Raw genomic sequence first — 933,811 nt, forward strand, 5'->3', positions numbered from 1 at the left:
ATAATACTATTTATTTTGTTGTGCCACCCTTCAACAGCATTCGTCGTTCGGTGCCTTTTTCCGTAACAGTCCCACATTTCTATTGCGATATCCTCATTCTCTAGCCAGTTATCCACGAAGTAGTCAAAAAATTGAGAGAACCTTCCGTTATCAGGAGCTTCTGCATGAATCTCAATCCATCCATTGCTTACGTCCTCCGGTTTTACAACTGCCAGAGCTGCACACATGCTGACGTGAAGTCTTAAATCCTCGTTCTAGCGGTACTCCTCAGTAGACCGAGAACTCGAGTTCTTCTCCATAAACTCTTCTTCATATGGAAATAGAATCCATTTATTTCAGTTGTGGGAAAAACTTGACGAATGGCCGATATCGCAGCTGCCTCAAAGTCCACCTTTACTTGTTTAGGACACCACTCAGAGACTGCCTGTTTTATCAGATGAAACAGACGAACATATGTGTCTTTCTTCTTATTAGGGAGCAGTGCAAATACAGTAGGAAGAATGTTTGTTTCTTTAATCGGGCCTCCTAAGCCTACATGTATGGTGTAGATCTGTGCAAACTGCTTGCTGCATCTCTTAAATGTTCCATCCATAAAAAAATGGGAACATGTTTTTAAACTTTCTTTTCCTTTGCTTCCACTAAAAATCATTATTCTCACATCTAATCTATCGTCTTCCAGAAGAAAACTACTGACATCTCCCATTTTTAATAGATCTTCATGAAGATCAATTTCATAAGAGTTCTTAGGCTCTTGTTGGTTCCCCCACTCTTGACTCCATCGACGACGCATGGTTCTCTTCATAGATTTTGAATTAGGCATCACTGTAACAAAGTCATAAACTTTATTATGTAGATTTCCCATTTCATCCGCGTATATCTCCGATAACTGTGTGGTTTCTTCTCGAGATCTTCGCTCTTTCCACTTGCTTTCTCACTTTCAGAGCTGCATCGTCAGGTGGTCCACAGAGATGTTCTAAAACGCTCAACACTTCTCCGTTCCTCGAAAGCAGCTTTCCCTTGCAATGATCCGCTTTTCGGCGTAAGCACATCCACGTAACAACACCTTCTTTAGATTCCCTCTGTTTAAGATATGCATAACCTTTGTAATGAGCAGGTGGCCTGCCCTTGTTCGTTGTAATAACTTCCATACTGATGGTCACGTTAGGAACTTCGAAAGCAAACTGGGCGAGCAGGTGAGGGTGTGGAAGAGGAGGAGGAGGAGGAGGGGGAGGGGAGACAAGGGACCGAACCCTCCGGAGTAGGTAAAACCGTGGCAAATGTCCGGCGTGGCAAATGTCCGGACACCCAAGACTCTCACCCATTAACAAAACTGAACTTGACTTTCACAGTGGCAGCATCGTGTGCATGATATGTTGTGGATGAATGAACAAGATGGATAAAACTGATTTCGAAAATAGTGATACAAACTAAAGTTTGTACATATCAGAGACTGTGTATATGAAAACATCTAATCCTATTCTTAAGGTAAATCCTGTTCATAATGTAGCATCAGGTGAGAGTGTTTTTGTAATGTGAAACAATGTAAAACTTTAAAGTCTGAATCTTCCTTGTAAATGCGCACAGTGCGTATCCAACATTGTATTAAATGTAATAAATTTTATACCTGGAGTATTTATGTCTTCCAGGTTTTTTTCTTTCCCATTCCATTTGCAGTATATTACAAAGGAACAGGTAGACTTCACTTACGATTTTAGGCAGTGCAGTATTTGATACACTCATGATGAGGTACTGCAATATTTTAGCATAAACATTAGTGTAGAATGAAAACAGAGAGTGAGATGAAATTTACAGGCAAGATAGTACCGCATTTGACGAAAACATTATGTACAAAAACGAGTGAAGTATAAAAGCAACGGAATTTACTGGTGAGACTAAGGTACCCTAATTAAACATAATGCAAAAAAAAAAAAAAAATTGTACTGTCTAAACTTTTCTACGAACTTCCAGCATGGTGGAGTAGCTTGGGTCAGCAACTTTTTTGACATCTTCGGAAACACCACTTTCGACTACCTTACGATGATTTGAAAACGTGTTTCGGCCCGAAACTAGTCACTGGACGAAAAAAAGTAGAAATTTGCAACGTGGACTGGTTTTTCATTCTACTAAAACTTCTCTACCATCTTGCAATGTGATTGATTGAAAATTATGCAGAGTTTTAAATGTACTGTCCACCAAATCTTTAATGTTTTAAATTTCCTATCAGTGTTCAAATTTCCCACCATCTCTAAAATTTTAAAGTTAACCTCCATCTTGATGAAGTCGTGCATTCAAGGTCATTGAAGACGTCTTATGGACATGTGGTGAGGTCAAGGTCCAAGATCATTGACCCAGCCCATGCATGCAAGTAAGCCACATTAACACTAGCATTTTTCAAGGTCATTTAAGTGTGAAGTGATCCAGAATGCCCATACCTGCTGCAGTGCAAGGTCGACTAGTTTCCTTACCCTGCCTCAGTGTTTTGTGAGCGCCAATCGAAACAAGTCGGTTTTGTGCTTTCCAAAACTTTTAAAAGTTAATTAAATTGATGGAAATGGAAAATGTTACACCTTGAGGTACCAGTGCCATAATTATCAAACGCAACAGCTATTGAATGATTAAACTTACATTCCGTTTGGAACTGATATCCACCATCAACATCAGTTTGAGATATGACCCCCACAGTCAAGGAAGCAAACAGCCTGTAAATATCACGTTCTGGAATTTATTACAATGTCTGAAACATGCGATTTTCATGAAGGTTGGTGACTGGAAGCCGGTATAAATCTCAGACATGATCTCTGGCTGATAAATTTGAAGACTGGGAAGACCAGTCAACGTCTGAACATTCCTTAAAGTGTTCGTGGTGTGAACTGCAGTTTGAGGTCTTGCATTATCCAGCTGGAGTACGCCATTTCATACGCTGACCATGAAGGATATGTCAATACGGTTACCATTCTTACCACATACTGGTGAGCATTCAGCCTCCCTTAAGCGGTCACCCAATCAGTCCTATTATCATACGCAATTGCTCTTCAGCAGTGGTTCTAGGAGATGGAGAGTGTTGTGGACTGGCAAGAGCGCCAATCCACTATGAGAGGAAGCCGAAAGGCACGCGTTTCAGTTCACGCAGGCTGGCGTGAGGTCTGGAACAGGACACGGAAATGAACTAGCAAAAACAGGACGTATCTGTGGAATACTTAACTTTAATCCATAATTGGTGAACATCGGTCTGACGGTACATGCATCAAAAGATAAATAGCAAATGATAATGGCGCCTTGCTAGGTCGTAGCAAATGACGTAGCTGAAGGCTATGCTAACTATCGTCTCGGCAAATGAGAGCGTGATTTGTCAGTGAACCATCGCTAGCAAAGTCGGCTGTACAACTGGGGCGAGTGCTAGGAAGTCTCTCTAGACCTGTCGTGTGGCGGCGCTCGGTCTCCCATCACTGATAGTGGCGACACGCGGGTCCGACGTATACTAACGGACCGCGGCCGATTTAAAGGCTACCACCTAGCAAGTGTGGTGTCTGGCGGTGACACCACAGAGAGGGTAGATTTTAACAGTCGCTGCTTCTTGTAACCTTTCAACAGGTTATCTACGGACAACCTGGTATCGATCCGACTGCCACAATCAGAAGCAAGACTCAGCGCTGAAAACAACAGAATGCCACTCACAAGCGAACCTCCCCATTGCACCCCCCCCCCCCCCCCCCCAGATTTAGTTATAAGTTGGCACAGTGGATAGGCCTTGATAAACTGAACACAGATCAATCGAGAAAACAGGAAGAAGTTGTGTGGAACTGTGAAAAAAATAAGCAAAATATACAAACTGAGTAGTCCACGGGTCGTATAGGCAACATCATGGTCAAAGTGAGCCTAGGAGCGTCGTGGTCCCGTGGTAGCGTGAGCAGCTGCTCAATGAGAGGTCCTTGGTTCAAGTCTTCCCTCGACTGAAAATTTTATTTTCTTTATTTTTGCATAATTATTATCTGTCCGTTCGTTCATTGACGTCTTTGTTCACTGTAATAAGTTTAGTGTCTGTGTTTTGCGACCGCATCGCAAAACCGTGCGATTAGTAGACGAAAGGACGTGCCTCTCCAATGGGAACCGAAAACATTTGATCGCAAGGTCATAGGTCAACCGATTCCTCCACAGGAAAACACATCTGATATATTCTATACGACACTGGTGACGGCATGTGCGTCACATGACAGGAATATGTTGTCGACCCACCTAACTTGTACACTTGGCGAAGGGTTAAAACGATTCTTCTACCTTGCCCGACTTAGGTTTTCTTGTGGATGTGATAATCACTCCCAAAAAAGTGATGAAAACATAAGAGTTTTTCACATAAACTGAAAATAAAAAATTAAACTTTTCACTCGATGGAAGATTTGAACTAAGGACCACTCGTTCCGCAGTTGCTCACGTTACCATGAGACCACGGCGCACATGTGTTCCCAGTGTCTTTGACGTTGCTTATCTTGCCATGAACTACTCAGTTTGTATATTTTGCTTATTTTTTTCACAGTTCTACACAACTTCTTCCTGTTTTCTCAATTGATCTGTTTTCAGTTTTTCAAGGCCTATCCACTGTGCCAACTTACAACTAAATCTGAGGGGGGTGCGATGGGGAGGTTCCCTTGTCAGTACCCGAGTTGACTCTGGCGTTACACCATACGTGTCTCTGTCGTCTATGCTATGGCTTCAGTGATGAACGTCGCCTGACAATTCGTGACCACCGCCCTGCTTCCTGTAATTTTTCCCGATACTCAGCGTGCAACCTCTGCCCACGTTTCAGCTACTGTCAAACAATCGTACGATCTTCTCGTGTTGTGGGCCTGGAATGGTTCGTGCCTATTCTTCTGCAGTAATTGTGCCAACTGTCTATGTGATCTGTCAGTGTGATGCTATCGAGGTCCTCATGCCAATGATTCAGCCTTCTCAAAGTCCAATAAAAGGCGATTAACTGTGAATGTCTGCTCCATGGCGTGCAGTAGGCCTGTTGTGATTTTCATCTGCAAGTACCCACAACGATACACACCCAGTAGACATATTGTACTCGCACAAACTTCATATGTAGGACTGGCTTTTATCTGTATTACAAATAAGATCACATGAGGATAAAATTTTAATCAAAACTTTTCGCAGCCATTGGAATACTGGGATACCATTATCTTAGCGTTCAGTCTAGGCGCTCGTGGAGTAACACCTTCCGCTTCCGGCAGTGTATATGGTACAAAGCACAGTAGATTGTGCTCTCAGAAGTGTTATTCGATTTTTGAAAGCTCGAAAGTTGAAACCTGGAGAAATTCACCATCATCAAATGGAAGTATATCGTCATACAGTAACGAACGAAAGAAATGCGAGAAAGTAGTATGAAACGTTCGACAACGGATGAACAAAAGTGCATGAAAAAACTTGACCTGGAGGACTGTCATTCAGAATACACCAACTGAAGACTAAACGAAATTGTTTAATGTAGACACATAACTTCAGATGATTACGCGTCTTTCCCACATATTAGTCGGTCTTTGCTTGATAAAATTCTATCTGTACTTCTTGGCTACAGCAAAGTTTGAGCATGATGGGCTACCGAGCAGCTGAATGACAAAGCAACAAAAAGAGGATGACCGCAACGCGGACATTTTTGGCATTGGATCACTTTGATGAAAATGTCTTTCTTGATCAAATTATTACCGATGTTGAGATTCCGATGCCTCACTTCATCTCACAGGCGAAGTTCCGGTCTCTAGAAGGTCCATTCCTCATCACCCAAAAGACTACTGAAATTCAAATTACGCCGGCATCTAGGCAGTCTTCGGCGGCAACTTTTAGTAATCATGAGAGTGATCTCTTGATAGATTTCATGCTAACAGAGTACTAAGATCAATGAAAATCGATATTGAGAGGTTTTTTTCATCAGTCTTGTAATGTTGTTGCTTTAATTTTTTATGAAAGCGGTGCTGATAGACAATAAAGGCGGGTTAAAAGCTGTGAGCTATCTGAGGAAGTTAACCTTGCATTACTGCGCAACTGTTTCACCAGGTATCCAGTCTAGCTTACCAAATTCCCAACCAGACTAACATTAATTATAATCTGTTAGTACCCATCTTACGATAACCGGTGATATATATATATATTTAAAAGACAATTTAAATAAAAAGAAATAAATCAGTTTATATTTGGACATTTATTTTAACCTTGATCATTGTTCCCTTAAAATTTTAGCATATCAAACTTGATTCATAACTAAATTGGTGCCTCATTTAGGATTGTGTAAATGTTAGTTTGTAATCTTACAGAGCACATCAAATAGGGAGCCAAGATTGGGAGACTACTTACAACACTGCATTCATAAAATAACACACAAAGAACGTTGAAACATATCCAAGAGGAAATTAACCACAACCAATCAATTCAATTTTCACCCAAAGAAGTTACGTTCGTAGCGCAATCCTGTCCGTCATGTAATTACCACACACTGGTATACTAAATTCATACTAACTCTCTGTGAAATCTTCCCGAAAAGAATAGCTGAGGGCTACTTTGATGATTACACCACATGCTTCACGTGGTCAACTTGGTTTACACAAAGAGTGTAACTCCACAATAATTTTGATAATTAAAATAAATTACATCGAAACGCAATTTACAAAAGAAAAACCTCGAACTGGTTACTATCGTCTTACTATTAACCTGATGGGTCAAACAATTGTATAAGCACGTGGTACTGGTCTCACAAAGTACACCCCACGTGGGTTGAACATAAAGAGAAGTTGCTATATTGAAAAATATTGTCAAGACGAGACGTTATAATCTCACGCACATTCGCATTTAAGATTGATGATCTTAGTTAGAGTTACTGATCAACACGTGGTTACACTTTACTCACAAAGTAGTGACAAAGCAACTACTGGAAGATATTCTGAACTTCACACTCGAAATACACTGCGTTGCAATTTAAGATAACATTAGATATTTTAGAGCTAAACCTGAAATAAAGGTGATTAAATTTTCAGTTAGGCTGAACTTAAGAAATCCATTGTCCTATGGACTTAGCAGACACGCGCTTAGCCGGAGATCATAGCACTTCAGACGCTCGCCGCGGACAGACTGGTGTGGGCCCCTACCGAGGGTGCTTCACAGATACAAACGGAAGTGACCAGAGAGGCAGCTTCCTATACCAACATGACAAGGGATAGACAGGACCATAGTAAGAGTAGAAACCTCTTTGCTTCTAGAAAGCGTAGCTACCTGTTCCGACGTTGGTCCTACTATACTCTAGCAGACAGGCTTGTCTGCTACCATCAAACATGCAACTAGAAATACATTTGCTCATTCATCCTATCACACAAAATGGAAGGGGGATGACCGTATCTTATCATATACAGTATATAAAAGAAAGCGGATGTAGGTTCTGTATGAGACTGTGTGACATGAATTACATATAAACTGTGTTTTAAAGTGTAGCAGTGTGACAGATCGTTCTTGTTTATGTGTAAAAGTAACACGTTCCACTACTGAGTCTCCTCCCAGATAGTCAGAAACGCCACAGTAAATTTAGAAGTGGAATTTATGCCGTAAATGAGAACAGATTTAAGAAATTAACATGAAAGGAATCCAACAGAGACCTTTCAGTCTTCTGACTAGTATGATATGGCCCACCACTTTTTCCTCTACTGTGCCAACCTCTTCGTCTTCATAGTACTCGTAGCAGCTGCACCCTATATCGCAAATTATTTGTTGGCTCTATTTCAGTCTCGTCTTCCCTCAGGTTCTTTACCCTCAACAGCTCCCTCTAGTACTGTGGACATTATTCCTTGATTTCTTAACGCCTGTCCTAACCTCCTGTCCCTTCTTCTAATCAGTGTTATCCACATATTCCTACTCTCGCCAATTCTGCGAAGAACCTGCACATTTCTTACCTCGTCAGTCCACTTAACCATAAAACCGTTCTGTAGTACCAAGTCAAAAATTATTCGATTCTCTGTCAGCTCTGTCAGCTACGCAATTCCATGTATACTCTGTGTATTTTACTGCTATTTTGAAACGAAATCAGCATCTGGATTACCGTTATAATACTGGTGAGATGATACGGTTCTTCATCAAATATACGGAAGGATGATGTGGATGATTTCAATCTATTGTCAAAGGAGTTGGGTGAGTAGATGAGAGAGCACAGGAGAAAGAATTTGGCGACAGAGACGAACGCAGGTGTGGAGATCTTACGTGCTTGAGATTCGAGATCCGACTCCTAACGGAAATCATCGGGCTTCGCTGAAATATAAGCATGAAACGAGTATAAACAAGGGCCAAATCTATGCTCTAAACATGCTAAAATATAAACATACCAGAAGCGATCTTCTGACGAAGATGTGCAACACGCAAATGACTGTGTCTCCCACCATAGGGAACGTCGGAAGCCACAGTGGGCAGCTATCCCATTGCAGAAAACAGGAGTGAGAGTAGCGACAAAAGGTGAAAGTGCTGAAGTAAAGGAGATAGTTTGCTTCGAGTGTCAAGCGACAACGTTCGTGGCGAACGTAATCATAATATGCAGCTGATTACAGAAGTCAGTTTGTGGACAGTATGCCACAGTAAGATATGTAGGTGTGATTCTCTCGGTAAAGCAGAGAAAAAGTCACGCTTTTTTTCAACAGGACAGAGCCAAGCAGAGATGCTCTACCTCACTGCCTATCGATTTAGAACATGTCACAAAGATACACTACTGGCCATTAAAATTGTTACACCACGAATATGACGTGCTACAGACGCGCAATTTAACCGACGGGAAGGAGATACTGTGATATGCAAATGATTAGCTTTTCAGAGCATTCACAAAGGGTTGGCGCCGGTGGCGACACCTACAGCGTGCTGACACGAGGAAAGTTTCCAACCGATTTCTCATACACAAACAGTAGTTGACCGGCGTTGCCTGGTGAAACGTTGTTGTGATGCCTCGTGTAAGGAGGAGAAATGCGTACCATCACGTTTCCGACTTTGATAAAGTTCGGATTGTAGCCTATCGCTATTGCGGTTTATCGTATCGCGACATTGCTGCTCGCGTTGGTCGAGATCCAATGACTGTTTGCAGAATATGGAATCGGTGGGTTCAGGAGGGTAATACGGAACGCCGTGCTGGATCCCAACAGCCTCGTATCACCAGCAGTCGAGATGACAGGCATCTTATCCGTATGGCTGTAACGGGTCGTGGAGCTACGTCTCGAGCCCTAAGTCAACAGATGCGGACGTTTGCAAGACAATAACCATCTGCACGAACAGTTCGACGACGTTTGCAGCAGCATGGACGATCAGATCGGAGACCATGGCTGCGGTTACCGTTGACGCTGCATCACAGACAGGAGCGCCTGCGTTGGTGTACTCAGAGACCAACCTGGGTGCACAATGGCAAAACGTCATTTTTCGGATGAATCCGGGTTCTGTTTACAGCATCATGATGGTCGCATTCGTGTTGACGACATCGCGGTGAACGCACATTGGAAGCGTGTATTCGCCATACTGGCGTATCACTCGGCGTGATGGTATGGGGTTCCATTGGTTACACGTCTCGGTCACCTCTTGTTCGCAATGACGACACTTCGAACAGTGGACGTTACATTTCAGATGTGTTACGACCCGTGGCTCTACCCTTCATTCGATCCCTGCGAAACCCTACATTTCAGCAGGATAATGCACGATCGCATGTTGCAGGTCCTGTACGGGCCTTTCTGGATACAGAAAATGTTCGACTGCTGCCCTGGCCAGCACATTCTCCAGATCTCTCACCAATTGAAAACGTGTAGTCAATGGTGGCCGAGCAACTGGCTCGTCCCAATACGCCAGTCACTACTCTTGATGAACCGTGGTATCGTGTTGAAGCTGCATGGGCAGCTGTACCTGTACACGCCATCCAAGCTCTGTTTGACTGAATGCCCAAGCGTATCAAGGCCGTTATTACGGCCAGAGGTGGTTGTTCTGGGTACTGATTTCTCAGGATCTATGCACCCAAATTGCGAGAAAATGTACTCACATGTCAGTTCTAGTATAATATATTTGTCCATTGGATACCCGTTTATTATCTGCATTTCTTCTTAGTGTAGCAATTTTAATGGCCAGTAGTGTAATTCCCCACACTGCCTCTGCTCCCACCCATAAAAATATGGGAACTGCAAGCGAGATATTGCAGAGCATGGTCGAATTCTATGTATCATACAAGCGATTGTTTTAGAGATACAAGACATCGCAGAAGGGAGCCCATAGAGCTCAAGAACATTTTAATTGAGCACACATAAGTTTACTCAGTAAAATGGCTACTTTTAAGAATTTTACTCGCATGTTGTTAGCGTCCGCAGACGAAAACGTAAATGTACCGGAGGGCAATGAATTGAAGACGACTGTATAATGGTTCGAATCCATTCGGATTTTAATGAAACCCTAGAGTTGACATAATCACTTGTTATTCATAGGTAAGTTAGCAATCAAAATATATATCTTTGCTGTTTACATGGCGCGCGCTGCCGCGAGCTAAGGACTGCCGCCCGACCGAAAGCCCATTCACCACTGCCAAATCTCTCCCTCGCCGCGGCGAGTGTACCGTTAGGTGCCCTTGGAGGGGTGGCCCACTGACCACTGTCCCTCACGTACAAATACCTCCAGAGGCGGCAGCACTGTCCAGAGACTCAGTCAATAGTAACGAACGAACACATGTTTAAAATTAAGAAGCACACAAAGTTTTTCATGGATTGTTATAGTACTCCCCCGGTCTACAAAGAATGGGTGGAAAAGCTGTTAGGATGTTGTAACTGAATGTCACTATTAATTAATCTCAAACACCCACAGTAGGAGAAAGCGTATTTTCACTACAGTTGTAATAAAGGTGTCAGTAAGCACACTAGTTATTTCTACTGATATGCTTTCCTGACAGGGTAGCACAAGAACAGAAATGTGGCAACACAATAAGAAATAACCCTAACATTTACTAATACGAGGGTCACTCCAAAAGAAATGCACACTATTTTTGTAAAAATACAGTTTTCATTCTGCATGTGTGAAAGTTTTACAGCGTGTAGATACATCTTTCCCACTTGTTTTCAAACTCAGTTCAACCTGTTCACGTGAATGGCGCCGTCACAGCATGTCTTCAAGATGGCTGCTACACGTTCGCCAGAAGCAACGTGCTCTCTTAGAATTCCTGTGCTGTGAAAACGAGACCGTGGTAAACATCCACAAGAGGTTGAAAAAGGTGTACGGAGATGCTGCTGCCGATCGTAGTACAGTTGGTGGGCAAGGGTTACGTGATGAAAGCGGGCACGGCAATATTGGGGATTGTCCTCGCAGCGGCAGGCCTCGTACTGCAAAAAATGGCTCTGAGCACTATGGGACTCAACTTCTGAGGTCATCAGTCCCCCTAGAACCTAACTAACCTAAGGACATCACACACATCCATGCTCGACGCAAGATTCGAACCTGCGACCGTAGCGGTCTCGCGGTTCCAGACTGTAGTGCCTAGAACCGCAGGCCACTCCGGCCGGCTCGTACTGCACACACTCCAGACAATGTGCAGAGAGTTAACGAATTGGTGACTGCTGACTGACGCATTACAGTGAACGAATTGTCACGCTACGTTAGGATAGGGGAAGGAAGTGTTTGCAGGATACTGAAAGTGTTGGCGTTAAAAAAGGTTTGTGCCGGGTGGGTTCCCAGGAAGTTGACAGTGGTTCACAAAAAAAAAAACAAGAAAAACGGCGTGCAGCGAACTTTTGGAACAATACGAGAATGGTAGAGATGAATTTCTTGGAAGAATTGTGACATGTGATGAAACATGGCTCCATCATTTTTCACCAGAGACGAAGAGGCAATCAATGGAGTGGCATCATGCAAATTCACCCAAGAAAATAAAATTCAAAACCACACCTGCTGCTGGAAAAGTTATGGCGACAGTGTTTTTCGATTCCGAAGCACTTTTGCTTGTGGACATCATACCAAGTGGAACCACCATAAATTCTGATGCGTATGTGACGACACTGAAGAAACTTCAAGCTCGACTGAGTCGTGTTCGACAACATCGGCAAAGCAGAATGTTTTGCTGTTGCACGACAATACACTGCCACATGTCAGTCAAAAAACCATGGAACCGATTTCAAAACTCGGATGGACAACACTGAAACACTCGTCTTACAGTCCTGACCTGGATCCATGTGACTATCGTCTCTTTGAGAAACTGAAAGACTCTCTTCGTGGAACAAGGTTTGAAGATGATGACTCCCTTGTGCACGCTACCAAACAGGGGCTCCAACAGGTTGGTCCAGAATTTTACCGTGCGGGTATACAGGTGCTGGTTCCAAGACGGCGTAAGGCAGTTGAGAGGGATGGAAATTATGACAGCGCTCTCTCTGGCCGCCGGCAACAGGCTGATGGATGTGATGCGGGAGCATAGTGTAGTCCCAATTAGCGAGCTCCATCTGCGGCCAGCTGCTCAGAACTGAGGAGGCGCCGGGCGGATGGTGGTGTCTTTATGGTGTCGGCCGCTCATGGTATTTCTGTGTACCTCTTACCATATACAGAACATAAGCAAATACAGGAGATGCTGGAACAAGCCGTGATTGAGGGGGCTAGCAGCAGGTAAAACAGTCCTCTCTTGTAGTACCACAACTGACTCTATCAGACTGGTGCTTGATTCCCATAAAATAAACACAATAGTTTGCCTGAACAGATCGCCCTGTGTATCAGGGAGAATTGCTTCATAGATTCCATGGTGAAGGTACTTTTTCGGTGACGGAGTTACAAGAGAGCTTTTGGCAGATCGAACTAGACACAAGTATATATATGTGTGTGTGTGTGTGTGTGAGTGTGTGTGTGTGTGTGTGTGTGTGTGTGTGTGTGTGTGTGTGTGTGTGTGTGTGTGCGCGCGTGTGCTTGGAGCTTACGGGCGCTCAACGAACTAGCGAACTAGATGCCACTTGCTGACTGTAAATTGCTTTCTTACGCTACGGCCGGCCTACCAGTTCAAAAATCTATCATTCGTCATATCTACATCTTCCTGCGTCTTTGTACAGGCTCTCGACACGGCACTAGACGACGAAATCCCTTTTTGACCAGAAAGAAATTGCTTCTCCGGGGCACCGGATTTCTCGGGAACGGAATCTGTCCCAATGACGAGAAGTTAAATGTGATGCAGGAGTTCCTGCCACCGACTACCAATAAACAAATAATGAGTTTTCTTGGCTTATCTTCTGAAACTAGCAACCGACTGCTTCTATTAACTTAGCCCAGACATTCATATTAGCAGAAAATTGTTTTCCTGCTACGGCTCCTTAATTGTGGGTGATTTGTACACTGCTCTTGGAAAGAAAGAATTGTCTGGTAGGATTGCACTATAACAAAGATGCGGCAACATAACAAACAATATTTATTAAGAGTATGTTCCACAACCGTACTTCACTTTGGCACAGCTTGAAGCATTGTACTTGATATCCTAAACCTAATGAAATAATATCTAACCTGCTTCGCTCTCTTGGCTGCCGTATCGTCCAGTGATTGCAATGCCCCACCAAAGTCGGCAACACATGTCAATACTCTACATCTACATATATACTCCGTTAGCCGCCAAGCGGTGTGTGGCGGAGGGCACAATTCGCGCCAGTCATATTTCCCCCTCTCTGTTCCACTCGCGGATCGCGCGAGGGAAAAACGACTGTCTGAACGCCTCAGTTCGAGCTCTTATTTCCCTTAGCTTTGAATCGTGATCATTGCGTGATTTAAAAGTTGGTGGTAGTAATATATGCTCTACATCCTCGGTGAAGATCGGATTTCGGAATTTAATCAGCAGCCCCATCTGTTCAGCGCGCCGTCTATCTGCAAGTGTGGCCCACTTCAAACTATCTATGAGATTTGTAACGCTCTCGCGATGGCTAAATGTACCAGTCACGAATCTTCTTTGGACCTTCTCAATCTTTTGAATCAGACCCAACTGGTAAGGGTCCCATACAGACGAACAATATTCTAAGATTGGACGAACTAACGTATTGTAAGCTATTTCCTTTGTTGAAGGACTGCATCGCTTCAGGATTCAACCAATAAACCGCAATCTAGAGTTCGGATTACCCGTTACTTGTGTAATCTGATCATTCCATTTGAGATCATTTCGAATAGTCACACCCAAATACTTCACTCATGTTATCGTTTCCAAAGACTGATCATTTATTTTGTACTCGTACTTTAATGGGGATCTTCGCCTTGTTATACGCAGTAGGTTACACTTACTAATATTGAGAGATAACTGCCAGTCATTACACCACGCATTTATTTTCTGCAAATCCTCATTGATTTGTTCACAACTTTCGTGTGATACTACTTTCCTGTAGACTACAGCGTCATCGATAAACAGTCTAAGGCCGCTGTCAGTACCATCAACCAGATCGTTTATGTAAATCGTAAAAAGCAGCGGACCTATTAGCTGTCCTGTGGCACACCTGAAGTTACGCTTGTATCTGTTGAAGTCCCCCCCGTTCAGGACGACATATTGCTCCCTGTGTGTTAGAAAACTTTCTATAGAACCGCATATGTCATCAGATAGACAGTAAGCGCGCACTTTTTGTAGCAAGCGACAGTGCGGAACTAACACCTTTAGAAAGTCGAGAAATATGGCATCAACCTTGGAACCGGTATCTAGAGCCTGTTGTATATCATGTACAAAGAGGGCCCGCTGTGTCTCGCATGACCGCTGTTTCCTAAAACCGTGCTGGTTTCTTCAGATGAGCTTCTCAGAGTCTAGAAAGGTCATTATGTCTGAACACAAAATATGTTACATGATTCTACAACAAATCAATGTCAGTGAAATTGGTCGGTAATTATGTGCATCTGAATTTCTACCCTTTTTATAAATTGCTGTGACCTGGGCCACTGCAGACATTAGTGAGATTCTGCTGCAAAGCGCAACGCTGAATCCGAGATGCACTTGAAGGCCACACTTCCCCATTAAGTGGTGCAGCGCCCTCCCACTCAGGTCAATATAGTGTCGAGTATGCAAGAGTTCTGCCCAGTTTGCGACTTCTGCTTCAGCAGTCAACATCATGTAGTAGGACAGTTAGTCGAAGTCTCATTGCAACATGTAGTTGTGTTAATGTTGTACGTCCCACATTGATTTCTGCGGTTATTCAAGCAATGTTGCTTCTCTGTTAGCACTGACAAATCTACACTAACACTGCTGTTCTCGGTCTGCTTCCTGGACTCCGGTAGGCGCGCCAGCCCCAGATCGAATCCACCCGGCGTCTTAACGACGGAGGCCGGTGTGCCGGCCAGCCTGGATGTTGTTTTTAGGCTGTTTTCCACATCCCACTAGGTGAATACAGGGCTGGTCCCCACGTCCCGCCCCAGTTAGACAGCTCGCAGACTTCTGAACACATTCGCACTATTCTATGGATTACACTAGACACATACAGTTGGGGTGCACTAATTCTGTCTCGGGGGGTACGGAGTGGCGGCAGGAAGAGCATCCGGCCAGCCCTTCAATTAACCTTGCCAAATACGATTAACCATGCCGACCCTGCGTCATTACGGGACAAAGGCACAAGCAAAAGCAAAAGCAAAAGCTGCTGTTCTCGGTCATTAAGTGAAGGCTGTCAGCTACTGCATTGTCCTTGGTGAGAGGTAATGCCTGAAATGTGGTATTCCTGGTACACTCTTGACACTGTGGATCTCAGAATACTGAATTCCCTAACGATTTCCAAAATGGAATGTCCCAAGCGTCTAGCTGCAGCTACCATTCCGCGTCATTTCCGCCAGCGACATACACAGTGCGCTGGAACGAAGAGGTCCAGGTTTGTGGGCATCATCTGGAGGCTGCTGTGCACAGGGCTGAAAGATGCCAGGCGAGTGGCTGTGCTGGTGTGGTGACAGCCTCTCGCGGTATTTGTTGTGCACCTCTTGTTTGATACAGAACAGATCAGGCGATTTATAGGAAATAACATTTCGTCATCATCATCCAGGGGCACTTTCAAGGGAAACAACATACCTTGGAACAGGGTTCAAGATTCAAATGACTCTAAACACTATGGGACTTAACATCAGAGGTCATCAGTCCCCTTGACTTAGAACTACTTCAACCTAACTAACCTAAGGACATCACAGACATCCGTGCCCGAGACAGGATTCTAAGCTGCGACCGTAGCAGCAGCGCATTTCCGGACTGATACTCCTAGAACCGCTCGGCCACAGCGGACGACTTGGAAACGGGATGAGGCTGAAAATACTTACTTTACCATACTTTACGCGATCAGGCCCAATGGACCGCGCGCTGCTTTGGGAGATTGCCTCCACTTCAGTCTGTCTTCGGCTCCTTTCTGCCATCCTTCCAGCAGTGCCACAATCTGAAGGTCTTTGGATACTCAGCCACTCCATCGAGATCTGGGTCTTCCTACGGGCCTTCTGCCGGTTGGCTTGGTGTTGAGTACAGTTTTCGGCCATCTGTTGTCCTGCATTCGAGCAACATGCCCTGCCCACTGGAGTCGTCGTGTCCTCATTATAGCCACGATGCTCGGCTCTTTGCAATTATCATACAACTCAGTATTATGACGAATCCTCCATTTTTCACTCTCATTATCGTAAACTGGTCAAGAAATCTTCCGAAGGACTTTCCTTTCAAATACCATCAGATCTTGTTTGATTGTACTCCAGCTGGCACATCCGTATAGCATTACTGGCTGTAGGAGTGTTTTGTACATGTTTATTTTGAAATTTCGTGACAAACTTCTGGTTTTGAGGAGAGAATTAAGACCGTGGTAACAGCCATTACCTGCCTGTAGTCTTGCCTGTATTTCCATTTTACTGGATCGTTCATCTCTGAATACTGTATCCAGATAAGAACCTTCAGTAGTCTGTAAGGGTGGTAGTGGTTCTCGAGTTTCATTATGTCTATGATGTAGAACCATATATTCCGTCTTGTCACGATTGATTTGAAGTCCAATTTTCCTCGCTATTGTTTCCAGAATGTCAGCCATTTCCCCTAATTCTTCTTGCGACCCAGATAGTAGCACCGCATCATCGGCATATCCGAGGTACTTGATGTTCACACCCCCGTCTGGACTCCTGTGAGTTCATTAGATGACATCTCTCGCACTACCTTCTCTAGTGCGAGACTGAAAAGAACAAGTGACAGTCCATCGCCCTGCAGTAGCCCAGTTTTCATTTTGAATGTTTCAGTCACCATTTTACCGTTGCTGTAGTATCCATCAGGCAGGCCTTCGTGAGGGCTACTAGTTTCTTGCGAAAACCGAACTCTTATAGACCCCTCAGCATACTTTCCCGATGAATGCAGACATTTGCTTTTCTGAAGTCGACAAATAGCAAGTGTAGTTCTTGGCCTAACTCCCGCCCTTTTTCTACGATCTGGCGTAGGACAAAGATTTGCTCGATAGTAGATCTCCCGTGACGAAATCTTCCTTGACATTCTCCAATAATGGTGTCTGCCAGTGTGCAATTTGCAGGGGGCGATGGGGGGGGGGGGGATTTCCCCCTCTCTGCATCAGACCATCCCCTCCTCTGGTTTTAGTTTATGCATCCCACCTGGGATGTTTATTTCCCCCACGCACTGGAGTAAAACTTTACATATAATTTAAATTTGTGGAGCCAAACACTGAAAGTTTTTAATACAGTCTTACTATTAATACTATTAATATGTTTGCTTATTAATTTTGAAAAAGTGTTATCTAGTAGTTGTTATTGTTGTCTTCAGTCCAGAGACTGATTTGATGCAGCTCTCCATGCATGTAGTAGTTAAGCATTTCAGAACGTTTAAAACTAAATCATCATTATCATGTTGTCATTGTTGCTTTCGTCTAAGGTGCGTCATCCGTTTACTTGCGAGCTTGTATCATGATGGACGAAAGTACAACGGTTTCCAATGAAACTTGTTTAATAATATATATACGGTTGTCCTTTGAGTGAGTTGCTTGCGATTATTTTTTTGACATTGTTGAATTAGAAAGTGGGACAGGAGAATACATTTTCAGCATACAGTTAGCAGCTCTTGAAAAGTATGGCATTACAAATGATGAACTAAAGAATCACCTTGTACGTATCGCAACAGATGGTGGCTCAACAATGCTTGCACCTTACAAAGGCGTAGCCGCTCTACTGCGTAGACATTTACATAAGGATTTAACTGTCTTTCATTGTATGAACCACAAAATGAAATTAGCTGTCCACGATGTTATGAATGATGTAGCAGATGTATACCATATACAGGTTTTTTTTAGATTCCTTATATTCTGTGTTTTCTCGAAGTTCCAAAAATCAGAGACTACCACAAAGTGTTTAACAAGAATTATCCTCGCAGCTATTAAAACTAGGCCGTAAGTTTCGCGTACGTTGGGCTGCTTCCTCATTTAATGCTTTTCGAGCTTTTCTTGAAAGTCACAGTTCTCTAGTCCATCTTTTTGAAAAACTGAGACATGATGGTTCCTGATCAACTCAGGAGAGATCTAAATTTGAAGGTTTACTAAAACATCTCACAAAGTGGCTTTTCTGATAGTGCATACGCGTGAATAGCGAGTTTCGGCATTAACATCTATTTATAAATAACTTGAGAGGCACCCATATGCCTCGCTCATACTGTGGCATCAAGGAGTCAGGCCTGCAAGATGAGTGGTCTGCCATGCGAGTGGATTCATTCTTATTTATCGGGTAACATGAACTCTCGTACTCACAATTAAGTTACAAATTATCCTCCTGTATGAATAATACGCAACGGAAACGCACATCTGACTATCAGTAATTTACAGAGCTCTGACTGTTCACTACGCACTGGCAATACCACATTTTCTTTTTTCTTTCATTTAACGGCTTTTATCAACACATGGCCACCGCACTGAATATGAATGGCGCACACATTATAAATTCGGGACATCATGACAACATACAATTCGAAGGAAAAGTCCAGCAATCCTTTTCTTTTCACTATCTTATTTATTCCGATAAATTCTATAACCTAAACACACAAATTCTATAACCTACAACAATAACACATGAGAAATTCCGCCCAGTGGGCATGGCTTTACATTGGTGATTCTCTATATTATGGTCTCGTAATTATTTAACGCTACAGTGTACTTTCTGGATAGGATGGTGGATCTTTTATTATACCTCACACTTCGGGTCTCACAATAATTATCACGAAACTTTCCTCCAGACCGGGCGGTACCGAAGGAACAAGCATAACCCACTAATCTTTTGAAACTACCTTGCTACTCTCCCATGCAAACCACACATACCCAAATTACATGACGTACACCACACTACAACATGGAATACAATACAATAAATAGTCACAACACTATCACTTTCAGCTTTCCCACTTCAATTAGTATTTATCCCAGTTTCACACGACACTGCCCCACTTTGTAATTCTACTTTCCTACTATGAGCTCTGGAGATATATGCACGTCTTCCTGTGCAATGCAAGCCAAGTGGCGTTGCTGGATAGACGGCCGACTCACCTTGCTTCTCTCTCAGAGTTTGAATCTAGCGTCACACGGAATCATATCATGCAAAGTAATATTAAGAACATATTTATCACACACGCGAGTCCTCAACTGATACCATGGACGAGTACTTCTCTTTATCCTTTGTCTCATACACAGATTGAGACTCACACAGTACTCACCACGTGGAAGTACTCGTCTCTGATTTCAAGTCCTGCACACGCCATTTCTTAAATATTTCAACTTATGGTACACACGCTATTTCTTAAATATTTCAACTTATTGTGCACACGCTAGTAATTCAGCTTAACTTAAGCACACAGAAGTATTTCAACTTATTGCTACACGTGGTTTCATTGTGACCATTGGTCACTTCCGAAGATTACTACAATCCCATTAATATTACCTGCCTGACATTTAATTCTCCCCACAAAAGTTCCTGAAATAGAGAAATTATTATTTCAAACTACTCTTAAATATTCCACATGCATACCATGTCTCCACTCTTTTGTCTTTATGGAGCACACCCAAGACAGGTCTTAACAGCACAAGATCCAGCGGCAGAGTGCTGAAACATGGCCGTTCTTCAGGTTCTCTCGCACCTCTGTCGAAGTGGGGGAGCACCTTGCTACCGTATTGGTCAGCCACATTTCAGGTGCTCAAAGCTCAGGTAAATTTCATCTCTTTGGTCCCACCAAAGGTGGCCAAAGGATCGTCTCAAAGATTATCATATATTCACATTCACTATCTACGGTTAGCAGACGACCATACATTCATTCATTTCACAGATCTCACCAAACTGGATGTAGGGATTTATTTTGAGGGAGTGCACATGTGATCAATTAAATAAATAAATTGTCATTCTTTCCCACACTGGTATCTGGTTTCGCTGTATTAATTGAAATTGAGTTATTTTACAAAAAAATGTGTTGTTCTGACAAAAATAATGAAGTATGTTGTACCTATTTTCAATGTCGGGCGGTACTGTACCCTTTCAAACTGTTTAACCATGGGTAACGCCACGGTCCAAGCTAGTGACATATATAATTACACTAACCCCCTAAGACATTCCCCCCCCCCCACTGGTAAAAGCACAAATCGCACACTGGTGTCTGCCAACGGTTGGATTCCATCTAGATCTTATAACAAATATTGAGCAGAATAAGGCTGAAAATAAGAAATTAAATCAACTGAAAAGAGTTTTGTTGAAAGCGCCTGTCCTAGCCCAGACTAATCTGACGGTTCCAGTGCGTCGGATTAAACAAAACTGGTATCAGGATGGAGATGTTCCAAGAGCTGGGTGTAAATGGAGAAAAAACTACATAAAACGCTCGCATCTGCCAGCCGTGTGCTCAATAAGAGCAAACGTAATCAATCCGTTACAGAATTGGAGACGTTAACCATCGCCTACACTTTCTAAAAGTTTTAGTATTATCTCTGTTGCAGAATAACCGTGATATGCACCAACCACAAGACCCTGATGTTTCTAATGTCGATCAAATTAAGCCATGGTCTGGCGTCTCGATGGGCACTTTACTTACAGAAGTTAAATTTTCAAATTAAACACATTCTTGCGAAAGACAGTATACATTCCAAGGTAAAGAGAACGACCCACTGCGAAGAAATTATCAGAATTGAACGTAAATAAGTAGACGTCATGTATACAGGGGGGGGGGGGGGTTCCATTGATCGTGACCGGGCCAAATATCTCACGAAATAAGCATCAAACGAAAAAACTACAAAGAACGAAACTTGTCTAGCTTGAAGGGGGTAAACAGATGGCGCTATGGTTGGCCCGCTAGATGGCGCTGCCATAGGTCAAAAGGATATCAACTGCGTTTTTAAAAATAGGAACCCCATTTTTTATTACATATTCGCGTAGTACGTAAAGAAATATGAATGTTTTAGTTGGACCACTTTTTTCACTTTGTGATAGATGGCGCTGTAATAGTCACAAACGTATAAGTACGTGGTATCACGTAACATTCCGCCAGTATAGGGTGGGGGGGTGAGGGGGGGGGGTGTTGGCGGGCAAGAATAAGTTCCAATGAGCTAGTGAAAGGTGATCAAAAGTGACCACAGAGAGATCGTGATTTGATCGCGACAATGCAAACGGTGCTTATGTGTGTGAGGGATGTGCCATTCAATTTCAGAGTGAAGAGCGATACCAAAGAATAGAATGCTTGGAAGTTCACACACAAAAAACGCTATAGCCTGGACGTCGTGCGGAGTGTTATGCTTTGTCTTCTCCCTAGCTCGTAACTATGGTGGTTGTTCGTTAATAGAAAGAGACATGGGCCGAGATGAACTGCGGGTCAAAGAGCCAGTTGACCCGACCGCCTGAGCTGTTGCTCAGAGGACAAAGGGAAGGGGAGAGTGGTTCAACAACAAAGTTAGGAAACTACTGCGAAAGAAAAGAGAGCTTCACTGCAAATTTAAACGCAGCCAAAACCTCTCAGACAAACAGAAGCTAAACGATGTCAAAGTTAGCGTAAGGAGGGCTATGCATGAAGCGGTCAGTGAATTCGAAAGTAAAATTCTATGTACCGACTTGACAGAAAATCGTAGGAAGTTACGTTAAATCAGTAAGTGGATCGAAACAGCATATCCAGACACTCTGGGATGATAGTGGGATTGAAACAGAGGATGACACGCGTAAAGCTGAAATACTAAACACCTTTTTCCAAAGCTGTTTCACAGAGGAAGACTGCACTGCAATTCCTTCTCTAAATCCTCGCGCGAACGTAAAAAATTGCTGACATCGAAATCAGTGTCCAAGGAATAGAAAAGCAACTGAAATCACTCAACAGAGGAAAGTCCACTGGGCCTGACGGGATACCAATTCGATTATACACAGAGTACGCGAAATAACTTTCCCTCCTTCTAACAGCCGTGTACCGCAAGTCTCTAGAGCAGGGCCGGTCAAACGCTGCACAGTGTGCAGACGTGAGGAAGTGCTGCACATGTGCGCACGTGTGCGACAGCGAACGACAGCGACATCTGTTAGTAGACTTGTGTCCTAAATGAACGGCGGCGGCTCCACTTCCCTGTTTGTGTGGTACAAGCAAGAGCGCAACATACCCAGTCTCGTTTACCCCTGGTGACCGTAACATTAACAGAGAAGTACTGAGAAATGGCAGGTACTGTGAAAAGCAAAGGACGGGAGATCTATGTTCTCAGTCGTTTAAAAATGACTGGGAACTGCAATTCTTTTTTGTAGCCGTTGGTGAAAACTCACAATGTTTGCTGTGCCGCCGAATAATAGGCGGCCAGCGTAAGTTTTCAATTGAAAGACACTACAATACATATCACAAAGACGAGTGTAGTGTACTCAACACTGAAGAACGGCAAGCAAAATTAAATGTCCTTAAGAAAATGGATGAGACACATCAACTCGATTATCATTTCTCATGACCAGTGATAAACGTGTTTGGATTTATTCCTTTCATAATTAAAAATTATTGTTTACTAACTGTGCATTATTGCCTCATTCTGCTCCATGTTACATTATTATCAAGAAAGTTGGTCATTAAACCGATTGTTCCAATGTATACTTACATTTAGGTTTTATTTTAATGTGTGAAGGGCTACGCTCAGCTGAAGTTGATAAAACATAACACTCATCTAATTGTCGGTTATATGCAGATTTCAGACGTAACTGATGAAAGATATAGCAATAATGGTATTGAAATAACAGGTGATCATCGAGAGGTCTGCGGTTATCATTCTGTTCAGAGGTCAGTGAGACAGAAATTATGTGGGTGTAACTGAGGGCACCGAGAATTAGTTGTAGGAAACCTTCCATTAGTTTAATGTTATTTGAAATCATGAATAAGGTTCGTTGGAAGTCGTGCTCTCTATCTTAAATACTAGATCAAAAACATTACGCGTATTTACGTGCCGTCAGTCAAGCTGCCTTAATAATAACCCACGGTTGTTAACTGTATTACTTGTCTTACTGGGTTAAACTGTTAACATAAAAGTAGACGTCTCAATGAGTAGACTGTGACAGTACTTTAAATGTTTAATACGCGAAATACCTTCCCGTGGTTGGCTTGCAAGCTGTGGAAAGAGCACTAGAATGCGCCGGTACAGAGTATCCCAGCAAGTGGATAAAGCGACATCTGTGCGTAGAAACATGCACTACATGAACGCTGACGGCTGCGGCGTGCACGCTGTGACCCGGAAGTTGCACATGTGCAGGAGCACCGCACGCGTGCAGAATTTCTGGCCGGCCCTGCTCTAGAGGAACGGAAGGTTCCAAATGATTCGAAAAGAGCACAGGCAGTTCCAGTTTTCAAGAAGGGTCGTCGGGCAGATGCGCAAAACTATAGGCCTATATCTCTGACATGGGCCTGTTTTAGAACTTTAGAACATGTTTTTTGCTCGCGTATCATGTCGTTTCTGGAAACCCACAATATACTCTGTACGAATCCACGTGGATTCCGGAAACAGCGATCGTGTGAGACCCAACTCGCTTTATATGTTCATGAGACCCAGAAAATATTAGATACAGGTTCCCAGGTAGATGCCATTTTCCTTGACTTCTGGAAGGCGTTCGATACAGTTCCGCACTGTCGCCTGATAAAAAAAGTAAGAGCCTACGGAATATCAGACCAGCTGTGTGGCTGGATTGAAGAGTTTTTAGCAAACAGAACACAGCATGTTGTTCTCAATGGAGAGACGTCTACAGACGTTAAAGTAACCTCTGGCGTGCCACAGGGGAGTGTTATGGGAGCGTTACTTTTCACAATATATTTAAATGACCTAGTAGATAGTGTCGGAAGTTCCATGCGGATGCTGCTGTAGTATACAGAGAAGTTCTAGCATTAGAAAACTGCAGTGAAATGCAGGAAAATCTGCAGCGGATAGGCACTTGGTGCAGGGAGTGGCAACTGACCCTTAACATAGACAAATGTAATGTATTGCGAATACATAGAAAGAAGGATACTTTATTGCATGATCATATGATGGCGGAACAAACACTGGTAGCAGTTACTTCTGTAAAACATCTGGTAGTATGCGTACGGAACGATTTGAAGTGGAATGATCGTATAAAATTAATTGTTGGTAAGGCGAGTGCCAGGTTGAGATTCATTGGGAGAGTCCTTAGAAAATGTAGTCCATCAACAAAGGAGGTGGCTTACAAGACACTCGTTCGACCTATACTTGAGTATTGCTCATCAGTGTGGGATCCGTACCAGGTCGGGTTGACAGAGCAGATAGAGAAGATCCAAAGAAGAACGGCGCGTTGTTTAGCAAACTCAAGTGGCAGACTCTGCAAGAGAGGCACCCTGCATCACGGTGTAGCTTGCTATCCAGGTTTCGAGAGGGTGCGTTTCTGGATGAGGTATCGAATGTATTGCTTCCCCCTACTTATACCTCCCGAGGAGATCACGAATGTAAAATTAGAGAGATTCGAGCGCGCACGGAGGCTTTCCGGCAGTCGTTCTTCCCGTGAACCATACGCGACTGGAACAGGGAAGGGAGGTAATGACAGTGGCACGTAAAGTGCCCTCCGCCACACACCCTTGGGTGGCTTGTGGAGTATAAATATAGATAGATAGATAGAGTCGACAACACCTCGAGAACTCTTGTTTCTTTAGCCTTCCTTTCGGGAGATGTATGATAGCGGCGGTACAGATGCTTCACACATACACGTGGTAGTGCTTGTTTCTGCGTGTGTGAACGAGTAAATGGTGACTGGCAACTGCTGACATAAGCAGGAGAGTCCTCTCAGTCCTGCTGTGGCTAACTTATTTATGGGGACTTTTGAACAACGGGCGTTGCAGACTGCCAGTAAGAGACCAGCCAGGTGGTATCGCTATGTCGATGACACGTTGCTATTATGGATTCACGGAGCAGAGGAGTTGGATGCCTTCCTGACACATTTAAACAGCATTAATCCGAAAATCCAATTCACTACGGAGACGGAAAGGAATGGGCAATTGAACTTCCTGGATGTGTCTGTGATTGAACGACGGGACGGAACGTTGGGCCATAAGGTCCGTAGAAAGCCCACACATACTGATCGTTATTGTGGTGTCACCGCCAGACACCACACTTGCTAGGTGGTAGCCTTTAAAACGGCAGCGGTCCGTTAGTATACGTCGGACCCGCGTGTCGCCACTATCAGTGATTGCAGACCGAGCGCCGCCACACGGCAGGTCTAGAGAGACTTCCTAGCACTCGCCCCAGTTGTACAGCCGACTGTGCTAGCGATGGTTCACTGACAAATCACGCTCTCATTTGCCGAGACGATAGTTAGCATAGCCTTAAGCTACGTCATTTGCTACGACCTAGCAAGGCGCCATTATCATTTGCTATTTATCTTGTGATGCATGTACCGTCAGACCGATGTTCACCAATTATGGATTAAAGTTAAGTATTCCAGAAGCTACGTACCTTTTTTGCTAGTCTCTATTCCTTTAACTGTTCCAGACCTCATGCCAGCCGGCGTGAGCTTAAAAACGTGCCTTTCGGCTTCCTCTCCTAGTGGCTTGGCTGTCTTGCCAAGTCACAACAGTTATCTACACAAAGAATCAAACCACAACCCTAGACAAAAAAGAGGTGTAATGAAAACTTTGGTAGACAGGGCGTACAAACTTTGTGAACCTGTTTATTTAAAAGATGAGATGGAACATCTACGGTCAACTTTCGTGAAGAATGGCTATTCTAGCAAGGATATAGATCGAGCACTTCGCTCTAGGCAGAGAATCAGGAGTAATGACGAACAACAGTCGTCCAAGGGCAAAGTTTTTCCTCCGTTCATTACTAAGGTCACAGACAGCATTGGGAAAGTTTTAGGCAAGTATGGGGTGGAAACTATTTTCAGACCCACCAGGAAAATAAAAAAAATTTTAAGGTCGGCAAAAGATACACGACACCCTTTGGCTACACCGGGGGTATATAAAATTCCTTGTAGTTGTGGACAGGTTTACATCGGTACCACAAAGAGAAGTGTGAACACCCGTCTTGTCGAACATAAGAGGAATTGCCGCCTGGGTCACACGGATAAATCGGCCGTAGCGGAACATGTTTACCAGGAAGGTGATCGTCAAATAAAATTCAGCGAGACGAGCGTCATATCAAAAACCTCGAATTATTATGCACGCTTGTATAGAGAGGCCATCGAGATTGATAAACATCATTATAATTTTAACAGGAAAGACGAAGGTGTTAAACTGGGCAAAATTTGGAAGTCATCGTTGCACCGCAAGCGCGACGATCGATTACTTTCAATCGAGAATGTTGGCATTACCAGAGACAGTCTCATAGCCGACGCCACGTGATCGACAGTGGCGCCCTCTGTACTGCCTATATAGTCAGCGCTTCCTCGAGTTCTCTTCGCAGTTCGCTGCTTTACTTCTCGCAGTCGGAGACGAAATGTGAGGAGAGAGTTTTATACTTGGACCACGGCCTATCAGTCCGGAAGTTTTAAGTGAAGACAATACCGGCCGTGAAAGCTTACAGTGTATGATCAAAGCAGGTGAGAGTTGGATGGTATATGTTATTCTAGGCGACCATAGAACGCAAAGTGGGAATGGAATAAGTCCCGACGAGTGTGGGAGTGGGTGGTGGTGGGAGGGAGAGGGCGAGTAGGACGGAGTGAGCCAGCCAGGTAGGCCATTGTGGACAGCGTGGCGAGTGGGAGGGAAGGAGAGACTGCATGCGCTAAGCTTGGGGGGGGGGGGGGGGCGGCTCGTAGTAGCGGGCCTCGCCGGGCTGTAGTAGGATTCCACTTGCTGGCCGGCGGGCAGAATGCTGGGCTCGAAAATAGCCGGCCACTCTCCCGAGCGCAGTCGTCATGGCAACACGGTGTCCGGCCGGGCCAGGCGGCAGCGGCGGGGTGGGGGTAGAGCAGAGGCGGCGGCGGGGCCCCTGCGCGCGGCGCCGTGCGTAGCCTTCCCCCCACCACGGCGCCTCATTGACGTGGCTGGGCGGCCCTGGCGGCCTTGCGCGCTGCCAACACAGCCTCGCTTATTCCCCGTCCCCCTCTGCCCGTGGCGCGACCGCTGCCGCCGCCCCTACTCGCGCGGCCGGCGCGATTTAAATCTTCTCTCTACGTTACTATGCGGCTGCCCGCCTCGCCCCCGGGGCTACGTACGGCGCGTCCCGGTTGCCAGCCCGCCCCACCGGAGACCTTCGCTGCCCTCCACGCAGCTCCGCCAACGCACCCAGCCCGGCGTTCAATGGCCCGGCCGGCGCGCTGCTTTGCAGCTGCCAGCGAAGCAGCCTTGCCGTCGGGTATCTCGTCCACTTTAGTTCTAAATTGTTGATGCTGTACAGCAACCAGCCACAAATTGGATCTAGAGTACCGTCGCCGGTTTCGAATTTTTCACAATTCATCATCAGACAGTTTTTTCATGCTTTCATCAAAACAAATTGTTGTTGTTATTGTGGTCTTCAGTCCTGAGACTGGTTTGATGCAGCTCTCCATGCTACTCTTTACTGTGCAAGCTTCTTCATGTCCCAGTACTTACTGCAACCTACATCCTTCTGAATCTGCTTAATGTATTCATCTCTTGGTCTCCCTATTCGATTTTTAACCTCCATGCTGCCCTACCAACCGGTCCCTTCTTCTTGTTAAGTTGTGCCACAAACTCCTCTTCTCCCCTATTCTATTCAATACCTCCTCATTAGTTACCTGATCTACCCACCTAATCTTCAGCATTCTTCTGCAGCACCACATTTCGAAAGCTTCTATTCTCTTCCTGTCCAAACTATTTATCGTCCATGTCTCACTTCCATACATGGCTACACTCCATACAAATACTTTCAGAAACGACTTCCTGACACTTAAATCTATACTCGATGTTAACAAATTTCTCTTCTTCAGAAACGTTTTCCTTGCCATTGCCAGTCTACATTTTATATCCTCTCTACTTCGACCATCATCAGTTATTTTACTCCCTAAATAGCAAAACTCCTTTACTACTTTAAGTGTCTCATTTCCTAATCTAATCCCCTCAGCATCACCCGATTTAATTTGACTACATTCCATTATCCTCGTTTTGCTTTTGTTGATGTTCATCTTATATTCTCCTTTCAAGACACTGTCCATTCCGTTCAACTGCTCTTCCAAGTCCTTTGTTGTCTCTGACAGAATTACAATGTCTTCGACGAACCTCAAAGTTTTTATTTCTTCTCCATGGATTTTAATACCTACTCCGAATTTTACTTTTGTTTCCTTTACTGCTTGCTCAATATACAGATTGAATAACATCGGGGAGAGGCTACAACCCTGTCTCACTCCCTTCCCAACCACTGCTTACCTTTCATACCCCTCGACTCTTACAACTGCCATCTGGTTCCTGTACAAATTGTGAATAGCCTTTCGCTCCCTGTATTTTACCCCGCCAGTTTTAGAATTTGAAATAGAGTATTCCAGTCAAAATTACATTTTGTTTTTCTCCGAGTTGCCATGAAATTTCCATCTGGTGCATTTGTTGTTGCAGTTTTCTTGCACTGTAATACATTCTCAAGGACGTTTGCATTTTCACAGTCTCAAACGTTGCACTGCATTGTAAAACAGTTTCGTCCAGTCGCGAAACAAATTTTCATTGTGCATCACATGTTATGATTCACAACGAAGCAGAGCATGTTGTACATATTGAAAATTCGATTCATGAGTGAACGAAAGTGGTTTACAGTGCAGTGCAACGTTTGAGACTGTGAAAATGCAAACGTCCTTGAGAATGTATTTAGCCGGCCGTGGTGACCGAGCGGTTCTAGGCGCTTCAGTACGGGACCGCGCGACTGCTACGGTCGCAGGTTCGAGTCCTGCCTCGGGCACGGATGAGTGTGGTGTTCTTATGTTAATTATGTCTAAGTAGTTCTACGTTCTAGGTAACTGATGACCTCAGATGTTAGGTCCCATAATGCTCAGAGCCATTTGAACCATTTTTGAGAATGTATTTCATTGCAAGAAAACTGCATGAACAAATGCACCAGATAGACATTTCACGGCAACTCGTGGGAAACCAACGTATAATTTGTTTCGATGAAAGCACGAAAAAGCCGCCTGATAAAGAATTGTGAAAAATTCGAAAACGGTGACGTTTCCTTTTAAATAAAGTAATCTAAAAAAAAATTGTGGCTGGTTGCTGTTCACCATCAACAATTTATTTGACAACACTGCGCTTTAATTCTGCTTGATGCCTGAAACGTTGAGCAAAACGTAGAGAAATGGTAACGAATTATCAGAACTATCGACATTTCGTTGAAATTATAATCACATTAATTTATCCATTGTAATGGTTGTTGAGCTCTGTGGTTGTGGATTATATGAGTTTAATAAATACAGCAATTAGCCACCTTTTTATGTATTTCTATTTATACCAACGTGCGTTTAAGGCTTTCATCCATCTTCAAATACATACGTAAATCTACAGTACGTACATTCTAAAAACATTGACAGAAGTTTGGATGCTGCAGGTGGCCTGTGCAAAATTAACAATTCTATGTAAGTACTACAGTTCTCGAGCTATATGCTTAAAATGTATTGCTGGTTACGTGTACTTACCTTCTACTCTGTTACTATTCCGATTTTCGCGTTTATATAATACGTGGCACAAACGCTGAGTATCCGCCATGTTGCCGTCTGATATCTTTGTTGACATCGGAAAATTATATGTGTGGTAAAAGTCACATTTTACTTACAGATTCTGAAAGTATGGTTTCTAATTTAAACTTGTGTATGATTTCTTTCTTCACAACGGAAAAATATATCTATGGTCAAAGTTTATATTTTACGTTAAGCTTTTGGAAGTACAATTTTAGTTTAAGCTCCAGCATGAGTTCCTATTTACATCGGAAAATTATATCTGTGGTCAAAGTTATATTTTACTCACAGGTTCAGCAGGTACAATTTCTAGCAAATAGCGTATGAAGACAAAAGCGAAAACTCTGTCCGAAAGAGTGCGATAGCGATTGCAGCATAGATTACTAACATCCCCGCGTATGTAAACAGACGAGAGCATCGATGAATGATAGCTTCAGTTTGTTTATCAGCTGAAAATGACTGGAAGAGGCGTAATTTGTGCCATATATGAGTGCAATAATTACCGGCATCAAAGTTCCTTTCTATATCATCCCGAGGAATAAAGAAATGTAAGTAAGAATATAAATTGGAGGGTAGTGTCTCTCAGTGTGTTAGTTTTACTTCGTATACTTCAGAAAGTTATTATTTTATAGCTTATTTTATGTTATTTTTAGATGTAAACAGTAGGTTATACGTAATAGAAGAGCAGATCTTTAATGAAGTATTTAGAAAAAATGGACTAGAGCATTTAAATAGGAGTGAAATAGTGTGCTCCGATCATTTTGTAGAGAAGGACTTCAGAAATAAGAATTTACTAAGCCAGGGGTAAGTATTGTTTGCAAAGCAATAAAATAGCTATATTTTAACGCCTGTTCAGTATTTTGATACATTGTTGCCGTTACATAAAACTTTTTTCTGCTCATTTCAGTATCTGACCCGGCTTTGTTCCTTCCATTTTGCCCAATAGAAAGGAAAGTAGTTTTCAGACCAAACACAAAGAAGACAAAGTGAGGAGAAGAAGTGCAGCAACAAAAATCAGTTGCGACTTTCTGGCTGAAGTGAAAGGTAGTGTCAGCTCCAAAGTTGCAAAAAACTGTAAAAATGTTTACCATTAATGGCAATGTGTAGAGCATTACAGAAAACAATATCGAGACAGAAAGGAGTGATTCGCGGCATAAGGCGTAGGGGAGATGAGATGGGAGGCATGATACTACGAGAAGAATTTGATAGAGACCAGAATCGAAACAAGGCTCTGGGAATAGACAACATTCCGTCACAACTACAGACAACCTTGTGACAGGCAGCCATGACAAAACTCTTCTATCTGGTGTGCAGGATGTATGAGACAAGTAAAATAACCTCAAACTTCAAAAGGAATGTAATAATTCCAATTCCAAAGAAAGCAGGTGCTGACAGTGTGGATATATCTAACTATCAGTTTAATAAGTCACAGCTGCAAAATATTAATAGGAATTATTTACAGAAGAATGGAAAAAAGTAGAAGAAGCCGACCTCGAGGAATATCAGTTTGGATTCACGATAAATGTAGGAACAGGCAGGGCAATACAGACCCTACGACTTATCTTAGAAGATAGGTTAACGAAGGCCCAGTCTACGTTTATAGTATTTTTAAACTTACAGAAAGCTTCCAACAGTGTTGTCTGTAATACTCTTTTTCCAATTCTGAAGGTAGCAAGGGTAAATTAAAAACTTGTACAAAAACCAAAAGGCAGTTGTAAGAGACGGGGGGGGGGGGGGGGGGGTTATGAAAGGGAAGTCGTGGTTCTGAAGGGAGTGAGACATGGTTGTACCTATTTCCAACGGTATTCAGTTTGTACACTGAGCAATCAATAAACGGAACAAAGAGAAATTTGAAGCAGAAATAAAAACTTTAAGTTTGCCCCTGACACTGTAATGCTGTCAAAGATGGTAAAGTATTTGGAATGGCAGTTGAACTGGATGGACGGTATCTTGAAAGGAGGGTATAAGAAGCAAAACAAGGATAACAGAAACTTACGTCAAGTTACGCTGAGTTTCTTTAAGTAGTATATGAGTTTTGTTATTTGACCAGCAAAATAACTTATGTAGTAGAGAGAATATAAAATGTAGACTGGCAACGGTAAGAAAGGTGTTTCCGAAGAACAGAAATTCGTTAACATCGAATACAGATTTAAGTTTTAGGAAGTCTTTTGTAAAAATATTTGTATGGAGTGTAGCCATGCATGGGAGTGAAACATGGACGATAAATAGTTCAGACGAGAAGAAAACAGAAGCTTTTGAAATGTGGTGCTACAGAAGAATGCTGAAGATTAGGTGGGTAGATCACGTAACTAATGTGGAGGTACTGAACAGAACTGAGGAAAAAAATTTTTGGAGTAACCTGACTAGAAGAAGAGAGCAGTTGTTAGGACACATTCTGAGACATCAGGGTATCACCAATTTGGTATTGGAAGTGTGTTGTGTGTGTGTGTGTGTGTGTGTGTGTGTGTGTGTGTGTGTGTGTGTGTGTGTGTGTGTGTGTTTGTGTGTGTGTGTGTGTGTGTGTGTGTTTGTAGGGCACGAGGCGTGTAAAAAGACAAAGAAATGAATAAAATTAAGCAGATTCTGAAGGATGTAGGTTACTTTTGATATTCGGAGATGAAACTGGTCTTTGGACTCAAGACCACAGCAACAGTTACATGCTAGCAGACGATACAAATACTACTACTTCGACAGCTAGATGTCATAGCTGTGCGCTGTCTCGTACGGTACTAATTCAGTATTGTGAAAGTTTCTGCTATTATTTTTATACGCTATTTGTTTCTAGTTTAAGCTACTGTACTACTGAAAAGAAAAGAAAATGAAACTGCTTAGCAGGAATATGGTGAGCGCTTTGTGCGATTATTTAATAAGTGCAGTAGTGACTGTTTAATTAAACTATGCTGAATATTATAAAAATAATGTAGTACAAATTATATAAAAGTATTAATATTACATATTTTACTCACAGTTAGAGTGAGGTTTAGAAACAGTTAAGGGAGAACAAGAGACTTACATGATGTAGAACGACTATTTGCGTTGGATGTGCTCAGTTTGCATTATGGTTTTTCATGATTGCACACAGCATGTGGTTGTATGAACAAATTATGCAAATTTCTTAGAAAAATTTTGTTGGGTAACTCTGTTTGGCCGTTTGGGGATGAATATTTGTGAGGATAAATTTCGATTTCTTCAAGTAAGTTCATTCTTTTTTCTTTGATGGCCAGGTGGGGTATTTGTAAGTTGTGACCTATGTCTGTCACTGATGCTCACCTTCAGCTACATGTAGGACAAATACGGATGGGCTTAGTATTTTCAAAAGAAGAGAATCCATCTGTTCCCGGAAACATAGATTGAAATTTCTTCTCTTTGGTCAATGTAATTTTTCTTACATAAATTGCAGTCCAGTCTGTATATTCCCGTTCGATCGTGGCCATTGTAGTATTTTTGGTACTATGGATAGTTTCGTCCTTCATTTTATTGTTTGTGTAATAACTGATTCTGAGATTTGTTCTTCGGAAAAGGTCTGTTATTTTATACGACAGTTTTCGTAAAAATGGCATGGTCATATATTTTTCTGTTAGCAACGATACGGTGTTTTTCAGTATTGGACGGTTATGTGGGAATTTATTTTACTATTTAGACCATCTATTAATACTAGTCCTATCACATAGCTATTTCTGTTCTAATAACAAAACACTCCAGCTCAAAGATGGCCTAGCTATGGACAGTTGCCATATCAGTTTGCATGCTATTTTCATCAACTCAGAATGTAAACCCTTTAAAGTGAATTCCTAGATAGTTAACAAACTAATATATTATAAAAGGTATGTTAATAATATACTAACCTTACTTGACAATACAACTGAAGAAACTGAGAACCTTGCAAAAGAAATAAATAAAATGCATCAAAATATGATCTTCACTCTTGAACACCAGACAGCCAAAGGTTTAAATTTTCCAGAACTCTCCATAAGTAGCTCCAAAAGCAGACCTAAATATCAAACATACAGGTAACCAACATACGCAAATGCCACAATCAATAAAACTTCATGTCACGCAGATAAGCACAAAATTGCTTCATACAGGGAAATGCTCAATAGAATGCACAAGATTCCATAAGAAACAGCTGGCCAAACTGGTGAACTAAACACTATTAAAGCACCAGTTTTCAATAACAGTTACAGTCCAAAATTGATAGATGAGCTAAACTAAATTCTCACATAACCACACACAAACCAGCACTAAATAATTCTACATCACGCATAGAAAATATGTGAGCATGCCATTTTTATGAAAACTATCATATAAAGTAGCAAACATTCTCTTAAGAACAAATGTCAAATTAGTTTTTACAAAAATAATCAAATAAAGGGCAAAGCCATCCATAGCACCAAAAATACAACAATGGCTACAATCGAACAGCAATATACTTGACTGCAATTTATTTATGAAAATATACATTGGCCAAACAAGGAGAAATTTCAGTATACGTTTCCGGGAACACATGGATGTTCTTTGTTTAAATATACTAATCAAATCCGTATTAGTCCTATATGTAGCTGAAGGCGAGCATCAAGTAACAGACATATCCTCACAACTTACAAATACCCCACCTGGTCAATAAAGGAAAAAGAACGAGTTTCCTTGAAGAAATTGAAATTTATTCTCACAAATACACAATGACCAAACAGAGTTACCCAAACAATTCTAAGAAATTTGCATAGTCTGCTCACACAACCACATGCTCAGTATTGACAGGGGAAAAAAAATGAAAATTGACATCATCCAAAGCAAATAGTGTTCTACATCATGTAAGCCTCTTGTCGCCCCAACTGTGAGTGAAATGCGTACTATTAATTGTCTTACATAAATCGTACAATGTTATTTTTATAATATTCGGTATAGTATAATTAAACAGGCACTACAGCACTTATTTAGTAGCCACAACTCTCAGCACATTCATGGTAAAGAATTTCACTTCTTTTCTGTTTAGTTGTACTGTAATATTGCTACAAGAATTTGCTATGCTGAAATCGGGTGCTAATAGTAGAATAAAAGCGGGTTAAAAGCTGTGAGCTGTCTGGGGAGAAGTTAACCGTGCATTACTGCGCAACTGTTTCACCAGGTAACTAGTCTAGGTTTACCACATTACCAATCAGACTAACATTGATTATAATCTTTTACAGTCATACAATAACCGGTAATATAACTATATATAAAAAGGAGAATTTAAATAAAAAGAAAGAAATCAGTTTATATTTGGAAATTTATTTTAAGATTGTCCATTGAAATTTCAGCATATTATACGTGAGTTATAACTGAGCTGGTGCCTTGTTTAAGGATTGTAAAAATGTGAGATTTTAATCTTACAGAACACATCAAATATGGAGCCAAGATTGGGAGACTGCATACAACACTGCATTCACAAAAGAACACCCAAAGAACGTTGAAACATAAGCAAGAAGAAATTAACCACAACCAACAGATTCAGTTTTCACCAAAAGAAATTACGTTCGTAACACAATCCTGTCCGTCATGTAATTACCACACACTGGTATACTAAATTCATATTAACTCTTTGTGAAATCTTCCCAAAAAGAATAGCTGAAGGCTACTTTGATGATTACACCACATGCTCCACGTGGTCAACTTGGTTTACAGAAAGCGTATAACTCCACCGTAATTCTGATAATTAAAATAAATTCGATCGAAAAGCAATTGACAAAAGAAAAACCTTGAACTGGTTACTAACGTCTTACTATTAACCTGATGGGTCAAACAGTTATATAAGCACGTAGTACTGGTCTCGCAAAGTACACTCCACGTGGGTTGAACATAAAGAAAAGCATAAAGAAAAGTTGCTATATTGTAAAATATTGTCAAGACGAGACGTTATAATCACACAAGCATTCACATTTAAGATTGATGAGCTTAGTTACAGTTACTGATCAACACGTGGTTCCACTTTACTCACAAAGTAATGACAAAGCAACTACCGCAAAATAATCTGAACTTCACACGAGAATTACACTCCGCTGCAATTTAAGATAGCATTAGATATTTTAGAGCTAAATCTGAAATCAAGGTATTAAGTTTTCAGTTAGGCTGAACTTAAGAAATCCATTGTCCTACGGACTTAGCAGACACGCGCTTAGCCGGAGATCTTACCACTTCAGACGCTCGCCACGGTCCCACAGCAACTGCCTACTGCCGAGCGTGCTTCCTGAGGGTGGCTCACAAAGACAAACGGAAGTGGCCAGAGGGGCAGCTTCCTATACCAACATGACAACGGACGGACAGAACCATACTAAGGATAGAAACCTCTTTGCTTTTAGGAAGCGTAGCTACCTGTTCCGACGTTGGTCCTACTGTTCTCTAGCAGACAGGCTTGTCTGCTACCCTCAAGCATGCAACTACAAATACATTTGCTCATTCATACTCTCACACAGAAGGGAAGGGGGATGACAGTATCTTATCATATACAGTATATAAAAGAAAGCGGATGTAGGTTCCGTATGAGACTGTGTGACATGAATTACATATAAACTGTGTTTTAAAGTGTAGTAGTGTGACAGATCGTTCTTGTTTATGTGTAAAAGTAACACGTTCCACTACTCAGTCTCCTCCCAGATAGTCAGAAACGCCACAGTAAATTTAGGAGAGGAATTTACTCCATAAATGACAACAGATTTAAGAAATTAAACATGAAAGGAATCCAACAGAGACCTTTCAGTACAGAAGCTTAAAGTAAAAACAGTACATTCCGAACCTGCAAGTAAAATATAACTTTCATCATAGACACAATTTTCCAATCTAAACAAAGATGTCAGTCGACAAAATGGCGGATATTGCGTTGTTTTTGCGCAAGATACAAGTGAAAAACTTGTTTGTGCTACATCCATTTTTGCGAAAATCGGAATAACAACAAGTAGAGTAGAAAGTAATTATCGCTAACCAGTATTATACAAGATTTGTGAGAAAAGTAATGATAATGACAACACTGCGAGCGATTTGACAATGCTGTGTTGTTCCACTTGAGTAAACTCGAGTGTTCATCGCTTCCAGACGTTCAATCCGTGTTTCAGCTTGATATAGCCGTCACGTGATTTTTGAGAGCATCATTTGTGATGGTGTGTTTTTTGTTGTGTGGTACGAAAATCGATCAGCGGCATTTAGAGCAACGTTATGCAATCAAGTTTGTGTCAAACTTGGGAAATCCGCGAGTGTGACTTTTGAAAACTTGAGACAGGATTATGGGGAACATTCCTTATCAAGAGCACAAATTTTTCGCTGGCACAAATCATTTTTTGGAAGGCCAAGAACACGTTGCACTTGAACCTCGCTCAGAGAGACTTTCAACTTAAAAAACCGGCGAAAACGTCGAAACTGTGTGTGCTCTTGTGACATCAGACTGACGTTTAACAATAAGGAATTAAAGGTGACCTGTTAAACACTTTCATCGTTAAGTCAAATTTTTACCGAAGGTTTTTCACATTACAGGTAAGTTGACGCTGCATCATGACGACGCCCCATGTCCCATGGCCACTTCCGCCACGGAATTTTTGACCTCAAAAGGCATTCCTGTTGTTCCACGGTCCCATGTGAGGTGCGGGGCAAGCAGTGTATTTAACACTAAACTCTTCTAGAATCTACATATGTAAATGATGCTCTAAGCCCCCCCCCCCTATTCTAACTCCGACTTTTGCTGTTGCACATGGATTAAAAAATATACGCGAACTGACTGTAATCAACCCTGCAAGTGGAGTAGAAAAGAGTTTGGCACCTGCAATAATTTAATTTGATAAATAAGTTAAATAAAGGAAGGTTTCATTAACGTAGCGAGAAATGATGGGTTGCTCTACCGATTAACAGAATGAAAGTTCTGTCCAAAATAACAATATGATTTATTAAGACTAAACACAAAATAATAAACAAAAACACATGAAACATTTATAATACATCAAATTGGCTCAAATTGGATACTCAAACAAACGCTGTGAAGGTGAAGTTGTCCCTAAACTAGATTGTGAGGTTTATGACGAAGTGGTATGTGGAGCCAATTCCTTGCCACTCAAATCTTAAGAGAGACACACAGCTAACCCAACATTAATTGCTGCTACTCAAGACAGAACATAGTTAGAAAAAGACGAACAGGCGCGCTCTGGTGAGCTCTGATTATCACCTAGGAAAATCCCTATCTGCCGGTGCTGCGGACATACATTACCAAACTGTCTTCTTAACTGCAAGGACACGATCTGGCGTACCGGAGGCGATGGCTGGTTGCTTCGACGTCCTCGACCGAAAGGCGAGAGCCGACCACCTAGAGCACCTGTACAGGCCGAACACACAACATTCCCGCCCCCACGACAGTGGCCGTGGTTAAACGTTCCAATCAGCAACTCGAAAACCGGCGGAAAATTCCACTCCATTGCCGGAGCACTACCATTCCACCAATGGAGATTCTTGGCGCCAATTTCTGCGCTGATTTTGCTACGTCACGGAGCTATGCCCTGAGCAAGCCAATCACAGTTACAATTTTGCAGAAAGCGCGGGAATTTTCCCGCCACAACTGCCTGGGTACACTAGTCATTCCCACGCCTCGCTGGTAGCCCGCCAGAAAGTGTTTTCGCTAAGATTCTGCGAAGTAACGGAACCTCTAGCCCACCCGCTACTTCAGACCCCTCCGGGCGTGTCTTTTGACAATGTCGGCGTCTGCAAAGCATTCACTCGACTTCCTCACACCCGTCGGCTTAACCTGTTCCAGATGCAGCAGAGCCCACCTGTCATCGGACCACCCGGGTGACGAGAGACGCTGCGTGGGAAGTCCGCGTGTGGAGGAATAGCGTCTTTTCACTGCATGCAATTAGAGAGGAAAATCGTAAGATAGAAATATGAGAGGGGGCTCATGCCACCTCTCAAGTGTGTGCGCTCTTGTGACATCAGACCGACGTTTAACAATAAGGTATTACAGGTGACCTGTTAAACACTTTCATCGTTAAGTCAAATTTTTACCGAAGGTTTTTCACATTACAGGTAAGTGGACGCTGCCTCATGACGACGCCCCATGTCCCATGGCCACTTCCGCCACGGAATTTTTGACCTCAAAAGGCATTCCTGTTGTTCCACGGTCCCCATATTCATCTCATCTGAGTTCTTGTGACTTTTTTCTTTTCCCGAAACTGAAAAATGTTTTAAAAGGATGTCATTTTGGGACATTGGGGAACATTGAAAAGAATGTGGCCGAAATGTTAAAGGCTCCACCAGTTGAAGCCTCTCAGCACTGGGAATAACGCCGGTGTAGTTGCCTAAGGGAAGTACCTAGTCAGATTTTCTACGCCATAGATGTTCTTTAGTTCTTAAAAGTGCTTTTTCACAGCGTATTTGCTGTCTTTCTTTCGGGAAGATATCATTTCTGAAATGCCTGTGACACTTTCCCGTCACTAAAGCAAACCTGTAATGGTATAAAAAACAATAGCCGTGATCTGACTGAGCAATCAGCTAATGAAATATTTGTAAGTATCATTGAGTGGTTCACAGCAAATGGATTGTCACTGAATTTTGACAAGACCCAGTACATACAGTTTAGGACCTCCCAAAGGATACCTGATCCTATATGTATAATGTATTCAAACAATGAAATTAAAGTTGTAGACAGTGTCATATTTTTAGGGCTACAAAGTGACCAGAACCTAAATTGGAAAACTCACACTCTAGACTTAATGAAAAGCCTTAGTTCAGCTACATTTGCTGTACGCATGATAACAGCAATAGGTGATTTAAAAATGAAGAAGTTAGTTTATTCGCCCCGCTTCCATTCACTAATGACTTATGGAATCATCTTTTGTTGAAACTCCTCTCTCAAAGAAAACATTTTCAAAATTCAGAGACGAGTCATTAGAATTATATCTGGTGTCAGTCTTAGATAATCATGCAGAGACCTCTTTAAGAAACTTGGTATTCTAACTACTAGTTCTCAGTACATATATGTTCTTTGTCAACATGTCTCTTTTTACACAAAGTAGTGCAAAACATGATTATAATACCAGAACCAAAAACAATCTGTGTAAGGACTATAAAAGCTTAATATTAATACAAAGGAGTCAAATACATGGGTACTCATATAATCAATAACCTACCAGAGCATATCAAAGTGATAAAGATCGGTTTTAGAGTGAACTAAAGAACTTCCTGTTGGTCAACTCCTTCTACTCCGTCGATGAATATCTTCACAAGAATTATAGCTCATAACTCTGTCTGCATTAGAATTGTACAATATCCACGTATCTGAGTAAAAAGGAAAAAACCTTTGACTCTTTCCACATCCCAGAGACTCCTCTCCAAGGGATCCATGGAAAACGATAAATGTAATGTAATGTAAATAATGTCCATGCTAGTGTTCTTTCGAGAGCATTCATATCAAACGTTAGTACTTGATATCGATTGCATTATATACCACAAATAAAGTACAACTTCACAGTATATTACAAACGAACCATGGGCTCTGTTGTAGTTAAAATAAGTGGTGAGTTACGATTTGTTAGTGGGATACTCGAAAACTGCAGTCTGTCTATAAAATAGACTGCATAGAAAACACTTGTTCGGCTCATACCTGAAGAGTGCTAAAGTGTAGGCTGTAACGTTCCCTGGCAAAACACACACTATTAATAAACTAAAATTTAATTGTACTATATACGCCGCTAAGAAAGCAATTTGTATATACTGTAATTATTTAACAAAAAATATTATTTAATTTTGTGTAAAGGACATTTGTTATTATTGTAATATTTTCTGTAGTAATATTCTCGGTGTATTTATGATTGTAATATTTCTATACTCATAATGTAATTACGAAATGTGTCAATATCTGCGACAACAAAAATGTAAAATACAGCCGCAGATTGCAAAGAGACATTAACGGTTGATAGTGATATAAATAGGAATACATAGTGTGCATTCTTTGTCGTCTTCCTCGAGAGCTGAGAGAGGAACCTGTGACGTAGCATTTTATGAATGGGTAGACTTCATTTGTCTGTATCTAGATTTAGCCGCCATTAGAGGAGAAATTACAAACTAATGTAAGTTGAATTATTGTTGTGGTCTAAATACATTTTAATTTATCAAAAGTGTGTATTACTAATGTAAATTAGCTTGCCCATGTCATCTCTAATATTTCTTTGAAGAATTTTTAGCATTTTTAGCAATTATCGCTGGTGTTGCCGGGCTGTGCCGCGACCGAACGATTTGCAGCGGCGGCACATTTAAAAAATTGTTCCGCTAAGAAAAATTAACCAAACCCGTAAATCGGGAGCAGATAAAAATTAGCAGTGAATTAAGAAAATGTTTTTCTTTTACAGCGATCCTGAGACTGACGGAATTTATTACTAGTTTCACATTTGTGCATTCATAGGCGGATAGTTAACGTTGAAATTTAACAATTTGTTGGTTCTTTCAAATAACTTAAATGTATAGTGAAGTGTGTTTTATCAATGATAATTAAACGTTCAGGTCGGCTTGGCAATATTTAACCATTTTCTGCTAATAGGGACAGTCTTGTGTTCCATAGCTAACGCCGGGAAAGAATTCAGTAAATATTTTTAAAAAAACCACTGCATTTAGAAAATGTGTGCCAAGGCCGAATTATGTTCGGCTCATACCTGAAGAGTGCTAAAGTGTAGGCCACTACCACATAGGACTAACAGAAGGGTTGGGCGCAAGCGAAGAAGGGCGATGCGAAAGGCTACGGGCTTGTTCAGCTACTAAGAGACCATGACAAGAATGCTAGAAAATCTAGGCCGGCAGACATTGGAAGAGAGGCGACTTACACCTCACGAGAACCTGGATGGGAAACTTCAAACAGCCCGCTAACTAAGGGTATTATGGAGATAATTCTGACATTGCATTGACTGTGGGAGCAAGAGCTAAGAAAAAACACGGTACTTTCACAGGACTTGTCGAACTGTGAAAAGCGTTCGACAACGTAAAATGGCGCAGGATGTTCAAATTCTGAGAAAATAGGAGTTAGCTCTAGGGAAAAGCAAGTAGTAGGTCCATACACCGTCAGTTTTTCTGTTTTTCCGTCGTTCCTCAGTCGCTTCAAAATACGCGGAGGTGTGTTCCGTCTACGCAACTAACTGAAGGCAGTTTGTTTATTGCCATACCCGTTTTGCATCTTTTATTTGTGAAGCATCTTCAGTGGTCTGTAATAGATGTTTATTCTCATACATACAATAAACATATTTTATGGTAGTTACAATATGTTATTAAGTTACATTTTCTAGTGTTTTCCTCATTTTTTAGGTTGGAATCAACTTTTGTAGCACAAATGTCGTGATATGAAATTATCGTTCGGTGTTACTTACTATGAGTTCCGGCGCAGTTAGCCCATCTGTGTTGTCCTGCAGATGTGTTTATTAGTGTCCATGCTCCAGTTGGCCAATTTCCGGCGGTCTTTCACCCACATTTGATTCAACACGTCACATACAATCCTTTGCACTTTACATTTTGTGTTGCGTTATCGGTGTGTACTGTTGCCAACTGTCTGTGTGTGTTTATTATTCGTCTTTTGTTTGTGTTGTGTGTGTGTGTTTTGATGTTATCATTTCTTCTGTGTGTGTGTGTGTGTGCACGTGTGTGTGTGTGTGTGTGTGTGTGTGTGTGTGTGTGTTTCTTTTTCTGTATGTAAATATGTCGTTCTTTCTTGAGAGTGTGATTTTTTAATGATTGATGTTTGTGTGTGTGTGTGTGTGTGTGTGTGTGCGCGTGTGCGCCTGTGTGTGTGTGTGTGTGTGTGTGTGTGTGTGTGTGCGCGCGCGCGTGTGCGCCTGTGTGTGTGTGTGTGTGAGAGAGAGAGAGAGAGAGAGAGAGAGAGAGAGAGAAAGAGAGATACAAGGGGGAGAGGAAGATTCATTAACTATTTATTGAAGTTATTTTTCGGATCTCTGTTTGTTACTGTTTTAGTGGCTAACACTATCAGAGCGTTGTTGTTTATATGAATTTGGCCCCTGAGTACCTTATTCATCATTGCACTGGCTCTTTGTATGTCAAAGTTTTCTTGAAATGTCACGGGCGTCACTCTGATAACTGTCCTGTCATGTTCCATGCTGGATGGTTTGTGTCCATGTTTGCCGGCCTGTGTGGCCGAGCGGTTCTAGGCGCTTCAGTCTGGAACCGCGCGACCGCTACGGTCGCAGGTTCGAATCCTGGCTCAGGAATGGATGTGTGTGATGTCCTTAGGTTAGTTAGGTTTAAGTAGTTCTAAGTTCTAGGGGACTGATGACCACAGATGTTAAGTCCCATAGTGCTCAGAGCTATTTTTTGTGTCCATGTTTTATCAGGTGTTCAGCGCAGACAGAATGGCTATTTTCGTATTTCAAACTTCTTATATGTTCTTCATATCTAGTTTTGAAGTTCCTATCTGTCATCCCCAGATATAGATTTACATTCTTGGCACTCTATTTATACTGGTATGTATCTGTTACTTGGTACTTATCCGGTATGTCTGTTTGTGAATGTGACTGGACTGTGTTTCTTGTTCTGTAAGCAATGTGTAATCCCTGTTTCTTTAATATATTTGCTATCTTATGTGTTGCTTTGTATTTTTAGGTTAAAGTGTACTATTTTTTTCTGTTAGTCACGTCCTGAGTGTTACTGTTTTTTGTTTCCATGTGTGCTGTAGTGTCTGTGGGGTTCTTTGGTGTTTCTATTCTCTGATTGTTTTCAGTTTTCTTTAGCTTTGTTTTAATTTTTTGGTTGAGTTTTTGTACCATATGGGCGTTGTAACCATAGTTGATGGTATGAGTTATATTGTTTGTAATTGTTTTTCGTAGTTTTCTTTGCTGGGTGGTATGTTATTTAGTCCGTGTAAGATGTGTCGTAGAACCGCTAATTATTTATTTTGCGGGTGGCTGGATGAAGCATGTATAATTGTGTCCGTGGCTGTTGGCTTTCTGAAGATGTCACAAGTGAGTTTATTGTTATCTCTCTTTATTGTTGTATCCAAGAAATGTATTTGCTTTTATGTTTCTTTTTCCATGGTGAACCGAATATTTTTACGTACATTGTTTATGTCTGTATGAAGTTTATCAATTTTCTCTGTTGGTTCATCTACCATACAGATTATATCATCCACATATCTGTACTAGTAAACAGTTTTGTATCCTTTCTTTGTGATGACTGCATCAAAGATTGTGATTATGTTTGCCAATGTTCCTGATATTGCGGATCCTATTGGAAGCCCATCTTCTTGTAAGTAAAATTCCTATTCAAATTGGGAGTAATTTTGGGATGTGATTGCTTTGAGGGTTTAATTATTTCATTAATATTGTCTGCTAGTATTTTGTCGTATGTCAGTAAGTTTTGTTCAATTAGTTTTATTGTGTCTGCAATGAGTACTGAGGTGTAGATATACTCTATGTCAAAAGAGATGAGTGATGCTGTTTGTGGGATATGTAAGTCTTTTATTTGTGTTATGAGTTCATTTGCATTTTTCACTGCTGTTCTTCATTTCATAATGTTGCATTATGATTTTGTTCATGTGTTTTTCCACATGGTATGATGCTGCATTCATGAAATTAATAGCAGGCCTCAATGGAATAAGTGGTTTGTGGACCTGGGTTGGCTTCTCAGTGTTGTTGCTTTTAGGTTCTTCTGTGTGATGTGTTTGTTTCTGTTTAACTGTCCGTATGTGTCTGATGTCCTTGGTGTTTTTTATGTATGTCTGGAAATGTGTTGTTGGACCAGATTTCAGTTTTATGATATTGTTTGAGGAGATGAAATCTTTAGTTTTTTCTATATATTGTTCTTTATTGATCAGTACTGCGCTGTTCCCTTTATTAGCTCTTGTGACTATGATGTTGACAGCTTGTAGTTCTTCTTTTAACTACTTAGTGGTGTCGTTTTCTGTTTAAAGTTTCCTGTTTTGCTCTTTCTTTGACATGGTGATTATTAGGTTTATTTCTTTCTTCAATAGTTCTCGTGTTAGCCCAATATTTGTAGTGTTATTTTCTTATTTCTCTTCCTCTGTTAGGATGCTTTCAGTTTCTACAATCAGATTATCGGTAGTTATCTATTTTTGTACTGATTTTGTGCTGAGCCGTTTTCTAATAGCAGTGTTTCTTTCTCTGTTAATTCTCTGTCTGTGAGATTTATTAGTTTTGGGTGAAATTTGTGGCGATTGGTGTGTTGCACTTGGTTGCGCTTTTCTTTCTGTTTTTTTTCTGTTAGTGAGTTTCCGATTTTTCGTTTGTGTTTGTTCTGTGTATATCGCAGTGTTCTTGCAGTGATGTGTACGATTTTTTGTATTATGTTGATCAATTAGTTGTATAGACGGAACACAAGTCCACAAATAGTATACAGTATGAACAAGAACCAGAAGGGAACAATTGGAATGGAAGTGCAAGAATGAAGTGCTCACTTTAAAAAGAGTCTAAGACAGGCTTGTAGTCTTCAGATCAATCAATACATTGAAGTGGCCATAGAAAAGTTGAAGAGGGTGACTAAAATTCAGGATGAATGGATACGAGTGGTAACATTCGCTGATGACATTGTACCATCAATGAAAGTGAAGCAGAAAATGAGTGTTTAATGTAATGAACTGCCGAATGTGTGCACAATGTGGATTAACAGTATACCGAAAAGAGATGAAGTTAATGCGAAGTAGCAGAAATAAGAACTGCAAGAACCTTAACATCAGAACTGGAGACCACGAAGTAGACGAAATTAAGGAATTCTGCTACCTTCCAAGCAAAGTAGCACAAGACAGATGAAGTATGGAGGACATAAGAACAGAATAGTACAGGCGAAGAGGGCATTCCTGGGCAAGAGATATCTCTTAGTATCGAACATCGGCCTTAAGCCGAAGAAGAAATTTCTCAGACTGTACATTTGCATTGTATGGGAGTGAATGATGGTTTGCGAGAAAAAGAGAAAAGAGGAAAATCGAAGTCTTTGAGTTGCGGTGCTACAGAAGGATGTTGAAAATCAGGCAGACTGGTAAGACATGGAATGAAGAGGTTCTCTGCAGAATCGACAAAGAAAGGAGGAACATATGGAAAATACTGACAAGAAGAAGGGACCGGTTGATAGCACGCGTGTTAAGACATCAGGGAATAACTTCCGTGGTAGCAGAGGGAACTGTAGAGGAAGACGCAGATTGAAACGCACTCAACAAATAATTGAGTGGTACTCTGAAATGAAGAGCTTGACACAAGGGAGCTATTGGTGGCAGGCTGCATCGAATCAGTGACAAGGCTGGTGACAAATAAAATGTATCTGTCCAGAAGAGATCGAGCAAATAAAATCAGATAACAGAGGTACACAAGCAGCCATTCTTTCCACGCTCCAAGCGTGAATGAAACGGGAAAAACCTTGATACGCAAATGGTAAACAGGTACTGCAATACTCTCTCCCACTTAAAAAAACGGTTCAAATGGCTCTGAGCACTATGGGACTCAACTATTGAGGTCATGTCCCCTAGAACATAGAACTGCTTAAACTAACTAACCTAAGGACATCACACACATCCATGCCCGAGGCAGGATTCGAACCTGCGACCGTAGCGGTCGCGCGGTTCCAGACTGTAGCGCCTAGAACCGCTCGGCCACTCCGGCCGGCTCTCCCACGTACTTCACAGTGGTTTGCAGCCTATATTTGCAATGTGCAGACGCAGAGTCTTTTCAAAAAAATTCCGGAACTTTATCTACAAAATTTTTCTACGCTTACGTTTAACTTATTGTGTACCGCTCCGAACGCCTTTTCCACTCCCGGAAGTAGTCTTGGTAAATCTCTTGCTGGATCGAGCGAAGCGCCGTCTGCGAATTTTCTTTTATGTCGTCTCTCGTTGCAGTTCTCCGTGCTTTCGACGGGGTCTTCAACTTTGGAAATAAAGAAGAGTAGTCCGCAGGGGGAAATAGCGATTTCGTTTTTTTTTTTTTTTTTTTTTTTTGCAATACTCACACACCAACAGGAATGAATGTGCGGGTGTGTTATCGTGATGCAAGAGCCAAGAGTTTTCTCGCCATATTTCAGGCCGTTTCCTTCTCACATTTTCTCGTAGAGGTCGCGATAGTGCCCTAGATTAACAGTTTGTCCCTGTAGCACGAATTCATGGTAAACTAACCCTTCAAAGTCAAATAAAACTATCAGCATGGCTTTGACATTTGACCTGAGAGCTGACGAGCTTTTTCTGGTATTGGAGAACCTTCCTCGATCCACTGTGAACGTTGAACCTTGTTCTCAACATCATAACCGTAGACCCACGTCTCAGCACTAGTTATGATTCTCTTCAGGAACATCTCGTTCTCTTTTGTTCGATCCAAAAGCTCTTCACAGATAGCGAGGCGAAGTCTTTCTTTTTCATGAGCCGAGGGGCGAAATTGGCGGCAACACGATGCATCCCAAGATACGGTGTCAGGATTTCATGACGTGATCCAACTGAAATGTTACATTCGTCTGCAATCTCTCGGACAGTTTTCGATTGGAACGCACAATTTCGTTGACGTTCCTTACACGAGCGTCGTCGGTAGTCGCCGAAGGGCGACTTGAACGTGGGTCATATTTAACTTCCGTCGGCCATTTTTAAACCGTGTGAACCATTCGTAACACCGAGTACAGCTTAAGTACCCGGCACCGTAGGCTTCCTGCATCGTTTGGTGTGTCTCTGTAAAGCTTTTCTTGAGCTTCACGTATAATTTAATGTAGACGCGTTGCTCCTCTAACTCTGCCATCTCGAAACTATCAAACTGTGCGACACGACGTTCTACTCAATACACCACTGACCAATAACAGACATACAACAACAAAACTTCCGGCCGTTACGCATCAAACACAGGAGTGTGCAAGGATGTTTTTCGCTCCAACGCACCATTGGCGCAAAAGTACGAATATTAGGGACTTTTCTTTAATAGAGTCATATAAAACATTATCGAACTTTTTGCCACGTCAGTTGATAAAACCTCGAGCTTTCGACGACTACCTCCATCGACTTCATCGGGAGCAACTGCCTGTCTAAACTGCTGCTATGGTGGCCTTACACAGTCTATAGACGGCTCGTAATTGGTCGATAATTACGTAATACTGTCGCAGATAGTGTCAACGTTTGTCGTGATGGCGCCACAGCTATATCTTACCTCGTCATCGTCGCCTTGTGAGAAATGCCGCACCGCCTGTCCAGAACTGGAGAGATCTGCAGATGCTCAACATAGTCTTACAAACAAACACAAAATATTGTTTGGCAAAACAGAATTTTTGTCCTAGGCTCCTACATATTGGGATTATGTAATTAAAGAGGCTGTAGCAATAAGAATGTGCGGTGAGAACTTCAACGGTCAGCGCATATGATATTTGCGCTGCATGGAAGGACATGTCGATGCAGAGAAGGGCCAGAGATATTCGTCGCAACGTTTACACTACAATGGGAGAGGTGGCACCACCAGCGCAAACACTGACACCATTTACGACAGCATTACGTAATTAGCGACCAATTGCAAGTCGTCTATGGGTTATATAAGGCCACCACAGCTCCAGTTTAGACAGCCAGTTGCTCCTGATGAAGTCTATAGAGGTAATCGTCGAAAGCTCGAGGTTTTATCAACTGACGTGGCAAAAAGTCCGAGAATGTTTTATACAACGGCACTGTCGGGAAAGATTTCGAGTTCATATTTCGAATAAGCTAATGCATCTTGTCAGTCTTCAGAGTCTGTAAACGTACACTGCATCACAAGATGAATTTTCGGTTTTTCTATTTCCATAGATCTACAGTTGTCGACGAGGATTGTTTTTTACCCGGAAAAGCTCCTCTCCACTTCACAGGACGTCGTAGGACCATATTTGAAAGCGGAGAGGTCACTGCAGGCCAGCTTCGTTTCATTGTCTTCAAATGTTATAACATTCCCAGAAAGACTATCATAAATTTTGCACATCGCAGAATATCCCTGATTCGGCTGGAGAATATTTTGTAATTTTTTGTCAGCCGCATGACAACGAGCTCAACCGATCTCGCTCGCCACGTGTTGCACAATATCCAGGGCGTCACACAGGCGAATACCAGGACCCTCCAGTCGTGTGATGGCTCTCGATACCACCGAACACTTGGTGTTGATGTATGTTTCCGACAAGGTATCTCTAAAACCCGCTTTCATCGCTACCGGGCTCTATTTTGGTGTAGTTACACCCGAAAGCGTTAAGCAAGAACCCCATCGCATATGAACATACTGACGGGGGGGGGGGGGGGGGGAGTCGAGGGGAGTGAAGATACTTAGGATTCCTTGAGCGTCTGCACCCGTATTTCTTGTCGCAGGAAATTAATTGGTCCACATCAGAGTAATATGATCGCATCTCTTCAGCAACTCTGTGTAAATCATGTTCAAGGCAAGGGAGGTACATCGTACTGGGGTAGAGAATCACAAGTCCCTTGGCTGCTTTAGCGGTATGAAGCACCATACTTTACTATAGCAGCAAAACATTCTCTCTGTTCACACCATCTGTCCACAGTATCTCCACAGAGCTGTCAAAAAGACTGGCAGTTGTCGTGTTGTCCACTATCTGGAGAACTTCACACGTCTGGAGGAACATTTCTGCCCGCGTATCAGATTTTAGAATACCAATAACATCTGCAACATAACGCCCACCCACATCTGTGGTTTCATCTAGACCCACCCACACATTTTAGTCAGCAACATTAACACGTATTTTGTTGAGCACCACTTCAAACGGATAAAGTTTGTGAGGGGCCTACTTGTACGTGAAGCCCGATTTTGTAATATAATTCGTGAAAAATGATCTGAAACGGTTGTCATAAGTAGAAGAGATTGTATCTTTGACACCACTGAACCAAAGATGCTGCCTGAGTGGCAGAATCAGTGATCTCTGGCCAGAATCGATTGTAAGTAGGAGCGCGCAGAGCGCAGTTTGCTGTTGCACTCTGTTATAAGTAGGATGAAAGACTTACAGCTAGCGGCTAGCTGTAGAATTTAGTTGTTGAAGTGGCGAATGGTATTGTTTATGCTCACAGCGAGCCAGTAAATGTTACGTCGTAGTTATTTCTATAAAAATGTAAAGTGTGATTTATCAATTTGTGAAGCTATGTGATTATCAAGAATTGACGCAATACTAATCGTTAACAATATTGATCATTGTGCATGGCAATTATAGAGGAGTAATGAATTTATACTGTAATTCAAAGGGAAAGCAACTGGAACAAATCTGTAAGGTAATGAAATTTTGTGTATTTAGTTGTAAGTATGCAGCAACGCAATATGTGGAATGTCTGAATTTTAACATACTGACCCTTGAATATACGACCCAAGTATTTACCATCAGATTTGATGCATAGGTTGAATAGGTATATTAAATGTGTAATATTTTGTGTGATTTTTAATCCTGACAGAGAAATTAAATTTTGGAATCTATTTTGTCAAACGATGTCAGACTTTTTCTCATGTAACAATCCAAGTATTTTTAATTGCGGCAGTAAGTGAGAACTGATTTTGCAGTTAACTTAAAACGTTTAATATCAGATTTCGTGAAGATGAAACTTTATTTTGAATACAAACTGAAGCATTCGGTCTTAGCATATCCCCTTACCAGTACCCCATCCTCTTCCACGTCGTGTTTATTTAAAACTGCTGAATATTTTTCTAAAGGAAATCGTTTTTCAATCACAATCAGTAAAATATTAATGTACTTGAATCAAAAAGGTACGAGAGTAATCCCTAAAAGTAATGCCTCCAGCATTTTTATAAGCACATGGATATGCTTATTTCTACAACTTGCTGTTCAGAAAGTTATGAACCTCTTGTTTCACCTCGTCGTCGGAACTGAATCGCTTTCCGGCCAAATGTTCTTTCAACCTAGGGAACTGGGCGCCAAGTCAGAACTATAGGGTGGGTGGGTGATTATGTTCCACTGAAACTGTTGCAGGAGAGCAACGGTTTGCCGTGCGATGTGTGGGCGAGCGTTGTCATGGAGAATGTGTACGCCATTGCTCAACGTTCTTCTTCTCCGGTTCTGAATTGCCCGTTTGAGTTTTTTCAGAGTCTCACATTACCTGTCAGCGTTAATTGTGGTTCCAGAGATTCAGCTCCGACGACGAGGTGAAAGAAGATGTTCATAACTTTCTGAACAGCATGGCCGCGAGCTGGTATGACGTGGGCATACAAAAACTGCCACAGCGTCTACAATAATGCATCGACAGAAATGATAATTATGTCTAAAAATAGGTAAATGTTCAAGCTGTAAACTGATGTAAACCACTGTACAAATAAACAGGTCTATGTACTTATAAAAAAATAGGAGACCTTACCTTTGGAATTACCCTCGTATTAATGTAAGTCTCAATGCAGGCAGCATTGCACAGTGCTGAGCCAATATCCAGTGTTTTCACTGAACATTTGTAAGGTTATTCATTTATCGGCCTATCTACTGATATTATTTGGATGAAGGTGTTTTACGGCCGGCATTGAACTTTGCTGTGTCAAGAGTGAATATTTTCTATGCCAACTGTGGAAAGAACAGCATACCAAGTTTACATCCGTTGTGACTCTAGAGCTAAGGAAAATGTATTTCTTTGTATATCGGCACAGGGAACTTTGCCAGTTTATTGCATAGGGCCATACAACCTGGTGCTCACGAGACTGGGTAAATTTCAGAGAGATTTATTTCATTATGGGCAATGCGTATTGGTTTTCCAGATTAACTTGTTTAATTTTTTTGGATCACAGTAAAACCCATTGAGACAGGTGTTACGATTAATAAAGGAAAACCCCCAGTTGGGAAACGGGGCCAAAATTAGTTGGTTACTGTCGAGTTGCAATTTACAGTTTCCTTATTGATTACTTCAACCATTAAAAGTCATTTCTTTATCACTTGACCAGGAACAGATCCAAAAAAGCTAGTAGGCATGAGTGCCTTTTCAAAAAAATTTGCTTTACAGTTAACGGCCATGCCATTTTACTTAAAACCGACTTTGATAAAAATTTGATAACAAATCAAAATTTTCCAAGTAATGAAGTTAAAAACTTTACTTTACCGTTAATAGCCAAGCCATTTTACTTAAAACAGACTTTGATAAAGCATTTAATTACAAAATTAAAACTTTCCAAGTAATGAAACAAAAAAAAAACAATTTGCATACAGTTTCGCTACCGAACATGTAGGGAGCCAACTTATTTTAAACTTTGGCACAACAAGATATTAAATTACAAGGGCTCACTAACAGGAAGGCAGAACTAGGATTTTCAAAGGATGCCAAGTAGATTAAAACAATCAAAGTAAAGACACAGTCATTCACCTTTTACAATAACTAACAGTTTTAAAGCCACGTAATTTTAAAAACCCATCAATAAAAGGCAAACTTAACCTTTTTAAACAGTGGCCAAAAACAGTCAGAGTAAAATACAACCATTTAACATTTTACAATAACTATCAACTTTAATACCATGTCCCGCCACCAAAATGCCCTGGGATAGAAATAATTAACCGACCGGGTGTAAGGGCGGCCACAATTGTCTTCCGAAGGATGCTCAGGCTAGAAGCGGAGTAACAGACCCACAACGCCTCACATACAGCAATCACATCGACCTCACGCGAGGCCAGGGGAGGAGGAGGAATCAAATAATGAACCATAATTCCCGCCCAAAAATACACTTCCTCCGAGGCAGTACTAATAAGAAGCCAAAAGATCACGGTCTATAATTACACCAGCGACAGGGACAGGAAATCCGAACGCAGGAGGCCACAAGGCAGAAAAAAATGTAATCTAAAACAATAATCACTGCCCAAAAATACACTTTCTACCGAGCAGTGCTAATAAGAAGCGCAAAAGATCACTCGCTATCTATACACCGGCGACAGGGACGGGAAACCCGAACGAAGGAGGCCACAAGGCAGAAAAGACGCTGGTTGCAGAAACCAAAATTCTTCAAGTAACATCTAAACCTTTAACCAACTTAACTTGCAGTTTTTCAAAGAAGCAGCAGGTGAACTCCGATGCAAAGGCTCCTCACACCCGACCGTGTCCACGTCGCCAGCGTCCCCAACTGGGCACAGCCACGCAGCCACGCGCTCTGTCGCCGGGGCCCTCGTCTTCTGTGCAACCACGGCAGCGAAATACCACTCCTCAGGTTAGGCGAGTTACTACCCCATCATTCCCACCTCCAGACTGAAAATTTAAAAGACATCCGTTGCCGCTCCCACCAAGTAGTGACTCGGAACCACAGCCGTGGCTCCCTGGCGCTCACAGCAAGAGCTTACAGCCTTGTCCCGTCAACTCGGCCCACTCGTCTCGCACGGCCAAGATAGACCACGCGGCTTCTCGGAACAACAGCCAACTCTCCATCGCCACGCCACGCTGCAGTCTCCTCGTACGACATTCTCTAATTCCCGATTTCAAAAACCGACCGACCGACTCGTCACCGCTAGGCAACCAGCCGGTCATCCCCCCAGAGATCTTATTCCCTTACACAAGGCTAACAGGAAGCAGCGACTCGAAGATCGGTAAGACCAGACACGCCATGGAGGTAAGAATAGAGGGAGACGCCGTGACGTCACAGCTGTGAAGCTATGTGAAGCCGAGGGTAGCCATCTCAATCCGACCAAAACATTGCTGCTGTAAGCTTGTGTGCATAGGCTTGTCGCTCGCTTTTGGAAGGATTTTGCGCTATTATGGTGACTTGTGTGGTGTTCGGATGTACGAATCGTTCTGATTGTGATGCGAAATCAAAGGGAATAACATTTCGTGTGTAAGTTGTCTCGTTAAGTGTGATTTTACAACTTCATTGTGAATGAACGTGTGCTACATCGGTACTCGCACTATAGCGTGTTTTTCTCCTGTATGATTTTAGATTTCCTAAAAATGAAAGTCGGAAAGCTATGTGGGAGAATGCCGTGAGGAGGAAGAATTGGCGTGCGTCTAAATGGAGCACTATATGTTCTCAACATTTCCGAGAAGAGGACATAGACCGAACTTCCCTTTCAACAATAAGGCTCCGAGAAAATGCTGTACCATCAGTTTTCCCTACACATCCAAAACATTTGCAAAAGGTATGTTAATTCAAAGAATTAAATTCCTAGTTTTCAAGTTCACGTTTCAGTATGATACGTACGTATCGTCGATAGAAGTGTTGAGTAACTCACTTTGTCTTCATCATGTACCAAATTAAAAGGTAACACTACATTAACTGGCGTAGAGTATAGGCCTAAACAGGACACTGTGTAGATTTGCCATTCTATGTACCGTATTTCAGTAAATATTGGTGGTAATGAACAGTGTTTCCCAATAATGTAACGTAACTGAAATGTCCCAGTACGTATTACAAACAAGATGTATTTATGGGGCTTTGGAGGGAGAGTATAGCTAACTTAGTTTTCAGTTTCTATTATTTAGTTTGTGATACACGTTTATTACTGAATTAACAAAATTGTATCGTTTACACTGAAGGCTAGCTATTCGTAATATTACATTAAAAACTATTTTTAATCAGAAGAAACGCGGAATTTCGTCTTTACGAGATTTTATTTTAAACAAAAACTTTGAAACAACCAATCTGATGACGTTACATGCGTATATGGTGCAATTAGCGACTGCAATACACGCAGCGCTATAGCACACTGGCAATGTTTTGGTCAGAGTGTCATGGCAGCGAGCCACGCCCCCATGGCTTCAAAACGTAGTACGGCTGGGATACGTAGCGCCATCTCCCCTTATTCTTACCTCCATGAGACACGCCACCAGAGGGGAATCTCAGCAGAATCGTACGCAGCATAACGATAAATATGGAAGAATCGATTAACGATTGAATGGAAGGACTCAGAACAATCTTTACAGCGCGATGTATGTTGAGAGCCGACACACGGCTCACCCATTAAGCACACCATTTGCTCAGCAACACATCACACAGTATATTTGCATAACACAAACATTACGCTTTTCATATGCATTGGCAAACAAACACATAATTTTTTTAAGAACGTTACACATTTAGAAAGAACGTTACAAGTTCCTTCTCAGTGTAGATTCATCTGGAACTACGTCTTCGGCCTGGAATCTAATTGACTGGAGCGGAATTGTCTTCAGTGATGACTCCCGTTTCGAAATGGGCCCCGAAGACCAACGAAGAGGCGTCTTCGGACGCCCCGGACCGCGGTGGGATATCAACCTCACTGTCGCCGCCATACGGCCCAACAACCAGGACCCTGTGGTTGTCATCCGCGACATCGTTACAACACAGCAGTACGTCGACGATATTCTACCCCCACACCTTGTTGCCCTTCATGGCAAGCCACATTTCAGCAAGATAATGCCCGTCCGCCCACGGCGAGAGTTTCTACTGCTTGTCTTCGTCTTTGTTAAAGCCTACCATGGCCAAGAACGTCGCCGGATCTCTCCCAAGTTGAGAATGTTCGAAGCATTATGGGCAGGGCTTTCCAGCGCTCTCACGTTCTAAACGATCTAAAGCGCCAGTTCGGGCAGAATTTGGCACGATCTCCCTCAGGGGGACGTGCCCAACTCGGTCAGTCAGTGCCAAGACGAACAACTGCTTGCGTAGGGGCCACAGGTGGACGAACGCGTTACTGACTTGCTCAACTTGTGAAGCTATTTCTCTTAAAGCAATGGTCCGGTTTTTGTAAAAATTGTATTCATGTGTTTGAGAGCACATGTAGACCAAGTCTTCGATGATTTCCGTCCCATTCGGATAAATACTACGTGGTGAGACGTCTTTTTTTTCGAGAGTATTTTATTTCAAGGTGAGGTGGATGACGCATTTGCAAAATTTATGAATGTATTTACTATAGCAAAATTTTTTTCGTACTTCGGGCAGTACTTAAGGATTTTTGATTGGTTTTAAAAGATTGATAACTGGGGCTACATTATAAATTTCTTAAGTAAATAAACAATTACTTTTTTATTTTAACTTATTAGAGTTCATTTTATCCTTTCCCGCTGGTTTTCACCCATCACCGATAATTCTCTTGCGGCAAATTCTGAGGTGACGTGAACAGAAAGCATATGAGGTACATTGTCTAACTGTTTCGTGACATAATCACCTGGTTTTTTCCGGCCACGGTGGACGAGCGGTTCTAGGCGCTTCAATTCGGAACCGCGCGACCGCTACGTTCGCAGGTTCGAATCCTGTGCCTCGGCCATGGATGTGTGTGATGTCCTTAGGTTAGTTAGGTTTAAGTAGTTCTAAGTTCTAGGGGACTAATGACCTCAGATGTTAAGTCCCATAGTGTTAAGAGCCATTTTTGAACCTGGTTTTTGAGCATATAATGTCACCCGTCTTTTTTTTCCGCAAGAAACATTTATCGCCGTTCGTGAATTTTCTTTGAATTCCTTTACTTAATATATTTTTAGAATGTCACTCATCCTTGCAAATACTGTACGTGGCACTGAACTTGTACCACTTTTTAACCGGTTACGTGATTTCTTCCATTCCCACGCCAGTGAGAGTTTCGGTATTTCGATTCAGACACAATTCACTATTAAGGAAATGCTTATGCATAAACATGGACTGCAAACTGAACTAAAAGCCGCGTATTAGCCATCAGTTCAAAGCAAGTATTGGAACGACAATAACAGTGAAGTCAGGTGGTAACAGAGAACAGCCAATAATAATAATTTAACAACGCATAGCAGCCAATAATAATAATAATTGAACAATGCCCAAACGATCAAATGTTTGTGATTAGAAACGAATGCGTCTACGATCAGACGATTCCAACGACCTGTTGGCTCACCCAGCTGCCCACGGGAGGAGTGGACGGGGGGGGAGAGGTGGTATCAGATTGTTTACAGTGATGTTAAGAGAAAGGTTAGGCGTAACTGAGGAACTGAAGTACAAATGTGTGAATGTCATGCCTTGAACTAATATACCTCATATTTTTCAAAGTCTGTATAATGTAAGCAGGCCGGTGTGGCCGAGCGGTTCTAGGCGCTTCAGTCTGGAACCGCGTGACCGCTACGTTCGCAGGTTCGAATCCTGTCTCGGGCATGGATGTGTGTGATGCCCTTAGGTTAGTTAGGTTTAAGTACTTCTAAGTTCTAGGGGACTGATGACCTCAGATGTTAAGTCCCATAGTGCTCAGAGCCATTTGAACCATTTTTTGTATAACGTAAACACGTTTTAGTGCATGGGTATGTTTGTACATACGCTGCAGGAAGATAATTTTCTGCACAATACGTTACGTTTACCTTCCTCACAAATAAATGGCTGAATTAGGTGTTTAAGTCCTACATTCAGATCGTAATTGATTAAGAGGCAAGAGGCATAATCACAACTGCTAGTAAACCGGAAGGAAATTTATCGCAAAAATTTGGCAGTGTTCCTTCACTCTTCAAGAACACCTAAGTTAGGGGTTGTCCTCATTTTTCATCATAACATATGGTGTCCCGAAATTTAGTTTTTAAGTACATTTTACGAAATTCTTTAAGTTTTCCGAGATTTAAACTCAATTAAACGGAATACAACACAATAAAGTAACACGTTTTAGCATATTTCTCTAACCTCCATAGTCTCACAGTGCCAATTTATAAACAGGAACAGTAATTTATTTTGAGCAGCACTGTGGCTGGAGAGTAGTTATATTGTTGTAACAGTTCCAGGCGTTGCAACTTGAGAAGCGTTATTGTCGCGCCACTTAACCACTGTATTTGTCAAAATAGGGTAATTGTTGATGCTACGTCAGACAAGGGGACCAGTGGGTTCTCGTATTAGTCGTGTTGTTGCCATTGTACTGCAAAATACAATGCCGAAACGAGTCTGCAAAATTCAGTGGAATTTTATCATGAAAGGTCGATGTGATTACGAAGCAGTGTATGGAACTGTTTTTCAGTATCATTCATGGTGTGCGTTCTGACATGGTTGATCAGTTCATGTCAGAGGAACACATTAACGGATTTAGTGCACCGGGCTGTAGGAAAACTCTACAAAATAATTTTGTAAATCCTCAAACTAGTGAAGACATCAAAGGTCGAACAATCGGAAAGAAGAACCAGCCCCATTCACAAGCGCACAGTAATACTGAAAGTCTTTGTTAATTTTATTTCATTAAAAATTTCATGACTATAATATTCTGAAACACCATACTAAATTTGTTTCTTGTTGTGTATATTAAATGTCATTTATTAAAGAAAACTGCAGAAATAAATCAGAGTAAATTTGTTTTTACACTTTTTACTAATAGTTAATAGGCTATCACTTGGTTAACATTAGTATTACAAATTTAAAAAAAAACCTGTGTTCATTTTGAGGTTTCTCCTGTTTGCTCCAAAAATGATTTGGCCACCATACCCTATCGGAACTTTTATGCTTAACTTCGTGCAGCCAACGATACATAAGCTTAATTAATTTCGAGTTAATTGCATCTAAATGAACTTAATCCACAGCTATATATTAATAAGTTTAAAATTGTTAAAAAGACTGGTTTGACAAGGAATGAGTGGATTGCTCAGCAGACAGAAACACTAAAGTGTGGTATTTACTGAAAGAACGAATACATTGTTCAATAGACAGGAAAATTACGGACTGGTTTCATTTTAAAAAAGAAGAATGAGTAATTTAGTTAATATGCAAAGCTACAACGGACTGAATAAAATGTTTTCGTTCGGTTTCCCCATAGACTGGTTTCACTCCAAAGAAATGATTGAATAACAATCCGACCATTTCGTAAAAATACGAGTGATGTAATCTATTTTTTATTCTCTTGCATAAAAAGACTGTTTTCACAAAAAAGAACGAATTAATTGTTCAACCATTACGTAAAACAACAACCGAAGAAGTCGATTGTTTTCCAACAATCGACTGAATCGATTATTTATATTCCATTTTTCCCATCACTGGTAACTCACATACCACAGTCTAATATACTTTGCTTCTTTCTGCAGCTGCAATGAGAATCTGTGGTTGACAACTTCTTGTAAACACACAACTTTCTACATAAGCGAAACTGCTGAGCTGCAGAACCGGCAGCCCATCATCATCGAAATGGAGAAAAATTAAGCAAGACCATATTGTTGAGGAAACGGCAGTTGACTATTTTCATCTTCTCGCTCCGCCATAAACTCAGAAGCATTCACCCGTAGCGCCACTGTCGTTTTCAGTTTCTCCGTAGACGGGTGTTCACAGTAATTGCTTGTAGACATCGATGCATGGAGACATTAAAGCGGGAGGATAATGGTCTCCGGAACGAGTTTCCGTGCCGCGCGTTAGAATGCCAACCGGCGGAGCGCTTTACGGTGGTCGCTCGCCGCCGGTTGTTTGGGTACATTCCTGACTAAAAAAAGCAGCTGCGTCCAGTCAATAAAGCACTCCGTCTCTCTCTCCCTCCCCCCTGCCCCACCCCCCTTCCCCACCCGTTCCCCATATCTCTGTCCACATTTTTCAGTAGCAAAGCGAATCGGAAACAAAGAACAAAAAGGAGCTGGCTGGCGTGGCGCAGGCGGAGGAGAAAAAGTGAAAAAAAAAGGCAGCACGCCTGAAGTATCCGTCAACCGGCTCCGCCGTGTGGGAAAGAGTTGGAACGAGCTGCTTGGGAGAACAGAGTTGGAGGGGGTAAGAAAGAGAGAGAGAGAGAGAGACAGACAGAAAGTGAGAGGGGGGTGGGTGGTGTGAGAGGGAGAGGGCGGTGATTTTTTGTCGCAGTTGTTGGCAGCGCATCGCTGCTGCGGAATGCAAGGCAGGCTCTAGTCGCCGGGCAGCGAGCGTAGTTCTCCGGGAGGCCGCGCGAGGCGCCACCGCTGCCGCTCGACTGCCACACGGTGCAGGCCGAGGCGAGTCCACCAGTCAGCAGCGAACAGCTGACGAGAGAGAGTCTAGGAGTCGGTGGCAGGCGTTGCGAACGCGGCTGCAGTGGAGGAGGAGGAGGGTAGCGACACAGTGCGTTTCGCGAGTTGGTGCGGCCGTCTCGCGCGAAAGTCGAAGCAGGAAGGCATCTCGCCACGTCACCCTGCGGTCGCACAAGCCCCAGAGATCGAGGCTGCGCGCGGCGGCGGCGGAGGAGTGGAAAGTGCGTGAGTGACGTCACAGTGCGTGTTTGTGTGCGAGCCAAGAGTGGTGGGGGCGCGCGCAGCGGCGAGGCCGAGAAATACTATTACCTCTCCTCCTGCTACTACGCGTAGTACTACGGCCGACGGGTGGCCTGTGACAGCGCGGCGCAGTGCGGACAGAACCACTCGGCTCCTTTGTTCTGTGTCGCCGCCGACGACGGGGAGACAGTGAGGAGCGGGTGTCCGTGTGTGTCGTGTGCTCAGTGTGTAATATTTCTGAAGTAGAATAGAAGGCGTGAAGTGTGAACCGTCGTGAAAGTGAAAACACTGCCGCAGCAGCCGATCACAGGATTGGGCTGACGTCTCCGCTCCACGGCCCTACGAAACTGAAGGTCAGTGTCGTGTTTCTATTGTTTAATCGTAGAGAGCAGCAGCAATGATACGAGGAGACTACAGAATTCCAGGGCGAGAGATAAGATAAAGAGATAAAACAGCTGCGGGTTCTTGTCGAGTGCGAGCGCCGAGAAGTTCTTTCATTAAAAGTTGGGAGGCGAGGCGCGGTGCTTGACGGCAGAACGTTACGGTAATGAGAGACGCAGAGAGAGAGAAGCAAAGAGAGTGTGGCAGAGAGGAGAGGAACTTTTTTTTTTTTTCTCCCTCCGTCTCGGCTTTATCAAGCGCTGCGCCAGACTCCCTGTTACTACCCGGCAGATGCCGGCCTGCGATTGGCTGTAGCCACATCATCCTTGCTCTGTGTCAAACTGGTGGCAGAATGAAACGATGAGCTCAGAAACGAATGTGGGTCACCGCTTTCCGCGCTGGTACCAAGTGGATGTAAAGTTTCGTGGAAAGTGGCTTCCCTATACGTGCGCAGCTTGTGTGTGTGTGCTGTGAGAATTTTTAGAAAACTTCTAATTAAATAGCAGACAAGTTCCAAGTACAGCCGGAATTTAAAAGTTAAAAAATTTTTCTAAAGAATTTCTATGATTATATAAAAGCTTCCTGTTGCGGTGGTATGAAATGAAAATGCCGCTTTCAGATTTGACCTTCTACCATTTCGGGCAAAAGATTACTTCCTCAAAATTGTAAGAGCTGTCTTTTTGTTTCCTTTGTACCGCCTCGTTATTGATTACTATGTTACTTTTTGTCAGATACCATCTTTTTCTCTTGCAAATTCCGTGAAAAATGAAGGAAAGAGGTAGAACGTTCATTCTCAGTGGATAAACACTGGTATGTTGCAAAAGGCTCAACGAAGAAGTTGTCCCACTAGCAGTACATGTAGACACGGTATGTTTCAACGGAGGGGCGAATGCTTCAATTTTTAAACTTCGAATAAAAATAATTAATCTATCCGTATTGCTTTTCGGGCGTCAATTTATTAACTTTTTCACTTACTTACGTGACTGCATTTGCATACACTCGCCATTTCCTCATCATCCGTATCACTTCGAGGTTCTGGAATTTAATTTTAATTATACTCACTTACGCGATTTCGTTTCTGTACGTAAACACATGTGATTTCTTTCCGAAATAAACTCACGTATGCACAGTAATAATCCAGAAATCATTTTAACACCAAATGATGAACGTAGTGCGAAATTGTAACATTGCTAGACAAAGAGCTCACATCAAAATATGTTACAGCAGCTGTTTCATGAAATATATGTTGGTAAATACTATGACATATTGGCGAGATTTTTACAAACATTAATCATAAATAGAACTGCGCCTACTATGTGAAATATGTATTTATTTAATTGTAGATTATGCAGGAATTTCTTATGTTGCACATAAACAATGATACGGTGTCCTGTAGCATATTTTTTGTGTGCTACGTAAATATCGACAGCTTGTGTGCAATGTATAGAATATCTGTTTACTGCAAATTTCGAACGAAGGTCATGAAAAAACTTAAATTATCAGTATGTTGAAAGAAAACGGTTACTACCGATTTGCTCCAAAGTTAGATGGTTATGTAAAAAGAAAAAGCTTATGTCTCACCCCCAGCATTGTCTCAACGATTAAATTGAACACTGCATTTCATTTTGATTCTCTGATGAAACAGTCGTTTGTGTCTGCTATATCAACGGGGTGTGAGAAATTCCTCTTAATGCAGCGGTGAAACCATTGAAACCTCTGTTATTTACAACAAGCTGTTATGTCTTCCCATTTTATTTACAATTTGAACTAAAATATTACAATCTTACGACCTGGTAGAAACTCAAAATATTAACAAGGCTTAAACTTGTTTAAACCCTACCGAATAATCCATAATTTCTAGACGTAATATATTACTATTGCTTATTTCTAAAACAAATTCTTCCCAATGGAAATGGATTGAACATTATTCTAATAGGGTAAGTGTTACAAGCAAGTTGTTTCCTCGCAAAGTTATATGTCTTGCCAAAAAGACATTGGTACGTAAGGTACTAACTATTATGTAACCTTGTCAAACGAAGGTCTGTATTTTGAACCAACTCCATAATACGCCATGCCGTGCTAGTGTTTAATCGACAACATTTCTAAAAACACAGAGCCAGTATCTTCTCTAAAGACTTCTGTGTACCTTACACATGATCCACTAAGTAAGCTTAATGTTACAGTGTTTTTTATATAAAAATAAAGCCAGATACGAAAAAAACTACTTTCACAATTTGTAAAATACTCATTTTGAAAAATACTCATGTATTTACAAGGCAAGTGACGTTCAAGAATCAGAAACGAGATTTCTTTGATCGATAAAAGATGTATAGCACTTGAATCCGCCCCAGAAGTTAAATTTAAGACAACATGAGATACTAAAATGAAGAGATGAGAAGACTGAATTGTGATGTACTTTAATTTTGTAGCTTGGCGTAATTCACATCAGTCATCTTCATTCAGAATGTGGTCGGACTTTTTAAACTTAAATTAAATATAATTTTAATAATAGCTCTCGCAGCGGTATGTCACATGATATTCTTGTCGCCGCAATAGTTGTATATAAAATTGTTGATTATAAAATTTTTGGTGCCTAAGCTCGTAGAAAATGCAGTTATAAATTTATTTACTGCGTATGTCGTGTAGATAATCAAAAATTATAATATTGAAGAAAGACTGTACTATAGAGAAGTTAGAATGTAATGAAAAATTTGAGAATTGTGCGATATTTTCTTAAACGAACTGTAGTATCAAATACAATTGTAAAAAGTACCGTCAAAGTATACCAATCGCGAAGAAAACGTAGACCTCGACAAATCACAAAATTATATACTACTCATACCACCCATTATTCCAAGGCAAATTACAAATTTTTCTTTAAGACAGTAGCACTTAATCACACGACAAAAGCAGTCATTTTGAATACAAGGCAAGTCATGAGAAAAAAATCAGTACTCGAATAACACTTCCATTCTTGTTTAATATAACTCGTATTTATTGGCGAAATATCATGTGTTTTTATAGTCTGTACATGGTGTGTAATTTTCACTTCTGCAGTTGTGTTACGTGTATGTACAACATAAATACAGAGTAAATTTTAATTTTCATTAGTAATGAAAGGTTCTTATTTTCTACAGCACCATTCGACATTTGCGATATATACTTGGTATCGATACTGATTTTACAGTTATGGAAACCGAAATATATATACTTCTATCGGAAGACAACCTATATAATTATGTGCCAGAACTTAATCACCACAGTCCGTGAAACTAATGGAACAGTGACGTTATCAATGCCTGGAAACTGTGGCTGTAAGAGAGAACTTTTATTTATTCGTTTATTTTGTCTTTTGGAAAGAGAGAACTTAAGGTAAAACGAAGTAAATGAATAAAGTAAGATCTTCATTGACTGAAAGTGTCGGACCTAAAGCCGCTGAAACGAAGAACTAAACGGAACTTCTGCGCTTCATTGAGCACACTAATGGATGGGAGCACAGAAGTAAGAAAATGTTTGGAAGTCCAAGACTTGCAATTCTGAGGGTCGTGATGAAAACGCGGTTGAACTGTGTCTAGTCTCCGAAGGGAAATATCAGCAAAGCGTGCCCCGATCAATAGAAGTGACAACTGTTGCTGGCCATTGCCTGTTGTTTTGCGTGAAAACTGAAAGTAACTTGTGAAATAAAGTAACACGCGGTTTAGAACAGAAACGCACAGGCAGGTTCTTAAAGGAATGTTTGGATAGTACTCTAGCAAGTAGCAGGCAGGAAATGGCAACGCGCGATGGTTTAAGGGGCTCCGGAACGCCCTATACTTGCAATGTTAAAATAACGCTTATAAATTACATCTTTCCTCACAAAGTATTTGAGGTAGGAGGTTGAACTTTTTCCAGATTATTTATTGGAATATGGGCTACAACTTAACACAGGGATTTTACAAAATTTTAGTTGAGTTATTAAAGATGATTTTTTTTCAATTGTAATGAAAATTCACAACATTTTTTTGCAATTTTTTATTTATATATTCAAAAATATACAGTTTTGTGGAAAAAGGCTGTGTTAAATTATGCAGAAGGTACTGTGTAACATTTACTGAAAGTTTGAAACAAATATGTTTGGAAGATCCTTAGAAAACATGTAATTAGTATGAGAAAATAAAAGTTTTGGGAATCGAGCGACAAAGATTGGATTAACTTTTTAGTGCATTCCAGGTCCATAGGATGGATTATCTTCATCCTCTGCAAACTACTCCTCCAGCTTCCTCTTGTTCCTCCTCCTGTTTACTCTTGCTTGTATTTCTAGACTCTTTACAGCCCTGTCTGCAGCCCGAAGGCGTTCCTTGTCTAAAGCAAGCATCGCTCGTTGTTGTGTTCGTAGATTTTGCTACCATTTTCTTCAGTTGCAGTTACTGCAACACTGTACCAAAAGGTGGTCATGTATGAACACTTATCACTTTTCAGTTGTATTTCACTAGCAAGTCCTACGTGCTTTATTATGGAGATTTCCAGACCAACTTCACTACAATGAATACATCTTACACAGTTTGAAAAAATTCCTTTGAGAACCGACATATCAAATATTTCATTCACATCCGATTCGCCCATAAAACATTCATAGTTTTCACTCATTGAACCAAGCTTCTTCTGTGAAGTATTTTCTTTCCCACCTTGACTGCTATGGGCAGGTGTACTTGAGAGGTTAGGTTCACTCACTTGGTTATCGTCTTTATTGTTTACAGTAATAACACATACCTTTGGCTTTCCAACATTTCTCCTTTTCTTAAAAGCCTTCAGAGGATTTCTAATAACTTTACTTTTACTCATTATTATACTTCAACAAAACAGAGACTCAAGAAACAGAATTAATTACGAATATTTTCGAGATAACGCCAGAGTAAATAAGCATGAAACAATCGACAATCACACCAGCGATATATATTGAACCATCACAGGTTATCCACAACACATACTTTATCTCACATCACTAAAATGTACCTGATGAACACGGACGTTAATAATAACACCATTTGAGAGCAGTTTAACAGCGCCATAGTGGGTCACGCCCATGTAGAACACATTTCAAAAACAATTTAAAAATAGTTGTAGTCTTCGGAATTGAATAAATTATATATCTATTAAAAGGTAATAGTCTGCAGATTCAGAAAACGCTAAAAAGGAAAAATTGAACTTTTCATGATTTTGAGCCTTTCAGGAGCCCCTTAAACCAACTCGTGAGAGTTTTGTTTTGTATGGAGTACAAGAGGTGAGCCGAAAACTTCAAAATGTGATTAAAACAAAGCATTGGTTCCTGGACGAATACACATACTCCAGGTGAAGTCCTTAACGATTGTCTGAATGAATCCCAGAGGAATGTAAATTAGCTTTCTATGTAAGTTGGGTACCTCAAAAAGGAAATAAGACTTGCAAAAACTGTACGTGAATGTCATGTCCTCTCTAAGTAGGTTGTGTGGACGAATCTTAAAAGAATGAGTGTGTGTTAAACAGGTAGAATATTATTTGGGAAATGCTGTCACAAACAGCTAATAGAAAAATCAATAGCTTGTGGTAGAGGTTTCATGTCGGGTGATCTGGGTGGCCAAATCATTCGCTCGATTTGTACAGAACGTTCTTCAAACCAAGCGCGAACAATTGTGGCCCGGAGACGAGGCGCATTGTCATCCACAAAATTTCAATCGTTGTTTCGGAACATGGAGTGCATGAGTGGCCGAAAACGATCTTCAAGTAGCCGAACATAATCATTTCCAGCCAATGATCGATTCATTTGAACCAGAGGACGCAGTCCATTCCATGTAGCCGTCCATGGTGGCCGAGCGGTTCTAGGCGCTACAGCCTGGAACCGCGCGACCGCTACAGTCGTAGGTTCGAATCCTTCCTCGGGCATGGATGTGTGTGATGTCCTTAGGTTAGTTAGGTTTAAGTAGTTCAAAGTTCTAGGGGACTGATGACCACTGCAGTTGAGTCCCATAGTGCTCAGAGCCATTTGAACCATTTTTGAACCATTCCATTCCATGTAAACACAGCCCGCACCATTATGGAGCCACTACCACCTTCCACAGTGCCTTGTTAACATGTTAGGCCCTAGGTTTTGTGGGGTCTTCGCCTCACTCGAGCCCAACTGAAATCGGGATACGATCGCGTACGTTCCACATTGATTCCTGCGGTTAGGCACTGTTGCTCATCTGTTAACGCTAGCAAATCTATGCAGACGCTTTGCCTTGGTCGTTAAGTAAAGGCCGTCGCCCCTGCTGAGTGGAAATACCTGAAATTTGGAATTTCAGCCTACTCTTAACATTGTGGATCTCGGAACACTGAATTCCCTAACGACTTCCGAAATGCAATGTCCCGTGCGTCGAGATCCATTTACCATACAGCGTTCAGAGTTTCTTAATTACCGTCATGCGGTCAAAATCCTCATTCACATGCCTCACTTGAGTACAAATGATAGCTCCGCCAATGCACTACCCTTTTACAGGGTGTTTCAAAAATGACCGGTTTATTTGAAACGGCAATTAAAATGAAACGAGCAGCGATAGAAATACACCGTTTGTTGCAATATGCTTGGGACAACAGTACATTTTCAGGCGGGCAAACTTTCGAAATTACAGTAGTTACAATTTTCAACAACAGATGGCGCTGCGGTCGGGGAAACTCTATAGTACGATATTTTCCACATATCCACCATGCGTAGCAATAATATGGCGTAGTCTCTGAATGAAATTACCCGAAACCTTTGACAACGTGTCTGGCGGAATGGGTTCACATGCAGATGAGATGTACTGCTTCAGCTGTTCAGTTGTTTCTGGATTCTGGCGGTACACCTGGTCTTTCAAGTGTCCCCACAGAAAGAAGTCACAGGGGTTCATGTCTGGCGAATAGGGAGGCCAATCCACGCCGCCTCCTGTATGTTTCGGATAGCCCAAAGCAATCACACGATCATCGAAATATTCATTCAGGAAATTAAAGACGTCGGCCGTGCGATGTGGCCGGGCACCATCTTGCATAAACCACGAGGTGTTCGCAGTGTCGTCTAAGGCAGTTTGTACCGCCACAAATTCACGAAGAATGTCCAGATAGCGTGATGCAGTAATCGTTTCGGATCTGACAAATGGGCCAATGATTCCTTTGGAAGAAATGGCGGCCCAGACCAGTTCTTTTTGAGGATGCAGGGACGATGGGACTGCAACATGGGGCTTTTCGGTTCCCCATATGCGCCAGTTCTGTTTATTGACGAAGCCGTCCAGGTAAAAATAAGCTTCGTCAGTAAACCAAATGCTGCCCACATGCATATCGCCGTCATCAATCCTGTGCACCATATCGTTAGCGAATGTCTCTCGTGCAGCAATGGTAGCGGCGCTGAGGGGTTGCCGCGTTTGAATTTTGTATGGATAGAGGTGTAAACTCTGGCGCATGAGACGATACGTGGACGTTGGCGTCATTTGGACCGCAGCTGCAATACGGCGAACGGAAACCCGAGGCCGCTGTTCGATCACCTGCTGCACTAGCTGCGCGTTGCCCTCTGTGGTTGCCGTACGCGGTCGCCCTACCTTTCCAGCACGTTCATCCGTCACGTTCCCAGTCCGTTGAAATTTTTCAAACAGATCTTTTATCGTATCGCTTTTCGGTCCTTTGGTTACATTAAACCTCCGTTGAAAACTTCGTCTTGTAGCAACAACACTGTGTTCTAGGCGGTGGAATTCCAACACCAGAAAAATCCTCTGTTCTAAGGAATAAACCATGTTGTCTACAGCACACTTGCACGTTGTGAACAGCACACGCTTACAGCAGAAAGACGACGTACAGAATGGCGCACCCGCAGACTGCGTTGTCTTCTATATCTTTCACATCGCTTGCAGCGCCATCTGTTGTTGAAAATTGTAACTACTGTAATTTCGAAAGTTTGTCCGCCTGAAAATGTACTGTTGTCCCAAGCATATTGCAACAAACGGTGTATTTCTATCGCTGCTCGTTTAGTTTTTATTGCCGTTTCAAATATACCAGTCATTTTTGAAACACCGTGTATGTACTGTATGAGCGACACTACCGCCATCTGTATCTGTGCACATCGCCATTCCATGACTTTTTTCACCTCAGTGTGAGTGCGTATGTACGAATTTTTCTGAATCTTAAATAAATTTACAAAAGAAGATCCCCTTTAAATTTGATTCACGGACGTATAATAAACGAGAAGGGATTTACAAAGAGGATAACCTCGCATAAGGACTCGTGTGTCGAACTGACACCATCTACATCCAGTGTAATGGAATAATAAGACCCCGGAACTGCAAGCAAGCTACCATATAAGAGTTTTTTGCAAAAAAAAAAAAAAAAAAAAAAGCACAGTGGCATACGAAGGAAGTGGGTGGACGAGGATCTACATCTACATGGATACTCTGCAAAAGTGCCTGGCAGAGGGTTCATCGAACCACCTTCACAATTCTCTATTATTCCAAACTCTTATAGCGCGCGGAAAGAATGAACACCTACACTGCTGGCCACCGTAAATGCAACACCCTGAAGGAAGCATCCGAATCAAGTGAAATTTACACCATGGGTTTGCAGCGATGAGATATGCAACTGATTAGAATTTCAGCGCAGACGCACATCACGCGCGCCTGTGGCGCCACCTCATAGCGCCATTTAAGGCCTGGCGATTTCGACGAGTGTACGTTCGGCACGTGTGTTTACCTTGTGGTTGTTTCACAAGACGATCAGTTATGCCTCGTAGACAACAGCGAACATCTTTTGATCAAGTATCCGAGTTCGACAGAGGAAGGATAGTGGCTTACCGAGATTGTGGATTATCATACAGAGAAATCGCTAGTCGTGTTGGACGAAACCAAACAACTGTAATGCGGATATGTGACCGTTGGATGCAGGAGGGTACGACGGACCGACGTGGTCGATCGCATTCACCTCGGTGCACCACTGCACGTGCTGATAGGCAAACTGTGCACATGGCAGTGACGGATCGCTCAGTGACATCCCGAACCATAGCACAGCACATTGCGTCTGTAACCCATCATCCAGTGTCTGCGCGTACCATTCGACGCCGTTTACAGCAGAGTGGTCTGTTCGCAAGACGTCCATTGCTTCGTCTACCATTGACGCAGAACCACAGACGTCTCCGTCGCCAATGGTGTGATGACAGACGGATGTGGACGGCAGAATGGAATTACGTTGTCTTTACTGACGAGGCACGCTTCTGTCTGCAGCACCACGATGGTCGGATTCGAGTGTGGAGACACCGTGGAGAGAGGATGCTGGACAGCTGCATTATGCACCACCACACTGGTCTTGCACCGGGTATTATGGTATGGGGCGGTATTGGATATTACTCTCGCACGCCTCTAGTACGCATTGCCGGTACTTTAAATAGCCGGCGCTACATATCCGAGGTGCTGGAGCCAGTTGTCCTTCCTTGCCTTCAGGGCTCGGCCACAGCCATATTTCAACAGGATAATGCGCGACCACACGTGGCACGCATTGTCCAAAAGTTCTTCGTCAATAACCAGACTGAAGTGCTTCCCTGGCCGGCTCGCTCTCCGGATCTTTCGCCGATAGAAAACATGTGGTCCATGGTTGCTCAACGAGTGACCCAGATTACATCCCCAGCTGCCACACCAGATGATCTTTGGCAACGTGTGGAAGCTGCTTGGGCTGCTGTACCCCAGGAACACATCCAACGTCTCTTTGACTCAATGCCGAGACGTGTGGCAGCGGTGATCTCCAACAATGGCGGCTACTCTGGCTACTGATTCTGGCAGGAACCACATGTTATAGACGTCTGTAAACGTAATCATTTGATACTTGGTCAATATGTTATCTACAAAATAAATCTTGTTGTGCTACCTCTTGCCTTTCTTGGTGTTGCATTTACGGTGGCCAGCAGTGTATATCTTTGCGTACGAGCTCTGATTTCCCGTATTTTATCGTGATGATCGGTGTCAACAAAATATTTTCGCATTCGGAGGAGAAAGTTGGTGATTGGAATTTCGTGAGAAGATTTCGTCTCAACGAAAAACGCCTTTCTTTTAATGATGTACAGCCAAAAACCTGTATCATTTTTGTGACACTCTCTCCCATATTTCGCGATAGTACAAAACGTGCCGCCTCTCTTCGAACTTTTTCGATGTAGTCCGTCAGTCCTGTATGGTAAGGATCCCACACCGCGCAGCAGTATTGTAAAAGAGGACGGACAAACGTAGTGTACGCAGTCTTCTTAGTAGGTCTGTTACTTTCTTCTGATGACTTTATTAGTCGATAAACGACAGCGTCATCTGCAAACAACCGAAGACGGCTGCTCAGATTGTCTCCCAAATGTTTTCTATCGGTATAACACTACCTTGGGGAACGCCTGAAATCACTTCTGTTTTACTCGATGACTTTCAGTCAATTACTACGAAGATATTGGAAAAAGAAACGAAGACTATCCACAATGCAAATTATGTATAGGGAGATGTGTTTTAAAATCACAGAAGTGGACAGACTGAAGAATGAAGGCATCAAGCAAATGGTTGAAACAGATTCTAAATTGGTAATGTGGATACGAGAGAACAGCTGTTCATATGAATACAGCAGACTACGGACGTGGAGACTTCCAAAGAGGAGGAAAAGATGTAGGACTGCGCTGGAATTGTAGAAGAGACAGCTAATGGAAAATACCAGTGCAGATACATATGCATATGTCGGTAGCCGACCAAAGATGCTGTGAAGAAGGCTCAGCGATGTAACGGTTCTACGAGGAAAATTGTCCAGGAATTCACAAGTGAGAGACGAATTTACAAGTGCTTCAGGTTGACTGCGTAAGGTGTGAGATGAAGCAGCAAGTAAGCGTTAAGTCGTTGGAAATACAAGTAGATGACAACTTTAACGGGAAAACCCACAACGTACAGTTAATGAAAATCCTTAGTTCAGATATATTTTCACTCCACATAATTACTGCTTTAGGCAGTACAAAACTGAAGAAACTGGTTTTCGCTGCATATTCTCCATTCACTGATATGAGCTACAGAGTATGTTTTCATCCAAATTGAAGTTATAAGAATAATATTTTTAGAATACAGAAGCGTCTTATAAATAGTATATCTGGCGTTATTCTACAGGTACCTCATTAAAACACTCGGCAGATTCACAGTTAAAAGTTTCCAGTACTTCTGTATATTAATGCCGTTGTCATCAGTAATAGGCCTACTTGTATATCTCCTTTAAAAAAATTGAAAAGCGTGAATAACCTTCAGTAACGTCCACAAAAATACACTGAGGTACAATACGTATACAAATGTAATGTATTGCGAATACATAGAAAGAAGGATCCTTTATTGGATGATTATATGATAGCGGGACAAACACTGGTAGCAGTTACTTCTGTAAAATATCTGGGAGTATGCGTGCGGAACGATTTGAAGTGGAATGACCATACAAAATTAATTGTCGGTAAGGCGGGTACTAGGTTGAGATTCATTGGGAGAGTCCTTAGAAAATGTAGTCCATCAACAAAGGAGGTGGCTTACAAAACACTCGTTCGACCTATACTTGAGTATTGCTCATCAGTGTGGGATCCGTACCAGGTCGGGTTGACAGAGAAGATCCAAAGAAGAGCGGCGCGTTTCGTCACAGGGTTATTTGGTAAGCGTGATAGCGTTACAGTTTAGCAAACTCAAATGGCAGACTCTGCAAGAGAGGCACTCTGCATCGCGGTGTAGCTTCCAGGTTTCGAGAGGGTGCGTTTCTGGATAAGGCATCGAATATATTGCTTCCCCGTACTTATACCTCCCGAGGAGATCACGAATGTAAAATTAGAGAGATTGGAGCGCGCACGGAGGCTTTCCGGCAGTTGTTCTTCCCGCGAACCATACGCGATTGGAACAGGAAAGGGAGTTAATGACAGTGGCACGTAAAGTGCCCTCCGCCACACACCGTTGGGTGGCTTGCGGAGTGTAAATGCAGATGTAGATGTAGAATTTAGGAACTAAACTTTGGTACGGATAGGAGTCAGATACATGTGTACGTATGTTTTCAGCAACCTAGCACAACATACCAAGTGTCTTGATAGTGTGGTGAAGTTCAGGGCTGAAATAAAGACCTTTTTATCGGGCAACTTCTACTCCGTTGAAAGGTCTCCTCATGGAATCACTTCACAATGTTTTAGATTATTTTATGATTATCAGCCACATTGTAATACAATAATGTTAAGCCATTTCACTATTTTGCATTTAAATAAATTGTACGCATTTGTTTTCTTTTCACACAACTCATTGCTGGTTTCATGGACTACAGTAGTACTTATACAGCATCATGTAAAGCTAACCCGAGGAAGACGAAAAACGTACCTATAAGCAGCGGATGTGTCGTAAATCTTGCAAGCAGGTGCTGACTCGAAGACGATCCCAGTCAATTACAGAGTGGCTAGCGAGAAGCGAGCGACCGCCTTCGCTCCCCTTGCACGTGCAACAAGCCCGTGAACACGCGGGATGCAGCCTGCTATAAATTTTTAATGGCAAATCGAGCAAGAAAGACGGAGAAGCCACGAGAAAGCCGCAATCGACAGCTTAACGGGTCGAACTACTAAGTGCAGCAGTGCACTACTCAAGAATTATACGTTTTCTAAAATTGACGGAGGAAATTGCAGTGAATACCGACTAGTTGCTTCAGATTCTTCCATCCGTGAAAACAAATTACAGTCACGGTGTTTGAACAGGCCATCATGGCATAAATTACATAAATATATTCTGTCATGCATTTTCGTCGAGATTGGTGGCTCGGAATCTGTAATTCGAGGGCCAGTTACGTCACATAAATGACAAATTCTGTTGCTTGTCTTGATTATCACCTACTGTCGCTGTACGTTGGATCAGAAGCTTTATTTTCAGGGCTCCACCGTAGGCCTACTTGTGATCAAGGCACGTCTTTACGATGTCAAAGTAACGGGAAGAAATGTCTCTGCTCAGTTAATGAAAGATGAATTGTCCGCATTTCGTGGTCGTGCGGTAGCGTTCTCGCTTCCCGCGCCCAGGTTCCCGGGTTCGATTCCCGGCGGGGTCAGGGATTTTCTCTGCCTCGTGATGACTGGGTGTTGTGTGCTGTCCTTAGGTTAGTTAGGTTTAAGTTGTTCTAAGTTCTAGGGGACTAATGACCATAGATGTTAAGTCCCATAGTGCTCAGAGCTATTTGAACCAAAGATGAAACGCCGATATTTGTAAAACAGCACTGGACTATAACTGCAATATTTCGACTTTCGTTTGCATTTAAATGAAGTGATGCATCATTAAATACGTCGTCCCGGTATGTTGCCCTAATGTATTTGTCGTGTATATCCATTGCGGAGGGTTTATACAAGGGCGATGTACTTGAGGACAATATTATGGAAATGGAAGAGGATGTAGATGAAGACGAAATGGGAGATGAGATACTGCGTGAAGAGTCTGACAGAGCACTGAAAGACCTGAGTCGAAACAAGGCCCCGGGAGTAGACAACATTCCATTATAACTACTGATGGCCTCGGGAGAGCCAGTCATGACAAAACTCTACCATCTGGTGAGCACGATGTATGAGACAGCCGAAATACCCTCAGACTTCAAGAAGAATATAATAATTCCAATCCCAAAGAAAGCAGGTGTTGACAAATGTGAAAATTACCGAACTATCAGTTTAATAAGTCACAGCTGCAAAATACTAACGCGAATTCTTTACAGACGAATGGAAAAACTGGTAGAAGCCGACCTCGGAGAAGATCAGTTTGGATTCCGTAGAAATACTGGAACACGTGAGGCAATACTAACCTTACGACTTATCTTAGAAGAAAGATTAAGAAAAGGCAAACCTACGTTTCTAGCATTTGTAGACTTAGAGAAAGCTTTTGAAAACGTTAACTGGAATACTCTGTTTCAAATTCTGAAGGTGGCAGGGGTAAAATACAGGGAGCGAAAGGCTATTTACAATTTGTACAGAAACCAGATGGCAGTTATAAGAGTCGAGGGGCATGAAAGGGAAGCAGTGGTTGGGAAAGGAGTGAGACAGGGTTGTAGCCTCTCCCCGGTATTATTCAATCTGTGTATTGAGCAAGCAGTAAAGGAAACAAAAGAAAAATTCGGAGTAGGTATTAAAATTCATGGACAAGAAGTAAAAACTTTGAGGTTCGCCGATGACATTGTAATTCTGTCAGAGACAGCAAAGGACTTGGAAGAGCAGTTGAACGGAATGGACAGTGTCTTGAAAGGTGGATATAAGATGAACATCAACAAAAGCAAAACGAGGATAATGGAATGTAGTCAAATTAAGTCGGGTGATGCTGAGGGAATTAGATTAGGAAATGAGACACTTAAAGTAGTAAAGGAGTTTTGCTATTTGGGGAGCAAAATAACTGATGATGGTCGAAGTAGAGACGATATAAAATGTAGACTGGAAATGGCAAGGAAAGCGTTTCTGAAGAAGAGAAATTTATTAACATCGAGTATAGATTTAAGTGTCAGGAAGTCGTTTCTGAAAGTATTTGTATGGAGTGCAGCCACGTATGGAAGTGAAACATGGACGATAACTAGTTTGAACAAGAAGAGAATAGAAGCTTTCGAAATGTGGTGTTACAGAAGAATGCTGAAGATTAGGTGGGTAGATCACGTAAATAATGAGGAGGTATTGAATAGGATTGGGGAGAAGAGACGTTTGTGGCACAACTTGACTAGAAGAAGGGATCGGTTGGTAGGACATGTTTTGAGGCATCAAGGGATCACAAATTTAGCATTGGAGGGCACCGTGGAGGGTAAAAATCGTAGAGGGAGACCAAGAGATGAATACATTAAGCAGATTCAGAAGGATGTAGGTTGCAGTAGGTACTGGGAGATGAAGAAGCTCGCACAGGATAGAGTAGCATGGAGAGCTGTATCAAACCAGTCTCAGGACTGAAGACCACAACAACAACAACATCCATTGCGGATGTACATTCAAAAATGTTCAAATGTGTGTGAAATCTTATTGGACTTAACTGCTAAGGTCATCAGTCCCTAAGCTTACACACTACTTAACCTAAATTATTCTAAGGACAAACACACACACCCATGTCCGAGGGAGGACTAGAACCTCCGCCGGGACAAGCCGCACAGTCCGTGACTGCAGCGCCCAGACCGCGCGGCGAACGACGGGGAAGGAAGACGCCGTGTCCTTTCCAAGAAACCATCCCGGCATTTGCCTAGAGCGGTTTAGGGAAATCACGGAAAACCTAAATCAGGATGGCCGGACGCGGGATTGAACCGTCGTCTTCCCGAGCGGATGTACATTTAAGGGGCTCCTGAAAGGCTGAAAATCATGAAAAGTTCAATTTTTACTTTTTTGCGTTTTCTGAATCTGCAGACTATTACCTTTTAATAGATATATAATTTATTCAATTCCGGAGACTACAACTATTTTTAAATTTTTTTTGAAATGTGTTCTACATGGGCGTGACCCACTGTGGCGCTGTTAAACTGCTGTCAAATGGTGTTATTATTAACGTCAGTGTTCATCAGGTACATTTTAGTGATGTGAAATAAAGTATGTGTTGTGGCTAACCTGTGATGGTTCAATATATATCGCTGGTGTGATTGTCGATTGTTTCATGTTTATTTACTATGTCGTTATCTCGAAAATATTCGTAATTAATTCTGTTTCTTGAGTCTCTGTTTTGTTGAAGTATAATAATGAGTAAAAGTAAAGTTATTAGAAATCCTCTGAAGGCTTTTAAGAAAAGGAGAAATGTTGGAAAGCCAAAGGTATGTGTTATTACTGTAAACAATAAAGACGATAACCAATTGAGTGAACCTAACCTCTCAAGTACACCTGCCCATAGCAGTCAAAGTGGAAAAGAAAATACTTCACAGGAGAAGCTTGGTTCAGTGAGTGAAAACTATGAATGTTTTATGGGCGAATCGGATGTGAATGAAATATTTGATATGTCGGTTCTCAAAGGAATTTTTTCAAACTGTGTAGGATGTATTCATTGTAGTGAAGTTGGTCTGGAACTCTCCATAATAAAGCACGTAGGACTTGCTGGTGAAATACAACTGAAATGTGATAAGTGTTCATACATGATCATCTTTTGGAACAGTGTTGCAGTAACTGCAACTGAAGAAAACACGAACACAACAACGAGCGATGCTTACTTTAGACAAGGAACGCCTTCGGGCTGCAGACAGGGCTGTAAAGAGTCTAGAAATACAAGCAAGAGTAAACAGGAGGAGGAACAAGAGGAAGCTGGAGGAGGAGTTTGCAGAGGATGAAGATCCATCCTATGGACCCGGAATACACTAAAAAGTTAACCCAATCTTTGTCGCTCGATTCCCAAAACTTTTATTTTCTCATACTAATTACATGTTTTCTAAGGATTTTCCAAACATATTTGTTTCAAACTTTCAGTAAATGTTACACAGTACCTTCTGCATAATTTAACACAGCCTTTTTCCAAAAAACTGTATATTTTTGAATATATAAATAAAAAATTGCAAAAAAATGTGAATTTTCATTACAATTGAAAAAAAAATCATCTTTAATAACTGAACTAAAATTTTGTAAAATCCCTGTGTTAAGTTGTAGCCCATATTCCAATAAATAACCTCTAAAAAGTTCAACTTCCTACCTCAAATACTTTGTGAGGAAAGTTGTAATTTATAAGCGTTATTTTAACATTGCAAGTATAGGGCGTTCCGGAGCCCCTAAGTGGGGACTAAATACAAATGTGCCACAGTAATTTTGTGGAACATCTCGGTGTGCATTACCTTTTTGGTTGCGCAAGCAAACGTTGCTGTTGTTTACGTTTAACAGGTTTATGACTGGTCATTAATTTTGAAAGTAATTATAACTCTCATTTCGTTTTCTAACTTAAATAGACGAAATAAATGGGTAGTTTAAACTATCACACCTCATTGGCACTAAATTAAAATCGTACGTACACAACTTGTTTCGAGACATAAGCCTCATCATTGGTCGTTTGTGACAACTCAAAAAATCATGTACCGTAGTAAGCACTGAATTTTTCGCTGGTGTGGCGTGTGCTAAGAAACGCCTGGAACATATATGTAAGGAGAGAGAGAAGGCAAATATATTTGAGACAAAAGCTCTACTAAAGTCTTCTCCACATGCATACCAACACCAAAGATTAGTAGACCGGCTGTAGTGAAGGCAGTGACAGTTATCTCCAATATCGAAATATCGACAGAGGTCGAGCAAATTTTGTTTTGGTCTGCCTTCTTGTTGTTGCTGTTCAAGTAGTGTGTAAATATGGTGTAGTTGATAACAGTTAACGTAGTTACTAACACAAAATAGGCAAAATTTCAACAAACAGTTGCCGTCGGGAAATGAAGAAAAAAAATGCGGCAGCGGATATCAAATACGGAATATTGAATACTTGTTATCACTTATAACTATATGTCAAAAATGACGTCTTATATGGTTTGAAATTGATGTCATGCTAAGATCCCCGAAGTTGTTGATCGACAGAACAGCTTTATCTTTACGAAAAGTCTTATACCATGTGATTTATAAAATGTTTTTCAGTTACGGGAGCTTAGCTGCTTTTTGTTAAATTCATTAATGTAAGATGTGGTGCTCGTTACTGATCTGTAGTTAATTGTAATACATAATGCTTCAGTTATTACTATGGTTATAAATGATACCGTACCCAGATGACAAACGATGACTAACTGTATAGAAAGAAACTAGATTGGAGATGTTTTCATCTATGATCACAAACTTGTTCGGTTCTCAGACTACTGGTTTCGGACAGCTATAGCCATCTTCATATCTGCAGCAAAATATGGGAAAAATACAAATACAACTAGTGGATTGTCTACAGCTTAAAACAATAAAATAGGCCATAATGAAAAGTATTACTGGCATAGGGGTGAAAATTATGCGGTTCAAATATGACGAGGCATAACTGTTTCGGAAACATGTCCTAATATAAGGGAACCATAGTGGCATCGTCAAAAGATAGACACAAAATCATCTTCGCAGATATATAAAATTTGGTACGTACTAGAGTCACCTTGTTAAAAGCGCTACTGTTCATAACAAAACTGCCGTACAGTAGCCACAAAATGTTTGTGTCGTTAGGAGGTTAGATGTCCCTACGTAGGCACAACATATACTTCAATCATAAATTGTACGATATGAAATAAAAAGAAGAATACAATGAGTAAAATCTATAGTGGGCTTACCGTGTGTCTAAGTCATTACAGTAATAAAACGTCATAAATTAATAACATGACCAAAGTTAAAATATTAAAAAGAAAAAACTTAATTGATGGTAATTCTAATGCGCTCTTGTGGCGAATTTTAGATAAAAATATGACACAACATAAGAACAAGCTTTCGGAGTCACAAAATAATATAAAAATGATAAAATAAACAGGGAAATAAGCCAAAAGATTAAAAACAGACAGTGGTAAATAATCAGCGCCTTCTGTCGGCATGACTGCCAGAATGCCGCATAGGCGGTCACAGGAACTATATATATATATATATATATATATATATATATATATATATATATATATATATATATATATATATGAGCATTTGTCTTCACCTAGTATAGAGTGCTTTCCATATTTACTTTGTTTTCTTACGTTGAGCATTAATACTCTAGTGTTTCCTTTCCCCTTCTCTGATTAGATGTTTCATTAACTACATAATCTTGATAATTTACGGGTACGACGTTTTGTCATTCTTTTCTTGTAACGGCGTGTCGTAAGGTATTAAGGGCCCTCTGGCAATTAAGTTGCTGTGACCACTTCGCCTATGCAGCATCATTGTGGCATAGAGTGCTTTCCATATGTACTTTGTTTTCTTACGTTGAGCATAAATACTCTCGTGTGTGTATACAATAATTTTCGACATCTTCAGAGTCGTATTATGAAAATAACGTAGACCCAGTGCTACATGGAAAAAAAGTCATTGTTTTGGTGTAATGAAATAAAAAGCACTTATACGAGAGTGTAGGGTACATTAACATATTACACGATTTTGTACTCGTATTCTATTTTAAAATTACTAAAAACAAACCGATATTACAATTATTTATCAAATGCATGCTGACACGGCGACAAACAGCTTTCTTCAGGTACATGCTGGCAGCTATTGCAGACGTGCAGAAATAAAAACAAATGATTCACAGAAAGCGCATGGTATAAAGTAAATGCTGCATAAAGTCAGGCACAGAGCGTTTAGTTTATTCCCTAAGCTAGAAAGGAATAAAATTTAGATCTAGCATAACGACTGAGGAAGTTAAGTAGATGTGTGGTATGTACGAACGTATAATTTTGAAGGGAGGGGGGGGGGAGAATTGTAGGAATGCGTGAGGTGCCCTCACACGTTCAGTATCTATTGCGCAATAATATTGTGTCAACATATAGCGCGAAATTGCAAGGCCAAGAACGGCACAATATTATTGCGCAATATTTATGCTCGGGGTGCCTTCGTAGTGAAGAGTCGGCACTCGATGTTGTACATCTTGCATGTACTGCAACTGCATTCGATACGTGTTACGAAAAGAAAAGAAAGAGGACGCCCCGATGGGCGAAACGCGGCTTGGAAGACATTCTACACACGACCATACTAATATTCTACAAGAACTTGTAAGAGCCAGATGAATTTTTTAATGACGCACGAGGAATGTTTCACGAATTGATGAATTGTTCACAATACTCGTCAGATTTCGCTTTCCACAATGCTGGAAGAGATCTCCAAACCAGAAAAGACAGATTACTAGGGTCTCCAAATTACGGCCTACAGATCAACACCGGCCCCGCAGTAACGGCTCAGACATGCGTGGTATCCGCCCGCAGTATTTTTTTTCCTTTCCCTTTTTTCTTTCTTTTTTTTTTTTTAATTACAGTCGAATTTGCTCACCGATAACCTCCCGCAGAGTGCGATTCACACAACTGGTGGAAGGAAATGTATGATACCGGTGCGCTTAACGAACGATGTTTCAATTAGTGTGTCTGTTATCATTTTTTTCAGTCTTTAACAGTTAGTGTGTCTGTTATCATTTTTTTCAGTCTTTAATAACCATTTTAGTAACCACGTTCTGGCCTAGGCCGGTCTCGTTGGCCACTATAAACACAGTCACGCGTTCTCCTGTAAACTAACGCTCTGTGAAGGAGAATCTCCGACACTGCTATATTCAGTCAGCTGTACAGATCGCAGGGCATCTCGCGCCGCAAGTGCTGGCAACTGAAACCACTGCTTCGATGTTGCAAATTCTCTGCAACGATGTTGCAAAAACTTTCCTTCGTTAACGTATGGTAACGCCTTCCCTTGCAGTACCTGTTTATGAATCCAATTGTGGTTTGTCGTCGTTAAAGACGCCCATAATGCAGTTGCTAGGCACGCTACGAATTTAGTTAACGATAACGTTGTGTCTCTTTTCCGACAAATTTTGAGCACAGGCATAAACAAGCAACTTTAGACAACTTGCTTCTAACATAGGATGCACTGTCCTATATATAAAAAATTACAGCACTGTATTATAGATATGTTTCAGTACCCATTTTTTTCGGAATGGCATTGACCCACATAGTTTCCCACGGAAAAAAGCGTTTCATTCAACGAGTGTTAACTACGAGTAAGATTCAGGAACGAATCGTGGTCATTAAGCGAAGTAGCACTACACATTGAAAAATGTACAGTCCAAATGCATTATACAAAATACAAACAATAATCAGTTGTTTTTACTTTATGATCAGTTGAGACGCACATTAACTGACATGTATAATGTAATTGAACATTTACACAGTAATTAATTATATGAGATTTTCTGAAAATTTACGTAGCCAATTCATGCAATGAAACTAAGCCTTGTAATAATGATTAATGAGAATAGTATAGCTATAACTTCCTCTTTACAATTGTTTACAGTTGTTGATCTAGTTTATCGGCAGCTACTTCAAAGATCATCAGTTAGTTTAAATCTGTACGTACTTTTTGTGTATTTCATTTTGGAATTTTTTTTTTATTTTTTTACCGTGATAAGTAGTGCCGAAAGTGGAAAAAAGCCACGAGCAAACTTAGGCAACTGATCGAACTGTGTGAGTGGAATCGTTATAAAAATCGCTACCCTTCATCTCAACCGTTTCTATTTGAAGTTCTGGAACAGTAGTTTCTACCTCGGCGTTAAAATGATTTTGAAAAACCTTGATATCGTTTGCAGTTGCATCAAAATTTGAAAACCGAGACCAAACAGTTATTTTTAAACCACTCAATATATCAGTACCGAAATCAACCAGAAATGGAGTTGATGATAGCTGACAAAATGTTTGGCATTTAAACTACTGGCCATTAAAAGTGCTACACCAAGAAGAAATGCAGATGATAAACGGGTATTCATTGGACAAATATATTATACTAGAACTGACATGTGATTACATTTTCACGCAATTTGGGTGCATAGATCCTGAGAAATCAGTACCCAGAACAACCACCTCTGGCCGTAATAAAGCCTTGATACGCCTGGGCATTGAGTCAAACAGAGCTTGGATGGCGTGTACAGGTACTGCTGCCCATGCAGCTTTAACACTATGCCACAGTCCATCAAGAGCAGTGACTGGCGTATTGTGACGAGCCAGTTGCTCGGCCACCATTGACCAGACGTTTTCAGTTGGTGAGAGATCTGGAGAACGTGCTGGCCAGGGCAGCAGTCGAACATTTTCTCTATCCAGAAAGGCCCGTAGTGGACCTGCAACATGTGGTCGTGCATTATCCTGCTGAAGTGTAGGTTTTCGCAAGGATCGAATGAAGGGTAGAGCCACGGGTCGTAACACATCTGAAACGTAACGTCCACTATTCAAAGTGCCACCAATGCGAACAAGAGGTGACCGCGACGTGTAACCAATGGCACCCCATACAATCACGCCGGGTGATACGCCAGTATGGCGATGACGAATACACGCTTCCAATGTGCGTTCACCGCGATGTCGCCAAACACTGTCGGTTAAATTTCGCGTCTGTAGCACGTCATCTTCGTGATGTAGCAATTTTAATGGACAGTAGTGTATTAAAATGCGTAAAACATTTTTTTGTTCAATTGAGACTGAAACAAAAGAATTTTTTGTTGAAAGGGTTAATATGAGTGTACCAGTCAGGCTGTAACTGGTTTTCTCCTTGTAATTTTAAATTAAGGTCGTACGTATGTTTAGCTAAATCTGTAAAAATAAGATGATAACTCCATAACTGTTCATTGTTTTGTAACTCAGCCAGAGGACGATTCCTTTCATTCACGAAGATCACTGTTATTGTCCGGAGTTCAAAAAAATCGTGTCAGTAGTTTTTCCACATCCAAGCCAGCGTGCTGCTGTATAATATGATGAACCACTTTCTTCAATCTCTTCAGTAAACTCGCGAAACTGACAATGACTGAGAGCATCTGATCTTATATAATTAAAACTGACATGAGTGGCTGTAAACCTTATGGCATATTCGAGCATTTTCCGCAAAAAGACTATTGATGAATGATACAGTGTAGGATTAATGGTTTTGATCCACTGTCATTTTCCACCACTTTTGACACGAGGGCAACGACATCTTTATTTTTTCCACACATGTTTTTGCCTTCATCGGTTTTCCACTGAAGATTGTTTTTCTGAACACCATATTCTACTCCTCAACAAACTTCTCGTCCCGTGGATGTGCCGCGAATGTTATGAACGTCAAGAAGCGCTTCATTATTTTTTCTTTATCCTTCGAATGAAAATTAACACCTATGCAATATCTGAAACATCTGTTGACTCATCCAGAGCCAAAAGAGAACTAATCAAAGTGTAGAGTATTCTCAGACAATTGAGTTAAAATCTTTTCAGCAATATAATTTAGTCTTTGAGCCACAGTACTTGCTGAGAAACTGGTTTTTTACTTTTTCTGGAAACATTTCTTCAACTGCTGTAGTCATGTCATCCTTTATTAATTCGCCATCAGTGAATGTTTTTTACGTTTTTTGGTACGAGTAAGGCACGCGAAAACAAGCACGAGTTGCTGCTTGCTGTTTAGTATTTACTTTCTTAAACAACATTTGCTGAGATTTGAAACCGCCTTTCAAAGACGCATGTATTTATAGCCGTTGGCTTCCGGTAAATCTGGAATAACTGTGAGAATGTTTAGTCTCATACCGAGGTTTTACATTGTGTTCTTTTAGAACCATATCACGGGGTCCCGAGTCCGATTCCCGGCCGGGTTGGGGGATTTTCTCCCCCCGGGGATTGGGTGGTTGTGTTGTCCTCATCATTTCATCATCATTCATGAAAATGGCGAGATTGAACTGAGTTGTTGTTGTTGTGGTCTTCAGTCCTGAGACTGGTTTGATGCAGCTCTCCATGCTACTCTATCCTGTGCAAGCTTCTTCATCTCCCAGTACCTACTGCAACCTACATCCTTCTGAATCTGCTTAATGTATTCATCTCTTGGTCTCCCTCTACGATTTTTACCCTCCACGCTGCCCTCCAATGCTAAATTTGTGATCCCTTGATGCCTCAAAACATGTCCTACCAACCGATCACTTCTTCTAGTCAAGTTGTGCCACACACTTCTCTTCTCCTCAATCCTATTCAATACCTCCTCATTAGTTACGTGATCTACCCACCTAATTTTCAGCATTCTTCTGTAGCACCACATTTCGAAAGCTTCTATTCTCTTCTTGTCCAAACTGGTTATCGTCCATGTTGCACTTCCATACATGGCTACACTCCATACAAATACTTTCAGAAACGACTTCCTGACACTTAAATCTATACTCGCTGTTAACAAATTTCTCTTCTTCAGAAACGATTTCCTTGCCATTGCCAGTCTACATTTTATATCCTCTCTACTTCGACCATCATCAGTTATTTTACTCCCTAAATAGCAAAACTCCTTTACTACTTTAAGTGTCTCATTTCCTAATCTAATCCCCTCAGCATCACCCGATTTAATTTGACTACATTCCATTATACTCGTTTTGCTTTTGTTGATGTTCATCTTATATCCTCCTTTCAAGACACTGTCCATTCCGTTCAACTGCTCTTCCAAGTCCTTTGCTGTCTCTGACAGAATTACAATGTCATCGGCGAACCTCAAAGTTTTTATTTCTTCTCCATGAATTTTAATACCTACTCCGAATTTTTCTTTTGTTTCCTTTACTGCTTGCTCAATATACAGATTGAATAACATCGGGGAGAGGCTACAACCCTGTCTCACTCCTTTCCCAACCACTGCTTCCCTTTCATGCCCCTCGACTCTTATAACTGCCATCTGGTTTCTGTACAAATTGTAAATAGCCTTTCGCTCCCTGTATTTTACCCCTGCCACCTTCAGAATTTGAAAGAGAGTATTCCAGTTAACGTTGTCAAAAGCTTTCTCTAAGTCTACAAATGCTAGAAACGTAGGTTTGCCTTTTCGTAATCTTTCTTCTAAGATAAGTCGTAAGGTTAGTATTGCCTCACGTGTTCCAACATTTCTACGGAATCCAAACTGATCTTCCCCGAGGTCCGCTTCTACCAGTTTTTCCATTCGTCTGTAAAGAATTCGCGTTAGTATTTTGCAGCTGTGACTTATTAAACTTATAGTTCGGTAATTTTCACATCTGTCAACACCTGCTTTCTTTGGGATAGGAATTATTATATTCTTCTTGAAGTCTGTGGGTATTTCGCCTGTCTCATACATCTTGCTCACCAGATGGTAGAGTTTTGTCATGACTGGCTCTCCCAAGGCCATCAGTAGTTCTAATGGAATGTTGTCTACTCCCGGGGCCTTGTTTCAGCTCAGGTCTTTCAGTGCTCTGTCAAACTCTTCACGCAGTATCGTATCTCCCATTTCATCTTCATCTACATCCTCTTCCATTTCCATAATATTGTCCTCAAGTACATCGCCCTTGTATAAACCCTCTATATACTCCTTCCACCTTTCTGCTTTCCCTTCTTTGCTTAGAACTGGGTTTCCATCTGAGCTCTTGATATTCATATAAGTCGTTCTCTTCTCTCCAAAGGTCTCTTTCATTTTCCTGTAGGCAGTATCTATCTTACCCCTGGTGAGACAAGCCTCTACATCCTCACATTTGTCCTCTAGCCATCCCTGCTTAGCCATTTTGCACTTCCTGTCGATCTCATTTTTGAGACGTTTGTATTCCTTTTTGCCTGCTTCATTTACTGCATTTTTATATTTTCTCCTTTCATCAATTAAATTCAATATTTCTTCTGTTACTGAGTAAAGATTGGGAATTCGTACGGGCGCTGATAACCGCGCAATCGAGCGCCCCACAAACCAAACGTCATCATCATCATCATATTTGAGAACCGATATTGTTGCATTGAAAATTTTATTAAACATTGCATTATTACTTGAACCAATCACGAAATACTGCTGTCCCCATTGCTCTTTAAAATGTCTACTCTCACTATCCGTCTTCCGCTTCTTTTTCGTACACTAAAGAGATGTAACTCCAAATCAAAATGATGCCAATTAATATTATCAAGTGCAAGGATTCTGAGTAAAGAATTGCACTGTATTTACTTTTAAAGCAATTTTAGTTAAATTAAATACTCACTGTTAAACACACGGTCTCTTTACTAAGCTTTACTAAGAAATTGTAGTCGCAAAACACACCAGTCCCACTGTATTTTAAAAAATTTTCTTTCAAAAAATCAGTCTTGATTACACCACATATGCTTCAAGAACATAGGTGACCGGTTTCGATCATATCACATGACCATCATCAGACTTGTAATTTAATTTAGAAAGTAAATAGAAACCATACTACATTGACAATAAAATATGACAAAATCCTTATAAGGATAAAACAGAAAATGACCTGTTATACCCATGGCAACCTTCGAAGATGGTAGGTGGAGCACTCTTTTCAGCTGCTGTGATGTTAACTGGTGCCAGCAAGTTTTTTTTTTTTTTTTTTTTTTTTTTAAATGGACTTGTAGTCCGGGGTGATATGTTACAATACAGCATCACCGGTCTATTGCGGTCTTACTGTGTTGGTGAGGCAGTAAATTTCCACAGGGCAGTGACTGCGTCACTGCAATTCACTTTGGAGGTGTGGCGGTGAGACTTGTAGTCCCGTACCACCCTCTGACGGTGATAGTACTACATGAGTCAGGCAGAAAAATTTTGCCTAACATGGGCAGGTGAAGGTGTGGCGGTACCGGCCTTTTGTGAGGATTGGCTGCCAGCAAGTGATAGGCACACGCTTAAATACGAAGATGCTCCGCCTACCTCTTCTCCGTCTACCTCACGTCAACCAATCAGCGTTAAACGGGTTCACATAATCGTCAAAACGCAAAAAAAAGAAAGTACAATAATAACAAAAAAATAGTTATGTATAAAATATCTCTTTACAACCATGGAACTACTTAAATATTGTATAAAATATCAATTAAAAGCTTTAAAAATAACTGTATAGGCGATGTATACTCAGTGTGCCCTCTATGGTCTAAGGTGGTACTACCGCAATGGTTTCAAAGTCAACGATGTTGTGAATGTCTTTGGCATTGTGGCATCATATCGGTACGATATGTGAGTTGTGACTTGACTGCAAGTATACACCTATGCTAGATTCTGTCTTATATTAACATTATTTGGCACTGGAGATATATGTAATAATGGAATGATCAGCTGCAGAGTGATATGATATTACATAATTTTTTTAATGTCATAAAACTGATTTGTTAAAAATGGAGTTATATTTCGTTGTATTTCAAGTTGGAAGTTTTAAGATTGTGACATAAATATTTATGTACTGTTCTAAGGTACATTTCTGCCATGGATAGAACTGGGTCCTATGATTTTCTGAACAAAAGAGTACATACATGCTCATAGAATTTCGTCAGAGAGATCATAAAAATGTTTTTCACGAAAATCCAACAGTTCATTGAGAAGCACTGACGGTTCATCTCTATAATGGGCGTATATCTCCATCTCCTCCAAAATATTTAATAATAAGTCTTTATTAGCGTAATGAAGGACTTACAGATTCTGTTGTGCCGTCCCTTCTGCATGCCTATTAGAAGTTATGTCGCAGTCAAAACACGGACCAGTTCAGACGGCTGTCAACAATGAACTGTACTGTGTACATTATTGAAATTCTTTATACGATCCTTGGACTGTTCAAGCTTACCAACCATGAAGGCGCAACAAAAATGTTCCATTCTTTCATGGAAATTTACCAGACTTATCAAAATACTCTCATATGTTGAGCGAGCATCAATATTTTTAAAGCTTAGCAGTCTCTTTCGGTGTGTTGCGCAAATCATAAACGAACTCAGACGGACAATATTATTGCTCAAAACTCAAAGGGAAACTGCCCACAGCACACCCCTCAGAGTTAGTTGTAAGAGGGCTTGGTGGACAGCCCGTCAAAAATTCAACACGGAAGTCAAGCGGGGGAACCGTGTTCAAACCTCATATATATATATATATATATATATATCCAATTCGACACAGAAGTCAAGCGGGGGAACCGTGTTCAAACCTCATGCGTGCCATATATATACACTCCTGGAAATTGAAATAAGAACACCGTGAATTCATTGTCCCAGGGAGGGGAAACTTTATTGACACATTCCTGGGGTCAGATACATCACATGATCACACTGACAGAACCACAGGCACATAGACACAGGCAACAGAGCATGCACAATGTCGGCACTAGTACAGTGTATATCCACCTTTCGCAGCAATGCAGGCTGCTATTCTCCCATGGAGACGATCGTAGAGATGCTGGATGTAGTCCTGTGGAACGGCTTGCCATGCCATTTCCACCTGGCGCCTCAGTTGGACCAGCGTTCGTGCTGGACGTGCAGACCGCGTGAGACGACGCTTCATCCAGTCCCAAACATGCTCAATGGGGGACAGATCCGGAGATCTTGCTGGCCAGGGTAGTTGGCTTACACCTTCTAGAGCACGTTGGGTGGCACGGGATACATGCGGACGTGCATTGTCCTGTTGGAACAGCAAGTTCCCTTGCCGGTCTAGGAATGGTAGAACGATGGGTTCGATGACGGTTTGGATGTACCGTGCACTATTCAGTGTCCCCTCGACGATCACCAGTGGTGTACGGCCAGTGTAGGAGATCGCTCCCCACACCATGATGCCGGGTGTTGGCCCTGTGTGCCTCGGTCGTATGCAGTCCTGATTGTGGCGCTCACCTGCACGGCGCCAAACACGCATACGACCATCATTGGCACCAAGGCAGAAGGACTCTCATCGCTGAAGACGACACGTCTCCATTCGTCCCTCCATTCACGCCTGTCGCGACACCACTGGAGGCGGGCTGCACGATGTTGGGGCGTGAGCGGAAGACGGCCTAACGGTGTGCGGGACCGTAGCCCAGCTTCATGGAGACGGTTGCGAATGGTCCTCGCCGATACCCCAGGAGCAACAGTGTCCCTAATTTGCTGGGAAGTGGCGGTGCGGTCCCCTACGGCACTGCGTAGGATCCTACGGTCTTCGCGTGCATCCGTGCGTCGCTGCGGTCCGGTCCCAGGTCGACGGGCACGTGCACCTTCCGCCGACCACTGGCGACAACATCGATGTACTGTGGAGACCTCACGCCCCACGTGTTGAGCAATTCGGCGGTACGTCCACCCGGCCTCCCGCATGCCCACTATACGCCCTCGCTCAAAGTCCGTCAACTGCACATACGGTTCACGTCCACGCTGTCGCGGCATGCTACCAGTGTTAAAGACTGCGATGGAGCTCCGTATGCCACGGCAAACTGGCTGAAACTGACGGCGGCGGTGCACAAATGCTGCGCAGCTAGCGCCATTCGACGGCCAACACCGCGGTTCCCGGTGTGTCCGCTGTGCCGTGCGTGTGATCATTGCTTGTACAGCCCTCTCGCAGTGTCCGGAGCAAGTATGGTGGGTCTGACACACCGGTGTCAATGTGTTCTTTTTTCCATTTCCAGGAGTATATATATATATATATATATATATATATATATATATATATATATATAACCTACTGTTCGCTTTCTCATACACAGCATTAGTGACAGCATGTGTGTCATATGATAGGAATCTGATCGACGCACCTAATTTGTACGAGTAGTGAGTGACATATACCTTGCTGGCCGTTGTGGCCGAGAGGTTCTAGGCGCTTCAGTATGGAACCGTGCGACCGCTACGGTCGCAGTTTCGAATCCTGCCTCGGGCGTGGATGTGTATGATTTCTTTAGGTTAGGTTTAAGTAGTTCTGAGTTCTAGGGCACTGATGACCTCAGATGTTGAATCCCATAGTGCTCAGAGCCATTTGAACCATTTTTGAACATATGCCTCCTTGCTACAACAAATGAACGCAACAGTTTCACAATCACAGAGTTTCTCTGTGCTCTGTCAAAACATGTTTTTATCGATTCTGAAGTTGCGTCCCGATTCGGAAGTCTTACCTCTTGAATTCCTGTTTTGTAACATAGTTCACACCCGTTTATATGGTATCTCGCCTGCTCTTACTATTCATGCTATTTATTTGCGATGGTAATGTCTTCTTAGGACATGACTCATATACTGTAACCAGTGTATAGTACGACAAGTGCCAAGACTTTAATTGCGGCGGTAACAACATGTATGAAAACTACCAAGATTACAGAAAGAGAACAAACGCTTCAATGATCGGACGGACAGTTCATAATGTTGCGAAAAAAAAAAATGGTAGTAGGGAGGTTTGAAAACTGTTCGTCCTGAGCACTCACCCACAACCTCGTTGCTGTTGCAGACTGCACCACAGTTCAGTACACATTCTTCCTGTTTTCATGCTTGATCTGTGTTCAGTATTTGACAGGATGTCCACTGGGCCATGTTGCCACTAAATCTAATGGGTCTGCGACGTGGAAATCCCTTGTTAGTATGGCAATAAATATAGAGCATCTAAGGGCGCCTTTTACGTGGCATTCTGAGTATGCGCCTTGTTTTCTGGGTTTTCCCTTGTCGGTATTGTAAGCGCGGATCTCGCTGTGGAAGTGGAAGGGACGGTTCGTTAGGACTACATTTCGAAGAGGCGACCTGGCGAAGCTTTTGTTGTGCTGTCACTGTTGAATGGCGGCGGGGGGGGGGGGGGGGGGAGGTGTTCAGAGGGCGGAGGGGCGTCGTCGGTGAATACGCGGATGGGTGGCGGCGCGTAGCTAACAATACTGGCGTGCAACCTGTGGCCCCCTCTAATGGCGCCAGACCCCGCTACACTCCCACCGTGCCGCTACCTGCTCGCAGCACCTGCAATCCGCTGCCGCAAGGTGCGCGGGAAAACCAGTGCGGCAGGCACGCCGCACCACGCTGTACGTTTACAACGGGGCTCCCGAATCTGGTTTTCCGCTCTGCCGATATCGCTGGTCGTGTAAGCACTCCGGTATCATCAGCTTCACTGGCTGCGGCCATAGTGGCTTAGCGTAGATAACCGTGGCTTCTTTTTTTCCTTTTCCAGACCAGGCAGATTTTTAGGCAGTATCCTCAAGCATGGTATAAAACTATACAAAATTTGTACAGAGGAAGGCTACAAAAAAAAATGGTTCAAATGGCTCTGAGCACTATGGCACTCAACATCAAAGGTCATCAGTCCCCTAGCACTTAGAACTACTTAAACCTAACTAACCTAAGGGCATCACACACGCCCATGCCCGAGTCACGATTCGAACCTGCGACCGTAGCAGTCACGTGGTTCCAGACTGAAGCGCCTAGAATTTGTACCTCTCTATCTACAGTATTCCGTGATTTATTCAGTTTTCAAATTTGTACTGACTTTTTGATCACCCGGTATATGACATCCTTCACAAACAAATCACGGCATGCTTCCAGGCCAGAAGATATGCAACATCTTACCAATAAGAGGGCTTGTAGTGCCAAGTTCCCTGTCAATTTGATTCGATTTTGTATTCAGTGAAATAACATTACATACCCACTCAACCAGCGGAGTTCAATTTCGTTTCCTCCTGCCTTTCTCCGTGACTCATCTTTGTCGGGTAATTTAATATGAAAACTACCAGTCTCGAAAATGGCGAGGTATTTCAGACCTCGCAAGCTGTGCTTGACGCAAGACACCTTTCCAATGCTTGCGTGCGTGCCAGCCCACGTGGGTAGGCGTGTGGAGCCCGACCGGTTGCAGAGAAAATTCCAACCGGGAAAAGGTGCACACTCGCAGTTGATTTGCCAAAGGTACGGGGAAACGACTGAAGTAAGTGTGATTACAAACACGCTCTGCGGCAAGTGTTAATAGTCGTAGTGCCGCGTGGAATACTGGGAACGGTGCGCGCATAATACGATTTTAAAATGAGTAAATTACGACGTTCTCTAGTTTTTCGTATCTGTTACTACCATAATTATTATATAACTTGCCCGACACATATACATGACAAATTTTCGGACGAACACTTTTCAGATTCTGTTAGGTATTTACACTACTGGCCATTAAATTTGCCACACCAAGAAGAAATGCAGATGATAAACGGGTATTCATTGGGCAAATATATTATACGAGAACTGACAAGTGATTACATTTTCACGCAATGTCGGTGCAGAGATCCTGAGAAATCAGTACCCAGAACAACCACCTCGGCCCGTAATAACCGCCTTGATACGCCTGGGCATTGAGTCAAACAGAGCTTGGATTGCGTGTATAGGTACAGCTGCCCGTGCAGCTTCAACACGATACCACAGTATTGTGACGAGCCAGTTGCTCGGCCACCATTGACCAGACGTTTTTAATTGGTGAGAGATCTGGAGAATGTGCTCGCCAGGGCAGCAGTCGAATATTTTCTGTATCCAGAAAGGCCCGTACAGGACCTGCAACATGTGGTCGTGCAATATCCTGCTGAAATGTAGGGTTCCGCAGGGATCGAATGAAGGGTAGAGCCACGGGTCGTAACACATCTGAAATGTAACGTCCACAGTTCAAAGTGCCGTCAGTGCGAACAAGAGGTGACCGAGACGTGTAACCAATGGCACCCCATACCATCACGCCGGTTGATACGACAGTATGGCGATGACGAATACACACTTTCAATGTGCGTTCACCGCGATGTCGCCAAACAGGGATGCGACCATCATGATGCTGTAAACAGAACCCGGATTCATCCGAAAAAATGACGTTTGGCCATTCGTGGGCCCAGGTTCGTCGTTGAGTACACCATCGCAGGCGCTCCTGTCTGTGATGCAGCGTCGAGGGTAACCGCAGCCACGGTCTCTGAGCTGATAGTCCATGCTGTTGCAAACGTCGTCGAACTGTTCGTGCAGATTGTTGTCTTGCAGACGTCCCCATCTGTTGACTCAGGGATCGAGACGTGGCTGCACGATTCGTTACAGCCGTACGGAGAAGATGCCTCTCATCTCGACTGCTAGTGATACGAGGCCGTTGGGATCCAGCACGGCGTTCCGTATTACCCTCCTGAACTCACCGATTCCATATTCTGCTAACAGTCATTGGATCTCGACCAACGCGAGCAGCAATGGCGCGATACGATAAACCGCAATCGCGATAGGCTACAATCCGACCTTTATCAAAGTGGGAAACGTGATGGTACGCATTTCTCCACCTTACACGAGACATCACATAACGTTTCACCAGGCAACACCGGTCAACTGCTGTTTGTGTATGAGAAATCGTTTGGAAAGTTTCCTCATGTCAGCACGTTATAGGTGGTGCGACCGGCGCCAACCTTGTGAGAATGCTCTGAAAAGCTAATCATTTGCATATCACAGCATCTTCTTCCTGTCGGTTAAATTTCGCGTCTGTAGCACGTCGTTCGTAGTGTAGCAGATTTAATGGCCAGTAGTGTATTTCCATCATAATTTCTCGGAACTTATGCAAAAACTGTGTACTAAAGTGCTGATGTAGACAGATCATCCTATTAAAACATTTTATTTATTATTATTGTTCACGGTTGGGCCCTACTGTACAACACGGGACACTTTCAGAGTTTTGTTTCAGATTTCCTTTGTGCCTGTGTTACACTGGGGTGACAGATCATGGGATACCTCATAGCAGCGTGCCGGACCTCCATCTGCCAGATGTGGCATGAACTGCGGTAATGTTGATCTTTATTTACAAAATGAGGAACTTTACATGTGAAGTATTACGACAGAGGAAGGAGCCTGCGACCACTGGAGGCAGTCTCACAAGTTACACCAAGATTGAGGGTTGGCTAACACTTAGGCGATTTTTTGTTCTACTGATTTTTATTTGTATTAACTAGTTTTCGTATTATTAGGCCATCTTCAGGTGTTAAATAAAAATCAGTAGAACAAAAAACCGCCTGAGTGTTATTCAACCCTCAATATGGATTTGTTCTATCAAGAAGCGACGGAAGAATCCATAAATATATCAAAATTGTAACAACACACGCATTGTCATGCTAACACATGTAAATCCACCTGATGACGGACGTTCAAACCTTAGAACCGTGTTAGCGGTATATATAAGCAGTGACTGGCATCAGCAAAACATGTTGTTTTATTCGAAAAAAATGTTATTGTTATTTCAAAAAATTTTATATATTTTATTGTTGCAGTGGTCACTAGTCCGAAGACTGGTTTGATGCAGCTGTCCATGCTACCCTATCCTGTGCAAGCTTCTTCATCTCCGACGAACTACTGCAGTCTGAATCTGCTTACTGTTTTCATCTCTTGGTTTCCCTCTGCAATTTTTACCCACGACACTTTCCTCCAATAACGTCTCAGAATGTACCGTAATCCCTTCTTCTACTAGGGTTGTGCCTCGAATTTCTTTTCTCCTCAGTTCCATTTCGCAACTCCTCATTACTTATGTGATTTATCCACTTAATCTTCAGCATTCTTCTGTGTACAACATTTCAAAAGCTTCTATTCGCTTCTTGTCGAAACTATTCATCGGTCGTGTTTCACTTCCATACATGGCTACAATCCAGACAAATACTTTCAGAAAAGACTTCCTAAAACTTACTGTGTATTCGATGCTATCAAATTTCTCTTTTCCAGGAAGACTTCTCTTGCCCTTGCTAGTCTACATTTTATATCCTCTCTACTTCGACCATCATCAGTTATTTTGCTCCCCAAATAACAAAACTCGTCTATTACTTTAAGTGTCTCATTTCCTAATCTAATCCTTTCAACATCACCTGAATTAATCCGACTACTTTCCATTATCCCTGTTTCGTTTCGTGATGTTCATCTTATATCGTCCTTTCAAGGCAGTGCCCAATCCGTTCAACTGCTCTTCCAAGCCCTTCGCTGTCTCTGACAGAATTACAGTGTCATCAGCAAACGTAAAAGTTTTTATTTCTTCCCCCTGAACTTCGATCCCTACTTCAAATTTTTCTTTCGTTTCCTGTACTGTTTACTCATTGTACAGATTGAGTAACGCTGGCTATACCACTCGAATTTTATAACTACCGTCTCGTTTCTGTAGAAATTGTAAATAGTCTTTCGGTTGCTGCATTTTACCCCTGCTCCCTTCTGAATTCCAAAGAGTATTCCAGTCAACATTGTCAAAAACTTCGTCCAACTCTACAAATGCTATAAACGGAAATTTGCCTTTCCGTAACCTATTTGCTATGGTAAATTGTAGGGTCAATATTGCCTCGCGTGTTCCTACCTTTCTCTGGGGAATCGAAAATGATCTACCCCAAGGTTGGCTTCTACCAGTTTTCTATTCTTTTGTAAAGAATTAATTTTAGTTTTACGCAAACATGACTTATTAAATTGATAGTTCGGTGACATTCACTCTTGTAAGCAGCTGCATCCCTCTGAATTGGGATTATTACATTCTTTTGAAGTCTGAGGGTGTTTGGCCTGTCTCATAGATCTTGCACACTTGGTGCAGAGTTTTGTCTGATGTCGTATACTCACGGGGCCTTGTTTCGATTTAGGTTTCAGTCAAATCCTTCTCGCAATATCATATCTGTCCGTCCGCCCCCGGTAGCTGAATGGTCAACATGACGGATTGTCAATCATCTGGGGTTCGATTCCCGGCTGGTTCGGGAATTTTCTCCGCCCTGGGATGGGTGTTGTGCTGTCCTCATCATCATCCTCATCGACTGCAGGTCGCCGATTTGGCGTCAAGTTGAAAGACCGCCACCCGGCGAACGGTGTGCCCGACGAGGGGCCCTAGCCATACGATTAAATAAATAAATATCTCTCCTCCAGTTGAACGGAATGGACAGTGTCATGAAAGGAGGGTATAAGATGAACATCAACAAAAGCAAAACGAGGATAATGGAATGTAGTCGAATTAAGTCGGGTGATGCTGAGGGAATTAGATTAGGATATGAGACACTTAAAGTAGTAAAGGAGTTTTGCTATTTGGGGAGCAACGTAACTGATGATGGTCGAAGTAGAGAGGATACAAAATGTAGACTGGCAATGGCAAGGAAAGCGTTTCTGAAGAAGAGAAATTTCTTAACATCGAATATTGATTTAAGTGCCAGAAAGTCGTTTCTGAAAGTATTTGTATGGAGCGTAGCCATGTATGGAAGTGAAACATGGGCGATAACTAGTTTGGACAAGAAGAGAATAGAAGCTTTCGAAATGTGGTACTACAGAAGAATGCTGAAGATTAGATGGGTAGATCATATAACTAATGAGGAGGTATCGAATAGGATTGGGGAGGAGTTTGTAGCACAACTTAACTAGAAGAAGGGATCGGTTGGTAGGACATGTTCTGAGGCATAAAGGGATCACCAATATAGTATTGGAGGGCAGCGCGGAGGGTAAAAATCGTAGAGGCAGACCAAGAGATGAATACACTAAACGGATTCAGAAGGATGTAGGTTGCAGTAGGTACTGGGAGATGAAGAAGCCTGCACAGGATAGAGTAGCATGGAGAGCTGCATCAAACCAGTCTCAGGACTGAAGACCACAACAACAACAGTCTTTAAGTCGTCTTGACCGAAACCTGCGTTTTACTTAAATAAACAGTAAAACAGTCAGATTGCGGTGTGTTGCTTTTAAAGGAATACTGCATGATTGTTGCTCAGCAACATCAAAAACTATTTTCATTTTTCACGTTGTGTCCCGCGCATACTAAAGCGTTTCACGCAGAGTCCTGCGACCCGCATCGGAGAGCGAAAGCGTATTCTGCACCATGCTGCGATAAATTTTTACGCAGCTATGGAAACGTAGCTTAAGATATTGTGGCCCGCGCTCTCCGAACCCCCGACACACGCCAGCTCCCATACTCCGCTAACAACTGCATGGATACTCTGCAAATCACATTTAAGTGCCTCGCAGAGGATTCATCGAACCACCTCCACAATTCTCTATAATTCCAATCTCGTATAGTGCGTGGAAAGAACCAACACCATATCTTTCCGTACGAGACTAGTAATGTTGTGTACATAGTTCCGCGTAGTCAGCGCGTACACAACTTTCCCACTAGAGCGCGCCCCGCTAAGCACGACAGCGCAGGCGCAGCGCTCGTCCGTCTCCGCACTACGAGATGGCGCTGTCTTAGAGACGGACCAAATTCTGCTTCCGCCGAACCGCGTGTTAGTATGTAACGCAGCCAATGAGACTGCTCCTAACGCAGAACCTTTTCTCCTCGCGGATCACACTCGCGCAGTGATACCTGAACGCGTGAGGTGTTATAACGAGTGTACAGACCTGCAATTAGTCAGTCTGCATTAATCTGCATTTGTCTGTACTAGCCTGCATTAGTCTGCACCAGTCTATAGTCAAGTTTCAGTCTGCGCCTAATAAGATTACCATATTGCTGTACATAGCCATGAAGATAAATGAATAGACACTTTGTCAAGTGTCAGAGATATGTGAGAATAAGATTAACGTACCAAGACCAAAGGAACTTCAGATTGTCAATTGTAAACAGCATCCAGAACCAAGTTACATAAGGTTTATGCTTGTTACTATTTTAATAAATGTATGTGAAAATTAATCAAGTTCTGTTTAAAGTTGGTCACCGTCGATCTGCTACTCTAAGCGTGCAAGTGGCATTTCTATCGTCTGACCTAACGGCAGAAGATAAACACGCCACGATAAGACCACGAGACATATTGCTGACACTCGCCTACTTCGTTAGAGCGACAAGCCAAATAATCTGACGGTGTGTGTACCGAAGGTCTTACAGCACGCACACCACAAGTAACAATTCTAATAGGTGTACTGCTGCTGCGAACACTCTGCCGTTCAGGCTCTAAAAGCACATTGCGTTACAATTCCTCCGATTCGCGTTCTCGTGCGTTGTGCCACAGCGTCGCCGTGCCGCGCTGAGATGGTATCTGGATAGAGGCTTCTGTGGAGGCACACGTCTAGAGTACTTCCAAGCTGTGCGGTACGCCGTGGTGCCCGCTGCCGCGACTCCGACATGAGGCCACCGCACGCCGCCGCTGTTGCTTCCGCCCTCGCAGCTCCGCCCCCCTGCCAGGCCGTGTCGTTCACCCACGGCCGACGCGACAATTTGTTTTACTGCCGCGGAACTCTGACCGCTGCAAGTGTCGCCGATAAGATAGGCGCGTGTGGGCAGTCGGCACCCACCGCGCGCTGACTGCGCACACACACACACTGGCTGCGGTGGTGACCGCCCCTCTTTGCGGGAATTACGCCGGCCGCGGTCGGGGCATTAAGATGAAATCTGGCACGGGCAGCTAGCGGCGGGGGAGGGTGGGAGATACCATCTCAGTGCGGCACGGCGACATTGTGGCACAACGCACGAGAACGCGAATCGGAGGAATTGTAACGCAATGTGCTTTTAGAGCCCGAAGGGCAGAGTGTTCGCAGCAGCAGTAGACCTATTAGAATTGTTACTAGTCTCGTACGCAAACATATGGGTGTTGGTTCTTTCAGCGCGCTATACGAGATTGGAATAATAGAGAATTGTGAAGGTGGTTCGATGAATCCTCTGCCAGGCACTTAAAAATGTGATTTGCAGAGGATCCATGCACATGTAGATATAGAACTGTTCATTGGGACACGATTTTATACTACTGGCCATTAAAATTGCTACACCACGAAGATGACGTGCTAGAGACGCGAAATTTAATCGACAAGATGATGATGCTGTGATATGCAAATGATTAGCTTTTCAGAGCATTCACGCAAGGTTGGCGCCGGTGGGGACACCTACAACGTGCTGACACGAGGAAAGTTTCCAACCGATTTCCCATTCACAAACAGCAGTTGACCGGCGCTGCCTGGTGAAATGTTGTCGTGATGCCTCGTGCAAGAAGGAGAAATGCGTACCATCACGTTTCCGACTTTTATGAAGGTCGGATTGTAGCCTATCGCGATTACGGTTTATCGTATCGCGACATTGCTGCTCGCGTTGGTCGAGATCCAATGACTGTTAGCAGAATATGGAATCGGTGGGTTCAGGAGGGTAATACGGAACACCGTGCTGGATCCCAACGGCCTCGTATCACTAGCAGTCGAGATGACAGGCATCTTATCCGCATGGCTGTAACGGAACGTGCAGCCACGTCTCGATCCTTGAGTCAACAGATGGGGACGTTTGCAAGACAACAACCACCTGCACGAACAGTTCGACAACGTTTGCAGCAGCATGGACTACCAGCTAGGAAACCATGGCTGTGGTTACCTTTGATGTTGCATCACAGACAGGAGCGCCTGCGACGGTGTACTCAGCGACGAACCTGGGTGCATGAATGGCAAAACGTCATTTTTCGGATGAATCCAGGTTCTGTTTACAGCATCATGATGGTCGCATCCGTGTTTGACGACATCGCGGTGGACGCACAGTGGAAAAGTGTATTCGTCATCGCCATACTGGCGTATCACCCGGCGTGATGGTGTCGGGTGCCATTGGTTACATTTCTCGGTCACCTCTTGCTCGCACTGACGGCACTTTGAACAGTGGACGTTACATTTCAAATGTGTTACGACCCGTGGCCCTATCCTTCATTCGATCTCTGCGAAACCCTACATTTCAGCAGGATAATGCACGACCGCATGTTGCAAGTCCTGTACGGGCCTTTCTGGATACAGAAAATGTTCGACTGCTGCCCTGGCAAGCACATTCTCCAGATCTCTCACCAATTGAAAACGTCTGGTCAATGGTCCGAGCAACTGGCTCGTAACAATACGCCAGTCACTACTCTTGATGAACTCTGGTATCGTGTTGAAGCTGCATGGGCAGCTGTACCTGTACACGCCATCCAAGCTCTGTTTGACTCAATGCCCAGGCGTATCAAGGCCGTTATTGCGGCCAGAGGTGGTTGTTCTGGGTACTGATTTCTCAGGATCTATGCACCCAAATTGCGTGAAAATGTAATCACATGTCAGTTTTAGTATAATATATTTGTCCAATGAATACCCGTTTATCATCTGCATTTCTTCTTGGTGTAGGTATTTTAATGGCCAGTAGTGTAGTTGTCAGCGGAGTAGGAGCTCGTATTCATTGGAATTACCACTTCGAATAATGCTCAAGGAGCGAGATCCATACCAGAAGGACGAAAATGCCTTGTTTACCGTATCAGGCTGTTTCACATTTCATGTTACCCCTTGTAGAGGTTGTAGAAGGGACTTCGTAGAACATGTTTTACACAGGAATCCATATCCGGAAACGGTTCGTTTCTACGTTACTCGGAAAAGATGAGCTACTCTCTCGCGCGCTACATGCCTGTTGTGATGCTTCAGTTGACATTACGGTTACTACAGTCCGATCCACGAACGGTGGCGGTTCGCACATGTCGGAGCGTGGGACGGAGATTGCGTTGTTGATGGCTCCAAGAGACAGCTGCGGTATGCGCATGCGCGTGCTTTCCGCTCGAACAAAGCGTTTACTCTGCAAATTATATCTCTCGCTTGCGTATGCACAATTTACCACTTACCACCACGATCAGCGATGACAGCTCGCAACAAATGGAATCCAAATTCACTAAACAACTCGCTACGATCACGTTTAATGCTCGCATTGGCTGCGGCATTCACAGTAGAGCGCTCAGAACACTACTGAAAGCTCATTGGCTGTCGGAGAAAACCTGACGTAGGCGTGCAGAAAAAGCACCGCCATAGTTCGTGACTCTCAACTACAGTACTGCAGTAACGGGATGTCTGAGTACACATTCGCTGAGTACACTGAAATGTTGTTAATCTACAGTGAAAGTGGCTATAATGGAAGACAAGCTCACCGTCTGTACCACGAGTACTTTCCAAATGGTGTGACACCATCTTATCTCATGTCTGACAAAATACACTCCTGGAAATTGAAATAAGAACACCGTGAATTCATTGTCCCAGGAAGGGGAAACTTTATTGACACATTCCGGGGGTCAAATACATCACATGATCACACTGACAGAACCACAGGCACATAGACACAGGCAACAGAGAATGCACAATGTCGGCACTAGTACAGTGTATATCCACCTATCGCAGCAATGCAGGCTGCTATTCTCCCATGGAGACGATCGTAGAGATGCTGGATGTAGTCCTGTGGAACGGCTTGCCATGCCATTTCCACCTGGCGCCTCAGTTGGACCAGCGTTCGTGCTGGACGTGCAGACCGCGTGATACGACGCTTCATCCAGTCCCAAACATGCTCAATGGGGGACAGATCCGGAGATCTTGCTGGCCAGGGTAGTTGACTTACACCTTCTAGAGCACGTTGGGTGGCACGGGATACATGCGGACGTGCATTGTCCTGTTGGAACAGCAAGTTCCCTTGCCGGTCTAGGAATGGTAGAACGATGGGTTCGATGACGGTTTGGATGTACCGTGCACTATTCAGTGTCCCCTCGACGATCACCAGTGGTGTACGGCCAGTGTAGGAGATCGCTCCCCACACCATGATGCCGGGTGTTGGCCCTGTGTGCCTCGGTCGTATGCAGTCCTGATTGTGGCGCTCACCTGCACGGCGCCAAACACGCATACGACCATCATTGGCACCAAGGCAGAAGCGACTCTCATCGCTGAAGACGACATGTCTCCATTCGTCCCTCCATTCACGCCTGTCGCGACACCACTGGAGGCGGGCTGCACGAAGTTGCGGCGTGAGCGGAAGACGGCCTAACGGTGTGCGGGACCGTAGCCCAGCTTCATGGAGACGGTTGCGAATGGTCCTCGCCGATACCCCAGGAGCAACAGTGTCCCTAATTTGCTGGGAAGTGGCGGTGCGGTCCCCTACGGCACTGCGTAGGATCCTACGGTCTTGGCGTGCATCCGTGCGTCGCTGCGGTCCGGTCCCAGGTCGACGGGCACGTGCACCTTCCGCCGACCACTGGCGACAACATCGATGTACTGTGGAGACCTCATGCCCCACGTGTTGAGCAATTCGGTGGTACGTCCACCCGGCCTCCCGCATGCCCACTATACGCCCTCGCTCAAAGTCCGTCAACTGCACATACGGTTCACGTCCACGCTGTCGCGGCATGCTACCAGTGTTAAAGACTGCGATGGAGCTCCGTATGCCACGGCAAACTGGCTGACACTGACGGCGGCGGTGCACAAATGCTGCGCAGCTAGCGCCATTCGACGGCCAACACCGCGGTTCCTGGTGTGTCCGCTTTGCCGTGCGTGTGATCATTGCTTGTACAGCCCTCTCGCAGTGTCCGGGGCAAGTATGGTGGGTCTGACACACCGGTGTCAATGTGTTCTTTTTTCCATTTCCAGGAGTGTAGAAGAAAGCCGACCGGTTCTAGGCGCTTCAGTCTGGAACCGCGCGACCGCTACGGTCGCAGGTTCGAATCCTGCCCCGGGCATGGATGTGTGTGATATCCTTGGGTTAGTTAGGTTTAAGTAGTTCTAAGTTCTAGGGGACTCATGACCTCAGATGTTAAGTCCCATAGTGCTCAGAGCCTTTTGAACCAATTTGAACCAACAGAAGAAAGGCTGAGGAAAAGTGAAAAATACACAAGTGGCAGATCAAACTGAGGTACTCCAAGAAGGCAGCGCACTGTCTATTGGAAGATGAAGTGCACCATCATGTTGAAGAGAACCCATCGACGAATACTCCAGCCATTGCACGTTACTTGCATGAGTCTCGCTCGTCTGGTATGGTGTGTTCTGCATGAACAGCAACTCCACGCATACCGCCTTCACGAGATACACCCCATGCTTCCAGCAGATTTTGTACCGCGTGTCAATGTCTGTACTTGGTTTTTACACCGTTGGGTGGATTTTCCTCAGATTCCAAGGCGAAGTTTGCTCACGGACGCAGCGCATTTCTACAGGGAAAGTGTTTTGAACGCTCGAAATAGCCACATTTGGAATCGAGAGAACCCTAAACCAACTTGTAAACGAAGATATCAGCACACCTTCAGCATCAATGCATGGGCAGGAATCTCCGGTGGTTGTGTGACTGGGCCTTACATCCTTCCTTCCCACCACAGGTGCCAGGTACTTCATATTCCTGCAACAAGTGCTAGCGGTGTTTTTGGAAGATGTGCCATTGGACATTCGGCACGAATTGTGATTACACCATGATGGCACGCAGTACATTTTTCAGTTCGCTTCCAAACGCATCTAAACGTAGTCTGCCGGCCGGTGTGGCCGACAGGTTCGAATCCTGCCTCGGGCATGGATGTGTGTGATGTCCTTAGGTTAGTTAGGTTTAAGTAGTTCTAAGCTCTAGGGGACTGATGACCTCAGATATTGAGTCCCATAGTGCTCAGAGCCATTTTTAAACGTAGTCCAAGGTGGATCGGTTGAGGTGGACCACATGCTTGACCACCAAGATCCCCAGATTTAACGCCTTTGGACTTGTGCGGCCACATGAAGAGTCTTGTTTACGAGACCCCTGTCCAGTCGGAAAATCTGGTTGCACGGATCATGGCTGCGGCAGAAGTGGTTCACCATACACCACATACATTGCACAAAGTGAGCTTGCCATTGCACAAAGTGAGCTTGCTGCGCAGGTACACTGTATGCACCAAACTTCATGATCTTCATGTCGAACAGCTGCTGTAATTTCACAGCAAATAAGAGGGAAATATGTACATCTTGTTTTCTTGTAAAATGGAAACGGTTTCTGGGCACGGGTTCGGTGTGTAAAACGTCATGTACAACCCTTAGAAGTGTGTAACATAAATTGTGAAAGCGCTTGTAGTTGTAGAAAGAAACACGGCATGAACGGCGGTGTTGGAAAACTTTTGCGGGCTGACACTTCTGCGGAGCCTGAGGCTCTTGCTGGGATATGCTCCTTTTCGCAGGTAGCATTCAGGCACGCAAAGAATTTCTCTCTTTTCTTGAAACATAGCACAGAGTGACGTAGTGTGTGGCACGTGCTGTTAGAAATTAGGTTTAATGTATCTTGAAAGACTGAGAAAACTACGCAGTCACTTTCTCATATTTTATCTTGCTTTATCAGTTTCAGACTAGCTTGCCCATCTTCAGACGAGGTTGAGGTTACTTTGGAATGAGACAATTTGGTAGTGAGTTGGCGAAAACAGTGAATGTGAAACCAAAACGCCTGCTTGTGATGACAAACTGATCTGCAGCTTAGCGCGACGTCTAGGTTAGGTTGGAATCAGACAGTTTCTTTGTAAGTTGTCGAAGGCAACAAACGTGAAAACGAAAAACTACAAATATCTTGGGCTCCGCAGAAATGTCAACACGTTCCACCTGTGCACAAGTGCCACTCCGCAAAACTGTCAGAAGCTCATTAACGGTCGCATGTTTGTTTTAACTCTCGAGAGAAAGTCACGGAACCTCTGAGAAACCTCAATTGCCAGACGTTTTAAGAGACACTCTACTACCCTGTGAAGCCCACCTACAAGTTTCAGGAACCAGTACCAAGCTAAGTACGTATCTCCACCGTTGGAACCGCGGAGATAAGATTTAGTCTAGGCGATCAAGGAGTCATTATTGGCGCCCTCCATACGCAAATGGAACTGGAAGAAACCCTGACACGCAGTACAGTGCCACGTACTTCACAGCGCTTTGTCGAGTATGCAGACGTAGAGAGAAGTTTGCAGCCCCTGTGCGCTACTTGTCGCTTTCCCAAATACAGGGTGGCGCACGAAATGTGTTACCAATTGTTTCTTTCACAATTTACGACGCACATTAGATATCCTGCAGAGCTTGCAAAAACAAATTAGTTACGAAATGACGTGTAATTCACGATACTGCCGCTAGGAGACTAGTAAGCAGCAATGGCTGACAGTGGAAGACTGACGACACAGCAACGATCGGCTATTGTGTTACTTTTTCACGAAACGGAAAGCCTTGTTGTGACTCACGAGGCGTCTTCGACAACAGTTTAACACACGATGGGTCCCTTGCAAGAAGACCAACCACAGGTTGCACGATAAATTTGTACAGGAAGGAACAGTTTTGGAAGCGAAGCGACTTCGGCCTAAGCCTGTTTGTTCTCCGGAGAATATTGAAGCGGTACGAGTTGCTGTACAGAGAAGTCCCGGGAAATCGTGTAGAAAGGCAACTGGGAATATCCAGACGCTCCGTTCAACGCAGTCTTAAAAGTGACCTCCATATGTACCCATACAAGATGACCCGTGCACAGAAGCTCACTGAAGAACACAAGCAGCAGAGACTACTGTTTGCTAAGTGGGCGGAGGATAGGGAAGCAACTCTCAACAACGTTTGGTTTTCAGACGAGGCGCATTTTCATTTAGACGGTGTGGTTAACAAACAAAATGTACGCTTTTGGGCCACTGAAAACCCACAAGTGCTTCATGAACGACAACATTATGCTCCGAGGATTACAGCGTGGGCAGCAGTTTCCAGTCACGGACTTAGTGGACCTTTTTTCTTTGAAGAAACTGTGAACAGCGAGCGTTATTTGAGCATACTTCGGAATAGCTTCATTCCACAGCTTCTTGCTACTGCCTTGCACTTCAACACGCAGTGGTTCGTGCAAGGTGGAGCAAGGCCACATACTGCAAACACTGTGCTGGAGTATTTACACGAGCATTTCGACATGCGGATCATTTCACTCAGGTTTCCAGGTCGCTTCAATAACGGACAAAATTGCCCCCCCCCCCCCAATAGTCCACACCTCAATCCATGTGACTTTTTTCTTTGGGGGTACCTAAAGGAAAAAATTTTCCCGAAACGTCCACGTGATTTAATGGAGCTCAAAAGACTTATTCTTCAAGCTTGCAGTGAAATTACGGAAGACACGTGCCGTAGGGTAATCACTAACTTCAGTGTTCGTTTGAAGGAAGTTAGGAAATGAAATGGTGGACATATTGACCATGTGCTGAGTTAGAACAAATCTCCATGGACGGCTCTTCATTGTAGTATATGTTCCTTACAGATCGTATGGACAATGAAGTTTATATTCAAAAACAAAATGGTAAAATATTTCGTGCGCCACCCTGTAGGTGCCACGTACGCAGCAGATGCGTTTTAAATATAGTAGTCGGAGCTTAATTCGCTCATTTACAGATTATTGATTTGCAGTTCACTTCACGTATTTTCCCAGTACAATTAATTGGGGAAAAATATTGCGAGAGTGGACGAAACGCAGCCATTCTATTCTCAGACATGGTCAACACTATACGGTATTCATAATAAAGATTGTCACGTGACTGAAACAGGTACTTTAACTACCAGTTTTGACTTGAGGGCTGTCAGATATCGACTTTTATTGCGAAAACCAATCAGAAACTGAGAACTATTGAGTGAGAAATGTTCAGAATCACACTGAGATGAAGAAAAAAGTCTCCTGTTTCTGTGCAGTGTGAAGCATGAAATAGTAAAAGGAGAAGGAAAAGTATTGTAACAGTAATAAATTACAAAAAAATGGTTCAAAGGGCTCTAAGCACTATGGGACTTAACATGAAAGGTCATCAGTACCCTAGACTTAGAACTACTTCAACCTAAGGAGATCACACACATCCAAACCCGAGACAGGATTCGAACCTGCAACCGTAGCAAATAAATTACAAACTTCACAACAACTCATTCATAGTGTACAATGAAGTAGCAAGTAGCTGATATGCAGCCTGTGACTACATAATATGGCCTCATCTGCTTTTAGCGCTTGAAAACGAAAAAAAATTAATACGAAAAGGAGAGACCTTCAACCTCAGTTTTTACTTTTTAACACTGATCATTCGTAATGCCCGAATACCAATATTTGGGTCTCGATTACATGATTTTTTAATAAAGTTTCAAAAAAATTAGAATCAAAACATCTACATCCACATGGCTACTCTGGCTGGCAGAGGTTTCATTGAAGCACCTTCAGAAAAATTCTCTGCTTTTCTACTCTCGAACAGCAAGCGGAGAAAAACAAACACCTATATCTTTCCGTGATTTCCCTTTTTTTTATAGTGATTTTTTTTTCCAATAGGAGAATGCTGGTGATTGTAGTATTCAACGACTTAAAGATTTTCGAGAAAAGTTTAAGTTAATATTTTGATTCTACGTATCGTGAAACTGAGTGAGTCAAAATTTTTCAGTGTTTGTTCTATTTATACGTTGATTACAGGAAATAATAGGAATTAAAAAAAAATGAAAGATCAGTTATTTCAGAAACCGGTTATTTTGAGCGGTTTTAAGTCAGGTTAAATATGCGTGGAAAAACACCGATGTAACCAAAAACCCGGTGTTTCAGCGATCTGCCATGCCTGGTATGGAGTCTTTTACGAGAAGAGGAGCATGCTTTGTCTCGGTGCAGTCGTGGTGAGAGCGGTCGCTGACAGTCATTCCGGGAGGAGCGTAATGCCGTCGGCACACGGACCGTGCTGTCGAACGTTAAGGCTGAGCGTGCCAAGTTCAACGTGCTGCTGAACGCTCAGGAACGTTGCGACTCGTGCATACGGTACGTGGGCTCCAACGTGGTATACGCGATGGCAACGCACTCCAGCGGCAGTTGAGGGATGTTTCTAGTTCGTAAATCAACGAGCGGGCGTAAAAATTGCCACGTTAGCTCTACTAAAACGCACATTTCCTCCATCGCCCACGAAAAGGGAAGTACCATGTCCAATCAATAAGGACACAGGCTTATAAAAGTTTCATTACAAACAGTGCGGTACAAATTTGGAATACCTCTCCGCGTAAGATAAACATTATTTCATCATTCCCACATTTTAGTAAAACCTGAAGGTCAGTCTTACTTGATCACTGGTCCTATCTAGTAGCAGAATCTTTGCAACATGTGAATTGCGAAGCGTAAAAGAAAAAGGAGCAAAATATCTTTATACAAATAGCGCAAGCTGTCCTGTAATTAAGCCAATCGAACAAAGTCACCCCTCAAAAAGAGGTGAACTTACATTTACATGACATCAAATATTATAGTATATACTTATATTAAACTAATAATAAAGTATCAGAACCTAATAAAAACGCGAATGTTAGGAAAAAACATTTTAAAGTGTCAAGCCGCGAACCACCAACCCAACAGACATCTCAGTTCAGACCAGCAACGCAACGCATTACGCTTCTTTTTTTTATTTTATTTATTTATTTTTAATCTCAATTTGTTCGTTTTAGTTCGTTGCATCTGCTCGGGGCGGACGTCGCAAGATACCCGTTTCAGTTCGTTGTTGATCCATTAACCCAGTTTTTTTTATTACAGAGGGCAACCTACCGAACACGCTGAGTTACCGTGCCGGCATTGTTAAACGAGCGACACACCAGTAATAACTAATCATATTATTTTACGCCTTGCTGAATACCTTAATCGTAGATATGTTACTAATTGAAATTTAATAATAACAAATTGACCAAGAACAATGCGTTTTGGGTGGACCTTCAGTGTTTCGCCGCCTTCCAGTAGCCTACTCTCATAATACGCAAATTACAGTAATTCTTTTGCCACGAATATGATGTTTCTCATTATTTTGTTGGAACGAATCACACAGTTAACAACGGGTTTTCCAATGATTCTCGATTTGCTGGTGCTCAGAAACGGCATATATACATATAGGCTTGAAATGAATGCCAATATGGCATTCCACGCTATGGCGTCAGAAACTCGGCACGCTCAAGCTCAGCGTTCGGATGCACGGCCCGTGTGCCGACGGCTTAAGGCGATGCCGGAGTTTTTGAGCGCGGCGGCGCTCTTTGAGGAATGCCTGCACTCCGCATCGGCCGCCGCTACGTGCGCTGGTCCCTGCGAGAAATTCGGCAACGCCGCGGCTGTGCCATTCGTAAGATGCAGGTTGGAGGCGGGCAGCCTGTGCTGTGGCCGCGACGCGACAGCTGAACTGCCCCAACCTGTTCCCCGCGCTGCGCTGTTTTTGATGCCTGCCTGACTCACGGGCTGATGGAGGGCGCGCCTGTGGCATATGCGACGAGGGATGGATGAGTGAGTCACTTGTCCGAGGAACAGAGAGAGCCAGTGTCCACTTTCTTGGTCGCGCAGTACTATTTGAGACGGTAACAAATGTTTTTGAGTGGGGCTCGCCTGTTTTGTTTTTTGTCCCACACATGTTTCATTGCAGTTGCAGCATCATCAGTGTTTTTTTTTTCATTGTTATGGCTTCTTACCACCTGAACTTGCCACTATTTTGCAGGAAGAATGGTATAAGATTCTCTTGAAAACCATACAGGACCTGTATTTATCCAGACGACTGGAAGCTGTTTTGAATGTCAGCGGTTTTCCTACGCCGTAGTAGACATGTTACTGTGTTGTGTTGTTTTGGTGTTTGCACATTTTTGCCCACTCCCTCTACGTTTTGTGTACGATTTTCGGTCAGTGTGTCGCACTGTATGGTAGCAAGAGACAAAAACAAAACAATATTATAATACGAATCTGAAATGTGTAGTGCGAATGAAAATAAATTGTGAGTTGTAGTTTCTGTTTTTATTCAAAACTTGCAGACCCACCGCGCCCACAGTCGCTCGCACACGGAGCTCTGATTATTTAAAGAATCGAAATCCCATGTACGAAACAACGTCCGATTACTTAATTCATTATCACACGTAAATGGGTATATGCTGGATAGTTCGCTCCCCGTTTCAAGAAAAGCTAGTTTCTGACGCGTATCATTGTTTATGACGTCATGTCCTGAACTATATGTCGTACAATAATATAATTTTTCAGGTACATTCACTGGTATATGTGGATACTGTTTGGAAAATGTTTTGGGAGTAGAGTCTTTAGTATAAAAGTAACGAATTAAAGCTTATGTGTGATGCGTACGTTGTACTACATGAATTGCGAAAATGTAGTAAACGGTAAACTTTTTTCCCTTCACTCTTTTGTCTCGATTGTCAACCAAAAAAAGTTTCGAGAAGATTTGAAATTATGTTTTAAGTTTGTTGGAAGACGTTAAGTCCTCTCATTCTCGAATGAATCTAGTTGGTAATTTGCACGCCATGATTTCCGCCTGCCTGAAGACAGTTTCTAAATTTAGTGCTTCACGTGTTGTGTGAAACCTTTAACGTAAGCTAATCCATGTTAATGAGTAGATTATGGCAACATTTTAAATTTATGAAATAACGGAAAATCTAATTTTTGTTGCCGCTCGAAGCCGGTAGAAACGCAGTCTATAGCTGGAACTGGACAACTATTTTATCCGTTTAGTAATGCAGACGTGCAGCCTACGTCACAAACAAATAAGGCAATTTAAAAGCACTGTAACCCACGTGAAGATGGTAGCCTGACCATCGAATTTGGTAATGGTATTGAAAGTATAAATAAAAGTAAGTGAAGTAGTATATCAGTAGGTGATTTTACTCCTAGGGGTACTCCTGAAATTACCTTTTAGGTCGTTAATTAAAGCTAACGAAGTGAATGGATTGGAAGGCAGTCAGACTGACCGAAACTGAACTAACAATCGAATGTGACGGATGCAGTCAAGTGTCCAATGCAACACGCACCCTCCAACAACGTCCTCCGTGTTACCGCAGGTAACACCTACCTATTCCCATTCGTACTGGAACGTGCAGGGGACAATGTGTATTGTACAGCATCAAGGTAAACCAGTGAGATTATTTGCTGGTTCAGCCGCCTTGATATCTTGTAAAGACATCGTTCTCCCAGCGCAAATGTAGCATTCGGGTCGCGAATCCGGGCAAGTTCCAATTTTGGGATGCCAGATACCTTTTATTTAATTGCACGAATCACTTTGCAGACAAAGGATCCAATTGTAGACAATGTATTTTAAAACGTAGGCCTGCAAAGTCACACGTATCACACATCATTAAACACTAATAAGTCTTGAACATAACGTGCTGGGTGTTCCGAAATGAATATCGGGGTATAACCTTTATTACATTCATCTTACAATTATAAATAATAGACCAAAGCAAAGAGCAACTCAGTTTCGTTTCTGTATCTGTGCGTAAACACAGGCACTGTTTCCTTTGTCTTCCGGTAGAAAGCGCCAGTAGCAAACATGGCGACACGTGGACAGAAAGCTCTTTGTGTTTTACAGTTTGACAGGGCTGAATCTGTTCTTACAGTGCAAGGCGCGTTCAGTATTGAGTTCCATTGTAATCGTCCAATTGATAATAACATTCATAGATGGTATCACCAGTTTGAAGACACTGGCTGTCTTTGCAAACGGAAGAGTACAGGACGACCAAGAGCAAGAATGACTGTTGTAGGAGTTAGAAAGTCCTTCACGCGTAGGTGTATTAGCAATTCCAGTGACGTCTTTATGAAGAACTTAAGGAGACGCTTATAACCACGTCATCGTTTGGCAGTTATTACAAGCTCCAAACCATTCAAAGGTTTACGTGCCAACTTTGCAAGCGAAATGTTGTTGCATGACGATGAAGATTTTCTGAATCATGTCGTCTTCAGTGATGAATCGACGTATCTAAGATGAAATTTCAATACACAGTGTGCACGCTTAAGGGTAAGCAAAGCTTTACGACATGATACAATTGCAACAGAATTCCACTGAATCGAATATTTTTTGTGCCATATTCAGGCGGAAAGTTTATGGGCCTTTCTTTTTCGGTGAAGCAATTATAACTGATGTTTCTTACCTTGATGCGCTAGAAGTGTAGCTCTCTCCTCAACTGGAACAAACTGAACCACAGAACTTAATTGGCCAGCAAGACGGTGCACCGTCTCACAGGCATAACAGAGTACGCGATTGGCTGAATAACGTTTTACCGGGCCGCTGCACGAATCGCAAGGGGACAGCTGACAGTGGTTGTTTGCGTGGCCTCCACGTTCAACCGATCAGACACCATACGATTTCTACCTTTGGGGGCTTATAAAGGTTCAGCTACCAGTTGGTCTACCCGACTTAAGAAATAAGTTTGAAGTAGTTGTTGCAAGTATTCAAATGGCTCTGAGCACTATGGGACTTCTGAGGTCATCAGTCGCCTAGAACTTAGAACTACTTAAACCTAACTAACCTAAGGTCATCACACACATCCATGCCCGAGGCAGGATTCGAACCTGCGACCGTAGCGGTCTGCAAGTATTACGCCAAACACAGTGACGAAGGTTTGGAAAGAACTCGGTTATCGACACTATGTGGACGTGTGGCGAATGGTGCTCTCACTGAACAGTTTTATGAAGAACTGTTTTAGTTTCTCTTTCAATAAATATATTATTTATAGTTGTAAGTTGAATGCAGTAATCTCGCAGAAGAGCTTCTGTATAGTTTGGAAGGTAGGAGACGAGATACTGGCAGAAGTAAAGCTGCGAGTACCGGGCGTTGAGTCGTGCTTCGGTAGCTCAGATGGTAGAGCACTTGCCCGCGAAAGGCAAAGGTCCCGAGTTCGAGTCTCGGTCGGGCACACAGTTTTAATCTGCCAGGAAGTTTCAAATCCTACAAAGCTTTAAAAGCCCGATATTCATCATAAAACGCACGGTACATTGGGGAAATTACATTCACAAACTGAATTACACCTTTATTCTTATCTTCTCTGCTATGCACGCAATTTCCCAAGTGTTTAATATCATTTTCCACGGTGCACAACTCAGATTTTAATCGTGCGGGTTGTAAGGCGAATTGGTGCGCACGACAGACACCTCGTACGCGACTCGACTGCTTCTACAAGACTGAAGTGTCTGACCGCCTTGTTGCCCAATGTTGAACGTAGTGATATTTGGAATAAGTAATTCGAGCGGCTGGTCACATTTTCACAGCGCTCGCCACACTGAGATAGTGACACACTGCAGCGAGTGACAGGGACAGTCGAATGTTAATAACCAGTTCTGTTAACAATAAAAATATTCCTCTTTTTTGTTGCTCTTCTTTGCTGTCTGTCGTTGGCTCTTTCTCTTCCTGGTTCATCTTATTTGTATAGAGAATGATCGGGTTACTACTTGAATGACAATGTGACGTCTGGTGGACTTTCTGCAGAATTACACATATATTTTCAGTCGTTTCACTTCACAATACAAATCAGTAAAACACGCATAACTCGTTCTCCATCGTCGTACGTCTGATACGCACAACCACTTGCACAAAAGAACAAAGAATTTCCTCTAACAACATGTAGAAAAGAAGTTACTGTCATATATCGATCTATTTATGCAAATTAATCTTCGGGACATATATTTCATAAATGCAATACAATTAATTGTGTATCTTTCTTTGAGAGTCCATAATCATCATTGTAAGAACATTAAGTATTTATAGCTTTGTATTAGGGGATTTTCGGTTTTTACGTCTTCACCGCAGTATCGTTCACTTCATATGATCCAAATGGCTCTGAGCACTATGGGACTTAACTTCTGAGGTTATCAGTCCCCTAGAACTTAGAACCTAACTAACCTAAGGACGTCACACACATCCATGCCCGAGGCAGGATTCGAACCTGCGACCGTAGCGGTTGCGCGGTTCCAGACTGTAGCGCCTAGAACCGCACGGCCATTCCGGCCGGCTCATATGATCCAAGATCGGGTAGAACATTTATCTCACTATAACCAGTTTTATTACAATTTGTCACCCCAAATCACTTCGCTCGGAGGACATTTTTGGCGGGAACCGAATATGGACGAAGTGCGTCGTCTAAATATAGTTATTCTAATGTTAATGGAAACTGTTATGAAAATGAGATTAAGGATTAGCTGGTATGATTGAGAATAAAATCCGAATTGAACTTTATGATATGTTAATAAATGAAGTGTAGAAATTTGGGGCGCTGGTTCCTTTGGTGACAGTCAGTCGGACCATCCTCCAACTAAACTAGTGCAATTTCTCACGAGATTGGTACTCACTATACGATCTGTTGACTGCATCCCACTCCACTTCTAACGTCGGAACTTACCCAAATTATGAAGTGAGTCTTAGGGTGGGATAGCATGGCTTCTAAAGCCAGAAATGGCACACTTTACATCTGCGGATTTCGTCACGTTAAGCACGACGTGTGCAATGTTGTGTCTGCTACAGAGCTACTAAAATTAGTTGACAGTTGATACTTCACGCGTCGGACCTGGTGCCCCCCAATCAGAGCGTTCAACGTCGGCCTGAACCGTTCGCCGTTGCTAAACTGTCACAAAAGCTCGTTCACTTCCAATTCCTTCCGGATTTCTTTCTTGGTGTGTTTGGATCCCGAATCCTGGGTCTGGCCGTTATATTTCGTATTACATCACACATGATAACTACACCAAAAACAACACAAAAACAACACACACACATAACGATGCTATCGAAACACACGCGTTTCATGGGAAGCACTAACCAAACACTACTGGATCCTTCCGCGCAAGACGCGCTTTAGCTTCACCTATACAGTTATTATGATTATAGAAATCGGCTTACATTCGATAAGCTTCGCACGACATTGCGTGAAACCGAATTTTTGAAGGTTGAAATTAATCGCTGCGACCGGATCACCAGACGGATACAACTGTCTGAAGTGTAATGGCATAGTGGTGTAAACATGTCGTGTGGAAATTCGCAGGTTCGAATTTCGTCAAATGCAGCGAAATCTTATTTTTCTAAATCTAAAAAATGGTTCAAATGGCTCTGAACACTATGGGACTTAACATCTGTGGTCATCAGTCCCCTAGAACTTAGAACTACTTAAACCTAACTAACCTAAGGATATCACACACATCCATGCCCGAGGCAGGATTCGAACCTGCGACCGTAGCAGTAGCGCGGTTCCGGACTGAGCGCCTTAACCGCTAGACCACCGCGGCCGGCTTTCTAAATCTGATCGAAAGATGGAATTAAATTTTTCTGGGGACATATTGAGTCTCTACTTTATCTTCGATAATAGTAGAAGCTGAAGTGAAGAATTAAAATTTGTAGGAAGGTCGGGACCTGAACCCGGGTCTTCTGTTTACTAGGCAGATGTGTTACCTGCGACACCACCCTGGCATTCCGGCTAAAACAGTCGCACGGATTAACCTACAATCGCACCAAAAAGTATTGGCACACGTGCTTATTTATCAAATGTCTCTGAGCACCATGCGACTTAACTTCTGAGCTCATTAGTCGCCTAGAACTTAGAACTAATTAACCTAAGTAACCTAAGGACATCACACACATTCATGCCCGAGGCAGGATTCGAACCTGCGACCATAGCGGTCGCTCGGCTCCAGACTGTAGCGCCTAGAACCGCACGGCCACTCCTGCCGGCAGCGTATTTATCGTTGCTGGTTACAAACGCCGCACCTTCCGGTACACAGCACATGTACGTGCTACCTCACATACCAGACACTACAATTCTGCCCACAGTGCCTACCATCAACGCAATAGACACTGCGTGTTGTTGACGGCCCAGTCGCTAGTATGTTGCTGTATTGCGCGATAATGGTCAACATGGGGTCGAGGAAGAAGGAACATTCATTGGCGTTGCGTGAGAGAGTGGTATTGCTCCATTCATAAGGGAGAAGCATTAGACAAATCGGAGCAGAGGTGTCTGTTATCTACACCACGGTACGAGCCATCATTCATAAATATAAAGAGACTGTAACCACAGTGAATAAGTGTCGTCCTGGATGTCCAAAAGTGCTTACAACCCGAGAGCGTCGCCGTATCACCGCACTTGCTCGGAAGGAACCTGCTACAAGTGCAGCATCTATTGGTGACGTTGTTCAGACAACGTCCGACAAGACGGTTAGTGTTCAATCTATGCGAAATGTGTTGAATGAGGCTGACATACATGGACGTTCTCCGAGGAAAAAGCCATACATATCGGAAATTAACCGGTAGAAACGCCTGCGATTTGCCAAGGACTACATCAGCTAGCCGTTGGAGTTTTGGAATACTGTGATATTTAGCGACGAATCGAAGTTCAATGTGTTCGGATTTGATGCAAGAAAGAAAGTTTGGCGCAAGCCGAATACGTACCTCGACATCAAACACATGCATCCCACAGTCAAACACGGCGGGTGCGGTATCATGGTCTGGGGGTTGGAAGTCTAGCTGTAATCCACGGTACAATGGATCACATGAGATACATCGACGTATTGCGAGGTCATTTACACGCTGGTGCACAGATATTGGGCCTTACTGGGGTGTTTCATTTCCAGCAAGACAACCACCCAAAATGTACCGCCATGAAAACCCGGGAGTGGTTACTGTACAATGTCCCCAGAAGGATTCTTAACACCACCTCAGAGCCCTGATTTGAACCCCATTGAGAACCTGTGGGCTCATCTTGACACACAAGTCAGAAAAAGGCGTCCGTCCGGTAAAAACGACTTGGAGAAAGTGCTCCTGGAGGAATGGTCGAAAATTATCCCTGATATCAGCCGGAATCTAATACAAAGCATTCCTAGGCGTTTACGTGCTGTTATAGATGCTAAAGGGATGCAGACTAGCTATTAGAAGGTGAACATCAATGAAGAAAACGAACACATTGTCCGATTCACATGCCTGTGCTAATACTTTTTTGGGTGCAGCACAGCGACGTTTATTTTTATAACACTGTATGTTACTTTACGGACACGTGATTTGGACATATTTGTAACCTATGTAATGTAAGGTGGCGCGTGTCTGGGTTCTGTTCTGAAACATATGTTTCGTTTAACCTACAACCACTAAAATGTTGTTGTTGTGGTCTTCAGTCCTGAGACTGGTTTCACGCACCTCTCCATGCTACTCTACCCTGTGTAAGCTGCTTCATCTCCCAGTACCTACTGCAACCTACATCCTTCTGAATATGTTTAGTGTATTCATCTCTTGGTCTCCCTCTACGGTTTTTACCCTCCACTCTGCCCTCCAATACTAAACTGATGATCCCTTGATGCCTCACAATATGCCCTACCAACTGATCCCTTCTTCTGGTCAAGTTGTGCCACAAATTTCTCTTCTCTGCAATTTTATTCAATACCTCCTCATTAGTTGTGTGATCTACCCATCTAATCTTCAGCATTCTTCTGTAGCACCACATTTCGAAAGCTTCTATTCTATTCTTGTCTAAACCATTTATTGTCCATGTTTCACTTCCATACATGGCTACATTCCATACAAATACTTTCAGAAATGGCTTCCTAACACTAAAATCAAATTTCTCTTCTTCAAAAATGCTTTCCTTGCAATTGCCAGTCTAAATTTTATATCCTCTCTACTTCGACAATCATCAGTTATTTTGCTCCCCAAATAGCAAAACTCATTTACTACTTTAAGCGTCTCATTTCCTAATGTAATTCCCTCAGCAACACCCGATTTAATTCGACTACATTCCATTATCCTCGTTTTGCTTCTGTTCATGTTCATCTTATATCCTCCTTTCAAGACACTGTCCATTCCGTTCAGCTGCTCTTCCAGGTCCTTTGCTGTCTCTGACAGAATTACAATGTCATCGGCGAATCTCAAAGTTTTTATTTCTCCTCATGGATTTTAATTCCTACTCTGAATTTTTCTTTTGTTTCCTTTACTGCTTGCTCAATGTACAGATTGAACAGCATCGGGGATAGGCTACAACCCTGTCTCACTCCCTTCCCAACCACTGCTTCCCTTTCATGGCCCTCGACTCTTATAACTGCCATCTGGTTTCTGTACAAATTGTAAATAGCCCTTCGCTCCCTGTATTTTGTCCCTGCCACCTTCAGAGTATTCCAGTCAACATTGTCAAAAGCTTTCTCGAAGTCTACAAATGCTAGAAACGTAGGTTTGCCTTTCCTTTATTTTCTAACATAAGTCGTACGGTCAGTCACTAAAATTTAACTGCGCCAATACTTTCTGGTGCGATTGTAGGTCAATGCTGTCTCTAACACAAACTTCAGTTCACACCTCAGCGCATCATGATTTTCCCCTTCTCAGATCGAGAGCATTGGCGAGGCTCTCCGATATGCTGTCATATCTCGCTGCGGCCGCTTCCAGCGTTGCTCCGCGTTACACATTAACTGCATTTATGGCGTGACCTGTCGCGTTTGCTTTTCGCTATAACGGAACGGTAGACGGCAGCGAATGTGGCAACACTGTAGTGACAAGTGACAGATGCCAACTATGAATTTCACAGACATTGATTTGTTGTAGAATCATGGAACATATTTTGTGTTCAGACATAATGACCTTTCCAGACTCTTGAGAAGCTCATCTGCAGAAACCAGCACGGTTTTAGGAAACAGCGGTCATGCGAGACACAGCTGGCCCTCTTTGTGCATGATATACAACAGGCTACAGACACTGGCTCCCAGATTGATGCCATGTTTCTCGCACTGTCGCTTGCTACAAAAGGTGCGCGCTTACGGTCTATCCAATGAAAAAAAATGTTCCAATGCGTGTGAAATCTTATGGGACTTAACTGCTAAGGTCATCAGTCCCTAAGCTTATACACTACTTATAACCTAAATTATCCGAAGGACAAACACACACAGCCATGCCCGAGGGAGGACTCGAACCTCCGCAGGGACCAGCCGCACAGTCCATGACTGCAGCGCCTTAGACCGCTCGGCTAATCACGCACGGCGGTCTATCCAACGATATATGTGGTTGGATAGAAAGTTTTCTAACAGACAGGGAGTAGTATGTCTTTCTGAACGGGGTAACTTCAACAGAAACAAGAGCAATCTTAGGTGTGCCCAGGCTAGTGTAATATGTCCTCTGCTTTTTACGATTTACATAAACAGTCTGGTTGATGGTATTGTCAGCGGCATTAGACTGTTTGCCGATGATGCTGTCCTCTACAGGAAAGTAGTAGTACACGAAAGAGAATTAATGTGTGGTGTAATGACTGGCAGTTATCTATCAGTATTAGTAAGTGTAACCTATTGCGTATAAAAAGGCGAAAATCCCCATTAATGAATGAGTACAAAATAAATGATCAGTCTTTGGAAGCGGTAACATCAGTCAAGTATCTGGGTGTGACTATTCGAAATGATCTCAAATGGAATGATCAGATTACACAAGTAACGGGTAAGGCGAACTCTAGTTTGCGGTTTATTGGTAGAATCCTGGAGCGATACAGTCCTTCAACAAAGGAAATAGCTTATAATATGTTGGTTCGTCCAGTTTTAGAGTGTTCTACGTGTGTATGGGACCCTTACCAGTTGGATCTGATTCCAGAGATTGAGAAAGTCCAAAGAAGAGCAGCAAGACTCATGACTGGTTCATTTAGCCATTGCGAGAGCGTTACAAATCTCATAGAAAGTTTGAATTGGGACACACTTGCAGATAGACGGCGAACTAAACGGAAGGCGCTGCTCACTAAATTCCGAAATCCGATCTTCACCGAGGATGTAGAGCATATATTATTACCACCAACTTTCAAATCGCGCAATGATCTCCATTCAAAGATAAGGGAAATAAGAGCTCGTACCGAGGCGTTCTGACAGTCGTTTTTCCCTCGCGCGATCCGCGAGTGGAACAGAGGAGTGGAAATATGACTTTGGCACGAATTGTGCCCTCCGCCACACACCGGTTGGCTAGCGGAGTATATAGGGTGTTACAAAAAGATACGGCCAAACTTTCAGGAAACATTCCTTATACACAAATAAAGGAAAGATGTTATGTGGACATGTGTCCGGAAACGCTTAGCATCAACAGGTTAGTGTTCATCACGTACGTGGTTTTGCAGTCAGTGCAATGTTTACAAATGCAGAGTTGGCAGATGCTCATTTGATGTGTCGGATTAGCGCGGGGCAATAGCCGTGTATCGAGACAGATTTCCAGAACGATGGTGTCCCGACAGGAAGACGTTCGAAGCAATTGATCGGCGTCTTCGGGGAGCACGGAACATTCCAGCCTATGACTCGCGACTGGGGAAGACCTAGAACGACGAGGACACCTGCAATGGACGAGGCAGTTCTTCGTGCAGTTGACGATAACCCTAATGTCAGCGTCAGAGAAGTTGCTGCTGTACAAGGTAACGTTGACCACGTCACTGGATGGAGAGTGCTACGGGAGAACCAGTTGTTTCCGTACCATGTACAGCGTGTGCAGGCACTATCAGCAGCTGATTGGCCTCCACGGGTACACTTCTGCGAATGGTTCATCCAACAATGTGTCAATCTTCATTTCAGTGCAAATGTTCTCTTTACAGATGAGGCTTCATTCCAACGTGATCAAATTGTAAATCTTCACAATCAACATGTATGGGCTGACGAGAACCCGCACGCAATCGTGCAATCACGTCATCGACACAGATTTTCTGTGAACGTTTGGGCAGGCATTGTTGGTGATGTCTGGATTGGGCCCCATGTTCTTGCACCTACTCTCAATAGAGCACGTTATCATGATTTCATACGGGATACTCTACTTGTGCTGCTAGAACATGTGTCTTTACAAGTACGACACATGTGGTTCATGCACGATGGAGCTCCTGCACATTTCAGTCGAAGTGTTCGTACGCTTCTCAACAACAGATTCGGTGACCGATGGATTGGTAGAGGCGGACCAATTCCGTGGCCTCCACGCTCTCCTGACCTCAACCCTCTTGACTTTCATTTATGGGGGCATTTGAAAGCTCTTGTCTACGCAACCCCGGTACCAAATCTAGAGACTCTTCGTGCTCGTATTGTGGACGGCTGTGATACAATACGCCATTCTCCAGGGCTGCATCAGCGCATCAGGGATTCCATGCGAAGGAGGGTGGATGCATGTATCCTCGCTAACGGAGGACATTTTGAACATTTCCTGTAACAAAGTGTTTGAAGTCACGCTGGTACGTTCTGTTGCTGTGTGTTTCCATTCCATGATTAATGTGATTGGGAGAGAAGTAATAAAATGAGCTCTAACATGGAAATTAAGCGTTTCCGGACGCATGTACACATAACATCTTTTCTTTATTTGTGTGTGAGGAATGTTTCCTGAAAGTTTGGCCGTACCTTTTTGTAACATCCTGTATATGTAGAAGTAGAAGTAATTTTAATCGGACTGTTGGAAGTGCTCCTACCGTTGTGTACGGTTAGAATGTGCACGGCCGGCGCGCCTTGGCCGCGGGGTGGGGTGGCGTGGCGTGCAGGCAGCTGCGGGCCGCCCCAGTACCGGCGAGCGCCGACGTGGGTGGACCGGACCGGGCGAGTCGAGACCGGCGCGGCGCGGCGGTCAAAGGTCGCAGGCAGCGACCGCCCAGGCGGCGCGCCCGCGCCTCAGAAGGCGACAGCAGATGGCGGGAAACGTGGCAGGGCGAGAGAGAGAGAGACATAGAGAGCTATGCCGGTTTGCTGGGTTGGCGAGGGGGAAGCAGGGTGGGGCGTCAGAGCGCGCCGGGCTGAGAGCCGTGGCCGCGCGGGGAACCCCCTGGCAGCGCCGAGTGGTGCGACAGCCGCCCGACTCGTACAGCTGGCGCTACCTGTACTCTCTGTCACGCCGGCCAGTGGGCCATCGCGGTTCAAAAGCCCGACAGAATAGAAAAAGAAAGGTGCGCGTTCCGACCTTAGTCGAGCAAAATCTTGTGTAGCTTGCGCTGGTGTATACTAGGGCTGTCGATAAAATAAGGATTTATCGATATTTTTCCCAGTAAATCTGAGCATACGTCGGCGATATTGTTGCACCCATATGTCGATATCATAATAGCAGTACCGAGTGTCAATATTTTTACTTTATACACTACTGGCCATTAAAATTGCTACACCACGAAGATGACGTTCTACAGACGCGAAATTTAACCGACGGGAAAAATATGCTGTGACATGCAAATGATTAGCTTTTCAGAGCTTTCACACAAGGTTAGCGCCGGTGGCGACACCTACAACGTGCTGACTTCTCGTACACAAACAGCAGTTCACCGGCGCTGCCTGGTGAAACGTTGTTGTGATGCCTCGTCTAAGGAGGAGAAATACGTACCATCACGTTTCCGACTTTGATAAAGGTCGGATTGTAGCCTATCGCGATTGCGGTTTATTATCGTATCGCGACATTGCTGCTCGTGTAGGTCGAGATCCAATGACTGTTAGCAGAATATGTAATCGGTGGGTTCAGGAAGGTAATACGGAGCGCCGTGCTGGATCCCAACGGCCTCGTATCACTAGCAGTCGAGATGACAGGCATCTTATCCGCATGGCTGTAACGGATGGTGCAGCCACGTCTCGATCCCTGAGTCAACAGATGGGGACTTTTGCAAGACAACAACCATCTGCACGAACAATTCGACGACGTTTGCAGCAGCACGGACTATCAGCTCGGAGACCATGGCTGCTGTTAACCTTGACGCTGCATCACAGATAGGAGCGCTTGCGATGGTGTACTCAACGACGAACCTGGGTGCACCAATGGCAAAACGGCATTTCTTCGGATGAATACAGGTTATGTTTACAGCCTCATGATGGTCGCATCCGTGTTTGGCGACATGGCGGTTGAACGCACATTGGCAGCGTGTATTCGTTATCGCCATATTGGCGTGTCACCCAGTAAGGGATGCCATTGGTTACACGTCTCGGTCACCTCTTGTTCGCATCTACGGCCGTTTGAACAGTGGACGTTAGATTTCAGATGTATTACGACCCGTGGCTCTACCCTTCATTCGATCCCTGCGAAACCCTACATTTCAGCGGGGTAATGCACGACCGCATGTTGCAGGTCCTGTACGGGTCTTTCTGGATACAGAAAATGTTCGACTGCTGTCGTGGCCAGCTTGAACAGTCCGCTACCGATGTGCAGGGTCCATGGATACATGAGGTTGTCTCCATACCTTTGTACGTCCATCCTCTATATATAATTTTAAACGAGACTCGTCCGACCAGGCAAGCAACATGTTTCCAGTCATCAACAGTCGAATGTCGGTGTTCACGGGCCAGGCGAGGCGTAAAGCTTTGTGTCGTGCAGTCAGCAAGGGTACACGAGTTGTCCTTCGGCTCCGAAAAACCCATGTCGATGATGTTTTGTTGAATGGTTCGCACGCTGACACTTGTTGATGGCCCATCATTGAAATTTGCTGTATTTTCCGGAAGGGTTGCACTTGTGTAACGTTGAACGATTCTCTTCAGTCGTCGTTGGTCCCGTTCTTGCAGCGTCCTTTTCCGTCCGCAGCGATGTCGGAGATTTGATGTTCTACCGGATTGTTGATATTCACGATACACTCGTGAAATGGTCGTACGGGAAAATCCCCACTTCATCGCTACCTCGGCGATGCTGTATCCCATCGCTCGCACGCCATCACGTTCAAACTCACTTAAAACTTCCGGGCTGATAGGCCGTGGTCGAAGTATAAAACTCTCCCCTGACGTTTCGTCTGCGCTGCACCTCCGAGGATGTCTCCCGCAGTCGGGGGAGAGTTTTATACTTCGACCACGGCCTATCAACCCGGAAGTTTTAAGTGAAGACTATACCGGCCGTGAAAGCTTACATGGTACGATCACTGAAATCCTGATAACCTGCCATTGTAGCAGCAGTAACCGATCTAACAGCTGCGCCAGTCACTTGTTCTCTTATATAGGCGTTGACGACCGCAGCGCCGTATTCTGCCTGTTTACATATCTCTGTATTTGAATACGGATGCCTATACCAGTTTCTTTGGCGCTTCAGTGTATGTATTGTACCAAAACCGTAGTTCTGGTAGAGCGCAACTCTAGTGGACAGTGCCGAACCAATTCCGAGCGCCCTCGCGAGCGTGGAGGACGACGCGATCCGCACGAAAGACGACCCTCGGCGAGGCATCTACGGGTAGCCCCTTGCGTCTGCGTCAGACGGGATCGGTCGGCCAGTGATCCGCGCCAGCCACTGGCGCCAGTCCACGCGGCGGGCACAAAAAGAGGGACGAGAGCGCGCCACAAACGCGCATTAGCCTCGTTGTCATCAATTACTGGCGCTGCGTATTTATACTGGTGACAGCGCGCCGCGCCGCGGCTCTTCCCAGAAGCGTGAATCATGGCCGACGGCGGCCGCTCGCCGCTTGTTTGTCTTTGCCGTCGCGTCCCGCCGGCAAGAGTTTCGGCCGCGCCGCGTCGGCTGCGGTTAATTACTTTCCGTTTGGGGAGCTATCTCATTTGCTTAATTTCCTGCGCGCGCCGCCGAGGCGTCTGGGGCAGTCCCCGCACTCCGGAAAAGAGATGCTGCTGCCCCGCCTCTGAAAAATCCGTTTTGCTGCGGGCTCGCAATGCGCTTAGTCGGTTAGCTTCCGCCCGACAAGGGGCTCTGTCAGGAGTTTTGGACGCTTTTGTCCTCCGCGCGAGATACAACCCGACTGCTGGCGGGCTTTTAACTCACCGGCTAAACTGATTACCGGCCAGATGTATATTGCTTCCGCCAGCGCGCCAGCCAACTCGAAATCAACTTTCTTCCTCGGATTGGAATTTGTGCGTGCCCAAAACACGGGGAGCAAAGAAGACGATGGAATGAAGGATCGAAACTACAGTCCCTAACTACAGACAGACATTACAGGTAAATATCGGCTGTGTTTCCAAACACAAAAGTGTCTTATTATCAAAACACGACAAACATTACACAACGTATACAATGGTCACTCCAAAAGAAATGCACACTATTCTTTTTTTTTAAATCCATCTTTTATTCTACATGTTTGAAAGTTTTGCAGTGTCTAGATACATCCTTTAGGAACAATATTTTCATGTCTCCACATAATTTCCATCGCACTCAACTGCCTTACGCCATCTTGGAACCAGCGCCTGTATACCCGCACGGTAAAATTCTGGACCAAAATGTTGGAGCCACTGTTTGGCAGCGTGCACAAGGGAGTCATCATCTTCGAACCTTGTTCCATGAAGAGACTCTTTCAGTTTCCCAAAGAGATGATAGTCACATGGAGCCAGGTCAGGACTGTAAGGCGGGTGTTCCAGTGTTGTCCATCCGAGTTTTGTGATCGCCTCCATGGCCGTGCATTGTCGTGCAACAGCAAAACATCCTGCTTTTGCCGATGTGGTCGAACGCGACTCAGTCGAGCTTGAAGTTTCTTCAGTGTCGTCACATATGCACCAGAATGCGTCTGTCAGGAGTCACCAATTCGTTAACTCACTGTCTGGAGTGTGTGCAGTACGAGGCCTGCCGCTGCGAGGACAATCCTCAATATTGCCGTGCCCGCTTTCATCAAGTAACCTGCTTGCCCACCGACTAACTGTACTGCGATCGACAGCAGCATCTCCATACACCTTTTTCAACCTCTTGTGGATGTTTCCCACTGTCTCGTTTTCACAGAACAGGAATTCTATGACAGCACAATGCTCCTGACGAACGTGAAGTGTAGCAGCCATCTTGAAGACATGCTGTGACGGCGCCACTCACGGGAACAGGTTGAACTAAGTTTGAAAACGAGCGGGAAGGATGTATCTACACACTGTAAAACTTTCACACATACAGAATGAAAACTGTATTTTTACAAAAATAGTGTGCATTTCTTTTGGAGTGACCCTCTTACAATTATAACGTAAAAACAATATTTACCTAAATGAACTGTTATCACTTCCCAACATGGAAACTGATTTACAGTATGTAAACGAGCTTTGGTTAAGGGTACAGTTCTTGCAACACTAGATTCTGTGGCTGTTTATTCAATGTAAGATCGCAGTTTAGCAGAAGTTGTAATAGTTCGACTGCCAACCATTACGTAATGTGTTATGCAACGAGGACATCAAAAGCAAACTAGCACTGGAACAAAGGGCATTCTTGGCCAAGAGAAGTCCACTAGTAGCAAACAAAGGGCTTGAACGATTCTCTTCAGTCGTCGTTGGTCCTGTTCTCGCATTTGATTAAGAAATTTCTGAGAATGTGCGTTTGGAGCACTGCATTCTATGGTAATGAAACAAGGACTATGGGAAAACCGGAACAGAAGAGAATCGAAGCATTTGAGTTGTGGTGCTACAGGCGAATGTCGAAAATTGGGTGGACTGATAAGGAAAGGAATGAGTTGGCTGAACCACGATACTACTCATTTCTTTAGAAAATCAGAATTACAATCTCACCGCAGTTATTTAAGGAACATAGGAAGTCTGGGATCACTGGTGATGGATAAGCTTGTGATTGTTTTACAATTTTAATTTGACTCATACAGACTTTATTATTAACTTCAATTCGTAAATTTGCCCTCTTACTGATGGAAATATACAAATTTTCACTTTAATTGAATTATATAAACACGTGTATTCGTCATCGCCATACTGGCGTATCACCAGGCGTGACGGTATGGGGTGCCATTGGTTACACGTCACGGTCACTCCTTGTTCCCATTGACTCAACAGCGGACGCTACATTTCAGATGTGTTACGACCCGTGGCTCTACCCTTCATTCGATCCCCGCGGAACCCTACATTTCAGCAGGATATTGCACGACCACATGTTGCAGGTCCTGTACCAGCCTTTCTGGATACAGAAAATGTTCAACTGCTGACCTGTCCAGCACATTCTCCAGATCTCTCACCAATTGAAAACGTCTGGTCAATGGTGGCCGAGCAACTGGCTCGTCACAATACGCCAGTCACTACTGTTGATAAACTGTGGTATCGTGTTGAATCTGCATGGGCAGCTGTACCTGTGCTACAGGAATTGGGCACAGGAGTGGAATTCGGTGTTAGCCACACCGAACCAGTAAAAAGACAGATAGCTCGGAAGAGAGAGCAGACTGAGTTCATATAGATACTGCTCACTTTAGAGAAGCAGTATACTACTGTACACGCCATCCACGCTCTCAGTGCCCAGGCGTATCAAGGCCGTTATTACGGCCAGAGGTGGTTGTTCTGGGTACTGATTTCTCACGATCTATGCACCCAAATTGGGTGAAAATGTAATCACATGTCAGTTCTAGTATAATATATTAGTCCAATGAATACCCGTTTATCATCTGCATTTCTTCTTGGTGTAGCAATTTTAATGGCCAGTAGTGTAGAACACCCTAGCGCCAGCCGCCACGGCTCAGAGGTTCTGCACAGAGTCGGAGAGGAAAGGAATATGTTAAAAACAAGAGGAAACACAGATCATAGCATACTATCCCACGGAAGGTGCCTTAGAGCAAGAAAAAGGGGAAACGTGTCTGGGAGGTTTTATTTACAAAACAAGTGTGGTACGAATTGTCTCATTGACTCATTAGTTCGTGGTTTAGTTCAAATGTTTGTGAAGTCTTATGGGACTTAACTGCTAAGGTCATCAGTCCCTAAGCTTACACACTACTTCACCTAAATTATCCTAAGGACAAAGACACATACACCCATGCCCGAGGGAGGGCTCTAACGGCCGCCGGGGCCAGCCGCACAGTCCATGACTGCAGCGCCTAGGACCGCTCGGCTAATCCCGCGCGGCGTGGTTTAGTAAGACAGTTACAAAAACCAAATATAATTTATCTTTCGTCGCCTAAAAACGAAAGTGTTCGAAGAAAAGTGTTTTTCATTTTAAAGATTAAATGTGGTGCAGGTGTGGTACGTGTGGGACGGGGGCTGCTAACAAACACTGATAGGGGCTAATGGTCTCAGAAAGATTGGGAAACGCTGCTTTAGCGAAACCCCTGACCTGCGTTCCAGTAAAAGGGCCACCGCTATGTCTCTGGTGCGAGTTTTCTTACGGAGAGAGGAACGGCGGTGTCGGGACGTGTGCGTGCGTGCAGCGGCCTGTGAGGCAGACACATAGGTGGTCAGTGACGCTGCCGGAATATAAGGCGCTCGCTTCCCGAGTCACTGAACTCCGCTGTGCGGCCCGCAGCTGCCTATTGGCGGCGGCGGCAAGGCTGGTGCCTCGGCGACAAAGGCGTGTGTGTAGGGCGAGCGGCAGTGGAAGGGGGGCAGTAGTAACTCCCCTCCCTCGTGCCCCCCACCACACCCACTCGCCTCCCCCGCTGCGCTGGCGCGGCACCGGCGCGCACGTACACACACACACACACGTTCTCACTCACTCACGCACGGGCAGGCAGGCAGAGCCGCGACCCCGGGTCGGATAAACTCGCGCTGCGCTGAACTCCACTACGCCACGCTGCGCCGTGATCTCAGCAGGGATGTGCTATACTACACGGCTCCCACCAGGGCGGTTCAGCGCTGGCTGCCTTCGCACGTGCTCCAAGTCCCACGGCTCCGGCGAAACTCCCGCCGTGCTAACGTAACTACCTGCGCCAATTCCCAGTACGACGTCTTCTCTATTTCCTTGCGAGGGCCACGCTTTCGATTTGTGACCTCCCGTATAACTTGCCTGACATATCGTCTTGCTAGGGTCGGAGGCTCCTGATGACACTTTTTTCTGCGCGTTTGCTGTTTAAGATGGTTTTTAGAAATCTGGCTTATAACACATGAAAAGAAGACCCACTGAAGCGCCAAAGAAACTGGTACAGGCATGCATATTTAAATACGGAGGTACAGTATCTGATCAAAAGTATCAGGGCACCTGCCTGAAAATGACCTACAAGTTCGTGGCGCCATCCATCGGTAATGCTGGAATTCAATATTCTGTTGGCCCACCCTTACCCTTGACGACAGGTTCTACTCTCGCAGGCATACGTTCAATCATGTGCTGGAAGGTTTCTTGGAGAATCGCAGCCCATTTTTCACGGAGTGCTGCAGTGAGGAGAGGTATCGATGTAGGTCGGTCAGGCCTGGCACGAAGTCGGCGTTCGAAAACATTCCAAAGGTGTTCTGCAGTATGCAGGTGAGGACTCTATCCAGGCCTGGTCCATTACATGGATGTTATTGTCGTGTAACCACTCCGCCACAGACCGTGGATTTTGAACAGGTGCTCGTCGTGTTGAAAGATGCAGTCGCCATCCGCGAATTGCTCTTCGACAGTGGAAAGCAAGAAGGTGCTTTAAACATCAATGTAGGGCTGTGGTGTGATAGTGCCACAAAAAACAAGAACGGGTGCAAGCCCCCTCCAAGAAAAACACGACGACACCATAACTCCACCGCCTCCGAATTTTACTGTTGACACTACACACGCTGGCAGATGACGTTCACCGGGCATTCGCCATACCCACACCCTGCCATCGGATCGCCACACTGTGTACCGTGATTCGTCACACCACACAACTTATTTCCACTCTTCAATCGTCCATTGTTTACGTTTCGTAGATCGATCGAGGCGTCGTATGGCATTTACCGGCGTGATGGGTGGCCTATGAGCAGCCACTCGACCATGAAATTCAAGTTTTCTCACCTCCCGCCTAACTGTCATAGTACTTGGAGTGGAACCTGATGCAGTTTGGAATTACTGTGTGATGGTCTGGATAGATGTCTGCTTATTGTACATTACGACCCTCTTCAACTGTCGGCAGTCTTTGTCAGTCAACACAGGAGGTCGGCCTGTACGCTTTTGTGCTGTCCTTTCACGTTTCCACTTCACTCTCATATCGGTAACAGTGGACCTAGGGATGTTTAGGAGTGTGGAAATCTCCCGTACAGACGTATGACACAAGTGACACACAATCACCTAACCACGTTCGAAGTCCCTGAGTTCCGCGGAGCTTCCCTCTGTGCTTTGCTTTTCACAATGGTGATTGGAATACTCTTCCAAATTCTGAAGGTGGCAGGGATTACATACAGGGAGCGTAAGGCTATTTAGAATTTGTACAAAAACCAGATGGCAGTTATAAGAGTCGAGGGGCATGAATGGGAAGCAGTGGTTGGGAAGGGAGTGGGACAGGGTTGTAGCCTATCCCCGATGTTATTCAAACTGTATATTGAGCAAGTAGTAAAGGAAACAAAAGACGAATTTGGAGTAGGAATTAAAATCCATGGAGAAGAAATAAAAACTTTTAGGTTTGCTGATGACACTGTAATTCTGTTAGAGACAGCAAAGGACCTGGAAGCGAAGTTGAACAGAATAGACAGTGTCTTGAAAGGAGGATATAAGATAAGCATCAACAAAAGCAAAGCGAGGATAGTGGAATGTAGTCTAATTAAATTAAGTGGTGCTGAGGAAATTAGTTTAGGAAATGAGACACTTAAAGTAGTAGATGACTTTTGCTACTTGAGGAGCAAAATAACTGACGATGGTCGAAGTAGAGAGGATATAAAATGCAGACTGGCAATGGCAAGGAAAACGTTTTTGAAGAAGAGAAATTTGTTAACATCGAGTATAGATTTAAGTGTCAGGAATTCTTTCCTGAAAGTACAGGGTTATTACAAATGATTGAAGCGATTTCACAGCTCTACAATAACTTTATTATTTGAGATATTTTCACAATGCTTTGCACACACATACAAAAACTCAAAAAGTTTTTTTAGGCATTCACAAATGTTCGATATGTGCCCCTTTAGTTATTCGGCAGACATCAAGCCGATAATCAAGTTCCTCCCATACACGGTGCAGCATGTCCCCATCAATGAGTTCGAAAGCATCGTTCATGCGAGCTCGCAGTTCTGGCACGTTTCTTGGTAGAGGAGGTTTAAACACTGAATCTTTCACATAACCCCACAGAAAGAAATCGCATGGGGTTACGTCGGGAGAGCGTGGAGGCCATGACATGAATTGCTGATCATGAACTCCACCACGACCGATCCATCGATTTTCCAATCTCCTGTTTAAGAAATCATGATGGAAGTGCGGTGGAGCACCGTCCTGTTGAAAGATGAAGTCGGCGCTGTCGGTCTCCAGTTGTGGCATGGGCCAATTTTCCAGCATGTCCAGATACACGTGTCCTGTAACGTTTTTTTCGCAGAAGAAAAAGGGGCCGTAAACTTTAAACCGTGAGATTGCACAAAACACGTTAACTTTTGGTGAATTGCGAATTTGCTGCACGAATGCGTGAGGATTCTCTACCGCCCAGATTCGCACATTGTGTCTGTTCACTTCACCATTAAGAAAAAATGTTGCTTCATCACTGAAAACAAGTTTCGCACTGAACGCATCCTTTTCCATGAGCTGTTGCAACCGCGCCGAAAATTCAAAGCGTTTGACTTTGTCATCGGGTGTCAGGGCTTGTAGCAATTGTAAACGGTAAGGCTTCTGCTTTAGCCTTTTCCGTAAGATTTTCCAAACCGTCCGCTGTGGTACGTTTAGCTCCCTGCTTGCTTTATTCGTCGACTTCCGCGGGCTACGCGTGAAACTTGCCCGCACGCGTTCAACCGTTTATTCGCTCACTGCAGGCTGACCCGTTGATTTCCCCTTACAGAGGCATCCAGAAGCTTTAAACTGCGCATACCATCGCCGAATGGAGTTAGCAGTTGGTGGATCTTTGTTGAACTTCGTCCTGAAGTGTCGTTGCACTGTTATGACTGACTGATGTGAGTGCATTTCAAGCACGACATACGCTTTCTCGGCTCCTGTCGCCATTTTCTCTCACTGCGCTCTCGAGCGCTCTGGCGGCAGAAACCTGAAGTGCGGCTTCAGCCGAACAAAACTTTATGAGTTTTTCTACGTATCTGTAGTGTGTCGTGACCATATGTCAATGAATGGAGCTACAGTGAATTTATGAAATCGCTTCAATCATTTGTAATAGCCCTGTATTTGTATGGAGTGTAGGCATGTATGGAAATGAAACATGGACGATAACTAGTTTAGACGAGAAGAGAATAGAAGCTTTCGGCCGGCCGAAGTGGCCGTGCGGTTAAAGGCGCTGCAGTCTGGAACCGCAAGACCGCTACGGTCGCAGGTTCGAATCCTACCTCGAGCATGGATGTTTGTGATGTCCTTAGGTTAGGTAGGTTTAACTAGTTCGAAGTTCTAGGGGACTAATGACCTCAGCAGTTGAGTCCCATAGTGCTCAGAGCCATTTAGAAGCTTTCGAAATGTGGTGCTACAGAAAAATGGTGAAGATTGGATGGGTAGATGACGTAACTAATGAGAAGGTACTGAATAGAATTGGGGAGAAGAGGAATTTGTGGCACAACTTGACTAGAAGAAGGGATCGGTTCGTAGGACATATTCTGATGCATCAAGGGATCACCAATTTAGTATTGGAGGGCAGCGTGGAGGGTAAAACCTGCAGATGACGAAGAGATGAATACACTAAGCAGATTCAGAAGGATGTAGGTTGCACTGTTACTTGGAGATGAAGAAGCTTGAGCAGAATAGAGTAGCATGGAGGGCTGCATCAAACTAGTTTCTGGACTGAAGACCACAACACAACACAACATCCAATTATCCACGTTTTGCTTTTGTTGATATTCATCTTATACACTGAAGATGCAAAAAAACTGGTACACCTGCCAACTATGGTTTAGGGCCCTCGTGAGCACGGAGACGCAACCCGACGTGGCATGGACTCGACTAATGTCTGAAGTAGTGCTAGAGGGAACTGACACCAGGAATCCTGCAGGGCTGTCCATAAATCCGTAAGAGTGGAGATCTCTTCTGAACAGCACGTTGCAAAGCATCCCAGATATGCTCAATAATGTTCATGTCTCAGGAGTCTGGTGGCCAGCGGAAATGTTTAAACTCAGAAGAGCGTTCATGAGACCACTCTGTAGCAATTCTGGACGTGTGGGGCGCCGCATTGTCCTGCTGGAATTGCCCAAGTCCGCCAGAATGCACAATGGACAGGAATGGATGCAGGTGAACAGACAGGATGCTTACGTACGTCTATCTGGGTGTATCAGGGGTCCCATATCACTCCAACTGTAGACGCCCGACGCCGTTAGAGAACAGTCTCCTGCTAACATGCAGGGTCCATGGATTCATGAGGTTGTCTCCATACCCGTACACGTCCATTCGCTCGATACAGTTTCAAAGGAGACTCGTTCCACCAGACAACATGTCTCCAGTTATCAGCAGTCCAATGTCGGTGTTGACGGGCCCAGGCGAGCCGTAACGCTTTGTGTCGTGCAGTCATCAAGGGCACACGAGTGGCCCTCCGGCTCCGAAAGCCCATACCGATTATGTGTCGCTGAATGGTTCGCACGCTGGCGCTTGTTCATGGCCCAGCATTGAAGTCTACAACAATTTGCGGAAGGGTAGCACTTCTATCACGTTGAACGATTCTCTTCAGTCGTGTTTGGCCTCATTCTTGCAGGATCTTTTTCCGGCCGCAGCGATATCGGGGATTTGATGTTTTACCAGATTCCTGATATTCACGGTAAACTCGTGAAATGGTCGTACGGGGAAATCTCCACTTCATCGCTACCTCGGAGATGCTGTGTCCCATCGCTCGTGTGCTGACTATAGCACCAAACTCAGTGAAATATTGATAATCTGCTACTGAAGCAGCAGCAACCAATCTAACAACTGTGCCAGACACTCGTTGTCTTATATAGGCATTGCCGACCGCAGCCCCGTATTCTGCCTGTTTACATATCTCTGTATTTGAATACGGATGCCTATACCAGTTTCTTTGGCTCTTCAGCGTACATTTCTCATAGAGACCGGGAAAACAAGGTAAAAGAATTGGTGCTCGTACGGAGGCATAGAGACGGTAGCTTTTCCCTCGCTCCATTACCTGTGGAACAGGAGTGGGAAGAGCAAGTAGTACTACAATTAACCCTCCGCGACTTGTCTCGTGGTGTCTTGCAGAGTGTGTATGTAGATATGGATTCAGACCCAAAGGGATGCATGATCCTACTGACAAAGGGGCAGCAGTGTTCTCGCACTCCTCAACAGGCCGCGCCCGGAGAACCAGCCAGCCGCCACGATCTCGTAACGTGACGCCATTCGTATGCGCTGCACAAACATTTGAAATTTAATGCACGACTTAGGCATACGGCCGACTGCGAACCGAGCATCGTGACCTCTCGTGTCTACCTGGAGAGGCTGCCATTTGTCAAAAGGGTTGGGCAACAGAGAGGCGAATAGATCCCGCGTGGCCGAACAGGCACCTGTTACCGTTTCTTCAGCAGCCTCTATGGAGTACATTAGTCCGATTTCGTTTTTAGATCATCATTCTTCTGACTGTTTAGATGCGGCCCGCCACGAATTTCTCTCCTGTGCCAACCTCTTCATCTCATTGTAGCACTGACTCCCTAAGCCCTCAATTATTTGCGGGATGTACACTACTGGCCATTAAAGTTGCTACACGACGAAGATGACGTGCTACAGACACGAAATTTAACCGACAGGAAGAAGAGGCCTTGATATGCAAACGATAAGCTTTTCAGTTGGCGCGGGTGGCGACACCTACAACGTGCTAACGTGAGGAAAGTTTCCAACCGATTTCTCGTGTAAGGAGGAGAAATGCGCACCATCACGTTTCCGACTTTAAGAAAGGTCGGATTGTAGCCTATCGCGATTGCGGTTTGTCGTATCGTGACATTGCTGCTCGCGTTGGTCGAGATCCAATGACTGTTGGCAGAATATGGAATCGGTGGGTTCAGGAAGGTAATACGGAACGCCGTGCTGGATCCCAACGGCTTCGTATCACTAGCAGTCGAGATAACCGACATCTTATTCGAATGTCTGTAATGGATCGTGCAGCCACGTCGCGATCCCTGAGTCAACAGATGGGGACGTTTGCAAGACAACAACCATCTGCACGAACAATTCGACGACGTTTGCAGCAGCACGGACTATCAGCTCGGAGACCATGGCTGCTGTTAACCTTGACTCTGCATCACAGATAGGAGCGCTTGCGATGGTGTACTCAACGATGAAGCTTGGTGCACGAATGGCAAAACGTCATTTTTTCAGACGAATCCAGGTTCTGTTTACAGCATCATGATGGTCGCATCCGTGTTTGGCGACATCACGGTGAACGCACGTTGGAAGCGTGTATTCGTCATCGCCATACTGGCGTATCACCCGGCGTGATGGTATGGTGTGCCATTGGTTCGCATTGACGGTACCTTTAACAGTGGACGTTACATTTCAGATGTGTTCCGACCCGTGGCTCTACCTTTCATCCGATCCCTGCGAAACCCTACATTTCAGCAGGATAATGCTCGACCGCATGTTGCAGGTCCTGTACGGGCCTTTCTGGACACAGAAAATATTTGACGGCTGCCCTGGCCATCACATTCTCTAGATCCCTCACCAATTGAAAACGTCTGGTCAATGGTGGCCGAACAACTGGCTCGTCACAATAAGCCAGTCACTACTTTTGATGAACTGTGGTATCGTGTTGAAGCTACATGGGCAGCTGTACCTGTACACGCCATCCAAGCTCTGTTTGACTCAATGCACTCAATGCTCAGGCGTATGAAGGCCGTTATTATGGCCAGAGGTGATTGTTCTGGGTAATGATTTCTCAGGATCTATGCACCCAAATTGTGAGAAAATGTAATCACATGTCAGTTCCAGTATAATATATTTGTCCAATGAATACCGGTTTATCATCCTCATTTCTTCTTGGTGTAGCAATTTTAATGGCTAGTATTGTATTCAAATCTCTGTCTTCCTCAACAGCTTTTTTTACCCTCTACAACTCTCTCTAGCACCACGGACGTCATTCTCTGATCTCTTAACCCATTTCCTACCATCCTGCCTTTCTTATCGTCAGTGTTTTCCACGTGTTTCCCTCCTCGCCCATTCTGTGGAGGGTCTTCACATTTGTTTTCTTGCCAGTCCACCTAATTTTAAACACCCTTCTATAACACTTTAATTCTCGTGTGTTCCATCATTCACTTCCACAGAATGCTATTCTCAGAACATTCATCCTAGAAGTGTCTTCCCCAAATTAAAACCGATTTTTGACGCTAGTAGGCATCTTTTGGCCAGGAAACCTTGCTTCATCCGCCATACCGACGGAGGTGGCGTTGTGGTTAACACACTGGACCCGCATTCGGGAGGACGACGGTTCAAATCCCCGTCCGGCCATCCGGATGTAGGTTTTCCGTGATTTTCCCAAATCGCTTCAGGGAAATTCCGGAATGGTTCCTTTGCCATAAAGTCACGGCTGATTTCCTTCCCCATGGTTTCGTAAACTGAGCTTGTGCTCCGCCGCTAATGATCGTGCTGCCGACGGGACCTTAAATTCTAACCTTCCTTCCATCCTTCGTCAGTCCGCCCGTCATATGCTGCTTTGCTTCCAAGGTAGCAAAACCGCTTAGCTTCGTCTACCTAGTGGCCCCAGTTTTGATGGCAAGTGTATCACTTATTTCTTTTGCTCCTCATTTCTTTTGTCTTTCTTCGATTTACTGTCAATTAATTCAATTCTATAAGTCCTGTGAGTTTTCCTCGCTTTCACTGAGGATAGCAATGTCATCGGCTAATCTTATCGTCGCAGGTTCGAATCCTGTCTCGGGCATGGATGTGTGTGATGTCCTTAGGTTAGTTAGGTTTAAGTAGTTCTAAGTTCTAGGGGACTGATGACCTCCGCTGTTAAGTCCCATAGTGCTCAGAGCCATTTGAACCAAGCCAATCTTATCGTCGACGCGCTTTCATCCTCATTACGGTGATATATAGGCTTTATTTCAGATGTGTCTGTAGAAAATTTAGCACAGATGTACAGTCGAGAGTTTTATTTCCTCAGAAACAGTGGGAATAACGCGAATGATGAGTCGCTAGCTTGTCACCAGAGGGAAGGTAGGTGAGAGTCAGAAAATCTACATAATACACAGAAGCTACTGCAACATGAAAAAGAGCACAATAAAAATAAAGTACGGAAAGAAAGAAATAAACCCATACTGACAACTCGAAGATTTCTGCCAGGTTGAAACACGAAAGCGAACTTAAACGGCAGTTGCGTCAACCCGCTTTTTTTTAAGGGCCTCTTTCGACCCCTACAGCGCTTTTTTCCGCATACTAACATTTGTCTTTACCGGCGTACGTTTCAGCTGTCGCGTGAAGTACAAAAAGATTTCCCATAAATGCGATGACATATAGACAATAATACTCTTCTTCGTTTGAAACCGAACATAAATAAACTTTTTATCCGGTTCGGTTCTTTTTTTTGTGTTAACAGATGTCTCTTTTTTGCATGTTTGCATGACACGGTTAAAAATCTCCACTTGGCTGTAAAGCAAAAAAGTCCTAGTTTGTATATTTTAAAATGGATCAAGCAAAACAATCTTCAGCGTGGAACGTAACATTTCTTCTTCATATTTTTAAAGGAATTTAAAACTGTGGCATTGTACTTCCAGGCGTCATAAAGCAATTATCGTCTTAGTGAGCAGAGGTAAGGACGAAAAGGAAAAATAAAACTCCTGAGTTAACGTCGTGGGCGCTTTCTCCCTACGCCATAATAAAAACTTTTTTTTCTTTTTTAAGTAAAGTGGTCATCGTCTGTGCTCATTTTCCACTGATAGATGCGACAGTCTTGAGAGAAAATGTGTGGCTACTAATAGCTTTTCACTCAGTGGAATGGACATTCTGGATAATTGAAGTAAATTGAAATGTTTCATTTATTTACCTTAATTTCTTGATTAAAAAATTGGCGTAGTTTCGTTTGTAATTTCTGTTTCGCAACAACACACGGTGCTCATTTGTTAGATAGACCAAGAAGTCCGTCGTGCCGTTATCTTCTTTCGTTAATATGTAGTATGCAGTTAGCCACTTCAGGCAGTTGATTGCGTTTCTTGGCTGGATAAGGCGTCAGGAAGTCTGCACTTGTCGCTTTAGGCGATTCTAATGCTGATGTTTGCCAACTTTTGTCTGATATGTTTCACTAAGTTCCACAATCGTTTGAGGAAGTGATAGTTTGGAAACTATTAGAGGCGCGCATCTTGGTTTTGTTGTTACACGTATAGCAGCTCTCAAAGCTTTTTTTCTGCTACGCCAGAACTGCAGCGTGTGCGTCACTCTTCGCTCGGAGGACATCAAGGCGATGTTCGAGTTCTGCCCCGTACATCAACAGTTGTGATTCCTTCATTGATTTGTGCACGGAGGGTAGCGAGGTCTTTGAGTGGTGTCGCGCTCACGCGATCCTTGACGTGACCCCACAAAAAGAAGTCTATTGGCGTGACATCAGGAGAGCACGGAACCATGCGATGGGACCATCACTGCCCATCCAGCTCTGAGCAAATGTGTCATGCAGCATATGCCGCACGTTCAAACTGCAGTGTGGGAGTGCACCATCATGCCTGACGATGATGGATGGCTGTGGTAGCAAGAACTGTTCCAGTGTGTCCAGGTAAACGTTCCCGCCGTGGTTTTCTCTGCGAAGAAAAATAGGTCTATTGCCTTGTAGTTCAGCAGGCTGTACCAAACATTACCCTACTGGATATCACGGATGTATTCATGTGTGTTATGTGGGTTTTGGTAACCCGAAACCCTAGTGTGGAATTCATACATTACTGGCCATTAAAATTGCTACACCAAGAAGAAATGCAGATGATAAACGCGTATTTATTGGACAAATATATTATAATAGGACTGACATTTGATTACGTTTTCACGCAATTTGGGTGCATAGATCCTGAGAAATCAGTACCCAGAACAACCACCTCTGGCCGTAATAACGGAATTGATACGCCTGGGTATTGAGTCAAACAGAGCTTGGATGGCGTGTACAGGTACAGTTGCCCATGCAGCCTCAACACGATACCACAGTTCATCAAGAGTAGTGACTGGCGTATTGTAACGAGCCATTTGCTCGGCCACCATTGACCAGACGTTTTCAATTTCTGAATGTGCTAGCCAGGGCAGCAGTCAAATATTTTCTGTATCCAGAAAGGCCCATACAGCACCTGCAACATGCGGTCGTGCATTATCCTGCTGAAATGTACGGTTTCGCAGGGGTCGAATGAAGGGTAGAGCCACGGGTCGTAACACATCAGAAATGTAACGTCCACTGTTCAGAGTGCCTTCAATGCGAACAAGAGGTGACCGAGACGTGTAACCAATGGCACCCCATACCATCACGCCGGGTGATACGCCAGTTTGGCGATGACGAATACACGCTTCCACTGTGCGTTCACCGCGATGTCGCCAAACACGGATGCAACCATCATGATGCTGTAAACAGAACCTAGATTCATCCGTGCACCCAGGTTCGTCGTTGAGTGCACCATCGCAGGCGCTCCTGTCTGTGATGCAGCGTCAAGGGTAACCGCAGCCACGGTCTCCGAGCTGGTAGTCCATGCTGCTGCAAACGTCGTCGAACTGTTCGTGCAGATGGATGTTGTCTTGCAAACGTCCCCATCTGTTGATTCAGGGATCGAGACGTGGCTGCACGATCCGTTACAGCCATGCGGATAAGATTCCTGTCATGCCGACTGCTAGTGATACGAGGCCGTTGGGATCCGGCACAGCGTTCCCGTGTTACCCTCCTGAACCCACCGATTCCATATTCTGCTAACAGTCATTGGATCTCGACCAACGCGAGCAGCAATGTCGCGATACGATAAACCGCAATCGCTATACGCTACAATCCGACGTTTATCAAAGTATGAAACGTGATGGTACCTATTTCTCCTCCTTACAAGAGGCATCACAACAACGTTTCACCAGGCAACGCCGATCAACTGCTGTTTGTGTATGAGAAATCGGTTGGAAACTTTCCTCATGTCAGCACGGTGTAGATGTCGCCACCGGCGCCAACTTTGTGTGAATGCTCTGAAAAGCTAATCATTTGCATATCACAGCATCTTCTTCCTGTCGGTTAAATTTCGCGTCTGTAGCACGTCATCGTCGTGGTGTAGCAATTTTAATGGCCAGCAGTGTATGTTCAAAATGAGGAACGTTGCTTCTTCTTAAAACAGGCAGTTTTTCAGATGTGATTCTTGAGTTTCTCCCGGCGTATTTGATAATCAAAATATCCACGGGTATGCTGCCGGTCTATAGTGTCCAACGGGCACAATATTTCGGCGATCAAACATGTCGCCATCATCAGGTGAACTGACGGACTGAGCTCCTGTGAACGTGCCGGCACGGAGATCCGTACGCTATGGCTGCTCAGAGTTCCCTCTGAGCAGCCATAGCGTACGGATCTCCGTGCCGGCACGTTCACAGGAGCTCAGTCCGTCAGTTCACCTGATGATGGCGACATGTTTGATCGCCGAAATATTGTGCCCGTTGGACACTATAGACCGGCAGCATACCCGTGGATATTTTGATTAGTTTTTCAGATAGTCATTGTCAGCGTCTATGGAGGGCAGGATGGGACACGCGAACGCATACGGCAAAGGGCTATCGTTTGGCTGCAGTTCGTGGACCGTTTGCACTTGTACGTCATTTCAGTTCTACACTCATACACTTGCTGTTGCAGTGATAGACATGCATCACCACACTGGACCTCCATTCGCTGATGGACTGCAATAGGTTTCGTATCTTCAGTGCTCCGGAAACGCATGACAGAACGCTGTCTTCCGTGGCGTATCTCGCAAGTGGGCCATCCATTTTGAACCGGTCATGTGGCCGCGTTTCACTTGTCCGTAGTACGCTGCCGCGTACAGGGCATTTCTTACATCATCGGTAACATTACTGCCAAGTTACAGAACAATGGCGCGAAGTGTCCATTTTTAATTTCACGGTCCGCGCCGATAGCTGAGTGGCCAGTGCGACGAACTGTCATGCCAAGAGGCCTGGGTTCGATTTACGGCTGGGTCGGAGCTTTTCCTCGCTCAGGGACTGGGTGTTGCGTTGTTTTCATCATCATCATCTCATCCTCATCGACGCACAAATCGCCGAAGTGACGTCAACTCAAAAGACTTGCACCAGGCGACCCATCTATCCGACGGGAGGCCCTTGCACACGACATTTCATTTTAATTGCACGTTTAAGGTGTTCCTTTGCTTCCCCTCGTACGATCGCTGTGGAAGGGATTATTACTATGGAAAGTTTTCGAGATTCAGCTCATATGGTATTACAAAATTACGAATATTCTCCAGCACCTACTATCTTTCCTGTGCCGGCCGCGGTGGCCGAGCGGTTCTAGCCGCTTCAGTCCGCAACCGTGCGACTGCTACGGTCGCAGGTTCGAATCCTGCCTCGGGCATGGATGTGTGTGGTGTCCTTAGATTTAAGTAGTTCTAAGTTCTAGGGGACTGATGACCTCAGATGTTAAGTCCCATAGTGCTCAGAGCCATTTGAACCATTTTATCTTTCCTGTAGAGCGGTTTTTATTGGACGCTAGCGATGTCAGCTCTTGTCCGTCATGAAGGTAGGAAAGAAACGTTGAATTGTTGTAGACAAGATTAGATGAATTACAGGTGGCTTGTATGCCTACACAAGCAGTCAGTGTTCCCAAGCTCTCTGTTCGTGAATGGAGCGGGAATAAACCTCGATATATGATACAATAAAATGTACTCTCTGCCACGCACTTCGCCAGTGAACCGAAGAGTATTGATGTAGATATAGATAACACTAATATTGATGAAAAGGGGGCACGTCTTTGGTAGGACCATTCAGACCATTCAGACATTAATGCATTTTCGACTGGCGGTCGACTCAAAAGTGCTGTTTTTTGTCGGTCTGTACCACAACGGCTAGCGCCGCAGTTAGAAATCGGAAATTTTGAGTTCATCCTTTCTTTCATTCGCCATAATGAGGCGCGATTAAATTTTGTATTAACACGACAACTCGAAAAAGGCAAAGTAAAGTTCAAGGTAATTCATAGCTTGTCGAAGAAACTGTTGGAGGAGACGGCTGAAAAAATTCGCCCAGTCATTAGACACAGGATGCAAAATAGAGGAAATTATATCAAGAAAGACTGCTGCTTGCCTTGAGGTAATATATATTTTGTTAATCACTGCAATGTATAAAAATATTAGTGGTGAAAACATTAGACGTATGAAAGTAATCACTGTACGTATAAATATAAACCTATTACACACGATACGAATCTACTGGTTTCAACATATATATTTTTTAATAGAAAGAAAAGAAAAATAACGATGTGAGTTCTAAGAACTAAACATTTTGGGCTGCAAGCATCTTACTGCCACCAATTAACTAATGGGTGCTACTAATCCTGAGAGGTACATGGTTGGTAGACTCTTGTACAGACTCTTGTATCCGTAATTGAGTTTACACTTTCTTGCGTGAAGTGATGCACAGGAAGTCATCTGTGGGCACGATGATGATGATGATGATGATGATGATGGTGATGATGACTGTGATGAGATGGTGGAGTGCTGCGTTGTCAAGAAACGTGATCAGCCAGCCTTGGAGTGTTGAGAATGGCCGACCACTGTTCAATGAAATTATGTCTCGCAACCGCTTCCATGCTATTCTGGTGGTGGGCGTGGGGGTGTTCAGTTTGACAGTGCAGCAGGCCGACATGCACATAGATCGACTGACAAATTGGAATCAGTCAGAGAAGTTTTTGAGATATGGGAAGTTACTCTTAGGGATGCCTACATTCCAGGGTGGCACGTGACTGTGGATGAACAGCTGGTCACATGTCGAGGTCGCTGTCCATTTCGACAATATATAGTGGTAGATACGGTATAAAGTTCTGGGCAGTTTGTACTAGTACAACAAGCTGCCGCTGGAAGATGAAATTGTATTTGGAGAAGGAGGAAGAAACCAGAGCCATTCGATTTAGAGAAAATGTTGTGAAAGGGGCGTTCGTGCAAAAATAAATACTGCTTACGTGTTTGGGGTAAACCTTTTTTTATTTATCGACATAGTCTCCTTTTAGACCTATACACTTCGTCCAGCGCTGTTCTAATTTGTTGATCCCTTCCGAATAATAGGATTTGTCCAAGTCTGCAAAATAGCTATTCGTTGCTGCAATCACCTCCTCGTTTGAATAAAATCTTTGTCCCACCAGCCATTTCTTCAAATTGTGGAAAAAATAGTAGTCAGAGGGAACCAAGTCTGGAGAATAGGGGGGGGGGGGTTGTGAACCGAGCTGCAATCGTTTTTCCATTAATTTTGCGACCTCAACTGCTGAGGTATGTGCTGGTGCATTGTCATGATGGAAAAGAACTTTTTTGCTGTCCAATCGGTGGCGTTTTTCTTGTTGCAGCTCGGTTTTAAAACGGTCCAATAACGTTGAATAACATGCACCTGTAATAGTTTTACCCTTTTCCAGATAGTTGATTGTCCCTTGCGAATCCCAAAAGACAGTCGCCATAACGTTTCCGGCCGAAGGAATGGTCGCCACCTTCTTTGGTTCACATTCTCCCTTGGTAACACATTGTTTAGATTGTTGGGGAGTATAGTAATGTATCCATGTTTCATCCACAGTGACGAAACGGCGCTTAGAGTCCTGCGGATTCTTCCTGAACAACTGTAAACCATCCTTGCAACACTTCACACGACTCCGTTTTCGATCAAGCGTGAGCAATCGCGGAACCTATCTTGCAGAAAGCTTTCTCATGTCCAAATGTTTATGCAAAATATGATGTATCCATTCATTCGAGATGCCCACTGCACTAACAATCTCACACGCCTTAACCTTTCTGTCATCCATCACTATATCACGGATTTTACCAATGATTTCTGGAGCCGTAACCTCCACAGGGCATCCAGAACGTTCAGCGTCACTTGTGCCCATATAGCCACTCCGAAAATTTTGAAACCACTTATAAACTGTTCTAATCGAAGGTGCAGAGTCACCGTAATGGCCGGCCGGTGTGGCGGAGCGGTTCTAGGCGCTTCAGTCTGGAACCGCGCGACCGCTACGGTCGCAGGTTCGAATCCTGCCTCGGGCATGGATGTGTGTGATGTCCTTAGGTTAGTTAGATTTAAGTAGTTCTAAGTCTAGGGGACTGATGACCTCAGATGTTAAGTCTCATAGTGCTCAGAGCCTTCACCGTAATGTTTATCAAGCTTCTCTTTTGTCTCCTGAGGCGTTTTGCCTATCATGAAGTAATGTTTAATCACCAAACGAAATTCTTCGTCCATTTTTTGACAATCACTCGACTTCCTTGATTCACACGAGTGCCAAACACAAAGAAATAGACCAATATGGCTGAAACTTTGTGTGCGTTCTTTCCAAAGATGCTACTAATTAAACATGACCTGGATACGCGCCGGCGGTGCCATCTCTCGGACTTCGCACGGACTTTTCAAACGCCGCTCTTACGTCACGGCGCCCAGAATGGCGGCCTCGCCGCCCAGATGAGGTGTCGCACGTCACGTCACGTTCGTTTCTGGTTTGCCTCTAACGTCACACCGAGTGGTCGCGAGCGTCAGGGCATGGCTCTCTGCAGCCGCGGCCCTCAATGGGAGAAGACGAGGAGGAGGCATTAGTGAGCAGCACGGATAATTTCCCCGTCGCGGTATTTCCCCGTTACTCGTTACGTAACGAGCGTCCTCGGGCAGATGCGCTCAGTCGTTAAATTCAGCTTAGCTGCGACTTGCTGAGGAGAGTGTAGCTAGCAGGAAAGAACTCGCATGGGGGCGCCGTCTACTGAAGACGCGTATTCTTTTAATGTATAACTCTCTGAAAGGAAACGGTAACTTGTGACCGTCTGTTGTGACGGCGGTTAAACCGAAGTTTTGTTTACGTGCCACATCTTTGTGAAACACAGATTTAAACAAGGGACACCCCAGGAGGGGGCAATTGGCCTTCACCTCCTCCTCGCGCCACTAGAAAAAAAACCCTATTATAATCTTCGCAATCTTGTATTGTACCATCGCCGCTATTCTCCTTGAATGTTGAATTTGTTATTACAACGTCAACATCATAATCAGCGGCAGCAACACTTCAAGCATTTGGCATTTTTTTCCTGTGTCAATTGCTTTCTCGGTCCTCCTCCACTTCTTGTCCCAACTGGCTTAAATCTTCTTATCTGAGGGCGCGGTGGTGGGAGGTGGTCGTGGTGGGGATAGTTCCGATCCACACGAGACGCGATTTCATTTACTCAGTCACTATGGAGCAGTGGGACTTGCAACCTCGAGTGTTTGTCTATGACAGTTTCATGAAAATTGAAATTCCATCCCTACAAAATACTCATTGTCCAACAACTTAAGGAAACTGATTTTGCTGTACGAGAAGACTTCGCTTACAGAATGCAAGTGATTTTGGGATCGAATGAAAATGAAATTTTATTGATGAGCGATGAAGCTCATTTTCATTTAAACGGGACCGTGAATAAGCAGAACCTACGTTACTGGGCTCCAGAGCATCCACACCTTATCCACCAGCGTCCTCTACACGCAGAAAAAGTAAGTCTGGTGTGCTCTTGGCCCTGTGTGCATTATTTGACCCTTTTTTTTTTGAAGAGAACGGAGCCACATTTACTGTTAATTCGGTTCGCTACATTCGTATGCTTGAAACATTCTTGAAACCAGAACTAATAAGACGACGAATCCCTTTAAAACGCGTTTGGTTCCAGCATGATGGGGCAACATAACCACAAACCACGAAATTTGGACTAGCTGAAGAATGCAATCATTCAAGAAATTGCTGCCATCACTGCAGAGATTTTAGTCCGTGTGATGGGGGATTTTGAGAAGAGACTTGAGTCCTGCATTCGAAATGATGGACACCACCTTGACGACATTATTTTTCACAAATAATGAGCTTTGATTTTGTGTAAATGAACATTCATTAATTTTAAAGTTGGCTGAGTATTATTTCATTAAAAACAGTCCGTCTCCCGTGTGTCACCCTGTATATTCAGTTCTTTCCTAATCACCACCATCTTGACTTCAAGCATTTGGCCCTTTTTCCAGTATCTGTTGCTTCCTTGACTGCTTCTAAAAATGGTTCAAATGGCTCTGAGCACTATGGGACTTAACTTCTGAGGTCATCAGTCCCCTAGAACTTAGAACTACTTAAACCTAACTAACCTAAGGACATCACACACATCCATGACCGAGGCAAGATTCGAACCTTCGACCATAGCGGTCACGCGGTTCCAAACTGACGCGCTTAGAACCGCACGGCCACACCGGCCAGCCTTGACTGCTTCTCCCAACTGGCTTAGATCTTCTTATGTGGAGAGACGATCCCTCTTCACTCATTCCTTCGAAACGTTCATTCCAGTTTCTCCTGACCGAGCGAGGTGGCGCAGTGGTTAGACACTGGACTCGCATTCGGAAGGACGACGGTTCAATCCCGCGTCCGGCCATCCTGATTTAGGTTTTCCGTGATTTCCCTAAATCACTCCAGGCAAATGCCGGGATGGTTCCTCTGAAAGGGCACGGCCGACTTCCTTCCCCATCCTTCCCTATTCCGATGAGACCGATGACCGCGCTGTCTGGTCTCCTTCCCCAAACCAACCAACCAACCAGTTTCTCCTGTTTTCTTGTATGTTAACCTAATTTCAGAATTTCAAAATCTGTCGGCTCTTGTGCACCCCTTTACTGCTCTCACAAGGGAACCTCCCCATCGCACCCCCCTCAGATTTAGTTATAAGTTGGCACAGTGGATAGGCCTTGAAAAACTGAACACAGATCAATCGGGAAAACAGGAAGAAGTTGTGTGGAACTATGAAAAAAATAATCAAAATATACGAACTGAATAGTCCATGCGCAAAATAGGCAATATCAAGGATAGTGTAAGCTAAGGAGCGCCGTGGTCCCGTGGTTAGCGTGCGGAATGAGAGGTCCTTGGTTCAAGTCTTCCCTCGAGTGAAAAGTTTACTTTCCTTATTTTCGCAAAGTTATGATCTGTCCGTTCGTTCATTGACATCTCTGTTCACTGTAATAAGTTTAGTGTCTGTGTTTAGCGACCGCACCGCAAAACCGTGCGATTAGTAGACGAAAGGACGTTCCTCTCCAATGGGAACCGAAAATATTAGATCGCAATGTCATAGGTCAACCGATTCCTCCACAGGAAAACTCGTCAGATAATAATGGTCTGAAAATAAAAAATTAAACTTCCCACTCGAAGGCAGGCTTGAACTAAGGACCCTTCGTACCGCAGCACCGCACGCTAAACACGGGACCATGGCGCTCCTGGGCTTATACGTCCTTGTTTAGCATATCTTGCGCATGGACTACTCAGTTTGTATATTTTGCTTATTTTTTTCATAGTTCCATACAACTTCTTCCTGTCTTCTCGATTGATCTGTGCTCAGTTTTTCAAGGCCTATCCACTGTGCCAACTTATAACTAAATCTGAGGGGGGTGCGATGGGGAGGTTCCCTTGTCAGAAACCTCGTCACCGTTGCTTGGTTGCGAGTTTCTTGACGTTTACTCACAACCCACGATTCACTTCCGTAAACAAACACTGGAACTTCCATTGTCTTATTAAATTTCAATCTTGTTTCTTTCCTCGTTTTATTTTCCACACATCTGTTTATTGTTCTCACATATATTCCCACACTTTACTAATTCATTCTCTATGTCTTCGTTATACTCATATGGGACATGACAACCTAAATAGATAACATGTTTCACCTGTTCTGTTGTTGATCACAATTTGTTTCCGTGCAATATATGTACTTTAAAAAGCTCCTGACTTTGTCTTCTTTTATGAAATCGTCAAACGGCACTCTTCACAAACCTTACCTTAATAAATGTATTCCCCTTTGTAGGCCATCTTCATTCTTCGCCATCAGTGTGGCCTCGTCTGCATATAAAAGTAAATTCAATAGTGATAAAACAAAGCAGTAGGCTTTATCAGAAACGTCGACCCTTAGACAATGTGTCCAATAGTGTACAGTATTTTAAATACGACAGTATGCCATATTAGGCACCGTATAACACTTAAAACACTTGATAATGGCTCTTTGAAGCCGAAATCGTGATCGTGTAAATGTAACACTGCAAATAAAAAACAGTCTAATGGCGATACTGACTTTAAGGGAATTGAAACGGGAAATATTGTTCCTCCTTGACAATCTCCTTATATATCCGAACTGCGTCATATAAATAAATATTAAAAAGTGTGGCTGAAATGCTGCACCCTTGTCTTACTCCTTTATTTGTGGCTACATATAGTGTTAATGTGCCATTTATATCTAAAGTTGTAATCGTTTCTCTTTGTCAACATTATCCAATGCCTTAATAAAATCAATGAACGCTAAATGATTGGCCGACCTAAGTGGCCGAGCGGTTCTAGGCGCTACAGTCTGAAACCGCGCGACCGTTACGGTCGCAGGTTCGAATCATGCCGTGGGCATGGATGAGTGTGATGTCCTTAGGTTAGTTAGGTTTAAGTAGTTCTAAGTTCTAGGGGACTGATGACCTCAGAAGTTTAGTCCCATAGTGCTCAGAGCCATTTGAACCCTTTTTTTTTTTTTTTTTTTTTTTTTTTTTTTTTTTTTTTTTTTTTTTTTTTTTTTTGCTACTTGGGTTTCCGTATTGTGGTATACTCTCTCTGTTTTTCTATTATTTATTTAATAACCCATTTACTTCGCCGAATAAACGCTGAGATGTTAAATACAGCACTTTTCTATACTACGAATTCTTGTAATATTCTATCCGTTTTTCTTGCTGAGTGTTATTTATGCCTGTTTGATTCAGCATTTTCATTGTTTTACATGCTGTCGTTTGTTTTCTGTGACGTTGATAATCACAAGATTACTGAAGAGCTCGTTTGACTGCTCGGTTTTTAAAATGATATATTTTACAAAGGTTATTGTTGTCGTGTTATAGCTATAACCTATATTTTATTACGGAGCAAGTTTTCTTGTTACTTAATCATCATCTTCTTCTTCATTTTCTTGTTCTTGTTCTTCTTCTTCTTCTACACCTCATGGATTAGGCACTGACACTGTTCCGTCTTCAAAAATTATCTACCGATCTTTTCTTAGATGTTTCGACGTCTCTTCCTCCTGCCATCTTGTAATCTACGGCTAGTTCGGGAAGCGTCGCATCGAACCGCGCAAGTGGAGTAGCGAGCGTACTGTCCTGTCCGTTCCCTCGACTTAAAAGACGCCGAGCACGATACGCTGGGGAGAGGTGTCGAGGTGCTCCACCGGGCCTACCACCTGGCAGTTGTCAGCGGATAGGCGCACGCCAGCGATTAACTGGCTTTGAACGTAAATGGAGCTAGGCGCCTGGAACATATACCGGAAATCGTTGGGGATTTCAGTATTCCGAGATCCACAGTGTCAAGAGCGTGCCGAGAATACTAAATTTCCGATACTACCCCTCCCCTCGGACAACGCAGCGATCGACGGGCTGAGAACAGTGGTATTTACGTAGAGCTGTCAGTGCTGACAGACAAGCAAAACTGCATGACATTCCCACAGAAATCAACGTGGGAAAATATCCGTTAAGAGAGTGCGGCGAAATTGGGCGTTAATGGGCTACGGCAGGAGTTAAGGGACGCGAGTGCCTTTGGTAACAGCATGACATCGCCTGCAGCGCCTCTCTTGGGCTTCTCACCAGATCAGTTGGAACCTAGACGACTGGGAAACCGTTTCCTGTTCAGATGAGTCCCGATGAAGTTGGTAAGACCTGATAGGTAGAGTCTGTGGCGTAGACCCCACGACGCCCTGGAACCAAGTTATCAACAAGGTGCTGTGCAAGCTGATGGTGGGTCCTTAACAATACGGGCTCTGTTTACATGGAATGAACCGGACCCTCTGGTCCAGCTGAACGATCATTGACTGGAAATGGTTATGTTTGGCTACTTGGAGACCATTTGCAGCCATTCGTGCTCTTCATGTTCCCAAACAAGGATGGAATTTTTGTGGATGACAAAGTGCCGTGTCACCGCGCCACAGTCGTTTGCGATTGGCTTGAAGAACATTTAGGACAGATGGCCAACAGGCATCTCGTCGACGTTTATGGCTCGCAATCGAGATGTCAGTTCATGCACAACACTTTCGCAACTATGGACGGCTATAGAGGCAGCATGCCTCAGTACTTCTGCCGGCATATTTCCAACGAGTTGTTGAGTCCATGCCAGGTCGAGTAACTGCGCTACGCCGGTCAAAAGGAGATCCCACACGATGTTACGAGGTATCCACTGACTTTTGCCAGTGTACGTTGCCAAATAGCCACAACGCTGTATACCATATGTAAAAGTGTTTAGTGTCCTGTTCACATTGAGCACACATTGTGGAGAGTGGTGGAGAGATATGGTGTTCATTGACAGTAGAGTTACTAGACCCCAATTACGACCAGTCTTTATAAGAACTTTTTTCCTTGCTTTGTAGTATACTGCATCCTCCATAAATACTGGAAAGTTTTTCCGTACAGCGAGTGTATATAAGATGTGAAGGTAGGGAGGGTGGAGTGGGAGAGGTGTGGTTGCCTGATCAACTGTTGTGTCCTAGTAAGTCTTCAAAGTTCTGAAGGAATAATTTCAGTTTGGTCTTTGAGAAAGTGTTCCCGTGCTTTATGTGTGGTGATGAAGATTTCAATTTCCTCAGGAAGTGCCCTATGCAGGAATCGTTAGCGCTACGATTTCACCCGGAACAAGTCCCGCCCACTCACCCCCGGTTTTCCCGGTCTTCGTTCGGTGCCTGGGCATCGTTTCAGTTGACCGACTTGGTTTACCGCGTCCGGCTGCACTTGGAGTGAATGTTAAATTAATGTCTTGCTAGGTCTTAAATTTTGCCAGGTAGTTAAAAGACACGTTACAAAAAACGTGCACAATTGGCCTCAGCTGTGCCAGGTACTTCCACAGCGAACATAAGAGAAAACAATTTAGCACTGAATTGTTTAAGTACGAGAACTCAGTATTCAGATGAGTAGCCTATGAAGAAACATACTTCTATGTGAGAAAAAGCACCCAAAGCTACAACAGGAAAAACCTACCCTCAAAGAATAATTTGCTTACAGAAAGAGGAACCACAGTATACTTTCAGAACTCAGACAGTATATGTGAAACAAGCACCAATGTTCACTATACTTCCAGAGGGTATCAAAATTACTTTGCTCTTGCTAGATCGATCCAAGCTGTTTTTGCGTGCTATTCACTGAATAGTTTTGCTGAAAAGTTTTAGGGGTGGAAGAAGAACTAGCACAGCATGAAGGACGTTTTACAGCCGTGAAACAGTGCAGCATTTATTTCCTCCATAACTGCTCTGTGACAAACATACACATCATCGTTATTTTTTTTAAATGGTTTGAATGACATTTACGAAATTAATAAATCTTTTGATTAAAAACAGACAGGACAAAGAATAACGACAGATTATTTTCCTGAGACGTTTGCAATAGCATATAGGACACTAATCACACAGGAACAGCCACCATTCTTAATAACCTCGTTTATAATACGCAGGTATGGCATAGGAAGAATTTACAAGTTAAAATTCACCCATTACCCATGCAAATACTAACGAAATATGGCATATAAGCAAATATCTTACTACTTTCATTAGGCATTTCTACTTTATGGCATTCTTATATTCTTTAATTTTCGTGAGCTACTATGAGGGCCTACATAAAGAAAACGACTTTCACTTATTTCTATATAACGTTGATTTTAGACAACAGAGTTAGTGGACTGCATCCGTGGCTTTACTACCGACATGACAGATTGAAGACCACTGTTTTCGCACTGTATGTTTGCTCTGCTGTTTCCCTCAAATAAATGTATTATAATAAGTGAATTAGTTAATGAAAATGTGTCCTTATTGCCCTTAAATAACATCGCATTATTTTTTGTTTTCTATTGCTGGCGATGCTTTCAATTCTCCATAAATACTTTTATTTCTTTAATAGTGCACATTCATATTATATTACTATCCAGAAAAACTTAAATTTCTTATCATTACTGAATCTCTCATCACAGTCTAACATGTGTTGGACTGTGGCGATGATAACAACTCTGATGTAGCTTCCAGTTTGTGGAACTGGCGGCTGTTTAGGGGAGGGTCTTACCCTATGGATAGGCGTAGAGGGGGGTGAATGGGCGGGGAGACTTCTTCCGGGTGAAATCCTAGCGCTAAGGGCGAGACCCTGTGCCTTTGTTAGCAAGATTAACTCCGGCTCGTGTAAAGTCGCCTCTGCTCGTAGCGCGTTGAGTCAGGAAGTGGTAGTGGGGGTTGGGGAGACGTCAGAGCCAGAGGGCTGGGTGTGGCAGAGAGAAAGAGCGCGCGGCGGCCAGCGGTGCTGGTGAAAGGGCGGAAGCCGCGACCGGTGGCCAGTGGCAGGCAGGTCTGCAGGTCCGTGCGTTCCGCGCCCGTGCCTCCTGAACAGGCTGGCTGGAGCCGCGGCGGGCAGGGAGCGAGGAAAGCTGCCAGCGCCGTCCAGCCATCTGCCAGGCGAGTGCCAGAAGAGTGGACAGGTGCGCAGCCAGCGCTGCAGGTGGCCACACAGTCACGACACGTGCTAAGGCGAGGAGCATGCCACCCGCACACGTGCGGGCCGTGCCCCCCCCCCCCCCCCCCAACCCAACTGGATCTCCTAACTGCGGCGCCAAACTGTGGTGTCTGTGCCAGAACAGTGCCGAAACACGCAAAACTGTCAAACAAACTCTTACACTGAAACTTCCTGACAGATTAAAACTGTGTGCCGGACCGAGACTCGAACTCGGGACCTTGCCTTTCGCGGACAAGTGCTCTACCATCTGAGCTACCCGAGCACGACTCACGCCTCGTCCTCACAGCTTTACTTCTGCCAGTACCTCGTCTCCTACCTTCCTAACTTTACAGAAGCTCTCCTGCGAACCTTGCAGGACTAGCACTCCTGAAAGAAAGGATATTGCAGAGACATGGTTTAGCCACAGCCTGGGGGATGTTTCCAGAATGAGGTTTTCACTCATTCTGGAAATATCTCCCAGGCATTCCGGAAACATCCCCCAGGCTGTGGCTAAACCATGTCTCTGCAATATCCTTTCTTTCAGGAGTGCTAGTCCTGCAAGGTTCGTAGGAGAGCTTCTGTAAAGTTTGGAAGGTAGGAGACGAGGTACTGGCAGAAGTAAAGCTGTGAGGACGGGGCGTGAGTCGTGCTTGGGTAGCTCAGATGGAACTTGCCCGCGAAAGGCAAAGGTCCCGAGTTCGAGTCTCGGTCCGGCACACAGTTTTAATCTGCCAGGCAGTTTTACATCAACTCCGCTGCAGAGTGAAAATCTCATTCTCGAAACAAGTACACTGTTACCTATAATCCGTCTTGATTGCTATATGTTTATTCATATGACTGGTTTCGGTTCCTCTAGAACCATCTTCAGATCTGATATTTCCGTTACAGGAGTAACCCGTCCAAATACAGCAACTTGCACATGCTGCGTCACAGCTCTATTGGGACGAGTTACTCCAGTAACCGAAATATTAGATCTGAAGATGGTTCTAGAGGAACCGAAACCGGTCATATGAATAAACATTTTGCAATCAAGACGGATTGTAAGTAACATTGTAAAATCACTGATTGCGGCTACCCTATCAGACATTATGTATGTTTTTTGCAAAACAAGTACACATCGTAAGAAAAAAGCTGTGAGGGTCCTGTATGCCCTCTCGCCGGCCTCGGTGGCCGAGCGGTTCTAGGCACTTCAATCCGGAACCGCGGACTGGTACGGTCGCAGGTGCGAATCCTGCCTCGGGCTTGGATGTGTGTGTTGTCCTTAGGTTAGTTAGGTTTAAATAGTTCTAAGTTCTAGGGGACTGATGACCTCAGATGCCCATGATGCTCAGACCCACTTGAACGATCTGAATTAAACATTGACGATTTCAACTTTGCTATGAACACTGTTTATTTTTAAGCGACAGAGAGGAGGGTAACTGTGTAGAACAAAAATGTTCCGTCGGTTTCGCATACTTTATACATCCTTGCTTAGTTTCTAGACGGTTCATCGCTTCGATTACTAGGAGAATCTACCGTGATCTCTTACCCAAACAAAGCAAAGTAGGGAACGCCCGATCGCTATGCAACACACCTAACATTCAAGTAACGTGGCTACGTTCTTAACTGACCAAGGCTACTAGTAAAACTGCAGTAGCCTATTCTTAGTTGTGTTAATCTACGGTTATATCCGGTAGTTTTACAACTCTATTCTTAAATCAAGAAAATTCACTGAAATTCCAGCATGTCAGATTTTAGTATCAAAGTTTTCATATACATCTCATAAATACTCAGTATGTCCTCTACTGGACGCACGACAAACATCCTATCGATACCAAACTCGACCCACACTCCTGCGAACGTATCTGGAGGGACTGCATTTACTGCTGTTTCCACGTCATTCTAAGCTGTTGGTGGGGAAGAAATATAGACAGTCTTAAACATAGTCTTTTACAAGCCCCTTACAAAACAGTATCACATACGGTGAGAGCGGGTTACTTTGGACGCCAGTGATCCGATGCGAGATCCGTGCAGCCTGTATGGCCGAACCGCCGTTGAGGCAGCTCACTGTCAAGAATGCTTCTACATGTATATGCTAGTGAGGTATGCTCCGTTTTATTCAAAAATGAAATTTATGGCGTATTCTCACAATAGAGCTAACGTATTCTCACAATAGAGCTAAAAGGTAGATGGACTAGCGAGGGAGCGAAACACCTGAACCAGGAGGTCCCGACCGGCTAGTACTCGAATCTTCTAGCGCCAAGGTAAATTTGTTGTTGCGATGGGTAAGTAAAAATCTACCAAAAATTTCTACTATCTTCACTCTTGTTGAAGGTCTAGTCTTCTGAATTTTGAGAAATTTGTTTGAAGCATCTGTGCAACTGACGTAGAAAAGTTTTGCTTTTATAAGAAAAACAGTGTCTGCGGATTTTTTCCGCACAGAACAGTATCCGCTGTGTCATGTCGTCATCATCATCATCATCGCAGTCTAGGCCATCTGGACTGTTCGTTTATAAAAACGCTCTCTCTGGACTATCGTGCATTCTCTGTTCAAGACTGAACTACTTAATTGTATCGTCACATAATATAAAATTCTCTCGCCGCTTTTCTCTGTCGGTGTGTGGAGGCTAGTATCAAGAACTACTGTAGGGATTTTGAAACAGCCATTGACTTCATCTGAGAATCTCATTTCTGCTGCTTGAATCTGAGATTCTTCTCTGCTCTCATACAACAGTGCTGAAACGAACAGCAAAAAATAGGAAATTTGTGGTAAGGTCTTATGGGACCAAACTGCTGAGGTCATCGGTCCCTAAGCTTACGCACTACTTAATCTAACTTAAACAAACTGACGCTATGGACAACACTCACACCCATGCCCGAGGGAGGACTCGAACCTCCGACGGGGGGAGCCGCGCGGACCGTGAATAGGCGTTCTAGAGCACGCGACTACCGCGCGCGGCAAACGGAACAGTTAGGTGGAATTTTATTAGTATTTCTGCTGTGCCTTGCATACATATTGTTGGACTTGTTTAAGAAAAAACCTCCAAATTTTAACTGAAGTGTCGGACTTGTTCTAAAGTTATATTTTTATCGAACTTAGTCTTTCCCTCGAAATACCATTACCTTAGTTTTTGCCAAATTATGCGATAAACTGCCGAGAACCGCCGGAACTCTGTACACCATAATTACTCTACCAAGCAGACATTGGGGTTACACTCGTTTGATACGCGACGTTCTCATGGCGGGGGTCCACTGGGGGCCGAACCGCACAGTAACACTGGGTTCGGTGTGGGGCGGCGGTGGGGTGAGTGGACTGCTGTAGCCTGCTGTGGAGTTGTGAACCACTGAGGGCTACGATGGGGACGAAGCCTCTCCGTCGTTTCTAGGTCCCCAGTTCAATACACAATATTCGAGATCCGTATGTACAAATCGTTCTTCTTAAGAACACAGGCTCTGCAATATCGTATTTATCCTCATACCAGACAGCGACTCTCAATTAAAATGTCCTCCCCTGTACGAGAATTACCGGGTGATCAAAAAGTCAGTATAAATTTGAAAACTGAATAAATCACGGAATAATGTAGATACAGCGGTACAAATTGACGCTCATGCTTAGAATGACATGGGGTTTTATTAGAACAAAAAAAATACAAAACTTTTAAAAATGTCCGACAGATGGCGCATCATCTAATCAGAATAGCAATAATTAGCTTAACAAAGTAAAACAAAGCAAAGATGATGTTCTTTACAGGAAATGCTCAATATGTCCACCATCATTCCTCCACAATAGCTATAGCCGAGGAATAATGTTGTGAACAGCACTGTAAAGCATGTCCGGAGTTACGGTGAGGCATTGGCGTCGGATGTTGTCTTTCAGCATCCCTAGAGATGTCGGTCGATCACGATACACTTGCGACTTCCGGTAACCCCAAAGCCAGTAATCGCACGGACTGAGGTCTGGGGACCTGGGAGGCCAAGCACGCGATCATCACCAAACGACGCGCGCAAGAGATCTTTCACGTGTCTAGCAATATGGGGCGGAGCGCCATCCTGCATAAACATCGTACGTTCCAGCAGGTGTTTATCAGCCAGGCTGGGGATGATGCGATTCTGTAACATATCGGCGTACCTCTCATCCGTCACGGTAGCAGTTACAAAACCAGAATCACGCATTTTCTCGAAGAAAAAAGGCCCGATAACGGTAGATGTGGTAAATCCAACCCATACCGTGACTTTCTCGTCGTGCAGTGGAGTTTGCACGACAGTTCTAGGATTTTCGGTAGCCCAAATTCTGCAGTTGTGGGCGCTGACAGAACCTCGGAGCGTGAAATGGGCTTCGTCGGTCCACAACACGTTACTCAACCAATCGTCATCTTCCGCCATCTTTTGAAACGCCCACACCACAAATGCCCTCCGCTTCACCAACTCGCCAGGTAACAGTTCATTATGCCGATGGATTTTGTATGGATAGCATCGGAGGGTACACTTAAGTGCCAACCAAACAGTAGTGTATGGAATGCCGGTGCGACGTGCGACTGCACGAGCGCTGACTTCCACGTGCATAGACGAACCCTCTACAGTCTCCATTTCTTCCTGAACTGTCTCAGCAGCATTCCACCTTGTGCTCGGTCGGCCACTACGGGGTCTATCGTCTACAACCCGTGGCTTCGAACTTCGAAATCATTCTCGCCACAGCTGCATTTGTCAACGGACCTTTACCCGTTCGAATCCCCTTCTTATAGCGATAGAATCGTAACGCTGAACTAGCACATTCCCCATTCTGATAATACAGCTTCACTAAAAGCGCCTTTTCATGCTGCGGCTCCTGGCGCATCTGATTCTCTCTCACAATAGCTCCTTTTATACACGATTGTCATGCGCAGACACTGACGTTTTGCTGTCCAGCGCCATCTGTCGGACATTTTGTGAGCTTTTTTTTTGTTGTTCTAATAAAACCCCATGTCATTCCAAGCGTGTGTGTCAATTTTTACCTATCTACATTATTCCATGGTTTATTAAGTTTTCAAATTTATACTGACTTTTTGATCACCCGGTACATAGCGACTTGCGAGTACAGGTTGTGTGACGCAGGAACGGCAACATACAGACGTTTCGGTCTGGTCGTGAGTCATGCAAGGGTAGCCACAGAGGTTAAAGCGACCTCTCGCGTCAAGCGTGTAATCCGGGTTCGAGTTCCGGCCCTGCACAAATTTGCACTGTCGTCATTGCCTTATACTGCAGATGGTTGCTCGTATTCGCAACTGCGAGTACATTTCATGTAGATCCACGTGTGTAAGATAAACAGTGCTGGTGACCGACTCATGCTGGTGACCGACTCACCGTGCCTCGTGAGGTTATGCTACGTGACAAATCTGATGAGAACGTGAATTGCGAAACTAAATTTTCGGCGTGATGCAATCGTTGTAGTCAGGGGTTCGCCCCTAGTCTACCCAAATGGCGCGCGTGCGAGGTCGGAAATTGACAGGTAATTGACCAAAATGGCGCCAGATAAATCGATTACACTCGACAATCGTGAGTCGCGACGTGATGTTTTTTCCTAAGTTCTCTTTTCTGGTCCAGGGAATCAGGACACCCGATAAACTGAATTCAACTGACAGAGGCCCTACACGAGTAATACAGATTAAAGCGTTATTCACAATGCCCGAAACTTAAATTCGTTTGTGGGTCGTAAGTGCCAGACAAAAATTCAGATCTGCCTTGATGCAATTCCACGTGGTTGGTGCATTGGTTGCGTCCGCTGCTATGTTTCTTTTTGCAGCGGAAATAATTCACGAAACACAAGTTTTTTTCCGCCTCAAACGAAGCCTATTTTTCGTAACCGGTCTACAGATAAATCTCGGGAAGAAATTGTAGCTGTTTCGTAGATTCTTCTCCTCTACATTGTAAAAAACACAAAACGCTAAGATTCGACCTGCAGTCGGTCCTAGGTTTTTTTCTGTGAGGTATCGTTTCTTTCACGCCTGGCAACGATTTGTTGTCGTGGAAAACGCCAAGCGGCACTGTTGTTCGGGGTCGACGGTACATTCTGGGTCCATCTCCCTCCAACCGGCTGTGTAGGATAGTGAAAAGACAGGAGAAAAGCAGTGCCAAACAATGGCATACCTCTTCCAATAGAACGTCGGCTGCTCAGCAGGCCTTAGAAGTTGATGGATCTTAAAGTTGCCGCGCCGAAAGGCGAACTTGCCCTCGAGGACGATGTGTTATGCAGTAGTCTCTGGTAGTATTGCCCTAGATTGTAAGCGCTGCGCCGTAACGCTATTCTCTGAGGCACGAGGTGGCGACGACGAAACGTTAGTGTAGGGATAAGGGGAGTATAGGCACACGTGTGCTAAATTTTTCGTCCGCTCGGCGACGAGTGACACGTCACTAACAGTTTGATGGTCTAGATATATTGCCTCGAGCTCCCATTAAAAAATGATAACTTAGGTAATGACTCAGTGCGGGTTATCCGACGGCCAGCCAAACGAGCTGTCTGTAATGTCCGTGACGAGAAATCGTTTCGTGTGCGGGAAGAAGCCGAAACCAATTACCAGAGCGAAATTTCACGATCAGGGTGGAGCAGGGCACGTACTATGCTGATGATACCAGTTGCACGGTATAGCCTCTTCATCTGTACATACACACATCAAAAACGTTTTGCATCACCACGGTTCCCAGAACTCCTGAAGACATTCGTTGACTGTGTATATTGTATCACAGACACAGTCCCTTTGACTGATCAGAGATGTCACTAAACCCGCCCAAAGATGTAAACAACCATGCATGAGCAGCGCCTGTTAGACGGAGCGGGTCCGACAGCCGATCATTTCCAGTCAGTCCACCCGGAAGGGGGTACACGCCTTGTGTTCCCTGCAGTTCAAGCATACCTAGACGGTCATTACCGCGGTTGTTACTTTGTGCCAGGAAGGGCTCTCAACAAGAGAAGTGTCCAGCCATCTCGGAGTGAACCGAAGCTATGTTTTTCGGACACAGAGGACACACAGAGAGACAGGAACTGTCGATGACATGCCTCACTGAGGCCGCCTAAGAGTTACTACTGCTGTGGATGACCGCTACCTACGGATTATGGCTCGTTGGAACCCTGACAGCAGCGCCACCGTGTTGAATAATGTTTTTCGTGCAGCCACAGGACGTGATGTTACGACTCAAACTGTGCGCATTAGGCTGCATGATGCGCAACTTCACTCCCGACGGCGATGGCGAGGTCCATCTTTGCAACCACGCAGCGCGGTACAGATGGGCCCAACAACATGCCGAATGGAACGCTCAGGATTGGCATCTCGTTCTCTTCACCGATGAGTGGCGCATATGCCTTCAACCAGACAATCGTCGGAGACGTGTTTGGAGGGAACCCGGTCAGGCTGAACGCCTTAGACACAATGTTCAGCGAGTGGAGCAAGATGGAGGTTCCCTGCTGTTTTGAGGTGGCGTTATGAGAGGCCGACGTATGCCTCTGGTAGTCATGGACGGCGCCTTAGCGGCTATACAATGCGTGAATACCGTCCACCGACCAATTGCGCAACCATATCCGCAGCATATTGGCGAGGCATTCGTCTTCATGGTCGGCAATTCGCGCCCCCATCGTGCACGTCTTGTGAATGACTTCCTCCAGGATAACGACATTGCTCGGCTAGAGTGGCCAGCATGTTCTCCGGACATGAACCGTATCGAAAAGGGCTGTTTATGGACGACGTGACCCACCAACCAATGCCAAATCGCCGTTCAGTAATGGGACAGTCTCGACCAACAGTGTCTTGATGAACTTGTGGATAGTATCCCACGACGAATACAGGCATGCATGAAGGCAAGAGGACGTGGTACTGAGTGTTCGAAGTACCGATGTGTACCGCAATCTGGACCACCACCCCTGAAGGTCTCGCTGTATGGTGGTACAACATGCAGTGTGTGGTTTTCATGAGCAATAAAAAGGGCGGAAATGATGTTTATGTTGATCTCTGTTCCAATTTTCTGTACAAGTTCCGGAGCTCTCGGAACCGAGGTAATGCAAAACTTTTTTTTTATTTGTGTAGAAGACCACTTAAACAAAACGAACAGCCTTTCGATACTTCTGGCTCTCTGCAACACAGTCGAGCTACATCAGTGCACAAGTTGGTTCAAGAAATAGACGTAGGACTTGCACGGAGTGTAAAGCGGTTCGGTAAACACTCGTAAATGTGGAACCGCGCAAGAATGAAAAATGCGAATCATGAAAAGCGAATCAGCTACTGAAAATGGTTTTCAGCTTTTATTGGGAGATTTGGTTCTATCTCTTTGGTCGTGCTAACGTCCGAAACACGCGATTATAGTCAACGCAGAGTCCTCGTTCTCTGGTTGAAACGCCATTGCCTGATCAGAAAATTGGAGTGTGGTTTATCAGTACACATACGACGCATTGTTGGACCTATATTTTTCTGAACAAACCGCTGACAGTGAATGTTTAACGGTCTACGATTTCAGTGGCCAGCTAAAGGAAGGTGAATTCAACTACTCACGGTTTCAACAAGATAGCGCTACTACGCTCACAGCTAACAACACTATGCATCTTCTGGAAGAGTTTTTTTGGGGAATATGTATGTCTCAAAAAATCTATGGACCCCTTTCTCGCCAGACCTTACTTCATCAGACGTTCTTCTTTGAGGAACAGCAAAATCATGTCGCAGTCGCACACGCATGCCTTGTGACTTAAAAACTGAAATAAGTGCTTACGTGCGAGGCCTATCACCATCAGATGTGCAAAAAGTGTTTTACAATACTACAATAAAATTAAGCGGTTTCGAACTCCCGTGGACGTCATTTCCAACATGTTTTGTAACTGTACAGCGACTTTCCGATAGCACACTCTTCTTGCATTCGGGAGGACGACGGTTCAAACCCGCGTCCTGCCATCCTAATTTAGGTTTTCCGTGATTTCCCTAAATCGCTTCAGGCATAGGCTCCTATAAAAGAGCGCGGACGACTTCCTTCCCCATCCTTCCGTAATCCGATGGGACCGATGACCTCGATATTTCGTCCCCTGCCCCGAATCAACTAACCAACCAAATTCCCGAACACCCAGTATATGTCGTAAACAGAAACGGACCTATAACAATTTTGGAAAAAAATTGGAAATTTGTGGTAAGGTCTTATGGGAGCAAACTGCTGAGGTCATCGGTCCCTAAGCTTACGCTAAGGACAACACACACGCACATCCATGCCCAAGGGAGGACTCGAACAACTATTGATCTCCCAAGCTATTTTTACACTTATAAGTTCTGCTCCGCCAATTACGACATGTCTGCAAGGAAGCCGCAGATCTGGTCCGTTAGTCGGTAAGTTTGTATCCTTTTAACCAATCGACAGCGGGGAACTGTATCGGCGGTCATATCTCACATACATAGCACGTGTTTTTTGACTCGTTCGTCGAGTAACAATAGCCACTACACGGGCAATATGATTTTTAGCTTGAAAATAGGAGCGTCACTCCAAAAGAAATGCACACTATTTTTGTAAAGACACAGTTTTCATTCTGCATGTGTGAAAGTTTTACAGTGTGTAGATACATCCTTCCCGCTTGTTGTCAAACTTAGTTCAACCTGTTCCCGCGAGTGGCGCCGTCACAGCATGTCTTCAAGATGGCTGCTACACTTGACGTTCGTCAGGAGCAACGTGCTGTCATAGAATTCCTGTTCTGTGAAAACGAGACAGTGGGAAACATCCACAAGAGGGTGAAAAAGGTGTATGGAGATGCTGCTGTCGGTCGCAGTACAGTTAGTCGGTGGGCAAGCGGGTTACGTGATGAAAGCGGGCACGGCAGTATTGAGGATTGTCCTCGCAGCGGCAGGCCTCGTACTGCACACACTCCAGACAATGTGCAGAGAGTTAAAGAATTGGTGACAGCTGACAGACGCATTCTGATGCATATGTCACGACACTGAGGAAACTTCAAGCTCGACTGAGTCGTGTTCGACCACATAGGCAAAAGCAGGTGTTTTGCTGTTGCACGACAATGTAAGGCCACCTGTCAGTCAAAAAACCATGGAAGCTATCACAAAACTCGAATGGACAGCACTGAAACACCCGCCTTACAGTCCTGATCGGGCTCCATCTGACTATCATCCCTTTGGGAAACTGAAAGACTCTCTTCGTGGAACAAGGTTTGAAGATGATGACTCCCTTGTGCACGCTGCCAAACAGTGGCTCCAACATTTTGGTCCAGAATTTTACCGTGCGGGTATACAGGCGCTGTTTCCAAGATGGCGTAAGGCAGTTGAGAGGGATGGAAATTATGTGGAGAAATGAAAATATTGTTCCTAAAGGATGTATCTACACACTGTAAAACTTTCAAACATGTTGAATAAAAGACGGATTTAAAAAAAAAAGTGTGCATTTCTTTTGGAGTGACCCTCGTAGCTGCTGTACCAGTAGCTAACACGCAAGAATGCGACGCTTTCGAAATGAAAAAGAACAAATTGATGTGAAATTTTGGTTGTATACTGTACCATTCCGTAATGTATTGTAGCTGCCTTTCCGATCTCTGTCCCCTGTGTTTTGCATAGCACGTGTTACTTTGTGTCATTCGTCGAGCAGCAAGAGCCACTAAAGTGGCAGTGTCATTTCCAGTCTGAACGTAGTGCCCGAATCAGCTACTCAGCGACATGAAATGGTAAAAAAACTTAATCGATATCGTGTGATCGCGCGACAGGTCGATAGGTTTTCCCCGCACGTGTTGGCGGTGTCGCCTATTTGCGGGGTTAAAACAAGCGGGACGAAAAGAAATGCATTGTGGAGCTCTAATCCGTGAGTGAAGGAGGCGGCGATTTGAGAGGACGGTGACAAATCGGTGAGGGAGGCAACTGACTGTCGGGCGCACGCTTTGTCCGTGCCGGCCGTAATCGGCAGATCGTCTCGCAGTCGTCCCACGTCCCTCTTGCACGACGTAATCTGAAGCGAGCGATCCAAGTCATGACCGCGTTGATAGCCGTGCTGAGGCGTGCGGTCAAGGCTGTACTGCTGCTGACCTCACCACGCTGCGGTCGCGTCACAAATTTTATTAAAAAGTGTCCGGTGCGCACCGCTCAAGGAAAAACAAATCGCCTGGAGATGTAACACTCTTGACGGCGACAATTTTAAATTACACTGAAACGCCAAAGAAACTGCTATAGGCATGTGCATTCAAATAAAGAGATATGGAAACAGGCGGAATACGGCGCTGCGCTCGGCAACGCCTGTATCAGACAAGTGTCTGGCGCAGTTGTTAGACAGGCTAGCGCTGCTACAACGGCAGGTTATCAAAATTTAAACGAGTTTGAACGTGGTGTTACAGTCGACGCACGAGCATCTCCGCGGTAGCGATGAAGTGAGGATTTTCCCGTGCGACGATTTCACGAGTGTATCGTGAATGTCAGGAATCCGGTAGAACATCAAATCTCCGACATCGCTGCGGCCGGAAAAAGATCCTGGAAGAACGGGACCAACGACGACTGAGGAGAATAGTTGCAGCGTGACAGAAGTGCAACCCTTCCGTAAATTGCTGCAGATTTCAATGGTGGGTCATCAAAAAGTCTCAGTGTGTGAACCATTCAACGGAACACCATCGATATGGGCTTTCGGAGCCGAAGGCCCACTCGTGTACCCTTGATGACTGCATCACGAAACTTTACGCCTCGCCTGGGTCCGTCAACGCCCAGTTTGGACTGCTCATGACTGGAAATATGTTGCGTTCTCGGACGAGTCTCGCATCGAATTGTATCGAGCGGATGGACAGAATGGGTATGGAGACAACCTCATGAAAATCCATGGTCCCTGTATGTCAGCAGGGGACTGTTGAAGCTGATTGAGGCTCTGTAATGGTGTGTGGCGTATGCAGTTGGCGTGATATGGGACTCCTGACCTAGAACGACTCTGACAGGTGACACGTACGTAAGCATCCTGTCTGATCACCTGCATCCATTGATGTCCATTGTGTATTCCGACGGGCAATTCCAGCAGGACAATACGACATCCCACACGTCCAGAATTGCTACAGAGTGGCCCCAGGAACACTCTTCTAAGTTTAAACACTTTCTATTAAAAAAAACTAGAAACCCGCCTCGATTGCGTAAAAAGCACCTAGTGTTAACCTAGGTTTCGGCGTAGATAACTAGGTTAACACTATGTGCTTTTTACACAATCGAGGCGGGTTTCTAGTTTTTTTAAGATATTAACTAACGATTGCTGACGCGCTGCGATGTTGAAGGTTCTTAAACACTTTCGCCGGCCACCAAACTCTCCAGACATGAACATTATTGAGCATATCTAGGATGCCTTGTAACGTGATGTTCAGAAGAGGTCTCGACCCTCTCATACAGATTTGTGGAGAGCCTTACAGGATTCATGGTGTCAGTTCGCTGCGGCACTGCTTCAGACATTAGGCGAGACCACGCCACGTCGTGCTGCGGCACTTCTGCGTGCTCGCGGGGGCCCCACTCGGTATTAGGCAGGTGTACCAGTTTCTTTGGCTCATCAGTATACACGTAAGAAGAAGAAAAAATCAGCCAACCAGTTGCAAATCAGAGGTTTATTTAGCGCTTGACCTAGGCTTCGATATTTATGAAAATATGGCCTTCAGAAGGAGTGGGCCTTGTCACATCACATGGTGGTAAATTATATTACTTGAAGCTGAGCGGTTCTTGTGATACGAAAATATATATCGTATATAAAAATCGTATATCGTATATAAAAATTGATTTAAAAAACAGAAACATCACATACCATGACTGAAGACAGCAGCCATATTAGACTCAGCGTACGTCAGAATATATGCACAAATGTATTCGTCCACTGATAAACACTCTTGTCTCTTCAAATTTACTCAGTTGCTGAATCGCAACTATATTCAAGTTTTTTAAATTATATGTATTTTTTATCTTCCTATTGACCAACTAGGAACAAGCAACAACTGCAGCTCCTCATATTTCTTTGTTGTTTCCTATTTTTTCTGTAGTCCACGTTTTCCGTATGTCTTCTTCCTTCTTCTGTGCATTTTGTTCCCGATTTCTTATATCTTTTGCCTTAAAACCCTTTAAGCCTTTGTATCTTACTCTCTGAAAAGGTTTATCAATTGAAGACATAAAAGTCTGTTAATGAACACGCGGTCGTATTGTGGCGCCACAGTCTGGAACTGCGCGACCGCTACGGTCGTAGGTTCGAATCCTGCCTCGGGCGTGGATGTGTGTGATGTCCTTAGGTTAGTAAGGTTTAAGTAGTTCTAAGTTCTAGGGGACTGACGACCTCAGAAGTCCCATAGTGCTCAGAGCCATTTGAACCATTTCGTATTATGGCACTTTATTTGTCTTGATCACACATATTTTACAATCCACTGTTTCCAGTTTCTGCTACTGTCGTGCCCGACTGAAAATATAATCTGATATGTTCCTACCGCCGTAAAATCTCCTTCTTCCTGAACGATTCTGTATCTTCTCAACAAATCATACTGGCTGTCCGTTCCATATTTCACCTGAATTCCAGTGCTAGATATTTCTGGAACGGCTCGTATTTCACTTTCTACCCCGTGGGGAGCCTCGTTTAATCGCACTCCCGTCCTGTTGCACCCAACTCCGGGTCCTCATCCGTTAACCCGCCCCTCGCACTGTTTCCCGTCTCCACTTTGCTTGCCACACATCCGTCCCTAGTATGTACCCGACACTCATCATCGAACACAAGCAGGTAACTCCAGCGATATCATCCCCAACAGCAATCTTTTCTGCAGCATAAGAACACAATCATCATGGCCATCGTAGTAGCCATCGTTTTATCAGCATCACCTATCTTGAAACTCGCGTGCACTCCTCCAAAAAGTGAAATAATCATTCTGCTTACAAACCGTATTCAAGAAATCTGCACTTTTTTAATGTTTTTTATCTTCCTTTTCGTTGCAAGGAAATACTATATGACTGCAGAGCAGGTAATTAGTAGCTGAAGGCTCACCCCAGCAGGGAAACAATAATAAAAAAAGATAACAAAATGCTCCAACGCTTTTTTTCAGCTATGGTCTTTGGTACAGATGCCGCTACTTCGACTTTTCGTGAAGCTGTGTTTTTAATCTTTGTGCAGTCAGGATGGTAACTGTTCGCAGGTCGCTCATTTCTGTAATTGTATGCTGCGAGCCACTACAAAGTGTACCACAGAGGTCATTGCTAGTATGTGGGAATTATTATTACCCCAATATAAACATCACCTTGACAGGACCGATACTCAGAGGAGTTTTGTGTCGCCTCGTTGTCAGTGTAGGCTTGTACCTTGGGAAGCAAGTAGAGGACGTTGTTTGGCGTCCGGTATCCTCTTTCTATAACACAACCGCACTCATATATTAACATGGTTCTTTATTCATAAGAATAAGAAAGCTACTTAAGCTAGTTGTTGTGGTACGAGCTCTTCCGTAACAGCCCACGTTAGCCTCACTGCTGGTGAAGTCCCGCTACGCACACTACTGACTGACTCTGAGCTAGAGGGCGAGCTAACTGCGACTCCCACTGGGCTGCGACTGTTCTAAATACTGGCGGCCGAGGGGCCGCTGGCGGCACGTTTCTTGCGAGTTTGTCCTTGGCCCCTCTTCTGATAAGCTCGCTGCTCGCGCCTACTATCGATCTTCTCGCAACCTCTTTGCTGCACGGTGTGCTGGCGACAGTTTACGCCGGCACACAGGAGTAAAGAATGTACGTAGCTCCCACAAAATTTTCTAAGAACGTTCTTCTCTGAGCGTCTGTCAGTTGAGATTTTTCAGCATACTGTTAAGTCCCTCTCCAGGCGAACCTGTGACCGTTCGTGCATCCCCTCTTTGTACACCCTCGGCCGTTGCTGTACATCTGACAGGTGAGGTCCTACACCTCCAAGCAGTATTCTGGTACACTGAGGTGGCAGTCATGGGATAGTGATACGAACATACACAGATGCCGACAGTGTCGTGTACACAAGGTAAAAGGGCAGTCTATTGGCAGAGCTACCAGTAGAGTTATCATTAATACTCAGGTGATTCATGTGAAAATGTGTGCGACGTGGTTATGGCCACGCAACGGGGACAGACTCTGAAAGCCTTTCCTACCCATGCCACCAGTTCTACCCGTAATCCGACCGCTTACTACGAGGGGTGTCCACAAAGTAAGTTCCGATCGTTCACGAAATGAAAACGACTATGAAAATCCGATAAAGCTTTGCACAGATGTGTGGGACAGTGTCTCTGGTATGACCCTAGATAGCATCACGTAGCTCTTCTCATTTCTGAGCTCACAGTGAGCGCGTAAAGATGTCTAGAAAATAGTGTCTCACGCCAAGTACGAGGGCCTGGTAAGAAATTTCGCCTGAAGCTATGCAGCCAACATTACATAACTATCGTGCGGTTCCGTCTGCAAGGCAATTCTTAGCCGCATTCTGCAGGGGCAATGAAGATGCATATGGGATTGGTTCCCAGATATGTGAGTCGCTCGAAAACTTCTTAATTAATAGAAAGCAGTACGTTGTCCTCGGTGGTGAGTGTTCATCGGAGGTGAGGGTATCATCTGGAGTGCCCCAGGGAAGTGTGGTAGGTCCGCTGTTGTTTTCTATCTACATAAATGATCTTTTGGATAGGGTGGATAGCAATGTGCGGCTGTTTGCTGATGATGCTATGGTGTACGGGAAGGTGTCGTCGTTGAGTGACTGTAGGAGTATGCAAGATGACTTGGACAGGATTTGTGATTGGTGTAAAGAATGGCAGCTAACTCTAAATATAGATAAATGTAAATGAATGCGGATGAGTAGGAAAAAGAATCCCGTAATGTTTGAATACTCCATTAGTACTGTAGCGCTTGACACAGTCACGTCGATTAAATATTTGGGCGTAACATTGCAGAGCGATATGAAGTGGGACAAGCATGTAATGGCAGTTGTGGGGAAGGCGGATAGTCGTCTTAGGTTCATTGGTAGAATTTTGGGAAGATGTTCATCTGTAAAGGAGACCCCTTATAAAACACTAATACGACCTATTCTTGAGTACTGCTCGAGCGTTTGGGATCCCTATCAGGTCGGATTGAGGGAGGACATAGAAGCAATTCAGAGGCGGGCTGCTAGATTTGTTACTGGTAGGTTTGATCATCACGCGAGTGTTAAGGAAATGCTTCAGGAAATCGGGTGGGAGGCTCTAGAGGAAAGGAGGCGCTCTTTTCGTGAATCGCTACTGAGGAAATTCAGAGAACCAGCATTTGAGGCTGACTGCAGTACAATTTTACTGCCGCCAACTGATATTTCGCGGAAAGACAACAAAGATAAGAGGATTAGGGCTCGTACAGAGGCATATAGGCAGTCATTTTTCCCTCGTTCTTTTTGGGAGTGGAATAGGGAGAGAAGATGATAGTTGTGGCACGAGGTACCCTCCGCCACGCACCGTATGGTGGATTGCGGAGTGTGTAGGTAAATGTAGATGTAGCATCGTTTTCAATTGGAAATGTTTGATTGCCCACAATACAGCCCGTAATTGTCTCCCACTGAGTTTCATCTCTGCTCACACGAACCGCTGTCTATGAAGACAACATTTTGGCACAGACAACGTGCTGTAGACCGGCGTAGAGAATTAGCGGAAAGCACTGGCGGCTGTCTTCTATAATGAGAGTATTGGAAATTTGGTACAATGTTACGACAAATGTCTAAGTCAGACAGAGCGACTACTTAGAGAAGTAGCTGGAAGGTGTAGCTAACTGCTACAAATAAAACATTTCTGATTTTCACTGTGGTTTCCTTTTCGCGATCAATCGGAACTTACTTTCTGGACAGCCCTCGTACGTCATTCATGTTCTGTACCAAAACTACTGTAGTTTTGGTAGAGCGCCATCTCTATTCAGAAGTAGTGAGGACTTGCGAATGCGGCGCGAGTAGTGTTTGCTATTTCGCACCGTCTTGTTGCCGCAGCAAAACACTGGCGTGATACGGTAGTCGACGCTCATGCAGTCGGTAGCTCACCGTTTGGCACGGAGCGGGCGACTTCAGGGAAGCCAGAGCGTTGCGCAAGACGACTCGGGAGGTGTGATATAACACCCCGGCCCGGTCACGCGTCCATGTCAGCACACTGCCGGAATGCCGTCCCCTGCTCCGAGGAACGAGGCAAGGGAATCGCGTCGAGGTGGCATCCCACTTGTCATACTAGTACTGACAAGCATAAGGCAACAAACCGTCTCACCTAAGCAATGACATAATCGTCTGTGATACAGACGGCGGTCGAATGCAAGTAAACTGCCCTCAAGGACAACATCAGACAACTGTACGCAAAAGCAGCTGCTCTCGGTCGTTAATTCCGCTCTCGCAGTTGTGGAGGGCAGCATGAATCAGTGTTTCTGCAGGGGAATTTTCAACGAGTTGTTGAGCCCATGCCCACGCCTGGTCGTTCGATTACGCCGGGTGAAAGGAGGTCGGACACCATATTAGCAATTATCCCATGACTTTTGTCACCTCAGTGAGAAACAGCAACACAGCAAAGTCTTGGCAGCCCAGAGACCACAGCCACTCGGCCCGCTGAAACGTCAGTCAGAGAATAGAATGCTTCCCCATTCGTCTCCCCTCCTCTTACAGGTTGACAGTTACTGAACTACGAGGGTCACTCCAAAAGAAATGCACACTATTTTTTGTAAAAATACAGTTTTCATTCTGCATGTGTGAAAGTTTTACAGCGTATACATACATCCTTCTCGCTTGTCTTCAAACTTAGTTCAACTTGTTTCCGTGAGTGGCGCCGTCACAGCATGTCTTCAAGGTGGCTGCTACATTTGACGTTCGTCAGAAGCAACGTGCTGTTATAGAATTCCTGTGCTGTGAAAACGAGACAGTGGGAAACATCCACAAGAGGTTGAAAAGGTGTATGGAGATGCTGCTGTCGATCGCAGTACACTTAGTCTGTGGGCAAGCAGGTTACGTCATGAAAGCGGGCACGGCAATATTGAGGATTGTCCTGGCAGAGGCGAGCCTCGTACTGCACACACTCCAGACAGTGTGCAGAGAGTTAACGAATTGGTCACTGCTGACAGACGAATCACAGTGAACGAATTTTCACGCTACGGTGGGGTAGGGGAAGGAAGTGTTTGCAGAATACTGAAAGTGTTGGCGTTAAAAAAGGTTTGTGCCAGGTGGGTTCCCAGGATGTTGACAGTGGCTCACAAAGAAACAAGAAAAACGGTATGCAGCGAAGTTTTGGAACAGTACGAGAATGGTGGAGATGAATTTCTTGGAAGAATTGTGACAGGTTATGAGACATGGCTCCATCATTTTTCACCCAAGACGAAGAGGCAATCAATGGAGTGGCATCATGCAAATTCACCCAAGAAGAAAAAATTTCAAAACCACACCTTCTGCTGGAAAAGTTATGAGTACGGTGTTTTTAGATTCCGAAGGACTCTTGTTTGTGGACGTCATGCCAAGTGGAACCACCATAAAGTCTGAGTCGTATTTGACCACATCGGCAAAAGCAGGATCTTTTGATGTTGCACGACAATGCACGGCCACATGTCAGCCAAAAAACCGTGGAAGCGATCACAAAACTCGGATGGACAACACTGAAACACCCGTCTTGCAGTCCTGACCCGGCTCCATGTGACTATCATCTCCTTGGGAAACTGAAAGACTCTTCGTGGAACAAGGTTTGAAGATGATGACTCCCTTGTGCACACTGCCAAACAGTGGCTCCAACAGGTTGCTCCAGAAATTTACCGTGCGGGTATAAAGGCGCTGGTTTCAAAATGGCGTAAGGCAGTTGAGAGGGATGGAAATTATGTGGAGAAATGAAAATATTGTTCCTAAAGGATGTATCTACACACTGTGAAACATTCAGACATATAGAATAAAAGATGGATTTTTTAAAAAAATAGTGTGCATTTCTTTTGGAGTGACCCTCGTACATGGAAAAAAACGTAAATTAATAACACTTCATTCAACACGTAATACGTGGCTACAGCTAATCGGATATAGGTTATCACTTCTTCGCGATGCCTGTCATCATTGGCGATTATGTGACGCAGACCAATAGCGAAATTCTGTGTGACCTGCTGAAGTGTCAAAACATAGACGCCGTCGATGACCTCCTGAATGGCTTTTTTCAGGTCAGCTATGGTTTTGGGGTTATCACTGTCTTTAATATGGCCCCACTAAAAGAAGTCGCAGGTGTTCAGATCCGGAGAATATGGCGGCCAACGGAGGCCCGTGCCAGTGGTCTCTCTGTACCACAGAGCCACAATGCCGTCTCCATACTGTTCGTCCAGGACATCACTCTCCTGCTTGGATTGGGTCAAGCTCCGTCTTGCATGAACCACGTCTCGTCGAAACCAGGGTCACTTTGGATAATAGGGATGAAAACATCTTCCAAAATCTTCTTTTACCATTCGGTAGTCACCGTGTCATCAAGGAATATCCCACCGATTATTTCGTGACTGGACACTACACACCACACAGTCACCTGTTGAGGGTAGAGAGACTGATCGATCGCGAGATGTTGATTCTCAGTCTCCCAAACGGACAAATTATGCTTATTGACGAATTCATCCAAATGAAAGTGGGCTTCATCGCCAAACGAAACCACTAATACCTGTCATTCCCTGCTGCCAACCGTGCAGTTTGTATGTCCTAACGCAAACCGTTCAGAAGTTATGACGATTTTATTTCATATAGCTCAATAATTGTCATTCTGTATATACACTATGTGATCAAAAGTATCCGGACATAGTTGAAAATGACTTACAAGTTCGTGGCGTCCTCCATCGGTAATATTGGAATTGAATATGGTGTTGGCCCACCCTTACCCTTGATGACACCTTCCGCTCTCGCAGACATAGGTTCAATCAGCTGCTGTAAGGTTTTCTTGGGCAGTGGCAGCCCATTCTTCACGGAGTGCTGCACTAAGGAGAGGTATCGACGTCGGTCGGTGAGGCCTGGCACGAAGTCGGCATTCCAAAACATCCCAAAGGTGTTCTATAGGATTCAGGCCAGTTCATTACACGGCTATTATTGTCGTGTAACCACTCCGCCACATGTCGTGCGTTACAAACAGGTGCTCGATCGTGTTGAAAGATGCAGTCGCCATCCCCGAATTCCTCTTCAACAGTGGGAAGTAAGAAGGTGCTTAAAACATCAATGCAGGCCTGTGTTGTGATAGTGCCACGTAAAACAACAAGGGGTGCAAGCCCCCTCCATGAAAAACACGACTACACCATAACACCACTGCATCCGAATTTGTTGGCACTACACCCAATGGCAGATGACGTTCACCGGGCATTCGCCGTACCCACATCCTGCCATCGGATCTGCACATTGTGTAGCGTGATTCGTCACTCCGTACAACGTTTAACCACTATTCAATCGTCCAATGTTTACGCTCCTTAAACCGAGCGAGGTGGCGTTTGGCATTTACCTTCGTGATGGGTGGCTTATGAGCAGCCGCTCGTCCATGAAATCCAATTTTCCCACCTCCCGCCTAACTGTCATAGTACTTTCAGTGGATCCTGATGCAGTTTGGAATTCTTGTGTGATGGTGTGAATAGGTGTCTGCCTACTACACATTACGAGCCTGTTCAACTGTCGGCTGTGCGCCGGCCGCGGTGGTCTAGCGGTTCTAGGCGCGCGGTCCGGAACCGCGCGACTGCTACGGTCGCAGGTTCGAATCCTGCCTCGGGCCTGGATGTTTGTGCTGTCCCTAGGTTAGTTAGGTTTAAGTAGTTCTAAGTTCTAGGGGACTGATGACCACAGATGTTAAGTCCCATAGTGCTCAGAGCCATTTGAACCATTTTTTTTGAACTGTCGGCTGTCTCTTGTCAGTCAACAGAGGAGGTCGCCCTGTATGCTTTTGTGGTGTACGTGTCCCTTCACGTTTCCACTTCACTATCACATCGGAAACAGTGGACCTATGGATGTTTAGGAGTGTGGAAATCTCGCGTACAGACATATGACACAAGTGACACCCGACCACCTGACCACGTGGGTTCCGCGACGCGCCCCATTCTGCTCTCTCACGATGTGTAGTGACTACTGAGGTCGCTGATGTGGAGTGGCAGCACAATGCACCTAATATGAAAAACGTATGTTTTTGAGGATGTCCAAATACTTTTGACCACATAGTATATGTTCGTTACCGCTATACATTCCTGTGGCGCCGATAGGCGACACTCAGTCTCGCGGTGTGCAGCGACGATAATTCTTCGGCTGAGCAGTATATCACTTACGGAAGTACACTGGAAAAGGCGTTTAGCCAGTAGGGACGGATGATGAACCTTTGAAGTGAGCAGTTTTTTTTTTTTTTGTGCTGTGTCTCGTGCGAGTTGGTCTCGTTCCCCCACCCCCGATCGTGGCCAGGGCGGACAGCTCCCATACGCTCGAGACCGGTCGTAAAGTAACCTTACACACGGCCCTTTCTGGTTTCGCAGTCTCAGACTTCCAAAAAGCGACGAACAAAAGCGCGGGCGCCTGTTCTGCGAGTGCGCGTCGTCCGTCTTCCACATTCCGAGACAGACCGCTGTTGCCGCCTGTCGGTCGGGGTGATGGTGGGGGGGGGGGGGGGGGGGAGGTCCCCAGGGCGCTGCGTCGCCTGGCAGCCGGATGACGCCTGTCGTGGCCTTTTAGGACCCGGCATGTGGCGGACCGGTCGAGCGCTAATTGGCCGCCTGTCTGCGTTTCGGCGGGCTGCGGCCGGCGCGCCGGGACCATTTTAGGAGGTCTGCGCTGGTCCGGTCTGGTCTGGTCTGAGACGTCTTGTCCTCTGCAGCGGCGCTGGTGTACGCACCGGCCGGGCCGCGGCAGGACAGGGCAGGAGAACACAGCACGCCGAGGAATGCGCCCGCAGCGCACCGGCTGGCGGATCCGCAAAATGTTGGGCGGTCAACTGGCGAGTTCGTGGCCCGACCGCTTACACATGACGCACAGAAAGAAAAACTCTCATTGGCTTCTCTCTACCTTACAGCGTTGAAAATATACGTACAAAGAGATACCAACGGAAAAATGCTCCCATTGGACCACAAAAAATGCAAATAAAGCGACATTATACTGACAAGGGAACCTCCCCATCGCACCCCCCTCAGATTTAGTTATAAGTTGGCACAGTGGATAGGCCTTGAAACACTGATCAATCGAGAAAACAGGAAGAAGTTGTGTGGAACTATGAAAAAATAAGCAAAATATACAAACTGAGTAGTCCATGGGCAACATAAGCAATATCAAGGAAAATGGTGGCTCAAGAGCGCCGTGGACCCGTGGTTAGCGTGAGCAGGTGCGGAACGAGAGGTCCTTGCTTCAAGTCCTACCTCCAGTGAAAAGTTTAATTTTTTGTTTTCAGACAATTATTATCTGCCAGTCCGTTCGTCCGATGCGAGGTAACTGCTCCGTAGTATGGGGACGCTACACCTAAACAAACATCGAAACACACGTCGTTAGTCGACAACAGCGCACGGAAGAGAGAGTATTCCTGCTAACGAGGATCCCTGGCTGGCAGTTGACTGTTCGCTACTATGGACGAGAGTGCATTAAATACGTGAGATGTATTCCGTGGGCAATATGAATCCAGCAAATATAGCTCGCGACTTCAATAACAATCGCACGGTTTTGCGGTGCGGTCGCAAAACACAGACACTATACTTATTACAGTGAACAGAGACGTCAATGAACGAACGGACAGGTCATAGCTTTGCGAAAATTAAGAAAGTAAACTTTTCACTCGAGCGAAGACTTGAACCAGGGACCTCTCGTTCCACAGCTGCTCACGCTAACCACGGGACTACGGCGCTCCTGACGTCAGACTGTCCTTGATATTACCTATCTTGCACATGGACTACTCAGTTTGTATTTTTACTTATTTTTTTCATAGTTCGACACAACTTCTTCCTGTTTTCTCGATTAATCTGTGTTCAGTGTTTGAAGGCCTATCGGCTTTGCCAACTTATAACTAAATCTGAGGGGGGTGCGATGGGGAGGTTCCCTTGTGAGTGCACATCCGAAAATTACCTCGAGTAATTAAACAGAGAACCGATTCGTGGAGATAACATCTTGGGCCTACTGATAACAAACAGACCCGAAATTTTCGACTCTGTAAGCGCAGAACAGGGAATCAGTGATCATAAGGCCGTTGCAGCATCCCTGAATATGGAAGTAAATACGAATATAAAAAAAGGAGGAACGTTTATCTGTTCAGCAAGGGTAACAGGAAGCAGATTTCAGACTACCTAACAGATCAAAACGAAAATTTCTGTTCCGACACTGACGATGTTGAGTGTTTATGGAAAATGTTCAAGGCAATCGTAAAATGCGTTTTAGACAGGTACGTGCCGAGTAAAACTGTGAGGGACGGGAAAAACCCACCATGGTTCAACAATAAAGTTAGGGAATTACTGCGAAAGCAAAGAGAGCTTCACTCCAAGTGTAAACGCAGCCAAAACCTCTCAGACAAACAGAAGCTAAACGATGTCAAAGTTAGCGTAAGGAGGGCTATGCGTGAAGCGTTCAGTGAATTCGAAAGTAAAATTCTATGTACCGACTTGACAGAAAATCCTAGGAAGTTCAGGTCTTACGTTAAATCAATAAGTGGATCGAAACAGAATATCCAGACACTCTGGGATGATGATGGCATTGAAACAGGATGACACGCGTGAAGCTGAAATACTAAACACCTTTTTCCAAAGCTGTTTCACAGAGGAAGACCGCACTGCAGTTCCTTCTCTAAATCCTCGCACGAACTAAAAAATGGCTGACATCGAAATAAGTGTCCAAGAAGTAGAAAAGCAACTGAAATTACTCAACAGAGGAATGTCCACTGGACCTGACGGGATACCATTTCGATTCTACACATAACGCGAAAGAACTTGCCCCCTTTCTAACAGCCGTGTACCGCAAGTCTCTAGAGGAACGGAAGGTTCCAAATGATTGGAAAAGAACACAGGTAGTTCCAGTTTTCAAGAAGGGTCGTTGAGCAGACGCAAAACTATACGCCTATATCTCTGACATCGATCTGTTGTAGAATTTTAGAACATGTGTACAGTTACGTGGACGAGTCACACCTAAAGAAGCCGAAGAGATACGGGATATAGCTAATATAACGTGGAAGGAAATATGTGTGTTTGTTATGTACGAAAACAATCGCAGTGGTATGTCGTAATTCTTTCCCATTCTCGAACGCACACTAGTTGACAAAAGCCGACCACTCAGTGGCGGGACGCCGTTACACAAATTTCGCCCCCTACTTCCACAGGGCTCCTTACATTGAGACAGGCGTTTAAATGATTTTCGTTTTATCGAGAAATGGATTACAGTGCATGTTTAAAGCTCACATCTTACGTACGGCGTCCTGTTATATAGCGGGAGGCATTACTCAGGTCTACGTTGGCCATAAGACGCAGTCGCTCCTGTTTCGTGATTGAAGTTCTTAATAGTACGCGCATAAAGCTCATGTCAGCGTCAGCTCACAGCATTCATCTAGGAGCAGGGCCGTCGCTAGGTATTTTGCCGCCCTAGGCGAGAAATGAAAATTACGCCCCCTCTTTTTTACTACCATCGATCTATCGATATCCCCCCCCCCCTCCAACATCACCAAACCCAACAATACAACGATGCAAATCTCGTATTATGCATTTAATCATTAAACTAAAGTGACCAGACGTCCCCATTTACTGGGGACAATCCACAATTTTCATGCTTTGTCCTCAATTCCCTTGAAACTGATTGAGGACGACAAATGATCACAACTTCTTATTTTTTGTCCTCAGTTTTTGAAATTTCCCAAAGCAATTGAGGTAGGGAGAATGTGCTGGACATTTTTAACCACAACACAACCAGTGCAACAAAATTTGGCATCAGTTACGTCTTTTATTTAGTTTCAAGAAAATGGGCATAAAGGCGTTGAGCTATTTCCTGGTGCGAATGAATTTTTGCTTGAATTTAGAACTTTGCTATACTGATGGGAGACATGCAGAAGCTTCAAACACGGTTTGATGTGAAATTAATTTTTTACGCCCTTACCTGCCCCCTAGCCAACGGCCTCGCTGCAGTGGTAACATCGGTTCCAGTCTGATCACCGAATTTAAGCGCTGTCGGGCTGGTCTAGCACTTGGATGGATGACCGTTCTCTCTGCCGTACGCTGTTGGCAAGCGGGATGCACATAGTCCTTACGACCGGGTTCGATTCCCGGCGGGGTCAGTGAGTTTCACCTGCCTCGAGATGACTGGGTGTTTGTGTTGTCCTCATCATTTCATCATCATTCATAAAAGTGGCGAGATTAGACTAAGCAAAGGTTGGGAATTTGTACGGGCGCTGGTAACCGCGGAGTTGAGCGCCCCACAAACCAATCATCATCATCATCATTGTCCTTATGAGGCAAACTGCAGAGCTACTTGATTGAGAAGTAGCGACTATGGTCTCATAAACTGACACACGGCCAGGAAAACGGTGTGCTAACCACATGCCCCTCCATTGACGCCTGGGTCTGAGGATGACACGGTGGCCGGTCGGTGCCGTTGGGCCTTCATGGCCTGTTCGGGTGGAGTTAAGATTTTTTTCCGCCCCTAAAATCTTGCCACCTAACAGTAGCAACGAACGAGGTACTTGGTACTAAAAATCAACAAAATCGCCGGCCGGAGTGGCCGTGCGGTTCTAGGCGCTACAGTCTGGAACCGAGCAACCGCTACGCTCGCAGGTTCGAATCCTTCCTCGGGCATGGATGTGTGTGATGTCCTTAGGTTAGTTAGGTTTAATTAGTTCTACGTTCTAGGCGACTGATGACCTCAGAAGTTAAGTCGCGTAGTGCTCAGAGCCATTTGAGCCAAATCAACAAAATCAACGTACAAACTAAAAATCCTATCGCTAAACGCGTAATCTGTTACAAGAAGTCATTTGACTAACTTCGTGCTTCGTGGAAACACGAACCACTTCTGTATGGAGAACATAAAGGTTCAGAAGTTAAATTGAAACATTTTAGTCACATCGCGATATGTTCATTGGTTTCCAAACTAAAATTGTCAAATCGGCACTCGAAAGTACACAGACAATTGGCCTTCCGTGGGCGGTTCTCTTCTGCGAGAGCGACTTGTAAAGTCGACGGCTGAAAACAGCGGTGCTCCCGGTATTAATCCAGTAGCGGTACTGTTCGCATTTGTCCAACACACGGGAAGTGAAGCTTGTAGAAGACGGCCAGCCCCTGTGTAGTATTACGCGACGAGGCGGTTTTCGCAGGCAGGTGCTAATTACGGACGAACGAGACTCTAACACACGGTAGCTCGGAGGCCCCACGCGCGTGTCAAAGAGAAGCTAGCGACCACGCGTGCGTCACGCGCCTGTTTCCAGCTGCTACTGTAGACTCGCATCTCGCCCGCCCGCTGCTTATGGTAAGCAGTAGCCGATAGCAGATATCGCCGCTCAAAGTCAAGGTCACGCTGGCGCATGCGCATAAACAGATGCGGCCGGGTGTTTTCGCGTCCAGCTTCGAAACTGCTCACAACTGAGTGCACTTCCCATCTGCACAAAACACAAGCGCCCATTTGCCGGTGCCCAAAGAGTTGTTGACGTATGTTGCTGGGAGTGGGGTTTAGGAGCGGGGTACTAGCAATACATTACAGTAATGAGTCGAACATCTCACCTGTCTCCAGACGTTCTCAGACAATTTGGCTAATGTACAGTGGGTTGACGCAAGTCATAGGATAGCTATAAGCACATATACAGATGACAGTAGTATCGCTTACACAAGGTACAAGTTCTTTCTGAAATGGGAATGAGGGAGGGATATTATTTTCCTCCTCAGCTATCTAGCTACCGTAAAAGGTTTTGGAAACGGGATTAAAACTCAGGGCGAAAGAATATCAGTGGTAACATTCGATGATGACATTTTCATTGTTTGATGAAGGAGAATTACAACACCAGTTGCAGTATACTAAGGAGACAGTATAGATTGCGACTCAAACAAAGCAACACAGAACTGCTGAGGACCAGTATAAATGAGGTTAGCGACAAACTCAAAATCAAAATCGGAGCCTACTAGGCGAAATTCTGCTATCATGGAAGCAAACACAGGATGGACGAAGCAAAGAGGACGTAAGCAGCAGACTAGCACAGACAAGCATCCCGAACCAATAGCAGTCTGGTAGTACCAAAGGTAGATCGCAACTTGAGTGAGACGTCTCCGAGAACGTACACCGGGAGCACAATAATGTCTAAAACTGAATCATGGACCGTGGGAAATCCGGAAAAGAAGGGGATCGAAGCGTTTGAGATGAGGTATTACAAATGGCTCTGAGCACTATGGGACTTAACATCTGAGGTTATCAGTCCCCTAGAACTTAGAACTACTTAAACCTAACTAACCTAAGGACTTTGATTTGATCCATTATAAATGGTTTCTGAAAGCCTGCGACTGTAGATACAATAGGTTTGTTTATAAATAAATAAATCTTCTGCTACCAGTCACGATTTTTCTTTATTTTACTATTCGCACGACGCGTTTCGAGAAATAATTCCCATTTTCAAGTGCGTTTTTTTATGTGTGTTAAGCCATTTCTTTTGATGTTGTCAGTGTGTGTGACTCTGCTTCATTTTGTTGACTTTTAAGTTTTCTAATGGTCCATTAGTGTAGAGTCTCACACAGACTTAACATCACATACAACTTGTACACTTTACACATCGAAAATATCTTATATATAAGACAGTATAGATATATATATATAATGGTCCATTTGTGTAGAGTCTCACACAGACTTAACATCACACACAACTTGTACACTTTACACATCGAAAATATCTTATGTGATGTTAAGTCTGTGTGAGACTCTACACAAATGGACCGTAGCGGTCGCGCGGTTCCAGACTGAAGCGCCTAGAACCGCTCGGCCACACCGGCCGGCTGAGGTATTACAGCACGATGCTGGAAATTGAGTAGACTGATAAGAAATGGAGAGGTTTTTCGCAGAACCGGCGAGGAATGAATTTGTGGAAAGCAGCAGCCAGAAGAGGGGACAGGACAGTAGAACATGTGTTAAGACATACGCTACAGGGGCGAGCCGTAGAGGAACAACATTTTGTGGCGATCTGTACTGCGTTAAGATAAGTAAGTTACTTCATTGGGTACAGCGACATTTCCGAAATGTTTTGACAGCTGTGACGTCATACGCAGCCAAAGTTGTTAAGACAATTAAAAGTTCATTTTAATCTACAGATTGGTATACGGCCTATTTTTCTGTCTGTTTCAGTGCAACAATTTCATACTTTCAGAGCTACAATCGTGGTTCCTAGTGGGCGGGCGTTTCTCTTTCACGTTTCTCATCTTTGACGCTGACGGTGGCTGAAGACAACACCGAAGTGACGCACGCCACGCTCCAGACGTCACGGAAAGCTGAGTTGCAGAGTGGACCAGCGAATGCCGGTGCAGACCTCTCGCCCCTCCGATAACTCCGTATATTTCACCCAGAATGTAAAGGAGATGCTACAGGGTGACGCGTGAAAAACTGGCCCCGTTCGCCAGTACGCACGAATTGTTGCCGGCCACGAGCATAAATTGTAATTGATAAAATTGTAATAATTTGATAAAATGCAAATGTCTATATTTACTGAACTGATCTTGTCTTTTACATTACATGACCTCCTTGTGCTTCAACGCACTTTTACGCGGGCCCCAACATGTAAATATGCACTTTGCGCAACTCTGCCGCGTCAGTTCTCAAAATTTCATTACGAATATTGCCCTTCAAGTCTTCTAACGTCAATGGGTTATTTGCGTAGACTTTTTTTCATTTACACGGTCCCGCATATAAAAGTCACAAGCGGTTAGATGGGGCGAACGCAGCACGGCCACAATCCTTTGCTGACAGTCCATTCACCTGTGAATCTTCCATGAATTCGTGAAAATGACTCGCGTGAAGTGTGACAGGTCGCCTCATCCTGATGTTCATGGGCGAGGCAACTGTGTGCGTGAAATTCCTCAAAGATTCGCGTATACGCAGTAGTGTGGACTGTCGTTTCAGAAAATATGGGACCCGCAATCCGAATTGCTGACGCGGCACACCACACTCCCATTTTTCACCCTGAAGAGGTTCCTCATTAATTGTGTAGGGATTGTTTGTTGACCAGTAACTGGTGTTCTGGCAGTTCCCATGTCCTGCCAGATGAAACCTAGCTTTATCGCTCGTGAAATACATCTACGGATCGAACTTTCCGTTCTCAAGTGTGTGACGTAGCCAGGTACAGTAAATCACACGTTTTGCCTTATTTTCCTCCTTCGGTTCTTGGACACCTGCCATTTTGTAGCGCTTCATCCGTTCATGGTGTAAAACAAGCTGACAAGAATTATGCGGAACGTTAAATTGTTGCGACAATCTATATGTCGACCTCTTTGGATTCTGGATCATTCGTGTTCGAATATACGCAATGACAGCAGGTGTGCGAATCGACGCGGCTCGATTCTTTTTTGCGTTTGCAACTGACTCTCTAGTATACCACTTTGTCACCAAATCCTGTACACTGCTGTTTGCTGGTAGACTCCGCGCGCGATACAGTGGACGTTGCCCAGTGACCAGTTTTCGTCCAAAGCTCTGGGCGAGATCATTCGTGTGTTCTGAAGGGGAGGCCGACAGCGTTTGCCCCCGTTTACGCCAATCGCCCATGACAGAATCGAGGCCCACAACCTGCTATATTTCTCAAACGATTTTACATTTTTGCGTTACTTATAGCTTTATATACGAGCTTCATGACGATGCGCCCATCATTTTTGTGGTGTCACCGCCAGACACCACACTTGCTAGGTGGTAGCCTTTAAATCGGCCGCGGTCCATTAGTATACGTCGGACCCCCGTGTCGCCACTGTCAGTGATAGCAGACCGAGCGCCACCACACGGCAGGTCCAGAGAGACTTACTAGCACTCGCCCCAGTTGTACAGCCGACGTTCATAGCAATGGTTCACTGACAAATACGCTCTCATTTCCCGAGACGATAGTTAGCATAGCGTTCAGCTACATTTGCTACGACCTAGCAAGGCGCCGTATTCAATTGATAATATTATGAAGCATGTACCGTAACGAGAGATGTTCTACAATTGTGGATTAAAGTTAAGTATTACATCATCTACGTACTTTATTTGCTATTCTCAAGATCTTGTCCTGTTCCAGACCTCACGCCAGTCAGCGTGTAATTAAACGCGTGCATTTCGGCCTCCTCTAGAAAAAAAGTGTTGGCTCTTATGCCAACGCTACAATTTTGTTAATGGTCATAGTTATTGTGATATTTGCTTGTAAGTAAGACACTGCACGAAATTCTAAACAGTTTGCAATGAAAAATGGCGCTCACTATGACATTGCATATTACATAAATGTTGCTGATATGAAATTTTGCGAACGTGTGGAATATTTATTTACACTTGGGTAGAGGTCTCTGTCTTTCACCAAGCGCGAGAAAATTGATCTGATGTAGCACACTTATATGCGATCGCGATAAAACCAGGATTAAATAGCTACAACATTCTTCATATTCCACAAATGGGTTAAGATATCGAAATGAGATTTTGGCAAATGATAGTACACATATAGGATAGTACAGCGTGTTTCAAAAAGGACTTTACTAATTTGAAAGTTCATATAAATTAGGTCGTAGTACCTACAGAGCTGATTGTAGTGTCAATTTGTAAGGAAAGTCGGCACGGTACATACGAGTGCCCGTTTTCCGTCTCTTTTTGATCCAAGGTAAAAGAACATGCCGGCCAAGGTGGCCGAGCGGTTCTAGGCGCTACATTCTGGAACCGCGCGACCGCTACGGTCGCAGGTTCGAATCCTGCGTCGCTCATGGATGTGTGTGATGTCTTTAGGTTAGTTAGGTTTAAGTAGTTCTAAGTTCTAGGGGACTGATGACCTGAGAAGTTGAGTCCCATAGTGCTCAGAGCCATTTGAACCATTTTTAAAAGAACATGTTCATTGTTATGGAAGGCAGACCGACTTACAACCGAATGAAGCTCGCGCTCCATAATCGAGTGCCTGGCGTCACATTTTGTAAAGAGAACATGATAGCTTCTACAGTATTATTTCAGTGGTACAGGGTGGCGCACGAAAAATCGGCCTCGAGTACTAGACTGCTCATTCTCGCCTGTCAATCGTCATCTGTTGTTTTGAAGTTGTTGTTTCTTCACTGCCTAATTATCACATGTTTATCTATTCTGCTGGTAGCGGTCAACAAATCCTGCGTAATTGACGAGCTGTCTGTACCCAGGGCCGGTTTTTCGTGCGCTACCTGATATTATTTCTCTGCGATCAGCCACATAACGCTACAGTTGGCTAAACTAGAGGTTTTTGCAGAATCACGAAAATTACAACTTTGTGAGAATTCTGTTATGAATAAAAGCTCCGTACTCGATGGCGGAGGCAAGTTCTCCCTCTTGGCGCCTTTCATCCTTCAGTCACCTACGCTCCTAATTTTCAGTTTTTCATAAGAACCATATACCAAGCACAAATGAACGGTGAACGAGTAAATATGAACGGTTTCCAAAAAAGAGCGATCACCAGTGAACTACCTGTCAAGAACTTCGTTTAATATATATAGGAGCTGTTCACAGTCACCTAAAAAATGTTTAAAGTGAAATGCTTTGACACTGCCTGATATTTGAACGAGTATCATCGTTGAGAGATACTTTTGCCCTTTTTCTACTATGTAACTCTGTCTAGCTTTCGCTAAAGGTGGCTTACAAAACACTCGTTCGACCTATACTTGAGTATTGCTCATCAGTGTGAGATCCGTTCCAGGTCGGGTTGACAGAGGAGATAGCGAAGATCCAAAGAAGAGCGGCGCGTTTCGTCACAGGATTATTTGGTGAGCGTGATAGCGTTGCGGAGATGTTTAGCAAACTCAAATGGCAGACTCTGCAAGAGAGGCGCACTGCATCGCGGTGTAGCTTGCTGTCCAGGTTTCGAGAGGGTGCGTTTCTGGATGAGGTATCGAATATATTGCTTCCTCCTACTTATACCTCCCTAGAAGATCACGAATGTAAAATTAGTGAGATTGGAGCACGCACGGAGGCTTTCCGGCAGTCGTTCTTCCCGCGAACCATACGCGACTGGAACAGAAAAGGGAGGTAATGACAGTGGCACGTAAAGTGCCCTCCGCCACACACCGTTGGGTGGCTTGCGGAGTATAAATGTAGATGTAGTCCCCAAGGATGAACGAGTTTGCCCATCTGTAAATTAAACCTGCGCGCGTGGTCATTCACACAGTACTTTGTTGTTGAACCCTGCTGAGTGCGCAGTTCGGAGAACCCGGTGAGTGCCGCTGCAAAGTTAATTATCGCCCGTGCCGGCGGATCGCTCATTGTCCGTTTGCGCTTTGTCTCGGGCAGGGTGTTATTGCTGAGCGTCGTTCCGAGAATCGGGCGGTAGTAGTGAAATTAATTTGTAGCGTATCGCGTCCTGCCGGACTACTGTCCTTTCTTTCCGTCGACGTGCTGGCGGGGGCAGTGACGCCAGAAGATAACGCCCACGCCACGGGGAAACAGCGCTTCGGATGAGCCGGGAGCAACGACCGCGGAATGCAGCCTGGGAGCAATTTCCAGTGCATTGCCTTGTTCGTTTCCGTCTAGTTCTGCGGTGGTGTCCTACCTCACCGTAGCTCAGCTGCAGCTGTATTCCACGTGTAAACGCCTAAGCGGACGAGGGGCGCACGGGTAAGGTAGTCTGCAGCGGCATGACCACACTGCAATTCACACTTACAGAGGATACACAGGACCACTTCTCGACCATTTCATTTTCGAATAACATACGGGAAGAACGGACACCTAAATCTTTCCACGCGAGCTACCGTTTTTCTTATTGTATCGCGATTTTCATTTGTCACTATGTCGCTGGACATCATGAAAATACACTCCCGGAAATTGAAATAAGAACACCGTGAATTCATTGTCCCAGGAAGGGGAAACTTTATTGACACATTCCTGGGGTCAGATACATCACATGATCACACTGACAGAACCACAGGCACATAGACACAGGCAACAGAGCATGCACAATGTCGGCACTAGTACAGTGTATATCCACCTTTCGCAGCAATGCAGGCTGCTATTCTCCCATGGAGACGATCGTAGAGATGCTGGATGTAGTCCTGTGGAACGGCTTGCCATGCCATTTCCACCTGGCGCCTCAGTTGGACCAGCGTTCGTGCTGGACGTGCAGACCGCGTGAGACGACGCTTCATCCAGTCCCAAACATGCTCAATGGGGGACAGATCTGGAGATCTTGCTGGCCAGGGTAGTTGACTTACACCTTCTAGAGCACGTTGGGTGGCACGGGATACATGCGGACGTGCATTGTCCTGTTGGAACAGCAAGCTCCCTTGCCGGTCTAGGAATGGTAGAACGATGGGTTCGATGACGGTTTGGATGTACCGTGCACTATTCAGTGTCCCCTCGACGATCACCAGTGGTGTACGGCCAGTGTAGGAGATCGCTCTCCACACCATGATGCCGGGTGTTGGCCCTGTGTGCCTCGGTCGTATGCAGTCCTGATTGTGGCACTCACCTGCACGGCGCCAAACACGCATACGACCATAATTGGCACCAAGGCAGAAGCGACTCTCATCGCTGAAGACGACACGTCTCCATTCGTCCCTCCATTCACGCCTGTCGCGACACCACTGGAGGCGGGCTGCACGATGTTGGGGCGTGAGCGGAAGACGGCCTAACGGTGTGCGGGACCGTAGCCCAGCTTCATGGAGACGGATGCGAATGCTCCTCGCCGATACCCCAGGAGCAATAGTGTCCCTAATTTGCTGGGAAGTGGCGGTGCGGTCCCCTACGGCACTGCGTAGGATCCTACGGTCTTGGCGTGCATCCGTGCGTCGCTGCGGTCCGGTCCCAGGTCGACGGGCACGTGCACCTTCCGCCGACCACTGGCGACAACATCGATGTACTGTGGAGACCTCACGCCCCACGTGTTGAGCAATTCGGAGGTACGTCCACCCGGCCTCCCGCATGCCCACTATACGCCCTCGCTCAAAGTCCGTCAACTGCACATACGGTTCACGTCCACGCTGTCGCGGCATGCTGCCAGTGTTAAAGACTGCGATGGAGCTCCGTATGCCACGGCAAACTGGCTGACACTGACGGCGGCGGTGCACAAATGCTGCGCAGCTAGCGCCATTCGACGGCCAACACCGCGGTTCCTGGTGTGTCCGCTGTGCCGTGCGTGTGATCATTGCTTGTACAGCCCTCTCGCAGTGTCCGGAGCAAGTATGGTGGGTCTGACACATCGGTGTCAATGTGTTCTTTTTTCCATTTCCAGGAGTGTATTTTCGCATGGGAGGGGGGAGCTGATGGTTGAAAATTTCTGAAAAGTTCCCACCGCAATTAAAAACGCCATTGTTTTAATGACTGCCACCCCTGAGTAACGAATCGTGACACTCTCTCCCCTATTATATGATTATACAAAACAAGCTGCCCTTCGTTGAACATTCACCATATCCTCCGTCAATACTGTATCCGGTAAGGATCCCATACCGCGCAGAGCTACTCTTGAAGAGAACAGACAAGCGTATTTGTGTGGCCCTATTGTCCGTAGTTACTTTACAATTCGTGAGGGTATTTTCGTTCTATCGTTGCAGCTACAAAAAATGCGTGTTTCTTTTTACCAGACACGTTTCGCTTTATTGATATAAAGCATCATTAGTGATACGTAACTGAGTTATTTACACTTTGATTCAAGGGCGTACCCAGGATCTGAACTGGGGGGGGGGGGGGGGCAGGTCTTGCTAGTCCCAGGAAACAAGGACTCGAGACAACATACAGCACTTCTTATTAAATTAAAACAGTAAACCAGTGAAAAACTGCTTTTAATAAACATTTTAAATACAAGAATGCACTTGTACAATCCGAGAAAACACGCAGCATTTCTTATTAAATGAAACAGTAAACTAGTGAAAAACTGCGAATATCTTCTAGGGGGGGGGGGGGGGGGGCAGCTGCCCCTAGCTGGGTACGCCCATGCTTTGATTTGCTTTAAGTTCGAGAAACAGTTCATTAACAATATATTGGTTTTTTCGTTCGGCGATTTCCGCTTGATTTCTCTCCTGCATCGGAAAATGCCGTCTGCTAGCGCATCGTTGACGTTTTTCTTCTATAGACGCTGATAGCTATAGTCTAATTTTTACTTGCTCTGCAGAACTTTGTTTTTTTTGTGTTACACGCAGCACACTTTTTCGTACACCATCGTTTTCTGTTCGTTTTTATAATTCTAAGTATGTACTGTGGTTTGTGTTTCGTAGTGTTGCCAGCATGAACGTAACATTGCCACTAGTTTCTCTTTTACCTATAGTCTACTCTTTCTTTTTTTTTAGTTTATTGTATGAGTGTAATTCCTTAGACACACCAGTGTAGCCGAGAGCGCTAACGAGCTGCTTCCTGGACTCGGGTAGGCGCGCCGGCCCCGGATCGAATCCGCCCGGCGGATTAACGACGAGGGGCCGGTGTACCGGCCAGCCTGGATGTGGTTTTTAGGTGGTTTTCCACATCCCGCTGGTGAATGCCGGGCTGGTCCCCATCGCCTTGGTGAACAAGGTGTCGGAATTCGTCAGACCATGCAGCGCTGTGGCACTGCGCCAACGTCCAGTGCCGATGGTCACGTGCCCATTTCCGCCGTAGTTGCCGATGTCGTGGTGTTAACACTGGCACATGAGTTAGTCGTCGGCTGCCGAAGCCCATCGTTGGGAGTGCTCGGTGCACTGTGTGTTCAGACACACTTGTTGCACCTGATGCTAGTACCGCCACAGTTCGCCGCCAGTCCTGTTTTACCAGTCTGTCCAGCTTATGACGTCCGACACCTGCAATGAAGAGTGACCGCCCGAGCCCACGACGTACGGACGAGGTTTCAACTTAGTTTCGCCGCTTGTTGAAGACACTCACCAGAGCACTCCTCGAACACGCGGTTAGTCGTGCAGTTTCCGAAATGTTCGTGCCGAGCCTCCGAGCCATCACAATCTGTCCTCGGTGAAATTCAGATAGGTCGCGCGCCTTCCTCATTCTTTACAGGGACAGAGCACACTCACTGATAACTACGTGCGCCGGGCGTGTGTCTGACTTGGTCACCCCTCGCCAGAACACTCTGTGTGGCAGCACATACACTACTGGCCATTAAAATTGCTACACCACGAAGACGACGTGCTACAGAAGCGAAATTTAACCAAAGATGCTGTGATACGCAAATGATTAGCTTTTCAGAGCATTCACACAAGGTTGGCGCCGGTGGCGACACCTACAACGTGCTGACATGAGCAAAGTTTCCAACCGATTTATCATACACAAACAGCAGTTGACCGGCGTTGCCTGGTGAAACGTTGTTGTGATGCCTCGTCTAAGGAGGTGCCATGCATACCATCACGTTTCCGACTTTAATAAAGGTCGGATTGTAGACTATCGCGATTGCGGTTCATCGTATCGCGACATTGCTGCTCGCGTTGGAACAACTGTTACACAATATCGAATCGGTGGGTTCAGGAGGGTAATACGGAACGCCGTGCTGGATCCCAACGGCCTCGTATCACTAGCAGCCGAGATGACAGGCATCTTATCCGCATGGCTGTAACGGATCGTGCAGCCACGTCTCGATCTCTGAGTCAACAGATGGGGACGTTTGCAAGACAATAACCATCTGCACGAACAGTTCGACGACGTTTGCAGCAGCATGGACTATCAGCTCCGAGACCATGGCTGCGGTAACCCTTGACGATGCATCACAGACAGGAGCGCCTGCGATGGTGTACTCAACGACGAACCTGGGTGCACGAATAGCAAAATGTCATATTTCGGATGAATCCAGGTTCTCTTTACAGCATCATGATGGTTGCATCCGTGTTTGGCGACATCGCGGTGAACGCACATTGGAATCGTGTATTCGTCATCGCCATACTGGCGTATCAGCCGGCGTGATGGTATGGTGTGCCATTGGTTACACGTCTCAGTCACCTCTTGTTCGCATTGGCGGCACTTTGAACAGTGGACGTTACATTTCAGATGTGTTCCGACCCGTGGCTGTACCCTTCATTCGATCCCTGCGAAATCCTACATTTCAGCAGGATAATGCTCGACCGCATGCTGCAGGTCCTGTATGGGCCTTTCTGAATACAGAAATTTTGGACTGCTGCCCTGGCCAGCACATTCTTCAGATATCTCACCAATTGAAAACGTCTGGTCAATGGTGGCCGAGCAACTGACTCGTCACAATACGCCATTCATTACTCTTGATGAACTGTGGTATCGTTTTGAAGCTGCATGGCAGCTGTACCTGTACACGCTATCCAAGCTCTGTTTGACTCAATGCCCAGGCGTATCAAGGCCGTTATTACGGGAAGAGGTGGTTGTTCTGGGTACTGATTTCTCAGGATATATGCACCCAAATTGCGTGAAAATGTAATCACATATCAGTTCTAGTATAATGTATTTGTCCAACGAATACCCGTTTATCATCTGCATTCCTTATTGGTGTAGCAGTTTTAATGGCCAGTAGTGTCTTAACAGCAGCCCAGTTTTACCGACTTGATATGAGTTGCAGTTTGACTACCGGCGTCGAGATCGTGTGAGCGACATTCTGTCACTTCTGCTTATAGGGAGCCTGCTTCGTTACAAAAAAACAGCGATTAGAATGAACAGCATATCGAAGCCAGTCGCGGAACCCGTTTTCACTAAACACCGTTTTTTTCCCCAGTAACATTAGTGCAGTCATGATGCGTATCAATGTCATCACATGTCATGAATATTCCGCAACTGATTAAAATTTGCAGCTGGTGATTCACGGTTATTGCCTACGAAACAGGTTCCCACGCAAACTCTTTCGTTTCCTCTTCGTCTTCTTTACTGGAGGTGTGGTTTAGCTCACGTACGCCGCCAGTTTGCCTTCGCTTTGATCTTGCGCTAAATGCGAGTTTAAGCTCAGGTAATTTTCGTCAAATGCGCTCGTTCCAGATTATTTATATCGCAGTATCGATTGTTATCGAACAGCCACCGCTTATCCTGTAATTACACTTGAGAACAGGCAGTCCGGCCAGCATGCGAGGCGTCTGGGAGTAACATTTAGCCCCGTGAACAGCCGAATTAAGAGCAGCGTGTAGCGGCCGCTTTCCCCCGACGACGGCGGAGCCTCTCCACTGAGGTGACGAAAGTCTTGGGACACCACCAAATGTCGTGTCGGGCCTCCAATAAATATGGTTCAAATGGTTTTGAGCACTATGGGACTTAACATCTGAGGTCATCAGTTCAAAATGGTTCAAATGGGTCTGAGCACTATGGGACTTAACTTCTGAGACCATCAGTCCCCTAGAACTTAGAACTACCTAAACCTAACTACCCTAAGGACATCACACACACCCATACCCGAGGCAGGATTCGAACCTGCGACTGTAACGGTCGCGCGGTTCCAGACTGAAGCCCCTAGAGGTCGGCTGGAGTGGCCGAGCGGTACTAGGCGCTACAGTCTGGAACCGCGCGACCGCTACGGTCGCAGATTCGAATCCTGCCTCGGGTATGGATGTGTGTGATGTCCTTAGGGTAGTTAGGTTTAGGTAGTTCTAGGGGACTGATGATCTCAGAAGTTAAGTTCCATAGTGCTCAGAGCCATTTGAACCATTTTTTTTGAAGCGCCTAGAACCGCTCGGCCACCCCGGCCGGCGTCGGGCCTCCCTTTGACGGCATAGAGCAGCAACTCGACGTGGTATGGACTGAAGTGCTCGGAAAGGCCCCTGCAGAAATATTGTTCAGAAATGTTCAAATGTGTGTGAAATCTTATGGGACTTAACTGCTAAGGTCATCAGTCCCTAAGCCTACACACTACTTAACCTAAATTATCCTAAGGACAAACACACACACCCATGCCCGAGGGAGGACTCGAACCCCCGCTGGGACCAGCCACACAGTGCATGAGAGAAATATTGAGCCATGATGCCTCTACAAGAATTACGGAAGTATTACCGGTGCAGGATTTTGGGCACGAACTGACCTCTGATCATGTTTCGTAAATTTTCGATGGGATTCATGTATGGCGATTTGGGTGGCTAAAGCATTTCCTCGAATTGCATGATCATTCACATTTAGTTATTTGTTTAGCGTATAGCTAGCATCACGTCACACAAGGCAACATTTTACGCATAGAAAAGAAAGTCGTGAAGTTGATTAAATTTACAATATTTACGAAACACAGAAGAGCGCAGGCCTGTGTCCAACTGCTGTACATACACAGGTGATGCCTTAATTGCTAACAAGAACTCACAGGATCGCGAGAGATGGGGCGATTTGGGTGGTTCTGCCCAACAGTCACAGCTAGACGATAATGTTAATCCCTATTTGTACATTGATTCAGTACACCTTTAACTATTTGGCCTGTCTTTTGAGTGCAGATCAGATCTTGCGATGCTCTTCAAATCCTGGTGGCCTGGTCGAGATGCAGGGCGTCTTAAGCTTTTCTAGGGTGGTGATGTTGAGCCATATTTCTGTCTATCTGTCTTCAAAATTGTTCTAACGGCTCTGAGCACTATGGGACTTAACATCTGAGGTCATCAGTCCCCTAGAACTTAGAACTACTTAAACCTAACTATCCTAAGGACATCACACACATCCATGCCCGAGGCAGGATTCGAACCTGCGACCGTAGCAGGTGCGCGGTTCCAGACTGAAGCGCCTAGAACCGCTCGGCCACAGCAGCCGGCTTGTTGTTCCTCCATTCTCCACATTTTCCATCTTACAGAGGTGGGTGACGGTGGCGAACTGAGTACAGGAATGTCATCATGTATAGGGAGCTAAGGCTCGCCAGCTATAATTGTTGGTTGGTTGGTTGATTCGGAGGAGGGAACCAAACAGCGACCTCATCGGTCCCATCAGATTGTGGAAGGATGGGGAAGTCGGCATGCACTTTCAAAGGAACCAAACCGCCATTTCCCCGAAGCGATTTAGGTAAATCACGGAAAACCTAAATCAGGATGGCCGGACGCGGGATCGGACCGTCGTCCAGTGTTCTGAGTAGTGTGTTGCCTCGCTCGGTGGACCCAAGTTGACAATAAGGCGTTGTGCAAGCATACCGTGGCTCCATTACGGTGTGGACTGTGCTTACGTGGAATGGACCGCGTCCTCTGGTCCAACTGAACCCACCGCTGACTGGAAATGGTATGGTCCGGCCACTTGGAGACCATTTGCAGCTGTTCGTGGACTTCATGTTCCATCGATCTCAATGCGCATTGTCACCGGGCCACAGTTGTTCGCGACTGGTTTGAAGAAAATTGTGGACAGTTCGAGCGAACGATTTGGCCACCCAGATCGGCCGAAGTGAATCCCATCGAACTTTTAACTTGATCGAGAGTTTGGTTTGTGCACCTCGCTCAGTACCTATATTTGTAAACTCCCACTTGAGAGCTCGGCGTAGAGGTAGGGGAGGTGAGAATGGGCAGCCTGAAAATTGGAATATATCTGATGGCTCCTGTGGTGATGCGCGTAGTCTGGCTGAGCAGCGTATCGACGAGTCTGGTGTATGGGCTGTTGATCGAGCCTGCAGCGCAGTATTCTGCCTCAGGGTACATCAGTCCAAGAGCAGCTGTCCTTAGTCATGAGCTCATGATCCCCATATCGTGCCACTGGAAGATGTTTCTTGACTTCACCTTAGCGGAAGTTTTTCAACATACGCTTTTTGAAGCTGAGCGACCTGTCAAAAGTGACCCCTATATGATGTGGGCTTTTGTTACGGCACAATTGCCTCCCTTCAAAATCTATTTCCTTGTTTGGGAGCTTGTCCTCAAGGTGGAAGCTGGCGGCTTGTGCTTTGCGTAGCACTTGACTGTAACCTCCAGTCACAGAAGTAGTTTCCAGCAGTTTGTAGGTCTTCAGTCAAAACAGACCCGGTAACGCCCAGGTCTTTGTCGGTCGCAGCAAGAGCCCAGTCGTCAACATATCCAAATTTCTCTGATGCTGTCTTAGACAGGTCTGCTATGTACAGGTAAAACAAAGGAGGGCTAGCACTGATCTTTGAGGAATGCCATTATATTAAGCTTCATTTATACCTGTTAAAAGTTAAGCTTTTTTTAATAGCTGTCTCTCAGTTGCGGGGTCCCGGGTTTGGTTCCCGGCGGAGTCAGAGATTTTCTTTGTTCGGGGACCGCGTGTTTGAGCTTTTCCTAGTCATTTCGTGTCACTTTCATCGCAAAGACACCCATGCCACCCGAAGTGGTTCCTCGATTGCAGAAGGCTGCCAAACAACCCCAGATGGGATCTGCAATAGTGTCATAAGAACGTTTCATTTTAAAAGAGGGAAGACTTGGGCGCCACTTCCTGTTATTGTTCTAGGCATTTGGTCTGGGCGGATGTCATATATCATCTGTTCAAGCTGATCGTTGAATACTTCATTCAGACTTTTTTTTTCCCCCAGAGGGCAGCCAGACCTTTGACCGAACAGGCCGAGTTTCCGTGCCGTCATTCGTTAAGCTGGACAATCAGATCCCCTATTGTGCTGCTACGAAGGGCTTTCAATAAGTAATGCAAAATATTTTTTTCTCAGCCAGTTTCGGTTAAAAAATGGAGAATTTGTCGCGGGACGTCGTGGAATATTACAGCTTCACGCCTTGTAGTTTCATGAATTTCCGGTCGGTGGCGGCGCTGTACCTAGCTTCAAAATGGCGTCTGTAACGGACGTGAGCCCCAAGCAGGTAACTGTCATTGAGTTTCTTTTCGCAGAATTTCAGAGTGCCGCAGCTATTCACAGGCGCTTTCATAATGTCTGTGGAGGGCAGGCAGTGAACAAAAGCCCGGTGAGTCGTCGGCGATGCGTCTGTCCTCATCGCAACAAAATCGCGATCTCCCGCATGCCGGCCGGCGGCACGCAGCTGTAACTACTCTTTTAATGGATCGTGCGGACACTCTCATTCGACATAATCGACGTAGCCTATAACAATCAGACACTGCGCTGCACAACTGGACTGTGCGGGAGGCAGTACGTGGATGATGCGCAGGCTATTGGTGCAGCTAGTGATGTGGCACCATAACAGTGGGGAATAATATGGTGTATTGGAATTGTGAAAAAAAAAAAAAAAACCTGCTCTCAGCGAAAAAGAGTTGCGTTACTTATTGAACGCCCACGTCGCTAAATGACAAATGAATGTCGTAACCACAGCTGTATAGTATTTACAAAGGGCGGGCAGTATTACATTTACTTTCATGTTTTTATATCGTTAAGAAAATCTTTTACGCATTAATAAAATTAATGATAAAGTTGATTTTATTATTGTAAGCTAACATTTGCATAAGTGAAACTTAATTTAAAAAATGAGATAAATAAGAAAGAACGTAAAATAATGAGGAAAATCCTAGGACCAAGAACTAAAGCCAAAGCCCAATGCAGAAATATATAAAAATATCTCCAAAATAACAGACGCAATGCGCATGAGAAGAATCCAATTCATGGGGCATTTAGAAAGAATGGACTCAAACAGGTTAACGCATAAAATCCATACATTTTTAAAGAACAAAACTACAAGACCGAACTGGTACAAACAGACAGAAAAAGACCTGAGAGAATTAGGGTCTCTCGAAATCTACACGATAGAAACGAAATCAGAAAAATCACAAACACACGGGGTTTTGAGGAAGAAGAGAGAAAAACTAGGCGACATACGTGGTCTACGCAACGAAAGCTAGCCCATTCGTTGTTTATGAAGGAATACTGGGCGAAAAGGAAGGCCAACAAATGGTGATTACGCGTGGTCCTAAGTGATCCATCCGCGAAGAAGAAGAAGAAGTTGTTTCGTCATGTACGTTACTACTCGTAGAACGCAGTTGCAGATCGCCTGTCAAACGGATTTCAGGGGCAACAAAAATTTCATTTTTCAGTATTTCGGCTAATTATTGACCGAATTTAAAATGCTGTCATAGTCTGCTCATTAAGCGGTTTAATCTTTTGTTGAAACTTTAACACAACAAGACAGGTATTACAGTTAGAAACCGTCTGTCTGTCAGAAGGCAGCATAATTGAAAGCGCCGACATAACCGGACTATATATTCATCCGATACTTGAGAATGGGAGCTCTTAGGGGCTTCGCTCGAAGCTTCACACATGTAAACTATTACGAAGCCTTTTTTCCCTGACACTCCCCACAAAATGATCGAAGAAAAATAGTTTATTGCTTACTGCATGTCCGCTGTTTATGCAGTCAACCTTAGCATCAGGCATGAACTTTTAACTTATTGCTCCTTTACTACCGACTGTCTTTGCAACGCAGTTGACACTCAGTGTCCACGTGTACGACTGAATGTATTTGCAAAATTACATCATTCTGCGACACATAGCTCATGGGATATGAGGTCATAAACACTGAAACATAGCTATCGATTAAAATGGAGAGCGAGTCACCTGGAGAATGAGTGCACTTAGCGACTTCCATCAAGCTTTAAGAATAATCTGAAACCTTTCCTTAAGTTTCCTCGCTTACTTGCTTAAATTAACAAATTAACTCATTTATGAAGTAATCAGACGTTTGAATCTGTTTTATACATGGGCAGGGTGGCGATGTTTCTGGGAAACCTGGAATTCTCAGGGAATTACATTATATCTGGAAAGTGTGTCAATGATATGAATACCATTCTATATAAATTATCCATGTTTAAAAACTGCGGTTACTATAGCTCAGCTGAGAGGAAAGAAAGGCCATTATTGTGGTACGACTCCTACTCCCTATTAATTTATCAGGATGTTTTTGATACCATGTTCATCCTCAGACCTGGAAATCTCAGGTTTTTTCCCAAGTTTCAGTAGCCAATGGGAGCTCGATTCTTTCAAGAACCGGGTTTACCGGTTGAAGACTAAGCCTGTATCTTCTATCAGATGTTTATTTATTTTTTTATTTATTTGTAGTTTTCCCTGCGGGGGTCATCTTTCTGCTTTTCCTGACAATATGGCAGGAGTCGTATTTGAGATCGTATGGATGGTTTTCTGTTAAAATATGTTTCAGAAAGGTTGAATCTGTCTTCAGCAGGAAAATACAAAAGCTCGCCCACTGGTACCATGAAATCGTAGTTAATTCGATTTCACACTTGGTCTCCCAATTTCTCCCACTCGTTGTTGAAGTCTCCTTCGTTAAAGGCAAAGTTATCAGCAAAATGGAGATGATTCAGAGATGCTTCATCAATATATATTGCTTTCCTGTTTCTTTTCTTTTTTTTTCCACAGGTTTAGGGATCTGAAAACTTCTTCTAAGACAAAAACTTCTTCTAAGACCACTGAGTATACGTTGGCAATGCTTGACTCCTCTTTCAGTTTTTAATTTTTCACTGTCCGCATGCACTCCAGCGGAAGCTCTTAGCATACATATGTACATACATATCAAAGAATGGAAAATCCAAGATTGAATGTAACAATATGTAAATACATATGTATTCCACAGTATACCGACACAGGTACAGATTTTGTTGACAGGAAGGTAAAAATTTCTCAAAATCTATGAATGCCACACAAATGCATCGATAGTATACAAATGAAGAAAATTTTTTGTCTGCCGTTGTTAATTAGGTGGACTGCACAATTGGTGTTTCAAGAATCGGTTGTGGTCACCATACATGCACGCATTATGCAAGAAAGACTTAAAGATCAGCTATCAGCACGAATAGAAGGTATTGGTGCTTTAATGCTTTATGGTACTGACCTCGTTTTCCATTTCCAATTCTCGCCAACGGGATGCAAATCCGGACGACAGTAATAGCCTGCAATACAGCGTAATACTGTGTTTCCCATTGTCTGCGCCAATACAAAGCAGCAAGCGTGGGTAACAGCTTTAATTGCCGCCACTGAGAGCTGTTTATTACATTCACTGTTCAGCAATAACTAGCTTTCACGATGCACATATTTCATTTCTACGACACGTTGCGGTCTAGGTCTTTCATAAAGTTACAAACATATTCAAACAGAGCTGATTGTTCCCAGTGATCAATTGTGTTCCGTTTTAAAATTAAAAGCTCGTTCATCAGAAGAGTCTATTGAAAGTGAAATTTTGTTGCAGATTGAAAGTTGCCTTTTGCAGTATGTCTGTCAGCCAGATTCAATGACCAGCAAACCCCTGATTCTTTTAAAAATCGAACTCCCATGTAGAAAATAGCATGAATCGTCTAATTACTTCATAAATAACTTTGATATTTTAATTACCAGACGTCAAGCATGTAAGGCAGAAAAAGTTAAGACAAGGTTCGAAATTTCGTTTAAAGTCTGTTGGAAATCGCTAAGTGCTCTCATTGTGAAACGCTGGACGAGTGTAGTCTGGGTAATTTTAATCGCACTCCGTTGTGAGCAGAAGCTGGTTTTTCACGCAGCTCATCGTATATAACGTCATATCTCCTGAACCATGTGTCATACAGTGATATAATTTTGCATCTGCATTCAGTGCTGTCCGAGGAGGTAAAAAAAAAAAAAAAAAAAAAAAAAACGGAATAGCGCTGCCGTGGGCAAAGCTTGTGTAGTACGCATTTCTGCCGCTAGACCAGTTCAGTGGCCCGTGTTGTGACTTGGCTTGTTCTGTTCATCTGCAGTGAATGTTTTTGCTAGCGCGGTTTTGTTCTTGTTTCGTGTCTTATTATGGCAGGTTCAAGTGATTTACGTGCAGCTGTGGAATTTTGTTTTATAGTCTGTAGAAATTCTGCTGAAACTGTTGTAATGTTGAAAACGGCTTACCAAGATCACGCTATGGGAAAAACTCAATGTGTACGAGTGGTTTTCTAGATTTAAAAATGGCGACACATCGATTGATGACAAGCCTTGTTCTGGACGTCCATCAACTGCCCGAATCAACGAAAATATTGAAAAAATTGTTCCGTTAGGTCAGACCGTCAATCAAATCTTTTATTTGGAAATTTTAGGAAAAGTGTTCGTCATAAAAAGATGCTATTTGTGGCCGACAGGAGACTGGTTCTTCCTCCACGACAAAGCACCGGCTCACACAGTCTTCTTTGTTAGACAGTTTTTGGCTAGAAATGGCATGGTTCCGCGCGACTTTCTCTTATTCAAGAATAATTCCGTTTTTTTGTGGTACCCCCTCCTATGTGGATACTGTGTGCAAGATGTGTTGTGAATGCTGTTAGTAGTAAAAAAGTAATAAATTAAAACGTCATGCAGCATGGGCATGTGCGTGAATAAAAGGGCAAAGGAGCCCCCTATGACCCCCCGCCCCCTCCCCAGTTAAGCAGCACACTCAGTGCCAACCACGCACCTTTTTTTGGCACTGTAAAACTGTATCTGTCGGAAAACATCGACAGCAATTCAGTCTCGAGGTTGCTCGAACGCCTAAAGCTGGGGAAACCCCTACTAAGGGATGTCGAAGGGGTTGCCTAACTCGGAGGCGTAGAGCACCTGCGAGGGAGGAATTGGTGCCGATGTTTCTGACAGGTACATTTTTATCAATTGAAGACATTAAGTCTGTAAATGAGTTCGCAATCATTTTATTTTTGACCCTTTTATTTTCACAAGTCCGTTTTGAACACACAGATTTCTTTACACTTTATTACCGGTTTCGGCTTACCGCCATCTTCAGACCCTTAAAATATTGTGATAAAAAATCATCTTAAAGTTAAACATGTGAGTACATGGTACGTACTCATATTCGTACGGTCGTCGACAGGTATTATGAAATTAAGTTGCCGATATAAGGTGTAAACTATTTATGTCACTAACAAAAGCTAAATATTTATTTCCGACAGTCAGTTCCTTATCTCGGTTTAGCAAGGTACACAAACTGTATTAATGAATCTCTACTAGACCCAGTGACGCTCACGAAATATGTCGGTGTAATGTTGCGAAAGGAAATGACGTGAAACCATCACCTAAGTTACTTGTTGGGAGGGTAAATGGTCAAATTTATTGGGCAATTTCTGGAGAACTGTAGCGCAGCTCTTTAGGAGACCGCGTACAAAACGCCATATTATTATTGAATACGCCCAGGTGTTTCGAATCCTGACCACGCCATGTCAAAGGAAGACGTAGAAACAATTCAGAGATATGCTGCTACATTGTTACCGGTAGATTCGATCAGTACGATAGCGTGACTGAAATGCTCCGTGAGCTTAGATAGGAATCGTCGCAGTGCAAAATAGACGATATTTTCGGAAAACGCTTTTGGTGAAGTTTAGAGAAACAGAATTTGCGGCAGACCGCAGAAGAGACATCTGTGAGACGATTGTGGGGAGAACACCATTGACGATTCTCGCAGCGCTCTTTTGTACAAACAGTGTTTTCTTCCTCTGTGACGAGTTTATCCCACAAAATTTTGCCAGACGACGCGAATGAGTGTCAACATCGAAAATATGATGTTGGATTTATTTACTTCCAAGACTAGCAATTACATGAGGAGCCAAAGTTGTTGAAGAGCTCACAAGTTTCTCCCATTTCAAATTTTCATCAGAATGTGCATCGAAAACCTAGTGTAATTCTACCCTATTCACTGGCTCCTGTTAACGTGCAGCATTAATTGATCTTATTCTGTTTCTTGTAGACTTCCTATTACCTATACCAAAACATGAGTCAAGCCAGAGTGCCTGTCTAATGTTTGCGCGACATAAGATTTGTTTCTTCTTTATAATCTTGTAGTTTTTATGTTCACGTTGTAACCTTCAACAGTGTGACAATAATAATGATAATGCAGCATGAAGAAGGACATATACCTAACGGGGCGTCGCACCCTTGTCTCTCCACCATACGTGCAGTATTCTGAACAAAATCGAAACTGTCTGTGGGGGCCAGAAATGTAACAGAATTATTGTAGCAAATTGAAGGTTCGATTTATAGAGTACTATTACAAAATGCAGAGGCCGTGCAGATCATGCGAAAATCAGTAGCATCTGCTCTGCAGTGTTTGTGCATGGAAGTAGAATGTGACGTAGGAGGTCCGTTGTGTCACAATTGCCGCGCTGTCAGACCACAACATCAAAGGAATTGCCACTTCCGCCAGTATCTTGATAAGCGCGGTTAGCTTATCTCGAGGAAGAGACGCATTTAAACAAACTGGATCTATCACCTCCCCTCCCCCCCCTCTCTCTCTCTCACACACACACACACACAGACACAGACACACACACACACACACACACACACACACACACACACACACACACTCACACACACAGAGAGAGACAGACAGAGAGAGCGAGAGAGAGAGAGAGAAAGATGACAAAGAATTGTGTTAACAGGAGGACTGCCTGTCACAGGGACACAGTTTATATGAAGTGTGATTGTTGCAGGGAGGTAAATAGCATCGATTAAGGGTAATGCTACTCAGTAAACACTAACGTCATGAATGGCCATTAGTTTTGTGTAAATTCTTTTAGAGAAAAAGCTTTACTAAGGCGAATGTAATGAAAATTGTTATTGTTTAATACTTTTAAGTCCGAGTACCTGTTTGTTGCAGCTCTCCACCGTAGTCTCTCTGTCGAAGTTTGTTCAACTCTCTCTATTTACCTAAAATCCACTGGAACCTGAGGTTCCTTTACATTTTTTAATTCCAACAGCTTCGTGTAGCATCAAATTAACTGTTCCCTGATGCCTCTGTATGTAACTTAAGAACGAAGCTCTCCATTATTTTGCTCAATTTACATCACAAATTTATTTTCTCCTCAGTCAGCTTCAGTAACTCTTCATTTGTTGTGCGATCTACCCATCAAATCTTCAGCATTCCTTTTACCACCACATTTGAGAATATTCTGTTCTCTTCATGACACTTTCTTGATCAATTCAGATGTTTCTTTACTTGTACTGATCAAGAACGGTCAGCAGCAGAACTGTTTGTGGCGTATAAATTCAATGGCGCCATGTGTTGTGTATGTGTTTCAGGCCACTGCTGGTACCTGAATAAGTTAAAGCGAAAATTGTCTGGCAGAATGTAAATTGCATTTATTCAGCTGGTTATAGACAGATCTGTCCTGAAAAACCATTAATATAATACGGGTATCAATTGATGATTGCACACTCGCCAGCTTTGCTGATTTAGGCAGGGATCACCCGATTTTCCCATTTTTTTCTTCCGTCTCTCGATTATTCCATTATTTGTCCCAATTTTAACTAGTTATTATCAAACCTAATACATTTGTTTTGAAAACACGTCATTTCAGTTTTTTTGGCCAATCGGCGGAAGTCCTTTGCTCATCAGTCACTTTTAATCGCTGTACGAGGTCTGTTCAAAAAACTGCGGAACTTTGTCCAACCGCTCCCAACGCCGTTTTCACTTAAGGAATTCTTGTACGGATCTTGGTCGATCGCCCCAACCCCCGTCTGCGAATTTTCTTTTATCTCATCTACATCTACATCCATACTCCGCAAGCCACCCAACGGTGTGTGGCGGAGGGCACTTTACGTGCCACTGTCATTACCTCCCTTTCCTGTTCCAGTCGCGTATGGTTCGCGGGAAGAACGACTGTCTGAAAGCCTCCGTGAGCGCTCGAATCTCTCTAATTTTACATTCGTGATCTCCTTGGGAGGTATAAGTAGGGGGAAGCAATATATTCGATACCTCATCCAGAAACGCATCCTCTCGAAACCTGGTGACCAAGCTACACCGCGATGCAGAGCGCCTCTCTTGCCGAGTCTGCCACTTGAGTTTATTAAACATCTCCGTAACGCTATCACGGTTACCAAATAACCCTGTGACGAAAGGCGCCGCTCTTCTTTGGATCTTCTCTATCTCCTCCGTCAGACCGATCTGGTACGGATCCCACACTGATGAGCAATACTCAAGTATAGGTCGAACGAGTGTTTTGTAAGCCACCTCCTTTGTTGATGGACTACATTTTCTAAGCACTCTCCCAATGAATCTCAACCTGGTACCCGCCTTACCAACAATTAGTTTTATATGATCATTCCACTTCAAATCGTTCCGTACGCATACTCCCAGATATTTTACAGAAGTAACTGCTACCAGTGTTTGTTCCGCTATCATATAATCATACAATAAAGGATCCTTCTTTCTATGTATTCGCAATACATTACATTTGTCTATGTTAAGGGTCAGTTGCCACTCCCTGCACCAAGTGCCTATCCGCTGCAGATCTTCCTGCATTTCGCTACAATTTTCTAATGCTGCAACTTCTCTGTATACTACAGCATCATCCGCGAAAAGCTCGTGTATCGTTTCAAATCTGCTTGCTTTCAATGCGGTTTTCAACTTTGTAAATAAAAAAAAAAAAATGTCCGCAGGGGCCAGGTCTGGAGAGTACGAAGGATGAGGCAGCACAGTGATTTCGTTTTCTGTGCAACAGTCACCCACCAATAGGGGTGAAGGAGCGGACACGTCATCGTGATGCAAGAGTCATGGATTGTAACGCCACATTGCAGACCGTTTCCTTCTCACATTTTGTCCCAGGCGTCGCAGCACGTCCCGATAGTACCATCGATTAACAGTTTGTTCTCGTGGCACTAATTTATGACGACTTAATCGTTCAAAGTCAAAGAAAACTATCAGCATGGCTTCGACATTTGCCCTGAACTGACGAGATTTTTTTGGTCTTGGAGTACCTTCCCCAGCCCATTCTGAAGATAAGACCTCGGTCTCAGCACCGTAACCGTAGACCCGCGTCTTATCGCACAGTTACGATTCTGTTAAGGAACATCTCGTTCTCATTTTCGCGTTGCAAAAGCTCTTCACAGATTGGGAGGCGAAGCTCTCTCTCTGGTCTTGACTCATGAGCCGTGGGACGAACTTGGCGGCAACACGGTGCATTCCAACATGCTGTGTCAGGATTTCGTGACATGATCCAACTGAAACGTTACATTCTTCTGCGATCTCCTGGAACAGTCAGATTTCAGTTGGCATGCACAATTTCGTTGATGTTCCAGACATGAGCGTGGTCGGTAGATGTAGAAGGGCGTCCTGCAAGAGAGTCATCTTCAACTTCCGTCCGGCCATGTGAATCATTCCTAACACCGAATACGTCTTAAACACTCATCACCATAGGATTCCTGCATCATTTGGTGTGTCTGTGTAAAAGTTTTCATGAGTTTCACGCAAAATGTAATGCATTGCCTCTCTAACTCTGCCATCTCGACATGCGCAAACTGTGCGACACAAAGTTCTACTCAGTGCAGCACTGAACAACATGAGGGACTGCTAGTTGCTCCGGACCTCATAATAAAATCTCTAAATAACTGTGAAGGAAAACAACAGGTCTAAGAGACAAACAACAATGAAACTTCCGCCAGTTACACATTAAACATAACGGTGTGCAGGGATTCCATCCGCAGTTCGGTCTAACACACCATTGGCGCGAAATTACTAATGTTCCGAAATTTTTTGAATACAACTTGTACGTATCGAAGCTTATATAAATCAGGAAGTCGCGCGCGACATATTTATCGATTCCTACAAGGTGTACAACTTTGCTTCCGCCGTTTTTTCCCCAACATTTGAGGCTTTAACTAAACAAACTGGTTACACATGTATCATTCAAAGTATTTTCCATCGTTGGCCACTACTTGCCCCCATCTTTCGGGCAGTGTACGAATCCCGCATCGAAAAAATTGTTCATCTTTTGAAGCGATCCACGAACGATCCAATTTGTGACTTCTTCATCATATCGGAAGTGTTGGTCAGCCAGGCCATGCGCCATTGGCCTAAACAGGTGATAGAGGGAGCAATGTCTGGAGAATACGGCGGGTGGGGTAGGACTTCCCATTTTAACGTTTCCAAGTACGTTTTGACCTCTTTTGCGACATAGGGGCGAGCGTTGTCGTGCTGCAAAATCATTTTATCGTGCCTCTCGCTGTACTGCGGCCGTTTGTCTTTTAATGGTCTCCTCAAACGCATTAACTGCGTTCGACAACGACCACCTGTGATTGTTTCACTTGGCTTTAACACCTCATAGTACACGACGCAGAGCTGGTCCCACCAAATCAGAGCATGATCTTGGAGCCGTGAATATTCGGTTTGGCCGTCGACGTGGAAGCGTGGCCGGGATATCCCCATGATTTTTTGCGTTTAGGGTTATCGTAATGAACCCATTTTCCGTCTCCGGTCACAATGCGGTGCAGAAATCACTTCCGTTTTTGCCTGTGAAACTGTTCACAAACACACAAACGTTTGGTTTCAGCTCAGACGGGACCCAAGTTCCCTCTTTCTGAATCATGGCCATAAACTTGAGACGTTTTGAAATCGCTTGCTGTTTCCACCACTGTGCCGGTCTATGACTTTAAATCACCGTTCTTGAAGCGTTGAAACCACTCACGACACGTTCTTTCACTAATAGCGTCCTTACCATACGCACTTGAGAGCATTCGATGAGACTCAGCCGCTGTTTTCTTGATTTTGAAACAAAACAGTAACACCTCCCGCAAATGACGTGAATTAAGCTCGTAAACTGACAGTTTCAATCGAGAACAAGTTTATGATGCAGTCACAAATGGACTAATGTTTGACTGAGGTTATGTTGACCGCGGTCCAAGGTAACTGCCTGACGTCTGCGATCTGTTTCTTTCGACCACTACTTACCGTTGTCGTCACCTATCGGCAAACGGCGGAAGCAAAGTTGTACAACTTGTGTTGTTCCCCAAACCGGGCATTTTGTAGGAACTATACTCCTCTTGCTCAGCGTTTTTCTGTTGTCATTGTAAGGGAAGTCGCTTATCATTCGATGTTTTTTTATAATGGACGCGACCTCTCGAAACAGAATAGCTCAAATCTACGCAGTATCGGGACATTTTATGCTTACCTTTAGTACCAAGATTGGAACAGGGTACCTCCAAGTGGAGAGCCCTCCACGTGTGGTTGGGCTTTAGCGACATCGGCCACTCTTGACTCGGCAACCGCCACCTCTCCACAATGCCGCCGAGTCTGGCGATTACCGGCGGAGAGAAAGAATGTGCGTACGGCGGTATAATTCTCCGTGCGCAACTGCTGCCGTGGCACCTGAGTAAACACCCGCTGACAGCGGCACCGCGGCTGCCTTGACGTCGGCAGGTGTACGATGTGAGAGCGAGTGGTTTGCTCAGCGCGGAACAAGCCGAGTACTGCCCAAGGCCGCGCGAGTGCTCCTCTACCGAGGCAGAGGACGTGGAGATCGCTGAGAGTAAATTTGGGCACCGCCATCTCTTCGGCTTCAAGCTCCGTGTTTGCTCTAGCTTTCAGACGAGATATACAATCAGTTGGTTAGCCACATGTTCCGCAGATTATTCGCTGGATTTTTTTTTTTTTCCCCCCCACGCTGTGGAGCGAGTCAGTTTGTAGCGTACGTGTATGTGATTTGTGAAGCTACGAGGGGCGTTCAGTACATAAAACAAGATTTTTTTCTTAAAGTATGTTGGTTTATTCAAGAATTCAATAGACCACATTATTCCTCACTCTTTCGCCTACGAAACTCTATTTTTCAACATAATCTCCGTTCTATGCGATTGCCTTTCGCCACCTTACTTGCAGAGCCTGTATGCCCGCTTGGTACCACTCTACTATATGAAACTTCCTGGCAGATTAAAACTGTGTGCCGGACCGAAACTCGAACTCGGGACCTTTGCCTTTCGCGGGCAAGTGCTCTACCATCTGAGCTACCCAAGCACGACTCACGCTCCGTCCTCACAGCTTTACTTCCGCCAGTACCTCGTCTCCTACTTTCCAAACTTCACAGAAGCACTCAGTTTTAATCTGCCAGGAAGTTTCATATCAGCGCACACTCCGGTGCAGAGTGAAAGTTTCATTCTGGAAACATCCCCAAGTCTGTGGCTTTGCCATGTCTCCGCAATATCCTTTCTTCCAGGAGTGCTAGTTCTGTCAGGTTCGCAGGAGAGCTTCTGTGAATTTTGGTAAGTAGATGACGCTGTATTAGCGGAAGTAAATCTGTGATGTCGGGGCGTGAGTCGTGCTTGGGTAGCTCAGATGGTAGAGCACTTGCCCGCGAAAAGCAAAGGTCGCGAGTTCGAGTATCGGTCTGGCATGCAGTTTTAATCTGCCAAGAAGTTTCATATCAGCGCACACTCCGGTGCAGAGTGAAAGTTTCATTCTGGAAACATCCCCAAGTCTGTGGCTAAGCCATGTCTCCGCTATATCCTTCCTTTCAGGAGTGCTAGTTCTGCTAGGTTCGCAGGAGAGCTTCTGTAGAGTTTGGAAGGTAGGAGACGAGATACTGGCAGAAGTAAAGCTGTGAGTACCGGGCGTGAGTCGTGCTTCGGTAGCTCAGATGGTAGAGCACTTGCCCGCGAAAGGCAAAGGTCCCGAGTTCGAGTCTCCGTCCGGGACACAGTTTTAATCTGCCAAGAAGTTTCATATCAGCGCACACTCCGCTGCAGAGTGAAAATTTCATTCACTCTACTGTAGTCCTATTACGTATCGTCCATACCCGCGCGGGGTAGCCGCGCGCTCTAGGGCGTGTTGCCACGGTACGCGCGTCCTCCCCCGCGCCCTCCCCGTCGGAGGTTCGAGTCCTCCCTCGGGCATGGGTGTGTGTTAGCGTAAGTTACGTTAAGTATGTAAGCCTAGGGACCGATGAGCTCAGCAGTTTGGTCCCATAGTCCTTACCACAAATTTCCAAACTATCGTCCATACCATTTTGTTCTGTGGGTTAACCTCGGCAGCGACATTTTCTGTTCGGTAACCCGAAGTTGCTATTCTATACGCTACTGGCACCTGTTAACAATCGGTCCACCTACCGATTATTCGTCTACGGTACTGAGAGCTGGTGAGTAAGGCCATTCGTGATTGCGGAGATAAAATGTTATTTTTAGAAACATTTAGTTTTGGAGTTAGTGATTAAATTTTCTTGAAGAATCACTGAGACCCATCCAAGTGTGAAGTGGGTTCATAAATATTATTGTGCTTGTATTTCAGCTAAGAATCATGGAACTGCAGTTCACAGTTATTGACGGAAAGTCATCGAATAAAACAGAAATGATTTCTGGCGTTCCCCAAAGTAGTGTTGCAGGCCCTTTGTTGTTCGTTATCTGTATAAACGATTTAGGAGACAATCTGAGCATCCGTCTTAGGTTGTTTGCAGATGATGTTGTCGTTTATCGTCTAGTGAACTCGTCAGAAGATCAAGGCAAATCGCTGAACGATTTAGAAAAGAAATCCCACTGGTGCGAAAATTGGCAGTTCATCCTAAATAATAAAAAGTGTGTGGTCACCCACAGGAGTCCTAAAAGGAATCCGTTAAACTTTGATTACACAATAAACCAGTTAACTCTAAACGCCATGAATTCAACTAAATACTTAGGAATTACAGTAACGAACACCTTGAACTGGAAAGAACACATGGATATTGTTGTGCGGATAGCAAACCAAAGACTGCGTTTTATTGGCAGAACACTTAGAAAATGTAACAGATATAGTAAAGAGACTGCCTACACTACACTTGACCGTCCTCTTGCTGTGCTGTCTGGGATCCTTACCAGATAGGATTAAGGGAGTGCATTGAGAAACCTCAAAGATGAGCAGCACGTTTTGTATTGTCTCGAAATAGGGGAGAGAGTGTCGCGGACATGATACAGGATTTGAGGTGGACACCATTAAAACAAAGGCGGTTTTCGTTGCAGCGCAATCTTGTCACGAAATTTCAGTCACCAACATTCTCCTCCGAATGCGAAAATATTTGGTTAACGCCGACCTACGGAGGAAGAAACGATCTTCACAGTAAAACACAGGAATCACAGCTTGCACGGAAAGATACAGGTGTTCGTTTATTTCGCGCACTGTTCGAGAGTGGAGTGACTGAGAATTATTGTGAATATGGTTCGATGAACCCTCTGCCAGGCACATAAGTGTAATTTGCAGAAAATCCGTGTAGATGTAGATGATGTGGTCATGGTGCGCACAGTACTGTTAAAAAGGCAAGAGCGACGAAAGTGGATCTAGGAAAAGCGGCGCCGTGCGGTTTGGCAACGTAATCTGTGGGACGAGACGAACCTCTTTGAAACAGCCAAGAGCAAATTTGTGGCGACGTACAGACTGAGCAGTGAGGCTGCCTGTAATTTGGTTGAGCTACAGCTATCCCTTTGTACTTGAAGGTATATTTATTTAGTAAGTCGTCAAATGGCTAAATCGGAAGGTACATATGTTTATCAAGTCCTGAAATGAGTAAATCCGTTGGCCAATCCTTATCAGTTATCAAGTGCAGTGGTGATTTTTTTTTCTTCTAGGCTTTGAAAACTTTAAAATTCTTGGGACATGGGTCTAATCAGAAGGGGATGGGATACCGTGAGTCAACCAAGCGTCACAATTCTCCATGCCCCTACAGTCGAAAACAATAATGGGAATGGCATGTCTGGTAGTCATGCCGGTTGGCTGCTTTGGGTGTGGGGTATGCCTGGTGCGCAGTCGTCGGGTGAACATGCCCACAGTTGTGGTCACTTGCCTTTAATTGGCTGGCGCGAGGATAAGCGGCAACACGGCACGGGCACGACTCGGTTTATCCCGAGCCATAACAACTCTCTACCGAATGGCTTACAGAATTGCACAGACGCTCGGTTACGTAAACCCACCGCTCGGCGCACACCTACCGAACCGATCGGCGGAGCATACAGAATAGGACTGGTCGATGTCGTAGCTGACGTCCTGCTCCATCAGTAACCTCCCCATCATCCATGTACTGCTTCCCATGGAGTGCATCCTTCATTGGGCAAAACAGACGGAACTCGGAAGGTGCGAGATCCGGACTGTATGGTGGATTAATGAAGAACAGTTCAGTGAAGTTTTGTCAGCTCCTTGTTCCGGGCACACTGAAGTCATTTCTACAATTTCTTGATGGTAGCGCAACACACTTCAGAGATGTCGCTGCACCATGAGGGAGGACATCAATCAGAATAACTCACTCAGAGTTCCAGAACCCTGTCATCATGGCTTTACCAGCTGAGGGTGTGGCTTTGAACATTTTCTTTGGAGGAGGGGTGGTGTGGCGCCACTCTATGGATCGCCGGTTTCTGGTCCGAAGTGATGAACCATTGTTTCATCGTCTGTGACGATGTTCGACAAAAAATTGTCGCCATCAGCCTCGTAATGCGAACCAATCTGGCACAGATGGTCCTTCGTTGCTCTTCGTGGTCTTCTGTTAGATGGCGAGGAACCCAGTGGATTGGATTGTTTGGGGGAGGAGAGCAGACAGGGAGGAGACCAGACAGCGAGGCCATCAGTCTCATCGGATTATGGGAGGTCGGGGAAGGAAGTCGGCCGTGCCCTTTCAAATGAACCATCCTGGCATTTGCCTGGAGCGATTTAGGGAAATTACGGATAACCTAAATCAGGATGGCCAGACGCGGGATTGAACCGAATGCGAGTCCAGTGTGCTAACCACTGCGCCACCTCGCTCGGTGGAACCCAGTGGGACACACCTTTTGAGTACCCCAGCTGGTGGACGAGCGTGACAGCACTACCAATAGAGACGCCCAGTTGAGCAACGAGGTCTTCTATTCTGATCCGTCGAACATCAAGAATGAGGGTGTCCGCACGTTCCAGCATTGCGGGAGTCACAGAGGTGTGCGGCTGCCGGGACGCTAGAGTTAGGACAGGTTTGCGCGACCTTGTCGCGAAGATGCCAGACGCCTCGCCCAGCCACTCACCGTGCTTTTGTTAAGTGCCAGGTCTCCTTAGACATTCTACAAGCGCCTTTGAATATCTGCGATGCTCAGGTTTTCCACCAAAAGAAACTCAACCATACTTGTCTGCTTGGAACGGATCTCTGTTACAGATGCCACTTTAAAGTCTACCTATAACGCCGCCACTTATCGGAACGCCATGAAACTATAGGAACTGAAGCGGGAATATTGTAGGTTGTCCCACAACAAATTCCTCATTTTTTCAGGTGAAATTACCCGAGCAGAAAAAATTGCATTACTTATTGAACGCCGCTCCTAAATGCTGGTCATTTGCGGGTTACTAAACAGCCCACAGACTTACAATAGGAGTAAAGGAACTGATCTGTAGCTAGATTTAAAATTTGCTTCGTTATCAGACAGAAATATTCTTATTGGGTAAACGATATAAAGGGTGAACCAAAGCGAACCAAAACTCGCGCACTCGGAGGCCACAGCGCAGTAACAGGACAAATATCTGTTACAAAATTTCGTTCCGTGCCATATTTTCGCTAGCAAATGGACACAGAAGGTAGGTAGCGTGGCAAAGGTACGATAAGTATCCGTACCGAATCTCGGCGTAATATTTTTTCTAGTTTTGATCTGCTCAGTAATGCTGTTTCTTGAATGATACATATCCTACAACTGCAGTTTTTTTAAGTCGAGCGTAACAGTTATTACTCAGACTTGGCAGAAATATTCGTAAAGTGTAATAATCAGTTCAGATTAATTACGTATCATATGACATAAGTAACTAGAAATGTTATCAATTTGGAGACGTTAAGCCTACATATTCTATTCACTAAGGGGGGCTGAAAGCTGAAAGATACAGTTAGTCGTTACACGACGATGATGATAAAAATAGTAACGGAGTTGGGTAATTACCCACGGGTTACTAGTCACACAGGTGATGTAATCTCCTAGACAGGATGAACCAGAACACCGGCGACAAAGTTTCAGGTGTTGTTGAGGGATACCTTCTGAGTATTTTGGTATGAGTAGCTCACATCGATGTTTCTACCAATTTAAACTATCATCTGTTTATCCATCGGAAAATCTGACCGTTCTACGGTGTTTATTGACTCCTGTTCATGTGCTACATTAATTGTTGGTATTACTCCATTTCTTGTGCAGAATCAAATCTACTGTGACTTTCGTTCTATAATTAATTCACTTGCAGAGAAACACTTAATAATCCTTCAAAAAAGATTACTTTATTTGCTTCCTGTGTAACAGTTTTAATTGCAAACACTTGTGTCGTTTGCACAAAGTACCAACTCTGTCTGCCGGCCGGGGTGGCCGAGCGGTTCTAGCAGCTACAGTCGCCGGCCGTGGTGGCCGAGCGGTTCTAGGCGCTTCAGTCTGGAACCGTGCGACCGCTACGGTCGCAGGTTCGAATCCTGCCTCGGGCATGAATGTGTGTGATGTCCTTAAGTTAGTTAGGTTTAAGTAGTTCTAAGTTCTAGGGGACTGATGACCTCAGAAGTTAAGTCCCATAGTGCTGAGAGCCAGCCGCTACAGTCTGGAACCGCGCGACGGCTACGGTCGCAGGTTCGAATCCTGCCTCGGGCATGGATGTGTTTGATGTCCTTAGGTTAGTTAGGTTTAAGTAGTTCTAAGTTCTAGGGGACTGATGACCTCAGAAGTTAAGTCCCATAGTGCTCAGAGCCATTTTTGAACCAACTCTGTCTGATTTATGTTAAGTGGAAGATCATTGATATATACAGGCTGTCCCACCTCACTTTACCACCTCATATGTTTTTGAAATAAAATAAAATGTGAAAAATGCAATTGGCCAGTGGTGCACCTATGTCAGGGGCTCACAGAGTGTGCTGGAATGCACAATTAATAAATGTAAACAAACATTACTTTCAACACAAAATGTTACCCTGCCCCACTTTTATGACGCTGGATCTCCTTCTACAGACTTAGTCATATACATACATTCATTTCTGGAAATATCTTACCGGGAACGAATGATAAAAAGCGTTATTTGGATCTCGTTAAACTATGGGCAGCTATGTTGACTTTGTTAGTAGAGACACTTCACGGTTCTACTCGATGGTATGATTTACTTAAGGGAAAAAATTATTAATGGCCCAGTCTCCTTGGCCGAACACGACCTTCTTCTTGCGGACAGCGAAAAGCGACCCATTTCATGAATAACTAAAAGAATACTCATTTTTGTTTTGTTATGATTTTAATTATTAAATGTTACTGCAGTACATGTCCCTCCCTATCGAGATATTATTCACTGAAAAACGACATTAATTTTTAGGAAGTGTACTTTTCTAGTGACATAGTACTCCTTTGTACTTCCTTGTCTGCCAATTTGTGACTCGTTTCTTTTGTTACAGGTCGCCCCAGCCGCCTCGGCCGTCCATACCCGCAGGTAAATGGAAATATTACACACCTGCTGTGTTGTACAAGTAAGTGGCTACGTGGCAGCTAAATTAGGGATGTGAATTTGTACTTTGGTGACACATAATCTGGCGCGTGAAATGCTAGAAACTGCTGTTGGTAGAACGTCAGTGACAAGAAATTTTTTTCGATACATATTATCCGGCAGCCAAGAAACGGTTGCTTTCTCAAAATGTGAACGAGTAAGGGGAAAACGTGTTGCTCGAAACAGAAGCTAAACGTAGATAGCTGTGCTCGGGGAATAATATGTTGGCGATGTAAATTGGATTTCGTTAACTAAGGTAAAAGAGCCCTGTTACGTAACATTCCCTAAGCTATCCCTGCGTTGTTGAATCTTCTTTGCAGTTAGTGTTGGAAGTCAAGTACTGAGTCAATGGCTTGCCCAATATTCATCTAAGTCAGACTATTTTTTGTTAACTGCTTATGTGATATTTCTTGATGTAGCAAGTGTTGCAATTCACGATCTACGAGGGCAGTTCAATAAGTAATGCAACACATTTTTTTTCTCGGCCAATTTTGGTAGAAAAGACCGGAAATTTCTTGTGGAATATTTTCAAACATTCCCGCTTCGTTTCGTATAGTTTCATTGACTTCCGACAGGTGGCAGCGCTGTATGGAGCTGTTAAAATGGCGTCTGTAACGGATGTGCGTTGCAAACAAGGGGCAGTGATCGAGTTTCTTTTGGCGGAAAACCAGGGCATCTCAGATATTCATAGGCGCTTGCAGAATGTCTACGGTGATCTGGCAGTGGACAAAAGCACGGTGAGTCGTTGGGAAAAGCGTGTGTCATCATCGCCGCAAGGTCAAGCAAGACTGTCTGATCTCCCGCGTGCGGGCCGGCCGTGCACAGCTGTGACTCCTGCAATGGCGGAGCGTGCGAACACACTCGTTCGAGATGATCGACGGATCACCATCAAACAACTCAGTGCTCAACTTGACATCTCTGTTGGTAGTGCTGTCACAATTGTTCACCAGTTGGGATATTCAAAGGTTTGTTCCCGCTGGGTCCCTCGTTGTCTAACCGAACACCATAAAGAGCAAAGGAGAACCATCTGTGCGGAATTGCTTGCTCGTCATGTGGCTGAGGGTGACAATTTCTTGTCAAAGATTGTTACAGGCGATGAAACATGGGTTCATCACTTCGAACCTGAAACAAAACGGCAATCAATGGAGTGGCGCCACACCCACTCCCCTACCAAGAAAAAGTTTAAAGCCATACCCTCAGCCGGTAAAGTCATGGTTACAGTCTTCTGGGACGCTGAAGGGGTTATTCTGTTCGATGTCCTTCCCCATGGTCAAACGATCAACTCTGAAGTGTATTGTGCTACTCTTCAGAAATTGAAGAAACGACTTCAGCGTGTTCGTAGGCACAAAAATCTGAACGAACTTCTCCTTCTTCATGACAACGCAAGACCTCACACAAGTCTTCGCACCCGAGAGGAGCTCACAAAACTTTAGTGGACTGTTCTTCCTCATGCACCCTGCAGCCCCGATCTCGCACCGTCGGATTTCCATATGTTTGGCCCAATGAAGGACGCAATCCGTGGGAGGCACTACGCGGAGGATGAAGATGTTATTGATGCACTACGACGTTGGCTCCGACATCGACCAGTGGAATGGTACCGTGCAGGCATACAGGCCCTCATTTCAAGGTGGCGTAAGGCCGTAGCATTGAGTGGAGATTACGTTGAAAAATAGTGTTGTGTGGCTAAAAGATTGGGGATTAACCAGGTGTATTTCAATGCTGAATAAAACAACCCCTGTTTCAGAAAAAAAAAAAATGTGTTGCATTACTTATTGAACTGCCCTCGTATTTTTCCTGGCAAGCTTCATCACTTTCACTGAGAAGGTGTGACGTCTGTTCCGCCTTCGTGAGTCACTCTAGACATTCATGCCGTCTCTTCTTGCGTCTTCCGAGACTGCGTTTTTCACGTAGTACGCATTTTATGGTTTATATAAGTAATTGCCAGTCTCTCAATCCTTCAACATGGCGCTCCCGATTATCTCTATAGATACAGGGTGTCCCAGAAATTGGATACAAACTTCGCGGGGTTGTAGAGAGTGTCTTAAGGAATAAATCGAGGCCAGGAATCTGTGTCCAGGAATCGAACGATGCTACACAGCGTCGAAGTTATTGGCGCCGGCAGCAGACATGGCTCCGTACGCTGACGGATCATTGGAGGAACGTCTCGCGGTGTTGTGATCGCGACTGACTGCCACAATCGCCAGTGCGTGAGATGGACGTAGCTGCTGCGTAGACAGACTACGTCTCCTGTGAATGCAATGCGCTGTTGCCTCTGTGGATGACGGTTTCGGACGCAGGTTTCCATCCGCATTTTATTTTTCTCTTGTACACCGAAAAGGGTTCCATGAGAAAAATAAACTGCAGATGGAAGCCAGTGTCTGAAACCGTCACCCACAGAGGCAACAGAGCATTGCATTCGTAGGAGACAAGGCCTTTCTATCCACCAGATAATTCCATCTTCTCCACTGGCGATCGTGGCAGTCAGTTGCGATCACTGAATAGCAAACAACATTGCGAGACGTTACGCCTACGGTCCGTCAGCGTACCAAGTCACGTTTGATGCCGAAGTAGAGATGCGGGATCCGCTCTTGAACTAATTCATAGAGTTGAATCTTTCAAAGGAGTGAACAATCAGTGATTCAGAAAAAAAGAATGGTAGCTCCAAACGTTTCCCACGGCAGAGAGAGAGAGAGAGAGAGAGACAGAGCATATCAGCAGCGCCACTGCTGGTCAGAGCACACTGCACGCCACACAACACAGCCAGCGCCGGCCTCTGCCCTGCTTCTACCTTGGCTGCCTGCATTGTGCAGTGCCCCATTGGATTTTGTGTTTCACATATGCCGTGCCGTCTCTGTGCGTCGTCTGCCGCGTGCAGCCAGTGTCTGGCGCAGCTTAACTTCGCATCGCACTCTGTCGGCGATCGTTTCAGTCGCACGTCCTGCCCTTTGGGCAGTTGATGCGAGCAACAGGACAGAGAGCCACCTAGCGGATAACATAGGAACTACTTGCAACAACCTGCTCGCAAGAGAACGGACGATTTGTCTCGGAGCGGGTGAGTTCACCGCTCCCTCCACCCTCGGAACTCGCCCGCTCAACGCTCACCCCACCGTTCTCGACTCTAGCCAGAGCTTTGAGCAAAGCGACTCAGGTGTCACTCTGGTCTCTGCGGTCTCGGCTCACGCAGTAATACAGCTCGCTGCTCGACCTGCTCGACTCAGCGCCTCTGCATCGGAGTTCGTCCCTACTGGATATTGTTCTTCGTAGTAATACCGCTATGTATATTACATTATTATGTTATGTATACATCAATTGTTTTTATTTTATTTTTATTTGTTTAAACTGATTAGATTAGGTTCCTGATGACTCCTCTTACTATAGGATTTTTATTATGGACACTCGAATTTACGCTTTAATTACGAGCGAACCGATAAACGTATCGCAAAATGTGATACACCAATATTTTCCTTGTTTTATTCTGCGTAAGGCTATATGCAGCACTTTCGTTTTACAGTCAAATTTATATTTTTTTTTCTTATTCTGGTACGGATTTTGCGATTTTAGGCGTCTTCGGAAGGAAACGTTCACATTAAAAATATATGGCTTGCGATGTATTTGTATGAGGTTAATGAAATTTTAATATATTATAGCCAAATATATTGTTAATGTAAATCTCAAGTTACAACATTTTCCGATCACCCAAAAAACCACGATAGTGCAAAATAAATCAATAATCAAAAACTTTGTCATATCGTGGAAATTTCAATAAACAATACAAAATTCTTACTCATTATGTGTGTTACTTCAAAATAGGATCAAATAATATCAAAATACAGGTGTAGTACTGGAATAAACCAAGTTTAAAGGGCAATGTGCCTTCCATTTATTTTCTATTGTAAATGAGTGGTGAGTCATGAAAAAGAGCTAATTCATTTCAGGGAGTGAACAGTTCTGATCCAATCTCTGAAAAGAACAGTTTTGCCCATCTCTATGCCGAAGGAGTAGCCTAGTGGCAGGCGGCGGCGCCTATAACTTCGATGCTGTTGTAGTGTCGTTGGATGTCGTTTCCGAACACACGTTTCTCTACTGCATTTGTTCCTCAAGATACCTTCTACAACCGCTCGAAGTCTGTCGCAAAATTTCTGACACGTCATGTACGTATCGTTTCGTTTGCTGGTTGAACTTTTTAACTTTTAATGATATCTTCATTTTTTGCTATAGGAATCTGATTTGACATGCTTAAATATTTCTTTCTCTGTCGTTGTTTAATAAAACTAAAATGGAAATTTAATTTTACCCATATTTTGCAGCTTCAAACGTGACTGTACTGAATACACTTGAGGTATGAATTGAAAAACGCCTTCAGTCACAATTTTTAGTGTTTTATTCAGTGCAAGATGCATTTCGGACCCTGTGGGTGCATCTTCAGGTGTAATTCGTCTTAATACATGATTTATTTGTTCTCTTGAATGAGATGAAATACATATTCCTGTCACGTAAAGGTTTGATGTTATGTTACAAACTTCGTAAGTCAGACGCGGAAAATATATGTGAAATAGTGGAAAAGATGAATACTGTAAACTTACCAAATAATCCCAAGAAAAGCGTTTTTAACGTTTTAGTAACAGTATAAGTTTTTTCCTCCATCGTTTTCAAGTACATCACTTCATTCAAGAGGCGCATTCGTTAGCACATGTTTGTAAACATTTCACAGATGGTTTTGTACATTGCGTGGTTAAAGATGAATTTTTCATAATGCTAAATGTATAATTATTAAACAGTTGACATATGCAGGAAACAATTGACATATGCAGGAAATAACTTTAGAACAGGTCTTTAAAATTACTGAAATGCAAGCCATAGCTATTTCAGTAATTTTAAAGATCTGTTCTAATTTCCTGCATATGTCAATTGTTTCCCGCATATGTCAACTGTTCAATGCATATGTCAACGGTTCCAGACTGAAGTGCCTAGAACCGCTCGGCCACCGCGGCCGGCAGACGACAGAAATATATGCTTCTCATGCATTAAATTTGTTTATATTCTGTTGCTTTCAGTGGAATAAGCTGCAAATATGGACACATTTGAAAGATTTTCTTCAAGAATGAGTTGTACCCTATGTCATTGTATCATGTAATTCGGCTGTTTTTGCAAGTATTTCATGTTAATTCATGTCTCTTTGAAAGTTAGCAACGAATGGAACGCAAAAATATAACAACTATTCCATTAAGTAAACAGATAATAATTAAAAACAAACATTGCCCTTAAGACGCATGTGACTGCTTTCTCACTGGTTGGAGCGGCTGTCAAACGGTAACAACTTTCGCACCTGAATGGCGTGGTTGTATCTATATTAGACTGTGCCATCACTTTGGCGGGTCGCCTGACGCTCTGGATGGAGCGTGTAAAATAACGTGAACGGTTGTCAGATAGGAGGAACTGCTCTCGCGTCACATTTTCCCCGTCCGTGTAGCCTCTTGTCATTGCCCTCAAGTCAATGGACGGAGGTGTAAACACTAGAACCGAGTCGATAAGAGAGTTCTGTATCGTGGGAACATTCCGCTAGCTACAAGTCGGCCGCCGGCATCGAGCCGTGCAGCTGCGAGTAGAGAATTGTTCTTCAGCCTGCGTTATCTTGTTGTTCTCTTTTCTCTGTAAAAAGGCGGCTTTTCTTCTAGCGAGTGCACTGTCGATAACGGGAGTAAGGACCTTGTACTGGATAGACACGAACGACTGTGTGGAGTAAGCTCGTTTCTGCCCTGTGGCGTTCTCGCTTACTGCGCTGTTGCTAGCGGTAGGTCAAGAACTTTTTTTGTTCTTCATGCTGAGTGATAAATGCGAGGCACTGTTTTCTTTCTCGTCAATGGCCAGTCTCTCAGCTTTTATTTCTTCACAAGTATATTCATTTACTATCCTTGATAGTTTGACTTAGAGCTCAAAGTCGTTAGCTTTGGCACTGACCTGTGTAAAAATGTGTACACTGAAGTAAAGCTTTCCTCGGCCCGAAAGTTGGAAAGTGGTTTGCCCTTGTCTTCGTCCCACCTTTGAAATGACCAAGTCAGTTAATCATGTAGGGACCTACAGTCCAGTGTGGACTTGGAACCGTGATGCAAACTTGTCATTTTTCACGTTAACAAATCGTTGACACAGTTGATAGTGGTTCGCTTCTTGACACAAGTTTTTTTTCCCTAACATTAGCGTTTTTATTAGGTTCTGATACTTTATTATTACTTTAATATACTATAATATTTAATGTTAAGTAAATATAAGTTCACCTCTTTTTGAGGGGTGACTTTGTTCGATTGACTTAATCTACAGGACAGCTTGCGCCACTTGTATAAAGATATTTTGCTCCTTTTTCTTTTACGCTTCGTAATTCACATGTTTCAAAGATTCTGCTACAGGGTAGGAACAGTGATAAAGGAAGACCTTGAGGTTTTACTAAAATGTGGGAATGATGAAATAATGTTTATCTTATGCGGAGAAGTATTCCCAATTTGTACCGCACTGTTTGTAATAGAACTTTTATAAGCCTGTGTCCTTATTGATTGGACATGATACTTTCCTTTTCGTGGACGATGGGAGGAAATGTGCGTTTTAATAGAGCTAACGTGGGAATTCTACCCGCGCCCGTTGAATAATCAGTGTGATTTACGAACTAGAAACATCCCTGAACCGCCGCTGGAGTGCATTGCGATCGCGTATTCCACGTTTGGGGCCCACGTACCGTATGCACAAGTCGCATCGTTCCTGAGCGTTCAGCAGCACGTTGAACTTGGCACGCTCAACGTTAAAGTTCGACAGCACGGCCCGTGTGCCGACGGCTTTAGGCCCGAGGACCCAACTCTGGACTTGGACTCTCACAAATATGCACTGAACCATTGAGTGACACAGAAAATATGGATATTCAGTTATATTTTGGTTGCAGGTTTGCTGCTGTTTTGCGTCTAAGGGCGAATTGAAATTCCAGATGCATCTCTATGCTGCACCTCAGTTATACGAAGGACTTTCAATAAGTAATGCAACAGTTTTTCGTTTCTTTACCAGTTTCGGTTGAAAGAATGCGGAATTTGTTGTGGGGCGTCGTGAAATATCCCCGCTTCAGCCCGTGTAGCTTCATGTAGTTCCGGTAGGTGTTGGCGCTATGTGTAGCATTCAAAATGGCGTCTGTAGTGGAAGTGCATTCCAAGCAGGGAGCTGTCACTGAGATTCTTTTGAGGGAAAACCAGAGCACCGCAGATATTCTTAGGCGCTTGCGCTATATCTACGGAGACCTGGCAGTGAACAAAAGCACGATGAGTCGTTGGGCGAGGAGTCAAGGTGGCGCAAACCTGGGTGACCTCCCGCTTGCCTGCCAGCCACACACAGGTGAGACTCCTGCAGTGCTGGAACGTGCGGACACTCTCCTTCGAGGTGATCGACGAATCACAGTCAAACACCTCGCTGCTCAAATGGACCTCTGTGGTGGCGGACCCATTCGTCCACCAGTTAGGGTACTCAGATGTGTGTGCCTTTTCGGCTCCACGCCGCCTAACACAAGACCATAAAAAGTGAAACATCCCCTTAGAAAAATTTAGAATGACTGTGCTGGTAAACCTCTTACGTTACTTGATTTTCAAACAGCTGAGCAAAACTGAACGTACTCAGACATTTTTCTCTTTACTTATTCTGCTCATCACTAAACTGACACACACTTTTTCTTCCAATAATCCCTACAGAAGAATGGCGTTGACTAACAATAACCAAATCTTTCACGAATCACTTACCTCACAAAAATCTGCGATACTCGAACTACTGCAATACAGCGAGCGCCAGTACTGCCAGCTAAATAAAGGATTCTAACTACTAAAGGCACTAACTACTGATAGGCACAGTATTTTTTGTTTTGTTTTTATGTTTATCAGTCCCTAAGCTTACACACTACTTACCTAAATTATCCTAAGGACAAACACACACACCCATGCCCGAGGGAGGACTCGAACCTCCGCCAGGACCAGCCACACAGTCAATGGCTGCAGCACCTCAGACCGATCGGCTAATCCCGCGCGGCAATAGGCATAGTTAGCAAATGAAAGATTTTAGTAGAGAACAAGCAATGTATTTACCTTAATAGTGTTCAGAAGTTATTTATATATATATATATATATATATATATATATATATATATATATATATATATATATTAATTATCAGTTCATGACATCCGTTGTTGTTGTCTTCAGTCCTGAGGCTGGTTTGATGCAGCTCTCCACGCTACTCTATCCTGTGCAAGCTCCTTAATCTCCCAGTACCTACTGCAACCTACATCCCTCTGAATCTGCTTAGTGTATTCATCCCTTGGTCTCCCTCTACGGTTTTAACCCTCCACGCTGCCCTCCAATACTAAATTGGTGATCCCTTGATGCCTCAGAACATGTCCTACCAACCGATCCCTTCTTCTTGTCAAGTTGTGCCACAAACTCCACTTCTCCCCAGTCCTATTCAGCACCTCCTCATTAGTTATGTGATCTACCCATCTAATCTTCAGCATTCTTCTGTAGCACCACATTTCGAAAGCTTCTATTCTCTTCTTGTCCAAACTATTTGTCGTCCATGTTTCACTTCCATACATGGCCACACTCCATACATATACTTTCAGAAACGACTTCCTGACACTTAAATCTATACTCGATGTTAACAAATTTCTCTTCTTCAGAAACGCTTTCCTAGCCATTGCCAGGCTACATTTTATATCCTCTCTACTTCGACCATCATCAGTTATTTTGCTCCCCAAATAGCCAAACTCCTCTACTTTAAGTGCCTCTTTTCCTAATCTAATTCCCTTAGCATCACCCGACTTAATTCGACTACATCGATTATCCTGGTTTTCCTTTTGTTGATGTTCATCTTATATCCTCCTTTCAAGACACTGTCCATTCCGTTCAACTGCTCTTCCAAGTCCTTTGCTGTCTCTGGCAGAATTACAATGTCATCGGCGAACCTCAAAGTTTTTATTTCTTCTCCATGGATTTTAATACCTACTCCGAATTTTTCTTTTGTTTCCTTTACTGTTTGCTGAATATACAGATTGAACAACACCGGGGATAGGCTACATCCCTGTCTCACTCCCTTCCCAACCACTGCTTCCCTTTCATACCTGCCGGCCGTTGTGGCCGTGCGGTTCTAGGCGCTTCAGTCTGGAACCGCGTGACCGCTACGGTCGCAGGTTCGAATCCTGCCTCGGGCATGTTTGTGTGTGATGTCCTTAGGTTAGTTAGGTTTGAGTAGTTCTAAGTTCTAGGGGACTGATGACCTCAGATGTTAGGTCCCATAGTGCTCAGAGCCATTTGAACCCTTTCATACCCCTCGACTCTTATAACTGCCATCTGGTTTCTGTACAAATTGTAAATAGTCTTTCGCTCCCTATATTTTACCCCAGCCACCTACATAATTTGAAAGAGAGTATTCCAGTCAACATTGTCAAAAGCTTTCTCTAAATCTACAAATGCTAGAAACGTAGGTTTGCCTTTTCTTAATGTAGCTTCTAAAATAAGTCGTAGGGTCAGTATTGCCTCACGTGTTCTCATATTTCTACGGAGTCCATACTGATCTTCCCCAAGGTCGGCTTCTACCAGTTTTTCCATTCGTCTGTAAAGAATTCGCGTTAGTATTTTGCAGCCGTGACTTATTAAACTGATAGTTCGGTAATTTTCACATCTGTCAACGCCTGCTTTCTTTGGGATTGGAATTTCCAGTCTTACAAATTTCCTTTTTTTGGCGTACACACGTCCAGATCGTCCGCTCTCAAAATTCTGCCATCTCTCTCCCCACATCCACCACTGCTGGCGGCTCACCTGCAACTGCGGAACACTACAATAGCAAATATTCCAAATGCCAACCAACCACAGATTGCACACAGCACAGTCAGTGATTTTCAAATAGAGCGCTACGTGGCGTTACCAACATAAAAACCTAAACAGCCTACTTAACAACAGCAACGGAGACCATCTGTGCGAAGCTGCTTGCGCGTAACGAGGCTGATCGCGACAGTTTTTTCGAACATCGTCAGAGGCGTTGAAACATCGGTTCATCACTTCAAAGTGGTAACAAAACGGCTATCCATGGAGTGGTTAGCAATTGCGTCGAAAACCGTCAGTATTAAATGAGGTTGCACGTCTTCTTATGAACGTTCATTGTCTATTTCCTGCTGATGGTGTTAGTTTCTGTGTGCAGTTCTCTGACTGTAACGCTACTGTCAGACATGGCACTCACTAGCACAAATTTGCAATCAGGGTGTGTGGGATGGCCACGAAAGTGCTCCTGCTATCATGCTGAATCGCGCCCCAGACCACAACTCCAGTTGTAGGTCCAGTGTGTCTATCACGCAGACAGGTTGGTTACAGGCCCTCCTCCTAACCAACACACAGCCATCGCTGGCACCGCGGCGGAATCAGCTTTCATCAGAGGCAGAAGAGACATTCGCCCTGCCCTACAATGAGCTCGCGCTTGACACCAAATGGAGGTGGTTTGGGGTCAGTGAAATGCACGCTACAGGGCCTCTGGTTCGGAGACGTCCCTGAAGTAGCCGATTTTGTAACAGTTCGTTTTGTCACTGGGTGCCAATTGCTGCTGCAAATGCAGTACGATGCGCCAGAGCCATAAACCGAACACGATTGTCTTCGCTCTCGGTAGTGCCATGTGACCATCCGGAGACCGGTATTCTTACGATCGTACACTCTCGTAACCACCGCTGCCAGCAATCGTGTACAATGGCCACAATCCCGCATAGTCTTTCTGCAATATCCCAGAAGGAACACCCAGCTTCTCTTAGCCCTATTACACGAGGCCGTCCAAAACCAGTGAGGTGTTGCTAATGGCGTCTGTCGCCCCTCTTATGCCTCGGATGTAGAAACACGCCTATCAACTTTCGTGTATGCTACGTAACTCCTTGGTGCTGCCTTTTTTCCGTCATTGTACATCGACACACTGATTTTTTGGTCTCCATGATTCCCAGTGACTCAAAGCACGAAGATGAACTTCGTTGTTTAAGCAGACTCAGTACTTGTACTTTGCAGTTGTAGCCATCAATGCGGAGACTCATATCGTCTGCCGATGATGGTTTGTGGAGATGACGCCCCATCTGTGAGACAAGAAATTATCAAACTTTCTGGCAGATTAAAACTGTGTGCCAGACCGAGACTCGGGACATTTGCTTTCGCGGGCAAGTGCTCTATCGCCTGAGCTACCCAGCAACGACTCACCACCTGTCCTCACAGCTTCAATTCTGTCAGTACTTCGTCTCCTACCCTAGAAGATTCGCAGAAGAACTTCTCTGAAGTTCGGAAGATAGGAGACGAGGTGCTGGCAGAACTGAAGCTGTCAGGACGGGTCGTGCGTCGTGCTTGGGTAGCTCAGACGGTAGAGCACTTGCCCGCGAAAGGGAAAGGTCCTGAGTTCGAGTCTCGGTCTGGCACGCAGTTTTAATCTGCCAGGAAGTTTCATACCAGCGCAGAGTGAAAATTTCATTCAAGAAATTATCACTGCGTCACAACACGAAGCATGTCCGGGTGTCTCAAATTCGTTGCCTGCGAGAAGCAAACGCTGAGATTTAAATCCCAAACCTGCATACAGTTTTAGTTCGTCAACAAGCTTCAAGCTTCCCATTCGCACTGCATTGCATTTTAAAGCCCACATTTCAAGCTGAGTGTTTTCTTCCTGTTACGAGATAGCGGGCGACAATCGTTTAATCCGTGACATTTTCTGTTTGTTATTATCAATGTGCGAAAATTTCACCTCACGTTCTACCTTCTCCAGATAACCTTCCAATGTCGTTGCTATTTATTTCTGAATAATACCTTCTTAGCAATCTAACCGTAAATTATGCTCGAAGAGAGTAAGATCTGCGATGCGATCAGGTCGCTGATAAGCGTAATAAATACTTCAGAGAGAATACTCGTTGTTATTATCAACTTGATTCGTCTTGGTTTATCGTACCTTTCCTGCAGATTGTCGCTTGATATGGTATGCTCCTTGTACGGTCTTTAGATGATGTCAGAGGCATAATGAAATGAAGAATTTTTTTGCGCGTGGAGCGTTTCGAAATTCCTGACAGCCGAGTGCCAGTAATGGTATTTTATCTGACACAACTACCGATTGTATCGTACACGAACGTGTTAATTACTGCGGATTTTAAAATACGTATTCGCAGATAAGACTACATATACGTTTGGTTTATCGTTAATGAGCGTCGGGGAAAATCCAGCATTACTGGACTGTACAAGTTGCAGTGAAGGTAGTTAGCTATTACCTTAGGCCCTTTGTGATATGAGTGACTTTATTTGTAAACGACCGCAGCCGAACTAGTGTACAAACGATGTACTTGTCAATGTCATTCGAGAGTTCTCAAAAAGAGAATACAGACATATAGTTGTACTGTATTGTATGGAACTGGGGACCTAGAAACGACGAAGAGGCTTCGTCTCCGCCGTAGCCCGCAGTGGTACACAACCCCACAACAGGCTACAGCAGTCCACCCACCCCACCGCCGCCCCAGGTTTATTGTGCGGTTCCAAAAATATCGAGATTGCGTGGGGAGATATCTGGCCTGTATGGAGGATGTGTAAGGACTTCCCATCAAAACTTCTGCAGTGTGACCGAAACAACCTTGACAGCTGTAACTATATTCCATACAGTCCCGATCTGTCTATATTCTTGAAGCCCTAAAGAAAGACCTTCGTGACCGTCGATTTGCTACGAAAGAAGTGCAAGCCCATGTACAGTCATGATTCATGAGGCAACCGCAGACGTTTTTCCACAGAGGCGCTGACCATTTTGTCTCACAACGGGATAAATGTATTGTTTTAGCGATAATGTTTGAAATAATAAACAGTTACGCTGGAGAATGTGAGTTAGAGGCTAAATTAGTGTCGAACCCTTCCTCTGTTCGAAACAAAGACCGCCCTCACGATACCAACTTCCATGGCGCTTTCCAGGAAGTATGCGGTTTTACATTCTTCAATTATCACTGCCCGATTTATTGCAGAAAGTCAATGAATGTCTTACAGAAGGAGATACAGTCATTCTAAATACCAAATTGACTGAACGCTATGGAGACGGAGTCCTGATTGTTAAAAACAGTGTCAATGAAAAATATGAGCGAATGACAATAGCGGAATCAGCTGCAGCCATCATATATCAAGATCTAAGAATGATTGCTTACAGTATTGCCGATTATTCAGATATCACTGACTTGACTGAGAATGCTGAAATTATGGTTCCAGAGACTTTACAAGATTCGTAGGATAATTTTTCGTAAATATATAACACAGCTTATTTTTTCAACAGATATTGTAGTATTTTCGTTGCGTGGATGTTGTACGTATGATGGTTGTAAATGTGTTGCACAGACGGTAACTGTTTCTTAATTCCTCTCTCTCTCTCTCTCTCTCTCTCTCTCTCTCTCTCTCTCTCTCTCAAGCACACACACACACACACACACACACACACACACACTATTTTTTGTTCTACCTTCAGATTTCCATACTAACATTTATGTCCTTCATGTCTGTTTCTATACGTATGAAAGGCAAGGAAGATCTGCAGCGGATAGGCACTTGGTGCAGGGAGTGGCAACTGACCCTTAACATAGACAAATGTAATGTATTGCGAATACATAGAAAGAAGGAGCCTTTATTGTATGATTATATGATAGCGGAACAAACACTGGTAGCAGTTACTTCTGTAAAATATCTGGGAGTATGCGTGCCGAACGATTTGAAGTGGAATAATCATATAAAAATAATTGTTGGGAAGGCGGGTATCAGGTTGAGGCTCATTGGGAGATGTTTAGCAAACTCAAGTGGCAGACTCTGCAAGAGAGGCGCTCTGCATCGCGGTGTAGCTTGCTGTCCAGGTTTCGAGAGGGTGCGTTTCTGGATGAGGCATCGAATAGATTGCTTCCCCCTACTTATACCTCCCTAGAAGATCACGAATGTAAAATTAGAGAGATTCGAGCGCGCACGGAGGCTTTCCGGCAGTCGTTCTTCCCGCGAACCACACGCGACTGGAACAGGAAAGGGAGGTAATGACAGTGGCACGTAGAGTGCCCTCCACCACACACCGTTGGGTGGCTTGCGGAGTATAAATGTAGATGTAGATGTAGAAGTGGATGTAGAAAAAGAGAAGAAAGATTTAACTGGACTTTTAATCTTCCAGATAGACTGTTTCGAAAACTCTGGTTACCTTGCCTAACATATGGAAGTGACGTTCTTTGAACAGGATTTTAGTGGAAATACTTCTGTCGTAGCAGATATCTTCGAAAAATGAATCGTTTTTCGTAAAAATTGAAAAAAGATAAAAAAAATCGAAGTAAGGGGGGGGGGGGATGCTCGCCTGCTTGGGAAGGTAAATTCGCTGTGTCTTGCTACCACATAACCTTTGAGTGTTTTCCCAAATTTTCAAAACTTAATAAATGATTTTCGCTATTTTTCCTAATTCGCCTGGGGTAAGCAAAGCTACGACCGTCTGAATCGATTGTTTTCGTTCGGTTGTCACCACGGAGTCATGTGACTCGAAAGAATTAACATATAGCGTCCAGTCACATTAACGTAACCACCAGCTATGTTCGACTTCAGCGTGCAATTAGCACTCTCAGACGGTAGGTGGCAGCACTAGCGGTAGAGGGCATACAGTGCGTGTCAGGGAGGCGCGGAAAACAGTGCAGTTGTTGTAATGCAGAAACGGAGCGATTGATTTGACGTCCAAGAAGGGATGAGCATTGATTTTCGGGCCGAGTTCGTAAACTGTCGCGTGCTGCCGTGATTAAAGTACACCGTGCGTGGCAAAATAGCCCTATCCAAAACCGGCTGCAGTGGTGAGCCACAGGTCGTAGATGACAGTGCTGAATGACGGCTGCGGAGGTGTGTGCGGGCGAAGAGAAAGGCAACTGACAGCGCACAGATGAGCCAAGAGACTACCACACCAGCAGTAACTCCTCAACGACCGTTGCTGCGTAAGGGCTCCACAGCAGGCGTCAGGTTCGTGCGCACATACAGACTGCTGTTCATCAGCGACGGAGGCTGCAATTCGCTCGTTAATGCCGTAACTGAACGCCCACCGACTGGCGGCAGATGCTCTGTTCAGATGAATCACATATAGTGCTCCAGTGGACAGATGGCCGTTGACGTATACGGCGTGAAACGTCTGAAAGCGAACAACCTGCGGGATCCCAAGGGTCGAGACAGGAGTAGGGAGCGTTATGGTCTGGGGAAAGTCTTCGTGGCATTCCGTGCTTGATCCAGTCATTCTGGAAGACACACTGGATCAAAACAAGTGTGCATCTGTCCTTGGGGACCGTGAGCATCCCCAAATGTAGTTTGTTTTTCCTCGACACAATGGCGTCTACAGTACAACATGTCACATAGCTCGCAGTGCACGTACGTGTTTCGATGATGAGTTTACCATCCTCCCCTGGTCGCCAGACTCCCCTGATTAAAGCCCAGTCGAGAATCTGTGAGACCACCTCGACACCTCGAGCGGGCTGTTCGCGCTGTGGATCCTCAACTGAGAAAACTAACGCACCCAGCATGGCTCCACACCCCTCTCCGCATCTTCCAGAACCTCAGTGTCTCTTTTCCTCTGTACATCCACGCTCAAAAAGGTGGTTATTCAGGCTTTGTCACGTGGCCACTATAATGAGACCGGTCAGTGTATAACTGAACCGATACTTAAAGCTACATCCGCATAAATCGAATGCTTTCCAACAACCGCCTGAATCGATTGTTCTGATTCGGCTGTTCCCATTACTCTGCACCAGTCGAGCAAACAATTCGCCTTGCCGAGAAATAGCTATTTTTTGTGCACTACTGGCCATTAAAATTGCTACACCACGAAGATGACGTGCTACAGACGCGAAAGTTAACCGACAGGAAGAAGATGCTGTGATATGCAAATGATTAGCTTTTCAGAGCATTCACACAAGGTTGGCGCCGGTGGCGACACCTACAACGCGCTAACATGAGGAACGTTTCCAACCGATTTCTCATACACAAACAGCAGTTGACCGACGTTGCCTGGTGAAGCGTTGTTGTGATGCCTAGTGTAAGGAGGAGAAATGCGTACCATAACGTTTCCGACTTTGATAAAGGTCGGGTTGTAGCCTATCGCGATTGCGGTTTATCGTATCGCGACAATGCTGCGCGCGTTGGTCGAGATCCAATGACTGTTAGCAGAATATGGAATCGGTGGGTTCAGGAGGCCAATACGGAACGCCGTGCTGGATCCCAACGGCCTCGTATCACTAGCAGTCGAGATGACAGGCATCTTATCCGCATGGCTGTAACGGATCGTGCAGCCACGTCTCGATCCCTGAGTCAACAGATGGGGACGTTTCCAAGACAACAACCATCTGCACGGACAGTTCGACGACGTTTGCAGCAGCATGGACTATCAGCTCGGAGACCGTGGCTGCGGTTACCCTTGACGCTGCATCACAGACAGGAGCGCCTGCGATGGTGTACTCAACACGAACCTGTGTGCACTAATGGCAAAACGCCATTTTTTCGGATGAATCCAGGTTCTGTTTACAGCATCATCATGGTCGCATTCGTGTTTGGCGACATCGCGGTGAACGCACATTGGAAGCGTGTATTCGTCATCGCCTTACTGGCGTATCACCCGGCGTGATGGTATGGGGACCCATTGGTTATACGTGTCGGTCACCTCTTGTTCTCATTGACGACACTTTGAACAGTGGACGTTACATTTCAGATGTGTTACGACCCGTGGCTCTACCCTTCATTCGATCCCCGCGAAACCGTATATTTCAGCAGGATAATGCACGACCACATGTTGCAGGTCCTTTACGGTCCTTTCTGGATACAGAAAATGTTCGACTGCTGCCCTGGCCAGCACATTCTCCAGATTTCTCACCAATTGAAAACGTCTGGTCAATGGTGGCCGAGCACCTGGCTCGTCACAATACGCCAGTCACTACTCTTGATGAACTGTGGTATCGTGTTGAAGCTGCACGGGCAGCTGTACCTGTACACGCTATCCAAGCTCTGTTTGACTCAATGCGCAGGCGTATCAAGGCCGTTATTTCGGCCAGAGGTGGTTGTTCTGGGTACTGATTTCTCAGGATCTATGCACCCCAATTGCGTGAAAATGTAACCACATGTCAGTTCTAGTATATTTGTCCAATGAATAACCGTTTATCATCTGCATTTCGTCTTGGTGTAGCAATTTTAACGGCCAGTAGTGTAGATTGTCGCGAAGTACCTGGCGATTGCGTTCGGAACGACCGTATAGTGACTGGGTCCGGTCTGCGCCGGGGCGGTGTACTGGTTGTCGGGTAGCTGTAATGCTGTACCGGAGCAATGTCCGCTACACGGAGGCGTGGCTCCCAGTCAGTGGTGGTCACGCGGCGGCTCGAGACCGCCCAGCCTGACTCGTGACCCCCCCACAAAGCCGGCAGCTCTCGTGACGCGACATCGTGTTGCGACCGCCTCTCGTCACACGAATCGCTGTATTGCTGAGCCGCTCCCGTCGTGTTGCGGCACCACGGCGTGTAATCCAGTGTGAGCATTCTCTTAACGCTGCTAACGCGCTTCTATAGCCCACGTCGAAAGCCATTTCCAGCACAAAGAGTGAGTAATGTCTGAACTCACGACGTCTTACCTTGTAGCTCGAAGAAGCTATGGAAGATGCGAGAAAATCGGAAGAGGAACAAAAAACCACAAGAGAAAAAGATAATAATGGCAAGGTCCAGGCGATGTTAAACCCTGTAAGGGACCCACACCAACATAAATTTCATAATACAGGATGATTCTGTGATGATACTAAACCCTTTCAGGGATGATGGAAAAGGGTAAATGTATCAATTTGGGTTAACGGATCCTGGGGCGGAAACGATCGAGTAGAAAGTTATAAGCGAAAATCGTTGTGATAGTCTGACAGTGGAATACATGAGCCGGTACTGTTCTTGCTGCGATTGTACGGTAGGAAACTATCAGAAGTGGGTGTATGGATCAAAACAAGAAAAAAAGCTAGTAAACATTGGCTCTAAATCGCATACCTTAAGTACTAAGGGCACTTGTTCAGCAGAAGACATGTTTTTCGCAGTAGTGTGTGTGAAATGTTATGGGACTTAACTGCTAAGGTCATCAGTCCCTAAGCTTACACACTACTTCACCCAAATTATCCTAAGGACAGACACACACACGCATGCCCGAGGGAGGACTCGAACCTCCGCCGGGACCAGCCGCACAGTCCATGACTGCAGCGCCTGAGACCGCTCGGCTAATCCCGCTCGGCTTTTCGCAGTAGTAAAGATGGACAAGTGCTCATAGCCCTTGAAGTATGTTGTGACCTCCCCTCTCCTTCTCTCTCTCTCTCTCTCTCTCTTGCTCCGTCGTCGTCGTTTTCTTCTTTTCTCCTCGGCTGTCCAAACCCTCTTCCTTCGTCGTACCGCGGCTATATCTCAGGGTTTTCGGCAAAAGGGAGGGAGAAGGGGGCACATATGTGGTTCATCACGAGGACGTAGTGCTATGTGTGATCGTCACCCTTATCTCCGTTTTGGAAAGATTGATGACTAAAGCTGAAACATTTCTCTAAAACGATAAGTACTCTCTTTTCAAAAGGTGAAAATTGTTGTGTAGACTATTTATCGATCTACTAAATGGAAGGAACACGACACAGTTCATAAAGTTCCAACTTCGGATAAAGTTTATCGATCCCAAAGAGCTGAAACGAAACTCATCCGTTCCAAATGTCATTCACAACGAGAGTAGTTAGTTTTCTGGTGTGCGTGTCGTGGTCACCAATGATTGAAATGACCGTTCCGGTAATTCCATTACAATCTGTTTATTGGTTGCTAACCAACGTATCAATCCAATCGACTATTCCGTGATTAATATATGTCGTATTCAAATAGTAAATCAAACCCCATTTACTGTAGGTACCAAGAACGATTACTGTAACCTCCAATAATTGTTTAATAATTGTTACCAAATTAGTGTCAAGAAGTTGCGGGGAGTGTCACTTAATCCTTCACGCGACTATAAGCGCGATAGCCTACCGCGCATCTCAAACTTCGCGCCATTATTTCAAAGTCCGCGCGCGATCTGTTTATAACAAAGTTTGGCCGTGGCTCTCTAGAATGTTTTCCAAACCAGCTCCGGATTATGGATTATCAGTTTTAAGTCAATTCTTTAAAATTAAAGAGGACCCGCGCTCGATTACAGCTTGTCCGCGCACTTGGGCAACTCAGAAGAAAAAAAAAAAAACTCGCTTAACGCAGCATTGTGATCTGCTATGTCAAAAAAACTCATTACCTATTGTTTCTTACACAGTGGCAATCGCTCAGCAAAGATAGCACTAAAAAAAAAAAAAAAAAAAAAAAAAAAACTTTGATTTGAAATTACGTCACGCGCTACTACCTGTTTTAACTCTCCTACCCTCACGTGACACAAGGTATATCTGACTTTCATGGACATCCGACAAGATTATTGCGCAAAGATTTCGTTAGGTACTCGGACGATTACCCATGTAATGCTTCAATGTATTTTAGAGCCCATGTTTACTGGACATTTGTTCTTGATTTGGTCCATACTGCCATCTCCAAAAATATGCAAATGGTTCAAATGGCTCTAAGCGCTGTAGGACTTAACATCTGAGGTCATCAGTCCCCTAGACATAGAACTACTTAAACCTAATTAACCTAAGGACATCACACACATCTGTGCCCGAGGCAGGGTTCGAACCTGCGACCGCAGCAGCCGCGTGGTTCCAGACTGAAGCGTCTAGAACCGCTCGGCCAAAAATATGCAAACGAAAGAGTTTGCAGAACAAGAGATGCGTTTCACAGTGTCGAAGATTAACAAGTACTCACAGCTGTTGAGGTACGGATTTTACAGACCATGTTTAAAATCTTTTTCCTTAGTCATGGTCCATACTACCGGCTGTGAAAGTTGCCTACCCTAGAATCTTAGCAATAACGGTACCGCTACCTGTATTCCTCACTGTCAGAGGTGTCAGAACGATTTTCGCGTATAACTTTCGACTCTGCCGTTTCTGCACCAGGATTCCTTACCTCAGATTGATACATTTGTCCTTCTCCATCATTCCTGAAAGTTTGTATCATCACCGCGGAGTCACCCCGTTTTGGAATATTAGAGTAATAATTTCCTCAGCCTTATTTTGTACTGCACGGAGGTATTTAAGCACAGTGCCCCAAGGGGATGGAATCTCGTACGTGTTACGATATTATTATTTTTATTGTATTTTCTGGTTTTACAGACAAGTTTAGAACGTATTCTTGGTTTTCAGATGGTGTATTGAAATGTGCATTGAAACTAAACTCGCGGTGTGTGTTTTTTATCGTTTGGTAATATGCTGATAAGCAACTGTGGCAGATTTCTTGTTGCGTGCTTTCCAGTCCGTTGAAAGTCGCCGTGTTTATTTGCCGGTTCGTTCGCCAATATCCAACTCCACATCGAGTTCGTGTAGCTGAAACTTCCTAAAGTATTTAGAATGACTAGAAAGAGTAATATTTACGTTCGACTGTCACCTATTATTTATCACAGATGACCACTCGTTTATTTCTTCCTTGAATAGGACTTTTTCTATCGAGCTGTAATATGTAATATTCACAATTATAAGCTCCTTCGCCGGCCGAAGTGGCCGTGCGGTTAAAGGCGCTGCAGTCTGGAACCGCAGGGCCGCTACGGTCGCAGGTTCGAATCCTGCCTCGGGCATGGATGTTTGTGATGTCCTTAGGTTAGTTCGGTTTAACTAGTTCTAAGTTCTAGGGGACTAATGACCTCAGCAGTTGAGTCCCATAGTGCTCAGAGCCATTTGAACCATTTTTTATAAGCTCCTTCCGTCTTTATCAGGACAAGAACGAAATCAGAGTCATTAACATTACATTTAACAACACAGATAATGAAAATCAGAGATAATGCAATGATAATATTCGCTTTTCTTATGCAAAGAGTAACGTCTTTGGTTCCTACACACATTTGACACAGTTATTTCCGTACTAAAATGTGATATATCAACACAACTGGAAATATCCTCTGCCACGCACTTCACAATGGTTTGCAGAGTATGGCTGTAGATGTGCCGTAAGTGCGCGATTTCTGGTTACAGTTATTGAACTATATGAAATAAAATTGTCATTAACTTCTGAACGGTTTGCGTTAGAACGGCCAAACTGCGCGTTTGGTCGCGGGACGCGATGAAAATTAGTATGCGGTGTATGGTTTGGTTTATCAACGAAGCCCACTTTCATTTGGATGGGTTCGTCAATAAGCAAAACTGTCGCGTTTGGGGGATTGAGAATCCGCATTTCGCGGTCGAGAAGTCTCTTCACCCTCAATGGGTGACGGTGTGGTGTGCAGTGTCCAGTCACGGAATGATCGGTGCGATATTACTGGGTGGCACTATGATTACCGAACGGTAGGTGAAGGTTTCGGAAGATGATATCATCCACATTATCCAAAGTGACCCTGATTTCGACAAGATATGGTTCATGCGAGACGGGGCTCGACCCGATCGAAGCAAGAGAGTATTTGATGTCGTGGAGGAGCACTTTGGAGACCGCTTTCTGGCTCTGGGGTACCCAGAGACCACTAGCATGGGCCTCGATTGACCGCCATTTTCTCCGGATCTGAACACATGCGACTTCTTTTTGTGGGGCTAAGGTGTACAACAATAATCCCCAAAAACATTGCTGAGCTAAAAACAGCCATTCAGAAGGTCATCGACAGCATCGCTATTCGTGTGCGCCACATCATCGCCAACAATGGTAGGCATATTGAACATGTCATAACCTAAATCCGAATATCTGTACTGACGTTTACATGTTGAATAAAGTATGTGCACTCCGTAGTTTGTGACTAATTTATGTTGCTTTTTTTTTTGGTATAGTTCAAAAACTGTCACCCTATAAATACGACATGACAAACAATTCGTTAGAATGAGATCAGTTTGGTTTCTTATTGTACCGGTATAGTAATTCTTTTTTAGTATAATGACTATTGAATATTCGCTTAGCTCATTATGCGTGTTAATATTAAGTATCTGGTATAAGGGCCTGAGACTTAATAGAAACTGCATAAACCGCTAGAGAACCGGTGTAGTCTTTGATTTGTCTTCTGCTGATTGCGAGAGCCTGTGTGGGATAATTATATCGCCAGAAAAATGGGAGGTTACTGCAGCCAAAGCAAAAACAAAATAAACAAAACTGTAGCCGCGCTCAGCAGATGTTTCTTTACTGAATGAATGCACTATGTATTCATCTCTTTAAAAACGTAGCACGTCGGAATAAACGCCGCTCTCGATGCGACCTCTTACTTCCTCGCCGAAATTAAATTAAATTCCTTGTTTTTTACAAAGTCTTCGTGTTATTAGCTGCGTCATTACCAAATTTCCGTAACTAGCGCACTACTGGAAGACGGGTTTACCGACGGAGTGTTAGATATTTAGATGCTTGTTGACGCAGGTACCGAACGTTTCAGTTTGCAGTAAGCTTGCCATCGCCTCTACGACCAGCACCATCAGAACAGCAGGAGCCATTGGATACCTGCTGTTGGATAAAGATCTCCTCTTGACATGTCCATGCGTGTTCACTACTCAGTCATACACAACCACGTATTTTGCAATTTTATCTACTCGTCTAAGTCGAACAAGGCCCCGGGAGTAGACAACATTCCATTAGAACTACTGACAGCCTTGGGAGAGCCAACCGTGACAAAACTCTACCATCTAGTGAGCAAGATGTATGAGACAGTCGAAATACCCTCCGACTTCAAGAAGAATATAATAATTACAATCCCAAAGAAAGCAGAACTTGGCAGATGTGAAAATTATCGAACTATCAGTTTAATAAGCCACGGCTGCAAAATACTAACACGAATTCTTTACAGACGAATGGAAAAACTGGTAGAGGCCGATTTCGGGGAAGATCAGTGTGGACTCCGTAGAAATGTTGGAACATGTGAGGTAATACTGACCCTACGACTTATCTTAGAAAATAGATTAATGAAAGGCAAACCTACGTTTCTAGCATTTGTAGACTTAGAGAAAGCTTTTGACAATGTTGACTGGAATACTCTCTTTCAAATTCTGAAGGTGGCAGGGGTAAAATGCAGGGAGCGAAGGGCTGTTTAGTACTTGTAGAGAAACCATATGGCAGTTATAAGAGTCTAGAGGCATGAGAGGGAAGCAGTGGTTGGGAAGGGAGTGAGACAGGGATGTAGCCTATCCCCGATGTTATTCAATCTGTATATTGAGCAAGCAGTAAAGGAAACAAAAGAAAAATTCGGAATAGGAGTTAAAATCCATGGAGAAGAAAAAAAAAACTTTGAGGTTCACCGATGACATTGTAATACTGTCAGAGGCAGCAAAGGACCTGGAAGAGCAGCTGAACTGAATGGAAAGTGTCTTGAAAGGAGGATATAAGATGAACATCAACAAAAGCAAAACGAGGATAATGGAATGTGGTCGAATTAAATCGGGTGATGCTGTGGGAATTAGATTAGGAAATGAGACGCTTAAAGTAGTAAATGAGTTTTGCTATTTGGGGAGCAAAATGACTGCGGATGGTCGAAGTTGAGAGGATATAAAATGTAGACTGGCAATGGCAAGGAAAGCGTTTCTGAAGAAGAGAAATTTGTTAACATCGAGTATAGATTTAAGTGTCAGGAAGTCGTTTCTGAAAGTATTTGTATGGAGTGTAGCCATGTATGGAAGTGAAACATGGACGATAAATAGTTTGGACAAGAAGAGAATAGAAGCTTTCGAAATGTGGTGCTACAGAAGAATGCTGAAGATTAGATGGGTAGATCATATAACTAATGAGGAGGTATTGAACAGAATTGGGGAGAAGAGGAGTTTGTGGCACAACTTGACTAGAAGAAGGGACCGGTTGGTAGGACATGTTCTGAGGCATCAGGGGATCACAAATTAAACATTGGAGGGCAGTGTGGAGGGTAAAAATCGTAGAGGAAGAGATGAATACACTAAGCAGATTAAGAAGGATGTAGGCTGCAGTACGTACTGGGAGATGAAGAAGCTTGCACAGGATAGAGTAGCATGGAGAGTTGCATCAAACCAGTCTCTGAAGACCACAACAAGAACATCTACTCGTCTATTCCCGTTCTCTTCTATTGGGTCAATTCCACACATGAACACAAAGCATTGATCGCACAGGAACGTGCTGCAAGAATGATATTTGGTGTCAGTCCTCTGTTTAAAAAACTGGGCCCAGTAGGAACAACGTCGCAGTACTTTTACTCTCTTAGTGAAGAGCGATGTTATGTGCAAAGCTAATTTTAATAGACAAAACATGGATTAAGATAGCTTCAGTAGGTTGTACCGTTGTGCAGGCAGTTGGCGCCTATGAATCATCATGAGGCTGCTGCGGGAATTCCGTGCAGGCAGCTTTCTCGCGTCCGCAGTGGGCAGAGCACGACCACACAGCCATTTACAGTTGGCTCTTTTTATTACTCCGCTGTTACCCACACTCGCTACAAATAGATTAACCGCGCACGATCTAGAGGCGCTCGCCCGCGGGCGTTGTAAACCTAGATGGCTTCGCACGAGACTTACCGAGCAACAAAGTAGGTCTGCACTCCAGCCTGGGTATAGGAGCTACCTCACATCGCAGTTCCGCTGCCTTGCTTGCCTGCTATTAAACCTGTTCATCTGTATTATGAGTCATAATTTCTGTAGCAAATCTCTCAAGGCTTCCAATTACGGTTAATCAGCTGCATGCGCAGGCTCCGTCACGTTCCTAAGTAAGAGGGACACCCCGAAGTCGTATTTGGACATTTTATGGTATAGAAACTGTGGGCCTGTGTATAATGAAAGATACAAATGGATTTTGTGCACTTTTATAAAATTCGTCGATTAATACTTGACGCCCAACTGTAGCGGGAAACATTCTTAATGTATTGCCACCTAGCACGTTGCGTCGTGACGACACAATTCCTTGTGCCAGGGCGCGGCAAAGCGATCATATACCAGATGTACCGGTATGAAATTAGCGTTTTTTTTGGGAAAATGAAACACTGATTTTGAATTGAAAAGTAAAAACATTTTATTCAAAGTACTGACCATTGCTTTCTGTACATATTGACAACCTTTCTGGCAATTTGTGGACACAACGCCAATAGAAATGTTCGTCTTTTGAAGCAAACCAATCAGACGCCCAATTTTCGACTTCTTCGTAGGAGTCGAAGTGTTCCTCAGCCAATGCGTGTCCCACTGATGAAAACAAATGGTAGTCGGAAGGGGCCAAGTCTGGTGAATGCGGCGGGTGGGGTAGCAGCTCCCTGCCGTGTGTTTTGATTGTATCCTGAACTAGTTTTGCTTTGTGTGCAGGTGCATTGTCGTGTAAAAAAATTACTTTGCGGTGTCTTCTGGCTTATTCTGGTCTTTTTTTATCAATGCATAGTTCAAACTGATCATTTATTGTCTGTGGCAATTAGTATTCACAGTTTCACCGGGTTTTAGAAGCTCATGGTACACCACACCTTTCTGATCCCACCAAATACAGAGCATTGTCTTCTTGCCGAATCGATCTGGTTTTGCAATCGATGTTGTTGGTTGTCCCGGATTAACCCTTGATTTTTCCCGTTTACGATTCTTAAAATAAATCCATTTTTCATCGCCAGTATCAATTCGATGCAAAATTGATTTTCTTTCATGTCTGAAGCAGAATTTGACAAATGGTTTTTCGGTTTTCCATCTGTCCCAATATTGCTTGCAATTCGGCGTCTTCGAACTTTTTTGGTGGTCTTCCACGTTCTTCATTTCTTACATCAAAATCATTATTTCTGAACCGTTGAAACCATCTTTTGCATGTTGATTCCGATAGAGCATGATCACCATATGCCTCGACAAGCATTCGATGCGACTCTGTAGCAGTATTAAGGCTCGTTCACAACAAATGTTCCCTATCGACACATTTTGTATCTTAACGCTCATTTCATACCGGTACACCTGGTAGAAGCGCGAGAATTGGACCAAATGTAGCGCTTCACGCAAGGACCTCTGATGTTATTAAGTCGGGAAGTCACCAGCGAGAGTTGCCTGCTGCCACTGATATCAATTAGGTGCTACAGTGTATAGGAGAGAAAACAACGTTTATTTGCCTGTGATTTTTTTAATAGTAGTGCGAAGCTGAGTCTCGTAAGTAACACATAGCCGTAGCACTCTGGTGCAAAAGTTGTTACCGTTTGACAGCTGGAGCGACACTAGCGCTCCAAACGGTGAAAAAGAAAGCAGTCGACATGCATCGTAAGGATAGTGTTTGTTTTTAATTATTTTCTACATAAACGAAATGATTGTTATATTTTTGTGTTCCAGGCCTTATTGAATTACCAAGTGACCTGAATTATCGTGAAATATATTATGTAAAAACAGACGAATCACAATGATTTAGTGACATAAGCTACAACTTATTCATGAGAAATTCCTTTGAAGAAGTGTATGTTTGCAGCTTATTTCGCTGAAAGCAAGAGAATATGAACACATATTTTGTGTGTGAAACGCATATATTTCTGTCGTCGTCTGTTGTTATTATCATAGACACTTCCCTTGACACCTAATTTTTTTATTCAGTCTAATGTTTCGTCCATTCTTAGACTTCACTCGACTTTCTAATACACGAATAATTTTGTACATGTAATTACTTTTGTTTGAAAACTAATTGCTTATCAGATTTAGCAACAATTGTGGAATTTGTTTCTCCTGTGCCAGGAAACAGTTTTATTGCGTCTGTGTAGTTTTTCCTTTAGATACAGGTGTGATGGCTTATTTGGTAATTAAATAATATAGGTATTACGTTCCTTGTAGGTTTCCTACATTCCACATTCACTGATTTGACTGAAAGTCTAGCGAACAAAACTCTACTTTTTTGGGTAAATGAACGACGTCTTTCTGGAAAAGGCCACAACTTCTGGTGTTTACTAGCATTTTTTTTGTTTTTTAAGGAAAACGACAATATTCAGTAAATGACTGTACATTACAAGAGAATCGTACTGTAATATGCCGTTTCGTTCTTCCCAGGATCTTTAGGAAACAGGAAACAAAATAATGACAAATACAGTGGCATTGATTTTATGGCACTACATACACATTCTATTGTAAGAACTTTGTTAAAAATCAATACAAACAATACTATTCGCACTGATCTGATGTTGTGTTCAGAAGTGTCCCTTACTGGCCACTTGGGGCGCTGCTATCCCTGTGGCTAACAAAAACGAAACAACGGTGTGTCACGACTGTTATGTTACACTGTGTGTGTGGTAACACTATAAATAGCGCACAACAAAGTTATAGCACCAAGAAAACACATAGACATATGCTACTAGACTGACAATACCGTATATGGTGGCGTGCGCAAAGGCCGTGTAAACAGCTGTTTACCCATAAAACCGCCATAAGATATGGAATGAACTGATATGCTTACGTTGCCACTAGGGTTTTCACGTAATGGTCAATACGTGCGTCGTGTTTGGCTGTATTTTTTTGTTCAACAGAGGGAAGATACAAGGAAAGGAACATGTCCCAGTACAAGAATAACAAGAAGCATCTCACAATTTTTGCTTTTGTATTGTATGTAAGCCTAAATAATGAGATTACAATTATATTTATGAAATATGGCAGCGTTTAAATAGTTTATTATCAAGACCCTTAAAATATACATAAACTATTTAAACGCAGCCGGTATTTCAGATCAGACCAACTGCAGTGTTAACAGACGTAGCTTACTGATATGTTTTTATCCAGTATTGATCAACATCGACTTTTCTTCGAATAGTATGCTCGTTGTGAAAGTGCTCCTGTAAGTAGAATGTGCTGTTTGTCGTTGGTAACCAGTTTCTTTATTCATTTGAGTGTTCTTGCTAAAACTGCAGTCTGCTTTAAGCGTGTAAATTGATGTTCTTCACGTACCACGATTCTACATTATACATATTTAATTCATCTAGTACGCTAATAATTGCTCAACTGCAGAACTTGTTTAGACCATCTCACAAAGATAAATTCGTTTCGTTTCAGAAAATCGTAGTAGTACCATACACAAAGTTCGCCGCCATCTTCCCACACCAAGCGTCAGGTTTCAGTAAAACAAGCGCGGATGGCGGTCTAATATAGTAGAGTGTGTCTGTGAGAAAACATCGCAAGTCATAGACGTAACAATATTATTACATAAAAAAGAAAAAAAAAACCGAAATTTCTGGTAAAGAGATTAGAACCAAACCTAAGAAAATAATCAATACATATCCGAATTTCCTCACATTACCTACTTCTAGTGGTTTTTAAACATGTAATATCGCTGATCCAATGTGATTCAAGCTGTCAAGAGAGAAAAACGCATAAAAAACTGACTAAACTATGTCTAAATGTCAGATATAACATTACTCCTTCAACGAACATCCAAGTAACGTCTAAATACAAATTCCAACAAAGACAGCGTATGGCAGCATCTTTATTACACGTAAGGTAAAAACACCAATAATGTATATTACTGTTCCAATCATAGTTACAGTTTATGATATCTCCTGTTAATATATTTACAGAACACCTGGCGATGGTATTATGACGAAATTAGCTCATTGTGATTTACATGACAAAAATCGTATAGAGAGTAATGAAACTGGTATATCTTTATCGCAATCATACTGTGCTATTGGAATGAACTGACTTCTATGTGGCATGATGTTTTCCTCAAAACCTTTGGCCACATTGATTACTTTGTTAGTCTAGAAAGACTAAAAATAAAAAGGGAAACCATGTATGTTATTTTCAACCATAGATTCACAGTCGGATAAGGAAAATATGAATAAGAAAACTTTTCCGTCAAGTCGGAGATAACATTCACCAAACGCTGAGAAAGAAAAATAAATCCCTGATTAACAATACGTGACAGTCCTTGAGCAAGATGGTGAAGTATAAAAATCAGGTTCCCTGTTACAGATTTATTTTAGTGAATACAGCAATGTCGGCAGGAGGAGTGATAAATCTTCGTGAGTATAACACTTCCCTAGAAATTTAAAAAAAAATGTTCAAATGTGTGTGAAATCTTATAGGACTTCTGCTAAGGTCATCAGTCCCTAAGCTTACACACTACTTAACCTAAATTATCCTAAGGACAAACACACACACCCATGCCCGAGGGAGGACTCGAACCTCCGCCGGGACCAGCCGCACAGTCCATGACTACGGCGCCCTAGATCGCTCGGCTAATCCCGCGCGGCCCTAGAAATTTATTCAGCGGTTCAATTTATATCTGAAGTGATACATTTTACGGCGACGCTCGAAAACATTGAATGCTTATTGCAGCTAAAACAACAACTGTTTGTCAGCTATCTTTCAGGCTATCTTACGAGTAGCTTACTTTTAGAATTAACAGTATTACACACACATCTTTTAAGAAAGCTATGTGTAGTCTGTATTGTACTCGCCGATTACGAGGGATAAATAGTGAGATGCACAGCATTTGGTGTATTTTCTATGCTTGCAACGGAAGGAAACGTTCCCGCTGTCGTAATATTTCGCCAGTGCTCTTCCACACCTGCGAGTAAGCACGAATTTAGTAACTAGAGGGTGGATTGTCTGTAAACATATGGAGCAGCTGTTGAAACTCCAAAGCTGTGCACTGTGACCGGACCGTTCTTTCTGCTTCGGCAGTTCCACCGGCGATCTGTCAGAAACCAATTTCCCGCGGCAGCGGTCTCCCCAGATCGTCGCTCTTCGGTCCCATTTCCTACTCACGTCACACCTTGGTCCTTACTGGTCCACGTCGCCCGATAATTGTGCACAGTTTCGCGCCAGTCAATTTTATGTCCCAAATATGTCGTCTTACCGGTCTCGCGGCTACTCAGTTGTGTGCTAATAATGTCAGTCGAAAAATAACGCACAGTGTACTGTAGCGCGCTTATCGCAAGCATAATGCATATCTGATTCAATGCAATCTCTTTTTCCGTGTGTGAGGTGCTCGAATTTTGTAGTAGCGCCCCTTCTTCGCATACGCAGTCAGCTTGAATGCTGCCACTGCCTTCTAGCTTTAACCCGGGTACGTAGCGTATTATGTCTCAGGTTTTAATTTCCTGAAATTGAACAACATCGCAATCTGACTACTTTTCGTGAATTATGAGGTAGCAGACCAATTTTCATATCTCAATAATAAAGGGGCCTTTAACACAAGCAGAAGTGAAGATAAATTGCAACCAAGACTGAACAACACAACCTATCAGTGTACGCGTATCCTTCCTTTTACGAAATATATGTGCAATGCCGATATAACTGCAAACGGTACGTTTTAATACCATACGAATGCAGTTGAAAGCAAAGGCTCGAAGCATTCTTCGCTACAGCACATATCTTGAAGATCGCTGCTGCTCACTCATATCTTAGCTGCAAATTGCATATAAATCGGAAATTAATGTGGCTGCTGAAAGGGGTGTCTAGAAATGTTATGTCTGCTAGACGTATCTCGGCGCAAATATATATTGGCTTGGTGTATAAATTTGTAGAGTTTTTCCGTAAGTTAAACACAACAGATACACATGACAGAGATTTTAGTCATCAATCATATATTCTCCTTCACTATTTACAACAATCAGGAAAAGACAGAAAGTGGAAAACAACCGTACCGCCAGGTTATGGGATTCAAATTGGACACAAAAGAAATGGCCTCAGTGGAAAGTGTTTGGCTTTTGCTGAAGATCTGGCGCTCATTGCAAACAATATTGATGAAGCTAAGGTTGAAGTGTCCAGCCTACAATAAATTGCTGCTAAGACTGGCCTAAAAATAGCATTTAACAAAACTGAATTCATCACAAACATCAAACACGCTCTTCCTCATATTGAAATACAACAAGAGAAAATCAAGCAGTCGAAGAAATTTAAATATCTTGGAGAAATAATTACACCTGACGGTTCAGAAAATGCGGCTGTAGAAAGTAGGTGTTCTAAACTAGAAGGTGCTTTTCATCTGTGCAAATACTTACACAGAAGCAAAAGCCTGTCTTTAAACTTAAAACTTTGTCATTATAACGCCGTAATTAGACCGTCAGCTTTGTATGCATCAGAATGTTTAAACATGACGAAGAAAGGACCACTACGAGAACTTGAAATAAAAGACCGGAAAATTTTGAGGAAAACCCTTGGCCGTATCAAAGAAAACGGAGAATTGCGCCGAAGACACAACTGTGAATTATGCAAACATACAGAAGACATTGCTACCAGCATGAGGAATCGGAGAATGATGTTTTTTTGGTCATCTGGAAGGAATGAACTCATCGCATACAATCGTCAATTTCAAAAACAAAATCGTATTCAAAATGGGCAATCCAAGTTATAAAGGATTTACAGGAAGCTGAAATTTCACTTGATGACATTCCGGATCGAGAAGTTTTCAGAGAAAAAGTCAAAATTACTAAAAACCTTATTTCGCTTACTACGCCAGTTCCACGTCCTGCCTGCAAGACCGAGCGAGGTGGCGCAGTGGTTAGACACTGGACTAGCATTCGGAAGGACGACGGTTCAATCCCGCGTCCGGCCATCCTGATTGAGGTTTTCCGTGATTTCCCTAAATCACTCCAGGCAAATGCCGGAATGGTTCCTCTGAAAGGGCACGGCCGACTTCCTTCCCCATCCTTCCCTATTCCGATGAGACCGATGACCACGCTGTCTGGTCTCCTTCCCCAAACCAACCAACCAACCAACCAACCAACCTGCCTGCAGATGGTCAGAACAGAGAAAAGAAGCACAGTCAGCGAAAATATCTACTGGCAAAAGAGGAAAACACAATCAGGGAAGAGATAAAAATCTTCGCGGTCCATAGCAGGCCGAAACGATAGCAAAAAACAAAAACAAAAAAATTTGAAACAATCTGCCAACACTGGGGTAACTGTTCGATTCCGCAACTGTAGAAATCACGTGGTTTTGCGACGAAGTACGTGTCGAGCCATGTTAGGAGCCCATTTTCATCCGGAAAGGAAATTCCGTGAAGTTTGTTGGATATAAAGCGGAAAAGGTGAAAATCTGAGGGCGCAAGACCAGGTGAATAAAGTGGGTGCGGAATGACTTCCCAAGGCAATTCCTGTACGGCGTTTTTTGTCAGTGAAGCAGAATGCCAACGGCCGTTATCGTGGAGTGGCATCACTTCACGCATTCTTCCTGGTCGTTGTTCCTAGACTGCGTCTGCTGGACGTCTCAGTTGTTGATAATAAATGTCAGCAGTGGTGGCTACGCCATTCGTTGCACAATACACCGTTGCTGTTCCACCAGATTCATAACATAATCTTTTGTGGATGCGCACAGGTCTTTCTACGGGGAATTGCTGCTATGTTTGAGCTGAGCCGTTCCTTTCTTCTCCTTATGTTAGCATGAAGACACTATTTCTCGTCACCAGTACCGGTACAGGATAGGAACGCTCAGTGTTGTTTACGAGCCATTTGATGGCGAACATCTACATCTACATCTACACTCCGCAAGCCACCCAACGGTGTGTGGCGGAGGGCACTTTACGTGCCGCGTCATTACCTTCCTTTCCTGTTCCAGTCGCGCATGGTTCGCGGGAAGAACGACTGCCGGAAAGCCTCCGTGCGTGCTTTAATCCATCTAATTTTACATTCCTGATCTCCTCGCGAGGTATAAGTAGGGGGAAGCAATGTATTCGATACCTCATCTAGAAACGCACCCTCTCGAAACCTGGGCAGCAAGCTACACCGCGATGCAGAGCGCCTCTCTTGCAAAGTCTGCCACTTGAGTTTGCTAAACATCTGTAACGCTATCACGCTTACCAAATAACCCTGTGACGAAACGCGCCGCTCTTCTTTGGATGTTCTCTATCTCCTCTGTCAACCCGATCTGGTACGGATCCCACACTGATGAGCAATACGCACGTATAGGTCGAACCAGTGTTTCATAAGCCATCTCCTTTGTTGATGGACTACATTTTTTAAGGACTCTCCCAATGAATCTCAACCTGGCACCCGCCTTACCAACAATTAATTTTATATGATCATTCCACTTCAAATCGTTCCGCACACATACTCGTAGATATTTTACAGAAGTAACTGCTACCAGTGTTTGTTCCGCTATCATATAATCATACAATAAAGGATCCTTCTTTCTATGTATTCGCAATGCATTACATTTGTCTATGTTAAGGGTCAGTTGCCACTCCCTGCACCAAGTGCCTATCCGCTGCAGATCTTGCTGCATTTCGCTGCAATTTTCTAATGCTGCAGCTTCTCTGTATACTACAGCATCATCCGACACTATCTACTAGGTCATTTATATGTATTGTGAAAAGGAATGCGCCGGCCGGGGTGGCCGAGCGGTTCTAGGCACTACAGTGTGGAACCGTGCGACCGCTACGGTCGCAGGTTCGAATCCTGCCTCGGGTATGGATGTGTGTGGTGTCCTTAAGTTAGTTAGGTTTAAGTAGTTCTAAGCTCTAAGGGACTGATGACCTCAGAAGTTAAGTCCCATAGTGCTCAGAGCCATTTGAACCATGTTGAAAAGCAATGGTTCCATAACACCCCCCTGTGGCACACCAGAGGTTACTTTAACGTCTGTAGACGTCTCTCCATTGAGAACAACATGCTGTGTTCTGTTTTCTAAAAACTCTTCAATTCAGCCACACAGCTGGTCTGATATTCCGTAGGCTCTTATTTTGTTTATCAGGCAGTGCGGAACTGTATCGAACGCCTTCCGGAAGTCAAGGAAAATGGCATCTACCTGGGAGCCTGCATCTAATATTTTCTGGGTTTCATGAACAAATAAGGCGAGTTGGGTCTCACACGATCGCTGTTTCCGGAATCCATGTTGATTCCTACAGAGTAGATTCTGGGTTTCCAGAAATGACATGATACGCGAGCAAAAAAGATGCTCTAAAATTCTACAACAGATCGATGTCAGAGTTATAGGTCTATAGTTTTGCGCATCTGTTCGACGACCCTTCTTGAAGACTTGGACTGGCTGTGCTCTATTCCAATCATTTGGAACCTTCCGTTCCTCTAGAGACTTGGGTACATGGCTGTTAGAAGGGGGGCAAGTTCTTTCGTGTACTCTGTGTAGAATCGAATTGCACGGGCCACTCGCTGATTTTTGTGATGTTGGCTTTGATTTTCGAACTTTCCTCGCTTGAAAGCAGATATCGCACGATGGTGCAAAATGGTGACAGTTCACCACCTTTGCCAGTTCTTGAGTACACTGACCTGAATCATGGTGATGGATTAATGCATTTAATCGATCTTCATCAAACGCTGAAGGTCTTCCCGAATGGGAAACTCGCTAATATCAGATGGATCCTCCTTAAAACTAGAAAACCATTTTCTTGCCGTGCTCAGTCCAATTGTATTATTACTGGTTGCCTCCGATGCTGTCACCCCCCACCCCCCTCCCCCAATTGAACTCAAACAGAGGAATATGTCGGAAATGTATCGATTTATCCCCTTCGCATTCTACTTTCTAGCCTCCCCATTTCCAATCTCGAAACGATAAAATGACAATATGTAAACTCAAACAGTAACAGTGAACTAAAAATAAAAAATTACAGTCGATAAAGAAACCCGTAGCAAGTGGATACCAACATGCAAAACAAATGCTTTACGAACTTATGCACCAACATAGTAATATGCACGTGAACATCTTGGAGCCATAAACAAAGCTGGAATGAGCACATGTGGAAATAATCGTTAAAGAGCGAAGGACTGACAAAGGGTTTCGTGAGGAAAAGAATGAAAGAGAGATTAGCTTTTAAACTGAGTTATTATTCTGACCATAGGCGGTAAAGCTCATGAATAACAGGCACCAATTCCACTGCCGGACGACATGACTGTACAAAAGAACCGCGCTTTTACAAAGGACATAAAAAACTCCATATTCATGATAATACCACAAATAGTGGGAAAGTAATGTGCAAAGCTACTGATATGTTGGAATGACTTGATTAAAGATAGCTATTGACCCTCAAGTGTTTTAAAAACGTCTGCGTGGAACGAAGAGCTATTAGTCATCAAGTGAATACGCAACTGCAAAAACACGTCCCGTAAACGAACGGGAAAAAATAATGAGAATTCTTTCAATTTTCCGTATTCGCGATCCTTGTCGATTCGTAATCTGCAGCTGGAGGTTCGTTGTGGGTCGCTGTTTCGTGGGAGTCAGACTTCGCTTAGACTTTAGAGGAATGACTCGTTCGTCCATCTGGTGCAGCTTTCTTGCCAGGTTGGTGCGTCGTGGTGTTGATAGCAGTCCGTTGGTTTGTTGTTGCTGGCAGGCTGAAATTGACCACAGTTTTTTAAAAGCTATGTCTAATGTAGTGATCTAATGTAGTGATAAATATTGCTTTATATTTTGGTATTTTTGGTGTTGGTCCCATAGATATATTAGAAATTGTAAATTCTCAATGTGTCAGACATGGAGTTGATGTATCGGCAGAGGGAGTCCCAATCGAGAATGTTCATGAGAGTGTTTCCAATTCCAACGTGTGAACTGGGGGATGTGAGCTGTTTTTAATTTAGTTCTCGGTCCAGACAAAAAAAAAAATGAAAGCTTGTGCTAGGGCCTGTCATAGTATATATATGTTAATGAGCTCACAACATACACTCAATGACTAGCTCGACAAACGTAGTGTACCTAATCCCTACCCGGTTGCGTTTATCATCCATGGCTTTTCAGGAGTATTTTTGTGTTTTTTGGCTTTTTTTTTTTTTTACTCGAAGAATTACAGTGACTTGGAATCCGACTAGTTTAAGTCGTGGTTCTTTTAAGTAAAATGTCCCAACAAGTTGGGGCAGAGGAAATTCCAACTGGTAATCTGTGGGATTAGGCTTCTAGTTCATTCACGCACCTAATAAATGAGGGAAACATCCTGACCGTGGGTTGCGACTACTTTAACTCATTTTTGGGAGAATGTTTTCAGTTGTCAGATAAAAATTAGAAGTTTGTGTGTGTGTGTGTGTGTGTGTGTGTGTGTGTGTGTGTGTGTGTGTTTGTGTGTGTGTTATGTGTGTCACACTCACCTTATTGTGTGGCTCTTCCGAGAGAACGGACGCTCTGTTTGATCCAGCGGCCTATAACTAATTGTTCAATGGTTTCATTGACATTAACAGCATCTGGGGTGTGAAATCTGTCAGTGGTAACAGGTGAGTGCACACTGCTACCTTTCTTCCAATGCAGGTGCACACCATGACCGATCTCTTACAGGAATATGCGCGAATAAGGGGTTCATGGGTAAGTGATGTTACGTGAGTAGTGTATGTCAGTCTGGGAATTTGGGTGGAGAGGGTGGGGGAGTGAGGAGAGGAGAGGAGAGGAGATATGAGGAGAGGAGATAGGAGAGGACTGGAGAGTAGAGGAGAGGAGATTATTGTAGATGTGAGGAGAGGATTGGAGAGGAGAGGTGAGAAGAGATGAGATGTGAGGAGAGGGTATTGGAAAGGACATGAGAGGAGAGGAGAGGGCAGAGGGGATAGAAGGAGAGAAGAGGAGGGTATATGATGAGAGGAGAAGAGAGGTGAGGTGAGGAGAGGAGAGGCGAGGATAGGTGAGGTGAGGAGATTAGAGGAGAGCAGATTAGAGGAGATGAGATTAAAGGAGATGAGGGGAGATATGATGAGGTGAGGCAAGAGGACTGGAGAGGAAAGGAGATATGATGAGGGCAGGCAAGAGGAGAGGACTAGAGGCGATATAATGAGGGGAGTCGAGAGGAGGAGAGGGGAGACGAGAAGAGAGGACATGAGATGAGAGGAGATGTGAGGAGAGACGAGACGAGATGAGAGGCGAGGACTGGAGAGATGAGTAGAAGAGAGGAGATAAGAAGAGAGGAGAGGACGAGAGGTGAGCAGAGCAGAGGAGAGGAGAGGACGAGAGGAGATGTGAGGGGAGGAGAGGGGAGGGGAGGAGAGGAGGGGAGGGGAGGAGGGAGGGGAGCATGGTCAGATGCCGAGGCAGTTAAGGTGACCACTCGCGTAAAGTGGGGAATCCGTGTTCGAGTGCCGTTCCGGCCCAAATTTTCACCTGTACCGTCGATACATTTCGTACTCAGATGCAGCTAACGTCAATGAAACCTCTGAACAATTATGTGTCAGGTTGGATATTTATCACGGAAAAGGGTGTGTGTTGTTAAGGGCAGTTACTTGAGATGTCCTGTGCCATATACATTATGGAAACAAATACTCTGCGAGTGACGTTTCATCTTTGGCTCCAGTGTAATCACAGTGGGCACAATACTTCATGTCTTCGAGAGTCAGTGCTTTTCTGGTGGTTGCAGTGGTGGATATTTGCGGAAGCTCGCATTGTCACCTGAGATTTAACGTGACAAGTGCGCCGAGAACGTGTCACACAACTAATCCGCTGCGACAGACATTACGGTTATGTCGTGACGGTTGTTGGGTTCAGAAGCTGCCTGGCGTGTGAGTGAGTTTGCCCGTTGCCGATTCTGCAGCCAGCCTCGGACGCGGACGGACGCAGTCGGGGGAGCACAGCGGAGTGAGCTGTGGCAGACAGTGCGAAAGCGCGTGCGTGCCGCTGAAACCCGAGTCCGGAGCGCGAGGAATGCGCGCGGCGCCGCCATTCAGCGTCTCGCGTTTCGTCCCGGTAAGCACCCCGGAGACGCGTCTGCGGCGACACCGGCTCTGCTCCTCTCACCTGCCGATCAATAATCCGGCCGCTCTACTCACTGCGCTCGAACCCCTGCCTCGGGCCACGGCGCTCGCCTTTTTTAAGCTTTAGGATGGCGCCATGTCGATGTCACATTTCTATCGTTTTAAAATTTCTCATTTATTATTGTCGAAGCAGTGGCAACCCATAAACGTCAGAGTAGTTAGTTTGCTGTGAGCGTTTGACGAAACAGTTCTGTAATGCTGATGCTTCTTGAACACAGAGGTAGCTGGTAATAATACACTTAATTAGAGCACTGAATAAGTACAGTACTGGCCATTAAAATTGCTACACCAAAAAGAAATGCAGATGATAAACGGGTATTCATTGGACAAATAGAAGTGACATGTGATTACATTTTCACGCAATTTGGGTGCATAGATCCTGAGAAATCAGTACCCACAACAACCGCCTCTGGCTATAATAACGGCCTTGATACGCCTGGGCATTGAGTCATACAGAGCTTGGATGGCGTGTACAGGTACAGCTGCACATGCAACTTCAACACGATACCACAGTTCATCAAGAGTAGTGACTGGCGTATTGTAACGAGCCAGGTGCTCGACCACCATTGACCAGACGTTTCCAATTGGTGAGAGATCTGGAGAATGTGCTGGCCAGGGCAGCAGTCCAACATTTTCTGTATCCAGAAAGGCCCGTACAGGACCTGCAACATGCGGTCATGCATTATCCTGCTGAAATTTAGGGTTTCGCAGGGATCGAGAGAAGGGTAGAGCCACGGGTCGTAACACATCTGAAATGTAACGTCCACTGTTCAAACGGCCGTAGATGCGAACAAGAGGTGACCGAGACGAGTAACCAATGGCACCCCATACCATCACGCCAGGTGATATGCCAGTATGGCGATGACGAATACACGCTTCCAATGTGCGATCACCGCGATGTCGCCAAACACGGATGCGACCATCATGATGCTGTAAACAGAACCAGGATTCATCCGAAAAAATGACGTTTTCCCATTCGTGCACCCAGGTTCGTCGTTGAGTACACCATCGCAGGCGCTCCTGTCTGTGGTGCAGCGTCAAGGGTAACCGCAGCCGTCGTGTCCGAGCTGATAGTCCATGCTGCCGCAAACGTCGCCGAACTGTTCGTGCAGATGGTTGTCTTGCAAACGTCCCCATCTGTTGGCTCAGCGATCGAGACGTGGCTGCACGATCCGTTACAGCCATGCGGATAAGATGCCTGTCATCTCGACTGCTAGTGATGGGAAGCCGTTGGGACCTAGCACTGCGTTCCGTATTACCCTCCCGAACTCACCGATTCCATATTCTGCTAACAGTCATTGGATCTCGACCAACGCGAGCAGCAATGTCGCCATACGATAAACCGCAATCGCGATAGGCTACAATCCGACCCTTATCAAAGTCGGAAACGTGATGATACGGATTTCTCCTCCTTTCACGAGGCATCACAAAACGTTTCACGAGTCAACGCCGGTCAACTGCTGTTTGTGTATGAGAAATCGGTTGGAAACTTTCCTCATGTCAGCACATTGTAGGTGTCGCTACCGGCGCCAACCTTGTGTGAATGCTGTGAAAAGCTACTCATTTGCATATCACAGCATCTTCTTCCTGTCTGTTAAATTTCGCGTCTGTAGCACGTCATCTTTGTGGTGTAGCAATTTTAATGGTCAGTTGTGTAATACTTCACTAATTACAATAAAACTTACCTTTGCTCGCCAGGCTCGACTGTAACTATGAAACTGCACTTGTGGTTCAGACCACACTAAATGAGCCTTCATTACTGAATGACTAATACAAGTTCAAAATGGCTGTACTGTGGCTTCACTACAGTCACTAGATAACACAAGTTCGTAGACACTTGTGACACAGTTGTGATAGCGTTGGTTCCTAAGCACAGTTCATAGGAGACGGAAGTCTCTTCACTCCCCGACGGTTGACACGGGCTGTGTCACGGCGAACAGGCGGCACAATCACGGTCCTGCGACAGGAAGCTCCTGGAAGTGGGCAGGATGACACCTCGAGCAAAACTGCACTCCTGGCCTCTGGTGACGCTGTTTCACAGCAGAGACTTGGCGGTGACGCCCCGGAAAGAGGGGAGGCACGGATCTTCATAATCCCTCATTGGCGTCTCCTGGTACCGCTTTTCTCTGCAGTATCTCTGCGGTGGCCCGCACTTCTTGCACCGCTCTCGATACTCGACCAAACCGCATCATACTTCCAGATTTTCGCAAAGTCAGCAATAATGCCTCGATTCGCATCGTTCCATTTTTTGCAGTCACAAGCCTTTACAAAGACTGTTCACAATCGAACTGTAGAATTTCCTTGTAACCGTGCCTCTGTCAGCGATGAATTTCATGATGCACGACAAAAATCGGTTGTTGCAAACAACATTGATGCTGTTGTGGCATCTGTTTTATACAGTCTTGGGCAATTAATAAGTTTTTCACCATATTAATCACCGTTAAATTTGTCTCAATATAATCACGTTAAAGAGATAGCTGCCCTTACTGTAACTTCCTCGGCTGGTCCCGGCGGAGGTTCGAGTCCTCCCTCGGGCATGGGTGTGTGTGTTTGTGCTTGCGATAATTTAGGTTAAGTAGTGTGTAAGCTATGGGACTGATGACCTTAGCAGTTGTGTCCCATAAGATCTCACACAAATTTGAACATTTGTAACTTCCTGCCGCTGTCTTCAGATGAATAATAGCTTACCTGAGAGATCTTTTTGTCTCTCTGACGTTGACAACGTCTGCGAACAGTACCTATAGCAGGTGTTTCAGCCGGGAAGTGTTTGCAGAAAGCCCCAGACACTGGGACAAGTCACAAAGAGGCAGGAAGTCTGAAAAACTTGTGAGGATGCTGCAGGGTGTATTTTGATGAGAAATAATTGTTCACAAAAAAATCGATATGTTGCGCCGTTTCCGATTTAATTGACATTGAAGTTAGCCAGTCAGGCCCGCCAGATAAAGTTGGTGTCAGCCGTTCTCCACGTAGCGCTCTGTATGAAAATCACTGACTGTGCTCTGTGCAGTCTGTGGCTGGTTGGCATTGTTGGTATATTCGGTATTGTAGGTGTTGGGCAGTTGTATGGGAACAGCGTGTAACGTTACGCAGTTGGAGGTGAGCCGCCAGCTGTGGTAGATGTGGGGGGAGAGATGCCAGAGTTTTGATCGGACGATTTGGACGTGTGTCCGTCAGGAAAAGGAAATTTGTATATAATGGCGGCAGGCTTCCGCACCAATCTCACGAACAATCCAGAAACAAACGGACGATACGAGAGGCCACGTAAGAGTAGCTTTTAGTTTTATTTCAACGTGATGTGCATCCACTAGTAACCTTCCAGAGGAGGCTGCGCTGACCTCTCCTATTGCCTTTTGGAGTCATGCAGGGTTCTAGTCTCTTAGATTCGCCGCTTGAGGACACCGAGAAAAATAGGTCGTCCTACTTGCCACCGTGGCCGCGAATCAAATTTGAACTGAACGCCTCTTTTTCGTTTTAACTGACCGTACCATCATCGACCTTTTTTTAATACTCATGGCGAGTGTCAAAATGATTTGACAGCGCAACGAAAAACCACACAAAAGTTGTAAATTTTACGGTATTTTTTTTTTTTTTCATTCGCACGATGACTAGTTTCGGGGCGAGACCCATTTTCAAGCCATCGTAACATAGTCAAAAACAGTATTTTAGAAAATGTGAAAACCACGTCAGAAACGTGCAAGCAATAGTTACAGCGAATGGGTCTATGTCCGAAACTAGTCATCAAATGGGGAAAAAACAAAAACAAAAAAAAACAAAAAACTAACGTGAAATGTGCAGCTTTTCACTGACTTTTCGTTGCACTGATTAACATTAAGTTGGTGACCCACAGCCACTTCAACATGCTGGTAGTTCGTAAAATGATCTGTATTTCGGCAAGACTTCGGTGGATCCACAGTCCCCAGCAAAATTAATTTTATAGAGAAAATCCGTGTAGTTTTCCAGCTCATTTAATACGTACGCATCCATAAATTGTATAAATTTTAAATGCGAATAAAAGATTGGTATCAAAAAAAGTATTTAACATTAACTGAGCACACCATCAATGGTTGTCAGAAAATGACAATCTTACTGAAAAGAAATCACCTTCCTGATCTTCTGTACATCTTACACCGGCTGCCACAGACCTGAAGCACCCGGAATATTTTGTCGGATGTCATTCAAACTCCGCACGAGTACGCTCTTTCGGCGCGTATTTTTAAATACTGGTATGCTCTGCTTTATGTCTTCCACGACTAATGTACGGTAAAGTGTTCTAGAAAAAGAGTTCAAAAACGGAATTGCGGCTTCCTGAATCCCAAGTCCAAATAAAATATTTTCATTACTTTTGATTACATTATGGGAGTGACAGTGATCAATGTGTTACAAATATTTATTATTAAAAGCAGTCTTGATGACGATTTATTTATTAAGGTGACGAGTTTCGACCACTACTGTGGTCATCTTCAGACCATTGAGTTGGAACCTCTTTCTGCTGGAGAATCACTACAAAATAGTAAAATAGTAACATATTTTCGTCTGCTCCGTGTCTGGAGTTTGTCCTGAAAGTTTGGCCATACCTGTTTTTATTACACAACGTATATACGAGGTGCGGCTAGAAAAAAACCGGACTGATGCTGGAAAAAACATTTATTTACAATTATTTACAATTTCATGTTATCTCTTTCAATGTACTCTCCTCCTCGGTCTCTACACCGCTCCATACGAATTTTCCACTGTTCATAGCAATGCTGCAGATCATTTTCGGTAAGTCCATACATTACTTCCGTCGCTTTTCTTTTACTGCTTCAGCAGTCTCAAATCTAGTTCCTTTCAAAGCTGACTTGACTTTAGGGAAAGGAAAAAAGTCACAGGGGGCCAAATCAGGTGAGTAGGGTGGATGATCTAAGATGGGAATGTTGTGTTTTGCCAAAAACCACTGACAACGCACTGTGAGCTGGGGCATTGTCTTGGTGAAGGATCCATGACTTTTTTCTCCACAAATCGTTCCGTTTTCTCCGTACTCGCTCACGTAGGGTAGCCAGGACGCTAATGTAGTAATGCTGATTCACTGTTTGTCCCTCTGGTACCCAATCAATGTCCACAATCCCTTTGATGTAAAAAAAAAACAATCATCATTGCCTTGAATTTCGATTTTGACATTCGTGCTTTTTTTTGTCGTGGAGAACCAGGAGTTTTCCAATGCATCGATTGGCGTTTAGTTTCGGGATCGTAAGTAAAAAACCACGATTCATCGCAAGTAATAACGTTTTGTAAGAAGGTGGGATCACTTTCAATGTTTTCCAGGATGTCAGAACAAATCATTCTTCGGCATTCCTTCTGTTCAATTGTGAGACACTTTGGAACCATTTTTGAACACACTTTGTTCATGTTGAAACTTTCATGAAGAATCTGCCTAACACTTTCCTTGTCAACTCCTGTTAACTCAGACACTGCTCTGATTGTTAAACGGCGATCTTGTCGAACAAGTTTACCGATTTTTTCAATGTTTGCATCAGTTTTTGCTGACAATGGTCTGCTAGTGCGAGTGTCATCACTGGTGTCTTCGCGGCCATCTTTAAATCGTTTAAGCCACTCAAACACTTGTGTTCACGATAAACAATCATCGCCGTACACTTGTTGTAACATTACAAACGTTTCACTTGCAGGTTTTCCTAGTTTGAAACAAAATTTGATGTTAACACGCTGTTCTTTCTGTACATTCAACATTTTCCGACGCACAGACAAAACGTCAACTACTTAAAACAGACGCCACGGGCAGACTGAGTGCAGGAGGCAGATGAAACTCGAGCAGTAGGCGGAGCGAGTGTCACGTGACAGGCCACGCGACTTTCAGCCTTATTGCATTCGTTTTATTGTTTCACCAGTACTAGTCCGGTTTTTTTCCAGCCACACTTCGTATTAATCTAATTAGCTGCCCATCCGAGTTACGCGAAACTTGATGGGACGTTACACTGTGCTGCTAAGCAGACTTTTCCCTTCTTTTTTTTATGCTCTATGTTTGCTGCACGGGAAACATAACCGGAATTTGAAAGCTAGAGAAGAGTTTGTCAGGGTTCCGAAGCGCTACATTACGGCTTCCCCTCCACTCTAGTATATTTGCGGGACAACTCACCGAGTTGTGGATGGATAGTCATGCGAACACTTTCCTGACAGTTCCACAGAAAATATTCCGGATGCCGTTCCTTTAGACCTTTTCTCCGAAGGCCGGGACAGATGCTACGCTCGCGCGGAGTTTGCCAAGAAAAATCTATCTATAACATCCACATGGTCGACCAGTCGTCAGCGATCCTATAAATAATGATACAGGAGCCCAGAAAGAAGGTGGTCACTAGATTCAGCGAGCGCCGTTGGCCAAAGGAGTTTGCCAGCGGTTACATCACAATTTCATTGTTTCGGTGGTCTGCGGTACATGTGGCTGCCAGCTGTACCGACACAGACGCCAAACAGTGTAACTGGTTATGTAGCCGCCCACATCGTTGAAGTACTGACATTGCGGCGAAGTGATGCTAACTAAATAATTAACTGGCCGAGGGCACGTGGGGGTTGCTGTTCTTTACCGGCAGATTGTGCACCAAAGGCAGATTCATTCGCCCATTCGACGGAATCGGCAGAAAATCTGTAACACGTACCCACTGGCCAGTTTTAATCACGACAAATGCGCTAATTATCTCATTCTCAAGAAGGATATCTCCTGCAGCAACATGACATGCTGGGAACACTGGACAAGTTTTGCCCATTGAACTACACGTTTTGCCTGGTGAGGCAGACAGGAAATAACTTTGGCCGTATCGAGCTCCCCAGCTGATTGTTGTTACTATTAATAAGAAACCACCACAACTGTCTCGGTACACATTTCTTGTATCACGACCGTTTATTGTAGACAGCAAGCGTCGACTGAGTTTTAATATGATCGTCATGTTTCAGAATTTACCCATAATGTTAGGTAAGATAATGTACTTCTTAAGTCATAATATTGACACGACTTTGTGGGGATTTCTTTTGAAGACGGTTGGCACTGTAACCTGATGTTCGTTTGAGCGAAACTGGTCGTACATAATAAATGTGTATCAATACAGTTGCGTCGGTTTCTTGTTAATATTGTGGAAAACAAAAGGAAGATAGTGGGAGTGATGGTAGCAAACAGAAAAGGAGTAAGAATGGTTCGAATGGCTCAGAGCAATTTGGGACTTAACATCTGAGGTCATCAGTCCCCTAGAACTTAGAACTACTTAAACCTATCTAACGTAAGAACGTCACACACATCCATGCCCGAGGCAGGATTCGAACCTGCGACCGTAGCGGTCGCGCGGTTCCAGACTGAAGCGCCTAGAACCGCTCGGCCACACTAGCCGGCAAATAAGTAAAATCGGAGGGTGGAAAATAGTGTATTTTCTCACTGTAGAGTGGAACGTAGGTTTTTTCTATTTTAGTTGTGAAAGTATTTGGAGGGTGGTTGGCATTGGTTAGTTCAGATTTTAAAGGGGAATGTTTTGTTTTATTTTTGAAGATGTGTCAGATTGCACCAGAGCAATGTTAAAGGAAATAAGGAATTTTATATGAGGGTGGGTAGTGGAGATGGAGTTGCAATCGGGTTTATGATTGTCATTATGCACGATATTTTTATGACGACGATACAAACTTGCAGGGATGCTGGAAAAAGGATAGTATACCGATTTGATGTATGTAACAGTACTTGCTTAGCCAAATTCCAGTAGGCATTTCTTCTCTCCGTGCTCGAACCATATTGTCAACGCATAAAGTGAACAGTTCTGGTGGCAGAGTGCAGCTTTATGTATCCACTTGGGTAACTGACTTCGTCGATTTTTATGTGCCCGCCAATTTGCTATTTCGCAGCTCACCAAAATGTCGCCCACACTTCCTCTCTCACATCCATCTCGCACCTCCCCCCCCCCCCCCTCTCCTTCCCCGTCATTTTCCTCCTTGCAGATTTTCCTCGTTAACACTCTAAAAAAAAAAAAAAAATGGGTCCGAACACTATGGGACTCAACTGCTGAGGTCATAAGTCCCCTAGAACTCAGAACCACTTAAACCTAACTAACCTAAGGACATCACACACATCCATGCCCTAGGCAGGATTCGAACCTGCGACCGTAGTGGTCGCGCGGTTCCAGACTGTAGCGCCTAGAACCGCTCGGCCACTCCGGCCGGCCATTAACACTCTCGATGCCCTACGTTTCATATATGTAAAAAGTTTCAACAAGCATTTTGAGAAACAAAACTTCGATGCTAACTATTTCTAGATGCTAACTATTTCTAACAGCACTATACCTACGAGGTATACTTTCAGTCTGAAAGGCGTTTAATGCTCTGCTGATTCATTTTAGCACTTTGCATCGAATTATTAAAATGGCAACAAAGCTCTAGAATTAAGTTTTCTTTTTAAGATATGTTGCTAATAGGGAATGATGTAGGGGAGAAAGAAGAAATAAAGAATTTTTGGATCACGAAGTGATGACACTTTCTGCAGGACCTGACCATAAACCGCAATCGCGATAGGCTACAATCCGACTTTTATCAAAGTCGGAAACGTGATGGTACGCATTTCTCCTCCTTACACGAGGCATCACAACAACGTTTCACCAGGCAACGCCGGTCAACTGCTGTTTGTGTATGAGAAATCGGTTGGAAACGTTCCTCATGTCAGCACGTTGTAGGTATCGCCACCGGCGCCAATCTTGTGTGAATGCTCTGAAAAGCTAATCATTTGCGTATCACAGCATCTTCTTCGTGTCGGTTAAATTTCGCGTCTGTAGCACGTCATCTTCGTGGTGCAGCAGTTTTAATGGCCAGTAGTGTATAAATTCATCGATATTAGCTTTACATAAAGAACAGAGTTTACTTCTGTCTACACATAAGAAGACAATACGAGTACATTAATGCTTGTGTGCAGTATAAACTATATGCAAGGTGTTGTTGGGGAGGTGGAGCCTAGGAATGAAAGTTTTCCGAGCCTTCTCCTCCCAAGTGACGCTACCTTATTACTAGAGTCTTAGTACGTGGTGTTAGTGTTTGTTTGTTTCATGATCGTTACTGCCTGTTGTTTGTGACTGTGAACGGCATGTAGTATCACGTGTCGCTGGTTTGGGTCCATTACGTGTTGATTCCTTCTGAGTCATGTTCAATTAGCATGTTGGTTCCTTCCTCGGTTTCGGCATCTGTGTTCGTGCTTCTGTCCTCCCAATGGTTTGTTGTGTTGTTTAGCGCGGTATAGCCGTGCAGTCTGGGGCGCTGCAGTCATGGACTTAGCGGCTGGTCCCGGGGGAGGTTCGAGTACTCCGTCGAGCATGGATGTGTGTGTGTGTGTGTGTGTGTGTGTGTGTGTGTGTGTGTGTGTTTGTCCTTAGGATAGTTTAGGTTAAGTAGTGTGTAAGCTTAGGGACTGATGACCTTAGCAGTTAAGTTCAAAATGGTTCAAGTGGCTCTAAGCACTATGGGACTTAACTTCTGAGGTCATCAGTCTCCTGGAACTTAGAACTATTTAAACCTAACTAACGTAAGGACAGCACACACATCCATGCCCGAGGCAGGATTCGAACCTGCGACCGCAGCGGTCGCGCGGTTCCAGACTGTAGCGCCTAGAACCGCTCGGCCACCCTAGCCCGCGTTTGCAAGACACCAACCATCTGCACGAACAGTTCGACGACGTTTGCAGCAGCATGGACTATCAGCTCGGAGACTATTACTGCGGTTACCCTTGACGCTGCATCACAGACAGGAGCGCCTGCGATGGTGTACTCAACGACGAACCTGGTTGCACTAATGGCAAGACGTCATTTTTTCGGATAAATCCAGGTTGCGTTCGTCGTCGCCATACTGGGGTATCACCCGGCGTGACGGTATGGGGTGCCATTGGTTATACGTCTCGGTCACCTCTCGTTCGCATTGACGGCGCTTTGGAGAGTTGACGTTACATTTCAGATGTTTTACGACCCGTGGCTGTACCCTTCATTCGATACCTGCGAAACCCTACATTTCAGCAGGATAATGCACGACTGCATGTTGCAGGTCCTGGATACAGAAAATGTTCTACTGCTGCTCTGGCCAGCACATTCTCCATCATCATTTTTTGTTGTGTTGTTTGTGATTGTGTACGCCTCCTTTCGTATGGGTTTTGGCGCTAGTATTTTTCATGCAGGCTACCCGGTTGCTTCAGCCTAGTCGCTACACCCTCACTTTGTGTGCTGAAAGATGAATGAGTGAACGCCACGGGTCTAGGACCGGAGAGGTTTAACGTTCCCGTCTAGAGGCTGTCACAGAGCTGCAGCTGACTGCAAGCTGCTCGCACGAGCTCCCCCCGGACACTAAACGTTTCGTCACCCTCCGGTACCCTTCGGCCCGCCTCCGCCAGAAGACAGAGGCGGTCGGGGCAAAAAGAGGGAGGGGACGGTAAAAGCGCGTCTCCTTTCTGCCGGCGTAATGGCCGGGTTGTTGACGAGGCGTAAAACCTCTCGGGAGGCGGCCGCCCGCCGACAAAAAGAGCGTCCAGTGGAGTGGGACACGTGTCGAGTAGCCGGGCCCCATCAGACAGCAGACATCGAGCACGCCGGACAGCCGAGCGCTGCGCTTTATGGCCGCCAGACGTCTCCTTTACTGCCACACTCCCTCACTATGCCGACAGCTTCCTGCAGCAGCCATTCCCCTGATCGTTTAACGAGCGGAGAGCGAATTTTATTTTGCTCGATTTATTTGTTTCGTCCTCCGAGACAGCCTTATTGCCGGCACTCGCCGTCCGGTGTTTACACTCCAGAGCGGGGCCTCGCTTGCGGCCCTACCGCACTGGGACGCCACGGCGGTCTGCTGGCTGCGCTTAGGTCTCGCAGTGACGCCAGTGGAATGCCTTTAGTCTCCGCCCAGTAGAACCACACTGAAGCGCCGAAGAAACTGTTATAGGCATGCGTATTCAAAAAAAGTGTTCAGATGTGTGTGAAATCTTATGGGGCTTAACTGCTAAGGTTATCAGTCCCTGAGCTTACACACTACTTAACCTAAATTGTCCTAAGGACAAACACACTCACCTATGCCCGAAGGAGGACTCGAACCTCCGCAACACCGACTCAAAGGAAGGCCTCGGCGCTTGTTGGTGACGTCACGTCAGCTAGGCACGGCGAACGCCAGGACTGTTGCAGGCATACTCATAATGGTGGTGTCTCCCTCCCTGACACAGAAAAATGTGAAACTATTGGCGGTAGTTGACCAACACACACTGTTCTGAGAGATTTCTGCAATTAATTAATTGTGCAGTTCATTACACTTCTTAACAAATTGTGTACTCTTGAACTTAAATTTCCACCTGTTTTAAGGATTGACATATAAGAGCAACTTCATGGTCCAGTAGCAACAGAATTCGTGCTCCTTTACCTTATTTGTAAATCTGAGGAAGTTACGTTTGTACTGGGTTGCTTTTACAAGAAACTGTGAACATATTGGTGCTCTTCTTTAGGTATCTTGGTTGACTATGGGGTGAGGAGCACTGAATGTTAATGAAATATCTTGCGATTGTACACGTGGGGGGAGGGGGTGGGGGACAGACGAAGAGGCAGAAGAGAGATACTTGTTTTATCAAATAAAATTTTTTTATCTTATCAAGTTTCTCCTTTCAGTTGAAAGAGGAGAATATTTATCTTTTCTAATGAGCATGTTTAAAAAAAGTTTAAGCTCAGCAGTATTTTCGATGTATGAAGCTATTTTGTTTCCTGTTTATAATTCCTTTCGTCGAAAACGACTGTAATCTAATGACTGGCAACAGTTGGACATTTACACATGTAAATTTGTTCACATTCCCAGTGACGATGTCAAACGAAAATAAATAAAAGAAACGATTTCATTGTAAGGGGGTTGGGGTAAGTTTCGATAACAAAATGTATCAAGTAAATATAGTTACTTGAATGTAAAATTTCCGAAGCTTGCAATGGGGCAAAGCATCTTCTCATATTGATCTTCGTTTGTTTCGACAGGATTCAGTAATACAGAACTATGATCTTCATTTGTAGCTTTACGGTAGTAAGAAAATTTTTCATCTAAATAAAACTACAGAATCCAAAACAATACCAAACATTTTGTCCAAAAATAAGAGATTTATAGTGATAGGCACGCCCAGGCGTTTCTGTCTGCAACAGACTCGGCGTTCGCCGTGCCTAGCTGACGTGATGTCACCAACAAGCGCCGAGGCCTTCCTTTGAGTTGGTGTTCACCTCCGCCGGGACCAGCCGCACAGTCCATGACTGCAGCGCCTTAGACCGCTTGGCTAATCCCGCTTGGCTGCATATTCAAATACAGAGATATGTAAACAGGCAGAATACTGCGCTGTGTTCGGCAACGACTATACAGGGTGGTCCATTGATGGTGACCGGGCCAAACATCTCACGGAACAAGCGTCAAACGAAAAAACTACAAAGACGGAAACTTGTCTAGCTTGAAGGGGGAAACCAGATGGCGTTACGGTTGGCCCGCTAGATGGCGCTGCCATAGGTCAAACGGATATCAATAGGAACCCCCATTTTTTATTACATATTCGTGTAGTACGTAAAGAAATATGAATGTTTTAGTTGGTCCACTTTTTTCGCTTTGTGATAGATGGCGCTGTAATAGTCACAAGCATATGGCTCACAATTTTAGACGAACAGTTGGTAACAGGTAGGTTTTTCAAATTAAAATACAGAACGTAGGTCCTTTTGAACATTTTATTTCGGTTGTTCCATTGTGATACATGTACCTTTGTTCCATTGTGATACATGTACCTTTGAGGACTTATCATTTCTTATCGCAACACTCAATTTATTTCCCTTGAGAATTTTCGCAAAACGTAAATTTCATGAAGACAATTTTATAATTAGCACATTAAGTTCGACAAAATATATATTTTTAGAAGCCTTGTAAGACTTGTAAGAAAATAGATTCATTATTCAAATCTTACTGAGTTTTACGGAAGACAAACCAAAATGCGAGATTTTTTTGAGACCAATAACCTTTCAAACAAATTATTTTTAAAAATAGAAAATTGTTCTTCCAGAAGTAGAGGAAAGGAGGTGTCAGTTGAGATAAGTCAAGGCTAATGCAAATAACATTTACCTATTAATGTTAGGTAATACACACTCTCTAGGTCTCGTAATTTTATCGCATTTCATTAAATAAAAGAGTTTTAATGACAGCAGCTACACTATTACGATCAACGGACTGATAACTAAGTGCTCAATAATAAAGTTGTATGTGGAACAGCTTAAGTAAAATTTCGACAGCTTCCGGAACGTAAGTGTTTTACTTGATTATAGCTCAAAAGAAATGTCTTTATTAATTGCAATTGTTGTTGTTGTTGTTGTGGTCTTCAGGTCTGAGACTGGTTTGATGCAGCTCTCCATGCTACTCTATCCTGTGCAAGCCTCTTCATCTCACAGTACCTACTGCAGCCTACATCCTTCTCAATCTGCTTAGTGTATTCATCTCTTGGTCTCCCTCTACGATTTTTACCTTCCACGCAGGCCTCCAGTACTAAATTGGTGATCCCCTGATGCCTCAGAACATGTCCTACCAACTGATCCCTTCTTCTAGTCAAGTTGTGCCACAAATTTCTCTTCTCTCCAATTCTATTCAGTACCTCCTCATTAGTTATGTGATCTACCCATTTAATCTTCAGCATTCTTCTGTAGCACCACATTTCGAAAGCTTCTATTCTCTTCTTGTCCAAACTATTTATCGTACACGTTTCACTTCCATACATGGCTACACTCCATACAAATACTTTCAGAAACGACTTCCTGACACTTAAATCTATACTCGATGTTAACAAATTTCTCTTCTTCAGAAACGCTTTCCATGCCATAGCCAGTCTACATTTTATATCGTCTCTACTTCGACCATCATCAGTTATTTTGCTCCCCAAATAGTAAAACTCCTTTACTACTTTAAGTGTCTCATTTCCCAATTTAATTCCCGCAGCATCACCCGATTTAATCGGCTACATTCCATTATCCACGTTTTGCTTTTGTTGATGTTCATCTTATATCCTCCTTTCAAGACACTGTCCATTCCGTTCAACTGCTCTTCTAAGTCGTTTGCTGTCTCTGACAGAATTACAATGTCATCGGCGAACCTCAAAGTTTTTATTTCTTCTCCATGGATTTTAATACCTACTCCGAACTGTTTTTTCGTTTCCTTTACTGCTTGCTCAATATACAGATTGAATGGCATCGGGGAGAGGATACAATAATTACAATTGCTGAATGAAATAATTACGTATATGCGATCACATGCATCGCGTAATTCAGCTATAAGTTAGTGTTGAGAGCTTTTACAAACATTGTTATCGACCATTACAGTAATGGAGATTTTCCTATCCCCCAGGTGCATTTCAGTCTGCACGCTAGAGTTTCACATCACAAACCGTCTGACTTAACCCACTCTTTGGACTGAGAGAAGTTATGTCGTCACAAGTTTCTCGGGTCGTGCGTATCACGACGATGGTACACGCAGACGCGTCCGTGTGGACCGCTGGCCTGGCTGTGCTGACGTCACCCGGTGTCCGCTGCCGGCCTCTCAAAGGCCAGCCTACGGCGCCTGCGCCTGCGACCGCTTCATCTATATTTACGACCCGGTGCGTGCGACCATCCCGAGCGGCGCCGACAGGTGCCTGCCGCCAGACGCAAAAAAGAAACAAAAAGCCGCTGCCTGGCTGGAGAACGGACAGTTAACGCTTGTCATTTCTTTATTCGCGCCGTACGAGACCCTCAAGATAAAAGACGAGCCACTCCTCAGGTAGTCACGGTCGAATGGACGGAAGGGACAGTTCTACCCATGCGTAACGAAGATATGCGACGTGTTCACGTGCGAATCAGTGACGGGTAAAGATGTAATAATCTTGATTTTTAGGTGTGCTCTCCTTTTTGTCCTTTATTACAATGTCATTCCCCCACTCGTCGGGAACTGGATGGATCAGCAACGGTACATTTTCAGATTTTTCAGCAAAAATTATACGAAGATAATTTTAAAGTATCAAAAAGTTAAAAATATTTTCGTATTTTTCTAAATTTATGAAATGGGCAACAGTACGTAGGTCTTGGTTAAAAACTGTTAATGGCACTCTTTACTTTACCTTTCGTAGTAGCCACCTAGGAACCAAGTGACAGTTTCAGTTCTGTCTCATTTTCTTTTTTTTCATTTCGTCCAATAATCTTTTATCTGTTTACCATGTCTTGCTTCTTTTTTCAAACCACTTCATACCTGTTGCCTTACAGCTCCGGTCTTCTATAAATTCAAGTCTTTTTCTACTGAAAATACGAGGGTCACTCCAAAAGAAATGCACACTTTTTTTTTAATAATCCATCTTTCATTCTACATGTTTGAAAGTTTTACAGTGTGTAGATACATCCTTTAGGACCAATATTTTCATTCCTCCACATAATTTTCATTCCTCTCAACTGCCTTACGCCATCTTGGAACCAGCGCCTATATACCCGCACGGTAAAATTCTGGACCAACCTGTCGGAGTCACTGTTTGGCAGCGTGCACAAGGGAGTCATCATCTTCAAACCTAGTTCCACGAAGAGAGTCCAAAAGAGGTGACACTCACATGGAGCCAGATCAGGACTGTAAGGCGGGTGTTTCAGTGTTGTCCATCCGAGTTTTGTGATCGCTTCCATGGCTTTTTGACTGACATGGCACAAACCTTTTTTTAACACCAACACTTTCAGTATTCTGCAAACACTTCCTTCCCCTGTCCCAACGTAGCGTGACAATTCTTTCACTGTGATGCGTCTGTCAGCACTCACCAATTAAATCTCTGCACATTGTCTGGAGTGTGTGCAGTACGAGGCCTGCCGCTGCGAGGACAATCCTCAACATTGCCGTGCCAGCTTTCATCACGTAACATGCTTGCCCACCAACTGACTGTACTGCGATCGACAGCAGCATCTCCATACACCTTTTTCAACCTCTTGTGGATGTTTCCCACTGTCTCGTTTTCACAGCACAGGAATTCAATGATAGCACATTGCCTCTGACGAACGTCAAGTGCAGCAGCCATGTTGATGACATGCTGTGACGGCGCCACTCACGGCAACAGGTTGAACTAAGTTTGAAAACAAGCGGGAAGGATGTATCAACACACTGCAAAACTTTCACACATGCAGAATGAAAACTGTATTTTTTACAAAAATAGTGTGCATTTCTTTTGGAGTGACCCTCGTATCTCCTTCTGCAGTTTCTTCTGCTTTTACTTTGTGTATTTCTAAATCTGTTTAACTTCTCAGATCCTGTTCGTTATTAATTTATTTTCCCAGGAATACTTGAAGATACGTTTTGTCAGCCTAATGTCTTAAAATATCAGTCTTCTTTTCTCCACGTGTTTTCTATATTGGTGCATTTCATCATTCGTTCTCAGTTTCCAGGCTACTTTCCTTCTTATTGGAGGTATCATTTTCCTCGTGGCATTTATCTGTAACATTTCGGCCGAGCGGATCTAGGCGCTACAGTCTGGAACCGCGCGACCGCTACGGTCGCAGGTTCGAATCCTGCCTCAGGAATGGATGTGTGTGATGTCCTTAGGTTAGTTAGGTTTAAGTAGTTGTAAGTTCTAGGGGACTGATGACCTCAGCAGTTTAGTCCCATAGGCCTCAGAGCCATTTGAACCATTTTTTGTAACATTTCTAGTTTGTCTAATTATTTCATTGAGTGGTAGGCATTCATTTGTGTGCAGGCATTCTGGTATCACAACTGTGTTTGCAATGCATTATCTTAGTATTTCTCGTGTGGTGCAGGAAACAGTAGGAATGGAAAGTAGTTGGGGGTTGTGTTGGTGAAAATCCATGACAATTTTTAAATCTATTTATTAATCAATTCTGAGTTCATGCACAAGGAGAACGTAAGTAAAGCATTCAGCACTCATATTACCAAAATGCGATACTTAACGTGTAACACAATATGAACACACAGTAAAATCATGTGCCCCTTAGAGTATCTTAATTTTACAATAATGGGCATAAAGCAGTACACCACAATAAAAATGGAACAGCAAAAGTATGAAACAAAAGACACACAGTTATCACATCTAAGCTCAGAATATAATATCCCCATGGACTGTGCGGCTGATCCCGGCGGAGGTTCGAGTCCTCCCTGGGGCATGGGTATGTGTGTTTGTCCTTAGGATAATTTAGGTTAAGTAGTGTGTAAGCTTAGGAGACTGATGACCTTAGCAATTAAGTCCCATAAGATTTCACACACATTTGAACATTTTGTAATATCCCAAAACATACCCCGACAAAAGCCGGCACTTTAAACTAATACTATACAATCAGTTAACAGGAGAACAGAATATAAAAAATAGAGCACACCAGGTACTGACTGCTGACCACAGCTGCAATAAATGAGAACAGTAAACAATTTAAACTGACCAAGCCAGGTGCAGTCTCCTGCGTTAGAAATATTTGCGCTAAGTACAACTGGCACGATCTCCTTTAACCTCATAGCTGATGCTCACTGTAGTTAATAACTACCGTCCAAACAGTGCCATGTTCCTGGGACCCACGAATCCAAACACCGTTCCCTCATCCAGACTGAAACTGTGTAGACAGCAAGCCACCACACGCCCAGACCCCGTAGTCCACCATTCTACCTCTGCTGCTTTGTTGCACCAACTTATTGCTTCGTTTCTTCCAGCAGCTACCTTCTTACAAGGGAACCTCCCCATCCCCCCCCCCCCCCCTCAGATTTAGTTATAAGTTGGCACAGTGGATAGTCCTTGAAAAACTGAACACAGATCAATTGATAAAACAGGAAGAAGTTGTGTGGAACTATGAAAAAATAAGCGAAATATCCAAACTGAGTAGTCCATGCGCAAGATAGACAACATCAAGGATAGCGTGAGCTCAGGAGCGCCGTGGTCCCGTGGTTAGCGTGAGCAGCTGCGGAACGAGGGGTCCTTGGTTTAAGTCTTCACTCGAGTGAAAAGTTTACTTTCTTTATTTCCGCAAAGTTATGATGTGCCCGTTCGTTCATTGACGACTCTGTTCACTGTAATAAGTTTAGTGTCTGTGTTTTGCGACCGCACCGCAAAAACGTGCGATTAGTAGACGAAAGGACGTGCCTCTCCAATGGGAACCGAAAACATTTGATCGCAAGGTCATAGGTCAACCGATTCCTCCACAGGAAAACACGTCTGATATATTCTATACGACACTGGTGACGGCATGTGCGTCACATGACAGCAATATGTTGTCGACCCACCTAACTTGTACACTTGGCGAATGGGCAAAAAGATTCTTCTACCTTGCCCGATTTAGGTTTTCTTGTGGATGTGATAATCACTCCCAAAAAACTGATGAAAACATGAGTTTGTCAAATTAACTGCAGCAAATAAATGCAACAGTTTCACAGTCGCTGTTTTCCCTGTGCCCTGTCAAAACATATGTTTTTAACGTATTCAAATTTTTCCGTGTGTAGACCGTCAAATCCTGCACATGTCCAAGCAAATCTGAACATGTCCTGGAATGGAATGAAATTTTCACTCTACAGCGGAGTGTGCGCTGATATGAAATTTCCTGGCAGATTGAAACTGTGTGTCGGACCGCGCCTCGAACACGGGACCTTTGCCTTTCGCGGGCAAGTGCTCTACCGACTGAGCTATCCAAGCACGACTCACGCCCCGCCCTCACTGGCGGAATTAAAGCTGTGAGGACGGGTCGTGAGTCGTGCTTGGGTAGCTCAGTCCGTAGAACACTTGCCCGCGAATGGCAAAGGTCCCGAGTTGGAGTCTCGGTCCGGCACACAGTTTTAATCTGCCAGGAAGTTTCAAGTCCTGGAATTTTAGAGAGCGAAGTTGATTATGTGTGAGTGTCTGAACTTTGATAATTGTCTGAAAATAAAAAATTAAACTTTTCACTCGAGGGAAGACATGAACCAAGGACCTCTCGCTCCGCAGCTGCTCACGCTAACCACGGGACCACGGCGCTCCTGAGCTCAGGCTGTCCTTGATGTTGTTGCCTATGTTGCGCATGGACTACTCCGTTTGGACATTTCGCTTATTTTTTCATAGTTCCACACAACTTCTTCTTGCTTACTCGATTGATCTGTGTTCAGTTTATCAAGGCCTATCCACTGTGCCAACTTATAACTAAATCTGAGGGGGTGGGATGGGGAGGTTCCCTTGTTAGGAAGAGTAATTCAGAATAGGCTTGCGATCGACAGCAGGGTGATGTCTCTCCAATTATCACATACTGATAGGTCTCCTTTCGTGGGCAGCGTGATGAGCAAGCCTTCGTTACTTTTCCATTCATCTGTATGGCTGTCAGGAATGGGTGTAAAATTTTTGCTGTTACAGAAGGGTGTACTGTAAGTAGCTCTGGACTGATGTTGTACAGGCCAAGAGCTTTTCCATGTTTTATTTGTTGGACTGCTTTAGCGATTTCTTCTTTGGATGGCGGTTCTACGTTAATCTTTTGGGAGTCCTTCCCTGCCCCCATTCAACTGACTTACTTTGTCATCTGTAGTTTCGCGGTTCAGAATGTTCTCGAAATGCTTTTTCCACCTCTGCACTTGGTCTTCTCGATTTGTGAGTAGAAACTAAACTGAAATAAAATTATCTTCAGTTCCTTTATTCAAAGGGTACTGTTACCGGTTTCGAATCGTTATGATTCATCTTCAGACGGCTTACATGCTTTCCTTTTAATATGTGGTGTGAAATCAATTTAATTAAAACAGTAGCTCATAATAATGAATATAAACCCATAATAATAGAAAAACTCCACAACAAAATGCAGACAAAAACCACAGATCCACTTCACAGCAGTCACTTCAAGCCAAATCAGTGTGCCACAGAAGCCAAACCCAAATATGCTACTCTCCCATACATAGGCGCACTACCATACCAAATAGCAAACTTATTTAAAAAGAAAAATATCACTATCAGCTTTTCCGCAAATAATAAATTACGACAAAAAGTAATCCATGACGTAAATACCTCCAAGAGTCCCTACTATAAATCAGGAATATACAGACTCAAATGCGTTACATGCCCAAAATTCTACATTGGACAGACAGGCAGAAGTTTTGAAATTAGATGCAAAGAACACATTGATGCTTTAAGCCGTGGAAACTTGAACAAATCTGCATTTGCAACCCATATTGCTGAAGATAACCATTCGGTGAGAAACATTGAGAACAACTTAAAACTTTTACATCTAGCAGAAAAATGAGCCACTATGAATATATTAGAAGAAATAGAAAGACGCACACACAAGAACAGCGCCCCAGACTGTGTCCTTAATGAACAAACAGTGTTAGTTAACACCCCTTTCCTGAAAAATTTTCAAAAATTATTTTCCAACCTCCAAAGCAAATAATATTCCTACGCCTATCTGCAGATCAAGTAGCAAATTTATATGTTACTGTAATTCTCATGATGCTGAATGTAATTAAATAATGTACTGTTTTACGTATCCAGTTCTAAAAAAAATGGACCAACTTTATAATTAATGTAACAGTATCCGCTCAAAAACTCAAAAAATCAATGTGTCTCTGTACTAGTGTAAAAGGCGTTTCAGTTGCGTAAGTGAATATATGTTCTTTTTCCAAACATAGGACGTCTTCAATGTTACGATATACAGGGTGTTACAAAAAGGTACGGCCAAACTTTCAGGAAACATTCCTCACACACAAAGAAAGAAAATATGTTATGTGGACATGTGTCCGGGAACGCTTACTTTCCATGTTAGAGCTCATTTTATTACTTCTCTTCAAATCACATTAATCATGGAATGCAAACACACAGCAACAGAACGTACCAGCGTGACTTCAAACACTTTGTTACAGGAAATGTTCAAAATGTCCTCCGTTAGCGAGGATACATGCATCCACCCTCCGTCGCATGGAATCCCTGATGCGCTGATGCAGCCCTGGAGAATGGCGTATTGTATCACAGCCGTCCGCAATACGAGCACGATGAGTCTCTCATTAGGTACCGGGGTTCCGTAAACAAGAGCTTTCAAATGCCCCCTTAACTGAAAGTCAAGAGCGTTGAGGTCAGGAGAGCGTGGAGGCCATGGAATTGGTCCGCCTCAACCAATCCATCGATCACCGAATCTGTTGTTGAGAAGCGTACGAACACTTCGACTGAAATGTGCAGGAGCTCCATCGTGCATGAACCACATGTTGTGTCGTATTTGTAAAGGCACATGTTCTAGCAGCTCAGGTAGAGTATCCCGTATGAAATCATGATAACGTACTCCATTGAACGTAGGTGGAAGAACATGGGGCCCAATCAAGACATCACCAACAATGCCTGCCTAAACGTTCACAGAATATGTGTGTTGATGACGTGATTGCACAATTGCGTGCGGATTCTCGTCAGCCCACACATGTTGATTGTGAAAATTTACAATTTGATCATCAGAATGGAGGAAGTACAGTACATACTGACGAAACTAAAATGAGCTCTAACATGGAAATTAAGCGTTTCCGGACACATGTCCACATAAGATCTTTTCTTTATTTATGTGTGAGGAATGTTTCCTGAGAGTTTGGCCGTACGTTTTTGTAACACCCTGTATAATAGCATCTTTGATACTCGTATGTTTGTAAGCTCTTTGTATATATCAAAACATGTGGTGCGTTGTAGAAATCTTTTCAGTGACAAATCTAAAGCGTTGAGTAAGAAAAATTTACGTGTGCAACAATAAGAATGCAGTGGGAATGTATTCACATCTGTTGGACGAATGTTATGAAAACAAATACTCCAAACCGACATTTCACGTAAATCTCATCCAATGAAAATCTGTAACGCAACCATATGTGTGTGGCGTACTTATAATTATGTATTATTTAGGCGCTACAGTCCGGAACCGCGCGACCGCTACGGTCGCAGGTTCCGCAGGTTCGAATCCTGCCTCGGGCATGGATGTGTGTGATGCCCTTAGGTTAGTTAGGTTTAAGTAGCTCTAAGTTCTAGGGGACTGATGACCTCAGTTAAGTCCCATAGTGCTCAGAGCCATTTGAACCATTTTTTTGTATTATTTATATTTTAAGACAATTAACTGTAAAAAAACGCACCACATATTCTAAGGAAAGCAAGTAAACCGTCTGAAGATGAATCATAACGATTCGAAACCGGTAACGGTACCATTTGAATAAAGGAACTGAAAGTAATTTTGTGGCTGGTTGCTGTCCCAACACCATCAACATTTGTCTTCAAACAACAGCCACGGTGTCCAACCATGTCATCATATGATAAAATTGCATAAAATTGTCTGTTTCAGATAGGAATAAATCTGTGACTAATTCCATGCACGATCCTTTTTCCCCTCTTCTCACAGATGCCTGTTGTAATCAGTGATGAGGCAGCAATAACAAGATGGACTAGGCGGTTTTATTTACGGGCGTTGTAACGAAAACAGGCCCGTCAATACGGCGTGGCAGGGGAGGTCCGTCATGGCGGATCAAAACACGCGTCGGCGTTCCCGCCGTAAACTGTTTGCGCGCGTGTAAACAGACGCGGCGCCACTTGCCGGTGATAGCTGACGTCGGAATTTACGCACGGCCGCTCTTAGCCGCGCCGTTTCTGCTCTCCCTCCCCCTTATGTTATTTCTTATAAAAGTCGTTCTTTGATGCCGCCTGCAGAAATACTGCCGCCCCCATGCGGATGACGTTAATCGGGTATTGAACTGCTGTGCCAAAATAGTCGCCTGCGCTGTAGTGCTCCCCTCTCCGGTCAGTTCTTGAAATTTCTGTGGTTTTGTCTTACCTACACCTCTCTCTACTTTCATTTTCTTAATGAAAATTATGCAGCCGAATTCGCAAACGATGCAGTGACGCTTGACCCATATGCGTCCGGTGAAATGTTTTTGCGGTGGAAGATATTTTCAACACGGACGTTTGACGGGCTATCGGAGAAAAGTTGGCAGCGTGATTAAATATCTCAGGTCGATCCGCTGTGCCTCATAGAGTAAGAACACAATGTCACGCAACGGTGCATCTCTAATTAATCACGCCGTACAATATTCAAAACGTACCTACACAGATTTCGAGCTATCGCGAAATGTTAACATGCGCATGTCTATTTTAAACACAACTATAAAGCAGAGACATCGATACACGGCTGACACTTCCCTTCGCGATGTATTGGATGATTTTTAAAACGACCATTCAGCCTTGCCCAGGTAAACAGTACGACTCTGTTCATTGCACGAACTGTGTGCATCGCGGCCGTTTTGGCAACTCTAGGATATTTACTAATCTTGTACGCCGCTCTAAACATCTTTTTACCCTGTCAGCAATTCTAGTACAGTTTTTCTTTCAAAATGATGCAGCACAAAAATCAGTCGTCCTTTCCTTTCAGACTTTATTGAAGCAAGTCGAGATTTCGGCTAGTGCCTAGCCATTACCATTGCAGTAATTTAGAGTTTCAATGCATGTCCTAGTACGTCAGTCCGCTGCTTGTCGGGCTCCTGCCACTGTTCATTCAATAAAGCCTGAAAGGAAAGGACGACTGATTGCTGTGCTCCATCATTTTGAAAGTCATATATATCGTTGAGTGCATTCCAAATTCCTAATGGAAGGTATCTTGATGTAGTATAGTTGTTAAGAACACAACGGTTTCATACTTAGTGCGTGGTTGCTATTCGCCTTTGAATTACGGGCTGTAATGTGCCCAAAAATGTGACCATGACCTCCGACGAAAGTCTGGAAATACACGAGGGTGAGTCAAATGAAAACATTAAATATTTTTTAAAAATATTTATTGTGCAGAAGTGGTACAAAGCTGTATCACTTTTCAACATAATCTCCCCCACACTTAATGCAAGTCCTCCAGCGCTTACAAAGTGCGTAAATTCCTTTAGAAGAAAATTATTTTGGTAGTCCGCTCAACCACTCATGCACCGCGTGGCGTACCTCTTCATCAGAACGGAACTTCTTTCCTTCCACTGCGTCTTTGAGTGGTCCAAACATATGGAAATCACTTGGGACAAGGTCTGGTGAGTATGGTGGATGAGGAAGACACTCAAAATGCAGGTCTGTGATTGTTGCAACTGTTGTACGGGCAGTGTGGGGCCTTGCATTGTCATGTTGCAAAAGGACACCTGCTGACAGCAATCCACGTCGCTTTGATTTGATTGCAGGCCGCAGCTGATTCTTTAGGAGATCTGCGTGTGATGCACAGGTAACAGTGGTCCCTTTAGGCACGTAACGCTCCAAAATGACGCCTTTTTCGTCCCAAGAGAGAGTCAGGATAACCTTCCCTGCTGATGGTTCTGTTCGAAACTTCTTTGGTTTTGGTGATGAGGAATGGCGCCATTCCTTGCTCGCTCTCTTCGTTTCCGGTTGGTGGAAGTGAACCCAGGTTTCGTCCCCAGTAACGATTCTTGCAAGGAAACCATCACCTTCTCGTTCAAAGCTCCGAAAAATTGTTCACAAGCATCAACACGTCGTTCTCTCATTTCAGGAGTCAGCTGCCGTGGTACCCATCTTGCAGACACTTTGTGAAATTGGAGCACATCATGCACAATGTGGTGTGCTGAAACGTGACTAATCTGTAAGCATGCTGCAATGTCATTCAGTGTCACTCGGCGGTTTTCCTTCACTATGGCTTCAACTGCTGCAATGTTCTGTGGAGCCGCAACTCGTTGTGCCTGACCTGGACGAGGAGGGGGAAAAAAAATGGTTCTAAGCAGTACGGGACTTAACATCTGAGGTCATCAGTCCCCTAGACTACTTAAACCTATCTAACCTAAGGACATCACACACATTCAGGATTCGAACCTGCGACCACAGCAGCCGCGTGGTTCCTGACTGAAGTGCCTAGAAACTCTCGGCTACCGAGGCCGGCCGACGAGGAGCATCTTCCACTGAAGTCACGCCATTTGCGAACTTCCAACTCCATTCGTAGACTTGCCGCTGTGAGAAACATGCATCACCGTACTGAACCTTCATTCGTCGATGAGTTTCAATAGGTTTCACACCTTCACTACGCAAAAACCGAATAACAGAACGCTGTTCTTCCCTGGTGCAAGTGGCAAGTGGGGCGGCCATCTTTATACCGATGCTGCGACGGTATGTGTGCATCTGCACTATACTGCTACCTACACGCTATTCTGCACGCCGTTTGTAGCACGCTTACCAACTTACAGGATATCGGCGCGAAATTTCGATTTGTTATTACAAATTTAAAGTTTTCATTTGACTCAACCTCGTACAGTCAATCAATCTCGCTGGTAAATGTCAGATATCACGATATTACTGCCGTACTCAATTTGTAGGAGGGACTCAATTTGTAGTAGGGACACCAGTAAGTGCGTTGGAATGTGGGGCCTATGTAGGTTCCAATAGTGATGCAGATGTGAAGAGGCTTGCGCAGGAAATCTAGCGTAGAGAGTTGCACCACACCAGTCTTCGGACTGAGGGACAGTATCACTTTCGAGTTTCTAATGAGAAAATATTTTTCTTGTACCAAAGCGAACACAATATGTGTGGCAGTTGTTTAAACTACGTTGTCCAATGTAACAATCTATCAAATTCGTGAATATGGTCCCCAAGGATAGATGCATACTTTTTTTTAAATTTGTTGACGTTTGACAAAACCATTTAGCCAGAGAAATGAATAACTACAGATATGGTATACAACATCATATATATAGCACAGGCTTTAGAAATTACATTAATTCCAGGTAAACGTCATAGTACATTTGTACACTTATACACTCAATACAGTCCATATACACTCCTGGAAATGGAAAAAAGAACACATTGACACCGGTGTGTCAGACCCACCATACTTGCTCCGGACACTGCGAGAGGGCTGTACAAGCAATGATCACATGCACGGCACAGCGGACACACCAGGAACCGCGGTGTTGGCCGTCGAATGGCGCTAGCTGCGCAGCATTTGTGCACCGCCGCCGTCAGTGTCAGCCAGTTTGCCGTGGCATACGGAGCTCCATCGCAGTCTTTAACACTGGTAGCATGCCGCGACAGCGTGTACGTGAACCGTATGTGCAGTTGACGGACTTTGAGCGAGGGCGTATAGTGGGCATGCGGGAGGCCGGGTGGACGTATCGCCGAATTGCTCAACACGTGGGGCGTGAGGTCTCCACAGTACATCGATGTTGTCGCCAGTGGTCGGCGGAAGGTGCACGTGCCCGTCGACCTGGGACCGGACCGCAGCGACGCACGGATGCACGCCAAGACCGTACGATCCTACGCAGTGCCGTAGGGGACCGCACCGCCACTTCCCAGCAAATTAGGGACACTGTTGCTCCTGGGGTATCGGCGAGGACCATTCGCAACCGTCTCCATGAAGCTGGGCTACGGTCCCGCACACCGTTAGGCCGTCTTCCGCTCACGCCCCAACATCGTGCAGCCCGCCTCCAGTGGTGTCGCGACAGGCGTGAATGGAGGGACGAATGGAGACGTGTCGTCTTCAGCGATGAGAGTCCCTTCTGCCTTGGTGCCAATGATGGTCGTATGCGTGTTTGGCGCCGTGCAGGTGAGCGCCACAATCAGGACTGCATACGACCGAGGCACACAGGGCCAACACCCGGCATCATGGTGTGGGAAGCGATCTCCTACACTGGCCGTACACCACTGGTGATCGTCGAGGGGACACTGAATAGTGCACGGTACATCCAAACCGTCATCGAGCCCATCGTTCTACCATTCCTAGACCGGCAAGGGAACTTGCTGTTCCAACAGGACAATGCACGTCTGCATGTATCCCGTGCCACCCAACGTGCTCTAGAAGGTGTAAGTCAACTACCCTGGCCAGCAAGATCTCCGGATCTGTCCCCCATTGAGCATGTTTGGGACTGGATGAAGCGTCGTCTCACGCGGTCTGCACGTCCAGCACGAACGCTGGTCCAACTGAGGCGCCAGGTGGAAATGGCATGGCAAGCCGTTCCACAGGACTACATCCAGCATCTCTACGATCGTCTCCATGGGAGAATAGCAGCCTGCATTGCTGCGAAAGGTGGATATACACTGTACTAGTGCCGACATTGTGCATGCTCTGTTGCCTGTGTCTATGTGCCTGTGGTTCTGTCAGTGTGATCATGTGATGTATCTGACCCCAGGAATGTGTCAATAAAGTTTCCCCTTCCTGGGACAATGAATTCATGGTGTTCTTATTTCAATTTCCAGGAGTGTATTACAACTGGGACAATACTGACATAGTCCGTTGTAGTCAGCTGTGGAAACAGGTCGGTCATAGGCTTAGGTTGGGGAATTGCTGCTCCGATCAAAGCCTTGTCTGTCGCAGCGTGAACCCCCTATTATCAGATGGGTGAGGTCTGCAATCTCAGTTGGGTGAACTTCGCAATATGGAGATGACTGAACTATAAATAGATGAAGGATATCAGCCGTGATCCAGCAAGATGCGCGCTATAGTAGTGGTTTGCGATTGGTTAGCTTGGTTTGGCTTTTGAGATGTATACTTGTGTTGATCCTGCGTGCCTTCCATAACCCGAGATCACCACCCAGTGAATGCCACGGGAGCATTCCCCAGACTTAACGCCCCCTCCTCTGGTCTGGACCATCCCGACGATTACTGCAGGGGTTTGCTTTGATACATCTCACGCCGTCCACGCCAACGGACATCTGTCCGATGGAGCATAAAACGTGATTCATCTGAAAAGGTCACCTGTCACCAGTCAGTGGACAGCCAGTTGTGGTATTAGCGTGCAAATTACGGTCTTCGTCGCCTACGGAGAGAAATCAGCATCGGTGCATGAACGGGGCGTCTGCTGCGGAAGCCCATTTGCAACTACGTTCGCTGAACGATCGTTAACGAGACACTGTTGGCAGCCCACTGATTCATCTGGGCGGTCAGTTGCTCGACAGTTTCGCGTCTGTTCGCGCGTACTCATCTCCGCAGCCGCCATTCACCTCTGTCATCTATGGGCCGTGGTGCACCACAGTTCCCTCGGCGCCGGCTTTGGATAGCACCATTTTGCCATGGACGGTATACTTTAACCACGACGGCACGCGAACAGTTTACAAACGTAGCCGTTTCGGAAATGCTTTCATCCTTGACCCGAAAACCATCGGGAAACACGACCATCATGAAGGGGTGTTCGTAGTCTGCAACCAGTGTACGCTACCTTGCACAGCTCCACTGGACTCATGGATGCCTGAGTTAATGTTCCCCTGAAAATGTTGGGCAATTCAGAATTTATGGTGGTTCCACTTGGCATGATGTCCACAAGCAAGAGTCCTTCGGAATCGAAAAACACCGTAGCCATAACTTTTCCAGCAGAAGGTGTGGTTTTGAATTTTTTTTTTTCCTTGGGTGAATTTGCATGATGTCCCCTCCATTGATTGCCTCTTCGTCTCTGGTGAAAAACGATGGAGCCATGTTTCATCACCTGTCACAATTCGTCCAAGAAATTCATCTCCACCATTCTCGTACTGTTCCAAAAGTTCGCAGCATACCTTTTTCTTGTCTCTTTGTGACCCTCTGTCACCATCCTGGGAACCCACCTGGCACAAACCTTTTTTAACGCCAACACTTCCAGTATTCTGCAAACGCTTCCTTCCCCTATTCCAACGTAGCGTGACAATTCGTTCACTGTGATGCGTCTTTCAGCATTCACCAATTCGTTGACTCTCTGCACATTGTCTGGAGTGTGTGCAGTACGACGCCTGAAGAAACTTCAATCTCGACTGAGTCGTGTTCGACCACATCGGCAAAAGGAGGATGTTTTGCTGTTGCACGACAATGCACGGCAACATGTCAGTCAAAAAACCATGGAAGCGATCACAAAACTCGGATGGACAACACTGAAACACCCGCCTTACCGTCCTGATCTGGCTCCATGTGAGTGTCACCTCTTTTGGACTCTCTTCGTGGAACAAGGTTTGAATATGATGACTCCCTTCTGCACGCTGCCAAACAGTGGCTCCAACAGGTTGGTCCAGAATTTTACAGTGCGGGTATACAGGCGCCGGTTCGAATTTGGCGTAAGGCAGTTGAGAGGAATGGAAATTATGTGGAGAAATGAAAATATTGTTCCTAAAGGATGTATCTACACACTGCAAAACTTTCAAACATGTAGAATAAAAGATGGATTTAAAAAAAAATTCTTTTGGAGTGACCCTCGTGTATCACAGGTCATACCTGACGGCTAGTGTCGTATTTTGCACTTCATCCGTGAAGAGCTAGCTGGCATACCGGCCCCTGTGCCTGCGAAGGTAGAGTGACGCTCCGGTGATTGGAGTTGGAGCGATTCCGCGTGGCTGACACGGATGCTGCCGGGGCAGCGATTTCCGCTCGGCGGGTCGGAATAGAGCGTCCGTGCAGCGCAAACGGAGGAAGACTGGTGTATAGAAAGCGCGGCACGCCCAGCCAGGCGGTCGCGAAAGCCGCCCAGGTGAGGCGCAGCGGGGACGAGCAGACCAGCTCACCAGCTGACCGCAGCTTTCCTGCGTCCCGCCCGGCCGTTCCCACGATATAAGGAAGGCCGGGCGGACGTGATTTCCTCCAGCCCGCCAGCGCGGGCTAGAGTCACAGGTGGAAAAGCACACGTTCCTGCCGCCGCCCCGCTGCTCGCAGTTCGCCGGCAAGGCCCTGACATGATAAAAACGAGTCCACTGAGTCGAAACGCGCGTGGAAGAGAAGCTGGTGACGTCACAGAGTGGAATTCCAGTGTTCCACTACAGTGCAGATCGTGAAATCAAGAATCTGACGTGTCAGACTTTGTGATGCGCCATTGTTTGTACCTGGGCAAGCAGACCTTAGAAGCCGGTATATTGCGTTGACTTAAACTACACTACTGACCATTAAAATTGCTACACCAAGAAGAAATGCAGATGATAAACGGGTATTCATTGGACAAATATATTATACTAGAACTGACATGTCATTACATTTTCACGCAATTGGGGTGCATAGATGCTGAGAAGTCAGTACCCAGAACAACCACCTCTGGCCGTACGCCTGGGCATTGAGTCAAACAGAGCTTGGATGGCGTGTACAGGTACAGCTGCCCATGCAGCTTCAACACGATACCACAGTTCATCAACAGTAGTGACTGGCTTATTGTGACGAGCTAGTAGCTCGGTCACCATTGACCAGAGGTTTTCAGTTGGTGAGAGGTCTGGAGAATGTGCTGGCCAGGGCAGCAGTCGAACATTTTCTGTATCCAGAAAGGCCCGTACAGGACCTGCAACATGCGGTCGTTCATTATCCTGCTGATATGTAGGGTTTCGCAGGGATCGAATGAAGGGTAGAGCGCCGGCCGGAGTGGCCGTGCGGTTCTAGGCGCTACAGTCTGGAGTCGAGCGACCGCTACGGTCGCAGGTTCGAATCCTGCGTCGGCCATGGATGTGTGTGGTGTCCTTAGGTTAGTTAGGTTTAAGTAGTTCTAAGGTCTACGCGACTGATGGCCTCAGAAAAGTCGCATAGTGCTCAGAGCCATTTTGAAGGGTAGAGCCACGGGTCGTAACATATCTGAAATGTAACGTCCACTGTTCAAAGTGCCGTCAATGCGAACAAGAGCTGACCGAGACGTGTAACCAATGGCACCCCATACCACCACGCCGGGTGATGCACCAGTATAGCGATGACGAATACACGCTTCCAATGTGCGTTCACCGCGATGTCGCCAAACACGGAAGCGACCATGATGATGCTGTAAACAGAACCTGGATTCATCCGAAAAAATGACGTTTTGCCATTCGTGCACCCAGGTTCGTTGCTGAATACACGCCGGCCGAAGTGGCCGTGCGGTTAAAGGCGCTGCAGTCTGGAACCGCAAGACCGCTACGGTCGCAGGTTCGAATCCTGCCTCGGGCATGGATGTTTGTGATGTCCTTAGGTTAGTTAGGTTTAACTAGTTCTAAGTTCTAGGGGACTAATGACCTCAGCAGTTGAGTCCCATAGTGCTCAGAGCCATTTGATCCATTTTTTTTGCTGAATACACCTCCGCAGGCGCTCCTGTCTGTGATGCTGCGTCAAGGGTAACCGCAGCCATGGTTTCCGAGCTGATAGTCCATGCTGCTGCAAACGTCGTCGAACTGTTCGTGCAGATGGTTGTCTTGCAAACGTCCCCATCTGTTGACTCAGAGATCGCGACGTGGCTGCACGATCCGTTACAGCCGTGCGGATAAGATGCCTGTCATCTCGACTGATAGTGATACGAGGCCGTTGGGATCCAGCACGGCGTTCCGTATTACCCTCCCGAACTCACCGATTCCATATTGTGCTAACAGTCGTTGGATCTCGACCAACGCGAGCAGCAATGTCGCGATACGATAAACCGCAATCGCGATAGGCTACAATCCGACCTTTATCAAAGTCGGAAACGTGACGGTACGCATTTCTCCTCTAAACGAGGCATCACAACAACGTTTAACCAGGCAACGCCGGTCAACTGCGGTTTGTGTGTGAGAAATCGGTTGGAAACTTTCCTCATGTCAGCACGTTGTAGGTGTCGCCACCGGCGGCAACCTTGTGTGAATGCTCTGAAAAGCTAATCATTTGCATATCACAGCATATTCTTCCTGTCGGTTAAATTTCGCGTCTATATCACATCAGCTTCGTAGTGTAGCAATTTTAATGACCAGTAGTGTACGTATTTGGTGGGTTTTCTTCATCATACAGCACGTGGTATGAATATAAGCTGTTTCAAAGCATCAGCCAGTTTAGGATCTCTCCAAAACGCGTCGTTTCAGCTACGGTTTTTTATAATAAAATGACGGCAAACTATATATCGATATATATGTTTTTAGTATTATAACTCGTAATCTGTGAAAATATACCGTTTCAGTATTACGGTACAATGATCTACCAAAAGGGCATCATGTTGATACAGTTTGTCATAGTTAAATATCAGATAATGAGAATTGTGTACACACCTTTAGGCAGTGTACACTATACAGGGTGTATCATAATTAATGGCGTAAATGCATACAGTTGAAAGTAAGCGATACTATAAGCAAAAATGTCTCAGTAAACATAGGGTCGAAAATGCATACCTTAAGACCTACGAGCAATTTTTTATCTTCGATACTGTGAAGCAAATCTCTTCTACTGCAAGCTATTTGCTTTCCCTATTTTGGGAAGTAGTAGCATGGAGCAAAATAAGAAACAAAATATCCAGTAAACATGTGCTCTAAAATGCATATCTTAAGATCTATGAGCACGTGTTCATCTTCGCTACTTGCAAATACAACTCTGCTAATGAACAATTGTAGATTCATCTGAACTTGCTCATTCTAATCATATGTAGATCTCCGTCTACAATTTTTACTCCCCGCACTTCCCACAACTGACTAGTTATTGATGGCTTAGAATATGTCCTCTGAATCTGTCCTTTCTTTCAGTCAAGTTGTGCCGTAAATTTCTTTTCTTCCATATTCGATTCAGTGCCTCGTTAATTACGCGATCTACACATCTAATCATTCAACAGTCTTTGGTAGCACATTAGAAAAGCTTCTAATCTCGTCTTGTCTGAACTGCTTATCGTCCAAATTTTGCTTCCACACAATGCCACATCTTCACAACAGGCTTCCTAATACTTAAATTTATCTTCGATGTTTACAGATTTCTCCTTTCCGGAAACGCTTTTCTTTCCATTGCCAGTCTGCATTTTATATCTTCTCTACTTAGGCCATCATAGATAATTTTGCTGCCCAAATAGCAAATCTCGTCTTCCTTGCGTCTCATTTCCTGATTTAATTATCTAAGCATCGCCCAATTTAATTCGTCTACATTCTCTTCCCCTTTTTTACTTCCATTGAAATTCGTTGTACAACCGACTTTCAATTCTCTACCTATTCCGTTCAACTGATCCAGTTCCTTCTGACAGAACTGCAATGTTACCGGCAGACTTCAAGATTTTAATGTATTCTCCCCAAACTTTGAAACACCCAGTTACTTTCTTGTACTACTCTGCTCAACGTACAGATTGAATGCCTTCAGGGTACACTACAACACTGTTTCATTCCCTTCTCGACCACTACTTCCCTTTCATGTCCTCCAACTGTAACAACTGCAGTCTGGTGTCTGTACAAGTTGTAGATAACCTTTTGCCACCTGTATTTTTCGCTGCTATCTGTATGTGTCTGACTTCAACTGAGAGAAGCTGGTGGCCGTCTTACAGGGTCACGTTATCTGCACTTTCTTCAATATGAAATTCCAGCATTATTGGAAGGGATTGCTTTTGGCTACAAGAATGCGTATGTACATCAAGCACGACGGGGCTCTTGCGTATTGTTGTCGCCAAGTAACACGTTCCCCGGAAGGTGGATCGGTAGATATGGGCACGTTTCGTGGCCGCCAAGATGCCCCGGATTTTTGCTTATGGCGATGGTTGAAAGGTGAAGTCTATAAAGAAAAGGTAACTACAAGAGCCGATTTCATCGTTCTGATTATGAGTAATGCGGCCCTCGTAAAAGAACGCAAAGACGACTTCAGAAGAGCTATACGTGGTGTTATCAGGAGAAGTCAAAAGTGCATTGCAGTTGGCAGTGGAATTTTTGAAAATCAACCGTGAACGCCCTCATTTGCCTTTGCTTTAAGTTTGTTTGGGTTACATACTAACAGCTGTATATCTGAAACTTTCTGGCAGGTTAAAACTGTGTTCCGGACCGAGACTCGAAGTCGGGACCTTTGCCTTTCGCGGGCAACTGTTCTACCGTCTGAGCTACCCAAGCACGACTCACGCCCCGTTCTCACAGCCGTTCTTCTGCCAGTACCTCGACTCCTACCTTCCAAACTTAACAGAAGCTCTCCTGCGATCCTTGCAGATCTAGCACTCCTGAAACAAAGGATATTGCGGAGACAGGGCCTAGCCACAGCCTGGGGGATGTTTCCAGAATGAGATTTTTCACTCTGCAGCGGAGTGTGCGCTGATATGAAACTTCCTAGCAGATTAAAACTGTGTGCCGGACCGAGATTCGAACTCGGGACCTTTGCCTTTCGCAGGCAAGTGCTCTACCAACTGAGCTACCCAAGCACGACTCACGCCCCGTCCTCACAGATGTACTTCTGCTAGTATCTCGTATCCTACTTTCCAAACTTTACAGAAGCTCTCCTGCGAACCTTGCAGATCCAGCACTCCTGAAACAAAGGATATTGCGGAGACAGCGCCTAGCCACAGCCTGGGGGATGTTTTCAGAATGAGATTTTTCACTCTGCAGCGGAGTGTGCGCTGATATGAAACTTTCTGGCAGATTAAAACTGTGTGCCGGACTGAGATTCGATCTCGGGACCTTTCCCTTTCGCGGGCAAGTGTGCTCTACCATTTGAGCTACCCAAGCGCGACCTACACCCCCTCCTCACAGCCTTACTTCTGCCAGTACCTCGTCTCCTACCTTCCAAACTTTACAGAAGCTCTCCTGCGAACCTTGCAGAACTAACACTCCTGAAAGAGTCTCACAGTCTATAATCCACTGCGATCCAATGTTGCGCTCCTAACGAAAAATCTCAGAAAGTTCTTCCTCAGATTAACGCCAATGGTTTATATTAGCAGGCCAGTTATGGCCAGGATCTGCTTTTAATGTCCTCCTTGCTTCGTCCGTGGTATGTTATTGCCTCAGTGGCAGCTGAATTCCCTTCGTGGTTGCCATTTTGATGTTAACTTTATCGATAATCTCATTTCTGCTCCTCCTCCTTCCTTTCACCTTTCTTCAGTGTACTTATTCGATTTTTCATTCCGTTCAACACGTCTTGTAATTGTTCACCTTTACAGAGCACCCTTTCATCCAGAATTCGAATTCCATTCTGGAACTATTCTTTTATTTCCGCCATTGTTTCTTCGATATGTAGATTGAACAGTAGGTCAAAAAAATTTAAGTCGAGGTTAATAAATATTACAAGGTACAGATTGACAATTATTGAACGATATGAAATGAAATCGTCATAACTTCTGAACGATTTGCGTTAGGACGTTCATACTGCACGGTGCGAATTAGTTCGATGTGAATGGGGGTTCGTTTAGCGACGAAACTCGCTTTCATTTGGATGGGTGCGTCAGTAAACAGAATTGGCGCATTTGGGGGACTGAAAACCGGCATTTCGCGATCGAGAAGTCTCTTCACCCTCGACGGGTGACTGTGGGGGCGCAGTGTCCAGTTACGGAATAATATATTCCTTGATGGCACGGTGACTACCGAACGGTACGTGAAGATTTTGGAAGATGATTTCATCCCCATTATCCAAAGTGATCCTGATTTCGACAAGATGTGGTTCATGCAAGACGGAGTCGGACTCCGTCATAGCGTCATAGCAGGAGAGTGTTTGATGTCCTGGAGGAGCACTTTAGGGACCGCATTTTGGCTCTGGGGTACCCAGAAGTGATTAGCGTCGTCCTCGATTGGGCGCCATATTCTCCAGATCTGAATACATGCTACTCTTTTTTGTGGAGCTATATTAAAGGCAAGGTGTACAGCAATAGCTCCAAAACCATCGCTGAGCTGAAGACAGCCATTCAGGAGTTCATCGACCACATCGATGTTCCGACACTTCAGCGGGTCATGCAGAATTTCCCCATTCGTCTACGCCACATCATCAGCAACGATGGCAAGCATATCGAACACGTCAAATCTTAATATCTGTAGTGACGTTTACATGTTGAATAAAGTGTGTGCCCTCCGTAGTTTGTAACAAATTTACGTTTTATCAGATAGTTCAATAATTGTTCAAAATGGTTCAAATGGCTCTGAGCACTGTGGGACTTAACGTCTGAGGACATCAGTCCCCTAGAACTTAGAACTACTTAAACCTAACTAACCTAAGGACAGCACACAACACCCAGTCATCACGAGGCAGAGAAAATCCCTGACCCCGCCGGGAATGGAACCCGGGCGTGGGAAGCGAGAACGCTACCGCACGGCCACGAGCTGCGGACAACAACCGCTTGGTCATAGCGGCCGGCTGCAAGCGACACCCACGTTCTTTGCCGAGGTACTGTTTTTCCGTTGAGTCGCCTGTTACGTTAGTTCAGTGTAGCATAATGAACAGAGAGGTAAAGTTGGACGTACAGTGAATGAGAAACGTTCATTTGACTAAAAATATACCAGCTTTTTTCAAAACTGCCTAGTTTGTGCTAGTTTTCGATATACTTTGCGGAGCCAAAGAAACTGGTACACGTGTCTAATATCGTGTAGGGCCCCTGCGAGCACGCATGAGTGCCGCAGCACGACGTGGCATCGACTCGACTAATGTCTGCAGTAGTGCTGCAGGGAACTGACACCACGAATCCGTAAGAGTAGGAGGGGGTGGAGATCTCTTCTGAACAGCACGTTGCAAGGCATCCCACATATGCTCGATAATGTTCCTTTCTGGGGAGTTTGGTGGCCAGCTCATGATCCTGCGTCACTGGGAAGTACCTGTATATTTTGGGTAGTGAGTTCGAGAGTATCAAAACATGTGACATAAATGGCCGTATTTTTTGACTGCAATGACTTACAAGTTTAAAATCTTTACACAGATAAGGGATCGACAAGTTTAAAATCTTTACACAGATGAGGGATCGCAGACTTTAGTATGAGATATAAATTTGAATTTGATACGCCAGCCTGTTCAAGAGGAAAATGAGTCTTTACAGGCGGTGAAAAAAACAATATTTTTTCGAGTTATATAATTACAAATTAACAATTTTCTTTGCTTTTAATGTGAAACCTTGCTTTTTGACGGGTGTCATGAGTATGCGTCATCGGAAAGCAGCCTATAGGTGTTAAATGAATGAGCTTTCGAGTATCGAAAATAAAGTATGTAAATGGCCGTATCTTTCGACTGAATTGACTTAGCCGCGCGGGATTAGCCTAGAGGCCTATGGCGCTTCAGTCATGGACTGTGCTGTTGGTCCCGGCGGAGGTTCGAGTCCTCCCTCGTGTGTTAGTCCTTAGGATAATTTGCGTTAAGTAGTGTGTAAGCTTAGGGACTGATGACCTTAGCAGTTAAGTCCCGTAAGATTCCACACGCATCTGAACATTTTGAATTGACTTAGAAACGTGAATTTTTTACGCCGGCAAGTCCTTAGTGTGTCTGATGAATTTGCGCTTGATAAGTGTGCCCGGTCCTGAGAAAAAGAATTCTTAACAGTAACCCCGACTGAACGAAAACAATAATCAGCTTCTGGGCAATCTATTGACTTAAGTGGCCGGGGGGGGGAGGGGGGGGGGAGGCTGAGATTTAATAGTGATATAGTGATATCCCTCGCCACATACTTAACAGTGGCACGGTAAGTACAAGTACAGATGTAGACGTCAGTGCAGCGGGACGGTGTTACAGGAAACATTAGCTGGCAGGCAGCACGGCTATGCACGGCGAGACGCCGCCGTCCATACTTCGCATGCTTTCCCGTTCGCCGCGAAACCATTTGCGTTCTGTAGCGAATCAATTCCGCCGCGGCGTTCACGGTCTCGGCAGACACTTGCGAGGTTCCCGCGGTGACTGCGCAGCAAACAGCTCGGCCGTGATTCACCTCTCGCCGCGGAGATTCCTGCCCGCGCTACACGGCCCGCGCAGCTTGTCGAACGGGACGCCGTTTGAATTTAATGTCGGTACGTGCCGCGCGCAGCAGCGTGCGCCCATGTGCATGCCGCGGCAGTGCGGGCCGAACACGGCGCGACGGGAGGCGTTTCCACATAAATTTAACAGGCGCGTCGCGCTGGTGGGACACGCCGAATGGAAGTGCCCGTGTCCCGCTGGGCCTGCAGCCAGCATGTCAACGCTTTGGATCTAGCGTAGACTGACCTGCAGAAACCTGCGACCCCGCGATAAAAATTCGAATAACAGGTGGGACAGATACGCACCAACTAAAGTAATACGCCGTATAGAGCGCTGAGACGTGTGTGTCCCTTATCGGATGTATGAAAACAGCGGCCATGCAACAATCTGTAAAAATTCTTCCAATCCATATGTGGCATACAGCAAACCAGTGCTTAAAAGTAGTGGTTAAAAACAGTCTTGGTTGCGATTTAAATTTTTTTATTTATCAACGACGCGTTTCGCCTTATTTAGGCATCTTCAGGTTATCTACGTAGAAAACAGAGAACAAATACATATATTTAAGAATCGCGATCGCACTGTGCAGACTTGGATAAGCTATAAGCATGCATAAACAGATCACCTATTGAAAGTATAAACAGATCACCTATTGAAAGAGCAAATATCTTAATTTGGTATTTCGTAGAAGAATCCTTTAGTCAGTGTAGCCAGAGGGCATCGTCGAATATATCACGCCAACATCGCCTTCGTTAAACTCAGTAAAAACTAGAAATATAAAACAGTGAAATCATTACCTTTTCTAGATGGACGCGAGAGGCACCAAGATCTGCATAACGCGTTCCCGTTCACAGGAGCGAGTAACAGACTAAGATGGGGACTCAGGTAGTAAGCATAATGCGCCACAGCGTCGTGTGCCAGTACTGAAGCTCAATACAGAATCACCTCTAGAGGTGGCGCTGCGACGCAGCAGTGATTAAAAATGAGAGATCGTAAACTGGATATACATACCCACTAAAATTTATAAATGTAATGGACATAAAACATTGATAAGATGGAATTACTGGGGGCAATACCTGTGCTTAACTTATCCTAAAATTTTGACGAAATAAAATATAAATGAAGACGGAAAATTCAAAATGAGAAAACAAGCTGTACGTGGTGCGGCTAGAAAAAAACCGGACTGATGCTGGAAAAAAACATTTATTTACAATTTCATGTTATCTCCTTCAATGTACTCTCCTCCTCGGTCTCTACACCGCCCCATACGAATTTTCCACTGTTCATAGCAATGCTGCAGATCATTTTCGGTAAGTCCATACATTACTTCCGTCGCTTTTTCTTTTACTGCTGCAACAGTCCCAAATCTAGTTCCTTTCAAAGCTGACTTGACTTTAGGGAAAAGAAAAAAGTCACAGGGGGCCAAATCAGGTGAGTAGGGTGGATGATCTAAGATGGGAATGTTGTGTTTTGCCAAAAACGTCTTCACTGACAACGCACTGTGAGCTGGGGCATTGTCTTGGTGAAGGATCCATGACTTTTTTCTCCACAAATCGTTCCGTTTTCTCCGTACTCGCTCACGTAGGGTACCCAGGACGCTAATGTAGTAATGCTGATTCACTGTTTGTCCCTCTGGTACCCAATCAATGTGCACAATCCCTTTGATGTCAAAAAAAAAACAATCATCATTGCCTTGAATTTCGATTTTGACATTCGTGCTTTTTTTTGTCGTGGAGAACCAGGAGTTTTCCAATGCATCGGTTGGCGTTTAGTTTCGGGGTCGTAAGTAAAAAACCACGATTCATCGCAAGTAATAACATTTTGTAAGAAGGTGGGATCACTTTCAATGTTTTCCAGGATGTCAGAACAAATCATTCTTCGGCGTTCCTTCTGATCAATTGTGAGACACTTTGGAACCATTTTTGAACACACCCTGTTCATGTTGAAACTTTCATGAAGAATCTGCCTAACACTTTCCTTGTAAACTCCTGTTAACTCAGACACTGCTCTGATTGTTAAATACCGATTTTTTCAATGTTTGCATCAGTTTTTGGTGACAATGGTCCGCCAGTGCGAGTGTCATCACTGGTGTCTTCGCGGCCATCTTTAAATCGTTTAAACCACTCAAACACTTGTGTTCGCGACAAACAATCATCGCCGTACACTTGTTGTAACATTACAAACGTTTCACTTGCAGATTTTCCTAGTTTGAAACAAAATTTAATGTTAACACGCTGTTCTTTCTGTACACTCAACATTTTCCGACGCACAGACAAAACGTCAACTACTTAAAACAGACGCCACGGGCAGACTGAGTGCAGGAGGCAGATGAAACTCGAGCAGTAGGCGGAGCGAGAGTCACGTGACAGGCCACGCGACTTTCAGCCTTATTGCATTCGTTTTATTGTTTCACCAGTACTAGTCCGGTTTTTTTCTAGCCACACCTCGTATAATAGAACACACAGATGCAGTACATAAAGAGATTTTTCGTAACATATACCACTAGGACGAGAACATTAAAAACACAGGACCGTAATTTCAGATAAAGAGGCCGCCCATATAACACTCAATACTGCGTCATTCGGAGCTAGAACGTCTAGCAAGAAAACTTTTTTTTTGTCGCTTTAAAAGATGACGCATTTTATACATTTCAGTGTAGCTATAAAAAAAAGCGGGGAGAATTTACCCGCATAACGTCCGTCTTCCACGTTGGTGTGTATTTTTTAAGCCTAATAATTTTACTTGCATTTTATTTAAAAAAGTTTTCTTGCTAGACGTTCTAGCTCCGAATGACGCAGTATTGAGTGTTATATGGGCGGCTACCTCTATATAGATACCCTTCTACGTAGATACCCTAAGATGCCTAAATAAGGCGAAACGCGTCGTTGAAAAATAAAAAAAAAACTAAAATTGAAACCAATACTGTTTTTAACCACCAATCTGTAAATTTGCACCCAGTATCCCTGGAAGCTACGTCCTCACTAAGAGACTACCTACCTGCTCCACATGAACGCTCCGTATGTCCGCAGCGAGGTGCTGTGCCACCATGTCGGAAGGAAGGAACGCAACTATCTCTGAATGTAGAAAAATGTGAGTTACCGCAGATGAGTAGGAAAAACAAACTCAGTGTTCCGAGTGCAGCGTTAGTAGTGTTCTTGACACATTCGCGTCTATTACGTATCTAGACTAACGTTGCAGAGCAATATGAAATGGATTGTACGAGGGTGGGTCAAATGAAAACCTTAAATTTGTAATAACAAATCGAAATATCGCGCCGTTATCATGTAAGTTGGTAAGCGTGCTACAAACAGCGAGCAGAATGGCCTGTAGGTGGCAGCATAGTGCAGATGCACTCATACCGTCGCAGTATCAGTATAAAGATGGCCGCCCCACTTGCGACTTGCACCAGGCAAGAACAGCGTTCTGTTATTCGGTTTTTGCGTAGTGAAGGTGTGAAACCTATTGAAATTCATCGAGGAATGAAGGTTCAGTACGGTGACGCATGTTTGTCACAGTATCAAGTCTACGAATGGAGTAGGAAATTCGCAAACGGTGTGACTTCAGTGGAAGATGCTCCTCGTCCAGGTCAGGCACAACGAGTTGTGACTCCACAGAACATTGCAGCATTTGAAGCCATAGTGAAGGAAAACCCCGGAGTGACACTGAATGACATTGCAGCATGTTTACAGATTAGTCATGGGTCAGCACACCACATTGTGCATGATGTGCTCCAGTTTCACAAAGTGTCTGCAAGGTGGGTGCCACGGCAGCTGACTCCTGAAATGAGAGAACGACGCGTTGATGCTTGTGAAGAACTTCTTCGGCGCTTTGAACGGGAAGGTGATGGCTTCCTTGCGAGAATCGTTACTGGGGACGAAACCTGGGTTCACTTCCACCGCCGGCCGCGGTGGTCTAGCGGTTCTAGGCGCTCAGTCCGGAACCGCGCGACTGCTACGGTCGCAGGTTCGAATCCTGCCTCGGGCATGGATGTGTGTGATGTCCGTAGGTTAGTTAGGTTTAAGTAGTTCTAAGTTCTAGGGGACTGATGACGACAGATGTTAAGTCCCATAGTGCCCAGAGCCATTTGAACCATTTTTCACTTCCACCAACCGGAAACAAAGAGAGCGAGCGAGCAAGGAATGGCGCCATTCCTCGTCACCAATACCAAAGAAGTTTCGAGCAGAACCATCAGCAGGGAAGGTTATGCTGACTCTCTTTTGGGACGAAAAAGGCGTCATTTTGGAGCATTACATGCCTAGAGGAACCACTGTCACCAGTGCATCGTACACAAATCTCCTAAAGAATCATCTGCGGCCTGCAATCAAATCAAAGCGACGTGGATTGCTGTCAGCAGGTGTCCTCTTGCAACAAGACAATGCAAGGCCCCACACTGTCCGTACAACAGTTGCAACAATCACAGACCTGCATTTTGAGTGTCTTCCTCATCCACCATACTCACCAGATCTTGCCCTAAGTGATTTCCATATGTTTGGACCACTCAAAGACGCAATGGGAGGAAAGAAGTTCCGTTCTGATGAAGAGGTACGCCACGCGGTGCATGGATGGTTACGCGGACTACCAAGAGAATTTTTTGCTAAAGGAATTTATGAACTTTGTAAACTGGAGGGCTTGCATCGAGCGTAGGGGAGATTATGTTGAAAAGTGATACAGCTTTGTACCACTTCTGCACAATAAATAGTATTTTAAAAAATATTTAAGGTTTTCATTTGACTCACCCTCGTAGCAGGGAAGGTGAATGGTCGACTTGGGTTTATTGGGAGAACTTTTGGAAAGTGTGTTTCATCTGTCAAGCAGACCGCATAGAGAACACTAATTGAGTACTGGTAAGTACTTTGGGAGTGTTTGGGATACACACCAGGTTGGATTAAAGATAAACGTCGGTGCAACTCACAGGCGGATGGCTGGATGTGTTACCGGTAATTTCAAACAACACGCAGGTGTTACGGAGATACAGTTTTAAGAAAAGACGCGCACGAAGAAGTAATCGAATGGGACGGAAATAGGTAATGTAATGTCACAACTTTAAACATAGCTGCTTGCAGCAACCGTGTCACTTCTAGTTAAAGCGGCAATCTTTAATTTTTAACTACACTCCTGGAAATGGAAAAAAGAACACATTGACACCGGTGTGCCAGACCCACCATACTTGCTCCGGACACTGCGAGAGGGCTGTACAAGCAATGATCACACGCACGGCACAGCGGACACACCAGGAACCGCGATGTTGGCCGTCGAATGGCGCTAGCTGCGCAGCATTTGTGCACCGCCGCCGTCAGTGTCAGCCAGTTTGCCGTGGCATACGGAGCTCCATCGCAGTCTTTAACACTGGTAGCATGCCGCGACAGCGTGGACGTGAACCGTATGTGCAGTTGACGGACTTTGAGCGAGGGAGTATAGTGGGCATGCGGGAGGCCGGGTGGACGTACCGCCGAATTGCTCAACACGTGGGGCGTGAGGTCTCCACAGTACATCGATGTTGTCGCCAGTGGTCGGCGGAAGGTGCACGTGCCCGTCGACCTGGGACCGGACCGCAGCGACGCACGGATGCACGCCAAGACCGTAGGATCCTACGCAGTGCCGTAGGGAACCGCACCGCCACTTCCCAGCAAATTAGGGACACTGTTGCTCCTGGGGTATCGGCGAGGACCATTCGCAACCGTCTCCATGAAGCTGGGCTACGGTCCCGCACACCGTTAGGCCGTCTTCCGCTCACGCCCCAACATCGTGCAGCCCGCCTCCAGTGGTGTCGTGACAGGCGTGAATGGAGGGACGAATGGAGACGTGTCGTCTTCAGCGATGAGAGTCGCTTCTGCCTTGGTGCCAATGATGGTCGTATGCGCGTTTGGCGCCGTGCAGGTGAGCGCCACAATCAGGACTGCATACGACCGAGGCACACAGGACCAACACCCGGCATCATGGTGTGGGGAGCGATCTCCTACACTGGCCGTACACCACTGGTGATCGTCGAGGGGACACTAAATAGTGCACGGTACATCCAAACCGTCATCGAACCCATCGTTCTACCATTCCTAGACCGGCAAGGGAACTTGCTGTTCCAACAGGACAATGCACGTCCGCATGTATCCCGTGCCACCCAACGTGCTCTAGAAGGTGTAAGTCAACTACCCTGGCCAGCAAGATCTCCGGATCTGTCCCCCATTGAGCATGTTTGGGACTGGATGAAGCGTCGTCTCACGCGGTCTGCACGTCCAGCACGAACGCTGGTCCAACTGAGGCGCCAGGTGGAAATGGCATGGCAAGCCGTTCCACAGGACTACATCCAGCATCTCTACGATCGTCTCCATGGGAGAATAGCAGCCTGCATTGCTGCGAAAGGTGGATATACACTGTACTAGTGCCGACATTGTGCATGCTCTGTTGCCTGTGTCTATGTGCCGGTGGTTCTGTCAGTGTGATCATGTGATGTATCTGACCCCAGGAATGTGTCAATAAAGTTTCCCCTTCCTGGGACAATGAATTCACGGTGTTCTTATTTCAATTTCCAGGAGTGTAGAAATGACACTAAAACTTTTACGTAGGATGTTTCATTATGTGACGTGACCTTTTTGGTGTTACAATTGTATGACGAGGGCTGCAATGCTCAACGTTTTACGTGTTGTTGTTGTGGTCCTCAGTCCTGAGACTGGTTTGATGCAGCTCTCCATGCTACTCTATCCTGTGCAAGCTTCTTCATCTCCCAGTACCTACTGCAACCTACATCCTTCTGAATCTGCTTAGTGTATTCATCTCTTGGTCTCCCTCTACGATTTTTACCCTCCACGCTGCCCTGCAATGCTAAATTTGTGATCCCTTGATGCCTCAAAACATGTCCTACCAACCGATCCCTTCTTCTAGTCAAGTTCTGCCACAAACTTCTCTTCTCCCCAATCCTATTCAATACCTCCTCATTAGTTACGTGATCTACCCACCTTATCTTCAGCATCCTTCTGTAGCACCACATTTCGAAAGCTTCTATTCTCTTCTTGTCCAAACTGGTTATCGTCCATGTTTCACTTCCATACATGGCTACACTCCATACAAATACTTTCAGAAACGACTTCCTGACACTTAAATCTATACTCGATGTTAACAAATTTCTCTTCTTCAGAAACGATTTCCTTGCCATTGCCAGTCTACATTTTATATCTTCTCTACTTCGACCACCATCAGTTATTTTACTCCCTAAATAGCAAAACTCCTTTACTACTTTAAGTGTCTCCTTTCCTAATCTAATCCTCTCAGCATCACCCGATTTAATTTGACTACATTCCATTATCCTCGTTTTGCTTTTGTTGATGTTCATCTTATATCCTCCTCTCAAGACGCTTTCGATTCCGTTCAACTGCTCTTCCAAGTCCTTTGCTGTCTCTGACAGAATTACAATGTCATCGCCGAACCTCAAAGTTTTTATTTCTTCTCCATGGATTTTAATACCTACTCCGAATTTTTGTTTTGTTTCCTTTACTGTTTGCTGAATATACAGATTGAACAACACCGGGGATATGCTACATCCCTGTCTCACTCCCTTCCCAACCACTGCTTCCCTTTCATGCCTCACGACTCTTATAACTGCCATCTGGTTTCTGTACAAATTGTAAATAGTCTTTCGCTTCCTGTATTTTACCGCTGGCACCTTCGGAACTTAATAGTATTCCAGTCAACATTGTCAAAACCTTTCTCTAAGTCTACAAATGCTAGAAACGTAGGTTTGCCTTTTCTTAATCTTTCTTCTAAGATAAGTCGTAAGGTTAGTATTGCCTCACGTGTTCCAACATTTCTACGGAATCCAAACTGATCTTCCCCGAGGTTCGCTTCTACCAGTTTTTCCATTCGTCTGTAAAGAATTCGCGTTAGTATTTTGCAGCTGTGACTTATTAAACTGATAGTTCTGTAATTTTCACATCTGTCAACACCTGCTTTCTTTGGGATTGGAATTATTATATTCTTCTTGAAGTCTGTGGGTATTTCGCCTGTCTCATACATCTTGCTCACCAGATGGTAGAGTTTTGTCATGACTGGCTCTCCCAAGGCCATCAGTAGTTCTAATGGAATGTTGTCTACTCCCGGGGCCTTGTTTCGACTCAGGTCTTTCAGTGCTCTGTCAAACTCTTCACGCAGTATCGTATCTCCCATTTCATCTTCATCTACATCTTCTTCCATTTGCATAATATTGTCCTCAAGTACATCGCCCTTGTATAAACCCTCTATATACTCCTTCCACCTTTCTGCCTTCCCTTCTTTGCTTAGAACTGGGTTGCCATCTGAGGTCTTGATATTCATACAAGTGGTTCTCTTCTCTCCAAAAGTCTCTTTAATTTTCCTGTAGGGAGTATCTATCTTACCCCCAGTGAGACAAGCCTCTACATCCTTACATTTGTCCTCTAGCCATCCCTGCTTAGCCATTTTGCACTTCCTGTCGATCTCATTTTTGAGACGTTTGTATTCCTTTTTGCCTGCTTCATTTACTGCATTTTTATATTTTCTCCTTTCATCAATTAAGTTCAATATTTCTTCTGTTACCCAAGGATTTCTATTAGCCCTCGTCTTTTTACGTACTTGATCCTCTGCTGCCTTCACTACTTCATCCCTCAGAGCTACCCATTCTTCTTCTACTGTATTTCTTTCCCCCATTCCTGTCAATTGTTCCCTTATGCTCTCCCTGAAACTCTGTACAAACTCTGGTTCTTTCAGTTTATCCAGGTCCCATCTCCTTAAATTTCCGCCTTTTTGCAGTTTCTTCAGTTTTACGTATGTGATATAAATTCTGATGAAGACTCCCTTAGTCTATGAGTCGAAACCGTGGTCAATTCGCTTATAAATTACATTGCAACCAGTGGGCTGTCTTTACTAAAAAAAATGATTACAGTTTCAAAAACAAACAGGGATGATTTATTCAAGAGAAAGAGCTTTACAGCTTTACGTATTGAGTAAGTCAATAATGCGTTGGACCACCTCTGGCCGTTATGAAAGTAATTTCCAGAATGAAATTTTCACTCTGCAGCGGAGTGTGCGCTGATATGAAACTTCCTGGTAGATTAAAACTGTGTGCCCGACCGAGACTCGAACTCGGGACCTTTGCCTTTCGCGGGCATGAAAGTAATTATTTGGCCTGGCACTGCTTGACAGAGTTGCTGGATGTGCTTCTCAGGGACATCGTGCCAGATTGTGCCCGATTGGCGCGTCAGATCGCCGAAAACCTGAGGTGGTTGAGGGGCCCGACCATAATGCTGGAAGGTTCGCTTTTGGGCAGTAGGAAGTCTCGCCGTGTGCAGACAGGCGTTATCTTGCTGAAATGTAAACGTGGGATGGCTTGTCGCGCGGGATTAGCCGAGCGGGCTCGGGACCGTTTCAGACGGTGGAATCGCTGAGATGTCTAGGGAATCACATTTACCCGTTCACTACGGCGGTCAGCGGCGGCGAGTTCTCGGCGGCTTCTGCAGAATGTTCGTCTGACGATACGCAACAACTCACTGAGAGCCTTTGACATGATCCAACGTGTGGCATACACCAACGTTCACATAGCGTCAAGACTGCCCCGTTTAGCGCAGATCCTACCAATACCGAAGGGTATCGCCGACCACCTCATGGCTGCCTTTGGTTACTATGTTAGTACTGGGATGTTATTTAAGATCAAATATGATACGTTAACGCTACAGTTCCGGAACGGTGGCCTCAACCTCACAAACGTGCGAAACAAAGCTCTGGCGCTTTACATGCGAGCGATGATACGAAATTGGCAACAAAGAAAGCATACCATAACGTCAGCTCTGATAGAAGTACTTGTTCCGCCTTCGTACGAACCCCCTATTGCGGTGGGCAATATTTCGCCTTCTCTTGCACACATTGCCTCATTTCTTGTTGATTACAGTTATGTTCGTCTGAAAGTACTTTCGACGAGAATACCCACGACTCGGGAGATCTATAGGTGCTTGATGGATCACCATGGCCGCAACGTAATGGAATTCAAATACCCGTCGAGAACGTGGAACCACATTTGGTGTGCAGTGCATACTCCATTACTGTCAACAGCAGCGAGATCGATGTAGTATATTCTTATAAACGGTAAACTTGTGACCAGGAGTCGATTACATACAATTCATATGGTCGATTCTCCTCTTTGCACCAACTGTGACCTGTTACCAACGGAAGAACATGGTTTAGTGTGTGGCGCAGCGAGGGACGTCTGGATGCTGACGCGTCGAATACTGGCCTTCCTTCGGCGCACTAACTACACAGAAATCACATCGGATGTACTTTTTCTACCGGACAAGACCTTTTTTCCCAAGCAAAAGACGTATGGGGTCAATTGGATCGCTGGACATGCGACGAAATATTTGTATTCGTACGATATTATGTCCGTGATGGATTATTGGATGTATTTACAAGAACAACACGAGCTCATACGGAGTCATACGAAATACAGGACTTACTTTTCCAATTTTTTAGGAAGTGTTTCTCACAATCCGCCCGACAGCTGGGGTGTCCCAGAACTGAGAAGACTCCTGCAGCAGAACGACTAGAGACAATACTGCGCGGTTCAGTTATATTGGCATACAGCACACTGAGAAGAAAACTGGCCCCTACATGGTCGACGCAGGAGAAATACATAAATATATGCCGCCCACACTGGCAGAAGTGGTCAAGATTATACGGCTTTCTGCCAGATTTATGATGCGACACCGCGTGCTGCAGGGATTGTGATGCAGATGATAACTTCATTTTCACTCCCGCCCGTGACTAGGATTGTCATTTACTTTATTCATGTTACACAAAAAAAAGGGCGGCCTTTACGTTGATTTTCTGGTTTCCAAATTGTTTTTGCTTTGTTTTTGCTGTCTCGATCCTTTTCTTATCCGTAAGATAGTACAATTGTACGAATAAAGATTGTTTGTTTACCCTGCCTTCCTGCTCCCAAAAACAAGATAAAAAAATCCGCTTGGAATACGAATTTTTATTTTTTATTATCACCTTCATTTAACTTGTATGTAAATCTTATTTATGTATTTGTATAAAAAAAGCGGTTCTAAAAAAAAAGAAAAAAAAAAGCGGGCTAGGGCGCTGCAGTCAAGGAATGTGCGTCTGGTCCCGGCGGAAGTTTCGAGTCCTCCCTCCGGGATGGGTGTGTGTGTTTCTGCTTAGGATAATTTAGGTTAAGTAGTGTGTAAGCTTAGGGACTGATGACCTTAGCAGTTAAGTCCCATAAGATTTCACACATTTGAACATTTTTTTGATGGCTTGTCGTGAAGGGTTACAAAATGGGGCACAGAATATGGTCGACGTACGGTTGTGCTGTAAGGGTGCCATAGATGACAACCAAAGGGGTCCTGCTATGAAAAGAAATGGCGCCCCAGAGCGTCAGTGGTGGTCGTCCGGCCGTATGGCGGGAGACAGTCAGGCTGGTCTGGTATCCCGATACGTCTTTCGTGGGAGCTTTTCAGTGATGAAACTTGAAAGTGGTGTGGATCTGAAGACTTCATTTGCATTAGATTTTAATTAGACGAGGATGCTATCCGTTCAATGAAATGCACAAATTATACAAATATTTTGAAGTGTTGTCAGTTATTCATAAGTGCATTCATTGATTAGTTCCACACGACTGGAACATGGACTGCAATGTTATAGGCAACTGGGAGCCGTTTTCTATTACGGACAACTGTGTTCCAACAATGCCGATTCTTGCCGTGGACGGATGTGTTTTCTTCATCGCTGTCTGAAGATTCGGCAGACTGATCAGTTTCGCCATTGCCTGTAACTGCTGTAGGAGCATCAGCTTTCGAATAACTTTCATCACGAAAGTCACTTACGTCCCGGTCGGGGCACACATTTTCAACATGTCCCCAATGAAGTACATCAACACCTGATTGCAGCTAGGGTGTCCATTTAATTATCATTTCATTTCTAGCAAAGCTGCATGGTCATCAACGGTAACTGTTCTTTGGGGATCAGATACTACCGTCATATATAGTTAAAATATGGCTTCCCGGCCATTGACCTTCTTGTGCGAACGCACGCGCTATGCCCGAACTTGGTAGATTAATCAGCCACGAGTAACGAGTATGATGGGCAAACATCTATTAGGCGCACTACGAATGTAGCGGTGTGTACCTGTTGGGAATGTGGGTCCCACTGGGAGCGTGCAAGGGATAAGGCCCTGCAGGCGCACTATCCTCTGTGCCCTCGGTGGCTCAGATGGATAGAGCGTCTGCCATGTAAGCAGGAGATCCCGGGTTCGAGTCCCGGTCGGGGCACACCTTTTCAACATGTCCCCAATGAAGTATATCAACGCCTGTTTGCAGCTAGGGTGTCCATTTAATTATCACTTCATCACTTACGCCACTTTCACGATTGAGTTCTTCCAACAATGCTTCCCGCATAGCGTCTCCCGTTAGTAAAATGTCATTCCTACGTGCCATTTTCACATAAATGTACTTCACACTCAGCGACAGAACGGTTACACAAAGTGTACTCCAGGATCACAATGACGCTTCAAAAAATACATTGACGGAAAAAAAAAATCGCTGCACCAGGAAGGAGATGCGCGACATAAACCTAAGTTAGTAGGCGTCTTTCTACGTCTTAAAGGTGAAGTCTATTAAAATTTCGTGCACAAAGAGTGGCACTAGCAGCACCACTATGAGGATTCAAATCAGGTTAGCTTTAAATACACGCTGCAACACTCGTGAACGTTAGTTACCTTTGAGACCGGACGTGGTGAGCTGAGAAAGACGCAGTTATCAACACTTCACTGTACTGAACGAGATCGTGTCATAGGGCTACGAGAGACTGTATGTTTCTTCTGAGAAACAGGAGAAAAACTTCGCATATGTGGGACATCATCGGGAGATAGCTCCGGCGTCACTCACGAACAGCATTCGCCGACCCTCATTGACCGACCAAGTGCAGCTAGCATAGAAACCGGTTATTGGTGTACCAGCGTTTTACATTTTCGTTGTCTTATCTCGCGCTTACCTGTGATCTTGACATGTTAATCAGTTACATACGTTAGCTAGACAGATATATTCTCAAAATTTCATTGCTCTACATTAATTATTTTTTGGTGTTGCGATTTTTTCTCCGAGTGTATTTCTCCCAAGGTAAGTAAATAACAATGTCTCACAACTCCGAACGTAAGAAACAAAGAACTCCAGGCTTACATCTACATGGTTACTCTGCAATTCACACTTAAATGCCTGGCAGAGGTTTCATCGAACCATTTTCCATACTACCTCTCTACCACTCCACTCTAGAGTGGCGCGTGGGAAAAAGGAACACCTAAATCCTTCCGTTCGAGCCCTGACTTCTCTTATTTTATTATAATAATTTATCCCTACGTACGTAGGTGTCAACAAAATATTTTCGCATTCGGAAGAGAAAGTTGGTGATTAAAATTTCGTAAATAGATCTCGCCGCAAAGAAAATTTCAGTGTCTGTCACCCCAACTCACGTATCATATTAGTGACACTCTCACCCCTATAACGCGATAACACGAAGCGGGCTGCCCTTCTTTGCAGTTTTTCGATCTCCTCCGTCAATCCTACCTGGTAAGGATCCCACCCTGTGACCCTGGTGTAGCCGCACGGGGTGGCTGAGAGGTTCTAGGCGCTACAGTCTGGAACCGCGCGACCGCTAAGGTCGCAGGTTCGAATCCTGCCTCGGACATGGAAGTGTGTGATGTCCATAGGTTAGATAGGTTTAAGTAGTTCTAAGTTCTAGGGGACTGATAACCTCAGAAATTAAGTCCCATAGTGCTCAGAGCTATTTTAAACCCTGGTGTACACTTGGAGGGTTAAGCTACCGTTTGCAACAAACTGGGTAATTATGAACCTGCAGCATGTTGGAGTAGCTTGGCTCAGCAACTTCTGTTAATCGGTAGAATCAAACACCAATCCAAGTTGCAAATCATTACTTTTTATTCGTTCGATGACTTGTTTCGCGCCGAGACCAATTTTCAAATCATCATAACAAAGTCGAAAATGGAATTTCCGAAGATGTCAAAACTGTGCAGTAAACATTGCATCTGTTCAAAAATGGTTCAAATGGCTCTGAGCACTATGGGACTCAACTGCTGAGGTCATTAGTCCCCTAGAACTTAGAACTAGTTAAACCTAACTAACCTAAGGACATCACAAACATCCATGCCCGAGGCAGGATTCGAACCTGCGACCGTAGCGGTCTTGCGGTTCCAAACTGCAGCGCCTTTAACCGCACGGCCACTTCGGCCGGCCATTGCATCTGTATGCACTGTTTACTACACAACTTTGACATCTTCGGAAATGCCATTTTCGACTTTGTTATGATGATTTGAAAATTGCTCTCTGCCCGTAGCTAATCATCGAATGAATAAAAAGTAATAATTTGCAACTTTGTCTGGTTTTTCGTTCTGCTGAAACTGGGTACTTTTATCTAGCAAAGTCCTTAGAAATAAATTTTCGTAATGTGGAGAAGGCTTCATGTTCACCCTGCATTTAGCAACGAACAATCGTTGAAAGTGTGGCCACAGTCCTGCAAATATACATTAAACATGTATTTTGCATCTCGTTTTCCCTGATGTCCTGTAGTACGAGGGTCAATCCAAAAGAGATGCACACTATTTTTGTAAAAATTTAGTTTTCATTCTGCATGTATGAAAGTTTTACAGTGTGTAGATACCTCCTTCCCGCTTGTTTTCAAACTTAGTTCAGCCTGTTCCCGTGAGTGGCGCCGTCACAGCACGTCTTCAAGATGACTGCTGTCATAGAATTCCTGTGCTGTGAAAACGAGACAGTGGGAAACATCCCCAAGAGGTTGAAAAAGATGTATGGGGGTGCTGCTGTCGATCGCAGTACAGTTAGTCGGTGGGCAAGCACATTACGTGATGAAAGCGGGCACGGCAATATTGAGGATTGTCCTCGCAGCGGCAGGCCTCGTACTGCACCCACTCCAGACAATGTGCAGAGAGTTAACGAATTGGTGATTGCTGACAGACGCATCACAGTGAACGAATTGTCACGCTACGTTGGGATAGGGGAAGGAAGTGTTTGCAGAATACTGAAAGTGTTGGTGTTAAAAAAGGTTTGTGAAGGGTGGGTTCTCAGGATGTTTACAGTAGTTCATGCAGCGAACTTTTGGAACAGTACGAGAATGGTGGAGATGAATTTCTTGGAAGAATTGTGACAGGTGATAAAACATGGCTACATCATTTTTCACCAGAGACGAAGAGGCAATCAATGGAGTGGCATCATGCAAATTCATCCAAGAAAAAAAAAATTCAAAACAACACCTTCTGCTGGAAAAGTTATGGCTACGGTGTTTTTCGATTCCGAAGGACTCTTGCTTGTGGACATCATGCCAAGTGGAAACACCATAAATTCTTATGCATATGTGACGACACTGAAGAAACTTCTAGCTCGACTGAGTCGCGTTCGACCACATCGGCAAAAGCAGGATGTTTTGCTGTTGCACGACAATGCACGGCCACATGTCAGTCAAAAAACCATGGAAGCGATCACAAAACTCGGATGGACAACACTGAAACACCCGCCTTACAGTCGTGACCAGGCTCCATGTGACTATCATCTCTTTGGGAAACTGAAAGGCTCTCTTCGTGGAACAAGGTTTGAAGATGATGACTCCTTTATGCACGCTGCCAAACAGTGGCTCCAACAGGTTGGTCTAGAATTTTACCGTGCGTGTACACAGGCGCTGGTTCCAAGATGGCGTAAGGCAGTTGAGAGGGATGGAAATTTTGTGGAGAAATGAAAATATTGTTCCTAAAAGATGTATGTACACACTGCAAAACTTTCAAACATGTAGAATAAAAGATGGATTTAAAAAAAAATTGTGTGCATTTCTTTTGGAGTGAGCCTCGTATTTTTTAATGCGTCAATGCTAACGACTGCACTGACGTGCGCGCAACAACCAGCCAATCAGCTGTGGCATTTAATCTGCCCTTCATCTTCGTCCATCTCCTTCTTAAGAGAAATCACCTGAGAAAAGAGTGCAATGTGGAACCGTAATTGGTTAGCGCTGGTCCAGCGGTAGCGCTTTTATTGGAGCTGGGCAGACGTGTGTGCGGAACAAGTGCAGCAAAGGCGCCGCGCGCAGCGGCTAGAACTGCCTGAGAAGGGCGGCACCTTTTGAGAGAGAGAGAGAGAGAGACGCCTAATCCAATTACGGGCTCGCCGTGAAGAGCGGCGGTGTGGCCTGCGAAGACGAAAGGCATCGTGACTGCAGGGGGACAAAGGGCCCGCTCGGCAGCTTGGCTTGCATCGGCTCCACGCTGCGACGGCAATTTGCAGGGCAGAGGCAGCAGTTAGCGAGGTACGTACTGGCTCTGGCTGCCCCGCTGGCAACTAGCTTAGGCTGGTATTACACTATTTCTTTGCCAAATAAATATGGTCAAACATTCGTCAAATTTCTTTGACAAAGGCGTCTGACGTGGCGCTACAAGGGGTGTTACACTCTCGTTAGATATTTCGTCAAATTTCAAGACCGCGGACAACGACTTGTCATTACGCGCCGCAGTTGCTGGTACCACAATTGCATTGTGTATTTGGAAGATCAGTTTGGATTCCGTAGAAATGTTGGAACACGTGAGGCCATACTGACCTTACGGCTTATCTTAGAAGAAAGATTAAGGAAAGGCAAACCTACGTTTCTAGCATTTGTAAATACTCTCTTTCAAATTCTGAAGGTGGCAGGCGTAAAATACAGGGAGCAAAAGGCTGTTTACAATTTGTACAGAAACCAGATGGCAGCTATAAGAGTCGAGGGACATGAAAGGGAAGCAGTGGTTGGGAAGGGAGTGAGACAGGGTTGTAGCCTCTCCCTGATGTTATTCAACCTGTATATTGAGCAAGCAGTAAAGGAAACAAAAGAAAAATTCAGAGTAGGTATTAAAATGCATGGAGAAGAAATAAAAACTTTATGGTTCGCCGATGACATTGTAATTCTGTCAGCAAAGGACTTGGAAGATCAGTTGAACGGAATGGACAGTGTCTTGAAAGGAGGATATAAGATGAACATCAACAAAAGCAAAACTAGGATAATGGAATGTAGTCGAATTAAGTCGGGTGATGCTGAGGGGTCAGAATTAGATTAGGAAATGAGACACTTAAAGTAGTAAAGGAATTTTGCTGTTTGGGGAGCAAAATAACTGATGTTGGTCGAAGTAGAGAGGATATAAAATGTAGACTGGCAATGGCAAGGAAAATGTTTCTGAAGAAGCGAAATTTGTTAACATCGAGTATAGATTTAAGTGTCAGGAAGTCGTTTCTGAAAGTGTTTGTATGGAGTGTAGCCATGTATGGAAGTGAAACATGGACGATAAATAGTTTGGACAAGAAGAGAATAGAAGCTTTCGAAATGTGGTGCTACAGAAGAATGCTGAAGATTAGATGGGTAGATCATATAACTAATGAGGAGGTATTGAATAGAATTGGGGAGAAGAGGAGTTTGTGGCACAACTTGACAAGAAGAAGGGACCGGTTGGTAGGACACGTTCTGAGGCATCAGGGGATCACAAATTTAACATTGGAGGGCAGTGTGGAGGGTAAAAATCGTAGAGGGAGACCAAGAGATGAATACACTAAACAGATTAAGAAGGATGTAGGTTGCAGTAGGTACTGGGAGATGAAGAAGCTTGCACAGGATACAGTAGCATGGAGAGCTGCATCAAACCTGTCTCACGACTGAAGACCACAACAACAACAACAACATTTGGAAGAAGTGCGGAAACGTACTTGAATGCAGCCATAGGTATTACGTCGAGATAATACAAACTCAGCAAAATTTGTTGCGAGAGCTGCAAATGGAGGACGTCAACTCTTATACATAAATTACATAGGAATGGATGAGAGTGTATTTCAGTATTTGCTCAGTAAAGTGGCTTCTCATACTATAAAACAGAATACTCTGTTGAGAAATGCTATATGTGCAGAAGACAGGCAAACTGTGACACTGTGATTGCTTGATACAGGAGAGAACCACTCTAGTTTACAACACAGCACTCGAACACCGCGTTGCATACTAACCAAAATAATTCCAGAATCGTGTCAAAAGATTTATAAAACAATGAAGAGGTTATATGTGAAGGTAAATAAATGTTTAGCACACTATATGGACAATAAGAACTATTTTTATTTTTGCATAATTTAATTAATGGAATTACTGTTCCTACAACTACAACATTAATAAGCCTGCCAGTGTGGCCGTGCGGTTCTAGGCGCTACAGTCTGGAACCGCGCGACCGCTACGTTCGCAGATTCGAATCCTGCCTCGGGCATGGATGTGTGTGATGTCCTTAGGTTACTTAGATTTAAGTAGTTCTAAGTTCTAGGGGACTGATGACCTTAGAAGTTAAGTCCCATAGTGCTCAGAGCCATTTTGAACAACCTTAATAAAGAGTACGGAACAGATGAAGCGCTTTTTTAACTTGTGACATCCAGAGTTCAAAAATAGAGAAAGTAGAACGGAAAGCTGAGACAGGAGTTTTTATTTGAGAGTGTGACCACATCCTCTTTCGCGGCTTGCTGAAAAGCTGCCTGGATGTTTCCAGATGTAGAAGTGGATGGCTGTAGCCGTGATTGTGGACGTGAAGTCGCTCGCAGCATGTTCCACCTGCCCATCAACTCACAGGCAGTAGCCCCCTTGCTCACCCCCTATACTAATGGAAGCAAGTTATTAAAAAAAGAGTCGACGTAACACACCAACTTTGAAGCCATGTTGAGAAACACGCTACATTGACGTCAAATAGCTGTAGCGACGCCAGCGCTCCAAGGGGTTACATTTCGCATTGCAGCGAACAGAAGGCGAACGACTTTTATGATCAAATCTTCGGCGAGGCCCTAGATTTACCATATTTATTTGACGACAGGCGAGATTGGACAAAGTTCCCTACTACACCATCAAATTTCTTTGACATAAATATTTCACATAACAACTTTTGACAAAGAAATACGACAGTGTAGTACCGGCCTACAGCTGCCCGCTGGCGAATCGCTTAGAGAACGCGCCGGGGGGTTGCGTCGCTATTTCTTGCTACCCAGGGCACCATAGTGTTGAACTCGTTTGTAAGCAAAAGCACACGTCATTCTGCAGTACTGTCCCCACGCTTCCCAAGTTGTAGGGAACATGTGGTGGCGCACCTTGCCAATTTGAGCGTTGCGTTGTGAACCAGGCATCAGCAGTGAGCAATCGGCCGGCTCACAGAGACCAGCCCCCCATTTACGATATTTCCAAACTGGAGCAAAAACTTGACAGTGCCCCCCTCCCCCCTTGAGCGTTTGAGGTAGGACGTAATTTTTTTTAAATAAATCGGTTTTGCAAAAATATGTCATTTTGTAGCGCATATGTTTCTAAAGAGTTTGATACATAAAACGTATATGTTAGGGGAAATGTAAAACATGTTATTTGTTCTTAAGTGTGCCAAAGTGCAGTGCCACGCCTCTTCACACAGCATTCTTCTATCGCACGTCACTGTATTCCGCCGTGTGGAATTCAAACGCGTATATTTTATGATAGATTCCATCAAATCTACACTCCGGGAAATGGAAAAAAGAACACATTGACACCGGTGTGTCAGACCCACCATACTTGCTCCGGACACTGCGAGAGGGCTGTACAAGCAATGATCACACGCACGGCACAGCGGACACACCAGGAACCGCGGTGTTGGCCGTCGAATGGCGCTAGCTGCGCGGCATTTGTGCACCGCCGCCGTCAGTGTCCGCCAGTTTGCCGTGGCATACGGAGCTCCATCGCAGTCTTTAACACTGGTAGCATGCCGCGACAGTGTTGGCGTGAACCGTATGTGCAGTTGACGGACTTTGAGCGAGGGCGTATAGTGGGCATGCGGGAGGCCGGGTGGACGTACCGCCGAATTGCTCAACACGTGGGGCGTGAGGTCTCCACAGTACATCGATGTTGTCGCCAGTGGTCGGCGGAAGGTGCACGTGCCCGTCGACCTGGGACCGGACCGCAGCGACGCACGGATGCACGCCAAGACCGTAGGATCCTACGCAGTGCCGTAGGGGACTGCACCGCCACTTCCCAGCAAATTAGGGACACTGTTGCTCCTGGGGTATCGGCGAGGACCATTCGCAACCGTCTCCATGAAGCTGGGCTACGGTCCCGCACACCGTTAGGCCGTCTTCCGCTCTTGCCCCAACATCGTGCAACCCGCCTCCAGTGGTGTCGCGACAGGAGTTAATGGAGGGACGAATGGAGACGTGTCGTCTTCAGCGATGAGAGTCGCTTCTGCCTTGGTGCCAATGATGGTCGTATGCGTGTTTGGCGCCGTGCAGGTGAGCACCACAATCAGGACTGCATACGACCGAGGCACACAGGGCCAACACCCGGCATCATGGTGTGGGGAGCGATCTCCTACACTGGCCGTACACCACTGGTGATCGTCGAGGGGACACTGAATAGTGCACGGTACATCCAAACCGTCATCGAACCCATCGTTCTACCATTCCTAGACCGGCAAGGGAACTTGCTGTTCCAGCAGGACAATGCACGTCCGCATGTATCCCGTGCCACCCAACGTGCTCTAGAAGGTGTAAGTCAACTACCCTGGCCAGCAAGATCTCCGGATCTGTCCCCCATTGAGCATGTTTGGGACTGGATGAAGCGTCGTCTCACGCGGTCTGCACGTCCAGCACGAACGCTGGTCCAACTGAGGCGCCAGGTGGAAATGGCATGGCAAGCCGTTCCACAGGACTACATCCAGCATCTCTACGATCGTCTCCATGGGAGAATAGCAGCCTGTATTGCTGCGAAAGGTGGATATACACTGTACTAGTGCCGACATTGTGCATGCTCTGTTGCCTGTGTCTATGTGCCTGTGGTTCTGTCAGTGTGATCATGTGATGTATCTGACCCCAGGAATGTGTCAGTAAAGTTTCCCCTTCCTGGGACAATGAATTCACGGTGTTCTTATTTCAATTTCCAGGAGTGTATATTGAGGACAGTGGAAACTGAAATGTCCTGTGGTGCCTCTCCCGCTACCAGTCGGTCGGTTTGACATCCCAACCCCTTAAAAAAGCTCATAATTTGTACTGGGTTCGATTATTTCTAACCAGGAGAATAGGAACTCTTCTGAAACTGTGCATTATTTGTTGCCTTTTAGCTAATAACTTTCTCTTTTGTGTGACCTAAAATTAAATATAGGAAACATAAAAGCAGTAAAGGCAAGAGACAAGCAAGACAGTACGTATTTCTTCAGTCCTTAGGTCCCAGCATTTTTTCTCTCTCGAATCATGCTGCAGCTGTATACAGAGTCCTTTCCTTTCCGCCAAAGAATCTGTTACCTCATCAAAGTTCGTCAAACGTTTTCCTACATGAAAAATCAAAATGTCGTTGTCTAATACTGAAAAAGCGGTTAATACGAATAGTACCCAAGACTGGTGTGGTTTGTCGATTTGATTATGTCTATTTTGTCACTGTTTGTTGCATTGAAGGAAATAGGTCTTCTAATGTTGCAGCAGTTGTAACACACACATATAAGCGAGGCTGTTTTCGGACACTAGTCATTTCTATGTACCTCATTTACATAAATAACACGACACAATATAATCCACGAAGAACCAATAACAAAAGGCTATTAGGCCCATCATTACAAGCGAATAGTTTTATTTTAGGAAATAGTTTCACATTTTCATACGCACCCTATCGCAAGCACGAGATCGAAAAGTAGTGGTAGTACGAAGTTTGTATAAATTAGCAATCGTCATATTCTTCCATATAATTTGTGTGATGTCCCCATTTCTCCTCCTTCCTTGTTCTAACAAAGAATTTTGTCATCACTAATTCTATTATTATTCCTACCATTGCCAAAACTTATTCTCCGATTAACTTCACTAACCCTGCCAGAAACAGCGGTTTAGTCATCCCGCGTTTATTCTCCGGTTAGGCGGTATTACGTGTTCGTACAACACGTTTTCCACGCTATTTCAAGAATTGAACTTAACGCTGCTGCCAACCGGGAACTGTACAACTGGCCCTTAGTAATGTTGCGATTTGCCAAAAATTTTCTGTCAAAATTTCAGTTTCTTGGATACACCGAAAAGATAATATGTAATCTTTCTTACCTGTTATTCCTGTTAGCTTTTTATTTCCACTCTAGCAGTCTCAATCTATGGATTTCGCTAGTAATTATAACAATGCTGATCATTCGCACACCCAATAAACCACATAAACAGTGATTGCATTCACCCGTTCGGGTTTATTCGGCTCAGGTCCTACAGCCCCGTCCCCTTTTGTCTGCCGCAAAGTTTCTTATTCCTAGATGCGACAGGGATAGCCCTAGCAGAGACATCACGAACGTTATGCACGCATTCAAAAATCAACTTATGATTCGTTCAGAAATGAACTTAGAATGTGTTCAAAAACCAACAGTGATGTGTTTCAAGTAATCGATAGACGGAGATGCGCTCGATGCTAGGCACTTTGTGGAACTAGCTTTTTTTTTCTTCAAGAATATGAATTTGGCACCCCCGCGAGTTGCCGCCCGAGGCATATACGCTGGTGTGCCCCTCCTAGATCCGGGCCTGGCGTAGTGTAATAATGGGGGAAGAGGAGGGGAGGAGGAATCGGAACAAGGCAACTCAGCACGAGAAACTATTTTCGACGAGTCTATTCTGCGGCCGTGAGTGTTAGTTCTACGGAGGTGTATCGATTTACGTTGCCTAATTAATGCCTTTCGTGCCAAATTTATTACGTAACACTGCTGCGTTAGTGGGAAACGGCAATGAAATGAAACTGACATTTGCTTTAATCGATGAGGCGAAGAACATGGGCACCTAAGTACGAATCATATTTATAACGACTGATGCAGCCTAATGATCAGTGTCGATTTTGGAAGTTTGAATTGACATCAACGTTTATTATGCGACTACTTTATTCGCGCATTAAACAGAAACACTGGGTATCAATGAATACTGTTTGCAGGGTGACGATTATTGAACTACATGAAATAAAATCGTCATAGCTTTTGAACAATTCGCGTTAGGACATTCAAACTGCACGGTTGGCCACAGAGCGTGATGGGGATTAGTATGATGTGAATATGGTTTGGTTTAGCGACGACGCCCACCTTCATTTGGATGGGTTTGTCAGCAAGCAGGATTGGCGCATTTGGGGGACTGAGAATCCGCATTCTGCGATTGAGAAGTCTCTTGACCGACTGTGTGGTGCGATATTCCTTGATGGCACGGAAGATGGTTTCATCCCCACTATCCAAAGTGATCCAGATTTCGACAAGACGTGGTTCATGCAAGATGGAGCTCGACCGCATCGAAGCAGGAGAGTGTTTGATGTGCTGGAGGAGCATTTTGGGGACCGCATTCTGACTCTGGGGTTTCCAGAGGCCACTGGCATGGGCTTCGATTGGCCGCCACATTCTCCGGATCTGAACACATGCTACTCCTTGTTGATGGGCTACATTAAAGACGACGTGTACTGTAACAACCCCAAAATCAATGCTGAGCTGAAAACAGCCATTCAGGAGGTCATCGGCAGCATCGATGCTCCGGTAAGTCAGCGGGTCATGCAGAGTTTCGCTATTCGTCTGCGCCATATCATCGCCAATGACGGCAGGCGTATCGAACATGTCATAACCCAAATCTGAATATCTCTAGTGACGCTTACATGTTCCGTGTGCACTCGCCGTAGTTTGTAAATAGTTTATGTTTTTTCATATAGTTCAGTAATTGTCACCCTGTACTTAGCTTTTGACTGAAGCATCAGTATGTGGTACCAGTTCCTGAGCACTGCTTTCGAAGGTAAGCTTATAAGAAGTCTCTCAGTGAGCTTTTGAGGGTAGACTTGTTTCTCTTCACTGCGGAAAACAGTTGTTCTACACACGAAGATGTAGGCCCAAATATCGACATAATCGTAATGTAATGTGAAGTCGTGGAAGTTCATGCAGTGTACGAATTAACAATTTTTGGAAGTTTGTGGTAAGATCCTATGGACCAAGCCGGCCGCGGTGGCCGAGCGGTTCTAGGCGCTTCAGTCCGGTACCGCGCGACTGCTACGGTCACAGGTTCGAATCCTGCTTTGGGTATGGATGTATGTGATGTCCGTAGGTTAGTTAGGTTTAAGTAGTTCTAAGTTCTAGGGGACTGATGACCTCAGATGTTAAGTTCCATAGTGCTCGGAGCCATTTAAACCATTTTGAACCTATGGACCAAACTGCTGAGGTCCCTTAGTTTACACATTACGTAATATAACTTAAAGTAACTTACGCTAAGCACAAGACACACACCCACGCCCGAGGGAGGACTCGAACCTCTGACAGAGGGAGCCGCGCGAACCGTGACAAGACGCCCTAGACCGGGCGGCTACCCCGCGCCTCCGAACTAACAAGACGTTAAACTTACTCAGCTGTCTTTCACTGTGCAGATCTGTAAATTCTGACACTAGCTAGGCATCCTCCACTGACATATAAACTACTTGATGACTCTGCAACTCATAGTAAGTGTCTGGCAGAGGGTTCATCAAATCACCTTTAAACTACTTCTCTACCGCTCCACTCTCCAACAGCACGTGGGAAAACGTCCACTTAAGTCTTTCCGAGCGACCTTTCATTTTTCGTATATTATTATGATGATCAATTCTCTCAGTGTAGATGGCCGCCATCAAAATATTTTCACACTCTGAGGAGGAAGTTGGTGACTGAAATTTCATGAGAGGGTTCTATCGCAGGGAAAAACAACTTTTTTTATGACTGCTACCTCAGTTCGTGTATTTTATCCGTGGCGCTATCTTTCTTACTTCGCGATAATATAAAACTAGCTGTGCTTCTTTAAATTTTTCTATGCCCTTCTTCAATACTGTCTGATTCGGATCCCATACCGCACAGCGATACTCCAGATGGGGACGTCCAAGCGAAGTGTAGGACATAATGAGCGAATAATTTGGGCACCCAGGTCGCCCGAAGCCTGTCGAAGATTTGTGCGACATAATCGAGAAGTCAGTCCGTGCAGCACAAAATAGAAGAAAGAGGAAAGTAATGAGAAGTAGCAGAAAAGAGAACTGCGAGGAACAACGTCAGGATGGGTGATTACGAAGTGGATGAAATCAAGAAATTCTGCTACCTAGGCGGCAAAACAACCCATGACAGACGGAGCAAGGACGACATCAGATTAGCATTGGCAGAAAGGGTATTCCTTGCCAAGAGAACATTACTACACTACTGGCCATTAAAATTGCTACACCACGAAGATGACGTGCTACAGATGCGAAATTTAACCGACAGGAAGAAGATACTGTGATATGGAAATGATTAGCTTTTCAGAGCATTCACACAAGGTTGGCGCCGGTGACGACATCTGCAACGTGCTGACATGAGGAAAGTTTCCAACCGATTTCTCATACACAAACAGCAGTTGACCGGCGTTGCCTGGTGAAACGTTGTTGAGATGCCTCCTGTAAGGGGGAGAAATGCGTACCATCATGTTTCCGACTTTGATAGAGGTCGGATTGTAGCCTATCGCGATTGCGGTTTATCGTATCGCGACATTGTTGCTCGCGTTGGTCGAGATCCAATGACTGTTAGCAGAATATGGAATCGGTGGGTTCAGGAGGGTAATGCGGAACGCCGTGCTGGATCCCAACGGCCTCGTATCACTAGTAGTCGATATGACAAGCATCTTATCCGCATGGCTGTAACAGGTCGTGCAGCCACGTCTCGATCCCTGAGTCAACAGATGGGGACGTTTGCAAGACAACAACCATCTGCACGAACAGTTCAACGATGTTTGCAGCAGCATGAACTATCAGCTCGGAGACCATGGCTGCGGTTACCCTTGACGCCGCATCACAGACAGGAGCGCCTGCGATGGTGTACTCAACGACGAACCTGGGTGCACGAATGGCAAAACGTCATTTTTTCGGATGAATCCAGGTTCTGTTTACAGCATCTTGATGGTCGCATCCATGTTTGGGACATCGCAGTGAACTCACATTGGAAGCGTGTATTCGTCATACTGGCGTATCACCCGACGAGATGGTATGGGGTGCCATCGGTCACCTCTTGTTCACATTGACGGCACTTTGAACAGTGGACGTTACATTTCAGATGTGCTACGACGCGTGGCTCTATCCTTCATTCTATCCCTGCGAAACCCTACATTTCAACAGGATAATGCACGACCGCATGTTGCAAGTCCTGTACGGGCCTTTCTGGATACAGAAAATGTTCGACTGCTGTCCTGGCCAGCACATTCTCCAGATGTCTCACCAAATGAAAACGGCTGGTCAAAGGTGGCCGAGCAACTGGCTCGTCACAATACGCCATTCACTACTCTTGATGAACTGTGTTATCGTGTTGAAGCTGCATGGGCAGCTGTACCTGTACACGCCATCCAAGGTCTGTTTGACTCAATGCCCAGGCTATCAAGGCCAGTGGTTGTTGTTCTGGGTACTGATTTCTCAGGATCTATGCACCCAAATTGCTTGAAAATGTAATCACATATCAGTTCTAGTATAATATATTTGTCCAGTGAATAGCCGTTTATCATCTGCATTTCTTCTTGGTGTAGCGATTTTAATTTTAGGGAGATATTTTTGAGAGTGTACATTTGAAGCCCAGCATTGTATGGTAGTGAAAGATGGAGTGTGTGAAAACCGGATCAGAAGAGAACGAGAGGTGTGGTGCTACCGATGATTGTTGGTGGATTGATAAGGTATGGAATAATCCGTGTCTTTTATTTTTCGTAGCCACAGTCGTAACGAAACTGGGACACACAGTGTAAGTCACACGGGAGGGCCAGCCTTATTGTACGGGCCTTCACGGTTAGCACGGAGATTGATCGAAGCGTGGCGGCGCTCGGAGCTCGCCCTTTGAGACAGGCTGGCCGGCGAGTTGTGTGGGCTGTCTGGCTGGATGGACAAGCTGCGACGCGCTGCCCACGTCGCTTTGCTGCGCTGCGGTTTTGGCAGACGGGGGACGACTGCTGGATAACGACGCCCTTACTCACGCCTGACTCAAGTTGCCTGCTACTGAAGTGACGCACCGGGCGTCTCAGCATTTTCCCCGTCTAATTGCCTCTGCCAGCCACGCTGCTCAACCTGCCCGGAACAACACTATTACAGTTTCCACACACAGTACACTACTGTGCTTCTGACTCATAGGTTTATTGTATGGCATACAGCGCTGTTCTTATGCATTTTCCATACAATTTCATAACAAACTGACATCCAAGCACTGTTTATAATTGATAGGCTGCTCTGTTGCAGCTAGGAAGTCGATGAAAGTTCCCTTGTAAGCTTGAACTGGGCATTCTCCAACTACGAAGGCCGTTCAATAAAAAATTATTTTTTGACAACATACCTTTACTCACTCTCATAATTTTGATGGCCCTTCTCAAAGCAGTCTCCAATGAATGCGATGCACTTCTTCCAGCGTTTCCGCCAATACATGCTGCAAACCATTTTTTTGAGAGGCCCTTCAAAATCGCCTCCGCAGCCTTCACCACTGCTTCTGATGATTGATAATGCTTCCCACGAAGGCGTTTCTTCAGGTTAGGGAATAGAAGAAAGTCACATGGGAATAAACCCGGACTATAGTCAGGGTGAGGGATGCACTTCACGTTGACATTTGCAAGATATTCAGATGGTTCAAATGGCTCTGAGCACTATCGGACTTACCATCTGAGGTCATCAGTCCCCTAGAACTTAGAATTACTTAAACCTAACTAACCTAAGGACATCACACACATCCATCGTCGAGGCAGGATTCGAACCTCCGACCGTAGCGGTCGCGCGGTTCCAGACTGAAGCGCCTAGAACCGTTCGGCCACTCCGGCCGGCGCTGCAAGATATTCAGCAACAAGGTTGGAAGTATGCGGCCGCGCATTATCGTGGTGCAGCATCCAGCCTGCTTCACAGGAATGTGGCCCTTTGCGCCTGATATGGACTTGCAATGTTTTCAGGACATGCCTGTAGTATTTTCCAGTTATGTGTGTACAGGTACATGATGCTCATAAACCACTCCATAAATATTAAAAAAATGAGATGTCCATAACTTTCTCTGTAGAAGCAACCACTTTTGCCCTTTTGGGGGTTGGTGATGAAGGAGGTTTCCACACTGAGCTTTACTGTTTGCTCTCAGGATAAAAATGATGTAGCCAAGTTTCATCAGCAGTGATTACACTTTATAGAAATCCCGGATCTTCCTCTAACTTCAACTTTAACTGCATGCAGACCTACACGCGAATGTCCTTTTCTTCGGGAATCAACATCGCGCACAAACACGTGTCTGTGTAATTTTTCTATCACCAATGTGTGGGTGGCACCCCATGAGATATTCAGTATTTCAGAAAGTGGTCTTAAGGTAATTCGTCGAGCGCCTCTCTCACAATGACAGCAGCAGTGTTGATGTTTTCTTCCGTATGAGCAGTAACAGGAGCGCCGGGTCCACCTTCCTTTGGAATTGATTGCCTCCCCTCTTTAAACATTTTAAGCCACCTTCGAGCTGAGCTGTAGGGGAGAACAAACTCTCCATAGGCCTCCTGTAACATTGTATACGTCTCAGCTGAAGATTTGTTGAGACGAAAGCAGAATTTCAAACCCGCGTATTGTTCCTCGCGTGTTACCTCCGTTGCAGCGGTAGCTGATGCTGAACGTATCTGTCCTCGCTAGAGTTGTGGCGGTTCGTGAATGAGTCGTTCATTTGAACGACTCTAAATAAATAATCGTAAGATTCGAATCGTGATACGGACGAATCGTCGTTCAAAATAATCGTAAGAACCAAAATATCCACGGGTATGCTGCCGGTCTATAGTGTCCAACGGGCACAATATTTCGGCGATCAAACATGTCGCCATCATCAGGTGAACTGACGGACTGAGCTCCTGTGAACGTGCCGGCACGGAGATCCGTACGCAGTTCGCTCTGAGCAGCCATAGCGTACGGATCTCCGTGCCGGCACGTTCACAGGAGCTCAGTCCGTCAGTTAACCTGATGATGGCGACATGTTTGATCGCCGAAATATTGTGCCCGTTGGACACTATAGACCGGCAGCATACCCGTGGATATTTTGATTATCAAATACGCCGGGAGAAACTCAAGAATCACAATCGTAAGAACGATTGCGTGTTTCCGAGTCGTGACGATTCCAAGTTCCAAAGATTCATCGATTCTTAGTACCCTATGCTTCGAAGGCAACTTCCGAATCATGCCGAGTCGTGCCGAATGATTACGACCGCCAGATGGCAGTCAAGTGGAGGATGCGTGTGAACAAAGGAAGCTCGGAACGAACAAACGAAGTTCGTGGGCCGTAATATTACTCGTGAAGACCAAGCTGACAATTGGTGCTGGCTGACGGGAACGAGCGTAAAGGCATTTCCCATTTACTATCGCTACCACCATCCTACGTGTTTCTGTGCTCTTTCCAATTCCACAGCACCTTATATTTCATAATAAAGTAGCTGTCAGCCCTCACACACAGCAAATTTAGCTTAACTATTGTTTCGTCGAAATACAAAGCATAGGTATTTTGCTTTTAATTTGTTGGAGAACTTGCTTCTGCCACTACTGTTTATGTGAGAAGACGACATACTTCTAAAGTGTAGGATACAATCACTGCTAATTTGCTAATTCTGTTAGTTCCACCAGTGCTGGCTGTCGCACTAGACCAATATTACAGAGCCTATATAGAGAGAATATACCTTTCTTGGCGGATCGCCGTGTAATACCGTCTCTAAACAAAAGCTTTTTAATTAATAATTTCAAGTTCGGGTTTTCGAATGTTATCGTGTTCAGATTCATATTACATTTTAGTGAAGTAATGTCACTGTATTCGATTGAATCCTACTGTTTAGAAGTATGTCGTCTTCTCACGTAAACAGTAGTGACAGCGGCAAGTTCTCAGACAAATTAAAAGCAAAATACTTATGCTTTGTATTTAGAAGAAATGAAAGTCAAGCTAAATTTGCTGTGTGGGAGGACTGTCAGCTGCGTTATGAATTACAAGGGTGATGTGGACTTGGAAAGACATCTTAGCACAGAAAAACATAGGATGATATGAGCCAAACCACGTCTGCCTCACTGCTAGATTTTTTTACTATAAAACAGACGTCTGTAGTTAGATACGTTCAAGCCACACAACCAAACTGGCATACCACGTAATTTTGCACCACCTTTCGCACAAATCGACTCATCTTTCCTGCCATACTGAAATAAAGCAATAAATGCAATCAAATCAAACGTGACGTTTCATCAATTAAGGCATTACACGTATAAATCCAGAATCACACTTGTAACGTCACATGCGTGTTTACTCATAAATAAACTATTTCTGGCATATCTTATCATGACCCAGTTCGATTCTAACCCCGTTGACAATTTCAGACATGTCCTGCCATATGTGAGTAAGATGTAGAACTTTTTGCATTCCGTGAGAATCGTGCCATCGCAGACTAGAATGAATCATGAACGAATCGTAGGAATCGATTCGAAATGTGAGATTGAATCGTAGGAATCGAATCGGGATAAAGAATCGTGTTGCCCAACTCTAGTCCTCGCCTGCCTCTCACAGGCGGCAAGCATGAGTCCCAACAATGAAACTACTATAGCGTGTTTGTTGCACATTAAGCTGAGAGAATATTGTAAGATTAAGTTTTAGCGCGAGAAATCATGAGCGTAAAAATATTATGAACAGCCCTCGTATATGCTGGAATCAACCGTATTCACACTTTGGGACTGGTATCTTTTCCCGTTTGTTGAGGGCGTCAGCACTTCTTCTGTGACCAGTGCGTATGCGGTTTAAAGTTGTCCACACTTTGCGCGACTGATTTAAGAGGGGAGACTTCTCATTTATGATTAAGCTTTGGCATTTCGGTGGGCAGTGTTCTCGCCAGTATTGTTTCCTTCCAGAGATTGTCGATGTTAAAGTTAGAGGTCGTCATCTCTTTAGTAGTGAGTAATGGGGCCTTCTCGATTTAAGACTTCTACGCTCCAGACCAGCTGTATCGTTATCTATGGACAGCTCAGGGTTATTCACATGGCTCTGAGCACTTTGGGACTTAACATCTGAGGTCATCAGTCCCCTAGAACTTAGAACTACTTATACGTAACTAACCCAAGGACATCACGCACACCCATGCCCGAGGCAGGATTCGAACCTGCGACCGTAGTGGTCGCGCGGTTCCGAACTGAAGCGCCTAGAACCGCTCGGCCACAACGGCTGGCTAAGGGTTATTAATTACCCTGTTGTTGCCTCTGAGGAGAGCATTTTTTCGCGAATCTCTGATGGTGGTATATGGCTCGGAGTTGGCATCCAGGCGGTAGGTGCAGATTTTATCGTGCGACTGATGATGCGCATGGTGTTGCTTAATACCACATCAATTCTCTTTGTGTACGGGCTGTTAATCAATGCTGGAGCGCAGTACTTAGCCACTGAGTAGACAAGCCCAACTGCTGATGTGCAGAGTGTATCTGTTTCGGAGCCCCAAGTGTTGCTGCATAATTTATGGACGATGGTGTTCCTTGTCCTCATTTTGGCTGCTGTCTTTGTCAGGTGCTCCTCGTAAGAGAGCGTCGTCTCTAGTGTAACTCCTGTATATTTGGGATAGTTGTCATGGTTAAGGCATTTCGCTTCAAAGATAACATTGAGCTCTCTTCTTGCGAGATTAGCCACACAGTGGCTTTAGATCGGATCACAGGATGTCTTCAGTGGCCTCAAATGATCCGTGTTGCGCAGCTGCGGCCCAGTCCGCGTAGCCAAACTTCTTTGGTTGTGTGTTTGAAAGATCGAGCAACAATGGTGCAAGGACTGATGTTGAAATATTCGCTATTGTAGTGGTGGGCAGTTGGATGTGAACCCCTGTGGTAGCTCGTTGTTGGGTACTTTGCTGGAGCTCTTTCTTTCTCCGATGAACACTTCAAAATATCTCCCAACAAACATTTTATCGTTCAGTCTGATAGTATAGCTGCACAGAATTATTTGAATTAGTTTGTACAACAGCCCTTGTCTCCAGACAGTGCCATAGGCTGCGATCAGATCTGTGAACGCAATTGTTTTTTCTGTTTCTGATAGCCTGGCTCTATATAGATTGTCAGGGAAACACTCGGTCAGTGCAGCTTCTATTGGGACGGAATCCTACTTGCTCGTTTGGGATTGATTCCAGGAGTTTTGGGCTCAGTCTGTTATATTGGAGTCTGTCAAGCAGCTTATGTATGACACTGAGCAGTGCGTTGATGTCGGACTTCTTCATTTTCTGTGGTATGCTCCTGTTGCCATTACAATTGTATAAAACTCTGCAAGCCCTTTTTGGCAAATTTTCCACGCTGAAGAACGAATTCTGGGTGTATTCCATCCGGTCCAGGTTCCTTACCTGCCTTCTTCAGCGCGTTTCTGATTTCAGTAGTGATAAATTTGAAAGAATATTGCTCCAAAGATGTGCTGTTTGTCTTAAGGTTCAAAATGGTTCAAATGGCTCTGAGCACTTGGGACTTAACTTCTGAGGTCATCAGTCCCCTAGAATTTAGAACTACTTAAACCTAACCTAAGGACATCACACACATCCATGCCTGAGGCAGGATTCGAACCTGCGACCGTAGTGGTAGCGCGGTTCCAGACTGTAGCGCCTAGAACCTCTCGGCCACTCCGACAGGCGTTTGTCTTAAGGGCTGTAAGTTCACGGTTTATTGTTCTTGTATGGTTTTTGCCCCTTGGGGCTCTGGTTGTAGCCTGTATGTGAGCTGCAATCCTATTTGCAGATATATCTGTAGAGTTTTGATGTAATTTGTTAGCTGGCGAGGTCACATGACATGAGCCGTGATAAGCTTACAAAAGCGCTTCGCAATCTCGATTACAGTGCTTCGGAAACTAACGTGCTGTGTTCGGTGGAATTCGAATATATACTTTTATAACACGAAAATATGCAGCGTATCGTAATACGAAAACATGCAGCGTACATGTTGCTGCACATCAAAGATCTTTCCAAAACGCGCTTTTTTTGCTGGAGTTCGTTTTGTAAAGTGTCGGGAAGTTCTACACCGGTCCATAAAACATTAACCATTCAAAGCATTGATAAGTTTTACAGTTCCGAGGGAAAGTATGCAGTCACTTAACACGGAAAAAGTGTATTTTCACGCGAGAAAAAGTGTGTCTTTAACCGGGAAATCCGGGAATTTTTTCCCTTGTCCGCGCGTACACCCTGAATAAGGCAGCTTACAAACTCTGCCAGGTGCTGATAATTCTACACTATAGGAGTACGCGACATCTGTTTCTTTCACACGATCACTCAACATCTGACACTGTTCACGCTTCGTAAATACTCTACTAGGCCTGCTAACAGTGACAAACACGAACACTTTGACATCCGTTGTGACTGTCGTAGAGCACTCAACTCCAGTCATCGCCTACTCGCTGTGCACGTGTACGAAGTTAGCTGTCATCCAGCCACGACTTCTGAGCGCCTCACTTTTTCTTTTTTTGTTACGCATTGTACTTAAGAAACAGGTGCCCGGCAGAGTATATTGAAAAGACTGCTGTGTGTTGTGATGTTTCGTGCTCGCACAATCTTTACCCGTTTTCGATCATGAAAGCGGGCGAAGACTCGCTAGCGTGGACTCTTGTACCTCTCTGTATTCTCGTGCTAAAAATACGCAGAGCGCGCGTGATGGCTTCCACCTGCGCATTGTGTACTCTGCGCAGCAGATATCTGATAGTTCAGGTTGTGTTGCGCTACCACGGTAGTCCATGGTGGCCCACTTCCAAGCGAGGCTGCGCCGTGGCTACGACCCAGCGACCTGTGTGCGACAGGATCGGCGTTCATATCCGGACCATCCTTAGACGGCGAATGGTTCCTTCAAAAATGCCATTTCCAATTGTTAGAGAGATTTACCAGAGCAGTTACTTATAATAATTTATCTGTTTTCATGACAGACTACCTCGGCATTGCCGCGCTGGATTAGCCGAGCGGTCTAAGGCGCTGCAGTCCTGGACTGTGCGGCTGGTCCCGGCGGAGGTTCGAGTCCTCCCTCGGGCATGGGTGTGTGTGTGTGTTTGTCCTTAGGATAATTTAGGTTAAGTAGTGTGTAAGCTTAGGGACTGATGACCTTAGCAGTTAACTCCCATAAGATTTCACACACATTTTTTGAACTTAGGCATTTATCGACATTGTTAAGTGCCTATGAATACAATTTTGGTTAGAACATGTACAATCGTGAATATCATGTATGTTAAAGTGACTGTGTTGCACTCACGTCTAGAATAATGTGACGTCTGTATTATGTCGTTAGTGAATCGTCTTATAAAATGGTTCAAATGGCTCTGAGCACTATGAGACTTCTGAGGTCATCAGTCTCCTAGAACTTAGAACTACTTAAACCTAACTAACCTAAGGACATGACACACATCCATGCCCGAGGCAGGATTCGAACCTGCGGCCGCGCGGTTCCAGACTGTAGCGCCTTAACTTAAGGACATCACACACATCCATGCCCGAGGCAGGATTCGAACCTGCGACCGTAGCGATCGCACGGTTCAAGACTGTAGCACCTAGAACCGCACGGCCACTCCCGCCGGCAAACGTCTTGATTAGATGGTAAATGACTTAAAAGTATTGAAAATACTACGTTAATTATAGTTTGACAGGTCTACTCTGACAGTGTTATATCTTTACAAAGATTACACAGGTGAACAGCGATATTATTTGACTAACTAAATTTTGTCACGATTATCTTTAGTTGTTGCATACGTTATTTACGATTAATCCACTTTCGTCTTCTAAAAATTCAATGAAGTATTTGAAGTAGTATCTGTGTCTGAATTCTGTATGTTCGTTTAATATTTCTTATGGATATTTTCTCTAGTGTATATAGATTTCCAGTTCTTCAAGAGCGTTCTTTGCAAAACCTTTTGCTTTTCTGTTTAGGATTTGGAGTGTTATTTCCGATTGTATCAGCAGTGTGGTTTCGATTTTTCAAATGTAGAGCACAATATAGTAGCTGTAATATAACTGACATTCACATTTACACGCGATCTCATCAAAATGGAATTCGCAGACACGTGACAATGGCGATAAATCCAAACAGTCTCTCGTTAATAAAAATTATTATAAGCAGCTGTTCTGGTGCGTCTTGCAAATATTCGTGTCAGTATCTGACATATACTGTATTGTGCTGCTGGCCCGAAAGAAGAAAAAAAATTACAACTGATTTCTCTTTGTTTGCCCAAATAGCTCCGTATCTAACGTATCGTTAACAAGGTGTGGGAGGGGGGGGGGGGGGGGAACTACAGGAATGAAATTTATTGTAATATTCGTTCATAAATTAAACACCGTTTTGTTACAGCAGTATTACTATTTAATTTTCCAGATGCCTTTGGCCCTTTTCGTGAGAGCCAAATCCAATAATTTTTTTGTTATTTTCTGCCTGTCCTGACATCAGCCCCCCCCCCCCCCCCCCCCCCCTAGTGTAATAACAGATTAAAAGATGCACTACCGTTACCCTTAAGAAAACATACTCGCATCGAAACTTCTTTTTTAACACTTTGTTTAGTGTGTAGTAGATGGCGTGAAACACTTGGCTGCCGATTTGGCAGTTATTTAAGAGAGACAACACAAAAACTTTTTTTTGTAACAAGAATACAAGTAAACAGCGGATAGTTGTGCCCACACCAATAGCCTTGTTAAAATTCACGTACTTTTCAGAATAGTTTTTTTTGTTTGATTTTACAAAATGCCTTTGATAGTTGAAACTTCCTGGCGGATTAAAACTGTGTGCCGGACCGAGACTCGAACTCGGGATCTTTGCCTTTCGCGGGCACCTGCACATTTTCCAGTCGCTTGGGACTATGTGCTGGGCGAAAGATTCACGATGAATGCGAGCTAGCTAAGGGAAGGGGCCAGCGCCGTACAGTACTCTTTGAAAAATCGACTGGGATTCCATCCGGACCTGGTGATTTATTTGTTTTCAAATCTTTCAGTTGTTTCTGTACGCCAGGTATGCTTATTTCTATGTCGTCCATGTGGCGTTGCCGTGCGGGATATGGGGGACTTTGTAATTGCTGTACGCTAGCAACATGGTGATCTTCATGCTGGGAAGTGGTGTTAGCGGCATTGTCTATTGTCCACCATTCGTAATGTCTTTAAAGCTCGTGTAGAGGTTCGTTAATGTCTGTTGGGTGGTGTCTTCCTGTACGACAACACTGACAAATTGCGGTGTCTTTCCTGATGAGCCTGTGTAGATAAATTGCCTGAGGGCGGTGTAGGGATACACGATGCACTGACTAGGATGTACGTGCGAAAGCTGGCTTGCGGAACGTTAGATGCGGGTGCCATCGTAGAGACGGTGTATTACGTCATGGCCGGTACAAGTACGTGACTCACCTGCGCGGTTGGCGGGTGTAGTCTTGGACAGAGTTGTAGGAGGGGGGGTAGCGTTAAGGCTGGTGACACGCGGGAGGGGAAGAGGAAAGAGGCTGGAGGTGGGGGTGGGGGTCGCGGTGGAATCCGCTGCCGAGGGACTATTGTTAGCCGCGGAATTGAAACGGGCCGTGCCTGTGTCGTCGCCGCGGCAACAGTGTCCCGCTTATCTCGCCGCGGGCCTCTATCGACATCGCCCTCTGCTCGCTTCTCGGCAGGAAACAATGGAGACAAATCCTCGGCGGCTCCGGAGTGAGCTATTGGAAGTCGGCATGCGACGCGCGGAATGTCTCCCGCGGCCTGGCGACGACCACTTCCCCCACTGTGCAGCTGTGACTCGTGATCTTTAGGGGTCTTTTCTTTGCGACATGGGACGTTCCAACCGCATTCGATATTAGTTTTATATCGATACTATCGATACCTCGATAATAATGGAGCAAAAATTGAAGAATACAGTTTCTACGAGGGTCACTCCAAAAGAAATGCACACTGTTTTTGTAAAAATACAGTTTTCATTCTGCATGTGTGAAAGTTTTACAGTGTGTAGATACACCCTTCCCGCTTGTTTTCAAACTTAGTTCAACCTGTTCCCGCGAGTGGCGCCGTCACAGTATATCTTCAAGATGGATGCTACACTTGACGTTCGTCAGAAGCAAGGTGCTGTCATAGAATTCCTGTGCTGTGAGAACGAGACAGTGGGAAACATCCACAAGAGCTTGAAAAAGGTGTATGGGGAAGGAAGTGTTTGCAGAATACTGAAAGCGTTGCCGTTAAAAAAGGTTTGTGCCAGGTGGGTTCCCAGGAAGTTGACAGTGGCTCACAAAGAAACAAGGAAAACGGTATGCAGCGAACTTTTGGAACAGTATGAGAATGGTGGAGATGAATTTCTTGGAAGAATTGCGACAGGTGATGAGACATGGGTCCATCATTTCTCACCAGAGACGAAGAGGCAATCAATGGAGTGGCATCATGCAAATTCACCCAAGAAAAAAAAATTGAAAATCACACCTTCTGCTGGAAAAGTTATGGGTACGGTGTTTTTCGATTCCGAAGGACTCTTGCTTGTGGACATCATGCCAAGTGGAACCACCGTAATTTCTGATGCATATATGACGACAATGAAGAAACCTTAAGCTCGACTGAGTCGTGTTCGACCACACCGGCGAAAGCAGGATGTTTTATTGTTGCACGACAATGCACGGCTACTTGTCAGTCAAAAAACCATGGAAACGATCACAAAACTCCGATGGACAACACTGAAACACCTGCCTTACAGTCCTGACCTGGCTGCATGTGATTATCATCTCTTTGGGAAACTGAAAGACTCTCTTCGTGGAACAAGGTTTGAAGATGTTGACTCCCTTGTGCACGCTGCCAAACAATGGCTCCAACAGTTTGGTACAGAATTTTACGGTGCGGGTATACAGGGGCTGGTTCCAAGATGGCGTAGGGCAGTTGAGAGGGATGGAAACTATGCGGAGAAATGAAAATATTGTTCCTACAGGATGTATGTACACACTGTAAAACTTTCAAACATGTAGAATAAAATATGGATTTAGAAAAGAAATAGTGTGCATTTCAGTTGGAGTGACCCTTGTGCCAAGCTGTTGTTATAAAACGGGGATTTATTAACCACTGCTAGCTAGTTTTGAGCTCTGCTCCTTCACAAGTCCTTCCTCTAACGCGATAATATGCCAGGTTTACATGCAAACCAAAATATACTAAGCTCTACAACTGCACTGGATGTAAAATTTTGCAATATTGTGGATGAGTCTTCCTCGTAAGTGGTACAATATAGAAGTCATGCATAATTCATGCATAGGATGGTCATCATTGTACATGGGCTAAAATATAATTGGTTGGCCATACTCCATGATAATGGCATCCTCTTAAATCCTAATGCTACTTAATACACCAAAATGCCACTTCACAACATCAAGAAATTCTCCTTCATTTTCATTTCTTTCACTTTTCCTTGATCCACTCTAATCGATTTTGAAATGCGTACTGACGCACCCGTCTCGCCATCGCCTTTATATACCTCGCTGAATTGGAACATATCGCAGCGGTCCGGAGTGACCGAGGGGTTCTAGGCGCTACAGTCTGGAACCGCGCGACCGCTCCGGTCGCAGGTTCGAATCCTGCCTCTGGGATGGATGTGTGTTGTCTTTAGGTTAGTTAGGTTTAAGTAGTTCTAAGTTCTAGGGGACTGATGACCTCAGAAGTTGAGTCCGATAGTGCTCAGAGCCATTTGAACCATCTGAACATATCGCCACAACAGGATAATGGAACATTCGATAACGTTGTTGAACATCTAGGAGCATTTTCAAATATTCTGAAAACCTCTAGAACATTATGTAACATTCACAAACATTCTGGAAGATGGTATAATGTTGTGGAACATTTTCGAACCTTTTGGAATGTTCTGTAACATTCTGGAACATTCTACAAGACTTTCCAACATTCTAGAAGGAACTTACTGGCTAGACTGGGCCACTAGAACACTTCATTCGCTGGTCTTTCACCCATTTGACACCCATGCAAGCCCTCACAGTTTTGAACCGAAACTTTCTTCGTGGATGGGGAATGGAGGGCTACCATACCATAAGGCACCAACTGGGCTGTGCGGCCGGGTCCCAGATTTACAGCGGCACGCACGGAGGAATACATTACAGTATTTTGTATATTTTATTGTTGATATTGTTATTAAGTTTGTATGCATTTGTGGCACCTTAAAAGTGAGGGTGATGAGAAGTTACATTTAGGGAGGGAGTGGGGAATACGGAGACAGTAATAAAAATATTAAAAAACTAGAAACCCGCCTCGATTGCGAAAAAAGCACCTAGTGTTAACCTAGGTTTCGGCGTATATAACTACACCTTCTTCAAAACAATAAAAATCACAAGTGCCTAAGAAGACCTTTGTCAATGATTAAAAGAACACCATAGCTATACATTTATATACGAAAAAAAGGCAAACACAAACAGTACATATATATCAAAGTCTAAACCACTACTTAACTTAATGGTGTAACCTCCACCTCACACCGGCGTAGGGTGGGTTATATTGTTCTGAAGAAGGTGTAGTTATCTACGCCGAAACCTAGGTTAACACTAGGTGCTTTTTTCGCAATCGAGGCGGGTTTCTAGTTTTTTAATATATTAACCAACGATTGCTGACGCGCTGCGATGTTGAAGGTTCTTACAGTAATAAACGATGACTCTCCTTCAGAACCGACGCGTTGGGCCTGCCGAGGAGTGACTCAGAGGCAAGAGACCTCCCCTATAATGGGAACATCGTTGAATGACGTCTCCAGACCAGTGTTCCAGTCCTGAAGACTCCCGTAGTGTGTCGGTGTTTGTCTGTTGCACCCTGTTCTGAAACTAATAGACGACAGCGGTGCTCAGTGGCAGCACAGCAGCTAGCAGTTTACGATCGCGATCCGTAACGAGTACACGACACAGGTGCTCCCTACAGCAGAGCGCGCAGCTGCCTCGCCGTGGACTCACTGGCGGGGACGTAAATCGCCCCGCAGCCCTTCCGCGCCGCCGACACGTGCTCGCCTACACCACGGGCGAAAGAGCGCGCCTTTCACTTCACACTGCTTCGCCATCTGGAGCTTCTCGCCAGTGGTTGTCCTTGTGACCCGGGCGGCACGTCTGTTTCAGAAGGATTTATTTATTTCCGCAGGTGGCAGCCGTGACGAGCACCAGCTGGCGGTCTCCGGCGACGGCGGCCGTAGCTTTGCCGCCGCGGACTTCATGACACTGCACTCAACAGGTAGGCAGCCAGCAACACACTACAGCCGGCCAACAGGTGTATCATTTACGGTACTGCAGCGTCTGTGTGATCAAGAAGTACGATCCAGTGTTTCTTCGGACGTGCATGCAAGTCTGAACAACACGCGCAGTGCAGTATCGTATTCTGCCGATTCTAGGCAGCGACTTTCAGTTAAAATGTCACGCATCTGTATTGGAATTACACTACTGGCCATTAAAATTACTACACCACCAAGATGACGTGCTACAGACGCGAAATTTAACCGACATGAAGAAGATGCTTTGATATGCAAATGATTGGTTTTTTTAGAGCATTCACACAAAGTTGGCGCCGGTGGCGACACCTACAACGTGCTGACATGAGGAAAGTTTCCAACCGATTTCTCGTACACAAACAGCAGTTGACCGGCGTTGCCTGGTGAAACGTTGTGGTGATGCCTCGTGTAAGGAGCAGAAATGCGTACCATCACGTTTCCGACTTTGATAAAGGTAGGATTGTAGCCTATCGCGATTGCGGCTTATCGTATCGCGACATTGCTGTTCGCGTTGGTCGAGATCCAATGACTGTCAGCAGAATATGGGATTGATCGGTTCAGGAGGGTAATACGCAACGCCGTCCTGGGTCCCAACTGCCTCGTATCACTAACAGTCGAGATGACAGGCATCTTATCCGCATGGCTGTAACGGATCGTGCTGCCACGTCTCGATCCCTGAGTCAACAGATGGGGACGTTTGCAAGACAACAACCATCTGCCCGAAACGTTCAAATGGTTCAAATGGCTCTGAGCACTATGGGACTTAACATCTATGGTCATCAGTCCCCTAGAACTTAGAACTACTTAAACCTAACTAACCTAAGGACAGCACACAACACCCAGCCATCACGAGGCAGAGAAAATCCCTGACCCCGGCGGGAATCGAACCCGGGAACCCGGGCGTGGGAAGCGACAACGCTACCGCACGACCACGAGATGCGGGCCCGTAACGTTCGACCACATTTGCAGCAGCATGACCCTCAGCTCGGAGACCATGGCTGCGGTTACCTTGACGCTGCATCACAGACAGGAGCGCCTGCGGTGGTGTACTCAACGCTGAACCTGGGTGCACGAATGGCAAAACGTCATTTTTTCGGATGAATCCAGGTTCTGTTTACAGCATCATGATGGTCGCATCCGTGTTTGGCGACATCGCGGTGAACGCACATTGGAAGCGTGTATTCGTCATCGCCATACTGGCGTATCACTTGGCATTATGGTATGGGGTGCCATTGGTTACGCGTCTCGGTCAGCTCTTGTTCGCATTGACGGCACTTTGAACAGTGGACGTTATATTTCAGATGTGTTACGACGCGTCGCTCTACCCTTCATTCGATCCCTGAAAAACCCTTCATTTCAGCATGATAATGCACGGCCACATGTTGCAGGTCCTGTACGGGCCTTTCTGGCTACAGAAAATGTTCGACTGCTGCCCTGGCCTGCACATTCTCCAGATCTCTCACCAATTTGAAACGTCTAGTCAATGGTGGTCCGAGGAACTAGCTCGTCACAATACGCCAGTCACTACTCTTGATGAACTGTGGTATCGTGTTGAAGCTGCATAGGCAGCTGTACCTGTACACACCATCCAAGCTCTGTTTGACTCAATGCCCAGGCGTATCAACGCCGATATTACGGCCAGAGGTGGTTGTTCTGGGTACTGATTTTTCAGGATCTATGCACCTAAATTGCGTGAAAGTGTAATCATATGTCAGTTCTAGTATAATGTATTTGTCCAATGAATACCCGTTATGATCTGCATTTCTTCTTGGTGTAGCATTTTTAATGGCCAGTAGTGTACGTAATGTGTACCACTGCAGGTTTTGTATTTCAGAAGTTTGGGTCTGGCTGTGAATCGTGCAGGGATAGCCAAAGAGGTTAACCCTTTCAGACGATGTGGTTCCGTTTGAAGCCGCGTAGGATTTTCTCATTTTTGTGTCATACGCGGAGGTACCAAAAAAAAAAATCAGGAATTATTTTTTTAAAGCTATATATTTTGAAACTGTTTACAAAGCGACCTTATTTTCTTCAAAATACTTCCCGTGACAATATATTTGTCCCACCGGTGCTTCGACTGTTCGAAACATGTTTTGTAGAAATGGCTGACAGTTCCTCCTCCTCGTCAAGTCGGTGTCCTTTCATGCGCGGAAATAAGAAAAGTCGCACGGAGCCAGGTCTGGCGAAGTAGGTTCGTGGGGCAGCGTAACCATTCCATTTTTAGGCAGAACCTGTCTAACAGAGGAGGATATGCGCGCAGGTGTGTTGTCGCGGTGGAAGAAACAGTCTCCTGTCTGCCACAGATCGGGCTGAAACGAGCTCCAAGATAACCCAGTAATCCCTGACAGCTGATCAATTGTCTGTCGACAGTCTGTGAGCACAGGCTCTCGAATTTTTGCAATACTTTCGTCGATTCGGGCAGCTGAAACCACTGCGGCTCTACCAGCGTCATGAGTAGTTGTGACAAGTTGTATTTCCAGTTTCACGCGATGTACTCTCGCACACTAAATGAAGCGGAAATTCCGGCGGGTCTTTGGAAAGGGATTCCTTTTGATCTGAGTCAGATTGACTGGAGGAGTGAAACTGGAGATGATGTATTAACTGAAGACAGTGATCTCGATTTGGGGATAGTATACTATAACAAATAGTTTTCCAGACTAATCAGATGGCCAAGTGCATCATCGGAACCATACACAGTGGCTCCTTTTGAAACCACTCTGTATATGTTGAATTAATGTATACAACACTGATTTCTCAGATTTTTCTGCCTCATTTATGTCTAATAATCTAATAAAAACAAGAAGATAAAAAAATTTAATTTTTAATATTTAGACTCTCGAAAGGTTCAAGCGATGTTTCGCGCAAAGCGGGTTCGAGTACCAGTCCGGTACATTGTCGTCATTCCATTATGCAGCCCATCGTTTCCCTCTTCGCAGCTGTGAATACATTTCACGTATTGTTTACCATCACATACAATTTTTTATCGTTACGGAATCCTTCACAGAAGCGCCAAAGAAACTGGTATAGGCATGCGTATTCAAGTACAAGACATACGTTAACAGGCAGAATTAGGCGATGCAGTCGGCAACGCCTATATAAGACAACAAGTGCTGATGCAGTTGTTAGATCGGCTACTGCTGCTGAAGTGGTAGGTTGTCAAGATTTAAGTGATTTTGGACGTGGCGTTGTAGTGAGCCCACGAGCGATGGGACACAGCAAAAAATGGCTCTGAACACTATGGAACTTTACTTCTAAGGTCATCAGTCCCCTAGAACTTAGAACTACTTAAACCTAACTAACCTAAGGACATCACACACATCCATGCCCGAGGCAGGATTCGAACCTGCGACCGTATCGGCTTTTGGAGCTGAAGGCCCACTCGTGTACCCTTGATGACTGCACGACTCAAATCTTTACGCCTCGCCTGGGCCCCTCAACCCGACATTGGTCTGTTGATGACTGGAAACATGTCGGACGAGTCTCGTTTCAAATTGTATCGAGCGGATGGACGTGTACGGGTATGGAGACAACTTCATGAATCCATGGACCCTGCATGTCAGCAGGGGACTGTTGAAGCTAGTGGAGGTTCTCTAGAGAGTGTGCAGTTGGAGTAATATTGGACCCCTGATAAGACTCTGACGGGTGATACGAACGTAAGTATCCTGTCTGATCACCTGCATCCATTCTGCATTCCGACGGACTTGGGCAATTCCAGCAGGACAGTGCGACACTCCACACGTCCCGAATTGCTACAGAGTGGCTAAAGGAACACTTTTCTGAATTTAAACACTTCTGCTGGTTACCAAACTCACCAGACACGAACATTATTGAGCATATCTGGGATGCACCGCACTGTTCAGAAGAGATCTCCACCACCTCGTACTCTTAACGGATTTATGGACAGCCCTGCAGGATTCATAGTATCAATTCCCTCCCGCACTACTTCAGACATTAATGAAGGCCGTGCCAGGTCGTGTAGCTTCCCTGCTGTTGCTCGCTGGGTCCCTACACGATATGAGGCAGGTGTGTCAGTTCCTTTGGCTCTTCAGTGTATTTTAATTAACTAGTGAGAATCCTGCGCGCGTCGTATTTTTGTGGCGGTTTGACTACACTGGTTTACAGATCTTATAGTACAAAAGTAACTTTCGCATGATGTGCCACTGCCAAGTAACGCAGCTGATTGAAACTTTAACCAAACAAATAAACAATTACTACAGTTTAATACAGAAGGTAACAAAGAAATTCGCAATCAGGCGAACAGAAATGAAGCTTTTATTCAAAGATAATAATCACATCGATGCGCGATTTACACTGCGGTGACGAAAGCCATGGGATACCTCCTAATATCGTGTGAGACCTCGTTTTGCCAGCCGTTGAGCAACTCTGAACAAGTCTTTGCAAGTCCACTGAAAAAAAAAATTGAGGCATGCTGCCTCTCTAGCCGTCTATAATTGCGATCGTGTTACCGGTGCAGGATTTTGTGCACGTACTGATCTCTCGATTACGTCTCATAAATGTTCATTAGATTCATATCAGCCGATCTGGGTGGCCAAATCATTCGCTTGAGTTTTCCAGGATGCTCTTCAAATCAATAACATGTAGAGTCGCAGCCAAGTAGAATCTCTGTTGTACTGTGTTTGGAAAGCGGGACAAAAAGCTATTAAACAGGTGGTCGTAATGCTTTGCTCATTGGTGTATGATGTGAAGTGTGGAAGGCATACACTTCCATGTTACTTTATTTAGTTTCATTATTTATTTATTTATGAATATCCATGTAAGTTAAGCGATCTAGATGTACAAGTATGTATAGGTTTTCACAACGGAATAATCGAATGGATCCCAGAATTTAGTTAAATACGTAGCTGAGATGAAGCACCTGTATAAATATAAGATCTCAAATGATTTGCTAACTTTTTTATGACCACTGCAGAACAAAGTAACATAGTAAATTGGGAAGCTGGGTTTGGAGAGGCGTAAATTCTATCTGGTAAAATTTTCAGTAATATCCAGTTAGTTTTCGACAGAACATCAGCCGGGACCAAAGAATGCTAACTACCTCTTCATGTTGCCAAGTGCACAGTTGTTTACTGCACAGAAGTAAAAGCGTGGTATCCACAGATTGCTATATCGATGAAATGGAACGGGCACATAAACTCAGTTGTAGGTAAATTAATGACTTACGATTCCTTCGTTGGCTATTGGAAACTGTTGTTTGTCCACAAAATAGATTGCACGCGAAACATTTGTAGGGCTAGTAATTGAAAGAGATGAGTATCAGGTCGGTCGAACAAGGGATATCGATCGCAAACAAGAAACGGGGCTGTTGAAGCTTAATCCTGTATGACTGGCGAGAGAGCGCAGCGGAAATGTTGAAAGATCGTAAGTGGCGGACACTTCAAGGAAGACACCACAAATTCCGCAAGAAACTGCTTAGAAAACTTCAAGAATCGTCTTCCAGGGCAGAAACGGCGGATATTCTGACTCCGCTACGTTTCTATCCCGAGACGCAGCGCAGATAAAATTAGGCGAATAATAGTTTGCACAGACTAGAGCAAGGAGTCATTCTTCCCATAGTTCATTCGCGAATGGAAACAAGAAAACAAGCCGTAGTGTATGACTCAGTAAAAAGTACCGTGCATCGAACACTTTCGATACACCAGCTGCCATAGAGAGAGAAGGGTTAAAGTCACTATCTCATGTCGGGGGAAAACAAGAAAAGAATTGTATTGCGTTGGAAACCATATTTATGACTTGTCGGGAGCAACTAATGCTGAAGGAGATGAAGGAAAGAATTTTTTTTTGCCCAAAATTAGTTTACTGGTATACAAATGAAAAAGCAAGGCAATCAATCGTCCTTTTTGCAGGTTTTATTCACGCAAATCTAGATTTCGGATAGTGCTTAGCCATTATTAATGCACTATTTCACAGTGTCAATGCATGTGAGTTCCCTGTTGTTCGGGCGTCTGTCACAGCCCCTTCAAGACTGCAAGTTTACCAGTATCAAGTATTGACTTTGAACCGAAGACGAAACACAGCATTCAGTGAAAGTCAAACGTGGTGCTTTGTAAAAGTGGAGAATAAGAAATTCAAAGGCTTTAAAATGGAGATGTGCAATAATGAATTGGAATGTGTGGAAAATTAGTATACGAAGAAAGGCAAATTAAAGCGACGTACTGTTGTATTTTCATCTGGAAAGAGCATAGGGGGAAAGTGTGCAGATGTAGAAAAATTATTAGCATGTGTGAAACAGTTTACTTAGGGCGTTGGGTATATAAGCTCTGCGTAAATGAAAATACTGATACAACCTAAATATGCAGAGGGAATTAAAAATACTTAAGTGCAAGATGGAAAGACGTTTGTGGCCTGGAGAGGAAGTAAGTGCGCTACTGTATTACTATTGGTTCATGTCGTAAGTTTGGTTTCCGGTATCGATGGCAGTCGCAACGGCTGCCCCCCAGTCACGCAGAGCATTGCGCCAGATCGTACGGCCTTGACCAGAACATGAAGCAGCCGTATGCGTTCCCACAAGTTCGTGAGTGTTGTCATTCACGCAAGACATTTTATTTCTTATACGGCGCGTCGTTAAATTTGTGGAAGCGCAAAATCTGCACTGATGCGTGGTCAATTGTAATTCCACCTTATGATTAAAACGAGTAGTTTAACAAAGCCCAAACAGGAGCTGACTTGTTGAGTAGGTCTGCAGCGTTTCTCACTACACACTACTGACACTGTGCTAAATCGATTCACCTGTAATCTGTAAGACAGCACGCCATCAGTATCTCATATCGCCATGTAATCTCTTTGATGTATGTTGTAAGAAAATGGTTCAAATGGCTCTGAGTACTATGGGACTTAACATTTCAGGTCATCAGTCCCCTAGAACTTAGAACTACTTAAACCTAACTAACCCAAGGACATCACACACATCCATGCCCGAGGCAGGATTCGAACCTGCGACCGTAGCGGTCGCGCGGTTCCAGACTGAAGCGCCCAGAACCGCTCGGCCACGAGCGGCCGGCTGTTGTAAGATCATGAACCGGTTGGTAACCAGTAATACTCACACCGATTATTTAAAGAATAGATCTCCCACGCGTAAAATATCTAGCTTTTCGCTCATTTTAATGTTTACGACGTCATATCCCGTGAAGTATGTCGTACAGTGATATAATTTTGCTGGTACATTCATATGTGGATACTGCCTGCAAAATTTGTTGCGATTGGGTTTAAGAGTTAGGAAGTAATAGACTTACAGGTCATGCTTTATGGTGAAGTTTTACTGCGTGAATAGGAAAACGTAGTAAGCGGTAAACTATTTTGCTTTCAGTGCTCGTTGTGTGTGTATGCCGTGGGGTGGGGGGAATTCAAAGATGGAAAAGTTTGACATTGTGTGTGAAGTTTATTGAAAGTGGCTAAATGCTCTAATTCTGAAATAATGGATGAATATCATCTGCGTAATTTGTGCACCGTTAAGTGGCCGAGCGGTTCTAGGCGGTTCAGTCTGGAACCGCGTGACCGCTACGGTCGCAGGTTCGAATCCTGCCTCGGGCATGGATGTGTGTGATGTCCTTAGGTTCGTTAGGTTTAAACAGTTCTAAGTTCTAGGGGACTGATGACCTCAGATGTTAAGTCCCATAGTGCTCAGAGCCATTTGAACCACTTTTTGCATCGTGAATTAGAACCATTTTTTGCACCGTGAATTACGCTGCCATAAAAACTGACTTACGTTGACTCACAACAATCATAGGATACATGGAATAAACAAGGCGTTGGAAGTTCCCTGCAGAAACATTGGGCCACGCTGTACATACAGCCGATCGTAATGGCGAAAGTGTTGCCTGTACAGGATGTTGTGCACGAACTGACCTCTCGTCTATGTCCCAGAAATGTTCGACGGGACCCATGTCGGACGATGTGGGAGGCGAAATCATTCGCTCGAATTGTGTAGAATGTTCTTCAAACGAATTACAAACAATTGTGGGCCGGTGACATGACACCGTTGTTTCGAAAAATGAAGTCCATGGCCGCAAATGGTCTCCAAATAGCCGAAAATTACCATTTCCCATAAATGATCGGTTCAGTTGGTCCAAAGGACCCAGTCCATTCCATGCAAAAACAGCCCACATCACCGTGGAGCCGCCACCAGCTTGTGCACATTGTAGATCCATGGCTTCGTTGGATCTGCGCCATACTCGAACCCTACCATCAGCTCTTGCGAACCGAAACCGGGACTCATCCGACCAGGCCACGGTTTTCCAGTCTTCCAGAGTCCAACCGATACGGTGTCGAGTCCAGGAGAGGCGCTGCAGGCGATGTCGTGATGTTATAGCAAAGGCACTCGCGTCGGTCGTCTGTTGCTATAGCGCTTTATAGCCGCTCTGTCCTAATGGATACGTTCGTTGTACATGCCACATTGGTTTCTGCGGTTATTTGACGCAGTATTGCTTGTCTGTTGGCAACTCTACGCAAACGTCGCTGCTCTTGGTCGTTAAGTGAAGGCTGCCGGCCACTCCGTTGCCCGTGGCGACAGGAAATGCCCGAAATTTGATATTCTTGGCAAACTCTTGACACTATGAATCTCGGAATATTGCATTCCATGACGATTTCTGAAATGATACGTCTCATGCGTCTAGCTCGGAGTACTATTCCTCTTTCAAAGTCGGTTATACAGGGTGATTCAAAAAGAATACCACAACTTTAGGAATTTAAAACTCTGCAACGACAAAAGGCAGAGCTAAGCACTATCTGTCGGCGAATTAAGGGAGCTATAAAGTTTCATTTAGTTGTACATTTGTTCGCTTGAGGCGCTGTTGACTAGGCGTCAGCGTCAGTTGATGCTAAGATGTGCGACCGCTCAACAGAAAGTTTTTGTGTTATTGAGTACGGCAGAAGAGAATCGACGACAGTTGTTCAGCGTGCATTTCGAACGAAGTATGGTGTTAAACCTCCTGATAGGTGGTGTATTAAACGTTGGTGTAAACAGTTTACAGAGAATGGGTGTTTGTGCAAAGGGAAAAGTTCTGGACGGCCGAGAACGAGTGATGAAAATGTAGCACGCATCCAGCAAGCATTTGTTCGCAGCCCAGGAAAATCGACTCGCAGAGCTAGCAGAGAGCTGCAAATTCCACAATCAACTGTATGGAGAGTCCTACGAAAAAGGTTTGCTATGAAACCTGAACGTCAACTACCCGAGGCGATGGATCGGCCGCCAGGCAGCCCGTGACAGAGCACTTCATCACTGGCCTCCAAGAAGCCCTGATCTTACCCCCTGCGATTTTTTCTTATGGGGGTATTTTAAGGATATGGTGTTTCGGCCACCTCTCCCAGCCACCATTGATGATTTGAAACGAGAAATAACAGCAGCTATCCAAACTGTTACGCCTGGTATGCTACAGAGAGTGTGGAACGAGTTGGAGTAACGGGTTGATATTGCTCGAGTGTCTGGAGGGGGCCATATTGAACATCTCTGAACTTGTTTTTGGGTGAAAAAAAAACCTTTTTAAATACTCTTTGTAATGATGTATAACAGAAGGTTATATTATGTTTCTTTCATTAAATACACATTTTTAAAGTTGTGGTATTCTTTTTGAATCACCTTGTATTCCCGTCGCGCGGCCATAATCACGTCGGGCACTTCGTCACATGTATCACCTGAGCCCAAATGACAGCTCCTGCACTGTATTGCCATTTTATACATTGTGTACGCGATACTATCGCTACTTGTAGTTGTGCATATCGCTATCCCATGATTTGTCATCTAGCGTATTGCGTTAAACTTGTAACTTAAGATTATACATCTTAATGGGTAGATAATGACGAGGCTTTTTATTTTTATATTACGTCCGTAATTATATGAAATACTGAATATCAAATTTTTGTTGCACCTGGAAGCCGTTAGTTATGAAACATACAACGGAGATTTCGTAACGGTTTTTAGCAGTTTAGTAATACAGATTACTTTGTTGACTGTAGGTTCTTTGTTTCAGACTACTCCAGAATACGACTAATATATTTCAAACAGATACACAAGAAAATAGTGTTGTCACCTTTTGTCCATACTAACTGCGTGTTTTGCGCGATGTTTGCTGAAGTTGGTACTGATGCCAAGTACCAGCATCGTGTCCGAGCTATGGTAGTTGACATGGCTGGCAATCTGACTTCCATTTATTTTTGTCCTCAGTCTTACGAGTGATTAGATGCAGCCCATCATATTGTTATATCTTGTGCTGATCTTTTCATCCTGACGTAACCATTACATGTGAACATGTAGCTGGTTGTCTCAGTGGTAAAGACTGCGGATCCAAAGGACTCTCTGATCCAAAGGACTCTGATTTGATCCCCAGTCAATCCAAGAACTTTTATCTCTCACTTTTCACTTCATTCAACTCTGAAAATGTTTGTAAATGTGACAAATCCCGTGTTCGACAGTGGTTCGGTGTTCACGTTTAACTATAAATTCCCCTATAACTGGCAGGGTAGGCTAGGCCTGTTCAAAGATCAGGGGATTGCCACAGCATACCCCTGATAGGGCCATGCCTTGTGAAGCACTTTGGTGCTAAAATCACTCTTTGGGTTGATGAGAGATTTACCTTTTTAGTTTACACCTAACATATTCTATTATCTAGAATGAAATTTTCACTCTACAGCGGAGTGTGCGCTGAAACTTCCTGGCAGATTAAAACTGTGTGCCGGACCGAGACTCGAACTCGGGACCTTTGCCTTTCGCGGGCAAGTGCTCTACCAATTGAGCTACCCAAGCACGAGTTTGGAAGGTAGAAGACGAGGTACTGGCGAAATTGGAGCTGTGAGGACGGGGTGTGAGTCGTGCTTGGGTAGCTCAGTTGGTAGAGCACTTGTCCACGAAAGGCAAAGGTCTCGAGTTCGAGTCTCGGTCCGGCACTCGGTTTTAATCTGTCAGGAAGTTTCATATTCTATTATCTGTTCGACATGTTCTCTAGTCTTTGCCAAGGACTGCTACTTTTCGCGTTGACTGCTCAAATTAACAAATGCTTGTCAATTCTTCTGCTGAGGGTTTTACATATACTTCTTTCTTCACCTATTACTTTGAACTCTTCCTCATTTCGCACTTTACCTGTGCACGTAAATTTGTTCTTCAGACACAGTCTTGTAATGTGGTCCGCAGCTTGTGGTGTAGTGGCTAGCATTGCTGCCTCTGGATCACGGGGTCCTGGACGCGATTCCTGGGTATTTGTGTTGTCCTTGTGTTGTCCTCATTATATCATCATCCTCATCATTATTCGCGTTACGGGGTGCCAACAGGAAGGGCATCCGGCCACACCTTAAATTAACCCTGCCAAATCTGACCATAATCATGACGACCCTGAGAAACTGTTGGACAAAGGCACCAGGAAAAGAAGAAGAGGACACAGTCTTGTAATATGATACGAAGCATGACAGGCAGCGGCTATACATTGGCTGTCATCGGATTTTCTGCGCAGTACTTGGCATTTGGCGAACAAACAGTTCGACAGCATACGTTCATCTACATACGTACTCCGCTGTGGCGACCATCCGGTGCATGGCGCACGGCACCTTGTACACCACTAGCTATTTCCATTCCTTTTCCACTCTCGAATGGAACTTGGGAAAAAGGACTGTCTCTATATGAGCTCTAATTTCTCTTACCATACTAGACACTTACTTGGTATGACGAAGCCTGCTGTGAAAGTTTTGTTCGCATGGCGACGACTTTGAACTTCTTGTACAGTTCTGCCACTGGGCACAAGAGAAATTACGGGACGATGACACATTTTTTGCACGCGTTCTATTTAGGGACGAAGCGTCATTCACCAACAGCGGTAACGTAAACCGGCATAATATGCATTATTGGGCAACGGAAAATCCACGGTGGCTGCGACAGGTGGAACATCAGCGACCTTGGCGGGTTAATGTATGGTGCGGCATTATGGGAGGAAGGATAATTGGTCCCCATTTTATCGATGGCAATCTAAATGGTGCAATGTATGCTGATTTCCTACGTAATGTTCTACCGATGTTACTACAAGATGTTTCACTGCATGGGAGAATGACGATGTACTTCCAACATGATGGATGTGACTATTACAGCGCCATATATCACAAAGCGAAAAAAGTGGTCCAACTAAAACATTCATATTTATTTACGTACTACACGAATATGTAATAAAAAATGGGGGTTCCTATTTTAAAAAATGCAGTTGATATCCGTTTGAGCTACGGCAGCGCCATCTAGCGGGCCAACCATAGCGCCATCTGGTTTCCCCCTTCAAGCTAGATAAGTTTCGTTCTTTGTAGTTTTTTCGTTTGACGCTTATTTCGTGAGATATTTGACCCGGCCACGATCAACAGACCACCCTGTATAGGTAATGAGGACGCCCTTGCTATCTGATGACCCACCGTACAGCCCGGACTTGGCTCCTTACGATGCTCATCTCTGCTCACACGACCCACTTGTTATGAAGGCAATGATTTGGCACAGACAACGACCTGCAGACCAGCTTACAAAAGTGGCGAAAAGTACAGGCGGCTGCCTTCTATGACGAGGCTACTGGAAAGTTGGTACATCGCTACAGCAGACGTCTGAGTCGGAGCGCCGATTACGTACAGAAGTAGCTGGAAGGTGTAGCAAACTGTTGCAAATAAAACTTTTTTATTTTCACTGTGGTTTCCACTTCGCCACTGATCGGACCTTACCTTCCGAATAGCCCTCGTACAGTAGTTACTGATCTATATGATGACTTTGTGACAGAGTAGTTTCTGTGTGTCCATCGTTTTGACTGGAGGTCTTGGGGACCATGGCTTGCAAGAAAATGAAACGCCTCTAGCGGTCCTTAGGATCTTACTTGTTGTTTAGCTACCAGTTTCGGCGCTTCAATACGCCATCTTCACGCCGTAGTTGATGCTGAAGGGGATAACACGATGCATATATACACCGCATATGTCTCGCGGCGTTAACCTCTTCAACATCAACTACGGCCTGAAGATGGCGCATTGAGGCGCCGAAACTTGTAGCTACACAATAAATAAGATCGTAAGGACTGCTGTAGGCGTTTCATTTTCGTACAATGTGACACAATGTTATGTCTGTCAAAAGCAACTGTCCCGTAAGTTTTTAACATTTAACAGACCAACAGCGCTGATTTATCCCCTATAAAGGAGCGTGAAGGTAGCTGAAGCGCTGGACTTAGGCTTGCCGAAGCAGCCCCTAAGGACTCGCAGGACAGCCGTCGTATCTTCCCTTACACGACCAAATAAACTGTTCCCTAGGAAGTCACGTTACATCCTTTAAAATATATATTAATCGGAGATGGCATGTTAATGTTTAAGGGGGGTCCGGATGCTCTTCTGCCGCCACCCAGTACCCCACGGGACGGAATTAGTGTACCCCAGCTGTCTGCGTCGAGTGTAATCCATGGAATAGTGCGAAGGTGTTCAGATGTCTGCGAGCCGTGTAGCTGAGGTGGAACATGGGGGCCAGCCTGGTAGTCACCTAGAGGGATGTGGAAAACCGCCTAAAAACCACAACCAGGCTGGCCGGCACATCGGCCCTCGGTGTTAATCCGCCGGGCAGATTCGATCCGGGGCCGGCGCGCCTACCTGAGTCAAGGAAGCAGCGCGTTAGCGCTCTCGGCTACCCTGGCGGGTTATTTATGTACTTTTATATTAGCTATATATATTTAACGGGATCCTACTACCGCCACCAGAAGCTTCCCAGTCGTCTTTAAAAATGACTCTGAGCCCTATGCGACTTCTGAGGTCATCAGTCGCCTAGAACTTAGAACTACTTAAACCTAACCAACCTAAGGACATCACACACATCCATGCCCGAGGCAGGATTCGGACCTGCGACCGTAGCGGTCGCTCGGCTCCAGACTGCAGCGCCTAGAACCGCACGGCCACTCCGGCCGGCCCGAGTCGTCTTCGCGTAATGTGTGTAAGGGGGACTCCCTCTAAACCGTTTGCTCTGAGGATCAGTCGTGTGCCGTGAATCATTTTTAAGTGTGCCTTCTAGTACTCGGAACGCCCCAATGGGCAGGAGAATCCTCGAATAATGCGTCTGAATAGTTCGATATTCGTGTGCGGTACAATCCATGGTGGCGGAACGGCTCATGAGTCGTTGTAAGGTGGACCCACAAGTTCAGAGCGTGTTCGGGAGCGGCTTTGCAAAATGTAATATAGCATCATGCCGTTCAGCCAGTTGAGGGCGTTCGTTCTTGTAGTGGGAAAGTAACTGGTATCTGGGTGTACGAGTTCGTCCGGCGTGACATACTCTGGCTGTATGTTGTATAAGATCCCAGCATCTGCCTGTCACAGCACATGTCAGGCGGTGAGCATCCGAATCGACGACGGCACAGTGCAGACACAAAGGGTACGGCAAGAAAAAAAGGAATAAAAGTGAGATAGTGTTAATACTTTCATCCTTCTTTACCTCCTCTGCATTACTGCAGATGACGTGTCAGTGAGCACATTTGTTCTGTGCATGCAGTACACGTGAGGTGCCTAGTTGTTTCCACTGCCCTGTGTGGGATACATTGAAACTTCCCCTTTGAACAATTTATACAAGACTGTGCTTAAACTGACACACAATATTTTTAGCGCAACGCAATCTGACTTTCAAAAATCCCTACAAAAGAATGGCCCTGACTAACATTAACCTATACGTTTCACAAATCACTTACCTCACAAAAATCTTCATTACTCGAACTACTGCAATACAGCGAGCGCCACTACTGCCAGCTAAATAAAAGATTCAAACTATGGAAGGCACTAACTACTGATAGGCATGGTTAGCAAATGAAAGATTTTAATAGAGAACAAACGATGTATTTACCTTAATAGTCAAAATATATATAGCAGTTCATGACAAATTACAAAACTCCGCCATCTCTCTCCCCACATCCACCACTGCTGGCGGCTCACCTCCAACTGCGCAACGCTACGCGCTGTTCACATCCAGCTGCCGCTGCCCAACACTACAATAGCGAATATTACAACAGTGCCAACCAGCCACAGACTGCACACAGCACAGCCAGTGATTTTCATACAGAGGTGGCGTTACCAATAAAAAAACCTAAACAGCCTACTTACAACATAACTTCTTATACACTTCACTGACCTGCTGTCTTCATGATGATGATGTCCCCAGCGCAGAAAACACCACGCAGGTCGTGGTTTCTTTTTCTTGAGGCTGATATTAACTTCGCGAGGAACTGCTGCTACGAATAAACTACACTCCTGGGAATTGAAATAAGAACACCGTGAATTCATTGTCCCAGGAAGGGGAAACTTTATTGACACATTCCTGGGGTCAGATACATCACATGATCACACTGACAGAACCACAGGCACATAGACACAGGCAACAGAGCATGCACAATGTCGGCACTAGTACAGTGTATATCCACCTTTCGCAGCAATGCAGGCTGCTATTCTCCCATGGAGACGATCATAGAGATGCTGGATGTAGTCCTGTGGAACGGCTTGCCATGCCATTTCCACCTGGCGCCTCAGTTGGACCAGCGTTCGTGCTGGACGTGCAGACCGCGTGAGACGACGCTTCATCCAGTCCCAAACATGCTCAATGGGGGACAGATCCGGAGATCTTGCTGGCCAGGGTAGTTGACTTACACCTTCTAGAGCACGTCGGGTGGCACGGGATACATGCGGACGTGCATTGTCCTGTTGGAACAGCAAGTTCCCTTGCCGGTCTAGGAATGGTAGAACGATGGGTTCGATGACGGTTTGGATGTACCGTGCACTATTCAGTGTCCCCTCGACGATCACCAGTGGTGTACGGCCAGTGTAGGAGATCGCTCCCCACACCATGATGCCGGGTGTTGGCCCTGTGTGCCTCGGTCGTATGCAGTCCTGATTGTGGCGCTCACCTGCACGGCGCCAAACACGCATACGACCATCATTGGCACCAAGGCAGAAGCGACTCTCATCGCTGAAGACGACACGTCTCCATTCGTCCCTCCATTCACGCCTGTCGCGACACCACTGGAGGCGGGCTGCACGATGTTGGGGCGTGAGCGGAAGACGGCCTAACGGTGTGCGGAACCGTAGCCCAGCTTCATGGAGACGGTTGCGAATGGTCCTCGCCGATACCCCAGGAGCAACAGTGTCCCTAATTTGCTGGGAAGTGGCGGTGCGGTCCCCTACGGCACTGCGTAGGATCCTACGGTCTTGGCGTGCATCCGTGCGTCGCTGCGGTCCGGTCCCAGGTCGACGGGCACGTGCACCTTCCGCCGACCACTGGCGACAACATCGATGTACTGTGGAGACCTCACGCCCCACGTGTTGAGCAATTCGGCGGTACGTCCACCCGGCCTCCCGCATGCCCACTATACGCCCTCGCTCAAAGGCCGTCAACTGCACATACGGTTCACGTCCACGCTGTCGCGGCATGCTACCAGTGTTAAAGACTGCGATGGAGCTCCGTATGCCACGGCAAACTGGCTGACACTGACGGTGGCGGTGCACAAATGCTGCGCAGCTGGCGCCATTCGACGGCCAACACCGCGGTTCCTGGTGTGTCCGCTGTGCCGTGCGTGTGATCATTGCTTGTACAGCCCTCTCGCAGTGTCCGGAGCAAGTATGGTGGGTCTGACACACCGGTGTCAATGTGTTCTTTTTTCCATTTCCAGGAGTGTATCTCTCTACCATTCCACTCCGAACAGCGCGCGGGAAAAATGAACTCCTAAACCTTTCTGTTCGAGCTCTGATTTCTCTTATTTTGTTTTGATGATCATTCCTACCTATGTAGGTTGGGATCAACAAAATATTTTCGTATTCGGAAAAGAAAATTGGTGACTGAAATTTCGTAAATAGATCTCGCGGCGACGAAAAACGTCTTTGCTTTAATGACTTCCATCCCAACTCGCGTATCACATCTGCCACACTCTCTCCCCTATTACGTGATAATACAAAACGAGCTGCCCTTTTTTGCACCCTTGCGATGTCCTCCGTCAATCCCACCTGGTAAGGATCTCACACCGCGCAGCAATATTCTAACAGAGGACGAACGAGTGTAGTGTAAGCTGTCTCTTTAGTGGACTTGTTGTATCTTCTAAGTGTCCTGCCAATGAAACGCAACCTTTGGCTCGCCTTCCCCACAATATTATGTATGTGATCTTTCCAACTGAAGTTGTTCGCAATTTTAACACCCAGGTGCTTAGTTGAATTGACAGCCTTGAGAATTGTACTATTTATCGAGTAATCGAATTCCAACGGATTTCTTTTGGAACTCATGTGGATCACCTGACACTTTTCGTTATTTAGCGTCAACTGCCACCTGCCACACCATACAGCAATCTTTTCTAAATCGCTTTGCAACTGGTACTGTTCTTCGGATGACCTTACTAGACGGTAAATTACAGCATCATCTGCGAACAACGTAAGAGAACTGCTCAGATTGTCACTCAGGTCATTTATATAGATCACCACCACGTACCACAGGGAACGAGCGTACGTGGCCGGGTATGGGGTGTGGACGGCTCGCCACACCCGGTCCAGCGCATGGTTCGCATCCTAGACTTGGAGCTGTGAGCGCAGTGCTTCGATTGTTTGCGAGCATCGCAGTATTCCGCCGATCGTTCGTCCAGACTCCCCGAAAACTGCTCTCTCGGACTGGACCACGCCACGCGCCGCTGGGTGATGTGCTGATACGTGCGGGGTGCTGCGACAGCGGCCTTTGACTGGCGCGTTCGCTGTCTGGGGAGCCCGCGCTCGGACGCAGCCGCCTCGGCAGGGCCCTTTTGGCTCGGCGGGTCGCTTTTGACCAGCGGCGCGTGCAGTGCTACGGCGTGGCTCGGTGTCGCCTTCCGGCTGGGTGGGCTGGCTGCGTGGGACGCACGGCCGTGTGCCGTGCCGTGCCGTGCATTCACAGGGGCGGCGTCAATGGCAGCGCGGAAATACGCTGCCGGCACGCGCACGCCTCAGTCTGGACCCGGCGGGTCGATAGTGGCTGACCCAGCTAGGGTTGCCAGGTGTCCGGCTTTTTAGCGACGAAACACAGAACATTCCAAGCTAATGACGTAAGTGCGAGGAATAAATATGAGGAGGAATACGGAGATACATCGTAATGAGATACGGATACTATTCTTGTGTGTGTGTGCTAAGTTTTTCTTCTTACGCCCATCGAGCATAACACACAATTACACAACCACCTTACGCACGAACAACCGATGTACCGGGTGATCAAAAGTCAGTCTGGACCAGGCGGGTCGATAGTGGCTGACCCAGCTAGGGTTGCCAGGTGTCCGGCTTTTTAGCGACGAAACACAGAATATTCCAAGCTAATGACGTAAGCGCGAGGAATAAATATGAGGAGGAATACGGAGATACATCGTAATGAGATACGGATACTATTCTTGTGTGTGTGTGCTAAGTTTTTCTTCTTACGCCCATCGAGCATAACACACAATTACACAACCACCTTACGCGCGAACAACCGATGTACCGGGTGATCAAAAGTCAGTATAAATTTGAAAACTTAATAAACCACGGAATAATGTAGATAAAGACGTAAAAATTGACACACATGCTTGGAATGACATGGCGTTTTATTAGAACCAAATAAAGAAACAAAGTATTGCTAGACGCGTGAAAGATCTCTTGCGCGCGTCGTTTGATGATGATAATGTGCTCAGCCGCCACTTTCGTCATGCTTGGCCTCCTAGGTCCCCAGACCTCAGTCCGTGCGATTATTAGCTTTGGGGTTACCTGAAGTCGCAAGTGTATTGTCATCGACCGACATCTCTAGGGATGCTGAAAGACAACATCCGACGCCAATGCCTCACCAGAACTCCGGACATGCTTTACAGTGCTGTTCATAACGCTATTCCTCGACTACAGCTATTGTTGAGGAATGATGGTGGACATATTGAGCATTTCCTGTAAAGAACATCATCTTTGCTTTGTCTTGCTTTGTTATGTTAATTATTGCTATTCTGATCAGATGAAGCACCATCTGTCGGACATTTTTTTAACGTCTGTATTTTTTTTTTGTTCTAATAAAACCCCATGTCATTTCAAGCACGTGTGTCAATTGGTACCACTCTATCTACATTATTCCGTGATTTATTCAGTTTTCAAATTTATACTGTCTTTTTGATCACCCAGTATACTACGAGGGGCCTTCAATAATTGATGCAACTCACTTTTTTCTCGGCTAATTTCGACTGAAAACATGCGGAATTGGATGTGGGATATTGTGGAGTATTACAGCATCAGCTCCTATAGTTTCATGAAGTTCCGGTAGGTGGCTGCGCTACACGTTGCCTTCAAAATGGCGTCTGTAATGGAGGTGCTTTCCAAGCAGGTATCTGTCATCCAGTGAAACCAGAGCATTGCAGGTATTCGTAGGCGCTTGCAGAATGGCTACGGACATCTAGCAGTGAATAAAAGCACGGTGAGTCGTTGGGCGAGGCGTCAGTGGCTCTGAGCACTATGGGACTTAACATCTGAGGTCATCAGTCCCCGAGAACTTAGAACTACTTAAACCTAACTAATCTAAGGACGTCACACACATCCATGCCTGAGGCAGGATTCGAACCTGCGACCGTAGCAGTCGCGCGGTTGCGGACTGAAGAGCCTAGAACCGCTCGGCCACCGCGTCCGGTGAGGCGTCAGTAATCGCAACAACGTCGCGCAAATTTGTTGGCTCCACCGCGTGTCGGCCGGCCGCACACCGCTGTGATTAAATTCCGTGCGTATGGAGTATCGTCTCAGTTGTGTGACCGGGTTTGTGATTTCCTGTCAGAAAGGTTCGTAATTATGGATGGAAAGCAATCGTGCGACACAAGAGATACCTGGCGGCCCCGAAGGAAGTGTTACAGGCCCTGTGCCGTTCCTGATCTCACACGCACTGGTCATACCGACGAGTCCATTACCGCAGCAACGTATTTTCGCCATCTGTCCCTGTCTTGGGCTATTTCCTTCCATTCACCTTCAATACCTAGGCTCCTCAAATCAGCCTTCACATTATCCCCCCATCTACGCCTCGGTCTCCCCACAGGACGTTTTCCCTCTAGGTGCCCTACCAGTACTCTGCTCGCTGCCCTGCCCTGATCCATTCGAGCTACGTGACCCGCCCATCGCAGCCTACGTGATTTAATAATACTGATTATGTCAGGGCTTGAATAGAGTTCGTGAACCTCTTCGTTATGCAGTTTTCGCCACTCTCTGCTGATGTCATCCCTTTTTGCTCCGAAAATTTTCCTCAAAATTTTCTTTTCAAATACTCGAAACGGCTTTTCATTTTGCACAGTGAGAGACCAAGTCTCACACCCATACAGCGTCACTGGTGGAATAATAGTTTTGTATATTCTAATCTTTAAATTCCTAGACAATATATGTGATGAAGGTAATCTATTCAGTGAGAAGTAGCACGCATTTCTTCTTCAGTTCGGATTCAGTCTCATTTCTCGAAGTGATGTCCATGCCTAGATACTTAAATGTGTTCACTTTTTCAAACTGCATGTCTCTAATTCTTAACATTTCCTGATCTACTGCTGTTGGCATTCTAGTAGTAACCAGGTATTTAGTTTTGTCTTCACTTATCCTTAGACCTACATCTTCACTAACCTTGATTAACGCATTCGCATTTGCTGTTACAGATTCTTTCCTATCGCTAATGATGTTTAGATCGTCTGCATACTCTAATATCTTAATATTTCCATTTAACCTGCTGCTGCCGTTCCTGATCTACATAAATGATTTAGGAGACAATCTGGGAGTCCTCTTAGAATGTTTGCTGGTGATGCTGTCATCTACCGTCCTGTAATGATCAAAACGGATTGCAAAAACGATTTAGGCAACATATCTGTTTGGTGCAAAAAGTGGCAATTGACTCTAAAGCATGAAAAATCCACATGACCACTATAAAGAATCCGCCAATTTTCAGTTATACGATGAATCTCACAAATCTAAGGGGTGTAAACTCAGCTAAATACTTAGAGATTACAACTGCGAATAACTTAAATTGAACGACCGAATAGATAACGTTTTGGGAAAAGCAAAGCAAAGACTGCGATTTAGTGCTAGAACACTTAGAACATGTAGCAGGTTTACTAACTAAAGAGGTTGCTTACACAACGCGTCCGCCCTCTTCCGGAATACTGCAGTGCGGTGTGGGATCTCCATCAGATAATATTGACTGATGGCACCGAAAAAGCTCAAAAAGGACAGCTAGTTTTATCGTATTGCGAATTAGGGGAGAGACTGCCACGGATATGATACACGAATTGCGTTTTTCGCAGCGGAAGGGCCTTCTCATCGGATTTCAATCACGAACTTCCTCCTCAGAGTGCGAAAGTACAGGGTGTTTCAAAAATGACCGGTATATTTGAAACGGCAATAAAAACTAAACGAGCAGCGATAGAAATACACCGTTTGTTGCAATATGCTTGGGACAACAGTACATTTTCAGGCGGACAAACTTTCGAAATTACAGTAGTTACAATTTTCAACAACAGATGGCGCTGCGGTCTGGGAAACTCTATAGTACGATATTTTCCACATATCCACCATGCGTAGCAATAATATGGCGTAGTCTCTGAATGAAATTACCCGAAACCTTTGACAACGTGTCTGGCGGAATGGCTTCACATGCAGATGAGATGTACTGCTTCAGCTGTTCAATTGTTTCTGGATTCTGGCGGTACACCTGGTCTTTCAAGCGTCCCCACAGAAAGAAGTCACAGGGGTTCATGTCTGGCGAATAGGGAGGCCAATCCACGCCGCCTCCTGTATGTTTCGGATAGCCCAAAGCAATCACACGATCATCGAAATATTCATTCAGGAAATTAAAGACGTCGGCCGTGCGATGTGGCCGGGCACCATCTTGCATAAACCACGAGGTGTTCGCAGTGTCGTCTAAGGCAGCTTGTACCGCCACAAATTCACGAAGAATGTCCAGATAGCGTGATGCAGTAATCGTTTCGGATCTGAAAAATGGGCCAATGATTCCTTTGGAAGAAATGGCGGCCCAGACCAGTACTTTTTGAGGATGCAGGGACGATGGGACTGCAACATGGGGCTTTTCGGTTCCCCATATGCGCCAGTTCTGTTTATTGACGAAGCCGTCCAGGTAAAAATAAGCTTCGTCAGTAAACCAAATGCTGCCCACATGCATATCGCCGTCATCAATCCTGTGCACTATATCGTTAGCGAATGTCTCTCGTGCAGCAATGGTAGCGGCGCTGAGGGGTTGCCGCGTTTGAACTTTGTATGGATAGAGGTGTAAACTCTGGCGCATGAGACGATACGTGGACGTTGGCGTCATTTGGACCGCAGCTGCAACACGGCGAACGGAAACCCGAGGCCGCTGTCGGATCACCTGCTGCACTAGCTGCGCATTGCCCTCTGTGGTTGCAGTACGCGGTCGCCCTACCTTTCCAGCACGTTCATCCGTCACGTTCCCAGTCCGTTGAAATTTTTCAAACATATCCTTTATTGTATCGCTTTTCGGTCCTTTGGTTACATTAAACCTCCGTTGAAAACTTCGTCTTGTTGCAACAACACTGTGTTCTAGGCGGTGGAATTCCAACACCAGAAAAATCCTCTGTTCTAAGGAATAAACCATGTTGTCTACAGCACACTTGCACGTTGTGAACAGCGCACGCTTACAGCAGAAAGACGACGTACAGAATGGCGCACCCACAGACTGCGTTGTCTTCTTTATCTTTCACATCACTTGCAGCGCCATCTGTTGTTGAAAATTGTAACTACTGTAATTTCGAAAGTTTGTCCGCCTGAAAATGTACTGTTGTCCCAAGCATATTGCAACAAACGGTGTATTTCTATCGCTGCTCGTTTAGGTTTTATTGCCGTTTCAAATATACCGGTCATTTTTGAAACACCCTGTATTTTCTTGGCATAGGGAGGAATGATCATCATAATAAAATAAGAGCAATCAGAATCGCACAGAAAGATGTGAGTGTTCGTTTTTCCGGCGCGCTGTTCGAGAGTGGGACGGTAGAGAGACAGCTTGAAGCACCGATGGCGACAGAAATCTACGAGACTGGGTGCTCTGAATTGCAAGGGCGGTGAACATTACCAACTTCCAGTCTTCTTCCACTTGTTTAAACAGATTCAGGAAATTATACAGAAAAGGGACTCGCGAAATAACGAAGTTTACCTCAAGCAAACGTGTAGAGGATATGTCAGGTAATACTGTGGTGAAATTCGTAGCTGACCTGAAGACGAAGCTTCTCGTTATCCGCAAAATGTTGGGTATACAGCCAATCAGTCAGGTTCCCTGCAAACTGCACTTTGTCATTTCGAGTGAAAAAAAAAAAAATAGGCGTAGTCGCTTGTGCAGTCGATGAATGTTATGACACATTCGTATTCAACACTGCCAGTGATTGTGTCGATGGATTATTGTTTCCGCAACTTTATATTTGTCTTGAGGAGCATCAAGGCAAATTAGTACCAGAAATAAAAAAAAAGTACTGTTTACTTGCAAAATCTTGCAATGGATGCAGCAAAATAAGAAAAAATGTGAGAATATAATATTAATGGTTATATTTGCAGAAAATAATTCATTGGTTTTGTTGGACTTTAGACGTGGACGTAAGGGCACGTCTGTTTTTAGTACGAAGACGAAAAGACTGTTAATATAATTCAAACACCACCCAGAACTTTTAGAGTAATTTAGCGTCTCGATAAAGAATATTTTTCAATAGTGTAAAGAATTTTTCAGAAAATAGTCGGACAGTATAATTTTCGATACCACTTTGTCATTTCAGGTTTATCAGCAGAACAGTACTGTCAAACTTTAGTCGTTTCCGCATTTTACGAATTTGCTCAAGCATGCCTGGTACGCGGTACAATATACAGAGCAGCGGCCACGACCGTTCCTTACTCCATTCTGGTTCTGTCTAAATAAAACTAGTATTTACTGTGAAGTGGCTGAACGCATTAATTTTTCTATTATCCGGTGTGTGCGATACAAATCAAAGTCCCGATTTATGAAGCCCCTCCGGTGTATCATCGAACACTGCCTTGATTTTATTTCCACTGCTTGTCACTTGTGTAACAGTTACATGTGCAACGGTTGTCTGTTGATACGAACCGTAAGTTGCTGAAAACATCAGTGATTCGAGACGTTCTTGATACGGTTTCTATGCTTAAAATTCGCGTGTGTGCACTTTGGACTTCGCGCTCAACGCGGCGCTACGTCCTCTTGCCACGACTACGTATGCTTATTCTCCGACTGGCGCGCTATTCAGAAGGCTGTGCAAACCGCAATTATAAGCGGTTCTTCTTGCGTCAAAAATGAGCTACTTTAACAATTTTTTTAAAATACTTGCAGTGTGTCTTAGCAGCTAACATTTTGACAGGGCATGCCTTTCGGTTTATTTTTCCTTCGTGTAAAATTTCAGGGTAGGTTTCGGCACGTCGGATTGAGCCATTGCGTTGTCAGTGCAACGTCCAAACGCACAGACTTCAGACGACGGTCGGTGGAATTCAAATTAGTTGTTTCAGCCGGTCGAATCTGGTGATATTCCCACACGCAAAACACAGATCGTGAGAAATGCCAGTGTGTGTGAAATCTTATGGGACTGAACTGCTAAGGTCATCAGTCCCTAAGCTTACACACTACTTAACTTAAATTATCCTAAGGACAAACACACCCATATCCGAGGGAGGACTCGAACCTCCGCCGGGACCAGCCGCGCAGTCCATGACTGCAGCGCCCCAGACCGCTCGGCTAATCGTGCGTGGCGAAATTTTAAGGTTTAGTACAAGAAAGAACGAGGGTGTGGCGTCATGAGGATGAGAAAGATAATAGCAGGGAGATGTCTCGGAATCTATGGTTTGAAATCTCTCCTTTACTGGAAACCGCAAGTTTCGAGCAACGTAAAAATTTAATAATAATTTATTAAAAGTATTCAGCCTCATGTCTGTGTCTCATGCAGCATGTCATATGCAGCAAAGTCAAAATCTGTACCTCAAATTATCGGTTTAGATTATAACCACAAAAAATTTTGTGTTGTAGTGAGAAAGGTCGCGTACGCCAATTTTGACTTTAAAAGCAACTTTGGTCCATCTTTTCTGGGTTGTAGTAGGTAGTCCTTAGCTGTCTACGAATGGTTGTTAGTACTTACTGGCGTTTCTATGTCAGGAGGATGGTGGATTCTGTTATACGAGGTGGTTTGTAAATGTGGTCTGTGTGTTTCCACTCTTTAGTGTTCAAGGTGTTCTGACTATCTTATTCTAAAACTTAAGTTTGTCTTTCACACACCTGCTGAAAGACAGCCATTGAAAGTTAATTGACGCATGTCTGTTTTTCTGAATTTATTTCAAGTTCTGCTCAGTGTTTGTTATATTGCTTTTCAATGTCACGGTAAATCATTTCGGTTATGTAAGACAACGCTTCTCTTTGCATATGTTCGTAAAAGTGTGCTGGTTTTTCCAGTAACTGAGGAGAAAGTGTACAGTACTCGCCACGGCAGAGTAGAGTCGAATCTTTTCTGACCTTCTTGCTCCCGCCAATAACTGAAGGAGACTGGACGCACAGTTGCAAAGCTGTAGGCAGTCGAGTGACCTCTGGAACCGTTTTCGGTGCCACTGCGAACGCCGTGGTTTGGCGATGACTAGACCCGACCGTTGCGTATACAGGGTGGTCCATTCATCGTGACGGGGCCAAATATCTCACGAAATAAGCATCAAACGAAAAATCTACAAAGAACGAAACTTGTCTAGCTTGAAGGGGGAAACCAGGCGGCGCTATGGTTGGCCCGCTAGATGGCGCTGCCATACGTCAAACGAATATCAACTGCGTTTTTTTAAATAGGAACACCAATTTTTAATACATATTCGTGTAGTACGTAAAGAAATATGAATGTTTTAGTTGGACCACTTTTTTCGCTTTGTGATAGATGGCGGTGTAATAGTCACAAACATATGGCTCACAATTTTAGACGATCAGTTGATAACAGGTAGGTTTTTCAAATTAAAATTCAGAACTTAGGTACATTTGAACATTTTATTTCGGTTGTTCCAATGCGATACATGTACCTGTGTGAACTTATCATTTCTGAGAACGCATGCTGTTACAGCTGGATTACGTGTAAATACCACATTAATGCAATGAATGCTCAAAATGATGTCCGTCAACGTCAGTACGTTTGGCAATACGTGTAACGACATTCCTCTCAACAGCGAGTAGTTCGCCTTCCGTAATCCAATCCACCTGTCATGAAATATGCTATTCAATACCGCTTCAACCGTACGCGAACTATGTGCCGGACATATATCATGTTGGAAGTGCATCGCCATTCCGTCATGCAGTGAAACATCTTGTAGTAACATCGGTAGAACATTACGTAGGAAATCAGCATACATTGCACCATTTAGATTGCCATCGATAAAACGGGGGCCAATTATCCTTCCTCCCATAATGCCGCACCATACATTAACCCGACAAGGTCGCTGATGTTCCACTTGTCGCAGCAATCGTGTATCTTCCGTTGCCCAATAGCGCATATTATGCCGGTTTACGTTTCCGCTGTTGGTGAATGACGCTTCGTCGCTAAGTAGGACGCGTGCAAAAAATCTGTCATCGTCCCGTAATTTCTCTTGTGCCCAGTGGCAGAACTGTACACGCAGTTCAAAGTCGTCGCCATGCAATTCCTGGTGCATAGAAATATGGTACGGGTGCAATCGATGTAGATGTCGCATTCTCAACACCGACGTTTTTGAGATTCCCGATTCTCGCGCAGTTTGTCTGCTACTGATGTGCGGATTAGCCGCGACAGCAGCTAAAACACCTACTTGGGCATCATCATTTGTTGCAAGTCGTGGTTGAAGTTTCACATGTGGCTGAACTCTTCCTGTTTCCTTAAATAACATAACTATCCGGCGAACGGTCCGGACACTTGGATGATGTCCAGGATACCGAGCAGCATACATAGCACACGGCCATTGGGCATTTTGATCACAATAGCCATAGATCAACACGATATCGATCTTTTGCGCAATTGGTAAACGGTCCAGTTTAACACGGGTAATGTATCACGAAGCAAATACCGTCCGCACTGGCGGAATGTTACGTGATACCACGTAGTTACACGTTTGCGACTATTACAGCGCCATCTATCACAAAGCGAAGAAAGTGGTCCAACTAAAACATTCATATTTCTTTACGTACTACACGAATGTGTAATAAAAATGAGGGTTCCTATTTTTTTTAAAAAACGCAGTTGATATCCGCTTGACGTATGACAGCGCCATTTAGCGGGCCAACTATAGCGCCATCTGGTTTCCCCTTCAAGTTAGACAAGTTTTCGTTCTTTGCAGTATTTTCGTTTGACGGTTATTTCGTGAGATGTTTGGCCCGGTCACCATCAATGGACCACCCATGTATGTATGAAGAGATCGGTGTGCTGGGTTTGTTAGATAGTAACTGCTTTAGGAGTCATTATAGTGACTGAAGATGTCTGCGTCACTGGAAGACGAAACGTTAGGCAGAGAAATATAGCTTCGACGACGAACTAATGCCCACAAAACAAAAACACCAAGGACCCAAATATCGGCCGGAAAACCAGCATTATGAAAAAAAAGAAAATTTCTACTTTCGTGACTACTTGTTGACGGGTCATTGGCTTAGGTTTGTCTAGTGATTTTTCTGCCTCTTCGCCAGTACGGGTGGATAAAAATCTCAAAGATTCACCGTCTAGTGCTGGTGGTGTTATCCTGAGTGGTCGGAGTGAATTAACGGCATCAGGACGAAGCCCTCCAAAACTGGTAATTTCGCGTTATTTTCAAAACAAGAATTTGAGCAATCAGTGGTGTCCCCAGTATGACTGAAATATCGTTCCTTCCAGACAGTTACGTACTCTAGTGTCGGGACGTGCGGCGACACGTGGCATCTTGATGGGCGGAGCGTACGTATCCATTGCGAGTGCGAACTTGCGGCTGGACCAAGGGCACGCTCTGCCGAGCAGACTGCACGTACCGGCGCGTTGCGCAACCACATGCCTCGGCGAGCGACCTTCCTTCTGCGTACTCTCAACTCGCCGTTCTAACAGGCCAGTGTACACCACCACATTAGATTGTGAAATCCGTTTCGCGAAACTACTTTCGCGAAACTGATATCGTGTATGATTGCAGACACAGCGATACCAGTGTACATTTCCGCTTCGTCGTTTTCTGTACTGGAGTCGTCCCCGATATAAAAATTTTGGCAGCTCCACGAAATCACGAGTAGTGACGGAGTTATGGTTGTCTGCATTAAATAGCTGCTTAACAAAGGAAATAAGAGACGTTTTTGTATTCGTGATTGGGGAAAAAAAAGTCTGCTCGGTTGCTCGTCGACCTTAATTATTGTGGATGATCAAAGAAAGAAGTTACGTGTGAGCGTTGAATAAGTAATGCGGTAAAGTAGAGGGGCGAGGAGAAGATGAACAGTGAGAGTGGGAGGGGGAGATGGACGAAGAGAGGGGGTGAAGAGAGACAGGAGAGAGGAGGGGATTAAGATGTATATCCAATTTCCTTGTGTATTAGAAACGAGTGCTTTCTCTTTTCTTCCGTGTAAGCAGCTTGACCCACGGCAAAACGTGGCCGGGTACAGCTAGATAGTGTATTTGAGGAGCGCCGGAACAACACCCGATATGTCCACTTCCGCTGTATTCGCGTGTTTGAGCTGTAGGGGGGAGATACGGGAGTAATAACACATGCTGCCACAAAATAATTTTCAGCACAACGAGACACGAAGTGTTTTATGGTGTGTTTCTTCATTTTATAGCTTGTGGAGCCATTTAGATATCACTATTTGTTACTTTCTGCGGATTCATGGGTTTTTTTGTTCCGGCGCTCCTCATTTGATAAAGATGCTAATTACCACGAAATGTTCTAGTGTATAAGTGGTTTAGGATCTTGTACAAGCCATTTGAAATTAACCAGTCTTTGACCTGACTATAAGTTGTAACGTCACACACTCGTCGGAAATCTTGAAACTGTAATGTAATGAATAAATGTTTCGTGACAAATGAAATTTATTTCTGAACGGGTTTCAAATCGGTATCTCCTGGACTTACCCGGTCATCCATACATGCCGCCAAAGTTAAGTTCATTTGGTGTCCACCCCTTTCGGCAGCGTAATAAATCAGCACCAAATCCGATCCCCCAGTTGTGCTGTTCGCGCACACAACGTAGGACAACTTCAAGCTATAGCTTTGGAAAATACAGCGGGAACACCACTGGCAATGAAAATACTTCACGAATGCTCAGATAGGGAGCAGGACTTGTGGATATTTCCCCCAGGCACATGCACGGTACAACTTGTTGGGGAAAATAGAGCAATACCTTGCGGCAGCATAGCTTGCAGCGAGCTGAGCGCCGCACAGGTGTTGGAGGTGGTGTGCTGCGTTGCGGCGGCAAGTTCCCGCCGCTTCACGGGCACGGGCTGGCGGAGGCGAGCTGCGGTTTTTCAGTGACGCCGTGTTCCACGAAGGCCGCCGCTGTGTCGGTCGCTTCCCTTCTCTGAAGAAGTGAGCCATCGACGTGAAACCAAACCGCAGAAGACACATTAAAACGTTATGTTTTTTCACAACGAGGAAGGTAAGCACTCGTAAAGTCAGGTACGAAACTTCGCATTTTCTGGCCAGCGATAAAGCAGTGTTTAACTGCCCTTTTCGTTTTAAAGGACAATACTAGCTAAGTATTTATATCTTCGCAGTAGGGTTTCCCAAACGTTTCTCCCGACGGAACACTCTGAGAATCTTGGCGTTTTGTGGAACACACTGTTTATTTGAAAGTTTATAAAAAGTTAAAAATGAGAAAATTTTTTCCACTCAGTGATTACATCAATTTTAAATCGTAAGCAACACATAGAAATCATAATACAAATTTTAAAAAATAAATATTATTGCGAAGGTGTCGAAAAAAAACCGTCTTGTTATTAATAGTTTTTCGTGGAGCATTTATTCACTTCCCACGGAATCCCAGTGTTCCATTAAACAGTTTCGGAAACCTTGCTTTGGAGTAGGCCAACAGCATTATCTCTCCCTCCCTCCCTCTCTCTCTCTCTCTCTCTCTCTCTCTCTCTACCGAGCGAGGTGGCGCAGTGGTTAGCACACTGGACTCGCATTCATTCGATAGGCCATCCTGATTTAGGTTTTCCGTGATTTCCCCGATGAGACCGATGACCTCGCTATTTGGCCTCTTCCCCCAAACAATCCCGTACAGTCCATCTCTCTCTCTCTCTCTCTCTCTCTCTCTCTCTCTCTCTCTCTCTCTTTCTCTGTATGACACAGAAAATACACTGAAATACACTGCCCGATAGAGTGAGCCACTCGCAGGAGGCGGAGGAGGAACCGAAATGAAACTTAACTGGTTGAGAAATCTACGGAGAATATGGCAGTATGGGCCCACTTATCAGTAGGACGTTGCACTCTCCCCCCTTTGCCGTGGATGTATGTACTGACTCAGTAGGGATTCGTTTCATAAAGCCACTGTGTTCTCTCCTGAAGTGAGCTGCCTGAAGGTAAACTAAACTCCTCCCACACAGGCCATGAAGGTCCAACGGTACCGACCGCCCGCCGTGTCATCCTCAGCCCACAGGCGTCATTGGATGCGGATATGGAGGGGAATGCGGTCAGCACACCGCTCTCCCGGCCGTATGTCAGTTCACGAGACCGAAGCCGCTACTTGTCAATCAAGTAGTTCCTCAGTTTGCATGATGAGGGCTGATGGCACCCCCCTTGCCAACAGCGCTCGGCAGACCGGATGGTCACCAGCTCGGCAGCGCTTAATTTCGGTGATCTGACGGCTTAATGTCGGTGATCTGACGGAACCGGTGTTGCCACTGGGGCAAGGCCGTTGGCGAAGTGAGCTGACCCACAGCTGATACACAGGGACTGTGACGGAGTTGACGTTTGAATTGGTCCCACAAGTGTTCTACCGAGGAGATATTGAGCATCTACATGGCCGTGGGAGTACCTCAAGATGACGCAGACAGTTCATAGAGACTCGTGCCATTCGTTGAAAAATGGCACCACGATACAATGAGACGCAGAACGTCCGTGAAGTACCACTATGTCGTCAGAGTTCCCCCTGTCACCTGCAGCCGTGACCTCAAATCATCCCCGATGGCTACACACACCGTGACGCTAGGAGTAACACCGCTGTGACTCCCCAAAACATTTGAATAGTGGCACCACTCCCTGGATCGCCACTGTACTCGCTAGGGCTGTTGATGTTTTTTTAAAAATATCGATAATCCGACACTTCAAGAAACATCATTCTCGGTACTCGATATATCGCAAAAGGTATTGATGTATCGGTGAAAAATGTATCGATGTACCGGCCTACAAAAATAGTGGCTGCACCTTGTAAAAATACTGCCCGTTTTAGAGCTGTCTATTTAAGTATTGATTTATTATTAGCTATTCTGTACGTCAACAAGCTAGCAGCCTGCTTCTCCCCCTTAGAGCAAGAACTGTAAGGAAAACGATGCACGTTCACGCTGGGCGATAACCACTTTGCTACCAATAGGAACGGTGTGGCGTGACGCAATGGAAGGTGTCCGGTCGGTCCGTCGTTCGGTTTCGTCACATATCGGATTTGTCCAGAACACTTCATGTCGACTTCCCCGTTTTTTTTTCCCTCTAATTTGGCAAACGCCAGCGACCTAGCAGTCGTAGTGTCAAAATTGCGTAGTGAAGTTAAACGCTGGAGTTTCTGTCCGTAGCGCCGAACGCCGACCACGTCAGCATTTCCCCTCACTCACCTCCGCCCAAAGTAAAGACCAATCTTGTCATTTAGATTTTTGTTCATCATCTTCAGTAACTGTTTTTGAAGAATGTCGATGTGAAGAAATAGCACACTAGTTGCGTTAAAAATTGTTTTTTTAACGCACCTGATGTGCTATTTCTTCATATCGGGAATCTTATTTTATTCACACCGCAACCGACCCTGCCTCCGACAAAGTGCAGAAACTCACACGATGGGTCAATGCTTTGGTAACATAACCGACATTTCATGTTCATTATAATTATCCGGGCTGTTATGCCGTGGTCGGTTGATGAATTCTGTGGTGATTCCCAACGTTTCGTCTCCGACTGCGGGAGACATCTTCAAGGGGGTCCGTAGCTTGATGGAAGGTCCAACACTACTGACTGTCAGTAGCGAGCCAGTGTGTGTGTTGGACCTTCCATCAAGCTACGGACCCCCTTGAAGATGTCTCCCGCAGTCGGAGACGAAACGTTGGGAATCACCACAGAATTCATCAACCGACCACGGCATAACAGCCCGGATAATTATAATGGACATGATATTTCCGGCCGTGAAAGTTTACATTTTAGTATAACAGACATTTACGGTGTTTGACACGTGAGTTGACCAACATCCCTAAGAAGGAGTTTAGTTTTCTGACAATTTAACATGGTTGTATGGACGTCATGTGTGCGTTGTAATCAATTCGGAGGAAACTATGTAGAGCACGTGAAGCATTTAAACCCCAGTTTCAGCTTTTTTTTTTTTATTAATCCAGTCTCGAAACTTTTTGGACTTTCGGGGCTGTATCACAGTGTGTAAGACACAGAAAAACCGGCATACGCACATGTTATCTGATCCATATTTGTTCAGTTAATCTTCATTCTTCTCTAGGGTCATTCCTAACCGTACTTCCTCCGATGAAGTGTCTCTCCATGAGACTGCTCCTGCCACTCGGTTCATCTGATTCTTTTGTGAAGAATTCCATTATAAAATTTTTTGTGAAATTTCATTGTCTTAGGAAATGTGTCAGTGTACGCTAATGGCATGTGGAATCAATAGACGTTGATGATCAGAGGAAACACTACAGGAGGAGGATGCTAAACAAACTCCTTTTTCTTTTTTTAGATGAATTTTAACTTGTGTGCAAATATGTATTAAAACACTATACAGCATATCAGAATTAACAACTCGACTTTTTAATCGAGATCTAGATGAGATACTTGTAATATTACTGTAAGCACGAATTGCTTCAGATAATATGACAAGTCTGATATCATTTTGTAAACGACATATGGATGAATAAACTAACTCGATGAGTCCTAAGTGTATCCATAGGACACACCACAGCCGCTATTTTATCGACCTCTCTGATCGCATTAAACAATATAGACAAACGTACGAAATGGTCTCACTTGCTTGCATGTGTGAACAAAATCGTTGTCCAACCTCTTGGGTGATGACGACTGCACCTTACGCTGCAGTTGGAATTGGCCTTGAAGGAATCCCAGATGTGATGTAAGGCGCTTCTTTGTTCTCCTTGAGAGAGATTCAGATACCTGTAAATCCGCAGTGTAGGATCTTGGTGTGTACTATCTCAAGATCGATAGTTCAAGGAAACGAGAAAGTGCCTCAGGAGTGTTTACTAATTCCTCATGCTACGGTCTTGCGGTTATCCAACGAAACGAATCCAGCTGGTAGGACATGGTTTAGTGCTTCCAGGATCACCACTCGTTACGAATGCCGGAAATTTTTTACAACTTTTTCATGCGGAACGTTTGACGAGCTTCACGTTTATGGTATCTTTCAGGGAACACGGCAAAGTCGGTAATAAATATCGATATCACATACATTTAGCGGGATATCGCTACAATCTGATACGACATATTCAAGATGCTCCTGAAGACGACACCTCTAGTAAGTCCGGTGAGTATTTTCCTTGAACGTCCAAATGGATAGATAAATCTACCACGAACGGTATAGCGTACGCTCGAATTAACTCACCATCTTCCATACGCTCAATGACTAATTTGTAATAGTACGCTGGACAGAGCATAAAAACATAATCTGCAAGCGTTTAGGAAGCGGTTTTCCCTATGCGCTTCTAATATATCATCGGCGAGCTGGAAGTGGCGAGTGTTCGGAAGAGCAGTTATCCGAATAGGATGCCTGTATAGCTCAGTCGATAAGAACATTGCCTAGATCGAGCACCAGCTGGTACACGGTTGATTTCTGTCTCTCAATTTCAGTTTTTGTAGGATTTGGGATTTTTTTTGTTGTTTCTGAGTTTTATAATGTTTCTCTTAGAACGAATCGAAATGAGATACTATTATAGGTCTATGTTTTTTTTATTTTGTTCGTATTTTATCTGTATGGTTGAACTGCGATAGCTGTTAAGAAGTTAAAGATTAGTAGAGAGGACCGCATCCAACAACACATACACTACAAACTTTTATTGTGTTTCCGCAAACGGTTTCGAATAGGAGAAAACGCTAGTTACGCCTGTAGACAAAATCGGTTATCGTACGTGAATACCCCATAGTCTTTGCACCCACACATTTGACAGACTCACTGTTTATTTTGGTTCACAGGCAGTTTTCCGAAAAGTTCAGACGTCCACGACGAAAGACTTTCAGAGAATCCGTCGTCTGTAGATTAGATTAGTACTTGTTCCATAGATCATGAATACCACACTTCGTAATGATGTAGAACGTGTCAGGTTAATAAAAGGTGTCTATACAAGATATTACATTACACAAAATATTACATGACACTTAATATTTTTAATTTTTTGTGGGGGTTGGGGAAATTATCCACTTACTACATCCAAAAATTCATCTAATGAATAGAAGGTGTTGCCATTAATTTCCTTTTAAATGCTATATGGCTATCTGTTAGACTTTTCATGCTATTAGGTAAGTGACCAAAGACTTTTGTGGCAGCATAATTTACCCCCTTCCTAGCCAAAGTTAGATTTAACCCCACTGCTGTTACTTTTGAATTCGTTCGGGTTGTTAATAACAAATTTCATAAGCGAATATATATATTTTGAGGCTACAGTGAAGATCTCAAGCTCTTTAAATGTGTCTGCAGGATGATTTTGGATGAGCTCCAGCAATTATTCTGATTACACGCTTTTGTGCAATGAACACTCTTTTACTCAATGATGAGTTACCCCAGAATATGATGCCATACGAAAGCAGAGAATGAAAATAGGCGTGGTAAGCTAATTTACTCAGATGTATATCGCCAAAATTTGCAATGACCCTAATAGCATAAGTAGCTGAAGTCAAACGTTTCAGCTGATCCTCAGTGTGTTTTTTCCAGTTCAACCCCTCATCAATGCATAGACTAGAACACATGTTACGAAGCACGTATATGCCGCTATCAATAGCGTGAGTGAAGAAAATTATGAAGTTATCAGATGCGGTACATGAGTGCAGTGTTTCTGCAAGTAGTATATGAGTACATTCTCTGGTTTCGGATTTAGCGTCTCGGAGATTTCATCAAACCCAGCTTGTGCTGTGCGCCCAACCGAGCGAGAAGATCGTATATGACGACGCCTAGTTTGATGACGCGTTTCTTGACTTCTGAAAGGCATTTAAGACACTTCAGGAATTTCGCTTACTGATCGCCATACCAGCTTATTGGCAGATGCTGACGAATGGATTCAGGACTTGCTGACATACAGAATAGAGCACTTCTTTGTTAGCTGTGCGAAATCCTGAGATGTAAAAGTAATACTGTGTAAAATAATTGAAAACACTAAGAACAGTAATATTTCAAGAAGTCAGCAGCCGGAACTAATTGAAGTGGAAGGACCACATAAAACTTGTTATGGAAAAGCTGTTGTTGGGTTGAGATTTATTGGAGGAGTGTAAGAAACCACCGCTTGCGAAACATCCCTTTGCTCATCAGTCTGGGTTCGCTCAATAACCGAGAGATGCGCCACGGAGATGCTCGTAAATATGCAACAGCAGACGATGCAAGAAATGACTACGAGCGGAAAGTCAGACAAGTTAGATATCATACGCTCGGTTGCCCACACCCGTTCTTCCCACGAACCGTTCGCGAAGAGGGGAAGCGCAAAGCACACTCCGCCACTCATCGCAAGGTGACTTGCACAGTAAAAAAGTGAGGATATTGCGGCAGCAGCAGACGCCGTCCGTATTGCTGAGGCTGTGCACTTTGAAAGAGATACAAATGTCGATATCTGAAGATGGACATGTTTTTGTTGTGGTATTCAGACCGAAGACTGGTTTAATGCAACTCTCCATGCTAGTCCTTGGTTTGGAGTTCTTTTCACATTTGCATATCTACTGCAACCTACACCCATTTTGACATGCTTACTATAGGCAGGCCTTTGTTTCCCTCCGCGATTTTTATCCTTCAAATTTTCCTCTATTAGCAAATTTACTATTCCGTGATCTCTCAGGATGTACCATGTAGACCTACCACTCTTTCAGTCAAGTTAGGCTAGAGAGCTGCTTTCTGTCCAGTTCTGTACAGTACCTTTCTATTAGTTTCCAAACCTACCCGTCTAATGAGGAGCACGCATTTCAAAAGCTTTGTCGTTTGTTGTTACTCGACCACATTTCACTTCATACAAGGGTGCACTCCAGATGAACGCATCCAGATCGTCGTCATGTCTCGCTGATTATTGAACAAATTCTTAGAATGATTATCAAATATCTTGAATTAAGACAGATGAATTGAAGATTTCCAACGTTTGAATTTATTGCATCTCATTGACATTTAAGATGATCAGCATGAGTATTAAATTAAAAATATGTAAGTTTGCTAACACCAGGACTGCGTGTTATAGAGTATGTATTTAGCCTAAAGAAGTCTGGAAGTTGCAGTTCGTGGCATAAATTGTGACAATCCTCACTGGATGCAAATCTCGGACCCAATAGAGACATATATTGTCAGGTGTCCCCCAGGGTTCGATGTTAGGTCCTTTTCTCTTTTCACTGTATGTAAATGATGAGCCATCAGTTTTGCCCTGTTAGAGGTAAGACATGTAAGCCGACGATCTCCAGTTGTATCTAAGTGCAAAACCAATAAACCTGAAGACAGAGAGACACAGAGAAAAAAGAGGAGAATCTTAGCATCGACTTGGGTGCACTATCAAAATGGGCGCAAGATATGGGGTTAAAGCTCAACCCATCCAAAACCCAAGTTGTACTGCTTGGTCATTCTAGGCTCATTGTCCCGAAATAGCGCAAATCTCTACCATCTTTGCCGGCCGGAGAGGCCGAGCGGTTCCAGGCGTTTCAGTCAGGAACTGCGCGCCCACTACGGTCGCAGGTTCGAATCCTACCTCGGGCATGGATGTGTGTGATGTTCTTAGGTTAGTTAGGTTTAAGTAGTTCTGAGTTCTATAGGACTGATGACCTCAGACGTCAAGTCCCATAGTGCTCAGAGCCATTTGCACCATTTTTTTCTACCATCTTTAACCCTATAAACTATTCTCCTTCAGTAAAGAGGCCAGGAATAATAAATAGTACATGAAAATATAATTTGGAGTAAGCACGTAACTGTAGTGTGCAAGAGGCAACAGCATCTCTCCACGCCCTTCAAAAATATAAAAAGATATTCTCTCTTGACCTGAAAAAAAGATACTTGTACGGACACTTATACTTCCAGTTATTTATTACAGCGTGGTAATCCTACAAGGCCTTTCTCAGGAAGGCTCACGGCGCCTGGAACTGGTTATGAATGCCTGTGTTCGTTATACGTGTGATGTTCGACTCTTGATCATATTTCATCATCATGTGCACAGCTATTGTGGTCGCTGCCTGCAGACAAGATTCTCATACCCTCTGTCTTTTCTATTGCCCTACCGCCGTACACTGTCCCTCATATTTCTCCTCGACGTTAACGCTCGTGTCTGAGTAGCAGGGCAGAAAGAGCCGTCCCCATCAGAGCAAAATCCTTTCTGCCCCACTCCATCGTTCAGTCACGTTCTTGAAGTCCTCCTCAGCAGCAGGAAACCAATTCTGGAATAATCTCCCGCTCTATATTAGAGAACGTAATAACATCTCCAGCTTCAAGACAGTTAATGAAATATCTACTAAAGCAACAATAAGGATTACCATTGTCCCTGTACGCACTCGTTACCCTTGTACATCCTTCTTCCGAACCATATCTTCCTTTTTTCCCAGAGTTCTTAGTTGGTGCAGTCTCCTTAAATTTCCTTTCCCCAGAACTTGCTGTAACAGAAAACATCTATCTTGTACATCTACAAATTCCTTTTTTATTTGCCGCTATCATTATGGTTATTACTGTCATTATTACTATTATCACTATTCGTGGTAACAGCTGCAGTAGTACGAGTAATGTCAGCTTTGACTTAACTAATTCATAGTCAGTATTATTTACTCACATTGCCACCTGAGGCACTCAAATCAGTTTAAAATTATTTCTCATTTTAAAATTATACTTCTTAAGAAACGATGATGTAAAAAATATTTTGATTATCTGAGACCATGCTCAGATGTAAGAGTGGGCCTGATGACCGTAATCAGATCAGTTTAAATAAACAAATAAATGAATAAATACAGTAAGTGTACTCACTGATTGCCAAACCTCCGGCCTTATGGCTTTGTGCACATCTGGTACACATAGATGCGCGTAGACACGCTTTTGGGGTAATTCAGATTACATCTTCACTATACGTTCAACGATAATGGGAACTATGCGGAAAATATGTAGCACATGTATGCATTACAGAAGGTAGGTATTCTGTTTAACTGAAAACTGTGTAACGTAAAAATAGCAAAAGTTATTAGATTCGTTTGTTTTGTTTTGGTAATGCTTTAGCGAGAAAGTTACTAATAATATTTTATGATGCGTAATTTTGAATGTGCAATTTGACCATTCGAATTTTCTGGAAACTTGAAATTTATAATTTGAATATTTCATAAACTGATAGTTTGGAAATGAAATATTTTAGGACCCAGAAAAATCGGTGCTAGGAAACTCTGACGCTGATTAGAAAGAATAGCATTTATAGATTCGAAAACCGTAGAACACGTTCACTTCAAATAAAAATAACTTTCGAAACATTACGTTTTTCGAAATGTTAAGTGTTTTTGAGAACGAGGAGAATGACAGCTTTCGAACAAGTTATGTCAATCCAAAAGCAAACAATTCTCAGCGGGATCGAATTTTGCGAAGTGCATGTAATTTTGAATGTCGTAAATGTTGAAAATATCTTTACAGGAAACGTATTTGTCCACAGTAATCACCACTTTGGCACCAGTGGCATGTAAACTATTTAGTGAATAATGCGTGTTAGAAACTTTTATCACAGATAAGTTTTGTTCTTTGGGGCCACAGTGCAAAATATGTCTTTTAATTACATGATTATTAGGAATATTAGCTAGCTACGCTGTTCTGTAAATTGTTTTTATTTTATATCATTCGCGGTGAACCCATTTTGGTATATTGCCATCATCATGTGCCCTGTAAATACGTAAGTAAGCGATGGTCTTAATATAAAGTTTTGTAACTATTATCATAAAAGCTATAGTACATCGTTAGGTGTTTTTACCTTACGTATAACATCGTTGCTGTCATGTTCTGTCATTTTTAGATTTATTACTTTCTCTTAGCAGTACATTGGAGATGTATATCTGATTTTAGTTGGTTTCCGAGATGTATATCTGATTTTAGTTGGTTTCCATGTATGCTACTTTTCTAACAGTTTGGATGACAGTTGATCAGCGATATTACATGTTCACATACTTACAATTACAAGTAAGTGGGGGGACTGATGACCTTAGAAGTTAAGTCCCATCGTGCTCAGAGCCATTTGAACCATTTGAACAAGTAAGTGATGTGTGAAATTAATTGTTTTTTATTATTTTTACAGGTCTGGTTGTAATTATGCTTTTGCCTGGAGTTTGTTTTAGTTTTATTTCTACATTTTTAATTTTTTCGTAATAATATTGTTATTTTCCATGATTTATGTCGGTGTTAGGTCTTTTTTTTATACTCTTCATGTTGTTATCCCAGTTACTATGGATATGTGTTATTTACCCGTTTTCTTGATTTATAATGTAAGTGAAGTCTTCTATGTACTTTTTGTGCTTTGGGTGGGTTTGTTCGTTCAGTAAATTTTTAGGGTTGCTGTATGTGGAAACATCTCTATTTCCTCAAGGATGTTCACGAATGTTCCCTTCTGCGTAATACTGAGGAGTTCTAGTGCTTCGTTTATAGATTCTACGTCGTGTTCTGTTTGTAGATGTTGAAAAACTGTGGATGAGTTGTTTTCACTTTCTTTGGTGTGCTCTTTCTATCTAAAGACGCTAAATAACAAATCCATAGTAACAGCGATAACAACATGAAGAGTATGAAAGACATAACACCAAAATAAATCATGGACAATAACAAAAGTATTACGAAAAAATTAACAATGTAAAATAAAAATTTCCAATACAACTAAAACAAATTCCAGACAAATACATAATTAGAAACGAAACCCATAAAAATAAAAAACAACTGAATTTCACACATCACTTATTTATGATGGTAACTATGTAAACTGTAATATCTTTGATGCACTCTCATCCAAGCTGTCAGAAAAGTAGCATACATGGGAACCAACTAAAATGAGATATAGATCTCCAGTGTACACCTAGGAAAAAAGTAATTATTCTAAAAGAGACAGAACGTGACAGCAACCATGTTACACGTAAGGTAAAAACACCTAACGGTGTATTATAGCTTTTCTGATCATAGTTTCAGACCATAATATTAAAATCCTCGTTATTTGGGCAACGGTCTTGCCGCAGTGGCTACACCGGTTCCGGTGAGATCACTGAAGTTATGCGCTGTTGCCATTTTTCGGGGTGCACTCAGCGTCGTGATGTCAATTGAGGAGCTACTCGACCGAACAGTAGCGGTTCCGGACAAAGAAAACCATCATAACGACCGGGAGAGCGGTGTGCTGACCACACGCCCCTCCTATCCGCATCCTCAACTGAGGATGACACGGCGGTCGGATGGTCCCGATGGGCCACTTCTGGCCTGAAGATGGTGTGCTTTTTACTTGCGTATTTACAGACCTCTTGATGACTGGCAACATGCTGAAATGGGTTCATCGTGAATGATATAAAATAAAAATAATTTACAGAGCAGTGTAGCTGGCCATCATTGATAATAATCACAGATAAGGATATGGAGATTTCAGATATAGTCGGTATATTTATCACAAATATACACAGGTCGGAAAAGAGCAAACATTTGTAGCAACAGTAGCAGAAAAGGAAGTAGGATATCTCTGTCTTGCTTTGTTACGCGCTACGCACCATTACCGTCGTTTTCCATTAATTTTTCATGTCAGAGTATCTTTTCCAGAATGTGTCCACTGTCTTCAACTGATGTCTGAAACAGTTTACCCTCTCTGGCAGATCTTAAAGTTTTTTAAACTTCTTCTCCGTGAATATGAAACTGCTTTCCGAAATCTCACAAGGATGAGCTAAAATATTTTCAAAAAGCGCCTGGGGCGGCATGCGTCGTGCGCCAACGACCTCTAAAAGGACCGCGTACTTGTTTCTATGTGGCGGCATTAAAGCAAGACCGGAGCCGATGTGAGCTGAAGATGGACGGCTCGTTCGTTAATTGGGCGCCCATCGGCGTTAATTGCCGGAGCAGCCGTATGCTACAGTATTGCACAGCGCAACTTTGCCCGCGACTCGCCTCTGTACCCGCAGCGCCCCCCCCCCCCCCCCACCACCACCACCCACTCACACTCCGCCCCCTCCCCCCCCCCCCCAGCGGCCGTCCCATTCTCGAAATAAAACCCGCGCCGCGACGTCGGGTCCAGGTCGGGTCTTAATGGCAGCAGCCGCCGCCACCGCCCGCCCTTACACAGAGCGCTGGCTGTGTTTGCAGACGACCCCGCCCTGTGAAAGCGGACCGCTCCACTCGGCCCCTCCAGGAAGAGTAATTTTCTTCCTCGCCCGCCTACCGCCTCGCCGCCCATCCCCCTTCTCCCTAACTCCCTCCCTGCCTCATCCTTAGCGCGCTCCCGCTTGCTACCGCGCGCCGGCGAAGGCGGGCTTTTTCGTCCGCCCTTTATGCGCTGTGCAGCAGAACGCGGCGCTGTATTCCATTTTTGTGCAATCGTGGATGGCTTCGCCGGAGCGGCTAAGTGGAGACCGGCGCACACCGTAAACCGAAGAAACCCGCGGGGGCGTTGACCTGCCGTGCGCCTGCGCGCTGCGTGTCTGAGCGACTGCCGACCCCCAGTCACGCACATCGCGTATCTCTCGGCGGCGTCTACAGTTTGGAAAAGAGCACAGGTAATTCCAGTTTTCAAGGAGGGTCGTCGAGCAGATGCGCAAAACTATAGGCCTATATCTCTGACATCGATCTGTTGTAGAATTTTATAACATGTTTTTTGCTCGCGTATCATGGATTCCGTAGAAATGTTGGAACACGTGAGGCAATACTGACCCTACGACTTATCTTAGAAGAAAGATTAAGGAAAGGCAAACCTACGTTTCTAGCATTTGTAGACTTAGAGAAAGCTATTGACAATGTTGACTGGCATACTCTCTTTCAAATTCTGAAGGTGGCAGGGGTAAAATACAGGGAGCGAAAGGCTATTTACAATTGGTACAGAAAGCAGATGGCAGTTATAAGAGTCGAGGGGGTATGAAAGGGAAGCAGTGGTTGGGAAGGGAGTGAGACAGGGTTGTAGCCTATCCCCGATGTTATTCAATCTGTATATTGAGCAAGCAATAAAGGAAACAAAAGAAAAGTTCGGAGTAGGAATTAAAATCCATGGAGAAGAAATAAAAATTTGAGGTTCGCCGACGACATTGTAATTCTGTCAGAGACAGCAAAGGACTTGGAAGAGCAGTTGAACGGAATGGACAGTGTCTTGAAAGGAGGATATAAGATGAACATCAAAAAAAGCAAATCGAGGATAATGGAATGTAGTCGAACTAAGTCGGGTGATGTTCAGGGAATTAGATTAGGAAATGAGACACTTAAAGTAGTAAAGGAGATTTGCTATTTGGGGAGCAAAATAACTGATGATGGTCGAAGCAGAGAGGATGGGAAAATTCCGGTAGTTGTGGGTGTTAGAGCTGTACCTTTTTTAGATTGAAGTCAGCTGATAGGTATTCCTGCTTAAGGGAAGTCTCTCTAACAAAGAAACCACTTTCTACAAAGCTTGGGTATCCGATTAATGAGGTATTCCTGCTTAAGGGAAGTCTCTCTAACAAAGAAACCACTTTCTACAAAGCTTGGGTATCCGATTAATGAGGGAATTAGTATATTTCATCAAAATATACAAGGTATTAGAGATAAAGTTAGTGAACTGCTTATAGATGTTGACTCTGAAATTATTGGTATATCTGAACACTTCTTAAATAAGGAGATAATTCAGAGGCTTCCTTTACCAGGATACAGGTTGGCAGGCAGCTTTTCTAGGAGCTCTTTGCGGTGTGGGGGAGTAGCCATGTATGTGAAAAACGGTATCCCATTTGAGTCAATTGATGTTTCAAAGTACTGCACTGAAAAGGTGTTTGAATGTTGTGCAAGTGTGGTTAAATTTAGTGGAGCTAAACTTCTTACTGTTGTTATTTATAGATCCCCAGACTCCGATTTCACAACATTTTTGCTAAAGCTAGAGGAGGTTCTTGGTTCACTTTATAGGAAATACAAAAAGTTAGTTATATGTGGTGACTTCAATATTAATTGTGTAAGTGATTGTGCAAGGAAAATGATGCTGGTAGACCTCTTTAATTCATAGAATCTTATGCAAACCGTATTCTTTCCAACGAGAGTGCAAGGGAACAGTAGAACAACCATAGACAATATTTTTGTTCATTCGTCATTATTAGAAGGGCATTCTGTTAGCAAAAAGGTGAATGGCCTTTCAGATCATGATGCACAAATTTTAAGTCTAAAAGATTTTTGTGCTGCAACACATGTTAAATATAGTTACCAACTTTTTAGGAAAGCTGATCCAGTTGCTGTACAGACTTTTGTAAACCTTATCAAGGAACAAGAGTGGCAAGATGTTTATAGTGCTGATACAGTAGACGATAAATATAATGCCTTCCTCAAGACTTTTCTCGTGCTCTTTGAAAGTTGCTTTCCGTTAGAACGTTCAAAACAGGGTACTAGCACAAACAGGCAGCCTGGGTGGCTGACTAAAGGGATAAGAATATCTTGTAGAACAAAGTGGCAATTATATCAAAACGTTGGAAACAGTCAAAATCTAAATGCAGCATCCCATTACAAACAGTATTGTAAGGTGCTTAAAAAAGTTATTAGGATGGCAAAAAGTATGTGGTATGCAGATAGAATAGCTAAGTCTCAGGATAAAATTAAAACCATATGGTCAGTCGTAAAGGAAGTGGCTGGTCTGCAGAGACAGGTCGAGAATATAGAATCAGTGCGTAGTGGGGATGTCCGTGTTACTGATAAGTCGCATATATGTACAGTACTTAATAATCACTTTCTGAATATAGCAGGTGAACTAAATAGAAACCTAGTCCCAACAGGGAATCATATAGCGCTCTTAGAAAAAAGTGTTCCGAGACTGTTACCTGAAATGCTCCTCCATGATACTGACAAGAGGGAGATTGAGTTAATAATTAAATCACTAAAGACCAAGAACTCTCATGGATATGACGGGGTATCTAGCAGAATACTGAAGTATTGTTCCACGTATGTTAGCTCAGTACTTAGCCATATCTGTAACTTTTCCTTTAGGAGTGGTCGGTTTCCTGACCGATTAAAGTACTCGGTAGTGAAGCCACTTTATAAAAAGGGAGACAGGGATAATGTTGACAATTATAGACCTATTTCTATGCCATCGGTGTTCGCTAAAGTTATCGAGAGGGTTGTATATACAAGGTTACTGCAGCATTTAAATTCACATAATTTGCTGTCAAATGTACAGTTTGGTTTTAGAAATGGCTTAACAACTGAAAATGCTATAGTCTCTTTTCTCTGTGAGGTTTTGGACGGATTAAATAAAAGGTTGCGAACGTTAGGTGTTTTCTTTGATTTAACGAAGGCTTTTGACTGTGTTGACCACAAAATATTACTGCAGAAGTTGGAACATTATGGAGTAAGGGGAGTAGCTTACAATTGGTTCGCCTCCTACTTTAAGAACAGAAAGCGGAAGGTAATCCTCCGCAATATTGAGAGTGGTAATGATGTTCAGTCCCAATGGGGCACTGTTAAATGGGGCGTTCCCCAAGGGTCGGTGCTGGGGCCACTGCTGTTTCTTATTTATGTAAATGATATGCCTTCTAGTATTACAGGTGATTCAAAAATATTTCTGTTTGCTGATGACATCACCTTGGTAGTGAAGGATCTTGTGTGTAATATTGAAACATTATCAAATAATGTAGTTCATGATATAAGTGCCTGGCTTGTGGAAAATAATTTGATGCTAAATCACAGTAAGACTCAGTTTTTACAGTTTCTAACCCACAATTCAACAAGAACTGACATTTTAATCAGACAGAATGGGCATGTTATAAGCGAGACGGAACAGTTCAAGTTCCTAGGCATACGGATAGATAGTAAGCTGTTGTGGAAAGCCCATGTTCAGGATCTTGTTCAGAAACTAAATGCCGCTTTATTTACCATTAGAACAGTATCTGAAATAAGTGACATTTCAACACGAAAAGTAGTATACTTCGCATATTTTCATACGCTTATGTCGTATGGTATTATTTTTTGGGGTAATTCTTCTGATTCAAAAAGGGTATTTTTGGCTCAAAAACGGGCTGTTCGAGCTATGTATGGTGTAAGTTCGAAAACCTCTTGTCGACCCCTATTCAATAGTCTGGGAATTTTGACATTGCCCTCACAGTATGTATTTTCTTTAATGTCGTTTGTTGTTAGCAATATTAGCTTATTCCCAAGAGCTAGCAGCTTTCACTCAGTTAATACTAGGCAGAAATCAAATCTGCATGTGGAATGCACTTCCTTGACTCTTGTGCAGAAAGGAGTGCAGTATTCTGCTGCATCCATTTTCAATAAACTACCACAAGAACTCAAAAATCTTAGCAGTAGCCCAAACACTTTTAAGTCTAAACTGAATAGTTTCCTCATGGCTCACTCCTTCTATTCTGTCGAGGAGCTCCTGGAAGAGCTAAAAAATTAAGCAAATTCCAGTGTTACATTCTTAATTTTCTTTATTTAAACTAACGACTTGTCGCCTGAATATGTTTCTTATATTTCATTTTATCTGTTTCTACAATCGTGTTATAATTTCATGTATTGACTCGTTCCATGACCATGGAGACTTCTCCTAAATGTGGTCCCACGGAACAATAAATAAATAAATAAATAAATAAATATAAACTGTAGACTGTCAGTGGCAAGGAAAGCGTTCCTGAACAAGAGAAATTTGTTAACATCGAGTATAGATTTAAGTGTCAGGAAGTCGTTTCTGAAAGTATTTGTATCGAGCGTAGCCATGTATGGAAGTGAAACATGGACGATAACTAGTTTGGACAAGTAGAGAATAGAAGCTTTCGAAATGTGGTGCTTCAGAAGAATGATGAAGATTAGATGGGTAGATCATATAACTAATCAGGAGGTATTGAATAGGATTGGGGAGAGGAGAAATTTGTGACACAACTTGACTAGAAGAAGGGATCGGTTGGTAGGACATGTTCTGAGGCATCAAAGGATCACCAATTTAGTATTGGAGGGCAGCGTGCAGAGTAAAAATCGTAGAGGGAGACCAAAAGATGAATACACTAAGCAGATTCGGAAGGATGTAGGTTGCAGTAGGTACTGGGAGATGAAGAAGCTTGCACAGGATAGAGTAGCATGGAGAGCTGCTTCGAACCAGTCTCAGGACTGAAGACCACAACAACAACAACATCTCTGACATAGATTTGTTGTAGAACTTTCGAACATGTTTTTTGCTCTCGTTTCCTGTCATTTTTGGAAACCCAGAATCTACTCTGTAGGAATCAACATGGATTCCGTAAACAGCGATCGTGTGAGACCCAACTCGCTTTATTTGTTCATGAGACCCAGAAAATATTAGATACAGGCTCCCAGGTAGATGCCATTTTCCTTGACTATCCGGAAGGCGTTCGATACAGTTCCGCACTGTTGCCTGATAAACAAAGTAAGAGCCTACGGAATATCAGACCAGCTGTGTGGCTGGATTGAAGAGCTTTTAGCAAACAGAACACAGCATGTTGTTATCAATGGAGAGATGTCTACAGACGTTAAAGTAACCTCTGGCGTGCCACAGGGGAGTGTTATGGGACCATTGCTTTTCACAATATATTTAAATGACCTAGTAGACAGGGTCGGAAGTTCCATGCGGCTTTTCGCGGATGATGCTGTAGCATACAGAGAAGTTGCAGCATTAGAAAATTGCAGCGAAATGCAGGAAGATCTGCAGCGGATAGTCACTTGGTGCAGAGAGTGGCAACTGACCCTTAACATAAGACAAATGTAATGTTTTGCGAATACATAGAAAGAAGGATCCTTTATTGTATGATTATATGATAGCGGAACAAACACTGGTAGCAATTACTTCTGTAAAATATCTGGGAATATGCGTACGGGACGATTTGAAGTGGAATGATCATATAAAATTAATTGTTGGTAAGGCGGGTGCCAGGTTGAGATTCATTGGAAGAGTCCTTAGAAAATGTAGTCCATTAACAAAGGAGGTGGCGTACAAAACACTCGTTCGACCTATACTTGCGTATTGCTCATCAGTGTGGGATCCGTACCAGTTCGGGTTGACAGAGGAGATAGAGAAGATCCAAAGAAGAGCGGCGCGTTTCGTCACAGGGTTATTTGGTAAGCGTGGTAGCGTTACGGAGATGTTTTGCAAACTCGCAGAAAATGGTTCAAATGGCTCTGAGCACTATGGGACTTAACATCTGAGGTCATCAGTCCCCTAGAACTTAGAACTGCTTAAACCTAACGAAGCTAAGGACATCGCACACATCCATGCCCGAGGCAGGATTCGAACCTGCGACCGTAGCGGTCACGTGGTTCCAGACTGAAGTGCCTAGAACCGCACGGCCACACCGGCCGGCCTCAAGTGGCAGACTCTGCAAGAGAGGCGCTCTGCATCGCGGTATAGCTTGCTGTCCAGGTTTCGAGAGGGTGCGTTTCTGGATGATGTATGGAATATATTGCTTCCCCCTACTTATAGCTCCCGAGGAGATCACGAATGTAAAATTAGAGAGATTGGAGCGCGCACGGAGGCTTTCCGGCAGTGGTTCTTCCCGCGAACCATACGCGACTGGAGCAGGAAAGGGAGGTAACGACAGTGGCACATAAAGTGCCCTCCGCCACACACCGTTGGGTGGCTTGCGGAGTATAAATGTAGATGTAGATTGGGAGACAACGCTGTCACGTGGCACAAGACATTAAAAAAACTGATTTTCGGTCACTCACTGTGGAGGCTGGAAAACTTCCGACAATGATCTTATTTCAATTGAAAATATTTACAATTTTACAACGGTAAAATATTAAACAAACTGCAGACAAGATAATGAAGGCGCCTCTCTGGACGTACATGTAACACGTGTTTACGACTTAAAAGTGAGATAGTGCCACGAATTTTTAAATACTTCTCTTACTTGCTAGTTAACGACAATTTGAGAATGCATTGTCGTAGTCGTCGTGGCCATCATCATTACATTAACAGGGTGTATACGCTACGGGACAACCGGCAAATCCGGGAAAAACCCGAGAATTTTTCATTTTTTCGTTTTCAGTTAAATTTTTGTAATTTTGACTGATAACAACTGATACTCTTAACAAAGAATATCACTGCATCCCGCTACTGCAGAGTAATATTGCAGCAATAAAACATAAACGAGAGAAATAAAAAAGCAGAATGAAACTTTAGTTGCAAAGAAAATGCGGCAGTTGTAACAACAAAACACGGTGCACTCGCAAGCGTCTGCCAACAGCATAGTGTGTCATACGCCTTAGGACGAAGACTATGCACTATTTCGTAACAACAAACTGCTTTCGATGTGAAACTTCCTGGCGGATTAAAATTGTGTGCCGGACCAAGACTCGAACTCGGGACCTTTGCCTTTCGCAGGCAAGTGCTTTACCATCTGAGCTACCCAAGCACGACTCACGCCCCCTCCTCACAGCTGTACTTCTGCCAGTACCTCGTCTCCTACCTTCCAAACTTTACAGAAGCTCTCCTGCGAACCTTGCTGAACTAGCACTCCAGAAAGAAAGGATATTACGGAGACATGGCTTAGCCACAGCCTAGGGGATATTTTCAGACCACAACGTAGGGGATGTTTTCAGAATGAAATTTTCACTTTGCAGCGGAGTGTGCACTGATATGAAACTTCCTGGCAGATTAAAACTGTGTGCCGGACCATTCTGCTTCCGATGAGCGTGACGTCACAGCTGTTTACATTAGGTTCGTTTGTCCAGTTGCCAGTGGGCTCATGCGCATGCGCATTTGAGTCATCTTCTGGCGTGTATGGTATCGTGCCACAGGAAAGAACCAAACATGAGATAGTACAGTACTGGTACTCAAAGAAAATTTACATCCCGAAAACAACACTGAAAAGGGGACCCACTTCATTGTGAATCTGGACATACGAATATGGACTTTTTGCCGAACTATGCATTTCAGTATGGTTTACGAAATTGTGATGCTCTTGGAGTACGCTCTTATGTCATGTTTCTTTTATGACTTAATGTAAGATCTGTTAATGCTTTATACGTGCGAACACACAGGGTTCCTACGTCATCGTAGCTGCGCACGCACATTAACGCCTGTTTTCTGGCGCTCTCTGGCAACTGCTGAAACGAACCTATTTCTAACAGGTCTCGAGAAAATATTGCGAATGGTGGTTGGAAAAGAATTATTTTCAAAGTAAATTTCCTTTTACGTAAAATGAAATTATGTCACGTGTGAGAATGCGCGATGAATTCCTTAAATCACAGGGCGCCTGACTCTCTTTTGAAACGTAACACTTTGATAATTTCGAGCCAAGAAGACAAGACTTTTTCCATTATTTTAAATGTTACTGGCACATTTATGTGATGTATCTTGAAACGTAACACACACAAAAATGACCAATATTACATGTGAAAGCCTAGTTTCTCTTGTAGCTTATTAATCTTCGAATCCGATATTATATGTGAAAGCTTAGCTTTTCTTGTACCTACACTATGCATATTAATTTAAACCATGAACTTTTCCTATTTGTGTGTTCGTGCTACTTAACAGTGATGTTGCTATTGGCTGGCTACGTCACGTGTCCAATGTTCTGAATATCTGTTGTCATCGCCTGGCGAGATCACGTGACGTAATCTATGCCTGGCTTACAAGAGGGCACCGCGATCTCGATTTCAGTGCCTCGAAAACTAACGTGTTGTGTTTGGTCGAATTCGAATTTATACTTTCGTAATTCCGAAATATGCAGCGTGCATGTTGTTTCACATCAAAGATATTTCCAAAGCTTTTTTATTTTTATTATTTTTTTTAATGCTGGGTTTCGTTTTCTAAAGTGCCGGGTTGTTCTATGCTGGTTGTTTGATTATCGGAAGTGCCGAAAAAAATGTTTGTATAGTAGATGTAGTAACGCTCGTTATTAGATGCTGAAACCAACGTAACTAACACTAATTGTTAAATATTACGATCGCCCCGTTAGTGTATATTACATTATCGTTGCTTTCGTTGGGTTCGTAATCATCGGTCACTTCCATTTGATGCCTATCGACGAAGGACTTACATTGCAGTAAAAGGAGCCAAAGATAACATTTGTGGGTAATGCTGTGGTGATATACGTACGACCAGTAGGTTTGATCACATCTTTAATAACGGATTGCTTATATTTTCTCTCCTTAAATTCCAACTTTACCTTTCGAAACACAACATTTCAATAACATGGTAATTAAGTCACTAACAACTAAAGAACAGAAAGCTAGAAGCAAACATTCGTTTTGTGAATTTGTCAGGACAAGAGATCTTCAGATTCAATGGACTACATTAATAAAATGCATATTTGAAATTAAAATTATAATTGAAGAGATTAAAGTACTTTAATTGAAAATTCAGTCAATTGTCTCTATTATCTACCTCAAGAAAAGAAACAAATAAAGCTTGTTATTAGATAGTAAATGATCACAGGTGAGTTACACAAATGAAAAATGGTAACGTGACAACATTATTCCCTGGGTTTTAGAGATTAAATACTGAATCAAGCTTCATAATGAATGAAATTCGCAAAAGCGCTCCGCTGCCTTGATACATTTCAACGATTCAGAACCTTATTCCATAATCGGAACCTAATTAACACACTCATATTCACGGACGATATATATTTCATTCTGAGAACCGCGAAAATTACGTTTTTATGTTACCTAAATGATGCCGCATTTTCGTTTTGTTACATTTTATTTATTCTAGTTTTAATTACATTTTGGTGGCAGATATTGAAAAAGTAATTCGCAGTGTGCGACGTTCGTGAAACGAACGTCGCCTTACTACGCGATTAATGGTCGAGTCGTGGTTATAGCTCAATGGACCATCTACTGATAGTCACCCAAGTTACGGAAAGAAGTAATGAATATCAGTTATCACTTTCTATGCGATTCATAGACATATGAGACGGGGTTTGCTCTGCCACAATAAAGTCTGTTCTGGCGGCACTTCGGAGGCAAGGAGCAGAATGTACGTATGTAAGTTTGTTGGTTGATATATTCAAGAACCTGTAGCTTCCGTTCGATTAAATCAGGATAGTGAGGTGTTCGGAACTGATTCAAGTAAGGTGAGTCCATTTCACCGAAACTAGTATCTGCAACCATGGGTAAGGTCTTCAGATAATCGAGCTAGAATTTAGAAGCTTATCTTGAACCATCTTTGATTTGCAGATGACACTATGGAATTTGTTTCCGATCGGAAGACCTTCAGCAAAGGATAGGCGAATTGAACATAGCAAGTATAACTGTAGGCCTCAAAATTAATTCGAGTAAAGCCGAAGTAATGTACTTGTATACTTACGATAACTGGAAAAACACACTTTCAAGAAATGTACAGTTAATTTGAAAAACTGATTGCTTTACTGAGGAGGTGGTTCCCTGTGTAGCTCAAACATGAAAGTCAATAACCAGTGCATATTGTCCGCAGTATAACTTAACGAAGTGGAGCATAGGCATTAAATGCGCAGACAGTCAAAAAATTGAGGTTTGCCCAATGAGTAATGGAGTGCTGCATGCAGGGCATACCAAGAACTAACAGAAAAACAGGTGGAAAAGGCAGGCATCGATGACGTGATAGTGACTTACGAAACTGTACATATATCCTACCGTTCAATTTGTCATTAACAGTATTGACTTAGTGAGGAAAAAACTGCACCATTCATAGCGAGAACACTGGACGCAAGAAAGAACTGCACTTCCTTAAGCATAGTACAGGAAGTTGTGTGCAATAATTTTAATTTTCAGTAGGCTCCCAGCAGAATTGAAAAATACTGATAAACCGCAAACCTTCAAATTCAGGTTCAAGGGTGTGCTTGTCGCAAACACAGTCTGCTCTGTAAGGCACGGCCTCGCAGTAGTGAATAACTTTTTCTGCGATGTGTTACTTATTTGTATAATCCCTCCCGAAATTTTTTCGTGTTTTATCATTTTCTTAGTTTCATTTGTTTATAAATTATCTATTCGGCGTTCTGTAAACCATGAACTCACTCGTTTTATGGCCAAATAGCTTTGGCTTGCATGGTCTCACAGAAGCTGTTTAAAAAAAACAGAGAGACTGACGAAATGATGAGACTTGGACTTAGAGGATTCTGTTAGATTCCTCGTAACAAAAAAAAAATACTCAGATGAGAAGTTTCTGAAAGATGGATCGGAGACGTATACTATACGGAGTGTCTGTTACGATGTGATGAAGGTGATGGTTTTTGAAAAGCGTAATGTTTGCGATGTAGGTGAAAGGATGATTCCATTATATCGAATGTGGAGCTTTAGAAAGTTTAAAGAGCCGCCTGAGGGTGAGTGAAAGGTGAAAAAGCGACAGAAACGAGAGAATACAGTTCCTTCTGTAGATTGTCGCAGAGGTGACAAAATGGTAGATACCGAAATAGATGACAGAGGGATAGAAAAACAATTAAAATCGCTCAAAACAGGAAAGGCCGCTGGACCTGATGGGATACCAGTTCGATTTTACACAGAGTACGAAGGAATTTGCCCCCCTTCTTGCAGCGGTGTACCGTAGGTCTCTAGAAGAGCATAGCATTCCAAAAGATTGGAAAAGGACACAGGTCATCCCCGTTTTCAAGAAGGGACGTCGAACAGATGTGCAGAACTATAGACCTATATTTCTAACGTCGATCAGTTGTAGAATTTTGGAACACGTATTATGTTCGAGTATAATGACATTTCTGGAAACCAGAAATCTACTCTGTAGGACTCAGCATGGGTTTCGAAAAAGATGATCGTGTGAAACCCAGCTCGCGCTATTCGGCCACGGGACTCAGAGGGCCATAGACACGGGTTCTCAGGTAGATGCCGTGTTTCTTGACTTCTGCAAGGCGTTTGATACAGTTCCCCACAGTCGTTTAATGAACAAAGTAAGAGCATATGGACTATCAGACCAATTGTGTGACTTGATTGAAGGGTTCCTAGATAACAGAACGCAGCATTTCTCAATGGAGAGAAGTGTTCCGAAGTAAGAGTGATTTCAGGTGTGTCGCAGGGGAGTGTCGTAGGACAGTTGCTGTTCACAATATATATAAATGACCTTATGGATAACATCGGAAGTTCACTGAGGCTTTTGGCGGATGATGCTGTGGTATAACGAGAGGTTGTAACAGTGGAAAATTGTACTGAAATGCAGGAGGACCTGCAACGAATTAACGCATGGTGCAGGGAATGGCAATTGAATCTCAATGTAGACAAGTGTAGTGTGCTGCGAATATATAGAAAGAAAGATCCTTTATCATTTAGCTACAATATAGCAGGCCAGCAAGCAGTTAATTCCACAAATTATCTGGGAGTAGGCATTAGGAGTGATTTAAAATGGAATGATCATATAAAGTTGATCGTCGGTAAAGCAGATGCCAGATTCATTGGAAGAATCGTAGGGAAATGCAATCCGAAAACAAAGGAAGTAGGTTTCAGTACACCTGTTCGTCCACTGCTTGAATACTGCTCACCTGTGTGGGATCCGTACCAGATAGGGTTGAAAGAAGAGATAGAGAAGATCCAACGGAGAGCAGCGCGCTTCGTTACAGGATCATTTAGTAATTGCGAAAGCGTTACGGAGATGATAGATAACCTCCAGTGGAAGACTCTGCAAGAGAGACGCTCAGTAGCTCGGTACGGGTTTTTTTTTTTTGAAGTTTCGAGAACATAACTTCACCGAAGACCGAGGAGTCAAGCAGTATATTGCTCTCTCCTACGTATATCTCGCGAAGAGATCATGAGGATAAAATCAGAGAGATTAGAGCCCACACAGAGGCATACTGACAATTTTTCGTTCCACGAACAATACGAGACTGGAATAGAAGGGAGAAACGATAGAGGTACTCAAGGTACCCTCCGCCACACGCCGTCAGGTGGCTTGCGGAGTATGGATGTAGATACCCTGAGACCGAGGGAGGAGAGGCATTGTTGGCTATAGCTGGTAAGAAGGTAATACTCTGAGAGCCAAAACATCATGATGACCTGTTTAATAGCTTGTTCGTCCGTCTTCGGAACGAAATACATCACTGATTCTGCGTATCAGGGATACGACAGTACGTTGGTAGCTTTATGGAGATACGTGGCATTAGATGTCTACGCATAGGTCATATAATCCGCGTAAATAATGGGCCGCTGATTTGCGAACGCGGTGATGCGCCCGATAGCGACCCAGATTGGTTCCGTATGATTCCCGCTAGGCGAATTTGGTTTAAGTAGTGTGTAAGTCTAGGGGCCGGTGACCTCAGCAGTTTGGTCCCATAGGAATTCACACACACGCACATAAGGTATCCGATGTTCACCATAATGCTCCTCAGACCACTGTACACGCTTCTGGCTCCGGGACACAGACAATTATCCTGCTGAAAGATGGCATCGCCGTCGGGGACGACATCAAGCATGAAGGAATGCAGGTGGTTCGCAGCTGTCTGCGCGTCTTTCGACTACAACCACAGGCCCCATGCAAGTTCAGGAGAATGTCTCTCGTAGCATAATACTGCCTCTAGCAGACTGCGTCCGTGGCACGCTGCGCGTTTCGAGCCGTCGTTCACCTCAAATGACGGCGTTTGCGAAGGCGACTATCGACCTATGTGGTTCACCCGCAGAGCTGACACGTTTCTTGATCGACGGTCGAATCCCGATGGCCCCGTGCACAGTGCAATCGTAATGGACGATGTCGCTGGGTCAGCATCTACATCTCCGTGATTTCTCTGCTATTCACAGTAAAGTGCCTCGCAGAGGGTTCAGTGAACCACCTTCAAGCTGTCTCTCTACCATTCCACTCTGAAACGGCACGCGGGGAAAACGAGCACTTAGATCTTTCTGTGTGAGCCCTGGTTTCTATTATTTTATCGTGATGATCATTTCTACTTGTGTAGATGGGTGCCAACAGAATGTTTTCGCAATCGGAGGAGAAAACTGGTGATTGCAATTTCATGAGAAGAACCGGTCGCAGCGAAAAATGCCTTTGTTTCAATGATTGCCACTCCAATTCACGTATCATGTCTGTGACACTATCTCCCCTATTTCGCGATAATACAAAACGAGCTGCCCTTCTTTGTACTTCTTCGATGTCATCCGTCAGTCCCACCTGATGCGGATCCCACAGTCAGGGATGGTCTGCTGGTGAGTTACACGTTGCAATGTACGGTGAACGGTATACTATGAAACACCTGGCGTACGCCAACGTTGTGCTCTTTAGGCAGAAGTGCCACAGATCACCATCTATCCTACTTTATAAAGTAGACAAGCATCTGAACCCAACGTTGTGTGAAGAGTCTTGGATGTCCAACCATTGAGCGCCGAGTGGTGGTTTCACTGTCGTAGCTCTTTCCGTAGATGCTCACGACAGCAGCACGTCAACATTCGACCAACTTCGCCGTTTTCGAGATACCCATTCACAGGCTCTGTGTAATAATCTTATATCAATGTATTTCCCATCTGCAGCCCGTATCTTCGCTAGGATAATCGCCAGTTCGTGTTTGCTCCGCTTGCATGCTTCAGTTGCCGCGTCACGTGACCGCAACGCCACCAGGCATCCAATGTCGCAGGCGGCAGTGGTCGGTTTAAACATCGGGATTAAAGTCATGCTTGACTATAGGAAGTTGGTTGAAGTTTCGGCGGGAGATGGTGGACAAGGAGGCACGGAGGCGGGTAGAAGAAAGGGCATAAATTAGTTAGTTAGTTGCGTTTTCCATTGATCAATTGCACGGTACGGTAGCCGTTATGATGAGGAACGTGTCTAGTGCACAAGAAATGCACATATGAAACAAGATTTTTTAATATGTATATATTACAATACATATTTAAGGATTCATATTTCTGTTATTTACCCCATTACCTTAAATGGCACAAAATGCATATACTATATTTATAGATTTATTTATTCCTATTCAAGAATTCATCTGTGGTATAGAAGGAATTGTCAAGAACATATGATTTCAGTTTATTTTTGAAGCTATTACTGCTGTCTGTCGGTCATTTTATTTCATCTGCTAATTTGTCGAAAATTTTTGTAGCAGCATATTTTACCCCTTTCTGTGCCAAAGATAGGTTGAGTAAAGGATAGTGTAAGTCTTTCTTTTTTCTGGTATTATAATCATGAATGTCACTGTTGTTTTTAAACTATTCCACGTTTTTGTTAACAAATTTCATTAGTGAGTAAATGTACTGTGAGGCTGTTGTAAGAATTCCCAATCTTTTAAAAAGATGCCTACAAGACGTGCGATTATGAACCCCACACATCATTCTAACCACTTTCTTTTGAGCAGTGAATATTTTTTGTCTAAATGTTGAGTAACCCCAAAATATTATTCCGTATGACATCAGAGAGTGAAAGTGTGCAAAGTATGTTAGCTTACTAATTTCTATATCCTCAGAATTGGCAATTATTGTGATTGCAAAAGTTACTGAGTCTAGTCGCTTTAGAAGATCCAAAATATGGATTTTCCAATTAAGATTCTCATCCATGTGTACACCCAAAAACTCTGCCCTGTCTACTGACTTCTGTTGATGTGTTACATTTATTGAAGGAACTGTACTTTTTGCAGCAGAAAATTGGATGTACTGTGATTTTTCAAAGTTTAGGGCAAGCCCATTTGCAGAAAACCGATTAGTGACTTTTCCGAAGACCTTATTTGTGTCATTTTCAAATGGAGTTTCTTTTACCGGATTAATAATGATGCTTGTATCATCAGCAAACAGCTTCCTGTTTCAGATAGGAATGGAGGTCGTTAGCATATATCAAGAACAGAAGGGGACCCATGATTGAACCCTGTGGAACACCTAATGTAATTTCACCCCAGTTGTATGAAGTGGCAAACTTACTTAAATCACTTGACCCATATAAGGAAACTTTTTGCTTCCTTTTCTGTAGGTACGACTTGAACCACTTATATGCTATTCCATTTATACCATAGAACTGTAATTTCTGTAACATAATGTCATGGTTCACACAATCAAATGCTTTGGACAAGTCACAGAAAATTCCAATTGGTGACATTTTATTATTTAAATACTCTATTATGTGGACAGTGAAATTGTGTATTGCTGTCTCAGTGGAACAGCATTTTTGAAAAGTGCGAAGGTTTACCAGTGTACTGCGGACAAGAGGCTAATGGGTTTGTGTTTCCGTTTTATGACAGTGTTCGAAGGTGCTGTAGGAAGAGGACGAAATGGGTGAGTAGGTGACGGATGAGACCTGGAGAAAACAGACGACGGCGAAAGGTCAGGCGAAGTCAGTACCTCCCGAGAATTGCGAGAGAATTGTGAAATGTATGTCGCTAAACAGCTTAATATGAGAAGCCAGCGCCTGCTCAAATACTGCCCTATTATATCGAATGAGCAAAATGAACTAGCCACCAGTACCGCTGCTTGGAAGGCCTTACGTTCAAATCTAGTTATCAGTTACACAGTGCTGACCCTGACAAGCTCACGTATCAGCTCGAGCAGATAGCTTTTTAAATTGTGGGGCACTGTCGAAAATATGTTCACTAGCTTAGCGTTCTGGAAGGACAAAAGCCACTGTGGGTTTATTAAAGAAACAATTAATGAAGCAACGCAATTCAGAAAATGTGGAGCCCTCGTGCGTGTCTTCATGACACGCCCAAAACGTGACGCATGCGCCTCTGCGCGTGAAGTCGGTCAGTGTTCGTGGCCCACGCTGGCAATTTTCTGACGGAGACATATCACAGGAAGAGGGATTCAGGCTTCTCAACCCATTCAGCGTCAAAGTTGTGTGTTTCTGATTTGACTACGTATACGCTGTATAGTGCTTCATAGCCACTTCAGAAACCCCGAAGGTGCGAAGACGCTTCATTATTATCATTATTGTTACTATTAACATTACTATCCAACGGCCTTGCCGCAGCAGTAACACCGGTTCCCGTCAGATCACCGAAGTTAAGCGCTGTCCGGATGGGCTAGAACTTGGATGGGTGACCATCCGATCTGCCGAGCGCTGTTGGCAAGCGGGGTGCACTCAGCCCTTGTGAGGCAAACTGAGGAGCTACTAGATCGAGGAGAAGCGGCTCCGGTCTCGGAAACTGACATACGGCCGGCAGAGCGGTGTGTTGACCATACCCCCCTCCATATCCACATCCAGTGACACCTATGAGCTGAGGATGACACGGCGGCCAGTCAGTACCGTTGGACCTTCATGGCCCGTTCGGGAGGAGTTTAGTTTTTTTGATTATTATCATTGTTTCTGTCGTTTAACTTGCATCACTCCGTACAGTATCGTGTGTACTATCGCCTGTCCACTTTTGGACCGAGGAGATTGCGGACAGGGTTCGTTTGTGCTCCTTCTGTGCGTAATTTTGCCGAAATGCCGGCGACACCTACTCTGCAGCATCACCAGCCACTTAACATCAACCCCTTCATGTAACAGATGAAACAAAACATTATGAACACTGCCCGTCACGCGACTGAATGTTTGCCTTTTGTATGTCCAAATCCTGTTGGCAAAATGACTCTGAGACGACGACCGTTTACTATCGACAAAAAATAAAAACACCTACGGTCGTCCTTCTGATTTAATTACACTACTAGCCATTAAAATTGCTACACCACGAAGGTGACGTGCTACAGACGCGAAATTTAATCGACAGGAAGAAGATGCTGTGATATGCAAATGATTAGCTTTTCAGAGCATTCACACAAGGTTGACGCCGGTGGCGACACCTATAACGTGCTGACACGAGGAAAGTTTCCAACCGATTTCTCATACACAAACAGCAGTTGACCGGGGGTGCCTCGTGAAACGTTGTTGTGATGCCACGTGTAAGGAGGAGAAATGCGTACCATCACGTTTCCGACTTTGATAAAGGTCGGATTGTAGCCTATCGCGATTGCGGTTGATCGTATCGCGACATTGCTGCTCGCGTTGGTCGAGATCCAATGACTGTTAGCAGAATATGGAATCGATGGGTTCAGGAGGGTAATACGGAACGCCGTGTTGCATCCCAACGGCCTCGTATCTCTAGCAGTCGAGATGACAGGCATCTTATCCGCATGGCTGTAACGGATCGTGCAGGAACGTCTCGATTCCTGAGTCAACAGATGGGGACGTTTGCAAAACAACAACAATCTGCAAGAACAGTTCGACGACGTTTCCAGCAGCATGGACTATCAGCTCGGAGACCATGGTTGCGGTTACCTTTGACGCTACATCACAGACAGGAGCGCCTGCGATGTTGTACTCAACGACGAACCTGGTTGCACGAATTGCAAAATGTCATTTTTTTGGATGAATCCAGGATCCGTTTACAGCATCATGATGGTCGCATCCGTGTTTGGCGACATCGCGGTGAACGCACATTGGAAGCGTGTATTCGTCATTGCCATAGTGGCGTATCACCCGGCGTGATGGTATGAGGTGCCATTGGTTACACGTCTCGGTCACCTCTTGTTCGCATTGACGGCACTTTGAACAGTGGACGTTACATTTCAGATGTGTTACGATCCGTGGCTCTACCCTTCATTCGATCCCTGCGAAACCGTACATTTCAGCAGCATAATGCACGACCGCATGTTGCAGATCCTGTACGGGCCTTTCTGGATACAGAAAATGTTCGACTGCTGCCGTGGCCAGCACATTCTCCAGATCTCTCACCAACTGAAAACGTGTGGTCAATGGTGGCCGAGCAACTGGCTCGTCACAATACGCCAGTCACTACTCTTGATGAACTGTGGTATCGTGTTGAAGCTGCATTGGCAGCTGTACCTGTACACGCCATCCAAGCTCTGTTTGAGTCAATCCCCAGGCGTATCACGGCCGTTGTTACGGCCAGAGGTGGTTGTTCTGGGTACTGATTTCTCAGGATGTATGCACCCAAATTGCGTGAAAATGTAATGGCATGTCAATCCTAGTATAATATATTTGTCCAATGAATACCCGTTTAATATCTGCATTTCTTCTTGGTGTAGCAATTTTAATGGCCAATAATGTATTTTGTCGCTACCAGTTTCGACGCTTTATTGCCTGAAGATGACGCAATGAAGTGTCGAAACTCGTAGCGACAAAATAATAAAATCATAAGGACGGTTGTACGTGTTTTTATGTTTTGTCGAATGCTTGCCTGGTGGCGTTGCGGGTACGTGACACGGTAGGGAATCTGAGGTGCCAAAGTCATGGGACAACAAGATGCACATTCACAGTTGGCGGCAGTATCGCGTGTACAATGTATAAAAGTGCAATGCATTAGCACAGCCGTCATTTGTACTTAGCTGATTCTTGTGAAAAGGATTGCGACGTGATTATGGCCGTACAACGAGAATTAATAGACTTTGAACGCAGAGTGGTAGTTGGAGCTAGATCCACGGGACATCCCATTCCGGAAGTCGTTAGGGAATCCAGTATTCCAAAATGCATAGTGCCAGGTATCCCGAGAATACCAAATTTCAGGTATAACATCTCACCATGGACAACGCAGTGGCCGACGGCCTTCACATAACCACCCAGAGCAGTGGCTTTTGGGTGGAGTTGTCAGTGCTAACAGACAAGCAACACTGCGTAAAATAAACGGAGAAGTGAATGTTGGACGTACAACGAACGTATACGTCTGGACAGTGTAGCCAAATTTAGTGTTAACGACAGCAGACGACAGACGCTAGTGCCACTGCTAATAGCGCGACATCGCCTGCGGCACCCCTCCTGGGCTCGCGACCATATTGGCTGGGCCCTACTCGACTGGAAAACTGTGGCCTGGTTAGATGGGTCCCGATTTCAGTTGGTTAGAGCTGACGGTAGAGTTAGAGTATGGCGCAGACCACACGCAACCATGGAGCCGAGTTGTCAACGAGGCACTGTGAAGTGGGTGGTGGCTCCATTCCGGTGTGGGCTGTCCTTACATGGAATGCGGTGGGTTCTCTGGTCCAACTGAACCGATTATTGACTGGAAATAATTGTGTTCGGTTACTTGGAAACCATTTGCAGCACTGTCAAAGCTGGTGGTGGCTCCATTCTGGTGCGGGCTGTCCTTACATGGAATGGGGTGAGTTCTCTGGTCCAACTGAACCTATCATTGACTGGAAATAATTGTGTTCGGTTACTTGGAAACCATTTGCAGCACTGTCAAAGCTGGCGGTAGCTCCATTCTGGTGTGGGCTGTCCTTACATGGAATGGGGTGGGTTCTCTGGTCCAACTGAACCGATCATTGACTGGAAATAATTGTGTTCGGTTACTTGGAAACCATTTGCAGCACTGTCAAAGCTGGTGGTAGCTCCATTCTGGTGCGGGCTGTCCTTACATGGAATGGGGTGGGTTCTCTGGTCCAACTGAACCGATCATTGACTGGAAATAATTGTGTTCGGTTACTTGGAAACCATTTGCAGCACTGTCAAAGCTGGTGGTAGCTCCATTCTGGTGCGGGCTGTCCTTACATGGAATGGGGTGGGTTCTCTGGTCCAACTGAACCGATCATTGACTGGAAATAATTGTGTTCGGTTACTTGGAAACCATTTGCAGCACTGTCAAAGCTGGTGGTAGCTCCATTCTGGTGTGGGCTGTCCTTACATGGAATGGGGTGGGTTCTCTGGTCCAACTGAACCGATCATTGACTGGAAATAATTGTGCTCGGTTACTTGGAAACCACTTGCAGCACTGTCAAAGCTGGTGGTAGCTCCATTCTGTTGCGGGCTGTCCTTACAGGGAATGGGGGTGGGTTCTCTGGTCCAACTGAACCGATCATTGACTGGAAATAATTGTGTTCGGTTACTTGGAAACCATTTGCAGCACTGTCAAAGCTGGTGGTAGCTCCATTCTGATGTGGGCTGTCCTTACATGGAATGGGGTGAGTTCTCTGGTCCAACTGAACCGATCATTGACTGGAAATAATTGTGTTCGGTTACTTGGAAACCATTTGCAGCACTGTCAAAGCTGGTGGTGGCTCCATTCTGTTGTGGGCTGTCCTTACATGGAATGTGGTGGGTTCTCTGGTCCAACTGAACCGATCATTGCCTGGAAATAATTGTGTTCGGTTACTTGGAAACTACTTGCAGCCCTGTGACAGCTGGTGGTGGCTCTATTCTGTTGTCGGCTGTCCTTACATGGAATGGGGTGGGTTCTCTGGTCCAACTGAACCGATCATTGACTGGAAATAACTGTGTTCGGTTACTTGGAAACCATTTGCAGCCATTCGTGGACATTTTGTTCCCAAACTAGGATTGAATTTTTATGGACGACAGTGGGCCATGTCGCCGGACCACAACTTTCCGCAATTGGTTTGAAGAACATTCTGGACAGTTCGAGCGAATGATAGTTTCACGCAGAACGGCCGACGTGAATTCCACCGAACATTTATGGGACGTAATCGAGAGGTAAGTTCGTGCGCAAAATCCTGCACCAGCAGCAGTTTTGCAGTTTTGGACGTCAATAAAGGCAGCATGGCTCTATATTTCTGCCAGCATTTCTCTGTTCACCAGCTGTCGATGGCCCTTAAGAATTAGATTCTTGCATCAAAAAAATCTGTAGATAGTGGAATAAAACGGTAAACAATAAAATTTTGCATAACAAGCATATGGCAAAATACTCTCAAAAAAATGGTTCAGATGGCTCTGAGCACTACGAGGCTTAAAATCTGGGGTCATCAGTCCCCTAGAACTTAGAACTACTTAAACCTAACTAACCTAAGGACATCACACACATCCATGCCCGAGGCAGGATTCGGACCTGCGACTGTAGCGGTCGACGCGGCTCCAGACTGAAACGCCTAGAACCGCTCAGCCACACCTGCCGGCGCAAAATACTCTCCTATTTGTATGTTTGATTTACCAAAATCAAATGGGCATTTTCCCAAACGGCCATTTCACAAGTGTAACATGAATACCAGGAATCCGGTAAAACATCAAATCTCCGACATCGCTGCGCCCGGAAAATATCGTGCAAGAACGGGGCCAACGACGACGTGAAAGAAGTGCAACCCTTCTGCAAATCGCTGTAGATTTCAATGCTGCGCCATAAGCAAGTGTCAGCGTACGGACCATTCAACGAAACATCATCGATATGGGCTTTCAGAGCCGAAGGCCCACTCGTGTACCCGTGATGACTGCACGACAAAGTTTTACGTCTCCCCTGGGCCCGTCAACACCGACATTGGGCTGTTGATGGCTGGAAACATGTTGTCTGGTCGGACGAGTATCGTATCAAATGGTATCGAGCAGATGGATGTGTATTGTATGGAGACAACCTCATGAACCCATGGACCCTGTGTGTCTGCGCGGGGCTGTTCAAGCTGGTGGAGACTGTGTAATTGTGTGTAGCGTCTGCAGTTGGAGTGATATGGAACACTGATAAGACTAGATACGACTCTTGACAGGTGACACGTACGCAAGCATCCTGTCTGATCACCTGCATCCATTCATGTCCATTGTGCATTCCGACGGATTTCGGCAATTCCAGCAGGACAATGCGACACCCCACACGTCCAGAATTGCTACAGAGTGGCTTCAGGAACACACCGCTCAGTTTAAACACTTCTGCTGTCCACCAAATCCCCAGACCTGGACTTTATGTAGCATATCTGGGATGCCTTGCAACGTGTTTTTCAGAGGAGATCTCCATCCCGTCGTTGTCTTACGGATTTATGGACGGCCCAGCAGGGTTAATGGTGTCAGTTCCCTCCAGCACTACTTCAGACATTAGTCGAGTCCATGCCAAGTCGTACTGCGGCAGTTCTGCTGCCCGCGGGTGCCCTAAACAATATTAAGCGGGTGTACCAGTTTCTTTGGCTCTTCAGTGTATTTTTCTTATCACGTCACGTGTTGACCGGCGCCACCTGCGATAATCAGTCTCTTAGTGGGTAGTAGTCATTATATTGCATCTCCTCAGTTTACCTGCAACTTTTTTTATACACTACTGGCTAAAATTGCTACACCAAGGAGAAATGCAGATGATAAACGGGTATTCATTGGACAAATATATTATTCTAGAACTGACATGTGATTGCGCAATTTGGGTGCATGAACCTGAGAAATCAGTACCCAGAACAACCACCTCTGGCCGTAATAACGGCCTTAATACGCCTGGGCTTTGAGTCAAACAGTCGAACATTTTCTGCATCCAGAAAGGCCCGTACAGGACCTGCAACATGCGGACGTGCACTATCCTGCTGAAATGTAGGGTTTCGCAGGGATCGAATGAAGGGTAGAGCCACGGGTCGTAACACATCTGAAATGTAACGTCCACTGTTCAAACTGCCGTCAATGCGAACAAGAGGCGACCGAGACGTGTAATCAATGGCTCACCATACCATCACGGCGGGTGATACGCCAGCATGGCGATGACGGATACACGCTTCCAATGTGCGTTCACCACGATGTCGCCAAACACGGATGCGACCATCATGATGTTGTACACAGAACTTGGATTCATCCGAAGAAATGACGTTTTGCCATTCGTGCGGCCAGGTTCGTCGTTGAGTACACCATCGCAGGCGCTCCTGTCTGTGATGCAGCGTCAAGAGTAACCGCAGCCATGGTCTCCGAGCTGGTAATCCATGCTATTGCAAACGTCGTCGAACTGTTCGTGCAGATTGTTGTTGTCTTGCAAACGTCCCCATCTGTTGACTCAGGGATCGAGACATGGCTGCACGAACCGTTACAACGATGCGGATAAGATGTCTGTCTTCTTGACTGCTAGTGATACGAGGCCGTTTGGATCCAGCACGGCGTTCCGTATTACCCTCCTGAACCTACCGATTCCATATTGTGCTAACAGTCATTGGATCTCGACCAACTCGAGCAACAATGTCGCGATACGATAAACCGCAATCGCGATAGGCTACAATCCGACCTTTATCAAAGTCGGAAACGTGATTCATTTCTCCTCCTTACACGAGGCATCACAACAACGTTTCACCAAGCAACGCCGGTCAACTGCTGTTTGTGTATGAGAAATCGGTTGGAAACTTTCCTCATGACAGCACGTTGTAGGTGTCGCCATCGGCTCCAACCTTGTGTGAATGCTCTGAGAAACTAATCATTTGCATATCCCAGCATCTTCTTCCTGTCGGTTAAATTTCGCGTCTGTAGCACGTCATCTTCGTGGTGTAGCAATTTTAATGGCGAATAGTGTATTTTGAACTATACAAACATTTGAGGACGCTCTTGGTAGGGTGGTGCAAGGATGAAGAGGTGTGAGAAGGCGGTGTTGCAGAACTTCCCGTGACCCGGGAGTCCCGTGCTGCGCCCCCATCTCCAGCCCGGTTGGCGTGAGCGCAAGTAGTAAGGCGGCACGTGACCGTAATACGCCGGCCGCTACGTGTTACTCCGGTCGCTGGGCCGTGTTTCACACCTGGCGAACCACGCCGAACACCTGCGGCTGCGCCCCGGAATCTGACCTCGTTGGAAATGCCAGCGAAGGCAGTGGGGTGCTATGACATTTCGATTACACGTGTTATTGACAAACAAAGAAAATTGGCTGCCTGGTGCAACAAGCTCGTAAACAACACTGAACTGTAAAAACGTATTTTACACCGCTAAATACAGGTATTTACTCGTACGAGCAGCCGTTTGCAGGCGCTGACGTAAATGTCCCCTCAGAGAAAAACTTTGCTGTGTGACCACTGTATTTAAGGTTGAATAACAACAACACTTTTTCTGTTGTACTGATTTTTGTTTATGTGAGACTACATTTGGGGGCGGCGGGGGTGGCCGAGCGGTTCTAGCGCGACAGTCTGGAACCGCGTGACCGCTACGGTCGCGGGTTCGAATCCTACCTCGGGCATGGATGTGTGTGCTGTCCTTAGGTTAAGGCGCTACAGTCTGGAACCGCGAGACTGCTACAGTCGCAGGTTCGAATCCTGCCTCGGGCATGGATGTGTGTCATGTCCTTAGGTTAGTCAGGTTTAAGTAGTTCTAAGTTCTAGGGGACTGATGACCTCAGAAGTTTTGTCTCATAGTGCTCAGAGCCATTTTTTCCCCTTAGGTTAGTTAGATTTAAGTAGTTCTAAGTTCAAGGGGACTGATAACCTCAGAAGTTAAATCCCATAGTGCTCAGAGCCATTTGAACTATTTGAGCTACTTTTGGGCTTATTAGGTCATCTTCTGGAAACAACTGACTAGCGTCTCAAACTAATACTAGTTCTTAGGTAACCCAACATTATGAGCAAGGATCCATTCACTTGCGTAGATTGTTGCCTATGAAACTTATTTCTTAACGTTCAAATTGCATTTTACACAAAAAATGAAAAAAATTCAGATTCCTCTGAGCACCACGGGACTTAACTTCTGAGGTCATCAGTCCCCTAGAACTTAAACCTATCTAACCTAAGGACATCACACACATCCATGCCCGAGGCAAGATTCGAACCTGCGACCGTAACGGTCGTGCGGTTCCAGGCTGTAGCGCCTATTATCTTTGGGCCGGCAATGTTAAGCACAATAAATAATTAAAGTACACAATATTACAGGTTAAATGGTTGTAATCCAATATATTGTGAGGTTTTTGCATTGCCTGAAAACTGTTAAACCGATACTCTTCATGCCATAGTTTGTGAGGTCGTGACATTGGCTGAGAGGTATCTAACGGAGCGCTAGTAACTTGAGTTGAGGAACACACGTTTTACATTGTAAATAACATTTTTATACAACGGGCACTATTAAATACAGTATGTAGTCAAAATATACAATATTAAAACATTACAAGTTATACCGTTGAAGCTTGTGGGGTAACCAAGGTAAAGAATAAGAAATTCTACTATAATTTTCAATGCGGTATGGTCTGCAGCTGCGATTAATTTTTTAAATGATTTCGTGATGCCTTCAACTGCCATTCTCTTTATTTCATGTGCGATTGTACAATTTCGGGCCTTAGTCCATTTTCAAGGATAACATTGAGCCAATAGGAGCACGACATATATCGCATAATTTACTGCTAAAAAATCATCCGTAAAGTACTTGAAAATGGCTTAAGGCTGAAATTGGACAATCGTACATGAAATAAAGAGAATAGCAGTTGAAGGCATCAGGAAATCATTCAAAAAATTCTATTGTGGTTTAATTTTGTGTAGTAGTATGTATGATTGTGGCGGTTTGTGCGTATGTGGCTGGTCGACTGCATCATAACCATACAATCTATGATACTGTAGGATTATGTATGTTAATTATTGTGTGTAATACTGTCCATTGCCTAAAGTTTAGTTTACATTTGTTGCGCACCATAAATGACGAGTGCTCAATTTAACTGTTTCTCAGACAATGTCAAAACACACACACACACACACACACACACACAAGCGTATATATATGGTGTCCCATGTATCTTTACCACGCTAAATAACTGTTTGTCCAGATGCAAATTACAAAATGTTTCAAGCAAATGTTCTTTAACCGTCAGGGGGACATCAGTCAGCATGAATGCCTTCGTTGTAGCTTTGTGGTTTTACGAAGATATGAACAGCAGTAAGTTTTTTAAATGTCACCCTGTATTTTTATTCGGTAATTCATTTCCTCTTCTAAAGACCTATTCAAAAATATATCACAGTGTACGATTCAGTGAAACACAAAGTTATTAATTACATAACACAACATTGACTTTGAACCCGGGACCACAAACACGTCCACTAGCTGGAGTTGTCAGAAAACAAATGAAAGCCAAGTAAAAACATAACACAAAATTGACTTTGACCCTCCTGTACCATTGCCCAGGAGTAGAACATTCAAAGGTGCTCAAAATGGTGACCCTGGACACCGATACACTGGTGCACTCTTTGAATGAAAGAATTATTTACTGCTTCCAGTGTTGCCTGCTGAAGAGAATTACAAGCGAGCACGATACTTTCCTGCATGTCCTCTATCGCATGTCCTCTATCGCGATAGGCAACGTTTTTAATGCATCCCCAAAGAAAAAAGTCCACAGGATTTAAATCAGGAGACCTAGCAGACCAAGTAACTGTGCCTTCTCGACCAATCCATCTGGTAGGATACCTTCGGTTCAAAAGACGACGTGCACTCAAGGCATTATGTGCTGGACATCCATCGTGTTTATACCACATAAGCATTCTGGTTCTTAGCCACACTTCATCCAGAAGAGGAGGAACCCACACCAGACGTTAACTCCCCATTGACGCTGATGTTCCACCTGTCTAAGCCATCGTGGGTTGTCGCTGGAGCAATAATGCATGCTCCTTGTATTTACCTGCCTTTTGTTTGAGAAGGAATATTCGTCGGTAAACAGAACATTGGAGAAGTAGTTCGGGTTGGCGAGGATTTGCTGCTGTGTCCACTGACAGAACTGTACACGATTCTGGAAATAATTCCTATGCAATTCTTGATGTAAGTGTACATGGTAAGGATGGAACCGGTGACCTGTAATACGATGTACACTGGTTTTAGAAATGCCAATTTCGTGTTCAAACTATCGTGCGCTCACTTGTGGATTCACAGCAACGGAAGCGAGAACACTTACTTCGGCAGCTTCGTCTGTGCGAGTGCTACGACGATTGCGTTGTCGTGGATTGAAAATTCCGTTTCCTGAAGCATCCCAAAAAGACCAGAAAACATTCATCGTGAAGGTGGGTTCTTGTCAGGATATCGCTCTCTGTACAGTTCTGCTGCCTGCGTAGCATTTCACCTTCAACAACAATAAAAGAAACGTTATGTCGATGCAGTTTGTAGGAAGGACAGCATTTACTGTATACCTACTGTGCACAACAGTATTTAAAAGGACTAAACTACTGTACTAAATGTAGCCGAACATAAGAAAACAGTATTGCGATTACTGTTCCGCTAACTTACATTCCCCACGGATGAGTAGCAAAAAAATGGTTCAAATGGTTCTGAGCACTATGGGACTTAACATCTGTGGTCATCAGTCCCCTAGAACTTAGAACTACTTAAACCTAACTAACCTAAGGACATCACACACATCCATACCCGAGGCAGGATTCGAACCTGCGACCGTAGCAGTCGCGCGGTTCCGGACTGCGCGCCTAGAACCGCTAGACCACCGCGGCCGGCGGATGAGTAGCATTTCTACCTTCTCTTCGTTGGTGTACATTCTACTCACACAACTCTTCAACTGACGGTGGTTGACGGAATGACGGGTGTGCATCTACTTATGTTTACATTTGTCCTCTGTCAACGTCAGCACGTAGATGTGTTCCAGTACCGCGAGTACCTGCACTAAGCGCTGGGAGCGTCAACGTCAGTGTTGTGTTATGTAACTAATAACGTTGTGTTTCAGTGAATGGAACACTGTGATATATTTTTGAATAAGTCTTTAGGAGAGAAAAGGAATTACCGAATAAAAAATGCAGGGTGCCATTTAAAAAAGTCATACCGTTGTTCATATCTTTGTAAAAAACAAAGCTACAACGAAGGCAATGATGGTGATTGATATCCCTCTGGCGGCTAAAGAACATTTGCTTCAAACATTCTGTAGTTTGCATCCGGACAAACAGTTATGTAGCGTGGTCAAGATAAATGGGACACCCTGTATATATAGCTAAATTATTTATTGTTCTTAACATTACCCATTGTGTAAAATGTAATTTGAACGTTAAGAAACGAGTTTGACGTACATCGGTGTTGCAAGTGATTGTATCTTTGCCCATAGTATTTGGTTGCCTAAGAACCAGAGTCCTTTTCAGAAGCTACTCAGTTGTTTCCTGAAGATGGCCTAATAAGCCGAAAACGTGTTTGAAATAAACAAAAATCAATAGAAAGAAAATAGAGTATGTGCTATTCAACCTTGAATGTGGAATTATTCCACCGACAAATAACGGAAGATAAGGGGATGTTTATAAGCAAAATCAAGTCACTTTCAAAATATTTCACAATTTATCTAGAACAAAGAGTAAAGTTAAAAATGTGGCAGAAGTTTCATTCATTTAGGCGTTCTATCTATTAATTCTGAATTGTGGAATTATCTGCTATATTTAGACGTAGATAATGCAACGTCCGGAAGCAGAATTTTACAGCACACTCACTTTCAATAATACCCCAGTCATATTCGAATACGTTCGTTAACACTGTAGGGCAGCCTTCCAATTCCTAGATATGAGACGAACCATTCTTCAGCGTTTCCGTTAAAAGCTGGGCCCACCCACCTCCGTAGGCGAAATCACTAACGCACGCTTGTGCGGTTCGAATCCTGGTGGTGGAAAATTTTCAGTGTCATTATTTGGTCGGTAAGGGGAGGAGATGTGACGCAAAGTTCCTGATCACGTGTCTTTGCGCCAGTGGAGCCGTGGAGAAATTCTCGACTTCCCTGCAGTGTTTCATGAAGTGAGGGCATGTGATGCTGTTGACGGTGGTCCCCCTTTCGGATGGGGACAAACAAGTCAGGTGGGTCCATTGGTGCAATGCGAGAGCAGTAGCTGTGTGCTGGCATGGGATTTCAACCTCTCCCTTGCTTTCGTCCATAACAACACACAATTGACACTATACCGTATAAGCACTCTTTGCAGTCGTCTACAAGACACTGATACACATTTACCACTTCATGAATGGTAATGGCAAACCATCTCCACTAGGACATTGTCATGAGCGTCGATTCAAGATTCCTTCATTTGTTCTCCTACACTCATTACCTGACTACGAGACAACCTTGGTTTTCGCGGATAACATTGTCCACTCAGTCAAATACTTTTGCTAGAATAAGTAAAGCAGCAGTGCTCAATCTGTGTACCCAAAAAGCAGTGCCCTGACTCAATGACTCATCAGCCCAAGCCACTAAAGACAGAAACTTGAATTGTGAAGACCCCTGACGGGGTGAAATACGGGATGAAAGGTTGTCGCTATTAAGGGAGTTACGAAATCAGATCTACGAAAACTGGTATTTGGTTTCTTGGTCAGAAATAAAGAAATACGTGTTTCAGCAGTTTTAGAAATTTAAACCCTATGGGGATGAAATAGTGGGTGGACGTTTTCTTGAAAATAAATTACTGAAGAACTACTCATATATTTGTAAAGCTGCATCTATGAAAACTGGTATTTGACTTCGCGGTTAAAAATAAAGAAAAATACATTTTTTAGTGTTAGAAATGAAATATACGTGTTTCACTGTTTTGGGAAATTCAGCCACTATGGGGATGAAATAGAAAATGGAAGTTTTTATGGACATATTTGATTACGTAAGAATTTTTGAAGTTAAATGTATGAAAATTTGTATTTCGCCTCTTTGTTAAAAATAAAAATTATGGATTTTACTGTTTTTGGAAATTGAACCACTAAAGGGATGAAGTGTTTTATGGGAATAGTTCATTGTCAAGGCATTTTTAAAGCTAAATCATTGGCAATTAATATTTGGTTTCCCGGTTCGAAATGAAAAAACACAAGTTAAGGAAGTGAAATAGGAGACGAAAAGTTTTATGAAATCATTTCATTATGAAAGCATTTTCAAAGCTAAACCTATGAATAATTGTATTCGACTTCTGTGTTAGAAAATAATTAAAAAATACGCTTTTCACTGTTTTTCGAATTCAAACACTAATGGGGCGAAAATTTTTAAGAAAATATTTTGTTATATTAAATTTTTGAAGCCACAGCTTTGCAAATTGGTATTTCACTTCTCAGTTAGATATAAAAATGTATTACTGAGGTGATGAAAGTTTCCTGTGGAAATATCACAATAAGAACGTAGAAGGCATGATTAACAAAATCCTTAGTCGGCCAGAGTGGCCGGGCGGTTGTAGGCGCTTCAGTCTGGAACCGCGCGACCACTACGGTCGCAGGTTCGAATCTTGCCTCGGGCATGGATGTGTGTGATGTCCTTAGGTTAGTTAGGTTTAACAAAATCCTTGGACTCCAGCTACGAGAATCGCTTTTTGATCATAAGTACGTTTGGAAAAGACCATGCTTCTATGGCCCTAATTAGCGTATAAAGTTTAGAAGTTGCTGCAGTTTGTGAACAAAATAAAAATTCGATTAAAGAAAAACAAAACAAAAAAAAAACCTGTGCAGAACATAGATGCTACGCGTCCGCCACAGCGAAAATAAATATTCCTCTGTATTTAAGCCTAAGCGATTACCGAGACTCACCAGTATGTCCCTCTTCATTAAAGTTCAGAACAATTTCAGAGCTCCGGCTCTGTAATTCAGGTAGAAATTCCCACCGTAATGCAGATAAAAGCTGCGATCGGACGCCGTCACCGGTTTTCCCGTTAACACTGTCTGTGCTGTTAATTCGAGCACAAGCGTTTCGGAACGCCAACATTTCACGGTTAAACGTGCTTGTCATCAGTCTCGGGAAAATACTGAGGGAAGAATTTGTCGACTTCACTTCGTTGGTGAAGTTGGTTGCTTAGTTAAAAGTTATTAACTTACAGGAATAGCGTTAGAAAGGAAAAAAGTTGGAGGCACAGGAAAAAACGTTACTCGTTTTGTGATCAACGGTCTCAGGTGAAATGAAGCCTTCCCGAAATTCGTGCCCTGTTCTATGCTGTATTAGGTTGTCAGTCCTGTCTTTGTAACAGTGCTCTTGTGTTTCCATCGAAACATGTAAGTGATGTTGAATGAAACCAAGATACTTGGAACATTAGATGGGTCTTGTAAATACACAGGGTTTATTCTTTCGGCGTTCTCTAAGGTGGTCGTAGGTTGTGTTCCAAAAATGAACAGCATACAGAGAGACAATGTTCAAGCACGTACAGTGCAAGCTGTTGCTGATTTGTTTGACTGATGGGGCTGCTAAGTGCTATACCACCTGCTGCACGCCCCTGACTTAAGCTCTCGTGAGTTCAACTCGATTTCTAAACTGAAGGAAACACTTCACGGCATTCGCTTCTCAACTGCTACAAGTTCGTCGGACAATAGATCGCGCCGCTCGAACTGTCAGCACAACTGGCGCTGCTAAGAGTATCCTGCGACTTCCACATCACTGGCAACGGGTTATACATAATGCTGGTGACTACTTTGAAGGTCAGTAAAACTTTGAAACACGCATCTGTTTTGTACGACCTGTAACACGTATCTATTTTGTACGAGCTGTAAATAAGTAGTTGCCACTATTAAAGTTCCAACCCTCGTATGTATCAATTTTACTGCCACAGATGGGCGATACAAAGTACGAGGGCAGTTCAATAAGTAATGCAACACATTTTTTTTTTCTGAAACAGGGGTTGTTTTATTCAGCATTGAAATACACCAGGTTATTCCCCAATCTTTTAGCTACACAACACTATTTTTCAACGTAATCTCCATTCAATGCTACGGCCTTACGCCACCTTGAAATGAGGGCCTGTATGGCTGCACGGTACCATTCCACTGGTCGATGTCGGAGCCAACGTCGTACTGCATCAATAACTTCTTCATCATCCGCGTAGTGCCTCCCACGGATTGCGTCCTTCATTGGGCCAAACATATGGAAATCCGACGGTGCGAGATCGGGGCTGCAGGGTGCATGAGGAAGAACAGTCCACTGAAGTTTTGTGAGCTCCTCTCGGGTGCGAAGACTTGTGTGAGGTCTTGCGTTGTCATGAAGAAGGAGAAGTTCGTTCAGATTTTTGTGCCTACGAACACGCTGAAGTCGTTTCTTCAATTTCTGAAGAGTAGCACAATACACTTCAGAGTTGATCGTTTGACCATGGGGAAGGACATCGAACAGAATAACCGCTTCAGCGTCCCAGAAGACTGTAACCATGACTTTACCGGCTGACGGTATGGCTTTAAACTTTTTCTTGGTAGGGGAGTGGGTGTGGCGCCACTCCATTGATTGCTGTTTTGTTTCAGGTTCGAAGTGATGAACCCATGTTTCATCGCCTGTAACAATCTTTGACAAGAAATTGTCACCCTCAGCCACATGACGAGCAAGCAATTCCGCACAGATGGTTCTCCTTTGCTCTTTATGGTGTTCGGTTAGACAACGAGGGACCCAGCGGGAACAAACCTTTGAATATCCCAACTGGTGAACAATTGTGACAGCACTACCAACAGAGATGTCAAGTTGAGCACTGAGTTGTTTGATGGTGATCCGTCGATCATCTCGAACGAGTGTGTTCGCACGCTCCGCCATTGCAGGAGTCACAGCTGTGCACGGCCGGCCCGCACGCGGGAGATCAGACAGTCTTGCTTGACCTTGCGGCGATGATGACACACGCTTTGCCCAACGACTCACCGTGCTTTTGTCCACTGTCAGATCACCGTAGACATTCTGCAAGCGCCTATGAATATCTGAGATCCCCTGGTTTTCCGCCAAAAGAAACTCGATCACTGCCCGTTGTTTGCAACGCACATCCGTTACAGACGCCATTTTAACAGCTCCGTACAGCGCTGCCACCTGTCGGAAGTCAATGAAACTATACGAGACGAAGCGGGAATGTTTGAAAATATTCCACAAGAAATTTCCGGTTTTTTCAACCAAAATTGGCCGAGAAAAAAAAATGTGTTGCATTACTTATTGAACTGTCCTCGTATATGTGTAGTAGGAGGACTGTGTGAGGAACAAGGAAGATGTTATTTTGTTAATGCAGTCATTTCACCATATTGTCTCGAGCGTTAATGCTAGTATTTGAAATGAAAAATGTGATTATTGGTAACCTATGTAATCAGTATTGCAGTTTTACGAAATAGTGATGACAGTAATAATGATCTTTTGAAAATAGCTGAATTTAGAGTCTCAAACGGTACTGAACTTTTTTTTTTTTTTTTTTTTTTTTACCTGTTAGAAAATTTCATTTTACCCTCTGGGGATAATTGCCCTCAGGTTGGGATTCACTGTTCAGAAGCATCGCCGTGTCACTGAAGTGAGAGTCTCCATCTGGTCGTGGTCTGCCGTGTGGAATAAACTGCAGTTACAGTCATCCGGGTATACGACTTGTGTTAGCTGGGCTGTATTTCGTTCACCGGTTCACCTGTTGTTGTTGTTTTTGGGGAAGGAGACCAGACAGCGAGGTCATCGGTCTCATCGGAAGAGGGAAGGAGGGGGAAGGAAGTCCGCCGTGCCCTTTGAGAGGAACCATCCCGGCGTTTGCCTGGAGTGATTTAGGGAAATCACGGAAAACCTAAATCAGGATGGCCGGACGCGGTATTGAACCGTCGTCCTCCCGAATGCGAGTCCAGTGTGCTAACAACTGCGCCACCTCGCTCGGTGGTTCACCTGTTTCGGCTTCTTGCCCCGTAGGATCTTCCGTAGAAGTTCGAGCGGCGCGGGAACGTCATAAATGCGCTCCACTGCTCGCCCTGTAGTGAGACTGCCGGTGATTTTTGTCGGTCAGCAAAGCGCGTCGACCTCAGGTGAGGTGAGGTGGTCGCGACGCAGATGCGGCCGGCCAGATAACGCAGCCGGAAGTCTCCCCCCAGGGTTTTCCGCTTGCAAATACATGGCGCGTTATGCGCTCATCCGGGCAGTCGCGTATTTGTTAGTCAGATATTAGCGTATTAATCAGACCGGATGCGCGACCGCTTTGAGAGGTTCATTGAAATACTGATGTCTGCTGCACAGCCGTCCGGCCGCCGGTAACCGCTGCCGCTGCAGCTGCCAGTCCGCCAACAGAGACTTCAGGAACGTCCTGCCAGCAACTGAAGTATGTCTTCAGCTACGTTAGCGCAAACTACCCGGTGTACCGGTATGAAATGAGCGTTTTTTTTTTGTGAAAATGAAACACTAATTTTGAATTGAAAAGTAAAAACATTTTATTCAAAGTACTGACCATTGCTTTCTATACATTTTGACCACCTTTCTGGCAATTTGTGGACACCACGCCAATAGAAATGTTCGTCTTTTGAAGCAAACCAATCAGACACCCAATTTTCGACTTCTTTGTAGGAATCGAAGTGTTCCTCAGCCAATGCGTGTCCCATTGATTAAAGCAAGTGGTAGTCGGAAGGAGCCAAGTCTGGTGAATTCGGCGGGTGGGGCAGCAGCCAAGTGTTTTGATTGTATCTTGAACCAGTTTTGCTTTGTGTGCAGGTGCATTGTCTAGTAAAAAAATGTCTTTTGGCCCATTCTGGTCTTTTTTCGATCAATGCATAGTTCAAATTGGTCATTTGTTGTCTGTAGCGATTAGTATTCGCAGTTTCGCCGGGTTTTAGAAGCTCATGATACACCACACTTTTCTGATCCCACCAAACACAGAGCATTGTCTTCTTGTCGAATCGATCTGGTTCAAATGGTTCAAATGGCTCTGAGCACTATGGGACTCAACTGCTGAGGTCGTTAGTCCCCTAGACTTAGAACTACTTAAATCTAACTAACCTAAGGACATCACAAACATCCATGCCCGAGGCAGGATTCGAACCTGCGACCGTATCGGTCTTGGGGTTCCAGACTGCAGCGCCTTTAACCGCACGGCCACTTCGGCCGGCTCGAATCGATCTGGTTTTGCAGTCGATGTTGATGGTTGTCCCGGATTAACCCATGATTTTTCCAGTTTAGGATTCTTAAAATAAATCAATTTTTCATCGCCAGTAACAATTCGAACCAAATTGGTTTTCTTTTATGTCTTTAAAGCAAAATTTGACAAATGGTTTTTCGGTTTTCCATCTGTCTTTCATTCAATTCATGTGGCACCCATTTTCCACACTTTTGGGTCTTTCCCATAGCTTTTAAACAGTCAGAAATCGTTTGTTGTGCAACATTTAGCATTGCTGCCATTTACTTCGGACTCAAACTATCATCTTCATCCAATATTGCTTGCAATTTGGCGTCTTCGAACTTTCTTGGTGGTCTTCCACGTTCTTCATTTCTCACATCAAAATCATTATTTCTGAACCGTTGAAACCATCTTTTGCATGTTGCTTCTGATAGAGCATGATCACCATATGCCTCGACAAGTATTCGATGCGACTCTGCAGCACTTTTTTTCAAATGAAAACAAAAAAGTAATGCTCTCCGCAAATCATCGCTTCTGGTACAAAATTCGACATTGTTAACACGATGAAAACATATGATGTTGTTTGTCCCATGACTTGATGTATACTAAATATCTTTGACAGATGTCGTACCAACTAAACAAAAAAAAATTAAGGCTCGTTCACAACAAATGTTCCCTATCGACACATTTGTATCTTAACGCTCATTTCATACCGGTATACCTGGTAGTACTCGGACACATGCTGTATCCACACTCCTTACGGTGTCTCGTCGAAGGCATTCTTCTTTTTTTCAAAATTTTTTAATTTGTTGGGATAGGGGAAGGAAGTGTTTGCAGAATACTGAAAGTGTTGGCGTTAAAAGAGGTTTGTGCCAGGTGGGTTCCCAGGATGTTGACAGTGGATCACAAAGAAACAAGAAAAACGGTGTGCAGCCAACTTTTGGAACAGTACGAGAATGGTGGAGATGAATTTCTTGGAAGAACTGTGACAGGTGATGAAACATGGCTCCATCGTTTTTCACCAGAGATGAAGAGGCAATCAATGGAGTGGCATCATGCAAATTCACCCCAGAAAAAAAATTCAAAAACCAAGGAACCACCATAAATTCTGATGCATATGTGACGACACTGAAGAAACTTCAAGCTCGACTGAGTCGTGTTCGACCACATCGGCAAAAGCAGGTGTTTTGCTGTTGCACGTCAATGCACGGCCACATGTCAGTCAAAAAACCATGGAAGCGGTCACAAAACTCGGATGGACAGCACTGAAACACCCGCCTTACAGTCCTGACCTGGGTCCATGTGACTACCATCTTGTGGGAAACTGAAAGACTCTCTTCGTGGAAGAAGGTTTGAAGATGATGACTCCCTTGTGCAAGCTGCCAAACAGTGGCTCGAACAGATTGGTCCAGAATTTTACCGTGCGGGTATACAAGCGCTGGTTTCAAGATGGCGTAAAGCAGTTGAGAGGGATGGAAATCATGTGGAGAAATGAAAATTTTGTTCGTAGAGGATGTATCTACACACTGTAAAACTTTCAAACATGTAGAATAAAAGATGGATTTAAAAAAAATAGTGTGCGTTTCTTTTGGAGTGACCGTCGTAGAAGGCGATGTATTCAGAATTATTTTTGCGGGAACTGACATTTGAAATCCGGACTCTATGCATGTCACTTCTTTCTTCTTCTCTTTGTATACCTTCTTTGACTGTTCAAAACAAGTTCTGTCTGGATTGTTCTTTAATTTCATTTTGTATTTTGACCATCATCGTAATCTTTTGAGTTCCCTGTTTGACGTACGGCGGGAAGTTTGTTATGACTGATTCTTTGTGTTTTCTACTTATTAGCTGTACCGTATTTCCTTTTAGCCGATTAATTGCAGTACTTTAGAGCCAAGTAAAACGTTTCTTCTGCTTTTATGGACGTTTGTTACAGGATGTCCGATGGACTTGTTTGCATTATCGCTAATATATATATATATATATATATATATATATATATATATATATATATATATATATACTCCGCAGGACACCGTACGGTGCGTGGCGAAGGGTACCCTGTACCACTACTAACCATTTCCTTTCCTATTCCACTCTCAAATAGAGCGAGGAGAAAACGACTGTCTATATGCTTCCGTATGAGCTCTAATTCCTCGTATCTTATATCCGTGGACCTTTACTCGCAGTGGCAGTGGAATCGTTCGGCAGTCAGCTACAGATGACTGTTCTATAAATTTTCTCAAAAAAAAAAAAAAAAAAAAAAAAAAAAAAAAAAAAAAAAAAAGTCGCCTTCCCTCCGGGGATTCCCATTTGAGTTCCCGAAGCATCTCCATAACACTTTAAGTGCTGTTCGAACCCAACGGTAACAAACCTAGCAAAATTTAAACATTACACAGCCCAGGCTACGGCGGATCTGAGACGTCTTATGAAAGAACAGTTTATTCATAGACAGTTCCTGAGAACCGACTGTAAAAACATGATTTTAGGCTACGAAAAGTACCAGTTGTGGAGATGGCCACCTCTATAATTTCAACTCATGGCAAATCGTCGGAATTTTTACCATCAATTCGTAAAACTAACTTCTTCAGTATCACTACCCGTTACCGAGATCCAGATGTTTAAAGGTATCGTTCTTAAGCATGTAAAATTAGCTCGTAATGAGGAGTAAATGCTGAAATAGTGAACACATGGCAAGAGTTAATAGCGCTATCGCAAGAGTTCTGAGGTCCCAAACTGTTTTTAATCAGCACTTACCGACCAATAAAACTTTATGACGCACTGCCTCTTTGTAAAGGACACTTTACGCCTAAACAAATGATATTGCAGTGACAAAAAATAAGCTAAACATGGTCTCAACGTGCATGGAAAAAACTTAACATGACTGCCAGAAGTTATGTAAAACTGAAAAGACTGCAAACTCAGTAAAATATTTCTAATAACATTTTTATTCTGTCAAGATGCAAATAATAAGCCGGACGTTTTCGAAAGAACTGCGATGGAGGAGCAAAGTATTCAGAAAAAATGTAAAACAAACGATTTTGTGTTTAAAAGACTCTACGGAGGAGCAACGCGTCTCAAGACCTCCCGCGCAGTTGTGGACGAAACGTAAGGAACATCAGAGTTTCGTGGAACACCACTTTATACGCCGAAAGTTTTACCAGCTGTAATGTCATCCAGTTGTGAAAGCTTTGATTCTAAGGTGTGGGACAGTTTGGAACACCAGATGGATAGTAGTAGTGAAAGTCTCTGTAGTTTGATAACTCTAGGGGGCGTAATCATCAGTGAGCTGCTTCAGGTGGATATGACGTACCTAGAGAAACGTGTCGACTCCTTTTCGAATTAAGGCCATTATCAAGCGTAGAGGCGGTTACGTGGTATTTGCGTGATAGATTGTGGCGGTGACAGCTTCTTTTGTCCGCAACTGTTCAGTCTGAACTGATCTAGAGTAAGTGGTGGAGCTCTGAATGCTGACCTCCAACACGCTGCGTACTGGGACAGACCCAGGAGATGAGGGTGGTGTCGGAAGTGGCGGCCGTGGCTGTGGCAGGCTTCGGGCTCAGGCTGGCCACCCTAACGGCATTAGCGGGTAGGGGCTTCCCCCGGCAGCGGCAGCAGCCGAGGGTAGGGCTGCCACAACTGCATCCATAACAGAGTGTACGGCGTCAGGCGAGCAACGTGGGGCGTCACTGACACCCAGGCAGTTATTTACGGAAGTAGGGCGCCCGTCCCCAGCGGGCTTTTTGAGTGAATACTCTTTCCGCAATTTCAAGTAAGGAACGACACGGCAACTGAAAGATAACAGGTTTCTTTTTTCGTGAAATGGGACATAACGAATGACGGCGGAAGCTCCATGGAGCTGTTCAAAAACGGTGCAGGTGTACAAGCCGAAGTTTCAATCCGAGAAAACTGTTGCGAAATGAAGAGAGACTTGCAGGTGATCCACACTTGATGCAGAAATTGGCAGTTGGTCCTAAACATGAACAACGGTATCGTACTGTGCGTAAACAGGTGGAAATGAACCTTGTTTCTGATTACATAATTGCCGAACAATCACTGGAGGCAGTCGCAGCCATCAAATATCTCGAACGATGTGTAGCGGTCACATAAAGTAATAGTAGGGAAGGCAGATGCCAATCTGATGTTTATTGGAAGTGTGGTCCACCCACAAAGGACACAGCTTACAAAACTCTCGTTCCATCATCACGTGAATAGCCGGCCCGTGTGGCCGAGCGGTCCTAGGCGCTTCAGTCTGGAACCGCGCGACCGCTACAGCCGCAGGTTCGATCCTGCCTCGGGCCTGGGTGTGTGTGATGTCCTTAGGTTAGTTAGGTTTAAGTAGTTCTAAGTTCTAGGGGACTGATGACCACAGATGTTAAGTCCCATAGTGCTCAGCGCCATGACGTGAATATTGCTCACCAATCTGGACTCTTGCCAGGTAGCCGGCCGGAGTGGCCGTGCGGTTCTAGGCGCTGCAGTCTGGAGCCGAGCGACCGCTACGGTAGCAGGTTCGAATCCGGCCTCGGGCATGGATGTGTGTGATGTCCTTAGGTTAGTTAGGTTTAATTAGTTTTAAGTTCTAGGCGACTGATAGCCTCAGAAGTTAAGTCGCATAGAGCTCAGAGTCATTTGAACCATTTGCCAGGTAGGATATAAAGAGGAAATAGAGAAGATCCAAAAAAGAGCAGCATGTTTTATCACAGACTCGCTTAGTGACCATGAAAGCTTCACGAACTTGCTCATCCAGCTGCTGTTGCAGACGTTACAAGAGAGGTGCTGTGCATCATGGTATGGTTTACCGTCAGCGTTCCTAGAGCATTGGTTTGCAATGTGTCAATCAATATAGTGCTACCTCGTTTGTGTATCTCGCGAAAAGGTATTGAAAGTAAAAGTGTAACATTGTCGACTGGAACAGTGAGAGTGGAACTCGATGTGCCTTCCGCCACACACCATTCAGCGCCTCGCCAAGTATAGATGGAGTTGCGGAAGCACGTAGGGGCACATCAGCGTACTCCTGATTGATAACAAATATTTTACAGCAACGTGTTCTAAGCAATCCATATAGTGTTGCAGTGGATCTTTGTCCAGATCGGTCGAAGAAAACGAACAGATTTGAATTTCCCAGAGCTCTACCGTTCGATGTCGAAAATATGAATCGTTAGAGTCGGTTGCATTCAGTCAACACATTTGCTACACTGCTTGTTGCGTGTTTGGCCTATTTAGGTGGTCAGATGAATCGGCCGATGTCGGGATCACCGTGACGGCAGCTTCAAGAATTCTTGATTCTGTCCCACAAGGGATATATCAGTCTGCACTGCGAGGTTTTGTGGTGAATAACCTACATGCATTTTTCGAAGAACTATAGCGGTTGCGTCTTGTATTTGTATGTTCGCCATCGAGCATACCTCGGATATGGCGGAGACAGCTTGTTCATTACGTCCCTGCGGCAACCACGCATCGATGCATTGTGGATCGGCACACAAACCAAGTGGAGGAAGAATACCCAGGAACATTACCACACCCGCTGAGAATCCATGACGAGGCGTTCGGAGGTTCCGACAGTGGCACGAGATCGCTCCAAACCACACTGCCGCCTTCAAGTCAGTTCTGTAGTTCACATTACCTGTGTCGCATAGTGTACCTAATCTCCAGCTGTTGGTGTAGTCATCTGTTTCGATGCATCTATCGTGTGATACTTGTACAACCACTTGGCCGAACTTTATGTATTCAAGCCTAGGTCTCCCTCTTCAATTTTTACTCCGACTCTTCCCTCCGGTACGGAACCAACTATTCCTTGATGCCTCAGAATCTCTCTTATCAATCTATTCCTTGTTTTAATCAAGTTCGAAGGCCGTACAGTCCAGAATCGGTATACCAATCAGACAACATCGCCGTGAGGAATGAGGCAAACGTCTCACCGATGTACCATTTGAAGATACCTATTTGGTAAAACACGTTGTCCTGTTGCGTGAAGAAGTCCGCACCAGCCTCTGCACATCCTCGTCCGACAATAATCGCCGGCCACGGTGGCCGAGCGGTTCTAGGCGCTTCAGTCCGGAACCGCGTGACTCCTACGGTCGCAGGTTCGAGTCCTGCCTCGGGCATGGATGTGTGTGATGTCCTTAGGTTAGTTAGGTTTAAGTAATTCTAGGGGACAGATGATTGGCTCTGAGCACTATGCGACTTGAACTACTGTGGTCATCAGTCCCCTAGAACTTAGAACTACTTAAACCTAGCTAACCTAAGGACATCACACACATCCATGCCCGAGGCAGGATTCGAACCTGCGACCGTAGCAGTCGCGCGGTTCCGGACTGAAGCGCCTAGAACCGTTAGACCACCGCGGCCGGCTAGGACAGATGACGTCAGATGTTAAGTCCCATAGTGCTCAGAGCCATTTGAGCCATTTTTGACAATAATCGTCGACCTTCAAGACCTTTTTTTGACGGACTGAAGGCGTGTTAACACATGGGGAGAGATCGGGACGGCAAAGCGCGTGCAGGAGTATCTGCCACTTGAGTTGGCTTAACTTTTGCTTTACGGCATTTGCGACGTGAGCGTGCGTTTATCATGAAGAAGCACCATCCCTCGTTGACGGCAACAATGCACTCAAGGAACGTGTCGCCTCAACACTGAAACGCATCAGGTGCTTCAGGCAAACAGCCATCCGGTTTGCTTTTCGTTCGGCATTTGCGCCCGGGGTACCCACTGGCTGCAGACATTTCGGTAGCTTACCTCATGCCGAATAATGTGTTGCACGCGACCGAAGCTGATGTGGAGATGATATCGAGATCGTTGTTAGCGTACGAATGGTCATGTGCCGGTTCGTCCTAATCGCACCGTCAGCCGCTCGCTTATTGTTTCCCGTAATGGATGAGGCTGACCTCCCGGACCGGCAGGCGTAACTTCGCGCAGCATTTCACAACGGTGTTTTTTTGGCGGACTTGCTGCCCCACACGCTTTTTTCGTTCTCCGATGAATGCTTACCGGAGTTTGTCTTTCGCCAACCGAGAAAACAGTAACAGCACGTTGGTCCCGTTTGAACGCATTTGGTAATAGTCGCCATAGTTCACGTTTCTGCGTTTACTTCACGCACGTTGGAAAGACATGAATGCGGCACTAATCCTTTGCCTATATGTCGATGCTTATACACTCGCATCGGAGTCGCTCTACATCGTGTATACCGTGCAGCAACGCCCTCTGACTGATAGTTTCTGATCGTCCCTAATATACTGATTTTTTAAATAAAAGTAAATGGAGAGATATCGGCATTCAGTACTATCTCGAATGTCTGTAAGAGTATTAGTGCTTCAGTACATAACACAGTGTAGAGGAAACAATATTTACAAATGGTAACGAGTTATGCCCATGTCTCTCTATGCATTGTCATATATTGTTCTTCTACTCCTCCTCCTTTTCATCCTCCACCCTCCTCCCCTTCCCCCGCAACGTGTTAACGGGCTCGGCTATTCGGGCGGGTAACACTGTATACGTATACATGGTGGTCCATCGATAGTGACCGGGCCAAATACACGAAATAAGCATCAACGAAAACACTACAAAGAACGAAACTCATCTAGCTTGAAGGGGGAAACCAGAGGGCCTATTGTTCGCCCGCTAGATGGCGCTTCAAAGGTCAAACGGATATCAACTGCGTTTTTTAAAAATAGGAACCCCCATTTTTATTACATATTCGTGTAGTACGTAAAGAAATATGAATGTTTTAGTTGGACCACATTTTTCGCTTTGTGATAGATGGCGCTGTAATAGTCACAAACGTATAAGTACGTGGTATCACGTAACATTCCGCCAGTGCGGACGGTATTTGCTTCGTGTTACATTACCCGTGTTAAAATGCACCGTTTACCAATAGCGCAAAAGGTCGATATCGTGTTGATGTATGGCTATTGTGATCAAAATGCCCAACGGGCATGTGCTACGTATGCTGCTCGGTATCCTGGACGACATCATCCAAGTGTCCGGACCGTTCGCCGGGTAGTTACGTTATTTAAGGAAACAGGAAGTGTTCAGCCACATGTGAAACGTCAGCCACGACCTGCAACAAATGATGATGCCCAAGTAGCTGTTTTAGCTGCTGTCGCGGCTAATCCGCACATCAGTAGCGGACAAACTGCGCGAGAATCGGGAATCTCAAAAATGTCGGGTGTTGAGAATGCTACATCAACATCGATTGCACCCGTACCATATTTCTATGCACCAGGAATTGCATGGCGACGACTTTGAACGTCGTGTACAGTTCCGCCACTGGGCACAAGAGAAATTACGGGACGATGACAGATTTTTTGCATGCGTTCTATTTAGCGAGGAAGCGTCATTCACCATTAGCAGTAACGGAAACCGGCATAATGTGCACTATTGGGGAACGGAAAATAAACGATGGCTGCGACAAATGGAACATCAGCGACCTTGGCGGGTTAATGTATGGTGCGGCATTATGGGAGGAAGGATAATTGGCCCCCATTTTATCGATGGCAGTCTAAATGGTGCAATGTATGCTGATTTCCTACGTAATGTTCTGCCGATGTTACTACAAGCTGTTTCACTTCATGACAGAATGGCGATGTACTTCCAACATGATGGATGTCCGGCACACAGCTCGCGTGCGGTTGCAGCGGTATTGAATAGCATATTTCATGACAGGTGGATTGGTCGTCGAAGCACCATACCGTGGCCCGCACGTTCACCGAATCTCACGTCCTCGGATTTCTTTCTGTGGGGAAAGTTGAAGGATATTTGCTATCGTGATCAACCGACAACATGCGTCAGCGCATTGTCAATGCATGTGCGAACATTACGGAAGGCGAGCTACTCGCTGTTGAGATGAATGTCGTTACACGTATTGCCAAATGCAATGAGGTTGACGGAAATCATTTTGAGCATTTATTGCATTGATGTGGTATTTACAGGTACATGTATCACATTGGAACAACCAAAATAAAACGTTCAAACGTACCTATGTTCTGTATTTTAATTTAAAAAAACCTAACTATTACCAACTGTTTGTCTAAACTTGTGAGCCATATGTTTGTGACTGTTACAGCGCCATCTATCACAAAGCGAAAAAAGTGTGTGGAACTAAAACATTCATATTTCTTTACGTACTACACGAATATGTAATAAAAATGGGGGTTCCTGTTTAAAATAAAAATTTAATGTCCATTTTACCTATTGCAGCGCCATCAAGCGGGCCAACCATAGCGCCATCTGGTTTTCCCCTTCAAGTTAGACAAGTTTCGTTCTTTTTAGTTTTTTCGTTTGACGCTTATGTCGTGAGATATTTGGTCGGGTCGCGATCAATCGACCACCCCGTATATATTCCTAACATTATATGAACGACGGGGCGATTTGCGAACAGTGTTGACTCTGAAGAAACTACCAAACTCGAAGATCTCTAGTAAAGCATTTATTAGATGAAATAACCGCTTTCGGCAAGGCTGTGTTGTCGTCTTCGTATCAGCACTGATGAGAAAAGTAATGCAATGTTTTAAAGCATAAGATCCTCCGAAGATGGGAACATAGCATTGTCGAAACCGGTTATCTAAATCTAATTAAATACTTTACCAATCTTGGCGTGTTAAAGTTTCTTCAGAGACAACACTATATAAATTACTGTATTCTACTTGGCGAATTTCTTGGTGACACTAGGAATACGTCTTGCTTGACTATTAATTTATCCATAAAGATCATTTGTGGAATGCCTGCTACAATCTTTTGATACTGTTTTTGCGACTCGAAAGAATAAGACGCACCAGTGCGGCCTTGTACTTCGCCATGTTAACGTATTACCTAGTGTACGAACCGGCTACCTTTGTGCATTCTGTGATTTTGATGCGGGAGATGTAGGTACAAACGGTCATGTCGTGTAATTCATGTTGTTTCTGTTTGTAAATCAAGACTTTGTGAAAATAGTTTTGTCGATGTACTATCAGTGTTTTTTCTTTCTCGACGTGTGCTAATTATGACTTTTTTTTCGTTGCAGGTATTCCGTTAATTGAGCAAAACTGGTAGATTTAATAAAGCGACGTAAAGGTATTGTACTACATCATTATGTTTCATAAATATTTAAAACCAGTAATTATAAGCCTCCTTAAAATAATGTTTTAAGTTTCACATTTTGTACGTATTTGTATTTTGCGAACCATTTACGTGTTGAACGGAATATGAGGACTTGCTGAAAAGTAATGCCTGTGAATTTATTATATGAAAACTCTTCAAAGTTTTTTTTTCTACGTATCTATTCTTCATGCCTGTGTATTTACAGCCCTCTGTCGCTTGAGGACTCGTAATTGTAGCTTGTAACATGGCGCTGTATAACGGAACTATGCCGGTGCGTGAGAGAGGGCGTGCTGCAATCGAGTCTCGAATCCGAAGAGTTCGCTCTGCTTCAACATAACAACGACAGACCACACACCAGCGGTTGCGACTCGTGCAACAATCCGGCGCCTCTGGATCAGTGTCATCGATCATCCTCCATAGGATCCCGATTTTGCACCATCCGATTTTCGTCTGTTTCCAAAACTTCACCTTCGAGGACTTCCGTTTGATAGCGATGAAGCTGAGCAAGCAGAGATGAGGTTATGGTTTCGTCACCAAGTCAAACAATCTACAGTGACGGTAACAATAAACGGGTTTCCCGTTGCTAGAAATGTGTCCGTCGGCAAGGTAACTTAAGAAATAAATGCGTAGGCATGAAGAATAAATATGTAGAATGTTAATAAAGTTAGTTTTATTGAAAAGCTTTAGGAGTCTTCAGATAAAAAATTCGGAGGAATTATTTTTCAGGACACTCAAATGGTGTGACGGAAAGTGGTAAAATAAGTAGTAGGCAATAAAAGTGAAGCTACCAGGCGGCGGCAGGGATAGCGGTAATCGCTGGTTATACCGCTTTTATACAACTCCACTTCTCCACTTGAACCTGACGGTTAAAACCGCTCTAAATATCTGATTTCTGAAATAACCGACTTTCGGTTTTATATTGCTGTTATTTCCAACAATAAACGTAGTGAACGAGCAAAGATTAAAAAATTCTATAACATCCATCGGAGGGAGAACAATTTGTTTGTCGAAGATCAATTTCCTTGGATCATGAACCAAGTTCCGTGCTGCTGCTTCATGATAACGCACATCCCTGTATGTGTGCAACCCTTCCGCAAATTGTTGAAGATTGCAATGCTGGGCGTGCGAACCGTTCAATGAAACATTATCGGTATGGGCTTTCGGAGCCGAAGACCGATTCGTGTACCCTTGATGATAGCACGACACAAAGCTTTACATTAGTCGATTCGATGCCACGTCGTGTTGCGGCACTTCTGCGTGCCCGTGCGGGCCCTACACGATATTAGGCAGGTGTACCAGTTTCTTTGGCTCTTCACTGTATTTGTACGGCGGACGCGATCTTTCACAAGCTCTTCGGTCTTACTTTTCCTCAGTTTCTCGCTATTGATAAACCCCTGTTTCAGTTTCCTCTCATAGTTCTGAAGGCTGTAAATTCAACTAAATACTTAGGGATTACAATTACATATAACCAAAATTGGAACCATCACATAGATAATATTGAGGGTAGAACAAACCAAACACTGCGATTCATTGGCAGAACACTTAGAAGGTGCAACAGGTCTACTAAAGAGACTGGTTACACCACGCTTGTCCGCCCTATTCTGGAGTATTTCTGTGCCTTGTGGGATCCACATCAGGTAGGACTGACGGATGACATCGAAAAAGTACAAAGAAGGGCAGCTCGCTTTGTATTATCGCGAAATAGGGGAGATACTGTCAGAGACATGATACGTGAATTGGTTGGTTGGTTGGTTTGGGGAAGGAGACCAGACAGCGTGGTCATCGGTCTCATCGGATTAGGGAAGGATGGGGAAGGAAGTCGGCCGTGCCCTTTCAGAGGAACCATCCCGGCATTTGCCTGGAGTGATTTAGGGAAATCACGGAAAACCTAAATCAGGATGGCCGGACGCGGGATTGATCCGTCGTCCTCCCGAATGCGAGTCCAGTGTCTAACCACTGCGCCACCTCGCTCGGTACGTGAATTGGAGTGGCAATCATTAAAACGAAGGCGTTTTTCATTGCGACGGGATCTTCTCATGATATTTCAATCACCAGTCTTCTCCTACGATTGCGAAAACATTCTGTTGGCACCCACCTACATAGGGAGAAATGATCATCACGATAAAATAAGAGAAATCAGGGCTCGCACAGAAAAATATTAAGTGCTCGTTTTTCCCGAGTGCCGTTCGAGAGTGGAACGGTAGAGAGACAGCTTGAAGGTGGTTCATTTAACCCTCTGCCAGGCACTTTATTTTGAATAGCAGAGTAATCACGTAGATGTAGATGTAGTTGCGCCTGCACAATATCTTCATGAGGTGACAGTATGTAAACTTCGCTGTGTTTCAGCAAAACGTATTTTCAAAAAATGGCTCTGAGCACTATGGGACTTCTGAGGTCATCAGTCCCCTAGAACTTAGAACTATTTAAACCAAACTAACCTAAGGACATCACACACATCCATGCCCGAGGCAGGATTCGAACCTGCGACCGCAGTGGTCGCGCGGTTCCAGACTGTAGCGCCTAGAACCGCTCGGCCACTACGGCCGGCAAAACGTATTTTAAGACGACAACAAGAGAAATGTAGGTTTTACTCAAAGTGCGCCACTCACGAAGCTTCTCCGAAAGTTAGCAATGCTTAAGAAGCCAGGTGAAAATAAATCGCTGCTTTTGTTGCATTTTCATGGAAATTCTTTCTAGATACTAATGAAACCAGAGGTGACAATACATGTTGTTGAACGGTCTCCTGCCGCGCGGAAATAGCTGAGCGGTCTAGGGCGCTGCAGTCATGGACTGTGCGGCTGGTCCCGGCGGAGGTTCGAGCCCTCCCTCGGACATGGGTGTGTGTGTTTGTCCGTAGGATAATTTAGGTTACGTAGTGTGTAAGCTTAGGGACTGATGACCTTAGCAGTTAAGTCCCATAAGATTTCACACACATTTGAACGTTTTGAACGGTCTCCATGCAAGTGTGGGTGTGGAGGGGCCACACTCAATATTTACAAAAACTATGAACGTAGGCTTCAGTTTAGAAGCGCACTTTCGTTCCAGCGCTCGGCATCCCTACGGGGCCTGCGCGACCCCCACCACGACTGTTCCCTCCAAGCGTGCTCTGCCGATTCTGCATTACCGGCCACGATATTCTCCGCGCACTCGTACCAACTTTATCTCTGGCTGCGCTCCTTGCGCCCGGCAGCCGGGCAGACTCGCCGACGCCCGGAAGCCGGCATCCGGCGTGATTATCACGGCGAGGCCTCTGCCGCCTCCGTCTCCCGCCTACCCCACTGGACAGGGCGCCGGTAGTTACCCGCGGAAGGCCGGAAAAGAAGCACCTACCGAGCGAGAGTTGTTTTGTAGACGAAATGTTTCTGACGAGAAACCCCTCGAGTGCGAGGTCTGAAGTTCAATCGTTAGTAAGGCTCATTTGAAAGCGTACTGTTAACTTTTATGACAGAAGAAATATTAGCTGCTAATGACTCGCCATGCGCATCAGGGGGGCCACAGAAAATGAGTGACCGGCAGGTGCAGAAATCGCCCTTCTATGGCATGTGTGTACGAGGATGAGTCAAATGATAACCTCAGATTCGTAATAACAAATCGAAATTTCGCGCCGTTATCCTGTAAGTTGGTAAGCGTGCTACAGACAGTGTGCAGAATGGCCTGTTGGTGGCAGCACAGTGCAGATGCACACCAAAGACCTTGTAAAAAATAACTAGATTCACTGAGATGGCGCTGCAGTCTCGGGATAATTTGAACCTTCGGTTGGACGCCATTATAGTGGTTGTAGTCTGATGTGTTGTGTAGTATTGTTGTTTATGAAGACCCTGATTCAACGTTGTATATTTGTTGGGGCGTACATACAGTATTCGTTACTCGTAATTCTACTGTCTGTACGTTCCAATCAAAAGAAGTACAATGGTGAAGAGTTCTGCAGCGATTAATTGTACAAATAAATTCGAAAAAGGAACGAATATTACATTTCACAGGTATGTGAATATTTTACGTTGTTTTGTATGTCAGTGCACTTGCTTAAAAAATGTTTTTGTAACAAGGTATTAGCATAATGTCTGTGCATCTATTTGCAGGTTTCCTTTCTCAAAACCACAGCTGTTACAAAAATGGTTACACTCTGTCAGGAGGCAAGATTTCCGACCGACAGAATACCATTTTATATGTTCTGATCATTTTGAAGAAAATTGGCTGATCGGTAGTGTTTTCACGGTCTAGGTTAGGTTGAAACTTGATAATTTCGTCGTGAGTTGCCAAAGCACTATGCCGTATATAACGCACTTCTCGTCATAAAATCTAAAGCAAGGTAGAGTCAGAAAATATCTATTAATATAGTGGGCAAATATTCGAGTATTTTGATGCATTTTGCGTACATCTATCGTAAATGAACTACGAAAAATGCTAGGGGTCCAGTACATAACTTTTAGCTACGGCAGATTCCATGTAGTACGTAAGATAAATTCATAAACAGTGACTAGTTGCTGTTTGTTCATAGATCAAAAAGTATATTGTAGTAACGTATTTAAATGAGGCATTATGTTTGCGACCTAACTCAAGGGAAGGCATTTTATAACCAAAAGCGATGTATAAACATTCGAACTCCGCGCGTCAGTTTACCACTCTAATGGCCGCCGGCCAGCTATTCAATTTGTCCGCTCTTCACAGTCGACCACTCGTGCGGTTGTGGGGGCCTGATGCACACATACCGTCGCAGTATCAGTATAAAGATGGCCGCCCCACTTGCGACTTGCACCAGGGAAGAACAGCGTTCTGTTATTCGGTTTTTGCGAAGTGAAGGTGTGAAACCTATTGAAATTCATCGACGAATGGAGGTTCAGTACGGTGATGCATGTTTGTCACAGCAGCAAGGCTACGAATGGAGTAGGAAGTTCGCAAATGGTGTGACTTCAGTGGAAGATGCTCCTCGTCCAGGTCAGGCACAACGAGTAGTGACTCCACAGAACATTGCAGCAGTTGAAGCCATAGTGAAGGAAAACCGCCGAGTGACACTGAATCACATTGCAGCATGTTTTCAGATTAGTCATGGGTCAGCACACCACATTGTGCATGATGTGCTCCAGTTTCACAAAGTGTCTGCAAGATGGGGGGCACGGCAGTTGACTCCTGAAATGAGAGAACGACGTTGATGCTTGTGAAGAACTTCTTCGGTGCTTTGAACGGGAAGGGGGTGGCTTCCTTGCAAGAATCGTTACTGGGGACGAAACCTGGGTTCACTTCCAACAATCGGGAAGAAGAGAGCGGGCAAGGAATGGCGCCATTCCTCATCACCAAAACCGAAAAAGTTTCGCACAGAACCATCAGCAGGGAAGGTTATGCTGACTCTCTTTTGGGACGAAAATGGCGTCATTTTGGAGCATTACATGCCTAGAGGGACCACTGTCACCAGTCATCATACACAGATCTTCTAAAAAATCTTCTGCGGCCTGCAATCAAACCAAAGCGACGTGGATTGCTGCCAGCAGGTGTCCTTTAGCAACATGACAATGCAAGGCCCCACACTGCGCGTACAACAGTTGCAACAGTCACAGACCTGCATTTTGAGTGTGTTCCTCATCCACCATACTCACCAGACCTTGCCCCAAGTGATTTCCATATGTTTGGACCACTCAGAGACATAATAAATAATATTCAAGGTTTTTATTTGACTCACCCTCGTATTACAATTCACAAAATGGACGTCGTCGACAATCAAGAAATGTTCAAAACGATTAACTTGTAACATGAACACCGAATGAAAAAAGTAGCTTGTAGGTCCTGTAACTAAGTATAAAAGTAAAAAATATGAACACACACAAATAGATCTATTGTATAGAGCGAACTTAAAACCAACATACCACAGGGACGAATTCCTGATTGGAAATGAAGAGAGAAAGGGTCCTGTGAACATGTGTCCGGAAATGCATCGTTGCCACGGTAGGTGGCTCTGATGAATGACAGTCCACGTGCCATGTGTTCCTCGTGTGTTGCAGGCTGTGTGGTTGACGGAGCGCATGGTAAGCAGCAGAATAGTGCGGTAGTTTTGTCAGCAACAAGCCGAGAAGATGTTTGTGTACGGCCAAGCATATGGAAACGGTCGAGAGGCAGCGCGGCTATACCAAAGCAAATACCCTCACAGATACCAACCACGTCACACAACCTTTCAATCATTTTTTGGGTGTTTATGTGATCATGGCTCTGCAGGGAGGTGGCGGACTCTGCGTATACCAGATTCGGAAGACCAGATTCTGCCTGCCTTCCCGACATGAATACCGGACCATTCCGCTGCCGCATCAAAAATACATTCTCCTTCACTATTTACAACAGTCTGTCAACGCTGGGGTAAGATTCCGCGACTGTAGGTCCCACGTGGTTTTGAGGCGGAGAACTCGTCCACCCGTGTTCGGAGCCTATTTTCATTCGGAAATCGAGATCCTTGGAATTCGTTGGGGAGAGAACAGAAAATGTGAATATCTGTGGGCGCAATATAATGTGAATAAGGTGGGTGTGGAATGACTTCCCAACCCAAGTACTGTGTAGTGTTTTTTGTCGGTCTAGCAGAGTGCAGGATTCCGTTATCGCGGAGCAGCAGCACTTCATGCAGTCTTCCTAATAATTTTTCTTGGATTGTGTCTGTAAGACACCTCAGTTGACAATCGTTGTCAGCGGTGAAGGTTACACCTTGAGGAAGCAAATCGTAGTACATCATACCGTCTCTGTTTCACCAGTTGCGTAACATTATCTTTTGTGGATGCACACAGCTCTTTGTGCAGGGAGTTGCTGATTTATGTGTGCTCAACCATTCCTTTCTTTTCCTTGTGTTAGCATAAAGAGATCATGTCTCGTTACCAGGTTAGGAATGGTCGGTGTCGTTCACGAGTCAGTTGGTGACGAGCAAGCAGGGATGCACATATGACCAACCGATGATTTTTGTAATTTTGGCTTAGAGCATGCTGACCCATACACCCGATTGTTGAACCTTCCCCATTGCATGCCAATGTTGCACGGTGGTGGAATGAATGACCATAGTTCATCACATTGGCATGGATGTGGAGGATAACGGAGAGAATAAGGTGGATGGAAAGAGTGAGTAATAAAAGAGTATTGGAAACGGTTGGTGATGGTTCAAATGGCTCTGAGCACTATGGGACTTAACATCTATGGTCATCAGTCCCCTACAACTTAGAACTACTTAAACCTAACTAACCTAAGGACATCACACAACACCCAGTCATCACGAGGCAGAGAAAATCCCTGACCTCGCCGGGAATCGAACCCGGGAACCCGGGCATGGGAAGCGAGAACGCTACCGCACGACCACGAGCTGCGGACACGGTTGGTGAGAGAAGATGTCTGCTGAAGGTTGTAAGAGAAAGGAAAAAGAACTGATTGGGACATTCACTGAGAAGGGAGTGCTTGCTAGCAGATGCTTTGGAAGGATTGGTTTGTGGGAGAAGACTGAGAGGAAGAAGGAGATACAAGAGATAGACGGCATAAAGGGAAGAGGAAATTATGCAGACCTGAAGAGGATGGCAGAAGACTAGACAGCCTGGAGAACTAACATGTGAAAACCTGCCTTTTGGCAGAACACTGATGATGATGATGATGATGATGATGATGATGAGTAGACTGACGTGGATCATCATGGATTAATGCGTTTCAACGGTCTTCATCAAACCCTGAAGGTCTTCCTGAACGTGGAGAGTCAGTAATGTGAAAACGATGCTCCTTAAAACGAGAAAACCATTTTGTTGCCGCGCTCTGTCCAACGGCATTATTCCCGTACACGGCGCAAATGTTTCGTGCTGCTTCGCTGCTGTCACCCCTGTATTGAACTCAAACGGAGGAATATGTCAGGAATGTTCCGGTTTCTCCACTTCGGACTCGATTTTCTAGCGTCCACAGCTCCAGTCATTATCTCCAAATGACAATAGGAACACTACAACATTGAAAACAAAAGCGCTACGAACTTAGGCACCAACCTAATACTACGCTGATTCTCGACACCAGACTCGTGCATACGCACCAGTTGACTGCCATGACCTACGTCTGCAGTGTCTCTCACCTTTTACTTTCTCCTCCTTGGAGATGTGTATAGAGGAGTTTGTACCCTGTTGGCTTTTACTCCACAATGTGTGTTGTCAGTGTGTGATTGTCTTTGACTGTTTTGGCTGTCTGTGTGTTGTGTTGGTGTTCTGGTGGTGTCTAGTACTTGCCTGAAGTTGGCGAGATGTTGGGTATTTTAAGGATTAAGGATTGGTGTTAGGATTTGGAGATTTTTGGGATTCTTCTCTTCGACTTACTCGTCGAAGATCGTCATGGGGCGTTTGTGCTTGTCGCGCGACATGTCATACCGACCTAAGGAGTGGATGAGGTTATTTCCAGATTTGGAAGAGCTCTCATAGAAAGCCCTTGCCAGATCCTGGAATCTTTGAGGTGTGGGATTTCGGCAACGGCGTGCAGATCGTCGGTGGGGGATGTTGTGAACTGGCAGGAGCCAATTCACGGAGTTTGGATTAAGTCGAAAGGCACGCGTTTAAGCTCACGCAGGCTGGCGTGAGGTCTGGAAAATGACAAGGAATTATAGTAGCCAAAAATAGTAAATAGCTTCTGGAATACTTAACTTTAATCCATAATTGGAGAACATCCCTCTTGATACATAATTACAATCTCAATATAAACTGGTAATGGCGCCTTGCTAGGTCGTAGCAAATGACGTAGCTGAAGGCTATGCTAACTATCGTCTCGGCAAATGAGAGCGTATTTGTCAGTGTGGCATCGCTAGCAAAGTCTGCTGTACAACTGGGGCGAGTGCTAGGACGTCTCTCTAGACCTGCCGTGTGGTGGCGCTCGGTCTGCAATCACTGACAGTGGCGACACGCGGGTCCGACGTATACTAACGGACCGCGGCCGATTTAAAGGCTATCACCTAGCAAGTGTGGTGTCTGGCGGTGACACCACAGGGAATCCCATGGGTAGGTGCGGGCCTGATAGACGTTTAGTCCTACAAAGCAGGAAAGGGAGCTGGTTGTGTTGAAGACTGGGTATAGGATGGACATTCTAGTGCAGACCTTCCTGTGGATCTCGTCTATATGGGGTTTCCACGTTGGTCTCGAGTCCAAGGTTACGCCGAGACGGATCTGCGCCAGGGAGTCGGGATCCACGGCCGGGGGGGGGGGGGGGGTATGAGGGGGCCCCGCATGTCACGAGTCTCCGGGTGATCAGCATAGCCTGTGTCTTTTCAGGATTGATGGTGATGCGCCAGCGACGGGCCCAGGTTTCTGTGTTATTTAAAACCCTTTGTAACCTACGAATGACCAGGTCCTTATTGGCATTGCGAGTGTAAAAGGCGGTGTCGTCAGCGTACTGTGCAGTGTGCGCCAGGGGGACCGTTGGAGTCTCCGCAGTGTACAGACTGTACAATACGGGTCCCAGGACCGATCCCTGTGGCACCCCAGCACGAATACGCCTTTTGGTGGAGGTGGCTATTTCTACCTGTTCTGTTCGTTAGATAGCTTCGGATTAACATGACTAGGCTCCCGGGGAACCCTTGTGTGTATAACTTGTATAGTCTGCAGTGCGGGTTACGTGACCGCCTGGTAGGAGCTCTGCAGCAATTCTACTCTGTCTCAATCCGTTCACTATGCTCTTTTGACTGGCTGACCAGCCCTTTGTGCGGCGAGCTTATTTCTATTCCGAGGCTACGGAAGCTGTTCGCAGACAATGGCTGGACCTATCAGAGCTCCCGACTAGCGCGCTATTGCGTAACGCTACGTGTGGGCGACCGCAGCAACTACCTCATTGCGAACCTCGCTGTCAACCAGCCCGGCCAATTGAGCCGCGCGCCCGTGTGGCGGCTGCGACGGCGTGGTTTCGCAACCGCGGCAGCGCGCTCTGAATGGAGGGAGCCGCTCGCAACACCTGACGCTGGAAATAGCTCCTCCGCGGCCGCTTTCGCAAGAATGGGGGCCGGCCCAATTACGCGCCTGCACCCCCATACAGGTAAGCTCGCTCTAATTACGCCGCTCCGACCAGGTGGACCGAGTTAACAGCTGTACAGGCTCCCGTAAACCATCAAACGTGTCTGTCAAAACTGCTCTTACCTGAATGAAATATTCACTCTGCAGCGGAGTGTGCGCTGATACGAAACTTCCTGGCAGATTAAATCTGTGCCGGACCGAGACTCGAACTCGGGACCTTTGCCTTTCGCGGGCATGTGCTCTACCACTTAGCTACCCAAGCACGACTCACGACCCGTCCCCACAGCTTTAATTCCGCCAGTACCTCGTCTCCTATCTTCCAGACTTCGCAGAAGCACTCCTGCATACCTTGCAGAACTAGCACTCCTGGAAGAAAGGATACTGCGGAGACATGGCGTAGCCACAGCCTGGGGGATATTTCCAGAATGAAATTTTCACTATGCAGCGGAATGTGCGCTGATATGAAGCTTCCTGGAAGACTAAAACTGTGTGCTGGATCGAGACTCGAACTCGGGACCTTTGCCTTTCGCGGGCAAGTGCTCTACCACTGAGCTACACAAGCACGACCCACGACCCGTCCCCACAGCTTTAATTCCGCCAGTATGCAGGAGACCTTCTGCGACCTTTGGAAGGTAGGAGGCGAGGTACTGGCGGAATTAAAGCTGTGGGGACGGGTCCTGAGTCGTGCTTGGGTAGCTCAGTGGTAGAGCACTTGCCCGCGAACGATAAAGGTCCCGAGTTCGAGTCTCGGTCCGGCACAGAGTTTTAGTTTGCCAGGAAGTTTCTGCTCTTACCTAGCCACGTATTTGCCAAGCAAGCCCGTACACGTCCAAACAACGTTCGTCAGTTGAACCTCACTTCGAAGCAGACTCCATTCGTCTTTAAGTGTTCTGACAGTAGGGAGAACGGCCACAATTGCAGATAAAACCAGTCCTAGCATTGCCCTTGGCACTGTGTTTGAAGAAGAAGAAGAAAACAAGACTCTGGGCCAGGGAATGGCCTAAATTGAGAAATTAGCCCATGAATATCTGCTAAAGGAAATAAACTACTGGCCATTAAAATTACTACACCAAGAAGAAATGCAGATGATAAACGGGTATTCATTGGACAAATATATTATACTAGAACTGACATGTGACTACTTTTTCACGCAATTTGGGTGCATAGATCGTGAAAAATCAGTACCCAGAACAACCACCTCTGGCCTTGATACCCATTATCCTGCTGAAATGTAGGGTTTTGCAGGGATCGAATGAAGGGTACAGCCACGGGTCGTAACACATTTCGAATGAAACGTCCACCGTTCAAAGCGCCGTCAATGCGAACAAGAGGTGACCGAGACATATAACCAATGGCACCCCATACCATCACGCCGGGTGATACGCCAGTATGGCGATGACGAACACACGCTTCCAATGTGCGTTCACCGCGATGTCGCCAAACACGGATGCGACCATCATGATGCTGTAACGCCGGTCAACTGCTGTTTGTGTATGAGAAATCGGTTGGAAACTTTCCTCATGTCAGCACGTTGTAGGTGTCGCCACCGGCGCAAACCTTGTGTGAATTCTCTGAAAAGCTATCATTTGCATATCACAGCTTCTTCTTCGTGTCGGTTAAATTTCGCGTCTGTAGCACGTCATCTTCGTGGTGTAGCAATTTTAATGGCCAGTAGTGTATTACCATCAAAATGCGATGATCACATCAACTTTCTTCGAATGGATAGTGAAATTTTTTAAAACTTGTCAAGGTCCTCCTAGAGGAGCAAACTTGTCTGTCGCCTTCGCTGTTACCTGGCCACGGATCTCTCAAACAAGCCTGCACACGTACACGTACCGAGGAAGCTTGTCAATTTAACCTTACTTTTGAAGCATATGCTTTTAATGTATGCTGTATTTTGGCACTAGACAGAGTGCAGATAAAGCATTTTCAGTAACACGGGGAGCCGCATCAAACCACTCTTCGGACTGAAGAGCACGAAAACAACAACACTGACTCTGGCTGGCACAGTGTTTAAAGAAGAAGAAAACAATCCGCTGGTCCAGGTAATGGTTCAAAATGTGAGAGAAATATAAAACTGAAAACACTTTAATGGAAATGTTACATTCAGACCGTGATGATAACATTAACTTTCTGCGGATGGACAGTGAAGCATTCAATAACTTGTGGAGCGTTACTTGGCCCTCACGAAAAGGAAGGCACAAGTATTCGAAAATTTATTCTGTAATACTTATTCCTCTAAGACGGTTCGTTAAAACAGCACAACGCAGGAACATATAGCCCACATCGTCCGCGGAAGAACCTGAGAACTTCGATTTCTTTTATTTCATTCCACTTCTGTTTGTGTGTGACTATGCGTAAATACTGATTTTCTTCATGACCTCTTCATGTGTAACATATGGCTGAGAAAGACGCTATATCTCTACAATTTTGGTAATTGGTGTTGTTTTGTCCCCCCCTCCCATCCCAATGAACCATGGACCTTGCCGTTGGTGGGGAGGCTTGCGTGCCTCAGCGATACAGATAGCCGTACCGTAGGTGCAACCACAACGGAGGGTTATATGTTCAGACGCCAGACAAACGTGTGGTTCCTGAAGAGGGGAAGCAGCCTTTTCAGTAGTTGCGGGGGCAACAGTCTGTATGACTGACTGATCCGGCCTTGGAACACTAACCAAAACGGCCTTGCTGTGCTGGTGCTGTGAACGGCCGAAAGCGAGGGGAAACTACAGCCGTAATTTTTCCCGAGGGCACGCAGCTTTACTGTACGGTTAAATGATGATGGCGTCGTCTTGGGTAAAATATTCCGGAGGTGAAATAGTCCCCCATTCGGACCTCCGGTCGAGGACTGCTCAAGAGGAGGTCGTTATCAGGAGAGAGAGAACTAGCATTCTACGGATCGGAGCGAGGAATGTCAGATCCCTTAATCGGGCAGGTTGGTTAGAAAATTTAAAAAGGGAAATGGATAGGTTAAAGTTAGATATAGTGAGAACTAGTGAAGTTCGGTGGCAGGAGGAACAAGACTTTTGGTCAGGTGAACAGGGTCATAAATACAAAATCAAATAGGGGTAATGCAGGATTCCGTTTAATAATGAATAAAAAAATAGGAGTGCGGGTAAGCTACTACAAACAGCATAGTGAACGCATTATTCTGGTCAAGACAGACACGAAGCCCATGCCTACTACAGTAGTACAAGTTTATATGCCAACTAGCTCTGCAGATGAAGAGATTGCTATCGATGTCCTGTTGTTAGCAAAGGCACTCGCTTCGGTCGTCTTGCTGCCATAGTCCATTAATGCTAAATTTCACCGCACTGCCCTAACGGACACGTTTGTCGTACGTCCCACATTGATTTCTGCTGTTATTTCACTCAATGTTGCTTGTCTGTTAGCACTGACAACACTATGCAAGCGCCGCTGCTCTCGGTCGTTAAGTGAAAGCCATCGACTGCTACGTTGTCCGCATGCGTCTAGCTCCAGCTCCATTCTGCGTTGAAACTACGTTAATACCCGTCGCGCGGCCATAATTACGCGGAACCCTTTCCACTTGACTCACCTGTGTATAAATGACAGCTCCGCCAATACACTGCCCTTTTATAGCCTGTGCACGCTCTACTCCCGCCATCTGTATATACAGGGTGAGTCACCTAACGTTACGGCTGGATATATTTCGTAAACCACATCAAATACTGACGAATCGATTCCACAGACCGAACGTGAGAAGAGGGGCTAGTGTAATTGGTTAATACAAACCATACAAAAATGCACGGAAGTATGTTTTTTAACACAAACCTACGTTTTTTTAAATGGAACCCCGTTAGTTTTGTTAGCACATCTGAACATATAAACAAATACGTAATCAGTGCCGTTTGTTGCATTGTAAAATGTTAATTACATTCGGAGATATTGTAACCTAAAGTTGACGCTTGAAACCTCCGACGTTCTGTTGCGTGTTGTAACAAACAGCTCCAACATACATCGCGTTTCTACAGAATGATCTGCCAAGGTTGCTCGAAAATGTCCCACTGGAAACGCGTCGACGTATGTGGTATCAGCATGATGGTGCACCTGCACATTCCGCAATTAACACTAGGCTGACCCTTGACAGGATATTCGACGGGCGTTTCATAGGACGTGGAAGACGCATAAATTGGCCAGCCCGTTATCCTGATCTCTCCTGTGGACTTCTTTCTGTGGGGTACGTTAAAGGAGAATGTGTACCGTAATGTGCCTACAACCCCAGAGGATATGAAACAACGTATTGTGGCAGCCTGCGGCGACACTACGCCAGATGTACTGCGGCGTGTACGACATTCATTACGCCAGGGATTGCAATTGTGTGCAGCAAATGATGGCCACCGCATTGAACATCTATTGGCCTGACATGTCGGGACACACTCTATTCCATTCCGTAATTGAAAACGGAAACCACGTGTGTACGTGTACCTCACCCCTCATGGTAATGTACATGTGCGTCAGTGAAAAAGGCCAATAAAAAGGTGTTAGCATGTGGACGTAATGTGCTGTTCCAGTCTCTTCTGTACCTAAGGTCCATCACCGTTCCCTTTGGATCCCTACGTAATTCGGTGCTCTCCGATACACACGATCGAACAGGAGTGGTACTCAAGCGTCAACTTTAGGTTACAATATCTCCGGATGTAATTAACATTTTACAATGCAACAAACGGCACTGATTACGTATTTGTTTATATGCTCAGATGTGCTAACAAAACTAACGTAGTTCCATTTAAAAAAACGTAGGTTTGTGTTAAAAAACATACTTCCGTGCATTTTTGCATGGTTTGTATTAAACAATTACACTAGCCTCTCTCCTCACGTTCGGTCTGTGGAATCAGTTCGTCAGTATTTGATGTGGTTTACGAAATATGTCCAGCGGTAACGTTAGGTGACTCACCCTGTATACAAGGCGTGTTTTTTAAGTAAGTACCGTTTTGAAATTAAAAAAAAGACGTGCGAAGATATCTCAATAATTTTATTTTTACATGAAAGCCTGTACCTAAATCTACTTTTCTACATTATTTCCGTCAGTATTGAGTCACTTGTCATAATGTTGTACCAGTTTTTGAATACCCTCCTCATACAAGTCTGTCGCCTGACTTGTTAACAACTGCATCACCACTGTTTTGACTTCGTCATCGTCTTGAAGACGCTGACCGCCCAGGTGTTTCTTCAAGTGCAGGAACAGATGGTAGTCACTGGGCGCAAGATCGGGGCTGTACGGAGGATGATCTAGAGTTTCCCATCGAAAAGATGTGATGAGATCTTTGGTCTGATTCGCCACATGCGGTCGTGCATTGTCTTGCAGCAAAACTATGCCCTCGGCTAACTTACATGGACTGTTCCTTTGATTCTGGTGTGACGTAGGCCACCCATCTTGCATCGTCCGTAACAATTTGGCTTAAGAAATCATCACCGTCGTTGTGGTACCGCCGAAGGAAAGTCAATGCACTGTCTAAACGTTTGGTTTTGTGCACATCCGTCAACATTTTCGGTACCCAACGTGCGCCCAGTTTTCGTTAATTCAAGCGCTCGGTCACATTGCCATACAAAACATTACTAGAAACATTAGGAAAGTCATTCCGCAAGGAGAAATCGTAAAGCGTCTGTTTTCTCTCACCTTATTTTCCACTTCCTGCACCAAACTTTCATTAACGACCGAAGGACGCCCACTCCGTCGTTCATCATGCACATTTGTGCGGCCATCTTTAAATGCTCTCAGCCACTTTCTTACCATTCCATCACTCATAATGTTTTCTCCATAAACTGCACAGATCTCACGATGAATATCGATAGCTTTTAGCCCTTTAGCAGTAAGAAATCTTATAACAGCCCGTACTTCACAGTCGGCGGGACTCACGATTATCGGAGGCATCTTAAACACTCAGTACACAACGTAAATAAGGAAGAATCAGACTTTAATGGCGTCAGTGCGCAGATTAAGGTACAGGCTTTCATGTAAAAATAAAATTATTGAGATATCTTTGCACATCTTTTTTTTAATTTCAAAACGGTACTTACTTAAAAAAACACGCCTCGTAGATATCCCTATCCCGTGACTTTTGTCACCTCAGTTATAAGAAGGATCAGGTTGCGAACAACGCAAAATTATACGGGACTGAGAATAAATGTTACATCACTTTAGGTGAGAAACTTACTTTTCGCAGAGCTGCTCGTAAAGCGTAACGCACAGCGCGCTAGCTCGCGAGACTGGGATGTGAGCCAGACACGCATCGAAACCCGCGCGGCGGGTAAACGACCGTAGCCGGTGCACCAGCCAGCTTGAATATGGTTTTTAGGCGGTTTCCCACGCTCGCTTAGGCAAATGCTTGGCTGGCCCGCAGTTTCCGCCTCAGAAAATACGATACGCAAACAGTTAAAATATGATCACAAAGAGCAAACAGTTACAATATGATCACAAAGAGAACAAAATCTACACGATTCACAGACTGGTAGCGCACACGACATCCCTGCCTTTGGTTGTGTTTATGCCCGCGAAGTTAAATGAGATAAAATAGCCAAATCTTGAGTATAGCGGACACGGTACTTGACAGGATTAACATTAGGAAGAAGAAACTTCCTTTCACACTGTAATGTGTGCACCACATTGGTTAATGAGGTTCATTGCTGTTACTTGTCGACATTGAAAAAGTTGACTAACACTGTAAAATAAGTTAATTTTGAACGGCTCTTGTATACTCCGCTTCTGGTGAAGAGTCAGGGAATTTGCTATCTTGTTTGTCGCAAAAATATACACCTATACATGTGTAGCTAATTTAAATATGTGTGTGTTTATATTTTGTCTATTACTGTCAGTGATAACCAGTTTTGGACGTGGTATTAGCCGGCCGGTGTGGCCGTGCGGTTCTAGGCGCTTCAGTCTGGAACCGCGTGACCGCTACGGTCGCAGGTTCGAATCCTGCCTCGGCATGGATGTGTGTGATGTCCTTAGGTTAGTTATGTTTAAGTAGTTCTAAGTTCTAGGGGACTGATGACCACAGATGTTAAGTCTCATAGTGCTCAGAGCCATTTGAACCATTTTTTGACATGGTATTTTGGTTGAAGCTGCCAGTTAAGCTGGAGCTATCTATACCTGATACGTACCATGATGATGCAGCTTTGTACTTTGACTGTCATGGGCTGTGCCTGACGATGAAGCAATCATATCTTGGAATCGATCATAATAAGTCGTCAAATACAGCTGTTTGAAATGAAATAAAGAGAGTAAATAGTTAATCTATGCAACAATCGAAATTGTCAAGTGTAGCGCTTTGATGAACATGTATATCGCTTCATAGAGTTCATGTACTCCGCCCACGATGACGCGAATATGATTCTTGGTTAACAACACAAACTAAGATTTTCGCGGTGCGCCGGAGTCAATAAGTATTATCATGTGTCTTGCCGCGTCTATTTGCAGTGCGTCCTCGACGTCTCGGAGGGCAGCCCCCACCTCCCCCCCCCCAATCTTCTTTGTAAACTAGCCAAACATTACGCCTGACTAGTCAGAAGAGTATGAATGCAGAGTCTCGCGGCGATAACATTGGATAAAATGTTCTCGGGCTTCCAACCGCGTCAATTGCTTAAAACTACACGAGCTTTCGGCCAAGCACTCCTTGGCCATTGTCAAGTGATATGACTGCCAGTGGGCTGTTGGTGGGCCCTTATATACGCTAGCTGCTGGCTGTGACGTCACTGGTGCCCGTGACGTTGCCATGTATGGGCGTGTTTTGAGTCGGCGTTCGACGTGCCCTCTTCAACCGCGCGATCGCTGGATCCCACGCAGCGCTGAACTGCATGCCACCGTCTCTATTCAGGGTGTTTGCGGTAATTTTTATTTCAATACCTTTCTTTATTAAACTGTCCCAGAAGCCGTCAATGCGAGCCACGACAGAGGTATCGTCAAATTTTATGTGCTGACCGTTTTCTAACGCATGCTCAGCTAACGCAGATTTCTCTGGATAGCGTAGGCGATAATACCTATCATGTTCTTTTCTGCGTTGCTCCACAGTTCGCACTGTTTGTCCGATGTACTTCTGGCCACACTCACAAGGTATTTCGTAGACTCCAGGTGTTTCTGAGACCTACTGCGTCTTTAACTGGTCTCAGTAATTGACGGATTTTCGTTGGAGGCCTGAAGATTGATTTGATCTTGTGTCTCTTCACCAGGCGGCTTATCTTGCCCGACACAGAGTCACAGAATGGCAGCAAAGCAAGTTTCTTTTCCTGCTCTTCGTCGGTGGTCTTATTCTGATATTTCCCAGAAATCACTTTTTTCACTTGATGGGCGCTGTAGCCGTTATCCCTAAAAACCTTGCGTAGGTGGCTCAGTTCATGGGGCAGGTTATCGTCGTCTGATTTTACTCTTTCACGATGCACCAATGTTTGTAATACTGTGCGCTTCTGTACTGGATGATGATGGCTGGTGGCGTGCAGGTACAGGTCTGTGTGGTAGGTTTTCTGTAGACGCTGTGGCCAAGGCACCCATTTCCTTTACAGTGGACAAGGACGTCGAGGAAGTACAGTGCATTATCTTTTTCCACCTCCATGGTGAACTGGATATTACTGTTGATGCCATTGAGGTGTTCCAAAAATTCGTCGTGTGGCCAAATGACGAACGTGTCGTCAACATATCGAAAGAAACACTTCGGCTTCAATGGCGCAGTATCTGTGGCAATATCCTCAAAATTCTCCATGAAGAACTTCTGAATGCATTATGGGAACAGCAGTGATCAATGTCTTATAAATAATTACTATTAAAAACAGTCTTGATCACGATTTATTTAACAAGGTGACCGGTTTCGACCACTACTGTGGTCATCTTCAGACCATTGAGTAGGAACCTCTTTCTGTTGGAGAATCACTACAGAAAGAATCTCCAACAGAAAGAGGTTCCTACTCAATGGTCTGAAGATGACCACAGTAGTGGTCGAAACCGGCCACCTTGTTAAATAAATCGTGATCAAGACTGTTTTTAATAGTAATTCTCCATGAAGAGGTTTGCAACAGCTGGAGCCAACGGGCTACTCATTGCTACGCCGTCTGTCTGATCGTAATACTGGCCGTTGTACACGAAGTAGGAGGAAGTAAGAGTGTGCCTAAATAGCTCGACTGCGTCATTTACAAAGTACTGGGAAATTAGGCCCAAGGCGTCTTCGATAGGCACATTCGTAAACAGCACCACTACATCAAAACTGACCATAATATCATCCTCACCGAGGCGTAGACGGTTGATTCTGCTGATAAATTCTGCTGAGTTTATTATATGATGTTCGCAGTGTCCAACATGTGGAGCGAGGAGCTTGGCCAAGTACTTCGCCAGCTTTTATGTTGGAGAACCTATTGTAGACACAATAAGGCAAAATGGCGTCCTGTCCTTGTGTATCTTCGGTAAACCATAAGCAGTAGGTGGTCTAGACGCCTGTGGGAGAAGATTCTTAACCTCACTGTCTTCTACTGAAGATCGCTTAAGAAGTTCTAATGTTTTTCTTACTATTCTTGATGTCGGGCCGCTTGGGAGATTCCGATAAGTATCTTCGTTCAGTAGCGCACAGATCTTCGTATCATAGTCCTCGAGCTCCATAATTACGGCGGCATTGCCCTTGTCAGCAGGAAGTACCACAATACTTTCATCATTACGTAGTACTCGAAGGCCGTTGCGCTCAGCCCTGGTCATGTTGGAAGAGTGTACTGAATAATCTTGTGGAGGACTTGTTTCACAGGTAACCGGACATGAACTGTGCGACATGGATGCAATGACCTATTCCTTTTCTGTAACAACCAATTTCGGGAAAATGTACGCTGTGTCGAATTTCTGCGTGAGCATGTTGTCCCCTATGTCCTGCGTGATATTATAGAGGAATCGCGTGACATCTGTGACCTTAGCACACGCGAAACGAATAGTCTATATGACAATATTTTGCACCGAACTTTTACAAAAGATCGGAAGGCCGTAGGATGCCCTCGTTATCGCAAATAAATCTACGGACATAGATTGGGCAGAGCTGAATCCAAGTCCTTCTTCAGCACGGTAATCGGTCAGACAGATCCAGTTCGTTCAGGACGCCGTGTCTGCGGATCTAAACGCCGTCCCCGGAGGTCGCCACGGCGCAGGAGTTTGCTCCCGCGGACGAAAATAGCCGCGCTTCGCGTATCTCCAGGGCAGCCGCGAGCGGTGACAAAAACAACGCCGGCACGAAAGGACATGCCAGGAGGCGAGAGGGCAGACCGGACTCAGCAGACGCGGTTAATGGGCGCTGGCCGCGATAACCCGCCAGACACCCGACACCCTTTGTTCTCGCCGCGCGCCCTCCCAGGCGGCTGATCCGACGGCGAAGAGGTTTTCTTTCTGCAGGGAGCGTCTTCCTCCTACCGCCCTCCCGCAACGAACCCGTGACGAATTACAGCGTTATTCGGAAAAATTACTCTACTGGCCATTAAAATTGCTACACCGCGAAGATGACGTGCTACAGACGCGAAATATAACCGACAGGACGAAGATGCTGTGATATGCAAATGATTAGCTTTTCAGAGCATACACACAGGCTTGGCGCCGGTGGCGACACCTACAACGTGCTGACATGAGGGAAGTTTCCAACCGATTTCTCATACACAAACAGCAGTTGACCGGCGTTGCTTGGTGAAACGTTGTTGTGATGCCTCGTGTAAGGAGGAGAAATGCGTTCCATCGCGTTTCCGACTTTGATAAAGGTCGGATTGTAGCCTATCGCGATTGAGGTTTATCGTATCGCGACATTGCTGCTCGCGTTGGTCGGGATCCAATGACTGTTAGCAGAATATGGAATCGGTGGTTTCAGGAGGGTAATACGGAACGCCGTGCTGGATCCCAACGGCCTCGTGTCACTAGCAGTCGAGATGACAGGCATGTTATCCGCATGGCTGTAACGAATCGTGCAGCCACGTGTCGATCCCTGAGTCAACAGATGGGGACGTTTTCAAGGCAACAACCATCTGCACGAACAGTTCGACGACGTTTGCAGTATCGTATGGACTATCAGCTCGGAGACCGTGGCTGCCGTAACCCTTGACGCTGCATCACAGAAAGAAGCGCCTGCGATGTTGTACTCAACGACGAACCTTTGGCGACATCGCGAACGCACAGTAGAAGCGTGTATTCGTCATCGCCATATTGGCGTATCACCCGGCGTGATGGTATGGGGTGCCATTGGTTACACTTCTCGGTCACCTCTTGTTCGCATTGACGGCACTGAACAGTGGACGTTACATTTCAGATGTGTTCCGACCCGTGGCTCTACCCTTCATTCGATCCCTGCGAAACCCTACATTTCATCAGGATAATGCACGACCGCATGTTGCAGGTCCTGTACGGTCCTTTCTGGATACAGAAAATGTTCGACTGCTGCACTGTCCAGCACATTCACCAGATTTCTGACCAACTGAAAACGTCTGGTCAATGGTGGCCGAGGAACTGGCTCGTCACAATACGCCAGTCACTACTCTTGATGATCTGTGGTACCGTGTTGAAGCTGCATGGGCAGCTGTACCTATATACGCCATCCAAGCTCTGTAAGACTCAATGCCCAGGCGTATCAAGGCCGTTATTACTGCCAGAGGTGGTTCTTCTGGGTACTGATTTCTCAGGATCTATGCATCCAAATTGCGTGAAAATGTAATGACATGTCAGTTCTAGTATAATATATTTGTCCAATGAATACCTGTTTATCATGTGCATTTCTTCTTGGTGTAGCAATTTTAATGGCCAGTAGTGTACGTGCACTACTACAGGTGACTAGCATGGTAGGGCACGCCCAGAAGTGTCGACTCAGCCAGTGGCTGGTATTGCCGAGCCGGGCGGGGAGAGGTCAGCTGCCTGCCTGGGGCGGCCAGATCCTCACAAACTGCCGGCTGCCGCTGCCGCCGCCGCCCCCATTGTGTTCTGTCCACAGGAATCTGGCGGCCGTTGCGAGGCCGCGCTCGCAAATAGCTGCCCGCGATTTATATCTGCTGGTCACTCCTCCACAGGAGTCTCTGCACCAGTGGAGGTTATTACCTCCCAGGGGAGTGGACATTTTCGTAAAACGTTTCCTCCAGTACTTCTTATCGTGTCCAGTTACAGTTTGAAAAAGCAGTAAAAGGCTTAGGGTAATCTTGGATGAGCATCGAAATTGGGAAGAATAAACTACTGCAGCGTGTGGGAAATTCCTCTGCTATCTTCGCGCAATCCAAAACTTCAGAAAAAAACATTTCTACCTCAAATTAAACTGTAACTAGTCCTGTCCTTTAGTCATACCAGAAGTTTCCTGCTGTGGTGTAGTTCAGCGCGATAATCACAGTGACAAATCCAGACGACTCGAGCTAGCGGTAAACACTTGCATACTACGTGTGCGTGTAACATTCGATTATCTGATGATATCAGTCCTTCCTCCAGGCTGTCAGCTTGGTTGCGACCGGATAGGCGGAGTGATTTTCATAGGATCCTTCTCCTTCATCATTTTCTGAATCATTGCTGTCTGCAATACCACCCCTCACAGATAAAAAACCTGTCACCATTCTAGAATTTCAGTACCATATCAGGTACGCCCCCTGTAAGTAAAACGTTTCGCCATCTGCTTCTCCCTCTCAGCCATACAACTGTGCAGCAAACTACCGCATAATCTGCGTCTTATCCAAAAACATTCTGCATTCAAGAGAAGATTAAAGCTTTAAATGCGATAATCGGTGTAACTTGCTTCTCGCAATATCCCAGCTGTTCACCTTCTATCCGATAGCAACCAGTAACTCTGTATACTGTCTATGCTTCTCAGTTCCCGTTGCGTTTCAATTTTACTCCTTCCATCTCAACTACTAATCTTACTCTGTTATTTTTCGCTCTTTGTCTGGCTAAATGAATTTCTTCTCCACAATGATTTCTTCCTGTTTATCACACGTTTCTGTCAGATGTCATTACTCACATTCGACAAGAATATAATAGGAAAATTACTTAATGTTAATCAGACTGAAATATCTGAAATTCTACATGTCCAGTATCGTTCTATACGTATTACCATTGCCAGCCGAAGTGGCCGAGCGGTTCTAGGCACTTCAGTCTGGAACCGCGCGACCGCTACGGTCGCAGGTTCGAATCCTGCCTCGGGCATGGTTGTGTGTGATGTCCTTAGGTTAGTTAGGTTTAAGTAGTTCTAAGTTCTAGGGGACTGATGACCTCAGACGTTAAGTCCCATAGTGCTCAGAGTCATTTGAACCATTTGAACCGTATTACCATTACTATCATTATTTTGTATGTAATTCCAACAGTGCGTTGGTATCAGGGTCAGCAACTCAATAAATTTGTAGTTCATTAATTACGGTTTCCGTCACAGTTGCAAATAAAATTTTCGATCATTTTGGTTTATTCTGAAACCATTACCTATATTAGAAGGTACACTGTCATTAACAAAACATGAAATACAACATTTTCAAACATTTCGTGTGCACAGATTACCGAAGCGCAATAAATCTGCATTAGTAATGTTTGTACATAATACGCTTGTATATCAGATCAATATAATTGATGTTACTTGACCGTATTCTGACTCCATAGCCGTATTTAGTCGTTTATACATTAGATTTAACAGGCACCTTCGGTTGTACATTATTGTTTTTATTATTGCTATGTTGCTCATTTAGTATACAAATTGTGACGTTGACTCATTGAGAATGTCTGATTAGACCAATATCTTGCCAGATGAAGAAAAAAAACTTACAGAAATAGATATAAAAGACGATTGTTTAAGCCTGCCGACGAGTGTAACTCTAAAAACATGAACTGCACTGTCATTTTTTCATTAGATTCTAAAATTTATGAGATCACCATCAACCAATTGACACTCACTGCTGGATAAAGACTTCTGCATATTTCACCGTGCATTATGAACTTCAGTATCCCTGCTCTTCCAACAGAAAGCGCGCAGTACGAAAAATATGGCTGCGGTTACCCTTGACGCAGCATCACAGACAGGAGCGCCTGCGATGGTGTACTCAACGACGAACCTCGGTGCACGAATGGCAAAATGCCATTTTTTCGGATGAATCCAGGTTCTGTTTACAGCATCATGATGGTCGCATCCGCGTTTGGCGACATGGCGGTGAATGCACACTGGAAGCGTGTATTCGTCATCGCCATACTGGCGTATCACCCGACGTGACGGTATGGGGTGCCATTGGTTACACGTCTCTGTCACCTCTTGTTCTCATTCACGGCACTTTGAACAGTGGACGTTACATTTCAGATGTGTTACGACCTGTGGCTCTACCCCTCATTCTATCCCTGCGAAACCCTACATTTCAGCAGGATAATGCACGACCGCATGTTGCAGGTCCTGTACGGGCTTTTCTGGATACAGAAAATGTTCGACTGCTGCCCTGGCCAGCACATTCTCCAGATCTCTCACCAACTGAAAGCGTGTGGTCAATGGTGGCTGAGCAACTGGCTCGTCACAATACGCCAGTCACCACTCCTGATGAACTGTGGTATCGTGTTGAAGGTGCATGGGCAGCTGTAACTGTACACGCCATCCAAGCTCAGTTTGCCTCAATGCCCAGGCGTATCAAGGCCGTTACTATGGCCAGAGGTGGTTGTTCTGGGTACTTATTTCTCAGGATCTTTGCACCCAAAATTGCGTGAAAATGTAATCACATGTCAGTTCTAGTATAATATATTTGTCCAATGAGTACCCGTTTACGTTCTGCATTTCTTCTTGGTGTAGCAATTTTAATGGCCAGTAGTATGGCATGGTCTAGTAGAGAGTGGTCGATAGCAGTGACGTGTGATCCGTATCAATTGCTTGCGTGAACATCGTATATAGCAAAGGACACTTATTTGCATGTCGCCCATCCCGTGCGACCACTTGTTCTAAATAGAAGTTAAGTATTGTCATTCTTTTTATTTGTAATAAATACAATTACATTAATTTTGCTTGAATAGTTGTAGAGCATTCCGAGAACGCAGCATCCTTTAGGCACGCTCCACGAGACGAGTGGGCAGGACCCCACAATTTTAGTGTGGTGTTCATGTGTGACTTTCCACGTACTGACATTAAATTGCTTTCCTGTTTTGGTCGTCGTGGATATTATCCATAGAAGCCGTTAGGAGCCAGTTGAAATGTAATTCTCCAGCCCAGCGTTCGGATCTTGATATTTTTCTGCTGGTCGATGGACTAGGGCGCGGTGGAATGGTGAGCGGTTTTACCCTGTCTCACTGGTCAAATAGGGGCTGGAGACCATTATTTAGACTGATTTTATATGTGTAGCAGTACAGAGAGTTAATCCGGGTCCGCCAGTAAAGGCTTTCGATTAAATCCGCAAAGCAGTACGTCGCATAATTTGTCTCTAGTACGATGGCCAACAAAGCACATCGAATGTAACCTTTCTGATGCTCGCATGCACCCATTCACTGCATTCTCCGCAGCGTTGAATGCTTGCCAGCAGTAGATCAGAGGTTAAAAGTGTAATGGTTCAGAAGGTGTCCCAGACGCATTCATGTGCCGGTGAATAGACCTCTCTCTCTCTCTCTCTCTCTCACACACACACACGCACACACACACACACACACACACACACACACCTACCTTCGATTGTGTTACAGCCTCTTCTCAGTGGACGGCGTCCTTTCCTGCGCAGCTATCTACGCACGTGACTTGAACGCTAACGTGACGTCATAATGCAGGATTTCACGTTGCGAAATATTCCCAAGTGTGAACAACAGAATCAGCCATGTGATTTCCTCACCGGGCTGCGGAACGCCGTCCAAGCTCGCTTTCCACGTGACAAATTGAACCGAGCAGGCAACGTATTGGAATACATTTTTCCGATGTGCTGTATTGACAGAAATTGGTTGCGTTGAAAGCATGCAGTTTCAAAGCTTTGGCACATGGAACATTTTCGTGACGCAATATCGATTCAGTTTTGCGTCAGGCGCGGCATCAGCTAAAAAGGCGTATAGTAACTGCATGTAAATGACATTCGCTTTTGCTTAATGTAATAGCCCAATAACTTCGTTGGTTCATGCCGTAATAGTTCAACTGGGAGCATTTTCTCGGCGAAATATATCACTGTCTCCTCTGAGCCAATTCCATGGCAACTGTGCAGTGCAGCCAATCATTCATTATACTTTAATCCACGCCTGCATAACCTCGTAAAGTCATCCTCACACGGGACGTGTTTCTCATTATGAAGCGCGACAGACGTGATTTCCATCGTGGTGTGTGCACGCTTCGAAACGATCTGGTGCATCCTCCTCGTTATTTGCAACATCAGCTCTCTGTATCTGGCTCGAAAATCACACTCATTGTTTACGAAAATGGGCGCGCATGAATTTGCTGCTTTAGCTCTATTAAAACGCGCCCCCCCTCACCCCAATAATAATAATAATAATAATAATAATAATAATAATTTCTGCACATTATATACAAGTCAAACTCACATCTCTTGTTTCTCCCATTAAATAGTTTTTTAATTTTAATTTAAAATACGTCCACAGCCTTTTATGTATCTTACTTATTATATTTATGTAGGTTACCAACAACTTTAAACAAAATTGTTTATATACATATGTACTTGTTTATATATTTTTATTTGTATTATATTTTTATTTTATCCTTTTGTAAAGTTATCAAAAAATGTACTAGTAATAAAACTGAATTTGTGTGATATAACATGTAAAATCACACAGTGTACGACCTGCTATATAACAATAGGCAGCAGGTCTTAATTTGAGAAATAAATAAATGAATGTTCAGCCTTAGCCAGACATGTCTGGTTTTTTACAGTCGTGTCCGGCCAAATATGTACAAATCGGGAATTTTAGCTATGAAGTAGACGACACAGTGAAGGCCCGTTCCAAGCTAATGACATAAGTGCGGAGGATACGAAGATACAGGAAAAGACATACAGGGTAAACATTAGTAAAACCGACGAACTGCAGGGACGGGTTCCTGGCTGGAAACGGAGGAAAAAAGGTCCAATAAACATGGGTCCGGAAATGTGCGAGCAACGACAACAAATCATCGCGGAACACAGTGCGAAGCTGCATCGCGTCCATGACACAACAGATGTTCAGAGTAGCCTTCGTCGAATGCATTGTCGTACAAGGTACACACAATCGTACCCAGTCCTCCAAATCCGGTCCCTGCACGTTCGTCTGTCTGAAAGGACTCACGATCACACAAACGCCCGGAAAGAACTTTAAATGTTGTGCGATGTGGTTGGTGTCTATGAGGCTACTTGATTTGGTTTAGCCAATCTGCCTTTCGACTGTTTCCATGTACTTGCCTGTACACAAACACCATCTCGGCTTATTCCCGAGATGAATACCGGACCATTCTGGAGCTTACAGTACGCTGCTTGAATAACACAGCCTGCAATTTCAGATTGAGTCCGTATTTCTAGATTTCCAGTAGGCTTTTGACGCTGTACCACACAAACGACTTGAAGTGAAATTGCTTGTTTATGGAATATCGTCTCAGTTATGTGACTGGATTCGTGATTTCCTGTCAGAGAGGTCCAGTTCGTAGTACCTGATGGAAAGTCATCGAGTAAAACGGCCCTCTGGTCTTCCTTATGTGTATAAACGATTTAGGAGACAAACTGAGCAGCCGGTGTTGTTGTTTATAGTCTAATAAACTCATCAGAAGGTAAAAACAAATTGCAAATCCATTTAGAAAAGGTATCTGTATGGCGCAAAAATTGGCAATTGACCCTAAATTAACGGAAAGTATGAGATCATCCACATGGGTAGCAAGAGGAATCCGTTAAACTTCGGTTACACGATAAATCTGTCAAATCGAAAGGCCATAAATGCAACTTAATACCTAAGAATTACAGTTACGGACAGTTTAAATTGGAAAGAATACTTAGAAAATGTTGTGGGGAAACCAAAAATTGCGTTTCAATCCCAGAACACTTAGAAAATATAACAAATGTAAGAAAGAGATTGCCTACACTATGCTTGTGCGTCCTCTTTTGGAATACTGCTGCGAGGTGTGGCATCGTTACCAGATAGGATTAACGGAGTACAGCGAGAAAGTTCAGAGAAAAGCAGCACGTTTTTTACTATCGCGAAACAGGGGAGAGAGTGTCACAGACATGATACAGGATTACGGGTGTACATAATTGAAACAAAGATTTCAATCACGAACTAACTCCTCCGAGTGCGAAAATATTTTGTTGACGCCGACTTGCATAGGGGAAAACGATCACTGTAATAAGATAAGGGGAATCAGAGATTGCACAGGAAGATACAATTGTTCGTTTCTTCTGCGCACTGTTGGAGAGTGCAGTAATAGAGATAATCACTTTGCTAACAGTGGTAACTGCATGCACTTCGATATCGACAGATCGATATATCGGTGAAAAGGTTATAGCCGATATACTTTGATTTTTTTTGGGTAAAAACGATATAGCGACATTTCATCTATTTAAAAACATAAATTTATTGTAATTTGCGTTTACGTTTATCTCTGTTGCAAAGACGATAAATAAATCGGGGCTGTAAAGAGCGTTTTTCTGAAGAACTATACACTGCCTGGAAAAAAGTGAAGCACCCAGAAGTGAAGGAGGAAAGGAATTGAACCTTCACGGGCTGAGAGGATATGTGATGCCATTTCAGTGATTACAATGTCTAGGCAGATTCATAAAGAACTTAGCAGTATGTGGCTACTTACGCCCCTCTGTCCCGGATGCGTGCACGTATTCGGTTGACCAGGCTGTCAGTGGGGTTGTATCCCCTCCTGAGGCAACCTGGACCACAACTGTTGTAACTGGTTTGGAAATGATGGATACTGGTACTGGGGCAGAGTTGACATCCGAACTGATCCCTCCAGTGTTCTATCGGAGACGGATCTGGGTATCTTGCTAGCTGCGGGAACACGTCAACATTACGCAGACAGTTCATAGAGAGATGTGCTACGTGTGGATGGCACTGCCCTGTCGAAATATGGCACCACCATACTGTCACACTTAAGGCAAACAATGAGGACACATGGTGCGGTTAGAATTCCGCCAGTCACTATTAGCTGTGACCTGAAGTCACCTCCGCATACATGTTTGCCTAATCCAAAAACTAGAAAAACCTGACTCGACGCTATATTTAGGCGGACATTGTGCCCTAAAAGTCAAACTGACTGTTTTGTATAGTAATATAGACTTATGAAGCTGTTGTCATTCGTTTATTAATAATAAGTACAATCAGTGTTTAGAAAGATCAACCTTAAACGTGCTTACAGTAGAAAAACAATCAGTGAACAGCTTTATTATTACTTGGCAGTTACGGTAGCAGCTATGTGCACAGTGTTTTTAACTGTGCAGCCTTCTTTCTAAGACCGTCTTACGTCAGCATAAACTAAAAGTTCTTCACTGAAGAAAGCAACTCAAGTTCGTACTTGCTTGTCTGAACACTTTTAGGGGAGACGCGGGACTGTGCAGAGAAAGGATGGACAGGCGTCTGCTTTGGCTCATTTGCTCTAACCGTACCGGGGATGTGCCGTTGTGCGTTAGGCTCTTTCGGTATAACATTGATATACCAATAGATGCCACTAACGAATGAAAGTTACTCCTACCATGTGCCGGGTGTTCCCTGTGTGTTGCAACTACATTCACATAGATACACTGCAAATCACACTTATGTGTTTTCCTTTTAATTCTTGCTGTAAGATGGATAAGCAGGCTGCTAGCTTGTTGTGTACAGACTGCCTAATAATAGCCGAGCTGTTCTAGGCGCTTCAGTCCGGAACTGCGCTGCAGCTACGGTCGCAGGTTCGAATCCTGCCTCGGGCATGGATGTGTCTGATGTATTTCTGTTAGTTAAGTTTATGTAATTCTAAGTCTAGCGGACTGATGACCTCAGATGGTAAGTCCCATAGTGCTTAGAGCATTTTGAACCCAATAATAAACCAATTCTTAAATATAGAGTTCTAAAACTGGCAGTATATTTACAATGTGCAGCTAATATTTTTTTTCCACTACATGGATATTTCTTCCGGCGATGTATCGATACATTTTTTCGATATGACGAGGGCAGGCAATTACATTTTTTTTAAATATCCACACATCGGATTCCTAAAATTTTTAAAAATATATACAGTCCTAGATGAAAGGCATCGTCATATTAAAGAAGAAAGAAAGTAAATTCTCGTGCGTTGTGTATGTTATTATGTTGTACGTGTTGGAGGATTAAAAGTAGACGAGAAAACTGCCGGGTAAGTTAAATATGAGTGTGTCGAGGCTGTAGTGGCTGGTGCAAACCTTGAGAGGGTCAGCCGAGGAACGGGCACAATGGAAGCTGTAATTATAAGCAGCAGCAGCGGCAGCGGCAGGGAAGGAATGCGCGTGCGACAGCGGCGCAGCTGACGCGGCGTCACGCCTGCCTGCTGTCGGAGCAGCAGGTGTCAGCCCGTCCCAGGGGGGGACAGCACCGCACCGATGCGACACCGGCCGGGGACTGCAACCACTGTAGGGAGGGCTCTTTTAGAGGGCGCCGACTGCGGAGTACAGGTTCCTTTTTGCCTGGGAATGCTCTCAACAATTAATGAAGCTTCAGAAAATTTCCGTACATGATCGGAATCGGTTGTGTACAAGGAGCAGGGTAACTTTTAACAGGCCGGCCGTAGTGGCCGAGCGATTCTAGGCGCTACAGTCTGGAACCGTGCGACCGCTACGGTCGCAGGTTCGAATCCGGCCTCGGGTATGGGTGTGTGTAATGTTCTTAGATTAGTTAGGTTTAAGTAGTTCTAAGTTCTAGGGGACTGATGACCTCAGATGGTAAGTCCCATAGTGCTCAGAGCCATTTGAACCATTTTTTTAACATTTAACAGCAACTTCTCGTTTTCAGGTTGAGTTGTCTCACGCATAGTCTCAATTTACGATGCAAACCCGACTAAACTTCATGAAATTCAAGAAAAATACCATAGAACCAGTCTTCGGTATGTCTGCGTCATAATGTGCTAAGGGTCGTAATTGATGCGTCGCTCCTATCGGTAATGACTGCGGTCATTTATTGGTCCGTAAATATGCACACATAGCCGCAGGAGCGCTCACATGCATCATTTAAAGTCAATTTAACATAGCTCAATTAATAAGAATCTTTCACTCTAGTGTAAAGACTTCGAGAGTGATTGTAGAGGGTGTTCCCGTGAGAAATGGTTCAAATGGCTCTGAGCACTATGGGACTTAACATCTGAGGTCATCAGTCCCCTAGAACTTAGAACTACTTAAACCTAACTAACCTAAGGACATCACACACATCCATGCCCGAGGCAGGATTCGAACCTGCGATCGTAGCGGTCGCGCGGTTCCGGACTGAAGCGCCTAGAAGCGCTCTGCCACTCTGGCCGGCGCATTCGAATAATTCATTCGTTGTGCGTCGTGCTTTTTGTCTTAGAGTTTAATTTGCTACACAAATGCATTTGTATCGGTTGCGTGTTCTAATTGTGAGTCACTGATAGATATAGGGTACTACTTTTTACCTTTTTTTGAGTTCAGAAGTTGCTAATCTTTACATAACTTCGAAATCTTACTAATATCTGACTTGTACAGCTTTTTTCAGACAATTTTTCATTGTAAATAATTGCTATATCAGAATAAAAGTGAAAAGATTGGTGTTCAACCGTAGCGGTCTCGCGGTTCCGGACTGAAGCGCTTAGAACCGCTCGGCCACACAGGCCGGCAGTAGAATGTTCCTAGATTCCTCACTCACTATTGGATCTTCATTCTTGGCTGCCAGTTAATTTAAGACCAAAAAAGACACGCCACGACGAATTATCCAACCGAGCTGATTGGAGGGCCCTGCCCATACTGCTCGAAACGTTCTACTGGCCAAGGTAGAGTTTGACAAGCACGAAGACAAGCTGTAGAATCTCGCGCCGTGTCTGGACTAGCATTACTTTGCTGGAATGCAAGCCCAGGATTGCTTGACATGTGTGAATTCCTAAGGGACCGAACTGCTGAGGTCATCGGTCCCTAGACTTACCACACACTACTTAAACTAACTTATGCTAAGAACAACACACACACACCCATACCCGAGAGACGACTCGAACCTCCGGCGCGAGGGGCCGCGCAATCCGTGACATGGCGCCTCAAACCGCGCGGCCACTCCGCTCGGCTGCTTGACATGGACAACAAAACGGAACGTAGAATATCGTCGACCTAACGCTATGCTTTAAGGGTGCCGTAAGTGACAGACAAATTGGTCCTGCTAAGAAAACGCCGCAAGTGGCAGGCAAATTGGTGCTGCTAAGAAAACAACCGCACCCCACACCATCACTGCTGGTTGTCGGGTGACACTCAGGGTGGTATTCCCCTGCTGCCACGAGCGTCTACAGACACGTCTTCGGCCTGAAATCTCATTGACTGAAGTAGAATTGTCTTCAGTGGTGGGTCCCGCTTCGAACTAAGCCGATGACAAGCGAACACGTGTTTGGAGACGCCCCGGACAGGAATGGGACACGAAACCGACTGTCACCCGCCACACGGCCGTCATTTCGTTTAATAGCAGGAACCATTTGGTTGTCACCCGGGGCACGCCTACAGCTCAGGGATACGTGGACGATATCCTACGCCCCGTTTTGTTGCTCTTCATGGCAGGCCGTCCTGGTCTTATATTTCAGCAAGATAATACCCGCCCGCACCCGTCGAGAGTATCGGCGACTTTTCTTCGTGTTTTCCAAACCCCACATTGGCCAGAAAGGTCGCCGGATCTTTTCCCAATTGAGAACGTTCGGAGTATTATGGTTCGAGCCCGCCAAGCAACTCGGGATCTTGATAATCCAATGCGCCAGTTGGGCAGAATTTGGCACGATATCCCTCGGGAAGACATCCAGCAAATCTTATCAATCAATTCCAAGCCGAATTACTGCTTGCAAAAGGACCAGATGTGGTCCAACGCATTATTGACTTGCCCAATTATTGAAGCTCATTCTCCAGTTTTTCTGAAATTGTGATCATGTGCTTCACACCCACCGATTCACGCCGCATTCGAATAAATGGTTCAAATGGCTCTGAGCACTATGGGACTTAACATCTGAGGTCATCAGTCCCCTAGAACTTAGAACTACCTAAGCCTAACTAACCTAAGGACATCACACACATCCACGCCCGAGGCAGGATTCGAACCTGCGACCGTAGCGGTCGTGCAGTTCCAGACTGTAGCGCCTAGAAGCGCTCGGCCACTCTGGCCGGCGCATTCGAAAATTCATTCGTTCTGCGTCGTGCTTTTTGTCTTAGAGTTTAATTTGCTACACCAACGCATTTGTATCAGTTTCTTGTTCTAATTGTGAGTCACTGATATTGTAGATATAGGATACTACTTTTTACCTTTTTTTTTAGTTCAGAAGTTGCTAATCTTTACATAACTTCGAAATCTTATTAATATCTGACTTGTACAGCTTTTTTCAGACAATTTTACATTGTAAATAAATGTATGAGAATCGCTGCTCGTGGTCTCGCGGTAGCGTTCTCGCCTCCCGAGCACGGTGTCCCGGGTTCGATTCCCGGTGGTGTCAGGGATTTTTCCTGCCTCGAGATGACTGGGTGTTGTTGTGTCGTCTTCATCTTCATCATCATTCATCCCTATTACGGTCGGAGGAAGGTAATGGCAAACCAGCTCCACTAGGACCTTGCCTAGTACGGCGGTGCGGGTCTGCCACATCGTTCCCCTACGCTCCTTCACGGAGTATGGGACTTCATCATCATCAGAATAAAAGTGTGAAGGTTGGTGTTGAACTTCCCAACGGCGACAACTCATCAGCAAAGAAGCCCAAGATGCGATAGGGCAGCAAATCGACCTTTTTTTTCTTTTTAAGAGGAACCATCCCAGAATTGTAGAATCAGTATCGCCAAGGTTATTGTATTAAAATGACCGGTTTCGATCCAGACTTAGGCAATCTTCAGAACAGTACCGTCACCTGAAGTTGAAAATGTCTAGAACGGCCAGAAGACCTCAGTCGCTGAAACTGCTCAGTTTCAGCGGCTGAAGTCAACTGACCGTTCTAGACATCGTCAACTTCAGCTGATGGTGCTGTTCTGAAGATTGCCTAAGTCTGGGCCGGAACTGGTCATTTTAATGCAATAATCATCGCGATTGAGACTGTTTTTCTAACTGATTTTATATAACTTACAAGATAGCTGTTCCCCAAAAATGTTATCAAACATTTTGAATTCCATAATTGGCCTTAGTCGGTTTAGACAATAGACAAAAACCTAAATGTGGCTGACCGGACAAGGGCTTGATCCCCACTCCTCCCGAATGGCTGAAGTGTATCAGCGGATCATCCCTGAAAACACTGTGGAAGCGTACTGATGGAATTCTTATCTTGCCAGCCTACAGCAAATGTTTTACGACTGCATCTCAACAGTCGTTTTCGTGTTGTATGTTCAGGAAATGCTTCAGTTAGATACTGACTGGTAATTCACTGCATGTCTTTTTACGGCAATGTCGATGACTTCCGAGAAGAGAAAAATAAACGGTTGAGTAGCTGTAAAGGAACGTAGCTTTTGTGTGCGCAACAAGCAAGCGAATCCATTGCGACAGCGCTGTGCCACTTTGCCCCGTGGCGTGTACTGTGTAAAACTTTTTGTCCGGCCTGCTGCGAGAAGGTCGCACAAGGTTAATTGCGCGTCCCTTTTGTTCCTTTCGTTGGCACACAATACGTGACATTCAGATTGTCGGGAGCGCCAAAAACACCTGCCGTAGGGCATTCCTCGTTAATTAGTGTATACTAAGAAGCACTGTTTTGTAGGTGTCACTTGCTAAGCGATTTTGAAAGGATCTGTGCTACGCTATTTTTGGCATACTTTGGACATACAAGCAGTGCTTTATTGCAAGTTTGTAGATGATCGTACTGCGTCACTAGGTGAGAAGAAAAAATATCCTTTCATGAAATATTAAGAAAGAAATGAAAAGAAAAACGAATACAAGTGGCGTTGACATTTTGTGGTGTCACCGCCAGACACCACACTTGCTAGGTGGTAGTTTTAAATCGGCCACGGTCCATTAGTACATGTCGGACCCGCGTGTCGCCACTGTGTGATCGCAGACCGAGCGCCACCACAAGGCAGGTCTCGAGATACGGACTAGCACTCGCCCCAGTTGTACGGACGACGTAGCTAACGACTATACTGACGAAGCCTCGCTCCTTTGCCGAGCCGATAGTTAGAATAGCCTTCAGCTAAGTCAATGGCTACGACCTAGCAAGGCGCCATTAGTAACATTGCATGTATCTAAAGAGTCTCACTTGTATCGCCACAATCTCCAGATGTACCAAAAGGATGGATTAAAGTTAAGTATTCCAGAAGCTACGTACTTTTCTTTATAGCATTCGTTACGTATCCTGCTTCAGACCTCACGCCTTCCTGCTTTAGCTTAGCGCGTGCCTTTCGGCTTCCTCTCATTGTGTCTAGGCTGTCTTGTCTAGACACAACACATTTAATGTGTACTGTTCATGACTCGTTTGAGAAGCTAGTAACACATCATTGCTCTTTAGAGTAGAACGTCGTTGGCAAACCTTATAGTTTTTATTCCTTCTCCCTGAACTTTTCCAAATTTCTCCTTGGTTTCCTTTACTGATGGCTCAATGTACAAATTAAATAACACGAAGGATAGGCTGCTACCTTGTCTCATTCCCTTCTCAACTACTGCCTCCCTTTCATTTTCTCCGACATCTGTTGGCTAAGTTTTGTTTCTGTATAATATGTAGATAACTTTCGCTCCCTGTATTTTATCCTCAGTAACTCCAGAATTTCGGAGACTGTAATCCAGTCGACATTATCGAAAGGATGTTTTCTCCCTAATTTAAGTTTGTTTCTCTTGAGATGCCTTCAGAGATAGTTCGTAGGGTTGGTATTGCCTCGCATCACACTCCCGGATATCCGCGCGCGTTAGCACTCCTCCTCCGGGATTTGGGGAGATGCGTCCTGGATCGAATCCACCCGAAGAAGGCCTCTATGCTGGCTAGCCTGGAGTGGTTTGTAGGTGGTTGCCCACGTTACACGATTCGCAGACATTCAGAAATCGTTCGCAGATGTTCACATGGGGTAACACTAACGCAGACAAGTGGGATAAACAAACTCCGTCCGTAGGGCCATGGCGCCTTTTTATGATCCGCTTAGTAGTTTAAGAAAAACTCTCGTTTCTCGAAGTAATTCTGCGTATATGATAGGAGTAACTGTATTCTACAGTTTTGTGATTCATGTAAAGTGTCATGTTTGTCGAAGCATACAGTAAAGAGGCAGGACTCCGGATTTCTTTCATGTGGAGACTCTGTAATGGTGTGGGGTGTGTGCAGTTGCAGTGATATGGGACCCCTGATACGTCTAGGTACGATTCTGATAGATGATACGTACGTAAGCATCCTGTCTGATCACCTGCATTAATTCATGTCCATTGTGCATTCCGACGTATTTGGGCAATTCCAGCAGAACAAAGCGACACCCCACACGTCCAGAATTACTACAAAGTCGGTCCAGGAACATTCTTTTGAGTTTAAACACTTCCGCTGACCACCAAACTCCCCGTAGGTGAACATTATTCAGCATATCTCGGATGCCTTGCAACGTGCTGTTCAGAAGAGATCTCCACCCCCTCGTACTGTTACGGATTTATGGACAGCCCTGCAGGATTCATGGTGTCAGTTTCCTCCAGCACTTTTTTTTTTTGGTCATCAGTCTACTGACTGGCTTGATGCGGCCCGCCACGAATTCCTTTCCTGTGCTAACTTCTTCATCTCAGAGTAGCACTTGCAACCTACGTCCTCAATTATTTGCTTGACGTATTCCAATCTCTGTCTTCCTCTACAGTTTTTGCCCTCTACAGCTCCCTCTAGTACCATGGAAGTCATTCCCTCAGGTCTTAGCAGATGTCCTAACATCCTGTCCCTTCTCCTTATCAGTGTTTTCCACATATTCCTTTCCTCTCCGATTCTGCGTAGAACCTCCTCATTCCTTACCTTATCAGTCCACCTAATTTTCAACATCCGTCTACAGCACCACATCTCAAATGCTTCGATTCTCTTCTGTTCCGGTTTTCCCACAGTCCATGTTTCACTACCATGCTGTATTTCAGACGTACATCCTCAGAAATTTCTTCCTCAAATTAAGGCCGGTATTTGGTATTAGTAGACTTCTCTTGGCCAGAAATGCCTTTTTTCCATAGCGAGTCTGCTTTTGATGTCCTCCTTGCTCCGTCCGTCATTGGTTATTTCACTGCCTAGGTAGCAGTTCATTGACTTCGTGACCATCAATCCTGATGTTAAGTTTCTCGCTGTTCTCATTTTTACTACTTCTCATTACCTTCGTCTTTCTCCGATTTACTCTCAAACCATACTGTGTACTCATTAGACTCTTCATTCCGTTCAGCAGATCATTTAATTCTTCTTCACTTTCACTCGGGATAGCAATGTCATCAGCGAATCGTATCATTGATATCCTTTCACCTTGTATTTTAATTCCACTCCTGAACCTTTCTTTTATTTCCATCATTGCTTCCTCGATGTACAGATTGAAGAGTAGGGGCGAAATGCTACAGCCTTGTCTTACACCCTTCTTCATACGAGCACTTCGTTCTTGATCGTCCACTCTTATTATTCCCTCTTGGTTGTTGTACATATTGTATATGACCCGTCTCTCCCTATAGCTTACCCCTACTTTTTTCAGAATCTCGAACAGCTTGCACCATTTTATATTGTCGAACGCTTTTTCCAGGTCGACAAATCCTGTGAAAGTGTCCTGATTTTTCTTTAGCCTTGCTTCCATTATTAGCCGTAATGTCAGAATTGCCTCCCTCGTCCCTTTACTTTTCCTAAAGCCAAACTGATCGTCACCTAGCGCATTCTCAATTTTCTTTTCCATTCTTCTGTATATTATTCTCGTAAGCAGCTTTGATGCATGAGCTGTTAAGCTGATTGTGCGATAATTCTCTTGCCGTCTTCGGAATTGTGTGGATGATGCTTTTCCGAAAGTCAGATGGTATGTCGCCAGACTCATATATTCTACACACCAACGTGAACAGCCGTTTTGTTGCCACTTCCCCCACCGATTTTAGAAATTCTGATGGAATGTTATCTATCCCTTCTGCCTTATTTGACCGTAAGTCCTCCAAAGCTCTTTTAAATTCTGATTCTAATACTGGATCCCCTATCTCTTCTAAATCGACTCCTGTTTCTTCTTCTATCACATCAGACAAATCTTCACCCTCACAGAGGCTTTCAATGTATTCTTTCTGTTGTGGCGTAACAAGACAGCTACGCCACACTGAAGTAGCCGAAAGGCACGCGTAATCTCACGTAGGCTAGATAGAGGTCTGAAACAGGATTCGTAATGAATGTGATAAAGAAAAGAACGTAGCTACTAGAACACTTAACTTTTATATCGTCCTTTGGTATACAGCATTCTTGATGATACAAGTGAGACTCTATCGTGAGGTACATGCAATGTTACAAATGGCGCCTTGCTAGGTCGTAGGCATGGACTTAGCTGAAGGCTATTCTAACTGTCTCTCGGCAAATGAGAGAACGGCTTCGTCAGTATAGTCGCTAGCAATGTCGTCCGTACAACTGGGGCGAGTGCTAGTCCGTATCTCGAGACCTGCCTTGTGTTGGCGCTCGGTCTGCGATCACACAGTGGCGACACTCAGGTCCGACATGTACTAAATGGACCGCGGCCGATTTAAGCTACCACCTAGCAAGTGTGGTGTCTGGCGGTGACACCACACTTTCCACCTATCTGCTCTCTCCTCTGCATTTAACAGTGGAATTCCCGTTTCACTCTTAATGTTACCACCGTTGCTTTTAATGTCACCAAAGGTTGTTTTGACTTTCCTGTATGCTGAGGCTGTCCTTCCGACAATCATATCGTTTTCGATGTCTTCACATTTTTCCTGCAGCCATTTCGTCTTAGCTTCCCTGCACTTCCTATTTATTTCATTCCTCAGCGACTTGTATTTCTGTATTCCTGATTTTCCCGGAACATGTTTGTACTTCCTCCTTTCATCAATCAACTGAAGTATTTCTTCTGTTACCCACGGTTTCTTCGCAGCTACCTATGTTTTCCTTCCGAACTTCTGTGATGGCCCTTTTTAGAAATGTCAATTCCTCTTCAACTGTACTGCCTACTGAGCTATTCCTTATTGCTGTATCTATAGCGTTAGAGAACTTCAAACGTATCTCGTCATTCCTTAGTACTTCCGTATCCCACTTCTTTGCGTATTGATTTTTCCTGACTAATGTCTTGAACTTCAGCCTACTCTTCATCACTACTATATTGCGATCTGAGTCTATATCGGCGGGCCGGTGTGGCCGTGCGGTTAAAGGCGCTTCAGTCTGGAACCGCGTGACCGCTACGGTCGCAGGTTCGAATCCTGCCTCGGGCATGGATGTGTGTGATATCCTTAGGTTAGTTAGGTTTAATTAGTTCTAAGTTCTAGGCGACTGCTGACCTCAGAAGTTAAGTCGCATAGTGCTCAGAGCCATTTGAACCATTTTTTTTTAGTCTATATCTGCTCCTGGGTACGCCTTACAATCCAGTATCTGATTTCGGAATCTCTGTCTGACCATGATGTAATCTAATTGAAATCTTCCCGTATCTCCCGGCCTTTTCCAAGTATACCTCCTCCTCTTGTGATTCTTGAACAGGGTATTCGCTATTACTAGCTAAAACTTGTTACAGAACTCAATTAGTCTTTCTCCTCTTTCATTCCTTGTCCCAAGCCCATATTCTCCTGTAACCTTTTTTTCTTCTACTCCTTCCCCTACAACTGCAATCCAGTCGCCCTTGACTATTAGATTTTCGTCTGCAGACATTAGTCGAGTCCATGCCTCGTCGTGTTGCGGCACTTCTGCGAGCTCGCGGGGGCCCTACACGATATTAGGCAGGTGCACCAGTTTCTTTGGCTCTTCAGCGTATATCATCAGCTGAAGTCCCTCGTCCATGCATTGAGATGGATATCCATAAATTGTTTTGGTATAGATGTGCTGCCTACCAACCGTTTTCATTCTCTTGGCCGTACACGAAGACCGTCTCGGCTTGTTCCCTATATAATACCGGAACATTCAGCTGGTTACAGTAAGTTGTATCTATCACTGGCTGCAGCACGTAAGGAAAACACGGCACGTTGCAAGAGGAGCTTCCATACGAGGGTCACTCCAAAATAAATGCACACTATTTTGTTTTTAAATCTATCTTTTATTCTATATGTTTGAAAGTTTTACGGTGTGTAGATATATCCTTTAGGAACAATATTTTCATTTCTCCACATTATTTCCATCCCTCTCAACTGCTTTAAGCCATCTTGGAACCACCGCCTGTATACCCGCACGGTAAATTTCTGGACCAACCTGTTGGAGCCACTGTTTGGCAGCGCGCACAAGGGAGTCATCATCTTCAAACCTTGTTCCACGAAGAGAGTCTTTCAGTTTCCCAAAGAGATGATAGTCACATGGAGCCAGGTCAGGACTGTAAGGCGGGTGTTTCAGTGTTGTCCATCCGAGTTTTGTGATCGCTTCCATGGTTTTTCGACTGACATGTGCCCGTGGATTGTCGTGTTGTCGTGTAACAGCAAAATATCCTGCTTTTGCCGATGTGGTCGAACACGACTCAGTCGAGCTTGAAGTTTCTTCAGTATCGTCGCATATACATCAGAATTTATGGTGGTTCCACATGGCACAATGTCCACAAGCAAGAGTCCTTCGAAATCGAAAAACACCGTAGCCATAACTTTTCCAGCAGAAGGTGTGGTTTTGAGTTTTTTTTTCTTGGGTGAATTTGCATGATGCCACTCCATTGATTGCCTCTTCGTCTCTAGTGAAAAATGATGGAGCCATGTTTCATCACCTGTCACAGTTCTTCCAAGAAATTCATCTCCGTGATTCCCGTACTGTTCCAAAAGTTCGCAGCATACCGTTTTTCTTGTTTCTTTGTGAGCCACTGTCATCATCCTAGGAACCCACCTGGCACAAACCTTTTTTAACGCCAACACTTTCAGTATTCTGCAAACACTTCCTTCCCCTATCCCAACGTAGCGTGACAATTCGTTCACTGTGATGCGTCTGTCAGCAGTCACCAATTCGATAACTCTCTGCACATTGTCTGGAGTGTGCGCAGTACGAGGCCTGCCGCTGCGAGGAGAATCCTGAATATTGCCGTGCCCGCTTTCATCACGTAACCTGCTTGCCCATCGACTAAGTGTGCTGCGATCGACAGCAGCATCTCCATACACCTTTTTCAACCTCTTGTGGCTGTTTCCCACTGTCTCGTTTTCACAGCACAGGAATTCTATGACAGCACGTTGCTTCTGACGAACGTCAAGTGTAGCATCCATGTTGAAGACATGCTGTGACGGCGCTATTCACGAGAACAGGTAGAACTAAGTTTGAAAACAAGCGGGAAAGATGTATCTACACACTAAAATTTTCACACCTGCAGAATGAATTCTGTATTTCCAGAAAAATAGTGTGCATTTCTTTTGGAGTGACCCTCGTACGTTAGCACAATCTACCAGGGCAACTATGCATTTCTAGACACATTTTCATAGGACCTCTTTTCCTCCATTTCCGATAAGAAATTCGCCCCTGCAGCTTGTCGGTTTCATTTATGTTCACCCTCTATACGTAGTGACTCTGGTCTATGCGGTTTTTTTTTCTGACAGCGTGCACTCCTTGTTGACCGGCCGTGGTGCATCTAAAACGGCGGTGTTTAGGCAGCTGGCGGCGGCGCCTCGACGCACCCCGGCAGCGGCGGGTCTGCGCGGCGTCGTTCGTCGGCGCTGCTTGCTTGCTCGCCAGCCCGGACGGCGAGCGAAAATATTTTTGTGTTAGCGCCCGGCCCGGCTCTCCCGCGGGACGTAAACAAAGCCAGGCGGGCAGGCGAACGCGGGCCTCGCCTGTCGCCGCCGGCTTTTTAGCGAAATTTCCTGCCGACGGCTCGCGCCGCGGCGCCGATGAAGACGACTCGCAGCCGCAGAGCCGCCGTGTTTGCTCGGCCACGCTCACGCACTGCGAGAGCGGCGGGCCGCAGCTCCTCTCAGGGGATGCACTGTGCCCCATCAAAATAACAAACGGATTGACAGTCGAGCGTGGGAGGGGGCTGCGTTGTCGGTTCAAGTTTGTCTGCGCTTACAGTGTGGCTACGGCAGCAGCAGCTGCAGCTGCTTGGCGTTTCCGTTGTTTCTACATTGGCAAGCGTCCTGTTACGGAGCAGTAGGGGAACCGGCACTCTAGGTCACAGAGTGTACAGAAAGCCGACTAACGAAAACAGGTATTTAGATGCCACTTCGCACCACCACCCACCCCAGAAGCAATCAGTACTCAACACTCTGTCTTCACGTGCCTTCCCTATCAGCGATGACGACAACTTGCAATCGGAGTTGAATTTTTTAAAGAGGACATTGAAGGCGAATGGGTATGGTAGTTATTCAATCGACAGAGCTTTTAGGCGGAATATTTATACCGTTAATAGGGATGACGAGGAACCACCTTCTCACTCCGTCATGTTACCGTTCGTTTCTGGGGTCACTGACCGCATAAGCAGAATTTTAAAGAAAAGTGGTATTCAGACATCTTTCTTTAAAAAATGTTTCAAATGGCTCGGAGCACTATGGGACTCAACTGCTGAGGTCATCAGTCCCCTAGAACTTAGACCTACTTAAACCCTACGAACCTAAGGACAAGACACACATCCATGCCCGAGGCAGGATTCGAACCTGCGACCGTAGCGGTCTCGCGTTTCCAGACTGTAGGGCCTAGAACCGCACGGCCACTCCGGCCGGCCATCTTTCTTTAGTCAGAACAAAATAAAAGACATTTTGCGACGAAAACGGATGCACCTTATTACCTCCACAATGCAGACGCGTATCAAGTGTCATGTATCTGCGGCAAAGTGTATATAGGCGAAACGAGAAGAACTGTTTAACAACGCATTAAGGAACACGAACGGCACATGCGGCTAAAACAAAGTGCAAAATCGGCAGTAGCGGAACATCACGAGAACTGTGGCTCTAACATCGATTTTAATAACGTACGTGTACTGGCTAAAGAAACGAACATTTATAGAAGAAAGGTCCGAGAAGCGGTCGAAATTTCTAAGAATGCATCTAATGAGAGGACGGCTATAGGCTTCCGGCATCGTGGCTCCCCGCCATCAAGGAAGAAAATACGCGGCCGCGCTGTAAACAACGCGCTGCAAGTCACCTCGGCGGACAATAATATTTTGGGTAAACATTCCCCCTCTCTTGCTCTGTCCGTTTCGATTCTAGCCACTGATAACGACCAACCAATAGCGGTAGCAGGCATTTCAACCAATAACCCTTCTCCAGCATAAGGGTGGAATAGTGTCTTTCTACCCAATGACGATGGACCGCCAGTGGTATCCACAGGAGATGAGCAACCAACGCCCCTTCTGCACCAGAGCGGGAATATTAGCCTATGACGATGGCCCATCAATGGTAGCCACATGAATTTTAACCAATGCTATCACTTCTCCAGCACGAACGCCAGAAAACTCCCCCTTTATAAGTGGACGCGACACTCGTCTGTGACAGTGTTCTAGCATTAGTGGACACCAAAAGATCCTGAGGAAGATCACAGCAGAGGGGTCGAAACGTCGAACATTTTAGAAGAAACATGACGCGGCCTGATAACTCAGGATATTTTAAATTCAGTGACAACGGCCACGAAAGCCTGCTGACTTGCATAAAATCATTTTAGGTTTATATTTATTAACACAAAATCTGTGTGTTAAGAAATCTACAGCAGCAGACAGGTAATACTTTTACCCAACTCTTCAAAAATATAAAAAACGGGAAATGCGCACTGTTTTGCCCATCTGCGCTTAAGAGTACGCAAAATATACCCAAAAAGTACGCATTTAGCAAATGTCATAAATGAACGCACTATCGCCCTCAAATGAGGAGCACTGTTCGTGCCACCATCTCCCACATTAATGCGATTCACCTAGTCGTCTGGAAACGCCAAAATCTATGTTCTCCGCTCACAACTTTCAGCCTTTTCCTTAACGCAGATTCCTTCGTACCCAGCAGCGGCAACCTAATTTGAAGTGATTCAGGAACAAAACCTATCCTACGGACTCCATAACACACACAAGAGATCCAAATTTGCAACTGTGCTCCTTTGGGGGCGTAATATGCGCGCTCTTTCGTACAGAGTCAACAGATGGCAGCACACGTCACATTTGCAAAATATGTGAATGCAATATGGTATACTGCAAGCCAGCCTTTCAAAATGCAATCAATAAACACAGGTTATTGTTCGTGTATTTTGTGTGTAGGTTATGCGACACAGTACCAGAACTACATGAAGAAAGATGAAAAGTGATTCTTACCTGTTTCACTGAAACACAGAATTTGGCTCAAATGGTTCAAATCGCTCTAAGCACTATGGAACTTAACATCTGAGGTAATCAGTCCCCTATACAGTGGTGAAAATATTTATTGCATCACGTCATACAATTAACAATTTTTGTTACAATCATTGAATAACTGAGCTAAATTTGCCTGATTTCTCTTATTTCTATCAGAAATGAATATATACAACAATTTTTGTCAATTTGTTTTTATTCTTAATTTTTGTTTCTATAAAAATGTTTGTTTTTTATAATTTAACACTTTCTTGAAAAATGAGTGTAAGTGGATATGCCAGGTATTCTGTTTGCTATTCTGAAATGTGAATACTAATGTTGAAAGAAACACTGCATATTAATGTTGTAACATAACACTGATGGCTTTTAGTGTTTTAGTATTGCCTCATATGAACACACTGTAGCATTTAATACTTTGTTTCTCCACCACGTGCCTTGATCACCGCTTGGCATCGTGAAGGCATTGAAAGAAATAACTTTTTAATGTACTCCTCACTCAGTTCATGAAACCACACACACACACAAGGGTCTCCAACAGCTCCCCTTTATTTCGTGGCTTCTTTTTGGTGATAGCATTTCCCATAACCTTCCAACAGTTCTCAATAGGATTGAGATCAGGGCTGTTTCCAGGCCACTCTAATACTCGAACACCATTTTGTCGAAGGAAAGACTTTAACCAAGAAAGTAATATGCTTTGTGTTTGATTCAAATATTAGTCATAGAACTCACCTTCAAAGCTCTATGGCAAGGAGCGGAATCATCCTGAAAAATGCAATGGGAAACATCTCCAAACTTGTGTCTAATGGTTGGCATAAGCTTCCTTTCAAGGATGCTTATGTAGGCATCTGCGGTGACAGTGCCATTTTGAAGTCCAGACGACCTACTCCCTGACTGGAAATGCACCCGCGGACCATCTGTCCTTGTGGGTGTTTGACTGTATGTGTTATGCATGATGGCAAATATTCTTCACCTTTTCTTCGACGCACGAACACTTTTCCACCTGAGGCAGATTAAATTTATATTCGTCTCAAAAGATTACTTTGTCCCACACCTCTGGTGTCCATGTCGCATGTGCCTTTGTCCATTGTAGTCGTTGGTGTCATATTATCTTGGTCAATAAAGGCCTCCAGTAGTCTATTTCTTACAGTTCTACTGGTTACTGAGGTGTCGCACATTTCTTCCCAGTCTCGCTTTAGCTCAGTTGATGACAGGCGACGATCACTGAGCGAAATCCTTTTCAATACCCTGTCCTGTTTGGCAGTAGACGCCCTTTTCCGACCTCTTCCTTTCTCAATATCAACATTTCCTTTTTCCCTGTATTTTTTCAGTAATCGTACAGTGATTAAATCCTGTCTTAGAGGCTATCTCTCTGGTGCTGAGACCAAGAGACGAATAAGCAAGTATAGCAGCTTTCTTTTCTGGCGTTAATTCAACTGACCTGCCCATCTTCTCACTGCAAAGTCTCAACTCAAAATGGCATTATAAACACTGGTTTCATTGTAAAACCAAACGACAACAACAAAGAGTTGTGTAATGTTGGAAAACACGCGTGAAGAAGTCAGATTATTAAGGCAAGAATATGTCAACAAAGTTTAGCAACAATGGGGCTGGTATAACCTGAAGCAAACTGCTGCAAAAGACAAAAACGGCTTCCAATGGCGCTGAGCACTATGGTACTTAACATCTATGGTCATCAGTCCCCTAGAACTTAGAACTACTTAAATATAACTAACCTAAGGACATCACACAACAGCCAGTCATCACGAGGTAGAGAAAATCCCTGACCCCGCCGCAAAAGACAAAAAGACGAAGTACGAGGTGCATTCAAGTTCTAAGGCCTCCGATTTTTTTTCTCCGGACTGGAAAGAGATAGAAACATACGCATTGTTTTAAAATGAGACCGCGTTCATTGTCAATACGTCCCAGAGATGGCAGCACCGTACGGTAGATGGAATTTTACCGTCAGCGGCGAGATTGAGAACTGTTTTAAATACTTAAAATGGCGCCGTTTTCCTTACTTGAACAGCGTGCAATCATTCGTTTTCTGAATTTGCGTGGTGTGAAACCAATTGAAATTCATCGACAGTTGAAGGAGACATGTGGTGATGGAGTTATGGATGTGTCGAAAGTGCATTCGTGGGTGCGACAGTTTAATGAAGGCAGAACATTGTGTGACAACAAACGGAAACAACCTCGGGCTCACACAAGCCAGTCTGACGACATGATCGAGAAAGTGGAGAGAATTGTTTTGGGGGATCGCCGAATGACTGTTGAACAGATCGCCTCCAGAGTTGGTATTTCTGTGGGTTCTGACGACCTGAAAATGCGAAAAGTGTCATCCAGGTGGGTGCCACGAATGCTGACGGACGACCACATGGCTGCCCGTGTGGCATGTTGCCAAGCAATGTTGACACGCAATGACAGCACGAATGGGACTTTCTTTTCGTCGGTTGTGACAATGGATGTGGCGTGGATGCCATTTTTCAATCCAAAAACAAAGCGCCAGTCAGCTCAATGGAAGCACACAGATTCACAGCCACCAAAAAAATTTCGGGTAACCACCAGTGCTGAAAAAATGATGGTGTCCATGTTCTGGGACAGCGAGGGCGTAATCCTTACCCATTGCGTTCCAAAGGGCACTATGGTAACAGGTGCATCCTACGAAAATGTTTTGAAGAACAAATTCCTTCCTGCACTGCAACAAAATCGTCCAGGAAGGGCTGCGCATGTGCTGTTTCACCAAGACAACGCACCCGCACATTGAGCTAACGTTACACAACAGTTTCTTCGTGATAACAACTATGAAGTGATTCCTTATGCTCCCTACTCACCTGACCTGGCTCCTAGTGACTTTTGGCTTTTTCCAACAATGAAAGACACTCTCCGTGGCCGCACATTCACCAGCCGTGGTGCTATTGCCTCAACGATTTTCCAGTGGTCAAAACAGACTCCTAAAGAAGCCTTCGCCGCTGCCATGGAATCATGACGTCAGCGTTGTGAAAAATGTGTACGTCTGCAGGGCGATTACGTCGAGAAGTAACGCCAGTTTCATCGATTTCGGGTGAGTAGTTAATTCGAAAAAAAATCGGAAGCCTTAGAACTTGAATGCACCTCGTAATTCATGGTGATACAATAAATATTTCCACCACTGTACTTAGAACTAGTTAAACCTAACTAACCTAAGGACATCACACACATACATGCCTGAGGCAGGATTCGAACCTGCGCCGTAGCAGGCACAAGATTTCTTCAGACAACTTCTGCGAGGTGCGCAGTCCCAAAGAAAGCGCAACTTGGTGTTCCTTTCAAAGGAACCATCCCGGCATTTGCCTGTAGCGATTTAGGGAAATCGCGGTAAACCTGAATCAGGATGGCCGGACGCGGGTTTGAATCGTCGTCCTCCCGAATGCGAGTCCAGAGTGCTAACCACTGCACCACCTCGCTCGGTAACTCTGTTGACAGAGACTTCTGTTCCCTGGGAAGATCACAGCACGCCAGCGTAAAACATGTACCGCAGTTCTACAACAGGTTGACGTCCGCGATGTAGAGCTGTATCGCTCTTTTGCGTGATGTCCGCATCGCGTTTCTGCGAGTCGTGAGTTGCGGTTAGCGGGCGGCGCCAGCGGGTGTTGTAGACGGCCGCTATCACTTTGGGGCAGGTCATCAACACTTTGTGCAACGCGATAACGTTGCCGTGTTGTGTTGCCGACGCCACTTCCTGCTCGGACAAACCTTCCTGCGGCAGAGTAACGATGCGTGTACCAGGAAACGTGCCGGAGATCCCTCTAGGCGTGTTAGCTCGTTAAACAGACCGCGCACGGCACACATGCACATACACACACTCAGCCGAGCGCCGCTCACTGTCCTCCGGCATGTGGACACTGTGCACTGTGACATGCCGTACCGCGGCTCCGTTATTTATTCGGCCTTCACTAGCAGAAATAGGGCTGCGATATTTTTAAAAATTTCGGGTATCTTATATCAATATTTCAAAAAAATCACTATCGAGTCTCGGCTATATGGAAGTAAAGTATCGATGAAAAATGATCGACGTACCGGCTTATAAAAATATCGGCTGCAGATTGTGAATACACTACTGGCCATTAAAATTGCTACACCAAGAGGAAATGCAGATGATAAACGGGTATTCATTGGACAAATATATTGTACTAGAACTGACATGTGATTACATTTTCACGCAATTTGGGTGCATATATCCTGAGAAATCAGTACCCAGAACAACCACCTCCGGCCGTAATAACGGCCTTGATACGCCTGGGCATTGAGTCAAACAGAGCTTGGATGGCGTGTACAGGTACAGCTGCCCATGAAGCTTCAACACGATACCACAGTTCATCAAGAGTAGTGACTGGCGTATTGTGACGAGCCAGTTGCTTGGCCACCATTGACTAGACGTTTTCAATTGGTGAGAGATCTGGAGAATGTGCTGGCCAGGGCAGCAGTCGAACATTTTCTGTATCCAGAAAGGCCCGTACAGAACCTGCAACATGTGGTCGTGCATTATCCTGCTGAAATGTAGGGTTTCGAAGGGATAGAATGAGGGATGGAGCCACAGGTCGTAACACACCTGAAATGTAACGTCCACTGTTCAAAGTGAAGTCAATGCGAACAAGAGGTGACCGAGACGTGGCACCCCACACCGTCACAACGCCAGTATGGCGATGACGAATCACGCTTCCAGTGTGCGTTCACCGCGATGTCGCCAAACACGGATGCGACCATCATGATGCTGTAAACAGAACCTAGATTCATCCGAAAAAATACGTTTTGCTATTCGTGCACCCAGATTCGTCGTTGAGTACACCATTGCAGGCGCTCCTGTCTGTGATGCAGCGTCAAGGGTAACCGCAGCCACGGTCTCCGAGCTGATAGTCCAAGCTGCTGCAAACGTCGTCGAACTGTTCGTGCAGATGGTTGCTGTCTTGCGAACGTCTCCATCTGTTGACTCAGAGATTGAGACGTGGCTGCACGATCCGTTACGTATTTCTCCTCCTTAGACGAAGCATCACAACAACGTTTCACCAAGCAACGCCGGTCAACTGCAGTTTGTGTATGAGAAACTTTCCTCATGTCAGCACGTTGTAGGTGTCGCCACCGGAGCCAACCTTTTGTGAATGCTCTGAAAAGCTAATCATTTGCATAACACAGCATCTTCTTCCTGTCGGTTAAATTTCGCGTCTGTAGCACGTCATCTTCGTGGTGTAGCAATTTTAATCGCCAGCAGTGTATCATATGGCTGAAGAGCCTACATCTAATAGCTAAACAGAGCTTCTCTCGAAGCATAAAACTTCTGGGGGTGGATTAAGATCGTGATGTCAAGATGTTTTGATTTAAATGTCTTTCAAGCTGCTACATAACTCTTAAAGTGTGAAATAACCAGGCGCTCTGAGCTGTTTTATACGTGGCATTTCGCTCGGTGGTGGGGGTTAATGGCAGGACAGGGGCGCTGCTGCCCCTTCACACGTCCGCCAGCAGCCAGGGCACAGGTCTGATGGGGCGCTGGTGCCCTGCGGCCTACGCTGCGCCACACCTCCATTAGCGAGGCGGGCGTGATATACAGCGCCGGGAATTGCGCGATCGCCAGGGAATGCCGGCGCCATCTGTCACGCGCTCGCTCACATCACACACGCCCCTTCTGGCACGTGTCGCGGCTGCTGAGGGGCAGATACATCGCCACACATCTTTGTTATTCCTCAGCGCCGCCCAGCACTTGGACGCCATCTCCTCCCATCCGCTCGAGCGAGCTTTACGCGGACTGCTTACGAAATGGACTACACGCGACATCCACTGTGCACAAAATCGTGCACCGGCAACACTTTCGCAATTATGGACGGCTATAGAGGGAGCATACCTCAGTATTTCGATAGGGGACTTCGAATGACTTGGAGTCCACGCCACGTCGAGCTGCTGCACTAGTCCGGGCAAAAGATCCGACACCATATCAGGAGGTACCGCATGACTTTCGTCGGATTGTAGCCTACCGCGATTGCGGTTTATCGTATCGCGACACTGCTGCTCGCGTTGGTCGAGATCCAGTGAGTGTTAGTAGAATATGGAATCGGTGGGTTCAGGAGGGTAATACGGAACGCCGTGCTGACATTGTAAATTTAATAAAAGTTCATCCGATTACACGTACACTACTGGCCATTAAAATTGCTACACCAAGAAGAAATGCAGATGATAAACGGGTATTCATTGGACAAATATATTATACTACAACTGACATGTGATTACATTTTCACGCAATTTGGGTGCATAGATCCTGAGAAATCAGTACCCAGAACAACCACCTCTGGCCGTAATAACGGCCTTGATAGCCTGGGAATTGAGGCAAACAGAGCTTGGATGGCGTGTGCAGGTACAGCTGCCCATGCAGCTTCAACACGACAACACACTTCATAAAGAGTAGTGACTGGCGTATTGTAACTAGGCAGTTGCTCGGCCACCATTGACCAGACGATTTAAAGTGGTGAGAGTTCTGGAGAATGTGCTGGCCACGGAAGCAGTCGAACATTTTCTGTATCCAGAAAGGGCCGTGCAGGACCTGCAACATGCAGTGGTGCATTATCCTGCTGAAATGTAGGGTATCGCATGGATCGAATGAGGGGTAGAGCCACGGGTCGTAACACACCTGAAATGTAACGTCCACTGTTCAAAGTGCCGTCAATGTGAACAAGAGGTGACCGAGACGCGTAACGAATGGCACCCCATACCATCACGCCGGGTGATACGCCAGTATGGCAATGACGAATACACGCTTCCAATGTGCGTTCACCGCGATGTCGCCAAACACGGATGTGACCATCATGATGCTGTAAGCAAAAGCTGAATTCATCCGAAAAAATGACGTTTTGCCATTCGTGCACTTAGGTTAATCGTTGAGTACACCATCGCAGGCGCTCCTGTCTGTGATGTAGCGTCAGGGGTATCCGCAGCCATGGTCTCCGAGCTGATAGTCCATGCTGCTGCAAACGACGTAGAACTGTTAGTGCAGATGGTTGCTGTCTTACAAACGTCCCCATCTGTTGACTCAGGGTTCGAGACGTGGCTGCACGAAACGTTACAGCTATGCCGATATGATGCCTGTCATCTCGACTGCTGGTGATACGAGGCCGTTGGGATCCAGCACGGCGTTCCGTATTACCCTCCTGAACCCACCGACTCCATATTCTGCTAACAGTCATTGGATCTCGACCAACGCAACCAGCAATGTCGCCATACGATAAACCGCAATCGCGATAGGCTACAATCCGATCTTTATCGAAGTCGGAAACGTGATGGTACGCATTTCTCCTCCTTACACGAGGCATCACAACAACGTTTCACCAGGCAACGCCGGTCAACTGCTGTTTGTGTATGAGAAACCGGTTGGAACCTTTCCTCATGTCAGCACGTTTTAGGTGTCGCCGCCGGCACCAACGTTGTGTGAATGCTCTGAAAAGCTAATCATTTGCGTATCACAGCGTATTCCTCCTCTCGGTTAAATTTCGCGTCTGTAGCACTTCATCTTCGTGGTGTAGCAATTTTAATGGCCGGTAGTGTATTTTTCCCGTTATATTAATTGTAATATGAATAGTAAAAAAGAAAGACTGTGTTGAAAATTTAAAAAAAACCTGACGAACGGGACTCGACCCATCGATTCAGCGATTACGGGGCTTGAACGCAACCCACACGGCTGCCGCCGCTTCATGTTAAAAATGGCCACGCGCAGGTATATATTTGACGACCGAAATTATCTGGGGATTTTCTCAATAACGCTTGAGAAGTACGCGCTAGTGCCTACACATTTTGTTGTCCTCATGGAGTACTACGAGTGTACGAAGTTTGTAGTAAATCCACGTTCCAAACGTCGTGGCCTCCCCTTGTTAGAAGAGCAATTGAACGGAATGAACAGTGTCTTGAAAGAAGGATTTAAGATGAACATCAACAAAAGCAAAATGAGGATAATGGAATATAGTCGATGTAAGTCGGGTGATGCTGAGGGAATTAGATTAGGAAGTGAGACACTTAAAGTACTAGAAGAGTTTTTCTGTTTGGGAGAAAAATAACTGATGATCGTCGAAGTAGAGAGGATATAAAATGTAAACGGAAATGGCAAGGAAAGCGTTTCTGAAGAAGAGATGTCGTTTCTGAAAGTACACTCCTGGAAATAGAAATAAGAACACCGTGAATTCATTGTCCCAGGAAGGGGAAACTTTATTGACACATTCCTGGGGTCAGATACATCACATGATCACACTGACAGAACCACAGGCACATAGACACAGGCAACAGAGCATGCACAATGTCGGCACTAGTACAGTGTATATCCACTTTTCGCAGCAATGCAGGCTGCTATTCTCCCATGGAGACGATCGTAGAGATGCTGGATGTAGTCCTGTGGAACGGCTTGCCATGCCATTTCCACCTGGCGCCCCAGTTGGACCAGCGTTCGTGCTGGACGTGCAGACCGCGTGAGACGACGCTTCATCCAGTCCCAAACATGCTCAATGGGGGACAGATCCGGAGATCTTGCTGGCCAGGGTAGTTGACTTACACCTTCTAGAGCACGTTGGGTGGCACGGGATACATGCGGACGTGCATTGTCCTGTTGGAACAGCAAGTTCCCTTGCCGGTCTAGGAATGGTAGAAATATGGGTTCGATGACGGTTTGGATGTACCGTGCACTATTCAGTGTCCCCTCGACGATCACCAGTGGTGTACGGCCAGTGTAGGAGATCGCTCCCCACACCATGATGCCGGGTGTTGGCCCTGTGTGCCTCGGTCGTATGCAGTCCTGATTTTGGCGCTCACCTGCACGGCGCCAAACACGCATACGACCATCATTCGCACCAAGGCAGAAGCGACTCTCATCGCTGAAGACGACACGTCTCCATTCGTCCCTCCATTCACGCCTGTCGCGACACCACTGGAGGCGGGCTACACGATGTTGGGGCACTGCGTAGGATCCTACGGTCTCGGCGTGCATCCGTGCGTCGCTGCGGTCCGGTCCCAGGTCGACGGGCACGTGCACCTTCCGCCGACCACTGGCGACAACATCGATGTACTGTGGAGACCTCACGCCCCACGTGTTGAGCAATTCGCCGGTACGTCCACCCGTCCTCCCGCATGCCCACTATACGCCCTCGCTCAAAGTCCGTCAACTGCACATACGGTTCACGTCCACGCTGTCGCGGCATGCTACCAGTGTTAAAGACTGCGATGGAGCTCCGTATGCCACGGCAAACTGGCTGACACTGACGGCGGCGGTGCACAAATGCTGCGCAGCTAGCGCCATTCGACGGCCAACACCGCGGTTCCTGGTGTGTCCGCAGTGCCGTGCGTGTGATCATTGCTTGTACAGCCCTCTCGCAATGTCCGGAGCAAGTATGGTGGGTCTGACACACCGGTGTCAATGTGTTCTTTTTTCCATTTCCAGGAGTGTATTTATATGGAGTGTAGCCGTGCATGCAAGTGAAACATGGACGACAAATAGTTTGGACAAGAAGAGAATAGAAGCTTTCGAAATGTGGTGCTACAGAAGAATGCTGAAGATTAAATGGGTAGATATCATAACTAATGAGGAGGTACTGAATAGAATTGGGGAGAAGAGGAGTTTGTTGCACAACTTGACTAGAAGAAGGAATCGGTTGGTAGGACATGTTCTGAGACGTCGAGGGATCACCAGTTTAGTATTGGAGGCCAGCGTGGAGGGTAAAAATCGTAGAGGGAGACCAAGGGATGAATACACTAAGCAGATTCAGAAGGATGTCGGTTGCAGTAGTTACTTGGGGATCAAAAAGCTTGCACAGGATAGAGTAGCACGGAGAACTGCATCAAACCAGTCTCTGATCTGAAGACCACAACAACAACAACAGGTATCAGGCAGCGTTTGGAGCCGCGGAAGCAGTCCATAGTGGTAATCCGGCGGTCGTGTGGTCGAGTCCCTATGCAAAAACTTTTTGTAATTTTAAGTTTTTACGTTACGCACACTACAGGTACAGCAAAATAGTGCTCAACATATTGTATATACTATTATTAAAAGTACGAAAAGGAAAAATAGAGGATAATTTTTTTATTGTCTTTCGAAGCATGTTGCCTACAGCGTGCCAACGGATAAAGTTCTCACAAAGCGACAGGACGACCATTAATTACATGTATTTGTCTACCTTCTTACAAGCTTTGAACCGATTCGCAGGAGTTTGGAACATAGAAGTGGGGCGTGTAAAAATCTCACAAAAACGTGTTTTGCACGCAAAATCCGAATGATGCTAGTAATATCTGGCCCTCTGCTGATACTGAGCTATGTAAACGATTTGGGAGACAATCTGAACAGCCCTCTAGATTTTTGTAGTCGACTTTTCACTTTTCTCGTAAGAATGTACTTCTTATTTATATAATTCACTTTAAACCGTTTCGACGCATTCAGTTCACTAAGAACGAATTTTATGTGCTACATTTAGCTCCACTTTAAACCACCGTATCTCGACAACGCGTAAAGATCTCTATATTAAAAAAAAATTCGCTTTGACATCCGTTCATCTACCAAGAAAGGTAGAATGTGGGTAATAATTCGTGCAGTAGGAAATAATTGTACGATGGTACGAGGGAGTGCCGTTAACAACGTAGTAGAAATCCTGACCAATGGGGCCGAGTCTGGAAGTGGAGGTGCACGTGAAGGTAACTTTGTACGTTTTTCTCAAATAACTCGAAAACTGCCTCTAGTGAAAAATTTAAACAAATTAAATTAAAAAATTTAAGTAAATAATATTGCTACAGTAAGGTCGTGTTCACTTTTTTCTGTACGATTAAAAGTTTGTGCACAGTGAGGGAGGAAATACGAAAATCTCGCGCGTGGTTTATGAAGGCCAGGTATAACATTGCGGGTTGCATAAAACGACGGCGGTAGGGGCAACTGACTCTCACTGTATATGCTAAGTAGGCTGTTCGTTCCATTCTATAGGTCCTGTAAATCTCTTCCTCACTGAGAGAGGACAGTAATGTCTATTTATGAACATTGCTTTCATATACGAGTATTTCACGACCTCGTCAGTATACAGATTGAACAGTAGAGGAGAACGACTCCGTTCCCGCCTTGCGGCCCTTTTCCTGCGCACTTTTGTCGTCGTGTTCTATTCTTGCCTTGGTTCTAAACGAAATGTAGCCGAAAGACAATACAAAAAGAAAAATAGTTCATTGTATCTTTACAGCTTTGGACAACACAAGTGATATAATTACCGTTTTGGTTTCTTAGCAACTCATCCGACGATTGGAAGACTTCATATAAACTTACGAGCGTATTGCACTTCCATCAAAGTACTTCACTGAAGTGATGACTGCATCCCTTTCAGTAGGACAGAACCTCACTAATGTTTGTACGAAGAATCCTTCCCATGCACTGCCACTTATGTGGGGTGTGTTTGGTGAATGGGGAGAAACAGCAGGAAACTGCCCTTGAGAGGATAAGGAGCAAAAAGGCTCATACGGACACATGGCGGGAAATGCATTACTACGGAGGTACACCCTCTTGATGGTGAAGATTAAAAGAGCTTTGACAGTGTACACTTCAGTGACTGAAAGCACATGTAAGAACACTTCAGGCAAGCGGGAATGTTCTGTTCACACTATTGTCCGAAAATGGTTCAAATGGCTCTGAGCACTATGGGACTTAACTACTGAGGTCATCAGTCCCCTAGAACTTAGAACTATTTATACCTAACTAACCTAAGGACATCACACACATCCATACCCGAGGCAGGATTCGAACCTGCGACCGTAGCGGTCGCGCGGTTCCAGACTGTAGCGCCTAGAACCGCTCGACCACCCTGGCCGGGTGTTGTCGGATTAAAATAACTTGGTAGTTGACGTCTGTCACTTGCCGCTATAGTGTTGCCACATCGGCTGCTGGGTACCGCTCGGTTGTAGGTGACACACATACGGCAGGTCACTTGACAGGTACTGTTAATGTATAACACGGAGCAATGTTGGAAGTCGCCGGCGCGAGGTATGTTGGAAATGCGAGATGCTCTATGGACGGCTGATTTTAAGAGACCAATGACTGAACTGCGGCAGACGACGCGTTTTGTAGACCTGAATTTAAGCTGATATCGTGAGCTGACGACAACATCGCGATGTGCAGTTTTTATCAGAGAAAACGGCGGTCAACAATTTGCGCCAGAAGCAAAATCAAGATCTCTTTGTTCACGGCGATCAAGGCTAACGTCGACGAGCAAACTCAGAACAGAAAAACGTCAGTTTGAGCTATGAAAGCAAACTAATTTCTCGCTGTCATGAGTTACGTGAAACTATCGTCATACTGGCTAGACAAGCTGGCGCGTTAGCATCCGATGCGCAGTCCTCGTTGGCACTTGGCTGCAGATTATAGGGGACACAGATTGCAAACGAAAAAAGTATAACAGGAAGAAGAACAAGAGCAAATAAAAATGACACGCACAAACAATTCGAAATACAAATATTACATTTAAATCACTTAATTGAATAAAAATAATAACCAGACTCTTTTGATTTGATTTAGAAATACAAAAAAAAATTAAAATAATATCCGCTACATTTGACGAGATTCGAACCCACGACCTTTTACACGCGAGGGTGATATACTAACCATTACACTACGCCACAGCAGTGGGATAAGCAGTGATATTTATGACTGTTACGTTCCAGTCGCATTGAAATTGCAGGCTTCAAAAATTCGGCTTCACTTAATGCCGTGCGAAGCTTATCTAATGTAAATCAATCTCTATGATTGTCGTAACTGTAGACGTGACGCAGAATCGCGTGTTGTGCAGGAGTATCAAGTAGTGTTTGATGTGTGTGTGTGTGCGTGCGTGCGTGTGCGGTGTGGTTATCATGTGTGATGAAATAGGAAGTAAAAGTGCCACACTCACGAATCAGGAGCCAGACACATGAAGAAAGAATGCCGGACAAGGAATTGGAAGTAACTGTCGTTGTAGGTCGGGAACGGTGAACGGTTCGGGCGTGACGTTGAGCGCTCTGATTGGAGGAAACCAGTTGCAGCGAGTGAAGTGTCAACTATCAAGTAATTTATATCGGACTATAACGTGTTTGGTCCACACGTACGAAGGCAGTAACGTTGTCCGTGACGCCTACGCGCTCACACATCTATACTGTAGTCTGTTCAAAATTGCTTTAATGTTGACAGTTTGGCAGGAACTTGTGGAGGTGCAGGGCACAGTTGCCACGTACCCTACATTAAAAAACAAATGGTTCAAATGGCTCTAAACAGTAAGGGACTTAATATCTGCGGTCATCAGTCCCCTAGACTTAGAACTACTTAAACTTAACTAACCTTAGGACATCACACACATCGATGCCCGAGGCAGGATTCGAACCTGCGACCGTAGCAGCAGCGCGGTTCCGGACTGAAGCGCCTAGAACCGCTCGGCCACAGCGGCCGGTTCGCCCGCATAACCCAGGCGTAATCTTTCGTTTAATTCAACTCGCTCACACTCGCAAAGCATTTACTATATAAATATGGAGCTGACAGCAATGTGTTCCGGAGGAGCTGCACCATCTTTCCATTTTATTTTTATTTGCGGCATAAATTATTAAGAGGATGTCCTACAGTTTACGAAAATACTTTTTCTGGCCGCGTAACCGATATGCGGGAAACGTTTTTGTTTCTGAAGTCAGGTGAACACATTCGACGAATGAAATCATAAGAATTCATAATATTTTCAAATGCGGCAGCGTTTTCTAACAGGAGATAATGTCAGCTAAATAAGGTGCACAATCGGTTGCTAGCGCCGGCAAGTACCAAGGAATCGCTCGTATGTTTACGGATCGCTAGGCACCCCCTGCGGGTCCGGGGATTAGAATAGGCCCGCGGTATTCCTGCCTGTCGTAAGAGGCGACTAAAAGGAGTCCATCCCCCTCACGGGGGTAGTTCGCGCCTGCGTCCGGAGACGGACGGTTCCACGACCTATCATCGTGGTCCTTTTGGTTTTTTCACTTCTCGTTTCTTCCTTCCTTTTGTTGGTTCCTTTCTTTGCTCTTCTCCACCTCACTGTCTTCCTTACTCTTTCCCTTGCCTTCTCCTTGCCTTCTCATTGCCTTTTTCTCCTTGCCTTCTCATTGCCTTTTTCTCCTTGCCTTCTCATTGCCTTCTTCTCCTTGCCTTCTTATTGCCTTCTTCCCCTTGCTTTCTCCTTGCCTTCTTCTCCTTGCCTTCTCTGGTCTCCGCCTCGGCGTTTGAGACAGTCTGTCCTCTTTCTCCCTCTCTCTCTTCTTTTTCCTCTTCTTCCTTCCTCCCTGTGCGTGTCTGAAGGCCGACCCACGCGTTCGCACGCGTAGCTGGTGACGGGGTAACGCGTAAGTCCCCGCCCTGGGTAGACATGTAAGGCACGCGCGTACCCCCTGGTAAAGGCCAGGCCCGGGGAGGGGTGATTGCCTGAGCTGATACCTTCTCACCATGCCGATTGGTCCCTCCGTCTGTTTCTCGGGAGGTGTGACCTGAGGTGTAAACATTCACCTAAGGCGGGAGTGCCCTCTGAGAGGGTCCCCACAAGGAAGGAGCGCGCCATCGGAGACGCTGGCAATCATGGGGGATTCCTCCGCAATGGATTCTACTCCATCTCTTTCGACTTCGACCCAAAAACGGAAACGTGACCAGCCAACAGTGACAAAAGTACTACCGCCTGCCCCACAGTTCCTCGTAGTTTCTCGAACTGAGGACGGAAAGGATTTTTCCTCTGTCAACCCTTTCGTTATTCAGAAGGGCGTAGATGCCATAGCCGGATCTGTCAAATCCTGTACCAGGTTGCGTAACGGCACCTTATTACTGGAAACTGAGAATGCCTTTCAGGCACAAAAACTGCTTCGGGCCACCCTCCTGTACACGTTCCCTGTCCGGGTGGAGGCCCACCGAACTTTGAATTCGTCTCGTGGTGTGGTCTATACTGACTCCCTCGACGGATTGACTGACGAGGAGCTTCAATCATTCCTCGCTGAGCAGGGCGTGACGGCTGTCCATAGGGTCATGAAAAAGGTCAACAATGACCTTGTACCGACCCGGACAATTTTCTTGACCTTCGATAGTGTTAAGCTGCCATCGCGCATCAAGGCGGGCTACGAGGTTATTTCTGTTCGCCCCTATATCCCGACACCTACGCGCTGCTACCAGTGTCAGCGTTTCAATCACACTCGACAGTCTTGTTCCAATGCGGCTAAATGTGTCACCTGTGGCAGGGATGCCCATGAGGGTGACTGTCCACCTCCGTCTCCTCGTTGTGTGAACTGTCAGGGTGACCATGCAGCATCCTCCCGCGACTGTCCTGTCTATAAGGAAGAACGCTGTATCCAGGAAATTCGGGTCAAAGAGAAAGTGTCCACCTCGGCTGCTCGCAAGCTATTGGCTAGTAGGAAGCCCACGCTGCTCCCAGCGGGGAAATACAGTACTGTCCTCGCCTCTCCTCGGACTACCCGGGAGGTAGCAACCCAGACATGCGATCTGACCTTCAGCACCACGGTCGTCCGTTCGGCCAGTGCTAAGATCGCGCGGTCGACGTCTCCTCTTCCTCCCATCACCCCACAGACACGAGCACCTTCTTCAGCTTCTGCTAAAACGAAGACACCGAAGTCAGATGCACGGGCCTTCAAGAAGGAACCATCCCGTGCAGACTTCCTCCGTACCTCGACCTCACAGCCTTCGACCGGTACTTCCACTACACGTCCTTCCAAAAAGGCGCATAGGAAGCACAGTTCTCCTTCCCCGCCACGGCGCATTTCTTCTCTTGCGCCACCCAGCGGCTGCCGCCCCAGGCCGTCATCCGTTTCGCCTGGCCGCACCGCTGGTCGCCGTACATCTGGCCGTTCACTGGCGGAGGAAGCTCCCCCTCCCGGCCATCCTCCCGAGATGGCCGATGACCCTATAGACCCAATGGACGATGACTGTCCGCCTACTGATAGCGGCGGCAGTGCTCGCTCGAAGCCAGGCCCTAAGCGGCCTTCGAGGTGACCACTTCTCTCATCTTTCTTTTCTTACGATGGCACTTATTCACTGGAATATTCGCAGCATTCGCTCCAACCGAGAGGACTTGAAGTTGCTGCTCCGCTTGCACCGTCCGCTTGTCGTAGCCCTCCAGGAAACGAAGCTACGCCCATGCGATCAAATTGCCTTGGCACACTACACCTCTGTGCGTTTTGACCTACCCCCTGTGGTAGGTATCCCAGCTCATGGAGGGGTTATGTTGCTGGTCCGGGATGATATTTACTACGATCCCATCACGTTGCACACCGGCCTGCAGGCAGTTGCCATCCGCATTACTCTCCCCACTTTTACGTTTTCCTTTTGTACCGTTTACACTCCATCGTCATCTGCCGTTACCAGGGCAGACGTGATGCAACTTATTGCTCAGCTACCTGCACCATTTTTGTTAACTGGAGACTTCAATGCCCACCATCCCCTTTGGGGCTCTCCAGCATCCTGCCCGAGGGGCTCCTTGTTAGCAGACCTTTTCAACCAGCTCGATCTTGTCTGCCTCAATACTGGCGCCCCTACTTTTCTTTCGGACACATCTCACACCTATTCCCATTTAGACCTCTCTATATGTACTCCCCAACTTGCACGCCGGTTTGAGTGGTATGCACTTTCTGATACATATTCGAGCGACCATTTCCCGTGTGTTATCCATCTCCTGCAGCATACTCCCTCTCCGTGCTCCTCTCGTTGGACCATCTCCAAGGCAGACTGGGAGCTCTTCTCTTCCAGGGCTACCTTTCAGGATCAAACCTTCACAAGCTGCGATCGTCAGGTCGCACACCTCACGGAAGTCATTCTCGCTGCTGCTGAATATTCCATCCCTCACCCTACTTCTTCTCCACGTCGCGTACCGGTCCCCTGGTGGACCGCAGCATGTAGAGATGCTTTACGTGCTCGTCGACGTGCTTTACGCACCTTTAAGCGCCACCCTACAGTGGCGAATTGTATTAATTATAAACGATTACGTGCTCAGTGTCGTCGTATTATTAAAGAAAGCAAGAAAGCCAGCTGGGCTGCTTTCACAAGCACCTTCAACAGTTCTACCCCTTCTTCTGTTGTCTGGGGTAGCCTGCGCCGGCTATCTGGCACTAAGGTCCACTCCCCAGTTTCTGGCTTGAAGGTCGCGAATGAAGTCCTTGTGGCCCCTGAGGCTGTCTCCAATGCCTTCGGCCGCTTTTTCGCCGAGGTTTCGAGCTCCGCTCATTACCACCCTGCCTTCCTCCCCCGCAAACAGGCAGAGGAGGCTAGGCCACCTGACTTCCGCTCCTCGAATTGTGAAAGTTATAATGCCCCATTCACCATGCGGGAACTCGAAACCGCACTTGGCCGATCACGGTCCTCCGCTCCAGGGCCTGATTCTATTCATATTCAGATGCTGAAGAACCTTTCTCCTGCGGGTAAAGGTTTTCTTCTTCGTACATACAATCGCATCTGGATTGAGGGACATGTTCCCGCATGCTGGCGCGAGTCTATTGTTGTCCCGATTCCTAAGCCGGGGAAGGACAAGCACTTGCCTTCCAGTTATCGACCTATCTCGCTTACCAGCTGTGTCTGTAAAGTGATGGAGCGAATGGTTAACTCTCGATTGGTTTGGCTGCTCGAGTCTCGACGCCTACTTACCAATGTACAATGTGGATTTCGAAGGCGCCGCTCTGCTGTTGACCATCTGGTTACCTTGTCGACCTTCATTATGAATAACTTCTTGCGGAAGCGCCCGACCGCGGCTGTGTTCTTTGATTTGGAGAAGGCTTACGACACCTGTTGGAGGGCGGGCATTCTCCGCACCATGCATACATGGGGCTTTCGCGGTCGCCTCCCTCTTTTTATTCATTCCTTTTTAATGGATCGACAGTTTCGGGTACGTGTGGGTTCTGTCCTGTCCGACACCTTTCGCCAGGAGAATGGGGTGCCACAGGGCTCAGTTTTGAGCGTCGCTCTCTTCGCCATCGCGATCAATCCAATAATGGATTGCCTCCCAGCTGATGTATCAGGCTCCCTTTTCGTGGACGATTTTACCATCTATTGCAGCGCGCAGTGTGCACGTGTCCTGGAGCGCTGTCTTCAGCGTTCTCTTGACCGTCTTTACTCCTGGAGTGTCGCCAATGGCTTCCGTTTTTCTGCCGAGAAGACGGTCTGTATTAACTTCTGGCGCTACAAAGAGTTTCTCCCACCGTCCTTACGACTCGGTCCCGTTGCTCTCCCACTCGTGGAGACAATCAAATTTTTAGGCCTTACCTTTGACAGGAAACTTAGCTGGTCTCCACATGTGTCATATTTGGCCGCCCGTTGTACCCGTTCTTTAAATGTCCTCCGTGTTCTCAGTGGTATGTCGTGGGGAGCGGATCGAACCGTCCTACTTCGTCTATATCGGTCGATCGTCCGCTCCAAGCTGGATTATGGGAGCTTCGTATACTCCTCTGCACGGCCATCCATCTTACGCCGCCTCAACTCCATACAACATCGGGGTTTACGACTTGCGATCGGAGCATTTTATACCAGTCCCGTAGAGAGTCTTCATGCTGACGCTGGCGAATTGCCACTCACCTACCGGCGCGATATACTGCTTTGTCGGTATGCCTGTCGGCTACTGTCAATGCCCGACCATCCGTCTTATCGTTCCTTTTTTGACGACTCTCTTGACCTTCAATACGGGTTGTATGTCTCTGCCTTGCTACCCCCTGGAGTTCGCTTTCGTCGCCTCCTTCAACACCTTCATTTTTCACTCCCTGCGACCTTTCGAGTGGGCGAGAGCCGCACGCCACCTTGGCTCCAGGCTCAGGTCCGCGTTCACCTCGACCTCAGCTCGCTCCCAAAAGAGGTCACCCCCGGTTCGGTCTACCACTCCCGTTTTTTGGAACTTCGTTCGAAGTTCAACAACATGACTTTCATTTATACAGATGGCTCTAAGACCAATGACGGGGTCGGGTGTTCCTTTATTGTCGGGGCACAAAGTTTCCAATACCGGCTCCATGGCCATTGTTCGGTCTTCACAGCTGAGCTCTTTGCCCTCTACCAGGCTGTTCTTTACATCTGCCGCCACCGACATTCTGCTTATGTCATCTGCTCAGATTCCCTGAGCGCCATCCAGAGCCTCAGTGATCCGTACCCGGTTCACCCTTTCGTACACCGGATCCAACGCTCTCTTCAGCAGCTGGTGGACGTCGGTACGCCGGTTAGCTTTATGTGGGTTCCTGGCCATGTCGGTATCCCTGGGAACGAAGCTGCAGATGCCGCGGCCAAGGCTGCGGTCCTCCAGCCTCGGACAGCTTCTTGTTGTGTCCCTTCGTCCGATTTTAGCAGGGTCATTTGTCGGCGCGTTGTGTCGCTGTGGCATGCCGATTGGGCTGCACTTACCGACAACAAGCTTCGGGCCTTAAAACCTCTTCCCGTGGCTTGGACGTCCTCCTCACGCCCTTCTCGGCGGGAGGAGGTCGTTTTAGCAAGGTTAAGAATTGGACACTGCCGGTTCAGCCATCGCCATCTGCTGACGGCTGCGCCGGCGCCGTTCTGCCCATGTGGGCACTTGCTGACGGTTAGACACATTTTAATGTCCTGTCCTGATCTTAACACACTGCGCCTCGATCTTAACCTGCCTAATACTTTCGATGCCATTTTAGCGGATGACCCACGAGCAGCTGCTCGTGTTCTTTGTTTTATCAATTTGACACACCTCGCTAAGGACATTTGATGATGTTTTTTAATCCTATGCCTGTCAGTCTGTCTTTTATTGTGTTTTCCCTTTTAGTTGTTGTTGTCAACTTGTGCCTCGCGGTGCATTCTTAGAGTAGTCAGGGCGCTAATGACCATTGAAGTTGTGCGCCCGAAAACCACAAAACAAAAAAAAAAAAAAAAAAAAAAAGGATCGCTAGGCTTATTAATAATCCGCTATGAAGTTTTATGATCCAACTACTTATTTGTGACAGAGGAAAAGATAAAATTTATGCGTGTTTAATGCGTTGAGAAAACTGCCAGTTCGTAGATTTCGTATTTGGAACTGCGGTTGGTAGAGAGATATTAGTTCCATAATCTCCACCTTTCTAAGGTTATCACTGACATCGATATTACAGTGCTGAAGCCAATCCATCATTCCCCTCTTTCGCTTTGCCACGGTGGGTGCTTTGTCAACAACAGCTGAACGGTACGATGCCTAATCTGGAACAATTGTTGACCGTTTCCCAGATTTTGTGTTAGTGATTCTACGAACCACTCTGTAAACGTAACGTGGTTCATTTAATCATAATCATCTCCTGCCTCCTTTGGTTTAAAAGGCGGGATATCGTTTGATAGAAAGCCTTGAGAAATGCCTGCACAACGGAGAATAAGGCATTGCCATAGTTCTTTTACTTGTCTCTTTTGTCCAGCCCTACTTGAAAACGTGACCAGAATTGAGCCACATTTCTTAAGGCCGATATTCGTCCCACGAATCTACATTAAAAATATGCATTCGATTGGCGCTATATCCTCCCTTTCGATCAACACATTACAGCCACAGAAATTTCAATTTGAAACACTAGGTCGTGGAAAACTAAGAATAACAATGTGTGACTCCGTTGAAAGTGGCCTGATTCATTAAGGGTGACTAGTACCTTAGTATCAGATGTTCCTTTCTCCGATAATAATCTTAAAAACGACGAGGAATCTCGGCAGTGATTCTGCACAGTTGATCCGTTTAGCGACATAATGTTTTTTCCCACGAGTTTCAAGCTTAGATTCACTACTGGCCATTAAAATTGCTACACCAAGAAGAAATGCAGATGATTCATTGGACAAATACATTATACTAGAACTGACATGTGATTACATTTTCACGCAATTTGGGTCCATAGATCCTGAGAAATCAGTACCCAGAACAACCACCTCTGGCCGTAATAACGGCCTCGATACGCCTGGGCATTGAGTCAAACAGAGCTTGGATGGCGTGTACAGGTACAGCTGCCCATGCAGCTTCAACAGGATACCACAGTTCATCAAGAGTAGTGACTGGCGTATTGTGACGAGCCAGTTGCTTGGCCACCATTGACCAGACTTTTTCATTTGGTGAGAGGTCTGGAGAATGTGCTGGCCAGGGTAGCAGTCGAACATTTTCTGTATCCAGAAAGGCCCGCACAGGACCTGCAACATGCGGTCGTGCATTATGCTGCTGAAATTTAGGGTTTCGCAGGGATCGAATGAAGGGTAGAGCCACGGGTCGTAACACATCTGAAATGTAACGTCCACTGTTCAAAGTGCCGTCAATGCGAACAAGAGGTGACCGAGACGTGTAACCAATGGCACCCCATACCATCACGCCGGGTGATACGCCAGTATGGCGATGACGAATACACGCTTCCAATGTGCGTTCACCGCGATGTGCCAAACTTGGATGCGACCATCATGATGCTCTAAACAGAACCTGGATTCATCCGAAAAAATGACATTTTGCCATTCGTGCACCCAGGTTTGTCGTTGAGTAGAGGGTAACCGCCGCCATGGTCTCCGAGCTGATAGTCCATGCTGCTGCAAACATCGTCGGACTGTTCGTGCAGATGGTTGTTGTCTAGCAAACGTCCATATCTGTTGACTCAGGGATCGAGACGTGGCTGCACGATCAGTTACAGCCATGCGGATAACATGCCTGTCATCTCGACTGCTAGTGATACGAGGCCGTTGGGATCGAGCACGGCGTTCCATATTACCCTCCTGAACCCACCGATTCCATATTCTGCTAACAGTCATTGGATCTCGACCAACGCGAGCAGCAATGTCGCGATACGATCAACCGCAATCGCGATAGGCTACAATCCGATCTTTATCAAAGTCGGAAACGTGATGGTACGCATTTCTTCTCCTTACAGGAGGCATCACAACAACGTTTCACCAGGCAACGCCGGTCAACTGCTGTTTGTGTATAAGAAATCGGTTGGGAACTTTCCTCATTTCAGCACGTTGTAGGTGTCGCCACCGGCGCCAACCTTGTGTGAATGCTCTGAAAAGCTAATCATTTGCATATCACAGCATCTTCGTCCTGTCGGTTAAATTTCGCGTCTGTAGCACGTCATCTTCGTGGTGTAGCAATTTTAATGGCTAGTAGTGTATTATCTAGCTTCCTTTTCTTTGTCTAAACATTCCTTGCCATCCTTGAGAATAGTATCCTTTTTTATTCAAAACTGCAGCAGTTCTAAGTAGACACGCAACGCGCTACCATTTCTCTCCACTGACCTCGAATGACAATCCACTGTCGAAGAGAATGACGACGAACTTTTCCGCGCACAACTTTCTACGAACTTCCGTCTGACATTGTTCAGTGTCACGTGACAAATAAAATAAATTCTGCAGCTGTAAAAACGATAACAAACAAAATCACAGGGTGCAACGAACACTCAGGACATCAAGTTACCCGAAACTCCAGCACAGTGTAAGTGGGGAGTGTTGAGGTGATAGGGTTAAGGTCTGGCAACCACAAATGTTTGCTACGGCTACGGGCCTCCCACGGTTTCTGTCGTATCTGTCAATAATAATGAGCGTATGGCATTGGTGGCCGGGAGACCCCTCACGGGGCGGCTCGGCCGTCGCTCCGCAAGTTCTTTAACGCCACTACGGCGACTTGCGAGTGAATGGGGATGAAATGATGATGAAAGACACACAACACCCAGTCATCTCGAGGCAGAGAAAATCCCTGACCCCGGCGGGAATCGAACCCGGGACCCCGTGCGCGGGAAGCGAGAACGCTACCGCAAGACCTCGAGCCGCGGACGTGGCTGCCAATACTCAAGCAATTTTGAACAAAATTTTTTTCCAACTCGCATGGCCCACCTTCGCGCCTGACCACAACGCTATAGATATCTTCCTGTGGGTGTGAGGGCACGTGAAAAGGAGTCGTGTATGCGATGCCCTTACCAGACGTGCGGATTCTGAAGCAACGCCGCATTCACGCTGGCTAGGACACCATTCGGTTGCAGGATGGCACTTCCGAACGTGTGTTTCAGTCGCCACTGCGTCGTGTTCGAGCGCGCCTGCAGGCCCATGGGGGCCAGTAATTCGAACACCTTGTCCAAAGGTTGTCTCACAACAAGCATGTCGTGAAGCGCATTGTAGTGTACACTTACGATTTGCATTATTATTTTGCAAGCCAGCATAACTTTTCAGCGGCTAAAGGGCATAATGGATGCCCATCTTCCAACCTATATTTTACGAAGCTAACTTAACAACCACGAATAAGAGACTGTCTTATTGTTTTAAAGTACGAGGGCAGTTCAATAAGTAATGCAACACATTTTTTTTCTGAAACAGGGTTTGTTTTATTCAGCATTGAAATACACCAGGTTATTCCCCAATCTTTCAGCTACACAACGCTATTTTTCAACGTAATCTCCATTCAATGCTACGGCCTTACGCCACCTTGAAATGAGGGCCTGTATGCCTGCTTGGTACCATTCCACTGGTCGATGTCGGAGCCAACGTCGTACTGCATCAATAACTTCTTCATCATCCGCGTAGTGCCTCCCACGGATTGCGTCCTTCATTGGGCCAAACATATGGAAATCCGACGGTGCGAGATCGGGGCTGTAGGGTGCTTGAGGAAGAACAGTCCACTGAAGTTTTGTGAGATCCTCTCGGGTGCGAAGACTTGTGTGAGGTCTTGCGTTGTCATGAAGAAGGAGAAGTTCGTTCAGATTTTTGTGCCTACGAACACGCTGAAGTCGTTTCTTCAATTTCTGAAGAGTAGCACAATACACTTCAGAGTTATCGCTTGACCATGGGGAAGGACATCGAACGAACAGAATAACCCCTTCAGCGTCCCAGAAGACTGTAACCATGACTTTACCGGCTGAGGGTATGGCTTTAAACTTTTTCTTGGTAGGGGAGTGGGTGTAGCGCCACTCCATTGATTGCCGTTTTGTTTCAGGTTCGAAGTGATGAACCCATGTTTCATCGCTTGTAACAATCTTTGACAAGCAATTGTCACCCTCAGCCACATGACGAGCAAGCAATTCCGCACAGATGGTTCTCCTTTGCTCTTTATGGTGTTCGGTTAGACAACGAGGGACCCAGCGGGAACAAACCTTTGAATATCCCAACTGGTGAACAATTGTGACAGCACTACCAACAGAGATGTCAAGTTGTGCACTGAGTTGTTTGATGGTGATCCGTCGCTCATCTCGAACGAGTGTGTTCGCACGCTCCGCCATTGCAGTAGTCACAGCTGTGCACGGCCGGCCCGCACGCGGGAGATCAGACAGTCTTGCTTGACCTTGCGGCGATGATGACACACGCTTTACCCAACGACTCACCGTGCTTTTGTCCACTGCCAGATCACCGTAGACATTCTGCAAGCGCCTATGAATATCTGAGATGCCCTGGTTTTCCGCCCGTTGTTTGCAACGCACATCCGTTGCAGACGCCATTTTAACAGCTCCGTACAGCGCTACCACCTGTCGGAAGTCAATGAAACTATACGAAACGAAGCGGGAATGTTTGAAAATATTCCGCAAGAAATTTCCGGTTTTTTCAACCAAAATTGGCCGAGAAAAAAAATGTGTTGCATTACTTATTGAACTGCCCTCGTACTTATTAACAGGATAATTTGTGTAGCATTGTCATAGATAATAACCGTGACCACTGCGTTATCTCTGACTGTTGTACAATATAATTTCCGAAACGACCAACATATTTGTCAATTGACACCAACTAGCCTTATCCCAATGATTGCACTTATTCCAAACACTGACATCATTTACAACTATAAAAGTGCGAAAATTTCGCACGGGTTCCCTGTTCACAATCAATGCTCAGATGATTGGCACCGGGAAATCTGTTGTAACACCACGGTTAAACTTAGCACCATCTGATCTTAGCATGCCTTTCCAATTGACTGGATGACAGTTGCCTATTAAAATTACATTTGCGATACTATAAACAAGTAGCAGAAACAAACGCCCCAAAGAGTAGTATTGTGTTTATCAAATCCCGCCTTTACTCACGGCCAATAACCGTATGTAGCCTCTTCAAGGGTAACTGAATCAAATAACATTCTGTATCTCTTAAAAAAAAACGAAAAACAAAAAATACACGATGATTACATTCTTATGTTAGATATCGTTTGCACCGAAGTATTGTATGCTCTGTAGAGAATTTTCTTCAAAATAATCTGCATGGAATTGTATATAAAGGATGTATCATAAGTTCATGATTATTATTTCATCGCGTTCGGTCTATTTTTAAAGATGTTTTCTCGTCATTCCCCGAACTTCGCGTATCTCAACTATTAAATTCGTTTCAAATACTACCTGTATTTAAAACCGTGAAGGTGCGAAAGTTCCGCACGGGTCCCCTGTTGATTAATAACATGTATTTCCGGCTGTATGTCTATATGACCTGTTTTGCAATTTGGAAATTTGTGGGAAGGTCTTACGGGACCAGACTGCTGGGGTCATCGGTCCCTAAGCTTACGCACTAGTTAATCTAACTTAAACTAACTTACGCTAAGGTCAACACACACGCCCATGCCCGACGGAGGACTCGAACCTCCGTCGGAGGGATCCACCCGGACCGTGACAAGACGCCCACGACCGCGCGGCCATCTGTTTTGCTCTTTATCCTCTCAGCCATCGTTTTCTGCAGTTTGTCGCCATTCTGCCACATCATTCTGTGTATGTCGATTTAGATGTGTAGATTATAAAAGTAGGGTGGGTGGGCTTCTAACATTCCGGTCAGTGTGAGTTAGATTTTCTCGCAATTTCAAATTGAAGACATACAGTGAGTTGGTACCTATTTCCCATCCAAATTCCAGCTCTGTCTGGTTATTAATTACAGAGAAATTTACAATTCAGCACAAAAAATTTTCCATGTTTTACCCCACAAAATGGGGTAAAGCCTCCTCGTCCGGATCTTTGTCCCACTTAGAGATAAACATTTATAAATATGGAAGACTGCGTAATAAAAGCACTTCAAACGGAATGAGTTTTCTTTTCGACCCTGTACTTTTACTACAGCAAAGTGATTGAGGGATACAGAAATCGCATACTTGCCTGAAGTCCAAGGCTATTTTTCTTCGGATTCTTCCTGACCAAATAGGAAGTCCATGTCTATATCGGAGCTTCATAATGTCGACAGTCTTTTAATCTAACTATGAAGAATAATCAACTGGCTCTTTGACATGTTTTCCTCGTTTTGTGCCATTGGTGTATGAAATCTAGCTTACGTCGTTTAGTTTCAATAGCACGTGGTTTTCTTTCTGTGGCACGTTCTTCTTCGATTCGTTGTTTATTGAATGTCGACGTTAGAACCAAAGATTTCAATGCTTTACCAGAACATTTCCCCTAAATCTTTATTTTAGGCAGTGAAATTACATCTTCAGGTGAGATACTATCACGCAGTGTGTGTTGAATTCCGTCTTTTGTGGGTATTATCATCGAGAGGTTGTCGTCACATTGTTGGATCTGGGGAGATTTACACCAAAACACGTGCGGGCATTTCCTCCATTTCACCATTTTCTGACAAATCTACCACTGTTGGTTTTTGGGGACCAACTGGAACAATTATTTCGTCGCGAAAAATGTACCTTAAATGCAGTAGTGTCATGGCGTAATTCGCTGATCCTTTTTGTGAAACCCTACATTATACAGTGTTCAAGTAAACCATTAGAAAAGTTACATGTGGGTAGTAGGAAACAGACTTACCTCATTTTCTCAGCCGGTCGCGGTGGCCGTGCGGTTCTAGGTGTTACACTCCGGACCCGCGGGACTGCTACGGTCGGAGGTTCGAATCCTGCCTCGGGCATGGATGTGTGTGGTGTCCTTAGGTCAGTTAGGTTTAAGTAGTTCTAAGTTCTAGGGGACTGATGACCTAAGATGTTAAGTCCCATAGCGCTCAGAGCCATTTGAACCATTTGAGCCATTCATTTTCTCACCTCTGTAGCGACCTGCCGGGACGATCTTTCATGGAACGTTAAGTTACAGCCTCGTTAACTTACAGTAAAAGAAAGCAGACACCTAGTGGTGAACACCTGAACCGATGGCGGTCAGTTCAAAACCTCTGTGTGGTTTTTTACCCCGCGCGTGGCTTTACCCTCACCTACGCCTACCCTCCTTGATTTCAGTCTCTAGACAGCGGAGTGAGTGTGCATCTTTTGGTATTAGATCCTTTGCCCTGCTGTTGCAGCCAGCGCAGGAACGCTACCCTGTGCTGTGTGGCCACTATGCAGGAGGTAGCTGATAGACAACAGACAGATAAACGGCTCGCAGGAAGGCGCGGCGCGGCGCCGCTGTGTTTGCATTCCGCAGCGAGCGCTCCGGAAGTGAGTCAGTGCTGCCGCCGGGCCGGTTTCTGTGCAGTAGGGCGCGCCTCGCCCGCCCCACTGCCAACCAGGTACACAGGCCAGTGTAAAGTGGCTGCAACTAGCCAGTGCAGGCACGGGCAATCTTTAGCGACCCGGGGCCTGAGTCACACACTTAATGAAGCTCGCAGGCCGCTTCGTCACGTGGCGCGACAGCAGCGCTCCTAGCGCATCAAGTCAAAACTGTAACGTTCGTAATGATGATGTTTATAGGGTAACACGCCAATATGAGTGGCACTGTTTAAATGCACTACTGGCCATTAAAATTGCTACACCAAGAAGAAATGCAGATGATTCATTGGACAAATACATTATACTAGAACTGACATGTGATTACATTTTCACGCAATTTTGGTGCATAGATCCTGAGAAATCAGTACCCAGAACAACCACCTCTGGCCGTAATAACGGTCTCGATACGCCTGGGCATTGAGTCAAACAGAGCTTGGATGGCGTGTACAGGTACAGCTGCCCATGCAGCTTCAACACGATACCACAGTTCGTCAAGAGTAGTGACTGGCGTATTGTGTCGAGCCAGTTGCTCGGCCACCATTGACCAGACGTTTTCAATTGGTGAGAGATCTGGAGAATGTGCTGGCCAGGGCAGCAGTCGAACATTTTCTGTATGCAGAAAGGCCCGTACAGGACCTGCAACATGCGGTCGTGCATTATCCTGCTGAAATGTAGGGTTTCGCAGGGATCGAATGAAGGGTAGAGCCACGGATGGTAACACATCTGAAATGTAACGTCCACTGTTCAAAGTGCCGTAAATGCGAACAAGAAGTGACCGAGACGTGTAACCAATGGCACCCCATACCATCACGCCGGGTGATACGCCAGTATGGCGATGACGAATACACGCTTCCAATGTGCGTTCACCGCAATGTCGCCAAACACGGATGCGACCATCATGATGCTGTAAACAGAACCCGGATTCATCCGAAAAAATGACGTTTTGCCAGTCGTGCACCTAGGTTCGTCGTTGAGTACACCATCGCAGGCACTCCTGTCTGTGACGCAGCCGCTACGGTCGCAGGTTCGAATCCTGCCTCGGGCATGGATGTGTGTGATGTTCTTAGGTTACTTAGCTTTAAGTAGTTCTAAGTTCTAGGGGACTGATGACCTTAGATGTTAAGTCCCATAGTGCTCAGAGCCATTTGAACCAAGAATGGCTACACGTCATTTTTTTTCAGATGAATCCAGGTTCTGTTTAGAGCATCATGGTCGTCGCATCCGTGTTTGGCGACATCGCAGTGAACACACATTGGAAGCGTGTATTCGTCATCGCCATACTGAACTTCTGTGGTTCTCATCAGTTAGGTGAACGCCAGTACTGCGGAAATTTCACGTCAGACTTGCCACTTGTGGTTTCTCGAACCAGCACATATTTGACTATGCAATCGTCGAAGTTCCGAGCATGATTGAGACATCAGGGAGTGGTAATTCCATGTAAGCGAAAAATCTTCCGTGGGAGCAACCTCGCTCTTCTTTCCACTTCGATGCATTGTTAACTTAGCTTGCCAACGAAAATTATTATTTCGTATCTTTTGTATTCAGTTGGCTTACTGACTGAGGGAAAAGTGAAATGTGTAATTGATCCTGCACACCACCTGATCTATCGTATCTTGTTATCATGGTATCAGCGCTTGTCATATGACGGCCGCACCAGAATAGTCTCACGTTCCTACTAGAATATTATAAACTTAACTCCACTCTATGTGAAGACCGCACGATACCGACCGACATCCCTGTCATCCCTCGGGCATGGGTGTGAGTGTTGTCCTAGTGTTAAGTTAGTTTAAGTAGTGTGTAAGTCTAGGGACCGATCACCTCAGCAGTTTGGTCCCTTAGGAATCCACACGCATTTGAACATTTGGCATTCGTGTCACCGTCGGCCCATAAGCGTCACTACATGCGGATGTGGGAGGGCTGTGTGGTCAGCACACCGCTCTCCCGCCCGATGTCAGCTTATGAGACCGGAGCCGCTACTTCTCAGTCAAGAAGCTGCTGAATTTTCCTCACAAGAGCTAAGTCCAACCCACTTGCCAACAGCACACGGCAGACCCTGACTGTAGCCCATCCAAATGTTGGCCAAGCCTGTCAGTGCTTAACTTCAGTGATTCGACGGGAACCGGTGTTACCACTGCGCACCGCCGTTGGTCCAACTAAAATTTAGGTTCTTTGCATTTACCGAGCTAGTTTTCCTGAGAACAAGTTCGCCCCTCATTCAGAGATTCAGATTTGCGTTCCATGAGCGTCTCTTTATCTGATACTGTCGTATCTGCTATACGCATCTGCCATGCAGAGCGTCACGAAAATATATGTTGTCATGGATAACTGATACGGACTGCGAACGCTCGCCAGGGCAGGCTGCCATCCAGCTAGAACAGTCACCCGGTCCCTTCTGCAGGTTGCCTATCTAAAGCAGCTTCCAGGAGCAATGAAAATTTGATTCTCAGTATTTCAAACAATTATTGAACTGAATTAAAAATTTAAAATACTGCCATAATCTAGTTATTAAGGTGTATAATCTTACGTTATAGAACACACCCTATGTAAGTCAAGTATTACATTTAGAAACTGTGTATATATGTTGGCCGGCCGGAGTGGCTGTGCGGTTCTAGGCGCTACAGTCTGGAACCGCGCGACCGCTACGGTCGGAGGTTCGAATCCTACCTCGGGCATGGATGTGCGTGATGTCCTTAGGTTAGTTAGGTTTAAGTAGTTTCAAGTTCTAGGGGACTAATGATGACCTCAGTAGTTAAGTCCCATAGTGCTCAGAGCCATTTGAACCACTTATTTATGTTGAGGGATCGTAACTCACAGTGTACAAATTATGAAGAGTATATTAATACAATATTTGAGAGCGAGAGCATTTAGCGACTTCCAACAAACTTTACTTCACATTATCGTTCGCATGATTACACATACTGCTGTACTGCATACTTTGAAGCTATTCTCCGCGGCGGGTAACGATCCTTAATACTTATAATGCATTCTTTCAGACCTTTTGGCAACTTTTTGCCGCTGACACCCGTACAAAATAATGTTGTTCACGCAGTGAAACTTCAGAATCAGGCATGATGTTTTAATTTGTTACTTATTTATTACTACGTCTGTTCTCTACTCGTTTTGCAAACAGTATCCACACCACTGAAGATACCTACAAAATTATATGATTGCACGACACATAGGTTAGAAGAAAAACTAGCTTTTCAGAGAAATGTTAATAGTTCTCAGTAAATGTTTGACACACTAACTCATATGTAAAGTAATCAGACGTTTGAAGCTGTTTTATTTGCGGGAGTTGGATTCTTCAAAGATTGGACGGAAGTGCGGGGGGGGGGGGGGGGGGGATTAGTGGGAGTTACTGGCACTGCAGAATTGGTCACACCAGCGCCTTAAGTGATTTTCTTCACAGGTGCAGTGCGCTTCCCAGGGCCCTTCTAACAACTCGTAGCCCTCCGTGCGCCTTTCCTAGCGCGCGTTCCCGTGTTTGTCCAGCTACCTATCTCTTCTTAGCGTTATTCGTCGTCATTCAGCCCATGTGACGGCCTCAACATGGTGGCCAGTAATTTTCTAAGCGGTTAGAATCGGCTTTCGTCTCTTTGTAATGGGCATGATGTGGAATATTTGCATATTTGAAGAGAGTTGTCATTCATTACGCCAAGTGCAAGTTCTTCCCCACTCTTTCTGCATTTCGTTGCGATCGCCCAACGACGACTTCTTCCTGTAGGCAGCGGCATCATCCGCAACAACCTGACACTGTTGATAAACTGTTGATGTATACTGAGTACATTACAGGTCCTTCCTTTCAAAATGGTTCAAATGGCTCTGAGCACTATGGGACTTAACATCTATGGTCATCAGTCCCTTAGAACTTAGAACTACTTAAACCTAACTAACCTAAGGACAGCACACAACACCCAGCCATCACGAGGCAGAGAAAATCCCTGACCCCGCCGGGAATCGAACCCGGGAACCCGGGCGTGGGAAGCGAGAACGCTACCGCACGACCACGAGATGCGGGCAGGTCCTTCCTTGGAAGACACCCATGTTGCTTTCGTTTCTGTTAAACGTTCTGCGTCCAGTATAACGAACTGGCCTCTATTAGTCGATTATCCATCGAGCCAACCGCGTATGTGATTGTGTCTTGCGTATTAGCCGGCAATGTGGTTCATTGTGGAAAGCCTTACGGTAATCTGGAAGGACGCAATGTAGCAGTCCACCTGCTGTCTGCAGTTTGCAAGATATGATCTATAATTTATACGAATGTTGAGAGGGTTTTTGTGAAGCGAACACAAGGCGAGCTCCGCCCCTGTCTCGCCTGCGAGTTTGTTCTCCGGCACTAACCTCCTCGTCATCGATGGGACGTTGAATCGTCATCTATCGTGCATTCAGAGAGCTCTCTGTTTCAGTTGAATACAAACGGTACACAATTTACGATCAATTCTTCCTCACCTGGGCATGCATTCGCATCGGAGATGCCACTGCAGATTATAAAGTACCTCCTCTGCATGAAAAAACATAAAAAAACAGGCCTGTTACAACTGCAAACCACTGAACTGCATCTCTCTTTTAATGTCTTCGTATGTTCTTTGACTTAACGAAACACAGTTTCAGTTCTCCGTGGAGAGATGCTGTTTGGCATTTAGGCCTACTGCGAGAGACAGGAGGCATATTGGAAAAGATAATGTAATAATGATTGTCGTGAAATTTAGAGGTGTCGGGGTATCTAGCCAACTGAGTGTGTGGCAGATGGAAGTCCTGTGCCGGGTTCCAACAGAAAGGAAACAAAAAAGAATGGAAGGGAAACGAGAAGACGCCTTACGTAAGGTGGGTGGATGACATTAGAAAACATGCAGGTGCGACGTGCGTGTGTTTGGCTGAAGTTCTTACGGGTGGTGAAGTATTCTAGTGGTTGTGAACCAGCGGGGGTTATCAGGAGTATTATTATTATTATTATTTTGTTTCTCAGCTGTGTTCTCATTTCAAAGCCTTGTAAAACAGTGTATTTCTCGTTCAATGCACAGTTAAATAAATAATCTCGTTTTGTCTTCTTTTTCAGGTAAATTCCTCAGACTACGCTAATATGGTCTGGTGATGGGACCGGAATTACAGTGGTATGTAGATTACAAATGTTTTGCTCTATCTGGTCATGGAAAAGTCTAATAAACTGCAGGAAACCCAACACAATGTATGCAGTGATACTATTTGACAGACATTTAGACTGGCTTCACACATTTTACTCGTAGCAATTTTAAGCTGTGCTATTTAGATTCGTGCCTGACCGCACACTCGGAAGTGGTGACGTATCCGGGAAAAAAGGCCAAACATTATGGCAAGAAAGAATATAAATGTCATTCCTGGTTGTTTCAGTTGCAGCAGTTTCATTGTTTTTTAATCAGACTGAAGTACTGAAATCTAAGAAACTCTTTACTGAGAGAGCACTCTTGAATATTACACAACATATCCTATTTCTGTTACATCAATAAGAAACTTCCAGAATGTGTTACAAACGCGAAGATGTAAAAATAAGGTATCAGCATGTACCAGGACATGAACTTCTCGGTAACCGCACATATCTAACCACATGACCGCAGTGATCGCACACAATTCTGAGCATTATTACTGTTCATCTTAAAAGTCCTAAGGACTCCAATAACCGGTATGTTATTATAGTCCGATCCACAAAGGATGGCGGTTTGTACATGTCGAAGCATGGACGGCGATTGCATTGTTGACGATTCCAAGCGACAGTTGCGGTGCGCGCATGCGCTTGCTTCCTCCCTGAAGAAAGCGTATATCCTGCAAATTATATCTCTGGCTTACTTGCGCAGGATTTATCACATACCACTACAATCACCAATGACAACTCGCAACAGATGGAATCGAATTTCACCCAACAACTCGCTACGATCACGGTCAGTGCTTGCATTAACTACGGCATTCAAAGCAGAGTGCTCAGAACATACTGAACGCTCATTTGTTGTCGGAGCGGAAGTGACGTAGTTGCGCACAACTCTAAAGTCGACCGTCAACGTTCGTGGCTCCAAATACGACAATAAGACAAATCGTACCCGGTGTGACGTGTTTGTGACAGATCATTATTGTGCCATTGCCTTGAAACGGTGCACTGTCATAATACGCAGCTGATAATACGGAGACAACCAAAAAACGATGAATCCAATATGGCGTCTCAGTGGCAGCGAGCGACGGACGTCGCGTGGCCGATTTCCGATTTCAGCCGAACGCCTTCTACACGCCGCGGCACTTCAAAATTTTTGTCACTCGTCGCGAAAGCGCGATAGGGCTGCACGCGTGAAGGCGCTCGTTCATAACCATGAAGGTAGAGTAAGGGGAGATGGCGCTACAGGCTTACGCTGTACGTTGTTTTGAAGCCAGTGGGCGGGGCCTGCCGCCATCTTGGATCCCCCAAAACATTAGCAGACGAGTGTTTACAATAGCTTCTTGTTCGTTATTTCTGTCGTGTGTACGCGATTTTTGTTTTATATAATAAATGTTGCATTGTTTTAGTGAACAACACAGCATAAGGAACGCAACAGCCAACGTTTTTCTGGTCTTAAATGCATATTCGATACAGTAATACGAGACGAAAATATGACGCTTCTGGCCTCAGTATTGTCATTCCGTTTTGCTTATACACTTCGAATAACTGAGAAGTATGTGCTATGAAAAGCGTGCTTTCGTAATCCGTTTCTATTCACTTTCATAGTGTTTGTGTCGATAATTGATAAAGCCAGAACTCCAAAAGCAATGATTGATAGTTTAGAGGCACCGATTTGTATTCGGTGCATTTCCAAGTCAAATGCAAATTTAAAACTTTCATGTTTGCAAGAAACTTACCTTATTTACTTTGGTGTCCCATAGATGTATGCAGGGATGATATAAACAAGCAAGCTATCATGTCAACAAAGTAAAAGATTCGTTAAATTACGATGGAAAAGAACTGAATTTAAGATTTTCAGGCCCACTGTAGTTTACACATGTGCTTTGTTTTTAAATTGTACCTACCAAGTGACATTCAGTGTGGCAAATAACAGCAATATACAGGGTAACACGACAACACAGTGATTAATGTAATGATCTAAATAGCTTGGACTTAGATAGGGAACTTTGCTTTAGCAAAAATGTAACCCTTTAAGTACTTATAATTTAACGACTGTAACAGGTGTTCGACACATTTTACTGAAGATTTAATTAACTACATGTAGTTAAAAATGGTTCAAATGGCTCTGAGCACTGTGGGACTTAACATCTGAGGTCATTAGTCCCCTAGAACTTAGAACTACTTAAACCTAACTAACCTGCCCGAGGCAGGATTCGAACCTGCGACCGCAGCAGTCTCGCGGTTCCGGACTGAAGCGCCTAGAACCGCTCGGCCACCGTGGCCGGTACATGTAGTTACATTACTTTCATATTAAATTATTGCATTTTAAAACATTAGTCCCCATTTCCAGGCTATTTCTTGCCAGGACTCTTCAGTTACTTGGGAATGGCTCTGAGCACTATGCGACTTAACATCTATGGTCATCAGTCCCCTAGAATTAGAACTACTTAAACCTAACTAACCTAAGGACATGACACAACACCCAGTCATCACGAGGCAGAGAAAATCCCTAGCCCCGCGGGGAATCGAACCCGGGTGCGGGAAGCGAGAACGCTACCGCACGACCACGAGCTGCGGACTTCCTTGGGAATAACCAAACAATGAAAACCAAGTGTATTGCTTACCTCAAGAGAGCTCTTCGCGTTGGATTGAGAGGGAATCTGAAGTCAAATCAAAGAGTTAAAACCATACTGTAAAACTTTACAGTGCATCAGAATTTCAAGTATATATAAGAAATTAGCGCTTAAATAAGTCCACTTACGAATGAAATGTGATTTGTTTAAACTTTAGACTACAATCAGAACGATTAGTACACCGTAAGCGACGCAAGACGGCATTTTTTTAATTAAAACCCTTCACGACTACAAGGAGTCAGACCACCAGAAGCGAATGTTTTGGGGCAGCTAACATGGCGGATCTTCACTTGGGTCGGCTTCAAGTTTGTGACGTCATGACAACTCCTCTTATTTTTACCTCCATAACAGTACTTCGCTAGCGGAAAGTGCCACCCAGAAGCGCTTCACTGCGGCTCCGCGTGAAGGGGCCGCACCTCGCAGGAAAGCGTAGAGAAGCTCGCCTGCTTTGTGATTCACTACGTGTTTTGCGGCTGTCCGCGATGTTGACTGTCGTAAAGCGCTAACTGAAGTCTAGAACGAGGTAGCGGGCTCATTGTAAAACGAGGCGAGATGCAGCGCCGCACCGTTTAAGCAGCAGCGCTGCGGCTGCGAATCGCAGCTTTTTGTTGCTAGCGCCGAGCGTGACTCGACGGTCTGGGTACAACTCTTTCAACTTTACTACGTTTTTTTTTCCTTTCTTCTTGTGGCAAAGGCGATGACGGTGCTGTTAGTGCATCCGCTTGTGAATGAGAGGGACGCAGGCCGCGCCGAACGCTGCTCATTGTGGCCGGCTCGGCAATTGTGGGCTACGATACGTGAGTCTCTCCACCTCTGGAGCTCTGGCTCAATGACGCGTCTGTCATGCCGCACGGATATCACCCACTTCCACCGACATACTTCTCCCAGGCTTCCTCAGGAGAAACGTTTTACTGTGCGCCGCTCCCTCGGCATCCGCAAGAAAACTTCGTGTCTCCGTGCAAATTACATTTTGTAACGAGACGACAGACTTACGCTGATGTACGCTGAAGAGCTAAAGAAACTGGTACACCTGCCTCATATTGCGTAGGGCCCCCGCGAGCACGCAGAAGTGTCGCAGCACGACGTGGCATGGACTCGACTAATGTATGAAGTAGTGCTGGAGGCAACAGACACCATGAATCCTGCAGGCCTGTCCATAAATCCGTGAGAGTACGACGGGGTGGAGATCTCTTCTGAGCAGCCCGTTTCAGGTCATCCCAGATATGCTCAATAATGTTCATGTCTGGGGAGATTGGTGGCCAGCGGAAATGTTTAAACTCAGAAGAGTATTTCTGGAGCCACTCTGTAGCAATTGTGGACGTATAGAGTGTCCCATTGCCCTCTTGAAATTGGCCAAGGCCGTCGGAATGCACAGTGGATATGAGTGGATGCAGGTGATCAGACAGGATGCTTATGTGCGTGCCACGTGTCAGAGTCGCATCTAGAAGTATCAGGGGTCCCGTATCACTCCAACTGCACACGTACATTACAGAGCCTCCGCCAGCTTGAACAGTCGCTTGCAGCGTTGATGGACTTATGAGGTTGTTTCCATTCCCGTACACATTCATCGGCTGGTCCCGGCGGGGGTTCGAGTCCTCCTTCGGGCATAGGTGTGTGTGTTTGTCCTTGGGATAGTTTAGGTTAAGTAGTGTGTAGACTTAGGGACTGATGACCGTAGCAGTCAAGTCCTATAAGATTTCACACACATTTGAACATTTTTGAACACATTCGTCCGCTCAAAACAATTTGAAACGAACCTCGTCCGACCAGCGAACATGTTTCCAATCATCAGCAGTCCAGTGTCGGTATTGACGGGCCCAGGCGAGGCGTAAAGCTTTGTGTCGTGCAGTCATCAAGGGTACACGAGTGGGCCTTCGGCTTCGAAAGCCCACATCGATGATGTTCCATTGCACGGTTAGTAGGCTGATATTTGATGATGATCCAGCATTGAAATTTGCAGCAATTCGCGGAAGGGTTGCACTTGTGTGACTTGAACGATTCTCTTCAGTCGTCGTTGGTCCCGTTCTTGCACGGTCTTTTTCCGGCCGCAGCGATGTCGGAGATCTGACGTTTTACCAGATTGCTAGTATCCGCGGTGCACGCGTGAAATGGTCGCACGGAAAAATCCTCACTTCACCACTACCTCGGAGATGCTGTGTCCCATCGCTTATGCGCCGACCATAACACCACGTTCAAACTCACTTAAATCTTGATAACCTGGAATTGTAGGAGCAGTAAGCGGTCTAACGACTGTGTCAGACATGTGTTGTCTTATATAGGCATTGCTGACCGCAGCGCCGTCTTCTGCCTGTTTACATATGTCTGTATTTGAATACGCATTCCTATACTAGTTTCTTTTGTGTAGAACCCTTGTAGCGACTATCAACATAATCCTGAGGTAGATTTGCCCGCTGCTAATGAGAACTGGTACAGCTACTTCTGATAACGTCGCTGAATTGAGCTGAAGGTAGACGATTCGCATTATGAAAGCGAAAAAGGGTTTTGATCGAGAGTTTCTAGTCGTCAAGGGTGAAAGGCGCCCAGTTCTACAATTCTTGTGTCCCACACACTGTGCGTCGATGTACGAGGTCTGTTCAAAAAATTCCGGAACTTTGACCATAAAACTTTTCTACGCTTACCTTTTACTTATTTTGTATGGTCTCCTTCGAAATATTCTCCTCCACAATTGACACACCGCTCCCAATGCCGTTTCCACTTCCGGAAGCCGTCTTGCTACGCCTCTTGCTGAATCGCGCGAAGCGCCGTCTTCGAATTATTTTTTTATCTTGTCTATCGTTGCAAATCTTCGCCCTTTCAACGGGGTTTTCTACTTTGGAAATAAAAAGGTCCGCCCGGGGGCATAGGATTCTCTTAAGGAACATCTCTTTTGCGCGGTTCAAAAGCTCTTCACAGATTGCGAGACGGAAGATATTTCTGGTCTTGACCCATGAGCCGTGGGACGAACTTGGCGGCAACACGATGCGTTTTAAGATGCTGCGTCAGGATTTCATGACATGATTCAGCTGAAATGTTACATTCTTGTGCAATCTCTCTGACAGTCAGTCTTCGATTGGTACGCACAATTTCGTTGACGTTCCTGAGCGTCGTTGGTAGATGTCGAAGGGCGTCCTAATCGAGGGTCATCTTTAACTTCCGTCCGGCCATTTTTAAACTGTGTGAACCGTTTCCAACACCGAGTACGGCTTAAACATTCATCGCCGTAGACTTCCTGCATCACTTGGAACCTGCCGGCCGCTGGTGGCTGAGCGGTTCTAGGCGCTTCAGTCTGGAACCGCGCGACCCCTACGGTCGCAGGTTCCAATCCTGCCTCGGGTATGGATGTGTGTGATGTCCTTAGGTTAGTTAGGTTTAAGTAGTTCTAAGTTATAGGGGACTGATGACCTCAGATGTTAAGTCCCATAGTGCTCAGAGCCATTTGAACCATTCACTTGGAACCGAGCGAGGTTCAAAATGGTCCAAATGGCTCTAAGCACTATGGGACTTAACATCTGTGGTCATCAGTTCCCTAAACTTAGAACTACTTAAACCTAAGGACATCACAAACATCCATGCCCGAGGCAGGATTCGAACCTGCGACCGTAGCAGCAGCGCGGTTCCGGACTGAAGTGCCTAGAACCGCTCGGCCACAGCGGCTGGCCCGAGCGAGGTGGCGCAGTGGTTAGCACACTGGACTCGCATTCGGGAAGACGTCGGTTCAAAGCCGCGTGTGGCCATCCTGATTTAGGGTTTCGTGATGTCCCCAAATCGGTTCACGCAAATGGCGGGATAGCTACTTTGGAAGGGCACGATCGACTTCCTTCCCTAATCTGATGGCATCGATGACCTTGCTGTTTGGTCCGCCCCTCCCTCCTTGGAATCAACCAATCTACCCTCGTTTGGTGCGTCTCTGTAGAGATTTCCTTCAGTTTCACACAAAATTATTGCAGAAGCGTTGCTCCGCTAAATCTGCCGTCTCTAAATTCGCAAACTGTGCGACATAGCGACGCAACGTTCTGCTCAATAATGAAACTTCCGGCAGTTACACATTTAACAGGAGCGTGTGCAGAGATGTCAGCCGGATTTCGCCCCAACACACCGCTGGCGCAAAATTACGAATGTTGCGGTTTTTTTTTTTTTTGAATAGACCTCGTACGTTAAAAACCTGTAATGAAATGAAACAACTGCAAGTGGAGCTCACGTAACTTGATTCACTCATCAGACGCAAGCAAACACGATGATCACTGTCAGGAGCTGCCGATCAAAATATAGTCAAACAGTAGTAGTAGTAGTAATAGTGGTAGTAGTAGTCGTCAACAGTCACGAACACAGGTTTTATATTACTTGATGCCATTGTGATTTTATATTGCTTGTAAGCTGTCGTAATCAATTTGTGATAGCTGATGACGGTTCTGTTGACCGAAACTTATTTCATACTAAAAAAAAATTTCATCAGCAGTTCATGGCGGTTAACCACGACCTTTTTCAATTATTTATGAGCTCTGTGGTACCACTTCCTTAAAAAAAGGTAATCATTGTCCTGGTGACAAGACGTTAGTGGTTGCAAAGCACCGCTCGGTAAACTTTTCCACCAGGGAAATGATTATGGGGTGGTGTTCGCCTTTGATCAGCGAAACCAGTAATAGTGAATCAAATTGTGTTGCAATTTTTTTGACGCCTCAACCATCGAGGCCTGTTTCAGATGGTTACGTCGTCAAAAAATAAGTGTTTCTGATACTGTAATTCGTTACCAAATAACTACCCAGTTGCAGATGCGTTGTACCATGTTGTTCAACATGCTGAAAAAATAAGAAAAACATTTTTAATACCATATTTGTGGCTGGTTTAAGTATCTCTTGGCCAGGTGCCATTAGGAATCGCGTTCTGTGGTTTCCGTACATAATTGTGTATACAGACAGTTCATCCATCCTGGGAATCGAGAACCTGAACTTTTTTTTTTTTCTTCCCTGTTATCGACGTTGATACTCATAAGATATTGGATCCGGGAATTCCAAGACTTTCGAGAATGGTTTAGATTTGAAGTTGCATAACAAATAACAAAATAAATATATTTTTGTGACTCAGTTACAAAGTAATAATTTTCTGATTTTGTCCTTTACTTGTACTGTGAAACCTCTCTTCTTACCGCAGTTCGTGATTCTAGATCAACGGGAAGTATCCTATGGATTTTAGTGACCGAGTTTGCGAGTTTGTGTGGCATAAATCGCCGCGCTTCTGATTGCATTGAGTCAGACGCTTAACTTATTTCAGACTTCCAGCTGACTGAAGACCTTAGTGTGTAATATAAATTTTATGTTGATACGTCTACACGATCCTGAGGAAAACATTCTTAACGGATGGAGAGATTAACAGACAGTGGGATAAGAAATGTCAAAAATAATTTTTTCGTATGGTAGGAATACAAATAAACAATTTTTCGTATTTATTCTTTACTTGAACTTTGAAACCTTTGTTCTTGCCAAATGTCATGTTTCTAGGGCAAGGGAAGTACCGTATAGGTTTTGACAAATGAGTTTGCGAATATCAAAATACGTAACATAAATGGCCATATCTTTTTGACTTCAGTGACCAAGAAGCTTCACGTTTTTACACGGCCAAATCACCGTAGATCTCTGTATGTGCCATAAATTTCAACTTGATACGTTTCGTTCTTGAGAAGAAAGAGTTTTTAACAGTGACAGCTGGCCGCTGTGGACGAGCGGTTCTAGGCGCTTCAGTCTGGAACCGCGCGACCGCAACGGTCGCAGGTTCGAATCCTGCCTCGGGCATGGATGTGTGTGTGTTAGGTTTAACTAGTTCTAAGTTCTAGGGTACTGATGACCTCAGATGTTAAGTCCCATAGTGCTCAGAGCCATTTGAACCAACAGTCTGACAGACAGACAACAAAGTGATCGTGTAAGGGTTCCCTTTCTATCATCTACAACTACATCTACATATATACTTCGCTAGCCACCAAGCGGTGTGTGGTGGAGGGCACAATTCGCGCCAAAGTCATATTTCCCGCCCTCTGTTCCATTCGCGGATCGCGCGATGGAAAAACGACTTTTTGAAGGCTCAGTACGAGCTCTAATTTCCCTTATCTTTGAATGGTGATCATTGCGCGATTTGAAAGTTGGTGGTAATAATATATGCTCTACATCCTCGGTGAAGATCGGATTTCGTAATTTAGTGAGCAGCCCCTTCCGTTTAGCGCGCCGTCTATCTGCAAGTGTGCCCCACTTCAAACTTTCTATGAGATTTGTAACGCTCTCGCGATGGCTAAATGTGCCAGTCACGAATCTTGCCGCTCTTCTTTGGACTTCTCAATCTCTTGAATCAGACCCAACTGGTAAGGGTTCCATACAGACGAACGATACTCCAAGACTGGACGAACTAACGTATTGTAAGTTGAAGGACTGCATCGCTTCAGGATTCTACCAATAAACCGCAATCTAGAGTTCGCCTTACCCGTTACTTGTGTAATCTGATCATTCCATTTGAGATCATTTCGAATAGTCACACCTAGATACTTGACGGACGTTACCGCTTCCAAAGACTGGGTATTTATTTTGTTCGTACGTTAATGGGGCTTGTCGCCTTGTTATACGCAGTAGGCTACACTTACTAATATTGAGAGATAATTGCCAGTCATTACACCACGCATTTATTTTCAGCAAATCCTCATTGATTTGTTCACAACTTTCGTGTGGTACTACTTTCCTGTGGACTACAGCATCATCGGTAAACAGTCTAAGGCCGCTGTCAATACCATCAACCAGATCGTTTATGTAAATCATAAAAACCAGAGGACCTATTACGCTGCCATGGGGCACACCTGAAGGTACGCTTGTTTCTGTTGAAGTCACCCCGTTCAGGTGACATACAGCCGCCTGTCTCTAATAATTATGCAACTTTATTTATTCGAAGTGAATATTAGCACTTCTAGCCCTGGTATTGTAGTAGTAGCTGTACACGTAATACAGGCGGTAAACTAGAAACAGCACTGACTCACACGTTTAGGTTTGAGCTATCTGTGCGGGATTGTAACCAAATCAGTGGGCACCAAAGAGGTGAGTCCAAGAGTCGATGTTAATCCAATAGCTGATGTTCAATCAACGGCAGTGTAGAGCGCCGCCGCGTCAAGTGAAGCACCGCGGTATTCAAAGCCACGGGGTTGGTGGCTGTTTCAGTACTGGATTTAATTTCAGGTGCGAGCCGCGAGGAGAGCGAAATTCGTCCGCGAGCCGCGTTTATAATGACGAGTGGAACCGCAAGACGGCTGCGGGCTTATTCGCAGGCGTCGCGGCGCGGCAGCTCCCCACCCCGGCGGCGGGTCGCGAATTTTAATGAGCGCAACCCGAGTCGCGGGTTCTCTCGGGTTGCGCTGCGCCGGCCCACAAGCCTGAGGATGCGGCGCCTCCACCCAGCGCATGCGCAGAATGCAGCTCCGCTCGCCTCGGCAAACAGCTTTTTGTCAGCCGTGTAATAATGCGCGCACCATCAGACCGCAAGGTGGCACCGGCTCTGAAGTCAGGTTTCTCTGCGAGCGCGCCGTCGCTACTGCTGCTGCTGTCTACTATTCGACCAAAGATTCGCTTCACAAGCCCGGTTTACGCCAGTCGAGCTCTAGCGAACGAGAATTCTCTCTGATATAAACGGTAAGCGAACGCGAGCGAACTGCATTCAGTCGCGATGAGTTCGCTTTCGCTAGCCTTCGCTCGTGTTCTGCTGGTTGTCTGTCTTTGAGCGAACCATCAGTACAGAAATCAAAATTTTTGAAAACAGCCACAAGTATTTTTGAATTACCGATTTCGCTCTTCAAATGAACAAGAGCATCATCAGAATATACACAGTGAAAGCTACAAATTGAGATGACACGGGAAACTTACATTGACGTTGCGTTGTTGTTATGGTCTTCAGTCCTGAGACTGGTTTGATGTAGCTCTCCATGCTACTCTATCCTGTGCAAGCTTCTTCATCTCCCAGTACCTACTGCAACGTACATCCTTCTGAATCTGCTTAGTGTATTCATCTCTTGGTCTCCCCCTACGATTTTTACCCTCCACGCTCCCCTCCAATGCTAGATTGGTGATCCCTTGATGCCTCAGAACATGTCCTACCAACCGATCCCTTCTTCTAGTCAAGTTGTGCCACAAACTTCTCTTCTCCCCAATCCTATTCAATACGTCCTCTTTACTTATGTGATCTACCCATCTAATCTTCAGCATTCTTCTGTAGTACCACATTTCTAAAGCTTCTATTCTCTTCTTGCCTAAACTATTTATCGTCCATGTTTCACTTCCATACATGGCTACACTCCATACAAATACTTTCAGAAACGACTTCCTGACACTTCAGTCTATACTCGATGTTAACAAATTTCTCATCTTCAGAAACGCTTTCCTTGCCATTGTCAGTCTACATTTTATATCCTCTCTACATTACTTGCAGTCAGTCTGAAGTTGGCTGACAGCACTAAAGATTAAACTGGCTGTACTATAGTACTTAAACTTGACGTTTAAAGTGCAGTAGTAAATGATGACGCTGACAGCACCAAAGATTACATTGACTGTACAGCAGTACTTGTAACGTCTATGGCATATTGTAGCCAAAGATAATTTACATCGTGTCCTTTTATGGGCGTGTGTATAGACATGTTATATCTGTACATATCTGCTTATCTTTCAAAATACATCAGTAAGAGTACAATAACTTTAAAAATCCTGTATAAAAATACATACTTAAAAATATCTTTACAAATATGCATTCAAAATTACCGGTTTTAAAAATGTTTCTGTTAGGATAATACGGCAGCCGTTTTCTTTTGGTCGCTTATCTACAGCAGTTCATCAAATAACTGGAAGAACCCATATAAAATAAATTCATTTTGTTCGTTTAGTAAATTTGCAGATTGTTTCTTGTTTTCTACGAAAATTTTCAATTCTTCTAAAAATTTAACAGAGGGTCTTTGTGTGCGATGCGGTAATTTTAATACTATCTTGAATCTCACCTAACGTATGTTTAGTTCTCAGATGTTCACGCAATGTTGCACGATTTGAATTTAAATTGGAATGTTCCTTGTAACGCATTTTAAACGCTGTTACAGTTTGGGCAATGTACGTGTTGTAACAATTTTGGCAATTCATTTTATGTACTCCTGAATTACTGTTACTGTTCTCGTGTACATTCTTTTTGTGTATTAGTGCGTATATATGGGCATTGTTAGTTCGAAATGCAACTTTAACTTTCTGTCTTGGGAATCATCTCGCAATACGGTCTGTTATAGGACTTTTGTGTGCGACTGTAATATATCTTTTTTTTCTGATGACGTGGCTATAATTATTTTTCTTTCGTTTAACATTTTTCTGTATAATGTCGCACAGTTTCATCATATCGCGTTCTTGGTAAGTATTTTTTAATGTTATCTTTTCTTTTGTTTGTAATTGTGTAGCTCGGTCTTCGTCTGTGAGTCGTAACTGCAACATTCTGTGTAACCTGGATAGAAATTTGCTTTCTTCTGCTGGATCGGATGATTTCACCTATTCTCGATAATTATACCACATTGTAGGCTTCCTGTACACTTTAAAAATATGATTTCCGTTCGATCCACCAATTGTTAAATCGAGAAAATTGATGCTATTATCGGTTCCATGTTCAACGTTGGACTTAATTTTTGTGTGCATCCGATTTAGTTTCTTACTTCACCTAAATGTTGCGTGGTTCCCGTAAATAGAACTATACTATTGTTAACATATCGGCAGTAATATAGAATTTTCTGCTTTATACCGGGGAATGTATCAAAAACTCTAATTTATGAGTCATCAATAAAATTTTTTGGTTTATTTGGCTAACGAAACCGGTCAATAAAAAGTACTAAGCGTGTCTTCTGGCTGTTATCAACAGCTTAGTTTTAACAGTCGCTTCCCTCCAGGCAATGCCTGCTCTTGCTAAGTACACAAATCTTTCGTCTGCTATCACGTCTACTTTTGTTGTTGCTGACATGCGCTGCGTGAGCATTGGAGCTGTCTGAACAGATTGTAATGTTGGTGATAGAAGAATGTAAATGTCGTAGTGTGTTCTGGGTGCCGTGCCAGGAGATCCACAGGACAAATGGCAAAAGGAAAGAAATGTGATAGGTAGAAAATTGTCGAAGCACTGTAAAGTGCAACTGGGGACGTGAGAAGGACGATAAATTTATCAGATGGTTGCATCAACTGGATAGCTATGTATTTATTTTTTTCTTTGAAGAAGAAAAACAATACATTTCCTCAGAAGTAAACAAGTGCGAATGTGTATCTTACTGTGGTTATTAAAATTAAAAATACACGGAAGACCTGATCATTCTCGCTGCTTATATTCATGGTATTTGTATTTACGTGGCTGATCTATCACTGCCGTGGTAGAGTTTCTGATTATAAACGAAAATCGTTTACCCGGGATTCTGCTATCTACCCTCTAACAAACTATATAACAGATTTTATCAATTAGACTATGTGACAGGTCATATCTACTATATTTCACATTTCGTTAATCATATTTTATTGACATTATCTTCCGTTTACATACGTTAATAATATGCAAGAAGTGTTTCCCATGTGTCATTATAGACATCAGAAATTGAGCTGTAACAGGTATTCAAAGTTGAAACAACCACTAAAGTAAATGCCTCATGTTGGTAATAACTAAACTGTGAATACTAGCCTTCTGCAGGTTATGATGGTCACCGGTAATTAGTGCTCTGCTTTTACATTTTCTCCACAGGTTGTTGAGAGAGTCCAGCAAAAAGTGTCAGCCGTCATATGTGCAAAGTTTTCGACTACCCGGGGCTGTAGTTCAGTGTTACAACGCACTACCTCCACGATTTTGACGTTTACGTACAAATCCAGATACCTATAGTCTTCCTTCCCTGTGCCATTTTGCTTACTTTGTCAAAACCAGTGCGCTCACCATGCTAAACAATCCTCGGAGTTTTGTGTCGTTGCGCTAACGAAGTAGTGTTGGACCCTGTGTGCCAATTATTACGCGTAAAACAGTACCGTATAGTTGATATTGTCGTGTAAACACCTGTTGGCAGACACAGGTGAATGGCAGTGAACACTGACGAATTGTCTGCGAATAGTCGTTCGCTTCCTTTCGCTCCGTTGTAAACCACACACGCACGCAGTACAGGCGCGAGAGGTGGGCGTGTCGTATGCAGTGTCACGCAAGCGAAACTTCATCGCATTCTTTCACGAAACGTTGAACAGTGAGCGCCACATACGAGGGAAACTCATAACGTTTTAATTACCTCCTGGAAAAAAATGAAAGTACCTATTTTTTGTTTGTTTATTTACAGGTATGTGCCTGCAGTCCAGTTGCACATTGAAATCCCGGCAGCAGCAGCGTAGCATGCCACCGTGGTAGCCAAGGCAAAGTAGCGCAGCACATTAATATACAGGGTGTTTCAAAAATGACCGGTATATTTGAAACGGCAATAAAAACTAAACGAGCAGCGATAGAAATACACCGTTTGTTGCAATATGCTTGGGACAACAGTACATTTTCAGGCAGACAAACTTTCGAAATTACAGTAGTTACAATTTTCAACAACAGATGGCGCTGCGGTCTGGGAAACTCTATAGTACGATATTTTCCACATATCCACCATGCGTAGCAATAATATGGAGTAGTCTCTGAATGAAATTACCCGAAACCTTTGACAACGTGTCTGGCGGAATGGCTTCACATGCAGATGAGATCTACTGCTTCAGCTGTTCAATTGTTTCTGGATTCTGGCGGTACACCTGGTCTTTCAAGTGTCCCCACAGAAAGAAGTCACAGGGGTTCATGTGTGGCGAATAGGGAGGCCAATCCACGCCGCCTCCTGTATGTTTCGGATAGCCCAAAGCAATCACACGATCATCGAAATATTCATTCAGGAAATTAAAGACGTCGGCCGTGCGATGTGGCCGGGCACCATCTTGCATAAACCACGAGGTGTTCGCAGTGTCGTCTAAGGCAGTTTGTACCGCCACAAATTCACGAAGAATGTCCAGATAGCGTGATGCAGTAATCGTTTCGGATCTGAAAAATGGGCCAATGATTCCTTTGGAAGAAATGGCGGCCCAGACCAGTGCTTTTTGAGGATGCAGGGACGATGGGACTGCAACATGGGGCTTTTTGGTTCCCCATATGCGCCAGTTCTGTTTATTGACGAAGCCGTCCAGGTAAAAATAAGCTTCGTCAGTAAACCAAATGCTGCCCACATGCATATCGCCGTCATCAATCCTGTGCACTATATCGTTAGCGAATGTCTCTCGTGCAGCAATGGTAGCGGTGCTGAGGGGTTGCCGCGTTTGAATTTTGTATGGGTAGAGGTGTAAACTCTGGCGCATGAGACGATACGTGGACGTTGGCGTCATTTGGACCGCAGCTGCAACACGGCGAACGGAAACCCGAGGCCGCTGTTGGATCACCTACTGCACTAGCTGCGCGTTGCCCTCTGTGGTTGCCGTACGCGGTCGCCCTACCTTTCCAGCACGTTCATCCGTCACGTTCCCAGTCCGTTGAAATTTTTCAAACAGATCCTTTATTGTATCGCTTTTCGGTGCTTTGGTTACATTAAACCTCCGTTGAAAACTTCGTCTTGTAGCAACAACACTGTGTTCTAGGCGGTGGAATTCCAACACCAGAAAAATCCTCTGTTCTAAGGAATAAACCATGTTGTCTACAGCACACTTGCACGTTGTGAACAGCTCACGCTTACAGCAGAAAGACGACGTACAGAATGGCGCACCCACAGACTGCGTTGTCTTCTATATCTTTCACATCACTTGCAGCGCCATCTGTTGTTGAAAATTGTAACTACTGTAATTTCGAAAGTTTGTCCGCCTGAAAATGTACTGGTGTCCCAAGCATATTGCAACAAACGGTGTATTTCTATCGCTGCTCGTTTAGTTTTTATTGCCGTTTCAAATATACCGGTCATTTTTGAAACACCCTGTAGCTGAGTAACGTCCAGCAGTTCGTTTACTGCAATTAAAGGGGAAAAGTCTTTACTGAGAAGCAGAAACCTAGGGATCGAATCAACTTTTTGAAACCATCTGTAGGTTAGGGCCACAGGTACACACCCTACAGCCGTTCGTGCTGGTGGGCCATCGTCATGCGAAATCGAGGAAAAAGAACTTCAGAATCTCTTGTGATTCGGTAGTCTTGAAAGTAGCACTGTTATTCTAAACGGCAACGTAGCGTAGTGGTTAAGTTATTTGGCTGTTATGCTGAATGTTGTGGACTCGAATACCACTGAGGGAACTGTGCGAACATTGTTTCCTCTGAAGACTCTGATGATGCGATCTGTGACTGTATTTTCAATTGAGAGGAAAACCTTTCGTTTAGTTGGTTCTTTTTCACTTCAAACTCCAGATCTTTTAGGGTGTAGTGCGTTATTAAAGTCTTTGTCAGAGTAGCCGCTTCCTCTGAAGGGAGATTATTTACGCCTGCTGCTTGCCACTACGTGCTTATACAAAATCCCTTACAGATGCGGTGAACTGTATGTGGGATCTACAAAATCGTTTACGACCGACTTACGGAACACAAGAGGAATTGTCGTGTGGGCAATCTGGATAGCCGCGCGGGATTAGCCGAGCGGTCTCAGGCGCTGCAGTCATGGACTGTGCGGCTGGTCCCGGCGGAGGTTCGAGTCCTCCCTCGGGCATGGGTGTGTGTGTTTGTCCTTAGGATAATTTAGATTAAGTAGTGTGTATGCTTAGGGACTGATGACCTTGGCAGTTAAGTCCCGAAAGATTTCACACACATTTGAACATTTTCAACAATCCGGATATATCGCCAGTTGGAGAACGTGCACTGGGAACAGGGAACCATCAGCTCTAGATCTTTTAGGGTGCAGTGCGATTCTATAGTTTTATCAAGATCCAATCATAACTGTGCTAGTTGGCCGTACAGATGGGTCATAGTACCTGGAAAGCACAAAATCAAGTAACAGAAAAGGAAGAGAACTGAAACTAAACAAGTTGTGGGCCTTAGTGCTAGCTCTTCTCCACTACAAAATCCATAGCACGTTTACCGAGCGAGGTGGCGCAGTGGCTAGCACACTGGACTCGCATTCAGGAGGACTACGGTTCAATGCCGCGTCCGGCCATCCTAATTTAGGTTTTCCGTGATTTCCCTAGATCACTTCAGGCACATGCGGGGATGGTTCCTTTGAAAGGGCACGGCCCATTTCCTTCCCCATCCTTCCCTAATCTGAGTTTCTGTTCCGTCTCTAATGACCCCGTTGTCGACGCGACGTGAAACACGAATCTCCTCCCCCTCCTCCTCTACAGCGCGTTTCGACATGACTCCGCAATATTAGGCAGCAGTCGAAGCTCGCGATAAATACGGGCCCCGGAACGAACATGTGACGTCACACTACTTGGCATGTCCGCCAAAGTTCGCGATCGCAGGGCTCCGTGCAGGACCCACGGTAAATCGGTATGTACACTACTAGCCATTGAAGTTGCTACACCACGAAGATGACGTGCTACTGAGGCGAAATTTAACCGACAGGAAGAAGATGCTGTGATATGCAAATGATTAGCTTTTCAGAGCATTCATACAAGGTTGGCGCCGGTGGCGACACCTACAACGTTCTGACATGAGGAAAGTTTCCAACCGATTTCTCATACAGAAACAGCAGCTGACCGGCGTTGCCTGGTGAAACGTTGTTGTGATGCCTCGTGTAAGGAGGAGAAATGCGTACCATCACGTTTCCGACTTTGATAAAGATCGGATTGAAGCCTATAGCGATTGCGGGTTTATCGTATCGCGACATTGCTGCTCGCGTTGGTCGAGATCCAATGACTGTTAGCAGAATATGGAATCGGTGGGTTCAGGAGGGTAATACGAAACGCCGTGCTGGATCCCAACGGCCTCGTATCGCTAGCAGTCCAGATGACAAGCATCTTATCCGCATGGCCGTAACGGATCGTGCAGCCACGTCTCGATCCCTGAGTCAACAGATGGGGACGTTTGCAAGACAACAACCATCTGCACCAACAGTTCGACGACGTTTGCAGCAGCATGGACTATCAGCTCGGAGACCATGGCAGCGGTTACCCTTGACGCTGCAGCACAGACAGGAGCGCCTGCGATGGTGTACTCAACGACGAACCTTACAGCATCATGATGGTCGCATCAGCGTTTGGCGACATCGCGGTGAATGCACATTGGAAGCGTGTATTCGTCATCGCCATAGTGGCATATCACCCGGCGTGATGGTATGGGGTGCCATTGGGTACACGTCTCGGTCACCTCTTGTTCGCATTGACGGCACTTTCAACAGTGGACGTTACATTTCAGATGTGTTACGACCCGTGGCTCTACCCTTCATTCGATCCCCGCGAAACCCTACATTTCAGCAGGATAATGCACGACCGCATGTTTCAGCTCCTGTACGGGCCTTTCTGGATACACAAAATGTTCGACTGTTGCCCTGGGCAGCACATTCTCCAGATCTCTCACCAACTGAAAACGTCTGGTCAATGGTGGCCGAGCAACTGGCTCGTCACAATACGCCAGCCACTACTCTTGATGAACTGTGGTATCGTGTTGAAGGTGCATGGGCAGCTGTACCTGTACACGCCATCCAAGCTCTGTTTGACTTCATACCCAGGCGTATCAAGGTCGTTATTATGGCCAGAGGTGGTTGTTTTGGGTACTGATTTCTCTGGGTCTATGCACCCAAATTGCGTGAAAATGTAATCACATGTTAGTTCTAGTACAATGTATGTGTCCAATGAATACCCGTTTATCATCTGCATTTCTTCTTGGTGTAGCAATTTTAATGGCCAGTAGTGTAATTGATAAGGCGCGAGCTGAACGTCTTCGTTTTGTCGTGCGCTATCTAGGGCTTGCGTGAATTGGTTACTCGTTGCCCGCCGGAAACGGCTGCTGGCTCTCGCCAGACCTGCAATGTGACTCGCGCCACGGTCTGTCTTTCTCTTGGGCCTCGGGCACCGGTTTTATGGCGTCATGAACCGGATGTGCGGGGATACGTATAAACACTTACAAGGGCAGGCCACGACGTTGGGATCGCAGATTTACTGCAGACTTTGTACGTCTTTAGTAGGAAGGTGCGCTCCCGATAAACTGGCAAGAGAACTTTCACGCGTCTGTTTTGCGCCTTTAATCAATAGTTTTTTCATCACTGGTTTGCATCCAAATTATCAGAAAAAAGAGAAATTTTTTGAAAATCTCAACGAGGTGCCTTTTCCCTGACAAACTCTGAACATTCCCAGTAAATGTGGGAAAACTGCATTCATTCGATGTAGTTGATGTTTCAATTTATGATTTCCATGTCTATGTCACAAATACCATCGTGCAACGTGTGAAGTCGAGAGCATATCCAGCAAGGAATTGTACATTACTATTATGGTCTGGCACATTGTGACTCAATGTATTACTCATTGTGAATATCGTCATTCGTATCATTATCTATGGAGGTTTGACTCGGGCTCTTCAAGCCTGTTCATCATTGAAAATGTAATTAAAAATAGTAAGTAGTCAACATACGAAATTCACTACAAAAAAATGGCTCTAAGCACTATGAGACTTAACATCTGAGGTCATCAGTCACCTAGACTTAAAACTACTTTTAAGGACATCACACACATCCATGCCCGACGCTGGATTTGAACCTGCGACCGTAGCAGCAACGCGTTTGAATTCAGTACAACTTCGCGAAAACCCACGTGTTTTTTTTCATTATATTTCGTCTTAGATGTCATATAAATTTAAAAAACGTGACCAGCGATGAAAAAATATAGATTTAAAAGTAAGTGTTGCCGGGGTTCGAAGCGTCGCCTCGTTCACAACCCTCTTGCTGAGCGCGAACGCTAACCACGTGACAATACTGACTTGTACGAATACATCAGGTACATAACAGTCGCGTAAAACTGTCTTGCGGTTTTCTCGGAATTTCCGGAGTAGTTCACCTTACTACTCGCACAGTATGTTGTTCTAATGGCCTACTAAAGGTGTACAAAGTTTGAAGTAAATCAGCGGTCCCAACATCGTGGCATCCGTTTGTTAGACTTGATGAGCTTGTCTGAGATTGTTAACACTTTTCTGAATCGCAGCCCGTGGCGATATTTCCGGCATTGGCAGACAGACCGTTAGGCCTTGGACGACGGCCTAATGCCCACAAAAGAAAATTGACCAAGGGCACAGAGGACGTAAATACCTGCGTTGTATGATGAAAACTACTGTGTTTTTAACTCAGACTACATTAACAAATTTGCCTCTGATCCGTGGACTTGATGTGTTAATGATTTCATTGTGTTCTATGTCTGTCTTGTATATGTCTATTGTTGTCTTCTGCCGTGGCCCCAAATGTCCAGTATATGTGCAATGAATTATGATGACTAATGACGATGATGAGTATTGTTTGGGGCTGGTGCAACTTTAGTCCACTTGCAGCGCCGGTCCAGACGTTCGACGTTCCGCGGTATGCTTGGTCAGCAGCGCGGGCAAACGTCATACAGCAGCCGGAGTGGTGCTATGCAGTCTGCTGCCGGCGGCTCCATTAAAGTGCTCGAAATGTTCTGCATATAACAGCGCTCGGAAAATCTCCAAGAGTAATTTTTTTCTCAAGTGTTTCCAAGAGGTGCATGATACCCCTTTATGAAATTGGTGTTCATTTCGAATATATAGAACCAAAATCGAAGTGAATTGCCTGTAACATCCCCTTATACGGTTTAAATATAAGTGCTTTGTATACATCGATCAAAACAAGGCAGTGACCTTGAGCACGGAAGGGTCCAATGTCATTTATGCTATCCCTGCGCACGCAGTAAGGTTGTAGCAGCTAAAGCTGTGAGGTTTCGTTCTGTACACATTCACAGGCTCCCAGATAATGTACTCCGATGGGTTTCCATCGTATCGTGACAGCCGTCTTACTTCTATTTTCGTAGCCTCATTCTGTTGGGTAAAATTAGCTCACAGGACAACAACAACAACAAAAAACTAGACAGAAAAAACGAATCGCAACTATTACGATAAAGGCCGCCATAGCCATTTGAACCATTTATAAGAACGGTGGGGTCGGCTTGGCTGAGAAGTACTGGGTGATTCAAAAAGAATACCACAACTTTAAAAATGCGTATTTAATGAAAGAAACATAATATAACCTTTTGTTAAACATCATTACAAAGGGTATTTAAAAAGGTTTTTTTTTCACTCAAAAACAAGTTCAGAGGTGTTCAATATGGCCCCCTCCAGACACTCGAGCAATATCAACCCGATACTCCAACTCGTTCCACACTCTCTGTAGCATATCAGGCGTAGCAGTTTGGATAGCTGCTGTTATTTCTCGTTTCAAATCATCAATGGTGGCTGGGAGAGGTGGCCGAAACACCATATCCTTAACATACCCCCATAAGAAAAAATCGCAGGGGGTAAGATCAGGGCTTCTTGGAGGCCAGTGATGAAGTGCTCTGTCACGGGCTGCCTGGCGGCCGATCCATCGCCTCGGGTAGTTGACGTTCAGGTTTCATAACTAACCTCTTTCGTAGGACTCTCCATACAGTTGATTGTGGAATTTGCAGCTCTCTGCTAGCTCTGCGAGTCGATTTTCCTGGGCTGCGAACAAATGCTTGCTGGATGCGTGCTACATTTTCATCACTCGTTCTCGGCCGTCCAGAACTTTTCCCTTTGCACAATCACCCATTCTCTGTAAACTGTTTATACCAACGTTTAATACACCACCTATCAGGAGGTTTAACACCATACTTCGTTCGAAATGCACGCTGAACAACTGTCGTCGATTCACTTCTGCCGTACTCAATAACACAAAAAGCTTTCTGTTGAGCGGTCGCCATCTTAGCATCAACTGACGCTGACGCCTAGTCAACAGCGCCTCAAGCGAACAAATGTACAACTAAATGAAACTTTATACACTCCTGGAAATTGAAATAAGAACACCGTGAATTCATTGTCCCAGGAAGGGGAAACTTTATTGACACATTCCTGGGGTCAGATACATCACATGATCACACTGACAGAACCACAGGCACATAGACACAGGCAACAGAGCATGCACAATGTCGGCACTAGTACAGTGTATATCCACCTTTCGCAGCAATGCAGGCTGCTATTCTCCCATGGAGACGATCGTAGAGATGCTGGATGTAGTCCTGTGGAACGGCTTGCCATGCCATTTCCACCTGGCGCCTCAATTGGACCAGCGTTCGTGCTGGACGTGCAGACCGCGTGAGACGACGCTTCATCCAGTCCCAAACATGCTCAATGGGGGACAGATCCGGAGATCTTGCTGGCCAGGGTAGTTGACTTACACCTTCTAGAGCACGTTGGGTGGCACGGGATACATGCGGACATGCATTGTCCTGTTGGAACAGCAAGTTCCCTTGCCGGTCTAGGAATGGTAGAACGATGGGTTCGATGACGGTTTGGATGTACCGTGCACTATTCAGTGTCCCCTCGACGATCACCAGTGGTGTACGGCCAGTGTAGGAGATCGCTCCCCACACCATGATGCCGGGTGTTGGCCCTGTGTGCCACGGTCGTATGCAGTCCTGATTGTGGCGCTCACCTGCACGGCGCCAAACACGCATACGACCATCATTGGCACCAAGGCAGAAGCGACTCTCATCGCTGAAGACGACACGTCTCCATTCGTCCCTCCATTCACGCCTGTCGCGACACCACTGGAGGCGGGCTGCACGATGTTGGGGCGTGAGCGGAAGACGGCCTAACGGTGTGCGGGACCGTAGCCCAGCTTCATGGAGACGGTTGCGAATGGTCCTCGCCGATACCCCAGGAGCAACAGTGTCCCTAATTTGCTGGGAAGTGGCGGTGCGGTCCCCTACGGCACTGCGTAGGATCCTACAGTCTTGGCGTGCATCCGTGCGTCGCTGCGGTCCGGTCCCAGGTCGACGGGCACGTGCACCTTCCGCCGACCACTGGCGACAACATCGATGTACTGTGGAGACCTCACGCCCCACGTGTTGAGCAATTCGGCGGTACGTCCACCCGGCCTCCCGCATGCCCACTATACGCCCTCGCTCAAAGTCCGTCAACTGCACATACGGTTCACGTCCACGCTGTCGCGGCATGCTACCAGTGTTAAAGACTGCGATGGAGCTCCGTATGCCACGGCAAACTGGCTGACACTGACGGCGGCGGTGCACAAATGCTGCGCAGCTAGCGCCATTCGACGGCCAACACCGCGGTTCCTGGTGTGTCCGCTGTGCCGTGCGTGTGATCATTGCTTGTACAGCCCTCTCGCAGTGTCCGGAGCAAGTATGGTGGGTCTGCCACACCGGTGTCAATGTGTTCTTTTTTCCATTTCCAGGAGTGTAGCTCCCTTAATTCGCCGACAGATAGTGCTTAGCTCTGCCTTTTGTCGTTGCAGAGTTTTAAATTCCTAAAGTTGTGGTATTCTTTTTTGAATCACCCTGTATATTGCGAAGGAATTGTCTGGAACAAAGAGCCGTAGTAGGAACGATTACAGCAAAGAGAGGAAGAGCGAACATATAGATCGCGTGAAATAAAATGCACGGCGTTAATAACAGTTTTAGACTAACTACTGAACGCACGGAGGCAATAAAGTCCTCCATACGGGAATGAAACTTTAGGAAGCCTAATGCTGTACATGCCACGATAGGAACTACCCTCTGCCATTCGGCGTGTGGCCTGAATGTAGATGTAGATTAAGGAAGAGACACAGGAAACAAAGTGGAGAACGTGCAGTCCATGCCTGTCGTAAGGAGGGTTTACCAAAGAAGGCTGCAGATTCGGGCTGCCTTTTAGATGTTCGCACATCGCCTGCACGGTCCGGCGCATTAGTGGCCATTTACTTCTTTCTTTTAGCACGCAACAATAGCCCGGTACCGAAGGCAAGTCTCTATCAGCGCTTGTATTGTTACACGAATACTACCGAAAGAAACCGGAGCGTTCAATCACATGTGAGCTTTGAAGCAGCGACGACGTCTGCGGCTGTGCACTTCACAGCTCCAGCGGCGCGCAGACAAAAAATGGTTTCCAGAAGAAACAAAGAAGGCAGCTTCGTGTAAAGACCGCGAGTGTGTTTTGTTTGACAGTACGAACTGAAGCCGTATCTTTTTGACATCAGAAGTAGAGATTATCACAACAGGCACAAACGTGATGCACCATTAAACTGTGCTGCACGTTGAAAGAGTGTAGAGCGCAGACAACCGTAGAGGAAATTAAGAAGAAAATAATAGCTCTGCGTTCGCAGTACTGCCGAGAAAGACAAGTCATTCAGACCTTGAAGAAAATTGGCGCTTGACGCAGAGGATGTTTACGTACCGAAAGTACGGGTTTTTAATTTCGAAACTAGTATCTGTCCTCTAAGAGAAGTTATTTTCGAATAAATGTCAAGTGCATCCCCCCCCCCCCCCCGCCCCCACTGCTCATGGTTTTTTTCACTCGTAATAACTGTTTTTATCTTTTCGTGTTGTTCACTGCCATGGCTCAAAATGCAGTAGCTTTCCAGAGAGCAAGAATTGCTGATTTCCTTTTAGCACTCGACGCCATGACAGACTGTTTGCATGTGCGGTACTTACGTGCGTTTTGTGGCCACCAAAACACACGAGACTTTTCGGTTCGCTTTAACATGCGCTTTGTTGTGGCTTTTAAGGCGTGTGTAGTAAATGGCCGCTTAAAATTAGACCTGTGGTAGCGCTAGCAGCCTCCTCGGTCACCTGGATCTTCGCCGGAAGAGGTTTAATGTCGTCTCCTCTTGGGCGCAAATAGCCTCTTCCTAATCCAGAACTTGTGGCGACATGTGCCTACTCTACCAGCTAGAGACAAGGTCCCCATGTAGTTTCCTTAAGCAGCGCGGAGTGGCCGCGCGGTTTGAGGCGCTATGTTACAGATTGTGCGGTCCCTCCCGCCGGAGGTTCGAGTCCTCCCTCGGGCATGGGTGTGTGTGTTGTTCTTAGCGTAAGTTAGTTTAAGTAGTGTGTCAGTCTAGGGACCTATGACCTCAGCGGTGTGGTCCCTTAGGAATTCACACACATTTGAACAATAGCTTTCCTTAGATCAAGAGTGATGCCACTCCGAGCAACCTGGCTCACCTGCGTGCATTACTGTTCCAGCCTCCACGTTCAGTAGGTTGGTACATCACTTCGTAGCGTTTTTGTTTTGCAAGGTGTCATTCCTGTTGCTATGGGTTTATTTATGGATTTTCATTTTTTATTTTTGTTCACTGTTGCTATTTGTGTTCACATATTGTCATTTTGAGATAGTGAGTGGAGCTGTGGGCACTAGAAAATGGAGTGCCAAGTGGAGAAATGGGAACATTTCCGACATACACATTCACAATATATATAAATGACCTTGCGGATCACATCGGAAGTTCAGTGAGGCTTTTTGCGAATGATGCTGTAGTATATCGAGAGGTTGTAGCAATGGAAAATTGTACTGAAATGCAGGAGGATCTGCAACGAATTGACGCATGGTGCAGGGAATGGCAATTGAATCTCAATGTAGACAAGTGTAATGTGCTGCGAATACATACAGGGCTATTACAAATGATTGAAGCGATTTCATAAATTCACTGTAGCTCCATTCATTGACATATGGTCACTACACACTACAGACACGTAGAGAAACTCATAAGGTTTTGTTCAGCTGAAGCCGCACTTCAGGTTTCTGCCGCCAGAGCGCTCGAGAGCGCAGTGAGACAAAATGGCGACATCAGTCAGTCATAACAGTGCAACGACACTTCAGGACGAAGTTCAACAAAGATCCACCAACTGCTAACTCCATTCGGCGATGGTATGCGAAGTTTAAAGCTTCTGGATGCCTCTGTAAGGGGAAATCAACGGGTCGGCCTGCAGTGAGCGAAGAAACGGTTGAACGCGTGCGGGCAAGTTTCACGCGTAGCCCGCGGAAGTTGACGAATAAAGCAAGCAGGGAGCTAAACGTACCACAGCCGACGGTTTGGAAAATCTTACGGAAAAGGCTAACTCAGAAGCCTTACCGTTTACAATTGCTACAAGCCCTGACACCCGATGACAAAGTCAAACGCTTTGAATTTTCGGCGCGGTTGCAACAGCTCATGGAAGAGGATGCGTTCAGTGCGAAACTTGTTTTCAGTGATGAAGCAACATTTTTTCTTAATGGTGAAGTGAACAGACACAATGTGCGAATCTGGGCGTTAGAGAATCCTCACGCATTCGTGCAGCAAATTCGCAATTCACCAAAAGTTAATGTGTTTTGTGCAATCTCACGGTTTAAAGTTTACGGCCCCTTTTTCTTCTGCGAAAAAAACGTTACTGGACACGTGTATCTGGACATGCTGGAAAATTGGCTCATGCCACAACTGGAGACCGACAGCGCCGACTTCATCTTTCAACAGGATGGTGCTCCACCGCACTTCCATCATGATGTTCGGCATTTCTTAAACAGGAGATTGCAAAACCGATGGATCGGTCGTGGTGGAGATCATAATCAGCAATTCATGTCATGGCCTCCACGTTCTCCCGACTTAACCCCATGCGATTTCTTTCTGTGGGGTTATGTGAAAGATTCAGTGTTTAAACCTCCTCTACCAAGAAACGTGCCAGAACTGCGAGCTCGCATCAACGATGCTTTCGAACTCATTGATGGGGACATGCTGCGCCGAGTGTGGGAGGAACTTGATTATCGGCTTGATGTCTGCCGAATCACTAAAGGGGCACATATCGAACATTTGTGAATGCTTAAAAAAACCTTTTGAGTTTTTGTATGTGTGTGCAAAGCATTGTGAAAATATCTCAAATAATGAAGTTATTGTAGAGCTGTGAAATCGCTTCAATCATTTGTAATTACCCTGTAGAAAGAAACATCCTTTATCAATTAGCTACAGTATAGCAGGTCAGCAACTGGAAGCAGTTCATTCCATAAATTATCTGGGAGTAGGCATTAGGAGTGATTTAAAATGGAATGACCATTTAAATTAATCGTCGGTAAAGCAGATGCCATACTGAGATTCATTGGAAGAATCTTAAGGAAATGCAATCCGAAAACAAAGGAAGTAGCTTACAGTACACTTGTTCGCCCACTACGTGAATACTGCTCACCAATGTGTGATCCGTACCAGATACGGTTGATAGAAGAGATAGAGAAGATCCAACGGAGAGCAGCGCGCTTCGTTACAGGATCATTTAGTAATCGCGAAAACGTTACGGAAATGATAGATAAACTCCAGTGGAAGACTCTGCAAGAGAGACGCTAGCTCGGAAACGGGCTTTTGTTGAAGTTTCGAGAACGTACCTTCACCGAGGATTCAAGCAGTATATTGCTCCCTACTACGTGTATCTCGCGAAGACACCACGAGGAAAAAATCAGAGAGATCAGACCCCACATAGAGGCATACCGACAATCTTTCTTTCCACGAACAATACGAGACTGGAATAGAAGGGAGAACCGATAGAGGTACTCAAAGTACCCTCCGCCGCACACCATCAGGTGGCTTGCGGAGTATGGATGTGGACGTAGACACAGCATAGGAGGCAGTCGTATTTGCCTATAACGCCATTGGACAGAGCACGGCAAGAAAATGGTTTCCTCATTTTAAAGAGGATCGTTTTGACATTAGTGATTCTACACGGTCAGGATGATCTTCGGTGTTTGATGAAGCTAAACGGACTAATTCACATCAGTGCACTCGAGAACTGGCAAATGTGATTTGAACTGTGGTCATATCACTGTTGTTTACGTTTGATGGACTGGGGAAGGTTCAAAAATTCGGTGTGTGGGTACCGCATGCTCCAAGCCAAAATCACGATAATCAGCGGCTGGCCACAACAGCATATTGCCTGCTCGTCATCAGTTGGCTCGTGAACAACACAGACAGTTCCTATCCTGTATCATTACTGGTGACAAGAAATGGTATCTTTGCGATAACGTAAGGAAAAGAAGGGAAAGGTTGAGCCCAAACAAAACAACAACTCCCCCACCAAAGGCCTGCGCGCATAAGCAAGAAAATGGTGTGCTATTCTACGAATTGCTTTGTCGAGGTGTAAGTATCACTGCCGACATTTTATAGTCAACATCTGAGACGTCTGGCAGACGTAATCCGAAAACAACGACCAGGAAGATTGCGTGAAATGATGCAACTCCACGATAACGCGCGCACGCTTTTCGCTAGACTGACAAAAAACACTATGCAGAAACTGGGTTGGGAAGTCATTTCGCAGTCACCATATTCACGTGATATAGGGCCTTCTTTTCCGCTTTCTATCGAACAATCTTCGAGGAATTTCCTTTCCTGAGGCAAATGCGCTTCGAACATGACGATTTCTCCGCCTGAAAGCCACGTAATTTCTACAGTAGCGGAATCAAACAATTACCGCAGCGCTGGCAGACTGTGTAGTGTAGGGGAATATGCTATTGATCACTAAAGTCTATGTTGTGTTTATTAAACTTACAGAAAAACGCTACGAAGTTATCTACCAAGCCAATACAACGCACTTCCGAGGCCAACACTAGCTTCCCCACTCCCAGATGCACCAAACCATTTACCTCTGTTGTCCTGTTTCTCATCCCACCATTCTTCCTACAGCAGCAGGTACTACCCAGAAGCAATATTGTCATCATGTTTATTATCATTAACCGTTGCTGAATAAAGTCGTCATCTAGACTTTTCCATGTATTACAGCTTTTGTGATGCTGATACGTACCACTTCTGCATGTTTTCTAATGCGATCCGCCTGTTTTCCGTTAAAACAGCGCCTCGGCCTTTTCTCAGCTTTTGTAATCCAACCAACAACTTCCTTGGTCAGTCTTCCATCCACCTGGCTGCAGGTCCTGCCGATCTCCATTTTAGTTCTATTACATCGTACACTCCAGTGTGTTCGCTATTCCATTTGTTTCTTTTCCTGTCTCTCTGGTAATAGTTACCGAAACACGCATCTCTTCTTTACTCTCTAAGAAACCGTTATTTCTTGAATGCCTTTCGCGTCTGAAGTCAGTGTCTCATTGTATTGTCATATATTGTATAGTCATAGTGTTCAAATGTAAAATGCTTTTTTATTCCAGTCTCTGATCACAATATGAATTTTTTAGACGATGACCGGTTTCAGTCTGTAATCACCATCCTCAGATCTTTTTTACACCATATCCTAAAGAAATACGGCCATAATGGCATCACTTTAGGACATGGTGTAAAAAAGATCTGAGGATGGTCATTACAGACTGAAACCGGTCATCGTCTTTTTTTTAAAAAAAATCATATTGTGATCAGAGACTGGAATAAAAAAGCATTTTACAGTATTGGATCACTGATTGTATATGCGATTATGTCGCAGTTGTTGTTCAAATGTGTTCGTGGCCGAGCGGTTCTAGGCGCTTCAGTCTGGAACCGCGCGTTCGCTACGGTCGCGGGTTCGAATCCTGCCTCGGGCATGGATGTGTGTGATGTCCTTAGGTATGTTAGGTTTAAGTAGTTCTAAGTTCTAGAGGACTGATGACCACAGATGTTAAGTCCCATAGTGCTCAGAACCATTTGAACCATTTTTCAAGTGTGTTCAAATGCGTGTTATTTCCTAACGGACGAAACTGCTGACATCATCGGTCCCTACCCACTACTTAAACTAACTTATACTAAGAACAACACACACACACACACACACACAGACACACACACACACATGCCCGAGGGAGGACTCGAACCTCCGGCGGGAGGGGCTGCGCAATCCGTGACATGGCGCCCTAAACTACGCGACCACCCCGCGCAGCTAGTCATGTTGTAATTGATGTGGAAGCCTTACATTCGTTGTTGGTATTTGCTGATTGACGAGGGCTTTGAGAAAAGTAATGAGACTGATTTACAGTCTACCAAAGTTTTTATTTTTTTCCCCAAACAACAATATTGTCCCTGTTATATCCTAGCCAGTAATGCCACCCGAGCCCGCTGCCAAAAGGTTGGCAGCATCAAAGTCCGGACGCCGTCCGCATAAGCAGCGCCAGCGAGACAGGAAATCGCCGCAAGTCTGCGCGCGCCACCGCTGGCTTCTGGGTGCTTAAGCGCTGGAGTCGCGAGCGCTAGGACAGTTCTGTATTCGCCGCTCAGTTGTATACTCGCCACCGAATTGTGTACTTGCTAGTCAGTTGTGTGTTCATCGCAGCAGAGTTGTTGTTTGTCGTCAGCCGACGCTGACTTAGCCGCTCCGACTCGAACTAGACAGATTTCTGTATCTTCGTTAATAAAGATAAGTACCGACTTTTATTTAATCAGAGTGTTTGGGTTTTCATCTTTCTGTTCACTGTTCCAGCGGACCGGTCGGCCCGCTATTAAAAGTGTGGCGGTGACTTCGTAAGCCGTTTCTACAGCGAATTGCTGGTCGCTACGAACGCCGCCACAAAAGTCCCCTTCAAAGTAGTACCTTTAGGCAGTTGTACACCGGCGGAGTCGTTGTTCTGAGTGTTGGTAGCAGTGCTTAAAGTCTTCAACTGTTTGGTCGTATTAACATTTCTTTCACATTATTTTGAATGTTCTCCAGAATCCCAAAATGACGTTTTACGCCATTTTTCAATTTCGGGAAAAGGAAAAATCACAAGGAGTCAGATCAGTTTAATGGGGGGGGGGGGGGGGGGTACAACAGGGACGCTTTTTGAGCTAAAAAATTCCGTGATGGGAGTGGCCGTGGTGCACCATGCAGTTGTCTGCAATGTCCGGTCTCACTGGCTTCACCCTTTCCCTGAGCCTTTCAAGGACGCCTTAAAACACTTGTTTGACACTTTGTCCTTACTGTTAAACGCCGGTGTGATCTCGAAAGAGTACGGGCACGTTCGACATTTTAGTCGGTTTTTGAAGTTCAAGGTCTCCTGAGCGAGATTCAGCTTCAAGTTGTTCTCGGCTTCCGAAAATGATTTGTGCCAAGGAAAAACATCTGCTCTTGGTAAGGAATGTTCTCCGTTGGCCTATTTTAACTTTTCGAAGGCCAAACTCGCAGATTCGCTAAGTATAACACAAAACTTGATGACATAACGTTGCTCTAAATTCCGCTGTTCTATTCTCGTAACGCACAACAAAAGCACAGACACAACTGATGGCGCTGTCAAAGATCGCTTGATGGCTGAAACTCAGACTGAACATTTGGAAGGGTTGAATACACCGGTTCACATAAATAGAACAACAGGGTGCTGCCAGATTGCACGCAGTGTTGTTAGTTTCTTTACTTTTCTCACACGCCTCGTTAATGGTGTGACTCAAATGGCTCCGAGCACTATGGGACTCAACTGCTGAGGTCATTAGTCCCCTAGAACTTAGAACTACTTAAACCTAACATACCTAAGGACATCACAAACATCCATGCCCGAGGCAGGATTCGAACCTGCGACCGTAGCGGTCTTGCGGTTCCAGACTGCAGCGCCTTTAACCGCACGGCCACTTCGGCCGGCGTTAATGGTGTGGAGAAGTGAAGAAGGATGGGTAGAAGGTAGAAGGAATGCTAAATGTGTGGAAGGATTTGCTGGGTCAGTATTCATTGAAATTTAGTGCAAAGAATTGTGAAGTTATGATGATAACGAGGGATAAGAGGACACTAGGAAGGGATATAATTATTAGAGGGCGAAATTTAAAGTACTTGTGTTGTGTACATAGTTCCGCGTAGTCAGCGCGTACACAACTTTCTCACTAGAGCGCGCCCCGCTAAGCACAACAGCGCAGGCGCAGCGACGGTCCGTCTCCGCACTACGAGATGGCGCTGTCTTAAGAGACGGACCAAGTTCTGCTTCCGCCGATCCGCGCATTATTATGTCACGCAGCCAATGAGACTGCTGCTAACGTAGAACCTTTTCTCCTCGCGGATCACACTCGCGCAGTGATACCTGAACGCTCGAGGTATTATGACGAGTGTACAGACCTCCGATTAGTCAGTCTGTACCAGTCTGCATTAGTCTGTACCAGTCTACAGTCAAGTGTCAGTCTGCGCCTAATAAGATTATCATATTCCTGTACATAGCCATGAAGATAAATGAATAGACACTTTGTCAAGTATCAGAGATACGTGAGAATAAGATTAACGTACCAAGACCAAAGGAACTTCAGATTGTCAATTGTAAATAGCGTCCAGCACCAACTATTTATATGCTTGTTTTTATTTTAATAAATGTGTGTGAAAATTAATCAAGTTCTGTTTAAAGTTGGTCACCGTCGATCTGCTACTCTAAGCGTGCAAGTGGCATTTCTATCGTCTGACCTAATGGCAGAAGATAAAGACGCCACAATAAGATCACGAGACATATTGCTGACACTCGCCTACTTCGTTAGAGCGACAAGTCAAATAATCTGATGGTGTGTGTACCGAAGGTCTTACAGTACGCACACCACAACTTGCATACCTGGGGAGCATAATAGAAGACATAAGGAAGAATGATAAGAAGACAAGTGGTAGGGGAAGGTAAGCCCATGGTTTCCTGCACAGGATAACAAGCATCGTCTGGAGCTAGGATGTACCGCGAAAAAGCAAGCAAATGTCATACTGAGCTCCAATACTCGCGTATTCATCAGAAACGTGGGTAACGAAGAAGAGAAAGGTGATCTGGATAGAGGCATGGGAGATTAAATAAGGGCTTAGTAGAGTGGATAGAGTAAAGAATGACAGAGTGAGAGAAATAGTAAAGAAGAAGTCAATGCAGGATACCATAGAAAAGATGATGCTATGGGCATGTTAAAAGAATGGGAATTGACAGGATACTTAGACAGGCGGATGATATGATAATAGGAGGCAAGACGGAGGGACAGATGGATAGTTAGAGTGAAGGACTATGCGATGAAGAGAGAAGTATAGGAAAGAATGGAGAGGGGAACGTGATGGGAGGAAGAAAAGATGTACAAGCTTATGTTCTGAACAGAGACAGGCAGGGACTTCAAAATGTATGTGATGATGATGATGATGATGATCATGATCGAGATATGGCCCAGAGTCGGGAACGCGAATCAGAACCACAGATACCAGCGAGGGCTCGCTGTAATCCACAACTAGTGGCAGGAAGTCCAAAAGACATGCTCTCCATCTCACCATAGCAGCGCCCTCACGCTGAGGTCAACATCGTGTCGAGTACACAAGAGCTCAGACCAGCCTGTTCTCTCAGTTACAGCAGTTGACATCATCGTGTAGGACAGCGACAAAGTTTACTTTCGTAAATATTCCAATTTTGTACCACAAGAGAACAGTTTGTTGATCTGTGCGTCGAGTGATGCTTTCGTAGTCTGCGACAGTTATAAATTATCAATCAATCTTGTGGCAAAGAACTGTGGCAAATAAAATCATTTATTCATTTACGTTATAAAGTGAAGTAATATTTCGTGTGTTCTAGTCTGAGGAGCCTTCTCCCTGTGGAATCAAATAGCACATTGTTATTACCGGACGAAAGTAGGTTCGTCTGGTCACAACAGTCGTGATGGTTTGTTGTTGGAAATAATGTACACTACGTAATTGTTGGAAGATCGCAAATGAGGAGAAGCCTTGAGCGGCTGTAGTAGTATCTTTGATGCCACGCACCAGCATTTGAAGAAGTTTTTTCTTTTAGTTATCTTGTAACTAAAGCACCGCAGGTAATCATTGGCCAACTGATTGTCGTTCCTTAACCTGCTTCGTGACTGCTGCTTCGTTCTGGTACAGGCGAATGTTTAGGTAATGCGCCACATAAAAAGACTCAGTTGCGGTTGTTCCCAATAGAAGGGCAGTATCTTCAACCTGCATTCTTTGTAAACACAAAAGAGGCAAACAGAGCTAATGGAAACCAACCTCTGAAAAAGTTAATTATTCAGGACACTTGGAAAGCCGCATTGTCTTCTTGCGTCGTGGTGCTTGCTAATGCGAGAGCAAGGGGACAGTACAAGGTAATACTGTGGAGCAAAAAGTTGCTATCTGTCTGCGGACTGGAGTGCACACCGGAGGAGGGGGCCGCTGGATTTCTTGTGCCGATTCACGTAATTGCTCGCAGCGTCCGGAGGCAAGTTAATGGGTCCGGGATCCGCACGGACGCCGTGGTGTGACCGCGGCACCAGCTCCGCGTGGCAACCAGTCTCGCCGTCACAATTCTGCTCCTTACGCTTCAACATTTCCTGCTATTAGCGGCCCATTCAGCTACCGCAGTCCAGTTGTCATACATTTCCGAGCAGCCACTGTGTAACAGGTCTTCTTGCACGGAGAATACAAAATGTCTGTGCGTAATATCGTGTACCACGTCCGTTCCCATCGCACTTAACCAACGTTACTGTCCTGTGTTCTGGCCGGCCGGAGTGGCCGAGCGGTTCTAGGCGCTACAGTCTGGACCCGCGCGACCGCTACGGTCGCAGGTTCGAACCATGCCTCGGGCATGGATGTGTGTGATATCCTTAGGTTAGTTAGGTTTAAGTAGTTCTAAGTTCTAGGGGACTGATCACCTCAGAAGTTCTCATAGTGCTCAGAGCCATTTGAAGCATTTTTTTCCCTTCGAACTCAAGATTTCGTTACTGAGATTAGATAACAACCATAGTTCGTTTTATTGCTGTACATACAGTCCTCAATTAAAAAGAACGCCGGTCGTTCTGGCCGAGCGGTTCTAGGCGCTTCAGTCCGGAACCGCGCTGCTGCTACGGTCGCAGGTTCGAATCCTGCCTCGGGCATGGATGTGTGTGATGTCCTTAGGTTAGTTACGTTTAGGTAGTTCTAAGTCTAGGAGACTGATGACCTCAGATGTTAAGTCCCATAGCGCTTAGAGCCATTAAAAAAAAAATAACGGTACTCAGGACCTACGTGCTGTTTGTGGACTGGGAGAATGACATCGTGTGAAGCGCCAGGTTAGCAGGGCTTCTGGAACTTCATTATTTTGTTCTGATATGCAAGATGCAAATAGGCACCTAGCACCTTCTGCTAGTCTAATACAAATGGAGACAGTAAGGTGCTGACTGTCATGATAACACAGAGAAAGGAATGCCACACTACTTGTGTAATCTCGAACCGCTTATCAACCGCACATTTAATCTCTAGTGGGAATCGCTGTGCTATGAATACGCTGTACTGCCCTTCGTATTTAACGAGACTAGCAAATTCGGGTCAGACCTAACATTTGAATAAGGCAAGGAAATCCTGTTTAAGAAATTCTGTTCCCGCCTCTCTCGCGTGTAAACGCGATCAAAGTACGCCTGAGTGAGCGGATGCTTCGCAGAGCACGTCCTGTGGACAGCGCGCGGGGAATGAGAAAAATACCCGCCGTGTGGCAGCGGGGCGTCGCGTCGGCGCGACGATTTAAACAAATGGCTCTCGCTCGGCGCGCCTTATAAATCACCCGCCCTGCCCTGGCCTCCCGCACTCACTGGCACCGGCCACATAGCCAGCCTAGTCCAGGGTCATTACGGCGCCGCGGGAGAAAGCAGGCCCATCTCGAGGGACCGACTGCCAAGGGGGTAAGCGTGACGTCAAACATCGCTAACTGCAGAGTGCTCACGCGTATTTACTCCACGGCCAGGGCTGGATTCAGTGGTCTGGGGCAGGGGGTGGGGGAGGGGCCACAGTATGTTACTGTGTGTGTGTTCCCCTTATCGTCCCCCTCCCCCCCCCCCTCCGAAATATCTCTTGTCGTCCGTCACTTTTAATGTTGCAATGATGCCTCAGATTTGAATAGTAATAACAATACGATCAAAATTTGACAGAGCACTGAAAGATCTAAGCCGAAACATGGCCACTGAAGCAAACGACATCCCCTCACATCTGTTGATATCTTTGGGTGGGCCAGTCATGACATATTCCACCCTCTTTACAAGATACCGGGTGGTTGTAATTACAGTGTAGTTACTCACAGAGGTCAAGTGGGTGCTGTAATTATCATATGGCAGCGAAACTTGGTAGATATTTTAATTATTTTCAAAAACAGACATAATGTCTGAGATTGGGATAACAGCAATCAGTGATTTTATGATGTTACTTATAATCAGTCTTGATTGCGAAAATTTTTTTTTATTCATATGACCAGTTCGGTCCATTCAGAACCATCTTCAGATGGTCATATGAATAAAAAAAAATTTCGCAATCAAGACTGATTATTTTAATTCGTTAATGCGGAACCGATTTACGCTGGAAAAAAAAAAATTGGCTCCAATTATCACCATCAGGTGCAAATCTGGTGCTGTGAATACGAGAAAGACGTATTGAAATATTTCCATATGTAAGAAAGACGAACAGAAATGTTTAAACATGTAATGACTTAGGAACGGGACATGGGCATAAAGATAAAAGAAGTGAAAAAGGCATAATATTGATTTTATTATTAACGATCGCTTACAGTACACAGTTTTATTCAGTAAGAGCACGGGAGGCGTCGACGAGATGGTGTACAGCGCCAGATTTGCACCTGGGGCCCAAAACTGGAACTACAGTATTGGCCATTAAAATTGCTACACCACGAACATGACGTGCTACAGACGCGAAATTTAACCAACAGGAAGAAGATGCTGTGATATGCAAATGATTAGCTTTTCAGAGCATTCACACAAGGTTGGCGCCGGTGGCGAGACCTACAACGTGCTGACATTAGGAAAGTTTCCAACCGATTTCTCATACACAAAACAGCAGTTGACCGGCGTTGCCTGGTGAAACGTTGTTGTGATGCCTCGTGTAAGGAGGAGAAATGCGTACTATCACGTTTCCGACTTTGATAACGATCGGATTGTAGCCTATAGCGATTGCGGGTTTATCGTATTGCGACATTGCTGCTCGTGTTGGTCGAGATCCAATGACTGTCAGCAGAATATGGAATCGGTGGGCTCAGGAGGGTAATACGGAACGGCGTGATGGATCCCAACGGCCTCGTATCACCAGCAGTCGAGATGACAGGCATCTTATCCGCACGGCTGTAACGGATCGTGCAGCCACGTCTCGATCCCTGAGTCAACAGATGGGGACGTTTGCAAGACAACAACCATCTGCACGAACAGTTCGACGACGTTTGCAGCAGCACGGACTATCAGCTCGGAGACCGTGGCTGCGGTTACCCTTGACGCTGTGTCACAGACAGGAGCGCCTGCGATGGTGTACTCAACGACGAACCTGGGTGCACGAATGGCAAAACGTCATTTTTCCGGATGAATCCAGGTTCTATTTACAGCATCATGATGGTCGCATCCGTGTTTGGCGACATCGCGGTGAGCGCACATTGGAAGCGTGTATTCGTCATCGCCATACTGGCGTATCACCCGGCGTGATGGCATGGGGTACCATTGGTTACACGTCTCGGTCACCTCTTGTTCGCATTGACGGCACTTTGAACAGTGGACGTTACATTTCAATGTGTTACGCACCGTGGCTCTACCCTTCATTCGATCCCTGCGAAACCCTACATTTCAGCAGGATAATGCACGACCGCATGTTGCACGTCCTGTACGGGCCTTTCTGGATACAGAAAATGTTCGACTGTTGTCCTGGTCAGCACACTCCCCAGATCTCTCTCCAATTGAAAACGTTTGGTCAATGGTAGCCGAGCAACTGGCTCGTCACAATACGCCAGTCACTACTCTTGATGTACTGTGCATGGGCAACTGTACCTGTGGACGCCATGCAAGCTCTGTTTGACTCAATGCCCAGGCGTATCAAGGCCGCTATTACTGCCAGAGGTGGTTGTTCTGGGTACTGATTTCTCAGGTTCTATGGACCCAAATTGCGTGAAAATGTATCCGCATCTCAGTTCTAGTATAATATATTTGTCCAATGAATATCCGTTTATCATCTGCATTTCTTCTTCGTGTAGCAATTTTAATGGCAAGTAGTGTAATTATTCAGTGAAAATCGGTTCCGCATTAACGCATTAGCGTATCTACCAAGTTTCGCTCCCAAACGATAATTACAGCCCACACTGGACCTCCGTGAGTTCTGTAATTACAACCATCGGTATATGAGACAGGCTAAAAGTAATCAGGCTTCAAGAAGAATGTAACTATTTCAATTTCAAAGAAAACAGGTGCTGACAACTGTGGTTATTATCGGACTCTCAGTTTATTAACCCGTAATTGCAAGATACTGACAGGAGTTATTTAGAGAAGAATGGAAAAACTGGTAGAAGACGAACTCGAGAAAGATAAGTTCGGGTTACAGAGAAATGTTGGAACAGTGAGGCACTACTGCCTGACGAGTTGTCTAGAAGACAGGTGAAGTACAGGCAGACCTACGTTGCTAGCTTTTGTAGGCTTAGAGAAAACTTTTGACACTGGCGACTGGCATACACTCTTTGAAATTGTGAAGGGAGCTGGGTAAAATACAGGCAGCGAAAAAAATGGTTCAAATGGCTCTGAGCACTATGGGACTTAACAGCTGTGGTCATCAGTCCCCTAGAACTTAGAACTACTTAAACCTAACTAACCTAAAGACATCACACGCATCCATGCCCGAGGCAGGATTCGAACCTGCGACCGTAGCAGTCGCGCTGTTCCGGACTGCGCGCCTAGAACCGCGAGACCACCGCGGCCGGCCAGGCAGCGAAAGGTTATACACAACGTATGCAGAAACCAGTTACAACAGTCGAGGGGCATGAAAGGGAAGCATGGTTGAGAAGGAAGTGACGCAGGATTATAGCCTATCCCTAATCTTATTCATCTGTACACTGAGCAAGCAGCACAGGAAAACAAGCAAAAACATAGTGAGGGAATTAAAGTTCAGCGAGAAGAGAGTTTTTCTTTCACTACCTGTCGTTGCCAAGTCGCTATTCTTTTTCTACTAACAGTCATCGTCTTCGTCTTTGCTTTATCTGTAGATTATTTTCTATCGGAAGTATGCTGTCCCTACCTTTCCAACAGTCACCTACTTCTCCCTGTGTGTGGCCAGATGGGTTATTTCGTTATTCGAATCTTGGCACTGATGTGTTCCACCCGAACTCTTACTCCTCTCCAAAATTGCATTTAACATTCTTTATTGCTCTTCTTCGTCGTACAAGTTGAACAGCAGTGGTGAAAGCTGCACGCTCCAACTCAAAGCTTCCTGAGTACAAGCGTACCTCACTTCTAGTTTTAACACTCCCACTTGAGTTGTTTCCTTCACTGCTTATGAACCTATATTCGTACAATGACCTCACAATATTTGGAAGCAGCTTCCTACTGCAGCAAGATTTGTGATGTAACGTTCTCGCCGTTCGTGACTTGGCTGGTTAGCGCTTGTAGTTAAATGAGCAGGGCTTCGTTAAGCGAAGAAGCACGACCTCCCACACGTGCGGCGCTCGAACTTGTACGCATCCGAGGCGCTACAAAGAGGATGGAACATGATGTTAATACGACGCTAATAACCTCGCCGTCGACGGAGCGTTGAAACGTAACCATCGTTTTTTCTTCTTTTCCTGCTGTGCGTTTTCTGTAACTAGATCGATGTGGTTGCTTCATTTTAAACTAGCTGACCCGGCGAACTCTGTTCCGCCTTAAAGCCAATAAATAATCAGATTTTGGATGTTCAATTTCTTTATTAGGAAATACAAATAAAAAAATTAAATATTTGAATAATTCTTTATTCTTTATGTTTTTTGGTGCATAGCTTCCACTCTTCAATTAAGTACCTTGTGATACACGACATGTTTTTGTTTTACTATCAGGCGCAAGAACAAACAACGCAGATGGTCTTCCGACCCGTGAACATGCCACATATAATTGACCATGTGAAAAACATGGAGATTCCAGATTTAAACCACAGACTTTCAAGGATTGGCCTTGTGATTTGTTAATGGTCATGGCGAATGCAAGACGGATCGGAAATTGAAGTCTTTTAAACTCAAACGGCATATCGGTTGGGATCATCACGACCCTCGGAATGAGAACTCCCTCACCTTCGAATTTTCCTTAGAGTATCGTCGCGTAAGTAACATTGTTCATCAATTTACTTACCACCAAACACGTACCGTTGCACAGTTTTGGTTGGTTTGTGTTTCGGAGCGTGATTATTACGCAGCCAACGTTTAGGCGTAAATCGTGCGGTGGTAAGCCAGGCACATCCAAGGAGTTTAAAAATTCAATTGGATAGTTGGTGGCTTCATCTTCATTTGTTACACAGTCAATAGATTTGAATGAATGCATTTTACCAATGTTTTGTATCCTTCTTGCATTACGACTTTGTCGAGAAATATTCGATCGTCTTGGTCGCGGGATTGTTAATGATGATTCAAAGAAAATACAAATTATTCCTTTAAATTTTTAATTAAAGATATATACTGATACTTAACCATAGACGTTTAGCTGTCATGTGCGTTTTGTTATTCCATGTCAGATGCGTTTTTGTTATATCACGCTTTATAGAGACGTTTAGCTGACATTTGCGTTTTGTTATTCCATGTCAGATCCGTTTTTATTATACCACGTTTTATAGCGATCGAACGGGATAAAAAGTATCCCATGTCCGTCTCCTGGCTCTAAGCTACCTCTCCACCAATTTTCAGCCAAATCGGTCCATCAGTTCTTGAGTTATAAATAGTGTAACTAACACGACTTTCTTTTATATATATATATATATATATATATATATATATAGTGCTCTAAAAGTTTGTTCTTAAGTAACCGGCCTGTTTATTCGGAATAAGTTACATTTCTTCATGTTGAGAGACAACTACCAATCCGTGCATCAAGCGTCGTTCTTTGCAGATCTTCCTGCATTTCGCTACAATTTTATGGCGTTGCTGCTTTCTCATATAAATGATGGGCAAAATAAAACTGCTCTGGGAAATATTTCATACACCTTAAGATAGGCAACCCAACTTACGCAAACCTGTCCCAGTGCGGCTGATGTACGAGAGGCATTCAGTAAGTACTGCAACACACACTTTTTCCTCTGCCATTTCTGTTGAAAAAATGCGGAATTTGTTGTGGGACATTGTGGAATATTCCCGCATCAGCCTCTGTAGTTCCTTTAGGTTCTGATAGGTGAGGGCACTGTACCTAGCCTTCAAAATAGCGTCTGTGACGGAGGGGCGCTCCAAGCAGAGCGCTGTCATTGGGTTTCTTTTGAAGGAAGACAAAACCATCGCAAATATTCATAGACGGTTGCAGGTGCTACAGAGGCATGGCAGTGAACAAAAGCAGGGTGAGTCGTTGGGCGAGGCATCTGTCATTATCGCAACAATGGTCGCGCAGACCTGTCCGATCTGCCGCGGCCGCACACAACTGTGATTTCAGCAACGTTGAAACGTGCCGACACTCTCATTCGATGTGATCGACGGATCACAGTCAAGCACCTCTCTGCCCAACTGAATGTCTCTGTTGGTAGTGCTGACACACGCGTCCAGAAATGTGTGCCCGCTGTGTTCCTCGCCGTCTAACACAAGACCATAAAGAGTAACGAACTGCTTGCTTGTTCTACATCTACATTTATACTCCGCAAGCCACCCACCGGTGTGTGGCGTAGGCCACTTTACGTGCCACTGTCATTTCCTCCATTTCCTGTTCCAGTCGCGTATGCTTCGCGTGAAGAACGACTGCCGGAAAGCCTCCGTGCGCGCTCGAATCTCTCTAGTTTTGTATTCGTGATCTCCAAGGGAGGTATTAGTAGGGGGAAGCAATATATTCGATACCTCATCCACAAACGCACCCTCTCGAAACCTGGACAGGAAGCTACACCGCGATGCAGAGCGCCTCTCTTGCAGAGTCTGCCACTTGAGTTTGCTAAACATCTCCGTAACGCTATCACGCTTACCATATAACCCTGTAACGAAACTCGCCACTCTTCTTTGGATCTTCTCTATCTCCTCTGTCAACCCGATCTGGTACGGATCCCACACTGGCGAGCAATAGTCAAGTATAGGTCGAACGAGTGTTTTGTAAGCCACCTCCTTTGTTGATGGACTACATTTTCCAAGGACTCTCCCAATGAATCTCAACCTGGCACCTGCCTTACCAACAATTAATTTTATATGATCATTCCACTTCAAATTGTTCCGTCCGCATTCTCCCAGATACTTTACAAACGTAACTGCTACCATTGTTTGTTCCGCTGTCATATAATCATACAATAAAAGTCCGCAGCTCGTGGTCGTCCGGTAGCGTTCTCGCTTCCCGCGCCCGGGTTCCCGGGTTCGACTCCCGGCGGGGTCAGGGATTTTCTCTGCCTCGTGATGACTGGGTGTTGTGTGATGTCCTTAGGTTAGTTAGGTTTAAGTAGTTCTAAGTTCTAGGGGACCGATTTTTGTGGCGGCGTTCGTAGCAACAAACAATTCGCTGTAGAAACGGCTTATGATGTCACCGCCACACTTTTCAAAAAATGGCTCTGAGCACTATGGGACTTAACATCTATGGTCATCAGTCCCCTAGAACTTAGAACTACTTAAACCTAACTAACCTAAGGACATCACACAACACCCAGCCATCACGAGGCAGAGAAAATCCCTGACCCCGCCGGGAATCGAACCCGGGAACCCGGGCGTGGGAAGCGAGAACGCTACCGCACGACCACGAGATGCGGGCACCACACTTTTAATAGCGGGTCGACCGGTCCGCTGGAACAGTGAACAGAAAGATGAAAACCCAAACACTCTGATTAAATAAAAGTCGGTACTTATCTTTATTGACGAAGATACAGAAACACAGTAGTGAACTCCGTGTCTACAGAAATCTGTCTAGTTCGAGTCGGAGCGGCTAGGTCAGCGTCGGCTGACGACAAACAACAACTCTGCAGCGATGAACACACAACTGACTAGCAAGTACACAATTCGGTGGCGAGTATACAACTGAGCGGCGAATACAGAACTGTCCTAGCGCTCGCGACTCCAGCGCTTAAGAAACCAGAAGCCAGCGGTGCGCGCGCAGACTTGCGGCGATTTCCTGTCTCGCTGGCGCTGCTTATGCGGACGGCGTCCGGACTTTGATGCTGCCAACCTTTTGGCAGCGGGCTCGGGTGGCATTACTGGCTAGGATATAACACTGATGACCATAGATGTTAAGTCCCCTAGTGCTCAGAGCCATTTGAACCATTTGAACCATCATACAATAAAGTATCCTTGTTTCTATGTATTCGCAATACATTACATTTGTCTATGTTAAGGGTCAGTTGCCACTCCCTGCACCAAGTGCCTATCCGCTGCAATTTTCTAATGCTGCAACTTCTCTGTGTACTACAGCATCATCCGCGAAAAGCCGCATGGAACTTCCGACACTATCTACTAGGTCATTTATATATATTGTTAAAAGCAGTGGTCGCATAACACTCCCCTGTGGCACGCCAGAGGTTGCTTTAACAACGAGGTTGATCGTGAAAAATTCTTGTCGAACATGGCGACTGTCTTAAAGGGGTTATTCCTTTTGATGTCCTCCTTCATGTTGCAACGATCAACTGTGAAGCGTACTGTGCTACCCTCAGGAAATCGAAGAAAAGACTCAGCGTGTTCGTCGCCACAAAAATGCAAACAAACTTCTCTTTCTGCATGACAACGCAAGATCTTAAGCCCCTTTTACACGTTCGACTTTCTTGTCTCAACTAACTACTCGAGACAATTGCGTCTGCTGCAGTGCCCTTGGCATTTCATTCCCATATTGAGATACGTTTGTTTTGACAATGTTGACTGGAATACTCTCATTCAAATTCTAAAGGTGTCAGGGGTAAAATACAAGGAGCGAAAGGCTATTTACAATTTCTACAGAAGCCAGATGGCAGTTATAAGAGTCGAGGGACATGAAAGGGAAGCAGTTGGTTGGGAAGGGAGTAAGACAGAGTTGTAGCCTCTCCCCGATGTTGTTCAATCTGTATATTGAGCAAGCAGTAAAGGAAACAAAAGAAAAATTCGGAGTAGGTATTAAAATTCATGGAGAAGAAATAAAAGCTTTGAGGTCCGCCGATGACATTGTAATTCTGTCAGAGACAGCAAAGGACTTGGAAGAGCAGTTGAACGGAATCGAAAGCGTCTTGAGAGGAGGATATAAGATGAACATCAACAAAAGCAAAACGAGGGTAATGGAATGTAGTCGAATTAAGTCGGGTGATGCTGAGGGCATTAGATTAGAAAATGAGACACTTAAAGTAGTAAAGGAGTTTTGCTATTTGGGGAGCAAAATAACTGATGATGGTCGAAGTAGAGAGGATATAAAATGTAGACTGGCAATGGTAAGGAAATCGTTTCTGAAGAAGAGAAATTTGTTATCATCGAGTATAGATTTAAGTGTCAGGAAGTCATTTCTGAAAATATTTGTATGGAGTGTAGCTATGTATGGAAGTGAAACATGGACGATACATAGTTAGGACAAGAAGAGAATAGAAGAACTAATGAGGAAGTATTGAATAGGATTGGGGAGAAGAGAAGTTTGTGGCACAACTTGACCAGAAGAAGGGATCGGTTGGTAGGACATGTTCTGAGGCATCAAGGGATCACCAATTTAGTATTGGAGGGCAGCGTGGAGGGTAAAAATCGTAGAGGGAGACCAAGAGATGAATACACTAAGCAGATTCAGAAGGATGTAGGTTGCAGTAGGTACTGGGAGATGAAGAAGCTTGCACAGGATAGAGTAGCATGGAGAGCTGCATCAAACCAGTGTCTGGACTGAAGACCACAACAACAACAACGAGTGGTCGTTTTCATTTACATGTCTGTGTGAAATCTTATGGGACTTAACTGCTAAGGTCATCAGTCCCTAAGCTTACACACTACCTAACCTAAATTATCCTAAGGACAAACACACACACCCATGCCCGAGGGAGGACTCGAACCTCCGCCGGGACCAGCCGCACAGTCCATGACTGCAGCGCCTAGACCGCTCGGCTAATCCCGCGCGGCACATTTACATCAAAGCGTCAAAATTGCTAGTGTTTCGAGAACTGTCTGCTGTGCATTTTGGTATCTGAACGGTGAAAGTAAAGTTATCGGGGACCATCCTTTTTACAGGGAAGTCGAAATTTCGTAAGAAACTGTTAGAACAGGCAATGACATTTAGAGTTCGTTTATGACATAACCAAGATGCATAGTGGAAGTTCTTATCAAAGGTCGTGTGATAAATAGGAAAAGTTATCCAAACATTTGAGAGCATATACATCGCTTTGCTCGAGAAAATATGTACTTGGCTCAAATGGCTCTAAGCACTATGGGACTTAACATGTCATCAGTCCCCTTCGTCGGCCGCGGTGGCCGAGCGGTTCTAGGCACTTCAGTCTGGAACCGCGCGACCGCTACGGTCGCAGGTTCGAATCCTGCCTCGGGCATGGATGTGTGTGATGTCCTTAGGTTAGTTAGGTTTAAGTAGTTCTAAGTTCTAGGGGACTGATGACCACTGATGTTAAGTCCCATAGTGCTCAGAGCCATTTGAACCATTTTTTGAACCGAAATCGAGAATCGTTGTAAATAAATATTTCATGGTGGTCGAGACCGTTTTTGATCCAATATATAAGAAACTGTCAGCCTCGATTGCGGTAATGAAACCAACTTTCACCTAGGTTTCAGCCCAAATAATTGAGCCTTCTTCAGAAGATATACCTGAATCTATAATTTGTCTAAAAGAGCATGGTCTAGAAATAAAACTAAAACAGCCTGAATAGGCGTAGTCACATTATTTGGGCTGAAACCTAGGTAAAGGTTGGTTTCATTACCTCAGTCGAGGCTGGTAGTTTCTTATATATTAGATTATCACGACTGTTGGCTGTGGTGCAATGTTGAAAGTAAAAAAAAAAGTTTTTATTCCATTTTAACGTACTTTTACCCAGACCGCTGTTTCTCCAGGAGAAATATTCTAAAAAATTGCTTTTCCTGAATGTTTTGATACAAGGGACCCGCATTGTATTGTATTAAACCGCAGACCTAGAAACGACGGAGAGGCTTTGTCCCGCCGTAGCCCTCAGTGGTTCACAACCCCACAACAGGCCACCGCCGCCCCCCACCGAAACCTGGATTATTGTGGGGTTTCGTCTCCACTGGACACACAGTGACATCCAATGCCAGACGAGTGTAAACCGAAACGTTTGCTTAATAGAATAATTATGTTGTACGCGCATACGTGGAAACGGTATTTGCGCGGCAATCGCCGACACAGTGTAGCTGAGATGGAATAAGGGGAACCAGCCCGCATTCGCCGAGGCAGATGGAAAACCGCCTTAAAGACCACTCACTCACAAGGCTGGTCGGCATACCGGACCTCGACACTAACCCGCCGGGCGGATTCGTGCCGGGGACCGGCACGCCATCCCGCTCGGGAAGCAGCGCTTTAGACCGCGCGGCTAGCCGGGCGCAAGAGACACGTGGTCTTCGGTTGTTCGTTTCAGAGTAATTTCATGCCGCTTAATTTCTTACCCCCATTTATCTTTGTGTTTGGCTTGGGCTGATACTACCTGTGTGGTGTCACCGCCAACATCCACACTTGCTAGGTGGTAGCCTTTAAATCGGCCGCGGTCCGGTAGTATACGTCGGACCCGCGTGTCGCCACTGTCATTGATTGCAGACCGAGCGCCGCCACACGGCAGGTCTAGAGAGACTTCCTAGCACTCGTCCCCAGTTGTACAGCCGACTTCGCTAGCGATGGTTCACTGACAAAATACGCTCTCATTTGCCGAGACGATAGTTAGCATAGCCTTCAGCTACATCATTTGCTACGACCTAGCAAGGCGCCATTATCATTTGCTATTTAGCTTGTGATGCATGTACCGTCAGACCGATGTTCACCAATTATGAATTAAAGTTAAGTATTCCAGTAGTTACTTACGTTCTTTGCTACTATAAATTCCCTTACCTGTTCCAGACCTCACGCCAGCCTGCGTGAGCTTAAACGCGTGCCTTTCGGCTTCCTCTCCTAGTGGCTCTTGCCAAGTCACAACAACCTGCTTAACGACACCAGTGTCAACGCTATGTGATGTGTGTACGGTTTGGAAACGAACCCGTTCTATTCACTCTTCAGACTGTTGACAATAGTACTGGCCACTTTTCTGTTTACCGCAAGCTTGCATTCTGTGCCACAGGCTTGTTTTAGTTTTTGTCAGTGATGTACCGCTTTATGCATAGGTTTACTGATGGAGTGTTTGCCGATATGCACCTTGTGCATGGGTTCACTGAAGGCAATGGAAGTGTGGCAGCAGGACGCTACGTTGAGCTATTTTTGCAGTGACGGCAACCGCAGCATTTGCTTATGTCTGAGGCATGTTGCATTACTCTGTGTTTTGTGTTGTGCGTTTTGGTGATTGCGCATCACAGGCTTTTTCTCTGCTGTGATGGTAGTTTCAGAGAAGCAGAGGTAATTGGGATAACAAGCACAATAGACCGTGATTGCATAATTGCTCCGTAATCAAGCGCCTGAGGCCGCGGGATCCTTTTAACAAGATACTTAGAAAACGTCCACGAGCTACCTCCGAAGTTTTGTCGGTGGAGATCGGTTTCACACTGGTTACTTGTGCTCTCCCTTACGCTGATTCCTGTGTAAAGAATACGAGGTGTGGCTAGAAAAAAACCGGACTAGTACTGGTGAAACAATAAAACGAATGCAATAAGGCTGAAAGTCGCGTGGCCTGTCACGTGACTCTCGCTCCGCCTACTGCTCGATTTTCATCTGCCTGCTGCACTCAGTCTGCCCGTTGCGTCTGTTTTAAGTAGTTGACGTTTTGTCTGTGCGTCGGAAAATGTTGAGTGTACAGAAAGAACAGCGTGTTAACATCAAATTTTGTTTCAAACTAGGAAAATCTGCAAGTGAAACGTTTGTAATGTTACAACAAGTGTACGGCGATGATTGTTTATCGCGAACACAAGTGTTTGAGTGGTTTAAACGATTTAAAGATGGCCGCGAAGACACCAGTGATGACACTCGCAGTGGCAGACCATTGTCAGCAAAAACTGATGCAAACATTGAAAAAATCAGTAAACTTGTTCGACAAGATCGCCGTTTAACAATCAGAGCAGTGTCTGAGTTAACAGGAGTTGACAAGGAAAGTGTTAGGCAGATTCTTCATGAAAGTTTCAACATGAACAAAGTGTGTTCAAAAATGATTCCAAAGTGTCTCAGAATTGAACAGAAGGAACGCCGAAGAATGATTTGTTCTGACATCCTGGAAAACATTGAAAGTGATCCCACCTTCTTACAAAATGTTATTACTTGCGATGAATCGTGGTTTTTTACTTACGATCCCGAAACTAAACGCCAATCGATGCATTGGAAAACTCCTGGTTCTCCACGACAAAAAAAAAAGCACGAATGTCAAAATCGAAATTCAAGGCAATGATGATTGTTTTTTTTTTTTTTTTTTGACATCAAAGGGATTGTGCACATTGATTGGGTACCAGAGGGACAAACAGTGAATCAGCATTACTACATTAGCGTCCTGGCTACCCTACGTGAGCGAGTACAGAGAAAACGGAACGATTTGTGGAGAAAAAAGTCATGGATCCTTCACCAAGACAATGCCCCAGCTCACAGTGCGTTGTCAGTGAAGACGTTTTTGGCAAAACACAACATTCCCATCTTAGATCATCCACCCTACTCACCTGACTTGGCCCCCTGTGACTTTTTTCTTTTCCCTAAAGTCAAGTCAGCTTTGAAAGGAACTAGATTTGAGACTGTTGAAGCAGTAAAAGAAAAAGCGACGGAAGTAATTTATGGACTTACCGAAAATGATCTGCAGCATTGCTATGAACAGTGGAAAATTCGTATGGAGCGGTGTAGAGACCGAGGAGGATAGTACATTGAAGGAGATAACATGAAATTGTAAATAATTGGAAATAAATGTTTTTTCCAGCATCAGTCCGGTTTTTTTCTAGCCGCACCTCGTATATATTATAGAAAGTTTTGCAGTCACTTGCAGTAGTTTATGTTCGTTTCATAGGAAACCTCTTTCCATACTGTCTGTTGACCACTTACATTCTCAGTACAGTTTAGTAGAGCGTGCCATCTCATCTGCTCAGTCGTGACCTGGGCCAGCCGGTCGGTAGACTGTCAGTCTCAGGGTTATTAGAAGCTTAGGCCGTGCGCACACTGTCGCTTTACGCAAGAAGGGCAGTCAGCTTGGGATGTTACCCGCTGAAGTGGGCAACACCACAGCGGCGCAATTCTGACACTCAAACCCATTGTGAGGCACTAAAGATGTGCTGGGGACCACTAAATACAAATTGCGAGGGGCGTTTGAAAAGTCCGAGAGATGGCACCACCGGTGCGTATCGAGGTTATGTTTAGTTAGTAGCATCTTTGTAAAGAACGTACACCAAGTTCCAGCCATGTTGGTCTATTTCTTTGTGTGTTTGGCGTTCGTGTGGATCAAGGAACTCGAGTGATTGTCAAAAAATGGGCGAAGAAGAATTTCGTGTGGTGATTAAACATTACTTTATGAAAGGCAAAACGCCTGAGGAGACTAAACAGAAGATTGATAAACATTACGGTGACTGCCCCTTCGATTAGAAGAGTTTATAAGTGGTTTCAAAATTTTCTAAGAGGGCATGTGGGCACAAGTGATGCTGAACGTTCTGGACACCCTGTGGAGGTTACGACTCCAAAAATCGTTGATAAAATCCATGATATGGTGATGGATGACAGAAGAGTTAAGGTGCGTGAGATTGCTAGTGCTGTGGGCATCTCGAATGAACGGGTACATAATATTTTGCATAAACATTTGGACATGAGAAAAGTATCCGCAAGATGGGTTCCGCGATTGCTCACGCTTGACCAGAAACGGAATCGTGTGAAGTGTTGCAAAGATGATTTACAGCTGTTCAGGAAAAATCCGCAGGACTTTAATCGTCGTTTTGTCACTGTGAATGAAACATGGATACATTACTATACTCCTGAAACCAAATAACAATCTAAACTTTGGGTTACCGAGGGAGAATCTGCACCAAAAAAGACGAAGACCAGTCCTTCCACCGGAAAGGTTATGGTGACTGTCTTTTGGGATTCGCGAGGGATAATCCTCATCGACTATCTGGAAAAGGGTACAACTATTACAGGTGCATATTATTAATCGTTATTGGACCGTTTGAAAACCGAGCTGCAAGAAAAACGCCGGCGATTGGACCGCAAAAATGTCCTTTTCCATCACGACAGTGCACCAGCACACACCTCAGCAGTTGTGGTCGCAAAATTAATGGAAATAGGATTCCAACTCGTTTCACATTTCCCCTATTCTCCGGACTTGGTTCCCTCAGACTACTATTTGTTCCCCAATTTGAAGAAATGACTGGCGGGACAAAGATTTCATTCAAACGAGGAGGTGATTGCAGCAACTGATAGCTATTTTGCGGACTTGGACAATTCCTATTATTTGGAAGGGATCAACAAATTAGAACAGTATTGGACGAAGTGTATAAGTCTAAAAGGAGACTATGTTGAAAAATAGTAAAGATTTTCCCCGAAACACGTAAGTAGTTTTTAGTTTTGCTCGGACTTTTCAAACGTCCCTCGTATTGCTCGTACCCTAGGTGCCCCGTGGAGGCTGCAGTGGAACAGTGCGACCGGGAGGGCAAATGTCTTCCTGTGATCACCTCGGTCTTTGAATAAAAAGTTCTCGCGTTTCGAGCCGCGTCGAGTGGTTAAAATTACACGAGCTTGCGGCCATGCACTCCTTGCCCATTGTCAATTGGTGTGACTGCTGGTATGCCCCTTATATACACTAACTGCCAGCTGTGACGTCACTGGTGCCCGCGGCATCGCCATGTAGGGGCGGGTGACCAACTCTCCCGTATTTCTCGGGATCTCCCGTATTTAGAGATATTTTTTCATAATCTTCCGGCTCCCGTATTTTCAGGCTCAGTGGCCGTTTATCTCCCGTTTTTAACTTTATTTTTCTTATCACGTACAGGTATGTAAAAATATTTTTCAATCATTTAAATTTTGCACGCACTGTCAGGATTCGTTCGTAGACAGCAGAGACAACTGATGTAAGGAACACAAATAGCACAAACTTAATCAAGTCTGAACTACAAGTTGCCATGAATTTTCCTTATTCGTGTAGTGAATTCTTTGAATTTGCTAAAAATGATGTAGAACTACTGACTGAGGCAAAATCTGTTGCAAAATATGTATAAGTAATTGTGATGTGTAAATAAATAGCCGGCCGAAGTGGCCGTGCGGTTAAAGGCGCTGCAGTCTGGAACCGCAAGACCGCTACGGTCGCAGGTTCGAATCCTGCCTCGGGCATGGATGCTTGCGATGTCCTTAGGTTAGTTAGGTTTAACTAGTTCTAAGTTCTAGGGGACTAATGACCTCAGCAGTTGAGTCCCATAGTGCTCAGAGCCATTTGAACCATTTTGTAAATAAATAGTCTACTTATACAAATACTGCTTTGATTTTTGATGAAATTTTGCCGTGCTACTAATCTCCCGTATTTTTTGTCAAGGATATAAGAATTTCCCTTATTTTCGTTTAGAAAGTCGGTCATCCTAATGTAGAGGCATACTTTGGCGTCTCTGCTTAGGCTTTTATCGGTGATATTTACTTAGATTACTTCTCTAATTACACAATCACAGAAACCGTTTGTGCGAACCACGACGGATGCTTCGTCGAATTTTATCCGGTGTCAGTTTTCTAAAGCATAAAATGGTTCAAATGGATCTGAGCACTATGGGACTTAACTTCTGAGGTCATCAGTCCCCTAGCACTTAGAACTACTTAAACCTAACGAACCTAAGGACATCAAACACATCCATGAACCAGGCAGGATTCGAACCTGCGACCGTAGCTGTCGCGCGGGTCCAGACTGTAGCGCCTACAACCGCTCGGCCACCCAGGCCTGCTCTAAAGCATACTCAGCTAAAAATATCTCGGGGTAGTGTAGGCGATGAAACCCTCTTGCTCCTTCCTGCGGACAAACAGTACACAGTGTGGAAGAACGCAGGAAGTTGCATTTTATCCGGTGTCACTTTTCTAAAGCATTCTCAGCTAAAGATATTTCGGGATAGCGCAGGCAATAAAACCTCTCATTCTGCTTCCTGCCTTCTTCCGCTGTGCGTACTGTTTGTCCGCAGGAAGGAGCATGAGGGTTTTATCGCCACCACTACGCCGAAATATTTTCAGCTGAATATGCTTTACAAAACTGACAACCCGCCAGGTTAGTCGAGAGCGCTAATGCGCTGCTCCCTGGACTCGGGTAGGCGCGCCAGTCCCGGATCGAATCCGCCCAGTGGATTACCAACGGCGGCCGGTGTGTCGGCCAGCCTGGATGTGGTTTTTAGGCGGTTTTCCGCATCCCGCTAGGTGAATACCGGGCTGGTCCCCACGCTCCACCTCAGTTACACGCCTCGCAGACATCTGACCACGTTCGCACTATTTCATGGATTACACTAGACGCGGACAGCTGGGGTACACTAATTCTGTCCTGGGGGGTACGGGGTGGCGGCAGGAAGGGCATCCGGCCACCCCTAAAAACTAACCTTGCAAAATCCGTTCCTAACCGTGCCGACCCTGCGAAACCGCGGGGCAAGGCACCAGCAAAAGAAAGAAAGAAAGAAAGAATCCTTTAGAAAACTGACACCGGATAAAATTTGACGAAACATTCGTCGTGGCTCGCACTAACGACTTCTGGGACTGTTTAATCAAAGAAGTAATCGAAATAAAAATCACTGATAACTCTCTAAATAAAGACGCTGGCCCGCAGCTCAGCACGGCGAGGGATCCAGCGATTGAGCGGTTGAAGCGGGCGCATCGAACGTATACCCGTATACGGTGGTGCCGAGGGCACCAATGACGTCACAGCCGGCAACTAGTGTGCATAAGGGGCGTACCGGCAGCCCACTGGCAGTGAAGGAGTGCTTGGCCAGCTCATGCAGTTTTAATCAGTTGACGCGGCTGGAAACCGAGAACTTTTTATTCAGTGCTAACTGCCGGCCGCGGTGGTCTATCGGTTCTAGGCGCTCAGTCCGGAACCGAGCGACTGCTACGGTCGCAGGTTCGAATCCTGCCTCGGGCATGGATGTGTGTGATGTCCTTAGGTTAGTTAGGTTTAAGTAGTTCTAAGTTCTAGGGGACTGATGACCACAGATGTTAAGTCCCATAGTGCTCAGAGCCATTTGAACCATTTTTTCAGTGTTAACTCTGCGAGAGTGCATCTTACAATTTGGTCTTTAGTCGTCCATTATAGTGGAAACCAACAGCGAGATGGTGCGAGGAGAAAATGGCCAAGGAACTCCTGGGTCAACCAGTAACCCCAACCCCACTTCCTTTAAAGAACCTAACCCCGTTGTATAATGCAGCTTCTAGCGTCTGATTACAAATGAGCTAATGTGTTAAATATTTGACGTTAAGAATGTTAAACGTTTGTGGTTATAATGTCATGCATGATGCAAAAGTTTTACAGCAAAAACAAGGAACATTTAGTACGTGAAACGCTATTTTCTTTTGATTATACTGCGTGCGTGTCAGCGATAAAAAGTTTCGAAAAGTTTTGAAATTATGTGTAATATTTCTTGGAAGTCGTAAGTGGTTAAATATACTTTGGGTAATTTGCGCGTCGATTGTTACACTACTTGAAAGTATATACACAGATTCTAACTTTAATATTTGAGTTATTATGCTAAACATTTAACGTAAGAGCCGGCCGCTGTGGCCAAGCGGTTCTAGGCGCTTCAGTCCGGAACCGCGCTGCTACTACGGTCAGAGGTTCGAATCCTGCCCCGGGCATGGATGTGTGTGATATCCTTAGGTTAGTTAGGTTTAAGTAGTTCTCAGTTCTAGGGGACTGATGACCTCAGATGTTAAGTCCCATAGTGCTTAGAGCCATTTAACGTAAGATTATACCTCTTTATGACTGGAATATGTCAGCACTTTAAGTTTTTTGTTTGTCAATAACTATACGACATACTGAAAACTTAATTTTTTGTTGCCCTTGCGACGCGTTGGATAGGCAGCCTGCAGCGGAGCCTGGGTGGCCATTTCAGTCGTTTGGGAACATACGTATATGAATTTTATTCACAATTGCGGAATCTTTGGCATTAGCTGTTTTCGGCATGAAGATGTTATCTGTTCGTGACAAATGAAAATTTCTGATGGACCTAGAGTCGAACCCGGATTTGCCGCTTCTCGCGAGCTCTCGCACGTCGGCTATCAGAACATACGTCCAGGACCGCTCCTAACTTCCATATGTCATACCGACCCCATTACTCGCAAATTTACTTGAATTCCCGCCACATGGTCTCAAGGAGACAAACATATTCAATGTCAGTATTACGATCGTCATTCCACTGGACGCTCGTAATACACTGTATTTGACATTGTCTGAAGAAACAGAAGTTCGTGTGTTATCAATAAGTACAGGGTTATTACAAATGATTGAAGCGATTTCACAGCTCTACAATAACTTTATTATTTGAGATATTTTCACAATGCTTTGCACACACATACAAAAACTCAAAAAGTTTTTTTAGGCATTCACAAATGTTCGATATGTGCCCCTTTAGTGATTCGGCAGACATCAAGCCGATAATCAAGTTCCTCCCACACTCGGCGCAGCATGTCCTCATCAATGAGTTCGAAAGCATCGTTGATGCGAGCTCGCAGTTCTGGCACGTTTCTTGGTAGAGGAAGTTTAAACACTGAATCTTTCACATAACCCCACAGAAAGAAATCGCATGGGGTTAAGTCGGGAGAACGTGGAGGCCATGACATGAATTGCTGATTATGATCTCCACCACGACCGATCCATCGGTTTTGCAATCTCCTGTTTAAGAAATGCCGAACATCATGATGGAAGTGCGGTGGAAAGATGAAGTCGGCGCTGTCGGTCTCCAGTTGTGGCATGAGCCAATTTTCCAGCATGTCCAGATACACGTGTCCTGTAACGTTTTTTTCGCAGAAGAAAAAGGGGCCGTAAACTTTAAACCGTGAGATTGCACAAAACACGTTAACTTTTGGTGAATTGTGAATTTGATGCACGAATGTGTGAGGATTCTCTACCGCCCAGATTCGCACATTGCGTCTGTTCACTTCACCATTAAGAAAAAATGTTGCTTCATCACTGAAAACAAGTTTCGCACTGAACGCATCCTCTTCCATGAGCTGTTGCAACCGCGCCGAAAATTCAAAGCGTTTGACTTAGTCATCGGGTGTCAGGGCTTGTAGCAACTGTAAACGGTAAGGCTTCTGAGTTAGCCTTTTCCTTAAGATTTTCCAAACCGTCTGCTGTGGTACGTTTAGCTCCCTGGTTGCTTTATTCGTCAACTTCCGCGGGCTACGCGTGAAACTTGCCCGCACGCGTTCAACTGTTTCTTCGCTCACTGCAGGCCGGGTTTTCGTTTGCCCGGCGTGGCTGTTTCGCGAATTCAGAACATAGCCCCTAGTGAACTCATACCAGAACTCGACGTGGGGACAGGGTTGTGTCGATGCAGCGGTGCGTGAACCACGTGCAGTAGGCAACGCGTTGTGGAAAATCGGCAGGACCCATAGCGAGTACCCATTTTAAGTGGTACGGGTGTAACTGTTGCTCATACAGAACGTCCCAGACGATACTGCGACTATCACCCATTGCATTCGCAGTTGTTCGAGTGCTCGTTGAGGAGTTCTCTTCAACTCGATGCAGTACATCTTCTTCAAATTCGGGCGTGCGGCGTTGCCGTGGAGCACCACAGTCCTGCCTCCTCACGGTGGAGGTACTGTTTCTCGTAGCCGCTGCGTAACTTGGACAGAAAGTTTGTGCCGTGGCATCCTACGTTTCGAGAAACGTTCGTGATGTAGCCCTCTACCAGCTCTCCCGTGTTACACAAGGAGCATGTCTGCGAATTCCGAAAACGTGTACCGAAACATGTTTACTGTATCGGAGACATTGCAGCATATATGTCGCAGCAAGGCAGACATCAAGTGACATCAGGTGCCCGTCTGACATAGCACAGGTCGTCCTGTCTACCTTACTGCATTTCTGACAAGGGAAGATCACGATTGTTGTTGCGCAAATTATATTCATACATAGCGCAGTTAATAGAACAATAAAATATAAATAACCATAAAAAGTCGTAGCTTCTGTGGGCTTTTAGAACGGGAGATATCAGTCTCACAAGGGGAGGCCGCCAATTGTGAAATTCAGATTCGATTCATACTGTGCATAATAAAAGCTCATGGCCAGAGGTGTAGTGTGGCAAAGTACCAAGATGCACTTCTCAGCCGTTGTCGAGAAAATCGGCAGTTAAAAGAAACCGTTGCGGTGAAATACTCTCTACGCTTATTAGTTTACTACAGCGTCGTGGCGCAGTGGTACGCGCTTGGGTTCGTAATCCGAAGGTCGCCGGATCGAATCTCGCGCAGTGCAACTTTTTTTTAATTATTTGTTTTTTTTTGTAATTCAAATGTATATATACACACACACGAAATAAATTCAATCCATCGTCCACCACCAATTGTCTTCTCCGATTTTTGTCGATATGATACGATATGCGTGGTATGCATCAAACCTGACGAACGATAGAACAATTTTTCAGAATGTCAATCACGTGTGTTTCCAAACAGATAATTTAAAAAACAATTGTAAAAACGCATCGTTTATCAGATGTGCTTGATGTCATGCTGTTTTCTGCTCTCCATGTTTCTATGACAACTATCACTCTGGTTCGTGCGATATTCCAGCTACCTCTGGTCACTAATTGTTAATTATGTGCGAGTGTATACCGAACTTTTCAATAAATTGTATCCACTTGAAAATTATTTGTGATATTGTGTTTTATTTCAAGTTTTATTTTTCCACGACAAACGACTTTCAACAACTTATTATATGCATAATTGTTGCAACTGATTGCCGGGTGAGTGTGTGTGTGTGTATATACATTTGAATTACAAAAAAACAAATAATAAAAAAAAAGTTGCATGGTGCGAAATTCGATTCGGCGACCTTCGTATTACAAATCCGAGCGCTTACCGCTGCACCACGACGCTGTAGAAAATTGCAAGTCTTAGAGAGTATTTCACCGCAACGGATTCTTTTAACTGTCGATTTTCTCGACAACGGCTGAGAAGTGCATCTTGGTGCTTTGCCACATTACACCTCTGGCCATGAGCTTTTATTATGCACAGTTTGAATCGAATCTGAATTTCACAATTGGCGGCCTCCCCTTGTCAGTTACGATGAGAGTACTGTATGAACGGATATTTTATTACACAAATGGATTATTTGAGACAAATAATCAATAAGGTGACTTGAAACACTCCACAACAGAGTTGGCTTGACTACAGCATCGGAGGAAAAAAATTAGCAAATCAGCAATAACAGCATACTCAATGCAGAGATAGTTCTCGCAGTATGCACGTTTCATGAAGTAGGTTGGTCGCAGTTTCGGTGGAAACACTCTTCCGTTAATTCTTCTTCGAAGTAGTACTCCAAGGATGTTCGTAGTGCACCTGGAAAGTCTTTGATGTACCCGCATTGAAAAAATGCAAATTGATGAAGTTTGGGAATCGCGACATCGAGAACTGGAAATACGCAAACGATTGAAGGCGTAAGAAGTGCTCTCCAGTGCGATATGTTAATATCATTGTCAGAAGATACAGTAATTATATCAGTGATAAATTTCACAAAATTTTTTTATGGGCAGGAGAAGCAAACGTCGGCAGGTTCCACAATGCATGTACTCTTTGCTAGAATCAGTATCTTGATGAATTCAGCGCCTTCAGGAACTATAGAGTTGTATAGTTTGTCACCTCTATGGCTGTCCAGGAGTCAACCAAACGAAGGGCTTCAGTTTTTTCTTGTATATCTGGCTCCATTACTTGTTCTAGGAATACTTTTAAATTCCCATTTCATATTAGCAGATTTGCATAAAACGCCTTGCCGGTCGGTAGATTTATGTTCATATTTGTAGGGAAATGGCCGGTGGGCTCCGATACAAGGACATACAAAAAGTGTGTTAGCAACGGACCATCCATCACGATACCATGCATTATCACATTGAGAGTGTGTGGTTGCCGCTGTGGATCCAACCGCGAGACGCGGTTGTTTCCCTTTGTGGTGTCACCGCCAGACACCACACTTGCTAGGTGGTAGCCTTTAAATCGGCCGCGGTCCGTTAGTATACGTCGGACCCGCGTGTCGCCACAATCAGTGATTGCAGACCGAGCGTCGCCACACGGCAGGTCTAGAGAGACTTCCTAGCACTCGCCCCAGTTGTACAACCGACTTTGCTAGCAATGGTTCACTGCCGAGACGATAGTTAGCATAGCCTTCAGCTACGTCATTTGCTACGACCTAGCAAGGCGCCATTACCAGTTACTGTTGATATTGTGAATAATATACCGTCAAGAGCGACGTTCATCATTAATGGATTAAAGTTAAGTATTCCACCAGCTACGTCCGTTTTTTCTAAATTCTAATTTCCTTGTCCTGTTCCAGACCTCACGCCAGCCTGCATGAGCTAAAACGCGTGCCTTTCGGCTTCCTCTAGTAACACGGTGTGTGCTCTCCTGCCAACCACAACACCCTTCACTGCGAGATTCCGTCCAGATCGCAACTGTTAACCAAATCTTGATTGGTCGGCATTAATTACTTGATCTTGTGACAGACAGTTTTCCTCGGTGAGAGACCTGATTCCTCTCACGAACTGACAAGTTTTTATTCAATGTTGACATTCTATTCAACCAATTGCTTGCTAACTTTGCGGGTTATTTTGCGACACACAGTGGTATTCTTACATTTAAATTGCTGTTCCCACGAGTTGGTTGCTTTGAGCTTCAGTGAATCGTGAGGTCGAATGCTCTTCTTCATTTTTGCTGCCCAGAGACTCGATGTACGGCCATGTATCATTGCGTTTTGCCGTCTCCTTGGTATAAAACGATCGCGTGATTGTAGGCGCTTCAGTTCGGAACCGCGCTGCTGCTGCGGTCGCAGGTTCGAATCCTGCCTCGGGCATGGATGTGTGTGATATCCTTAGGTTAGTTAGTAGTTCTAAGTCTAGGGGACTGATGAATCAGATGTTAAGTCCCATAGTGCTTAGAGCCATTTTTTTGATCGCGTGATTCAAGATTTATCGTCTCCTGCAGAATTTTTGGGTATGACAGTTGATGTTGTTCCAGCCTGTTTTCATAGTTTTGTACCACAGTCTTACTCCTTACTTTCTTTTTCTATGCCAATACTGTTGTAATTTGCAGGCCTAGTGTCGTATCAATTACTAATCCAGGACGGTCAGACGGAGAGGGAGGGTCGTCATTTCCATCCTGCACCCTTGGTTGTTTTGTTCAGCCAGATATCCGTCTGGAAACTTCGTTCGTTGCTGGGAAGTCATGGGTGATAAGAGGAACCGCTGCTTCCCTGGAAGTCATTGCTTCATTCCTCACAGCCATGGCGCTATCATTTTGTTCATCTATTAAAAGTGTAGTAACTTCTGCTATTATAGCATCCTCTCCTGTCAACTGTAGCTTTATTTGTTAATACATAACGCTCTCGTCTCCTGTAGCTATAACGTCTGCAGAACCAAAATATTCCAACAGTTTCACCGAGCGAGGTGGCGCAGCGGTAGGCACACTGGACTCGCATTCGGGAGGACGACGGTTCAAAACCGCGTCCGGCCATCGTGATTTAGGTTTCCCGTGTTTTCCCTGAATTGCTTAAGGCAAATGCCAGGATGGTTTCTTTGAAAGGGCACGGGGAACTTCTTCCCTAATCCGATGGGACCGATGACCTCGCTGTTTGGTCCCTCCCCCAAACCAGTTTCACAATGTCTGTCTCACTGTCCAGCTTGAAACACTAACTCTGTAGACACATGAAACTTCCTGGCAGATTAAAACTGTGTGCCGGACCGAGACACGAATTCGGGACCTTTGCCTTTCGCGGGCAAGTGCTCTACCATCTGAGCTACCCAAGCACGACTCACGCCCCGTCCTCATAGCTTTACTTCTGGCAGTACCTCACCTCCTACGTTCGAGACTTTACAGAAGCTCTCTTGTGAACTTTGCAGAACTAGCACTCCTGAAAGAAAGGATATTGCGGAGACATGGCTTAGCCACAGCCTGGGGGATGTTTCCAGAATGCGATTTTCACTCTGCACCTGAGTGTGGTCTGATATGAAACTTCCTGGAAGATTAAAACTGTGTGCCGGACCGAGACTCGAACTCGGTACCTTTGCCGAGTTCGATTGTCGGTCCGGCACACAATTTTAATCTGCCAGGAAGTTTCATATCAGCGCACACTCCGCTGAAGAGTGAAAATCTCATTCTGTAGACACACTTCGACACCACAAAAATAATCCGATTTACTCAACAAATATAATCCCACCTGATGCATTGTGACCACTGTGCTGGTTATAGAGCGATACGTAAATGGAGGGCATTGATAGAATGGGGAATATATTACCGCCCCACCTGTTCCTCGCTGCCCTGCCAATATCGTTGCAGCATAGACCCTAAAATTTGACATTGAGTGTTTCTTTCTTTCTAGTCGGCGGTCTCGGTGGCCGAGCGGTTCTAGGCGCTTCAGTCCGGAACCGTGCGACTGCTACGGTCGCAGGTTCGATTCCTGCCTCGGGCATGGATGTGTGTGCTGTCTTTAGGTTAGTTAGGTTTAAGTAGTTCTAAGTCTAGGGTACTGATGACCTTAGATGTTAAGTCCCATAGCGCTTAGAGCCATTTGAACCATTTTTGTAGCGGGAATTACCGAACATCCTGTGTACATTTTTGTGACGGCTGGTGTCAACTGATTTCAGTTAGATATTGCTTGTCAGGACGAGATACGTGGACGGTATGCTGTTGCTTCGCGGTTAACCGACGTCGGTGGAGAGCGTAGGAAGGGAGAGAGCGAACGAGCGGTGAGGCCAGTATTGGCGGAATGCGGGCCGGCGCGCGGGTCCAGCCGAGGCCACGCACGTGCTGTGTGTGTCGCGGCGGCCTAACTGCATGGCCTGCCCCCGCACGCCCACGCGTGTCGCCAGACAGACAGACAGAGACATGCAGCCAGCCGGAACAGCTGACGTCACGGCACGCCGCAGCGCGGCACGGTCGCTAGCTCTCCACGTCTCACTGCTGCCAGCTCTCTCGGCGTGCAGCGAGGTCCGTGCTGCATCTTCCATGTTGTTTATCTGTGTAGCTCCAGTCACTAGGAATACGGCGCGTATCAGAAAGAGCTACATCCGAAGTCACAACTAGGATAGGAACTTAGGGTGAAGTTCAACTAAGCACAGATGTAGGGCAAAATGCATTCTTGTACTATTGGCCATTAAAATTGCTACACCACTAAGATGACATGCTACAGACGCGAAATTTAACCGACAGGAAGAAGATGCTGTGATATGCAAATGATTAGCTTTTCACAGCATCCACATGAGGTTGGCGCCGGTGGTGACACCTACAACGAGCTGACATGAGGAAAGTTTCCAGCCGATTTCTCATACACAAACAGCAGTCGACCGGCGTTGCCTCGTGAAACATTGTTGTAATGCCTCGTGTAAGGAGGATAAATGCGTACCATCACGGTTCCGACTTTGATAAAGGTCGGTTTGTAGCCTATCGCGATTGCGGTTTATCGTATCGCGACATTGCTGCTCGCGTTGGTCGAGATCCAATGACTGTTAGCAGAATATGGAATCGGTGGGTTCAGGGAGGTAATACGGAACGCTGTGCTGGATCCCGACGGCCTCGTAGCACTAGCAGTCGAGATGACAGGCATCTTATCCGCACGGCTGTAACGGATCGTGCAGCCACGTCTCGATCCCTGAGTCAACAGATGGGGACGTTTGCAAGACAACAACCATCTGCACGCAGTTCGACGACGTTTGCAGCAGCATGGACTATCAGCTCGGATACCATGGCTGCAGTTACCCTTGACGCTGCATCACAGACTGGAGTGCCTGCGATGGTGTACTCAACGACGAACCTGGGTGCACGAATGGCAAAACGTGATTTTTTCGGATGAATCCAGGTTCTGTTTACAGCATCATGATGGTCGCATCTGAGTTTGGCGACATCGCGATGAACGCACATTGGAAGCGTGTATTCGTCATCGCCATACTGGCGTATCACTCGGCGTGATGGTATGGGGTGCCATTGGTTACACGTCTCGGTCACCTCTTGTTCGCATTGACGGCACTTTGAACAGTGGACGTTACATTTCAGATGTGTTACGACCCGTGGCTCTACCCTTCATTCGATCACTGCGAAACCCTACATTTCAGCAGGATAATGCACGACCGCATGTTGCAGGGCCTGTACGGGCCTTTCCGGATATAGAAAATGTTCGACTGCTGCCCTGGGCAGCGCATTCTCAAGATCTCTCACCAAATGAAAACGTCTAGTCAATGGCGGCCGAGCAACTGGCTCGTCACAATACGCCAGTCACTACTCTTGGTGATCTGTGGTATCGTGTTGAAGCTGCATAGGCAGCTGTACCTGTACACGCCATCAAAGCTCTGTTTGACTCAATGCCCAGGCGTATCAAGGCCGTTATTACGGCCAGAGGTGGTTGTTCTGGATCTATGCACCCAAATTGCGTGAAAATGTAATCACATGTCAGTTCTAGTATAATATATTTGTCTAATGAATACCCGGTTATCATTTGCATTTCTTCTTGGTGTAGCAATTTTAATGGCCGGTAGTGTATGTAGCCTCAGTCACTAGGACTACGGCGCGTTTCGGAAAGAGCTACACCCGATGTCCCAACGAGGATAGGAACTTAAGGCGAAGTTCAACTAAGGGCAGACGTTGGGGAAAATGCATTCTTGTACTTAAACATATATATTTCCAAAAATATTACAACTAAATAGTAAAACTTGGGACTACTGCGTACACCATAATGCTTGATATTTTGTGCAATTTTGGTTTGTAAATGAGCATCGACATACCTTTTATTAGGATTTGTATTATTAATGACCATTGTTTCTATAATGTAATTTTCTCGTAAACTAATCAATCAATAAAATTGGAATTTTACTGTTTACATTGCATCTGTTTATAGCCATGGTTGTTTTGAAATTAATTTTTCAGTTTTCCGTTACCCAGAACTACTCACTTTTTCTCAAATTTTAAAGGAGAGCTTTTCTTTGAGAAAAGATAACGGATAAGTAATTGTAAAGAACTATGCCAAATTTTAGGATGTTAGCTTTTATAGTTCCTGAGAAAAGATACATTATAGCTAAAAAAAACAGTTTAACGCAGTTCATGTGTAAAAATTTTTATTTCAACTTTTGACAACATTGCTATACCTCCAGTGACTAATGCTGCCCTCATCCCTTCCCTCCCTCGTCTTCCTGGAGTAATCTCTTCTCTTGCCTGAGCTTTGTCCAGTTGCGTTTCATGGATGTTTACGAGTATCTTCAGGGTGAATGCACCTAGATGCAAGCCTAATCTCTGCTGGCACTTAATCCTACCTGCATTTCCACTTTTGAACACTAGACCCTCATCACATGCAGCTATCTTCATATCGACGCATCCATGTAAGGTTATTGTAACTCTCAATTGTATCTGTGTTTTCCCATGTACACAGTTTTTTAGCAGTTCAGGAATGGCTACGTACCTGAGAGTTGAAACGTTTCGGACATTTTCTTCTTTTGAGTTCAATAAAGGGGTGACAGCAGTGGAGACAGAAACATTTGCGCCGTGTGTGGCACTGGACAGAGTACGGCATGAAAATGGTTTTCCTGTACCTTTTACACGTGAACTTCGACATTTTCTCACTTTTTTGAATATGCGTCCACTGTTACAACCCATGTCGAGCGATTCAGACTGATATATGCAAAACTAAAAACAAATAAGTTTGTAGCATGTACTGGTAAACAACCACGTTGTAACAAAAAAGGAACAAGCAAAGATAATCTTTCTCACAGCCTTCTAGACTCATCTGTAGTTCGTTTCGATTGTATGAACGAAAAGTTAACGAACAAAAAACGTATAGCGTAGAGAAGGTGTGGATCACAGCATAGAAAGATGGGGCGTGGCAATTTGTTCTTTAATAATTACTGCTAGAGGTTCAGTTTATTTAAGTTCTTATCATTCTAATTTTTTAGGCGCAGACGCCCAAACAAATTTTTTAAACATGTTTCTAGCAAGAATTCGATTATGAAACTTTGCGATTTTATTCTTAAAGAATCAGTCTAATAAATTACGCAATAAAAAAATTCAGTTTTTTCGCAATTTTGCCCTACACCTGCCCTTAAAGCGTACGACTGCAGACTTTCTGCTTCAAGGGTAGCAGCCAATTTTACGAAGTTATATCTATTAGATGCATACAAATACGAGGTGTGTCCAAAAAAGGTACCGGGAATTTTAATTCTTTTGAAAAATGTTGGCCGAGCGCTTCTAGGCGCTTCAGTCCTGAACCGCGCTACTGCTACGGACGCAGCTTCAAATCCTGCCTCGGGCATGGATGTGTGTGATGTCCTTAGGTTAGTTAGGTTTAGGTAGTTCTAAGTCTAGAGGACTGATGACCGCAGATGTTAAGTCCCATAGCGCTTAGAGCCATTTGAACCATTTTTTTTTAAAACGTTATTTATTCGTCAACATTAGCCCTAGCAGTACCAACCCATTTTCTAACACTCGTTTTCTTAAAAAAGAGGTAGGATCCAGATTATGAAAAGTCTTTTAGCACACTCTTAGCAATACCAAGACACTTTCAGTAACAAATAACGTGTACTGTCGACGAGGGGGGGGGGGGGGGGGGTTTGCTCACCGTAAAAGAAATTAAACATTGCAAAAGTAATTGTCGTTGACTTTTACTCACAGGCTAGTTGAATCAAGGGAGAGCGTCAAGGAAATGCTGAAAAGCCTGAAGCTGCAGACGATTGAAGACGAGCGTCAACTATCCCGAGAAAGCCTTCTTACCGAATTTCAGAATAAGATACGAATCTAGGGGTTACTACAACCACCTGCTTATCGCTGCGACGACAAGGTTAATTAAAGCACAGACAGTGGCATTTAAGGAGTAATTTTGCTCGTGGTCTATAAGTAAATGGAACGGGAAGAAAACGTAATACATGTTACCGTGGGAAGTAACGTGTGCAGTGCACTTTACACTAGTTTGCGGAGTAAAGTTGTACACTACTGGCCATTAAAATTGCTACGCCAAGAAGAAACGCAGATGGTAAACGGGTATTCATTGGACAAATATATTATACTAGAACTGACATGTGATTACATTTTCACGCAATTTCAGTGCATAGATCCTGAGAAATCAGTACCCAGAACAACCACCTCTGGCCGTAATAACGGCCTTGATACGCCTGGGCATTGAGTCAGAGGTTGGATGGCGTGTACAGGTACAGCTGCCCATGCAGCTTCAACACTATACCAGAGTTCATCAAGAGTAGTGACTGGCGCATTTTGACGAGCCAGTTGCTCGGTCACCATTTACCAGACGTTTTCAATTGGTGACTGATCTGGAGAATGTGCTGGTCAGGGCAGCAGTCGAACATTTTCTATATCCAGAAAGGCAAGTACAGGACCTGCAACATGCGGTCGTGCATTATCCTGCTGAAATGTAGGGTTTCGCTAGGATCGAATGGAGGGTGGAGCCACAGGTCGTAACACATCTGAAATGTAACGTCCACTGTTCAAAGTGCCGTCAATGCGAACAAGAGGTGACCGAGACGTGTAACCAATGGCACCCCATACCATCACGCCGGGTGATACGCCAGTATGGCGATGACGAATACACGCTTCCAATGTGCGTTCACCGCGATGTCGCCAAACACGGATGCGACCATTATGATGCTGTAAACAGAACCTGGGTTCATCCGAAAAAATGACGTGTTGCCATTCGTGCACCCAGGTTCGTCGTTGAGTACACCATCGCAGGCGCTCCTGTCTGTGATGCAGCGTCTAGGATAACCGCAGCCATGGTCTCCGAGCTGGTAGTCCATGCTGCAGCAAACGGCGTCGCAGTGTTGGTGCAGATGGTTGTTGTCTTGCAAACGTCCCCATCTATTGATTCAGGGATCGAGACGTGGCTGCACGATCCGTTACAGCCGTGAGGATACGATGCCTACCATCTCGACTGCTAGTGATACGAGGCCGTTGGGATCCAGCACGACGTTCCGTATTACTCTCCTGAACCCACCGATTCCGTATTCTGAGTCATTGGATCTCGACCAAAGCGAGCAGCAAGGTCGCGATACGATAAACCACATTCACGATAGGCTACAAACCGACCTTTGTCAAAGTCGGAACCGTGATGGTACGCAATTCTCCTCCTTACACGAGGCATCGCAACAACGTTTCACCAGGCAACGCCGGTCAACTGCTGTTTGTGTATGAGACATCGGTTGGAAACTTTCCTCATGTGAGCGCGCTGTAGGTGTAGCCATCGGCGCCAACCTTGTGTGAATGTTCTGAAAACCTACTCATTTGCATATCACAGCATCTTCTTCCTGTCGGATTAATTTCGCGTCTGTATCATGTCATCTTCATGGTGTAGCAATTTTAATGGCCAGTAGTGTAGATGCAGATAAGAGAAACTATTACAAAAATGTCTTGTGTGGGGATCGTAGGCGAAGACAAAAGCATTAACTCGAGGCAGGAATAGTTGAGAGATGGCATCAAACTAGCCGACGGTATGGACGCTTGGCGCTCTATCTTGTTTGCAAGCAGTTGGTTGCACCAGCCCCTAGCAACAGTGGGAGGAAAGCTGCTACCGCCCTAGCGACGGTGGGGGAGGGCGCTGTCGCCGTAGCAACAGCGGGAGAGCGGAGACGAGTGTCTGAGAAGGCAGACGCAAGCCCTCGAGTGCGCGCCGGCGGCTCTCAGGAGTCTGGAGTCTAGACTGCCCTGCGGCTGCAGGCGCGCCCACGTGCAACTCGCCACGTGCAGAGCCCTTCCTCTGGAGAGCGCCCACGTGTCGGCCCCCCTACCGCCGCCGTCTTGCTAGGCATCCTTGCTTTTAGCATACTACAGGGACAGACCGGTCCAAGAGGTGCCTTCGACTCTTCACTGGAGAGGTCATGTCGCCCCACGAAATCTCAGTCGCGCCCGCGTGCTGTAACTGATGTAGGGCGCACGAGACAAATTGCGCTAAGTGCTGGGTTATTCCCTAAACATCTCTGGGGTTCTAGAACCGACTGCGCAAAAACTACAAGACATACAGAAAATATGACCCATTTCGCGTTAACTGCACGGTTGGCCGCGGGGCACCCTAGGAATTAGTACGCTGTATGATTCGGTTTGGTGACCAACCCAACTTTCATTTCCACGGGTTCGTCTATAAGCAAAACTGGCGTACTTGGGGGACTGTGAATCCGTCTTGCGCTATAGTGAAGTCTCTTCACGCTCAACAGGTGACTGTGTGGTGTGCAATTTCCAGTTACGGAATAATCGGTGCGATATTCCTCGATGGCACAGTTACTACCGAACGGTACGTGAAGGTTTTGTAAGACGATTTCATCCCCATTATCGAAAGTCACCCTGATTTCGACAAGATGCGCTTCACGCAAGACGGAGCTCGACCCCATCGAAGGAGGAGAGTGTTTCATGCCCTGGAGGACCACTTTGGGGACTGCATTCTGGCTCTAGGGTACCCAGAGGCTACTGCCACGGGCCTCGATAGGCCGCCATATTCTCCGGATCTGAAAACATGCATCTCCTTCTTGTGGGGCTATATTAAAGACGAAGTTTACAGTAATAACTCCCAAACGACTGCTGAGCTGGAAACAGCTATTCAGAAGGTCATCGACGTCACCGATGTTCCGACAATTCAGCGGATCATGCAGAATTTCGCTATTCGGGTGCGCCACATCATCGCCAATGATGACAGGCATATTGAACGTGTCATAACCTAAATCTGAATATCTGTTGTGAAGTTTACATGTCGAATAAAGAGTGTTTTTTTTTCATATAGTTCAATAATTGTCACCGTGTGAATGTAGATGCTAGCCAAGTCTGGCGGTTCCACTGTTGTATTTTGCCATGAACGGCACCTCTACAAATGTGTTCTGTGTAGTTTTGAGAGCGTTTTGTCGGAGCTAAGTGAGCTCCAACGTGGACCAGTTACTGGTACTGGTGTCGTTAGTGGTTCCGTTACGAAGGTAGCCGAGGGGCTTGGCGTTTCAAGAGCCACCGTATCGAAGATTTATACCGCATTCAGGGAAAGCGGAAAAACATCATCTACTGTTTCCAGAATGAGATTTTCACTCTGCAGCGGAGTGTGCGCTGATAAGGAATTTCCTGGCAGATTAAAACTGTGTGCCGGACCGAGACTCGAACTCGGGACCTTTACCTTTCGCGGGCAAGAGCTCTACTATCTGAGCTACCCAAGCACGACTCACGACCCGTCCTCACAGCTTCAATTCTGCCAGTACTTCGTCTCCTATTTTCCAAACTTCTGCGAACCTTGCAGAACTAGCACTCCTGGAAGTTTCATATCAGCACACACTCCGCTGCAGAGTGAAATCTCATTCTGGAAACATCCCTCAGGCTGTGGCTAAGCCATGTCTCCACAGTATCCTTTCTTCCAGGAGTGCTACTTCTGCAAGGTTCGCAGAAGAGCTTCTGTGAAGTTTGGAAGGTAGGAGACGAGGTACTGGCAGAATTGAAGCTGTGAGGACGGGTCGTGAGTCGTGCTTGAGTAGCTCAGTTAGTAGAGCTCTTGCCCGCGAAAGGCAAAGGCCCCGAGTTCGAGTCTCGGTCCAGTACACAGTTTTAATCTGCCAGGAAGTTTCATACCATCTACTGTGTTACAACCGGCAAGAAGGTATGAGCCGTGTGATAGTGACGAGACGGTTACTGAAGTGCGCTGTGACGGAAATGAGACGACGACAGCCGTAAAAGTCACTACAGAGCTGAATGTCACACTCGCTACCCCTATCAGCACCAAAACGACACGAAGGCAGCTCCAGAAGCAGGGGATTGCAGAGTGAGCTTGAATTCCAAACCCACTCATCAGTGATGCTTAATGGTGGTAACAGTTGGTGGAGCAGTTACAGTAAGTCATTTGATCGGATGACTCTCGTTTCACATTGTTTCCAACTTATGGCTAAGTTTACGTCCCAGGACCTAAACCTGGCGGGAGTTCGATGATGATTTTGGCAGCCATATCGTGGTATTCCACGTGCCCAGTGATCACTCTGCAAGGTGGCAATACTGGCAAGGATTATGCGGCCCTTTTGGCCATTCAGATTCGGTCCATGGTACAGTGTTTGCTCCCAAATGGCGACGTTGTGTTGCAATACGAAATGGCCCCTGTTCACACAGCTGTCATCATCCAGAACTGGTTTTGTTACCATGAGGATGAATCATCGCATCCCCCATGGCCAACGCGCTCACCAGATCTCAGTATTATTGAGAGTTTGTGGTCTGCTTTTGCGTCATCGCTATCCATCTCCATCGTCGTTAGCCGAACTCACCACTAATTTGCAGGCATAATGGTATAAGATCCCATGAAAACCATACAGGACGTGTATTTATTCATCCCGAGGCGACTGGAGACTGGAAGCTGTTTTGAATCCCAGTGCTGTTTCTACACCGTATAGGCGTGGTAATGTGTTTTAGGTGTTTTCCTGTTATGCACACTCTCTGTATCATCTTGTCCTTTCTTGTCAATGTTTTCTATATAATCTTGTCCTCTCTGAATCTGCGTAGATCCTCTTTCTTGTCCTATCAGACCACCTAATTTTCACCATCCTTGTACAGCACCATACCTCAAACGCTTCAATTATCTTTTCTCAACTTCCGCCACAGTCCGTAATTCACTTCCATACAATGCTATGGTTCAAATGGCTCTGAGCACTATGGGACTTAACTTCTAAGGTCATCAGTCCCTTAGAACTTAGAACTACTTAAACCTAACTAACCTAAGGACATCACACACATCCATGCCCGAGGCAGTATTCGAACCTGCGACCGCAGCGGTCGCGCGGTTCCAGACTGTAGCGCCTAGAACCGCTCGTCCACCCCGGCCGGCATACAATGCTATGTTCCAAAGGTGCAACACAGAAATCTCTACCTCAAATAAAGGTCAACAATTGATACTAGCAGCTTTCTTTTGGCCAGGAATGCCCTCTTTCACTGTGCCTTCGCTTCGTCCGTCACACATCATTTGCTTCCACGATAGCAGAATTCATTCACTGTGTCTACGTCTTCGTCCCCAGTTTCGATATGAAGATTATCCCAAATCTCATTTCTGCTACTCCTCATTACTTTTCGGTTTCTTCAGTTACTGCGCTCAGTCGACTAATCGTTTCGTTCACTATGTCTTGCAATTCCTACTCGCTTCCACCGAGAATAGCATTGCCCTCAACGGATATCATCATTGATATCGTCTTACCCTGAACTTTAATCCCACTCGCGAACCTTTCTTTTAATCCTGTCATTGTGACATCGACGTTCAGAATAAAGAATAGGGGAGAAATGTTGCATCATCGTTTTACGCCATTTTTAATCCAAACACTTCGTTCTTGGTCCTCCATCCGCATTGCCCCTCCTTGGTTCTTTTATATATTACCTATTACGCTTCGTTCCTTATAGCTTGCACCAATTTTTCTCAAAATTTCGGACATATTGCACCATTTTTCATTGTCGAACACATTTTCTCGGACGACAAATCCTATGATGTGTCTTTCTTCTTCTTACATTCTGTTAAGTGAGATCGCGGTCGGGTTAATCGGCAGAAAAGTGTATCTGAAAGCAAACTAAAACATATACATACATCATATACGAACAAAAGAAAAATGCAATTACAGTTAATAGTACGACCAGTTACCCGCAGCGTCGATAATTGCTTGGCATCTCCGAGGCATGCTTGGAGGCAAATTGAGCCCGTATTCACTCGGAAGTGACCTCCAAATGCGTCGAATTTGCGTTGACAGCTGTTTAGAACTGAGATTTTTTATTTTCAGACTTTTGGGGTGGTTGCAGAGAAACACAGGCTCAAAAACGCGACGCGTAAGCTGCCCTCATGTCTCTTCTTGTGTATCTCAGTCAAGAATTCAAAGTAAACTAATGCTTTAGGAACATTGCATGAAGGACAAATCTTCCCTGTAGTGAGCAGTGAAAGAAATAAAGCGATATCTTTTATTATCTGCGTGTAATGCCGATCACGCCCTTAGTTGAAAGAGTGTAAATCTTTCTTCCATTATCAAGCGTAACGTTAGAAGTGCCTCTCTGGCGGCTTTGCGCTCGCGAAAACCAAACTGATCGGCATCCAACGGATCCTCAGTTTTCTTTTGCATTATTCCACGTATTATTCTCGGCAACGACGCATGAGCTGCTAAGCAGATCGTACAGTAGTTTTAGCTATTAGCGCGTCAGTTCTCTCAGGTTACGTCCCAACGGTACTGGAAAACACTTGCCTTCGCATGGAAGTTACTAGTCTTTAAGCCAATGGTTCCCAACCTTGGGATAATTACCCCCTGAGGGGTAAAATGAAATTTTCTGTGGCATAAAAACTAAGCGATTCGATTATATTTCTGTCAATTATTTTCAAAAGATCATTGCTATCATCACAAGTTTGTAATACTCTAATACTGATTATATAAGTTATCAATAATTACTTTTTCTCAATTACTAGCATTAATGCATTGGAGGTTACAGGTCCCGCTCATAGTCCACCCAAAACATACGTATCTTGTGCTTTGTCCCGTACATCGCTGATGATAAAAGTGAGACATATACGTAACAAATGGTAAATACCTCGCCACCCGTTGTGGCTAAGCGGTTGTAGGCGCTTCAGTCCGGAACCGCGTTCCTGCTACGTTCGCAGGTTCAAACCTGCCTCGGGCATGGCTGTGTGTGATGTCCTTAGGTTAGTTAGGTTTAAGTAGTTCTAAGTTCTAGGGGACTGATGACCACAGCAGTTAAGTCCCATAGTGCTCAGAGCCATTTGAACCATTTTTTTGCAAGTGGCGAGCAACCGTTTATTCAAGTTAGTGATGTAGAACCTATGAAACTTGAGACATACCACTCCTGACCAATCCTGAAGACATGAACATCACCAGCTGGAGTCCAGTGTATTGTTACTTCCCATGATACTTCTGCAACACAAGCTTAAAATCTAGGAGGATTAGTAATTTTACATTCGTATTCCTTCTTAATTTTTTTAGTGGAAATTTCCCTTCGAACGTCAATTAATAGTATAGTTCGTGCATCCTGAATAACTATAAATTATAATGTCAAGTCCTTTGCTAGGGCATAGCGAGGAAACAGGAACTATTAACTGTTCACTCTTAGAAGAACAACTAACACACAGCCACGCTTAATAACTAAAGAAAAACCTCGCTGCCAGCCAGCCATGTTATCACGTGGGGCTGACCTGTCACAGACGATTCATCTGGTTACATGTGAATTGCGAGCTATTACGGAACGACCGCTCCCATTTGCCCACACACTGTCGACCTGTGGAAGGAGACCTGCGCTGCGTCGCTCTTGTGTTGTGGGGTCGAAGTTTAAGGAATCTGGGGCATACACCGGCCGCAGCTGCTCGCCCCACCTGTTGTGGGGGATACGCGGAGCTGGGCCAAGCAGGGCGGACACGTGTGTGCACGTGTGCTGGTGGGGCGGCGGGGAGGGGGTGTGCGCTGCGCCCGGGGATCGATGCCGCGACCTTGCCCCCCGCCCCCGCCGCCTTCTGGACTCCCCCCCCCCCCCTTCACCCACGCTGGTTGTGTGGTGGGGAGCCAGCTCTCTGGGGAATGCCCTGCCAGGGAAGACGCATGCGCAGAGGAGCCTGGTGTCCGCCTGTGCGCTGTCAGTAGGACAGCTTGGTCCGGGGTCGTGTTGGAGGGGGTGATACACGTGTCACCCACATTACCATGCTGCGATCGCCAATTCACAAGGCTGCTATCGGTACTACTGTTGCCAGAATACGGGACTTACTCTCGCGATGCTCATAGACATCACTTCACCAAAGAACTTGTTTTGCTGAGGCAGTACCCATTCGCTTGGCTATACAGGGTGGTCCATTGATAGTGACTGGGCCAAATATCTCACGAAATAAGCGTCAAACGAAAAAAACGACAAAGAACGAAACTTGTCTAGCTTGAAGGGGGAAGCCAGATGGCGCTGCCATAGGTCAAACGGATATAAACTGCGGTTTTTTTAAACAGGACCCCCCATTTTTTATTACATATTCGTGTAGTGCGTAAGAAATATGAATAAGTTGGACCATTTTTTTTCGCTTTGAGATAGATGGCGCAGCAATAATCACAAACGTATAAGTACATGGTATCACGTAACATTCCCGCCAGTGCGGACGGACATTACCTGTGTTAAAATGGACCGTTTGCCAATTGCGGAAAAGGTCGATAAAGTGTTGATGTATGGCTGTTGTGATCAAAATGCCCAACGGATGTGTGCTAGTACACTTTGTCAATTTCCTTCTCCTCCATATCTTTGTCCATGTCCTCTGTACCCCTCTCTTTCTGTCCAGCTCTTCCTACCGCCCTTCTGTCTCTTCCCGACCGCAATAGCAGGGTCTTAGTTCTTACCCCACAGTATTTCTTTACAAGTTGTAATGTGTGTACCAAGTTTGGTTGCAACCGATCTAGAGGTTTCTGGGGAGCTGGCTTCGCGAGAGCACGAATATGCCACCTACATATGTATATTTAACACATTTCTCACACGTTTGTACACCTATTCCACCGATATCTCCAGCGCATTTCGTCTTGCAGTTTCGTTTTTACACAGCTCAATCTCTATGACGTCATATCTTCTGAACAGTGTGTCGTACAATAGTATAAATTTGGAGCTACATTCAGTTGAGTATGTGAATATTGACTGCACATTGCGTCGCGAATACACTTAGTAGTGAAGGGGTAATAAATTACAACGTCATGCCTGATGCGAGCGTTTTGCTGCATGAACAGCGAAAATGTAGTAAGCGATAAATTTTTTTTGGTCATCAGTCTACTGACTGGTTTGATGCGGCCCACCACGAATTCCTTTCCTGCGCTAACCTCTTCATCTCAGAGTAGCACTTGCAACCTACGTCCTCAATTATTTGCTTGACGTATTCCAATCTCTGTCTTCCTCTCCAGTTTTTGCCCTCTAAAGCTCCCTCTAGTACCATGGAAGTCATTCCCTCATGTCTTAGCAGATGTCCTATCATCCTGTCCCTTCTCCTTATCAGTGTTTTCCACATATTCCCTTCCTCTCCGATACTGCATATAACCTCCTCATTCCTTACCTTATCAGTCCACCTAATTTTCAACATTCGTCTATAGCACCACATCTCAAACGCTTCGATTCTCTTCTGTTCCGGTTTTCCCACAGTCCATGTTGCACTACCATACAATGCTGTACTCCAGACGTACATCCTCAGAAATTTCTTCCTCAAATTAAGGCCGGTATTTGATATTAGTAGACTTCTCTTGGCCAGAAATGCCTTTTTTGCCATAGCGAGTCTGCTTTTGATGTCCTCCTTGCACCGTCCGTCATTGGTTATTTTACTGCCTAGGTAGCAGAATTCCTTAACTTCATTGACTTCGTGACCATCAATCCTGATGTTAAGTTTCTCGCTGTTCTCATTTCTACTACTTCTTATTACCTTCGTCTTTCTCCGATTTACTCTCAAACCATACTGTGTACTCATTAGACTGTTCATTCCGTTCAGCAGATCATTTAATTCTTCTTCACTTTCACTCAGGATAGCAATGTCATCAGCGAATCGTGTCATTGATATCCTTTCATCTTGTATTTTAATTCCACTCCTGAACCTTTCTTTTATTTCCATCATTGCTTCCTCGATGTACAGATTGAAGAGTAGGGGCGAAAGGCCTACAGCCTTGTCTTACACCCTTCTTAATACGAGCACTTCGTTCTTGATCGTCCACTCTTATTATTCCCTCTTGGTTGTTGTACATATTGTATATGACCCGTCTCTCCCTATAGCTTACCCCTACTTTTTTCAGAATCTCGAACAGCTTGCACCATTTTATATTGTCGAACGCTTTTTCCAGGTCGACAAATCCTATGAAAGTGTCTTGATTTTTCTTTAGCCTTGCTTCCATTATTATCCGTAACGTCAGAATTGCCTCTCTCGTCCCTTTACTTTTCCTAAAGCCAAACTGATCGTCACCTAGCGCACTCTCAATTTTTTTCCCATTCTTCTGTGTATTATTCTTGTAAGCAGCTTCGATGCATGAGCCGTTAAGCTAATTGTGCGATAATTCTCGCAGTTGTCAGCTATTGCCGTCTTCGGAATTGTGTGGATGATGCTTTTCCGAAAGTCAGATGGTATGTCGCCAGACCCGTATATTCTACACACCAACGTGAATAGTCGCTTTGTTGCCACTTCCCCCAATGGTTTTAGAAATTCTGATGGAATGTTATCCATCCCTTCTTCCTTATTTGACCGTAAGTCCTCCAAAGCTCTTTTAAATTCCGATTCTAATACTGGATCCCCTATCTCTTCTAAATCGACTCTTGTTTCTTCTTCTATCACATTAGACAAATGTTCACCCTCATAGAGGCTTTCAGCGTATTCTTTCCACCTATCTGCTCTCTCTCTCCTCTGCATTTAACAGTGGAATTCCCGTTGCACTCTTAATGTTACCACCGTTGCTTTTAATGTCACCAAAGGTTGTTTTGACTTTCCTGTATGCTGAGTCTGTCCTTCCGACAATCATATCTTTTTCGATGTCTTCACATTTTTCCTGCAGCCATTTCGTCTTAGCTTCCCTGCACTTCCTGTTTATTTCATTCCTCAGCGACTTGTATTTCTGTATTCCTGATTTTCCCGGAACATGTTTGTACTTCCTCCTTTCATCAATCAACTGAAGTATTTCTTCTGTTACCCATGGTTTCTTCGCAGCTACCTTCTTTGTACCTATGTTTTCCTGCCCAACTTCTGTGATGGCCCTTTTTAGAGATGTCCATTCCTCTTCAACTGTACTGCCTACTGCGCTATTCCTTATTGCTGTATCTATAGCGTTAGAGAACTTCAAACGTATCTCGTCATTTCTTAGTACTTCCGTATCCCACTTCTTTGCGTATTGATTCTTCCTGACTAATGTCTTGAACTTCAGCCTACTCTTCATCACTACTATATTGTGATCTGAGTCTATATCTGCTCCTGGGTACGCCTTACAATCCAGTATCTGATTTCGGAATCTCTATCTGACCATGATGTAATCTAATTGAAATCTTCCCGTATCTCCCGGCCTTTTCCAAGTATACCTCCTCCTCTTGTGATTCTTGAACAGGGTATTCGCTATTACTAGCTGAAACTTGTTACAGAACTCAATTACTCTTTCTCCTCTTTCATTCCTTGTCCCAAGCCCATATTCTCCTGTAACCTTTTCTTCTACTCCTTCTCCTACAACTGCATTCCAGTCGCCCATGACTATTAGATTTTCGTCGCCCTTTACATACTGCATTACCCTTTCAATATCCCCATACACTTTCTCTATCTGTTTATCTTCAGCTTGCAACGTCGGCATGTATACCTGAACTATCGTTGTCGGTGTTGGTCTGCTGTCGATTCTGATTAGAACAACCTGGTCACTGAACTGGTCACTGAACTGTTCACAGTAACACACCCTCTGCCCTACCTTCCCATTCATAACGAATCCTACACCTGTTATACCATTGTCTGCTGCTGTTGATATTACCCGATACTCATCTGACCAGAAATCCTTGTCTTCCTTCCACTTGACTTCACTGACCCCTACTATATCTAGATTGAACCATTGCATTTCCCTTTTCAGATTTTCTAGTAGGGGTTGCAAGTGAGAAAATGTTTGAAATTGTGTGTAAAGTGTGTTACAAGTTAATAAGTGCTCTCATTCTCAAGTACTAGGTGAAGAAAGTCTCCGAATTCGCGTGTTATTAGCTACATTACTTTCTCACCTTCACCGCTGGCTCTGTCATACCTGAATACTTGAAACTCGTACAGTGGGTCGCTCCATACAGAAAGAAGTTTGGTTCAAATTCGTCCATTGGTTTGGGAGGAATTGTGGAACGTACACTTTTTTTATTTCATTTTTCGAGTCCAAGACATAAAATAATTACAAGAACTAATAAGTCTTGGTTCACATAACAAATTTGCAAAATAAAATATGTACAGTACTATTTATGACACAGATTCAATAATATATACAAACAAGCAGCAGATAAACAAGCAGCAAGATGATTATATTTTTTGACGGGCCCAGTATTCGGCGGTTATCACAGCAGTTTCGCTGGCTGCAACAAGATCAAAGAGAGTTCATGCAGCCGGTAGGTTCCTTCAGACCAGCGGGTGCTGTTCGTCCTGTACGTCACCACACTGACAAGTTTCCTCCTCATTACTGAAGCCCCACTTCCTGAGGTTGGCTTTGCAAAAATGGCTCTGAGCACTATGGGACTTAACTTCTGAGGTCATCAGTCGCCTAGAACTTAGAACTACTTAAACCTAACTAACCTAAGGACATCACACACATCCATGTCCGAGGCAGGATTCGAACCTGCGACCGTAGCAGTCGCGCGGTTCCGGACTGAGCGCCTAGAACCGCTAGACCACCACCCCAACTCGCAGTCTGTTCAAAGTCTCCCAGGTCACGTATGGCAGGTGTGAACCTTCGGCTATTTCCTCCTTGACCGTTATGTGATTGTCTTCAGCTAGGGAGTCTCGCCAAAGCTCATCTCTGCGGGTTCTGGGAGATGAACGAATTGCCATACTTGTCTGTAGGAAGCTTTTTCTTGACCTGAGTCTTGGCTGTTGAGGGTCATGTCCGAACAAAGGATGTCTAGGGTCGGTTTCTTGTTTTTTCTTCTCTACTTCTGTTGCAGCTTGCCTTCGAATGCGTGGCGGTGCTATGCTCTTAATTTGGTACAGCTTATTGACAGGAGTAGGCCCTAAGCAGCTTGTAACAACGCGTCCTGGCGTCAGGGCTGTATCTACATGTTTAGCATGTGCAGAGTTTTGCCAGACGGGTGCTGCGTATTCTGCGACGGAGAAACATAGTGCCGAGGCAGATGATCCAAGCACTTTTGGCTGGACACCCCAGGTAGTTCCTCTAAGTTTGCGGATGATGTTGTTCCGCGCTTGAGGCTCGTTTCTTCACAGTGGGCTTTGGATGTGAGGGAACGGTCCATCTTCACCCCAAGGTATTTAGGAGTTTCGCAGTGGAGTAGTTGTTCTCCTCTCCAAGTGATGTTCAGTTTCCTTTTGGCTTCCCTATCTCTAAGATGGAATGCACAGACTAGGGTCTTTTCTGGGTTCGCTTTCAGTTGGTTTTCATCGTAATACTTGGCTAAATTTTCAAGAGCTGTTGTCAGCACTGATCAGCCGGAACATTGTGACCGTCTACCTAATATCCGGTAGGTCCACCTTTGGCACGGATAACAGAAGCGACGCGTCGTGGCATGGAAGCAATGAGGCCTTGCTAGGTCGCTGGAAGGCACCACATCTACTCACACAAGTCACCTGATTCCCGTAAATTCCGACAAGAGGGCCGATGAGCTCTGACGCCACATCCGATCATATCCCAGATGTGTTCGATCGTCTTCAGATCCGGCGAGGTCGAGGCTAGCACATCGCTTGGAAGTCGCCACTGTGTTGCTGAACCACTCCATCACGCTCTTGGCATTATCACATGGCGCATTGTCTTGCTGAAAAATGTCACTGTCGTCGGGAAACATGATCATCATGAAAGGGGGTGTACGTGGTCTGCAACAAATGTACGAGTTCCGGTCCGGCACATATTTTCATTGCCGCCAGCATAATGTGCCGCTGGAGTCTGATCATACGAGGGCTGTTCAAAATATTCCGGATCTAATGGCTCTGAGCACTATGGGACTTAACTACTGTGGTCATCAGTCCCCTAGAACTTAGAACTACTTAAACCTAACTAACCTAAGGACATCACACACATCCATGCCCTAGGCAGGATTCGAACCTGCGACCGTAGCAGTCGCGCGGTTCCGGACTGCGCGCCTAGAACCGCGAGACCACCGCGGCCGGCTATTCCGGTTCATTCGTATTTTCGCGCCAATGGTGTGTTGGAACCAAATGCGGTTGGCATCCCTGCAGACGCCTGTGTTTAAAGTGTATCTGCCGGAAGTTTCATTCTTGTATGTCTCTTAGTAATTGTTGAATGAGTAGAACGTTGTGTCGCACAGTTTGCGATGGCAGAGTTACTCGGTGTTACGAATGGTTCGCACGGTTTAAAAAAGGGCCAGACGGAAGTTAAAGATGACCCTCGTTCAGAACGCCCTTCGACGTCTACCGATATCAGGAACGTCAACGAAATTGTCCGTGCCAATCAAAGACTGACTGTCCGAGAGACCGCAGAAGAATGTAACATTTCAGTTGGATCATGTCATGAAATCCTCATGCAGCATCTTGGAGTGCATCGTGTTGCCGCCAAGTTCAAAATGGTTCAAATGGCTCTAAGCACTATGGGACTGAGGTCATCAATCCCTTAGACGTAGAACTACTTAAACCTAGCTAACCTAAGGACATCACATACATCCATGCCCATGGCAGGATTCGAACCTGCGACCGTAGCAGCAGCGCGGTTCCGGACTGAAGCGCCTAGAACCGCTCGGCTACTGCGGCAGGTCCGCCAAGTTCGTCCCACGGCCCATGAGTCAAGACCAGGAAGACCTTGCGTTGGTTTCTGTGAAGAACTTTTGGATCACGCAAATGAGAACGAGGTGTTCCTTGAGAGAATCGCAACTCGTAATGAGGCGTGGCTCTTGGGTTATGATGTTGAGACCAAGGTTCAGTCGTCACAATGTGTCGGGATAGGTTCTCCAAGACCAAAAAAGCTCGTCACGTCAGGTGAAATGTCAAAACTATGCCGATCGTTTTCTTTGACTTTGAAGGATTAATTCATCGTGAATTCGTGGCACAGGAACAAACTGTTAATCGATAGTACTATCGGGGCGTGTTGCGAACCCTGCGATAAAATGTGAGAAGGAAAGTGCCTGAACTGTGGCGAGACAATTCATGGCTCTTGCACCACTATAACGCATCCGCACGTTCATCTCTGTTGGTGCGTGGCTGTCGCACAAAAAAGAATTCACTATGCTGCCTTATCCTCCGTCCTCTCCAAACTTGGCTCATGCAGACTTTTTTTTTTATTTCCAAAGTTGAAGGCCCCGTTGAAAGGACGAAGACTTGCAAAGATAGACTAAATAACGGAAAATTCGTGGACGGCGCTTCGCCGGATCCGGCACGACTGCTTCCGGAAGTGGAAATGGCGTTGGGAGAGATGTATCACTTTGAAACATTCCCGTCTCTTCTATATCTATTTTGTTACGCAACCTCCCCGTCTACAATAACCTATGAAACCTTCCCTTAGGATTTCTATCTCTTTCTTAATAATACAAATGAAATCTTCCCTTTGAAATTAATTCTCTTCCTCAATAATAATAAGTGCAATCTTCGCATACAAATTTAAATGCTGATTATTAAAAGTGATTTGCTGATTATTTCGACGAAACATAGAATGTGTCGTCGTCGTGGCCCTCAGTCGTTACCTGCAATAATCCAAAACTGTTCCTTACCTTTTTTACTGTTACTGGATCGCCATCTGACTGCTACATCGAACTGCGACATGAATGTACTTGCTCTGTTTTACTATACTCCGTTAGCTGCTGTTGGGCTGTCATAATAAGTGGCTGCATTTTTTTACCAAAGCTGACGTTATTCTTCAGTTAATTTGACTGAAGTTACGTAATTCATAGTTAAACGTTTTCTGGACAACAATAAAATTTTGTAAAGTTTTACGTTGATGGTTTTTGGGATGGGTTATAATCAGTAATGCAATTTGCTGGCAAAAATTATATTCTGAAAACAATTCTTCAAATATTTACTGTTGGTAATGAAATGATATTGCAAACTTTCTAATGGGACCTACTTTTTACAATAATCTTACAACTAGCATTGCGCAAACATACCTTCAGCAGTCTTGAGTTTCTAAAAAAAAAAAAAATCAATAACATTAGTTTCTCTTATGATAATAGTTAGCGGATATCTCTGTACATCCGTTTATAATCTGTTGTAAATCATAGCTGGTGTTTGGCAGGCACACCGCTCCTCTCAACCTCTCGCTTCAGACTTGCTACCGACTCGCTTCACATCTTGCTTACTACTGACTTCCTACGAACGCTAAAGTGCGGTCTCTCCCGCCAATAATGCTTTCTGGTGCAGACAGTCCCTGCTACCATTACAAAATGTATCAGTGCGCGGTCTTTCCGGCTCTTTTCTCAAAATGAATCCATACGCGGTCTCTCCCGCCCTTTTTAAAATTATATCAATGTGCGGTCTCTCCCGCCAACAATACTTTGGTGTAGACATTCGCTGCTACCACAATTATTTCCAAAATGACAAATATTAATTATTCCTACTTAATCCTATCAATAAAATATAAACATCTTTTATAAATTGTGGTTTGACACTAGACAATAGAAATACACACGTCTTATAACTTGTGGAGGAGGGTATTTCGAAGGAAACCGTGCACAATAAGTAAAAGGTAGCGTAGAACAATTTTATGGAGAAAGTTCCGGAACTTTATGAACAGACCTCGTATTCGCAATTGCGAATACATTTCTCCTGTAAGATCGGGACAAGCGTGTAACCACCGAGCTTCCACGTAGGACTCGCCGTGGCGCGGCACTGGCTTCGTGACGTCGCACCGACTACCTGTCAGTTGGCACAGGCTTTGCATCCCACGGAAACCGGAGCAGCACTAGCCTACGGGCACAGCCCGAAAATCATATGTTAGAAGTGCTAGCGGCAGCCGGAACGCCGCTGGATGTAACGTAACGTTAAGGTAACGGTCGGGGAGCGCTCAGCGCTCGCCAGCAGTAATAAGCGCGGCCGTTGCGGCGTGGGCAGCCAGCCAGTGAGTACTCACAATGCTCGGTCGGCCGATCGCTGCGTCAAGGCCACACCACCACACGCAGCCATCAGCGCCTGCCCACCCGCATTCCTGCGGCACTGCCATCCAGCATCAGCGGGCAGCCGCGTCTCCACTCTACAGGGTAAGCGGACGAATTTAGTACGCTGCCAGTTTCAAATTATCACCCCACGTTCAGTCACCAAGAAGAAAACGGTCCGTGCGAATCTGGCACCTTTCCACCGTTAAGCCGCCCTCATACGGGACGTGGACGGAAATTCAGACATGGAGCGTGGCTACATCTGTGACGCGATAACGTGGGATTTCACTTTCAGGAGCGTTTAGGATCGAGAACTGCACAATAAATTCCGTCTGATTTTCGTAACATGTTACCTAAACTTGGAGACATAGTCCACATTATGCAAGACAACGGCTTTATTTCCAAACATGTTCAACACCTATTGTGCTACAAATTTCGCCGAGATTTTTTTATTTTTTAGGCTGAAAATTATTGTGTTATGAAAACACTTTAATATCAGCTGAAATTTATACACTGACGGAAAAAAGCTCGCAGCACCAAAAAATAATTCATATAGAGTAATAAAATTTTGTTAATACATTTCTCCTTTAAATTCTGAAGGTGGCAGGGGTAAAATCAGGGAGCGAAAGGCTATTTACAATTTATACAGAAACCAAAAAATGGTTCAAATGGCTCTGAGCACTATGGGACTCAACTTATGAGGTCATCAGTCCCCTAGAACCTAGAACTACTTAAATCTAACTAACCTAAGGACATCACACACATCCATGCCTCAGGCAGGATTCGAACCTGCGACCGTAGTGGTCGCTCGGTCCCACACTGTAGCGCCTAGAACCGCTCGGCCACCCTGGCCGGCTACAGAAACCAGATGGCAGTTACAAGAGTCGAGGGACATCATGAAAGGGAAGCAGTGGTTGGGAAGGGAGTGAGACAGGGTTGTAGCCTATCCCCGATGTTATTCAATCTGCATATTGAGCAAGCAGTAAAAGAAACAAAAGATACATTCGGAGTAGGTATTAAAATCCATGGAGAAGAAATAAAAACTTTAAGGTTCGCTGATGACATTGTAATTCTATCAGAGACAGCAAAGGACATGGAAGAGCAGTTGAACGGAATGGACAGTGTCTTGAAAGGAGGATATAAGATGAACATCAACAAAAGCAAAACGACGATAATGGAATGTGGTCGAATTAAGTCGGGTGATGCTGAGGGAATTAGATTAGGAAATGAGACAATTAAAGTAGTACATGAGTTTTGCTACTTGGGGAGCATAATAACTGATGATGGTCGGAGTAGAGAGGATATAAAATGTAGACTGACAATGGCAAGGAAAGCATTTCTGAAGAGGAGAAATTTGTTAACATCGAGTATTGATTTAAGTGTCAGGAAGTCGTTTCTGAAAGTATTTGTATGGAGTGTAGCCATGTATGGAAGTGAAACATGGGCAATAAATAGTTTGGACAAGAAGAGAATAGAAGCTTTCGAAATGTGGTGCTACAGAAGAATGCTGAAGATTAGATGGGTAGATCACGTAACTAATGAGGAGGTATTGAATAGAATTTGGAAGAACAGGAATTTGTGGCACAACTTGACTAGAAGAAGGGATCGGTTGGTAGGACATGTTCTGAGGCATCAAGGGATCATCAATTTAGTGCTGGAGGGGAGCGTGGAGGGTAAAAATCGTAGATGGAGACCACATAACTACTGAGGAGGTATTGGATGGAATTGGGGAGGAGTTTGTGGCACAACTTGACTAGAAGAAGGGATCGGTTACTAGGACATGTTCTGAGGCATCAAAGGATCACCAGTTTACTATTGGAGGGCAGCGTGGAGGATAAAAATCGTAGAGGGAAAGCCAGAGATGAATACACGAAGCAGTACGTACTAGGAGATGAAGCAGCTTGCATAGGATAGAATGGCATGGAGAGCTGCGTCAACCAGTCTGAGGACTGAAGACAACAACAACAACAACAACAACAACAAGAACACTACATTTGCCCAGGTAACATATTTAAGTGATTAACGTTGCAAGATCTCAGGTTTATGTAACCGCGTAATAAGCTGTTGGAAATGTGAAATATTGGTACATTAATAACAGTTGCAATCGCCAGAATATTGAATGGAAGCATGCAAACGTGCATGCATTTTGGTGTACAGGTGCCGATTGTCAGTTTGTGGGCTGGAGTTCCATGCCTTTTGCACGTGGTTGGTCAATACAGGAACGGTTGCTGTTGCTTGAGTGTGACGCTGGAGATGTCTGATGATGCCCCATTTGTGCTCAACTGGAGACAGAACTGGTGATCGAGTAGGCCAGGGCAATACGTCGACACTCTGGACAGCATGTTGGATTACTACAGCAGTATATGGACGAGCGTTATCCTGTTGGAAAATACCCCCCGGAATGCTGTTAATTAATGGCAGCACAACAGGTCCAATCACCAGACTGACATAGAAATTTGCCGTAACCACGAGAGTGCTCCTGCTATCATACGAAATACTACCTCAGGCCGTAACTCCAGATATGGGACCAGTTTGTGTAGCTCGCAGTCATTTCGGTTGCAGCTCCTCGGCTCGCCTCCCAAACAACACACGGCAACACTGGCACCGAGCCAGAACCAGCTTTCATCAGAAAACACAACTGCCCTGCCCTCCAAATGAGCTGTCGCTTGACCCCAGTAGTGTCGCAAATGGCGGCGGTTTGGGGTCAGTGGAGTGCAGGCTATAGGACGTCTGGCTTGGAGCTTTCTGTGAAGTAACCAGATTGTAACAGTTTGTTGTGTCGCTGTGGTGCCAACTACTGCTCAGATTGTTGCTGCAGATGCAGTACGATGCACCAGAGCCATAAGCCAAGCCGGCCGATGTGGCCGTGCGGTTCTAGGCGCTACAGCCTGGAACCGCGCGTCCGCTGCAGTCGCAGGTTCGAATCTTGCCTCGGGCATGGGATGTGTGTGATGTGCTTAGGTTCGTTAGGTTTAAGTAGTTCTAAGTTCTAGGGGACTGATAACTTCAGAAGTTAAGTCCCATAGTGCTCAGAGCCATTTGAACCATACGCCAAACACGATGGTTCAATTCAGTGAGGTACTGATAATAGTGTCTTTGTCGAGTAACATAAAGTCACCATGTATAATATCAAAGGTAACTAACACTCACGAACATTACTGCGTGTATTTAAAGCAAACCTGCTTTTTCATCCTGATAGTGACGCTACTAACGCCTGCCTTATGAGACCGGCGCGAAATTTTAAAAATCATCTTTCAGATGTCGAAACACGCCTACCAACTTTCGTTATGTTGCACAACTCCTCCTTGGTGTTGCGGTTTTTTTCCGTCACTGTGCAAAGGAGTGATAAGTAGGCGCCAGGCTGGCCATTGTGGCGGAGCGGTTCTAGGCGCTTCAGTCCGGAAGCGCGCTACTGCTACGGTCGCAGGTTCGAATCCTGCCTCGGGGATGGATTTTTAGGTACCAAATTTTGTGCGTTGGTTTACCTATATGTAGTCAATGGTACATGTTACATAACTGAGATACGAAATTGTATGTTATGTTACGGCGAAAATTAGGCGTAGAGCAGCAGTTTCGAAAACAAATATTGATATGATTTTGTACATGCCTTAGGTTCAAATGGTTCAAATGTCTCTGAGCACTATGGGACTTGACATCTGAGGTCATCAGTCCCCTAAAACTTAGAATTACTTAAACCAAGCTAACATCACACACATCCATGCCCGAGGCAGGATTTGAACCTTTGACCATAGCGGTCGCGCGGTTCCAGACTGAAGTTCCTAGAACCGCTCGGCCGCACCGGCCAGCATGCCTTAGGTGACAATTTTGTGCTTGTAGTTTTCTGGCCACCTCACATTTGTACAGCTTGTCATTTGTGAACAACAAAACTGTTTAACTGTTTTCTCTCTCTCTCTCTCTCTCTCTCTCTCTCTCTCTCTCTCTCTCTTTATTTATTTACTTATTTATTGCTCTGTTATTCATCCATTTCAGACCGAAATTCGCGTCATTTAGCACCTTTCTTACATTGATTGATTCTATAATATCGTTTCCCGTAGTTTCCCCGCAAATTTCAGTGTTATTGACATTCAGGATATTTACTGCGTATGTCTATGCTTCTGTGAACGCAATTCCAGCATTACGTTGGTATGAAGAACTAATATCTCTGTCATTTCTTCAGGTTTCCGTCACAGTTGCATATAAATTTTGATGGTGTCTAGTTTCGAATGCTTGCTTTCATTAGAAACGATTACCTGGATCTCTAATGTGGAACATTCAACAGACTTGCTCATACATCAAATCAGCGTAAATGTGGTTTTGATAGTAACTTAATTCCAGTGTCACATTCGAAAGGCGTGTCCATGCATTATGTCACATGTACAATGTAGTTAATAGAACCCGATTTATGAACAAGTGTTTCGAATGTTCCATTGGAATTATGTTACACTTAAACGTTAGAGATGCAGGTAATAGTTTGAAAATGAATACAAGCGTTCGAAACTAGTTAGCATTACAGACTATATGCAACTGTGGCGGCAAGCTGAATAAACATTTAAAAAAAATACATGTGTTCGGTGTGCTACAAGTAGCCGACTACAGATGTCGGAGCGAACTGCTGTCAGACGTCACGTTGGTAAAAACGCCCCGGATTAAGTACTCTGGAAACCACGCCCTCGTTCACGTCCACGTCTCTTGTGGGGATGGGTTAGGTTGGCACAGCTCATCCGAGTAGTTGTAACCGTGACTGTCTCTCCGGTGGACACTCTTCCGCCAAATATTGTGCTGCTCCTTTACCTGTACGGTTGTGCAGGAAGGTAAAGACTGAAAACTAGATTACTAAACTGGTCCACAATATTCACGAACATCAGTGTAGGAAGGTGGCTCATTAATGCTTATTATTCACAACATGCAGCACGCAATCGTTTCGTGAAAATTAACAAGTTCCACAATCGCAGGTATTATTGCAGTCTAAACAGCGACAAAGAAACAAAAAAGGAATAAAGCTTCACCAAAATCTCTTTATAGAAAATACTTTATTATTTGTGAAATTATTGTCACTGCTCTTCTTATCGCCTCATAAGATAGCATGCATGTGAGATAGTAGATAAAAATACGCATCATTAATGGTATCTGCGATACGCCGTGAAGTAGAGCTACTTGTAGACGAAATGTAAAGCATTACAGAAGAGTGAAAAAAGGTGACAACATCTATATTAAATAAAGAAGACTGTTACCGGCAAGTTCTTTGAAACAACAATTTCTATTTATTTTTAAAAACAACTTTTACTTAAAAATGTGACCATGAGCGTTGCTTTTGCCTGGCACAGTTTCAGCACTGTTCTCCTCTCTCATTCATTGTTAATTCCGTTATTCTTTTATTGAGTGTTGTTTTGTTAATATATGAAGATACCCCGGTTAGATACATTGTAAATAAAACACGCCTATTAAATAAGAGTAATATCGAGCACTCAAAAACAGTATCATAAATAAGATTATTTGCCAGTTCATCGTAAGAATGGACAGGGCGTCCAACCGAGACGGATCCCACTGTGCATCCATATGGTTACGCGTAGTGTCGTATTCGTCTTTTGTTGATAGTTCGGTGTAACTTTACAGATTATGACATTTTATTAGGATGCATTTCAGTAGTTTGAAAGCAGTCAGATAACCTTATTTTGTTTGCGGTTGGATTATGTCGAGAATGAATGAGATTTTCACTCTGCAGCAGAGTGTGCGCTGATATGAAACTTTCCTGGCAGATTAAAACTGTGTGTCGGACCGAGACTCGAACTCGGGACCTTTGCCTTTCACTGGCAAGTGCTCTACCATCTGAGCTACCCAAGCACGACACACGTCCCGTACTCACAGCCTTATTTCTGCCAGTACCTCGTCTCCTACCTTCCAAACTTTACAGAAGTTCTCCTGCAATATCTTCTGGTCCCTCTTCGCCTATCTGAGACCTTTATTCGAAGCAAAATAAATAACGACGCGGGAAGGTTGTATTTATGAAGGTAGGTTCCTACAAACTGCTTTGGGGGAACTGATAAGAAGAGTGTTATCCATACCACTATGTATGACCGAACCGTTTAAGTCTTGTTGTGATTCTCATATATCTAAGACAAGAGGAACAGCGGCTAACTGCCACAAACCGCATCGTAATTACTTCAGAGATGTGCCCTCGGTACATCCGCACCAATATCTCGGAGTGCACGGAACCTCAGTAGGAAAGTCAAATTAACAACAGGCGAATGTTTTTAAAATATATTACTAGTCCTGATAATGTAATTAACGCCAAGGCCTCCGCAAATCCGAGATGGAGGCGACCTTTGTCCAGTTACGTTCTGAGAGAGCCTCTCGATGCAGCAGTCTGACACAGTGCTCAGTAATTAAGGCTTCAGGGTGATCATTAACGCGTACTGGCCGGGCGAGATAGTAGCTGTCAGATTGTATCTGGCGAGTCGACCTCAGCGTTGTTCGTAATTTGTATGTCAGCAGAATATTTAGTGTTTGCTTCTGCAGGCGCCTCAAAGAAAAGCCGCCTAGTCTAATACACTTGCTGTGCGGTTCATAGACACTCTACGTCGTTTGTTTGGGAGATGCATCGTAAACAACAATTCATCCGTAATCCGCAGAAGCGTGTAGGTTTAAGAAGTCTGAGCCCATAGTAAATCGAGTTCCCTCTTTTTTTTTTTGTCTCGATTTAACTTGGAAAAAAAGGAGGGGAAGAATGTAAAGGTTTAAATTCCTGCGGTGACACTATTACAAACGAACCATTTGCGCATTCGTCTTGGGCGATTTAAGGTAATCAGGGAAAACATAAAACCGGATGACTGAACGAGGATTCGAACGGCCTTCCTCGGCAGTACGAGTCCCGCTTCTTATCTGTAAACCGCCTCGCTCGGTGATCTGGCTTGCCCCCGATAGCGAGATCATCTACGGGGAACGTAGTCACCGTGTATAACACAGTTATTGAACACAGCGATTTTCAATTGTTTGGTTCAGTTTCATTATATCGACCAGGCCGTGTAACTCCCTGGCGTCTTTGCCACGTGTAAAATACTACCAACGAAGTTCGCTGGTAACGTTAAGCATGGTCAAGAAATGAGAACGTGTTTTCTGGAACAAGATATTGAACGGTGTGATATAATTCCAATTATCATTAATGAAATGTAGACTGCTTGGATAAAGTCGATGACTAACTCCTGCAGACTGCAGTTTCTTTGACTATTAAGCTATAATTACGAAATATGTGAATTAAGTCTCGATTGCACGCTGATAGTAATTGTCACGACACTGTAGCACAGACTAGGCAATGGTGGGCGATTTAAACATGGCCCAGAAAATATCTCATGCACCTTAAGACGGGCAACACAACTTCGTCATCTACACCTTGTGACAAGCCTCATCTCCAGCAGCGCCTATATAGTGACGTGTCCTCTGAACGAACTTCCATCATTATTCTGAAGAAAACGTCACTTTACTAAAATATAACGTTTTCAAATGGTTCTGAGCACTATGGGACTTAACTTCTGTGGTCATCAGTCAGGATTCGAACCTGCGACCGTAGCGGTCGCGCTGTTCCAGACTGTAGCCCCTAGAATTGCTCGGCTACCCCGGCCGGCTATAACGTTTTACTTAACTGATTGTCTTTGAAGAACATATACACATTCCAGAGTTGTGAATGTTCGAATGAACACTAACTACCAAATGAAAAACAGTCTACAGTTTTAATTTTTGTATTTTCAACTGTTCAGATATCGAATTAACAACATTAAACTTTTAACATCCACTTGCTCCCTTGAGTCACCAATGCGAACTAACCATGCCTCCTTCTACAGTAGGCCGGCCGAGGTGGCCGAGCGGTTCTAGGCGCTACAGTCTGGAACCGCGCGATCGCTACGGTCGCAGGTTCGTATCCTGTCTCGGGCATGGATGTGTGTGATGTCCTTGGGTTAGTTAGGTTTTAAGTAGTTCTAAGTTCTAGAGTGATGACCTCAGAAGTTAAGTCCCATAGTGCTCAGAGCCACTTGAACCATTTTTTTTCTACAGCAACACAAAGTATGATTTTTGGTGTCATTACATAACAACTTCCCATCAAGTGTGAACATGCAAGACGACAAAGATTACTTTGACACAAAGATGTGTAGATGGTTTACATCGCTCTCAAAGAAATAATGAGCGATATACATTCGTATCGAATGTTTCAGAATGTATATCAGGCTTGATTACATTACAGCCTGAGGCGGATGAAGTAAGTTGGGTCGCCTGTCGTAAGGTGTATCAAATACAGGGTTTTCAAAAATAATGACCCGATTTCAAAACTTCCTATTTATTGATAAAAACATACTACAAACATGGGATGGGATTCAAAATACTCACACTATCTTAAAGCCTTAGCTGTGCTATTGCAAATGCTATGTGTGTCCACCAGTAGCAGCACGGATAACATCCAGACGCTAACTAAATTCGTCAAACTTTACATATTGTATCTGCTTTTACGGAAGTTATGGTGGCAATTATTCTGTCCTTCACTTCTGTGTCACGAGGTAAAGGGGAGACGAATACATTTTTCTTCACATATCCCCAAAAAGAAAAATTGCATGGGGTCATGTCTGGCGATCTTGGAAGCCGAGAATGCAGAGCAGTGTCTCGGGATCCCGTACGCCCTATCTAGCGTCCGGCAGTGTCATTGAAAAACTGACTTACGTTGTGACACTGTAGTGGAGCTCCAGCCTGTTGGAAAATGAAATCATCGGAGTCCTGAAGTTGCGAAAAAAAGCCAGTTCTGCAGCATTTGAAGATAGCTCATTTCAGTCACTGTGTTTTTCTCAAAAACGAAGGGACTGTACACTGTCTCACGAGAAATGGCACAAAAAACGTTCACTTTAGGTGAGTCCCTTTTGTGCTCAATAATGTCATGAGGGTCCTTAATTCCCCATACGTGCACATTGTGTTGGCTTACTTTACGGCTAACAAGAAATGTTGCTTCATCACTGAAAATTAACCGTGGTAAAAATGTACCGTCTTCCATGTCCTTTAGCAGAACACTGCTGAAGTCAACCCGTTTCCTATTATCACCAACCCGAAGAGCTTGCACTAATTGCAGTCCGTATGGTTTATAGGCCAAACGACGCCTTAACATTAGCTAGACAGTCATATGATGCATTGCCAGTTCTCTCTGCCTGCGCGGCGAGTAGTCTTTCGTGGACTGCGCTCAAACGTTTGCCGAATTCTTTCCACCGCGTCATCAGAAGTGCGAGATCGACGTGGACTCTTAACTTTGCACAAGCATCCTGTTTCTTCAAATTATCGATACCAACGACATATATTTTTGGATCAATGCCACAACGCCGACGAGAAGCACGTTGGACCAAAATTGCTGACTCACTCCTCGCAAACTGCAGGACACAAAACCCCGTCTCATGAATGGACGCCATCTTACTTCTGACTGACTGCAAACTGAGAAGACGCACTGACTGACATCTAACGGTGATTTTGCGAATCTCTAGGCCACGTCCATTCAAACAACACGCATTTCCTTGCTTCACGTTCCATGTTTTGCAATTATTACTGTCCAAAATCAGGTCATTCTTTTTTAAACATCCCGTATTTTTCGGGCCAGTTTTACTTCGATCGCCCTGCATATTTTAGCCTCGGGTCACAATTTCTGTGTCCTAAGACAGAAGAATACAATAAAACATTACTTTATTCTTGCTTTCCTTGAAACAAGACGCACTAAACAGTTAATCGTATGGATATCTATAAGTGAAGGTGATATAAGGTACATACCCATTTCTCAGTTCTGTTTACACCTCAAATTACACTTCTATTTATTGCAAGAGAAAGAAGGATAGCAGGGTTCAAAGCCCTGTCTACAACGTGTCCATTAAAGATGAGCAAAAACCCAGATTGTAAGAGGAACGCGGCTATGCACTTTCTGAGGAACCGTCCAGGGATTCGTGTTAAATGATTTGGAGGAAACATGGAAACGCTGAATCTGGATGGCCTGACGGAATTTGAACGACCGCCCACTCGAATTCGAGTCCAGCGTCTTACCCTGGGTTCGGTATGCTATTTCAAGATAGAAGCAGGCGTACTGCGTAGCGACATGACACTCTTTGTAGGGCAGCGATGCATTCAGTTGATGGATCATTCCTGGTGTGTGGTGATCTGCCCAGGCCACATAGCATCACTTTGATTAGAGTGATTGCAGGCGACGGAGGATGTCTGCTTTGGTACAGGCAGCCGAATGTCAACAAAATACTTCGTTTCAATTAATTCTGTGTTCATTAATGCAGCCACATTAAAACACTAATTATTTCGCGAACATTCATTACAGATTTTGAGGTCACAAACAATCCTCGTACACAAAATGCAAGTGAATGTCATGCGTCAGCTAATTATTTTGACAGTTTACAATCCAGTTCAATCAAATTATTGTAAGTAGTGATTCCAAATCAAAAGAACTGATATTCTGGGACAGACGCCGTCTAGAACTGCCATCAGTTTATTTACGAGGGTCACTCCAAAAGAAATGCACACTATTTTTGTAAAAATACAGTTTTCATTCTGCATGTGTGAAAGTTTTACAGTGTGTAGATACATCCTTCCCGCTTGTTTTCAAACTTAGTTCAACCTGTTCCCGGAGTGGCGCCGTCACAGAATGTCTTCAAGATGGCTGCTACACTTGACGTTCGTCAGAAGCAACGTGCTGTCATAGAATTCCTGTGCTGTGAAAACGAGACAGTGGGAAACATCCACAAGAGGTTGAAAAAGGTGTATGGAGATGCTGCTGTCGATCGCAGTACAGTTAGTTACGTGATGAAAGCGGGCACGGCAATATTCAGGATTCTCCTCGCAGCGGCAGGCCTCGTACTGCACACACTCCAGACAATGTGCAGAGAGTTAACGAATTGGTGACTGCTGACAGACACATCACAGTGAACGAATTGGGATGGGGGAAGGAAGTGTTTGCAGAATACTGAAAGTGTTGGCGTTAAAAGAGGTTTGTGCCAGGTGGGTTCCCAGGATGTTGCCAGTGGCTCACAAAGAAACAAGAAAAACGGTGTGCAGCCAACTTTTGGAACAGTACGAGAATGTTGGAGATGAATTTCTTGGAAGAACTGTGACAGGTGATGAAACATGGCTCCATCATTTTTCACCAGAGACGAAGAGGCAATCAATGGAGTGGCATCATGCAAATTCACCCAAGAAAAAAAAAATTCAAAACCACACCTTCTGCTGGAGAAGTTGCGGCTGCGGTGTTTTTCGATTCCGAAGGACTGTTGTTTGTGGACATCATGCCAAGTGGAACCACCATAAACTTTGATGAATATGTGACGACACTGAAGAAACTTCAAGCTCGACTGAGTCGTGTTCGACCACATCGGCAAAAGCAGGATGTTTTGCTGTTGCACGACAATGCACGGCCATATGTCAGTCAAAAAACCATGGAAGCGATCACAAAACTCGGATGGACAACACTAAAACAACCGCCTTACTGTCCTGACCTGGTTCCATGTGACTATCATCTCTTTGGGAAACTGAAAGACTCTCTTCGTGGAGGAAGGTTTGAAGATGATGACTCCCTTGTGCACGCTGCCAAACAGTGGCTCCAACAGGTTGGTCTAGAATTTTACCGTGCGGGTATAGAGGCGCTGGTTCCAAGATGGCGTAAGGCAATTGAGAGGGATGGAAATTATGTGGAGAAATGAAAATATTGTTCCTAAAGGGTGTATCTACACACTGTAAAACTTTCAAACATGTAGAATAAAAGATGGATTTAAAAAAAAAAAAGTGCATATCTTTTGGGGTGACCCTCGTATGTTTGAAGCAAGTCCCTCTGACCAACGACAAAAGTAGTCAAAATTCCTTTTGACCGATAATGACTTAGATAATTACTGCATTGAAATATGACTACATCGGACGGAAGTGGAAACCTTACATATATCTGCTGCCACATCCTGCTTCATTATTTTTCTTAGTAATTTTAGGTTGGCAGCAAGTTAGCAGTGTTGACTTGTAAGCAAGAGCGATGTTTGTTTCTATAAAAATTCACATGTAATAACATATTGATAACTGAGTTCCATCAAATGAATAAGTTAGTATCCAGCAAACCAGTAAGTGTCGAACTGTGAAGCTATGTAATTGCAACCATGCGCTGAACAAATCGACAACAAAGATGAGTACTTCCAAGTGCAATGCAGATGAACATTCGTTCACATTGGGCGTTACCAGACTCATTTCGACAGATACCTCCGGTACAGACCTGACGATAAATGTCCAGACAACGTCCGGAGCAGAATAGTCAACAAGCGTCAGAGTCCGTCACTTGCCAACTCACGTAGTCACGTTAGAGATTGTTTCGTAACGCACACCAGAGCCCAAGAGAAAGAGCTGATAACGCTTTGCCTAATAATACGCCTTTCACGCGATGATAACGCCACTCCAGTATTTGCGTTCCGCTATCTCACGACTTCTGGCATTTCAGAGTATTCCCAGTTTGTGGAACGCTAGCGTTTCTTCCTACTGCAGCTTACTCGGTATCTGGAGTAAAATTTATCGGTCACGTTGTTGTAGCACTACCAATCGGTATCCCTTTCCGGCGTGTATTGGACTCTGATAACAGAATTCACATAGCAACTCCGCGTAGCGTGTTATATAAAACGACTGGTTCATCTTGAACAGAAAATAACAGCTACACATTGTCGATGAAGACTGTTGAACTGGTTTGTAAGTACTGCCCGTACGCAACGCTTTACTTAAATTTGTCCAAGTTGGACGGAATTACACTACTGGCCATTAAAAATCCTACAACACGAAGATTTTGCTACAGACGCGAAATTTAACTGACAGGATGAAGATGCTGTGATATGCAAATGATTAGCTATTCAGAGCATTCACACAAGGCTGGCGCCGGTGGTGACACCTACAACGTGCTGACATGAGGGAAGTTGCCAACCGATTTCTCATACATTAACAGCAGTTGACCGGCGTTGCCTGGTGAAACGTTGTTGTGATGCCTCGTGTAAGGAGGAGAAATGCGTACAATCACGTTTCCGACTTTGATAAAGGTCGGATTGTAGCCTATCGCGATTGCGGTTTATCGTATCGCGACATTGCTCCTCGCGTTGGTCGAGATACATTGACTGTCAGCAGAATATGGAATCGGTGGGTTCAGGAGGGTAATACGGAACGCCGTGCTGGATCCCAACGGCCTCGTATCACTAGCAGTCGAGATGACAGGCATGTTATGCGCATGGCTGTAACTGATCGTGCACCCACGTCTCGATCCTTGAGTCAACAGACGGGAACGTTTGCAAGACAACAACCATCTGCACGAACAGTTCGACGACGTTTGCAGCAGCATGGACTATCAGCTCGGAGACCATGGCTGCGGTTACCCTTGACGCTGCATCACAGACAGGAGCGCCTGCGATGTTTACAGCATCATGATGGTCGCGTCCGTGTTTGGCGTCATCGCGGTGAACGCACATTGGAAATGTGCCTTAGTGGCGTATCACCCGCTGTGATGGTATGGGGTGCCATTGATTACACGTCTCGGTCACCTCTTGTTCACATGGACGGCACTTCGAACAGTGGACGTTACATTTCAGATGTGTTACGACCCGTGGCTCTACCCTTCATTCGATCCCTGCGAAACCCTAAATTTCGGCAGGATAATGCACGACCGCATTTTGCAAGTCCTGTACGGGCCTTTCGGGATACAGAAAATGTTCGATTGATGCCCTGGCCAGCATATTCTCCAGATCTCTCACCAAATGAAAACGTCTGGTCAATGGTGGCCGAGCAGCTGGCCCGTCACAATACGCCAGTCGCTACTCTTGATGAACTGTGGTATCGTGTTGAAGCCGCATGGGCAGCTGTACCTGTACACGCCATCCAAGCTCTGTTTGACTCAAAGCCCAGGCGTATCAAGGCCGTTAGTACGGCCAGAGGTGGTTGTTCTGGGTACTAGTTTCTCAGGATCTATGCCCCCAAATTGCGTGAAAATGTAATCACATGTGGTTTCTAGTATAATATATTTGTCCAATGAATACCCGTTTATCATCTGCATTTCTTGTTGGTGTCGCAATTTTAATGGCCAGTAGTGTAGTTAAAGTCTCCAGTGTGTTACCAAATAACGCCTTTTCAACTGAAATGCCACTGATTAATACTGCGTTGCCTCAGTATTTATTTATTCCAGCCTTCTGTTAGACCATCTCCGCCCCCCCCCCCCCCCCACTCTTCCTCTTCGCCCCTTTCTCCTCCATCTCTATGCATCTCCTCCTCTCTCCTCTCTCTACCCATTTCCTTCTTCTCCCTCTTTCTATCCACCCCCTGTCTCTGTCCATCACGTCCCTCTCTCCGTTCTCTGCTCACCACCACCCCTCCACTCCAATGGGTTGGCGGTTTTTATCCCAACAACAATTTTTTCAGCTAGTAAGTAAACTGTGTACCAAATTTGGCCGAAACCTATGTAGGGGGCTTAGGAGGAGCTGTTGAACATTTGCGTATGTGAAGTATATTGCGTACGTATATGTCTGTCTCCAGAGAGGATGTTAAATTTATCTGTGGTGTTCAACCGTGTGGCTTGAGCTTAAGTCTCGAAACACGTTGACGAAATTATTGGCTCGCTGCTATGCTCACTCTCGCTACCAGGTTGACACACAGATTAGCACGAGTAAGGGACAAGCACTTTATACTTTTAAAACTTTTTCAAACTTTTAAGATTTTTTCAGGTCAACGAAATATGTAAAATAACTATCAAAATTTCGTTTTCGAACATTTTTACGTCACTCCTTTTCATCCATACCTCCAGCCCTAGTCTTAGTGGAGACGCTTACTCCCGCAGTATTTTTATACAGATAATAAGTCACGTACCTAACAAATCTGCCTGAAACTGCACCACGTGTTCCAGAGTTATGGATCAATGTCATTCCCATTTCATTCCGATCCCAATGGGACGTAGGTGGTTCTTAACCCCCGATTCTTTGAAGAATCTAATTCCCCTGTATAAAACAGCTTCAAAACGTATGACTATTTTGCGAATGAGTTAATGTGTCAAATATTTGACGTTAAACATTCAAGCGAGAAAAAATTCCGAAAGGCGTTGAAATCAAGTTTAAAATTTGTTGGAAGTCGCCAAGTGCTCTTATTGTCAAAGACTGGCGAATTTGCATTCAGTTTTAAGAAAATCTTGTTTTTTACGAATTTGTGTTTATGACGTCACATTTCGTGAACTAGCTGTTGTACAACAACATAAAATTGCAGGTACATTCAGTTGTATATGTGGAACTGTCCACGAAATGTGTTGCGAATAGAGTTACTAGTAAAGAAGTAATATATTACAATGTTATGCCTGATGCAGCAGTTTTACCGCGGCCTGGTCTTCAGTCCTGACACTGGTTTGATGCAGCTCTCCATGCTACTCTATCCTGTGCAAGCTTCTTCATCTCTCAGTACCTACTGTAACCTACATCCTTCTGAATCTGCTTGGTGTATTCATCTCTTGGTCTCCCTCTACGATTTTTACCCTCCACCTGCCCTCCAACACTAAATTGGTGGTCCCTTGATGCCTCAGAACATGTCCTACCAACCGATCCCTTCTTCTAGTTAAGTTGTGCCACAAACTTCTCTTCTCCCCAATCCTATTCAATATCTCCTCATTAGTTATGTGATCTACCCATCTAATCTTCAGCATTCTTCTGTAGCACCACATTTCGAAAGCTTCTATTCTCTTCTTGTCCAAACTAGTTATCGTCCATGTTTCACTTCCATACATGGCTACACTCCATACAAATACTTTCAGAAACGACTTCCTGACACTTAAATCAATACTCGATGTTAACAAATTTCTCTTCTTCAGAAACGCTTTCCTTACCATTGCCAGTCTACATTTTATATCCTCTCTACTTCGACCATCATCAGTTATTTTGCTCCCCAAGTAGCAAAACTCCTTTACTGCTTTAAGTGTCTCATTTCCTAATCTAATTCCCTCAGCATCACCCGACTTAATTCGACTGCATTCCATTATCCTCGTTTTGATTTTGTTGATGTTCATTTTATATCCTCCTTTCAAGACACTGTCCATTCCGTTCAACTGCTCTTCCAAGTCCTTTGCTGTCTCTGACAGAATTACAATGTCATCGGCGAACCTCAAAGTTTTTATTTCTTCTCCATGGATTTTAATGCCTACTCCGAATTTTTCTTTTGTTTCCTTCACTGCTTGCTCAATATACAGATTAAATAACATCGGAGATAGGCTACAACCCTGTCTCACTCCCTTCCCAACCACTGCTTCCCTTTCGTACCCCTCAACTCTTATAACTGCCATCTGGTTTCTGTACAAATTGTAAATAGCCTTTCGCTCCCTGTATTTTACCCCTGCCACCTTCAGAATTTGAAAGAGAGTATTGCAGTCAACATTGTCAAAAGCTTTCTCTAAGTCTTCAAATACTAGAAACGTAGGTTTGCCTTTCCTTAATCTAGCTTCTGAGATAAGTCGTAGGGTCAGCATTGCCTCACGTGTTCCAACATTTCTACGGAATCCAAACTGATCTTCCCCGAGGTCAGCTTCCACCAGTTTTTCCATTCGTCTGTAGAGAATACGCGTTAGTATTTTGCATCCGTGACTTATTAAACTGATTGTTCGGTAATTTTCACATCTGCCAGCACCTGCTTTCTTTGGGATCGCAATTATTATATTCTTCTTGAAGTCTGAGGGTATTTCGCCTGTCTCATACATCTTGCTCACCAGATGCTAGAGTTTTGTCAGGACTGGCTCTCTCAAGGCCGTCAGTAGTTCCAATGGAATGTTGTGTACTCCAGAGGCCTTGTTTCGACTCAGGTCTTTCAGTGCTATCTCAAACTCTTCACGCAGTATCGTATCTCCCATTTCATCTTCATCTACATCCTCTTCCATTTCCATCATATTGTCCTCAAGTACATTGCCTTTGTATAGACCCTCTATATACTCCCTCCACCTTTCTGCTTTCCCTTCTTTGCTTAGAACTGGGTTTCCATCTGAGCTCTTGATATTCATACATGTGGTTCTCTGTTCTCCAAAGGTCTTCTTAATTTTCCTGTAGGCAGTATCTATCTTACTCCTAGTGAGATAACCCTTACATTTGTCCTCTAGCCATCTCTGCTTAGCCATTTTGCACTTCCTGTCGAAACCTGTTTTTGAGATTTTTGTATTCCTTTTTGCCTGCTTCATTTACTGCATTTTTATATTTTCTCCTTTCATCAATTAAATTCAATATTTCTTCTGTTACCCAAGGATTTTTACTAGCCCTCGTCTTTTTACCTACTAGGTCCTCTGCTGCCTTCACTACTTCATCTCTCAAAGCTGCCCATTCTTCTTCTACTGTATTTCTTTCCCAATTTCTTGTCAATTGTTCCATTATGCTCTCCCTGAAACTCTGTACAACCTCTGGTTCTTTCAGTTTACCCAGGTCCCATCTCCTTAAATTCCCACCTTTTTGCAGTTTCTTCAGTTTTAATCTACAGTTCATAACCAATAGATTGTGATCAGAGTCCACATCTGCCCCTGGAAATGTCTTACAATTTAAAACCTGGTTCCTAAATCTCTGTCTTACCATTATGTAATCTGTCTGAAACCTGTCAGTATCTGCAGGCTTCTTCCAGGTATACAACCTTCTTTTATGATTCTTGAACCAAGTGTTAGTTATGATTAAGTTGTGCTGTGTGCAAAATTCTATCAGGCGGCTTCCTCTTTCATTTCTTAGCCCCAATCCATATTCACCTACTACGTTTCCTTCTCTCCCTTTTCCTACTACCGAATTACAGTCACCCATGACCATTAAATTTTCGTCTCCCTTCACTATCTGAATACTTTCTTTTATTTCATCATACATTTCTTCAATTACTTCGTCATCTGCAGAGCTAGTTGGCATAAAACTTGTACTGCTGTAGTAGGCGTGGGCTACCTGTCTATCTTGGCCACAATAATGCGTTCACGATGCTGTTTGTAGTAGCTTACCTGCACTCCTATTTTTTTATTCATTATTAAACCTACTCCTGCATTACCCCTATTTGATTTTGTATTTATAACCCTGTAATCACCTGTCCAAAAGTCTTGTTCCTCCTGCCACTGAACTTCACTAATTCCCACTATATCTAACTTTAACCTATCCATTTCCCTTTTTAAATTTTCTAACCTACCTGCCCGATTAAGGGATCTGACATTCCACGCTCCGATCCGTAGAACGCCAGTTTTCTTTCTCCTGATAACGACGTCCTCTTGAGTAGTCCGCGCCCGGAGATCCGAATGGGGGACTATTTTACCTCCAGAATATTTTACCCAAGAGGACGCCATCATCATTTAATCATACAGTAAAGCTGCATGTCCTCGGGAAAAATTACGGCTGTAGTTTCCCCTTGCTTTCAGCCGTTCGCAGTACCAGCACAGCAAGGCCGTTTTGGTTATTGTTACAAGGCCAGATCAGTCTATCATCCAGACTGTTGCCCTTGCAACTACTGAAAAGGCTCTGCTGCCCCTCTTCAGGAACCACACGTTTGTCTGGCCTCTCAATAGATACCCCTCCGTTGTGGTTGCACCTACGGTACGGCTATCTGTATCGCTGAGGCGCGCAAGCCTCCCCACCAACGGCAAGTTCCATGGTTCCTGGGGGGGGGGGGGGGGGGGGGGGGGGGGGAGAATAATTATCATTTTGTGGGGGTGTCAGATAGAAAATGTTTCGTAAAGATTTGAAATTATGTGTAAATTTTGTTGCAAGTCGCTAAGCGCTCTCATTCTTAAATGCATTCTCATTCTTGAATGCAGTCCGAGTCTTTGGGACTATTTGTTATGCGTCTTTTTCACCCATTTGAGACGTAATTGACTCCTCCTACTCCCACAGTGCTTCATTCAGGATGACAAGTAATGTGTGTACCAAGTTCAGTGAAATGGGTTCAGTGGTTTAGGAGACGTTGAACATACATACATACATTTTTATAAGGCACTGACCTTTTTTCCGCTATTTTGCTCGCGTGCGTGTCTGACACTTATATCGCGTACATCTCTTCCGTCTGTCCACATCCTCCTCCCTGTCCATCCCCTCCTCCCCCTCTTTGTTAGTCCATCTCATCCTCCCCACTTTTTCTACCCTCCTCATCTACCCCAGTCTCCCACTATCCATCTCTCCTCATCCCTTCCATTGCTCAGACATGCCTATCTACACGTGTAGCCCCTGTAATACTACTTGCACAACATGCCTCCTCCAGCCTGTGTGCCTGTCCAGCTCCTCCTCTCTGCTCTCTCTGTCCATCTCATTCTTCCCTGTCTCCTTGTGCATCCCCTCCTCCTTCTTTCTCCCTGTCCGTCAACTCCTCCCTTGTCTGTCTCCCTTTCTCCACTTCATCCTTTCCTCTATCTCACTATCCATCTCCTCCCTCTCCCTGCTCAACCGTGCACATCCACATGCAAGGCATGCTGTTACTACTCTCACACCACATCTGTCCTGCAGGGTAGCCAACATGTCAGGGGACAGAAAGTTCTTTTGGACCGTATTTTCGCTCCTGTTGGAGCTAGGAGGTTCTAACTCTTACAGTGCTGATTCTCATATAGCAAACAGAATGTGTACCAAATTTGGTTTAGGAGGAAATGCTGAACATACATACAACACCTTGTTTTATATATACAGTGTAAGGATATTTATTGGCAAGACGCTATTCGGCAGCAGTATCAGATGGCTAACTGTTATGTATGCATCAGTTGTAACAGTACATATTCCTGTGAAGTACGAAAGAATTTTTGCTGTGGGTCTCAGTACAGCAGTGCTCCGAAGTAACATTGCCAATAGAGTGCAAATATATCCCTATCGGCGGCAAACAGAGTACAAAAACAGGTATGACCCTTTCAAATGGTTATGTACACGGTAAATTTTTTGGAGAGGTAGCTGAGAATAGACGAGTGGTTAATGGAAAGGCAGGAGTGTCACACGTGCGTGTGTGTGTGTGTGTGTGTGTGTGTGTGTGTGTGTGTGTGTGTGAGAGAGAGAGAGAGTGGGGGGGTAGGGAGGAGGAGATTGTATGTGTAGTGAAATCAATGACTAGTAATGAAATGTGAATGAATAATGTAATTTTAACTTCAGCGTTGACAGCAAACTTGGCAGCCGGAAAATGTGGTGCCATATTCCAGGCACACTTCCCTTCCACATTGTTGTCATATAACTGAGATGCTCTGTAGCGTATACCCCTCCGAACTGTAAAATCTGCCAGATGATGGCGCTGTCTCAAATTAGTCTCAGCAGAATACGGTGATTTTTAAAATCAGCGTTTGCTGGTACAAAGAGAATTTCGTAGGCTGGACGGAAACCGCTCAACATCAACGAAAGTAGCACCAGGCGAGATGCAAGAATGTGTAATAAAACCTGTTGTTCTCAATATACCTAAATGGTTTAACATATGGGGTCAGCTTCGATAACTGCCTATGCTATGTTAGTGGACGATTATGTCTTGAACATGCAGAAAGCCTGTGTCAGAATTTCTCGTGGTGAAATGTATAGCAGTGCTCCGAAGTAACGTTGTCAATATAGTGCAAGTATTTCCCTAAGTCGCTAACTGAATGAAATCTCTCTTTATGCCCAATAATGCAAGTGAATGCCCGTTACGAAGAGAAAGGACACGATACTGTCTAGTTACTGTATCTGGAGTCTTCACGTTGTGCAAATGTTTATGAGTACTACTGGGTCGATAAATGACGCGGGAAACGCACATAATAAGTAATACGGAATTCGAATGGAAGACTTCCATTCGCTGGAAGGGTTCTGGGAGAACGCGGTACAACTGTAAAGGAAACTGCGTCGTGTGGCCACTTCGAGAAAACTGGAATCGATGTTATCGGGCAGGCATCACAGCAAGCGCGCTGCTAGAAGGAATGTTGTTAGTTTTAAAAATATCGGGATGGATCCATCATTCGGTTTCGTCACATATCGGATTTGTCCGGAACACTTCATGTTGACATCCCTGTTTTTTCGTTGCTGCAATCGTCAGCGATCTAGCAGCTGTAGTGTCAAAATTGCGTAGTGAAGCTAAACGTTACGGTTCCTCTTGGTACCGCCTAGCGCAGATTTCGTCACCATTTTCTCTTACATATCTCCGACCGACCAATCTTGCCATTTAGATTTTTGATTATTATTTTCAGCAACTGTTTCTGAATAATGTCGATGTGAAGAAATGGCACACTAGGTGCGTTAAAAATTGTTTTTTAACCCAACTGGTATGCTGTTTCTTCGCAGCGAAAATTTTGTTACTCCATTTACACCGCTATCCCGACCACCGCTCCCCCCCCCCCCCCCTCCCCTACCCCCGTCCAGTGCAATCGGAGTTCTTCTTTTGTGCCACATATAATTATTTCACACAGTCAAAGACAAAGACTGGATGTGAAGAAAGTTCAAAAAGCAGTAAGACTCCTTCACACAGTGAAACTAAAATTATGTCCTACAGCAATTTCAGAAGAACAACTTCAAATATTTTACGAACATTGTGAGAAATATATAACATAAAGATATCGGCACTCAATATTACCGTTTTTCTATCGATATATCGGGGACAAATATTGGTAACATATATCGATATTTGTAGGAAGAAATATCGATATACGGTCAACAGCCCTAACTGTTAGGTTCATAATCCCATATGAAAGTGTAATGTAGATGCTCGGGGAACTTAGTGGAAATCTTTGAAAGAAAGGCTACGCCGCTGTAGCGAGATCCTGTTGGGTAAATTTAGAGATCCTGTGTTCTAGGAAGGAAGCACCACAGCGCTGCTGATGGCACAGAACGCACTAGCGTGAGCTTTGTCGAAACAGTCTTCCGACTATGAACCAGTCTATGAAGCTGTCTGTTTGAACAAGATTCTCCAAAATCCGAAACTACTACACGAATTACCGTGGAGTTTTCACAAGTACCTGTATAACAACTCTTTACGTTTCCAGTTAATTAGGATTTAAATGAACAGTGCACCTGAAGTTCCTAGTTGTGCAGGAAAGGCATCTACAACGAAGAATAAATGAAATCCGTGAAACATGTGCTGCTATAACCGAATTGTCAATGCTCAGTGCTTTTAGCAATGGCGATAAGAAAAAGAATTTCGGTTAAAAGTGTAATGAAAAGAAAGAATGAAGTGGAATCGCAGTAGTTACCAAAATTTTGAAAAGTATTATAAATTTAGTTAATCTGTAAAGAAAATTACCACTCGCCAGCTAACTACGCGAGCAAAATTACTGTTTCTGTAATTACTGATTTGCATTACTGTTACATTTACGTAAGGCTGGGTTGTTTGGGGGAGGAGCCCAAACAGCGAGGTCATCGCTCTCATTGGATTAGGGAAGGATGGGGAAGGATGTCGGCCGTGCCCTTTCAAAGGGACCATCCCTGCATTTGCCTGGAGCGATTTAGGGAAATCACGGAAAACCTGCATCAGGATGGCCGGACGCGGGATTGAACCGTCGCCCTCTCGAATGGGAGTCCAGTGTGCTAACCACTGCGCCACCTCGCTCGGTTACATTTACGTAAGAATACTTGGTTAGCTGTTAGGCGAAAATATTAAATATTTGGTAAATATTATGTTAGTCAGATGCAAATGGATATGTTGCAGTGATAAAATAATTTTTCAATTAAATCGTAAGGAGTGGAAACGATTTAGTAATGAACGGATAACAAAAAAATTCATTAGCTGTGAATGGTTACGTAAAATGCAAAAATCATGACGTCACTCACGGTGATGGTTAATGTCATTAGTTTTATGCAAAATGCAGTTATACTTATTACTTACCAAATACACCACTGGCCATTAAAATTGCTACACCACGAAGATGACGTACTACAGACGCGAAATTTAACCGACAGGAAGAAGATGCTGCGATATGCAAATGATTAGCTTTTCAGAGCATTCACACAAGGTTGGCGCCGATGGCGACACCTACAACGTGCTGACATGAGGGAAGTTTCCAACCGATTTCTCATACACAAACATCAGTTGACCGGCGTTGCCTGGCGAAACGATGTTGTAATGCCTCGTGTAAGGAGGAGAAATGCGTACCATCACGTTTCCGACTTTGATAATGGTCGGATTGTAGCCTATCGCGATTGCGGTTTATCGTATCGCGACATTGCTGCTCGCATTGGTCGAGATCCAATGACTGTTAGCATAATATGGAATCGGTGGGTTCAGGAGGGTAATACGGAACGACGTGCTGGATCCCAACGGCCTCGTGTCACTAGCAGTCAAGATGACAGGCATCTTATCCGTATGACTGTACGGATCGTGCAGCCACGTCTCGATCCCTGAGTCAACAGATGGGGACGTTTGCAAGACAACAACCATCTGCACCAACAGTTCGACGACTTTTGCAGCAGCATGGACTATCAGCTCGGAGACCGTGGCTGCGGTTACCCTTGACGCTGCATCACAGACAGGAGCTCCTGCGATGGTGTACTCAAAGACGAACCTGGGTGCAGCAATGGCAAAACGTCATGTTTTCGGATGAATCCAGGTTCTGTTTACAGCATCATCATAGTCGCATCCGTGTTTGGCGACATCGCGGTGAACTTACATTGGAAGCGTGTATTCGTCATCGCCATACTGGCGTATCACCCGGCATGATGGTATGGGGGTGCCATTGGTTACACGTCTCGGTCACCTCTTGTTCGCATTGACGGCACTTTGAACAGTGGACGTTACATTTCATATGTGTTACGGCCCGTGGCTCTACCCTTCATTCGATCGCTGCGAAACCCTACATTTCAGCAGGATAATGCACGACCGCATGTTGCAGATCCTGTACTTGACTTTCTGGATACAGAAAATGTTCGACTGCTGTCCTGCCCAGCACATTCTCCAGATCTCTCACAAATTGAAAACGTCTGGTCAATGGTGGCCGAGCAGCTGGCCCGTCACAATACGCCAGTCACTACTCTTGATGAACTGTGGTATCGTGTTGAAGCTGCATGGGCAACTGCACCTGTACACGCCATCCAAGCTCTGTTTGCCTCAATGCCCAGGCGTATCAAGGCCGTAATGTAATCACATGTCAGTTCTAGTATATTTGTCCAATGAATACCCGTTTATCATCTGCATGTCTTCTTTGTGTAGCAATTTTAATTGCCATTACAACTTGTCTTATCTGAAATACTGACAATTATTAAATAGTTTCTGTACATTATATAGGGCTACATAAATATAGTGTTAACAGACGTAGCTTAGTGATATGCTTTTAACCAGTTTTGAACAACTTTGCCTTTTCTTCGAATAGTATGCTCCTTATGAAAGTGTTCCTATCAGTAGTCCTATTTATTAAGAGTGTTTTGTCAGTAAACAAACAGATTTTTACACGCCCTTTGCGCTCGCCGCCGTATTGCTGTATTGAAGTGCTGGATTCAGTAACGTCGGTGATAGTGTGTGCGGTATGTCTGTGATGTAAAAGAACCGATCCGGGCTACTGGCCAAATCTCGAACCTGCCGCAGCCATCGAGGTATGGAATGTAATGTGAAAGAAAAGAACCGATCCGGGCTACTGGCCAAATCTCGAACCTGCTGCAGCCATCGAGGTATGGAATGTAATGTGAAAGGCGCAAGTAGTGTGTGGCGCGGCGTGTTGTCCCGGTGTGCGGACATTTGCAACGCTGGAAATTTGCCACGCCGGACATTTGCCACGATTTTACCTGCTCCGAAGGGTTGGGTCCCTTGTCTCCCCCTCCTCCTTCTCATCGCTGTCGCGCAGTAAAGGTACTTACTGAGCCTTTCCGCTGGTTTATTTAACATAGGACAAGAATCTCTTTGGATTTTTCGCCACATTTCCAGGGAGATTTTCGTTGTGTAAACTATTAAGTGCATCTTGCGTTGAAATCCGCATCAAATTTCGAGCCTCAGTAAAACTTCGCCAATCTTGGAGATTTCGTGTTCTTCTAAATTATGCATACCTTTTTCGGTGTTCCTGCAGCAGGTTTCTGTCGTGTTTTGTGTACCATTGGGGATCAGTTCCGTCTCTTTATTATTTTATTTGGTGTGAATCTCTCGAGTGCTGTTGATACAATTTTTTTGAACTTAAGCCACATTTGGTCTTCACTTACACAGTTTGGAAGAATTGGAGACCGTCTCTTAGAAAGACGTCAACCGAATTTTTAGTTGCTTTTATAAATAGATATATTTCGCGTTTAGTTTTGATGAATTTCTTTGTTACAGAATTGAGCCTCGCTACGACTGCGTTTTCACTAATCCCTGTATCCGTCGTGATGCTCAGGATTAATTGTGGGTAAGAGGTCAAGTTGTTTTAGTAACCATTTACAATTTGAATAGCCTCGTGAACTAATTGTTCAAAGTAATTTTAAAAAAAGCATTTAGAACAATTAAGGAAGTTGTTTTCTATCTACAATAGGGTCTGAAAATGTATTTTTGTCAACATACGGAAGGTAGACTGAAGGCACTGCCAAGTATAATTGTATGATTAGGGTACCTATTTGCGATGAGACTCAAGTTTTCTTTGAACTGTTCAGCAACTGTTTCATCTGAGACCAGGGGTCGGTAGAAGGAGCCAGTTATTAATTTATTCCGGTTGTCGATTATAACCTCTGCCCATACTGAGTCATAGGAACTATATGTTTCAATGTTGTTTGCGAGCTGGAACACACATTACATTATTTTTCCTTAAGTTGTGCTTCTTGTTTCTGTTGTAGTGCACATCATTACAATTACGGCTTTTCACTCCAAAACCTAGGATGCTTTCTCTGTGACCCTGTAAATACCAGAGCTAAACAATGTAGAACAACGACGTACGTTACAAGCATAGCATTCTGTATTACTTCATTTCCTTATTTCTAACATTTTAAAATTGTACGTCGACTTTAGATGACATGTGAATCATAGATGTTCTTATCTCTATTTAGTGAACGTATTTTCAATCATGTTTTGAACATTGTCCCGCTACACTTTATTAACTAATGTTCCGCCGCAAGGGATATCGGATTTTAGAGAGTAGATTAATATGGAGTATGTCGTTCTTCTTTTCGAACATTCCCATTCCCATTTCTTCTTTCCTTATTGTTTTTGAGGCATGCAGTTGTCGTAATTAAAGTAGGCACAAATGCAGTGATCAAAAAGAAATGATTAGCGTACATTGGCATTCTCTTTACATAGTTCCTTTCTTGTTGCTCCCCTGCCGATGGACTGTTTGTGTCGCAATCAGTAAGCGTGAAAAGTAGCTACCCTGCAGACAGAGGGATGTATACAGGGTGTTACAAAAAGGTACGGCCAAACTTTCAGGAAACATTCCCCACACACAAATAAAGAAAAGATGTTATGTGGACATGCGTCCGGAAACGCTTAATTTCCATGTTAGAGCTCATTTTAGTTTGTTCTTCCACCTACGCTCAATGGATTTCATACGGGATATTCTACCTGTGCTGCTAGAACATGTGCCTTTACAAGTACGACACAAGATGTGGTTCATGCACGATGGAGCTCCTGCACATTTCAGTCGAAGTGTTCGTACGCTTCTCAACAACAGATTCGGTGACCGGAAGAGGCGGACCAATTCCATGGCCTCCACGCTCTCCTGACCTCAACCTTCTTGACTTTCATTTATGGGAGCATTTGAAAGCTCTTGTCTACGCAACCCCGGTACCAAATGTAGAGACTCTTCGTGCTCGTATTGTGGACGGCTGTGATACAATACGCCATTCTCCAGGGCTGCATCAGCGCATCAGCGCATCAGCGATTCCATGTGACGGAGGGTGGATGGATGTATCCTCGCTAATGGAGGACATTTTGAACATTTACTGTAACAAAGTGTTTGAAGTCACGCTGGTACGTTCTGTTGCTGTGTGTTTCCATTCCATGATTAATGTGATTTGAAGAGAAGTAATAAAATGAGCTCTAACATGGAAAGTAAGCGTTTCCGGACACATGTCACTTTAACATATTTTCTTTCTTTGTGTGTGAGGAATGTTTCCTGAAAGTTTGGCCGTACCTTTTTGTAACACCCTGTATACATTTAGGCTTGAAATGAATGCCAATATGGCGTCTCACAACTCTGTACTGAAGAGAGACGGCATGCTTGTGACGTAGGTGGCGTTGAGCCATCTCATTGGTCAACGCTCAGACGCACGCTCAGAATATCTGACGACCGAGCGAGGTGGCGCAGTGGTTAGCACACTGGACTCGCATTCGGGAGGACGACGGTTCAATCCCGTCTCCGGCCATCCTGATTTAGGTTTTCCGAGATTTTCCTAAATCGTTTCAGGCAAATGCCGGTATGGTTCCTTTGAAAGGGCACGGCCGATTTCCTTCCCAATCCTTCCCTAACCCGAGCTTGCGCTCCGTCTCTAATGACCTCGTTGTCGACGGGACGTTAAACACTAACCACCACCACCACTCCCGAACGTCGTATGACGTCAGAAACTCGGCACGCTCAACGTTCGGATGCACGGTGCGTGTGCTTAAGGAATGTGATGTGAAACGAGGCAGGCGGAAGGAGTGTGTGGTGCGGCGTGTTGTCCGCTGCCGACCGCCGGCTGGCCGTGTTTACACTGGGCGGCGTACGCGCTGAGCGGGCTGGCGGCGCCAGCGCGGGGCGTCCGGGCCTCCTGCGGGTCGATACGCCGCCGGGCCACTGACCCACTTGGGCATCGATCTGCCGGTGGCGGCGCTCAATGGCGCCGGGGAGGGCGGCCTCAATGAACGCCGGCAGCTGCCGCGCGGCCCCCGGCCGGCCGCACCGCTGCGGGCGCAGCCGCCGACTGCTAGCTGCGGGCCGGGCCCGCCGGCTAGGGAGCAGGCGGGGTGCGTGCGTGCCGCTGAGCGGCGCGCCGCCATTCATACGACGCCGCCATTGATAACGTGGCGGCTGCCGGGGAGGCCGCTCTAATGTCTCCTTGTTTACACCGACACTTCGTTTCGAAACTGTAGTACTAGTCGCTACCCACGCGCGGACTGCAGTGGTGAAAGTTGTTGGCGGAACTACTCTGCTGTCCATTATAATTGCTACACCACGAGGATGACATGCTACAGACGCGAAATTTAGCTGACAGCATGAAGATGCTGTGATATGCAAATCATTAGCTTTTCCAGAGCATTCACAAAAGGTGCCGGTGGCGACACTTACAACGTGGTGAAATGAGGAAAGTTCCCAACCGATTTCTCGTACACAAACAGCAGTTGACCGGCGTTGCCTGGCGAAACGTTGTTGTGATGCCTCGTGTAAGGAGGAGAAATGCGTACCATCACGTTTCCGACTTTGATAAAGGTCGGATTGTAGCCTATCGCGATTGCGGTTTATCGTATCTCGACATTGCTATTCGCGTTGGTCGAGATCCAATGACTGTTAGCAGAATATGGAATCGGTGGGTTCAGGAGGGTAATACGAAACGCCGTCCTGGATCCCAACGGCCTCGTATCACTAGCAGTCGAGATGACAGGCATCTTATCCGCATAGCTGTAACGGATCGTGCAGCCACGTCTCGATCCCTGAGTCAGCAGATTGGGACGTGTGCAAGACAACAACCATCTGCACCAACAGTTCGACGACGTTTGCAGCAGCAGGGACTATCAGCTCGGATACCATGGCTGCAGTTACCCTTGACGCTGCATCACAGACTGGAGTGCCTGCGATGGTGTACTCAACGACGAACCTGGGTGCACGAATGGCAAAACGTCATTTTTTCGGATGAATACAGGTTCTGTTTACGGCATCATGATGGTCGCATCCGTGTTTGGCGACATCGCGGTGAACTCATATTGGAAGCGTGTATTCGTCGTCGCCATACTGGTGTATGACCCGGCGTGATCGTATGAGATGCCATTGGTTACACGTCTCGGTCTCCTCTTGTTCGCACTGACGTCACTTTCAACAGTGGACGTTACATTTCAGATGTGTTACGACCCGTGGCTCTACCCTTCATTCGATCCCTGCGAAACCCTACATTTCAGCAGGATAATGCACGACCGCATGTTTCAGGTCCTGTACGGGCCTTTCTGGATACAGAAAATGTTCGACTGCTGCCCTGGCCAGCACATTCTCGAGATCTCTCACCAACTGAAAACGTCTGGTCAATGGTCGCCGAGCAACTGGTTCGTCACTATACGCCAGTCACTACTCTTGATGAACTGTGGTATCGTGTTGAAGCTGCATAGGCAGCTGTACCTGTACACGCCACCCAAGCTCTGTTTGACTCAATGCCCAGGGGTATCAAGGCCGTTGTTACGGCCAGAGGTGGTTTTTCTGGGTACTGATTTCTTAGGATCTGTGCACCCAAACTGCGTGAAAATGTAATCACATGTCTGTCTAGTCTAATATATTTGTCCAATGAATACCTGTTTATCATCTGCATTTCTTCTTGGTGTAGCAATTTTAATGGCCAGTGGTGTATTCAGCTTGGGGGATTCCAACTTTCACGCCACGAAACGACCAGTTGCGTGTGTTTTGAGGTTAGGTGACGTTTAATAAATGCCACGTGGAGTGGGGGGAACTGATAAAATAGTAGATTTTTGTTTTGGGCATGCTCATCTGACGTTAATGATAATACAATAGCAATCTGCAATACATTGCTGCACGTGAGACGGTTTTTCGTGATATGAACGTCATGGACTTCACGCTGTCGGAGTTAATGTCCTGACTACATTCTGTAAAATATAACAAGATGTCTAAGATTAATGAAGTTTCCTTTTCTGAATTTGAAAACTTCTGTAGATATTGCAAGGTTACAGGGCGAACACGGCAAGTGCCAGAACTTTTTTGCTAGAAATTTTGCTCGTTGGAAGAAGGGTCAAAATAGGCTGGCACGTGTCTCCGCTTATTCGTAGATACAAGACCGTTTCCAGAATGGAATTTTCACTATGCCTGTTATTAAACTTCTTGGCAGATTAAAACTATGTGCTGGACCGAGACTCGAAATCGGGACCTTTCCCTTTCGCGGGCAAGTACTCGTGTTGTAGAGCATTTGTCCGCGAAAGGCAAAGATCCCGATTTCGAGCCTCGGTCCGACACACAGTTTTAATTGGGGGCAAGTGCTGTACCCACTAGAGACACATTATGACGTCGTAGAGATTGAGCTGCATGAAATGTGTACCAAAATGTGTGAAATATCTAAAAATATATGTGAAATATATGTGACTAAAAATATATGTGAAATATATGTGACATGTGCATTCTCTGGCAGAGCTGCAGCTAAGAAGCTCCTGCTAATGCCCTGGATCAATTTCTGCCAAACATAGTACACATTTTACTATGTAGAAATAAGTACTGTGGGGCTGAGAACTAGCAATCTCCTATAGGGGTGGGTGTCATGATGTGGCGAGAAAATGGAGGAGGAAGCGATGGACAGATGGGCAGGGGGAAGCAGGACATGGATACACATATGAGGGAGGAGCAAATGGACACAGCGAGGGGCAGGGGGGAAATGTACAGATAAAGGGAAGAGGAGGAGACTGACAGAGAGGGGGAGGAGCAGATGGACAGAGGAAGGACAGAGGAGGTGGAGGAGGATGGACCGAGAAAGGATGGAGGAGGAAATGGATGGAGAAAGGGTGAAGGAGGAAATGAACCGAGAAAGGGACGAGGATATGGACAGAGAGCGAGGGAGGGAGGGGAGGAGGTGGATAGAGATAGGTTGGAAGACAAGACACAGAGAAGGGGAGGAGGAGATAGACGGAGAGAGGGAAGGAGATAAAGGGAATGGAGAAGAGAAGGGCTTGAGGAGATGGACCCAGTGGCGGGGAATGGGGGGATGGAGGAGATGGAAAAAGGAGGCAGGAGCAGATGGACACAGAGGGTGGGGAGGAGCAGATGGCTAAACATAGTGGGAGGAGGAGACAAACAGTGGAGGTGAAAGAGATGGACAGAGAGAGGTGGGGCAACGAAGAGATGGGCTAATGGAATTAGCTGAGTTCTCGGACTGCACCAAGTACACAGCTAGTTACGATATATTTGTAGGTCAGTTTGACCATGCCACATTTACTTCAATGGTGCCTTTCGTGCTATGAGATATGGCATGAAGTGTATTTTTCATACAATTGTTACAAGGTAACTCTGTCACCAAGCTGAAGTTTGGTTACAGGTTTTGTCGTATTGGAGTTGGTGTGCTTCTCCCTTGCTTGACCAGTTACAGTGCGGCCCACAGCTTAGCGTCGAATGCGAACCAAACCACTGTTTGAACCAAACCACTGTTTCATCTTCTCTATTCACATCGTTGCCAGAGTGGAAAGAAGCAGTAAGTCACAGAAAAAGATACTCTGTCGATTTGAAGTTGACCTGGATGTTTGGATTGGTAGTCTGTTCTTAGCCTGCTCCAAATTACCACACAGGCACTGAAAGACAGTAATAAAAAGAACACCTCCACTGAAATACATCCACCGCAGAAATTAATGCGGCATTGTTAGGTCAGACTGGGAAACAGAAGGAAAATTGCTCAAGTCACACCAATACCCAAAAAGGGAAGTAGGAGTAATCCGCTGAATTACAGGCCTATATCACTAACGTCGATTTGCAGTAGGGTTTTAGAAGATATACTGAATTCGAACATTATGAAGTACCTCGCAAAAAACGATTTATTGACATATAGTCAGCACGGATTCAGAAAATATCGTTCTTGTGAAACACAACTACCTCTTTATACTCGTGAAGTAATAAGTGTTATCGACAGGGGATGTCAAATTGATTCCATATTTTTAGATTTCCAGAAGGCTTTTGACACCGTTCCTCACAAGCGTCTTCTAACCAAACTGCGTGCCTACGGAGTATCGCCTCAGTTGTGCTACTGGATTCGTGATTTCCTGTCTGAAAGGTCAGAGTTCGTAGTAATAGACGGAAAGTCGTCGAGTAAAACAGAAGTAATATCCGGCGTTCCCCAAGGAAGTATTATAGGCCCTCTATTGTTCCTGATATATAATAACGACATAGGAGACAATTTGAGTAGCCATCTTAGATTGTTTGCAGATGATACTGTCATTTACCGTCTGGTAAAGTCATGAGATGATCAAGACGACAAGCAAAATGATTTAGATACGATATCTGTATGGTGCGAAAAGTGGCAATTGACTCTGAATAAAGAAAAGTGCGAAGTTATTCACATGAGTACTAAAAGAAATCTGCTAAATTTCGATTACGCGATAAGTCACACAAATCTGAGGGTTGTAAATTCAACTAAATACTTAGGGACTACAATTACAAATAACCTAAATTGGAACAATCACATAATATTATGGGTAGAGCTAACCAAAGACTGCGATTCATTGGCAGAACACACTACAAAAGAGACTGCTTACACTACGCGTGTCCGCCCTATTCTGGAGTACAGCTGTGCGGTGTGGGATCCGCATCAGGTGGGACTGACGGATGACATCGAAAAAGTATAAAGAAGGGCAGCTCGTTTTGCATTATCGTGAAATAGGGGAGATAGTGTCACAGGCATGATACGTGAATTGGAGTGGCAATCATTAAAACAAAGGCCTTTTTCGTTGCGACGGGATCTTCTCATGAAATTTAAGTCACCAGTTTTCTCCTCCGATTGCGAAAACATTCTGTTAGCACCCACCTACGTAGGGAGAAATGATCATCTCGATAAAATAAGAGAAATCAGGGCTCGCACGGGAAAATTTAAGTACTCGTTTTTCCCGCGTGCCGTTCAAGAGTGAAACGGTAGAGAGACAGCATGAAGGTGGTTCATTGAACCTTCTGCCAGGCACTTTGTTGTGAATAGCAGAGTAATCACGTAGATGTAGATGTGGGTGTAGAAGAAAGAAAAGTAGAGTGTTACTTCCCGAAGGCGATGGAAATGGAAATGTCGTGTGGCTAGGGCCTCCCGTCGGGTAGACCGTTCGCCTGGTGCAGGTCTTTCGATTTGACGCCACTTCGGCGACCTGCGCGTTGATGGGGATGAAATGATGATGATTAGGACAACACAACACCCAGTCCCTGAGCGGAGAAAATCTCCGTCCCAGCCGGGAATCGAACCCGGGCCCTTAGGATTGACAGTCTGTCACGCTGACCACTCAGCTACCGGGGCAGACCCCGAAGGCGATGAAGCCATTAAAGACGTCAGCTGGTACAAGGATAGGTGGAAAAAAATGGTGTGAGTCATTTCTGTGCTAAAGATCCCGGCCGTTGCCGTAATCGATTTCGTAAAACCACAGTAAATCCAAAACTGCTATGTACGACGAGGATTTGAACCGCAGTCGTCGCGGATGCGAATCGAGTGCTGCAACCACTGTGGCACTTTGCTCGGTATGCGAATCGAAGTATTTTCTTATTATTTGGCAATTATGTTACACCACGTGGGATCTAAAGGTCAGATAACCTCGTCGTTCAGAGACAGTGAGCGGGTTGCAGATGATCACCACACGCGGTGCCGGAATTAGCGGTCAGTGTTCGTGCAGTGAGAATATCTGGTAGGTTGACTGCGACACGCAGGAGGTACGTCACGGCTAACAAACTCAGAATTTGCGCGGATGCCTTTTGGATGGGCGGCCATTAAGGTAATTACGTAATGAAAGTGCCCGTAAGTCTGTCATTCTCCCAGCGCTGACGTCACTCAGGTGGGCAGCGGCACTGGTCGATTTAACGGGTGACGTTGCGCTGACCGAACCCACACCTGCAAGTGAGGCCACTACCGTAGGCCTTCGTCGTAGCGCTTTGGCCAAGGTAATTCGTTTGGCCTCCTGTTGTTGTTGTTGTTGTTGTTGTTGTTGCGGTCTTCAGTCCAGAGACTGGTTTGATGCAGCTCTCCATGCTACTCTATCCTGTGCAAGCTTCTTCATCTCCCAGTACCTACTGCAGCCTACATCCTTCTGAATCTGTTTAGTGTACTCTTCCCTTGGTCTCCCTCTACGATTTTTACCCTCCACGCTGCCCTCCAATACTAAATTTGTGATCCCTTGATGCCTCAGAATATGTCCTACCAACCGATCCCTTCTTCTAGTCAAGTTGTGCCACAAATTTCTTTTTTCTCCATTTCTGTTCAATACCTCCTCATTAGTTATGTGATCTACCCATCTAATCTTCAGCATTCTTCTGTAGCACCACATTTCGAAAGCTTCTATTCTCTTCTTGTCTAAACTATTTATCGATCACGTTTCACTTCCATACGTAGCTACACTCCATACAAATACTTTCAGAAACGACTTCCTGACGCTTAAATCTATACTCGATGTTAACAAATTTCTCTTCTTTAGAAACGCTTTCCTTGCCATTGCCAGTCTACATTTTATATCCTCTCTACTTCGACCATCATCAGTTACTTTGCTCCCCGAATAGCAAAACTCCTTTACTACTTTAAGTGTCTCATTTCCTAATGTAATTCCGGCAGCATCACCCGACTTAATTCGACTACATTCCATTATTCTCGTTTTGCTTTTGTTAATGTTCATCTTATATCCTCCTTTCAAGACACTGTCCATTCCGTTCAATAGCTCTTCCAAGTCCTTTGTTGTCTCTGACAGAATTACAATGTCATCGGCGAACCTCAAGGTTTTTATTTGTTCTCCATGGATTTTAATACCTATTCCGTGTTTTTCTTTTGTTTCCTTCACTGCTTGCTCAATATACAGATCGCTTGCTACAATCCTGTCTCACTCCCTTCCCAACCACTGCTTCCCTTTCATGCCCTTCGACTCTTATAACTGCCATCTAGTTTCTGTACAAATTGTAAATAGCCTTTCGCTCCCTGTATTTTACCCCTGCCACCTTCAGAATTTGAAAGAGACTATTCCACTCAACATTGTCAAAAGCAGCATTGTCAAAAGCTTTCTCTAAGTCTATAAATTCTAGAAACGTAGGTTTGCCTTTCCTTAATCGAGCTTCTAAGATAATTCGTAGGGTCAGTATTGCCTCACGTGTTCCAACATTTCTGCGGAATCCAAACTGATCTTCCCCAAGCTCGCCTTCTACCCGTTTTTCCATTCGTCTGAAAAGAATTCGTGTTAGTATTTTGCAGCCGTGGCTTAATAAACTCATAGTTCGGTACTTTTCACATCTGTCAACACCTGCTTTCATTGGGATTGGAATTATTATTTTCTTCTCGAAGTCTGAGGGTATTTCGCCTCTCTGATACATCTTACTCACTATATGGTAGAGTTTTGTTAGGCCTGGCTCTCCTATGCCATTATTTGTTATGTTTGGGTTGTTAGATGTAGCCGTTTCCCAGTAACACGAAAAAGGGCTACTTGTATGCTGGAGTAGTGTTGCACACTTTGGAAGACAGGCTTCTGCCCGAGAATATACGAAGTGAGAAAGTGGCCTGAAATGGCATCCTTACCAGGTGGGAAAATAGGAGAAATTAAGAGCCAGTACAGAGGCTGATCGACAGTCATTCTTCCCACGGGCTGTTCGCGAATGGAACAGGGTAGGGGGGGGGGATCAATTAGTGGTGCCGTAAGTACCCTCCACCATATACCGTTAGGTGGCTTGCGGAATATAATGTAGATGTAGGTAGATGACGTGGAGAACGGATGGATAATCGCTATGTCTGGGTTACGGGTGACGATGGTGCGTTGGAAAATGTGGTCGCTAGGGAGGAGGGGCTCGAACTGAAATTAGCGAGAGTGGGGTGATCAAGGCGTTGGGACAGGAATTGGCGCCTTGATCTAAGGAGAGGGTGCAGGGGCTGGAGATAATGGCCGGGAGGATGACTAGATGCCGGTCGCGGTGGCCGAGCGGCTCTAGGCGCCCAGTCCGGAACCGAGCGACTGCTACGGTCGCAGGTTCGAATCCTGCCTCGGGCATGGATGTGTGTGATGTCCTTAGGTTAGTTAGGTTTAAGTAGTTCTAAGTTGTAGGGGACTGATGACCACAGATGTTAAGTCCCATAGTGCTCAGAGCCATTTGAACCATTTGATGACTAGATGTCAGATAGAGTTAAGAAGTGGGAGCCAGGTGATTTTTCTTGCTACACGATATGAAGGATGTGGGAGTATGCGGAGGGGTGGGGAATGTATTGGTATAGTCACGGCAGCAGTCTGGCATTGGAGGGGACTAGGGAGACAAGGTTTGCTTAGGGTTTGGGGATGTGTTTTAGTTATGAAGATATTTGAAAGAAGGGGGACATTTTTCACGACTGGAGAGGATGCGTGTGAGTGTGGGCAGATGGTTACTGAAAGCGTAGCGAAGCCTTTAAAACGGTCCGGAAAGCTGTGATATTAAGTGGAAGGCTGGAATGGGATTAGAATTGGGGAAAGTGAATGAAAACTCTGTAAGACAACGACTCTTCCGGAAAGAAAATGAGTACAATCAGTGGTGGAGTATTTTGGAATCAGGACTAACTTCTGTGAAATTTGAACACACGAATGGATATTATCAGTTAATTTCCGTATGCTGCTACAGAAAGGCCCACGAATTTAGTGCAAAGCAATGAAAGATGTCCCTTGAGATACTCTGACACAGGTCAAGAGGGACTATAGAGAACAGTGCATATTTTTGATTATGAAGTACTTGGCCATGAAGTGGATGATGCTTGATGGCTTACTTTCCTAGATTGCAATTCTGAGAATTGACTCCCAAAGGAAAGAAAAAAGTACCGTAGAACAAGGAACCTCACACACTACGAACTTAGTTCTTCCAGAGTATTTTCTTTGTTATTACGTTTACAATCGGCATACTAAAGTTCGTATCTGGCAGGGATAGAGCACACGCATAGTAGCCGTACGTTTAAAAAGCACATCCACTTTCGCAGCCATACATATATCTTCGCCCACCGCTTTCCGAAGGCACCATAGCCATGAAGTAAAGCTCAGACGTTGCTGCCGTATATCATGAGAAGAAATTATATGACACAGTCGATAGTGCTCCGTGCTATAGATGGGGACGTTAAGCCCGGCGCCACTATTGTGTTATTCTGGTAGAGAGGTTATTTTCTGTCAGTATGTTCCACGAAAGCCATGAAATTGGGTGATTCGATACCGTCTCGTGCACAGCTGCGATGAAGGATCGCTTTCTGCGTCACAGGTTGGACCTAGCACATGTCATATTGAAATAAAGCTTTCTATTGCTAGAGTGATAACTTACATACTATGAAAATGTGCTGTTTCAAGACACCAGACCTCTAAAGCTACAGCAGAAACCGTCGTTTTGGTTGCGATTTGCTGTAATAAAATGTCTGTAAGCGCTATGTTGGTGGTTAACTGTGCAACGCACCTTGAAGGACAAGTATGTGCATGGAAATATAGCTTTCCGGACGTTTTGCTCGGCAGATGTGTGTAGTATTATATAAAAGTGGAGACTCGGTTTGAGATAAATTTGTAAGCTATCGAAGCGAATAAAAATACAAATTCTGACTGCGTAAAAATGTAAATGTCGTACGGCACTGTTGGCTGTGATATTCTACGGGGTGGGATCAGCCGCCAGAAAAGACGTTCTTCTACCGTGCACATTGGCCCCTTTCCTTGCGGGTATCTGAGTGTCGTCTGTGTTTTTGTGGAGTGTAGGCAGGTGTAATGGGTGTGTGTATACTGTACTGTCATGTTTATGTTGTATGACGCGATGACGTTTATGGTATTGAGAGAAGGGGGAGGGCGAAACCCGGTTCCAACATATAGCCTTCTGCTCTCGAATAGCAGCGAGTGGGCCGCAGAGCTTAATGTTTCCATCCGACTCACATGCGATCACTTCATGAGACGTTCCGGAGATGTTTGGAATGCAGTCCAGGGCGTTGGCGCGAAATCTGGTGATCAGGTACTTACTTCTCCACCTCTCCTACCCTTGCCGACCATATCCTGCCAGTGAAAGTTGCATCCATCCTGAGGAATCGAACCGGCGTACTCCGAGTTGGGCAGACGCTTGTGTAAGCGACCTGGGCTATGGAGGCGGGTCCTGACTGCGTTATTTGCTTGTACTCAGTGTACAGTGTAAAATCATGGTTTAAGGGTTTTGGATGTTTTTCCATATTATTTAATATTTTTTGTACTTCCTACTTCCATTAAACTTAATTTCACCAATTACTTGAGAATGCTTAAAGTAAATTACAGTATCGGAGCGAATGTTAATTACACTGTATACCGCTTTCTGTGGCTATGTGAAAATACGACCCTCATTAGATTCCAGATGGTCGGTGTCGAAATTGTAAACAACAATAAATAAATAAAGAAAGAACGAACTGTTCAAATGGTTCAAATGGCTCTGAGCACTATGGGACTTAACTGCTGTGGTCATCAGTCCCCTAGAACTTAGAACTACTTAAACCTAACTAACCTAAGGACATCACACACATCCATGCCCGAGGCAGGATTCGAACCTGCGACCGTAGCGGTCGCGCGGTTCCAGACTGTAGCGCCTAGAACCGCTCAGCCACTCCGGCCGGCTAACGAACTGTAGATCGGGAGTTATTGCTTTCGTAATTTGGGAATCTCCATTCCCGAACTGTAGATCGGGAGTTATTGCTTTCGTAATTTTGGAATCTCCATTGCATTTCCCGTCGATGTAATATTTTAAAGTGTATGAAACTTTGTTTGGATATTCAGATCTGAGCCAGTATCAGTGAATTTTCTCAAGCAGGAAATATAATATTTTCAAAGGTCTGCTTTCAACATGTGAACCCTAAACTAGCGTGTTAGCTTTTCTGTAATATATATCAGAAGGTGGAGCCCTTGGGACCGCTATGTTTAAACAGAGGTTTAAGGCGCATATGTATTCAAATAACATTTATTTTTAAATTATTTAAGTGTTCTTTAGATACTCATTGTTGATTTTGTTGCACTAAATAAACTTTCAGTATTTTACTTTTTATCAAATAAAATCACATACGTTTGTGTAATTTTTTTAAATAGTACACACATATGAACTGTTAAAGAACTGAATTACTGTCTGAAAAATTATGTCTATAGCAAGTAAATGTTCATATAAAACTAAATTCCTGTGTTCAAACTTTCACATAACAATTGCACTATACAGTAGGTACAGAAAGGAAGTTTACAAAATTGATTCAGAACACATTCGATGTTAAATACCACTTTCAGTATATTTTTGGAGAAATGGAAAGGGCCGCATCGGAGTTGTGATGATAATGATCCTCTGAATGATCCTCCGCTAGCAGAACGTTGATTACTGTCTACTGCAAAATGGTCGTCTTTTTCGGGTATTTCCTTATCTATATCGCTGACATATTACTCCATCCACTGACAAGCAGTTTCATCAAACTTAGAGTAGTTGAAACTGAGATACTAATATGTAAACTTTCACGGCCGGAAATATCATGTCCATTATAATTATCCGGGCTACTGTCAGTAGCGAGCCAGTGTGTGTGTTGGACCTTCCATCAAGCTACGGACCCCCTTGAAGATGTCTCCCGCAGTCGGAGACGAAACGTTGGGAATCACCACAGAATTCATCAACCGACCACGGCATAACAGCCCGGATAATTATAATGGACATGAAACTGAGATGTTCCTTCAAACACATTTTTTACTCTACTGAAAAAACTTCTTCGAAGTTCACGAGGAGAGGTCTGGGGGACTCCAAAACATATCACTAAAACTCGTCAACACTAAACAAAGAAGGCGATAATGCAACGGGCAGCAAAGCATTGTTGGGTTGATAATTTAAGAAGGGTAGAAAGGATATAAAAGCATTCTGCCAGAACTGACCTTGGTGAGAGAGTTCGAAAATTTTCGCGCAGTCGCAGAGGCCACACGTCTCGAGTTAAGTATCTTCGTATCCGTTGTTCTGTCGGATTTTCTCCTCGCATCTTCAAGAATCGCTAATGAAGTTGGGGTAGCTACACTACTGGCCATTAAAATTGCTACACCACGAAGATGACGTGCTACAGACGCGAAATTTAACCGACAGGAAGTAGATGCTGTGATATGCAAAAAATTAGCTTTACAGAGCATTCACACAAGGTTGGCGCCGGTGGCGACACTTACAACGTGCTGACACGAGAAAAGTTTCCAACCAATCTCTCATACACAAACAGCAGTTGACCGGCGTTGCCTGGTGAAACGTTGTTGTGATGTCTCGTGTAAGGAGGAGAGATGCCTACCATCACGTTTCCGACTTTGATAAAGGTCGGACTGTAGCCTATCGCGATTGCGGTTTATCGTATCGCGACATTGCTGCTCGTTTTGGTCGAGATCCAATGACTGTTAGCAGAATATGGAATCGGTGGGTTCAGGAGGGTAATACGGAACGCCGTGGTGGATCCCAACGGCCTCGTATCACTAGCAGTCGAGATTCCAGGCATCTTATCCCCACGGCTGTAACGGATCGTGCAGCCACATCTCGATCCCTCAGTCAACAGATGGGGACGTTTGCAAGACAACAACCATCTGCACCAACAGTTCGACGACGTTTGCAGCAGCATGGACTATCAGCTCGGAGACCATGGCTGCTGTTACCCTTGACGCTGCATCACAGACGGCAGCGCCTGCGATGGTGTACTCAACGACGAACCTGGGTGCGCGAATGGCAAAACATCATTTTTCCGGATGAATCCAGGCTCTGTTTACCGTATCACGATGGTCGCATCCGTGTTCCGCGACATCGCGGTGAACGCACACTGGAAGCGTATATTCGTCATCGCCATACTGGCGTATCACCTGGTGTGATGGTATGGGGGTGCCATTGGTTACACATCTCTGTCACCTCTTGTTCGCATTGACGGCACTTTGAACAGTGGACGTTACATTTCAGATGTGTTACGACCCTTGGCTCTACCCCTCATTCGATCCCTAAGAAACCCTACATTTCAGCAGGATAATGCACGACCGCAGGTCCTGTACGGGCCTTTCTGGATACAGAAAATGTTCGACTTCTGTCCTGGCCAGCCCATTCTCCAGATCTCTCACCAATTAAAACCGTCTGGTCAATGGTGGCCAAGCAACTGGCTCGTCACAATACGCCAGTCACTACTCTTGATGAGCTGTGGTATCGTGTTGAAGCTGCATGGGCAGCTGTTGTACCTGTACACGCCATCCAAGCTCTGTTTGACTCAATGCCCGGGGGTATCAAGGCCGTTATTACGGCCAGAGGTGGTTGTTCTGGGTACTGATTTCTCAGGATCTGTGCACCCAAATTGCGTGAAAATGTAATCACATGTCAGTTCTAGTATAATATGTTTGTCCAATGAATCCCCTTTTATCATCTGCATTTTTTCTTGGTGTAGCAATTTAGTGCCCGGTAGTGTATTTATCGCGTAACTGTACTCGGAACCTGGGTGGTTGGTACGTGAAACGCAGCCGACAAATGCGACTGTGGAGCTTATTATCACGACCCGTGTGACCGTTTCTCGGCGCTCGCCAGTCACCTCGCTCGCGTGCACGTCGATGCCACGTGTGAGGGCGGCTCCACCTGCAGACTATGTCAGCGCGTTTCCAACAGTATCTCAGTGGATGACGTGCCTTCCAGATGCAGCGCGAACTGACCGCAGGGCAGCCGGTCCCGAAGGGCGTGGCTATTTTCCAGACACACACACGGCCGGCTACACAGCCGCGGAGACAGAGGCGGACACGGACGGATAAGCGGCGGACGAGGCACGCGCTGCAATATGCAGGCTGCGACCAGCCCAGCACTCCACTCTGGCCAATCGATAGGCAGACAGCGACAGAGGCAGCGGGAGCGCGCTGACCCCGCCAACGCCGGAGGCCGGCGTCACGTGTTGCCGTCGGCCGCCCCCGCACTGCCTCCCGGCGCCCACACGCACTGCCTAAACTCAGGAAAACGATGTTTCCCACCACTCTACACCCACATCTCTCAACCTAATTTTTTTCTTTAGGACACGTCAGAATACGAAGGCTATCCAGAAGGTAACATGTTTTGAAATAAAAAATTAACAATATCGAAAAACTGAATATTATTATACAGGGTGTAAATTTCAAAGTAAATAAGTCATTATCTGGAAAATGAAGCAATGTTTTCAACTTCTGATATTTATTCCTTGACATAGCTATCTTTATAATCGGTATGCCAACACCTTCATCTTCATACCAGTATAGCTTCTCAGCAGGGAGCTTGTGGTAAGCAGCAAAAAGAAGAAATCCCACAAAGACCTTCACTTCTTCAACTGTAAATTTCAAATCCTGTAATATATATATATATATATATATATATATATATGTGTGTGTGTGTGTGTGTGTGTGTGTGTAAAAGAGTGCTCGTTACTTACCTCAGCACCAAGAACTGTTAAAATTACGACGTTCTAAACAGAAAATGCATCAGCAGTAGCAGAGTTTCATATTCGAACGTGAAGTAATAAAAATAACTGAAATGATAACCGCAAGTCCCAGTGTCCTATTTCAAGTACTCCAAACTTTATAACAATGGAAAACACTGAATATAACTCAAATTGAGCTAACAATGCATGTAGTTTAAAAGACACATTGTTGACTGTAAATAATCACAAAAAGATCTTTGCCACATATTTCAAATATTACTAAATTGTCGATGAAGTAAATACCTGTAATAACTAAAAGTGTGCCTTAGTATTCAGTAATCAATTAATGGTAGGATTTATTCCTTTTAATTTCCTGTAAGCGTACATTTGTTATAAAAGCATCAACAAATGACGTAGAACAGTAATAGTTGCAAATTAATAATTTATTGTGTATTTATAAATAAATATGTGCTCTGCTCTCAAAATAGGACACTGGTACTTAATGGGTTAAACCGACAAACTCTGGGAGGTTGTGGTGGCTGGAACAGTGTGAAATGCATCCTACATTTCCATCCTCTGTGTTGTTTACCGATGGAGCAACGTTCGGGCGCGATGGAGTCTTCAACATGCACAATTCGCGTGTTTGGAGTGAGGATAACCCACATGCCACAGTTACTAGCGCTCATCAAGTGAGATTCTACGTTAATGTGTGGGTCGGTGTTGTTGGGGACTGTTTAATTGGGCCGTATGTGCTACCTAGTTGTTGTCTCTTGGTCATAAGAAATGGAAAAGTGTTTGTTGGTTTAATTAATTTGCCGCCAGAGAAATCTTTCTCTACCAGTTTAAATACCCCTCATAGGAAAAAATGACTTTAGGGAAAAATATTTGTTTTGATGTCCCCTAGAACTTCCCAGAGTTTGTCGGTTTAAATACTTTTCACCTTGTACACATTTCACAAGTTTTTCAACACCGTCGCTGTAGAAATCTGCCCTCTGCGATTGCAACCACTGGTTCATAAGGGCGTGCAGTTCGGCGTCAGTATGAAAGCGTTGTGTAGCGAGCCATGTCTTCATTGCTGGGACGTCCCTCGACGCCAAATCCGTGGTGTATGTTGGATAACCACACTCCTCCCGTCCCAAACCCCGAAGGAGCTCTCGGGTACGATTGGCCGTGTGTCGATGTGCGTTCTCGTGAAAAAACGATACTTGTGCGCTACGCTTTTCCCTGTCGCTTGTTTCGTACCGCCCACCATAACTTTCGCAGCGTTTGACAATACCTGTCCGAGTTAATCGCCCATGTTCATGGAAACCAACGAGAATCACTCCCTTACCGTCCAAAAACACAGTAGCCATGTTTTGCGTCGTCGTTGCCACTGCAAGAGTCTTGTACCATGGGAAGCGGACGGTATCCTCTCTCTGCAACACAGCTGCACACATGTATTAACAGGGTTCTTTATTCGTAAAAACAAGAAAGCTACTTATCTCTCAGCAAGTTGTTGTGGTGCAAGCTCTTCGGTAATGGTCCCACTGGGTACACTACCCTCTTGTAGCCGATGACATGAACTGCAGACACCAGCTAGAGTAGTAACTGAGCTGGCTGTCACTGCGACTGACTGTCTGCGATAGGGCTGACTGGGCCCTCCAGTTTTGTGATTTCATGCCTCAGCTGAGGCGGGCCGGCGGTGACCTACATACGCCGTCCTTCGGCAAGGAGACACAACATACAGACACGGATGGCAGAGAAAACATAAAAAGCATGGTAAACATGATGAATACTGCACAATAAATTAGAAGTCGTTCGACGGAAGGCACGGTACATGAAAGGTGGCACCAGTTGAACAGACGAAGACATCCAGGTGGTAGTAGAACACTGATGAAAACACTGTACACAAACGGAAAGACACTGACGCACGGAAACGCTGGTGATGATCATCGGCGAAACACTCACACTGACGAAGGGGGGGGGGGGCTACCTCCAGGTCAAAGGGAGAGGTAGGAGGGCAGGAAGGATGGGGATGGTGCCAGTGGAAGAGAGAAGGGAGAGCGGAGGGCGGGGGGGGGGAAGGAGAGAGAGGTTGGAAGCCCGGGGAGGGGGGTGGAGGTGGGAGACGTGGGAAAGAGGAGGGGGGAGGAAGGAAAGTGAGGAGGGAGAGATGGAGCCCTGGGGGAAAAGGGGGGAATGGGAGTGGGGGAGTCAGAGCTGGTAGGAGGGGTAGATGGACAGGACAGGGACATCTTCAGGGAGGGGGAGTCGGCAGAAGCCACCTTGGCAAAGGATACAGAGGGTGTGAAGATGGAGAGCAGGTGGGATGCAAGAATACAGGCGCGGCAGTGGGCTGGGATGGGCGAGGATGGTAGCGGGAGGTGTAAAGGATCCGTATCGGTTTGAGCAAAAGGAGAAGATGCGGGAAGGGAACCAAATCGTGTAGGATCTCTGGCCCTCCAGTCTGTCGTGGCGATCTAAATACTGGCGGTCGAGAGGGCGTTGGCGACACGTTGATTGCAAGTCTGTCTTTGGCCCCGCACACCGTGATCTTCCTTGCTGTCAGTGTGTGCAGCCACTTCCTTGATTTCTTGGGTGAATTTGTGTGTCCCCATTCCATCGACTGCCTTTTTGTTTTACAGTCGTTGTGCTTCAAGCAAGTGTCGTTCCCATTTACGATACTACCGATAACATTGTTAGTGTTTTTCTCACAATCCTCAAGGAAGGTAGATCGCCCGTTCAAAGGAACCATCCCGTCATTTGCCTGAAGCGATTTAGGGAAATCACGGAAAACCTAAATCAGGATGGGCGGACGCGGGTTTGAACTGTCGTCCTCCCGAAAGTGATTCCAGTGTGCTAACCACTGCGCCACTTCGCTCGGTGTGTTCGAGGAAGGTCATTGCTACAACCAGTCTCTGTTTTTTGTGGCCCCCCATTAGGATTTTGGGAATCCACCAAGCACAAAATTTGTGGTAACCGACCGAATCCGCCAAAATTTCAAGCACTAAACTCCGTGAAATTCGGAGAAAATGTTGCTAAAGATCCGTAATCGTAAAACGACAATTTTCACAAATTTTGTCGTTGGTTTTCGTTACCAGTTCGTGAGTCACAACGCTAGGCCTACCTCTGCCGTCCTCATCGTGAACACTAGCACGGCTATTTGTAAAATCAATGCACCACTGCCTCACTCGGCTTTCACTCATTACCCCTGTCCCGTACACATTACGAAAGTCACGATAAATTTCAATTGGTGGCAGCTTTTTGCCAACAAAAACCTAATCACAGAACGAACGCACCTTACAACTGCGGGATTTGCTATTGTAGCGCACATTTCAACACCAGAGACAGACCACACGCTACCAACACTAGATGCGTACTGCGCGCAGGAACGTTGAGGCGCCAAGATGGCGGCTGTAGCGCACGAACTACGATAGACCAAAACGTCTGTTACTCACTGGATAGCCCTCGTTCTTTTCAACATTTCGCGACAACCTGACATTTAATTTTTTTCCCTACATACAATAAAGCAAATACAGAAACTGCATACCGTACATTCTTTACTACTATACGTATAATCACGTACCAGCGGAACAAATGCTCGTATAGGAGCACAGAAAACACGAATACGCTTCTGTTTAAAAGACTCTCACTGAAAATTGGGACACTAGGTGCTTTTCCTACCAGCCTCAGCAGCTTTAAAAATTTTCCCACGAATTTTGACATGCGAATGTATCCGCGCTCTCTTTAAATGCAACTCACCTCTTGCTCCCACAAGCTCCCCTAACTGTAACTCGCTCAAGCCCATTAGTCCCTCGCTATAAGTCGCTCATAACCGTTCACTCCCACTTGCCCATTCTTACTCACTCATTCATACCAACTCATTGTCTCTTTGTTTCTCTCTAACTGTCACTGTCTCCTGTTGAGCCACAGCCTCCTTCGTGCTAAGGAAGGTGGGTGAAGCAGGTGGTACCTCACATTTCAGGCAGAGTCTTTTAATAAAGATGAACCTATTCGCCTTTTTTGTTTTCCGATAGGAGCACTTTTCCACTGCAACAGGGCAGACACTTTTATGGTAAGTAAGTCATAGTTCAGAAAATTTTTGAAAGCTCACTTACGTGTGATTGAAATAACGCAAAACTAATTTTACACCTCAGACCTGATTTTACGTGCAAAAACGTTTTCCGTGTGCTTCAGTACTTCAACGTGGCGTTCCCAGAACCATTCTGATGATAACGGAGACATTTTACAGCATAGTTCTCTGAACTACTTCACTTTATAAACTACGTCTTCGCCTCACTCCGGATTTCACGTGTACAAGTAGGGTATCTTTGAACCTCATTATCTCGGAAACGGATAAAGATATCAGGAAAGTTTTCCAAGTTGTTCGACATCGGGATGTTAGGAACATTTCAGCTAGTTTGCTGTGAAAATCTGTCTTGGAATCCGCGGCTCGGTTTTGGTACCCAAAAACCATGTTTTTGATGTGTTTCACGATAACGAATAAAATTTTTTGAAAACGGGAAGATGGCACTCCTAGCTAGTTGCATAGAGAAAATACCGTTAAAATTTGAGCAATATACTGCCATTAGTTATTTAGATATCAACTGCTGACAGGGAAAAAATGGTGAAAAACTCTTTTTTCGGGTTTTCTTAGGAACCGCCCATGATCTAAATGATACCTCCATCAACACCTTAAGAATGCGTATTTAGCATTTTAGTGAAATCATTGCCACTTGAGAACTTTTGTTGGAGGGATGTTACGCAATTCCGCTTCGGCCATACATTTTTTCCTTTTTTTCTCTAATGCAGTAGTTTAATTCAACACAGTTGCACTTTGCGATTGTTGTGTGGTAGTGGCTTGAAATAAGACACGCTAATTTGGATATATCGTTACAGACATCGCTGTTGGGTGAGCAATAAGTTTAAATTGTATTAGGTTGGTGCATAAATTCGTAGTGGTTTTGTTTTACATGTTGGTATTCCTGTTGCTATGAGTTTATTTATAGATTGTCGGTTTTTATTTGTAATTCACTGTTGCAGCGGATTTGTTTACCCGGACGAGGTGCTTAGTTTCTAAATCGCGTTTAAGTAGAGAAGTCTCAGACTACTTTACCAAGAATGTCGCCACAGACAACACACTGTGGTCTTGGACAGTCCTTGTCACCCACATATGAAAATTCAAACGTAATGTAGTTATAATCTTAGTTTCTTTTCTTTACACACGGTTCACTTTTGTCGGATCGACACACGTTACTGGCCCTTAACTCGCGCGGTGACTTTTCTGTGACGTACGGTATACTACGAGGTTCAAAGCATGGACAGTATGAAGAGTCAGTCTTCTTGTACTTATGTCGGCATTGTGCCTTTTGTATGTAATTCCGATTCAATTTCTGTGCATCATCGTCAATATGAAAGTCCAAGGGATACATAAAACCTGATGTGAAGCGTCGGAATCTATAACTGGTCTCACAGGAAAGGTTCAAAGCATAGACTGTAAGAAGAGTCAGTCTTATTGTACTTAAGTCGGCATTGTGCCTTTTGTATTTAATTCCGATGCAATTTCGGTGTTTCATCGTCAATAAGAAGACCTGCGTTTAATCTCAGATTTAAGTCGCAAATAATTTAAAATTTTTAATTTAAGTTAAATGACATTTCACTCTGGATTTACTCAAGTGTTGTTTAAATAATCCTTTTTGATCTTACTGTGATAAATTAAGTCTGCAGAACTTTTTATCACACATTTTGTGCGGATTTGTAAATAGTACACATAAACGAACTATTAGAGAACTGACTTTTAGATTCTCAAAAATTACAGTACCTCTGTAGCAAGTAAATTTTCACATAAACTAAATGCTAGGATTTCAACTTACACATAAAAATTGCCATCCATAGGTACAAACGATATTCTGAAAAAGTGACATTCAGTGCTGGGGTTCACAGTTTTCTTTATCACCACACAGAACATATTTGATTTTAACTAACAGATTAAGGATTTTAGTGAAGAAACAGAGGACCACATCACTATTGTCCTGAAGTTCTTTCTCTGAATGACCCTCTGTTAGCAGAACTGCGATCGCTGGCTCTTGTAAAACCCGGCTTATTCTTGCTCTTTATCACTGACATCTTCCTCCATCCACTGACAAACAATTTCATCACACTTTTGATCGTTAAAATTCACAAGTTCCTGCGAGCACATCTTGTACTACACGGAAGAAAAAACGTGCATAATTCACGAGACGCGGTCTAGGAGACCACAACATCTGTCAATAAAACGTGTAAACAACAAACAAAGAAGACAACAGTGCAGTTCACAACAAAATATTGTAGAGTTAGTACTGTAAGAAATGTAGGTGTGAATGTAGAAGCATTCCGCCAGAACTGATCTTGGAGAGACAGTTCCAAATTTTCCCGCGGTCTGAGAGACCGCACCTCGTGAGTTAGGGCTAGAAGCTGAGTGACTTTTGTTAAATCCTGTTTTCCTTTCAGACTTCCACGTTTCAACCAGTTATCAATTTTAATGCGAACAAAAACGATTCTGATTCACATCTGACGACTTACTGCTTTTTTCCACAAGGAAAGAAGAAGTAGGCTATTATTGAAAAGCCAAAGGCTTGGCCACGCTGATACCATACCTTGTGTGGGGTCGCGGTATTGTTGTTAGAACTCAAAGAAGCTGGCAGATTAAGTTTCCATTGTAGCGAAATAAAATGTATTCCTAATGTAGTTACATAAGTGTAAATCAAGCATTCGTGGTAAATATTAATTTATTGTGGAAATAATGTAAAACATTCTCGATATTACACATATGTAACAAGAGGCATTACAGGGTTAATGTGATTTTAAAATGATAATGATAATACTAATAATAATTATACAGGAGTTGAGTTGGGGAGTCATTCTGCACCCACCTTATTCACCTGATCTTCCGCCGTCAGATTTTCACATTCTCCGCTCTGTGCCCGCAACCTGCAAGGAACTTCCTTTCCAGATGAAAATGCCCTCCGAACAAGACTCGACGAGTTCTTCGCCTGAAAACCACGTGATTTCTTCAGTCGTGGAATAGAAAAGTTACCCCAGCGTTAGCAGACTGTTGTGAATAAACAAGGAGAATATGTCATTAATGATAAAGATCTCTTTTATGTTTATCTGTTGTGTTTATTAAACTTACGGAGAAACACTACGAACCTTGGCACCAATCCAGTACTAAGGACAAGAAAAATTATGAAACGTTAAGTAGTGCAGCTACTGCAAATTCTGCCAAACACTTCAGTGTGATTTGCAAAGTATCCATGTAGATGTACCCCTAGTTGTAGTCTTGGATGCTACATTTACAGTTCACGTCGTAACCCTTAGCTTTCCAGGGATTTTTTTTTTTTTTTTTTTTTTACACTCTGTCCCAATGCGGTCTAACAGACTGCTGTGTTTAAATAGCCATAAGAAATTGCGTTCAACAGTTTCAGTGAAACAGTTTAGTTTTTTACGTAAAAGGTTATTATAATACCACGAAAAATATATTGAAATAAATTTTGTTTCTTACGAAAAGAACGCATTTAAACCAAAAGCTGCACGAAATGAACAAAATATTACATGATAATGTTAATGCTGTGAAAATTCAAATTTCATGCACTCTTATTTTACTTTTTGCCATATTTTTGTTGTTTGTTATGTGTGTAATAATAAAAACCTTAAAGAATACTCAAAAAAATTGCACTAGTAATTTTCAGGTCTTTAGTTTTCTTCTCAAAGGTTTTCGTTGCACTCGATGGAGAAATCGAGCTAGGATCGCTAGGACGTGACACATTAACACGTTTTTCTCTCCTTTTTTGTGTCACAGGTGGAGCAGTTTTGCGTTTTTCCTGCAGCGACTTCTGCTCTTGGTTCTACTACACCCGAAACACGGTGTATGGATACACGGAAGTTCAGGGTCTATGTGACAGTTGCTGACACGCTTTTTATCTGTGGTGTCACCTACGAGCTTGCAAGTTTCTTCAAAAAATTAAAGCGGCTCGCCTGAGTATCGTGTTTGTAAAATTGTGAAGAATAAATGCGTCCACCCGAGGTATGTGCAACAAGCGGAAAAATAATACCATTGGCCATCGTTGGAAGAGGCGTCGACGACCAGCGATATTTGTTTCAACTGAATATATTACAGCAGAAACTTTAGCTAAAGAATCAGTTTCTACAGTTCTGTCTTTATCACTTTGATCACTTGTTTCATTCAATGATTTCACAGGTGGCAAAACAAAATCGTCTTCACTTTCGCACTGTTACTATTATGAATTATATTCACTTTCAGTTTCGTTGTCACCATCTGACCCAACATCACTTCCTAAACTGTCCTCAAACCATTTTAAAGCAGTATCCTCATAGTCAGGGTCCGTAACATGATCAGCGGATGAAGACTTGGCTACTGAATCCATACCGCAAAGTGCCTGGTGCGGTCTCAGAGACCGCTAGCAAGAAAGAAGCTGTAATACACGGAAGCGCCAAAGAAACTGGTATTGGCATGCGTATTCACATACAGAGATATGTAAACAGGCAGAATACGGCGCTGCGGTCGACAACGCCTGTATAAGACAAGTGTCTGGCGCAGCTCTTAGATCGATTAGTGCTACTACAATGTCAGGTTACCAAGATAAGTGAGTTTGAACGTGGTGTTATAGTCGACGCACGAGCAATGGGACACAGCGTCTCCGAGGTAGCGATGAAGTAGAGATTTTCCCGTTCGACCATTTCACGAGTGTACCGTGAATATCACGAATCCGGTAAAACATCATGTCTCCGACATCACTGCGGCTGGAAAAAGATCCTCCAAGATCGGGACCAGCGACGACTGAAGAGAATCGTTCAAGTGATAGAAGTGCAATCCCTCCTCAAACTGCTGCGGTTTCAGTGCTTGGCCATCGACAAGTGTCAGCGTGCTAACCATTCAACGAAACATAATCGATATTGGCTTTCGGAGCCGAAGCCCCACAAGTTTACTCTTGATGACTGCACGACACAAAGCCTTACGCCTCGACTGGGCGCGTCAACACCGACATTGGACTGTTGATGACTGGAAACATGTTGCCTGGTCGGACGAGTCGCGTTTCAAATTGTATCGAGCGGGTGAACGTTTACGGGTATGGAGACAACCTCATGAATCCGTGGACCCTGCATCTCGGTCTTGGGCTATTTAAGCTGGTGGAGGCTCTGTTCTGCTAGCTAGGGCATAACCATCTATGGTAAACTAACATACGCTAACAGCGACAAACGCCGGTAAGCCCCTGCATATCAGCAACACTGACTGGCAACTACCAGCTGCTATTAGAGCCAACCAACAGGCCACAGCAGGGACACCGACGAGCTCGCCCACAGACGCACGAACAATCTCCCAACACTCCCTCACACTGTGCCTCCGGTATATGACCTATCGGACACAAGACCGATAACAAACCTAACTGCTGCAGGTTGCAGGACGCTGAACGAGGACTCTGTACCAGCACCCAGCGCCAGCCGCCGAGCAGCACAAACGCACAACGTCAAGGTATCGACATGCATGATACCCACTACTAACAAAGCCTATCCTTACACAACCTATCGCAGGCAGCAAGACAACCGCTACTGCTCTTGCCGCCCGACCTAACTTTCGCAGAGGTTTTTTTTCCCTCGGCTCTTGCTTTGGCACTTTTTTTCCTCTGCCCTTCAAACCTCTACCCTTCGTCGGATTTCGACCAATCTGTCTCCAGATGAGCGCGTATTAATGGTTAATCCTAACCAGACGTACGCAGACATCGCAGTACCCACATCCTGCGACACCTCACTTTAGTGAATACTAACCCTTATGCACAGATGGCAGTAGACCTTTTGTGTTGGCCATCATTCCGGTGTGGGCGTGGAGGGGCTCCACCTCTTTTTAAAAAAAAAAAAATGTTCTGGTGTGGGGCGTGTGCAGTTGTAGTGATATGCAACCCCATTATCACTCTGACAGGTGACACCTACGTAAGCATGCTGTCTGATTTCTGCATCCATCCATGTCCAATGTACATTCCGACAGACTTGGGCAATTCCAGCAGGAAACTGGAAATTTGTGGTAAGGTCTTATGGGACCAAACTGCTGAGGTCATCGGTCCCTAAGCCTACACACTACTTAATCTAACTTAAACTAACTTATGCTATGGACAACACTCACAACCGTGCCCGAGGAAGGACTCGAACCTACGACGGGGGGAGTCGCACGGACCATGAGGAGGCGCCTGAGACCGCGCGGCTACCCCGCGCGGCTAATTCCATCAGGACAATGCGACACCCCGCACGTCCAGAATTGCTACATTGTGGATCCAGGAACCGTCTTCTGAGTTTAAACACTTCCGCTAGCCACCAGACTCCCCAGATATGAACACTATTGAGCATATCTGGGATGCCTTGCAACGTGATGTTCAGAAGAGATCTCCACCCCGTCGTACTGTTACGGATTTATGGACAGCCCTGCAGGATTCAAACTGTGAATTCCCAAAGTGAACACAATTCAGAATAGTAACAGTGCGAAAGTGAAGACGATTTTGTTTTGCCACCTATGAAATCATTGAATGAAACAAGTTCAAATGGTTCAAATGGCTCTGAGCACTATGGGACTTAACAGCTGTGGTCATCAGTGCCATAGAACTTAGTACTACTTAAACCTAACTAACCTAAGGACAGCACACAACACCCAGTCATCACGAGGCAGGATTCGAACCTGCGACCGTAGCAGTCGCGCGGTTCCGGACTGCGCGCCTAGAACCGCGAGACCACCGCGGCCGGCAATGAAACAAGTGATCAAATTGATAAAGACAGAACTGTTGAGACTGATTCTTTAGCTGAAGTTTCTGCTAGAAATATATTCAGTTGAAACAAATATCGCTGGTCGTCGACGCCTCTTGCAGTGATGGCCAATAGCATTATTTTTTCGCTTGTTGTACATACCCGGGGTGAACGCGTTTGTTCTTCACAATTCTTACAGACACGATACTCAGGCTAGTCGCTTTAATTTTTTGAAGAAAAATGCAAGCTCGCTGGTGACACCACAGATAAAAAACGAGTCAACAACTGTGACATAGCCCCTGAACTTCCGTGTATCCATACACCGTGTTTCGAGTGTAGTGGAACCAAGAGCAGAAGTCGTTGTAGAACGTTAGGAAAAACGCAGAAATGCTCCACCCGTGACCCAAAAAAGGAGAGAAAAACGTCTTAAATGTGTCATTGCTGCAAGAAGCAATCCTAGCTTGATTTCAGCACTGAATGCAACGAAAAGCTTTGAGAAGAAAACTAAAAACCTGAAAATTAGTAGTGCAATTTTTTGATTGTTTTATGGGAGTTTCTTTAAAGTTTTTGTTATTACACACATAATAAACAACAAAAATATGGCAAAAAGTAAAATAAGAGTGCATGATATTTTAGTTTTCACAGCATTAACATTATCATGTAATATTTTGTTCATTTTGTGCAGCTTTTTGTTTAAATGCGTTCTTTTCGTAAGAACCAAAATTTATTTCAATAAAGTTTTGCGTGGTATTAATATAACCTTTTACGTAAAAAACTAAACTGTTTCACTGAGACTGTTGAACGCAATTTCTTATGGCTATTTAAACACAGCGGTCTGTTAGACCGCACCTGGGACAGAATGTGAAGAAAAAAAAAATCCCTGGAAAGCTAAGGGTTACGACGTGAACTGTAAATGTAGCATCCAAGACTACAACTATGGGTCCATGCCACGTCGTGTTGCGGCACTTCTGCGTGCTCGCTGGGGCCCTACGCGATATTATGCAAGTGTAGCAGTTTTTTTGGCTCTTCATTGTAGTATAGGTTCTTGTCATATTCAGGTGGTTAGTGACGAACGAAATTATTGCACCTTGGGAAAAGAACAATAGTAATGCCTGCCGTAACCTCCTACCCACTCCTACGCATTCGCAACGGAGTAACAAGAAACGCTAGCGGTCTGTGAGACCGCATCTGGGACTTGAAAGGTTAAAACCACGTGCCGTCTGTCGTGTATTCCTGCCAACGGCATACCCAACGGCCATCAGTAAGACGGCAGCAGGTCAGGGGAAGAACGCTGGACGGCGCCGCGGCCTCTTGACGCAACCTTCCGCGAACACAGGAAGCGAGGTTGTGTTCTCAGCGCTCTTCTGCCAATATTGACGGAAGCGCTCAAGGGTCCGCACACATCTTAACAAGCTCTGGCGAAAACTATTCCGGAGGAAAGACCTACGAATGTGTGGTAAGTTTTCCCGTACATTCTGTGCCCCTGTCTTTCCCAGAATTTCTTCGTAGGTACGTGCTTTCCGAGAGCAAACAGCGAAAGTAAATCACTTATGAGAAAGCGAGCTACGTGTTCGGAACCGTTGTTTGTATAATACGCCATTCTTTCGCCCAACAGTTCACGGGTGTATTGTCGAGTACCGCACGAAATGAGATGCGTTAACACTGACCTGCGATTGTGTCAGCGTGCAGCCAGCTACCAGCGTGAACAGACTCTGGCCATGCTGCCGTGCGCGGGCGATTTTAATGCCCTACAGAAATACCAGCCCGAGGACAGTTTTATGATTTCGTCCGAGAGGAACCAGCAGGCGCCCTGGTTATAGCACCACTGGAGGTTATATCGGTAACTTAAACCTACAAATCAAGAACACGAGATTTAGCGTGGCAGGTCTAGAAAAGCTAATCCTGTTAAGTATCTCGTCGGGTGCTTACGACGTCACCGTTCAGGGTAGGCAAAACGTTACCGTCTTGTGTAAACAATTCAGGTCTGAAGTACGTCCTCACAGATGCCCCAGTGGGCGAAGTGGCGCAGTGGTTAAGACACAGGAATCGCTTTCGCGATGTGCGAGATTCAGGTACCTGAGCGGCCACCCAATGTAACGTACTCCGAGGTTTTCGTAAATCGATTAAAGCGATTGCCGGGATGATGCGTTAGAATAAGAACAAACACAACTTTTTTTTTTTCGCTCGAAGTTCGTGTTAGACTCGGACCTAGAAGACAATTCTGTATTCCTCCAACTCATTACCATACTGGTCGACAGTGACGCGAAGTGCTGAACACATTTTGTCACACGCCATGTTTTCTTTCCTGCACGCAGTTCCTGTCCTGCTCGGACTATGTTCCTTATTCCTGTAAATTCAAACCCCGTGTACGAGCAATACGTACCGTGAGTAACTTGTTCTAGGACTGTGCATCCGAGACACCAGTGAGTTTAGTTTGCCTGAGTTTTTTATGTAGTGTCAAGTTCGATTGAAAATTAAATTGCCGGCCGGTGTGGCCGAGCGGTTCTAGGCGCTACAGTCTGGAACCGCGCGACCACTACGGTCGCAGGTTCGAATCCTGCCTGGGGCATGGATGTGTGCGATGTCCTTAGTTAGGTTTAAGTAGTTCTAAGTTCTAGCTATATGAAAAGGTGACATATTGTGACTACTGTTTTTAAAAAAGCAACGTAAAATAGAAAACGAGAAATTACTTACTGTTTCATGCAGTGGTTACACAGATGTTAGTCTCAGTATGTGCAGACATGTTTTCGTACGTATACATACTTTTCGCCTCACAGCACGTTTGTAAACAAAATTCAAACAAGTGAAGAAATATGCAACTGTTATGACGTTACATTATCTCATCTACACAGCTGTTGCTATTTCTGAGATGATTCAAAGATGTTACATGATTGCTTATACACAGGTGCCGTTTGAAAACCAGTTATTTCTACAGATATTAGACGTGGCCTTATATGATTAACAACGATTGAATTTTTATTTATTTAGGAAACCATAAAGTTTTGAAATTGTAGTTTTGAAATTGTTGAAAAAACTCAGTTTGCTTACTTATCAAGCTTTCAGAAAATTTTCTCTGTGTGATAGTACCATCTTTAATTGCTCTAATAACTCTAGTTTTCTACCATTATTTTCTGTCTGTGGTGCAGTTAGGCTGTGGTCACTAACATGGTTGTAACTGTCATGCGTAAGAGAACTTCTTTCTTTGAAAATGTTCAACAGTACAAAGTGAAAATTACGCGTTTCCGTTAGTATAAACCCCGAGAATAAAGTTTCGATACGTATTGTCTGATTTGCGGCCTTTGTTTGCCGACATTTAAGCATGAAAAAACATATTGCATTGTCCGATAACAGGGCTATTTCGACAGCCTCAGCATCGTATAGTGGTCAAGCTCTGGGGATGAAAGTCTCTATGAACACCTCTCTGACAGATTGTGTTAGGAGCATATATATTGCTCAGCGGTCAACCAGAACACCGCAGTGCATGTTCAGTTATGGTTCTTTGTTTAACGTAGGCTCGGCGATCTGTTTCGCCATGTAGGTGGTAAAGGAAAAAAAATCTCACATGCGAGGATCTACTTTGGTGAACCTGAGGAAACGGTATTTTCGTTCTCTCGTTGCAGCTGCAAGAAAATGCGTTTTTTTTTTTCCACCAGACGCGTTTCGCTTTATTGAGGTAAAGCATAGTCAGTGGTCTGTAATTAAAGATATTTATAATTTGAATTGCCTTTAAGATCGAAAAACAGATCGCCAACAGTATGTTGCTTTTTACTTACGTTTATTCCCGTTTGGTTTCTCTCCTTCATTGGGAAATGCCGTCTGCTAGCTCATCTTGTGCTCTAATTTTCAGTTTCTCTGCAGAACTATGCATCTCCCACGTTTTACAGAGCATCCTTTTTCGCACACCACTGTTTTTTTGTTTATTTTCATACTTATGCATTTCTTGTGTTTTGTAGTGTTGCCAACATAACATTGCTACTAGTTTGTCTTTTACCTATACTCTTTTTGTGTATTTTATGTAATGGTAGCCGGCCGAAGTGGCCGTGCGGTTGAAGGCGCTGCAGTCTGGAACCGCAAGACCGCTCCCGTCGCAGGTTCGAATCCTGCCTCGGGCATGGATGTTTGTGATGTCCTTAGGTTAGTTAGGTTTAACTAGTTCTAAGTTCTAGGGGACTGATGACCTCAGCAGTTGAGTCCCATAGTGCTCAGAGCCACTTGAACCATTTTTATGTAATTGTATGTGCGTAATTCTATTTAATTATGTTGCCGTGTGTTTACACTGAAGATCAAAGAAACTGATACATCTGCCTAATATCGAATAGGGTACCCGCGAGCACGCAGAAGTGCCGCAACTTAACATGACGTGGAAATTTGTGGTCAGGACTAAAGGACCAAACTGCTGAGGTCATCGGTCCCTAGGCTTACGCACTACTTAATCTAACTTAAGCTAACTTAACCTAAGGACAAAACACACCCACCCATGCCCGAGGAAAGACACGAACCTCCGACGGGGGCAGCCACGCGAACCGCGACAAAACGCCTCGATCGCACGGCTACCCCGCGCCGCTACGTGGCATGGAGTCAACTAATGTCTGAAGTAGTGCTGGAGGGAATTGACACCATGAATCCTGCAGGGCCGCCCATAAATCTGTAAGAATACGAGGGTGTGGAGATTTCTTCTGAACGGCACGTTGCAAAACATCCCAGATATGCTCAATAATGTTCATGTCTGGGGAGTTTGGTGGGCAGCGCAAGTGTTTAAATTCAGAAGACGGTTCCTGGAGCCACTCTGTAGCAATTCTGGAGGTGTGGGATGTCGCATTGTCCTGCTGGAATTGCCCAAGTCCGTCCGAATGCACAATGGACATGAATGGATGCAGGTGATCAGAAAGGGTGCTGGCGAACGAGTCGTATCTAGACGTATCAGGGGCCCCATATCACTCCAACTGCACACACCCCACACCATTACAGAGCTTGAACAGTCGCCTGCTGACATGCAGGGTCCATGGATTCATGAGATTGTGGCCATACCCGCACACGTCCATCCGCTCAATACAATTTGAAACGAGACTCGTCCGATGTTTCCAGCCACCAACAGTCCAATGTCGGTGTTGACGCGCCCAGGCGAGGCATAAGATTTTGTGTCGTGCAGTCATTAAGGATAGGCGAGTTGGCCTCGGGCTCCGAAAGCCCATATCGGTGACGTTCCGTAGAATGGTTGGCACGCCGACACTTGTTGATGGCCCAGCATTGAAATCTACAGCAATTTGCGGAAGGGTTGCACTTCTGTCACGTTGAACGATTCTCTTCAGTCGTCGTTGGTCCCGTTTTTGCAGGATCTTTTTCCGACCTCAGCAATGTCAGAGATTTGATGCTTTACCTGATTCCTAGTATTCATGGTACACTCCTGAAATGGTCGTACGGGAAAACCTCTCTTCATCGCTTTCCCGGAGATGCTGTGTCCCATCGTTCCTGCGCCGACTATAGCACCACTTTCAGATTCACTTAAATCTTGATAAGCTGGCATTGTAGCGGCTGTAACCGATCTAACAACTGCGCCTGACACTTGTTGTCTTATATAGGCTCTGCCGATCGCAGCGGCGTATTCTGCCTGTTTACATATCTTTGTATGTGAATACGCATGCGTATACCAATTTCTTTGGCGGTTCATTGTATATACTGTGAAGGAGAAGTCATTTTGGGGGAGGGGGAGGAAGGAGAAGCCATGTTGAGTCCACATAAGTGTAAGGTACTATGATGGAGTGTTGGTTGCAGGAGAGTTGGTGAGGAGCAACAAGTGAAATGAATAATATTCTTCTCGGGTATGCAGCCGGATCATAACGTCTTCATGACACAATATTCCCCCGGTCCAACTGGCCGCCATCTTCACGTGAGAGTGCTGGTGCACGATCTCGCCGGAACTGACTTCTCAGCGCAAGCGGCGGCCCCTATATGGGCCGCAGAAGACCCACAACGCGTGCGCGAGAAGGTGCCGTAAATGCCCTCTATCGAAATCGAGATATCGCTATCAAAAATTAAAAATTTATTTTTTTTATTCCGACGATCGAAACATAGACCGTTGTTTTTTAATGTCTGATAACACCAGGTCCCAAGTCTTACTTAAAAGATAACCCTTGTCTCTATTAATAAGATTGTCAGATAAACGAATCTCTATGGATTTTTTTAAAACAGTCCCAATAGCGAGATGCAGGGGCAACCATTTGTGTCTCGTCATACAGCATTCTGTGTCCCTCGGTGAGACAGTGTTCCGCCACTGCAGATTTCTCAGGTTGATGCAGCCGTGTGTGCCGCTGATGCTCAACACATCGGTCCTGAATGGTCCGGATTGTCTGACCAATATAAGCCTTCCCACAGTGGCTACGGATCTTGTACACACCGGGCTTCCTCAAACCCAAGTCATCCTTAACAGAGCCAAGAAGCGCTTTAATCTTGGCTGGCGGACGAAAAATTCTTTTGATATGATATCTTCTCAGAATTCTTCCTATCTTCGAGGAAATGCTCCCAGCAAAAGGCAGAAAAGCCACCGATTTGCAGGTATCTTCTGGTGGTTCAGGCGAAGGTCCAAACTGGAAAGCACGACGGATCTGTTTTTCTGTATAGCCATTCTGCTTGAACATAACCTTAAGATGGTCCAATTCTTGTGTCAAGCTTTCTCCATCTGAAATGGCATAAGCTCTTCTCGCCAACGTCCGCAGGACCCCCGTACGCTGGAACGATGGATGACAGCTAGAAGCATGCAGGTTACGGTCCGTGTGCGTAGGCTTTCGATAAACACTGTGTCACAGTGTCCCATCATCCTTTCTGTACACCAGAACATCCAGAAACGGAAGCTTTCCATCACTTTCCACCTCCATGGTAAACTTGATGCTAGGATGCAGGGAATTAAAATGATTTAGGAGGCGGTCAAGAGCTTCTCTCCCATCGTAGTCACAAGTGAAATGAAATTGGGAGGGGTGGGTGAACGGTTGGGTGGAGAGGGTGAAGGATGGAAAAGACTCTTTTCTTTTTCATGTAATTTCTTGAGTTATTTTATATAGTGTCTGGTTCCCAATTGGTCATAGAGGAACTATTTTGTATTAATGCTTTGTGTATGTGGAAATTTTCTCGGAAAGCAAGGAGGTATCTGTCTCCACTGATTCGTATGATGTTCATATCTTTTTCAACACTGCATGTTGAGCAACTGCAGACAATATAGTCACACAAATGAAGAATCTGATGATACAGTTACGGACGGGTTTCAGAGGCCGCTTTTTTTTGTAGAAACCTCGACGTCAGGGGCTGAATGGCGTAATAAATGCGCGGTGTGAATGCGAGAGCGGGGGAGGAGCGGAGAGTGCATAATTTACGGGTCGCCGCTGTAGGGCTGCCAGCTGTTATCGATCGCTGCCGGTCACGGGGCGGGTTTCCGCAACTGTGGGGGCGGGCATCGCGAACGGCCTTGACACGACACGCGGCTCCAGCCAGACCAGTTGCATGCGCGCTCTGGCGGCTGCGTTCTCGCGACAAGGCGACACCAGCGCGGAAGACTCTCTCCATTCGACCAGATTAGGGAAAGGGGGCGTCGCCTGGGTTTAGTGTGGGAGGTAAAGTGGTCGGCAGAATATGTACAGTGGTGGAAATATTTATTGCGTCACCATGAATTACTTCGTCTTTTTGTCTTTTGCAGCAGTTTGCTTCAGGGTATACCAGTCCCATTGTTGCTAAACTTTGCTGACATATTCTTGCCTTAATAATCGGACTTCTTCACGCGTGTTCACCAACAATACACAACTCTTTGCTGTTGTCGTTTGGTTTTACAATGAAACCAGTGTTTATACTGCCATTTTGAGTTAGGACTTTGCAGTGAGAAGATGGGCAGGTCAGTTGGATTAACGCCAGAAGAGAAAGCTGCTATACTCGCTTATTTGTCTGTTGGTTTCAGCACCAGAGAGACAGCCTCTAAGACAGGATTTAATCAGTCTACGATTTCGAGGTTACTGAAAAAATACAGGGAAAAAGGAACAGTTGATATTGAGAAAGGAAGAGGTCGGAAAAGGGCGTCTACTGCCAAACAGGACAGGGTATTAGATTAGATTTACTTTCATTCCAATTGATCCGTAGTGAGGAGGTCCTCCAGGATGTGGAACATGTCAGAAAAACAGCAATACATGACAAATATTTACAACTAAAACAAATAAGCTAATGTACCATATCACAGGTCCCAAGTCGAATGATCGTCATTTTTTAATGAACACTATATGAAAGTCATTTTACAAATACTAATGCACTGAATTTAAAATAAAGAATTTTTTATTTATTTATAAGGTAATAAACATGTAATACAACTACTATAATACTTATTTACAATGAACACATTACTGCACTGAAATTGCACAGAAGTTATATTGTACTTATATATTTATATATAAACAAATCAGTTGGTTTTACTGAGAAATTCATCAATGGAGTAGAAGGAGTTGGCCACCAATAAATCCTTTAGGCTTCTCTTAAACTGAATTTCATTGGTTGTTAAGCTTTTTATGGCTGCTGGCAAGTTATTGAAAATGTGTGTTCCCGAATAATGCACACCTTTTTGTACAAGACTAAGTGACTTTAAATCCTTGTGAAGATTATTCTTATTTCTAGTATTGATTCCATGAATTGAGTTGTTGGTCTGAAAAAGTGATATATTTTTAATGACAAATTTAATTAAGGAATAAATATATTGGGAAGCAGTAGTTAGTATCCCTAGTTCCCTAAACAGGCTTCTACAGGATGTTCTTGAGTTCACACCACATATAACTCTTACTGCACGTTTTTGTGCCTGGGAAACTTTAGCTTGGCTTGATGAATTACCCCAAAAAATAATACCATATAACATTATGGAATGAAAGTAAGCATAGTGTGCCAGCTTTTTCATTTTTATATCCCCTATGTCTGAGAAAATTCGCATTGCAAACAGAGATTTGTTAAGACGCTTCAGCAGTTCTGTGGTGTGCTCCTCCCAGTTGAATTTATTATCAAGCTGTAATCTCAAGAATTTAACAGTGTCCACTTCTTCTATCTTCTTGTCATCGTATGTTAGACATATACTCGTGGGACACCCCTTACAAGTTCTGAACTGCATGTAGTGTGTTTTTTCAAAGTTTAGTGACATAGAATTGGATAGGAACCAGTGATTAATGTCCACAAATATTTTATTAGCTGATCTTTCTAAGACTACGGTTGATTTGCTATTTATTGCAATGTTTGTATCATCGGCAAACAAAACGAACTTGGCATCTGGCAATGTTACTGATGAAAGGTCATTGGTCTACACAATAAAAAGTAAGGGCCCCAAAACGGAACCTTGTGGGACCCCACATGTAATTAGTTCCCAGTTGGATGATGCCTGATAGCTTGAAACCTGTGTCTTTCCTACTAACACCCTTTGTTTCCTGCCAGAGATATAAGATTTGAACCATTTTGCAGCATTTCCTGTTACACTATAATACTCTAATTTACTTCAAAGGATATTGTGATTTACACAGTCAAATGCCTTTGACAGATCACAAAATATACCAGTTGCCTGCAATTTTTTGTCTAATGAATTAAGCACATTTTCACTGAAAGTGTAGATAGCCTTCTCAATATCAGAACCTTTTAGAAATCCAAACTGTGACTTTGACAGTATGTTATTTGAGATAAGTTGGTTATAAAGCCGACTGTACATTACTTTTTCGAAAATTTTTGAGAATGCTGGCAACAGTGAAATTGGACGGAAATTTGATGCTATTTCTTTATCTCCCTTCTTTAACAGTGGCTTAACTTCAGCATATTTCAGCCATTCAGGAAATATTCCACTGATAAATGACTGGTTAGACAGATAGCTTAATATGTTACTTAGCTCAGAATCACATTCTTTAATTATACCCACTAGATGTTTTTGATTTTAAAGATTTTATGATGGACATTATGGAAGTTGCTTGAAATTTCTGGTCTGAGATATTCCATAGCAGCATCTACCGAACCTGACAACCCCATCTTTTCGGTAACAGTTATAGAATGTTTATTAAAATGTTCTGCAACACTATACACATCTGTCACCAATGTATCATTTACTCTTAATGCTATTTGTTCCTCTTCATGTCTGGTTCTACCGGTCTCCTCCTTCACTATATCCCATATTGTCTTTATTTTGTTATCTGATATATCTTTTCCTTGTAATATATTTGCTTTGACATCGGTATTACAATCTTTAATATTTCGAAAAGGATTTCGCTCAGTGATCGTCGCCTGTCATCAACTGAGCTAAAGCGAGACTGGTAAGAAATGTGCGACATCTCAGTAACCAGCAGAACTGTAAGAAATAGACTATGGAGGCTGGACTCTCAGCCTATCGTCCTAGAAGAAAGCCTTTATTGACCAAGATAATGTGACAACAGTGACTCAAATGGGCAAAGGCACATGCCACATTGACACCAGAGATGTGGAACAAAGTAATCTTTTCAGACGAGTCCAAATTTAATCTGCATGGCTCACATGGAAAAGGGTTAGTGCGTCGAAGAAAAAGTGAAGAATTTTTGCCATCATGCATGACACATACAGTCAAACACCCACAAGGCCAGTTGGTCTGGGGGTGCATTCCCAGTCACGGAGTAGGTCGTCTGGACTTCATCAGTGGCACTGTCAACGCAGATGCCTTATGTCAACCATTAGAGACCAGCTTGGAGATGTTTCCAATTGCATTTTTCAGGATGACTCCGCTCCTTGCCATAGAGCTTGGAAGGTGAGTCCTATGACTAATATTTGAACCAAACACGAAGCAGATTACTTTCTTGGTTAATTATCACGTACTTCTACAAGTAGCGCCCGGGTTCCCGGGTTCGATTCCCGGCGGGGTCAGGGATTTTCTCTGCCTCGTGATGACTGGGTGTTGTGTGATGTCCTTAGGTTAGTTAGGTTTAAGTAGTTCTGAGTTCTAGGGGACTGATGACGATATATGTTAAGTCCCGTAGTGCTCAGAGCCATTTGAACCAACTTCTTCAAGTCAGGTAAAATCTTTCTTTCGATGAAATGGAGTTCGAGTATTAGAGTGGCCTGGAAACACCCCTGATCTCAATCCTATTGAGAACTGTTGGAAGGTTATGGGAAATGCAATCACCAAAAAGAAGCCACGAAATAAAGGGGAGCTGTTAGAGACCCTTGTGTGTGTGTGGTTTCATGAACTGAGTGAGGAGTACATTAAAAAGTTATTTCTTTCAATGCGTTCACGGTGCCAAGCGGTGATTAAGGCGCGTGGTGTAGCAGGGATCGAATGAAGGATAGAACCACGGGTTCCACTGTTCAGAGTGCCGTCAATGTGAACAAGAGGTGACCGAGACGTGTAACCAATGGCACCCCATACCATCACGCCGGGTGATACGCCAGTCTGGGGATGACGAATACACGCTTCCAATGTGCGTTCACCGCGATGTCGCCAAACACGGATGCGACCATCATGATGCTGTAAACAGAACCTGGAATCATCCGAAAAAAATGACGTTTTGCCATTCGTGCACCCAGGTTCGTCGTTGAGTACACCATCGCAGGCGCTCCTGTCTGTTATGCAGCGTCAAGGGTAACCGCAGTCATTGTCGCCGAGCCGATAGTAGATGCTGCTGCAAACGTCGTCGAACTGTTCGTGCAGATGGTTGTTGTCTTGCAAACGTCCCCATCTATTGACTCAGGGATCGAGACGTGGCTGCACGATCCGTTATAGCCATGTGGATACAGACGCCTGTCATCTCGACTGCTAGTGATACGAGGCCGTTGGGATCCAGCACGGCGTTCCGTATTACCCTCCTGAACCCACCGATTCCATATTCTGCTAACAGTCATTGGATCTCGACCAACGCGAACAGCAATGTCGCGATACGACAAACCGCAATCGCGATAGACTACAATCCGACCTTTATTAAACTGGGGAACGTGATGGTACGCGTTTCTCCCCCTTACACGAGGCATCACAACGACGTTTCACCAGGCAACGCCGGTCAACTGCTGTTTGTGTATGAGAAATCGGTTGGAAACTTTCCTCATGTCAGCACGTTGTAGGTGTCGCCACCGGCGCCAACTTTGTGTGAATGCTCTGAAAAGCTAATCATTTGCGTATCACAGCATCTTCTTCCCGTCGGTTAAATTTCGCGTCTGTAGCACGTCATCTTCATGGTGTATTAATATTAATGGCCAGTAGTGTATTAAAAGTGCATAACTATGTTTCCTTCTGACAGTGTATTAATTCTGTAAATATTAGCAGTTCCAGTTTACTGTAATTTACTCACCTATTTTGACAGTCTCCTGACAAATGATCAGGCCAACTTTATGTTCTTTATGTTGTACAAGGCTTGTCCAGAAAGTAAGTTCCTATCAGTCGCGAATTGGAAACTACATTGAAAATCAGATACGTTTTATTTGCGACAGTTGGCTCGACCTTCCAGCTACTTCTCTACATAGTCGCCGCTCCAGCTAGGACATCTGTCGCACCGTTATACCAACTTTCCAATACCCTCGTTGTGGAAGACAGCCGACTGCGCTTCCCGCCAATTCTCTACGCTCTATCTATAGCTCGTTGTCGGTGCGAAAATGTTGACTTCATAGTCAGTAGTTAATTTGAGCAGATGTGGAACACAGAGGGAGCTAATTACCGACTAAAGTGCGGCTGATCAAACACTTCTCATCGAAAACGCTGTAGGTACATTTTCATTGCCCCTGCAGATTGCGACCGAAAATTGTCATGAAGTAGGAACCGTATGACAGTTCTGTAATGTGGGTTGCATAACATCAGGCGAAATCTCTCACCAGAACCTCATACTTGGCGGGAGACACTATTTTCTACGCATCTTTATGTCCTCACCATGCGCTCAGAACTGAAAAGAGCGAAGTGATGCAATCGACAGGGATACTAGAGACACTGTCGAACACATATGTGCAAAGCTTTATTAGATTTTCACAGTGGTTTCCATTTCTTGACCGATCGGAACTTACTTTCCGAATATCCCTCGTACTTCTTGACTTGTCCACACTCACGAGAATCATCTATTTTTTAGGTGTATGGAACGAAACTGAATCTAACAAATGTAGAATCATCCACTAAGCTATGCAGTAGCACACATTACCACACCCACATGACTATTAAATTCAGTTAAACACATCTTGTAAATTAGTGCAAGGCTGAAATTCATTCACCTAAGTATAAGCTCTGCACTAATTTACAAGATGTGTTTAACTGGACTGAATAGTCATGTGGATGCCGTAATGAATGTTACTGAACAGCTTAGTGGATGATTTTATAATGACATTAGGCTCGAAACGAGTCATCAACTAATAAAGGAACTTAATATTGCAATTTGGATGGCTCTCTCCAAGTTATTGCATAATTTGGTAAACCATACAGTTGCCGACGTCATGCCTTCGAGGGAATTTTACTAATTGTGCACAGGAACAATCTACAGAGTGTTTCAAAATGACCTTTTAAAAAATTTGGGGACATGTTCCTTACACCAAAATAAAAAGTCCAATAAAGATGGACTCTAAAATGCATATCTTAAGAGCTATTAGAACGTGTTCATCCTCGGCACTGTGAACCATAACTCTTCTACTGCTCAAAATGGTTCAAATGGCTCTGAGCACTATGGGACTTAACTTCTGAGGTCATCAGTCCCCTAGAACTTAGAACTACTAAAACCTAACTAACGTAAGGACATCACACACATCCATGCCCAAAGGTGGATTCGAACCTGCGACCGTAGCGGTCGCGCGGTTCCAGACTGTAACGCCTAGAACCGCTCGTCCACCCCGGCCGGCTCTCCTATTCCAAGCTCTTTGCTTTGCATACACCGATCAATCAGGAAAGTATGACCTCCGACCTACTATCGATATAAACCCATCCAGGCGATAGCAGTGTTACCTGGCGAGGAATGACACACGCGCGATACATGTTGCATCAGTGAGTATGCTATGATTGTGGTTGCCCGGAGGCGCAGTACGAGCATTTCTCGAACTGCATGACTTGTCGGCTGTTCGGGGTGTGCTATTTGGGGTGTTTTTAACACGTGGCGAAACCAAGCTAAAACCACGTCCAGACGTCGGGGGGTTGGGCGGCCACTCCTCATTATAAATGTCTGACGTCGTAGGATGGGCAGACTGGTAAAACAGGACAGGCGGCGAACTGTGGCGGAACTAACATCAGACTTAAATGCTGGCCAGAGTGCTAGTGTGTCTGACACAAAGTGCATCGAACATTCCTAACGATGGGCCTCCGCAGCCGACGACCCAAGTACACTCCTGGAAATGGAAAAAAGAACACATTGACACCGGTGTGTCAGACCCACCATACTTGCTCCGGACACTGCGAGAGGGCTGTACAAGCAATGATCACACGCACGGCACAGCGGACACACCAGGAACCGCGGTGTTGGCCGTCGAATGGCGCTAGCTGCGCAGCATTTGTGCACCGCCGCCGTCAGTGTCAGCCAGTTTGCCGTGGCATACGGAGCTCCATCGCAGTCTTTAACACTGGTAGCATGCCGCGACAGCGTGGACGTGAACCGTATGTGCAGTTGACGGACTTTGAGCGAGGGCGTATTGTGGGCATGCGGGAGGCCGGGTGGACGTACCGCCGAATTGCTCAACACGTGGGGCGTGAGGTCTCCACAGTACATCGATGTTGTCGCCAGTGGTCGGCGGAAGGTGCACGTGCCCGTCGACCTGGGACCGGACCGCAGCGACGCACGGATGCACGCCAAGACCGTAGGATCCTACGCAGTGCCGTAGGGGACCACACCGCCACTTCCCAGCAAATTAGGGACACTGTTGTTCCTGGGGTATCGGCGAGGACCATTCGCAACCGTCTCCATGAAGCTGGGCTACGGTCCCGCACACCGTTAGGCCGTCTTCCGCTCACGCCCCAACATCGTGCAGCCCGCCTCCAGTGGTGTCGCGACAGGCGTGAATGGAGGGACGAATGGAGACGTGTCGTCTTCAGCGATGAGAGTCGCTTCTGCCTTGGTGCCAATGATGGTCGTATGCGTGTTTGGCGCCGTGCAGGTGAGCGCCACAATCAGGACTGCATACGACCGAGGCACACAGGGCCAACACCCGGCATCATGGTGTGGGGAGCGATCTCCTACACTGGCCGTACACCACTGGTGATCGTCGAGGGGCACTGAATAGTGCACGGTACATCCAAACCGTCATCGAACCCATCGTTCTACCATTCCTAGACCGGCAAGGGAACTTGCTGTTCCAACAGGACAATGCACGTCCGCATGTATCCCGTGCCACCCAACGTGCTCTAGAAGGTGTAAGTCAACTACCCTGGCCAGCAAGATCTCCGGATCTGTCCCCCATTGAGCATGTTTGGGACTGGATGAAGCGTCGTCTCACGCGGTCTGCACGTCCAGCACGAACGCTGGTCCAACTGAGGCGCCAGGTGGAAATGGCATGGCAAGCCGTTCCACAGGACTACATCCAGCATCTCTACGATCGTCTCCATGGGAGAATAGCAGCCTGCATTGCTGCGAAAGGTGGATATACACTGTACTAGTGCCGACATTGTGCATGCTCTGTTGCCTGTGTCTATGTGCCTGTGGTTCTGTCAGTGTGATCATGTGATGTATCTGACCCCAGGAATGTGTCAATAAAGTTTCCCCTTCCTGGGACAATGAATTCACGGTGTTCTTATTTCAATTTCCAGGAGTGTATGTGCCAATTTTAACACCACGACATCGGCAGCTGCAATTAAAATGGGCACGTGACCATAGGCACTGAACGTTGGTGCAGTGCAGACCAACGCATGTTCTGATGAATCCCGATACCTTTTTCGTCATGCCGACAAGAGAGCGCGAATCCGTCGCCTCTCAGGGGAAAAGCTTGACGCCTGCGGATGGAGACAGTTTGGCGGCCGCTCCAGTATGCTCTGGGGAACATTCACGTGGTCGTCCATAGGTCCAGTGGAGCTCGTGCAAGGCACCACGACGGCCAAGGAGTATCGTACACCAGCAGCAGACCACATACACCTCGTCATGACGATCGTGTTTCCCGAGTGCAGTAGCATTTTTGAACAAGACAATGCGCTACGTCATAAGGCTAGGAGTTTGATGGAGTGGTTCGAGGAACACAGTGACGAGTTCCAGTTGATGCGCTGCCGCCGCCCCCCACCCCCACCCCCCTCCCCGCTGGATCTTAATCAGATCGAACACATATGTAATGTGATTGAACGTGGCGTCAAAGTTCTCACTCCCCTCCGCGAAAGTTATGGGAATTAAGTGACTTGTGTGTGCGTATGTGGTGCCAGCGACCTACCAAGACCTCATTGCTTCCACGCCACGATGCGTCGCCGTTGTTACCGTGCCAAAGGTGGACATAACGGCTATTAGGTAGCTGGCCATAATGTTCTGGCTGATCAGTGTATGTTGGGAGGAGGTAGAATGCACCAAAATAAGAAAAAAAAATGTCAAGTAAACATGTGATATAAAACGTACCTTAAGAGCTATGAGAGATGGTTCAGTAGAACAGATGTGTTTTACTGTAGCGAAGATGAACAAAAGCTCGTAATCCTTGAGGTATGCACATTAGAGCTCATATTTATTGGACATTTTTTTCTTGTTGGCCCTTACTACCTTCTGTCAAAATATGGAAAGCAAAGAGCTTGCCGTAGCTGTGGTTCACAGCATCGAGGATGAACAAGTGGTCGTAGCTATCAAGGTATACGTTTTACAGCCCAAGTTTACTGGACATTTTTTTTCTGTTTTGCTGCAAGGAAGCTGTCCCCACATTTTTAAAATGCCTCTCACACCCTGTATATTTCTTATCGGCTTCAACGATAACGGTGCACAGTTCCCGTTGCAAGTTGCGTATATAAGGGCTTCCAGCAGCGCATGAAAACTACTGGATTGCAATCGACTGCTAAGCACTTACGTGAATGTCGAGTCATTCGCCACGCTGCACATAGATCTTGACATTGCAGCGAACTACGAAACGCTGAGAAAGAGCGGAAACCATACGTGTTACAAAAATAAATGTGTGTGTGCGTGTTTTCCATATCTCCTCCGAAACCATTGGAACAATTTCAACCAAACTTGGTATACAGATCACTTAAAGTCATAAAACAATCGCTGTGGGGCTAAGAACCACCTAGCTAGCATAGTTAAGGAGGTATGACGTCATAAGCAATGAAGTGGCGTCATACGCAATGAAGTGCTGCCGCACCATGCATGACGTTTAAATTTATTATGTCTTTGGTGCTAACTCTGTTCGCAATAAATTTCGCAGGCGGTATCCACCTATGCGGCTAAATCCACTTACAAAATTATATCGTGCTATTGTGTCATTAGCACTGAGGTACATGGAAAACTACAACATTGTGCATGATGTTTAAATTTATTACTACTTTACTGCCTACTCTGTTTGCAACAAATTTTGCAGACAGAACCTGCATATACCGCTGAATGTGCCTGCAAAATTATATCGTTGTATGACACAGAGGTCAGGAGATGCGACATTGTAAACGCTGAGATACATGAAAAAATGCCACATCGTGAGTGAAGTTTTAATACACTACTGGACATTAAAAGTGCTACACCACGAAAATGACGTTCTACAGACGCGAAATTTAACCGACAGGAAGAAGATGCTGTGATATGCAAATGATTAGCTTTTCAGGGAATTCACACAAGATTGGCGGCACCTACAACGTGCTGACGTGAGAAAAGTTTCCAACCGATTTCTCATACACAAACAGCAGTTGACCGACGTTGCCTGGTGAAACGTTGTTGTGATGCCTCGTGTAAGGAGAAGAAATGCGTACCATCACGTTTCCGACTTTGATAAAGGTCGGATTGTAGCCTATCGCGATTGCGGTTTATCGTATCCCGACATTGCTGCTCGCGTTGGTCGAGATCCAATGACTGTTAGCAGAATATGGAATCGGTGGGTTCAGGAGGGTAATACGGAACGCCGTGCTGGATTCCAACGGCTTCGTATCACTAGCAGTCGAGATGACAGGCAACTTATCCGCATGGCTGTAACGGATCGTGCAGCCACGTCTCGATCCCTGAGTCATCAGATGAGGACGTTTGCAAGACAACAACCATCTGCACGAACAGTTCGACGACGTTTGCAGCAGCATGGACTATCAGCTCAGAGACCGTGGCTGCGGTTACCCTTGACGCTGCATCACAGACGGCAGCGCCTGCGATGGTGTACTCAACGACGAACCTAGGTGCACGAATGGCACAACGTCATTTTTTCGGATGAATCCAGGTTCTGTTTACAGCATCATGGTGGCCGTTTCCGTGTTTGGCGACATTGGAAGCGTGTATTCGTCATCTCCATACTCGCGTATCACCCGGCGTGATGGTATGGGGTGCCATTGGTTACACGTCTCGGTCACCTCTTGTTCACATTGACGGCACTTTGAATAGTGGACGTTACACTTCAGATGAGTTACGACCCGTGGCTCTACCCTTCATTCGATCCCTGCGAAACCCTATATTTCAGCAGGATAATGCACGACCGCATGTTGCAGGTCCTGTACGGGCCTTTGTGGATACAGAAAATGTTCGACTGCTGCCCTGGCCAGCACATTCTCCAGATCTCTCACCAATTGAAAACTTCTGGTCAATGTTTGCCGAGCAACTGGCTCGTCACAATACGCCAGTCACTACTCTTGATGAACAGTGGTATCGTGTTGAAGCTGCACGGGCCTGAGGTGTTTTTTCTGGGTACTGATTTCTCAGCATCTATGCACCCAAATTGCGTGGAAATGTAATCACATGTCAGTCTGGTATAATATATTTGTCCAATGAATACCCGTTTATCATCTGCATTTCTTCTTGGCGTAGTAATTTTAATGGCGAGTAGTGTGCACTTATTCTTTACTAGTAAGAGATTCCTATAGTCGATTCAACTTCAGGAAACTGCTGGCACCTTGCAGCACTTTTGACAGCTTTCAGTTGCGTAGCGTAGACGGCTTTAGGAGAAACGGTCAACCTCTGTAGAGATACGAAGAGGCGTTACCGTAGAGACGTTTACAAAACCGCGTAGTAGACATCGCGAAGCAGGTGCCGCCCTACAGAAAGTGTTGAGGATCATCTCACACCGAGCCAACTGCAGAAGTACGTGTAAGGTTTCGTTTCTAATAGAAAATTGGCAAAATGAATACTCGGGCAACGCCAGGTCTGTCTGCTAGTACACAGTATAGTAACCCCATATCGGCTGCCGTTTGTTTGGTGGTGGCGGTTGGCAAATGCTGAAAGACTGTTAGTCGAGTCTCTTTAGACGATTCTAGACTAGAGTCAGCAGCTGAAAAAAAGAAAAAAGAGAGAGGGGGGAGGGAAATTTCCTACCACGTGTTTCGTGACGGCTTTCGTGGGTTTCCATTACTGAGATTGAGAAAATAAAAGGTATGATTTACGTCGCAGTTACGTGCACAGCCACTTTCACGCGTCACCTAGTTGTACCAGGTTAACACGTCTTTTATGGCCACTGTAGAGTGCTGAAGAACTTGGAAACCTGGAGATTGAGAGAGATAAATTAGAAGACAGCTGCATGCAAGCCGCTGTTCCGCGGTAACTGCTGTAGTAGCAGTTCACTTCTCAGGGTTATGAAGTGTTGCAGACAAAAAGTTCGACAGTTAGGCTTACTATCTGCATGAAAAGTAACGAATGTCAACGCAAGTGATTCAACAACAACTCATAACACAAAAACTGGAAAAACTTTCCTTCCAGTAACGAAAGGTTATGTTTCCATTTCTGTTCTTGTTAAGTAATACATTCATCGTGTCAGACTTAGAAAAAGTAATGTACAGATAAAACAGCGATAAGTCTCCCACAGTTGGATTTTAGTACCGGCTTCGTCTGCCGTACGCTAGCATCGTAACACTTGTAAAAATTATTTAGCAACAACATTAGATAACCTTATTGAGTAGAAGTCAGCTTACGACGTTGTAACTTAACAACCGTTGTTGTGGCGACTGCGTTAGTGGGTTAAAAGTACCGTTCGGTCCGACAGTGAAACACGAAGTGGTGTGCGATATTTACTGTAGGCTGACCGATCGCGTGTGTGATCAGAATACAATTGTGGAAGCTATCACATTTTATTGGGATTTAAGAGTCCAATTGATACGTACAGACCACGTTGTAGTATAATATTCCACAACGCCCCATTAAATAAGCCTAAAAATCTCTTCAACCTTAACTTACTCTATTCATTTCAAAAATTTTCCAGAATTCGTTTCTTTTCCGTAAATGTCTCAAATTCTTGCATCTTTAACAACAAGCGTTACTTGACTTGCAGATTGCGCTAATACTGTTCAAAGTTTCTCCTCTGGCATGCTTAGTCCGTTTTTTTTTTTTTTTTTTTTTTTTTTTTTTTTTTAAATTCTCACATAATGCCGTACGGTTAGAATTCGAGTCACAAGTTTTTTGTGGCGCACATGAAACGTCTTTCTTCTCTGGCCGATATTTGTTCTTTCGCAATCTTGGTAACTGATTTTGTCCGAAATACATCTTTAACCTTCCACCACGGCATGTGGTCGCTTGGAACCTTTATACGCAAGCGTAACGCACCGTTCGCTTACGTTGCGATGTCTTGTGTGACTGTGTTTTGTTCATTTAACATTTTTCTTGACAGTTCGATATAATTTCCGTATATCACGTGCTTGATAACCGTTTATTAAAGAAATCTCTTTAACAGTATGTAGGTCTTTGGCTCTTACCATCTGCAAGGGGCAACTGAAAGACACTGTGTAACGCCGAGTAAAATTATGGTCTCTCATCTTGTGTGGGATTTGCGATTGTTCTAGCTGTATATTATTCTCAACGGTCGCTTTTTTCCTGGCGCGCCTTACGTAGAGAAAATACTCACTAAAGCAAGAAAGCAGTGTCGTCTTCGCTCTCTAGTCGACTCGATCACTTTTTGTGAAACTATTAAGAAAAAAAGCATTAAAAGCAATTTACATAAACATCTATGTAGAGGGTATGTTTCTGTACAACAAGAGCTCTTAACATTTGTTTTTCAGTGGTTTCTTGGCAAATGACAAGTGATAATGAGAGGTGAGCTCTTGACCCTATTATGTTGCATTCAGCAAATACACTTGGCACCCATTATAAATGCGGCAGGAAGAGAACCCCTTACCACTGAAAGTAGTTTCTGTTATTTTGGTGGCTTGCTTGCATGTAGAAACTATTCAGCCGTATCGCAGGGCCTAATAGGGTGGCAATTAAGAATAATATTAATTGAAGGGCCATAAAACTTAACTGAAGTATGAAGATGGTGCGTGGCAATGTAGTTCAGAGTTCGGTGTTACTGTTCTTTGAACACTGGTCTAGTCTTGTTCCAGTGAACAATTTCTAATATAACTAATAGAATGACCATTTGTGCCTTCTGGGCAACAAGTGTAGAATAGTCGTGATGTTGCCTGAAGCACGGTGTTGCCACTCTCGACTGACTATTGATACACTCTGAGTGCCGCTGACTAACATTACTGGAATTGCTGAACCTTGGGCGGTGACCAAGGGCGTCTTGCTATTTCTCCAGTCATAACTACAACTGTAGAACAGTTGTCAGAACGGATGTGGTGGGCATTAATTGTTAGTCGTCTGAATACCGGGTGTTTGCTTATATCCGCGTTTAGTGAATGGATGTTCAGTTGCGAACTATTTGGGCGACGTGTCCCTCAGTGACGTATGACGATAATTATGTTGCGCCAGTGTGGAGGTTGGCCTTGTTGTGTGATGCCCTCTTTGTGTATGACAGTGTACCGCATCCTCCAACGGACTGAGTCAGTTAACGTCTTACATGAATGATATAGTGAGGGAGGTATCTAAATGTGTACTTAAAACATCGATGTGTCGATGCTGTAAGGACCATGTAGACACTAATTACGACAGACGCAGAACCATTTGAAACGATAGTAGTCAGACTGGTCCACCCCGCGCGCTAGCGCTGCTTTCGCGGAGGGCAGTAACCGGTTGGGGGGATTAAAAACATTGTCACTGTTGTTGTTGTAGTGGTCTTCAGTCCAGAGACTGGTTTGATGCAGCCCTCCGTGCTACTCCATCCTGAGCAAGCTTCTTCATCTCCCAGTACCTACTGCAACCTACATCCTTCTGAATCTGCTCAGAGTATTAACCTCTTGGTCTCCCTCTACGATTTTTACCCTCCACGCTGCCCTCCAGTACTAAACTGGTGATCCCTTGATGCCTCAGAACATGTCCTTCCAACCAATCCCTTCTTCTAATCAAGTTGTGCCACAAATTCTTCTTCTCCCCAGTTCTGTACAGTACCTCCTCATTAGTTACGTGATGTACCCATCTAATCTTCAGCATTCTTCTGTAGCACCACATTTCGAACCCTTCTATTTTCTTCTTGTCTAAACTAGTTATCGTCCATGTTTCACTTCCATACATGGCTACTCCATATAAATACTTTCAGAAAGGACTTTCTGACACTTAAATCTATACTCGATGTTAACAAATTTCTCTTCTTCAGAAACGCTTTCCTTGCCATTACCAGTCTACATTTTATATCCTCTCTACTTCGACCATCTTCAGTTAGTTTGCTTCCCAAATAGAAAAAGTCACCTACTACTTAAAGCGTCTCATTTCCTAATTTAATTCCCTCAGCATCACCTGATTTAATTAGAGTACATTCCATTATCCTCGTTTTGCTTTTGTTGATATTCATCTTATATCCTCCTTTCAGGACACTGTCTATTCCTAAGTAGAAAGAAATGATCCGAACGTTCGGCAGTTCTTTATATATCCTCATTCAGTTTGTGGGCGGCTCGCAGCTCCCGGTTTCTAGGGTAATCTGTAAGACACTGATCGCGTACGCGAAGAAAGCGATCGAAACGATGTAGCGCCCGATAGGTATGCAACACACCTAACGTTCTGGTAAAGCGGCTATGATCTTAATTGACCAAAGCTACTAGGAAAACTACCGTAATCTACTCGTGTCATAATCTAGTTTTACAACTCTCGTTGTAATGCTTCACTAAATGGCTACAGTATTTAGCAGCGGTGTGACAACGCGTGATGTATTATTACTGAGTCCGCTTGTACAGAAATAGGCGGTCAGGCGTTGCACTCAAAATATTGACATTGGCTTCTGTGACGTGGGCCGTGTTATCCCACTGATTCTCGGCCAGTCCCTAACTGCAGCTGCGTCAGCGCCGAGCAAATGACAGGGCACAGCGCTGGCTTCTTTATCGTCCATTCACAGACCGCGCGTGACTAGCGGAGGTGTTTGCGTGTTTGTGTGAACAACGTTGTCTCGTGGTTCCCTACTTGAACGACATGCATTTAGAGAAAATTCCACTGGAAAAGAATACATCATTTTAGACAATTCGGAGTTTTGTCATAACCGTGGTGCCTTTCCACGGATAACCGATTCAGTAAAATGAATGGAATATTAAATGATTAATTCCATCGACTGTCTTACGATACAGTATTTTAATCGCAATCTACATGGAGATTAACACTCTGTTCTGGAACACAAAAAGGATTCAATTGCTCGTCGAAGAACTTTCATTTTTACAGCCGACTTCGTGAGTGGAGCGTAAGACTTGCCGCGTGTACATTAATTTTTTTCGCCTGGCGGAGGAACATTGGTACACCAGCGGGAAAAAAATTCTCCTATCAGAGCACAAAAAAGGCGAATACGCTCCTGTTTAAAAAACTCTGACAGAAAAGTCGGGTACTAGATGCCTCATTCTGGCTACCTTTACAAATGTTCTCATAACTTTTGCATGTGAACATATGCGGGAACTTTTTAACATGCATCTCGCCTTTCACTTTATAATGGTTCTTTATTTACGTGACCATTACGGCACTCCAACCCCAGTTCTCGATACCAGTAATATCGTACTACTTTTCTGCGAAGTAACAGACATATTTTTGTGACAATATTCACATTTGGTTTTATTAATGTATAGGTACTCCGATGTATCGATACATTACAATGATGTGGTTCTTGTGTGTATTCATTTCTGTGAGACTGTCATAATCTTTGACTTACTTGTAACCGTTTTGGCGCGAATGCGCACAGAGCAGTCTTTGTTTCACTTTGCAGAAGTTAAGTTGTTATTTCGCTTTGTAAAAGAACAGTCAAGTCTTGTGTTTGATTAAAGTGGAAAGTAAATATATGAAGATTAACACAAAACTGTTTTCTTGATGATGTGACAATTAAGAAGATGTGTATGTGAATTTACAAGAAGTTTAATAAAAATGTGGATCGTGAACACCAAGTCAAAAATTATTTCTACCATACCATTGTTCTGATCTGGGATTGTTTGATCATTAAGAATTTCCTAAAAAACGCATTTGTTAGATCTTCAAATATTGCTAAAATACAGATATGGACCTTCTAGCAGTCAAAGTGGAATCACCCTAGAATCAACAAGATGAGCCTTAACAACTTCGACGAAAATCTACGTGGGAATCCATTCAAGGTAAGTGCCAAAATTAATGACTTTTTTACAGTGACTTCATTATTTCCATTCTGACGATAACATCCACTGTCAATGGCTTTGTTGTTGCCCGATAAAGCGAACATATGCTGCGTGAGCAACATTATTAATCTGATTTCTAACTTACTTTGCAAGTGGTGGTACTGTTAGAACTTGCACAAGCTCCTCTGACCCCTAACTGTTGCTCACTGTATATCGCCGCAAGTCGCTCATACCCAGCCACTCCCATTTGCCCATTGTCACTCATTCATTCAGCCTATCTCATTGTGTCTCCTGTCTCAGCCACAGTCTCCTTTGTCCTGTCCTACTACAACTTTCCCCTCTCACTGTCACTGTCTACATCTTGTTCTCTCTTTACTGCCACTATGTCATTCATTCATTCCTTCCCACTGCTGATGTCTCATCTCATTGTCACTATCAACTATGTTCCGCTGCCACTGTGTCCCTCTCTTTCTAAAACACTGTCTCCTTCGGTCTTTCTGTACCACAACCAGTGTCTACTATCTTCCAGTATTTTCAACTTTTCCGTGTATATCCCACATCCACTGTCCCCTTCGCTCTTTTTATACCATAACTACTGTCTACCATCTGCCAGTGTTTACTCTTTTCTGTTTCTTGCCTACTACCACTGTCTCCTTCTCTCAAAGCATAAAAAGAATGTTCGGATGCCAAAATTTTTGGGACAGCTTTCAAAGGTGCTGAGGAAGGTAAAATGAGCAAGCTGGTACACCCTTTTCAGTCAGTCTTTCGGACAATAGCACATCGCCCTTTTCTGTGCTCCGACAGGAGTGTTTGTTCGCTGGTTCCCTTCTTTTGCCTGCCTCAGCATACGATGTTACTCTTATAAAAATTACGGGTCAGTAAAATTTTGATAGTTTACTGATGTGAAATCCAAAGAACGCATAACTAATTTTACAAAATTTTGTACATGGCTGCACGTTCAGAGACCGTGAATAGTTACAATTGACAAAGAAACAGCCCTCGGTCACTATGTTTTTAACAAAGTAGCCTGGTTTCAACACTGCTAGGAGTGTCTTCTTCAGAATTTAAAACAAAGAATGATCTATATTCTGTAATATGGTGACCATGTTATAGAATATAGATCATTCTTTGTTTTAAATTCTGAAGAAGACACTCCTAGCAGTGTTGAAACCAGGTTACTTTGTTAAAAATATAGTGACCGAGGGCTGTTTCTTTTTCAATTATAACTAATTTTACACTTCATACCGAATTTTACCGCCGAAGAAAATTTGCGTTGCTCGAGAACTCCAACATGGGGTTCCCCTGAACCCTTCTGATGATAACGCAGACACTTTACTGCATATTTATCCGTGCTACGTCGCTTTATAAACTACGTTTTCGCCTCACACTGGAGTTTACGTGTTTGTTTTGCATGTACAAGTGGGGTCAGTATTAACCTATGTATCTCGGAAATGGATGAAGATATCAAGAAAATTTTGAAGGTTGTTCGACATCAGGATCTTAGGAATATACTCTGTATAACCGTCGTGGAATTTGCGATTCGATTTTGGTACCAAAGAAACCAGGCTTTTGGAGTGTTTATCTCGATAATGGATAAATGTTTCTGGAAACGAGAAGATGGCGCATCTAGATGAATGCGTACAGATAGAGACTACCCCGTTAAAATTTGAACAATTTGCTGCGATTATTTATTATTTAGATTTCGCCTCACACCGGAATTTACTTGCGTATTTTGCATGTATATGTAAGATTACTTTGAACCTCTGTACCCCAGAAACGCATAAAGATATAAATAAAATTTTAAAGGTTGTTCGATATCGGGATCTTAGGGATATATCGTAAAAATTTAAGCCATTTGCTGTACATAGCCGTCTTGGAATTTGCGGCTCCGCACTGGTACGAAAAATGGTTAAAAACCTTTTTTTTATGTTTTCTAAAGAAGCGTCCGTGAACTAATGGTGCCTCCGTATGCCCCTTGAGGGCAACCGTAGTCCACATCAAAACCGAAAAGAACCGACCGATTTGCTCCATTTGCCTAAGCTCGAGAAAGTGTGTAGTACTCATACTTCGATCCTGTGTTGTAGGGACCGGCCGGAGTGGCCGAGAGGTTCTAGGCTCTACAGTCTGGAACCGCGCGACCGCTACGGTCTCAGGTTCGAATCCTGCCTCGGGCATGGATGCGTGTGATGTCCTTAGGTTAGTTAGGTTTAAGTAGTTCTAAGTTCTGGGGGACTGATGACCTCAGAAGTTAAGCCCCATAGTGCTCGGAGCCACTTTTTGTGTGTTGTAGAGCAGCAACACTAAAACGGTCCTTCTGCTAGGTACACAAATGGTCCCTAGCCCAAGAGCGCTCCAGGATCATGTTAGGTAGCGTACGCTACCGCAACCCTACCGACCTGTTGTAACAAATGAAAGGTTTTACCCGACGTGGATTCCAACTCACGTCTTCCGTTTTTCGCGGAAGCTGCTTAAATTGCTAGACTGTCTGAGAACGCCTCTTGGCCCGTCTCTCATTATCACATAAATTTAGTCCTATTCTTTTAAAACATTTCGACCAAAAGTCCTGGAGTGGCGTTACTGGAGGAATCGTTTCGGTAGAGGGGCTTGGTGTAGCGTAATGGTAAAAGCGTATGCTCGCAAAAAGCAGGTTCTAATACTGGTCCGGCACGGATTACGATATAACAGCACGTGGGAAAAATTGACACCTAAATTGTTGAACCCTGCATTGACGTCAATAGGAAGCCTGCCTTCTCGGATCACTAGACAATATCCAAACAAATCGTATTAATGAGTTTTATTACGAAATGAATAATGACTATACTTAACTTCGGCAATAACACAGAAGTGTTGCAAGCAAAGGGTGACATGCAAATAAGAAATCTCTTCAGTATATACAATTCCTAATACAAGTGGAGTAATACAGTTGACGCTTCTATTCCAGTCTAGTCGTGTAGTTTCTGTAGAAGTGGTGCGCGGCCAGTCGGGCGCGACATTTGTGTTCACTTTGCGTAGGGGTCGCTGTTATCGCATTGTCGTCCTAGTGAGGGGTCGGTCAGCGTGCGATTGGCTGACGTCTTCTTCACAGCCGTTTCTGCTTTTTCGTTCCCGATTGGTGCCGGCGCTTGACTTTACGCCGTAACATTAATCTTTCCGTACGAGCTCTGATTTCTCTTATTTATTAGATGCTCCTTTCTCCCTATGTAGGTGGGTTTCAACAAAATATTCTCGCATTTGAAGGAGCAGCTAAATGATGGAAATTTCGTTATAAGGTTCCGCCGCAATGAAAAACGTCTTTGTTATAATTATTGCCGTCCCACTTCGCTTACGTGTCAGTGAAACTCTCTCCTCTATTTTGCTGTAATGGAAAACGAGCTTCCCTTCTTTGAATTTTTTAAGTGTCCACTGTCAGTCTCGTATCGTAAGGATTCCAAACTGCGCAGCGGTATTTCAGAAGGGGACGGACAAGCGTAGCGTAGGCATTATCTATTCGTCTTGCCAATAAAATGCAGTTCTTGGTTCACCTTCCCCACAACAATTTCAATGTGACGATTCTAGTTTAACGTCTTCGTAACTGTAATCCCCAGACATTTAATTGAATCGACAACCTTTAAATGCGTTCGAAATGTTTTTAGTACTTACACACGTAGACGACTTCACATTTCAAGCTCAACTGCCACTTTTCTCACCATGCAGATACCGTGCATAAAGCGTTTTTAAATTAGTATCGATCTTCTCAATAGTTTACTAGACAGTAAACGACAGCTTCATCTGCAAAAAATCTAAGAGGGTTGCTCAGATTGTCTCCTAGATCGTTTATATACGAGGCCTGTTCAGAAAGTAAGCTCCGATTGATTGCCAAATTGAAACCACAGTGAACATCAGAAATGTTTTACTTGTAACAATTAGCTACACCTTTCAGCTACTTCTCTACGTAGTCGCCGTTCTGACTTAGACTTTTGTCATAGCGTTGTACCAACTTTTCAATAGCCTCATCATAGAAGGCAGCCGCCAGTGCTTTCCACCAATTCTCCACGCTGACCTACACCTCGTTGTCTGTGTCAAAATGTTGTCTTCAAAGACAGCGGTTCATGTGACCAGAGATGAAACTCAGGGGGAGACAATTGCGGACTGTATTGTGGGTAATCTAACATTTCCATTTGAAAACGATGCAGGAGCATCTTCATTGCCCCTGCAGAATGCGGCTGAGAATTGTCGTGAAGACGAAACAGCACGACAGTTATGTAATGTTAGCTGCATAGCTTCAGGCGAAATTTCTCACCAGGCCCTCGTACTTGGCGGCAGACACTATTTTCTAGACATCTTTACGCACTCACTGCGAGCTCAGAAATGAGAAGAGCGACGTGATGCTAACTGCGGTTATATTAGAGACACTACCCAACGCATCTGTGCAAAGCTTTATCGGATTTTCATAGTCGTTTCCATTTCGCGACCGATCGGAGCTTACTTTCTGAACGCCCCTCGTAGATTAGGAACAACAGAGGGCCTGTAACACTCGTTGGGGAACGCCAAATATCTCTTCTTACTCAATGACTTTCCATCAGTTCCTACGTCCGCCCCCGGTAGCTGAGTGGTCAGCGCGACAGACGTCAATCCTAAGAGCCCGGGTTCGAGTCCTGGCTGGGCCGGAGATTTTCTACGCTCGGAGACGGGGTGTCGTGTTGTCCTGATCATCATCATTTCATCCCCATCGACGTGCAAGTCGCCGAAGTGGCGTCTAATCGAAAGACTTGCACCAGGCCCTCGTCACAAATCCAGTCGTACAGCTGAGATGGTGCTCCATACACAAGCAATTAGATTAGAATAAGCTTGTTAAGAACGGTGTAAAAATCCTTATGGAAAACTGTGGATCAACGTGAGATCTCCTGCCGATTGCACTCATTACTTCGTGTGAGTAAAGAGACAGCTGTGTTACAGAACAACGATATTTTCAGAATCCGTGCGTCAGTAGATCGGTTTGTTCGAGGTATTTCGTAATGTGCGAACACAGTTGTTGTTGTTGTGGTCTTCAGTCCTGGGACTGGTTTGATGCAGCTCTCCATGCTACTCTATCCTGTGCAAGCTTCTTCGTCTCCCAGAACCTACTGCAACCTACATCCTTCTGAATCTGCTTAGTGTATTCATCTCTTGGTCTCCCTCTACGATTTTTACCCTCCACCCTGCCCTCCAATACTAAATTGATGATCCCTTGATATGTGATCTACCCATCTAGTCTTCAGCATTCTTCTGTAGCACCACATTTCGAAAGCTTCTATTCTCTTCCTGTCCAAACCATTTATCGTCCATGTTTCACTTCCATACATGGCTACACTCCACACAAATACTTTCAGAAATGACTTCCTGACACTTAAATCTATACTCGATGTTAACAAATTTCTCTTCTTCAGAAACGCTTTCCTTGCCACAGTATATGTTACAAAATTCTACTGCAAATCAACGTCAGTGATATGGGTCTATAATTCAGCGGATGGCTTCTGTGTCCTTGATTGTGTATTTCTGTGATAGGACAAATTACGCCTTGAAGTTAGTGCCGGCTCCAAACCACCGATCCGCAATAATTTCGCTAACGGCTCGTTTGCGCTCCAGTACATAAAGGTGCGTTTTTCCTTGTATTATCGTGTACTTTCATCCGTCGCAGTTTTCGCTATTAATTATGATACAACCAGGATGCACCTTAATACCAAGCTCACTTATAGGAAATTTTGTACTAACGGGGTTTTAGCGTCCCACCGACGGCGATGTCGTTATATATTGTGTACACAGGTTTCACAAGGATGAGGGAATGAAATCGGCCGTGTCCTTTTCAAAGTAACCACCCAAGAAAGTACTTCAGTCGATTTAAATTAAGCGCGGAGGATGTAAACTGGGCGGCTGGACAGGGATTTGAATCGCACTACTCGAGAAAACGAACCCACTGTTGTGACCAAATAGCCGTCTCGATCGGTTGCTGCTTTGATTCGATACTTCGTATCGCCAGCACCACCACAACACCGCAGCTTGCACGTCTACCTAGTTAAGCAGCAAAGTTATGCGAATGCCAGCACACGTTTAAAAATATGCTTCTCGTAGTAAATTCACCAGAGTGCAGTAGCAGGAAGCTAAATGGATCCTCTGCAGATAACTCGGGTGGATAACCAGACAGGCGCTAGTTGCTACCGACCGCGGCTGGAATGTCCGCACTGTAGCGCTGAATGAGACACTAATGGAGCTGGTTTGCTCTGCCTTCGATTAGCTGGTGGCTCTCAACAAGCGCTGAACCAGCTGGTATGCAGTGCCTCAGCTTCAAGTCACTTCCCCAAGACGAAGCTGACGACAGGATAAACATTTTTCTGAACTCCTCCAGGTCCACGTGATTTTCTGCTGGTCGTTCGACCGCCAGTCTTTTCCATCACCCACTTGATCTTTCATGCTCCAGCGATCCATATATTTCTGCTACTTTTGCCAGAATCCGTCTGTTTCTTCTGTTCCTGAGCCTTTGGCTACTTCTTCTCTCTAGCTTCCAGACTCAGAATCTGCTTTGCAAAATATTCGTCGTCTGTTATCGCTGCAGTGATATCCATCCAGCCTAGCTGTCACTCCGAAACATTCGTTTCCGATAGTACCCAATCGCCCTTCATCCACTCGTTTACTGAAAGTTTTTGTCTTATAGGTCTGTACGAAAAGTTTGTGGAACCGAGAACAAAATTTTAAGCGTACAGTACTGAGTCAGATTTTGGAATATCATCTCTACCGTAAGAATGAGAAAATTTAGCTTACCTGCCGGGAGCGTGATGAAGAACGAATTTTTTTTAAAGAACACCACCTTCACACACCTATAACTCCGTTGTAAACTTTTGTTTCCCACGGTGCAAATGTTTCGACAAAAGCCCAGTGTCAACATACAAGTATGAGACGCGCAATAAGTTTTGCAGAGTATAGAAATGGACCAAGACCAGCGATTTTCATGGAATTAACAGTGCTCTATACAAGGTGTTAAAGTTCTCTTGACACATATGTAAAAATCTCTAGTAATAACTCTGCAAAACGTAAACGAAATTTGCTCTCTGTCATAGTAGCCTATGTTCGAACAAATGACGCGATTATTTTGTAACGTGTTTTTCTTATTTTTCCTACAGCATGCTACACGATGGTCTAATCGGTTATTCTAACATTGGCTACATGGAACACATTTGTTTATGGTCCAGGATACTACTTGTAAAAGAAATATAATATTTTAAATAGGAACCCTTGTCCAGAAAAATACCGTTTCCGTGCTACAGCTTGACGTGTTTGTTACGTAGGTATGCAGCAGGGTAGTCATGGCGGGGGGGGGGGGGGGGGGGGGGGTTGCTTACGTCGGATCGGCTGATGTCATTTGACGTGTATCCTTCCTCTGTGACGTGGTTCGAGCTTCATTCACGTGTCTCTTGAGTGCCTTACAGCAACACAGTTGACTTCACGTTTGCGGAGTACACAGACATGATCCTTCTGTGTGGCGAAGCTCAAGGTAATGGAAGAGAAGTTCGTCGCCTTTATCAAGATCATTATCCACAACGTACGACTGCATCGCACACAGTTATGCAGTGGCTTCAAGGAAGAGGTGCCCTCACTGACAGCAGACGTAAGTTTGGTGCTCCCAGCAGACGCCACACACCCGGATTGGAAGAGTCCGTTCTGCATCACGTTTCCTTTTTCTTCCTTTGGTTGTTAACGAGTAGAATTCTAAAACAAGTGATGTACTGCGTCGCGTCTAATAAGTTACTTGCAGAAGTGGTCGCGTTGCCAACATGTTTTCAAATGGTTGTAACGCGGAAACGATACTTTTCCGGACATCCAATTCAGAATATTATATACTCAGTCCCCTTTAAGCGCTAGAAGTTCATAACGGGAATTTCCAAACACCATATACAGGGTGTTACAAAAAGGTACGGCCAAACTTTCAGGAAACATTCCTCACACACAAATAAAGAAAATATGTTATATGGACATGTGTCCGGAAACGCTTGATTTCCATGTTAGAGCTCATTTTAGTTTTGTCCACCTACGCTCAATGGAGCACATTATCATGATTTCATACGGGATACTCTACCTGTGCTGCTAGAACATGTGTCTTTACAAGTACGACACAACATGTGGTTCATGCACGATGGAGCTCCTGCACATTTCAGTCGAAGTGTTCGTACGCTTCTCAACAACACATTCGGTGACCGATGGATTGGTAGAGGCGGACCAATTCCATGGCCTCGGCGCTCTGCTGACCTCAACCCTCTTGACTTTCATTTATGGGGGCATTTGAAAGCTCTTGTCTACGCAACCCCGGTACCAAATGTAGAGATTCTTCGTGCTCGTATTGTGAACGGCTGTGATACAATACGCCATTCTCCAGGGGCGCATCAGCGCATCAGGGATTCCATGCGACGGAGGGTGGATGCATGTATCCTCGCTAACGGAGGACATTTTGAACATTTCCTGTAACAAAGTGTTTGAAGTCACGCTGGTACGTTCTGTTGCTGTGTGTTTGCATTCCATGATTAATGTGATTTGAAGATAAGTAATAAAATGAGCGCTAACATGGAAAGTAAGCGTTTCCGGTCGCATGTCCACATAACATATTTTATTTCTTTGTGTGTGAGGAATGTTTCCTGAAAGTTTGGCCGTACCTTTTTGTAACACCCTGTATATGTAGGTGGATGTGCAGTACGAGTCAAGTACTGGAGACTTATCAGACTGGTTTCCGAAACCAAGCAGATTTTTGGACTCAAAAGGATATTAGAACACCGTGGCGGGAAAGTAAAAACACTGCCGTGACCTCCGTGGAGTTTACCAACGCGTGTTATTCTGTAGACAGAAACGTGATGTTGAATGTCCGTCGTGATAAGAGTACTGGACACAGTAACACACGTAGTAAGAGATGCTTTCAAAGGTAAAAGAAGCTGTCTAAGGTCAGATACCGCCAGTCAGTGTTGTAAAACTTTAAAATATAAACAGGAATCCTCAAGAAAATGTGTTGTCAACAATTCTGTTCAACGTTTTGTTGGTTGAAGTGGTTCAACAGTGGAGACCGGTGAACAAAACCATAGCTGTTGAAGGTCTACAAATTGAGGAGGGGAAAAAAAGACATAACAGCACAGTAGTCTGCCTGGACTTTGAAGATGAGATGGCACTGCTAAATGAGAACCAAGAGGATGCAAAAACGGCAATGGAAAATCTTGCTCTAGTAGCGGCAAAACTAACCTGAAGACAGCATACAATAAGAACAAATTCCTGAATTAAGAGACCAATTCGAAGGCTCAAGTTCAACTGGAAAAACATAGTAGGCTAGTATCAGACCAAGAAGAGCGTACTAGACAGTTCTAAAACGCTGGAGAAACTACGATATGTTGCAAACACAGTCTATGGAAAGAAAAGCCTGTCCAACAATGCCAGACCGAGGCATTATGTTTAGCAATCAGAAATATCGCATTTTACGCAACAGAGACGACCACCTTAGGCAAGAGAGCCTGTGTGTAGTGGAGGAGGAGGAACGAAAGACCTTGAGAGACACCTAGGACTCAAAAAAAGGTAAGGTGCAGTGTAGATGCATAGATAAAAGTAGGAGCTTATAAAATGACTTTTATCTTAATAATATGAATATTTATATATGTGTTAGGACAGAGAGAGAGAGATTGATTTTTGATTGAGATTTTTACTTTATGTCGTAACTGCTACCTGAATTTTGGTTGCTGCCTCCTTGAATGATCAGCTTCTGCACCAGTTAGTGACACATTACAATTTGGATGAAGTTATTGTTCTTTAAGGTTTAAAATACGACCCTGTTAGTTACTTGGCCGTATTGCGGATAGCTTTGAGCCCAAGTTTTCGTAGCTTTTCATACCTAAGGGACCACTGTTGTAAGTAAATAAGATCAAACAGCAATCTGCTTTTCATGAGAAAAGGAGATTGCTTGTCACACAAACTTCCTTCAAACTACACGTCCTGCTGCATCAAAATTGGTCAGTGGATTTCAGTACCTATTGTACAAGAACATAATCCAATCCTGTAATTAAGAAATTATGATAGGTTTTTCCTATTGAATGAAAACTATAGAGAATGCATTTCTTTTCCTGTATTTTAGTGAACTTTGTACGCTTACAATTCTGTCGAGTGATAGACGGTGACGACAATGAAGTTCACCTCCTTTTCCAGAAAGAAGATATTTCTATTCTTCACTTCCAGAAGATTTGTATACATAAATGTTTGGTAACGCTTACACATACTTTACTCGGTTTTATCACTAAAATATTAATTTTCATTAAATGTAACAATACGTTCTGAGCGACGGCCTAGCAACACACCCTCTTTCCACAAGATACAGATTAACAGTCTCCTCTTTTTTTTTTTTAGAGTCCATACTCAAAGATTCACGCGCGGGGATTGCGCGCTAAGGAGTTTCTTGCTGTCCAGCTGCGCTTCATTTCACTTCAAGTACTTTTTGAATCACATTTACATTTACGGTATTTACATACATTACTGAGCTTCTCAGAATAAAATCAGGCCCAAATTAGTTTAAAAAAAAACAGTGAGGCACACATAACATTACAAGCTGTATGAGAGCTTTGAGCCAAGTGATACGGTAGAGAATACCGACATTTGTCGACCATATCATGAGGATGGAGAACAACACTTTGATCAAGAAGATATGGAACGCCGGCCGGAGTGGCCAAGCGGTTCTAGGCGCTACAGTCTGGAACCGCGCGACCACTACGGTCGCAGGTTAGAATCCTGCCTAGGCCATGGATGTTTGTTATGTCCTTAGGTTAGTTAGGTTTAAGTAGTTCTAAGTTCTAGGGGACTGATGACCTCAGAAGTTAAGTCCCATAGTGCTCAGAGCCATTTGAACCAGATATGGAACGCTACATGCTTAATAGGGAAGAGCTGGATGATAGAAGTCAACAAATGCTCTACCATCACAGCTACCCAAGCTGACTCACGACCCCTCATCAAAGCTTTACTTCCTCCAGTATCTCGTCTCGTACTTCCCAAACTTCACAGAAGCTCTCCTACGAAACTTGCAGATCGAGCACTCCGGGAAGAAAGAATATTGCGGAAACATGGCGGAGACATGGCGTAACCACAGCCTGGTGCATGTTTCCAGGATGAGATATTCACTCTGCAGCGGAGTGTGTGCTGATATGAAACTTCGCAGCAGATTAAAAATGTGTGCCGGACCGAGACTCGAACTCGGGAACATTCTGGAAACATGGTGAAAGAGGCACTGGTCAGGACAATATTGATACGAAGCGTGATCAAATATAAATACAGTGTGAACAGCCCACAACATCCCGATCATTGGTTTCTTACACCATAATGCTTAGTTTTGTGGATTATGTACCGTGTAGGTGATTTTGGAACATTCGGTATGAATGTGATAGTCTTTCGGAGCTGATGTTACAAGTGCTTTCGGTCTTACAGGACCAGGGAGCCGAAAGGTAAATGAAGCGTTAGCCGATACGTGCTCGTCAGTGTACGTGAAACGAGCGACCACTGGCCCGGTCTTTCAGAGCTGCGTTTAATCCCTATCAGCTGCGGCGATGAAATTTATGACACCGCTAACTGGCAGACCCGCTTAAAAATGGCGGAGACATTAGCGTCTGTTGGCTGGCCGGGAGAGTCGATAAGCAAGCGCGGATCTGATTACGGCGCCGCTCGGCTGTCGTGGGTGGGGTGTGTGATGTTGGCGGGGTGGGGGGGGGGGAGGGGACGTTGCACCGGTAGATGGCGGGGAGGGGTGGCGGAGGAGGGGGAGGGCGATTTGTGGCGCGTGGCGGGAACGTGATCGGCGCGTACTACCGCACGTCCAGCACGGAGTGCTATCTCGCCAATCTGCTCTGTGTCGTCTGTGTGTGTGTTGTGTGTGTGTGTGTGTGTGGGAGAGAGAGGGAGAGCGCTATCGCCGGCTGACTTTTAGACACGGCCCACTATCTGGTCGCGCGATAGTATTCATCAGTGCGGTGTGCCATTAGCCGTGCCGGCTTCAGTCGCGACTGTCCGCTGAGCAGGGAGCAGCTGACTCAACCACTCGGAGCAACGTCACAGAAGGCGCACGCTGGTGAGTGAGTCGCCCGGCGCACGGACGTGCCGCCTCACCCAAGTCATCGCTCCTAGTAAACCTGTTTGCAACGCAAGCGTTGTTACTCACTTCTCCATACTCCTTGTGTCAAGAGATGGTCCCACGCCGTGGGAGTGGTATACCTATTATCTAATGACCAGCAGTGCGTAACTCGGTTTTATACTTCACGAGTGTTAATGAATATGCTTAAAAAACAGTCGTGCGATGACGGGACCGAAATGGCGAGCTTATTAAACGCCTGTCTCCGACGTCACTGCCTCTTGACGAGAACATTGTGATTTTTAATCGTACATTTGCTAATTTTGCGCTCAGTTGCCTTTTATGCTACATATTCATATCACATGATCGTTTTCTGGATTATACAATCCGGTCATCAGATTCCCGTATTTAGATTAATCGAATCCGCATAAGTCACGTAAACCAAAGAAGCATTCACAAATTTCAAAACATGACGTATCGTATGCGAATACAAAGGCTGCTGTATATTGGGTTATATTGCTCCGCAGCGCACCTACTCCAGCTGGGCAGTCACTACGCCGGTTGCAATTGCATCCGTCATTCAGCGAGAATCAGTGAAAGATGGTACTAAACTAGTAGTGGATCTAGCGATTTTTAAAAATTCGTTACTTGGGTGAAACGAGATGACACTGTGCTACTAGCTTAGAAGCTTAAAGGTTGGGATGCTCATAACATTTTTGTCGTGAGGTAAGGATGGTGGCTTAACGATTACCTGACAGACTTTGTTTACGAGTCATCGTCTTCTAACCGGCTCGATGCGACTCTCAACGAATTTGATGCCAGCCTCTTTATCTCAGAGTAGCAATTGCATCCTACGTTCTCAATTATTTGTTGGATGATGGTTCAAATGGCTCTGAGCTCTACGGGACTTAACTTCTGAGGTCACCAGTCCCCTAGAACTTAGAACTACTTAAACCTAACTAACCTAACGACATCACACACATCCATGCCCGAGGCAGGATTCGAACCTGCGACCGTGGTGGTCGCGCGGTTCCACACCGTAGCGCCTAGAACCGCTCGGCCACCATGGCCGGCTGTTGGATGAAATTCAATCTCTGTCTTCTGCTCAGTTTTTCCCCGCTATAACTCCCCCTAGTACCATAGAAGTTGTTCCCTGATGTGTTAACACATGCCCTATCATTCTATCCTTCTTCTTGTCAGTCTTTTCTGTATTTTCCTTTCTTTGCCGATTCTCCGAAAATCCTCTCCATTCCTCATCTGATCAGCCCGCGTAATTTGCAAAATGTTTCTTCAGCACCACCTCTCAAATGCTTCGATTCTCTTTTGTTCCGCTATTCCCACAGTCCATGTTTTACTACCATGCAGTGCTGTGCTCCAAAAGTATATTGTCAGGTATTTCTTCCTTGATTAAGGCCGATGTTTCATACTAGCCGGTTTCTCTTAGCCGGGAATGCCCTGTCTGCCTGTGATAACCTTCTTTTTGTGTCCTCCTTGCTTCTTGCGTCATTTATTTTCCCACCAATGTAGCAGATTTCTTAACTTCGTCTATTTCGTGTTCCCCGAGCTGTGATGTATAGTTTATTGCTAATCCTCATTGCCTTCGTCATTCTTCTGTTTAGCCCGCATCTCGTGGTCGTGCGGTAGCGTTCTCGCTTCCCACGCCCGGGTTCCCGGGTTCGATTCCCGGCGGGGTCAGGGATTTTCTCTGCCTCGTGATGGCTGGGTGTTGTGTGCTGTCCTTAGGTTAGTTAGGTTTAAGTAGTTCTAAGTTCTCGGGGACTGATGACCATAGATGTTAAGTCCCATAGTGCTCAGAGCCATTCTTCTGTTTACCCTGAATCCATACCCTGAATTCATTTCACTATTCATTCTATTCATCATGTCCCGTAATCCTTATTCAGTGATGATAGCAATCTCATCTGGTACATATTATGTATTATTCGTCACTCCTTACAGCTTACTCCTATTTTTCCCAGAATTTGAAACCCCTTGCACCATTTTACAATGTCGAACGCTTCTTCCTGGTCGGCAAATTCTATGAACATGCCTTGATTTTGCTTAAATCTTTCTTCTGTTTTCGAACAAAACGTCGGAGGAGCTAGTCTGGCGTCGTTACCTTTCCGAAAGTCAAACTCGTCGTTATCTAACAGAACTTCAATGTCCTCTACCAGACTACTGATCCTAAAGTCGAAGATTTGATCCGCAGCCAGTGCTGCGATTTTATTCTGTCGTTTACCGCGCCTTCCACTTATGGCTATGTTTGTTGAGTGAAAAACACTGCATCACATCGTGCTTCGGAGTTAACATGAAACTGTCGGTTCCCCTATAATTTGGCGGATAAGTAACTACAAAAGTCGGAGGAAGGCGAAAGCATAACACCTCCAGCAATACGGCGTGCAAACCAACCGTCAGTTTAAGGTCAGTTTTACTCTAATGTAATGCTTCAGTTGTAGGTGATATGTGGTCCCATCCGATTGTGTGAAGAAATAAACACAAATTTGGCTAATACGACAATAATATGTTCTTGTTTGCTTCTCACAAGCTCAACAGTCCCATAAAAGTTTTTTTCCCATAAAAGTGCAAACAGCAGAAACGAACTATTCGTTGTTTCCGGGAACGAATCACGGCAGACTTAGCATAGTAAAAAAATAGCAGTTCAAAGTGGACAGTAATATTACAATAGCTCACGAGAATGACGTTTGTTCTGAACGTGAGTGAGGAACCAAGAAAATGTTAGTTATCTGCGATTCCAGTTGTACGTAGTCATCTGCCAGTCCAGTTATAGAGGGGAGCGTGGAGATTGCCTTCTGAACGTGTGTATGACGTGATGGATTCTAGATGGGCGCCTGTGTACGTCAAACGACTGCGTCACGCTGGAGGTTAACGTTCTTATCTTCGTGACATCCTGGTAACAGCGCAAACAATATTTTCGTGATTAGATAACGTGGTCTTCCAGGTGCGGGATGCAGCATTGACTAGTCTCAGTCTCTTACGTATGGAAAGAACATTCGGAGTTGAATGTACGCCTACAGCGATGGGATTGTCTATGAACTTTGGAGTGGTTTTCATTGATGTCCGATAGGTATAGCTTTTCTGTTCACCTGTCCTACTGGAGTCCATAGAAAACACTGATGTGTTATTACAGAAGGTTGTTGTTAATAAAGCTATCCCAAAAGCGATTGGGACGCTGGTGAGGAGTGGGGGGCAGCCACTCCCACACAGGTGTCTCGTGCATGACGTGGCTGTTGCGGTTCCGTGACGTACGTGATGACGTCAGCATTCCTGGTCCTAGTGGTGGGGCACACACGTTGCGCTTTGGCCTTGTCCCGACGAGCTGCCTGCATCTTGTCGACGGACGCATCCGTGAGTAGTACGAATGGAATATCGTCGCTGTCGATTTCGAGGCAGATGTTCTCGAGGCATGGAACATTGTCTGGAGGCGATGTGACCCGAAAGGAATCATACTGCTCGCATTGTGGCGTGTTAGTGCGCAATAATTTTCGAACTTGATTCGTGTATTTATTCCAGTTCCAGATCACAATTTTTTTATACCAGGTTGTTAATTTCGGTCAGTAATATCCGTCATCATACCTATAAAACAAAGAGGTATTTTGTCGTAGAAAGTAACCAGATATGCGAAGCTGGGCATCAGAAACCAATTTACGTATAAAAAACACATTCACTTAAGCGAGTACACACGATTTTCTAGTTGTGCCGAGGCACCATAGGTAAAAAATTGATACAGCCGAAGTACGTTTTGTTATCTGTAACTGGAGTAAATAATAAATACCCTCCTGGATCACTGTGGATTTTGCTGCGCCTATGTCGCAAGTCGTTTCGATCTTGAACTGTATCATCAAATAGATCAAATCATTGCCAATGAATGACCAGTTTTCTGCGGACGACTCTGTCTGTGCCTACGGAAGGCAAAAACGGCGGAGCTATTGCGAAGCCTCGTGGAAAATTCAGTGAAAATAATGTGTTGATAGCAGTTAAAGGAGCGAACGCAGGCGTGTGAACTCAGATGACGCTATTTTGAGAATGACCGTCACTAACTGAACTTACAGGGTATTCAAAAAGCGATGCAAGATTCTACATCAGCTGCACGAGTCCTCGCCACAAACACTGAAAGTGCATATTTGTTGTGCATGGGTGAATGTCCATCATATTTTTTTTCGGCACAGTGAACACACAGAAGCTGTACAATTTGCAAGTGCTACACCTGAGGACCAGCAACTGTACGCATGGTTTCAGGAGGACAGTGCTGCGGTACAACCAACAACACCGTGACTTACTTGGATCACTGTTTACATGGATAAGTGATTTCAAAGACACTGTGACCCACTCTCCTGATTTATCCTGACGTCACTGTTTTCTTGTGGGAATATCATAAGGATGCTGCTTACAAACTTCTCACTGTTACCGAAATGTGCAATGAAACTGAACAATGTGTTGAAGAAACTCCTCAACAGAAGTTACAGTATATGTCTGAAAAACGTGAAGTATCATTTTCAATTAGCGTTGGTCGTATTCGAGGCCAGTTTGAGCAGAGTTCACGGTTTTCCCAGACGGTTGCTCTACTTTTCGAACACCTTGTATTTTGTAAGTACACGAATGTAAAGCATCAGTCTCGTTTCTTTTGTATCGAGATCGCAATAATATTAGTTTATTTACCGGTTTCGGCTTATGTTAAAGCCATCTTCAGAATTTTTGGTTTTCTCGTGATACCACAGTGTACGATCGTGGTATCACGAGAAAAAAGAGAAGCCGCCAGCACGAGCAATAGAGTGCCAAAAATTCTGAAGATGGCTTTAACATAAGCCGAAACCGGTAAATAATATTACTGCGATCTGGACTGTTGATATTAACCTATGATACAAAAGAATGCTTCAGATTCACGTACTTCCAAAATATAAGATATTCGAAAAGTAAAGCAACGTTGATTTTAACCTAAATATAACACTAGGTCGCTGCACTCCGCATACCATGATGTTAAATTGGTCTTTTTTATCAGTCATTCCGATGGAGTCCAAGGACAGGTCTTTCGTAAATTGCTCTTCCACGGCCACTGTGTTGATCGATTTAGATAAAACTTGTCATAGCGTAAGTACATAGTTCTAGGTTGAACGACAGTCGCGCTGTAATTCATCGCGACGACAAATAGTCCATTAGCAGTGTGAGAAGTCTGTCTCTCATAGGACAGTATAAAAGCAGTTATATAAGACGCTCTCAGAGTTAACATATCGGTCGCAGTCTCCTTTATGTCGCAACTTGAGCAGACTGAATGACTCATTCTTTACTCTTCCTGCAGTGTGTCGTTTCCTTCCTGCTCGATCTGTAGAGCTATCTTTCTGACGCTCGAGGTTATGGAAGTGGTGCCATTAATAGAGGCTGTCACGTGAGCACGCTTCCGCTGACAAAGCCTCGCGCTCGCTAGTTGCGTTAGTGGCTCGGGAAGAGTCCATCTTCGATAAAACCAGTCACTCTTTGCTGCTAACGTTTATGATAGCACTTGCAGCGTAGTCTAAGTGATATGATTCGCTTCAGAGGAGGTATCTTGTTCAAGACGACGTCCACCGCTCATCTACTCGTATATTACTAAACAGGTCACCCGATCACAGTAGGCATGATGTCTGTTAAACGGCTCCCAGGAGCAACGGAAATCTGATTTTCAGTATTTCATACAGTTGCTAACCGAGTTTAAAGTGCTGTCATAATTTACTCACTAAGAAGTATAATCTTACGTTAAAGGTTTAACATAATACGTCAACTATTATCGTTAGAGACTGTATATATCTCTTGAGTCAGCACGTAGCAACTTCCAATACACGGTAATGTAATAAAATAAAATATGAGCCGCGACTTATATAAAAAAGAAACACACATTAATGCAATGGTTCAGCATAAAAGAGAAACAACTAATGTAGGAATATTTTTAACAGTGTAATATGTTGTTTAATTTAGCCCGACGTGTATAAGCACTCAGTAAACTAGCTCAGTTCTCAGGGTAGTTACGTAATCATCGATAATTAATTGTCCTTTTATCATTTATCCAACACTAGGCTCGTGAGAAGTCGTGTGCTTATTGCACCAGAGAATATTTGCCAAGTCTGTTCGGTGTACACTACTGTAGTACGTAACTTAATATCGTGGTTTCGTCTCGATTCCCCAATATAACAAGAGTAACATCTACAAATGAAATCCTATAATGGAACTGGAATCCTGTGACCAGACCTTTTCTGCCTGTGATGTCATCTCGTGATATAAAGAAAATCTGTAAGTAAAATTGATAAATTATTGGTAGCTGCCTCCGGTCTCGTGGGATCTGAAATAAAGTTAATTGTCCTAACCGACGGCACGTCTCGTAGATGAGCTAAAAGAAAAATGTTAAAGATTTTTCTAAGACGGCGCCTAACAATAAAAAGTCTTTGTTAAGGCCCATATCTACCTAATAAAGGTATCAGGTTTACGACAGATTGCCTCAATAATAGGGATAGATATGGCACGTTTTATAGCATATAACTTCACATACTTTGTGAACAAGTCATATATCGCCAAGATATTCTCTACACCTCTGCAAGCAGTGGGTAAAGGTCCTGCGATATCGATTGATACCAGGCTTACTGGTCTATTCGGTATAACACCTTAGACAAAATTTCAACCCTTTTCGAGACTGGATGTCAAATCAAACTTATTTTATTTGACCACCAATTTCAGCGATTTACTACGCTATCTTCAGGCCCCTGACCGACGTGTAGGAAGATTCCAACATCGTTTTCGGTCAAAATAGGGGCCAGCATTCAACCAGTCGGCAAATGACTGTGGAGGTGATCGCTGTAGCAAGCAGCAATCTACAGATACCAGTATTTGAATACTGGCCCCTGTTTTGACCGGAACCGAGGTTGGAATCTTCCTACACGACGGTCAGGGGCATGATCGCCGAAAGAGGTAGCACAATAAAATAAGTTTTGAAATTAGACGACTGAAAGGTCTTTGATTTGACATACTGCGACGAACAGCTGAGTCCCACAACCATCTCTGAAAAGATGGACACACAGAGACTTTTCGAAACTTTTTCCCTCTGACACACCCCAGAAAATAATGAAAGGAAAAACTTATATGGCTTATTACATTTTCGCTGTTTATGCAGTAGGGCTTTAGCATCCAGCATGACGTTTTAATTTATTTCTACTTTACAATTAACTCCATTCGCAACACAATTTGCAGACAGCATCCACATACAGTGCTGAATGTACCTGCAAAACTATGTCACTGTACGCGATATACACTCCTGGAAATGGAAAAAAGAACACATTGACACCGGTGTGTCAGACCCACCATACTTGCTCCGGACACTGCGAGAGGGCTGTACAAGCAATGATCACACGCACGGCACAGCGGACACACCAGGAACCGCGGTGTTGGCCGTCAAATGGCGCTAGCTGCGCAGCATTTGTGCACCGCCGCCGTCAGTGTCAGCCAGTTTGCCGTGGCATACGGAGCTCCATCGCAGTCTTTAACACTGGTAGCATGCCGCGACAGCGTGGACGTGAACCGTATGTGCAGTTGACGGACTTTGAGCGAGGGCGTATAGTGGGCATGCGGGAGGCCGGGTGGACGTACCGCCGAATTGCTCAACACGTGGGGCGTGAGGTCTCCACAGTACATCGATGTTGTCGCCAGTGGTCGGCGGAAGGTGCACGTGCCCGTCGACCTGGGACCGGACCGCAGCGACGCACGGATGCACGCCAAGACCGTAGGATCCTACGCAGTGCCGTAGGGGACCGCACCGCCACTTCCCGGCAAATTAGGGACACTGTTGCTCCTGGGGTATCGGCGAGGACCATTCGCAACCGTCTCCATGAAGCTGGGCTACGGTCCCGCACACCGTTAGGCCGTCTTCCGCTCACGCCCCAACATCGTGCAGCCCGCCTCCAGTGGTGTCGCGACAGGCGTGAATGGAGGGACGAATGGAGACGTGTCGTCTTCAGCGATGAGAGTCGCTTCTGCCTTGGTGCCAATGATGGTCGTACGCGTGTTTGGCGCCGTGCAGGTGAGCGCCACAATCAGGACTGCATACGACCGAGGCACACAGGGCCAACACCCGGCATCATGGTGTGGGGAGCGATCTCCTACACTGGCCGTACACCACTGGTGATCGTCGAGGGGACACTGAATAGTGCACGGTACATCCAAACCGTCATCGAACCCATCGTTCTACCATTCCTAGACCGGCAAGGGAACTTGCTGTTCCAACAGAACAATGCACGTCCGCATGTATCCCGTGCCACCCAACGTGCTCTAGAAGGTGTAAGTCAACTACCCTGGCCAGCAAGATCTCCGGATCTGTCCCCCATTGAGCATGTTTGGGACTGGATGAAGCGTCGTCTCACGCGGTCTGCACGTCCAGCACGAACGCTGGTCCAACTGAGGCGCCAGGTGGAAATGGCATGGCAAGCCGTTCCACAGGACTACATCCAGCATCTCTACGATCGTCTCCATGGGAGAATAGCAGCCTGCATTGCTGCGAAAGGTGGATATACACTGTACTAGTGCCGCCATTGTGCATGCTCTGTTGCCTGTGTCTATGTGCCTGTGGTTCTGTCAGTGTGATCATGTGATGTATCTGACCCCAGGAATGTGTCAATAAAGTTTCCCCTTCCTGGGACAATGAATTCACGGTGTTCTTATTTCTATTTCCAGGAGTGTAGTTCAGCAGATATGATGTCGTAAACAATGAGACGCGTGAAAAATGAGCTTTTCTTAAAACGGAGCTCAAATTACCCAGGCTATATTCGTCCAGTGCTTAGTGATGAGAGGATTTTACGAGTTCCAACAAACTAGAAATGTAATGTACTACCTTTCTCAATTTTTTCTCACTTAGAGTTCCACAAAAACTTTACGTGAAATGTATTAAAGACGTGTTTAGTTTTGTAAAGTTCACTTTGTTCTTTTTATAACCATTGCTAGTTTAATTATTTTTATTAAAAGTACAATAAAACCCAACTGTATTTCGTGACTTGCCCGTCTTGTAAATTACGCAGTAGATACCATAGTATTTGCAAGAAATTATAAATTGCCCTTATTACTGACTTTTGCTGTGATCAAACCTAAAAATAAAGTTTGACGCTATACACTATTTGGCAAAAAGATATTACATAGCCAGCCGCGGTGGACGAGCGCTTCTAGGCGCTTCAGTCCGGAACCGCGCGACTGCTACGGTCGCAGGTTCGAATCCTGCCTCGGGCACGGATGTGTGTGATGTCCTTAGGTTAGTTAGTTTTAAGTAGTTCTAAGTTTTAGGGGACTGATGACTTCAGATGTTAAGTCCCATAGTGCTTAGAGCCATTTGAACCATTTTTTTTGATATTACATAAATAAATAAAGAAGTATCAGTTTTTTGGTTTACCAATTGCGGTTTTGACTTTTTCATTAGGCTATGGTTGAATAGTCTGAAACTGATAAAGCCAACATAGTAGAGTTTTACGTCTTCAACCATAAAGCTTTTACATGCTTAACCCCATATATTTAACAGATTAACTCATTTGTAAAGCAATAAGATTTTTGAAGGTGTTTCATGCGTTGACTTCGATACTTATAAGAATTGGAGGTGGGATGTTTGCAGGTTACGTAGTAGGAAACCTCATCTTTTCTTGTTATTTAGACAGCTGTTTTATGTTTTCCAGTTGCAGATCGTCACGAGAAGCAGTTATCAGTCGTAACGTACATCACACAGCTGACATTGCCGTGCCACGTAATGCGCCTTCAGCAAGATAAGAAGTAATACGGTAAGCACAGATACTCTCTTCGAGTCCTTAAAATATGCTGTATCAAGACATTTCTTCAGCTACAATCAAAGCCTCTTTACAACTATATTTGTTCCGTGTGTTGCATCGCCTTTTGGGAGGGAGCGCATTTCCGTGGGGAAACTTGAAGTGTATCAAGTTAGTGACTCCGTTCAAATGCGAAAAAACAAGTGAAACATTTGCTTTCGGACTGTATGTGAACCCTGAGTGGAAACTGTATGGGAAGTTCTTTCCCTTATAACATTGTGATATGATTTTGCACGCGTATTTCCATGAAAGAAGTAATATCGCCTAGATAAAGGTATTCAGTATTGTCACATGGATCAAACGGACTAGAATGTGTGACTGACAGGCGAACTAGTGTTCGGGATAGAAAGTGTCGAGGTAGGACAGGACGCTATGAGTGAAGAATATGCAATTGGAAACAAAGGGGAAAAGAGAGAGAGAGAGAGAGAGCTAGTAAGAAATTAAATTATTTTATGATTCATTAGCTGCATATTATGGAAAGCAAGCAGTGAAGCAGCGGGAAGTCGCAGGAACTCGTATAATATGATGTCCTTTCCACAAACGCGGAACTCCCCTGCTCATTGTGATGTTGGAAACTTCACGCGCCACTGTTTCTCTGCGCGGTCACTTGGACTGGGTAGATCCATTCTCAAGCGATGCGACAAAATCGCATCCCTCAAAGAGAATTCCGACAAATTGTTCTTACAGAATGTCACACCGTTGTATAATGAACTTGTGATTCTCAGAACATGGAAGTAAATCGAAGACAGACATGCTGCGAAAGAGGCAATGCTGTTTCACGAAGTGGCCTTTTCAATGTAACCTGTCACGCTGCTTAATTCCCTTTGCTTGAAGAAACACAAAATTCCCGGAGTCCCTATAAAATATTCCGCATTACGCTGCAGAGCTGGAGAATAGAAATCAAGAGGTTTCGCTAGGTCAGGAACGGCAAAAATTGGATTTCTGTTTCGTACCCACATCGAACTTTATGAAACATAAGCGGGAAATAAAATATTTGAAGAGGCATTTTTTTTCACTTAAGTCTGTGTATAATCCTTGTAAACGATGTATTTATCGTTGTAGCTGTGATACAGTTTCTGTAACCTCTTGACTTTCGTGCATAGAAGATCGATTTCTTGTACAAAGTCGATAACTGCAGACTGGAATGTCTTTGACTCCTAACCTCTGTTTATACAATGTTAGTTAATTTTCAGCTGCACACAACATATAGTTCTGACGACATCCTGATTTTGTCCGTAATACATTTGCTTGTATGGATACCTGTGCGTGAATCCGATACACACAACAGTCAGTTCTCTGTTTTGTGTGCACTCCAAATTACACAAACATTTATCGGCAGTGGTGGGTACTCATAGACAGCAGAGGTTCGACACACTCCGTCGTAAGCAGGTTGTTCAAATCTCACCTTTCCTTCAAGAATTCCCATTTACGATCCCTAAACATTCTTTATTACTTTCGTGTGGTCTTATCCAGCTGTTACGATCGTGGCAGCGCGTTTCTCAATTTGTTCGAAGTCGAATGATATGTTTACTTGAGAAGGACCCGAACGCTGGAATTGGTTGCACGAGCTTCTTGTTTGCACTTTCCGTTATATATTAAATGGACTTTCCCAGAACCCAATAAATCTAGGTCTATCTTTCCCCTTCGCTAATGCTTAAATGATAGTGTGGTAGTATTGGCGCGGTGACACCGTTTAGGATATCTCGGCCGCGTAGTGCAAATGTTTCTGCGTGACGCCATTTCGGCAACTTCCTCGTATCTGTGATGAACATAAGAAGAAATCACTAGGAGAACACGATGTACCCGAGCGAAGAGAGTCTCCGACCCGGCCGGGAATCGAACCAGAGATCCCACGATCCTGAGACAGCGACGCTAACCGTTTTTTTTTCTTTTTTTTTCCCCCGATCTATTTCTTCGCCGTTGTATCGTCAATAGTTACTTGCGAATGTCGCATAACATCTTTCAGACTGACAACCGAGGGTTGACCTGACAGAACACGCTGATCTACCGTGCAGGCTAGACCAGTAGCTTCTGACTCACTGTCGCTGATCGTACGTTGATCGTCTCATTTCATAACCGCTAAACGTAGTCACCGCGCCGGATAAAGAGGAGTCTTTGATAGTGCCTAGTACCCGTAGATTCCATCATTTCATTACGAATTTACAAACACTATAGATGAACTGTTGGACACTAAATCGAACCATAACCTAGTATTGTAGCTACAGGTATCTGCTAGAAACGCCAGAAACCACCAAAATAAAAAATACAAAATAATTATCTCAAAATACTGGAAAAAAACATGCTACTAAATGAAAGAATCAGAACTATCACACAAAAAGTAAACTAGAAATACACTTACAGTCTCATCTACTTTTCCAGACTCTGCTACTGTTGGTAATGGCTCCAATGAGTCTCGAAAATAATATTTGCTTCCCGAATAACCGTAGCTCATATTATACTCGGAAACAGCGAAACTTTTCTAATAAATAATTCCTCGTAAATCGAATCATATTCGGACCTTAGGCAAACAAGCATCACAACCAGGAAACTGATAACGTTAAATCGTTAGTATGTTGTCAGCCAATGGCATTAGTACTCATTCGTAGATAATATAGATAAATTATTATTATTATTATTATTATTCTAATAATAAATGTTGGGCCGCGCGGGATTAGCCGAGCGGTCTTAGGCGCTGCAGTCATGGACTGTGCGGCTGGTCCCGGCGGATGTTCGAGTCCTCCCTCGGGCATGGGTATGTGTGTTTGTCCTTAGGATAATTTAGGTTAAGTAGTGTGTAAGCTTAGGGACTTATGACCTTAACAGTTAAGTCCCATAAGATTTCACACACATTTGAACAATAAATGTTGGATCATTTAGTTTTTGTAAAGATATTGTTATTTCTTGATAATTGATTGAATTATTAATGTGTACTTAGTAGTGCTCCTAAATACGTACACGATGTGAAGCGTTCAAGATATGCACTGTACGACAAGAAAGGAAGAATGAATTGATTGTTGGTGTGAGTAACGATCATCCTCCTTTACCTCCTCTGCATTACTGCAGATGACGTGTCACTGAGCACATTTGTCCTGTGCATGCAGTACACTTGAGGCGCCTAGTTGTTTCCACTGCACTGTGTGGAATACGAAGGTTCTGTTATAGTTCACTCACCTGCTGTCTTCAAGTTGATGTCCCCAGCGCAGAAAACAGCACGCAGGTCGTAGGTTCTGTATCTTGAGGCTGAAACTGACTTTTAGCGAGGTTCTGTTCTGAAATAATGTATCACTTCTTTAGGATGCCACTCGCGTATTTTAATATAGCCACACGAGAAGACTACATGATCTTAATGCAACACCTTCTGATACAGCAAAGTACATGATCAAACACAATGTTTGCGAAAATGTGTCTTTACACTATTTGTGGCACGTGTCTGTGCCTCACGACTACCGGAGTGAATCTTTTAATACTGAATACTGGCAAACATATCCTGCCACAGACAACATGACTGTACATCTCGACTGCCTACTCCAGAGTGACGGACAGGAACTTGAATAAAAACTGGAAACACATCCTACGACAGACAACATGTCTGTTTTTCTCGACTGCCTAACCCAGAGTGACGAACACCCCGAAACACTTCGCGCGCCATACCAGAAAAGGCGTGACCCGAACGCTTCCGAAGTGCTTCGACTGCAATTTTGTCAGTCTTTTGTTTTTGATTTAAATTGTTTTCAATAATTCTAAAATGACTGATTGGTAGTCAGCTGTTGAGAGAGATTTATATTAATAAGTGAAGTCATTCCAGTGAATAGTTGAATTTATAATAATAACTATACTTTAACGTTTTGGCGCCCTTGCTCCGAACACAGCAGCCAATCGCAGAGCAGTAGCATAATGCAGGCGGTCTTTCTCACGGGAATGGTACCGTATCTAACATCTGTCACAGATAACTCACACCACATTTCGTCATCTGTACTTCTTGCATCTCCACTGCTCTGGGAACAGCTTCTTGGAGCCTAATATGATAGCTGACTAAGCCAGAAATATTACAACTACTTTTCTTTTTATCATACACTATTGCGATCTTTTATTTATTTTAGACATTATTTTTCATTTCACTACATTTAAAGAGAGCTGCCATTCATTAACACTTGTGCGTTGGCTCCTTAGCTTCAAATGCTCCGTTCATCCAGAATAATTGTTTCACTTGTTTCACACGGCAGTGGAGTGCGCGCTCTGTGAAACTTCCTGACTGACAAGGGGAGGCCGCCAATTGCGAAATTCAGATTCGATTCATACTGCGCATAATAAAAGCTCATGGCCAGAGGTGTAATGTGGCAAAGCACCAAAATGCACTTCTCAGCCGTTGTCGAGAAAATCGACAGTTAAAAGAAACCGTTGACGTGAAATACTCTCTACGATTTATAATTCTCTACAGCGTCGTGGCGCAGCGGTAAGCGCTCTGGTTCGTAATTCGAAGGTCGCCGGATCGAATCTCGCGCTATGTAACCTTTTCTTTTTAGTATTTGTTTTTTATAATTCATATATAATTCCCGGCAATCAGTTGCAACAATTATGCATATAATAAGTTGTTGAAAGTCGTTTGTCGTGGAAAAACTGGCGACTTCGAACATCATTATGGTTTCCACAAACAAAGTTGTATTTCACAAATGTTATTAATTGTCTTCATAATTTTAACCACGCATAGTTAACGGAAGACGTAGAAACGATATTCCGAAACGAATACGTATAGCGTAAGTCAAACGTTCGAATTAGAATATAGACCCCACGAACACAAATTTGCTGTGGCAGGTATGAAATATAAACTCCGTTACTCGCTCGTTACACTTGAATGACAGATGTTGAATGGGCCGAAACGAGCCGCCGCATAACAGCGTAGTTGCCTGCTAACTTCGAAAGAAGGTAGATGCGGTCCCTAGCGCAACTTATAACATTGTCGAAAATCAGTGCGGACGGGAGAGCTTTGGTACACCCTGTTAAAAAAAACGGAAAAATGGAGGCGGTACAATTGGAGACCGATCCGCCTTCACCAACATGCATAAGCAATTCATTTATATATATATATATATATATATATATATATATATATATATATATATATATATATATATTTGAATTACAAAAAACTAATAATAAAAAAAATTGCATAGCGCGAGATTCGATCCGGCGACCTTCGGATTACGAACCCGAGCGCTTACCGCTGCGCCACGACGCTGTAGAAAATTACTAATCGTCGAGAGTATTTCACCGCAACGGTTTCTTTTAACTGTCGATTTTCTCGACAACGGCTGAGAAGTGCATCTTGGTGCTTTGCCACATTACACCTCTGGCCATGAGCTTTTATTATGCGCCGTATGAATCGAATCTGAATTTAACAATTGGCAGCCTCCCCTCGTGAGTAAAACTGGGGACCGGCATGGTAATCGAACCTGGAACCTCTCCCAAGCAGTGCTCTTACCCACTGAGTTGTCCATGCACGACTCACTGCCCGCCCTCACACCTGCACCTTTGCTAATACCTCGCTCCAATTTCTCCTGTTTTCGAAACTTCACAGTTCTCCTGTATCCCTTGCGGCGCTAGCTCTCTTGCGAGGGGAACAGCAGCTGTGAAGTTTGGAAAGTGGGGGACAGGTAAGACGTACTGGCAGAACTAAAGCCATGAGGACGAGCCGTTAGTCGTGCCTGGATAGCTAAGAAATTTAATGTAAACTGACCCTCTCAGGTGTTGAAGCGTATACGGCACACACCTACCACAGGAAGTAAGTTGTAAGCATTTGTAAAACTCTTTCTCCGTGGGAACCGCCATAAAGACGATAAACTTCGACAGTGTTTTGGGGCTGATTGGAACTACAATGACTATGTCTGGCTTCTCGGTCATTTCACATTTTTCTCGCCAAAGCCGAGCGTACTTATAGGAATTTATCGAATTACTGGCGTTGCAACACTAAAGTCAAAAATCTTATCTAGGAGCTAACTATGAACTGCCAGTACACAGTTGTGTGCTTATGGCTTTCGAGAGGTTGTTGTTTTTGCTGTTGTTGTTGTGTTCTTCAGTCGGAAGACAGTTCGATGAACCTTTCCAGACTGTGCCGGCTTCTTAACTCCAGCAGGCTACATCTTTCTGAACCTGATTACTGTATTCAAGCCTTGGTCTCCCTCTACAGTTCTTATTCCCCAGACTTCCCTCGGTTACCAAACTCGCTATTCCATGATGTTCCAGGATGCGACTCAGGGTGACGAGTTGTGTCATAAAATTATTTTTTACCCAATTCAGTACCTCCTTATTAGTTATTCAGTCTACCCATCTAAGTTTGAGCATTTTTCTATCGTCCATATTTCACTTTCATACAAGTCTACACTCCAGACAAATGCCTTCAGAAAAAGACATCCTAGCGCTTAAATTTACATTCGGTGTTAGCACACTCCTCTTTTCCAAAAATGCTGTTCGCGTTACAGATAATTTAGATTTTATATCGTATCTGCTTACGCCGTTGTCAGTTACTGTGCTGCCAAAACAACAGAACACATTAGTACCTTTAGTGTCTAGTTTCCAAATCTAAATACATCACCGTCGCCTGAGTTAATTGAATTGCATTTCATTACAGTTGTTTCACTTTTATTGGTGCTCATAACATCTTTTCAAGACGCTATCCATTCCGTTCGACGGCTCTTCAGCGTTCTTCGCTTTCTCTGACGGAATTACAATGTCATTGGCAAACCTCATTGTTTTTATTTCTTCTCGGTGAAGTTTAATCCTCTCTCCAAATGTGTCCTTGGTTTTTTCGCTGCTTGTTCACTGTGCAGATTGAGTAACATCGGGTATAGGTTACAGCCCGGTTTCGCTCCCTTCTCAGCTACTGCTTTGACAGGATACGGACTAAAATAATGATGACCACCAGCACGCTCTCTCGCTGAAACACGAAGGATGATAAAATCTTATATAGGTACAAAGAAAATTGAAAGTTACGTATGAGAGTGTAATACACACTGAGATGTCAAAAGTCATGAAATACCCCCTAATTTCCTGCCCAGCGTAGTTCAGCAACTGGTCGCGGCATGGACTCATCAAGTTGTTGCAAGTCTCCTGCAAAAATATTGACCGATGCTCCCTCTATAGCCGACCATAAATGCTAATGTGTTGCCCATGCAGGAAATGGTGCACGAAATGGATCTCTCGATTATGTCCCAGAAATGTTCAATGGGATTCATACCGGGTGATCTACGTGGCCAAATCATCCGCTTGAATAGCCACAATGTTCTTCAAGGCAATCAAGGACAACTGTGGCTCCATGGCATGGCGAGTTGTCATCCACAAAAATTACAGTGTTGTTTGGGAACTTGAAGTGTATGAATGGCTGGAAATTGTGTCCAAGTAGCCGAACATAACTACGAGGTGCATTCAAGTTCTAAGGCCTCCGATTTTTTTTCTAATTAACTACTCATCCGAAATCGATGAAACTGGCGTTACTTCTCGACGCAATCGCCCTGCAGACGTACACATTTTTCACAACGCTGACACCATGATTCCATGGCAGCGGCGACGGCTTCTTTAGGAGTCTGTTTTGACCACTGGAAAATCGCTGAGGCAATAGCAGCAAGGCCGGTGAATGTGCGGCCATGGAGAGTGTCTTTCATTGTTGGAAAAAGCCAAAAGTCACTAGGAGCCAGGTCAGGTGAGTAGGGAGCATGAGGAATAACTTCAAAGTTGTTATCATGAAGAAACTGTTGCGTAACGTTAGCTCGATGTGCGGGTGCGTTGTCTTGGTGAAACAGCACACGCGCAGCCCTTCCCGGACGTTTTTGTTGGAGTGCAGGAAGGAATTTGTTCTTCAAAACATTTTCGTAGGATGCACCTGTTACTGTAGTGCCCTTTGGAACGCAATGGGTAAGGATTACGCCCTCGCTGTCCCAGAACATGGACACCATCATTTTTTCAGCACTGGCGGTTACCCGAAATTTTTTTGGTGGCGATGAATCTGTGTGCTTCCATTGAGCTGACTGGCGCTTTGTTTCTGGATTGAAAAATGGCATCCACGTCTCATCCATTGTCACAAGCGACGAAAAGAAAGTCCCATTCATGCTGTCGTTGCGCGTCAACGTTGCTTGGCAACATGCCACACGGGCAGCCATGTGGTCGTTCTTCAGCATTCGTGCACCCACCTGGATGACACTTTTCGCATTTTGAGGTCGTCATGCAGGATTGTGTGCACAGAACCCACAGAAATGCCAACTCTGGAAGCGATTTGTTCAACAGTCATTCGGCGATCCCCCAAAACAATTCTCTCCACTTTCTCGATCACGTCGTCAGACCAGCTTGTGCGAGCCCAAGGTTGTTTCGGTTTGTTGTCACACGATGTTCTGCCTTCATTAAACTGTCGCACCCATGAACGCACTTTCGACACATCCATAACTCCATCACCACATGTCTCCTTCAACTGTCGATGAATTTCAATTGGTTTCACACCACGAAAATTCAGAAAACGAATGATTGCACGCTGTTCAAGTAAGGAAAGCGTTGCCATTTTAAGTATTTAAAACAGTTCTCATTCTTGCCGCTGGCGGTAAAATTCCATCTGCCGTACGGTGCTGCTATCTCTGGGACATATTGACAATGAACGCGGCATCATTTTAAAACAATACGCATGTTTCTATTTCTCTCTAGTGCGGAGAAAAAAAATCGGAGGCCTTAGAACTTGAATGCACCTCGTACTTCCAGTCAGTGATCGGTTCATTTGAACCGGAGGAACCAGTCAATTCCATGTAATCACAGCTCACTCTAACATGGAGCCACCAGCACCTTGCACAGTACTCTGTTGACAACGTAGGTCCTTGGCTTCGTCGGGTCTGCGCTACACTCGAACCCTACCATCATCTCTTGCCGTCCCATCTGAAATCGAGACTCGTCTGACCAGGCCACGGTTTTCCGGCTGGTCCAACCGATATGGTCTTTAGCCCAGGAGAGGCGCTGCAGGCGACAACGTGATGATAGCAAAGGCACTCGCGTTGGTCGTCTGCTGCAATGGCCCATTAACGCCAAATGTCACCGCACACTTCTCCTAATGGATACGTTCGCCGTACGTCGCACATTGATTTCTATGGTTATTTCTCACAGTTTTGGTCGTCTCTTAGCTCAGGCTGGCCATGGTGGCCGCGCGGTTCTAGGCGCTACAGTCTGGAACCGCGCGACCGCTACGGGCGCAGGTTCGAATCCTGCCTCGGGCATGGATGTGTGTGATGTCCTTAGGTTAGTTAGGTTTAAGTAGGGGAATGATGACCTCAGATCTTAAGTCCCATAGTGCTTAGAGCCATTTGAGCCATTTTTTGAAAGGTATGAGCCCGCATCTCATGGTCGTGTGGTAGCGTTCTCGCTTCCCACGCCCGGGTTCCCGGGTTCGATTCCCGGCGGGGTCAGGGATTTTCTCTGCCTCGTGATGGCTGGGTGTTGTGTGCTGTCCTTAGGTTAGTTAGGTTTAAGTAGTTCTAAGTTCTAGGGGACTGATGACCATAGCTGTTAAGTCCCATAGTGCTCAGAGCCATGTGAACCATTTTTGAAAGGTATGGTGATAATGGTTAAGCTGTCCATCGACATCGTCCGTGTCCGTGTCCATGCCCATAGCACAGCTGACTGCTATTCAGAGGACCCGGGTTCGATTCCCGGTGTTACCAGGGATTTTTTATTGCTGGGAAGAGTGGAATGGGATGCGCTTAGCCTCGTGATATGAACTGATGATGCTTGAGCGAATAATAGCTGTTCCAGATCACAACTGCCAGTTGCAGTCCCATATCGCGTCCCATAACGCCTTTGTCGGAGGATGACATGGCGGTCGGTCGGTACTGGTAGCTCCGCCAGGACCCATAGACTAAGTTTTCGTTTACGTTTATCCATCAGCATTAGTATAACATTGTAGTTTCTTTTTATTTCATCAGAATGAATGACTTTCAGTAAAAACAAAATGTAGCACACTCAGTAAGAGCATTGTCCTTGGAAGCTAAGGTTCTGGTTTCGAGTCGTGGCCGAGAATACAGTCTGCCACGAAGTGCTCAGTTTATTACTTTGTTGTTGCTGGTTGGACGCCACCCGCCATGATTTTCTCCTCTGTGTCTACATCTCAGAACAGCCCTAACACCCAGCGTCTCCAATAATTCGTTATGTGTCGTTTAGTATCTTGGCGTACTTGGTCGGCCGTAACAGATCATTTGCGATAAACATTTGCTCGTCCTATTAAACGAGGAAGAGGCAAAGTGCGAAACATGTGCTGCTGAGCCGCGCGTTTCCATTTGCAGTACTGATTTGGGCGGCGCTCTGCCGTGACTGCGCCAAATGGGAGATTATCGGCACGCAGGGCCGGCCGGCGGCGAGCTGACCTCTTAATCCGGCTGTGCTTTGGACCGCTCGCAAGTGTATCTGCATTCTTCGGGATTTGTCCGCCCGTTATCGGGCAGCGGTGCCGCACTCTAAAACCGGTCGCTTGTGCATTAAAACGTAAACGACTTCAACTGCGCAGTTACAGGACTGTTTACCACCGGCTGTGTTGTTGTAGTGTACAGTCCGGTTTGATGCAGCTCTCCGCGCAAACCTATCCTCTGTAAGTCTCTCTTGTATTACTGCAGACTGCATCAACCGTATTCGAGCGTTGCGCTCTCTGTATAGATTATACTCGCTCACACTCCCCCCCCCCCCCCCTCTCCCATTAAAAAATTGTTTGTTCAAGCTTTAATGCCAAAGTGGTAACGCCGGTTCCCATCAGATCACTAAAGTTGAGCGCTGTCGCGCTTGGCTAGCACTTGGATGGGTGACCGTCCGGGTATGCCGAGCGTTGTTGGCAAGCTGGGTGTACTCAGTCCTTGTGAGGCAAACTGAGGTGCTACTTGACTGGAATGTTGCGACTCCGATCACGAAAAATTACAACGGCTGGGAGAGCAAAAGGAGGTTCTGCTTAATAATTACTGTCGGAAAGGTAGAAATTTTTAATGACTACGTTAAAATCGCAAAGGGAGCCCCACAGGGTTCAGTTTTCGGTCCACACCCATTCCTTTTATAGGTAAATAACCATCCGCTTAGCCGCATGGGATTAGCCGAGCGGTTTAAGGCGCTGCAGTCATGGACTGTGCGGCTGGTCCCGGCGGAGGTTCGAGTCCTCCCTCGGGCATGGGTGTTTATGTGTTTGTCCTTAGGATAATTTAGGTTAAGTAGTGTGTAAGCTTAGGGACTGATGACCTTTGCAGTTAAGTCCCGTAAGATTTCACACACATTTGAACATTTTTAACCATCCACTTAGCATTCAACAAGTAAAACTGATACATTTTGCTGCCGATACTAGTGTTATTATAAATCCCACTAGAGAGAAAGCAACAGGAGAGTTAGTATACGATATTTTCCAAAGAATAATTACGTGCTTCTTTGAAAATGAACCGTCCCTAAATATTGAGAAACCACACTACCTTCAGTTCTTTACAATAAGTAGTCACTCCAACAACTGACGTAGCACATGAGCAGGAGTCAGCAGCTGCTTTTGTTCATTGAATAATTGCTATTCCTGGAAACAAACGTTTCAACCTCCTGACATATTTCGCATATTTCCACTGAATAATGTATGGAATAATTGTTTAAGATAATTCTTTACATAGAAAGTATTGATTGCACAAAAGCGAGCAGTAAGAATAATATGTGGTGTTCACCCACGGACGTCATGTAGGTACCTCTTCAAGGAGGTAGGCATTTTAACTGCCCCGTCGCAACACATATTTCCGCTAATGATATTCATCATGAATAATCCATCACAATTTGAGAAGAACATTAATGCATTTACCCACAACACTAGAGGGAAAAATGACCTTAATTAACAATCGTTAAAGCTGTCAGTGGCTGAGAGAGGAGTTCAGTTTGCAGCAATAAGCATTTTTGTTCATTTGCTCAATAACATAAAATTTTGACGGGTGTCGAAGCAATTTTTAAGCCTGATTTAAAATCATTTCCCTTGGTAGCTCCTTCTATTCCACTGACGAAATTCTAGTTAAAAACTGGTAGCCATAAAAAATCCAAAAAACTTTTTTGTAGGTGAAGCTGCATTGACAGGTATAAAATGGTAATGTGTTTATTAATGTTAACACTAATCATGTATGCAAGTCGTGTAAACTGACTCGCACCACATCATTTAGATAAAAGAAACGTTCAGATGATCTATAAAACATGTAATTAACTGATTAACTAACTAGCTGACCACATGCCCATCTATATCCTCATCAAGTGACCTCTGTCCGCTGAGGACGACACGGTAGTCAATCGTACCGTGGCGCTTTCAAGGCCTGTTCGGACGGAGGTTTTGTTTTGAAGCTTTAAGATGTGTCCTATCAACTTATCGCTTCTTTTAGCCGAGTTGTGCCGTAATGCTCTTTCCTTGGCAGTTCTATTCAGCGCCCCTCCATTAGTTACCTAATCTACCCATCTAAACTTCCGGGTTCTTATGTGGCACCACATTTCAAAAGCTTCTATTCTCATCTCGTCTGTACTGTTTATCTTCCATACAGCGTTCACTTCAGACATTTTCATAACAGAGTGTCTAAGAAATTTACGTGAGATGTTACAAATATATTTTTATAAAACACTATCCTTTCTGTTGCCAGTTTGCAGTTATATCCTGTATACTTCTGAAGTTGTCACGTTGCTGTTCAAATAGAAAAACTCCTGTATTACTCGTAGTGCGTTTTTTTTCTTGGATACCTTAATTCCACTACTGTCCATTACTTTGCTTTAGTTTTATTAATATTCATCTTATAACTTGTTTCAAGACTCTGTCCATTGCGTTCAGTTGCTACTGATAGTCCTTTCCCGTTTCTGTCAGAATTAGAACTACATCGGCTGACTTTGAAATTTATATTCCTTGAATTTTAATTTTCTTTCCAGATTTCTCTTTTGTTTCCATTAATGTTTGCTGTCTGTTCAGATTGATTAACGTGTAGGAAAAGCCACAACCCCGTCTCACATCCTGCCCCGTCACTGCCTCCCATTCTTTTCCTATGACTTTTAATAAATACAGTCTCGTTTATGAACGACTGACAGATGAACTTTCGCTCTCGGTATTTTATCCCTGATAACTTCAGGATTTCAAAAGTGTTGTTGCTGTCAACATTAGCAAACGCTTTTATCTAAATCTACGACGCTATAAACACCGGTTGCCTTTCGTCAATGTAAGATTATCGTGGGGTCAGTATTCCCTCGCGTGTTTATCACTTATCGCTAGTAAAAGTTTACTTTTCGTTGCATTAACAGTTACTTTGTAAATTGAACTCCAAGCGTTGTTCTTCACGGGGCGATGTCGTCAGACAGACAAGTAATTTCAGGAGTACCAGAAGGGTGTGCCTTGGGGCCCTTACTGCCCACTGTAAATACACTTCTGGCCATTAAAATTGCTACACCACGAAGATGATGTGCTACAGACGCGAAATTTAACCAACAGGAAGAAGATGCTGTGATATGCAAATGATTAGCTTTTCAGAGCATTCACACAAGCTTGGCGCCGGTGGCGACACCTACAATGTGCTGACATGAGGAAAGTTTCCAACCGATTTCTCATACACAAACAGCAGTTCACCGGCGTTGCCCGGTGAAACGTTGTTGTGATGCCTCGTGTAAGGAGGAGAAATGCGTACCATCACGTTTCCGACTTTGATAAAGGTCCAATTGTAGCCTCTCGTGATTGCGGTTTATCGTATCGCGACATTACTGCTCGCGTTGGTCGAGATCCAATGACTGTTAGCAGAATATGGAATCGGTGGGATCAGAAGGGTAATATAGAACGCCGTGCTGTATCCCAACGGCCTCTCACTAGCAGTCGAGATGACAGGCATCTTATCCGCATGGCTGTAACGGATCGCGCAGCCACGTCTCGATTCCTGAGTCAACAGATGGGGACATTTGCAAGACAACAACCATCTGCACCAACAGTTCGACGACTTTTGCAGCAGCATGGACTATCAGCTCGGAGACTATGGCTGCGGTTACCCTTGACGCTGCATCACAGACAGGAGCTCCTGCGATGGTGTACTCAAAGACGAACATTGGTGCACCAATGGCAAAACGTCATGTTTTCGGATGAATCCAGGTTCTGTTTACAGCATCGTGATGGTCGCATCCGTGTTTGGCGACATCGCGGTGAACGCACATTGGAAGAGTGTATTCGTCATCGCCATACTGGAGTATCACCTGGCGTGATGATATGGGATGCCATTGGTTACACGTCTCGGTCACGTCTTGTTCGCATTGACGGCACTTTGAACAGTGGACGTTACATTTCATATGTGTTACGACCCGTGGCTCTACACTTCATTCGATCGCTGCGAAACCCTACATTTCAGCAGGATAATGCACGACCGCATGTTGCAGGTCCTGTACGGACCTTTCTCGATAAATAAAATGTTCGACTGCTGCCCTGGCCAGCACATTCTTCAGATCACTCACCAATTGAAAACGTCTGGTCAATGGTGGCCGAGCAACTGGCTCGTCACAATACGCCAGTCACTAATGAACTGTGGTATCGTGTTGAAGGTGCATGGGCAGCTGTACCTGTACACGCCATCCAAGCTCTGTTTGACTCAATGCCCAGCCGTATCAAGGCCGTTATTATGGCTAGAGGTGGTTGTTGTGGGTACTGATTTCTCAGGATCAATGCACCCAAATTGCGTGAAAATGTAATCACATGTCAGTTCTAGTATAATATATTTGTCCAATGAATACCCGTTTATCATCTGCATTTCTTCTTGGTGTAGCAATTTTAATGGCCAGTAGTATACACGGTGTTTCCGTAAGAGCGCCCAAAAAATTTACAGGATGTAGAGGATGCTGCACTGAACAATTTGGGGTCGGGGAAGCCAGCTTATGGAGATAATAGGACTAAAATCACATTACTGTGTACATTTCATTTACATTAGTCACAGTTAACAGCAAATACCATCATTGACATAATGAATGTACGATTTGTTTTGTGTCTTAACAAAATGTGCTGAAATTGACGACCGTCAACCTCAATGCAAGCGTGACGTCAGCGAACAAGATTCTGAGGCACCCTGACAAATATCCCTGGTGTGTTTCGAAGTAAATCACAGGCAGCTACAACTCTGGCAACTAATTCCATCTCTGTATCCACTGGGGTGTCATTTTAAGTGGCTTTATATATCCCTATAGGAAATAATGGAGGGGATTCAGGTCAGGTGACCTCGCAGGTCATGGAATAAGACCTCCCCTTCCAATCCAGAGACCAGAGAATACAGCACTGAGATGGCTGCGGACATTTACACTGAAGTGAGGCGGTGCACCGTCATGTTGTATCCACATTCTCCCACGAACAGTCAAGGTTAAGTTCTCCAACAACCCAGGTAGAACTCTTTGCACGAACCTCAAGTACATGTGGCCATTCAGACCGCCGTGTAATCGATATGGCCAAATGTAATTGTCTCCTATAATGGCTCTGAGCACTATGGGACTTAACTTCTGAGGTCCCCTAGAACTTAGAACTACTTAAACCTAACTAACCTAAGGACATCACACACACCCATGCCCGAGACAGGATTCGAACCTGCGACCGTAGCTGTCGCGCGGTTCCGGACTGTAGCGCCTAGAACCGCTCGGCCACCCTTGCCGGCTCCCCTACAATGCCGGCCCAGATATTCACAGCAAAACGTAGTTGATGGTGTCACTCTACTAGAGCGAGAGGGTTTTTCTAATCCCACACATTCCTGCTGTTCGAAAGACCTTCACGATCAAATGAGGCCTCGTCAGTAAACAACACGATTTGGAGGAAATCTGGTCGATCAATTTATTGTTGGAGCAAGCACTGACACACCGATCCTTGGCGCAAAGTCAGTCACAAGCATTGCATGGGGTTGTTGTGGATGATACGGGCGTAATAGTTGTTCGTGGAGAACGTCACACGCTAGTACGTGCAGCGTCTATTACAAGTGCAACACGGCGAGTAGTTGTAGTGGGCACCGCTGCAACACGTTCCAGCACCACCTCCCAAAATCTGGAGTGCGAGTGGTCCTCATGTTGTCAGGTCCCTCAGTATTTCTAGTCAACCAGGTTTAACATTTTAATGTTCGGATAATAAGTTGCCGTCTCTTTAATCTAAGAATACATTATCAATGCAGCTATCCGCTATCTCTGTGTAATGTCTTGTCTGTATAGACGTGTATCTGTTGTCTTTAAGATCACCTTCACACGTAAGTCTATACAGTAAAGTAAGGCCCTCCCAGTTCTCGGCTGATCCGTGAAAAGACAGGCGAAAAATTAGACTAATGGAGGATTACTAGTATTATCTCTATTTTCATTCGCTCTCTCTCTCTGTCTCTCTCTCCTTTATCTATGTATATAGTTTTTAATATAAGATTTCATTACGTGATATAGTGATAAAAAGAATCAGCCAAATAGAATCTTTGGTGGAGTCCTTCGTCTTGGTAACCAGCGGCTGGCTTGCTGTAAGAGATCTTGATGAAAAATATTATTTAAAGGCAAGAAAACATTTTATTAGCTTTGTAATTACACCCTGGATACGAAAAAAAACACATTTACTGTAAGAAAATACACAGAAGTTACACACACGCCAAGAATAAAGATATTGACAGCAGAGTCATGGAGCAGCACATAAATATAGACGTCAAGGAATTTTTTCTTTTCTTTTACCACTTCCTCCAAAGGAAAAAAATCATGAAATTATTGCTTTGTCTCTTGCATGCCAATTTCTGAACATAGAAAATTAAATCGAACTCGTTCAAGAGGTTTCGTCAAAATATCTGCCAACTGGTTGTGTCCATCAATGTGTTCCAAGAAAATCTCACCGTTCAGATATCTTTCACGAACATAGAGATGTCGGACCTCTATATGTTTAGAACGTCGATGATATTCTGGATTTTTTGCCAACTTCAATGCACTAGCATTGTCAATGTAAAGAACTGGAGGCTGCCCCGACATTTCCACTAATTCTGATAGCAGACGACGTAACCAAACTAACTCTTTTGCTCCTTCACTAGCTGCAATTATTTCCGCCTCGGTTGTGGATGTGGGCACTACTTTCTGCAACTGACTTGTCCATGACACTGCACCACCTGAGTACTTTGCAAGAATTCCAGTTGTTGAGCGCCTTGTCCGGTTATTACCTGCGAAATCTGCATCAGCGTAAATCTTTAACTCTTCTTTTTTTATTATATACAATTCCAAAATTTAAGGTCCCTTTCAAATACCGGAAAATGCGCTTTACTCTATTCCAGTCTTCAGTGGTTGGTTTCTCCATAGCTCGAGCAGCTTTATTGACTGCAAAAGCGATGTCTGGACGAGTTACTGTTGAAAGGTACATGAGACAACCAATTGCTTCACGGTAGGGTAGAGATGACTAAACTTCTTCGTTTTGATTATTGTCCTCACGTCCAATAGGAGTTGAGATTGTATTGCATTCTGCCATTCGAAATCTTTGCAGAATTTCTTCTGTGTATTTCTCTTGACTTATCATTATTGCTCCATCTTCATATTGCTTTATTTTTATGCCAAGAAAATTGTCAAGACTGCCAGTTGTTATTTCGAATTCATGTTGTAAAACATCCATAAAAACAGCAATTTCTTTCTTGTTACTGCCGACAATCAGGCCATCATCAACGTAGATTACTACATAAAGGCTATTTCCATTTTGTCTACGATAAAATAGGCATGGGTCTGCATCACTGTTTGAAAAACCAGCTTTCTTCATGAACTCAACAAAACGTTTGTTCCAGCAACGTGGCGCTTGCTTCAACCCATAAAGACCTTTTTTAAAGAAACATACTCGGCCTGTACCATCTTCAGAACCTTCTGGTTGTTCTATATATACTTCATCTTCAAGTATTCCATTCAAAAAGCTGTCTTTACATCGAATTGTTCTAGCAGCATTTTCTTTGAAGCAGCTACAGCCAACAGAGTTCGTATGGTGTCATAACGTGCCACAGGTCTAAAGGCGTCGTCATAATCAGTTCCTGCTTTCTGAATACAGCCTTTTGCAACCAATCTGGCTTTAAAGCGAGTACCTCCATTGACTGCGACCTTTCGCCGTAGAACCCAGCGGTTTTGCAATACTTTGGCATTCTTCGGACGGTCAACCAGCACCCAGGTATTGTTTTCCTTAAGTGATTGAAGTTCTTCACTAATAGCTTGCATCCGTTCTTCCTTCTCGTTTGACTGCAATATTTCTGAAAAACAGTTTGGATCTTTGTATCCAAGTGCATGAACGTTTGTTGCCATACAAAATTCACCACTTTCCATCCAGGTTGGTTTTCTTCGTTGTCTTTTATTCTTCTGTTTCTCTTCATTAGAAGATTCAGCAGCTTCTGCTTTTAGAAATTCTGTTAATTCTTTATTTTCTTCAGATTCACTCGACTCTTGACTTTCTCTAGAATCGAGAGTGCCAATTTTTTCTTGAGTTTGGCTTCCTCCGGAAGTGTACAGCCTAGGAGATTTACATTGGTCATCTTTAGATGAATTCGGATCATTAAATTCTTCCCGAGGGACTTCAAATTCAACATGATCACTATGTAAATCAGAAACAATTTCTGGCTTAAATTTTACATCGTGACTCAACACCACTTTTCTTTTAGATGGAATCCAAACTCTGAACCCATCTTTGTCATTAACATATCTAACAAGTCGTCCAAAAACTGCCTTATCATCAAACTTGGAACGGAATTGTTTGTTAATGTGAACATAGCAGCCTGTACCAAAAATTCTGAGATGATCAAGTCGTCCTACTGGTCGATTAAACCATAGTTCATAAGGGGTTTTATTTTCAACTGAAGATTTTCCAGTACGATTTATTAGGTAGACTGCTGTGTTACATGCCTCGGCCCATAACCTTTTAGGTAATTTACTCGGATTTAGCATTGACCGGGCAGCTTCAACAATGGTCCTATTTTCCCGTTCAGCCACACCATTTTGTTCAGCAGTGTAAGGAGGAGGAATCAGTAGCTCTATTCCCCTGTCTGCAAGCAGTTCACTGACATTCTTATTGTTAAATTCTGTGCCACCATCACATCTAAATTGTTTGACAACATGTCCATTAGTTCGTGCTTCATTTAAAAACTGCTTAAGCACAGTACACACTTCACTTTTGTGTCTTAAAAAGAAAATTCGACGAAATTTACTAAAATCGTCTTTGAAACATACATAATAATGCTTGCCTCCAAAAGATTTCGTGCTCATTGGTCCATTTACATCCGCGTGGATTAATTCACCAGTACTGGTAGCGCGTATTGTTCGTGTTTTGAATGGCAACCTATGCATCTTTCCAACCGCACAGCCGTCACAAAATTCACTCTTGGCATCTTCCACATTAATGTTCATTCGCCGGCCGTTGTGGCCGTGCGGTTAAAGGCGCTTCAGTCTGGAACCGCGTGACCGCTACGGTCGCAGGTTCGAATCCTGCCTCGGGCATGGATGTGTGTGATGTCCTTAGGTTAGTTAGGCTTAATTAGTTCTAAGTTCTAGGCGTCTGATGACCTCAGAAGTTAAGTCGCATAGTGCTCAGAACCATTTGAACCATTTTGTTCATTCCTTTTAAAATATTCTTCACATGTTGTTTATTCTGATGACCAAACCTTTCATGGTACACTTGCAATGTTTCGGATGAAGTCATCAAGCTCATACGATTCATTTTTGCATTTCTAACAACACGCATGTTCAACACATAAAGTCCGTTTTTCACATAACCTGTCATAACAATATTGCCACTGACTTGTTTTCGAACACAGACATTATTATAACTAAAATTAGTACTGTAGCCTCTGCAGGCAATGGCTCTCACAGAGAACAGATTAGCACTTGCATCAGGGACGTATAAAACATTGTCCATTCTAGCATTGTACCACTTATTGTTTCGTCGGATTTGGATGTAAACTGTTCCTTGACCGTACGCACACATTTTGACATCTTGTTTTCCCAATGAAATTACTTGAGGAGCATCAAATTCACTATACGAAACAAAATACTGTTTGTTGGGAGTGATATGATTTGTAGCGCCACTGTCGCAATACCATTTATTTGGGTCACTGTGATTACTGGTACACACACCCATAGCGTATGAAGTAAATGCAGCGTGTTCACTTTCTCGCTTCTTCTCTTTTCTTTTATTGCTGTCACGAGTGTTCTGTGGACACTCTGCTGCCCAGTGACCTAATTGTTTGCATTTATTACACGGAAACTTCTGTTTTAATTGTGACTTCGTCATCTTTACTTGCTGATTACTTGTTTGCCGTTTACTTGTTTTAGAAACGACAAAAGCTGCACTTCCATTAACGTCTTGTTCACGCAGTTCAATAGTACAGAGTTTTTCAGTCAATAAATTCAAGCTTTGCTTTTCTGTCGGTATCGTATCCCAGAGATCCTTAAAATTGTCGTAGTCTTTTCCCAGTGTAGACAAAATTCGACCATTTAAAATTCTTTCAGATAGCGTATTTTCTTCATGTTTTGATAATTCATCGTTCAGGTCCACAAATAACTTTTGCAGTTTGGCCACATGTGCACTAATATCTTCCGATTCATCACGTTTAACACGGAAAAATGTTTCAATCAACATATTCAAACGCTGAGTACTGCTACGTTCAAATCGGGCGCGTAATTTTTCCCAGATTTCTTTAGCATTCTTGCACGTTAAGACGAGTTCTGCAACAGGTTTACTTAGCGCACTTGCTATAAGACTTGCTGCCTTTGCGTCGTCCTTGAGCCATTCCACATACGCTTCTTTTTGTTCACTTGTCGCATCTTGCGGCAACTCTACACGTTCACGTGTACCGTTAATAATATCTTCTAGTCCATATGAACGTAGCACCATAGAAATATGCCATTTCCATTTGGCCCAGTCGTCAGGTCCTTCAACCTTATCACTGCTGACCTTATAATCGCCACTAGCAATCATGTTTCTTTACAGACATACGCTCATTTCAAATATTGTTTTAATGAAACTGTGTTGTTTGCCTTTACACGTGTACTGGGCCCATAACCTGATGAAAAATATTATTTAAAGGCAAGAAAACATTTTATTAGCTTTGTAATTACACCCTGGATACGAAAAGAAAAACACATTTACTGTAAGAAAATACACAGAAGTTACACACAAGCCAAGAATAAAGATATTGACAGCAGAGTCATGGAGCAGCACATAAATATAGACGTCAAGGAATTTTTTCTTTTCTTTTAACAGATCTTTACATTTATTATTACTGTTAAACACTGCAGTCAGTCGGGAGAATCAATCGTTTGGACAATTTGTTCCTTTTACGAAAGATTGCGAATTCCAGATGTGTACGAAGCCTTTTTGGACGATTTAAGACAGACTCAGTGATTGCAGGCTCTCTTGGACACAGCTGAAACTTCTCCACTAATTAAACGGCCAACATGATCAACAAACGATTCAGAAAAAAACTCATTCATTCGTTCATTCAATCAAAAACAAAAAAGTCACAAACCTTGTGTATGGAGGAAATTGTGTATTCAATCCATCTCCATTACATGTCCAGATCTCCGGTGATTCCACGCCTTAATTATTTTCCTTTTACAATCTCTTTCTCTTCAAAACAAACCGCTAGCGGCACGAAAGTTAATTGTCTCGCTTTAGCGAGAAGAAAAGCAGAATAGGTATCTCTCAGAAACACATCAATCCTTCAACAGCTGCTCCAGAACCTGTCCTAGTTACCACTCCAACAACCATGGAGAATGCATATTTGCATCTCTGTTATTTCAAAGAATAACTGCACTAGAAAATACTTTGGCGTCGACGAGAAGTCGCCGCATATATTGCGAGAAAATCAGATCAGATAACTTTTACCAAAGTGAATGAATGTGGATGATTTGATTGAAAATGATTAATTGGTGCGTGGTAGAGGGTATTTGCTGTGGGGACATAACACAGGCTCTCGCATTCCCCGATCGAGAGAAATAAACACTCGTCATGACCGATAATGCCTGTTCGTTTCCTGTACAGCCTTCCAGCAGCGAGAACACTGGAACGTTCTTCCGCATACACAAGGTGCATGTGAGTGAATTCTGATACTGCTCCATCATTGTACTGTACTGAATGGGTCTGTCGTTGAATCATAGCACGTTCTGTCATGGGGCGATGTAAATACGACACGACAGAGCCGCCGAATGGATAAGTAAATGACTTCCTAATAACCATGACTTCCTAGTAATCAGGCACGTCCTCTTTGTTTCCTTGCAGGAAATAAAGTTTCTACATGTATATAAACAGCATAGTACGTATAAACCTGTACACATGTTAGCTGTAAATAAGCTGGAAAACAGAAATGCCAGACAAAGCGGCCGACAAGTTTTCTTCCATATCTCCTTATGCTGGCTTCTCCGATCCAATGTTCCCCACTCAAATTGTTCAATGGAGCATTCTCTTTGTTTTGTTACATTTTTGGACGCTCTTACGGAAATACCCTATACAGGGTGTTACAAAAAGGTACGGCCAAACTTTCAGGAAACATTCCTCAGACACAAAGAAAGAAAATATGTTATGTGGACATGTGTCCGGAAACGCTTACTTTCCATGTTAGAGCTCATTTTACTACTTCTCTTCAAATCACATTAATCATGGAATGGAAACACACAGCAACAGAATGTACCAGCGTGACTTCAAACACTTTGTTACAGGAAATGTTCAAAATGTCCTCCGTTAGCGAGGATACATGCATCCACCCTCCGTCGCATGGAATCCCTGATGCGCTGATGCAGCCCTGGAGAATGGCGTATTGTATCACAGCCGTCCACAATACGAGCACGAAGAGTCTCTACATTAGGTACCGGGGTTGCGTAAACAAGAGCTTTCAAATGCCCCCTTAACTGAAAGTCAAGAGCGTTGAGGTCAGGAGAGCGTGGAGGCCATGGAATTGGTCCGCCTCTACCAATCCATCGGTCACCGAATCTGTTGTTGAGAAGCGTACGAACACTTCGACTGAAATGTGTAGGAGCTCCATCGTGCATGAACCACATGTTGTGTCGTACTTGTAAAGGCACATGTTCTAGCAGCTCAGGTAGAGTATCCCGTATGAAATCATGATAACGTGCTCCATTGAACGTAGGTGGAAGAACATGGGGCCCAATCAAGACATCACCAACAATGCCTGCCCAAACGTTTACAGAAAATCTGTGTCGATGACGTGATTGCACAATTGCGTGCGGATTCTCGTCAGCCCACGCATGTTTATTGTGAAAATTTACAATTTGATCACGTTGGAATGAAGTCGCATCCGTAAAGAGAACATTTGCACTGAAATGAGGATTGACACATTGTTGGATGAACCATTCGCAGAACTGTAACCGTGGAGGCCAATCAACTGCTGATAGTGCCTGCACACGCTGTACATGGTACGGAAACAACTGGTTCTCCCGTAGCACTGTCCATACAGTGGCGTGGTCAACGTTACCTTGTGCAGCAGCAACTTCTCTGACGCTGACATTAGGGTTATCGTCAACTGCACGAAGAATTGCCTCGTTCATTGCAGGTGTCCTCGTCGTTCTAGGTCTTCCCCAGTCGCGAGTCATAGTCTGGAATGTTCCGTGCTCCCTAAGACGCCGATCAATTGCTGCGAACGTCTTCCTGTCGGGACACCTTCGTTCTGGAAATCTGTCTCGATACAAACGTACCGCGCCACGGCTATTGCCCCGTGCTAATCCATACATCAAATGGGCATCTGCCAACTCCGCATTTGTAAACATTGGACTGATTGCAAAACCTGTTGACGCTACGTACTGATGTGCTTGATGCTAGTACTGTAGAGCAATGAGTCGCTTATCAACACAAGCACCGAAGTCAACATTACCTTCCTTCAATTGGGCCAACTGGCGGTGAATCGAGGAAGTACAGTACATACTGACGAAACTAAAATGAGCTCTAACATGGAAACTAAGCGTTTCCGGACACATGTCCTCATAACATCTTTTCTTTATTTGTGTGTCAGGAATGTTTCCTGAAAGTTTGGCCGTACCTTTTTGTAACACCCTGTATAAACAGCACAGTACGTATAAACCTGTGCCGGCCGCGGTGGTCTAGCTGTTCTAGGCGCTCAGTCCGGAACCGCGCGACTGCTACGGCCGCAGGTTCGAATCCTGCCTCGGGCATGGATGTGTGTTATGTCTTTAGGTTAGTTAGGTTTAAGTAGTTCTACGTTATAAGGGACTGATGACCACAGATGGCTCTGAGCACTATGGGACTTAACATCTATGGTCATCAGTCCCCTAGAACTTAGAACTACTTAAACCTAACTAACCTAAGGACATCACACAACACCCAGTCATCACGAGGCAGAGAAAATCCCTGACCCCTGTTTAGTCCCATAGTGCTCAGAGGCATTTGAACAAATTTTTTTATAAACCTGTACACATGTTAGGTGTAAATAAGCTGGAAAACAGTAATATCAGACAAAGCGGCAGACAAGTTTACTTCCATATCTGCTTAAACTGGCTTCTCTGATCCAATGTTCCCCAATGAAATTGTTTAATGGAGCATTCTCTACGTCCTGTTACATTGTTCGACGCTCTTACGGAAACACCCTATATATGATGTCTTCTGCAGCTTGTAGAAATTGCAAGTATTAATAAGTAATTGTTTGATACGGACTGGTTGTTGATACTAGTTTTTAGCGGATTATTTTAGGGTGTTGCTCATCATCAGCGGTATCTAACCAACTTCTTATTACTCTCAGACAGGATAAAATGTTCTCTCATACCAAAATACACCATCAGAGATAACAAGAAAGACCGAAGGTACCATTGGTGATGCACAACTCCCCAAAACTAGTCCGGTAAAACAAACAGTTTCACCCAGTAACTTATGTTAAAAAGTTAATTATTATAGATGTAGGCCTACGATGAGGTGGACAGGGGATTCTGTGAGGTAATGCCCTCAAATGCAGTAGCGAATTACGCAGCTGTTGCTATCACGGTACTGGAGTGTGCGCGCTACACGTAAGCAATCTCGATCGAGATCGTGTTCGCTGTCACGTTTCCCGACTATAAAAACAACTTGCGCTACTGTATTATTAACCCACGCACTGTGATTGCGCCAGCGGCAGCTGCGAGATTATTGTGCTCTAGGGTTGGCGTTACCGACGCGAATGGAATAGCTCGTGATTTTCTAACAGTCAGAGCAACTAGTACATAATTAGCCGCTAGATAAAGAAACCTATTCCTAAGTGTAGCTGTTACCTTTCCCTCGAAAGCAGACTGGAAGTTGCGTTGGCATAGATGTACTGGCTTGCCATTTCCACTGCTGAGTTCTACATTAGTGATTACCCACTGAGTGGCCATAAAGAACGGTATTGTTTCCTCTCTTATAATGTCATCATTCTTCCGTCTGGTCTGAGGCTGTTCTGCTCTTTTTCTTGTCCTGAACCAGTCTAGAAGTTCAAGAAATTTATATTAATGTCTCACCGACATCCACATTGCCGAGCAAGGTGGCTTAGGCAATGGTATAACAGACTCGCATTCGGGAGGACGGAAGTTCAGTTCCCCAGCGACCGATCCGAACTCACGTTTTCCATGATTCCCCAAATCCACCCTCACACGGGACGTGTTTTTCATCGGTAAATACGCCAGACATGGTTTCCATTATGTTTGGAGCACGCTAGCAAATGAGCCGCTGCATCACACGGAACGTGCTCCTCTCATCGTGATTTGCGACCGCAGCATCCCCCAACGGCAGTTGTCGGCTGTATCTGTCTCGTAAATCACACTCTTTGTTTGCGTAAATGGACACGTGTAAAATTACTGCGTTAGTGCTATTAAAACGTACATTTGCTCCCTTCTCAATACGCTAGCCAAGTTGTTCTGCCTGTAGGATACGCAAATAAAAATTTCAATGTCTATGTCATGGTATAAGGCAGAAGGAAAGTTCGATTTAAAATCACTTAGAACATAAGCTTTTAAAACTTCCACTACAAAGAGTAGTGTTCCACTTAAGATAAATATTGTTCCATCATTCTCAGTTTTTAGTGGAAACCTAAGATTATTGTTACTACATCAACGCTTCTGTTCAGCAACAGAATTTTTCAAACGTATAGAAAACAAGACTTTAATCAGAGAAGTGTAGAACCGTACAGCCTCTTTTATGGGTGAAGCAAAAAAATTCTCATCTATTTACTGCAATATTACTGTTAAATTCTCTCTCTCTCTGTCTCTCTCTCTCTCTCTCCCTTTCTTTGTGTGTGTGTGTGTGTGTGTGTGTGTGTGTGTGTGTGTGTGTGTGTGTGTGTGTCTGTGTGTGTTTGTGTACGTACATGCGTGCGGGTTTGTACCTTCATCACTATACACCGAAGAGACAAAGAAACTGCAACACGGCGTAGCATGGACTCGCCTAATGTTTGAAGTAGTGCTGGAGGGAACTGACAGCATGAATCTTGCAGGGCTATCCGTAAATCTGTAAGAGGGGCTGGAGACCCCTTCTGAACAGCACGTCGCAGGGCATCGCAGATATGCTCAATAATGTTCATGTCTGGGGAGTTTGGTGATCAGCGGAAATGCTAACTCAGAAGAGTGTTCCTGGAGTCACTCTGTAGCAATTGTGGACGCGTGGCGTGTCGCATAGCACTGCTGGAATTGCGTAAGTCCGTCAAAATGCAGAATGGACAAGAATAGATGCAGGTGATCAGAGAGAGCCGTATCTAGACATATCAGGGATCCCATATCATTCCAACTGCACACGCCCCACACCATTAAAGAGCCTCCAACAGCTTGAACAGTCCCCAGCTGACATACTGGATCCATGGATTCACATCTATCCGCTCAATACTATTTCAAATGAGACTCGTCCGACCAGGCAACATGTTTCCAGTCGTCAACAGTCCAATGTCGGTGTTGACGGGTCCAGGCGACGCGTAAAGCTTTGTGTTGTGCAGCTTTCGGCTCCGAAAGCCCATATCCATGATGTTTCGTTGAGTGGTACGGAGGCTGACACTGGATGGCCCAGCATTGAAATTTGCAGCAATTTGAGGAAGGGTTGCACTTCTGTCACGTTGAACGATTCTCTTAAGTCGTCGTTGGTCCCGTTCTTGCAGGACCTTTTTCCGGTCGCAGCGATGTCGGAGATTTGATGTTTTACCGGATTCCTGATATTCGCGGTACACTCGTGAAACGAATTTAAAGCCATTTTGACTATTTTTCGACCGTGGCTGTCTCAAGTAATATGTAAAGGTTTTTTTTAATTACCGCTACCAGCCACACAATTGGAAACTATTGTATTACTTATTTATTTAGCGACATTTTTTTAGAGGTAAACCACATCATCCGGCTAAATGAAATTACAAAATCAATTTTAAAATAAGGCCATACTGATGTTACATAGACTTTTCGTAAATGTTGTGGTCATCTTTTTCTTCTGGCGTGGCAGTCTCATAGTGATGCGCTGGGGTGCCTTCATTTCCGTGCCTCTCCTGGTCACTGTTCACAAATTGTCACTAACATAGCAGTAACTTGGAAAATCGATCACTACAGAACTGTTTGTGAGCTATAAACAGAGCCGTGCATAGACCAAGTATCTGAAGTACGAGAAACCAGAGGTACAGACGCATCTGGTTTGATCGTTTGGGATGCTGTTCAGAAGAGCAACTCAGAAGCAGTAGCCGTCATGTACTGTCGAACGACGTAAGCAGAAAACTTTTTTTCGTGGTTTTGTCCGGTACTGTCTCTTGTAACTACATGGCCCTCTGTCCTTAACGCCCCGTACATTGAACGGTTGCCTTCGCGTTGTTGATAAGTGATGACTAAGGGGTGGAAAAAACGTGATGGGACACGTAGGCTATTACTCGCCAAGAGCGTCAAAGGGGGCCACACCGCTTCGCGCCTCCCATTCCACGAACAGATCGACATCGGAAACGACCACATAGTCTAGCGGTCAGGAACTTTAAGCTAACTACCTCTCTTCCCCCTGTCGTCCAAATAATAACCATTAAAGTTCCGAGATTTGAACCGTCTACATGTCTCCAACACAACAGCCCTCTCGGGCGCGTGTACCGTTCTGAAGACGATGAATTTTTGAGTTCAAAAAATGGCTCTGAGCACTATGGGACTCAACATCTGTGGTCATCAGTCCCCTAGAACTTGGAACTACTTAAACCTAACCAACCTAAGGACATCACACACATCCATGCCCGAGGCAGGATTCGAACCTGCGACCGTAGCGGTCACGCGGTTCCAGACTGACGCGCCTAGAACCGCACAGCCACACCGGCCGGCAATTTTTGAGTTTGTTGGCAAAAGAGACATTTAATGTTATTCCGCATCAAAAACGTGCGAACAGAAAATTGCCGCTCTGACCCTTTACATTCATTAGCGATGGGTACGAATTGTCTTCCCTGATCACTTACACCAACCGATACGTTCACTGCCACGAAAGTAACATTTTTGCCCGTGTGTGCAGAGCACCTGCTGTTAGTAAATTTTCAGTGACCGTACCGTGCATTAACACGGCAATGTATTACGCGTCATTTGCAACGTTCCATAATTTAATCGCTCCACGTGTGTTGGCTTACTGCAAATTGCGGAGTAGTCGCAGAGCATCGCCCTGCTACGCGTCGGCAGAGTTTACCTCGAACTAATAATGTTTTAATTATCGTTCTAGAAGCAATATGATTCCGTTAATTATATTTTTTGTAATTTTTGCCAGTTTTTATTAAATTAAGTTTATATTGCGCCGGCGCCATGGCCATCTACTCTTAATTGCTAGCGGACTAGCCGCCAGTCGGCTGCGTACGATCCGGTTCCAGTCTCGATTACAGCGCAGCCAGTGCTTGGCTACTTGTAACAGACCAGCAACATTAGCAAGGCGTGTTGTGAACAGTGCATTAGGCTGGAAAAAAGAGGAAGAAGAAAAGAACGTTATTATTATCATTTCGTTCAGCAACGTCAGATACAGGTTTCACTCTACAAGTCATTTTATCATGCAGTAAATCTACGTACTGTGGAGTGGCTGGTGGAAATTATTTGTTTTATATGTTCCTATTATTTAATGTAGAAATTATGCATTTCCCTGCCGTTTAACCATATGTGGGGCAGCGGGTGGAAATTGTTGTTGTTAAAATGCAGAATGTTATTTATGCTGTCTTTCGCCGTTCTCAACACTGGCTCTCTAACTACAATTTTGGCAACCAGAAAGTGATTAGCAAAACGTGAAGGCTGTAATTAGAATTCCTAGTGCCCACTTCATCTGAGAAATACACTTATAGCTACAGCTCATAGCTCTGAGGAATTAGGAGATTGTCTGGGATTCATAATCAAAAACGATTGTGTAAAAAAAAAATTCTCTGTATTCTGAAAGTCACAGATGAAAAGAAAAAAAATCCACACAATCTGACTAACAGAGCAGTTCAGAGTCTAATGCGCTGATGCAACTATAACTGTCCAAATTAAATGTTTAAATGAATTCTCGCCATAATTTGATGATTAGGTTCATCAAACGCCACGCTAAATAATGGCAGAATGTTTGTCCCGCGGCGGCACGTGAAAATACGACATACGCAAACTAAAGATCGATAATTAAAGTCATCCCAGAATTAACACTTCAGTCGAAAATGATGTCATGGTTACGCGTATCCCAAGTAACTTAATACGGCGTCCGAGGCTGTTTATAGCAATGATACCGACGCGAAGCGACTCCCGACACAAATGGTGTGCTATTCAGCGTCTGGAGAGAACTGGGGCCCAGTTTCCTCTCGCAGCGTTCTTATATATAAAGCCCCGGAGCGGACGGCTAAGGGAACGCCTGATCAAATCGGCTCTCCCGACTAGCCGCTGGGCTCGTAATGCACCACTTTAAGTTACCAAATAAATCATAGCTTCTTTTGCTGATGGCCGATGAAACTCTCAATTTAAATGTGCATTCAACACACATGTAAGTAATCATAATAAAAGTTTGACGTGGCTAAGTTAAATATTTTGGGCGAGAGAATTAATTTAATTACACTGCACGCAGTAGACGAGCTCTGAACTTCTACATCTACATCTACATCTATACTCCGCGAGCCACCTTACGGTGTGTGGCGGAGGGTACTTATTGTACCACTATCTGATCCCCCCTTCCCTGTTCCATTCACGAATTGTGCGTGGGAAGAACGACTGCTTGTAAGTCTCCGTATTTGCTCTAATTTCTCGGATCTTTTCGTTGTGATCATTACGCGAGATATATGTGGGCGGTAGTAATATGTTGCCCATCTCTTCCCGGAATGTGCTCTCTCGTAATTTCGATAATAAACCTCTCCGTATTGCGTAACGCCTTTCTTGAAGTGTCCGCCACTGGAGCTTGTTCAGCGTCTCCGTAACGCTCTCGCGCTGACTAAATGTCCCCATGACGAATCGCGCTGCTTTTCGCTGGATCATGTCTATCTCTTCTATTAATCCAACCTGGTAAGGGTCCCATACTGATGAGCAATACTCAAGAATCGGACGAACAAGCGTTTTGTAAGCTACTTCTTTCGTCGATGAGTCACATTTTCTTAGAATTCTTCCTATGAATCTCAACCTGGCGCCTGCTTTTCCCACTATTTGTTTTATGTCATCATTCCACTTCAGATCGCTCCGGATAGTAACTCCTAAGTATTTTACGGTCGTTACCGCTTCCAATGATTTACCACCTATGGCATAATCGTACTGGAATGGATTTCTGCCCCTATGTATGCGCATTATATTACATTTATCTACGTTTAGGGAAAGCTGCCAGCTGTCGCACCATGCATTAATCCTCTGCAGGTCCTCCTGGAGTACGTACGAGTCTTCTGATGTTGCTACTTTCTTGTAGACAACCGTGTCATCTGCAAATAGCCTCACGGAGCTACCGATGTTGTCAACTAAGTCATAACTTGCCCTTTGGAGTTACGCTATCGCTATAGTTTAATAGTTATTCAAATGAAACTTCTCACATCTTTATGGTTATAGCGGATCTCCATTCTACTTAAATATAAACATCCTAGCCTAATTTATTAGCCTACTTAATCTATCTTGCGTCCTTAATTTTTAAGACAAAAACCAGAAAATCATGAATTTCCACTAAAATTTTAGTTTCTGAAATCCAAAGTACTGTTTCTATTAAATTATTATGAAAAAGGAATCTAAATATATATTTTTAAGTCTCTAGCTCTTTTCTGTTGCGCCAATGATTTTGACAGAAAAACGTCCAAATTTCGAAAATGGTTAAAGTTATCGAACTGATATTCAACACGTATTAATTTAGTATTACTCCTGACATGCTAGAACCATTTCAGGTTATTCACTTGATTTTTAAAGTATTGCGCAACATTTATGACGTCAGAGCTAGTTACAGCGGACTGTCTGGCACACAATGGAAAGACTGATGTGAATTTACTACGGCGTGAGTAGGCTGCTTCCCTACAGTACGTCTTAGAATCGATCGCAAACGAAAGGAAGTCTCATCATAGACCCTTCGTATTTGTTGCGTAGAACGTTAAATAAAAAAAAAATCTTCGACTGTCTTCAATAGTCTTATTTTATTATTAAGTCACAGCTTGCTATTAAAAGCTTCAGTTGGATATTGAAGCACTTTTTTTTTCAATATCCATGCGATGGCAGTGCGTATCAGACTGAATTTAAACGGGGGAAAATACAAAAATTTGCAAGCTGCAGACACCGTATGTACAAAAGACAAAACTGATGTTCGAACCTTCATTCAGTTATTTGGTTTATGCTACACTATGTGGTAACAGAGTCCTGTAGTTCTGTTCTATCACCTGATTTCCCCATAGTTCTTTGTTCTGTTCGTTTGCATATTATTCAGTGTTAGAAGTCGTCAAAAAGCGAAGTTTTTACTCAAGTGGGATTTTAAGGAACTTTTCACACAGATTGACTTCAGAGACGTATTTGGAAATCTTTATGTAAACTTGTATATACGCTGTGGTGATATTTTTGCCCTGAAGATTGCAAGACCGAAATTGGTAGTAAAATGAAAGCAATTCCCCTTCGCAGATGTCGGTGTATGTATACCTTATCAGTTTCATGCGAAACTCGAAGTTCATTTTCATCGAGCCTCCTTCTACGACGTACCCAATACCTTGTCCTCAAATATATTTACGATTAAAGTTTTGTGTCTAAGGATATGACCTATAAATTCCACTGTCCTTTTTGTTTCCCCTCTGTCTTGCCTCAAAAAAAATGGTTCAAATGGCTCTGAGCACTATGGGACTCAACTGCTGTGGTCATAAGTCCCCTAGAACTTAGAACTACTTAAACCTAACTAACCTAAGGACAACACACAACACCCAGCCATCACGAGGCAGAGAAAATCCCTGACCCCGCCGGGAATCGAACCCGGGAACCCGGGAACCCTGTCTTGCCTCACTTCCAGTTGTAATACAAGACGTGTTTTGCCTTTTCATCCATTCAGTTTGCCGTGGTCATTTTCCACTACATCTATTTTCCGTTCCCTCTGGTCGAATCTTACGAAGGCGTGCTGAAAAGTAAAGCCTCCGAATTTTTTATGTGAAAACTCTTGAAGCTGTCCAACTGAAACAAACATTATTAACATTCTACAACTTTGTTCTTCATGTCTACGTATTTATATCTCAACATAGTCAACCTGACGATGACGCATTTCTCCTAACGAGAGACCAGTTTACTTACAAGAGCATGTTTGCCTTTTTTGCGGAGCCACAATCTTACCTCTTCTTGCACCGCTTCATCCCTATCAAAGTGAAGTCCTCGGAGGTTTTCTTTATGGTTTGGAAATAGATGAAAATCGGATGGGCTCAAGTTGGGACCGTGTGGAGGGTGATCGATCATAGGGAACCCAGGGCGTCGGGTTATTGCAGATGTCACAGAGCTCGTGTGTGGTCTCACATTGTCATGCTGAAGAAGAGGGTTTTGCGACTGTGGGCAAACTCTTCGAATTTGAAACTCGATTACAGGTCGCTATTTCTCCACGCACCGACATACGTAATCACGTTACAAACCGCTATCTTACTCACTGCAGCGCCAGACATGTAAGACATGAAATATAGATTTAGGACACTAATAATGTTTGGTGTATTTAAAAAGCTTTAAGAGTTTTCACAAAAAAAGTCGAAGGCATTACTTTTCAACACGCTCTTGTACATTCGTGTACGGGGACGACAGTTCACGCAGCGTGCGTCATCTAGGTAGGCTGTGTGTGAATCAGTCATAACTACGGAGCTGTTGGGTAACCTGGCAGCGTCGTGGAGGTAATTCGGTCTACTAAATGGGGAAGTACTACACGGACTATTAGTACGACACTTAACTTCTGACGGTGACGGCAGAGGAAGTCGTTGAAAGCGTAAGTACACAAACAAATGTGTCGCGGCAAGAAAACCGAGGAACACTTATCCAAGGACATTTATCTCCCAAGTGTGTAGCTTTCACATCCATTCCGTCCAAGTGATTTTCTTAAAATTTTCTGTATTTCTAGAGGAATGTGTTTTTTGTTTATCTTAGCCATATACCCTTGTTTCGGTGCTATTCTTCTCACTTCCAGTAAACATTATCATCTTTTGGAACCTCGTATACTTATGAGCAGGCAGGACTGCTTCACTTGATTGATTTTAATGTCATCATTCTATACTCGTCGGTTTGGTCACTTTATCGTATTTTTGAAGTATTTGTCAAAGTGCTTTTATTTTTTAATATCTGCTACATAATACGATTCAGCGTAATAAGTACCATCCCTATACAATCCTCGAAGTATTTAATCCACACTTCCATACAACCCTGCTGCATTTTAGCCGCTGTGCGTCAGATGTATCTTATAACTTTTGAGACAGTTGAAGGCTCGCAAACGACGGTGTCATTCAAACGCTGTACGACACAGGAGACGTCGCGCCTTTACATATAGAACTGGTAGTCTTTCAGTGAGGCGGGATTTCATTATAATACGCGAGCGTATCCGCTGGTAACAGACACACACTCGGAGGGTATAACACACTGTTGGACAGTACGAATGTTATAAAACTTGGCGCTGCATGTAACTAGAAATTTCTTCCTTGTTTTCTCCGTCGAGTTAGTATGTTTGTTACTCTATCACGCTGAAGCGCCTGGACGGATTTGGATGGACTTTGGCATGGAGGTAGCATAAACCTGAATTAACACATAGGGTACCTTTTATTAAAAAAAAAATCGCTGTTTTCGCGGGATGGTCAACGTGACTGATGTTCCCGTGGGATGTACCAACGTCGTCCATGAAAGTTAACTATTAAATAAATGCATTAAGTTTAGCGTAGAAATTAGTTCCTTTCCTTACGTAAACGAATAAGTTGTGATCGACAAGTATTTTATCAGCTTCTCACATCGTCTCAAAGTTTGGTGGAATTTTTTTTCCGATGCCCCGTGGTTTGCTGGATCGCAAGTGGCTCGCACCTGAATGCCTCCAAGAGAACTTCTGTGTTGGCGCATACACGTGGATAGTGTGTTGCAACATTAATGTATCTTTATAAATAACTGTTTAATCGCGGGGCGCAGCTACGAGTGTGGTTCAATAAGTTTGGTAAATTTCCATGAAAGAATCGTTGTTACGCCTTCATGCTTGGTAAGCTTGCGTATTCTAAGGATCGTATAAAGAACTTCAACAGTATATAGTGCACAGTTCATTGTTGACACCGTCTGAAGCAGTCAGATAGTCGATTGCGACTGAAAATAGAAGAAACCGAGTTTCGTGTTGTTCAAACATTTTTATTTGAATGATTGGACTGCCGCACATATCAAAACAGAACTGGATAGAGGTCATGCGAACTCTGCACCGTTATGGAAGACCATTTACTCTTCAGTAAACGAATTTAAAGTAGCTCTGTTGGAGATTGGTGCCGCGATTGCTTACAGTCGACCAAAAGTGGATCCGGTACTACATTTCAAGACAACGTCTGGCGAGTTTAATCGCAGTCTGCAAAATTTTTTCGCCGATTTGTGACTGCTGATGAATCCTCGATTCGCCATTACACACCTGAGTCAAAACGGCGTTCAAAACAGTGGGCAATGGCTGGTGACAGTGCACCGAAGGAGGCAAAGACCATTTTGTCAGCTGCTAGGTTATGACCACTGTTTTTTGGAATTCCCGAGTAATAATCCTCATAGATTACTTGGAAAAAGGCAGAACCATAACTACACCCTATCATGCTGGCACGCAAAAAAGTGTTCTTTCACAAGGATAATGCACATCCCACACATCAGCGATAACAAAGGCGAAAGAGCATGCGTTGGGCTTTGACTTGGTTCCTCATCGATCCTATTCACCAGACTTAGCCGCAAGTGATTTCTTCCCCGACTTGGCTTGCTCGGAAAATATTTTCATCAAATGAGGGAGTGATAGTCGTAGTCAGTGAGTATTTAGTAGAGTTTGTCGGAACCTATTTTTCCGATGGGATGCAAAAGCTGGAGGATCCCTGGACAAAATGTATATCCCTTAAAGACGAATATGTGGAGAAGTAAGGCGGATTGTTCACTAAACAAACATGTTTTCTGTGGTGTCACCGCCAGACACCACACTTGCTAGGTGGTAGCCTTTAAATCGGCCGCGGTCCGTTAGTATACGTCGGACCCGCGTGTCGCCACTATCAGTGATTGCAGACCGAGCGCCGCCACACGGCAGGTCTAGTCCAGAGAGACTCCCTAGTAGGGATGGGAAAACTGAAACACATAACTGTTTCGAAACAAATGAAACAGTACGATGTAATGTTTCGATAGGCTGTTTCGAAACCGTGAAACAGTTTGTGTTTTGTAATCTAATAAACCTACACATTTTATCATCTTGAATTTCTACTGTGTAAGTATGTCCATATAAACACAAATGAGGTGCGAGAGCGCTACACTTGGGCGTCTTGGCAGTTTCGTATTTCCTGCAGCAAATGCGCTGCTTTCGTATTGTGTGACTTTCACACTTTTCAATTGGCTGAGGACAGCCATAGCTGAAGACAGAACAACCACCACGAACGGAACTGAAGGTGGGAGCAAACTGCATAAACAACGGATATGCTACTGGGATTCCCACATTCCGTTAGTATGGGTAATATACCCATCCTGCTAATTTGCATGCACACAAAGGGAATCATTGTGGATAATAGGCACAGTGACTATAGACTCACAAACAACGCCAAATAATTCGAATAAATAACAAAATATAACAGAAAAAATTTTGTCTTTCAAGGTGTTTCGAACCGTTACTATAAATTCACCATGCTTCCCAGCCCTTCCCGTTCACCATTACACTATCAGTGATATGTCAAACAGATTACTTGCAATTATACCTACATCAAATTTATAACTGTCACTCTGCGCCTTTTTATATTCAAAATGTTGTAGGCTTACTTGCGTTTCTTAATATGATTACTGTACGTGAAAAGAGAAGCGTATGTTATAAAAAAGTGAAATTTAATCGAATGATTTTCACATATTTATTACTTTGAATGTGAATAGTATGCGTTGTTTTGTTGTTTGGTTAGTGTTCATAAAACAGATGTTACGCCATTTCGTAATAGGACAGTCAGCTAGAAACGAAGCTTTATTTTCGGATATCTTAAGCTTCATGCTATTGCTTGTCAAAAAGATTTCGACATTCTTGAAAGTGTTTCATGAAGTGTTATGTTGTGTTTCAGTACCTGTGCCGAGCCCGAATCTCGTACGACACAGAGCGGAATGAAACATCACTGTTTCGATACAATTAGTCCGTTCCAAGCACAGGTGGACTGAAACAGCCTTATTTTGAAACAACGATACAGTTTCTGTGTCTGGCTCGAGATCGAATCTGGTGCGGTTATCCGAGACAGAGGCGGAATGAAACACGACTGTTTCGAAACAGTGAACCACAGCCATTCCGAAACACTGAGTTCCACGTATCGATACACTTTATCGAAACATAGAAACAGTGACCAAGTCTACTCCCTAGCACTCTCCCCAGTTGTACAGCCGACTTTGCTAACGATGGTTCACTGTCTACATACGCTCTCATTTGCAGAGACGATAGTTTAGCATAGCCTTCAGCTACGTCATTTGCTACGACCTAGCAAGGCGCCATATTCTTCAAGAATGTATTCTGAACAGATAATATTGTGAATCATGTACCGTAAAGAGCAACGTTCATCATTAACGGATTAAAGTTAAGTATCAAACTAATTACGTCCGCTTTCTGAATTCTCATTCCTTGTCATGTTCCAGACCTCACGTCAGTATAGTCCTTCCCTCCTCACGCCAGCCTGCGTGAGCTAAAACGCGTGCATTTCGGCCTCCACTTGTAACACGGTGTTGGCTCTTCTGCCAACACAATATTTTCTTGCTTTTTTACCAGGTTTATCGAACCACTTTTGTAGTAGTCAGTAATAGAATAACATAAAACAGTGTGCACTGTTTACTGAGATAAAAAGCGTACGGGATGGAGAAACGCAGAGACAGGCAGGGGAGCAAAGAAGACAGAGGAGGAAAGGGCTTGGTACAGAGGGTGTTATCGGTACGTTGGTGAGGGCTCCTTTTTTACTGAAGAATTTGCCGAATTTTGTTTGGAGACCGATGAAGTGACTGTACAGAAATAATGTCGTGTGGCTACGGCCTCTCGTCGGGTAGACCGTTCGCCTGGTGCAGGTCTTTCGAGTTGACGCCACTTCGGCGACCTGCGCGTCGATGGGGATGAAATGATGATGATTAGGACAACACAACACCCAGTCCCTGAGCGGAGAAAATCTCCGACCCAGCCAAAATCACGACAGTGGTACGGGTTTCCACACACCGCCTCAGCCGAATACGGCTCCAGTTTCGTAAGAACTGTGCTAACTCTTTTGACGACACACTGATAGTCACTCCACGTTTCCACTTCATACACTTTTCCCTCTGAAATCAAGGAAGAAATGCGCAGTTTAGCGGTTACACAGTGAGCGCCTTGTCTGTAGATACAATTTATGATACAATCTGTAATCTTATTATACTCCATCTAGCAAAAAAGAAAGTCTGCAGCCGTCGTTAGAGAATGAATTACGGCAGCAGTGCAAGGTTGCGATATTAGAGATACACATCTGCAGCTGACTCAGCAAGACTAACCGGTTAGTCGTCGCTTTCTGGCAAGCGTTTGCAGCCTGAACGGCATTTCTTCTAGCGGGAGCAGCCAACGATACGGCGGATTACCTGCAATGTTGCTGTCGGAGAGCTGTCAATTGATTTCGCTCGAGGAATGTAAGCAAGTGAAGCGATTACGTGTCAATACAACACTAGACAACTTCTCAGCAGTCACCACTAAGGTAATAATAATTGCTAGCTGCTAGATACTGGATGAGAAAAAGAACTAGTCCTGCGAGTTTCGCTCACCTTGCTGTATAGCTATTTCGAGAATTATTGACAGTCTGCAAATTTGTACGCGTGTCGAAAGTAGGGATGGCGGTTATCGTTGAAACAACGGGTTTTCGGTTGTATAGGTTTTTTTCCACGCCAGTTTAACGTGATCGTTATAGCCGTTCAAAATAACTGGTTTATGAAATGACCGGTTTTGTATTCCTATTATTTCCAGTGATTGAAAAATTTTGATACAGTTTCAAGAAAAATGGAATCAAAATATTAAATTAAATACGCAAATGAAAGAAAACTTAGTTCATCCACCGTTCGCTGCTTTTCTGGAAAAGTGGTAAGTTGTTAAATACTTCAAAAAAATCTGCTTGTAACCCTTGAAACGGACAATTTAACACAAAGCAGAGAGTTGATCGTTGACTTTATGGAGGGACGCGCTCCTATTTTAAGGTTTAGCTTAAAAAAACTGAAAGCAAAAACGCCACTAAAACAACCTGCAAGAGGATTAATGTCTGTTAAGGACAACTGTGCATTTCGACGAGTTAAATGTTTACATCCGTTTTTCCGAAGATAAGGAATGTGGAATCCACTGCATTAACTTTCTACAATGAAAACCAGTGTACGAGTAGTCTGTATCTATTACTTTGTAATAGCCACGATCTGTTTTTTACACATTTCTAGTTTAATTAGGTCAGTCTGCTTGTTCCTTACAGCGAAACACACGAAGAACTGCAGGAACATCGAATTCTGCAAGTTAGAAGACGATAGCTACAACTTACAGGTATATTTTTTGCAAAAAGTAAGAGATTAGACAGTGGAACGCGTAATAATGCGACCGAAAATTCCTCGACGACCTTGCTACTGCCAATCAAAAATTACAAGCATAGAACCACCACCTCTGGAATGCCTTTCTTCTACCTCCATTGTCCACTGAAAATATGCTCGGAACAACAGTCTGTAACAGTCATCTTTGTAGTGTTAGTATGCAAAGAATCGAATTGTGGTGTCCATTCTGCGTGAATTTTGGTTCACCCTGTAGCCCATATTATATTACAGATATTAAAAATGGCACTAATGAAGACATGGTAAAACACAGAGCGTAAATATCTTACATGTATGTTACAATAGTTTGTAATATTAAATTTATTTTCTCTGTCCAGTCAGTAGCATCCAGGGTTCGTATCAGGATGTCCTTTGCACTCCTTCACGATGTGTTGGATGATCTGGAGATTCCATTTGTAAAGAAACTACTGTGTGGTTTGTGTGGATTCTGTTAGCCGTATTACACGTACGCCTAGACGGTGAGCCTGTTCTCCTGGTGGCCCATGCTGGATCCACGCAAGCGTATGGCGTGTATCAAATCCTTCATCAAGAAGTTCTACATCCGTTTTTATTGGTGGTTGTCTGTATTTTAGCCTGTCAGATATAGGACTTGCATTATAACCAAGAGTAAGAAGCTCGGGTTTCTCCAGTATCTTCTTAGACTCGTGTAACAATGCCTCCTACCTTCTGGGTTCAGGTGGAGAGGTATGGCTTAGATTTTAGAATCAGTACGTTGAGATGTGGTACTATAGAAGCAGGATGGAATATTATGTGCACTGATAAGAAATGAGGAGATTATACACAAAGGAGGCGAGGAGAGGAAAATATGGAAACATTTACAACAAGAAGGGACAGAATGATAGGACACGTGTCAGGAAATCAGATTAGATTAGATTTAGATTAGATTAATACTAGTTCCATGGATCATGAATACGATATTTCGTAATGATGTGGAACGAGTCGAATTTTCTAATACATGACATAATTAGGTTAATTTAACAACATACTTAAGTTAATATAACTTTATTTTTTTGTGTTTTTTGTTTTTCTTTATTTTTTATTTTTTAAATATTTTTTCTTTTTTTTCTTAATTTATATCTAAAAATTCCTCTATGGAGTAGAAGGAGTTTTCATTCAGAAATTCTTTTAATTTCTTCTTAAATACTTGTTGGTTATCTGTCAGACTTTTGATACTATTTGGTAAGTGACCAAAGACTTTAGTGCCAGTATAATTCACCCCTTTCTGTGCCAAAGTTAGATTTAATCTTGAATAGTGAAGATCATCCTTTCTCCTAGTATTGTAGTCATGCACACTGCTATTACTTTTGAATTGGGTTTGGTTGTTAATAACAAATTTCATAAGAGAGTATATATACTGAGAAGCTACTGTGAATATCCCTAGATCCTTAAATAAATGTCTGCAGGTTGATCTTGGGTGGACTCCAGCTATTATTCTGATTACACGCTTTTGTGCAATAAATACTTTATTCCTCAGTGATGAATTCCCCCAAAATATGATGCCATATGAAAGCAATGAGTGAAAATAGGCGTAGTAAGCTAATTTACTAAGATGTTTATCACCAAAATTTGCAATGACCCTTATTGCATAAGTAGCTGAACTCAAACGTTTCAGCAGATCATCAATGTGTTTCTTCCAATTTAATCTCTCATCAATGGACACACCTAAAATTTGGAATATCCTACCTTAGCTATATGCTTCTGATTAAGGTCTATATTTATTAATGGCGTCATACCATTCCCTGTACGGAACTGTATGTACTGTGTCTTATCAAAATTCAATAAGAGTCCGTTTACAAGGAACCACTTAGTAACTTTCATAGTACCAGAGGGAGCTATAGAGTATGAGAACTGGAAAACGGCGGCGGGCGAGGGGAGGGGGGGTGGGGGCAGAGATTGGAAAATATCCGACAAATAACTGAGGACTTGGGATGCAAGTACTGCATGAAGTGGTTAGCACAGACGAGTCATTCATGGCGGGCCGCATCAGACCAATCAGAAGACTGGTGTGAAAAAAAAAAAAAAGGTGATGTGGGTCTTAGAGAGACAGTGGTGGTATCTAATAAACACATAGAGGATAGGTCGTCAGTTCATGTGCCCAGTGAAAGATTCATTCGTGCTAATGTCCACTGAGCAAATTCGGAATTCGTCTCAGGCGATTTAGTGTCATTATGGAATACTAGGGTATTTGAATTCCAATGATTGTTACCGTGTGTGGTGCTGTCCTTCGAGAAAAAAACGTGTGTAATGGAGCATCATGCGATCTTTAGCACGCGTCACGAAAGGGGAATGAGAGTGCGTGTTAAGTATTTATATGTGTTCGATAGTAGCGGCGCTTGCGTGACCGTTTTGCGGCAGCTATTATTGAAGCATTAGCTGTTAGCACTGTGTCAGCTCCGAAAGTCGGATGTTGATCGCGTGCGGCCACAACAGCTATGGAAATGCACAATGGGACGATCAGGATGCTCACGCAAATTGGCACACTTTGGTTTCTACCAATTTTTATCCTGTTTTTTTACGCACCACCTCCTTTTCCGTTATACCTGTTTTCCCGTACTGCGGTCAAACTGTAGTAGTTCACATATGTGTGTACATTTCCTGACGTCATGTGGTTCTTCGTCGTTTTAGTGTTTATGAGGAACAAAAACTACGCGAGGACGTTCGCAAGTTTCCCTCGTTTTTGTGCGGGTTAGGAGACTTTGCGCGAATCCTACCCAAGGCTGTAGTGTCTACTTGAGATGCCAGGAGACTTGAACGAGATTATAAATTTAGCGAAGTAGTTGAGCCAGGACGTCGCCATGGCTTCAGCGGCTTCGACTCATATAGGACATAATGAAGCCGGGTGTATCGTCTCTTGCTTGCCTAGTATACAAGTTCTTTTAATTCTAATCCACAAGTTTTCTCTCTTCTTAAGAACGACATTATCAGTTTATAACGTAAAATAGTAGTTTCTTGCGTACAAGTCAGTCCTCGAATACAACTTAATCACAATATCAGACAACCTCTCTTTTTCGAACCTCATTCTGCAATCGAACGGAGTCTTACAGGGTGACCCAATGAGCCATTTGCTGTACATTCTTGCCACTGAAGAAGTACTGCGAATTTGAGAAAATGAAGAAGATGTACACGTATATGCATACGCTGACGACATAGCCGTAGGTTCAACAGATATACAGAAGCTGCAGAAAATCATTGAAAAAATAGACAAATGGTGCAGCGAAACCAAACTACACATAAACGTAACAATGACAGAAATGATGATTTTCAGGAAAGGAGGCAAAACACCCAAGAATGCGGAAATCAACATCAGAGTACAAAAAATAAAAATCTCATCAGACTTTAAATACCTGGAGGTGACATTGGAACCAACAGCCAAATGCTTCACAAAACATACAACAGAACGTGCAGCCCAAGCAATAATAGCAATACAGGACATCAAAAACATCCGCCTACTCAGTCTAGAAACTTCCATGAAATTATTCAACGCAAAAATCTTGCCAATCGTGGCCTATGGGATGGAGGTTATAAAGGACCACCTGACAGAGAAAAATCTAGAAACACTAGAAAAGGTAAAATCGACTTATCTAAAAAGAGCACTAGGACTCTCAAACACAAGATCTAGACTAGTGTACCTGCTAGCGAGAGAGACATTCCTAATCGAAGACATCAAACTTCGATATATGATGCCACACACCAGGGCTTCCAGAAATCAACTGAAGATCATGGAGGACAAACGAGAAAAAGTATGGCCGGAGTTCTATGGCACCGAACCAGTGACGAACCGCTCATGGACAGCACCAAACTTCGAACTGCGACATGTAATAACTAGGTTTTTGTATTCAGGGCTTTCATCATATAATTTGCAAAAAACAAAACTTACCACGACCCAACCACAACATGTGTATGTGAACAGTGTAACGAAGCCAGTGAACGATATCACATAGAACTGTGCAGTAAAAGAGTGAAATAGGTAAATGAATATGCAAAAATGTAAAATGTAAATGCAAATGTTAAGCAAAGTAACTGTATATGGCTATTTGACTGCAATTTTATTAAATAAAATAATAATAACACAGAGCGTAGTATTAGAAACAAGAACTGTTATGCCTTTAATGTCGCGAGTCAGACGCGAACTGGGGAATCAGAACCAACTGTAAAATGTTTCGTTATTTCCGTATTCATTTGAGTTTTTATTGCTATTAAAAATAAAAGATACGAGATGGAAATCAACCCTTGCCAGGTATATCGGTTGTAGTGTTACTAGCATGTGTAACATTTTAATCATATACTATTTTCACTCTGTTCATTTCAGATTTTATTTAATTCGGAAAGAAACGTATATTTATGTAATGAGAAATGCGCTTTCGTTGACTTTCAGTACATCGATAGAGATGAAAGAATTGGCTCTGAGCACTATGGGACTTAACATCTGAGGTCATAAGTCCCCTAGAACTTAGAACTACTTAAACCTAACTAACCTAAGGACATCACACACACCCATGCCCGAGGCAGGATTCGAACCTGCGATCGTAGCGGTCGCGCGGTTCCAAACTGAAGCGCCTACAATCGCTCGACCACACCGGCTGGCCAGAGATGAAACACGTCTTGATTAAAATACTGATAATAAATTACCTAGTTCGATGAGAATATTTGCATTATTTCATACATTTTAATAAAACAGATGATGAAGTTTCTTATCTGTGTCCCGATCAGAGAACTTCATTTAGTGTGTGATGGATATTCTGTAACACGAGTAGTGGTCCAAATAAATTTGCACACATTACTAAGGAGCTACTAAGCACATCAACGAGGACCGAAAATGATCGAGAGGGGAAAAAACTCGTGTAGTGGCAAACATTCCCCAGACCGTGACGCTCCCTCCTCCGCCTTCCACTTGTTGCAGAGCGCTTGCTTTCAATTCTTCCAATACATACCCATATGTGGCATACAGCAAACCAGTGCTTAACAGTACTGGTTAAAAACAATCTTGGTTGCAATTTTAGTTTTTTTATTTTTCAACGACTATTGAGTAGTATTCAATGAACTGTGGATGAAGCCCGACAAGCAGGCATTACATGCATTGATCAAAAATGATAGTCTATTGAGAATGGCTAATTTCTAGCTGAAATCTCTTATTTACGAGGGCAGTTCAATAAGTAATGCAACACTTTTTTTTCTCGGCCAATTTTGGTTGAAAAAACCGGAAATTTCTTGTGGAATATTTTCAAACATTCCCGCTTCGTCTCCTATAGTTTCATTGACTTCCGACAGGTGGCAGCGCTGTACGGAGCTGTTAAAATGGCGTCTGTAACGGATGTGCGTTGCAGACAACGGGCAGTGATCGAGTTTCTTTTGGCGGAAAACCAGGGCATCTCAGATATTCATAGGCGCTTGCAGAATGTCTACGGTGATCTGGCAGTGGACAAAAGCACGGTGAGTCGTTGGGCAAAGCGTGTGTCATCATCGCCGCAAGGTCAAGCAAGACTGTCTGATCTCCCGCGTGCGGGCCGGCCGTGCACAGCTGTGACTCCTGCAATGGCGGCACTCGTTCGAGATGATCGACGGATCACCATCAAACAACTCAGTGCTCAACTTGACATCTCTGTTTTAATGCTGTCACAATTGTTCACCAGTTGGGATATTGAAAGGTTTGTTCCCGCTGGGTCCCTCGTTGTCTAACCGAACACCATAAAGAGCAAAGGAGAACCATCTGTGCGGAATTGCTTGCTCGTCATGTGGCTGATGGTGACAATTTCTTGTCAAAGATTGTTACAGGCGATGAAACATGGGTTCATCACTTCGAACCTGAAACAAAACGGCAATCAATGGAGTGGCGCCACACCCACTCGCCTACCAAGAAAAAGTTTAAAGCCATACCCTCAGCCGGTAAAGTCATGGTTACAGTCTTCTGGGATGCTGAAGGGGTTATTCTGTTCGATATCCTTCCCCATGGTCAAACGATCAACTCTGAAGTGTATTGTGCTACTCTTCAGAAATTGAAGAAACGACTTCAGCGTGTTCGTAGGCACAAAAATCTGAACGAACTTCTCCTTCTTCATGACAACGCAAGACCTCACACAAGTCTTCGCACCCGAGAGGAGGTCACAAAACTTCAGTGGACTGTTCTTCCTCATGCACCCTACAGCCCCGATCTCGCACCGTCGGATTTCCATATGTTTGGCCCAATGAAGGACGCAATCCGCGGGAGGCACTACGCGGATGATGAAGAAGTTATTGATGCACTACGACGTTGGCTCCGACATCGACCAGTGGAATGGTACCGTGCAGGCATACAAGCCCTCATTTCAAGGTGGCGTAAGGCCGTAGCATTGAATGGAGATTACGTTGAAAAATAGTGTTGTGTAGCTAACAGATTGGGGAATAACCTGGTGTATTTCAATGCTGAATAAAACAACCCCTATTTCAGAAAAAAAATGTGTTGCATTACTTATTGAACTGCCCTCGTACAAGTCGCTGCGTGCAGCATCCTTCTGAATGAGAGGTAACCTGATGAATAGCGAAATTTTGCATGACCCTCTCAAGTGTCGGAACATCGATGCTGTCAATGACCTCCTGAATGGTTGTTTTCCGCTGAGCAATGACTTTGGGGTTCGTGCTGTACACCTTCTCTGGGCCCTTCCTTGTGGCCTCTGGGTACCCCAGAGCCAGAATGCGGTCCACAAAATGCTCCTCCAGGACATCAAACTCTCTCCTGCTTCAACGGGGTCGAGCTCAGTCTTGCATGAGCCACATGTTGTCGAAATCAGCGTCAGTTTGGATAATGGGGATGAAATCCTGTTTCAGACCCTTCACGTACCGTTTGGTAGTCACCGAGCCATCGAGGAATATGGCACCGATTATTCCGTGACTGGACATTGCACACCCCGCAGTCACTCGTTGACGATTGAGAGACTTCTCGATGGCGAAATGCGGATTCTCAGTCCCCCCAAATGTGCCAATTTTCCTTATTGACGAACCCATCCAAATGAAAGTGGGCTTCGTCGCTAAACGAAATCATGCATGCGCATACTGATTCCCATCATGCCCCACGGCAGACCGTGTAGTTTGAATGTCCTAACGCAAACTCTTCGGAAGTTACGACGATTTTATTTCATATGTTGTTGTTGTTGTGGTCCTCAGTCCTGAGACTGGTTTGATGCAGCTTCCATGCTACTCTATCCTGTGCAAGCTTCTTCATCTCCCAGTACCTACTGCAGCCTACATCCTTCTGAATCTGCTTAGTGTATTCGTCTCTTGGTCTCCCTCTACGATTTTTACCCTCCACGCTGCCCTCCAATACTAAATTGGTGATCCCTTGATGCCTCAGAACATGTCCTACCAACCGATCCCTTCTTCTGGTCACGTTGTGCCACAAACTTCTCTTCTCCCCAATCCTATTCAATACTTCCTCATTAGTTTTGTGATCTACCCATCTAATCTTCAGCATTCTTCTGTAGCACCACATTTCGAAAGCTTCTATTCTCTTCTTGTCTAAACTATTTATCGTCCATGTTTCACTTCCACACATGGCTATACTCCATGGCTACTCAATAACTGTTACCCTGTGTATACTAAGTTTACAAACGTACGTACTTCAGGGCCTTTATTTTAAAAATTACATAATTAAATAATTCCAAACAATTCACACCAGGAATAAGCCTTCGTGTCTGCTATTTTGCATGTTGATAGTTCGACTGCAGTTCATGAGCTTGGCGCAGTGCAGTAGAGATTTGCTGTTGACTGCTGCGGCTGTTGCAGGCTCGGAGAAATCGTTCTGTTTGAAGTGCACGCAAGTGAGTTGGTAATCGCGGCGTATTGTGCCCCATGGGCAGCGTGCAGTAAGTACCGGTACCACGCGACGGCAATTCAGCGCGTGACTGGAGAAACCATCAGTCTGAGTACAGCGGGTTCGTAAATCCCGACTGGGTGGTGGCCCTTGGTTAGCCTGTAATAGAATCGAATCCCAATGGTGGACGAGGAACAGATTGTGCACTAATTAGCTGCTTGAGTGAGGTCTTCTCGAGCCTTGGGTCGCTTTGTGGACGAAACATCTAACCGGACTTCTTATTTTGCTTGTGGATCATTGGGTACAGCATTACAGAAATACGCTGAAACGCCAAAGAAACTGATATAGGCATGCAGATACAAATGCAGAGATATGTAAACAGGCAGAATACGGCGCTGCAGTCAGCAACGCTTATATAAGACAAGTGCCTGGCGCACTTCTGGGATCGGTTATTACTGCTACAATGGCAGCTTATCAAGATTTAAGTGAGTTTGAACTTGGTGTTGGCGCACGAGAGATGAGACATAGTGTCTCCGAGATAGCGATGAAGTTGTGATTTTCCCGTACGACCATACCGTGAATATCAGTAATCCGGTAAAACATCAAATCTCCGACATCGCTGCGGCCAGAGAAAGATCCTGCAAGAGCGGGATCAACGACGATTGAAGAGAATCATTCAACGTGACACGAGCGCAACCCATCCACAATTTGCTGCAGATTTCAATTCTGGGCCATCAACAAGTGTCAGCGCGCGAATCATTGAACTAAACATCATCGATACGGACTCTCCGAGCTGAAGGCCCACTCGTGTCCCCTTGATGACTGCACGACACAAAGCTTTACGTCTCGCCTGAGCCCGTCAACACCTACATTGAACAGTTGATTACTGGAAACATGTTGCCTGGTCGGACAAGTCTCGTTTCAAAGTGTATCGAGCGGATGGACGTGTACGGGTATGAGACAACCTCATGGATCCATGAATCCTGCATGTCAGCAGGGGACTGTTCAAGCCGTTGGAGGCTCTGTAATAGTGTGGGGCGTGTGCAGTTGGAGTGATATAGGATCCCTGATACATCTAGATACGACTCTGACAGGTGACACGTACGTAAGCGTACTGTCTGATCACCTGCATCCATTCATATCCATTGTGTATTCCGACGGACTTGGGCAATACTAGGAGGAGAATGCGACGCCTCACGCGTCCAGAATTGCTAGAGTGGCTCCATGAACACTCTTCTGAGTTTAAACACTTCCGCTGGCTACCCGACTCCCCAGACATGAACATTATTGAACGTATCTGGGATGCCTTGCATCGTGATGTTCAGAAGAGATCTCCACCCCCTCGTACTCTTGCCCTGCAGGATTCATGGTATCAGTTCCCTCCAGCACTACATCAGACATTAGTTGAGTCCATGCCACGTAGTGTTGCGGCACTTCAGCGTGCTCGCGGAGTCCCTACACGATATTATCCAGGTGCACCAGTTTCTTTGGCTCTTCAGTGTATTTATGGTGTTGCGGCCCTGAGTAGAAAGACTATTTTGATGTAATTCTCCACGTTATCGTCTTTGTATAACTACTGCAATCTACAGCTACTTTAACCTGTTTAATTTAGTCAAACCGTGGTCACCCTTTCCCCACTACCCTCCATTACCAAACTGATTAACCATTCATGCCTCACGTTCTGTGCTAACAACCGAGCACTTCTTTTAGTCAAGTCGTGCCATTTATTTTCTCTCCAGTTCGATTCCATACCTGCTCGTTAGTTAACTGATCTACTCATGTAATCTTCAGCATTCCCCTGAAGCACCACATTTCAATAGGCTTCGTCCTGTTCTCTTATTTTCCGAACTGTTTATCTCTGTAGCCAAATGTATACGGGTGACTGAAGTGCGAGAAGACCCACTGTCTCAAACGGGAATCATATAACAATTAAGAAGACATGGGGATTACCACCTGACGATCGGCGAGGAGTGATCGACCGAAAGATTGTGGGAATTTCACCACTTGACGTGGCGCGACACTCAGAAAGAATTCGTATCGCCGCGATACAGCGCGCATTAGAAGTGGTTTCAATTCTGGATTTCTCCTCGAGGAGTATGACGTTAGATGTTAAGTGTACTATCAGATCTCAAGACTCCCTGCCCCTTCACCAGCAATACAGGACAGCTAAGTTCATCCTATGAACAGAAGGCAGAAGGTGGTTGAAGTGTAGAAGTATGGAACTTTGATGAACATCTGCTGGAAGCGGTACCACCGGTGTGGACTGATAATAAGAAATGAGAAAGCTCTCCGCAGTGTCTGTGAATAGAGAAATATACAAAAAGACACACTAGAAGAAGAGACAGGATCAAAGAACATGTGCGAAGATATCAGGCAGTAATTTACATTTTTGTATACTCTTTTTGTCACTGATCATTGTTAGAGGGGAAAAATAGCAGGAAAGACAGGGGTTGGAATACGTACGGTGCAAGTACTACCCCGACAAGAAACTCACTCAGAAGACCGTGATTTACGGTTGGACACGGGGATACGGATGCCCTTTAAGTTCCACAGTCAGCTCTGAAGGCGGTTACCCAGATTCTGCAGGCGCACAATTCGCATGTGGCACAGAAAGGGGCGATGCGGTAGTGGTATCCGGAGTAACCTCAACCACACACCGTAAGTGGTTTTCCAAGTACAAATTTAGGTACGAAGAGTAATCTTTTTATCACTCTCCCAATGAAACCGCAATCCTTTCCAGTAGCAGGAAGATTAGAATATTATCCATTGTTGTATCAGAGAACTGAATAACATGTCCAGCTTCAAAAGACAGCTAATGGCCTACCTACGAAAGCAACAATAATGTCTACTTTTCTTTTTGTATGCTTCCCTTATCATCTCATTATAAGTGAATGCCCGTTTATCTATCACCATCCACAACCCTCCTTTTCCTTTAAACCCGTATTTGGCACATTCTATCTGAATTTCTCTCTCAAATAAATCGCGGTTATAAAATGTGAATTTTCTACTGCCTTAGTCACATTTTGTATCTGCTGCAACCACTATTGTTATTATTATCTCCAGTATAATAGTATTGTTAGTATTATTGCTATTATTATTATCAGTTTTAATAGCATTGGAGTATTATTGATATTACTTCTTGGTACTGTTACTCCAAATAGCCTTAGATACATCCAGATGTTGTTTAAAAATCTTCCTTGCACTCCTGTTGGTATCACTTTATTACTATTAACAATATTATAATCATTATTATTATTCACGTAACGGTGATGTAAAAAGCATTGTATGACCGAAACCGTGGACAGACATAAGAGAAGGCCTGAAGCGATCAGGATAAAAAGCAAATAAAAGTGGAATCGGGATCCACCAATCACTGGAGTGAGCTCCAGAGTTAGAGGGAGTGGCACCAAAAGATTCGGTGAAGTAGCGCAGTGTTGGGATGGATTGCGTTCCTCGAACAATAATGATAGCTACACCATTGCTGGAAACACGTCGAAGGAGTGTATCTTCGAAGAGCAAACGAACACGTTGTTGTTGAAAAGACGAAGCTGCCTCTTCAGTAATTGCAGGGGCAACAGTGTAAACCCTTACTGGCCATTAAAATTGCTACACCAAGAAGAAATGCAGATGATAAACGGGTATTCATTGGAGAAATGTATCATACTAGAACTGACATGTGATTACATTTTCACGCAATTTCGGTGCATAGATCCTGAGAAATCAGTACCCAGAACAACCACCTGTGGCCGTAATAACGGCCTTGATACGCCTGGGCATTGAATCAAACAGAGCTTGCGTGGCGTACACGTACAGCTGCCCATGGATCTTCAACACGATACCACAGTTCATCAAGAGTAGTGAGTGGCGTATTGTGACGAGCCAGTTGCTCGGCCACCTTTGACCAGACGTTTTCAATTGGTGAGAGATCTGGAGAATGTGCTGGCCAGGGCAGCAGTCGAACATTTTCTGTATCCAGAAACTCAAGTACAGGACCTGCAACATGCGGTCGTGCATTATCTTGCTGAAATGTAGGGTTTCGCAGGGATCGAATGAAGGGTAGAGCCACGGATCGTAACACATCTGAAATGTAACGTCCACTGTTCAAAGTGAAGTCAATGCGAACAAGAGGTGACCGAGACGTGTAACCAATGGCACCCCATAACCATCACGCAGGGTGATACGCCAGTATGGCGATGACGAATACACGCTTCCAATGTGCGTTCACCGCGATGTCGCCAAACACGGATGCGACAACATGATGCTGTAAACAGAACCTGGATTCATCCGAAAAAATGACGTTTTGCCATTCGCGCACCCAGGTTCGTCGTTGAGTACACCATCGCAGGCGCTCCTGTCTGTGATGCAGCGTCAAGGGTAACTGCAGCCATGGTCTCCGAGCTGATAGTCCGTGCTTCTGAAAACGTCGTCGAACTGTTCGTGCACATGGTTGTTGTCTTGCAAACGTCCCCATCTGTTGACTCAGGGATCGAGACTTGGCTACACAATCTGTTACAGCCATGCGCATAAGATGCTTGTCATCTCGACTGCTAGTGATACAAGGTCTTTGGAATCCAGCACGGCGTTCCTTATTACCCTCCTGAACCCACCGATTCCATATTCTGGTAACAGTTATTGGACCTCGACCAACGGGAGCAGCAATGTCGCGATACGATAAACCGCAGTCGCGATAGGCTACAATCGGAAATGTGATGGTACGCATTTCTCCTCCTTACACGAGGTTCAAGAATGGTTCAAATGGCTCTGACCACTATGCGACTTAACTTCTGAGGTCATCAGTCGCCTAGAACTTAGAACGACTTAAACCTAACTAACCTGAGGACATCACACACATCCATGCCCGAGGCATCACAACAACGTTTCACCAAGCAACGCCGGTGAACTGCTGTTTGTGTATGAGAAATCGGTTGGAAACTTTCCTCATGTCAGCACGTTGTAGGTGTACGTTGTAGGTGTCGCACCGGCGCCAATCTTGTGAGAATGATCTGAAAAGCTAATCATTTGCATATGACAGCATCTTCTTCCTGTCGGTTAAATTTCGCGTCTGTAGCATGTCATCTTCGTGGTGTAGCAATTTTAATGGCCAGTAGTGTATTACTGACTGACCTGGCCTTGTTACATTAGCCAGCAGGGACTTGTTCGTACTACGAGCGACTGCAAGCAAAGGGAAACAGTAGCAGTTTTTTATTTCCCGACGACATGCAGCGGTATTGTGTGAAATAATGTAGCAGCGTCTTCGGTAAAATACTGTGGAGGTAAAGTAGCTTCCCATTCGAATCTGAAGGCGGGCACTCCTGAGGAGGATGCCGTCACAAAACTTCGTGCTAAAGCCTAGTATCGTAACAACTAGAAGAAATTACCCAAGTAGGAGGTTGCTCAGTTGGAGGGTTGCATGCGCACCAGCCTCTCCTACTATGGGAACAATGGCGCCGACCACCGCCTGCGCGGCAGCCCAGGCCAGCTGGTCGGGGATTTCCCAGGTGAACCCAGCCAGCAGGTGAGGTAAACACGGCCTACGGCAACCACCTCTCTGCCAGGCCGGATTCCGTAGATGGGAGTTGCGGCTCTGCCCGACCAGCGCACCTGGCACTTGGCTACCTGCCCACGCACACACACACACACACACACACACACACACAACGGCTGTTTCTCAGAGCAGCGGGGCGCTCCATGTACTACTAGGGCAACAGTCCGTCGTAATTAACGCCTCACGATGCTCTATACGGCACGTTGCGCTAAGCTGGACCGTAAGCTAGTCTTCTCCTCCTCAGCGGCGTCTCCGGCGGTACAGTAGACGCTCAATACGCTGGTGAACCGAAACAGGCTCACCTCTTGAACATCGTGTTGGTGCAGCTCTACAACGAATATAATAGTGATTCTGCGCGTCACGGATTCTGCAAGTCGTTGGTAGGTTTCCGGAGGAGTACGGCTCCAAATGTCTGCACACCTGTCACTATTTTCCTATAAATGGTTCAAATGGCTCTGAGCACTATGGGACTCAACATATGAGGTCATCAGTCGCCTAGAACTTAGAACTACTTAAACCTAACTAACCTAAGGACATCACACACATCCATGCCCGAGGCAGGATTCGAACCTGCGACCGTAGCAGCAGCCCGGTTCAGGACTGAAGCGCGCAGAACCGCTCGGCCACAGCGGCCGACAGTTTCCATAAACCAAGCAGTCAGCTAAGGTTGCCCCCTGTCACCGACACAACGTTTCTGCCGTCACTGTAACGCCGAGGAACTTTACACCAGCCGGCCGGAGTGGCCGAGCGGTTAAAGGCGCTACAGTCTGGAACCGCACGACCGCTACGGTCGCAGGTTCGAATCCTGCCTCGGGCATGGATGTGTGTGATGTCCTTAGGTTAGTTAGGTGTAAGTAGTTCTAAGTTCTAGGGGACTTATGACCACAGCAGTTGAGTCCCATGGTGCTCAGAGCCAACTTTACACCGCTCCGCGAGATCCGATCCTGCTGACTTCCATCATCTGCTTTCCACGTGACGCTCTAGTATTACGGATGACGTACTTTTCACCTGCGCGCAGCAGTAGCTGCAAGCTGGATGCGTTTAGTGTTTCACCAGGGGCTGGCGGCTGTAGTCATATTGCGAAGCGAACTCTTTTTTACGCAGACGTGGGGCGGTTCGTTAACTTGCGAAAGTCGTTTGGCGGTCCGCGGTTTTCTGTAAGTGGTGAGGCAGCTCCGCTGTGCCATCCGCGCTATTCACCGTCCTCCATCCCAACGTTGGGTACTTGCCTTTGATTACGCAGTCGTCACTAAGTCTGGAACACTTGTACTCATGTTTGGTAGACTCGACTGTGGCCATCGCAGAGTGACGGAGCTACTGCTGTCCGGAGATTTTTAGTGACTGTATCTACATCTACATCCATACTCCGCAAGCCACCTGACAGTGTGTGACGGAGGGTACTTTGAGTAAGTCGTATTTCTATGTTTTGAAATTTCACAGTGACACCACTTTGCTACGTTACGATGAGTTTATTGGGCGATAACGGCTTGCTGTTTGGCGAAGAATATTGGTTCCATTGCGTTCAGAATTCACCATTTATTGAACGTTTCATTTGAATATAAATAAAATAAGTCAGCTTCCTCTACTAACGGTTTGGTTACTTTTTATGTTCTTTCCTTCTTGTCATGTTTTCAATCGATCGACTGACATTCAGTAACCCTTTTACATTATTTTCTGTTTGTAATCAGTATTTTCAGATGATGGAGCTGTTTGTCAGTTGTCCATACGTTCCTGCTTCGATTTCGTATTTTCTTTCCTTCTGCTGTACTTTCCACTATTACTTTCATCACATTCCGACGCCTTAAGGTGTGACGTATAGAAACTTTTTATCACGTTTCTATTGTATCTTACACATGTTGTTTCATTTCAGTTCGTTACAATACTTCTCCATTTATTACCCTTTCGACGCAAGATCCGGCGGCAGCACAACATTCAGAATGGTTCAGTTCTCCCTTTCGGTATTCGCACTGTTCATCTCTTACTCCACAAAAATGTCTTCAGGATACTTTCAGCTCGTATTATGTAAAATAGTTTCCTCTAATCGTTGAATACCTTCGCGCTTGCTGATTTCTACTTACACTTTTCTCTTGCTCCTACCCACAATATACTACCACGCGTCTTAAATAGATAAATTATTGAAGATTCTCTGGCACATCATTTAATAAAATCGTATGTTTGAACGCGTCTTAATTACCTGGCTCTGTTCAAAATGTTCAAATGTGTGTGAAATCTTATGGGACTTAACTGCTAAGGTCATCAGTCCCTAAGCTTACACACTACTTAACCTAAATTACCCTAAGGACAAACACACACACACACACACACACAAGCCCATGGAAGGACTCGAACCTACGCCGGGACCAGCCGCACAGTCCTTGACTGCATCTCCCTAGACCGCTCGGCTAATCCCGCGCGGCTTACCTGTCTCTCTACTCATGTAGACTTGTCTGCTCACTTTCCCTCTTCGTGAGACTTCAACTTCTCTCTCTCGAGAAATTTCGACTTTTCCTCGATACGTAAGTACGACTAGTGTCTTTGAAGTTCCAGCAGACAGGAGTTGGTCTTCCTCCATGCATTTATTCCATTACATCACACACTTGCTTTCCTTGCAGACGGTCTGCTCTTTCCGTACGCGGGCAGGTGGGCAGCCAGCTAGCTGCACCTGTGCGCAGCACGGTCACTTGATCCATCCCGCGTTCCTTATCGCCGTCCGCACCTGATGACAGCAGCTGCTTGGGCTTCTTGGCTTAGGAGGGTCATTTCTAAGCCCCGTAACCACGTGAGTCCTGTTGTTTGTCACGAGAAGACGGTATTACTCTGTAACACTACCCAACTGGATTACTACCTTCCTGCTTTATTCGGTAGTAAGAATACAGGTTCTGTAATGTGGAACAAAGTGTTTTTTCTTTGTAGTACTCGTCGTTTCCTCTATAGAAAAAGTTGAAGTATTTATTTTAAAAAATTGTAACATTTTTTGTTTTCGTGATTTTGAATCTTCCTGATAAATTGGTTCAAATAGCTCTGAGCACTATGGGACTTAACATCTGAGGTCATCAGTCCCCTAGACTTAGAACTACTTAAACCTAAATAACCTAAAGACATTACACACATCCATGTCCGAGGCAGGATTCGAACCTGCGACCGCTACGGTCGTGCCGGCCGGTATGGCCGTGCGGTTAAAGGCGCTTCAGTCTGGAACCGCGTGACCGCTACGGTCGCAGGTTCGAATCCTGCCTCGGGCATGGATGTGTATGATGTCCTTAGGTTAGTTAGGTTTAAGTAGTTCTAAGTTCTAGGGGACTGATGACCACAGATGTTATTTCCCATAGTGCTCAGAGCCATTTTTGAGCTACGGTCGTGCGGTTCCAGACTGAAGCGCCTAGAACGCTCGGTCACACCGGCCGGCTCTTCCTGATAGCTCTGGCCGAAACCCACTAGTACCATTAATCAAATACAGGCAATAAACACTTCCCTTCATCTTTTGTAGCTTCAAAATGTCTACAAAAGAGGCATGTCCGAATAGTGCCTCACAAAAACAGGCTCTGTCATTTGATAGGGGTTATTGTTGTGAGAAACTTAGCGATCTTTTCACTGATGAAACCATCATGTTCTCCTACCATGACCCAGTGACTTATTTATAGTTCCACTACTTGAAGCCGGCCACTGTGGCCGAGCGGTTCTAGGCGCTTCAGTCCGGAACTGCGCTGCTGCTACGGTCGCAGGTTCTAATCCTGCCTCAGGCATGGATGTGTGTGATGTCCTTAGGCTAGTTAGGTTTAAGTAGTTCTAAGTCTAGGGGACTGATGACTTCAGACGTTAAGTCCCATAGTACTCAGAGCCATTTTGAACCACTACTTGAAAACAAATAACATTTACAATATATTTAATGTTATTTTCCGATAGAAGCACTGGTAAGAAGAAAAATTTTAATACGAGTATAACGTACGTTCTACACATACTGCTTGGAAACCTGAATATTTTTGACTGGACACCTCTTTCACATGGGACGCCGTTATTTTTTGCCAGTGACCGGGATTGCTCCTTAATGAAGAAGAACCAAATATCTGAAATTCTGAATCACTGGTATCGAATTATTAGTCTTTCTAGAATCTGTAACAAGAGTAAGAAGACGGTCCGAACCAGGATATCATTTAATTCGACAGAAGAAACATGTAAGTTACAAATGTATGGTTATCTGCATAACTTTTTTAGCACTGTTGGAATACTTTGCTGTTAATAAAGTATGCCGAGGCAAATGAGTTCTTTTCTCTTTCCAAACTGATTTCTTGCACATCTAGGAGAGGCACTATGTCAGAAATAGATGTAACATGTGCCGAGGAAGTAATAACTAGGGTGGAAACTTCAAAATATTTACGTGTCCGTATTGATGAGAATTTAAAATGGAAAAAACACATTGTTGAACTGCTGAAGAACTTGAGTTCATCCATATTTGCTCTTCGAAGCATTGCAAATCTTGAGGATAAGCAAATCAGTGATTTAATGCCTATTTTCATTCAGTGATTTTCGTTAGAGTAATGTTCTGGGGGTAACTCATCTTTAAGCAGGGAAGTATTAAGTGATCGAAACTATTCTGTGAGAGTAATAATCGGTTACTCACCCTAGATCGTCTTGTAGACATCTGTTTAAGAAGTTAAGAATTTTCACTACTTCGTAACAGTAAACTTGTTCCCGCACGAAGTTTGTTGAAAATAACACGCTGTACTTCAAAAGTAATAATGATGTACATAATTGCAATACCAGAAGAAAAAAGTTACATTCATTATTCGACGTTAAAGTCGATTTTACTCCAAAAATGGTGAACAGTTCTGTCACTAAGGTTTTTCACGTGATCATGTGTGACAGGCGGCAAAATTAAGTTTGAAAACGAAGTTGATAGATTTTCTGTTTAATAACTCCTTCTGTTCCGTAAAGAAATTTCTGTTTATGTAATATGTAAAAAGAAAAGGGTCGGAATCACTAATTTACATGTCGAAAATTGTTTGTAAATGGTTGACTTGTAGTCATGTGTACATATGGCTGTATAATATGAATGTAAAAATGACTCGTTCCACATCATTACGGTTAATTGTCCCATGGAACGCGAAACCTAACACAAAGGACATTGGTGAGCGAGGACGATATAGAGCGTTATTCGTAAGTACCTCTGGGGTTTCACAGGACGTCTGCACAAAAACTACAAGACATACAGAAAATACACCAAAAATCAGTGCACGGAGCGTCTCTTCAAATTTTTAGTTCGCGTTACAGGTGCTCAACATTTGTACAGTTTGTGACGCTGCAGCACGTATGTGTAGCTCGTTGCGAAATGGCGCGACGCAACTTGCTTTGGATATCTGTTCACTGGGTTGCCTACCTGAAGGGGCGAGCTAATTGGATGCGGCAGTGCGGAGCGGACTATTTGTTTACATGTTGCGACACTCCTCCCCTCTGGTTGTGCGCTCTGCAGCTATCGAAACGTTGGGAGACGTTCTATCCATCGACGTGTGTTACTTGTCTGTGTGTCTCGTAGTTTTGGTACAGTCTAGCTTATCAGAGAAATGTTTCCAAAAAGGTCTAGGTCACAGTTTACAGTGATTCTGAGGATATAAATGCAGATGTACCTGGTATGTATAGAGATGGCGACACGCAACAGAAGATCGGATAAATCATCAAACCAGTCCGTACAGAGAAAAGTCAGTAGTAGTGTAAGCACGAAAGCGAGAAGGGGGGGGGGGGGGACGAAGAAGGCCCCAGAGAGGAGACAGTGAAGGAGAGAGGGTGGGCAGGCTCTCCCACGCGTTTCTTTGCTCTCGGCCGCTGGCCACTCGCACGGCCCGCCTCGCTCGTTAAGCCGTGCCTCAGCCAAAATAATCACAGAAGGAGGCGGGGGTGGGAGGGGGGGGGGGGGGGGAGGGACGGTGTCCCCAGCCGTACTCAGTCGGTCGTCTGATTGCACTTCCCGGAACACAGGAAGGCGCTGCTGCCGCACGTGCACCCACGCACAGCTTCACCAGCTCTGTGTTGGCGGTACACCGGCTGTGGGGACAGCAAGTCCGACGCAACGGGAGTATCTCACGTCATCATGGATGCACGCACATTCCCAGGAGGCGCGCTAATATGTACAAGTCTCTCCAGTTTTCGTCTGTAGCAACAAGTGAAGCAGTACTAACCAAACGACTTACCTTGTGAGGCTGCTTGATGAAAGACAAGCTCACGTTCATAGTTTTTGTAGATTTAGAAAAGACCTTCGACAGTGTTTAATACAGTGCACTTTTTGAAATCCTGGAGTCATCAGGAACAAAATACAGCGAAAGGCTGTCTACAATTCGTAAAGAAACTAAACTGTTGTAATTATGTACACTGCCGGGAAAAAAGGCACACCATGAAGGACAAGGTCCTTTTTTGATATAATTGAAGTGACACGTAGTTCATCATTGTAGGACTATATGGTAACCAATTCAGGCCGAATGAAACACACATGTCGCAGTAAAGCAGTGGTCCGAACCCTTTTCAGACCATTACCCCTGAGTGCAAGCAGAATTAGCTAGTAGCCTCCTCCCCCTACTCCTCCCACCATTATCGACATTACTGCCTAACTTAACTTTAGAATGAAAAAGCATTTCCTTGGAACACTTTCATTTTTAAAATGATGGAAGATATATTTCATCAGGTTGCCTTTCATTAAGAAGGCTGTTACACGCAGCGACTTTTATATTGATTTGTAAATAATAGATTTCAGCTATCGGTCGTCCTTTTTAAATTTTAATGGCAGATCTAGATTTCAGCTAGAAACTAGTCATTCTCAATGCACTATCATTTTTGATCAATGCATGTAATGCCTGTTGGTCGGGCTTCATCCAAAATTCATTCATTGCCGGCCAACAGGCATTATGTGCACTGATCAAAAGTATAGATCTGCCAATAAAATTTAAAAAGGGCGACCAATAGCGGAAATCTACTATTTACTATACAAATAAATTATACTTACTTTTTATTGGTGCTTCATTAAACCAAGAGTTAATAATTCAGTGAGACAATTGTTGTTGTATATTTCTAAGAACATTTTTTGAAGAATGATGTAACAATGTTTAGTGCATCACGAGTGTTACCTCTAACTCTTTCTCAAAAAGGAAAGCTAGCTATCTACATGTTACAAAACATGCTTCCCCTGCACCACTCCTCTTTTTGGCGACACCTGCTTGACAGTTTCTCTGCGCTCTCATTTAAAATCAACCAAAGTAAAATGTGTGCACTACACTTAGGCTTGCTGTTTGTACATCGTTTGCTAGGCTTAATCCTGCTGGAACCAGGCGGTTCCCAATGGTACCTGATAACAGGGCACATGCAACATGTTGCCGAAACTCGTCCCTCGGTGGTGTTCTATCCATCACTGCTGCTCGCATAAAGCGACAATCTTGACATGCGTCTGCACTTCACGCACATACAGAACCGGATCCACAGGTGTGGGCATTTTCCTCAGACGTCAGTCGAAAGCAACAACACACCACCGATAGTGGCCAACATGTGCAGCAGTCTGTCGATACGTTCATCCAGCTTCCCTTAGGCCCACTGAGCGAACCTGCTCAAACTGCTGAAGCTGTTCAACTGGAGTACGTACTCGTACTCGCCGGGATATTTTACTCTACTAAAATGAATGTTGCACACACTGTTCACCTCGAAACTCCATATAGTTACTGCCTGCAGTGTCGAACCAGAGCGTGTACAGGGAAACCTCTGAGCGCCAAATGATTACGGTGACCCAAATGATTACGGCGACCGTGACATAACACTACTGGCCAGACCTGCGATTACATTCTCACGCAATTTGGGTGCGTAGATCATGAGAAATCAGTACCCAGAACAACCACCTCTGGCTGTAATAACGGCCTTGATACGCCTGGGCATTGAGTCAAACAGAGCTTGGATGGCGTGTACAGGTACAGCTGCCATACAGCTTCAACACGATACCACAGTTCATCGAGAGTAGTGACTGGCGTATTGTGACGAGCCAGTTGCTCGGCCACCATTGACCAGACATTTTCAGTTGGTGAGAGATCTGGAGAATGTGCTGGCCAGGGCAGCAGTCGAACATTTTCTGTATCCAGTAAGGCCCGTACAGGACCTGCAACATGCGGTCGTGCATTATCCTGCTGGAATGTAGGGTTTCGCAGGGATCGAATGAAGGGTAGAGCCACGGGTCGTAACACATCTGAAGTGTAACGTCCACTGTTCAAAGTGCCGTCAGTACGAACAAGAGGTGACCGAGACGTGTAACCAATGGCATCCCATACCTTCACGCCGGGTGATACGCCAGTATGGCGATGACGAATACACGCTTCCAATGTGCGTTCACCGCGCTGTCGCCAAACATGGATGGTATGCAAGTATGCAGGTACGCAGAACAGCTTCTGTGAAGTTTGGGAGGTAGGAGACGAGGTACTGGCGGAATTAAGGCTGTGAGGACGGGTGGTGAGTCGTGCTTGGGTAGCTCAGTTGGTAGACCACTTGCCCGTGAAAGGCAAAGGTCCCGAGTTCGAGTCTCGGTCCGGCACACAGCTTTAATCTGCCAGGAAGTTTCATAACAGCGCACACTCCGCTGCAGAGCGAAAATTTCATTTTGGGAATTGTTGTATTTCTAGCTAGCATTATGCTTTCTGGAAATGTGCGCTTTTTTGTGTCCTCATACGGGGCATCGAGAACATTCGAGCTTCGTTGTTACCTTATGTTTAAATTGAGAAGTAACTTTCTTTTCTTTAGCGTCGTATTGTAGCCAGATCCCAGCGGCGTTTGGTGCCAGTTCTGGGTTGCGTTGTGCGGATTTGACGTCCGTGTTAACTGCATACATTTCCGGGGTTAGTAACCTCGAATGAAGCTGAAAAAAGACTGGTACAGTTTTCATTGGTAGCTCCGTGCGGGTAGGATTAAGAGCGTAGAGAGGCTGCGAAGTTCCGTTGCGGCCAGTGGACAAGCCGAGGCATCCGTAATTGGTAGAAACGTGCGGTCTGAAGCGAGGGATACGTGTTCCAACTTCAGTAAGGTCCGCATTTCCAATCGCAGACTCCTATTCCTTGGCTGATTAACTTTCCTACGGCAGCGTGCTCCTTTAAGGGACGTATGACCTATGAGGCCATTAGAGTGTACAACGGCGGAACACTTGCAGCCTGTCTCTACTGTCGAGGTGGCCGATAGCGCAGTTTCTAAAACGGGAAACCGGCGGCGCCGCGTGGCAGACAACGGACACACACGGCGCTATTTCTGAAGGCGCTCGTTTGAAGTACGGCGGCCGCGAACTTGTCGAGATGGCCGCAGCGCGGCGTGCATTTACGGCGCGCGCTCCATCTTGGGCAGCGGCAGGCGGCTGCAGTTTCCCAACGCCCGGCCAGCGGCTGCGCTGGAAGCCGGCACCTGCGCCGCCTTGCGACACGCGGATTATTCCCTCACCACCCCGCCCGCCACCGTAGCTGCAGCCACAGCTCTCCGTGCGCGGCCCGCCACAGGTGTGACGGTTCTAATAATAACTGCCGCTACGACTGAGCCGGTGACGCCACGCCGCTACCTCTACCTGGGGGCTTGTTGATGGGCCTTGGGCGGGCGGCTCTGCAACCGCTCACCGCTCGCATGACTGCGTTGTCACGGGGGCGGGTAGCTGTTAGAAAACCGTACCACCAACGCCCCGCAAAAGTGAACTCAAATGGGTATCCCTGTAGGCAAGACGGCGCTCTTTTCGCGAGGAACTATTGCGGAAATTTGGAGAATCGGCGTTTGAGACCGACTGCAGGACGATTCTGCTTCGGCTGGTATTACACCATCAAATTTCTTTGTCAAAGTTTTGATCAAAGATATGATGACACATTCGTCAAATTTATTTGACAAAGATCTTTGATGTGGCGCCAAAAAGGGGTATTACAATGTCATCATATTTTTCGTCAAAGTTCAAGATGGGTGACAAGAACAACTTGTTATTAACTGCAGCACTTGCATGTACCACAATTGCACTGTGTGCGCATGTGGAAGAGAAGCGGGGAAAAAAAAAGGAAACGTACCTGGGCGAAACCGTGGGTTTTACGACGAGACGATAAAAGCATTCAACAAAACTTGTTACGTGAGCTTGTAGTGGAGGATGTCAAAAAAGCACTCCGCCTTCAGGCCACGAGTGGACTCCCCGATCCATCCGACCGCCGTGTCATCCTCAGTGGAGGATGCCGATAGGAGGGGCGTGAGGGCAGCACACCGCTCTCCCGGTCGTTATGATGGTATTCTTGACCGAAGCCGCTACTATTCGGTCGACTAGCCCCTCAATTGGCATCACGACGCTGAGTGCACCCCGAAAAATGGCAAGAGCGCATGGCGGCCTGGATGGTCACCCATCCAAGTGGCGACCACACCCGACAGCGCTTAACTTCGACGATCAGACGGAAACCGGTGTATCCACTGCGGCAAGGCCGTTGCCCGGAGGACGTCACGTCGTACATAAATTACTTAAGAATGGATGAGCATAGATTTCAGTATTTGCTCAGTGAAGTGTATCCTCATATCGTAAAGCACAATACCCACTTAAGAACTGCTGTATCTACAGAAGACAGGCTCAGTGTATAACAGAGTCCTAGCTACAGGAGAGAGTTGGGTTAGGTTTGGTCAGGTTAGGTTAGGTTTCCAGTCTTCTTAATCTGTCTTTGTATTCAGGTGCCTCACGTTGTAGAGCGCCTCATCAGCTTCATACATCTGTATTAATTTTGAGTTGTCGGTACGCACCAATTGCACTGTGTTTATAAACACACTACACATGGCAGAACGCTGCAGCGATGCTAGCGCTCCACGTGGTAAGATGTCACATTGCAGTGAACAGAAGACAAGCGAATTTTTTGGTCAAATCAACAGCGAGGCCCTAGATTTGATCAAATTTACTATTACAGTATCAAATTTTTTGACACAGATATTTGAAGACAAGTGTTGATGGTGTTAGGACAGCAACCAGCCACAAATTTACTTTGAGTTCCTTTATTCAAAGGAAACCGTTACCGGTTTCGAATCGTTGTGATTCATCATCAGACGGTTTACACGCTTTCTTTCTGACATTTGGTGCGTTTTTATAGATTAATTGTCGTGAAGCGTCGGTTTCGACGTGCGTGGTTGAAATGATCTCAGCGACAAATCTAAAGTGTACAGTGAGAACTATTACGTGTGCAACAACGAGGATGCAGTGGGAATGCATTTGCATCGATTGGACGAACATTATGAAAACAAACACTCGAAACCGACGTTTCACGACAATTAATCTATAAAAACACACCAAATGTCAGAAAGAAAGCGTGTAAACCGTCTGATGATGAATAACAACGATTCGAAACCGGTAACGGTTTCCTTTGAATAAAGGAACTCAAAGTAAATTTGTGGCTGGTTGCTGTCCTAACACCATCAACATTTGTCTTCAAACAACAGCCACGGTCTCCAACATGTCATCATATGACAAAATTGCACAAATATTTGACATATCAACTTTGACAAAGAAATTTGATAGTGTAATACCGGCCTCGGCCAACGTACATTTCGCGTAACGACTACGAAGATAAATGAAATTAGGGTTCGTACGGAGACTTATAGACAGCTGATTTTTCCACGCTCAGTCTGCAAATGGAACAGGAATGGAATTAACTAGCAGTGGTACGCGTTACCCTCCGTCAAGAACCGTACAGTGGCTTCCAGATTATAGAGGGTGATTTTTTTCCATCGTGTACAAACTCTAACAGTTGATTGATGACAGGATGCGGATGACAGGATGCGGAACAAAAAAGGTTTAATGAACTTACGTCAGGAAATGCGTAGTTTCGATGCTAGAGACCACTTATTCAATTATACTTTGCTGCAGAGACTACGGTGTGATACGCGCTGTACCATGCAGCCACAGGTACAGTGTGCGTGGTTTCCTGCTAGAGGGTGGTACTGTTCCTGAAACGTCGTGCCCTAGCGCCCTCTACTGCCATAGTAATTGGTAATGTTGTGTCCGATTCACCTCCCTTGCTGACTCACCTTGTAGTGGATTTGATGCAGCGTTGTACACCATGGTTCCGTGTACGAATCGAGAGCTTGCCGGCGTGGTGTTTACTTACGGAAAGGCAAATGGCGGCGGGCAGCGAGGTTGTATCGTGAGACCCATCCCCGCCGACAACAACCACAGCATTCAATATTTGCGACAGTGTTTCCCCGTTTATTCTGAGACAGGGTCGTTTCAGGAAGCAGGAAATCATGTAGGACGTACCCGAAATGTTCGGACTGCAGACTTGGAGGAAAATGTGATTAACACTGTGGAAGGCGACCGCCGTGTCAGTGCCAGGCAGTAGGCCCGCCAGTACAGGGTAAGCTAAACGACCGTGTGGAGCATTCTCCATGACAATTATTACGACCCTTATCACTTATAGCGTGTGCAGTGCTTACTAGCGACAGACTTTCCGCATCGGGAGCAGTCTTGTCCCTGATTTCTTCGCCTGCCAACCACAATCATCCATCCTATTCACAGATGAAAAAGGCCACCTTCACGCGGAGTGGTATCTTCATCTTTGATAACAGTCATCTGTGGGGTAGTGTGCAGAACCCCCATGGTATGATGATAGCGAATTACCAACATCGGTGGGGCTGGACTGTATAGGCCGGGATAATTGGGACCGTATTTTGGGACCAGTCTTCCTTCCACGTCGCCTAACAGGCCGGAACTATCGGCGTTTCTTGCGGGTGACTTTGGCTCCCCTGCTGGAAGAAGTGCCGCTGATGATTCGAAGTGTTACATGCTGCCCCAGCCCACTTCGCTGTTAGCTTCCGCACGCATCTCGATCGCGTCTTCACTGGTCGATGAATCGGACGAGGGGGTCCAGTTAAATGGCGTACTCGTTCACCGGCGCGTGCGCACCTACGTTGAGACACATGAAAACCATTTTCAACACATACTGTAAGTGTGGCAGCATGGTGCAGAGGGTGGTAGACGGTAGTCTCTGTAACTTGTTCGCACTGACGGCACTTTGAACAGTGGACGTTACATTTCAGAGACCAGTGGCTCTACCCTTCATTGGATCCCTGCGAAACCCTACATTTCAGCAGGATAATGCACGACCGCATGTTGCAGGTCCTGTACGGGCCTTTCTGGATACAGAAAATGTTCGACTGCTGCCCTGGCCAGCACATTCTCCAGATCTCTCACCAATTGAAAACATCTGGTCAATGGTGGCCGAGCAACTGACTCGTCACAATACGCCAGTCACTACTCTTGATGAACTGTAGTATCGTGTTGAAGCTGCATGGGCAGCTGTACCTGTACACGCCATCCAAGCTCTGTTCGACTCAATGCCCAGGCGTATTAAGGCCGTTATTACGGCCAGAGGTGGTTGTTCTGGGTACTGATTTCTCAGGATCTATGCACCCAAATTGCGTGAAAACGTAATCAAATGTCAGTTCTAGTATAATATATTTGTCCAATGAATACCCGTTTACCACCTGCATTTCTTCATGGTGTAGCAATTTTAATGGCCAGTAGTGTATTTGCATATTTTCGTGTATCACGCTGTATACAAATGCCATGCTGATTTACGTGAACTAAAAGCTGATTGTGAAGAAAAGAAATTTGACAGTCTTACCTAGTTGGAAATGGTCGGGAATGTTCTAGTAGACTAGCGAATTTGCACACCTTTATAGATAGACTACACAACTCGCGCGCGACAACACTTTCAACGTTACTAAACCACAACAGACATTGGTTTAAATTGTTGATGGTCTACAGCAACCAGCCACAAATTGGTTTTAGGTTATCTTATTCAAACGGTACCGGTTTCGAATTTTTTACAGGTCATCATCAGACGGTTTTTTTATGCTTTCATCAATACAGATTATGTATTGGTTTCCTGTGAGTTGCCGTGAAACGTCCATCTGGTACATTTGTATTAGCAGTTTTAGTTTTCTTGCGATGAAATACATCGTCAAGGATGTATAGGTACAGAAAGCTGGCTTAAGCCAGAGATAAATTCTGCCGAAATTTTTACAAAGGTACACACGGTGTTTAGAAAGGATAGATTGCATGCAACCGGTGGTGGAGTGTTCATCGCTGTTAGTAGTAGTTTATCCTGTAGTGAAGTAGAAGTGGATAGTTCCTGTGAATTATTATGGGTGGAGGTTACACTAAACAACCGAACTAGGTTAATAATTGGCTCCTTTTACCGACCTCCCGACTCAGCAGCATTAGTGGCAGAACAACTGAGAGAAAATTTGGAATACATTTCACATAAATTTTCTCAGCATGTTATAGTCTTAGGTGGAGATTTCAATTTACCAGATATAGACTGGGACACTCAGATGTTTAGGACGGGTGGTAGGGACAGAGCATCGAGTGCACTATCCGAAAATTACCTCGAGCAATTAAACAGAGAACCGACTCGTGGAGATAACATCTTGGACCTACTGATAACAAACAGACCCGAACTATTCGAATCTGTATGTACAGAACAGGCAATCAGTGATCATAAGGCCGTTGCAGCATCCCTGAATATGGAAGTTAATAGGAATATAAAAAAAGGGAGGAAGGTTTATCTGTTTAGCAAGAGTAATAGAAGGCAGATTTCAGACTACCTAACAGATCAAAACGAAAATTTCTGTTCCGACACTGACAATGTTGAGTGTTTATGGAAAAAGTTCAAGGCAATCGTAAAATGCGTTTTAGACAGGTACGTGCCGAGTAAAACTGTGAGGGACGGGAAAAACCCACCGTGGTACAACAACAAAGTTAGGAAACTACTGCGAAAGCAAAGAGAGCTCCACTCCAAGTTTAAACGCAGCCAAAACCTCTCAGACAAACTGAAGCTAAACGATGTCAAAGTTAGCGTAAGGAGGGCTATGCGTGAAGCGTTCATTGAATTCGAAAGTAAAATTCTATGTACCGACTTGACAGAAAATCCTAGGAAGTTCTGGTCTTACGTTAAATCAGTAAGTGGCTCGAAACAGCATATCCAGACACTACGGGATGATGATGGCATTGAAACAGAGGATGACACGCGTAAAGCTGAAATACTAAACACCTTTTTCCAAAGCTGTTTCACAGAGGAAGACCGCACTGCAGTTCCTTCTCTAAATCCTCGCACAAACGAAAAAATGGCTGACATCGAAATAAGTGTCCAAGGAATAGAAAAGCAACTGGAATCACTCAATAGAGGAAAGTCCACTGGACCTGACGGGATACCAATTCGATTCTACACAGAGTACGCGAAAGAACTTGCCCCCCTTCTAACAGCCGTGTACCGCAAGTCTCTAGAGGAACGGAGGGTTCCAAATGATTGGAAAAGAGCACAGATAGTCCCAGTCTTCAAGAAGGGTCGTCGAGCAGATGCGCAAAACTATAGACCTATATCTCTTACGTCGATCTCTTGTAGAATTTTAGAACATGTTTTTTGCTCGCGTATCATGTCATTTCTGGAAACCCAGAATCTACTATGTAGGAATCAACATGGATTCCGGAAACAGCGATCGTGTGAGACCCAACTCGCCTTATTTGTTCATGAGACCCAGAAAATATTAGATACAGGCTCCCAGGTAGATGCTATTTTTCTTGACTTCCGGAAGGCGTTCGATACAGTTCCGCACTGTCGCCTGATAAACAAAGTAAGAGCCTACGGAATATCAGACCAGCTGTGTGGCTGGATTGAAGAGTTTTTAGCAAACAGAACACAGCATGTTGTTATCAATGGAGAGACGTCTACAGACGTTAAAGTAACCTCTGGCGTGCCACAGGGGAGTGTTATGGGACCATTGCTTTTCACAATATATATAAATGACTTAGTAGATAGTGTCGGAAGTTCCATGCGGCTTTTCGCGGATGATGCTGTAGTATACAGAGAAGTTGCTGCATTAGAAAATTGTAGCGAAATACAGGAAGATCTGCAGCGGATAGGCACTTGGTGCAGGGAGTGGCAACTGACCCTTAACATAGACAAATGTAATGTATTGCGAATACATAGAAAGAAGGATCCTTTATTGTATGATTATATGATAGCGGAACAAACACTGGTAGCAGTTACTTCTGTAAAATATCTGGGAGTATGCGTACGGAACGATTTGAAGTGGAATGATCATATAAAACTAATTGTTGGTAAGGCGGGTACCAGGTTGAGATTCATTGGGAGAGTGCTTAGAAAATGTAGTCCATCAACAAAGGAGGTGGCTTACAAAACACTCGTTCGACCTATACTTGAGTATTGCTCATCAGTGTGGGATCCGTACCAGGTCGGGTTGACGGAGGAGATAGAGAAGATCCAAAGAAGAGCGGCGCGTTTCGTCACTGGGTTATTTGGTAACCGTGATAGCGTTACGGAGATGTTTAATAAACTCAAGTGGCAGACTCTGCAAGAGAGGCGCTCTGCATCGCGGTGTAGCTTGCTCGCCAGGTTTCGAGAGGGTGCGTTTCTGGATGAGGTATCGAATATATTGCTTCCCCCTACTTATACTTCCCGAGGAGATCACGAATGTAAAATTAGAGAGATTAGAGCGCGCACGGAGGCTTTCAGACAGTCGTTCTTCCCGCGAACCATACGCGACTGGAACAGGAAAGGGAGGTAATGACAGTGGCACGTAAAGTGCCCTCCGCCACACACCGTTGGGTGGCTTGCGGAGTATCAATGTAGATGTAGATGTAGATGTTTGTATTTTTACAGTCACTAACGTTGCCCTGCATTTGTTCGGTCACAAAACGAATTTTCAATGTGCAACACTTTCTTAATTTATAGGTTACGAAAACAAATGCGCAGTTTGCAAAGTACATGAGTGTCAAAGATGCTTCAATGCAATGATACAAAGATACGGCATTCTGCCGCGGGGGGAAGAAACGTAAATCATTGCTACGTTAGATTGAAATAGTGTTTTACATTAAATCTAGGGCATTAATTGCAGACAGAAACGATAAGCATGTGCACGTGGGATATCCTGTACATCATCAACTATTTATTTCATGCAGCAGCCACGGTCTCCAACCACTTCTGTATATGACAGAATTGCAGACATTGGTTTCCTAAACACTTGTCAGCCTGAGCGCACTCTACCGCCTGTAGAGAAGATCCAAAGAAGAGCGGCGCGTTTCGTCACAGGGTTATTTGGTAACCGTGATAGCGTTACGGAGATGTTTAGCAAACTCAAGTGGCAGACTCTGCAAGAGAGGCGCTCTGCATCGAGGTGTAGCTTGCTCGCCAGGTTTGGAGAGGGTGCATTTCTGGATGAGGTATCGAATATATTGCTTCCCCCTACTTATACCTCCCTAGGAGATCACGAATGTAAAATTAGAGAGATTTGAGCGCGCACGGAGGCTTTCAGACAGTCGTTCTTCCCGCGAACCATACGCGACTGGAACAGGAAAGGGAGATAATGACAGTGGCACGGTTTTCCCGCAGTCCACGATTTACTTACGTGCAATGTTGTACTCCGAACGCACTTTCTAAGAAATTTCTGATTTACTTACGTACAATGTTGTCCTCCGAACGCACATTCTCAGAAATTTCTTTCAGAAGTTCAGCCTATGTGTGATACAACCAGACTTCCTTTTGTTGAAAATACTCTTGGCTTTTGATGCTCTCCTTGTTACGCCCTCCCTCATGTATTATTTCGCTTCCGAGATTCCGCAGACTTTCTTTTGGCGAAGAACACGCTTTGCTTTTGGTGATCCGCTTCTCACGCTCTCCTTCATGTGATATTTCGATTCCGAGATTCCTTCGGTCTCTCTTCTGCGGTTCCTCAACACTTTCGCCTTTGTTTGATTCACTCCGAGCTGGCTCACGGCAGAGGCGGTTCTTCCGTGTGCAAAGCCGCGGGTAATCCCACGGGTAGCCCCAGCCGCTCCGAGATAAGCCGCACTGAGTCGGTGCGGAAGTGCGTATATAGTCACGGATTCCTTCCTCGTACCACACCGTACTACGCTCACTGCACGCGTACCAACTTTACGGTAGCTGAAGGCTCTGATGTCGAGCGTCGCCATACTGTAACATACATGTTACATCACTGTATCCAACGGTGCCGTCTATCATTCGACGTAGCAAGTAATAGTTTAGGAAGAAGGGGAAATACCGGCGATCGATTCACATGTTAAAGGTGTGAAAATTAGTCAGTTTTTTTGCAAGCTCCTCTTGATTTAGTAAATACTGCAAAACGATTGTAGCTACCATAGAGTTCGTACTAGATTATCGTGTACTTCCGTTACTTACGATGTTAGACCACAGTTTAAAAAAATTAAATAAACAACTGGTAATTATTTTCAAATACGTGATGATGAACAGTCTTGGTATGTCAAAGTAAAGTTCTATCTATATCCGGATCCCGCTCTATCTACTGCCGGGTCTGGGTGCTGACGATTCCTCTCCCTTTGACTCGGTCCTCCCACCACTTTTCTTCCTCTACTTGCTGCCAGGTCACACCTCTCCTTTCCACACATATTCTCGCTCCCATTTTCCACCGTGTTCTTGGGCGCCCTCTAGGTCTTTTCCCATCCATCTTTAGTTCTTCCATAATCTTGGGGAGTCTCTGCCCATGCATCCTCTTAACATGCCCATACCATCTTAATCTCTTTTTTTTTTCAATGTCTTCTCTCATACTTTCTTGTTAAGGTCCTTTCTAATCTCAACATTCCTTACTTTGTCCATTCTTGTTTCTCCCTCAACTGCTCTGAGAAATTTCATTTCCGCTGCTTGCAGTCTGCTCCAGTCCCTTCTGTCATTGTCCATGTTTCTCCACCATAGGTGACAATAGGGAAGTAATAATACTTATACATAAGGAGTTTTGCTTTTTCTGAAACTTCCTTGTTCCAATTCAGGTGTTTTATTGTTTGGTAGAAATTGCCTCCCTGCTGTAACCTCCTATTAATTTCGTTAGTTATTCTTCCATCTCTTGATATTTCACTCCGTAAATAAGTGAAACTTTCCACCACTTTGAGGGGTTCTCCATTCAAGGTAATATTTCCATTGATCCCTTTCTCTCTTCCAAATACCATTATTTCATTCTTATCTCTATTTATTTTTAATCCATACCTTTTCATTATTTCCTTCCATGCATCAAGTTGTAACTGTACATCTACCTCTTTATCACCCCATATTACCATATCATCTGCAAAAATCATCGTTTTGTCTTTTTCTTTTACAATATCTTTAACTGCCCTATTCATTCCCTCCATCACAACATTAAAAAGTGCAGGAGATAGAATAATTCCTTGCATAAGTCCTTGTTTTATTTCGAAGTATTCAGAGTTCTCCAAAGGTGTTCTAATTCTACAATTGTGTCCTCTGTACATTGTCTTTATTACATTAATGTATCCATCTTCTATATCTATCTTCTTCATTTCTTCCTAGAGTCTTTCCCTGTTAACATATGCCTTTTCTATGTCTATAAAAACCATTATCACCCTTTTGTTATACTCCCAACTTTTTACATCAGTTGACTGACAGAAAATAACAGGTCGATCGTGCTTCTTCCTTTCCTAAAACCATGCTGTTCTTCACTCAGCTCCTTTCCTATCTTTTCACTTATTCAATTTAGTAAAATTCTTTAAAAAATCTTGGCTGTATGACTCACAAGAGTTATTCCTCTGTAGTTTTTACAAAGTCTTTTAATGCCTTTTTTGATAATGGGAACAATGTCTCCTCCAATCGTCGGGTATTGTACTGTTTCTCCACACACTTGATAGTACCCTACACAGCCACTGCATTCCCACTGGACCTGCTGCTCATATCATGTCCACTGATACTTCATCCGGTCCTGGGGCTTTCCCCCCATTCATCTTCTTCACACCTATTTCCGTTTCTTCCAGTGTAATTTGTCCTACTTCTGCTTACCAACTTCTCTCAATTTCTGCATTATTTGTTGGTTCCTCGTGTACCTGCTCCTCAGTAAATTTCTGTTCATGCTAAATTCCAAGTGAGTCAGGCCAGTTCTATGTCGAGTCCAATATAGCCTTTGTTCACGGTTTAATTCCACGGAAATGTACGCTGCTCGTGTTGGCGAAATTTCTTGTCCTGCATTTGAGGAGTCACCGCAGAAACACGTGTTATCTCCAACGACCATTTCTGCTGCGTTTGTGCGCCCGTTACCTGTGTGATAATCTGTAGCCAACGCGCGGGTAAGTGCGGTGCGGTATGCAGGACCTCGGGTAAGCAGCAAGCGCTAGCAGCCTAAACGAATATCGTGCTGCCGCTTTGTGCTGGTTTCACCAAAGTTCTAGTTTGCGCCCAGCGAAATTTGGACCCGTAAAAGGTCGAGGACAGGACTGCTAAATTGCTCCTTGCTCGAGATCCGCAACTTGTCCTGCAGGTAGAGATGCCGAGGGCTCTTACCTGACGTTCTACTTTACTGTAACTCTTAATGAAGAGCACTGGAGATGCTCGAACAAGACCTAGAATGGTAAAATTTTTACAGTGGAAATGATGATGATGATGATGACGATGATGAAGTCCCATACTCCGTCACAGAGCGTAGGGGAACGATGCGGGAGACCCGCACCGCCGTACTAGTGGAGGTGGTTTGCCATTGCCTTCCTCCGACCGTAATGGGGATGAATGATGATGAAGGACACGACACAACAACACTCATCTCGAGGCAGGGAAAATCCCTGACCCCGCCGGGAATCGAACCCGGGATCCCGTGCTCTGGAAGCGAGAACGCTACCGCGAGAGCACGAGCAGCGGACTTATTGTGGAAAGTGGTCATAATTTAAATTTCTGTCTCAGACAATCACAAAATTTTCATTCATCACCATATCTTGAGAAACTACAGCAGAAAACGTAAAAACCAACTTAGAAATTCGAAATTAGAAAATCTTACATCTTCCACTTGTCAAAGTATGCTTTAAAATAAAAATAAAATATGGTGCACGCCCATGGGTCGGGCAGTGGTACATTTAATGTACGTGAAATGCGTTGTCGTACTAACTAAATGACTAGGAATATGGACGTATGATATGCGACGTAAAAATCCACATACCTGCACCAACCAATCCTAGCGGTGTGATCTCTCAAGTTTTCTCAGGGCGACTGATTATCACTCCTGCTGTGGGGTCGTCGAAATATGTTGTAGGAAATGGAAGCAACTCAGTAGAACACCCGTAAGTACACAATTATTCCTGGGTCTAGATGTGCATCTCCTCTGTACCTGACTTCAAAACATGTAAAAAATTGTCTTTATTATTTTCCTTACGGGGGCTAACCAGAAAGTAAGGTACGATCGATCGCGAAATGGAATAACGTCGGGAGTCCGAGATATCGATATTTAAATGAATATCACTATAGGCACTCGATATATCAGGAAAATATCGATGTAGCGACGGAAGAAACGTCGACTGACTGGCCTATAAATATATAAGCTGCACACTGTAAATATACTGTCAATTTCAGAGCTGTATATTTAAGTACTGATTTATTCAAATGGTTCAAATGGCTCTGAGCACTATGAGACTTAACATCTGAGGTCATCAGTCCCCTAGAACTTAGAACTACTTAAACCTAACTAACCTAAGGACATCACACACATCCATGCCCGAGGCAGGATTCGAACCTCCGACTGTAGCGATAGCGCGGTTCCAGACTGTAGCGCGTAGAACCGCTCGGCCACTCCGGCCGGTACTGATTTATTATTATATATTTTGTACATCAACAAGCTAGCAGCCTGCTTATCCCCCTTAGAGCAAGAACTGAAAACATAACGATGGACGTTCACGCTCGGCACTTTGCTAACAATGGTAACTGCGTGTTAGTGGCACAATAAAAGATATCCGATGCGTCCGTCGTTCAGTTTCGTCACGTAACAGATTTGTCCGGAACACTTCCTGTCAACTTCCGTGATTTTTTATTTCTGCGAACGCCAACAACCTACCAGTCGTACTGTCAAAATTGCGTGGTGTAGCTAAAAGATAAACAATGCTCATGGCGACGCATTAAAGCGTATCCAGAGCGAGCACCCAGCATTATGCTTGAAATAGCTATACAACTTCTGGAAAATCATCTGAAAAGGTTCGAAAACCGGTTCATGGAATGAATAAATAACTATTAAAAAAAAGTGACTGGTTGCAGTTTGATGTATGTTCATTAGTTATTTTCCACAGTGTCATAAAACAGCGTCGTTGAAGCTCATCCGATCCCGACAATTGATCATTTCGCATTGTCAGTGCTACTTTACAACAGCAAGATTGTGTACTCACCATCCGTACTAAGATAACTCACCGCTAGCTTTTTACAGCTCGTGGTCTCGTGGTAGCGTTCTCGCTTCCCGCGCACGGGGTCCCGGGTTCGATTCCCGGCGGGGTCAGGGATTTTCCTACCTCAGGATGACTGGGTGTTGTTGTGTCATCTTCACCATCATCATTCATCCCCATTACGGTCGGAGGAAGGCAATGGCAAACCACCTCCACTAGGACCTTGCCTAGTAAGGCGGCGCGGGTCTACCGCGTCGCTCCCCTACGCTCTGTAAACGAGTATGGGACTCGTCATCATCATCACTCCTGCACGCTTCAGTAAGAGGCGACTCGAAGACTACGAAGGGACCGCAACCCCACAGTTCTTACAAGGGAACCTTCCCATCGCACCCCCCTCAGATTTAGTTATAAGCTGGCACAGTGGATAGGCCGTGAAAAACTGAACACAGATCAATTGAGAAAACAGGAAGAAGTTGTGTGGAACTATGAAAAAAATAAGCAAAATATACAAATTGAGTAGTCCATGTGCAAGATAGGCAACATCAAGGATATGGTGAGCTCAGGAGCGCCGTGGTCCCGTGGTTAGCGTGAGCAGCTGCGGAGTGAGAGGTTCTTGGTTCAAGTCTTACCTCGGGTGAAATAATTTATTCTTTATTTTCGCAAAGTTGTGACCTGTCCGTTCGTTCATTGACGTCTCTGTTCACTGTAATAAGTTTAGTGTCTGTGTTTTGCGACCGCACCGCAAAACCGTGCGATAAGTAGACGAAAGGACGTGGCTATCCAATGGGAGCCGAAAACTTTTGATCGCAAGGTCATAGGTCAACCGATTCCTCGACAGGAAAACACGTCTGATATATTCTATACCAGACTGGTGACGGCATATGCGTCACATGACAGGAAAATGTTGTCGACTCACCTAACTTGTACACTTGGCGAATGGGTAAAAAGATTCTTCCACCTTGCCCGATTTGGGTTTTCTTGTGGATGTGATAATCACTCCCAAAAAAGTGATGAAAACATAAGAGTTTGTCACATAAACCGCAACAAATGAATGCAACAGTTTCACAGTCACACAGTTTTCCCTGTGCTCTGTCAAAACGTATGTTTTTAACGTTTTCAATTTTTTCCGCGTGTAGACCGTCAAATCCTGCATATGTCCAAGCAAATCTGAACATTTCCTGGATTTCTGGAGAGCGAAGTTGATTTTGTGTACATGCTTGAACTTTGATAATTGTCTGAAAATAAAAAATTAAAATTTTCGCTGCCGGGAAGACCTCTCGTTCTGCAGCTGCTCACGCTAACCACGGGACCACGGCGTTCCTGAGTCAATATTCACATTTATATTGCATATGTTCCACATGGACTACTCAGTTCGTATATTTTGCTTATTTTTTTTCATAGTTCCACACAATTTCTTCCTGTTTTCTCGATTAATCTGTGTACAGTTTTTCAAGGCATATCCACTGTGCCACCTTATAACTAAATCTGAGGGGGGTGCGATGGGGAGGTTCCCTTGTCAGACACGCCATATTCGCGGAACTACAGCGGAAACGAAGCAAGCACATCAGCACTGGTATAACAGAGGTGCCTAGATTTGTGAAGTATGCAACCCGCAACACTAGAATCGGACTCCCGTTTCTGATCTCAAGTAAGGCCGGTATTAAATTTCTTTGACAAAGAAATATGATCAAATATTCCCCAAATTTCTTTGACGAAGATCTTTGACATGGCGATAAAAAGAGGTATCAGACTGTCGCCATATTTTTCATCAAAGTTCAAGATGGCGGACAGCAATAACTGGTTATAATGCGCTGCAGTTGCGTATGCCACAATCCCATTGTGTATGCATTTGGGAGAGAAGCGGCGGAAGAAAAGGAAACATACTTAGGTGAAGCCGTAGGTCTTACGTCGAAATAGTAAAAGGTTTCATCAAAGTTCGTTAGGAGAGCTGCAAGTGGGCGAGAATGGAAGAAAGTGCATTTCAGTATTACCTCAGTAAAATGGCTTCTAATATTACAAAGCAGAATAATCACTTGAGTATGCTATATGTGCAGAAGACAGGTTTACCATAACATTGCGATTTCTTGCTACAGGAGAGAGCAACTATAACTTCCTATACAACACTTGAATACCACATTGCACATTAACCAAAATAATTTTAGAAACGTGTGAAGTGATTAATAAAGCACTGAAGGAGGAACATCTGAAGGTAAATAATGTTTCGTGCGCTATATGGACATTAAGAACTATTCCTATTTTTGAATAATTTAATTAAGGGAATTAGTGTTCCAACTGCTACAAAATTAATGACAAGTACGAAGGCGATAAGCAATTTTTAACTTGTGACATCCAGAGTTAAAAAATAGACAAACTAGAATGGAGAGCTAAGAACTTATTTTGTTTTATTTTAGAGTGTCCCGTCATATACTCTGGCTTGCTGAAAAGCTGTCTTGGTGTTTCCCGATGTAGAAGTTGATGGCTGTAGCTTTGACTGTGGATTTGAAGTCAGCTGAAGCATAACCCACTGAGCCCCTTGCTCACTCCCCCACCCCTGTCGAAGCAAGGTTATTATAAACTGTCGAAGAAACACCCTAAACGAACTTTGCAGACATGTTTACAGCTACGTTACACACGTCAGATAGCTCCAAGTGATTACATTGCACACTGCAGGGAACAGAAGACGAACGACTTTTATCATGAAAGCAACGGCGAGGCCCTAGATTTGATCATACGAGTGTAATCCCAAAAGAAAGATCTCCTATTTTTTTTTATAAATGCACAGACCTGAGGATGTACGTCTGGAGTACAGCATTGTATGGTAGTGAAACATGAACTGTGGGAAAACCGGAACAGAAGAGAATCGAAGCATTTGAGATGTGGTGCTATAGACGATTCTTGAAAATTAGGTGGACTGATCATGGTAAGGAATTAGGAGGTTCTACGCAGAATCGGAGAGGAAAGGAATATGTGGAAAACACTGATAAGGAGAAGGGACAGGATGATAGGACATCTGCTAAGACATGAGGGAATGAATGATTGGACATCTGCTAAGACATGAGGGAATGACTTCCATGGTACTAGAGGGAGCTGTAGAGGGCAAAAACTGTAGAGGAAGACAGAGATTGGAATACGTCAAGCAAATAATTGAGGACGTAGGTTGCAAGTGCTACTCTGAGATGAAGAGGTTAGCACAGGAAAGGAATTCGTGGCGGGCCGCATCAAACCAGTCAGTAGACTGATGACAAAAAAAAAGACCTGTTTATTTCTACAATGGTTTACATCAGTTTACAGCTTGAACATTTAGCTATTTTTCGACATAATCACCATTTCTGTCGATACATTTTTGTAGACGCTGTGGCAGTTTTTGTATGCCCATGTCATACCAGCTTCCCGCCATGCTGTTCAGGAAGTTATGAACCTCTTCTTTCATCTCGTCGGAGTTGAATCGCTTTCCGGCCAAATGTTCTTTTAACCTAGGGAACAGGTGATAGTCATTGGGCGCCGAGTCAGGACTATGGGGTGGGTGGGTGATTATGTTCCATTGAAACTGTTGCAGGAGAACAACGGTTTGCCGAGCGATGTGTGGGCGAGCGTCGTCATGGAGAATGTGTACGCCCTTGCTCAACATTCCTCTTCTCCGGTTCTGAATTGCCCGTTTGAGTGTTTTCAGAGTCTCACAGTACCAGTCAGCGTTAATTGTTGTCCCAGCAGTTCAGCTCCGAAGACGAGGTGAAAGAATGAGGTTCATAACTTTCTGAACAGCATGGCGGCGAGCTGGTATGACATGGGCACACAAAAATTGCCACAGCGTCTACAAAAATGCATCGGCAGAAATGGTGATTATGTTGAAAAGCAGCTAACTGTTCAAGCTGTAAAGTGATGTAAACCATTCTGGAAATAAACAGGTCTATGTACTTATACAAAAATAGGAGACCTTACTTTTGGGATTACCGTCGTATTTGTTTGGCGAAAGGCGCGATTTGACGAAGTTTCCTACTGCACTATCAAATTTCTTTGATATGAATATTTGACATATCAACTTTGACACAGAAATATGATAGTGTATTACCGGCCTTTGGTCTCGACGATTTCACAGCATTTCCCTTTTGTACAGCACAGTTCGATCCACTTTGGGTGTCTTTATGATTTAGGAGTGACATTTTTAATGCTCACTTGGCAGCCGGCCGTTGTGGCCGAGCGGTTCTAGGCGCTTCAGTCCGGAACCGCGCTGCTGCTACGGTCGCAGGTTCGAATCCTGCCTCGGTCATGGATGTGTGTGCTGTCTTTAGGTTAGTTAGGCTCTAGTAGTTCTAAGTCTAGGGGACTGATGACCTCTGATGTGAAGTCCCATAGTGCTCAGAACCATTTAAACCTCACTTGGCTACCCGCCGATGATCTTTGATCCTCCTTTGTAGAACCTATTAGCACACAAACCACAAGACGTAGGAACTGAGCACTAACAAAGTTAACAGTCGTACTACTGGTGATTGTTCAAGCGGTTCTCCGGATGATTGTTCAAGCGGTCCTCGACTGGAGTGGACGATGTCTTCCGGTGTGCGGGGCACACTCGTAGGCAGCATTTCCAGTTCACGAAGACTCTCGGGTTGCAGATAGGCAGTGACGTAATGAGCATATAGTTTCAAAAATGGCTCAAATGGCTCTGAGCACTATGGGACTTAACATCTGAGGTCATCAGTCCCCTAGAACTTAGAACTACTTAAACCCAACTAACCTAAGAACATTACACACATCCATGCCCGAGGCAGGAGTCGAACCTGCGACCGTAGCGGTTCCAGACTGTAGCGCCTAGAACCGCTCGGCCACACCGGCCGGCCAGCATATAGTTTCCAAGCTTATTGGGCGCAAGATTAGCTTTCATAAATCAGAATTTTGCCTCACAGCAGTGCAAAGCCAAGCCAACTACCGCACAAGGCTTACAGAGCTGGGAACGTGATGTCTCCTCGATAGCCCTTTTCTGGATGATCGCTATTGTGGTAACAGAAACATCTGGAGAAACGCGTAAGCTACGCATGCGGCCTGGCCGGTGTGCGTTACGCAATGCCGGCGCCACACGTGTGCGGCTGTTCCGGTCTGTGGAGATGAGAACACGCCGGCCCGCCTGGCGGGGAAACGCGCGGTGACGTCAGCCGGCGCGCATGCGAGCGCCTTTTGTCCCGGCGAGGCGTTCGTGCTGAGGACGTCTGCCATTGTTCAGCGCCGCACGCAACACGCCGGAAGCAATTTGCACGCACTCCGCCGGCATTCCGCGCCCTGCAGCTCCGCCGCGCGCCGCAGTTAATCCTGGAGCACGGCTGCTCCTTCCTGGCCTCGCGGACTGTCACAAGTGGACAGAAAGGAACGTCCAACCTAGAGAGCCTGTATAGGGAGAGAGTGGCCAACCGGACGATACGGAGGCCATTTTTCTGCCAAACTGCGGGCGGGACTTTTGAATGGCCAGTAGTGGAGTACTGGAGTACACACTCACCGAATCAAGAACATAAGACAATATGTCGAAATCATTCGTTAAATGTCTTTCTTCACTTCTATAATATACTCATAGTACCCTACTAAGTAAAGCACAGGAAAATTTGATACAGTGGCTGTAAAAATTATTCGTTACTTGCATTTATCTCCTTTAAAGTTCGTTTACTAGACATATTGCAATGAAAGTAACGTAAATAAAAAAAATGTGGTGTATAGCATTTGTTTTGTATCGGAAGTGCATAACGCTAAAGATTTAATGTACATTTATTACGTCAGATGAATGAAAGTCGTGAGCAGTTGTTTACTTGTGACATGCAAAAAGTGTGAGACGTATTAATACTTCTTGTCACGTCTTCAAACTTTCTGCATGTCACAAGTAAAGAACTGCTTACGACTTTCTTACGACTTTCCTTCATATACACTGAATACGAAGAACGAATTACCGATGTCAAAAACAATACTGTACAATTACTAACGCGTTTACTTCAAACATGTAGGCCTACCGACTTCATCACAAAACGCTTTATTATTTCAACTCGTACTTAAGATCGCAAACGCTAATTACGTACTAAAACCGATATAGAACTAAATCGAACATGCAAGCACAACGCATAAAAAACCTCTCAATAATTCAAATACCTTTTAATCGTTTCCAAAAGTCCTCTGAACTTCAATTCAACTCAAAAGCACGGCGAACATAGGAAGCGCGAGAGACGTTTAGCAGACAAATGGCGCCAAAGCTAATCAACCAATCACGGGCAACTTCACCTATGGCCACTCTCACTGTATACAGGCTCTCTGGTCCAACCTACTGTTCTGCTTGAGCAAGACCCGGACCGCCTGAGGAGTTCACGACAGTCCCGCGATCTAGAGTCTTCTGTTGTACGTTCCATACTACGGATTTTAATACCGGTAACTACACTGAAGCGCCAAAGAAACTGGTATAGGCATGCGTATTCCAATACAGAGATATCTAAACAGGCAGAATACGGCGCTACGGTCGGCATCGCTTGTATAAGACAAATTCAAATGGCTCTGAGCACTATGGGACTTAACTGCTGTGGTCATCAGTTCCCTAGAACTCAGAACTAATTAAACCTAACTAACCTAAGGACATCACACACATCCATGCACGAGGCAGGATTCGAACCTGCGACCGTAGCGGTCACGCGGTTCCAGACTGTAGTGCCTAGTACCGCACGGCCACTCCGGCCGGCTGTATAAGACAACAAGTGTCCTACGCAGTTGTTAGATCGGTTACTGCTGCTACAATGGCAGGTTATAAAGGTAAGTGAGTTTGAACGTGGTGTTATAGTCGGCGCACGACCGATGGGACACAGCACCTCCGAGGTAGCGATGAAGTGGGGATTTCCCCGTATGATCATTTCACGAGTGCACCGTGAATATCAGGAATCCCGTAAAACATCAAATATCCAACATCGCTGCGGCCAGAAAAATATTCTGCAAGAGCGGGACCAACGACGACTGAAGAGAATCGTTTAAGCAGCCCTTCCGCAAATTGCTGCAGATTTCACTGCTAGGCCATCAACAAGTGTCAGCGTTTGACCCATTCAATGAAACATCACCGCTACGGGCTATCGGAGTCGAAGGCCCACTTGTGTACGCTTGATGACTGCACGACACAAAGCTTTGCGCCCTGCTGGGCCCCTCAACACCGACATTGGACTGTTGATGGCTGGAAGCATGTTGCCTGGTCGGACGAGTCTCGTTTTAAATTGTGTCGAGCGGATGGACGGGTACGGCTACGGAGACAACCACGTGAATCCGTGGACCCTGCATGTCAGCAGGGGACTGTTCAAGTTGGTGGAGGCTCTGTAATGGTATGTGGCATGTGCAGCAGGAGTGACATGGGACCCCTGATACGTCTAGAAACGACTCTGACAAGTGATACGTACGTAAGCCATTTTTTCTGATCACCTGCATCCATTCATCTCCATTGTGCATTCCGACGGAGGTGGGCACTTCCAGCAGGACAGTGCGACACCCCACGTGTCCAGAATGGCTCCAGGAACGCTCTTCTGAATTTAAGCATTTCCGCTGGCCACCAAACTCCCCAGATATGAACATTATTGAGCATATCTGGGATACCTTGCAACGTGCTCATGACAAGAGATCTCCACCCCCTCGTACTCTTGCCCTTCAGGATTCATGGTGTCAATTCCTTCCAGCACTACTTCAGACAATAGTCGAATCTATGCCAGGTCGTGTTGTGGCACTTCTGCGTGCTTACAGGGGCCGTACACGATATTAGGCAGGTATACCAGGTTCTTAGGCTCTTCAGTGTAAAATAAGTGATACACGAACTTCACTGTCTTCTTTTGGGGTCAGGGTAGGGCGAGGGGGGAGAAATTCATATGTGAAAACATTATTACTCACTCGAACTTCCCCTTATCCCCCTGTTACCGCTGTTAATGACGCCTGTTGTGGTACTATTTCTGTAACACGTCTTGCCGTCATAATTTATTCTCTCGTTCACAGTTACACTCAGTATCTGTTTAATTTGATTTATTTTGTTTGTTAAGTATTTAATTTCTGATTAATTTTCTTCCTTTTTTCCTCCCAACGTTACCATACTGTTTTCAAGCGGATTCAAATCAGCTAACCTTTTTACGTGTTCTTCTCGTATGTGGGATGGAAATGATCATATGGAGCCCACTTGGTAAGACATTGGAGTCTCCACTAATAATATACTGTGTTGGGTGCAAAGCCAAGTAACAAAAAATGCTTCAAATGGTTCTGACCACTGTGGGACTTAACATCTGAGGTCATCAGCCCCCTAGAACTTAGAACTACTTAAATCTAACTAACCTAAGGACATCACACACATCTATGCCCGAGGCAGGATTCGAAGCTGCGACCGTAACAGTCGCGCGGTTCCGGACTGAAGCGCCTAGAACCGATCGCCGTCACCGAGCCGGCGCTAAGTAACAGTTTTTGAAGGATAGCATTTGCGTCGTTGACTGTTAAATTTACTTAAAAGTCATTATAAATGTTTATGTATCCATACATACTGGATAAGAAGTACGATTTGATAGAATACAACAAGAGTTTCCATAATGGTGAGGTTTAATGTTATTTCCTTCTGTGCTTCACGAAATTGTCAGATTTGTAGAAGAGCTGTAGAAGAATGACATAGAGAACATTTCCTCGTGGAAATGCGAAAGCTTAGGGTACTATTCCCTACAAGCATCACTGATCTTCTAATTAAGAATGAAAAGGAAGTCCTTATATGTCTGATTTCCATCCATTAAATTTCGGTAATGCAGCTGCATAAGCTTTATTCCTTATTTTTCTAACATGTCGGCCCTATACCTTCCGGGCATCTTCAGAGTAAACCAGTTGAAGCTACAGTACGCTGCAGTACATGTTCGTCGTTTAGGGATTCGGGGGTGAAAGAAGCAGTTGAAATACGTTTGGGGAAGAACTTAATTAAAAAAACATAGCGCTTTCAACATAGACAAATCATGGAATCCAACGCTTTGTTTAATAAACTCACAAAGACGTCACTAAGTGCAGCTAATAATGACACATCAATATCCCAGCTTAGATCGACCGCGTAGTCACAGATTCAATTTATGCACACTCTTTGCGGCCGATCGACATCTCTGGCACTTTTATTTTACGTGGTTTCAAACGACGGAAGAAGTACTGTACAAAACTGCAGCTTCAATTGGTTCACTCTGAAGATGGCTGGTAGATATGCGCCCGAAATATTACGAAAATAAGAAATGAAGTTTAAGCTTCTGTATTTCGGAAATTTAATAAATGAGGTGTTACGCTGTGAAAACATAAAGACGCACATAGAGATTTATTTTAGTTGCCAATATTTAATATCTGTAGAGAAGGTGCAAACATTACTTTTAGTGGTTAATTATTTTAATTGTTTTGTAATTGTTTCTGACTTAAAGAGTAGTAACTGTACAGGCATGTTCGTCAACATCTTTTATAAAGAAAAAAGTGACTATCTGCCTTTATAAATTAAAAAGGTTTTCTTTTTTATCAAGAGTGAAGAAGTATTGTTTAGTTATTTTAAAGCCGTGTGTTCACTTCTGTGTGAAAAAAAAATTCAGATCTTTTGGAATTGTTGATGGCTAAGTAGCAGAAATGTTGAGGCAACATAGTGTATTTGTTGCTGCCTAGATAGTGCACTCACGCTGAAGGCAAAAAAAAAACAAAAAGTAGAACTGTATCGTGAAGTTGCTCTACTTCGTAGTTTCTCGCGTGGCTTGCACTCGCGGCGCAGAGAGTAAAATGTCACAGGACCGCTTGATACCGTTATCGAGCACTACAGCTTATCGGGAAATCTCGGGCCCTTTCGAACGCGAGTATCGTTTGCCAAGCTCTGCTGGAAATTCTGCCTCTCAGTTAAGCTATTCGCCATATATTCCATCACAACCGCACAGCAAAAGCCATAGATAGGCAGTATGATCTGGCTATTGTTGTAGCCATGGAACAGGACACCGAATGCAATAAGGGCTTCGATTGTTCAGATGCTCATTAACACTGTACCAGAAAAGGATGGTGTACCGTGCTGTAGAAGCCACACCGTGTCGCCAGCAACAAGAGCTGCAGTCTCCAACAAGTGTGACAGTACATCTGGAATGCACATCGGGTAACTTGCATCGCTCAAAAAGGGTAGCATCACGTAAGATCTAATGGATATTGCAGAATTCCAGCCCACGAGATCTTTAATAGCGCGTAACGTATGCTTTTTCATCATTCCGGACAATGCTATTGCAGTATTTGAAAACGCCACCACAAATGAGGCGTCCTCTATGAACAATACAAACTGCAAGAAGGTCGGCACTGCAGTACTCGGCTGGATGACCGTGTGACAGTGGTCCAAAACCATTTGGCCCCATTGCTTACACATGTCGTTAATAACAGAAATGTAAATGCTGCTTCAGCAATAATGTCCACTCTTGTGTTATTCGAAGTGTACATTTCGTACACGATACAAAGTTCTAAGGTGTGAACATTTCCTTGTCGAGAACTTTGTGCAGCAATCTGTGGGTTTAACAACTCAGTTTCTCGTGTGTTTCTACGCACTTTGGTAAATACAGGGTTATTCTAAATTATGGACCCATTTTCAAAACTTCGTATTTATTCAAGTACAAATCCAAAATCAACAAGCTTTATACCAATGAAAAGAGGAAGTTTCAAAGTTTTTTTCTTAATGTTTGATATAAATTTAAAAAATTTAATAATTTGTAATTAATTAGTTTTTAATAATTGTTTAATAGTTAGAAATGTGATAAATGTTATAAATGTATAATGTGGCTACCGTTGGCTGCTCGGTAAACATCGACGCAGCCAACCTCTTCCCACACACGCGATAGCGTATCTGCTGTTACTGGGTGCACGGCAGCAGTAACAAATCGTTCAGAGTGGGTGGTAGAGGCAGGACGTAAATAGCTTCCTGCGCATAACCCCGTAAGAAATAGTCGCAGGAGGTCTCGGTGGCCAGAACTGCAGAGCCATGCCCTCAAGTCCCCTGCGACCGCTCCACCGCTGAGGAAAGGAAGGGAGTTATTCAAAAAGCCTCGTACATCTCGGTGCCATCCTGTTGGAAAATGAAATCCTTGGAATCTTCCATAACTCGAAGGAACAGCCTTTGTTCCAGCATGTCCAGGTACGTGATTCCCGTTATAATTTTTTCCGCAAAGAAAAATGGTCCGTAAACCTTTTTACGGGACACGGCACACAACACGTTGATCTTCGGTGTGCCGCGCGGTGGGGACGCGCGGTTTGAGGCGCCATGTCACGGATTGCGCCGGCCCTCCCGCTGGAGGTTCGAGTCTTCCCTCGGGCAGGGGTGTGTGTGTTGTTCTTAGCATAGGTTAGTTTAAGTAGTGTGTAAGTCTAGAGACCGATGACTTGAGCAGTTTGGGCCCTTAGGAATTCACAAACATTTGAACATTTTTGATCTTCTGTGAGTCTCTTTCGTGTTGCAACACTGAATGCGGATTTTTCAAACCTCCTATACGAACATTGTTTCTTGACATTTCCAGTAAGTTTGAACGTCGCTTCGTCGCTAAAAATTACACGCTGTAGAAATGCGTCATCCTCCATCTTTGCCAGCACAAAACCACAAGATGCGAGTCGCTTCTCTTTCTCATTGGGGTTGAGAGCATGCACAAGTTGCAATCGGTAGGGCTTGTACGGCAAATTTTCCTTACAGTTGGTTGGGGTATTCCAAGTTCTCGACTGCCTCTATTGGTAGACTTGCTATGACTGTGCATAAAAACTTTCTTGAAACCGGTGGACATCATCCTTCGACACAGGCGGTCGACCTGTGGTTTTTCCTTTGCACACACTCCCAGTCTGTGTACATTGCTTAAACCAGCGGCTAATGCTTTTGCTAGTTGAATACCGAACTTGGTACAAAATACCCGCTGCACTGCAATTTGCGAACTCAGGAACTCAGAAAATCTTGTACTCCACAGTCGCCATCTCACCCACAGCTGGCAGTGAAACGGAATGACGGCCGTATTGCCGCTGGAACTCCACCGGCCGCTTCTGAAACCGTCGACGCCCCCCCCCCCCCCCTCCCGCCGCTGCCCGCCAAAAACTTTTCAGTGGTATAAACATGGGCGTACCCAGCGAGGGGCAGGGGCAGCTGCCCCCCCCCCCCCCCTCACCCCTAGAAGATATTTGCAGTTTTTTACTAGTTTACTGCCTCGTGATGACTGGGTGTTGTGTGATGTCCATAGGTTAGTTAGGTTTAAGTAGTTCTAAGTTCTAGGGGACTGATGAACATAGATGTTAAGTCCCATAGTGCTCAGAGCCATTTGAACCATTTTACTAGTTTACTGTTTTATTTAATAAGAAATGCTGCATGTTTTCTCGGATTGTACAAGTGCATTCTTGTATTTAAATGTTTATTAAAAGCAGTTTTTTCGCTGGTTTACCGTTTCATTTACTAAGAAGTTACTAAAAGCAGTTTTTTCACTGGTTTACCGTTTCATTTAATAAGAAGTGCTGTATGTTGTCTCGAGTCCTTGTTTCCTGAGACTGGTATGACCTGCCCCCCCCCCCCCCCCCCCCCCCCTAGTTCACATCATGGGTACGCCCTTGGGTAAAAAGCTTGTTCATTTTGGTTTTGTACTTGAATACATACCAAGTTTGGAAAATGGGTCCATCAGTTACAAGAACTCTTTATAAAAGGGAGAGAAACCTCTGCTGCTTTTATAGATTTAGAAAAGGCTTTTGACAGAGTTCAGTGGAACAAGCTGATGGATATTTTGAAGAGGAGATTGGAAAGAGAGACGACTGATACAGAATCTATATTTACACCAGAAAGTAAGGATAAGGATTGGAAATGAAATGTCAGAAGGAAGCAGCATTGGACGAGGTGCTAGACAAAGTTGTTGCCTTTCCCCACTGTTGTTTAACGCATACCTTGAAGAGATTACTGCGAAATGCTTAGATGGGAAAAGAGGAATATGTATTGGTGGAAAGAGAGTAGAATGTATAAGATTTGTTGATGACATGGTATTAGTGGCAGAAAGTGAGCGGGCAGTGAATAACATGCTGAAAGATCTGAATGAAGCTTGTGTGGAATATGGGATGCAAATACACACAGCAAAAACAAAGAGTATGGCCATCAGTACACGACTCAGATTGTCCAATATTAAAATAAGACAATGTACTATTAGCCAAGTAAATGCATTTAAATATCTTGGAAGCACCATAACTGAAGACTTGAGATGTCTCCAGGAGGTGAAAACTCGAATTGCCATAGCGAAGGAGACTTATGTGGCAAATTAGATAAAGGTCTAAGGAAAAGGCTTGGCAAATGTTTTGTCTGGAGTGTGGCACTATATGGGGCAGAAACATGGACGCTAAGGCGAGAGGATGAAAAAAGGTTAGAAGCATTTGAGATGTAGATGTGGAGGAGAATGGAGAGAATAAGCTGGATGGGAAGAGTGAGTAATGAAAGAGTATTGGAAAGGGTTGGTGAGAGAAGATGTCTGCTGAAGGTTGTAAGAGAAAGGAAAAAGAACTGGTTGGGACATTCATTAAGAAGGCAGTGCTTGCTAGCAGATGCTTTGGAAGGATTAGTTTGTGGGAGAAGACGAAGAAGGAGATACAAGATGATAGACGGCATAAAGGGAAGGGGAAATTATGCAGACCTGAAGAGGGTGGCAGAAGACTGGACAGCCATGTGAAAACCTGACTTTTGGCAGAACACTGATGATGATGATGTATATTCCAATTGGAATAACACATTTTGCAAAACTTAGTTCAATTTTCTAGGTACTAAATCTTGCTGCAGCATACGTTAAATCTGTTATCTATATCTGCAAGTTTTTGCAACAAGTAATATTCCATCTTCGACAAATAAATTATAAAACGTAAACAGGCAGCAAAGAAACAGAGTGTTTTGACATTTTGTGTGTGTACGTGTGTGTATGTGTGTCTGTGTGAAGTGTGGCGTCATGATTGCGTTGTACAATAATTAGAGATGGGACAAGGCGAAACCCGGTGCCGGGTCATAGCCTGCTCCTCTCGAATAGCCCCGTGGTAGCTGCCGAGATCAACATCCCCATCCGACGGAGATCACCACAACAGTGTCGCATGCTTTCACTTCATGACACACTGCGGAGGTATTTAGAATTTAATCCAGACATGGGAGCAAAGACTGGTGATCAGGAACCCTAAGCCAGCACCTATCCTCCCAATGCCTGCATAATACTGGTTGTGAAAAATTCTTCCACGGCCACGAATCGAAAAGACCACCTCCGAGTCGAGCTCCACCCGACAGGCGCAAGTTAGCGATCCCGACTGAGAAGGCGGGTGTGGCCGAGAGATGGTTGTTATGAAACTCAAGCCTTTCTACCACCTGAAATAATCATTTCCTATCATCTGATCTCAAAACAGTCCGTATAGGATCCAGTACCACCTGTTAATTTCAACTCTGCACAATGGTAAACATTCCAGAGCAACGTTTGGAAGTTTATCAAAAATGGTTCAAATGGCTCTGAGCACTATTGGACTTAACATCTGAGGTCATCAGTCCCCTGGAACTTAGAACTAGTTAAACCTAACTAACCTAAGGACATCACACACATCCATGCCCGAGGCAGGATTCGAACCTGCGACCGTAGCGGTCGTGCAGTTCCAAACTGAAGCGCCTAGAACCGCTCGGCCACACTGGGCGGCGAAAGTTTATCGGCCTACTCTGTACAGCATACTGAGAAATTTGCTTGTGTGCTGTTACGTCAAAATATACAGGGTGATCAAAAAGTCAGTATAAATTTGAAAACTTAATAAACCACGGAATAATGTAGATAGTGAGGTAAAAATTGACACAAATGCTTGGAATGACATGGAGTTTTATTAGAACAAAAAAAAAAAAAAACAAAGTTCACAAAATGTCCGACAGATGGCGCGTGAAAGATCTCTTGCGGTTGTCGTTTGGTGATGATCGTGTGCTCAGCCTCCACTTTCGCCATGCTTGGCCTCCCAGGTCCCCAGACCTCTGTCCGTGCGATTATTGGTTTTGGGGTTACCTGAAGTCGCGAGTGTATCGTGATCGACCGACATCTCTCGGGATGCTGAAAGACAACATCCGACGCCAATGCTTCACCATAACTCCGGACATGCTTTACAGTGCTGTTCACAACATTGTTCCTCGACTACAGCTTGAGGATTGATGGTGGACATATCGAGCATTTCCTGTAAAGAACATCTTTGCTTTGTCTTACTTTGTTATGCTAATTATTGCTATTTTGATCAGATGAAGCGCCATCTATCGGACATTTTTTGAACTTTTTTTTTTTTTTTTGGTTCTAATAAAACACCATGTCATTGCAAGCATGTGTGTCAATTTGTACCTCTCTATCTACATTATTCCGCGATTTATTCAGTTTTCAAATTTATACTGACTTTTCGATCACCCGGTAGTTTCGATCTTTCACCACGATTCGACGGCCACGCTTCATTTGATCGTATACCGCTATTTCACTTCGTACCTGTTCGAGAATAATTCCAGGCTGGACGCGCTCGGCGGCGTGTGTAAGCAAATATTAGCGATAAACCCCCCCCCCCCCCCCCCTATAGCGCGCGCCGCGGACCTGTGCAGGGAGGCGGGGCGGCTGTTTCGCCACGGGAGGGGCGGTGGGCGGCGATCCGTGACCGGCACGGCCCACATTCCGCCCGTCCGTCGACTTCCACAACAATTACTACCTGAGGCGCCCCATAGCCAGCAGCGAGAGCACAGGCCGGTGAAAGCGAGCGGCGCAGGCGCACCGCCGCTCTTACGCGACCAGCGCCGAGTGCGGGGTGACTTTCAGACCGTGAAGTAATTGCTCCAGCACCATTACTCTGCGATCCACACGCACGTGTTTGGCAGAGGGTTCACACAACGAATTTCATATTTCAGTAGGGAGACAATGACGCAACGGCTGTCCAAATGGGCTATTTTTTTTAAATTTATGAATACAATGTTGTTCTGGAAGACATGATATCACTATCAGATTTTAAAATATATTACGCCGTTAGGTACAGTAAAACAAATATTGTCAAATATACAAGATTCTCCATTAAACACTGACGGAAGAGAAAACAGCAGCACCGAAAAGTAATTAATGTCGAGTCAATACACTACTGCGTAGAAAAGTAGGACATGGGCAAGACATGTTGATGTATATTGTCACCAAATTCTCTTCTCAGAAAATATGTTCTGAGAAAAAAATATGTGTGACATCACTTGCTGAACGACCCTCGTATATAACAGAGCAAAGTAGATGGGTCGCTCGACATTTCGAATGTACCGACGTCGTTGCCAGTACAGGCGATGAGTTTCAGGGCTGTTCTCATAGTGTGTTTATCGTATTGGATATTTATGTTATTTTGTCCATTCTCTGCACTGCGCTGCGTTCATTCGTGTACGTTCGAAGCTCTAGATTGCTCCTCCACTCTTGGCTTGCGATGCACGCCGTAGGTCGCTGCCCGCCCGTAAGTGACGAGTGGCTCCCGTCGACCCCTCAGCAAGCCTCGTCGTCGGCGGTTACCGCTGATTAGCGGGGATTCCGCTGTGTTACGCGCCGTGGCACCTCGCGACGGCACACTGGAAATGTGGGTCCGTGCAGCGCGTAGTCGCCGGCCGCCGTGCACTGGAGCGATCACCGCCGCGCCGGGCGGTAAATTGAATAATTCAGAAATGTTGCTACAGGCTGCGGCGTAAATAATTTATGCCGGCTCGTAAACTGGCGGCAATAAAACGCCGCCGGTCGGCTGCGACACATCCAGCCCTCTCCTCTGCAGTGGGCGCCGTAATGGTTAATGCGGAAAAAGACTCCTTGACTGGCCGTAACGGCGAAGTGCGCTCAGGGAGAGCCAAATTGCCGGCACTCTGTGTACGCGCAGAAGTAGCCAGAACGTGAACTCTACGGCATGGCAGGGCGCACGGGGCAGCACAGTGCTCCTGTTTCTGATTACAGCTCATCAGTGTCTAACAATACCACCACTTGCAAATTAGGTAAGAAATCAGATTAATAATGTTGCTCACACAGCATATGTTCGCTTTATCGGACAACAACAAAGTTATTTGAAACTTCCTGGCAGATTAAAACTATGTGCCCGACCGAGACTCGAACTCGGGACCTTTGCCTTTCGCGGGCAAGTGCTCTACCATCTGAGCTACCGAAGCACGACTCACGACCGGTCCTCACAGCTTTACTTCTGCCAGTACCTCGTCTCCTACCTTCCAAACTTTACAGAAGCTCTCCTGCGAACCATGCAGAACTAGCACTCCTGAAAGAAAGGCTACTGCGGAGACATGGCTTAGCCACAGCCTGGGGGATGTTTCCAGAGTGAGATTTTCACTCTGCAGCGGAGTGTGCGCTGATATGAAACAGATGGTAGAGCACTTGCCCGCGAAAGGCAAAGGTCCCGAGTTCGAGTCTCGGTCGGGCACACAGTTTTAATCTGCCAGGAAGTTTCATATCAGCGCACACTCCGCTGCAGAGTGAAAATCTCATTCTGGAAACAAAGTTATTGACAGTGGATGGTATCGTCAGAATGGAAATAATGAAGTCACTGTTGAAAAGTCATTAATTTTGGCACTTACCTTGAATAGATTCCCACGTAGATTTCGTCGAAGTTGTTATGGCTCATCTTGTTGACTCTCGGGTGGTTCCACTTTGACTGCTCGAAGGACCAGATCTGTATTTTAGCAATATTTGAAGACCTAACAGATGGATTTGTCAGGAAATTCATAATGATCAAACAATCCCAGATCAGAACAATGGTGTGGTAGAAATAATTTTTGACTTGGTGTTCACGATCCACATTTTTATTAAACTTATTGTAAACTCACATACACATCTTCTTAATTGTCACATCATCAAGAAAACAGTTTTGTATCAATCTTCATACATTTAATTTCCACTTGAACCAAACACAAGACTTGACTGTTCTTTTACAAAGCGAAATAACAACTTAACTTCTGCAAAGTGAAACAAAGACTGCTGTGTGCGCATTCGCGCCAAAACGGTTACAAGTAAGTCAAAGATTATGAGAGTCTCACAGAAATGAATACTCACAAGAACCACATCATTGTAATGTATCGATACATCGGAGTACTTATACATTAATAAAACCAATGTGAATATTGTCACAAAAATATTTCTGTTGCTTCGCAGAAAAGTAATACGATATTACTGCTATCGAGAACTGGGGTTGGAGTGCCGTATTGGTCACGTAAATAAAGAACCATTACAAGTGTAAATGTTGATCTTTACATCACAGTGCTCTACTAACTATGAAGAAGAGGTGGAACAAAAGGTAACCTCAGTGGGTGCGCTTGGCTTTACTGTGACGTCAGTCATATACGACCAAACATCGACAAGACCCAGGTATGCGCATTTCATTTGCAGAATAGAAAAGCTCGGTGCAAATTGGACGTTGTATAGCAAGCAAACGACTTCAAAATTTTAAGGAATGGTAGCTCTGTAGTCAGTCGCAGCCCCATTCGTGTTTTATTATACTTGCCTATCCTGATTTCAGCTATAAATAGCCATTTTCAGTGCTAAAATACAAGGAAATTACAGACTCAGAATTGATTGACTTAATAAATAAGTGAAAGACCATGTTACGTAGTATCAGTGATCTATTGTAGTCAACATGGCATTTGAGTGGCCAATGGACTTGCCGCAGTGGTAACACCGGTTCCCGTCAGATCACCGAAGTTAAGCGCTGTCGGGATGGGCTAGAACTTGGATGGGTGACCATCCGGTCTGCCGAGCGCTGTTTGCAAGCGGGGTGCACTCAGCCCTTGTGAGGCAAACTGAGGAGCTACTTGACTGAGAAGTAGCGGCTCCGGTCTCGTAAACTGACATACGGCCGGGAGAGCGGTGAGCTGACTGCATGCCCCTCCGTATCCGCATCCAGTGATGCCTGTGGTCTGAGGATGACACGCCGGCCGGTCAGTACCGTTCGGCCTTCTTGGCCTGTTCGGGAGGAGTTTAGTTTTTAGTTTTATAGCATTTGAGTGAGTTACCATCTAACAAAGTCACTGCATATTATTCGTGAGTAGCCAGAAGGAAACTGAGGTTGTCATAGGACGTAAGTCATGCAGCACATGTAACGCCCCGTATATTACGAAAGTAACTAACCCAGTTTCATTCCAATATGTTAGTTTAAAACCCTTTCTTTTTTTAAAATCTTATTAAGCTGGCGTTAAAAAATTGTAGTTTTTTGTTTATAATGTGATGTAACAACTCTGGAAGATTTGGGGGATCGCTTCGCCACTACCACGAGGAGTATTTGGAAAGTAAGGCCCAAATAGGCGCGAAATGAAAACCACTGCGAAAATCCTACGTTACTTTGCAGAGGCGTGTTCGGCCGTGTCTTTAGTGAGCCTGCTGATCCCTTTTTTTTCAGTTCAGAGCGCAAATTGATCACGTAGAAACACCTAAAACAACAGTGTCTACCGCCAAGTATGTGGATCTGGTGAGAGATTTCGCCTGAAGCTATGCAGCCCACAAAGCATAAGTGTCATGCGTTTGTGTCTTCAAGACAATTCTCAGCCGCATTCTGCAGATGCAATGAAGACGCTCCTCCAGCGTTTCCGATGGGAAGTGTTTGATCACCCACAATACAGCCCTTAATTGGCTCTCTCCGTTGCTCGTTTCTGCTCACATGAACCGCTGGCTACGTAGACAACATTTTAGCACAAACAACGAAAGGCAGATCAACGTAGAGAATTGGCGGAAAGCAGGGGCGCCTTCTTTCTGTGACGAGGGTACTGGAAAGTTTGTACAACGCCACGACAAATGTCGTAAGTCGGAGCGGTTAATGTTTAGGGCTGTTGCCAATAAATTTTTTTTATTTTCACTGTGGTTTTCATTTCGCGGACTATCGGACCCTACTTTCGGAACAGCCCTCATATATGAAGGCACATGATAAATCGACATTCCTTGACTTATTTTAAAGGTCATGCGCAAATATACTTCTTTTTGTAAGCAATAACCTCAGTTTCCTTCTGCCAATGCGCCGGTAAAGTCATATGGTGCCATATACTGCCGCGAGTTTGTTAGATGCTAACCCACTCAAATGCTCTGTTGACTAAAATGGATCGTTGCTGATGGGTAACGTGGTATTTTTTATGTTAGTCAGTTCTGATTCTGTAATTTCCTTTTGTTTTAGCACTCTATGGGTATTTATAGCTGAAATGTGGATATGCAAGAATAATAAAAAACAATGGTATTGAGGCTGATTGGTGTGTTCCCGTCCTTCCTTAATGTACGGTCGCTGTGCACGACGATTCCGTATGGAATCAAAGTTGGTTGACCTGAACATTGTACAACAGCTGTATACTTGGGTGTCACTTTTCACTGTGCACTGTCCTCCCATAAAACCAGGCTGAAATTCAGGGCAAGGATCAATATTTTAAGAAAACTCACAACAGTTACCTGGGGAGCTAGTCCTGACATCCTGAGAACGTTCCCTCTTGCCCTGACTCTGTGTGTGTGTGTGTGTGTCAGGTGCAGAGTACGCCTCACCTGTGAGGAGTGCATTTGCTCACACCAGACAGGTTGACATTGTAGTCAGTGGGATTCTGAATCTTATCGGGATGGACAAACTTAACACGATTGTTTGAACCCCCCCTCTCCCTCACCCTTTGTCATTCATAAACAAGTTTCTCATTTATCATTAGTAACAGGATACTCTTGCCTTTGATCATCATGAAGAATGTTCTATTGAATAGAAAATAATACAGGGTTATTACAAATGATTGAAGCGATTTCACAGCTCTACAATAACTTTATTATTTGAGATATTTTCCCAATGCTTTGCACACACATACAAAAACTCAAAAAGTTTTTTTAGACATTCACAAATGTTCGATATGTGCCCCTTTAGTGATTCGGTAGACATCAAGCCGATAATCAAGTTCCTCCCACACTCGGCGCAGCATGTCCCCATCAATGAGTTCGAAAGCATCGTTGATGCGAGCTCGCAGTTCTGGCACGTTTCTTGGTAGAGGAGGTTTAAAAACTGAATCTTTCACATAACCCCACAGAAAGAAATCGCATGGGGTTAAGTCGGGAGAGCGTGGAGGCCATGACATGAATTGCTGATCATGATCTCCACCACGACCGATCCATCGGTTTTCCAATCTCCTGTTTAAGAAATGCCGAACATCAAGATGGAAGTGCGGTGGAGCACCATCCTGTTGAAAGATGAAGTCGGCGCTGTCGGTCTCCAGTTGTGGCATGAGCCAATTTTCCAGCATGTCCAGATACACGTGTCCTGTAACGTTTTTTTTCGCAGAAGAAAAAGGGGCCGTAAACTTTAAACCGTGAGATTGCACAAAACACGTTAACTTTTGATGAATTGCGAATTTGCTGCATGTATGCGTGAGGATTCTCTACCGCCCATATTCGCACATTGTGTCTGTTCACTTCACCATTAAGAAAAAAATGTTGCTTCATCACTGAAAACAAGTTTCGCACTGAACGCATCCTCTTCCATGAGCTGTTGCAACCGCGCCGAAAATTCAAAGCGTTTGACTTTGTCACCGGGTGTCAGGGCTTGTAGCAATTGTAAACGGTAAGGCTTCTGCTTTAGCCTTTTCCGTAAGATTTTCCAAACCGTCGGCTGTGGTACGTTTAGCTCCCTGCTTGCTTTATTCGTCGACTTCCGCGGGCTACGCGTGAAACTTGCCCGCACGCGTTCAACCGTTTCTTCGCTCACTGCAGGCCGACCCGTTGATTTCCACTTACAGAGGCATCCAGAAGCTTTAAACTGCGCATGCCATCGCTGAATGGAGTTAGCAGTTGGTGGATCTTTGTTGAACTTCGTCCTGAAGTGTCGTTGCACTGTTATGACTGACTGATGTGAGTGCATATCAAGCACGACATACGCTTTCTCGGCTCCTGTCGCCATTTTGTCTCACTGCGCTCTCGAGCGCTCTGGCGGCAGAAACCTGAAGTGCGGCTTCAGCCGAACAAAACTTTCAGAGCTTTTCTACCTATCTGTAGTGTGTCGTGACCAAATGTCAATGAATGGAGCTACAGTGAATTTATGAAATCGCTTCAATCATTTGTAATAGCCTTGTATGTTTGTACATATACTGTATTGGCTCAAAAGTAATTGCTTTGGTTACATAAAAGCACGGAAGTTATGCGATCAAATAATTCGTATTACGTATAAAATGCAGTTTATATTGTGCAAATATACAAAATACAGAATGGATTAACACTGAATGATGTGTGGTTCTGATTATATGCAAAAAGAAAAAAAAAAGAAAACAGCGAAGAGAAGTCGTTGTCTTCTATTTGATCTCGTACACATTTATTTATGTTTCTTCGCTACTACTTCTACCGGTAATCCTACCGCTTACCACGTCGTTTATGTAGTGTACCAAAACTACCGAACTGTAGTTTTGGGAGGGCTCAATACTACCAGGAGGGTGCTGATTATGGCCGCTGTCGGAAGTTTGATTTCGTGCGATGCCTTGGATGTTCCGATCACGGCGAAAGGAACGTTTCTGTATTCATGAGAGATAATTGAGAGGAGGAGAACTGCTTGAGATGAAGCTCGGGGGAGCTTTGTGATTTCTGGAAGTCAGAGCACAGAAGTAGGAACGTAGTGTCGTAAAATCTTAGGAGTAAGTGGACAGGAGGAGATGAGTCGGGAATGCCAGCACCACCAAGCCAACACTCTCCATATACTTTTCCAACGAAGCCTCAACCGAATCCATCGCTCACACAGTGAAATGCGTCCGGATGTTTATCTGTCCTGTCAACTCTTAGTCTTCCTACCCTACCCTGCCCCATACTAGTACTCCCTGTCTACCAGTCTTTTATTACTTTCTTCTCGATATCGTGGCTGGCGCACACCCCTGTCCTATACTCCGTTTTTGTTTATTACAATTTACCCGTCCTCTATTCGCTTTTATCTCCGAATTACAACCCAAATGGCCCCCTCACTCATACTGTCCTTTCCTTCTGTTTATCCCTCCCCAGGGCAGCTATTTCCAGTTTCAGATAATGTGTAGTGGTTCTTTTAAGATCTTTTCCTCTTTCCGCACTATATTTATAATTTTTAAAATTAAAATTAAAGCCAGCTGAGATATTTTTAAATACCATCAACAAAAATCTTTTCAGTATATTGTATCGATTCATGAGCTTCAAAAGGATTTCGTTCAGAAATAAAATGTCTGGGCCGCTGACATAATTTCCGCTTCCTCCCTTTCGCTGTTATGGTGCGCTGGTGATGAAACGACAATAAAGTAGGAAAAAAAACATAAGGGTAAATGACAGGCCTCCCACTGCCTGTGTGTGACTCAGGGGGAGAGGTTTCAGCATGGCAGAGCCGTGGTGTCTCACAAAACCAATTGAGTCCCAGACAGCACCGGAGGGACAGCGAGGTTTCGTGCGAACCACAAGATGTACGAGGGTCACTCCAAAAGAAGTGCACACTATTTTTTTAAAAATCCACCTTTCATTCTACTTGGTTCAAATGGCTCTGAGCAATATGCGTCTTAACTTCTGAGGTCATCAGTCGCCTAGAACTTAGAACTAATTAAACCTAACTAACCTAAGGACATCACAGACATCCATGCCCGAAGCAGGATTCGAACCTGCGACCGTAGTGGTCGTTCGGTTTCAGACTGTAGCGCCTAGAACCGCACGGCCACTCCGGCCGGCTCATTCTACAGGTTTGAAAGTTTTACATTGTGTAGATACATCCTTTGGGAACAATATTTTCATTTCTCCACATAATTTCAATCCCTCTCAACTGCCATACGCCATCTTGAAAACAGAGCGCCTGTATACCCGCACGGTAAAATTCTGGACCAACCTGTTGGACCCACTGTTTGGCAGCGAGCACAAGGGAGTCATCATCTTCAAACTTTGTTCCACGAAAAGAGTCTTTCAGTTTCCCAAAGAGATGTTAGTCACATCGAGCCAAGTCAGGACTGTAAGGCGGGGTGCTTCAGTGTTGTCCATCCGAGTTTTGTGATCGCTTGCATGGTTTTTCGACTGCCATGTGGCCGTGAATTGTCGTGCAACAGCAAAAATCCTGCTTTGGCCGATGTGGTCGAACACGACTCAGTCGAGCTTGAAGTTTCTTCAGTGTCGTCACATATGCATCAGGCTTTATGGTGGTTCCACTTGGCATGACGTCCACAAGTAAGAGTCCTTCGGAATCGAAAAACACCGTAGCCATAACTTTCCCAGCAGAAGGTGTGTTTTTGAATTTTTTTTTTCTTGGGTGAATTTGCATGTGCCACTCCATTGATTGCCTCTTCGTCTCTGGTGAAAAATGATGAAGCCACGTTTCATCACCTGTCACAATTCTTCCAAGAAATTCATCTCCAAAAGTTCGCTGCATACCATTTTTCTTGTTTCTTTGTGAACCACTGTCAACATCCTGGGAACCTACCTGGCACAAACCTTTTTTAACGCCAGCACTTTCAGTATTCTGCAAGCACTTCCCTCCCCTATCCCAACGTAGCGTGACAATTCGTTCACTGTGATGCGTCTGTCAGCAATCACCAATTCGTTAACTCTCTGCACATTGTCTGGAGTGTGTGCAGTACGAGGCCTGCCGCTGCGAGGACAATCCTCAATATTGCCGTGCCCGCTTTCATCACGTAACCTGCTTGCCCACCGACTAACTGTACTGCGATCGACAGCAGCATCTCCATACACCTTTTTCAACCTCTTGTGGATGTTTCCCACTGTCTCGTTTTCACAGCACAGGGATTCTGTGACGGCACGTTGCTCCTGACGAACGTAAAGTGTGGCAGCCATCTTGAAGACATGCTGTGACAGCGCCACTCACGGGAACAGCTTCGAAGTTTGAAAACAAGCGAGAAGGATGTATCTACACACTGTAAAACTTTCACACATGAAGAATGAAAACTGTATTTTTACAAAAATAGTGTGCATTCTTTTGGAGTGACCCTCGTGAGTGCGAAGAAAGCGCACAGCACCGTTTTATGTGATGGGTTATTTAGAGGAAATATGGACCTCCACATATTAAACAGATGAATAAAAAATGTTTGAAGAATAACAGTGTGAAAATGCAGAGGCGAGTTGGGATTTATTGATAAAGAACCTAACAAATGAGTGGTCTGACGGCTGCTGGAGCTAATGGAGTACCGACAGGTAACATATCAAGGCAAAGAAAGTGGTGCTGTAACTCCTGACAAGGGAACCTCCCCATCGCACCCCGCTCAGATTTAGTTATAAGTTGGCACAGTGGATAGGCCTTGAAACACTGAACACACATCAATCGAGAAAACAGGAAGAAGTTGTGTGGAACTGTGAAAAAATAAGCAAAATATACAAAGTGAGTAGTCCATGCGGAAGACAGGCAACATCAAGGACAGTGTGAGCTCAGGAGCGCCGTGGTCCTGCGGTTAGCGTGAGCAGCTGCGGAACGTGAGGTACTTGGTTCAAATCTTCCCTTGTGTGAAAATTTTATTTTCGCAAAGTTATGATCTGTCCGTTCGTTCATTGACGTCTCTGTTCACTGTAATGAGTTTAGTGTCTGTGTTTTGCGACCGCTCCGCAAAGCCGTACGATTAGTGGACGAAAGGACGTGCGTCTCCAATGGGAACCGAAAACATTTGATCGCAAGGTCATAGGTCAACCGATTCCTCCACAGGAAAACACATCTGATATATTCTATACGACACTGGTGACGGCATGTGCATCACATGGGGAATATCTCGTCGACCCACCTAACTTGTACCCTTGGCGAATGGGTAAAAAGATTCTTCTGCTTTGCCCGATTTGGGTTTTCTTGTGGATGTGATAATCACTCCCAAAAAAGTGATGAAAACATAAGAATTTGTCACATAAACTGCAACAAATGAATGCAACAGTTTCACAATCGCACAGTTTTCCCTGTGTTCTGTCAAAATATATGTTTTTAGCGTTTTCAAATTTTTCCGCGTGTAGACCGTCAAATCCTGCATATGTCCAAGCAAATCTGAACATGTCCTGGAATTTTGGAGAGCGAAGTTGATTATATAAAAAATTAAACTTCTCACTCGAGGGAAGACTTGAACCAATGACCTCTCGCTCAACAGCTCCACACGCTAACCACGGGACCTAGATGTTGCCTATCTTTCACCTGGACTACTCCGTTTGTATATTTTGCTTATTTTTTTCATAGTTCCACACAACTTCTTCCTGTTTTCTCGATTGATCTGTGTTCAGTTCTTCAAGGCCTATCCACTGTGCCAACTTATAACTAAATCTGAGGGGGGTGCGATGGGGAGGTTCCCTTGTGAATGTTCTCGCAAAGTACCTTGTTTTTAAACAATAACAGAACTTTACTTGTGTAATTTTATCAATAAAAGCCACGCCTTGGCAATAATATATAAACATTTTCAAGCAGTAAGTACATTCTGCCCTGGGAATACATCTGAGTAGGTACTATCATTCAGCATGCCAGCATACAACCAACAAAACTACAAAAAACTTTTGGAACGCACGAGGGCCTTTTGACGAGCACCCTTCTCCGGAAGCAGGCAGTAAACAGCATAAAGTGAACAATTTGTGGTATTCCTAGAACAGGTGTCGCAGTTACGCCGGCATTCTCTACCGTTACAAGTAGTTTAGCTTCTCCCACGCATGTAATTCCGAACCTTAAAATCAACAGTATAAAGTAATTTCGCAAGTGTGTGTTGCAATCTGGTGTAATCATAAAATGACATCGCTCTTTTTTTATGAGCTGTCACAGCGATAAGGATTTTTTATCTCGTCGGAGTTGTTCCCTCTGTCCTTGAGTAAATTTGTTTGTAGGCTGTACTCTCTATCTTTGAGTGAATTTCATAGCTTTCGCCTAAGTGCTCTCTCTCTCTCTCTCTCTCTCTCTCTCTCTCTCTCTCTCTCTCTCTCCTCTACATCTACAAAACATACTGTGCAAGCCATGGTGAATGGCCTTTCGCAAAGAAAGCGAGGAATAACGGCTCTCTACAGGCTTCCGCACGAGCCCTGACTTATCTTGTCTTCGCGGTCCTTACACAAGATGTATGTTGGTGGCTATAGAATCGTTCTGATGTCTCTCGCAAATGCCGGTTTTGTAATGACGTTCGCAAAAACAACGTCCTTTTACCTCCAGTACTCGCGTGTTGATCGAACGTACCGGTAACAAATCTAACAGCACGCCTTTGAATTGCTTCGATGTCTTCCTTTGATTCGAACTAGTGGGAATCCCAAACAATCGAGCAGTACTCAAGAATGGATCTCGCAAGTTTTCTGTACGGGGTCTCCTTTACAGAAGTCCTACAATTGCTTAGAATTCTCCCAATAAAACGAAGTCGACCACCCGCCTTTCCTGCGACCGACCTTTCTCCGTTTCAAGCCGTATTGCAACGTTTCGTCTATCGGCGAGACTGTGTCAGTGAGCACACCACTACTACTGTATTCGAACATTATGGGATTCTTTTCGCAACTCATCTGTATTGTCTTACACATTTCCACATTTAAAGCAAGCTGCCGTTCATCACAACAAATAGAAATTCTGTCTGTGATCGTGTATACTCCTATTAAGCAGGTGTGACGTTGTCCGTTGGGAGATTTTGCACGATTCCGTCTTCATCTGCCTGTGGAAAAATTCTATCTGTTCAGTTAGAGGTTAGTAGGCAGTCCGATAATAGTTGTGGACGATAGAGGGTTCAGAATGAAACTTCCCTTGCAGAGACTGTATGGTGGAATGAAACTCCTTGATGGATAAAAGAAAGTAAAGAAGAGACACTGTACACCATGCCAGGATTGGATCTGTGGACGTTTCCTTGTGCCAGAAGCTTTTTCTTGAAAAAGATCGTAGTTAATCCAATCTCCGCCATATCCTTTCTCACGGGACAGTCAGATCAGAAAACTGACTTCAGCCGTTGTGGCGTAAGACCCCACAGGAGATGGCACATACACTACTGGCCATTAAAATTGCAGACCACGAAGATGATGTGCTACAGACGCCAAGTTTAATCGACAGGAAGAAGATGATATGATATGGAAATGATTAGCTTTTCAGAGCATTCACACAAGGTTGGCGCCGGTGGCGACACCTACAACGTGCTGACATGAGGAAAGTTTCCAACCGATTTCTCATACACAAACAGCAGTTGACCGGAGTTGCCTGGTGAAACGTTGTTGTGATGCCTCGTGTAAGGGGGAGAAATGCGTACCATCACGTTTCCGACTTTGATAAAGGTCGGATTGTAGCCTATGGCGATTGCTGCTCGCGTTGGTCGAGATCCCATGACTGTTAGCAGAATATACTCGTAGAATCGGTGGGTTCAGGAGGGTAATACGGAACGCCGTGCTGGATCCCAGTGAGCTCGTATCACCAGCAGTCGAGATGACAGGCATCTTATCCGCGTGGCTGTAACGGATCTGAGTCAACAGATGGCGGCGTTTGCAAGACAACAACCACCTGCACGAAGAGTTCGACGATGTTTGCAGCAGCATGGACTATCAGCTCGGAGACTGTGGCTGCGGTTACCCTTGACGCTGCATCACAGACAGGAGCGCCTGCGATGGTGTACTCAACGACGAACCTGGGTGCACGAATGGCAAAACGTCATTTTATCGGATGAATCCAGGTTCTGTTTACAGCACCATGATGGTCGCATCCGTGTTTGGAGACATCGCGGTGAACGCACATTGGAAGCGTGTATTCGTCATCGCCATATTGGCGTATAACCCGGTGTGGTGGTATGGGATGCCATTGGTTACACGTCTCGCTCACCTCTTGTTCGCAATGACGGCACTTTGAACAGTGGACGTTACATTTCAGATGTGTTACGACCCGTGGCTGTACCCTTCATTCGATCCCTGCGAAACCCTACATTTCAGCAGGATAATGCACGACTGCATGTTGCAGGCCCTGTACTGGCCTTTCTCGATACAGAAAATGTTCGACTGCTACCCTGGCCGGCACATTCTCCAGACCTCTCACGAATTGAAAACGTCTGGTCAATGGTGGCCAAGCAGCTGGCTCGTCACAATACGCCAGTCACTACTCTTGATGAACTGTAGTATGGTGTTGAAGCTGCATGGGCAGCTGTACCTGTACACGCCATCCGAGCTCTGACTCAAGGCCGTTATTACGGCCGGATGTGGTGGTTCTGGGTACTGATTTTTCAGGATCTATGCACCCAAATTGCGTGTAAATGTAATGTCAGTTCTAGTATATTTGTCCAATGAATACCCGTTTATCATCTGCATTTCTTTTTGGTGTAGCAATTTTAATGGCCAGTAGTGTAGTTGTGGACGATAGAGCGTCAGAATGAAACTTCCCTTGCACAGGCTGTGTGGTGGAATGAAACTCCTTAATGGTTACAAGAAAGTAAAGAAGAGAAACTGTATGCCATGCCAGGATTGAACCTGTTGACGTTTCCTTGTGCCAGAAGCTTTTTCTTGAAAAAGGTTGTAGCTAATCCACTTTCCGCCGTTTCCTTTCCAACGGGACTGTCAGTTCAGAAAACTGACTTGAGCCATTGTGGCGTAAGATCCATAGGAGATGAAACATAGATATCGAAACATGTAGTACGTAGAAATAATAAAGAATGGAAGTGTTTGGAGAATCCACATACCACATCTTTGTTCCGACTGGTTTTGTCGTGGCGTTGAGACACTTTCGTCCAGCTCAGCAGTGCGACTATAAAGCAGCCGTGTGTGGTTAGTTAATTGGAGGCTGCAGCCACGACAGACTTTTCTGACTGCCAGCTTCTGACACGAAGGTCACGTCCGGCTGGGAGCTGGGCGTGGCCCGTCAACAGGGGACAATGGGGCGCAATTGCCGTGGCCAGGTGGCACCCTGGTGCCTATGTGGAGCGCACCTGGGCCTCAGCTGTTGGCTTTCACCTTCACCTGCCGGTACTTAGCGCTGCGACGTGTCGTCGGCCGAGAAGTAAGAGTCAGGTTGAAAACCGCAGTAAGTACAATAACTCCGTAATAATGTGGAATCTCGACAGAGGAATGTACTTTCACTATCAGCCGCAAGCTTGCTCAATTAGCTCGGCGCCATGAAATCGTCCTTTTGCATGAACATCCTTTTTTCTCTCTAGAACCGTAACTCTCTTTGTACGGCTTTCTCAAGCGTGCTGTGTTTCTTAAGAGTGCAGCGGCATTTAGTTTCAGCTGTAACTTACGGGGATATGACGATAATTATCTCGCGGTGCTTCCAGTTAATTACCCAATTGCGACGGGTAAGTATTCAGTGCATGCTACGTTCTACAACTGCTTATTTCGAGTTTTAATGTGACGAGCGTTTACTAATGACAACATGAGTGGGTGGAAAATCGTACCGAGGTTCAGGCATTAGAAATCATAATAAAAGATGAAATACGTGAATTTTCTGTTCAGACGAAACCTTTCTTGCGTTAGCCTTTTCAGTGGTTCACTCACCCCCAATTCTTAACATCGTAATTGAGAGCCATTTGACGTTCACACTGGTGGACTATTCAATGCATTACAGTCCCCAAACTTTCACATATACACGGCAACTTTGGCGTTTTCTGATTTCCTTTCTATTAAGGCGTCTTCGTGGTTAGAGGTGTGACTCATTTCGGGGCTTCTCCGACATAGAACTCAATACGTTGTTCTTAACAGTGTAACATTTCATTTCTTGGCCGTGTCTGTGTGCTCTTCCTGTGGCTATTGTTTACGGTTGGGTCGGGTTCTCGGAGAAGAAGCTTTCTTAAACTTGGAGCTGATGGGCTCGTCTTTCCCTAATTATCCTAAATGTCTTGAGTCGGAGTTTACGTGATTGTCTTACGGGGCGAGCAATTTCTTCTTTACGGCCGTCGTTTCCAACATCCGTTGCAGAAAAAGTTCTTAACTCTTTTGAGTTGCAATCTTTTCTGCCTGAAACCACTATTTTATTATTATTTTTAAAGTACCAGTGTATTTCGTTGGAAACAACAGATGCTTTTGCAAAACATAGACATGTAGTGGTACAAAGAGGTACTTCTACAATTGTAGTACATTGTAGGAGCATTAAAAGCAACAGTCGGTGCGGAGATAGTGCTACGTGATTGTAGGCTGTTGTGCTACGTGATGTAGAAGATTGTGGCGTGTATCTTTTTTATAGTGGTTATATTGAGGAGATCATTGGCGTTTAAAGTAATTATATCTTAACTTATTGTCAAGTGAATTTGAGTTTGAACTGCTGCCTTTATGAGTGGCTTCGAAGTGAAAACACTGGGTCAGTATATACTCTTCATATAAATGTGTTCTATTTTAGGCCCATTTTTGCTTTTTATTTAGGACTGTAATTTGTTTTAGCCGTTATGAGTTCATTGAAGGTCCGAGATGTGGGACTTTGTCTTAGATAAATGCGAAATTGCTTTGAGATATATCTCAGGGGAAATGAAGGTTTCACTGAAAACTGCATGTCCCATTCCTTCCAAAGTGAAACCAGTTCCTTAAAACAGTTGATTGTTTCCTTTTTGACATTCGTTGCTTACAATGATGATGGCCAATTTTTTGGAAAACTTTAAAATTAATTTTTTTTATAGTATTGAGACCAGAAGGCAGCACCTCATTTGAGGGGAAGTCAAATGAAAACGAGACAGATGGGTAAAAGTAAGTAAAGTGTTTATAATTTCAAACGTAATCGCCATGACTGTTAATATATTTAGCCCACTGCGAGACAAGACGGTCGGTGTCTTCATGAAAAAATGTTTGCGGTTGCCTACGGAATCACCTCTTCGTCCGAAGCAAATCGTCGGCCAGGAATGTCTTTCTTCAGATCTCCCAAAATATGGAAATCGCGCGAGGAGAGACCGGAACTGTATGGAGGGTGCATAACATGTGGGTGGGTATGGAGGGTGCGTAACATGTGGATGGGCCACGGTTATTTTGACTACGCTGTAGAAGTTGCGCTGGGAAACCCTTCTGCCAATGAATGAAGTCTGCCACTTGTTTTACATGACACTGAATCTATGTGATCGTTTCATTTCATATTCCTAGAAAATTGTTACACACGGGTATTTGTATGAGTTAACCAGTTTCAGTTGTCACTCATTGATACTGCAGTCATTTTACAATACTCTTTTTCCATTTATGAACATTCAAAAATCACTGTGAAGTTCGAGTATTGTCAAGATCCGACTGAATATTTGTAAAACGTTTTTGAGACGCGATTCGTCGCAGATGATACTGTCGCATATAGATACGTAACACTGTCACTTCTGCCCTTTCCTATTCCAGTCGCGAAAAGCACGATTGTTAGCAAGCCTTCGTTTGGGCTCCGATGTCTCTAATTTTATTTACCTCCATGGTCTTTTCTCGAGAGGCAATAATTTGGTTAACTACTCTACGAACGTACGCTCTCTGAAATTTAACACTAAAGCCCACCGTGATGCTGAACGCCTCTCTTGCAACGTCTGCCGCTGGAGTTAGCTGAGAATCTGCATGTTCCTTCGAAAGCTTAGCTTTGGACATCCTTTTTAGGATCTTCCAGCATGCTGGAATAATTGCAGGTCAGCAACATCTGTTAATCAGTACAACGAAGAACTAGCCAATGTTCTACATTCCTTTTATTTTTGTTTACTCGATTATTAATTTCGGGCCGGGACCGATTTTCAAATTATCGTAACAGATAGACAGTTTTCGAATTTACGGAAATACCATTTTGACTATGTGTTACGATGATTCTGGAAAAGGGTCCCGGTCCGAAAGTAGTCATCGAGTAGATAAAAAAAATGAAATTTGCTACCTTGGCTAGTTTTTCGTTGTACTTTCGAAATCCTGTTTAGTTTAGTAAAAGCGCTAAGGGGCATTTTTACTCTTTATTTCTTGGTCTTCCTCCAGTCATTGTGTCTTAAATTAACAATACTCACCACTAGTTAACTTGTGCGCCAAAGAAGCAGAAAAGAAATGAAAGAAAAGAGCAAGGCTAAAGATACCAATGCTGATACTCACAGCGGCAGAGCAAGTAGCCGGATTTAAGGAAGACTTGGAACAAACGTTGGAAGGGATAGGCAATCTACCTAAAACACAATATGGCTTAAGGATAAGCAAACCAAAGACGAATGCGATGGAAGAGTAGTAGAAAGGTGAATAAGTATGCACTTAAAATCAAAGATGGAAACGTCACAGTAGTGGAGGAAGTCCAAATATTGTTTAAGGTAGGAAGGAAAAAGATTTCCGAAGCAAGGAAATTGAACTACCGTACCGGTATCACAGATTCCTGCGATGCCAATCATCGCCGTAACGCTCTCAAAAGCTGGGCTGGTACTCTCAGCTATATCAGTCTCGGATTCTCGCAAACTACATTTCGCGAGAGAGTAATAAGAAAACTGTATCGTGTGCTTAAAAAATTTCTACGAGTAAAGTCACCGATACATTGATTAAATGGAAGGTAACTACAGGATTGTCACTGATAATGGGTTATCTCTCTCCCGTCGAGTCCAGCGGTGTTGCCTTCATGGTTTTTTTGCAGCTGGCAGTTACGAAACTCTCATTTGGTGCCTGTCTGTCTTATCGGAAACTTTTATTATCGCTACTGATAACGGCGGTGAATGAGCACGCGATAAGCCGAGCGATGGTCGACCTTCTCGGTTAAGTGAGAGCATGTCGCAGTACATTTCATTGTAAACACTCGTAGATAAAAAGTCATCGCCGAGCTACAACACAGATAGATTACTCCGCAGATGCGAGAGAATTGTGGAGAGACGCACTCAGCTATAACCGTGTCGACGTGCTCATGAATGGGTCGATGAGTGCAGAAAATCGTGTTTTCCCATATTTTCTCCATCCACGTCCCTGATACGTAAGAGACGTGCATTAAGTAATGTTGCACATTTTTTTCTGAAAGCAGGTTGGTTTTATTCAGGATTCCAATACACCATGTTATTTCCCCACTCTTTGGACTACAAAACCCTATTTTTTCGACATAATCTCCGTTTACAGCGGCAGACTTACGCCATCTTACTGGGGAGGACCTGTATGTCCTCATGGTACCCCTCTACTGGCCGACGTCGGAGTCAGCGCTTTGCGACATCAAAAACCTCCCAATCATCCACGCACTGCATCCTTCATTGGACCAAACAGATGAAAGTCGGAAGGTGCGAGATCCGGGATGTAGCGTGGATACGGAAGAACTGTCCAGTGAAGTTTTGTGAGCTCCTCTCGGGTGCACAGACGTATGTGATGCCTTGAGTTGTCATGGAGAAGGAGAAGTTGGTTTGCATTTTTTTGGCGACGAACACACTGAAGTCGAGCCTCCAATTTCCTGAGGGTAGCACAGAATTGATCGTTCCACTATGACGGAGGACATCGAACGGAATAACCCCTTCAGATTCCCAGGAGAACGTTGCCACGACTTTAGCGGTTCAGGGAGCGGATTTGAACATTTTTTTCTTCGGAGAGGTTCGAAGTGATGAACCCATATTTCATGGCCCGTTACGACATTCGATAAAAGGTTGTCACGATCAGCCTCTTGACGCGCAAGCAACTCCGCACAAACGGTCCGTCGTTGCTCTTTACGATCTTCTGTTAGGCAGCAAGGAACCCAACGGATATACGCCTCTTGAGTACCCCAACTGGTGGACAAGTGTGTCTGCACTGTCAACAGAGACGTTAAATTTTGCAGAGAGGTGTGTGACTGTGATCCGTCAATGAGCTCGAATGAGAGTGTCCGCACGTTCCAACGTTAAAGAAGATACGGCCATGTACGGCGGGCTGGTTCATGAGAATTGGGACAAAAAAATGTTCAGATGTGTGTGCAGTCTTATGGGACTTAACTCCTTAGGTCATCAGTCCCTAAGCTTATACACACTACTTAATCTAAATTATCCTAAGGAGAAACACACACACCCATGCCCGAGGGAGGACTCGAACCTCCGCCGGGACCAGCCGCACAGTCCGTGACTGCAGCGCCAAGACCGCTCGGCGAGTTCGGACAGGTTGCGACCTTGTTGCGATGATGACAGACGCCTCGCCCAACGACTCACCGTGCTTTTGTTCACTGCCAGGTCTCCGTAGACATTCTGCAAGCGTCTATAAATATTTGTGATTCTCTGTTTATCTGCCGAAAGAAACTCAGTGACAGTTCTCTGCTTAGAGCCCACCTCCGTTAAAGGTACTCGGAACCTGGGTTGGGGAAGGAGAGGGAGAGGCAACTCAGTTTCGTCGAAGGTTAAGGTAAATAGAAAAACATGGCGTTTTACTGAAGTGACAGTACACCAGTTACAAGTACTTGAAAACGAAGTCTATAGGCTAACCCTTGATCTATTCTATGATAATGAATGCCGAAGATAGAAGAGAAGACACAACATAGAACTCCAAGTGCTGCCACAACAAATTAATTCAAATGAATTACATTCCGCCTGGCACTTTTGAAGAGGAAGATTCTCATGGTTACTTTATACATGGAGCGTGGGAGTTAGAACTACAAGAATCACAAAGTCTAGGGCTACAAACTGTACCCAAGAGATCTCCAAATGAAGTGAAGTAAATCAGAAATTAATTTAGAGATTATTTTGTATCGGCTGAAGGTTCAGTGCCTTGGCAGTATGAAATGATTTGGAATATATATATATATATATATATATATATATATATATATATATATATATATATATATATATATATATATGAGGTACCTTTAACTAATCCTGGTTCAGTATTTCTAAAAAAATAAATATGATTTGAAGTTCATAACATTTATGAATTTTCTATTCTTCTACATCAGTACCAAGACTTCTTTTTAACTGGATGGCAGGAAAGAGGAACAGGAGAGGTTCGCATCCGAGGCATGAACATTTTTAGGGGAAGTCCCTCTCTTCCTGCTTCCTTCTAATCTCCTGTGTTGCCGCCGAAACCGGCGTTTCAAAGTGTAACTTTATTTCTATTTCCGCTATTAAAACGCCAACGTTTTCCGACCGACATTTTAATACCTGTACTCGTTTGTCGCAGTTTCTGTATCGATACGTGTCATGTCCCACAAGCAGTTGTTCATTTGTGGATCTTCGGAGTAGTTTCAGCCGTCCGCATACTGGAAAATATAAAATACTCCACGTCAAACGACGACAACTGCCCAACATTGTTTCAGAGGATCACGTTTCGATGGGATTCGAATCTTGTATCACTTTAGAGCCGCAATGCGCTCCAGCGACATGGGAACTAGGACTGTTGATAAAACATCGGTACATCTCTCAGAAAATATTTGTATATATCGGCAATAATTTCTTCCCCGATATGTCGATATCAAAATTGCAATATCGAATGCTGATACTGTAATTTTATATTATATTTCTTTCATAATTTTCGGTATAAATGTTTGAAATTGTAATGGGACATAATTTAATTTAACTGTGTGAAGGAGTCGTACTAATTTTTCAGCTTTCATAGCGTCTAGTATTTCTCTTTGACTGTGTGAAGCAAGTATAGGTTGCACAAAACAAGTAATGTGACTCCGGAGGGGGGGGGGCGGGGGGGGGGGGGGGAAGAGGGTGTGAATGGAATAACAAGATTTTTCATATGAGGAAATAGCGCACAACTGCGTTAAAAACCAGTTTTTTACTCAACTAGTGTGCTATTTCTTCACACAAGCATTCTTCAAATGCAGTTGCTGAAAATGAATGACAAGATTGGTCTTTGCGGCGCGTGGGGATGTGTGAAGGGAAATAATGACCTAATAGGCGTTCGGCACTATCGACAGGAACTGCAACTTTCAGCTTCATTTCCAACACCAGCGCGAAAGAAGGTTTATTTCGACATGTAGCCAATGACAAATTAAGAAAATAAGGTATGGGAGATTAACTAGAATGAAATATTGCATGGCAATGCACCATGTACTCAGTTGTTAAGTAACAATACAACAGTCGACCAACAAAATATTATAATACAAGCTTTTTGTCTGCACGAAGTCCCATTATTAACTTACAGATCTTCAAATTAAGTTTTCTTCTTTCAATTTTTGCTACATGGGGGATAGGCAGGCTGTTTGATGTACAGAATATCTAACTATAAATCAATACTTAAATATACCATTCTCTAAAACCGACGGTATACTTACACAATGTGCAGCCAATATTTTAATAGGCCGATATGACAATATTTTATGATTCGATAAATCATTACGTATTGTCGTTATATCGAAAGCAGATAATGATTATTTAAACATCGAATTATCTGATTCCCAGTATTTTTAAAAACTCAGCAGTGCTAATGGGAAGATGTGGGTCTGAATCGCAAAAGTGTCGATTGAGACACGATTCAGCCGCTCAACATTGGGTCCCGTTATGGACTAGGCTTAAGAAGAGTTGTGCCATGACTAATTGAAACGAATTTATGACCATTGATTTGTAATGCAGGGCTATTTTTTTTCTGGTGAGGTGAATCAGCATTGATGTAATAACGAATGACAGCAATAGATTCAAGGGGAATGGTGCTGGCAAGTTGTGATACACACTGTTTCTTTTGAAGTTTCACGAAAAAGGGGAAGAATTCGGAACCGCGTGAATGTGTCATACATGATTTTTAAAATTGTTTTTAATGGAGAGCATCGCGCGAGGTAGATGTCTAAACGTGGAATTTCGCGCCGTGGATCATTCACAGTTACCAAAGGCAGAATCAGATGCGTCAGATTTTGGTTTCGTGGAGAGGAATGTGGCCAGTGAGACGCAAGATTGCTTTCTATGTCGCAAGAAGAGTTTGGTGGCATCGTGCTGGATCACGTCATTTGCAGTTCAAGTCCATATTTGGTGTTTTTTTTTAATACAGGGTGGTCAAAATAAAACTGGGCCCAGAAAACATTTCGTGCTCCTGACTGTGGGTCACCCAGCTTACATAATGCGCAAACAGGGCAGCTGGGTGGCCTATCTTTAGGCGCACGAAATATTTTCCATGCCCAGTTTTATTGTGACCACGACGTACTTTAACGTACGTGCCATGAATATATGACGTTTCAGAGTATCGGCATATTTCGGGTCTCTCGAAAACGCGTCGTTTTTTGCATGATTTATTGTAATAACATGACAGAAACCACCTATTTGCGCTTAAAGGATTTTCGTGTTTGGTGCTTTACTTTCTAATAACTTGCGTGGCATGAAAACAAGCCGTTTCAAGGCACCGACGCATAGAAGATTTACAAAAAATGCATCGTTTTTCGCACGATTAATTGTAACTGTCAGTTAATGACATATCGGAGAGTAATGCCGTTAGGACATCGTAAGACTGAAGACTAATATAAATAACGTTCGTGAACTATAGAGGCGTAAATTACTTGCATTCTACAGTTGCTGTAACCAGCGTCACCAAAGTTCGGAAATATATTTTACTATTCACTATTCTGTGTATGCTGCCCTAGGACCCACGCATCGTCTGTTGCTGCTGTCTGCAAATTTTCTTTTATTCACCTCATGTTTTCTGTCAGATTTTCACACATTCGTATAGAAATATGTTCTGGGATATTCGATGATTTGTATCCGCGAGAGCGCCCTCCTTTCAGAAGTGGGTACGCTCGATTTTATAAACGTGCCAGAGGAAAGCTTACGGTCTGCATCATTGACCGATACCTCGCAGTTCAGTACAGTGTATAATACAGACAGAATACGAGGGTTGTGTTGTGACTTGGCAAGACAGCCAAGCCACTACGACCGGTAGCCGAAAGGCACGCGTTTAAGCTCATGCCGGCTGGCGTGAGGTCTGGAACAGTTAAAGGGATTGAGACTGGCAAATAAAGTACGTAGCTTCTGGAATACTTAACTTTAATCCATAATTGGTGAACATCGGTCTGACGGTACATGCATCACAAGATAAATAGCAATTGATAATGGCGCCTTGCTAGGTTGTAGCAAATGACGTAGCTGAAGGCTACGCTAACTATCGTCTCGGCAAATGAGAGCGTAATTTGTCAGTGAACCGTCGCTAGCAAAGTCGGCTGTACAACTGGGGCGAGTGCTAGGAAGTGTCTCTAGACCTGCCGTGTGGCGGCGCTCGGTCTGCAATCACTGACAGTGGCGACACGCGGGTCCGACGTATACTAGCGGACCGCGGCCGATTTAAAGGCTACCACCTAGCAAGTGTGGTGTCTGGCGGTGACACCACAGGTTGTTTTTTAAGTAGGGGCCATTCGCTCGTATAGTCCCGTAGTTCGCGCGGACGCCGCAACAAGCCACCGCGCCACTTGCCGGCATCCTTCCCGTTCACACTGATGCAAGTTGCAGCTCTGTAGCTGACGTGTACGCATCGCTGTGCTACTTTATAATGTTTACGATTATTGAATCGCCCGCCGCGTGTGAGATACGGTCAGTGATACGTTTTTTGACCGCGAGAAGCCTATCAGCTGCAGAAGTTCATCGTCAATTAACAGAAGTTTATGCTTGAATGCAATGAGTGAAGGTAAAGTGCGTCAATGGGTTAGGGAGTTTAAAAATGGCCGTCAAAACGTCCATGACGAAGAACGCTCAGGCCGGCCCTCTGTGATCACTGATGATTTGGTGGCTGCAGTCGAAACAAAGATTCGTGAGGACAGAAGATTCACAATTTCCACTCTTTCTTTGGAATTTCCACAAGTTTCAAGATCGGTTTTGTACAAAATTTTGTCTGAAAACCTGAACTTTAAGATACTGTGTTCTCGATGGGTACCCAGACTCCTCACAGAGGACCACAAAGGGAAGAGATTTGCCACTTCATTGGAGTTTTTGATTCGTTACGAGGAAGAAGGGGATGACATGTTGAGTCAAATTGTCACTGGAGATGAAACATGGGTATCCCATATCACTCCCGAAAGCAAGCGACAATCGATGGAATGGCGACACACAACCTCACCCGTCAAGGTCAAAGCCAAACAGACGCTGTCAAAGTGCAAGATTATGGCAACTGTGTTCTGGGACCGGCGCGGTGTTTTGCTAGTGGACTTTATGCCTACTGTGCAACTCTAAAGAAGCTCCGCAGAGCAATTCAAAACAAAAGGCGCGGCATGCTGACAAAAGGACTTTTGCTCCTGCACGATAACGGTAGGCCTCACACCTCTCAAAAGACTCGGGATTTGACTGATTCTTTTGGCTGGGAAGTTTTGGACCATGCACCATACAGCCCCGACCTTGCTCCTAGCGATTTTCACCTTTTCCGGTACCTGAAACACCATCTTGGCGGGCAGCGCTTCAATGACGACGATGAAGTGAAAGCGGCCGTGAACTCTTGGCTGTCGGAGCAGGCGGCCGAATTCTTTGAAGAGGGAATTAAAATCTTAGTTGTACGGTATGACAAGTGCTTATATAAACAAGGCGACTATGTAGAAAAATAGGTAAAAGTGTGTAGAACCAGAAAATAAAAGTTTTTTTACAAAAGTATTTGTATCTTTTTTTAAAAATAAAAACGGCCCTTACTTAAAACACAACCCTCGTAACACGGCCGGCACGAGGAGAAGTGAGCAATCGCGTGCTGCAATAGGCACAGTGAAAGAGGAGCAGTGTTTGTGTAATGGTGAACTGGACAATTAGCACAATAGACATTGCCGGGACGAGCCGTTTTCCCGGGTATTTGAAAAGGTAAAAGTGCGTTAGGCCTGAATTAACGACTCCAGAGGAACACCAAAGAATTTTTTTAAAAATATACGTGAGATTCTGTTGTTGAGTCTCGCTATGAGTCCCACAATCTTCTTCGCGATTTACTCCACCCATCTTGTGTGGTGTGCTGAGATACCACACAAGAAGAGTTTGCGACAAGTGGCACCAGAAGTTCGCGTGGAAGTCTGTCCGTAGCAGGAACACCGCTACGCACAAACCAATCTCTGCCCGCGAGAATCACACCCCTGGAGCGGAAGCGCGAGTAGCAAGAAAGACGCACGCTCAAGTAACCGTGCACGAGCAGAAGTAGCCAGTTGCAACTTGTAAGTCAATCCGAGTCTTCCTACGGGGTGCCTGCAGAACGTTCGTCGTGTCTGCATGTCAGATAGAAACAGTGGCTAGTGTTCAGTAGAAACAAACATTGAATACAGTTGTCATGTATGGACAGAGATTGCCTGCCTGGAGATTGACAGCAGGTTAGTTCAGAGAACATCATGTAATAATTTCTGTTTGTGGAACTGTAGTCTACGCTGGACAGATAGGGTAAACCTGCATTCTACACTACTGGCCATTAAAATTGCTACACCAAGAAGAAATGCAGATGATAAAAGGGCATTCATTGCACAAATATATTATACTAGAACTGACATGTGATTACATTTTCACGCAATTTGGGTGCATAGATCCTGAGAAATCAGTACCCAGAACAACCACCACTGACTGTAATAACGGCCTAGATACACCTGGCCATTGAGTCAAACAGAGCTTGGTTGGCGTGTACAGGTACAGCTGCCCATGCAGCTTCAACACGATACCACAGTTCATCAAGAGTAGTGACTGGCGTATTGTGACGAGCCAGATGCTTGGCCACCATTGACCAGACGTTTTCAGTTGGTGAGAGATCTGGAGAATGTGCTGGCCAGGGCAGCAGTCCAACATTTTCTGTGTCAAGAAGGGCCTCTACAGGACCTGCAACATGCGTTCGGGCATTATCCTGCTGAAATGTAGGGTTTCGCAGGGATCGAATGAAGGGTAGAGCCACGGGTCGTAACACATCTGAAATGTAACGTCCACTGTTCAAAGTGCCGTCAATGCGAACAGGAGGTGACCGAGACGTGTAACCAATGGCACCGCATACCATCACGCCGGGTGATACGCCAGTATGGCGATGACGAATACACGCTTCCAATGTGCGTTCACCGCGATGTCGCCAAACACGAATGCGACCATCACGATGCTGTAAACAGAACCTGGATTCATCCGAAAACATGACGTTTTGCCATTAATGCACCCAGGTTCGTCGTTGAGTACACCATCGCAGGCGCTCCTGTCTGTGATGCAGCGTCAAGGGTAACCGCAGCCATGGTCTCCGAGCTGATAGTCCATGCTGCTGCAAACGTCGTCGAACTGTTCGTGCAGATGGTTGTTGTCTTGCAAACGTCCGCATCTGTTGACTCAGGGATCGAAAAGTGGCTGCACGATCCTTTACAGCCATGCGGATAAGATGCCTGTCATCTCGACAATAGTGACACGAGGCCGTTGGGATCCAGCACTGCGTTCCGTATTACCCTCCTGAACCCACCGATTCCATATTCTGCTAACAGTCACTGGATTTCTACCAACGCGAGCAGCAATGTCTCGATACGATAAACCGCAATCGCGATAGGCTACAATCCGACCTTTATCAAAGTCGAAAACGTGTTGGTACGCATTTCTCCTCCTCACACAAGGCATCACAACGACGTTTCACCAGGCAACGCCGGTCAGCTACTGTTTGTGTATGAGAAATCGGTTGGAAACTTTCCTTATGTCAGCACGTTGTAGGTGTCGCTACCGGCGCCCACGTTGTGTGAATGCTGTGAAAAGCTAATCAATTGCATATCACAGCATCTTCTTCCTATCGGTTAAATTTCGCGTCTGTAGCACGTCATCTTCGTGGTGTAGCAATTTTAATGGCCATTAGTGTACAACTGCTGTAACCACCGTTATCGGAGTTGAGTAGTACATTTTACTATTCACTATTCTGTGTTACTTTCATTGTGTGTCTGCTGCCCTAGAACCCATGCATCCATCCTACCAAGACACATTTATTAGTCTTTCTCAGCGGTGGCGAGATTTTAATCAAAGTGGACGCCCCCAGCTCATAATGTCTTGGAACATCACTAATAGAGCTAACGCAGTTATTTTACGCGCACTTTTGTAAACGAACTTTGTGGCCGGTGAGCCAGATTATAGCCAGTACCTGCCACCGGAGGGTACCACGGTCGCAAACTACACTCAAGAACACGTTCTTTGTGACGTACTAGCTTGTTCTGGGCGTGCATCAGCCACAATGCATACGAGGTTGGCGCGCTTAACGTTGTGTGAGGATGGCTTCAGCAACTTCGAGACTGATTTTTTTGTCCAGCCTACCAACTCACCTTTAAACTTCAGGCTTTCTTTTCTTTTTTTTTTTTCAAAACACTTATCTTTATCTTCTTTACTTGTCGAGGCACCAAGACATGGACATTGAGAAAATGCGTAAAGAGACGTTGTTTCTTCATGCGTGACGACTGTTATCTTTAATCTAATTTATCGCTGGCCGTAATCCGATCTGATGTGCTTTACGACTTTGCTGCTGTGTGTGCTGATAGAAAACACTTCAGACACTGGGGCGATAAGCAAGTGAATGAGTGTGTGACACAAACGGTTATCTCTGACTCCGTCTTGACAGTACTTGAACTGTAGAACGGCGGAAAATCCAGACGGTATCGTTTCATCGTATAAGGCTGATTGTAGCATCTGTTTTGTGGAATACCACTCTTCGAGAAGTGGAATTTTCATGAAATAAATATAACTTGTTAGTGTTATAGCGAGTGGGAAGATATGAAAAAGGTACTTGAGAGCGCAAGTTAGGCAGAAGCCTGTTTGCCTTACGTGATGCCAGGCCGAAAAAGTGATTCGAGTCTATCATATTCATGTTAGACAGCTTTTCTGAATATTATTTTAGATGGTTATTCGCATTCATCTTAGCGTAGGCATAGTTCATCGATCGAAGCGGTAGTAGCTACTCGATGCAGAGACAGTGATAACGCATCGTAAATTAAGCACAGCTCTCGTGATTTGTAAACTGGTGGATCTGCAAACAAAGAGCGTCCAGAGGCAAACGTGAGTATTGCGAAGTGGAATACAAGTTGTGATTTACATCGTTAATACAGATAAGTCAAAGGAGGCCTTCCACAAGTTTCACCTATAATGGTGACGATTGTAGAATCAAATGGGTGCTTTCCACACAATTTTAAAGATAGCAAGGGTAAGTAATTTTGAGAACTATCGTACAATCATCTTAGTTCATGTGTCCAATATAACAAAGAATGGAAGAAACGAGGTTCGTTAACTGAAGATCAGTTTGGCCTTAGGAAAGGTAACAGGCACCACACATTCCACTTCATAATGGAAACAAAAGTAAGCACTCTGTTTTCAGGCCACAAGTGGTCCATCGGGACCATCCGACCGCCGTGTCATCCTCAGAGGAGTATGCGGATAGGAAGGGCGTGTGGGGAGCACACCGCTCTCCCGGTTGTTATGAGGGTTTTCTGTGACCGGAGCCGCTACTATTCGGTAGCTCCTCAGGCTGAGTACACCCCGAAAAATGGCAACACCGCATGGCAGCCCGGATAGTCACCCATCCACGCCCGATAGCGCTTAACATCGGTAATCTGACGGGAATCGGTGTATCCAGTGCGGCGAGGCCGTTGCCTGATGGAAGCAAGACGAAAAACTAATGCAGTTTCCTAGAATTTGTTGTTTGCTTAGCTCTTCATTGTCAGTATTCTCATGTCTCGAACAGAAGGCACTTACTTTGCTACAGACGACTAATCATCCATTGCTTCAGAGCAAACATCACAAATATGGCGGCAGATGATATTCATTTACGAAGGGAACATGCGCCTGTATTCGGGTCCCCTTTATCGTCACTAGTTACCACTGATATACAGCTCAGAAATAAATGCGGATGGCATAAACTCTTATCCAAAATGAATTTTTGTCTTAGTTGTTTGAATAGCCAACAAAACATTTCCGTCCATATGGTGACCGCTGAAACGCTTCAACACATTGAATACTGGATTATAAAATGTGCACTCCGTCTTCAGGCCACGAGTGGCCTACCGGGACCATCCGACCGCTGTGTCATCCTCAGTGGAGGATGCGGATAGGAGGGGCGCGGGGTCAGCAGACCGCTCTCCCGGTTGTTATGATGGTTTTCTTTGACCGGAGCCGCTGCTATTCGGTCGAGTAGCTCCTCAATTGGCATCACGAGGCTGAGTGCACCCCGAAAAATGGCAACAGCGCATGGCGGCCTGGATGGTCACCCATCCACGTGCCGGTCACGCCCGATAGCGCTTAACTTCGGTAATCTGACGGGAACCGGTGTATCCACTGTGGCAAGGCCGTTGCCAGTAATACTGGATTAAATGGCTCTGAGCACTATGGGACTCAACTGCTGAGGTCATTAGTCCCCTAGAACTTAGAACTACTTAAACCTAACTAACCTAAGGACATCACAAACATCCATGCCCGAGGCAGGATTCGAACCTGCTACCGTAGCGGTCTTGCGGTTCCAGACTGCAGCGCCTTTAACCGCACGGCCACTTCGGCCGGCTACTGGATTATAGCGCTCTAATAAATGACATGGTGTTTAACATGCTTAAGACACTACACTCGCATTTGAGAGGACTGGAATTCCATTTCCCATCCTGCTACACTCGTGTAGGCGTCCCGTAATCGGTTAACTCCAATGCCTGGATTGTTCCTTTTCTTCGAATCCCATGCAGTCTCCCTCGCCTCCCGCATCCCTGTGTTCTTCCCCACTCGAAGCCCGCACGTAATTATTTGACTTGTCCCCTATCCCCATATTTATTTGCCAATCATGCATTCGTTTCACATCTAATTAGCAAGCCTCGTACTCTGGCGCGCTTTTAAACTTTACACATACATCCAGTCCGAACGACATTTCAGCCACCTCATGCTAACTGACCACGATAACCGTCTTGAAATTTTATCATCCTCCCAACTTTAAAATGTTACTACTTTTTCTTTATGTGTCAAGGCTTCTCTTCAGCCATCTTCTGTTTCCAAGTGTAAATGATAATTATTTTAAACCCTCAGCTGCCGACAGGTGTTGTTGATATACGTCGATGGGGACAGCTGAAAATATGTGCCGCGACCGGGCTGCGGTTCAGTCAGCAATGGGACGTTTTCGGACTTCGATGTTCAGTTACTGCATCTGTGTCATGTCATATGTTACAGTGTAATACCTCGTACGTGCTTGAAATACTTGCAGCTGTAAGCTGGTACCGTATTGTAATATGTCTTGTGTTCTTATGGGGAACGTAATAGCAAAGTTCAAATAGTTCAAATGGCTCTGAGCACTATGGGACTTAACTTCTGAGGTTATCAGTCCCCTAGAACTTAGAACTACTTAAACCTACCTGACCTGTAGCGCCTAGAACCGCTCTGCCATCCCGGCCGACAATAGCAAAGTAAACGGTAAGCTGTTGTAGACCTGTTGTTCATAAAGGACAGTATGAGAATGTTGATAGTGCAGGCTTGTGGTGTGAAATGCAAAACAGCGAACCAGTGTTGTAACATGATGTTACTGTTCATCATACTCTTTCGTCCAGCGTCGTCGTCAATCTTGTAGTGTGTAGGAATCCTGCATACTCGGTTCGCTAGAGAAACAATCAAACAGGTCGTATTAATGAGTTTTATCACAATACTTGATTTAGGCAATTACACAGATGTGTCGCAAGGAAAAGGCGATATACGAAATAATCAATCTTTGCAGTGACTGCTGATCTCTAACTGACAGAAGTCTTTCCAGAACTGCTATCGAAGTGCCTAACGTTGACGCTGCTATCCAAGTGGGTAATCTTGAAGCTGCTGTCGAACTGGGCCGCACCAGTCGCTCTCGGCTCTTCACATACGGGCCGCTGCTGTCGCGTGCGATTCACAGCCTTTTCTTCCCTGTCTTTCCCGACTGGCGTGTTGACGCTTGACTTTACTTCGTAACACATACATTGTCGAGATTTAACGCTGGTAACTAGGTAACGGTGAAAAAATCATAGGCAAGGAAAAACAACTTTCAAGGCAAGTAGCTACACTTACATATCTCATTGCGGTGCACAGTCAGCGCTTTAGGTTTCTGTGTTGCACCACTGACACATTTAAAACGCTAGTCAGTCAGAAGATATCCGGTTTGGAATTAAATGGAAGTAAACTATCACAAATTGCATGTTTTTCTGCGGAACAAGTAATCGATAGTCTTAAAGCAGCATACTTCGTTTCAGCAATTATCGATTCTTCCACGCAAGTGAATTTCAAGCCAGTTCCTTCACTTACTTTCAATCCAGATTAAGGTATCGAAGCTCTTGTTACGAACCTACTGCGTGAACTTCAGTTGAAAACTTGTAACATTTGTGTTGATATCTAGGTTGTTATTAATCTCTTACTTTGTGCTAATGAAAAATATGTCTGTATGACTGAATACACAATTATATCCTGAACTCTACAAACATGTAAAATATAGTTTTCGTGCAATACTTTAAAAATGTCCACATTACGTACAAAACTTGGAAGGGAACTCCCCTTAACATTTTATGAACTCCCCGTTGCTGATTGGCAGAACATTATAACAGTGTTCAATAGGAAATACTTCCTGACGCTGTCTGCAAAATTATATTTATTTGATCACAAAATAAACATAATTTTGCGGGATGTTAGGGGTTTCGTATGTAATAGTGGAATTCCATTTTCTTGATGATCCGTGTGTGCCTCATATAGCTACGTAGTGGCTTTGTGGCAGTTTGAGGCTGCTTGGCCGAGATTGTTCCTCAACAAGAACGAATTACGGCCATTTGTTCTGAAGAAATTTTATGTGTCTCGAGCGCAGAGATTTAATATTGTCTAAAGATCAGAGCAACTTCAGTGGTGACACGTTGTCCGCGACTTCGGCGGAAGAGAGCGTCTCAGAAACAGCTTGCTTCGTTTTGGAAGCGAATGCATAAATCGTACCACGAATCCTTGAAACTGTTGACTATGATGTGTTTTTGAGTTTCATAGTTTTCAGCTGTCAGTGATGATTTTAGTCACCTAGAGTGTTCCTGGAAGGTGTAGTCTGTTTTATGTTTACCTTCCAGGACTCCTGAACTCCACAACTTTTCCTTTTTTTTATAGAATTTTTGTAGAGGTTGAAGCTTCCTTTTTTTCCCGCATAGAAATTGAAATAGTCGTTCGTGAAGAAATCCAGCGTAAGGGATTGAATAGGAACAAATGCTCTCTCTCGAATTCAGCTCGATTTAGGAATCGTTGCGGAGTGAGGAAACGCTCCAAGTCAGCACCATCCTGTCACTTCCAGCACTCGAGACCGTACTGGAACTACAGCACTCGTGGCTGCCGCATCGCGGTCGCGAAGTGCGGCCGAGGCAGTTCCACATACGTTTTACAGTCTGACGATAATTTATGGATTTGTGGTTTTAGCTTAACGATGTCCACTATGGGCAGACGGTAGTTACTGTAATTCTGAAGAAGGCTGTTGATTATTAAAATTATGCAGTTGCTGACAGAGCCGCGAAATGTTGAAGATATTTAAGCTCTAGACTTGTCCAGGTCGAATGTATTCACTATTTTCTCAACCGCCAGACGCGCACGGAAAGCCTTTACTGTGCTATACGCTAATGATAAACAGTGGGGAGAAACAACAGAGCCACTCACTTGAAAATGTCCACCGAAACTAAACGCGAAGGACGAAGCAAAGACGAATATACGGTGGCGACAAGCGACTCCCGGCCTCCGGCTGAAATAAGGTACGGGGGCTGCCATGCGGCTCTGCGTAAAACGAGTAGCGGGAACCCTGCAGCGACCCAGAGACAGAAGCTGCGCGTGTCTCGTGGGACAGGGCGTGTTAGGTTCGGTGCGGAGTTCGCATGTGTGAAAAGGCTTCCTAACAGGCTCCACCAGTTGCCATGTGTCGCTATTTCGACGAAACAGATTCAGGTACCTGTCCACACATTGAGATTTAGATTTTTCATGCTAACCAAACAGTCCGAATGCCGCGACAGTGCCTTTGAAAAGGACAGTGCTGCTTTTCTTCCCTATCAGTGAACAATACGAGCTTATGTTCCGAGTCGAGTGGCCACAAGTCAACGAAAAGTCATTATGCTTTAAAACTTTACAAGCACAGCCAGTAATATTTACGAGAGAGGATAATTTTTTCTCCCCTCGTATTGCAATCGGAATGTTGAAATTTCACGACAATATAGTTTGAAGTTCGCCCTACAGAGGGTATTTCGGTTTCATGTGCAGCTCTAGCGAGCGAAGCCTGACCGTTGCGCGTGTTACTGTCGTCAACTCGTGAAGGGAAAGGAAGTGAATAGTGAAAAGTTTTTAGGAGAGCTTCTCGCGTCCGTCGGCCGTCGTAATTTAATATATTATTATTATTTTTTAATTTTTGATTGTTGCCGACTTACGTGGAGGGCCTTAATAAAAATGATATTTCATTCAAGTTTGATTTACGATTAAATGCTTTTGTGAAGTTCTCCTTTTTAACAATATTAATCTTAAATTATTTGTTACGTTAATGAATGTTAGACTCGCTGAATCTTAAGATTTGAGCATATAAGTTGAACAATGGAATAAACTTTTCATATTGATTTCCTCGGCTAGTCAGTTCACTTTAACGCAAAAAATCTTTAGTTATTAATTACAATTGCGGCCCACACACGCGCGAGAGTATTTTTTCTTACCTCCATTAACCATTGCCTCGTAGTCGGAGTCCTGGCTCTGGCTCTCGGCTGTGGTACTGAAAATAAGAATCTTAAAGCTACGTATTTTCTGCAACGTCGGGCGGCTGTGGAGAAAAATGTATATTATGCTGATAGCGGGCGAGTATTTCGCTTACGCTAAATTTTATAAGCTAATACTGCCACGTAATGGCGTCGTTGGCTGCATCGGCTGCTGCGATTGTTGAACTGTAAATTACTCGAATGCAGGTTAATTCAAGGAAGGCGGACATGAAATCGGGATCACCTCTTACAAATTAAAAGTGCACAATAATATTAAATCAATATATTATCTGCTTAATTCATACAAATATGCTTACATTTGCCAGCACTCGGAAGATGTCCGTCTACAGACAACCAAGACAAGAGAAGAAGTGAAGACAACTTAAAATTAACAAAAGAGCGTATCTGTCTCTCTAGATCATTTTGTTGTATTTCTTTGCACTCGAAACTTACACAGAGAAATTATTATAATACGTGTACATGATAAAACATCTATATTATTCAAGTTTTAAATGTCTCTTCTTTATAAATACCGTTTTTTAAGTCTTTTAGTATTATTATTTCGCTAGGGACGTTATAAGCTGTAACTAGCCTCGAGGACAGCGAGAGGAAGGAAGACGAAATGAACAGAGGAATGGGAGGAAGTGGCCATAGAAAACTGGAAAGAGGAGATGGACGGACAGAGGGGCAGGAGGAGATGGAGAGGGGGGAGGAGAACATGGTCAGAGAAAGGGGGCAGAGAGGGGCGGTAGGAGGAGATGGAGAGGGGGGAGGAGAACATGGACAGAGAAAGGGGGAACGAAAAGCAGGTGCACAAAGAAAGGGGGAGGGGTAGGTGGACAGAAACAGGGGAGAGAAGGAGATTAGGACGTATATCAAATTCACATACACATTAGATACTTGTGCTTTCTCTTTTTCTTCTTTTCTGTTGAAACAGACTGAGCCACAGCAAAGCGTGGCCAGGTAACGCTCAGTAGACAACTTGTTAAAGCCAGAATGAGAGTGGTGGCAGTGACGTCGTCTTGTTTCGGCAGGTAGCGCCCCATGATCTCGGCGAGCCACCTGGTGGTGGACGGCGGCGCGCACGGGCTGGGCGGCGAGTTCGTGCGCCCGCTGCCGCGGCCGGCGCCGCTGCTGGCGCGCTACAATGCGGGCTGCCACCGCGTGCTGGCGCCGCCCCCGCCGCCCACCTCCGGCGCGCAGCCGCACCCGCCGCCCTCGTCGGCCGCCTCCGGCGCTCCGCCGCCCCCGCCGCCGCCGCGCTCCGTGAAGGTGTCCGCCAGCGCGGCCTCCGGCGTCGTCGTGTCCGAGGAGGAGTACGCGCGCGCCTTCGCCGCCCCCGCGCCCGCCGCCTACCACCACTACCCGTACGGCGCGCTCTACTCGGCGGGCCCCGCGGCGCACTACTTGCTGAGCCGGCACGCGCAGCCGCCGCCCAGCGCCGCCCCGCAGCTGGCGCAGCGCGACCGCGAGCGCGAGAGGGACGCCAGGGAGCGCGAGAGGGAGAGGGAGAGGGACAGGGAGAGGGACCGCGACCGCGAGCAGCCGGTGGTGCTGGCGCAGTACCAGCCGCCCCCGCCGCCGCAGCCGGACGCCTACCACGTGCCGCCCACCTACCTTGCGTCCTACAGCCCGCCGGTCAAGCCCGGCCAGTCGCTACTGCTGCAGCCGCCCCACCACCAGCAGAGGAGGCCCCCCTTCAAGGTACTGTCCGCGCAGCAGCTGGTAGGCGTTGTCAGATGATCTGCCAACTTAACAGTGAACAATTGACACGAATGGGGGAAAGAAATACAGTAGAAGAAGAATGGGTAGCTTTGAGGGATGAAGTAGTGAAGGCAGCAGAGGATCAAGTAGGTAAAAAGACGAGGACTAGTAGAAATCCTTGCGTAACAGAAGAAATATTGAATTTAACTGATGAAAGAATACAAACGTCTCAAAAACGAGATCGACACGAAGTGCAAAATGGCTAAGCAGGCATGGCTAGAGGACAAATGTAAGGATGTAGACGCTTATCTCACTAGGGGTAAGATAGATACTGCCTACAGGAACATTAAAGAGACTTTTGGAGAAAAGAGAGCCACTTGTATGAATATCAAGAGCTCACATGGAAACCCAGTTCTAAGCAAAGAAGGGAAAGCAGAAAGGTGGAAGGAGTATATACAGGGGCGATGTACTTGAGGACAATATTATGGAAATGGAAGAGGATGTACATGAAGATGAAATGGGAGATGCGATACTACGTGAAGAGTTTGACAGAGCACTGAAAGACCTGAGTCGAAACAAGGTCCCGGGAGTAGACAACATTCCATTAGAACAGGACTTAACAACTGGCCGGTTTTGAGCGCGAGTACTCGCGTCTGCTCAGGCACGTGCTCGCGAGCAGGTGCAAGGTCCCGGAGTAGGGAGGGAGGGAGGGGAAATGCGCGCGCACGTTTGAATAGGGCCGCAACGTGCCTATTGAATTCGCGCCGACTGTGTAACGTTTAAAATACTACGATCAGTTCTAACAGTCACTTCGCTGCTTAAGAATCATGTCAAGTCGCAGTTTTTTAACCCCAACCATGCTTTCCTAGTTCAACCCCCATTGGGAGGAATTGTATCTGTTTACAGAAAAAGATGGTGTTGCAAAATGTTTAGTATGTCACAAAACGCTGAATTCTTTTAGGAAATTTAATTTGCAGCGACATTGCATGTCGTACCACGCGAAAGACTACGGTATATGTCGTACCACGCGAAAGACTACGGAAGTGGAAAATGCGATGGACCAGATCGTGCACAGAAAGTTATTAAACTTAAAAGGAAGCTATCCGAAGAAGATCTGCATGACGAAGAAAAATCAACTGAGGCAGCTCTCAGAGTGAGCTACAAAATTGCTTTGTTTTTAGCAAAATCCCTGCGCCCCTTCACTGATTGCGATTTAATAAAGATGTTTGGTAGTTGCAGCGGAACATTTGTGTCCATCTCAAGTTGAACAGTTTCGGATTGTGCCATTATCTGACATGACCATTATGCGTCGCATACAGGACATGGCAGACGACGTCAAGAGCCAGCTTGCAAATATCTGTAGAGATTTTATGGCGTATTCTCTAGCTCTGGACGAAAGTGTTGATATCACTGGAACAGCGCAGCTTGCCATATTTATTAGAGGTGTTAATAGAGATCTTCAGGTGAGGTAGGAGCTCCTCGATGTAGTAGCCATGAAGAACACTACAACCGGAGGTGATATTTTAAGTTGTGTTGAAAAAAGTGTTGAAAATATATGATTGTCGTGGAATTCTTTAGTTTCAGTGTCTACAGACGGTGCACCAGCGATGACAGGGAAAAAATCAGGTTTAGTTGCGCTGTTGAAGGAGAAAATGCAAAAACTGACCATGCCGAATGAAATAAGGGGCGCTCACTGTGTGATCCACCAGGAAAACTTATGGGCAAAGAGTATCACTCTAAAAAATGTGATGATTGTTGTTGTTCATACAACCAATTATATAAGGAAGCATGGGCTACAACACAGGCAATTTAAAAGCTTTCCTGAGGATGTAGAAAGCCAGTATGGTAGCCTGCCTTATTACAGCGAGGTCCGCTGACTTAGTCGTGGCGAATTATTAAATCGATTTTTTTGCCTATTAGATGAGATAAATATGTTCATGGAAATAAATAACATGTGTGTTCCTGAATTGAAAGAGCCTTCATGGAAATGTGATCTCGCGTTCTTAGCAGATTTAACTAGCCATCTGAATGTTTTGAACATTTCACTACAAGGTAATGATCTGCTAATTACTCATTTCATAGATCAAATACGAGCTTTTAAAATGAAATTGACACTTTGGGTGAGTCAGCTGGAAACAGGAAATCTAGCTCATTTTACTAAATTATCATGATGTTCACAAAGACTGTGAACGTTATTCACATAGTTTAGTTGCCCTTAAGGAAGAATTTGATCAACGCTTTCAAGATCTGACAGCACTAGACAGTGATTTTGTTCTGTTCTCCTCTCCATATTCAGCGAATATTGAAGAGATTCGTCCTGAGCTGCAACTAGAAATTATTGACCTGCAGTGTGACAGAGAATACAGAGATAAATTTCAGAACAAGAAAAACATTTTGAATTCTACAGACACTTCCCTCAGGATAGATGTCCTCCTTTGCACAAACTGGCGGCTACAATAATATCAATGTTCGGTTCCACGTATGTTTGTGAACAACTGTTCTCTGCAATGAAATGTAACAAGACGCGCCTGAGAAACGCATTGTCTGATCGAAATTTAAACTGCATGCTGCGCCTACAATACTCAAGAACAATTACTCCGAACATAGACGCAATTGTAAAGGGCAAAAAGTACAAGATAACCGAGAGTCCCACACTTCAGTGACACCTTTTATTGTGTAACAGTTCACAAATTAATACGAATGTAGAGGCATACACTAAGCTAATAAAATTATGTGGCACGTGTACATTCTCCTTTATTTGTTTCATTTGTCGCAGTAATAATTCGAGAGTGATATCGCTGCAGGTGGCCGCGGATTTACATTGACTGGCGGCAGCTTTTGTGTGCCCCACGTGACTCTCCCCACTCTCCGCTCTGGTCCGGTAGTGGGGGTAGCGTGCTCGCGCCTTGCTGCCCACAGCTTGCTCCGCGAGCACGTATGTTGTGAAGCCCTGCATTAGAACTACTGACAGCCTTGGGAGAGCCAGGCCTAACAAAACTCTACCATCTGGTGATCGAGATGTACGGGACAAGCGAAATACCCTCAGACTTCAAGAAGAATATAATAATTCCAATCCCAAAGAAAGCAGGTACTGAGAGATGTAAAAATTACCGAACTATCGGTTTAATAAGTCACAGCTGCAAAATACTAACGCGAATTCTTTGGTAGAAGCCGACCTCGGGGAAGATCAGTTTCGATTCCATAGAAATGTTGGAACACGTGAGGCAATACTGACTGACCTTACGACTTATCTTAGAAGAAAGATTAAGGAAAGGCAAACCTACGTTTTTGGCATTTGTAGACTTAGAGAAAGCTTTTGACAATGTTGACTGGAATACTCTTTTTCAAATTATGAAGGTGGCAGGGATAAAATATGGCTCTGAGCAGTATGGGACTTAACTTCTGAGGTAATCAGTCCCAGGGATAAAATACAGGGAGCGAAAGGCTATTTACAATTTGTACAGAAACCAGATGACAGTTATAAGAGACGAGGGACATGAAAGGGAAGCAGTGGTTGGGAAGGGAGTGAGACAGGGTTGTAGCCTCGCCCCGATGCTATTCAATCTGTATATTGAGCAAGCAGTAAAGGAAACAAAAGAAAAATTTGGAGTAGGTATTAAAATCCAGGGAGAAGAAATAAAAACTTTGAGGTTCGCCGATGACATTGTAATTCTGTCAGAGACAGCAAAGACATTGGAAAAACAGTTGAACGGAATGGACAGTGTCTTGAAAGGAGGGTATTAGATGAAGATCAACAAAAGCAAAACGAGGATAATGGAATGTTGTCGAAGTAAGTCGGGTGATCCTGAGGGAATTAGATTAGGAAATGAGACACTTAAAGTAGTAAAGGAGTTTTGCTATTTGGGGAGCAAAATAACTGATGATGGTCGAAGTAGAGAGAATATAAAATGTAGACTGGCAATGGCAAGGAAAGCGTTTCTGAAGAAGAGAAATTTGTTAACATAGCCCTCCACCCCCCCCACCCCCCCCCCCCCCCACCCCCACCCCCCACCCCGCTCCTTGCCACCGCCCCTGAAAACAACATGAAATACTTATGTGCAATATATTTCCACAAAATTCATTTCGCATGACAAAAATGGCTCACACGAGCACGTATGTTTGACAAGGAGCAGTACTAGTTATCGTACCAGTAACCATAATAGACAGTAGCCTAACAACAAAGTAATAACGTTAGTAACTAACAATACGCTAACATAGTCTTATATAGTAGTCCAAAGAGTTTTATACTCCATATTCTGTTGCTTTTTGTTTTGGTAAAGTAATTGCTCTATTCTTATTACTAAAATATTACTGAAGTCGTTCAAAAATTAAAAAAGAAACACCAAGAAAATTTTTGTAAAAACTATACAGTAATCTGCAGTCACATAAGTGTGGTTATATGCACTTGTTTTCTTCAGAATCATCAGTCTTCTGTCTGGTTTGATGCTTCCTCTCCTCTGCCAACTTCATCACAGAGTAGCTAGCACTTACATCCTACGTCGTGCCTTATTTGTTGGATATAAGACGGCTGTTCGGAAAGTATGGTCCGACCGGTCGCGAAATGAAAACCACAGTGAAAATCAAACATGTTTTATTTGCAACACTTGTTTCACTTTGCAGCTTCTTCTCTATATAGTCGCCCCTCCGACTCTGATATTTGCTGTAGCGTTGTACCTGCTTTCCTATACCTTCGTCATAGAAGCCAAGCGCCTGTGTTTTCTGCCACTTCTATGCGCTGTTTATGCCAAAATGTTGCCTTCGTAGTCAGCTGTTCATGTGAGCAGAGATGAACATCAGAGGGTGATCAAGCACTTCCCACCGGAAACAATTCAAGGACGCCCCAACTGGCCCTGCAGTGTGCGGCCGAGAATGTTCATGAAGAAGGACACGCGTGACTGGTACGTCATGTGAGGCTACATGAAATTAGGTTGAACCTCGCAGCAGGCGCCCATACTTTGCGGGAGACACTATTGTTCTAGGCATCTTTACGTGCTCGCTATGCGCAAAGTGCAACATGCTGGAGACACTGCCCAACACGTCTGTGCAAAACTTCATCGGATTTTCACTGTCGTTTACATTTTACGACGTGTCAGGCCTTTCTCTCCGAATAGTCCATGTATTGGGTCAAATGGCCCTGAGCACTATGGGACTTAACATCTGTGGTCATTAGTCCCCTAGAACTTAGAACTACTTAAACCTAACTAACCTAAGGACATCACACACATCCATGCCCGAGGCAGGATTCGAACCTGCGACCATAGCAGTCATGCGGTTCCAGACTAAAGCGCCTAGAACCGCACGGCCACACCAAACTCTTGTCTGACCCTTCAGTTTACACACTCTACAGCTTCTCTAGTACCACAGAAGTTATTCCCTGATGTCTTAACACATGTCCTACCGTCCTCTCCCTTCTTCTTGTGACCGTTTCCCATATGTTCCTTTCTTTGCAGATTCTATGGCGAACCTCCTCATTTCTTAACTCTCTCAATCTACAGATTTAAAACATGGGTGGCCGGCCAGAGTGGCCGAGCGTTTCTAGGCGCTTGTCTGGAACCGCGCGACCGCTACGGTCGCAGGTTCGAATCTTGCCTCGGGCATGGATGTGTGTGATGTTCTTAGTTTAGTTACGTTCTAAGTTCTAGAGGACTGATGACCTCAGAAGTTAAGTCCCATAGTGCTCAGAGCCATTTGAACCATTTTTGTAAAACATGGGAGCAGATTTTTGGGTTTTTAAACTCCGCCTTCTACAAAACACGATCAATTTCTTCTTCGTTTTACCCAAACATGTTGGCCCGGAGCTCGTGGTCTAGTGGCTATCGTTGCTGCCCCTGGATCACGGGGTCCCAGGTTCGATTCCCGGGCGGGTTGGGGATTTTCTCTGCCCGGGGCCTGGGTGTTTGTGTTGTCCTCATCATTTCACCATCATCATTCGTGAGAGTGGCTAGACTGGATTGTGTGAAAAAATTTGTAGGGGCGCTGATGACCGCGCAGTTGAGCGCCCAACATCAGCAAACATGAAACTTCCTGGCAGACAAAACTGTGTGCCGGACTGAGACTCGAAGCTGTGATGAGGGGGCGTGCATCGTGCTTGGGTAGCTCAGTTGGTAGAGCACGTGCCCGCGAAAGGCAAAGGTCCCGAGTTCGAGTCTCGGTCCGGCACACAGCTTTAATCTGCCAGGAAGTTTAATATCAGCGCACACTCCGCTGCAGAGTGAAAATCTCATTCTATCAGCAAACATGTTTCGACAACTAGTGCTCTCTTCTGAGGGTAGTGATTTATTTTTGTCAAATATCCATGGTCGCTTTTGTATCTTATGTCTGAAAACTATAAGATGAGTTATTTTGTTTCGATTGCCCACCTGAAACTAAATTACTTGTGAAAATCGATTTCTAGAGGTCGCCTTGTTTCTATGTGTTTTATCGGTTGACAGCATGTAATCGGCAAAGCAGCAGTTAAGAATTTGCCTATTTGTTTATTTTTGTGATTGGTCGTTGTGTATGTGTTGTGTACATTTTTCCGCGTAGTCAGCGCGTACACAACTTTCGCCATAGAGCGCGCCCCGCTAAGCACAACAGCGCAGGCGCAGCGCTCGTCCGTCTCCGCACTACGAGATGGCGCTGTCTTAGAGACGGGCCAAATTCTGCTTCCGCCGATCCGCTTATTAATATGTAACGCAGCCAATGAGATCGCTGCTAACGTAGAACGTTTTCTCCTCGCGGATCACACTCGCGCTGTGATGCCTGAGCGCGCGAGGTATTACAACGAGTTTACAGACCTCCGATTAGTCAGTCTGCATTAGTCTATAGTCAAGTTTCAGTCTTCGTTTAATAAGACTATCATATTCCTGTACATAGCCATGAAGAGAAATGTATAGACACTTTGCCAAGTATCAGAGATATGTGAGAATAAGATTAACGTACCAAGACCAAAGGAACTTATGATTGTCAATTGTAAACAGTATCGAGAATCAAGTAATTTCTATGCCCTTTATTATTTTAATAAACGTGTGTGAAAATTAATCAAGTTCTGTTTAAAGTTGGTCACCGTCAATCTGCTACTCTAAGTGTGCAAGTGGCATTTCTATTGTCTCACCTAACGGCAGAAGATAAACAAGCCACGATAAGACCACGAGATATATTGCTGACACACACCTACTTCGTTAGAATGACAAGTCAAAACAATCTGATGGTGTGTGTACCGAAGGTCTTAGAGTACGCACATCACAGTATGTCTTAATTGCGTTTTTCGTCGAATTGTGCATCTGTGGTGTGTTTTCTTTTTCTGTTGTAATTACTTACTGTACGAGTTGTCCACACGGTTTGTACTTGACTCTCACTTGTGCTAACACTGTCTCACTTCCTCCTCAATCACCACTCCCGTTTCACGGCATTCGACCCTTACAACTCCAATCCGCTTGCTGTACAAGAGAGTATAACTGTGAGCAGCACGTAAGCGAGCGCCGGCGTTTGGCAGGTTCCTAGCGGCAAGGAGGGCTCGCTGAAGCACCGCATCCTGACGCGGCCCAGCCCGCCGTCGTCTACGGTGACGAGCGCCTCCGCCTCCGCGTCGGCCGCCTCGCCCCCGGCCCCCGCGCCGGCGCCCCCGCTGCCGCCCCCGCCGCCGGCGCACAAGCCGCAGCTGGCGCCCGCCCCCTCGGCGGCCGCCGCCGCCCCCGCGCCGCCGCGCTCGCCGGCCGGCGCCGCCCCCGCCGCCCCCCGGCCCGCGGCGTCGCCGCCGTCGGCGCGCTGCAACTTCACGCGCGGCTCGCTGATCCAGCTGGCGACGGGCGAGCTGCGGCGCGTCGAGGACATGCGCACCGAGGACTTCGTGGCGTGCGCCGACCGGCACGCCGAGCTGCGCCTCGACCCCAGCACCGTCGTGCGGATCGCAGACGCGCCGCCCGCCGCGCCGGGCCGCGCCACGCTCACGCTCAGCTACGGCGAGGTCCGCACACAGGTGTGTCTCTCACTAGCGGGGGCGATTAGTCTTTTCCCCGCGCCTTCGCTCGACACATATTGCACAGATCTTCTCGTTGCCCCTCTGTGTGTCCACCTCCCTCTGTCTCTCTGTCTACCTCACTCTCTCACCACTATCTGTCCATTTCGCTACTTTCTCTGTCTTTTCACCTCCTCCTCTTGCCTCTCTTTCTCTCTGCCCATCTCCTTCGCCCCCTCTCTCCGAACATATCTTCTTCCCCACTCTCCCTGTCCAAATCCTCCTTCCCCTCTCTAGTCCATCTTTCCCTCCTCTCATCCTTTTCCAACCTGCAAACTGCTTCTCTAAGGCTTACACCTGCGTCCTCCCCACTCTCTGTCCATCAGCCCCCCCCCTCTCTCTGTGTCTAACTTCTCCCTCTACCTGCACATTTCCCCCCCCCCCCCTCTCTGTCTGTCCCCTCTGTCAGTCGCCTTCAGCCTCACTCTCCATCACCTCCTCCCATTTCTGTGCACCTCATCATCCGCTTTCTGCCACTATCGATCTCCTCTCACCCCCCTCTCTATCTGCTCAGCCCTGCCCATCCACACTTGTTGCCCCTACAAGGCATGCAGATACTACCTGCAAAACACGCCTCCTCCCCTCCTCCTATCTCTGTGCCTGTTTACTCCCACCTCCCCTTCTTTATCTCTCTCATTCTCCCCTCTCTCTTTCCCCCCTTCCCTCATTTCTCCCTCTCTCTGTTCATTCCCTCCTACCCCCCCCCCCCTCTTTCTGTACATTCCCTCCTTCTTTCTGTCCATCCTCTCCTCTGTCCATCGCAGCCCTCTCCCGGCTGTGGCCACCCACATTTTTAGACCCTGCAAAACAGATCAGTAAAGCAGCCGATACTACTCCCACAACATGCCTGTTTTGCAGGAAACTCTTATACTGCAGGGGCTGAAAAAAGACCCTTTTTATCTGAATTTCGACTCCTGGAGCTAGGAGGTTACAAACCCCACTGTCCTGATACTGCTCTTTGTATGCTAGATTTGGTGGAATCGATCCAGGGACTTGAGATGAGATGCCAGGAATACATACATACATACATACAGTCTGCATTGTACACACACACACACACACACACACACACATATATATATATATATATATATATATATATATTTGCCGGCCGGAGTGGCAGAGCGGTTAAAGGCGCTACAGTCTGGAACCGCATGACCGCTACGGTCGCAGGTTCGAATCCTGCCTCGGGCATGGATGTGTGTGATGTCCTTAGGTTAGTTAGGTTTAAGTAGTTCTAAGTTCTAGGGGACTTATGACCACAGCAGTTGAGTCCCATAGTGCTGAGAGCCATTTGAACCATTTTTATACATATTATTGGCACAGGAACGCTACGTATGATACTTTACAAGCCCCTCTTATAAAATGCACATTTGTTCCTTTGTTCACCTACTAGCCATGTTGTTCTCTCTGTAGCGTTCACTGTACTGAATTTTTAGGGAATCAACGAGTAGACGACAATTTCGCGCAATTCACGGCCCGGGTCCCTTCCCATGTCTAAGGAAACAGTTAGTCACTCCTGCAGGGAGAGCCCTTATAAATATGGGTCTACATGCCATCGAACAAGGTTCATAAAATGACTTTTATCTTAATAATATGAATATTTATACAGGGCTCTTACAAATGATTGAAGCGATTTCATAAATTCACTGTAGCTCCATTCATTGACATATGGTCACGACACACTACAGATACGTAGAAAAACTCATAAAGTTTTGTTCGGCTGAAGCCGCACTTCAGGTTTCTGCCGCCAGAGCGCTCGAGAGTGCAGTGAGACAAAATGGCGATAGCAGCCGAGAAAGCGTATGTCGTGCTTGAAATGCACTCAGATCAGTCAGTCATAACAGTGCAACGACACTTCAGGACGAAGTTCAACAAAGATCCACCAACTGCTAACTCCATTCGGCGATGGCATGCGCAGTTTAAAGCTTCTGGATGCCTCTGTAAGTGGAAATCAACGGGTCGGCCTGCAGTGAGCGAAGAAACGGTTGAATGCGTGCGGGCAAGTTTCACGCGTAGCCCGCGGAAGTCGACGTATAAAGCAAGCAGGGAGCTAAACGTACCACAGCCGACGGTTTGGAAAATCTTACGGAAAAGGCTAAGGCAGAAGCCTTACCGTTTACAATTGCTACAAGCCCTGACACCCGATGACAAAGTCAAACGCTTTGAATTTTCGGCGCGATTGCAACAGCTCATGGGAGAGGATGCGTTCAGTGCGAAACTTGTTTTCAGTGATGAAGCAACATTTTTTCTTAATGGTGAAGTGAACAGACACAATGTGCGAATCTGGGCGGTAGAGAATCCTCACGCATTCATGCAGCAAATTCGCAATTCTCCAAAAGTTAACGTGTTTTGTGCAATCTCACGGTTTAAAGTTTACGGCCCCTTTTTCGTCTGCGAAAAAAACGTTACAGGACACGTGTATCTGGACATGCTGGAAAATTGGCTCATGCCACAACCGGAGACCGACAGCGCCGACTTCATCTTTCAACAAGATGGTGCTCCACCGCACTTCCATCTTGATGTTCGGCATTTCTTAAACAGGAGATTGGAAAACCGATGGATCGGTCGTGGTGGAGATCATGATCAGCAATTCATGTCATGGCATCCACGCTCTCCCGACTTAACCCCATGCGATTTCTTTCTGTAGGGTTATGTGAAAGATTCAGTGTTTAAACCTCCTCTACCAAGAAACGTGCCAGAACTGCGAGCTCGCATCAACGATGCTTTCGAACTCATTGATGGGGAGATGCTGCGCCGAGTGTAGGAGGAACTTGATTATCGGCTTGATGTCTGCCGAATCACTAAAGGGGCACATATCGAACATTTGTGAATGCCTAAAAAAACTTTGAGTTTTTGTATGTGTGTGCAAAGCATTGTGAAAATATCTCAAATAATAAAGTTATTGTAGAGCTGTGAAATCGCTTCAATCATTTGTAATAACCCTGTATATGTGTTTGGAGAGAGAGATTGATTTTTGATTGAGATTTTTACTTTAAGTCGTAACTGGTACCTGAATTTTGGTTGCTGCCTCCTTGAATGATCAGCTTCTGCACCAGTTGTTGACATATTGCAATTTGGAGGAAGGTATTGTTCGTTAAGGTTTAAAATACGACTCTCTTAGTTACTTGGCCGTATTGCGGACAGCTTTGAGCCCAAATTTTCGTATCTTTTCATACCTAAGGGACCACTGTTGTAAGTAAACAACAGCAATCTGCTTTTCGTGAGAAACTACACATCCTGCTACATCAAAATTGGTCAGTGGAGTTCAGCACCATGCTATTGTACAAGAACATAATCCAATTATTGCAATTAAGAAATTATGAGAGGTTGTTACTTATTGAATGAAAACTATAGAGAATGCATTTCTTTTCCTGTATTTTAATGATCTTTGTACACTTAAAATTATGTCGACTGATAGACGGCGACGACAATGAAGTTCACCTTCTTTTCCAAAAAAAAGATATTTCTTTTCTTCACTTCCAGAAAATTTGTATACATAAATGTGTGGCAACGCTTACACATACTGTACTCGGTTTTATCACTAAAATATTAATTTTCATAAAATGTAACAATACGTTCTGAGCGACGGCCTAGCAACACACCCTCTTTCCACAAGATACAGATCAACAGTCTCCTTTTTTTTTTTTTTTTTTTTTTTTTTATATATGTATAAAGTCCATACTCAAAGATTCACGCGCGGGGATTGCTCGCTAAAGAGTTTCTTGCTGTCCAGCTGCGCTTCACTTCACTTCAAGTACTTTTTGAATCACATTTACATTTACGGTATTTACATACATTACTGAGCTTCTCAGAATAAAATCTGGCACAAATTAGTTTAAAAAAGCAGTGAGGCACACATAACATTGCAGTTTGTACTAAATTAAAGATTTAGAAGACAAGCCAGCGATTAGAAACGTATTTGCAGAAAGGAGAACGGCACCCTGCACCCTTTTAGCTGATAACTTGCGACTGCCCTACACCGCAGTAAGAAGCGTTATGTACATATATGCAAAATGTTTTTAAAAAATCACATATTCCGACAGGACGGAGTATTGCTAAAACTTAGAAGAAAAATTCTGACATACGTCCCGAAAGCAATATTTGTTGAGATATGTGCCGCTCTACTTGTGACGGCCGTATGCTTTAGCAAAAAGATTAACAGGCGGTGTCTTTCAAGGATTTGTGATTGATGAATTAGCAACGCTATTGGAGAACGCCACTCTTGCCTGTGGTTGACACATGACGTGACTCCACGCCATTTTCTACGGATAGTGCGACAGTATACCACCGGAACGTTTCATGGGCGGTGTATTGGTCGAGGAGGTTTGGAAGCATAATCTCCTCATTCACCGGAACTGAATCAGTTGGATTTCTGGCTAAGGGGACATTTCAAGGCTTTGGTGTATCCCTGACTCATCGACAGTCAGCAGACGCTGCAGGGATATGTGACAAACGCGTGTGACACAATCTAACAACCCTACCACAACAAAGGTCAAAAATTAATTATGATTGTAGTGTTGCTCACGCTGCTAAATATTGCATTTTCGGGCAACAACAAAGTTATATTATGTGGCAGGTGTCATTAGAGCACAGTTAATAAAGTCATTTCTTGAAATATTGGATAAACTAGGCACTCATCTTTTCGTGTTTCCCACGCTGGTCTCGTTGTGAACTCATGGCTCAATCGTCGAAAATCTAGGTAGTGATGATTCCAAGCTCGGTTGCAAAGGGGCCTAGGTGTTATTCTGCGATATTCAAAAGTTTTATAGATGTGTTCCATAAACCATTCTTGAAGATTAAACTTTTGCAAGTTAGGACAATGGTGATGTAAAAAAGTAATCAGCACTCCGAATTTAATTTACACTTCTTTTTTATTACTTTTGTTGCAATATCACGTAACTCGTTCCAAAACATCACTTCACAATATAAAACATACTTCAAAATATCTTCCTCACTGTTAAAGTTCACATTTCATAAAATGATTACAATTTGCGTCTTTTTAACATGACGACCAAAGCTCGACTCTGTAATAACCGCTTACACGCCCAAAAATCAGAGTTACAAGTCCGTCAATGATCATAGTGACAAAAGAAAGAGTACACATAAGAATAATATCATTGCAATATATACATATCGATGTATCGAAGTACCTCTACATTAATGAAATCAAATCTGGATGTTGCCACAGAAATATGTTAACTATTTTACAGAAACACAGTACAATATTGCTGGTATCGAGAGGTTGAGTGAGGTGCCGCAATGGTTACGTAATTCAAGTACCATTACAAGGTGTATTGAAAGAGTGCGCGAATCACTGCAAAGAGGGGCTGGAGGATGTCACAGAATGGATTGTAATCACATGGAGTGTGTCCTTCTACGTAACAGACAGTTGGGAATGATAGGTCAGATTGGCCCAAATCTTAACAGGTGTTGATTTCCATATATAACTGTAGGAATATTCACTTCTAGTTTTGACCGATACTACCTCCTGACGGAATATATTACAATTTTTTGAACACCCTGTAGGCCGTGTCTTTTACCTTACATGTCAAACAGGGTTTAACGGCAAATGTGTCATTACCTGTCAGTTAAGTTAATTATAACGAATTGTACAAAAAACGACGCGTTGTTGATAAATCTCGAAAGCGCCAGTGACTTGAAACGGCAGACTTCTTAACAAGAAAATGGCAATATTAAAGCCTATAACCACCGGTATATCGTTCCCCATCGTTTTATTATTACAAATCGAACCGAAAACAACTTCGTTTCGAAACACCCTCAATGTCCCATCGCTTTGAAACAGCACATATTCATAGCACATAAGTTAAAAAGTAAAAACTACCAAATACATTGTGGCCGAGCGGTTCTAGGCGCTTCTGTCCGGAACCGCGCTGCTGCTACGGTCGCAGGTTCGAATCCTGCCTCGGGCATGGATGTGTGTGGTGTCCTTAGGTTAGGTTTAAGTAGTCTAGGGACTGATGACAGATGTTAAGTCCCATAGTGCTTAGAGCTATTTGAACTTTTTTTTCTACGGCAGTGATGATAGGTAAATAAAAACGTGTAAACAAGCTCATAAACAGAGAGGAAATACACACCCGTTAAGCCCGTCTAAGATTCACTGCAGTCTTACTTGCCGGTTCCCTCCAGGGCTCACGTCGTCTGCTAACTGGCTGCTCTGCAGGGAGCTGTGTTTTTCTCACGACAGGCCCGGTGCTGATTTTCTTGGGAGGCCTAGTCGCGTTCTCTACAAGCTACCAGTGCTGGCCAATAGGGAGTCCTGTTTGGCGACTGGCGTCACAGCCTACCGGGCGGGAAAGAATTTGGTTCTTACACATCTTGCAGCCTCATTCGTCAGCTTCATGATGAACTGCCTCTATTTCGTTAATGGTCATATTTAATATGATATTTTAGGATTAAGTAAACTACTGCGAGAATTTCGGAAAGTTTGCGGTGAAAAATAGAGATCGCTATAAATTAGCATTTGGTGCATGTTGGATCATATCTTGATGCGTATAAAATCTAGCGAACATATTGAATTTTTCTTTAAACTTTGTAGGATATTGCTATCCATCACCAATATTGAGAAAATGGATCGTATGTAAAGCGCTTCGTCCCGAAATCGCGCGCAATCGAAAATGCCACGAAATTCCTTATGTCTCTGTTTCAGATATCGAAACAAGATTGTGGCAAATGATAGTATGCGAAGAGGAGAATATTTCGCAATATGATTAATATGCGAAACTTCCATATTTACTGCGACATTCAAGCGACTACAGATTTTTCAATGAAATGATGTAATATTTAAGCGCTATCGACAGCTGGTGAAACGAGAATTACTGTGAGTTTGGAACAATATATGTGAATAAATACAGCTTATTTTTATACCGATAATGGGTATTTTCATAAACTGTTGACATTCCTTACATCATTCGCTGTTTTACGATTCTTCCGCAATTTCAACTGCATTGGAATGTTAGTGAGACGAATATTTATAAACTCAGCAGCAGTACTTTGGTGTTAAATATCGATTAATATGCCAACAAAGAGTCTTACGCATCACTCATAGCTCTTCGCTGATAATGTTTCTTTGAAGAAAGATGAAGGTGATGATAAGTGAAAAAATAAATAGCTAAATCTGTCGAAATTTAGGCGAAATCCTATACCCCAGTGCATTTTTAATAACGAATGAGATAGAGTGAAAATGGGCAACAGATTTTATTTCTATGTCTCAATAAGGTAAGAAATACGAAAACAATTAACAACAGATAGCGTGCCATCTTTCCTTACTCAATTATGGTTTTTACTTTTTCACTACAAACATTTTTAGTTTGTCAAAGATATTGGTAATCAGTTTACACCTTGATAGGTAGGCGGCTGGATTGTGCAAATTTGAATGTTTTCATATTTTTCGGATAACTGAGATACAGAAATGAAATTAAATGATCAGTGTCAGTCAACATATTTCATTATTGAACACACACTGTGGTATAGGAGTCCATTAAAGTTTCAACTGAAGTATCGATTTGCTTTAGCTACACTTATTATTCACTTTAATTTTCTTCAGAGAGACGTTATTAGTGGCGAATTTTGAGTAATATGTTAAGTTCCCTTGTTGTCACATTCAAATCTGTTTCTTTCGTCAAAATACAGCAGAGTTAGTAAATATTCATGTCACTAACATTCTATTGCAATTGAAATTGCGACGGAATCATAAAACAGCAACTGATGGAAACAGAAGTCAACAGTTTATGAAAATGCCAATTCTTGGTATAAAAACAAAGCGAAATTTTTCCACCTATATTGTTCCAAACCCACAGTTATTCTCGTTTCATCAGCTATCGATGGCACTTTAGTACTACATCATTTTACTGAAATAATTTGTAATAGCTTGTACCGGATGATCAAAAAGTCAGTATAAATTTGAAAACTTAATAAACCACGGAATAATGTAGGTATAAAGGTAAAAATTGACACACATGCTTGGAATGACATGGGGTTTTATTAGAACAAAAAAAAAAAAAAACAAACACCCCATATAGCTAGACGCATGAAAGATCTCTTGCGCTCCTCGTTTGGTGGTGATCGTGTGCTCAGCCGCCACTTTCGCCATGCTTGGCCTCCCAGGTCCCCAGACCTCAGTCCGTGCGATCATTGACTTTGGGGTTACCTGAAGCCGCAATTGTATCGTGATCGACCGACATCTCTAGGGATGCTGAAAGACAACATCCGACGCCAGTGCCTCACCATAACTCCGGACATGCTTTACAGTGCTGTTCACAACATTATTCCTCGACTACAGCTATTGTTGAGGAATGATGGTGGACATATTGAGCATTTCCTGTAAAGAACATCATCTTTGCTTTGTCTTACTTTATTATGCTAATTATTACTATTCTGATCAGATGAAGCGCCATCTGTAGGACATTTTTTGAACGTTTGTATTTTTTAGGTTCTAATAAAACCCCATGTCATTCCAAGCATGTGCGTCAATTGGTACCTATCTATTTACATTATTCCGTGATTTATTCAGTTTTCAAATTTATACTGACTTTTTGATCATCCGGTATATCGCGGTGGGTATAGAAGTTTCATATATTAATCATGGGGCGAAATAACTCTCATCTTTGCGTACTATCATTTGCCAAGGTGTTGTCTCAGTATCTGAAACCGTTTACAAGATTTGAGAAATTTTGTGAACATTTCATTCTGGATTTTTCGCTGGCGCCCTAGTTAAGGACGAAACGCTTTACATATGATCCATTTTCTCGAGACTGGTAATACACAGCGACATTCTTCAAAGTTTACATTCAATATGTTCGCTACATTTCATATGCAGCAACATACAGGATGACAATTTGTGAAATATATGAAAAAAAACCTAAATTAGTTACAAACTACGGCGTGCACACACTTTATTCAACATGTAAACGTCACTACATATATTCGGATTTAGGTTATGAAATGCCGGCCGTGGTGGGCGAGCGGTTCTAGGCGCTTCAGGTCGGAACCGCGCAACTGCTACGGTCGCAGGTTCGAATTCTGCCTTGGGCATGGATGTGTGTGATGTCCTTCTGTTAGTTAGGTTTAAGTAGTTCTAAGTTCTAGGGGACTGATGACCTCCGATGTTAAGTCCCATAGTGCTCACAAGGGAACCTCCCCATCGCACCCCCCTCAGATTTAGTTATAAGTTGGCACAGTGGACATGCCTTGAAAAACTGAACACAGATCAAGCGAGAAAACAGGAAGTAGTTGTGTGGAACTACAGAAAAAATAAGTAAAATATACAAACTGAGTAGTCCATGTGCAAGATAAGCAACATCTAGCATAGTGTCAGCTCAGGAGCGCCGTGGTCCCGTGGTTAGCGTGAACAACTGTGAAACGAGATGTCCTTGGTTCAAGTCCTCCCTCGGGTAAAAATTTTACTTTATTTATTTTCGCAAAGTTATGACCTGTCAGTTCGTTCATTAACGTCTCTGTTCACAGTAATAAGTTTAGCGTCCGTGTTTTGCGACCGCACCGCAAAACCGTGCGATTAGTAGACGAAAGTACGTTCCTCTCCAATGGGAACCGAAAACATTTAATCGCAAGGTCATAGGTCAACCGATTCCTCCACAGGAAAACACGTCTGATATATTCTATACGACACTGGTGACGGCATGTGCGTCACATGACAGGAATATGTTGTCGACCCACCTAACTTGTACACTCGGCGAATGGGTAAAAAGATTCTTCTGCCTTGCCCGATTTAGGTTTCCTTGTGGATGTGATAATAACTCCCAAAAAAGTGATGAAAACATAAGAGTTTGTCACATAAACTGCAACAAATGAATGCAACAGTTTCACAGTCACACAGTTTTCCCTGTGCTCTGTCAAAACATATGTTTTTAACGTTTTCCAATTTTTTCCATGTGTAGACCGTCAAATCCTGCATATGTTCAAGCAAATCTGAACTGGAATTTTCGAGAGCGAAGTTGATTGTGTGAGTGCCTGAACTTTGATAATTGACACACGCCAGTTGCTAGAAAATAAAAAAGTTAAAATTCTTACTCGAGGGAAGACTTGAACCGAAGTCCTCTAGTACCACAGTTGCTTACGCTAACCACGAGACTACGGCGCTCTTCAGATCAAATTGTCCTTGATGTGGCTAATGTTTCACATGGACTACTCAATTTGTATATTTTCCTTATTTTTTTCATAGTTCGACAAAACTTCTTCCTGTTTTCTCTATTGATCTGTGTTCAGTTTTTCAAGGCCTATCCACTGTGCCAACTTATAACTAAATCTGAGGGGGGTGCGATGGGGAGGTTCCCTTGTCAGAGCCATTTGTTATGACATGTTCGATATGGATACCATCATTAGCGATGATGTGGCGCAGACGAATAGCGAAATACCGCATGACCCTCTGAATTGGCGGAACATCGACGGCCTCCTGAATGGCTGTTTTCAGCTCAGTAATGGTTTTGGGGTCATTGCTGTACATCTTATCTTTAATATAGCTCAACAAAAACGAGTCACATATGTTCAGATCCTGAGAATATGGCGGCCACTCGAGGTCCGTGCCGGTGGCCTCTGGGTACCCTAGAGCCAGAATGTGGTCCCCAAAGTGCTCCACCAGGATATGAAACACTCTCCTGCTTCGATGGGGTCGAGCGCCGTCTTGCATGAACCACATCTTGTCGAAATCAGGGTCACACTGGATAGTGGGGATGAAATCATCTTCCAAAACATTCACGTACCGATCGATAGTTACCGTGCCATCAAGGAATATCGCACTGATTATTCGATGAATGGACATTGCACATCACAGTCATCCATTGAAGGTGAAGAGACTTCTCGATCACGAAATGTGGATTCTCAGTCCCCCAAATGCGCCAGTTTTGTTTACTGACGAACTCATCCGAATGAAAATGGGCTTCTTCGCTAAACCATGCGTGCATGTGAATACTAATTCTCATCGTGCCCCGCCGCCAACCGTGCAGTTTGAACGTTCTAACGCAAACCGTTCAGGAGTTATGACGATCTTATTTCATACAGTTCAATGACTGTCACCGTTTATGATCCAGCGTACACGAAACACAATTTCATAGGGACCTCTATTTTTCACTGCAAACTTTCCGAAATTCTTGCAGTAGCTTACTTAATCCTAAAATATCACAATAAATATGATCATTAACGAAATGGTAGGCTGTTCATCGCGAAGCTACAAGATGTGCAAGAATCAATTTTTTTTCTTTACCAAATAGTTTCTTTACAGTCGTCTGAGAAAAATTGCAGCTCAGCCGTTTACGAAGTGAAGCCAGCCAGCTAGCTTCTTTCTGCGCTGATTCATACACCGTTTCAGGAAGCGAGGTAGCCGTCACCCTCGCTTGCTAGCCAGCAGGCATGCGCATCATCAAGCAAACTTGCGGAGATCATTATCCCGTGTGAGGCAGGCTTGAGGCATAAATGAGCACACTTCAAGGAAAAGCAGGAACAGTTTTCCGAAAAATTAACCTGCACAAAGGAGACAGTCAGGACTGTCTTTCAGGACCAGAGCGGTTGGTTGGCTGGGAATGGCGTAATCCAATAAGGCGTCTCCGAAGTTCTACACTACTGGCCATTAAAAATGCTACACCACGAAGATGACGTGCTACAGACGCGAAATTTAACCGACTGGAAGAAGATCCTGTGATATGCAAATGATTAGCTTTTCAGAGCATTCACACAAGGTTGGCGCCTGTGGCGACACCTACAACGTGCTGACATGAGGAAAGTTTCCAACCGATTTCTCACACACAAACAGCAGTTGACTGGCGTTGCCTGGTGAAACGTTGTTGTGATGCCCCTTGTAAGGAAGAGAAATGCGTACCACCACGTTTCCGACTTTGATAAAGGTCGGATTGTAGCCTATCGCAATTGCGGTTTATCGTATCGCGACATTGCTGCTCGCGTTGGTCGAGAGCCAATGACTGTTAGCAGAATATGTAATAGGTGGGTTCAGGAAGGTAGTACGGAACGCCGTGCTGGATCGCAAAGGCCTCGTATCACTAGCAGTCGAGATGACAGGCATCTTATCCGCATGGCTGTAACGGATCGTGCAGCTACGTCTCGATTCCTGAGCTAACAGATGGAGACGTTTGTAAGACAACAACCATCTGCACGAACAGTTTGACGACGTTTCCAGCAGCATGGACTATCAGCTCGGAGACCGTGGCTGCGTTTACCCTTGACACTGCATAACAGACAGGAGCGCCTGCGATGGTGTACTCAACGACGAACCTGAGTGCATGAATGGCAAAATCCAGGTTCTGTTTACAGCATCATGATGGTCGCATCCATGTGTGGCCACATCGCGGTGAACGCACATTGGAAGCGTGTATTCGTCATCGCCATACTGGCGTATCACCCGGCGTGATGGTATGGCGTGCCATTGGTTACACGTCTCGGTCACCTCTTGTTCGCATTGACGGCAGTGGACGTTATATTTCAGATGTGTTACGACCCGTGGCTCTACCCTTCATTCGATCCCTGCGAAACCCTACATTTCAGCAGGATAATGCACGACCACATGTTGCAGGTCCTGTGCGGGCCTTTCTGGATACAGAAAATGTTCGACTGCTGCCCTGGCGAGCACATTCTCCAGATCTCTCACCAATTGAAAACGTCCGGTCAATGGTGGCCAAGCAACTGGCTCGTCACAATACGCCAGTCACTACTCTTGGTGAACTGTGGTATCGTGTTGAATCTGCATGGGCTGCTGTACCTGTACACGCCATCCAAGCTCTGTTTGACTCAATGCCCAGGTGTATCAAGGCCGTTATTACGGCCAGAGGTGGTTGTCCTGGGTACTGATTTCTCAGGATCTATGCACCCAAACTGCGTGAAAATGTAATCACATGTCAGTTCTAGTATAATATATTTGTCCAATGAATACCCGTTTATCATCTGCATTTCTTCTTGGTGTAGCAATTTTAATGGCCAGTAGTGTATTTGTGGCGTAGAAGGCAATCTGGCATTCATTGATGGCATTCCTCGTTCTCGGTTGGGAATGATGCGCAAGGTGAAATTAAACGTTGTGACGTCACAAAACCGTAGCAGCTGCAAGTCCGCGTTCGCTCTCGAGTTCCTTGTGAGCGCGCCACCTGGCGGCCCTGGGTAGGCAGGCAGGCAGGCAGGCGATCGTTTGTGCTATGGCGGGGTGCGCCGCCTCCGCCGCCACAGACGGCTGCGTCTAATTCCGTCCGCGGCCGGGCCGAAAACAAAAGAAATCTCGCGCCGTGCATAAAATAAACATAATAGCGGATCTGCCCACTTGAAATAGTCCCTCCACTGCGGCCAGCTGCCGTCGCCAAAACATCTCTCTCTCTCTCTCTCTCTCTCTCTCTCTCTCTCCCCCTCTCCGCCCGCCTCTCGTGGTCGTGCGGTAGCGTTCTCGCTTCCCACGCCCGGGTTCCCGGGTTCGATTCCCGGCGGGGTCAGGGATTTTCTCTGCCTCGTGATGGCTGGGTGTGTGCTGTCCTTAGGTTAGTTAGGTTTAAGTAGTTCTAAGTTCTAGGGGACTGATGACCATAGATGTTAAGTCCCATAGTGCTCAGAGCCATTTGAACCATCTCTCTCTCTCTCTCTCTCTCTCTCTCTCCCTCTCTCTCTCTCTACCTCTTCTCTTCACGATATTCAGAAACTGTCGCCAGAGCCTACACTTCCATTGTCGCACTCTGAACCTCCATTAACGTCTTGTTACGAAACAGGAATATCTGCAAGATGCGCTACAGTAACTACACTGACTGACGAAAGAAGTGTTATAATGCGGCTCAATTTCGTACACATACATAAAATCAGAGCCGCTTCGAGAACATTTTTTCACACAAGCTACATGTTATTTGCTCCGTCCCCATTCCCTCAGCCAGTAGCTGCCTTTCCTGCTCTTGGCAAGACTTTTAAAAATACTTCCTAATTAATTGAACGTGGAAATGGTTCTTTTTCTTTTACAGTTGTATGACATAAACATTTCTCTGTAGCAGAAATACATTTCTGAATCTCCTTCCGGTATTAAATGTTAATATCTTGCAATACCATCTGTTCTGTTTTACTTCAGAATTTTCAGTAGTTTCATAAACAGCATCATACAAGTGTTCAGTCTAGTGTGTGAGAGGCTCCAAGGCATCTATTTGGTTTTCCCAATGGGTATCTCTGAGAAGTTTTACAGTCAGATTAAGTAAGCAGTGTACTGAAAAAATTGATGGCATCAGGACATGGTAGTGCTCCATCGTTCACAAAGTCTAATGACGTAGCTCCACGCGGAACAAAAGCTTCTCCAGGGTTAAGGTCCTTAATTCGTCTTGAACTCCAATATTTTTCCTTTTCACATTCGAACCATTATCATATCCTTGGCTTCTTACATTTTTCAAAGGCGTCTGCCGTCTTACCATCTCGGTTAGATATTCATCCGAAGCTGTATTGAGAAAACCCTGCTCTCCTGCCTGGAATGCCAAAGTTCCATCTCTTCTACCCCCGCCCCCCCTCCCAATAAAACGATGTTTCTGCAATTTTTGTACGGAGATTTAGCAAATCTAGCAAAACGATATCGATGAAAAATATTGGACACAATAAATTAAGTGTGTAATAGCAGTAAATAAATTCTATAAACTGAACAATTGAAAGTAAAACAAAATCGATATCTTATTGATTATGGTACCTACTGTACATTTGTTTTAATATGGTGTACAATAAAGAACAGCTTTTATTTGCTCCTGATAAATTTTTAGTAGTGCATGAATTGTTAATTAAAAATAAAATGGGTTATAATGGAGACCTGGGAAAATACGCCTTTCCAGGAATTGGGTTTTTATTACAATTTTACTTTGCATTCCCTTCTTTTAGCGAAGCAAACTTATCGATTAAGTCATTGAAATCAAGTTTCGCTGCTGTATCGTAATCGACAAGATAGAGAGGCTGCTTTCACCCACACTCGACCTTAAGTAGTTTTTTATCAGTCTTTAATTGATTGGAACTGCGTTTTCGAAGTGCTGCAGTTACAGGCAGCCGAAACTTAATGGCACGAAAATTACTGGCTCGAGGGCAGGTAAGCTACACATCCCTCCACGTTTTTGCTCGCTTCCATTGCCGTCGCAAAAATCGAAGTTTTCGGCCAAGTAGATATTTACTTCCGCACACGCTCTCCGACCTCTGAAAATCTGCAAAACTGCAGCGAAGCAGCAGCAAGACCTCCCTTTTTTGTATACTGCCGCCATTTGGCTATAGTAATTTTTATTTTATTCAAAATGGTTCAAATGGCTCTGAGCACTATGGGACTCAACTGCTGTGGTCATAAGTCCCCTAGAACTTAGAACTAATTAAACCTAACTAACCTAAGGACATCACAGACATCCATGCCCGAGGCAGGATTCGAACCTGCGACCGTAGCGGTCGCGCGATTCCGGACTGTAACGCCTTTAACCGCGCGGCCACTACGGCCGGCTTTTATTTTATTGTTGTACGGTCCAGATTCTGGTCTTAGGCCATTTTCGAGTACAAAAACCGGAATAAACAAGAGCAGTATAAATCACAAAAGAATTTCCGGACCATATAGCACAGCTGTTACACTCCTGGAAATTGAAATAAGAACACCGTGAATTCATTGTCCCAGGAAGGGGAAACTTTATTGACACATTCCTGGGGTCAGATACATCACATGATCACACTGACAGAACCACAGGCACATAGACACAGGCAACAGAGCATGCACAATGTCGGCACTAGTACAGTGCATATCCACCTTTCGCAGCAATGCAGGCTGCTATTCTCCCATGGAGACGATCGTAGAGATGCTGGATGTAGTCCTGTGGAACGGCTTGCCATGCCATTTCCACCTGGCGCCTCAGTTGGACCAGCGTTCGTGCTGGACGTGCAGACCGCGTGAGACGACGCTTCATCCAGTCCCAAACATGCTCAATGGGGGACAGATCCGGAGATCTTGCTGGCCAGGGTAGTTGACTTACACCTTCTAGAGCACGTTGGGTGGCACGGGATACATGCGGACGTGCATTGTCCTGTTGGAACAGCAAGTTCACTTGCCGGTCTAGGAATGGTAGAACGATGGGTTCGATGACGGTTTGGATGTACCGTGGACTATTCAGTGTCCCCTCGACGATCACCAGTGGTGTACGGCCAGTGTAGGAGATCGCTCCCCACACCATGATGCCGGGTGTTGGCCCTGTGTGCCTCGGTCGTATGCAGGCCTGATTGTGGCGCTCACCTGCACGGCGCCAAACACGCATACGACCATCATTGGCACCAAGGCAGAAGCGGCTCTCATCGCTGAAGACGACACGTCTCCATTCGTCCCTCCATTGACGCCTGTCGCGACACCACTGGAGGCGGGCTGCACGATGTTGGGGCGTGAGCGGAAGACGGCCTAACGGTGTGCGGGACCGTAGCCCAGCTTCATGGAGACGGTTGCGAATGGTCCTCGCCGATACCCCAGGAGCAACAGTGTCCCTAATTTGCTGGGAAGTGGCGGTGCGGTCCCCTACGGCACTGCGTAGGATCCTACGGTCTTGGCGTGCATCCGTGCGTCGCTGCGGTCCGGTCCCAGGTCGACGGGCACGTGCACCTTCCGCCGACCACTGGCGACAACATCGATGTATTGTGAAGACCTCACGCCCCACGTGTTGAGCAATTCGGCGGTACGTCCACCCGGCCTCCCGCATGCCCACTATACGCCCTCGCTCAAAGTCCGTCAACTGCACATACGGTTCACGTCCACGCTGTCGCGGCATGCTACCAGTGTTAAAGACTGCGATGGAGCTCCGTATGCCACGGCAAACTGGCTGACACTGACGGCGGCGGTGCACAAATGCTGCGCAGCTAGCGCCATTCGGCGGCCAACACCGCGGTTCCTGGTGTGTCCGCTGTGCCGTGCGTGTGATCATTGCTTGTACAGCCCTCTCGCAGTGTCCGGAGCAAGTATGGTGGGTCTGACACACCGGTGTCAATGTGTTCTTTTTTCCATTTCCAGGAGTGTATATGAAACTGTTAATCAATAAACAGATATGCGACATACTAATGTGTGTGAACACCTGACATGGACATAGATGAAACGATCTTCAGAAGATCGCCTGAGAGATACCACAGTCTGGACAATGCAGTATGTGCTGTGTTAGGGAACAAGGTGGCTGAACTGTTTATTTTGCGTGTTAATTACATTATCTTTGCATACGCTGATACTGTGCGGACAGTGTATCGCTGCAGTCGATCGCGGCTGTAAACAAACGAGAACGTAGTGTGAGTAGCTGTGCGAGGCAATAAGCCCTGGCTCTATCCCCCCCGAAGGGCTGCCATCCTGTGCCCGCATTCTGTGCTTCCACGAAAGCAGAGCTGAGATAACGGCCACAAGGATAATTCATTCTTTTTGTTGTGATGAGAGTTGCATTCGAATCCCTTTATGTGCCAGGATTAGTCTCTTCATTCAGAAAAAGAAAACAAGCAATGTACAACACACAGAGCAAATTGGAGTACACAAAGCATATTTAGTCAGTTTAGTGAGACACGGTTGCAGAATACTGACAAGCTATTTACGGAAGAATGTTAGAAATGGCTCTGAGCACTATGGGACTCAACTGCTGTGGTCATAAGTCCCCTAGAACTTAGAACTACTTAAACCTAACTAACCAAAGGACAGCACACAACACCCAGCCATCACGAGGCAGAGAAAATCCCTGACCCCGCCGGGAATCGAACCCGGGAACCCGGGCGTGGGAAGCGAGAACGCTACCGCACGACCACGAGATGCGGGCGAAGAATGTTAAGAGTTGACTACAAATGGGTCATATAAAAGACGTTAGGATTTTAGTAATATTACAGCGTTTATAACACAGAAAAAGCAAATAAACGACAAAGAAAATGAAATGTACACTTCACAATTTGTGTGGCACGTCTTATGAATCAGATGCTATTTAGAGCTGAATTATCAGTTTTCTAGTGCTGCAAATGTAAGAGGACAGCATTTTCCTTTTAAAGAACGTGCTTGCTCTTACATCGCCTGCTCAGTTCCGACAAGCGATTGGAACCTTCGGTAGAAGAAATACGATTGGTCAGTAAGCATTTGCATTACTACTGGCGGACGATGTACCTTCACTGAAGAACAGCCTGAAGCTCGCACACAGCGCAATGATAGGTGAGGCGGGCGCCTAGGCAATGCTTTCGTGAATTTCTACTGAAATAATGAAATGTAAATCGCCATTCTCCCAATGCTAGTACATTACTGATACGTACTGCGGCTCGCCGATCGTTTAAACAAACACTGGCGACTTTAATAAAATTCAAGCAAATTTCACATCGAAACACGTACGCAGCTCAGAAAGCGCAAAATATAGTCTGTTTTTGCAGTTTCTGCCAAAGTGAATGTTGGAAATCAGTGCACGTTTTATAAGTTGGCTCTCAAAAAAGTTACAATGGGAAAACAAGATGTAGATAACGTATCACCGGTTTAAAAATAAAAAAAAAAAAATTCAACGGATCGGTGGACATCAATGTTTTCACTAAAGTGATTACCTTAAACCCTTAAATCTAGAAGGCACTGAAATGAGCTGATGTGGCTGCCACGTACAGTTCTTTTAGTCACAGCACTGCCGTTTCGGTTTTCGATCAGGCCTCTTAAAATTCATACCGTATGTAAAAGTTTACAATATACATAAATGACTTAGTTGACAACATCGGTAGCTCCGTGAGGCTATTTGCAGATGACACGGTTGTCTACAAGAAAGTAGCAACATCAGAAGATTCGTACGTACTCCAGGAGGACCTGCAGAGGATTAATGCATGGTGCGACAGCTGGCAGCTTTCCCTAAACGTAGATAAATGTAATATAATGCGCATACATAGGGGCAGAAATCCATTCCAGTACGATTATGCCATAGGTGGTAAATCATTGGAAGCGGTAACGACCGTAAAATACTTAGGAGTTACTATCCGGAGCGATCTGAAGTGGAATGATCACATAAAACAAATAGTGGGAAAAGCAGGCGCCAGGTTGAGATTCATAGGAAGAATTCTAAGAAAATGTGACTCATCGACGAAAGAAGTAGCTTACAAAACGCTTGTTCGTCCGATTCTTGAGTATTGCTCATCAGTATGGGACCCTTACCAGGTTGGATTAATAGAAGAGATAGACGTGATCCAGCGAAAAGCAGCGCGATTCGTCATGGGGACATTTAGTCAGCGCGAGAGCGTTACGGAGATGCTGAACAAGCTCCAGTGGCGGACACTTCAAGAAAGGCGTTACGCAATACGGAGAGGTTTATTATCGAAATTACGAGAGAGCACATTCCGGGAAGAGATGGGCAACATATTACTACCGCCCACATATATCTCGCGTAATGATCACAACGAAAAGATCCGAGAAATTAGAGCAAATACGGAGACTTACAAGCAGTCGTTCTTCCCACGCACAATTCGTGAATGGAACAGGGAAGGGGGGATCAGATAGTGGTAAAATAAGTACCCTCCGCCACACACCGTAAGGTGGCTCGCGGAGTATAGATGTAGATGTAAAAGGACATAAGCATGAGAAAAGTGCTACAAAACACGATTTACAGGAAACGTAAACGAGTTCATTCATCGTGATTTCAGCTCAGCAAAGCTGAGATGTGGCGTGGGAAAAGCCATACCTTAGCACCATGAATCTTGGTAGGGAGTTTGTGTTGTCGAACAAACGCTCTTAGAAGAGCTTCGCTTCTGCAGTTAAATCGAAGTTCCTACAAAACTTAATTTAAATAAATATTGTTAATGTATGTCATATAATATAATGACTTATAAATAATAGATTTGAGCTATCACTCGTCCTTGTTCATTGCAATGAACTGTGGATGAAACCCGACCAACAGGCATTACATGCATTGATCAAAAATGATAATGCAATGAGAATGGCCAGTTTCTAGCTGAAATCTAGATCTGCCAATAAAATTTAAAAAGGACGGCTGATAGCTGAAATCTATTATTTGCAAGTCAATATAACAGTCGCGTGCAACAGCGTTCTGATTGGAAGGCAACCTGATATAATGACAAAAGCCGTTTTCTTGTTTCGCGATGGTGAACTGCATCGGCTTTATTTACTTCATCTTTTGATGACCGCCGACGTAGACATGTTCGCATAGTGACGCAAATTGTAATTTTTTTAGATCAGCAGTCAGGATACGTTCGGTGCGTTGGGCAAATTGTCGTATACGAGGACTGGGCGGAAAGTAATTCGAATTTGATGGCTGTTACTAGTTCTGGATGCAAGTGCCTTTATCTAATCTGTTTCTTCGCAGTGACGAGTACATATTCTAGCGTTTTGCGGCATGCACAGCGTCTTTCCTACAGCATTTCGTCAGATGCTTTGCAAATTTGCATCGCGGGTGAAAGCATGAAGCACTACTTCAGTCCCATTTTGTGTCACGATTGTGAGCTTTAAAATCTAGTTTGCACGATGGCAGTAGGCTGCACACACCTGCGCTACCGGCCACTGCGCATGCGCGCCGCGCGTTTGCGCAACTCGTCGGTGAAACCTATAAAAACTTTTGGCTGTTCCAACTTTGGCGACACTAGTTGCATAAGTTTTGAGGTTATGTGTGTTCGTAGAGTGTAGACAAACTAAAATATGAAGTGGGGAACGGAGAATAATGTTCGCTTTTTGGATATCTATGCTTTGTATAGGTGTTTGTGGGATTTCAGTGATGGTGATTACAAAAATAAGCAACATTTTGCTGCCGCTGAGACCGTCATGTGCGATCATAATAAAGATGGTCTGACAATATCTGAGCTTCAGGGCAAAATTTATTGAGTTAGGAGCACATATACAACTGAATTAAGAAAAATACAAACAAGTGTAATTCTAGCTGTGGCAATGCTCTTGTCAACAAGACTAAAATCCCATCGTTCGAGTTGGCCAACTCTTTGTTAAAGAATATTTATTGTTGACAGGAGGGAAGGCTATACAAATTCAAGAAGCTGCATTCTTTATTCAATATTCATCCATTTAAAACGTCGCTGCAGTGCTCCCCATTCACATGTGTTAGAATTTTGAAATATTGCCACTGTACAGATCTGTCTTCAAGAGAGTAGTTTGCAAACCATTCTCTGCTTAATGCGGCCTGCTTCGAATAATTATTGTTGCTAATGTTAATAATTACTACTGTTAATGTTAATAATTGTTGGTGTTCATTAAATAGCGTCATCACCAACTAAAACCGTGTCTTATAGCATGCCGAGTGTTCTCGATTGTAATGCACGCAATGTGATGTATAATTTCAGTTCTGGCGACAGTGCTTCATGCATTACAGTACCTTTATTCCTTATCGCATAATTAACTCTATTTAGAAGAAACGTGAACAGTTCCGGTGACATTCCAAGATAATTAAAAGAACTTCTGGGATCTTCCGTTTTAAAATATATCAGGAATGATGCTGAGCAACCGAGCTGACGTCTTTTCTTCATCCAGTCACGAATCGAATCACATTTCTTATTTTTTTCTTATGCACTGATTTCACGCAACAAACTTTAACTCCATCACATCTCGTGCGACGTGCAGCTGCCAAAACTTTCATTTCAGACACGACTCAGGAACCCAGAAAACGACGAAACTGAAGTATACACTGGTTTCGCCGTGTCTACAGTCAAATATGAAACCATTTGCGTGCAACTCGTTCCACGCAACGAGTGGCGCAACCCAATGTCGTCGTGTAAAATAGGCTTTAAAGTCAAGAACGGCGCAACCTGGCGCCACTAACACTGAAAACACAGATACGTTGTGAGCACATCAGCAGAGATGTTATTGTTTCTGCGCACTGCTTACTGCGCTCCCGTGCCTCAAATGCTAAGAAGGGGAGAATATGACGGCGAGTATATTCGAAGTAGTGGAAGCGAAGACAGGAAAGCGACTCCTTTTTTCCCCGTTACGGGACTAGCCACGTTGGCGCGGGTGCACGCCAGTAAGGTATGGCGGCCTTGCGCCGACCTCCGCTGGCTGCGGCGCGCCTCTCAAGGTCACGCGGCGCAAGCTGACCCGCGGGTTTCCTGGCCCGCCGTTCGCCGCGTCATCGCTATTTCGCGTGCAGCCAATACGCCGCGCCGTAGCGTAAAAGCTAGCGCCAGGGATTTCAGCTGACCTCACTCCTACTTCCATCGCATGTACTCGTGAAGCCAGCTAGTTTCCCTCGAGTTATTTAAGTCATATCTACTGAACAGGTAGTAAAAAGGCTCTTCATATGCTTCAAGTGATTCAAAGGAGTTTGCCACTTCATCCAACTGGGGTGAAATTACATTAGGTGTTCCACAAGGTTCAATCATGGGTCCCCTCCTGTTCTTGATATATGTGATTGACCTCCCTCCATATGTGAAACAAGATGCTGAACTGACACTGTTTGCTGATGATACAAGCATAATTATTAATCCAGTAAAAGAAAGTCCGATAGAAAATTATGCAAATAAGGTCTTTGGAAAAGTTATTAATTGGTTTTCTGCGAATGGACTTGTTCTGAATTTTTAAAAAACACAGTACATCCAATTTTCTGCAGCAAAAAGTATAATTCCTTCAAAAAACATAACACATCAAAAGAAGTCAGTAGCCAGGGTAGAGCATACTAAGTTTTTGGGTGTACCAAAAAAATGGCTCTGAGCACTATGCGACTTAACTTCTGAGGTCATCAGTCGCCTAGAACTTAGAACTAATTAAACAGCACACACATCCATGCCCGAGGCAAGATTCTAACCTGCGACCGTAGCGGTCGCTCGGTTCCAGACTGTAGCGCCTAGAACCGCACGGCCACTCCGGCCGGCTTGGGTGTATATATAGATGAGAATCTTAGTTGGAAATTTCATATTTTGGATTTCCTACAACGACTAGGTTCAGCAACTTTTGCAATCAGAATAACTGCCAATTTTGAGGATGTAGAAATTAGTAAGCTAACATACTTTGCATACTTCCACTCTCTGATGTCACACGGAATAATATTCTGGGGGTACTCAACACTTAGGCAAAAGATATTCACTGCTCAAAAGAAAGTTGTTAGAATAATGTGTGGGGAATAGTCGCACATCTTGTACGCATCTGTTTAAAAGGTTAGGAACTCCTACAACTACTTCACAGTACATTTACTCAGTAATGAAATTTTTTCTCAACAACATGAACCAGTTTAAAATCAACAGCGACATTCATGATTACAATACCAGAAAAAAGAAAGATCTAACTATCCTTAACTTACCTGTGGCACAGAAAGGGGCAAAATATGCTTCTATAAAACTTTTTGATAAATTACCAGATGAAATAAAATATCTGACAGACAGCAGTAATAGTTTCAAAAACAAATTGAAATCATACTTCCTTGACAACTTCTTCTATACCATAGATGAATTCTTGAATACGAGTAAATAAATCTGGAGATATAATATATGTATTTTGTGCCATTTAAGGGAATGAGATAGATAACAGAATTTTTTTTATTAAAATTCTTGACCAAGGTTTCGGTACATATAAACATACCTTCATCAGAAGTACATTTCCTGAATAGAAAGACACATTCATTAGAAAAGCCATATCAACGAAAGTGAGAAACAGAAGCTTCAATAACGGTGAAATTGCTAAAGTAATACAGGCACACAATCTTTAGTACTTACTAAAATTACATCATGCACTGGAGAATAATGAAACAATTATGCCAAAAGGCGTCGTCAGTAATTAAAATATCATCTCCATTTGTACAACATGTGTAATGGGCACAGGATCAAAGCGAACAGTTTAACAATGTTACTTCGCCTATGAACTGTTGAGACACGAGTGTGAAGGCACTAAGGTAGATTGTTTCGCCGAGAGAGGGCACTTGCATGTGCCAGACTCGCGCATATTACAATCCATACATACATACACAAGCGCATCAAAAATTATTAAAGGTTGTGTTAATTCAAACTTTGTCTTAATAAATAAAGCGTATCACGCCAATTAAAGACATTTATGTAAACTAGAAATATAGAACCAAATTTACCTGTGTCCTAGTGTCAAACGGATAAAGCTTGCGCTTGGAACATCTAACGAGAGAGGGCACTACTGTAATGCGCGGGAGTCTCGCGTAACGTAGGCAGTGAAATCATACTAGCGAAACAACCAAAATGTTATAATAAAACGAAACCATCTGTCTGTATGAATAAAACATAGTAGTCATTTAACCACACATACACATTGAAATTCATAATTAACAAACATCACATTATGTAGATCCCAACAAGATAGGAAAAGCGCATTTCACCGGCATCAACAAGCAAGAAAATAACTCCTAGTCAGCCAGACTATATTACATTAAGGCAATGAGGGGTTTGAAACTGTCTAAAAAATTTTTGTTTCGAAGCTGCACCTGTTCATTAAGAACAAAACCATCTTTTAGAGACAGATGCTTGAAAATCTCTAATTCTTCGAGCAAGTCTAGTTTGTCACCTTTATCAGCTTCATGAAGCAGCTCTACGTCGTCCAGTTCTCTTGGCGTGTGCTGTAAGAGCCATAGATGTTCAGCAAAAGTGGAATTATATACGTTTTCCCCATTTTTACCTAACTTGTGTTCTTTATACCTAACTTTAATGGGTCTACCTGTCTGCCCTATGTAATAGTTTGGGCAGTCATTACAAGTAATTTTGTATACACCGGACTTAGTGCTGAGTTCTTCTCGTGCTCCAATCTTATGAATTACTCTACGTTTGAGGCTATTATTTACGGAAAAAGCAACTCTATAACCGTATTGTTTCTGTAAAAGTTTTTTTATCTTATATGAAACGTTCCCTAAAAATGGAATAGAAATAAAGTTATTACTCTCATAGTTCTTTGCCCTGTTATCTCCTAAAGTAGAAAATTTTACTGCTATTTTTTTCCTAGCAATTTGGTCAATTAATTTAGGGTCGTATCCATTGTTAGTGGCTATTGATTTTAATAAAAATATTTCATTTTCAAAACAATTCTGTGCTAAAGGTGTGCTCACAGCGCGATGAACTGCAGAATGAAAAAAGGCGATCTTGTGAGTTTGAGGATGACAGGAATCTGCAGGAATAATATTATCAGAGAAAGTTTCTTTACGGAAAATGTCGAAGCTAATGGTGTTACCCGATAACTTAAGTTTCAAATCAAGAAAATTGAGTTCTCTCTCGTTATTTTGTATCTCTTTTGTAAATTTCATTTTCTCGTGGAAACTGTTGAAAACATGAAACAGTTGTTGTAGATCTTGGTCACAACCTTGAAATAGTATGAGTATATCATCAACATAACGAGCATAAAAAGAAATCTTATTGCCTAACGTAGGGTTGTTTTTGAAGAAATTTTCTTCTAGTGCATTCATAAAGATGTCAGCAAAGATGCCAGCTAACGGGCAACCCATGGCTAAGCCGAATGGTTGCTCATACATTTTACCATTAAACTGAAAGTAATTGTAATCTAGTACAACCTGCAGTAGTGACATAAGTTCCGACAACTGTAGCTCACTTAAAGTTTTATGTTGTCGAATGTTACCTTCAATAATCTTAAGAGTGATATCCACTGGAACATTGGTGTATAAACTTACGACGTCAAAAGAAACCAAACGAGAGGAAGAAGTGATCTCTATTGATTTTAGCTTGTTTACTACCTCAGCACTATTTTTAACAGAGTAATTGTTTTCAAAAACAAAGGCTTCTTTAATTTTAGTGTGTAAAAATCTCGCTAATTTGTGATGTGGGCTCTTTATTCCATTAACAATGGGACGAACTGGGTGTTGACTTTTGTGTACCTTAAACTGACTTCTAAGCGTAGGTGCTCTAGGGTTCATGTTAATTAAGGTTTTCTTTTGAAACTCTTTCATAAGATGTTTACTTCTCCTTAACGTATCTCTAATTTGCTTTTGTAACGTAGGGGTATGATCCTGCTCAATTTCAAATATACCATTTTCTTCGAAAAAAGCCAAAGTTTTAGCAATGTATTCACTTTTATAGGCTACAACAAGCGAATTTCCTTTGTCTGATTTAGTGATGAGAGCCTCATTATTTTTTAATTTACGGTTAATACTAGTAATAATGTTACCACCTCTCTGTTTTAAATCACTGTTTTTTACCGACTTGACCTCTCTTTCTATAATTGCGCTACATTCATGAGCTATCCTATTTTGTTGGGATTTTTCAGTTTTTACGGAGTCAAGACCAACTTTAAGGTCAACAATAAAATTATCTATCACTTTAGGATCGTTAATATCAGGCATGAAATTGTATTTAAAACCTCTCGCTAGCATGGCGCTTTCTTGAGGGGTAAAGCTTATAGAAGTTTTGTTTAGTACTCTGTCGAAAAATTGGTGTTCGCAATTGACAGTTCTTTTTGCATGAACAACATTACATTTTGGGGTAACATTTTCCAGTTTTTGAAGTTTAAAATCATGTCTACACTGAATTTCAACCTTACGATTGTGTAACCACTCATTAACACTCTGCCAGACACTGTCTACGTGAAAGTTAAAATAATCTTTAAAAGTTCTAGTAATCTGCCATCCTTTATTGTGAAGAATTTTAACAGTTGCTGCTGCAGCCATGTTTAAAATCTTGAAATAGATAATAGAAATATTTAGGTATAACACTACAATGTAAACAAAAAAAAAGAAAACTTGTTTCCTGTGCGCATTTCTTGTGCATTTGACACGTTCCACATCATAACTGTTTTTCCGTGCTGTAGATCAATGGAGCACGTAACTAACTAACTATTGTTTTGCTTAGAATATGTACCAGGGCCGCATTTAAGACCCTTTTACACTAGCGATTTTTTTTGTCTCAGTCAACTACTCGTGACAAGCGAGTTTACCGTAGCACCCCTACCATTTTAGTGCTGGAGTGAGTCTCGACCTGCACGTCGCATCGGTGTCACAGTTGCATGTACTATGGGTGTTGACTGTTGTACAGTTCGCCACCCGAACGGTGCAAATTAGGTTACGAGGAACAATCCTTTTTACGAGAAAATGGAAGTACAGTAACAGAATCTAGGAACAAGCAATGACAGTAGAGTTTATTAATGACCGGAGAAAAGTTCATAGTGGATGGTCTTGATAAAGGTCATACGGTAAACTCTCCACAATCCTGAGGACTGAAAGAATAGGAAACATCAACATAATTATCCTCTTGAGAAGACATATACTTACAAACACGTCTAACAAATAGCATGAAAATTATTTTTCTCGTTAAACAGATCTGAATTTTCACGCTGAAACAATTAGTATTATAAACGTTTATTTATTTACGCTTTTATTTATGCACAGCGAAGCTTTTTTTGTCCAGAAGTTGTAAAACGTAAATACCACTTTGTTTTCAGATATTTCGTCTTTTTTGTGGGAGAACGCTAGTAGGAAAAATACCAGGCCCTCACACAGTCTTTGCGCTCACGAAAACGAAGTGACATATAAAATAAATATTAAAATTACATGAAGCCCATTACTATAGTAGGTGAGAATAAGTTAACTTACGATGTTAGCAGGCGATGCCACAGCGTACTGTTTCTGTGCATGCACCCACTCTTGGCTAGATCGCTTGATCACTGACATCACTGTCCCACTTGTGAAGTGGTTCGTGGCTGGTTTACATTCAAGCACATAACATGCACCCACAGTGAGTAGTCGATTTCGATCAGAAAGCTGATTGGATAAGTTCTTTACACGCTGCCCAGGAGCCTGCACCAGAAAAATGTAAAATAGGAAAATTACTTCTCATAATATTGTGATACGGTGCCTTATACAGTAGTAGAGGTTGTAGATGTAATTATTTTGTATGAACTTATTCAGATGAATTTTTCAGTGGAAAGCTGATATGAATTGAATCGGCATTCATCTCTCAAACCCACACACCCCTCACATCAAATCCCCAGTGGTGTGTGGTCAAATGTGTGGTTGGTGAGATCGTAAAAAATTTAGAAGAATAGTCAGTGGTATTCTGCCAGTTTGAAATTGCATTAAAAGTTGCTTCATTAGTGCAAAGTGCAGATGCAAACCAAGTAGACAATATGATTATGTGAAAAATCCATTTTAATGCCAATTGTTTGGGAAAGTAATGTATTTGAATTAAATATAAATAAATATACTTGGTTGTTATATTTCTTTTATTATGTTGCATTTGTCTAACAAAAGTTTCTTATACAATATGTTAATTTAAGTTACCAGTTTTAAATTCCAGCGCAGCAGTTCCTTCCACTTTAGCACTACAAAGCATACAAAAAATGATGCATTTTGATGAGATCTGTAATGCGATATATCACTGAAACTGCATATTTCGTAATACATAAGAATTAATATGTAAACCAGCAGATCTGGTGTATTACCTTTACCAACATTGATACTGGCATGGCGGCTGCTCGGTTTGCTCAAGTTGGCAATCAGAGTGCAGGACTCATGACCAAGGTGACACTGACTGATTTAACTCATGCTGGTGTCACTCTCACCAATTTAAGTTGTGATATTAGGTCCAAATCTAATCACAACCTGAGTCATGTGTCCTGTACTCTGATTAGCTGATTATGTTACGTATCCTGTGCTGTGACTAGTTGACAGAAGTAAACCAAGCAGACACCATGTTGATTTCAGAGTTTGTGAAGCTAACATACCACCAACAACTTCCACTGTATGTGTATGCTGAAGTATTGTATCTTTTATCTGCAGGTTGAGTACGAATGCCCAGTGGAGCAACCATTCTTTGTTTACGGACAAGGTTGGGCATCGTGTTCTCCAGAGAGAACTATGCAGCGTTACGGGCTCAAATGTCATCGCCTTCAAGTTGGAGATGTTTGCATATCTCTAACACCACGGAGTCCATCACACCATTCCCAGCAACATAAGAAGCAGCAACAGCATCAGCAACAGCAACACCATCAACAACAAATGCAACTGCAACAGCAGCAGTTGCAGCAGAGACAGCAGCAGCAACAACAGCAACAGCAGCAGCAGCAGCAACAACAACAACAACAACAACAACAACAACAACAACAGCAGCAGCAGCAGCAACAACAGCAACAACACATTCAGCAACTGCATCAACAACAATCACATCCTAGGAAAAGACGGTGGTCAGCACCAGATCAGTTTCATGAAGACAATCCTCCAAAGTTTCAACAACGGACAAAGGAATGATTTATCCAGCTTAACTGTCTGTTAGTATCTGTCACACTATTTTGAAGTGGATATGCAGGCTTGAAGTGATAATAAAAGCCAAACAACATTCATGGTGCTTGACGTAAAATGTACTTTTCCATATTGTAGTGGTGCCATGGTATCACTGATTTGCAATACTTGTGTTAAAACAAGAAGGATTGAAGGAAATGAAGATTTCAAATGAGATATTTTATGTTGTGGTTCACATTTGTAAAAGAAATGTTGTTGGACCAGAAAATGACAGCTTTTATGTGTTGGCTGTGTCAGTGTAGAGTTTTCAATTGGCATTTGTGCACAAAGTTTACTGCAGAGCTTCTGAACTGCATGTGTGTACTAGGTGCTGTGATACAAGATTACTCTATATTAAGAAATATTGTACATTTAAGAGATAAAACAAACTGATAATAGAACACTGCACAACCGAACTAAAATAATTTGAAAGTGTTGACTTGTTTGTTCACATTTGCAGAAGAAGTCACTGAAAGTGATTGATGATCCATTGAGGACACCAGAAAAGGTGTTGTGCAGTGTGTGTCTTGGTAGCCATTTCACGTTTTGAGAATGTGCTTCTCCATATGTGTATTTTTCAATTAGCTGTAGCTTGCCTGTCCTTTAAGACTGCTGTGATAATGTCTCAAATTTTGACAGAGGGGTGTGCTCATTATCTCATTTGAAAACAAAGCATATTCTTTTGTCTCATTCTTCATACTTCGTATATTCTGGGGGTGAGAATGGTGCTACAGATTTTTATATGAGAACATACAAAATAACTGATTAACTAAATTTCTTTACATCATTAGTTAATTGTGGAATGATGTGAAGTTATCTGTTGTGGAAGTGCCTCAGTAAACACACAGGGAATTTGTTAGGAAATGTACCAGATTGATTCAGACATGAGTTTTAAACCATTCCGCGAATTTTACCACAGACATCTACAGTGCTGAAAGAAAGATTATATTTTTCCTGTGACACGTTTTCAGCTATAAATTATATGAGATATGGGTCCAGCTGGTGTATCTGACGTTATTTGTAGTGACTTTGTCTTTCTCACTTATTTAAGTGGAAATTTTCTGAGTGGAGTCTTGCAGCTCTTAAGATCTTCTCATTTCAGTACCAGCAAATCTTCTGCATTGGCTAAAACGTTTATTTTAAAAAAGGAATTGTGTGCAGTCACTAGACAGATTTGCAATTTTATGCTGGATGTGGACGTATTTGTCAACAGTTTGTCATTATGCTCCATGGTTAATTTCTAATGAAAAGGATAAATACAAATCATAATTCCAATGTCTACCACAAAGTAGGACAGAAAGTCGCTGAATGTTATTCCAACAAATACATGCACATAACTCCATTTATGGCCTTATTATGTGGGAATTGCTCATTTTCCTTCATTTGTACAACGACAATCATGTGGCTGCCACATAACAAAGACAATGTATGCAACTGAGATGTCCCGTTGTACCTCACAGGGTGACACATGAAATGATGAACCATTTCTGTGTGTTTAGCTTTAACTGTTGTCATGAGTATCAAGTTACATATTGCATAAATGTACAAATTCCACAAACTTTTACACACAGAAACATTGCAGTTTTGGTGTTTATGAAGACCACATTCATTATGAACATTGTTTTGTCCCAATTTTGTCCAGTTTGGATAAAAATAATCCAAAAACTATGCTTTTTATCTTGGAATCACAACCATTTGTTAAGTTGTTTTTTCTGCATTTTCCACCTGTCATTGTCCTCATTATTATGGTGGAAACAGACCTTGTCAGGAAACTTTATCGACAATATTTTCTTTATGGTGTAATTCGGGAACAAAATAGCAATTTCTGTCAATATGTGAGAGATTTTGCCATACTCTTTTATATTTGCATAAATTAACAGTAGTACAAAATGTTTGATGAGTAAAGTGATGGAACATTCAAATTTCAATGGAGACCCTTCAAGTAAACTTGTCAGACCTGTCTTGTTGTATAATCTCACTGTTTCCATTTCAATAAATGAGAAACATACTTCCACTTTAACACTTTTTCCTCATTTCTGTTGAAAAGTGTGCCATGTTTACAGTGAAAGTGAATTAGCTAGAAACTGAGGTACTTATTTTTACTACATTTCAACTACAAGGTATCATTTACAGCCACCTGTATGAAAAGTTCTGAGCCACCATTTAGGATGACTTTCCAGACACGAATTGTAGTATCAGAGTAACTTAAACAAACTGTTTCCATTATAGAGACCAGAAAATTGAAACCTTTGGGTTCAGAATTTTTTGTGCCATCCTGCACCATTCACCTGAACTGCTTGTTAATGTGGAACTGTCTCTTAATGTGAACAACTATATTATTTTGCTCAGTGATAATCTAAATACAGGCAGGGCTGACAGCACAGTGCAAATAATGTTACATGCTATGGAAAACAAGTAAATGTACATTATAAAGCTGTTTTGTCATTGTCAACTGGCCAGAAAGTTGCCATAAAATAGTATTTTGAAATATGTGAAGGGTGTTGGAAATCGGCATTGTCTAATTGAATTGTCAATAATTTTGCATTGCTCTATTTCCATAGTTTTTCTGAAAAAAAACTGCATAACTTTCATATTTACTAGTCAAGAGAGATGAGAGATGAGATACAGTCCATTAGCATTGTCAAAATGTTCCTAAAAACAAACATGATGTAATTTTGTCCCCTTATGTGGTCGTAATGTTTGAAGAAATTTTTAACTTCCAATATTCAAGGAAGAGCTTTATTGTAGTACATTATGACCTAACATGGAGCTGGTAATGGTCATTACCGTTTATAATGGATTTACAGAAGCTATGTGAAGTCTGTGAGAAGGAAGGTATTTTTACATTAATGTGGTAATATTGAGGAGATGCAGTTTGATTTAAAAACTTGTATGCAAAATTTATCTGGTGTAAGAATATTAAAATCTGGTACCTGTCACTGTTAGTAAATGTAGTCCAAAGAAATGTGTAGAAATTCTATTCAACTGGTCCTCTCTTGTATGTTGTAGTTTATTGTACAAAAATAAGTATGTCAATCAAAATAAGCCTCCTGTTATTATTTTATATTCCGTACTTACAATACGGTGTTCATTTTCTTTTCTTCCTTGTTTTTTTCTTTTCTTTCACCATCCATAATCACATAGTCTGACCAACAGTGAAAGTGGTGTAATATGCAAAAGTAAATATTTGATTTACATACGAATTAAAGAACTAAGAACTATGAATTGCATCAAATACACACTCTTTTTAAATATTAATAAATATATGCATGATTCTGAAAGAATAACATCAAGAAGCTGTAAAAATATGTCTCCATTTGCTTCATTATTCTGACACCTATGACAACAAAGCATCAGATGTGATATTGTAAACTTGTCCACCTTATTATCAAATCAAGAAACCTGAATTGTGCCATACTTTGTGCCAGGTAAATATGTTTCTGAAAGATTGAATTTATAGCTTGTGTGCCAGATGCCTATTTCCCGATTTAGTTCTTTCTGTCGAGACATGGTTCACATACAAAAATTTCAGATTACCTCACAATTGCACATTCGTGTTCCTAAGTACAGACTTCTGTAACAGAAAGAGGCCATTGGATTTTGTTGCTAAGAGTGCATAGTTTTACCTATATAAAAACTTGCAAAAATACATGAATCCAGATCTAAACCATGTTACAAATAAAAGTATAATGCATATTTTAAAACCTGTATTTTGTTAAATGAAGTGAATAACTATAGTATCGTACCATAATTAAAATATTCATTCTGTAATCATGGTATTGTTTAATGAAAATGTTAATGTTAAAAGAGATGTTAATTATACTTTAAGCAAAGATCTCTGTTGTCAAATATGTTAAAGCTGACAATCGTGGAATCTGTTAATCTTTATAGTTTGATAATGTGTTATGTGTGAAAGTTGAATTTTTATACAGAGAATGAAAGTGCCTTGTATATACTTCATGCCCAGTGTTTCCAGTGTAATTATGTATTGTTGAATGGATTTAGACATGTAAATATTCATGTGTGTATGTTCAAGCCAGCATGGGTCTGTATATTCTTGTGTGAGTGTGAATTGAGAGGAGGGTATATGGCCCTGGACCCTCTTTATTTTGTGTTCCTCTCTTACCCTGTGTGTGTGTGTGTGTGTGTGTGTGTGTGTGTGTGTGTGTGTGTGTGTGTGTGTGTGTGTGTGTGTGTGTGTGTGTGTGTGTGTGTGTGTGGGCGGGTGGGTGGGTGAATGCGCTTGTTGTGGAACACACCCATGTACTTGTTGGGTGTGTGAGATGCGGTTATAGATATTTTTGCTTTCATGCTTTTATATGAATATCTGTGTTAGTTGCTTGAATGTGTTACTGGACATGCATGAATATACTTATTTGTATACACAAATGTCTGTACATTGAGAATATAGCAGCAACATTTAAATTTTATAGTGCCATGTTTTTCTTTTCTATACCTTGTCAGTTATATGTTAATTTTATTTTCCATCAAGCTGCTGTTAATAAAATAAGACGTAAATGTTAAACCTGTGTATATATCTTCTGTCCACAACCACACCAACCTATCAAAATACTACCTTAGTACTTGTAAAATATTACATTTTGGTCAGAGAAATTACATGCACATGAGGTTGGAATGACAAACTTCTGAAACAAGTCCACATTTCCCACTTTGAAGTTCTAGCATGTTATTAGCTAAGAGAAAAGAAAAGCAGTGTTGAAGAGATTTTAGACATACCACTAGACCAGTTAGAGTACAAGGGTAGAAGGAAGTAGGGACACAATGGAAAATCTATATCTGTGTAGCTGATAGTGATTAAAAGCTGCATGTTCTGAATACAACTCAACCATTGCAAGCCATCCTCATTGTTAGATTATAGAAGAACAAACTGTTTAGGCAATTTTATTGCCATAATTTTTCATCTTTAAACAAGTTGCATCAATAACAATCAAAGACCAATATGAACAAATTGTGTCTGTTAGCAGTTGCTATGAAACATATTTATTAATCAAAACTGAATTTCAAGAACCACAGTTGCTCAGCAATTGTTTTTCATTACTATTGGGTTGGTGCTTAAGTCTGTCGAGTTTTTCCATAAATAATAAACATAACAGATACACACAACAGAGGCTTTAGTCATCAACAGTCCATTCTCCTTCATTGTTTATAGTAGTCTGCCAACTGTGGAGTAACTTCCTACTTCTGTGACTATGGAAGTCAAGTGATTTTGATGCAAAGAACACATTGAGCCATTTACAGAGTGCATTTTCACCCAGAAAGGAAGTTCCTTGGAGGCTGTTCGATATAGAGTGGAAAGATGAAAATCTGAGGGGCCGAGATGAGATGAATAATGTGGGTGCACAATGACTTCCAAGCTCCTGTACTGTGTTGTCCAGCAGAATGCAGGAGGGCATTATCATGGAGTAGCTTCACTTCATGCAGTCATCCTGGTCATTGTTCTTATACTGTGTCTGTAAGATGTCTCAGTTGTTGGCAATAAATGTCAGAAGTGATGATTACACCTCAGGGAAGCAATTTGTAGTACACCACACTGCCGCTGTTCCATCCAGTGCGTAACATAATCTTCTGTGGATGTCCGTAGGTCTTTGTTTGTGCTCAACCATTCCTTTCTTTTCCTTATATTACCATAAAAACACCATTTCTCAGTAATGATACAGGATGGCAATGGTTGGTGTTGTTCACAAGCCAGTTGATGTTGAGCAAGCAGAGGTTGACATATGACAACCTGCTGATTTTTGTGATTTTGACTTAGAGCGTACAGTACCCATACACCCGATTCTTGAACCTTCCCCTTTGCGTGCAAATGTTGTACGATGGCGGAATGATCACAGTTCATCACATTTGCCAGTTCTCGAGTACATTGATGTGGATCATTGTGGATTAATGTATTTGAACAATCTTCATCTAACTTTGAAGGTCTTCCTGAACATGCAGAGCCACTAATGTCAAAACTATTCTCCTTAAAACAAGAAAACTGTTTTCCTGCAGTGCTTATCTCATACACAGCGTAAATCTTTCTGGGTGCTGCCTCTAGTATCACCCCATTATTGTACTCAGACAGAAGACTAAATCAGAAATGTTCTGATTTCTTGATTTGGTAGTCCATTTTCTAGTGTTTGCAGCTCCACTCACTATCTCCAAATATAATATATAAACTCAAACAGCAATTGTGAAATAAAAATGACAATAAATAAATAAACAACTGGAATACGAACATACAAAACAAAATTGCTATGAACGTATGCACCAACATAATACATTTTTGGCTATGATAACAACAAATAAACAGTGTCAATGGAAAAAATTTTAATTTTTCTGTCATTTATAAAGCATTTGTGTGGTTTGAGACAGAACTTGTTGCACCAGACCTTTAATAATTTATTGCAGAGAACTTGAAAATTAAAACTTTGTGGTTATGACAGTGTTACGGTGCCAGCTGTGATATGTCGATCACTCTGCAAGCATAGAGAAACTTAAGCTATTTGCATGTTCCATGGATCATGTTGTTATGCTATGGAACAAGTCATTTTTGCATTTATGATACAACGAGTAGAAGTAGTTTTCAAGCAGATAATGTTTAAGTTAGTGTTTGAAGTTAATTTTATTGTCTGTTGAACTCCTCACCTCTCTGGGAAAGGGATCAAAGATTTTATGGCTGAAACCTTACTCCTTCCATGTGCCCCACTGAGGGTGTAGAATGGGTAACGTAAGTCATACCTCCTAGTATTATAATAATGAATGTTACGTTGTCTTTGAATTGTGACTGATTATTGACAACAGACTTCATAAGGGAATAGATGTTATAAGTGTATAAATATTTATGTAGTAAATACCCCATAATATCTCCACTATACACTTCTGTGCAATGATCACTGTTCCCCAATGACAAGGTACACCAAAATGCAATGCCATACTATATTAGTGAGTGAAAATAGGAAAAGTAGGTTGAACTTGATACATCTCCAAGGAGATGAGGCTTAGTTTATCTGATCTTAAACATCTTTGAAAGACCAGGAGAGGTAAAAAATCATGGTAGCATGTTAAGATCTCAAAGGTAGGCAACTCTGATGTATAAGTGCTGATGTTACCCCAAAATAATAATTAGTTTCGGAGGTACTTTGGAAAGTAACATAACTATTTGCTGCACAGCTGAGGAACCAGTGTTTGCTGGATGAAAAATAGAGAGGATTGGAAATTATGTAGAAGTAACCCTTGTTATGATGTCATCTTCTCTGACAGCACAATGCCTCAATCTGAGATTTTGGTTTGCATGCTTCCCAGTGTCTCCAAGCTGACTCAATTGTCAGATATGCCCCCATGAAAATTGTGTTTGCTGCTGAAAACTTCTAGACTCCGTCTCAACACCCACACCAAGATGCTAATAAACTGTCACTGCAGAAGTTTTATTAGTCTCTCTGAAGTTTTGAAGGTTAGGTGGTCCTGCACCAGACTGTACTTGTTTCAAAGACATATGATTCTGACATTAAATCTTATTTTACTGTTTCAACAGTGCATGACAAAGAAAAGTTGCTGTCGAATATGAAACTGTAATTGGGACATTTCCTTGTGATGGTCATTCCGAAATTCAAAGAGCACGTAAGTTTCTTGAGTGATCGTATTTTTTAAATGCATATTCTATTCACTACATGACCTTGCATTATACGTCTTTCAGGGAATACTGGCACAATAGATGAAAATCCTGTCTGACACTTCTGGAGTGACAGCAGTCTATAAGGTACTGGTGCTTAATGCCCATAATTTTTATAATCAGTGAAGAGGAGACCCTGAAGTATTAGTAAAAGAAGAAATGCCCTGACATATGAATCAATTCAAAGCTTTGTAATCAACTTCTGAAGCATTCACAAATGAGTCTCACAGTTTGAAGTAGTCCTAAAAAGTTTTGAAGCTCATATAATACTACATGTAAAGCTGGATAAACGCCAAAATTGCTGGCAGTGACATTATCAGGGTCAAATCTAAGTGTATATTGAATGGATGGGCTAACAGGAAAGGCAGATGTGTATTTGTCGCAGTGACAAGTCACTCAAATCCACCAAAGTAGAAACAGAAGTTGCATACGAAATTGTTATAGTATAGAATCTTTATTGTCACATAACATGTTATATACAATCATTTGACTGAAACATTGGTGGCTGCTCAATGAAAAATTCTGTTAAATGAAACAACAAGTTTACTGTTACCAGTCACTGTTTATTTATCTCCACGATGCATTTCAAAGGTTTAAACCTCTATCATCAGGTGCATTTACATTTGTTAGTATGACATTTGTGTGTGTGTTGTGTTATAATTTTTCGGAGGAACTTGTGGCACTGTCTCCATTGGTCACAGGTTCTTTCATAACACATCACATGTATACTGTCATATTTTGTAAACACATATCAATTCTATGCCTACCTAAGCATACCTTGAAACAAGATACATTAAAAGAAAGCATATGGATGTTCCCAATTTTCCATAGTGATTCAAAATCTTTCTTTTCAAGTATTTTTCATGTTTGTTTCTCTAGTTTATAAATATGGACATAATAAGATCAAATACTTGCATAAAAGGAGTATATAAATATATACATCTACATAGATACATAGTTAATACGAGGGCCGTTCAGAAAGTAACCTCCGGTTGATTTAAAAAAATACACCAAGTTAAATAAAAATATTTTAATATATACATCTTACAACTACATCTTTGCACTATTTTTCTACATAGTCTCCATAGCGATTGAGGCACTTATCATATCTCTTCACAAGATTAGAAATTCCTTCTGCATAAAAATCACCCGCTTGTGCCTGGAGCCAGCCTGTGACCGCATCTTTGAGCTCTTCGTCGTCATCAAACCGCTGTGACCCGAGCCATTTCTTCAAATGCATGAAGAGGTGATAATCACTTGGCGCCAGGTCTGGGCTGTAAGGTGGATGGTTGATAACGTCCCACTTGAAGGACTCAAGAAGGGCCGTTGTTCTGCGAGCAGAGTGAGGACGGGCGTTATCGTGCAAAAAAACGATACCGGAAGTCAGCATACCACGGCGTTTGTTCTGTATAGCCCGTCGTAACTTTTTTATTGTTTCACAGTACACGTCTTGATTAATGGTCGTACCACGTTCCATGAATTCAACCAACAACACCCCTTTGGCATCCCAAAACACCGTTGCCATCAGTTTTCTGGCAGAAAAATCTTGCGAGGCTTTTCTTGGTTTGGTAGGCGAATTTGAATGTGCCCACATCTTTGATTGTTCTTTTGTCTCAGGGTTCACGTACTTAATCCAGGTTTCGTCACCGGTCACGATTCTGTTTAACAATGGTTCTCCTTCGTCCTCATAACGTGACAGAAAGTCTAATGCAGAGGCCATTCTTTGAGTTTTGTGGTGGTCGGTAAGAATTTTGGGCACCCATCGTGCACAGAACTTACGGTAACCCAATCTTGCTGTCACTATCTCGTACAAGAGAGTCTTAGAAATCTGTGGAAAACCAGTAGACAACTCCGACATTGAGAAACGTCGATTTTCACGAACTTTTGCATCAACTGTCTGAACGAGTTCGTCAGTCACCAATGATGGTCTACCACTCCTCTCTTCATCATGAACGTTTTCTCGTCCACTTTTAAATAAACGTACCCATTCACGGACAACTCCTTCACTCATAACTCTTGGTCCGTACACGGCACAAAGCTCACAATGAATAGCTGCTGCAGAATATCCTTTGGCTGTAAAAAACCTTATGACAGCACGCACTTCACATTTGGCGGGGTTTTCTATTGCAGCACACATTTCAAACTGCCACAAAAACTAAACTAGCGCAGGTACGACGTTCACTCGACCACGGCTTGATGCCGACTGACCTGTTGAGTGCGTGAACGCACAGATGGCGTCGCTACTCCCCCCACAACCCGCACTGTGACCAATCGGAGGTTACTTTCTGAACCGCCCTCGTATATGGTTTATAAGTATGGACACATGTAAAAAGAACATATACCTCCATTAAAAGAGAATATAAGCATACACATAGAACATAATGTAGAAAAAACTGAAAAACAAAACAAATGAAATATCTGCTACTTGTCTTCCTCATTTATAAAATCATCCACACTGTAGTACCATTTGCTTTTGAAATATTTTTCAACGTTTGCACCCGTGGGTTCTAGCTAACACTACTTGAACTTTGAAGGGATTTTATTGCTAAGCTTCAAAGCATATAATATGGAATATTTTCAGATAATGTTAGCCTGTGGCAAGCTAACATGAAATCTTCTTTGTGACTTGCTGAAAAAAGAAGTGGGTTTTTTAACTCAAAGAGAAGTGTTTCGTATGTAAACACAGAAGGAATTATCAACAAGTCAAGGCTTGCAAATAAAGGTTTGTATGATTGTCTATTATTTGTTCCAGTCATAGCTCTGATAATTTTTTCTATAGCTTGAACACACTGATGAGGCTTCTTTTCAACAGCCCAAAAAATTATGCCATATCCTACAGTTGATATAAAATATGCATGATACACAATTTTCCTAACAGGTGAGTCACCTACTTCATTTAGAACCCTCATTGTGTAACCAAAACTACTTAACCGCTTCAGTAAGCAATCCAGATGATCAGTTTATGGTCACTCCAACTTTCTGCTGTTATCACTTCTCTGCTTTCATAACTTAACTGTGTAATATATTTAACAGTTTGTTTGGTCATGAAGTGTACAGTTTGTGATTTGAAATGATAATTAAATCAAGCTCATAAGGTATCGACAGGTGTTGATATACATCAATGAGAACAGTTGAAAATGTGTGCCCTGACCGGGACTCGAACCCGAGATCTCCTGCTTACATCGCAGGCACTCTATTCATCTGAGCCACCGAGGGCACAGAGGATAGTGCAACTGCAGGGATTTATCTCTTGCACGTTCCCCGTGAGACCCACATTCCCAACTTAATGTCCACACACTACATTTGTAGTGCCCCTGCCCACTACACTCATTACTCGCGGCAGACAATCTTCCTGAGTCCCGTAAGAGTTCGTGCAATGCGTGTGAATCGAGCACAGAAGAAGAAGGTCAATGGCCGGACATGTCTGAAAGAACAGATACCATCTTCATATTGTTAAGGCTAAATGGCTGTTGACCTTCTTCTTCTGTGCTGGGTGCACACGCATTGCCTGAACTCTTACAGGACTCTGTAAGATTGTCTACCGTGAGTAATGAGTGTAATGGGCAGGGACACTATGAATGTAGTGTGTGGACATTAAGTTGGGAATGTGGGTCTCACGGGGAGAGTGCAAGGGATAAATCCCTGCAGTCGCACTATCCTCTGTGCCCTCAGTGGCTCAGATGAATAGAGTGTCTGCCATGTAAGCAGGAGATCCCGGGTTCGAGTCCCGGTCGGGGCATACATTTCCAACTGTCCCCGTTGATGTATATCAATGCCTGTCGACAGCTTAGGGTCTTGATTTAATTATCGTTTCATTCTAACAGAGCTGCATGGTCACCGATGGTATCTGTTCTTTTGGACATGTACGAAAGAAAAGATACTATCTTCATATAGTTTGTGTTTTTGTTAGGCTTAGTTTCATAGTATTATTGTTTATCGATTTTTCTAGTTCTTGAAAAGTATGCTTCGTTTTCTGTGCTAATTCTTTCAGTGTTTTTACAGCAGACTACTGCTGTTGAATCATCTGCATACAGAATCATATCTGAAGTTACTTTACCTGGTCTGTCATTTATATAATATAGAAACAGTAATGGGCGTAGTATGGACCACTGGGGTATGTCTGCTTGTATTTCCTTCCAAATAGAATAAGCTGTTTCGCCCTTATGTTGTATAACTACCCTCTGTTTCCTATCTTTGAGGTAAGATTTGAATCATCTTAAAGATTTTCGATTGAAGACATAAGAAGCTAATCTGAAGAGCAGGTACTTATGGTTATCAAATGCCTTACTGAGGTCACTTATTTTAGTGATTAGTTCATTAATAGCATGCACTGTGCTTCAGCCCTTCCTATATCCATACTGATTGTTAAGAATAATATTACTTTCTTGTTGTATTTATCTAATTGGTTACACACTAGCCGCTCAAATAATTTAAAAATAATTGGTAGTATTGAAACTGGGAGCGCCACAGTGGAAACACCATCAGATCACTGAAATGAAGCACTGTTGGGTTGAACAAGTACTTGTATGGGTGACCATCCGATCCGCCGATCGCTGTTGGCAAGCAGGGTGCACCAGAAGTAGTTAAATCACACAAACAGCTGGGTGTACAAATTGGTTGCGGTATGAACTGGAAAGATCATATAGGCTCACGTGCAGGTAAAGCAAGGGTCAGAGTTCGGGACCTTGTGAGGCAAAGTAAGGAGCTACATGACTGAGAGGTAGCGGCTCCGGTCTCGTAAACTGACATACGGCCGGGAGAGCGGTGTGCTGACCACATGCTCCACCATATCCGCATCCAGTGGCGCCTGTGGGCTAATGATGACATGGCGGCCGGTCAGTACCGTTGGGCCTTCATGCTCTGTTCAAGCGGAATTTAGTTTATTGATACTGGGAGAAAATATCCTATTTTCTCCTATCTGCCCTTTTTGTGGATGGGTCGAATTTCCGCATACTTCAGCCTGTCCGGAAAGCAGACCTCATCAAACGATTGGTTTATGTGACAGAGTTGGGGTGCAATATTATCAGATTCTGCCTTTATTATTTTTATCGGAATTTCATCTCAATCTACAGATTTGAGATTTTTTATGGATTTTATTTATTCAGAATGATTTTATTTATGTTAGACACTTCATAGGGTACATGATTAAAATTGAAATCTCCTGATCTCTGTCGCATTATATTGGGACTTAGGTGTGGAGGTGGGAGATCATCAATTTGGTTAGAATTTACAAAATACTTGTTGAATTCTTTGCGTATGTGTCTGGAGTTTGGAATCTATTTCTAATTCACGGTTAAAACTTTTTGTTTTTTCAGCACCTATTTCACTCTTGGCAATCTGTCATATAGCTATTGATTTATTTGTGGCATCTGATATGTACGGTATTTACTGTTTGCCATTAGCTTTGCATGTTCAACTACTCTGTCAAATATTATTTTTTATTTGTTTACGTAGCCGACAAACGCTGCACCATGGTTGTTCTTTGCTGCCATATGCCGTTTCCTTTTTCTAATACTAGAGATCTTAGATGCTTTCAGTTATCCACGAGTTTTTTTTACAGATTTGTCACGTGCTGTTATGAAGGGGAAACATTCATTGAAAAAATCATGAATTCTGATAAGAAAGCATTGTAGCTTGTGTTTACTGATTACCGCTTATTGAACGACCGGGAAGTTTCATTTACTCTTGAGACAAATGTATTCACATTTTGTTGGCTTAAGTTCCTTACTCTTTTCTCTGTTACAGTTTTATCCAAATGTGGCAGTGAGATAAAAATGCTGGATGGTCAGATATCCCTAATACTAAGATGAAATGTTCTGTAACACCACAGTTGATACTGCTCACTATATTATCTATACATATTGCAGAAGATGCTGTTATTCTAGTAAGTTTAATCTTAAGCCATTTGTAGATAACATGTCCTTCAGAGAAACGGCAAACCAGCCATCAGCTCTCACATTTATGTTTGCACAAGAGTCAGCATTGAGTGTGTGGACGTAAGTGAAAACTGTAGAGAAACCGTTAATTCGCTAATACAAACATTCCACAATCAAACTGTCGTTACTGGAAGAGGCTGTAACCATACAACAATGGATTGGGAAAATTACAGTTTTGTAAGTGGTGAGCGAGACACGATATCCTGCGAAAGAATACTACATGCCTTCTCTGAAAATTACTTGCAACAAATAGCTCGGTAGCCTACCCGGGATGGGAATGTATTAAATCTAAAGACAGCAAATGCACCTGACCTCTCTGTGGATTAATAAAATGCAAACTAAAACAAATAGAAAGATTTACATGCTCTGTCACAGTCGTGTCATAAGTCAAAACATTTACCTTTGAGCAGAAGCATTTGCAGAGATCGTCGCTGAAGTTTAAAATGTCAGTATACTATTCTTACAGAACCTCAGTGCGATACGCATTCGCCGCTAGGTAAGCCAGCCACGTATGAAGTATTGATGCATAAAAGGAAGATTAAATAAATCCAAGTTATGAAATACAGTACTTCATCTGAATGAATGAACTCTTGATGCACGACAACTGGTGACAAGAAAGTCTTTCAGAAGGACTGATGCAGAATCTACTCTAGGCGCTTCCATTGTTTCGCGCTAAAATGATATAACAAGTCGTGCGACAATGGAATTCTGACATACATGAGTTCAGCCGCGTTCAGGCTGCTCATTAGCTGGTTGATTTACACTCTCATGTCAGCAACAATTGCTTTTCATAACTGATGACCTCTCAGTTAGCTCTCACTATTCACCAGACAAACACAACAACATATAATACTAACTGCCAATTAGTTGGTTGATTTACATTTTAAGTCATTAGAAGTTATTTTTCGTAAGTGATAAGTTCGCAGTTAGCTTATAGGGTCACCAGACACAAATAATAACAAATAATACCAGCGCTGGACATCACGGCAATAACTAAGAACTTAACATATCGAAGGCGTTCATGAATTCTTCAACACTGCTTTTGACCGATGACAGTCAAATTCCATGTAAATTACATGAATTCTCAGAATAAGAAGGCAAGACAACATGTGACCGAAATAAAGTAGCTATTTTTGATTCAGTGTCTCATTGTAAGTCTTCAAATGACTTCCATGCGTATCATACTTTTCTGCTTCATCATTAAAACTCCATCTAACCATGAATTGACGTGTGTTCGTGTCGAGACACACCAAATTAAGTGAACTGCTCACGATTTATGTTCGCCTACAAAGACTACATTTCTACAGTTAACGAAAGCAGTAACGCCGTAGAGTGTCTGTCATGGAAACGGACGTGGAATGGCTTTATGTATGGACACCATATTTCATCACGGCGATGTAAATCACGCCAACGACATAACAAAACTCTTCTGAAAGTACAGCTGCCGTGAGTTCATTGCTCCAGGTCCATAAGCTGGCCATTGTACCTACTCTTATCTGTATCTTATCTGTTCATGTTGCATATGACGCACGCCCTAGAGACCATAAACCGTGACGCAGCGAAATACAGGGTGATTCCAAAAGAATACCACAACTTTAAAAATGTGTATTTAATGAAAGAAACATAATATAACCTTCTGTTATACATCATTACAAAGAGTATTTAAAAAGGTTTTTTTTCACTCAAAAAGTTAAGTTGCTAAAGTTATCGAGAGGCTTGTATATACAAGGTTACTGCAGCATTTAAATTCACATAATTTGCTGTCAAATGTACAGTTTGGTTTTAGAAATGGCTTAACAACTGAAAATGCTATATTCTCTTTTCTCTGTGAGGTTTTGGACGGATTAAATAAAAGGTTGAGAACGTTAGGTGTTTTCTTTGATTTAACGAAGGCTTTTGACTGTGTTGACCACAAAATATTACTGCAGAAGTTGGAACATTATGGAGTAAGGGGAGTAGCTTACAATTGGTTCGCCTCCTACTTTAAGAACAGAAAGCAGAAGGTAATCCTCCGCAATATTGAGAGTGGTAATGATGTTCAGTCCCAATGGGGCACTGTTAAATGGGGCGTTCCCCAAGGGTCGGTGCTGGGGCCACTGCTGTTCCTTATTTATGTAAATGATATGCCTTCTAGTATTACAGGTGATTCAAAAATATTTCTGTTTGCTGATGACACCACCTTGGTAGTGAAGGATCTTGTGTGTAATATTGAAACATTATCAAATAATGTAGTTCATGAAGTAAGTTCGTGGCTTTTGGAAAATAATTTGATGCTAAATCACAGTAAGACTCAGTTTTTACAGTTTCTAACCCACAATTCAACAAGAACTGACATTTTAATCAGACAGAATGGGCATGTTATAAGCGAGACGGAACAGTTCAAGTTCCTAGGCGTACGGATAGATAGTAAGCTGTTGTGGAAAGCCCATGTTCAGGATCTTGTTCAGAAACTAAATGCCGCTTTATTTACCATTAGAACAGTATCTGAAATAAGTGACATTTCAACACGAAAAGTAGTATACTTCGCATATTTTCATACGCTTATGTCATATGGTATTATTTTTTGGGGTAATTCTTCTGATTCAAAAAGGGTATTTTTGGCTCAAAAACGGGCTGTTCGAGCTATGTATGGTGTAAGTTCGAAAACCTCTTGTCGACCCCTATTCAATAGTCTGGGAATTTTGACATTGCCCTCACAGTATGTATTTTCTTTAATGTCGTTTGTTGTTAGCAATATTAGCTTATTCCCAAGAGTTAGCAGCTTTCACTCAGTTAATACTAGGCAGAAATCAAATCTGCATGTGGAATGCACTTCCTTGACTCTTGTGCAGAAAGGAGTGCAGTATACTGCTGCATCCATTTTCAATAAGCTACCACAAGAACTCAAAAATCTTAGCAGTAGCCCAAACACTTTTAAGTCTAAACTGAAGAGTTTCCTCATGGCTCACTCCTTCTATTCTGTCGAGGAGCTCCTGGAAGAGATAAAAAATTAAGCAAATTCCAGTGTTACATTCTTGATTTTCTTTATTTAAACTAACGACTTGTTTCATTTTATCTGTTTCTACAATCGTGTTATAATTTCATGTATTGACTCGTTCCATGACCATGGAGACTTCTCCTAAATGTGGTCCCACGGAACAATAAATAAATAAATAAATAAATAAATAAATAAACAACTTCAGAGATGTTCAATATGGCCCCCTTCAGACACACGAGCAATGTCAACCCGATACTCCAACTCGTTCCACACTCTCTGTAGCATATCAGGCGCAACAGTTTGGATAGCTGCTGTTATTTCTCGTTTCAAATCATCAATGGTGGCTGGGAGAGGTGGCCGAAACACCATATCCTTAACATACCCCCATAAGAAAAAATCGCAGGAGGTAAGATCAGGGCTTCTTGGAGGCCAGTGATGAAGTGCTCTGTCACGGGCTGCCTGGCGGCCGATCCATCGCCTCGGGTAGTTGACGTTCAGGTAGTTACGGACAGATAAGTGCCAATGTGGTGGCGCTCCATCCTGCTGAAATATGAATTGTTGTGCTTCTTGTTCGAGCTGAGGGAACAGCCAATTCTCTAACATCTCCAGATACTGTAGTCCAGTTACAGTAGCACCTTCGAAGAAAAAGGGACCAAAAACTTTATTGGCTGAAATGGCGAACAAATGTACAACTAAATGAAACTTTATAGCTCCCTTAATTCGCCGACAGATAGTGTTTAGCTCTGCCTTTTGTCGTTGCAGAGTTTTAAATTCCTAAAGTTGTGGTATTCTTTTTGAATCACCCTGTATTATGTGTGTGTCCAGTAAAGAAAATCTGTGCACGATAATTCCACCAACGAACTACAAAACACAGGGAAACTCCCAGACACGAATTAAGTGGTACAGACGGAATTTGAATTCCTACTCCTTATTTACTCCATGATTTTTTCAGTAACTTCAGGAGTGCCCCAGCCAAGTGCTTTGGGGGATTCTAGCTGTTCGTATTGTGTAATATAAGCTGGCGGAAAACATTGACGTAGACTCAGTCGTTTTAACATATTAATAAGCTACCATTAGAACCAGTCAACTCACACAAATAGCTGGTTGTAAAAATTGGTTGCGATATGAACTGGAAAACACTGGCCCACTTGCAGGTAAAGCAAGGGTCAGAGTTCGGGCATTGGTTGAATACTGAGGAAATGCAACCGTCTACAAAGAATATTGCTTACAAGACGCTTGTTTTACTACTCCTAGAATAATGCTGAAGTAAACAGCGCTATCAGGGGATACAGTACGTGTGCAGAGAAGGGCAGCGCTAAATGTGAAAGTTTTGTTTGACTCAAGGGACAGCAACATGAACATTCTGAAAAACATGCATGGGCAAACCTTGGAAAGTAGGCATTAACTGTCCTAATCAAGCGCCCACTGTGACGTGTAAGCAGTCATTCTTGCTGCGCTGCATAAGCGAATGGTACGGGAAGAAATCCTAATACGAGGGTATTTCGGAAAGTAAAGATACACCGTACGCCAGAGGAACAGAAGAGCTTTGGCGAGCAAGTTGGCAACACTGGTGTTAACCTTAAACCATTAGCTTTCTCCTCGCGTTCGTTCGGCAGTTGAACGTTGCTTCTGGTTGGAGTAGGTCGTGTTTAAAATGGCTGTGCCGATTCAGGATCCCGCCAAATGCGAAGTGCGCTCCGTCATACGTTTTCTTCATGCAAAAGGTCAGCGACCAGCGGATATTCACAAAGAAATTGTTTCTGTTTATGGGGCCATTATGAATACACAAAATGTAATGAAATGGTGTAGTCATTTCTCTGAAGATAGGACCGATATTCATGACGAACAAAGAACAGGTCGGCCATCTGTGATCTCTGATGCCCTTCTTTGGAGAACGGAGAAAGCAATTCGTCCTAATAGACGTCTCACAATGAAATAATTGCATTAGATAATATCGGACGTGTCAATGACAACTCTTTATGACGTTGTGACTGTCAAGTTGGGGTACAGGAAATTGTGTGCACGCTGGGGTCCAAAACTGTTAATGGAAGAACACAAAAAGAGAAGGATGGGCTTTGCACTCAACTTCCTCACACACTATGCTGAAGCAGGGGATGAGTACCTTGATCACATTGTGACAGGTGACAAGACGTGGGTTTATCACCATACACCTGAATCCCAGCAACAATCAATGCAATGGCGCCATTTGAATTCACCAAAAGCCAAGAAATGCAAAACTTCGATTTCAGCGAAGAAAATCATGGCTTCTGTTTTTTGGGACAGTCAAGGCATTCTTCTGTTGGAATTTATGCCTCGTGGAACGACAATTAATGCTGCTGCATATTGCCAGACTTTGAAATGTCTTCGAAGGGCAATTCAAAACAAACACAGGGGAATGCCGACAAGTGGAGTCCGCTTGCTTCACGACAACACTCGGCCTCACACAGCGCTCGTAACCATTGCACTACTCAAACAATTCAAATGGGACGTATTGGACCATCCGCCATACAGCCCGGACCTTGCGCCCACCGACTTCCATGTCTTCTGTTACCTGAAGTCACATCTTGGTGGAAAATAGTTCGACGACGATGAAGAGATCAAGGATGAAGTTGAAATGTGGTTCCGACAATAGGCGGCAACCTTCTATGACTGTGGAATACAAAAGCTTGTGTTCCGACTTAACAAATGTTTGGATAACGAGGGTGATTATGTCGAAAAATAACAAATAATCCAGTTAATAAGATGTAACTGACGTTTTCTCAATAAATGTTCTATTTAAGGACTGCGAGCCATTGTATCTTTACTTTTCGAAATGCCCTCATGTATTGTGCAATTGTAAGTACCCTGTGCCACGCATTTCACAGTGGTTTGTAGAGTATTAGTGTACATGTCACAGTCAGTAATTATGGTCCACAAATTTTACTTCTGCCATCACACCAGTACTGCATGCTGTGTGGAACAACCTCTGTTCCTCTCGTTATGGAACACCATCACATTTCATTGTTGTTGTGTGAAGTCAACTAATTGTCGACTTTGTGGAACGTTGCATTGGTCGGAAGTGATTTTGTTTGTCTAGTGCGAGTGCCTGATTTAATTGCTCCTTGACTTCGTCTTTGGGTCATGTCGAAGGCTTTGTGTACAAACTCAACTTCATAAGAGTTAAACTGATTGCCGAATCGATGATTCATTTCAGGACATAAAACAGAATGCTGCCATGCTCGGCCGTGTTGGGAGGTCATTGTTGCGAAAGATTGAATCGTGAATGGGTTCAGGGCATAGTGTCTGAACGCCTGCTGTAAATTTATTTTGATATAGCTTAAAAACAAACAAATATTTCGAGTACATTTGGTGCTATTCATTCTCAAAAAGCTTTCAGGCTTCTAATGTGTTTAACTCATTAACAAGAGTGAAACGAAAAGGTTTCTCAGTCCGCCAGGCACTAATTTCCAGATAAGTCCCCAGGTGAGCGTGCTTTTAGAGACCGTAACAAGATCTTTCTGTGCATATTGTACTGACGCAGTTTAAGGTTGGATTACGTGTCGAACTTCGAGGAAATTCAATTTAAAGCATTCGTCCACTGAATTCCCGTTGAAGATTAAGAAGGATAACGTTTCATACCGATTTTAGTGGGTTGTTGTGACTCTGGAAGGCTTATGACGAATTCTATAGGCCTAGTTAGATAAAGAGATAAAATTCTTCTTCTTGTTGTGGTCTTCAGTCCAAAGACTGCCAGTTCTGTTTTTTCAGCATCTCGATGACATTTTCCAACGGATGCAACAAACCTGTTAGCATTCAATACCCCCTGTCAGTGCTATATGGTATGGGTCCCACACATATGAGCAGTAGCCAAGGATAGGTCACATGAGTGTTTTCTAAGGAATCTCCTCTGTAGACGGATTACATTTTACTAGAATCCTACCAACGAACTGAAGTCTATCACCTACTTTATCTACGACAGAGCCTATGTGATCGCTAAATTTATATCCCTACTAACTGTTACATTCAGGTACTTTCTTCAGATGACCGATTGCGGTTGTGACTCGTTGATACTGTAGTCACAGTGTCACGTAGAAGAAGGTGTAATTAGATGAATGACGAACACTAACTTCACTTAACGAAGGTTTATTCAGCACTTGCACACACAAGAGTGCGGAGCGAACTGCCTCTGGCCAGAACGCATGCAGTATATATACGGCTACAGAACATTCCAGTACAATGATTCTTGACATTTGTGGATACTTCTACAATGTACTCGAATCGAATATAGAAATTAAAATCGTACAATCCATGTGCGTTTTGAATTCATGACCCTCCGTGCAATAACGTAGTCTCATAACCACTACACCACGGTGCTACTCAACTTCTTGTGCTACATTGCTCGCTCCTTAAGCGAACAGCGTCTCGGTATTACGTCGTCCTAGTCGGCAAACGAGTCATCGGTCCTGCATTCTCCGACTCCTGATGACTGATTCTCGTCCTGGCGGTGATCTTCTTAGGACTTCTTTTGTCGCTACGCTCTTCGTCACCTTTCCGCTTGTTGCCTGTCGCTGGAGTTTCGAATTTACCCTGGGTTCCAGGATCCTTATAGGGCTTCATTCGAAGGACGTGGACCGTACCTCTGATCTTTCGTCGTCTTGGGTCGGGGCCGAAATCTTCAACTTCATAAGAAACATCAGACAACTGTCTTACGACCTTATAAGGTCCAAAGTAGCACCTGAGGAGCTGCTCAGAGAGACCAACCTTCCGAACAGGAGTGGGTCCAGACGAGGTCACCATGCTGGTAGACAACAGGGCGCTGGCTCGGGTCATACCTTCGGTGATCGTTTTCTTGAGCCTGCAGCGTGTGGAGTCGAGCTAACTGCCGAGATTCCTCAGCGCTGGTTAACACCTGGTCGATGTAGTCGTCGTCCACGCCATCAGGATGTAACGGAAACACAGCGTCCATCGTCGTAGTCGCGTCACGCCCATGCACCAATGCACCAGGAAAAATGGCGTATATCCTGTGGTGTCTTGTTTGGCGGTGTTGTAGGCAAACGTCACGAAAGGTAGCTGCTCAACATTGACGAACATTGACAGTATGTCGGCCAAGGGCTTATTAAGGCGTTCAGTAAGCCCGTTAGTTTGCGGATGGTAGGCAGTCGTCATGTGATGAGTAATGCTGCACCGACGGTTTATCTCTGTCACAAGATTCGATTGAAAAATTTTACCTCGATCCGTAATTAACGACCTTAGGGCACTGTGTTTTAATACAATGTCTTCCACGATGAATTTGGCCACCTCGGATGCTTCGGCTGTTTTCACGGCTTTTGTAATGGCATAGCTTGTCAGATAATCAATGCAAACAATAATCCATCTATTGCCAATAGCAGACGTTGGAAATCGTCAGAGTAGGTCAATCCCAACACGCTGGAAAGGCGTTTCGGCTGGTGGAACTGGTATGAGTCGGCCACGTGGTTTCTGAGGAACTGCCTTTCTCCTCTGGCCCTCTCGACAGTGTGACACATTGTGACAGACACTCCTAAATAAACCCGGCCAGAAAAATCTCTTGCGGATTCCATCTTATGTCTTAATAAATCCTACATGTCCGGTCTCAGGTGTGTCATGGAATTTCTGTAGAACATCTAAGCGCATGTGTTTAGGAATCACTGGTAGCCACCTCTTTCCAAACGGACAAAGTTTTTCTTGCAAAGTAATCCATTAAGTAAAATTGTCCTTTCACATCCTCTGACCGATTTAAGGCAAGCATAATTTGAGATATCTTGGCGTCCTTCTTCCGCTCAGCAGAGAGATCTTGGAGTGCAGCGAGACAGTCACTATCTTCATCAAAGTCTTCATGGTCTTGCACAGGGTTTCTTGAGAGACAGTAGGTATCTTGGTGTTTTCTTCCACTTTTGTACACTATGGTTTGTCATACTCTTGAAGACGTAGTGCCCACCTGCTGAGTCGTCGTCCTGTTGGATCCTTAAGACCTGTCAACCAACAAAGTGAATGATGGTCTGTAGCAACTGTGGATGGCCTTCCATAGAGATACTTTCGAAATTTGCACATGGCCCAGATCACAGCAAGACATTCTCTTTCTGTACTTCAGTAGTTTCTCTCAGTATTTGTAAGTGTCCTAGAAATGTAGGCTATAACCTTCTCTTTTCCATCCAAAATTTGCACCAGAACAGCACTGATCCCATACCCGCTGGCATCTGTGTGTAGTTCTGTAAGTACTCCCTCATCATACAGACCAAGTATAGGGTCAGTCGTCAGAGCTTTTCGCAGCACATCGAAAGAATACTGTTGAGCACCACCCCAGATAAATTTAGCATCAGCTTTTAACAACTCTTGGAGTGGCCTGGCTCTGATCGACGGTGATAAGAACATAATCCGAGGAAGCTTCTCACATCTCTAATACTTTTAGAAATAGAAAATTCCGTTATACACTCCTGGAGATTGAAATAAGAACACCGTGAATTCATTGTCCCAGGAAGGGGAAACTTTATTGACACATTCCTGGGGTCAGATACATCACATGATCACACTGACAGAACCACAGGCACATAGACACAGGCAACAGAGCATGCACAATGTCGGCACTAGTACAGTGTATATCCACCTTTTGCAGCAATGCAGGCTGCTATTCTCCCATGGAGACGATCGTAGAGATGCTGGATGTAGTTCTGTGGAACGGTTTGCCATGCCATTTCCACCTGGCGCCTCAGTTGGACCAGCGTTCGTGCTGGACGTGCAGACCGCGTGAGACGATGCTTCATCCAGTCCCAAACATGCTCAAGGGGGGACAGATCCGGAGATCTTGCTGGCCAGGGTAGTTGACTTACACCTTCTAGAGCACGTTGGGTGGCACGGGATACATGCGGACGTGCATTGTCCTGTTGGAACAGCAAGTTCCCTTGCCGGTCTAGGAATGGTAGAACGATGGGTTCGATGACGGTTTGGATGTACCGTGGACTATTCAGTGTCCCCTCGACGATCACCAGTGGTGTACGGCCAGTGTAGGAGATCGCTCCCCACACCATGATGCTGGGTGTTGGCCCTGTGTGCCTCGGTCGTATGCAGTCCTAATTGTGGTGCTCACCTGCACGGCGCCAAACACGCATACGACCATCATTGGCACCAAGGCAGAAGCGACTCTCATCGCTGAAGACGACACGTCTCCATTCGTCCCTCCATTCACGCCTGTCGCGACACCACAGGAAGCGGGCTGCACGATGTTGGGGCGTGAGCGGAAGACGGCCTAACGGTGTGCGGGACCGTAGCCCAGCTTCATGGAGACGGTTGCGAATGGTCCTCGCCGATACCCCAGGAGCAACAGTGTCCCTAATTTGCTGGGAAGTGGCGGTGCGGTCCCCTACGGCACTGCGTAGGATCCTACGGTCTTGGCGTGCATCCGTGCGTCGCTGCGGTCCGGTCCCAGGTCGACGGGCACGTGCACCTTCCGCCGACCACTGGCGACAACATCGATCTACTGTAGAGACCTCACGCCCCACGTGTTGAGCAATTCGGCGGTACGTCCACCCGGCCTCCCGCATGCCCACTATACGCCCTCGCTCAAAGTCCGTCAACTGCACATACGGTTCACGTCCACGCTGTCGCGGCATGCTACCAGTGTTAAAGACTGCGATGGAGCTCCGTACGCCACGGCAAACTGGCTGACACTGACGGCGGCGGTGCACAAATGCTGCGCAGCTAGCGCCATTCGACGGCCAACACCGCGGTTCCTGGTGTGTCCGCTGTGCCGTGCGTGTGATCATTGCTTGTACAGCCCTCTCGCAGTGTCCGGAGCAAGTATGATGGGTCTGACACACCGGTGTCAATGTGTTCTTTTTTCCATTTCCAGGAGTGTAGATCTCACCTTTTCTGGGTCTGGCAGTACACCTTCGTTTCACACAAGATGTCCAAGTATTTTGATTTCTTTTGCTCCGAAGAGACACTTTCTTGGATTAAGTTTCAGTCCGCCTTGTTGGAGACACTTAAGAACGGCCCTCAGTCTTTTTATATGTTCATCAAATGTCTCTGAGAGCACTATAATGTCACCTAAATAACAATGACACATCCGTTCAAAAGTTGCTGGTGCATTACACAAACCAAACGGCATTACCCTAAACTCATACAGGCCCTCAGGGGTGATGAATGCAGTTTTCTACGATCAGCCCCATCTACTTCGATTTGCCAGTATCCCATGTCCATGGTTGAGAAAAACTTAGCCCCCTTCAGACAATCTAGTGTATCGTTAATTCGTGGAAGAGGGTAAACGTCTTTTTTAGTTATCTTATTAAGCTTCCTGTAATCAACACAAAAGCGTCAACTGCCATCCTTCTTCCTGACGACGACCACTGGTGACGACCATGGGCTCTGCGAAGGCTGAATGATGTCCTTCTTCATCATTTTCTCTACCTCGTCGCGAATTATTCGACATTCCGTTGCTGACACACGGTATGCTCTCTGGCTTATTGGTTGGTGGTCTCCAGTGCTAATACGGTGCTTCACTGTCGATCATCTAATTTACTCTTCACCTGTGGATTGAAGCATTCAGAGAACTCTTGAAGAATGGCAAGTAGCTTCTTCTGTTGTTTCTTAGTGAGATCTGGTGATAGTCGAGCTAGAAGATCTTGTCTCGTAGTGGTAGCGCCCACAGATTCGGCATGGGAGGTTTCTATGATGCTAAGCTGTTCTTCTATTAACGGCTCAGCGTTTGCTACGCACATGTGTCTCGGCGACAGTTAACTGTCCACAATTCACCGAATCCGTTCTTAAATAAGATGACAGAGGTATGCTTCTCTTACATTCCACTACAAGATCCATGGGTCGATGCATGGCATGAGACGTGACAGTTACCTTTCTAGTGCTGACTGCAGGAATCATCACTTCATCCAGCACACATAGTCTCCATACACTCGGTTGCGCATCTTCCTGTCCACAGTATCTCACCTCGTCTAGCATAATCTTCGAGCGACCACAATCCCTAATTGCCTGAGAAGCTTTCAAAAAGCCCCATCCGAGAATGACGTCATGACTACACTCTTGTAAGACGATGAATTTTAAGGGCTGTGTATGGCCACTAATACCCACACGAATGGTTCATCTTCCTGTAGGTTTTACGTATTTCCCATTAGCCACCTTCAGCAGAGATGTTTTGCTGTCGACGAATACGGTTTTCTGCAACTGGCGACGGTACTTCTCCGAAATGACCGAATATGATGCTCCAGAGTGCACAAGAGCTTGGGCTGGTCGGCCATCCATGAGGATATCGACGTAGTTTCCTATCATTTTTGCAGTGATCGACGGCGGAGGATTTTTCTCTTCGGCGGCCTCACCTCCATCTTCGTCGTCCCAGAGTTGGCGCCGGCTAAGATCTGTCTGCTGTCCTCTGGCGCGGGCGTCATCAAATATCCGCCACCTTTCTCGACAATAGTGCACCACATGTCCCGGTCGTTCGCAGTGAAACATACTGGTTGGTTATACTGGGTCATCCAGACGTCAGTCTTCCTTGGTGCCCAAACTGGTTCCTCGTGCGGCATTGTAGGAACGTAACTCCGCCTGGGTCTCGACTTTTTCACCGTTTTAAAGGGAAATGAATGACGAGAGATTGGGTTCAACGTCTGTTCCACTTCCTCCCTTATGACCTCTTGAAGCGTCTCTGTTTTTTGCTCGTCGTGCAATCAAAGTGCCTTCTGAACTTCCTCTCTCATTATCTGACGAGGAACATTTGTGAAATCAGTTGCTTCCTCCATCACAGACATCGATACGACGTTTGGAAGCCGTTCAAACTTCTAGCGTTTTTGATGCACTGCCTCGATATACTGGCACAATTTTATGAATGCTGTCTAAACCTCCTTCAGGAGTAGGGCTTGATACATGTCCTCAGCAACACCCTTCATGAGATGTGCAACCTTATCTCCCTCCTTCATTCTAGCATCCACTATTTTACACAGCTCCTTTTGAATGTAGGAGGCTGTAGTTTCTCCTAGACGCTGTGCCCTGCTCTTTAATTTATCTTCAGCCTCGCACTTCTGTCGTTGTGTGTCGCCGAAATACTTGTGCAGTTCCGCCTGAAAATCTTCCCAGCTTGTGAACTTCGCCTCGTTGTTCTAATACCATTGTTTGGCAGTACCCTCCAAGTAGAAAAATACGTTAGCCAAACACAAGGTGTCATCCCATTTGTTAAATTTGGCTATACGCTCATATACCTTCAGCCACTTGTTTGGATCTCGGCCATCGTCACCAGAGAACCCGGAAGGATGTCTCATGTGGTGGCACACAGTTGCTGTCATCGTAACGTCCTCTTCTTCTTCTGTCTCCGGTAGATTGCGATCTGTTGAATATGGCTCGAACTCGGGTTTCTCGCCACGTAAACAGCGGCTCTGTCGTGGCCTGATAGGAGCCACTGTGTCGTCGACATTGTCCGCTACCAGAATAATGTCACGTAGAAGAAGGTGTAATTTGATGAATGATGAACACGAACTTCTCTTAACGAAGGTTTATTCAGCACTTGCACATACAATAGCGCGGAGCCAATTGCCTCCGATCAGAACACATACAGTACATATACGGCTACAGAACATTAAAGTACAATGATTCTTGACATTTGTGGATACTTCTAGAATGTACTCGAGCCGAATATAGAAATTAAAATAGTACAGTCCAGGTGAGTTTGGAACTCACAACGCTGCATGCAACAGGTAAGTATCATAACCACTACACCACGGTGCTACTCAGTTTCTCCCGCTACCACAGGAAGTATGATTTTTCGTTTCTTGAAGTGCACATTTTGATACTTGCCAACTTTCCATGTCTCTGAAATCTTATCAAGATCCGAGTGAATATTATGCATCTTTTTTTTTCAGACAGTAGGGGAGAGTGGTGTAGACGGCGGATAGTGTGCCTGGGAACAAATGATATTTCCTGGTCGGTATTTCAATCTAGCGAAGGAAGGAAGGCGCACCATAGGCTGCTATAAGCAGTTTCCGTCATTTTCCACTGTTTTTGTTGTTGTCAGAGATTAGGTTGTGTTTTGTGCAGGATCTCACCGAGTCCTAAATATTTAAGAGCTCTGTTATATATTAAAGATATTGTTAATTTTTCAGTTACTAAGTTTTATGATGAGTAAACTTCTGTACTGGGTGCTCCAGAAGTCTCTCCCTGGTTACAAATATACATAAGGAATGAAATATGACACATAGACAAATACATTTTATCCTGAACTGCATGTGGGATATTCAAGTTTTTGTGTACATATATAGGGGAAGGCGGGGCAAGACGGGGAGGTGGGGTAAGACGGGGAAGGGCTATAAGCTACAGTTAGAGTATTGCCATTTGTGGATAGCTACGTCAACATCATCAGTACACAGGTCCCAGTGTGTTGACATTGCTGAACCTTAGTTTCGCGGCGGTTTCTGTGAGCTTTGCAAGGTACGTACAATTGTTATACTGATTTGCAATGTTTTACACCTTTCGAGGTCCTGAAACATGTGTTTCGTGAACATTTGTCCAGACTGTATATATAGCACTAAATAGTACGTCTTACTAACAGTAAACTGCTGTGTCAGTAGTTAATGTTCACTACATAGTGTTCATGTAGGCGTAATATAACCTGACAGCATAGTAGGGGGCAAGACGGGGTGGGGCAAGATGGGGAGCTTCCCCCTCTTGCCCCTGCTATTTGTCCAACCATTACGTTCTTATCGTCTCGCTGCGGGTTTTGAACAAGTACATTATACGTTGAATACAATTGTAAATAGAATGCTATTCGTTATTCCAACGTTTGCTAATTAACTACAAAGTATGCCTTAGGCTATATGGTTAATAAAAATACACGAAATGTGCAAAGTCAGTATTCTTGCTATGCTTTAACGACTGACTATTGGAAATATGGTATTTACTAAATAATATAGATTACCAGGAATGATCTGACTCAATAGTACGTTCCACGTGTTTTACTTCAGATGGTTCGCAAGTATCGGCGACAAACAAATGGCTTCAAATGGCCCTGAGCACTATGGGACTTAACTTCTAAGGTGAACTACTTAAACCTAACTAACCTAAGGACATCACACACATCCATGCCCGAGGCAGGATTCGAACCTGCGACCGTAGTGGTCGCGCGGTTCCAGACTGTAGCGCCTAGAACCGCTCGGCCACTGCGGCCAGCATCGGCGACAACGTCTAGGCAAGATTGGTCATTGGAGTCAATGGAAGGCGCTGTAAATGCTGTTATAGAAGGTCATATGGGTTCTTTCATGGCTGCTCGACAGTTCAACGTGCCACAGAAATCTGTGTTTTATCGTCGGGGTGCCCACGACACTTGTGCAGGGACAGAAAGTGATAATGACGAGGCTGTCCACACTTGTGTACTATGTGAATGTAAGAGGCCTAAATAAAACGTACTGTCTGATTCTACATTTCGCAGAACCATGTTTCGAAACCTTATCGTCACATTATTTCGTTATTACAGTCCTTATTTAAGCTTTAGAGATGAATTCGTGCTAATTCCCCATCTTACCACGCATATGGGGCAAGACGGGGAATTGGTAGTTTATGTTTCAAATCGAGATATTTCTAACTAAATGTAATAAGTTTGTAGGTTTCTTTGCATGCTATTGTAATTCAATGGTTAAGTAAACAAATGATAATCAAACCCACTTGAATTTGTTTATTTTTGTCCCTTTTGTAAGGGTTTAAAGTTAGCTTCCCCAGAATCAGATACCATGTACTCAAACCAGGAGAAAGCCCAATTGTTCTCTGGTTTAACGAGACGCAGTCACCTAAAAGAGTCCAGAGAATCTTCCAGGCGGCATGCCGTAGACAGCCCCTTGATGTTAAAAGCATCAGGATGAGGTATGCGTAAGTTTAAGGAAACAGGGAGCGTCTATGACGTCCCTAGAATAGGCGGGCTTGGACCTAGTGTGCAGACTGTTCAGACAGTGCAGGATGCCTTCGCGAGAAGTCCCAAGTAGACAGTACGCAGAGCCTTACGTGAGCTGCAGATTCTGAAGACATTAGTGCATCGCATCCTACGTAAAGAATTTCTTTCTCCGTGCGTACAGATCGTACAGTCCCCCCCTCCCCCCTACCTCCCTCCCCTCTCCCTCCAACCAACGAACTACAGTACTCGTTACGAATCTGCTGTTGCCATGCTGGCTGCGAGCGAGGAAGATGATTATCTCAAACACGTCCTTTTCTCAGATGAGGCCACGTTTTATGTGGACTTTTTTTGGTCACCGTGTCTCGTGATGGCAGAGGACACATGGGCTTTCTCCAGGTTTGAGCACGTGTTGTTTGCAAATGGTGTCCTATTCCGCTGTTGTTACATCACTGGGCCTTGTAACAAACAAAGTAACGGTAAGTACTTGAGTACGTCACGTACAATCCAAGATAAAAAGCATTTGTCTATGTGTCATACTCTATGCCTTATGAATGTTTGTAAGCAGGGAAAGACTTCTGGGACAGCCACTTTATCTTTAAAACTCGTTGCATAACGCGTGGATGGTGAAGTCATACTTCGTCAGTCGTGCACCATCTTGTACCTTGAAACGGAAAGTCCTTTTACCACTAAACACGTGATATTTGCACATGAAATGAGTTTCTTTAATTTTAACAATTTTCTCTGTCTTGAAAATTGACATCTCTGTTAGTTTATGATAGTTTATATGTTAAAATGTGTTTAACTTCTCACTGTTTTATAATACTTTTTAAATTTGATCTGACTTTATGATAACTGATATGTAGTAGAGTAATAATGTGACACATAAAGTATTAAATGTAGTAATGACAAGATTTTCTCAACTGTAACACTTATAAATTTGAACAGAATATTTCTTCGTAGGTACATACATGACCGTGCTGTAACTTGGAACAGTCTTTCTCGTTGGCATAAAACCTTTCTTTTACGGAGTAATATTCGTAGATTCACCAAAAGACTACAGCTCACCAGCACATCTAAAATGAATGCCGTCATTTCGAAATGGAATAAGAAAATATGTTGAACTTATATTACTAGAGGCTAAAGTCTGAAAAGTGTTCTGAAGCGCAGCCCTCTCCCTGTACTTCATTACAGATAAGTGCATCATTTGCGAAAAGTTTGCTGGGATTAGTATTAATTTTGTCTGCAATGTTATTAACCTAAAGTTACATCTGAATACAGTGACAAATTTCGCTTGATATTTCATACAGTGGTGCAGGTGAGGTGCACAACCAGCAAAAGCAAATAAAGTGGCTGAGTGTTTAAATGATACTATTTGGAAAAACAAGGATGTAGAAAAAGACGCAAAGGCGAGAATGCACACACACACACACACACACACACACACAAAATAGTGAGACGAATTCTGACATAGGTCGGCCGTTGGGGCCGAACGGTTCTAAGCGCTTCATTCTGGAACCGCGCGACCGCTACGGTCGCATGTTCGAATCCTGCCTCGGGCATGGATGTGTGTGATGTCCTTAGGTTAGTTAGGTTTAAGTAGTTCTAAGTTCTAGGGGACTGAAGACCTCAGATGTTAAGTGCCATAGTGCTCAGAGCCATTTGAACCATTTGAATTATGACATACACAGCTGAGACAAGACCGGAAACTTAAAACGCAAAGGATTTTGGAAACCAAGGAAATGAAAATTCTGCGAAGGATTACTGTGAAGACACTGCGAGATAGAGAGAGAAGTGAAAGCATTAGAAAAAGATGTAAAGTGGACTCCATAAATGAGTGGGTACATAAGAAAAAGCATGAATGGAACGAAAACATAGATAGGTTTAATGAACGGAAGATTGTGAAAATCCTAAGATATAAATCGCCAGCTAGTACAAGAAATATTGCCATCCGAGGAAAAGATGGTGCGACAATCTCGTGAGGGATACTGAAGAGGCTTTAGCCTAGGAAGAAAGGAAGAAGAAGAAGACGAATAAGTACTACATCAACCAGACTAGCTTGATGCACGGCTCCAAGGGTGTGTGAAAAGCATGGTGAAAATGCTGGTGGTGGTGGCTCAACAGTTGGGTCATCAGCGTCCGTACTCAATTGATGGGAAACGAACGTGTTTTTGTTTGTTGAAAAGTGTGCAAGAGATGGTAAAATATAAAATGCAACCCTCAGCTCAGCCACTCTGGAACGCTCTCCCTCACTCATACCCACATTTTCACTCAGAACCCCCCCCCCCCCCCCAAAAAAAGGCCTCAAGGCATATTGTGATTAAAATTCACAAACTGTAACTACGCAATATCTAAAACAGTGTAACAGGTAGCTGTGCCTGGTAGAGCGATTGGAGAGTAGAATAAAAGATGAAGCAGCCACTTGGGAAACGCATGAAAATCTTCCATCTAAGATAGTGTTGAGAAGTTCAGACCTCCTAAAACAGAGAGCATATCAGATGCTAAGTTGGTTGCAGCCTTCGTGGCTTGATATAAGACACATTCCGTTAACATGTGGTGCAGATACCTGCACACGACAAACACTGCATACTGATGGATCCTCTTGCTGGAGAAGGAGTCCATTTGTCAGAGGACAGTGGCCTATCCGGAGGACAGTTAACAGTACTTTCTCCTGATGGTTTCACCAACCGCAGCTTGTTGTTCCTCAACCATAATCACTCCTCCTCCCACAGACGCATGACCCTCTGCCTCAACAACACCGAGGTGACAGTAGTCACGGGAAATCTCTTAATATCGTTTCGGACCTCCATTTGTCCGGCGAATGGCAGAAACTCGACGTGACGTGGACTCGAAAATTCGTTGGAAGTCCCCTGCAGAAATATTCAGCCATGTTGCGTCCATAGGCGCGCATAATTGCGAAAGTATCGCCGGGGCAGAATTTTGTGCACGAACTGACCTCTAGATTACGTCCCATAAACGTTCGATGGGTGACTTAATTATTCGCTCGAAATGTTCAGAACGTTCTTCAAACCAGTGACGAACAATTCTGAACCATTGACATGATGCATTGCCATCTACAAAAGTTCCATCGTTGTTTGGGTACATGAAGTCCACGAATAGCTGCAAGTGGTTTCCAAGTAGCTGAATATAACCATAGCCAGTCAATGATCTGTTCAGTTGGACCATAGGACCCAGTCCATTCCATGTAACACAGCCCACACCATTATGCAGCCACCACCAACTTGCACAGTGCCTCGTTGATGACAAGGGTTTCGTGAGGACTCCATCACATTAGAACCCTATCAACAGCTCTTACCGGCTGAAATTGGTGCTCATCTGAGCAGGTCACAGTTTTTTTAGTCGTCGAGGGTGCAACCGATGTGGTCATGAGCCCAGCAGAGGCGCTGCAGGCGATAACAATCGACTGCTGTCATAGTCCATCGACGCCAAATTTCGCCGCACTGTCGTAATGGTTTCGTTCGTCGTACGTCCCACATTGATTTCAGCGTTATTTCACGCAGTGTTACACTATGTGATCAAAAGTATCCGGACACCTGGCTGAAAATGACTTACAAGTTCGTGGCGCCCTCCATCGGTAATGCTGGAATTCAGTATGGTGTTGGCCCACTCTTAGCCTTGATGACAGCTTCCACTCTCGCAGGCATACGTTCAATCAGGTGCTGGAAGGCTTCTTGCGCAATGGCAGCCCATTATTATTCAGGGAGTGCTGCACTGAGGAGAGATACCGATGTCGGTCGGTGAGGCCTGGCACGAAGTCGGCGCTCCAAAACATCCCAAAGGTGTCCCATAGGATTCAGGTCAGGACTCTGTGCAGGCCAGTCCATTACAGGGATGTTATTGTCTTGTAACCACTTCACCACAGGCTCTGAATTATGAATCGATGCTCGATCGTGTTGAAAGATGCAATCGCCATCCCCGAATTGCTCTTCACCAGTGGGAAACAAGAAGGTGCTTAAAACATCAATATAGGCCTGTGCTGTGATAGTGCCACACAAAATAATAAGGAATGCAAGCCCCCTCCATGAAACACACGACCACTGCATAACACCACCACCTCCGAATTTTACTGTTGGCGCTACACACGCTGTCAGATAAGGTTCACCAGGCACTCGCCATACCCATACGTTGCCATCGGATCGGCACATTGTGTACCGCGATTCGTCTCTCCACACAGCGTTTTTCCACTGTTCAATCGTCCAATGGTTACGCTCCTTACACCAAGCGAGGCGTCGTTTGGCATTTACCGGCGTGATGTGTGGCTTATGAGCAGCCGCTCGACCATGAAATTCACGTTTTCTCACTTCCCGCCTAACTGTCATAGTACTTGCAGTGGATCCTGATGCAGTTTGGGATTCCTGTGTGATGGTGTGAATAGATGTCTGCCTATTACACATTACCACCCTCTTCAACTGTCGGCGGTCTCTGTCAGTCAACAGACGAGGTCGGCCTGTACGCTTTTGTGGTGTACGTGTCCCTTCACGTTTCCACTTCACTATCACATCAGAAACAGTGGACCTAGGGACGTTTAGAAGTGTGGAAATCCCGCATACAGACGTATGACACAAGTGACACCCAATCACGTGACCACGTTCGAAGTTGCGCGGAGCGTCCCATTCTGCTCTCTCACGATGTCTACTGAGGTCGCTGATACGGAGTACCTGGCAGCAGGTGGCAGCACAATGCACCTAATATGAAAAACGTATGTTTCTGGGGGTGTCTGGATACTTTTGATCACATAGTGTACTTGTCTTTTAGCACTGACAACTCTATGCAAACGCCGTTGCTCTTGGTCGTTAAGTGAAGGCCATCAGCCACTGCTTTGTCCGTCGTGAGAGGTAATGCTTGAAATCTGGTACTCTCGGCACACTCTTGACACTGTGGATCTCGGAATGTTGAATTCCTTTACGATTTCCGAAATGGAATGTCCCATGCGTCTAGCTCCAACTACCGTTCGGCGTTCAGAGTCTGTTAATTCCCATGGTGCAGCCACAATCGCGTGGGACACCTTTTCACATGAATCACCGGTGTACAAATGACAGCTCCGCTAGTGAACTGTCCTTTAATATCTTGTGTACGTGATACTACCACCATCTGTATATGTGCATACCGCTATACAATGACTTTTGTCATCTCAGTGTACATGTGCAGGGGCAGAACATTCAAAAATCGTATTTGTCAAGCAGGTATTCTTAGCTGCTGCTTCATTATCCTGAATGCTCACATGCACTGGTACCCATCAGAATGGCACCTGCTTGCTCTGCCTCCGTAAATGGAAAAGGGTGGTGCGAATCATCTGAAGATATTTTTCAGCTGGTTACATGTGAAGAATAGCCTTAACGGCACTTAAGTAGTCGATGCAGATGAATCATTTGGTATCAGATGACACCGTATCTCCTGTAGTGCCCTAAAGATCGACTACAGTTCAGCTTCATACACTGTGAACAACTTTAAATGCGAATATTTTAGGTTAGGCTTTACCGTGACTGTTACTGACATTAAATGAAACAACATGTTTACTGTTACCAGTCACCGTGTTACTTATTTCCACGACACGTTTCGAAGGTTTAAACCTCCACCATTGGGTGAATTTACATTAGTTAGTATGACATTTGTGTGTGTGTTGTGTTACGACTTTTTGGAGGAACTTGTGGCACTGTCTAGTGGAGAAACAAGACACTATTTCAGAACATGGTTTTGGGTTTATTCTGACATAAAATTAATTAAACCGATATCTGACGGTAAACATAAAATAAGTAAAATAGAGTACCTCCAGTGGTCACAGGTTCCCTTCGCTGTCGTAACACATCAAATGCATACCGTCATATTTGTAAACAAATATGGCGTCTGGAATCTGCTGGGTGCAAGGTTCGTATAGCAGAAGAGAAGGCATAATCTCAAAGTACAAAGAATATACATCGTAACAACATTATTACAGAATAATTATTTAAAGGATTTGGAGGTGTTTGTTTTGAGGTGTCGAATACACGTGTGTGTACTTCAGGTGGCATATAAATCCGATTTTGACAAGTTAAAACATCTTATCTTCATACTAGTTTATACAATCAGGTGAAATGTTAAAATGGCTTAAACTTGATACTTGTTAATAACAATCAGGTGAAATGTTACAGACTTTAAGTACAATAATCATATTGGCTACAGCAGTAAAATTATACACATTATTTGATTGAGATTAATAGACAGATGTGAGAGGCTGGAGGCAGAAGGAGAGGATGAGAGAGAAAGTGTGTGTGTGTGTGTGTGTGTGTGTGTGTGTGTGTGTGTGTGTGTGTGTGTGTGAGAGAGAGAGAGAGAGAGAGAGAAAGAGAGATGGTGGAAAGAGTGATTGTATGAGAGCAAACTTTACATGGCAAGGGGTCTTAAGATTACATTTTACATATATTAGCTGCCTAAAGGTTGGGGTAATACATTGGTTAATGCTTTAAAATGTGCAGATAGATATACAATTTCTGCCAGTGGTTGATGTACATATAGTTTCAAGCTGACAAGGGGTACAAGCTGTTGGTGTGATGAATTATCTGTAAATGAGATCAATCTCTTGTGGTAAATATTAAGGTGTGTGCGCGTATGTGTGTGTGTGTGTGTGTTTGTGTCTGTCTGTGTGCATTTTTAATGATGGCAGTTGCTGAAAACAGAGATGATACTATTGTAAATATTGTCATTTTTGTCATTTAAGATGGATTCAGATTGTTTTGTTTGGTGTTTGCATATTTGGAGTGTTTCGAGGATGTCTAGTTTTCTGCCTTTTGATTGGATGTGTAGGATGGTGATACTTGTGTTGTTAACATGGTGTTTTGTTTCATGCAGGTGGGTGGCTATTGCTGATGTGTGGTATTTTTTGTTTTTTAGTGCTGCCATGTGTTCCTTGAATCTAATCTCAAATGATCTGCCTGTCTGGCCATGTAGAAGCAGTCACAGTTCAAACATTCAATTTTGTACACACCTGTGTGATGAAGTGGGTTTCGTGTGCCGATGTTGTGGGGTAACTTCTGTCCAATCTTGCTGTCCGTTGTAAAGGAACTGTGAACAAACCAGGTAAGCGAATCTTGAGAACACATTCTGGAAATCATACAGCGGAGCGGATGGATTAGATCCATCAGTTTAAACGCATTCACAGTCACAGTGCTTGGATAAAATTCTGTTAAATATTGATTTAAAAACGTAGCCTGGAGTAAAATTCTTTTTGTACACTGAACGACTCCACCTTTAATGAAGTACAGGAAAATGGTCCACATTAAGAGCTATTACGTCTTCCTCCATCCGAAGCCCGAATAGATTTGTTGCTTTTGGCCTATTTCTAAATAGTCATTTCGTTGGAGGTCAAGCAACAGTACGGAATGGCGGGGATCATGGGGCGGACAGCAGGCTGTATATATGATAGTCACAAGGATTTGCCACCGGATGATGAGCAGTGGTTCACCAGCCTCAACACAGAGGCTGAGGATTGGACTTGTCCTATATGCTCCTGTTGCTAAGCAAATCTCCTCATTGTGAACAGCATCGATAACTTTAAGATGAGATGGCCTAGCTGATCCATTAACCATGTGTCCATAGTCAAGGCAGGATCACTCAAACGCCTTGTAAAACTGGAGCAGACATGATCAGTCTGCTCGTCATGACCTGTGTCTGAGGAATTTTAAAATATTTCTTATTCTTTTTAAACCTTTGGGTTAATATTTTTAAGATGTGAACCGCTCATAAAATGTGAGACCCAAAAACGTCACGGAATTTTTAAAATTGAGAACAATGTCCCACATTTTAAGAATAGGGCGTCAAGAACGATTAAAATTAATACAAATACTCTGAGGAAAATTTAAAACTAGTGCGATCAGCCCATTTCTCTAACTGTCGTATCGTTAACTGCAACTAATGAACGGTCTCAGAAAAGTTGGAGGAGGAGCAAAATATGACAAAGTCGTCCACAAATTATGAACATCGAACACAAGACTTAATCATTGATGTAATACCATTGATGGTAATAGCAAACAGAGTCACATTTAAACCAGGTACCTCTTGCTTGAATTGCTTGGAAAGAGCACCACTGACCAGTTATTGAAAAAAAATCGCCTAAAAAGGAAGAACTGCATGAATATTGGTAGTTATCCTTAGGAGCCCCACTTTGCAGCCGCAGATGTTTCCAAGTAGTGTCGTAGGGACTCTCAAGATTTATCAAGTCCAGAAAGATATGCCAAGATCTTTTCTTGCTCTTGTTGGTTGTTGTTCGTGCCTTTGCTCTCAGACCAGATACTTTGCGAGGTTCATAGCTGATAGTGGGCATTTTAACCGTTGCAAGGCCATGCATCTAACCTTAACTGCGGAGTGAAGTTCGACATCCCACTATGGGACCTGTCGCCTCTGAAGTCGGCCTGAGGACTTTGGGACAGTGGCACCAGCAACACGGTGGACCACGCTAGCAATGTCGTCCACTCAGTTCTGGGTACTGTCTCAATGTCCAAAAATAGTTAAATGGCTTTACAGCTCTGTTAAGCATCTGTCGTGGTGGCTTCCTTTCAGGGACACCTCTGTCTGAGAGGTGGATCCACATAGAGATGTGGTCGCTTGAATGCAGGTCATTGACCACTTCCCTCTGAGTATCGTGTATGAAGGCAGGAGAACTGAAGTCAAAGTCTGTGGCCAAGGATGACCCTACGGCTCTGCTGTAGTGTGTGATAATATGAGAGCTATGGAGGCATTACTCTTCTGACACAATGAGCCTTTTGACAACTTGACCTCTTGGGCAGGGTACCGTAGGTCCTCATAGCACTCTAAGTGAAATCTCCTACGAGAAGAAAATAGTGGGGGACTTGTGAAATCTGGTCAGAAAGAACCGCTCTATCCAGAATATCGTTAGGTGACAGGTACACATTAGAAATTGTAATGGTTAATGGAATGTACACCGCGACAGGAGATGCTTGAATTGCTGCTCGGAGAGGGACGTAAGTGGAGAGGCAGTTGTCATTCACAGCGACAGCCACTCAACCTTTAGCCCTGTTACGACTGAGATCATCTTTTCCATGGAGGCGGCATCCTACTAGCACAGGTGTGCCCCTAAGTTTAAAACGCGTTTCCTGTAGACACAGACACAGGGGTCTCGCCTGTGCCAGCACATGTGTTCTGTACACATTCATGTTCAACTGAAGCACACGACCCATGTACTTGGAAGGTTTATGCTTTCCTCGTGTTCTTCTGCTTGTAGGAGAAGCCACTTTAGAAGGAGGTGAACTGAGAGTGCTCAACAGTTCGGTTAAGCAGACTTCGAAATCCATGGCCAAGTTGTCGTCCTCTGAGTGTTTCTGTATCCAACAGTCCACTTTCTTAGATTCCGCCTATGGTGTCATAAGCACAGCAAGCACCACCAGGCAACACCACAGGCGTCGATAGGTCGACAACACACTCCAGAGACGGCGTATAACCAGCGATTGTCGCACCAAGTAGACGCAGGGTTGGCGCCGTCACAGAAGTCATATGCGCTGGCGCCGCAGTAGACCGGACAGTTCCAAGTCAGCCCCGACTACCTAGAAGACCGCCTTCTACTCGGGTACTACGCACCGCATCACGTGCTTCTAGCGAGTCCACATCAGCCAGTCTTCAGTGAGCATTCTAGTGGGACATGAACTGCGTACTATCCAGGCTTAGCTTCTGGAATAGCAGTTTGTAAGTAGGCTCTTTATGTTGGTTGGTTTATGGACTGGCTATATTATCCGCAAGACTCTTCCATGGTGATTGTGCACCCGCGCAGTCGCAACGGATGGCTGCTAGCCATCTCTACAAGGACTGCAGTGGGTCTACACCTTTTACCAATACCATAATTTCTACAAGGACTGCAATGGGTCTGCACTTTTGATGGCCCACCAATACCATACTCTCTTCCAGGACTACAGTGGGTCTGTTCTGTGATGACCTATATACCAATATTCTTCAAATCTTCGACTGACTCTGCTGTGGGTTTGATCTGTTGTGGCCCATTACCTGACTGCATGTCAAGAGTTAGCACTGTCTTTCCGTTGGAAGGACAACACTACTTCTTCAAGACTGCATGGAAATCCACTACTTCCGTGTGCTCAGACTACTGAGATGAATGTTCAGGACTGTCTTTATGGACTGTGAGAAAATTTTAGCTTTTGACCAACATTGCATCGATAAGAGTGTGCATTTGATATATTTGTTAGCGTTAATATAAAATTTTTTCAACAAATATGTACTGGCCAGTGCCCAAAGCAATTTGTGAAAATTTTTGTGGGGAACATGGGGGCTACGTAAGTAGGCTGTTTAGGTTTTTATGTTGGTAACGCCACGTAGTGCTCTGTATGAATATCACTTACCGTGCTGTGTGCAGTCTGTGGCTGGTTTGCATTGTTGGAATACTTGCTATTGTAGTGTTGGGCAGTTGGATGTGAACAGTGGCCGGCCGAAGTGGCCGAGCGGTTCTAGGCGCTGCAGTCTGGAGCCGCGTGACCGCTACGGTCGCAGGTTCGAATCCTGCCTCGGCCATGTATGTGTGTGGTGTCCTTAAGTTAGTTAGGTTTAACTAGTTCTAAGTTCTATGGGACTGATGACCTCAGAAGTTAAGTCCCATAGTGCTCAGAGCCATTTGAACCATTTTTTGTGAACAGCGCGTAGCGTTGTGCAGTTGGAGGTGAGCCGCCAACAGTGGTGGATGTGGGGAGAGAGATGGCAGAATTTTGAGAGCGGACGATCTGGACGTGTGTCCATCAGAACGAGTAAATTTGTAATATTGGATATCATGAACTGATATATGATGACTTTTGAACATTATTAAGATAAATACATTGTTTGTTCTCTGTCAAAAGCTTTCATTTGCTAACTATGCCGATCAGTAGTTAGTGCCTTCAATAGTTAGAATCTTTTATTCAGCTGGCAGTACTGGCGCACGCTGTATTGCAGTAGTTTGAGTTACGAAGATTTTTGTGAGGTAAGTGATTCACGAAAGGTATACGTTATTGTTAGTCAGGGCCATTCTTTTGTAGGGATTACTGAAATTCAGATTGAGTTGCGCTAAAAAAAATATTGTGTGTCAGTTTAGTGAATGTCTGAGTACGTTTAGTTTTGCTCAGCTGTTTGAAAATCAAATGACGTAAGAGGTTTATCAGCACTGTAATTCATAAATTTTTTTAAGGTGACGTTTCAAGTTGAACTTTAGAATCTGCTGCCTGAGCCGATTTGTAGAAAGTTAAGTATTCATTAAAGTATTCATTAATAAATGTGTGTGTTTTCGTCACTAATCACTATCAGTCTTTGATTGTTCTTCTCGTTCTCCTCAAATAGTGCTTCCCTCAGTACATTGCAAATAGTTGAGAGTGGTGATGAGTAAGATCTTCTCCTGTAGTTGTAGCCGGCGCCGAGGAGGAAAAGGATCTGTTCAAGTTACATAATTAATTTTTGTTTTTGCTCATCCAGCCACCCTTGTTATTTGTTATTAATTTCTTGCTATTTCTTCTTATAGTGTAGTACATTATTGCGTGGACTTTTGATTCAGGACTGACACTAGTACTGATAAGAATGTGTTATTTTGTGTGCGGCGTCTAATCCAGATTCCTTACAGGCATTGCTTTTGCGTCACAAGACGGTTCTCTAATGCGTGGTATTCAGTTAGTGGGCGAGCAAATCCAGCAGTTGCTGCAACGCGCGACGCACCTAACACAACAACAGGTTCAGCCGCAGCCTCCTTCGGTCATTGCACCATTCCACAGTTTCAACAGACAGCCTGAGGACTGGTCGGAATACTTAACTTAACTGATGAATCATATGGAGACACACCAATTGCAACGTACGAAGAGCAAAGCATTTTTCTTTCTGTAGTGGGTGCGAAAGTTTACAGGCTCGTAGAGAAATTGTTTCCTGACAAACAACCAGAACAGTTAGGGTTTGAGACCTTAGTTAGCAAGTTAATCACTTACTTTGATTAACAAACCCTCGAGGCTGCTGTAAGATTCAAGCTTTTCCGCCTTCAGTGAGCAGCAAGTCAAACTCATAAATAGTGCATCACTGAATTACAAGGTTTAATTAGGCACTGCAAATTTTTGTGTCGTTGTGGACAATTATACAGTGATGCCATGCTGCGTGACTCTACAACTCAAAATACACTCCTGGAAATGGAAAAAAGAACACATTGACACCGGTGTGTCAGACCCACCATACTTGCTCCGGACACTGCGAGAGGGCTGTACAAGCAATGATCACACGCACGGCACAGCGGACACACCAGGAACCGCGGTGTTGGCCGTCGAATGGCGCTAGCTGCGCAGCATTTGTGCACCGCCGCCGTCAGTGTCAGCCAGTTTGCCGTGGCATACGGAGCTCCATCGCAGTCTTTAACACTGGTAGCATGCCGCGACAGCGTGGACGTGAACCGTATGTGCAGTTGACGGACTTTGAGCGAGGGCGTATAGTGGGCGTGCGGGAGGCCGGGTGGACGTACCGCCGAATTGCTCAACACGTGGGGTGTGAGGTCTCCACAGTACATCGATGTTGTCGCCAGTGGTCGGCGGAAGGTGCACGTGCCTGTCGACCTGGGACCGGACCGCAGCGACGCACGGATGCACGCCAAGACCGTAGGATCCTACGCAGTGCCGTAGGGGACACTGTTGCTTCTGGGGTATCGGCGAGGACCATTCGCAACCGTCTCCATGAAGCTGGGCTACGGTCCCGCACACCGTTAGGCCGTCTTCCGCTCACGCCCCAACATCGTGCAGCCCGCCTCCAGTGGTGTCGCGACAGGCGTGAATGGAGGGACGAATGGAGACGTGTCGTCTTCAGCGATGAGAGTCGCTTCTGCCTTGGTGCCAATTATGGTCGTATGCGTGTTTGGCGCCGTGCAGGTGAGCGCCACAATCAGGACTGCATACGACCGAGGCACAGAGGGTCAACACCCGGCATCATGGTGTGGGGAGCGATCTCCTACACTGGACGTACACCACTGGTGATCGTCGAGGGGACACTGAATAGTGCACGGTACATCCAAACCGTCATCGAACCCATCGTTCTACCATTCCTAGACCGGCAAGGGAACTTGCTGTTCCAACAGGACAATGCACGTCCGCATGTATCCCGTGCCACCCAACGTGCTCTAGAAGGTGTAAGTCAACTACCCTGGCCAGCAAGATCTCCGGATCTGTCCCCCATTGAGCATGTTTGGGACTGGATGAAGCGTCGTCTCACGCGGTCTGCACGTCCAGCACGAACGCTGGTCCAACTGAGGCGCCAGGTGGAAATGGCATGGCAAGCCGTTCCACAGGACTACATCCAGCATCTCTACGATCGTCTCCATGGGAGAATAGCAGCCTGCATTGCTGCGAAAGGTGGATATACACTGTACTAGTGCCGACATTGTGCGTGCTCTGTTGCCTGTGTCTATGTGCCTGTGGTTCTGCCAGTGTGATCATGTGATGTATCTGACCCCAGGAATGTGTCAATAAAGTTTCCCCTTCCTGGGACAATGAATTCACGGTGTTCTTATTTCAATTTCCAGGAGTGTATTTGCGACGATAGAATGCGTGCTGCTATTTTGTAACAACTTGATTCATCTTTAGCTACAGTGTTACTGTTAATCGAGGCTCAGGGCACTTATGATTTAGTTAAGAGTGAGATGCAAATGTCAAATATTAACGAACTGCATAGTGACAGTGTTAGTAGTGCTGTAGGACGTAGACAGTCCCGTGTGACATAGCGTGTGACGTCACGTTCAGAGAAAATGAGTGCCATGCCGCGCCGGCAGAATGCCGGTAGACAGAAAAACATAGCAAAGTCCTGCTCGAAGTGGTTTAGTCGCTATATGCGTCCTCACAAGGGAACCTCCCCATCGCACCCCCCTCAGATTTAGTTATAAGTTGGCACAGTGGATAGGCCTTGAAAAACTGAACACAGATCAATCGAGAAAACAGGAAGAAGTTGTGTGGAACTATGAAAAAATAAGCAAAATATACAAACTGAGTAGTCCATGCGTAAGATAAGCAACATCAAGGAAACTGCGAGCTCAGGAGCGCCGTGGTCCCGTGGTTTGCGTGAGCAGCTGCGGATCAAAGTTCAGGCACTCACACATAATCAACTTCGCTCTCCAAAATTCCACGACATGTTCAGATTTGCTTGGGCATACGCAGGATTTGACGGTCTACACAAGGAAAAATTTGAAAACGTTAAAAACATATGTTTTGACAGAGCACAGGGAAAACTGTGCGACTGTGAAACTGTTGCATTCATTTGTTGCAGTTTATGTGACAAACTCTTCTTTTCATCACTTTTTTGGGAGTGATTATCACATCCACAAGAAAACCTAAATCGGGCAAGGTAGAAGAATCTTTTTACCCATTCGCCAAGTGTACAAGTTAGGTGGGTCGACAACATATTGCTGTCATGTGACGCACATGCCGTCACCAGTGTCGTATAGAATATATCAGACGTGTTTTCCTGTGGAGGAATCGGTTGACCTATCACCTTGCGATCAAATGTTTTCGGTTCCCATTGGGGAGGCACGTCCTTTCGTCTACTAATCGCACGGTTTTGCGGTGCGGTCGCAAAACACAGACACTAAACTTATTACAGTGTACAGAGACGTCAATGAACGAACGGACACATCATAACTTTGCGAAAATAAAGAAAGTAAAAGTTTTCACTCGAGGGAAGACTTGAACCAAGGACCTCTCATTCCACAGCTGCTCACGCTAACCACGAGACCACAGCGCTCCTAAGGTCAGAGCATCCTTGATGTTGCCTATCTTAGGCATGGACTACTCAGTTTGTATATTTTGTTTATTTTTTTCATAGTTCCACACAACTTCTTCATGTTTTCTCGATAGATCTGTGTTCAGTTTTTCAAGGCCTATCTACTGTGCCAACTCATAACTGAATCTGAGGGGGCTGTGATGGGGAGGTTCCCTTGTCAGTAGCATAGCACATTTGCACTCTTACACTACACCCACTTTATGGCAATCCAGTCACGAGCTGGAGCTTGGCATTCGAAGCTGGGAGACCACCCCCTTGCTCTGCATACACAGATTTGACCAACCAGCGACATTAAAAATTAATTGGGAGAAAAGGAAAAAAGATTCAGCTTCGCACCCTCTTTCCCATGCGTTTACGCCGTGTCTTTGCTAAAAGCATGACTTGGATGGAACTACAGCCCTCCATAAAAAGATCGTTATATCCTCTGTTGCGTCCATTTCGAACTTTCCAAAGAACAGCCCTAAACTTGCTAAAAGCCTCGTGCCTTCACAAATATGTTTTATAGCAGGGTCAGGACACTTGGCCGCCACTGCTCCACCCACAGAAATTTGCAGAAACTGACAGCTGTCTCATCCGCTTTCTACCTAACAAAGACCCATCCTCTGCTTTATTGGCAGTCATCAGATCTTAACAATGCTCCGCTCATAGCTGCAGTGACTGCTTGGCGCTAGTCAGCCTACCCGGACGCGTCTGCTGACCGACCGGCGCCACCCAATGTGTCTGCACAATAAGACCGGGGGACTTGGCTGTTAGCTGAAAAAAAGCTCCCCTAGGCCCTCAGCTGTCATACGCTCTTACGGCAGTCAATTAACTTGGCACCCTCTTCCTTCGAATGCAGGTAAAGCCTGTCACTATTCCTTCACTAAAGCACAAAAGCCAGAGCGTTAACTACTGCCAATCATTTCGTCATATGAATAAAGTCAGATTGTATCAAATACAACAACCAAGTAATAAAGATCACATTCTCTTTTAACACTAAGCAGCACGACACCGTATCAAAAGTGAGAGTGCCGGCCAGAGTGGCCGTGCGGTTCTAGGCGCTACAGTCTGGAACCGAGCGACGCTACGATCGCAGGTTCGACTCCTGCCTCGGGAATGGATGTGTGTGATGTCCTCAGGTTAGTTAGGTTTAATTAGTTCTAAGTTCTAGGCGACTGATGACTTCAGAAGTTAAGTCGCATAGTGCTCAGAGCCATTTGAACCATTTTTTGAAAAGTGAGAGTGCCCTGCAATCCCTCACACTGCTGCCTGTTTCTTCGTGAATGCCGTGGCCAATAAAATTTAAGGTTGGGTGTTAAAGAGATCTTAGCTTTAGGAAGGGTATGCAGTTAATCACCTTCTATTCCTGGGTTTTATATTCCTCCCTTAACATCACACACTCTCTGCTGGGCTGTGGACCTGAGCAACTGACAAAAAGTTAGTGGAAGTGCACGTACTTCCTTCAGTGTGGGCCACAGCACTCTACCCACACGCAGCTTGGCCTTGTGCACACAATAGTGGTGTGCCCAAACTTCTGCAGACAGCCACCGGAGCACTCCACGCTCTGCATGACATCACTCGATTCCACGCGTGGCCGACGACTAAGACTTTTCTCGTGAGCCTCGGTTCCACATAAGCAAGAAACCGTGCAGCCCTGTGATTTCATAGTCCGGCTGCTGTTGTCATCTTCCGCGACTGCCCGCTTTCTCCTGCACGAAACTAGTCTGGAGTATCCGACACCCCGACATACAGGCTGAATGGAAGCATACGACGTCTGTTCAAAACATTCTGGAACTTTTTCCTACGCTTACCTTTAACTTATTGTGCATAGTTTCCCTCGAAACACTCCTCCACAATTGATATACTGATCACACGCCGTTTCCACTTCCGAAAGTAGTCTTCGTACGCCTTTTGCTGGATTGCACGAAGCGCCGTCTGCGAATTTTCTTTTATCTCGTCGATCCTGCAAATCTTCGTCCTTTCAGCGAGCATTTCAACTTTGGAAATAAAAAAAGTCTGCAGTGGCCACTTTTGGAGAGCATGGAGGATGAGGCAGCACAGTGATTTCGTTTTTTGTGCAGCAGTCACGCACCAACAGGGATGAATATGCGGGTATGTAATCGTGATGCAAGACCCACGAACTGTCTCTCCACTTATCAGGCCGTTTCCTTCTCACGTTTTCTCGCAGGGGTTGCTATACACCCCGATAGTAACATCGATTAACAGTTTCTCCTTGTGGCACGAATTCTTGGTGAATTCATCCTTCAAAGTCACAGAAAACTATCAACATGGTTTTTGACATTTGACCAGACCTGACGAGTTTTTTTTTTTTTTGGTCTTGGAGTGTGGGAACCTGGCCACTCGTCTCTTATAGGGTGCCTCAGAAGCTGTTTTCTCGGATTTCTAGACAACATACAAACAAATCATATTAATGAAGTTTATTACAGTGATTGAATTGACAATACCTAAATTTGTATTTACACGAGTTGTTGCAAGCAAGTGGCGACATGCAAATAATCAATGTCCTCTGCTATATACACTACTTGCCATTAAAACTGCTACACCACGAAGATGACGTCCTGCAGACGCGAAATTTAACCGACAGGATGAAGATGCTGTGATATGCAAATGATTAACTTTTCAGAGCATTCACACAAGGTTGGCGCCGGTGGCGACACCTACAACGTGCTGACATGGGGAAAATTTCCAACCGATTACTCATACACAAACAGCAGTTGACCGGCGTTGCCAGGTGAAACGTTGTTGTGATGTCTCGTGTAAGGAGGAGAAATGCGTACCATCACGTTTCCGACTTTGATAAATGTCGGATTGTAGCCTATCGCGATTGCGGTTTATCGTATCGCGACGTTGGTGCTCGCGTTGGTCGAGATCCAATGACTGTTAGCAGAATATGGAATCGGTGCGTTCAGGAGGGCCGTGCTGGATCCCAACGGCCTCTTATCACTAGCAGTCGAGATGACAGGCATCTTATCCGCATGGTTGTAACGGATCGTGCAGCCACGTCTCGATCCCTGAGTCAACAGATGGGGACCTCTGCAAGACAACAACCATCTGCCGAACAGTTCGACGACGTCCGCAGCAGCATGGACTATCAGCTCGTAGACCATGGCTGCGGTTACCCTTGATGCTGCATCACAGATAGGAGCGCCTACGATGGTGTACTCAACGACGAACCTGGGTACACGAATGGCAAAACGTGATTTTTTCCGATGAATCCAAGTTCTGTTTATAGCATCATGATGGTCGCATCCGTGTTTGGCGACATCGCGGTGAACTCACATTGGACGCGTGTATTCGTCATCGCCATACTGGCGTATCACCCGGCGTGATGGTATGGGGTGCCTTTGGTTACACATCTCGGTCACCTCTTGTTCGCATTGACGGCATTTTGAACAGCAGACGTTACATTTCAGATGTGTTACGACCTGTGGCTCTACCCTCCATTCGATCCCAGCGATGCCCTACATTTCAGCAGGATAATGCACGACCGCGTGTTGCAGGTCCTGTACGGGCCTTTCTGGATACAGAAAATGTTCGACTGCTGCCCTGGCCAGCACATTCTGCAGATCTCTCACCAATTGAAAACGTTTGGTCAATGGTGGCCTTGCAGCTGGCTCGTCACAATACGGCAGTCACTACCCTTTATGAACTGTGGTATCATGTTGAAGCTGCATAGGCAGCTGTACCTGTTCACGCCATGCAAGCGCTGACTCAATGCCCAGGCGTATCAAAGCCGTTATTACGGCTTGAGGTGGTTGTTCTAGGAATTGATTTCTCAGGATCTATGCACCCAAATTGCGTGAAAATGTAATCACATGTCAGTTCTAGTATAATATATTTGTCCAATTATCATCTGCATTTCTTCTTGGTGCAGCAATTTTAATGGCCAGTAGTGTATCTACAATGTCCATGCAAGTAATGCATATGGATCACAAGTCACGGCTCTTCTAGTGCGCTCTTCTAGTCCGAGTCTACTAGTGTCCGTCTCCTATTACGCATCTTCTACCGTCCGGCCGAGGCTGGCAGGAGGGGTGCTTATATTCTCTTTGGACAGAGGACGCTCCTGTCGTGGTGTGGTGCTATGATGACGTCATCTCACAGCCTTCTCTACTCTTCGTCTTCGTGCAGGCGCTTGTCGTTACGCCGGAACATGGAGAACCTTTCCCGACCCATTGTGAAGACTGAACCTTGGTCTCAACAACATAACCGTAGACCCACTTCTCATCACCAGTTATTTTTCTCTTAAGGAACACCTTGTTCTCATTTGCACGATCCCAAAGATCTTCACAGATTGCGAGGCGAGGGTCTTTCTGGTCTTAACTCATGGCCGTGGGCCGAACTTGGCGGCAACACAATGCATTCCAACACGCTGTGTCAGGATATCATGACACGATCCAACTGAAATTTTACATTCTTCGGCAACTCTCGGACAGTCACTCTTTATGCACAGTTTTGTCGACGTTCCAGACGTAAGCGTCGTCGGTACGCGTCGAAGGGCATCCCGAACGAGGGTCATATTTGAATTCTGTCCGGCCATTTTTAAACCGTGTGAACTATTCGTAACACCGAGTACGGCTTAAGTACTCATCACCGTACGCTTCCTCCATCATTTGGTCTGTCTCTGTAATGGTTTTCTTCACTTCCACGCAAAAACTAATGAAGTCGCGTTGCTCCTCTGTCATCTCGAAATTGGCAAACTGTGTGACTCAACGTTCTACTCAATATAGCACTGAACAATAAATAACAGATATACAACAATGAAACTCAAAATTTTGAAAAACACAGCCCTCAGTCGAGAACACAATTAATTTGTGACCTAGGTTTCGGTGTCACAAGGGACACCTTCTTCGGACGAAATTAAAACTAAATGAGCATAACGTACCAAAAAATACGAAAGCTGCGGTCATACCTGACAGCGTCAGATAGTATTAAAATAAAATGCAACAGAGGTGCAAGCCACTAAGGGCTGCCATGTGTCCTCTGCTACAGTCAACACAAAACTGAAACATCATGTGACTTGGCGCCACGGCAGCTTCAAGACAATACCGCCATCTAGAGGCTCATTGGTAAAACAAGCTATATTGTAAGCATCTCTCGTAACTGCAGAGAGGGAAATAAACAGACACCTGAACGGTGTACATGAAGTAATTACAATAGCGGGATACTCCATGATATAAAATGCAACTAATGAATGACTGGCTGTAGTACAAAAATTCCAGAATAAATGCATAAAGAAGACAGATGCGAAATAATCCTTTAAATGACATTACTGCTTACTATAATAGATTCGGTATAAAAACCAAGAAAGTTTTTTTTGTTATTTACGAATATGAGCCGTAAAAAGTAGAAAGAAAAGGTATCTCTGAGTCTGCAAGAAGTAGTTGGTACACCAAAGTGTTAGATCTCGTCAAGCAGCGGCTTTATGCCATTGAAATAACTTTTTCCGCGCAACTGCAACTACTTGTTGAGAAAAAGTCCGTCATTCGAAAGTAAATGCTTGAAAACTTCCAGCTCCTCCAAAATATCAAGTTTACGCCCTTTTTTCCATACGCAAAATGTCCAACTTCATGCATTTATTCTGGAATTTTTGTACTACAGCCAGTCATGATTAGCTATATTTTATATCATGCAGTATCCCGCTGTTGTAATTACTTCATGTACAACGTTCAGGTGTCTGTTTATTTCCCTCTCTGCAGTTACGAGAGATTTTTACAAAATAGCTTGTTGTACCAATTAACCACCAGATGGCGGTATTGTCTTGAGAAGTTGCCGTGGCGCACAAGTCACATGATGTTTCAGTTTTGCGTTGACTGTAGCAGAGGGCACATGGCAGCCCCTAGTGGCTTGCACCTCTGTTGATTTTTTTTTAATTCAGACTATCTGACGCTGTCAGGTATGACCGCAGCTTTCGTATTTTTTGGTACGTTATGCTGTAACATTCAGTTTTAATTTCGTCCGAAGAAGGTGTCCCTTGTGACACCGAAAGCTAGGTCGCAAATTAATTGTGTTCGTGACTGCGGGCTGTGCTTTTCAAACTTTTGTATTATACAACAGTCGCTGATTGACAGCCATGTTAAAAACCTTAACAATGAAACTTCCGGCAGTTACACGTTAAACACAGGCGTGTGCAGGGATGCCGGTCGCATTTCGCCCCAACACGGCACAAAAATTACGAATGTTAGCCACAGTCGGCGCTCTCTACAATAGGAGGAAATCGCTTTCCAGCAGCTGACATACTCATACATTCACCTTGCAAGTTTTCCTTGTACGGAGCTCCAAACACAGTGGTGGCAATCTTCAAGAGGAAGATACTACTACTTTGTACATCAAATGCAACATCAGTTTAGTCTGACATGAACGATTTGTAGGTTTCTGAAGGGATACACCATTCATATACTTCTAGTATAATGTTTGTGACAGTGCTACGACCATATCCCAATGTGACCTAAGTTACAATGCCAGGCCAATATGAGAATGTGATCATCACGCATTAGCTCCAAATTATGTTGAAAAAATTGGCCAGTCGCGAGTAGGACTCGCACACTGAGGGTTCTGTACAAACTTTGTAGTGTATATACACACATCAAAAAATGTTTTGTATCATCCCAGTTCCCAGAACTCCTGAAGATAGACGTTGACTATGGATATTGTATCACAAACACAGTCCATTTGACTGTTCAGAGAAGTCACTAGCCAGCCGGTGTGGCCGTGCGGTTCTAGGCCCGTCAGTCTGGAACCGCGTGATCGCTACGGTCGCTGGTTCGAATCCTGGCTCGGGCATGGATGTGTGTGATGTCCTTAGGTTAGTTAGGTTTAAGTAGTTCTAAGTTCTAGGGGATTGATGACCACAGATGTTGAGTCCCATAGTGCTCAGAGACATTTGAACCATTTAGAAGTCACTGAAACCGCCCAAAGATGTAAACAACAGTGCATGAGCAATGCCTATTAGACGGAGGGGGTACGACAGCCGATCAGATCCAGTCATTCCACCAGGAAGGACGTACACGGCTCGTGTTGTCTGTAGTTCAACCATGCCTGGACAGCAAATACCGCTGTTCGATCGCGTCCGCATTGTTACTTAGTGCCAGGAAGGGCTCTCGACAAGGGAAGTGCCCAGGCATCTCGGAGTGAACCGAAGCGATGTTGTTCCGACGTGGTGGACATACAGAGAGACAGGAACTGTCGATCACATGCCTCGCTCAGGCCGCCCAAGGGCTACTACTGCAATGGATGTCCGCTACCTGCGGATTATGGCTCGGAGGCACCCTGACAGCAATGTCCCCATGTTGATCAATGCTTTCCGTGCAGCCACAGGACGTCGTGTTACGACTCAAACTGTGCGCAGTAGGCTGCATGATGCGCAACTTTACTCCTGGCGTCCATGGCGAGGTACATTTTTGCAACCACGACACTATGTAGCGCAGTACAGATGGGCCCAACGAGATGCCGATTGGACCACTCTGGATTGGCATCACGTTCTCTTCACCGATGAGTGTCGCATATGCTTCCAACCAGACAATTGTCGGGACGTCTTTGGAGGCAACCCGGTCACGCTGAACGCCTTAGACATACTGTGCAGCGAGTGCAGCAAGGTGAAGGTTCCCTGCTGTTTTGGGGTGGCATTATGCGGGGCCGACGTACGCCAGTGGTGGTCATGGAAGGCGCCTGAACGGCCACACGATACGTGAAGGCTATCCTCCGACCGATAGTGCAACCATATCGCCAGCACACTGGCGAGGCATTCGTCTTCACGGGCGACAATTCGCGCTCCCATCGTGCACATCTTATGGATGACTTCCTCCAGGACAACGGCATTGCTCGATCAGAGTGGCCTGCATATTCTCTAGACATGAACGCTATCGAACATGCCTGGGGTAGCTTGAAAAGGGCTGTTTACGGACGATGTGACCCATCAACCACTCTGACGGATCTACGCCGAATCGCCATTGAGGAGTGGGATAATCTGGACCTTGATGAACTTGTGGATAGTATGCCACGACGAATACAGGCATGCATCAATGCAAGAGGCCGTGCTACTGGGTTCTAGAAGTACCGGTGTGTACAGAAATTTGGACCATCACCTCTGAAGGTCTCGATGTGTGGTGATACAACATGCAATGTGTGGCTTTCATGAGAAATAAAAAGGGCGGAAATGATGTTTATGTTGATCTCTATTCCAATTTTCTGTACAGTCTCCGGAACTCTCGGAACCGAGGCGATGCAAAACTTTTTTTGATTTATGTAGATAGTTCATGTATACTTGCCTGTTATCGGCAGCGATACTGGCAAGATATTAGACACGGGAGTCCCATGACCTTACCAAACTCTTTAGAGTAGTTCCTCAGAATAGCCCAGACATACAAAAAGAAGGAAACAAGGGGCTTCAATTTATATGTGTAGAGAGAGAAGATTCCTTACTTACTGAAACATGGACTGCAACTTACATTTTATGTTTGCTTGCAATGATGTTCAGCTATCATACTTTCGACGGATGGTGAATGAAATGTATGTTCAAAAGCATAAGGAAATTTTTTATGTGACACATTGACAATGTAACAAACCCTACAGGTTTTGATGAGTGAGTTTGCAAGTATCAAAATAGATGAAGTAAATGGCCGTACCTTTTGCATGTCCTGACTGAAAAGCTAACGTTTATTATGCACCCAAGGACCATAGACTTCAGTATGTGCCATATATTTCAGCCGTTTCTTGAGAAAAAGGGGTTATTAACAAACAGTCAATCTGATAACGAAGGACACAATTTTTTCCGTGCCACATAATTACAAATTAACAGTTTTGTGATTTTTTCCTTTGGGTGTACTGTGAAAACTTCCTTTTTGCAAAATTCATGATTCCACGTCAACGGGAAATGCGCTGCAGGTTTTGATGAGTGAGTTTGCAAGCGTTAAAATAGTGACGTGAATGGCCGTATCTTTTGACTGAATTGACTGAAGAAACTTCAACGAGTAACATTGCCAAGGGGATATAGACCACAGTTACATGACATAAATTTTCAGCTATTTTAACTTGGTACGTCTAACAGTGCCTGCGAAAAAGTGTTTTTAACAGTTAGAACGATAGACAGACACAAAGACAGACGGACAACAAAGTGATGTTATACTGATTCCGTTTTTACAAAACGATATACGGAACCCTACAAAACGGTGGCAAGTTCAAATAATACAAAGCCCTCGCTGGTGAAATTTTAAAAATCGGGTTCTATAACTGATCTTTACAGTAAAGAACAGTGCCCCATTTCACATCAGCTAGGAAGAGATCGAAACAATTTTCGAGGTGTGTATGTGCAGGCGTTCCATTTGAGAGACGTTATTGAGAAGGAGTAGATATTAAATGATCACAATCGCCAGCATGCACACAAGTAATGCTACCTCACATTTCCCACGATTACAAATTGACCAATAACATCGACGCAGTAGCAAGAAGACAGCACCACACATACGTCCTTCGGTCATCCAGCACACATTCAGACCATATAACCCAACTTTACGCTCAAATCGATGAAAATTTTACCAAAGCGAGTGAATTCCGCGTCATACCACTACACTTTCGTCTGGACTATATACGAATGTTATGATCGTAACGGGATGTCTATGATTCTTTCGATATGTGTTTGTCATGCACTATACAACGGGTCGTACTAGCGTCTTCCTTTACAAAACATATCATTACCGATGTATGTGTGTATGTTTGTTGTAGGATATAATTGTCTCCAGACTTGGCTTTGATGAAGGAGGCTACTCCTATCTACCCCTACATCATAACCCTACAGGTAGTAATCAGCATAACCATTTTTAAACCAGAAGCACATTCCTTCAAGTCTACAAGCACGTTTGTTCGTCACCTGCCTGGAAAATAGCACAGTAAACCACATGGCTGTGTATTAACCTGCACGGACCTGTTACATCAAAGTGTCTTATAGTTTGCACCGTAATGACATTTTAAAGCTACGTGACGGACCGAGGCTCGAAATCGGGACCTTTGCCTTTCGCGGGCAAGTGCTGTACCAGATGGTAGAGCACTTGCCCGCGAAAGGCAAAGGTCCCTAGTTAAGAGTCTCGGTCCGGCACACAGCTTTAATCTCCCAGGAAGTTTCATATCAGCACACACTCCGATGCAGAGTGAAAATCTCATTCTGGAATATAAAGCTAGTCGCCGACAAGCGCCCTTTAATTTGTAAGTTAGGTCAGTAGTACACAAGTGCCTTGTAATTTCATAGAAATAATCTTTAAGTAATTTTATAAATAATACCAGAAATCGTCACGGTCTATGTATTGTTGTGAAACGAAACATCTCGGAGTTAAATTTTCTGGTGCAGCCTCTTGCAGTTTCCTCCAACATATGACGATTACCGGGTATCTTCCTTTCACACTGCTGCACTGGTGGGAAGAGTTTGCGACACATTCGACTACAAGAGGGCAAATTTCCTACGAGAGAGCGAACAGATGTTGGAAATTCTAAGCAAAACAGGCATATGTTATAGGGGAATGTATCCTAATAAGCAACATGTGGAAGAAACTATTGCAATACAAGTTCAAGAGCGATATGGTTGGATTGACAAGTGGCATTAACCTACAATTGATCATGTACATCGCAGAAGAACCGAGAATTAACAGCGATATTCTAGACATTCGCTCCATCAGAACACCAATTTTAACATCAACGAACTCCAACTGATGTGGTAAGATCATGCGTCTCTTAAATGCTTTCCACCTGCTTTGGCCAGTTCCCCTCCTGCTACCACATTGTCATCCCCATGTAAGACAAATGATCTACAGCCTTGACAGAGATGAACTAGAGAAATTTACCATTTAGATATAAGTACTACACACCGGTTAATCGTCATAAGTTGGAGGAGACTGCAAGAAACCGTACCAGAAAATTTAACTCCGAGACGTTTCATTTCATAAAAATACATAGACTATGATGATGTCTGGTATTATTTAAAAAATTACTTAAAGAGTAGTTCTATGAAATTACAAGGCATGTGTGTGAGTACTACTGACCTAACTTACAAGTTAAAGGGCGCTTGTCGGCGACTGGCATATACTGTCATTACAGTGCAAACTATGAGACATTTTGATGCAACAGATGCCTGAAGGTTAGTACACTGCCATGTTGTTTACTGTGTTGTTTTCCAGGCAAGTGAGGAACAAAAATGCTTGTAGACTTCGAATAGTATTGTGGCAAAAGTAGGGTAGCTAAAAATAGCTGATGGTAGTAATAATAGTAGTAGTAGTAGTTTATTCATCCAGCGACAATGTACATTGTATGGATTTCGTAAAAGAATATAGTACAACAAAAATAAGATAAGGGTGTCCAGTTTCCTACATAATACAATATTTCGTTGTACCCATCACAATATTTTTGGGCAATACAACTTTGATTACTGTAATAATATAAAAGTATGAAAAGGATCTTTTACATGAAATACATTACAAGTAAATAACTGATTTAACACTTTTGTCTGGGGCCTTTTACATGAAAGACATCACAAGTAAATAATTGATTTAACACTTTTGTTCAGAAAAATTAACATTGAGGCTGTGACAAGCATTTGATTTATCGTACTATTAACACATATTAAATAAATGTAGTTACTTGCTACAAGGTTACTGCAGATATTAATTTGTACTATAATAGCAGTTGGTCATTAAGAATTTAAATATTGCTTCCTTGAATGTAGACAATTTTTTATTTCTTTTAGCTGAGTTGGAAGTTTGTTGTACAAAACAGCACCCTTAGTGTTGGTCTGTTTTTGTGTTAAAGCCTTGTTTACTCTTTTTATGCGGATGTCATTGTACATTCTTGTATAGTAGGAATGAAGATCTGAGTTGGTTTTATAATTATCAATGTGCATGCTTATATTAACAACACCTTTTTATATAGAGGCATGGTAAGGGTAGAATATTTAGGTGTTGAAATAACTGTTTGGAAGGCATACTGTTTGAAATTATTCTAACAGCTCGTTTTTGTAAGGTGAAGATGGTTTCGTGTTTGCCTTTTTATGACCCCAGAGGGTTAGTCCATAGGTGGTAGCAGCATGGCTGTAAGCAAAGTAGACAGTTCTGCTACACTCTCTACTACAAACGGTACTAATTATGTGTAATGCAAAGCTAGCAGAGCTTAACTAGTTACTGAGGTGGAGAATGTGGGCTTTCCAGTACAAATTTTCATCAGTTTGCACACATAAGAATATTGTGGCAGCTACACTTTCAGTCTGTTTATTTTGAATTTTGAGGTTCACATCAGGATAAGACTTTGTTTTCCTGTGATGTATATAATTAGATTTTGAAATATTTAAGGTTAGCCTGTTCAGTTCAAACCAGTTTTGTACGTATTCCAAAACTCTGGTTGCAGATGTTGGCAATACCCTATTTATGTCTGTTACAACAATATTTGTGTCATCAGCAAACAAAGTTATGTGCGCACCACTGATTGGGATCTTGATATTATTAATATAAATAAAAAATAAGAGATGTCCTAGAACACTGCCCTCAGGTACTCTGAATGGTACAGTCTGCTTGTCTGATCTGTACACAGTGCTTTGGTTTTTATTGTTTGCTGAGGTAATTTCTACTACCTGTTTTCTATTGTGGAGATATGACTGAAACCATTTTAATGCGACTCCCTGAATACCTATAGCTTCTAGTTTGTCTAGCAAGATATCATGATCAACAGTATCAAATGCCTTCGATAAGTTCAAGTTTATTCCTACTGTACTGTTATTTCTGTCATGTCCTATTACAATGTTTTCGATGATTTAGTAATTGCTGTTTCTGTACTCATGCCTTTGCGAAAACCATGTTGGTTCACAGACAAGAGATTGAATTTTTCGAGGTAATTTGTAATTATATTTTTCATGACAGTCTCTATTATTTTTGAAAATACAGATAACAAAGCTATTGGTCTATAGTTTCCCGATTTATCTGTATTACCCTTTTCACACAATGGTTTTATTTTTGAAATTTTTAATATTTGTGGGAACGCCCCTTCTGTTAATGATATGTTTATGACATTTGAGAGTGGTTCTGCTATGACAGTAGCACATTTAATTATGACTGAATCTGGTACCTCGTCAGTTCCAGAGGACATTTTAGTCTTCCTTGTTTTTATTATCTTAAGAACTTCTAATTTATTTATGGACATAGCAATAGTGAATTACCACTCCACTCTCTTTGAACTGTGGTACTACTATTACTAGCAAAATTTTTACTCAGATTGACTGGAATGTTTATGAAATAGTCATTTATGTAATTTGCTAGAGTACCATTTCTGAGTTACACACAACGATCATCTTTTAATATAATGTCATCCTACTTTTTAACACTTTTGTTTGTTTCCTTTTACACTATATTCCATATTGCCTTTGGTTTGTTTGCTGTCCCTATGATTACTTTGTCATTGTGCATTGCCTTGGCTGTTTAATTACTTTCTTATAAATTTTCTTATATGTCTTAAAACATTTTGCAAAGTGTTCGTCTTGGTTGTCTTTTCTGTTGATTGAGAAGCTTTTGACTGGATACTCTGATAGCGGGTGTTATCCACCGGCTGCTGTTTCTTGGCATGACATTAATTCTTGTAAGTTTTTTTGGAAAACACATCTCAATTATGGACATGAAAGTATTATAAAATGCATTGAATGACTCATCAGTTGATGATTTTGAGAATACATCTTCCCAGGTTTTTTTGCTAATGATTGAATAAAAACATTAACCTTTTCTGGGTAGAAGTGCCTTTTATATTCCCACTTGTATTTAACCACCTCAGGTACAGAAGAATTTATTGCATGTTACTAGTGTGTTGTGGTCTGAAAGACCTAAGTTTACGTTTTGTGCCTCAGTAACACCATTTTCGATATTTGTAAAGATATTATCTAATAGGGATGAAGATGACTCTGCTTTTCTAGTGGGGTTTGTGAAGAGTGTTTTCATGTGGAAGTTGTTTAGGATACTCAAAAGCTGTCTTTTTTCTTCATTTTCAATTAACAAGATGATGTTAAAATCCCCACATAGTAATAAGTTCACTTCATTGTTGTACAAAATGTACTTCCAAATTTTTAAAAAAATATGTTTTTGTCACCTAGTAGTGATCTGTATATTGATATAACAATTAGTTTTTTACGCTTCTCCTCAGATTTTAGCTCTATGGCACATGATTCAAAATGTTTCTCGATATTTAAATGGTATGTTTCAGATCTAACTTTATACTGCAGCCCAGCCCTAGTGTATATGCATACTTCACCATTTTTAGAAACACTGCAGCAATAATGAGATGGTAATTCAAAATTGCTTATATTTATAAGACTAAATTCACTGACCCTGCACCAATGTTCTGATAGACAAATACAAGAGATACTTACAAACTTGTTTATGGCGACTTCTAATTCTAACACTTTGTTCTTGAGACACTAAATGTTTTGACTCATTATCTTGAAAATTTTGCAAGTATTTGTTATTTTGCCAATATCTGGTGAAGTGCCGATTTGTTGCTGATTTTTGAAACTTATCTGCAATTTTTCAGGCTGATTTGTCACAATCTCTTCTTCGTTTGGTGCCATAATAAATCGTCACTAAGTGAAGCAGCTGTATCTAGGCTTAGGCTGCTCCTCATGCAGTGTTGATAAGCTGCTACTGTTGCTGGACGTTCAGTGGTCGCTGCTCTTGGTGCTGTCGGTGACATGCTTTCTCGTATAGTGAATCCGTTTGCTTTTCTTACTGACACTGTTTCTGCTGGAGGCCATCCACATGAGTGCTAAAAGTAACTCGTTAAACTTCGGTTACACGATAAATCAGTCAAATCTAAAAGCCGTAAATTCAACTAAATACCTTGCGAACAACTTAAATTGGAAGGAACACACAGAAAATGTTGTGGGGAAGGCTAACCAAAGGCTGCGTTTTATTGGCAGGACACTTAGAAAATGTAACAGACCTACTAAGAAGACTGCCTACACTATGCTTGTCCGTCCTCTTTTAGAATACTGCTGTGCGGTGTGGGATCCTTACCAGATAGGACTGACAGAGTACATCGAAAAAGTTCAAAGAAAGGCAGCACGTTTTGTATTATCGCCAAATATGGGAGAGAGTGTCACAGAAATGATACAGGATTTGGGCTGGACATCATTAAAAGAAAGGCGTTTTTCGTTGCGGCGGTATCTTCTCACGAAATTCCAATCACCAACTTTCTCCTCCAAATGCGAAAATATTTTGTTGACAAGGACCCACATAGGGAGGAACGATCACAACGATAAAATAAGGAAGTCAGAGCTCGTATGTAAAGATATAGGTGTTCATTCTTTCCTCGCGCTGTACAAGACTGGAATAATAGAGAGTTGTGAAGGTGACTCGATGAACCCTCTGCCAGGCACTTAAATGTGATTTGCAGAGTATCCATGTAGATGTAGATGTAGACGAGGTGAGGCTGCTGTTGTATCTGACGTTGATTTTTCCTCAGCTACTGATGGTTCATCTGCTGTTGATGCAGGTTTAGTTGTTATTGCTGTTTCTTCTGTTGTTGTTGTTGTTATTATTTTTGTTTATGTTGTTGTTGGTGGTAGTGGGGGTGGTACTACTGCTACTGTCATCTGTGTTGTACTTGCTAAAGCTGGCTTTGGTGATTTTACTGATACTGTTGTTTGTGTTGCAGATATTTGCAGGTGCCTCTTGATTTTTTCCAGTAATTTCTGGGTCACAGTTTCCTTCCCTAGACTGTTCAAGTGAAGGCCATGTGATGTGTGAAACTCGCGCCCAATGTCACTATTATCAACAACATCAACGGTTTTGAAATGCTTGCATATATCAGAAAGAAGGTCGTTGGCAGCTCTAATCTCCTTGTTTACATAAGACCAATGTGGCAAATCGTAGCGTTGTGGAATGGTCACAAAGAGAACGTTTGTGTGCAACATATGAACCAGTTGTTTCCTTAATTCTGAGCAAGCTGTGGATGTTTCGTTTCTGTATATGTCGTTTGAGCCGCCAAACAGAGCTATAAAGTCGCCTGAAGATAACTCCATAATTTCTTTATAGTGGATAGGATTCATTATTTCTGAGAGGAGCGCTCCTGCCTTGACAAAGCTCGTGGCTTTCACAGCTGCTGAGGCGACTCCCTTAAACGGCTATCGGCTAGAATATAAAGTTTCATCAAGCGATCACGAATTTTTTGCTGCGACATAGGTACATGTTGTCGTAGTTTGCGAGTCTTCAGGGGTGCAGAAACGGCTGGTTTAGGTATCTGAATCTTTGCAGTAGCATTTTCTGATGCAGAGTGGTCACTTACTGTACTTTGGACGTCATATCGGTTTTTTAAAGGAATTTGGTAACTCTCTGCTGTTACCGGTATCACATTTCCACTCCGATATTGTGCTTTCGGCTGTTTTTTTTTTTTGCGACGTACTGAGTTTTCGTACAATAAATTGAGCTCTCTTTCGCATACTATGCATATGACGCCATTTTTGCCACCTCTATCGTAGTTTTTACACACGCTAGAGCCTATAACTTGTTTTAATGTTGAGATCTTGAATCTGAGTGAAATTTATCGTACGATTTACTTGCGTTCTGTTGCGTGCCTTTGTTACAGTCGCGTTTTAAAACCTTTATCTCCTCCAATAACACTGATATAATTTTGTTTGTACGGTCTTTTCCGTTAAGTTTGTGAACTAAATCATCTGTGAGACATTTTGAGCAGAACCATATCTTAGGTTTTGGATCGGTATTTACACATTTATAATGGAACACTGTTTTACATATCGCGCACATTACACCTTTTGCTGCACGTTTCTCGCAGATGCAGGGATCCGAACGTGTTATTTCACTTGATTCGTCGTATGGCGATGTGGACGCTCCATGTGTGAAGTTTTCTTCATACCTTCTTCTAGCTTCATTCTTTTTTTCGTTACTTTTCTGATGATGTAGCACGAAAAACACAAATACTTGCGATATGCATCGATACTATTACACATTGTACAGTTTTTCATGTTCTTTTTGTGCAGTAGAGTCCCGTTAACCCGTACTGATTGGAATCGGACCTTGTTCGGATTACCGATTTGTTCGGATTAGCCTGAATTACGGTGACGAATTTCTAGAATGAAGTATACCTAGCAGATAAGTAGGTACACCATGGTAACAAATAGGAACCAGTGTGGGAACAATGGCTCACTCTTACTCCCTGTCCTGCTGTTGTGCATTGTTGAGACCTTTGTAGTGGTTGAGGTCAGTGCACTGCCAGTTGGCTCGCAAAGCGCTTGGTTGTGTTAGTTATCGATGGCTGGCACGCAAATCAGTTGTACTGTATTCGTTCAGGTGTAGTGATGTACGCATTTTCGTCATGCGTAAACGGAAACATACAGTGTTAACTCTCAAAGAAAAACTGAATGCTTTGAAGCGGATAGACAGTGGTGAGCATGTATCTAAACTGGCAACGTTACTGGGTGTGGATAAAGCAACCATTTGTGATTGGTAGAAGAACCGAGCGAAGCTTGAACAGTCTGTGCAACGTCCTCCGAAAAAATACTCGAAATTCGGCAGACTTTGAAACAGCCAGTACGATAAAGTAGATAAAGCTCATTTCCTCTGGTTTACGCAGAAAAGAGAAAGGGGAACTCCTTTGAGTGGAGCACTGGTTCTGGAGAAGGCTGTATACCTGAACAAGTTAATGAACGGTGATGAGGCTTTTAGTGTGAGTTCGGGTTGGTTGGACAGATTCAAGAAACGTCATGGAATCTGTCACATAACAATTACTGGAGAGAAGCTTTCTTCTGACCGTGATGCAGTGAAGGAATACTTGGGAGAGTTTGAAAAAAATGATAAGAGCGGGAAAGTATTCTCCCCAACAAATTTATAACGCTGAAGAGACTGACCTTAATTTTAGAGCATTGCCAACAAAAAGCCTGGCATCAAAAGCTGAAGACCATGCTCTGTTTTTAAAATGTGCAAAGATCATGTGACTGTATTAGCGTGGAGCAATGCTGCTGGTAGCCACAACCTGCCTTTAATGCTGATCGGCAAATCTGCTGGGCCCAGAGCTTTTAAAAGCTACAACATGAAGACCCTGCCCGTATATGATCGTAACCAGAAAAAAAGCATGGATGGATGGTAAACTGTTCAAAGAATGAATGTTCAAAGAATGAATGTTCAAAGAATGCCCGTATATTATCGCAACCAGAAAAAAGCATGGATGGATGGTAAGCTGTTCAAAGAATGATTTCACGGCCAGTTTGTTCCCTCTGTTCGACGGTTTTCTAAGGAAAATCATTAGTCTCCCTGTGCAGTCCTTTTGATTGATAACGCGCCATCTCACCCCGGACTGAGGAATTATGTGATGGAAAAATTGTGGCGAAGTTTTTGCCGCCGAATGTTACACCACTTCTACAGCCGATGGACCAGGGCATACTGTAAACATTAAAACTGATTTCTTTTTAAGAATGTATTCCTTTAGTGTACAAAATAAAAAAGACCAATGTGAAGGCCGCTGAAGCATGACAGAATGTTTCAGAAAATACTCTGAGAAAATCGTGGCGAAAACTGTGGACATCTCTTGAATTTCAGGACAACCTAGTTGAAAATGAAGAGGAAAATCTGCTACAAATGATACAGACAGTCCCTGGATGTGAAGAAGCTAGTGAAGGAGACGTAGATGAGTGGATGGCAGAGGATGGGGCATGTGTGGAGAACCTTACTGACGCTGATTTAGTTGCTGCTGTGACTGAAGACCAGGAAGAAGTGGACTGCTGTGACGGAAGTGACAATGGGCCTGAAAGCAACAAAGGAGAGCTGGTGCCACACAATGACGCAGCAGAAGCCCTCGACCTCGCGCTACGTTATTTGGAGCAACAGCCCATTGCTACACCTGCTGATTTGATTTTTATGAGACGATGGCGCAACTATGCGCCATGTAACAGACTGTCTTCATTACGCCAAAAAAACAATGACTGAGTTTTTGTCATCTAAAAAGTGGGGATAAAATATCCGCTGTATTTTAGCAAGTTCATTGTTATGCATTGTTTAAACCTAATGTTTTATTGCCAATTTTTCTAAAACATGTTTACTGTGTAAATTAAAATAGTATGTATGTACAGCAGTTTACCGCACAGTTTTCTATACTTAGACTAACATTTTTCATGTTCGGATTAACTGAACGTTCAGATTACCGGGGTTCGGATTAGCGGGACTCTGCTGTACTTTTGTTTGGACCTAGTATTCTGCCAATCTACACTCGGCGACATGTTACATTATTGTGCTTTTAGTTTAAAACTGGTTGTGCCGATTACTACCTGTAGGTTGACGATGTAGGGGTGGATAGGAGTACCCTGCTTCATCAAAGCAAAGTCTGCAGACAATTCTGTGTGTCCTGCTCCAGTGTATCGTGGAGCTATGTATGGTCCCTTAACACTAGATACGGTACCTCTATGCGCTTCTAGTAAACTGTGACGTTTGGTTTCCATTTTGCTCTTGTGCAGGTTTGTTTGTTCTGATAACACAGATTATTAACGGCAGCAGACACACTTACAGGCCCAGGATCAAGAGTGTGCCTAACTGGCGATCTGAAATTACACTCGATTGAAGATTTCGGCTACAGTCAGTTGTTATATCACATTATATTCTCTCAGTTAAATATTTCTCTCGTACACATTTCATTTCATGACCATGCATAATACTCAGTTTTACGAATTCTCTACGTAATGCTGTACAGTAAAACCACAACTACAGAGAAAACGCAGTAAAATTGCGTAAATTTGTAGTAAAATTAACTGTCTGTACTGTACTGCATATGAGCATTAATTTTGGATTGTTTAAGTCACTCCTCCTCGTAGTGTCTTTCTTCCATCTTGATACTCATATCCCTTAATCCAAAACTGTTTTGCGAGGACTGCACTATCGTTCCTCCACGGAATTCCGTTTAAGTTCCTGGAGGATGACTCTCATCTTTCCTATGGAGTCGTGTATTAATCTTTATCACACATTTTATCCTTGGTTTTCTGCTAATTCTTAGAATATTCCTAATATTGTGACGCCCTCCACATAACATCATTGTCATCAAACACCAAACGTGAAGTAGGTTAGGCGGTTAAGGCACTGGAGGGTTTGTGCTGGAGGCTAGTGCTGGAAACGAGTCTCATTTTCCTGCAAGCATAGAGGATTGCTATCTATTTCTGCAGCTGTGTTGTGACCTGACTTCAGCAAAGGTGGTTGCGGTTTAATTTATAAAGTTCCATGACTGAAGGAATGTGTTATTAAGCTGCTACTTGCAGCCCTACTGCGCTGTTAGGTATTTTTTCACACTATGCCATATACTGTGTAACAGTATTCACCGATGTGTGCATACGGTTGTAGTACTTTGTGCATCTAGATGCTGGGAAGCAGTTTTCTGCTGCTGTTGACCTATTATACTACATTTTGCTGTACAAGTACCACTCCAATTCATCAGAAATGAGAGGCCTGACATGGAGTTTCATCTGTGATTGTGTGTTTTGATACTGCCTTGCTCTGATATATTCTTGATGTGTAGTAGGCTTCAGCCTGAATACAACACATTGTACAACATATCTAATATCGCTACTAGTCTTTTGCTATAACACTTGCTTATGGAGCTATGAGAGAATGAATATGTGCCCCTGTCCAGTAACCTTAAGCATCCAAGAGTGGCGAATCTGTGTAACTTGTACTCTGCAATATGCTAAGAGACAATCTAAGGTCGACGCAATATGGTGAGAGACAATTTAAGGTCGATATACCTTAGACTACTCTTCGATTATGTTGTCCAGTATTTGTTGGAGCATAATGTTAGCGTTCCTGACTTCTGGTTGGTGTTAAATACAAGACATGCTGTGTGATGATGTCAACACTCAATATTTGTTTGGATAAATAAACATTCCTGCCCTGTTCTGTCCTACAACACACTGACCGATGGTGTCATGCATCCTTCTAGTACAGTCAGTGTCTAACATCTTCATGTCACTACACTTTGTATAAAGACATATCAAACTGCTGGCACCCAACGTGGCACATGCATCGAGGTGTGGCGTTGAGACACGGGTTGGCTCCATGACGCAATTGATGTTCGCCGCGGTACTGATGTAGCGGTGTTCAAATAAAGATGCGGGTGAATATCTCTCCTGTTCCTTTCCCCCAACTACATATGACAGCTACAAGTGTTACAACCATACCGACTGCATCCAGTGGGCTATTCAGTTTTAAAGTTAGGACGAGTGCTCTGTAGTTTGATAGCTAACATATTTTCCATTTTTTTCAAACTCAGGGTAAGTCGGTTTTCTCACTATGTGGACTTATGGCAGCTGGTGTGGAGGAGTAAATTGTTTAAACTGTAATGTCAGCAAGGGGGAATTGAGGGTTGTTGCAGTATAGCACAAGTGAGCCAGCATTATAGGGAGGGACCTTTCCCGTCCCCAGTGTTTGTTTAAAGATATAAAGCAGTGCCCGACAGGTCGGAATTGGATTGTGACGTCACAGAGCTCCAAAAGCACTCCCCACTCACCAAGTTCTATGGCCATCTAGTATTCCAGGTCTGCCATCTTGGATTCTGACGTCATAGTTTGGCTGGTGCTCGTGGTCCAAGTCTCAGATTTTGACAGCATAGAAACAGGGCCGGTATTCCACGTCAGCCAACATGACAATGCTCCGTTTTGAATTCCCTACCAATTTATATTTAGGATAACACTCCTACTCCCATAGGAAACACAATAGCACAATTGGGCTATTTTTTGAATTTCCCACCAATATTTTGAATTTCTTGCCAAATTGAAGTTCCCATCATTTCATACATGGGGCAAATGGCTTTTATTAGGGGGAGAGGGATGGAGGGTGGTTTATAGATGGCATCATTGGTGATGTCAGTAAGCCAGAAAATCATGCCTATTCTCTCCTTACAATACTACTTTTACTGACAAGTGGTGTTCAATATGTAATACAACCCATTTTTCTGAAAAATGGGTTTGTTTTATTCAGGATTCCAGTACATCACATTATACGCCACTCTTTTAGCTCCAAAATCATGTTTTTCAATGTAATCTTCATTCAATGTGATGGCCTTATGCTACCTAACTGGGAGAGCTTGTATGCCTGAATGGTACCACTTTACTGGCTGACATTGGAGCCAGTGTCTTGCTACATCAATAACAACCATCATAGCATGCAAGCAATTCCACACATATGGACCCTTCTTGCTTGTTGTGGTCTTCGGTTAGGTGGCGAGGAAGACAATGGGCACACACCTTTGAGTACCCCAACTGCTGGATGAGTGTGTCAGTGCTACTGACAGAGACATCAAGTAGAACAGCAAGGTGTTTGAGTGTGATCACCGCACATGGGAATGTCTGGATGTTCCAACAGTGCAAGAGTCAAAGCTGTGTACCCAGCAGGAATGCGAGTGATTGGACATGTTTACACAAACTTGTTGCGCTAATGATAGATGTCTCGCCCACTGGCTCCTGGTTTTTTTTTTTTCACAACCACCTCTCCATAGACATTCAGCAAGTACCTACAAATATTTGTGATGATGATGTTTTCCATCCAAAGAAACTCAATGACAGCTCTCTGCTTGAAGTGCACCTCCTATCGGGTGCCATTTTGAAGGCTACATACAATGTCACCAGCTATTACAACTTCGTGGAACTGTAGGGGCTGAAGTAGGAATATTCCATGATGTCGCACAACAAATTCCTCACTTTTTCAATGGAAACTGGCTGAGAAAAAAATGTTGCATTACTTATTGAGCTCCCCTCATTTATGTAATACAAAGTTAGTAAAGGAGCACTTGAAATTGCAGTTTAGCATTTGTGCTTTAGTTTTGCTATCTACAGTTTTAGGTCACATGCCATCATGTGTCTAGACATTAACTTTACATATGATGAGGGTTTCTTTTGGTTTTGTGAGAGATCTTTCCATAATACTCTGATATGATAGTCTCATATTTGGTCAATGATCATCTTGTGAATGCAATAATTTTATGAAATTTTCTTTTTGGGTCATCTATTTCTTGAAATATTTCTATGCCTATTCCATAAAAGCTGATGTCAGTGCCCATATGGAAAGATTGAGACAAGTCTGCGTGAAGTAACCCATTGTTCCTTATTAACTGCTTTTTAAAAAACGATTTTTTTTCTTAATAAGTTGTTTAAATGCACATTACTGAAAGCATGCCCCTTTGGGAATTTGTCATAAAATCTGTGGCGACTAAGATATGCTTTGCATTTTTTCTTGTTTGTAGGAGGTGGACAGTTGTCAGTTGCTGTTAATTTTATTTAGGGCCATGACATTTCCAAGTGCGATGTTTCAGTTATGGTGGTGTAATGAGAGTGGAAGACACACAATATGATGTGCTACATCAGTGTATTTTGTTAAGGTTGGCATCAGGTTGTACTGTAAATGGTACTTCAACATATTTCAAACCTCTCTGTTCATATGTGATGTAGAACTTACCAACATTGATATGTGGTTCCATATGCGAACTGATAAATTGCTTGACATGTCATGCCTCATGTGGCATGGTGCTCAGTAACACTATGTATATGCTTGAAAATGGCTTCACACTCAAAAATATTAATGCTACAAACAAATGATAAATTTTACAACCTACAGTGGCATATATTATCTTTTTTGAAATTCAGTTCAATCAATTTCTCTCTTTACCATTTGGTTTAACATCCAAGAATTGATTATGACTCTGGCCTATCCATCTTTTTATAGTCACTGTTGCTTTTTCAGTCCTCATGATTCTACATTTTATGAATTTCCTGTTAAATTGCATCTTTCTGAGACAATGAAACTGACAAACGATGTATAAAAATGGTTTATGAGCATTACTTGTATAAGGTACTTGAAACTCTTTATGAGTCCAGGTTTATTGGAAAATACTTCACAGTTACTTTCTAAAATATTGTGTAATTCTAACTTTTGTGCAGTGGTACAGTTTGTTATTTCGTTAGCTATTTCCTCAAAGTCATCTTTGATTTGCTCAGTACTGTTCAGATTTCATGTGGTAACCTTAAAAAATAGAATCAACTTATGTTGTTGTTGCTGTGGTCTTCAGTCCAGAGACTAGTGTGACGCAGCTCTCCATGCTACTCTATCCTGTGCAAGCTTCTTCATCTCCCAGTACCTACTGCAGCCTGCATCCTTCTGAATCTGTTTAGTGTATTCATCTCTTGGTCTCCCTCTACGATTTTTACCCTTCACTTACACTCATGTCTATTACTTCTGGACTACTAAAGGCACGCTGCATATGTTCAACCCACAACAGACATGGTCTTCAGTGTCCTCACTGTTTTCGTTGCAGTCATGTGGCTGGAATTCTCTGTCACCTCTTGCTGAGGTTAATCTTCAGTGTCTGCATCCTCTGTGCATCATATTGATCCAGTATACTTCATTACCATTTCTTTCATTATTGCTCCGATCATTCCTGGTATTAAACAGGTGGAACCCTGGTATTGCCGGCCAGAGTAGATGTGCGGTTCTAGGCGCTACAGTCTGGAGCCGAGCGACCGCTACAGTCACAGGTTCAAATCCTGCCTCGGGCATGGATGTGTGTGGTGTCCTTAGGTTAGTTAGGTTTAATTAGTTCTAAGTTCTGGGTGACTGATGACCTCAGAAGTTAAGTCGGATAGTGCTCAGAGCCATTTGAATCCTGGTATCCCTTTCAGTTGTCATCATCCTACAAGTATTGTAGAAATGTACCAAAATTGTATTGATTGCTACATAGCTATCTTTTAGAATCTTTTGGGAGTTTCTTCTGAAGTTTTCAGTCAATTTCGGATCCTCAGCACCTACTCCTAATATGCACTTGTCTCCTGAATCAAATCTTTCATGGAGTTTTTGCCTCTGTAAATTTTAGTCATAATAATTTCTCACAATAACCAATCCTGTTTTTGTTCTGAACATTTTCCATTAAGAAATTACTGATTAATTCATTGAAAGTCATTTGGTCTGTCTTCAAACCCAGACCCCAACATTTTGTATCACCTGCTAAAACACGTCTTTACATGATTCCCATGTGGTGTCTGCATAGTTAATTTGTGCCAGGAAGGGTTGGAAGGGCTCCCAACAAGGGAAGTGTCCAGGCATCTTGGAGTGAACCAAAGCAATATTGTTCGGACATGGAGGAAATACAAAGAGAGGAACCGTCGATGGCATGCCTCGCTTAGGCCGCACAAGGGCTACTACTGCAGTGGATGACCGCTGACTATGGATTATGGCTCGGAGGAACCCTGACAGCAACGCTACTATGTTGAAAAATGCTTTTCGTGCAGCCACAGGACATCATGTTATGACTCAAACTGTGCACAATAGGCTGCATGATGCGCAACTTCACTCCTGATGTCCATGGTGAGGTCCATCTTTGCAACCACAACACCATGCAGCACGGTACAGATGGGCCCAACAACATACCAAATGGACCACTTAGGATTGGCATCACGTTCTCTTCACCGATAAGGGTCACATATGCCTTCAACCAGACAATCGTCAGAGACATATTTGGAGGCAACCCGGTCAGGCTGAATGCCTTAGACACACTGTCCAGTGAGTGCAGCAAGGTGGAAGTTCCCTGATGTTTTGGGGGGTGGCATTATGTAGGGCCGACGTACACCACTGGTGGTCATGGAAGGTGCTGTAACGGCTGTACGATACGTGAATGCCATCCTCCGACCCATAATGCAACCATATGGGCCGCATATTGGCGAGGCATTCGTCTTCATGGACATCTTGTGAATGACTTCCTTCAGGACAATGACATCGCTGACTAGAGTGGCCAGCATATTCTCCAGACATGAACTCTATCAAACATGCCTGGGATAGGTTGAAAAGTGCTGTTTATGGATGACGTGACCCATCAACCGCTCTGATGGATCTACGCCGAATTGCCATTAAGGAGTGGGACAATCTGGACCAACAGTGCCTTGATGTATTCGTAGATAGTATGCCATGGTGAATACAAGCATGCATCAATGCAAGAGGACATGCTACTGGGTATTAGAAATATAGGTGTGTACAGCAGTCTGGGCCACCACCTCTGAAAGTCTCGCTGTATGGTGGTACAACATACAATGTGTGGTTTTCATGAGCAATAATAAGGGCAGAAATGATGTTTATGTTGATCTCTATTCCAATTTTCTGTACAGGTTCTGGAACTCTCGGAACCGAGGTGATGAAAAACTTTTTTTAATGTGTGTATGTACTAGTGAGGCCAAATGTAAACCATATCAAAAGGACAGTTTAAATTAGTGTAAATTACTAAGTTTCTGCATGAAGAATCTTTGATGTATCACAGTATTGGAATCCAGATATCGAGAAATATGTCTCCTTCATTCTATATACTGATAAGACACAATGTAGACAATATCAAAGCAACAGTTTAAATTCGTGTAAATTACTAATATCACATATGTGCCCTCTTTGGGAGAGTGGAGATGAGATTGGAATAGGGTACAGGATCCCAAAAAGCGTTGTGGTAGTACAAGCTGGATACCAGAACTTGGATAAATCGAAAGAAACAGAGATTGTCAAGGATTCTCAGAGGGAACATTAGGTAATGATTAATTGAAACAGGAGAAAGGAATACAATAGAAGGGAAACGGGTAGCTTTGAGATATGAAATAGTGGTAGTAGCAGAGGATCAAATAGTTAAAAAAGACAAGGCCAGGTAAAAATCCATGGGTAACAATGGAGATTCTGAATTTAAATGACAGAAGGGGAAAATATAAAAATGCAGCAAATGAAACGAGTGAAAGGGAATAATAAAGTAAAGTAAAGCAGTCATCAATTCAGAGATTGTTTTGAACACCACAATGGTTTACCAGGCATGGTCTTGTAGGGAATGTTTTACCCTTGCCTTCTTCTGACCTTTGAACTGACCAAGCCAGTTACAGGGAACCTACAGTTTAATGTGGATTCTAAACCATGGTGCAGCTCAGCATTTTTGACATTGACAAACTTTGCCCAAGGTGAAAGAAGTAGTAAGTGACAGATAAAAATGCTAGAATTGACCAGGGATTGAACCCAAGACGTTTGGATTTGTAGTACGGCAATGTGCCACTAAGCCACCTTGCCGCTGAAAGGGAATACTAGACTAAAAAATGAGATCGACAGAAAATACAAATGGATGACTACATGGCAAATGCACAATGCAGAAGAATGCATAACAAGGGAAAGATATATGCCACATACAGAAGAACTAAACAGATCTTTGGGGAAAAGGAAACAGCTGTTTCAATACCAAGAGCTCAGATGACAAGCCAGTACTAAGCAACGAAGGAATAGCTGAAATGTGGAAGGAATAGATAGAAATGAACTTGAAATCTATATTATAGAAAGCAAAGAAGAAGTAGGTGAATATGAGATGGGAGATATAATACTGCAAGAAGATTATGACAGAGTTCTGAAAGTCCCAACCAATCCCATGGAGTAGATGACATTTAGACAGAATTAACTGGATTATCATGAGAGACAGCTGTGATAAAACTATTCCACCTGGTACACAAGTTATGAGACATGCAAAATAATTCTACTTGGTACGCAAGATTTATAAAATACTCTCAAACTTCAAGAAGATAGTAATAATTCCTATCTCAAAGAAGGAAGATGCTGACCAAAGTATCAATTTAATAAGTCTTGATTCGAAATATGTACATGAACTATTTACAGAAGAAAGGAAAAACAGCAAAACAGACTCCCGGTAAAATTATTTTGGGTTTTGGAGAAATTTAGGAACAAACAACGCAATACTGATCCTATTAGATTTCGCTGAATATGGGTTAAAGACAGGCAAACCTACATTTTTAGCAATTGGAGAAAGCTTTTGAAAATGTCAACTCAAATCAACTCTTTGCCATTATGAAGCTAGCAGCGATTATTTGTTTATTCAGCATATTAAGTGCAACTAATATACATGAATTACACAATTTTACAAAATAAACAGAACTAAAGCACTAAATCTACAAATTTACATCTAAATTTTCAGTCCTTTCAAGGGCTGCATCTGTCACACCAAAGAAATCTTCTAGACTTCTTGAATAAGCTGACCTGTTAGTGCTGGTTACACTATATTTGATGTTCATTGCCACAGTCGCATTGAGAAGATGATGCCTTTTCCCATCGGTGGAGGCTTTCTGTACAGATGCCGTGGCCTGTATGAATCCCATTAGCTGTCTTTCAAGCATGTCACGATAGTTCTATGCCAGCTGGTTGTGCACCAGATATTATGACGGTCTGCTATTTGTCATTGACAATGCTATTTCCCATTTCTGACCACTTCCTGTTGATGTTGAAATCTGTTGCTTGCAGTAATTTTGTGAATATGATGCTTGAATTTGAACTAATTTAGTCTAAGTGCAGACACATCAGAGTGAATTGGGATCTGGAGAATTTTAATTAATTTTTCATATTGCTTGAGAAAAGCATTCTGCCTTTGCAGATCTGTTGATGCAGTGCTGCTTAGATGTTGTTACCGGTGAAGAGGAGTAGACGTCATGCATCCTGTTATTGTCCTCATTGGTGCACTTAGCTAAACATTGATTTTTCTTACACAAGGACTACTAAGCTAGTGCAGTATTCGGTAGCAGAGTAGATGAGCCGTAAGGAAGAACATGGTGGTTTTGTAGCTCTTTGGAATCATCAGTACATTTACCATATTGTTTTGGGTCCAACCCTGGATATATTAACATATTTGTTTGGGTGCAACACAGAACATATTTTTAAAATAACTTTAAAAAATCTTAACAATTTCTTCAGTTGTAGTTTTCACTAGACATAACTTTTTTCACAAATGTTTTGTTTGTTTTAATTACATCATAAAAATTCACAACAAGGAAGTTTTGAATTAATTTTAACATTTAGCAGATGTTTAACATTAGAACTGAAAGTCTGCCTCATTCTGCAAACCAAATCTTCAGCATTGCTGACAAAAACCTTCTCAACTGGAGCAGATATTCCAAGTGAAGATATCACAAACTCAATCATTTTAGAAACATAGTAACAAGAAATATCAGTCTTTGGGAACACCTTAAAACTGCTTTGCAGTTCTCTATGATAGTATCTAGTACTTTTCAGAACTTTAACTGCAACCTACCCTTTGGTTTCATATTACCTGGTTCAACAATGTGTGTCCATTGAAGATGTCACCGTATTCATGGAATCTTTTATAATAATGTTAGCAGTAATAACTGTATCACTTCTAGGTCTAGCAGTTGGAAATTTCACTATTTTGATTTTCAGTCTGATGTTTCAAAACTGAGATCATGTTAAGCAGTGTGGTATGAAAAAACTAGCTTCTTTAAGCAGTTAAGCAGTACACTCCAGATTAGTTATTCCAGTCTTTGGCTTTAAAGAAAATCTTCTTCTTTTTGATGTAGTAGCATTAAGAGCATTCTTATGTTTAGCTGCTTTCATGTGGTCTTTAATATCATCCTTTTCTTCACATGCAACAGAAAATTTTCCAGCACATAGTGTGCAGTGAACATCTTCATTATTATCGTCATTATACAATTTCAATTATTTGTATCTTTGTTGCAGATTAATATTAAACATGCACTTTCTTTTGCCCATTGTTAAATGATGAGACAAAAAATTAATAGAGAAAAAGGACAAAAAAGTATAGATGAATAATTTCAAATGCAAAAACAGCATAAATACACTGCCCTTGTTGTGTTCCCAAATGACTAAGTGAAAAACTGTGGGGAACATGATACCCGTACCTCCCCACTGATGTCAGTGCTTGCTCTAAGGTAGGCTGAGAGAGGCATTACTGTAAGAGAATGATTAAAAATGTGATGTGGAACATACAGGCCTAAAATTAAAATGAAATCCTCACCAGTCATAAAATTCTCAAGTCCTGAACATTTTTGCATCCTGGATGTATAGTAAGCCTACTCATGAGGCACTACTCAGCTTTGTATGATGTTACTGTGTGATCTCAGTTTTGCTGTGTTGTTTCCTACATGTTTCTTTAATTTGGTAGTGGAGGACTCAAACATTAAAGGTGACATTGAGCTTTTCATTGGCCATTCTATTGTTAAGATGAAAGGAACTAACTCTGGTCTTCATTGGACTTGGTATTCACTTCCTTTTTTGAAATATTCATGCATTGCACTTAAATCTGCAGAGAGTCTCTCTTCATCAACTTCAAGATTTCTCTGCTGAGTGGCCAAAGCCAGATTTTCCACATAAACGAACTTCCTCAACTGTTACAGATAGATTAGATGTACAAGTTGAACAGGACTGGTGCCAAAAATGAACATTTTGGAAGACAATTATTAAGTTTCTTCTGCCTGCCTAATCAATTGCTGAAGACCACTTGGAAATATTTTTCAGAACATCTTGTTTATAAGCCTAATTTTGGTTTCGCATGGTATAGCACTTGCAAGCACTGTAGCACAGGCAGCTGGGTGGAGTTAAAGGGGTGTCAAAGAGGGCAGCCATACCTATCTGAAGCAGATCTCCTGACTTAAAACATGAATGCACGTCTACATCACAATGGTTCTCCTTGGTACCAGTCAGACAGACATCTGGGATGTAACATTCCAGTTTTACAACTTGGTGTTGATCTAGCATGGATAAAATATAGAAAGCAAAAGGTTACTTACAACATGTACAAAAACCAGACTACAGTTATAAGAGTCGAAGTAGAGGAAAAGGAAGCTCTGGTTAAGAAGTGAGAGAGACATGGTAGTAGCCTGTCCCTGATGTTATTCAATCCGTACATTGACCAATTAGTAAAGGAAACCAAAGAGAAATTTGGAGAGAGAACCAAAGTTCAAGGAGAAGAAATACAGGCTCTGAGTTTTTCCAATGATGTTGTAATTCAGTTCTGTCAGAGTCAGAAAGAACTTTGATGAGCACTTGAATGTAATGAATGGTGTCTTGAAAGGAGGTTATAAAATGACCATAAACAAAAGTGAAACAAATGTAATGGAATGCAATCGAATTAGATGTGGTGATTCCAAGGGAATTAGAATAGGAAATGGAACACTAAAATAGTACATGAGGTTTACTATTTGCAAAAATATTTTGTTGACTCCCACTTATAATATATGGAGCAACAACCATTGTAATAAAATAAGAGTAATCAAAGTTCACATAGAAAGATATTGGTGTTTGTTTTCCCACATGATATTTGAGAGTGGAATGGTAAGCAACAGTCTGAAACTAGTTTGATGAACACACTGTCAAAAAGTAAGTGTGAATTGCAGAGCAGTCACGTATGTGTAGATGAAAATACTGATGATGGTCCAACTAGAAAGGTCAGAAACTGTGCAAGAAAAGAATTTCTGGAAAGAGGAATGAGTTAACATCTAATATAAATGTACGTGGTACAAGTGTTTTCTAAAGGTATTTGTCTGGAGTGTTGCTTGTGTGGATGTGAAATCTGTGTGATAAGAACAGAATAGAAGAATATGGTCCGCAGAAGAATGTGGTACTACAGAAGAGTGAAGATTAGATGTTTAGATGAAATAACTGATGATGATACACAAATTGGGGAAAGTTACCTGCTCCAACCCAAGGGGCATGTGGCTGCCCTTGCTTGGTGGCCTGGCCTGGCTCCTGCCCTTTCCACCTTTTTAATTCTTCTTATTTTTTTACATCTGTCATTGGTTGACAGATTCGTCATCATTGTTCTCTTTCCTGAGATTTTATCTTGTCCGTGTAGCTAGTTTTCTTGTAGTAATGGAGGGTGCAGAAGCATTGGTTGGATGTAGAGGGTGTGTGTCTGATTGGATAACATGTTCTGGGGCCTCCAGCTGCTTTCTGGGCAGGGCAACTCTCCCACTTTTGCCCTTTTACCCCTTGCTTCTGTCTCTTGGTTTTCTTGATTCTAGGGTACAATTGTGTCCATTGGGATATGTCTTTTGTGTCCTTCCTCTCTCAGGCTATTTCGACGGAATTGAGGAGAAAAGAAATTTATGGCACAACTTGAGTAAAAGAAGGGATTATTTGATTGATAGGGTACACTTTCAAGTTTAAACGAATTGTCAGTTTGGTAAAATAATTTTGGTAAAGGGGAGGGGCAGGGGGAATGGGGGGTTAAAAACTTCTGAGGGAAATGAAAGGATGAATAAAGTAAGCAGGTTTAAATGGACGCAGGTTGCAATAATTATTAGGATATGAAGAGGCTTGCACGGGATCGAGTAGTGTGGACATCTGTATCAAACCGGGTTTCGGACAGAAGACCACAACAGTAACAACTTTTCACAGCCGTCAAAGATCAAACTGCATCACGTAACTTGGAGGAATATTAAACATGTACATCGAGAAGCTCTAACAGCAGATGGCTCAGAAACCCAATGGTATCAAACAGACAACAACTGATGAAAAAATTCATGAGCGTATAGATAAGCTCTTAGTTATCTACATCAAATATGCTTCTACATGTACAATCTGTCTAAGAAAAAATTTCTGCTCCCTGACTGATAACTGATTTATGTGAAACGAAGGACAACAAGGATCCTTGTCACAGACATTTCCAGTAAAATCTGAAACCAGAATGCTACAAAGAATACAAAAAGATGCAAAATTAAATCAGGAACATTCGTTCTGTTGTGTTCTTTAATATGTTACCAGTACCCATGGCTCTATGGAAGAACCTCAATAGCTTGGCTGTCAAAAAGCAAAATCAGAAACTGTTTTCAGATCTCAGTTATTTTTCATTTCACCACCAGACAGCCCGGAAGTTGCTGGAAACTATTACCTCACAAGAATCCCTCAGACTAATACTGACACTTTCTGCCTAAAAGGCAGTGTAATAAAGACAACATGAGTAAGCAACCTTGAGAATCTCTTCTGAAGCAATAGCATGCCAAACCAACAAAGCCATCTCAGATTTCAATGAAACTTGTTTATTTTTGATACAGAGGTAGGAAATCATTTCAAATTTTAGCACTTTATTTTTTCTGTTTTCATTTTTTGCACTTCATGGTTTGGAAGCTTTCACATTTTTAACATTGTGATGGCACAAAATGACAGCTGCTGATATTTTGAAAATAATTTAACATTTGTTTTATCCAAGAAATGTAAAATTTGGTCATTGTATAATGTAAAATATACTGATTATAAACAAAATTACCTAATAACTTTAACCAAACTCACCAAGGCAGCAAAAAGAGTTTACTTCCATTTTAGTGCTTTATTTCATAAAAAATAAATAAACAAATAAAGAAAACATGGTTAATTACTGCTCTATCACACAAATAGACAGGAATGAGCTCAAAATCTTCTTTCTGTAATTATCTTCAAAAGTGGTAAAGTAAAATTAGCTTTTTTTTTCATTTACAGCATTCTTATTGCTATAGTGAAAATTTTATGTCACTTTTCATTTGATCATCTTACAAAACCTGTTATTGTTCAAATATTTGCAAAAATATTTTTTTATATTTGCAGTGTTAATATCGTTTTAAATAAATAAAACTTTGTTTAAAAACCAAGGAACAAATTGCGACATGCATGGATCATGACTGAGCAATGACAACAGGCAATGTCATAGATTGTGGACCAGATGGAACAAACTGCAACATGCATGGATCATGACTCAGCAAATGACAACAGGCAATGTCATAGATTGTGGACCAGATGGTTAATGTTTTAGGAGGTTCAACAACAAGAAGCACATGAAGGCTTGGCACAAGAGTAATATCCCCTCATTGGGTCACTGGAATGACATTGATGATCCTGAAGGACTTCTGTGATGATCCAAAAGTAATACAGATTGTAATCTTCACTTGCTACATATCTAGATCGGATAAAATTTTCTTACCTCACAAAGGATTTCAGTTTAGTTCTTGAATTATATTTCCCATCAAGTTAAATATCATTACTAATCTAATTGTTTCCTTCTTTCCTAAGCCATCCAATGGTGTAAAGTTATGGGAACTTCTGGTTCCTCAAAATGTTTGAAGCACTGTGTGTTATTAAACAAGATCTATTATACAGACTCTTCTGAAATGTGAGGGAGAGTCAAATCAAAACCATACACCTGCCACAATGGGGCCATGAGATAGTTCCATTCAAAAGTAGTCACCACAAGCATTAAGACATTTATCCCACTAAGAGATGAGATGATCAATTTCTGTTTCACAGAAGGTAGTCAGCTTCTCCAGGATCCACAACTGCATTTGCACTTGTACTTCCTTGTATGACTGAAACTGACATCCATGAATTTCTTTCTTCAGGTCACCAAATATGTGAAAATGACACAGTGAAAGATCCAGGCTGTACAGACGATGTCACAGTCCTTTCCAACAAAATTGCAGAAGTGTAGCCTTTGCCTGAATGGCAGTGGTGGTGGGCATTATTGTGCAACAGGATGATTCCATATGACAGCATTCCTGGGCATTTTGACTTTATTGTGCGTCACAGTTTCTGTAAAGTGTCTTCATAGTGCTGGTTGTGGGTCCATGCTCGAGGAACTTGATGAGCAGAGGAAACAACAACAATAATGCAGGCCCCCAAACTGCCAAGGGTACAGTTCAGCTATTTTGTTGGTGAACACTGCGACATTTTCCATACAGCCCAGACCTTTCACTGTATGATTGTTACATCTTTGGTGATCTGAAGAAAGAAATACGAGGACCTCAGTTTCAGCTGGACAAGGAAGTGGAAGAGTGGGTGTGGTTGTGTATCTGTCAGTGGCCAACCGTGTTCTATGAAACAGGAATTGTCTTGTCTTGTCTACCAGTGGGATAAATATCTTAATGTGTGTGAAGATTACTTTTGAACAGAATCATTCCATGGAATCATTGTGGAGGGTGTTTGGTTTTATTTGATGGCCCTTAATAAGATAAAAATTAACTTTGGCGACATTAACATTCTGAAACAAAACAAGTCTGATGCAGATAATATTTGACTTTCAGAGATCTTTGTCAACTTTACTTTCAAGTTGTCACACCATGCTCAGTTTTTTCATGGTTAATAGCAAAGAACAATTACTCAACCAGCACTGCTCTTGAAATCATTTTGGTTTGGACACTGATTTATAAAATTTGATTTATTTTTGTATTATCTTGCAAGCTCATAGAAAAATAGTGGAGTTTTGTGACATTTACATATTTTTCTTTGAAGAAAACTGACACAGTTTTTGTTTATTGTAGACCACACAAGTATCATATTTTACATTGCAGATTTGTAAGTGTCAGATTGCCTTGGGACTTGTTCTGGGCAGTAAGACAGTAATTTTCTCTAAGATCTATGTTAACTCTAAATTCTGTGCTAATATTTACATTAGGTGCACCTTTAAGTATAAGAGAACAATTTGGTTGAGACTTGAAATGTAAGTGTGATGAGCAAGTTTTTCAAATTTACATGAAAGTTCCTTTATAAAATTGGCACTTTTTGCAGAACATCTGATTAAACTCAAAGCTTTCATTTTCATCACAGTTTTCAATATTTATTTATAGTTAACTTATTTGTTATTTTTTGGAGGGCATTCATTACAAAGCCACAGCACATAAACACAGTTCAGCATTTTAAAGATCATTACAGTTTTCTTCAGATAGTACTGTCTTAATTATTAAAATTATATAAGTTTCTGCCAGATTAAAACTGTGTGCCAAACCAAGACTTGAATTAAGGATTTTTGCCTTTTGTGGGCAAGAGCTCTACTGAGTGGGTTACCCATGCATGACTCGTGACCTATTCTCACAACTTTACTTCCATCAGTACATCTCATACTTTGCAGACTTCAGAGTTCTTCTGTGAAACTTGTAAGACTAGTACTCCTGGAAGAAATAACATTGTGGAACCATGGATTAGCCACAGTCCAGGGAATATTTCAGAATGAATTTTTTACTTTACAGTGGAGTGTACACTGGTATGAACTTCCTGGGAGATAAAACTGTATGCTGAACAGAGACTCAAACTTGGGACTCTTGCCTTTTGTGGGCAAGTACAGGAGAACTTCTGTGAAGTGTGAAATGTAAGAGATGAGATACTGCTGGAAGTAAAGCTGTGGGATGGCTTATGAGTCATTCTTGGGTGGCTCAGTTAGTGGAGCACTTGCCCCTGTAAGGCAAAGGTCCCGAGTTCGGGTCTCAATCCTACACACAGTTTTAATCTGCCAGGAAGTTTCATAACAGCAGACATTACATGACAGAATGGCAAATTCATTCTGGAAACTTGACCCAGGCTGTGACTCACCCACGTCTCTGCAATATACTTTCTTCTACGAGTGATAGTCCTGCACATTTCACAGGAGAACTTCTGTTAAGTTTAGAAGTTAGGAGATGAGGTACTGGCAGAAGCAAAGCTGTGAGGGCAGGTCATGAGTTGTGCTTGGATAAACTCAGTTGGTAGAGTACTTGCCCACAAAAGGCAGGGGTCCTGAGTTCACATCTCAATCTAGCACACTCAATGCCAGGAAATTTCATATCAGTGCATGCTCACTGAAGAATGAAAAACTCACTCTATTAAAAAAACTATATTACGATGAAAGGTGCAGATCATTACTGTATCCTTACTTTATGTTTCAGTTTTGTCCCTATTTTTCAGCTAGTTTCTGCTAAGAAACACTGTTCTTTAAAAATATTCAGTACTTGTTGCACTGAGTAATCAGAAACTTCAGAGGTATTTTGGAGACCAATTCAGTGATATTATTATAGTTAGCAACTTAATTTTTTTCTTATTAGCAGCTTTTTCTTTTACAGCATCATTTTTTCACACTTAAATGTGTAATGCATTTTTTTTCTTGTTACGTTTCTTATAATTTTCAAAATGTAACTATTGTATATACCTACTTAGGCTTTTTTCCTCCATACTATTTCTGCCATAATGCTGGATTCTATGTTAGTTGTAATGTATAACATGCTTGTCATACTTAACGGAATGTAAAATATGCAGAATGAATGCGTAGATGTAAGAGAGGGCCTGAAGCCTGCCAATCCTGCAAGGGATTAAATAAATAAATGAATATTGTTAAAAATTCATTTCACAATCAGATTTAATGCTGTCCATTGCCTTTATAAACTATTTCATGTTTTGACAATTTTCAGTTTATTTTTTACATTTAACAGCAACATAAAATTTTCCAGAATTACAACTTTGTTGTAATAAATTGATAATATCTACAAATAATGTTTTCATAAAAGGGTTTCTTCTTTGCTATTGAAGCCCAGTATTTGTCCATATTTATATGACATTTCTTTCATTTTGACAAAGATTACATTTGAACTTAATAATTTAAGCCTGTACCACAGAGAATGAAAAGCATTCCGATTTTAAATACAACCTATTTTTATTTGAATGTCATTAGTATCATTTTGATTCCTATTTTATGTTAATTTTAACTAACAATAGTCCATCATTAATTGATCTTCAAGTTTACTGCATACAAATACAAAACTAAGATTATATTATTACAACAGAAGTCCGAAAAACATCATATATGCAAGGGGTATCACACAGGTGATAACAATTAATCATGTAATTCAATAATTCCCTATCATGTCAGTTACATCTCTGTACCCTTATTTGGCTTCTGTTTACTTTGTCCCAACCACCTGGAGATAACATTCTTGGGTCAGTTTGGTTACTGGGCCCACCCGCCCCTATTTTCTAGTTCCCCCAACATGCAGTGACTGGAGCTCTTGCACTGACTGGTTCGACTGCATGTAGTGCATTATCAAATACAATAAATGAGTCACCTTGTTTCGGCTGTCTGCTCTTTTGGCTTTTACACATATGTTGCACTATATTTCATCCCTCCTTTCCTTTGTATGTTACAGTTTCATACTCCTGAAGAAGGGAGTTTAAAATCTCGAAACCGGTCAAGCTTTGAATAAATAATTACTACATCTGAAGCGGATCTCTTTAAATTAATTATCATGCCTCTCAGTTGCAAATATCCTACATACCAAACCTTGTCTTACTGTGTTAAAACTTGTAACATAAGAGTAGATTATGAACAGCATTTAAATTTTTTTAATTTGGTCAGTAACTGCACGAAACACTGAAAATCAAATTTTTGTTGTCCCTAGGAGCCATTAGGCTATCAATTACTACCAGGTTCAAGGATAGTCACTTACTAATATAGATACTGGCTTTCCAATCATATACTCATGGACATGCAAGTCCAAACATACATTGTACAGGGATTAATCCTTTTTGAATTCAGTTCACACAGCATTTGATGTAACTGTACAGTAATTGCTACATATGTCCCCGTCGTATGGTTAATAGATTTTTACACGCTATGAAAGTAAAATTTAGATAGTACATATATCATGGAGGTCATTTTGCAAAATATATTATGTGGACTTGAAACTTTCTATTACTTTTCAAACTTCCTTTACTGTCACAACCTGCTTTATGACTTACTTATATTAATCCTTTTACCTATTTAATCTTATACTGTGGCTCATTATATAAATGCTTACTAGTGGAAGACAACTGCTTGTTACTTCCTAAATAGAGTGGAACTTACTTCATGTTTTCATGACCTCTAAGCACTAGATTTATATATATTTATATTCATCTACAATTGTATGTTTTTCTTAATTACAGATCAAGACAAATTCCTCTAGAATTACCACAAAATAGCTGTGATAAACCCATACTTCATACATTTTCCTCCCAGCATTACTGTATCACTTTTTACAATCATGAGAAATCTTCTCTTTTGTCAATATAACATCATTTTATCCATGTAATACTACAGAAATTGCAGCACAGCTGGTATATGACATGTCTGCTTCCACAGGTCACCTTTCCTATGAGGGATACTATTTTATGAACTATAAGATGCACTTTTTTCTTCAAAAAACTGCCTCCAAAATTCAGGTGTGTCTTACATTCGAAATTAATATAAAAATGTCCAGTGTTTGATTTAAAATCCCCGCCAGCCATAAAAATGGCCATGTGGCAGGAAAACCTCTCTGTCTGGCAACATTGGATTCAACTGGCAGCTGCAGGGCACTGGGACAAAGCTGAGCTGCGGGGTTCACACTGTCTCCCTCCCACCCCACTATAACAAACCCAGAACACTGTCTGGCCTATGACGTGTCATTGCAGTCTAGGTGCCAGTGAACTTGAACTGAAAGTGATTTATTTTATTGGTAATAATACAATATTTTTGTTAGTAGCTAGTTTCACAATGGAGAAAAATATGAATAATATGATGTGGGCTATAAATTGAAAGTAATAGCATATGCTGAAGAACGTGGAAACAGAGCAACTGAGCGGCATTTTGGCCCTCCACCAACAGAAAAACACATTCGCGACTGGCAGGCTAGTAAAGAAGAACTTTAAAAAAATGAGAAAGACCAAATGTGCAAACAGAGGACTGATGTAAATGGCCAAAACTAGAAGATGACGTATTGAAATAGATTCAACGACACCATCAGAATGGCACTGGAATTAATACAAAAATGATTCAAATACATGCTCGTAAGCTAGTGCTACAGTGGAACATGACAGACTTTAAGGTTGGAGTCGGTTGGCGCTACGTTTTATGAAGTGTCATGGACTTAGCATGTGAACCAAAATCAAAATATCTCAGAAAACGCTGTAAAAGTATGAAGAGAAAATATTATATTTCCTTTGATTTATTATTCAACATCGAAAGAAAACCAGTGTGGAACTGAGCCAAACAGAGAATATGGACAAAACTCCTCTGACACTTGATGCGGCAAGTAACAGAACTGTTGCCACGAAAGGTGCTAAAACTGTCACTATAAAAACAAGTGGAAATGAGAAAATGCACTACACTGTTGTCCTTTCATGTTGTGCTGACAGTACTAAACTTAATTCAATGATCATTTTCAAGTTCAAAAACATTCCAAAACCTTCTGAAATGCTGTCAAGTGGTGTTGTTCACATACATGACAAGGGTTTGGTGGATAAGGCTGGTATGAAATTCCAGATTAACAGAGTGTGGCAGAGCAGGAAAGGTGGTTTATTCAAGAAGAATTCTCTTCTTGTGCTAGATCAGTTTCATATTTATTTGAAAATTTTTGTGAAAGAGAATTTGAGACAGGGAAATACAGAGCTCACTGTTATTCTAGAAGGACTTACTTCACAACTGCAACCTCTTGATGTCTCGATAAAGCAACCATTTAAAGTGTGTATGAGAGAGGAATGGAACAAATGGATGATGGATGAAACCTGACATGAATTCATGCCAAAGGGAGATTTAAAATGATCTACAATCAAACAAATGTGTCAGTGGATAAAATGGTCGTGGTCAAGAATGAGCAAAGACATTATTGTTAAATCTTTCAAGAACTGTGGCATAAGTAATGCTCTTGGTGGCATTTTAGACCATCTGATATATGATGAGGACAACGATGATGATGATGATGAAGACAGTTCAGATAACAATTTTCAGAGGTTTTAAAGGTCAGTTCAGTTTTATAAACTAATATTATTTTAATCTGGTTTTGCAGTCTAATATTAAAAATGGTAAAAATGTTATTTAAAAAAATTGCTTACAAATTAAGGTGCATACTATAGTCCATAAAAATGATAAGTTAAGCCTGCTGCAGGGCTCATGTGGGTTGTGCTGGGTGGGTGAATTAGACAGGTCTTGCACCTTGGCCTTCCTCAGGGATATGACCCCTGTGGCAAGAGGTTGGGAGTGGAAGTGTCACAGTGATGGACAAGGATGTTTTTTAGACTGGGTGGATGGCAGAATACTGCTTTAGGAGGAGTGAAAAGGATCTTGGGTAGGATGTCCCTCATTTCTGCTTATTATGATACGTAGTTGAAGCCCTGGCGAAGGACACAGTTGAGTTGCTCTCATGTTGGCATTGCATGATGAAAGGGGGGGGGGGGTGCTCCTATGCAGCTGGTTCTCGGGAGATAGTGGGAAGATTACGGTTATGTGAAGATATGGCTTGGGAAATCTGTTTGCAGACTGGGTTTGGGGGATAGTGTGTGTGTGTGTGTGTGTGTGTGTGTGTGTGTGTGTGTGTGTGTGTGTGTGTGTGTGTGTGAAAGGTTTTGTGAGACATTCAGCATATTGGGTGAGACAATTTTGGGAGCTCGAATGGTAGGCATGTTATGGGGCCCCTTAGGGACATGGCTGTCATGAAGGGGAAGAAAGCCAATATGCACTCTGTGCGCAAACTGGGTGGAGTCATTCCAGACATGGAACTGGTCCTTCCGGATGCCATGAAGAGCACAGGGTGCAGCCAACTGCTGGTGGTGACTCATGTCGGTACCAATGATGTATGTTGCTTTGGATCGGAAGAGATTCTCTCTGGTTTCAAGTGGCTAACAGATGTGGTAAAGGCTGCCAGTATTGTTTGTGAGATGAAAGCTCACATTTGCAGCATAGTTCACAGGACTGATTGTGGACCTCTGCTACAGAACCGAGTGGAGGGTCTGAATCAGAGGCTCAGACGACAGTTCTGTGACTGTGTAGGCTGCATGTTCCTGAACTTGTGCCATAGGGTGGCTAGATTTTGTGTTATGTCAAGAGTCCACTATAAGCAGAAGTCAGCTACACAGGTAGCAGGGGCTGTGTGGCATGGACTGGGTAGTTGTTTAGGTTAGAGGGTCTCGTGAAAACATGAAAAGGGCTTCTGTCTCAAATGGTGCAGGCCGAACATAGGAAGAACGTAGATACAAGGACCACTGGTATAACAGTTGTAAACTGTATAACAGTTGTAAATTGTGGTAGCTGTGTTGGGAAAGTACCAGAACTCCAAGCTCTAATAGAAAGCACTGATGCTCAAATTGTTATAGGCACTTAAAGCAGACTAGAGCTGGAGAAAAGTTCAACTGAAATTTTTGCGAAAACTCTACCAGTGTTCCAAAAGGATAGGCTAAACACAGTTGGGGTGGCGTATTTGTTGCTGTCAGAAGTAGTTTATCTTGTCATGAAATTGAAGTACGTAGTCCCTGTGAGTTAGTATGGGTAGAGGCCATTTTCAGCAATGGGAAAAAAATAATAATTGGATTCCTTTACCAACCTCCCAATTCAGATGATACAATTGCTGAAAGGTTCAACGAAAACTTGAGTTTAATTTCTAACACATACATGACTCATACAATTATAGTTGGGGCGACTTCAATTTGCCCTCAGTATGTTGATGAAAATACATGTTTAAAGCTGGAGGACCATAAAAAACCATCCATAATTGTGATAAATGCATTCTCTGAAAATTATTTCAAGTAGTTAGTTCATGAGCCCACACGAATAGTAAATGGTTGTCAAAACACACTTGACCTCTTAGCAACAAATAATCCTGAGCTAATAACAAGCATCAAAATAGATACAGGGAGTAGTGGACACAAGGTTGTTGTAGTGAGATTGAATATTGTAACCCCCAAATCCTCCAAAAATAAACTAAAAATAACCTATTCAAGAAAGCAGGTAAATATTCACTTGACACCTCCCACTCCTCCAGATTAACAATGTAAGTGTAGACTAGATGTGGCTTGAATTCAAAGAAATAGTATCAGCAGCAATTGAGAGATTTATGCTAAATAAATCAACAAACGACAGAGCTGATCCTCCTTAGTACACAAAATGGGTCAGAACACTGTTGCAGAAACAACAAAAAAACATGCCAAATTTAAATGGACACAAAATCTCCAACAAGACTGGCAATATTTTACAGAAGCTGAAAGTTCAGTGTGGATTTCAATGTGAGATGCTTATACTTTCCACAACAAAACTTTGTCTCAAAATCTGGCAGAAAATCCAAAGAGATTCTGGTTGTATGTAAAGAAGCAAGACACAATCAATGCCTTCTCTGTGCTATAGCAATGGAAATATTATTGACGACAGTGCTGCCCAATCAGAGTTACTAAATACAGCATTCCGAAATTCCTCCACCAAAGAAGACGAAGCAAATATTCCAGAATTCGAATCAAGAACAGCTGCCAACATGAGTAATGTAGAATAGATATCCTCGGAGTAGTGTGGCAACTTAAATCACTTAACAAACGCAAGTCTTCTGGTCCAGACAGTATACCAGTTAGGTTCCTTTCAGAGTATGCTGACACAATAGCTCCATATTTAACAATCATGTACAACCGTTCGCCTGATGACAGATTCATTCCCAAAGACTGGAAAGTTGCACATGCCACACCAACATTCAAAAAAGGTAGTAGGAGTAATCCACTAAATTACAGGCCCATCGCATTAATGTCGATACACAGCAGGATTTTGGAATATATATTGTGTTCAAACATCACGAATTACCTTAAAGAGAATGGTCTATTGACACACAGTCACCACAGATTAGAATGCATAGTTCTTGTGAAACACAGCTTGCTATTTTATTGATTGGCGACTCCATGGAGCTATTTACTCACATGAAGTGTTGTGTACTATTGACAAGGGATTTCAAATTGATTCCATATTTCTAGATTTCCAGCAGGCTTTTGACACTGGGGAGAGACTGTCATTGAAATGATACAGAATTTGGAGTGGACATCATTAAAGCAAACACATTTTTTGTTGTGTCAGAATCTTCTCACAAAATTTCAATCACCAATTTTCTCCTCCGAATGCAAGAATATTTTGCTGACGCCAACCTACAAAGGGAGAAACAAACATCATAATAAAATAAGGGAAATCAGAGCTCGTACAGAAATATATAGGTGTTTGCTTTTTCCATGTGCTGTTCGAGAGTGGAATGATAGATAATTATTGTTTTGTTTTGTCTTAGGGCGCAAAAACAACTGGAGTCATACACGCCCACATCAAAACTGTACAACATGAAAACAGAGAGGAGTTAAAAAACGACTAAACGTCAATCCCAATTGACGTAAGAGAAGACATCTAAAACAAAGACATGGAGAAAGGGCTACAAAAGGTACCATACAGAAATGGAGGTCCAAAACTAAAAATTAAATGGCCTTCGCCACATTTCTTTGATGAATAAAAAGTAAAATGCGGTCGACAGCCTGCACATCATTTGTTAAAACAGCCACTAACTCAAGACAGCAAACCCAAGCGGGAACGGTTGAAAAATGCACATTCCTTCAGGAAGTGGCAGGTAGTTGAAACTTGGGCACAACATGTACAAAGTGGTGGGGGAGCATCACTTATCAAATGACGAAGGCTAAAAAGGCAGTGCCCAACATGCAGCCTGGTTAAAATGACCTCCTCCCGGCGAGAGGGCTGAGAGGAGGTCATCCAAGCTGCTGGGAGAGGCTTAATAATCCCGAGCTTATTCCCACCAAGGGAAGACCAATGGCAATGCCAAAGGGACACCACCTCCTGACAGACAGCAACACAGAGATCATTGGAGGAAATGTAGGAACTAGTGGGCTGAGGTACGAGGACTGCAGCCTTGGAAGCAGCTTCATTTCCTGGCAGACTGACATGAGCTAGAACTCACAGAGCAAGTGCAGTTTTCCTGGACCTGTTGCACTAAGGGATGGGCAGTGTACAGTGCACATAGACTTTGAAGGGCGCTTAGAAAGTCTGAGCAGAGGACACGATTGAAAATCTGTGTTGCTGGATGTACTCTGTGGCCTGATTCAGGGCGAAGAGCTCGGCTGTAAATACTGAGTAGTGTGCCGAAAGTCAATATGTACAGATGTGAGCGCCAATGACGAAGGCACACCCGACACCGCGGTCAGTCCGAGAGCCATCAGTGTACACAAAGGTACTATCGCGGAGTGCCATGCGAAGGTCATGAAACTGAAGCGATAGGACGAGGCTGGAGTAGTGTCCTTAGGAACAAATGAAGCCAAAGTTAACACGGGCCACTTCACGAAGCTAAGGTGATGAAAGGTTCACACCCTCTGGAAAAGTTGCAGGTAGTGTGAAGTTAGGCTGCAGAAGCAAGCATCGAAAGCAGACTCCGGGATGTAACAGAGAAGAGGGATACGTCCCATACTGGCGATCAAAGGAATCATTGAAGAAGGGGAGACAGGATGGGTGGCCAAGCATAGCAGACAAACGGCAGGCATACCTGCTGAGCAGAAAGTCACTGTGGTAGGACGGTGATAGTTCAGCAGCTTCAGCATACAGACTTTCAATTGGGCTACTATAAAAGGCACCAGAGGCCAAACGGATGCCACAATGGTGGATAGTATTAAGATGGCTTAAGAGGGATGGACATGCAGATGCATAAACAAAGCACCCATAGTTGAGTTTTGAATGGAGAAGGGACTGGTACAAATGGAGGAGAATGGTTCGATCGGCACCCCAGGAAGTACCACAGAGGACACGTAGAACACTGAGGGACTGTGTACAGTGGGCTGCCAGGTAAGACACATGGGAGGAGAGTTTCCTATTGAGCATGAGCCCGAGGAATTTCATAGTTTCAATGAACGGAAGAGCAACAGGCCCAAGATGTAAAGAAGGTAGGAAAAACCATCTGGGCTGCCATATATTCAGACAGATAGTTTTGTCAGTGGAAAAACGAAGGCTGTTGTCAATACTCCAGAAAGTAAAGATGATCAAGACATCACTGAAGACACCGCTCAGTGAGACAGACCTGTGGAGAACTGCAATAGATGGCAAAATTATCAACAAAAAGGGAGCCGGAGATGCCTGGCAGGAGACAGGCCATTATAGGGTTAACGGCGATAGCAAAGAGGATGACATTCAGGACGGAACACTGAGGCACACTGTTTTCCTGGATAAAGGTGTCCAGCAAGGCAGAACCCACAAGCACATTGAAAACTCGGTCTTTTCAAAATTCCTGAAGGAAACAGCGTAGACAGCCACTGCGGATACCGGTTCTCCAGCAGATGTTGTAGGCCTTCTCCAAATCAAAAAACATGGCCAGTGGGATTTCCACAGAAAACCATTCATGACATGGGTGGACAAAGTAACAAGATGGTCAACTGTAGAATGACGCACTCGAAATCCTCACTCTGCAGTCGTTAGTAACTGGTGAGACTCAAGCCACCATACCAGCCGGGCCTGAATCATATGTTCCATCACTAAGATGCAGCTGGTGACAGAAATGTGGTGGTAGCTAGAAGGAAGGTTTTTGTTCTTACTGGGTTTATGTATGGGTATGACAGTGGCTTCACACCAACATTCGAGAAAAGAGGATGTAATGAGTTTTGTCTCTTCCTACTGCACATGACTATGATGGCTCATGTTTGATTTTAAATGGAGTTGGACTACTGTTCTCCCTCAGAGAAACAATATGTATGGGTCTGAAATGGAATGACTGCATAGTTTCAGTCATAGGCAAAGGAGGTGGCAGATGTCAGTTTCATTGGCAGAATACTTGGGAGATACAGCCAGATTACAAAGAAGACAACTCACAAAACTATTATGCGAACAGTCTTAGAATACTACTCAAGTGTGTGGTACCCATACCACATAGGACCAACAGTGGACATTGAATGCATTCAAAGAAGAGCAGCACAAATTGTCACAAGTTTGTTTTACTCATTGGAGTCATTTACATATCTAAGTGATTGTGGCATAAAAAAATTATTACACAAAGGTGAGAGCATCTACTCACTGAGAGACAGTATGAGATAATGTGGGGTTATAATGTCTTTTTGTCTCTCCGTACTAAGCATTCATGGCCACCACATCTGAGCAGCGAGCCATTACTTAAAATCCCTCTGTTAAAATATTTTTTGATAATTGAAATTGCATTCTGGGATGATGTATCATTTTGATTATGAGGTTGTGTTCAGGTTGTCTAACATACAAGGAACCAGCATCACATGTTCTTGTGAGCAGTAATTAGTAATTTATCAAAATTTGATTGTAACTGACATCACCTCTGGATTAAAACTACAAGGGTTGCCCAGAAAGTAATGCACCATATTTTTTTTCTTCGACAATTATTTATTGAACATGATGACAATTAAACATGAAAGAATGGTGTTTTATCTACACACCCTATTTTTACATGTAATCTCCATCCTGTTCTATGGTCTTCCTCTGGCGTGAAACAAGGGTGTGTATGCCCTGTTGGTACCAATCCTTGTCCTGGTGGCGGAGCCTGTGCTTCACTGTGTGAATCACCTCCTCAAAGTCTTCCATGAATGGCCCAAACAAATGGAAGTCCAAGGTGGCTAGGTCAGGTGTGTCAGGTGTGACAGCTGTGGATTGTCTCCCCAACCACTGCAAATTGTGGAGCTCTGCTGAACTGCCTTCTTATGACCTCACTCTCCATGTCCAACGACTATCTGTACTTACCCACAGTTTCTATCTCTGTAGCGAGAAATTCAATGATGGCATGTTGCTTGTAACATACCCCATCTACAGATGCCATTTTGAAGCTGTCATACAGCACAGAATTGTCATTTTTTAGTTATCCGTATTTATTTCCATTTCTGATTGTTGCCATTGTAGATAATCTAGTATCAATTTTGGTTGAGGGTCAAAATATTAATGTGATTTACACAATCAGTTCAGATGAGGAAGCTGTACTGAGTTTGAAGTCTTTCAGGCCTACAATGGTAGGCATAGGAACTTTTGAAGGATCTCATGTAAATTGTAAAACAAAATTTTGCCATTTAGAAAAATTCCTACAGTTCAGTTCAGTTTCATAGACAGGACGATAAGCTTTACACTGAGGAGAAAGCAAGTGATTTCCTTTTAAGGAAACATTACAGGGAGTTGATAGACACTAGAGTTAAATAACAAGAAAGATTGAATGCTATATCAGGCAAGTGCTTGAGAATTACGAGATCTCTGCAATGTAAAAACCAACAAGCACTTTGCATGTGGTCGCCTCCTGCTGCATCCCCCCCCCCCCCCCCCCCAGAATCTAGATTACAGTGTTTTTATTTATTACAGAACAATTATGCAGCTCAGGTGAACACATGGATAAGTGCAATGCCATACACTTTGAGTCATAGGCAATCAGCGATTCCTATGAAGAGCAGCATGTAATACGCCAACAAAAAGTTCTAATTTCACTCAACAAATGTCAGGGTGATGCTTCATGGTAAACAACAATGGCTGCCTGCCACAGAAACGCAACAGCAAGTGACAGATAAAATGACTGGTGTTAAGAGGGACCCATGTACAATGTCTGAGATTATAGCAACATTTGAAGAGTTACGAGAAAATGAAGATGTCCTTAGTGATGCTGATATCTCTGACCAGGATCCAGTGTTCATTCCCAGTGCCTCAGAGGTATGTGAATTTGCAAATCTGTTGTAGACATAATATGTTTCATAAACATTATGGTAACGCATGTACATACCATTATGTTCCTGAAAACCATGAAATATGCAGTTATTATCGAATGGTTGCTGTTGAATACTTGATGGTATGTATTTGTAATAATAATAATAATAATAATAATATATCTAAAAACAAAGATGATGTGACTTACCAAACGAAAGTGCTGGCAGGTCGATAGACACACAAACATACACACAAAATTCAAGCTTTCGCAACCCACGGTTCTTTTGTCAGGAAAGAGGGAAGGAGATGGAAAGATGAAAGGATGTGGGTTTTAAGGGAGTCATTCCAATCCCTGGAGCGGAAGGACTTACCTTAGGGGGAAAAAAGGACAGGTATACACTCGCACACACACCCATATCCAACCGCACATGCACAGACACAAGCAGACAACTGTAAAGGCAAAGAGTTTCGGCAGAGATGTCAGTCGAGGCAGAAGTACAGTGGCAAAGATGCTGTTGAAAGACAGGAGACTGACCTGCCTACACTGTGAAGCCTTCTATGTGGGAATGACGAGCAACAAACTGTCCATTCGCATAAATGGACACAGGCAGACAGTGTTTGTTGGTAATGAGGATCACCCTGTGGCTAAACATGCCTTGGTGCACGGCCAGCACATCTTGGCACAGTGTTACACCGACCGGGTTATCTGGATACTTCCCATTAATACCAACCTGTCAGAACTTCGGAGATGGGAACTTGCCCTTCAGTATATCCTCTCTTCTCGTTATCCGCCAGGCCTCAACCTCCGCTAATTTCAAGTTGCCGCCGCTCATACCTCTCCTGTCTTTCAACAGCATCTTTGCCACTGTACTTCTGCCTCGACTGACATCTCTGCCGAAACTCTTTGCCTTTACAGTTGTCTGCTTGTGTCTGTGCATGTGCGGTTGGATATGGGTGTGTGTGCGAGTGTATACCTGTCCTTTTTTCCCCCTAAGGTAAGTCCTTCCGCTCCAGGGATTGGAATGACTCCCTTAAAACCCACATCCTTTCATCTTTCCATCTCCTTCCCTCTTTCCTGACAAAAGAACCGTGGGTTGCGAAAGCTTGAATTTTGTGTGTATGTTTGTGTGTCTATCGACCTGCCAGCACTTTCGTTTGGTAAGTCACATCATCTTTGTTTTTAGATATATTTTTCCCATGTGGAATGTTTCCCTCTATTATATCCATATCATTAATAATAATAATATGTATATGTAATAATAATAACAGTAATAGTAATAATCTTTGTTGCTATTCAGGTAATCTGCAGATGATTTCTGTCTGGCCTTGATACCAAGCAATCTGTCCCTGTCTCAGATACTTGTCATCAAGGGAGGAAGAACGGATGAAGATGTCTTCTCGGAAAAGGATGAGATGCACTTTACAATAGAAGTTTAAGCAGATGTGTAATACAGGTGAAGAATATGTATCTTGTTCTGGAAAAACTGCAGATAAAAAGGACACAGGGCATAATTGCCACTGTACTCTTAAATGTTGTGGCAAATTTAGTGAAACCAATGTGAGGTAAATGCTCAAAACATTATGGGAAATTGGCGACTTTGATGTTCCAAATGCATCTCTCTGTTAACCTAAGAAATATATCCAGGTGGAAGGTGACCTCTGAATATCCATCATCTATTTTCATCAGCGAGACATTAGAGGCGAAATCCACTTTCTATTCTTCAAATAAAATGTGATGAACCTAGACTCATCGAAAACATGAAAGCTGCTGACATTCTGTCCTTCATAGATTGCATCACTCCTGTTAATTATGAATTTTTCTTGTCATTAAAACCAATTCATTTGGACAATGGACACATTTGGGGTGAGAGTGGTGACTGATTAAGTACTTTCAAGCAGTGAGTTATAGAGTTAAGTCTTCCAGTAACTCTTTGTAAATGTTCTCATATGAATATTTGTAATTATGACCTGCTGTTAGTGTGTATTAACATAATGGCACCTTCACAACAGAAATGTACTTATTTTTGCATATTTCATATGTTGCTTTGTGTTTCTTGTTTTCTTTATATATGTATGGAAGAATATAAATGTTAAATGCCATACAGAACATAATGGATGTTAGAATAAGATTATTCAGATTTGTGAATCCTCTTTATCTGCAAACTATCATTTTGGTGCTTACCAGTCTGTTCCCCCGAGCATCTCTATTCTTATACACTTCTAGAAATGAGTGGATAACCATCAATTATCCAGGATAGAATAATTTTTTTGTGGCACCTATTAGATTTAGTTCTGTCTCACCAACCCCCCTCCCCTTCAGTCCAGAGCTGTGTGACTGCTATGGTCGCAGGTTCGAATCCTGCCTCGGGCGTGGATGTGTGTGATGTTCTTAGGTTTAAGTAGTTCTAAGTTCTAGGGGACTGATGACCTCAGATGTTAAGTCCCATAGTGCTCAGAGCCATTTGAACCATTTTTGAACCCCCTCCCCTCAATACTAAGGTTCTCAACTAACCTGAAGGAGAGTTGGGTGTGTGTTTAATATCATGTACTGAAGTGCATTGTCTGTTAGGCAGTGTAAATGAAGACAGTGCTGTGTTAAAAGTCAATTTGGGTTCTTTCCCTAATTGGAAAGCAGCACGACAGATTGCAGTTTTGGACTTGTCTGTGGTATGAGCCAGGCAAGCTAACTATACCTGAAGAGGAGGAGGCCTCATTATCTACAACTACAGCACACAGCATTAAGAGGCAGAGGGCTAGACTAAATGTTATTTTCCTGTTTGGAATCAACTTGCTGTTTGCATTTCAAGGAACAATACAGTTTCAGAAATATTCCTGTAGCTGATGCTGAAAAACAAGAAGATCACAGTATAGTATTAGTAGAATGGAGGCTTTCATAACTGGTTGTCTTAGCTGCTGGTGAATCTTCTAGGCTGGGTCCATGAGTCTTTTTTTTCCTGATGTTTCATCCAGAGCTATGTTGGACATACTAACAGGTCCTGCTGAATCCACTGAGTCTTGCCAACTGACAGATCAGATATCAAAAAATGACGCAAGTACCGAGAAAAAGGGGGTGTGGTGAAAGTTTACACATGATCAGCACAGATAATTCTTCTCAAAGACGAAATCTAACTACCGAATTTTCATCAGTCAAAGATAAAACTTATCTGTCAACTCTGTACAGCTACTCTCCAAATATTAGTAAGTTTCATGACTACTTCTTTTCTTTTAAAACAGTCCCTATGTTTATATATTACAACTGTTTTTCAATGTAGCTGTGACTAATACTTTGTCACTGTATATGAAATTTTGTTTTGGACACCTTCAATTCATAATTTCCTAACTGAAGAGCATGCTCTGCAAAAGACCCCCCCCCCCCCCCTTCAACAAAGTCCTTTGTTTTCTTTCAGCAGATATTTATTCATGTTTCTGCATAAAAAGTTATCTATTTACTTGCCACATAAAATATGGACAATATTCTAAGCTTTTGATGACTGCCTCCATCATCATCATCATAGCCCTACTCATGTTCCTCTTTGTAGTTCCATTGTAGACCTCATCATGTGTAAATTGATTTCCAACCACCATGCATGCTGATGTTGGAGGGCATTATTCTTTACAGATTTATGGACTTGAAATATTTTCTTTGTCCCATGCATGTGCACACACTTGTGTGCTTATCTGCACAAAGCAGGCATTGTAGGCAAGCACACCATGTTGCGTGGCATGGTCGGCAACTGGATGGACCAGCTGTCACTTGAACATAATCTGGCTGTGGCCATTCACCTGCACACAGACAGCTGGTTGGTGGTCACACCATAAAATGCTCTACAGTACTTGCAGCTATGATGGTAGACAACTTGGCTGTTTTCACAGGTGGCCCAGCCATTGATGTGGCAGGAAATAGCTGTGACAAGACTAGAGCTGAACTCTACCAAAACTACTTTTCCGTAGTTTTGGTAAACTACATGAATGACATAGTAAATTGTAGGATAACTAGTAGTATTGATAAGGATACAAAAAACATAAATGAATGTGTAAGTGAGATACTGGGAGCCAAAGATTTTTGTTTGTTTTGCACATAATTAGAACTGCACATCATTCTGTGTTTGTCCATAGTGACCTTATATCCTTACGGAATATAAATTGGATTTTACAAGTAATTATGTAACCAAAGCAATTATTTTTGATGCAAGTACAGTTTAAATACACAAACTTAAAAATTATGTATAATTACTGTTTTTTTTTACTCAACAAAATGTTCATCATCATGATCAAAGGAAAGAGTTTCCTGTTGTTATTGATAAATGTGAAAGTTGTTTATGAATAACAGAAATGTTTTGTATAAGTTTGACGAAGTACCATAGGGAAGCAATGTTTACCTCTGCTTAACATTACACATCAACAATTTTTTAATAAAACCTGAATTAAATATTAACAATTTCAATTTTGCTATAAATGGTGTTTACTTTTAAGTAACAGACAAGAGGATAACTTACGAAGCACAAAAATGTTCTGTAGGTGAAGTATATTACAGGAGAATGAGTCATGGGGCAAGTGACTGGGAGCAGGGCTAGACAAGGATACTACAAAGATTGGGTGGGCAATGGAATACTACAGAGGGAAAGATAGGGAGGATAGGCAGGAGAATATTTCTCTCTCGGGGTATGACAAGAGGTAGCTGAAACCATAGAGAGAATGTGATTCAGTTGCTCCAGTCATGGTTGGTAGAGTCACAAAGGGACGCTCGTTCGTGGGCAGTCAGTGGATATATGATGGATTGTAGGTGACTGGAGAGACAAGTTGGAGGAGATCTATTTCTGGGCAAGATGGGAGGGTAATTTTGGTCTGGGAAGACCCCATCAAGACCCAAGACATAATGTGTGACTGCTCGTAACTTCAGAAGCAATGGCAGAAAGAATATTCTTATGTATGTTTCACCTGATATTGGAATCTATGTGTGATCATGTGTATTGATGGATGCAGGCTTGGCATGCAAAACAAAGTAATTTGAAGCTACAGCCATAAATTTTTTTCTGAACAAAATAAGTGACATTTACCTCAGAAGTAGATGGTACAAGCCAGTATTTTCATTCTTCAACCATGTGTTCAGGAACCACTTCTGTATAAAGTTGTGCTTTCCTCAAATATCTTTGAGTTTGCCTGTGAATTTTTGCTCTGTCAGGATAATGAGTCTGTTACATAACTGGTTCCTAGTTAAACTTATTGATGCACTTATGGGTTTGTCACATTGTTTCACATTTCTGCCAAGTAAACACATGTATTTTATTGTTCAGTGCATTCATTCAACAAGAATGTTTCTGTTAATACCAATATTAGTTCTGTAACAGTAGACCTCTGCCAAATTCTGATGTTTTTAGAATAAAAGTTTTGGATACACAATCCAGACACAGCTGTAATAGGTTCTGAAGTCAATTACTGCAGTGCTAAAGGAAATGTGTGCTCAAAAGTTATAACTTCTCCTTCTTGCACTAAACTTCTCACTAACTGAAAAGTTTTAGCTTCTCTTTCCTTCAATTTATTTTAATGGATATATCTTTTCTCCATGCCATGTCAGTGCATGTCAATCTCCTTGTTGACTATGCATATGTGGCTTCCCTTCCAATCATGCTCTCAACAAGGTAGCTAAGCCATTGTTAGTGCACTGAGCTCACATTTGGGAGAATTAGCATGTGCACTGGTCCAAGTATCGGGACATGGGTTTTCCAAGCTGCTAAGATGAATGCTGGGGTGGTCCCACTGATAAGCCCATGATCAACTTCATTCTGCATCATCACCTACTTTATATACATATATATTATTTCTGTAATTTGTCTGACACATACAGGTACACATTGAAGTTACATTTTGGACCTTGCCCCCCACCCCCCTTCTTGCATTTTTCAATATGCCATGAACGTAAACATAAGCTTCTCTACTGGTCAATTTGTTACCACAAGCAGATTTCACATTTGTTGGCTTCGCCAAATCATAACCAAATCATCAGCTTCCAACCTAACGTAGACCTCAAGCTGTGATGTAGATCAGTCTGTCACCACAAACAAGATTTCAAGGAGGAGGCCTAATACATAACTGTGAACCAGTTATATTGAATTGTGTAATAAATAAAATAAGTAGGCCAACAAAACAGTCTTATTACTGATTCTTCCATCTGTTAAAACTAAGCATTATAAAACAACGCAAGCGAAATCTGACTAACACCTGACGGCGCATTTTTTTATATAGCACCTCTTGTACAGAAAATTTTGAAATAAATATGAAAGCTCAAGGAAAACCTTGTCTCATGCCATCATGCACAAGTAGAGATATCAATTAAAAATCATTAGTTCCACCAATGCAAATATAGTCAACTGTTGTACTTCCTATTCATAATGAGGAAAGTCTTCCCTTCTCTCAAGTCTTGTAGAACAAGACATACGGGTTATCGTTAGCACTAATTCGTTAACCCACTCTTCTACACTGGTGCTGCAGTCTTTATGTCTCGTGACATTGATTTAGTATACTTCTCAGTACCGCATTAATCTCTTTTTTTATCAGATGGTGTCACTAACTTGGAATAAGACAAAGGATGTTTTATTTTATCGAGTATCGGATGGCTTGGAATACTCTTTGCTATGCGAACAGCTTGGCTTGTTTCTTTCAGCTTATGTCAAAATCTAAATAACTAATAACATTTTGATGCCCCACATGAGTAATAACGTGCTTTACTTTGCAGCTACCATCTCTAGTCTCGGTTACTTCAAGGCTGGAAGGACAGACACCACCTATTTTGTTTGTTCCTTGTGTTTTCATGTTGCGTATGCCCTTACTTTTAGATAAAAACTGTCCTGAACGGTGACATACAAAGAAAAGCCGTACGACGTTATCTGAAGTGCAATAGGCTCCACGCTTTTTGACATAAAATGACATCGTCTTTTTCTCAGTCTGTTGCTTCCCGTCACCGAATTCCTGGAAAGATGCAAATTCAGTCTCCTCTGATGTTATCGATACATCATGTATTACTGATAAGTGATCGTAATAGCATTTCTTCGAAAGGACTGAAATATCGCACAATGCACATCTTATTTTTATACAACTATTCTCCGATGCATGTGCGTTTCTTTCGTGGCACATTAAATTGCGCTTCTGGTTGAACTGTTTACCACATACCCTACACAAAAATTTATAACACTTTTGCATCTTTAATTCCGGAGCGATATCGCTTAACATTCCTGGATGCGCCTGTAATACGTGTTTCCTCAGATTCTTGTTATAATTATAGCTTCTTCCGCACTCTGAACATTTGTATTTTTTATCTTCATTCATCGTATTTCTGAAGGTTCTGTCCCAGTTCCAAAAAGGAGAAAACTTCGTACTTAAACCACACCTAAAAATTTTTATGCGACGTCAACGAAAACTACACACTCAACAGATACACAAAATTTTCGAGCACTTCTTGCAGTTTTTGATTTCAGGCAGCAATCCCCTAAATAGTAAATAGCCCGAATTTTAGCTTCAGCTGCCTCGTGCCACTTCGGCTCTTCCCGTGAACTCGTGAAGGATCGGATCCAAGCAGCCGAAAGCTACTCATGGTCGATACCTGTTACCTACCTGCGCTAAGGTCGATTCATCGACTGCGATTCAACACACTGAAAATTGTCCGTCCACTTGCGATCTTCCGACAGATCTTACGACTTGGCTATGGATTAGGACAATCTGTCGTTTAAGCGAAACAAATACCATTGTTAGTAGCACAGTTTTTTCCTTTATCATCTTTAACTTGGCTCGTTTTCTATGGCAAATGTGCGCAATGAACTCCAGTTCCTGCCGAGACCGAGAGAAGTTCAATCCGGCCCGAACGAATTCCCGTAAAGAACTATAAAACTAAATGACATGAGATCAGGAAGTGGGCTAGAGGATGTATATTAAAGCACCATGCAATACTTCTAAGCGGTCTATAAGTGGCCAAATTCTATAATAATAAACGTTGTCTGATTAGGTTTACGGCTCTATGCTGCTGTGAAAGAGCCTGTAGCCTATTGAAATGTTTCCTTGAAATATTTCAGATTTATTTCACACTTTCTGCATAATTTCTGCTTGCAAGCAACTCAATCACAAAACGTACAAGTT

At 44.2% G+C, this 933,811-nt stretch overlaps 2 protein-coding genes, 1 long non-coding RNA gene, 1 other non-coding gene and 1 pseudogene across 4 annotated transcripts; 4 read left to right on the forward strand and 1 right to left on the reverse strand.

Moving 5' to 3' along the window:
* The first annotated feature begins 59,831 nt into the window (after positions 1-59,831).
* Positions 59,832-795,739, forward strand: LOC126475011 (uncharacterized). Its single transcript, XR_007586640.1, has 5 exons — positions 59,832-60,417; positions 211,171-211,205; positions 326,454-326,543; positions 670,452-670,553; positions 795,620-795,739. It is a non-coding gene; the product is annotated as an uncharacterized LOC126475011 (long non-coding RNA).
* Positions 298,578-298,652, forward strand: Trnat-ugu (transfer RNA threonine (anticodon UGU)). Its single transcript has one exon. It is a non-coding gene; the product is annotated as a tRNA-Thr (tRNA).
* On the forward strand, positions 763,907-764,024 carry LOC126475783 (5S ribosomal RNA; annotated as a pseudogene).
* An 8,270-nt stretch (positions 795,740-804,009) lies between the features above and the next one.
* On the forward strand, positions 804,010-837,940 carry LOC126474812 (ataxin-1-like; the record flags this gene model as incomplete). Its single annotated transcript, XM_050102285.1, has 2 exons — positions 804,010-804,246; positions 832,941-837,940. Coding segments are annotated over 2 exons (705 nt in total), but the record flags the coding sequence as incomplete, so codon positions are not given.
* Positions 837,941-914,302: 76,362 nt separating this feature from the next.
* On the reverse strand, positions 914,303-933,158 carry LOC126473498 (zinc finger protein 613-like). The gene is made up of 2 exons (XM_050100584.1): positions 930,742-933,158; positions 914,303-914,551 (listed from the first exon to the last, which is right to left on the reverse strand). Exon 1 carries the CDS (start codon positions 933,005-933,007, stop codon positions 932,342-932,344), a length of 666 nt encoding a protein of 221 aa, XP_049956541.1. The 5' UTR covers positions 933,008-933,158; the 3' UTR covers positions 914,303-914,551; positions 930,742-932,341.
* Positions 933,159-933,811: the final 653 nt, after the last annotated feature.

This window comes from Schistocerca serialis, chromosome 4 (assembly GCF_023864345.2).
Source record: "Schistocerca serialis cubense isolate TAMUIC-IGC-003099 chromosome 4, iqSchSeri2.2, whole genome shotgun sequence".
Taxonomy (NCBI): Eukaryota; Metazoa; Arthropoda; class Insecta; order Orthoptera; family Acrididae; genus Schistocerca; species Schistocerca serialis.

Bases quoted from the DNA above. Each gene is read 5' to 3' on its own strand.
- LOC126473498 (XM_050100584.1), bottom strand. From the start codon at position 933,007: ATGAATGAAGATAAAAAATACAAATGTTCAGAGTGCGGAAGAAGCTAT.